The 1,103,718-nt window shown below is 46.6% G+C and overlaps 2 protein-coding genes and 1 non-coding gene across 3 annotated transcripts; all 3 read left to right on the top strand.

Annotated features, from left to right (window-relative positions):
* Positions 1-2,146: 2,146 nt before the first annotated feature.
* Positions 2,147-138,331, top strand: LOC138471753 (uncharacterized). Its single transcript, XM_069609565.1, has 7 exons — positions 2,147-2,231; positions 22,695-22,783; positions 73,835-76,731; positions 113,026-113,364; positions 114,576-114,719; positions 126,952-127,077; positions 132,252-138,331. Exons 1-7 carry the CDS (start codon positions 2,200-2,202, stop codon positions 132,405-132,407), a joined length of 3,783 nt encoding a protein of 1,260 aa, XP_069465666.1. The 5' UTR covers positions 2,147-2,199; the 3' UTR covers positions 132,408-138,331.
* A 221,154-nt stretch (positions 138,332-359,485) lies between these two features.
* LOC138474925 (U1 spliceosomal RNA) lies at positions 359,486-359,647 on the top strand. Its single transcript, XR_011269145.1, has one exon. It is a non-coding gene; the product is annotated as a U1 spliceosomal RNA (small nuclear RNA).
* A 12,511-nt stretch (positions 359,648-372,158) lies between these two features.
* QSOX2 (quiescin sulfhydryl oxidase 2) lies at positions 372,159-950,886 on the top strand. Its single transcript, XM_069609564.1, has 12 exons — positions 372,159-372,479; positions 527,911-528,011; positions 577,889-577,937; positions 622,924-623,032; positions 659,271-659,361; positions 665,573-665,718; positions 784,661-784,804; positions 824,531-824,660; positions 859,382-859,504; positions 863,517-863,667; positions 904,356-904,538; positions 948,836-950,886. Exons 1-12 carry the CDS (start codon positions 372,236-372,238, stop codon positions 949,381-949,383), a joined length of 2,019 nt encoding a protein of 672 aa, XP_069465665.1. The 5' UTR covers positions 372,159-372,235; the 3' UTR covers positions 949,384-950,886.
* Positions 950,887-1,103,718: the final 152,832 nt, after the last annotated feature.

The raw sequence follows: 1,103,718 nt of genomic DNA, 5'->3' as shown, positions 1-1,103,718 counted from the left end.
GACCTGCCTTAAAAAGTATCTAAAATGTTGTATGGTAACTTGACAAATTATGTATAAAATGTTCAGCCACAGTGGGCGGTTTTGACAGCTCATTTCATTCAGTTTGGTTCCACGGGGCTGCCTGAACTGTGCTTCCCAGCCGTTTCGGGTCCAATAAATGTGCGTTACTTCTTGCTTGGTGTACGCTCCATTTTGTGATTACGTTTAGTCATGAGACCTGGCCCCAGAGTTAGCTGAGATTTATAACCCAAACGGCTGCCTTGAAAAGAAGCTAGAACTTCAGCATAATGTACTTCTTCATCAGCTATTTTGAGCAATTGTCTATTTAGGCACTCGGGATACAGAGAGTAGGGCACAAACATAGCTTACATGCACTTAAGCATATCATAGAAAATGCACTTCAATGATTCTCCTTTGCATTGATAGAACGATTTCTGTTGTATTTCAAGAAATGTAGCCATCTCTTAAAAAAAAAAAAAAAAAAAAAAAAAGTGAACCTCTTCCTGAAAATACTTCGCTTTCCAATTACGTTCTCCCGTTTGTATTCTAGATTTTGTCATACCTTTAATGAAATTTTACCATTTTTAAATTACTTGAAATAATCTTCAAACAATCAACATGCCTGTGCACCTTTTTATGTCCAGAAGCTATGAATGGTGTCTGGGTGGAGGAGTGGGTGGTTTTCCCAATGGATAGCTCATGAGTAAAGCGCTGGCCACTCGCCTCAGGCAGCCGACACTGCACAAGTTTGAATCTAGCTGCAGGGCTGGCCTACCCTTCCATCCTACCAAGGTCTATAAAGCAAATACAATGGGATAGAAATAGCACAGATTACAGCACTTAGAAGCGGGAGGAATCCAGCAGAAAGTACTTCATAAGCACAAGAATTACTAAGGTGACATAGAGAGGTCTGTGATTCCTGACACACATTTAATAGATGTTATAACAGTTATAGTGCTTAACAAAATTATAATGTATGTTTTCGATCAGATACAAAACCAAACTATATATTCATGAAAACAAGTCCTATCTATGTACTTTATCAAATCAAACGCTATAGGATATGAAGACATTAAAGAAATCGTAACAAGGGTGCACATTAGAAAGCAGATCCTATATGTATCTAAAGGAATTCCCAATGGCAATACCCTCCACGCCGGTACAGTGTGATCTTGTAAAGTTATCATTCCATACAGAAAGACCATATGCATAGTTTTACATGATGGTTTCTGGACCATTAGATGATGTTGCTGGTGGTTTGGAATGTCAGCTCCTATACTATACCTATGATACAAAAGGGTCATTTTGGAACTTTCTAGACCCCAGTGATGTTGCTAGAATAGAAATAGCACATCCCACATGCCAATCACACTGGCTGGGCTTTCTCGACCCATCCTCATCAGCTATTTTATCAAATCAAAACTAAAGACATTCTGAGCACTTGCTCTCCTTTCACTTCCCCTCTTGTTAGAAAAGTCCAGCCTTCTCCTCTCAGGATTGTCTTCCATTCTAACCTGTCCTGTCTGCTATGAAAGCAGGGATGCAGACCGGAAGTAGATGTGGCCACATCAGTGGGAAGCAGACACTGCAGCAGAGCCAGCTCCCTGGTCCCCTCTCGCCCTCCGCTCCTATTTGAATTAATACATCTAGAAAATTAAGTGCCACATATATTAAAAGTCGTTATCCTTAAAAGAAACAATGCATACTTTTCAAATGGATGTTGAAATCTTCTTTTGCTCTGTCGCTCCTCTTTGATCATTCTTTACCTGGGGGGCATTATGGCAGCCATTTATACCTAAAAATGAATTTCTCTAAAGCAAATATTCAATTACTAAATTTGTTGTGAACACATCTTTTCTTCTGAAAAAGGTCCCTGTGCAAGGGAAAGAGTCGATCCCAATTCACTTCGATAATGTGGAGGGACACGTCACAACGTTGACACTTTTCTTTTAAAAGTCAAATAATCTGAAATGTGATGATTAACAAGAGGATAATTTCCGAACTGCATGAGCTTAGATCCTCGGTATATACTTGTTTAAAGTCAGTAGATGATTGACGCCGCCTGTAGAGGACTTGGTATTGTGCATCCAAAATAATGATGTGTGCCCAAGATTTTAATGAGTTCTTCAAATGTATTCTATGCAGGCAAATGGAGGAACTAATTCAGACCAGACTGTGAATGCACCTTTTCAACTAGCAATGGCTGATGAAACAGCACCAGCCAATGAGAGGTAGGTTATGAAAATACACATGATTGAGTCTAGACACTCTCAGAATGTCAACCTGTCGACTTCCAACATGGATTTGCTTTGCGGCCCCTGTCAGAGTGACTGTAGCAAAAGCTTGGCAGGTGAAGAACGATGGTTTGGAGGGTGGCACAGAGCAATGCCAGAGGGGAAGATACATTCGAAAGCTTCCAGCCATCACTTCTTGTGATCGGCTCTTGTCAGAGTGATCAAGACTGTGTGGCTGAGGATGTAATGAGTACATTTTGGAGTACACCTTGACATTGCAAGAAACATTTTCCCAGGGCAGGCTACGAAGGCATTGAGCAGAATGTGCAGCAGGGGTCTGCACCAAGTGGCTCTCCAGATATGTTGGAGAATTCTTTTGATCATGCCTACTCGGGCTAATGGAAGTTAAAGTACAACACATCTAGGGAGATCCGTAGGTTGCGGAGCAAGGGACGTCCATTGGGGGTTCGCTAGGGGTCGCAATTGCAACCCCTGGCATCCACCAAGCAACCCATGCCACTGCCTTTGCAACCCCTGGGTGTGGAAGGGCTCGGATTTAAAACATAAATCATTCATTTTTTAAATCACTCAGACTTCAAAAAGAAATTATTCCGAAAACGGAAATCATTTCTTTTTGAAGTCAGTGCGAGATTTAATTTTGAAATCCGAGCCAATTCCCCCCACACCCCCCAGGGCATGGATGGCTCTGGCTCCTGTGCTCTACTGCGCATGACAGGAACCAGAGCTCGTTCCTTAGCTGCATACAGGAGCATGGGAGCCAGAGTCAGGCCTGCAGAGGAGGAGATGCAGCAACGGATTCTGAAAGGTAAGGTGGACATATGTTCGTGTGTGTATGTGCGCGCACGCGCACATATACTGTAGCGTAAGTAGAAGGGTGCGTAAGTGCGTGTGCAGAGTGAGGAATACTGTGACCATGTGGATTTAGGAATGCAAGTTTCCACGAAAAAGCAGAATAATATTACATGATTTCACCTACCACTATATGTAACATCTCCCATCCTCCAGCCCCTCCTTATCTACTTCTGTCACTCCTCTTCCCCAATCAAGCTTTCACATATATTCAGGGCACTCTCTGGTGCCCGCGACACCCACGTAGCCTAACCATCCCGGGAGGATAGCTCAGCAGGCAACGTGCTCGCCTTGGAAGCAACACTACACAGCTTCGATCCCCCAGTCCGCGCTTAGGAACCTCAGGGTATTTAAGCGTGTTATAAATACACAAGAAAAAAATAATTAAGCAACAAAAAAATCAATTCCTGTAACAGCGCATCGATGCCCGCGGGCTGTGTGAGCTCTTTAAAAAAGCAAAATAAATAAAACTAACCTTGCTCATATAGCTTGGTGCTGCCTCGTTTTCAGGTTTGCTCCCACAAATTCGGCCACTTGTTCCCCTGTAGCACTATGAAAAGACCTGTTGGTGGTAAGCGCTATATTATCAACCTAACATGCATAGAGACGTATGCACAGCAAGGCTACCAAATTAATGCATGATTGGTTCGAACAATGGCTTCCATAAAAAAAGCACAACCTTGCACCAATCTCCTGGGACCTTCCCTTGTGTTCCTGCGACCCCACTGCTGTTGCACAGTGTGCTATCGTGATAGGCATTGGACATTTTAGACATTCTCTCGCCCAAAAGGAGACACGTCCTATGCTGGAAACATACATTATGTTTAGCTAAATTCTTCCTAGGGAAAACCATTCTTAGTTTAGTTATGGCCATAGGAATGTTATTTGTGTTGTTGTGAAAAGCGTGTTTGCTTGGCATAATGATTGTCTTTTGAAGCTTTTAGCCGTTGTGCATCCGGTACTGTGGGCTGAAAGCTATCCGCTCTGCTAGACGCCATTTTGTTGACTCCTTCTCAAATGGTGCAGTGCTTCTGTGCTATTATGTGTTTACACAAAACCCTTTTCCTTTGCATGTCGTGTTTCCTGACTTCTTGGACAACAGCTATGACACTGGCTCGATTTTTTAAATGAACGTTTTACGACTGGAAGAAGCTGTGACTAATGAGTGGTTCCAGGTGTAGGGCTCTCTATTCCAAGAAGCCGATGCTAGGTCTGCTTATCCCTAGCTTACACAATGTGGGCCTTCTCTGGAGCTCCAGAGTTGGAGCTATGAAGAGCGTGTAATCTGAGTTACAGTGGGCAGGGTGCACTGGTGCTACTTTTTGAGGGCAAATATTGGAAGTTGTGATACTGGCCTTTGAAAGCGCACAGTTCTCGTCCGAAAGTTTAATTTGTGCAGTTCACTAGGTGCTGGGCAGCAGAGGATTGTGTGTGTGGGAGACAAAATGTATGAAATGGAGGGCAGAGATAGAGGCACCAGTGTGTGGTTCCATGCATACCAGGGAGCCAGAGACCGGGGTCTGCTTCCACTCCACCCCACCACCTCTGGGGCACGTCTGGCTCTGGAGATGCCCTCGTAAGCCACCTTCCCCTTCCCCAGGCTGAGTGTTGTCCTCCTGTCCCTTTTTGACAGGGTCATACGAAGAACCTTTGTCCAAGAACTTGCATCATTGCCGGGCTGATAACCCTACATATGATGATCCATTCTTGCATGCAATGTATGTCCCATTACAGTGATATCGTAACCATATTGAGTGTACTGAGGGACGATGCTATGTAATGTAATATAATGCGTCATTTGTATAGCACCTTTCCACATTGGTATGGTCACAATGCGCTGTAATCTGAATGCCCTCTCGGGGGACTGAAGGCCAAACTATGAGAAATTCGAGGAGAGTGTGCATTATAGCCAATACGAGTATATAAAGGGGTGGCCAAGTCCCTGCTAGCCACCCATGTTTAGTTGGCATGTGAGTGGGTGCAGAAAGGTAGTCTAAACGGGGTATGCAAGAGGGCCACCATTATGTGTATAGCTACAATTTATAAGCCGGTGGCCGACGAAGGCCGAATAAGGCCATCCTGTTTGCCCCGTTTTGTCACTCTCGGCGTCCAGGTGGCGAGGGCAGGAGCCCCCACCAACCTCTTACAGGACCACCAGGGGTTCAGACTGCAGCGTACTCCGTTCGCTTCACCAAGTCTGAGAACAGCTGATTCCAGCCATCGCCATCGCTGCTGACCGTGTGGGCCATCACTACAACCACTGCATCAATTTTACCTTATTACAGGCCCTACCTGCATCTGTCTGGACTCTGCAGCACCTAGCACCGAGATCAGCTGGTCTGCATATCCAGATACAGAAACAAAATGCCGGGCGCTGCTCGGCATCAGAGCGAGGCTTGGAGGCCTCTGTTGCTAAGCAACACGCCATAATATGTACAACCTACCTCCGCCGGTAGGTGGAAAGCCGGCGGCCGACGAAGGCCGAATAAGGCCATCCTGTTTGCCCCTGTTTGCGCATGGAGGCGCCTGCGAGGTCTTCATGCTAAACGTGTTGCCACCTGAACGCCTAGAACTATTAACTATTAGGTAAGCTATCCTGCCTTAACATTATGATGATCCCCATTGCGCAACCTGTTAAAGACATGTGCATTGATAACCCGGCCACGCTACTATGCTTCTACAGCCTCTGTCCATTGGGCACACTGCCCAGTTCCACATGACATGCTGCACCCTATGACTCACCAGTAAGTGACCAATGGCGCTATGCGTCTGCACAACCATCCCAGTATTTTAACTCATCATGATAGCACATTGCTGCATGTACGAGCATCAACACCTTAGGCATATCACTGTGCATGCCATTGACCTCACATTTCATCATCACTACCTCACAATGTCACCCTGACCTATGTACTTGCATTGGATTTTGGTCAATGCTGCCTCACATTTGAACCGTGTTGTGCCCCATGGTCGCCTCCAGACCACATTTGAACTGTGTTGTGCCCTATGGTCGCTCTCAGACCACATTTGAACGGTGTTGTGCCCTATGGTCGCCTTCAGACCACATTTGAACTGTGTTGTGCCTTATGGTCGCCTTCAGACCACATTTGAACTGTGTTGTGCCCTATGGTCGCTTTCAGACCACATCTGAACTGTGTTGTGCCTTATGGTCTCTCACAGACCATACTCAAATTGTGTTGTGCCTTATAGTCGCTCATCTGCGATCCGACCAGTACCTCTTGAAGAGCCTAGCCACACTCATACCCCCAGTACCCCAGGAAGCCTTTCAACCCACTCTGAACCTGTCCACTCCTGCCACCTTAAGCCAGGTCCAGCCTACCTGACTGTATCCTCCTCCACATACAGCCCGGCCCAGCATACAATCATGCCCACAGCATCCTGCAAACCTACCGCTGCCACCACCATGCTGCTCGCTCTCCTCGCAACACTCACTGCTCTCAAACTCTATACTCCCATCCATCCCCTCATACCCACACCACTTCCCTTCCACAAACTTCTCGCTTCCCCGGACACCACACTAACCATGCCACATCGCACACCCTGTGTCGTAATTAGGCATAGACTAGAAAGACTTAGAGCTCGCACACAGATCACAGAATTTAGCACACTACCCCTCCCCACAGAACACAGAAACTATCGACTGAGTTCCCGTACCACCTCCAAACACTGCCTCCGCATGGAACACCCACTCTCCCACAGCCCACCACCCACTCACCTCGCCTCATCCCACAATACCACATCACATAACATATCAGATACGACCACCACGCGCACTTCCACAAACAAACCAAACACACCTCTCATCAAATGTGCCATCCTCAATGTCCGATCTCAACCCAGCTCATGTACCTGATATTCATGACCTCATAACCAACAATAACATTGACCTACTAGCCATCACTGAAACATGGTTACATGAAGCATCATGCCCCGCTGTTGCACTGGCACTACCACCCGGCTTCACCATACTCAGACAAGATAGGCCAGATCGAATAGGAGGCGGAGTAGCCCTCATCTACAAGGAGAACCTCCAGCTCCGAATTGTCAGTCACCCCTCGACCAACAACTCTGACCTTTTGTCAGCCAAACTCTCACTGTCACCCAACTGCACCATCAACATTCACCTACTATACCGCCCCCAGGCAATACCCCAGACTCCCAGGATAACATCATTCACATCCTCAGCAATAATATCAAAAGCTCCACCAAAACCCTTCTATTAGGAGACCTCAATCTCGGGTTCAACGACACTAAGGACAAGCATGCAGCCACTCTCACCAAGGAACTCAATGACTTGGGCTTCACCCAAAATGTAGTAGGCCCTACTCACACCAAAGGCTGCATTCTTGACTGGATTGCAGACCATAACTGCCTTTCCACTATCACCTCCAACTTCTCACTGCCCTGGACTGACCACAACTGCATCGAGTTCTTCATTCCTACAATCAAACACGACAAAACTCTGACCCCTGCTAGAACTGCACAAGTCACAAGCTCTAAAAAACTCAAACAGGAGAACCTGCGCCCATACCTCAATACCCCCGAGCTAGCTCCCCCATTCGCTAATGACCCAAATATCCTAGCAGACATCTACAAAGACGTCATCACCAAAGCTATCAATGAAATAGCACCACTCGAATGGAAAAAAGAGAAGAAATCCCTACACACCAACTCATGGTTTACTGAGGAACTGCACTCCATGCGATCCCACAAAAGAGCAGCACTAAAAAACTGGCAATCTGACCCCTGCACCAGTACCAAAAACAAATTCAGTTTAATCTCCCACCAATACAAGACAGCTATCAACGATGCCAAAGCCAACGCTTTCAACACTCGAATCTCCAATGCCAAATCACACTCCAAAGAGAACTTTGCCATTTTTAATGAGCTCATCTCCCCCCCCAATACACCGGACGAAATTATCAAAGATGAAGCTTGGTGTACCAGCATTCAAGCTGCCATGCTACACAAAATTGACCTTCTCCAAAAGAAAATCAAAGACCACTGCAAAACCCTTCCTCATCAGACAGGAACTAAACCTACCAACACCCCACCCACCTCGTCCAAACCCACCCTACCTGACTTCTCTTTCAGAAACGTCACTGAATCAGAAGTTATCAACATACTAAAAAATCTCAAACCCTCCCCCTGTACAGGTGATATTTGCCCACCAAAACTAGTCAAAGACTGTGCAGACTGCTTTGCGCCGCTCTTCACAGCATTCATCAATGCGTCCTTTAAAACAGGCATCATCCCAGCTAACCTCAAAGAGGCCTGGGTCCGGCCTCTCCTAAAAAAACCTACTCTCGACCCCTTACAACCAAACAACTACAGACCTATAACCACGGTGCCATTCCTGCTGAAATTACTGGACAAAGCTGCACACTGCCAAATCCAACACTTTCTGGAAACACACTCCATCCTCGGGACTAGGCAATCAGGCTTCCGGAAAGGACATGGCACTGAAACAGCTCTGGTAGATCTCAAGAATCAGATCACTCAAATCATGGACAAAGGCAAGCCCGCTCTTTTGCTCCTTTTAGATCTCTCAGCCGCTTTTGATCTGGTTGAACACAAGACTCTCACCTCACACACTCAGCCAACTTCTCTAAAGAAGCAGCCCTCTGGATCACCTCCTTCCTAGAGGGAAGAGCCATGAAAGTCTTCTCGGACATCGCCAACGCCACTCCCACGACAATCCACTGCGGGGTCCCTCAAGGATCATGCACTGCACCCACACTCTATAACCTGTTCACCAAGCCCCTCTTTGACAAACTTGACTCATACGGTATCACATACACGAACTACGTGGACGACACACAAGTACTTCTACCCCTTTCAGGATCATACAACGAAGACGCCAAGGCACTCCACACAATCTACTCCGTCATCAAGGCATGGATGGCAGTTAATGGCCTCTGCCTCAATGGAGACAAGACAGAAATCATGATATTAGATCAACAGAACATCCTAGACAAACTTGACAAACTGTACGCTAACTTCTCCATTGACAACTCCATCATCCCCGTATCCACAGCTGTAAAGACCCTGGGAGTATACCTTGACTCGTCACTATCGATGACCAGACAAGTCAGCGCAATCACTTCCGCATCTGCACACACCACCAAACTCATAAGCGCCATCAAGCCCTACCTCTCTAAACCCAATTGCCTCTCTATAGCGAGGGCAACCATTGGAGCCAAACTGGACCATTGCAACGCACTCCTAGCAGGCACATCAGCCAAAAACCTAAACAGACTTCAAGTCACGCAGAACAATGCTCTCCGGGCCGCTCTTAGTATCCCAAGAAGAGAGCATATCACCCAGGCCAGGGTCTCAGCCCAATGGCTTCCGGTCAAAGAGCGGATCACTCTCAAAATCTCACCCTCACTCACAAATGCCTGTCTCTCTCTGCCCCTTCCTATCTTTCAGAAACTATCTTCAAACCATCCTCCTCCCGTCCCACTAGATCGCATTACTCCAATCTAATCTGCATCCCACGCATCAAAAAAGCCAAAGCCGGAGGCCTAAGCTTCCCCTACATTACAGCCAAGACTTGGAACGCTCTTCCTGCTGACATTAGAGCGGAAAACTCACTCCCTATTTTTCGCAGGAAACTGAAAACCTCCTTCCTAGTATAATAAATAAGAAACTCTCAGGAATCCATGTAAATATACTGCATTGCTAATGTATTCATGTCCACTGTAAATACTGTACTTGTATATATTACTGTATCCTATGTAACTAAGATATTGTCTGTAACAAGCGTCACGATGCCCCCCGGCTGATGTGCGCTCTACAAATCTGAATAAATAAATAAATAAATACAATTTGAATTTTTGTCATGAAAGATAGCAGCGTTCTTATGGCAGAAGTGTTCTGCAATGTGTTATTCAAGTTGTGTATGAAAACATAATGCCACTTCCTGTGATGCCAAGTGGCAAAAGGTTGCGTGCCACCACGTCCTGTGATGTCACTTGGGGATGGGGTCAAATTACATAACTACCTTTGATGTCGTTGGGGAGGTCAGGCGTTGTGTGATGCCACTTGGGGCTGGGTGAAATGACATCACTTCATGTGATGTCACTTGAGGGTCGGGTCAAATGAGACATGACTTCCTTCGATGTCACTGGGGAGGTCAGGGGTCGTGTGATGTCACTTCCGCTATCCCAAGTATTTTAGTGAAATGACATCCCTTGTTATGTTAAACTAATCTGAAATGACCTTACTTGCATCAAGTTTATTTTTGGCCCAGTCTTCTTCAACAGTTGCCCCCACAAATGGCTGTTACAAATCCAGAAACTGGGACAAGAGAGGTTTTGCAAGTGTTCATTAAATGTAGAGTGGCAGCTGATTTTTTTATTTTTTTTAATTATTTTTACATAAACAGAGGGCGTCATTATGAATCCGGCGGCCGCCGGAGTCATTTTGCTTTCTGGCGGCCTGTAATGGAGACTTACCGGGGCATTACAGCACCCGCGGTCCCGGTAATTCCTTATTGCCGGTCGCCGGAAAATGTCCCATTGGACTCAATGGGAATGGGGAGGACGGATGCACCGGCACCATTCATTAATGGTGCCGTTGCATCCTTCAAGGACTGCTGCCAGGTGCTGTTCCGCCCGCCAGGTCAGACCTGGCGGGCGTAAAGGCACCCGCTCGCAGACCTCTTAGTTTGCCGGTCCGGTAGCAACAGTGCCGGTAGTTTACCGTGTTACCATGCCGGCAAACTCGTAATGGGGCCCAGATTCTTGGTGAAACACTGGAGCTCGTTTTCGTGTTCCTTGTAAATTGCGCGGAGGGAGCCTGTTAAATGTACACTTTTGCATAGGCAGGTCCCCTCCACGCCATTTTCAACATTTGCATGGCGCAGTGAAAAAGTAGAGAGCAAAAAGGTGGTACTCCATCCTTTTGCACTCTGCCGTGCAAAATGAGTACAGGCTGCCTACCGTGTACGGACAGCGTGCCGCATTTACAATGGATTGCCATGGAATCTTCCTGTTGTTTGCTGGTGTAAAATGCAGGTGGACTCCATAGCAACCCACATCATTTGCGCAAGCATGTAAATGCATGCAGGTGCAAATTCGTGTAGTATTTGTCAGAGGGGAAGGGAGAGACGGAATCATAACTTACGATCCGCCACTCCTCTCGGCCATAAAAATGAAGAAAATGAGGCGCGTAAAGGATGATGGATTGAATCCTTAAGTCCTATGCAAGAATTGCACGCATTGAATTAACCGCACGCCAGGACCAACATGAGAAACTCTGAGGGCTGATTCTAAGGCTGTGCTGCAAGTTTAGAAATATGGAGTATGTGTGCAGCTTGGTATCTACCAAATCCCTATGCCACTATTCCTTGGTAGATGCAAATAGTGGCGGGCATAGGTCCTCCAAATGGCTTGTCGAATCATGTTGCAGGCACAATTGGGCTCTGGTGCCTTTTTCGATGTGAAACCGACACACTTCTTGTTTAACGAAAGGGAAGCTGACGATTGCACTGAGGACTGGATTCTTAACTCGGGATAATAGTTGTATGGAAAACTGACTTTGTCCCCTCCAGTTTCCAGCACCACCATTCTGAGGTGGGTGGACGGATTGCAGGTCATATGTCGTGCTTTGCAGCAACAAGAGCTGCTGAAATCACCCGTTGGGGGGGCAGAGTGTGCAGCCATAGCCCTGCAATCATTTCTTAAAGTCTGCCCCCAATCGTATTTACGAAATTGTCATTAAGCTTTCATTAAATAAGAAAAGTGATGCTGCAGAAAGAAATGCCTTCATTATAAAGGGAAAACGTGTACAGTAGATGTGAATGACACCTCAGAGGTGCAGTATTTTAACTCCTTTTTTGCATGCAAAAGCCAGGCTTTACTAGTACAACCACCTAGTGCCTGCCCTACATCAATGATGGTTGCTAGGATTGTTGCCAGGCCATGCAAAAGTTGTCAGTACACCACAGTTATTTTTTCTCCAGAATATGGTGCTTTTAAGGAATCTGTTCTTTCTGCTTGGAAGAACACATTTCTATTTTTACACAGACCTCTGAATCAGGCCCTGACTGTCTGCAGCATTTTTCGGTAAATTAGAAAAGTGTCACTAAAACACCCCGCATTAGAGTTTGCAACCAGATGATGAATTTGAACGATTTTGAAAGATTATGATTTGATACAAATGAGACATTCTTTTGTAGTCTATGGGCCTCATTACAAGTCAGGCAGAATGGGTTAAAGGGGTCCGCTAATGCATGCGGACCCGTTATTCCCATTCCGCCTGATTACGAGGTCCCCTCGCGGGACCCGGTAAGGACGCCTGGTGAAATCAGGCGTCCTTACCGGGTCCCGCGAGGGGACCAGGGAGCTAACAACGGGCCGGTCGTAATCGGCCCGTTGTTAGCTCCCTGCACCCATTCCCATTGAGCCCTATGGGGGCTCGAATGGGGAAGGTCCGGGCCTGGTAATTCCCCATTCAGGGAATTCGGACCCAGACCTGGTTTTGGAGGCAGCCATGTCGCCAGTAGCGGCATGGCTACCGCCAAAGCCGTAATGAGGCCCTATGGTGCAGCATCTAGAGTATGCAGAGAGAACCTACTACAATAGATCACAGTAGTTGTATTGGGCTGCAAGAATGGTAAAGGGAAGAAATAGAACGACAGGACGTATTCACCACCTATCAGATACACACTTGCCCAACAGTACCTTTCTTTTGATATATGCAGGAAAATGGTGTTCCTGCATCACAAACTGCCACCTTCAGCTTGCATGTCTTTTGAGCTTAATAAAACATGCACAAAACCACTGTTGTGGTACGAGAATTCAGGCATACAAACGCTGCGCCATACACAGTGGTAACCGAGGCGGATATCAATCGGTGAAGCAACGCAAGTGTCTACCACTTTCTGAAAACAAGAAAATATAGGGCAGTACGTGAGAAAGTGTGATGCCTCGCTAGGATGACACTTTCTACAAATACACCGACGCTCAGAATCGGCCCTAGAGTGGCAACGAGCGTACAGCAGCCAAGAACTAAGATAGATGTTCAGGGCTTACGGAAAGAAGGACCATCATTACTGCTACCAGAAGTAAAATAGTGAGAACGTACAGTCTGTTGGAGTTACCTGTAGATGGTAAAAAATTATCACAATGGCTGCGTACATTGTGACAGGGGCTAATTCTACTACCACTAGTGAAGCCCATTGCAGAAAGAATAATTCCCAAAAACGATTGGAAATACCACAGAAAAATATTACCAGCTGGTTTCAATAAACAGCCAAATAATAATGGCAAAGTGATTTTTCTGCGAAGGCCCTGTCTGTGCCCTGAAAATGAAACTTTGTTCTGGCAGACAGTACCTTTCTACGGCAAATTCCCAGCCTGGCTGTATTACTACAGCTGCTAGAAATGCAAACAAATGAAGAGGGTAATTTTGCAATGAAGGCAGTGCAAAATTAAGCTTTTCAGCCAACATTACCTCAGGGGGTTCTGCCACTGGGCGTAATCTCAGAACACAGACCAGACTTCAGAACAAGAGAACCTAGTCATTCATTTATCTACCCCAGGGGACACGGGTAGTATAGCTCAGTGGCAGCACGCTCGTATTGGAAGCAAGATGACCCAGAGCAACAAAGGTTCAAATCCCCGCTCTGCGCTCAGAAACCTCTTCGGTATTAGCGTGTTAGACATAACCAATTATAATAATACCAGAATACTTGCCAATAAAGATATCAGCACCATACGGAAGGGTCTGAATTTTGGTCCTACTTTTAGCTCTAACCTATTTGACACCCAGGTCGATTTGTTTCGCTTTATTCGCAAATTGAAATTACGTTGTTTCTTTGCTGACAAAGAGACGACAGCAGAAGACACTATGCCATTCATTGATTAAAATGAACCATACACTGAATTCAAGACTAAAAGAGCATGTATGCCTCCTATCACTGTTCCTAGCCTTGATACCTTTGAGAATTTCTGAAAAATATCATTTAGACCACCCAGACACAAGAAGCTCAAGAGGAATTAATGAGCCCCTATACGATCCTTGTACGGTGACATGAGTATCACCAAACGCCTAGCTGACGAGGGAGGAGCACAGCTGATTATATCAAGGAATGCACAGGACAACTATGCGATTCATCCACATACATGCCATTCGAAAACAAGCCGAGTTTGGAGATCCAGAACACCCTCAATGGTATTCTTGACAAAGCACAGGAGTATGGGTTGTTCAATGACAAAACTAAGACGTTTCTATACACACCACATCCTAACCTTCCATCTTTTTATCTCCAACCCAAGATCCATAAAGGTTTTAATAATCCCCCAGGCAGACTGATACTAGCAGTGTTCTGCAGCCTTTAGGCATCTTCATTGACTATTTTCTACAGTCATTGGTACAGAAAACCAGTACATAAGGCATTCTACCTATTTTCTCACATCTTTATCCAATACATGTTTCCGACCAGGTGGTATGCTTTTCACCACTGATTTGAAGAGTTTATACACCAGTATACCACATGATGTGGGCTTACAAGCTGTTGAATGGTTGCCGCTGAACGATGGGCACATAGGGGCCAATAAAGAATGTATTCTAACCTTACTAGACTTGATCTCTCAGAGTACCTTTTTCAGTTACAAGAATTGTTTCTAACTTCAGACTAATGGGACCTTGATGGGAACCACCACAGCACCAACTTATGCCAACTCTTTTATGTGCAAATGTGAAGCTGACCATGTGTTACAACACCCAGTTCGGCATAAATATCTCAGACACTGGGGTCGTTACATAGATGACATCTTTGGTATTTGGAATGGTCCTGAAACATTCCTCCATAACTTCATAGGTTATTTATCACTCCCAGATGACAGTTCACCACTGAGATTGGCTCTCCTCAAATGCACTGTCTTAATGTACTGGTAACACCACAAACTGAAGGGTCCACCACTAACATATAGAGAAAACCTATCGATAGAAACAACTTGTTACACAGCTTAAGCTTCCATCCTCCTAACCTAATCAGAACAGTACCATATGGCCAACTCTTGAGGGTAAAGAGGATAGTCTGTGACGATGAACAGAGCAAAATTGAACTTGATAATGATACAGAGATTTCAACTAAGTGAGGTTCTTCCATTAAAAGAAAAGGTGTAATCCCTACCTGGAGAATCCACACTGACTAAACACACTCAAGGGGGCTGCCCTGATCTGCATGTGTCTCCACATACTCCATACAGAGCAGTAGAATTGGGAACATTATTTCCAAACATTGGAATGTTATCACCACTGATATTAGATTGAATCACTGTTTACTCATCCACCTGTGTTTACCTTTAAACAAAGTCACAATTTACTATTAGACACTAACGGGTCTAGGATATTGAAGAGGGCAGGGTCTGATAAATGCGGAACATTTCCTTGTTTTGAACTTTTCTAATTCCAACGATATCATTAAAGGAGACACTGCACATCACCTCAGGACAGGCAAAAGTATCTTATTGAAGAGCGTCGCCACTTGTGACCATCTATGCATTATTTGCTAAATGTCCATGTGAAATAGATTACGTTGGACAGTCTAAACGCACAGTTAAACTAGGTTGGAATTAACATCTGTCCAACATACAAACTGGTGACCTCAACTCACCCGTGGCGAGGAACTTCCAAGAACAAAGACATCAACTTGCACACATTCCGTATGTTTTGCAACCAGCATCATTCCCGCTCATTTGTGTTTTTTTACGTCTTTTCAATTTTTTCCTATCTTTAATCTTTTTTGTTATATTGTGCCTTCTTGTGTATGTGAGGAACTGGTGATGATGTCATGTGGAGTGTTGCCTTGTGATTGTTAGGATATTTATCCAAGGGTTCCACGCTCAGGCAGTTAGTACACCCCAGCCTGGGTGATGGGAGCCAGTGTTATGTCCTGTCCACTTATGTATTTATCTTCTTGTAACTGTGACTTAAGTACTTGTTAATAAATCCTCGTTGTAACCTAAGTAAGCCTGCAAGTCACTTCACTACATTTTTATCTGCTTTTTCCACGTTCTACCTTTTCTAGATCTTCTTTTGACATAGATCCCCTTTTTTTAGACACACCTCTTATGTTGCATTGCCTATAGGTCCGCTTTTTCACTTTGTCTCATCAATATACTTTTTACCTCCCATCTACCCTTTCTACCTTCAACCTTGCTACTGCCCCCATACTGTTTCCTGATATAGATCCTGGTTCTGCCTGTGTTTATTTCATTTTTTTATTTCTACGTCATTTCATGATGCTGATTATGCCTTTACTGTGACGTCATTGTGCCTTGACACAATGATGTAATTGCGCCTTTATTACATCGTTTTTCTAATGTTTGTGCTATGGTCTTTTCCATAACCGCTAGCGCTTCCTGGATCTGCTACTCCATGAGTTATCTGCTGAGCGCTCCTACTCTCTTTTTAACCATTTTTGTTTACCCACTGTGGGGTCTCTCATCTATTTTTTTTTCCTTTACCTAACTTAGTCTTTTGGAGGAGTCTCTGGCATCAAATACCAGCACTATACATTTTTTCCTCAACCATCCATGATTTTCCATTATAGCATATGCATTTGTTTATATTCTGGCCACACACAGAGGCCGGATTTACCTTTAACTGAAGAGACAGGTATTTCCTTTTATCTTTATTCTGCTGTTATTCACATTTCTTTGTCTTTTTGTAATTACTATTGTTGCCATATGAAACGATATTGGGGAACAATTTTATTTTGTTTAATTTAAATGCTTTGCTCTTCGAAGCACATTTTACGCCCCATAAGCGGCAGGTATTGTTTTATGTTGTATGCTATATGTTGCATATTCTTGTTATATTATTAGGGGGTCCCAGACTGATTTCCGTTCCTTTTGTTTTTTTTTCTTTTTAATTTATATGTGCCCTGACAATTGACACTTTGTTGTCCGCAATAGATTGGCTTTAACGTCTGCTGTTCCCTGTTTTCACATTGCACAATGGCATTAATGACTATAAATGCCTATTATGCACATGAATGATTGCATACTTTTGGACATGCATATTGATTGTCCTTTTAGGTAGCTTTGGTGCACATCTACTGTGAGCACACAGTATTGAGGCTAATGGGTTTCACTCGTTTTCACACCCAATTGTGCCTATTGGGGTTCTGCAGTGCTCTTTGCACTTTGATTATCTTGCATTATTATTATATAACCAGTTCTTACTAATAGGGTGGTGCCCAGTCCAACCTCCTTTTTTCATGATTGTCTGCTTCCCATCCTCAGATCTGGGGAAGCCCCCCTTTTTCAGGTCACAGCCCTTCATGCACAGGCTAGGCCGAACAAGAGTAGAGGCTGGGGCTGGATAGTGGTGAGCAAATCCCCAGAGCTGACTGGTAACCTGAGTTTACCTGGAGGCTTTACTGTGGAGGCTTTAGTTTAGCTTCTGCGCCACCTCACTTTCAAGGCTGAGGCTCTCTTCCCCAGAGGCCTGTCCAGAGCTTTCTCCTCGATAGGTCCTCGATAAGTCACAATGATCTTGTGGCTAAGACGACCACTCCTGCACTTTCTTTCCTCTCTTCTCCCAACTAACTCTCCTTCATCGCCTCATTCCTTCAGCACAGGCTCGTGCCTCCACCCATACCTGACTCTTCCCCACCAGCCCCCTGAGTAAGTATCTACTTTCTTCTTGAAAGTTTCTCCTAACTTTCTCCTGTTGTTTCTGTTCAACCTCCTTTTTTCTAGTATCTCCTCCAACCTCCTGATGTCTCCTTCCAACCTCTGTTCTCTCTCTATAGTATCTCATCCAACCTCTTTCTGATGTCTCCTATCTACTTTCTTGCTTGTATCTCCTTCTGGCATCTATTTCCAATATCCCCCTTGTGTCTCCTTCCTTACTCCTCATTGCTCTTCCCAGTGTCGCTTTCAAACTCCTCCTTGTATCTCCTTCCCTCCTCCTTAATATTGCATCTCTCTTTGTTCATCATGAATATATCCTTCAACTTTCAACCTTCCTTGTCTCTCACCCTTTTCCCATCCACTCCCTGATTCTCCTCTCTCCATCATTGTCTCCTCTTCTCTCCCTTTGATGTTCTCTTGGATCTCCTCCTTTGTGCATTCAGCCCCCTTTCGAAGCTCTCTCACCACCCCTTCCCAATCTGCCTCCCCTACCTCATCTCAGTCACGTCTATCATTCTGGTCTCCCTTCATACACTCCTGCTACTCCTCCTGGCCTTGACCTCCTTTCATACTTAAGCGCTTTGAAACACATTGTGTATAGGCGCTATATAAATTAACTATCCTACAATATCATATCACCTCCACCTTCTACCTCTTCCTTCTCCTCACCTCCACATCTACCTTCTCCTTCGCCACCTCTCTCTCTGCCACAGCCACCTCTCACATGCCAACCGACTCCTTCCACCGACCCCACCATAAATCTGCCCATACTTCTTGTAGGGTCCTAGTTCCTCCCCTTGGGCCACACTATGCAGTAATGGGTATACAGAAGTCTCCGAAATGGTGTGGCATTTTGATTGGAGTTGGGTGGTTTGAAAACCCAAAACACACCATCATTTTCAGGCCTATATGCCATCTCTGTTTCAATATACATGCACGGGACCCATGCAGGCTAGTCACCTCTGTGCCCACAGCGGCGGGCTGTTGGCTCCTCTTCACGACCTTAGTCTTGGACAATGATGGGGTGGTACGGGGCCATCCCCTCTGTACCTGCTCCAGGTGCAGCTTCAAACCATGGCTGATGCCCCTCAGTTCCAGTGACCACCCCATCTCCCTATACCGAGGCACGGACAAGGGGGATTCCTCGTGGAACACAACCATAACCTTTATACAGCTATTTAATTTCCACAACTTTTACTTATGGCTTTAGTTTTGAAAAACTAAATTAATACAGATTTCTCAGGACTTTTGCCATGCTCCCACAGCTGTACAGCGAGTTGCAAAAAACATGGCACAGCGAAGGGTACTGAAGGCGACATGTCTATGCCTATCTCAATGAGCACCCTCCTATCTAGTAGAACGAATACACCAAGTCCAAACACTCGGACCTAAACGTGACATATACTCACACCAACTCACAGTCCCTACTTTTAACAGAGCCAAAGCCGGTGGGTCCAGTTTCGAGGTATTAGCACCAAAATCCTGGAACTCACTTCCACTGGAACTCAGAACAGAAACCTCTCTCATGGCTTTCAGAAAGGCACTGAAAACCAAACTATTCAGGTAAATCACTCCTACTCCGCTGTTCCCCTGTAACCCTGGAACATGAGTATTGTATGCTGCCTAACCTCTGCTCTTGCACCCATGTACTGTACCTATGTTTCAACGCTCTGCTAAGTAAATATTCTGTAACAGCGCCTCGATGCCCAAGGGCAGTTTGTGTGCTTTATAAATGGAAATATGTAAAATAAATAAAAAATGCCAGTGCTCTACAAACCCATACAACTAAGTGACTAGATGATTGTTCTGCTTAATAAATCTTGTACATGCTTAAAAGCAGGATCAAGCATAGTGTGGTGCCAAGGTCTGAAAAAAGTAAGTGGGTGTGGTGGGGGAGGGGCTGGTGCTCTTGAGTGAGAGCCCCTGAAGGACAGCACGATAATAGGTCTCTTTCTGGGACACCAAGGGGGAAGCTCCTCTAAACAGTGGCAATGTGGAAAGAAAAATTTCAGACCTGAAAATACTTCTTGCCTCCCTAATGGCCCTTCACATGAAAGCGTGTGACATGTTCACTGTCCTACTATGGCTTGATATGTGCTTCCGGTACCTTGACGGCTAAAGAGCTGAAAAGGAGGCTTAGTACAAACTGGAAATAAATCGTGTTTGGGGCGCAGCAAGTGAAATTCTTTACTCTTTACCCAGCTGGGGCATTGAAACCCCTCCCCCCTCAGGAATCTTATCCATTTCTATGACCTTTTCATCATGCGGGTTTCTCATGGAAAATGTCTTGTCAGTACTTGATAGTATCTAGGCCTGTAATAAAGCCATGAGCTAGTACGGAAGGACCTTTATAAACAACCATATTGTTCCCATGAATTCATCAGAATTTTAGGAAAACAAGGCGTCTATGAAGGGTTCGTTGGCTGTTTTTCACCCAGTCGGTCCATTGGGCTAAACGGGTTCATTGAAATCTCAGAGTTGCAGATACATGTGAGACTGTCATGCAGCAGACCAGAGGTTCGGTTTAATTAAATCCACTTCTTAGGAATTCTGCCGCAAGTGTGTAAATGTTGACTGTGGAAAAGGTGTCTCTCGTGCAGGGTTCAGGCAATGCTGCCTGGTGGCCCTATTTAAAGCCCCTTTCAATGCCACCCCTGCCACCCACTGTACATGTTCAATGGCCTGGACCACTGATTGCAACGTGTTAGAAACATAACCCATCTGCGCCCCCCCCCTGTGCTAGAAGTGAGCGGTGGATAGCCCCTACAGTACTGCATCACAGAAAACTAAAAACAGATTTTCCCACACCCATTAGTCCCGGATCCAGTGATCTCTGCAGGAGCTTGTGATTGGCTTGTCAGATGGAATGGATCCATGTAATAAGCAACAGAATCCGAGAAGGGGGGCATTACCCTTCTGGTGATGCCCCTTGGGCGTCAGTTGTACTGGGGTACTAATCGTTTATTGTTCTCAAGTTTAGAAACGCTGTGTAAAATGTTTCTCAACTCGAGAAAAACTACCGTCCTGGATCGGGGAGAAGGGAACTACATGGAGTCCCTTTTCCCTTTCCATGGTGGCCATTGTGCCCGACGCAGGGAAGGATGGAGCAGCGCAGGTAAGTAGGGTGGAGTAGGGAGATGGCACGAGATGTGGAAAAGGAAGGTGGGGTTGGAGGCAAGGGGAAGGGGATGCGGGGAGAGGTCGCACTTACCGTCAATCCGGCGAGGGAAGATGGTGGCCTCCCATTCCAAGGAGGCTCGGAGCGGGGTGTTTCCTGGTGTGGTAAATACCCCATTCCGAGCCGCCTCATTGACTGGGAGGCTGTCACACCCCCCTCGCGGGGTACTTATCGACCATAATCAACTCTGCAATGTTGAAAACGAAGCTAAAAGTGTCATGGATCGATTGCTGATAGTTTGGAACAGTGGAAATATCTTGAGAGAACAGCCCTTCACTGGGTGTACATTTTACTCTCAATTGCAAGTTAAGCCTGGGGACTTCTAACCCGAGTCCCATCCGGCTTCCACGCGTGTTTGTTTTTTCCTAGTGACTCGTTCATGACCCTTATTGGAATGCAGGCTATACTATTTCTTACAGGAAGACTAGGGAATCCTAAAATGAATTTTTGGAGGACAGTCTCTTGTAAAAGTTGCAGTACTGATCTTTTATCGTTATTCCTATCCTGGGTGATGGCTGAGATGTCTAATGCAATGTAAATTGGTTTAGTATAGTAATTTCTTAGGCGCCACACTGCAAGTGAGCAATTTAAGGAAAGAGGAAGGGAGTTTGTTAATGTGACAGAGGGAGAGGCAGGTGCCAATCCAGTGGTATTGACACTTGCAAGCCAGAAGCACCTGAGTCTTGAGTGCTGGTGCGATTCTAGGTGGGTATTGGTGGGGATACCCTTGATTGAGTGTTTTTTCCTGTGGGGTGAATACCGCTGGACAATTGTATGTCCTGATGAAGACCCAACTGAAAACTGTCAAAGAATACCACCAAGCAGGGGTGGATCCTCATAAAAGGACTGAAACACCCTGTATCGACCGAATATTCCACATTACAGCCTTCTAAAACCGGTAATGAAAAATTACTAGATCTCAACCGCTGGACAATGGAGTCCACTGTTAGAACTGACAGTTAAATAACATCATATGTAATACTTTTACTTACGCATATCAATATAACAGTCCATAATTGTGAGTGCCTGTGCTCCCATTCCCCCAACATCAATAGGGATATTTTCTAAATGATGTTTGCATATGCAGCACCCATATAGTACTAACTCCACATTGCACAGATGCAGCTTAACGGGTAGGAAACATTGATTTCTCCTTGTGCCTGCTCGATCAATATGTGTTCTGCTAAATGTTACATGTATGTGAAATTTTCTGTTCTACTCTACAATTTTGGGACATTTTCTTTTGATACTTTAGAATTCTGTATTTTTCTTAATTTAGTGTATTTTATATGTTTGTTCAGAGTAAGAATTAAATAAATAATGTTTTTTTAATGAGCAATGAAAGTTGTGGCATTGTGCAGCATGTGTTACACATCTGCACGTATTCCACAGTTGGCCAATTGGTCTCCACACAAGAAGGAGGGGTAGCCCGATACTCGCATGCTCAGTTCTGTAAATCCTGCACTCCAGGGCCAAACTCGGACTATCGCAGTGCAAGAAAAGTGTCGGTGATTCCGTTATTGATACTTTTTCCTGCACTGACACATGTTCGCCATACAGCAACCTTAACCATGTGCACATTGTTATCATAGCCTCTTACAACATGTCGAAAAGATGACATGACAGTTTAAGAGGGCGAGGAAGTAAATATTGTTTTAGAATACTTGCCTGGAATTAAATAATTGACATTAAAAAAATCGAAACTTTCCATCTAAAATGGTGCCACTCTGATTGCAGAAAAAGAGAGGAGAAGTTGAAAGATAAAGCGGATCCTCCCTTTATGAAAGACAAGACACCCCTGCAACATGAGCCCCCGCCGGATCAAGGTAAGCTATTCTTTCACTGCAATGCTCCCTGTCCCAAAATGTCCATGAAGGGGCCCCTGTCGTGAGTTCGATGGTAACACCGAACACCAGTTTGGCTATCCAGATAGACACAAGGAGCAATCGTGCATAAAGTGTGCCTTTTGCAAAAGAAGCACAACATGTGTTTTGCATGTGTTTTTTGCACTAAGCACATTTTTAGTATTCGAAAAGGGTGTGCAAGGTTCCTTCAGCAAAACCAAATGTGTCAACACGTTTTGGCCCTATTCCAATGTGCTTGGTGAGTGGTCCTCTGGCTGGCAATGCATCTGCTGTTAACTCAATATGTCAATGTCCATGCACAACTCAGGTATTGCGTGTGTCGGTGGCTCTCCACCTCGACTGGGTAGTGCACATCTGAAACCTCAATGCACCCGTATTACAGAAACCTGTACCACGCAGTGTAGTTTTAAAAGACGTTTGCCCCATGACTTTTCTCAAGTCCAGAAAATGCAGAATGAGTCCATCCGTCCTCGGGATGTCTTCAACGTCTACTGGTCATCCAAGCCCTCTTCATTTCCCACCCGGACCCTACTCACAGGGTTCCCAGATGCCACACTGGCCCCTCTGAAAGAAATACATAGGTGAACCTTTAAAGCACTTGTGTGTGTACTCTCCGGCCTTGCGCTCCTTCTGGTTGAGAATAACTGAGCTGCGCCCTAGTATATTACAGGAGGACTTACGGCCCAGGATTATGAACACAAATGAAATATCCCTGTCTATAAGGTCTTAGATTTTTTGGATATCGTTTTAAATACGTTTTAAATAAGAAGGAAGGCATTTTCTTAGCGTTGCTCTTTTTAGGTAACTTTGTTCGAATGTTTTTTAGATTTAAAATTGAAATTGTATTACTTGAAATTGGACTAATGTCTGGCAGAGGGACTCCCATGACCCCCCCCTTGTTAATTTACTTGAAATGGAGACTTTATTTTAGGTTGTAAAGTTTAAGATGTTTTTAATATGTGCAAATGATTTATTTTATGATTTGTGAAAAGTTCAATTTTTTACCAAACCACACAATAAATAGATAAATAAATAAATAAAAGCCATACAGCATGCTGCAGCAGACCTCATCTCAGGACTAACATAGTTCTACCACATCACTCCCATCCTCATGGTGCTGCGCTGGCGACCCCTTCAAGCATGCATCATGTTCATGACATCCTACATCACTTACAAAGTAGTCACAATCAAAACACCATTCTATCTGGCTGAGAAACTCGCCATCTCCGAGGGCCAGCACACCACTGGCAGCCACATCAGCAAACTGGAAGCAAAGAACTGTAGGAGAGGAAGAAATAGGAAAGAGGCCTTTTCCTGCAACAAGCCTTTCCTCAGGAATAAGTTACCAATGCAGATTACAGCGGTCACCTCCTTCTTAAACTGCAGTAAGGACCTGAAGACCCTGCTCGTCAAAATGCCTCTCACCAATAGCTCATCATACATCTGGACCCTTCTCCTCTGGAACAGTCCTCTCCTATTCTCCCCCTATCCAACCCAGCAACCTCTGCTACCCCCACCTTGGTCAGTCTCCTATTTACAGCGCTCTCTTGCTTCCTAGAAAGGTTTGTGCTGTAAAAATCTTATATATACATACATACATTACAGGGCCAGCAGTAGCGGCCCTGTAGTTATGGTTAAGTTGCTCAGCCATAGGAAGAGCACTTTTAGGGCAACTTATAACTTCACCCCCCTCGACAAATCCTCATGAAACCTTGCAAAAAAAGAGTATATGGCCCTGTCGGTTTGATTTTCCAAAGTTTGGTGAAGTTTGCCGCGAAGAGGGGGCACAAAGTTATAGGGGGCCCCAAAATGTGTGGATTACCTCATAGATGCAATGGAAAACAAATTGCTCTGCCTACAGCCCAAACCACTGGACGGATTTTCACCAAATTTGTGCCAGGAGTGGCGGCTTCGTCACAAATGTGTGCATTTGGAAATTTGGTGTATATCCATCCAGTAGTTTTTTTTAAAACAGACAAAAAGTAGGTAAAAGCAAATTAGTGATGTCTGGGTTCGGTCTGTGGACTCACTTCCCTGTTCGGTCCACGGACGGTCCTCCACTTGGCCCAGACGATGTTGTGAGGTCTGTGGACCTCAGACACACCCACTGATTTGATGGTGAAAAGCGTGAGTTTCATCATATTTTTGGAAACGCCTGCCCTGTTGGATTCGCGAACAGCGCCTGTAGTCACATTGCACTTGTCAAACTAATGAAACAATGTCTGGGGAGGTGAGAGATGATGAGGATGGGTTGGCATATGGCCATAGAAAGCCAAAAAATGGGTGGCTTTTCATGTCTGAAGTCCGCAAAGAGTTTGGGGAGAGCCCTGTGATGTTCACAAACATATTAGATGTTCGGGGGCAACCATGCATATGCTTGCATTTCATGTTTGCATGACATTTTGTGATATAATGCTAGACATGACCTTGAATGGTTCTACAAAGTTTGGTGCTGTTCTGCCAAGAGGGAACACCATTAGAGGGGGGTACCCAAAATATTTGAAAGGCTTATACATTTGGTGCCATTTCACAAATCTGCACAAAGGTGTGCAAAATGATGTAAGACCCAGATTTGAATGCCTTTGCAGAGTTTGGTGGGACTTTGTGAAAAGAGGGCAAAATTAGAGGGGGGTCTCAAAATAATACAAAGGCTTACACATTTGGTGCTGTTTCACGAATCTGCAGATAAGTTTGCAAAATTATTAAGGACCCAGATTTGAATGCCTTTGCAAAGTTTGGTGGGATGTTTGCGCCCTCCCAGTCTTCCACGTGCAAGAGAATAAACAATCACACCCCTGACAGGGAATAAGGCAAAGAGAGCAGGCTGCGAGAGTTCAAGGCAAGGTTTATCTTATGAATTCAAAAGACCTCTGAGAGCGCTCTGGTACAATCATCAGTACAATACATTTTATAGGTTTTGTGACACGTCTACCATAGGATACTACGTTGGACGCAGATTGGTCAGACAACGTGGTGCCTTGGGTGTGGGCAGCATCTCTTCCTCCTGGTTGGTTACTTGGTTGGTGGGAGGATGGACGTCAGACATATGCGCTCCGAACGGGTGAAGGTCAGGTCGCTGTGAGGCCGGGTGATCACTATCTAAGCTAACATAATACATTGCATGCACTAAATAACAATTTGTACAATGGTTTCAAAACAGTTTATCATGTCTCTTTAAAAGTCACACATATATCTATATTATGTACATTATCAATAACACTTGGGTCATCCATGGCTCAGGTTAGGGGTCTTGACCACCATAACACACTGATTGAAGTGTGGGTCTGTGCTTGCAAGAATCTCAGGTATGTGACATTTGTTAGTAGTAGGCAACAATATGCTGCAGCAGGGGTCTAGTGTTAGTTGGGGATCTGCTGGGTGGGCATCACGGTGCAGGCAGCGGTCTGGCACATGAAAGGAATACCTTGCAGGGACACAGGGTCAGAATGGCAGTAAGTTTCCCCTGGCGAGGGTGAGGGGCAAGGGCACGATTGTGGTGACATACGAGCTATGTGCTTAGCTCATGCTGATTCACATGCAGCACAGTAATCTCAGAGGATGACTGATGTGTCACATTTATTAGTGGTTGCAAGTACCTCCGGCTCCAGTGTGAGAATGGGATCGCAGAGCTTTCCTTCTCAGAGTGGGAACGAGGGTGGGGGCCATGTGCCTGCGCGCCTTATGTGCCCTTGTGGCTGGCTGCTGAAAGTGAAGGGAGGCGAGCCTTAGTGTACTATCGCAGTGAGGCCTGGTTACCAAGATGGAGTCGAGAGGGGGCACAAAAAAGGGATGCCCCGTGTCCTGCTCAGTGGTCCCATCTATGCGAACATCAACCAAAGTTAACATTACATAAGGGCAAGGGGCGCACCCATTACTGGAGGCACGTGGTCCAAGTTTTGTACTGAGAAGCCCCTTGCTCCCATACATTTCCCCCTTTCGTTACATCTAAAGTAACAAATTATTTCACCTTATTCTTTTCATTCTCCCTTCGGTAGTACTCGGCTTCAGCAACTGCTTCATCCCATGCTGGGGTACCTTTTATGGGCATCCATGCTCTGAATACACTTCGCAGACTGTTCCCTCTCCTGGCATACTCATCGGGGGTGCACATTAAGTATATCCCACCATCCCCATCTAGGTCTATCCATACTTCGTTATACCACTGCAATTCTGTCGGTTCCTTAATTGTAGTATGGTGTAAGTTGTTGACCCTGTCCCCGTATTGCCTGTAAATGGCGGCCATATTATATTTTGGTGTGTTTTGTTCCCCTGTTTGTATTTGAGCATCCGTCGTTGCTGCTCCCATTGTCTGTCGGCCCATTGTCACCATCATCATAGTTGAGGCAGGCATGCTTTTTGCACAACACCGGAGTCCTAATTGGCACACACAAAACAATAGGAGTATAAAGACGATGATGGGGATGAGTATTTTAATCATTACATTCACCCAAGATGGTATCCAGCTGAACAAGTTGTCGAACCACGTACTGTCGTCTGCTCCACCTTCTGTTCTCATCCTTTCTCCTAGTTTGTGAACTGCTGTTATCACATGTGACAGTGATCCGTTATCTGCATCTTCAGATGGCACGAATGTGCAACAGGCCCCTCCTATTTTTCGGCAAACACCACCGTCCATTGCCGTGAGGAGGTTGAGAACATATCTGTTTTGCATTGTCATTAGGCGCAAGGCGCTGAGCTCTATTTTTATAACATTGAATCCTTCTTCAGTGTCGTTGGCCAATTGAATGAGCTCCCAGCGCACTATCTGTAACCATTTGGCGTTATTTCGTGCTTGCAGGCCTGAAGCTAGGAGTGATGCAAAACATGTCTCTGCAGATGAGAAGAGTTTGTATTTTTGCAGGATTTCAGCAAGGAGTTTTGATGATTCAGAAGATATATAGTTGGACGATCTTTTGCTACGTGATAACTTGGTTTTCAAATCATGCTCTGACAACAGTTCGTATGCGGGTCGCTCTGTTATGGTCTGTTGGGGCGGTGTCGATGGTTCAGCCGATTGCCCTTCTGCCGATATGCCAGCCGATTCTCTTGCTGCCGATATGCCAACCGATTCCCATGTTGCGTGTTGAACATTGCTTTCTGGTATTACCATTAGAGCCGTATGGAGGGTGGCTAGGGCGCAAGTACCCTTCCAACATGCGGGGAGGTGAAGGTAAGCTTGTTTGCCACAGATCCAGTAAATGTCCATAAGCGCTGCGGTGCCTTTTCGCATGTCAGGTATCACCACTGTCTTATTGCACCTCTTTGCCTCCCCCATGTTCACCTTCCCTTCCCCGTGGAAGCACAGTTCATGCAGTATTTCTTTCTGGATTTTTATGGGCTTCTCCAATGCGGTAACCCAGATTAGCTTGCCGACGTGTTGTGACCAAATAGGAGCACATACTTCCTTTATCCATTGGAAGGTGTCTTCTGGTAGGCCCCGGAGTGCTTCTGCTTTGCTTTCGATTGTTTCATCATGCCACTTATTCTCTGCATATCTCGTTCCCTTTATGACAAGAAATGGTTCTTTGAGGCAAACTACTCCTTGGCGCCTGCTGGTGCATGTTTTTTCATTTTCCAACTTTTCCATAGCGACGGTGTGTGCCTGGAAGGTGCATTTTATCCTGCACAAAACTAGATGAATTAAACATTGGGCCTCCGACAAGGGCACTTCCTGTGGAACTAACATTTTTGGGGTCCCGATGCATGAGGTATGAGTGAACAGACATAGCAGCTTTCATTGGTTGCTTGCTTTGCCGTGGCACTCATGTCTGAGTACCATTTGTTGGATTGATCGGGGTGGCGGGGGTCTTCTATTTCATCCAACCCTAGGTCATGGTAAATATCGTATCTGTTCCTTCCTGCCCCACTTTTTCTTCTCCTTCTTCCTCCTTCCTTGTGGCTTCTCACTTTTTGGTAATGTATTGGGATTATTCCAGCCCAAGTAGTAGCGTTGTCGCTAAATGTAGCATATCTATACTCATCAGTAATAGCAGCAGGATATGAGGTAGGTTCTATTGCTGTGTGGGTATGCATACTTGTGTTGGTTGGGTGGACCGGCCAATAATAATCACCATCATATTCCTTCCATTCACGTTCATTGCTCACGTTAATGCCAGGATATAACAATGAGGTAATAGTTGCGTCCGCATGGGGTTGTTCTGAAGGTTGTGTTACATTTGTACCATTGGTATCCATTTTGTATGTGTCTCTCCACATTGTTTTCACCCCAGTCCATATTAAGTTTGACCCTTCTCGTATCAGATTAGCCCCGCTCCCCCCTCTGTGCATATCATTAACCAGAAATAGTAACGTATAGTACCAGGCCATGAAGAACAACATTACCGAAAATGAAACTGCAACACATTTTAAGACACATTCAACATTGCTGAACCTGTTAGCCCTATGGGTGTCCCTATCTCTATCTATCATTAATACGTTCTCTGTTATTTCGCTGCATTGAGCCATTTGTCACCTATAGGGGCAATACAAATTTGTTAAGTCACCACAATATATACATATATACATGCATATTTACATTTCACATTTACTCATTAATTCCGTTAACAGTAGCCTTCGTATTTGTTGCATATTCATTTCAGTTATGGAGGGACAGAAGGAGAGGGGGAGAGAGAGAGAGAGAGCTGAAGGCATGTCTTTACTTTTTGTTTTTTCCGTTTCATTACATTACTTTGTTACTGGTTCTGAATCTCATTTGTAGTGCCGCTTGCACATTCCTGTTCGCTCTGAGGGAGTGTACTATTGCGTGCCCCTCTCACATCTGAGAGGTGCACCCAATATTTCAGTCCCTTAACTTTCACTGCAGTAGGTGTACTGTAAACGACCTCATATGGGCCATGAAACCTTGGTGAGTTCCACCTCCTCACAAAGCTGCGCACATATACTTGTGCCGCTGGCACCAGTGGCACTATTGGGCTGTCTGCTGCTGGCGTGGTAGTGTCAGTTGCCACATTCTCAGTAAATGGCGGTGCTATTTGCCGCACTATGCTGCGTACTGCGTGCGTTAGCTGTACCAAGTATTCCTTAAATTCTTCCCCCAGCACTGTGGCAGCTCTATGTGCGTCAGATGCTCTCCTAATTGGGGAGAGCGGTGTGTGTATTCTCCTCCCCGTCACAATTTCGTGGGGGCTTAAATGGTGGTCCTTGCATGGTTGCGTTCTGAGTTGGAACAGTGCTAGGGGCAGACAGTAGACCCAATTTTTCTTCAAGGTGTTGCACAATTTTGATAATTTGCTCTTGAGTAGGCCGTTGATCCTCTCCATGACCCCATTGGCCATTGGATGATAAATGGAACACAGTTTATGCTTCACCCCCAAGAGTGATGTCACTTCCTTGAAGAGATCGTTCACAAAGTGCGTGCCATTATCCGAACGTATCGCATCACAAATTCCCCACCGTGAAAACACCTCTCGCACAAGGAATTTTGCCGCGCACTTTGCATCTGGGTGGGGGCATGGACCCGCTTCCACCCACCTTCAAAATGGACATACCACCACAATCAAATACTTTGCTCCGTTACATCTCTCTCCCATGTCAGCGTAATCTATGCGTAGTCCTTTGAATGGGCCGGCTGGGCGTGGCAACGTGCCACACAGTGTCCTCAATGTCATCCCTGAATTATAAGTTTGGCATGTTGTGCATTCTATTACAAATTTCGACAAATACTCTTGCAAGTTGGGGACGAACCAATGTTCTTGGATGTCTGAGGCAATGCGCTGTTTTGCAACATGGGCTGGGAAGTGTAATTGTTGGAATGCTACTTCTAGTAACTCCACTGGCATCACTACCTTTCCTGTTGTTTCATGTCTCCAAATGAGATCTGTGGCCTATTGTTTGCACCCCCGTTTGTTCCACAGCTCTTGCTCCTCTGGAGGTGCTCTTCTCTGGAGCTCTATTAGCTGTGCTATCGGCGTGTTACTATAAGCTTCTTCTAGTTGTTCTGCAGGGGCTCATTTTACAATACATTCGGGAGTTGGTGTTGTATCAAAGTGCGAGGCCTCCTTCGCTGCCGCGTTCCCCAATGAGATTGCATCTGTGTTATTGGTATGGGCTTGGCATTTCACCACTGCCACTACCAATGGTTTTGCTAGTGCATCTATCAATTTGTTCAATAATGTGGCATGTACTGGGGACCCATCTGCTCTTCTGAACCCTCTTCTATGCCAGCGGGATAGACCTGAATGGACTGTGGTGGTTGCATATGCTGAGTCTGAATATATAGTTACTGTACATCCTTTAGCTGTGTGCAATGGTTCAATTAATGCAGTTAGTTCAGCTGCCTGTGCGGAGTAATGGGACGGGAGGCGCTTTTGGACAATTGTTTCATAACTGTCTTCCTCCATGCGTACTACTGCCATCCCTACATGTTTTTCCCCTGTCTCTTGGTTTATTGATGCTGACCCATCTAGGAAATATATTTCTCCTTCTTTTAGGGCGTTTTCACTTGCTTTGGGGATATCATCGCCCTCCCCCTCATAGGTGGTGCAATCTTGTTCCTGCATGTCTTCCGTTGTACACGGTTCTGTAATAAATTTTGCTGGGTTTACTGTTTTACATCTGACCACATGCACATTGGGGCTTGAAATTATTATTTGGTATGCAGTTGCTCTCTGTGTTGTTAATGTTGATTTTGACCGTTCAAGGATTGCAAATGATGAGTGTTCCGCGTATAATGTTACTGAACACCCCATCACAATTGTGGCACTCTTTTCAATGGCGAAGGCCGCTGCAGCGAGGGCCTGTTTGCACGCGAAGTGCCCTTGCATTACTGCGTCTAGTGTTCCGCTGTAGTAAGCTAAAGGTTTGTGGCCTAATGATGTTTTTTGTGTCAGGACTGCTGTCATTAGTGTTCCATTGCAGTGGGAGAACAAGAAAAATTCCCTCTCATAATCTGGGTTCGCGAGGACTGAGGCGTCTGAAATAAGGTCTTTTAGTCTGAAGTACTGAGTCATCATGTCATGTGTCCATTTTATTGGGGCTCTGCTCTTCTGTGCTTCTTTTAGTGCGTGTAGCAATGGTCGTGTGTATGCTGCGTAATCAAGGATCCATGCTCGACAATAGTTACATATGCCGAGGAATTTGTGCATGTCCTTTACTGTTTTTGGTATGATAATGTGTCGTATGGCAGCTGCCCTGTCTCGGAGTATTCTTTTTCCGTCTTTTGATATTAGCTGCCCGAGGTATACAACTTCTGCAAGGCACTATTGCAGTTTTCCTTTATCCACCTTGTATCCCTTGGTAGCCAATACATTTAATAGTGTTATTGAGTCTTCCCTGCATTCTTCTTCTGTTTTGCTGCAGACAAGTAGATTGTCTACATATTGTATAATACATCTATGTTGCCGATATCTTCCCGTAACACTCTGTTGAAAATGCTTGGGCTCTCGCAATACCCCTGTGGGAGTCTGCGGTGTTCGTATCTGTTGTTTCCTAGCGTGAATGCTGTAAGGTACTGTGATCCTGGGTCAAGCGGAACAGAGAAAAAGGCGTTCTTTAAATCTATTACAGTGAAACATGTAGCTTCCTTGGGTATGCTGCACAGTATTGATGCCGGGTTAGGCACTAGCGGGAACTCTTTTTGAATGACGTAATTTAGTGGACGGAGATCTTGGATCATCCTCCACGCCCCTCCTTTTGCTTTTTTGGTCGTGAAGCTAGCCGTGTTACACAAAGTTTGATGGCACTATGATACCTTGGCTCATAAGTGCATTTATTGTTTCTCTAATCCCTTCCTCTGCTTCTCTGGATGTACTGTTTCACCCTGGGTGGTATGGCGCCTGGTTTGAGTTTTAACTTTCTTGGAGTCACCTTGTGTAATAATCCTACATCATGTGGGCCTGTAGTCCAAATTTCTGGTGCCACCTTGGTCATGTCTTCCTCAAATATTGTTAGTGGGGCGCTAACGCTGGCCATAAGTGGGTTATGTACCTCTCTGTACTGAATCATTATATCACATGGTATGCTTATCTCCATTATTATCTCTCCATCTTCCTCATTGTCAGTGAACAATTCTTCATCAGTTATGTCTTTTAGCGTTATGTTGGGGTCTATGCATAGCCCAGTCCTCCATTTGCATCCCTGCATTTCCAAACCTATGACCACAATACATTTGCTTGATACCTGGACTGCCTCGATGTCTATGGACATTATCGTGCCTGGCACGACATCTGTTGTTGTAATTGGGCGGAATCTAAAGTCTGATGGTGTTCTCCACTCTTTTCGCGTTATTTCAGGTACTACGCGGGCTAGCACCTTGATCCCATAGATAAACATCTCTATGTCAATGGGTATCCTTCGCACTACAACTTCATTCATGGTTGTGCTTATCATCAGCATTGCAGTATTGGGCATACCCCTGGGGGTTGAACATACTATTCCCCGCTCTGTAAAGGATATGGTCATGTTCAATTTGCTTAGCAAGTCCCTTCCCAGCAAGTCGATTGGCGCGTCGTTGTGGTACAGTAAGGGTGCGCGCACTGTTTTTCCCCCCACCGTTATATCAAGATCTTTTGTGTAAGGAACTTTTAAAATAGCCCCAGAGAACCCCTGCGTTTCCAAATTCCTGCCTGAGAGCGGAAACCGCCCTTCCATAAGACATGATTTTTCTGCCCCTGAGTCTACCATAAAGGTAAACTGCTTGTTTCCCATCTCTGCCCCCACTAGTGGTTCCTCTTCTGCACATAGGGTGATGGATAGGACTGGACACGCAAGTGCTCCCTGTGGGCTGTCCTAATTGTTATATCTCTGTTGTCCTGGTGATGAGAAGACATTATCTCCCACTACTGTCACACCACGGAATGGTGCCGGTGCGCCATTTGCAGCTGTTGCGAAGGGGTTATTACTTGCGTTCCCTATAGTGTTTTGTCTTGCCATGGGCTGTGGTGCATTGTGTTGCTGTTGTGGGCCTGGTTGTCTTTGTTGTACTTGGTGTTCATTATAGCACTGATCCTGTTGCCTTCCCCCTCCCATTGGTAATCCATAAGGGCTGCCTGGGTGCGGGCAGCCCCACCCATGTTCATTGTCCATGGGTGGCGGCCCCTGAAAATACCCTGAAGGTCGCATTCTACAATCCCTTGAATAATGCCCCCATCTTCCACAGTTACAGCATGACCCCTGCTATCCTCCTCTCATTCCTTGCCCACCAAATCCTCTGTTTCCCATTCCTCCGAACCCCCCTCTCTAGCCACGGTACCCACCTCTTCCTCGTGCCGGCCTGTCTTGCCACTGTGGCCCTCGGTGTTGCTCCTCTCTGTTCCACTGTCCTTGGTCTCCTCCTGCCCACAGCGCCGCTATTCCAGCCGGTCTGTTTCCCGCGCCTTCCTCTCCCTCGTTCTCTCTGTCTGCGGTTACACTGGCATTTATAGCGGCGACCTTCACTAACTTGTTCTGCACCAGCTTTGCCTCGTCTGCCAACCTTTTTTGTGCAATCTCCTTTTCTTTCTCTTTGATCCTCCTACAGTGATGCACAATTATGCTCTGAATCTCAGGCCAACCCTTGGCTTCTATCCCAGCTATTTTGTCCAAGGCCTTCTGCACCTCTTTCAGCAGCCCTTTCTTGATGATAAAATAGAACAAGGCGGTGGATTGGTTCCACGCCGTGCCAGTTTCGCTTCTCCACAAATCTTGCACCCGCAGAATAAATTGCGCAGGATCCTCGTTCTCCTCCATCGTACATTGCATCTCTGAATGTAAATCTGGAATATCTGGAAATGCGTGCCGCAATGCGTCCCATACTTGTGCTCGAACATTGTTGAATGGTGATCCATCGTGGCGGTCACAGCTCATCGTTACCCCTGGCAACCCTGCCTTTTTCCACACTGCGTCTGCCTGGTCACCAACTGCGGATACTAACAAGCTCTTTACATCACCTATCGCTAGTGGCACTCCTGCTGTGTTCTTCTCAAAAGCATGTATCCATTTCCCCGCCCCTCCTGCAAGTGGGGGGAGGAGCTTCAACAAATTGTTTTTGTCCATTTGGGCCCACGGAATATAGTGTGGCCTACCTGCTCCCTTATGTATCAGCGGCATCTGCAACTTCTGTTTCTTTCCCATTTTACTTGCCGTCCCTTTCTTTGTCTTACTTACCAGTGTCTTACTCACCAGCATATTCCCTGCTCGCTGCCTTAACCTACCCTGCCATTGTGGGGGTGACTGTGGATCGAGATCATCAAAGTGAAATGGTAGCTGTAGCCCTGCAGCTGCTGCCCCTTCTTCATACTCGTCTAGATCACTCCACACCTCTTCTACTTCCGCTTCTTGCTCATCATTTTCTTCATGCCCTCCCCTTTGCTGACCTTCTGGGGTGTTTGGGCGTATAATTCTCACCGGTTTGTCGTTCAAATGGAACAAGAACTGTCCCGACTGCCACTCTTTTTCTTGCCCTTGCGGTGTGCGTGTCCTTTGGGACGATATGGACTGTGCTGAATCTGAAGCTGCTGGTGCACTATCTCCTATTGTTCCAATTGGGGGTGTGAGATCTGCTATTGACAACGGGGGTACTTCCCCCTCCCCTTGGCAACATTTGACCTTTGTCACATAGTGTTATTTCCATTTGTGCGTGGGCTAGCTGGCGGTCCAAATCTCTGGTTAGTTGTGCTATATTTACAGGGGGCACGCTTGTTGGGCCATACAGGCCCCCTGTGTCGTATGGTGGGGGTGCTGTAGCTATTGCTCCGTTCGAGGGTTTGGGGCACGCTGGTATGTACAGAGGCTCACTGTATCCTACTGCTGGCCACGTCATTGAGGGGTATATTTTGGTGGTGTCATTCTCAATAATTGTTGCGCACTCGCCTTTTGAGGTTCCACTAGTCTCTTCTAAAGTTCTTTGTTTTTCTGCTGTTTTTTCTGTACTTACCTCGACCGTGGGGGTAATTTCCTCGAACATTCGCCATAAATCCAATACTTCCCGTCTGTTCTGCAGCTATTTCCCCTTATATCTTGCTAGTAAATGCGTGGACACTAGATCTAACACCCTTTTATCAAATGACCCTCCCTCTGGCCAGATTGGTGTAACACTGTCCCCTTTAATCTCAGTTATCTACTGGTTGTGGTATTTTTGTATCTTATCGCTATATAGTGGGAGGTGCTGGCAGATATGAGCTAATGGTCTTATTCCCCCCATGGCAATGCTTCTTCCCTTACTGGTCAGTACCCGTACACCTGAGTCTCTCTCTCTCTCCAGCCCCTCGATCAGGTGTATAGATCATCAATATATCAAAGTGTTCACAAATATTTGGCAGTTATTGTATTTCACATTCGATGTTGCCTTGGTACTTATTGCAATTTGCTGTTACAATTTACTTGTGCGCGTGCGATCCTTGATCAACAAGTCATTTACAATATTGTGGTATATTCAACAAAACATATACACAAAAATGAACTGAGAACATATAACATGTAACATGCACATGCAATGCTTTCGCACTTTTATTCCCTGTTTGCTCCCATCACCTGCCCCTGTTATCCTCCCCCGTTCTCTCTATTATTCTCATTCACGCCCCGCCTCTTACTCCCTCTTACTTTGTCCCAAGATTTTTTGTCTACACAGAAAAAGAAAGTTCTAAATAACTACTCCGAGTCTACTTCATATATGAGACTCCTACTATTTTCTCTTATCTTCACTTATTTACCTGCACTGGTCGGGACAATCCTACGCGGCGCCGAATTCTACCCCTGTCTGGGCTAGGATACCTCTTGTCTTCTTCGTCTCACTTTTTCACAAAAATCTAATGGCCATATAAAGGATAGATCAGAAAAGCCTCAGTTACCACTCGCACAGCCCCTACTCTTGGCTCTACCCACTAACACCCGTTCCTTTATACTTCCCCCTTACCTTCCCTTGAGGACTCTCGAAACTGGCACTCACGTGTTCAGACAGGTACTCCGAGGGTCACCGTACACGGCCGGACCCCAGTCAGGTCCGCACCCCAACCAAGCCGTGGCCCACCTCAGCGAGCAGCTTTTTCAGTGGGGGGAGGGTATTCGTCAACCGGGAACCCTTGACCCTTTCTTGTAGTGCGCACAGGCTGGTCGGCCGCAGAGGCGATGGTTTTGCTGGGGGGCGTCCCGGATCTCGCTGCACGGTGCGGGCCTCGAGGCACCTCTCCAAATCACGTCGCAGGGGGTCACCAAATGTTTGTGCCCTCCCCGTCTTCCACGTGCAAGAGAATAAAACAATCACACCCCTGACGGGGAATAAGGCAAAGAGAGCAGGCTGCGAGAGTTCAAGGCAAGGTTTATCTTGTGAATTCAAAAGATCTCTGAGAGCGCTCTGGTACAATCATCAGTACCATACATTTTATAGGTTTTGTGACACGTCTAAAATAGGATACTACGTTGGACCCGGATTGGTCAGACGACGTGGTGCCTTGGGTGTGGGCAGGATCTCTTCCTCCTGGTTGGTTACTTGGTTGGTGGGAGGATGGACGTCGGACATCTGCACTCCGAACGGGTGAAGGTCAGGTTGCTGTGAAGCCGGGTGATCACTATCTAAGCTAACATAATACATTGCATGCACTAAATAACAATTTGTACAAAGGTTTCAAAACAGTTTATCATGTCTCTATAAATGTCACAATATATCTATATTATCTACATTATCAATAACACTCGGGTCATCCATGGCTCAGGTTAGGGGTCTTGACCACCATAACACACTGATTGAATTGTGGGTCTGTGCTTACAAGAAACTCAGGTTTTTGACATTTGTTAGTAGTAGGCAACAATATACTGCAGCAGGGGTCTAGTGTTAGTTGGGTATCTGCTGGGTGGGCATCACGGTGCGGGCAGCGGTCTGGCACATGAAAGGAATACCTTGCAGGGACACAGGGTCAGAATGGCAGTAAGTTTCCCCTGGCGAGGGTGAGGGGCAAGGGCACGATTGTGGAGACATACGAGCTATGTGCTTAGCTCATGCTGATTCACATGCAGGACAGTGATCTCAGAGGAAGACTGATGTGTCACATTTATTAGGTGTTGCAAGTACCTCCGGCTCCAGCGTGAGAATGGGATCGCGGAGCTTTCCTTGTCAGAGTGGGAACGAGGGTGGGGGCCATGTGCCTGTGCGCCTTATGTGCCCTTGTGGCTGGCTGCTGAAAGTGAAGGGAGGCGAGCCCTAGTGTACTATCGCAGTGAGGCCTGGTTACCAAGATGGAGTCGAGAGGGGGCACAAAAGATGGATGCCCTGTGTCCTGCTCAGTGGTCCCATCTATGCAAACGTCAACCAAAGTTAACATTACATAAGGGCAAGGGGCGAACCCACTACTGGAGGCACGTGGTCCAAGTTTTGTACTGAGAAGTATAGGATGCGAGGGGCCTGAGGGCCCCTTGCTCCCATACACTTTGTGGAAAAAGGGCAAAATTAGAGGGGGTCCCAAAATAATTGAAAGGCTCATACATTTGGTGCTGTTTCAGGAATCTGCAGAAAAGTTTGCAAAATGATTTCAGACCCAGATTTGAATGCCTTTGCAAAGAGTGGTGGGATTTTGTGAAGAGGGGGCAAAATTAGAGGGGGTGTTTCAACATTTTTAGACGGCTTAGAAAGAACTCTGTTGCCATTTTACGAATATGCACAAAAGGTTTTAGAAAGATTATAGACCCAGCCTTTAATTTTTTGGCAACGTCTGAATGGATTTTGTCAAATGGGAGCTGAGTTATATGACTATTTTATGTACGTTCATTTTGACACTTTTCAAAAAATAAAACATGGATGGATTTGCAGGAAAGTTGTGCAAGGAGCATTGCCAAGGACCTATTGGCATGGTTTTGCAAATGTGTCCATGTTTTACTTTTTTTAAAGTGCTATACTGTTGGTACAAAAAATAGTGATATACTTTTAATGACTGAGGTTTAGTCGGTGGCCATGGGCAGTGGCCAGACTGTCCAAGTTATGGCCTCTGGCCATGGGCAGTGGCCATGACTCTGATAATCTGGCTCCTGGCCATGATCATCTTGGACTGGCAATGGGGTTAGAGTGGGCATGGCATCCAGGGACTGGCTATGTGGTGAAGGTTTTCAAAATAAGGATAGGTTTCATTGGGAAAATAAATTCTGCCCATGGCTACAATTCTGTCTGTGGCTACAGCCCGAAGTGCTGCACAGGATTGCATCAACAGATCGCTGTGACTATCTCTGCGTACACTCTGGGACAATGTTAATCAGCAGAAAATTACCAAGTACGCCAAACCATGTGCCCACTTGGTCAGCAGGCCACCCCTTGACATTTTTAACCACCCTTATTTGCGACTATAGTGGGACAAGATATTGGGATTGGATGCTGGGCACATTTCCACAACCTCGTAGCAATGACTGGCCCAAAATCTACATGGCTTGAGAAAGACCCTAGAGAGTTGAATCACGTGTCGGCTGACTTCTAACAATAAATATAGCATCAAGAATGGTTTTGAAGACTGCTATTGAATAACCCAGCACTGAGGTGAACAGGGCTCACTCTCTTATTCAAAACCTAACACTTGAAGAAGGAAGGGTACCTTCACAAAAGAACCCCATCACCAGCAGGGTAATCTGTTTAAAGTACTAGGTGAAGCACAGGGATCTACCCATTCCACTGCCCTGCAATTACTTGATAATCATGTACTCTAATTTGGTTACTGAGGCATACAACGTGGCCGAACCATAGGATTTAATGAGAAGAAATATTCTGCTCGCGGCTACAGCCTGAAGTGCTGTACTGAATTAAACAAACCTTCGCGAGGAGCATCAGTAAGGACCTGAAAGCATGGTTTTGCAAATCTCTTTTGTGTTTTATTTTTCCAGTGTCCAGATGTAATTACAAAAAATAGTGGTATAAGTTGGGTGCATGGACAATCGGCCTGCCCCAACGCAAGGACAAATGCATACATTGAGTTACTTATTGAGGCATGAAGCATGGCCAAAGCTCTAGGCTGAAATGGGGAAAAAGAATTCTGCTTGCGGCTGCAGCCCGGACTGCTGACGGGGTTACAGCAAACCTGCACGAGGAGCATCAGCAAGGACCTGAAAGGATGCTTTTGGAAATCTGTCCTTTGTTTTATTTTTTTGAAAGTGTTGAAACGTAAGTACAAAAATAGTGATATAACCTTTCTGCCATGGGCAGAGCCACAAAAAATAGTGATACAAGTTTGGTGCATGGACAATGGGCTTGGCCCTCGGCAAGGACGAATGCCTACTCTGATTTACTTATTGGGGCATGCAGCATGGCCGAAGCTGTAGGTTTAAATGGGAATAAAAGTCTGCTTGAAGCTGCAGGCTGCAGGGGATTGCAGCAAAGTTGCTCGAGGAGCATCAGCAAGGACCTGAAAGGATGTTTTTGGAAATCTGTCCTGTGGTTTACTGTTGTGAAATTGTCGAAACATAAGTACAGAAAATAGTTATATAACTTTTCTGCAGTGGGCAGAGGCCTTTGCCTTCGGCAAGGACAAATGTCTACTCTGATTTGCCTATTGGGGTATGCGGAATGGCCGAAGCCCATGCCCCATGGATTGTGGAGGCTGGCCATGCAAGCCATGAGCACTGGCAATTGGTTACATCATGAGGGAATAGTGGACAGTGAACTAGGATACTGGGTAGGTGGGATAACAGGGGTGATTTGGTGGGTCTGGGGTTATGGTTGAGCCTCATGCCCTAGGCAATTGAATAATAACTTTTGTCCTCAGCATGCACTGCTGATAACGATACACATAAGCATGCGTTACAAAAAAGATGTCTGTTCAAGGAGATTTATCGTTCTTTTATACATGTTAAAAGAGGATTTATGAATAACTTATGTACAGTGATGTAACATTATGAAACATTTTCACTTATAAAAACCTATTCAATTGACAGAAAGAACTTTGTTTAAGGGACGTTACGGTTAAGATGTACTCCACCCTTGGGACTCCTCTGCCCCAGCAGTTAGCTAGTGGCCTCCCACCTTGGCATCCTTTGCCACTTCCCTTCTGGGCTATCATGAGCACTTGTCCCTCCATACTGCCTCTTTTATTTATGCACTTCTCTCACTGCACAATGCAAACGTGCATTTTTAAGGGGAACTATGTTCAATAGTGTGGTATAAGTATAGAAAATGCAGATTCAAAAGATTTGTAGAACATTGTTAAGTGCAGTTGGTGGGTGGAAGTTTAATATGTTGATAGGCTATATCTAGAGTTGTTTAAGTGATTGGTGGATATATGCCGGTCTGATAGCACAGCGAGTAGAGCGCTCTGTTTGACATCTGAGCAGAGCCTGCTGACGCCAGTACGAATCCCACACAAAAAGGGTGTTCACGTGTGTAAAGAAATGTTTAAACTTGTAAGTACAACTTATAGTATTTCCATGTTGCCTTAAATGGTGATTTAATCACACATTTTGCAAATCTATGATACCTGTATATATGCTATAAAGTTGACCGTTTTACCATTAAGAGTCACAATAATGCAAAAAGTCAAGGAAAAGAAAAAAGAGAGTAGAAAAAGTGTTAAAAAAATACTTTTTAATTTTTAGAAAAGCAAAAATTGTCTTGAAATCATGAAATAAACATGCCGGCTTAGTATCAACGCCGGTGATTCAACTAAGTTAACAAAAACTGAATCAAGCAGCTTGCAAAAACGGAACAATGTTAGTAAAAAAATATCAATGTGTGTTACAACATGTTAACGTTGGCAACCAACAGCAGAGAAATTATTGTTATGAAAAAACACAGACAATGCGTGCAAAGCACCAATTCCAAAATGCAAAGTACAGCTCAATTGACTGGCTGTCCCTGGCTAGTGCATGTGCAATGTATAGTTGAATCATCATCATGTGCAATTTAATAAAAGAAATATAAATTTGAATTTTTTGTAAACATCAATAAGTCCTTTTCGAAGAATCCTAATTAAAGGATACCAGTTTGAGGCTGATGTAGAAGAGCCTTAACAAAGGAAATGTACATTTGAACTTTTTGTGAACATCAATACGTCCTTTCAAAGAATCCTAGTCAGGAGATACCGGTTTGAGGCTGATGTTGAAGAGCCTACGCCCTACACTTCCCTGCGTCAGTTGAAGCGTGGTAGGCCAACCGCTATTGTTCTAATAGTACAAAAAGGTACCCTAGCAGGGGTTTGGCACAATGGGCGTTTCGGTGGAATTAGAAGGGTGTACCACCTTCATCAGGTAAAAGATTTCTCTGTTCAGCCCCTAGAGGAAATATAACAAATGGATATTTTGAGGGATATACAGGTATAGTTTCCTGTAGTGCTATAAATTATTTAAATTCAGTGAAACTAGGTTATCAAGGCCAGAGAGGGTGAACGAAGGGAGGACCCAAAGAATGTATAGACCCATCATCCAGTGTGGGCAGGGACAAGGTCTAGCAAGAAAGAGGACGGCAGGGCCAAACTCAGCCTTTCATCCTTCCGAGGTCGATAAATGAGCACCACACACTGTGGGTAATAATAAGCAGCGCTCTGATACCTGAGGGTTTGTAGCGCTATATAAATGCTGAATTATTATTATTATTATTATTATTATTATTATTATTATTATTATTATTATTATTATATGTGTAAGTGCTTTAAAGCAGGCAATGAGGGAGTGTTACAAACATAACAGTAAAAAGAGTAGAAGGGCTGTTTTGTGTGATGGCGTGTAGGTGGAATCTGGGTTTTCTAATAAGGCATGGGCTAGACAGGGGAATGCGAAGACTGTGGATAATTATAAAGGGCAATTGATTATGGTGTTTATTGTATACTAGAGAGAAGAATTTCAAACAGAACATTGATTTTGTGTTTTTTTTCTTTTTCTCTAGTGGACAACTGCTCATTATTTCCAATAGCATAGTAGAACATGCTAATGGGGATGTTGGAGAATCTTATTGAATCTAACTACTTTACTGAAAAATGTAAAGTAGATGGAGTGTATAAGCTTATTTTTTAGTTCTATTTTTTAACTCTGAAATGTGGTTCCTAAAGGAACCTTTTTTGAAAGTTTTTTAATTTTTTTTTAATTTTGCTGCAGAGGCTAGAAAGTTAGGTGGTAAGGGAAACAAGGGAAGGGGCACCAACAACAGATATGGAGGGGCAGGTGAACAGGGGATGATGTTGCATGTGTGTTAAATCTAAGGTAGAGGGTAGTGTTTCTCATGCTCCTTGATTACAGCTTCAAAATCACTTTGAAATTGCTCCCCCCTGCAGTTTGGTGTGTAGCAGTATATACAGAGTACTGTTGTCTTAGAAAGTATGGATCAACAGCCTCTTTTATCGCTTGCAAGGTAGCTGGTGGGATTTTGTGTCCCACAGAAGTAGGCTGTGGGGCGGCGCATGGAGGTGGTCCCATAGGAGTACTGGCCAGGTTGTCCGCGACTGAGTACAAGTGCATTTCACTTTGGTAGCTTTAGCCTTTGGTACATTCCCAAGAGTGGTAAAGAACTGCCACACCCATGATTCTTTCTATTTGGGTGCTAGAGGTAGGCACTTCCTCTACCTCAACTTCCTGGTCCTCTTCATTGTCTTTTCAAGTATTGCGCTTTTTTCGTTGTGTAGGTCCTCAAGCTGGTGGTGGTGGTGGCTCTTGGGGAGGAAGGATGGCAATAGCTGATACCATTTTTCAGATAAATAGGAGTTTTGCTAATATTCTTGTGTGTGCTGTGGGCTAGATTGTTCATGGATAATAAGTAAGAATAGGTGTAGAAGGTGTGCAAGGGGAACATTTTCAATTTAAAACTTCCTAGATTAGGTGGAAATGCAGTTCAGAACTGTTCACGAAAAACACGGACCCATTCACGAAGTGCAGACACGTTTGCACACACGTCATCATGCCAGGTGTGCGGTCCCATGATACTGTTCGGAAAGGCTGTGATGACGTTGGATTTTCGCGAATGTCGACAAACACAAAGACACAGGAAAAAGTTGCAAAAAGTGTATAGAAGTGTTAAAGATAATTGTAGAAGGTGGGGAATGTCAGAGTTTTAAGGTGAAGCTTTCTAAATTGGACAAAAATGTTGCTGTATTTGGGTAATTATGATATTAGTAAGCTGTAGCAAATTATGGTGCAGTGTTAAAAACCCATGAAATTCACTGATAAAACTTTGTTAAAGGGAAGTTATGGGTAAGTTGCACTAATAAAATCCTATGAAATTCAATTAAATTCGCCAGTTATGGTAAGCTAAGCAACCACACTCACGCCACCTCAGTGCACTGCTAAGACAAACACCCAGAACATGAAAGATTACATCACATGTCATGGATGACTCATTGATGACATCACATATTCAACCAGGCCTCCTGTAAATCCTATTCAAATAATTTTGATGAACAGTCCCTAAAAGGGGTAGTGTTTATAATGTTGGTAACAAGATGCCAGGGGTGATCGGGAAATCTATCATGAACTACTTAATGTAATAAAGAATGTTCTCCATGGGGATTTTGTCTGCCGCCGATCATAATGCATATTTTAGGTGGTAAAATGGCAGAATTACCTCCAGCTTTTTGCTGGAGGTTTTTCCTCCACCTTACCCCCAAACACGTAGGTAGGCAGTGCAGTAATGCAGCAGTAACGGTAATACCACCACATTTTCACTGCACCGCCCAAATTGTAATGAGGCCCAATGCATGTTCATCAGACCCGAATTACAGAAAACTACTTACGTTGAAAGTGCAATTTTGGACGGTACTAACACTAAAGCACAAATTGCCCTAGTGCAAAAACTGTATTATTTCAATGCATATTTTCACCAGGGCAATGTTTACCCTTGCACCAGTGAAATGTTTCTGTAATATGGACCCCGGAAAGGCAATGGAATTGTGTGAGAGTTTTTTTTAGTGCATTGCCACAAGTTAAGTGAATTCAATGAAATATGTTGGCGTGTTGTGGCTCCACTGGCATTTGATGGATGGTCTCACGCGGAAGAAACGCGATTTCTGTGTTATTTTTACCATTGTTTTATTAATAGGTGCATTTACACACGTGCATGCAGTGCATCGAATACTGTAAAACGAACACCCACACTTGCTTTCTGCATGTGCGGTGCAGCATCGATGTTGCTGACTTTGAACGTGGAGACTTGGGGTTTAAACCTGAGCAAAGAATTGTGTGATTGTGGACAAGTCCCTTTATCTCCCTCAAATAGTAAATATGTGTAGTATGTCACATTCAGCTGTACAGTGCGCTGTGCGATTGCATGCCACCCCATCTTGCAACACATTCAGCTTCTAGGATTCACATTGTAGGGTTTTACAGTCCCTGGACCTGATTCACAAGGCGTTTTTCAATGGGAAAATCCCATTAAAAAAACCCTCGGCAAGTCAGGCCCTTTGAGCTCAAAAGGCGTGTATGGGGCTCCTTAGTCTACATTTATATTGACATGTTTGGAGTGACAGTACAAAGAAGTATGTCATCGGTAGTGACACGAGTCTTTGATAGACTAGTGCATCATCGGAAGTTACATTGCAATAATTAGATCATTATTATGTTTATAGATGAAGCAACACTGTATTCTGTTAAAACTGCAGTTTTGGCTTTTTTGGAAAAGCGCACACAATAAACTGAATCCTTCCAACAGACGCCAACGTTTTCCAGATGAGACACAGTAAGAGGAAGTGATTTGCTCAAGGTCACAGTCACACACACCTTTGGCTAAATGGTAACTCTAGAATTTGAGCACAGTTTTTTAGTTAGGCTTTTGACTGACCACATACCTTTTCATTCTTGGTTGGTAAAAATATATAATAAATATAAGCCTGACATTTATATTAAATATAGGTTGAGTTAACAGTTGCAGATTTATATTCCCCATTCTAAATGCAAAGAAAAAAATCACTTTAAAAAGAGGACAAAGGGTTACTTTTGTTACTCTGTTTAATTTTCTTGAAAAAAGACACAGAATGTAGGGCCTGATCGTGGAATTTATTGCGCAGTTAATAGGAACTTTGCTTACCAAACCGCGTGTGAAACCCCCTCTATTGATTCATGGAATCGCCTTTGCAAGACTTTTTCGTACTTTGCAGGGATTTTCCGCAGGTCCGGCCCGCCTATGAGAGCAGTCGAGCACCATGCGCGAGACTCCTCGCAGAGTGTGGAACGGGACTGCGCAGAGTATCAAATAGGAGGCGGAACATGCATAATGACCATAATCCACGCAGAATGAGGAAGAACAAGGAGTCACGTGGGCGTGTCGAGCGAACTGCCTGTGTGAAGACATTGCAGTGCCAGCACTACAAGAAACCAAGCATATTCAAGGATCTGACCGCGCAATGTCTCGTTGGGGGAATCAGCATGCAAAGCTCCTGTGTACACCGCCACCTGAAAGCGGACGGAAGACACCATGCGCAAAGGAATCACTGGACAGAGGTACGGTCTGATCAGGAATGTAGGGGTGCGTGCATGCTGTTGGGATGCTGATTGCAGTTAGTGGTACGCGTGCGTAGATTAGAGGGGTGCCGGTGCGGTTTACGGCGGTTCGCACGCAGAATGACTGGTAAATTACTTACATTACGGATGATGGTGCGCATGTTGTCGGGGTGCCGTTAACAGTTACGGGGACCCTACACAGTGTAGCCGGGGTGCTGGTTTAGTGGCAGGGGACCACATGCAGGATTGCCGGGGTGCATGTGTTCGCACCGGAGGACGGCGCATAGGTAGGTATTAGTGGCTACATTTTGCTTTGCGGGGGGGAGGGGAGTGTCAGGGCCATTCCGGCCACAACAAGCACATAGGGTTACTTAGTGGAAAGGATTCCATGAATGACCCCGCATGAACTTTGTGGGGTCTATGCGCATTTTCCTATAAATCAGGCCCTTATTAGCCAAAAGGAACATATTGGGGGTGTCAGCTGCAAAACCACCCATCAGCTGTTATCACCCACACATTAATGCTAATATACGGGGAGTTACTGTCATTCACAACTGACAAAGACCTACCCATTCACATGCTTAAACACATGTTAACAAATGTTAAGGTATTTGCCAGGCCTGGATGATATTTACGGGTCTGAAGGTTGCGGGTTGCTGAGATGACCTGGACAGTGAGGCTCTGGGCAACTGCACACTTCCTCCAGCCATGGATTCTGCATTCTCAAGTGGACCCCAGGTACCACACCTATAAATTATAGAGGCAAGAAGGACATGTTTTGTAATGACTAGGTTGAGTAAAGTATAAGAAAAGACAGATCTCCCACTGACATTGCAGCTTAATGCAATGATTAATAACGTGGGACAAAAGGATAGATCAGGGGCAACCCATTTGTCTTAGAAGCAAGACAATGCAAAGCAATACGTGTTTGAATCCCGGTCCCCACCCTGTGTTATAAAAGATTAATTAATGAATAATGATCGGGGCAGCAACGCTTAAGACACTAAAGACGTGGCTTGTGTTGATGTTTTTCATGCAGTAGTCTGTTTTTATTATTAATGTTGTAAAGGGGGACCCTCTGTACCTCATCAACTTTTGGCATCTGTAGGCTCTGGCACTGGGACAAGAACAAAGTAACGGATACCGGGGTACAGGTTCACAGTCATCTTTAATACAGGTTCAAAAAGAATCTTGCTTTTCTAGGCAGAGCTCCTGCAATCAGCTTGCTTTTCTAGGCTTTTTTCAATGACACAATACCTTCATGCAATTTCAGAATACATCTCTGATTGGTTCTATTAGCCAGAATAAAAGCCCTCCCTATCTTTGATTGGTTGGCTATTCTGTCCCTCACAAAGCCCCCATTAGCTCATTTTGGCAAGCGCTGGCTGACTGACAAATAGACTGATGAGCTTATTATAGGCCCAGCCGGACACAATTACACATCCTTCAACTCCTGCCAAGAACCAGTCCTTATCTGCTTCTCGAGGTCCTGCCAAGTTTAATTGGCGGCTCATACCATGGAAAACCTCATGAGTTTATTGTATTTGTTGCCAAGTAAGCAGCTGATCTGTACTAATTGGTAACTTTCCTTGCCTTTATCTGATTCACCATCAATCATGTCTGCTTTCCCTTCCAAAATTCTAAATATATCTTCCCAGACGTGCTTATCTTACAGTGAACTACTGCCAAAGAATATTCATTATCTGCATGAGTCAGGACTTTGCACACCTGGTCTAACAATGCCATTTTGTATCTGGCATCCATTTCAGAAAATATCTCGGTCTGTTCAGCCTTGCTATCAAACAGTAAATCGTTATTTACTTTTGAGCATAACTAATTTTCTATCCAGTTTCCAGAATATATTTTTATATATTCATGATGTGCGTGTGGTGCCTGAGGCAGCCTTCACTTCTTGATTCATTCCAACCCCAAAAAAATATATGTTGCCTCACATGCACTCTTTATCTTCAAAAAGCACTATAATTCTGCAATACTGGAACCATTGATCAACCTATCATGTTATCTGTGTTCAGTTTGAGGGGGAGGGGGTCTGGTACCCTTATACACTGTCCCCTCTGGTCAGTATTTAGACAACCATTCAATACATGACCCCTAAACCGAGTGTCCACCCTCCCCCATATACAGTGTACCTATACATCCCTGTCTCAGTCACCCCCCTCAGTTTGGTGATTTATCTCAACATGGGAGGTATCATAAAAACATTTCTACGGAATCAGTGTCTTCAATCATTTTGTACTCTCTTAATCTAAAACAAATAAGCATCTCGTTTTGTCAAAAGAACATTGCAACGTTTCACCCTCTTTGAACTTTTATGCATGTAGCCTCAAAGAATAACTTTATTTGCTCCATTCTGGATCCCATCCCCATTACCCAATTCAATATAGATATAACATACACAACAGGCAATTTCCTTTTAGCCACCATGAGAATCGAGAGAAATCATTCCTTGAGGGAACCCACCAGCCCATTTTTCTCCTGTTCCATCCATATGCAACAATTCATTTTTACATCCACTTTTTCCCTTTCTCCCACAGCATGACATTTCCTTGTTTTCCGCTCTCTCCCATACACATTGTCTTCCATCAATGCATCTTCCACCCGATTCATCTTGTTTTAGTTTATTCCGCATCCACGGACCTTCATTATACTTAGTCCATTTGTTTACTTGTTCCTGGGGCTGCTTTGCAGCAAGTCTCACAGGCCCCTTAATGCATATGCCGGTTCTTTTGATTTTCATTGTTTTTTACATCACAGAGAACTCAAACTCTCAATCCTTCTCATTCGAATAGTCAGAAAAGGCGGGGCATTCAATTGTTTATGGGGAACACAAGGATGGGGGAGTCTCATAGGGACACATTTTCAAAAGCAGCTACAACTGGGCATCTGGCTGGGTCCCTCGATCTTTTCTCGCTGCTCGCAGGACCGGTTGTTGTCAATCACCTAGTGTGTAGGTATCTCTGGTCCATCTGTAATATAAAACTGAATGAGTTTTGTTGAAAAATAAGTGTATGTTTATCGTCAGCACTGCCTCCTCAAACCCAAAACTTAAAAATACTTTTGTTTCTTTTAAACACTCCAGCCTCCTAAACAATCTCTACTGCATTTTCTCTTTTTCTAATATAATAGGATAGCTGCTTCTTTCTCTCTTTTTGCACATCTTGGTATCACTTTATACTTAATACATAGTGGCTGATACCGGGGCATTGCTATACGATGAATTAATAAAACACATACATCTGCCTTTTCTGGCATTGCCCTACTTTTTCATGGGCCTCTTCCTCAACAATATTAATAGCAAAGGAAACATTTTTCTCTGTGGTTGCTGAAGAAGATGCTGGTGTGGGTTCCTGCTCCCTGTAGAAAACCGGGAGGCAAAGTCATTGTACATTGGTAAAGCAATCAGTTATTCCCTCAAGGCGGACCTTTGCTCTTTCCTATTAATCAAAAATGTTTACTGAGGTCATCTCTTGACACTCTGAGCCCACTCAACTATAGGCATGTTTTTCTGAATCGTTGGTACACATTTAAATTACTTGTCATTAATGTAGCAATCAGCTCTGTCTTTCTTTAGTTTCTTCTACTATGCTGAACATTTTCTCTCTACTTTTGAAGTCCTCCTTCTAATGGCTTGGGACCGCGGTCTTCTTCGTTCTTTGCTGTGTTTATTCTGTTGAGACATTATTAACATTTTTCGTTGCCCTGCCTACACTAATTTTGCCTACCCCTCCTATTGGGAACCCAGTACTGTTCCTATTAAATGCATGCAAGTGTCACCAGAATTACAAAAAGTTTACTCCACCTTCTATCCAAAATCTTCTTCATTCTCATCGTTCGATATGGCCATACTTGTATATCGATGCTATTCTATGCTCACACCTGTTTTCACCGTTTTGGGAAAATGCTATCTATTTTAAAAAACGGTAACCCTTACTGCCTCTTTTCTGTACTCACCTGGATCCTCTTACTCCTAATAATGATCAATAAAGTTTGTTCACACACTAACTGTGTCAACTGATAATTACCTTTTCATTTTCTACTTGTTCACTAACACTTAACTTCGTCATAATATAATGTTTCTTCCCATTCTATTGCTATGCTCGGCCATTTAGACATTCCTCCCGTGCACAAAAGCAACAATATTTTTCATCTATAAAACATAAATCGATATCATCATTTACATACAAACAATGTTTGTGTTACTCTCATATGTTCTTTGCTATAGTTCTACTAAAGGTTTTATCATATTTGTTAGATCAATCTTGGCCATCCATACCCTTTTTTGGACTTTCATCAATCATTTTTATTTTCTTCAAAATACACTACACTAATCAATTATAACCAGCACCATGCACTGTGCTTATTGTTTGCAAATCTGTATCTCTTATCAGACCTTCCTTTATCAGTCTTATCTCACATCGTTATTCTTTATTCCTTTATTGGCACCTTTTATCAAATTGTGTTTGTTTTTTTTGCTGTTTTAATATTAATGAATTCATCCATTATTTATTTATTTCCCTGAATTGACGTCAATCTTTTGGTTTGAGCTTCTTACTTCTGCGCTTTTATCTTTATTTGTTTAGGATTATCTTATATTAATTAGTCTAACCATAACACAAACCTCTAAATTTGTTACATATTTATAATCCCCCACGTGTGTACTTTTTATTTTGTTCCCCTATTCCTTTCAATAGACCCATGTCATAAAGGTCTGTGGTTCACAGGACACTTGGCATTCTCTCCAAGCCTTCCTGAAAATATGCTGAGCGCTGCCGCATTATTGCCATACGCTGTGAGTTTTCACCTTCTCTTTATTTTTACCCAGTATGTGGTGCTCATAAAAAAAACACCTTCATCATCTGTTGAGTCCTCTCTAAATAAGTCGTCATCAGTGACGTCAGTCAACCTATCCCCTTCTTCAAGAGCTATAACTGTTCTCCATGGCCTACCCTCATCATCCATTCCTTCGAGCATTGCCATTTCCCCTCGTACTATGGCTGTATCTAATTCTTCAAGGATTTTCTGTCCCCCTCTTTGTCCATAGGTATCTGTGATTTTGCGCACAAAATCATCAGGTATTCTAAACCATTTTTCTCTGCTAGGCCAGATAGCCATGTTAATAGACTGTTCACCCCATAAATAGAAAAACCTTCAACTCAACTGGAACATCTCACAGAGCCACGTGCCCTGTGAGTGCCAGTATAAATTTGCTGCATTTAAATAGTGTATTTCAAAAGTGGAACACACTATCCCTTGGTCAATAAATAAAATCATCATGTTAAGCTTTGTAATCAAATCCTTTCCCACAATATTAACTGGTATCTATCGCAAATATAACAAAGAATCAGACATGCCACACTCTCCTATAGAGGCTGGTAATTCATCAATAAAAAAGGAACTCATTTGTGGCATTTGCTTCTTAAGGTGCCTCTCGATCTGCCCAGGCATATCCCTGACATATAAAATGTGGTAAAATACTGCCACTGTTTTTCACCTTGGCTCACATGCTTCAAGAGTCCAGTGCTCCTGAATGTAAGCAAGCAAATCTTCATCTTCTTTTATTTAGTTTTCAAAAAATCTAACTTCTTTTATATCATTTTTTTTAGCAAAACATAATACCCTAACTAGTGTTCCTAATGTAAAGTGAAAGCATCCTGTATGCATGTGTGTATGTGTTCTTATTGCAATATTGAATTCCTTCTTCTAACTACATGTGTGTCGTTTTTATGTGCATTGAGCCTGCAATCCATTGATTGCCTGTACTTCCACAAGATCATGTGTGCATCTGTGTGTGTGTGCCTTATCAACTGACTCTCGACCCACTCCTCCCCCAAAGCTACCGACCTATCTCCAATACGCGTTTCATAGCCAAACTGATGGACCGCACAGCATACAAACAGCTTGGCCAATTTGCCGAAGCCAACAACCTCCTAGAACCAGCGCAATCAGGTTTCAGACCACTAAGGGGAACAGAATCCTCCCTAGTCTCTATCTGGGATGGCCTAAAAAGAACAGCCGACGCAGACAGCTGTGCGGTTTTCATCCTTCTAGACCTCTCTGCAGCCTTTGATACCATTGATCACTCCATCCTACTAGACAGACTAAAAACACTAGGAATCCAAAACACAGCCCTTTCCTGAATCTCATCCTTTACCTCTAATCGGTCGCAAATCGTGCACCTCGACCAATGCACATCCACATCACGACTAGTAAGTAAAGGTGTTCCCCAAGGAGCATTCACATCACCCCTAATTCAACTTCTACATACAACCCATTCCCGCGATCATCCGCTCGCACAATTTTACCTACAACAACTGCGATACCCAGATCATCCTCAAAATCTCAAATTCTGAAGGCTCCGGCTGTCCGGACGTATCATCATGCCTCTCTGATATTGACCACTGGATGACGACCAACCACCTCATCCTGAACCCTTAGAAAACCAAAATCCTAGTCTGCGTAGAAACGGCCCTTCTCCCCCAACCAATCCCATGGCCCAAACCGCTAGGACAAACTCCGGTGCACATTCGCAACACTGAAAACCACCTAACATTCAGGAAGGCCCTTAAAACATGGCTTTTCCCAATACTCACCTGATCCATGGCACCCAGAGACTACACCGCTTCAAATATCCTGTGCATCAATCACAACACAGGGGCCGTTAGCTCTCACAGCGGTTTCACCTGACACACCACCACATGCACAACAACACTCCCACCTGACAAGTACCTAGGTAAGCCAGCAGCCTTCGTTGTGGCACACCTGAAACACTATCACCCCACCCACAATAGCACTCCGAAGACAATTACTCCAAGGAAAGACAGCAGCCTTCGCGGTGGCACACCCATAACATTCTCACCGCTCCTCCACCCACCATGTACGCCCACTAGAGAAATCATGAACAATGAGGTAAGTAGCCCATGGTAGCCCATTCCCATCACTAAGGCACAATGCATTATACCCACCCATGCCAGGCGCATCGACCCCTTTCACTAGATAGACCACGAATTATGAGACCACGCCATCTGCTCGGAATGGAGATCGCACCAGCCATACAACTCCAAAGACCATGGTACCTATAAGCCCTGAAGACCTCTGGTATGTATACCTACACCACATTTTAGGATACAGACCGCAGGCACGACCAAGCACACAGGCACCATAGAATGCAGCTACGGCTATGCTTTCCTGTCTAGCGATGCACATAACTCTACACACTGAAATACCAGATGTACCTCAACACCTCTGCCACTAGCATACAGCGAATACCAACGAAAAGAAATTCGGTACAGCCAGCCCCACATCAAATCTCTCAACAATAGCTCTCTATCACAACCTTGTACTCCGAGAGCCCCGGCCGGCCCAAGCAGACGAGGTTTGCGCAGAAGTACTTTAAGACAAGATAGCTGCACCCATGAGATGGATGGGGGTGCAGATTTATTACTCCAACACCAATCAATAAGCACAACTCAATGGTTTGACAAGGGGTGTCCGTTTAATGACAAGTACAAAAAACGGGGAGTTTATGAATATCAGCAGTGATGCGATCTTCCTTCTCGCTTCAACTCCAACAAACTTCATACAAGTTGTAACATTTATACTCAAAAATCGTCATCATTGGCGTGTAACACTCAAAAGTTAACATGCAATTCTATTGGTTAGGAAAAGGTAACTTTACTATAGGTACTATATATGTATATGGTAACGGAGTGAGGGGATTGGGTAAACACTGTCAGTTGGGCGTCTAAGCCCTTCCTTCAAACATGACTACTGTAGACGTCACTAAAAGTATGACGTCTCATTGGTTCTACTAACTATAGGACCCTAGATTATTTGGTCCATTGTGATTGGGTTGGCATCAACCCCATGCATACTTTTCCACTTCGCTTAGCAGCACGCAGAATGGTTGGACAGGTGCGGGGTGCCCCTTAGTTACCCGGCCTTCCTCCGATTATGGTTACAATCAATCATCACTTTAGTAGCCGCGTCAATTATTTCACTGTGGTTGGCCTCGAGACTGCATCTTCTATCTGGAAAAGGTTCTATCTCCACCTGGTCAGATGCAAAACGTAGTTGTGAGCCCTTGCTTCTTCTTGCTCGGCTGGTCACGTGATTCCGACACCATGAATTTGTCTCTTTTCTCTCAATATATGTATTTGATTTTTGTTTCACCCACCACCTGCCTTCGCCTTCTTAACTCAACCTTTCAGAGGCAGGATATTCTGTTCTTAGTTTCAATTAGATGTAGTTACTGTTCGCCTCTTCTATTGGTATGACCTTGGCTTTCCTGGCACGAGTTGCCTCTGCTGAGTTTCGTTTTAGCCATCTCTTCTTGTTTTTGCTAAATATGAAGCTTTCTCGTGTGGCCTTTAGTAACCTGGGTTGGTTCTGCTTCTTGTGCAAAGTAGAAATATACTTATAATAATGTGCTTCGTTTGAGGTAGATTATCTATAATGGCGCTTGCCGCACTACTCTTCTACTAAGCATACCAAGCTGCACTGTTTCCTTAGCTTCCTTGCGGTTCCAAGCATATTTACAGGTATAAACTGGTTGAATATCTTCATCTTGCTTACATCTTTAAACTTCTTCCATTTTGACATTGTTCTTTTACTTTAAGTTCACGATATCCTTATTCATGGCATGTTGTCTCTTTGTGTCATTCTCGGGTCGTCATTTCTTCTATCTGTGAGTCCGGCCCTCGTGACGTCAACATTCATCTTCCATTAAGACCTTTTTGGTTTCTTCCGGGACTGTACTTAGCCGATCTTCATTTCGTTTCATTTGTTGGTAGGGTTTTCTTAATGGATACCTTACTGTCCATGGTTTTCTGGGTATCAGTACTTTAATAGGTGCTGTTCTTCTGATAGGCACTGGGCAGAGTCCTACTGCGGCTCTCTGCTGGTTTATTTGCTCGTCATACGTCACAAATCTCGGTGTGAACATTCCTGGTACTTCAAAATGGGCAACTGGTGTGCAGGTTTTATTTGGGACCACCTCTACAACCTCCAACAGCACCCTCACATGTGCCTGGGCCATTGGGCTGCTTAGTCGAGCCTAGCCAGCCACCTAAGCCCTAGACCAGCAAAAATGCACACACGCATCTCCTAAAATGAAACCTCTAGAACTATCTCTGACACATTGACTATGGTCACAAAGGGCGTTCCAACCTGGGAAAAGTGCATTGAGGCCATACAAATGGGGAAAACGTGCTATATAAATAACCAAATACAATACAATGTGTGTGTGCGTGTGTGTGTGTGTGTGTGTATGCATGTGCATGTGTGTGTATATGCATGCGTGTGTGTATGCATGTGCATGCATGTGTGTATGCCGGTGCATGTGTGTATGCATGTGAATGCATGTGTGTATGCATGGGTGTGTGTGCATGGGGGTGTATGCATGCACGTTTGTGTATGCATGTGTGTGTATGCATATGTGTGTGTGTCACCCCCCTCTTCTTATAAGCATATCATGACAGAGATTCTAACCTTAATCATCGCTATTTATATTTCTCCAATAAATCAATTGATCACATATAATAATAATAAATGTAGTGCTTCAATAATTGTGCCAAGCCTCCCTCATTCTTCGTTGTCAGTGCTCAGCCTGCTTGTACACATCCATAAATACATTTTCATTTAACAAACCCTGCAAAAAACCCTTAATAGTGGACTCCTTATTCTTAGAAGTGAGGCCAACCAGTTTGTGTGCTTCTATAAATAATATTTTTTTTGACCTCATGTTTCTCAATACAACTGTTCAAATATATCAGGCCCCTTGTCCATATTGTGTGTGCCCTTAGTCCCAATGTGCTTTGCGAGCACTTCCCCTCATTACCCACTGCTTCCTTTTTTAAATAGAAATGTTTGCATCAATACATGCTTTTCCAATATGTTTTCCCAAAAAGGTGTTTTTGTTTCATTTGTTCTTGCTATTCCCCATAAATATTCACTGTGCTTAGTTTAATGTAATTCATTACTGCATTAATGTACTTTTTACTGTAATGTGCACTCATAATTACATTTCTGTTCTCAGCAACACCCTTTCACAATTGTGTGATTATAGACACATTGTTTCCTTTTCTTTTGTAAATGCCCCTATATTATGTAATTTATATTGTATAGTGGGGGAAACGCTGTCCCCCCTCTTGAAGCCTGTCCAATCGGCTCTAGCCCTGGTTCACATGTTTAAATCTACATGCCTTCTCTCTGAATTTACCAATATTCTCACCAATCTGGTCACCCACAGCACTCTCATGTGCTTGCATTTACAATCTATCTTTCTTTTTATAACACACTGAAAACTCTTAGTGAAAACACCTTCCCCCTCTTTTTCTCATCTGCGCAATTGGACCATACATGCCTTATGATCTATACTCTTTCAAAAATGTTTCATCAATCACCAACAAAAAACAGCTACTTGCTAAACGTAAAATCAGCAAATCAGGGGTGATCCAGTGTGGGCCCAACAGAGAAACATCCAACAGCAACCCCAAAAAATGACCAACCAACCCCCTTTACAATGGGAAGTGACCTGTCTGACCCTAAACAGTGACTCAATGAGGCCTCCCCAGCTCATACATACACAATAACTGGGAGGAGCCTCCCATTCACAACAATATATTCAAAACAACGTTCAACCATATATAGTTCCTCTGATGCAATCAACAATTCTTAAAAATATACACCCTTGCTTGACTAAACAACTAGGGGTTTAATTACCCCACAACATATTAATCCAATCCAATGCTTCTCTTAGCTTCTGGTTTTAATAACCACACACTATGCCATGAAAAAAGGCTGTTTTTTCAAAACGTACTAATTTGTCATATACTCAGTGGGTGTCAATCATGTCAATCCCTAATTGAGCATCCTTTCTCCAGAATACATAAAAATCGCAAAAAGAACAACCTAATTTAATGAGTTCTGGTTCAACTTTACATTTCCATAAGAGTCAGGGTCAGCCATGGCTCAGTTCCAGCTCAGTACCAAAAAAAACATTTTTTTTCAAAACTGCACAAATTAATCACTAAACATCTTCTTTGCATACTTATACATATATTAGCTTCAATCCTACTAATTGGTACTTGTTTCAATCATATTTCCATGATTCTTTATATATTCTCTTGTTACAATATAAATACACATACATGCTTTCCTAATTTCTGGCCATAGCTGCGTTAGTGAATTATAAAAATAAAATGTGTCAACATCATATTGCTACTTCTCTGTGCTGACTGATTCAACTGTGTTAATGCCACAGGACTATCCCTGTTTCTAACTATAAAACAACTTTGTTTTTTCCCACAACTTATTAATCATTCTTTTGGTTGTGTCACTGTTTTCTCTAGCTTTGAAAAGAAATTCTGGCTGCTCTCAGCAGCGTGGATTTGAACATATTTCACTTGTGTATGTTAGTGCTGGCTTTTCATCAACTGCGCACATCACATACAAAATTGCTTATATGTCTGTGTTGTTCCCTTCACTTTCTCAAGTAGGAAGGAAATCTAGTGTCGGTTTTTGTGTCAACTTAATTTAAAACCCCTTTGTGTCCCTTTTTTCTAATTGCGTATTTCCTTCTTTGAAGCAAAACTAATTTCTCTTATTTGTCATGCCTTATCTTTCCTTCCTTGGTATTATGCGCTTGGCGGTTTTCTATCATTCAAAGCTTTTTGGCTTCCTAAGGTTGTCATCTATGTAGGTATATACAAATTAACCCTCTAGCTACCGTCACCCGCCCGCCTCAAGTGTGCAAAGTAGTCACATTTTGACTTTTCTTTTTTCCTCTGGTTTCTTCTCCATAACATCTCAGACAAAAGAATGGGAGCACACTCATCAATGGCTTGCTCTGGGTTGGTGCAAATCACCTGCCCTAAATAAATAATGTAATTTCTTGACTTTATTTCAACTTTCTACAACTCATTGGCGCTCTTCGACACCTTAATTTAAAACAGACACATAAACAGACATACAGACTAGTCAACTCTTCACATTAATCCTCCGCGCTCTTCGCTTTATCGTTGCCCCTAAAAATACTCCGACTGGAGTTTAACTTGTCTCCTAACATAAACCTGTTCATGCGCTGCCTATTTTTAACCCGCTCGGGGTGTGAGATGAGTTCATCTAAAACTCCTTCAGTTAGGAATCCCAGGCTTTTATCTCTTAAAATGCTCTTCATTTACACTTTTATAATCAACCCCGTTACTTTTCTAACTACCCTGTTGCTTCTCTAAACTACCACAATCCCATTAATATATACATAACATGTTACTTTTTCCTTTGCCTCTGTCCCCTTACAATACATACCATAATCCACAGTTGTCAAAGTGCACCATCATCATGCTGACAGCCGTGGGGAGACCTCCTCTGGCAAAATGAAGGCACACTGCAGACTCATTTACTTACCCTGTCACTTTGCCAGGGTATCTCCCCATCTCTGTCAGCATAAATCAGGATTCTTGTCCCTGAAAGATCTTTAGGGTCCCTTCATACGGTTCCCATGTAAAAAGGGGGACCCTCTGCACCTCATCAGCTTTTGGCACCTGTAGACTCTGGCACTTGGACAAGAACAAAGGAACGGACACCCGGGTTTAGGTTCACAGTCATCTTTAATACAGGTTCAAAAAGACATACTGGAAGCACACAGAGCTCCTGCAATCAGCTTGCTTTTATAGGCCTTTTTCAATGATGCAATACCTTCATGCAATTTCAGAATACATCCCAGATTGGTTCTCTTAGGCAGAATAAAAGCCCTCCCTATCTTTGATTGGTTGTCTTATCTGTCATTCACAGAGCCCACAATAGCTCATTTTGGCAAGCCCTGGCTGACTGACACATAGGGCCTCATTACGATTTGCCTGGTAAAACCGGGTTCATTACCGGCATGCCGGAATGAGCGGGTCCGTGCTCGTATGAACCCGCTAATAGCGGGTGATTACGAGTGCGCGAGCACGTGCGTCCCCCCATGCCGGTAGTGGCAATACCGCCATGCCGCTAAAGGGCCTCCAACTCCCCTATACCGGCATCGCGGGGCCTGCCCATAGCAGTACCACCTCATACCAACCCCTAAATACCGGCATGGTAATACCGGCATGGTAATACCGTGTTCGTCAAAAAACGGACCCGGAAATTACGTCCGCGCAGGAACGGAAAATGGGTCGGCGGCCATCTTTAAAAACACAATCCATTGCCATCCTCCATAACCACCAGCCAATACTCGGAGAGCACAGTGGAAATCCATAGAGGATGTCAAAGTCTACAAGGAAGACCACCCCCCTGGCTGCGTAAACAGCGTTACTCAGATGCAGAGCTCACCATATTAGCGGACACTCTAGCTGCACATGCAGACACAATACAATCCCACGACAAGAAGCGGGAGGTGCAGCAACAAAAGAGGAAAATCTGGCAGGAGGTAGCCTGCAGTGTATCAGCCGTAGGTCCCACCCCTTCGCAGTGTGAGGGACTGCAGGAAGCAGTGGGATGACCTCTGGTTGAGGGTACGCAATATCATGGCCACCAATCGGAGGGAGGCCATGGCCACAGGTGGGGATGCGCACCCCCCTGCCAAATTGATGCCCTGGGAGGAGACGGCCAGCAGATTCATCAGTTCTGAGTCCATCGAGGGATTATGCGAGATGGAGACGGGTGCGGCATCAACCGCGGAAGGAGGTGAGTGACCCTGCAGATCCCTGTAGGGGAGACCATGAAGTAGAACAAGTGAAGTGGTAGAGAGTCTAGGCAAGGCAATGCATGTCCCAACACCCACATGACCATACCCAAATACAGATGGCGGGCCAAACGGTGCCACACTGAAATGCATGCTGAGTGCCCATCCCTTAACCAACACACAGCCAGCACACCTGGAGCTTGCCCATGTGATACTTCACACAAACCCAAAATCAACGGCATGCCACCTGCCATGCAGTGAATGCTTACATGCCCTCTCTGAATACCCTGCGTGACACACCTGTAAGACATGAAAGCATGATCAAATGAATAATGAACAGCACCGGCACTGCCATGTCACACCATCACTGATGCCCTGCATCTCTTCTAGCCCCCCAGGCACTGATTAGGAAGAAGCAACCCAGGAGACAACTGCGAGGGCATCCACCTCACACCGTAAGAAGAGGGCAACCACCACCATCACCTTCGCTGGAGACAAGCAGGCCACACCCACACCTGTCCAAGGGGAGTCCCTGGAAGCACCCACCTCCACTGGGGAAGAACTTGAAGCCAGTGTGGAGCCTGAGGGAGACACCGAGGTGACATGCCCGGCCACCCCGAGCCCCGTGCCCACCCCCTCGCACCAACACCTGCAGTCACCCACCTGCAGTGAAGTTGATCCTTGCCTCCGTGACTGTGACCTACCCACCTCTCAGGAGTCCAGTCCCGAAAATGCCATCCACGTGACTGCACAACCCACCACTCCAGCCCCCTCCAGAACCCTGGAGACACGATTGTCGATGGTGGAGGCCCAACAGGAGGCCATGTTAGACCTACTCCGCCAGTACATAGCAGACGGGGAGGAAACCAGGCGGGGTATTGCCACAGCAATTGCAGGAACCACAGTGGCCATCGAAGCAAACACAGCCGCTGTCAGTGCATCGGCTCGGCTAATGAGGGACTGCCTGGGGGCAGTGACACAGGTGCTGACCTCAATGCTGCCTCATATGCAGCGGCCACGGCTTGCTGGAGGTGTGGAACCTGCCAGCGAATCACCTACTACCTCCACACCAGCTTCATCTGTCCCCACCAGCCCAGTGCGCCACACACGTAGGAGTGCAAGGCACACTGAAATGCCGCCTCTTGACAGGAAGAAGTCCCGGAAGTAGTGTGGGGGGACAATGGTAGCGGGACACAAGGTTGGGGGTGAAGGGGTGCATCTTGTGGAGTCTATTGGGGGTGTGGGTGTTTGTTGGGAGGGGGTCAGGGAGTTTGTTGGAGGGGGTCAGGGAGTTTGTTGGGGGAGTCTGGGAGGGGGGAGTGGGCACATTTTTCCTGTTGTAAATAATACACACGTTGTGATAAGAAAAATCCATGGCTGGACATTGTTATTTTTGTGTGCATCCATTTAATATGGTACGGTGTTCAGTGCCCAACTCCCAACATTCCCTGTGTGCATGTCCACATTGGCCCCGTGTCTGACTGACACAAGTCTTTCATAGTCCCTGTGTTTCAGAAGTATTTGTGAATTAGTGCTTGGCGTACAGCATGGCCATCCTGTGCATCACGTACTGGCAGGGGGGCTACTTCACCTCCGTCTCCATCCTTATCATCCTCACCCAGCCCATGCATGTCAATGTCAGGTGAAAGTGGTACATTTCTCCGGACGCACATGTTGTGCAGCATGACACGGGCCATGGTGATCTTTGCCATCTTCTCAGGCTTATATAGGAGTGCCCCACCAGACCTGCTGATGCAGCAGAACCGCCCCTTCAACAGGCCAAAGGTCTGCTCGATCACAACACGGGTATGGGTGTGCACACGATTGTACTCCTCCTCATGGCTGTTCTGCGGGTTACGCACAGGGGTGAGTAGCCACGGCCTGAAGGGATATCCTCCATCACCTACAAGCAGATTCAAATAGGTGTGTGTCACTCTGAACTCCCGTAATTCAGGGAGCACAGTCATGCCGCCAGCTATTTGGTGTGGCCATGCACATGTCCTTGTAAGCATGAAAAAATGTTATCTAGGTGCAATCTGTACTGTCATGAGGTGTGGTAGTCTGGTTGGCATTCAATAGATGATGCAGGGTGTAATCATGCATGCTGAGGCAGATATGCTGTGGTAGTGCAACAATGTTTTGACTCCAATTCAAGCTCTTCATTATTTACTATGCATGGTCACACTGCCCACATTGCCACACTTGCCATCCTGTTCATTCATGCATTGCTTGCCATCACCATGGTGGCCTGGTTGTGCCTTTTACTTGTTCTCATTGATATGCATTATTTGTGATATGTGGCCCAGTGAAGTGTCATGTACCATTTGACTGGTTCAGGTCAGGAGTCTTTGGCTCTGCATGCATTCTCCAATCACCGGCTATTCCCACCCAGGTGCAGTATCCCCCCCTTATGCATCCCCACACATCAGTACCCCAAAGCACTGCCATGGGACGGTTGTGCAGCTCACCAAGCAGCCAGGCACGTGGTCCGGCATGTCGCTCCATGTGATGGGGTAGCGTGGAATTACCCAGTAACATGGCATCATGTGTTGATCCAGGAAATCGGGCGCAGCAATGGGTGATGATCTTCCTGGAGTCACATACCATTTGCACATTGATGGAGTGGTATTGCTTGCAATTGTGGTACACCGCTTCTATGGCATGGGGGACTACTAATTCCACATGGGTGCAGTCAATGGCACTGACACAATTGGGCATGCCTGCCAGTGCATGGAAGCCTACTTTGGTTTCGGCTATCTCCTGGGCAGTCCGTGGTAGGGATTGGTGGGTGCTTGAGTGCTTCAGGAGGGCATCCAGCACTTGGTTCAGCATGCGTGAAAATAGTGGTTGTGGAATGCCATGCAGCTGGCCCACTGTGTGTTGGTAGGTGCCTGTGGCCAGGAAGTGTAGCACAGACACCACCTTTAGTAGTGGGGGGATGGCAGTGCATATTCCTATGTGGCTGGCAATGTCGTTCTGTATCATGTCCACTATGGTGGTGATGGTGTCACGGTCCAACCGGTACAGGGTGTGGATCTGCTCAGGGGTTAGGTTGAATGGGTTGGGTCTGGTGCGAGGGATTGGTGGCTGCCTACGAGGCACTGGTGGCTGCGCTGGTGGTAATTGCTGGCCCTGTCTCACCCTCCTTCTCCTCCTCCGTCTCCTCTGTGCTGCCTGTTGTTGTTTCTGTAGTTGTTGTTGTTGCTGCTGTAGTTGTTGTTGCTGTTGTTGTTGCTGTTATTGCTGTAGTTGTAGCAGTATAGGCATGCCCTCCAGTGCCATGATTGCAACTGCTAGTGTTAGCATTTTGGTGTAGGAAGGGGTGTGGTGTGTAGGTGTGCTCCTTTTGTACTGGGCCACTCTACATTGCCTACACCTGTGGGGGGGTTGTGGTGTGTGGGTGTGCTCAGTTTATATTGGCACAGCCTCCATTGACTCTACCTGTGGGGATTGTGTGCACCTGTGGCAGCTGCCTTGTATCCTGCTTGCTGTTTGCGGGTGGTCTGAGATGCCTGTATGGCCAGCATCGTGCAGGCCGGGATTACCGGCTTCGCGATGCCAGTATTTGCATGTATGCGTGGGTTGGAATTACCCCCTATTACCGGCATGCCAGTATTTGCTCCCTGAAGGTGCGCGTGTACGCACCTATGCCGCTATTAGCGGCACCGTTGTTTAGTGTGCCGCTAATACCGGGTTTGCAGGTCGGAATGCAACAGGACGGTAAACGATGCCAGTATTACCACACTGGCATCGTTTTTGCCTTACCGGCATACCTCGTAATGAGGCCCCTAGACTGATAAGCTTATTTTAGGCCTAGCCGGACACAATTACACATCCTCTGCTTCTCAAGGTCCTGCCAAGTTTAATTGGCAGCTCATAACGTGGAAACCCTCATGAGCTCATTTCATTTGTTGCCAAGTAAGCAGCTGATCTGTACTAATTGGTAACTTTCCTTGCCTTTATCTGATTCACTATCAATCATGTCTGCTTTCCCTGCCAACATTTCTAAATATACCATCCCAGACGTGCTTATCTTACAGTGAACTACTGCCAAAGAATATTCATTATCTGAATGGGAGATGGCTTCAGGCTGACACATATGAAAGGTTGTTGGGGTTTCCTGCCTCCTTTGTTAGCCTCTGCAGCCAGGCCCCAAGTAGGCCTGTTTGAAGTAAACTCTAATAGTATGTTCATTATGTTAATTGTGGCCACCATCTACAGGGCTAAACAAAAGGACAGGGCGGATCCTTGGAACCTTTGTTAGTTAATTAGGCTGGCCATGGCAGGAGGAAGGTTTTGCCCTTTCCCTTCTGAGATGACATGATGCACCCCTGGCTGTCATATCTCAACTAAATATGACAGTGGGGGCTTTGCCTGTAGGCCGTGTCCACCCAGATTACACAGGTCTATTTGTATGTCATGCAGAGAGCATGGGGAAAATGTGTGCAGATTTGCCCCACACATTTCCCAGAGGTTGATCCACTGTGATTCAATTTCATGGAAAATTTCAAAAAAGTGCAGGCAAGCGCCCTCACCATGCACACCCACGGGTCGAATTCCTCACAGTTTCAGTTGGGAATTTCATTTTAGGGGAAAATATCTTTTGGTTTGAAAGGCAAGGTTTGGGAATGGAACAACACCTTTTTGTTTTAAAGGCAAGATTTGGGTATGGTGACAGTTACAAATTTTTTTATGGCAAAGATGCCCCAATCACTTCGGGTGGCTATAACAATATTCCTGCTGAGAGAGAGGGTGAAAGTTTTGAATTCTTTCAAGCTCCCACCTGTATTAATCTATTTGGGAGTTAAGTAAATTAATATACAGTGAAATATGCTAAGGGTCTACACAATTTTCCCCCAACCCACTAATGGGAGGGAACCCACTAATGAAAGGAAATAAGTAATTAAATAGATCCCCAAGCTGAAATTTTGTTGGACAATCTACTTACTTTTGGAAATCTCTGGGCTTGGCAGCCCTCTTCCAATATTTACACCGAGATGATGTTTCAGCAGATCTCATTTGGTCCTTTGTTTAGGCAGCTGTTCACCCTTCATTAGTGCAAGACCGTTTTACTCTCTAAGCCCCCCCCAATGAAAATGAACATTAGGCAGTGCTCACTTCTGATTTCACAACCAGATTTGGACACTTACATTTCCCTCCACCCCCAAGTCCAGCCCCTTTCTGAGGATTGGTTCAGGAGTTTCAAACAGAAATATTGAAACTCCCATTTGAAATTCACATTTTTCTTCCATTGCCATGTCCAATTTTACCCACAAAGTCCCTACATGGCAAAATGTTGTAATTTTTCAATAAATGCCATGATATATAGTTATTCATATTCCCCTCCTCGTGATGGATCGTTGAAGCTTACTTTCATTTTGGCACCTTGTTGTACATGCACTCTAGGATTTTTTGCCCTTTTCACAAAAAGTATAATAGTTATGAATATGAATTTTTTTATACCCAGATACCTAATTGTATAACCCATCAGCTCCCTAATTCGTACATTCAGGACATTTGCAGGACAGCCAGAAACACATTTTAGACTACTATTACAAGTAGGCAATGGATTCTTGCAATAAGGGTGACTTTTCTTTCTGATTTGAACTCTTTCTTTAAGACCCCATGGATTATAGTAAGTCTATATTGGAGCCCTGCCCATTCCAACTTGTCTGATTTTTTAGAGGACCTATCGGAGCTCTTATCATATGTTTCTATAAACTATCCTGAAGATAATATTCTGTTGGTGGGATATTTAAATTCTGATTGCTTGAAGATTAGGCCATGTGAAAACCAGAAGGGCATTTCTATTAGAAATGGTTGTCGGTGGTCACATTCCTTTGATGACTGGAATCTTTGTATAGCAAATGGGTCTATCGAGGGAGATATCCCGGCTGCCAAAACCAGGAGTAGAGGTAGGAAGTCATCCACTATTCATTACTTTGTAATGTCAGATCAGCTATTTGCTAATTGGAAAAAGTGCAAAGTAAAGGAGAGAGGACCTATAGTTCATATCCGCCTCTCACTATCATTTGAATTTCAGAAAATACCACGAGTAAGGGACACATATAGTTCACTATTAGTAAATCAAAGTTTAATCGGGTTCTCAGGTTTAGGCATCAAGGTGCCCCTCCAAATAACATACTAGATATCCAAATGAAGAGCTTTGAGAACAATCTGACCCAATCACGAACTTCTTGAGGCTCATTTGTGGAATCCCTCTGGGAAATTGATAAACCTATGAATAAACAGTGATGGGAACCCCCCAAACATCTACATAGATACGACCAAGAAACTGCTTGTCCTAAAAGAAATTTAAATCGAAAGATACGTAAGTTGCAACGAGAAGGTGGTGACTATGAGGTGATGTTAGGGAAATAAAATATCTCTGAAATAAACACCGAAATTGGCCTCGACTTCAAAGGGCTGAGAGATGAGATGCAGATGGTAAATTCATGCTAGGGGTGGTTATCGAATCCAATTCTATAAACATTTTGAACTTAATTAATGGGTCTACACAAATAGAACCCAACTCCAAGTCTAACTGTATTAATGGGCAGGTTTGGATTAAACATTTTGTAAATACATTTGAAGAACTCAACCCCCAATCACCTGTAAATTGGAAAAAAGTCACAGGTGAAAATTAACCATGGACGAAAAACAGATAGAGAATCTCATTTGTAGCTCTTCTAGATCAAGAGCATCAGGACCAAACGGTTTGACAAATGAGATCCTACGAAAATCAGCTGTGATCTATGGTCCTTAATTCTATTTGCTCTTTTCAATAACATTTTGAGTACTGGGAAAATCCCCCCATCATGGAATAATGCATTAATCATCCCAATTTTTAAAAAGGGTGAGAGATCCAGGCCTGCAAACTACAGACCTATAGCGCTGATGGATGTGGAAAGTAAAATATTTACCAGATTAGTCTTAAAAGACCTAGAAGATTGGGCGGACCAAGACAACATAATATCAAGATATAAAACAGGCTTCCGCAAGGGTCTTTCCACATCCTTAAATGTCCTAATTTGAAGATTCTTTCTAGCAACACACTAAAACAGGAAGGTCTGTATGTGGCGTGGATGGATCTCTCCTGCGCATTTGACACCATCAATAGAGGTAAGTTATGGTGCAAATTGAGGAATTGGGGCATATCACAGAGTCTGCTAGCCATAATTATCCATCTACAAGAATCCACCTCCATTCAAGTTCGGTTGAATCTGGGTGGAGATTTATCCTCAAGAATCTTGACAAAGAAGGGTGTAAAACAGAGCTGCATAGTTGCCCCATGTCTGTTTAACATGTTTATGGTGGACCTGTGCAACTACCTTATTGGTATAGCATTGGTATCTCCATTGATGGGTAACCAAAAGATCTGTGGATTGGGCTACGCTGATGATGTTGTACTGTTAGACTGTTTGGCGATTGGCCTGCAGAGATTAATTATCACGTTTGCCAACTATGCTAAAGAAAATTATCTTCTGATAAATCCCACTAAAACAGTTGTGATGGCTTTAAAACCTGCTAAGGGAGGTGGTTTGAGAAAATTCAGGTGGAACCTTGATTTAATCAAACTGCCGATAGCGAAAGAAACAAAATATTTGGGTTTCCAAATTAGAGGAAATTCATTCATCAGAGCAATTGAGACCTATCTTAGTGGTAAAATCAGACAGTTGACAAGTCAGATGAAATCAACATTGTATAAGTACTGCAAATTCACACTCGCCCCGCTGATAAAATTCTATCAAGGTAAGGCAGTCCCAGTCCTAATGTATGGGATTGAATTGGAAACTGTGACGGGTGAAATCAACTGGACTCGACTGGAGGGTGGATTGTGGGAAAAGGTTCTTAACCTGCCACCCTCCTTGCCGATGCCACGGTTACGTTACAAGTTAGGCTTCCAATCCTTAGCCTCTCAAGCGAAATGGAAAATAATCACTCTATATAGGTTTATCATGGTCCCAACCAGAAAATCTCTATATGAGGACATAAAAAGCCTTTTGGATTCAAATACCAATCCTATCCTAAATTATCTAAAACAGGAGGTCTTGACACAACTCACAAGCTGTAATTTATCAGAAAGAGAACCCATTGATAATCCCGTAAAAGTTAAGAAAATACTGGCTGAGAAACATTGGGTGGTTACAAGATCTTTGTTTGACAAGAAAATATTTGATGACAGGTTACCTCTTTATAGACCATTGGGTCATCTACCATCATATTTGGTAAGGTTTCAAAATAACCACAGGCGGTCAAATTTTCTGAGATTCAGAATGAACATGATGGTAACCAGGGAGACCCTTAGGATAAGAAATAAGGCTCCGGAAAGCGCTGGTTTCTGTGAAAGGTGTGATCAGGGTCTAAAGCAAAATGCTAGACACCTGTTGATCGACTGTTCAGGGACCCTCAATCAGAGAATTAAGTACTTCTCGCAAAATGTCCACAATTCCCATTGGTTGTCATCTGAGGAATTCTGATCACTGCTTTGGGAAGGGAATTTATTTATTTGTATCTGTATAGCGCACTTACAGCCCAGAGGCATTGAGGCGCTGTTACATGTATTTTTGTAAGGGAATTTGATGAAGTGGTTCACAGGCGACCAGGGAGGTCTCTTGGTTGCAAGTACATTGGTCGTACAATGATTACATATATAACAGGTGAGGTCAGTTCATTAGTCAAGCAGGTGAGGTCAGGGTTGCATACCAATAAGTTTTACAGTGCAGTCATTATTACATCAATGATCATTGACAGTAAACATTCAGACAAAACGCTTAGTTTTGATTGCTTAGCGGAATGCTTGGTGGGACTCGATCAATCTTAGGTAAGTGGGAAGGGCATTCCAGTGTGATGAGGCCATTGTGGGAAAGCTCGAGCCCCCAGCGTGTGTTTTAGGTGTGAGAATCATGTTCGAGTAACCCTTCCTCAGAGGTCTTGTGGTGGTGTGTTTAGCAATTCTTTGGACAAGGTACGGGGGTGCAAGATCATGGAGGCATTTATGTCTAAGGGAGAGGTTTTAAAAAAGATTCTCTCTTTGACAGGAAGCCAGTGAGCCTACCTTCTCATTTCGGAAATGTGTTCTTTCCTTGAAGTTCCTGTGGCTGCCCTAAGGGCATTGTTCTGAACCAGTTAGCCAGGTTTTTGCAAGAGGTCCCTAAGAAGAGGGCACTACAATAGTCAAGCCTTGATCCAATTATTGCCCTGGGATAGGAAGGGCCTGGCTGCGTTAAGAACTTTGGAATAATAGGCCGACGAGGAAGCAATTGCATTAAACTGTCTGTCCATGGTCAGATCCGAGTCTAGGTAAACTCCAAGTGTCTTGACGTTATTGAATACCTTGATGGGAATATTTTCAATGATGAAGGACATGTACTGCTGATCAAGGTTGCCCAGGGTAATGGGCGAACCGATAAGCAGAATTTCAGTTTTCTCACTATTGAGGCATAACTAATTGTCCGCAATCCAGGATTGGATCGTGGAGTAAATGGTGGTGAGAGTGTTCATATCTGCCTCATAGTTGCCAGTGAGTGGGATAAGCACCTGGGTGTCATCTGCATAAATGGTATACGAGATGCACAGGGAATCAAGGATGCTGAACAGAGGCCTAGTGAAGAAGTTGTAGAGCATGGGCACGATGCAGGAGCCTTGTGGCACTCCACATTTGATGAGGCTCGGGGTGGAACATGCTGAGTCGGAGAAAACTTTCATGGCCCTCTCTTGGAGAAAGGATGTGATCCAGGCACATGCTTTAGGGGAGAAGTTGGCCGCATTTGCGAGATGGCGGCACAGACATTTCTGTCACTGGAAGTTTTGAGATTTATAAAAGAGATTGAATCTCTGAATAAAATCTGAATGCTCACTGGGCTAGTGTTTGGTAGTGATCTTGATTTTGAGAAATGACCAGCATGTTTGCAAAAGATATTGTAAAGGTTTAATGAAATAATGTTTAAGTTTTGAAGATGTTGATAGAATGAGAAAAGTAATTCTTGACTTATGGATACAATTGAGGATTTTGATTCATTGTTGTATTATTTTGTTTATTGTATTGTATTATGTGTGTGTTGTTTGTGTAAAAGTCACATTTTGACTATGTCACAATAATAATAACCATTTTTTTTTTAACTACTGTTGCAATTCCATAAATTGCATTTGGGCACATTTTATTTCAACAAAATTGCCTTGAAATTATCTATAAAATTACATATGAATGGACGCATTGCTACTTATCATTGCTGAGAAAGTCACTAGTTATGAGTCCATTTAAACTAATGGAAAACTTCAGCATTTATGCAAATCTTAACTCCCATTTCCCCATATAGGTTTCATATCTATTGAAATGCTGCAGCCTCTTTGGCTGAATGTTGGTTTAAGGCCGGGGTAAAAGCCATTAGCCTTTTATTCTTTGAGAGTTGATGGGCTGAGAAGACCCTTATCATGCAGCAGACACCTATGCCCTCTGATGTCACTAGGCAAGGCTGACATTGGGCATTTGGTCCTGTAATCTCAAATTGACCACAATTTTGATTTAAAACTGTACATTTCCAAGCAGTTCCACCATCCAGGGCTGGGTCTGTGTTAATTTGGCCCTGTCGTAAATACTTTGGTGCACATCAGCTTCACAGAGATTTCCCTTCCAGATAAGCAGACAGGCAGGCCTTGAAAATCTTCCCAACAAGAAACATGGTTGTCTCGGGCCTAAATGAGATTTGCATGTGACCAATGAAAACAAAATAGCCTTTTTAAATGTTGCCGGTATTTTGCATGTGAAGCATATTATACATTTTAATACATTGCATCTCGCCAACATACACCAAGTCTTTCCCCTGATATATTTATTTTAGCAGGCAAATGTTTCTTTTCATGTCTTGATTTAAAACTGCAAAACGCATATGCAACGCCATTTTAGTTTCAGTATTTGAAAACCCTGCTTTTCATGTAGAAGGGGCCTTTGTTTTTTCCTTGCAAATGCGAAATAAAGGCTGCTTTTTCAGTTGGACCTTTCCCCTTGTAATGAAAGATAGGCCTTTTGATTTTCAGTCTTTTGCCTTTCACGTAGCATTTCCATTTTATCACAACTCTTCCTTGTGTTACTTGCAGAAACACACACAGGGCCTCATTACGACCCTGGCGCTAATGGGTTAACGGCGCCGTAAAAGGCTGCAGCGCCGTTACCCTATTAGCGCTTAATTACGAGGTCCCTTTGCGGGACCCGACCTTAACGGCTGGTTTTACCAGCCGTTAAAGTAGGGACCCGCAAAGGGACCTTGGTGCTAAGTACGGTGCCGCAATTTGCGGCACCGTACTTACCGCCTTCCCCATTCCCATTGAGCCCTATGGGGCAAAAATGGGAATGGGGAAGGGCCATGGAGGAAGGGGGAATTACCGCCCCGCCAACCTTGTAATGGGGTGGTAATTCCCCCTTTCTCCATGGCGGAGTCAGTAAGTTACCAGCATGGACCATGGTGCTAATAGCACCATGGTTTTCCGCCAGGGTCGTAATGAGGCCCAGAGTCTGCATTACTAGGCCCATTTTCAGTGTGGAAGTTTTTAAAGCTGGCGGGTCATTTTTTACAGTGGGTCTTTCGGTTATATTTGTTTGGGCTGTGATTAAACCCCACAGTAACATGCTGCCTATAATATCCTCCTACAAATCTACATAGAATCTAGACTAGTTATGGATTCCTCATCAGAGCCATTGAATAAGCACAGCGTGCAGACTTGGCATTGGCAGTGATGGCTTGAGGGCCACGACGAAAAAGAATGAAGCCTTGGCAGAAGGAACCTGAGAGCACCCAGACAGGGGCACGGCCTGTGCATACCACTAAGCGATGGCCACCGATGGTCAGCCAGTAGATGGACTTAGTGATCCACATTTGTCAGCCCGTGACTTGACCTTGCACCTCCACAGCACGGATGCTATTAGAAGTAATTGGTGGTCAAATAAAGCACTGTGAATGAGTTTTATGTGAAGTACCTACGCTGTGAGAAGAATAGGGTTTAATATTACCCACATGAATGCACTCATTTTACTAACCCCAGGAGGATAAAAGGCTGGTTTGACCTACTTCTCCCCTGCACGTCACAGATACCTCTCTGCCGCAGTCAGTGATCTTATTGAGCTTCCTATTTCAGAAACACAGAACCAATTGTAAACTTTTACTGGTGTTCGCCTTTCAAGGCTGATAATAATAATAATAATAATATAATAATAGTAATATTTTGTGTTATTATACAGCATAGGTCCTCCTGCTTCTAAGCACTGTAATAACATGTGTTACTATTACTCAATGGGGTGACTATATCAGAAATTATTCAGATATTACTCCATAGATTTTCTGACATGTACAATTTTACTTAACATGGGTTAATTCATTCAATAACTAGTATTCCTATGGCCTTATAATGTTTTGTAAAGTACTATTGGTGCAGTCAAGAGAGTCAATTAGGCAGAGGTGCCATGCCTTGCTTTAGGTGTTGGGGGTGAGGAGGATCCAGTGGGCCTGTGCCAGCACCTTCTTCGTGATGCAGAGCAGAGGGGCAGGAGAGGGCAGATCCCCTGGGCAACACCGTCCCACCTGTGTGATTGGCAGAGACTTGTCACACAACACTATCCCAAACAACACAACCCCTTTAAGGAGGTCAAGGCAAGAAACAGAGGCATAGAGACAAATGTGAGGAACATTCATGGGAAATCCAATTATTCCCAGACAGAAGAGACTCCCAGAGCCAAAATTTCCCCATTCCAACTCGTGAACTCTGCACCCAAGTCAACTTGTTCATAAACAGGGGAATCTGCGAACTGGACCGTTTTGCCCATATCCACACTCCCAATGCGGATTCTTGAGAGATCAGAGGACTGTGCACTGGGTTTACAAATGATGGAAAGCTTTCTTCGGGGTGTACACGGATTCTAGTAATGTAAGATGTGGACCCCCTGCAGAAAAAGCCTTGGTCTGCGCGAGCAGACAGGGCAGAGCCAGAATCGCACAATGGCACGAAACTCCATCCAAAAACGAATGTAGACCAATTGCCCCTGAAGGGTTCAGACCCTGCTCACCCGCAGACCATCGACAGTGGAAAACCCCAGGGGACTGGTAGGAGAGTCTAAAAGGAGCATCATGAAAACAGATGCTGTTTGTCTGTGTATGGCACTTTACTTTTCCATTACACGCTGGAAAAGGTGAAAACTGCACAAAGGGGTCCTTTTGCACTTAATTGCAAACAAAGTGGACACCTCAGTGCAATTTAGGATTTAAAATAAAATGACCAGCAGAATGTTTATTTCTCCCATTTATTGACCAGCCTGCAGCGCTTAGAGGAAAATCAATTCAAAACGTGCACTATTTGAAAAATGTTCTTTGCTCCCTGTTCTGTATAGTCCCTTTAAATGCTGCACTGCTTGACTCCATTGAAGTCAGTGGGAGACCCAACGCCTGCCATTTGGAGAAGATGCAATTTAATGTAAGGTATTAAGAGAGAAAGAGCTGACTCCGGAAGTAGCAAAGGGGTGGTGAATTGGTGGAGGTTTGTGATCGATTGGGGCATTTGGTTGGGTTGCAGATGATTACCTGAGCTGGCTACAGGGGAAGGTAGTTCAGGCAATGGATTAAATGACTAGGCACAGGCGCTTGTTCAAGGATCAGTGGTGGACAGAGACCCACCCAGACTGGTGTCAGTAGGAGCGGGGTCAATTGAATCGAGTGCGAGTTGATGACTTTGTGGAGTGCTAAGGAGGATGAAAGTAGATCTTGAAGTAGACCACTTCAGCAGTCAAGATGACAGCAGGCAATATCCCGAAGAGTACACAACATACGTTGTATGACAAATTGTTTGTGAAATTGATCACTTTCTGCAGAGCTGTCATTTTAGCTTCCTTACAGGTGAAAAGGGATGTGTTGCTTTTCCATTAATTTTTACCACTGGTCTAATTTGTTTATCTCATAGAATGTGCTACAAAACATAGTCTAAATGAAAGTGCTACTCATTTAAAATCCATTCTCTTTTTTTAGATTCCAGAGTTGTCGACACAGAAACCTTTATAGTTGGTGATGAAACGTTTGCCGATGACCTACACACAAGTACCCATCTGTGTGAATATGAGAAGAGCCCATTGGCAGAGCCTGCTTCAAGAGTTGCTACGGAGCATCCTTCCTCATCTGACAGCTTGTCAAATGATTCGTCCCACAGATCTGATAGCATCATTTTATATCCATCCCTCTCTGACTTTCAAAAGGTCTCTGCCGTGCTCATCGAAATTTCTGGAAGCTCTGCTTCTCTTTCTGGATTGGATAATGCACAGGACACAGATGTTAGTGACTCCGAGGTGTTTGGCAGTGATCAACAACCAGCTGAAAATACAAAAGAAACACAGAATAATGCCGACATGGAATTATTACCCATTAACAGATCCAACGATCCACCATCCTGTGATTTACATTTTGGAATTTTAAAAGAAAGATCTGAACTTCAGGACCCTTTATCGGAAATCGTCCCTTTTCCCAAAATGCATATGGATGCTTCACACAATGTCAATCAAATGCATGATATGTCATTGAAAGAAGAATGGCTCGAAAGAGTCAAGGACTCAGATCCAAAGGCTTCTGGTGATTTCTTGGAGCACGACATAGGAAAGGAACACTTGTCCCACCACATATCAAATCCTCAAGAAAATGTGGAAGCCTCATCCGGTGCACTTAGGAATTCCATTCCCGGTACCAGGGAGAACTATGAAAATTGCAAAGATTTGAACCCACCTGAATATACACCTGGAATTGATAAAAGTGAGAAGAATCTTGAAACTAAGTCTCTTTCCTCTGATAGTCAACCTAAGGTTGCAAATAGAGGTGTTTCGACAGAAGGCATTAGCAGCATTGTAGAACCTGAGAAGAAGCAATTAGGAAAAACTGTGAGACTTGCGCACGAAATACCAGGCACTAGAATGGCACCACTGGCTTCAGAATCTGAAGACATATCCCTGTCAGATGACAAAACTGATCAACCAAAATATTTAAATGATCAGCCAGATTCCTGCAAATCGATTACTGGACAGAATTTAAAGTCCACGAGCCTTGGAGAGTTGTTGACCTTTACAGAGGCCAGGGCTTCATCAGAGTGTGATGATTTTCAAGTGATGACCCAGAATACCCCAAAGAAACCTTCCATGTTATGCCAAAACTTGATGAAAAGCGAGAGCAAGTCATTACCTTTGACGCGCTCCAAAGATTTGTTCCCTCACATAAACAACATGCCATCTCAGAGTAAAGATGACCTCATTTTTATTAATGATGAAGTACTACTCTCGATTGACGAAGACACTTTATCAGAAATACTGTCCCCTCTTGATGAAGTGCTTTCCTATGGAAGTTCGGAGTTTCCTTCTACAAAGAAGGATCGGTCGTGCCAAAGTGATGACCTTCCTTCTTTTCCGGATGAGGCATCGATACAAAGTGATGATTTGGACCTGAACCATGAGGACTTTCCCTCACCACCAGAAGAACTAAGATTACTTGACAGTGAGTGTCCTTCTTCTGACAAAGATGAACTGAATAGGTTGCCACTTTTATCTGTCAAAAAGCCAATTGACAATAGTCCACTTCAAGTGCTCGTTCCTGTGCCTGTTTTACAACAGGGGGATTTAGACAGTTGGCCTTCAAATCAGGTACAGGTAGAGGGAGAGAAAACAAACATAGATGATGTGAAGGAAAGCAGCCCCTCGTATTTACAATCCTCTCAACCCATCAATTCACCAGCGTCAAGTTTTCAAGGTCAAACAAACACCAATCCCAACAAGTTACGCAAGAAGAGGAAGCCATTTCTTACACTGTCTACAGACGAGGACAGTGGCGATAAACTAATATCATTTGAAATCGGAGACCGGGTGCTTGTGAAGCACACTCAACCAGGCACCTTACGGTTTAAAGGGGAGACCCTTTTTGATGACGGGTACTGGGCAGGTGTGGCACTTGACAAACCAGAAGGTGGTCATGATGGAACATATGAGGGGGTCAAATATTTTGAGTGTGCTAACCACTGTGGGGTTTTTGCCAAACCGCATGAAATCTCTCACCTTTTGGAGGACAAAAATAATAGCATCGAAGACACTGGCGATGAAGACTCCTTTTCTGATGGTCCAGCCCCAAAGAACGATTATGGCGCGGAGCATCAGGCCACTAATTTCAGTCAACAAACGGCAAAACAATGCAGCCAAGAGAAGGGAAAAACCTCAGTACTCAGAGAAAACCAGAACATCTCACATAGGTCTGTGCTCGGCGGAAGGGAGGACATCGCGTCACTGCGCACAAACACTGCATGCATCGGAAATTATGCTTTACCAGAAACATTCTCTGAGGGTTTGGTTCTTGACCATGACCTAACCAATCAGCAGTGTGCGAGCACAGCCGAAGAGTGTCCAAAAGATGCTGTTCCATTGACGAATGAGGAAAAATGCTGGGAGAAAATGACAAACAAACAAGATTTCTTAAGGTTTTCTCCAGAGAAGAAGGAGAAGTTGACAGACGAACTTTGCAGCCACATTCTCAGAGAGCTTTTATGTGACACTTTAAATGCCTTTTCTGCAACATCTCGACCACAACATAAGTTTGCCTTTGTAGAGGATTGTTTGGAGCTCAAGTCGAATTCCAGAGGCAAAGATGTACTCCTTCAGGAAACAAATGACCACACTGCACAGACACCACCAGACGCGCTCCCTTGCGTGCTGTGGGATGTTGGCAACTACAAAAATCCTGATAAAAGTTGCACAGTTCCAGGATCCGAGGCAGCTCTCCGGATAGGAGAAAATATTGTTGCCAAATTTATAGACGATGCCATGAAAGAGTACAAGAAAATTAAACGAAAGCAAGGATGGAAGGAGGATGGTGTATTCAGATCTTCGCAGTGTGGCATGCCAGTAAGTACAAGGAATTAGAATATGGCTTTAAGTGCAAATAAGGAAACATCAGTTTAGCCATGGTGCCTACTGTTGTATAGCTCTGTACTGTCTGCGTGGTACATGCCTAACCGTCTCCATTTTATGTGTATTATTTATTTAACGTGTTCTGTCTTTGCCTCGTAGGGTCTATTGAGACCCAATGCATTAGCCTGCAGCACTGGGAATGTGCACCAGGCGATTTCTCCAGTCTTCCTAATTTGACCAGTGCAGTGTCCAGTTTGATTCATGAAAGTCAAATCATTTGATCTTGTGAATTTGACACATTGAATGCCTTTCAGCTGATTCCCCGAATGCTGCTCATTTCAACCCCACAATGTCTCTCACATTTCACCCCCAAAATAGCTCCTATTTAATCCCCAAAATGACTCCCATTTGATGCACAATTTGTCTATCAAAGGATCTCTTTATACTGGCCCTCATCTGAGCCAAAGGTCTCCGATAGAAGCTGACACAGCGCAGGCATCAACAGACGACTCCAAACTCATATTCCAGTGCACAAGTACTTTTATTCTTCACAGACAAAAAATGCGTCTAGGTTGGACTACGGCCGCAGGATAGGTGAGGGTTATCATAACTGTCCACCTGTCTTTCTTTGGAACCAAGGTCCTCAGTGCTTCCGTGTCTGCCCTCTGTTGAGGACAGAGTACTTGGCTGCGTTCACACACATTCTTCAGAGGTATAGTGTCCCCCCACCTCTTTCTTGACTTTCCCTTTGTCTTTCTTGGTCATTGCTGAAGACATCACAGCATCAGGTTTGTCCACCTGAATGCACTTTCCAGATACCCCAACCTGGCACCCCTACATCTTTCTGACAGAATCGGCAACTCTGCAGTGCATAAAAACCCAGGGTATCGGATTCCCCTCCTGCTTGGCACACACCTCTCTGTCTTAAGAGGGCTTGGCTTTGCTTTGCTTGTGCCCCCTGGCTCTTCTTCAATCCTCTTTCCTGGCCCCGCCTCCACCACTCTGGGACACTCAAATAGGCTGTGAGAGCTTTTTCAATTTTCGTTTTGCAAAGGTAGCGGGCGCCCCTCTCTCGATAAAACAAGGCTTGATAACCTGTTCAGTGGTTATTAACCACTTGAGAGTTCGCAGCCACTGCTTTTTCTCACTGTGCCTTTCACAGATGGGAAATATCCATTTGCATATCAGTCTTTGTCCCTACCTTTGCAAACCTTTTTCAATTTTCGCCTTCACCTCTTCCCCATTCAGACACCTCCATGACTCCCACAAAACTCCCTAATACTCCATAGGAACAGCCTCTATTCATGAGTAAGTCAGACCTACTCCTGGAAAAAGCTTTGTAAATCAACACTGTAGTGCTCTCTCAAGTTTACCAGGCTCCCCTCATCTACCAGATCTAATCACGTTTTGCCGACAGATTAAAGCAAGGCGTCTTTACCTTGAGACCATCACTATAAGCGGAGTCTATATCCAAATATAAATGCTGCATGGAGTTATTAACGTGACTGTAAGTGGTCTTTATGGAAATGTTCTTTGCTATGAAATATCCGCTACATTGGCAGTAACTCATGTGGATTTGTAAAATCCTTTCTCACCCTCATTTTGAGGATGAAAATCGATTGTAAACAGTAGCAGATCATACCACTTTTAATGGGCCTCATTATGAGACCGGTAGTAGCCGTGGCAGTAAAACCGGCACGGCTGCCACCGGTATCATTTTTTTTCCGGTGCCCGGGAATGGGCAATTACCAGGTCATTACGGCCCGGCCGGACCCGGTAATTGCCCGTTCCCAGGCGCCAGAAAAAATTACTCCCCATTCCCATTGAGTCCCATTGGACTCAATGGGAATGGGGAGGCCGGATGCACCGGCACCATTCGTGAATGGTGCCGGTGCATCCGACATGATCTGCTCGTGGGTGCCGGTCCGCCCGCCAGGTCAGACCTGTCGGGCATAGAGGCACCCGCAAGCAGACCTCGTAGTTTGCTGGTCCGGTAACAACGGTACCGGCAAGCTTACCGGTACTGTTGTTACTGTACTGGCAAACTCATAATGAGGCCCAATGGCTATTCTTTTTGTTCCTTCTATGGCAATGATGATGGACATAATAGATCTACACTGTAACCCCTATGACAAAGTCACAGGTCAGATGCTGGAAAAAGTGCCGGTTTGGGAAAATCATCCACTTTCCAATGGTGACCACATAAGTGGTATATGTGAGATCCATGGGCCTCTCACCAGTCTCCAACCTCTTCAGCCAGTCCACCTACATCCACCAAGACAAAGTCGCTATAAGAGACTCATAATAAAGAAATAACAGAAAGGTGCAGTCCGCGACCATGGAGGGAGAGAGTAGATACAAGCCTTATCCTCTTGTCATATACCAGACAAGGTTGCAATCTCAATGGGTAATCTCTGCAGCATGGCCCAGTGGAGAGCCGCATGGAGATCGGAAACCAGAGTCAGCAGTGTATCCAAGATGGCAGCTCCCCTATTTATGATAGGAGGAGAAAGGAGAACGAGTGTTGAATCAGGAGGAGGTTGGAAGAGAGAAGTGGAGAGAGCAGAGAAAAAGAGAGAGAGAGACTCCATGAGGGGTTGCAGTATGTGGTGGGCTCTTGAAAAGCCAGAATATGCTTGATATTTTCTAGATTTTGCAATCCTTTAACCATGTACTCTCACCATATACCAGGTTTTTCCATTAGATGCTCCTGCTCTCACACCATTTGGCAGGTATTGTTATACTTTGTCTAGAAACAGATCATATTGTAATATTACTGCTTCACCTCATAGCCTGAATACAGCTTCACTTCCTAGCCTGAAAACCCGGTCTTCTGGCTCCAACTCTCTGCAGGTCAAACGTTTCTCCAAGCAGAGAGTGGAAGGTAGATCCCTTTCCTCAGCTGGTTCCTCTCTCTGGAACGGCTGGCTGCCCCCCTCAAACTTGAGCCGGATCTCCTTAAGTTCTGCAAACTCCTCAAGACTTTCCTTTTCTCCTCTTCATTCCCTCACCGCCTCCCATTCTAACATTCCCTCTGCCACTGCGACTGGGGCCTGGTCCCTTCAGAGTCATACGGGGGCCAGACCACCCTCCTACGTCTCCCCCCAGCGCCCTTTGCCAGCACTTGCCCTAGGCCTCCCTTCCCCGGAATGGCCCTAACCTGACCCACCCTGTCCACCACACTCACCCTCCCTTTCCCTTTTTCTCTGACACTTGCCTCATTGGCCGCTCCAACACCTGCCCCCCCTCCCCCGCACTTACCATCTTGTTCTTGCACTTGACCGGGAGGATTGTCACAGACCCAATATAACAGTTTTTTGTTGTTATACTTTCTTTCCCTTGTGGCTCCTGGAAACCCTTGTGTATAGGCGCCATACAACTGTCCAATAAATAAATAAATAAAAACCCTTCCTGTTGGGAACATAGGGTTCAATATAACATTTCTCACAATGGTGTGCCCAACAATGTTGTTATAATAACTATTTCAATTTATTCTTTAAAGCACTTAATGCATATTTCTTCAGAACTTTTTAACCAATTTCCAACTTTATTGGTATATTTTTTGGAAAAGTACAACAATTTATTCGTTTTTTCCTTTTATCTATTTTGTTGCTTCATAAATCAATTATTGCAAACAATTCTTTACTTTACAGTATTTCCGATAATTAAAGCATCTTTCTTATCTTAATTCATCCTTCGAGCATAGTGTTACAAACATCCTATACCACAACCCAGTATTTTTACATACAAAACAAACCGTTTCTTCTGCACACCATGTGATGTGATTCCCACTTAACACCCATGTGTGCATTGTGAGATACCCAAGTCTTGGAAGGATAGCTCAAGAGCAACATGCTTGCCTTGGAAGCAAGACGACACGGAGCAACACAGGTTCGATCCCTGGGTTCGCACTTATAAACCTCTGGGTATTAAGCGTGTTATAGATATATATATATATATAAATAACCTATCATATCATATCATAGACCCCCAGGATCTTTTGTTAAGATGGCCAGGGCACGGTCATCGCCTTTGGAACCAGACCCTGGTGATGGACCAGTGCGGGAGGATCACCTGAACAGGGGGTCCTTGGGGACTGTGGGAGGAATGCCCTCTGGAGAGACGCAGTATTCCCCCTTTCCGACACACCCCTACCTGACACCCCCTCAGTCTACATGGGATATGTTAAACCCAATTTTCACATAATTACCAGAAAACACTATGACTTCCCAACTCCCCCCCATTTTCAATACAAACACTGAGATGAAGAAGAAAGGGATTGAGAGAATGAAGATCACTGAGAAGAAACACACTCAGACACTGAACTAGACTCTTCCCATTTAACAATAGACTGTCCCCTTAACAAGGACAGGCAAGGTCAGGCCTCCCTTGATGATCAGTCTCAACTGAGACCTATTAAGCCTCCCCCTCACCATAAAGGGCAGAGCAAACTGGCACACTCTGAGCGAGCTGGAATTGCTGGATGGTGCACGGATGCCAGAGGCAGAAAACTCAAGCTGGAGAGACCCTGGAAGGCCCGAAGGAAGGAGGACTACCTGATTGCTGGACCTCTGAGTACAGAAGCTGAAGTGTGGAACGGGAACTGCACCTCCAGGAGCCAAACCAGGGGCAGCTGGGGTTAACTTGCGGTGCCCACGCCAGAGCTTCTCCCCTGGGCAAAACAGGCAAGCACAGGCCTTTGAAGGGCAGGTGGCGAGACCCTGACCTCAACAAGAACCCCCTGTGTACTCCCTTGTAACCTCTTTGTATGCTGATTTTTGTTCTTTTGTTCTTTGGCCCCCGGGCTTCATGTAACTGGTTCTCTCCAGTGCCCAGATGCCTCAGGGCTTGTGTGCGCTATACAAATGGAAAAATTAATAAATAAATAATAATCCCAATAAACTCCTGCTGCTCCCAAAACCGCCAGCATGCCAAAGGGGGGAACTAGCGAAGTGGGAGCAAAATCAGAAAGAAGGATTCTGGGACTGGAAGTCCAAGGACATTTATTTTGTGAACTTTAAGAGGGTTCTGAGCCCGGACGAGGGAGACCCATCTGTGACCTTTTGAAGGGGTCTGAGCCCGATTGAAGGAGACCCCTGGAGAAAATAAGGGAACTGAATTGTGCTTCAAGGATGCCAATGACCCTCGCGGGTGAACGGCAGAGTTGGAGAGGTGAGCCCAACCCTGTGGTGTTAACCTTGACTCGAAGAAAACTGCAGAAACAAGAAGGAAGACTCACACAGCCGGTGAGTTGGCAAACGACCCGAGAGACTGGTGTGTGCTAAGAAAGATTGATGTTTGCAACAATATATCGACAGTGAAGGCTGCACACGTGTGGATGAGACATGAGGAAAGGCAGACCTGTGAATGAACTTTAAAGATAAAGACAGCTGTGGAATCGGCGATACTGAGTAACGGAGTGATCCAGCCAAAAGGAGTAGCCCACTCGAAAGTCTCTGTGAAAGGTGCATTGTTTGAGGCAATTAAAGTGAATGAACTATAAAAGTGAAAGTGAACAAAGTTAACCCTGAGAGAAGAGGAGAGGAAAAGCTGAACATTGAGTTCCTAGTCGAAGTCATCCTGCGGTGGTCTGTAAAGGAGGCACGCACATTCGAAAGTCTTAGACATCCGTAAGGGGTCTGAGCCCGACAGAGGGGGATCCACGTGAACTTTGTACTTTGAAAGGTTCGAGCCCGACTCAGGGAAACCTACCTGAACTTTGTGTTTTGGAAACGGTCCGAGCCGGACTGAGGGAAAACGGTATGAACCTTTTGTGGAACTATATATTGAAGCTGGAAAGAGAGACTTTAGCGTGGAAGGCCAGGCGGGCGTCAATCCATGTTATGAAGTGCCTTTCATTTTTAAGAACCTGAGCCAGAGTGTTTCATACTGTCTACGGGGGGCGCCTTTCCCCATTCTGTCCGATGTGGGGAGGAGAGCTGACTCAGACACATTGATTCTTTATAGTTTTGCACATTATTCCTTTTGCATACACATTTTTTCCCACACACATTTTAGGTTTTGTTAGCATAGGCCATCTTGTTTTGACAGACTCCACTAGGGCTGTGTTATTTATTATTTGATGGTCGAGCGTTCTCCCATACTAGACGTAGGGCAAGAATAGTATCTTTTGTGTCTGTCTTGCTTTTGATACCATACTTCCCTTAAAGCATGTATTCACATTTCTTTTTGATGAAAAGTGTACAGAAGAAACTTTTTGTTATATATGTAAAAAGTACTGTGTAGTAGTATAGAATGTTTGTAACACTATATTCGAAGAATGAATTAAGATAAGATAGATGCTTTAATCATCTGAAATATTGTGAAGTAAATAATTGTTTGCAATAATTGATTTATGAAGCAAAAAAAAAGAAAAAAGGAAAAAAACACAAACAAATTGTTGTACTTTTCCCAAAAATATACCAATAAAGCTGGAAATTGGTTGAAAAGGTGATAGTTCTGAAGAAATCATCTCATAGCCTACCTACTTCTCTGGTCTTCCCTATAGTGCTTTGAGGTAGCTTCAAGGAACCCTTTGTAACTTAACCTTACTTAATGTAGCTGGGAACTGCCTCCTTTCTCACCACCACCTAGCTCTTTCCATATTTCTCACATCCATCTTCCAATCTTCCACCAGAACATTTGGAATGACCTCTGAGCTCTATGTTGATCAATTGAAGATAACTATTTGCTCTTGCTACACTTTCATTTGAGACATAATTGCAGAAAATAGACCGGGCAGAAATTGATGCTTTTACAGAAGCATCATCATGTAGTAATGTGCCCTTATGTAGACAACACACCAAAAGATGAGATAAAAAATGATTTCATGTTTAAAATATTGTTGTATACATTGGGCCTCATTACGACCTTTCCGGACCGGCTGATTCAGAGTCCTGCAGGCAGGAGATGTCACTCCCGCCAGGTCTGACCTGGCGGGATTAACACCACCCGCCTGCAGGCGGAGTCCTATGGGACTCCATGGGAATGGGGATTTACAGAATTCTGCCTCCGGAATTACCGGGTCACCGGGGTTGTAATGCCCCAGTGATTCCGGCAATCACAGAGGCGGAATGGTATTACGGGTACGGCAGCAGCCTGCCGGTTTTTCCGGCACGGCTACGACCAGATTCGTAATGAGGCCCATTGTCTACTTATTCATTTTAAGTACAAGACAATACAACAGTATTGAAATTGCAATGATTTAATGATTTTGGAGAGGGAGCGCATTGTGCGGTAGCAGTAGAGGAGCAACTTGGGTGTGGGCAGCGTGTGTATATTCTGGTGTTTCGCCATGGGCGCCATATTGTCTAGAAACCTAGAAACTGCCCTGGTGGTGGAGGTTTGAACAGCATAAACTGGCAGCTGGCTTTGAACTCATCACACTGTGTTTTTCTGGGGGGACTTCATAGCAATGACTGCAGCCTGAAAATCCATTCAGGGAAGATGGGGACAAAATTACGAGCGACCTAATCTCAGGAGAGCCAATATTCCTAATATTCCTCACCATGGGACGGTCTCGGACACCGTGATCCTAAAGGAACTGTGAGCGGCTTTGTATGATACATTTGGTATGATATAAGCCTGAATACAAACTACTGTGGACTTGGGCTCTTGGACGTAGGACCACTGTCCTACTGTAATTTGGGGTTTCGATATTCTGTTCACCTGTTTTGTTCTCTTTGAACATCACACTGTTATAAGGAGATGCATTCTTGTTCTTCTTTTATATATATCCTTGCTCCAGCCCCTGTGTTTTGGACTGAATAACGATTGTGTTTGGAACCTATATGGTGTTGTGTCATCCATGAAGTCCCTTTGTTTGACCCCATACAAAATAAATATTTGGTACATTGAAGAGAAGCGCCTGCAATACAGGAAGGAATGTTGCTTAAATCTTTACCTTCCCTTCCTAACACAACAGTAATTTTGAATGGGATATTCGTATAGAATACCAAAGGCAGTAATTCCACCAGGCACATATTCGGGGTGAGATAGAAATAGTTGGCATTACAAAATACTGCCTGTTTAAACTAAATAACACTTTCCGATCCACAACCAAAACAAGGAGGATTAACCCGAGCCACTAAAACTCCTCAATCCCAGAGGGTTAATCCAAGCATTACAGATTAGAATGAGAGACTAAGAGGGGAGACTACGGGCTGGGATAGGGACTAGGTTGAGCGACATGGACGAAGAACTAGAAAGTAGTACAAGGGACTAGGACTAGGATAAGGGTGCAGATTAGGAAGAAGAATGAGAGACTAGGCTGAGGGACAGAGTGCAGATTTGGATAAGTGACAAACTGAGGGAATGAGAGACTAGGACAAGAGACTAGGATGAGGAAAATGGACTAGGACTAGAGAGTAGGCCTAGAACTAGGGACTATGACAAGGGTCTAGGATGTGATGCAAGACTAGGTTGAGGGACTTGAATGAGAGACTAGGATGAATGACTAGGAATGTGGACTAGGATTGGATGAGAGATTAGAACAAGAGACTAGTACGAGAGACAAAGGATGACTGGGACAAGAGACTAGAATGAGGCTGTATGAAGAACGGGGACCGCAATAAAGGACTAGGATGAGGGGCTATGACTGAGTGAGTGTCAGGAACAGGCTTAAATACATTTTCCATAGGAGCTGAAGTTGGCCCCACAGACCCCTATGAGCGTCCAGTGTGAAACAATAACTCTTTTGTGACGAATCACAGGATTTAGTCACTTCAACCCGGGGGGAGCCTTCCCCTGTGAGGCTAGGGAGATGAGCCCACTACACAAGAATCCTCCTAAGGGTGGCGGCAAGCAGACCTCACAGGGAGAGACTCCACCCCGTGGGACAAGGTTCTGCAGAGGAACTCCCTACAGTCCTTTCTTTTGGAACAGCAGTAACCACATGGATTTATAGAAATCCGTCAAACCAAGCTACTGTTTGTTATTGTGACACAAGACAAAAGATTCCACTTGAAGAACAAGATATTAAAACTACTGTGAAAAGAAGAATGAAGAGTGGCAGTAGACCCCGGAGGGAACACAGAGATAAAGAGTACAATCACCCTGCTTGTCCCAGGGAGGAGTCTGAAGTCAAGAGTGAAAAACACACTGGGGCTCAGCCTACTCATCCCAGTGCGGGGAAAGGGATTGGGACAAAATAAAAACACAGTCCTCTGCTTGTGAGATATCTGAAGAAGTGAAAAGAAGAAGGACAAAAGAAAGACAATTTCATTAACATGAACAGCTGCAACTAGAAACATTCTTATTCCCTTTTTTGAGCATTCACCCCTGACTATGTCTGGCTAGCCTCTGCAACCTGCCAACAGGCTTAATGATTGATTTATTTTCAGTTCTTTGGTTTGTGTAAGGAAATTAATCCTGCAGTAGTGTTGCAGTAGTGAGAGTCCATAGGTTCACAAATTCCCATATGACCAGGACTCCTCTTTTCTCAATTGGTATTTGATCATAAAGCTGTTCTCCCTCCTTAATTCTTATCAGTCCTTTAATTTTAATTTAATTTTCGGGTGAGTCCTAAACCCTAACTAACCTAACTAACTTTAAGAATTCTAAATATGTACTCTCAAAAGTTAAAAAGTGAATTTTCTCCCTCACATTGTCTTTTCCTTAATAATGAGTTATTTAGTAGCATTGTACGTACCTTAGACTGACAAGGAGACACTACTCCTCTTAACAAACAGTTGTTACTTCAAGCAATTGTAGTACACTTTATTTGCTAATTCTAAAGCATTGCTGAAGTGACTGTGCACACTTTGCAGGTCAGAATATGCAGCTTGTTTTCACTGAAGGATAGTATTTGCTCTCTGCTCATGTATCTGGCCAAGGCCCATGTTTACTCAAGCGGCGAGTTGTGCAGTAAACCGAAACTCTCCAGCAAGCTAAGAGCCCATCATTTCTTTTCAGAGACTCACACCACAATTCAAATTGTTCCAGCGTGTAAAAGCTATTACATTTTCAAACACTAGATCATTGTTTAGTTGTGTCGCACTCCCACCAACAACACTAGAACTTGTCCCACAAAGTCATCTCTGTTTCTTTCTCAGCGTATTCAGTCTTTTAACAAAAACATCTTTCTAAATAGTATGTGCAGGAGCTTCAGCCAAATTGGCCTGTCCTCTAAGATTTCCAGCAAAGAAAGGTTGTTTAGAATTCCAGAGAAGGTTCCAATTCAACTGCCCAGGGCCACTGAACCAAAGAGCACCCAAAACCTCCTTCACCATCTTGGAGGGGGAGAGGCGTAGACTCCTAGGGGAAAAATCTGGTTAAGGAAAGCATGCAATTAATTCACACTCACAACAATCAATCTCCTCACCGTGACAGCCCAATGTATGCTGCCTCTAAAAGTTACCTCGACTCCTGACCCCAAGAAAAGGGTAGACCTGACAACAAGATACTGGAATGAGAAACTAGGATGAGAGCCTACTATGAGAGAATAGGACAAAGTAATGGGGTTGGACAAAGACAAAGGTGAGGGAAAATGACAATTGAAAAGGTCAGGGAACTAAGATGAAGGAAAAAGAAAAGAGACAAAGAAGTAAAGACAAGGGACTAGGACTGCATGAGAGACTCAGGCAAGGAACCACAACTAGGACAAGGGGCTAGGACTAAGACATAAAACTGAGACTGCAAAAGTAACAATGATGAGAGGTTAGTATGGGAGACTAGGATAAGAGATTAGGACTTTGACGAGGACTAGCATGAGAGACTAGGATGAAAGAAGAGGATGAGGGACTAGGACAAGTGTCATAGCAATGTGTCGGTTGCTACGTTATCAATGGCGGCATGGACGCTGCTATGCTAGACTGGCATTTCTATTACCGTTCTAGTCTTTTCAAAATGGTGCCCACAGCGGAGCTTGCACCATGTTTAGTTTCCCAGAACAAGCGGCACCCTGCGTTGCAAGCCTCTGCTTTCCCCTTTCTGGGTAATATGCTCCTTGGTGTGTTCTCCCCCACGTTCCTCCCTGCTTATCCTCCTGATTCCTTTGTTTTCCTCGTTCCACTGATCTGTTATCCCTGCTATTCTCCATATCTTCTGTTTGTCCCAGTATCTTAACTTGCTTCTCTGTTTCCCGTTGGTCCTTTGAGCTCTGCTTCTTATCTTCTCAGTTGATTCTTCTGGTTCCTGTAGGATGTTTTCAAGACTTTGGATTTACCACAACTGCGGACTCTATTTTTGAAATCCTTTGGGGTATTTTGTGCCTGCCTTGGCTTTTCCCCTTTGAAGTTCGCCCCCTCAGATGACTGTATTGTTCTGACCTGTCTCAGTAGGCAGGCATTGTGGTGGCTGGAAGGGACAGACTTTACCTCTTCAGTGAACACCTGAACACCAAACACAAGAGCATTAGAAAGACCCAAAGGGAGTACTTGACAGAAGAACCATCACAAGTAACAGGTGAGAACACGGGACTAGGATGAGGGACTAGGACTAGGATCAGAGACTACAATGAAATACTAGAATTAGGATGAGAGAGTAGGACTTGGATGAGAGACTAAGACAAGTGATTTGCATAAGGGATTAGGGAGGAAAAGAACGGGTGACAATGAATGAATGAAGGATGAGGAACAAAGACTAGATGGGAGACTAAGACTAGGACTGGTTGAGCGATTGAGGCGAGGGACTAGGACTAGGTGAAAGGGCTAGGACTTGATAGGCTAATATGGGAGACTAGCATGAGAGATTAGGATGAGGACCAGCATGAGAGACTAGAATGAGAGGCATGGACAAGGGTTTAGGATGAGGTGGTCGGATTAGGATAAGAGACTCGGATTAGAGTCTATGCCTATGATGAGCAACTAGGACTATGGTGAGAGTCTCAAATGAGGGTACTAGGACTTTATGAGGGACTAGAATTAACGAATAGAAAGAGAGATTAGTAGTAGGATGAGGGCTAGAGACTGGGATGAGACATTAGGATGAGGCACTAAAACGAGCGACTAAAATTGGACGAGGGATTAGGGCAGTTTGCCAGAATGAGGGACATGGCCAAAAAACTAAGAATAGGGGGAGAGACTAGGACTAGGATGATAGACTGTCACTGTGACTCAGACTCTTTTGCTTACTCATACCTGTGCTAAATCATACTGGTAAAACAAAGTATGGTGAGTGAAAGGATTGTATAGTGCATTCTTGTAATCCCAGCTCCAGATTGCCACTCATTTAATAAAACAATTCCTCATTGGTTGATCTGGTGGAAACACAAAAAATAACAATCTGTCAAACGGCTAATGCATACTACAAGTATTGCTGCTGTCCATGCAAACACAATGTTCTGCTTTTCAATATCCCTTCCCTTCTGTCTATTTTATATAGCATTGTTTCGGTCACAATGTGGTGCTAAAACACCACCGTATGTGACTAAACCAAAAAGAAAATTGCACCTATTGCACCAAAGCTTGCTCCTTCAAACTAAACACAACTCAACCTGCTTACCCATGGCCGTCTAAGAGTGATTTATTCTCGAGTGAAAATAATTCAGCGTGTTGAGGCTGAGCTGGATACATTTGTGTAAATCACGAATCACGTCAGAGTTTTAGTGGGTTGGAGTTTGTTACATCCGCCTTGCGTCCCGCTACGCGGTGACGCAAGGCGTTCTGAATAAAAGCCCTGCCCCCGCTCCAAGCGAGCAGTTCCGGGCAAGACACCAACGCACGTGTGTCTGTGTGTTTATTGCTCCCGTTGGAGCTGCGCAGCGGGGCCTTGCTGCCCAAGGCCCACCTCTCCATTCTCCCGCCGACGCCTCGGTCGGGAGTTTGGAACATGACACTGGTGACGAGGAAGCGATACAAAACAGCACACGTGACGCCGCCGCCCTGCAGACACAGCACTCGGAGAGGGCGAAATTTTTGGAATCACGGTGGGGGCACCCAAACCCCCACCAGAAAGAAAAAAAAAAAATATATATATATATATATATATATATATTTTTTTTCCTTTTCCTCAAGAATCCGAAAAAGCCCACACAGCACACAAGTGGATGGCAGCTGATTTGCCCACACCCACGGCCATGAAATACATCACGGGAAGGCCCGAACACCATAGGGCAGGCAGTCTGAGGCTCAACAGCTGGTAGAGAAAGCAGCCTCGTGCCCAACACGTGGACACACGACGGGGAAGCCAAGAGGAATTGCCCACAGATTTCCAAGGTGAGGGAGCATTGCCACAAGTGCGCACTGTTAGACGCCAGATCCACGAAATATGGCGACAGGCACGTCCACTCCCAGGCCCGGCACGCCCTCCAGAATTGCTGCGAACCTGTCACCGTCCATGCCGCAAGCACGCCCACAAGGAGGAACAACCATTGCACTCAACCCTTTTGATCCGTACACCGACCCATCATCAGTTGGCCCACAATGGCAGTTGTGGATACAAAAATTGTGGTTGTGCAAAGACATTACCACATTAAGGAAAATGAGATTGCACCTCCTACTTAATGTTGGAGACGAGGTCCTACGCATCTTCAACTCGCTTGCCATCACGGACGGCCTCAACTTTTACCAGCAAACGAAGGACGCCCTAACGGCCACTTTATGCCCCAGCTCAATCCAGACTATGAGACATTTATATTCTGCACCACCATCCAGATAGAGGACGAGACACTGGATGCATATCACACCAGGCTCCGTAAACTCGCGATCTCATGTGAATTTGCGGACATTGAAAAGGAGATCCGACGCCAACTCATAAATGGGATACACTCAGAGAAGCTAAGGAGGATGATGCGAAAAAGGAATTTCCCTGACCAGAATCCTGGAATTTGGCCACCAGAGGGAGCTGGCACATGCCAGGGTGGCACACATGGGCGCGACCCTACAGAAACTACAGCCGGCTCTCACAATGGCAACCGTGGCCCAAATCACGAATCGCCAATACATGAGGGATGAGGCCAGTGGAAACAGCACGCATCCCAGATGGCAACACAGAATCCCAGGACCCACAGAATGCGGGTGGTGCGGAGGGCCTCGCCACGGAGGACGAAACTGCCCGGCCCAAGGTAACACATGCGGGGCATGCGGCAGAAAAGACCACTACGCAAAAGTGTGCAGATCGTCGGGGGTGCCACAAAAGCAACCACAGGCACCCCAGGACAAAAATGCAGGAAAGAAAAAGAAACAGGCCAGCACCCGCTGCGTCGAAACTGCGAACTCGTCGACAGCGGAGGAAGGGGACGGACGATGTGGCACACACTCAGCAAGAAGATGCAAACGACCAATGGAAGAAAGGAAAGAAAGTATACCTAGTTTCTGCACTAAACTATGGAAGCACAACACCCAAAAGGAAACTGCGAAGGCGAAAATGCCAAGTAGCGATCAAAGGGCAAGACACGCAAATGACTATGGACACGGGGGTGTCCGTCAATGTCATGCCACTGACCGTATTCAGAAAATTACGGCCCTAACCTGCCCTGAAATCGATGGACACGCTACTGTTTGCATATGGGTGCAAGACTCCACTGCCCATAGTAGGCAGATTCCGAACCACACTTAGCAAGGGTGGAAAATCACTGCATTCAAAAATCTACGTAGTAAACGCAGGCATTGAATGTCTTCTGAGCGGAGACGCAGCAGAGGACCTGGGGCAGATAAGCTTCATATGCGAAGTGACCGACTCACAAGACGTCAACAACATTCTCAAGAAATACCCGAACCTCCTCAAAGGGATTGGATGCCTGAAAGGGAAGTCAATCAAGCTGAGTCTGTCCAACCGCGAGCAGTGCGACACCGAAGAACGCCGTTCCACATACGGAACCAGGTGGAAAAGGAGCTTCGAGCACTTGAGAAAGCGGGCATCATCGAGGAGGTGACTGGGCCTACGCCGTGGGTGTCACCCATGGTTGTCACCAAGAAGCCCAAACAACCCGGGAAAGTGAGAATATGCATTGACATGCGCCTCCCCAACGCCGTGATAAAACGGGAGCATCACATCACCCCGAACCTCGATGAAATTGTAGCAGACCTCACAGGATCCAAGATATTCTCAAAGGTTGACCTGAACGCCGGATATCACCAACTGAAACTACATTGTGATTCCCGGGACATCACAACATTCTCAACTCACATCGGCCTATGCAGATACAAGCGGCTCAGCTTCGGAATCTCCTCGGCGGCCGAAGTTTTTCAGCAAACCATCCAGGAGGCAATACGCGACATTCCGGGGGTCCTAAACATCAGTGATGACATTCTCATTCATGCAGAAAATAAGGAAGAACACGTAAGGAGGTTTCACATGCTACTCGTTAGGTAAGAGAGTGCTGGTTTGACAATTCACAAAGAAAAATGCGAGTTCCTAAAGGAAGAGATCTCTTTTTTTGGGTACATCTTCAACAGCGCTGGCATTTCGGCGGACCCCCAAAAAGTAGCGGACATCCAGGCTGCCTCACCCCCCACCACGCCAACGGAGGTTCGCAGTTTCCTAGGAATGGCCACCTACTGCGGGAGGTTCATCCCAAACCTGGCCACGCTATCAGAACCCCTTCGAGAACTCACGAAGGCCAGCACGAAGTGGGATTGGGGGCCCGCCTGCCAAGAAGCATTCGAACACATCAAGGCATCACTCTCGGCAGACACAACCATGGCATATTACGATCCTGGACTGGCAACAGAACTGTATGTTGACGCTACCCCGTGGGTCTGGGAGCCATCCCAGGTGGCTAACACAGGAGAGTCGATGCCGATTGCCTATGCATCCCGCGCACTGACACCGACGGAGCAACGGTACTCCCACATCGAAAAAGAAGCGATCGCAGTACTGTGGGGCTGCCGCCATTTTCATCTATATCTATATGGCCGAAAGTTCTATACCGACCACAAACCACTACTCCCGATCTTCACAGGCACTTTATCACACCCCCCTGCCAGAATTGCAAAGTGGCTGCTACATCTACAACAATATGACTTTGAGCTAGCATGTCAGCCAGGCAGTGGTAACCCGGCGAATTTCCTGTCGAGACACCCAAGAGCGGTCACACCGGGGGGAAATACACGTGGCGGAGGAGACGGAGGAACACATTTGCCAGGTGGTACACACTATGAAGCCAAGAGCCATCGGAATAGAAGACATCTTAGAGGCCACGCAAATTGACCCATGTTGTGATCTGGTGAAAGACACGATCATCTCGGGGGAATGGAAGTCTTTCCTACGAAACATCCACAACAGAACAGCGGAAGCCAAAGAATTCCTCACGGGGATCTTCACGGTCAGACAGGACCTATCCATAACAGAAGAGGGGCTCATCCTACGAGGGACCCGGATCGTCATTCCTGCAAGCCTACAGGACAGAGTAGTGGCGTTGGCGCACGAAGGCCACCAGGGGATGGTGAGGACCAAGGCCCGGATAAGGCACCGCGTCTGGTTCCCCCACATAGATGGAAAAGTCGAGCAGCTAGTCAACACCTGCCTCCCATGCCAAATAACAGGGGCGCCGCCCAGTCCCGAACCCATCCTATCAGTGGAGCGAGGGTCCGTTAGATGGGACGCCATCAGCATAGACTTCTGCAAACTACAGGAAGGCACATACCTACTGGTGGCGATCGACGATCATCCAGGTACTCCGAGGTCGAAATCGTCAACTCCACGGCAGCGGAGGCGGTCATACCCGCAATCGAGAAAATGTTCGCAATGCACAGACTTCCGAGGAGGATTAGGAGTGACAACGGCCCACCGTTCCAAGTAGAGGAATTCAAGAAATATCTCACGGAACTCAACATCCGCTACCACCACATAATGCCGAGATGGGTGCAGGCAAACGGCGACGTTGAGCGTTTCATGCGGACAATGAACAAAGATTTGCACCTGTCGCGCGTTAACGCAAGTCCCTGGAGAGTGGACTTATACCGATTCCTAAGGAACTACAGGGTAACACCCCACAGCACTTTTGGAATACCGCCGGCAGTCATGATGTATGGAACGATCATCAACTTATCCATCCCGCACCATCCGAGCATGAGCACAGACACGTATGACCACGAACGCACCGAACTAAGGAGGACTGTGGCGAATGCACACATGAGTAACAAAAGGAATGCCAAGAGGTCCCACCACTGAGTTGGTGATCAAGTGGTCATGGTGAGGAACCCATCGAAATCGAAATTAGACACCCAATACGACGCCGTCCCATGGACTGTAAGCCAGAGGCACAGCACCATGATAACAGCCAAGAGGGGACAAAGACAAGTAACGAGAAATGCGTCCTGGTTTAAGGCAGTACCAAAGGATCTATGGATAGATGGAGAGCCGCAACTGGAGGAAGAAGAAGACCCGCCCATGGGGGAGGGACATGACCACCCGGAAGATGAAGCGACCATGGAGGAGCCACCGAGTGAACCAGAACTGGGTGAGCCGAATGATGAAGGTGAGCAACACGATGGGAGCCAGGGGTGTGCACCCAGGGGTGGACGATATAGTTTAAGAACTGCGCCCCGGCCAGACTCAGAGACTATGTGTGGTAGAAGACCCGATTGAGAGACTACCTAACTCCCTGGTTAGAACAGTTTGCCAAAGTAATGTTTGTTGGTTAAAATGTTGTTGGTTAATGTTTTGTTTAAAATAAAAGAGGAATGTTACATCCGCCTTGCGTCCCGCTACGCGGTGACGCAAGGCGTTCTGAATAAAAGCCCTGCCCCCGCTCCAGGCGAGCACTTCTGGTCATGACACCAACGCACGTGTGTCTGTGTGTTTATTGCTCCCGTTGGAGCTGCGCAGCGGGGCCTTGCTGCCCAAGGCCCACCTCTCCATTCTCCCGCCGACGCCTCGGTCGGGAGTTTGGAACATGACACTGGTGACGAGGAAGCGATACAAAACAGCACACGTGACGCCGCCGCCCTGCAGACACAGCACTCGGAGAGGGCGAAATTTTTGGAATCACGGTGGGGGCACCCAAACCCCCACCAGAAAGAAAAAAAAAATATATATATATATATATATATATATATTTTTTTTTTCCTTTTCCTCAAGAATCCGAAAAAGCCCACACAGCACACAAGTGGATGGCAGCTGATTTGCCCACACCCACGGCCATGAAATACATCACGGGAAGGCCCGAACACCATAGGGCAGGCAGTCTGAGGCTCAACAGCTGGTAGAGAAAGCAGCCTCGTGCCCAACACGTGGACACACGACGGGGAAGCCAAGAGGAATTGCCCACAGATTTCCAAGGTGAGGGAGCATTGCCACAAGTGCGCACTGTTAGACGCCAGATCCACGAAATATGGCGACAGGCACGTCCACTCCCAGGCCCGGCACGCCCTCCAGAATTGCTGCGAACCTGTCACCGTCCATGCCGCAAGCACGCCCACAAGGAGGAACAACCATTGCACTCAACCCTTTTGATCCGTACACCGACCCATCATCAGTTGGCCCACAATGGCAGTTGTGGATACAAAAATTGTGGTTGTGCAAAGACATTACCACATTAAGGAAAATGAGATTGCACCTCCTACTTAATGTTGGAGACGAGGTCCTACGCATCTTCAACTCGCTTGCCATCACGGACGGCCTCAACTTTTACCAGCAAACGAAGGACGCCCTAACGGCCACTTTATGCCCCAGCTCAATCCAGACTATGAGACATTTATATTCTGCACCACCATCCAGATAGAGGACGAGACACTGGATGCATATCACACCAGGCTCCGTAAACTCGCGATCTCATGTGAATTTGCGGACATTGAAAAGGAGATCCGACGCCAACTCATAAATGGGATACACTCAGAGAAGCTAAGGAGGATGATGCGAAAAAGGAATTTCCCTGACCAGAATCCTGGAATTTGGCCACCAGAGGGAGCTGGCACATGCCAGGGTGGCACACATGGGCGCGACCCTACAGAAACTACAGCCGGCTCTCACAATGGCAACCGTGGCCCAAATCACGAATCGCCAATACATGAGGGATGAGGCCAGTGGAAACAGCACGCATCCCAGATGGCAACACAGAATCCCAGGACCCACAGAATGCGGGTGGTGCGGAGGGCCTCGCCACGGAGGACGAAACTGCCCGGCCCAAGGTAACACATGCGGGGCATGCGGCAGAAAAGACCACTACGCAAAAGTGTGCAGATCGTCGGGGGTGCCACAAAAGCAACCACAGGCACCCCAGGACAAAAATGCAGGAAAGAAAAAGAAACAGGCCAGCACCCGCTGCGTCGAAACTGCGAACTCGTCGACAGCGGAGGAAGGGGACGGACGATGTGGCACACACTCAGCAAGAAGATGCAAACGACCAATGGAAGAAAGGAAAGAAAGTATACCTAGTTTCTGCACTAAACTATGGAAGCACAACACCCAAAAGGAAACTGCGAAGGCGAAAATGCCAAGTAGCGATCAAAGGGCAAGACACGCAAATGACTATGGACACGGGGGTGTCCGTCAATGTCATGCCACTGACCGTATTCAGAAAATTACGGCCCTAACCTGCCCTGAAATCGATGGACACGCTACTGTTTGCATATGGGTGCAAGACTCCACTGCCCATAGTAGGCAGATTCCGAACCACACTTAGCAAGGGTGGAAAATCACTGCATTCAAAAATCTACGTAGTAAACGCAGGCATTGAATGTCTTCTGAGCGGAGACGCAGCAGAGGACCTGGGGCAGATAAGCTTCATATGCGAAGTGACCGACTCACAAGACGTCAACAACATTCTCAAGAAATACCCGAACCTCCTCAAAGGGATTGGATGCCTGAAAGGGAAGTCAATCAAGCTGAGTCTGTCCAACCGCGAGCAGTGCGACACCGAAGAACGCCGTTCCACATACGGAACCAGGTGGAAAAGGAGCTTCGAGCACTTGAGAAAGCGGGCATCATCGAGGAGGTGACTGGGCCTACGCCGTGGGTGTCACCCATGGTTGTCACCAAGAAGCCCAAACAACCCGGGAAAGTGAGAATATGCATTGACATGCGCCTCCCCAACGCCGTGATAAAACGGGAGCATCACATCACCCCGAACCTCGATGAAATTGTAGCAGACCTCACAGGATCCAAGATATTCTCAAAGGTTGACCTGAACGCCGGATATCACCAACTGAAACTACATTGTGATTCCCGGGACATCACAACATTCTCAACTCACATCGGCCTATGCAGATACAAGCGGCTCAGCTTCGGAATCTCCTCGGCGGCCGAAGTTTTTCAGCAAACCATCCAGGAGGCAATACGCGACATTCCGGGGGTCCTAAACATCAGTGATGACATTCTCATTCATGCAGAAAATAAGGAAGAACACGTAAGGAGGTTTCACATGCTACTCGTTAGGTAAGAGAGTGCTGGTTTGACAATTCACAAAGAAAAATGCGAGTTCCTAAAGGAAGAGATCTCTTTTTTTGGGTACATCTTCAACAGCGCTGGCATTTCGGCGGACCCCCAAAAAGTAGCGGACATCCAGGCTGCCTCACCCCCCACCACGCCAACGGAGGTTCGCAGTTTCCTAGGAATGGCCACCTACTGCGGGAGGTTCATCCCAAACCTGGCCACGCTATCAGAACCCCTTCGAGAACTCACGAAGGCCAGCACGAAGTGGGATTGGGGGCCCGCCTGCCAAGAAGCATTCGAACACATCAAGGCATCACTCTCGGCAGACACAACCATGGCATATTACGATCCTGGACTGGCAACAGAACTGTATGTTGACGCTACCCCGTGGGTCTGGGAGCCATCCCAGGTGGCTAACACAGGAGAGTCGATGCCGATTGCCTATGCATCCCGCGCACTGACACCGACGGAGCAACGGTACTCCCACATCGAAAAAGAAGCGATCGCAGTACTGTGGGGCTGCCGCCATTTTCATCTATATCTATATGGCCGAAAGTTCTATACCGACCACAAACCACTACTCCCGATCTTCACAGGCACTTTATCACACCCCCCTGCCAGAATTGCAAAGTGGCTGCTACATCTACAACAATATGACTTTGAGCTAGCATGTCAGCCAGGCAGTGGTAACCCGGCGAATTTCCTGTCGAGACACCCAAGAGCGGTCACACCGGGGGGAAATACACGTGGCGGAGGAGACGGAGGAACACATTTGCCAGGTGGTACACACTATGAAGCCAAGAGCCATCGGAATAGAAGACATCTTAGAGGCCACGCAAATTGACCCATGTTGTGATCTGGTGAAAGACACGATCATCTCGGGGGAATGGAAGTCTTTCCTACGAAACATCCACAACAGAACAGCGGAAGCCAAAGAATTCCTCACGGGGATCTTCACGGTCAGACAGGACCTATCCATAACAGAAGAGGGGCTCATCCTACGAGGGACCCGGATCGTCATTCCTGCAAGCCTACAGGACAGAGTAGTGGCGTTGGCGCACGAAGGCCACCAGGGGATGGTGAGGACCAAGGCCCGGATAAGGCACCGCGTCTGGTTCCCCCACATAGATGGAAAAGTCGAGCAGCTAGTCAACACCTGCCTCCCATGCCAAATAACAGGGGCGCCGCCCAGTCCCGAACCCATCCTATCAGTGGAGCGAGGGTCCGTTAGATGGGACGCCATCAGCATAGACTTCTGCAAACTACAGGAAGGCACATACCTACTGGTGGCGATCGACGATCATCCAGGTACTCCGAGGTCGAAATCGTCAACTCCACGGCAGCGGAGGCGGTCATACCCGCAATCGAGAAAATGTTCGCAATGCACAGACTTCCGAGGAGGATTAGGAGTGACAACGGCCCACCGTTCCAAGTAGAGGAATTCAAGAAATATCTCACGGAACTCAACATCCGCTACCACCACATAATGCCGAGATGGGTGCAGGCAAACGGCGACGTTGAGCGTTTCATGCGGACAATGAACAAAGATTTGCACCTGTCGCGCGTTAACGCAAGTCCCTGGAGAGTGGACTTATACCGATTCCTAAGGAACTACAGGGTAACACCCCACAGCACTTTTGGAATACCGCCGGCAGTCATGATGTATGGAACGATCATCAACTTATCCATCCCGCACCATCCGAGCATGAGCACAGACACGTATGACCACGAACGCACCGAACTAAGGAGGACTGTGGCGAATGCACACATGAGTAACAAAAGGAATGCCAAGAGGTCCCACCACTGAGTTGGTGATCAAGTGGTCATGGTGAGGAACCCATCGAAATCGAAATTAGACACCCAATACGACGCCGTCCCATGGACTGTAAGCCAGAGGCACAGCACCATGATAACAGCCAAGAGGGGACAAAGACAAGTAACGAGAAATGCGTCCTGGTTTAAGGCAGTACCAAAGGATCTATGGATAGATGGAGAGCCGCAACTGGAGGAAGAAGAAGACCCGCCCATGGGGGAGGGACATGACCACCCGGAAGATGAAGCGACCATGGAGGAGCCACCGAGTGAACCAGAACTGGGTGAGCCGAATGATGAAGGTGAGCAACACGATGGGAGCCAGGGGTGTGCACCCAGGGGTGGACGATATAGTTTAAGAACTGCGCCCCGGCCAGACTCAGAGACTATGTGTGGTAGAAGACCCGATTGAGAGACTACCTAACTCCCTGGTTAGAACAGTTTGCCAAAGTAATGTTTGTTGGTTAAAATGTTGTTGGTTAATGTTTTGTTTAAAATAAAAGAGGAATGTTACATCCGCCTTGCGTCCCGCTACGCGGTGACGCAAGGCGTTCTGAATAAAAGCCCTGCCCCCGCTCCAGGCGAGCACTTCTGGTCATGACACCAACACACGTGTGTCTGTGTGTTTATTGCTCCCGTTGGAGCTGTGCAGCGGGGCCTTGCTGCCCAAGGCCCACCTCTCCATTCTCCCGCCGACACCTCGGTCGGGAGTTTGGAACATAACAGAGTTCTCTGAATCACAGAGCCTTTGCAGTGATCAGGCCAATGAGTTCAGGCAGGAGGGCTCTGAGGAGGAGGAGGAGACCTGGTAGCCAAGTTACTTTCCCTGACATACTCGATTTACAGCTGTTCAAATAGTTCCTTGAGCTAAGTAAATACCGCGCGCAGGTCAATGATTCAAAAAATGGCACGGCGGGCCTAGCTTTTCTACCTTCCAGGATGATAAAATGAGCAGTATTGATTTGGTATTTTCAACACTCGTCACTAAAGCGCGACAGTACGGCCAAGTGTCGGTAGCAGGCACCAGAGCAAAAAGAGTGATTTCACGTTTGCTACACTACTTTTCTCTATGTTTATTTACATGCATGGTGTGTTATCCTATGTGGATTTGTATAGCACATCACTGTGTTTACACTGCCTTCTGGCACAGTATAGTCATCTTTTACAATAATTATCTCAACGGGTGCTCTATAGCAGGATGTGTGAGTAGACAGAACCCCAAAAAGATCCTACGCAAATCTATCAATGAGTATCTTTAAATAGTTTTCAAAGGGTCACAGAAAAAATGATGACATTACAGAACCCACACATTAAAAAGTAGAGGAGACCCTTTCGAAGCCAACATGGCAAGTGATACGATATGATAGGTTATTTATAACTCGCGTTTATGTTAGTGAGGATAGGATGATAGGATAGGTTCAGAACCAGGAGAAGCAGGCATCTGTGTGCATTGTTTTGCGTGCAAGTTGGTTGTGCTGCCCTGCTTGTTGTACCAGTAAGGCTAAGACTCACTGTCTTGGTTCTTTACTAGTGTTTATGTTGGGTGTGTGAGTCATGTGTGGTTAGGGTGGAAGTATAATCTGGGGAACTGGTTTGTTATATCCATAAGGAGTCCAGTGTCATGGTTCTTTGTCGTATGCATGAGAAAGTTGTGTTGGTGTGTATTTCAGTGTGTTTGTGTGTGGGTTGCCTGGGGTTTTATGGATTGAAGCACGCACCTTGAAACACTTGTGTATAGGCGTGTTATAAATGCCATATCATATCATCTCATTGTGTGCATAGGTATGTTCTGTCTGAGGGTAGGTCCAGTGTCTGTGAAGTGTTGAGTGCAAATGTTAGTTAATGCTTGGTGCGTGTATGTGTATTATGGTTAGCCCATAGTCGTGTATAGTGGTTGTGAAATTATGTTGGAGAAGCAGGAGTAGGGTGGATTAGTTAATACCTTGGTTACGCTCAACTGTACCTCCAAGTATGTCCTCAGTGCTCATCCAGTTGCGGCTGAAGTCCACTGGCTGTCCCGCCATCTCTCCAAGTTCAGAGGGCAACCTTCCCCCATTGGTTTCTCCGAGTGCAACAGGTTGGCTGCTCCCAATTGGTCTCTAGTTGTTCAGCAAGAATGATATGGTATAATTGTGCTTCAGCACATTGTAAGTTTGGCAGATAAAGTGACGCATGGCTGGTCTTCACAAACCTTCTGGTATTGATGTGTGACTGGTCTACCCTAACTATCTGGGGTTGATGCATGCTTAGTCTACATAGTTCAATTTTATGGGGTGCATGGCTGGTCTTTCCAGATTGTCTAGATGCTGTGTGTGGGGTGTCTTTCACAGACCTGCCTAATGTGTAGTAAGGCTACTGTCTGCCACTCTCTCTAGGTGGGGTGCCTGAATGGGGGGGCGGGTTGGATGGTGGTGTGTAATTTTTTTGGTCCTGCTTGATTTTGCTGCTGTTGTCCCTTTTCTTTGCAATTGTCCCTTTGTGCATTTCTTTCGGCCCTCTTTGCTTTTGCTGCTGTTGTCCCTTTGATGCTGGTAATTGGCAGTTGGGTAGCCATGTTTTTAGTAATTTCCTGAAGTTGAGGTGGTCTTCTGTGGTTCTAATTTCCTTAGGCATTGTGTTCCATAGGTTAGCAATTAGGCGTGAGAACGCAGTTCCTCTACTTTTCCTTTAATCGTATTGTTTCGTCTCTATTTGGAGGTGTTTGCTTGATCTTAGGTCTTTTCTTGGTTGATAGCGGCTGATCTTGGCCTGGAGAAATTCAGTTCCTTGTCTGTGTAAGGATTTGTGGGCAATTCAGAGGGCCTTGAATTTAATGCGATTTTTTTTTTTTTTTTTAAACCGGCAGCCACTATAGGCATCTCAGAGCTGGTGTGATGTGGGCTCTTCTGGTAAATCTCAGGAGTATCCTTTCTGCAGTGTTCTTTGGTGAGCAGTAGTATAAGGCGCAGTTGTCTGCATTTATTTTCAGGTCGTTCCATATGGATAGGAGTGCCGATTCCATTCCTCTCATTGGCCTGAAGCCAACTTGAGAGTGGTCGAGTATTCCATTTGTTTCAACCTAGTTAAGTAGGATTGTGTATACATCGTTTTCCAGTATCTTTGCACATTGAATATAAGTCTGTATTTGCAGGGCTCTTCCACACTTTCCATTTCCTTTTTTATCAGTGGTTGAATGTATGCCGATTTGAAGGAGTTTGGTACTATTCCTGTGATTAGGGATAGATACATTAGGTGCTGGAAGTGTGACCCGGGGGTCTTGTGCTTAAGGATTTCTTTGTAGATGTCCGGGGGCAAGGGTCGCTTGGAGATCCTGCGAGGCTGGTGTCCTTTATAAGTGTGGAGAAAGTGTCAAAGTATTTTCTATTATTAAAAGGAACTAATTCATGTCTCTATAGTACCATGATTGAAACTTTCACTCGATAACATTGAATAAGGGGGAGCAACAAAAAGGCTCATAGCCTATTCTTTATCGATTGCAGCAAGGAAAGTCGGGGTGTTACTTTAGCCTGCATTTTTTTCTTTCTTTCTCTTAAGAGCATTTTTCTTTGAGAAAATGTATCCAAGATAAAACAATGATTCTATCTCCATTATTCTTATGTTGTTTATAGACCAAAAGTACTGTTTTTCCTGCCGCCTGCTACTTATTGTCATTATCTGGGATTCCGCTGGATTAATAACCTTTTCACCCCCTTAAAGTGAGCGTTGTAATCCTGCAGGCGTGAAGTCAACATAAGAAAATCATCTGTATATGCTATACAATTTGCTCTCAGTCCACTTGGTTTTATAGGGAATCCTGCCCAACTGAAACCTCTATCACATACATCAGCTGTATGTAAATTAAAAAGTGTCGGTGCAATAACGCAACCCTGATGCACTCCTTTCCCTACTTTTATTGTGCGCGACAGTTCCCTGTCCACATTTAATCTAACTCTAACGTCATTATTAGTATACAATAACTGCAAGATGTGTAACAAGCCTGGATCCATCCCCCACCCGACCAACTTCTCCCATAATCGTGATCTATCTTCATTATCAAAGGCTGAGGACAGATCCTGGCTTGCCACATACAACGTTCTCCCCATCGTCCCACCAGCCTGCACCATACTAGAGGAGAGTGCTATCATTCACTACCAATCCTTAACTATACAGCACCTGGAGGGCATACTTGGAGGATAGAGGTGCTCTACAAATTTCAATAACTAACTTTTTTCATTAACCATTTTTTAAAAGGACTTTGAATTCCTCCCATGATCCCGTTTCCCTAATTTTCCAGACTTGGGTGCATGTCTTTTTTTCCAACCAATGTGCCTCTCTTCTCTTCAACAGCTCCTGCCTGTTGTTCCTGCTTCGGATCCCTCTTTTACTCCCTTCTTACTTCTCCAAATTGGATACCACTGGATACCACTGGATGTGTGTTTAACCAGAAGTAAATATTCTGTTGAGTGCTATGTTTGTTTAAGTGGGTGGAACAACAATGAAAGTGGAGACACTTAGGCTGGGCCCCAGATATGTGTGCAGTGTACAGAATAGTGGTGCTCATTGCCATGTACAGGGTGTAATCATTATTGCTAGAGAAGCATGCAGTATCATTTGGGCCTAAATTCGAGGTTCTCTTTATCAGAGAAAAGGAATGGATATTTTGGGGTCTCAGTAGATGTGTATTGTGAGAGTTGTTTTAGATCCTGGGTTGGGGCACTGACAAGACCTTAGTCAATTTGGCAAAACTTGTTTGTAAGCTGGTTGGAATGGGATGCATAGGAACCAGTCGGTCCACAAAGAAATACATTTTGGGTGTTAGTTACACCAATGCCTGTTCATAACCTTAGCCTGAAAACAGTATTCACACGTGTGTCAGAAGCGAACTGAGCCAGGATGGAATACGCCAGTTTGCAAAAAGTGTGAGGTTTGCCCAATCCACAAGTGAATGCCGGTTACACCTGTTGTTGTGGTAGTCTAAATTGCAGCTCGTGCAGTTTTAGGAAAAACAAATCTTTTTATTCAGCAATTAAACAATATTATTCCATTACTTATTTTCACTTTCTAGGCACATTCTAAGGCAACCTTTTCACATTCACACTCCTTTCACCACCTTTACACCAAGAACGTCTAGCTGTAAGTTAAGTAGCTGGAGAGAGCATTTTGCAGACCATGGTATCAACTTTGTGGGTATGTAGTTCTTTTCAAGTGACACGCCCCTTGTCAGACCCACACATTTGCGTAAACACCCTAAACACACCCATTCCAAACGATTGACTGCATTGACTGAAAACGTATTCAGAATGTGCTATTTGCACCAAGTGCACCACAGAAAAGCTGCACATGGATGTGTGTTTAAGGCATGAGCCCTTATGTGAATGGTACGTAACATGCACTTGTACTGGAATGAGTCAAACCTTTATCCAACAGGTGACACTTACACCTTAAGAAAAGTTTTAAATAATTACTTATACAACTTTTGTCAATGATGGCCAACTTCTGTCATTGTGCTGGGCTGCCTGAATCCATTATGTAAAAAGTACAAGTATGCATTTTTACAGTGTTATCCCTACATCAGGGAAAGTAAATACTCTTGTATTTGCTTTCCCTGATGTTTAGGACATTTCACATTGATTGAGTGATTGATTGATTTTATTATTTGCATAGTGCATGCTCACCTTTCAGCCCCTTTGGCACTATGAAGATAGTACCAGATAGTGATTTGGTTACAAGTATGCTTGATAAAAGCATACAGCACACGACCAAAACTAGGGGAGGAATTGGGCTGGAACAAGACGGAACTGTGCTCCGAAAGAATTTGTCTTGCACAAGCACTGTTCTGCTCCAACCCTTCCCCCACCCCCCAAGGATATCATCTCCGAAATTTGCCACCCTAAGCAACCCAAGAGACTTCTTCTGTCCCGCTTAAGGGTATTCTTGATAAACGGGGGGAGTGAGTGATTAATTGTCAAGTTCTGTAAAGCATTTGGAGAAATGAGACACCCTGCGCTCAAGCGGAACAGCTCAAGCCACTACAAGCACTGTCCAAATGAGCATATATGGCTTTTGGTTTACTGACATTTTAGTGTTAGGGTGAGTATTTTGATAAATGAAATGAGCGCAGAACCCAGTTTGCAGTACTTGCTCAGAACGGTTTTATGCTGAATCACTGTCACCGACATATTCTGAATATAAAATTTGGTGGTCATTCTCAGCATGTTCTAAAAATGTTCTTTGCTTTTACGCAAATCGCCAAGACTCAGTATCCCCTGCAAGTGCTGCCCAGCTGCAGTTGATTTGGTTCCTTGAGGAGATCAAGCCCTGCTCACCGTGGGCTGGAGCTCTGCCCTTCAGCCCCACCCACATCACTCTGACCACTCCCTGACCTCCTTGCCTCCCTGCACGAAGGGTGGGCGGAGTTAACAGAGTACATTTTGTCCACTACCAGCACTGATCAACAAGCAAAGACCAGTGTAACGCATAGAGAAAGGTCCAACTCGACTGGCAAATCAGACGCATGCTAGTGGGGAGAATCTGGTCACAAGGCTTCATAGGTATGTCCCAGAGGCTGACTGCATGGACGATACAACATAGCAGGTTAGAGTTTTATGACCCAAGCAGAGGAAAGATTCGATTTGATTTGATTATTTATAACACGCTCCGAACAGACTAAACCATATAAAGGCGCAGCTGGTACATAAACAAGTCACCAAGAACAGTAAAAGCAGGAATATCTCCCAACAGAACAGTGTGAGCCCCCCCCCGCCCATTTGAAAAGGAAGGTCTTGAGGGCTCTACGAAATTGATATAATGACTTGAGGACTCTTATGTCTCAGGCGATGCTATTCCACAGCCTCGGGCCAAAAACAGCAAACCTTCTATCTCCCCTTGAGACAAATGTCGACGGGGAAATGGTCTGCAGCAACTGATCTTCTGATCTTAGCAGCCTGGTCGGCTGATAACAATTAATTGCGTCACTCAGATAAGCAGGAGCAAGTCCATCCAAACATTTAGAAATCAAGCTTGCCACCTTAAGTTGTATTCTGTCCTCTGCGGTCAGCCAGCGGATTGAATGGCGAGAGGGCGATACATGAGCGAATTTGCCCAGCCGACAGACCATTCTAACAGTCGCATTTTTAGCTTTTTTGAAGCCTTTGCAGCTGTTTGGCGGGGTTGCCTGCCAAAAGGCTGTTGCAATAGTCTAATTGTGCATTCACCATGGCCCCCACCACCATGGCCCCCACCACCATAACATGGTCGTCGCCTGGAATGAAAGGCAGGACTTGACGCAGTAGTCGGAGGGAATGAGAAATTGCCTGCACCGTGGCGCTTACCTGGCCCTCGCTTCCTAGGTTGTCCTGCCAGATACAGCCCAAATGTGTAATCCTGGAGGCAAACCTGAGCTCAGTTCCAAAAGTAGCCTTTTGCTGCCAGGAGACAGTTTTTGGGTCCAAACAGCACCAGTTTGGTTTTTATTGGATTGAGGTGCAGCTGATTTTCCGACATCCACCTACTGACATCATCAAAACACTGTCTGACCATGAGAAAGGTTTCCTCAATATTCCCGATTTTTATGAAAATCTGAGTGTCATCAGCCTGTGAGTGATGGTTTACCCCGTGACTACTCAGAATATCCATCAACGGCTGCAAGTACAAATGAAAGAGTAAAGGCGACAGTGAGGACCCTTGTGGTGCTCCACAGCCCATTAATATAGGGTCTTAGATGTGTCCCCCAAATTTAACCTGTTGTTGGCGATAAGCCAAGAAAGATCCAAACCATTTGTTTGCATGTTCAGAGACATTGGGCCTCATTCCGAGTTCTGCGGTAACCCCCCGGTGCTACCGGCGGGTTGCTGCAAAACTCGTAACACTGTTACGCCGCCAGATATCCCAGTGCCACTGTGACATTACAAGTCCCGAAAGCCCAGGTTATCAGGCGGCGGAAAGTGTAAGTCCCCATTCCCGTGGAGTTCCATAGGACTCCACGGGAATGGGGACACAGAAGCACCGGCACCGTTACCAAAGGTGCCGGTGCTTCTGTGAAAACTATGCCTGCAGGGGGTGTAGCAATGGCCCCTGCAGGCATAATCGGAGTCTGGCGATCCGGAAAGGGTGCCGGTACGTTGCTACTGCACCCTTGTTTCCAGACCATCAGGCTCGTAATGAGGCCCATTGCCTACTACTCTCAGGTGATTAAGCAAGATCTGATGGTCTACCATATAAAAGGCTGCAGAAAGGCCCAGCATCACCAATAGTGATAGCTCTCCCTCATCCATGACCTCTAAAAGAGCATCCTGCATGGCCAGCAGTGCTGTCTCCGCTCCAAATTTGGGACGGAAACCGGATTGAAAGGAGTCGAGCAAGGACTCCTTTTCTACGTAGTCCTGCAATTGGCAGGTGAAGAAACAGCCATTGTCAGCCACAGGGAGGTCGCCAGTTATTAAATGGCGTTGATGGGATGTCCACTGCAAACCAGAGAGTATTTCCAAAAGAAGAGAGGCAGCACACTGCAGTCTTGTGCACTATCAAGCGATAGCAGCATTAGTGCATGCGCAAGATGAGTGACCGTATTGGCGATGAATGGCCATGGTACCAACCAGACACACAGCATTCAACGCCTGATAAATGCACGTGATTGAAGCACTCTACTCTCTCAAGTGTTCTGTTCAGGTTACAGCTCCTCAGCTTTGTGGGTCCTGTGGGCACTCGGGAGATGGCTATGATGCTTGGTGAACTGGACAAAGGTAGTGGTGGAAACCCATGGGGGGGGGTTGGGAGTGCCACTGCTGCAGTCCACCCCTCCACTCCAGTCTGATGATGGCCCTCTGTGCCCAATGAAGGGCTCATTGCTGTTATCTGTCCACTGAGGCCTGGTTCAGAAGCATTATAGAAACTCCCACCTACTCTCTCCTCGCTCAGAGGGAAAGCGCATGCCTGTCAGCCCTTGTATCTTATCTCATATCATACCTGGGCTGGGGGATACTGATTAATCATGGTCTATGAATGCAAGTGAAGTGCAGTGCATGCTCTGACTTCTCTGACTTAAATGTGTTAGTTGAACGTAGGCTCCCATTGAGTGGAGGTGAGGGGCTGATGAATAACGCAGAATAGTACAGATTAGTACAGGTTTTACACCAGCTTGTCATCCTAGGGTGCCTTCTGGAGTAAGTGTTCAGCAGAGTTGCAATGTTAATACTGCCCACTGATATCATTTTTCACTGATGTTTCTATACCTCAAGGTGGTCGAAGTGATCAGTGGAGTCCATGTCGACCCTTCTGTAAACAAGACCACGTAGAGACAAAATGACCTTCAGGTCCCTAAACCCCGAAACCGGTCACCAAGGTGACCGCCAAGGGGCCTACAGGAGAGTCAATAATAATGTCAATAATATCAATCCCAAACACCAGGGCTAATCGATAAGAGGACTCAAAGGCCTAAAAGTCAAACCCTTAATTCAGAAAGACTGCCATTGTCAATGAAGATGATGAGGGAATCAAAAGGTCACCTCCTTTCATCTCACCAGAACTACAGAAGACAACCTCAGCACTTGGGCTCACAGGCCTAGGGCCAGGATTCCAGGACAGAGGAACATTTCAGCGATGCTTTCCTGGGCGAGCTACAGTGGCCACAATGAGCAATACAGTGCCACGGTGACCCATTGTGTACTACAAGGGGGCGTGGAACCCCAGGCTCAAGGTGTCTGCAACACATCCCCCACTGTGGGCAGGTTTCTTCCTGAAACCATGTAGTCACAGGCTGCAGCTGGGCTGCACCACTGGATTCTGTAGGAACGAGAGGAGAAGCAGTAAAGATGGGTGAAGGAGAGAGAGCGGGGAGTAGTGTTGGCGGGGGAAGTGAAGGCAGATAGCTGTTTCTAGTCATAGACGTCATCACCTCTATTTTCGAGAGGAGCGGGCAAGGGATGCAACATCTCCTTGATGTGAGTAGAGTGGCGATAAAGGAGAGAAGAACATCAAGAAGATGTGCCCTGCATTCTTACGGGGCACACTCCACTGCCATCACTAAGAGGGTGGACTGGGCGGGCAGCACCCCAGTAAGAGGAAATGCAGCATTGGTGTCAAGCCACAGGTCAACTGAAGGAGGAGGGTTGTTTTGGACATGTTCCCCTTCGCTACTACTTTGAAGCTGGAGCCTGTCAGTTCCTGTTTCTGTTGGCTCTGGGTCCAGTTTTCTGGTGTTTTTGAAGTGTGCCGGGCCAGAATAACAAAGTAGGATTCTACAGATCCCTCCCGGGAATCTGGTAAGGAATAGACCGGGCCGAACCCTCCCCCGGTCTGCCTGCCTGCGTCTGGGTTCCAGAAGGATGGCTCTGGAGCTGGGTGGTGTTGAGGGCAGCAATGGTTCCAAGCTGGGAGGGTGACAAAAGGAGGAAAGGTACGAATATTTCTTGGTGTGGGGCTGGCCCGCTCTTACTCTCTTGAGGAAGGATGACCCACCATGCAAGATTCACCGGTTTCTCTAGCCCGGAGACATCTGATGTCAGTTTCCCACATGAACAATTGAAATGAAGGAACAAGGAAAATGTGCAACACCCAACTACCAGGAAAACGGTTTCCTCCTAAAAGACCCATAGTAAAATAACTTACTTGGTATCTCTAACCAGCTCTGTGATCCGTGGAATGGCAAGGTTGCTCAAACACTGTTTCGCATTGTTATGCTCCTTTTGTACTGGCTGATCCAAACGTACTGCTGATTTACCGCTGGTTTTCCTCAACTGGCCGTGTTGTCTGAATTCCATCCCTCCAACTTTCAAACAGTGTACAGGTGCTACACCTCTGGAATGTAGCTGCGCCAGGTGTCACCCATGGGTGTTGGTTTGGTTGGAATCTAGATTGTACTGTTTGTGGGGGCAAGGCGACTTGAAGCTCTACGAGGCCGGGTAATCGTCCCTTGCTTAGGCACGGATTCCTAACATACCCTACATCTCTCTTGACACTCGTATAGAGGTGCAACAAAAGAAGGTAGCATGGGTGCAATGGGGGATTGGCATTCCCTGCGCGGAGCTGAGGGCACAAGCAGCAGCCCAGAAAGAGAACATTAAAAGGCTAAATTAGGGGTCTCCAACCTTTGGCTCTCCAGATGTTTTGCAATACATCTCCAGTCAGTCCTATCCAACAAAGTCAATGGTAAAGGGTCATGGGAGCTGTAGTCAAAAACATCTGGAGGGCTGCATGTGAAAAATATATAGTTAAACAAAAGATTTCCTATCCCGAAAAGGACAGTGAACCGCTACACCTAGCCAATGACTCGGTCTAGGCCGAATTAAAAAACAACTTTAGGGGCCCGCGGTGCCTGTTGCAGCGTGTGCAGCTGCTCTGGTTGGTAGGCCTGCCAAACAACATGAGCCACAGAATCTCAAGCCAGTACCATTGGGACCCCCAATCATGCTAACCCCAAAACTGAAATACCATAGCACAGAATGGACCACGCTGATCAAAACGTTCTTGCGTGCAACTACTTTCGACCCAACTATACATTCAGAGAAAATCCCGAAATCCAAAGGCGTCGCGACAATGGTGAAGTATGAAATACACCGAGCGAAAACCAATAAAGGCCAGACTATTGTCACAGCTAATGTACCCCAACAGAAAAGGTATGAGCCCTACGCACATTCTCCACCACAAAACCGTAGGTCGGGCAATAGGAAAATTGTATTCAGGAAGGGTGAGGCGATGTGGCCTCTTGCTGATGGAAGTGGGTTTGGATTGCTAAAGTGGGAGAGCCAGAATTACTGCAACACTGTGAACTGTGGGGGGGTAATTTGTGCCCGAGACTGAAGAACAGAGACCTGGCTAGCCATGAATGAAAGCATTCAATCTTTCTCTGCCCATCAGCCATGGATGAGCACCCAGCATTGGCAGAGAGTCTTAACACTGGATGTAAATCCTGGTATCCTGGTGTGCGCAGATTGTTGACTATCAAAGCTATAGGGTCAATAGTCCACCCATCCAATGTTCACTTTTAAAGGTGCAAGTTGCACCTGGCCTGGGCTGTGTACATGTCTTGCATGTCTGTTGCACTCCACACAGTGAATCTAAAGACTAAGGGGCTCATTATAAGTTCCCTGGTTGGGAAAAAGTTCTGGTAATTCCGGCACCTGAGTTTTTTCCAGACCCGGGTAAACACAAGTTTGCCAGTGGGGGCAGTGATTTCCTGGCAGGCCTAACCTGCTGGAGTTCAGGCCCTATTGGCAAATAAATGCCAGGATCACGGCACCAGTACTACCGGTGCCGGTAATTCCGGAAATCCAATCCATGATGGGAATGGGAATTTACCGACATCTCTGCCGCACCCGTAATATGACAGTAATACCAGGATATCAGGTGGTGGAAATGGTTAGGCAGTTTTGCCAGTATCTGGCTGGAATTTCCGGCGTGATACCGGCAAGACTGTAATGCAGGCCTATTTCTCCTTGCTGTTTACTTATCATTTCCCTTCCCTTTATCTTCTTTTCACTTTCTTGTCTTTGGATCTGCCAGATTTTCGCTGCCACTGCTGCACAGGCGGCTCACTTTTATTTTTAATTGCTTGAATGATTTTTTTTTTCACATGCAAGATTTTGTACTGCGCAACTTAATTCTGCCAATAGTGGTCCCTTTTGTGTGTAACATGTATATGGTTCCGATTTTGCATTGTGTTGCGTGATGTACCAAAGGTCTGATGTCAATGTCTGTAAATAGACACATTTCTTTTTATTGTAACATTAGTTTATTACAAACGTTTTCATTACATTACTTTCCCATCAGTTTCTTATCCTCAATTTACCATCATCCATTGATTATTAATAATGTCCTCAACTCCCCTCCTTATCCCCAAACATAAGAAATAAAATGTTACTAAAGGAATGGCATAAAAAGTAAAAAATCACATAATGAACCCTTTCCACTTTCTGCTTCATAACTCTAGCAGAACTAATAGACAAATAACCAAAGCATTTGAGAAATGTCCTATATGGAAGCACTGTAAAGAACACAGAAAAGGCGGGTCACATCTCCTTTAAAATGCTTTAGTTTTCACTGAAGGACCAACTGGGCCTTGCAATGTCCCACCTTTGACCAATTACTCACATCTATAAATAACAAAAGTAAAAGTATTTGAAAGTAAGTAAACAACTTTTCAAAGACAGATCAAATGCAATGACCTTTTGGCTTGATTCTGAAAGGAATTCGTGGGCTGTTCTATTGTTGTTTTATGCCATGAGGTATTTGCAAATCGCTTCGCTGTAGGGGGTCCAGCCTTGAGCACTGAGGCAGAGCGGGCTATGGCATGGTGGGACCTTGGTCCAGCATTGCATTGCATAATGCCAGCAATTGAAATAGCAGAGATGGCTATGCTGGATTAAGTAGAAGTAATTAGAAGGGTTTAGTATGTGCCAGGTTGGGAGGGACTGTGTATTCCCTCTGTTCAGGTTAGCGCAATTTAATCCCTGAAGACTTGCACATGAACATGACCTATTAAGTGAGTTTAGAGACGCTGCAGATGCAAAGGATGCATTTGTGGTCGATTGATATTGCATCTGGCTAACCCTATGCAGCTGTTTGCAGCTGTGGGCTCTCCTTAAATAGAACTATAGAGGGAGTTATAGTTGGGTAGATATCAACTACGGGGATATATTCCACTGAGGAGTTCAAAATGACCTCAGACGCCCAAGATGGAAGCTCGGGTTGCCTATGATCGCCTGGGAACTGCTCCCAGTAGTTGGAAGCTCCCCATCTATATGTATATGATGCGTACGTTCCCCATTGTCGCTTTTCCATCCCCTGTGTTTTGCTCGTGGACCGGGTTAGCAGGTGGGGAAGAGAAAAGGCATGGGGGGGTGCAGATAGAGAGGTGGGTGGGAGCCCAGGCTTCCTCTGCTTCCCTTGGGTCTCAGGAGATGTGAGGGAGAAGGCAAATGGCCATATCCCCCTGCTATAGCATCGCAGCAGCCGCTTCTGAATTCCATGATCCTCTGCTGGGAGGGTCTGACATTTTGAAAAGGAAATAGTTGCTGATGTTCTCCTATGGGAGCCATACACAACAATTTAGTTGATTCTAGGAAATGTCAAAATATCTCACTTTTAGGTGTTTTCCACGAGTGCGAGAGAACACCGTTGTGCTGCAATCTGTTCATTGTGTTTCTGCATCGTTATTCACTCAGTAAATAGTCCGATCTTGCTAAACATCTGCTCGAGACGCGCAGTGGCGGGTGATGAATCCACGTACATGTCACCTTTTTATTCTAGTTCCTCAGGAAGATTCTCGACGCTGGTGTTTTTGGAGACCCGGACTATTTGGACCAGCCTCTTGCCCAGCCCGCTGAAGAGCTCCTGGTTCCAAAAGTGGACCTCTATGGATTGGAGCGCTGGTGCACAGCGCAGTGGAAGGAACCGAAAGAGCTCCCTCTAGTGGTGCCCCACAATGCTGCCCATGTAAAGCAGCTGGTTATGGGTATAGTGGAGGACCTGTGGGTGCATCACGGCCTACCAGCTGCCCCTTCCAGCCGACCCAGAACAAACGTATGTGGATGCGAAACATTGAAAACAGACGCCTTGAACACCGAAAGCGAGAACATGTACAATCAGGTATTTCATTACAAGCTTTATTTGTGGGAAGGCTGGTAGGTCTGCACTTAGAAAGGTGTGTAAGCCAAACTAATGTTCCACTACTCTTATTGCAACTAGTGACCAAGCACTTCTGTCTTCTTCAACTTTACCTCTGCCTGGCTCGACCCATGCAGGCACACAGTGATGTTAGTTGTTTGCTTTGGGGGAGACATCACCTGGCCAAAGAGCTTTAAGTGGGCCTGGGCTCAGCCCTGGCAGTCTCCAAATGTTGCCCCTGAGCCAGGGCTCTCTGACGAAATTTCTTTTAAAATATCAGTGGCGATACTGCTCTTTGCCAATAGATGTCACCTTCAGTAATGTTTAGAATCACAACATCAGTTCTAGAAATTTGAAGTGAGATACTTTTCAAACAGGAAAGGCAAATTATAAGAGAATACATATGTTTGATTGTTACCACACATTGTATTAAAGTATTATCATTAGAATGCCTTTAATTAGTATGTACTCATATTGGATTTCTTTTAGAACAACTGTGGGATTTCATGATGTACTGATCCCTTTCGATTTGATGTTCTGGCTCATATTTGAATGTATTTATTTTGGTCAACATTTTTACACACATTAACCACATTTAACTACATCTTTTAAACCGGAATTGTTTCCCTTTCATTGCACATATGTAAACTCGATGGACTATGTCAGGTCACTCCTTTAATTATTCATTCCACTCCTTTTTTAAAGCTTTATTAGCTACTTGGGATTCGAGGCTGCGCAAGAACCTTTTTAAGCCCCGTCCCCAAATATTGCATCCCGACACATTAGAGCCACCCCTCCCCGAATTCCCTATGCAACCTAAAGCACTGCCAGTCATGTGTTGGAGCAGAAAAGACAACTTGAATGAGATCTTAAGGTTAAAGGGGTTTGGAACAGGAAGAATAACACAGAATAACGTTCCAGACTTAAGTTTGCAGTAACCAAACTTCAAAGTCCTGTCTTGGATTCCATTGATGTTAATGGGTGTTAGATTAGGGTGAATATATGGTCTGTTATAGAAAGAAGTGCATTCACAGATGCCATTTAGCCTATGCGGATGCGTGTGGCAAGACATTTTACCATACTGTGAAAACAGCAAGCAGCATCATGGGTGATTATGCATCCTGAACAGTAGGCTTACTGGAAGTTTGTAGGCGTAGGATGAGAGCTATTGAACACCTGTATTTCTTGCTCAGGTCATATATGATGTGGCACGGGAGCTACTTGAGGCAGAATGGCCACATCCGAAGAATGCAAGAGCGTGTCCATGGGAGGGACAGAAGGTGGTCTTCCAGGTCCCCAATCTCATGCAGAGAAAACAGGACCTCAAGGAAATGAAGGTATGTTAAGGACAATTAAGAGTGATGCTAAAATAAGAAACACAAGAAGCAGAGATGTGTTGTATTTACTTTTTTAAAACTTTATATTTTCCGATACAACATATAACAGGATCAACAATAGGTAACAATTCTCAAATGTTCTAACATTAGTATGTACAGAAAGTACAAACTATCAATGAGTTAAATGAGTAATCCTAAAGACTATAATTATCTAATGAGCATATTAACAAACATACCAATACCTTATTGTCGTCAACCCTCTATACACAATTAGTACATTTGTATTTATTGAGAGTAATGGGAATTACACCCAGAAAACGTATGAAGCAATCACCAGTCAACGTGGCAATATTGAGGCAGGTGTCGTACATAAGCAGGGGAATAGTGAGCAACTAATCAGTGGATGTCGGGGACTACATGTTGCATATACTGGTGACAGAACAGACATTACAGACTGCGTAACAGTGAAAGGTTCGGTCGGGGAGTGATGTAGGAGTAGGAAGAGGGTGCTTCTTTTTAATTGAGGAGGTGGCATTCTCGTAATTTGGAGGTCAGAAGGGGGCAGGGGCAGAAGCAAGAGGAAGCACAGGATGGTTGATGGATCTAGAGATCTGGGAGTAAATTATAATGCAGGATGCTTGGAGGAGAGCAGCGGGAGACCGAGCTTGCTAGATGGGCAGGTGCAAGCCCACGAAGAGATGTGTTGATGAGCAGTGCAAATTTAAAGAAGGGGCTGATTTTAATGGAAAGGCAACGGGCATAGAGGCAGTGTGTGGAAGTGGGCACAGAGCGGGCAAGATTGTAGAGGGTATGAGTGGACATGTTGAATACTTTGTCAAGCGTAGAAAGACTAGAAAAAGAGGCCAAGTAAGAGGATGGCACATTAGTCAGGGCAAATTAGTATTAAGGTCAGTATGAGGGTTTTGGTGGAGTTGTAAGTGAGGAGGGGGTGGATTTCCCTGATATTGAATAGCTATTCTTTTCAGCAGTTAAGGTAGAGGTAATAGATTGGTGAAGGGTTAAGATTTCTAGCAAAAAGGATCCCAAGGTTGTGTGCCTTTGGAGAGAAGGACAGGAAGTCAGGTGGAAGGAAGATGGAAGAGCGAAGGACAGGAGAGGCTTTAGAGACATGAAGGTAGATATCGTCAGTCTTGAAGGAGTTGAGCATAAGACAACACAATGCCATCCAGTGGGGAATAGCTGAGAGACAAGCAAATAGGCTGGCAGTGCGGTCAGGAGTAGACTTTGGGAATGTGAAGATGTGTGTGTCATCTGTAAAGAGGTGGTAGAGCAACCCAAAGGAGGAGATCAGCTGACTGATGGAGGAGATGTAAAGGGTGAATAGTAAGGGGCCAAACACAGAGCCTTGGGGATACCAGAAGGGAAGGGGTTGAATCCGACATGGGCGCATTCCATGAAACGGGGAATGATCAATGAGAAAGGTAAGGGGTGACCTATGCAAGCATGGTGTCCAGAATACCAAGGTCAGCAAGGATCAGGAGAAGAGAGGAGTGGTCCACAGTGTCAAAGGCAGCTGAGGGGTCTAGCAGAATGAGGATAGGGGGGTTTGGATTGGTGAACAGATGTCACAGAGTTTGAGACAGTCTCATAAGTGTGTTGACTTCGAAATGTGAATGGTAGGGAGTCGCACAGGTCTTTAGAGCCCAGGAAGGAGGAGAGGGGATGTTCAAAGATATTGGAGTAGTGGGGTGGAGGCCATTTTAAGGCAAGGATGTTTGGGTCATCCAAGGGCTTCTTGAGGATTGATAGGACAGTTACCACCTTCAAGCAGGCTGGAAACCAAGTGAAAGGGAGCGGTTGAAGTGGGATGAGAGATTATAGCAGGTGATGGGTGCAAGCTCCTTTACCATCTGCAGGTCAAACAGGTCACCAAGGTTGCATGAGGGGTTGACAGTCCTAAGGATGGGTGCTGTGACGATTTACTGGTGCTGTCACGTCTCCCCATGGGGAGCCCTTTTGCATGAGACCAGGGAGATGAGGCCACTACCCGACAGTCCCCTTGGGGGTGGTACACAGCGGGAGGATCTCATGGGGAGGGATTCTCCTTCTGGGGACAAGGATGAACATCTAGGGTGCAGCCCTTATAAGGAAGTCAGACACCACCAATCTCTGGCCCCACTTTCTTCTACTAACCTCTTGCTAGACAGCAGATCAATGATTTGTTGCAAGGTAGAAGACACGACTGTAGTCGAAAACACTGAGACGAGGAAGAGCTACGGGAACCCAGGTAATCCAGGTACTGAGATGAGTTTGCACAGAGAGTTATGAACATGGATCCAGTGAAAGAAAGAAAGGAATCATACCATGGGCCCACCCCAGGCTGTCAACATTGTACAAAGGTCAACAACAGATTTACATTGTTGTTAAGCTGGCCCCATAGTAACAGCAGGCGTGGAAGCTGTCAGGCATGGGAGCAGTTGCGCGGCGAAGACCGGAGAGCAGAGAACACTGGCGGGAAGCAGAAGGCAGCTCTCCAGGATCCGAAGTCAACGGGTCCAGCAACAAACAAGCAAGGCAGCGGTACGAACACCTTAAGGAGGGGGACTGTGCAGTTCCACCCTAGTATTGATACGGCAGGGAGACAAACCCCTCGGAGCAGACAGCCGCCAGAGCAGACGACCAGAGCAAACAAGTGGAAGACCAGCTCCAGTCCCTGGAAGTGCTGCTGCCGTTCACAAAGGTCCCTGAAGGAAAGGGGAGATACGAGCTGAAAAACCGACAACAGAGTTAAGAGGAAAGCTTCCCCATTGGGGATGTTACCATTTTGGTTGAGATGTAGCTAGTGAACTCATTGGCAGATAGAGAAGAAGAGACAGCACATGCTTGAGTGTGAGGTGGATCCAAATTGCTTGCAGTGTAGAGGAGAGTTTACAGAGGGAGAGCAAAGGGTTGATATTAAACTGGTGAAGTAGGATGATTTGGCTGAGTCATGATACTTGTTGAAGGAGGAGGGCATGCTTATAAGCGAGGAAAAGACAGAGGGTGTCCCTTATGCAGGCAGAGGCAGTGTTGCATGTCAGCTTTAAGTAGTTGGACCTGAGGGTGAGGGTGAGGGGTAGAATGGGGGAAAGTGCAAGAGGGATAGTAGTGGCCAGAGGGGGAGTGGAGCAGCAGGTTCTGATTGGAAAAGGCCTGCTCAATAGAGGAGGCCCGAGGAAGAGTAAGAGACAGGAGGGAGGGCCTGACTTCGCCTAGGTAAGGGGCCAGACAGTCCGGTATGAATGTGTATTTAGAGATGGTAGGGATGGGAAGGCCAGAGGGCACGGGGACAGCAATAATGAAGTGGAAGGTAGAGCGGTGAGAAGGTGAAGGATCGATAGTGAGGAGATTGGAAGTGGAGAGTGAAGAGGAGAAGCTAAAGAGGTAAAGAGCAGTAGCTTGGGGCGGATGTGTAAATTGTGGAGTGAGGTAATGGGGTAGTCAGAGAAGTGAGAGTCCAGTTCAAGTTGGTGGATTTGAGAGATTGTGGGAAGGTTGAGGCATCCCATGAGTGCAATAGGGGCTGCAGAGAGAATGGAGTCCAGGAGGAGGTACAGATCAGAGAAGGAGTTCGGACGAGGTGGCAGTAAAGCAGAAGGATGCTGATTGGGTGGTTGGGAAGAGTTGGGTGGTGGTGAATTTAAATGAGAGAGGTTGAAAGTCAGTGGGCGGAAGGGGTTGGTGGGGTGGGCCTTTTTGACCCTAAAGCTAATCACACCACCTATTTTTAAAGAGCAAGGGGGTTTAGAAAAGGTAGCAGATTCAACAGGATTGATCGAAGTCTCACTGAGAATAAAAGTGATGAGTGACTAAGGATGTTTTATTGCAGACTGTGCAGGTTTAATGGTGGTGGGAGAAGGTGGGGGATGTAGGAATTGCTGGTGGAGAGGTGGGGAGGATAGATGAGGTTAGGAATCCAGGTCATCCAGGAGAAATCTTGTGCATGGGGCGAAGGGTAGAGACTCAGGGGCAAGAGAGAGAAGGATGAGAAAGAGGTTAGGAGGATGGGGAGGAAGATGCAGGGGTGCAAGGGAAGAGGGGGCAGTAGCAGAAGGGGGAGTGAGGGATGCATTCTGGGAGGAGGAGTAGGTGGGTATAGGGAGGTAGGGCTGATGGAGTGTGCAGGTATGAAGCGGTGTGCAGGAGTCCAGGCAGAGTGGGTACAGGCAGAAGCACAGTGGTGTAAATGGCCGCAGTGCAACACAGGACGTTTGGTGACAAGGATGCAACATTTAAGGTACAATTTTAATGTGCCAGCCCATACGCGCCCCAGAAAAAAGCCTTTCAGTACAAATGAGAAAGGTAAGCCGCAACCATCAAAATGCAAGCTTTACAGTATAATTGATGTGTAGGGCCATAGCAGACCCAACTGCATGAGATGAGAACGCATAGTGTAGTGATGTAGTGTGGAAGAAGAAGGGGCATTTGGGGCAGATCTAAAGCAGTAGATTATAAGATGTGAATGAAGTGAAGAAACAAATCATCGTGTATTGCAAGGTGTATGAATCAGAAAATAAGACTGACGTTTTATCTGAAGGCTACATGGCTGTGCAGTGGACCAACAGAACAGACCACACATAATATCTTATTGGATCACCCATCCTTTCAAAGTGCTTATAGGCCCCAGGGTTTCCCTGCAAAGGAAACAGGCGTTCTTCGCTTTGAATAATATAAGCAGGAGGTGTAAGGAAGAGATAAGCTATACTGCATCAGGGTTTCCTTACTGACAGGGCTACTGGTCTCCCGCAGCTTCTCTAGTTAGGGTCTGCCTGACAGCCAAAGGGTTATAATTCCCGGCTCGCATCCTAACACACTCACCCAATCTCAGAGATATAGAGCCCGGCCAACTTCGTGGCCCCAAACAAAGTCTCGAGGATCTACCACTCGGCCTGCTTCTTGGCGCTCAAACGCAATCTCATGGGTATAGCGCCCAGCGTGCTTCTTGAACCTGTAACCCCAGTCTCAGGGATACAGCACCCTGTATGCTCCCTGACAATGTACCACCTAGTACACTGCTTGGAAATGTACCCTCAAACACAGTCTTGGGGATTGTCACAAATCCAGGAAATGCATCCCCTCTCCCCAAGGGAGAGCCACCCTCTTTGGGACTAGAGAAGTAAGCCTGCTAGGTGTAACACCCACGGCATGCAGGATCTCACTGGGGGTAACCCCCCCAGACCCCCTTGAAGGACAGGAGGTCCGTAGAAAGGTGAACGAACAATCCCCCTTTTAGCTACACGGGAGTTTATCAATCTGATGACTGGAAACATCCTGTAAGAATGACTGGTGGGGTTTTAGACCCTCTGGTTGCACCTTGGTCACTGGGAACAAGAACACAGTGGGACGACGCACCCCTTGGCTGCAGGAAGGTTAAAATAGCAATCTGACAGCTGCGGTGCTGGAAACAGAGGAGGCCCTCCTCCTGGGAGGTGTGGCAGACCATGCAGAACGTATGTGGTGCACGGAGGCCCCGACCACGGGTTAGACCGCAGAACACCGACCGACCTGCCAGAGACGAAGTTGGAACCGCACGGCCGAAAGGAGCATCCAAGGAGCTGCAGACACCCGACAACCGACGTGCCGACAGCCCAGCACCAGAGACCTGCAGGAGGATAGCAGGAAGGAAGGGCAAGCTCCTCTCAAGGTGGAGCCCTGGGGGAAAGACAGAGAAGCACTGCTGCATCAGCAGACCTCCCCCGATTCTCCCGGAGGAGCACTACAGCAACACTAAAGGTATGCGGTTAGACCAGCAAAGCAGGAGAGGAGAGGAGAGGCGAGGCCTGATAAAACCCCATGGAGGGGTGAAGGAAACCCGAACCACAGGCGGAGTAGGGGAAGCGCAACCCAAAGGCGGGGTGTGGGAAACCAGACCCCAAAGCAGGGTGAGAGAAGTGAAACCTCAAGGCATGGTGAGAGATTTAACACCCCAAGGTTGGGTGAGAAGACCTCAAGGCAGGGTGAGAGGCATAAGAGCCCCAAACGGGGTGATAGACCTATGACCCAAAAGGAAGGGGAACAGGAGTCCTGCCTTGCATGGACTTGATAGAACTGTGTAAAAGAGACTTTTAGCCTACCGACTTAGACTGTGCACTAGGGGCCAGGAGCCCTTTTTAAGAAAGAGACACAAGTGTGGGAGTCAGACACCAGCCACCATTTACTTGACAGGGTCAAGGGACCTTAGTGTATTTTTGGGTTGCAGTTATGTTTCCTTTTACAGAGGTGGGGACAGACCCAGGTTACAACAGGACTCCATATGGAGGACTTTCTTGATTTTGTAAAGACATCCTGACGAGCACCTTTTCTTTGAGTTTCCTTTATAGAACGGGGCACAGACTCTTAGCTTTAAGGAAAGATCATCTCTTGTGAGTGGGAAGTCTGCTAAAACGCCACTGTATCGTCTCCTAATTTTGATCTACCCCAGGATATAGCGCCTACGTGTCTACTTCAGAGGTTCAGATTTACAGGCCCAGTTCCCTATCTATAAACTCCAAGGCATGGTGCCAAGCTGACTTCCCAGAGTTTAGGAACCGGCTCGCTATATCTTTAGGGATGTAATGTTTCACTGGCTTTCCCAGCCAACCCCAGATTCTCACCCTTAGTTTGGGTTGCCCCGCCTTGGTTAATGCTCTGGTCTGTAGCTTCTTGTTAATTCTATTAGGCCTTTCAGCTCCCTTAGGCCTCTCTGATCCTGAGCTCCCTCTGGCCACTCAGTTCTTTCTGGCCTCTTATTTTTCGGGGGCACGATGCTTCCTAGAGTGGCTTCTGACTGGGAAGGACAACCAGGCTTCAGGGGCAAGTGCTGCACTCCTGTCCTGTAATCGCACAGATGCTGTGTGGTTACGCCGCGTAAATACATGCAAATATGTCTGTTTCCCAACTAGTGCCATAACTCTGTTTCAGGTTCTCCACCAATGATATCACCCACTGGCCTCCTGAACAACTGGGGGATCAGGCTTGGGAAGAGGCAGAATCTGCGTTCAGTGAAGGAGGTATCTCTGGCCATTTGATTAGGAGGGAAATGCGATCTGGGAGGAGGCCTCTGACAATCAAACCCCCGTCTGCTTTCAGGTAGCTCCTGCGCCTGGCCTGAGGGCAGCCCGGACAGACCAGCTTTTCTGGTTCCCGGAGGACTCCTCAGCGCACGGGGCGCGGTCAGACACCTGACTTCATCACGTTTAGTTCATTAGTGCCTCGCGGCTGGGTGCACGCTCCATAGCAAAAATCTTTAGACTCTATGTTATCTGGATCCCTTTTTTAACAGCATTACGTTAGAAGAGCATGGCGGAGGGTTTTCGATGGCTATGGAATTGTAGTTTGATGTTGACTTCATTAGGGGGCTTTCCATTTTTGTATTTTCGGATGAGGCACAGGGGCTTAAATGTTGTCCAGCTGCTTCTAAAATTACTGATTTCAGATGGCCATTTTATTGAGTCCCCCGTGGTTTTCACAGATACCAGTCTTGCTGCAGTGTCCAGGAACAACTGGAGACGAGAGATTAAGGCCCTTATTCACAGACGCATTTTATAATGGCAAAACCCCATTGGAAAACGCGATGTAAATTAGGGCCTTAATGTTTGGACAGTCATTGGTGTTTTTCACAGCTGATACTTGATGTCCCCTTAATGCTGGAGGAATGTATTTATTTATTTTTATTTTTTTAAAAAATTACAACTCTCCTATTAGCATACCAGAGTTTGGTTTCTAAGTGTGGATCTGGGATTCAAACCTCTGTTGCTCTGCGTGGTCTTGCTTCCAAGACCAGTGTGTTGTCCCTGTGCTATCCTCCGTTCCCATGGGAGAATTCTTCTGAACAAATCAGAGGTGGTTGTAGTGTGTAGTACCAGGCAATACATCTTGGCTTCAGGGCCATTCGGAAGTCGAGGATGACTTGTTTGCCAATTACCCGTAGTTGACTGACCCGGGGTGCGTGGTAGGATCTGAGTTGGTGGGTGGTGAGGTATGATCGTGTTTGCTTCCATTGAGTTTCAGGAAACACCTTGTCCTCTAAAAGGCAGTGGCAGTAAGGCAGGATTCCACAGGATGGGATTAACTTTACTTATTTGGAATACATGGAGGAGTTCAGCGGCTCCAGCATAGGACCAGCAGGGTAGCCAGGACTGGCCAAGGTGAAGGCAGAGCTAGATCTGAAAGAGTCCTTATGGCAGGGGGGGGGGTGCTTGTGGGCTACATGCAAAGTGTCCAGTCTGAGAGGTTGACATCTGAAGAGTAAGGATGCTCACCTGTGAAAGGTGAGTCAGAGACCGCCGATATCACAACTGGATGGTTGTGGAGGACTTTGTGCTTTGTGATCTAGAAGTACCAATAGATATGACTGGCCTTTGTCTGCTCATTCGCAGCGGTTGTTCCATATTTTGGGCAGGGTCAGTTCTGTACCTTGCACAGAGCAGTAGCCTGACTGTTAGGGACGGATGAGGCTGGAGTGTTGAGCTGAGCATAGAGTTTGGCGCAATGCGTTTGACAAAGGTTTGTTTTGCTTGTTGTGGATATTTTGCATAGTGTGTCACATGATTTATTTATGAGAGCCGGCCCTCGTACGTGACCCTCCATCCAAATACATGTATAGATTTCCTCCCAACTGCTGAATTAAGAAGTGGTCATCCCCAGCCTCTCAATCTAAATATGAATGAATGTTCTAATGGCAAATGCATGCCATATCTGTCGGGTTATATGACTGCTTTTCCATTCAGTCCGACTTCGGAAGATTGTGCCACCTTCAGAATAAGTGTTAATTACCGAAAATGTTGTTAACACTTTTTAGGACATTTTCGGTAATTAACACCCACTTGAGAATCCGGCCCTCAGAGATTTCCAGTGCAAAGCATGCTCTTCCCATTAAACGTCGGAACCAATCAACACTCAGCTGCTCGCTCTCCATCTTGGTTTGGGACTGGCCTTGACTCCTGATCAGACCAGGCTAAGGAAAGCTGAAACGGCTCTCAACCAACCCTTGAAAGTAGACCTGAATTAATATCTTTTATGAGTAAAGCACCCCCCAACTCAGTGAGCCACTACAGGGCAATTGCGGAACTTGACACTACAATGCTCCAAGCGCCACTCCTGGTCATCCAGCAGAGTTAGATGTAGGGCTAGTGCCATGGATTCTGTGTAACTGCTTTGGTCATCTGCCTCGGATTGCTTCACGGACCCACTACAGCCCGCTCAAATCTCTTCTTGCTCGCTCTTGGTTCCTCGTACTCCCCGCTTGCCTCCTTGGTCTGTTCTGGTCTTCCCTCCCGATGGGACTTGCCTTTAGCTTGAACCAGCATTGTTTAATGGATTTGTATTGGATTGTATGGAAGTACAGTATCCCGCTTGCCGCTATCCGCAGAATGTACTGCTTCTCGTCTCCGCTCCCTTCAGCGCCAGCATCTGAAATGGGAAAAGGGCACTGGTGAGTATGCGCATGCAGAGGCAAGGCTGGAGACACGGTTCTGCACAGATATGATATGATATGATATGTTATTTATAACGCGCTTAATACCCAGAAGTTTCTAAGGGCAGACACGGAAATCGAAACTGTGTTGCTCCGTGTTGTCTCGCTTCCAAGGCGAGCACGTTGCCTCTGAGCTATCCTCCCGAGATAATAGGCTAGCCCAAAACGGCGGGGGTAGGAATGTGTGTCCCCCTTGCTGTGCTCTTCCCCATGGCTATGGCTGGCTGTGGATTCCCCCTTCCCCTCCCAGCCCTCCCAGGAAGATGGGATCCCAACCACTATTGGGAAGGGCAAAGTCAAGGTCTTGGCCTTGTCACGTGAGCCCGTGTATAGTTTGTGCTGTCGATTTACCGCATAGCCTCGCAGTATTTCGACATAACATTGTTCAGTCTATTGGAACTGAAACATTTCAATGAACTAAAACAGAGAATGTGAACTTTATTCGGAGTTGTGCTGGCTCTGTTGTAGCCAGGCCAAACTAACGAAACCTGTCTCCCGGGCCTCATAATTCGTTAATCAAATGCTATTTGGGGGGCATACACAAAATAAAACAATACTCCAAGCGGCTCTGCAAGTTTTTCAGCGCGTGTTAAATTGCCATATCATAGGACTTCCCGCTCTTAAGGAATCTCCCTTCAAAGATCAATCTTCGGCTGGGTCTCAGGTTTCTGAATGGCCTTCACTCCCTTGGCTTCCATCAGAGGCTCTGGCTGCAGGCCTTACCTCTGTGATGGAGATTCACTGAAGCAACCCTGGGAAGAAAGAAACACGTTCCCCAAACACACCGGCTAGTGGGCACACTGCCAATCACCAGAAGCAGTCCAGATTTACAGAAAACCTCCTGAACATCCGCAGAAATGTTTTTCCTATCCCTGCGGTGTTGGACATTCCATAGTTATAGGGGTGTCTAAATATTTCAAAATCTGCAGGGGGGTTTCTTAAATATGCAGAGAACATTCTGGGCTAATAAGAAATCTGAATTTTCTGCAGTAGAATATGCCCTGCAGGTTTGGACTGTCGCTACCTATCACTATTAAAGGGTTCCTAGTGATTCCATCGACAGCCAAACCATCGACAACCATACCATTGACAAAAAAAGCATTGAAAAAAACCCATTGAATGCATTTTAAAACAAAGAAATGTATGGGGGGGTGCCCCACAAAACCCCTTTTTTTACCTTAAAAAACAATTTTTACTAAACCCTTTGCCGTTTAAAAAAATGCATTCAATGTTTTTTTTTCGATGCATTTTTTTCAATGGTATGGTCTGTCGATACTTTGAATTCGATGGAATGACTGGATACCCTGTTAAAGCTTCTTCCACAGAGCACGGGGATCATCGGTAGCTTTAGATTTGGTTGACCCCTCTAAGAATCTCTCAGTTGAGATTGGGTGCTGCCCGTTTCCTGACCTCCGGTGTTACTCCTGTTTCCCCTGGAGGATTCCATCTGTCCTTTTCCTCTTGTCGAATCTTTCAGTTTTTCAGTTTTTTAGGCTGTGTTAGGTAATCTGGGTGGTAAGTAGAATCTCTGGTCGTGCATAGCACACGAGCGACGATTAGAGGGGACCAGCCTGCATGCTATGGACTGTCGGCTTGAAAGGAACTTTACTCGGCCAGTAGGGCTGGATCGTTCATTCTTGGTCGGTCCTCAAACCCTGTCTCCATCCTCATGGTCTTGGTCAGTCTAACCAAGTGCTGACTTGCCCTATGCCATGATGGGCATACCTTACCTGAACCACAGAGCATCCGCTGACACCCTCATAGCCTGGGGCATTTCTCATACTGTGAAGGCCTGCATTGTGGATTATGCCTCCCTCCCATGGAAAACACTGCCCAACAAAATTACTATAGTTTGAAACCTAACTTGCATGTGGGGATGATTTCAGTTTACACTTAAGTGCAAATGTTCTTCTCTGATCAAATTTTGATCTTTTCCATCAGGTATTGGAAAGGTTAAGAGTAAAACAGGCAAAATTGCTTTGACACTTCACTATTCCCTAATGTTTGTGGCATTGAGGTATTTGCAATGGATTCCTATGCCACCCACCAGAACAAGGGATTCCTATGCCCCTCGCCTGCACAATGGATTCCTATGCTACCCGTCTGCACAATGGATTCCTATGCCACTCACCAGCACAATGGATTCATATGCCCCTCACCTACACAATGGATTCCTATGCTACTCGGCTGCACAATGGATTCCTCTGCCGCCCACTTGCTTTCACCAGGTGGAAATTTCAGGCAGATTCCATAGGCATCCATTGCATTGCCAGCATCATGAAAATAAATGTTGGTGGTAATGCAGCACATTTGACAGGCAGAGTGGGAAAAGCAGGCAGGCCTGGTATGTGCGTCCTGCTCCCCGACTCTGTCTGAAAAATGTAACAAAATCCAGTGGATTGGAAAAAATGTGCAGAAAAACTTTGCTGCCAATATTTCCCATCCACTGGATCTGCAACGCTACTACTATTTGTGAAACAGAAACAATGTAATCTGCCTCATTGCCCCTAGTGATAATTGGGTTTTGTACAGAGCTCTGTATGATTGTATGTGTATTATTTAAAAAGTCACTCAGGTTTCCCCACTATGAACTGAGTCTTTGGCCCTAGGTATCCAGCTCCAACAGAGATAGAGAAATGTGCCTAGTGAAGAGAGCAAAACCTAAAGCAAAGCACAACGAGCCATTCTTCTGCATATCTCCATTGCGTCTTTCTTTCTGATGCTTTGTTTTAGACCTTTGCGCATGCCTCAGGCTTTTATCATTGTCTTTTCTTGCAGTCATTTATAGAGGCCAAAATGCTCCGGCTCCTGAATCTGGAAGGGAATGACCTGGAGACGAAATGGCAACTTCAAAAGTTGATGAAGTTTGGAAGCCTCCAAAGAGACCGGGTGGATGTCCTCTTGGTAAGGGAAGCACTATCAAGTGTGTTTTTCGAGAATTCAAAAAGGGGCACGAGGGAGGGGCACAAGGGGAGAATGATTACATCAGATCTCAATCTGAATGCAGCAAAGAGGTGGACAATTGACTAGTGTCCTAGATAAGGTCCCGAGCCGAGGCCGAAGACCTCGAATGAAAGTAGTGGTCAATTTCCCATTATCATGGCTGCTGGAACAGTCACTATTGTTATGAGAAGGGTTTGCCAACAAATGGCAGAATGGCTTATTATATGTTGTTTTATATTTGCGCGTGTTATATTGAACTAATGCCCCGAGCGTATCAATGCGCTAAAACTAGGTTTAAGAAGAGAAACATTGAGAAACATGGAGAGATGCACAGAAATCTCTAAATCATTCCAAAGATAATGACAAAACAGAGAGGCTTTACGGTTTTTTCTTGAAAGAATTTCGATCATGTTTAGTTCATAAATGTTCAGGTCGACAATTACACAATTTGGTACCCATAACCGAGATTCTCTTACCTCCAGAAGAGGAAAGATTAAACCTTGGTTTAAAAAGCAAGAATCCTTTTTTTTTCAGTTCAAATGAATCTTTATCTGTTTTGGTTAAAAACAAAATATTTCATCCTTATCAAATGACAAGCGAATAAAAGACAGACATTGTTAAAAACACAACAAAAAAAATAATTTCACGCCTGGTACACAATGTACACAAACTTTAAAATCTATTTGTCATTTAAAATCTCACTTATCTTATTTACACCATTTTCCTTAAGAATGTATAAAATTAAGCTAACACAAGGCCAATTTGTCCAAAAAGATATTTGCTCAGCATTTCATATTTTTTCCCACATTTCTTTTTGGGAGAGCGCTCTAAACTCTTTAAAGAATTTGTAAAAACGAGATTTTCTTAGCTGTGACAAGGCCGGGAAAGCGACAAAGAGATATTCAAGGTTTTCAATGGACGATGGCTCGTTACAAAATCAACATTGACATGACATTTCATTGTTTTTCACTCTCGAAGCCATTACCGTTTTTGTTGCCCATCAATCTGATCCAATATGCAGCAAAGCACTACGATAATTGGGACCAGGGAATTTCAGCAGATATTTTGGATTCAACAGAATCCATTTTTAGAGCGTAAAGGTCTTATGGGCTGGTAGAGTTTAAATGCCTTGAATAGATAGTTTGGCAATGTACCATATATGCTTCGATGAATCATGGTGGCTGCAACACTTGCCCCGGGCCCCCACCTTGGAGGGGGCCCCCAAGAAAGAGTCTTATTGAAAAACAAAAAGTCAGTTTCCCTAAGTCGACATAATTAAGTATCCCACATCAGGATTTTCTGTGGTGTGTTGCTAAGGCTAAACCTATTTTCGGTCTGTTGTTGACAAGTACATTTTGTTCAGATCTTTTCATCCTGTAATGCTATGTTCACTGTGGTATACATAGTTTGTGTGGCACAACAACTGTAGCCTTCTCACCTTCCTTTGGGTATTATATTGATCATTTGCAATAGCCAAAGTTGAAATACATATTGATACAGTTGAGTGTCCTGATGGTTCAGAGGATAGCTCAGTGTGTTAAGCACTCATTACAGAGATATGCGTTCACATGCAAGATTACAATACCAAATTCCAGTAAAGCTGTTTCAGCGTTTCCAATGTATGAAGTTGTTAAGCCTGCATGTAAATGTACATTGTTCTATAGCACCCCAGGTGTTATCATCACCAATGTACGTGCACTAGTTAGTGGTTGCTATAGAAACTAACATACCATCAATATGGTGATGGTCTAGAAATTGGTTTGTTTAGATGGGGAGTTGTAAAACCTAGGCAGGCACCTACAATGATGACAATAAAGTGTTAGAGGTGTTTAAGTATCCGAATTCCAGACTGTGGAACCAAAGCGTTGATGCTTGGATCCTGGCTTTGCCAGCAGACAATACAGTGATCCTGGACATATCTTATATCACTGACAGTACTGTAAAGGTTTTCTTCTCACATACTGGAGGCATTGTTTGGCCAATTACCTGATAATTCCTATCATGTAGGCCATTTGAGTGGAAGGAGTTCTAGACAGAAGAGAGCAGATCAGATATTGCAGGCTTCTTACCAGCATATTTTAAGGTTTACTTATGTGACAACAAAACATTTTTTCTGCACATTTTTAAATACCAGTGCACAAGCCTGTGTTTGGGGTGTATTTAAAGCTTTACAGTACAAAAGAAAAACATATTTGAAATCTTTTAAGATCACATCCATTAGTATGCTGGTATTTATATACTTTCCTTGATGATGGAGACAATGAAGCTAGAATCATTCCCATTTTGAATAATATGTTTCTATAATGTTTTGTTTTTTAAATGTTTATATTGGGTTATGTGATTTTCATATTTTCCAATTTAGTTCTGTAAATACTAGAAAATAAATTGGTAAGACCAGAAATTGTGGGTATGACTCCCAGCTTCACCTCTTAATCAATGTGTGATCCTGGGTATCTCATTTAATCTTGTATCTCCTCACTTGTCAAAATTGCAAGTCCCTAAACCTTTCAAAATTGTCAGCCCTTCAGAGTGATTTCGTTCTGAGGGTATGATCTTTAAAAAAGACTCATTCATGGTTTCACTGACTATATATAGTGTTGCTTGCTCTATAATGATAGTGAGCATTGATATATTGCACTCCAGAGCCACCTGTTTCTTTGCTCTCGAACGGCGACACTGCTTGAAAACCATGTCCCACTACTAATCTCAGTTTGTCTGGATACAGAGACCTTGGTATCTTCAAATCATCATCCACTCTCTATGCTATGCTATGGTATGTGTAGTTTGATCCTTGCTTCCCATTGTTCATCTGTATCCATGCTTGAGCACTTTTGCTGTCTCTGAGGCAGCTAATCTCAGACTATTCTGGATTATGTGTACCTTTGTCATAGAATCTGTGCCCTGCAGGTATACTATGTCCACTATACCTTCCACGTGGCTGCTATTGATTAAGTGTTTGCTGTACCTATGCTTGAAGACAAGTACCCTCACATAGACTGCTAATGTTGCCCTTGAAATGCTACTTGTTTATCACTCTGATTACAACATGAATGAAGAGTGTAAGGTATCTGAATGGGAGTTTACCATGCTTATTTTGATCTCTGCGAGACAGCATGTCAAGCTATGGGTTGTTATCGTGAGGCGGGGTGGGGCGCACTAGATATTCTATATCCCTTAATTCCTTTGGTCTGTTGGAGGGGTGCCCCATAGGTGTCCGTGCCCCCAAAGTGCTTAAAATGGCCCTGGCTGCCCTAAAACCTCTCGGAGACTGGATGGAAAAATAGGTGTGGTATGTTAGCCACATAGTGATTGTGGAACTCTTCTAGCTACATTATGGGTATGATTTTAGTGCCTATGGCATGGGAAATACAACATCTCTCGGCAACTCCTTATGCTTTTACTTGCAGCAAGTGCTGCCCTGCTTTAACTGCCAATCAATTACAGCCATCACTTCAGGTCCTCTTTGCATGAAAGCACCCAACCCCTGCTGGACTTTGAGGCAAGGTCTGAGGAAGAGGCAGGGGCTAGCGCAGGCTTCCCTTCATCTGTGGCTCCTGGCTGTGAGGAGTGGATAAAGGGGAAGCCTGCCCCCACCCTTACCTTCAGCCCCAGCCTCATTCTCTCCTCTGCACTTGGCAAGTGCCAAACGTGCATTTCGAGAACTCTGTTCCTCTCCATGCCTGGTCAGGAAACACAAGCATATGTGATGAAACCTTTTCCTCTCTGCTAGGAGTACATGTCTATATCATAGCTGCGAGAAGCGCATGTGGAGATACACTAACCCGCTAGAACCTATCAGCGGAACACCTAAAATTATAAAAAATTCCAAGACTGGTAACCAAGTGTGATTGACACACAAAACATGTGGCTGTAGTTTAACAGGATATCTTCTCATGTCCATCAGATGTGGAATGATGACAGCTGGACCACAATTCACAATTGAAACTTAAGCAAAGGGGGCCACTGTGAACAGATACTACGTAAACTGTAATGATCAAGGGGCAGTTAGCAAACATATGTTATTGCGCGATTCATGCAATTAAGGATGTATCAAGAACTACAATAAATAATGAACAAATCAAAGTGTTGCTTTAGAAAAAGGAAACAAAGCATGAAGAAGTTCCTTATCAGTCATGAAAATCTTCTTTTTTCTCACTCTTTTACACCGAACATAGGTGGGCTTGTTGCTTGCTCAGAACCCAGGATGCACATATTTTATCAATTAAGAAGCACAGTGTCTCCACTGTCTATCCATAACATTCATGTATGTATTGAAAGTATGACGTCTGCTTCACCGCCACTAGTACAGTAGTCGGATGGCACAAGCTGCCAGAAATTGAGACTGTATTATTTGGGGACCCATGGGTCCATGGTTCGGCCGCCGATGAGCTTCCACGGGTTCATCTGCATCTCTTCATTGGCATACGGGTTCCATCTGATACTGTCCCACAAAAATGTCGCCATGCAAAACATTTCCCAGAAAATTGCTGTTTTTTGCAGAGACATTATTACGTGGAACATGCAGCAGGGGACCCCGCAACCCCCAAAACCTTTTTTTTCAAAGGGTGCGGGGGACACCCCCTCAAACCCTGCACCCTCTGTCCCTATATATATATGTTCACCTATATAATGTCCCCACAAACCTTTCCCAGTGACATTATATATGGCGACCATATGTGTGTGTATATATATATATATATATATATATATATATATATGGACATTATTACTATATATTATATTATGTCCTTGTTCGCCTTGCATCTGGCATTACCTGGCCTACTTTGGGTACAAGTAAATTAGATGCGTCAGAGCCAGGTGGAGATGCTGATTTCTCATCTCATTCCCCTTTAGTTGCAGAGTGGGAAATTACCTATTTGCAATGTATGGGGTAATAAAAGGGCAAACACAGGACAGGGGATTTAATGGTACATATTTTTATAGAATGGCAAATGCAAAGACTGATGTTTTCTTCAATGTTTTAATAGTGCTTTGAGTCTTCCACGGCAAGCAGCTCAGCAATTGCAAAAATGGTGTCTTGCCCTATTGGTACTACCCACAGAAATTGAGCATTATCTTTCTCTTGGGATAATTGCAAAATAAGCCATGTTACAGCCTCTGTTTCGCCTTTTTAGATTCAGGAACTTCACCAAGAAGAAGAGCAGTGGACCGACTACACGGAGGACGAGCTCACGGTGAAGATGAAACTCACAGACGACATCTTGGAGTCCCTGGTCGATGACACGATTGACGTCCTTGGGAGAATACACACAAGGAAAGCCCACGTATAGAGTTCAAGTTGTGCAAGATGCCTTTCGTGGCTGGGCAAGAGTCTGAGTGAGATTTAGAAAGAACAGGCGAAGAACGAGGAGCGGTCAATTCCTCACTGAGCGATGGGCAATCCAGTGCAGATTATTAAAAGATGAAATCTCGCGTGCTCACGCATGTACCTAAGTAAACGAGAGCACCACGTGGTTCCAATTCAAGTCCTTCTCTTTTCCATGCATTAAATAAGAAAGGTTTGACAATACAACAGGACTTGAAGAAACAGGGCATGTTGCGGAAGAGCCCAACAGGCCCACCTGCACGGGACACCAGGCGTGGAGAACGCCATTTCATGCCAAACCCTACGAGTTCTCCCATTTTGGAATGATCACCAGAATTGCTGAACGACCTATTTTGGAAAAATGAAACCACAAAGAACATTACGATTCAGCTGTCCAGGCAGATTCTGATGTGTTTTTAAAACAATCGTGGCAATATTGAGAGATCAAGTATTTGAAAAATGCCTCACATTTGCCCACCATAATTATTGCTCGTAAACTGCACTATGTAGCCCACCTGAGAAAGGCCTGGAGCCCAGGTAAACGGAACTATACTGCTATTTGCACAGAGCAGCTGCCTGCTGCCTGCTCCCTGCCTGTCGAGTAAAACGCCAAAGTGTGTGTTTCAATGCAGGCGGCCCGCTGAGGCCTTCCTTTGGGAAGTTTAGGTGCGGCTTTGCAGCAGGCGGCAGCTGACTGTGCCGTTGTTTTCAAGCAGGGCAGACGTTTGTGAAAATGGTGGAATGTACAACACAGCGATGAAAGACTCCCTAAAATGCATTCTAGGTGTGACTCAAGTGACCTTGGATACATGCCAACTCTATCAAGCCTGCTGGCTGAAATCACACAGGAACTCCTCATCTGGAGATGTCACTTCTGGGGCTTCCAATATGTGAAGAAATGATGTTGGGAGTCTAAAAGACCACCCTTGTTTCTTGCTAAAAGTAATAAGAATTGCAACATGGCACGCTGAATGTCGGAATCTAGTTTGCTTTTTCTAGTGCTGGACAGAGTTTTACGATTAACGTATACATTTGTATACTGGTTAATCCATTTCCTTTGCGGATGGAAAGTAAGACTTAGCCTCTTCTGCTTCTTGTACAGATGCTGGTGCTGTAATAATCCGTCCCATTCGCAAGAAACTGACTTGAAATGGAGGTCATTCTTCGGGCTGTTCTCCGCGCTCGCTAAATAGTCAATGCTCCAACGCCTTGATAGGGAGTGTACCCAAGATCACCTGATGATGTGACTTTCTTCACTTTCTACTTATAGCAGCGTGTCTTATTTATGCTGTGTGTGTGTCACTGTGTGGCTGCACTGTTTTGTACAACAATGGATACTTGCGTATAACCAAAAGAACATATATGTTACTTCTAAGAATGTCACCATGTAAACATGATCTTTTACATGTACTTGCACTTTAAGCACTTAAGAAATATCAGCTATGAATCTTATAACCTTGCTGTTTACACTGGGATGCTCTTTGTTGAACAGCTGTTATTGTTTGTACTCCATTACATGAACAAGAAAAATTCAGCAACTGCACTGCTGTTTGCACTATGGGCGTCTGGCACATCATATACGAGCATGGAGTGCTTTGATGGCTTCCCTTTCTGTTACTAAGCATGTCATTACTGAAAATCATTAGGGAACATATTGCTTTTTCAAAGTCACAATTCTACCCTCCCGCCTTCTGTGCTTAGACAGTGGGCCTGGCTTTGCTTATAACCTACTCAGCAAGGCGTGAGGTAAATATGCAGATATGTGTATGCAGTGCCTGGCACCAGGAGTGGACTAGGGAACCCAACGAGGAACTGGATTTTCTTTTCAAAGGGTCCCTACTTTACACTTTGTAAGCAACAAAAAGCATCTTAATGGTGTGTGCTGCACACAGACATATAAAAAAGAAAAGGGGACCAGGTGCAGAGGCCCACCAGGAAATCTCCAGGCATCGCTGTAGGTCAGCCCGCCACTTCCTGGCACCTAGAAGAGCTAAAGCACAGGGACATAAAGATGTTCGCACAGGAGAACACCGTGTGGATGAGTGGGGAAGCCAGAAACAGTTGTCGGGTCTCCAAATTCCAAAGTTACTGATTTAGCCGGAAGATTACACTTCTGCATATGTCTTGCCTATGGACAGCCTGTGGCACACGTGGCTTTCAACAGGCAAGCTTACAGGGATATTGCATCATATGATCATCTTCACGTTATGTTTAATGCAGGAAGACCGCTCGATCTAACTCAGAAACTGGTTGACCCCTATGGCTTGGAGAGTTGCTGAGCAAGCACTTCTCATCTGTGCTCCCACTCCACTGAGCAAAGATTCAGGAGGACTGGGAAAGCATGTCTGTTCCCTATTCTTACAGAGCATCATCCATCTGCTTCTAGTCCGGCTCATCATTTTAGCCGTGTGTTTTGACTCCCTGTGAAGTGAGCTTACGTCTTTAGTAGGGTCCATGCAAGCTAGGCTAAATGCTAAATCTCTTGGGTTCAGAGTGGTTCTACCATTTGCTCTCCGACGGTGTCCGGTCAAAGGTTAGAATTCAAAAGGTTCAAATGCAATAGGGTCGAGTCAATAGGACCGAAAACAAAAGGTTTGAATTTTTTTTTTTATTATATATTTTTTTTTGGTTTTCCGTATAGGTAAAAAAAGTGGTTTTTGCCACAAAAACGGGGGTTGGGGAGGGGACCTCCCCCAAAAAAAAGAATTACAATTTTTAAAAAAAATAAAATTCGAACCTTTTGTTTTCGGTCCTTTTGATTCGACTCTATTGTATTTCGATCCTTTTGATTCGATCCTTTGACCTATAACCCTCTCTGACTCCGCTTTACGGATCCCTACCAACGTTCATGGCTCCGGTGCACCTCCCACTTCCATCCTCCTTGCTTTCACTTTGCTGGTCGCCGTTTAGAGATCCACCTTCACCTGAAGGCAGGGAGTGAGATTTACAGGCCCCAGTCTAGTGGCCACTTGGAGAAGAAACTTGAAACACACTGTCTACCAGTTTGCTGCAGGTGTGGGGTGAGACTAACACAGGAAATAATTGCTCCGGTGAAATTCTGATTGACAAGAGAAAATATATCTGCAGGTCCACTTCACCCACTGCCCCCCTTTAGCCAGAAGAGTCACGTTTAAGATGCATGGAATGACCTAAACAGCATTTTAGTGAAGGAATCTTGTGTGTGTGAGAGATAGTTTCACATTACTCTCTGGCCATACTGGGCACCCTTATTCAGAAATGTGCATGTTTGTGTAGAACAGCTTGCAGGGTCCACACCTCTCGCATCAGATCAATAACAGTGTAATTCATCCTTTTCCGAGGCACTAACAATCAGCGCTGTGTCCCATAAAACCATCTCCCCATACACGAGCTTACCATCTCCCCATACACGAGTTTACCATCTCCCCATACATGAGCTTACCATCTCCTCCATACATGAGTTTACCATCTCCCCATACATGAGCTTACCATCTCCTCCATACATGAGTTTACCATCTCCCCACACATGAGCTTACCATCTCCCCCATACATGAGCTTACCATCTCCCCCATACATGAGCTTACCATCTCCCCCATACATGTGCTTACCATCTCCCCATACACGAGCTTACCATCTCCCCATACACGAGCTTACCATCTCCCCATACATGAGCTTACCATCTCCCCATACATGAGCTTACCATCTCCTCCATACATGAGCTTACCATCTCCTCCATACATGAGTTTACCATCTCCCCATACATGAGCTTACCATCTCCTCCATACATGAGTTTACCATCTCCCCAGACATGAGCTTACCATCTCCCCCATACATGAGCTTACCATCTCCCCCATACATGAGCTTACCATCTCCCCCATACATGTGCTTACCATCTTCCCCATACACGAGCTTACCATCTCCCCATACATGAGCTTACCATCTCCCCCATACATGAGTTTACCATCTCCCCATACATGAGTTTACCATCTCCCCATACACGAGCTTACCATCTCCCCCATACATGAGCTTACCATCTCCCCATACATGAGTTTACCATCTCCTCCATACATGAGTTTACCATCTCCCCATACATGAGTTTACCATCTCCCCATACATGAGTTTACCATTTCCCCCATACCATTTCTCCCCATACACGAGCTTACCATCTCCCCATACATGAGTTTACCATCTCCTCCATACATGAGTTTACCATCTCCCCATACATGAGTTTACCATCTCCCCATACATGAGCTTACCATTTCCCCCATACCATTTCTCCCCATACACGAGCTTACCATCTCCCCATACATGAGCTTACCATCTCCCCCATACATGTGCTTACCATCTCCCCATACATGTGCTTACCATCTCCCCATACGCGAGCTTACCATCTCCCCATACATGAGCTTACCATCTCTCCCCATACATGAGCTTACCATCTCCCCATACATGAGCTTACCATCTCCCCATACATGAGCTTACCATCTCCCCCATACATGTGCTTTCCATCTCCCCATACATGTGCTTACCATCTCCCCATACGCGAGCTTACCATCTCTCCCCATACATGAGCTTACCATCTCCCCATACATGAGTTTACCATCTCCCCATACACGAGCTTACCATCTCTCCCCATACATGAGCTTACCATCTCTCCCCATACATGAGCTTACCATCTCTCCCCATACATGAGCTTACCATCTCCCCATACATGTGCTTACCATCTCCCCATACGCGAGCTTACCATCTCTCCCCATACATAAGCTTACCATCTCCCCATACATGAGTTTACCATCTCCACATACACGAGCTTACCATCTCCCCATACATAAGCTTACCATCTCCCCCATACACGAGCTTACCATCTCCCCATACACGAGCTTACCATCTCCCCCATACACGAGCTTACCATCTCCCCATACACGAGCTTACCATCTCCCCATACACGAGCTTACCATCTCCCCATACACGAGCTTACCATCTCCCCCATACATGAGCTTACCATCTCCCCATACATGAGCTTACCATCTCCCCATACGCGAGTTTACCATCTCCCCATACACGAGCGTAGCAGCAAATGGCTACTAATGAAGCGTTAGTTATGCTTTGCCAACTTCCTCACAGTAACAACGTGAACAAATCAAGGATTTGGGACGCATTTTACAAAAGTGAAAAATTGGAAAGATGACAATTGTGCACATAGTTGTATTTTACATGTATACAGAATTCCATTAGGAATAAACAAGACTGCTTATGCCACCAACATTACAACATCTGGCAAATGGGTGGACTACAAGGCGGTAACTACTGACTTTCCTCGTATTTACTATAATATTAATGAAAAGAATAATTGTGATAGAATGTTTTGCTGTTAACACTTACATGCTCTTTACTTTGTCATGATATAGATTGCTGCCAAGCTCATTGTCACACTAATACCTAGAACAACAATGTCAACCTAACTCCCCTTTCCTATTGGGGAACAACCCCAAATCAACAGTTTATGATAACATTATTAATACATTCTTAGAAAACAGGGATACCATTTAGGGCACACATGACCAATCCAAACAGCTTAGAAGAAATGGAAACGAGGCTTGCCAGGTGTTGTTCCCTGGAGTGCTCTGGCATCTGTCCATCACACTACCACCACTGAACACTGTATGCCATTTCTTAAACTCTTGTACTATCTGTACCTTGTCTTGTGTGAAGCCATCACTGGCCAACTGTGCAAACCCCCTGCTACAAGCAAGTGCCCATTTGACCACTGCGTGTAAGCTGATATTATGTGTTAAATTGTAAAAACTGTAAATATTTGAACAACACTGGTCTTTTTTCGCCGATCTTTTCACCATATCATTTTTATTTTTCTAAATGTAATCTATAAAAAATATGTCTTACTGTACAGTAGCTTTGTCTGTCTCTTCTTTTGTGAGTTAATCACAGAGCCTACATTACAACAGATTACAGAGACGATTGTGTAAGAAGGACATTGGTGGTTTTGTGGAAGGTTCTGTCCCTGGTGCAAAGGAAGCAATGCACATAAAGTGCACACATTTCAGTTCAAATGAAATGTGCACAGAAGTGTGCAATGTGCATGCACTGCAACACATGGACGTGTGATATGTTCCAGCAGTGAGCTGCTAATCAGTCAGTCGCGCATTCTCACAAAAAGGTGGCGCAGCGCCAGAGCATAGACCCTGATCAGGTTGTGCTGGTAGCACATATTCCATAATACCAGCGGTGAAAATGTTCAAATGTACCGGGGATGGAGGGACTGAACCGTATGGCGCATTCTTTGACCCAGGGGACGTCATGGGAAGTGACATCACAGGAAGTGCCATGACAGCCAGGTGCCTGTGGCTGACGACACACTGGCTCGACAGACTGCTCTCCACCATCACTGAAAAGCGATGGATACAAGTTTTAAAATTAATCATAACAACTCGCATAGCTCTGGGAAATCTTGCATGCCACATACTGGTGGCAGGACCAAGAAAGGTTTGCAACTAGCCGGTCTCCTACTGTAATGGTGCAAACAGGTTAAGAAAGTATGGCACAAGAGACTGCCCAGAGCAATGATAATGGTCATTATTAATTCAAAGCCTTGAGTTGCATCCATCACTTTTTAGAGAAAAAAGACCGCCCAATGAAAGAAAGTGCAGTGTACAAAACACAAATATATGAAATTGCATTGCTTTTCGATTTTACTCTGCTTTCCCTTCTAAATTACTCTTCTCATATATCATCCCTTATTCTTCACCTATCCTCAAAAGGTAAATCCACAGATGAGAACATGTGACTATAATGTGTAAGTGTAAGATGTTTGATGCACCTGCTGCAGCGATCTGTGTTCAAGCTGTGGGTCTCAAGTTTGAATCCTGGATGTGCCAGCATATCATTTAATACTTCCGAATCTGATAAAAAGAGTAACATTGAGTTGGCTCATGCCCCCCTGTCTGGGAAGGGACGGTGTGACGAATCAATGGCCGGGGCAGCAGTGGTTCCGGAGTGAATATCAGTTTCTAAACCATCAATCTGCCCCACATCTCTAATACACCAGAAGGGATCCGAACAGATTGGAATAACAAGAAAATGATAAACCTCCTTGTCCAATTTTGGTAACATGGGCGAAACAGCAGGCTTTTCTCCGAAAGGATGTGGATCGTTGGTTAGTTGCAGCACAGCGAAAATACAATTGTTACACAATGATAAAAGCAGTGTCCAGTCAAGCTTCTATTAAAAATATCTACTTTATTAATCACATCAGACAGTCCAACAACACTACAAAATACAACCCACCCTGTAAAAGAATGCAGAGGACAGTTTCAAAGAAGGAAAGGGGATAGACTCTGGATACTGACAGGAGGGGAGTCGGTATGGTTAAAGCTACACCAGTTTGTTTAGATTTCTTGGCTTTAGCACAAAGGGAGCAATAGGTCTTACAATGTCTCTAGGGGCCTTCTGGGAAGGACCCAGGGGACAGAACCACAGTGTACCTTGTGCTGTAGATGTTCTTGGTGTTTGCCAGGATCAAGTCGGCTTCAGGGCACTTAGCAGGCTTCTGTGACAGAGTTTGAGATGGAAGTCGCTGCGGGTATCGGGCGGCACAACGGTTCAGCAAGCAAAGTTGGACGAACAGGTGCAGACTGGCCTTCTGTCAGGTTTCGCTGGCTAGGTGGGGAGGTAATTCTTTGGCATCTTTAATTTCGTTTTGCATTTTTCAGACACAGCTCTGTTTTATGTACCTTAACTCCTATTGTTCCTCAGGAAGGTTTTCCAATCCATCATGGTGGTCAGGAGGCAGGGTCTTGATTAAATGGGAACATTCCGCAAGATGATTGGAGGCTGAGTGGGCTTGGAGACAGTTTGAGAATTCTAAACTGCCTTTAATTGTCCTCACCTTAACAGGAAGGTCCTGTTTAATTAATTTCCTGAGTTAGGCCCACTTAATCTCTTGAAATAAGTCTAGGTTGGTGAAGAAGCAGGTTTGAGTCCAGGTCTACGTGGGACAAGACAAGCAGAGTAACTGGTGGGAGCGCTGCGCTCTGATTTCAATAAGGAGAGTCATCAGTCTAAGTGACTATTTAGAAGTTCTCAGAATTTGCCTACAGCCAAGCAATATTTGCTAAATAATGTATTAATGTTCATAATTTAGTTTAGGTATTTAGTCAGGGAGTTACTTCAGTGTACTTAGAAACATTTTAATTTTCGTTTTTTAACTGTTTTAATCAGTGCTTAATTTGTAAAAAAATAAGTGCCAGTGCCCAAACAATATTGGCCCCGTAATGCCGGGCGCGGCGGGGCCCGTAGTGCGGGCCCGGCGCCACCCTCACTGCAGCGGCACAACCCTCAGCACAGGCGCGCCGGCCGCGCCAGTTCAGTGCTAGACCTACCTAGATCGGCCCACCACCAGCCCATCACACTGCTGCTGCTCCATGTCACATGTTTGGCGCTGCAGCAACTGCTGGCACAGGCTAGTAGTAAATACGCAACTAAGACATGCTCCTCCTATAACTGTGCCTCGATTCCCCCAGGCTGTGTATGCACTTTAAAAATGCAAATAAATAGAAAAGCATTCTGTTTCAGTCACTGTTGCACTTTATTTGTCTCTACCCCTTCTGCCCCATCTGACAGTCTGTTAAACTACACCAAGTATTGTTAATCGGTTACCTCCAGGAAGAGCACCCTCCCCTCACCCCGTTCTTCAGTCACCTCATCCAGGTGTTTTGTGTAATCAATTTACTCTCAAGCCCTTATCAGTCATCACATCTCATAAATACATCCCCCTTCACCCTTCCTTCAAGCATGAGCATGGTGTTGTATAACTTGGAAAAGGTCATTTCTGCAAGACATTGGGCCTCATTACGAGTTTGGAGGTAGCCATGGTGCTGTTAGAACCATGGCTGCCTCCTAACGGGGCACCATTACCGGGTTCCTTCAATGAGGAATAACCGGGTCTTTCCAACATTGGAGGACCCGGTTATTCCTCCTTGAAGGAACCATTCCCCATTCCCATTTGAGCCCCCATAGGGCTCAATGGGAATGGGGAGGGAGGTAACAACGGGCACATTACGAACGGCCCGTTATTACCTCCCTTTTCCCCTCGCGGGACCCGGAAAAGACGTCTGCTTTTACCAGACGTCTGGTCCGGGTCCTGCAAAGGGAACCTCATAATTCTGCATCCCGTAATGAAGGGTGTCGGTCCCGTACCGGCACCCTACATTACCGGAGCGCAAGCCTCGTAATGAGGCCCATTGTTCTGAAATCAACGGCCTGTGCTACTTCTGCTTTATGGCCTCTTTCCACCTTAACACATATTAAAAAAACGAAATATGTTTTGTCACCCAATATTCAGGAGCCAGAGGAGAATGCATATTCGGATATCTCCTTCCCACTGACATGTTCTTGACATACTTAACTAAACTGCAGGGTGTAACAGACACCCACCTCCCTATCTGAGGATTCCTATCTGAGTATTGCATGTGCTCTCATTCAGAGCACATGCTTGGAGCGTATTGTACTCAGGTTAAGGGGCCACATCTGGTGTATAAACCACACATCAGGATAGAAAACATGTGCTGGAATTATGTAAAAAAATGGCAGCAAAAGACGGTTGAGAAGTGTACACGAATACTCAACTAGTGCTTTTATTTATGATGACAGATTAGTGGGCATGTGCACCATGTTTATCCCCATCTAGTTTCCATGTGTGTATCTTTAAGACTGAAATGGCATTTCAGACGTTCGTCTTTGCATGGGGTTTTCTCGCAAAGTGCAGCCGGTTCGGTTTCAGCCCAATATGTGCACCGTTCCGGGCCCCCTCGCTGAAGCTCGTTTGTGAACTAATGAGGCCGATAACATTAAAAGGAAGAACAGAAACACCCAAGCACAAATTCACAGTTCATGTTTCCCTTAGATGAATGCTATCCAGGGTCGGAGTGGGGCATACAATTGTCTCGAAGCGGGCTAGGCACCAATGAAAAAGTGGCCAAAGTTGCAAACGACAATTCATTCCTTTTGTGACAGACACTAGTGGGACCACGTTGAGCCCGTGCCCCGCCCGGTCCAGGGCTTTGCCCTGCCTTGCCTCAATCACTTAGGCTACCTTTCATGGGGCCACCACTGCCACGGCCATGCTGAGCCTGATGATGACAAAAATAGGTGCGCGGCGCAGCGGCCCAACGGAAGGTAAGATTTTAAAAGAAAAACCATATATTTGGGTGGCTGGGGCCCATCACTATCGAAGTGATGGGCCACAGCCGCCACTTGAAATAAGTTATTTCTTTTAAAACCTACCTTCCATGGGGCGGGGCCCCGACCACCAGCCACACGGAAAGTCAGGTTTCAAAGAAAAAAGTAAAAAACATACTTTTGAGCACAATCCATGTGCCCGGCCGTCCACGGCAGAGTCATCCGACTCAGTCTGCGGCAGCCGCCAGCCCCTGGTCACAGAAATTGGCCTGGGCCTGGCAATGACTGCAGTCAGCAGCGCACAGGTCACACAGACAGAAGCCCGGGCGCGGGCAGTCAGGATACCCCCAGGGGACCGTGCCGCCACCTGGGCCCCGACCTGGGCCTTCCTTGCCTGATCACTTGACTGTGACAGGCTCAGGCTGCACCGCACGTAACAACAAGTGACTTACCTGCTGTGCCAGCTGGGACTTGGTCTCCTGTCGGGCCTCAGGGTGGGGGGGCCGGGTGCGCACACTGGCACCCGCACAATTGAAAAAGCAGGCAGAGGGGGTCCCAGGAAGCAACTAGGCCGCACCATGCAGTGCAGCAGGGCAGGCTCTCTCTCTCACAAGTCAGGACCGACAACGCCACGCCTCAACACCTTCACTTCACAGTAACTTGTGAAATGAAGGTGGCGCCGTGCTGCCTCCTGTGGCAACAACAACACGTCACCATGTAATTTCACTGGCTCAGAAGAACAGCCAATGAAAACTGCACATTATGTGTTACTATACAGAATGTATCAAATACTGCATAGTAACAACAGAATGGTAGTTTTCATTGGCTGTTTGTAACAGTTTGTTGTTCATTGCTATTGCTGGCCCATCCCAGGCCCAGCTAGCCATGGCCTGCCACCTGCAAGCATGAGAAAGATCGAGATCAGAATGACAAATCCCAATGATTTATAATCGAAGCAAAGCGAAGTGGAAGAACAAATAAAGCAATTGCACGTGCGCTGGCCCCGCATGAGTTCCGGTGCCCAAAAAAGCGTGCCGGTGTTGGGCACTGGCAACCACCCCCACAAATTAAGCACTGGTTTTAATGCTAGCCAGAGAGAAGTGTAAAACGGAACTCTGTTTGCAGCTGAGAAAGTTTTGATTGAGAGACATTCTCATCATATCCACGCAATGAGCTCCGGTCCAAGCGGGGCAGTAGTGAAAATTTACTTCACTTTGTTTTATGAAGCACATTGATCTCTGAGCGTGCGCTCGGCAGTAAAGAATATCAGTTTTCCCGTCGTGCGCGCACACACTCCAGCTCTTCATCTAAAAACAAAGACTTCTTTAAGCATGCCCAAAGAACGCATCCCTTTCAAGAAAAGCTGTTATAATTTCAAGAGGACAGTAAGCAATTAAGCATGCTTCTTGTTTGACACTGAACTCACCTCTTATTTGATGAAAGAAGCTTCCACTCAAGTTAGCTGTTGAATAGAGCACATGCAGAAGCTTCAGAAATCCTGCCTTCCAGCTACTAGGGAGGCATAGCAGGTACTCAGCTGATTGGAGAGAGTGACCTGTGTTCCGTTTTTTATTTTATCCACTTCCCCCTTTCCCTTGGAGGTGTTGAGACTTCTGCTGTGTTATCAGTAGTGAATACACATACTAGGGGGACTGAGGAGCTCAGCAGCTGCTGCATATCAAGACTCGGGGCCAGACACCTACACAGCAGCTTGGAGTCAGAAATCATTATCTCTGTGCTGATCGGCGGTTCTGAAGCACTGGTTGGGACATGTCAGACCAGATCAAGTGATGGCAGCTTGACAATGGACAGCATTGCCATCGGTTGCGGATCGAGGAACTCGACTGGTTCAAAAAGGTCCTTTTAGGTGAACGTCAGCAGAGGCTCATGGCAGCACTTCTGCCAGCTTCTTCAATGAGCTTGTGTCGTCCTTTAAGGTCAGTGGTCGAAGTGAGTGGGAGCGGACGGGAGCGGTGCTCCTCTACTTTTTTAAATTAAGTTTTACAGCTCCTATACATTTATTTTAAAAAATTTTAAGAAACCATTCTGGAACAGTTTCTTTTTAAAATAACAGTGTAGGAAGAGGTTGAAACTTGCACTTTCAGTGCACTGCACTGAACATTCCCTTAAACTGCAGGCAAATGTGGTTGGTGGTTTGTGTTGTGTTTAGGAGGGGGCAGGGCGATGGGGTTTGTGAGGAGCGGGGCAGGCTAGCAGGGAACATAGTTCCACTACTTCTTTTCTTACACTTAGACCACTGTTTAAGGTGAATGTCCCAAAGCTGAAGAGTGTGTTGCAGGCAGCTGCCTTGTCCTTCGTTGTAGGTTCAGAGACCTTCTGGCAGTTCCCATTCAGGAAGCGTGCTGCAGAGCCTAGCAGGGCATGATGTGTGCTAGTTGGGTACCAGTTCTGGTTCTTGCTTCCCTCTTTGGATATCCTGGATTTCCTTCACTGGCAGAAGATGTAAGGCAGACTGTACCTTCAGCCAGGGTCGAAGTGGGGTTCTTACTTCCTGTGAAGTCTTCGGATCATCTGCATAAATAGGTGGTCCAGCCCTCTTTTAAAACCAAGTGGGCCACAGTGATTGGTGTAGGCTAATCCAACCTTAGTGAACCAATCCTGGTTTCCCAACCAACAATTTCCTGGATGCTTGAGGTCATAACCAGAGTGCTTTGCAACAGTAAAGGGGTAAAGGGGTGAAAACAAGAACAAGGTGTGCCCCAGAACTAAAATGGTGGGACCCTTCTCTTAGCAGAAAGATCTCCGGCTCACTCCCTTGTGTTACTAATTCTCACCCGTCTTCCTGTCTGTTCTGTTCAAAGAGTCTCTCTGGTAAATGGTCCTCTCTATGTGGTCCCTGTTAAAGTGGCAGGTCTCCCTTGAATCTACAGCGAGACCAGACTCTCTGGCTCCTGAAAACCACATTCTCGTGCCTTTTCAACGGGGTCCCGCTGGCGGGGTGGCCTACTGAAAACAACAGTCCCAGACATGACAGAGCTCTGTCATTCATACTGAGGGCGGGAGCTGGCTTCAGGTTGACGCAGTTACATATGAAAGTTTGTTGGGTTTGGTGGGGAACCTGAGGGCATCCTCATGTCTACTCTCTCTGGATCTTCCTCTCAGGGGGCAAGGGAAAGGCCATCACTTTTGGATCCTGGCCCTGGGGGTGTTAACGTGAGGGAGGATTACCTGGGTGAAGGGACCTTGGGGAGTGGGGAGAGGATGGCTTTGGGTGAGACATGGCACCCCCTTTCCCTTGTAAAAAGGAACCCTATAGTTCCACTGCCTTTATAGGCTATTATCAGTCTTTGGCCCTTTCTGCCATCCAAAATGTCTCACAGCTATTTTCCTTTAAGACTGGGATGAGGAAGAAGCAACTGGGAGCAATGCACACTTCCATTCATTCACACCACTCTGGTACTGAGACGAGGAAGATGGCTGTCAGGTTCCACTAATGAGCCCGACAAAGAAAACGTTGCCTTTCCTACTCCAGTCTACATGGGGCTCCTGTAACATTTCAAAGATTAATGGATAACATTCTTCAACCCTACTCAAACTATTGCAGAGCCTTGTTACAGAGGATATTGTGATACACCGTAAAACTTGCAAAGATCATCTATATCAACCTGTACAAAGTAATGCGATTATTAAGAAAAGCAGGCCTACCCGCTAACCTCTGAAAATGCAAACTGGCTCAATCAGTGGTCAATTACCTAGCGTTTTTCGTAGGTAATGGTTCTGTCCGACCCCAGTAGGAAACGGTTATGGCTGTTCTTGCTACCCCCACACCGAAAACAAAAAAAGATGTGAGGTCCTTTTTGGGGTTAATCAGTTAGTACTGCCTATGTATCCCCAACTTTTCAAGCAAACCTCCTGACTCACCGACAAACTGAAAAATACAGAGCCCCAAGAGATCAGGTGGGATGAGGAGGATGAGATTTGTTTCACCACTTTAACAGTCCCTGTGCCAGAGCCCCATTTTGAAAGTAGCACATTTCTCCAGGGAGTTCATCTTACAGATCAGTGGTTCCTTAACAGGACTAGGAGGCATTCTCCCTCAAAATCATGACTAGCTAGAGCACCCGATATTATACATCCATAGGAAGCTGTTTCTCAGGGAGAAGAACTACTCAGATATCAGGCTCGGGGCACTGGCAATTAAGTGGGCTGTACGCCATCTCAAATACTACCTCTTAGGCCGCACATTTCAACTAATCTTTATCCATTTCCCTTTAGTGTGGATTAGTCAAAGAAAAGAGTCCAATCCAAGAGTTATGTGTTGCTACCTGGACCTTCAACCATATTGTTTCACAACGGAACACCGAAAGGTCTGAGAGCAAAGCAATGTTGACTTTCTCTCCCGATTTCCAGGTGAAGCATCCAGGTCCAACCCGCATAGGGGAAGTGTATGTGAAGAACCTGAGGGCATTCTCACTTATACTCTCCCGGATCTTCCTCTCAGGTGGGCAGGGAAAGGCCTTCGCTCGTGGAACCTGACCCTGGAGGTGCAGACACGAGGGAGGGTCACCTGGGAGATGCAAGGGAGGATCACCTGGGTGGTGGGACCTTGGGAGTGGGGAAAGGATGTCTTTTGGTGAGACATGGCATCCACCTTTACCTTGTAAATAGGAACCCTATAGTTCCACTGCCTTTATAGGCAATTATCAGTCTTTGGCCCTTTCTGCCACCCATAATGTCTCTCAGCTATTTTCCTTTAAGACTGGGATGAGGAAGAAGCAACTGGGAGTAATGCACACTTCATTCATTCACACCACTCTGGTACTGAGACGAGGAAGAGGGCTGTGAAGGAGTGCTGTTGTAAAATCCTGGCATCTCCAGTTAATTGGGTTAATTATGGTCAGGCAACTAGAATGAAGGACTTGCACCTGAAACCGCTTAACATGTCTCAGGTGTATAAAATGGGTGGAGAGAACCATCCAGGAGAGAACCATCCTGGAGTGAGTCAGCCAGGATAGAAAACAGCGTGCAGAGGCAGGTGGGGCGGAAGAGGAGCCGGCTGGAGCAAAGCAGGGTCGAGCAGGAATGTAGAAAGGACGCTGGGGCAAGTACGGGCTGGGTGAGAATCCAGAAGCCTGCTATCCCCTTTTACCGGTGTCCACAGTAGGAGCTGTGGGACACCAAACGCTCTCAACCTCCACAGTTCACTGGTAGCCTCCACTAGAGAAGAGCGGGGCTACACACAGCTGAAACCGAGGACGGTGATCGCAGCTTGCATAAGCTCTCGCGAGGAACAGGTGGAGCTGATAGAAGCGGAGAAGCTGAATCGAGAGGCCAGGAGGAGCGATAAGAGACCAGTGAGTGTAAGAGAAGGGAACACTGCAGGGGCTCGAGAGAGGCATATTGGCATAGCGAACGAACTAAGAATCATTGCAATTGCTATAGAAGATTAAATCCAATGTTGTTGAATGCAGAATAAGCTGTAGGTTGGCATAAGTGTTGCTAGGTCTAGATAAGATCTGGGGTTATGCTAATGTCAGGACTCGGGGCTAGCTAGCCTTTTGGTTGTAGTTCATGAGCTTTTATCCGGGGCTGCAACCAAAAGACCCCGTGCTATAGCCCCCTCTGCCCCCCTACCCTCCTAGAAACGCCCCTGGTGGCCCTGAGTGAAGTATGCATGATAGGCAAGTTTGGGCTTTTTTCCTCACATAATTCTGTGTTCTTGAGCAGTATTCTGTTTTTTTTTTTTTGCCATTATAAAATTCTGGCCTACGTGTACCAAAATGCTATCAGATTGAAGCCAAAAAGCCAGGACGTATAGAGCATCTCACATAGGCCAAATGGGGATGTCATTAATATGCATGTTTGACAGAGCCATCGTCCAATGGTCAGTATTTAAAACAGCAATGCATCTTCATATGGATGATGTGAAAGGAAATTGCATTCCAACAAAAAACTAAACAAAGTAAGTTACACAAACTGGTGATTTTTAATTTTAGAACATTCACTTTTTAACATAGTCGATTTCGAGAATTTGGAATTGTATGCATTTGTGTTCTGCACGTATCTGACCCACTAAACAAATAATTGACGCTGTTGTAATTTGAGGTTCAACCAGACCGAAACACGTCTCTGGGTTGCTGTTGGTACTCTTGTTCAGAGGAGAATTGCCTAGCATTTCGGTGCTGAACTGCCCCAGGGCAGGACAAAGACTGATATGTTTGGGATATTTGTGCTCTGTGAAAGATAGTAAGCTAAAGACTCTGGGTATATGATCTTGTAACCAGGACTCATGTCTGGCAGAGAGTCTCCCAGGACCCCCTTGTTATTTGCTGTTGTAATTTCACCAGAAACCTGTTTCCAAAAAAAGACCCCCGATCCTAAAATGAAAAATGAAAGCACAGCAGAGAGTTTGCTCTGACAAATATGAGTCACTTGTAATCAAAGTTACATTTTAATCTAGGAACAGCTTTGCAAACAAAACTTAAATTTCCATCTGTGAACAGTTGCAATCCTGTGAATGTCCAAATTAAGCATTTTGCAATGAAAGAGTCCCCACCCCTTCCCAACACAATTCCCCTCCGCAAAAGGAATCAAATTCAAGCAAGAACACCTTAAGAAACATCCATTTCTAGAGAGAAGAAGGAATACCGTGTTTTAAGCAAAAACATAAAGCGGGGAGGTTGGTAATAACTTGAATATTTGCTCTGCTTGAGGTAACACTGTGAAAGCAGGAGGGAATTTCCCTCTGATCTGTCAATGCCACTGCATCACACAGCTGATCACTTTGTATTTGTGTGTTCTCAGCCAATGGGTCAGTAGTAACAGAGAAAATGTGAATTTAAGAGGTTTTACCGGTCTGTGCGCCTCAGCTCCAGAGGTTTCTATCTTTTTGAGGGGGATCAAAACACCCCAGATTTTGCCAGTGGGGGTTGAAAACCTCCATCCCCCACATAGTTGGCACCACTGCATATACGACCCACCTCTTAGTCCACCCAATCTTCCGAAGACTGTCATCAGTTGTAATTTTAAAAAGGTGCACCCCCAAGATCTCCAAGATCGTCTGATGTCAATCATGGCAGGCACCCAAAGTTTTGATTCTGCCAATCACTTGGTGTCTTTTATCTTCAGCAAAATTATAAAGAGGCTGGATGAGCTTGCCTCTCTCAGACCAAAACTTGTAAGAGACAATATCGGACACCAACAAAGGTTTACTCCAGAACTGTAGGACATAAAGAGACAGAAGCGCAAACCCAAATCTAAATGGCTGAAACGCCAGAGGAAAATAAAACTGTTTGGAAAAATGGCGATAAATTATACAAACTACAAATTGTGGACGTCAAAAATAATTTCTTTAATACACTGATCGATAAATCTTCCAATTCCACTGGTAAGCTTTTTGAGATTGTAAAATCACTAGAAAAACAAAAGGGGCTCCTTACCATCTTTCAGCCCACTGACCAAGACTGTACGAACCTCCAGACGCCCTTTGAGGCGAAAATCAACAATGCAAGGCACAAAATTAAAAACTCTTCAAGCTCCAACACGCTGACCAGGGACCCTGAGACTTCGGAAGTTATGTCTCACAGACATCCTAACTACTCCCTTGCTCTGATTACCATAACTGATATGCAAAAAATGCTATCATCTATCCTCAAGCCCAGAAAACATCCTCCCAATGAAGCTAATGCTTGCCCCATTTTTTACCAGATTTGTGAACGCTTCTTTTAGAGACAGTTTGGTGCCAGACTCCATCAAGGTAGTCATTGTCACCCCTCTCCTTAAAAAGTCGAACCTTGATCCAAAAGAACTTAACCATTTTTTGACTGATTAAGAATTGTAACTTCTTTCTAAAAATCTTAGACAAATTTGCTTCCCCCAGTTTCAAAATTATGATGAATTAAATGGTATTCTTCATAACAGACAATCAGGATTTAGACCATCTTATAGTACTGAGACAGCTCTAGCCGATTTACAGTCTGACATGCTGAAAATCATGGTCAAGGGGAAAGTCGGATTGCTGGTCTTGTTAGATCTATCTGTGGCCTTCGATTTGGTGGACCACGAACACCTGTTACATTTCTAATCCCATCTTGGACATTGTTCGAAAGAGGCCGTTGAGTGGTTCTAGTCCTTTCTTTCAAATCATGAGTCGAGAATTCAGTGGGGCTCTGCCTCTTCACAACCGGCTCTAATTCCATGTGGGGTACCACAGGGAGCGTAGCATGTCTGTTGCCCATTATGTGTAATCTGTACATCGGGTCACTGCGCTCAATTTTGGAGAACCCAGAGGTGTTATTTACAAACTACGCCGACGACACCCAGCTGATTCTGGAAATCAGTGGCAATTACACCTTTGATTCCGCTGTCTTAGCTAATGTGTTTGAACAGATTGATTCATGGATGTCCAAAAACTGGCTTTGCCTGAACGGCAGTAAAACTGAGTTGCTTACGTTTGGATCCCGGCAGGCCTTGGTCAAACTGAGCATGACGTATAGTTTCAACATTGGAAATAGCAACATCCAAGTACAAAAGCAAGTAAAAACCCTAGGCGTTCAGTTTGAGGCATCACTTAATGCAGACGCATGTATCAGCCAGATAACTCAAAACTGCAAATATCATCTTCGCCTGCTTAAAAATATTTGTCCATACATCACAGAAAAGAACTCTGCCACTATTGCCCAAGCAACTGTGTAGCGAAGGAGCAACGTACCCCCACCTCAACAACCTCGCCCATATTGCCTGTATGCTGGAAACCAGAGTATGTGACATACACAGAACAGCTGAACCATCAAAGGGCAGAGTATGGACTCTCTGCAGTACCAGTGAAAGTACCAATACCTAAGAGAATCTGGGAGGCAAGGTAACATTTGAGAAAACCATACCTACATACAAGAAAATATGATGGCCATTTGAATGAAATCCCTGAAGAAGCAGAGCAAATAAAATGGACAAGATGAATGGTGACGTCACGCAGAGCAGAGATGACGTACCTAGAAGAGATCAGAGAGTGAAGATATTCTATAAGGCATCAAGAAAGTACCAAGAATAAGTGACATCTTGGGATCAAGGTGAAGAAGCTTATGCCACAGAAACAGATGAAGACATTGAGTCATTTTACACGTGTACAGATGCAAAAGAAACGCAAGTAGATTAAGTAATCTTGAGGCTAGCTTTATAGTGAATAGATTGCAGCAAGCGCCAATATATATATATTCATGTGGGCAAGTAAAGGGTGGATATTGCCACTACGCATTATAGCAGTGCTGGACATTAGCAAGAAGGCCTCATTTCTAGTGTGTCGCAATTAAAAAGCAAATTGAATTACAAAGTGAATCTCAGCAGACAAGGATGGATGAGCCAAGAAGCCAAGGTCTTATCAAACTGGAGTAAACTGACATTGGATACAAATCATGTGAAAGAACAAAACTCCTGTTCAGAAGGCATGAACATAACAAGGAAGACATCAGAGGTCTATTAAAAACTAGTATTAAATGCACCAAAAGGCTTGATTCCATGGTCTCTAGTCACATGGAAGCATTAAGTTGGACGAACGAGATGGTCACACCTATGCACAAGGGCAGACAGTGCTTTTCACTCCCTACATTTCTCAGAGTTAAGAACAAACTCAAGGCCGAGCTTCAAAGCACTAATTGAAAGTAGGCCACTGAGGTGATGATGGATTTATATGCTAATTGTTGGGAAGCAATACTTAAGGCGAACTCACCAGGACCTGGATGGCCAGCTTGCAGGCTGCTAGACGTAGGTGGAAAAGTACTAACATAGGTTAGAGTGCCAGCCAATTGTAGAGGACTGCGTATTTAGGGGTCCTATAGTTGTGTAAGCAATGGGACATCATGTATTTAGTGACATTCATAGTGATAATTTTTGGAGAAGGATTTAGTTGCCCCACCTGATGTTAAGTAGCCTATTACCTTCACTCACTATCCCTTACTAGTATGGATGGTATACTTAAACTTTCACTCAGAGCCAATCACCCATAATCATAGGTTTTTATAGTTTGAAACATAGGATGACGTTAGTAAACAATGTAGGTTGACGTCATTGATGATAACTTTTGTGTATAAAGTCTCAGTAAGAGGATCAAGCGTGTTCGTTGATGTTCGTTGTACTCCCTGTTTTAGATAATTTATATTAAAACAGTCTTCCTTTTGCCAATTACCTGAGTCGTCTCTATTATTGATGTATGAATAAAATCTGCATCCCCATCCATCTCCAGGGTAATTGCTACTCATCTTAAAGGGCTGGGTTATCTCGTTCACTTGGTAGCAGAGGATGGTTCAGAGCCATCGACATGAGTAAACTTTAGAATCCCGGAAATATCGAACAACCTTTGCCATTCGGCTGAAAGGACGTGAAGCTCCCTGTAGATAGTGGTTAGTGTAATTTGAAAAAAGCTTGCAAGCTGGGTGTGACGGGCCCCCTGATTTCAGACAGAATCCCCTCCCACGTCCACGAGAAGCTGATCAGACAGACGTTTGAAGAGGCAGTAAAAAAGGCGTACGATCCCGAGAGTTGGAAGACGAAAATGAGAGCAGTGAGTAAAAACGGAGAGTTCGGAAAACATATGGGTGATGAGTGGAGAAAAGAAGTAAGGTGAGGGAAAAGTGAGTAACGGAGGGAGGCGGAATAAACATAACGAGAGAATAAGAGTGTTATATACATAGTGAAGAGATATTGACTTGAGTGTGGCCAAGCAATAAAGGATCATGAGAGAGGCCACGATAAACAGAGAATGCCCTGGCCTGCGGTTTAAAGAACATATTAGAAGAAATTTGAACCTAGAGACCCGTAGCGGATGACGTAGAAAACAAATTCGATTTAGGGTGAATCTAAAGAGGTTAATTTAAACTCTGTATGAAGTATCTTAGAGGGAAAGACAGGTCTTAGAGAAGACTGTAGAGAAGATTATATGTGACCGGTCGAGTATGTTTGCTTGTTCGTTTTATGTGATTGTGAAAAAATTATGGCGTCATAGAAAAAAAAATGTTGATGACAAATGTAGAAGTGCGAAGTTGGAAAAACTAATTGATTGTTTTGAATGAAAGTTGGTGCTTGTTTTTTAGCAAGATTAAAGTAAAAGTCGTGATTAACTGAAGTGGAGCCTGTGATGAGTGGTGCACGCTCATATTATGTTATTTTTCTGAAACATATTTTTTAAATCCGTGATTAAAGAAAGCAAGTGTCAAACAGGTTAAGAGTAGACAAATCGAGAATGGAGGATATTACTCCACTTGTGCATCTCTGCAAGCAGCTGCCAAAACATGCTCCTAAGCTTAGACAGTACAGTGCAGAATGGGTTAAAGGAACCGCTGATAAAATGTTCATGCCGTGGCCGCAAGGAGGGTCACTATCGAAGGCATTTCTGTAGCATATGACAAAATATATGCATGCCGCATACACAGGAAAGAAGCTAGACAAGCGACTAGCGATCTTAGAGCTTTGTAAAATGTACCAGGAGGAGCGAGACAAGCCGCCTCCTATAGATTGGATACTCAATGTATGCAAAGAGGGGGGTGAGGAGTGACGAAGGTACAGAGAAAAATACTGAGAGTGACATAATTTCTGAGGTCCCAAAGGACAAGGAAAGACGCGATAAGGAGAGAAGTGATTGAGCAAGCACATCTCTAGATATAGGAAGAGAAATAAAGAGATGGAAGGGAGAAAGAGATAAAACTGATGAGTTAGCACTCTTAAAGAGCAAATGGATGGGTCGTCAGATGTTGCTCAAACTCCATGGTAAAGGCATCGAGAATGTAAGGCAAATGGAATATCAAGACGAGCAAGACCAAAAGGATGAGGAAAAAGAGAAACGATTGAAAGACAAAGAGGCTAAAAGGAAGGATAGGCAAAGACTACTGTATCCAGACACGTCCAATATGGGAGCTATAATGAATAAAGATGCAGGACGGAGATGATCCGCTTGGTTACATTCAGAATTTTCAAGAGCAGTGGAACTTGGAGACGCGCGAATCTTGGGGAAAATCTATACCTGTGTTCTATCATATATAGTGCCAAAGGCTGCCAGACCCTGTACAGAAGCAGCTTAAAAAGTTAGTAGGTATGAAAGCAAAACCATGGTCAGAGATTCAGCTGACCATTGCTCATTATTGTAGAGTCTTGCAGGAAAAGAATCGCAAAAAAGATGATGCAAGGAAAGGCAAAGAGGCAAAATTGGCATAGAAAAAACTGTCCAAGTATGCCATTAAAGGGGCAATGTTGACTAGTGTAGGCGAATCGAGTTCACAGAAAATGGCAAACATACTGCAAGTGAATAACCAAAGACAGTTTGATCAGGGCAATAATGGGTTTGCTCCACAAGGAAGAGAAGGATTTCGAGGATGAGTGTTTCAGAATAATCAAGGATATTGTCAGAATAATCAGGGAAACTTCCAGAATAATCAAGGCATATTTCAGAATATGCAGAATGATAATCAGAACATGCACGATGGGCAGATTAGGAGACCTCCGCCTATATGTTGGACATGTGGGATGACAGGGCATCTTACTCGCACGTGTAGAAGTCCAGGGGTCTTGAAGAATGATCAATTTTCAAGAGGGGGTACTTCAAACCCACCTTCATATCCACAGCAGGGTGGAGATGGGTTTGCTCAGAATCAAACGATGCAGCCGCAGTAGCAGCAAGCGCAGAGAGTGCAGCAAGGCTTGCAAAAGCAACAAGTAGCAGTCAATCCGCCACAAGGGCAGTTGCAGCAGTCACCTATGCCGATTCAGCAGAGCAGAAGTACAGGACAGATAATGACCCCTAGAATAGGTAGTGTCACTGTTGATGGAGGAAATCCTTCCATGGGTAATTGAATGGGGCTGTACCCAAAATAGGACAACTCACAGGGAGCACTGATGTGTGACACCGAATCCTCACAAGGAATCGAGGGTAGACGTCAATATAGGAGGCAAATCGTTTTCGTTTTAGTAGACATGGGTGAAACGCGCTCATGTACACGAGAGGGAACATTTTCGATGTCTAGAAATGCCATGAATACTCAAGGTTTCACAGGAGCTACAAGTAGAGTTCCTTTTACTGAAGACTTACCAGTCTCTGTTGGAGAATGTGACATGAAGGTGCCTTTGCTATATTCGAGGCAGACACCTGTCAATATATTGGGTCGAGATTTAATGACAAAGTTGAATATGGCAATCTCGTTTACCGATGAAGGCATAGTGTGTTCAATGCCAGGAATGCATTATTTAAACGTGAGTGAATTCATTATGGCATTTGCAGGACAGATAGCCATGAGGGCAATACCTTTAGAACCAGAGATTTCTGTTGACATGGCTACCAGGCCTAGTAGGCAGAGCTCTGAGAATACCTGTTGAGTTTTTATTTAGACCAAAAATACCTATGCGTGAAGCGGAAGGGTGAATCTTTCCTTTAGAATTGCAAGCAGCCGTAGTGCAAGGTGAAATGACTTTGCTTGATGGGAATGATCAAGATGGAAGACCCTGGTGTGCAGTAATCCACATCGGGGAAGGTTACAGATGGACTGACGTCACTGATGACGGTCTATTTGGAGATCATCCATCTGATGATGAGGTGATATTTGAGATGAGCATTACATATTGGGTGAGAGCAATCAAACGAGAAGTTCCTCAGTAAATGATGTTAGCACAAAACCGTCCTGAGTATTTTGATGTAGATATGGTGAAAGTGCCAGTTTCATTATGGACCACAGGCCCCTATGATGTAGGCCTGTTAAAGGGAGTTTGAGAAGAGAATATTACATTGAAACTAGGAGCAATTTTACCTCCAGCACGAAAGTATCCCATGTCTCGAGAGGCAGATGAAGGTGTTTTTAAGACGATTTCCGCCATGATGGATCAGGGTATCTTAGTGACGTCAGAGTCACGGACCGTGTAATACCCCAGTGTACTGTATCAAAAAATCTCTTGGAGACTAATTCAAGATTTAAGGCCGATAAACCAGATTGTAGAGGCCAAGTTCCCTCTAGTTCCTAATCCTGCTACAATCTTATGTAATATACCTGCTGAAGCACGATATGTCACTGTGATTGACTTGAAAAATGCATTTTTCTCAATCCCATTGCACAAAGACTCACAGGATCTGATGTCATTTACGTTCAGACAAACGTGCCTAAAAAGTAAGTTACTCCTGAGAGGACTGAGGCTACTTTTGAAAACCATACAGCTGCACACAATAAAATACATGCAGAGATTTCTGGGATTATGTAACTATGTCAGAGCATGGGTCTGTGACTACAGATCATATATAATGCTTTTATTACAGGCTTTAAAGAAAGCACAAGCAACGCAAGAAAAAATTGTGTGGACTGAGGAAATGGAAGAAGGGTTTGAAGAATTGAAAAAAGCAATTTGCACGGCACCAGTTTTAGGGATTCCTAATTATGCTGAGGAATTCTTTTGTTTTTGCATTCAGATGGCACTGTTATGACAGCAGTCCTTACACAGAGAACCACATTGGGGTACAAGCCCCTTGCATATTACAGTGGGATCTTAGACGCAGTAATGAGGGGTCACTTTCCGTGTGAACAATCTTTAGCAGCCACCGCGTTCGCCATAGAGAAGGCTGCCAGCATAGTGATGTGATGCTCCATGACATTATTTGTTGTGCATGCACTATTTGCCATTCTAGAGAAACTAAAAGGCACCTTGACTTCTCAAAGGGCTTCTGCCTACGAAGTAGTCATATCCAATCCAGCGTTCAAAATAGTTTGATGCAGAATAGTGAATCCTGCCATGATTGTAGCTGAACCACTGGAAGAGGATGAGCATGCGCATGACTGTGCAAACTCTGAAGAGTTCTATGACGAAATCCCTAGGATCAAAGAGAATGCATTGACAGGTGGGGCAATTGTTTTTATTGACGGTTCTTCAAGGATCGATGAAAATGATGGGCAGAGATACACAGGTGGCACTGTGGTAAAGCACACGACCAATGGGAGTTTCAGAAGATGGTAAGTGCTCTACTACCGTCTCATTATTCAGCACAGGCTGCCGAATTAATGGTGCTGATTGTCACGCTCAAGAATCATGCAGACTTGGAACTAACAGTGTACAGCGACTCCGCCTATGTGACGTCAACGGTGCATGCAGGATTAACACATTGGAAAAGGAGGGGCTACCTCTGAGCAGACGGCACGCCATTGCAGCACGCCGCCTTATTGGACATGCTTATTAAGGCACTACAAGTCCCAGTAAGCATTGCAGTTGTTAAATGTGCAGCACACACTAAAATGACAGACTTTATCTCACGTGGAAACCAAGCAGCAGGCGATGAAGCGAAACTCGCTGCATTTTTAGAAACTGTGATAACATATGAAATGCCTGATGTAAATGAAAAAATGGTTGTAATGATGAACGTGTCTGAAAGATATAGTGATTTGTCAAAGACACAATGGATAGAGGTTCAGGGGGAAGCACCTCAAGATGAAAAGGATTTGTGGATGCGAAGAGGGTGTTCTTTAAACCCCTCTGAAGCATTGTGGCAACAAGACAGCACTGGTAAACAGGTGATGCCTGTAGCCTTATTAAGGGTGGCGCTGGAACAGCTACACTACCCTGCGCATACAACTAGGGAGAACCTTGTTGCAGCTATTGCAGAGGATTGGTTTGTAACCAGATTTGTTAGAGCATGTTGCTTTCTATGTAGTGAACTGCATTATGTGTCAAAAATGCATGACTGGGCATACACTGCGCACAGTTAGGGGAGTTATTCCAAGACCTACTGGCCCCTTTCAGCATTTGCATATCGACTATGTCGACATACTGCAAGTATGTAACGGATATATACATGATTGTTGTAGTTTGTCCCTTTTCAAGATGGATTGAGGCTGGTCCGTGTCCACACCCAGACTCTACCTGTGCAGCCAAATTCTTAGTGCGCTGAGTATTTCCTAGAAGGGGAACATGTGAAGTAATGAGGTCAGACAATGGCCCACATTTTGTGAATCAAACATTTGAACAGATTAGCTTGTTGCTTGGTATAAAGCACAAATTCTCTTTGGCTTATCATCCACAAGGAAATTGGATCTGTGAACGGCGCAACGGCTTGCTTAAAGATAGGATAGTCAAGTTGAAGCATTGCTTACCACTGGCATTATATGCATTAAGGAACCAACTAGGTTTGGACAACCATCTCACCCCCCATGAGATAGTGACAGGGAGACAGATGAGGACACCCCTCATGCCTCCATCCAGAGTTAGGAGTGATGCTCAGCCTACAGCAGAATTGTTAGGAATGGAGCTACGTGAGTATCTTATGTGTATGACTTCTAGTATCTCTGTCATTTCAGGTCAGCTAAGGCAAAAAGGATTTGGTGCAGCACAGAACACAGAAGGAGATGCTTCAGCAAGTGGACCTCAAGAACTTTGTCTTCCCAAATTATTCCCTGGAGATGAGGTCCTAATCCGCAACTTCACAAGGAAGTGGCACGAGCCCAGATTTAACGGCCCCTTCATTGTAGAAGATGTCACACCGTCTGCAGTCGGAGTGCAAGACAGACGTGCTTGGACTTTCCTGGGTGATGTGAAGATTTATGCTGGAGAAACCCCTCTGACCCCACCCCCTAGAGAAACAAGCATCGGGGAAGAACCTCACCAAATGCAGACAAGGTCTATGACAAGGAAGAAAGACGCAGAGGATGTCGAGTAAAAGAAAAGATTTAATTGAACTGTTGATTGGTTCGGGACACTCTTTTAGCTACTTATAAAAGAGTTGAGGAAAGCTGATTCGAACACTCTGTGCAGTCATTTCAGGGTTAAGGCAAGGTCTTTTGTTCTTAAAGCCACAGGAGTTTGATTAACTTTGGACTGAGGCATGCTTAATCCTTGATAAGAAATAGAAGAAAAATATGCCAAGTTGAGGGCTTATTTTTGACAATTGGAAGAGGGAGCAGTATCCTGATTCATTTCACACTGATTTCCTGTTTGGATTTGCCCATGGTGATTCCAGATGATGACATTTTCCGGATCATTCTTGCTTATTTCGAGTTTGTGTTGTGCGCATACCCTTTGATTGTGGGGAGAACTACTCGCATTCCTGCTTTCTTGCAAGATCCTAAAAATGGCCCAGTTGTGAGAAGATTGCTTATATTTATCACTGAGCAAATTTTGCAGCTTCCTGAATACAGTGGGGAAAGGACAAATGTCCTTAACACCTGACAATGCCCACAGACTAGTCCGTTTGGTGTTCTATCGTCTGATTGAAGAATATCCACATCTTTTTGGGAGATACACTGATGTGCGCACGTTTCTAAGGGATCCGAGAAACAGTGCAGCACTAAACGAAATTCTGCGACACATCATACTCCAAGTGAATGCCCTTTCTGGGCGAACTCTGAGGTCAGAGTGAAACTTTCATTCGAGGGAAAGATCAAGAGGTTGCTGGTTAGACAAGACTTTTGTTTCATGCTGAAAGAAATTCATCATGTCAACTGGTCTAAAGCAGATTCGAGGAATAGACTGGGAACCGGTGTATGTTATTGAACTTCTCTAGAAACCTTCTGGAAAAAATATCTAGAGTACATTTGGTGAACTCATTTTTCTTCATGCTGGAGAGGCATTCACATTTTTTCTGGTTAAAAACTGGTTCCAGGGATACATTAAGAGTTGTGAGTCAAGATAGCAGCTTCCCGAAGCAGTGCATAATGCTGATATATTAAAGTTACTTTTTCCTTCCTTGGGCAATAAAGATGGGAAGTATTAGTGTAATATAATAATGCCAGATGCAGAGAGACGTCCACGTTGTCCACGAAGTAGATGCTCTAAATTGACACAGCTCTGTGTTATTTATGCTTGCATTGTGTTCATAATCATATTGCTTTCACTCACAGTGCGGACATCGTGCTACCTTGATGTACATGGAGCTACGACTCCTGTGAATCTTCCTGAGCAGAAGGAGGTGCAATCGTGGCAACTACTAGGCAGCCAAGACCCTATGTAGTTATTCCTGTTCCAAAGAAAGATGCCGAGCCGGAGGTAAGTGTCACTAATAATCGTTCACATGAAAAAAGTGTCTTAGCAATTCTATTAGGACATAAAAGACAGGCTTTGAAAGACAGACAGGACAGGAGGTTGTTAGATGGTGAGCCCATACAAGTAATGCAAACAAACACACCTGTTCCTGTGATAAATAACCCAAGGGTAGTTTATCAAAGGCAGTCACACATGGACATTTTGCGAGACATTTTTATGCCTAAATGGTATGCTGATCGGATGAAACTTGCTGAACTTTCTCCTACTCAGGCAGCACATGTAGGGTGTACCTAGCCCACTGCTAGATGTACCCATGATTTATCCAGTCAGAAGAATTTATGCTGGCACACTTCATGATATGATCATAGAAGGTCATATGAGAAGAATGAGGCCTAATTGATGCACCAAAGAGGATGATTTCGAATTAAATGATTACATGGACAGTACAGCTCACTTGGGAAATAACACGGTTTCAGCATATTAAAGAAGTAGGAAGAAGACCTTAGAAATAGGAATGCTTCGGATGTGCACTCCTGCCATATAGTATGGGGAAATCTAAGATCTTCATAGTTATTGAAATAGATGTCCTGACTGCACACTGCATATTACATCTAGCATTCTGTAGTACAAGAGGCAAGTTCATGTGTCAAACAGCCTACCTCAAATGGGCAACTGAATGGACAGATCCAGATGAAGATGACTATATCCAAGACACAAAGACATAAAACAGAGCCCATACTAAGAATCATGTGATCAGATACGAAAAGCCTGGAGTAAAAGGAGCTGGAATAAGATGGGAAGTAAATAAGAAACTGGAAGTTCCAGGAAAATCTGCAGAAGAAATTCATAGATGGAAGAACAGAGGCCAGATGCAGATTTGGGGAACTGTGCTATCACCAGATGGATGGGAAGAAGGTGTAGTGATCTGCAGAGACTGGTTAATAATGGGTCACTACCAACCAACTATTGTGAATGCACAGATGTTGTGTAAGCCTCTATGTTCGAAACTTGCTAAGTTACTGACACGGGTCGAAGACAGAGGAGGACCCTTGCAGATAGTGCCTTTGGAGAGTGCAAAGCTGTGCTTCAGAAACAATGGCACAAGAAAAGTTAGTGAGAACCAGAATTGTGGGTGAATATTTGAAGCTTCTAACACAAAGGAGGTAAGGGGAAATATTTATACTGCTCAACCAAGACGGCCTCCTAACATAGGCAACCCTATAAATTACAAACATCCACATTTTGGTAGGCAGTGTCTTATCGCAGGTGGGAAATCTTCCTCTCAAGGTTGTTAGCCAAAAGAGGGGGTTACTACAACCCTCAATACTAATTGCTAAGCGTCCTAGTGTGTTGGGCAATTGAACCAACCACTAAATCGTACTAAAAAATGGGATTATATCAAATACATTTTATTATTGTAGTACACAATCATTGACAATCACTAATTTAAAAAGGCACCTTCAAAGATTGTTAAAATTCCTCAAAATGGAAAACAATGCAATAAAATATAAGGTAAAGGAAAAAAGAAGCACACAGGAATAGAAAGTATACATAAACCAAGACAAGGGATGTTTATAAACAGAGACAAATGGTAAATCACTGTCTATGATCAAGCCAAAATAATATAGGGTTGATCAATTTCAAAACATAAAATTGTCAACTAACCAATCAATCTCACATTACTTCATTCCCATTCAACCCAACATGTTTCATTCCTCACTCATTCAAGTACAGGGAAATTAATCAGGGGCATGCACGTTTACCTAAAAACAATTCACAATTTTTTTTTTTACAGTTTGAAGGGCTACATGAACAACAAAATAGTTTTCTAGTTTAAAAATTAATTTCACTCCAAAAAATGAGAAACCCAACCAAACGCTTAGATTATCGAATGGGGGTTTGACACTGGGTGGTTTCAGATAGCTCTTTCCTGCTGTGGCAATAGACTTGGCTTTTACTCTAGCGAGAGGTAGAAGGTTCACACCTGTGAACAAACAAAATAGGAAAAAAGCCTGATAAGTAGTCTTTCTAAATATCCTTTTTTTTTTCTCGTTCAGATTGGAATTGCCATTGTATTTCGGTGCTGGACTGCCCCTGGGCAGGACAAAGACTGATATGCAAATGGATATTACCCATCTGTGAAAGGCACAGTGAGTAAAAGCAGTGGCTGCGAACTCTCAAGTGGTTAATAACCACTGAACAGGTTATCATGTCTGTTCTTGCGAGAGAGGGGCGCCCGCTACCTTTGTAAAACTATTTTTTAAGGAACCTGGGATTGGTAACCCTAGGTCTCCTGGGGGCAACCAGACGTGGTCTCCCTCTCACTGTGCTTAGAGAGGCATCAGCTTCACCTCACTGATGATCCCCAACAAGGGTGAAACACGTGTATGGGGTTGCTGGTGGTACTCTCGTTCAGATTGGAATTGCCATTGTATTTCGGTGCTGGACTGCCCCTGGGCAGGACAAAGACTGATATGCAAATGGATATTACCCATCTGTGAAAGGCACAGTGAGTAAAAGCAGTGGCTGCGAACTCTCAAGTGGTTAATAACCACTGAACAGGTTATCATGTCTGTTCTTGCGAGAGAGGGGCGCCCGCTACCTTTGTAAAACTATTTTTTAAGGAACCTGGGATTGGTAACCCTAGGTCTCCTGGGGGCAACCAGACGTGGTCTCCCTCTCACTGTGCTTAGAGAGGCATCAGCTTCACCTCACTGATGATCCCCAACAAGGGTGAAACACGTGTATGGGGTTGCTGGTGGTACTCTCGTTCAGATTGGAATTGCCATTGTATTTCGGTGCTGGACTGCCCCTGGGCAGGACAAAGACTGATATGCAAATGGATATTACCCATCTGTGAAAGGCACAGTGAGTAAAAGCAGTGGCTGCGAACTCTCAAGTGGTTAATAACCACTGAACAGGTTATCATGTCTGTTCTTGCGAGAGAGGGGCGCCCGCTACCTTTGTAAAACTATTTCTAAATATCCAGACTCGTGAATTAATCAGTCTGTTGAGCTCACAATTCTCACACCACAATGGCTAACTGATACACAAGGCTCATGTTGGTAAAGTAGAGCTGGTAACTGTGGTTCAGGTGGTTATGCACCAGTACTCTTCACACTCATTCTGAGAGCCATGCTAATCGACTTCTCACGAAGGGGTGGAGCACTACGAAATGGTAACCTAAAGGCACGACATACATTAAGTTGACACTGGTTAAGCTAAAGCAGAGCCTAGTGCTTAACCACAGAGTATCGATTATGCACCAAGTTCACTTACCTAAATAGGTCACTTTCACCACGTGGACAAAGAAGAACGAAACTTCTAAGAACTTATGACTTCTGACTTCTGCCGAAACCGTCAGCACGGGAGTAGATCACTGAGGATTTCTTCCCTGTCTAGTTGGTCGGAGTCAGTAGTTCGGCACACAGGCAGAATGAAAAAGGGCCAAATACGTTTCCCTGTTGTCAATGAGAAAACGTTTACTGTTATCAATAAGAAAGACATGGGTGAAAGGTGTTGATAGGCATTGTCTAATTACACCCCTTACAGTCTCCAAAAGTCGGTACTTAAAAAATGGGTACCTTGCTCTGTGTGTAAAATTAGCCTCTAATAGTCCTCCAAGGGGGAAATCACTTTTGGTCCTGCATAACAATGACTTCAACAAATTGGTGTCACTGTCCGCTGTTGAGTAGACAGGGATTACCATTAGTCCTGTCTGGGCAAAACTGGACACACTTTAGTACAGCTTGGTTAACATTTACAAAAGGGTTTGTACCTGTGAGCGGGATGTCTCCGGATGGCATCTAGCAGTGAAGGGAAAGGTACACAGTATGGACTCTGTGTGTTCACACTGGACCTGTTCGTCCCGCGGCTTGCAGAAATTCCCTAACTATATCAGGTGCTCTACCTGTTGAGTAATGATAATGGAAGGGCTCAGTACACGTCAATGGGGCTACACACCAACGGCCACAGACAGCATCCGGTATTAATGCTGGTGTATTCTGTGACTCATGGACAGCGTAACTTGAGCAATCGTGTGCTCAGGATACCAACATGGAATTTAAACGCTGCTTACCATTAGTCTGTGTAGCAGATGTACACGACAGGTTACTCGTTGCCCGCCCCTCCTCTGCTGTTACAGCTCAACTGCTCGTATTTGAATATTTGAAGCACCAGGAATGAACATTGGGACAGCAGTAATCATGGACCATTATTGGGCTTGTGGATCCAAGGCATACATGAAGTTACCTAAGGATTGGGGAGGAATATGCACATTGGTGAATGTCCATGTTCCAGCATTGGTGATTCCAAAGAGTGATCTGTTTCTCTACGGTTTTCCAAAAGCAGATGCTCAGCTGTGGAAGAAGAGATCTGTGGAGATGATGAAGAGAATGAAGAAGGAGAACTCTTTATCAGCCAAATCAATAGAAGCTTTTGGCTCTATTCCTTATGAGCACAGGCTGTTCAGCCAGGCCTCGTCAGTGTTCACATTGATCTTCATGCCAAGAATCCAGTTTGGAGTAAATACAAAATGGCTTCAAATTATCAGATGGGAATTGCTGCAGACAATTAACACTACCATAAAGGGATTCAATGCAATTAGAGAAGAGATGAGCGCCATAAAACTGATGACTCTTCAGAATAGATACGTCTTGGACATGATCACAGCAATGGATGGAGGTGTTCAAGTTTCTTGAAGCCCTGATAGTACTGGTGTTACATGGATTCTGTGTGATCAAGATAATAATCTCACAATGCAAGAAGACAGCAAAGAAAGCCATAGGGATGAAGATCATGATCAATGTTGAATCAGGATGCAAAGCCAGAGACCTGACAGATGAAGAAATCAGAGACTCTGTGAAGGCCAGTATCTATGCACCTGAGGGAACGAAGTTCCTGTATCCAAAGAACCATAAGAAGTATGTGGGAAGTTAGATCTACTGCAGTCCAAGTGGACAATGCTGTCTTATGACATGGAACAAATATGATCATGTCAAATCAGCATGAACCCTGAAGGGAGTCATCAAGATATGGATCCCTTAGAAGCATTTCTTCAGATGAGGATGTCTAGACGTGAAGGATGATGTGAGAGTGGTCGATGAATTGCCAAGAGGGAGGAGTGTAGAGAAGGAGCCAAGTACCCCCACCTCAACCACCTCGCCCATATTTCCTGTATGCTGGAAACCAGAGTATGTGACATACACAGAACAGATGAACCAATAAAGGGCAGTGTATGGACTCTGTGCAGTACCAGTGAAAGTACCAATACCTAAGAGAATCTGGGAGGCAAGGTACCCATTGAGAAAACCATACCTGCATACAAGAAAATAGACGTCCATTTGAATGAAATCCCTGAAGAAGCAGAGCAAATAAATGGATAAGACGAATGGTGACGTCACGCAGAGCTGAGATGACGTACCTAGAAGCGATGCAGGGACCAGAGAATGAAGATATTGTATAAGGCGTCAAAGTACCAAGGATAAGTGACCTCTTGGGATCAAGGTGAAGAAGCTTATGCCACAGAAACAGATGCAGTTATTGGGTCATTTTACACATGTACAGATGCAAAAGAAATGCAAGTGTACTAGATGGACCCCAGCCGGCCCATAGGACTGTGGGTTTCCAAACAGCACTTTAAGATGAGTAGCAGCACCTTTGAGATGGATGGGGATGCAGATTTGCACCAAATCAATAATGACAACTCAATAGTTTGGCAAAGGGAGTCTGTTTAATGACAAGTACAAAAACTGGGAGTTCAATGAATATCAGCAATCGCTCGATCTTCCTTCGCGCTTCAACTGCAATTAATTTCAGAAAAAACATAACATTTATACCAAAAACTTGTCATCACTGATGTGTAACTCTTAAATCTTAGCATGCAACTTAATTGGTTCTAGGAAGGTAACTTTAATATAGGTACTATATCTGTATATGGTAACAGGGAGAGGGGATTGGATAGACAATGTCAGGTGGGGCAACTAAGCCCGTCCTTCAAAATGGCTACTGTAAACATCACCAAAAGTATGACGTCTCATTGGTTCTACTAAATATAGGACCCTAGATTACATGGTCCACTATAATTGGGTTGGCATCAACCCCACTCATACTTTTCCACTTGCGCTTAGCAGCGTGCAGAATAGCCGGCCAGGTGCAGGGAGTTTGTGTGCACGCCGGCTTCCCTCCAATTATTATTACAATCAATCATCACCTCAGTGGTCATGTGTCAATTATTTCTTTGTGGTTGGCCTCGAGTCTGCTTCTTGGTCTGGGAAAGTTAAGGTGTCTGGGCATGGCAATGGATCATGCGTAGGTGTGAAAGTTTCATCCCTTCCTGCTTGTCTGGTCACATGATTCCGACAATGTGAAATAGGCCTTTCCTTCATGCAATTTCGTACATTTGATTTAATTCTGCCAGTCGTCTGCCATCTGTGGCTTATCTTTACCTTCTCTGAACAGGATACTCTGTTCTTCTTCTCTTTAATTGTATCCATTGCTGGCCTATTTCAGACGATACGACCTTGGCTTCTTGGCATGGTTACCTGCGTCTGAGTTTCTCTACATCTTTAATTCTCGATTTGTTTGCTGCGAAACTCTCTTCTTGAGACCTTTAGTAACCTTTGGTTGATTCTGCTCTTGTGCATAGTGGAAGTATACTTGTATAAAGTGCTTTCTTGAGGTAGCTATATGTACAGGTGGCCCGTGCCGCAATCTATCTTACTACTAAGCATAAGCAAGCCTCACGATTTCTGTGCTTGTTGTGGTTACTTTGCATATGTACAAGTTTAAACTAACTGAATATCTTCATCATGCTTATGGTACAAGTTTCTGACATCTTGACATCAATTGTTTCACTTTAGGCTTTAGGGTGTCACTTGTCCATGGTGTTTTGTCTCGTTTGTCATCTTCCTCAGGTCGTTATATCTTCTATTATCTGAGACAGTCTGGGTTCTTATGACATCATCATTCGTCTTCCTTCAGTATCTTCTTAGCTTCTTCGGGTATTACATTCTGACGTTCATCATTCTGTCTCACTTGTCCATATGGTTTTCTCAATGGGTACCTTACTGTCCAGGTTTTATTAGGTGTCAGTACTTCAATAGGTGCTGTTATTCTGATAGGTACTGGATGGAGCCCCACTGCTGCTCTCTGCTGGTTTATTTGTTCATCATACGTCACATATTTCGGCGTGAATGTTCCTGGTACTTCAAAATGGGCGGCAGGAGTGTGAATCGTGCTTGGCACTTCCTCTTCACAAGGAGATGAAGTAATCTTGAGGCTAGCTTTATAGTGAATAGATGAGGCAATCGCCAATATATATATATATATATATATATATATATATATATATATATATATATATATATATATATATATATATATATATGGATAAGTAAAGGGTGGATGTTTCCACTATGCATAATAGCAGTGCTGGACATTAGCAAGAAGGCCTCATTTCTACTGTGTCACAGCTAAAAAACAAATTGAATTACAAAGTGAATCTCTGCAGACAAGGCCAGGTGAGCCAAGAAGCCAAGGTCTTATCAAACTGGAGTAAACTGACATTGGATACAAATCGTGTGAAATAACAAAACTCCTGTTCAGAAGGCATGAACATAACTAGGAAGAAATCAAAGGTCTATTAAAAAATAGTATTAAATGCACCAAAAGGTTTGATTCCATGGTCTCTAGTCACATGGAAGCATGTAGTTGGACGAACGAGATGGTCACACCTACGCACAAGGGCAGACCATGCTTTTACTCCCTAAATTACTCAGAGTTAAGAACAAACTCCAGGCCGAGCTTCAAAGCACTAATTGACAGTAGGCCACTGAAGTGATGATGTATTGATATGCTAATTGGTGGGAAGCAATAGTTAAGGAAAACTCACCAGCACCTGGATGGCCAGCCTGCAGGCTGCTAGACATGGGTGGAAAAGTACTGACGGAGGTTAGAGTGGCAACCAATTGTAGAGGACTGCGTATTTAGGGGTCCTATAGTTGTGTAACCAATGGGATGTTGTGTATTTAGTGACGTTCATAGTGGTCATTTTTGGGGGAGGGCTTAGTTTCCCCACCTGATGTTAAGTAGCCTATTACCTTCACTCACTATCCCTTACTAGTATGGATTGTATACTTAGACATTCACTCAGAGCCAATCACCCATACTCATAGGTTTTTGTAGTTTGCCACGTAGGATGACGTTAGTAAACAACGTAGGTTGACGTCATTAATGATGACTTTTCTGTATAAAGTTTCGTTTTTTTCTTTAATGCTTTGAGTAAAAGTATCAAGCAAGTTCATTGATGTTCGTTGTACTCCCTGTTTTAGAAAATTGATATTAAAACAGTCTTCCTTTTGCCAATTACCTGAGTAGTATCTATTATTGATGTATGAATAAAATCTGAATCCCCATCCATCTCCAGGCTACTCATTTGAAAGGGCTGGGTTATCCAGTTCAACTGTATTATCAAGGCTTGACTATTGTAATTCACTACTTATCTGAGCCTCTGCATCCAACCTGAAAAAATGACAAGTTCTCCAAAATGAGGCTGTACACGTTGTTAAAAAGATTCCAAGAAGGTTTAATATATCAGAGCACAGGAGGGACCTTCATTGGCTTGCGGTAAAAGAACGCATACATTTCAAAGTATGCTCTCTGACTCACGGATGCATCTTTGGGACAGCCCCATCATACCTCAAAGCATGTGTAAAAGCATATTTTGCATAATACGGCCTGATAATGAACATTGGCCTAAGCGCATTCTCATTGTACTGTAAATCGCATTTAAATGAACTTGCAATAAGTTATCCACGCCACTATCTTAAAGTTATCCGCCATTTTGATTACCTCCTGCTTTCTGCCCCATGCTAGAAATTGTGCTTTTGGCTCCACCAGAGCAAAATTAACTTTGTACTATGACAATGTAGATAAGCATGTTGAAGCCACTAAGGTGGAATTGTTTGTCCTGCACTAAGAAACCTTGGAGCTAAACAAGAGCTGTATTTAAACAGTAATCAAGAGACCATTTGTATCAATAGTGTCTTCTCCGTTCAAGCAGTGAAACAGAATGTTGAATAGCTGAATATGTGCGTTTGCAGAAATCTGTGTTTTCGCTCCTTGAAACTACAATGACTTCAAACCCAAGAACAAGAGGTAGACAAATATGAGAAATTAAACAAGGACTGTTACCATTGTGTTTTATGTGCAGAAAAACATGTCTAGTGTTTGAGGAAAACTTTGAACAATGCATAGGTGTTTGAATCTCTATTAGTCATGTGAACTGGCCACGAACCCTAGTGAATGGATAACACAAGGATGGGCTGGAAGATGTGTCCGGGATTGTGAGAGAAATGTATAAATATGCATGCTTTGTAATGTCCAGCACACTCTCATCTCACGGTGTCCGCTACCACACATTGCAAGGTGTTGAGAGACCAGACAGCTGTTCTGCAAAATAAAAGTGTACTTGTACCATTGTACTCGTGCCTGGCGTATTTCTATTAAGTGGTATTAAGCCTCGATATTTCTTTAAACTTTCACATGGACACCTGGGTACAGCCCTGCCAGAACATTACACTCTTCCAATCAGATGCAAGTGTCCTGACCAGCTTTCAAACAAGCTAATGGCTTAGGAAGATCCTATCCGGTAAAAGCGGCTAACCTGTGGAACTCACTACCTTCTGCTCTTAGACTTGAGGCAAGCTTTACGTCTTTTCACAAAAATCTCAAAACCCAACTCTTTAAGTAATGAAATAAAACCCTGCCCGGAAATTTCTCCACCAGATCTGACTGTCCTTTCCTTCTTTGTTTGTACCTGACGTGTAATTGTTGTGCACGGATGCCTGCGGGCTTTCGGTGCAGTATACAAATAAATAAGTAATATTGTATGTCTTACTGCATAGATGTAACCTTCAGGGACGTCAGTTCACCAAAATAACAGTGGTAGCAGAAGTGACATCACGCACCCATTGGCATTGCCAGATCTGCCATCACACGACGTTGGCCCCCTAGTGTCATCAAAATAAGTGACATCACTGATGCAAGATAAAACCTTGAGATTGATTAAATCAACATTTATGAATGGCAAAGTCTAATTTAGGTATCAAAAATGGTTTAATTATGGTACTGCATTGGTATGCCCTGGGTAGTGTCAAAATATGGCTGGGGTACATACAACGGAAGCAGCTTAGGCCACGGACACTGGGCCTCATTACGACTCAGGCGGTAAGGGTTTTACGACGGCGTAAACAGTGCCGACCCTTACCGCCTGAGTACGAGGTCCCTTAGCGCCATTGGGGATTTAACACCTGCTTTTAGCAGGTGTTAAAATCCATGGCGCTAAGGGACCATGGAGTTAATTACGCCACCGTAATTTACGGTGGCGTAATTAACGCCTTCCCCACTCCCATTATGCCCTATGGGGCAAAAATGGGAATGGGGAAGGGTAAATGGGGATTGGGGACTTACCGCCCCGCCAAGGTCGGAATGGGGCGGTAAGTCCGCCAACCACCATGGTGTAAACGTAGTTTACGCCATGGTGGTATAGTCACGGCCCAGGCGGTAACTTACCGCCTGGGTCGTAATGAGGCCCACTGTCATGTGTCTTTAGACTCGTATGCAGTCTGTTACTGAAGTCATAATTCAGTTATAGCGTTGCACACCAGGTATAATCATTACATCCTAAATAGAGCCCCACATTCTTAAGCGTTGTCTTACTGTGCCTTAATATGCTGAATGTAATCTCTGGTATGTTGATACTGACATATTATGCCAGGTGAAGCCAAACAAGCCAGGTGCGGCCATAATATGCAAGGCAATCTCATATCTCTAGGAGATTCCAACACATGCCAGGAGTAGTTTCAAATGCATTTGATGTTGGTTAATACCTCACACGCACACGCCTGTAATAGATGCCTTGTGTATGGCACAGCCAACATGGGCAGGTGCTGCCATCCTATGCTAGGTGCAACATCAGATGTCAAATCAATGTCGTCCAATTCCAGATAAAGCTGTCTATGTTTTGTATAGTCATCATAAGTAACATCCTCATATGTTCAGGTGCTGATATGTTATGGCAGTTAAAAGCTCAACTTCACAGCCCTGCCATAAGACATATACAAATTGTAGTCATCATATATAAGCTATTACCTTAGATGTGCAGGTGCTGCTATCCTTCAAATCCCCCAGTAAGCCAATGTAATGCCAGTTAACGTTGGGCACACATTGTATGTGTAAATTACAGCCTAATCTGTCCAAATGATGCCATTTTATGCTAAGTGCAGCCTCGGCTGGCAAAGAAAGGTTATCCGATGCCAGGTATGTAGGCTACAACAGTAATCATGTATGGTACAGGTGTTGCCATCTTCAACTCTTTGCCGCTACCACCACTCTTACCTGAACGGGCCTCATAGATCCCATGTATCTCCACTAAAAACAAAGTGCAAAAATCGGTTTTATTTCACCTCTATGCGTTGTCTTGCTTCTAAGACAAACGTGTTGCCCCTGAGCTATCCTCCACCGCAAGCACTGGAGAACAATAGTGACATTTCAAAGTACTTGTCAAACTCCTAATACAATAAGCGAGCTTACATATATGCGTGTTGCAATCTACAATAAAGTACTTGCAAGCTGCCTTTCACATGCAACATTTACAGTATGGCACCACACTCCTTTTAAGGTGAACACAAGATAGTGTGGCAAGTCACTATGGAGCTAGCATAGTGTATGTGCCCCCCACGTGGGGGCTTCTTAGCAGTAGCATTCATGGCATTCTGTGGCTTATGGTTTTACTATTCCCATTATAAACCCAGGACTACATGTATTCGTGCCTAGAAATACTTGTGTACAGGAGCGTTATAAATTACCGTATTTCCGGAATAAGGTGGGACATGTCTGCATACATTATCAAGAATGTACCAATTCAACAAACACACATTTACTCACTCAGATCCTAGCACCTCGTGCAGGCAGGCAATATTCTCCCCAAGGCAAGGTATTCAAGTTTCAAATAAAGCCTGTGAACCTTATACCGGTGACATATAAAGATCATTTAAAATTCAGTTTTGAATACATTATGAAAGCATATACTGCCGTTGAGTAGATGCGAGCGAGAACTAAAATAAAGGACCCATTCTATAAGTAACCCTTTCAAAAGCGATAAATCAATGTGATCTTGTGGTCCTTGGCTGAATCCACCCACTCTTCCTTCAGTACTTGCACCTTGTATTGCTGCAATATCTTAAACAAACAGACGGTTGCAAACAGGAAGCATATGCATCGCTATCTTCCGCACCGACCACTTTGTTCCTCAGCAGCAGGAGTATGAGGTGCCAGCACTGTCTTTTTTTTAATTGGGCAAACACATTTCTTGACAGTACAAAACACATCAACCGCATTCCGTATACGCACACGTGATTCCCTCCCCTCCCCTCCCTCCAGCCCTCCTTCCCCTCCCCCCAGCCCTCTGCACCGTCTGTGCACTTGCCCGATCTGAGCGTACCGTGCTTTGAAGATCGTCTATCTCACATGTCTCCCCTCCTGTATGGTGTCACCTCAATGCACTTGGAAAAACTGCAGAATGGTCGTCAGACCTTTTTGCCCTTATCAACACTGTTAACTGTTTTATATGCACTTACTCTGCCTGTGCAGACGTTTATCATTCAGAAATTCAAGGGCTCTGAATGACTGCTGTTTTTGAAACACTTGCCTTGTGTATAGGCGCTTTACAAATAAACATTACCATACCATACTGCTGGCGCTAGATTGTGGCCCTGGCATCCCCACTCATTTCCAAAAAGTAAACACGGCTCTAAGATTCCCTGTTTTTTTTCTGTCCATGGCACTGCCCTTGTGAACACTTCCTGACTCAGGGGGTCGCAGGAACAGAGCCAGGGGTACCAAAGAGGCACCCAGGGGTAGCAGTTGCTGCCTCTGGTGCCTCTTAAATGACGTCTATAGTTACCCTCTGTTTTCAAGTGTTGGAAAAAACAGAATGCTCTAAAGCCGTGCACGGGCATCAATGTGCGCGGATGCTATTTGTTAGCTTTGATATTGATTAATGATCAATATCAGAAGCTCCGTTCGAACGCCGTGTATTCTGATATCAGCTGTGAGCTTTCACTGCTGTGAACACGAGTGTACGGTGAGCGGACATCTTGGATTGTGACACCGTATTGCCTGCCCTCAAGAAAGGAAAGAAGGTGACTGTAACTCCCTATGCACGTTGTGCGCACCTAGCGTGACTCCCTATGCACGTTGTATTGGATTTTGCCTGCATTGGACCCTCTTAGAAGTAGTGTGCTCAGAAATGTTCTTTTCTTTTTCTTTTTTGTTTTCTCTTTATTTAAAGGCATCTACATCGAGGGTTGGGTCCGCCCCTTGCGTGCTGACATACCTCTTGGGACTCAATAAACATCTAGTACCCAGCGCACCCGCGCGCGTACCGGAAAGTACCCATAAGTACCGTTTACTGTTCACGGTGCGCGGCGCGGGACGCTGGGGTCTCCTATCAAAAAGTTTTTTTTCTTTTTCCCCTTATTGGTTTTCATGTGCACTTATCCAGACTTGATCTCTATGTGCCTGAAAGAGGTCCATTTAGGAAATTGTTAGGGTATCACTGCTAGAGGGTAACCTTTTTTTTTTTTTTTGAGGCTCGGTCTAATCTAGGAAACAACCGAGAAGTTACACACGGGTGAGCACTAGGGGTGTCACGGTATTAGTTTTATGACGGTACAATAACCTTCTTGCCAAATGACGGTATATCATGGTTATCGCGGTATAGCAGGTGGAGTTAACTAATCTTAACAAATATTTTCTAAAAGGTCATAAATTGTCAGATTTATCATCACAAACAAAACCAGGCACCCAGGGCCAGATTTGGGCTTTTCAACATGCTTTCCACTGAAATGCCACCCCTTGCTTCCACCAAACACAAACACACGTGTGGAGAGGAGGAGGTGGGGGGGAGCCCTGCTGCCACTGGCAAAGCAAACTGAATAGCTTTTCTTAAGTGGTCATTTAGGCTTTTAGCTCCCCCACTGGCTACTGGTGAAGATGAACATGTTGCCATCTTGATAACCTGCATGCCACAGATCAATGGAGTCTGATGGTAGTATATGCTTGTGCGCATACACACACACATGCACATGCACGCGCACTCTCTCTTTACGTTACAGCCTTTAGTTTACTTCCGGGCCAAAAGGTGTTCAGTAATCACGGACATGTTACCCTTTGGTATGGCAGCAGGGAATACCCACAGAGATGAGTAAATTTCGCAGTGTGACTTATTATATGTAAATTCAATGATAGAACCAGGGAAATCCCCCATTGTCATATGATTAGAAAACCTTATCCATTATAAGTATATAAACCCCAAAGCCGCCAACCCAAAGTCTTGGGAGGATAGCTCAGCGGCTGCGTGCATTGTAAGCAAGACGACACGAAGCAACACAGGTTCGATCCCCGGGTCCGCGCTTAGAAACCTCTGGGTGTTTAAGCACGTTATAAATACGCAACTAAGACAAAAACAATTATGCAACTAAATAAACAAAAACAATTTCTTTAACAGCGCCTCGATGCCCGCGGGCTGGGTGAGCGCTTTAAAAAAAAATGTAAACAACAAAAAAAAGCAAACACTTTTCCTTCTTGGCACCGTATTTATTCTTCCTATTGCTAACATACTGATTTTATGTCAGGCACGTGTGGTTTATGGAATGGCATTAAAAACTGCTCAAACTGAAACTACTTGGCAGACGGCATATCCAACAGTGCAAGACCAAGACTGCGCAGCACTTGCTTACTGCAGCCTTTCCAAATCAGATTGAAAAGCACACTTAACGGTATGAACGGTATACCGGTATAAACAATGTGACGGTTATTATTGTTCGATTAATTGGTTCACGGTATCTTTAACGGTATACCGTAATACCGTTACATCCCTAGTGAGCACTGAACCAATGTTAATGCAACCAGTGTCTCTCTGCAAATTATGGGGTGTACCTGATTTGCTCTATACTTCCTTAGTGGTTGAAGGAATTACAGACTTAATTTGGGGGGGTGGTTGCCGGTGGCCAACACCGGCACTCTTTTTTGGGCACCGGAACTCATGCGGGGCCAGCGCATGTGCAATTGCTTTGTTCTTCCTCTTCGCTTTGCTTATAAATCATTGGGATTTGTCATTCTGATCTCAATCTCTCTCGTGCTTGCAGGTTGCAGGCCATGGCTGGCTGGGCCTGGGAGGGGCCAGCAATAGCAATGAACAGCAAACTGTTACAAACAACAGCCAATGAAAACTACCATTCTGTTGTTACTATGCAGTATTTGATACATTCTGTATAGTAACACAGAATGTGCAGTTTTCATTGGCTGTTCTTCTGAGCCAGTGAAATTACATGGTGACGTGTTGTTGTTGCCACAGGAGGCAGCGCGGCACCACCTTAATTTCATGAGTTACTGTGAAGTGAAGGTGTCGAGGCGTGGCATCATCGGTCCTGACCTGTGAGAGAGAGAGCCTGTGCTGCGTGGTGCAGCCTAGTTGCTTCCCGGGGCCCCCTCTGCCTGCTTTTTCATTTGTGCGGGTGCCAGTGTGCGCACCTGGCCCCCCCACCCTAAGGCCACGACAGGAAACCAAGTCCCAGCCGGCAAAGCAGGTAAGTCACTTGTTGTTGCGTGCGGTGCAGCCTGAGCCTGTCACAGTCAAGTGATCAGGCAAGGCCCAGGTCGGGGCCCGGGTGGCGGCACAGTCCCCTGGTGGTGTCCTGACTGCCCAGGAGTCAGGACCCCACCAGGGGCCCGTCCGCGCCCAGGCTTCTGTCTGTGTGACCTGTATGCAGTGTGCTGCTGACTGCAGTCAGTGCCAGGCCCAGGCCAATTTCTGTGTCCAGGGGCTGCTGGCTACCGCAGATTGAGTTGGATGACTCTGCCGCAGGCGGCCGGGCCCGTGGATTGTGCCCAAAAGTACGTTTTTACTTTTTTCTTTGAAAACCTGGGCCCCGCCCCACAGAAGGTAGATTTTAAAAGAAATAACTTATTTTGAGTGGCAGCTGTGGCCCATCCCTTTGAAAGTGATGGGCCCCAGCCACCCAAATATAGGTTTTTTCTTTTAAAATCTTACCTTCCCTGGGGCGCAGCGCAGCACACCTATTTTTGTCATTATCAGGCTCAGCTTGGACGTGGCGGTGGCGGCCCCATGGAAGGTAGCCAACGTGATTAAGGCAAGGCGGGGCAAGGCCGAGGACCGGGCAGGGCACGGGCTGCAGCCTGGTCCCACTAGTCTGTCACATAAGGAATGAAATGTCGTTTGCAAGTTTGGCCACCTTTTTATTGGTGCTGAGCCGACTCGAGACAATTTTATGCCCAAGTCCGACCCTGGATAGCATTCATCTAAGCAAAACATGAACTGTGAATTTTTGCCAGGGTGTTTCCGTTCTTCCTTTTAATGTTATCGGATTCATTAGTTCACATACGAGCTTCAGCGAGGGCACCCGGTCCGGAACGGTGCACGTATTGGGCCGAAAATGAACCGGCTGCACTTTGCGAGAAAAGCCCATGCAAAGACAAACTTCTGAAATGCCATTTCAGGCAAAGATACACACATGGAAACTAGACGGGGATTAACATGGTGCACGTGCCCACTAATCTGTCATCATAAGTAAAAGCACTAGTTGAGTATTCGTGTATAATTCTCAACCGTCTTTTGCTGTCATTTTTTTACATAATTCCAGCGCATGTTTTCTATCCTGATGTGTGGTTCATACACCAGATGTGGCCCCTTAACCTGGGTACAATACGCTCCGAGCATGTGCTCCGAATAAGAGCACATGCAATCCTCAGATAGGAATCCTCAGATAGAGGTGGGTGTCTGTTACACCCCGCAGTTTAGTGAAGTATGTCAAGAACATGTCAGTGGGAAGGAGATATCCGAATATGCATTCTCCTCTGGCTCCTGAATAATGGGTTACAAAACATATTTAGTTTTTTAATATGTGTTAAGGTGGAAAGAGGTCCTAAAGCAGAAATAGCACAGGCTGTTGATTTCACAACAATGTCTTGCAGAAATGACTTTTTCCAAGTTATACAACACCATGCTCATGCTTGAAGGAAGGGTGAAGGGGGATGCATTTATGAGATGTGATGACTGATAAAGGCTTGAGAGTAAATTGATTACACAAAACACCTGGATGAGGTGACTGAGGAACGGGCTGAGAGGTGGGTGCTCTTCCTGAGGTAACTGATTAACAATACTTGGTGTACTTTAACAGACTGTCAGATGGAGCAGAAGGGGTAGAGACAAATACAGTGCAACAGTGACTGAAACAGAATACTTTTTTATTTATTTGCATTTTTAAAGTGCTCACACAGCCCGGGGGCATCGAGGCGCAGTTACAGGAGGAGCATGTCTTAGTTGCGTATTTATAACTAAAAGTCGGGGATCAAACCTGTGTTTCTTCGTGTCGCCTTGCTTCCAATCGAGCATATTGCTGCTGAGCTATCCTGAGTACTGGGACAATGATTGCAACGCAGCTCCACTCAGAGCCATTTGGGAAACAGGGCGGTGTGAGGGGGTGGCCCGGGCGGTGGGGGGTCATTCTACAAAATTGACAAATAAGATAACATCCACAGGTTTGCAACAATTTTATCAAATGCATTCTCACTTCAAGGACAGCAAGTATGGTCCAGACATCTAACAAGTGTGGTCTAGAACTTAGAAGTGTGTTCAAATGCACTCTTTTGCCTCTGGGTTTGCTGGAACCACTACACCTACCAGAACAAGTGTTTTCCAACTTTAAAGCATTATACTTTCTCAACGCATGTGTGCCCTTCTCCATCCATCCCACTACTAGCCTGTGCCAGCAGTTGCTGCAGCGCCACACATGTGACATGGAGCAGCAGCAGTATGATGGGCTGGTGGTGGGCCGATCTATATAGGTCTAGCACTGAACTGGCGCGGCGGGCGCGCCCGCGCTGAGGGCGGCGCCGCGCCCACACTGCGGGCTGCACCACGCCCCACATTATGGGGCCAATATTTCTTAGGAACAGGCACTTCTTTTTTTACAAATTAAGCCCTGGCTGTACATGTAAACAATTGGTATTTGGAGGGGTTATATCTATTTTTACATTTGAGGGCGGAAAGCTGCAGTGCTTCTCTTTTGTTTTTTTTTGTTTTTTTTGGGTTTTTTGTATTTTTTTGCATACTGGACGGAGTGCCAGAGGGTTCTTGTCCTCGGTGGGCTTCTATAAATTTGCCTCTTGTGGTAAAGTTTCTCTTTCCCTGCGGAATATACCGTCATGGCTCCCAACTGAGCAAGACCAGTTCTATTGACTGCTTGCTGGAGCATGGCCGGTACGCTTCGCAACGGAAAGTCAGTTAGACCCATACAAGTGGTGAAAAAAACGTACTCCTTGGCTAAACCAGTTTTTGTGTTCAACATAGATAGTCTCTCGTCGGGAGGCCAGCAGTCTGATCCCTCACTGAAAAATGTACCAAATGGCTATAGTGAATCAAAGGAAGAGCTGTCTCCTGCCAATTGTATGGCGAACTGCACGGGTGATGCCTTTTCATCTCAGGTAGAAGAGATTATGGGGGACAAGCATTTAAACACAGGCCAATCCGCTGTACCATCCCAGAAGAGCTTGTTAAGTGTACATGAGAGCCCGGGTAGATACTCAGTGGGGCAAATAGAGGAGGGAGCTAAACCAAAAATGGGGGCCGATACGTCCCTGCTGGCTCCGGTGGTACTGGCAGAACTTGACAGAAGGGTCAGGCTGTCAAAAGGGCCGTCTACACATATTAGGCCCAGAGCAGGGGGTTTTGATAGTGTACATTTGCATGAACCTATTGAGGAGGCTCCAATTTACCCCCCGCTTATTCCCATGTCTGGTAAAAAATTCTTTGATATCAATTCTGGGGCTAAGGAAAAAGAGCCACATAGCAGGGATAATGTGGGGCAGGGTAGCCGGGCGGCCAATCTTATTAAATCTTCAAGCCCTGCATCCCCTTCGTCCTCCATACCGAATCAGTCATTTGGAATAACTGATCCTCTTATAGGTCCGTTATTTGATGGCATTAATCCTGAGGATACGGCCTCGACATATGCCACATTTCCAGTGTTAACAAAGATTCTGAATCTTCTGGATAAGGGCCACAAACGGACCCACTTGGACATCGAGGAACTTAGATCCTTGTTACTGGCTAATACAGCGAAGACCTGTAAAGTGGAGGGCTATCTCTTGGCGATGGAGCGATGTGCACTGATGGGGGGGGGGGGGCACGGCAAAGCTCAAAGTCGCATATTCTGCCATGATCAGAATGTGCAAACGGAATGTGAGATTGCGGCTTGCTCCAAATCCTATGCAGAGGCACTTACTCAGGGGAACAAGGACATGCTGCCTGTCCTCCTGAGTTGTCTGGCTGAACTTAAAGTTCTGGTGACTGCTAACGGTGTTCAGATTACAAGCCTAAAGGAGAATATTGGAGTAGTCCATACAAATTTTGCAAGATTAGGAAATAAGCTGGCAACTAGTGAAAGCTCCTCTGAGGCCTTGCAGAATGCCCCTAATACAGATAGTCCATCGGTACTCCTAAGGGCGTTGGAGGAAGGAGGTGACGCGGATGGTGAGGAAGGGGGATCCAGAGATAGGGATTCCTCCACAGAATCTCCAACCATCAACAACCAACATCCCTCTCGAAGGGAGAAAAGAATGAGGGCCAGGGCCATCAGGCGCAGGACCGCAAGGGCACACAGTTCTGCAAAAAATCCTGAAAAAAAAAGTAGAATTTACCTGCCCTAAAAACTTCCAATACTAATGCTAATCTAAAAGATATATGCGGACTTTCTGTCGAAGGTGGCATCGATTTGTCACAACTCGATGAGGAAAGCAAAAAAGCCTTAGAATTGAAAGAATTAGGGACCCCAAAAAAAAACTAGCCAGGCTGCGCCCCCCCAATCATGTCCAGTGTTCTTCAGACTCATTAGAACCTGAAGAAGGCGACTACGGAGAAGCATCCGATACCCTGAGCGAGGCTATGAGCCACAAGCGAAGCTCCCAGACGCGCAAACAAGTAAAAAAGGAAATGTTAAATAAAAACAAACAAATACCTGAAGAGAAACAAGCAGGGAGAAAGACCATGCAGGGCACTAAAAATGTTAATGATGTGATGTCCTCTCTAAATAATACCATAAATAAAACAAAAGGTAATAAAAAAACAATGGTCCTGAACGATAAAACGGATATTAAGTTCTTTTTTACACCTAAAACTAAAAATGGTCTCTGCAGCAGTGAGGAGAATAAGAGCACTCTTCCGGCTCCACAATCTATTCCTTCAAAACATGTCATGAGAAATCCACCCCCGGCATCGCAAGAGAAGGTTAAGGTTGGGGAAGTGCCTTCGGGAGCGTTAAGGGGAGTAGGGTCTTCCATAAATGCAGGGGGGGGAACTATTGCAGGGGAATATCATACCCTAGGAAATATGATGGGAAGGAATGACGGGGTGGATCCGTCACTGTCGTCGGCACCCGCCCTGATTCCGAGTGAGGATATTAAAATCTTGGTAGCACAGGCCCTTCAGAACTTGTTAGAAGACTCTAGTAGGCCCGATATAACACTCCCAGCTACTTATAATTGGATGGAAGTAAGGCATCATCTAACTGGAAAAAAGGATAATATAGAAGGATTGTATAAGGATAACAAAGCACCTGGACCCATTAATGATTGTGACATGAAAAGTAAACACCTATCTGAGTCAGCATCCGCGATGGGGCTGGGCCGAGATCTAAATAACTCTGGAAGCCCTTTAAGGCATGGGGATACTGTTAATGCTCAGCCCTCCCTGAATGCCAACGTAACACACTCAAATGAGGGACCTGCAATACAGACAATTCAATCTTGCCAGGAATCGTCCAAATTACAGAAAAATCAGATGTGTGAGCAGCATGTAATGAGATATATCTCGGAAAGAAATATGCACGACCAGCCGCCAAACGAATGGGAGAATCTGGCACGAGAGGCGCATTCCTCTGAGGGGGAAAACAGTAAGACGGTACAGGCATTTGGCAATGATCTGCAGAAAGAAGGGGAGAACAGAACATGCTCTGAATACCCCACAGGGGGGGAGAAATACAGTCCATATAAGTCCAACAACCAAGTTGCTAATAACAGGTTCCCCAATAGAATGGACTGGAGAGCCCCCGCTTTCACTGACTGTCCTAGAATCATGTTATATTCTATGTTTGCGAAGGGCGGTCCTGCTTCACTTAATCGCCACAGAATTTTAACCTTAATTAGTGAAATCCCTAGGCTCTCCATGATTTCATCTGGCGACATTAAATTGGTTGATTTTAGCCACCCCTTGAGGTTAGACTGTGTAAGATTGGTATTCTTTTCCCAGGCTATTATGGAATTAGTCGCTTCAGAAATTGACTCCCTCCACTGCTTCGGCTTTGATCTAGAACCATTCAACAATAGATTGATTAGCCAAGGGGTGGAGGTAGAGGGAAGCTATCTTTTGGACGCCACTCCACACTGTAACTCAGTGGGGCAGAGGGGGTAACAACACAAAGTCAAACACCAGAAACTGAACTAAAATGGCTGGCTCAAACGCTGAGTTAATCACTAGCCAAGATCTAAGCCTTGAATGCAAAACCATAGACTTCGGCGCCATATACAGTGATATCAAGGAACTCTAGGGGAAATAAAGTTCTTAGGATGGAGTCTGATAGCTTGAGCCATTTTACAGAGGCTAGTATTTTCTGCCTTCAGGAAACTTGGGCACCTTCTCCTCTGGTGCTCGATGGGTATTGCCTGCATCAAGCATCAGCAGTTAAAAAATCTAGGGGAAGGCCCTCGGGGGGCATGCTTATTGGGGTGAGTAATTCCATGCCCTTTTAGTGCCTTAAGCTCTTTTTGCCTCAGAAGGGCTGCATTGCTATGTTGCTACATTTCCTCCCCCCCCCGTTCCCCTTGGATAATTGCTGATAGTCAATGTTTACTGGAGTCCTGAGCTTGACTTAAAGGAATTCATCAACATGATTGATATTATAAAGGAGTGCCAAATTTTGTGTCAAACTCTGAATGTTATGGTCATGGGTGATTTTAATTCTGAAGCAGGTACATTCTCAAAGGGGGCACTTGGGGAGCCCATTCTGTGCCTCAAGAACGTTGGTCTGTCTAGAAAGCAAGTGCAAGGCAAACAGTGGAATGTTTTTTTGAAGAGCTGGGGCCTAATTTGTGTAAATGATTACCTGAGTAAGGATGTGGCTTGCCATACTTGGACAAATGGATCCGAGTTCTCTGTTAAAGATTTTATCTTTGCTAGCACGCATTTACTTAATTTCATATCTGATTTTAAAATCATTGCTTCATTGGTGAGTGACCACAGTGTTCTCAAATTGACTTTTCAGGTGCAAACTCTAGCCGCACCAAATCATATAGATTCACTGATGATGGAACACAACTGTGCTGGGACTAGAATTAATTGGCATGGGGATAATGTTGAGAAAGTGAATAAGGTCTTTTTCCAGGATTACGATAAAAATGGGTGTGTGTTCTAAACTTGATGGTCGTGCAGATTAAATGATACCTCCGTCCCCAAGTACCACACAGGCAGAATATAATCACTGCCTGTGCAATCTTTGAGGCCACAGGTGTGGAGGTCTTCAAGATCGGAACCAGGAACTGCCAGAAGGACCCCTTGAGCGCCAACTCTTGTGGTGGAAAAGGAATGGATGCGTGGGAAAATTAGGTGCCAGGGAGAGAGTGTGTGAAGTAGGCTCTTGATGGGTCCTAGGAAAATAGCTGATAGCTTGTGGTTTCCTGAAGGGTACCAAAGTCGTAATTCTTGGGAGGACAAAGCACACAAAAGGAAAGTCTTTAGCAGTTCCAGGCAAAAAGGTTCAAAGTATGAAGGATCCGTTAGGCAGTGCATTGAAACAAAAGCCGAGGTCAGGTATCAGAATAGCCAGCACAATATCCAAGACAACGTTGCAGTTCAGGGGCAGAAGACAAAACAATCCAGGAAGAAGTCCGAGTTCGCAAAAATCCAAAATCCGATCAGAAAACGAGGTACCAAACAGTACTCGAGAAAAGCAGCTGTGAAGCACTGTTTCCGTGTTATCGTTCGCATTTAAACAATTAGATGCGGTCACGTGATGAATCACGAAAGCACGGAAGGCGTGCAGAGGAGCCACATGATGCTAACTTGCGGTCACGTGACACATAGTTTCTCATAACAATGTTGGTTGCGCCAAAAGAAAGGATACCTCCATTTCACCTGCCACAGGAGGGACGGTCGATAAACACCCGACCTGGCAAGTAGCAATTCGCTAAATCTGGTAAGGGGCCGTTGTTTCTGCTTGCGGAACCGCATGTGAGCCCGTGAGTGTGAATGCAGGCTGCCTCGTGATGTTGAGTGCTGTGAATGCAGGCTGCTTCGTGATGTTGAGTGCTGCTTATTGGAGGACGTGACAGAGCCCCCCCTCAAAGGCCCACGGCCCTGTGGGCTGAAAGGATTGTCCCTATGGAAACGTGCAACCAGAAGCGGGGCATGAACATCATGGGAAGGGACCCACGAGCGATCCTCAGGACCGTAACCCAACCAGTCCACCAGATAATGTAGTCGACCCCTGTGAACACGGGAACCCAGAATGGCACTGACTTCGAAAACATCCAGGGAGGACACAGAGACGGGGCATGAGGAGCAATGAGACGAGTAGGAGCAGGGCCAGGTTTGAGCAGAGAGGTGTGCAAAACTGGGTGGACACGCCAAGAGGAAGGAACGGAAAGGCGAAAAGCCACCGGATTCAGTATTTTGGTGATCTTGTAAGGGCCAACAAAACGCGGCAGTAGTTTGTAACAGCCAGGAATACGCAAATGGCGAGTCGACAGCCAGACACGGTCACACACACGGTAAGCAGGGGCCTCCACCTGTTTCTTGTCTGCCTTGGTCTTCATCACCGTATGGGCTTCACTTAAGTGAACAAGGGTCTGGGCATGTATGGAAACCAGGTCGCAGGCACAGGCGTTAGCAGCAGGAGTGGAGGAGGTAAAATCGGGAACAGGAAGGGTACAGGGATGTTGGCCATATAGGGAGTAGAATGGAGAAAAGCCAGTAGAGGAATGCCTCGAATTATTATAGGCAAATTCAGCATGATGGAGTAAGCGGAGCCAGGTGTCTTGATATTGGAGTGTTAGACATCGTAGAAACTGTTCGAGGGCCTGGTTCACTCTTTCGGTCTGCCCATCGCTTTCTGAGTGATAAGCTGAAGTGAAGCGAGAATCGATAACCAAGGAGTTTAGTAAGTGCCTGCCAAAAACGAGACGTGAACTGCGAACCACGGTCTGAGATTATGGGCCTCATTACGACCCAGGCGTTAAGGGTTAACGCCATCGTTAACCCTTAACGCCTATTCTGATTTTAACGGCTGCTCTTAGCAGCCGTTAAAATCCATGGCGCTAACCTGCCATGATGCTAATTACGCCACCGTAATTTACGGTGGCGTAATTAGCGCCTTCCCCACTCCCATTATGCCCTATGGGGCAAAAATGGGAATGGGGAAGGGAAAATGGGAAATGGGGATTTACCGCCCCACTCACCTTGGAATGGGGCGGTAAATCTGCCATCCACCATGGTGTAAACATAGTTTACACCATGGTGGTAAAGTTGGCGCAATTAGCGCCTGGGTCGTAATGACCCCCTATGACTTGCGGCAGGCCAAAGAGACAGAAAATTGATTCAAAAAACAACCGGGCTAATGTAGGGGCTGATGCTATCCCCGTACAAGGTATAAAACGGTCCATCTTGGTATAGGAATCGACAATAACCCAGATAGTGTCATAGCCTTGTATGCGGGGCAGGTCTGTAATGAGGTCCATAGAGACCGTATGCTAAGGCCTGGGGGGAATAGGTAAAGGCTGGAGCAACCCCAGTGGGCGACCCCTACATGATTTGCATTGGGAACATATAGAACCGGTGTTTACATAGTTTTCGACATCACGCCTCATCGACGGCCACCAACACCAACGTTGTAATAATTCTAAAGTGCGCTGTTGTCCTGGGTGTCCGTTGATGGCAGCGTCATGAGACCATGCAAGTTCCTGATTTCGAACATTACATGTGGGGAGAAATAACTTCCCTTGGATGAAAGGCAATCCCTCCTGTAGCACCATATCCCATTCTGTTAATGCATGTGGGTGTTGGGAGACCCATTGTCTAATAATAGATAGCATGAGAGGAGATGGGGTACAGACACAGACGACATGACCTGTACCTAGTACTGTGTCAGGGAACAAGGATAAGGAATCCCCCCCAGGAGAGCGGGAGAGCGCGTCCGCTTTACCATGCGTAACTCCGGGTCTATGTTTCACTATGAAATCGTAAGCTGCAAAAAACAAGTGCCAGAGTACCTGTCTACTATTTGCACACTTAAGTGTAGCCAAATCTTGTAGGTTCTTGTGGTCGGTGTAAACTACTGTCTGATGTTTTGCCCCTATGAGATGGTGCCGCCATGTTTGGAGTGCATCTTTTATGGCTAGTAATTCTTTTTCGGTAACCGTGTAATGTGACTCGGCCGGTGTGAATTTCTGTGAGTGGTATGCCACTGGATGTAGACGGCCTGTGGTTGGACAAGGCTGGGATAGTATCGCACCCAATGCAAAGGAGGAAGCATCTGCTTCCAAGACAAACAGGAGATCCGGGTTAGGATGTTGTAGTACAGGGGCAGTAATGATCCTAGATTTAAGTGTCTCAAAAGCTTGTTGTTGCTCGGGCGACCAAGAAAACGGAACAAGAGGACTGGTCAGGGCAGTTAGTGGAGAGACAATTGCAGAAAAACTGGCGATAAATCGCCGGTAGAAATTGGCAAAACCAAGAAATGATTGTAGCTGTTTCAAGTTGGTTGGGGCGTGCCATTCTGTAATAGCACGGACTTTGGACAAATTCATGGATAGGCCTCCCGGGGTTATATGGAAAACTAGAAAATCCACCTCACTAGTATGAAACAAACATTTCTCTGGTTTAGCAAACAAGTTGTTTCTTTTAAGGCGAGATAGCACTTCTTTGACATGGACTATATGTTCTTCCAAAGAGGATGAAAAAATCAAAATGTCATCTAAGTACACTACTACATAAATGTCAAGAATGTCAGAGAATATTTCGTTGATGAAACGTTGGAACGTAGCAGGGGCGTTGCATAGCCCAAAGGGCATTACCAGGTATTCGAACAACCCTTGTCAGGAACGAAATGCTGTTTTCCACTCATCCCCCCTACGTATACGGACCAGATTGTATGCGCCCCACAAATCAAACTTGGTGAAGGCAGTTGCCTGTGATAATCTGTCTAGTAACGTAGAGATGAGGGGAATGGGATATCTGTTCTTAATAGTAATGGCATTCAGTCATCTATAATCGACACAGGGGCGTAAATCCCCTTCTTTCTTTGGCACGAAAAATATAGGGCTAGCAGCTGGAGAACAGGAGGGGCGGATATGGCCTAATCTCAGCGCTTGTTGTATGTATTCTTTCAGAACCTTTTCTTCAGATTGTGTCATGATCTCTGCTTCCAAAAGGTCAGGGTTTTCCCAACTCCCTTGGAAGCAGATCCATAACCCAGGTTCCGAGGGCCAACCAGTCCCAATTGGGACCTTTTGGACCCAGTCCTGGCGCCAGTGGCACCAGGCTCATAAATATGCCCAGTCCCAGCGCTGGAAGCGCCGGGCTCATAATGCTTGGGTGGACTTACCTGCAGCAGACCATGCTGCTTACTTGCCTGCCTGTTGAGCCTCTGATCTTCTTCTGTTTGGAACTACTTTTCCTGTTGGGTGGGGCAGGAGCCACTCCCTAGATTCAGAACACTGGAACTCTTCTGGAAAGCAGGAACTCTTTTCTTACCTAGGCGTGGCTGTGGAAGGAGACATCTAAGCACTACAGGAGGCTATTTAAACCACACCCGATGGATGAATCTTGCTTTGCGTTATTCTGCATCCTCTGCAGCAGAACGCTCATCGTGTCTTCTGCATCTGATCCTGGGCCTAAGGAAAAAGGCTTACCATCCTGAATCCAGTCTTCAGCAACACCTATAAAGACAAGAAAGAACAGGTTAGCATTACGGTCTTCAGTGACAGCTCTTCACTTACCTGGTCCATCGGCTGTCACCAACGCCTCGCGCTGCATTCCGGCATCTGAAAGACAAAGGCTTACCTACTCTTCGTGCGCTCCGGAGGTCTTCACACTGCATTCCGGCATCTGAAAGACAAAAGCTTACCAACTCTTCGCACGCTCCGGAGGCCTTCGGCGCTGCATCCCGCATCTGAAAGACAAAACAAGGTGCGTTTAAAGACATTGGGGAACTTTAATACTCACGTGCCATTACTCCTTTCCACATCTAACCCAGTGGGTATTCCGGCACCCTGCAGCCGCTCCGAACTTGTACCTGCAAAATAAAAAGACAGTTAGAGCGCATCGTGAAGCAGGCAACAAGCGCTTACTTACGTGCTTCCAGGCGCTTCTATTCATCACACGGGCTCCATCTTCAACTCACTTCAGCCTGTCATCCGCCATCGCCGGAACCCTGCAAAACAAGAAACATCATTACTAAAGACTTTAAAGACATTAGAATTACTCGAAACTTACAGTTCGTGCAGTAAACGACGGACAGCAGTCCTCTGAAGTCAAGAGGCCTGCTCCCCTTATCCAGTGAAGAAACTGGTTACAGCACCCTGCCCCGAGGCAGATGGAGAGCACGGCGTTCACTTACCTAAGGTGAGAGCGTTAACCTTTGGGGTTCTACAGGAGAAGAGAAAGGGAAGAAGAGAGAGACATTCAATAACCCAGTTCCTTAATCCCATATTTTCTATCTGCAGACATCTTACCCTTCAAGTCAGACATACAGTGCACAGAGGACCAGCCCAAAGAGCCAGCCGTGTGTTACACATCACCTTTGAAGATACGGTATATGCCCAGTCAAGACCGGCGCCTCTACGGGAATCAGGTGAGCGTTACAGATTGCGATAATGAATATATCCTACCCTTTGGTATAGGGGCATCAGGTACCAGATCAATAGGGCAATCATAGGTTCTGTGTGGTGGCAAACCTTCGGATGTGGCTTTATCAAAGACTGATGAGTAGTCATGATATTCAATGAGGATACCAGCCATCACCGTACCCACAGTGTGTGCTGTGGGGACATTGAGGACACTGTCAGCAATATGGAAAGAGGCCATAGCGGCAAGAATATTGGCGGGGGAGGCGGATGAATCGGGTTCTGTTAGACAGAAATGTTGGCATACATCTGACTCGAAAATCACCTGTCCAGTCCCCCAATCGATCAATGGGTTGTGCTGTCTTAGCCAACGAATGCCCAAAATAATACCGAACTGTGGGCTGGTGATGAGATCAAAGGACATGGTTTCCTTATGAGTATCCTGGATTACCACTTCCAGCGGTGCAGTTTGGTGTATGATTGGACCAGAAGTAAGAGAGGTCCTGTCAACTGCTTGCACGGGTTCTGGATGTGCTTTCTTGATCAATGGTAGATTGAGACGGAGGGCTAGTGATATATCGATAAAACAACCAGTGGCCCCAGAGTCAATGACTATGTGTACTGGGTGGGTAATATCCCTGCTGGGTTTTAACAAAGCTTGAACAGTTATGGGTCTGATAGGACCAAAAAACGGGTTCAACGGGAGTCAATGAGGTGCTCGCCCGTACCACCGAGGTTAAGGGCGAGCCTTCTGAAAACCCGGATTTTTATTTTTCGGCCGGTGGGAGCATTCCTTTACATAATGCCCATTAATTCTGCAGTAAAAACAGGCGTTGTCCGTTCTTCTGCGTTCCCGTTCTACCTGAGTTATAGGACTCCGAAGCCCACCGATTTGCATGGGTTCTGAGCTAGTAGATGCCATAGCTGACTGAGTGGAAAAACTGGTCTCTGCTTTACGCTCGGTCTTACGAGCGTCCACCTGAAGGGTTAGATCGACCAGATCCGAAAAAACAGAGGGAAGGGCTGGAACCACCGATAAAGCATCTTTCATGGCATTGCCGAGGCCTCTATAAAACACCAACGCTTTTTTCTCTTCAGGCCATGAGGTTTCTGCGTCAAGTTGATTAAATCGAGTGATGTATTCGATCAGTGATTGCCTACCCTGTGTGAGATCCAATAATTCTAGGTCTCGTGATTGGGCCTTGTACTTAGTGTCAAATACCTTTGCCATTTCCGTTACTAGAAGAACAAAATCATACAAAGCAGGATGATCGTTTCCAAGAATGGATTTGCCCAGGTTGCTGCCATGCCGGATAAATGGGACAGAAGGAAGGCGGCCTTAGTAACAGAGTCGGGGAAAGCCTGGGGTTTGCATAAGAAGTGTAATTTGCACTGATTTATGAAAGTGCGGTATTTTCGGGGATCACCCTGGTAACGTTCTGGAGCAGCAAGTGGAAACGAGGTAGGAAGGAATACTGGGGTAGGTGTTGTGGATGCATTGGCTGGTGGTTGGACTTGGGGGCTGGAATCGCCAAACTCTGCATCAGCGGGTAATGGATGGCGTGAGCTTTGCAGAGTATCGAGACGATCGTGGATTGGGTCGTGGCTGCGGCCATGTCGGTCCTAAGGACCGCAACCGCCTGCATTAGAGCGGTGACAGGGTCCCCGGCGGAGGGATCCATAATCTGGATGACCAAAAGGCTTCAAAGTCTGCTCTAAACTTGATGGTCGTGCAGTTTAAATGATACCTCCATCCCCAAGTACCACACAGGCAGAATATAATCACTGCCTGTGCAATCTTTGAGGCCACAGGTGTGGAGGTCTTCAAGATTGGAACCAGGAACTGCCGGAAGGACCCCTTGAGCGCCAACTCTTGTGGTGGAAATGGAATGGATGCGTGGGAAAACTAGGTGCCAGGGAGAGAGTGTGTGAAGTAGGCTCTTGATGGGTCCTACGAAAATAGCTGATAGCTTGTGGTTTCCTGAAGGGTACCAAAGTCGTAATTCTTGGGAGGACAAAGCACATAAAAGGAAAGTCTTTAGCAGTTCCAGGCAAAAAGGTTCAAAGTATGAAGGATCCGTTAGGCAGTCCGTTGAAACAAAAGCCGAGGTCAGGTATCAGAATAGCCAGCACAATATCCAAGACAACGTTGCAGTTCAGGGGCAGAAGACAAAAAAATCCAGGAAGAATTCTGAGGTCGCAAAAATCCAAAATCCGATCAGAAAACGAGGCGCCAAACAATACTCGAAAAAAGCAGCTGTGAAGCACTCTTTCCGTGTTATCGTTCGCATTTAAACAATTAGATGCGGTCAAGTGATGAATCACGAAAGCACGGAAGGCATGCAGAGGAGCCACGTGATGCTAACTTGCGGTCACGTGACACACAGTTTCTCATAATGATGTTGGTTGCGCCAAAAGAAAGGATACCTCCATTTCACCTGCCACAGGAGGGACGGTCGATAAACACCTGACCTGCCAAGTAGCGATCCGCTAAATCTGGTAAGGGGCCGTTGTTTCTGCTTGCGGAACCGCGTGTGAGCCCGTGAGTGTGAATGCAGGCTGCCTCGTGATGTTGAGTGCTGTGAATGTGGGCTGCTTCGTGGTGTTGAGTGCTGCTTATTGGAAGACTTGACAGTGTGATAAAAAAAATCATAATGTACACTCATGGGGAATTTAATTGCTACATCAAGAGTGTTATTCTTGGACCCAAAGGGATTGGGAGACCAAAGAAAGCAGGCTCCACCCACACACGTCTTTGATTCCTCGATGCATCTCCTCAAAAAAGAGAGGAACCGTGAGATTCAGAGATTAGCAAAACTAACTTGGTCTCTGGTTAAGAGAAGAGGATATATGCAAGCAAGAGAACAAGTAGTATGCATCTCCTCTTCTGTCTGGGAAGAGCATTTCGGTTCCCTATATAGTCAACCTGCCACCAATTGGATGGCTCCAGCCGATATTCTCACATGTCAATGGAACATTCCCTTTACATTGCCGGATGTACAAAGACTTATTTCTAGATGCTCGTCATCTCGCGCTCCTGGGCCAAATATGCTTGCCAATGTTGTTTTTAAGGGTAATACGAATCTGTGGGCTAAAACTTTGTTTCTACTGTTTAAGGACATTATTATAACTAAGGTTTTTCCAACTGCTTGGCACATGTCTATGGTTGTACCCATCTATAAAAAGGGCGATTGGTCTTTACCATTTAGTTAGAGACCTATCGCCCTGCTTCATGCTGACTCAAAGATCTTTGCGTCCTTAGTCCTGGAACACATTCACATTTGGATGGATGAAGAGGCAGTACTCACACCACAGCAATTTGGCTTCAGGAAAGCAGTGGGTACTGATGTGGGAGGGCTCCTATTGACTATCATGCAGCATCAGACCAGGCCAAGAGGTAGCCAACCTATATACTTGGCGTCAATTGATCTCTGTTTCGCTTTTGATTTAGTTGATAGAGCCACACTGTGGCGTAAACCGTTTGCCCCAGATATGCCAGCACAGCTCTTAGCTATCTTGTACCACCTCCATGTTGAAACCAAAATCAGGGTATGACTTAATACTGAGGGAATTCTCTCGGAGGAAATCTCTAAAAGTAATGGTCTCAGACAGGGGTGTATATTCGCACCAACTATCTTTAATTTGTATCTGTTGGATGTTGGTCCACATCTGGAAGATGCATCCTTTGCCGCCCCAAAAGTCTAGGGTACCAAGATAGTTTGGACCGCCTACGCGGACGACGTATTATTGTTTGACTTAACCCCCTTAGGCCTGCAATGCATATTGTCATCATTTAAGAAATACACTGTGGAAAATGCATTAGCTATTAATCGTACAAAAACTTTTATCATGCGATTAAGCAATAGGAAGAGTGCAATTAAATTTGCGTGGTTCTTAGATCAGGCCAAACTCTCAATATGTCACGCCTTTCGTTACCTTGGGTACCCTATTTTTGAGTGTGTAACCAGGGCAAACTTGGGTACTTACTTGGACAAAAAAATAACTCCACTGATCTCCCAACTTTACAAAACTGATAACAAATACGGGAAATTCTCTATGTTACCATGTTTAAAAGTGTACTGCGCCAAGACCATTGCACAGCTCTGCTATGGGATGGAACTGGTCCCGTCTTGGTTCAGGAGTGAATTTCCAAAATATGAGGCACGTTTGTTAAGGTCTATGGTCTGGTGCCTCCCGAGGTGTGTCCCACTGGCGGCAATACGCTATGAACTTGGGTTATATTCCCTGTCAAGTATAATTCTCTATTTATATTCTAATTTATAGGATGTTGCTCGTTGGTAAGGACTTTAATCTATATGGAATCTTGGGTCGGTGCTTGGCTGCTGGCCAGGACTCTTGTGTGGTACTGCGGGAATTGGAAAGGGAGGTTCAGGAAAGCCTTGCAGAAGTAGGGGTTCTGAAAGAATTACTTATCAGGAACCCCATGACAGTTAAGATAGTCTTGCAACATGCAGACTGGAACCTGACGGTTAATCTAATTCAAAGTAAAAAATTGTATGCGCATCTGGTCCACAATAACAAAAAAATGGGTACAACAGAACCTTATCTCATGAAATTCCCCTGTAAAGGGTTTAGACAGGAATTCATGCGATTTCACTTCAATGTTTTGGCAACTGGCCAAATTACGAGTATAAGGTGCGGTCTGTCTACCGGAACGGCTGAATGCTGATTTTGTAACCTAGACATCAGGGGGGTAACTTTGCAACATCTGCTGACTCAATGTGTGGGACTTTGACAAGCTTGCATTGATTGTTTTATTAATTATGTGCCCAATCCAGAGTGTGTTAATCTTGAAGCACTCTGGATAGATATGCTCCATGGTACCAGGGTTAAACTGCAATTGGCGGTGTTACGGTTTCTAAAAACTAAATGTGAACTGCAAGGATTAATGCTATATAATATTGTTATATAGTATGTGTTTTGTTGTATATTATGTATTGGATTCTACGTATTGCATTTTATGTTTTTTTTTTACTAGAGATTTCTATTTTTGTAAAGGTTACTGTGTAGCCAAAACAAATTAAAAAAAAATTTTTAAAAAATTAATGATCATTCCAATACGTATCTGGGGGTGGTATAGTGCTTACATTGGATCGCCCAACACTAGATGCTACCAATTTGCAGATGAGTAGCCATCATGTTTGTTTACTGTCCCTGTCTTATGCCTTTGCCTATGAGGCTGGTATTCTTGATGCAGTCTGTAATGAGATGGGACCAGCATGTACTAAATCTGTGCGCTATGCTCCCGTTCGAGCTATTGGAGCATCAATTTGGATGGTTTTAGTATCTCACCCAACAGAAACATCAATCACATAACATCGTCCAAGGTGCTGCAGGTCAGCTCGAAGCACCGGAAAAACACAGAGGAAACAGAGCGTTTCAAGCCAATCTCCTCGGAAAAAGGACTAGTCATCTGAAGCCAGATCATAGAAATGTTGCACCGGTGCAAGTGCAAAGTTGCACGGTATTAGCAGTAGGGCACATTTTTCTGTGGTGAAAAAAAGACATTAAAATGTATCTTTTTTGCACTAGGGCAATTTTGTCTTGGTACTTATAACATGCCAAATGGCGCTTCTCATCGTGAGATGGTTTACTAATTTGTTCCAGTGTTTTTAGAAATAGGGCTAACTTTGACCTACTGCTAATACTGTGCAACTTTGCTCTTGCACTGGTGCAAAGTTTCTGTAATCTGGCCCCTTAAGCAAAAACGGTAACAAGCGCAAAATGACATTGTGGTGAGTGAGGTAGGGAAGGTAATTATCAAATATCAATAACAGGGTTAGGTGGGTTCTCCTCAATCAAACAACAGTGGGGCTCATCAGTATATACCCCTACCACAACCCTACCAAACAATACAACAGCAAAATGAAAACAAACTGGCCTGGGACCCTTTTGCCCAGGGAAAGGCAGATGATTCCTGATTGCGACCCTGGGGGTGGTGTACTGCGGGAGGATCACATGGGGGTGGGGGAGAATCAGGCCAGGAAGACTCGGAATCCCCCCTGTTTTACTTTTCCTGTAATTCCTCACTTTTGGTGGCTGTTAACTAAACAGCAGAAGTTAAAAGAACTATTTTTATATTGGGGACTACAAGTCCCATAATCCCATGAGTACTGGGACGAAGAAGAGGACTGAGGAGGCATGCTGTAGCAGTATTCAGGCAATTAAGCCTAACAGCCCACACCAGAAGGAACTTAGGAGGCATAAAAGGCCCCCTCAGGTGCTATAAAATACAAGGAGCTGGAACTGTTACTGGAGTTTGTGCTGTAGTAATAGAAGCAGAAAGAAGATGGTACAGTGCTGGCAAACCAGGCAGAAGTGGGAGAACGAGAGGGACGCCGGAATGTGGATGCAGCAGATTTCACTTGCTTGTTCGGAGAGGGTCCTGTTCCCTCAAACGCTGAAGTACAGAGACTGCACAGCAGAAGACGTGCAGGAAGGCTGTCTTTCCCCATGCAAGCCTGATTGCGATGGTTGCAGTGCAGGGAACATGTCGGAGACCGAGGCGAGGAGCTGTTGTCAAGCTGTGGTTCTCAGGAGCAAGAGATGTGCTCCTTAAATGAGTGGCCGGACTGGAGACACCTTCAGGGAGGAAGGGTGTGGGTTCCTGTGGAGCCAGAAGTGGTAGAAGTTGTGGCAGAAGTTGTGGAAGGTGTGACATTGTGGTGACCAAGGTCCACAGTAGCCGGTGAGTGAAACCTGGCGTTTTGATTCTTGCACGAGCACTGCCAGCAACAGTATCCAGTTTCATTTTCACTCGCATATAGTTAGAAGCGAGCTGAAGTTGTTTGTCGAGGCTTTAATAAGGGAAAAATGGAAATGTAGCACTTGTGTGTATCGGGTAATTCCCATTTACTTGCGTGAAGACCAAATGCTTCGAAAGTCCTTATTCCATTAAAAGACTGCAAACCTTATTAAGAAGTGGGCGCATGTCGCTCATTATGAAGAGTAAATGTTGTGAAGGCTATTGCTGAACATTTAATGTTGTTAAGACCATTTGTTAAACCTTTAACCTATCAAAACTACATAAGGAAGTGGTTTTGTGTGCCTAATTTGTGTGGCCAATTGTGCTTTCCAAAGGAAGACTGAACTCTATCCATTATTTCACGCTGCATTATAAAAGAAGTTACGCAGTGACATTGTATCTACAATTGAAGAAAAGAGCAAGCAGTGCCCAAGCCAAGATTCTCCCCATACTATGAGTTAAAGCAGCCGTTCCCAGAACCAAAAAGCAATCTAACTATTACTGTGAAACCAATAACAGTTCAATGTTGCCTAAGATACAAGTGTGCAAGCATTACCTGGAGCCAAGAGAGTGGCACCAAGGCTTCTGGGTAATTACTTTTTTTTAACAGTTGGCAGAGAGATGGAGGCAAAGGTGGGGAAAGGAAATTTGCTCTTGATGAATATTATTTGAAGTTGTTTTGTGGCAGACATACAAGAGAGGCAAAGAGGCTGCCCCTTTTGAAAAGAGAGATTCAGAGGAAGAGTGTCTTGACGACCTGAAGTTGTTGAGGTGGAAGCAGCAGCACTGAGATGTCATCCCGACAAATATATTTATTGTAAATCCTAATCCTGTAACTAATGACATACTGACTGTTACCAAAGAACTGTGTTTCACTGATAATTGTTGGAGTTGCATTTCTTTTGAACTGTGGCAAAGATTGTGACTGGGAATCCCGTTGGTGCTGTTATGAGGAAGTGGAAAGTTCATAGTTCACCAAGGATCAACATATGTGCTATTGTTGGAACTTTGGTTAACAAAACTTTACCTTGACTTTGAAACATCCAGAACTGGTTTCAGGCTACCCTATCTAAAAGGAGCTCCTAGTTTATTTTCTATTGTTGAACGTTGGAGTAGAACTCACTGTGAATCCTGGGGAAGGGAACATGCCCAGGTTACTGAGAGGTTATCAAGTAACTGTGAATGTTTTTGATGCTCTTTCTTTTAAATTGCCATATATTTTCTTTGTATTTTTATGTTTAGTGTGAGGGCCAGACATCCTGTGTTACAGTGTTTCCCTTTAGTTTTGTTAGGCAGGGAATCCCTCGGCAGAGTAGGGATAGTGAGGCATTTGAAATCATGCATACCTTAATAAAATTGAATATTTTGAACAATCATCAAACAATTGCCCACCTCGCATTGCTGACCCTGCACACTATACATCAGTATTTTTCAGCCTACACACTCACACTCTCTCTCTCTTACCAGAAATCTTAAACAAGCAATGTCAGAGCTAATCGTTTTCGCATTGCTAAAGAAAACGCTCTGTGGACTGCCTCCCATGTCGCTGGCGGAGAGACCAGGGAGGCAGCGTGTATAGCTGAAGGAGCAGTGTGATGGGGAGGAGGGCAGCATCCGTGCACTTTCATAGCTCCACCCACTCCACTAGTGACTTTCAATGGGCTATGTTTTCATGGTGCATTCTATATATAACAATATCCATGTTGGTGGTGTCTGTTCAGTACTAAAGTGGCACCACAGTGAAAAAACTCAGAGTGGCTCTTGACCACCTCATATGTGCCTCAATAAGTGGCACTAATGCACTGCCTATGAGCCAAAGGTAAATGAGGTACCAAAACGTCACCTTTGAGGCAAAACTAAGCAGCCCATGGACACCAGGCGCCTATTTCTGCCTTCATAATGCCATCCCTCGCTATTTATTTATTGTTTATTTATAAGGCGTTCTATAGAGCAGAAGGTGTTTCCAGGCGCTATACACAGTATATACCAATATACCTCACTAGGGGCCACTAAAATGTAAACTATGAGACAAAACGGAAAACAGAATTCTGCCTCATAAACCATAGAGGGGAATATTTTCAATGGGTTGGAGCATGAAAGGAGGCGTACAATTGTATGCTTTAATTTTACCCTCCAACCCATTTTCCTGCTGACACAAGGTGGGAGAGGGGCATAGAACAGAGATAATGTCTATGCGGCACTCTCCTCCTCTGTCTTGAGTGAGGAGTTCATTTTATGCCTGTAAAAGGTGTCCATGATAGCATAAAGAAAATATATTCCAATGGAATATGTGTGAAGGATTGCCATTTTGCAAGGGCGTAGGAGCCTGGGATTTTTTGATTTTGATTAATGATATAAAATGATACGGAAAATTACATCTCTGAAAAGGAAATCTGCTGATAGCCCTTTCATAAGCTCCAAGCTTCATAAGTTCCATGCCAAAAGCATAGTTTGTACCTGCGTCCTGCTGCATCAGTAGCCTGATTTGCAGGGCTTGCCCTACCAATGACATAGAGCAGGCTCAGAGGTTACAGGTGCCCATTTGACAGCTGCAGTTAAAGCCAAGTTCCTGCAGTGCAGGGGATGCATTTAAGATATGTACCCCTGTTTCAAAACCCTATAATTATGGGTCAACCTCTTGGTGGCAGAATAATCTTTAAATATACCCCATACCTGAGTTAGGGTATGGTGGATGGTATTCTCACAAATATTACAGCCACATGCAATTTGATGTCACAAATGTGTCAGCTCCTGTGAGCCAAGCTCAGCTGTGGAAGGGATTTGTATTTGGGCCCGATGGGTTGAGCCGGAAAGGACAGGAACCTGAATGGCCATGTCTCTTTTTTTATCTCTTTGTGAGGGCAGGTAACACCCTCCACCAGGGAAAGCCTCACAGCAGGCATTCATATGGTGCATTTCTAATGGTCTTTGAGCCTAGTGAGAAGGGAATGGGCGGGACTAGAGTATTCAGAACAGTCTGCCGCTTTGTTTCCCTCTGCCTCTCTCTCCCGTCCCCTCCACTTCCTCTAAAGTATTGCACTTGAGGCGTGATGTGAGAAGCACAAAGTTCACTTCTTTCAAGAACAGTGATTGGACCACTAAGGAAGGCTAGCTTTAGTCCAATCACATGCTGACTTTTGCCTTTAAAAGAAGGGGTTTCCAACGGCTTCTTAGATTCCCTCTGAAACTACACCTGAGAAGAACTTACTGGACTTCCTTTGGGAAAGTTGCACTTTCCAAAGCCCTCATCCTGAGGTGAAGAAGGCAAAACAAAAGGGGTGCAAAGACCATATGCAAATCAGGCTTGGTCCCACCCCAAAAGGGGCAGTCCAGCCCAAACTGCATGGTCATATCCCTTCTGCAGAAGACCACAAGCATCCCCAAACATGTTTCAGCCTTGTTGGGCTCACAGGTGAGGAGTAGCTTGGGTCTCTAGGCCCGGCAGGCTCAAGACCCAGGTCTGGGCATACTCGTCCCACTTGGGGTGACTATAGCAAAGCAAAAGGGGTGATGACTGGAAGGTTTAGAATTAATGTTAACCTCTGGCATTGCTCTGGGCAACCCTCCAGACCATCCTTCTTTGCCTGCCAAACCATTACAAAAGGGGAAAGACCATATGCAAAGCAGGCTTGATCCCACCCCAAAAGGGGCAGTGAAGCCCAAACTGCTTGGTCCCATCCCTTCTGCACAAGACCACAAGCATCCCCAAACATGTTTCGGTCTTGTTGGGCCTCATCAGTGAGGAGTAGCTTGGGTCTCTATGGCCAGCAGGCATGGGATCCAAGCCTGGGCATACCCGCCCCACTCGGGGTGACTAAAGCAAAACAAAAGGAGTGATGGCCGGAAGGTTTAGAATTAATCCTAACCTATGGCATTGCTCTAGGCAATCCTAGAGTCTAGACCATCGGTCTTCATCTGCCAAGCCATTACAGAAGGGGATAGACCATATGCAAATCAGGCTTGGTCTTTCCCCTTTTGTAATTGCTTGGCAGGCTGAGAAACAAAGGTCTGGAGGGTTGCCCAGAGCTGTGACCCGTGGTTATGATTAATTCAAAACCTTCCAGAAATCAACTTTTGGTTTTGCTGAGGTGAGAAAGAAGCCGTCCAAGGCAGAAGAAAGATCTGCTCCCTATCCACTCCCAGGGAACATCACGGGTGATCCTTTGATGTGTACCAAGAACTGCCATTCTGCACCGGAATCTCCTTAAAGCTGTGAGAGCAGACCCTGAACGGAACCCTCCTGTCCGCAAGGCCCTCTGAGTGGGCTTCACTGCAGCTTGAGGACTAGACCTGCTGAAGCTCCCTGTTCTGCCCTACCAGACCGGTCACTCCATGTTCACCACACCTTGAAGGAGAAGGCAAACGCCAGCACTGCCTTTTGCACTCTTCCACCAAGCCAAAGTCTTGCTTTCACTTCAACTAGCTCGACGCTGCATCATGCCCTAACTCTGCCCATCAATTGCTAGGCCCAAAGCTACTGCTCGATGCTGAGACCCGATCGAATCCCTGGCGAGTCACACGCTGACTCTCTGACCAGGGGTTACAACCATGGCTCGGCCCAGCTTGCCCTCGAACGGTCGCATCACCGACCTGCACATCGACGCACCCAGGATCACCACCTTTGATGATCATCGCCCTCTGACTCAAACAGCTGGGGCATCATGCATCGAAGCTTCCCAGCGGATAGAAGCCTGACTAGGCCTGGCCCAACTGCAAAGAGAACCTGGGACTGCCCAGACCTCCATCGCTCAGAAACCCCTTTGACCACACAGAGCAACCGCCTTCAACCCTACTCAATGCCTGCTGAGCCTGATCCGCTTGCATCTACATTCGACACTGGGTGCAACATCCATCAATCCACCAAGAACCGAAACCAGTTAGTGTTGACCCAAAACTTCCCCCTTAGCCCACTGGGACCCTAGAGACTGGTTGGGTCACCTCAGAGCCTTTTTTCACCTAAGACATATCCTTTCCTTGGTTAGTATTTGTCTATCACCCAGGTACTCATGCTCGGAGGGCTACTTTCTTCAGTCTGTTGCTTCCTCTCTGTTCTTCCACAGGGGTGGGTTTTTCTACAAGTGTTTTCTATTTCGTTCCATTGCAGACGGTGTGTTTCATTAAAGTATATATATTTTAATAGAACCTTGATTGGATATTCCCTTCATTTTGCACTCTTATGTTTTGCTGTTTGGGTCGCTACTGAATCACATTCACACCCTTCTTAAGAGCATAGCCTTCCCTTGGCCCATGTTACCACAAAGGGCGAAGGAGGTATATTTCTTAATTTTGCCTGTTTTACCTTTATGATTGCGTTGGGCTTTGGTTTGTAGAAGTGTGAGGGCTGAGTATCCCTACTCATCCTTGTACACCTGCAGAGCAGAATCCAATTCGTCACAATCTGCCATACTTTTAAGTTTTCTTCTCTGCATCGAGAGTCACAAAAATTGCATGCAAGGGACCCCACAGCACGTATGCAATTGCCATCTGTTATAAAATGGCCAGCGCAGTCAGCTATGGCCCATAACAACATTGATTGGAGGTCACGCCGCGATCCACCAGAGAGATGGTTGGGGGAAGGGGATGCTTTGTGACCACTTGGCCCATTGGTAGCATGAAAATGAATACATATTTCATGCCTTCAAAGGGAAACTCAAAATAATAGTTTAGGAGAGCCCCTTCCACTGTCAGGCAACCACTACCTGGAAGATATAGCATGTGGGCACCCAACCAGGCACTGTAGAGCTCTATAAATTATTTGTATTTATTTATATATTTGTAACACGCCGAAGCTCGCTAGCATCAGGGCGCGACATTGACACGTGGACAGAGTGATTCACAGGACGACAATCAAAAAGAGAAGAGACGACAGCAGTGTCGGATTATGCAATGCATTAATATGGCATAGTTCGAAGATTATCTAAAGAGAGTGGTTTTGAGTTGTTTTCTGAACATTTGAAAATTGCTTTCAAGTCTAAGATGATGAGGTAGCTCATTCCAGTTGGATATGGCTGTGGTAGCAAATGCTCTGCCTAAGCCCATAGCTTTTATTCTAAGAGGGCCTGGCTCGAGCAGTCCATGTTTTTCCGATCTAAGGCTACGGCTTGGTTCATACCATTTGAATTCTTTCTTGAGATAGGTCGGGGCTGTTCCGTATAAGAAACGATAGACCAATGTCTAGGATTTGAATATGATACGTTCTTTCATTGCTAACCAATGGATGAAATAACTTAACACACTGTTTAAGCCATCCATGATAACCCTCAAAACTTTGTGTATCCACAGAAAAGGCATGTTACCACTGGAAAGAAAGGAATGGGTAATATGGCGTACACTAAATACTTTAAATGGTAGCATCTCACTCTCAAACACTTCTTGCATGCAGGACAAAAAGAGTGAGACTCGCACTGTGGCCGACTACGATAAATCACCAAATCACCTGCCAGATGACCTCACACCTCGTCAACCGGAACTGCCAGTGTGAGCGATCACACAAGAGATGGGGGTTATAGAACAAGACAACCTAGGAATGTAATGGGATGAGCGATCACACAGGAGGTGGGGGTTATAGAACAAAGCAGCATAGGAGTGTAATGGGATGAGCGATCACACAAGAGGTGGGGGTTATAGAACAAGGCAGCATAGGAGTGTAATGGGATGACCGATCACACAAGAGGTGGTGTTATAGAACAAGGCAGCATAGGAGTGTAATGGGATGACCGATCACACACGAGGTGGGGTTATAGAACAAGGCAGCATAGGAGTGTAATGGGGTGAGCGATCACACAAGAAGTGGAGGTTATAGAACAAGGCAGTATAGGAGTATAATGGGAATAGCGATTACACAAGAGGTGGGGGTTATAGAATAAGGCAGCATAAGAATGTAATGGGATGAGGGATCACACAGGAGGTGGGGGTGGGTTTGTTTGTTTGTTTGTTTGTTTATTCATTTCTAATGCGCACCAGACCCAAGGGTATCAGGGCGCAGCAGTTACAGGATATGCAAATCTTAAGTTCAACAGTTAGGCAATCAGGTAGTTACAGGACATAGACACATCAAAAATATGCATTATTACACAGTGGAGGCATTACAGGCAGGAAAATCAAATAGATACAGTAAGTGAAAACATGGTTACAATGCAGGGTGCTCGCATGAGGGGGACTAAAGATCAGAGGACGTGATCCAGTTTGTATAGTTGCATCGGAATTTCAGGTACGGTTGATCTTCTCTAATGGTGTGTGGCATGGAGTTCCATAGTTGGGCAGCTTTGACGGGGAAGCTGAAGCCGCCAATCTTTGAGAGCTTAAATTTAGGGATAGTGAGGCAGTTGGAATTAGAGAGTCTCATGGGTCTAGTAGAAGTTCTCCTGTGGAATCTATTTGTGAGGTAGATGGGGGCTGTGTTGTTCAGTGCTTTGTGGGTGAGAAATGCGGTTTTGAGCTGAATTTTATTGAAGGTGGAGTGCCAGTCATTTTGGCGCCTAATTATATTTGTGTGATTTTCTAGCCACTGCGAGAGCCGCTCTTAAGGCATTGTTTTGGAGGATTTGTATCCTCTGGATGATCGATTTGTTTGCCCCGATATAGAGGGCATTGCAATAGTCGAGCCTCGAGAGTATGAGGGCTCTGGCCAGGATAATGCAATTTTCGTTGGAGAGAAAGAGTTTGCCAGTTCTGATGAGCTTGCAAGTGTAACCTGTGGTGGATGCCATGGCATTTACTTGTTTGGTAAAAGAGAGGGTAGAATCGATGTAGAAGCCAAGGGTCTTAGCCTCTTTTGCAACCTTGATAAGGTTACCATCAATTAAGAAGGACCTGGTCAAAATTTTAAACAAAACAAGGCAGCATAGGAATGTAATGGGATGAGCGATCACACAAGAGGTGGGGGTTATAGAACAAGGCAACCAAGGAATGTAATAGGATGATAATAGATTACTAATATGAAAGGAGAAATGTAGCAATAAGCAGCCATCCCATCCTTAGTACCTGCGATATTATTAGATGATGATTGGAACTTAAATGGTACTGACAACAGCAAGCAGGAACCAAAAGTCAAAAGACAGGAGCCACGGGAAATGTGTAATCTACATAAGAACCTTTAAGGGCGAAAAAGAAAATCCCGAGAGGAATAGAATAGAAAGCCCAAGAATAGAAAGCCCAAGAAAGTTCTGTAATAAAGAATGTGAAAAGGTGGATAAAACAATCAGCAGCATTTGCCTCTTCTTGCACCTTCTTGCCGCCCAGGTACACGAAGTACCTCCACGCTACAAGATGGCCGCCCGCTCTTTGTTGCTGGCCATAAGAGCCTAACCAGGCCCCCAAATAGCCCCTGCCACCACCTGATTGGCTGCTTACGGCTCCTAAGGCCGGATTGGCCGCCGGCAGGCGTAGACGGCCCACTCATCTCAAGGCCCACGGAAGCAAGGCTAACACCTGTTCCTTGCCTGTTACTTGCCGATTCTGCCTCTGCCAGTCCCCCTAGCCCACACAGGAGACCACCAGCATGGAGGACCCGCTGCCCCAGGACCACTCACCGTCGCCTTCCAGCTCTGAGGTCAACGGGTAAGCCCACCACCAGCCTATTACGCGCACCCACTGACCCCTAAGCTGGCTAACTTCCATCCCCATGCGCTAATCCCTACCACCTGGCTGTCGCTCTACACACCTACCGCCACTGGCCCACACCACCCTGGTCACGGCAGCTGCCAAACCACTACGTGACAATTGTACACAGAAATGCCCTGATCGCACACTGCTCTCGGCTGCACACCTCATTCAAACTTTACTGTAATTCAATGCTGTTTACACTGCTTGCACCACTATATGTCTATAGCTTGGCTGCTACCATCAGCACTGTCCATCAACGCTAGCGTATGCTGCCCACTGCTCTGCATTATCCAGCAAGCATCAGTAAACCCATCTTGTGATACTCGAATCTAGGCAGGCTGCCACTGTTATTATTTACTGCCTGAACACTGCATTTTGCTCCTCTTGTGATATTCCAATCTAGACAGGCTGCCACTGTTATTTTTTACTGCCTGAACACTGCATTTTGCTCCTCTTGTGATACTCGAATCTAGACAGGCTGCCACTGTTTTTATTTACTGCCTGAACACTGCATTTTGCTCCTCTTGTGATACTCGAATCTAGACAGGCTGCCACTGTTATTATATACTGCCTGAACACTGCATTTTGCTCCTCTTGTGATATTCGAATCTAGGCAGGCTGCCACTGTTATTATTAGAACACTGCATTCTGCCCATTTGGAGACTATAATTATAATTAATGCCATGTGCGCCAGGCCCTGTGATAGCTGTATCTAGACTATCTGACTACTGCTCCCAGCTCACCAGTGCCCCACCCACATAGACAGTATATGCGAACCACCCGCCTTCCCGAGTATAGTGTATTGTGCATACTGCCCCCCAGGCCAATATTGTGCAATCATTATCGCGCACAACAGTAATACATGCCCCGAGCATATGAGCAAAACTAACTCTCACACAACATGTACTCTCTGCTCGTCCTCACCTGCATAGTTTGTACGCTACTGACCTTTATTAACACATCTCACCCTTCGACATCAAAGCACCTCCACCACTTTCAAATCACTTCGAGTCATCGAGGACACACAAAGGAACTCCTGCCCATAGCCTCACACACTCCAAATAACACAGCACTGATGATACCTAACCTCAGCCTCAGATTAGACAGACTCAGAGCCCGCACTCTTCATATCCACTACCATGCCACCCCTACTCACATACCACATAGAAACTGCAGACTTAGCTCACTCACCCCTAAAGTGCACACATCCCACCACCGTGATAATACCTCCATATGCCACAAACTCAAACCCACGCTTACTACACCTAGCAGTAACTCACACTCACAATGTACCACTGTATCTAGGGCAGACACCCACACCATACCTACAAAAATCTCTTGCCCAACGCTATACAAATGCGCCTTAATCAATGTACGATCTCTAAATGCCCACGCACTAGAAGTAAATGACCTAATAACTGCCCAAAATCTAGACTTACTTGCGATCACAGAGACCTTGCTCAACGAAGCTTCCGGCCCAGCCATCTCTCTAGCCCTACCACAAAGGTATGCCATCCTTAAACAAGATAGGATAGCCAGAACAGGAGGGGGGGAGCCATTATTCATAAAGAAACTATCTCTATCAGAACCATACCCCACCAAGAGGAAGAAAATATTAACATCCTATCAGTCAAATTATCACTCTCTCCAAATAGCACAATAAATATTCATACTGTATACCGTCCTCCCGGCCCAACCAACAATTTCATAGGTCAAGTCAATGACCTCTTAGGAAACAACCTTTAAAAATCCACAAAATCACTACTTATAGGTGACCTTAACCTAGGATTCAACGACCCTAAGGACAAAACTGCTATCTCTCTAGCCAAAGACCTCCAAGACCTAGGCTTCTCTCAAAAGATCACCTCGCCTACTCATGCTAAAGGACGCACCGTAGATTGGATCATAGACCACAACTGTAACACAGCCATCACCTCCAATACTAGCCTCCCATGGACAGACCACAACTTTCTCCTATTTGACATCCCTGTCTCATTAAGCGCTAAAGTGCCTACTAAAGCACCTGCTACCCTTGCCAGAAGTGCCAAAAAACTCACCGCTGACAATGTCAGTGCACTCCTCAATCTGCCATGCCTAGCACCTCCTTTCTCCGCTGACCCTAACTTCCTCGCAGAAATCTTCAAAGACACCATCACAGTAGCTGTCAACACTGTTGCCCCATTGGAAAACAAAAAAGAAAAAAAATCCTTCCACTCCAATTCTTGGTTCACAGAGGAACTCCAGACTTTGCGCAAAGACAAACGCTTAGCCCTCAAAAACTGGCAGCTAAACCCCTGCGATACCACAAAAGCTAACTTCAAATCTATAGCAAATAAAATACAAAGACGCAATCTTCCTTGCTAAATCTGAAGCCTACAACCAGCACATCTCCAATGCCAGCTCCCACTCGAAAGAACTTTTCAATATATTCAAAGAACTAACCGTACCACCTACATGCCCTGAAGAGATCGTCAAAGACGAGGCATGGTGTACAGGCATTCAATCAGCCATGCTTACAAAAATAAACCTCCTCCAAAACAAAATATCCCACCACTTCAATACCTTACCAAAGCAAAGTGCACATGCACAGATAAAACCTAATGTAAAAGTAAGAAATGTGCCCAAATTTGCATTTACCGAAATCTCCGAAGCTGAGGTCACTGACAATGACACCTCAAACCTTCACAATGCAAGGGTGATGTATGCCCCCCTAAAATCATCAAAGATTGCGCAGAACCACTCGCCCCTCTCCTCACAGCCTTCATCAATGCATCCTTCAAAACAGGCATAGTCCCAGACAGTCTTAAAGAGGCCTGGGTACGCCCTCTCTTAAAAAAAACAACACTAGACCCTGCTAACCCTAACAACTACCGACCCATAACCACAGTCCCATTCCTCCTGAAACTACTTGACAAGGCCGCCCACAAACGGATTCAACTATACCTTGAATCTAACGCAATCCTAGGTAAAAGACAATCTGGGTTCCGCAAGGGACATGGAACTGAAACCACCCTTCTAGACTTAAAATACGAAATTACCAACATCCTAGATAAAGGCAAGCCCGCCCTCCTCCTTCTCCTTGACCTTTAAGCTGTGTTTGGTAGACCACACTACTCTTACCAGTCACCTGACAAACGCGGCACACTTCTCTAATGACGCAGCATCGTGGGTAACATCATTCTTAGAGGGTAGAGCCATGAAAGTGTTCTCTAATACAGCACATGCAGCACCCTCCATCATCCACTGTGGTGTGCCACAAGGTTCCTGTACTGCCCCCACGCGCTATAATCTTTTTACCAAGCCACTATTTGATAAACTAGACGCGCTGGGGATCACCTACACAAATTACGCCGACGACACGCAGGTTCTCCTCCCCCTGACAGGGAATTACCACCAAGACGCTTCTACCCTACAGCAAATATACTCTACCATAAAAGCATGGATGGCTACCAACGGCCTCTGCTTGAACAGGGACAAGACCGAAATCCTCATTCTAGGACAGAAATCCACCCTCTCCAACCTCAATCCACTGTACATCAATTTCAACATAGACAATCGTATCATCCCAGTCCTATCCTCAGTCAAAATACTGGGGGTTCACATAGATGCCACGCTATCCATGGACAAACAAGTCAGCGCCATAGTCTCGGCCTCAACACTGAGTACTAAACTCATTAATGCAATAAAACCATTCCTAACCAAGGATAACTGCCTTTCCATCGCCCGAGCAACGATAGGAGCCAAACTAGACTATTGTAATGTGCTCCTAGCTGGCACCTCCAAAAAAAACCTATCTAGGCTCCAAACAACCCAAAACAACGCTCTCAGAGCAGCCCTCAGCATACCAAAAAGAGAACACATCACACAAGCCAGTCAGGCAGCCCACTGGCTCCCAGTCGAAGACCGTGGAGGTCATTACAACCTTGGTGCTAAGTGCACCAACTTTACCACCATGGTGTACTACGTTTACACCATGGTGGATGGCGGATTTACCACCCCATTCCAAGGTGAGTGGGGCGGTAAATCCCCATTTCCCATTTTCCCTTCCCCATTCCCATTTTTGCCCCATAGGGCATAATGACAGTGGGGAAGGCGCTAATTACGCCGCCGTAAATTACGGCGGCGTAATTAGCACCATGGCGGGTTAGCACCATGGACTTTAACGCCTGCCAAAAGCAGGCGTTAAAGTGGGAATCCAGCGTTAAGGGTTAACGCCGTCGTTAACCCTTAACGCCGGGGTTGTAATGACCTCCCGTATCTCCTTCAAAATTCTCACAACCACCCATAAATGCATCAACCTCACAGCTCCCTCTTACCTATCTGACACGATAGGTAGATATCAATCCACGAGACCAAGAAGAGCACAATACACGAATCAACTAGCAATACCTTGCATCAATAGAACCAAAGCAGGAGGCATAGGCTTCCCCTTCCTCGCACCTAAACTATGGAATTCCCTACCTACTGATCTCAGAGCTGACACATCTCTCTTCTCCTTCAGAAAAAAGCTCAAAACTGCCCTATTCAACTAACCCCGCTATCATGTGCTCCTGATGCTCCAGAATATCTGTAAGAAAAAGTATATCTTGTCCAATATAACCGTACGGACATGAACTATATGCAACTAAGTACAAGCAACACTGTAACTAGCGCCACAATGTCTCCGGTCTGCTGTGCGCTCAACAAATGCGAATAAACAAATAAATAAATCAAAACTGTCATATGAAGCAAGTTCTTAGTAGGCAAGTTATCCAGAAACCCTGGGCAAAGACACACATACTAAAACATCTAGGGTAAAAAACACTAGGAAAGCAGTAAAACCAAGCATCAAGACCATGGGGAATTCAGAAGAGTAGTCAAAAAGAGTGTGCCAGTTCTGGAAGCAGTTAGTAGCAGGATAGCCGGAGAACAAACCAAAGCAGCACAAGGAAACTGTTGTGGAGCACTGAATGGCTCTGTGAGGCTGTTTCTATTTGTTTTCCTATAATGCTATCAGCTGTCCAACCAGGAATTGACAGGTATGCTGGGAGCTGTATTTTTGCCAGCTATAGGCATTTGTGGTTTTATGTTATGTTATGTTGACTTATAATGTACGCCGCTAGCGTGGCTCTGTGAGAAAGTGGGTGGGGGCTAGGTTGAGGGAAGAGGGATAAGATAGAGGTTGTGCTCTTATGTTGGTGCTTGCAGAACCAGGAGAAACTGGTGTCTGTGCGTGTTGGCTTTAAGAGTGTGCTTTGATTGTGTGCACTGGGGTTACTTTGTCAGTAGGGTCAACATCCATTGTTTGGATTGTTTGTAGCAGTTTGTTCTTGTGGCAGGTGTGTGGCTTGTGGGTTTGTGTGTAGTAAGCCTATCCCATTTGGGACTGTGTGGTATGTGGGAGAGGAGCAAGGATGGTTAGTAGTGCTTAGGTTCAATACAGTGGCTACTCTCAAAGTGTGTCTAAATTTAATACAGTTGGCTAGCCTCAAAATGCTTTTAGATTCAATACAGTGACTGCCCTAAAAAATGCATCAAAATTCAATACATTTGCTACCCTCAAAATGCTTCTAGATTCAAAACAGTGGCGACCCTTAAAAATGGATCTAAATTCAATACAGTTGGCTACCCTAAAAAATGCATCTAAATTCAATACAGTTGCTACCGTCAAAATGCTTCTAGATTCAATACTGTGGCCACCCTCGAAATGCACCTAGATTCAATACAGTTGGCTACCCCCAAAATGCTTCTAGATTCAATTCAGTGGCTACCCACTGTATTCACTTCTGTGTCAGCAGTCTCCCCTCCTCCAGTGGCAGTGGACGCAACACCATAGCCAAAGAAAGAAGTGATGACCCAAAAACAATTCTACATGGCTTTGTGGCCCTGGCAGAATGGTGTCCCTGTTCTGACGGTAAGATCTTATACTGGGTGCAGGGTGCCATACTTGCTGATGAACGGGTAGTTGGGGCCACCACTCATTTCTGAGCGTGGTAGCATAAAGAGTCAAGGTGTCCACTTTCTGTTACAATTGGGGCTGCCGCAGAAGGGAGCGGTCCCTTTTATTCATTTCAACTGTCACATCCGCCAGCTGATGCAGCGACAGTGGCGTGATGTTATAACATCTCTTCTTAACCTTAAATAATGTAGCCGTCCATGTAACCATACCACATGTGCAAACAGTCATTGCATAACATGGTAACCGTTGGTTCCTTTCAGCCATCCAGCACCAAAGGCCTCATTGTAGGTTTGCCAGTATCCCGCCTGTAATTCTGGCAGGATCCCAGCAGACAGACCTACCGTTAATGGTGCCTAATTTCCGGGATATTACAGGTGCCGGTAAGGACAGTAAATCCCCATTCTATGACTCTGTTGACGGGATTGCTGTTATTTCCTGCACCGGTAATATCATTGCAGGAAATACCAGCTGTTTTTGCCAGTGGGGGCCTGATACACCTCCAGCTCTTGAGGTAAATCAGTGACCCCACCAGCAAACTTGTAGTTTGCCAGTGCGGGAAATGTGGCAGTCACAGAATGACCGCCACTTTTACTGCCATGTTTCCTGCACCGGCAAACTATTAATGAGGCTTATAGTCTCTGAGTTTGAGTGGTACTCTCTTGGGTTCATGATGAGGGTATTTTTGGGACAGCCGGCTGTCTTCACTTCACTCTCTTAGAGGTGTATAGTGACTGGTGGAGTGCCCACATACTTCCGATATTCCTTGCATGCCCACCTGTCATTTGGAAGTGGGTGTTCCTCATCTTCTTCATCTCTTTCATTGTCTTATTGTTCTCCAGTATCTCGTGTTATTTTTCTGAACCAGATGCAGTTCCATGTCACTTCACCATTGTTATACCTTGCAGTGATGATCCATCCTTTTCTGCCCACCCCCGTCCAAGGTAGAGGTTCATAATGCAGGCACAGTTTATGGGTTGAGTAGCGATTGTGCAGGAGTGTCTGATCGCCTACTTGAAGATGCGGAAGAGTCAGCCGCCTTTTTGTGGATTAGTTATTAGTCACTTAGTTTTCTCTTGTGGTCTGAATGTCAATTGTAGGAGTCTGTCCTGATCTATGCTCTGGGATCACAGAACGTATTTTCCTGCCCTGGGGCTCATTATGAGTTCACTGGTATCCCGCTGACAATTCCAGCAGGATACCGGGAAACTACTGTGCCGTCTCCACCACCCGATATCCTGGTGTTACTGGGATATTACAGCTGGCGGAGATGCCCGTAACTCCCCATTCCATGGTTCCAGAACCACCGGCACCATTAGTAACAGTGCCGGTGATTCAGGCATTTATCTGCCGGTATGGGCCTGATCTACTGGCAGCTCAGGCCTGCAGGTAGTTCACAGCCCCGACCAGCAGACTTGAAGTTGGCCGGTCTGGAAAGGTACCGGTATAAGTTGTTACCAGCACTTTATTTCCAGACAAGCCAACTCGTAATGAGGCCGAGAGTGTCTGCACGGCGGGGTAGGTTCCCCATCTGCATGGTGCTGAAGCATGTGGGAGCCAACGGTGGACAGGGGGCACAGCGTTTCCCCTGCTGTGGGCGCAGATGTAAGGGAAGGGGTAAGGGAGACGAGTGCACCTGGACGACCCTGACAAAAACACACATTCATGAGTAGGATGCGCGTGTCTACACCTGATGCGCGTGTCTACACCTAAAGGTGAGTACGTTACGAGTCTCTCGGGGCACCAGAGTTAAAGTAGTTGGCTTGACCTCGACACGTATTGCCAGTCATTGGCCCCTGATAACTCTAGCCCAGAACAGAGCCTCCTCACTCCTGCAGGCCTTGCAGGCCTCCACATAAAGCTCTATTCACTCATCCTCATTATCCAGAGCACATCTAAATGAGAAGTTCTAAAGCAGACTCGGAGGTGATCAGGGGACGGTCCTTGTCCACGACAACCACCATCGGCACTGCCACAGAAGGGAGGGTTAACATCAACAGGAGAAGAAGCAGCACCAATACAGGGGCAATGCCAGAGGAAAGGCCACTGGCAAGAAGGATTGCCTGTCCTAATTGCAGTGTGTGACAGGCAAGTTCATCCGTTCAGGAAGGACTTTGCCTGCATTTGTCCATCAATGTACCTTAGGAGGAAAGCATGTGTGTTCTTTTTCTGTGGCTAGATGGTCAACATGTTCCACTTGTCACAGTTCTACAAGAATATATTTGGGCCCAGGCTCAACATAGGTGCTTACGTCTTCTCAACCATCACACCAAGTCCAAGGATGTTGGCATACTCTTTTGGGTTGAAAAGGTACTCAACCTTGCCTCGAGGCACTTTCTCTGGATGACTTTTTTTAATGACTGTCCTGTCCTTGTCTTGGTGCAAATCCAACTCTTTTCTGTTCCAGCCTCACCAACATCGCTGTGGCTTCCCAAGGAACCACTTGAAAAGAGGCTATTGACTGTGCGTGAAGTGCGTGTTTCCCAGGCAACGCTTGTGAAGCTGCATATAGGCTGCGTCAGACACTGACCCAAAGTATCTGGTCTCCCCATCACTCCACACAGGGAGAGCTGGTGGCTGGGCTTCTCAGCACAGACCCTAAACCTGCTCTATGCTTGTGTTAACACCCTGTGGCGCGTCCAGGCAAGGCCATAACTTCACTTGGTTGCCCCTTGCAATGAGAAGGGGCAACCCGCAGGGCCAAGTACTCAGAGGCAAAGAAGCAAATGCCCCATGTGTACTTTATAAATGGGCAGGAACTTCCCTTTGCCTCCTACTATGTATCCGAAATGGGACTGTGCAAGGTTTCGATGATTGTGGCGATGAGACACCATTGGATTTTATGCAGAGGTAGAAGTTTAACAAAAAGTAACATATCTGTGACCCCGAAAGGGATTTTGGGGTGGTGTTGAAAGTGCAAAGAGAACACTTACTGTTGGCGGTACAGGTGTTTGTGTGTCTAATGGCTGGAAGACGGGGTCCGCCAGGTTAACTTTTTTCATTGAAATCAGATTTCAATGGTGGGGGAGTCGCTTATGTGGGATTTGCTCGGTTTTATTTCTGCAAAATCTAGAAATTCTGCAAAATGTGAGGGGAAGGGGCGCCATTTCGAATTTGCCCTCGCTGTTTACCATGATTTGACATTCTATATTTCTGTGACACGATCTTTCAATGTAAAATAGTTCAAGTGTGAAGAAAACTCATGGTACAGTGACCTTTACATTTTCTAAAAAATACTGCATTCTAGGTGAAGTTGGGTGGCTCTGAATTTGTTATGTGGCACAATGATTTGGTCAAATATGCCCTTCTTTCACTGTGCAAGCTCTCAGAGGTGCTATTGGAGATGCTGTTTGTGACACCAAAGTGGTCCAAGTGTCGGTTTGTTTATGTGAAGAATAACTGTAGACACCTTTGAATCAGTGAAACAGTGGAAAAGGGAAACATGTAAATACCATCAGGAGGCAAAGATACAATAAATAAGGGACCTGTCTGGTCAAACACGGTTCTTCGGAGCTATTAAGAAGAACAAAACAGATTCCTGATATAATGAATAGAGTGTTTCCACCGTTCCAATATTATTCTCAACATGTGTCCCTTGAACACCCAAACAGGGGCCGGAAAGCAGCACTTAGCAAGGTCTTAAACTCGGCACATTACTTGCCAACAGGTCGTCAGAAGCCCAAGCTGACTAAGCTGTAAGCTCTCTTTTCTCTTGCGCCCTGATACCTCTGGGTCCGGCGCGCACAATAAATTAACAAAACAAACAAACAAACAAACAAGAGAAGCCATTAGCAAGCTATTGCTTAAAATAAAGGTGTTTTCTTTAACCGCAATAAGAAAGGTTCTTGAACTGTGAAAACATTTGCAAAAAGTAGTGGAATTAATCTAAGTAAACAGTGAAAGTAGTGGAACTCCGTTCATGTTAGTTCCTGCTCACTTCCACCTCTGCTTTTACGGTATTTACAGGAACAATGCAGAGATAATTACTAGTAACACCCACTTCCGTGTTGAGTTCTTTGGAGGTTGATTGATGGCTGGGAAGGCAGCTTGGCAGACTTAGTGACATGCTGAGATTGTATGTGCTCAGATCTGCTCGTAAAACCTAAGACTTGATTCCATTTTTTTCTAAAAAATGTCCTGTAGAATGCACCCTTTTCATCCATTAAATAACAACAGAGGGTTGGGCTCCCTTTCTTTGGTCGGCTCTTTGCTCATATTCGAAAAAGCGAGGAGAGGAGGAGATTCCTGCCCTGTAGGGAAACTCTAATTAGCATCTGTGGGGGGGCAGAAAAATGGGGGATGGGTCAGGTTCTCAACTCTGCCTTCTGTTCAGGCCCAAGTGCATTTATAACTAGATGGGGACCTCACAATAAAAAAAAAAATACTTACCCATACAACTTTTAATTCCAAGAATGCCTTTTTGCTTTTTTGTTGTGCTTTTATTCACACTCACGTGAACTACATTTTTTACAGCATATTTTTTCTGCATCGCACTGGAAGCCTCGCCATCCAAACAATAACTCCATTACCATAAGCATCATTGCGATTTATGCGGATGAACATTCAAGGACGAGCTAGTTGGATACTCTTATGTCAGTGCCCAGCCTGTACAGTCAAAGGTGGGAAAAATATGCAGTCTCCTTTAAATTGAAAGCCCTCTGCGCTTATCTGTGCCAGGGAAGATATCAAGATGTCCACTGTCAGACATGAGTAGCCAAGATGCTCTTGTTTTTCCCTTTGCATTCTGGTACTTGTAGTTTTTCATTCTACATTTGAAAATCCAGGGCTAGAAGCACTGAGGCGCATGTTTTTTTAAAATATTTAACATCACAACCTCCCAGTGCCCACAGCAATCAGAAATAGGAACCTCAGTGCAAGGACCTGCGCCAGCCACTCAGCCACAATGGCACTAAACACAACCAGCCACAAGAAAGCCTCCAGCCACAACCCCAGGCACCCTCCTCTCCACACTGCACCTTTTCCCAAATCGAACAATAAAGAGAACCCTAGGATCCATGCCAATAGCCAAAGGAGAAGCAACATAAGGACCAGCCCCAAGAGACTACCCACACCCTCACCCACCCCAGAAGCGCAACAAGACTGCACACTCTACGGAGCCCTCATCAAAGCCAGGTCCCTGACCACTCAGGCCCTGGAAATCAACAACCTAATCATAACTATGTACCTGTACCTAGTCCTACTGGTCATCACAGAAACACGGCTCCACCAAGCCTCAGGCCCTGCACTGTCATTAGCACTTCCCGAAGGCTTCGCCATTCTCAGATGCGATAGAACAGACTCTCACGGGCAGGAGTAGCTCTCATACATAGGGATTCCCTTCGGATAAGACACCACAGCTCCGCTACATAAGGCCACTGCGAACAGCTATCAGTTAAACTTGCCACCACATATACGGAGACAATCACCATACCCATCCGATACTGCCAGCCAGCCTCTTCTCCTACTATCAAGGAAAACCTCATCCACACCATAGGAGAAAACATAAAACCCACTGCTAGAGCGTTTCTACTAGGAGACCTCAACCTTGGCCTCCATGACCCATTTGACCACACAGCATCAGGTGTTGCCAACGTCCCCGCAGACCTAGGATTCATACACCGCGTCACAACCCCACATCTCAAAGGCAGAACCCTGGATTGGATAGCTGACATGAACAGCCAAATCACCTCAAACAATCCCTGCCCTTGGTCCGACCATCACGTCATTGCCTTTACCTTCCCCTCATTCAAACAAACCCCACCCACCTCACCACCACTACCACCTACTTGGACACAAAGCTAAAAGAAAATCTCAAAGTAATCTATCTCCCCCTACCTTGCGCCCCTAGCTCTGGTTAACTTAGCCTCAAATGACCCCAAACATCTAACTGAGATCTACACAAGCACCTTAACCAAAGCCATAGACAAAGTAGCCCCACTGCTCCCCAGAAAAACAAAAAACACGGCAACACCTGGTTCACCCCCGAGCTCTAAGAAGTTCGCTCATGGAAAAAACAAGCAGAAGCTCTCTGGAGAAAAAAAAACACAGAGCACCCTAGACTGACCTTCAATAATATTGCTAAAGAATATAAGCAAGCTATCACAACAGCTAAAGCAACAATCTACAATGCCAGAATAGCTAAAGCCAAGTGTAATTCGGAAGAACTGTTCAAAATACTAAGAGAACTCGAGAACCCCGCATCACAACCCTGACTGAGCAACAAAGACAAAATATGGTGCTCGAACATACAGAATGCTATGCGTGCCAAAATCCTCCTACTCCAGAAAAAAAATCAAAAATACACGAATCAAGACTAGTCTCTCCAACCAGAACCATCGCCCCACTACCGCCATCACTACTCATACTACACCCACCTATTGCTTTAGAGAAGTCACTGAGCTGGAAACAGCCAATGTCCTCAAAAACCTGAAACCAACCAAGTGCAAAGGAGACATATGCCCAGCATCAATCATAAAAGACTGCTTAGAAGCCCTAGTTCCCTTCATCACAAAATTCATCAATGCCTCATTCACCACAAATCTTGTCCCTACAGAAATCATGGGTCCTCCCAGTACTAAAAAAAACCTCACTAGACCCAACACTGCCCAACAACTACTGCCCCATCACCACTGTACCTTTCCTGCTAAAAATCCTAGACTGAGCAGCCTACAACCAAATCCAACATTACCTAGAATCCAATCAAATCCTAGGGATGCAACAATCAGGTTTCCGTCCTGGCCATGGCACCGAAACCACCCTACTTGACCTTAAAAGCGAAATGGACGCCTTCAAGGATGAGGGCGAACCAGCACCTACTAGACCTGTCAGTCGAATTCAACCTTATAGACCACAAAACCCTAGGCCATCACCTTACATCCACAGCCAACTTCTCCAAGGAAGCCTCACTCTGGATTGTATCCGTCCTAGAAGGAAGGACCATGAGCGTTTTCTCTGACACAGACAGAACCTCGCCCATCCCCATCCCATGCAGTGTCCCCCAAGGAACATGTGTCTCCCCATCCCTTTATAACATATTCACCAAACCCCTATTTGACCTCTTGGACGACCTCCGCATATCCTACACATATTACGCTGATGACACCCAAGTTCTTCTCCCCTCGACAGGCTTCTAAGACACAGACTCACTGATGCTCAATAGAGTTTATCTGACAATCCAGTCCTGGATGGCTTCCAAATACTTGTGTCTAAACGACGATAAGACTGAGATCAAATTGGTAGGCGTCTGCAATTCACATCGTTCCTTATAGAGGGAATCCAGATGCCTGTCTCAGATGCAATAAAAACCCTGAGCGTGTATCTAGACGCATCCTTATCCCTTAACAGACAAGTCAGTGCTATTGCTATCTCAGCAGCCTATACAGAAAAACTAATCAATGCAGCTAGACAATTCCTCAGTTCAGATAGCTGCATGACCATTGCCAGAGCAATCACAGGGGCAAAATTGGAATACTGTAACATCCTATTTGCAGGCACATCCAAAAAGAACTTAAACAAACTGTTAATAATACAGAATAATGCCCTCACAGCAGCACTGAACATCCCAAGAAGGGACCACATTACAGCCACAAGAAAAAGGGCTCACTGGCTCCCGATCAAAGAAAGGATCATATTCAAGACTCTCTCCATCATCCACAAATGCTTGACTGCCTTCAGTGCCTGTCCCAAAAAATCGAGAGGACAAAATCCACTAGACCAATAAGATCCATCCATGCCCACAAACTGACCATACCAAGAGTGAAAAGAGCCCATGGAGGGGGGATACGCTTCCCAAAAGTCACAGTTAACCACTGGAACTCCCTCCCAGCAGAACTAAGAACAGAGAACTCATACATGGCCTTCCAAAAATCCCTGAAAATCTGTCTCTTTGCCTAATCTCTCACCAACCAGAATGTCACCCTGCATGTTCCCCATGTACTGATTGTCCTGTTCTCCGCTTTCCGTATGTACCAACTCTCTAACTGTATGTCCATCCCACTGCTATATTACTGCTATACCCCTGTCTGCAACAGCGCCCTGGTGCCCGAGGGTTTAGGTTCTCTACAAATTAAAAAATAACATAAAATAAATAGAGTGCTTTTACAAGTAAAATGGATTGTAAAAGTAGGCATCACACACACGAGGAACTGTTTTTATTCCAGTTGAGCTCAGCTCAAAGACATCAGGATGTGGTCGAAGGGGGATAGGGGCATGCAACTGGGGAAGTAATAGATGGCACAATAAATAGTAACATAATATTTACAATTTCAGGCACAGGAAGATGACCTAGGCCTGGAGGTCGGCAATTAGCCACTGCAAACCACACATGACAGGGGTCCATTTGAGACCCCTGGGGTGCCTGCAGGTGTCACCCAGCTAGAGGGACTCACTCTTCTTCCCTTGAGTTACCACTGCTGAGGCACTCCAGGTGTTTTACCTACTTCTCCCATGATCCCTCATCACTGACTACACTAGCTAGTGCTGGTGGGAGTTGTAGACCAAAACAACTGGATGGCCAGAGGTTGCCCGCCACTTAGGTAAAGCATACTATCACTGCGAGCCTCACACCGCAAAGCACCACCAGACAATAGAGTATGAAGGGGGGCCAATTACATTATTATTCAATTACACTGCGCGTATTTGCCTTCGCAGGCCAGTGGGGGCGCCCCCTTGGCAAAGGAATCCATCATTGTGAGCTAGGCCCGGATTTTAGGAGGATGACTTCACAAAGGAATCAAACAGGGCCGCCTCTGTGAGGACCGCTGAGAAAAGTGCCTCCTAATGCGAGTGCAAGCAAGTCTAATCCCATCAAACAATAACGCAGGCAAAGCCCGACTGGGCCATATATTGACCGCCTCTGGCAGTAGAAAGACTTCAATATCAAGATTGCTCCGCATCAAGGCTCGATCTTTCACTTGGCTTTGCTCGGATCAATACTAACCTCTCGGGTTAATAAATCTTGGTAGTGACCTCAGCAGGGGCCATTGCCCTGCAGTGGCAATGCTTATTTCCCACTTAGCATCCTGCACGTCATTTGCCTGTTATCTGTCTCACTTCCATGCTGCAGGCTCGACGGTCTGTCCAGAAGAGGGATCTCCCCGCCTCCCCCGGAAGCCTGAACTTTCCCTCGCACTTCTGAATTCCGGATTAGTCACCCTGATGAGGTCTCTCTGCGCGCCCCTCCCTCTGCCGTAGGGCTGTTGCTCTCTCTGCTGTGCATCTCAGGTCGAAGGAATCGAGCAAATGGCGGACCTGGCACAGATAATTGAGCAGGTGCACAAACTGCCCGTGGCACAGTGCTGCACAGCGTTCTCGGTGCACTGCAACAGACCCAGGCTTTAGGCCAGCTCTGGAGTGCACAGCAAAAGGTTGTCCACAGCAAGTCACATTCATTCTGCCACCAAATGCTGATGAGGCCGGTTTGGTTCTACACTCAGTTGTGGCCAGCAGTGAAAACAGAAACAGAGACCGGAGGCGTTGATGGGGTGTTTGAGGGGGTTATAGCCCTGGGCCTTTTGGTTGTAGCCCCAGATGGAAGCTCAGGGGCTACCACCCAAAGGCTAGCTAGCCCCGAGTCCTGACAGTCCCTATATTAGGGTGGCCCGATCTTTTCCAGACCTAGCAACTCCCCTGACAGGGACCTTGGGGCATCCCACCTGTGTTTCTCGCTTTCCTTTTGCAATGTGACTGCATTCCAAACTCTATCCCTAAAAGTGGAACTTGTTTTCTGAGTGGCGAATTGAAATGGGGGCGCACGTACCATGGCGACTGCTGCCAGATCACGTAATGCCAGGCATGCCCAGATAAAATATGCTCTTCTTCGTGTACATTAGAGCTCTCTCTGGGTCACAGCTGATAATAAAATCCATGGTCAAGGGCAAAGATGGGATGATCCAACTATCAAGCATCTAAATGCACCCGAGAGTGAAATAGCTTGTCCAGGCAAGGGCAAGCAGTCCTGGGAAATGCCAATTGGGACCGGACAACATATATTGGCAAACATCAATGGGGGGGGGGGGGTTCTGAGTTTAACATCAGTCTATACCCAGCAACAAATTACTATTTGCCTCTACTTGACATCCAGAAAGCTATTCAAATTAGGCCTTGCAATGGATGATCGATGCTGGCAGAGTGTGCAGCATGGAGCTGGCCTCGACATGTGATCTGGGATATTGGCAATCCAGCCCAGCACATGCATGTCCAAAACACTGCGGGCCAGTATAGCCCTTGACAAATTGATAGTGCTGTTCAACATCATGGAAGGAATACGCTCAATTGTGTTGGCAAAAAAGGCATGGCTTGCCAGAAATGTAATGGCCATTATTACCATGTAAATGTAATTATTTCCCTCCTGAAAAAGCCACCACAGGATCCCTCTGTTTTATCAAATGTTCACCCTATCTCTCTTCTCCCTTTTCTTGCAAAGCTTCTTGAGTCCCTGGTGTCACCTTTACTTTCCACCTTTCTTGAATCTTCTTACCTTCTGGATCCCACACAGTCTGGTTTTAGGCCTGGTAGGGGTACTGAGAGTGTTTTGGTTTCTGTCCAGGACGATATGGCCAGGCTGGTAGACGCAAGTGGGGTTAGTGCCCTGATTCTATTAGATCTGTCAGCAGCATTTGATACTGTCGACCACCCTATCCTGCTGTCCCGTTTTGCCCAGATGGGCATATCTGGTCAAGTGCTGGCCTGGTTCACTTTGTTCCTGGCAGACGGTACCCAAACCCTTGCAATGCCTCATTTTCTTTCTGCCTCTTGTCGCCTCAGTTGTGGGGTGCCTCAGGGCTCCTCCTTGTCTCCGATTCTATTTAATATTTACATATCTGGGCACTTGTGTGTCTCATCCGCTCCTTCGGCGTCAGGTGCTATTCCTATGCCCACGACACCCAGATCCTGATCCGCTTAGATCTTGATCAGGCTAAGGTGTCGTCGTGCCTATGGAGTTGCCTGTCAGCCGTGGGGGAGTGGATGAAACACAACTGGCTAAAGTTGAACGGAGACAAGACTGAGGTTCTGGTGGTGGGCTGTCCTCCTGACACCTCACTTTGGGTATCTTCTTTCTGGCCTTCCTCTCTTGGTTCTCTCCCGGGTCCAGTGGAGAAGGTAAAAAACCTAGGCGTAGTCCTATCTGCATCCCTGTCTATGGACAATCAGGTGGCAGCTGTCTGTCAGATGGGCCATTTTCATCTGAAAGTGCTACCTCTGATCCCTGCTCCCCTTCATCCGCCGGTGGTAGCAGCCATGGTGCTATCCCGGCTGGACTACTGTAACTCTCTCTACTTGGCGCAGCCTATGGGGTTGATCTGGCGGTTGCAGCGTCTACAACATCAAGCAGCTGGAGTTGCAACTAACACGCCCTACGGGGCTCATATCTCACAGGTTCTCTGTTCTCTTCATTGGCTTCCTGTCGCCCAACGTATCAAGTTTAAGGCGCTGTGGACTTTTTGAGAGCCAAGTTTACTCGCTATTGCCCCAAGCGCTGTCTGCGATCTGCTTCGAACGGTCGGCTCTGTGTACCTTCCTTCCAGCGTGAGCGGATTGGTGGTCGAGCCTTTTCCGTAGCAGCTGCTCTGCTTTGGAATGAGCTCCCGTTATATTTTTAAAAAACTGTCCAATCATTTGGCCTTTAGGAAGGCTGTCAAGACTCACTTGTTCTAGCTGGTCTTATTATGGTTCGTGCCCACCCTCTAGCGCTAACCTCTAGCACCTTGTGATGTAGAAGTTTCCTTAACATAACATAACAACATAATGGTGGGGCAGGAGCTGACGGGGGTCATCCTGCGCAACTGAATGACATAAAACGGTGTCTATATCGCCACATGGATGGCTGCATTGAGTGGAGTGTCTTATATGCTCCAAGAGGGAGAACACCTGTTCAAATCAATGCAGGACTGCTTTGTACAGGTCGCTCCAGTCAAATCATTTTGGGGGCCCTGTAAAGAGTGTACAGTTACTAATAGACAAGCAACATTGGCTGTAGCTAGGTTTTAAGCAGTCTACTTCCCAGTATTCCCCTCAGTCCTCACACTCCCACTTCCTGACCCCTGCATAGGAGATGTCAGAAGTCTATATTTTATTAATAATATGTGTTTCTTGTGTTTAAGTGTATGCTTACATTGTGTGGAAAGTGTTTGCTGTGGTTTCCACTTTAAGACTGTAGCCTTAATAAAATCAATAAAGAGATTTAAAAAAAGGAACTGGTCAGGAACAGACTGTCATACACCACTAGTTATTGTACTCTCTTCCATGCGCCAGTGGGTGATCCTATGCTCCTCAAGGGTATCTAATATATCAATCGAAAGTCTATTGATCTAATGCATTTGCAGCAAGGGGTTTGCAATGAAAACATATGCATCGAATGCATGTTTTTGAGGGGTAAAGGGTTACTTTTTTGGTGGGTTTTAAAGGGTGAAACATAGGGGATCCCTCCCATTAAAAAAAATAATAAAAAAATGCATTCAAAATGTAGAAGAGGAGCCAAGTACCCACACTCCAACTGCCCTGCCAACATTACCTGAAAAGTATGAACCAAAGTATGTGACGTATACTGAACAGGTAAACCAGCAAAGAGAAGAGCGTGGACTCTGTGCAGTACCCATAAGAATGCCTATACCTAAGAGAATATGGGAGGTAAAGTACCCATTGAGGAAACCATACAATACAATAGGATGGCCATTTGAACGAGATTCCTGAAGAAGCAAAGAAACTAAATGACATGGATGAATGGTGACGTCATACAAAGTTGAATCGACACCCATATAGAAAGATAACCATACCAGAGAGGCAGACGATTTATAAGGAACAAAGAAGTACCAAGGATAAGTGACATCTTGGTATCAAGATGAAGAGACTTATGCCACAAACCTGATGAAGATACTTAGTTAGTTTAAACGTGTACAGATGCAATGAAACACAAGCAGCAAAGCAATCATCAAGCTAGCCACATGCTTTTAAATAGTTAAACCGTGGCAGGCGCCAACATATACATATATACGTTTATAGATACATATGGACTAAGAAAAGATGGTTGTTTCCACTACGTATAAAGCAGTACTGAACAAAGCAAGAAGGCCTCATTTCAGTGTCGCAGTTAAGAAAAGCAATTGAATTAAACAGAATAAACGTTCAGTTGAGGAGTTCAATGAGTCATAAAGCCAAGGTCTTAACAAACTGGAGTTGGCTGACATTGAATACAATTAACGTTAAAGAACAGAAGCGCCTGTTCAAAGAGGTCAAGCAAAAACAAAAGATGTCACAGGACTATTGAGAATAAAATCAAATACACTAAAAGGTTCACTATCATGGTGTCCAGTCATGTGATAGAAGGAAGTTGGATGAACAAAGTGATCACACCTACGCACGGAAGCCGGCTGGTGCCCACACTCCTTAGAAATTGTCAGAGAACAAACTCAAGGCCAAATTCAAAGCACTAATTGACAGTGGACTATTGAGGTGATGATGGATGATATGCTAATTGGTGGGAAGCTGGTGCTAAGACGAGCTCAACAGCACCTGGTTGTTCAGTCTGCGTGCTGCTTACCTAGGTGGAAAAGTACTGACAGAGGTTAGAAGCCAACCAATTGTACGGGACCACGTATTGGGGGTCCTATAGCTTGTGTAGCCAATGAGATGTTGTACATTTAGTGACGATCAATAGTGGCCATTTTGAAGGGAGGGCTTAGTTGCCCCACCTGAAATTAACTATCCAATTACCTCTCTCTGTTACTTCATACAGATATGGAACCTATGCTTAGTTATTCACTTAGAACCAATCCCACCTCCCTTTAGGTTTTTGTAGTTTGCCACGTAGAATGACGTTGGTAATGACGCAGGTTAAAACGTCAGTAATGACCAGTTATGGCTATAAAATCCCATGTTTTTCATGAAGTAGTTAGAGTCAGAGTATCGAGCGATTGCTGATGTTCGTTGTACTCCCTGTTTTAGATACTTGACATTAAAACAGACAAACTTTGCCAAACTATTTGTGTCATCTTGATTATTGATGTATGAATAAAATATGCATCCCCATCCATCTCAAGGTATTGCTAATCATCTTAAAGGGCTGTTTGGGAACACCCAGCTCACCCATCTCAGATGCAAATGTTTTAGTTGCAAATAATTTGATGGACATGTCCCTCGATGCAAAATATTTGATGGATAGAGCATAAACCCTCCTCGAGCAGTGGGGGCTGGAGGCTTTTAACCACCCCTTGGGAAATCCGTGGGGTACAGACAATTGAATACAGGGGCGAAGGAGGAGCCGGAATACTCTTTAACCCTGACTTTGTTTGCCCTTGCCTCAGTGATTATTTTCGCTTAGAGCAGACGAAGCAGGGTCAACAGATTTGTGATGGGGCGGGACAATTAACACCTCAGCGTGATATTCACACCTGCACCCACCCTCTGAAATCTCAAGAGGAGTACAAGGTGATCTATAAGGGCACTTATTTTCTTGAAACACAATATGTCACCTTCTCTGAAGACATAGACCAAGCAAAGTGCAACCATTTTCTAAAACTGGAAACCAACAGTTCATTTCACGTAGTCTGTGTTTAGATTTCTTGTTGGAATCCAACTTATATTCATATTAATAGGATACATTGTTGTTTGAAATATTGACCAAATGCAGGTGATTTTATCACACAGGCACATTAAAGACATCTCAAGTTGGTCCATGTGAGATGTGGGTCCTAGCTTTTAGGATCCCATTAGATTGCATTCTGGTATGTGTAGTCCTGTGTTTTAGATCATTCCAGGTTTCTAGGCAACGCAGCACTAACACTTGGTAAGAAACGCCGGCCCTTCTGCATTGTGCCTCATTAGAATGATGCATGCTTGTGGCCCTGTTGGTGGCAGGAAAGGAGGCAGCATGGGCAGTGTAGTATGTCATGGCAGAAAGCAATCAGCTGTTGGGGGTGAGCGAGTGCTGTTCTAGTGGATGGGAGGGGGCTACTTAGGCGCCCAGGTTGGTGGGATGAGGTTGCTTGCGATAGCGAAGGAACTCAGGGCAAGACACTCATAAAGGACAGGGAAGGGTGTGTGGGAAGGAGGGTGGGGGCAGGAAATTAAGGGTTCGGGGGAGAATCCACGACAAGGAAAGGTAGTAAGGGACTTAAAGGGAAGGGGCTACATGTTGGTGGCATGCCACTGGGAGGGAGAAAAAAGGGGATGGCCATTAGAGTGCAGCATTTGAGGAACAGTAGTAGGGTCAGACAGGATGTAAGCGGTGGCTTAAATGCATATAACCATGTTATGCTGGCAAAATAAAACAGCAGAAAGTGTACAATCAAATAAATGATATGAGCCAAAAGGCTAGACTTTATTTTATATATTTATTAATTGGGTAGTTATAATATGCCTACACAGCAAAAAGGTGTTTCAAGACAAAGAAGGGGGGGTGAAGCAAACAAAAAAAGTCCTACTAGTCCTTGTATCATTCAGCTTGTGAAAGTGCAGTAACAAGAAGTGTGGTTAGGGCGGCAGGGCCCATGAGTCTGCGAGTGCCAAGGGGTGGCCAGGTGGACAAGTGCCAGGGGAATGCAGAGAGTGCAGGGGAAAGAAGGTCCACATGGTAAGTGCGAGGGACAGGGCTGGAGGGCTCAATGAGGAGCAGGTCCAGCTAGGCTAGTGCAGGGGGAGGGAGCCCGGAAGGGCAATTGCAGGTTACGGGTCCGGTGGGTGGTCAGTGGAGTCCAAGTGCAGAGGTAGACTGGTCGAGGTGGCCTGGTGCTCTGTAAGAATCTGAAGGAACCAGGCAGCCAGTCAAAAAGGCAGAGGGGGGCATTAGCCGGGGAGGGAGGGAGAGGGAAGGAGGAAGGGAAAAGGAGGGTCTTGATAAGCTTCTGGAATTTAAAGGAGATCCGGCTCAAGTCTCAGAGGGGCAGGGAGGTCATTCCAGTGGGAGGCACCTGTGGAGGAGAGAGATTTACTCCCCACTCTCTGCTTGGAAACGCATCTGATCTGCAGAGAGTTGGAGCTAGAAGACCGAAGGGCTCTAGCAGGGAGGTATTTAGGGAGAGAGAGTTGGATGTAGGAGTCAGTGGAGAGGTTTTAGGGCTGGAGAGATGCGGTCCCTGGGTTTGAGGACAAGATTATTTATAGCAGTACTATTCTGGATTAGGTGAAGGGGACGAAGGGAGGAGTTAGGCAGATTGAGGAAGAGGCTGTTGCAGTGGTCCAGCCTGGAGAGGACCAGACGTCTGGAGTCATTGAGTTTCTGGGGGAAGGTGAGGTAAGGAAGCATGCCTCTGAGGAGGTGCAGCTGAAGGTGTGCCTTCTTGGAAAGGTCTGTGATGTGAGGACAGAAGGAGAGAGAGGAGTCGAAGATGACACCAAGGTTGAAAAGCCATGGCAAGCGGTTAGAGCCCCAAGGGACACCACAGGTGGAGAGTGAGATGGAGGAGAGAAAAGGGTCCAGTTGATCCTGGGAGGTCAGTCATCGAGGAAGGAGGTCAACCAGTCCAGAGCCAGGTCTGTGATGCCAAGGGTATCATAGAGACAAGTTATAAGGGTGGCATGATTGACAATATCAAAGCTGAGGAAAGATCAAAAATGATGAAAGTGGAAGGAGAGATGGAATCGAGATTAGAGAGCAAGTCCTCACAGGTGTTTAGGAGTGCAGTTTCTGTACCTCTGGATGCTCTGAAGTCTGACAGGGGAGCACTTGTTTGGATGAGACTTTCATAGAGCTGACTTGTCTAGAGACCGCAGTCGATATGGGAGAGAAAGTTGGCACAGGGGGGCCAAGGGAGGCCTGAGAGCGGGTGAGGGAGAATGCTAAACATTCATACTTTACTCATGACAACTAAAGATGCAACAGGAAAATGTGCAGTATGAAGTGCACACATATGAAAACTGTAGAAGCAAAAAACCTGAGCTCACGTCAAGGCTTCCCTGTTTGACCAATCTATGTGATCTTGGGCAATTCACTCTTTCTACATGGACCTTATTTTCCTTGGCTGTCAAAATTGGGATCGCTGAGAAGTGATTCTGCGTAGCCTGAACTATACAAAAACCCTCATGCATACCTGGTTTATTACACTACAGTACTTCCTCTATGTATAATAATACTTTCCATATTTATAATTGATATGATGCACCTCACATGCTGAATGGTCCCATAGCATGATCATTGCTCATGGTTCCACCCACTTGTTGTCGCCATTGCTACTCTCCTAACAGAAAAATTAAAACATTTAATAGTACAATGGGCCTCGACTGTGTAAAGAGTCAGGGTTTTGGGTGCTGCCTGCTGTTCTTGGGTGCTGCCTGCTGTTCTTGGGTGCTGCCTGCTGTTCTTGGGGTTGCCTGCTGGGAGCCCAGGGAACTGGGGAAAGCTCTCTTAGAGCTAAAGCCCACTTGCAGCTCTTTTTGCCCTTCCCAACTGAGTGTCAATACAAACCTGCGACCTGCACACAACTAATTGATATATGATATGATATGATGATTGTTTATTTATATATATATATATATATATATATATATATATATATATATATATATATATATATATATATAGACCATAGATTGCCGCATCATGTGTATTAATCGAGTGAGATAACTTGCAAATTATATTCAAATTATTCTGGGTTTACTTTCTTTAGGATAGGTGAAATAGATGAGCTAATACATGGAAAATGTAATTCTGAAGGGGGAATCTGAGCAAAAACACAAAATAATTTCATTAAATGAAACTGTGTTTTGTACACCGAGACTTCTTCCATTTGGGCAGCCTCTTTGCACTACAAAAGTGATGGGTGGAATTAACCATAACCACAATCATTGGTCTGAGTAGTCTTGCATGCCATCAGTTTTTATTCTGTATGCCCCATTTCAGAAGGGGAACAGCCAGTTGAAAATCAGTCTTCGTCCTACCACCAATGTGTGGTATGCAAGGTTGCCCAGAGCAATGCTGGTAGTCCTGATTTATTCAAAACCATATATCCATCACAGTTTAGTTTGTAAGCAGGCTGTCAATAAAAAAACAAGGCCTAGCCAGTGTGACACTGCACGTACATGCTGTGACGTCTCCTCTTGTGATGCTACTTTCCATGTTATCTCCTTGCTCAAAAGTTTCATCATAAGGTTCAGCCCAATCTCTTACAATCCTTGTTGTTGTTGTTTCTTGTGGTGACGTTTATGTTTTCTTTTGTCAGGGTTCCAGAACTAACTTTAGTTCTGGAACCACTTTTACTGTTGGTTTTGTACTGGGTGCAGAGCCTGTTGCCTGCTCCTGTTTACTTAAATAAAATATCTTCACCAAATTCTCCCGTGTCAGCCATGATCTCAACATAAGACAAGAATGATAGAACACAGGAGTTGACTAACAAAGAAAATTGAACTAGCACGCTTAGTGAAGTACTTCATAGAGAAAAAACACACATTCACACATTTTGAATGGGTGATACTGAAGAAAGTGTGAGGTAAGACACAGAATGATATTGATAATAAATTAGTCAATCTTGAACAGAAACTCATTTTCTTGACTGAAAGCCACATTGGAGGTTTGAATTAAAGTATTGAGTGGTATAATATTAAATAGGCCCTGCCACCCGCCCTGGACTATTTGAGGTGCTCACAATATATGTAACGAGACTTTTGTGACATCGTTGTGAATTTGAACCAGATTGGCATATTATTGGGATAGAGTGTCCTCCTCTCTCATCCTTGTGTTGCATTGTGCTGAGGGTTCACAATGATTTGAAATGTACATCTGTAATGATACAGTGGTGACTCGTAATTAGCAACGCAGTACTGGCAATGTCGCTAAAAGGTTATGAATTGGACATGCAACTCTGTTTAAGAAGCCAGTACTGATGTCGCAAAAGGTTATGAATTGGACCAATAATTATATGTACAATTTATTTGCATCATAGCATTTCATCAGACAGGGATGCTAGTACATATGGTAGTACATATGGTGAGGCTTAGTACATGCAGCAAAGGCAGGCCATTATGCTTCGAAATGTATTCCCACACAGCACCTAAATTGCATAACAGTGATGTATTTACTAATTTCTTGGGGCGATGTTGTACAATCAGGACTACACTACCCATAATTCTGAGCCTCCACGAGGGGTGACAAGCCCCAGCACCCATACTCTGACTTCATCAGGCGCCGCCGCCATTATTAATATTAATGCTGGGCTCAGTTCTATATCACGGCATACCATACGGGAAAACCTTGCCGTGTTTGTAAGGTAACCCGTGACACCTTTGCTAATGCCTCTACAACGTTGTTAACCATTAGCAATTTCAGAGGAAATGATTTTGACTAGACCGTTTGGCTTGATTTCAGAAGTAAAGCGCCCTGGAGTAAGGCGCTATATAAATAAAAATGAATACAAATACATTTTTCTGAAAACAGATTGCAGCCGATCACACCGATCATTATTAGGCGCAAATAACACGGGATACAAGTAAGTGACAGGGGATTTACCCTTATTGGTCATGGCCTTTCAGCAAAGATAGGTACTGATTTGATGTTGTCATCATTTTTCAGTGCCTAAATTACCGAATTAAATCTGGTGTTTGACCCAGGGAGGGGTTTTGGGACTTATGTACACCTGCCTTCATCTACCACAAAGATAAGGTTATAATTGAACACCACCAAGAAACCACTAATGGTAAAGAGTGGTGAACTATAAGAAATCTTAATGAGGGATGTATTTCATTGTAGGCAAAGAAGAGGAAGATGCGCTGTAACAGATGAATAGAGCTGTAGCACCATTTGAGGTTGCATTTTGGTGAAAATCGCACAATCAGTGACAGCCACACAGGTCGATTAAAAATCAGTCTGCGTTTTACCCTTCTGGGAAGGGTTTTGTTTGTGTCTATGTATGGACTTTTTGTAATACATATATACATATATGTTTACTAATTGTGTACCCATCATTGTAGGTATCTATATGAAAATTACATGGAAAAGAATAGTGGTATCCATCGTTAGCCACTCTAAAGATTAGTGGATGTCAAGAGTAGTCGCTACAAGATACACGTAGCCCGTGATGAATGTCCGGCATATTACAGCCTCAGTGGACAGAAACATATAAGTAGGTTAACTACCATGGTGTAAGATTGAGGGTCAGAGGATCAATAATATGATGAATGTTGTGATAGAGACTTTATTTCTACACAGTGTATCATTACTGTATTGATTGTATTTTATGTTATGTGTTGAGCATCAGATTTTGTATACTGATGTAAAATCCTTTTATACATTTGTTTATGAAATTGTATAGTGATTGTATTGCTAAATTGCAGAATAAAATGATATAAGTTTTAAACTACACCAATGGAGATGGGAGGAGACCTACAAGTGTGTTCATTGATTGACATGGTACACTTTTTTTAACATGGTTTGAGACCTTCTTGTTGCTTGATAGAATAAACTGCACTCTAAACATTCTGACTTTAAAAGCAGACAGGGAAACAATAACCCAATGTCCTGGTAAGATTTCCTTCAACAAGACACTGTGTCTGACTTAAAAAAAGGTTTTCCAGTGGGACAGTGACATTGAAAAACGCTTTTGGAAATCAGGCCCACTGCCTCTCTAAGCAAATCTTTCTTTTCCCTGCAATATCCTATTTAGTACACGAAAGAGAAAGCTAAAACATCGGAACATGCTTTCACTTTCTTATAGAGAAACTGTCTGCTTTTTCAATATCCCTGATGCCTGCTCATGTTAAACCTGCTGCAGTTTAACCAGGTTTGCTATTGAAATGTTTAACATGTGAGGACCAGCTTGATATTTAAATAGTAAATTGAATGTGGCTTTATTTTTTACTAACTTTGCAGATTGACTTCTTCATTGTTGAACAAAATTTTATTACTTCAACACCAAAGCTCCAAAACATATATTCCTACTACGATTATGCACTAATAGCCTTATAGACCCCGCAAGGGGTCATTATCGCTTGGGATAATGACCCTCCCTCAACTCATTATAAAGCGATAATGACCCCTCTCTTCGGCCTGTAAGGCTATAATAGTTCATTCTATTTATACGTTTTCAGAATTTCTGGAAATCCCTTACAATTTCTTTGTCAACGGGTAACCATTTGCCAGAACGTTGAAGCTATTTGCTCCTCTTCAGGTGGCTGTTATCAGACGGTTGCATAAAGTTTTACTCCACTGCAGACAAGGACAATGGAACAGATTTCCTCAGTTGGTGATAACTCTTATAAATAAATGGATATGTTAACAATAATTTATACTTCATGAAACATTGAACGAAATCAAGAACTATTTGTGAACTATGTATACAAATCTGACTTTACTCAGCTCAATGTTGGTGAACGATCCACTTTGTCGATTCATTAGTTATTACAGGAGCAGCTTTTTCTGTTTGGCGATCTGCATTGCTGAAATCTTCGGCATTATTTATTTTATTTTATTTATTTGCATTTATAAAGCGTGCAGCGTCCCTGAGGCATTGTGGCACTGTTACAGAAGATTCACTTGGATACAGATTACATAGGAAGCAACATGATGGGAGATGGCTGTACATGTTCAAATCAATAATACAGTGGGTATGTTCCATGGTTACAGGGGAACACCTTCAAGTACAATCTAGTTGAAGAGCTTTGTTTTCAAGGCTTTCCTGAACACAGTGTAAGAGGTGAGAGCTGAGTGAGAGAGGCGTTGTAGAGCTGAGATATGAATTATGTTGTTAGGCAGTTTATTAATTGTATTTTATCTCTCTTGTTTGTATTTGTGTAATGAAAAGGACACTTTGATAATAATATTATGAATCTGCTTTGTATGTTTGTGGAAAATGCACATTTTTAATGTCATTTTGTACAATTAAACAATTATATGTGTAGTGTAAAAGGATAGAAAATAGTCATTCACATTTAATAAAAAGTGTCAGAAAAGTTAGTGATCTTGATTAGTAAAAGAGTGGGGCTGATACTTTGCGAAGTGTGGCCTCCTGCCCTGTGCATGCAGTAGAGTGGGGCGGACACTTTGCGGAGTGCGGCCTCCTGCCCTGTGCATGCAGTAGAGTGGGGCTGACACTTTGCGGAGTGCGGCCTCCTGCCCTGTGCACGCAGTAGAGTGGGGCTGACACTTTGCGGAGTGCGGCCTCCTGCCCTGTGCACGCAGTAGAGTGGGGCTGACACTTTGCGGAGTGTGGCCTCCTGCCCTGTGCACGCAGTAGAGTGGGGCTGACACTTTGCGGAGTGCGGCCTCCTGCCCTGTGCACGCAGTAGAGTGGGGCTGACACTTTGGGGAGTGCGGCCTCCTGCCCTGTGCACGCAGTAGAGTGGGGCTGACACTTTGCGGAGTGCGGCCTCCTGCCCTGTGCATGCAGTAGAGTGGGACTGACACTTTGCGGAGTGCGGCCTCTTGCCCTGTGCACGCAGTAGAGTGGGGCTGACACTTTGCGGAGTGCGGCCTCCTGCCCTGTGCACGCAGTAGAGTGGGGCTGACACTTAGCGAGTGCGGCCTCCTGCCCTGTGCATGCAGTAGAGTGGGGCTGACACTTTGCGGAGTGCGGCCTCCTGCCCTCTGCACGCAGTAGAGTGGGGCTGACACTTAGCGAGTGTGGCCTCCTGCCCTGTGCATGCAGTAGCCATTCAGAGCCTGGTAACTACACGAGCTTCAATGGCCATGACACATGTCCGTGCGAGTCTCAGGTCATTGATGCAAGTCCACGCAGTCCATTCTCTGGTCCCTTTACCCCCTGGCTTGCAAGAAGATGTGATTGCGATTCGCAGTTCATTTTGTATTTTGTGATCTGGAAGACAGCCCCTTTGCACCACGCTGACATGGCAATTGCAGAGTCCTTTTGTATATCCATCTAAGTGGACTTTGGAGCAGGTGCTGCTGATCTTTTTTTTTTTTACGCAGACCCCTAGCCCTGAACCAAAGATTATTACTGAAATGTAAATCCAGATGCGTCATGTTTCTGCTTTGCATTTCCGGAGGCCCCTTTCAAGGAGGCTAAGTGCAAATTGGAAGCAGTACAGAGGCAAGAAATACAGCTGGGCAGACGTTTGAATCAAATCAAGTTTGCCGCAAGACCAAAGACTTCAAACCTGAAAGTCCCAAGGAGGCCATACGCACACATAAACTACTGCAGACATACTGAAACCCATCTGCAGCTTATCACGTGGAATTAAGACCCTATTTGGAGAAGTGCAGTTTTAAGACATGCATTGCATTGACTAAGACATGCAATGCATTGACTAAGACGTGCATTGCATATGCAAACAAGGATTATCCTGGTGGGAGAAATCTTCAAATGGAAAGAAGAGTAACAGGTGTGGCAGAGAGTCACGTTTGGTGGCAAAAGAAAAAGGGTGAAAGGCTATCTTGCTTAGGGCCGTATAGCTGGGTGGGCAGATATCTGCCTATGTCATTTATAACGCGCCTGTACACAAGTGTTTCTAGGTGCGACAAGACAAGGGAGTGAAGACAGAGAGAGGGACAAGACAAACAATCTTACGAGGCCTTGTGTCATTAAGATTGTGCAAGTGCGACAACGCAATGTGCAGGGGCATGCAGGGCAGTGGGTGAGTGCCAGGGAGAGGGAAGTGCAATCAGGGCAGGATTGCTCTGAGGAAGTGCAGCCAGGGATGCGCGGCTCTGGGTAAGTGGAGGGAGGGGACTGTAGAGGTTACAGTTACAGTACGATGTAATTTCATCGCCGGATGTTTTTTCGATGGGTTTTTTGCCGCAGATTCTTTTTCGAAAAAAAATCATCACATTTTTTGGGGAGGTTAAATAATTATATACATTGGGTGTGGGTGTACGGGGATATAAAAATAAATAAAGAGGATGGGGGGTTTGGGTGGGTACGTACCCCCCAAAAAAAAAAGAAACGATTTTTTTTAAAAAAAAGTCTGCGGTAAAAAAACCCGCAATGAAACAGCAGGCCATGAAATCACATGGAACCACAGTTACAGCCCTTAAGTGCGCAGTAGGCACACAGGCAGTGCAGGGGAGACTGATCATGGAGGAGCTTGGTACCCAGTGAGACTCTGAGCGTAGCTAAGCAACCAGTCGGCGCAGCAGACAGGTAAGGTCAGCAGGGGAGGGAGATGGAGAAAGCAGAGGAGAAAAGGAAGGCCTTGAGCTGCTTCCAGAACTTTAGGTGGTCTGCTCAAGTTTGAGAGAGGCAGGGAGGCCATTCGAGAGGGAGGCACCTTCAGAGGAGCGATATCTACACCCCGCTCTCTGGAGAAGCGTCTGACCCTCAGAGAATTGGAGGTAGCTGAGCAAAGGGCTGGAGAAGGAATTTTGGAAGACAGAGTTGGATGTAGTGCAGGCCCCGGCCCCAGAAAGTCCTGTGGACGATGCAGAGGGTCTTGAACTTGATCCTTGCAGCCACCTGGAACCAGTGGAGAGACTGTAGGCCCCCCTGCCTGTTCATAGGGGTCAGAATATCGTGTTAGGGTTTGTAAGTCAGTGGGCCTCACTAAGAGTTCAGTGTTGCAGTAACAAAGTGGTGTTGATGAAATTACCACCACTTGTACAGCACTGCCATATTTTGAAGTTTGAAGGATAAGTGGAGCCTGATTGACTGGAGTGTTTGCAGCAGAATGTATGGTAAGGTTGTGACCGAGCACTTAGGATGAAATGGTTTCTTTACTTTATTCTGGGTGAGCTATAGAGAGAGTTATGCCTGGGCTGAAACATGTTGGTTTTAATTGGATATGACTAGTTAATGCCCATTTATGAGTGTGCAGATGTTTGAACTGCTCGTATGTGGTATTTGGATGATGTGTTTTAATTTAAACAATAGGTTGTGGGACTACACACACACTTTTTCCGCAGTCCAGGAGCTTAATAATGTTGGATCATTTATATAGGCCAATTGGGTGGCATTGGGATCTCGAATAAGACCGGCACAATCAACCTGTATGTTTTGAGCTTCAATTTCCGGTCTTGAACATCCCTCAGTTTAATAATTTAGCAGGTCACAATCTCACCCTCACACCTGGAAGCAGTAGACAAGCTAGTTTGCAATAGCAATTTCTTTTATGAAAATAATAGCATTAAAAAACTGCCACAGGTGATTCCATTTGAATTACAATAGGACTGCACCCCACCTTAATCTACACCTAGAGGATAGCTCAGGGGCAATGCGTTTGTCTTGGAAGCAAGACAATGCAGAGGAACACAGATTTAAGTCACAGTCCCCTGCTTCAGGACTGGTTAAAAAAGATGAATAAATTAAGCCAAATCTAAATATTCACTTTTCTCTTTTTGTAGGCACTGTGACAAGACCAGTACAAAACAAGCTGGAGTCAGTCTTGACCCTGAGGTAAACGGTGGCAGGTGTGAAGATCCTATACCCTAAGCAGACGGCGTTTGACTCATGCCATACCTCGGCAAGATACTTGTCAGTATTTTTCTATTTCTCGTAGACTATCTACAATCAAGACCACTGAGTAATCCAGATGTGGACCTCTTACTCACTGTGCCTTAGAGAGGCTCAGCTTCACCTCACTGATGAGGCTCGACTAGGATGAAACATGTGTCTGGAGTTGCTGATGGTACTCTTGTTCAGAGGAGAATTGCCTGGCATTTCGGTTCTGGACTGCCCTTGTGGGTGGGACCAGACTGATTTGCAAATGAATATTTCTCTTTTGTGAAGGGTGCAGTGAGCTAAAGCTTGGTTGTAGACCATCCTGAGTGTGAGAACTTCCACAGAACAGGGCATTTGACCCATGTTCATTCTCAGAAGAGGGGCTCCCACACCGTAGTATAAAATGTTGTCTAAATGATTATACAATCTATTGAAATAGTGTGTCAAAAGGTAACATGATGAAAGGTTTGGAGTTTTTGGGGAATATTTGTATCAATATTGTATTGCACAATTTTCCATTGTGACACAATGTACAGTCATTTTGGAAATGTTTCACTTTAGACTACTTTGTGTGGCTCTACTTTAGGGATACTCTCCCTCTACTCTCACCTCTACCTGCGGCCCCCCTGTGGCCATCTCTCCTCCCTCTTTCTCTTCCTTTCCTCTGTTCTCCCCTGGCAAGGTTTCTAGACAAGTCCGATCTATGAAAGCCTCATCAAAACAGGTTCTTCCCTGTCCTTCCAAAACCATCAAGGACCACACTGACACCCTTGCTCCTGCTCTGGCTGACTTCTGCAACCATTCCTTTGCCACTGGAGCCTCCCCCCCTCCCCTGAAGCACTCTCTTGTGCACCCTCTTCTCAAGAAACCCTCAGCTGACCCCTCCTGCTCGGCTAACTATAGCCTGATCTCCATCATTCCTTTCCTGGGCAAACTCCTGGAATAGCTGACCATCTCCCAGCTTAATCTTCACACTGAATCTGTTGGTTGTCTCCATGACCATCTGTCTGGCTTCAGAGCAGACAAAACAACAGAAACTGCTCTCCTGAACATCCGTGAAGACCTGCTCTCTAACCTTGATTCTAATCTCCCCTCTGTCCTCATCTTACTCAATCTCTTTTCTGCCTTTGACACAGTCAACCATGCCATCCTGCTCAATCGTCTCCATGATGACCTGGGTATCCCTGATCAGGCCCTGGCCTGGCTGATCTCGTTCCTCTCTTATCAACCCTCCCAGGTTCAACTTGCGTCCTTCCTTTCCTCTATCTCACTCTCTACCTGTCGTGTTCCCCAGGGGTCTAACCTCTCTCCCTGGATGAACAACCAATACCGGGCACCTCTCGCCCAACGCATTGCCACTCTCTACTTCAACTTTCAGTGCTATGTGGATGACACTCAGCTCATTTTCAGGCTCCCCTCTCCCACCTCTTCTCCTTCTCCCATCTCTGACTGTCTGTCTGCTATCCAGAAGTGGTGTGCCGCCAACGATGTCTGCCTTAAAACCAGCAAGGCGGAGATTCTCCTCATCGGCACACCTGCACCCTCCTTTCCTGTCACTCTCTGGCCGGCCTCCTTTGGCCTTCTTCCTGCTCCCAGCTGTGAGGCTAAGAACCTCTGGATCATCTTCGACTCCACACTCTCCTTTTCTCCTCAAATCCCTGACGTCTCTAAGAAGTCAAACTACCAACTGCACCTCCTCAGCGGTATTCTTCCTTTCCTCTCCTTCCCCCAGAAGCTCACTGTCTCTAGAGCTCTGGTTCTCTCTAGGCTGGACTACTGCAACAGCCTCTTTCTAAATCTGCCTGATTCTACTCTCTGCACTCTGAAACTCATCCAGAACAGGACTGTGAGACTTGTCCTTGGCCTTAAGCCCAGGGTTTGTACCTCTCCAGCACTGAATCTCTGCATTGGCTCCCAGTGGCTTCAATGATTATGTTCAAGACCCTATGCATTGTCCACAAGGACTTCTGGGGCTTGGGTCCTCAATACCTCCAACTCCCTCTTCGTAAATACCTTCTTACTCGCGCTCTTCGCTCCTCCCCCTCCAACTCCTTCAGGGTCAGTTGCTTCTCCAAGCAACGAGTTGGTGGTAGATCTCTTTCTTCCGCTGGCGCCTCCCTCTGGAATAGCTTCCCTGCCTCTCTGAAACTCGAGGAGAACCATCTCCATTCCTGGGAGCACCTCAAGACGTTCCTCTTTGATTCTTCCTTCACCTCTCCCCTGCTGATTTCCTGTCTAATACTGCAGTGATCACCTGGCTACCCTCTGATTTTGGGCCCAGGTCCCTACCCGCCCAGTTGCACACCCGCACTGCCTCCCGGCATCCCTTGCACTTGGGTCTGTATCTGTAACCCTACAGTCCCCCTACCTGCACTTTTGGACACCTGCTGTGTGCACTTACCCTTGCACCTGCCCCCTGCTGGCCGCACTTCTTGTTATTGTTTTGATCCCATGTACAGCACTGCCACCTCCCCTTTCCCCTGGCACTTTTCCCCTCCCCCCTCCACTGCACTTGCGCAATCTCAATGTCACTTAGCCTAGTAAGATTGTTGTCTCTGTCCTCCCTCTGTTCACCCTTCCTTGCCTTGTCGTGCCTTGAAACACTTGTGTATAGGCGCATTGCAAATGCCATATCATATCATGCACAAATAGTTCAGTGCAATGGAAGTCTTTATAAAAACGTTAATAGCGTCCACTGAAAATTGGTTATTTAGGTAAATTTGTTGATTACCATATCCGTCTTTACATACACCATGCTGATGAAAGTAAATACCTATACCATAGAGGAAACAAGACACGTCAAAATGGTGAGGCCAAGCGACATGCACGTAAACTTATTTTAAAGAGTATGAAATGGTCTAAATTGTAATAATAATGTACATTTTCTATTGAACACTGTTATTAATATATACATTGAAAAATGGAACGAGATTCAACTTCGACAACTATTCTGGAATCAACATCAACCTCACGCCCCTTTCAAGTCATTTTTTTATACTATTCCTCCAGATGCAACTATACGATACATTTATACAGTTAAGTTCAACTTGAAACATATTGATCATTGTTATTTATAATATTCACTATTAATATAAAAAGGCATGTAGGATCGTATCACAATATCGACTATGTTTTGCATGAAATGTTTTTGATATATTTCTGTTACATCACTATTATAACAACAAATATTTAGATACAGGGGGATGCAGGAACTTCAACAACATACTATTCTTCTAATGCAACCGGTACGGAGGATGAGATTTGAGAATGTATTGAATGATATTAATAATTGTTGATTAATAATATTTTGTTTAAAATGAAAAAGACAAGTGATCATGTATTCATAATGTATAATAATTTCAACAAATTGAAAAGCATTCAATCAACAACCTAGTTGTGTCAATTGGCCACACACATGTGACAATGACAGTTATCCATTGCAAAACTCAGATTGTAAAAGAATTGAATGGGGTCTTTCACTCTCTGAATGGTCTATGTTTCTGTTAATAAACTTTCACTGCCTGCCTAAAGCTCAATAGGTACAAACTAACAATATAACGAGACATACTTAGGCGGCAAAAATGTATTCACTTTGTTTTGCAGGATGATCTCACACCAATTCCCTCTGACATCTCGGAAGCACACCAGGTACAATTTAAAATAACTTTTTTTTTAAATGTAAGATCTACACAGTGTTCAACTTCATCTTATTAAGAATGTCAGTATTATAGAAAAAAGGTTTCACTCAAAGATTTCTCTGTTTTCAATCTTTTAACTGATGTTGTAAAGTCGACAATCATAAAAACGAAATTCCCAAGGAATACTTTTTTAGATCAAAGATTTTAACATTAAATTGTTGAACTATGAAACTATTTTTGTTGAATTTCTTATGTACAAGGAGTGTACTACTGGTGGGAAGAATGAAGAGACACATGGACCGTAGGTACACATATGATGTTGTAAAAGATCATTTATCATCAATTTTTCTTTTCATGTAATTTTTATTATCTGATAATGTTTTTGCATATGTATATATTTATCTTGAAATGGAAGCATAAATTCTTGGTTTATACATTTTCCAAAAGCTCTTTTTCAGCTGGGTTTGAAGTCGGCAAATCACAAATGACTGTATCAATGTACACTAGGAAAACAAGGGTAAATAACAAACAAGCTTTTTTAAAGTGGTTGTTTAGTAGTTATTTAATGATATTACATTTTGAGGTTATAATTCATATATACTGTAAGTGTGTTATAAATTAAGCATGTTGTTTAACCGGTTAAAAGCCTACGAGTAAGAAGAACAGAAAGACTCACTACAAACTAATGATGTCACTTGCCAAACCGATGTCACTTCAGAGCAACTACATTTTGAGGCTCAGCATGCTCGTCGGAAAGTCAAACTCTCACTCCTCTGGGAATAAGAACTGTCTCACATTTGTAGTAACAACACATAATTTAGTCAGGATGGTTTACCACAACTTTAACTGAAGAAAGAAGTGTTACCTTTCTTCAGCCAGCTTTCACAACTCTTCTGCAAATGTCACAACTCAGCATGTTGTTTTCTATTAGTGCCACTCTTCATCACTTGCATCTTCTACTACCTGGCTTATCCTTTCACCAGGTTTCTTCTGGGCAATCACTTCTTGCAATACGGGTATACTCGCCTGCCCACCTACTTCTTCAACCATCAGAACAGAAAAGTGCTTAACTTTCAAATTAGAATAACAACAACTTCAATTGTCTTCTTTGGTATCAAAATTGTTAGCAGCTTTCAGGGAATAGAACATTCACATTCATCCACATTAATACCCGTCTTCCCAACAAAGACAATAAAGCTGTATCCCAATTGGTGAAATTCCAAGCATTACCTGATGGTAATCCCAAAGACGTTGCGGTGTGCGTCTTGCGCCGGTCCGACCATCATTTCCATGGAAAGAGAGAAGGGACTACCTGTATTACCTTCTCCTGTTACATTAATTTCAATGGGTGCCATGGAAAGTGAGAAGGGACTAGCTGTAGTCCCTTCTCCCGATCCCCGGCAGCCATTTTTTTGTTTTTTCTCGATTGGACAAAACGGTCACAGCGCCGTTTCTCGACTCAAGAAAAATTGCAATCAGTAGCCTAGTACAATGTGCCGGGGTACTCATGGAAATATGACCCTCGGAGGGGGGCCATTACCGGTCTGGTAATTCCTCCGGGGCTCAGTTAAAGCCCTCACTTCGCTCGGGCTTCGGACTATGGCCCCAGGGGCATTACCAGACCGGTAATGGCCCTCCTCCTCGGGTCATATTGCCTAGGGAGTGCCTCTGTCATTCAGACGCGGACAACACGGTTGACCTGGTGCACGTGAGCTTCACCTGAGCACTCCGGTACCACTTGCAAGCGGGGAACTTAACGGGTAAGTCACTCTCGCTCGGTGCTCGCTGGCTGTTAGTTTCTGAGGCTCTCCTGGATCTGGCAAACAGTTTCTTGTTATTCACTCTCACCACAAACACACCAACTCAGAGATCCCAAGCTCCTACGTATCTCTGGCTCTACCCAGTGACCAGAGATATCTCTGGGTTTTCCATCATGCCGACTACTACTTCACAACCTCTGCAAGGGGGATAGGGAGAGGCACTGACCCTCTCAGGACCCTCAGTGGTCAGAGCGTCTTCTCACTCTATTAATCCCACCTCCACCTGCAGACACGGCCTCCGGCTTCTCTGACTTCTCCAGCTTCTCTACAGTCTGCACCTGAGGGGGCCATTTAAACCACCCAGTCTCCCTCAGGTGTGGACAATCTCCACTAATAAACTGATTACTACAGTTTTGTACCTCTGCATCCCTCTTCCTCATTCCAGTACTAAGCAAATTATGGGACTTGAAGGCCCAAACCAAAGAAATTGGTTTTCTTAACTATTTTCTTCCTCAAGTTTTGATCTCTATTTCTTATAACCTTCACTAAGGGCATGTTATAGGGATCAGTCATCAGGCTAGTTTGTAAGTAAGTGGAATATAGGTCATTAGATGAAATGTTGTTAACATTCACATACCTACTTCTCTTACACTTTCGGGAATTAGGGACATTTTCAATTGTCTGCGTTCCCTGAATTTGAGAAACATCTCTATCTGTTTTAGTCATACTGGTTTTCTGACTAATCCCACCCACACTGAGATGGTTAACTCATGCAATAGAAGGGTTATGGTCACAACAAGCCGTTATATATTGTCGGAGTGGAAAAATGTCTCCTTCAAAAGAAGGCAAATACTGTGTCTCATCCCCTGGATTCCTCTCACCTCCCTCAACCTTTTCTCCTCCCAGATGAGCCTCCCGCAGAGCACCACCCCCAAGGTCAGGATCAGGAAGCATCTGCCTTTCCCTGGCCACCTGGGAGGAGACTTTAGGCTGGGGTTCAGACAGGGATACACAGTATTCACCACATACCATTCCCTTAAAGACCTGATCTCCCGGTCCAAGTTCTTTATCCTACCCTCCATCTGCTGCCACCGCCATATTCATAGTGGATTCACATGCGTCCCGGTCCCATACTGGGTCATCTATACAAAACTCTTCTTGACAACAGATTTGAGGAGAATAAGATGGACAGGCCTTTTTAGGTATGTGATCCACATTTTTGAATGATTTCACTTTCATCTGGGCTATTCTAAAAATCTATTCAGTATGGAACTTCACTATCTAGAACCATGGGTAGATGAGCAATTACTGCTAAAAGGGATATTTCAATCTTTGTTTAAGGGTGTCCTTCTGTTTGTCCATGGACACAACTGATATCCTTTTGTCCTATATTCTTCCATTGTTTCGGAAGGAAACTAGCCTTTATTGCAGAACCTTTACTTACGGTATCTAATCCTGGTCATCCAAGTCAAATTGGAAAGGCACAACTGCAACCTGTAAGAGGGTCGCAGGTGTATAAAATGGGAAGGAGAAAGCAATACAGAGAGGAGGAGCAGCAGGGAGGCCAGTGCAAGCAGCAGGGAACCGTGTCTGAGGAGAGACAACACCTGGGTAAAACTGCTACGGTTCGGTTCCACCGTGTGCAACATGCTGAGGGGCTGTGGACTTCACAGAGAGGTGGTCTGTGGAAGCGTGGCTTGGGAGATGTGGTTCCATGGAGCGGACTGAATGTGGAGAAGGGAGCTGTGTGGGGAGTCTGTTTCCGTTCCCTTATGTGCGAGGTACTCGTTCCCCTGTGTTGAGAGGTCCACACAGGAGTGCATGGAGGGCAGGAGCAGGGCCCCTAACATCAAAAGCAGAAGAATGTGTGATCCACGCTGCTGGAAGAACTGTTAAAGTGACCAGTGAGTTTCTGGCATGAGAAACCCAGTGCACGAGTGTTCGAACAGATCCATTGTAAGGAATACTTTGTATCAGAGTGGTTGCGTGTCTCAGAAGAGCATGTTTTCGCAAGTCTCCGGTGTAAACCCTTGTTGATTGTTAAAAGTGATAAACGTCATATCTATTGAACACAGAAACTGAATAAAAGCTTTGCAAGCAAGCAGAACTATTAGCTGTTGAACCAAGAAGGGAACAGAACTTTAAATTCAAGTAAAGTCACAGTATGCTGAATTCTGAAGTGAATGTAACTTTACAGAATGATAAAAAACAAAAGTATACTGAAGCTTGATCTATAATGGAACTGTAAAATTAAACCAAAAAGGGGAGTATTGCATATCAAAGTGTGTGAAAGCTGTAAACCGCAGAAATACACATTTGAAAGCAGAATTAACTGAACTCTGGAAAGACAAGAATCCTTTTATAGAATCCTTTTTATATGAAAATGAAACTAAGTCCTGGGCAAAGGTATCCTTGATAATTGGGACATCGTCTCACTTGAGGACTGAGCCTCAAGGTTCTTTTGTGTTTAAACTGTGTTATTTGGAACTGGCGGAAGGGAACCCTGAGTATTGGTTCAAACTATATCACCTTGTATGCTAACTTGAGGACGGTGCCTCAAGGTTCTTTTGTGTTTGAACTGTGTTGCTTGGAACAGGCGGAAGGGAATCCTGAGTATTGGTTAAAACTATATCACCTTGAATGCTAACTTGAGGACGGAGCCTCAAGGTTCTTTTGTGTTTTAACTGTGTTACTTGGAAATGGCGGAAGGGAATCCTGAGTATTGGTTAAAACGATATCACCTTGAATGCTGACTTGAGGACAGCGTCTCAAGTTTCTTTTGTGTTTGAACTGTGTTATTTGCAACTTGGGGAAGGGAACCCCGAGTATTGGTTAAAACTATATCACCTTGAATCCAAGGAAGGTAATTTTGAGACTTTTTGTGGAATTTCTGGACACTTGGGGAAGAGAGCTGAAAGGAAGCGGCAAAATAAAGGAAGCTCAGATCTTTATGTTAAACACGGTTTCTTTTCGTTGCTGATATCCTTACACCTTGCACAGATTTAGTTGTGAGGGCAAGCATTTATTTATTTAGGTAGGGAATGTCACCTTAGCATAGGGCAAGTTCGGTATTTTACGATTTACTTGTTATGGCATGATGTAAGCAGCTATATACACCTGAAAATCTATCTCCAACATAAGGGATATCAGAATTTTATCCTTTCCTGGAATGACATAATTCTGAGGAAAAGATAGATGATATATATTTCCTTCTATCAACTGTCTTTTTGGGTTAATGGCTTGCTCTGAAAGTGTAACAAAATGCAATCCCATATTCATCTTAACGGGCCATTGATTACATGGAATTGCTCTCAGTTGCCTGGTCCCCTTGATGGAAAAACTCTTCCCTAACAAAGGAGGTCTTCGAACTGGGCACCTTGGGGGAAGCTGTGTTCTAAGAAGAGAGGGCGTATGACTATACCAATCTTCTTCTCACAAATGTTTTGTCTGATCCCACCCCTAACACCATATATGAGGGGCGGAAATGTGATGTGGACAACTTTGTAAAGAGTTTTCAACTTTAGCTATTTTTATTAAAGAAACAGATTGAATAAACACCACACTATAACTACCATGATGAGGATTTCCCAGCTAAAATTAACTACACTCTAACCAAATGAGAACTAACCCTCATACAACAATCAAAGCAAAAAAAAAATGAAATATATTGCAATTAATTTCAACAACAATATATAACGTATGACCTGGTTCACAATGTGATCAATGTCTCTTGTCACAATCTGGACGAACTTCCCCAATATCAAAGGCAAGGTTTTCACCACATTTAAAAGGAAAACAAGGAAATCCTGTTTAACACAAAGTTCCAATACAGTTATTAAGTTCCTGTACTCAAATTCACAAAGTTCTGTCGCTTCAACAAATAACCTTGAAAAAGTAACAAGCGCTCACTCCTCCTGGAATAAGAACGGTATCACATTTGTAGTAACAGCAAATAATTTGGTCAGGATCGTTTAACACAATTCTTCCAAAAGATATACACTCTCACCCCTCTGGTTATAAGAACTGTCTCACATTTGTAGTAACAACACATAATTTAGTCAGGATGGGCCATTAAGGCGAACAAATCCAAACTCATCTAAAAGCTTTAGCCATTGTTTGCCAGAGCGGCCAGTACCGTGGATAGGAGAGATCGGCATGGATGTTTTAGGGCCATAGCTTTCTGCGGAGGTGAGAACAATGTTGGTATTAAAGTCGCCTACCAGCCATATCAGCATCAACTGCTGATGGGACAGTAGAAAAGAGTTACATTTGAGGCAGTAGCCGCACTATTTGGTGGATCATAAAGATTTATCAGGATGAGATTCCGGTGACCATGCTGAAGTCTGACGACTTGTACTGTGGCCGTGGAGCCTTCCAGTTCTACAACAGGTTCCCTCACTGAGATCAATAGGCCACCCTTTGGTCTTCCTGTGGGGTCTTTTGAAGCTAGCCTATGCATGGTCACAACGCCATCAAAATCAACTGTTTTTAGTCAACCACGTCTCCTGAAGAGCAACTGAAGAGCAACTAATACAAAAATATCTATGTTGTCAATAAGACCTTCAGCAATGAATATATGGGATGATCCTCGTGTACTCCACGAGCAAACCATATGAGACAACGTAGAGAAATGTGTCTTGAATATTGACGGGAGCCATTGCCAGTATCCATCTTTGAAAACCAGTTCCTACATTAGTAGGTTGTGTTTCAGACTCATGAGTTTGTATTTTTGATGGTGGTATAGATGACCTACTATGGCTTGAGAGAACAATTATCGCATTGCTACTAGGTATGGAAGGTGGACAGGCTGCCTTTTCATTATTACATGAGGGACATGTGATGGCCACCGCAGGGGTATTAGATTCTTTTATATCTGAGCCGGCCGCTTCTATCATGGGTCGTGGTTTTATAAACGGCATAGGCACAATCTTGCATGTGTAGCCTAGTCTGAAGAGGTCGATCACATCATATTTGATCACATAGTCTAACAATATATCACTCTTGACCCAAATGTTAGAAATGTTGGTTACAATGTGGTCAACTTGATCAACAATGAGAATGTCGTCTGATGTTACAACATGAAGTGAAACTACAGAGTGAAAAATAGTCATCACTGCAGCTCTATTAAGGGGGGAAGATATATATCTGTAGAGACGGTTTGAAGTTGTAACGCTTTATGTTGATCCTCTTTCGTGATAGGATCAAAATGGACTGATGTAGGGATTGGGAGGGTAATGTCACACATGGAGGAGTGGGCCAAATATCTGTCAATTTTGCTTGGGCGTATATGGTTCTACTATTGGGAATATTAGATTGAGATGTCGAGCCCACAGAGGTGGCTGCTATGGAAGCAGTTTCTGGTCGATCAATTTCATGAGCCAAACCTTGAGTCATATTGGTATGAGGCAATAGCATTGGTATGGGCGGTGTGAGGGGAAATGGAACAGCACTAGTCTCAGCCACCAATATGGGAGATGGTGCAGATGTCTTACTCTCTAAAATAATTTCTAAACAAGCTATGTTCAAGAATAATACAGGCATTGTTGCCAGCTTTTGCTTGTTTGGTGTATAGAAAAGCTTTTGATATAGCTTTTTTCTTCTGTTTGCAGAGGGTGTTTACTGGAGAGTGAAAGCTCTGACCGAGATGAATTAGTTGTAGTGTCAGCCAAGGCAGGTATAATACCACTCGGACCAAGCTGGTTGGGTTCCAGGATATAAGCATCAGTATTACATCCCTACTCTTTCATCGTACGCCTACTGCGATTGATGCTTTTATGAAGAAGTATTGATTGTAGGTCGAATTTGTTTTCCATATACTCACTTTTTCCAGGAGCGGTTAGCAGACGCTCAAATTTCATGAACATTTTGTCCAATGACATGCTGACATTGGCAAGGTCGTCTGCATCGAGGATACTTTGATCTTGTGGGTGACCTTTCGGAGCTGGCTGAATATGGGGGCATTGTCTACAGTCATAGAGGTCAAACTGTCTTGGACATTTGTTGAGGAGTGGGCTATGGCGACCGGGAGTGGCTGTCGCTTGGAGAGGTTCTAGAACACCGGCTTCATTACTGGACTCAGCCACATGGGGTAGTTCACAAAACAGAGGGAGTGAAGAAAAAGAGGTATCCAGGTCAGGACCGAGATATTCAAGATCAGAAGACTCGTCCGACATTTCAAGGGCAGGAGGGGAACAAAGAGGTGGATAACCACTAGAGAGTTAAGCACAGTGAATCTGGACAGTAGATACTGCCGCCGGAGTGTCAGAAGGACATGGCAAGGGCATGGCAGCAGATGCAGGTTGAGTCAGGGAAACGACGACTAGTGGTTTAGCTGGTATCTCGGCATTCAATATTGGAAAGAATACTGTAGAGTTAGGATGAAGATTACTAGAACACTTTGTCACCTTCATACCTACCGGTGGAGTTGGTAATGTGGTTATTGTTTCCACACATGTTGATCCCAAACAGTTTAGGTGCACATTTAGATTTGCCCTTAGTTCAGATGTGGCCGTAAGTTTATCTGCTTTAGAGAGAATGGGGATTTTTGGGAAATAAGTGGTACATTTCCGACTTTTTGTCATGATGCATTCCTCCAGACGTCAGGATCAGGCCAGCCTTCCCCAGCTGCAGGCTCCCATGAGGACCTTTAAGGCCCCAAAATGCTGTCAGAAGCCTTCCTGGAGCCAGTCCTGGTGCCATGATTTAACCATGTGAACAAGGATTCAGTGAATATGGAGGCACACATAGCCCAGTCTGTAGGAACTGAGCCATGCAGTCTAGCTTCCAAGGTGTGGCTGGGCTTGGGACTACTTTACCTGGAACTATTTGATCAAGGCTATATAAACCGCACCCAAAGGACAGAACACGCTTCGCGTTATTCTGCACTCCTGCAGCGTAACGCTCACCGTGTCTGCTCAGCTCCTGTTTACCTGGTCTTCAGCCACGCCTCAGGAACCACGGACCATCAGCACCTGTTGGAGAAAAGGAAAGAGAGAATAAGCAGAAGAACAGCGGTTGTGTCCTTACCTAAGAGAAGCAGTCCTCTGAGTCCATCCGAACGGCCTTCTCTTCTGCTGTTCCCGGAAACCCGCACCTCCAGAAAGAGACACAAGAAGGAAGAGCGAATACTCAACCGGAGGTGACAGTCTTCCAGCATTCCATCAAAGCAGTTCACGCGATCTCTGCTCCGGAGTCACACCACACCTGCAGAAAGAGAAAACGAAACATCAAGTTAGTCGCGCAATGGAGAAAAAAACATTTCTAAATACATCTCAACGCTGCACTCTCATGCTAATACTCACCTGTAGAAATACGGCACAGTGTCATAGTGAGCAGACCAATTCTTCATCTGGCACCTCCAAAACCACACCTGCAAAGGAATAAGCACAATAGTGAAAACTTTGCAACAAAAGAACACTTAAGCAAAATTGATACCAAGAACCGATTGGTAAAAAGACTTACCTACGAAGTTACAGCTGGTCTGGATACCTCTACAGGCCGCAGGATCAGTGACGCAACTAGATCTAGAAAAAAGCCTATTAACATTTACGCGCCCTGCATTCAGATGCAGGACGGAGAGCCCACCATTAAAACACCTAAGGTGAGATATGAACACAGAGGGAAGCGCTAGGAGGCTAAGGGAGGTCGAAGTCTTGCCTATCCAATGCAGCAGGTTAACATCTCCGTTCAACATTCTAGGCAAACGCCCACTCGTGTGAGAAGTAGTGAGACAGAGAAAGACACATGCAGACGTTCATCGCTCAGCTTCGTGCAACGCCCCCGTGGAGACCAGGTGAGCGTTAACACTTTTTGTTGTAGGTGCCGGATTAGAGATTATGTTTGATGGGCATACTCTGCGGCAGCTCCGTTTTGTTTTCACCTCGTCTGTCCCAATAGCATTGTCATCACAGAGCACTGCAGGCAGTGACTCAGACAATGACTCTGATATGACGACAATTACGTGGTCACAGACAGCCTAGGACAGCCCTATCTTAAGTAGGAAATTCTGGGTAAAGGGGCAGAGCCCTTAGAAAAAACTGAAATAACTCGTATTAGACAAATATTAAGTGAATATAGGCTTAGTTATACCTTAGTTATAGCTATAGCAAGTTTCACTAGAGTCTTTAAAGTAGGTTTGTCAGTGAGGTGGAGCAGTTAGTCCATACCGATGATATCCTGTACACAGATTGAAATCCAAGGGGGTTGTCGCAGACAGCCCACTGCAGGCAATAGCACTTGTCTCAGCACTTGCTCGAATGAGCGTGCGCTGGATGCGCGCGGGTACTCTCTTAAGTAGGAAATTCTGGGTAAAGGGGCGAAGCGCTAAGAAAAACATGTAATAACTTGTATTAGACAAATATTACGTGAATATAGGCTTAGTTATAGCTTAGTTATAGCAAGTTTCACTAGAGTCTTTAAAGTGGAGTTTGTCACTGAGGTGGAGCAGTTAGTCCACACCGATGATTTCCTGTACGCAGATTGTCATCCAAGGGGGTTGGTCACAGACAGCCTAGGACAGCCAATGGCACTTGTCTCAGCACTTGCTCGAATGCGCGCGTGCTGGATGCGTGTGGGTCCTTTCTTAAGTAGGGAATTCTGGGTAAAGTGGCGGAGCCCTAAGAAAAAACTGAAATAACTTGTATTAGACAAATATTATGTGAATATAGGCTTAGTTATGGCTTAGTTATAGCTATAGCAAGTTTCACTCGTCTTTACAGAGGGATTGTCAGTGAGGTGGAGCAGTTAGTCCATACCGATGATTTCCTGTACACAGATGGAAATCCAAGGGGGTTGGTCACAGACAGCCTATGACAGCCAAAAGAACTTGTCTCAGCACTTGCTCGAATGCGCGCACGCTGGATGCGTGCAGGTCCTCTCCTAAGAAGGGAATTCTGGATAAAGGGGCAGAGCTGATGATTTCCTGTACACAGATTGAAATCCAAGAGGATTGGTCACAGAAAGCCTAGGACAGCCAACAGCACTTGTCTCAGCACTTGCTCAAACTCAACATTTTGTTTTCTATTGGTACCACTCTTCCTCACTTGCACCTTCTGCTACCTGGCTTATCCGTTCACCAGGTTTCTTCTGGGCAATCACTTCTTGCAATACAGATATAGTAGCCTGCCTGTCTACTTCTTCAACTAACAAACCAGAAAAGTGCTTCAATGGTAAATTTCAAATTAGAATAACAACAACTTCAATAGTCTTCTTTGGTATCAGAATTGTTAGCAGCTTTCAGGGAATAGAACATTCACATTAATCCACATTAGGACTGTTCTGAAAACAATGCTCATCTCCCTCTCAATAGCTCATTCCAGAAGGACAGCTTGTTTGGCACCTTTCTTCCCCTTCTGCATCCATAACATAGAGGTCAGGATAACATCTTAGGGCTCTGCTGCACACTTTGCTCATCTCCCTCTGGATGGTCTACTCAAGAAGGGCAGTCTTTTTGCCTTCTTTCTGCTTCAATAGTTACACAGTAGCTAGGATACAGTCTTTTCCTGTTGCTACTTCGTCTTTGGCAAAGTGAGTTTAAATAAGGTACATTCTTCTCAACATATGAGCAGTGCTTCCTACAACCTTTGGGATTCATATTACTTCCCTTAGACTTTTGGCAATGTTGGGTGATCTGAAATGGCCGAGGTTTAGCTTTCTTTTGGCTTTGGCAGTGCTTGCATGCCTTAGTTCTTAATATTATTTCCCCATCGGGTAATTGAGCTCTCCACAAACTCACAAAAGGAACATCACAGCTACTTTGTTTCCTTAACCGCCACTGTGGTTTTCTGATAGTTCAATATTCAATAGTAGTTCCTCTGACATTCACACGCAGACAACGCAGTTGACCTGGCGCACGTAAGCAGCACCCGAGCGCTCTGGTACCACTTGCAAGTGGGGAACTCAACGGGTAAGTCACTCTTGCTTGGTGCTCGCTAGCCGTTAGCTTCTGTAGCTCTCATAGACCTGGCAAACAGTTTCTTGTTGTTCGCTCTCGCCACCGACACACCAACTTGGAGATTCCTAAGTGCCTACGAATCTCCTGAGTCACCCAGTCACTGGAGACCTCTCTGAGTTTTCCACCATGCTGGCTTTCTGCTTCACAACCTCTGCAAGGGGGATAAGGAGAGGCACTCAACCTCTCAGGACCCTCAGTGAACCTGGCGTTTTCTCACTCCATTAATCCCCCCTCCACTTGCATACACAGCCTCCGGCTTCTCTGACTTCTCCAGCTTCTCTACAGTCTGCACCTGAGGGGGGCCATTTAAACCACCCAGTCTCCTTCAGGTGTGGACAATCTCCACGAATGAACTGATTACTACAGTTTTGTTCCTCTGCATCCCTCTTCTTCATTGCAGCACTAATCGAATTATGGGACTTAAGCCCAGAACTGCAAAATTTGTTTTCTTAACAATTTCTTCCTCGGGTTTTGATCTGTATTTCTTATAACCTTCACTAAGGGAATGTTATAGGAATCAGATATCAGGCTAGTTTGTAAAGTGAGGTCTTAAGATGAAATGTTGTTAACATTCACAAACCTCCTTCTCTTACCCTTTTCGGAAGTTAGGGACAATTTCAATTGTCTGAGTTCCCTGAATTTAAGAAGGATGTCTATCTGTTTTATTCATACATGGTTTCTGACTAATTCCACTCACACTGAGATCGTCGACTCGGCAACAGACTGTATTCTGCTAACTTGCGTGAGACTTTTCTCCTCCAAGGGGATCCTCCCACAGAGCACCACTCCCAAGTTCAGGATCAGTAAGTGTCTGCCTTTCCCTGGCCATCTGGGAGGAGACTTCAGGCAGGGATTCAGTGAGGGATCCACAAGATTCACCACAGTCCCCCAGATAAGACAGAATACACAAACGATGTTTCACAATTATTTGCAGACCCGCTCACACAATCCACACCCTCTAAAAAGTGTCAATCAAAGAACGAGACCATGTTCTCTGTTTTCCCAAAACATGCTGAAAATCCAGAAATATTACAGACTGAAATAACTGAAGCATCTTCCGAATTGATCGATAAGTGTGTTCATGATCTGGACTTCACTCTTCCTAGTGTGGAGGACATGTCCACCACCATTGAATCACAAACCACTGTACTGCAGGACTATTGGCTATTCAGGGAGCCAAAATACCTTGTATTCAACTGCTGTAGTCTAGAGATTATCAAAATGATTAAATGTGGCCATAAATTATGTCAGGGGATTTGTGGGGAACCATTGGTAAAGTTGTCTCATGTTGCCAAAGGTACCAACAAAAAGATCAAGCGTAGCTGTGTCCACCAACATAACACATTTTCATGGTCTGCCCAACCTATCCTTGGAAAAGTGCCTGCTAGAAATGTACTGTGTTCATCTGCTTTGTTTAGTGGATCAACTTTTAGTAAAATTTCAAATTTCTGTACATTTGTGGGTCTTGAGTTCCTAACTAAAACCGCATACTACAAACATCAGAGCAATTTCTAGTTTCACGCTATTAGCCAGGCCTGGAATCTCGAACACATATCAATGAACAATGCTCTCACAGGCAAAAGGCTCAGGCTTGCTGGTGATGGACAGTGCACCAATCCTGTACTGCACTTGAAAGGAGAGGTGAAGCAGTCCTTGCAGGATAGCCATTATAAAGCCCCTCTATTCTGTTTAAATTACTTTTAAATAATGTGTGTTATTTCATGTTGCACTGCTTTTTAACTACCTGATGTAAAGTAACGCTGTCACTTTCACTTTGTACTTAACTCAGACGGTGTTGTTGTAGACAATCCTCTTTATCTCTCTCAGAGTGGGTGGTCTCTGCCTCACTCTGAGCCCCTCCATGGCATCATAAGTGCCGGGCAGGGTGCCACGATCAGAAGGAGACGTGAGGCAGTTCTTTTAGGATAGCCATTATAAAGCCCCTCAATTCTCTTTTAAATTACTTTGAAATATTGTGTGTTATTTCGTGTTGCACTGCTTTTTAACTACCTGATGTAAAGTAACGCTGCCACTTTCACTTTGTACTTTACTCAGACAGCGTTGTTGTAGCCAGTCTTTTTTTTCTCTCTCAGAGTGGGCGGTCTCTGCCTCAAAGTCTGTCCTCAGTCCAAAATCTTAGCTACACTGACCTTATCACTAATACCAAACAACTAAGGTCCAGGAGAATGACTCCCTTCTCCCCGATCAGCTTTGCTCACCTTACTATAGAAAGGCCAACTGAAGTCCAGGAGAATGACTCCCTTCTACTGGCATGTCTTTCTCAGTTCAGTTCCTTTTAGTAAAGAATCTTCAGGATAGTTTTTATCTATCTTTTTCACAGGTTTGTTCAGTACAAGCAGGGGATTTTCCCAGTCTTCTGGTTTGCCCTTCCTCTGGTGTTGAAAGATCCCTTTGATCAAGGTTCCTTGTCTTTGTTTCAATTGGTCTTTCCAAGATGTAGATAAGTCTCTCTTTCTCTGGTTGACTTTCCCTCTCTTGGTCACTCACTCTTCCACTGAGGCAACGATGGTAAGTCCAGTATTGGCTCTCACTCTTTTGATTATTGGCTTTCTCACCCTCTTGGTTACCTGCCTATGCACTAGGATGAGTATGATGAACCCAATAGTGATTTTCACACTTTTGTTTATCGACCTTCTCACTCGGACGAGTATGGTGAAGCCAGTGATGATTCTCACTCTCTTGAGTATTGGCCTTCTCACTGAGACGAGTATGATTAACCCAGTGATGGCTCTCACTCTCTTGATTATTGCCTTTCTCACTGGGACGAGTATGATTAACCCAGTGACCCTTCTCACTCTCTTGATTATTGGTCTTCTCACTGGGATGAGTATGATTAACCCAGTGATGCTTCTCAGTCTCTCAAATGCTCGTTTTATTGCTGGGACAAGTAATATAATGCCATTGTTGATCCTTACTCTATGGACCACTCACGTTCTCACTGGGATGAGTTTGCTGACCCCAGTATGGATTCTCACACTTCTGGTTATTTGTTTTCTTACTGAGACGAGTAGAGTAAACCCAGCATTGCTTTTCATTACTCTCGCTGTGTTTATTGTTACAAACACTGATATGCCATTTCTTAACTTCTTCTTTCTTACCGAGATGAGGATGATGCCCCCACTCATTATATTCATTTCTCTCTCTCTCAGATTTATGATTCTGCCACCTTCCTTCTACTGGGGCTGCATCACCGTGTCAGCATCTTTCTTGGGCAAGTCCACGACTGTGAGGATGACTCTCTCTCTCTATGCCTTCTCTTGTTCTGACACGTTACAGCGTGCTTTCTGGTAAGCAGTATCAGCTCCCAAAGGGGTTCCTTCTCTCTCCCCGTCTTGGCCACACTTCTTATTTTCTGTGCCTTCTCTTCATCTGACATGCTACAGCGTGCCTTCCGATAAGCAGTATAGGCTCCAACAGGGGTTTGCTCTCTCCCTGTTTCGGCCCACACTTCTCTCCCGCACGTCCCTCCAGGGACTACTCTCGACTTCCCAGACGTGCTCAAGTCTGTGCCTTGGACAATGCAACTTGGCACTGATTTCGGTCCGCTCCTCCACTGCTTGAGAGGCAGCATTCTCCCAAGTCTACCAGCTTCCCTCACACAGCTGGTTTGAAACTCCCAGGACTCTCTCTTTCCTGGTTTCTCTCCTCCCACTTTTATGACACTGCTCTGGGGCTTCCCCAGCGTCTCATGGAAGTCCTTTCTCAGTGTCTTGGTCATATTCGTTATGGCTCTTGTGGGTTTCTTCACCACAGTACCAGGCAGGTATTGATTTCCACATCAAACACCACCATAACAGATGTACAAAGATTTCTCTTGTTCTCTCTGAACAGAGTAGGATTGGAAAGTGAGTTCCTTAATGGAGTGGAAGTCCTTATCCCCATGTGTGGGGTCTCTCCCGGTTAGGTCCTGCTTGCCTTTACCCCTAGGTAGGGTATCGCATAGCGGTCTCACCTCCCTAGCCTCACAAGAAAAGGCTCCCCGATGGGGAAAAGTGACTGAATCCCTCAATTCATCACAATGGGCATCTCTGGACTTGCGATGCCAGTCTACCATACAGTCCTAGCATTTATCTTGTAATATTTCAATTTCTAAATCACACTCAGATAATTTCTTGAGGTGTTCCATCACCACTGTCATTGAGGATTGAAGAACAGAATACGTCAATGCAATACTATCATTAGCTTCATATTTTTGACATATTCATCTAAAATCAATTATTTCTGATCTGGGTTTCTAGTTTCCAGCTGCTTAGACAATTGAAAGTATCACCTTAACTACTGCTTATAACCATTATGTCACTGCCAAAAACTTTGAAGAATAGAGCAACATCACATTCATAAGATTGATTCAAGAGTAATATACCTTTCTTCCTACATTGTTTCCAAGTATCCCTCCTATCTTAAACTGGTAATTAAGCCAAATTGGCGAGCCAATCACAGGCTCAGCGAAAGATCCAAACTTGAATAAATATTACCTATATTTCTTTGGAATGCAGCAACACAGGTTTGTGGGAGGAAGCCGGAAGGAGCTGTGGACGAATCGCCCACCCACTGTAGATTGGTGAATGGGTGTAACAACACTGATTCACATTTTACCGAAAATGGTCTTTCAAGGTCTGTGATCTGAACTCTTACCAACTGAGCAATTCTGGTGGCCCACATATAACTATTTAAATAAATAACCCTGCAAATCCCCTCTTCCCAAAATGTGTTTGGAGATTAATCTGAGGTTTCCCACTAGCCCAAAAAATGTCACCCTTCTACCTTTGAGAATTTTCAAGTAGGTATTAGACATGCTCAAAGGGATACTGCTAAACAAATAATGTGTTTGTATTTGGTGAGTAGTAAACATTTTAAAAGGTAATAAAATGTCAGCATTTGTGCAATTAAGCTGAATAATAGGACAGTCTGCCCATTGATCAAATTGCCCGGATTCAGAACCTCTTGAAAACAAACGATTTTATTTTTAGAGCTAATAGTCCCATAATGCATTCAGTAGAGAAACCAGTGCAAGGCCAGTCGCAGGCCTGGGAACAGTATAGAACGAGCTATTATTAACCATTTCTGATATGTGAAGCCCAATATGCCAACCCCAGCAAGGCACCATGCTGTGTGTGATAGATCAGTGTACGTTTAGTGTGCATCTGCTTAGGGGAACAATAGAGGACTCGAATTCCACCTTTTCTATTTTCTAATAGAAAAACAGTTTATTGTGCTATATTATCAGGGAAGGGGCAAAAATGTAACCAGGGTAGAATACATTTCTGTAAAACACGTTGAGGAGTGTTATAAATTAATACGTCTATGGAACGGTCACAACGTTCAGTGCCCGTCTCTGTTAGGGTTGTCACCCTGTGATAAAGTTCAAAAACAGTTCAAAGCTGTAAAATAAAAGTGCAAGAATTTCCTCAATGAAGAGGGTGCGTAGAGATGGTACTTGTTTGGGTCAAGTGACTGCAATTTCTTGATCCCAACTGTATTTTCAGGTCATTGTCATTATGCTAGCAAGGCATACGACAACTGAAAAAGGAGAGTCAAAGAGCAATGAAGAAATTGACAACTTCTATACTCTGGAAGTAAGAAGAGCCAACTCCTTAAACAAAACCACTTTACTAGAGTTGTAGAATCCCCTTTGAAGAAACAAGAATTTACGACTACTAAAACCAGAAACCAGAGTCTTCTAAACAGACAGACAGTTTTACAGCTTTTTCATGAAATCCCTCACTTACGTTTGGTCTCTTCTGTGGATAAAAAACAAGTGGAATTTATCTGGCGTAACAGAGTGGACGAGTTGCTTTGCATTTAAGCTCAAGACTTACCTCTGCTCGTCTGTTCGAAGAGGCCCACTCATTTCATATCATGGGCTTTGATATCTACCTCTATGAAAGCCAACAACCTACAGTCACTGGGAAAAAAATCTGCACACAACTTGCTGCCAAATCTCTTGAGTAGGGGTAAAGATGTTTGCATTTCTCTATTTACTGATGCGTTGCTCACTAAAAGACACATTATTTACACAGAGCCCTGGTCTTTACTAACTGCAGCTTTCCACAAACCATTTTCTGATCCTTTGGGCAGAAATTGAGAAAATGTTCCCTTAATCTGCCATACAATCTCATTAAACTCATTGAATACTAGAGGACATCGTGATGGGTCAGAAATGTGTGAGGTGGACAACTTTGTAAAGTTTTCTCAACAAATGCCATTTTATTGTAAGATAAGGTTGGATGAACGCCTCAGTATCTCTACCCTGACAAGGATTTCCCTGCCTAAAATAAACTAAAGAAAACACTCGAACAAAGGATATCTGTCCCTCACACGTATACATTCAGAAAACAAATAAGGAAATGTATAGCAATTCTCAACAAACAATAATGATTGGATTTGAAATGTCACCAAATCTCACTTTGTAATTTGGGCGAATTCCCCTTCCCCAAATACAAACGTGATTCTGTTTCACAGTGCAAGAAAAGAAAACAAGGAATTGCTGATTTGCAATAATGTTCAATCACCGTTTGTTTCCACTTCAATTCGTCAATACCAAGCTCCAACTCAGTATGATACAGTTCCACTTTGTCAACAAAAGTTCCAACTTATTATGATGCAGTTACACTTAGTCAAAAAAAGTTCCAACTCCACTTGGTTTAACTTCAATTTGTCAACAGAAAGTTCCAACTCTTTTTGGTGTAACTTCAACTTGTTAACTTTCTTCCCTTGAACAATTAATCACTTCATCAATACCAACAATAATTGTCTGAGTCAGGATGATTATTGCCACAATTAGTTTTAGCATCAACTTCCACATAAATGATATTCATTAGTAACCCTTTTATGCACTTCAATTTCCACATAGTTTACGCTTGTGGGGTTTAATCACAGCCCCAGCAAAAGGCCCACTGGTAAATGAATAGCATGCCTTAAAACTTCAATATTAGTAAATGTGCCTTGCAAATATCAATACAGGTAGTTCTGCAGTTGGCACAAGAAACATAATAACACAGAAAAGGCACATCATTGTGTTTTTTCATAGACAAACAGCATAATTTTTCATAACAAACATTATGTAAATAAAAAAGGCCTTTGTGAGTGTCCAAACTAACAGCAGCCCTTCACTTTAACTTTTGCCACAGTAAGAGAAATACTGGAAGTACAACACAAAGAAAATACCTTGATTCAGAAATGCATTTCACCATAACAGAAAGACGCAAACTGCTTAAATAAGTAAAATGCTGCACGGAGAAGAGAAGCCAACTATTGAAAGGGCTATTTTGTTTTACAGATCACATGTAAATCTCATTTAGGCCCAAGACAGACCCATTTTTCTTGTTGCCAGGCAGACTTCTTCATTATCTTCCCCATGGCCAGATCTGCTTGGCTATGTTGTCCCTTGGAAAGCCCAGTGCTTTGAAGCCTAGCTCTTGCATATCAGGAATGTGACCATACGGTCAGAAAGAGATGCAGTCTCTCTGTATGCAGTTCTACAGCCCGGCATTGTCTTCATGAGGAGAGATTGGTCATTCTATTGCAGGCCTAAACCAACATGCACACACAGCCTTGTACCACGTGATTTCAGGGAAATGCAACTCAACAGAGCTAATGCGAACTGAAACTAGCAGGGGAATTAATGAGAGAATATGTATCATTTATGTTGCCATTGTACTGCCCATAGAGAATATCATAAAACTTTGGTTCTATCATCTTAAGCCGCACCAAGTTCATTCCAGTGTCATTTTAAAGCTAATATCAATGCAGTGGTATTGATATAATAGTCATTAATGTGCAATTTTGGGAATTTCATTTACCAACTAAAATGTGTTTCTAGCTGCCCCAAAAACTGTAGAAATCTGAGAATTGGCGAGCTGATGGCCTGTTAAATTAGGTATCTGGATATGAAATGTTATATTCATAACTAATATACTTTTTGTGTAAAGGGTGAAAGTCCATAGCATGCCTGTGCATTAGGGTGCCAAAATGAAAGTAAGCTTCACCGATCCGCCATGTGGAGGGGAATATTAATATCCCTCTACCATGGCATTTATTGGTAAATTACTAACATTTGCCATACAGGGACTTTCTGGGCAAAAAGCTGGCATGTTAAAAAAAACACAAATGATAGAAGGTGTGTACCTCTCCACTTCATTTCAATCACAGAACTCCCATAGCATATCCATAGGGATAGGTGGGCTCCTGCGAGGAGGAAGAGAGTATAATCATGCAATGTAAAGTTAGCACCAATGAGCTGGCACCTCCTAATTGTAATAGTCCGAGGTGTGGCTTATACATTAAAAAAAACTCTTGCTCTATGCAAGAGGAGATCAGCAGTGAACAGAAGGAAAGAGAGACAAGGAAAAACAGGAGGGCTGCTAAAAACCTGGAGAACCTGCCCTTATTTCACCTGGGGGTATCCTGAGACAGCTGCCTAAAACCATCTTGGATGGAGAGACCTTAATATTGAGAGGCCTTCAACTTTGCCTGGGAAAGAGAGGAACTGGGGGTGCCAACTGCTGACCAAGCCATGATCCTTAAGGAGAAGCCAGATGAGGGATAAAAGCTGGTGATGATCTCTGACTGACGTGACCAGACCCGCTGCTTTCCAAAGGGGAGCCTGGCTGTCTTCCCAGAGCGCCCCAAAACAGAGGTCCCATGTAAGTAAAATCGATTCATTTGAAAGCAAGTGTGTGGGGGAATCTGCTTACCTTGATATTCTTCCCTTAATAGTGGGTGGGGGGGTCAATTGTGTAGACACTTAGTATATTTGACTGTATTTTAATTTAACTCACAAATAGATCGACACAGGCAGAGCTTGGAAGAATTCAAAACTTCCACCCTCTCTCCTAGTGGGAATAATGTCCTCAGAGTTATTCTTCCTTTTCTCACTTTCCCCCAGAAGCCCACTGTCTCCAGAGCCCTGATTCTTTCTAGCCTGGACTACTGCAACAGCCTCTTTCTCAATCTCCCTTCCTCTACTCTCCGCCCTTTGCAATTAATCCAGAACCGGACTGCGAGACTTGTCCTTGGCCTCAAACCCAGGGACCGTATCTCTCCAGCCCTGAAATCTCCCCACTGGCTCCCGGTCACTGCAAGGATCAAGTTCAAGACCCTTTGCATCATCCACAAGGCTTTCTGGGGCTGGCGCAAGGGCCCACACTACATCCAACTCTCTCTTCCAAAACACCTTCCTTCTCGAGCCCTTCACTCAGCCACCTCAAACTCTCTGAGGGTCAGACGCTTCCCCAGGCAGAGAGTGGGGGGTGGATCCCTCTCCTCTGTGGTGCCTCCCTCTGGAATGGCATTGCTGCCCCTCTCAAACTTGAGCCAGACCACCTGAAGTTGTGGAAGTAGCTCAAGACTTCACTTTTTGCCTCTGATTTCTCTCTCTCTCCCCCTGCTGACCTACCTGGCTGCTGTGCTGACAGGTTGCATGGCAACCCTCAGAGTCTCACTGGGTACCAGGCTCCACCATGACCAGTCACCCGTGCACTGCCTCTGGGCCTAGCGCGCACTTAGGGGCTGTAAATATAACCCTAGAGTCCCCAGCCTCCTTGCACTTACCCAGAGCCACTCTTCCCTGGCTGCACGTAATTCAGAGCAATGCTTCCCTGATTGAACTTCCCCCTGCCCTGCACTTTACGTTATCTCACGTGCACTATCTGATTGGCACAAGGCCTAGTAAGATCGTTTGTTTTGTTCTCCCTCTGTCTTCCCTTCAACGCCTTGTTGCACCTACAGGCGTGCTATAAGGACTCACAGGGCCTCATTATGTGTTTGGTGGTAACCCGCCAGTGCTACAAGTGGATTGCCGCTGAACTTGTAACACAGTTTTGCCTCCTGATATCCAGGTGGCACTGGGACATTACAAATCCCGGCGGCCCAGGATATCAGGCGGCAGAAAGTTTAAGTCCCCATTCCCATAGACTAACATGAGACACGATGGGAAAGGGGACATGGAAGCACCGGCACCGTTGCCTGTGCTTCCATGAAAACCATGCCTGCCGGTGGCGGGAGAAATGGCCCCTGCGGGCATACTTGTAGTCTCGGAGTCCGGAAAGGGTGCCGGTATGTTGCTACCGGCACCCTTATATCCGGACCGCCAGACTTAGAATGAGACCCATAGTCAAATAAGGTAATTGGGGTGTCCTGGCCAAAAAATGAAATTTGTAATTGTCACCATTCCCAAACCTTGCCATTAAAACAAAAAAGATATTTGTTCCATTCACAAATCTTCCCCTTAAAACAAAAAGGTCCTTGTCCCTAAAACGAAAATCCCAGCTGATACCCATTCCCAAACCTTGTTTTTAAATGAAAGGTATACTCATCCTAAAACAAAAATCCCAATTAGTTGGTTGTTGGGAGAAAAGGAACCAGTGTGCGATTTGCCACATGTATTTGTCAAAGTCTGTGTTTCCAAAACTGCAAGGATTTTAAAGGGTGCAGGCAATTAAACTAAGGACCACATGTACTATTAGTGAAGTGTTTTCATGTTGAAACTGTGCTTTGTGTTTACTTTAAACTTCAGCAATTACTATTTGCCTGTTTTGTAATTGAAGCTTTTTTGCCTGCCACTGTCATGATGCCTACCCCCAGGCATCCGGACCAAGCCCATTAGCCCCGGGAGCAGGCATCTAGACATTTAGTAAAACCTCAGCAGCCTATCTGGGGCTATCTGGGTTCAGTCCTGGCGCCTAAGGCGCCAGGCTCATAGTCATTACTTACCTCAGGCAGACCATGCTGCAAATGACTCCAATCCAACATGAAGCCTGAAAGGGACTATTTTTCTACAGGGACTATTTTTTACTTGGGTGTGGTTCTAGGGACTTCTTACCTGGGACTACTTTTGAGGCTATTTAAACCACGCCCGACCAGCAACACACGCTTCGCGTTATTCTGCATCCAGCAGCGTAACACTCACCGTGCCTGCAGCCTGCATCCAGTCTTCTGCCACGCCCACCTCGAATCCGGAGCTCCTAAAACAAAGAGGAAAGAAAGGGACAAGGTTAGAAAACAAACTTATTTCTATTCCACACCTGATTCTGGATCCATCTTGTCTCCAGACCTGTAAAGAACATCATTTCTGCACGCGCCGCACCTCCAGCTGCAGCGCCGCGCCATACTCACCAGTCTTCACAGCATCCTTCGGGTCGGCGATGCCGCCATCATTTCTTCGCTGAACTTCAGCACCTAGTAGACAAAAGAAAGCCACAAGGTGAGCCGAGGGAACCAACAAATATAATTCTTACCACCATAGACTTACCTTATTTACCACCAGAGGCATCCTTTTGTGACTCTCCATATTTTCACGTGCCGCATCTGTAAAGAGAGACAAAACAACATGTTTTCCTCGTGCAACATTTACCGGACAGCGCCGGGTAATACAGACTCTTACTTGCCAGCTGCAAGACAAGAAAGGAAGGGGGGAACAAGAGTGAACATCGGACATATTGAACTCTATGAACTTAATACTTACTAGTCCTCACCAGGAACCTCAGAGTCAATACTCTCCGGAACTCTCCCGAGCCATCAAACCAGTGAAGTAACTGGAATCGACACGCCCCTGCAAATCCACGCAGGATGGAGAGCTCATCTTTCAAGAATATAAGGTGAGATTGCTGTGAGGGCATTTCGAAGGTGATTAGTTGGGGAGGATTGTGGGGGTGCCATCACTTGAATCCACAAGTGGCTAAATCCATCTCTCCACTTGCAGGAGAATATTTCTACGGGTTAAGCAGACAAGATTAGGAGGGCAGATCCAGTCAGTCATCGCTGCACTACGCATCACGTGGGTGGAGACCGCAGCTGTCCGTGTCCGACCGACGCCCCTGTGGGAGCCAGGTGAGCGTAACAGCCACAGAGAAGGTGGCATGTGTTGTAGAGAAGGACCCAAGCACGATTTGCACTCCAACTGTCCATTTTGAAGTACCAGGAACATTTGTGCTGAAATATGTGATGTATGATGAGCAAATAAACCAGCAGATAGCCGCAGTGGGGCTCTGTCCAGTACCTATCAAAAGAACAGCACCTGTTGAAGTACCGACACCTAAGAAAACCTGGACAGTAAGGTACCCATTGAGAAAGCCATATCGACAAATGAAACAAAATGAAGAGTGTCAGAGCACAGTCCCTGAAGAAGCTAAAAAGATACTGAAGGAAGACGAATGGTGACATCACAAGAACCCGGACTGACTCACACATAGAAGACATGACGACCTGCGAATGATGAAAAGAGATGAAACACCATGGATAAGGGACATTATGAACCTAAAAGTGAAGTGACAATGTCAGAATGTTAGAAGCTTATGCCATGAGCACGATGAAGATATTTAGTTAGTTTACACGTGTGCATATTCTTGGAACTGCAAGAAGCAAAGAATTGTGAGGCTTGATAATGCAAGCACCACCTATACATATCTACCTCAAAAGGAGCACTTTATATAAATATACTTCCACTATGCACAAGAGCAGAATCAACCAAAGGTTATTAAGGTCTCAGGAGAAGAGCCCCTCAGCAGGCAAATTGAAAATTAAAGACAGAAAGAAACTCAGACGCATGCAAATTGTGCCAAGAAGCCAAGGTCGTATAGGCTGAAATAGACCAACAGTGGATACAATTAATGAAGCAAAGAACAGAGTATCCTATTCTGAAAGGACAGGATAAGCCACAGAAGGCAGATGGTTGGCAAAACTAAATCAAATACACAAATTGCATGAAGAATAAGATGATTTCACAGTGTCTGAATCACGTGACCAGCCAAGAGAGAAGGGATGAAACTTTCACACCTACGAATGGCCTTGTGCCATGCACAGATATCTTAACTTTTCCAGACTGTCACGCCCCCATCTTCATCCACGCATTCCGTGGACACATCCCAGAATCCAGCCCCCACTATCACCCCCAAAATACATGCCAGGACATACTCTCCCCTGCAGGCCTGCCGGCAAAGGGTGGGACAAGGTCAGCGACGCCGATTTTTGCCTCATTTCCCATCCCGGCGTTGGTTTCCATTCTTACGTTGGCAGTTGCCATGGAGACGCGCCACGGGCATTCTACAACGTCTCCGTTGCTGGCACCTGGGAGCTCCTCCTTCAGCACGTTCGATCACGTGACGGATGATGGGAGTCACGTGATCATTAGTCAGCATTCAAAAGCGACGCGCTGACTGCCCTCCAGCACTTCACAGCTGATCCTGTTGGGCGCATTACGGATTACGGATTACAGACTACCACTGACCTCGGATTGATTCTTGGACTCTGATTTGGCTTCTTCCTTCACGGTACCTTTGCCTGGGACTTACTCCTTTTGCTATACCCTGCTGGAACTGTTCTCTCCTGGACTCGACCACGTTTTCGTCCCCGGACTGCTATTGGATTGCCCTTTTGTTATGAACTTTGTTCTTGGACCACGTACCTTTCAACTGATTGACTCACAGCTTCTGGCTTCTACGTCAGGTGGTGATTTCATCCTACTAAGTGCATTACCAAGCTGTCATCTTGTCGTCACCCTTGCCGGCTGCCTCCGATAACATCCTTACACCAACATTGGGTCCCGACCAGCTCCTAAGGGTAAGCCCTATTGTAGACTTCTTACATATTCATATACAAGTCTAGGGTTCTGTGTTTATGACCTAACTTCGTGTTTGCCTTACAGTCGTCATAGGGGGAATATTCTGGCATTCCTGGTTCCGGCTGACGAAATTCACCACCTGTGGCCTCAAGGACCGCTCGGGCAGTAATTTCTTGTTTGCTCGAGTGGTACTTGGGGACGGAGGTTTCATCGGCTACACGACCATCAAGTCTTGACAGACTCTGAAGCCATTTTTTTGGTCGTCTAGACGATGGAACCCGCTGCCGGGGACCCTATGGCTGCTCTAATGCAAGCTGTTGCATCCCTTAGAACCGAAGTGGCGGCTGCCACAACCGTGATACATCATCGCTTAGATAACATCCAAAGTACCCGCAACCCATTACCGGCTGATGCCGAATTTGGTGATCAGGCAACACCAACTCCGGGTCCCTCTGTACCCCCTACACCACCTACTCCCGTGGTGTTACCTACCCAGTTTCCATTGGCACCCCCTGAGAAGTTCCAGGGAGATCCCAGAAAATATTGCACCTTTATTAATCAGTGTAAACTTCACTTTCTTTGCCGACCACTGGTGTTCCATGATTCCACCACAAAAGCTGCCTTTTTGCTATCCCACTTGACCGGGGTTGCAGCTACCTGGGCTAATCCTTTTCTTGAGAACAACCACCCAGCCCTTTATGATTTTGATCTCCTGGTGAGCGAGTTGGCCAAAGTATTCGATACCATGTACAAAGCTCAGTCCCGGGATCTAGAGCTCCTAGAACTATCCCAGGGTAGACAAACATTAATAGAATACATCACACGCTTCAACCAATTGTCAGCTGAGACTTCATGGCCCGAAAACAAGAAAGCTGTGGTATTTTACAAAGGTCTGTGTAACGCTATGAAGGACGCTCTTTCTGTCATCCCTTCCCTTCCTGACGCATATCCCGAACTAGTAGACCTAACTCTCCAGGTAGACGCTCGGAAGACCGAATGTCGGGCGGAATCTGGTTTTTCAGGTAAACCCTTGCCCTCTCCGCCGGATGGCGCAAGCGAACCCATGCAAATAGGAGGTCTACGAAGTCCCATCACTCAGACCGAAAGAGAGCGTCGGAGAACCGACAACGCATGCTTCTATTGTGGACTCAGTGGTCATTTCGTCAAAGAGTGCCCACGACGCCCGAAGAACAAGTCTTCGGGTTTTCAGAAAGCTCGTCCTTGAGTATGGGGGACAAGACGAGCTCGATTCACAACCCCAGGGTTCCTACCTTCGGCCCAGTAAGACCAGTGGTCGTTCAGGCAGTAGTTCATCCTGATAGGGAGTGTTCACACACAGTACATATAGTTATTGATTCAGGGGCTACTGGTTGCTTTATTGATATATCTCTGGCCAAAGCATTGAACCTTCCACTAGTGACCAAGACACATCCCGAGCCAGTCCAAACTGTGGACGGGTCCTCTCTCATTTCTGGTCCGATCAAACAACACACCGCCCAGATGGACGTGATTATTCAGGGTAACCATAAAGAACAACTGTCCTTTGATCTGATATCCACACCACAGTTCGGGATAATCCTAGGCCTTCCCTGGTTAAAAAGGCATAACCCATCATCGACTGGGGTACGGGTCAGGTTTCTTTTGAATCAGACATTTGCCAACATTTTTGTTTACTGGAAGAAGACTTCAACAACCCTGCGTGGGCACTTGGGGGCCTACACTTAGTCCCTGTAGGGGATAACGACCCACCCGAAACAACCCATACGGTGGGAGCCACTTTGTCAGGAGTACCCCCAGAATACCATAATTTCCATTCAGTTTGATAAAACATCTGCTGAGATACTGCCCCCTCACAGACCGTATGATTGTTCTATTGATCTGATTGATGGGGCATCGCTTCCCAAAGGACGCATATATTCACTATCACCATCTGAAGAAACGTCCCTTAAAGAATACATCCGCCACGCCTTACACTTAGGTCATATCAGGCCTTCTTCTTCCCCCGTGGCCAGTCCCATTTTCTATGTCCCGAAAAAAGATGGAGATCTCCGCCCCTGTGTAGGTTACAGACGCCTGAATGCGATGACCGCAAAAAGAACCGTTACCCCATCCCACTCATCTCTACCCTGTTAGACAAGATGACCAATGCTTCCATCTATACCAAGCTGGATCTCCGGGGGGCATACAATTTAGTCCGCATGCGCCCTGGTGATGAGTGGAAGACTGCCTTCTGCTCTCGCCAGGGATTGTATGAGTACATGGTGATGCCTTTTGGCCTCTGTAATGCCCCTGCCATTTTCCAACGGTTGGTAAACGATATATTTAGTGATATTCTGGATGTTTGTCGTGGCGTATCTGGACGACATACTGATATTCTCCCAAACATTGGCCAAACACATCCTTCATGTCAGAGAGGTACTCACAAGACTCAGGAAGAACTCGCTATACGCTAAACCTGAGAAATGTCTGTTTCACACAGCTGAAGTTGAATTCCTGGGTTTCCATATTTCACCTGGGGGGCTAACAATGAACCGATCCAAAGTCCAGGCTATCACAGATTGGCCGGTACCTGTTACATTGAAACAATTACAATCCTTTCTAGGGTTCGCACATTTTTACCGGAGGTTCATCGCGAATTTTTCCTCCATTGTGTCACCATTAACCGCTTTGACCAGTCCTGCAGTATCATTTATATGGACCGCTGCACATCAAGCAGCCTTCGACTCCCTTAAAACCTCGTTCACCACGGCCCCAGTCCTGCAGCATCCTGATCCAGAGTTCCTGTATATTGTAGAGACAGATGCTTCTTCCTTTGCCTTAGGGGCCGTCCTGTCTCAGCCTTGTCCTACCACCGGAGCACTACCCCCGGTGGCCTACCATTCCAGGAAATTCACACTGACCGAAACTCACTATACGGTCACCGAATAGGAGCTCCTGGCCATCAGAGACGCTTTCTTGGTCTGGAGACACCATCTTCTGGGGGCAAAACATCAGACCATCGTCTACACAGACCATAAAAACGTACAGGACCTAGCGTCACTGAAATGCGCCAATAGTAGACAAGTTCGGTGGCACCTTTTTTTTGCCGCATACGACTTCCTTGTCAAACACAGACCGGGGTTGTCCAATGGTAAAAAGGATGCCCTGTCCCGTTCGCCTTGGGGGGTTCCTCTCCCATCATATCCCGAAACTCTCCTGGGTAAAGGCCATGTTGTTTGTACCTGTACTCCGTCTCCGCCTATGTTGACGGCTATACGCCAATGGGTTATAGAACATCCCCAGGTATTGGATGATTGGGATACCGCTATGCAGGATGGGTTGCCTTTTGTTCAAGGAAAACTGTTCCTCCCCACCAGTGACTCACGCAACCAGGCTTTAGAGTGGTCCCACAATGCTCCTATCAATGGCCACCCAGGTCAGCGGCGTACTCTGGAGTTGTTAAAACGCTGGTGCTGGTGGCCATCAATGCGGCGAGACGTGGAGACATATGTTAACACCTGCTCTAGATGCGCACAATGCAAGACTCGGAAGGGTCGTCCGCTGGGACTGCTACAACCATTGCCTATACCCCCGAAACCATGGCATACGGTGTCCATGGACCTGATAACCGATCTACCATGTATACAAGGCTACGACACGATTTGGGTGGTAGTAGACTCGTACACAAAAATTGCCCGATTTTTACCATGCAAAGGCTTTCCTACTGCTCCCTCATTGGCTCGAATGTTCTTTGAATCTGTTTTCTGTCTGTTCGGTTTGCCGAGTGTCATTGTGTCAGATAGGGAGTCTCAGTTCAAGTCACGTTTCTGGTTGGCTCTTACCAAACTACTAGGTATAGATGCCAGCTTCTCTTCTGCTTACCATCCAGAAAGCGACGGCCAAACTGAGAGAGTAAACCAGGCCTTGGAACAGTACTTAAGGTGTCTAACTTTGCAATTCCAGAATACCTGGCTTGATTCTCTTCATTTTGCGGAATTTGCATATAACAACGCCTTGCACTCGTCCACTGGTTTTTCCCCTTTTTTCTCGCTCTATGGCCAACATCCACGTACTCTACCCTTTTCTGATTCGGATCTTGCCAGTGCCCCTGTATTGTGTACCAGTACCCCTTTGGCAAATGATTGTGCCAGAGATCTCGCATCCATCCATGCCCAAACCCTTGTCCATCTCCAGGAGGCCCAGGTGTCTATGAGTACCGCCGCTAACAAAAAAAGGAAAGATGCCCCGTCGTACAAGCAAGGCGGCCGGGTATGGTTGTCTATACGACACCTCCATATACCGGTTTGTCGTAAACTACTGCCCCGTTTTGTCGGCCCGTATAGGGTCTCCAAGGTCCTGAACCCGGTGGTCTATCGACTCAACGTCCCCGCTTCATGGAAATTACACCCCGTTTTTCACACATCTCTCCTCAAGCCTTGTCCTGATGCTACACGCATTGCTCCCGCTCCTGGTCCTGTCCCTGTGGTTTCCCAAGAGGAATATGAGGTTAGCGCTATTCTGGGGTCCCGGGTTGTTAGAGGGAGGTTACAATACTTGGTGGACTGGTTGGGATATGGTCCTGAGGAGAGGTCCTGGGTTCCATCTTCTGATGTTCATGCCCCGTTGTTGGTGGCTCGGTTCCATAGGGAACACCCTTCCAGCCCACGGGGTCGTGGGCCTTTGAGGGGGGGCTCTGTCACGCCCCCATCTTCATCCACGCATTCCGTGGACACATACCAGAATCCAGCCCCCACTATTACCACCAAAATAGATGCCAGGACATACTCTCCCCTGCAGGCCTGCCGGCAAAGGGTGGGACAAGGTCAGCGACGCCGATTTTTGCCTCATTTCCCATCCCGGCGTTGGTTTCCATTCTTACGTTGGCAGTTGCCATGGAGACGTGCCACGGGCATTCTACAACGTCTCCGTTGCTGGCACCTGGGAGCTCCTCCTTCAGCACGTTCGATCACGTGACGGATGATGAGAGTCACGTGATCATTAGTCAGCATTCAAAAGCGACGCGCTGACTGCCCTCCAGCGCTTCACAGCTGATCCTGTTGGGCGCATTACGGATTACGGATTACAGACTACCACTGACCTCGGATTGATTCTTGGACTCTGATTTGGCTTCTTCCTTCACGGTACCTTTGCCTGGGACTTACTCCTTTTGCTATACCCTGCTGGAACTGTTCTCTCCTGGACTCGACCACGTTTTCGTCCCCGGACTGCTATTGGATTGCCCTTTTGTTATGAACTTTGTTCTTGGACCACGTACCTTTCAACTGATTGACTCACAGCTTCTGGCTTCTACGTCAGGTGGTGATTTCATCCTACTAAGTGCATTACCAAGCTGTCATCTTGTCATCACCCTTGCCGGCTGCCTCCGATAACATCCTTACACCAACATTGGGTCCCGACCGGCTCCTAAGGGTAAGCCCTATTGTAGACTTCTTACATATTCATATACAAGTCTAGGGTTCTGTATTTATGACCTAACTTTGTGTTTGCCTTACAGTGGTCATAGGGGGGCATCTTCCGGCATTCCTGGTTCCGGCTGACGAAATTCACCACCTGTGGCCTCAAGGACCGCTCGGTGCTCGAGTGGTACTTGGGGACGGAGGTTTCATCGGCTACACGACCATCAAGTCTTGACACAGACCGAGAAGCAGTCTCGAGGCCAACCACAAAGAAATAATTGACACATGACCACTAAGGGGATGATTGATTGTAGCAATAATTGGAGGAAGGCTGGGGGTGCAGACAAGCTCCCTGCACCTGGCCGGCTATTCTGCACGCTGCTAAGCCAGTGGAAATGTATGAGTGGGGTTGTTGCCTACTCATCCTAAAGTGCTATTGGCCAACCCACAGCTTTATGGGCCAGTTGGGGTCCTAGGGGCACACTTGGTAGCAGGGAGAGGATGGTTTATCAACTATCCTTTAGATAAGACACCCATTGACCGTCAACATAAAGTAACTCTAGGTCCTCGCCAATATCACAAGCTGCCTGCACCTGGCCGGCTATTCTGCACGCTGCTAAGCCAGTGGAAAAGTATGAGTGGGGTTGTTGCCAACCCAATCATAGTGGACCAAGTAAGTTAGGGTCCTATAGTTAGTAGAACCAATGAGACATCGTACCTTTAGTGACGTCTATGGTAGCCAGTTTGAAGGTAGGGCTTAGATGCCCCACCTGACAGTGTTTGTCCAATCCTCTTACTCCGTTACCATATACAGATATAGTACCTATATTAAAGTTACCTTCCTAGAACCAGTAGAATTGCATGCAACACTTTAAGCGTTACACGTCAATGATGACAAGATTTTAGTATAAAAGATGTGCTTTTTATGAAGTTCGTTGGAATTGTTGAAGCGAGAAGGAAGATCGAGCGATTGCTGATATTCATGAACTCCCCGTTTTTTTGTACTTGTCATTAAACGGACTCCCTTTGCCAAACCATTGAGTTGTCATTATTGATTTGATACTAGCGTATTAATCTGTATCCCCATCCATCTCACGAGTGCTGCTACTCATTCTTAAGTGCTATTGGCCAACCCACAGCTTTATGGGCCAGTTGGGGTGCTAGGGGCACACTTGGTAGCAGGGAGAGGATGGTTTATCAACTATCGTTTTAGTTTGCGATCCGGCTAAGTAGACCGTGAAGCTCCCCGTAGATAGTGGCTAGACTAAATTGTAAAACCTGCAGGTTGACGTCTGAAGGAACCTGTGTTTTCACCCACAAACCCCTTCCCACTTCTACGAGCAGCCGATCGAGCGAAAAGCAGGCGAGGCAGTGATGAAGGCGGTGATCCTGGGGATCCAGAGAGGAAAAAATGTGAACGGTGAGTGAAAAAGACTGAACGCTTTGGCAAAAAAGTTGCATGCCTTAGAACAAGTAAGGGAAGGTAACAGAGGGAGGCGGGACAAAAATAAAGTTAGAGGTAGAGTAGAATGTATATATATATATATATATACATATATTACATGATTACATGGACGCGGTAGCGTCCATGTAGTTATGGTTAAGTTGGTGTTTCCATAGGAAGAGCACTTTTTGGGTGGCTTATAACTTCGCTCCCTCTGGACGAATCCTCACCAAACTTTGCAAAAAAAGTATATGGCCCAGTCTGAATTCTTTTGCAAAGTTTGGAGAGGTCCAGGGGGGGCAAAGTTATAGGGGGGGTCCCAAAACGTTTGTTTTTTCCTATAGATATAATGGGAAAAAACTTTGCGCACGGCTACAGCCCGAACCGCTGGACGGATTTACACCAAATTTGCGGCAGGAGCGGCGGCTTGGTCCCGAAAGCGTGCTTTTGCAAATTTGGTGTAAATCCGTCCAGTAGTTTTTAAAAAAATTACCAAAATGTAAGGCAAAAAAATGAGTGATATCTGTGTTCGCTTCACGGATAGACTTCCCTGTTCGCGGACATGCGACGTGTTCGCTGATTGGACGGCGTGGGGCATGGAGCGCGTCAGATTTTCTGTGGCGCCCGCCATCTTGTATTCGCCATCGACCGCGTACAGTGCAGTGAAACTTGGATTAAAAATTGTATTTAGTGGAGTGTTTTGGTGTGTAAGAGTGTTTGGGGAGGGTGGGGGAGTATGAGATAGGTTCAATGTTTTGTTTTTTTATGTGCTATACGTTTTTGTTGTGTTCGATTTGTCCGCGGAGAACACGGCTGTTCTGACATTTTGTAAATAAACTAAATGCTGGGGTTTTCAGAGGACGGAGTATGTGTCCTTTTTGTTCGCAAGGAAGGTAAAATTGAGGTAAAAACACTTGCGGTGTATTTAAATGTTTGTAAATACACAAACTGGGGGTGTCCTGAGGACACTGACCGTATTGTAATCTGTCAAGTTGAATGTGTTCTAAGAACACTCGCTGTGTCCCGAAATGGTTGCAATTACACAAAATGGGGGTGTTCTGAGAACGTTGTTTGTATTGTTCGTTGTCAGGTTGAAAGTGTTCTACGAACCCTCCTTTTGTCCGCTGATAGTACAATTTCCTATGGGCCTCACCCGACTTTTTGTCCACTAAAGAAACGATAAATCAGGCTGGTGTGTGCCGACATTATGTTATAATCCTATGACTGGCGCTATTGACCTGGTTGACTTGCTTTTGCGACACTAAATCATATCTCCCGCCCCTAAGCCTGACATTATGAAAGCATTCATATTCCCCGCCTCTCTCTGTGACGTTACAGGGTGCGTCATCAAACGCGCCCAGTCGTCTCCAGTCCTACGCGACTTTACACAGAACCCAGAAGACAACACACATTATGTCACAACACAGCGTGCCACAATTCGGAATATGAAACTGTGATTTAAAAGCAAACAGAAAGATTGCAAAGTTTTGTAAAGTACATTTATTTGACATCAAATGTTTAGAGAATATTCAGCGATTCGCATTTGTCTTTGTTGTCGATCCGCAAAAGTTCATGTTGAGCCACGCGATGTTCCTTTGCGGTACAGAGGGTGTTAGATCAGCTTAGAACACAGTGCGCCACAATTTGGAATATGAAACTGTGGTTTAAAAGTAAACAGCAGGATTGTACATTTGGTAAAGTACATTTATTTCACGTGAAATGTTTAGTGACTATTCAGCGATTTGCAATTGTCTCTGCTGTCGATCAGCAAAAGTTTATTTTGAGCCACGCGCTGTTCCTTTGCGGTAGATAGGCTGTTGGTTTATGATAAAAGCAGTAAATGGTCGCACTGATAATCGGAGGGTTGCTCCAACAACGAGGCATAAGACCACCATAATGGTTGGTATGTTGCTTCTAGCCGCTAGTACTGCGTAAGGGCATATTGGTCGTTGGCGATTGTCCCATACAATTGTGAGGGTCATGAAGTTGCTTACATGTAGCTGCACCTGGCAGTTGAAAAATCCATCCGCTGGAGTCTGAAAATCGTGACATTGGCAAAATGGGGCAACATACCTGTTTTTAAAAACATAAATTAGTCTCACCAGCCGATCTTTATTAAAAATATTTATTTTATTTATTAGGGCGTGAAACTATTTGCTTGCGAAGATAGTGCAACGGAGTATGTTAATAATAAAATAATAATATTTTCGTATTTATATAGCGCTTAGAACCGTCAGGTATCTCAGCGCTGCTTATTATTACCCACGGTGTGTGGTGCTCATTTATCGACCATGGAAGGATGAAAGGCTGAGTTTGGCCGTGCCGGGATGCGAACCTGCATTAGCAAGCTGTGCACGGATGTCAAAGCGAGCGCTCTACCCGCTGTGCCACTTGGTCGGCTACAGTGAAGTGGCACAGCGAGTAAAGCACTTGACCGGCTACAGACCGGTTAAATTATTTCTATTAACCCACCCTGTGTCGTCTGCCTTTTTCAGAGCTCTCTAAACGACAGGGGATCAATTCGGCGGTGATAGTGTGCGGTAGAAAACAATATGCCACATTGAACGAACAAGTACAACTTGACCGGGCTTTAATGCCACGCTATTGTTATTATATTCCGGTATAAAATAATCTAAAGGGTTAAATACATTATAATTGCATTTTCCATTGTCCAAGTGTAGTGCAGTCCCAAAATACGACTCTGCGTGTGCCAACGATCTTTCTCAAAGTGATATAATATACAAAAGTGGTTTCGTTTCAGAAATTTCATCTTTATGGTGTCTTACGTTTTTGCTACACTTCTTCAAAAGAAGTCTTTCAGCACAATCTCTGTCTGTCAAGGTAAAAAAAAATAGAACCTTATACTGGGAGTCGTGGGCCTCTCCGGGCCGCGAGAAAAAAATGGAAGCAGCTGACCTTCACTATGAACGAGCATAAATGCTTACTTTGCAACATTCTGTGTAAAGCCATCTGTGAGAACTTGCTGTTTACACTACATCTTTGTATATTGTTTGCGTGCTAATAAAAAAAGTTTGTTTAAGGGACGTTATGGTTCCAAGTATAGCCGAAAAACCCCTGAAATTCACCAGTGATGGTAAGCTAAGCAACCATAATTCGCGCCACCACCATGCACTGCTAAGACTAACACCCAGGACATCAAAGATGACATTGCAAATGTCATTGATGACATCACTGATGACATCACATGTGCATTTACTTTTCATGAAATTTGTGTACTAGGGATTTTTATTATAATGTTGCGAAAAAAGTGTCAAGGATCATTGCAATAAATATCATACCATAATTAGTGCCTTGAACAATGCATTGATATAAATAGCATTGTATTATGGGGTTCTATCTATTATACTGAGCTATTAATGGAGAAACATAGCATTGTGTGCAGCGTACAAGATGAAAGTATAATATTTGTAATGTTAATATGTTGAATAATGAAATGATAATTGTCCTGAAATGTTCGAAAATAAACAAAATGGGGGTGTTCTGAGGACGTTCTTCGTATTGTGTGACTGCTTAGCTGTATGCAATGAGGGAGTGGCACAGAGAGTAAAGTGGAAATGGTAGAAGGGGTGTCGAAGAGTTACGCAGTCCGCGGACACCGCGGCTGTCCGTGGACAGGGCGGGTTTTCCAGCAAATCCAACATGGAAAGAAGACTGTACGGATTAGCCAATCAGATGTCGAGGTTGTGGATTTGTGTTGAAAGAGACTGTGTGTGGTGAAGATGGCAGAAGTAGAGAAAGTCAGGGTGTTGGTGCTTGGAGATATGTTTGTGCATGGTTTACAATAGTATGCTCTATGCAGGCATGTTGGAAAGAACTTTGATGTGAAAGGAGTGGAGGTGGTGTGGAGCACTGTGCCTGATTGCAATGTACAGGGAATTGTACAAGTTTGTGAGGATATGGCCACGATGAACAGTCCGCATGTGGTAGTTTTGCACTATGGTGCTTTCCATTTGGGCAACGTCAGTGCCCCTACTTTGTTGGCTGATTTGGAACGCTTGGTTCAAGCCGTAAAGAAGATCCTTCCAAATGCGAAAGTAATTTTTTCTGGATTACTACCTAGGGCAATATGGGACAATAGTTCAGTTTTTTGTCCTCAGCAAAACATTGATAGGTGTGTCATCAACCGAGGCATGTGTGCCTTCATGCTTAGAGCTGGTATGTTCTTCTGTAATAATGAGAATATTGATGCCAGTAATACTGTTAATTTTAAAGAAGATGGCATCTCTTTAACTTTTACGGGAAATGGCTTTCTATTTTGGAATGTAAGGGTTGCTTTGGAGAAGGTTATGTGAAGATTTTAGGAGTAAAGTAAGAAAAAAAACCAAGAAAAAAAATACAAAATAACAGGTGTCTGTAAAAAAACCCAAAAAAAACGGCTCTTTTCAGAGCCAACTTCAAAGGGGAAATGGGGCACACTATTTCAATTTACATTCACCACGCTCAGATTCTCGATATGTCCGCGGACATGGCGGTAGTCCGCAGACATCAAAATCACTACGTGGGGGTTCAGTATGTTCTATGTTACATGTATATGAAGTCAGGGATATTATGGTTAAGTTGTGCTACTAAAAACCTATGAAATTCAGTGAAAAAACGTTGTTAAAGGGACGTTATGGTTAAGTTGCGCTACGAAAACCTATGAAATTGAGTGAAAAAACTTTGTTAAAGGGACGTTATGGTTAAGTTGTGCTACTAAAAACCTATGAAATTCAGTGAAAAAACTTTGTTAAAGGGACTTTATGGTTAAGTTGCGCTACTAAAAACTTATGAAATTCAGTGAAAAAAACTTTGTTAAAGGGACGTTATGGTTCAAAGTAAAACCGAAAAACCCCTGAAATTCGGCAGTTATGGTAAGATAAGCAACCATAACTCGCGCCACCGTGCACTGTTAATACTAACACCCAGGACATCAAAGATGACATCACAAATGTCATTGATGTCATCTTTGATGTCCTGGGTGTTAGTGTTAGCAGTGCACGGTGGCGCGAGTTATGGTTGCTTATCTTACCATAACTGCCGAAGTTCAGGGGTTTTTCGATTTTACTTTGAACCATAACGTCCCTTTAACAAAGTTTTTTTCACTGAATTTCATACGTTTTTAGTAGCGCAACTTAACCATAACGTCCCTTTAACAAAGTTTTTTCACTGAATATATATACATGTGTATATATAAGGGGAAAGAAATAGTGACTCGTGGGTGACCGAGCAATAGATAAAGGTACCGGGAGGATACTCGAGCAATAGAGAGAGGATACCAGGAGGATACCTGAGCAGAGAGAGGATACGCCCAAATACCTATGCTTTAATATAGCGGTTAGAATAAGCCTGCATTCAAAGTCCTGAAAAAATAGGGTGCAGTAGAAAACCAGAATCGATGAAAGAAGCAATCTGAAAGGGATGGCCTTACATTCCATGTCGGAATAATAATAGAGGGGCAGGAGATTTGTGTAGCCGGCCGGAGTCTGTCTAATCCGTCACGTCTGTCTTGTGTTTTTTTTTCTTTCTTTTCTCTGACGTCATAGAATACACATTTTTTTGGGAGGAATTACCACGAAAATTACGCGATTGTTTAGCTAAGATATTGTATAATATGAATTGATGGTTGTTGTTTGAAAAAGAAAAAATAATTTTTTGTGAAAAAACGGGATTGGAGCTTGCAACGATTGGTACTCACTCATATTGTTGGGGGTTGGTTAAGAATCGTAAAAGCATAACAAAGTGTTATATAAAGAGAAGGTGAACAGATTTAAGCATGGAAGATGTTACACCATTAATACACATGATGTGCAAGCAGTTGCCAAAACATGCACCTAAGCTGAAAAAGTACAGTGCAGAATGGGTTAAAGGAATCACCCACAAAATGTTTATGCCATGGCCTCAGGGAGGATCGCTATCTAAAATGGTCCTGCAACATATAACAACATATTTGCACGCCACGTACACTGGCAAAAAGTTAGACAAACGCTTAGCGAGTTTAGAACTTTGGAAGATGTACCAAGAGGATAAGGGGGAGGAGCCACCTTTAGATTGGATACTTAACGTATGCACAGAGGGGGATGGGACGGCTTCTGCGCCAGTCAACCCTTCTGAAACAAAAATTGAAGCCAGTAAAGAGGAAGGATTATACCTGCTGGGGGAACTTAGAGCAGCCACGGGATATAGCAACCCGGCATATGAGTCACCTACGCAAAGTAGTGACGAAAACCCAGACAAAGATAGAGATAGAGATATCACCTCCAAAGTATTGAGGGAAAAGGAGAGGCGCGAGAAAGAGAAAGGAGACCAGTCACAAGCCAGTACATCTCTAAACACAAAGAGAGAGGGCAAGAGATGGAAAGGAGATGAGGATAGAACTAATGAGATAGCATTCACACAGAAAGAATTGATGGGCGGTTACATTCTATTGAAACTCAATGGTAAAGGCATTGAGGACGTGAGACAAAAGGGAGAGTCAGACGATTTACAAAGAAAAGAGAAGAAAAAGGAAATGGATTGAGAGACGAAAGGATCAGGAAAAAAGATAGAAAGAGACGAGAGCAGTTGTATCGTGAGGAGCAAGTAAGGAAACACGATCATAAGCAGAGAACAGCCAATGATCAGAGCAGGCAGGAACAACGGAGAATAGAAGAAGAAGAACAAAAGATAAGGGAAGAGAATAAAAAGACGAAAGGATGAAGAAATATGAAGGGCAAATGAACGTAGGGATGCAAAGAAATGGGAAGAAGACAGGGTCAAAGAGGAAGCGAGGAAGCACAGAGAATTCAATGACGACATACAAAGTAAGCAAAGACAGAGAGCATGCGATCTTGAATATCTGGAGAGAGAGGTTAAAAAACCTGATCCAGTAGTAGATTGGGAAGGCATAGAAAAATTCTTTCCTGAGTATGATTCAGTACCAGGCACGTCTACGGCAAATATCGAAGATGACTTCGACACCAGATGCATCAGAGAAACGATCGATAGAATATATGATGAAATGGGGCTAGAACAAGTGCCCCAAGGGAGAGGAGAGCACGAGAGGCTTGAGAGCACTCAGCTGTATGATACCGAGGATGCCTCTCGAAGTAGCAGAAACAGAGCGCTGTCCCTAAATAGGCTGACACTAAACAGGAATGAGGAGGATGAGAGAAGTTGCACGAGTTGGGCACAGACAATATCAGCAGCAGAAAGAGAGCAATATGAGGAAAAGAAGAAGAGAGAAGATGCAGAAAATGCTTTTCTGGAGGAAAAGGGATAAGATGGTCAGATTCTAGCGAGTCTGCACCTAAGGCATCAAGTCAGCCACACAGTCAGACCGACACGAAGGAGTATCTTACGGTCAGAGGGGGGTGTCTCCACCACCCTATGTGAACCGACTAAGGACATTGCCAGGTAGACGGCGATGCAGGACTATCACCCCTGCAGTGGATAGAAAAATGATGAGAGAGGAAAAGGAGTGCCATGTATTACAATTCCCATTGCTCGAAAAAGGAGGAACAAGGCCACAGTATATTCCATGGCCACACATAGATCGAGAAAATCTGAAAAATAAGCTTCCAATGTTAACCTCAGGAGCTGAAAAATGGATACATGAGCTGGAAAAAATTACGGGAGGGAACATGTTGGCTATTGGGGATATTAAGGGTCTTTTAATCGCCATACTTGGTGATCGAGCTGAGGATGTGTGGACACGTGCAGGTTACCCTGGCGTGAATACAGTTAACAATGCACACGATGGAGCTCCATTTAACAATTGCAGAGCCGCGGTATGGAAAGCATTACAATTGCTATACCCGGATACATCTGACATCAGAGCTATAATGACACGAAAAACGAAGGAGTCAGAGGATCCTTTGCTTTACATTCTGAATTTCCAAGACGCATGGGTGCTTGAAACTCGTGAATCTTGGGGGAAATCTATTCCTGTGTTTTACCGGCAGATGTCCAATGGGCAAATAATCAGACCACCGCCAATATGTTGGACGTGTGGGATGACAGGGCATCTAGCGGGCACATGCAGAAGTCAAGGCATGATACAAAACGACCAAGGAACAAGAGCAGGTATGGTGAATCCACCTGTTCTTTTACCGCAGGGTGGAAATGGAGTTGTACAAAATCACACGGTGCAGCAGCAAGTGCCGGGAGCACAACAAAGCTTGCAACCTCAGAATATGACAAATTTTCCACAAGGACCGTCTCAACAGTCGCCTATGCAACTGTCATAGACAACAAGTGCAGGACAGGTACTGAATTCTGGGATGAGAAATAACACTGGTGATGGAGGAAGTCCATTCACTCAGCATGGGACAAAGTTATATGTGGATTAGGACAGCTCACTGGGAAACATGATGTGTTCTATCCTATCAGTGACACCTAACCCTCACGAGGAACCAAGGGTAGATGTCGTTATAGGGGATAAAGAATATCTCTTCCTAGTAGACACAGGTGCAACACGCTTGTGTACACGTGAAGGCAAGTTTTCCTTGTCCGGTGATGCCATAAATACTCAGGGCTTCACAGGAGCAAGTCTCTATAGGAGAATGTGACATGAATGAACCACTTCTATATTTGAGGCAAACCCCAGTAAATATATTGGGACGAGACCTAATGACGAAGTTAAACATGACAATCTCGTTCACAGAGAAGGGCATAGTATGTTCGACTTCAGGAATGCATTATTTGTACGTATCTGAAATGATTAGAGCATACGTGGGACAAACAGCTATGGGGGCTGTCCAATTGGAATCAGAAATATTTGCTTATGAAGTGAGTGTGTTAATGGCAGGGCTACCAGGTCTTGCAGACAAAACCATGAGAACCCCCGATGAGTTTCTATTCAGGCCAAGAATACCTATGCACGAGGAAAAGGGACAAGCATTTCCCTTGGCAATACACACAGCCAAAGTGCGAGGAAAGATGGCTTTGATCAATGGTTGTGATGATGAAGGCAGACAATGATGCACAGTAATCACCATTGAGGAAGGGTACAGATTGACTGACGCCACTGATGACGATCTGTTTGACAAACAGATGTTGAGGAACCAACAATTGAGGTACATCTCATGTTTTTGGTAAGAATGATCAAATGACAGGTGCCCCAGAGAATGATGCTGGCACAAAACCATCCTGAATATTTTGATGACAACATGGCCCAGGTGCCTGTCTCAGTGTAGACCACGGGCCCCTATGACGTAGGCTTATTGAAAGGAGTAGGAGAAGCGATGATTAAATTGAAACCAGGAGCAAATTTGCCAAAGGCACGACAATATCCCATGTCTAGGGAAGCAGATGAAGGGATTTTCAAGAAAATTTCTGCTATGATGGAACAGGGCATCTTAGTGATGTCAGAGTCGTCATACAACATCGTGGTTTATCCATTTAAAAAATCAAAGGGAGGATCGTGGAGACTAATTCAAGATTTACGCCCGATAAATGATATTGTAGAGGCCGAGTTCCCTCTAGTCCCTAACCTGTCCACAATCCTATGTAATATACCCATTGAGGCAAAATATTTCACAGTGATTGACTTGAAAAACACATTTTTCTCAATCCCATTGCACAAAGACCCACAAGATTTAACGTCATTTACATTCAGACAGATGCGTCTGAAAAGCACAAGGTTACCCCAGGGGTACTGTGAGTCTCCTTCGATTTTCAACAGAGTCCTGCAGATGGACTTAAGCAATGTTGCGTTAGAGAGTGTTGTCTTGCAATATGTGGATGACATCTTAATTTGCAGCACGACAGAGGAGAGGTGCAGACACAATTCTGTTGAGCTATTGACTATATTGGCTGTGAAAGGATATAAAGTTGACAAAGAGAAATTACAATATTGTCAGCAAGAAGTGCTGTACATAGGCCAGCTGATCTCGCATAAGGGGAAAAGGGTTACCCCTGAAAGGGCTGAAGCCATATGGAACACAGCCAAGCCACACACGATAAAACAGATGCAGAGTTTTCTAGGTCTTTGCAATTATGTCAGGGCATGGGTTTTTGACTACAGCTCATACACCAAGCCCTTGTTACAGGCCCTAAAGAAGGCATGGGTGACGAAAGAAAAAATGGAATGGTCTGAGACCATGGAAGAAGGGTTTATTGAACTCAAGAAAGCCATTTGCATGGCACCAGTTTTAGGGATTCCCAGTCATGCAGAGGAATTCTACCTGTTTTCACACACGAATGGAAGTGTTATGACGGCAGTACTCACACAGAGAACCATGCTGGGGTACAAGCCCCTGGCGTACTACAGTGGGAATTTGGACCCAGTGGTGAGAGGTCACTTCCCTTGCGAACATAGGGAAGGCTACAACCATTGTGATGGGATGCTCAATGACATTATTCATCGAGCATGCATTATTTGCCATTCTAGAAAAACCAAAAGGCACATTGACATCTCACAGATCTTCTGCTTATGAAGTGATCATATCTAATCCGTCGATTAAGATAATTCGATGTAAGATAGTGAACCCAGCCATGTTTATAGCAGAGCCCTTCACTGATGGAGAGCCAATCCATGACTGCTCGAACTATGTAGAATTCTATGATGAAATTCCTGTAGTGGAAGAAAATGCATTGGCAGAAGGGGAAATTGTCTTTGTTGACGGTTCCTCGAGAATCGATCAAAATGATGGGCAAAGGTGCACAGGCACTGCTGTGGTGAAGCACACAGCAAATGGAGAATTTCGAGTACTCATTAGTGCACTATTACCATCTCATTATTCAGCGGAAGCTGCAGAATTATTGGCGTCGATACTCGCTACGGAGAATCACACGGATCAGGAAGTGATAGTGTACAGTGATTCAGCCTATGTAACATCGACAGTGCATGCAGGCCTAGCACGATGGAAAAGGAGGGTCTACCTTCAAGCGGATGGCAAGCCAGTGCAGCACGCAGCCTTATTGGGTAGGCTCATTAAGGCACTAGAGCTCCCAGTGGGCATAGCGGTCGTGAAATGCGCAGCCCACACGAAGAGAACAGAAATCGAGCAGCAGACACGGAAGCCAAGCGTATGGAGACCAAGAGAAAAACCATAATGAATGTGGAAATAACTGATGTACATGAAAAAGTGATTGTTGCACGAAGTGAACCTGAGGGTTATAGTAACATGGGGCAAACCCAGTTGATGGAACTCCAAGGGGAAGCACCACAGGAGGAAAAGAACCTTTGGAAGCGGCAAGGGTATTCTTTAAACCCCTCCGAATGCTTGTGGTGACCAGACAGCACTGGTAAACCAGTGATGCCTCTAGCCCTGTTAAAATTAGCATTGGAACAATTGCATTATCCAGCACACATGTCAAAAGAGAATCTAGCAGCAACGATCACTGAAGACTGGTTTATACAGAACTTAGCGGAACATGTTGCATTTTTTATGGTGAACTGTATACTCTGCCAACAGTTCATGGCTGGGCATACACTAAGAGTAATTAGAGGAGTAACCCCAAGGCCCAATGGACCTTTTCAGCACTTGCTTGTCGATTATGTCGATATGATTCAAGTATGTAACAGGTACTGGTATCTAATTGTTTTGGTGCGTGTACATTCTCTAGATGGATAGAAGTAGGTCCATGTACACACCCAGACTCTACCTGTGCGGCCAAATTTCTGGTGAGAGAGGTATTTCCGAGGTGGGCAGTATGTGAGGTCATGAGGTCAGATAATGGTCTTCACTTTGTTAATGCAACATTTGAGCAGATCAGCTTGCTGTTTGGTATAAAGCACAGGTTCTCATTGGCATATCATCCGCAAGGTAATGGGATATGTGAGAAGCTCAACGGCTTGTTAAAGGAAAGGATAGCCAAGTTGAAGCTTACTTTAAAGAAGGGATGGCTGCACTGCCTTCCATTGGCACTGTACGTACTCGGAAACCAGCCTGGTTCTGACCATCACCTTACGCCGCACGAAATAGCGACAGGCAGAAGGATGCACACTCCATTGACACCCCGAGATACAGTTAGATTTGATGCTCAGCCAACAGGCGAAATTTTAGGATCACAAATGTAAAAATACTTGAATTGCATGACATCTTGTCTTAGTGTAATTTCAGGACAGCTGCAGCAACGACAAAAAGGGTGCAGGGCAGCACAGAACACAGAAGGAGATACTACAGCAAACCCAATTCAGAGTTTCTGTGTACCACTAATCTTCCCTGGAGACACGGTCCTGGTGAAGAATCACACAAGAAAGAAGTGGGACGATCCTAGGTTCAACAGACCCTTCACAGCGGAAGACATCACTCCCTCTGCAGCCAAGCTACAAGGAAGAAGAGCTTGGATCTTTCTGGGTGACATGAAGCCATACATCGGAGAAGGCCCCCTGCCCGTACCCCAACGCATAGACACTACAGACGAGGGGGAAGAACCACAGCACGTGCAGACGATATCCACGATGAGGAAGAAGGACGCGTGACCAGCAAAACAAAGGCAAAGAACTTGTGTGCAAGGTTGTGGATTAATTTTGGACATTTCCTCTATGCAAAAAAGGGGATAAGGACATAAAAACGGACACTCTGTGCATCCTAGGTGCAGGGTGAAGAAGAGAATTACATGCATAAGCCACAACATAGGTAATTAATTTTGAACTTTGGACTGAGGCACACTGAAGCCTTGATAAGAAAAGAATATGCCAAATTTTGATAGAGGACACGCAAATTGGAAGAGAATACAGTATCCAGACTCGTTCCAAACAGAAGCATTGTTTGGACTCATTTATGGTGTCCCACAGCAGCTACATCACTAAAGACGCTCTAAATTACTTTGACTTACAGGCCGATTCATGGAATAAATGTGCGCCGAAAATCTCTGCGCAAGCATGCAAAAGCGTGCGAATTGCAGCGCAAGTGTGAAAAATCGCAGTGCAAGCTTGCGAAATCCAAGCATATCGATTTATGGAAGTCTGTGTGCGTGTAAAATCTGGGATGTGCGCTAAAATTCTGCGTGGCGCACACGGGCGCACACGTCATCAAATGGCGTGTGCTACACGCACAGCGAAAGCGCACATAGCGCGGCACACACAACAAAATTAGGCGGAACACGGGGCGTAACACGTGGAATGGGGAACAACGTGTGAAAATGTGGGCGTTACGGGGGAAGTACAGGATGCAAATGCGCGGAACGCTCACACGCGCACCTACAACACGTATTCATGGAATCGAACAGGGTAAACGCGTGCACCAAGAAAGATGCGCTAATCCGGAAACATGTACGCCAGCAGGCGTACGCAGACCTGCGCAGCATAAAAGTGCACGCAAACAACAAACAAGCTCAGACGATACGATGAATATACCGTTCCTCACAGCAGTGGTCCTGGGACACCGCAGGAGGAGGAGGATAGTCAGGGCCAGAATTTTTACACCTAGGACCAGCCTTTTTGGGGTGCCTCATGACCAGGTGTATGGGAGGTACAGGTTTCCACCTCACATAATACTCGACCTGGTGAGTGAGTGGGAGGATGACCTCACATCACCCACCCTGTGCTCCCAAGCACTGAGCCCCTTGGAAAAGGTGCTCAATGTACTGCACTTCTTGGCCACTGGTTCATTTCAGCAGACAAGTGCCATAGTGGGGGGGGTGTCACAGGCCACGCAGTCATGCTGCCTACACCAGGTGTTGGCCATTATGACTGCACGCCCATCAGTCTGCAGGCACATATACCTGCCCAGAACACCTGCAGAAAGGCAGGCTGCCGTTCAGGATTTTTACGGGGTGGCACACTTCCCCAAAGTGCTAGGTGCCATTGATTGCACCCATGTGGCTCTACGTCCTCCCAGGGCAACTGAGCACATCTATAGAAACCGCAAGCACTGGCATTCCATCAACGTGCAGGTAGTATGTGATGCCAAGGGAATCATCACCTCAGTATATGCCAACTATCCTGGGTCCACCCATGACAGTTTCATTTACAGAATGTCAACCATAAACCGGGACCTAGAAGCTGGGCGGCATGGCGATACATGGCTGCTTGGTGAGTATAAATGCCACTGCACATGCATGCATGTCAGATACTGAGTAATGTCACAACCCCACTAATGATACCCATCATCACCTCCCCAGGGGACAGTGCCTACCCTCTGAGCACCCACCTGATGACGCCAATTCGGAACCCCACCACACCACCCGAGGTAAGATACAACACAGCCCATATTGCAACCCGGGGCATAGTGGAGCGCACATTCGGAGTGCTCAAGTCACGCTTTCGCTCCCTTGACCGCTCTGGTGGGCAGCTGCTATACGCGCCCCCAGTAGTGTGCAGGATCATAGTGGCAGCATGTGTCCTGCACAACGTTGTAACCCACCGGGGCCTGCCGGTGGACATGGTGTTGCCCCCACATCCCCACCCAGATGCACGGCCGCTGCACATGGGAGGGGAAAGGGCACGTGGTGTGGCAGCCCGTACGCAGCTGGTGGCTAATTACTTCAACTAAAATAACACCCCTGTGGAGTGCACACAGCCCTGGTACATACCAGCTGACAATCAATGATGATGACATAAGGGACAGTCAACTGTCACAACCATACCAGCCTGAGATTGGTCACCTGAAAGTGTTACATTGTGTGCATCCCTACCTACCGAAAGACAACCAATGCTGTGTCACAAAAAGACACACATTTATGCTGCATGAATGACTACCCCCTTGCAAAATACAACATGAAAACAGTGCCATGTCACCCAACCCCTCCCCATCTCCTCTACCCAACACACCATGGCATGTCATGCAATGTGAAAGCAAACAAAGGAATGCACAACACATGACACAAGTGTCACAAAGTGCACTGTCCCAAATGGAAACAGGCCACAGACAATATGCTCCCAGTAATCAATAACAAACAGCACACATGACCAAATACTTACCAGCAACACAATACAGCAACACAGGATGAAACATTGCCAAAATATGACAGTACCAAATAAAAGTAGTGCAAGTTTTACAACCTGAATAAGCCAGCACAACCACCCCTTCTAACTGCAGAGTGTTGACATCATGCAAATGTGTCAGTGTACTGCATACAACATGAACTGCATCCGCAAAGGAGACGGCCTTGTGAAGACATGAAGAAGGTACCTGTGAATAAGGAGGAAGACATGGATGCACAAGCACATATCAATACACAACAACAATCCCCACTAGGGATGTACACACAGTTTTGACTACAGACTGCCCACACAGCTCATGGGAGCCCAATGTCACTGTGTAAGTCACTGTCACAAGGTCACACCCTTTGCAAGCCCATGGAAAGGGAAGCAGGAGGGGTGTGTGTCAGGAGCCCAAGCATCTAACCCAAAAACAGGACATGCCTGCATGTGCCCAGCTGGAATACACAGTGGATGCCCACGGGAGCCACACAAAGCAACACACTGTAAAAAAAAAAATAATAATAAATAAAATGGCCATATGGGGGTAAGAGCGGGGGTTACACAAGAGGTTTGAGGACAGGGTACACACCAACAGCCACCTGCGTGGATGTTGCAAAAAAAAAATATCTACATGGGCTCATGGCCTTCACGGCTACACTAGTGTGGGAGGAGTGCTGCTGTCGCTCTCATCACCCTCTGCTGCTGCATAAGGAGGTGGTGGTGCTATGGGAGGCAGCCCACGCAAAGCCCTGGTATTGTCCTCCATGGCAGCAAGCATGCGGGTGTGGAAGGTCTCGTTCTGGAGGATGATAGTACGGAGATCCCCATCAGCACCTGACGGGTTGCCTGCATTTCTGCACGCATGGCCTCCCGTGATGCCCGGATCTCCTCCCGAGTTGCCTGCAGCTCAGCTGAGAGCGAAAGTGTGAGCTCCTCCAGCTGCTGTTCTGACCTTAAATTTCGGCAAGCCTCAAGTTCACCCAGAGTCTCCCTGATGTTATGGAGCTCTACCCTCAGGGCTTCCTATGGCCCTGTGACTCTATAGATATGGCTTTGCGCAGAGTCTCCAGTGCCGCCCATCGGTCCCTGTTGGATGCCAACATGTCTTCCCTGTGTGATTGGCAAATGGAGTCTGTTGCCTGCTGTTGTTGCTCCATCTGCCTTTCATGAGGGAGAATGGAAGTGGCCACCCTCTCCATTGCCTGAGCCATCATTTCAACCGATGCTCCCTGGTGGGCTGCTATACTGTAAATGGAGTTTTCCCATACAGTATTGCCTGGTGGCGTACGGCCACCGCGTCGACGGGCACCACACCTGTTCAGGGCAAGGCGATCTGCACCTTGCTGTGCTGGCACTGCCTGAGGCTGCAGGACTGCATTCCCCCTCTGATGTGCTGGCCCAGGAACAGGATCAGATGTTGAGGAGTATGACCCTGCATCCGTAACCGCCAAAGGCGGACTTATCAACACTGACATCCCCATAGAGGGTTCTACCCCTGGTGCAGGTGGGTTGGACAGAACAGAATCCCTGCCAGAAACACTCACCTGAGACGGCACATAAGTCTCATCATCCGATTCAGCACCTGAATAGAGGTCTGGGGAGGTGCACCCAGAGACACCCCTGGACAGTATGGTCTGCAGTAAGATTGGGTTTTCACCCACCACCACACCACGTCCCCCACTGGTGCCCGGTCGTGCCTGAGATTCCTCCTGGGTCTGCACCATCTCCTCAACCTCAACACCATCAAGTGCGTCATCACCTGCAAAAACATGAACAACAAAAAATGGAAACAGGCATTAGCACCATAGCACACACATAGGCCTGACAAGCCAGAGATCCAGTACATGATTTACACATGTCCCACATGACTATAACCCTGACATGCATGCACTGTCAATGAGTTGGAAGGGGATGCAAAAAGCATACGCTGAATGCACCAAGATGGAAAAGCAACACATTTGCTGCATGCTGGGTAGCACTGGCATCACACATTAGCCTGTGAGTGGCATGTCCAATACACATACATGACACATGCCAGCACACAGATGGCATGTAGCATAGCCATGGTACATTTGACAAGTACAGCCATATGTCAGTGAATGAGTACTGTCACCCATCCATGTGAGATGGACATGATGAGATGAAAAATGCAAAATAGTGTGACAAAACATGCATGTGCCACACACTGCAACACATCCAGTGTACAATAATACAGAGATGGCAGGCAGATGTACACATCAATGGTTGGTCACTTCAACATGACAGGAAACAACTATCATGTACCAAATTCAAACAGGCACCAAAAATCAATGTGAGCAGGCCAATACTCAATCAGCCTGAATGGTCTAATCATTCACATGACAAGGTAACAAATGTGGCCCAATGAGGGGTGTAATCAATGACAGAAGCGTGTAACATATGAGGCATTAGGGCTGATAAATGCGTTGCAAAAATTAGAGAATTGAAACAATCAGCCTGAATGAACCCTGTTGTTGCAAGATGACAGTTCAAGGGAAACTGCAATAATGTTGCGCTAATTGGCTACTGTGGGCAGAAGGGATACTGTCATACCCAAATTCAAGGACTTTGAATGTTTTGGAGGAAGCACATGGGTAGCCTATACCACTCAGGACTACACACCCTCACGAGGCACTCAATCAGAACCCGTCACCCAAACAACATACACATGGATTACACACACATGCATGGGCACTCACAGGACAATGCGTCGTAAATCGGTAGGTGTCCCACGCCTTGGATCTGTTCCTCTATGAAGAAGGTTCCAGCAACAGACTCATGTTCATTCCACCACTTGTAGCAATCATCAGCTGTGCGCTTCACAAATCCAAGGGCACTAATGATGTCCGCAATGGTCTGCCAGTGTGCCTTACGTTGACCAGGTGTGGTCTTGCACCCTGCAGTCACCACCATTTCACGGCTATGTGCTGACACATAGGCCACAAGTGCATCAAGTTCGGCGTCATTAAAGCTAGGCTTCCTTGACATGCCAGAGTGTGTAGCCGTGTCTGGGGTCTCAGCCTGTACTTCCAGAGCACCCTTCTTCTTCTTTTTCAAAGGTGGTGCGGATCCTGAGTGGCTTACGCCGCTCTGGTCAGTAGGGGCATAAGCGCCGGTGGACTGGGTACTAGGAGTGTGCGAATGCACAATGACCATAGGTCTTGGTGCAGGCATTGGCTGTAGGGTGATGTTGGCAGGGCCAACGTCGGTTTGATGGACCTGGACCGACACTGTCCCGGCTGGGAGACTCAGAGCTGGGGTGGATAGAGCTGCAGCTGCCCCTGCAGCCTCTCCACCCTGCCTACTTGGGGCAGCAGATGACATTGCTGCTCCAGATCCACGTGGCCTGGTGACAGCGACTTGCACCGCCACACGTGGTTTAGACTTGCTGACCTGGAAGTCAGCCTGGGAGTCATCCTGTGCCGGTTCAGGTGCCAAAATGGGCTGGTCCAACAAGGGCTGAGCTGGGATGGTGTCAGCTACGTTTCCCACAACCATGGGGGGGGGGCATGGGTGTCCCTGATCGGTCCCCCACACACAGGGGTCTAGAGGCACCCTGCAGATCCTGGCCACGTCCCCTACCGTGTCCACCACGCCCACCTTTGGGAGGTCGGCCACCTTTGCCTCCCTTACCGCTCGGTCGCCGCCCAACCATGGCACTGATGTTGTTGTGCGTATGGGAGTAGCAGTAAACAATTGTCCTGGGTAATTGGGGGTGAAAGCGGTAGGGTACTAGATGGAATTCGTACCCTAGTGCTCTAGCAAGGCTGTCTGTGACCCCTGGGGGAAGATGACGGGTCATGCAATGCACAGGCATCCCGAAAACAAAAATGAACGTGCACGCAACCCCTCGTAGACCACGTGCGTGGAAAAATGAACCTGCACTACGCTGTGGCACCCAGAAACACAAAAATAAGCGTACGCATAATACACGCAGCCTACACTGACCTCTAAAGGGGTACGCGACACACGGGGCAAGCACAGTTGGTAAATACGTGCACGACTCACCGTATGCCTGGAAAAAGAACATGAAAAAGACGCACGTGTGCGCTTTGGCAAAAACCCTGCCAAAAGAAGAATTGTACGCTGTCTGAGGAAACAGGGCAAAAGAAGAAGTGAACGCTGTTTGAGGAAACAGGCCAAAATAAGAATTGAACGCTGTCAGAGGTAAAACGTCAGGCTCACCTTCGGATGCTAATGCTGTTGTATGTGTATGGATGGTGCTGCCTGGTGCAATATTGCTGTGGAATTGCTCATGTGTGTGAGTAGAAATGACATGTGTGTTAGGGAGTGTGATGCCATGTCTGAAGTTTGACACTGCCACCCATGTACAACTGTCATGTGTGTATCAGTCCATTGTACAGTGCCCTGATGCCTGTGTTCTATCTCTCCCTGTCTGCAGCGTCAACTGATGAAGAGGGCAGAGAGGGTGCTGTGGAGCAAAGCGGCAGGGATCGCACCACCAGCAGGAGACGCAAGGCCTGGCTCCTCTCCCAGATTGTCATCTCTTCGGAGAGTGAGGAGTCTGGTGCCGCGTCCTAGGCCGCAGCTGACGAGGGTAGGTCCAAGAGGCGGAGATGGACTGCTCGGCAGCAGAAGGGGCAGCTGAGATCCAACAGAGTCCGACGGAGGAAGATGGCATGGAGTCATCCAGGTTGGTGGGGGGTTTGGAGGAGGAGGAGGCCGTGGATGGGACACACACGGGGTCTGGAGGTGGGGATTCCACTGGTGCCAGTGGTGCAGTGCAGGGGCAGGGACAGGAGGCAGCACAGGCCGCAGCGGAGGTGCCTGTGTGTAATCCTGTTCCTGATCCTGCGACTGCATCATCCGGCACCAGCAGGGATGCCTACGTCCAGACCTGTTTTCAGGGAGGGGATGGGCACACAACAACTGGCCTTCCTCTCCCTGTGGACGTGGCTATCCGGGACCGGGTTGAGCCTGTCCTGGCTGGGATAGCGTTGCATCAACGGGGCATGCGAGGTGACCTGCGGTGTTTTCGTGAAGACACTGCACGTCATCTTGGATGCCTCTTTGACCGCGTTGACCTACTGGGACGGGTCACCAGTGCTGGATTCCTCCGTGTGCTGGACCTTCTTGCGACCCCCTCCTCACCTGAACCCCCTATGCGCCAGTCATCCTCCATGCCATCTTCCCACCCATGTATCACCTGGGTACCCTGTGGAGCTGCCTCTGACCCAGCGGCCAGGCTGGTGGAGGACACATCCCTGCCACAGTCGGGAGTCGGACGTCCAGCAGGGGTGGCCACCACGACATCTGCACCCCAGCCGGAGGAGGACGTGCAGGCAGCAAGAGCCAGGGCACAGGCACAGGCACAGCAGCAGCAGCAACATGGTGGGAGCAATGATGGCTCGGGCCTTCAACATCGGAGGGGCAGGCATCGGCCAGAGGGCAGGAGGACCCAGGATTGCAAGTGTCTTCCGTGTGGCAGCGGTTGGGCCACGCCATAGATGCGGAGCGGCAGCGGGCAGAAGAGGCACGGCTCACAATGGTCAGGGCGGAGAACCCCAATGCGGAGGGCACTGAGGCGGGCCGAGTGCCTCGAGGCAATTCGCAGGGAGTTGGAGGTCAACATGTCATCATCCCTGCGAACCCTCAGGGCCATGGAAGAGGACCGCCTCCAGGACATTGAGCGGGAGTTCGATGATGCCCTGTCTCGGGACTTCAAAAAGTGAGCCGTCGGACTAGCCCGCTGCCATTGTAAATAGTTAGTTAGTTAGTGTTAGGTTCCATATTTGTTTTCATTTTTTTTTGGGGGCGCTTGGACAATACCCCACATTTTTGTATATAGTTCTTCATTAGTTAGTGTATTTTTGTAGGTTTCATTAGGACAGTTGGGCTCATGGACCCAGGATTTCATCCTTGTAAATAGAAATAGTTGGAGTGTGGATTTGTCGGCATTTTCTTTTTTGATTTTTCCATGGAGCAATGGAATTTACTTTTTCATTTCTGTTTGGATTTGCTTTGTTGGAAGGAGACTTTGGAGACATTTTTTCATTTCATATATTTTGGATTATGATTTTCTTTTTTATCATTATGTGACATTCTGCATTGTTTTCCTTATGTCCATTGTTTGGTCTTTGAATTTGTTTCACCACATTTTTTGTTCAATACATTTTTTCCCGTACTTCAATGTGTGGTATTCTCTCATTGGTTTCATGCATGTCACGATGTGGGTTTTCACATTCACTGGCACCCATTGTGTGTGTGTGACGACATGTGTTGATGTACATACATGCCATTTGGGTTGTTTCATGTAATGGGCATTTCAATGTGGGGTGTATGTTATGCTTGTTTGGTTATTTGGGCAGGGGTGGCGTGCCTTGGGATTTGGGTGGCCATGAGGGCCATGATTGTGGGTCATGTTAAAGTGTTGGGGGGGACATGAGGAGGGGCCTGCTGGCAGGTGCCCCTCACTGCTGGGGGGTGCGGGTGCAGGGGGACATGAGTGGGGGCATGCTGGCAGGTGCCCCTCACTGCTGGGGGGTGGGGGTGCAGGGGGACATGAGTGGGACATGAGCGGGGGCCTGCTGGCAGGTGCCCCTCACTGCTGGGGGGTGGGGGTGCAGGGGGCCATGAGTGGGACATGAGTGGGGGCATGCTGGCAGGTGCCCCTCACTGCTGGGGGTGGGGGTGCAGGAGGGCATGAGTGGGACATAAGTGGGGGCATGCTGGCAGGTGCCCCTCACTGCTGGGGGTGGGAGTGCAGGGGGACATGAGTGGGACATGATTGGGGGCCTGCTGGCAGGTGCCCCTCACTGCTGGGCGGTGGGGGTGCAGGGGGACATGAGTGGGACATGAGTAGGGGCCTGCTGGCAGGTGCCCCTCACTGCTGGGGGGTGGGGGTAAAGGAGGACATGAGTGGGGGCCTGCTGGCAGGTGCCCCTCACTGCTGGGGGGTGGGGGTGCAGGGGGACATGAGTGGGACGTGAGTGGGGGCCTGCTGGCAGGTGCCCCTCACTGCTGGGGGTAGGGGTGCAGGGGGACATGAGTGGGGGCCTGCTGGCAGGTGCCCCTCACTGCTGGGGGGTGTGGGTGCAGGGGGACATGAGTGGGGGCCTGCTGTCTGGTGCCCCTCACTGCTGGGGATGGGGGTGCAGGGGGACATGAGTGGAGGCATGCTGGCAGGTGCCCCTCACTGCTGGGGGGTGGGGGTGCAGGGGGACATGAGGGGGACAGGAGGGGGACATGAGTGGGGGCCTGCTGGCAGGTGCCCCTCACTGCTGGGGGGTGGCGGTGCAGGGGGATATGAGGGGGACATTAGTGGGGGCATGCTGGCAGGTGCCCCTCACTGCTGGGGGTGGGGTTGCAGGGGGACATGAGTGGGACATGAGTGGGGGCCTGCTGGCAGGTGCCCCTCACTGCTGGGGGGGGGTGTAGGGGGACATGAGTGGGACATGAGTGGGGGCATGCTGGCAGGTGCCCCTCACTGCTGGGGGGTGGGGGTGCAGGTGGACATGAGTGGGGGCATGCAGGCAGGTGCCCCTCACTGCTGGGGGATGGGGGTGCAGGGGGACACGAGTGGAGGCATGCTGGCAGGTGCCCCTCACTGCTGGGGGGTGGGGGTGCAGGGGGATATGAGTGGGACATTAGTGGGGGCATGCTGGCAGGTGCCCCTCACTGCTGGGGGTGGGGTTGCAGGTGGACATGAGTGGGACATGACTGGGGGCCTGCTGGCAGGTGCCCCTCACTGCTGGGGGGTGGGGGTGTAGGGGGACATGAGTGGGACATGAATGGGGGCATGCTGGCAGGTGCCCCTCACTGCTGGGCGGTGGGTGTGCAGGTGGACATGAGTGGGGGCATGCTGGCAGGTGCCCCTCACTGCTGGGGGATGGGGGTGCAGGGGGACACGAGTGGAGGCATGCTGGCACATGCCCCTCACTGCTGGGGGGTGGGGGTGCAGAGGGACATGAGTTGGTGATCACTAGTGCAAGGTGACACGTGGCCTGGCTGGGGGGGCATGGCCATGGTGGATGGGCTGCCTGCTGGATATGACCAGGGGTGCAGGTTAGTCCCCTGTGGTGTGGGCTGCCTGCAGGGGCCGTGGAGGGGGTAGAGGGCACACCTGGGAGGACCCACACTGCTAATTCACGTGTGGGACTCCCTGCGCACACCACTGGATACACTTACCCCGCTCTGACAGCGAAATTACGTGTGAGACTTCCCGCGCACCCCCGAAATACACGTACGCCGCTCGCACAGGGCCAATCGCGTGTGTAACTTCACGCGCACCCCCGAAATCCACGTACCTCGCTCGCACAGAGCCAATCGCGTGTGAAACTTCCTGCACACCCCAATAATACACGTGCCCCGCTCGCACAGGGGCAATCGCGTGTGAAACTTCCCAGGCACCCCCGAAATCCACGTACCCCCCTCACACAGGGCCAATCGCCTGTGAAACTTCCTGCACACCCCCGAAATCCACGTACCCCACTCGCACAGGGCCAATCGCATGTGAAACTTCCCGCGTACACCAGTAATACACGTACCCCGCTCGCACAGGGCCAATCGCGTGTGAAACTTTCTGCGCACCCCCGAAATCCACGTACCTCGCTCGCACAGGGCCAATCGCGTGTGAAACTTCCTGCGCACCCCAATAATACACGTGCCCCACTCGCACAGGGGCAATCGCGTGTGAAACTTCCCACGCACCCCCGAAATCCACATACCCCCCTCACACAGGGCCAATCGCATGTGAAACTTCCTGCGCACCCCCGAAATCCACGTACCCCACTCGCACAGGGCCAATCGCATGTGAAACTTCCCGCGTACCCCAGTAATACACGTATCCTGCTCGCACAGGGCCAATCGCGTGTGAAACTTTCCGCGCACCCCCGAAATCCACGTACCCCGCTTGCACAGGGCCAATCGCGTGTGAAACTTCCTGCGCACCCCCGAAATCCACGTACCCCGCTCGCACAGGGCCAATCGTGTGTGAAACTTCCCGCACACCCCCGAAATCCACGTAACCCGCTCGCACAGGGCCAATCGCGTGTGATAGTCCCCGCGAACCCCCCAAATACACGTAGCCTGCTCGGACAGGGCCTAATGCGTGTGAAACTCCCCGCGAACCCTAGTAATACACGTGCCCCGCTCGGCCAAGGCCTATCGCGTGTGATAGTCCCTGCGTACACCACAAATACACGTACCCCGCTCGGAAGGGGCCTACTGCGTGTGATAATTCCAGGCACCCCAGGAATACACGTTCCCCACTCAGCGTTTGCTGTGTAGCGGCCCTGTTAGCTGGTCCAGGGTTAGCGCAGCCCTTTGCGCTGGATTGGGGATTTTGATGGCTTTTCCTTGCGCGAGGGGCGTTCTTGGGGGCGTTCTTGGGGGCGTAACTGGCGCTGTGGGATGTTCTCTGTGCCAGGGCTCTTTTTGCCTTGGGAATTCCATGAATACGCTGTGCGCCAGAATGCTGTTTAGTGCACACGGCTGGCGCACGATCCCTCTCTGCTCGCGTGCGCTGCCTCTGCGCTGAAATCTATGAATTACCCCGTTAGTCTTTAGATCGTACCCGTCACTAGTGGGAAGGCTCACTAGCATCACTGAATTTCTTCAAGACCCTGAAAACGAAAAGACAATAAGGTGGCTGCTCACCGTGATCGCTGAGCAGTTCCTCCTGCTTCCGGAATACAGAGAGGAAAAAACAAATGTCCGAAGCAGAAGAAGAAGCAAGTAGGCTTGTCAGCGTGCTATTCTTTCGTTTAACTGAAGACTGCCCAGATCTTGTCGGGATACACAGTGACGTCTTGACATTTCTTTGAGATCCAGCAAACATAGAACGCTTGAGTGTAATCCTGAATGGAATCATAATTCAGGTTGCTCTTCACACTCATCGAGATCACAGAAGCTGCTCACAGTAAGTGCCGAACAGTTCCTTTCACAGCAAGGGTAAGACAAATGTCCCTGTCACCAGAAGATAGCAGATTGGCGAGCAATGTCTTCTTTCGCCCAATTGAGGATTTTCCAGAACATGTGGAGAGGCCCACTGGTGTTGACGTCCTCACTTTCATCAGAGACCCAGCTAATTCTACACAGATGAGTATGCTCCTGCATGGTATTCTGATGCAAGTTGAACTTTCAAATCATCATCAGAATTTCAGGAGGAGACTGTAAGACTTTCCGCTGAGGGACAGATCGAGAAAGTGTTGCCAGAGACTTCACTCTTGTTTATACTGTCAAGGACACGGCATGTCTTCCGGAGTGAAACAGATACGAGGAATAGATTGGGAGCGTGTGTATTTTGAACACGTACAGTAAAAAAGGACTTGCTGAACTTATTGTCTTAATTGACATTGTTTTGTATACAGAAAAGAGAACTGTATCCAGAGACAATAGACAATCCATTGTCCAGACAAAGGAGAACAATTGTTCGAGTACCTGCAACCAACAAGCAGAGACAGCAGAATCCAGAGATATTCTTGCATAAAATGTCTTAAACGTTAGTCTTCTTTCCTTAGATGACAGAGATGGGAAATCAAAACAGCAGCATCGTCATCCCTCAGGAGGAGAAACGCTCTTATTGTTCAAGAACTAAGTGCTGCCGCATAACCTATAGAGGCATAATGTATCTGTGCATTGTATTCATCGTTGTTTTATTGTCACTGACGATTCAAACTGCATTTTTCATAGGTGCACAAAGTGTTCCGATCCCAGTGCACCCACCTAATCATGTACGCATGACACCCATAAAAGAACCCAGTCCCTTTATAGTGATTCCAGTTCCTAGAAGGTCTGACAAAGGAGTGAGTGAACTTGAAATGGCTGTGATTAGCAATGACACACATGCAGTGACAAGCAAGTTGAAAAGCCGGAGATAGGGTGGCAGAATAAGAATGAAAAAAGGTTACTGACAACCACACGCATGCAAACGATGAGTGCACATACACCAGGTGTAGTGTCAATAACTGCAGAACCACAATCCAAAGAATGGGAGACGGTTGGACAACGAACAATGAGAAGCTCTAGAAGTGAAGTGAAAAGCCAAATGAGAAAAGCTGAACTTTTAAAGAAACAAAAGAAGTTGGAGAAGAAACCAACAGAGACAGCATTGATAAGCACCCCCGATCCAGCACTGAAAGAGGCAAGTGCAAGCCCAGCAAAAACTCTCCCATGCAGAGATGATAGCAGAATCAATATGGCCATTCATAACCAGAGCCAGGAAAAAACAAGAGGACAAGGAACGAATTGCCAGACTGTTTTCTACCCAATTTCTACAGATGAAGAGACCTGAACCATGAATTGAGATAACTGAGAATCCTCCAGCAAGAAGAAGCCATATGTATGTGTTCAAGGATGTGGTTTTAGCAAACTACATGAAAACCTTGAGAATCAAAAGAAGCATTCAAGGAGATGATAATGAACTAAACGACTACCTGGACAGCACAGCACACTTGGGAAATAACATCTGGTACCAACATATGAAAGAAGTTGGAAGACGAAATTCAGAGGAGGAATGCTTTGTCTGTGCACTCCCACCTTACAGCATGGGGAAATCAAAGATCTTTGTAGCTGTTGAAATAGATGTGCAGACGGCACACTGTCTATCGCACGTAGCAGTGTGCAAGACCATAGGCTAGTTCATGGGAAGTAATGCCTCACTGAAATGGGCAACTGAAGCAACTGATCCAAATGAAGACGATTATGTCCAGGACATAGAGACAAGGAACAATGGAAAAACAAAGCACATTGTGATCAGATATGAGAAGCCTGGAGTTAAAGGAGCAGAGATCAGAAGAGAGGCAAATCAAAAACTAAACATCCAAGGAAAAACTCCAGACGAAGCCAGGAAGTGGAAGAACAGAGGCCAAATGCAAATTTGGGGAACAGTGCTTTCACCAGACGGTTGGGAGAAAGGAGTGGTGATCTGCAGAGCGTGGATGGTCTTCGGTCACTACGAGCCCACCATTAACTTAGTGTGAAATGGATGCAAGCCAGTATGGCCAAAACTTGCCAAACTACTGACATGGGTCGAGGACAGGGGAGGACCTTTGCAGATAGTGCCATTGGAATACCCAAAATTCTCCTTCAGGAATAATGGCACAAGGAAAATGGGTGAGAATCAAAACTGTGGACGAGTTTTTGATGCTCCAGGAATGATATATGATACTGCAGTGATCATGGATCATTATTGGGCATGTGGATCCAAAGCATATATCAGACTGCCGAGAAACTGGGGGGTATATGCACAATAGTGAATGTCCATGTTCCAGCATTGGTGATTCCAAAAAGTGATTTGAATATTGACAGCTTCTCAAAAGCAGATGCTCACCTGAGGAAGAGGAGATCTGTGGAACTGATTAATAGAATAAAGAGAGAGAATTACTTTTCGGCTAAATCAGAAGAAGCTTTTCATGCAATCCCGTATGAACACAAACTGTTGAGCCTAACCTCATCAGTGTTCACGACAATTTTTATGCCACGAGTTCAAGTTGGAGCAAATAATAAATGGTTGCAGATAACCAGATGGGAGTTACTGCAAACCATCAACACGACCATAAAAGGATTCAACGCAATCAAAGAACAGTTAAGGGCAATCCGACTAATGACTCTCCAGAATAGATATGTCCTTGACATGATCACAGCTACGGATGGAGGTGTTTGTGCAAAAATTGGAGAATCATGTTGCACTTTTATACCATCTCACAATGAAGAAAATGGAACCTTAAGAGGACATAGGTATGCTGACGAATTTACAGAATCAAATGATTGATGAAACTGACGAAGTGGACGATGACAGTTGGTTTCGATCACTATTCTCATGGGTTCCACAATGGATGGCAGATGCATTCAAATTCCTAGGAGCCCTGCTAGTGATGATACTGCTCGGATTCTGTGTTATCAAGATAATAAGCTCTCAGTGACAGAAAACTGTGAAAAAGGCCATAGGGATGAAGATCAAGATTAATGTCGAACCATGATGGAAACCCAAGGACCTGACTGATAAGGGACTTTGTAAACAAAGTCTGATAAGGGACATTTATGCACCATAAGGAACAAAGTTTCGATATCCAAAGAAACATAGAAATTATGTGGGAAAATGGATCTATTGTAGCCCAAATGGACAATGTCAGCTAATGACATGGAACAAAGATGAACACGTGAGAACAGCAGGAAGCTTGAAGGGAGTCAAAGATATGGACCCCAAAGATGTACTTCTTCAAACCTCTATGTGTGGATCCAGAGGAGGAAGTAAAAGTGGATCCAGAGGATGAAGTAAATATGGCTACAAAAGAATAAGTGAAAGTGGTCGATGAATCGGCCAGAGGGGGGAGTGTAGAGGAGGTCCCAAGCACGACCCGCACTCCAACTGTCCATTTTGAAGTAGCAGGAACATTACTGCCGAAATATGTGACGTATCATGAGCAAATAAACCAGCAGAGAGCCGCAGTGGGGCTCTGTCCAGTACCTATCAAAAGAACAGCACCTGTTGAAGTACTGACACCTCAGAAAACCTGGACAGTAAGGTACCCATTGAGAAAGCCATATTGACAAATAAAACAAAATGAAGAGTGTCAGAGCACAGTCCCTGAAGAAGCTAAAAAGATACTACAGATGACGTCACAAGAACCCAGACTGACTCACACATAGAAGATATGATGACCTGTGAATGATGAAAAGAGACGAAACACCATGGATAAGGGACATCATGAACCTAAAAGTGAAGCTTATGCCATGACAACGATGAAGATATTTAGTTAGTTTACACATGTACATATGCTTGGAACCTCAAGAAGCAGAGAATCGTGAGGCTTGCTTATGCATGTTAGTAAGAGAGATTGAGGCAAGAGCCACCTATACATATCTACCTCAAAAGGAGCACTTTATATAAATATACTTACACTATGCACAAGAGCAGAATCAACCAAAGGTTACTAAAGGTCTCAGGAGAAGAGCCCCTCAGAAGGCAAATCGGAAACTAAAGACAGAAAGAAACTCAGACACATGCAAATTGTGCCAAGAAGCCAAGGTCATATCAGCTGAAATAGACTAACAGTGGATACAATTAATGAAGCAAAGAACAGAGTATCCTATTCTGAAAGGTCAAGAGAAGCCACAGAAGGCAGATGGTTGGCAAAACTAAATCAAATACACAAATTGCATGAAGAATAAGACAATTTCACGGTGTCTGAATCACGTGACCAGCCAAGCGAGAAGGGATGAAACTTTCACACCTACGCGTGGCCTCAGGCCATGCACAGATATTTTAACTTTTCCAGACCGAGAAGCAGTCTCGAGGCCAACCACAAAGAAATAATTGACACATGACCACTGAGGTGATGACTGATTGTAGCAATAATTGGAGGACGGCTGGGGGTGCAGACGATCTCCCTGCACTTGGCCGGCTATTCTGCACGCTGCTAAGCCAGTGGAAAAGTATGAGTGGGGTTGTTGCCAAACCAATCATAGTGGAGCAAGTAATCTAGGGTCCTATAGTTAGTAGAACCAATGAGACGTCGTACCTTTAGTGACGTCTACAGTAGCCAGTTTGAAGTTAGGGCTTAGATGCCCCCCACCTGACAGTGTTAGTCCAATCCTCTCACTCCGTTACCATATACCGATATAGTACCTATATCAAAGTTACCTTCCTAGAACCAGTAGAATTGCATGCAATACTTTAAGCATTACATGTCAGTGATGACGAGTTTTTAGTATAAAAGATGTGCTTTTTATGAAGTTCGTTGGAGTTGTGGAAGCGAGAAGGAAGATCGAGCGATTGCTGATATTCATGAACTCCCTTATTTTTTGTACTTGTCATCAAACGGACTCTCTTTGCCAAACCATTTAGTTGTTATTATTGATTTGATGCTAGAGTGTTAATCTGCATCCCCATCCATCTCAGGGGTGCTGCTACTCATCTCAAAGTGCTATTGGGCAACCCCCAGCTTTATGGGCCAGTTGGGGTCCTGGTGCACAGTGTAATTAAGTAAAGTTATTATTCATTGAGCTTATAATTTAAATAAATATATTTTCTTTCTATACCTCGGCCTGGTTCTTGGTTCACTCTTGGCACAGGGGAGTGGGGGGTTTCGTGGCTCTATATGAGTCGTCAATAGGGCCAGTGCTAAAATAACTTAAGCAAATCATTGTGGGGCTCTTTGATTGGTGGAGGGGAACTCCTCAGGTTAAGGATGGCCTCTCAATATATCACTACACATTAGGGGCTCTTATGCCGGGATCTAGCCTACTAATTTTGACTCATGACAAGTTCATTGGTGACATGATATTCTTTCTGGTGTAACTGCACTGAGGTAGATAGAAGGTAGGTTGCTGTGTCTTGTTAAAGTACCACTAGGACTTGACCCGTGTGTTCCAAGAAGGTGTATAGGTTGTGAAGGCATAATGAAGCAAGACACAGAAAACAGAGTCAACGTTCAAACAAAATACTTTTGTTAATTTAAATGTCAGGATGGTGTAAGGCCTAACTTGCCCTGTACTAAGGCAGGATTTCCCTACCTAAAGGCACTAAGGATAGTGTGAGTCAGCAAGTTCAACTTAAAAGTCTGTCTGTCCAAAACCTATGATTGCCTTCTCAACTTAAGCTAAACAATTTGTAGGGATGTCAATTAAGTAGTGTTCCAAAATAAAGTTCTGAGATTTTTCCAGCTCTTAGTTTACTTTCCAGCTCCCCTTTCCCAAGTTCAAGGCAGTTCCACAAAGTCTCGAGGTTCCCTTCCACAAGAAGATAACACAGTTCCAAATGAGCCTCGAGGTTCCTTTCCCCAAGGTAACAACAAAGTTCACACATTTTTAGGTTTCCCTTGCTCAAGACATAAGCTTGTCCAGCTTGCCAACTCACACTTCTCTTAATATTCAAAACCAGTTCCATGTAAACTTTACACTTATTTCATTAATAGTTTTCACACATTGCCCTCTTCTGCTTTCACTTCTGCAATTTCTTTCCTTCGTTGAGATTTGTGATCTTTGTTTTTCCTTGGCTTTCACAGACAGGGTATCTTCAGTCTAGGTGCAGTTGTTGTACCACACATTGTACCCATTACAGGTCATGCAACTGATAACCCTAGGTTTTATTGCCAATACAGGTTTTTCTGTTACTGCACCTGTGTTCTGGTTCACAGTCACAATGGCTTCTCCTTGCCAGTCTCTTGGCTTTGCCACATTGTGTTATTTCATACAGTTCACTCCATGGTGCTCACTTTCCTTCACCACATTATGTTCACGCTCTTCAGTAATGTTCATTACTTGCTTTTCACTTTATTCCATAAAATTTGCTCTTTGTCTTTCAGTCTTTTATTATGTGTGCTTTACACATGCTGCATCCCATTCGTAGGCTTATCAAAGCTTTCCTTCAGTTTGGTATTCAATAATGCTTAATTCACGTTATTTTACTTATATTTCACCTTACTCGTATTGTTCAATAGAACCCCTCACTTTGGATTCACTTTTCATTGCATATCTATTTTCGTCTATCTGACAATAACATCTGACCTGTAGTAGCCCCAGGAGCGCCCCGGTATGAGTGTTACCTCTGATTCACTCACTGGTCCTTGGCGGCTCCTCACTTTCTGCACTCTCTGCTCCAGACACACGCTTCCTTAGAGTTGCGAGCAAGGAGGGTAAGGTTGGTGATCACAAGGAAAAGGGGCATAGCATGTCTTGCCTGCGGACATCCTTTCCCCAATACCCAAGGACTCCCCACCCAGGTGGTCTTCCCTCGCACCTCCACCCACAAGGTCAGTATCCAAAAGCAATTGCCTTTCCCATGCCACCTGAGAAGAGGATACAAAGGGAGTAGGTGTGAGGACGTGATTGATGCAAGGAAACTTCTCCCGGCTAAACTTTTCATTTGAGGAGAGTGCAGTGAGGGAAAAGCCAGGAAATGGAAGACTAGAATGATACAAGAACTCACATCAGTAGGAAAATATATTTTTGGCAGGATCATGGTATTTTGCATCACGCATTAACAGAATTTTACATGACCCAAAATATTTGGGGTGAGCAGATTCGAATGGCTCAACTCACAGCTCATTCGTATTTGCATGTGCAGTTGCCTGAAGAGAGATTGTCAAACAAAGAGGCTGATCTGATGAATTAGACTGACCTCATTGATCAAATTCAGAATGAGCTGAATTCAGAGCAGTAAACCAGTGCAGAGAGAGAGAGTTTGCTGCACTGCGTGATACATGCACAGAAAATGCAGCAACTGTAGGTCACTTTCAATGCCAAATGAATGATCAAACTGTTCACAACAGGGCGTTGTTGGATTACATTATGGATTTCAAAAGACTATAAAGAAATTGGAATGGGAAAACAGTCCGTTAATCATAAAATGGATGGACTCCCAACAGGAGTTTGATAAAATGCGTCAGAATGTGAACATTCTGAAGCAACAGAATGTACAGCTGATCAGAGACCATGATGCAGAAACCCTCCGGTTCTCAGGAACTGACCAGAATTATAAAGGAAAATATGGGGCTTGGTGGAGAATGTGAAGCAAGCAGAAGCTGACCTGTCACAGGCAGAAAATTGTAGGGGTGTGTTAGAAAAAGAGATTAGCTTCTTGAAAGACAAGCACCAAGAATATGCACACATCAAATAGGACTCCCAGAAAGAAAATTATGCATTTCAGAAGGAATGATAGCAAATGAAGGGTCGATTTGTGGGTCAGAGTAGGGTGCTAGAGACTAGTCAGGCCTTGGTGTCAGAATTAAAAAGCTAGCTCGCTGAATACCAACAGCAGATAAGGACAGAGAGAAGTAGGTGTGAGCACTTGTTAAATGAAATTGAAAAATATAAACAGGCCATGAGGAACCCTGAGCAATCACGGTATGGGGTAGGGTCTCCTGATCAAGGAGGCCTGCCCCTCCCATAAGGGACCCCAGCCCAGATATCCACCATTTCCCATGCACAAATAGGAACTGGCCTCATGCATCCCACTGATAAAGAAGAGCGGAACATGAGCCAGTTGGACTTACCCAGATTTAGCCAAACATACCAAAATGTATATTGATGATTATTCATCTCTACCACACAGAAGGGAAGGGGGCTGGACCAGCGTGTCCTGGGAGACTAAAAAGAATACTCTGAGTACTTCAGACCATGAAAACCCCTACGATGAGAAAATCAGAGAGTTGCATTGGCTGAAGATGAAACTACAAAGAGACCCCCTAGCTTGCTTTTCTGGAAGAGAAAAGCTGAGGAAGGGCAAACTGAAAACCTCCATACATTCAGGAAAAGGGGAGATTTCCCCAGACTCCCTGGAAGGAGGGATGAAGAAATTGTGTTTTACCCTGAGGCTGAAAGTGACCACAGGGAAAGTGACCCTGAGAATTTGCTGATGTCCAGGCGAGAGGAGTCCAGATCCTATGAGTCTGGGAGATATTACCGATCTCATGGAGATAGGGAGCGCCTAGAGGACAGGGAATGGAGTACAAATAGCAGCTCTGCATCAGAAAATGAATGCACTCAGGTGCATAGGAAGAAAAAGACAGCGAAACAGAGCAAGGTTTTTGTTAAAGACCCAATAAGACAAATCAAGGCCACAAAGAGCTTCCTGACCCGATACCACAAGAATTCCAAGTATTCAGTATGGATGCACCTGGAATTTTATGAGCAGACGATGGCATAATTTCAGATCAGAAATTATGTGAATTGCATTACATTTGCAAATTGGACATTCTCACCTGAGTACTCTAGTTTTTTTTTACAGGGCTGGGGGACCAGGATCATTATGAATGGGCCACCTACAAGGCAGCCATTTTAAAAAATGTCTCTATAAATAGAAACCCACAAGAGGCCTGTAAGGCTGCATATAGAGGATCAGTTGCCCATGGAGTTTGTGTAGAAGTTAAAGCTGCCTATGTGCAGACTTCCCGGCAGGTGAACACCTATTGTAGGGAGTTTATGACCGCTTATTTTCATGCGCTCCCCAAATACATTATAACTCGGTGTGGGATTATTATATGAACATATGACCCTGGATTGGGTAATTGAAGAATCCACCATGATCTATGAGGTCCGGAAGCCCAGTGAGAGTAAAAACACCCAAAACCCCTAAGTCATCTAACACACCTTCTGCTTCAAGGTGGTGGAGGTGAGAACAACCCCTCCCTTGGACCTGGAGACAGGGAGGGGGGTTTAAAAATACTCCTCCTGCCAACAAGCAAAATGCAAGGCAGAAGGGGCCCCCGGCCAAATCGAATGGCCCAGAACAATGATCCCTTTGACCCTGCCACCGATGTAAGCCCTAGGTATAAGGGTACCAACCCGATCCTGGACTATGCATACACTCCCCCGGCCAAAAGGGGGGGCCCAACCAGGTAAGTACACCCCCAGGAAACTTACCCTCCAAACTTCCATCAGGAGATAACTATCACTCCACCTCCCACCATGGACTTCTTCCCCAGATACTCTGAGAATCATAACTTCCAGAACAATCCTCCTCTATTTCCCCGGTTCCAGGACAATAGATCCCTGAACCCGGGAGAAGGGAGACTCTGGATGAATCAGGGAAATTTCCAATACCCGAGTTACTCTGGGAGAAGTGACAGTTAGCCTTTTCAAGAGCAGCAGAGGTACGACTCGAGCCTTCCTTACAACCCAGAAATAGTCTTGCAGCTGGATTGACAGGTCCAACAAATGACGACGATTTGGGGCATATCTCCAAATCTAAAAGTCCTCTCATCATAATGGGCGACTTTAACTTTTGGGCAAATGATTTGCTCGATAAAGCTGGCACCAGCCTATTATATTCCAGCACCTCTATAGGCTTAAAACAATGGGTAAACACGCCAACACAAAGAAGCGGTCACATACATGACTTGCTCATTTCACAAAATCTTGATATATCCCAACTGACAGTGGTCCCATGCATCTGGTCGGACCATGCTCTCATTCAGGCAAAACTCACCCTGCCTAATCCCCCTCCTAAACTTAATACTTACCTGCATATTCGTCAGCTGATGAGGAACTTAAAAAACATCACTGCTACAAAATTCTCTCCTTTGTTGTCATCTAATTTACAGCCACTTGCTAACTTAACCGACTCCTCTGCTTTAGTTGAACACCTTACTTCCTCCATTAAACAAGTTATTAATGGTTCCATATAATAATGTCGCCACAAGATCTCACCATACAAAAATATCGCCGAAAAATGCCTGTTGTTTGTGGCGACATTATTGCGTGGAACCATATATATGGGGATAATATTACCTGGTACCTTAGTAATGAACTAGTTCCTTTGAAAATGAAGGAGAGCATATCTGAAGCCCTAAAAAACACCTGGTTTTCAGAAGAAGTCATCACTACCAGCCAATCCAAAAGGGCCATAGAAAGATCCTGGTGGAAAAACCCTGATGTAGATACTCTTTCTGCCTAGAAAAAATCTGTGCTGGAATTTAAAGCACTCATCACCTCTGCCAAAGCTACCCACTACAATAAGAGAATTATGTTTAAAATCCTTGCAGGCTTACAAGATCTCCCAGCTCCTTCAAACAACCCTACTAAGGACCAAGGGTGGTGTCAAGATATACACAATGGGTTTCTAACTAAAATTACCACCCACACGGGAAATAATAAAAACTCCCTTAACCACAAGGACGCTGTGTTTTCGGCCCACACCACCAATTTGCCCACCAACAACCTGGACAATATTTCTCAGTCATCCTTCTCTCACTATTCAGAGAAACAAGTGCGTAAGATAATATAGGATCTTAAAGTCACATCCTGCGCAGGTAACAATTGTCCAGCTAGTATCTTTAAAGAATCACTAGATCTCCTCGTCCCCAGCTCAGCAAGCTGATTAACTTATCCTTTGATGAGGGTACGGTTTCATCTGCCTTGAAATCAGCATGGACCCAGTTACTGAAAAAAGAGAACTTAAATCCAACAAATAAAGACAACTATCGACCCATCACCAAAGTACCTTTTATTCTGAAGGTACTTGATAAGCTTGCATATATCCAACTCCAAGCTCATGTTGAAGAGCATAACATCCTGGGCACTCGTCAATTGGGTTATAGGGCTCGCTACGGCACAGAGACTGCTATGCTTGACCTTAAGTCCACCCTGGCAAGCATAGCAGATAAAAACCAGTCTGCTCTGTTGATGCTATTAGACTTCTCTGCAGCCTTCAATCTTGTTGATCACACCCTTCTAGTGACAAGGCTCGGAGAGGTCGCAAACTTTCCACTCTGGCATTAAAATGGATTGCCTCCTTCTTAGGACCACGTACAGTGAGGGTTTGTGTTGGCAACAATCACTCTACTCCCATCCCTCAAAACTTGCTGTGTCCCGCAGGGCTCTTGCCTGTCACTGCTACTTTTTAACTTGTATATTCGGCCTCTGTTATATCTACTGAACAGCCTGGGTGTCCAATATACAAACTATGCAGATGACACTCAGGTTGTTATTCAGCTTAGTGGCCAATACAAGAATGACACAGCTACCCTTAATAACACCTACAGTGCCATTCAGAAATGGATGGCCTGTAACACTTTGGCTCTTAATAACAAATAAACGCAGGTCATGATCGTCTCCCCCAAGAATACTCAGAGCAAGTTAACACCAGACTACTCCAACTTCTTGATTACAGATCATGTCATAACAGTCTCAACAAAAGTGAAAACACTAGCCGTTATTCTTGATGATGAACTTTCAATGAAGTCTTGTGTATCCAATATCCGGTCGAGCTATGGACTCATTAATAAACATATAGAATACATCCATCCTTTCATAATGAATGGCGACTGCGCTCTGCTGTCCACAGCGCTCATACATTCCAGGCTGGACTATTGTAATAGCCAGTGATCGCACTACTGCTGCCAACATACAAGCACTGCAAGTCACATAGAACAATGCTGTGCACACCATTTTCAAACTATTGCGTCGTACACACATCTCTACATTCAGAAGAACTCTACACTGGCTTCCCGTAAAGCAAAGAATATCACACAAAGCGCTCACTCTGGCTCATAAATGTGTGGCTGTCACAAGCCCTGTAGATCTATCAGAGCGTATTAAGATCAAGCCAAATAATAGGAATCTTCGTTCTACGACGGCCACAGTACTTGTTCAGCCAAGATTCAAACTGGCAGATTCAGTGGCACTAGCTTTGACACCAAGGCTCCTATTCTCTGGAACAAGCTCCCTGTGGTTATACACCAAATACAGAGATACCCTCTCATCCAAAAGGCCATAAAGACCTACCTTTTCAACCGTAGCCCAGAATAACGGCCTGAGTTCGGCTCATCTTCTCTCCCGCCTGTTTTTATATCTGTGCGTCCTGTCGCTGTTTTATGTGCGCCCTGAGGCCTGCGGGCATGTGGCGCGTTATAAAAATGTAAATAAATAAATATGCTGAGGTCTCAGTCCAACCCTCAACCTAACCCTGCTTCCCGGAATTCCCCAACACCCAGGTCTAATGTCCCGGGGGGAAATGATGGGAAGAAACGTCCGACAAGCCACAGGTTCCTGAGGAGGGGGCCCAGGTGGAGGGGAGATGCTAAGCTCTAGAGGAGGTTTCCTATCTCACCCAGACAGAACCCTAGAAATGAATCAGCCTGAAAGTGACTTTTCTTTCCTGGGTAGTTAGAAGCTAAAGAGCAATGGGTAAGTAGGAGAGGCCAAAGAAGAGCCCACTTTGTGGAGCAACTTAGGATAATCCCTTTTGCAAAGAGAAGAGTCCCAGGATGATTCAAGTAAGCAAACCTTCTCTTTCAGGAACGGAGGGACAGGGTAAGTATGGAGAACGACCCAGAACAAGATTCAACCCCAATATTGTGAGCCAGACAGAATAGAAATGGTGGAGGTGTCCTTTTCCCAAACAGGTTCTGAGAACTGTCTCCAGGTAAAGGAGGCAGCAAAGAATAGGGGGAGAAAGAGGAGTCTCCAAATCTGCCCGTTGTCAGTTGTAAAATGTTTCTTACAGATTCCCGATCTCCGACACGAAAAATCACACAGTGTCGGAGTTCAATATTAAGAAAATGACCACTGGGCTGGCAAATAACTCAAACTTTCTGTGCAACCTGTTGGAGAAGGAAGGCAGATTGTATGTGCCAGTCAAGGTTCAAGGTCAGTGTAAATGATCAGCTCTGGTGGATACTGGATCCCAAGCCACCCTCATGTCCAAAAAGGCCTTTGACCAAATCACTTCAACTCAGGGGCACCGGGGGGGGGGGGGGTGGCAAATTCCCCTTACACCACTTCCTGGACCACTCCAAAATTTAAAGAGAATGACGTTTCCATCAAAGGGACAGCATATCTGGAAATAAAAATTGGGCGACATTGCTCAAAACATCCAGTGATGTCAAAGGGCACACCTTGTTTACTGGGGAATTCTCTCCTCAGGAGGTTATCACCTCTGATCAACTGTGTTAATAAGGTCCTCTGGACCCAGACTAACCGTCCGATAAAATTCAAAATGAGTGTCAATTATGTCAGCATGAATGTATCTGCCATTTAATTGACCAACGCTCCGAGAACATAGAATTCCATTTCAAGAATAACCAGGTCCCAGACATCATCGTCATCTCTGTAAGAGAACAAACTGGTGATGGGAACCCTTCTCCATTCTTGAAAATCAACCTTCCTCCCAGTTTTAAGTTGCATTCCACACTGGAAGGGAACACTCTGAAATTTTACACCAGTCCAAAATCAGAAGAAACATTCAGTCCCGTGAAACCAGACAATGAGGAACCAGCTCAAAGTCTGACGGACACTCAGAAAAAGGGCAAAAAGTTGTTTTTCCTCATTCAGATAAATGAGGGGATGGAGCCTCTGCTCACCAGAATATGCCTGAATAATGGAAGAAGCTTAATCTTCAAAGGATTATTCAGGAAACTCCCAAAAGATCGGACCATTTCCATATTTAAATTGATTGACAAATGGGAAGTAGGTCTGGCAGCTCCAAATTCCAAACATTTCCTGCCTAGCAGGTGTATGCTAAAAATGTCCATTGGCAACAAAAGCATAGAACATAAATGTTGGGTTGTGAGAGATGTCCCTTCTGCTTTTTATTTAGGCAGTGATATTCTCAAACGATTCACAATCAATTTGGACCTAATTAAAAATAAAGTCTGGCCACGGTTAGGGGGTAACTCAATGGGCTCAGACGAAACCAAAAAAGCATTCAGCTCAGCTCAATTGCTGCCTTCTGCATAGGCAGTGCCACTATTGATGTGTCTATTTTGCACACTCGCTGTGCTTCCACCAAGGGACCTCTAACTGTCTGTATCCACACATGTCACCACATTTTCTCAATATTTTTCTTTTCCTTTTCTTTTTCATCTCAAGTATCCCCTGCAGCTCATTATTTTGCAGGGTTGGTGTTTTAACGCTAAATTACGGCATCCTTCTTGGAGCCGCGTTTGCAGACGGTGCTTAGAAACACTTGAGCGGCACACAGTCCGTTGCCCATGTCGGCTAACTGGAGCCGCTTCAGGGTATCTATGGGCAACATCGCAAAACTAACGTGCCATGGGTTCCTAGGAAACACACTGGCTTTGTGTAGTCCTTTGTTTATTTTGTTGGGATGTCAGGTTACTTAGTTGCCGCCGGTCCCGGGTTGCGTCTTACTGCCTCACAGACGTTCACGGATTGCCGCGCAACGGGGCTCACTAAGCCCTAGTGTCCTGCCCCTCCCTCCGAATATGCGGATCTTACACCTTGAAGGCTCCGAGGTAAACATGATAGGACCCGTTAACCTTTGCATACAGCTATGAGAATACAACGAGATTTGTCCGTCATTACGAGCATTGAGCGTTTCTTCCACCACACTCATATGCTCTGTTTGATTATGTTTTCACAGATCTTCAATTAAGTGCCACCATGACGGCCCTCTGCGACCAGCCCCTTGCCACTAACCTTGTGGACACAGGCTCTTATATACTGTAAGAGAAGCCACTTTTGGCACACTTATTTTAACTCTTCCATGGCCAAACAGACTACACAGGCTTTTTAACTCAAGACATTCAGTGTATCGTTTGGGGTTTATTCTAGGTACTCTTCAGTACTCACAAGGCACAATTCTTCCCGAACAGCATTGAAATTGTGAGTATCCCTTTAATTTTAAGTTGATGCTACCACATTAATTTAATTTCCCTAACACCCTGATTTTCCTTGTGTGTTTTTGCCCTACGGTTACTAGGTGCCTTTGTCACTAACCTGAAACCTCACTTTAGGGCCCAACTGAAACATTTTTTTTTCCTGTCCTCAAGAAAACCAGTCCCCATCAGAGACAAGGTTGAAACTAGTGCAGGGTCCTCAGTTGTAGGACTCTGACGGAGCTCAGTTTTGAAGACAAATATAGTTTATATTCTCTTCTAGTAGACTGTGTGTGAATACAAAAACCAGTGAATTTTCCTTTTTGTATTTACTTTGTGGACTTACGCGGTATATCGGTCTGTTGTCTAAACGTCCAACACTGTGAGTCTGGCACAATAAGAACCAGAGTCGTATTGGTTATTGTATTGTTTTAGTTTTTATGTTGTTCTCCTTGTGATGAGACAAGAGGAGCCATATATGTTTTGCATCCTGTCTTTGTTAAAATTGGGACCATTGTTGTTTAACATGCATGGAATTACACAAGTTTGAAAATGTGTGGTTTGGGGGAATGGACTAATTATTTGAGCTTTTGGATAAAAAGACAATGGCCTCTTTATGAGTCCAGCGGTAGCCGTGCCGGAAGAACCGAAGTACCATTCTGCCTCCGTGATTGCCAGAACCCACTAATTCCAGAGGCGGAATATAGCACTCCATGGGGATGGGGATGGGGACAATGGAAACACTGGTTCCGCATATGACGGAGATGGTGTTTCCATTTCCGCCTGCAGGTGGGTAGCATGACACCTCCCACCTGCAGAACTTGGAATCAGCCGGTCCGCAAACAACCGTGGCAGCGGATTTATCACCACCGTACTTTCTGGACCGGCAGGGTCATAATGAGGCCCATTGTTTTTGTTCATCGTGAGTTGTGTTTTTTATTAATTTTGTCTCAACCTTGGCTATATTTTTGTGTAATTATTATGATGATTGGCCCTGATATCTGAGGTTGTAAAACAGGGGTACACCTACCCGTTTGGTTATGGATTGTTTTTAAATCCAACACCTATAATAGACCTAGAAAACAAAACCATTTGAATATTGGTGCATAACAGCGACCCTCAAAGTATCACTTTGGGCGCAGACACTTTTATTGGAATGGCGGTTGATGCCCAACATTATTCTATTGATTTAAGTAATTAACTCATTGGACCAATTCCAAATGACTGTTTGGACATCAGCAACAGTATTCCTCCAGAAAACATTTTTACCAGGCATCAGGGGAAATTTTGGGTGTACTCTTCCTGCTCTTACGGGGTGCATGAGGTGACCTGTGACATCAGGAGGGATGAGGTAGTACTCCCTGGAACCTCCTGTCCAGGTTATGTACGGAACTCCTGGTGGCAATAGTAAAGACAGACACAAGTGATCACAGTTCAAGGGTGTTGATTAAACTGCATAGGTAGTTTGGAAAAATGCCTAATCTAAACTTAAATCTAAGATGGGAGCAAGCTTCGACCATCAAACAAATAATAAGGCAGTCCGAGTGGCGTCTTGTCAAATAAAAGGGCTTATACTAAAAAGCCTATTACCAATCCTAACGCTAAATATAAAAAGAAGTATGGGGTTATGTTCTTGAGAAAGAAGGAAGTGTTCACAAATAATAAGTCAGGATGCTTTAGTCAGGGCCTTCCTTCCCCACGTTTTTAGTACGGGATAAGGTAGGACTTTGGAGCACAGAACACGCTCGAGCTTTCACAGCACAAGCTGATAGCTCCGCTCTCAGCAATCAGGACCATCATTGGTTAAGTCTCTTTTCTACAAAAAGTCTCTTACCACTGTGGGCGTGGTGTATTTGAAATTATAAACAAAACATTCTCTGCTTGAACGTTGGGTGATGCTTTTCACCTGTGGATCCCCCTCTTCCGGGCACAGATCCCTAGAAAGTTCCTTAATGATACTAGGACCTCTGATAGCTATATCTTCCTGCTTTCGAGGGCCTGACAGGTTCAAAGTAAACGATTCAACAAAAAGTTCTAAAGTTCTTCTTGTGGCTTTATTTGGGTGGCAGTTCTTCACCCTTGGGTTCCCCCTCTTATGGGGTCAGACCCCTCTCGCATATTAGCCTTTCTTTGTCTGGTGTCACTCTCGAATGGCATGTATTCAAAAGGCTTTCCCTTTTGTACTTTGCTTTGTTGCATTCACGTGTTGCTGGGTGTTGGCTTCTCACCCTCGGATGCCCCTCTTCCGGGCACAAATCCGACCCAACTATTCGCCTCCCAAGATCATCGGGTTCAATATGGCTTTCAATACAACTTTCCTGGGCCTTTGCGAATCTTAATGTCTTTTTAAACAGTTCACTGTGGACATCCCTCGGCCGGGTTCACTATTGTCAACACACTGTATTCAGTAGATTTCACCCCCTCTTTATCGGCATCCCTTGTTCAGGTTCATTCTTACCAATCCTGTCAGTCATGTCTTTCTCATTCCACTTTTATGATGCAGGATTCGCTTCCCTTAGCTTCACAATCATCTGTCGATCAAAGACTTTCGACTGTACAGAGGATTTTACAAGTCCCCTAAATGACCACTTTGACCCCCTTTTTACCTTTCCCAAGCCCTTCTGGCTCTGGTAGTTTTAATAATTGGGTAATCGCCGACACTTTCCTGAGTGAGCACCCATGTGGTGCTGCACTACTCCATTGCTGGTTTCCCCCTTTTTGTATCAATAGTTATTTTAGCCTTTCATAGTTCAATCAGACGTTTGCTACTTTTTATTGAACACAGCTCAGTTTCTTATGGACTCTCCCCTCGACTGACTGACTGTGATGAAGCGCATGGCTTTCTTTTTCTTTGGAGTCAAGGTTGGTACCACGGAGACCAGCATCTCTCCCTTGCTTGGTTATCCTCAGTGGAGGGTCTGGTGTACCACTGACATCTGTTGCAACACAAGTTGGCTATTGTTCGCAGCCTTACATTTCCTTCTAATGAGGTTTCAAGGGCCTTGGTCAGAAAGGGCAAGGCCGCTTCTCTCCTTGTCACCCTCTCGGTATGTGCTGCATATCTCCTCCTCTTGAACTGCCGTGCTGAGCTTGCTCTCACGTCGTGTGCTCTGCCTTGCTCGTATTGCGCTCTTGTGCACCACCTTTTATCCCTGTGGGGAAGGAAAAGGGCCATCAGGCGTGTGCGGTTCTTGTCAAGTGCCTTACTTTGCCTTATCCTTGTGTTGGGACATGTCAGATAAGAGCTCTATGTTAGACTGCTGTCTTCCATGGGTAGAGAAAGTGTTTGTGTTGGAAGAGGAGAGTTTGTGAAGAAAACTGGAATGACCAGGATTATTATCAGGAATTAAACAAGGGGGACTGTGGGAACGGTAGTGTTTTATCTGAACCGGTTGGGAGAGCGGAAAATAATAATCAGAGGGACGGGAAGGAAATTGACTGGGAGTATTTTGGTCGAATTCAGGAAAACAGGGATTCTGGGAGAGATCATTTCTGGGTGCAACAGGGTTTGGGATCCTAGGGGATTGGTTATATACAGAGGGGTTGTTGGATCTGGGCAGGAGAGATTCAATGGGAGGAAGGGAGGCAGATGTCGTACAGCCTACAAAGGCCTCAGGGATCTCGTCCTCTCCTTCTTCCTCTGTATAATACCACATCTCACCTGGGGTATATCCCTGAGCATAACCCCGGGTTCCCCCGTCCAGGTGATTCTCTCTCTTTCGTCCTCTCCTAGGGTTGGGGTCTGAGAGCATCAGACCTTCCCAGGCCACCTAAATAAGGGATTCTCGACGTTTGCTTGGGAGAATACCCTCATGTTTCTCACAGTTAACACCATAAAAAGGGATCACTCCACCTAACTGGCTGGGGGATACCACTGAAATTACCAAGCCCAATGTTTTTCCAGGTTTCATGCAGATGATCGAAAAACGGATCAACCTTGCTGATGCCTGTGAGACCGAGGGGCAAAGACAAAAGCTGAAACAGGTCTTCCTGGATATCTTTTCAGTGGACTCACATGATTGTGAACACACAGCCATTCATTCAACCACCATACCCACGGACCATAAGATGGCTTCAGTATTTGTGCAGCAATACTGGTTACCATTGGTGTCCATGGAGTCACTCACAGAGATTATTAAAAATTTAGAATCCTGTGGGATAATTCGTCCAATCCACAGTATCTCTTATAACCCGGTATTGTGGATACTCAAACCAAACGGCCAATGGGGACTATGTGAAGACCTGAGGGAGTTGATCAAACGGGTCCACATGTCAAGATGGAGTGAAGGCACCATGAAGCAAGACACAGACAACAGATTCAAAATGTAAAATAAAATGGCTTATTAACTCAAACGTCAGGATGGTTGAATGGCTACTTGGCCCTATACGAAGGTGGAATTTCCCTACCTGAAGGAAACTAAGGAAAGTCTGAGTCAAAGAGTTCAACTTAAACCTATCCTTGCACTCACAACTAAAGCTAAACAATGTGTAGGGATGACAGTAACAAAAGTAATGGTCATCAAATAAAAGTTCTGATCTTTTTCCAGATCTAAGCTTCTTCTTCAGCTTCCCTTCCCCAAGTTCAAGAAAGTTCCACAAAAGTCTCAAGATTACCTTTTTCAGGTTCAAGACAATATAGTTCCACACAATCCTCGGAGTTCCCTCCCCAAGTTCCAAGCAACACAGTTCAAAAGAAAAGGGTATTGAGACTTTGTTCTCAAGACAACAATTACAGTTCCTCAAGTCCCAGGGTTCCCTTTCCCAAGACTATAATTCAGCCAACTATACTTTTTTCAGTCTTTTCAAAAAGTTCAATACAACTCTAGGTCAACCTGACCCTCCTTCTGGATTGCATCACCATACCACTTCACGTACAGTGCTTCTCCTTGGTTTGTTTCACAATGTCTTTGGTTTTCACAATGTAGGGCTCACTGGTCTAGGCGCAGTTGTCAGACCACATGTTCCACCCATTACAGGTTGTGTAACTAGGATCCCAAGTCTCTTCAGCCCACACAGGTTCTTCTGTACTTGCCCCTGTGTAGAGTCACATTCACTTAGTTCCTCTTTGTATTTGTATTTTATTTATTTGTGAACCTCTAGGCTGTATGTGCCATTTTACACTCTTCTGGCTTCTCCTGGTTAGCCTCTTAGCTTTGCCATAACATATCACACACCTCTTGCCAGTCTTTGACTGCCACACTGCATTCATTCATAAAGTTCACTTTGTGTTGATCCTGTTCATGTCCCACATTTTTATGGTTCTATTTCACAATTGTGCTCTTTTCCGTAGATTGCTTTCACATGGGCACTTTCCCTTTGACTGTCATCTGCTATTTTCTTTGCCCATAAACTTTTATTCAATTCAGTATTCAATATACTTATTTTCAGGTTTTAATTCAGTTCGGTAATCAATATGCATAATTCAGCTTTGTTTCCAGTTTTCATACAGTTTGGTGTTCAATATGCATAATTCAACTTAGTTTCAAGCTTTCATTCAGTTTGGCACTTTGTTACTTATGCGTAGTCTGCTAGGAACACCCCAGCTTTTGAGTGGCTTTCTCTGACACTCAGTGGTCCTCGGCTTTCCTCTCCAGCAGTTCCTGCTGCTTCTTTTCTGCTTCTCAAGTTGGTGGGCTGGCCTCTGCGAGCCCTGCTCGCACGCTGGTTGCTGTCGAGCACACGCCGGCAACTCTGCAGCCTCTGCACGGACGCAAAATGCATTCCTTCTGCTTTCCTGCTCACGCGCAGCTCCAGCTGCTAGTTCTCCAACACAGTGGCTCCGACACCTGTGGCAGCCCAATGGCCCAGCTTGCCTTGGGCTCCACAGGTCCTTGGGGATGTCGGCCTGCGTCCTGGCTCCTCCTCAGATCCCACCATGGCTGCCTCCTCATGAAAAGGGTCCCCAGCTGGTCCCTCCCACGCAGGCCTCCCTGTTGCTCCCTCTGCTGTTCACTGGCTCTCCCTTTATACACCTGCAACCACTCGACAGGTTGCAGGTTGGGCTTGCCCAACTATAGTTAAAGCGACATGCCTGACCCTCATAGTACTCCGCAGGCATTTTCCTCGTCCCTGTACTAGAGTGGTGAAATGGGTTTTTAGTGTTCATTACTCTCAGTCACCTCTTCCTCGTCCCAATACTGTCAGGGATAAAATGTGGGAAAATTAAGGGAGCTGACTGGGGGAGGGTTATGTGAGAAACCTGACGGTATTCTCCCACCTACTCCCTCTGGAACTTCCATTCAGGTGGCCAGGGAAGGGCCATCGCTTTTGGATCCCTACCAAGGGGATGGACAAGGGAGGGAGGATCACCTGAGTAGAGGGTCACGAGGGATTGGGAAAAGGATACCGAAGGGTGAGACATGGTATTCCCCCATTCCCAATAATACCGCAACCCACTCTCCCTCAGCCTTCATGGGGTTTTTTCAATCTCACTCCATCTCCCCCTCCCCAATTCCAGCAAATACTGAGATGAGGAGGAGGCAACTAAGATCAGCGAAGATTACCCATAGAAACAACACAGGGAAAGTAAGGTGAACCTACTATAGAAAGAACTCAAGTTGTCCCACTAATAGAGTCAGACAGGGTCAGACATTTAATAATGACCACTTACACCTGACTCCACTTGACTGTTTTTTCAAATATAAAAAGGTGTGGTTTTCACAAGGCGCGGAACGAGCTGGGGATGCTGTTCGGACCTGAGAAGCCGAGCAGCAGGAGCTAAAGCCTGGAGGAGTTTGCGTACCGATACGCTGGCCCAGAGTTTGTGAGGGGCTGCAGGGTGGCTAGGGAGCCATGCCTCCAAGGTGCCGGAGTAAGGCAGCCTGTCTTCTGCTGGTGGCGTTTGATGCAATGCCCATCCCTTTGGGACATGTCCTGGTTCCAAGAGTGTCTGAGGGGCAGGAGGCGAGATCCCAACCTCAACCCTGTGTATCCAGAGGAACTGCTTATCAATGTGACCCTTCCCAGTGAGTGAAAGAGAGAAACTTGGGAGCGTGCGTTTGACTGATGCGGAGCAGGAGAAAGACAATGGCCCTCATTACGACCCTGGCGGAAAGTAACTGACCGGACCGCCATAGCGTAAATAGCGTTTCCGCCATTGCACGACGGAGTAAAGTGCGGCTAATTCTGACCCATCGGGCACGAGCACTACGCCATGGCGGAAGTGCAAAGTCCGCGATGGCGGAAATGTCCCCAAAACGCCCCTCACCGCCGTCGTACGGCGCCCTAGGTGCAATTCCGCCACCCATCATAGCGGTCACCGTAATGAGCGGTAATCGCAAAATACGGTGACCGTAAATATACGGAAACGGAAGTAAAAACATGGGCCCGGAACGGGAAACAGCACGCCGTACACCTATAAAATCAGAATCCCAACACAACCATCAAAAATCCTACCCTGAGACACATCCCAACCCGCTAGCCACCCTAGTGAAAACAATAAAAATGGGAAAAGTTGCAAAAAAAGCGTGCGACCGCAAGCGGCAGGTCCACTTCTCCCATGAGGAACTCACCGTGCTCACAGAGACCCTCCAGGAGAATGCTGCCGTCGTCTTCTCGACGCAAATGACCAGGACGGCACTTGCGAACAAGAAGGCCATATGGGCCCTGGTGGCACAGCGGGTAAGTGCGGTGGGGACCGCACCCCGCAACCCACAGCAATGCAGAAAGCGATGGGACGACTTGCGGATACGCATACGGAGCATACTATCTGCCAACCGTAACATTGCCAAAGCTACCGGGGGAGGATCGGAATCACCCATCAAGTTGACCCCCTAGGAAGAAATCTGTGCCTCCACCATTGGAATGGAGAGTATAGAGGGAGTCGGAGGGATGGAGAAAGGAGTGCAGACATCCGAAGAATCAGGTAGGTGGGCCAAATAAAACAATGCTAAATCCACAATGTCCAATCATGTGAAGTACCATGTGTCCACATAGTGCAACAGAAACACATGTCCAGGAGAACGTCCACATACATTGGCCTGATAGCGCACTTTAAAACTCACATTAAATACATAAATAATTAAAAATCCTAAAAACACCCTCTACACGTGCAGCATGCACACCCTAACTGCAGGCTGCAAAACAACTGCATCCTCAATCCACACAAAAATGAAACCACCTCCAAGGCCCTGACCCAAATCACCCTCAGGTACCACCCCAATGCATGTGATACATTGCCATTCCAATTTCCACAGACCCATAAATAACGCTCGCCCTCCTTTACTCCACCACAGGGTCCGATTCAAACGACGAGCTCCAGGACACCCCTACCAGCACACCTGCAAAGAGGGCCAAGACCAACGGCCAAAGACCCTCCACCTCAGCTGCACGGATCAAGACACGGCAGCAGCACAAATCAAGTGGCAGCACACAGGAGGGGACTTCAACAGGCACCCCAGCAGCCAGCATGCCCACAACAGCAGCACCACAGGTCCCCCCAATGGATGCCACAGAAGGCACTGCTTCTGGTGGCAGCAGCACCATAGGTGACACTGCATTAATGGCAGCATGCTCCGACACAGAAAACGGTGCTGTCGATGTAGGATCCATCCATGACCTGTCTCAATCCCCCTGTTTGTTTCATCCCGTACACCATGAGGATACCACGCAGGGGCACCCACAAGACGACGACTGGCCATCCCCCACAAGCCCTGTGGCAAGGCAAGATGAGGTGATCAGACCCTCTGTGACACCACCGCAAATGGCCATGGCCCAGCAGAGGCAACAGTCCCTCGACCAGGTGATCGTGCAACAGCAGCAACTGGCCACGCTCCTCAAGGAGCATGCTGATGAATGTGGGGGTACTAAGGCAGCCATAGAAACATCAACTGAGACACTTAGGTCAGAAATGGAGAGAAGCACCGAGAGCCTGAGGGTACAAATGGAGAGAAGCACCGAGAGCCTGAGGGTACAAATGGAGAGAAGCACCGAGAGCCTGAGGGGGGAACTGCATGCGACGTCCAAAGACTTATGTGCTGAACTTGCCGCTGTGCGCCGTGTGCTCACTGAGCTCTCACAAACCCTTAGGGACATGCATGGACGTGAGCAGGCAGAGACATCATCCGTTGCAAGTTCCGTCCAGGGCAGCCCCCAACGTAGATCTGGGAGGAACCTGCGCTCCACAGGCAGGGGTGCCCCTGATACCCGGAGAGGGGGCTTGCAATAGCGTCTGCCCACTGACAATGAGCATCTTTGGACACTGGTGTTCGGGGGGGAGGTAGGAGGGTGGAGGGGGTGTGTTGGGCTTTCTTGGGTGGCGGGTCGATGGGGTGTGTAACATAATTTCACATATGCTATAAACATTTCACAATCATCCAATGAGATGTGTGGACATTGATCTTTGTGTACGAGGCCTTTATAGGCGTACAGTCCATATTGTGCATGTTCCAGACACACACAGTGCCACAAGTCCCGTGTCCATGTATCAGCCACCAGGCGTGAGTGCTAGAAGCATGAATCTATGAGAATCTGACGAATTTCACGGCCCTCCTGTGCCTCGCGGACTCCTTGAGGTGCTGCCACATCCCCACCCTCATCATGACCATCTTCAGGTGCTTGCAGTCCTGCGTCAGGGGGCATGGGCACATTTCTACGTACGCACATGTTGTGTAGCATGACACATGCCATGACCATCTTTGCAACCTTCTCATGGCGGTACAGGAGTGCCCCGCCAGACCTGCTGAGGCAGCGGAAACGAGTCTTCAGTAGGCCGAATGCCTGTTCTATGACTACACGGGTACGTGAGTGGGCATGGTTGTAGTCCTCCTCATGCTGGTTCTGTGGGTTCCGGAGTGGTGTAAGGAGCCATCTCTTCAGTGGATACCCGGCATCACCTGTATGTGGACAATAAAGGATGTTTGTGGAATGACATAGCTACGTACGCATCCCCCCCCCTTCCTGCCAGGTCATTGCCGCATCACATACCCCACATTATCATGCATGAAATGAGACTCACCGAGTAGCCAGGATCTGTTCCCTGCGTGTCGCTCCATGTAGCGTGGTATTGTAGAGTTCCTCAAGACCATAGAATCATGGGTTGATCCAGGAAATCGGGCACAACAATGTGTAATGATCCTGTTGGAGTCACACACCATTTGTACATTAAGAGAATGATATTGTTTTCGGTTGCGGTACTGGGCCTCCATGGCATGTGGCACAACCAATTCCACATGGGTGCAGTCGATGGCACCAATGCAACCCGGTATGCCGGCAAGTGCATGGAATCCCACTTTCGTGTTCGTAATTTCCTGCTCCGAGCGTGGTAGAGAGATGTAGTCATCTGCGTGCTTCAGGAGGGCATCGAGCACTTGCGATAGTGTCCGTGACAACAGTGGCTGTGAAATGCCATGCAACTGTCCGACTGTGTGCTGGTAGGTGCCTGTGGCCAGGAAGTGTAGTACAGACACCACCTTCAGTAGGGGTGGGATGGCGGTTGGGCTATCTATCATGCTGGCAAGGTCAGCGTGTGTCATGTCCACAATGGCGGTTATGGTGTCCCGGTCCAAACGGTAGAGGGTGTGGATCTGCTCATCAGTGAGGTTGAACGGATGAGCTCGGAGGCGTGGGATTGCGGGCTGCCTGCGTGGTGGTAGTGGCTGTGCTGGTGGGCCTTGCTGGCCCTGCCTTGCCCTCCTCCTCCTCCTCCGTCTCCTCTGTGCGGCCGGTTGTTGTAGTAGTTGGTGTTCGTCTTCTTCTTGAAGTTGGAGTACTTGCAGTGCTATCAGGTCCCCCAGGGCCAACATCGCTAGTCCTGCCGGTAGCATTTTGGAGTGGGTGTGGTTGTGGGAGGGGGTTGGGTGTGCAATTTATGTGTTTTCAGGCTGTATAGCCTCCACCTGTGGTGATTCATTCCACCTGTGCAAGCTGCAATCCCCTTTGGGCGAGCACGTCCCGCACACAACGCTGCAATTCGACGCATGGCATCTTGCTATTACAATCATGTATTTAATCCCGATGGCAGTGGAATATTGGTTCATATGTTCATTCTGCAATGGTCCCATTGTTTCACATACTATCTTTACAGTCGCGAACAAACTTGTGAAGGGTCAGTGGAATGTAGTACTCGATTAACGCTGGACCCTCATGCAGCACTGTACCGAGGTTCACCGACGGGCGGGGCGTCCCATTTGTGAGTGAAGCCAGTTGCCATTTTCACACACTGCCGCACTACATGGATGAATTTGTGATTTCAAGCGGTCACAGATGCCTTTTCGACGTGATGTTGCAAATGTGGAATTCGAAGGACAGCGCTTTCGGTTTTCAGCTAGCGGCGAGGAGACGCCCACAGGTCTGACTGCAGATATTAAGTTCTATTGTTTAATGTCCTTGGGACAGGGGCCATGGCGAGAATGCAATGATTGATATGAATAGTATGGGATGCGCAATAGCGTAGTGGACGATAAGGCAGGACGTTCCCAAATACATGTTACTTCACAACACTAGAATTCCGGGCTGGAGCACAGTGGATTTTGCAGACTGCATTACGCACAGACTCAATGGAAATTTCACATGTTATGTGAGTAAATAATCAGGCGTTTTCATACCGGGATGAGGGTATGATGTATGGATGCATGGACAGATGATTTAATTGAGAGTTTACCATGTACATGGCTTTTTGGAATCTATCCACTTCCCCTGCGCTATGTGATGCAGAGCTGCCATAGTGGGACCATCGTCTATCTGCCCTTGTTGAACCCTCCCTGTCTCGACGCGCCTTCAAACACTTGTGTCTATGCACGTTACTAATCCCATCTAATGGATTCTGTTTTAACAGACGCATGCACACAAACACTTGTTTGTAATAGTGTATTCACCTCGATTTATATAGTTATGATTCGCAAGTGATTTTTGGGTGTGAATGATCCGTTTGAGTGGGCTAACATGCAAATGGCTGTAGATTTAGTGTGATCATTGAAGTGAGTAATTCAAATTAAGTTCTGATGCCCATACCATTCTTTTTCATTTCATTTGGGTGACAGGTATCTCCTCCCCTTTTGCCGCTGCCATCTGTATGCCACTCCTGCAGATGGCTTTTACTCCTGACACCTGCTGCTTCGTGTTAATCAGTGGAGCACCATTATGATCTTATGGGACGATCGCCAATGGGCCACATGCCCTCACGCAGTACTAGTGGCTAGGAGCAACATATCGACCTTTCAGCTGGACTAGTGCCTACCTAATGGGATGGCCCTGCGGTTCTAGGCGCTTCCATGTTGCCTTTTTGAACGTGTATGTAGCCCCTGTGTACCATGAAGGAACAGGGCGTCACACAAGCAGAAGCTGGTCATTTATTGCGGATGCAGCCCACAATACTGAAATGTATTTTGGAGTTCATGGCCTAATGGCTGTATGGGCTTGGTGATTTTGTAGTGCATTAAATTTCTATTATGATATTAACCGTGTAGCGTTATTCTTTGCAAGTAATGTAGCATATTCCTATTTGTGTAGCGATGTATTGTGAGTAGATCTGCATTGGGTTCCGGCTTCTGGTTATAGTTGCGTGGTACTGTACTGGGCGCGTTTGCCTACGAAGCCCAGTGAGGTCAGGGATAGGGGCTGCCATTATGACTGTTTTGATGATGTCATGCTCAGGGGCGGGGGATTAGCTTTTGTGTAACAGATGCCGGTCAGCCAGGTGGATTGGTGGAATGATGTGATTATCAGAATATGGCTGGTCACAGGTGCCTGTGTTTGTGTGCGTTTCTTGGAGGGAGACTGAGGTCATGTCCATTGGAATAGCTTCTGTATTCGTGCCATCTGTGCCCTGCAGCTCCCATTGGCCCCTCTTGAGATGGGCCTGGCTGCTCAGTCACTCTGCCAACTTGTGTGGTACATGCTTATGCTGATGGTTGGTTTGTTTACTGGCAAGAGTACAGGGCTGGTGCAGTCTCCCTCAGGTTACTGCTTTCAATGTTGCCTTACACTGGTGTCAAGCGATGGGGGCCTGTTGTTGTTTTGTCTCATATTTCAGTTCATATTGCTGTACTTGACCCTTCACGTGCCTGTGCTGCATCAGTACGGCAATGGTGACATGGCAAATATGGATGGCCACTCACAAGGCACTTGGAGCCCCTACATTCATTTGTTCGTTGGCATGCATGGGTGACGTGTACATTTCACTGGTTGCATTGTGTGACTTCATTGCACCTACGAGGAGTTGTGCAATGTGGCCAGGGAGTGGTGTACAGGCACTCAGTAGGGCCATTTACGGTTGGTTCGCGTTGCCGTTCTTCTCACCATGGCGGAATGGTACTTTCCGCCATGCTTGATGGCGTTAGGTAAATGTCCGCTAGGGTCAGAATTCGCGTACCGTTGCGCCATGGTGGTAATTACGGTTTCGCATGGCGCGCGTGCGCGTACTTGGTGCAGTTAGCGTTGGCGTTCACTACGGTGTCGCTAATGGCATCGTACTTTACGGTGACGGGTCATAATCGCACCGAGCGCTATTCGATGGCGGTATTGCATTTCCGCCATCGTTTTTCGATTTCCGCCAGGGTCGTAATGAGGGCCAATGTTTAAAGCGACATGGAGTGGAAAGGGAGATAAAGTGTACAAAGGACAGAAAAGCATAAGAAATAATCAGAATAACAGAAACAGAAAAGAAGGAAGTTGCGCTAGCCGCACAGAAGAAAAGTAAAGTGAAAGAAAGACTATTACAGAGTGCAAAGCGTGCACGGTAAAGAGAGGACTGTGTGTCAAGTGTGCAGAAACTGACAGTTGCAAGGGTGCACCTTAAGGGGAAAGATAGTATGTAAGGTGCACAAGAGCCACACTAAGAAGGTAATGGAAAGGTGCAAGTGTGCACAAGGAAGAAGCAAGTGCAAGAGTGCACCGTGGAAAGTAAGACAGAAAAGGGAAGGTGCAAGTGTGCACAAGGAACAAGTAAAGAAGAAGAAGGGGTGCAGGGAGCACTTGGGGGGGTTACAGATCAGAGTGGTCCTGCTTAGGAAGAGAAAAGAACCAGGCGGTTTTCGAAAGTCTCTGATTGTGTCCCACAAGTGAAAGCAAAGTTAGAGTCTTGTTGTTTTGTGGTGTTGAAAGGAGTGAAGCTTTGTGAAGGAAGCCCTGAGACGTTTCTAAAGGAACTGTTATATTTCTTTTCTGGCGTATGGGACTTAGACAAGTTGAATCTTGGGGAAGGGAATCCTAAGGAACCAAAGACACAAAAAGTATTTGAGAACATTGCAAGTGCCCTGTGAAGAAGGTTTTACGAATAGCCCCTTTTGATTGAACTCATTTTTGTGACATTGAACAAACTACACCTGGTGAGACAATCCTGAAACCATCCTTGGTTTCTTATTTTCTGTTCACATTTTTGTAAAGAGTGAGGGCAAGCATAGGTTTAGACACAAACTTTTATTTTGTACTATTAGACATTGAAAGCCTTTAGAAACATCAGTTAAGGGAACCATCCTTTTAGAGTTAGGGCCAGTTAGGCATTCCATCAACCCAGGAACCTTAGTAAATAGAAATTTTGAAATTAACATCCTTGAGTCTAAGTCTCTCTTGATACCATGCCTGTCTCAGAGTTAGGTTGATCTTCAATAGGAAAAGGGGATACCATGTCTCTGCTGTGGGCACTCTAAGGAAGGCATGATATCAAACAGTAAGACAGACACAAGTGACCACAGTTCAAGGGTGTTTATTGAACTTCAATTGGGTTTGAAAAACACCTATCTAAACCTAAATCTAAAGATGGGAGCAAGCTACGACCATCAGATAATACCGCAGTCTTAGTGGTGTCTTGTCAAAATAAAAGGTTATATACTAATAAACCTATTGCCAATCCTTACGTCTAAATACAAATAGTGTGGGAAACAATGTTATGCAAAAGAAAAGCGTTCAAGAAATGAAATGCCAGGATATTCAAGCCGTTAGCTTCCCTTCCCCACGTTTTCAGCATGGGACAAGGCGGCACACTCAAGCCAGGCACAGTCTCTGGCTTCACTAGCACGAGGGTGCAGTTCGAAACTTCAACATCATGGGCTTTTGTGCCAAAGTCTCTTTGCCATTCAAAGTCTCTTTTTTAGAGGGTCTGATGCAACAAAACAAACAACAAAGTCCCTTTCTTCTTAGGATTTCACATGTACACATTCTGGGGTGATTTTCGGTTCACCCCGTGTCCCCTTCCACTGTCTCAGACCCACTTCAACACAAAACCTTCTAGGGTGATTTTCACTTTACCCCAGGTCCCCTTCCGTTGGGCTCAGACCCACTTCAGCACAAAGCTTTCAATTGATCTCCCTCTGCTGGCTCAGTCCAACTTTATCTACTTTGCCACCAACATTCTTTACTGTATCAACATCGAAGACCTTCAAATCTGCATGGGATTTATCTTGACCAATCGCCGGACCACTTCTATTCCCAATTCTCTACAACTCTTTCACTCTTCAGCATGAAGCCCCAAAGACACCTTCGAATTGAGCACACATGCAGTGACTGACCACTCTTTCAAAGGTATTGGCCCTCATTACGACCCTGGCAGAAATCGTGGCGCAAAATGCACCATGGAGCACGGCGGAAAGCTGCCGATAGCGCCATGGGGGTTGGCGGATTTACCGCCCCATTCCGACCTTGGCGGGGCGGTAAATCCCCATTCCCCATTTTACCCTTCCCCATTCCCATTTTTGCCCCATAGGGTATAATGGGAGTGGGGAAGGCGTTAATTACGCCACCGTAAAATACGGTGGCGTAATTAACAAGGTCCCGTAGCGCCATGGATTTCTCCGCCCGGAAAAACCAGGCGGAAAACGCTCCATGGCGCTACGGGAACTCGTAGTAGGGCGGACGGGTCTGCCGCGAATACCGCTGGCGTAAACCCACTCCGCCAGGGTCGTAATGAGGCCCATTGTATCTTGTTTTCAAAGTTCGATCACTCATCAGCATTTCAACTTTACTTGCAGTGAACATATATCTTTTAGCACACGTATTTCAAACAATGTTTGTTCCAGCGTTCATCATACAATGTTGCCACTTGCAACCTTGGCTTGCTCAAAGGAGGTTTGCCTGGCATTTTGGTGCTGGACAGCCCTTGTGGGCGGGACAAAGACTGATATGCAAATAAATATTCGTTCTTTGTGAAAAGTACAGTGTGCAAAAAGCGATTGCTGCGGACTCTCAAAGTGCGGAAAAAACCACAGAACAGGTTATCATGCCATGTTCTTTCTAGAGAGGGACACCTGCTACCTTTTTTGTATTTTTGCAGGGAACTTGGGGCTGGTCCCCCTAAGTTACCTGGGGGAACCCAGACGTGGACCTCTTGCTCACTGTGCTCAGAGAGGCACCGCTCCACCTCACTGATGAGGCCCAACAAGGCTGAAACATGTGTCTGGGGTTGCTGTTGGTACTCTTGTTCAAAGGATGTTTGCCTTGCATTTCAGTGCTGGACTGCCCCTGTGGGCGGGACAAAGACTGTTATGCAAATGGATATTCCTTCATTGTGAAAAGTATAGTGAGCAAAAAGTGATGGCTCCGGACTCTCAAAGTGGGAAAAATACCACAGAACAGGTTATCATGCCATGTTCTTTCCAGAGAGGGGCGCCTGCTACCTTTTTTGTATTTTGGCTTCAACACAGACCGGTCTTCTAACAGTCTCCCCAACTCACCGGCTGTGTTGATTTCACTGACGTTGCTTTGTTCTTGGAGCCAAGGACAGTACCACCGCAGCTGATGATTCTCCCTGCCTCGATTATTGACGCGAGAAGGCCCCGGGTATCTCCAACACACAATGCAGGATTCTTCAGCCTGTTTTCCTGGTCTTACGCTTCCCAATCACAAGGACTCATGAAAGCGACGGTTCCTTGTCAAAAAGGTCCTGGGAACTTCCCTCCTTGCAAACCCCTTCTGTTTTGCCATCTTTCTTCTCTTGTTAAACTGCCATCTTGGAACTGCTGTTTCTTCGTGTGTATTGCCTCGCTAAGTGTGTGCTCTCGTGCTCCACCTTTTATCCATGTGGGGAAGCTTAATGGAAGTCGGTTGTGTGTGATGGTCAGTGAATGCCCCCCAGTGGGACACGTCAGGTATATAGCTTGGGTGTTAGTCCATTTTCTCTCGTAGCGGGCTGTCCGTGAGAAAGTGTTTGTGTTGTAAAGGTGGGTGAATTTCCTAATGTTCCTACTTGGTAGAATGGGGTTAAGGTGTTATAGGGAAGGGGATACTGCGTCTCACCATCCGTTGTCCTACTCCCACTCCCCGAAGACCCCTCATCCAGGTGATCCTCTCACACTGGTCCACCCGCAGGAACTGGATCCAAAAGCGATGGCTGTGTCCTGGCCACCTGGATGACAGATCTCTGGGGACTAGTGGGTGAGATACCTTGTGGTTTCCCGCATACCCTTCCCCTATGCAAGGTGGATATACTTGGTCTTTGTCTATGTTCTTCGATTTGAAGACCTTAGATAGAACAAGAATGAGATATATCTAAGGACTCTCGTATATTGCACAGGTTTCTTTTCCTCTATGCTGGCAGAGGTGAGGTGTTTCTATTTGTCTCACAAATGTATCCTATAAACTGGCCTTGAGGGGGTGACCCTGGATTTATGTGCTCCTTATGTTTCGTGGAAGGTTCTTGGTAAATGGTAGGCTCATTGTGTTCTGTCTCTGTCCAATCCCACATTGGAGAGGTTTGGGAGTAAAGGTTAGAGTGCCAGTAGTCTTGAGGTATAAATTCCCTATGGGGAGTTGTAGATTCCTGCAAAAGAGTGGAGAATGCAGGGAAGTCCTTTCCCACAATGACTTCTTTGGGGAATCCAGGAATGATGGCCAATTATATCAGATATGACTCATCCCTGATGTTAATATACACAGGTATCTTGGGGTATATTTCATTATCCCCGTGTACAAATGTAACTCTAACTAGGGTGGCATTCTCAAGGTCTGTTGTTGTAACCAAATCAGCCCTTATGGCTGTTTGTTGCTACCGGAGTCAATTAATGCCTTTACTTGTTTCACATTTATCAAGGCCTTTTCCTATGTGAAGTCAGCGGAGGACTAACACAAACAGATGCTAAAGGTTTCCAGATCTTCTGCGGGTTCCTCCCACTCTTCCCCTTTTAGACTGCCTATTTCCATGGGTTTTTCTTTAACATTTTTGGGACAGTTTCTGGCCAAGTTGCCAGTTTCTCTACATGAAAAGCAGATAGGAGGAGATGGTTTGCCTCCCATAGGTTATTTTCTTTTACTTTCCTGTCTACCTCTGGGATCAGGTCTTTTCACTTCCATTATTTCTTTCAGTATCCATTCCTTGGTTTTATGGGATCCTCCTCCCCTATCGAATACCTGGGATTGGGGCCGTTGAGTAAGTTTGTGATCTTCATGCTCCTCACTTTGGTGTACCGAGTGGAAGTGTTTGGCTGCATCAAAGTGGTTTTGGGCAGTCTCAATAGCCATGGCAGGTCGATTTAGTTGTAGTACGGCCTTCTTCAAAAAGGCAGGTAAAGAATTAGTGAATTGCTCTAAAGTAATAATTTCTACCAAATCTTCCATTGTTTTGTTGTCACTCCAAAGAGTGATTGTGTTTTTAATTCATTCTCCCAATTCAAGGGGGGTTTCCCCGGGGTTTAGTCTAATGGCCCTTAATTTTTGCCAATAGAAGTTACAGGTTTGGCCTACCCTTTTAAAAGCCCCTCTTTTATGGATATAAAGGTAGCTCCATGGGCAAGATTAAGTAACTGCTAGGCCGTCTGTAGCTCACCTTTCAGCAGAGGTCCCAGATAACATTTTTTTTTATTTTATTCTCATCCTAATGGCTCAGCTAATCGCTCGAAATTCAGAAAGAAATTCCCCAGATCTTCTCACTCTTGGTATGGCTGGAGCAGCCCTTGAGGTAGCATGGGTCTTGCCTGTAACTCAACCAATTTAGTTAAATTCTTTTGAAGCCTAGCTTCGGCCTGAATCTAATGGGTGGTTAGCTGGGCCATGATGGCTGCCAGGTCGGCCTTTTCTTCCGGCTGGGTAAGGGTTCCTTCTGTAGTCGAAAAAGAAACATGTTTCGACTCCCTCTGATAGAGTTTTGATGTCGTCTGACTCACTCTGTTCTAGTTAGATTGTTTCCTAAACCTGATGGATTAGGGACCGAAGTTAATTTGGTACCGAAAAAAAAAAAAGAATTTGGGACAAGGGGGATTCAGAGTGCTAGGTCTAATAAAGGTGTGTGCTGGTCGAAGTTTTACGATTACTCGATTCAACTGTTGGATGTTATAGTGGGACAGTGAAAGGGTATCTGATTACAACTGGGTTTTAAAAGACAAATCTTGTTGACCAGTTGGGATGTGCAGCTGGGGGATCAATACATCTTTAAGAGTAGATACACGGTCAGAGTCAAGGAGCTCAATTATTCAATTTTCCCCTTCTGGGGTTACAACGATTATCAGCATGGATTCTCAATTTTTATCAATCAAATCGGATCCCACTGCTGACACCATATGTAAGGAAGGCATGGTATCAGAGAGTAAGACAGACACAGGTGGCCAAAGTACAAGGGTGTTTATTGAACTTCAATTGGGTTTGAAAAACGCCTATCTAAACCGAAATCTAAAGATGGGAGCAAGCTATGACCATGAAATAATAATAACACAGTCCTAGTGGTGTCTTGTCAAAATAAAAGGGCCTATACTAATAGACCTATTGTCATCCCTTAGGTCTAAATACAAACAGTGTAGGAAACAATTTTATGCAAAAGAAATGTGTACAAGAAATGATTGGTCAGGATATTCAAGCGTTAGCTTCCCTTTCCCGTGTTTTCAGCACGGGACAAGGTAGCACACTCGAGCTTAGCACAATCTCTCGATTCTCTAGCATGAGGGTGCAGTTCAAAACTTCAACATCATGTCCTTCTGTGCCAAAGTTTCTTTGCCTTTCAAAGTCTCTTTTTCAGAGGGCCTCATGCAACACAACAAACATCATTGTTCCTTTCTTCTTAGGATTTCACATGTACAAATTCTCGGGTGATTTTCACTTCACCTCAGGTCCCCCTCTGCCGGCTCAGACCCACTTCAACAAAAAGCTTTCAATTGATCTCCCTCTGCGTGCTCGGTCCAACTTTATCTACTTTGCCACTAACTTTCTTTACTGTATCAATATCAAACACTTTCGACTGTGCGCAGGATTTAGCTTGACTCGTCGCAGGACCACTTAGATTCCCAAATCTCTACAACTCTTTCACTTTTCAGCTGAATACGTTACAGAGACCTTCGATTGAACTAGGCACACACACAGTGCCGGACACCTCTGTCAAAGGTATTGTATCTTGGTTTCAAAGTTCAATCAATCATCAGCAGTCCAACTTTACTTGCAGTGAACATATATCTTTTAGCACTCGTATTTCAAACAATGTTCGCTCCACCGTTCACCATACAATATTGCTGCTTGCAACCTTGGCTTCAACACAGACCAGTCTTGTATTGGTCTCGGCCAACTCACCGGATGTGTTGATTACACTGAAGCTGCTTTATTCTTCGAGCCAAGGACAGTGCCACAGCGGCTAGTGATTCTCCCTGCCTTGATTATTGACACGGGAGGGCCCTGGGTATCTCTGACACACAATGCAGGGTTCTTCAGTCTGTTTTTCAGGTCTTACGATTTCCAGTCTCGAGGACTCATGAAAGTAACAGTTCCTTGTTGAAAAGGTCAAGGGAACTTCCCTCCTGGCGAACCCCTTCTGTTTTGCCATCTTTCATCTCTCGTTAAACTGCCATCTTGGAACTGCTGTTTCCTAGTGTTTTTTGCCTCGCTCAGAATGTGCTCTCGTGCTCCGCCTTTTATCTGTGTGGGGAAGCTTAATGGAAGTCAGGTGTGTGTGTGTGTGATGGTCAGTAATTGCCTGACCTTGCCTGACCATTGTAGTGGGACACGTCAGTTATACGGCTCGGGTGTTAGTCCGTTTTCTCTAATAGCGGGCTGTCCGTGAGAAAGTGTTGTGTTGTAAAGGGGGGAATATCCTACTTGGTAGGATGGGGTAAAGATGTTATAGGGAAGGGGATACCCACTCACCATCCGGTGTCCCACTCCCGAAAGACACCTCACCCGGGTGATCGTACCTGTTATAATTAATGGCACATATGAATAATTCCAGGCAAGCACTCACCTGGGCAGACAGCAGAGAATCAAGTGAAAAGACAAATGTGGCAGTGAAGATCCCCCAGAAAGCCTTGCCAACCTCTGTCTGGGTAAAGGAAACCAGAGAGAGAGAGAGGGCACTGCTTTCAAGGAAACCCTCTGGGGGAAAAAACCCTTTGTAGCGGCTGGATAGCAGGGACTTCGGAGCCAGGTCTTGTGGAAGGCTGCAGTCGGCTGGATAATGAATTATGTGCAGCCGAAAATCTTCTCTAAGGAGGAAACCACAGTAACATTAATATAGCCTTCTATTGTGAAAACAAAGGAGTGAAAGGATAGAGGGAAACCAGTTGTGACCAGACCTCACCTAAGGTTCGATCGACAACCTCGATGGATAGAAGGGAGGGACTTCAATTCCCATAAGCAAGAAACGTATTATGCCTGGGACTTCCATGAATGAGTAAAGAGCCTAAAGACGAGAGAGAGAGTGTTAGTTCTAAATAAACCGCACCAGCATAAAAGTAGAAGAATGCCAACTACCTAATGAAAGGACGGTGAGGGCTTGTCTTCCAAGAGAAAGCAGGCAAATAAGACAGCTGATTTCCGGAAAGGGACGGAGAGAGGTCTCTGAGCCTAATGGCGGCGGAAGGAGTTTGCCGCTGGGAAAGCCTGGATGGAGCGATCAATAAGAAAAGAAAGGTAAGAGAGGGAAAAATCACATGAAAGGAAAATAACAATAGAACCCTAGATGCGAACTTACGGAGCGCCGATTCTAGCAGTAGCGACGCATCGGACGACTGGTCTTCGGTCTGTATATGGGATCACGCGAGTAGCCGGCAACGTCAATCCAAGACGTGAAAAGACTGTACTGCTGCAATTCGCGGAACAGACAAGTCCGCCGGCCATATTGGAAGAATTCCTCAGCACAGCACCACATAGTCGCCCGCGATGCCAAAGGGACCAGCGTCTGTAAGGTGTAACAGTACCGCACTGTTCCGCCCTCAGGAACTGGATCCAAAAGCGATGGCCGTGTCCTGGCCACCTGGATGACATATCTCTGGGGATTAGTGGGTGAGACACCTTTTGGTGTCTCACAGCACCACACGCCAAATCCCCAAGGACCACCCACCCAGGTGATCCTCCCTCGCTTCTCCACCCCCAGGGTCAGGATCCAAAAGATATGGCTTTTGCCTGGCCATCTGAGGATCCAGGGGGAGTAGGAGTGAGGAAACCCTCAGGTTTCTCACAATGGCCACTTCCCTACATCGATCAAGGGCTGGGACAGATCCAAGGGTCAAAGGTGTACACCGCCATTGATTTGACCAATGGCTACTGGACAGTACTCATCAGTAGGGAAGACCAACACAAGCTGGCCTTTACCTACGGGGGGCAGCAGTAGACGTGGTCCCGAACGCCCTTTGTGTCCATAAACTCCAGCAATAAGTTCAATATCTTTCTGCATAAGGCCATGCCCCATTTGGGGAAAAGGGGAAACCTGGCCTACGTAGATGATGTTCTAATCAACAGTTCAACTGTGGAGGAACATCTATATATATGAAATGCTTAGGTATGTTTCCGTACTCAGCTGATGCAATTTATTAGTGTTAGGTTGCCCTCTGCTGTCCAAATGGCAAAATGCACCCACTTCACCATCAGCTATCATTTCAATAGAATGAGGACAGTTCTATGTGGTCACCTTCATTAAAACTGAAAGTAGGTGCTGTAATTATGCTACTATGCAATCTTATGCCATCACAGTGACTCTGCAGTGGAACAGAGTTGTCAATTACGTATCTACAAAGACACATCGTAGCACGTGTGATCGATGGAACTTATATACTGTTCTTAAACCGCGCATACCTCTCATTCCATCTGATACATTTAGCCGTGTCAATGACCATTAATAAGTCACAAGGACCTTCGCCCCCTTCGTCTCATACACAAGCAAAACATTGTCTGCTGTGGAGGAAAAATTCAATGACTGTGAAAAGGCACTCGTGGCAATGGTGTGGGCAATCGAAATACTACTGCCCATTCATCCAGGGAGAGCACATCATTGTCGATACTCCCCACCAACCCTTGCAATATTTACAAGGTCGCAGAATCCAGGTAGAGAATGTCAATAATTCCAGAATTACTTCTGGATCCTGTACATGCACGGCTTTCCTGTCGAGGCCAGATACGGCCAAAACACGAAGAGTCCCCTGGAGCAGGGGTTGGCGTACTTGCATGATTGAGCTCAAGAAAACTGTCTCAAGGATGAAAGTCTAATGACCAACAACAACATGGAGGCGTACTTAACTTCCCACACAAGGTCTATGCAGAAGACACGTGCCAGGGGATACCCACAGTTTATGCAGATGACACTCCTATTATATGTTGATAACAACTGGGAAAAGGTACTAGTGGCTGGCATTAGGAATGCTTGAGTGAAAAATACTCCAGAGGCCTCTGCTGGTTACAAAATAGAACCCCAAAGTAGTCAGGAGGCAGAGTTGGTGGCAGTTTATCAAGCCATCCTCACTGCAGAGCACCACCAACTCAAAGTACTGGCATAATCACTGACTCTGATTATGTCAGGAATGGGTTTGTGGAGCACCTGATCAACTGGAAGAATCGAGGCATGCTTTTTGCCAACCACAAACCTTTAAAGCATGCCAAACTGATCCAGTCAATTGATAATCTGGTGACCTCTAATGAGATGACCATATATTGGAAGAAGATAAGAAGGAATTCCAAAATAGAGGGGCCAGATAAGACTGGGAATGACCTGGCTGACCATCTGGCTAAAACCAGAGCTGTGCAAGGGGATTTCACAGAAACGTAATCCCTGCTGGGTGAAAACCAAGTATATTTAACATAAGGGTGGCCCTGGAATATAGGGACTTGGGGCAGCAATACTATTATAATAAGAAGTGTCCTAATAGTCAAAATTCAAAGGCATCAATTTTCATGCCATTTCATTAATCTGTCCATGGTAATTAATACACATTCGACTACAACTCGTCTTTTTGACATTCATAGTGCTAAATTCATTTTGTAAACATATCTCACGTTGGGCGTTTCTCATTGCCCCCTTTTATTAACTTAACATATTCACGAGAAATGGTACTAGTTCAATTTTCATTCAAAAAAACAGGAGGGTCTTTTCTCATTTTACTGTGCCTCTCTTGGGAGAAAGTTAAACAATTTTACAAACATACATGAACAAACATTATACTCAAACTTCTATCAACTGATAAATGGTGCTTTTTCTCTATATCTCTTTCTGTAAGCATCACATGTAACTTAATACATAGGTAAATCTCAGAAGTACACTACATAAACAAGTGCAAGGGTGAAGGGAAATCCATTCAACAAATTCATGTGATTTCACTTTTGATAAAGATCCTGGTTCCTTTATCTATCTTAGGTAATTATCTATATGGTGTTCTCAGTGTTTAAGTATGTATTTTCCCTTCTAGGATTATTTGCTCATCTTTGGGGCGTCTAGCTAGGGTGTAAAATATGCAGTTTGTTGTTCATTATTTGTTACAGCGGTCATTTCACCAATTCTAGGTCGACATCACTAGTCATTAGCTGTTAGTAGGGGCAAGGACTTGAAGTTGGGCGTCTTTGTCATTTCCAATGAACTTTTTGACAGGATATCTAGAGTTCACCTGCCTTCTGCTGGACCGTGGATTGTGGTACTGTTAGAGAGACTTGATTACCCTGCTTGCGAGTGTTCAACATGTATATAGTTATCTAGTTATGTTATGTTAATTGGCATTTGTATAGCACCTTATGTATCATTGGTATGACCTCAAAGTGCTGGTAGGTTGAACGCCCTCGGGAACCGCAGTTCAAGTCAGTAGAGAGAGTGTTGTATGGTGCGTGGGTGCACCGGATATGTGTGCAGCTGGTGTGGTTATTGCATGATAGCTGCTGTCTTAGCGGTAGGTGTGGTGCTGAGGAAATCAGTTGGATGTGTTCAGTCTGGAGGGTGGACACACAGACTGAGTTCTGGCTGCGTTAGGAGAGGAGACCCCTAAGCTAGCCAGTATGTGCTCAGCTAGCTGTGTTTTATTAGGATGATGAGGTATTCGTGGGGTCATGTCAGTATGTGCACAACTATGCCGAATGTGTCATAGCAAGCGTAGTAGTGTGATATGGTGGTTATAAGCAAAGCGCCTTTGACCAGGCACGAGAGCAGGACAGGGGCCATACATAGCGGCACACGTTTATAAAGCGACAGGATGGATCGGGTAACATGTGATACAGATAACATGGGGATACAGGTACATAGCATATACATAGCATAAATAGGAGATACAGAGATATACAGATATATCCACTTCATCCAATCCCTCTACTCTGTTCTTTCCATTCACTCGATTCACTCTATCCTTTCCATGTGCTCCATCCACCTTTTCCCATCTTTTCCATCCACTCCAATCCGTTCTATTCATCCGTTCCATCCACTTCATCCGTTCTATCCGCTGCATCCACTCTGTCCGTGCTATCCGCTCCGTCCATTCTATCCTCTCTGTCCGTTCTATCCACTCAATCCATTCTATCCGCTCCGTCCGATCCACTCCATCCGTCTATCCCCTCATTCGTTCCATCCACTTCATCCGTTCCATCCACTCTGTCTGTTCTGTCCACCCTGTCCGTTCTGTCCGCTCTGTCCACTGTCTGTTTTATCCACTTCATCCGTTCCATCCACTTCGTCCGTTCCGTCCACTCCATCTGTTCCGTCCGTTCCATCCATTCCTTCCTTTCCATCTGTTCCATACGTTCTATCCTCTCATCCGCTGCATCCATTTCATCCGTTCCATCCACTTCATCTGTTCCATCCACTTCATAAGTTCCATTCTCTTCATCCGTTCCATTCTCATCTGTTCCATCCGATCTATCTATTCCATTCACTCGAACCATTCCATCCACTCTATCCGTTCCATCCACTCTATCCGTTCTATCCACTTCATCTGTTCCATCTATTTCAGCCGTTCCATCCACTTCACCCGTTCCATCCACTCGACTCACTTCATCCATTCCAACCACTCCTTGTTCTACCCCATCCACTCCATCCGTTCCATCCACTCCAACCGTTCCATCTGTTAAAATATTTCCATCTATTCCATCCGTTCCATTCTCTTCATCTATTCCATCCACTTCATCCATTCCATCCACTTCATCCGTTCAATTCACTTCATCCGTTCCGCCCATTCTATTAGTTCCATCTACTCCGTCCTTTCCATCTATTCCATCTGTTCAATTCACTTCATCCATTCCGTCCATTCCATCTGCTCCATCCTTTCCATCTACTTCATCCATTCCATCTGTTCTATTCTCTTCATCTATTCCATCCACTCCATCTATTCCATTCATTTCATCTGTTCTATCCCCTCATTTGTTCCATCCCTTATCCGTTCCATCCAATCCGTCAGTTTCATCCACTACGTCCATTCTATCCACTTCGTCTGTTCCATCCATTTCATCCGTTCTATCCACTTCATCCGTTCCATCCACTTCATTCGCTCCATCCGTTTAGTTCACTTCATCCGTTCCGTCCATTCTATTAGTTCCATCTACTCTATCCTTTCCATCCACTTCATCGGTTCTATTCTCTTCATCTATTCCATTTACTCCATCCGTTTCATTCACTTAATCAGTTGTATCCCCACATCCGTTCAATCCCTCATCCGTTCCATCCACTCTATCCATTCCATCCACTCTATCCGTTGCATCCACTCTATCCGTTGCATCCACTCTATCCGTTGCATCCACTCTATCCGTTGCATCCACTCTATCCGTTGCATCCACTCTATCCGTTCCATCTAGTCTATCTGTTACCTGTACTCTATCTGTTCCATCTATTTCACTTACTCTATCCGTTTCACTCAGTCTATCCGTTGTAGTTACACTATCCGTTTTAGTCTTTCTATCTGTTATATCGACTCTATTTGCTTGGTTTATTTTTCTTTGTTCAAACAACTTTAGAATTGTGGTTATTAATTCAATCTGCTCTATGCGTCGATTGTTTAGGGGAAGAGCCACGTTTTCAGTAATTTGCGGAAAGAGGTAGTCTTCGGTGTGTCAAATGTGTGGTGGAAGCGAGTTCCATAGAGTGGGGGCCAAGGCTGAGAATGATGATCCTCCTAACCTGACTGAGTTGGTGTTTGTTATCACTAAAAGGAGGGGAGAGCTTGATCTTAGAGTGTGTGGCGGGTGGTAGGGTTTTAGCTTGTTCTGTAGGTATAGAGGGCCAGTTTTATGCATTGCTTGGTGGGAGATGCATAAGGTTTTGAAAGTCACCCTTCGTCCAACCGGGAGCCAGTGGAGAGTTCCGAGAGCCAGAGAGGTGTGGTCTCTTGGGCCAAGTGCTAGAAGCAATTTGGCTGCAGCGTTTTGTGCTCTTTGTAGTTTAATGAGGTGGTATGCTTGGACCCCGAGGTAGAGGGAGTTAGCATAGTCCAGTCTCGAAATTACAATAGATTGGACAGCAGCAAGTCTGTTGGGAAAGGAGAGGTACGGAAAAATGCATCTAAGAATTTTGAGGTGGTAAAGGCAGGATTTAGAGATGTTGATTTGGCGAGAGGGTTAGGTCAGAGTCGAGAGTGCATCCAAGGTTTTTTTACTGTGGTCGAGGTGGTGGTTGGATTGCCCATGTCATGATCTCTGCTTCCAAAAGATCAGGACTTGCCCGACTCCCTTGGAAGCAGACCCATAACCCCGGTTCCGAGTGCCAGCCAGTCCCAATTGGGACCTTTTGGACCCTGTCCTGGCACCAGTGGCACCAGGCTCATAAAGATGCCCAGTCCCAGCGCTGGAAGCGCCGGGCTCATAATGCTTGGGTGGACTTACCTGCAGCAGACCATGCTGCTTACTTACCTGCCAGTTGAACCCCTGATCCTCTTCTGTTTGGGACTACTTTTCCTGTTGGGTGGGGCAGGAGCCACTCCCTAGGTTCAGAACACTGGAACTCTTCTGGAAAGCAGGAACTCTTTTCTTAGGCGTGGCTGTGGAAGGAGACACCTAAGCACTACAGGAGGCTATTTAAACCACACCCGATGGATGAATCTTGCTTTGCGTTATTCTGCATTCTCTGCAGCAGAACGCTCATCGTGTCTTCTGCTTCTGATCCTGGGCCTAAGGGAACAAAGGCTTACCATCCTGGAATCCAGTCTTCAGCAGCACCTGTAAAGACAAAGAAAGAACAGGTTGGCACTACGGTCTTCAGTGGCAGCGCATCTCTTACCTGGTCCATCGGCTGTCACCAACGCCTTGCGCTGCATTCCGGCATCTGAAAGACAAAGGCTTACCTACTCTTCGCATGCTCCGCAGGTCTTCGCACTGCATTCCGTCATCTGAAAGACAAAAGCTTACCAGCTCTTTGCACGCTCCGGAGGCCTTCAGCGCTGCATCCCGCATCTGAAAGACAAAAGAAGGTGCGTTTAAAGACATTGGGCAACTTTATTACTCACGTGCCATTACTCCTTCCCACGCCGAATCCAGTGGGTATTCCAGCACCCTTCAGCTTCTCTAAAGCTCCGAACTTGTACCTGCAAGATAAAAGGGACAGTTAGTGCGCATCGTGAAGCAGGCTACAAGTGCTTACTTACGTGCTTCCAGGCGCTTCTATTCCTCACGCGGGTTCGATCCTCAACTCTCATCAGCCCGCCATCCGCCATCGCCGGAACCCTGCAAAACAAGAGATATCATTACAAAAGACTTTTAAGACATTTGAAGTGCCCAGAACTTACCGTTCGTGCAGTTAACGACGGACAGCAGTCCTCTGAGGTCAAGAGGCCTGCACCCTTATCCAGTGAAGAAACTGGTTACGGCACCCTGCCCCGAGGCAGATGGAGAGCTCGGCGTTCACTTACCTAAGGTGAGGGTGTTAACCTTTGGGGTTCTACAGGAGAAGAGAAAGGGAAGAGGAGAGAGGCACACAATAACCCCAGTTCATTAATCCCATATTTTCTATCTGCAGACATCTTACTCTTCGAGTCAGACATACAGTGCACAGAGGTCCAGCCCAAAGAGCCAACCGTGTGTTACACATCACCTTTGAAGATACGGCATTCACCCAGTCAAGACCGGCGCCTCTGCGGGAATCAGGTGAGCGTTACAGCCCATGGATGATGGCCATGGTAGAGGGTGGGGGAGAAGCTCAGTGTTGCTGAAAACCATGATTTCAGTTTTAGTGGGGTTTAGGAGGAGGTGGTTTGTGGTCATCCAGCGATCAATGTCAAGGAGGCAGGCTGCGAGATCGGGCTGACAGTTGGGTTTTGAGTTGAGGAGTTTTAGGATTAATTGGGTGTAATCTCTCGTAGTTATAGCACAGGATATTGTGCGGGCGGATTATTCTTGGGAGGGTGGACATATAGAGGTTGAACAGGAGGGCTGATAGGCATGCTCCTTGTGGAACTCCGGTATTGACTGGTCGGGCAGCGGAAGCAAAGGTGAAGAGGAGGGTTATTTGTTTCCTATTGTTGAGGAAGGATGCTATCCACTTGAGAGCGTTTCCCCGGATTCCTAGAGAGTGGAGGCGGTCGAGGAGGATTGAATGGTTGACTGTGTCAAAGGCAGCGGATAGGTCTAGAAGGATTAGTGCAGCGTATCTGTTGCTAAGGGCATCATTCTAGGCTCAGATCCGCTGTGGTGGAATGTGGATTACTAAGGTGCTTGTTCTGCATTCCATGCAAAGTCAGTTGAGAGCTATTCCCCTGGCTGGGGGTCGTTACTGATGTTGGCTTAAATAAAGAGCCTTTATCATATACCAATTTGCGTAAGCACTTAATTTATCAAGCATAACAGGTACCACTAAGGAAGAAAACCAGATGCTGAGTTACTGGGATATTGGTGGTGCATGACAGGCACTAAAACTAAAACTGTGAAGGATAAAACAAAACCAACAAACATGTCTATTCTTAGACCTAGTTGCACAGTAACCTTGTAAAACCTTACCTTCCTCAGAGCAAGGTTAGGGCAGGGATGTACAACACTGCGTTTAGGATTAAAGAATGTCGCCAAGGGTCATTAGGTCTGGGTTTATTCTGAGTAATGGCTATCCAGAGTAATGGCCATCAGTGCCGTTTTGTGCAGGAGTTAAAAGGGGGAGAAGAAGAGGTACAGAGGAGGAGGAGACAAATATAAAGGACAACCAAGTTGCTTCTGTCACCAGGTCGCAAACACATGCCACCAGTGAACTCTCACCTGCCCAGTGGAGTAAAGATACCCCAGATGAAGATTTGATCAGTGCACAGAAAGAGGCACCTATTATTGGAAAATTCTATCAACACTTTGACGGCTCTGTGAGTTTCCTTCTAACAGATTTGGATTATGCCGGTAAAGAGGATCTTCAGGGGTTGATGAAGTTTTCCAAGATGTTCCGGACCCAAGCCGGTTTGTTGGTATGGATAGCCCTATCTGGATGTGACCAGTTGGTTGTACCTACCTCATTCCGAATCCTGATTTTGAACCAGGCCCATGACCCGGCCACTGATGGTCATACAGGCTTTCATATGACATTGGAAATCTTGTGCATGGTTGTCTACTTGACACACATGGGCCAGGACCTGATATGTACCTAAAGGGGTGTGTGCGCTCAATTCCAACCCAGTTCACTCACACGCAGAGCTCCCCTACAAAAACGGGGAATGACACTGCTTTTATCAGATTTGCAAATCAATTTCATCGGGCCAGTGATTCACTTCTCTAGAGGAAAAAAGTACATGTTGACTGTAACATGCTTGCTCAAAAAGTGGGTAGAATGTCTTCCAGCCCTGAATTCTAAGGCGGAGACAGCTGCCCCACTAATGATCAATCACATCTTCTCTCGTTAAGGTCATCCGCAAAGGATTGAGTTGGATCGAGCAAGTCATTTTTCCAGTGAGGTGATGACGAAGATGTGGAGATCCTAGGGGTGAAAAGAAAATTCCACATTGCCTTCCAGCCAACCTTGAGCTGGGTGTAGAGAGAAAGAACAAGACAATTGTAAGAAGTTCATGGCAAACTCTGGCCCCAGTTAGGACATTAGATTAATGCTTGTCCTGATGGCCATTGGGTCTGCACCATCTTCTGCAACACAAATATCTCCATTTGAGCTTATGACCAGACGTAAAATGGTGTTACCTCAGCATCTGCTCTAGGGAACTCAGGAGCCTATTTGCATAAAAACGTTCACCACTCATGAGTACTTTGAAAATGTAAGGAAGCACCTCCAGCACACTTTTTATTATAATCAGCACAATTTAGAACATCGGCTGAAGGGATGAAAACACATTATGATGACAATACCACAAAGATGGATAAATGACAAGGTTTACCTGTACAATTGACAGAGGGGCATAAATCCCTTCCATCTTGGCGTGGCGGCTTTGAAATTGTAGGTAAAATATCACCTCTTGCTTACAAGTTCTGCATCCCAAAAGGAAAACAGATGGAAGGAATATGGGTACACATCAATCAGTTGAAAAGCTGTCATCCCGGACAAGCTTTACAACTGATTGAGGAGCCCAGTGAAAACCGAACTGAGGCACCACCTGAGGAATGAGGAGGAAAACCCTGCATGGAGACCAAACAATACCAATGAAATAGACATATTTGGAGTTTAAAAACCATCATTGAAACTGCTGTCTATGTATGCTTTGTTTTCTATGAAATGTTGTGGATTTCTGGAATATTGTATCTTTAATACCCTAACGTTTCCGGGCAAATATGGTATGTAAAAAATACTGAACCTCCCTTTTTCTTCCTATTTCTAGATAATGAACCTTCTTCCATTCCAGCCTGGGGGCAGGATTGGATTCTGGGGAGGACCCCAAGGAAGCAAAAAGGCAGGGGATTCCACTCCACACCCCACAACCAAAAATATGGACGTGGAGGCTAGAGCACCCAATCCCTAAGGAAGGAAAATGAGCCGGACAGGCTCCACAAAAAAAAAAATATATATGAGAACAAAAGGACTTCTGAGGGAAAGCCCACTCACCCCTTTCCAATGAAAGAATCATGAAAGAACTGGTGGTAGGGGGGTGGTGTTGAACCACAGCCCCAATGAATATAACTGAAAGGCCCACTGGTGAATGAAAAGCCTGCCTTAAAACTTCAATATTGCTAAATGTGCCTAGCAAATATCAATATAGGTAGTTCTGCAGTTGGCACAAGGAACATAACATGGAAAAGGCACATTACTGTGTATACTGAGAGAATAACAGCAGCATTTTTCACAACAAACATGTAAATAAAGAAGGCCTTTGTGAGTGACCAAACTAACAAAGTTAGTTGCAAAACAAAGAAAATACCTCGATTGAAAAATGCATTTCACCATAACAGAAAGATGCAAACTGCTTAAATAAGTAAAATGCGGCACTGAGAAGAGAAGGCAACTATTAATTTTTCCACAGGTCACATGTAAATCTTATTTAGGCCCAAGACTGACCAATGTTTCTTGTTGCTGGGCAGACTTCTTCAGTATCTTCCCCATGGCCGGCCACATCTGCTAGGCTCTGTTGTCCCTTGGGAAGCCCAGTGCTTTGAAGCCTAGCTTTTGCGTATCAGGAATGTGACCATATGGTCAGAGAGGAATGCAATCTCTGTTTATGCAGTACTATAGTGCAGCATTTGTCGTCACAAGAGATTGATCATTTTATTGCAGCCTAAACCAACATGCACACACAACCTTGTCCCATGTGATTTCAGGGAAACACAACTCAACAAAGCTAATGTGAACTGAAACTAGCTGGGGAATTAATGAGAGAATATGTATCATTTATTTTGCCATTGTATTGCCCATAGAACCACATTTTTGTGATTTTCTGTGTCATCATAAGTCGCACCAAGTTCATTCCGGTGTCATTTTAAAGTTAATTCAAAGGCAGTGGTATGGATATATATATATATATAAGTGTCATTCATGTGCGATTTTGGGAACTTCACTTACCACCTCACATGTGTTTCTAGCTGCACCGAAATGTGCAGAAATCTGAGAATTGGAGTGCTGATGACTTGCTAGATTAGGTATCTGTATAAGACATTTCATATTCATAACCAATATACTTTTTGTGTAATGGGCAGAATATTATAGCACACTTGTGCAATAAGGTGCCGAACTGAAAGTAAGCGTTACCGACCCGCCCTGAGGAGGGGGATATTAATATCTTTATTTCATGGTATTTATTGGTAAAGTACAAAAATGTGCAATGTATGGATGTTCGGGGGAAAAAGCTGTCATGTTAAAAAAAATGACAATGATAGAAGGTGGGTACCTCTCCATTTCATTTCAATCACAGAACTCCCATAGCCTATCCTTAGGGAGGGGTGGGCTCTGTAAGGAACTCATGGTGACTACAGTAAAGACAAGTAATCACAGTTCAAGGGTGTTTATTAAACTGTACATGCAGGGTGGAAAAACACCTAAGCTAAACCTAAATCTAAGATGGGAACAGGCGTTGACCATCAAATGAAAAATAAGGTAGTACTTGTGGCGTCTTGTCAAAGTAAAAAGCCTATAATAATAAAAAACCTATTGCCAATTCCTTAGAACTATTTACAGAAAGAGTGTGGGATAGGGTACTCAAAATAAAGAAAAAAGTGTTCACAAATAATAAGTCAGGATGTGATTGCCTCGAGGTCTCTCTTCTCCACGTTTTTAGCACGGCACAAGGTTGGACTTTGGAGCACAGCACACGCTCAAGCCTTCCCAGCACGAGCTAAAGGTTCTGTATCAGCTATCAGCTTCTTCAATGGTTAAGTCTCTTTGTAATGAAAGTCTCTTGCCTTCAAGGCCTGATGCTCTCAACAAACAAGCGCAAAGTTCTGTTCTACGAACACTTTGGGTGATGACCCCTCAGAAGTCGCATTCAACAAATGAACAAGACAGTTTCTTTCTCAGTGAACATTTGGTGATAACCTTCCACCCCTGGATCTCCCTCGGCCGGGCCGGGCTCGGACCCCAGATGATAAGGGGGACTCTTTCCTTCCCTTTGTCTTGCAATGCTTCTTGCATTCACAAATCTTAATGTCTTTTTAAACAGGCTTTCGGTCTCTCCCATGGGTGTCGGCTTCCCTCTGCCGGGTTCACTATCGCCGCCTTTTGGAACAGATTATTCTCTGTATACACCCCTCGGTCAGGTTCACTTCGTTCCACACACTATTCTGGATTGTCAGCTTTCCTCTACAGGGCTCACTCTTGACAACCTTTATCAACAATTCCTCACAGGACTTTTAGACTTTGCCCCTTTTTCATTAGCATCCGTCTGCCAAGTTCACTCTTGCCAATCTTCATGAAACACAGTTCATGTACTAATTTTCATCATGCAGGATTCACTTCTCTTAGCTTTCACAATTTCCATAGGTCAAATACTTTCGACGGTACAGAGGATTTTACAAGACCCCCGTATGACCACTTTTACCATTCTTTGCCTCTTCCCAAGGGCTTCTGGTTATGGTAGTCTTTACCGTTGGGTACTCACCGAGTTTCCTGCGTGAGCACCCACGTGGTGGCGGACGCTTCTGTATCTGGTTTTCCCCATCCTCGTTAATAATATCATTTTGCTTTTCAAAGTTCAATTTCGGCTACTTTTCAGTCAACACAGTTCGGTTTCTTATCGACACTCCCCTCGACTCACTGGCTGTGGTGAACTGCTTGGCTTCCTTTCGCCTCGGAGTGAAGGTTGGTACCACAGAGACAAGCACCTCTTTACCCAGCTTGGCAACCAGTGGGCGAGGGTCTCATGTACTGTTGACATCTGGTGCAATACACACTGGCTATTGCTCGTGGACTTATCATTCCCTCTGCTGAGTTTTCACGGGCTTTGGTCGGAAAGGACAAGTCGACTCTCTCCTTGTCAACCTCTATGTCTGTGCCGTCTTTCTCCTCCTCTGGAACTGCTGTGCTGAGTTAACTCTTACGTCGTGCTGTCTGACTTGCTCCTTGTGTTCTTGTGCTCCACGTTTCATCCCTGTGGGAAAGGGAAAGGGCCGGCAGTTGTGTGCAATTCTGTTCAATTGCCTGACCCTGGTATTGGGACACGTCAGGTAAACAGCTCTGGTGTTAGTCCGCTGTCTTTCGTGTTGTTTGAAGGCGTTCGTGTGGAAAAAGGAGGGGCAGGGTTTTGGAATATCCTACAAGGTAGGATGTGGAAAAGGTGTCAAAAGAAGGGGGGATACCGCGTCTAGACCATCGGTGTCCCACTCCCCAAGGACCCCCCATCCAGGTAATCCTCCCTTACTGGTCCACCCCTAGGAACTGGATCCAATCGCGATGGCCGTGTCCGACAGATCCCGGGGACCAGCCAGGGAGACACCATCTGGTTTCTCACAGCTCTTGGGAAGAGGAAGAGGAAGAGGAAAAGAGGAAGAGTTTTCATTTTATTTGCAATTGGTTAACAAGACATTTACAGAAGTCAAATAATTCAGTTCAAATTTTTTATATTAGACTTTTTAAAAGAATCTTTTTTAGATATGTTCTCCTTTCTTCTTTTATTACAGATATAATCCCTGACACAATTAATATAGCTTCTAATCAATTCGTTTACATACCTTCAGAAATCTAATGACACACAATTTCAATATTTTTGTCATGCAACATATTTAGCCAAAGGTCATCTAGGGATACAAAGGAATGATTCATCACAAATCTCCCAAAAAGCAGGACGCTCTGAGAACTAAAAGCCGGGCACTCAACAAGTAGGTGCATTAATGTTTCAAATGTTTCATGGTTCTGACAGATTCTACAAAAGGACATGCATGTCTGTGGTCCTAATACTTAAAATGTAATTGGTTAAAAGAACATTAAAACGAAAACGCATGAACTTAGAACTTATTTTGAGCTTATGGTCCTTAAATAAGTTGCGCGTCATACAGTAGGTGGGATGCAGAATAACTCTTCACACCAAATAATCAAACCAACTCAGGAAGAAGCAAAGTTTAGTACTGTTTTACTATAAATTGTCTAAAACAGGGAGTTACAACAGATAAACAGACGTGGCACAGCAAATCTCTGAAAGCATGTCTAAGCCCTGCCCACCTGGTGCCTTCCTGGTTACCGCTCTTTGTCCCTACTTAAGGAGTCCTCTAGCCTCTTTTCCTTTGCAGATGGGGAGCAGGTGCAAGTGGATCTTGGTCACCTGGCCTAAGCCGGTTTATCGTCATAAAGTCGAATGAAATAATATTGAAAGTCATAAGGTCTAAAACAAAAAGTTGAGAAAAAAAATGTCAAACTTTTTTTGTGGTTGTTTTTTGTTCGAAATTGGGGGTTCCCCCAACCCTTCTTTTTTTTGTTTTACCCCTTTTTTTTACCCCAGAACCCAAAAAAATGTAAATAAAAAAATAAAAAAATTAGACATTTTTTTTCTCGACATTATTGTTTACACATTTTTGCAATTGAATATTATTTTTTCGACATTATGACTGAACACCGCCTAAGCCCTGCCCACCTTCTTAGCCCTGCCTCTTCCTTCCTGCTCTTAACTCTTAGATCAAGGGCGTCTTTCACCCGGGTGTCCGAAGCGAAGGGCAAACAAAGAAAAGGGAAATTCCTGTTTGGACCTGTTCGGACCAGGGGGATCTAGGGCCTGAACCCCTGCTCAGACAGCAGGTAAGCATGCACCAACATGTGTTTACTCCCTCAATCCCCACAGGCCATCCCCACCCTCTGGTCCCCCTGTGGTGTTCCCTTGTGCCCCTCCTTCTCGCACACAGGTGTTGCTTGTTTTGCTCGATTCTTCTACCCTGCTCCCCGTCCGCCCGCCCACCAGCCTAACTTCTGCAGGAGTCTGTCCTGATACATTTTGGTTTCACCATCACCGTCTTGTGGCCAATGCTGGATTTGACTTTTATGTACTTCATTGATTCAGAGCGTCACCCTTTCTCATGGTGGCCCTGAATCATGCTGCTCTTATCTTCATCTTGTATCCAGGCTTGCAACATTGTGTGTTACTACTGACTTCTGCAATTGTATTCGCTCTCCACTCTTGCTTCTCCACTCTTTTTGACTGCTTACTCTCTGTTCTCTCCTCCTCTCCCTTTTACTATCTCCTCACCTTACTTTCTTCTGTGCACTTACTCTATCAGAATTGTTCATGGACCTAGTCTGTCTCATCCCCCCCTTACTTTTTTTTCTCCTCCTACCCCCTAGCACAGAGGTCTTCAAACTGTGGGGCGCGGCCGCATCTCAGGGGGGGGCGCCAGAGCCCAGCATGAAATGTAAAAAAAGAAAAAAAAAACATTTTTTTGTATTTTTTTTTAGATTGGAGGAAATGGGAAGGGGCAGCTCACATGGTAAAACTGGGCCATAAACAGGTCTTAGGCACCAATGAAAAAATGGCCAGCAGTTGCAAATGGATATTCAGTGTTTAGTCACAGACTGTTTGAATAGTACCCAAGGGGTTGTTTTTTGTTCAAATGTAAACAAATGGTGATATTTAAGGAATTTTATTCAGCAACAATGGTCAAAACTACTAGCTGCATAGTGAAGTAACTCCTCAAACTGGCCCACATTGGCCAGAAAAGTGGCCCATTTTTACTGGCCTACACTAGCATTTTGCATTTTTGGTACGGTCATCTCCCTATTGCCCTGTAGGCCAGTCCAAGCCTGCCGGCTCATCCATAATGGGCGAGGGGGCGTCCACCCACTGGACACCTCACCCATTATGGAGGAGCCGAGGAGCCAGCCCAGTGAAACACTGAGCACTCCCTCAGCTGCTTTTTCCAGCTGAGGGAGTGCTACTGGGCTGACTGAACTGTCAAAGGGAAACTCTGTTTGCCTTTGACAGTTTATTTCCCCAGCCGCACATGATCACTGAGCCATGCAACGCTGGGGGTGTTTTGATTCGCCAGCCTTACATAGCTCATTGGAAATGCTGGCTGGGGCACTGCATGTATGTATGTGCGAGGGGGTGCTCCTGTGCCTCCTCGCACATACGGGCAGAGCAACCTGGAGTGGGGCATTTTAGCAACCACGCGAGGTACGTTTATGGCGATTTATTTTTTATTTAAATGTTTATGGATGTGTGTATGCTTGTGTTATGGGACTGTGGTGGGAGCAGGATGGGCGGCAGCACTGGGATAGTGGTGGGAGTAGGGTGGGGAGAGCCCAGGGTCTGTACTGGGAGTAGGATGCGGTGACGGCACGCAAAAGTTCATAGCGATGTCTACATACTGTCCATCTGGCACGTTTGGGGGGGGGGTGGCCTGCCTAAACTTTGCTCAGGGGGGGCCCAGGCCACAAAAGTTTGAAGACCACTGCCCTAGCACTATCTGAAATGTTGTCAGGCCTTGCACAATAGTCGCTAGTTTTGTTCCTCCCCTCCCTTTCTGCACCCCTCTCCCTTACCTTTTGTTTTCTCCGGCTCTACCAGAAATGTCTTCAGGCCTAGCACGCTAGTCGCCCCCGTCTGTTTCCATTTCCTTCCCACTCTCCTCTTCCCTTCCTTATCTATGTCTTAACTCTTGCACTAGCTGAAATGTCGTCAGGCCAAGTACAATAGTTAATTTCACATCCTTACTGTTCATGGCCTGTAAGACTGTCATTGTATTTTCCCTTGGTCCCTCCCTTGCCTTCAAGCACTTTGAAACACATTGTGTATAGGCGCTATATTAATAAACTATCATATCATAAAAACACTTTCATAATGAAAATTCGTTATACTTGATGTCATACCGCGTGGCAAATAAGCAAAAACCGACAGGGAATTGTGGTTGGCTCAAGGGGAACATCTAAGAATACTTTCTATAAGGGAAAGGATTGTGACTGGGTATCTTAAGTCAGGTGGACAACTCATGCCCACCCCTAGTGCAAGTCATCTTCATTTGTTATTAGCTACAAGGCACACCATTGCCTATCAAACTAGAAGGACCTTCGTTATATGGCCTTCTACAATTGATTGGCACGTTTGTGCCCTTATGGAACATTCGATTAATTAGCAGCATGAATGCTCATACCCCAGGTCTCAGGCGTTGGACTTGACCGTACCACCCCACCCAATTAGCCCACCATCTCTCATCACCCATGTCTTCTGCCATAACGATTGTCTTTGAACTTGGCCTTGCAAAGTATCCTTGTCTCTGGGAATATAAGGAAGTGTGAGCGCACGCTATCTTGGTTCTGGACTGCATACCAACTTCAGTTTCCATCCTCGGCTCACGTGACAGGAGACCGCAATTTGGCCTCTTTCTAACATTTAATTGTTGTGAATTAATAACTTGGCACTCATGGTGTTCTTTCTTTGCACCTTAACAAGGGATGATTCAGTGTCTCAGGCTCACTGTTCTTCAAGGATAGATATCCAGTCTTTGGCAGCTCCCAATCTTGACACTAGGCCAGACAGCTCTTGCAGGCCTTTCCACGGTCTCAGCTACTTGTCTTCTGCGACTACTAAAATTATGATACCGATGTGCAGCTTCTATATATAATAGCGGCACCACCTGCAGTCTATTTACTTTGTATAGCCAGCTTCTAAGATCACTTAGTCTACTTGCGTTGCTGCATCTGTACAGTTATAAAACGGCTTGCATTTTCTTCACTGCTCTTCACACGTGCAATCTTCATTTCGCAAATGAAAGTGTACTCGACTCTTTACTTCGTCATCAGTTTCCATAAGGTCCCTACACTCTCTTCTTCAGCCAGTCTTCTCAGTGACGTTACCAACTTCTCCTTCTCTTATTTTCATATTCCTTCGGGATCCCCTCAAAGAGATTGTCATCCCTTCGGGGATACATCTGATATGGTTTTCTTAGTGGATACCCTTTCTCGAAGATTCTCCGCTGAATAGTCACAACCGCTGGTGTCAAACATGGCATGATTTCATGCTTTCAGCATATATGCAGGAGAGGGGTGGGACTTCCTGCAGAGTCATTCGGCTGCTCCTCTACCACTTTCTTGTACGCTTCCATGGAAAACGGGTCAAATAATCTTCCAAAGTTCCAACATCTTTTTTTTGTAGGACACAATGTGGCAATATAATTTTGTTCTCACAACAGTATCTATGCTATTTGTCCAGTCAAAAATCTGAGTTTTCTTTTTAACAAAAATAGGATTAGTAATTAACGCCATTTTCATGATTGACACTTATATGGTTACTGGGTATGTTCATGCCCACAGCATAACTAATGTCTGGAAAATTACAACAAATAAGCGGCTTACTCCATTTGCAGAATACTTCGAACTACAGTATCTGGTGAGTGGAATAATCTCACTCTAATGTATTGGATGGTACACTAATGATACCCCATGCACACTAATAATGCAGGAGTGGAACAAATAGTGATGTTTAGGGATACAAGACAATTATTAACATACACACATACAGTTGGCACCAAGCATGGGTGTAATAGTAATTTCGTTTCGTCAATCCAATGGCACACTGATTATTATTTACATACCTTTGGCTCTTTGGGTGCTTCAACAAACCTACCTACAGATTATAATTTGTAATAACACAATATTAAGTTAGGCACAGTAACAGATGGAATATGATAGATGCTACTAATTTGCTTATATTGAGATGATACCTTACAAGATGTATTTTAACCCAAACACTTTTTTGTAGTTTTCTTTCTGTACCCTTCCTACGTTTCCCGGTTTTGGTATGTATAAACAAACTACCCCCTAAACCCACAAACAAGGAACTTCAGACTCAGGGTGCGCACCTGCCCCACCATCAATGACCTGCAAACCGAGTGCCCTCACAATCTAACAACACTAGCCTAAAGATGAATACCACCACACCGCCATCTATCAATGGCATTCAGGACAAATCTACAACACTGCACACACTCCTAGGTGTGCCATGCACTGTACTCAGCCCCACCCCAACACCTCGGTTAAGCCCACGGGTGACCTCAGCTCTACAACTCCTCTGCCATACTGGCTTCCAAAAGGCCTTTCGTAACACCCCCCGTAGAAGGCCATGCCATCACACGTCCCAACAATCGCACAACATCCAAAAACTGCTTAACCATAACCGTCTTACCTACACTAGGAAGGAGACCGCCACAACTCCCAACAAACCCATACCCATAAACCAGCCTACCACCCTGCCCTCTTGCCAATCTACTCTCAAACAGAGCATCCCCCACTGACTCAGGCCCTCTCGACCCAACTACAATCACTCGGCCCTTCCTGACCTGTGCCCTCATCCTGCCCATGCATTAGACATCTTCGACTTGATTACTAAACATAACCTTGACACTTTAGCCATCTCAGAGACTTGGCTTCATGAGGCCTGCGGCCCAGCCCTATCCTTAGCTCTGTCTACAGGGTATACCATCTTCCGGAAATGACATACACTCCTCTAGAGGGGGTGGCGTCATACTAATAGCAAAAACTTCCCTCCCCTTCAGACAGTATAACTCCCCCATCGAGGGCAACACTGATCTTTATCTCTCAAACTCTCACCCACATGCACCATCACCCTACACCTCATCTATCGCCCACCCGGACCCCTTCTCAATTTTGAGTCCAACATACTTTACATTCTCCAGGATAACATAAAACCCTCCTCCAAAATCATTAGGTTAGGAGACCTTAACCTGAGTCTTCATGACCCCAGTGACCCTCAAGCTACATCGCTTTATTACGCCCTTGACACCCGAGGCTTCTGTCAGCACATTTCCAATCCCACTCACAGAAACGGACATACCCTAGACTGTATTGCCGACCACAATTACGAGATCTCCACTAGTGCCATTGCACATCATCCACTTCTCCATCCCACATCCCTCTAAACTAAAAACTATTCCCAACCCATTACCATCAGCAACTACTCGTAGCTCCCGTAAGCTCACGAGAGACAACATTTTGCCCCTGCTCAACGCCCCCTGCCCTAACTCCAACCCCATCTCATTGGCAGATGAATACACCTCAATCCTCTCTAATGCTGTGAACACCATAGCCCCCCCCTAGTTCCTCACAAAGCCAAAACAGTGAGACACTCCAACTCTTGGTTTACACCAGACCTACTCGATCTGTGCAACCAGAAACGACAAGCCCAGTTAATGTGGCTGAAAGATCCCACCGACACTGCGAAAAATAATGCGAACAACATATCCAGACTTTATAAATATGTCACAATCACACCTAAATCTAACTCATTCAATGTTAGAATAAGCAATGCTAACTTTGATGCTAAAGACAATTTCACAATTTTCTGAGAACTTGAATCTCCTGCCCCGCCCCCTATGACCATCACTAAAGACGAAACGTGGTGTTCAGGTATCCAATCAGCACTATCAGGCAAACTTGACACACTAAACATGAAAATCCTTGTGCAACAGGCTAAATTCAACAATGGCCCTTAACCATAGACATCAGCTGCATTCCACAATCCTCCCCTCCCCCAACTCCCTCTTCCTCTCAATTCTTCTTCAGAAACATCTCCGAAAGCAAAGGCTCACAACATATCAAAAGCTTGAAGCCGTCAAAATGCAAAGGCGACATATGCCCTGCATCTCTCATCAAAGATTGCGCCGACTTACTAGCCCCCTCATAACTGCCTTTGCTAAAAGCACCTTTCCTGCCATGGGTCCTCCCTCTCCTAAAAAGAATCTCTCTAGACCCAGCCATTCACCCCCCAACTATGGGCAAATCACCACCATCCCCTTTCTACTAGAAATCCTGGACCTAGGTATGTGACAATCAAGCTTCCTCCCCGGGCACGGCACTGAATCTGCCCTTCTCAACCTAAAACATCAGCTTGACATGATCAGGGATGAGGGCAACTCTGCACTGCTCCTCCTTTTGGACCTTTCTGCTGCATTTGACTTGGTCAACCACCAAATCCTCTGCCACCACCACACCACACCACCCGTGCCAACCTCTCCCCATCAGGTACTGCCTGGATCAACTCCTTCCTGGAAGGAAGGGTCATGAGGGTCTTGTCGGACACTGCTAACGCTTCTCCCTCTCCCATCACATGTGGAGTATGCCAAGGTCCTGTACCTCTCAAACCCTATACAATATCTTTACCAGGCTACTCAGTAACATCCTACACTCCCTCGGCATAGCCTACACCAACTATGCTGATACCCAAATCCTGATCCCTCTCTCTGCCAACTACACCAATGACTCCAACATCCTCAACAAGATATATGCTACAATTCAGGCCTGGATGGCAGCAAATCACCTTTGTCTCAACAGCGACAAAGGAGAAATCCTGATTGTCGGCACTCTGAATGCCATTAAAGCCCTCAATCAATATACCGCCTTCCAGATCGACAACTGCACAATCCCTGTCTAACTCAGTAAAGACTCTAGGAGTCTACCTTGACACCTCATTCACTATGACTAGACAAGTAAGCGCCATTGCCTCCTCAGCAACCTACACCACCAAGGTCCACAATGCGGCCAGACCATTTCTCTCCAAAAGTAACTGCCTAACCATTGCCCGTGCAATCACTTGCTCAAAAATGGACTACTGTAATGTCTTATTCATGGGCACCTCCGCTGGAAATATACACAAACTTCAAGTCATACAAAACAATGCTCTTCGAGTAGCGCTCAGTATCTCGAAAAGAGAACATCTCCAAAGCTAGAGGAGAAGCACACTGACTCCCCATTCAGGATTGCATCATATTCAAAACACTCTCCATTGCCCACAAGTGCCTCTCGAAGACGGTCCCCCATATCTCCCCCAAAGAATCACCAAGTTTCACTCCACTAGGCCCACAGGGCCCCCTATACAGATTTGTCTAATTGTGCTTAAAATAAAAAGATCAAAAGCTGGCGGCTCAAGCTGCCCCTACACTGCTGCCAAACTTTGGCACAACTTGCCACCCACCCTGAGAGCCAGGAAATACTACTGGGACTGAGAAAACCAGCTATTCCCTTAACCTCTAACTTCCCCTACTACCCCACATACCACACCCACCTGTCCGACCCATTACCCTACTACTCCACTGTACTGCATGATTAACTTGTATGACCTTCCCACTAGGTAATGCAACTGGATCTACCTTTGTTATGAATTCTAGTCCTGCTGTGTTCCATAACAACAACGGAACTGTACGTCATTGACTGTCCAACTGACTTGTACCTGTAACAGTGCCTCAATGCCTCTGGGATGTAAATGCGCGATACAAATGAAATAAATAAACAAATTACTGCTTCGTTAATTCTGTGACTATAATATTTAGCCTTGAAAAGGACCAATGCTCGTGTCGGCTGTGGCAATAAGAATTAAACTCTATTTTTTTGAGAATTACTAGTTGTATGAGGATTACTAAAATACTATTGTATCTGACAGACAAGTAGTTAGTTACAACTTTCTGTACACGGTCAATAGCTACCAGATCTATCTGGATGATAAGTTACTTAAAATAAAATAAATTAAATAAACGGAGAGCGTTGGACACTTGTTTGTTTCTTATACTATAGTTAAACAATGCGTTAATTTGGCGCTGTAAACCCAACAGTGTTTGGGCGAATAGTACAAGATTGTCTGCGTATAGCAGACGTTTAATTACACAATGGCCCAATTTACGGTGAAAAGCATGTGCCAGAGCTAACAAGTTACCTATATCTGTGATTAAAAGAAATAGAGACAAGGACATAGCCTTGCTTTAACCCACAGTACGTCTTAATGGAAGATGAAAGTTGACATTCAGCATTGAATCAAATTTTTATAGTGGTATAACTATACAGTTCCATGATGATAGCAATTAACGATGGGGGGATATGCCCAATTTAAGAGGCTTTAACCACAGCAAAGAGCGATTCACACTATCAAATGCCACTGAGAGTTCCACAAAACATGCAAAAAACTGATACTCTCTGCCATATATGTTGCCCTAAGAATGTTTAGCAGGAATCCATTAACCACTGTTCCAACACCTTCAATAAAACCAATGTCAATCAATCTAAGACATCCCTGCTGCTCGCCCAGATTTGAATATTTCCATTCACATTCATGAAAAAAATCTTGCCTGGAACATCGAGAAAAGTGATTGGTCTGTAATTGAGCGAGCAACGATCCCTCTTTGTAAAAATCATCAGAATAATCACCAACATTTTCCAAGACGGGGGCATGCATCGAGTAGTGCAGACATCACAAAAGACCTGATATAGTATATCCGGCCAAGGAATTGAGTTGTCTTTCAGTGTCGCATTGGACAAACCATAAGTCCCAGTTTAATACATTCCAGGATATCCTCCCACTCGATCCTTATTGACCAATCCGCCTCATCCACAATCTTAGAGGGAAAATGCTCTGTATTTATCGGGGGTGTAAATATTACAAAAAAAGCTCACCCATTCTGCCTCCATGATTGGGTTAATCTGAGCCTGGGGATGAAGTAGATTGTTAATAATTCTCCAACAGGTGCCTTAATTAGTAGTGGCGAAGATTTTAAACATTTTCTGCATCGTTCTGAGCCAGGATTTGCTAGTGCCGACGAGTGCAGTTATTATATTTTCGTTTAATAGCTATAGCGGCTTGCACCTGGGTTTCTAGCAGCACTGATTTCAGTACGCGGAGCGCCTAACAGGGATTTCTTTTTTTAGCCATACCCTCCTTATCAAACACACGAAAATGACATCTAGAAGAATTAGGTTTACCTAATCTATTAAATAGAGTTTCAAATCTAAAGTACACATTTAAGTCTTCCTTACTCAAAGTCTGCTCCAAAAATAGATTGAAGTTTCTTGCCGATTTGTCATTCCAAATTAGGCTGTTACCCACTATGTTACAAAAGACTTTTGGCGCATACGTGGAACGGCTCTGCCCACTGGCGGTGTTCTCACAGGTAACCATAGGTATGCATGGTCACTCTGTGGGACCTTCTCAATATGCAGCAACAAAGACCCTGAAAGAAGATTTTTTTAAATCAATATATAATCAATAGTTGATGCGAGACCATCATATTTCCAGGTAGATGATCTCGGGAACATCCCCTGCAATGTTACCATTCACCCTAATGAGGTTTCATGCCTCTACCTACCAAGTCCAACCAAATTTTCACTCGTCGCCTGGCAGCTTGCTGATAGCGGAATCGAGGAGCTCAGGTCTGCAAGACAGCAACTATTCTCCACCCAGAAGGACCTCTTGAACACCCAAAATGTCATGGCTGTAATCAAGAATGTCCTCGATGCAATCGATCATTTTATTGAGAGAAGGGCCACCTGAATGCCAATATCCATTCAGTAATAAGCAGGGGCTCTAACGCCCCAAAAGTAAAGTGGTCCCAATCTAATTGAATCGCTTGAATCCCTGGATCAAGTGACTTCCACGTTGTAATGCTTACATCTGGTGCCCTGCAGGAGTGCCTGGTCCAAACTGTCAATGTGGGGGTACTTGGTGCTGTGCTGTTTATGCAAACCACTCTCTCCCCTCTGTGGCGCTGAAGGATTAACTGGGATGCTGGGATTGGTATTGGAGCCCTCTGGGTGAACCTAAGGATGCCCCACGTATTGCCTCCCCTAGGATGTGCTGGCTGGCACTGCAAACTCCTGCTCACCTTAATGACTCTCTGTAATGAAGGCTTTAGTCAGTCAGGCTCTGCTTCTCCAGTTTCTTCACTGGGTTTGGTGGCCCAGGCCAGCTGCGGTGCACGTGATGCCTCTAGGTAAGTGCTAAATCAAGGTTGTCCAACATACGGCCCGCGGGCCACAATGCGGCCCGCCAAGCCATTTTATGTGGCCCGCAAGGCCGTATGTTGGACAACTCTTGAGTGTAAAAAAAACTTTTTTTTTTTTTATGTGCCTGTGCGCAAAACTGTAACTTCCTCTGGTGACCCCATGGGGTCAACAGAGGTAGTTACAGTCCTCAGCCACGAAGCGTTAATTTGTTTATTTATGCAATGTTTGTCGGATATCCGACAAACATTGCATAAATAAACAAATTTGTCAAGAAGATCTTGGGACTTGATGATGGAGGAAGGAGAGACTAATTTGTATCACGGCATATTGAGGGTTACCTCGGGAATACCATTAATTTTCAGTGAGCGCGGGTCCATACAATTGCTCAGTACTCACACAAACTTTGAACAATGGGATTAATATAGTAGCAATTACTTTGCATTTAAATATCCCATTTCAGGCAAGTAGGACCCACAATGCAAGAGAGGAACGGGCTTTGGCCCAGACATGCCCGTTCCTCTCTTGCAGGGTGCTCCGAGGGGCAAAAGGCGAGCCGTGATGAAGGGAGGAGGTGGTGAGGTGAGGAGAAGAGGGTGCTGGCCCGGGCAAAGGATTATGTGGACAGGTGCTGTGCAGCAGTTCCTCTAGGCGTGAGCAGCACAGTGGATTCCTGAACCCCCGATTAGCCGTGGGCCGCTGCTCAGAGGGCCATCGTGCGGAGTAACTTTCAAGGTTTGTCATCTCTGGACATATGTTTAACACGGGTTGCGGCGACACAGCCTGTCTGCCCCAAAAACCGTTCTTTTGAATTGCGAATGTCAGTTGAGAAACTTAACCTTTGCAGTGCTTTTTTTCCTCGTCTCAAGACAAAGAAGAACAGCGGGAGCTCAGTTACGTTTACCTCTAAGCACAGTGCGGATTGATGAAAATGTCCATGCATTATACCAAGTACATTGGACATTATAGATGTGGCCAGTGGGGTATCAGCACATGGCGAATACCACACGTACAGCACAATATGTTACCCTAGTAGTGCCCCAATAACACACTGCAACCTGCAAATGGGCCTCAGTGGACCACCTGCCAAGGTTTCTGGAAGTTGCTTATGATCTTGATCTGTGATCTATGATATGATCTGATAGGTTATTTATAACGCGCTTAATACCCATGCAGCAGTGATCCCAATCATAAAAGTGAAACAGGCAAGCCCAACAGGTATACCTTATCTTCACTCTTTTGGTAGCACAGTCTGAGGGCAGCCTATACCCTTCAGGAGAGGGTTGAGCTGATACAGTTGCAACACAAAAAACAATAGTACTATGTTCCTAAAATACCTTAGTTCTTGTCTTTCGGATCTCAGCAGAGCCAGGCTTTTCAGCATCGGACCAGAAGCATGGGTGCCTTTGCGCTGGGCTGGGGTCAAGTCGGAGAGCAGCAGCGATGGGCCCCAATGATGCAGTTCTGTTTGGCAGTGGTGCTGATTTGCGGGTAGAAAACGCTGGGAACAGTAGGCCGTGCCAATTGGATGGCACTGGAAGACTCAGTGACCTCTGGGCCCGGACAAGGGAATACTTGCCTTTGGCGCTGTGCAGGCTCGGCTGACACAACACGGCATATGGTTACAGCAAAGATGCCAAAGCTTCAGCATTGTCATTGAGCAGAACTCCGTGAGATTCAGGGGTGGTGGAGCGTCGAGGTCCAGGATGATTATGATGGTGTCAATGGGGCCAGTGCTGAGCAGCTCCGCTCAGGAGGGCCATGGGCCCGTGTGGGGCTGACAGGCCAGTGGGCAGACTGCAACAGGTTTGCTCGAGCCATCGGGCTATTTATACAAATCTCGGGCCAAGCAGGGCCTGATGGGAGAAAGGAACTGCGCTACAATCTGCTCTTCTGCTGGGCTCTTCTTGCTGGAGCTTCCCCCTACACGCGGGACAGGCAGCTCTGCAGATGCTCAGAGCTTCCGGGGGGTTGGGGCTGGGTCAGGGCCTACCTTCTCACCCTCGCTTAGCGGGGCTTCCCAGAACTGACCCAACCCCTGCCCTCTTGCATGCAACTCATACTTAGCTGGCAGGGGAGAATCTGATCTCAAGTGCAGATCTCCCAGGGTGAGGCTTACCCATTGCACATCGGATTTGCTGAACCCTGCTATGATCCCAAATGCGGGATACACGACTGCATTATTTCTGGTAGTGGGGGACTGCGTTCGCGCTCTCCCCCTGATTTATTGGTGAAAGAAAAGGTAAAGTGTGCACTAGGCCTGCTAGGTTGCATACTTTAAGATTGTACTCACATTGCGTTTCTTCAATTAGGTTCACCTTTGGGTGATCGCTTTTCCACATTTTATCTGTTGAATTGAATTATGCTTCTTTCATCACCACAGAAGTAATGTGTATTACAGCGATAAGCTGTCATATGTATTGGGCACACTGCACATGCTCAGGCAGCATCAATCATGTTTTGTACAGGACAATGCTGGCCTAAATTGGGAACAGCCAGCATAGACATGTTGCTACAGGGGCATATTTTGGGTACAACCAGCATGACAATGTGTTACATCAGTGACAGTGCTGTCTTACACTGTGGACACATTGATCATTAAAATGTGTTGTGTTGTAAAATGTTCTTTTCTGCTGTTGATTGTAAACGTATGGCTTTTTGGTCACCTTTTCTGCTGTGAAATGCACCATTTCAACCCCATATTTGAAAAATAATAAATGCTTTGCTGTCTTACTGTTTCTTCTGCACGTCTTTTAATGTCTTTTCTGCACTTTGCGAACTTGCTTTGCAGGGTTTCCCGCTTCTTCAGCGTTCTGGCTGTCCACCGTGTTGTTTTGATGCGGCGTGCATTATTAACAATTCACCTGTTCGTTTAGAAAACATGCGTTTTGAAATGTCTCTTCCTCTGACTTTCAGGTCTTGCAGCAATGCAATATGCCAGGTTGCGATGAACAGCGATGAACAGCGGGATACCCCACAACATGACGGGCACAGAAAGGAAGTCCAGGACTTCGGATTGCAGTCGGGAGGCAAGTAAACTGGTGGTGGGGTTGAGCAGAGATCAAGCGGTGCATGCTAACCTATAGTGTTCTTTCCTTTCAGGAGCTGCAGTGCTGCGCTGGAAACGGGTACAGTGAAAACATGCAGGAAGGAGCAGGCGCAGCGGCAGTGAATATGTAGAGAGCTGCAGGATCCAAGTCAGCTGGAGCCGATGCACATGGACTGTGAAGCAGGGAGGTAGGCAAGCGTTACGCGGCCTGCATATTGCAGCCGGAGGAAACACTAAAGATGGGTGTGGTCCAGGGCGTGGCTTATATAGCCCTTGGCTGCACCCAGCACCACTAGAGCACCAGGGATCTTCCCAATATGGATTTCCAGGGGCCATCTTAGTTTCCACTTGGCATTCGACTCTGGGGGCAATTTTGGTGGAGGCAGTAACAGTTGTTTGGCTGCCCAGATAGAGCACACTGCAACCTACGCCAGCCAGCAACCCTTATGGACCAGGCCTGACCTATGGTATGTGCCTGCACCTTGTTAGGGGTCATGACAGCACTCCCCTCCAAAGCTCCCCCAAGGAGAGTTATACCCGGCGCTGGTCGCCCTGGGTGATTGCGGTGATAGTGAGCTAAAATGCATGGGGCATGTATGTTTTCTGCTGGTTCCCAGGTTCGATATAACGCGCTATACCCTTTCCAGTCAACAAGATAGTAGAGTTTTCGTCGCACCACCTTGGAGTCTAGAACATCCTTGGCCTCATATTCGGCCTCTTCTCCTTGAACATCAACTAGAGGGGGTTGTTTTAAACTCTGAATACCTGGATTCATCTGCTTCAGCAATGATACGAGTAAGACTAAGTATGCAAAGTGTGGGAGGTATGTCCAGCTTGACTGCCACAGGGTTTATGATGCACCCGATGGGTTATGAGCCAATATAACGTGGAATAAACTTCATGGGCCCTTCAAGTCGGATGCGTTTTGTGGTAAGCCAAACTTTGTCCCCCACTTGGTAGTTGGGTTCCTCTGATCTCTTTTTGTCTGCGAAACGCTTAAGAGCTGCTTTTGATGCATGGATGGTCTGCGTAGCCTTTTACAGGGCCTCCCTGATGCTTGTAAGGTGCTAATGGCAGGCATTGCTAAGGGTACTGGTGGATCGAGTGCAGTGGTGCATGGATCCTTCCCATGTAAGAAGAAAAAAGGCAAAAACCCTGTAGAACTATGGGTGGTGTTGTATGCATATTCTGATGCCCACAAGAGTTTTACCCAGCTTGAATCTTCTTGAGTAAGCATGCACCATAGGTATTGTTTATGGGTTTGGTTTGTTCTTCCGGTCTGACCGTCGGTCTGTGGATGCTGGCTACTAGACAACCAGATCTGAATTTGGGCTTTAATTGACTACCACGGTCGGAGATAATCACTGAGGGAAAACCATGGGCCTCATTACAAATCAGGCGGTCCGGAAATAACGGTGGCGGTTAACTCGCCGCCGCCGTTGTTTCCGGACCGCCTGACCCCGACTCCTGCAGGCAGGAGGTGATGTTCCCGCCAGGTTTGACCTGGCAGGTTTAACACCGCCCGCCTGCAGGCGGACGAGGAAACACCAGCAGCATCACAAGATGGGAATGGGGATTAACACCATTCTGCCTCCGTGATTCCCGGGAAACCGGGGTTGTAATGCCCCAGTAATACCTGGAATCACGGAGGCGGAATGGTAATACGAGTCCGGCGGTAACCAGGCGGTTTTACCGCCTCGGTTACCGCTGGTCTCGTAATGAGGCCCCATGTAGTTGGACTATGTTTGCTAAACATTTCTGTGCCAACTTCCATGCGCTTGGTACTCCCTTTAAAGCTATGAAGTGTGCCATTTTAGTTAGTAGGTCAACGACAACTAGGATTGTGTTGTAGCCATCACAGGGCGGCAAGTCAGTAATGAAGAGATTGTGCATCACGGATGGAACAGCAAATGGGCAGAGGAGCCCCTGCGGCTTGCTTTTCGATGCCTCATTCCTGGCACAGGTATTGCAGGTCTTCACATATTGTATAACGTCTTTCCACCATGTAGGCCACCAAAAGTACAGCGGATCTTTCCCAAAGTCTTTGCGATTCCTGGATGGCCTGCTTTGAGTGTATCGTGGTAGGTCAGAAGAACTTTATTGTGGAACTCGGTAGATATAAACACTTCTTGTAGTATGGGAGACCACCGTCTTCTGTTCGTTGGGTTGCTAGCGCCGTCCATGCTTGTACCTGGTCTGGTTTCATGGTCTTTTTGACTTCTTCCTGCAACTCGGCTAAAGATGGAGAACTGACACTGATGACTCCCAACAGCTTTTCTTCTGGTATTATCGGAACCGGCGCCAGATTGGCATACACATCCTCTCCTTCAGTGTCCCAGCCTATTCGTGATAGTGCATCTGCTTTTCAATTCCGTACCCCAGGACGGTAAGTCAACGTGAAGTCATACTCAGTAAAAAACGGTACCCTTCGTAGTTGGCGAGGGGGTTGAGCCTTGGCTGTCCGTAAAAATTACAGATTACGATGATCTGTGAGCACTGTGACGGTGTGAGTTGCCCCGAGGAGGTGATGTCGCCATTCTTTGAAGGCGGCCTTGATTACAAGTAATTCTTTACCTGTCACAGCATAGTTTAGTTCAGATGGACTGAATAAAAATAAAAATTTGGCGAACCCCAGAAAGCTCTGGACTGCTTTGACAGAGGCGGGCGAAGGCCATTGGAGTATTGCCTCCACCTTGCGATTGCCCAACTGAATTCCTTGGGGTGTCAGGATAAATCCTAGGAACTCTACCTTGGTCACATGGAAAGCGCATTTTTCAAGCTATCCCGTCAGCTCTCCCTCCGCAAATACCTCCCCTCTCGAGCTCTTCGCTCCTCTACCTCCAACTCCCTTGGGGACAGTCGTTTTTTAAAGAAACAAGCTGGGGGTAGAACTCAGTCTTCGGCTGGGGCCTCCCTCTGGAACTGCCACTCTAAAACTTGAGGAGAACCATCTCCGGTTCCGGAAGCACCTCAAGACCTTCCTCTTTTCTTCTGCCTTCGCTCCCCCTCTCCCCTGCTGATCTGTTCTCTCTTGGCAATGTGCACCTGGCCACCCTCTGTCTTTCGGGCCCAGGTACCTGCTCACCCTGCCACCCTCCCGCACTGCCTCCGGGCCACCCCTTGCACTGGGGTCTGTATCTGTACCCATGCAGCCCCCCCCCCTTTTCTTCCTGCACTTATCAGACCTACCCTGTCTGCTGCCTTAAACCTAGCACTTGCACATTGCTGGCTGCATTACCACCGTTTGTTGCCTTTATTAATTGTTATTTATCTGTTTCTTCTCTGCTTTGCACTTTCCACTTCTCCCTCCTTCCATGCACTTGTCCCCTCCCCCCTCTCCCATGCACTTGTACGTTCTCAATGCCACTGGGCCCAGTAAGATTGCTGTTTTGTTCTCCCCTGTTCCCCTCCCTTGCCTTGTCGCGCTCTGAAACACTTGTGTATGAGTGCAATGGAAATAAAATATCAATCAATCAAGTTTTGCATACCGATTGTGTTGGCGCAACTTCTCCAAGACCGCTTTTACATGAAGTACATATTCTTCCGGTGTCGCTGAGTAGATCAGAATGACGTCTATGTATACCATAGCAAACACGTCCAGTAACTCTCTTAAGACATCGTTCATAAAGAATTGAAATGCAGCTGGTGCACTGCATAGCCCAAAGGCCATGACAGTGTATTCAAACAGCCCGAATTTTGTGCGAAAGGCCGTCTTTCATTCATCCCCTGCCTTTACATGCACTAGGCGGTATGCTCCTCTGAGGTCCAGCTTCATATAGATTTTAGCCCCCTTTACTTGGTCTAGTAACACTGGGATGGGAGGCAGCGGGTTCTTGATGGTGATTTTGTTGAGCCCTTTGTATTCTATACAATACTCTTAGGGACAAAAAAAGAGGGCTGAGGAAGCAGGTGACTTAGTCGGATAAACCCATTGGCCAAATACTGATCCAAATACTTGTGTAGGTGTTCGTTCTCCTTTTCCGTAAGCGCATATATGCGGCTGCACAGAGGTTGGGTTCCAGGAATTAGGTCAATCTGGCAGTCATAGGGCCTATGAGGAGGCAGGGTTCTAGCCTGTTCCTTTTGAAAGACATCTTGATAAGCCTTGTATTCCGGTGGCAGTTTTTCCATAATTCCAATCACCACCTTGTGGTCTTCACTTGTGCCCCGGTTGTCAGTACTTGCGTGTTGATGGGAGCAGATGGACAGCAAGTCTGTATAGATGCGGCGGGAAGGGTCAACGTGTGGGTTCGCCAGTCTATGATCGGGTTGTGGCACTACAGGGCATACCCAATATGAGCTGGAACTGGGGTGCATTTATTAGGTCGAAGTCTATATGTTCCCTATGGCCATCATGACACAACAGCACAACCTGCCCTCTGTATTGGTTCACGGGCCCAGAGGAGTGCTGTGTTCCATAAATGGAGACAATGTTGTCGATCTTCTCCCTATTCTGAATGGGAACACCTATCCACCGGGCCACAGCGATATCCATGTAGTTTCCTACTGTTCAACAGTCAATATATGCTTCTAGCGCATGCATCCGTTGAGGCTGTTCGGGGCATAGCAGGATTACCGGTGTTGTATGATGCAAGACTGTTGGTATTTTTTCCTTTCCCGACAAGCCTACTCTACTTTTGTCGAGCCATAATGTTTTCCGACATCTCCCTTGGTTCAAGTGGGCTTGATTCAAGAGCTCCCAACGGCTTCCGGGGGTGTTTTGCTCTCGTAATCTTTTAGAAAGTGTCCTGCCTTGCCACAGTACAAACAAAGCTATTGCTGTATGCATCGCTCTCCCTCATCTTTGGTTAGAGGTCCTCATACACTACCCAATTGCATGGATTCCGGTGGGCACTCCATGGCCCGGGAGGGTGCCTCCCAAGGCTGGATATACAAGGGACGTCCCTCAGTACATGTACAATCAGATCATTTCTCCTGCAACCGATAATCAAGCTGCACCACTAAATCTATGTACTCTGCACAGCTTTAAGGTGGATTTACGACCTGTGCCAGGATGTCCTTCAGTTTGCTACAGAGACCCCGATAGAATAGGGAAGTTCTCTTTTCTTCTGGCTCATTTGTTTCCGCTTTTAAGCAGTTGAACGTGGTGATGTACACTAACAAATCTTGGGACCCGTCGAAGGGCAAGTAACTCCCTGTCTAATGCTTGACCCTGTGTTCTACGGGCAAAACACGTATCCAGTTCCTGTTGGAAACCTGCAAAGTTATGCAAAATAGGGTCATCCCTGTTGACCAGCGGTATCGACCAACTAGCTGCGTGTCGCACTAGATATGAAAGGACGAAGGAGACCTTAGTTTGGTCAGAAGGGAATGCCCCCAAAAAATGAAGCCAACATGGATTCATGAAGACAGCATATTTTGTGGGTCCCCATAAACCGTTCTGGAGCAGCTAAAGGGACAGTGATAGGGGTGGTTACCTGTATATGGGGTGGTGCCACAACAGTGCCCTTGGGTGGACCTGGTAAAGGAGTTTGACCTGCTTGGGTTCTGGTCAGGCACTTCACTAATTCCTCAGTTCTCGCTCCGTTTACCACTAACTGCTTCCTTATGGCATTCGTTTCTGAGCAGGCGGTGTGTACCTCCGCTCGTAGCTGGCCCAACAATGCTGCTAACTGGTCGACCTCAGACGCCATGACACTGGGGCAGGGCAGTGCACGTGGGCTTAGCGTTCTGTAAATCTTACCTCTGGTGCCCTGCAGGAGTGCCTGGTCCGGACTGTCGATGTGTGGTACTTGGTGCTGTTTATCCAAACCACTCTCTCCCCTCTGTGGCGCTGAAGGAATAACTGCCCAGCCGTCAGTATGGCCGAGAATGATTTGGTAGGGTTCTTGGGATGCTGAGATTGGTATTGGAGCCCTCTGGGTGAACCTAAAGATGAAAGGATCAAACACTGTAACTACTTCCCCCCCCCCCCCACCTCCTCCCATATTGCCTTCCTTCCAATGTGCTGGCTGGCACTGCAAACACCTGCTCACCTTAATGACTCTCTGTAATGAAGGCTTTAGTCAGTCAGGCTCTGCTTCTCCAGTTTCTACCCTGGGTTTGGTGGCTCAGGCCAGCTGCGGCGCATGTGATGCCTCTAGGTAAGTGCTAAATGCGTTGCTGTCTTATTGTTTCTCCTGTGCGTCTTTTAATTTATTTTCTGCGCTTTGCAAACTTGCTTTGCAGTGTTTCCTGCTTGTTCAGCGTTCTGGCTGTCAAGCGCGTTGTTTTGATGCGGCAAACATTAACGGTTGACCTGTTTGTTTGTTTAGAAAACATGCGTTTTGAAATGTCTCTCCCTCTGCCCTTCAGGTTGTGCAGCAATGCGATATGCCACGTTGTGATAAACCGCGGGATCCCCCGCAACGTGACGGGCACGAAAGGAAGTCCAGGACGTTGGATTGCAGTCAGGAGGTAAGTAAACTGGTGGTGTGGTGGAGCGGAGATCAAGCAGTGCATCCTAACCTGCCGTGTTCTTTCCTTTCAGGAGCTGCGGTACTGCGCTGGAAACGGGAGCAGTGAAAACATGCAGGAGGAGCAGGCGCAGCGGCTGTGAATATGTAGAGCGTTGCGGGATCCAAGTCAGCTTGAGAAGATGCATGTGGAATGTGAAGCAGGTAGGCAAGCGTTACGCTGCCTGCATATCACAGACGGGGGAAACGCTAAGTGCTGGGTGTGGGCCAGGACGTTGCTTATATAGCCCTGGGCTGCACCCAGCACCACAGTAGCACCATGGATCTCCACAATATTGATTCCAGGGGCCATCTTAGTTTCAACTTGGCATCTGACTGTGGAGGCCATTTTGGTGGAGGCAGTAACAGTTGATTGGTTTCCCAGATGAGCACACTGCAGCCTACGCCAGCCAGCAACCCTTATGGTCCAGGCCTGACCACTTGTCTGCCACCATTGCCTACATCGGTAAAAGTAATCCTTAGGTTATCAGCCTGGACATCTACTAACAAGGCAAAAGTTACTTCATCCTTACTCCAAGCAGTCTAAAATTTCTCAAACAATGCAATTAGTACTGTGGCACACCTAGCTCTAGAAAATATTTAGGAACTACGTAAATCAAATAATGATGGGTTTGGGTGCAGGGGAGGTAACACAACCCTGACATGGAGTTGGACAACACATGAGAACCAAAGTGGTGTCCGAAAGATATCGGACACTCCCGTCCCCTGCACACCTTTGTGCTGTTTGACACCTAATATAATATTAGACGGATGTTAATACATAGTATATATACACATCATTAAATCAAAATAATATTTACACAGGAACGTTTCTTTTGTCCAGTTCTGCTTTATACTTAACAATGAAAAGCGCAGCCCGTTTCGAGATACAAGATTCCCTTCATCAGGTGCAGTTTAACCAATCTGAAGATCAAATGTTTTATTCTGCAGAATATTAAATTGGCTGTCAAACAGCACAAAGGTGTGCAGAGGACGGGAGTATCTTTCGGACACCACATTGAGCCTTACATTTCTCCCCATCAAAATGAAATTCCTGTAGGTCATACCCCCATGGTAGCAAATTAGAAGTGGCCCCTAATAACTTCATTGATACCAACTTGGATTTAATGTGTAAAAGAACTCTGCCCTGATTTGTCGTCCCAAAACTCTACCCATTCAATGTCATTAGAACAAATATTTATTAAGCTCGGAACTGACTGTAAAATGGCAAGAACAATGGCCTTATTCAATATCACTTTACTACGGACAAAAGGAGGCAGACAGATTGCACATATGGTCTTAGAGGGTGTTCTTTTGAGGATTTCTGTTCTTGAACTGAGAATAATGGATTCATAAATCATTATGACCGCCATTTTATAATTTTTCGAATGGTCTTTGAAGTAATTCATTTTATGCTATGCAACACTTTATTCAATTGGGCCCGGTAAACTGCACCTCCTCAGAGGTATTCTTCCTTTCCTCTCCTTCCCCCAGAAGCTCACTGTCTCCAGAGCTCTGGTTCTCTCTAGACTTGACTACTGTAACATCCTCGTTTTATATCTGCACGTCTCTACTCTCCGTCCTCTGTAACTCACCCAGAACAGGACTGCAAGACTTGTCCTTGGCCTCAAGCTTAGGGATTGTATCTCTCCAGCACTGAAATCTCTCCATTGGCTCCCAGTGGCGACCAGGATCAAGTTCAAGACCCGTTGCATTCTTCACAAGGCATTCTGAGACCTGGGACCAAAATATCTCCAGCTTTCTCTTCGGAAGTATCTTCCTACTCGAGCTCTTCGCTCCTCTACCTCCAACTCCTTCAGGGTCAGTCGCTTTTCCAAGCAACAAGTTGGGGCAGATCTCTCTCTTCGGTGGGCACCTCTGTCTGGAAGTCTCCCTGCCTCAATGAAACTTGAGCAGAACCATCTCTGGTTCCGGAAGCATCTCAAGACTTTCCTCTTTGCTTCTGCCTTCTCTCTTCCTCTTCCCTACTGATCTCCCGTCTGCACTGGTTACCTGGCTACCCTCTGAACCACAGGCATAGGTCCCTGCCCTCCCAGTTGCACACCTGCACTGCCTCCTGGCAACTTTGCAATTCGGGCTGTATCTGCAAACCTACAGTCCCCCTACCTGCACTTATCTAACACTTGTCTGCACTTAACCCCTGCACTACCACCTGTTGGCCGCACTTCTTGTTTTTTTTCGATGTTTTGATCCTATGTCTTGCACTTGCTCCTCCTCCCCTTCCCCTGGCACTTTTCCCTTCCCTCTCCCCTGCACTTGCACAAGTCTGGTCCTCCCTTTGTTCTCCTCGCGCTATAAATGCCATAAAATATATCATTAGAACCTGGGCTGCCATATTTCCCAATCAGAAAGATCAAGTAGGATTTATTAGCCCGCAGCGGCCCTTCACGCACATCTGCCCTTTTAAACAATATATATATATACACATATATTTTTTATTTTTTTAAAGACACCTGGCCGGTCCTCCTTTCCTCCATGGCTGCACCTCTGCCTTTTTTGGGGTTAACATGTTTGCATGGCCCACGTCAATCTATTAACTAAAACAAATATTTTGCCGGGATACCAACAACAATAAAGACCCAGGCTTGGCCATCGGATGAAAACAGCACCACTGCCCTCAATAATGGCTATCACTTTGCTCAAGCTTTTTTTGGTCCCGCCACACAGATCTTCATTAGGAACGTCCTTGCTCATAGTACGACGTTCATTAAGCGACAGTCATTTTTTTCAATGTTTTCTTTGCTGAATTTCTACTGATGACTGTCGATAAATGAACATAGAAGAGTTCAGGCACAGCCGTCCAGTCAGTGCTAGCAAAGCAACAAATATTTTTGGGGGTTTATTACAAACCTTTAACAAACAGTTTCCAAAAAGTTAAACACATCCTTTAAAAAAGAAGAACAACTTTGAATACTGAATAAAATCTTTAAAACTAAATGCAACGGGGAACACAATCCATATATATCATCAAAGACAGACCTTCCCGAAGTTTACGCACAATAATGATCGCACAGGTCTAGCTTCCTTTCTACTTATCACTCCTGAATTCCCCAAACTCCTCTCACATTCAACACACCAGTTAATGGATCCCCAAAAGAAAAAGAAAAGAGAAAAATAGAAAAACCTTGGCCATCCAATTTTACTAACATAGGTTACCAACTTTTTCTTCATCCAGACCATAATCATTGTCCTTTATCTTCCATCAAACCCTCAAGAAATGTAACCACAGCAAATACCAAAGATAGATGGTTGCCCTGCAAGAATCTCCGCCACCATTCTTCCCTAGACACGGTAGGGTTCATTGCTATTTGGTCCCTCATAAACTGGGTGCGACGAGCCGTTAAACCTATACAAGAGGTTAGCAGATGTTTCAATGATCGTTTCATTCGAGAGTTTACAAAATCTGCACCTCTTTTCCAGTGGAATAAACAGCTTTCGAGAAGCTAAAACCTGTCTGGTGCAGTAAAAGTTAAAACAAACTCTTAAAAAGTTAACCCTGATCACTGGACAGGGGCACTTTGAGATATTTGGGTGGCTCCCTTATTGACTTACAATCAAATGCATAATGTTTCACTGAGTAACTATCCAATCATGTCTACTCAGTTTCCTTTTTACAGGGACAGGGTTGGCTATCAGGGCTTCGATTGAGGAATCCAGATCCAACAGGATATGTATGCACTTCATCTTCCATAGTTTTAGATCGTCTGAGCCCTGAAACAAAGGGTTAGCGCCCAAAATACTCAATTGTGGGGCTGCAAAGGAGAGTAGGCTTTTGCAGAATAAAGATAGAGATTTCCACAGACATACAGAGTATAGAGACGACAGGCTTCATTCAAATCTTATACAGGTCGCCAGCAGATTTCTTGCGAGATGCAAAATTCTCTGCCAAAATGCCCCTTCTAATGTCTTCCATAAACGCCATGTCAAATTCAAGGTTGATTCAGATCGATACGTTAAAATCAGAACAACCTTCTGAGTATAAAAGGTGATTAGGGGGTAGCATAGAAAATTTCCCAAACCTCTTATGCAGAATCATACCCCAGAGAGCTAAGGTTTTTGATCTTCAACCTTAACAACTGTGCCCATGGACTTTCCGCTACACTTTAATGCAAAAAGTGATCAAACCAACACATTCAAAAGGATTGCCATTTAGAAACCATTTATAGGCTCTTATTTGCTTCCCCTTCCCCCCAGCATTCCATTTAAGATTAGGATTTTTGTTTTTTTTAACAGACTCTTCGTTTGTTTATGGTCATATAGGAATGTAAGGCATGCAAGGCATCCAAACGCCTTTGCAGCCCAATTAGTTTTCTATCAATTAGAAGGAGGTCGTCCGCATAGATAATCCACAGAATCAGCATCCCATTAATTTTTGGGGGAAACCCTAAAGACCCTTCCGATTTAGGCGAACCTGAATGGTTGTCTCCTGATAAAGTGCCTCCACTGGCTCCACCACATCCTCTGGAAAACCCCACTCACTCAATCAACACTGTCAAAAGTTTGCTCCAGGTGAATTGAGACCATCTATAATTTAGTTTTCCCTTCAATGGCCTGGAGCTTTAATAGATTTTGCAGAAATAGGTTCAGCAAATCAACAAATATTTTAGTTGTTGATTAGGACTGCCTCTCTGAAGCCTGGTATCCACCAACATGTCTTCGTGTTACTGGGACACCACTTCCCCTACACCTGGTTTTAATGTACCATGTTTTTTCAAGTCCACTTTGGGCAATTGGCATAACACTCAGGTTGCCGTCGCTTCAGTCACTCTGACCTCATGTTCTGTCTATATTACTCAATTTCTTCCTACGATTCCATACATTTGCCCAGTCCAATATATTCCAAGTCACAGTAGCTCCCTGCGGTTTTGCGTGTATTTCAAAGTAAGAGGGTTGGCATTCCAATGTTCTGAATACGATTACACTTCCCATAACGCATTAGTGTGGTAAAGAGAGGCTAGACCTATGAAAGTGATGTCCAATGAGATTACGGGAGGATACCTAGTCGCCCTACCAGTCTATTAGCTATTTGACATAATTGCATTAATGTGTCTATCAAAGCTATGTTCAGTTCAGCTGTAACCCGTTTATGGACGTTCCCACGTGAAGTCGCCACTATGACGACCTTCCGCGTCCCTCTGACACACCATCACCCTCACAGCACATCCCAGCACCGCGCTGTATTGCGCATGCGCATCTCCCGATACACGGCCAGCCCTGGTGTGACGTCACGGTTGAATGGTCACGTCGCTCCTATCGCTCACAGGGCTACTCAGAAAGCTCTAGTATGGCGCCCGGGAGGGTTCGCTGGGCGCTGCTGCTGCTGCTGTGGGCCGTTCTGCTTCCGCGGGCATCCAACGCCGGGCAGCTATACACCTCCGTGGACCCCTTGTACATCCTGGATGGCAGCAGCCTGCAACGGGCGGTGTTCAACAGCTCTACCGCCTGGGTACTGGAGTTCTACTCATCCTGGTGTGGCCACTGCGTCAACTACGCGCCCACCTGGCGGGCACTGGCCAATGACGTCACAGGTGAGCGACATCGGTGGGCGGGAACAAAGGGTGCTACCGTTAAGCCCTGACAGCGAAAGTTATTGCCCCCACCTGCATTTTAAAACAAGAGTTCGAGGCTCGATGGGGGCACCCCTGGGGGAAATGCTTAATAGCAGCAGGGTCTGGCTGGGGCATAACATTGTCTCGGGCACTATTAAAAAAGTGGCACAAGGTTGCACATGGCAATACATTACTTTTTTGACAGACTGTTTAAATAGTACCCATGGGGGAGTTTTTTTTAAAATAAAAAGTGATGCAAATTATGCGATTTAAAGAATATTTTGCAACAATAGTCAAAGCTACTAGCTGCATAGTTAATTAACTCATCACATTGGCCAAAAAAGTTACCTATTTTGATCAACAGAGTTGGCCCACACTAGCATTTCTGTTTTTTGCTTCAGGCATTACCCTATAGGGGTTCCATGTAATAATGTCCCTGCAAAAATGTCCCCTGACTAAAAAGTCGTCGTTTTTTGCAGAGACATTATTACATCGAAATGCGGGGGACAGCCCCACAAACCGTAAAACTTTTTTTTTTAATGGGAGCAGGGGACATCTCTGCAACCCATCCCCATACATAATATCACCATATATAATGTCGCCAATTGCTTTTCCTGGGAATATTATGTATGGGAACATTATTACCTGATACCCCGATAGGCCAATCTGTGTCTGAATAGTAGGGATTATAAAATGGTGCCACCACAACACTCGTGTGGACTTTACTGAGTCTCCTATGTGAGTGAACATGAATGCTGTGTTTAGTGGGCTCCCGCTGATGTCCACTAAGGCCTTTGGCTAGGAGAGAGCAAAATAATAGGGCGACCCCCCCTCCTACGAGTGAAGGGGTGTTGACGAAAACTCTTGGCCTAGGGTGACCACCCGATCATTCTGGACTGTCACTATAAACATTCTGATCAAAACATAAGATTTGTGGGCACATTGTGGTCAAAATCTACAAGCCAAAATCTATTTCCTTGCACAAAATTATGCAAGTATACACCTGACATGTTAAATGTATTTGAAATGAAAAGCTGCACAACATATGCCAGCACTGCCAAACGCATGTTCGTGATTCCAGTGGCCAAAATGTATTCCAGTATTACAGCTGCAAGAAAATACATGCTTGTCTTTTGTCCGGTAATGGCAGTACTACTGCTGCATGAGCACACTATTGTTGGCTGTATGGGCAGCAGTCTCGATATGAGGGACCCAGTCCCATGCTTGCTCCTCCCCGCTCCCCTTCCAATGCCAGGAGGACTGTGGCTGCAGTCATCCCTTGGTGTGGCTATGCCATTGCAGAACCCCACTGCAGCTCTTTAATACTGTGCTGACTCTGCGGGCGAAGTAGAGTTGTATGTGGAGCACTAATTGTCCATTATTTTAATCCATATATTAGAAACCTTCTCATTACCATATATTAGAAACCTTCTCATTACCATCTCCTCTTGCACCCCCACACCTTTACCAACACCCTTATCAACATCATAGCATTTCCGAAAATGCTGTACATCTACATGGAATGCTTTATCAGTCTCTGCTTCCTCTCTTCACTTCCCCTGTTTTTTCTCCTGTCTCACAGCATCTTAAATTGCATTTTTAAACACCATCTCTTTCTCTTAATTATCAAATTACTTTAGCTTCCTCAACCTTTGAAACCACCTCATCCCGATACCTTTTCTCCATGACTCTCTTATGGACATTCTCTGTGTCTGTTTTCCGTCCCTCATCTCATGTACCCTCCCATCCTATATTTTCTGAGCTCTCTTTCTCTAGTGTTTATTTTCCTTTTTTCCTCAATTCCCCATCTCCTTTTTTCTGATGGTGATGATAGAGAATTTATAGAGCGCTCGTTCACCAAAATGCATAATTGCATTAGTGCAGGAACCACCATCAGCAAAATACAAAACTAAACAGGAGATTATAGGAAGAGATTTGTTTTCAAATTCCTCCGAAAGGAAAGATGATCAGAAGTACTGTGGAGATGGAGCAAATTCCACAGTTCACCAGCAGCCACTAAGAAGGCACGCCCTCCGACACAAGAAGAGCGCACCCGCGGTACTAGAATCTGACATGTTGTCAGGGACCTTAATGGTCGATTGGGGATATAATGGCAGAAAGTATCCCTTAAATATTCGGGACTGAAGAAATAAAAGGCCTGGTGCACAATGAACAAGGTATTGAACTGAAGCCTTATGCACACCGGCAGCCAATGAAAATGGCTCAAACAGGAGACCTAGATGTACGATAGGAAGTCTGACATACCAGCCTTGCGGCAGAGTTTTGCAGAACTTGCAGAAAGCGAATCCGATAAAAAGGTTGTGCCAAATAAAGAGAGTTGCAATAGTCAGTCACGCTCCAGTCTAGCGCTGTAACTACTGGCGCATGGAACTGAGGGGGAATCAAAACTAAAACTTTATTCAGAATCCTCAGTTTATAGTGGCCAGATGACAAACTTGTGCCTCAAGTGACAACGAAGAGGAGATTTTTCCCCATAGATTCATGAAAACCAAAGCTGGACTGGGGCAGGCCCCAAAAGAACTGGGCCAGTAAAAGGGGGTCCATAAAGAAGCAGCAGAGGAAGAAACCACCACCAAGATCTCGATTTTATCTCCGTTCAATGTAACCCAGTTTCGGGCCATCCACCTCTCGATGTCCTCTAGGCAACCCCTTAGCTGAGCAGCAGGATCGGGATGTAACTGATAAAGTTGAATAATAATTTGTGTATCATCAGCATAGGATTAACACTAGAGACTGTGGGAATGAATGAGTTTAATCAGGGGCTGAATGTACAAATTGAATAGGATAGAGGAGAGGGACAATCCCTAAGGGACCCCACAGGTGACAGAGACAGAAACAAAGCGAAAAAGGTGGGATGGAAAGAGTCTGTGAGTGCCCTTCAAGAAAGGAAGAGAACCAGGAGAACATCTGACCAGTGATCCCCGCTTCTGCAAGCTGGTCTGCACTTTCCCCTGCCCCCAGCTCCCTTTGCACTCGCCCCACCCCCTCACTTCCTGTCTTTCCAATCACCTCTTTGCCACTTTGCTCACCATGGCTGTTGTTCTAATTTGCAACACTGGGGGATTGCACAGCTTGATGGCAAGGCGTGCATCAAACAGACTGCAGTCCCTGACAGGCCGTCTCAGTGGGCCCACAGAGAGTACTTTGAACATAACTGGTTAAGGGTTTAACACAGCATCAAGGGGACTACTGTCAACACAGTGATGTGAGTGTGAGCTGTGCACTAGGACCCCAACCGGCCCATAGAGCTGGGGGTTACCCAATAGCACTTTAAGATGAGGCAGAAGCACCCGTGAGATGGATGGCGATGCAAATTAATACTCACATCAAATCAATAATGATAACTCAATGGTTTGGCAAAGGGAATCTGTTTAATGACGAGTACAAAAAACGGGGAGTTAATGAATATCAGCAATCGCTCGATCTTCCTTCTCGCTGCAACTCCACTTAATTTCGTAAAAAACACATCATTTGTACTAAAAACTCATCATCACTGACGTGCAACGCTTAAAATCTGGCATGCAATTCTATTGGTTCTAGGAATGTAACTTTAATATAGGTGCTATATCTGTATATGGTAACAAAGTGACGGGATTGGATAAACAGTCCTTCAAAATGGCTACTGTAGATGTCACTAAAAGTACGATGTCTCATTGGTTCTACTGACTATAGGACCCTAGATTACTTGGTCCATTATGATTGGGTTGGCATGAACCCCACTCATACTTTTCCACAAGCCTAGTAGCGTGCAGAATAGCCGGCCATGTGCAGGGAGTTTGTCTGCTCCCCCAGCCTCCCTCCAATTATTGCAACAATCAAGCATCACTTCAGTGGTCATGTGTCAATTATTTCATTGTATTTTGGCCTCAAGACGGCTTCTTGGTCTGGAAAAGGTAAGGCGCCTGGGCATGGCACAAGTCCATGCGTAGGTGTGACAGTTTCATCCCTTCTGCTTGCTTGGTCACGTGATTTCGACACTGTGAAATTGTCTTATTCTCCATGCAATTTGGTATTTGATTTAATTTTGCCAGCCATCTGCCTTCTGTGGCTTATCTTGACCTTTCAGAATAAGATAATCTGTTCTTCTCTTCATTAATTCTATACACTGTTGGTCTGTTTCAGCTGATACGACCTTGGCTTCTTGGCAAGATTTGCCGTCATCTGAGTTTCTCTCTGTCCTTAATTCTCGATTTTCCTGCTGCTGTGCTCTCTTGAAACCTTAAATTACCTTTGGTCGGTTCTGCTTTTGTGCATAGTGGAAGTATACTTATATAAAGTGCTCCTTTTGAGGTAGATGTGTATAGGTGGCGCTTGCCGCAATATATCTTACTACTAAGCTTAAGCAAGGCTCACGATTTTCTTAGCTTCTTGTGGTTACTGTGCATATGTACACGTGTAAACTGGTTGAATATCTTCATCACACTCATGGCATACGTTTCTGACATTTGACATCAATTATTTCACTTTAAACTCAGGATGTTACTTATCCATGGTGTTTCGTCTCTTTTCATCATTCACTGGACATCATATCTTCTATATATGTGAGTCAGTCCGGGTTCTTGTGACGTCACCATTCGTCTTTTAGTATTTATTTTGGCTTCTTCAGGTATTGCATTTTGACAATCATCATTCTGCCTCATTTGTCGATATGGTTTTCTCAATGGGTACCTCACTGTCCAGGTTTTCTTAGGTGTTGGTACTTCAATAGGTGCTGTGAGTCTGATAGGTACTGGACAGAGCCTCACTGTGGGTCTCTGCTGGTTTATTTGCTCATCATATGTCACATATTTCAGCGTGAACTTTCCTGGTACTTCAAAATGGGCGGTAGGGGTGCAAATCGTGCTTGGGACCTCCTCTACAGAGCCCATAACTTAACCTAGTAGCAGGCCATCAACAATGCAGTGGCCTGGGATCAATCCTCTGTATAGCTTCCACTGGTGCTTGTTTCAGCCATTGGTGCTCCATCCCAGAGAGCCTTTGTTTTCACCGCCACCTCTGGAGCACACAGACACTTCTGAGCTGTCAACTTGTGCATAGCTTACACACCACTGGCGGTCCTCGCAGAGGCCTCCATGATCGCATTGCCACTGACTGGATTATCTACTACAGATTGGACTGCAGAGCGGGAAACGTACCCTGTTGTCACTCCCTAGTAGTACTTCTAGCATTGGTAGACAACCACATCTGCCTAGGCACAGTGACAGGGGAGTCTGTCATTCTATGCTGATCAATCCGGCATCTACGGCCTCATCCCGAGTTGGGTGATATTCTGTCGGTAAATCTGCCGAAATACCACCGAGAGGAATTACTGTTAATCTGCACTTGGTCCAGTGGGTTTACCACTTGGTCCAGTGGGTTTACCACAGGATTACAAGTGGTGGCAAAGCCGTGTTTGTCCCCGTTTGATGGAGTCCATTGACTCCTTTGGGGATTTTTGGCGTAATTGCCACTGAAGGCCTGCCTGAATCTAGACGGCTGATTCGTTATCAGGACGCAGTGTTGTAATTCATACATATAATGGAAGTTAGTGTATTTCAACTTTATAGAATTTACAGATTTTTACCTGTTTTTGTCCCAATTGGCATCCTGCGCGTTCCGGATCTCTACACTGGTGTGAAGTTTGGGACGCGAGGACACACCTGCTGGTGTGCCGGACCCAGGCGTCTTCACAGATGCCATATCAACGCTTTTTTAGCAACTTGCGCGCAGTTTTTTAATTCTCGGACAGTGTCGGCGAGAGGTAAGCAGGGACACGAAAGGCTAGCACAATCCTCTTTACTTGTAAAAAGCTGCATTACATCATTACATTTTTTACAGATTTCAGGATCGGTCTTCATACGGAGACGTTTGAACATAATGTGCATTTGAATGCATATTCATTTTATACGAGTCGCACCCACGCTTCGTGCAGGTAAGCATCTACCTTTTGAGGCAACTATTGATATTCTCCCTTTCAATGACACAAGTAGCCATTGACGCGTACTAATTTGATTTATTCATAGAAAGTTTTATTAAGAGTGTTTACAACATTCTCCACAAAAATATGCCACTTAAGAATGGCGAGTTACAAGAGTGAGGTACATTTTGGAGTTCATTTGTTTATTACTGTTCAGTTTACGTTGGCACAGTATTACGTTATTCTACCGTTCTTGTTTCTCTTTCCACATTACACTACCATTTGCATTGCCCTGAACACTGGAATTGGGGTATGTACATGTGTTTATATTTACTGTACTTTCATTATGCGTTGACCACTTTATTTATGATACTGTGTATATGGATTTGATTTATGAATGTTTGATCTATTGGTGTCAGTATACAGGGCTCAGCACTGATGAAGGAGTATTACACTCGGAAATGCATTGGCAAAAGAGCCCTTTACAGGTTGAGGATACTATTGGCCTTCTCTTCTGTTTTATAATTAAACTGCTATTTTGGTTGAGCATCTCAAAGAATTCGACTATATTTTTGGAGAATCCTACAGCCAGAAACCAGTGCAATTTATAACTCAAGTATTTCGAACTTCCATAAAGTTTGCGGTAACCCCAAATGGGGCACAGTATGTGAGCGACTGATTAGCTGAGCGTATTTACATTCCGTCGACAGTAACAGAATTACTGCCACTTTTTTCTCGCATTGCCAGCCTTGTAATGAGGCCCCTTGTGTTACTGTAATAAATCACATGTAAGGGCGTTCGTAGTGATAATGAACTAAGATCCTGTTTTTAGGATAGTCCTTGTAGATTATGGACGTTTGGTCCCCTACTTGGGCCATGGGACAGCATTCACACTCCTCTGCTGTGGCCATGTAGAGCAATACCTCCTACTACATACGTATGGACAATCTAAAGCCAGGAGCCTTGCTTCGGCAGTATGAAGCCTTTGGGGCCTTTAGAGTACAGCTTGAGGTGCAATTTTTGGTGGTTATTGTACATGAATGATATTGAATTTTTTTTAATTGCAAATGGGGTCTTGCTCTGAATGTTTTGGGTGGCTGGCATCCTTCCGTGCCACTTTTTTTAAAGGTGACCCGCCTGTAGGGATATATGTAGTACCCAGTGGTTAAAACACCCTTCGCACAAATGGACATTGTAATACTGCCACCTCAAACCTGATTCCATTCAAGATTGATGGTATACATTGATGTCAGTCTGTGCCGGACCTAAACAAACAGATTGCCATATGGTCACCACTATAATGCTATGCATACAACACCATCACGACATTGGAAACACATTTCATTGATTATCATCAAAGCCTTTCTTATACATGATACGACATTTCCAACTTAAAGCCTCAAGAAGCTCCAGTCACCTAGCAAATCTATGTCCGCTTCCAAATCAGTTAAAGTGTATAACACAATAAAGATTACTTTTAAACGTTAGTTTATATCCATGATGTTTACTTGCTTGGCATGAACAACAAAATAGTTTGCTTTTATGCCTATAGTCGAATGTTCTTAGCATCTTATTCTAACAATGAGTTGGACGTTTGTGACGAAGAAAAGGTACGATTATAATCTTTTGGTGTAGCATTTTCCTGTAAGGATACACATGCTGCTTTATATACATTTTGCCAGTAAACTATGTATTATTGTTGGCCTTGAAATCCAAAACCTTTTGTACAAAGTAAACCTGTTAAGGTATGTGTTCAAGCTCCTAAATAGCATATTGGGTTAAAATCCCTGCTCTGCTGTTTAACCAAAGTGTGGGACCCTCTGCCCATAACTTAATCTCACTGTCAATATGATTTAGCTATACAATTTGGCCTCCTTAGAAGTGATTATGTTCACACTATTCGACAAAACAGTCTCCATTACAGTGGGGCGGGTTTAATGATTTTATAGACAAAATGTCCGTTCGTGAACTTCTCTTAGTAATTCTGATGTGTTGGAATGTGTTTGAGGGTGATCCGCTTGCAATGCTCACTAGATGGAATACTGCCTGTGAACGAATAAAGGACCTTCATTTTAACACGGTCAAGGCAACTAATTTCACGAAAAAAGTATAATTGGGCCATGTCCGTTCACTTACTAGTAACGCAGACAGCGGTCATATAAAATAAGATAGACCATGGTTAGCTGTAACCTTTCTTTCGCTAGATGGGCATAAACTGAAATATATACATGAGCCAACTCTGGTGACTGTCTGTTTTGCCCTTCATTTTCTAGGCCGCACCTCACACTTCAGCGATACCCCCTCACCATTTTCATCTCATTTAAATGGTGTGCAATGATCCTCTTTCTCCTGCTCTGCCTTTACATGCCCCTCTGCCAGCCCCATTGCTTATGCCACACCCCTCACAGTTGGTGGCTTTCTGGAGTAAACTGTGTCCATTTCGATCATTGTCTTGATTTTACCAGTGTACTTTGCCACTGGGGATGTAGTGGAAGCCAATTTCTCTGGTGTTCTGCAGTCCTCTCTCTCTTCCCCTCTCCATCCCCGACACCCACCATACAATTTTAGCTGGTGACGCAGCTGTCTAAATTGTAATACATGAAGCAGTAACTGGAAGTAGCTCTTGGGTGTCAGGAATTTCCTCTTAACCAGAAGTTGCTCATCCCGACCCAGGAGCTATTAAAGACTTGCAAACGACTTCAGAATTGGGTACGCTTAGTGGAGGACTTAGGTTAAATGAATTGCAGAGGCTGAAAAAGTTAACATTGAGTGACATATAAGTGAGACTAGCCAGTGCTTGAAAGATTGCAGAACATGCTTCTCCCTCCCCTAAATGTGTCCTGCATATAAAAATGCACACGCCATACAGACTGCTTTCAATTGCTGGCTTTCGCTTTGTTGCTGACCGTTTGTTCATTCGCAGAGTCTCTTGTCATGTTGCTTCACATTTCTTCACTTTGACTACATCCTTTTAGGTTGTGTTTTCTTTCCTGTTAGTTCCTATCTCTTGCTGCTACCTCTCACTTAGTCATTACCTATCTTTGCTGCTACAACCATACCCCTGCCACTACATTTGTTTCTGTTGCTGCATCACTCGTTGTTGTCTCTTTACTGCCACGTTTTTGTCTTTGACAACTTTTTTTCTGTGGTGCCCCCTCACTCACTTTTTCTTTGCTGCAGAATAAGGAGCTCATGCAAAAGGTGGCACAAATCTGAATCCCTCATGAGATGCAAACTATAACTGTGTCCAATACATTTGGGTCATTGTGCTTTAAATATCTTGTAGATGTTGTTACCAAATGCCCCTTCTATAAAAATCCCAAGGCAGATAGGTATATTTGTGTGGCACCAGTTGGCTTGGGAGCCAAAAGTAGCTCTGGTTGATGTTGTTGTCAAGCTAACCAGGTTCTTCTAAGCTATAGCTAGGAGCGAAATAGCTCTCGACTCGCCTCAATATCAACCCTGGTGACGTGTTCTGAACGTAATATATTGATTTAATAGGAGCCGATGGAACACCCTTTGAAGCCAGGCTAATGTGGTTTGACTTTGTTTAAGCAGTCTACAAGTTAATATTTGGATTCACTGTGACCTCCCTTAACTGTTTCTTTACCCTTAATATGCATGCCTGTATACTTGTCCATCTGCTGTGTATATATATATATATTTTAGATGGATGGGTACATTGGTCCATAAGAAATGTGTGTTCCTGGTAGTCGGTCACCTTGGATGTGCTCGAGTTGAAACCAGAAGTCTTGGCAAGACAAAGCAAAAATCCACTACCGAGCTGCTCGTGGGGTATTCATTTTGTGATTCAGTAGGTGAGGTACCACGGCTTCCGATGTTTATTTTATTGGACTAAAGGGCTATTGCCTGCCCTAGAGCACAGACACGCTTTTGGGGGTTGTGGGTAAAATCTGCAATTCTTATTATCCAGTTAATTGTTGTCCAAGCATGCCAAAAACATAATCCTTGTATTAGGGATGTCTGTTATGTTGGTTTTTATATGCTTCAATGACACAACTAAGCCTTCATTATTTATTTGTTACATGCGGAACACCTGGCCAGCATAAGGGCGCGACACAGACACACAAGACAAAACATAAAGCACAGGACAACTTAGGGGGGGGCAGGTCAGGGGAATTTATTCAAATAGCATAATTTAACCTTTTTTTCCAGTGGGCAGTTAATCCTTTTCCTCTGACACGGTTTGGCTTAGGGCAAATGAGCAGATGACTGTTGCTTCATCGTAGGACTCTTTGTGGTTGGTAATTAGTTAGCTTGTCTTTCAGGTATATAGGAGCTTTGCCGTGGATGTACTTGTGTGCCAAGGTCAGGATCTTAACTCTGGAGTTCACAGGGAGGCAATGAGGGTTTTTCTGTGTTCAGTAATGTGCTCTCTGCGGGTTACGTTTTTGATTGTGCAGATGGCATCATTTGATTTTTGGGGAGTTTACCAAGGTTTCTCTTAGTTGTGCCCCTAATGAGAATGTTGCAATTGTCGATTCTGGCAAGAATCGTTGATCTGGCCGGGGTTTGACAATTCTTCTCAGAAACAAATGGTTTGACCTGTCTCAGGAGCTTCAGCTGGTATTGAGTAGACTTTGCTAGGTTATTAGCCTGCATGTCGGAGCTCAAAGAGGAATCCAGATAGGTACCTACAGTTTTGACCTTGTTCAAAGTTCGAATTTGGCAGTTCGCAATGGGAAGGTTGGCAAAGCAGAGGTTTAACTTGTGTTTAGCCTGAGGTGGACCAAAGAGCAGGAGCTCAGTTTTAGAATTGTTTAGGCACATTTGGTGAGTGGTCATCCACTGCTTTATGGTTTTGAAAATGGAGTTAAGTTTAGTAGAGTCAATCATAATCCCCTTCCAGATTGAGAAAGAGTTGTGTGTCATCTGAGTAATTAGAAAAATTGACACCAGATTCTGAAAGTAAGTCCCACAGAGGCCTATTATAGAGATTAAAGGGAGCCTGGATTGACAGGCCCCCTGGGGTACCCCACAGAAATTGTGGGCTGCATTGGAGCAGGAGCCACGCTAGTGGAATGCTGAGACCCTACAGGATAGGAACGCGAGTGAATCAATTTGATTGCTTTGTGGGAGCATCTAGCGTCCGTATCCAGCAGGAAAAGGAGAATATCATGATCAAGCAGATCAAATGCCGCCGATAAGTCCAACAACACCAACAAACCGTATTTGTTTTAGGCATCATATCGAGCATGTCAGTCTGAAGAACTAATAGTGTATTCTCAGAGCTGTGGTGGGCCATGAAACCTGACTGTCTAGGGAGCAGGATACAGTTTTGGTCCAGGAAGTTCTGGAACTGTTTTGTGGCTATTTTATCCACAATCCTGAGAAGGAAGAAACGATTGATAATCGGTCTGAGGTTTGCAGGGTCTTCTGGGCTAAGACCAGGTTTCTTGATAAGGGGCGTGACTGTGGCTTGTTTAATACTGTCAGGTATAGCATTATGTTGAAAGGGGGCATTGGCAAAGCATGTAAGGAAGGGTGCAAAGAGTCATTTGTTATCCAATATGAGTTTGGGCAGGAAGTAGGGTGCATATCCTTAAGTACTTCCACCAATTCAAAAGTTGTTATGGCCCTAAAAGAAAAATCTTGGTGTTCATTTATCTGCTCCAGTCCCTCACACCCATTGGGGCTCAGGGTACGGGTAGCTAGGGGAACATGAGAATTGCCCTGGGAAGTTTGACATGATCTTATTTCCTGCATCGACAAATTTGTTGGCAATGCTTGCTGTACTTTGGAGTATTTGCTGGCATCAAAGTCTGCGGTTGGATTTAAGGTTTTTCCAACATTTTTCAGATTTTAAAAAGTTGTTAACTGTTTTTACCGTTGGTTATTTGTTCATCAAAAAAGGTATTGTGGATGGCTATTTTATATAATTTGTCATGGGCCTTCCAGGCAGATTTGTGGAGGTCAGAGTTAGATTTTAGCCAGGTGCATTCAGCTTGCCTTTTCCTCCTTTTTTGTTCTTCCAGTGCCGTCGAAAACCAACTGTTGTGAGAACTTCCTTCCCTCACAGTAACAGTTTTTATTGGTGCTAATTTGTCGAGCATTTGGGTCATGTGCGTTTTGGATGAGGCTACTAGTGAGTCAGGCCAGTCATCATCCGTTGTGTACCCAATTAGAGAACTGGAAAGTCTAATTTATTTTCTGTCAAAGGGCAGACATGAGTTTTGCGTTCCCCACTCCTTTCTCAAGGCCAATGAGTCCTACATCCATAGACTGCTGCACTTGGATCTTCTACTATTTTAGCTGGTGGTGGTCATTATTCTTGGGATATTATTAGTGGCATTCCGTTCAAAGGGACTGGTTGGCTGTGTACACATGTGCTTCACAGTGACGGGTGAACTGGATTTCAAAGGACGGCAGTCATACGTGAGGGGAGGCGTGTTGGCCTTGGAATGATGGATTGGCTCTTGTTTGTTACATACTGGTCACATATGTTGCTACAGACGTTTGATGAATATGGATTTGTTATCAAGTTATTGACTTTTGCCCTTTCTGCAGGGTGCAGTTCAGTAATGGGTTCTTTGTAAAGATAGACTGTTGTGATTGAACTGCGCATCGCAACAAAAAAAGTAACATGTTAAATCTAAAACTGGGGTCCATGTTTTTTGTGAAACATTAGTGTGAAGAATTGTGTGTGAGCAGCAGCGTAACCCCAAAGAGTAGATGCATTCGGACCTTAAACTTGCGAAAATCCCTTTTAAAAAAAAGAGCGCTAGCAATAGGAGCCCATTGCTTTAAAAGCAGTGCACCCAAAGCAGTGCTTTAAGAGGCTTGCAAAATGAAGCCGGGGCTCCTTGGGGGGGAGGGGGGTGGGGGTGGCTGAAAGGAGGCGTGGCCCGTCAAGGGGTCTTCCACTTGTATCACCTGAATGCCACCTGTTAGGCCACGTCCCTGTAAGAGCCCCTGCTCGATTTTTGTCAGAGTCGTCAAACGGGCAGCATTCAAGTCAGGTATGTGTTGCCTTGCATTGATCATCACCCTCGGACCTGAGGGGCGAGGGTGATGATCCCTCCATTTCTAATGAAAGGGTTGTCTGACGGGCTTTTCGACACAGGGAAAAGGCAGACGAGGTTTTTTTTTCTAAAGCCTGAAGCTCTCACTTGGCTTCAGGCTTTATTAAAAAAAAAGCCTTGGCTGCTAGTGGGCTGGGTTAGCCGGGGACTTTAGGGAGCCCCGGCATGCCCTGTCTCTATCGCTGGCCTACTTAAAGCCCTGACCCAAATCCACCTATGAACCAGTTTCCTTTAAGTGAAACTGACATACAGAAATGTCTGCCTCAGTGTGCATTTTATACTGTGTATCTTGGTTGTTAGTGTGCGATGTGGGGCGATGTCATTTGAAACGGGCGACTTATTGGGGATAGAAAGACCGGAGCCAAAGCGAGGCATTGATATGTGTATTTTTTTTGGCCAGGACCGGTTTATGCGTTTGCCACTTTTTCGGTATAGATCCTTATCCGCACAGCTTTTAATTAGCTCAAGCAACAACAGCGTCTGTTCAACACGGTGACGTGGCCACCACATATGTTAGATACTGTACTAACTTCCTCCTCCTGGTTGCTACATTGAGTACCTGCAGTTGTGCCTCCCTCCCCATAGATCAGATGCTAGCTTTGAAATAACGAGTCGTTAGCCTGGGCGGCATGCCTTTCTGTCCTTCTTCATACGGACACCTCCATCCGTTTTGCAAACTCCCTTTCCAGCGATGTGTGTTGACTGAATGATCGCATTCAGTGTGTTGTTTCTACATCATATGCAAACGAAATATAGATTGAGCTTCTCTTTGATTTCCCGAACAGTATAACGAGGCACACTTCATTGGCCCCGAGCACAGGGTTTATATTTAACTCTTTAACACCGGGCCCGTGATTTAAATATTGTCCATATAGTGAGTGAGATCTGTCAAATGGCCTCGTAAGAATTGTTGTAAAAACCTCAGAGAAGTGACACTTTTCCGCAGGTTCCTTGTGTAAATACCTAGTGTTGATACGCCAGAGGCCTTGGGAAATGGCCAGACCGAGGCCAATGTGCTTGGGATACTAGTTTGTTTGATCAGCTAAACGCTCCTTAAAAGCAAATATTAGCACCGTTTCAAAATAGAATCGTGGAAACTCACGCAGGAGCACCCTTCCGCGTGTCTTTCCTGCGGGCTACTTTGTGCAAATCAAACGTCGGCGCAATCGTTTAGAACCATGAATGGTCCTAATTGGAGTATTTTAATATATATATATGTATATATAATATGTATATGCAGGCGCGTTGCTAGGGGGGGGCTAAGGGGGCTATAGCCCCTGATCTTTTGGTTGTAGCCCCGGATAGAATCTCAGAAGCTACAGCCAAAAGACTAGCTAGCCCCCAGTCCCAACAGTTCTGACATCGGCGTAGCCCCGGGTCTTTTCCATACCTAGCAACTCCCCTGTGTGTGTGTATATATATATATATATATATATATATATATATATATTTTGTTTCTAGGGTTTGGGAACAATGGTGCTGTTATTTTTGGTGCCCTGTTTTTCATTTTGATTTCATGTGCAGGTAACCCCTTCTATCAGGTCGGGCAAGACCCGTTTTGCCAGTCTTCTCCTCTAACCGCTAACGGTTAGTGTTTTGGTGTGTTGACACCTCATGTGCAGCATGCTCTCCAACACATTGGCTTTTCTTGACATTTTGCGCCACCAGAATTATTATTGCAACACTGTGCACGTACAGTGAAAACCTAGGACCCACAGTAGACGCAGTCACTAACGTTCGTGCCTGCATTTCAGAACTAAAATGAAAGGGGTGTTTGCTTGTTGACGTTTTTTCAGTAAGTAACTGTTGTACTGTGATCTAAAAATCCTGGGCTGTCTGAAATTAGTGGAATGGTGGAGGTGCTGTGTGTAGGGATGTAACGGTATTACGGTATACCGTTAAAGATACCGTGAACCACTTAATTGAACAATAATAACCGTCACATTGTTTATACCGGTATACCGTTCATACCGTTAAGTGTGCTTTTCAATCTGATTTGGAAAGGCTGCAGTAAGCAAGTGCTGCGCAGTCTTGGTCTTGCACTGTTGGATGTGCCGTCTGCCAAGTAGTTTCAGTTGGAGCAGTTTTTAATGCCATTCCATAAACCACACATGCCTGACACAAAATCAATATGTTAGCAATAGGAAGAATAAATACAGTGCCAAGAAGGAAAAGTGTTTACTTTGGGTTGGCGGTTTGGGGTTTATATATTTATAATGGATAATGTTTTCTAAACATATGAAAATGGGGGATTTCCCTGGTTCCATCATTGAATTTACATATAATAAGTCACAGTGCGAAATGTACTCATCTCTGTGGGTATTCTCTGCCTAAGTGTAACATGTCCGTGATTACTTAACACCTTTTGGCCCGCAAGTAAACTGAAGGCTGTAATGTAAAGAGAGAGTGCGTGTGTGTGTGTATGCCAGTCGCAGCAGGGCTCCCCTCCGCCTCTCCTCTCCACACGTGTGTTTGTCTCCTCTCCACACGTGTGTTTGTGTTTGGTGGAAGCAAGGGGTGGCATTTCAGTGGAAAGTATGTTGAAAAGCCCAATTCTGGCCCTGGGTGCCTGGTTTTGTTTGTGATGATAAATCTTACAATTTATGACCTTTTAGATAATACTTGTTAAGATTAGTTAACTCCACCTGCTATACCGCGATAACCATGATATACCGTCATTTGGCAAGAAGGTTATTGTACCATCATAAAACTAATACCGTGACACCCCTAGCTGTGTGGCATGCTGAAATGAACTGCAGCTGAGTGAGGGACCAGGATGGACATTGTGGTCTTTGGACGATCTAAATAAACAAAGCTTACTAGCCTAGCTGCGTGTCCTCCTTACCATTGTAACATTGGCCCAGAACTATTCAACATCTAAAGTCCACTTTACAGTGGGAGGAAGGCATCTCCGCCAAGAAACTCTTTGGCAACTAGTGAAACATTTTGCATTTTAAAGCACATTGAGGCAAACCGTCACTTCCCTTGTTGCATTGGGGCGATTGGTACCATGGCCCGAAAGAATACTGTGTGCAGATGCCTGAAATGCTTTTCCTCTTCACATATTTATGAGAGGACCTGGCGGGTGGGAGAGGCGGGTCTCTGTGTACTGTGCCGAGAAAGAGCAGCACCAGAGTTAATGAAGATTGCCAGGAAGTAAAAAAGGCATTTCTCCATGTTCTAGTAGTTATTTATGAATAAAAAAATAACAACACAAGGATCAGCCTAAGGCCCAGACTCCAGCAAAAGGGAAAACCTTTCCTCGCTGTGTTTACTGATAAGCCGTCAGTGAAGTGTAACTACTGCCTGCAGTTACTCCTTGAAGCAGCACATAATGCACAAAGGCTAAAAGACGGGGAGACCAGGCTATCATTCTTTGACTGGTAATTGTTAATAGTGGAAGGGTTTCCCTGTGTATCAGCCCCTGCATTCTTGTCAAGCGGGATCCATTGACGTAGCAGGGACACAATGCAGGATTCACCAGCTTCGTTTCCTGGGTTAAACACATGAGTTTTTATGTTCCTCAGAGTATAATGATAGCTCATCGAAAAGTTCAAGGGTATTTCCTTCCTGGATTACTTTTGTCTGCCACTTTTCTCCACCTTTTGAGCTGCCGCCTGGGAAGAACTGCTCCTTCGTGTGGTTTGCCTCCCTCGGAGTGTGATCTCATGCTCCACTTATTATCCTCATAGGGTAGTTCAATAGGAATCGGATGCTTGAAGTTAATGGCAATTGCCTGACTCTGACCATGGTAGTGGGACATGTCGGGTGTAATGCTCGGGTGTGAGTCTGTCTTTCCCGAGAGCGCACTGTCATTGGGAAAGTGTTCGTGCAGGGAGGGGTCTTGGGGGGGGGGGGGGTTGAATTCTCAAGATATCCTACCTGGTAGGATGGGGGACAGGTGTTAAGGGGGGGGATATTGAATCTCGCTAGTGGGTGTCCTGACCCCACACCCCGAGGACCCCTCACCCAGGTGATCCTCCCACACTTGTCCACCACCAGGGTCTGGATCGAAAGCTGATGGCTGTGCCCTGGCCACCTGAGCAAGAGATACGCGGGTCTAGACTAGATAGTGAAACCCTTAGGTTTCTCACAGTAATCACTTAACTTTCGCTGATTCCTATGATGCCTTCCTTGAGCTTAACATAGTGGTTATCTTGCGTTGCCCTCAGAAGTGGCATATGCCAACCTTCTGGCATTACCCTTCTGGCAAAATCCTGTTGGCCTAAAAACAAACTCTGCACTTTTTCCAGTGGGTCTCAAACCAGGTTCTACAGGGTCTATCTGGTCTCCCACTCAGGTCCTTAACACGCTAACCTATCCAGGTGGCACAATTTACATTATATGTAAGTATTATATGTAAGTATTGGCTGCATGTGACGCCTCCTAAACCGGCTGCTTCTCCACCGCTCTAAAGAGCTTGTAAAGTGGAGTAATCCACGACAGCTCCAAGAAGGCAACATACAATAGGGGTGGCTCTGAAGCCTGTGCTACACCTCGAGCAAAATTGGTGAAATGTCATTCTTTTAGAGGACTTCCCAAGAACCTCTAAATGCTTGTGTGTGGATTCATGCACTTAACCTATCTCTCCAGTTTTAACACTGATCCCTAAAACCGTGATACATGCTGCCCCATGAGTTGCTTTTTGATGACTTGTAGACAAAGAGAAGGGTGGCTTGGTTCTGGATACCTAAAGTAGCATGGATCCACAGGCTGCATGTTGTGGGTGGTCAACTGGTGGGACATTCCCTTCCTGCACAGCTTCCTTTGGTGGAAGGGGAGTGGGCCAGTGCAGCTCAAATAAATACCTTTTTTCCTGCTGCAACCAGGCCATTGCCGGGTACACTGCCTTTAAAAAGGCCCTTTATTGGTAAATTGGAGCAGTTGGAGGTTCACATGCAGGTTCATACATTTCTCATTTTCTCACGGGACCCCTGGCCTCCATAGCAATGTATAGTCTCTGCGTTATTTGGTCTGGAATTTGCTCAGTTTTCCAGAGCATGTTCTATTGTGGATTGTCCAGAAAATGGAGTATTGTGCTTCCGCCAGGGGTATCCAGACCTCAGTCTATGGATGGATGTAGAAGAAAATCGGAGGAAAGAAACGATGGAGGGGGGGCAGAGTTAGACAAACATGAACGATTTGTACAGGAAAGAGAGGGAATGGAAAATGAAGATTGTGGGGGAGTGTGGGGGGTTGTGAACGTTTGAATTGTAGCTAATTGGGTGAAGTGTGTTAGATAAACGTGAGCAACCCCAGGTCCGAATCCCAACAGAACATTCAGCCATGAATGGTAAAAGGAGTACCTTTTTTAGATTGGGTAATAACCCCTTAAATGCTGTTTAGATGTAAACATAAGTCACAACATCCAAATGTTTCGATGTTACCCGTTAGAACAGAGTGCACAAATCAGATAAGGGGATAGAAAAAGGCCTATTATGCAAGTGGCTAGAGACCTCATGTTGTGGTGTGCTCTATAGAAAAAGTAAATATCCTTAACATTATGACAGCAGTCTACGCTACTGTTTTGTTCATTCTCACTACCTTTTTTGTTTGTTTTTGTTTTAGAGATTACTGTGTGTAGTCCTGCTACTTTTAAAATGGTACACACAAGTGTGACAACTGCTTTTTACAAATAGATACAATTTAAAGTGGGGTGTTATGTTCTTTTGTTGACCTGGTCAATATTTACTGTACTTAATAATTGGCGGAGGCCAAAAGATTTACATTATCACTTTACATTGACTGGTGTTTGCTTTTAATGCTTTTCGGTCTTTCGCAGACTGAAGATTATAGCTATTTCAATTCTTCAAATTCTCGTAATGTACATTGGGACCGACACTCTTTATTCATGGATTCCTGGTGTTCATGCTTCTTATTCAGAGAAGAAATTGGTTCAAAGTGCTCTAAATCAAATCCAATCCCTGTACTATTGAATGACATTTGGTTCGGGGCTTCTTGTTAGATATTAACATACAAAGTTATTCTGCTGATGATGCAATTTCCTTTCACACACTGCATTTCTTGGTAACCGGTTAATCCAGACAAACAACTTCATGATTTGTTTGTAAAAGCATAGAACAGTATTATGTTTCTGTAGAAAAAGTTCAACGCGCCAGTAGTTTTCGTTTTTTTTTTTGTATTGTCCTACTGCCGGAGATGGTGGGAATGTAAATTCATGTTTAAAAAAAGTTGAGAAGACATGGCTTAGGTTTTAGACTCCACTACTGATATCAAATGACTTGGAGAATTGTTTTGGATGGTATAAGTGTCTCTTAACTTGAGTAGGTAATCCAATGCCCTCGCTGCATTGAAGATCTTCGGGAAAAGGCCTCCAGCTACAAAATGTTGTCATAGAGCTGGCTAATGATATTAGGGGTCTGCACCTCCTTCTTCCAATGCCACCAATATTCAAAGCTGGATCACTAGGGTAGTTTTGTAATCCTCCAAACCAATCTTTTTATAAGCATTCACACAAGAGTGTTTATGTCTCTCTTCATTTGGTGGTAATGACTCTGTGAGGCGAGGAAATGGAGATGGGATATGTGAGGGGTCAGAAATGTGATGTGGGCAACTTTGTGAAGATGATTACAAAGATGACATTTTATTAACTCAAAAGGTTGGATACACGCCTCAGTAGCCCTATCATTACAAGGATTTCCCTGCCTCAAACAAACTAAAGCAATCTCTTTCTGTCCCTCACAATTGTACATACAACAACTCACCAAAGTGATATATGACAGTTCAAATACAACAAAAATAACAGCTATGTTCACAACCTAGTAACTGTCTCTCCTTATCGTCTGGATGAATTCCCCTTCCCCAGATTCAAGCAGGATTCTATTAAACAGTTTCAAAAGGATAAGGAAATCCTGTCTTGCAACAAAGTTCCAATGCAGTTATTTTGGTTTCAACTTGACAACAAAAGTTCCAATGTAGTTTTGTTTGTTCCAGCTTAAATTCAACCAACAGTTCAAATTGACAAGGTTTTCCTCTTTGCACTTGTGACCAAGAACTCAAAGCAACTTCTTCTCATAAGCCAAGAATACTTCCATAGTTCATTAGGATCAACAAAAATGTCTTTGTTAGGATAATTCTGCAACCATTCATAAAACACTTGGTTTAACAATTCGAATTTTCCAGGATGATTCTTCAACAGTTTCCAAACACACCTCAGTGGTTCTGCCACTTCTTCAAGAATTTTGACCACACCACAGTACTTCAATGACTTCCACCCGTTCCACTCACCTGCCAGGCCTACTGCTACAAGGTCCTCTGCCCTGGTGTACTCTCCTGCAAGGACAGAATAAAACTACTAACTACAAGTACTTATGTGGTAAAGGTTAGCTTCCAACAAGTTAGCAAAGTCTTTTGCTTCACAACATCAAGCTCCATTATTTCTTCAGGGAAGACGAGAAACACATTGGTGCTGTTTATTACACACTTGTGGTTGCCACACGCAATGCAGGTTATGCTCCACTCCTCCTCGATACATTCTCTTCGAAAGGACAGCCCTTCTGTCACTCTTGTTTCCCCACGTCTGCATTAAACAAATGCTGAAAATGGTTTCCTCTCACTCTTAAACCTCTTTGTGGGTTCACGTCAATTTCTCTGATAGCCTTGTTGACGCATATGCAATTTGATTCACAAACACTTAGATTCTTAATTTCCCTCTCTTGGCTTTGACAATGTTTGTTCCTTTTAACTTGTCTTGTTATGATTGTCTTCAGGGTTTGGCAATAGTTGTTTGTATTGGTTTCTCGCAATAGTGCCTTCACTTGTTGTTGATAATCGTTCTGACCCCCAAATACAACCGTATTATTATTAAGCTTTACATCAGTTCGGTATTCAAAATGTGGTTTGCTTTGCCCCTTCACTCTCTTTATATTAGTTCCATACTTAAGGCACCCTGGCTTGGCCAGCAGGCGATCACAGAGCGCTCCGGGGTCACAACACAGTAGTAAACTCACCGAGTCTGGCATGCATGTCCGTTCGCTCCGCTGCTTCCAGGTCTTCTGTATCTGCTACTTTGCCTGGCCCGGAAACCTGCTTCGTTCAGTCCCCTACAGTCCACGCCACTTGAAAAAGAAGCATTCTCTGCTCCTGAGAAATCACGGCTGCTCCACCTCTCGCTGCTACTCTTTGGTCTGCCCATGAGGGGGCCTTTTGTGCCTCTGTCTCCCTCAGGTCTGGGTTATTAACACCATTAAACTGTAACCTGCAGTCTTGTGACTCTGCAGCCCTCTTCTTCCCAGTACTTTGGGTATTGTGGGACCTGGAGTTCACATGTGAAAATCAGCTTTTCTAATGGAAATATTATTGCCAAGTTTATCGCCGTAATTATATTCTGTAAAGGAGTTCTGCAAGGAGAAGAATTTGGCTTTACAAGGGAATTATGATTTTCACAATCTAGCTTGTTAATAATTAAAGACTCATCTTTAATATTTCCCTGGAGATCACAGGAGTTCATCTCTATGCATGTTATTGACTTTAAAAGGGGCTTTCTTACCAAGGCATAACTGGTTCTGATTGTTTTCACCCATACTAATCCAGTTCATTTTGGAAAATAAAGGTGGTTCTTACATTTTCTGGTATTAGTGATATTTCCTTATTTGAGGAAGACAAATACAGCATCTCCTCCAACGGAGTCCTCCTGTTCCCCTGGAGCCCGTCTCCTCCTGGGTGATCCTCCCGGCTAATACCACCCCAGGATCAGGAAGCATCTGACTTCCCCTGACCACCTGGGAGGAGACTTTAGGTAGGATTTCTGTGAGGACTGTGCAGGATTCATCTCCGATGACACTGGCATTATTGAGCGATAGTCCTGCAATTCTAAGAATAGCAATAACCCCAAAGTACAGAGAGTAGCTTGGAGAGAGACCCACCCAATCTAACTTTCCTCATAGCCCGACCAAAATAATCGGTCAGTTGCTTCATTGAGATTTCAGCATCACTGTAGCAGTTATGCTGAAGGCCACAAAGAGGTTTAAAAGTACTCAAAAAGGAGAAACCAAAGGCAAAGTCCTAGATGAGGAGCTTGGCAGTTTCTGCATTTCGTCGGTGAAGCGTTTTTGTTTTCAAGTCTACAGTTTTCCCAGCAACGGTAGAGTTCAATACAGTGAAATGTGTGTTCATGAATAACTTCACAATATGTATGTGTTAGTTGAGAGTGCATGTGTAGTGCACCACTATGAACCGCATCATTAACCACTGTTAAAGAATATGTTGTAGAGAAAGTGAGTTTTATGGAATTTCTGGGAGAAGATTATTGTACTGGGGTCTTTCCTGAATCGTTCACTTTGAGATCTCGACCATTGATTTTAGGTGATCAAAGTTTTGCATGTTCTAACATCCAAAGTTGTGGACCTTTTTACAATTGCCATTTCAGTTTGGGTAAAGCGTAAGGTCTTGATGCTTGTTTCTGTAGGCTTTTTGATATAAAGCAAAGAGTTGAGTCACAGTGGGCTGGTTTGATGTTACCCGTTTTCGGCACAGGTTGATTGAGTTGCCATATTGTGGGGGAAACACTAGTTGGAAACATGTGCATTTACTCTTCTTTCTTGAAATTGCAATAAACGTTTGTTTAAACTACTTTCAAAGATTGTGGATTCACCAGGTATGTTTTTCACAGCGGTGGCCGGTTCTGTGTACTGTATAATTTTGAGAAAACCTGTTGCGTAATGATTATCAAACGGGGGTATCATTATCATCTTGGTCTGTTCCATGACTGAAAAGAGGATCTGAGGTTTACTGTGGTTAAGAAGGATGCAGTGTCTAACAGCTGGTTTCTAAGCCTATAACTACGTGTATCAAAAACAGCGAAAGAGCAAGGATACAAGTTGAAACTTATTATGTGAACGTTTCGGACACCAGTGTGTGTTTTTGTTTTTGGAAAGGTGTGCACATGTTCAATAAACTTCTAGTGGGTCAGAGGCCTCTGGCGTTAGCGCCTGCTGCTGTTTTCAAAGTACATACTGGTTATGGGAAGACACCCTAAAAAAGGGACCAATATAATTCATGGCCGTCAATGCAAAACTGAATTAATTGTGCAGCTATCTTCCATAATACTCATAATTCTATTATTGGGGTGTGCTACATAGAAAAAGATGAATGTGTAAATATTGTATTTAATAACCCTTGCAAATAATCCTAAAGAAAATCACACGTTTGGTTTGTGATTGGCAATACCATGTACCATAGATGAATAATCCCTGTCATTGCAGTTGTTTTAATCTGTTACTTTTTACATTTTGTTGGTGTCCTCTCTTCGACCTCTATTTACTCAAATTCACAAAGTATGTTTAGCTATCCTAAGTTTACTCACCTAGTTTGTTCACCTGAAATTTAGTTTCAGATGCCGTACATGTACATCTAAAGGGCCTCTATTGCTGTATAGCATTGCTGTTATGAACATTTTCTGATATTCCCATTGCCATGTCACTCACTCTGTTTTCTCGTTTGTGTGTGTGTGTGTGTGTGTGTGTATTGTTAGAAACCTGAGGGCATTCTCACTTGCTTCTTCACAACTTTCACCTCTCAGGTGGCTAGGGAAAACCATCACTTTTGGATCCTGACCCTTGTAGTGGAGATGCGAGGGAGGATCACCTGGGTGAAGGGTCCTTGGGGATTGAGGAGAGGCTTTCCCCAGGCAATATATGGTATCCCCCTTTTACTTGTGAGACTCTGCTCACCCTTCCCCAGCCTTTATAGGCTTTTGTAAACCATCTTCCCTCATTTCCCCTCATTCAAACCATTATAGTACTGGGACGAGGAAGAGGCGACTAGGAGTAGTGCAGACTAACATGACATTTCACCACTCTAGTACTGAGATGAGGAAGAGCCATGCAGACTGTTGTAAGGGTCAGGTATGTCCGAAGTGCTCCACCTCACTCTTCCTCGCTAGACCCCACTGTCCCACCTCTCTTCCTCGTCTTAGTACCCTACTACACTTTTCTTCATCACAGATCCCACTAATTCCACCTCCCTCTTTGTCACAGTCCCTCACTAACTCCATCTCACTCTGACTCGTTGCAGTATCCCACATCACTCTTTCTTGTTGCAGCACCCCACCTCACTCTTCCTTGTCGCAACACCCCACTACCCCATCTACTCTTCTACGTCGCAGTACCCCACTAACTCCACCCCACTCTTCCTCATCACTATGCCCCACCTCACTCTTCCTTGTTAGTCCCCCACGAACTCCACATCACTCTTCTTCATCCCAGTTTCCAACTACCCCACCTCACTCTTCATCAGTCCCCAAACTACCTCTCCTCACTCTTCCTCGTTAGTCCCTTTTACTCGTCACAGTCCAACACTGCCCCAACTCTCTTCCTCATCTCAGTACCCTACCTCTCTTCCTCGTCAGTCCCACATCGTCACAGTCCACCACTTACTCCATCTCACTCTTGTTTGTCACTGTCCCCAACGACCCCAGCCTTAACCAGTCCCCAACTACAGCACCTCGCTCTTCCTTGTCACAGTTCCCCACCTCACTCTTCATCAGCCCCACCTCACTCTTCCTCATCTCAGTCCCCGACTAGACCATCTCTTCCTCGTCTCAGTACCCCACTCACCCACCTCTCTCTCCCTCATCGCAGTACCCAACCTCACTCTTCCTTGTCGCAGTTCCCCACTACCCACCTCACTCTTCCTCCTCTCGGTACCCCACTCCCTCTGCCTCACTCTTACCATGTCACAGTACCCCACCTCACTCTTCCTCATCTCAGTACCCCACTAACTCCACCTCACTCTTACTCATTGCAGTGCCCCACTACCACTGCCTCATTCTTTATCATAGTTCTACAGTAACCTCACCATTCTTCATCACAGTCCCCCCACTAACTCCACGTCACTCTTTCTCATCACAGTCCCCAACTAACCCCCACCTCGCTCTTCCTTGACACCATTAATAATATAGTGTACACAAAAAAAAGATGAAATACGTGATAAACCTAATGTTGCGTAGCTCAATGACCGATATTGATAACAAATGATATGGCATCTGGTATGTTGTCCAAAAAAAAGACAGAATTGCAGGTGGTGGGTAGTATAAATAGAAAAACCTTGAAATCCACTGAAAAGAAGTTTACTTGATGTGACATTAAGGTGCCAATTTAATGCCACAAAACCCCCTGAGGTCCACATTGCGCAGCATGTAAGCACCCTCATGAAATCACTGTTGATATCACATATGACATCAATTATGGCATCATGAGAGATCTCACTGGTGTAGCTATGGTTAAGCTGCCCATCCTATAGGAAGAGCAATCTTTTGGAAAGCTTATAACTTTGGGGTTGTTCAAATCCACTCAAAACTGTGCCAAAAAATGTAGGCCAGGCTTTGATTTTGTTTTCTTGTTGTAAAGGTGCCTGAAATTTCGTCAAGTGGGGGAAAAGTTATAAGAGGGGTCCCAAAATGTTTGAAAAGCTTTGTATTAAAACAAATCTTTCATGCCTACAGCCCGAACCACAAAACACATTTCCCCAAAGTTTTGGGAAGAGCATCAGTTTGTTCTAAAAACAATTGCTTTATTTTGGATATCAATCCACAAAAGCACATGTAATAATTAAATGCAACACGCACAAGAAACATATCTCTCCCCTGTATCGGCAAAGTTCAAATGTGAATTTGAGCTTGTTTATAATTCCTTCTATTTCTTCCACACCTGCATTAACGTTGTACATTGACTATCTTTGTTCAAAGTGCAAAAAACCAAGTGCATGAGCAATACGCAATCTTGTCCGCATATACCTGTATTATCATTTGGTCTGCTTACATCTCTGTGCCTCTGCACCCCCCCCCCCCATATGCGCCATAGAGCGGTTTCTCACCTGATTTAGGCTAATATGATAAATCCGGTGGGAACCAATCTAAGTTTCCCACTCTACTGGTGTGATTTTTGGTGCCGTAGGTAGGTTCATTCTCACACTGACCATGTCCCTTGCTGAATATTCTCATCTGATCCCCAATTATCACAAAGTATCCCCTTAATATGATTCTTAGCACCTGGGGGGATGATATCAGGGTTTGAGAACCAACTCTCTAAACCTACTTCTTGCAAATACTTTCTCATGTAACTCAACCAGGCTATTATGCTTACAAAGGTACTTTTACATGCATCTCTAAGCAAATCTTTTGTAAGTACAGCTTTATGCTGGTACCAAACAATAGACCAAAACAACTGTTGCATACCAATGAAATCACTTAAAAATTCATTGCCAATTCTGAGTGAACATTTAAAAGTTGTTCTATTATGTTAAAGGCCCAAAATGTAATGTAAAGTGGTCTTGTATAGCACTCGTCTGCCAATAATGTTGGCATCGCTGCGCATGGCTCTGTAAGGAAGGAGGGCAGGCTGTGTTAGTCGAATAGTGGTGGGATATGTGTGACGAATCAACTTCCGGGTTCGACCATCCACATGGGTGTGGGCTCGCCTGGGCTTATTTGAAATTCTAAATGAAATTGAATGACGGTAGATCAACTGCCGGAAAATGTGTGGGGCTAATCCGCACACATTTCCCTACGCTCACTGCATGACCTACACATAGACCTGTGTAATCTGGGTGCACAAAGCCTACAGGCGCCGTCCCCCCTGTCTTATTTAGTTGGAATATGACAGCCAAAAGTACATCAAGGCATCTCAGAAGAGGCAAGGCAAAACCTTCCTCCTGCCATGGCCAGCCTAATTAACTATCAAAGGCTCCATGGATCTGCACTGTTCATTTGTGTAAGCACAGAAGATCGTGGTATCAATTGGAGTCTACTACAAAAAAGGCCCACATGGGGCATCGCTGCAGAGGTTAACAACGTAGACCAGAAACCCCTTAGATGGTATGCGGTCCAGGAGGGTGTTTGTTTCTAGGGGGGAACAGGCGGGTATGTCAGCAAGACTCGGGAATTGGGCAGTGATAGTGTGTGCGAGTTATGCATGGCTAAAGCGGTCCATAGGTTGCAACCCGTAATTCGTATTCAGGGTTTCAAAGTCTAAGTCTACAAGTGTAGATACCACTTTCCTCTCCCATGTTCTGAAGTGTCCCATCTTCTGTATTTTGGGGAGATAGGTGTTATGCCACAAGGGCTGGATCAGTGTTGGTCTGCCGCCCCATCCTATGTGCCTGTGCGCCTCCTTCCAAATGCGACGGATATGGAGTGACCCTCCTGGCACCCCGCTCAGCTTCTTTCTATCATCATGTAGTATCCAGAGGGAGGAGGGAGAGCTGCCAGCGCTCCTTTATTACCAGGTGTGTGGGAGCCTTGGGTCACCATGTAGCCATTCATTTACTACCCCTCTTTGCGCCGATCAATAGTAGAAAGAGATATTTGGTAGTCTTATACCGCCTTCCCACACTGAGCATTGGAGAGTTTTTAAGCGCAGTGCAGGGTTGTTTCCCACCCCAGAGTAGTGTGCATAGGGTCCTTTCAATGGTTACAAAAGTGTCAATGGGGATGGGAAGTGGAGCGTTTCGGTGGACATATCAGAGTCTTGGGAGCGTCATCATCTTAAACAATGCCGCCTTCCCCAATAGTGATAGTGGGAGAGACTGCCAGTGCGAAACATCATTCATGAACCTTTGCACCACCAGTTGTAGGTTGAGCCTGGGGAAGACGTCCAGCGTCGCACTGACCCGTATGCCCAAATAGGTGAAGCCCAATACCGAGATGGGGTATGGACAGAGTTCTGGGATTGCTTCATCGCCACCCTGAATAGGGAAGAATTTAGTTTTTTATATATTTTCTTGGAGTCCCCCAAAGTGTTGATATTCCGCTAGGATTCGGGACACAATCGGGCAGGAGGTTAGATTGCGAGAAGGAATAATAGAGGTGAGAAGGGGCAGCCTTGACTGGTCCCCGGGCCCAGTGGAAACATCCTGGACGACCTCCCGTTCACCCTTACAAATGCTTCGGGAAGAGCATAGAGGAGTTTGACTCATGACGTGAATGTCTGTCTGAACCCCAACCGCCTCATGATTTCCCATAGAGTTTCCCACCCCACTGAATCAAAGGCCTTCTCGAAGTCGACCGCAAGGAGGGCCAATGGGTCCGGGATCTCGGGTGCTCGGTCTAGGGCGATCTGGAACCTGCGGAGGTTCATTCGTGTAGATTTCCCTGGCATAAGTCTGCACTGGTCTGGGTGGACCAGAGATTCGATTACCCCAAGCATTCTGTTAGCGAACACTCGGGCCAGTATTTTTGCCTCCCCATTTATTAGTGATATGGGTCTACATGAGGCACAGCGGTCTGGTGGTTTACACACTTGGGGGATTAGCACACTTTGAGGATTACCACAATACAAGTTCTCCAGAGGTCCAGGGGGAGGCTGCCTAGTTCCCTACTGCGGAGGAACATGCAGTGCATGTGTCCGGTTGTGGTGCATGTGTCCCGTTGGCGTCCCGCCCAACCGCTTCCATACCTCTACTGGAAAACCGTTAGGGCCGGGAGTCTTCCCTGTCTGTAGCTGTGTCAACGCTTCACCCACTTCTTCAGTGATGTCAGTGTCTAGCTGTTCTGCCTGGTGTCTAGAGAGCTGAGGGATCGTGATCAAATCTAGGAAGTTCGGGGTGTCTGATGTGGGCTGTGTCGCTGGCGGGGAGTACAGTTGTTCATAGTAGTTGGCGAAGGCCTCTGCGATATCTGAGTCGCCTATAGAGGTTTCTCCGCTGTCGACTTGAATGGCCCGCATCTGTCCCTTCTTGTCTCTCTAGCTAGGCTAGGGTTTTGCTTGCTTTGTCCCCCCGTTCATAGATCTGGCTCCGTCCAATGGGCCGCCTGAGCGTTATCCAGTGCAGTGTTCGTCAAAACCTCCTGCGCTGTAACTAGGGCCTCATGCGCAGTGCGAGTCCCTTCTTCCAGCAGTTGCTCCTCCCGCCTGACCACCGGGGCCTCTGCCTTGGCGATCGCCTCGATGTGTCGCTTACGGTGAGCAGCCACCAAGAATATTGCTCCCCCCGTCCGCAGGACCATTTTATACACTTCCCACTTTGTACTCTGGCAAGCTACTGATTTTTCATTTGGGTTAAAATATTCCAAGGTTTTACTGGAGAGTCCTTCCACAATCTAGGGCACGCCTATGTAATAGGTGTTCAAGCACCAGGTGGGTTCTCTCTTGTGTTGTGTGCCTTTTAGTTTTATCATTAGGGGGGAGTGGTCCGATATCCCTCTCACCAGGATTTCTGCAGATAGTAGTCGTGGGTCAGGTTCCTGGGGATAAAGACATAGTCGAGTCTGTAAAAGGGACCTGTGTGCATTAGAGTAAAATGAGAATCCTGTGTCCGAAGTGTGCAGTGCCTGCCACGTGTCCAATAGCCCCAGTGCTTCAACAAAAGTGAATAATTTGGTCGGGGTATCTCCAGCCCTATTGCCCCGATAAGTTCTGTCGTGAGCAGCTTCCATGACCTCATTAAAGTCTCTGCCTACCGCCCAGGAGTCTGCCTGTTCCTCCATCATTATAGTTTGCAGCTCGTTAAGGAGTTCAGCTGTTAGTGTGGGAGGTGCGTATGCTGCCACTAGGCCCCAGATCTCTCCCCGGATGTCCCCAAAGCCCACCACAAACCTGCCCCGAGGGTCTGCGCTCACTTCCTTGGCCTGGAATGGAATTTGTTTGTGCAAAAGAATCATGGCACCCTTTGGAGCCTCTACAGAACCTAGCCCGGTATGTGTGTGGGTAGTTGGACCTCTTGAAGAACCTGCAGCTGGTGTCCAGCAAATGGGTTTCTGTGATGAAGGCAATGTCGGGGGAATATCGATTAAGGTATTGGAGTACCAGCTTTCGCTTTATGCAAGACCTCAGGCCGTTGACGTTCCAGGTCAGTAGGGAGATCTGTCCCATCTGTGTCATGTCAGCGTGTCTCTTGTTGTGCCATGGTTGGGAAGGATCTAGTGTCTTGAGAATTATCCCTGTGTTAGGTGCCCCAGGCAACTCCGGATCCCGGTGTCTGCTCTTTACCCTCCCCGCTGCTGTTTCGCATGTGCATAGTTTGAACCCCAACTGATGAACTTTTAATTGTAAAGTATAAACCATAGCCGAGAGAATATACAGAACTGTAAGAGCGATGCTCCTGCGCCTTTCACATTGAGTGCGGGGGATGTCATGCCCTGTGGATGGTTGTGCCTTAAGCCCCTCGTACTTATCAACTACATCCCATAAACCCGCCCCACCCCGTACTCTCCTCCTCCCCCAACCAGATGCACCTGTCACCCAAACATATAAAACAATGAGCTGGGTGCCAACAGATTGAACCTCATCCATTGTGGGCGGTAGCCCAAACTGCGTTAGTGAAGAACACCTCCGAAAGGCAGCAGCCGCTGGTAACATTCCCCATTGGTGCATACGGCACATACCGGAAGTCGGGGTGTAGCAGCGTTCATTCGTTGTCTGTAGTTCCCCCAGTCTGTTGTGGTGTAGCCACGGATTCCAGGTCCAGGGAGGGTGGGCGAGGTGAAGTCTGCTCCGACCTTGGGATCTGTCAGGTTATTCCCTGTTGCGATCTTCGGGATCCGTTGTTATTAAGGATTTGAGCTTCCAACCATTCCCATGCCTCCTTCGGTGTGTTAAACAAGTGGGTGGTCCCATCGTAGTGAAATTTCAATAGTGCCGGGAAAAAGAGTGCATATTTGATGGACAGTGAATGCAACTTTTTCTTTACTGTGTCAAAGGACTGGCGGGCCTTTGGGACCTCCTTGGTGTAGTCTGGGTAGAACCCAATGCGGCATCCATTGTATGTAATGGGCCCCATGGTGCAGGCCATCTTAAGGATGGCGTCTTTATCCCTAAAGTTTAGGAGGCGTGCAATAATTGTCCGTGGTGGGGCACCCGGGACAGGCCACTCGGTGGGGACTCTGTGCGCCCGTTCAATCGAGAAAAACGTAGAGAACTTTTTGGGAGCAAAGATATGGGCGAGCCAGTCCTCAAGGAAGAGTTCTACACTGGGGACCTCTTCTTTTTCAGGGATCCCGAGGATCCTTAGGTTGTTTCGTCTCGCCCTTCTTTCACTATCTTCTGCACGGTATTCGAGCTGATCCACCTTCTTGGAGATCGCGGCAAGTTGTTTTTCCCTTTGTCTGAGTGAATTTTCCGTGTTGGATAGCCTTTGCTCCGATTGCCCGACTCTGGATGCTAGTTTGTCGAGGTCCTGGCGGAGGAAGGAGACATCTGCAGACAGTCCCCCTATCTTTAGCTCAAGGGATGCCCTTGAGTCGCCAATCACCCTCATGATATCCATGAGAGAAATGGCAGCATCCTGAACTCCTTCTCCTGGGTCGTCACTGTCCTGTGGTTGCGTTGTGGAGCTTGGGGGGATGCCGACTGTGAAGAGGTCCATTTTGCTCTGTAGGGTCTGTCGTTTGCTCTTGTCCTTACCCATTGTGCTTGTTGCAGAGTCGGGCCGAATGTCAGCTGGTCTCTGTTTGTCTCCGGACCAATGCCAGTGGCGCTCTTCAATGTGTATGTGTCCCTGGTAGGGTGTGGAGCTGGCCCCTCCCACCAATCCCGTCCAGACCGTGTAAGAGTCTGATATCAGGGGGCACCCTGTGGTGTCCTGGAGATTGCGTCACGGGTTATCAAATGGTATGTTGATCGGTCCTTTGTTGGTTGCTTCAAAAGATCCTCGGGCGTCCCTTGCGGGTGGGAGGCCCGATGTCCAGGTACCGGTGTTCTCTGTGGGGGCCCGCACTTCTTAGATGGGCGTAAGCCAAAGGTTGGTTGATCAGGTCCCTGTGGGGGGTGATGCCCTTGGCTTAGGCGGTGCCCCCGCTGCGGTGGGCACTGCAAGCTCTGTAGGCTCCTTCCCGCCTCTGAACGTACCGTGGTGTGTTATGCTCTGGTGAGTTCTGTATGTCGGGGGTCCGACAAGAGAGGTCCCACGAGGAGGGGCTGGGCAGGTGTCCAGAAGACCAGCAACGTAGACGTAGTATCCGGAAGAGGTGTTTCGTGGGACGCTGGTCCCTTGAGCTTGTACTATGAAGGCCCGGGGGTTCTTTGGCAGCACCTGGTTAGTGCTGGGCCGTTCTTGGAGCTGTCTGGGTGGCCAACTGCATTCCCTCTGGGTAGAAGGCATGAGAGGCAGGTCCTCAGGCGAGCCAGTGCCGGTGTCCTTGGTGGTGCCGTCGTACCTGGGGTCCAAATGGTATGGCGTCTGGGCCAGGTCCGTGAGCCCACCCCTTGTTGTTACCCACTCCTTTGTGTTCACTGCGCAGAGGGGGGCCTGCAATATGGGGGCGCCCGCCGACTGCTGAGCTTAGGGTCCAGGGCACTAGGGGTCCGCTGTGTGCGTTGTAGGAGGGGCACTATTCATCCTCTGGTGATGTGGGCGACTGGGGGGAGGTCAATGCGTATGTGGTCTCTCCCTGCTGTTCTGCCGATGGTCTAGTTCCAGTGCCGGCATAGGGGAGAGAGACTGCCCCCTCGTGGGCCCGGGCAAATGTTGGTGCGTGGGCTCAGGCAGATGTTTGTGGGCGCATGTGTGGGCCCTACCTCTGTCCCTTGAGGCTTTGGTCCCCCTCTGTCCTATGCTGTGGTGCAGTGCGGCTTTGCCGGTGTCTTCAGCGTGGGGCCCTGGGCCGCTCTCCCGCCGTCACCCCAGGGCCCTGGGCCACTCTCCCGCCGTCACCCCTGGGTCCTGGGCCGCAATGACCAGGAGGTTTGCTTTTTGTGCATGGGGGGTGGGGGGCGTTTATGGCTCTGTATCTCCCAGGTGCCTGGGAGTGGGTCTTGAGCTGCGGGGTGCCTCACCTTGAGCTGTTGGTGCTCCGTGCACAGGACCGGCAGTGGGGGAGGAGGTCTCCCGGGCCGACGGTTGTCATTGCCGGGTACTTCATGGGTGCCGGGTCTGGTTGTGCAGGAGGAGGGGACTCTAGGCGGTTACGCTGGCTGCCACTGGCACAGTATCTGGGTGCCTCCGCTCTCTGCAGTTGCTCTCCGATCGGCGGTCCGCTCTCGTGTCCACCACTCTGGTTCAGATCTAGGACACTGCGGGGGGTTATGTCATGTAGGCGGGCGGGCTGCCTGCCGCTGCACTGCCTAGCAAGATGGCGTCCATCGCCCCTTCAACGGTCTTCAGCCCGTTTGTTACTTTCCGGGCTCCAATTTCTGCCGGGATAGCGGCTGACCGTGCCCAGGCGCTACTGCCACAGTGTCGTCTGGTTACTTTCCTGAGACGAATCCAGAAAATGAGGATATATCAGGATATTGGCCGCAGCCGCCGGGAACTGGCTCTTCTAGTTCCTCATGCGCGGCTCACGCATGCGCAGTCCAGAAACAAGAACGCTTCTTTTGAGTTTTATCTACATGGATGTAATTGCAAGCCATGGAGAAAAGCCTCTGAAACGGAAAGCATTTCTCTGAAGCCTTTTAGAAAAAAAAAGAAACTGCACACTGTGATAAAAGGAATGGTTTCTTTCCATTCAGCTTCTGCTGTGTTGATGCTCATGGAGCAAACGGAAGCACTATGCATATTTATTTTCCTAGCATTTTAGGATTGTATAATTAATAAGATGGAAAGCTAAGTTGCTTCGATCTGTGCGTGATCTGTCAGTTGCAGGTTCAAATCCCGGCAAGGCTAACTCAGCCTTTCATCCTTTCGAGGTCGATAAAGGAGTACCAACTTGATCATTGTGACAAATATGTTCTATGTACAGAGGTTTGCCAAAAGCGCTATATAAAGAACCATTTGACCATGTGATTAGATATAGAATTTAGCATGGAGTCCTTGTCTCTCTGCACTGGTGTATCATAACATTGGCATACCGTTAGATAGTAATAGCTCCAGGAAATGAGGACTTTCATCAAACATCAAAAGGCAATTCTGCTATCGAACCTCAAAACGCACAATACAATTCATGTTTGCTTTACTATATAATTGGCTAGGTTTTTGTGTTTTCAACATTTAAATGTATACAGAAGAGATCAAATGGCCGGACCTTAGAGAAATGATGAAAGGTGTATTGTGTCACAGTGCAGAAAGCTGCCGCTCCATACAGTTTTTGTGAACGTTGGCTGGATGTCACGTACCTTTTACTCTCTTGCAAAGTAGAAAAGTCATTTGTACTCTCTTGAAATCACATTTACTCTCAAAGTTTAAAAATAGGGTGTGAAAATACTCCTACCTTATCTGGAGCACTGACCGGTGCCCCGGAAGTTGAATCATCACATTGGTGGCAAGCGGTCAGATCTAGTTAGAGCCGTGCACACAGCTTAGTCACCCACCGATAAAAGTACTGTTGCAGGCAATTTTTAGACACTGCTAGGTATTGTAATAATAATGGATCTTGACATGGAGACCGTGAAAATCATGAGCAAGGATGTCCTGCGCGTCCTATGTCAAGAGAGGGGACTACCCCCAAAACCCCCACACCCCCCACAGCACTAAGGTTAATAAACCTAAGTTGCTGACCGGCCTCCAAGCTTGGGTAGATGGACTGGAACCAGTGTACCTGAAAGGAAAAGACCTTCCAGAGGCAGAGGGGGAAGTGGAAGATGACGAGGAAGACCACATGAGCAGTGTTTTTCACCAACCATCCCGCTGGGGGGGGAGAGGGATAAGTGTTGTTTCTCAACATCCAGTGTCAGTGAGGCCAGGGGTAGTGCGGCATCCCGCAGGCCCCAGGCCTCAGCACAGTCAGTAAGTGGGCCAGTAATTGTTCCAGCTATTAATAAGGTAGCGGCTAGAAAGCTCCTGCTGGAGGAGAGGAGACTAGCATTATAGGAACATAAACAGAGGTACATGGTCACCATAGAGCGGGACAGGGCTGCCATAGAATTGCGCAAGCTAGCGCTTGAAGAGGAGGCGGCCAACAGATCCACCTCTAGTGAAAGCAGCAGTATTGGCTCAAACCAGAGTGCCCAGGATAATCCCCAGCAGCACATCCCCAGAGAGTTAGTGCAGGCTGACGAAGTGGGGAGGGACATTTGAAGTGCTCAAGCTGGCTTTTCAGCTACAGGAGGTGGATGAGATCCTGTGGGGTGCAGCCCTGATGAGTTGCTTACCGACACCAGATACTGATGCAATTCTTTAGTTAACTCTCGAGTAAATGCTTGTTTTTGAGAGCATGAAGGCGGCCCACCTCAGGAAGTTCTGTAAAACTCCATAATAGTATCTCAAGAGCTTCAGATAGCTCGGAAAGATAAGTGGGCAGACATTTGAAGCGTTCACACACTTGTTGTTGAAATATCTGAGTGGGTGAGTGGCTGGTAACAAAGCTGACAACATTTAAAGGGATGTACAATTTGATTGCGTGTGAGCATGTATTGAAGAATTGTGAGGTTGACTTACAGCAGCATCTTGTAGACAAGACTATCGTAGACCCTAGGGAGCTTGCAAAGGCTGCTGACAGGTTTGTGTACTAAAGTCCAGAAAAAGGCTCCGGCAACCATACCCAAACTGTAAGAGAAATCTTCAGACAAAAAAGTAAACAAGGATGGGAAGGACAAAGGTCCAACACACTCCTCTTCGAAAGTCAGGCCCCCTAAAGAATGAAGGGAAATCACAAAACCTTACTGTACACATTGAAAAGAAGAGCGCATGCACCCTAACACTGGTAGACCTTTGTTCCCACCCACCAAAAGTTGTTTCGTGTGGAAGTAGCTGGGCCATAGTAAAGGGGATCCTGCTTGCAAGAGCTTACCCAAGCAAGCCATAGTGAATGTTGTACTCATGGAAGAGTCCATCATTAGTGTGCGTCTCCTAGAGGTGGACTTACCACTGGTCTAAGGAGTGGCCGAATGTGGATTGGTTACACTGAGTGGGAACGGTACCGGGACTCCAGAAAAGGTCCCAGTTCGCAATAATACTCATCTCTATTTAGAACATGTGTGTATAAATGAACACTATGGCTAGTGTCACTGCTGTCCCCGGCAGTGGGTACAGCCCGGCCAGCATATTGATGGGCCTTGTGTAGCATCAGTGGGTTTGACAGAAGGAGTAAGTGCCCTTGGCAATAGTAGAGTTGAGCTGGCGAGGTGAAACGACCCAGTGCCGTGTAGCAGTGGTACCTGACCTCGAGAGCCATAATGTACATTTTCTTCCGGCCTCAGTGAAAACTGCATTTGATGTGAACTTGTAATATGGTTTGTATTATTCCACTGGCAAAACATGTTTTGTCTTCTGCATTGCTTCAAGGACTGTTGTGAAGAAGGTGCCACCTGGTATATGATAATGTTGCGAGGAATCTTGCAAACCTGAAAAAAAGGTTATGTAGCTATTTTCGCGCTTTCATTTGAAAGGAGAGTTTTGCCTCTTCTGATTACCATGAGTCACTCCGGCCGCGGGCCCATGGGAACTGTCCACCGGTAAAGACTTTGGACTCTATCGGGAGTTGGACAGTAGCCCGGTGCTAATTGTGCCAGGGTACCGCCCAACGCTAATAGCGTTACCGCAACTTGGTTCGGTGCAATTTGCGCCGGATCCCGAGTTGCGAGGTGGGAGGGGGAGGCTTTAAGTTCCCATTCGCATTGGTTCCATTGGACCCAATGAGGACGGGTGGTGTAATTACTGCCGAAAACGCCCATACCGCTGGCACATTCACCTTTAGCTCCGAGCTGGAGGTGAATGCACTGAGTTAGGACCTGTTAGGGTTGCTTTCTCTAAGTGTGTGTTTGAGGTGCGTTTGTTTGTTGTAGGAAAGGAGGTGTTAGGGTTGGCTCTTATACTTGCATGTGTGCTGAGCCAGGATTGATGTCACCATCAGAATGTAGGCTGTGAGTCTGGAGTGTGAGATTAGAATGTTTGGGGTTGAATGGGTTCTAACCCAGGCAGTTAGATTATGTGAGCCTGGGTGGTGGGAGCCAGTGGGCTCCTGTCCCTTTCCTCTTTATCTCCTAATGACTTGTTGACATCTTATCCTGTAACTTAAGAAGCTAATAAAGTAACCACTATGCGTACCTGGCCTGTGTATCCTGAGTGTCCCTTGGAGTGAACTCTATGACCAAGAGCCGGTCATAACAATTGGCGACGAGGATGGTCCCAAGGTATGGTGAAGGAGGACCTTGGAGTGGACACCAAGTGAAGCAAAAGGAGATGCAGGTACCTGTGTGATGTCATGTGAGAGAGGAGAAGAGACTCTGCTGCGGGGGGTGCAGGCAAGAGGACAAGTGAATGAAAGGAGAGAGGGAGAGCCCACTGCCCCCCATAGACTGTTTGCGCCCACCACCCAGGGCTGTTTGAGCCAGTCCACCAGGCTGGAAGGGACAGCCTGTCAGAGGAGACTCCTGGGAAGAAGGTAGAGTGCCCTGTTTGAGGCCAGGAGTCATTAGAGGCTGTCCAAGAGTCTGGAGAAATGGAAAGCACCCAGGGCTGGAAGGGACAGCCTGTCAGAGGAGACCCCTGGGAAGAATGGAGAGTGCCCTGTTTGAGGCCAGGAGTCATTAGAGGCTGTCCAAGAGTCTGGAGAAATGGAAAGCACTCAGGGCTGTTTGAGTCAGCCACCAAGTACTTCTTTAGTCAGCCCCCAGGGCTGTTGCAGGCGGCCACCCAGGGGTGTCAGAAGCACCCTGCCCCATGGAGCCTGGGGCAAGGATGGCCTGTTGGAGTCTGCCAGGAGCAGGCCCCCTGGTACATGAGGAGACATTGGCAGGGTTGCATGAGGCTGCCCAAGTGTGCCACCATTTCCTGAGTGACTATGCCAGCATTATTTAAAAAGGGGAAGTGTAATTTCCATGCCAAGTAAGCGTAATTGTGCCTTTTATGCACCTGGAGGCTAAAGGTTTTAATGAGAATAGACGCTATGCTGATTTGGTCTGAGGTGGGGACCATGCAATGAGAAAATGGTTACTGTTTGGGTTTGGGTATGATAGTAGTTTTTGGGGATGATTAGTTTATGCTTGCAGAAGACATTTTGGAGTTTCATTTAAAAGTAAAATGTCATAATGGATTGAGCAACGATGTGGCAAGCAGTGACTGAAGAGTACTGTTGTGCATTAGTAGTGAATTACCATGAGAAGTATTAGTGAGAATGATGTTGCACTTAGAATAGGAGATGCATTTTATTTTAGATGTAACCATTTTGAGGCATTGCAGGTTGGTTTTAGAGTTGGCCCCAGTTGGCAACATGGACGTTTAGGTCTCATTTAAAGTTGGTTTCCACATTTGTGTTGTGACAGGGGTTGTGTGTGAGTGGCACATATGAGGTTGATTGAGGTGGACAATCAAAGGGTGTTGATCCTATTATGCTTAGTATAACGTTTTGAGGCATTTTAGCATATTAGGTTACCTGTTTAATGGCGACATGGACTTTTAGAAAATGTGACTTGGATGTACTATGTTTCAATGTTCTGATCATCCTAAGACTATGTTTTGCTTGTGTGTGTGTGGTGTGAGATTTGTGATCTTAAAGCACAATAAGAGTGATGTTGGTCATTAATGGTTACCACAATCTTTGAGTCATTTCAGCATTTAGAGTTGCCCATGCTTTGGCAACATGGACTTTTAGGAAATGAGATCTGCAATTTATAATGTGATTATTGATATGTCATTGCAATGCTTACTATAACCATTTTTGAGGCATTGTAGGCGTGATGTTCTGTTTGGCAGTCATCATGGGTTGCACATCCATACACGCACAGAGTGACTGCAGCGCTCCTTAGCAGTTAACATTCTATGCCGGGGTTGTCTGTATTTTGAACATCCTGTGTTTGTGTGTGTGTTGTAGCAGTATGTGAATGTTTTAGTGTTGGTGCATGACCAGTGTTGGGTTTTGAAATCTTTTTTTATTGTTTTTTTGGAATATGTTTTAATTGATGTACATGACCAGGGTTGGTCAGGGGACTCTGCGGAGTTGGAGGTGTTTGGTGTTTAGAGGCCCTGTGGGGTTAGTGATGTTACTAGTGGTAGGCTAGTATAGAACCTAGTTGGAACTTTGATTAATTGGTTAGTGACTCTGAGGGGTCCATAGGTACCTAGTAGGAGACTAGTACCATAAGCTTTGCAAAGCTGTGTTTTTGTGATGATTGGTGGCTCTGAGGAGTTCACATGAAACCTAGTGAAGCTTTTATGTTGTTTTGGATTGTGGCTCTGCGGAGCAGTCCAGAGGCATCTAGCAGGGGACTGGTGCCTGAAGCTGTGTGAAGCTTCTATGTTGTTTTGAAGGTGTCTAGCTCTGCGGAGTTTACTTAAAGCTGTGTTTTTGTGATGATTGGTGGCTCTGAGGAGTTCACATGAAACCTAGTGAAGCTTTTATGTTGTTTTGGATTGTGGCTCTGCGGAGCAGTCCAGAGGCATCTAGCAGGGGCTAGTGCCTGAAGCTGTGTGAAGCTTCTATGTTGTTTTTGAAGGTGTCTAGCTCTGCGGAGTTTACTTGAAGCTGTGTGAAGCTTTGATGTTTTTGGTGACCCTGGAGTTGTTAAGGTCCAGGGATTGCTTGGAATTCTGGAGATGCAAGTTACATTGCATTTAGTGTTTTCTTTTAACTTTAGGTGACTTTTGGAATTGTTCTTGAGTCCGCTCTTGATTAATTTCAGAAGCCTGGCAACGTTTCATCTGCAGCTGTGTTCACTTTGGGGTGTTTATTTGGTTTTGAAGGGCTCATTTGTCTGGCCAACATTTATAGCGTTATGCTGGTGGTGGTTGTTTAGTGACAGCTGGTTGCGTTTCTTTATTGGTGTGATGAGGTGAGTGACTGGTGATTAGGTGTGTCTGTGTTGCTTGAATTTTGGAATGGATTTGACAGCGGCATGAGTTGTGACGGTGGTTTCTTGGTGACCCAGGTAGATTGTTGGGTTGTTAGTAAGTATCTTGCGCAGTTATGACAGTACCTGGTTTTTCCCGGTTTTGGGAGTTAGTACTCAGAAGTGGCAGTCTGAGGTTCCTTTGTGGCAGAGAGGAACGGAAGGAGCTTTGTGTTTGGTTGGTCTTGGTAGTGTTGTGGTTTGTTTGCCGAGGTGGGCGGTTAGTGCTCGAAAGTGGCAGTTCGAGGTTCCTTTGTGGCAGGCGGGAACGGAAGGCGATTTGTGATGTTTTGATTGGTTAGGAATGTTAGTTGTGGCGGCTGGGACTGTCATAGGATGTTAGTGACGCCTGTTTGTTCAATCTCTGGGGTTAGCGGAACTCTGCTGAGAGTGAGGTGTGTCTTGCTGTTGTGAAAGTGTGTGTTGTTCTTTATGCAAGAGGAGTAGGTGTTAGGGTTGCTTTCTCTAAGTGTGTGTTTGAGGTGTGTTTGTTTGTTGTAGGAAAGGAGGTGTTAGGGTTGGCTCTTATACTTGCATGTGTGCTGAGCCAGGATTGATGTCACCATCAGAATGTAGGCTGTGAGTCTGGAGTGTGAGATTAGAATGTTTGGGGTTGAATGGGTTCTAACCCAGGCAGTTAGATTATGCGAGCCTGGGTGGTGGGAGCCAGTGGGCTCCTGTCCCTTTCCTCTTTATCTCCTAATGACTTGTTGACATCTTATCCTGTAACTTAAGAAGCTAATAAAGTAACCACTATGCGTACCTGGCCTGTGTATCCTGAGTGTCCCTTGGAGTGAACTCTATGACCAAGAGCCGGTCATAACAGGACCATACTCTGGATTGGGCGGAGCGTTAAATGTGGTGGTAATAGCATTACCGTCACATTTTACTGCTCCACCCAACTCCTGATGAGGCCCTTTGAGAGCCAGAAAGTTCTGGAAAATGCCATCATGCATTTGCAGATAGTTTATAATGATGGGCAGCTGAGCGGTAAGGCAGAAAGCTTCTCTGGAAGAGTGGACGCACTGCTTCCATGCCGTTTTTACCGGCATGGCTACCCCCAAACTTGGGTCCGGGTCCCGGAAAATGGGAATTACCGGGCCATCCCGACCTTTGCAGGCCTGGTAATTCCCATTCACGGGACCCGGTACGTCCCCATTCCCATTTGAGCCCCTATAGGGCTCCATGGGAATGGGGAGGATGGTAACAACGGTTCCGTTAATAACGGACCGTTGCTACCTTCCTGTTCTGCTAGCGGGTGCCGCTCTGCACGTCTGGTCTGACCAGGCATACAGAGCGGCCCGCAAGCAGAACTCGGAATGTTGCAGCAAGGTAACAACGGCACTGGTAGCACTACCGGCGCCGTTGTCGCCTTACCGTAACACTCATAATGAGGCCCACTGTCTCTATTTACTGGGACAGTTTACCGGTATGTTTTCGCTGAATCTGGGTCACGCAGATTGGTGCACCCATGGTGTGGACACTGGAGACAGTAAGCCGGTGACGAGTAAAATTCACAGGATGTCGGATTTGGTCAGGGACACAATCAAGAAGGACGTTTCCAAGATGCTGTCCTTAGGAGTGATGGAGCCATCCCACAGCCCCTAGGCTAGCCCAGTGGTGCTGGTCCCTAAAAAGACCAGTGGAGGGAAGACTGAAGTTCGCTTTTGTGTGGACTACAGGCGGCTCAATTCTGTCACAAAGACAGATGCTCAACCCATTCCTCGGCTCATTGACAAGCTCAGCGCTACCAAGTTCATGAGTACCTTTTGACCTCATGGCAGGGTATTGGCAGGTCGGCTTGAGAGATGGAGCGAGAGAGAGGTCCACATTCTCAACCCCGGAAGGACATTATCAGTTCACTGTGGTGTGCCCTTAGGATTGAAGAATGCCCCTGCCACTTTTCAGCGGCGGGTTAACCAGGTTTTGTGTGGTCTGGAAAACCTCAGTGTCGCTTATTTAGACAGCCTTGCTGTCTTCAGCCACACCTGGGAGGATCACTTATCCCACCTGAAACAAGTGCTTTAGGTGCTGCAGAATGCAGGTCTGACTATCAAGGCCACAAAGTGCCAGATGGCGCATAGCACCGTGATTTACGTAGAGACCATCTGGTCAGTGGAGGCAAGAAATAACCTCTTGCAGCGAAGGTACAGGCTAGGAAGAATTGGGACCTTCCCACCTCACAGGCGCAAGGTGAGAGCCTTTCTAGATCTCACTGGGTACTGCTGGTCGTTCATCAAGGGGTATGGGACCATTGCAATGCCCTTGAATGAGGTAACTTCCAAGAAGATGCCAAAAAAGTTAATTTGGACCCCTGCCTGTCAAACCTCCTTTCAGGATTCCAAGGGTGGATTGTGCAGGGCCCCAGTTCTTAAAAGTGCAAGACTATGGTCAGGAATTAATTATCCAGACACATGCCTGTGATTTTGGGATTGGAGTAGTGTTGGCGCAGCTGCGCTACCAGGGGCTAGAGCAACCTGTCACCTACATTGGCAGGCGATTGACAAAAAGGAAAAGAAACTGTGCTGTCATTGACAAAGAGGCTAATGCGCTTGTTTGAGCCATAAGAAAGCTGAATCGCTACATCTTTGGGTTACACTTTACGATCCAGACAGACCACCGACCTCTTTAATGGTTAATGGCCATGCAAGGGGAGAACCCTAAGCTTCTGCGTTGGCCATAACTGTACATGGATTAGATATGGATAGCCAGCACAAGCCTGGGTCCCTGCATGGAAATGCAGATGGCCTCGGCCGGTACTTTCGCCTTGATGTCGCACCAGACCCTCAGTGGGGTGTTGGTTCACATGTTGAGGCTGGGAGGCTTTTGAGGAATTCAACCATCCACACGCGGCGTGCGCTTGCCTGGCCTTTTTTGAAATTAAGTTTAATTGAGCTCTCTGTGGTTCCTGATTAAAGTGACCGGTTTCCCTTGAAGCTGCGGCTAGACCAGACTTTTGGATGTCGCCAAACCACATACTCGTATCTTCTGAATGGGGTCCCCCTGTGGGGATGACGCAGTGCATATCGAAGGTTGCTGGGGTTTCCTGTCTGTTTTGTTAAACTCTGCAGCCAGGTCCAATGTGGGACTGTTTGAAGTATACTCTATTGGTATGTTAAATGTTAATTGCTGCCACCTTCTGCAGTGCTTAAACAATAGGACAGGGCAGATCCATGGAGCCTTTGATAGTTAATTAGGTTGTGCATGGCAGGAGGAAGGTTTTGCCTTGCCTCCTTTCTGAGATGCCTTTATGTACTCTTGGCTGTCATATTCCAACTAAATATGACTGGGGTTTGGGGGCAGCGCCTGTAGGCTGTGTCCACCCAGGGTACACAGTGTATGTCATGCGGTGAGCATAGGAAAATGTGTGCGGATTAGCCCCACACATTTTCTGGAGTTTGATCTACCATCATTCGATTTCATTTAAAATTTCAAAAAGACTAGGTGAGTGACAACCACCTTGTAGATGGTCGACCCCGTAAGTTGATTTGTCACACATATGCCACCACTAATTTGTTTAATGTGGCTGGAGTGCAGGCTAAGGGAACCGTGCCATCTTCATAACTAAGAATAGGAATTTAGCTCTTGACGATATGTGGTTCATGGGGCCTGACACTCTGCAAATAGCCATTTAGTGAATTGGTATACAGATTGAAACTACCTGCTCTAATCTTTAAACTTTAAAAGAATACCTGCAATGTTCAATAAACTTTAACATGATAAATGTATGCCGGCAGTGTTCACTGTTTTTAACATTGCAGCTAGAATACGCCCAACAGTTGTCTAACTAACTATTTTAAAACTTTAACTACAATGCATGGTTATATCATAGGCAATCCCTTCAATACTTTCTTCTTTAAAAATATAACATTAGCATTCAAACCAATTCCATGCAGTGTTCCCTCAGTCCCTGTGCTTGGTTGGTTATCTTGTTTGCTCAGTTTTTCCTGGTGCCTGTTTACAGGGTTTCAAAAGGACAAGCTCACAGATTCCCATATGTAGAGGAAGACGGATGGCAGAAACCCTGTGTGTATCGGCGCTGGATCCGGGAATGAAGAATCACATGTTTGAATCCAATAAATCAAGGGTCAGGACACTTGAATGTATATTTAGATTTAATCAGAGATCGCACGAGGAAAGCCAACACGTGTTTCGACCGAAGGTCTTTATCACAGCAAATATACATTCAAGTGTTTAGACCCTCTTCCCTTAGTACATGTTATTGTTGAGAATACAAAGCAAAAACAAAGAGGTGATGGCTGGAAGGTTTAGAATTAATCTTAACCACTGGCAATGCTCTGGGCAACCCTCCAGACCACCGTTCTTCGCCTGCCAAGCCATTACAGAAGGGGAAAGACCATATGCAAATCAGGCTTGGCCCCACCCCAAAAGGGGCAGTCCAGCCCGAACTGCTAGGCCACATCCCTTCTGCACGAGACCACAAGTATCCCCAAACATGTTTCGCCCTTGTTGGGGCTCATCAGTGAGGAGTAGCTTGGGTCTCTAGGCCCAGCAGGCACGGGACCCACGTCTGGGCATACCCGTCCCACTCGGGGTGACAAAGCAAAAACAAAGAGGTGATGGCTGGAAGGTTTAGAATTAATCTTAACCACTGGCAATGCTCTGGGCAACCCTCCAGACCACCGTTCTTCGCCTGCCAAGCCATTACAGAAGGGGAAAGACCATATGCAAATCAGGCTTGGCCCCACCTCAAAAGGGGCAGTCCAGCCCGAACTCCAGTTGGTATGTAACAATGTTATAGCACTGCAGATAGTTGAAACAATTGTGGCTTTGATGATGGAACCATGAATTTTGGCACATACTTTTAGACCACACCCTAATGAACATTTTTGGCTATGAGGACATCTCAGATTTTTCCTGGAACAAAGTTGTCAGCCCTTCTTAAAAAATGACGACTAGTTGTCATTTAGGTATCTTAATGTTTGTAGATATCCATTGTTCAACTATTTACTTGTGGTCATAGAATGCCTATTGCACACGTTAAGTATAAATGAAGCCTAATAGTAATGTGTTTTTTTCATCATAATGTATAAATGTTAAATGTTAAAGGTATTTGTACCGCGCACCGTCACCAACGGAATTGGTCCCCAGGCGCTCTGGCGGATCTGCAAACGTTAAGGTGGGATGGGTTAGTAAGGTGAAGAGGGAGTAGGATAGTGAGAGGAGTGGTGTTCTGTTGGCAGCTTCAACTCTGTATACACCGGGTGCTGAGCTTTAGTGCAGGTATTGGATCGGTGTCAGTCCGCGTGTGATGTTGCTCCGGCTTATGTGTTGTTGCAGTGTTGTGAAGTGCGTGCGGCTTGTGGTGCGAGAGATGGTTGTGTGAGTTTTTGGGTGAGATAGGTATGCAGAGTTTGAGGTTATATTAGTTAGTGGGTTACATGACCTTTAGCATGCTAACATTCACAGTTTTGTCTAAGTGTGGCACTTGTTGGCCTTCACAATCCTGTCTAGATGCAGCGCCGGCTGATGTTCACAGTTCTAAGTGTGGCACATGTTAACATTCAAGTTTCATCTAGGCGCGGGCATGCTTTCCTTCAATCAAAGTCCTATCTAGATGCGACGCAGGCTAATGTTCAGAATTCTATCTAGGTGTGGACATGCTAATATTCACAATTCCATCTAGATGCGACACAGGCTAATGTTCACAATTCTTTCTAAGTGTGGACATGCTAATATTATGGCACTCTATGTTCTTGGGAGGTAAGATAGAGTGGCAGGGGTTTTCTGGAGTAGAGGGATTGCTCCACTCCCCACCCATGCCACACTCACAGCTGTTGTTGGTGTCTGTTAGCTGCTGGCTTCCTTGGCGTTCCCTGCGGACACCTGCAGACACATGTTGTAGCCGACAATGTCGGAGACGCCCTTGGCCTTGGGGACCTTAGCCACAGGGGCTGCCGGGCAGAGGGCTGCCCTGGGGGTTTCAGATTTCTCCATCAGGTAGCCAATCACGGGGGGTGGGCGGATTGGGAGGCGGTAGGAGGCGGGAAAGCAACAAGGGAAGCTGGTCGGGAGGGGGAGAAGGGGACAAGGCAGCGCGCGCCCAGCTGCTGCCAATATTTATTATTATTTTTTTAAAGGGCCCAAAGCGGTCCCGTGCACATTCCACTCACCTGGCCTCCAGAGTTGGAAATGGCGAGGCGGCCGGTGGCTGGCCTGCACTCGCTGATCAGCGGTAGCCAATATATAAATTCATTGGTTTAGTCAAGGGAAGAAAAACAAAACCATAAAACATTTATTGATTGATATTTATGCAATGCAAATACAGTGGTCTTATATTACTGATTCTTATGTTATTGTTCATTTTTGAATGAATATTGATACTATTCCTGAAACAGATTGGTAATAACCCCCCTACCCTCTTACTTCAGTCGGTACAAAGAGCGCCACAAGTGCAAAGTGTAGTACACTGTAGTGCAGCCTTCCTACACTTGTACAGTAGTGTGCAGCCTTTCTTGCAGCCACATTGTAAGAGTTCCCTGCAAGCTTGCATAGCCTCTGATAGGGTTGTCTAGGATATTTCCGAGGGTATCCATGTGTTGAACCTAAAGGTCAGTCTAACACCCGAATCGTACCTTAATCCTAATGATCACACATTCTGATTCAGGTGAATTTACTTATTGTGAATTCTGAAAGCCAATTCTTTTGGATTGTCTTTTTTGTTGTTGCCTGTTTTGCCATATAATACCTGCTCTCCAAATGAAATATCAAATACGTTTATTCAGTTTCTATGGGGAGCAGGTTTTCTTAAAACGATTGTTCTTGGTAAATGCCAGAGCAATTTAAACCATAGACCGATGGTATGTGTTTTTAAAAAGGGTGACTGGGTCATGGCAATTTGGTGAATTCTCCTATGTACTACAACAAGGAGTATTTGGAAGTTTTCTAGACTCCGATCCTAGTATAGTGAAAACATCATGATCCTCTCTTTATTTCTTGGGAGGAACAAACTGTGATCTTTTATAGAATTATGTTTTAATATATTTCTGCCAAGACACAGAGTTGAAAAAAAGCTGACCGGTTTCAGTGGTAACACCCAATCACTTGGAAATGGAAGCTGTGCTGTTGCGACCATCATTTTGGCCCTGCAGTAACCAGCATGGTAGTCGGCTCTTTTTTTATGCTGAATGAGCGCATCTTGCGTGGGAGGTAGATTGTGAATTGCTCTACCTTTCTGAGTAAATGGGTGTTTCTTGCCTCATTAACATGTTTGCCGCTGCTAATACATCGTATAGCAAAACTACAAATCTCTCGAATGGCAACATGTTTGCCGCTGCTAATACATCGTATAGCAAAACTACAAATCTCTCGAATGGCTTCAGCGTTTCCTCTACTGCCTGCTGACTAGGCCTGTCAACCAATCCACAAAAAGCAGAGGTGACATCTCTGTATGCATTTCATGTGTCCCATACAGTCCCCTTCTTCCTCCAAAAAAGACCTGAGTGCCACACCCAGTTTTTGCGTGAAACATCGGTAAGGTAGTACAATGAACGAGATCCATAGCTATTGCTAACTCATGAGCGGCAAAGAACCAAAAGTTCTTCCCAGCTCCAAATGCAATCCATAGTTCCTCAATGTTCAGATGTGCAGATGTTATGGTGAGAGCAACAACATCGGTGTCGACAGTGCGTATTTCTGCCTTGTTATCGTCTTGCTGCACAGCATCATATAAATGGAGTAGGACGCAAGTGTCTGCTTCTTCCTGTGAGCATGGAGCCAATCCCAAAATATCTTGACGATTTATAAAAAGAACATTGGTACTACTTGTAGTAATTACCTGCTTCTTCATGTCAATAGCTGTTAAGGTTTTTGCCAAGAAATAAGAAGAATTAATTCTTATTTTCATAAACTGAGAGAACATTCTGCCAATTTTTAGGAAGTGTATTTCTTGGTTCAACACGTTTCTGAACACCTTTTCCCAATATATTGCTTGTGTCACTCTTCAAGCTGTAAGGCCTGTACACATCCCAGATGATATCTAGCCTTGTAACATTTTGAAGCTCAGATTTGATGTATGATATGAACACACTGCTGGCATAATCTTCTGATGTTTTCGCAAATCCTGGTCGCAGCATGTTGACAATTGCAGTGCTGTCAAGGATGTCCATTTTAACTGTTGGTTTGGCAGTAGGTTTTTTTTCCAGGTGTGAGTTCTTCCAATACATTAGACTTTGTTCCGGTTCTTAGACTCCCTAACTTCAGCAGTGCTGAAGGATAGGCTTAGTTTTAGTATGTAAAGAAATCATCCAGATCTCCATTACGTATCTGTGATGCAATGTAGAGTCTAGAAAATGGTGAGCAGTCATTCCCCAGCAATGTTATTTGTAACTATTTTACTTTGACGTTTCCCAAACTGGAGGACGGCGGAAGAGGTGGAGGTTATTTGCTTAATGGGGTCTGCGATACGTTTACTTTGATTTAATAAGCCTTTTCTTGTCAACTCCAATTTTTTCAGTATTTAGCAATGTGTCTGCAACTGCTGGATGTACTATATTTCTCCAGCATGGGGTCTTAGATGGATTCTGACACTGCTCTCTGCCTTGATGCCAGTAAAACGGAGATCCTCCTCATCGAATCCCCAGTTCCCTCCTTTCCTCTAACTCTATGGCTGCCCACCATGAGCCCTCTTCCAGCTCCTACCTGTGAGGCTAAGAACCTCGGGTTCCTCTTCAACTCCTCTCTCCTTCTCTCCTCGCGTCGCTGACGTCTATAAGAAGTCAAACTACCAGCTGCACCTCCTCCGAGTACTCTTCCTTTCCTCACTTTCCCCTAGAAGCTCACTGTCTCCAGAGCTCTGGTCCTCTCGAGGCTGGACTACTGCAACAGCCTCTTTCTAAATCTACCTACCTTTACTCTCCGTCCTCTACAACTCATCCAGAACAGGACTGCAAGCCTTGTCCTTGGCCTCAAGCCCAGGGATCTCTCCAGTGCTGAAATCTCTTAATTGGCTCCCAGTGGCGGCAAGGATAAAGTTCAGACCCTCTGCATTGTCGACCAGGCTTTCTGGGGCCTGGTATTGCAATACCTCCAACTCACTCTACCTAAATATCTTCTTACTCGAGCCCTCCATTCCTCCACCTCCAACTCTTTGAGGGTCAGTCGCTTCTCCAAGCAAAGAGCTGGGGGCAGATCTCTTTCTTGGGCTCTGGCCTCCCTCTGGAACAGCCTCTCTGAAACATGAGCAGAACCATCTATGGTTCCAGAAGCACCTCAAGACCTTCCTCTTTGCTTCTGCCTGATCTCCCCTTCTGATTCTTGCATTGGTCACCTGGCCACCCTCTGAATTTGGGCCCTGGTCCCTTCCTGCCCAGTTGCAACCTGCACTACCTCTTAGAACCCCATGCACTTGTGATCTGTATCTGTAACCCTACAGGACCCTCTCTAGCACTTATTAGCCACCTGTTGGCTGCACTGTCTGCTGTTTCCTTCGTCTCGCACTTCTCCATCCTCTCCCCGCCCCTCCTCCCCCCCGGCACTTCTCCCCTCCCCCAGCACTTGCGGGATCTGAATGTCATAAGGCCTAGCAATATCGTTGTTTTTGTCCCCCCCCCCACCCCTTGTCTTGTCGCTATTTGAAGTACTTGTGTATATGTGGTTATAAATGTCATATCATATTCACATGTTATGAATATTCCCCGTCGTCAAGCTGGGAATCCTCAGTAATATAAAGCAGTATAGCTTTCAGCTAAAATAAACTGCTTGTCTCTTAGCCTATTGCTGTCACTTTTCGGTCATACTGCCCCAGCCAATGACATTTGCCCTCCTTAGCTCCACTCCTTGTGGCCATCTTCAGATTTGGTCGCGCACGTAAAGTGGTGTCAGTAGGAACCAAGAAGTCATAGGGGGACAGGACGGAGGGTTTGCATTTGATTCCATGTAAGCCCATGCTGCAGAACAAGAGTTAAGGTAAGTAACCTTTTCCTTCTCCAGCATGGGGTCTTACATGGATTCACATGTTATGAATAGGATTACATAGCAGTAAATATACACAACCACCGGAGGTGGCAAGGCTCAACAGAACATCCCCTATAACACAAGGTTGCGAAGCACCGCTTGTCCGACATGAGTCCTCCCTAGAATCCCTGTCGACACAGTAGAATCTCATGACGGTGTGAGTAGACATTCACGCAGCAGCGCTGCAGACATCCAGCAGGGGAACACAATAGAGGAATGCTGTTGTCGAATCAATGGCTCTGGTGGAATTGGCTCTCAATCGGCCTGGCAGTATGTTGGCCATTTGATGGCAATGCATACCGCCGGAGATGGAACCTTCGACAGGGCCTTCCCATGCCCCACAGGTTCAAAGTTGACAAAAGGATGAGAAGTCTTTCAGCCAGTGTAGAAGGGTGTGTAAAGAGAACTGGTAAGACCAAAGGTTTATTTAAATGAAAGTCAGATGTGACCTTTGGCAAAAAGGACAGATCTGTTCATAGAACCACCTTGGCTGGATGGAAAGTCCAGTATGTAGGCTTGCATATGCCTGGCCCAGGTGATCGCCACCAGGAAGGTGGTCTTCCACGAGAGGAACTTCAAAGGTGTCTGATGTATAGGCTCAAATGGAGCACCCATCAGTTTGGACAGGACCACATTCAACTCCCACGCCGGGGCAGGAGCCTTCAATGGAGGAAATGTTCTGAAGAGGCCCTTGAGGAGATGTGCAGCAGACGGTCATATGATATGCTTTAACACAAGCTTGTGCAAGGTGTCAACAAGTTCATGCTTGCGAGTTCTTGTATGGATTGTAATACCCAAGTAAATCGGCAAAGGCCGTTCCCGTTTTCGATTTTGTCCCTGAAGTCTCTTTCAGACTCGTACTACCACTGTCTCACCAAGCTGTTGTACATTAGTTAACTGTGCAACAATGAGAATTGGTTGTGGAATTGTTGAAGAACTTAACTGTGCTTTAATTTTTGGGCCGTGCATAACCATAGCAACCAGTGCTAACAGAGATGCTGGCACAGAGTCTTTCATGTACTTGTTTCCAAATGATCCGTTGAAGTGATAGTTCTTTTTTTAAAGATGTCTCCTCTACTCACTATATTTTCTGCGTTGGCAAGATAAACAGTGTCAGTATTTGCATCGTATTAATTTGCTCAGTGCAGATCCGATGGCCTTGTTTATGTGCTTCCATGTCAGGAAAGTAAGCAAGTTTCCTGTTTTAGAGTTTCGTGGAATGTATGCATCCCGAAAGATCAGTGCCAAGTTGTTTCGTCCTCATGCTGTACAAATTGCATAGGTCAACAAGTTTAAATATGGGTGCAATTTCATTGTGTGATATAAGTTCTGCAAATGTCATATCATAGTTAATTTGGTCCATCTCAGTTTCTTGTGTTTTTCTTTTGTCTTTTGCTCTATTATATAATAATGCGAGGCATGGAATATGGTACATGGCCTCTTGTGCAATAAGATTGCCTGCACTCAGTTTAGCCAGCAGGGGTTTGTCATCTAGTGTAGGAGCACTGTGACGAACGTGAGTATCATGGCCGAATGTAGATGCTGTACAGAATGATCTTCCAGCTGGGGTGGGTGTGTCACAAATAATCTATTGGTTTTGTATTCACTGAACTTTTTTTCTTGAACACTCTTGGCAGGTGAATTTCATCAAACTATCAGCATCATCAGTTAGTGATGTCTTCCTTTTCGCTGTTCTTTGCAGCTTTGTTTTATTGAACGGCAATCTACATAATTTCTGAAGCAGAGCTTTACGTCGTACCAATGTTGCCTTGAGACCTCCACCTTCAACTAGCTGTGGCAGATTAATTGCCCTTAGTAAGCACCCAACACTACTAAACCCTACAAGCAGATTGGATATTGTCTTATAACCAGCTCCCTTTGTATCTCGTTTAGTCTCTGCTGGACCGAGAAGAACCTCTGAATTGTCTTATTTGCAGATGAAACACTTGTTCCACTCTGTTTCTGTGATTTGTCTAGAAGTATCAGGCTTGAACGGATTCATCAGCTTATGTACTTTCTCCATATTTGTATCTTTTTTTTCTCCTTAAATTGCCATACTTTTGTCAAAAAAAAATATTACACCACTCTTTTTTTCACACCCTTGTTTTGTGTATGCATTTTTAGGAAATATTTTATGTTTTGCACACATTTTATAACATTAATTCACGGAAAATCACATTTAATATGGAAGCAACAGCATCAAATAACATACAGAAGAGCCGATTAACCATTTTCTGAGGTCGCCATTTTGAATGTCTGCCATTATTGTTGTGGGGAAATCTGTGATGGCCTCATCCAAAATAAAACCTTTCCATCTGTAGTATATGTGCCCCAACTTTTATGCTTCTATCATCAATGGCACCCTTTTTCGAAATATTTCACCTATCTGCTGTACAATTATTGCATCTAATTGTTTATTTGTACAGCGCTTATACACAAGTGCTTAAAAGCTGAAGGGAGCAAGGGAATACAGTAGTCATTCTTAGGCCTTGAATTTTCCGAATGATCTAACAGAAAAATAACTAGCGAACTAGGGCTGATGGCATTTAACCTAGTGCAAGTACATGAGGTGGTTTGGGCGCAACCAAGCTATGGAGGGGAGACAAAGGGGGGGACAGACAAACGAACTTGCTAGGTCTAGTACATATAGGTCATGCAAGTGCGCAGACGAGTGCGTGGGAAGGGGAGGGGGTAACAGGTGCGCCCAGTCAGCATTGTATCTAACAATTATCTTTTGAACTTCCCTCTTGGATTTATTTGGGCAATGGCAAGACCTATTTACCTCTTTAAAGCCATCAGACCTACTACTTGCCCAATAATTCCTGCCAACCACTCTACAAGGTCCAGTCACTGAACTGTGACTAACCTTACTGCACACCTATCAGGCCCCATGTGTCCATTTGACCCTGCCACTACCAGAACAGCAAAACACACCAACTCTTTTACCCTGGCACTGAGGTTCTACTTCATCGTCCAGACTTGCCACCAGACGTATCACACACCCATCAACTGCCACCTGAGGTTTCCTGGTTTTTTCGGCATAAAAACTGTCGGTGGACACAAACAACACTAAAACAACTGCATGTTCTGTGCCTGGGTAAAGTTTTTTCATTACATGTAAAGTGTTCACACATATAAAAAGGATTCCAAGGACAGGTGTCTGTCTACAGATATAACTACACTTGTTTGCCCTTTCCAAACCTATTCCACCCTATTTCCTCCTCCCTTCACACTCGTGAGTGTTTTAGGTGTAAAACGATTGTAATGTTCTCTTTAACAAAATATGTTGAGCGTGCTATTGTCAACGCTGTCCGAAGACCTTTGGGTTGTACACGGACATTACCAAAAAAACAGTGGCCTTTCTTGGTCCTTTTGAAGACGTATCCTACTTCTGACCGCCAATCACTCTGTTGTAGGTTTTTTTCTATTTCAAGAGAGGTGACAAACATGGAGTACATTTAAAAATATTTTGACATTTCTCATATTTCACATTTGACCAACCGGCTCCTTTCTATCAGTTCTGCGAAACACCACATGCCCTCCTGATTGATCAAGAGGTTTCCACTGATGCTGAATCAGGAAGCGAATCTGTAATCCAAACCGAGAGATTAATTTCTTTGACCTACTTTTTGGCCAGATCTAAACAAACCTCTGGATGGATTAACATGAAACTTGCATGATTTGGTATAGGTTTATAAACCTAGTGCTCATTTGCCACATTTATATGTGAAGCATGCTCGTGGAGACAGCATGCATGTTTTCTAGTGTATGCAATGTCCAGAATTTCTTTGACAGGAATGCGTTCTCTCTCCCCAATAATCCTTTGATCCAAAGCGCTTTACATAGCACATATTTGCATACAGTACCCAATCGAAATTGTTACTCACTTTATCGACGTTGGAAGGATGAAAGGCTGAGTCGACCATGCAGGGTTTTTGAACCTGCAGATCAAACACAGATCCCAGCAACAAGCACTTAACCCGCTGAGCCATCTTACCTGTTAATTGCAGAACATCTAGTAAGCACATTAAGAATTCTAACGAATCCTTATGCAAGTTTAGAGTGAATTTAACAGTCCCTGCAGGTGTATCCACTAAAGGGTCGGTTCATGGAAATAATGTGCGCCGAAAATTCCCGCGCAGAGATGCCAAAACGTGCGAATCGCAGGAAAAGTGCGAAAATCGCAGGGAAACCAGCGCACAGCGATTCATGGAAGTCCGTGCGCGAGAAAAACATTGGATGTGCGCTAAAAATGTGCGCCGCGCACGCTGGTGCACAGGTCATCCAACAGCGTGCGCCACGGCCACTGCGAAATCGCACATAGCGCGGCGCACATCACAAAAGTAGGCGGAACACGGGGCGTAACACTCGGAATAGGGAAAAACGTGTGAAAATATTGGCGTCGCGGAACGCCCACATGCTCGCCTACAACCCGTATTCATAGAATCGAATAGGGCAAACCAGCGCACGGTCAAAAACGCGCACAGAGCCAAACAAGTACGCCACAAGAAAGCAGGCGGTAGCACCCCTGCGACTTAAAAAAATGTGCGCCAAAATGTGCGCTAACAAAAAGCACCCATATACAGCCATGATGAATGGGCCATACAGTGGCCCTCTAGGACAAATGAGGTTCAAAGGGGCACCGACAAACACGGAGACCCGCTGTGTGAAAAATAGTGTGTGCGCGTGTTCCTGGGTGCGCGGGAAGTTCCACACGCGATTGGCCTGGGTACGTGTACTTCGGGGTGCGCGGGAAGTTCCACACGCGATTAGCCTGGGTACGTGTACTACGGGGTGTGCGGGAAGTTCCACACGCGATTGGCCTGGGTACGTGTACTTCGGGGTGCGCGGGAAGTTCCACACGCGATTGGCTTGGGTACCTGTACTTCGGGGTGCGCAGGAAGTTCCACATGCAATTGGCCTGGGTAGGTGGGGGTGCGCGGGAAGTTCCACACGTGATTGGCTTGGGTACCTGTACTTTGGGGTGCGCGGGAAGTTCCACACACGATTGGCCTGGGTACGTGTACTATGGGGTGTGAGGGAAGTTCCACACGCGATTGGCCTGGGTACGTGTATTCCGAGGTGCGCGCGAAGATTCACACGCGATTTCAGCAGGGTACGTGTATTTCGGTAGTGCCGGGGAATGCTACACGTGATTTGGCCATGTGGGTCCTCCCAGGTGTTCCCTCTACACCCTCCACGGCCCCTGCAGGCAGCCCACACCACAGGGTACTACCCGGCACCCCTGCTCATGTCCCACAGGCAACCCATCCACCATGGCCATGCCCCCCAGCCAACCGACATGTCACCTTGCACTACTGATCACCAACACATGTCTCCCATCACCCCCACCCCCCAGCCACCAGGGGCAGCCTCCACCAGGCCCCCACTCATGTCCCCTATCACCCCCACCCCCCAGCAGTGCAGGGGCAGCCTCCACCAGGCCCCCATCCATGTCTACCACCAAGCCCCACCCCCAGCCACCATGGGCAGCCTCCACCAGGCCCCCACTCATGTCCCCTATCACCCCCACCCCCCAGCAGTGCAGGGGCAGCCTCCACCAGGCTCCCACACATGTCCCCCTGCACCCCCACCCCCCAGCCACCAGGGGCAGCCTCCACCAGGCCCCCACACATGTCCCCTTGCACCCCAACCCCCCAGCAGTGCAGGGGCAGCCTCCACCAGGCCCCCACCACCCCCACCCCCCACCCCCCAGCAGTGCAGGGGCAGCTCCACCAGGCCCCCACCCATGTCTACCACCACCCCCACCCCCCAGCCACCAGGGGCAGCCTCCACCAGGCTCCCACACATGTCCCCCTGCACCCCTACCCCCCAGCAATGCAGGGGCAGCATCCACCAGGCCCCACCCATGTCTACCACCACCCCCACCCCCCAGCAGTGCAGGGGCAGCCTCCACCAGGCCCCCACCCATGTCTACCACCACCCCACCCCCCAGCCACCAGGGGCAGCCTCCACCAGGCTCCCACACATGTCCCCCTGCACCCCCACCCTCCAGCCACCAGGGGCAGCCTCCACCAGGCTCCCACACATGTCCCCCTGCACCCCCACTCCCCAGCAGTGCAGGGGCAGCCTCCACCAAGCCCCCACCCATGTCTACCACCACCCCCACCCCCCAGCAGTGCAGGGGCAGCCTCCACCAGGCCCCCACCCATGTCTACCACCACCCCCACCCCCCAGCAGTGCAGGGGCAGCCTCCACCAGGCTCCCACACAAGTCCCCCTGCACCTCCACCCTCTAGCCCCCAGGGGCAGCCTCCACCAGGCCCCCACTCATGTCCCCCATCACCCCCAGCCCCCAGCAGTGTAGGGGCAGCCTCCACCAGGTCCCCACTCATGTCTACCACCACCCCCCACCCCCCACCCCCCAGCAGTGCAGGGGCAGCCTCCACCAGGCTCCCACACATGTCCCCCTGCACCCCCACCCCCCAGCGACCAGGGGCAGCCTCCACCAGGCCCCCACCCATGTCTACCACCACCCCCACCCCCCAGCAGTGCAGGGGCAGCCTCCACCAGGACCCCACCCATGTCTACCACCACCCCCACCCCCCAGCAGTGTAGGGGCAGCCTCCACCAGGCCCCCACCCATGTCTACCCCCACCCCCCAGCCACCAGGGGCAGCCTCCACCAGGCCCCCACCCATGTCTACCACCACCCCCACCCCCCAGCATTGTAGGGGCAGTCTCAACCAGGCCACACTCATGTCTCCCATCACCCCACCCCCCAGCAGTGCAGGGGCAGCCTCCACCAGGCCCCCACCCATGTCTACCACCACCCCCACCCCCCAGCCATCAGGGCAGCCTCCACCAGGCTCCCACACATGTCCCCCTACACCCCCACCCCCCAGCCACCAGGGGCAGCCTCCACCAGCCCCCCACTCATGTCTCCCATCACCCCCACCCCCCAGCAGTGCAGGGGCAGCCTCCACCAGGCCCCCACCCATTATACCGCCACCCCCACCCCCCAGCCACCAGGGGCAGCCTCCACCAGGCCCCCACTCATGTATACCACCACCCCACCCCCCAGCAGTGCAGGGGCAGCCTCCACCATGCCCCCACCCATGTCTACCACCACCTCCACCCCCCAGCCACCAGGGGCAGCCTCCACCAGGCCCCCACTCATGTCTCCCATCACCCCACCCCCCAGCAGTGCAGGGGCAGCCTCCACCAGGCCCCCACTCATGTCCCCCCATCACCCCCACCCCCCAGCAGTGCAGGGGCAGCCTCCACCAGGCCCCCACTCGTGTCTACCACCACCCCCACCCCCCAGCAGTGCAGGGGCAGCCTCCACCAGGCTCCCACACATGTCCCCCTACACCCCCACCCCCCAGGGGCAGCCTCCACCAGGCCCCCACTCATGTCCCCCATCACCCCCACCCCCCAGCAGTGCAGGGGCAGCCTCCAACAGGCCCCCACTCGTGTCTACCACCACCCCCACCCCCCAGCAGTGCAGGGGCAGCCTCCACCAGGCCCCCACTCATGTCTCCCATCACCCCCAGCCCCCAGCAGTGCAGGGGCAGCCTCCACCAGGTCCCCACCCATGTCTACCACCACCCCCATCCCCCAGCCACCAGGGGCAGCCTCCACCAGGCCCCCACTCATGTCTACCACCACCCCACCCCCCAGCAGTGCAGGGGCAGCCTCCACCATGCCCCCACCCATGTCTACCACCACCCCCACCCCCCAGCCACCAGGGGCAGCCTCCACCAGGCCCCCACCCATGTCTACCACCACCCCCACCCCCAGCCACCAGGGGCAGCCTCCACCAGGCCCCCACTCATGTCCCCCATCACCCCCACCCCCCAGCAGTGCAGGGGCAGCCTCCACCAGGCTCCCACACATGTCCCCCTACACCCCCACCCCCAGGGGCAGCCTCCAGGCCCCCACTCATGTCCCCCATCACCCCCACCCCCCAGCAGTGCAGGGGCAGCCTCCACCAGGCCCCCACTCGCCTCCACCATGCCCCCACTCATGTCTCCCATCACCCCCACCCCCCAGCAGTGCAGGGGCAGCCTCCACCAGGCCCCCACCCATGTCTACCACCACCCCCACCCCCCAGCCACCAGGGGCAGCCTCCACCAGGCCCCCACTCATGTCTACCACCACCCCACCCCCCAGCAGTGCAGGGGCAGCCTCCACCATGCCCCCACCCATGTCTACCACCACCCCCAGCCACCAGGGGCAGCCTCCACCAGGCCCCCACCCATGTCTACCACCACCCCCACCCCCAGCCACCAGGGGCAGCCTCCACCAGGCTCCCACACATGCCCCCCTGCACCCCCACCCCCCAGGGGCAGCCTCCACCAGGCCCCCACTCATGTCCCCCATCACCCCACCCCCCAGCAGTGCAGGGGCAGCCTCCACCAGGCCCCCACTCATGTCTCCCATCACCCCCACCCCCCAGCAGTGCAGGGGCAGCCTCCACCAGGCCCCCACTCATGTCCCCCATCACCCCCACCCCCCAGCAGTGCAGGGGCAGCCTCCACCAGGTCCCCACTCATGTCTACCACCCCCCCCCCCACCCCCCAGCAGTGCAGGGGCAGCCTCCACCAGGCTCCCACACATGTCCCCCTGCACCTCCACCCCCCAGCCACCAGGGGTAGCCTCCACCAGGCCCCCACCCATGTCTTCCATCACCCCCACCCCCCAGCAGTGCAGGGGCAGCCTCCACCAGGCCCCCACTCATGTCCCCCATCACCCCCACCCCCCAGCAGTGCAGGGGCAGACTCCACCAGGCCCCCACCCATGTCTACCACAACCCCCACCCCCCAGCCACCAGGGGCAGCCTCCACCAGGCCCCCACCCATGTCTACCACCACCCCCACCCCCCAGCAGTGCAGGGGCAGTCTCCACCAGGCCCCCACTCATGTCCCCCATCACCCCACCCCCCAGCAGTGCAGGGGCAGCCTCCACCAGGCCCCCACTCATGTCTACCGCCACCCCCACTCCCCCAGCAGTGCAGGGGCAGCCTCTACCAGGCCCCCACTCATGTCTCCCATCACCCCCACCCCCCAGCAGTGCAGGGGCAGCCTCCACCAGGCCCCCACCCATGTCTACCACCACCCCCACCCCCCAGCCACCATGGGCATCCTCCACCAGGCTCCCACAGATGTCCCCATGCACCCCCCAGCCACCAGGGGCAGCCTCCACCAGGCCCCCACTCATGTCCCCATCACCCACACCCCCCAGCAGTGCAGGGGCAGCCTCCACCAGGCCCCCACTCATGTCTCCCATCACCCCACCCCCCAGCAGTGCAGGGGCAGCCTCCACCAGGCCCCCACCCATGTCTACCACCACCCCACCCCCCAGCCATCAGGGGCAGCCTCCACCAGGCTCCCACACATGTCCCCCTACACCCCCACCCCCCAGCCACCAGGGGCAGCCTCCAACAGCCCCCCACTCATGTCTCCCATCACCCCCACCCCCCAGCAGTGCAGGGGCAGCCTCCACCAGGCCCCCACCCATTATACCGCCACCCCCACCCCCCAGCCACCAGGGGGAGCCTCCACCAGGCCCCCACTCATGTCTACCACCACCCCACCCCCAGCAGTGCAGGGGCAGCCTCCACCATGCCCCCACCCATGTCTACCACCACCTCCACCCCCCAGCCACCAGGGGCAGTCTCCACCAGGCCCCCACTCATGTCCCCCATCACCCCACCCCCCAGCAGTGCAGGGGCAGCCTCCACCAGGCCCCCACTCATGTCTACCGCCACCCCCACTCCCCCAGCAGTGCAGGGGCAGCCTCTACCAGGCCCCCACTCATGTCTCCCATCACCCCCACCCGTGCAGGGGCAGCCTCCACCAGGCCCCCACCCATTATACCGCCACCCCCACCCCCCAGCCACCAGGGGCAGCCTCCACCAGGCCCCCACTCATGTCTACCACCACCCCACCCCCCAGCAGTGCAGGGGCAGCCTCCACCATGCCCCCACCCATGTCTACCACCACCTCCACCCCCCAGCCACCAGGGGCAGCCTCCACCAGGCCCCCACTCATGTCCCCCCATCACCCCCACCCCCCAGCAGTGCAGGGGCAGCCTCCACCAGGCCCCCACTCGTGTCTCCCATCACCCCCACCCCCCAGCAGTGCAGGGGCAGCCTCCACCAGGCCCCCACTCGTGTCTACCACCACCCCCACCCCCCAGCAGTGCAGGGGCAGCCTCCACCAGGCTCCCACACATGTCCCCCTACACCCCCACCCCCCAGGGGCAGCCTCCACCAGGCCCCCACTCGTGTCTACCACCACCCCCACCCCCCAGCAGTGCAGGGGCAGCCTCCACCAGGCCCCCACTCATGTCTCCCATCACCCCCAGCCCCCAGCAGTGCAGGGGCAGCCTCCACCAGGTCCCCACCCATGTCTACCACCACCCCCATCCCCCAGCCACCAGGGGCAGCCTCCACCAGGCCCCCACTCATGTCTACCACCACCCACACCCCCCAGCAGTGCAGGGGCAGCCTCCACCAGGCTCCCACACATGTCCCCCTACACCCCCACCCCCCAGGGGCAGCCTCCACCAGGCCCCCACTCATGTCCCCCATCACCCACACCCCCCAGCAGTGCAGGGGCAGCCTCCACCAGGCCCCCACTCATGTCTCCCATCACCCCACCCCCCAGCAGTGCAGGGGCAGCCTCCACCAGGCCCCCACCCATGTCTACCACCACCCCCACCCCCCAGCCATCAGGGGCAGCCTCCACCAGGCTCCCACACATGTCCCCCTACACCCCCACCCCCCAGCCACCAGGGGCAGCCTCCAACAGCCCCCCACTCATGTCTCCCATCACCCCCACCCCCCAGCAGTGCAGGGGCAGCCTCCACCAGGCCCCCACCCATTATACCGCCACCCCCACCCCCCAGCCACCAGGGGCAGCCTCCACCAGGCCCCCACTCATGTCTACCACCACCCCACCCCCCAGCAGTGCAGGGGCAGCCTCCACCATGCCCCCACCCATGTCTACCACCACCTCCACCCCCCAGCCACCAGGGGCAGTCTCCACCAGGCCCCCACTCATGTCCCCCATCACCCCACCCCCCAGCAGTGCAGGGGCAGCCTCCACCAGGCCCCCACTCATGTCTACCGCCACCCCCACTCCCCCAGCAGTGCAGGGGCAGCCTCTACCAGGCCCCCACTCATGTCTCCCATCACCCCCACCCCCCAGCAGTGCAGGGGCAGCCTCCACCAGGCCCCCACCCATGTCTACCACCACCCCCACCCCCCAGCCACCATGGGCATCCTCCACCAGGCTCCCACAGATGTCCCCATGCACCCCCACCCCCCAGCCACCAGGGGCAGCCTCCACCAGGCCCCCACTCATGTCCCCCATCACCCACACCCCCCAGCAGTGCAGGGGCAGCTTCCACCAGGCCCCCACTCATGTCTCCCATCACCCCACCCCCCAGCAGTGCAGGGGCAGCCTCCACCAGGCCCCCACCCATGTCTACCACCACCCCCCAGCCATCAGGGGCAGCCTCCACCAGGCTCCCACACATGTCCCCCTACACCCCCACCCCCCAGCCACCAGGGGCAGCCTCCACCAGCCCCCCACTCATGTCTCCCATCACCCCCACCCCCCAGCAGTGCAGGGGCAGCCTCCACCAGGCCCCCACCCATTATACCGCCACCCCCACCCCCCAGCCACCAGGGGCAGCCTCCACCAGGCCCCCACTCATGTCTACCACCACCCCACCCCCCAGCAGTGCAGGGGCAGCCTCCACCATGCCCCCACCCATGTCTACCACCACCTCCACCCCCCAGCCACCAGGGGCAGCCTCCACCAGGCCCCCACTCATGTCCCCCCATCACCCCCACCCCCCAGCAGTGCAGGGGCAGCCTCCACCAGGCCCCCACTCGTGTCTCCCATCACCCCCACCCCCCAGCAGTGCAGGGGCAGCCTCCACCAGGCCCCCACTCGTGTCTACCACCACCCCCACCCCCCAGCAGTGCAGGGGCAGCCTCCACCAGGCTCCCACACATGTCCCCCTACACCCCCACCCCCCAGGGGCAGCCTCCACCAGGCCCCCACTCATGTCCCCCATCACCCCCACCCCCCAGCAGTGCAGGGGCAGCCTCCAACAGGCCCCCACTCGTGTCTACCACCACCCCCACCCCCCAGCAGTGCAGGGGCAGCCTCCACCAGGCCCCCACTCATGTCTCCCATCACCCCCAGCCCCCAGCAGTGCAGGGGCAGCCTCCACCAGGTCCCCACCCATGTCTACCACCACCCCCATCCCCCAGCCACCAGGGGCAGCCTCCACCAGGCCCCCACTCATGTCTACCACCACCCCCACCCCCCAGCCACCAGGGGCAGCCTCCACCAGGTCCCCACCCATGTCTACCACCACCCCCATCCCCCAGCCACCAGGGGCAGCCTCCACCAGGCCCCCCCTCATGTCCCCCATCACCCCCAGCCCCCAGCAGTGCAGGGACAGCCTCCACCAGGCTCCCACACATGTCCCCCTACACCCCCACCCCCCAGGGGCAGCCTCCAGGCCCCCACTCATGTCCCCATCACCCCCACCCCCCAGCAGTGCAGGGGCAGCCTCCACCAGGCCCCCACTCGCCTCCACCAGGCCCCCACTCATGTCTCCCATTACCCCCACCCCCCAGCAGTGCAGGGGCAGCCTCCACCAGGCCCCCACCCATGTCTACCACCACCCCCACCCCCCAGCCACCAGGGGCAGCCTCCACCAGGCCCCCACTCATGTCTACCACCACCCCACCCCCCAGCAGTGCAGGGGCAGCCTCCACCATGCCCCCACCCATGTCTACCACCACCCCCACCCCCCAGCCACCAGGGGCAGCCTCCACCAGGCCCCCACCCATGTCTACCACCACCCCCACCCCCAGCCACCAGGGGCAGCCTCCACCAGGCTCCCACACATGCCCCCCTGCACCCCCACCCCCCAGCCCCCAGGGGCAGCCTCCACCAGGCCCTCACTCATGTCCCCCATCACCCCACCCCCCAGCAGTGCAGGGGCAGCCTCCACCAGGCTCCCACACATGTCCCCCTGCACCCCCACCCTCCAGCCCCCCCAGGGGCAGCCTTCACCAGGCCCCCACTCATGTCCCCCATCACCCCCACCCCCCAGCAGTGCAGGGGCAGCCTCCACCAGGTCCCCACTCATGTCTACCACCACCCCCACCCCCCAGCAGTGCAGGGGCAGCCTCCACCAGGCTCCCACACATGTCCCCCTGCACCTCCACCCCCCAGCCACCAGGGGTAGCCTCCACCAGGCCCCCACCCATGTCTTCCACCACCCCCACCCCCCCAGCAGTGCAGGGGCAGCCTCCACCAGGCCCCCACTCGTGTCTACCACCACCCCCACCCCCCAGCAGTGCAGGGGCAGCCTCCACCAGGCCCCCACCCATGTCTACCACCACCCCCCCACCCCCCAGCAGTGCAGGGGCAGTCTCTACCAGGCCCCCACCCATGTCTACCACCACCCCCACCCCCCACCCACCAGGGGCAGCCTCCACCAGGCCCCCACCCATGTCTACCACCACCCCCCTCACCCCCCAGCAGTGCAGGGGCAGTCTCTACCAGGCCCCCACTCATGTCCCCCATCACCCCACCCCCCAGCAGTGCAGGGGCAGCCTCCACCAGGCCCCCACTCATGTCTACCGCCACCCCCACTCCCCCAGCAGTGCAGGGGCAGCCTCCACCAGGCCCCCACCCATGTCTACCACCACCCCCACCCCCCAGCCACCATGGGCATCCTCCACCAGGCTCCCACACATGTCCCCATGCGCCCCCACCCCCCAGCCACCAGGGGCAGCCTCCACCAGGCCCCCACTCATGTCCCCCATCACCCCCACCCCCCAGCAGTGCAGGGGCTGCCTCCACCAGGCCCCCACTCGTGTCTACCACCACCCCCACCCCCCAGCCACCAGGGGCAGCCTCCACCAGGCCCCCACCCATGTCTACCATCACCCCCACCCCCCAGCAGTGCAGGGGCAGCCTCCACCAGGCCCCCACCCATGTCTACCACCACCCCCACCCCCCAGCCACCAGGGGCAGCCTCCACCAGGCCCCCACTCATGTCTACCACCACCCCCACCCCCCAGCAGTGCAGGGGCAGCCTCCACCATGCCCCCACCCATGTCTACCACCACCCCCACCCCCCAGCCACCAGGGGCAGCCTCCACCAGGCCCCCACCCATGTCTACCACCACCCCCACCCCCCAGCAGTGCAGGGGCAGCCTCCACCAGGCCCCCACCCATGTCTACCACCACCCCCACCCCCAGCCACCAGGGGCAGCCTCCACCAGGCTCCCACACATGTCCCCCTGCACCCCCAGCCCCCAGGGGCAGCCTCCACCAGGCCCCCACTCATGTCCCCCATCACCCCCACCCCCCAGCAGTGCAGGGGCAGCCTCCACCAGGCCCCCACTCATGTCTCCCATCACCCCCATCCCCCAGCCACCAGGGGCAGCCTCCACCAGGCCCCCCCTCATGTCCCCCATCACCCCCAGCCCCCAGCAGTGCAGGGACAGCCTCCACCAGGCTCCCACACATGTCCCCCTACACCCCCACCCCCCAGGGGCAGCCTCCAGGCCCCCACTCATGTCCCCCATCACCCCCACCCCCCAGCAGTGCAGGGGCAGCCTCCACCAGGCCCCCACTCGCCTCCACCAGGCCCCCACTCATGTCTCCCATTACCCCCACCCCCCAGCAGTGCAGGGGCAGCCTCCACCAGGCCCCCACCCATGTCTACCACCACCCCCACCCCCCAGCCACCAGGGGCAGCCTCCACCAGGCCCCCACTCATGTCTACCACCACCCCACCCCCCAGCAGTGCAGGGGCAGCCTCCACCATGCCCCCACCCATGTCTACCACCACCCCCACCCCCCAGCCACCAGGGGCAGCCTCCACCAGGCCCCCACCCATGTCTACCACCACCCCCACCCCCAGCCACCAGGGGCAGCCTCCACCAGGCTCCCACACATGCCCCCCTGCACCCCCACCCCCCAGCCCCCAGGGGCAGCCTCCACCAGGCCCTCACTCATGTCCCCCATCACCCCACCCCCCAGCAGTGCAGGGGCAGCCTCCACCAGGCTCCCACACATGTCCCCCTGCACCCCCACCCTCCAGCCCCCCCAGGGACAGCCTTCACCAGGCCCCCACTCATGTCCCCCATCACCCCCACCCCCCAGCAGTGCAGGGGCAGCCTCCACCAGGTCCCCACTCATGTCTACCACCACCCCCACCCCCCAGCAGTGCAGGGGCAGCCTCCACCAGGCTCCCACACATGTCCCCCTGCACCTCCACCCCCCAGCCACCAGGGGTAGCCTCCACCAGGCCCCCACCCATGTCTTCCACCACCCCCACCCCCCCAGCAGTGCAGGGGCAGCCTCCACCAGGCCCCCACTCGTGTCTACCACCACCCCCACCCCCCAGCAGTGCAGGGGCAGCCTCCACCAGGCCCCCACCCATGTCTACCACCACCCCCCCACCCCCCAGCAGTGCAGGGGCAGTCTCTACCAGGCCCCCACCCATGTCTACCACCACCCCCACCCCCCACCCACCAGGGGCAGCCTCCACCAGGCCCCCACCCATGTCTACCACCACCCCCCCCACCCCCCAGCAGTGCAGGGGCAGTCTCTACCAGGCCCCCACTCATGTCCCCCATCACCCCACCCCCCAGCAGTGCAGGGGCAGCCTCCACCAGGCCCCCACTCATGTCTACCGCCACCCCCACTCCCCCAGCAGTGCAGGGGCAGCCTCCACCAGGCCCCCACCCATGTCTACCACCACCCCCACCCCCCAGCCACCATGGGCATCCTCCACCAGGCTCCCACACATGTCCCCATGCGCCCCCACCCCCCAGCCACCAGGGGCAGCCTCCACCAGGCCCCCACTCATGTCCCCCATCACCCCCACCCCCCAGCAGTGCAGGGGCTGCCTCCACCAGGCCCCCACTCGTGTCTACCACCACCCCCACCCCCCAGCCACCAGGGGCAGCCTCCACCAGGCCCCCACCCATGTCTACCATCACCCCCACCCCCCAGCAGTGCAGGGGCAGCCTCCACCAGGCCCCCACCCATGTCTACCACCACCCCCACCCCCCAGCCACCAGGGGCAGCCTCCACCAGGCCCCCACTCATGTCTACCACCACCCCCACCCCCCAGCAGTGCAGGGGCAGCCTCCACCATGCCCCCACCCATGTCTACCACCACCCCCACCCCCCAGCCACCAGGGGCAGCCTCCACCAGGCCCCCACCCATGTCTACCACCACCCCCACCCCCCAGCAGTGCAGGGGCAGCCTCCACCAGGCCCCCACCCATGTCTACCACCACCCCCACCCCCAGCCACCAGGGGCAGCCTCCACCAGGCTCCCACACATGTCCCCCTGCACCCCCAGCCCCCAGGGGCAGCCTCCACCAGGCCCCCACTCATGTCCCCCATCACCCCCACCCCCCAGCAGTGCAGGGGCAGCCTCCACCAGGCCCCCACTCATGTCTCCCATCACCCCCACCCCCCAGCAGTACAGGGGCAGCCTCCACCAGGCCCCCACTCATGTCTACCACCACCCCCCAGCAGTGCAGGGGCAGCCTCCACCAGGCTCCCAAACATGTCCCCCTGCACCCCCACCCCCCAGCCACCAAGGGCAGCCTCCACCAGGCCCCCACTCATGTCCCCCATCACCCCCACCCTCCAGCAGTGCAGGGGCAGCCTCCACCAGGCCCCCACTCATGTCTACCACCACCCCCACCCCCCAGCAGTGCAGGGGCAGCCTCCACCAGGCCCCCACTCATGTCTACCACCACCCCCCAGCAGTGCAGGGGCAGCCTCCACCAGGCCCCCACCCATGTCTACCACCACCCCCAGCCACCAGGGGCAGCCTCCACCAGGCCCCCACCCATGTCCCCCATCACCCCCACCCCCCAGCAGTGCAGGGGCAGCCTCCACCAGGCCCCCACTCATGTCTACCACCACCCCCACCCCCCAGCAGTGCAGGGGCAGCCTCCACCAAGCCCCCACTCATGTCTACCACCTCCCCCACCCCCCAGCAGTGCAGGGGCAGCCTCCACCAGGCCCCCACCCATGTCACCCTGCACCCCCACCCCCCCAGCAGTGCAGGGGCAGCCTCCACCAGGCCCCCACCCATGTCTACCACCACCCCCACCCCCCAGCCACCAGGGGCAGCCTCCACCAGGCTCCCACACATGTCCCCTGCACCCCCACCCCCAGCCGTGTGATTTGCATGGGTACGTGTACTTCGGGGTGCGCGGGAAGTCCCACACGCGATTGGCCTGGGTACGTGTACTTCGGGGTGCGCGGGAAGTTCCACACGCGATTGGCCTGGGTACGCGTACTTCGGGGTGCGCGGGAAGTCCCACACGCGATTGGCCTGGGTACGTGTACTTCGGGGTGCGAGGGAAGTTCCACACGCTACTGGGCCTGTGAGAGAGGGGTACATGTATTCCAGGGTTGGATGGAAATATTTACCCGCGACTGGGCCTGGGAGAGCATGCTACGTGTATTCATGGGGTGGGCGCGAAGATTCACACGTTCGCCTACGATGTGCCAAAAAATAAATGGTCCAATCCTGAGTTACGTACGCCAGCCTGAAGCAGGCGTACGTCGACCCGCGCAGTATAAAAGTGCGCGCAAACAACAAACCAGCTCATACGCCAGGATGAATATACCATTCCTAGCAGCAGTGGCGTGGGTTGATAGTGAGGGCCTGAATTTTCCCTCCCAGAACCAGCCTTTTTGGGATGCCTGATGACCAGGTGTATGGGAGGTACAGGTTTCCCCCACACATAATTCTGGACCTGGTCAGTGAGTGGGAGGATGACCTCACATCACCCACCCTGTGCTCCCAAGCACTCAGCCCCCTGGAGAAGGTCCTCAATGTACTGCACTTCTTGGCCACAGGATCATTTCAGCGAACAAGTGCCATAGTGGGTGGGGTGTCACAGGCCACGCAGTCATGCTGCCTACACCAGGTCTTGAACATCATCACTGCACGCCCATCAGTCCGTAGGCACATATACCTGTCCAGGACACCTGCAGAAAGGCAGGCTGCCACCCTCGATTTCTACGGTGTGGCACAATTCCCAAAAGTGCTAGGTGCCATTGACTGCACCCATGTGGCACTACGTCCCCCCAGGGCATCTGAGCACATCTATAGGAACCGCAAGCACTGGCATTCCATCAACGTGCAGGTAGTATGTAATGCTAAGGGAATCATCACCTCAGTATATGCCAACTATCCAGGGTCCACCCACGACAGCTTCATTTACCGAATGTCTACCCTAAGCTGGGACCTAGAAGCTGGGCGGCATGGCGATACATGGCTGCTTGGTGAGTATGAATGCCACTGCACATGCATGCATGTCAGATGCAGAGTTATGTCACTACCCCACTAATGATACCCATCACCTCCTCACCAGGGGACAGTGCCTACCCTCTGAGCACCCACATGATGAAGCCAATTCGGAACCCCATCATGCCTCCAGAGGTAAGATACAACATAGCCCATATTGCAACCCGGGGCATAGTGGAGCGCACATTCGGAGTGCTCAAGTCACGCTTTCGCTCCCTTGACCATTCTGGCGGGCAGCTGTTATATGCGCCCCCAGTAGTGTGCAGGATCATAGTGGCAGCATGTGTCCTGCACAATGTTGCAACACGCCGTGGCCTGGCTGTGGACATGGTGGTGCCCCCACATCCCCAACCACATGCACGGCCGCTGCGCATGGGAGGGGAGAGGGCACTGGGTGAGGCAGCCCGTACACAGCTGGTGGCTAATTACTTCTCATAGAATTCACACCCCAGTGGAGAGCACACAGGCCTGGCACATACCATCTGATAAGCAATGATGACTCGACCTGACAATTAAGACGAACAAAGGGACTGTGAACTGTCAGAACCATAGCAGCCTGAGATTGTTCATGTGGAAGTGTCACAATGTGTGCATCCCTACCTACACAAACACCACCAATGCAGTGTCATGAAAAGACACTTCCATGCTGCAGAAATGAATACCCACTCGCAAAATACTACATGAAAACAGTGCCATGTCACCCACCCCCTCCCCGGCACGGCCACACAACACACCATGGCATGTCATGCAATGTGAGAGGAAAGAAATGAATCCCCACAACATGCCCCAAGTGTCACCAGCTACAGTGTCCCTAATGGAAACATGTCCACACATGAAATGCTCACAGTAATGCAGGACCTACAACCCACATTACCAAATACTTACCAAGAATACCAATCACTTACACAACCTCCAACCTACCTTAAACATGACATTACAGACTTAAAAATTAGCTAGCCTCACCACCTGATGATGACAGCCCTCCGAACACTTCCAAGTATACAGTGTTAGCGCAAGAGTGTAGGTGCACTGCTTATAACATGGACTCCAGTTCCAAGGTGGACCGCATTGTGAAGACCTGAGGAATGGACCTGCAAATATGGAGGATGAGATGGATGCAGAGGCACATATCAATACACCATGCAGTGTACAATACAACAACAATATGCACTATGAATGTATACACAGTATTGACTACAGACTGCCCACACAGCTCATGGGAGTCCAATGTCACCATGTACGTCAATGTCACTTGGGCACACCCTTTGCAAGCCCATGGAAACGGGAAGCAGGATGGGTGTGTGTGACAAAAACCCAAGCATCTGAACCAAATCCATGACAAGCCTGCATGTGCCCAGCCACAATGCAGCGTATGCCCACGGGAGCCACACAAGGCAACACACTGTCCCAAAATATATAAATATAAAAACACCTCCATGGGCTCATGGCCTACACGGCTACCCTATTGTGGGAGTATCACTGCTGTCGCTATCCTCACCCTCTGCAGCTGCATCAGGAGGTGGTGGCACTATGGGAGGCAGCCCACGCAAAGCCCTAGTCTGTTCCTCCATGGCTGCAATCATGCGGGTGTGGTAGGTCTCGTTCTGGAGGATAAGTGTGCGGAGGTCCCCATGCAACAACTCGCGGGATGCCCGGACCTCCGCCCTAGTTGCCTGCATCTCAGCTGAGAGCGTACGGGTGAGACGCTCCAGCTGCTGTTCTGTCCTTCGGTTTGTTGAAGCCTCAAGCTCAACAAGAGTCGTCCTGAGGTGAAGGAGTTCCAGCCTCAGGGCTTCCCTGTGGCCCTGGGACTCTATGGAGATGGCTTCCTGCAGAGTCGCCAGTGCCGCCCGCCTGTCCCTGTCGGACGCCAACATGTCCTCCCTGTGTGACTGGCAGATGGAGTCGGTTGCCTGCTGTAGTCGCTCCATCAGCCTTTCGGGGGGGGACAATGGAAGTGGCCACCCTATCCATGGTCTGAGCCATCATCTCTGATGATGCTGCCTGTTGGGTTGCCATACCGTAAATGGATTTCTCCCATGCGGTATTGCCAGGTGGCGTACGGCCACCACGTCGGCGGGCACCACACCTGTCTGGAGCAAGGCGAACTGCGCCTTGCTGTGCCGGCACTGCCTGAGGCTGCAGGACTGCATCCCCCCTCTGATCTGCTGGCCCAGGAACAGGATCAGATGTCGCGGAGTGTGACCCTGCATCCGTAACCACCAAAGGCGTACCTGCCAACACTGACATCCACATTGAGGGTTCTAACCCTGTTGCAGGTGGGTCGGACAGAACAGAATCCGTCCCAGGAACACTCGCCTGCGACGGCACGTAGGTCTCATCATCCGAATCGACACCTGAATACAGCTCGGGGGAGGTGCAGCCAGAGACACCCCTTGAGAGCACGACCTGCAGCAGTTGTGGGTTCTCACCCACCACCACACCACGTCCCTCACTGGTGGTCGGTCGGCCCTCAGACCCCTCCTGGGTCTGCACCATCTCCACAACCCAGCAGTATCAAGTGCGTCTTCCCCTGCAAAGACATAAAAGAAAACAAATGGAAACAGGCATTAGCACTATGGCACACAATTGGGGCTGAGAGGCTACAGAAACAGTACTTGATTGACACATGTCCCACATGACTAAAACACTCCCAGGCATGCACCGTCACTGCGTGTAATGGGGAGGCAGATAGAAGATGAACACATTTTCTGCATGCTGCCTAGCAGTGGCATCACACATTGGCCAGTGATTGGCAGGTCAAATACACATGCCATCAAACAGATGGCATGTACCCTAGCCATGAAGTGAAGAGGGAGAGGAGGTCACCAATTGTTCATTCAGTCCAGTTTGCTCATATAATTGATTTTTTTCATTGTAATGGTTCAAATGTTTAACCTGCAGCTGCCAGTCAAAAATGGTCCTATAGCACAGAGACATGTCTAAACTAATCATGTCCAGGAAACTGAGCCAGTCCACTGTACCATAGCCATGTCAGACGTGACAATAGGACTGAGAAATCCCGAGTAAAAGTGGTGGTATGCAAACAATGTGCCTGAATAAACAGAGGCAAATAAGCAACAGTGTTGTGGCAGGATGACACTCCAAGGGCAACTGGTGTGGTGTTGGGCTGGATGTCTAATGTTGGCTGAAGAGATGCTGCTATACCCAAATGCTGGTGCCAAGAATGTATAGGAAGAGGCACATGGGTGAGCCGAACCGCTCAGGCACACACACCCTCCCCTGGCACCCAAACAGAAGCCCTCCCACACACACCATGCACATGGATGACACACACATGCATGTGCACTCACCGGACAATGCCTCGTAATCTGCTAGTTCTCCCACGCCTTGGATCTGTTCCTCCGTGATGTAGGTCCCAGCAACCTGCTCATGTGGAGTGAGTTCTATGTCGTCTGCTGGAGACCCACCTCCAGTCACTAGAGTTGCGGCATGACTTGAGGCCAGCTTATTCTTTGCCCTGCGCTTCAGGTCATTCCAGCGCTTGTAGCATTCATTAGCTGTGCGCCTCGCGATTCCAAGGGCACTTATGATGTCCGCAATGGTCTGCCAGTATGCCTGACGTTGTGCAGGTGTGGTCTTGGATCCTGCAACAATCACCATTTCGCGGTCATGTGCGGACACATGCTCTACAAGTGCATTCAGTTCGGCCTCATTGAAGCTGGGCTTCCTTGACGGGCCGGACTGTGTAGCCGTGTCTGGGGCATCAGCCTCTACTGGACGAGCACTCTTCCTCTTCCGCTTGGAAGGTGGTGGGGATCCTGAGTGTCCTACGCCGCTCTGGACACTAGGGGCAGGAGCGTGGGATTGCACACTCAGCATGGGTGTTGGTGCAGGCATTAGCTCAAGTGTCATGGTGTCAGGGGGAATGTCAGCATGATGGACTTGGACCGACACTGTCCTGGATGGGTGTGTGAGAGGTGGGGTGGATGGAGCCGCAGCTGCCCCTGCAGCCTCCCCAGCCTGCCTACGCGGGGCAGCAGATGACCTAGCTGCCCCTGATCCACTGATGACACCAACGTTCACCGGCGCACGTGGCCTAGACCTGCTGACCTGGAAGTCAGCCATGGAGTCGCCCTGTGCCAGGTCTGGTTCCATAGTGGGCTGGTCCAACAAGGGCTGAGCATGGATGGTGTCAGCCATGGTAACCTCAACCAGGGTGGGGGGGCATGGGTGTCCCTGACTGCTCCTCCACACATGGGGGGGCTAGGGGCACCCTGCAAGTCACGGCCACGTCCCCTACTGGATCCACCATGGCCACCACTTGGGGCTCGGCCACCTTTGCCACCCTTACGGCTTGGTCGCCTCCCAGCCATGGCACTGATGTTATTGTGCGTATGGGAGTCGATGTGAACTATTGTCCTGGGCAATTGGGGGTCAAAGTGGTTGGGTACCAGATGGTAATCGTACCCTAGTGCTCTAGCAAGGCTGTATGTCACCCCTGGGGAAAGATGACGGGTCACGCAACGCACAGGCACCCCAAAAAAGCGAAGTAAGGTGCACGCAACCCCTCCTAGACCACGTGCGTGGAAAAATAAACCTGCACTACGCTGTGGCACCCAGAAACACAAGAATGAACGTATGCGTGTCACACGCTCCCTAGAATGACCTCTGAAGGGGTACGCGACACACGGGGCAAGCACAGATGTTAAATACGTGCGCGACTCACCGTCTGCCAGGAACAAAAGCGTGAAAAATATGCGCGTGTGCGCGTTGGCAACACCCCCGCCAAAAGAAGAATTGTACGCTGTCTGAGGAGACAGACAACAGTAGAAGGGAACGCTGTTTGAGTAAAACGGGCCCAGGGAAAAGAGAAAAAGCTGTCAGAGGTAACGGGGAGTACGAACTGGAAACGCTGTGAATTAAATCGCGTGTGAACCGACAAGAAGTACAGAATTCACCCACTCGCTCTCCACGAAAAGCACGTACAAGGAAATGGCGTTCTACACGTACCTTTTATACCCACGTCACAGACGCGCATACGCGATGAGAAAATTTCCACCAATTACGCGCTTTGACCCTCGGACGTGTATCTCTTCATTTTTACACGCGCCATTCTCTATGGCCATGCACGTGACGTCACAGCTGCGCATGGTGGCCTTTGGGCCAATGAAATCGCATATGCGAGCACACGTGGTAAAACTGCACGTCCGAGTGTCATCGCGTGTAATCGGAGGGAAGTGAGCGTACACGCGATTGGCCTGGGTACGTGTATTTCTGGGGTGCGCAGGAAGTTCCACACGCGATTGGTGGAAATCCACGTGTGCTCTGTCATCACGTGTAATGAGGGAAACACCCACGTGCGTCACGTCACAGACGCGCTTACGCGCTAAGGGCCTTTGGTCCAATGAAATCGCATATGCGTGCTGACGTGCAGACGCGCTAAGGGCCTTTCCTCGATTCACACGCAGACATGCAGGATTTTCACGTGCCAAATCACTCCGTATCAAGCTGGCCACGCATAAGCACACGGAAGACCACGCTCCTGCCCAGAAGCCCGAATTACTGCCCCCCAGAGCCCTGAGCACGCTCCCACCTGCCATCTGCTGCTGCCTGACTGCCTGCTGCCCACGTGCCCTGCCATTTGCTGCCTGCACATCAGCCAGGGGTGCTGTTGCTGTGACCACCCCTGCTGGAACCGAAGACTCCCGACTGGGATGCCATCGCTCCACAGCCCAGCCCCAGGACCCAGTTGCCCACCCACTCCTGCCTCTGGGGTTGTCATGTCGGGCACTGCAACATCTGGCACCACTGACAACCCCCGGCCAGAGAGGCAGAGGGGCACCAGCTTCAGTGCCAGGGAAGTTGGTGTCCTGGTGGAGCAAGTCCTGGGGCAGTATGATGCCCTCTACGGAAGTGTGCGCGCTGACAAGGAAGGACGGACTTGGATCTGGACGGACATCGTGACTGCCATCAACGCGGAGGGGGTGGCAGTCTGCGACTTCCAACATGTCGAGAAGCGCTGGGAGGACTTCAGATCCAGGACCCTGAACAAGGCCCGGCGCCTCTTGAAGGCAGCGGATGCTAAGGGGCGCCGGGGGCCACTTGTCGGAAGATCAGATGAGGGTCCTTGAACGCATATCCCCAGCGCTCCACGTCCAGGTCCTTGAGAGGCAGACCCGTCTGGAGTCGAGCGGTAAGTGTACATGCATCATGATTGTAAGCTGTGCGTGTGGTGATGTGCCAGTAGTGTGCCGGTTGCACATCTGTTTGTATGGGGCCGAGTATGGATGGGGGTGTACAGGGCTGTGAGGCTAACACATGCGAGGGCTGTCATGTGTGAGACATGGATGGTGCTTGTGTGTGTAGGCTTGCATGCCAAATGCAGTTGTGTGGGCACACATGTTTGGATGAATGTGTATGTAAGTGGGCATGTTGGTGATGTCACGCATGTATGTTGTTTTCAGCTGCATGTATCGGCACTGTGTGCATGTGTGTGTATTTGACAAGGGTGCAACAGTGATGCAACATGGATGCATGTGACAGCGGGATGTGGAAGCCTGATTGGCAGATGTGACATGGATGCCCATCGGAACACTGCGACAGTTGGCTGAGGTGTACACATGCATGCAAGTGTGGTGGTGTGCGTGCATGTGTAGTGCACTCCCTGTGTTGCATGTGATGTCTGGCTCACCTTTGCCTGCTCATGCTGTTGTATGTGTATGGATGGTGCTGGCAGTTGGGATGTGGCTGTGGTATGGCTCATGTGTGCAAGTTGAAATGACATGTGTGTTGCCGATTGTGATGCCATGTCTGAGGTTTGCCAATGCCACTCATGTGCAACTGTCATGTGTGTATGTGTCCATTGTACAGTGCCCTGATGCCTGTGTTTAATTTCTCCCTGTCTGCAGCGTCAACTGATGAAGAGGGTGGAGAAGGTGCTGTGGAGCACAGCGGCGGGGATCGCACCGCCAGCCGGAGACGCAAGGCCCGGCTCCTCTCCCAGGTTGTGATCTCGTCGGGGAGTCAGGAGTCCGTTGCCACGTCCCAGGCCGCAGCTGCCGGGGGGAGGTCCAAGAGGCGGAGGTCGGAGTTGGACTCCTCGGCAGCAGAAGGGGCAGCTGGGACCCCACAGGGCACAACGGGGGAAGATGGCACGGAGTCATACAGGTTGGTGGGGCGTTTGGTGGAGGAGGAGGCCGTGCAAGCAACAGAGACGGGGTCTGGAGGTGGGGATTCCACTGGTGCTATTGGTGCAGTGCAGGACCAGGGACAGGAGGCAGCACAGGTCGCCGCGGAGGTGCCTGTATGCAATCCTGTCCCTGATCCTGTCACTGCATCATCTTGCACCAGCAGGGATGCCTACGTCCAGACCCGTTTTCAGGCAGGGGATGAGCTCACGACAACTGGCCTTCCTCTGCCTGCGGACGTGGCTATCCGGGTCCGGGTTGAGCCTGTCCTGACTGGTGTGGCGTTGCGTCAACGGGCCATGCAAGGTGACCTGCAGTCTTTTCATGAGGAGACTGCACGTCATCTCGAATGGCTTGTTGACCGCGTCGGCCTACTGGGACAGGTCACCCAGGCCGGATTCCTCCGTTTGATGGGGCTTGCTACGACCCCCTCCTCAACTGAACCCCCTATGCGCCAGTTATCCTCCGTGCCATCAGTCACCTGGGTGCCCTGTGGAGCTGCCTCTGACGGTGCAGCCAGGCTGGTGGAGGAGGCATCCCTGCCACAGTCGGGAGTCGGACGTCCAGCAGGGGTGGCCACATCAACAACTGCACCCCAGCCGGCGGAGGATGTGCAGGCAGCAGGAGGCAGTGCACGGACAGAGGTGCAGCAGCAGCAGCAGCAACGTGGTGGGAGCCATGATGGCTCGGGGCCTTCCACATCGGAGGGGCAGGCACCGGCCGGAGGGCAGGAGGACCCAAGACGGGAAGTGTCTTCCGTGTGGCAGCGGTTGGGCCACGCCATAGATGCGGAGTGGCAGCGGGCGGAAGAGGCACGGCTCACGATGGTCAGGGCGGAGAACTCCATGCAGAGGGCCCTGAGGCGTGCCGAGTGCCTCGAGGCAATCCGCAGGGAGTTTGGGGGGAACATGTGGACGGCCCTGCGGACCCTCGGGGCCATGGAGGAGGAGCGCCTCCGGGACATTGAGCAGGAGTTCGATGATGCCCTGGTCCGGAACATCCCGAAGTGAGCCGTCGGACTAGCCCACTGCCCTTGTAAATAGTTATATAGTTAGTGTTAGGTTTCCTTTGGTTTGGCTTTATTTTTGGACCTTTTGGACAATGGGCCACATTTTTGTATATAGTTATTTTTTTTAGGTAGTGTTATTAGATAGGTTTCATTTCTTCGGTTGGGATCATGGACCCTGTATTGTTTATCTGTACATAGTTGACTTTTGGATTTTCAATTTTTATTATGATTTCGCCATGGAGGAATGGTTTTCGATTTTAATTTGTGACTTTGGACACCTTTCCTTTGCATTATGATTTGTGGTTTAGCATTTTTTCACGGGCCTGCTGTTTTTTTTTTGTTCAATTTCTATTATTGTTTGTTTATTTTTGATTCAATTTATGTTGCTTTTAATACATAAGTTCAAGGTGTAGTATCATCTCATTGGTTTCATGCATATCATGATATGGGTTTTGACATTCACTGACACCCATTGGGTGTATGTGAGGGACATGTGTTCATTTCAAAACTTGCAATTGGGCTTCTGTCATATTTTTGCAATTTCTAAGTGGGTGGATGCAGGGATCTACATTGTGGTGACATGTTGGTTGGGAGACGTGAGTGAGGGCCTGGTGGAGGCTGCCCCTGCACTGCTGGGGGGTGGGGGTGATGGGAGACATGAGTGGGGGCCTGGTGGAGGCTGCCCCTGCACTGCTGGGGGGTGGGGGTGATGGGAGACATGAGTGGGGGCCTGGTGGAGGCTGCCCCTGCACTGCTGGGGGGTGGGGGTGATGGGAGACATGAGTGGGGGCCTGGTGGAGGCTGCCCCTGGTGGCTGGGGGGTGGGGGTGATGGGAGACATGAGTGGAGGCCTGGTGGAGGCTGCCCCTGCACTGCTGGGGGGTGGGGGTGATGGAAGACATGAGTGGGGGCCTGGTGGAGGCTGCCCCTGCACTGCTGGGGGGTGGGGGTGATGGGAGTGTCGGGGGGGAAATTCTGCCGGGGTCGGCCGGGCCGTCCGCAGACCTCCGGGCAGGGAGGCCCCAACTCCTCCCGTATATCCCAAAAGAGATAGAGTATGAGACACACACAAGAAGCAAGGTGACTCTGCTGTTTATTAAACACAAACGGCAGGGATGGGTCAAGGATCATACGCGTCTGACCTGACACACACAATCGTGGGGCTCGCAGGCCCTTTTTACTGTAGTATGACGCGCTACTTGCGTCACTTTAGAAAGTTAACAAAAAAACCTATCGCCACTCTTAATTGGTTGCTCGAGTGGTAGGGTTAGTATAGCATACGTATAGAGAATAATATGAGTGGACAAGGGTTAGTCAGGTGATATATCTGGGTTGTCCCTACAATTAGATACATGAGAATTGTTACATGAAGACTCCTAATGATTGGTTAATGTTAATGGCGTCAGTGATAAGAGCCCCATGTTCCGATTGGTGCGCCCGTGAGCTTCCCAGCCTGGGACCATCGCTGTTCCCAGCTCTCGGTGTACCTGCAATTTGCAACAATGTTTCACTATGGGTACATGCAGACAATGTGAAGACTTATTCATGAGCTGGACGGCCGACTACTCCCACTGTCGCAGATGTCCATTGATCCTTTCAAGTGTATCTGCCTGTGTCTTGTAACGAGGGATCCAGACGCCTCCTTCCTCCTGGGCTTGGCATCTTGTCAGGTTCGGCTTGGTCACGTGAGGTGGGACCGTGTTTGAGGCAGAATTCTGCACAATTAATATTGTTTTTCCACTGTGTGCCTGGTTTAATTTGCAGGTGCGACTTTAATGTTGGTGCACGGCGTGCGAGGTTGCAACATCGTGCCCTTGATGGTCTGCTTTTGGAATGTGGGTTTGCAACATTACAACCTTGGCTGTCTACTTTCGCCAGGCTCATTCTGCAGGATCAGCAACCTGACTCTTGTTCTATTAACGTCCACGGGAGCTCTTGCTTGCGGCCTACTTAGGCCTGGTGTATAGGTGGAACCGTTTGGTGCACAGGCACTTTAGGTTATAGTCTCATATTGTCTTATGACCAGTATCGTGTCTTCGTTATAATTCTCATTATGGCACCTAGGTTTAGAAGAAGCGTAAGCAAGCTCTTTAGATGAGTTCATGGTGCGTCTTGCGTTTCTGCATTTTGCGAGCCTATGTGGAAAATAATAAAGATGCACGTCCGTGAGTATGTCTGTCGCCTACGTCATAGCACTGAGTATATTCTTCGTGTAGATTGGTGCGGGAGTGTCCAGTGTGTATATTGGCACAGGTGTGCTATCCGTTGGCTAGGTCGTCATGGCATCTCTAACGACGTATAGGTTTTAGTCTAGTTGATCCATGCCGCAGGCATTGGCATGGGCAGGGCGGGCTGCTGGGCAGGCAGATGGACACATCCTTATGTTCCTGTACCAGGGTATCTGGTCGTCTGGTAGATGGGCAAACTCTTCTCGTGGCGGGTGCTTGGGCCGTGAACCTTTAGGCCAGGCGCGAGAGGGGGAAGATGGGAGCCTGTTTTTCCATTTTCCCACTTCAGTCCCCCCTCTGGTCGACTTGTCGACCACAAACATATCCTTTTCGTTATCTCCTCTTACTCTCCATATTTTAGTTATTCCTCCTAAATGTCCATAATGGTTAACATGATCTTCAAATGACCAATACATATATTCACAGGTTCCTCCAGGAGTACAGTATACCCATTTCCCTATGTAACTCCTGGGGTTTCTTGGGTTCTCGACCTTCACCGATGGTGGGTCCAGGTGGTTGGTGATGATCTGGTTGCGCAATTTCTCTCTCTCTTGTATGATTATGCCTGTGTGTTGGCCGTCATCTGCTGGCATCAGTGGGTGCATACCGACCATTTCAAGCAACTCGTCAGTGGTGCGTGCCTTCCGGGCTTTCCAAAATCTTATTATGATCAGTGTAGCTCCAGCCAAAATAATACAACCAACTATAATTTTCAGTCCATCTGACAGCCAAGATGGCATCCATGACCATAATAGCGAAAACCAGCTCTCATCCTTTTTCACACCTTTACTTTCATCCACCATTTTGGAGTGCAACTGGGCCAATTGTGAAACTGCTTCTGTCAGTGTACCGTTGTCAGCATCGTTGGCAGGAATGAATGTGCAGCATGATTGTCCTATCTTTGCGCAAACTCCTCCTTCCATGGCAGTGAGGAGGTCCAATACATATCTGTTCTGCAGTGCTACCATCCTTATTGCTCGCAGCTCCTCTTTTATCGCGTTGAATCCGTTTACTGTAGAATTGATGGTCATCATAAGTTCCCATCTAGTTATCTGGAGCCATTTTGCGTTTGCGTAAGCCTGTAGTCCCGGATGGATTATTGAGGAGAAGAACATTGCTGCTCTGCTGAATAGTCTGTGTTCTGGCGGGATTGAAGTGAGTGCCGTTTCCGACCTTCCCCATAGGTAATTTCCTGTCAGAGGTTCTCCTTGTCTTTTCCGTCTATTTAGGACAGTATCATTGCCGCTGGTCCTGTTCCCTGGCTCCTCCTGAGGTGGTGCAGATCTCTTATTTCTCTTGTCCCCTTCATCCATTTTGGGAAAGTTCGCCACATTCACATGCTTCTGGGGTACCACTAGTGATGGTACATTGACGTGCACCATTGTGCATACACCATTCCACAGAGGGGGCAGTGTATGATATGCCTTTTCTCCACAGGCCCAGTAATGGTCCATTATCCCTGCTGTTCCTGCTCCCCCCTAAGGTAACTCCATCACGCTTCCACAATTGGTGTTGTATCCTACGTCCACCTCTCCTTTATGTTGGTAGCATACTTTAGGCGCAGTCAGCGGCAGTATTGTTATCGGGTCTTCATCCGTTTCTATCCATGTGAGCATAGGCACGTATTTGATCCAAGTCGTCCAACATCTGTGGTTGTGTGCATCGATAGTTGAAATAGTTTCTTTTGTTACCATGTTGCTGCCAACCACTCCTATCTCCCATTTGTTGTCCAAGTACACTTTCCCCGTTATCGTCACCAGTGGCCTCTCCCAGCATCCCAGCATCCTAGTTTACCAGGAACTTCAGTGGCGTACCAATCACATGATAAATACTGCAGTGTTACTTTCTTTGTTTCTCCTTTTGCAGGACCACTTGTTATGTATCTGAATGCTTCAGCATGTAAACTGCTCTTGTGGTAACTCAAATAAGTCTTGAGGAAGTTGTTTTCGTATGGGTATGAGTCTCGTGTTTTCCACGTCATATGCACCACTGTCCCTTGAAATCTTCCTTTCGTTTGGAACAGTGCCAAGTATATTATGCATTGTGCTGTTTTTTCGTCTATTTCTGTGGCAACAAATGTTCGAGAAGCGCTCATGGCGTATGGTATTAATGAGCAAACGTAGCAGCTGTCTTCTGTTGTCTGCTTACCAATGCGGGTCATGTGTTGATACCATATGTTGTTTGAGACGTGTGCTGAATCTTGTATATAATTGTCAATACCTTTATTATCTGAGTATGTGCTGCGTTGAACTCTATTTTGCTTGTGCGCAATTTTACTAATATCACCTGACGTAACACCTGTTGCAGCTGGGGATGGGGGTGTGTTAGGTTTGGGTACAGCAATAATATTGATAGCACAGCTGTACTGCCATACAGAGGCAGCTACGAACCCGGTGATTATCAAAATCCCTATTACTTTTAGTACATATGCTAATTTCACCGGCATTTTGCTCTTACCTTGCTGCAGTCCGGCAGCGTATTCTTGCGACGTTATAGTTGCCCGCCTGAAAATTCTCAATATGCTGGTTATTAAATGTTAGTTGTTGTTTTTTAAGCTCTCCCTATCAAATAGTCATTCAGTGCCCAGGCGAAGAGCTGTTCCCACGCTAATCTAAGCGATCTATCTCTTAGGGCAGGCAAGTATGGGTGGAGGTGGGGCATCGAGTATTCTATGGCCAAAAGGAACGCTGTGTAGTAGACACGTACCCTTTTCCTTTTCAGGTACGTTGGCCTTTTTATTTCATATACAAATTGGTGTGACAATTCTTCTGGGTAATTATCGTCTGAGGGTACCATCTACTCCTGGGCAGTGAATTTGTTAGTTATCTACTTTCTTAGCAGTACAATAATACGCGGTTCCTGCATGTGCGAGAGAAAAGAAAAGAGAGCATTCACGTGTTTACATGTGTATTTGTGTAAGGCAATGTCCTTCAGTTCAGTTACTACTGTAATGGGGACAGGGGTCAGTGGATGGTGGGCAGGGGGTTTTTGGGCTCAACTGGTGGGCGTGGCTTTTACTCTTTGAGCGTGTGATCATGGGGTGGGCTGTATGGGGACCACCCCTTTCTTCTTCAGTTATTGTCTCTGGGGAGTCTGGGGAGTGACAAGGCATGGGAATACTTGGGCCGCTGGCTGTGGTAGAACTTTCTTCCTCCGTTGTCGATGTTGTTGCTGTTCTCTCAATGGACCTGTCGGTGGCGCTGGGGCGGGTCTGTAGTTTGTAGATCTTTACGTCGTGTAGGTGGTTCCAGGCACGCTTGTCCTGTAGCTTTACTGCTCTTGTTGATACCTCCTCTACCAGATGGGGACCAGTAAAGCGTGGGCTGTTCCACTTCCTATTGAAGTTGCGAAGTAGTACGTGGTCACCTTTAGCAATCTTACACAGTCCTTCCTTTTTCAGTTCTTTATCCGCGTCTTCTTGTTGGCTTCTTTTAGACCCGCCCCGTGTGCGCTCGAGCTGTTGAGACACAAACACTACACTAGTAATCAAAGAAGACACATATTGGTACATTTCATTACCAAGAACACTTTCAGTGCTTTCGTGGTCGGTAAATGCTCTTGACGTTGGCGTTAGGGGAAGGCGCATTTGGCGTCCGGTAACCACCTCATGGGGAGTGAGGTGGTGGTCGGACCCTGGCCTATTCCTTAGCTCAAATAAGGCTAATGGAAGACAATATAACCAACTCCTCTTTGTTGTTTGTTGTATCTTTGCAATTGCCTCCTTTAATAGGCCATTCAGGCGTTCACATACACTGTTGGCCTGTTGGTGGTATGCACATGCAAATTTATGTTTAATGTTCAGCAGTGATGTAATGTGCTGAAACATCTCGTTTGCGAAATGTGGGCCATTGTCTGACCTTAACACCTCGCACACTCCCCACCTGGGGAAGACCTCCCTCACTAGGAATTTAGCTGCTCTAAATGCATCTGGGTGTGAACAAGGCCCTGCCTCAATCCACCTAGAAAATGGGCATACTACTACAATCATATACCTATTTCCTTGACATATATTGATCATATCAACATAGTCAATATGGAGATGCCGGAAAGGTCCCTCTGGCCGGGGTATAGTACCTCTTATCACCTTTAGAGTGTGGCCGGCCGTAAACTGTTGACATGTGAGACAATTACTGATAAAATTTGACACATGCGAATTTAACTCGGGGCAGAACCAGTCTTCCCTAATTCGTGCTGCAATTACTTCCTTTCCTGTGTGGGCTGGATGATGTAGTTGGTTCAGGGCGGTGTTCAAAAGTGCCAATGGTATTACAACCTTTCCAGTGCCACCCTGGCGCCATAGTGCGTCGGTTGGGGACATTGTACATCCTCTTTTTACCCATATTTCTTTTTCGGCCATTGGTGCAGCCGCTTGTAACTCCATAATCTGTGTGGCTGGGAGATGGGTGTACCCTTCTCTTATCAACATTTCCTTAGCCATTCCCCTCCCTCTCCCTCTCTGTGACTCTGGGGGGTTCCATATCTCACCAAAGTATGCAGCATACTTCGCATGTGCGTCCGCTGCTGCGTTTCCCTTCGAGACGTGGTCCTCACCATTGGTGTGTGCGGTGCATTTCACTAAAGCTAATTCTTGGGGGTCATTAATTACTTCAATTAGTTCAGCCAATAAGAGGGCATGTTGCACTGGAGTGCCATCAGCTCTCCTAAACCCTCTTCTTCTCCATTTCGACAGCCCTGAGTGGACAGTGGATGTAACATATGCGCTGTCGGAATATATGGTCACCCGTTTGTCAAAGCTTTCCTTCAACGCCAAGATCAGTGCGACCAGTTCAGCTGCTTGAGCGGAGTAATGCTCTGGTAATTGTACACATTTCATTGCCACACACACCGGTACCTCCATCATTTTTACCACCGCAGCCCCAGTTCTCCTCACACCATCCCTCTGATCGATAGTTGATGACCCATCAATAAATAAGAGCTCACCCCCCTCTAGTGCGTTTTCCTCAACTTTTCTAGTACATGAGTACATTTCCGTTATTTGTGTACAGTCATGGGCATAATCTCCCTCCTCAATTGCTTCTGCTAGGAACCTTGCAGGGTTGACCGTGCTGCATCTAACAATTGATAGTTCGGCTCTGGATAGAATGATCTCATAACCTGATGCTCTTTGCGTGGTTAGGGTGGATTTAGGTTTATTTAATATCGCAAAAAGTGCATATTCCACAAAAAGTGTAGTCGGGCACCCCATGGTGATTGCTGATGCTTTTTCCACCGCAAAAGCAGCTGCGGCGAGACCTTGTTCGCAGGGGAAGTGGCCTAACATTACAGGATCTAAGTGGCCACTGTAAAATGCTACTGGTTTGTAGCCCATGCTTGTTTTTTGAGCCAACACTGCTTTCATTACTGCTGAGTTGCAATGTGAAAATATAAAAAATTGCCGCTCATAGTCTGGGGATGCCAGTCCCGGAGCAGTTGATATCGCATCTTTTAATTCATCAAAAGCTTCTTTCATTTCCATCGTCCACCCCAGTTTTTTTCTCCCCTTTATAAGCTTCCCGTAACGCCTCAAGCAGGGGTCCTATGTACGAACTGTAATCAAATACCCAAGCTCTACACTAGTTGCAGAGCCCCAGGAACTGCTGCAGTTCCCTTACAGTTTGTGGCATTGGAGTGGTCGAAATAGCTTGTGCTCTTTGTGGTGCGATCTTTCTTCCATGTTGGGATATAAGCTGACCAATGTAAAGTACCTGTTCTTGACAGTACTGTATCTTTTCCATGTCTACCTTGTAACCTTTGTCAGCCAATATTGTCAACATCTTTAAGGAGTCCTCTCTGCATGTTTTTTCGTTTTTACTGCAAATTATTATGTCATCCACATACTGCAACACCGTGCTTTCTACTTCAATGTTACCCAAATCCATCTGTATCACTCTATTGAAAATTGAAGGTGATTCACAATATCCTTGTGGCAATCTGGTGTGCTTCCACTTAGTGTTTCTGTAAGTGAAGCTTGTCAGATCTTGTGAGTCTGGGTGTAATGGTATTGAGGAAAAAGCATTTTTAAGGTCGATCACTGTAAATCGTGATGCTTCTGCTGGAATGCCACACAAGATTGTGGCCGGGTTTGCAGCTACGGGATATTCCGCTTCTACTATGTTGTTCAAGGGCCTGAGATCCTGTATAAAGCGCCAAGACCCCCCTTTAGCCTTGCGCACTGGGTACACAGCCGTATTACATGGTGATTCTGAGGGGACCAATATACCATTATTTATAAGGGCCGTTATGGTTTCATATATGCCCTCATCTGCCTCTTTTGATAGTGGGTACTGTTTTACTCTGGGGAGTATTGCACCTTTTTTCAATTTTATTTTTACTCCCCCTATACTTTTTATGCAGCCCACGTCATAGGGGCCAGTAGTCCACAATGATTTGGGTACTTTTGACATATCGTCCTTAAAGAAAGGGACCGGGGTGCATGCGGGTGCCTCAAGTGCCATTGCAATTTTCTGTGCTACTTGTTTGTAGGCCACTCTTAGCCATATTTCCACACTCATCATAAACACCATTTCACCTTCCTCCTTTTCATCTGAAAACAGCTCCTCATCTGACACCTGGGTGAGCCTACATCCTTCTGCTAATGCTATCACTGCCCTCCATGCTCTTCTTTCTCTGTCTTGGGCATGTACAGCAATATAATCAGCTGTTGCAATAATGCTCTCAATATCCATTGAAACCACCTTCCCTTCTGGTTCATTAACAGGTGTTTCTGGTCTGAACAGATAGGCTGCTGGCCTTCTCCATATTTTCCCTTCTATCCCTGGCATCCATGCAATTGCCATGTCCGTTCCATACTGGAAGAGTTCACCATCTACTGGCTCCGCCCTAATCGCTGTCTGTCCACAGTATGCTTGCATAATCTGTCGTGCCGTGAGCATGTTAATCCCCGGAGTAGAGCAAATTATGCCGTCCTCAGTAAAGGAGATCGTCATATTCAACCTGTTCATTATATCTCTCCCCAGTATATTTACTGGTGAGGCACTATAATATAAAAGGGGAACTGACAGATCGTAATCTCCAATAGATAAGGGAATGTTATCAGTAAAGGGAACCAACCCTCTAGCCCCAGAGAATCCTTGGGTGTTCATGGTCACGCCTGACATCTTAAATTTACCTTCCCTTATGCAAGACAGGGTCGCCCCGGTGTCAACAAGGAATGATAATTTTTTGTCACCTATCGTTACCTCTATGCGTGGTTCCTCCGCACTATTAGGTGTTACTGACAGGATGGGACACACCAAGGCCGTCTGTGGGCTGTCCTATTGGGGGTACAACGACTGGCCATTTCCTGTATAAAGGTTGTGTCCCGAAACCGTCACCCTACCCAGTTGTGTTTGTGGTATTTGTGGTTGTTGTGTCATCGCTACCTGTTGTTGTGGCAGTGTTTGGGGCTGTTGATGTGTTAATTGTTGTTGTTGTTGTTCATTTCCTTGTTGCAACATTTGCTGTTGTGGTATGCCCTGCTGTACCTGTGCGGGCCTTGGTTGTCCCTGATCACTCCATGATGGTGTTCCTGGTCTAACTCTACACGTGCGTGACATGTGCCCCAATAGTCCACAGCTCCAACACACCGGTGGTTCCCTATTCTGCCATGGAAAGCTCCCTGTGTTGTCCTGGTATACTGGTTGCCCTGTGGGGTAGGAATTTCTAAGTCCTCCCACCTGCGGTTGGGTGCCATATCCGTACCCTCTCCCCCTCATAATTCCTCCTCTCCCCCTGTTATAATTATAATACCCAGCTCCTGGCATTGGGTATCCTCCTCCCATGTTGGGCGTGTATGGTTGGAGTGGCGGCACCTGTTGTGTTATAGTCTGTGAAGGTGGTATTTGGGAGGAATCTTGTGCAGCCACTACTTGTGTGGGGCTTTGGGTCATTGTTGTAGGTGTAGTTATTAGTGCCCCTTCCATTGTGTATTTAGTAAGCTTTTTCTGTACTAATTTAGCCTCTTCCGTTTTCCTGTCCTCTTCCTTTTGTTTCATTTTTCCTTGCCATGTCCTACAATGATGCACTATAGTCAGTTGTATTTCGGGCCATGGTTTTGCTTCCATTCCCACTACTTTCTTTAGTTGTTTCTGAACTCCTTCTGGGAGCCCTTGTACCAGTATATGGTAAAATATTGCTGGTGTTTTATCCCATTGTTCTCTAGTTTCCATGCGCCACTTCTCTTGGATTTCCTGGATATAATCAACAGGATCTTCGTTCTCATGCATCTTGCGGGATGTAATTGCTCCTATATCTGATGTGTCTGGGTACTGTACCCTCAGTGCCTGCCATAGTGCGTGTCTGCAGTTTGCGAACGGTGCCCCATCGTGCGATGTATTTGTTATTGTTACCCCATGAAATCCCGCTCTCTTCCAGATGTCATCCGCTCTATCCCCTAATATTGATATTAAAAGGCCCTTTACATCTCCTACTGCCAGCTTCTGTCCTGCGGTGTGTTTTTCCATTTCATATATCCATTTACCCGCACCTCCACTTAATGATGGGAGCCTACATTTTATATTTTCTTTATCGGTATGCTTCCAAGGAACATACTGTGGTCTAACCCCACCTCTCTCCAAAAGTGGCATTAAATTATGTTTCGTTTCACCCTTTGTGTTCCATAATATTGAGTCCTCAGACCCTTCCTCCTCTTCCCTTTCTTCCACATTTGCACTTTCGTTTGTATTTCCCCTGCTCATACCTCTTTCTTCATCTTTTCCCCTTCTTCCATCTTTCTCTGTATTTAATGTGGGCATGTTTATACCTCTTTCCTGCCTGCGACTAGGGAGGTCTCTAAGCCGCCATGTATAGGGTGTCAGTTCGTCGGTGAAGGGCGCTAGTTTTATTTTGCGTAACGAACGTGAGGTGGTTGAGCATGTAGGGTGCGATAGGGGAGGGCGTGATGGGGATGGGGATGTTGCGGCCTCATGTGCCTGTCTTTCCTCTATTCCTTTCTTTCCCTCCTCACTTCTCTCCATCTCATCCTTTCTCCTATTGATCCATGGTGAGTCTAGGTTGGTCCGGGTGATGTATAGTTTATCTAAGCTTTCCCTTTCACTGTTTCTTCCTTCATTTTCCGCTCCTTCTTCCTCACTACAAAAGCTAGTCATAAACGGCACCCCCCACTCGGTCTTTTTCCCCTTGATCGTTACTGTTTGTAAATCTATTAGGTCCAGTTCTCCTCTTTCTCCTTTATCAACCGCTCCCCTTTGTGCTGATGTTGTTGCTACTTCTGTGTCATCATATACATCCCCCCATGTTCCACTCTCCCTTCCCCTATCTCCTCTTTCTCCTTCATACCTTTCCTCCATCTCCTTACTATTTTCCTCCCTTTTCCTTTTCAATTCCTCCATCACTTCACTTCTCATCTGTTCTAATAGTCTTTCATCCTCTTTCTTCCTTTCCCATTTCGCCCTTTCTTTTTCTACTATGCTCTCCATCACCCTCCCTTCTTTGTATTTCTTAGTTGATTCTGATAGTAACCTCCTCCTCCATATTGCCATTTCTTTTTCTTTTTCTTCTTCTTCCCTTTTCTTTTCCCGCAGTACTACTCTTGATACCCTTTCTGCTGCTGCTTTTACCCTGTCAGCTTCTCTCCTTTGCTTCTCAGTTCGTTCCCTTATTTTTTCCAATTCGTTCTTACCTTCTTTCCTTTTCCTCGCTCTCTCTCTCTCCTCCCTCTCAAGCTGCTTGATCAATTCATTCTGTTCATCCCTTAATTTTGCTAATCGTTCCTCCAAAATCTCTTCTTTTTGTCTTAACAGCTCTTCCCCCCTCAATTCACTCTCTCTGGCATTATCCTCGTCTGTTTTCTTTACTACCTCCTTCTCTTCTCCTGTTAATGAACCTCGTAATTTTAATAGTATCTGTGCAGCTACCCATTCATCATTTCCTATTTCCACAGTCTGGTCTTCTCCAGTCCTCCCCTCCCCTGCTGGCATTTTCCTATGAGCCACATATGGTGGAGGGCTGTATGCCGGGTTCGAGTATCCCTCAGCCGCCCTTAACTGTCCTCTTTCTATTTCTCCCAATTCTCTTAAAGGGTACAACCCCCCTTCCTCTGTTTTTACTCCCGTTGCTAGGGGTATATCATTGCTCGGTTCCTTTTTTATTTCATCTGCTTTATTATTCTTTTCTCCTCCCTCACCTCTGTTTCCCGTGTTCTTTGGGTCTTCATTCCCCTGTTTCCCATCCTCTCCTTCCTCCTTAATCTCTGTTTCTTCTGGTATTTCCCCCATAGTGAATATTCCATTTGGTCCTGGTCGGGACCCCTGGAACATCCTCCATAAGTTAAACACCTCCACGTGGTCTGCCAACTTCTTCCCTTTATATGTATTGTGCAGATGATTTAATAGTGAATGTTGGGCATATGGATCAAAGCTACCGTTAGGCGGCCACGGTGTTAGCATTTTGTTATCCGTCCCCTGGGTCCATTCTATGCTATACTTAATCAGTTTCTCCCTATGGGGTGGCAGTGTTGTGCATATGTATTGTAGTGGCGTGGTGAGGGTGTTCCCCCACCCTCCCGATCCTGTTCCGTATGACATAGTAGCGCTCCACTTGCTACCCTTCCCTAATCTGGTATCAGTTTGTCCCACTAATAGTTTACAATATGCAGCCTTATATCGTTACCTGGCCCCGTAAGTTTGGGGACTTACGATAGTCCGCTTAAGGAAAATTATAGTATGTTACATTTGTAGATTTTCCTCTGCCTTTCTTCCTTTATACAACACCCTTACGGCCCCCTGCGGCCGAGGCGTACGTAGCCCCCTGAGGCTGCGTACCCCTTATTACGTTCTTATACAGTCGTCCTGTTTTCACGTGCTCCTCCCCCTTCTACACTTGCCGTGGCCGGCGTTCTCCGTGCGCAGCCACGTTCCCCGTTTCGCCTTTCCTTGATCAACTCGTTTACCGTTTATCTCCGTTTCCACTCCCTTACCACAGTTCTCTTCCCCACCACTCTCAAAACGAAGATGCCTCGTGCTTGCGATATCCTATGAAAACCCTACTGGTGACGTCACCGATCTCTTAGAGCTACTGGTAAGTTCTTCATATATTCTTTAAATCCAAAATACACCTGCAATCTACCCCCGTTAACCCCACAGCTGTCTTCCTGTCACTCCTGGAACAAGGTAATCAAATCAATAATATAATCGGACTGCGCACGCTGCGTCGCCTCGCGTGTGATACGCCCCTCGACAGGAGGGCTTAACCAGCCAATTATCTTCCGTATTGGGCAACTAACTAGCTACCGCCTACAGGGAAACGTCATCTACCTATCGAGTGTCTTGCTCGAACAATAGGGATCCTCATCTACTCATTGATCAATAAATGCCAAATCGTAGGAAACCACACACACACACACCCTTACACGTAGTCGCGACCTAGGTCAATCGGTGTCTACGAGCGGCCGCACGTGATGTTTTCGTGCTCCGCCCCCTTCTCTCGCGTTACGTAGCCAACTGCTCTCGCGCTTGTTCAACTACCATTCATTCTATTTTTAACACTAAATTGTCAAACCTTCGCCGTTCACCTGTGCAACACCTCCCGCCTCCCGTATTTAATTCCTCCCCCCTCCCTCACAATTTCACATTGTTTGTTGTGCGTGGCATGCTCACCAAGTTCTCTTGATGCGGGGCCGCTTGACTGCGCACACCCCTCCGAGCGGCTCGTCACCTCCCCTCGTCTGGACCACGTCTGGACACTCGCCAACCGTGGGCGGGATACTTCTCAACCGGCTCCCGAGGGCCAATATCCGGATTGCGCTGTCCGGTCTTCTCGCAGTTCCGCGATGGTCCTGTAGTCCTCAGAAGGGGGCGACGGCAGAGGGGGCCGCGCCGCCGGGCCTCCTCGCAACTGGAGTGCCTGGAAAAAGTAAAAAATAAAAATGCCGATCTTAAACAGATCTCAGCAGTGCCTCCAACTTGTCGGGGGGAAATTCTGCCGGGGTCGGCCGGGCCGTCCGCAGACCTCCGGGCAGGGAGGCCCCAACTCCTCCCGTATATCCCAAAAGAGATAGAGTATGAGACACACACAAGAAGCAAGGTGACTCTGCTGTTTATTAAACACAAACGGCAGGGATGGGTCAAGGATCATACGCGTCTGACCTGACACACACACACAATCGTGGGGCTCGCAGGCCCTTTTTACTGTAGTATGACGCGCTACTTGCGTCACTTTAGAAAGTTAACAAAAAAACATATCGCCACTCTTAATTGGTTGCTCGAGTGGTAGGGTTAGTATAGCATACGTATAGAGAATAATATGAGTGGACAAGGGTTAGTCAGGTGATATATCTGGGTTGTCCCTACAATTAGATACATGAGAATTGTTACATGAAGACTCCTAATGATTGGTTAATGTTAATGGCGTCAGTGATAAGAGCCCCATGTTCCGATTGGTGCGCCCGTGAGCTTCCCAGCCTGCGACCATCGCTGTTCCCAGCTCTCGGTGTACCTGCAATTTGCAACAATGTTTCACTATGGGTACATGCAGACAATGTGAAGACTTATTCATGAGCTGGACGGCCGACTACTCCCACTGTCGCAGATGTCCATTGATCCTTTCAAGTGTATCTGCCTGTGTCTTGTAACGAGGGATCCAGACGCCTCCTTCCTCCTGGGCTTGGCATCTTGTCAGGTTCGGCTTGGTCACGTGAGGTGGGACCGTGTTTGAGGCAGAATTCTGCACAATTAATATTGTTTTTCCACTGTGTGCCTGGTTTAATTTGCAGGTGCGACTTTAATGTTGGTGCACGGCGTGCGAGGTTGCAACATCGTGCCCTTGATGGTCTGCTTTTGGAATGTGGGTTTGCAACATTATGACCTTGGCTGTCTGCTTTCGCCAGGCTCATTCTGCAGGATCAGCAACCTGACTCTTGTTCTATTAACGTCCACGGGAGCTTTTGCTTGCGGCCTACTTAGGCCTGGTGTATAGGTGGAACCGTTTGGTGCACAGGCGCTTTAGGTTATAGTCTCATATTGTCTTATGACCAGTATCGTGTCTTCGTTATAATTCTCATTATGGCACCTAGGTTTAGAAGAAGCGTAAGCAATCTCTTTAGATGAGTTCATGGTGCGTCTTGCGTTTCTGCATTTTGAGAGCCTATGTGGAAAATAATAAAGATGCACGTCCGTGAGTATGTCTCTCGCCTACGTCATAGCACTGAGTATATTCTTCGTGTAGATTGGTGCGGGAGTGTCCAGTGTGTATATTGGCACAGGTGTGCTATCCGTTGGCTAGGTCGTCATGGCATCTCTAACGACGTATAGGTTTTAGTCTAGTTGATCCATGCCGCAGGCATCGGCATGGGCAGGGCGGGCTGCTGGGCAGGCAGATGGACACATCCTTATGTTCCTGTACCAGGGTATCTGGTCGTCTGGTAGATGGGCAAACTCTTCTCGTGGCGGGTGCTTGGGCCGTGAACCTTTAGGCCAGGCGCGAGAGGGGGAAGATGGGAGCCTGTTTTTCCATTTTCCCACTTCAGGAGGCATGGGTGGGGGCCTGGTGGAGGCTGCCCCTGCACTGCTGGTGGGTGGGGGTGATGGGAGACATGAGTGGGGGCCTGGTGGAGGCTGCCCCTGCACTGCTGGTGGGTGGGGGTGATGGGAGACATGAGTGGGGGCCTGGTGGAGGCTGCCCCTGCACTGCTGGGGGTGGGGGTGATGGGAGACATGAGTGGGAGCCTGGTGGAGGCTGCCCCTGCACTGCTGGGGGGTGGCGGTGGTGGTAGACATGGGTGGGGGCCTGGTGGAGGCTGCCACTGGTGGGTGGGGGTGATAGGGGACATGAGTGGGGGCCTGGTGGAGGCTGCCCTTGGTGGCTGGGGGGTGGGGGTGCAGGGAGACATGAGTTGGACATGAGTGGGGGCCTGGTGGAGGCTGCCCCTGCACTGCTGGGGGGTGGGGGTGATGGGAGACATGAGTTGGACATGAGTGGGGGCCTGGTGGAGGCTGCCCCTGCACTGCTGGGGGGTGGGGGTGATGGGAGACATGAGTTGGACATGGGTGGGGGCCTGGTGGAGGCTGCCCCTGGTGGCTGGGGGTGCAGGGGGACATGCGTTGGTGGGCAGTAGTGCAAGGTGACATGTGGGTTGGCTGGGGGCATGGCCATGGTGGATGGGGTGCCTGCAGGACATGTGCAGGGTAGGCCCCTGTGGTGTGGGCCACCTGCAGGGGCCGTGGAGGGTGTAGAGGGAACACCTGGGAGGACCCACACGTGCAATTCACGTGTGGTGCTCCCCGCGCACCCCTGTAATACACGTACCCTGATGGAATCGCGTGTGATACTTCCCGCGCACCCCTGAAATACACGTACCCTGATGGAATCGCGTGTGATACTTCCCGCGCACCCCTGAGATACACGTACCCTGCTGCTTTTGCGTGTGATACTTCCTGTGCACCCCTGGAATACACGTACCCTGCTGTTTTTGCGTGTGATACTTACCGCACACCCCTGGAATACACGTACCCTGATGGAATCGCTTGTGATACTTCCCGCGCACCCCTGATGCACACGTACACAGGACAATCGCGTGTGGAACTTCCCGCGAACCACTGAAATACACGTTCCCCGCTTGGCGTTTGCTGTTTGCCAGCCCTGTGAACTGGTCCAGGGTTGGCGCAGCCCTTTGCGATTATTTGGGGATTTTAAAGGCTTTTCCTTGCGCGAGGGCGTTCTTAGGGGCGTAACTGGCGCTGCTGCAGGGTCGCTGCGCCACGGCTGGTTTTGGATGCGAAAATCCATGAATACGCTGTGCGCGGAAATCGATTTTAGCGCACGCGGCTGGCGCAGACATTCGCGCGGGCACGCTGTGCGACAGCCGCGTGCGCCACTTTTGTGCGAATTTCTATGAATTACCCTGAAAGTCTCTTATGGCGATTACACTGCGATTTGCATCAGGAATTGAGTTGAGCTAGTGCATCACATAGCTATTGGTAAAGTAAGTACATACATGGTATAAGTGGTGACAATTAAAACAGATTAACAGTGACATTTGCTTAACAATTGCTGTTCTCAAATTTAAATGGATCAGCAGATGGGTAATGTAATGAAGATGAAGTTTGTGATATTTTATTTTGTGCTTTTATTAATGGTTACTTCTTGGTACGCTGATGTAAATTCATAGTCTTTTTGAAGGTTTTTATTTTCCATGTACTGGGTATATCTTCAAGTTTTCAGTGTACAATCTTCAGAATCTATTCTACACCAGAATGCAAGCAATGTCTTCTACTTTGCTTTCATCAAAGTTTAGCTAAAATAGATCTGTATATGAACACGTGAGAGCAGGGACGTCATTTCACCAAAATGCCAGGGGTAGCGGAAGTGACATCACACAACCCTTGACCTCTGATGACTTCACAGGAAGTTATGTCATTTGACCCCACATCGAAGTGACATCAGAGGAAGCGATGGAACACAACCTTTCACCCCTTGACAAAACAGGAAGTGGCACCACATAGCATTGTTCCTAAGTACACTACAAGAAAAATATGCTTACAATAGTACTATGTGATATACATTTCATATAAGAATGGATCACCATATGTATTGTTAATATCAGTCTCTGTAGGCCCATATTACCAAATTACTGTTAATGCAAGCAGACGTCCAAGGCCAAACGATACTGATGTGTTATTATATAGCACTTGCGCTTAAGCACTTTATATAAAACAAATATACATGCAATATCACCCAACCTGTGCAGAGGGCACGCTTTAACAAAAAGACTCCACCCAATCGTGTGCAAGGACACGATTTAATTAAGAATGAACACAGGATTTGGTCATTAATTTGTCGGCTAGGACTTGCACCGATAGTGAAAGGTCTGTATTGAATAGAGGACTTTTCATTTGCACCTACTGTAGGGACATACTTAATAGCATTCCAAATTGATCTTTACAAATTTGTGAGGAAACTATCATTAAAGTATATTTTCACCATAAAATTAAGGTTTTTGATTCAAAAGAAACACGCATGCCTGCGAGTACTCCGACAATAGCAGACATTGAGAATACTCACTTACTGCTATCATTAACTATGGACACTGCTAAAAGTAGCAAAGAAATATGTGAGGAATTGGGGAATATGAGGCAGACAATGGTTAAGAGGCGCGAAAGCTCAGTGACAAGGTTTACAGAATCGGAGGACAACTTTCAATAATTTTTGAAGCAGGACCTATTAGGGATTTTGAGGGTTGCTAAATTAAGTTTTGCTTGAAAAGGAAACACGTGTTGGCAAATTATAGCAACTAACACATTGATTTGGTCATTTATAGCAATCAATTTATTGATTCTTGTAACGTATGTATTGATTTTGTCAATTAAAATGGGCAATACACAAGTAACTGGGCTACTGACTGTGACGATAACATTGAATACCAGTTAGTGATATTTTGTAAGAAGTGCATTAGATAATGATGGCACACCATGTTTAATTCTGTTAAATATTTAGGCTGGGGGCCAGCCTAATCAGTGCCGGAATCAGCCACTACTCTGTCTTTTATATATAGCGCTACAGTGGGCCTCATTACGGGCATGGCTGCCTCCATACCGGGTTCCAGTACCGGGTTCCTCCAATGAGGACTTACCGGGCTATTCCAACCTTGGAGGACCCGGTAAGTCCTCATTGGAAAAACCCATCCCCATCCCCATTCCCATTTGAGACCCCATAGGGCTCAATGGAAATGGGGAGGGAGCTAATAACGGGCCCGTTAATAACGAGCCCGTTATTAGCTCCCTGGTCCCCTCGCGGGATCTGCTAAGGACGCCTGGTTTTACCAGGCGTCCTTACCGGGTCCCGCAAAGGGAACCTCGTAATAGGGCGTCCCGTACCGGCACCCTTCCGGGAGCGCCTGCCTCGTAATGAGGCCCAGTGCCTTATTTAGCCCAAGCACCCTTAATTACCTCGTTTAGCCCCACAAATCTTGTAAGTACAATACATAATAGAATGGATGCACATATTTTAAGGTGTGCTTTTTTTAATTTACAAAGTGTTTTTCTTGTCTACATAACTTTATTAAAAAGGAAACTATTCAGCTCTGTATTCGGCTCTGGCTGAAAACTTGTTCAAATATTCTCTGTTCAGCCGAATACTTAAATCTACTATTCGGTACAACCCAAATGCACTTACTGTGGCCACAGCTCCTTTTGTTTGGCGCCTAGGCCTCACAGGTAGCCCCTTCCCTTTGCATGCGCACGGTCACCTAGCAATATACTGCCCTCCTAAAAACAGATCTCTATGAAGGGGCGCCTCCGCAGTGCGGGCAGCAGCGCACCCCTCTGATGGATCTCAAGGCTGACCTGTTTGTTGCAGGGACGGCGATCCAAACGTGACGACACTTGCATGGCCATGCTGTACGTCTTGGCGTTTTGTTTCCCCTGATTCGGTAACCGAGGAAATGCACTTCATTTCCAGCGCTGGCTGCCTAAACAAGTTTGGCCGTGTTTCGCTTTAGATGGGCGGCACACCTGATTTTATAACATTAATAAATCTCACTCTTCTTGTGATGGTTCCAGTGAAGCTTAAAAGGCAGCCCTGTGAACTCTGTAAGCAGTACAGTGGCGTGTCCCCTGCACGGTGCGTTCTCGTATACAGGATTTACTTGTTTTCCCTTCCTTGTTGGCAGAAGAGAAGGCACAAAACCAAGCGGCCATAGACTGTAAAACCTCTGGAGCAGCAACTGTGGATGTTTTCATGGACGGCCTTAAATATGTATTTCCATCGTTGCTGTATTTAACATTTTGCATTAATATTACATTGCGAACTTGCAGCTTTAATCCGCCGTAATGAACGATCACTTGCCTGCTAGTTTATCCAGCTCTGATCCATAGCATTACATATCTTTCCATCTCTTCCAGGCCCTGTCTAACACGCATCACAGCTGTCGCTCTTTGACCCTAGTGCTTCAAACCGAGTTCGGCCTACACCGTAGAAGGGGCGTTTATTGTTTGCTCTTCTATTCATCCCAATCGCAGCGATCAGGCCATGCGGAGGCGGGAGGAGGCACGGCGAAAGTTGAATGAGACGGACCCCCGCCCCCACGCCAAACTTTGTGTTTTGTTTTGTTTCAGGGTAGACTGTTGTCCTTTGTGCCCGGCTGAATGCCTGCCCATCTGCTCCGGGATGCTCGCAGTTAGCACTGGCTCTGGTTCAGCTGTCGGCACGTCTGCTGTAACTGAAATAACCAATGAGCCGACCCGTGGTCGATGCACGGAGGAAAAATGCACGGGGTCAAGCTAACATTCAAACACAGCAAGCGGCGCCTCATTGTGAATTTGGTGTGTGTGCTGGACGCTTCAGCACCATTGCCCACAGGAATTGTTCAGCCGGAAGCGTCGTGACCATCACCCTTTTTTATCTCATTCGGCTGATTTTCTCTTAATTGCTTTTTGTTCTTTTTCCAATTGTGAGGCTTCCCCCAGCCGATTTCTGGAAAGACTAGGAATCTGCTTTTTACCCCCGTGTGCTAGTTTAATGTTCTGTGTGGTTTATGCTGGCTTAATTTTAGCGCCGACACCCTCAGTGGGGTGGCACGGCGACAGCCCTTGTTGATCCCAATGCCCCCCCACCGGCTCTCATTCAGCCTCACACTCCTTCCCTGCTACCCTCCTCCCACAGAGCCCAACCCCCTTACAACCCAAATGAGAGGCAGGACCAGTTGGATGAGTGGGAGAAAAATTGCCACAGCAAACTTTATTACAACGAAGTCAGGAGTTGGCTTACAGGTGTTCCGTTTTAAACTCAGGATTCTGCGCTGAGAGCAAGCAACTTCCCCCCCCCCGCCCCTTCGGGTCCTTGGGGGACCCCACGCAGGCGCCCAGTCCCTTCCTCAACATTCCCTCTCTATCCTTTGGCCATTTCTTTACTTTTGCAATTTTCTTTCATTTTCTTTCCCCAACGCTATTTAAGTGCAATTTTCATTCCATGTATTACTTTCTTTCCGTTCTCCATTTCCGCTTAGGCTCCTTCTAAAGGATGCATCCAGGTCTCCTTTTCCCCCTTTTGCTCCCTTTCCCCGGGATTCCATCTTCCCCTTTCTCCTGGGTGGCTTGTTAATCTTTGTTAACCTACCTACCCCCCCCAGAGCCCAGCGACCTTCTTATCCCCATCCTCTTCCCCTGCGTTTAGCTAAAGAGGGGTCCTCCCCAATTATCCCCCCTGCTCCTCCTGGCCCCTACCCCCCGCATTCCAAGGCCCCCCCTCCCTCGTGTTTCTTTTACAACTGCTTGAGCTGCCAATCTCGAATGCCCCCCCCCTTCTCTTGGGCCCCCCCTTACCAATCCCTAATCTCCCATGGGCCCCCCTTCCGCTCAGTTTCCAACCCACTTGCCGGAGCCCCGTTTACTGTGAAATCTTTCAATTCACCCCCCCTCTTGCTGACTTCATTGTTTCTTTCCATTTTTTGTTTCCAACGATGCACTTCCCATTTCCCCCACCCACTTTTGGAGTTGGAAGGTCTTCCAAGCCCCCTAACCCTCCCCATTAACATGGGCCTCCCCTGAGTCTAATACTCCTGGGCGCCGTTCATAATAAACTGATGGCTGTGCAGTTCCCCTTGTGGTATCCGCCAGTACTTTCTACGGGAACACCAGGTAACATCCGCTGGGCTTGTCTGCAAGAGACCTGTCGCTGCGACCGGTGCCTCAGCCACGACTCACAGCGGGCCACCGGCCGCAGTGAGTTCCCCCTCATGCACCTGGTCGCCTGAGCTGCCCCAATCCCCAGCTATGATCCAACAATGTTCTTTTACCCCCATTCATTCCGTTCACAACAGACATGGCGGCCCTCCGGACAAAACCGGTGGCGTGATGAATAGTGTTGAGGCCTTTCCTGCTGGCGTTCTTCCTGTTTGCTTGATCGCTTGTTCCGTACTCCATTGCAGGAGGGCCAACTGACCTGACAGCGGCGTGCCGAAATTAGGTCTTCCCTTGACCGTTCCGTTCTGCTTCCTTAGCAGAGGCCCCCTCCCAAGTGCTTCAGGAGGGAGCGTTTCGGGCCAACTAATGGCCTTTTTTAGTGGGGTTTTTTCGTTTGCCCCCCCCCCTTCCTTGTGGGCCCTCAAATGTAAGCATTTGGATTACTTTTGTTGTTCCATCTGGCTAAGCAATGGCCTAAATTACTATTAATTAATTGACTGTTTTTTTCTATGTCTTAACCTTTCAATAACAGGGAATCCTGCAAATTCTTCCACCCCCCCCCCCGTGTATGCTCTACCAACGCCCACTCCCCTTTCCTTTCAACCCCCCTGACACTGTGCGCGTTGTCAGCCCCTCCTGTCGCCCACCTCCCTTTTTCCCCCCCTTCATACGCCCGCCAGAGCACCCCCTCCTGCAAGAGAGAGAGGGGGATCCGGATTGAGCACCCTACCTTCCCCCATAGCTTGACCCGCGCTATTGGCCATCCCACTTCTACAGCCCGGGGCAAAGATTGCGCCCGTGACACTCCATAACTTACCCCGTCCAGAGCAGGGAGGCTTGCCCTTGCGGCCAAGCCCGCAATGCTTCCGTTTGCCCATAGCTAAACTATGCAAGGACCTGGTAAATGTTAACCTTGCACCCTGTGCACTTTGGCCAGAGTATGCTTGCTGCACCTTCGTCCTGTCTGATACTAAGATGAGGCGTGCTGAAACCCAGCAGCTTCTATGGTCGTGCCCACGGATTGCACCTGTATTGCTCCGTGTCGTTATGCTTCCTATGCGTGCCTGTTGCTCCTGGCCCCGTAATCCTGAAATGCTCTGTTCTTGGATGCTAAGCATACAGGAAAACTCTATTGCCGTTGGACACCTTTCCCAACTATCCTATAGGCATTTGAAAGAGTAACCTATGAGCCTACCAGTGTGCCCATCTTGGAATGATAACCTTGACTGCAATTAATTTCTGTGGTTGGTTTAGTCTAAGTGACATTGCCATTATCAGAATCGTGGACTCTACATAGAGCAGTTTACGGCCCCCAAGATAGTAAGTATTTCACGAGTAGTTGAAGGGCTTGGCTTCCTAACCCAGTGCCCTAACTTCCCTCCCCTGCTTCTGTCCCCCCCCTTGGGCTGGATGCATAGGCTACGTGCCCTCTAATGCCGGGGTATATCGTCCAATTGGTTTATTCTGTGATTTGTCTCGAGGGTCGCTGTGCGACTCATTCCCACCTCACGTGAACCTTGCACGCTAGCCCTTGTCCTAGCATTGGTGCTTTGGCAACAATTATAAGCATTGTATCCCTTACAGTTCCCATTGTCAGCATCACACGACCCTTTCATCCTGTCTGCAACTCCCAGCCTTGGACCTCGAACGTTGCTTGTACTCTCCACCTGGCGACACCTTAAACGTGCGCCAACTGCACGTGAATGGGCCACGCAGCCAAAGAGTATTGGCAACCATGTGCAATAACCTGCCCAACGCTGGCGGCACATCTCCCCCCCTGTAGTGGACCTGTAAGCGAGACTGCCCGCCTGCTAGTCCTGTCATTAAATTCGTTGCAAGCCCATCATCACCCCCATCCCTATTGAACATTACAGGCCTGTGCACTGTAACTTCCTACTCGCAATCCTACCTACCACCCCCCCTTGCTGACTTCGCTCCCTACCATCGCATCTGTGTATCTTCAGTAATGTAAAGGCCACAGTTGTGCCATGCCGACTTGGTCCTTTAAGGCGGTGTCAAGCCTCCTTATCAGCGGTCCCTGTCTCACACCCTCCCAACACAACCTGCGCAGCGGTGCTATTGCCTACTTGTGACCCCTTAACCTGTCAACGGCTCGCAATGAGGGATGGGCGGGCAACCGGTTGTTCGCTGGGCGGAAAAATGCATCCATCCAAATTATTAGCAAACCCCTGTGTGCTGCAATGCGCCAGAAAGGAAATGCCATGACCCCCCAACCCCCCGGCATCCCCAACCTGAAGCCCATCGAACACCACCGGCCACTTCCCCGTTCCAATCCACTGAGCAACCCTCATCCAAGGCCTTACCCCACTTGCCCCAACACGCTCATCAGGACCCCCATCCGTATCAGACCTAGCTAACGCAAAATGCATAAACCTGTTCCCATTGCAAACCCACAACAAAGTACCTATTTTACCTGGTTGACATTCCATGTGCATCCCCGCCCCATGCCGCTTTTTACATGCTGCATATCCCAAATTTAGTAACCAGAGCCCCATGACCCTGCCACCACTTGAAATTACCGCACCCTCGCACCCCCCCTCTCCCGGGTTCCCGAGTGCTGCCTCATACCGTATTGCGATGCCCACCCGATTACATTACCCTCGTAGGCACGCTAGCCTTTTCCCTTGTGGCTAAGGCCCATCATGTTAACTCCTGTACGCTACTGAGCCCCTCTGCCCCCGATCCAGACAGCTGTCGACATGCCCATTTCTTGTGAGGCCTGCCCACCCCCTTCCTCTTAACCTGCTGCGAGGCCTCGCTGCTGCCCCTCTAACGCCCCGAACCCAAACCTAACGACCCTATGCCCCCATCCAACCAAACCTGCATATCCTTAAATTTATCAATAACCCCAGTGCTGCACAACACTGAAGTAACCTGGATGCTCGGGGCATTGTACGCTAAAATGCTGTTACCAGGAAAACCTGTTTGGAAATTACTCTGTTCAACACGTGTATTGCACTTGACGCATGTGCACTTCTCGAATGTTATTATCTTAACTGGGTCTCAGTTTCGTGCAGTGCGTAATTGCCTGATTCATCATTGGCTATCTTTAAAAACCTGGACTAGAGATTGCAATAGAGTGACCTTCACCAAAACATTTCACCTAGCAATGAACAAAGCAGAGCCACAATAACATATAGTGACTATTCTCCATCAGAACGCACTGAAAGTGAGAACCCTCCCCACCCCACCCAGCACTGAACGCCATTTACACCGTTTACAGCCCCAAACCGTGTTCGCCCTATTTAAAATCATACGCACCCTGCCTTTCAATTACCAGCCAAGCCCCCCATTCCTAGTTTTCCACATTGCAGCACCGCCTAATGCGTTTTGTTTTCCACACCCAGTTAGACATATGGCAATTACCCTACATACCACCCAACCCCACCTAGCTGGCAGCCTCGCGTACATACGGGGGGCCTGCTTCCATGCCCCAACATGTCTCAGCTCTGCCCCCCCTTCACCCTCTTACCCCTCCCTTCCCCACGGCCCGACTCCTCATCCGCACCATACCTTCGTGCACGAATGATGGTTTCTTCGCTTACCTAGATTGGCCTCTTTGCTGCGTCCTGCCCATTCTTCCCCTCCTGCCTCTCCATCAATCTTGCACTACCCTGAGCGTGCCGACAACTCCTCCAACGCCTTTCGGAGTCTCATAATACCATCCCGACATTAGCACCTGACCTCCTCAAGCATAACTCTTGTTGACCTTGCATCTTAGCACTAATAATAGGCAAACTGTCCCATTCGATTATCAGACCCCGCCCTTCGGAGTCTCTTACATATTGCATGCAACCGCATGTCCCCTTGCAGTAACGGTAATAACACCTCCTGACTCCGCCCCTCAAAACATCTTGCTCCCGTGCCCCTCGACCATTGCCAGCACCTCTTGTGCATCGTGCTTCAAAGCCCCACCACCAAGTGGCCCAATTCTCTTCCTATGCCCCCCTGCTCATTTGCATTAACTGCGGCATAATTCGCCCCCCCACCTCTCACCAGCGCTACCCGTGCCTCCGTGAGTGTTCCCATTCTAACTTCTTACTGGCGTGTTAGTTGGCCTGGCTCCGTGCCGCTTGGAACCTAAATCACCAGCGACTTTGTTAACACACAATTGCTCAGCCGGGTGTCGGGAAGGGTGGACACGGAAAACACATATGACCCATGTATTGGGCATTTGTTAACATAATATGGTTGTGCAGCTTTTGTGGGGGACTCAGAGCGCAAGTAAGCGTGGCTCCAGGAGTGCTTAGCCTTATTCCTTCACCTGAGTGCACCCCCAGCTTGGCCCCTGCAGGCCAGCGGGCCAACATGGTGCCCTTCCCCCACACTAACCTACATACGGCGGCGCGACCCGAGAAATTAATGATGCGTCCCGAGAAATCGTTTCCACTTTGACCCGCGTGCTACAGGCCCCCGTCCCCGTAATCTTCTGTGTTGCCATCCGGTAGCTAAACAATGTACCAGCTCGCCCCATGCCAGGTTGCCCCCTCACTATTTAGGCCTGTACCTGCCTGTGCGCCGCGGCAGCCGCACGCACACTCGCTCCACCTCTCTGCATTCCTTCCTTAACCACTCCGGCCCCAGCTGCCTAACTTTCCGACTCCTACTGTGTTCTATTCTAAACACCCTCGGGCCCCACAGTTAAGCATTTATTCTAGAGCCGATGCACGGAAGCAGCACGTCTCCTACCCCTATAACCAATTGAGCTATGAAACTGGCCTTCCTCATTCTCGTACCTCCTATCTCCTTATCAGCACTGCGACTCTCCTGCCCGACTCGAACCGCGGCTCCTTCCTCACGCGAACCTCGAACTCCCTTCACACGAAACCGGAGCAGGAATCGAATCCACACGACCAGGAGCTGGAACGCCAGCAACCAACATGGCTGGGAGTCCGCAGAAAGAGGCCCCCTACAATTCCCTGGGCTTTTTTATAGCGTCGCTGGCTGGGGCGCGCTGGCCTGTGCGCTAGAGATGACGTCACCCCCCCCAGCTCCTCCTGGGTGGGGAAATGCTTGGCCCCCCCGCCACCACCCCGACCCCCCTGCCCGCCGTGCCTCCTGCGGGAATCGGCACTAAGGGGGGCCCCCGCCGAGGGGCCCTCCTATGTCGGGCGCGGGAACCTGTCGTTTTGGCTATATCCCTCTTTTTTAGGCGAGCATTGTGCAGCAAAGCAGCAATTACCTACGCGTGTCCCTCTAGCAACACCACTATACTTAACCCGTTTAGCAACCCCATGGCAAAAAAGCATGCAACCAACCCATTCAGGCTCATTAGTTCACCCCCGCAGCCCCCCACTCCGCCCACCACCTCACCGTTAATAAACGACTCCAGCAAATTGTTTGTGTGGCTAAACGTAGGCTGCAGCTGCTTTATTTGGCTGGAGCCATCTTCGAGGTGAGCTGTAAAATACGTCAGCGCATCGGGATTCTGTACTGGGCAGTGTGCTAACTGGCCCCCAGTAAGTAACACCCTAACCATTCCTCTCTACTTTCAGCGCCCTGCTGCCCTCGGGCGACCATGCGCTATATAAGAAACATAACATCTACAAGTCACTTTTAAAGTCTCCTTTCAGAATTGTCCTATTCTCTGCACTTTACTTCCAAGATACTTCACATGGCCACATATTGACTTTTTTGCTTTTCTTCCCTCCCACACGTCTGGGGTTGGACAGAGTTCCATATCACCCTTGCACCCTGAAACATTCCATGGAATCCTTGAGTTCTTGTGGCCCTGAGCGCCGTTGTCTGAGTTAGTGACTGCGCAGCACCTTTGTGGCTCCTTTATTGCTGGGTGCACCATGCAACTCCACCATGGCCCTCTGGTGGCTAACGCCAATGGATAGGTCCCACACCCTCCCGAACGCCAGCCCCCCATCTTTGCCTCCGCTTAGCTCCCCAACGTGATGATATGGCACTGAACCAACACAAGATATCAGTACACGTTTGGGAAGACACAGAAAATAGCCCGTTATGCAACTCCAAGCTTATTGAAGATCAACCAAAATGTATCCATATCTTTGTTGAACTGGTGCAACGCACCACTTCTTATTCTCACTCTCCATCCCCCGGATCCCAAACCAGCCACCCTTCCTCAGTTGTGTCCTATGCCCCTATAACCGAATAACATTGAAGGAAATTCTGCCAGCACTTCGCACCCCACACCCATAGTAGTATGACCCTTCAAACCAAACTTGTTATGAAGTATGGTGTGATGAGCTTCCAATGATCCGCCCTACTTACCATATCCACCTAAAGATCCCAGTGACTGGTAGCCTGTCGGATAGCGGTGTGTCATCCCCTACTTCCTTCTTCCAACCATGCCCCCTTCTGCACATCACCACTGCAAACCATCCCCCAGCGGCCTTAAGCTATGGCCTGTGCCACTACCTGTCGTGCTGCACCTAAAAGCACCTGCATGCCTCCAGAGAGTCCCTATGCTCACCAGTAGCCTACCCAGCTCCACCTCGGATAGGTGGACATTGTCTGTTGCAAAGTAGCCCATAACCCTCCGTTGGTGCCTAATGTAAACGTGCCCATACCCCTTCAAATGTTTGCATTTTCACATTCAGACGTCTCTTGTTTGTTTGTTTATTTATTTGTTGTGCGCGCCGGACCCTCGAGTAGCAGGGCGCATAAGACAAGCAGGTTTACAACTTAGATGCAGAAAGGTTATGGTTACAACATATGACAGAAAAACAGGAGATTTTGGCTCCACATGGTGAGGCATGTACAATACAGAAAATGCGCAGCCACACATTCAATTTATAGCTAACGTTTGCATAGTAACAGGTCAGTCTATAACGGGTGAAATGCATGTAGTGGTGGGTGGGAGAGTGACCGTTATATGGCATTTTCGGTAGCCAATTTATAGTGTTTGTTCTGAATTTGTTGAATGTTAGGTCAGATCTAAGTGCCTGGGGTAGGGAGTTCCACAGTAGAGCTGCCTTGACAGGGAAGCTGGAACCTCCGATTGTGGTTAGTTTAAATCTGGGCACTAAAAGGGAATTAGGGCTGACTGTTCTGGTGAGTATAGTAGGGTTTTTTCTAGTAAATCGTTCTATAAGGTATTGGGGGGCTTTGTTGTTTAGGCATTTATGGATGAGGGATGCGGTTTTAAGGTTGATTTTTTCTTGGGTAGAGAGCCATTTATGATTGCGTCTTATTTCAGAGATATGTGCTCTTCTCGGGATGCTTAGGGCCGCTCTGAGTGCATTGTTGTGGAGCACTTGTATTCTGTTGATTATTTGTTTGGCAGTCCCTATAAAGAGGGAGTTGCAATAGTCTAATTTTGATAAGATGAGGGCTCTAGCTAGGATAAGACAGCTGTCTTCTGATAACAATTGTTTACCGGCTCGTATTAATTTGCATGTATAGGCCGTGGATGAGGCCAGTGAATTCACCTGTTTGGTAAAGGAGAGAGTCGAGTCAAGGTAAAAACCTAGAGTTTTTACTTCTTTAGCGACCTTAATAGTGTTCCCATCGATGATAAATGCTGAATAGTTTCGGTTGAGTTTAGAGATATGGGCAGCAGTGCCCAGGATGATAAGCTCTGTTTTGTCATGTCATCGTTCAAGCAGAGGCCGTGGTTGGCCATCCATGCTTGAATGATGCTATAGACTCTGTTCACCAAAGCCAGATCTTCCCCATAATCCCCGGTACGTGGTAGGAGAATCTGGGTATCATCTGCATAGTTCGTGTAGGTGATACCCAGATTATCAAGATCGTCAAAGAGTGGCTTGGTGAAGATGTAGAGTGTTGGCGAGACGCATGATCCCTGGGGCACTCCGCAGGTGATGGGTATCGGGTCTGCTGCCGCTGAAGGGGAGAATACCCTCATGGTCCTGTCACTGAGGAATGATTGTATCCAGACTATAGCCTCTCCTGAGAAGTGGGCCGCCAAGTCCAGGTGATTGCATAGGACTTTATGGTCCACCAGGTCAAAGGCGGCTGAGGGGTCTAGTAGGAGGAGGAGAGCTACTTTGCCCTTGTCTCTGAGTGAGTCTATTTGGGCCTTCAAGTCAATAAGGGCAGTCTCTGTGCCATGTAAAGGTCGGAAGCCGGATTGGCGGACGCCCAGGAGCTGGTTCACCTCAAGGAAGTTCTGAATTTGGGTGTAAGCTACCTTGTCTAGTATTTTTAGTAGGAAGGGCACCGTGGTGATGGTCCTGTAGTTTGTGGGAATGTTAGGGTCCAGTGTTTGTTTTTTCAATAGGGGGAGTACCCAGGATTCCTTTAGGTTACGTGGAATGGTGCCTGTGGTAAAGGAGGCATTGATGAGTTTTGTGATAAAGGGAGCTAGATCTCCAGCAGCGTCCTTGATCAATTGTGCTAGGCATAGGTCTCCTTTGCAATTAGATGGTTTGAGAGCCAGAATAGTTTTCTCTACTTCAGTTACTGTGACCTTAGAGAAGCTGAATTGGGTACATTCATTGAGTTTGGGTGTAAGGATTTTGTCCCCGGGGATTTGGGTCTTGGCTGGTAATGAGGCTTTCTTTAGTGCAATTTTAGTTTGGAGGTTGGATACTTTAGTGGTGAGAGCCAGCTGTATGTCAGTGCACCAGGTTTTATCTTTGATAGAGTCATCCTGTACAGCGATAGGTGTTTCCAGTTATTTTAGGATGGAAAAGAGCTGCTTCATGCTAGAATTGGCTTGGGTAATCCTATTGTTATATGTTTCTTGTTTGGCCAGGATGATGTCCTTTTTGTATTTTGTATCTTGGACTACACTACTCCTTTGTTAGATCCAGCCTCTCTCCAGCTTTGTCTAGCAAACACCTCAGACCACAGAATGTCTCTTTCCCTCCCCCAAGCTATTGCCCTAGAGGACCAGCGCGCCCCCCTCATTGCTTGCAACAAAGCCTTCCTACCCATGCTGGGCAGACATGAACTCCCCAACCCCCAAGTGTATCACAAAGATTTCCGACCAGCCCTATCTGCCTACTTTCTAAGAAACTCATGCAATTTGCCCCTTAAAATACCCCCATTCCCGAACCAAAGTATCCTTTTATTGTCCAAGCTCATGTTGTTCGGATTGGGGTTTGGTTGTTCACTGTCCGCAATAAATCTCTTTGCATTAAACAGTTATCAGACGAACAAACCACTCCAATCCCCATTAATGAGAAACCCAAATGCGCCCGCCCCGCCCCCTCCCCTACTTACCTGTTTGCTCGCCTCCACGTCCTCTGCAGCATCAGACCTGTCCCTTGGATCTGACGCCGCAGGTCCCTTTTTTTTTTTTTTTTTTTTTTTTTTTCTTTTTTTTTTTTTTGTTCTGAGTCCCCTGCTTCCCATGTTGAGGAAACAATGCACACCCCCGCAACCTCTGCTCCATATGTTTGAAATGTTTTATAATCGGATTGAATGGTACTGGCCGAATTCGGTCAAATGTACCATTCGATCAAGTATAAACAAACAATTTGGCTAATACCTGTTGTTCCACTTTCTTTTGCTTTTCAGGCAGCTCTTGCAATGAAATAATGGCCAGTAACACGCACTGTGTTACGCTCTGAGGAAATTAATTCAGTCAAATTGTTAATTACCACAACTGAAGAAGCCAATAATACCTCTACCACCCGCTAGAATCACTTGTATATCTGCCTCCATGACTCTGATCTGAGCAATGTACTTACTGGCTGTTTTTTTTGTCTTTTTATTCCCTCCCCCGCCTGCATCACTCTCCGTCCCACACTTGCGTGTCTTCTCCCACCTACATCCCCTGAGGCACACAAAGGTAACTGGGTAAATCAGCCTACACCTAAACACTGTCATTGTGTTACGATAGCACAGCGAGTAGGAGTGCTCGCTTTGACATCCGTGCAGAGCCTGCTGACGCAGGTTCGAATCCCGACAGGGCCACACTCAGCCTTTCATCCTTCCGAGGTCGATAAATGAGCACCACACACCGTGGGTAATAATAAGCAGCGCTCAGATACCCGAGGGTTCGTAGCGCTATATAAATACTAAATTATTATTGAAGTCTGCCTCCACCGGTAGCAGTGTCTCTCAACCAATGCCAGGCCCGAAATCTCCCTAATGCCCTGCTCAGCAGCACATCCAGATTCCCGACTCGAACAGTAGTGTCTCTAGTTCACTGTCCAAGTCCCCATTGAGGTTTGTCGCTGCCCTTTAGCATTCCTGACTCTGTGATGTATGTAAAGAGCTTGAACCTATCTGACTATGGCATACCAATCTCCTTTAGTTTCCCAACAGCTTAGCCCTTGCCATCATCTGTCATCGCCACACAAGGTCTAAACTAATGCAAAGCGTATCTCGCTTCTGATACGCCAGGTCTTGCAGTAGTTTGATTTGACTGATTTGATTTGATTTAGAATTTGTATAGCACACATCCCGTGGAGGGACCCAAGCGGCAAGCCGCATCTAGGCGCAGAACTAAAATTTAGTACATTGAACCGTTTACTTGCCATTCAGGAAGATCCTACTCAAACAAAAAAGTTTTGAGCTGTTTTCTGAATATAATCCGGGATTCTGTCTTCTGTAGGTGAACCAGTAGGGCGTTCCATGCCTGAGGGCCGGCAACCGAAAACCTTCTATCACTCCAGTGGACAGATTTGGAGGTAGGAACCACCAGTTGATTTTGTGTCATAGACCGCAAGGATCTACTGGGCGTGTAGGTTTGAAAATTAGCAGTTGGGTAGGAGGCTGCAAGGCCATGTATACATTTGAAGACCAAACGTAGAAGCTTAAACTGGATCTGTAGATGGACAGGAAGCCAGTTTCTTTCTAAATTCTGAAAATGACTTTTTCCATGGTAGGGAAAAACTGCACGTACTGCTGCATTCTGTGCTACTGCAAGGCAATGCAGCTGATATTTAGGACATCCTGCCAGGAGGTCATTGCAATAATCCAGCCTGGCATTGACAAGTGAGCCCACAACCGTTCCTCGATCCCCTTCTGGGAGAATGCGAAGAAATGGTTGCAGCATTTTCAAATGGAAATAACCTGATCTAACCATCAGATTAACATGCCGATTCTGTATATTTTGAGATGCTTCCAAATATCGTGGGGCATGGAACCAATTGAAAGGTGGTTTCTAATTTCTTCTTGGAGCCAAAGACAATTATCTCTGTCTTCTTAGGGTTGAGTTGGAGCTTATTATCCAACATCCATGCTCGAATAAGCTCTGCACATCTCGGTATACTATCCACTGCCTCTACCGGTTGTCTTGGGTTGACCTAAGCGTATCATCCGCGTATGAATGGTACTGCAGATTGAATTATGCAAACATTTTTAGTAGAGCGCAGATATAGAGATTAAAAAGCACCGGTGACGGGGAAGAACCCTGCGGAACTCTGCAAGTAATGGTCAATAGTTCTCTCCAGGACTCTCCCAAACTGGAACTGGGTCAAGGGAGACCCATTACTATGCAATAAAAGGTAACTGTCAGACCGTAGCCTCAAAGCCAGGTAAGCGAGCACTGAAACTAACAGGCAGTAAGCCACTTCAGCAAATCTCCTGAACTGCACACCAAACTACACCTTTCTGGTCAGACTTTGAACTCCTAATCATCAGTCATAATAATCCATCACTCGTGGTGACATTGTCTCTTCTGTGTGTCCTACACACTAGGTCCAACCGAAAACCTGGTACCAGTTTGTTGATGCATAATTCAGCAAAGAAAGCTATCCCGAAGCATGCTTGAAAAAGTGTCTTCTGGGGAAGGTCATACCCGACCCAGTAGATCTAGCAACAACGTAAGTGGCTCAGTCCATCTGCTGCTAGTCATCTTTAGCTACAGAATTGCCCCTATGCCAACCTCTCAAGTCTGCCCTTATTTAAAAACTCTTAGTGTGGTTGCCGTGCCCCTGCGATCTAAGCTTGAAATGCTCTGGATGTTAAGTGACCCAAAACACAGCTTTTAGACTTCCCATCATCCTTAGCCCACAGTACAATTGTCCTCTCCTGTAAGCAGTCTGTCCCTTAGTTCTGCAAGTTGGCGTATTCTTATGTCCATACCACCCAATCTCATAGCCTGCTGTTGAAACGAGTGGTGATATCTGCAAAATGTAGAGTGCCTCTGCTGCAGTGTTATGTACACCAGGCACACCCCTAGCCCTCCATTCTGTATTCAATTAACAACCTAACCTCACCAATTGTCTAATTTGGCCCACTGATGTCATTCTGAGGGCTCGTCAGACCAAATGATAAGGCACGCGTTCGAAAGCGATTCGGGCCACTTGCAGGGCTGCCAACACAGGGAGCATTTCCAGAAAATGTGTTTTTGCTCTAATCCCTCCTGTCCCACCTGCAGGGCCAGTTTACCCTATACCATGAATTTACCAAAATAGAGCTGAATCCATGCCTCCCTGACGCATCCGCAAACAATCTGACCTGACAGCATGGTACCCAAGGGGATTGCCAAATACATACGCCATTCAAGTCCCTCAAGAAATTGGAGCAGCATCTTTATGTCCTCCATTTATTCCCTCTTGCAATCGCCCAAAATGAAAACCTTCTAACACACTTGTAGCACACGCTGGGTGATGGCCCTGGCTGCAAAATTGAGTCTAACCAGCACATCTCCTTTAATGTGGCAGAACCTTTCCAATGCATTCAGTGAAAGCCAGCCCCTTTTCCCTGCCCTACAGATAAGGGGATTACTCCCGAAAAATAAGCAAATACTCCCAAAAAGAAAAATGGGGAGTAAAAATACTCTCAACAATAATGTATAGGCACTTAAGGTACCTGTTCCTATGCTTTCACCCACACAGCGCCATGGAAATTATTTTTACATGCACCATGGATATGTCTTTATGAGTAGTGCCACAGGAATAAACTCCCATTATTATTGCCTGATCTGAAAAAGCAAAATGTATCTTTTAATGTGCATGCATAACTAGTTGCAAAGAAATATTTACTACAAAACATTTCAGTTTTATATTTAAAAAATAAAAAATATATTTTTACTCGACTTACTTTTTACTCCATAAAATAATTTTCATCCAAACTTTAAAAACTAGGTAGTAACCTACTCCCACTTCAAAATATTATCTGGAGCACTGCCTCCGACTGTCTCAACCTGAATACATCACCTTGTCAGATCTATCAGGAAGATATATGATTCTTGTCCATAGACCGTACATTTCTCTCAGCTGCCAAAGGCACGCCCAGTTTGTCAGCTAGTTTTGTAAACTTATCTAGCAAGGAGGGACGGACTCGATCCTCTTCTCCCACACATCGTAAAACATCCAAATGTGTTTTTCTTGCATGCCGTGTAATGCCCACTCCAGAAACGATCTAATTGTCTCATAACTGCAACCTGGTACAATGTTATTACAACGCCACCCTTTTTTTTCCACTGAGTTTTTTGGCGAAAAGTTTCAGGTGAAAATCAACAACTTTGGGGGGGGGAAGGGGATATAAGTGGTAGGGGGTATGGGAAATAGGGACTAGATAATAGGGAAGGGAGGATTGGGGGAACCCCCCCAAATATATGGAAAACATTTGAGAGTTTTTTGGGCTGGAAATATTCAGCAAAAAACTCAGCGGGAAAAAGAAACTGGGGATGTAAGAACATAGAAACCTGCAACCCATTGGCATGCATCTATCAACGTAAATCCTATTCATGTGTTAAAAAAGCAGTGCGTAAAAACTACTGGGGGGATGGACATGTGACAGCCTAAAAGCAGCCTCAATGTCCATTTTGGCCAGTATTACCCACTTTGCGGCCTTACCTTTTAAGCTCACTGCTTTGTCGAATGATATGTAATTTACTGACGCCCCCATACTAGCCAGCCAGTTGTTGACTGAATTACCTTTTAAAGGTATAAGAGATGATCTACTAGCCTGAATTTGCCTACCTCTTTCTAGGGTATCGCCCCAGAGCCGGAAACGAGTAGATTCATTATAGGGGGCTGAGAGAAAGGGCCAGCAACCAGGCCCCTCTCCATTTTTTCTTCTCCTGAGGACACATCTGGATAGCCTTGGACATGCTTGTTTCCTGCACACCTCTCCTGAAGCAGACTTTTGTAATTAACCTCAAAGTCCATAGCGAAACCTTTGACCAATGTTTCACTTTGCCTAATAGACCAACCCTTCACCAACAGTTATTGTGGTAGCTCCTTTAGCCCTTCATTTCCATTGTCCATCATGCCACATCTGGCCAATGCTTAAACCTCCTCCACACTCCCCCCACATTTCTCCCTGGTGTTTGGCATGCAGCCCCTCCCCAATGTCCACAGTTACCCAACATAGAAGCCATATCTTTACTGTGCCCATGCTGACCTTGGCCCACTCTCTATTGACTGCCCTCTCGAATCTCTGCGCATTCCGTCCCAAAGGGGACCAACCCTTCCCACACCTCAGCTGGTGCCATAGCTACCCCTGTGACATTCTATACTGTTTGTTCTGTTATGGTAAGATAATTTCCATTGCACCATTTGGCAGGTGTATGGGCACCACGTTTGTTCTTGCGACTGATCAAGGCAGCCAGTTCGTTCTCTACTTACTCTTTGTACCTTGGGCCCACCACTCCCTTTTGCCTCTTTTTCTTTTAGGACTGTGCATGTCCCCACTCACTGAAAGGTCATAGGACTGGCCATTAGTGCTATGTGTGTGGGCCTCCCATCAATGCCAGTGCTTTCTCCTATACGTTGTCCGTTGCTTCTTCTGTTAATCATTTGTGAAAAAGACTATCAGGCCCAGCAAATAAGGTGCCCTTTCCTGTGGTCTTTTCTTTGATTGTTATTGCCTCCAAATGCATGTCTTTGATGATCTAAATCTGATATTCTCGCTTTTCCTCCACCATCTCCTTCTCCCCCACATTCTATTTCTCCTATCTCCTTTCCTCCATCTTCTATTTCACCATCTCCTACTGCCCACAACTTAGGTGTTATTTTTTATTCTGTGCTCTCCTTCTCTCAACATATCTCTTTCACTGCACGCATCTGTCTTTCATCTCTCCAACTTACTCAATATTCGCCCCTTTTGGTCCTTCTATGCCTCCAAGGTAATATCCTTTTTTTTCTATCTGATCTAGACATGTCTATTGTTTTGCCCTGTTTATAGGTCTTCCATCATCTCATTGTACCCCTCTTCGATCTATTTTCAATTCTGTCTTCTTTTTCAATGACCTCCTTGCTCTTCTCTCAGGCACTCTCTTCTCTCAATCTCTCTTCTTCCTTTTGACTCCCGACTGTTTTCATTTTTTTGTGTATTGTGTTCAAATGCTTTCATAGACTTGCTCCCTTATATCTCTCGTCCCTTATTTCCTCTTATGTTCCTGCATTATCTCTCTGGTCCCAACATCTTCACCTTCTTACTACTCTCAATCCCCCCTGCTCCCCTGTGTGCTCTGTGATGAATCATGCAGAGCCCTCACAGAATCCCTGCCTAAAGTCTCCTCCCAGGTGGCCAGGGGAAGGCAGCCACTACCTGATCCTAACCCTGGAGGGGTGGTATTAGCCGGGTGGATCGCCTGGGAATGGAAGGTCCCCAAGGGAATGGGTTGACTCTCTTAGGAATGACGTGGTATTCATCTTCTTCTGAGGGTGAGGATTCTTTAATACCGGAATACCTAGTGGCTTGTTGTCATAGTAAGGCTTCCCTTCCCTCTTGCTCAAGTGGTCAGTTCTGAAAACCCCTATGGTAAATGTGGGAATGATCCATGTAGGCACCATGTAACTAGTACTGCCACTTCTGACAGTTCTAATTCCATCTTTGGTTTAAATTGTAAAATCAAGACTCGACCATCCATTCCATTACACCTTCTCTTAAAGATACACTTTATGAATCATTCAATCAGAGAGAATTACATTATTTAAAACGGAACAAGAGCATTCGGGACTTCAAGTCCCCTAATGCTCTAGGTACTGGGATGAAGGGCCCAGAGGTGCATAACTATAATGTGCAGTCTAATTGTTTTAATGACCCACATCTGAGCGGGACTTTTAACCATTTAAAACCCACTCAGGTGCTGGCCATTATGGAGGAAGCCGTGGGAAAAGCCGTGGAAGCAGCAGTTGAAGCAGCTGAGGCAGGTGGAACAAGATGGAACCGCCGCTAGATTGGAAGCGGGACGCTGTGTCATGAAAGTAGCAGAAGTCGGAAGCCCTATGGGATGCAGAGTACGCTGAGCGGGAAGCAATATAGATGTTGGCTGTCCCAAGGGAGAGAGGAGCTCTCGTGGTGCTCCTTCGTGCGACTGCTGTGTGTGGCGTTCACCGGAGGGTGGCAGGAGCAGAGAAAGCTCCAGCCAGGGGTGTTGCTAGGGGGGGGAGGGGGTGGGTTTAGGGCGCTATATCCCCAGGTCTTTTGGTTGTAGCCCCAGATAGAAGCTCAGGGACTACAACCAAAAGACTTTAGCTAGCCCCCAGTTCCGACAGTCCTGGCATTAGCGCAGCCCCAGATCTTTTCCAGACCTAGCAACACCCCTTGCAACAGCTACAGGCGGCGCCAGCGCGGGAAATGTTATCAGAGCGGTCAGATGCCTGTGCGAGTACGTCAAAGGGAGAAGGAGCAGCAAATCTATTGGAGGCACATGGAAAGGCCAGCGAGTTTTCCTCTGTCAGGGAACCCCGGGGTCCTGCTAAACAGACTGCTTACTCCTGCTAAAAGTGTTGAATATCGAAATATTGAATGGAAGCCAATTAAGCATAACTTTTATGTTAAACGAGATAGAATTAAAGAACATTGTATCCACCATTGTCGAAGTAGATGCAACTCTTATGTTAAGAGAAATCAAGTTGAGGAACATTATAACCACCATTGTCAAAGCCAAAGAAGGGCAATTCAAGAAAATCAAGTATGGCAGAACAGGAGCCCTCCTTGTGACCAACATCAAGGGGGAGAGGAAGATAATCTGCATTGACTGGGGCAAATGAATCAAAGTGAGAAACATTGGCAATATATTGTGATTTATTCATGAAGCAGTTGTTGAATTTCTACTTTTTCCACATTGAGGATTGAAGTGTGGAAAGCGTGAAGCAGCCTCACCACAGACTACTTGTAGTAGTGGTCAGAGATTTGTGCTGGCCGGCGAGTACACCAAGAAAGGGACTATTAGTGGTTAGTCCTGGCAGGTTAGTTGACCAGAAGAATACAAATGAAGTACTGCAAAGTTGTAGACAGTCGTTGTGGCAAGAAAGTGGGAAGGCCACTAATGTGTTTTACTGAACTATTGAAAAATCATCCTGACAAAACTTTATTATTTAAGAAGAAGATAGTGGAAATATTTGTGTTTTGCAAAGAAGAGAGATTATACTGAAAACTGACGAAGTGCAAAGACAAAGGGCCTCATCACGAGTGGGGCGGTATCCTGGTGGTACTCCCGCTGGGATACCGCCCCTGCTAATTGCGTTACCGCCAACGGGTCTGGCACTATTAGCACCGGATCACAGGTTTGGCGGAACGTGAATTCCCCATTCCCCATTGGGCTCATTCAGGAATTCCCTATTCCCATTGGGGAAATTTCGGCGCGACTACCGTTGGCAGTATTACCGCACATTAATTGCGCCTAAAATCGGCAAATTCGCGGTGGATTTACCCCCAGCCCAGAGCTGGGGGTAAATCCTGCCAAACCTGTGATTTGGCAGACCCTTAAATGTGGCAGTAATAGCGTTACTGGCGCATTTAAGGGTTACCGGCAAACTCGTGATAACCCTGAAAGTCTTTAGGTTTATCAAGCAAGAACTGTGGAATTTTGATAAGCATTTTGAAGAGCAATATATTTTGTTGAAGAATAAGACTGTTCAAGTGTCAAGTGAAAGATTTGTGGAGTGGAGAGAACTTTGTTATATATTGAAAAGAACTTTCTTGAGTTGAACTTTATTTTGGAAAATCCAGAATCTATCCTGGGGAGGGAATCTGACCCTGGTTACAAGGATACATGTGTACAAAGTTTGTTTGAATATTACTGTTATGTTATTGAGTTTTACCGGCCATATGATACTTGTATGATTTGTTGTGTGTATGAGTGTGAGGGACAGGTACCTTTTAGAGTGTTTTCCTTTACTCTTAGTTGGACAGGCAGGGAAATCCTCATAAGGTCAGGGACAGTGAGGCATTCATCCCACCCTTATTTATTTGATAAAATGGCTACTTGTGAAAAAACTCTAACTACTTGTCCGCCTCACATTTCTGACCCCTCACAACTCCCTTGTGGTTCTGCTCATCCCTCCCTTCTGGCTCCTAAATAATGGAAAGATCTCCCTCCTGACATCCATACTTCTCCCACCTTTTCATATCTTTCAATTCTGCCTAAAAGCCCATCTCTTACTGTCTCTGCTTTCTAACTAGCCTGTCTCTTTACATATGAACATTATTTGATGTGCTGTTTTTTCTGTTCTAACTTGTTATAAAGCGATTTGGCGAGAGGCTAATCAATACAAAATACAAATAACATCTAAAGGCACAGAGTCCCCATTTCAAACATGATTCTATATGTGTAAGTAAACTGGGGGGGATCTTTGGGTTCTTGCTTTCTTCCCCCATCTTAACTAATTGCTGCTCGTTTGTGTCCCGTATGGTGTCTTCCTGTTCGCAAGTTCAGGTGCTCCTGCAGCGCCACCGTGAACACGCCCACATGATCCGGGAAATACTGGGGCTCAGATGAACAGCTGATAAAAGATCACTGCAGTATGCAAAAAATCCTTGTACTGTTTTTTAAACTACACCTGGTTTGTTTGTTTATTTATATAGCGTGCCAGACCCAGGGGTAAAAGGGCGCTTAAGTGGCAGGGTACAGGATACAGTTATACAATTATACATATATTTTACAATTTATACAGAATATACAGTGTAGACAGGTTATGTAGTGTGTAAACATTAGGTACAAAAAGCAGCAGAATTGAGGCGTGTAGATAGATGGAGTGAAAGGCTAATGAGAGTATGTGAGGTGTCAAGGGTACGATGAGGTAATATCAGTTCTTGTTTATTATCCATGTGATGACATGGTTTCTGAATGATTGAAAGGTTGAGATAGATTTGATGTCCAGTGGTAAAGTGTTCCAGAGTTGGGAGGCTAGAACTAGGAAGCTGGTTCCATCGGCTCTTTTTAAGGTGAATCTGGGCAGCACCAGGCATAAGGTATTGGTGGATCTAGATTTGGGGGTGAATTTATTAGTGAGGTATGGATGGGTGGTTCAGAGCTTTGTATGTGAGGCATATGGTTTTTAGGTCGATTTTCTTGTTGTATGGAAAGCTATTTACACAATTTTCTAATAGTAGAAATGTGCTCTCGTCTGAGAATATTTAGAGCCACGCGTAATGCGTTATTTTGGAGGACTTGCAATTTGTTGATTATAGATTTATTTGCACCTAAGTATAGGCTGTTACAGTAGTCCAATTTCGACTGTATAAGGGCCCTGGACAGTGTGAGGCAACTGTTGGTGGACAAAAAGGGTCTGCAGGGCCTGATCAGCTTGCCTGTGTAGGTCGCAGCTGAGGCATTCATGTTGAATTGTTTAGAAAGATTGGTACTGGTGTCAAGGTAGAAACCGAGGGTTTTTACACTTTTGGCAATGGGTATGGTGTTTCCATCGATGACGATATTGTTGTAGTTAGGGCTAAGTTTCAGCAGGTTGTTGGGTGAACCGACAAGGAGCAGTTCAGTCTTATCATCATTCAGGCAGAGGCCATGTGTGGCCATCCATACCTGAATGATGGTGAAGACTTTGTTGATCCGGTCAACGTCGGAACTGTAATTACTTGATAGTTAGGAGTATCTCGGTGTCATCTGTGTAGTTGGTATAGGTGACGCCCAATGGTCCAATTTGTCGAATAGTGGCTTTGTAAAAATGTTGTACAAAGTTGGCGAAGCATAGGAGCCTTGTGGGACACCACATGTGATGGGGGTCGGTCAGCCGCCGCTGAAGGTGAAAAGACCTGCATGGTTCTGTTAGCGAGGAAGGATTGAATCCAAGTGACAGCAGAAAGGGAGAAGTGTGCTGCTGACGACAGGTGATTACAAAGGATCTTGTGGTCAACCAAGTCGAAGGCTGCTGAGAGATCTAAAAGAAGTAAGATGGCGGCACTACCTTTGTCTTTGAGCTCATCAATCTGACTTTTGAGGTCAACAAGGGTCGTTTCTGTTCCATGTTGGGGTCTAAAGCCAGATTGACGGATTCCTAGTAGCTGGTTAGTCTCTAGATAGTCTTGAATTTGCAGGTAGGCAACTCGATCTAGGATTTTCAGAAGGAACGGGACAGTGGTGATTAGTCTGTAGTTGGTTGGTATAGACGGGTCTAATGTTTGTTTATTTAAGAGTGGGAGAACCCAGGATTGTTTCAGATTGTTTGGGACTAGGTTGTTGGTAAATGATGAGTTTATTAGTTTGGTAATGAAGGGGGGATAGGTCTCTGGCTGCGTCTTTTATAATCTGAGCAGGGCAACTGTCCCCTTTACAGTTGGAAGGTTTCAGGGAGGCTATAATTTATTTGTATTTCGGGGATGGTTAATTTCTTGAATGTGATGCCTGAGTTAAAGTCAGAGGGGGGGGGGTGGTGTGATAGTGCTGGTAGTCTTGCTGCAGGTAAGTTGTTGTCGTTTGAAGCCCTGAGATTTTGTTAGTGAGGGCGTTCTGGATGCTAGTGCACCAGGCTTTGTCCTTCGTACAGGTATCTGCAGGAGGATTAGGGTTTTCTAGTTCCTTCAGAATGTTAAATAGTTCTCTAGTGCTGGATCCTGTCTCGTCTATTCTAGAGTTGAATGTTTCTTTTTTGGTACGTATTATCTCATTTTTGCATAAGGAGGTGATATTGGTGAGATTAGTTCTATTTTCTGTAGAAGGTGTCCTTTTCCACAGTGTCTCGAGTTTTCTTTTTTTTGACCTAAGTAGCTTGATTTCAGGGGTGTACTAGTTCAGGTGTGCTCTAGGTTTCTCTTAGCGCATACATGATGCTCTCCTCCTCTTTACATGATGAGGCATTTTACTAATTACCCTGCTTCTGGTCACGCCCTGCACCCCCATACGACTCAACTCCTCTTCTGAAATCCTCTCTTCGACCCCTGCTACTCATTGAGATGGGGACTAACTAGGCCTCTAGTCCTGTTTGGGACCGCTGCTATGAGTGGTCACTGTTAGGCAGAAACCTGTGCAGTTCCCTTAGGGACCACTGCAAAAAGTTTAAGACTACAGGTGTTGGCAGTTAACACAATTGGTAGCCGTCTGTACCACCCAGATTTACCTGGTAGCTGTGGCTGAGCTGTTCTCTCAAGAAGAGTTAGGCAGTATATAGAGTATACACATTAGGTACAAACATACAGTATCACAAGCAAACACTGACCAGAGCTTAGGTATAAAAGTATATAACTATCTATTGAAAAACACAATATGTCAAGGAAGTTCAAACACAGTCACTAGAAATATATACACCTCCCTGATTAATGATTCGACAAGTCTTAGGAAAAGAACACCACTTATTATCCACACAGAGGTGGGCGCTTAACCAAGATGGCACTCCAATAATTATGTAAAAATGGAGGGAAAAGGCAGAATTAGGAAAGCACACAATACCAACACTTTTAAAAGAACCACAGCAAGTCAAGAAAGGCAGAGTCTACTGTAGAGCAAAAAGTTCATAGGCCAGGCCCACTCTTGGAGAGAGCAAAGCGGAATGTGCCCAAGATCACTCAGTTGAAGTACACTTTAAAAGTCTTTGCAGATAGTTCAAAAAGGGTTGGATCAGTTCAGAAAAGTTACTTAACCGGTCCCAGGTCACCCCAGGATAGAGAGTCAAGGATTTACGGGACCCCTTGAACAGTCTGTTGCAAGGGAGACCAGGCGGGACACAGTACCTGAAATGGTGAGAAAGCTCCAGCGGTGGCAGTTGTTCCTGGCAGCGGGTGCAAGTCGGTGCTTTGTGCAGGGGAAGAGAAGATCTCGACGTGGAGGAAAGCTGGACGTCGTTGCACTGCCAGGGAAGAAACCAGCTGCGGAGTTTCCCGGTTAAAAGGTACTACCCTTTTATTCGCGGTAGTGGTGAAGCGTGGCTATCCGGCCGCCGGGGTGCTTGGCACGGGCGATTCGACCATGAGACGATCCAGGAAGGCGAAAAGAGGGCGAAATGGTTAACACCACAAGTTCAAAGGAAGAAGACTCTCCAGGATGAAGATCTTCTCTGTCGTCGGGAAGTGGTGAGTCGGTTCAGCAGGGCTCCACCGGTGGTGTCGTCGTTGCAGGTTGGCTCAGCTTCTCCCTCTTCGGATTCCTTAGGTCCTGTGGCGGATTCCTTGGGTCCTGTGGCGACTTCTGAAGTTCCAATCCCCAAAGCCCTGCTTGTATGCAGAAAACCCCCATTCATCAGTCCTATCTGTCACTCAAACATGCTAAGTGGTGAGCCGTGTGGCTCACCACTGGGCCAATCACACAAGAGTGCGACTCGAGTTGCCGAGGCAACTCAGTCCAGGGTGCCTATTCCACCATTCCACACATCCTGTAGACCCAGACAGAGTGGCACCACTTTTGGAGGCTTCTGTGGAACAAAGGGCTCGACTTGGGTTGGCGTTACAGAGGCGAACACAAATGCCATTTTAAAACCGAGTCCTGGCAAAAAGACCCAACCGGGGAATAAATATTAAATAAATAACCCGGCGGTATCTTTAACATTGCACCAAAAAAGTGGTGCGTTTAAAATGAATGGGAAAATCCCATAGGAAATATTCCGGTGTAATATTTCGCGTGGGAACCACTGCCACCAGCCAGAAACTCGACGAGGGGGGACTGCACAGTGCCCCCTCGAAAAACAGACCCAGGGGCAATCTAATTACCCCTACCAGTACTTCCACAATATGATGGTTTGTACTGGTTCTGTTCACAATTTAAGACTAGTAAAGTCAATGGTGACTTTACATGCCCTGGGAGACAGTAGTCAGTCCCAGGGTATGGAGTATATGTTTGGGGGTCACTATGACACCCCTGTGTTACTGCACTGAGGGTGCTGTGTAACACACTTACCAAAAACACATGAAGCCCTATGAAGTAAAAGACCCCATAGCCCATAAAACACATTACAAAGTCAAAGGACATTCTCAAATCATGCCTAAGAGTGGGAGAAAAAGAGTCTCACTCTTAGCAGGAGAAAAAAATAAACCCCAAAAATCCAGCAAAGCTGCTGGGGGACTCACTAGGTTTGGGAAATTAGCCTATACAGACAATTCTCCCTAACAGTCACTACCAAGGAGTCCCAGCCCAGGGTCAGCACGTACTCCGCAGGCCTCTTCCAATCCTACCTAGGGCTTTCCAGATAGAGCACATTTGCACAACATTAAAATAACCAGTGGTTAATGGGGGTAAAAGTGCCCAAGGATTATCACAGATGGCCTTAAAAATACAGAGACTCCGAAGGATGGTTCATGGCACACTAAGGCCCATCCCTCTCTCATCTCACGTGGGCTTTCCAACTCCCTCGCCCAGGGTTCCCTATCCCTCCGGCTGACAGATCGGTAACAACTACTATCTGTATTTCTATCTCGCTCCCTCTGGGATTTCCTAGGGGAGAAACTACCCTAATAGTTCCCCAAGATGTCGGGTTCCAATCAATCTAGTTCCTTTTCAAATGCCCAGTTTATTGTGCTCTGTACTTCCACGATCGTGATGTTTCTTTTCTCACTGCTCTGTTCCTCTTTGTACCCCTCCCCCCCCCCTGTTCATCTGATGTCACACAAACTCCCAGTGACTATGGCTTTCTCTCTACTCTCGCCCCTCTCTATTCTCCACCTTCCTCTGTGCTCTCCTCTCTTCTACTCTCCACGATCTTCTCCTTTCTAATCTCCTCTGCACTCTCCTCACTCTTCTGCTCTGTTCTCCTTGCACGTTCATTGGCCCAACAATTCACACTGAGCAATTAATTCCCTACCTTTTTGTAGGGTGCTTTCCTTTGTTCTGACCCCACGCCCCCGTCTTCCCACCCTCACATTGGCTGCATTGCTCTTGTGATGTGTGTGACCGATCTGTACCTGTCTTTCCGTTGGTGGTCGGGTTACATAAGTGAAAGGCTGCAAAAGGCCTGTTAAGCCCTGCCCCTTTTCCCAACACTCGTCCTTTAACATTCTGCGCTTTATAAAGCTGATCATCTGGTTAATCGTTTTAGTTTTGTCACAGTGGAGTGTCTGTGTTGCCAGTGTGGGGTAAGCGGTTTCCTTTGGTCTCTGTGTATTTAGCTGGTTCTGGACCTTGCTAAAGATGACACTGTCTCCTGGGGTGGCCGGTCCTCTCCTACCTTTCTTCTTGAATACGGCGTACCCCAAGGTTCGGTACTTGGTCCTTTCCTCTTCTCTCTTTACACCTCCCTCATTGCCCCTGTTATCTCCTCGTTTGGCATCTCCCACCACTTCTATGCCGACGACACTCAACTCTTTCTCTCTTTCTCCTCCTTCTCATCTGACCTTCACCAAAAACTCTCTTCCTTCCTTACTGCCATTAAGAACTGGATGTCTTCCTGCTTTCTCTCTCTTAACACTGACAAAACCGAAGTTGTATTCTTTCCCTCTAACTCTCTTCTCCCTCCCTCTCCTCCCCCATTCATTCACTTTCCTCCAATCTCCCTATCTCTCTTCAAGCTCATAATTTAGGCGTTCTCTTTGACTCCTCTCTCTCCTTCTCCCAACATATTTCCCCTCACTTCCCACACCTGTCGCTACCACCTCTTCAATATTCGCAAAATCCGTCCTTCTCTCACTTTCCATGCTAGCAATCTCTTAATCTCCTCCCTCATCTTCTCCCGCCTCTTCTACTGCTCTTCCCTACTCTTTGGACTTCCTACTTCTCATCTTGCTCCTCTTAAATCCATCTACCACTCTGCTGTTCATACCCTCTGTCTCCTTACCTCCCGTGACTCGGTCTCTAGCTCTCTCTCTTACCTTGGCTGGCTTCCTTTTCACTCCCATCTTAAATTTCAATTTATTTACCTTGTCTTCAAATCTCTCCATGGTCTTGCTCCCCCTTACCTCTCCTCCCTTCTCTCCTTCTACTCCCCCTCCCTTGGGTCCGCTGACCATTTCCTTCTCACTGTACCTCCGTCCCCTTGTGCCTCCTCCTGTTTCCGCTCCTTCCAACTCCTAGCACCTCTACACTGGAACTCCCTTCCTCTTGCTATCCGTTCTACCCCCACCTTCACCTCATTCCGCACTTCCCTTAAATCTCTCCTCCTCCATTCTCCCTGAAACTCCTTCCCCCTTCTGCTCCCCCTCCTTATTCTTTCCCCCTGACTATCTCCCCCCTCTCCTGCCTTCCCCCTCTCACCCTTCTCCTTCCCTCCTCCTACTCTTCTCCACCACTCCCCCCATCCACTCCCTATCCCCTTCAGTTAATTGCTCTTTTTACTGTTTTGTTGATTGATTCATAATGTAATTGCTTCAACCGTTATATTGTTTGTTTTATGTATTATGTTGTTCCATTGTACAGCGCTTTGGTGTAAGGCGCTTTATAAATCAATAAATACAAATACAAATACTGGGCTTCTTAGATAAACCGGATGCTGCAGTCTGCTTGAGAGTTTAAGTTATTTATCCCCAAGCTAAATGAGCTTATACATGTTTATTTCACCTTTTGGTTGGGTGTGTGGGGGCTGCAATGGCAATGTAACGTAAGGGGTTTTTACTTTTTGCTTTTAAGGAGTAAGTAATTCACAGGGTTTGAAATTGAGGGGAGCTGGAAGCTATTTCGCTGATAGGTATAGCATAGAGCCTGGATAGCTTCACGTCAAAAACTACAAGGAGCAGCTTTCATCTCCCCAAGCCATCTGCTGCCGGATAAGTATACCCGTGGTGTTGGGAATTTACATAAAAGGTGCATTAGGTAACAAGAAGATACTTAAAGCACAAGGACATATGTGTACTGGACACATAGTTATAGTTTGCATCATTTAGATGTGGGCACCCTTTGTATTAGCTGCTCATTCTGCAGCAGTAAAAAAGTGAGTGAGGTGGCAGAGATGGACACATGGCAGTAAATAGACTGCAACAGTGACTCCTGCAGTAACAGAAACAGATGTAGTGGCAGAGTTATGGTTGTAGCAGCAAGAATAGGTAATGAGAAAGTGAGGGGTAGCAGCAAGACAGAAGTACTGACCAGAAAGAAATGGCAATGTGAAGATGAAGTAAAAGTGAGGAAAATGAAAGCAACATGGGAAGAGACTGAGCAGAATCAACATTCGGGAATACAGAGGAAGACCTCAATACAGCAATAGAAAGATGGATATATGGCGTGTGCATTTTTGGATGCAGGCCACAGTTAGAGAAGAAAAGCAAGTTTCCATATCTTTCAGGCACTCCATGGTGACTATTCTGACCTGTGCATCTCTCAATGTCAACTTGCTAAACAAAAGTATCATTTTTCAACCTCTATATTCCTTTTAAACTATTTGCGTGCTTCATTTTTTTTTACCACTACATTAAATATGCCCAGTCCTTATCTTGTTCATAAGGCTTTAATAGTTCCTGGGTTGTCATGAGTAACTCCTGGTTAAGAGGAAATTCCTGACAACCAGGCGCTACATCCAACTCTTGCTACATGTATTCCAATTTCAAACACTGAATTCAGCTGGCTGTTTGAAAGTAAATTATGATCATTAGCACCCTGGAGGGGGGCGCCAGCCAATAAGGAGGCTCAGAACGTGGGCTGTACTGCATAGTACAAGCCCACATTCCGAGCTGCCTGGACAGCCAGTACCCCCTTCCCCCTCTCCCCTCACCATAGCACTTGTGTAGTTTCCTGCACGGGTGTTAATGGTGTTTAAAAAAAAAAAAAGAAAAGAAAGGAAACGTACCTTTTCCTGCGTGTGTGTGTGTGATCCAGTGCCAGCAGGCCTGCTGTCCCCTTCAGTCCATTTTCCATGCTGATGACGTCAAAGACATCAACGTGGAAAACGGACTGAGGCTTTCAGCAGCCCTGCACAGCCCCGTCAGGGCCACGAAGTAAAGTTATTTTTTTTTTATTTTTTAAATTGTTTAAATTTAAATTAAAAAAAAACATTAGCACAGGTGTTAATTGCGATATGCTCCTTGGTGGCAGGCTGACCCTGTAGATAACGGCACTGCTACCCTCGTTAAGAGACCCTTCCTGCGCTCCCCTCCCCTCTGAAGCACTCTCTTGGGCACCCTCTTCTAAATTGGGCTAGGGGCCATTACCTACACCTCGGGGCATATCGCCGCAGTATGCGATTCCAACTGCAATCCCCTCGCCTCCACCTACTTGACTGCTCACATCAGATCACGCTAGGGCAGGGTCTGCAACCAGCGGCTCTCCAGATGAATTTGGACTCCCATGATCCCTTACCATTGACTATGTCAAGGGGGGATAGCACGGGGGCAATGCGTTTGTCTTGGAAGAAAGACAGTGCAGTGCAACACAGGTTCGAATCCGATCCCGCGCTTAGAAACCAATCTCTGGTATTAAGCGTGTTTATAAAAGAACAATTATTATAAATATGCTGGCTTTGACTTGTGGGATTTGCAGTCAAAAACATCTGGAGAGCCAAAGGTTTCAGACCACTGCACTAGGGAAGCCCCTCTGGGCTCAACACATCTAAAATTCAAGTTAAAGTTTGTCTTCCCTCGCAAAGGTATTCTAGGTACATTAATTATATTCTAATACGCTTTCATTGCTGCTTGTTGCAATCCGCTGCATATGGTGTGTTATCTATTTTGCTAACAAATGTCATGTTTTATTTTAAGGCGCTTGTAGCAGGTAATATTGTTTTTTATTTTCTTAATTGTGGATTGGTTTTAACTATGTATAACCAACATTTTCTGGCTGCAGGTAGCTGCTGACCCTGCTGCAGCCTCTACCTCTCCTGTCGCCTCACAGGCCCTTTGCATGGCCCTTGCCTCTCATTTCATCTAAAAAAAACAGGACATCCTGTCTGCCCTCTCCTCCTCTTCCCTCTTCTCTATCCGCTCCCTCTGGCCTCCCCTGCAGCCATCCCCACCCCCTTTATCTTCCTTTCCTCTGTTCTCCCCATACGAGATTTCCAGACAAGTCCGATCTATGAAAGCCTCGTCAAAACAGGTTCTACCCTGTTCGTCGTCAAAACCGGTTCTTCCCGTTCGTCCAAAACCATCAAGGAGCACAATGACACCCTTGCTCCTTCTCTGGCCGACTTCTGCAACATCCTCTTCGCCTCTGGAGCCTTCCCCTCCCCTCTGAAGCACTCTCTTGGGCACCCTCTTCTGAAGAAACCCACAGCCGAACCCTCATGCCCGGCTAACTATCACTCGATCTCCATCACTGCTTTCCTGGGCAAACCCCTGGTAAAGCTGGCCATCTCCTAGCTTATCTCCACACTGATACTGTTGGTTGTCTCCATGACCATCAGTCTGGCTTCAGAGCTGCCATAAGCACGGAAACTGCTCTCCTTAACATCAGTGAGGACCTGCTCTTCAACCTCGACTCTAACATCTCTTCTGTCCTCATCCTACTCAATCTCTCTTCGGCCTTTGACGCGGTCAACCATGCCATCCTGGTCCACCGTCTCTGTGATAACTTGGGTATCACTGATCAGACCCTGGCCTGGCTGACCCCTTTCCTCTCTGATCGACCCTCCCAGGTCCAACTTGGGTCCTTCCTTTCCTCTATCTCACTCTCTACCTGTGGTGTTCCCCAGGGGTCTAACCTCTCGCCCTAGCTTTTCAACCAATACCTGGTGCCCCTTTCCCCACGCACTGCCGCTTTCTGCTCCAACTTTCAGTGCTATGCGGATGACACTGAGCTCATTTTCAGGCTTCCCTCTGCCACCTCTTCTCCTTCTCACATCTTTGACTGTCTGTCTGCTATCCAGGAGTTTTGTGCTGCCAATGATCTCTGCCTTAATGCCAGCAAGACGGAGATGCTCCTCATCGGCACACCTGCGCCCTCCTTTCCTGTCACTCTCTGGTCGGCCTCCCTTGGCCCTCTTCCTGCTCCCTCCTGTGAGGCTGAGAGCCTCAGGGTCATCTTCAACTCCACACTCTCCTTTTCTCCTCACATCTCTGACGTCACTAAGAAGTCAAAATACCAACTGCACATCCTCAGAGGTATTCTTCCTTTCCTCTCCTTACCCCAGAAGCTCACTGTCTCTAGAGCTTTGGTTCTCTCTAGGCTGGACTACTGCAACAACCTCATTCTAAATATGCCTGCTTCTACTCTCCGCCCTCTACAACTCACCCAGACCAGGACTGCGAGACTTGTCCTTGGCATCAAGCCCTTGGATCGTATCTCTCCAGCCCTGAAATATCTTCATTTGCTCCCAGTGGCTGCAAAGATTAAATTCAAGACCCTTTGCATTGTCCACAAGGTTTTCTACGCCTGGGTCCACAATACCTTCAACTCCCCCTCTGTAAATACCTTCCTACTCGTGCTCTTTGCTCCTGCTCCTCCACCTCACTCGGGGTCAATCGCTTCTACAAGCAACGAGTTGGGGGTAGATCTCTTTCCTCGGCTGGGGCCTCCCTCTGGAACAGCCTCCCTGCCTCCCTGCTTCTCTGAAACTTTAGGAGAACCATCTTCGAATTCGGAAGCACCTTAAGACCTTCCTCTTTGTTTCTGCCTTTGCTCTTCCTCTCCCTTGCTGATCTGTCTGCTTTGGCACCGGGCACCTGGTTACCCTCTGATTTTCAGGCCCAGGCCCCTGCCCACCCAACCATACACCTGCACTGCCTCCTGGCAACCCTTGCACTTGGGTCTGTATCTGTAACCCTACAGTCCCCTTACCTGCACTTACCAGACACCCCTTGTCTGTGCTTTAACCTTCCATTTGCCACCTTGCTGGCTGCACTACCAGTTGTTGTTGTTGTATCCCTTGCTCAGCACTTTCCACTCCTCCCCTCTCCCTTGCACTTTCCCTGTTCCCTATCCCCTGCACTTGCGCATTCTCAATGTCACTGGGCCTAGTAAGATTGTTGTTTTGTCCTCCCTTGCCTCGTTGCGCTCTGAAACAGATGTGTATGAACGCGATACAAATAAAATATCATATCACTATACTTAAAATAAATTAATCTATTGTGTTTAAGGGACATGCACTTTGAAACTGCTATGGTGGTGTTAGGCGCAATATATAAGCACTATATAAGCATGATAACACAACATGCTCCCTTAGTGCTGGAATTTAAATATCATAGTGTCTACCTTCATCAGATGTCATGCTTACTGAAATCTGAGAGCCGGTTTGTTGGCTGAATTTGCTCTAAAAATGCTTTCATTTGTCATTTTAAGAAAATCATACATGGTAGTCTGGCTGTCCTGCTCCTGTTCACCGAAAACTGACGGAAAAGTTAATAACTCGCAAATGGACACTAAACCACAGTATTTTGGGATATTTTTTAAAAGCTACTAAATGAAAATGTACCAAATCTGCAAATGAGACCGGATGCAGTGTCAATCGGTGTATATTTTTAATTGGTGGCACGTACATGCTTCACAAGAATGTGTGGGAATCACCAAGAGTAGCGATGAAAATCAAAGTCATCAACAGGGGCTTTGCTGTTCTCCGCCAGAGAACAGACATTTATTAACATAAAGGGTGAAAATTGTTAACATTACAGCTTATTTTCAGTGAAGAATTGGGTAAAAGGCTACAGAGTTTGTATTTGATTTTGTAGGATAAAACAGGTGGAAGTCACAGAGTACACAGGAGCATTTTCCAATGCGGTTTCATGATGCCCTGTCCACAATGTATGCCAATATACAAAACATTTCCATGCTGGCTGTGCTCATACATGCCCATGTTGGCTGCACCAATATATGCCAGTTTTCCCATATAATTCTCCTGTTTGTTTGCGCATACTGCCAGTAATGATGCTTTAAACTTGCCTGTGCCAATATGTGCCACAATCCCCACGTACGAACATACTTGTTGGCTTTACCAGTAAAAATGTCATGGTAAAATTAGAAAACTGCTGCACCAGTATAGGCCAGAATGGCCACGTAAGTACTGTGAAGGTATCATGAAGTATGACAAAGACAACAGATTCAAGATTCAAAACAAAGTAATTCATTAACTCAAATGTCAGGATGGTAGAAAGCCTAACTTGCACTATATTAATGAGGGATTTCCCTACCTGAATAAAACTAAGGAAAGTCTGAGTCAAAGAGATCAACTTAAAAGTCTCTCTGTGTCCAAAACCTATACTTGCCCTCAAAACTAAAGCTAAACAATGTGTAGGGATATCAATAAAATACATAGGGCCTCATTACGACCCAGGCGGTAAGTTACCGCCTGGGCCGTGACTTTACCACCATGGCGTAAACTATGTTTACGCCATGGTGGTTGGCGGACTTACCGCCCCATTTCGACCTTGGCGGGGCGGTAAGTCCCCAATCCCCATTTACCCTTCCCCATTCCCATTTTTGCCCCATAGGGCATAATGGGAGTGGGGAAGGCGTTAATTACGCCACCGTAAATTACGGTGGCGTAATTAACTCCATGGTCCCTTAGCGCCATGGATTTTAACAGGTGTTAAAAGCTCCATGGCGCTAAGGGACCTCATACTCAGGCGGTAAGGGTCGGCGCTGTTTACGCTGCCGTAAACCCCTTATCGCCTGGGTCGTAAGAGAGGCCCATAGTGTTTAACTCAAAGTTCTGAGCTTCTTCCAACTCTCAGCTCTCTTTCAGCATCCCTTCCCCAAGTTCAAGAAAGTTCAACAAATGTCTCAAATGTACCTTCTCGCACTCAATGTAATACAGTTCCATGCAATCTTTGGGGTACCCTTCCCCCAACTCCAAGGCAACACAGTTCAAAACACAAAGGTCTTGAGGCTCCGTCCTCTAACCATCATTTGAATTTCATCAACTCTCAGTGTTCCCTTCCCCAAGATTAGCAACGTGTCTCACAGGTTCAGTCTTTCAAAAGTTGAACACAAATCTAGGTCCACTTGACCCTCCTTCTGGTTTATTTAAAAAGTTAATTTGCGGTGCATTTCTTTTGTTTTTTATCAAAATTTCTCTGGGTTCTCATAGTTCAGGACTCACTGATCTAGGCACAGTTATCGGACCACACGGTCCACCCAACACAGGTCGCGCAACCAGGATCTCCATGCTCTTCAGCCCACACAGGTCCTTCTATGCCTGTTCCAATGTGCAGAGTTACCTTCACTTAACTGCTCTTTTGTTGGCCTCTTGGCTTTACATGCAGGTTTACACTTTTATGGCTTCTCCCGATTAGCCTCTTGGCTATGACAAAACGTGTCACCCACCTCTTGCCAGTCTTTGGCCTTGCCATACTGCATTTACTTGTAAAGTTCACTTTGTAGTGGTTGTGCTGATATTTCACCTTTCTATGGCACGCTTGCACTCTTTCTTATATGTAACTTTCATATGGACATTTCCTCTTTGGCTGTATCTTGCTTTGCCCATAGAAAGTGTCCTCCATTGCACATTATCATAAGCTTAATTACAATGTTTCATTCGGTTCAGTATTCACTGAGCATTTGTTATGCTAGATTTCATGTTTTCTTTTGTTTCGGTATTCAATATGCACTTGGTATATTTAATTCCAATTTTCCATTCAGTTTAGAATTCAAGCTATATTCATTGTATTCAACTTTAGGTTTCCGTTCAGTTCGGCACTTAATATTTATTCACTCGGTTCAAAGTAAGCCTTCAGTTCGGTAACTATTTTCTTACTCGCAGCCCGCTAAGATCGGCTCGGTTAGTCAGTGCCTTTCCTTGATACTCACTGGTCTTCGGCGTTGCTCTTCAGCGGCTTCTGCTGCTTCTATCTTTCTCTGCGGTCAGCGAGCCAGGTTCTGCAAGTCCAGCATGCATATCGGAGCTTGCTGTGCACACGCTGATGGCTCTGCCGCCTCTGAACGGATGCGGATGGCGTCCTGCTTCCCTCTGTGACACCGCAGCTCCTGCTGATGCTTACTTGTTATGGAGACTCCCTCTCTGGGCTGCTGGCTGGCATCCTGGCCTCTCCACAAGTCCCGTCATGGCTGTCTCCTACAAAAACCGGTCCCCTGCTGGTCTTCTCCCCACAGGGCTCCCTGTTTCTCCTCCCTGCAGTGTTCTGACTCTCTTTATACACCTGCAACCTCCTTAATTAGGGTTGCCTGACTACAATAAAGGGGACATGCCTGACTCTCGCCATACTTTCTCGTCCTAGTACTAGAGTGTAGTGTTCATTCCTCTTAGTCTCTTCTTCTTTGTCCCAGTACTTTTAAAGGTTCAATGGGGAGAAGTGAGGGAAGAGGTCTCACAACCCATAAAGGTTGGGTAAGGGGTTGTTAGTCATAATCAGGGAAAGGGGGATACCATGTCTCACCTGAGGGTATCCCACTCCCGAACTCTGAGGACCCTCCACCCAGGTGATCCTTCCTCCCTTATCCACCCCCAGGGTCGGGATCCATTCTTTTGTTTTTACCTGCATCCCTTGTCAGGACTCTGCTCATCCTCGCACTGCCTGCCACAAAAGCCCTCTGGCTCCCACGGAGCATGAAACATGAAACTGGGGAAGTTCCCTGGTTCCTGCAAATGTGTAGTGGAGTTGGAGCACCTCCATTACGCCAGTCTAGAGTATCAATTTTTATTTATTAGAAATGTGTAAATGCATTTAGCCCGGGGGCATCTAGGCGCTGGTTACATAAGCCTGGTAGTTACAGCAGTTATCTTAGGTTACATTCCGTGCAGGATGGGTTGGGTTACAGCAGAGGACAACATTAATCAACAGTGGTTCCTAGGTTACATTTAACAGTTGCATACAGTAGGTACAGGTTAGGTAGTATGCAAGTAGAGAACATAAGTGGTGCATTAGGCAGGGGTAGCGACAGTAGGGGACATGTGTTGCTAGTTCCCTTAATTGAATAGCCACGTTTTGAGTTCTTTCCGGAAGGACCATAGGGAGGGATCTGATCTCAGTGCTAGAGGCATGGTGCTCCATTGTTTGGCTGCGATCACTGGGAAGCTGCAACCACTCGCATTTTGGCGCTTTAGGCGGGGATGTCAAGGCAGAAGAAGTAGGCAGCTCTGGTGGGTCTGATGGACTGACCTTTGGAAAATTTACTACATAAATAGCTAGGGGCTCTCTTTGACGAACATTTGTGAGTAAGGGATACAGTTTTAAATGTCATGTGCTCCCGGACCGGGAGCCAGTGGATGAATGTTGAGTGCCGCTCTGGTTGCATTATTGTGAATGATTTGTAATTTCTTAATGTTCCTGGTATTGGAGCCTGCAAAGAGGGAATTACAGTAATGAATCCCAGACAATATCGGTGCTCTAGCCAGGGTGACGCAGGGGTCTGCTGGCAGTGATCAATTTGGCAGTATAGGCCGATGCAATAGCATTGACTTGCCTAGTCAGGTTGACTGACGAGTCAAGGTAAACAACTAGTATTTTTACCTCTTTGGAAGTGGTGATAGTTTTGCCATCAATGATGAAATATTTGTAGTCTTCAGAGAGGTTGTTAACCTGAGAGTGATTGCCAATGAGGAGTATCTCTGTTTTTTTGTCATTCAGACAGAGATAATTGTGCGCCATCCGGGCTTGAATGGTTAGGTAGATTTCGTTGGGCCTTGGAGTCTTAAGTTGTGATTGCCCGTGATGGGCAGGAGTATTTGTGTGTCATCTGCATAGTTGGTGTAAATGACTCCCAGTTTGTCTAGTAGGTCGAACAATGGCTTGGTGAAGACATTGTAGAGAGTGGGGGGGACGCAGGATCCTTGGAGAACTCCGCAGGTGTCTGGGACAGGTGGAGCCACCGCCGTGCTTGAGAATACCCTCATAGTACGGTTGGATAAGATGGATTTAATCCATCTTATGGCATTGTCTGAGAAATGGGCGTCTGCAGCTAGGTGTCTAGGTCAAAGGCTTCTGAGAGATCTAAGAGAAGGAGTGCGGCCATATTGCCTTTGTCGTTTATCTCGTCCATTTGGATTGTTAGGTCGAAAAGGGCAGTTTCAGTTCCATGGCCAGGGCGGAAGCCCGATTGTCTGAGGCCAAGAAGGTTGTGTGTTCACAGGAATTTTCGTATTTGTACGTATGCAATTCTATCCAGTATTTTAAGAAGGAAGGGTACGGTGGTGGTTAGGTGGTAATTCGTTGGGATGTTCAGGTCTAGTGTGGGTTTTTTGAGGAGAGGGAGTACCCAGGCCTCTTTGAGATTTCCGGTTACGTCACTTGAGGAGAACAAATTGTTAATTGGAGTCGTGATAAAGGGGGCTAGTTCTTTGGCAGACTCTTTTATGAGAGAGGTTGGGCAGATGTCACCTTGACATTTGGAAGGTTTTAGGCTGTGGATAGTTTATTGGTTTCTGTGATGGTTACAGGGGTGAATTTGAATCTGGGCAAAGATTTGGGCAGTGTAGGTTGTGCATCACAGGTTTGGGTCGGCGGAGCTAGTTTAGATTTTTTGGCATTAATTTTGTCTTGGAGTATGGACATTTTGTCAAGGAGAGCCCTTTGAATGTTATTGCACCCTTGTGAGTCTTTGTTGCAGTATTCTGGTGGTGCGGCAGAGGATTCTAGCTCCCGCAGAATCGAAAAGAGTTCTCTTGTTCCGGAGTTAGCTTGCACAATTCTTTCGTTGTAGGAGTTGCCTTTTGATTGGAGGATGGCTAGTTTATATTCTGTGGACAGGGTGTCAAATTGCTGCTTGTTTGAATGAGAGTATTTTTTTCTCCAGTTGCTTTCGGCTGTTCTTTTTCCTGAGCGTAAGGCTTGAAGACTGGGGGTATACCAAGAGTTTCGGTGGGTGGTGGGTTTAGGTTTGCTGATGCCCAATGGGGCAATTTTGTTGATAGCACCAAGGATGGTATGGTTGTATAGCGTGACCATATCCGTAGGGTTGAGCTGGGTGAGTGGGTCTGTAGTAAGTGGTGATATGAGTGGAAATATGTTATCAGGGGCGATGTTGCAAGGATTTCTAGAGAGAGTTGTCTGGGTGTGTTGAGGAGGGCTATTCCACTGGGAAATGTCGTTGATGGAGAATATTAGGAGATTATGATCTGACCATGGGCATGGGTTGTTGCCTGTAAAGTCTGTGTTGCAGTTGCAGTCTGCAAGCCAGTCGAGAGTGCAACTTTTTTCGTGTGTTGGGTTGGCTATTCGCTGGCGAAAGCCTTGGGCTTCCAGCGTGCTCCAATTGCAAGCGCCTGGGCGTCTGCAGGGTCCTTAAGGCCAAGATTGAAATCTCCCATGATGATCATTTTTGAGAATGGCTTGGTATTGGTGGAGAGGATTTGTGCAATGTCTTCCTCAAATGATCGCAGTGGTCCCAGTGGGCGGTATATTAGGTGTATTGTGTAGGTGTATGGTAAGGGTGCAGTTGGGCGAGAGTGAGATCTTGAGTGACATTAGTTTGCTTGAGTGGATCTCAGCGTTGGGTATAGTTCTGCAAGGGAGGTTATTTTTGGTGATGATGGCTACTCCACCTCCTTTTGATGACTCCCTATCTTTCCCGAGAATGGTATATCCCTCTGGGATAGCTAGGGAGAGGGCCAGGCCAGCTGCTGGGTGAAGCCAGGTTACCGTAATTGCTAGGAAGTCTAGGTTGTTAGTGGAGATGATGTCAGCGATGTCAAGAGTATGGGCTAGGAGGGATCTGGCATTGATAAGGGCTCCTTTTAGTCGTGTAGTTTTAGGTGTCGAATTGGCCGGGGTTGTGAGCTTACTCAAATTGTCCTTAAGAGGTGTTTTTTTTTATTGGAGGTCGGATATTTGGCGGGTAGGTTGCTTGTAGTGATTTTAGGTCTCATGGTGTTAGTGTCTAGAGTTCCAGGGGTCTTCGTGTGGTCTGGTCCATTGGTTGGAGATCGTATTCTCTGCTGGGTGGGTTTCCCTGTAAACATTGTCTGGGATATGGTTTTAAGGTTAAGACATTAATTTCTTCTCGTGATAGATGGAGAGGTCATAGGTATGTGGTGTTGGTCCAAGGTAAGGCGGGAGGCTATGCGTATGTTTCTTTTTTCAGTTGAGCAAGCTTTCCTTAGGAGTGGCACATGTTGTGTGATTGGCCGGCAAGTAGTACTGTGGTGACGCAGTGCCCTGGGTGGTGGTGGTGGTGTATGCAAGTTGCTAGGTGTTTGTTCCTGTGCTTGAGGGAACAAGGTCTGAGGTTCATTGGTTGAAGAGAGTGTCTTGTTGTGAACGGTCAGCGTGCTAGGAAGGAATGTTGTTGGTGCAATGAGCCATGTATTAGGGAGCATTGGTGCTATTTTGAGGCTAAGGATACATCTTTCTAAAGCAGGCATTTAACGCACAGTGCCGTTACTAGGCGTGCACCATGATTTGGGCAGGTTTGGGGGCTTATCAATGGTTCAGCATGCTACAGCTCACTTGGGTTAGTAGTGTATTCTCGTTTCAGTTTTGATGCGTCCGGTGGAGGTCTTTAGCAAGAGGAGATGCCTCAGAGGCTGGGTTGGGCCTGCTGGATGGGCATGTCACACAGTTGTGGGAATAGGGAGGAAGGTCTGCAATACCGGTTGAGGATGCATGGGTTGCAGCATGCGAAGACACGCAATAGTACAATATGGCAGCGCGCAGGTCGCAACATGAAATGACACTCAGTACAATATGGCAATGCGCAGGTCGCAATGAGAACATTGCTTCCCTTGCGCCACCAATCCTCGGCAACGGTGAGGCCAGCAAAGGAAAGTGGCTGGGGTTTAGCTCCCTCCTTAAAGACTTCCCATTGCACATACACCTCTCAGAAGGGAAAGATGTGACAAGATTTGCTAGTGAAAGCTGGCCAATCAGGACAGAAGGAAACGGGAAGTGTGGGCTATTGTATTGTATTGTAATTTATATATCGTCTTTTCCCATTTGTATGGCCTCAAGAGTGTGTGTCTGTCTGTCTGTCTGTCTGTCTGTCTGTCTGTCTGTCTGTCTGTCTGTCTGTGTCCCAGTAAAGCAATCCAAGAGGTCCGGAATGTGCACGGGTGCTGAGGTAGGTCACAACAGAGCGCTAGTGCAAGAGACTCGATGTGTACCCAGCTAGACCGAAAGTTGCCGTAGGTTGTTGCTGTATTATAATGGCAGAGGTGTTGAGGAAAGTCTGGTGTAAGGATGAAACGCTTGGGTGTCCAGCTAGACCGAATTTGTCGTAGTTGTAGCTGCATTGTAGTGCTGCAGATGTTCACCGAAGTGGTGCGTTTATACATACCTTAAGCTTAAATGGAACTTATCTTTGATCTTGCTTTGTGATCCGGTCATCTGTGTGAAAAGTGATGGTACCTGCCTGTGCTCTTCTAGGCACTATGGACCGGCTACCCTCAAAGTCTTCTAAGCGCTCTAGCCGGTGTTGGGATAGAACCAGGTTCCTCACGAACCACCAATCGCTTTAGAGTTAAGGCGCTATAATGGACTAGGGGGGAGGAGGGGCACTGGGAAGGCTCTCTCATGCAAACTTAATCACATACACAGACATAGGCAAGCACTGAAGAAGGTAGTTATTGTTTAAATATAAGGCACAATTAACTATTAGCTGGATAGATTTGTATTGTCAGATCCTAGGCATTGTAAACTCTTAGTGCTGTATATCAGTCAAACCCCCCGCCCCCTCCCAGAAGGAATGCGACCTGTGGGATCAAAAAATTGACCACAGGCGCTTATGCAGTGTTCGTCACTATGGCCAGCGTGAACTTACTCACCAGATGTCTACTGTCCGTCAAGGGTCCATGAAGGTTAAAAATAGGAATTGCATGTTCTGTGTGACGAAATGCAGAATGGGACAAATTATAAGAGTAAAGTGTGGAGGAGATTACAGGACCCAGATAAAACGTGAGCAGGATGAATGGAATATGGAGAGAATAACTGGAAAATGTTTGTACACATAAACATGTTTAGTTTTTCCTTGGGCTAGGCCTCAAGGTTTGTAAAAGTCTGCAGAGCTACAGTGTGTGTTTGCATAGGTAGCAAAATGTAGAACAGCATGCCTTGACAAAATCGCTGACAACGAAGAGAGAAGGCTTTGGAGCATATCTATTATGGAAAAGGGACGCATTGGGATAAAGCCATGATCCATATCCAGTGACACCACCACAGCAAACCAGGCCTATATAAACCCTGCCTGAAACCACTTTGGCAGGAAGGAAAGGAAGAGGGGGATAGGAGAGGACTGTTCAGGCAGAGTCCTTTGCTACCATCCTGATTTTGTAAGATTAAACTTGTTATCCTTACAAGATTGCTTTTTTGCCTTCTTTCCCTAGAGGGGTGTATTGATTTTGGAGGCGTGGCAGACAAGCTACCATGAGATCTAGGGATCATGGAAATCTCTAAGCGCAATGGATAGACTATTCTTATAGTCTTGCTATATAACTTTTCCGGGTGAGGTCCGTGTAGTTGGAGCTGAAAGACCAAGCCACTAGCAGGAGGAAGGAGGCAGCAGACTTTTGAGGCATAGTATGGAGCAGGTGAGATATTGGCTTTGTGTGAGCAAGGGTACTGTGCTGTGAGTGATCATGACTGGGAAATGAGTGCAGATAGATCATTTAGTAAAAAGAGTGTTTGTGAAGTAGCTGTGTGAGTGAAAGAAGGGTCTGTTGGAGAGAGTGGAAATAGTGCAGCAGTGGGAGGAGTGGTAACATCAAATGCTGGAGGGGAGAGCTTTGGGGGAGTGAAACATTGGATGGACAAGAAAGTGATACGCGAGGCTAAGGGGTAGGAAGGAGACAGTAAGGGAAGAGGGAAGTGTGTGTATGAATGAACAAGCCTGAATCCAATGGAGCAAGTGCAATACACTTACCAACTCCCTTATAACACGAACAACTGCATAGGGTAGGAACAGGTAGGAAGTCTCTGAGGGAGTTTAGAGACAAATCGTTTTAAGGAGTCCTCAGTGGCCTAGACAGATATACACAGGAGTGTTTAACAGTCGGTAGTACTAACCTGGGCTAGGGAGGAACGCCATGGAGACAAGCGAGAGGGAAGATTCTTGAACTGTCCTCAAACCTCTGTGTTTTTGTGCCATCCGTGAACGTGGTGCAAGAATTGCAATGCCGAGAGACCCCTAATACAGAGGTTGACGTATGCTGAAAGAATTTGGATAATACCTTTTCATTCACTCATTGCTGGGTTGCCAGTCCCTTCCAACCATTTGAAGGAGAAACCACAGAAATTGAAACGGCACTGTCATCCTTAAGGTTGGACTTGGGGCTGAAATAAACCAGAGGGAGTTTGGAGAAACCAGGGATGGAGAGCCAATTAGACCAGCTCACCTTATTTGGGTTAGACCCATCTTTACGTAGCAGCAGGACCAACTCGCGAAGTCTAGGAACAGACCATACAATGAAATAAGGCCCAGCCTCCGGGGTTAATGGGGTAGGTGGAAGCAAGACCTTCATGGAGGCAGCAGAGGGGAAGATTGGGGGGCAGGAAATCCAACCCCCGCAAGACCTGGACGGGACAAGGATGAAAGATCTAATATGGGTTAATATATTTACAATGGCAGCTACATGAGCCGCTGGTGTGCATTTGCAGTCTGAATGGATTCCTTCTGTGCGAGAACCCATTGGAGCCAGAAAGAAATAACCAAACCCAGGTCTTCAGGATGAAGGAGAGACGATAGTCCCTTCACTAGAAAGCCCTTCCACTAGAAAGCCCGTCCTGGCGAACTCCAAGTTCAAACCCAGACCTTTCACTCCGGAAGAATTTAAAAAACAGAATCTCCACCCTGGCCTGAGCCGATTAGGTCTTATGCCTGTGGAAAACTGGGTCACCTGGCCCGGTTCTACACAGAAAAACCAAGAGAAGATTTGATTGAAATTGATCTCCTGCCAAACCTTCAGCCTTTTGACCCTCAAGGTAGTGACTTGATTGCCTAAGAGTTAGGCGTGACCATGAGCCTCTTATCTCCACCTCGTTTGAGGCTGTGAAAATAGACCCTTGATCATCAGTCCTTTCATGTCGACATTCACCGTAGGCTGTGTCTCAGCGCTAAACGACAGGTCTGCCTAGGTTTGTGTGCTTACCCACACAATTAAACATATACAGCCAGGAATTGTAAAGTTCTTGGGCTCAACGAGATACCACTCTGACTCATTACTCTGAATTATACACTTGACACAGGAGTTATCATCTTAATGTATTTAATATGACCCCCTATATTCTGAGGGTTCTTATTTTCACTAAGCAAGCTAAAGCAAAAGCCGATATAACATAGCATCACATCTATGAACACAATTGCCATATGGGCAAAGAGCATGTTTGAATAGACAAATAATGGAACAAGTGGTGGTTTTAGTTTAACAGCATGTGTAACCTTTGTCTCATGAAGCTATACTATACTATACTACACGTCATCAGTCTAAATGCACTCTGCAAGCCCCCTCCCTCCACTCACGTTTAGAGCAGAATGTGCTTCAAATGAAACAGCGCTTTCTGGGGTTTACGAGTTCTGCTTAGCTGGGCCTGGCTTTCTCTTTCCTGCTGCTGCTCTGCTCAGGACTCCTCTGCTCTGCACTCCTCTGCTCTGCACTCCTCCTCAGCCTTGCACGGCTCAATGCCCTGGCAAGTCTGCTGATGTTCCTCCCTTCCCCTTTTGCCTGGGGAAATATGTATGAAGGAATGTGGTTTCCCTGCCCGTGTGCGTTCGTCATATCCGCTATCTGGAACATTAAAGCCTAGAGCTGAGCGTGTCACTGTGTTCGCTGAGTTAGGTCCCTTATGTACAATTAATTACATTAGGTGGGTTTTCGCACCTCAGTGAGAGCTGCACCCGTTCAGTGAATGCCTCCACTGTACTCTATGGCATTTGGCTATGTGTTATGAAGAGACATTTCTCTCACTTGTTACTTCTTAACCTTGCAGACGTGCACAATGCTTCTGTTCATGTCTGCCAGTTTCCTTTTCTTGAATCCTTATCAGATATAACACTTAATGGTGTGAAGTCAACGCGCACACCTACTGGTGTGCAGTTGAAACAGGCAGCTATCTGTTTGTGGTTTGTTCATCTGCCAGAACAGGAAAGTACCACTTCCTGGACCTTGGTGAAGCCTATAAATATTCGTCCAGCAACTAGCCTTCTGTGAAAAAACGTGTGCTGTATGTTTGACGCCCATTCTTTGGCTATCAATGTCTGCAGGCCGCATGAGATATGAAAACAGCTGTCCTCTACATTTGACATTGTTTCACTGGCTAGAGACAGCATGAGATATGAAAAGCTGTCTTAAATTAGGCTTGTTTTCATGTCGGCAGAAGATCTTGATTAGTGTACTAAGGATGAGTCTGGTCCAGAATATCTAGCTGATCTATTTAAGGAAGAAATGCAGCCAGAACCAAGAGTCTGGGCACCACAAGGGCAACCATCAAGTTCCACCTAGCTGTAGAAGTTCAAGGGACACCAGCTAATGCCCTTCCGGACTGTGGAAGCATGAAGGCCGCTGTGAGGGCTTTTGTGGTGGAAATAGATCACGTGCATCCAGGAAGCTTAATGCAGATCATATGTGTACATGGGGATGTAGATCTGTACCCCCAGGTCACTTAGAGGTCCATGTGCCTATAATGAGTGGACTCCCTGAAGACGTTCTGCTTGGGACAGATTTTCCCCCATTCGATCAGTGCCTCAAAGTTCAAGGGGTAGGCAATTGTTTTCCAGAATGGGGGACTGTCAGTAAGCATCCAGGGACAGGGGAAGACGTCGGCGAAATGGTGGAGGTATGCGATGATGCCAGTGGGGAGGAACCCTTCCCAAGTGAGGACAAAGAGACACAACAAATCAGGTTTGAATTTTATTTTCATGCATGCGAGCTGTGTGCTGTAGGAAGGCTGAACAAACTTGTCCATGTTTTTGCAGCTCCATGTATAACGCAACAGCATGCACAGGGCTGGGGTGAGGTCCACAACCTTAACGGCAGCAATCTGCATACCATCCCGTAATGAAAGTGACCCTTTCTAGTTTGAGATGCAACCATTTTTTCTTTTTTTTAAGGTTCTGTTGCTCACGTTGTCAGTGGCAACGCTCTGGCCCAGTGGTTGCCCACAGGCCAGAAGTGGTGCTTGTTAATCTTGAGCTGGGCCTTGACATATGCCCCTTGCCACTCCTACTAGGCAAAGCTGGCTAGGGTGCTATCAATAGCCCCATGACACTGGTCACCCACCTGAAATGACCATTCAGCACACCTTTAAGCCATGCCTATTGGCTACTTTGCCCGGGGCAGACCTTTCGCATTGATCCTGGCACCCCATTGGTCCTAGCAGGTCAGTGGGCCACAACTAGGACCCGGGCCAGGCCCATGGACCAAGCCAAGACTGTAAGTGGACTAGCGGGCCAGATCAGCGGGCTCTTTGGGATGGTGGGATATCTCTTTTGTCATTTCTTTTTATAGGTATATTGCATTCCTCTGTGACCTTCCCTCTGACATTAATTGGCATTTCAGGGTATGGCCGGCTTGGTTAGGGGGCTGCAGTATGCCCCTTTCTTAATTTTCTGACTGGCTGTAATTCAACCAGCCACATTGGTTCCCTTTCTAAAATGTTCCCAAACCGGCCCCTGAAAACAGCCCTGTGAGTCTGCGAACAATTCAAGTGAACCTAGATATAGTAAAAGGGATTTTTGCCACTTTTGGCAAGATTACAAACCTAGCGTATGGATGGCTTTGTGCTACATACTGCGGGGAATCCGGCAGATCGCTCACCAAAACGATCCCTCACCAAAACGCTGCCTAAAGTCTCCTCCCAGGTGGCCAGGAGAGGGCAGATGCTTCCTGATCCCAATCTTGGGGGTGGTGTACTGCAGGAAGATCACCTCGCTGGAGACCATCCTCAGGGTAGTGGAGAGATTGTGTGCTGAGACACAGTATTTCTGCTCTGAGAATGTTACGCTTGCCACTAAGTTAAAAGGAGGAACAGGCTTATTGTCACTTTCATATATCTCGACCCCCTAGTGACGCTGAAAGGATACATTCCAAGGTTGTAACCATACAATGTGTTGTATCAAAAGATCTGGCCTTTTGTATTCCTAAAATTAAACCTCCTCCTCAACGTTAAAGGTATAAAAGGAATGATGGAAATGTAGCCTTTTCCACACCTTCTTTCTCTAAAAAAGGTTAAACCCCACAATCCCTCATCAAAAAATATGGAGGGAATTAAAACCACCCTTAAAAGTGTAAAAGAAGTGGAAAAACCTAATTTCCTTCAAATGAACTACGGGTCCCACAATACCTTAGGGATTGTGATAAAGAAGATTGCTGAGGAGGCATGCAGAAGTAAAGGACAAGCAAGTAGGTCTAACAGCCTTTGCCGGGGTCAGGAAATTAACATTAAGGGCCTGCGCCTGAAGTCAATTGCTCCACCTGAGAGACATCAAAGGCTGCAGCTGGAAGGAGCAGGAGCTGGAAGGCTGGAGGTAGTAGCAGAAGAAGAGCATGAGGCTGGCAGTTCACAAGGAAGTGTGACCACTTCAGGGACGCTGGAACGAGAGAAGTGCAGATTTCACCTGCAGGTTCCGAGTTGCTCCTGTGTTAAAAAAAAACTGTCGCTGCACTGAGAGAGACTTGGAGAAGTTAAAGGTTTTCCCAAGTGCGCCTAATCGCTGTGACTGCAGGGCCAAAGTTGTGCAGCTACCCGAGGCCTGTGTGCAGAAGCAAGCCGGGGGAAGTAGGACAGAAGGGGACTCTCTGTGGTCAAGGCCAGATCGGGTACGCCCGTGCTGCAGAGGGGTGTGGGTCTCAAGAGTGCCTGAAGTAGTACTAGCAGAGAGAAAGGTTGGGAAGTGGAAGCCACCCACAACCGCAGTGTTTTTGGAGACGGTGAGTGAAGCTCTAGACTGCAATTCACTGGAAACCCCTTGCTGGTAACTGTAACTAGCTCAATTAGAACTTGTGTAGAAGTAGAAGCGAGTAAAAGTTGTTTGTAGCGTGTTGCAGTGGGAAGTCTTGACAACAAAGGAAATGCATCACGCGCACATTTGACACAACTCAAAGTGCTCGTGTATTATTAAGCCTTCTCTTTTCCATTGTTGTATTAAATAACTTTACCGGAGTGGTCGCATGTCTCCAAGTAGGAGGGAGAACGTTGGTTTGTAATCACTCAAAAGGTAGCAGCTGACTTTCCCCGAATCGTTACAAGAACTCTTACATCAAAGAAAGGTCGCGTATGAACTATGGTGATTACCGATCCACTTTTAAGCAGCATTCTGTATGCATGAAAGGGAATACAAGTCTTTAAAGTGTTTACCATCTTTAAAGTTGAAACTATCCATCAAAGAGTGGTTGCCTGTACCTAATTCTGTTTCCATTGTGAATCCCGAATCCTGTAACATCCAGAACAAAAACATTGTAATTGTAGAAGTTGATGAAATAACGAGAAGAGCAAGCATATCCAAGCCAGTAGGCAAATCCTTTCTAACGTGAAACCAGTCCTATTAATATCTAACCACCTTTATTGTGAAGTTGTTACCAATCCAGTGTCCTCAGATACAAGGATGACAAGGTTATACTACGCTGTAAGAGTGGCAATACAGCTTTGGGGTAACTGCTGGAAAGAAGGTGTACATACAGCTAGTGAAGTGAGCTGGGTGCTTGTTAAAATAACTGATCAATAATCTGTAAAGCAAAGACTGTTGAAGTGAGAGCAAGCAGTAGTCTAGAAGCCAAGCCCAATTTTAGTGGTAGTTGTCAGACAGAAGAGGCGAAGAGGATGCCCCTTTCTTTTGGCATAGGTCGAATCTTTGTTGCCTAATAAATCCTCAAGGTACCAAGTTGCAGCAGAGCTAACAAAACTGTGGTTGTCTAGCATATTGTCAGAGAACATTATATTGAAGTTGGGTTAAGCAGTAGTACACTGTGAAGCAGCAAAGCTTGTTTTCACAGTGCCATTAGCAGAAGGGAGTTGTCCAGAAGAAAGCAACCTCCTTAGAAGAAGCATCATGACCAGTTATACCAAAGACGCTGCAGAAGTTACAAAAAGATGGACAGTTATTGAAACAGAAGTGGTACTTTTTGTTTTGAACTTTGCCAAGTCTAACCTGGAAGGAGGTTATCCAGGATTGCCTTTGGTGCTGTTTTCTTTGTGGAAATTGGAAAGGAAACTGTTCAACAAACTGAGAAAGAACTGTTACCAGTGGATTTTTGGTTTGGGTGAACTTTTGTTTCTTTTGGAACTTTCAAGAACTGGTTCAAGACTTTTATTTTTCTTCTGAAGAGAAGGACATTCTTGGGAAAGAGATCTGCTGAGGACAGGTAGACGTTATCCAAGTCACTGGTTATTTGGTAATCATTTATATATGTTGTTTATAATTTACTTTGATTGTTTTGTTTAGTGTGAGGGCCAGTTTTGTGTATGCTATGAGATTTTCCCTTATAACCTAGACTATGTAGGGAAAACCCTGGTAGAGTAGGCTAAGTTAGGTTTTCTTTGCATTTTCTTTCATTGATAAATGTCTAATACTGAGAAAGCTACAAGCAGTTAGCCCCCTCGCATTACTGACCCTTCACAATACGCACAGATATGCTTTTGGGATGTGATTCCTGCTACTTGCGAACATTTGTGGAATATCCATTGCTGTAGGCGAGAGCAAATATTTCCCTACGAGAAATCGCATGTGAAATGCAAGTATTGGGATCCCCCTTACAGTATGCCCCTGCATCCCCCCAGCCCTCACCTGTACCTGCATCCCCTCAGCCCTCACCCTTGGCGAACCTAACAGCACCCCCAAAAAAACGGAGTACCTGGTCTACATGGTTTTGGGAAAGTTTCATGAAGGTTCGTCAAATGGTGTCCGTTACAAGCATACCAAAAGTACTCTTCCGATGGAGAGTTTAACTTACCCGGTTCTGCATGGTTCCTATTGTCGGCCCAGTAATGCGTAGACGCTGCCCCAGCCTGCATATAATGGCAAAAGCTGCCTTGCTGCCTCAGTGATTTGGGAGAATGGTGCTAGCACACCCTGGTATCTGCTACTGGTGCCAGCGGCTGCGATTGACATTGCTTTTCATCCCGGCGCGCCCAACCAGTTTGGGCACGTCCAGCATTTGAAGACATCCCAGAAGATGCTATCTCCGAACCACTGTAGGTAGGGTGCCAGGGGGAGTTTGTCATATGCGTCTTATTGGGGCGCTTCTTGCAATGCCATGGCAAAAGCGGGTATGCATTTCGGTTGTACCCAATGTGTAACGTCCAACTTTGGCCAGCCTTAGACTTCAGTGGTAAATCTTGCACCCAACTGTACATTCCACTGCCCGTGCGTTCCCTTCAAGCAGGTCGCACGTACTATCCCGCAAGTAATAGCCTAGGGAATCCACGTGGAAAATAGTTTGAAACCCTCTAATCAATGTACTCTTTTTCACAAACCAGGATTAGGAAGGTGTGAACGAAGGGCGATGTGGCTAGTCTGTGCAGCACACTGGTTGTGTTTCTAGCTTTTAGACTCGTTCTTTGTGACCGTGGTCCTCGGCCTTTCCTTCTCTCCTTTACTTTATGATTGTCTTTCTAGGCCAGTCGGTCATTTGGGTTTAAGGAACTGAATCATTTTGTTAGTCCACCGAATACAGTAAATCTGGCCATTTTAACCGCTTCATAACAGTTGCTGCGCTTACAGCCTGGTGCAAGTCACTGTCACAATAAGAGTCAGCTGTTGTGATCCTATACAAGCACAGCACGCAAACGTGCCCATGTTTTATTTTTTTATTTATTTAAGTGCATATGGTCAAAAAACCACCTTTCACACTACAAAGTTAAAAAGGAAACATTTTGATACAATATACATTAGCAATATACATTGATCTCTTATTAATTACATGATGAGTAAAAAAACCATACAGTACCTATAACAGTTAATAAAACAATACTTTATTCTCCGATATGATACAATGGTTTTGCCAATGCCAGCCCTGGAGCCTGTTGGCAATACATGTGCCCATCACGTCCTAGACACGGTTTTCCAAATGGGGGGATATAAAAAAAAAAAAAAAAAAACAGTAGGTACTCTTAACTGCATATGTTTAATAGCTGCTGTTCTCAAAGGTAAGAACGCAGTAAACATACAAAATCATTCAACAGGGTAAAGAACACACCGTTGAAGGAGTTCCTGCTGTGGTACTGGGGCAATTTTGCCCCGAAATTCCGGCGCTGGTGTCGGTAGTGATCTGGAGTTTCATTACTTTTTCTTTATGAGGTAGATTTGCAGGTTTTTTTTGCTGAAGCTACTAAAGCCTGGCGGAGTGGGAGATGAGTTGTACAGCGTTCGATATAGTAAAAAGGCAGCCAGCGGGACCCTTTTTCTAGAAGCTTATGTGGGTAGATAATTTTCTCGATTGGAAGCCATATCGACGATTTTAGGGCCGGGGCAATGTGATCAGGTTTTCTGAGGCCAAAAATACGTTTTTCTGCTCTATTTTGTACGTGTCATTTGTTTTACAATATATTTGGAGAGACCCATATATAAGGCATTGCAACAATCTATTTTGCCCCATATTAATGCTTCTGCAAGTTCTGTTTTGTGGTTTATGCCAAAAAAAGTCTGTGAAGCTGGGGACGAGTGCATTTTTTTAAGAGTATTGACGTGTCTGACAGTCGGTTTGAATGAAAAACAATTCAGACTGTCTGCTGTGTTTCAAGGTGTGGATGCGGGCCCTAGTGTATTTTTCCACCTAAACGAGACTTACAGGTCCGCTTACTCGTTGAGTTGTTTGGCTGTTTTTGTCTGTAATAAAGCTTTTTTTTTTGTTGCTACAGTTCATTTCTTTATTCGATTTTTCACAAATGGGTATTTCAGGTATTTTATTTCTTAAGAGCCTGCTAGGGCAGTTTTAAAAGAATCCCCTTAAACTTTGAAAACCGTTTTAAAATGTCAGCTGCACACCCAACCACAACCAGATTGTAAGATTATGAAGGGTAACCAACTCTTTTTGGGGAACTACATTGCAGGAAATCCTACGCAGTAGGGTTCGAAATTGCTGGGAGATATTTAGCTCCTGCTTAGCCTAGGAGAGCCTGGTTACCTTAACACCAATGGCTACCAGGAGCAACCTTAAGCCCCCCTGGCCAACTGGTGTCATACAAACATAGCTATGTGTTGTATATTTGGGAATTTTAATAAAGAACCATGCAGACACATCTAGAGCACAACTGGTCGTACATAAAGGACAACAAGTTTAGATTTGGATTTTATGGGACACTTAATTTGTGACGGGCTATGTACTAGCTCCTGGTACCCCAGTGGTAGCTCATTCCTACCAGGTGATGCCCGATGCCCAGGAGCTGCTTTAGTTCCTGCTCAAAATAGCTCAATTTCAAACCCTGCTCAGCACACACATTTTTGCACCTACCATGTTTGTATAAAAATGAGGAATCCCACTGAGTGCCTGGGATGGGAGAATGTGCTGTAGAGGTGTCTGCAGTCTTTGGTGAGGAGAGTCTGTCCTTACTGTTTGTGCTTGTCTGGGGCAGAGCTTTTCTACAAAATCCAAAGCTCATCGTGGAGAGCGCCACGGAGCTGTGCTGCAGAGGTGCCTGCAGTCTTTGCAGTCCATGCGAGCCGAGTGTGTCGAAGACTACACGCTTTTTCGTTGAGTTGGCCAGCACATTTTTTCCGACCATGTATCATTCTGCCCAGGCTCAGTGAACTGGTGAGGTAAGGAGTTGCTTGTTACTGCCATATTGAAACTTGTCTATCTCCTCTCGTTGCAGCCCTCATACCGTTCCTAACTCCTACTTCAATTACAAGTGTGTGCATATTGTCAAACGCAAAAGGGAAAAAGAAAAGAATGTGGAAATGTAAGGTCTGTGTACCCACGGTCAAGGGAAGAAAGTGCTACCGTTAAGTTTTCTGACTCCATTACCAACCATGCCAGTGCCTCTCCGTGTTAACAACCAAACGAGAGATTTAACTGCTCGATCACTGAAAAAGGGAGGGATGACTCCTTGTGCCAATCAACGTATTGCAACTTCCCCTCTGCTGGAGGGCACCAACCACACTGGCATGAGGTGGTCAACTGCCACCCCTTTAAATGTGACTAGCGATTTGATTCAAAGCCCGGACAACCCTTTTGATGAGAATTCAGTCAGAACACAAGTCACTCTAGCCGATCTGAGTCTAGCCCCCCTTGCAATGAGTAAGACTCACCTTGTTTCTGAAACATGTGCCAATCTGATTGAGCCTCAGAGCAACATATCACATGCAAACTATATAAACATGTATGGAATCCGGTTGCTGCAACAAAACTTGCAACACAACCCGGAACTTGTATCTTCATCTCCTCATAGCCCTCGCCTACTTTCACAGGTCCGTTTTAATGTGAATGGTAATGCAAGGATGGACCTTATCAACGACATTGATGTTGAAGACGATCTTGTCTTTCTTGAAGAGGTGTTTACTCGCCCAAAGCCACCAGAATATGCTGCACAAGTTATTTGTGTCTCATCAGCCAGCTCTGCTCCTGTCATTGAAGCCTGACCCTGCAAAAACGTTAGAAAATCAGCACTCTAAACTTGCAGGAGAATTGCGCAAGATATTGCCGACCTGAGTGCTACAATGGGCAGACAAAGAAGTGCTAGATATAATGGTGTGGATGCTGTGTTTAATTCCCGATGCAATGATGCCAATAGAATCTAATGCAGTTCAAACCAATGAGGATTCTGTGGATTCCTGTAAAATCAAAATTTCATTGATGCCTCCGGGCCAGAGCAAAAGCAAAAGTGGATCATTAAATTTGTCACAGTCAGCATCTGCATTGTCATCAGTAGAATCACCATTTGATGCTGTGAACAGGGGGCTATTCCGAGTGACTATTTGGCTCTGCAACCAAACACTATTGATTTCATGCACCTTCAGAACATGTCAGCAACCTTGTCTGTCGGCATTAACCCATTCATAAAACTCTGAGAATTTAAATTAAACTGTACGCGAACAAGCTTTTATGCTTACAGCGATGCAGACTAAAATACAAAGACTAGAGGGTTTTATGAGCTTGGTGCAATCTCGTTTTGACAAAGAAGCAGAGCTCACAGCCCAGTGGCAATCGAGATTGTTCGATTTAGCCAGAGGCAAGGATGCGGACAAGACGACTCTAATGTCCGCTTTTCTGGAGATTTTGAAATGGTCCAGATTCATCAAAGAAAATCGTAATCGTGAGGTCGAGGTGGGTTTGTCTCTGAACCCCTCGATCAAAATGCTGATTCCATCCATTGTTGATAAGTCGTCTAAGAGATTAATTAGTCTAATCAGTCTGTTTACATCAGTATTGAATACCCATGGTATTCCAGAAAGCAGCATTGAAATTTGCAACACGAAAACAGCACTGATGCCATTGTCAAACATCCAGTCTGAACCACTTCAGGGTTCTAATCCTCCATCGCAGGCAATTCAGATGACTCACATTCCAGAGTAATTCTGGTCTCTGACCCAATCGAGATTCGACTTTGTGACTCTAAAACAGTCAACCATAGGCCATTCGCTATCTTTGAAAAACTGGGTCTCTCAGAGCAGAAGCTGGCTCAGAAGTCCTCTTCGCGACTGAAGAAAAGCAAAAATGCACTTCCCGTGAAGAAATCCAAATCTAACGGGTCTAGAGCATTTTTGAGGAAACTAACTTTACCAGATCACTTAACTGTGAAATAAGACTGCCTGGGTTTACACACCAAGAAGATGACTTCCCCGATTACTTACAATCAGATCACTTCTGATCTAAAAGTCCCAGATCAAGACATGCTTATCCTGATGAATTTATCTATGAAGATGAGGCTATGGAGGAGATTTTTAACAAATCTAACATTCGAGGTGCAAGAAGAATTCTATGATGCCCTCCCCATCCTCTCAAACAACACAAGGAACTGCACCACCATTATCTCTAAGCAACAAGCTGATTTCACCAAGGCAAAATGGACACCCTTTGCAATGACTACTGTTTGTCGCCCGGCTCTAAGATTAATTCCAGAAGAGCATGCTCTCCAATCATGCAAGTGATAGTGGAGAGGTTAATTCCGAAATCCAATGGTCTAATTGTGAACAGATAAAACATCCTAAAGTTACTTCACTGTTCTCCGAAATTCAGATATATCAGCACAGACAAAATAAAAATCACAGAATTCGTCCGAGTACAGACTTGACTGGGTAATCTCCATCTTTAATCACCACTTGTGAAAAGATCATTATTAGATGCTGCTTTAGATTTGCTCCCTTTGGGATTTGAGTTATCAGATCATGTACACGTTCCATACTACCCTACTTGTAGTCTTCGCTCTGCCACAGCCGAACAACTTGTAGTGCCAAAAATACAAGCGGTCTCGGATTGGTGGCTGGGCTTTTTCCATTGCCGCAGCAAGTCTATGGAATGACTTCCTGCTTTTCATAAAGAAAACCTCCAATTATCTAGCTTTCAGAAGGCTTGTGAAAACCCACTTATTTTAGGCTTGTCCTGTCGGGACCTCTATCTCCTCTCTCAAAGCGCCAAGATACTTCCGGGTGACCCTGCGCTCTAGAAATTATTATAACGTAACATAAAATCTCGGGCAATTCGTCTTGCTCATTATGGAAAGAGAGAAAGATCCTTGGATGAATCTCTCACAAAAAGACATATCTGCCACAATTTCACAAAGAATTCTGAGAATAAAGGACTCTCACCACCCGAAGCAATCTCTGATGAAGAGATGTCTACTCTTAAAATAACCATTGACTTTGCAAAGGAATTTGAAAGAAAAGTGAAGACGACCTCCAAGTCTACCAACATTACTGCTCAAACTGCTGACTGGTCTTGGCTAGCAGGTTTACTAGCACAAAGATCTAAGCAGTAACAACAAGCCAAGCAATCCCGCATGCCATCTTGCATTGGATCCTGGAACACAAGAGGCTTTATGCACCTCTTCATTGATGACACTTGAGTTCCCAGCAGTTATAACATAATATGTCTACAAGAGACATGGCTGACTTTGAAACCCATTTGAGACGGATTTGACCTTTCCTTGAATCCAACAATAACTAGATCTGTGGGAAAACCTTCCTCCAGCCTCCTAACTTTGGTGAAATGGGGGAGTAACTTTTCGTTATTTGAAACAAGAAATTCAAACCCCTATACTCAAATGTTGATTTTGCGCTGGGTCCAGGAGTCTATGGCGACTTCAACTATCTTGATCCTATTTAATCTCTATTGGAACTCTGTGGGTATCGGTGATGTTATGTTTGTAGGATACATTATAGCACTGTTGGATAAAATGCGGACTGAACAGAGGCATCCCCACATATTACTTTGTGGAGACCTAAACATAAGATGCATGGACAAGTGTGGTGGGATTCTTCCAATACCCACTTCATCAAAAAAAGCTGCCTTATTGACCTCTGAATTGAATTAGCGTGACATCTTTATGTTGAATGGCCAGATGCGTAGTGATATTCCTGGCGGTGCGACCTGGGTCCTCAACGGCCCACCTTTATTATTACTTCTCATCTCGCGATTTACTGATGTGGCTGGACACTTTGTGTATCTTTCCAATGACAAATTACAATCATTATTTTCATAAGTTGACTCTAAACAATCTTGCATTGGACAATCACAAGGTGAGCCTAGATAAGTTTGTGGTAAACCAAGGAGGAAATCGGTTAAGAATTCAACCCAAATATGTTAAAAAGATCAACGCGGACTTAGCTCCTTTCTGAATGAAGATGAGTGTTCCTAGATTTCAAAACAAAGCAAAGGACCAGGTCAGAAAATTGAATTCAAGAGACCTCCCTATTCTAACCAACAAGTGAAAGGGATGAAAGAATACTTGGAGCGGGCCTGCGGAAAATTGATTGTGAGCTTGTGGGGATAAAGTGTTCTATAAGAAAAAAAGGGAAACAACGGTATCGAAATTGGTTGTTTTCCTCTAAAGCGCAACGCTTTCAAGCAGATGCTGAAATAGTCATGAAAATCCCTGCCAATAAAAATACCCGCGAACTGTGGCCCTTGTTGAACAATAATGCCACGTACCAGTTAGAGATCTCAGTCCCTGCAGTAAAGGAAGAAACCTGGATCAAGCACTTTACTGAATTATTCACCCGTTCACCTGAAGAAATTAAGGCTCCAGATCTTGGGACGTCTACGGCCTGGTCAATTTATTTTGACAGAGAGGACCTGGTCCTCTTAATCAAGAAGTTGAATCCTTTCTGAGCAGCTGGCCCGGATGGATTGAATAATTGCATCATAAAACAAAATCCCGAGGAATGGGCTGATATTTGCTTTTGTGCTCTTCAATCAAATTATTAATGCACCAGAGATTCCTAATTCCTGGAAGGCCGCGTTGATCGTTCCAATTTTCAAGAAGGGCGATAGGGAAAATCAAAAAACTATAGACCCATCGCCCTCCTGGATTCACTTGGTAAGATCTTTGCTTTGGTACTTTTGGGGCATCTTAAAACCTGGGCTGCTACTGTGGGAATTCATGGCAAAAGACAGGCAGGGTTCACTAAAGGTATACGAACGAACTTGAATGTATTCCTGCTTAACGTCTTAAAATTGAAAGCAATACAAAATGCAATATAAGGTCTACCTAGCCTTCATTGACCTAGAGCAAGCTTTCGATGGCCTCAACAGAGAAAACCTCCGGTGGAAGCTAGGAAACTGGGGCTGTCCTGTTGATCTTTTAGATGCAATGAGGGCTCTTCATTCATCGACCACAATCCAAGTCAGAATGCCACTAGAACGTACAGTGACTCAAACCATTGAGACTCCAACTCAGCCACTCTTTTTTTATCCTATACATGTCTTACCTAGAAACAACAACTCTGTGTTCTGCTAGAGCTTCCCCCCCAAAAATATATGGACAGGTAATTCCGTGGATGTTATATGCAGATGACCTGGTCATGATGGACCTAACTCCAGTTGGTCCACAGAGGCGATTGGTCCTGTTGGATCGTTGCATAAAAGACAATGATTTGCGAATCAACAGTAATAAATCAAAAATAATGATCCTTGATAATCCACGGCAGGAAAAAAAATCTGATTTCACCTGGTCCATAGATAACGACATTTTGGAAAAAGTGGACTCAATTGAATATCTGGGACTTTAATTGTAGCTCAGTAGAGAAAATCTGGACTGATGGTATCAGATTAAAATGTGCCCGCTTAGCCAACCAAGCCTCCATAATTCTTAAAAATGTGTGAAATTTAGTGTGAAATTAGTGTGAAATTTAATTCCAATTTTGAATTATAGAGCCAAAACTGAATACCCCGACAAGATTCTGGGATTTGATCAAGGGTCAGTTTTGGAAGAAAGTTCTTCGCCTTCCGACAGCTCTCCTGGTATCCCAAATAAGATACAAATTGGGCCTACAATCTCTTAAATCCATGATTAAATGGAGAGCTTTGGATCTCTATGAAAAGTGTATTGATGAAGAGCTCTTGCATACTTTTTAAATTCATAAAAATAGGGACTAAATTGGACTGGGTTGTGGATGCATGGAAAGGAGAGTGTCATGAGTGGTGTCCATTCTTGGCCAATACAAAGAAACCTTGATAATGAATGCTAACAAGGTACAACTCTTTTTAAAGAGACAGGATTGGATTGATACTCAGGATAAAAGATCATCATATAAAGCACTGTTAAATGTAATACATGAACAGAGATCCTTGAACCATCTCCCCAGATATGGGCGTACTCCTTTCCTTGGAAAACACATGGCCATCTCCCAGCTTAATCTTCACACTGAATCCGTTGGTTGTCTCCATGACCATCAGTCTGGCTTCAGAGCAGCCAGAAGTACGGAAACTGCTCTGCTGAACATCCGTGAAGACCTGCTCTTTACCGTTGATTCTAATCTCCCCTCTGTCCTCATCTTACTCTGTCTCTCTTCTGACTTTGATACAGTCAACCATGTCATCCTGCTCAATTGTCTCTATAATGACCCGGGTATCACCGATCAGGCTGACCTCGTTTCTCTCTGATATACCCTCCCAGGTCGAACATGGGTCCTTTCTTTCCTTTTTCTCACTCTCTACCTGTGGTGTTCCTCAGGGGTCTAACCTCGCACTCTGGCAGTTCAACCAATACCTGGCACCTCTCACCCACCGCATTGCAGCTCTCTGCTCCAACTTTCAGTGCTATGCGGATGACACTCAGCTCGTTTTTAGGCTCTCAAGACCCTCTGCTTTGTCCACAAGGCCTTCTGGGGCCTGGGTCCTCAATACTTCCAACTCTCTCTTTGTAAATACCTTTCTACTAGAGCTCTTTGCTCCTCCACCTCCAACTCCCTCAGGGTCAGTCGCTTCTCGAAGCAACAAGTTGGTGGTAGATCCTTCTTCGGCTGGGGCCTCTCTCTGGAACAGCCTCCCTGCCTCTCTTAAACTCGAGGAGAACCGGCCAGAGACACGGAAGCACCTCAAAACCTTCCTCTTTGCTTCTACCTTCTCTCTTCCTCTCCCCTGCTGAATTCCTGTCTAATACTGTACTGGTCACCTGGCTACCCTTGGATTTTGGGCCCAGGACCCAGTTGCACACCCACACTGCCTCCCAGGAACACTTGCACTTGGCTCTGTATCTGTAACCCTAAAGTCCCCCTACCTGCACTTTTGAACACCTGCCGTCTGCACTTACCCTGCACCTGCTGGCTGCACTTCTTGATCCCATTTACATCACTGCCCCCTCCCCTTTTCCCTGGCACGTTTCCCCTCCTCCTCCCCTTGCGCGATCTCCGTGTCACTTCGACTAATAAGATCGTTGTGTTTCCTCCCTCTGTTTCCCGCTTCCTTGCCTTGTCGCGCCTTGAAAAACTTGTGTATAGGCGTGTTACACATGCCATATCATATCTAAAACATTGAGATATCTCCCTCAGATAAAGATTACACATTTGCCCCACTACGGAGATGCTCAGTGTGAGGGGATTGACTCCTGAAATGATCCCCATATGTAGATTCTGGCCAAAGAAAAGAAAATTGGAAACTTTAAAACACTTGGTGACAGAATGTGAAAGTTTGATGTCAACGATACAGGTATATCTTAGTGACGCCGTGATTTATCACAGGTCTTTGACCATAGATGATTGGTGGAATTTGCTGCTAGTGGGCGAGAACTGTCATGTGATCTTAGCGGTAACGAAATTCATTCAAAATATGTTAGGATTGTAAGCCATAGTGATTGTAACTGAGAATTTGTTGCTACTGAATAACGATCGGCGAATCAAATGCAAGAACTTTTAATGAATTAGCTGACTGATATTGAAATTTCCTTTTTGGGTCTATGATTTTAAGATATTGTTTTGAAATGTTTTATTTACTATATGATGTTTTAAAGAGGACAATTTGTAATGAATTTATGAAAGATTTGTAATAAACCAAATTAGTCTGCAGTTAATCTTTTTAGTAAATTGTCCAATGCAGTGCTATGCTCCAATATTAGTTGGAAAGGGCCAGACTTTTTTCGTTCTGACAAAAAAACAAATCGTCCTGGAAACCCCTATCTAAAACAACTTTTTGTCTTTTATTTTCATTTTGAACTTTTGAAAAAGTAGTCCTAACACCAATGGGTAGCTGTAGAGTGCTGAAGTAAATCCGGAGGGAGGAACACAAATAAAACAGTCTGTGAATGTTTTTGCTTTCATTGTTATTTCCATATTTTCTCAGTTGATATAATTTTTCATATTGTCTTTCCTTTCAGAATGGGAGCCTGCCATTAAAATTGGTGTGTTGGATTGTGCTGAAGAGAAAAATTATGAAACGTGCAAAGAGTATGGGATCAAATCATACCCAACTTTCAGGGTAAGTCGGGAAAACTAATGGATCCTTTTACATGAAAAGTTGACAGCTGCCTTTCAAGTTTTTTGTTAAAATGTTTAAAACGTTCAAAATCTATTTTATATTAAATAGGGTTGTGGGTGCATGTACCAAAGGGAAACTAGCCTTCTGCTCTTGTATTGCATGTACCATCAATATTTCTCAGAGCTACCCAAGATGATCAGTGTCGCACTTTTCAAGGGAACTATCCCTACAAAAACTCAAGACTGAATAAGCAAAATACTTTGTTTGGATATTTTTATTTTCTTTTTAAGGTTTTAATCCGAGATTGTTCAATTTATCAAGCACAATAAAGATTTTCCATAATAACTTACTAGAAAGTCTTGATTCTATTAAAGACACGGAGGCGAGCATTATGCTTCTCTTTCTTTATTCACATATTTAAAGAAAGGCTCAGCAGCAAGGTATTTTTGTGCACCAAGTGTCGTATGAGTAAACATAGAAAGGGGGGTGCACTAAATATACAATATAACAAGTAAACATAATATAACAGTAGTATTTCCAGAGTTCTGAATGAAACAAACTCCATTTCCCAGAGTTCCCTAGTGTCACCAAAGAAACATGTGACTTAGTCCTCCAATGGGTGTCCTGATCCCTTCATAAACAGTCCTAAACATGATGCGACTTCCTCTTTCGAAGCTGCGAACCTGGCTGTCCATGATAAGGTAGTACTCGTAGTTGGTAGATCTGTTGAACAGCTGATCAAGCGGATTTGTCGGCAGGCGCTGTCGAAAAAGGAGATAGAAAGTAAAATTACTTCATGTATATAAACACCCTAGTTCCCTTATCGGGGTGGGTGAAAATGTCATTGGGTTATTTATTTATTTATTTCTTATCAAATGCAATCATTTCTTTGTGAGCTTTAGTAACTTATAACGATACATTGTCACAATTAGGAGAGAGGTACAGTATTATTTTCTCTTTGGGTGGGATAATGCTCGCCTCCGTGTCTTTAATAGAATCAAGACTTTCTAGTAAGTTATTATGGAAAATCTTTATTCTATGTCAAGACCGGAGGCTCCCATTATGCTTGTTTAAAGTTTACTCACCACGATAGATGCCGGTTGATCTACTGGTTTCAAGTAGAATTGTTTAAATACTGATTCGCTTGCCCAGTCTGCCATTCTCATGATGTCTTCTAGTCGAACTCCGGCCTGAAAGGCTTTGGAGGCCATAGCTCCTCTCACAGAGTGAGCTCCGAAGTGCTGGGTATCTATCCCGGCTTGAGTTAGTGTCCAGCGCACCCAGCGCGCTAAAGTGGGAGCGGAAACCGGTTTGTGTGGTTTACGCAGAGCTATCAGTAGTTGCCCGTTGGGGGAGGCCCTAAGGGGGGCTGTCTTTTCTTCATAAACTTTCAGGCATTTCACCAGACAAAGTTTAGCTGGTCCTTGAAGGCGGGGTAAGAAATTACCCTAGAGTTACATTTCGTCCTTCTGTGTATGTGAAATACAATACCGTCAGGAGAAAAAGTTCTGCCCGCTAGGTCAAGGGCTCTGACATCAGAGACTCTCCTGCAGGAGACTAAGCAGAGTAAAGTAGTAAGCTTGCCCGAGAGGGCTGTACGTGATAGCTCTTCATTATGATGCCATGAAAGGAAAAGATTCAATACTTTGTTAACATCCCAAAGTTTGTCATAGCGGGAAAGGGGCGGGACTGTAAGTCTGACTCCTTTTAGTAATCTGCAGACGAGGTGGTGTTCACCAGCTGGTATTCCTTCAATGAGGTCGTGACCAGCTGAGATCGCTGAACGATATGCGTTCACTGTCCTGTAGGCGAGCCCTCTTTCTACTAGAGATGCTAAGAAATTCAAGATTTCCTCTATAGGTGCTGAAATTGGGTGTAAGCCTTTTCTCCGGCACCAGGTGCTCCAGGCGCCCCAAGAGTTGGAATATCTCTTAAGGGTGGTAGGAGCCCAGCTTTCCTCGATGAGACTGATCGCCCTGCGTGACATGCCTGGAGTTCTCCATCTTGATCTGAAATCCTCCATGCTGCCAGGGTCAGAGAACCGTTGAGAAGAAGGGGATGCCTCTGCCCCGAAGGATCTAGAAGAAGATCCGGAAATTGGGGTAGTAGGATTGGAAAATCCGAGGAAAGTTCCAGAAGAACTGGATACCAGGTCTGAGATGTCCAGACCGGTGCTATGAGGACTAAGTCTGAATGTTCCAGACGGGCCTTCGCCAGGGTCCTCGCTATCATGGTGAATGGGGGGAAGGCATAGAGTACCCCTTGGGACCATTGTTGGAGAAAAGCGTCTGTTGCTGTCGCTGCTGGATCCGGTCTCCAGCTGTAAAACATTGGTAGCTGTGTATTGAGTCTGGAGGCGAAAAGATCTATGGACATTGGGCCCCAAATCTCCTGGAGGCGGAGGAAGACTCCTCTGTCGAGCTTCCAGTCGCTGTAGTCCGTGGAGTGGCGGGAGTACCAGTCCGCTACCACATTTGATAGGCCGGGAAGGTATTCTGCTGTAACTGAGATTCGATGTGCCAGACAGAAGTGCCAGAAGTCCTTGGCTAATTCTGCTAGAGGTCTTGATTTGGTGCCACCTAGATGGTTGATGTATCTTACCGCGGAAATGTTGTCCATTTTTAGCAAGATACAGCAACTCGCTCTGCCTCTGGCAAAGGAGCGTACTGCAAAGGAACCTGCCAGAAGTTCTAGGCAGTTGATATGCAGGTCTAGCTCTTGATAAGACCAGGTCCCTCCTGTGGCTATGGAGCCACATCTCGCTCCCCATCCGGAGCGGCTGGCGTCTGACTCGATGATGATATCTGGAGCAGATCCGAAAATGGCTCTGCCGTTCCAGGCCTCCATGTGAGTGAGCCACCAGTTGAGTTCTGTCCTCGCTTGAGGAGATAATGTTAGGAGTTGAGAGTATGAAAGACTGTGTCTTAAGTGTTGGCCTTTCAGTCTTTGCAATTCGCGATAGTGAAGAGGGCCGGGAAATATCGCCTGAATGGAGGAGGATAGTAGCCCTATCACTCTTGCCAGTTCTCGAAGAGAGAACAGGTCCTTCTGCAAGATCCTGCGTATCTCCCTTTTGGTAGAATGGATCTTGGCTGATGGGAGTCGGAGCTGACAATTCTGGGTGTCCACAACAAAGCCCAGAAATTCCATGCTCTTGGATGGAAGAAGAACTGACTTTTCCCAATTTATAAGGAAACCGAGACTGTGTAGCAAGTTTATGGCTAGTTTGGTCTGTTTCTGAACTAGTTCTTGCGATTGTGCCATGAAAATGATGTCGTCTAGATAAATAATAAGACGAACACCTTGCTCTCTTAGATGAGCTACTACAGGCCTTAGAAGCTTGGTGAAAACCCAAGGCGCTGCAGAGAGCCCGAAAGGTAGGCATGTGAACTCCCAATCTCGATTTTTCCAGGAAAATCTCAGGTAATTTATATGTGCCTGATGAATTGGTATTGTTAAGTAGGCGTCTTTCAGGTCTAGACGCATGAGCCAATCGTTCGGTCTCAGAAGATCTCTGAGCATATGTATACCTTCCATTTTGAAATGGCGGTAAATGATGTATTCGTTGAGAGCTTTGAGGTTTATAACTGGTCGTACTTTTTCTTTCCTGCGAGCTAGGAATATGGGACTGAAAAACCCTCCCTGGCTTTGACAGGGGCGAATTGCTCTCTTCAGACAAAGATTGTGTATTTCGCTGTCTAAGGCGATTTGATCTGTCTGAGACATTACTATTGGAGTAGGGCGACATGTCTGGATGGGCTGCTCGAAAAACTCTAGGCGCAGGCCCCGAGCTGTGTCCCTGACCCAGGCGTCTCCTGATAAGGTATCCCAAGCATTTATAAACATCATTAACCTCCCACCTATAGGAGTCTGTGGCGCTGGCGCTGCTATAAGTACACTGACCTGTAGATTGTTGTTGGGCTGGGTATCTGGCCGCTCTTCTCCAGGGGCGCCCTCTTCCACGACCTCTTGAGGGAAAGAAAGTGTCGGAGCGCTCTTGCCAGGAGTTATGCTGGCCTCTGAAGTGTTGAGATCTTTTGTCGAAAAAGTAACGGCCGGAGGAGCGACCTCTGCCTCGTCCGGCCCTGGTGAAAACCTTGGACGCAAAGACTCTTTTTATGGAGGCCTGTGCTTTGTCCAATGCTGTAAATGTTCCCACAAATTTCGCCATTTCCTTCATAAAAGGATCTCCAAAAAGCAGGCCTTGTGCTGTTGGACCCGACTGTGTCTGCCAGTTCGCTCAGTTTGGCGTCTATTTTATATAGGATGCCTTTTCGGCGTTCTGTGGAAATAGCACAACTGGCGTTACCTAACAGGCAAATTGCCCGTTGAACCCAACCAGAGAGTATTATTGGGTCAATGGGATTAGAAGAGTTTATTGCTTCTTCCGCTAGATCTGAAATCTTGGCTAGTGGCCCCGCCACGTCTAGTACTTTGTCCTGACAGGACTTCCAGGCACGGTCTATGCCTTTCCTTGGGTCTTTTACGTTTTTACCTAGGAAGGTAATCATCTTTGAATCTAGCTCTGGTGTTAGAGCCACTTTGTCCGCAATATCTGGACGTGGACATTCCGCTCGAAGTCTAGCTCTGACTTCTTTATCCAGTGGCTTACGTAGTCTGAAATGAATGTATTTTGATGTCTTTGAAGACGGTTCCCAGTCTGTGGATCTGGGGTGCATAAGGTCTTCCGGAGTGAACATCCCCTCTGCAGGAGGCTTGTTTCCGGTTGTGTTCTTGGGGATGGGGTCTGCCGCAGTCCCAGAACCTGAGGGCTTTAAACCCTCTATTTGAATTTCCTCTTCAGATGAGGATTGAGAAGGATCAGCGTCGTATACGCTCTTGTTTTGGTCGTCCTCTGTGCCCTGTCCATATCTCTCAGGGCTTGAGGGTACATTTTCCCTCATTTCTTCCTCTGGGTAAGAGGGTTCATGGGAAGAGGTTACCTTCCTGTTCATAAAGGCTTCTTTCAGCCTGGAGAAGGCGTCCGAAACGGCAGCTGTGGCATCTGTTGGCTGGCTCGGGGGGGTCGTAGAGCTTCTGCTCTTGCGAGCCGGTATACATCCCCCTTCCGTAAGGTGCTTCCTCTTTTGCGTTCTCTTCCTCCCAGGAGGGGAGGTCCCTCTTAAATGCTCTTCCATAGTTTCTAGGCGTTGTTGAATGGGAAAGAGCATGTCTGTTACTGCTTTTCTAATACTGGTCTCCACAGAGGATCCCAGTACCTTTTGTAAGCTGTTAGCCATCGCCACCTCATCTATATAGCAGTGATCTTCCTCAGTCTCAGACCAGGCCTGATCTGATTGAGGTGAGTACTGCGCTGCCATAATAAAGTTTAAAGCACCTTACTCACTTTTTTTTTTTTTTGTCTTCTGGGTTTTTGAACGCCTTCTCTCACTGCCCAGTAAAATCAGTTCAGCTTAGTGTTATAGTTTTTAGAGAATGCTGAACGGGAGATTTTTTTTTTTTTTTTTTTTTTTAAATTTATGTAGATTATGTATTTAAATATATTCAAGCACTCGCGTGCAAATTCTTGTTGATCCGCGATGAAATAAAGTGTGTATTTGCTGTCGCCTGAGGAGAGATTCCGGCGCTCGAGTTCGCAAAGACCGTTATAACTTAACGGTCATGCGCACTCGAGCGCCGGAATACAGAGGAAAGGACCAGGAAGAGCAGGAGCTCCCCTGGTGGTTAGTGGGCGGCGTTGCGGGCTGTAGTAATGCCGCGCCGGCCTCCCCGTGCCCGAGGAGAGTACCGATGGGTCGGGGAAGCCGACGCGAGCCCGCCGAGAGGTCCGCTTGTGAAGCGGAAGAAACAGTTGGCAATTGTATTAGCGCGAAGCGAAGCTTCGAATCACGCAGTCTCCGACGCCAGCAGAAGGCAGCTGGCGTCGGAGTTAATAACGAAAGTAATGATTAAAAGGAAATCCATTCAATTTGAGGCAGAGTGCACTCTTAATAACAATGAAACATATATAGCAATGTCAATTACTATGAAAATGAAATAACGTGTCATAAACAGTGGTAAACATGAAGGTACTTATCTCTTGCTGTGAGCAGCAAAGAAAGAGGAAGTCGCATCATGTTTAGGACTGTTTATGAAGGGATCAGGACACCCATTGGAGGACTAAGTCACATGTTGATGTTTCTTTGGTGACACTAGGGAACTCTGGGAAATGGAGTTTGTTTCATTCAGAACTCTGGAAATACTACTGTTATATTATGTTTACTTATATTGTATATTTAGTGCACCCCCCTTTCTATGTTTACTCATACGACACTTGGTGCACAAAAATACCTTGCTGCTGAGAAGCATAATGGGAGCCTCCGGTCTTGACATAGAATTGTCATACATCTAATTTCAGCCAATTACAGGAATGCATTGCAGATTTCAAAAACACGGTTTCATTACCAACCAAAATTCTGCAGTTCTTCATTGTGATATCCAATTAGTATTTCTATTTTGCATTACACATTTTTCTTCAAATTCTCCAAAAGTTATTTCCAGATTGCTGTGGATTTTCCATCTTTTCTGTCATGTGTTGATAGTATTGCATAGCTTTACCTGTTTTGGGGCAAACCCTTCCTTATGAGAAGGCACATATCAACTTCAGGGTTCTAAATAAATAATAGAGAAACTTCCTTTTGGGGATTTAACTTCTATGTTTCTTAATTATCATATGATTCTGAGATTAAAAAAAATAGTGCTCACCTGTAGCTTCAATTTAGGGTATTAAGTGAGTATATTTCTTTTGTGTGAATGAAAGCAACAGATGTAGGAAAAAAAATGTTTCACCAACTTTAAGATATTCAAAAGTTACAATTCACTTGCTATGAATTTCATCTGCCTAATCAATGTACATTTGACAAAATAAACTACAAGAGCTTATCATTTTTACGGAATATACCTCTACATTTACAATATTGTATCATGGGGAGGCCAGACCTCTCCTTCCTTTCCTCTCAGGTACGGTGTTCCTCAAGGCTCTGTACTTGGTCCTTTCCTTTTCTCTCTTTACACCTCCCTCATTGCCCCTGTCATCTCCTCGTTTGGCATTTCCCACCACTTCTATGCTGACGATACTCAACTCTTTCTCTCTTTCTCCTCCTTCTCGCCTGACCTCCACTTTAAGCTCTCCTCCTGCCTCACTGCTATCAAAAACTGGATTTCCTCCCGCTTTCTCTCTCTTAACACTGATAAAACCGAAGTCCTTTTCTTCCCCTCTAATTCTCTTCCCTCTCCCTCCCCGCCCCCTTTCATTCACTTTCCTCCCTCCAATCTCCCTATCACCCCCAAGCTCGTAATCTAGGTGTTCTTTTCGACTCCTCTCTCACCTTCTCACAACACATTTCACTCACCTCCCGCTCCTGCCGATACCACCTGTACAATATTCGCAAAATCCGTCCTTCCCTCACATTCCACGCCACCAAACTCCTAATTTCCTCTTATCTTTTCCCGCCTCTTCTACTGCTCTTCTCTAATCTTTGGACTTCCCGCATCTCAGCTTGCCCCTCTTAAATCCATATACCACTCTGCTGTTCGTACCCTTTGTCTCCTTACCTCCGGTGACTCCATCTCTTCCTCGCTCTCTCACCTTGGCTGGCTACCTTTCCACTTACAGCTAAAATTTTACTTTCTCTGCCTTGTCTTCAAATCCCTCCATGGTCTTGCTCCTCCTCATCTCTCCTCCCTTCTCTCCTTCTACTCCCCCTCCTGCTCCCTTCGTACCGCTGACCATTTCCTTCTCACTGTACCTCCATCCCCCTGTGCTTCCTCCCGTTTCCGCTCCTTCCAACTCCTTGCACCTCTGCACTGGAACTCGCTCCCTCTCACAATCCGCTGTACCGCGACCTTCACCTCATTTCACACTTCACTTAAATCCCTCCTCCTCCATTCTCCTCCTTGAAAACTCCCCCTCTGCCCTCTCCACTCCCCCCTCCTTTTCCTTCATCTGATTCCTCTCCCCCCTCTCCTACACCTCTCTCTCCCTTCCATTTTCCCTCGCCCTATCCATCTCCTACTCCTCCCCACCTTTTCCCACTCCCCTCCCCCATCAGTTAATTGCTCTTTGCACTGTTTTGTTGAATGATTCAAGATGTAACTTTTGCTCCCATTGTTAAGTTTTGTTGTTGTTATTTTGTATCTTGTTGTTCCATTGTACAGCGCCTTGGTTTAAAGCGCTCTATAAATCAATCAATCAATGTTGAATAACCATTCTCATTTGACCACCTGTTAGGTCACCCTCCAGCCTGGATACACATAACCCAAAGCTTTTCCATTTATTGCTTTTGTTTTGGTTGTTATGTTTGTTATGTATGTTTTATATCTTAATCACTAGTCACTTTAGGTGGTGGTTATAAATTTGTTTTGTCAAAAACAGCTGTTTGAGGAAATATTGAGAATTAATCGTTTTGCAAACTCTGTTTTTGTGATTGAACCCTTTGCAGCTCGCAACTGTTCCTTTTAACAATATACTTTTTTTCTTACTTTCTGATGCATGATTATTAAATGCATCCAGCAGCAAAATAAATTTAAAAAGCTGACAGCTCAATATCAAAAAATGCACGATTAATAAATGCATTCATCAGCGAAATAAATTTAAAAAGCTGACAGCTCAATATCTATCTGTGTCTGAAATTCCTTCTTGTGCATCTTTCACATTTAAAGTGTTTATGTACAGATTTTGACATAATAGAAATAATCCAGGTCTACTTTAGCACAATAGTAGTCCCCAGTAAACGCTACACGTCAGAACAGACCCCCATTGTTGACCGAATAACCATTCTCAAGCACTGTATTATACAGATACAAATTGGTACATGTGGAACTCTTTATGAATTTGTTTAAATGTGACCTGAACATATTTAAGTACCGTGTGTTTAATAGGTAAAGAATAGGTATACCATAAATGGCAAACGCCCTAGGGCTGAACAGCTTACTTCTATATGAAACATTTTTAAAATATTGACTGCTCTGTGTCAAATAGAAAGCACCTTACAGTTCTACATACATTTAATAAGGCATTAACCCGGAAGGTGAAAGTGCTACCCAGGAAATCATTCCAGTCACCATTTTGGCATTTTTCACTTGCGCACTGGAAAAATATAAACTGACTTAATTGCTGTCTGTAGTTCTCAGATTACCAGAAACTTTCTCCATTACCTACATGTGTAGATGTTCGTTCCTAATATTGTTTAACGAAACCTGCCGAAGGAATTCCCATGTTAGGGCAATAAACATTTGTTATTTAATCTCATAATTGAAAAAAAGTATTATCACTAGAACTATTGTATCCGTAACATCCTCCTATCGACGGCAGTCATTTTGGTTGTTTTCACTTCACTGTTGTAAGAAATAAAATAAATGGAATATATATATATATATATATATATATATATATATATATATATATTTAAAAAGAACCCATTACCCGATCCGTGATGGAAACGGGATAAGGTTAGCGGAATGCACTCCCAAAAACAAATAGAGAAAGCCAAAATGACCCTCTATACAGAGGCGAAGAAACCAGAGTTCGTCCAGACTGACATGCCTTTATTTTAAAGTCAGCATGGATAAGAAAAAAGCACAGAATACAACGCGTTTCACGGTAAACAAACCGCTTGGTCACGTAGGAAAAGTGCAAACACAGACGAGGTGACTATAAATAAGTTCATACATCTCTATCCCCAGTGCTCAGTGAGGAATGTCTCCAAAGCAATTAACTACTGTCACGGTTCCAACAAGGCAGACATCTTAACGTGCACAAAAGGCTGCCGATTTACCTTGATTTAAACATGTCAAACTTATTTTGAACACTTTGCATGATAACGTTGGCAGTTTCGGTTTACGTAGCCTAATACCAAAGTTACTAAACAGTTACATTAATCAAAAATATAAATGCGTAATGCAAAAAAAATGTTTTCCTCGAAAATGCATAATTTCAAAACTGTTTGTCAAGAATTAATACTCTATGCATGCCTCCAGTGTTGTCATTTCAACATGTTTTTTCAATAATATGCCCAAAAAAAAAAATATATGCGGGCAGTGGAACTCTGAGAATTGCTGTTAAAAAAGTTGCTCTTTAAAATATAATACAATGGCCCTCATTACGACCCTGGCGGAAAGTGACTGACCGGACCGCCACAGCGTAAATAGCGTTTCCGCCATTGCACGATGGAGCAAAGTGCGGCTCATTCCGACCCATCGGGCACGAGCACCACGCCATGGCGGAAGTGCAAAGTCCGCGATGGCGGAAATGACCCCAAAACGGCCCACACCGCCGCCGTACGGCGCCCTAGGTGCAATACCGCCACCCATCTTAGCGGACACCGCAGTGAGCGCCAACCGGAAAGTACGGTGACCGTAAATATACGGAAACGGAAGTAAAAGCATGGTCCCGGAACGGGAAACATCACGCCGTACACCTATAAAACCACTAAATCCACACAACCATTAAAAATACTACCCTGAGACACATCCCAACCCGTCATCCACCCTAGTGAAACCAAGAAAAATGGGAAAAGTAGCGAAGAAAGCGTGCGACCGCAAGCGGCAGGTCCACTTCTCCCGTGAGGAACTCACCGTACTCAGAGACCCTCCAGGAGAATGCAGCCACCGTCGTCTCCACGCAAATGACCAGGACGGCACTTGCGAACATGATGGCCATATGGGCCCTGGTGGCACAGCGGGTAAGTGCGGTGGGGACCGCACCCCGCAACCCACAGCAATGCAGAAAGCGATGGGACGACCTGCGGATACGCGTCCGTAGCATACTTTCTGCCAATCGCAACATTGCCACAGCCACCGGGGGAGGATCGGAATCACCCATCAAGTTGACCCCCTGGGAAGAAATCTGTGCCTCCACCATAGGAATGGAGAGCATAGAGGGAGTCGGAGGGATGGAGAAAGGAGTGCAGACATCCGAAGAATCAGGTAGGTGGCCCAAATAAAACAATGCCAAAACCACAATGTCCAATCATGTGAAGTACCACGTGCCCACATAGTGCAACAGTAACACATGTCCAGGAGAACGTCCACATACATAGGCCTGATAGCACACTTCAAAACTCACATCAAATACATAAATAATTAAAAATCCTAAAAACACCCTCTACACGTGCAGCAGGCACACCCTAACTGCAGGCTGCCAAACAACTGCACCCTCACTCCACACACAAATGAAACCACCTCCAAGGCCCCGACCCAAATCACCCTCAGGTACCACCCCAATGCATGTGATACATTGCCATTCCAATTCCCACAGACCCATTAATAACGCACGCCCTCCCTTACTCCACCACAGGGTCCGATCCAAACGACGTGCTCCAGGACACCCCTACCAGCACACCTGCAAAGAGGGCCAAGACCAACGGCCAAAGACCCTCCACCTCAGCTGCACGCATCAAGACACGGCAGCAGCACAAATCAAGTGGCAGCACAGAGGAGGGAACTCCAACAGGCACCCCAGCAGCCAGCATGCCCACACCACCACCACCACAGGTCCCCCCAATGGATGCCACAGTAGGCACTGCTTCTGGTGGCAGCAGCACCATAGGTGACACTGCATTAATGGCAGCATGCTCCGACACAGAAAACGGGGATGTCGAAGTCAGATCCATCCATGACCTGTCCCAATCCCCCTGTCTGTTCCATCCCGTACACCATGAGGATACCACGCAGGGGCACCCACAAGACGACGACTGGCCATCCCCCACAAGCCCTGTGGCAGGGCAACATGAGGCGAACAGCCACTCTGTGACACCACCGCAAATGGCCATGGCCCAGCAGAGGCAACAGTCCCTCGACCAGTTAATCGTGCAACAGCAGCAACTGGCCACGCTCCTCAAGGACCATGCCGATGAATGTGGGGGCACTAAGGCAGACATAGAAACATCAACTGAGACACTTAGGGCAGAAATGGAGAGAAGTACAGAGACACTAAGGGCACAAATGGAGAGTAGCACCGAGTGCCTGAGAGTCCAAATGGAGAGTAGCACCGAGAGCCTGAGAGTCCAAATGGAGAGAAGCACCGAGAGCCTGAGGGGGGAACTGCATGCGACGTCCAAAGACGTATGTGCCGAACTTGCCGCAGTGCGCCGTGTGCTCACTGAGCTCTCACAAACCCTTAGGGACATGCATGGACGTGAGCAGGCAGAGACATCATCCGTTGCAAGTTCCGTCCAGGGCAGCCCCCAACGTAGATCTGGGAGGAACCTGCGCTCCACAGGCAGGGGTGCCCCTGATACCCGCAGAGGGGGCTTGCAATAGCGACTGCCCACTGACAATGAGCATCTCTGGACACTGGTGTTCGGGGGGGAGGTAGGAGGGTGGAGGGGGGGTGTTGGGCTCACTTGGGTGGCGGGTCGATAGGGTGTTTAACATGATATCACATATGCCATAAACAATGCACGATCAACCAATGAGATGTGTGGACATTGATCTTTGTGTACAAGGCCATTATAGGCGTACAGTCCATATTGTGCATGTACCAGACACACACAGTGCCACGAGTCCCGTGTCCATGTATCAGCCACCAGGCGTGAGTGCTAGAAGCATGCATCTATGAGATGCTGACGAATGTCACGGCCCTCCTGTGCCTCGCAGACTCCTTGAGGTGCTACCACATCCCCACCCTCATCATGACCATCTTCAGGTGCTTGCAGTTCTGCGTCAGGGGGCATGGGAACATTTCTACGTACGCACATGTTGTGTAGCATGACACATGCCATCACCATCTTCGCAACCTTCACATGGCGGTACAGGAGTGCCCCGCCAGACCTGCTGAGGCACCGGAAACGAGTCTTCAGTAGGCCGAATGTCTGTTCTATGACTACACGGGTACGTGAGTGGGCATGGTTGTAGTCCTCCTCATGCTGGTCCCGTGGGTTCCGGACTGGTGTGAGGAGCCATCTCTTCAGTGGATATCCAGCATCACCTGTATGTGGACGATAAACGAATTATGTGGAATGCCATTGCTACGTACGCACCCCCCCCTTCCTGCCAGGTCATTGCCGCATCACATACCCCACATCATCATGCATGAAATGAGACTCACCGAGTAGCCAGGATCTGTTCCCTGCGTGTCGCTCCATGTAGCGTGGTATTGTAGAGTTCCTCAAGATCATAGAATCATGGGTTGATCCAGGGAATCGGGCACAACAATGTGTAATGATCCTGTTGGAGTCACACACCATTTGTACATTCAGAGAATGAAATTGTTTCCGGTTGCGGTACTGGGCCTCCATGGCATGTGGGACGACCAATTCCACATGGGTGCAGTCGATGGCACCAATGCAACCCGGTATGCCGGCAAGTGCATGGAATCCCACTTTTGTGTTCGTAATTTCCTGCTCCGAGCGTGGTAGAGAGATGTAGTCGTCTGCGTGCTTCAGGAGGGCATCGAGCACTTGCAATAGTGTCCGTGAGAACAGTGGCTGTGAAATGCCATGCAACTGTCCGACTGTGTGCTGGTAGGTGCCTGTGGCCAGGAAGTGGAGTACAGACACCACCTTCAGTAGGGGTGGGATGGCGGTTGGGCTATCTATCATGCTGACAAGGTCAGCCTGTGTCATGTCCACAATGGCGGTTATGGTGTCCCGGTCCAAACGGTAGAGGGTGTGGATCTGCTCATCAGTGAGGTTGAACGGATGTGCTCGGAGGCGTGGGATTGCGGGCTGCCTGCGTGGTGGTAGTGGCTGTGCTGGCGGCCCTTGCTGGCCCTGCCTTGCCCTCCTCCTCCTCCTGCGTCTCCTCCGTGCGGCCGGTTGTAGTTGGTGTTCGTCTTCTTCTTGAAGTTGGAGTACTTGCAGTGCTATCAGGTCCCCCAGGGCCAACATAGCTAGTCCTGCCGGTAGCATTTCGGAGTGGTTGTGGGAGGAGACTGGGTGTGCAATTTATGTGTTTTCAGGCTGTATGGCCTCCACCTGTGGTGATTCATTCCACCTGTGCAAGCTGCTCTCCCCTTTGGGCGAGCACGTCCCGCACACAACGCTGCAATTCGACGAATGGCATCTTGCTATTACAATCATGTATTTGTACCCGATGGCAGTGTAACATTGGTTGATATGTTCATTCGGCTATGGTCCCATTGTTTCACATACTATCTTTGCAGTCGCGAACAGACTTGTGAAGGGTCAGTGGAACGTAGTACTCGAGTAACGGTGGACCCTCATGCATCACTGTACCGAGGTTCAACGACGGGCGGGGCGTCCCATTTGTGAGTGAAGGCAGTTGCCATTTTCACACACAGCCGCACTAGATGGATTAATTTGTGATTTCAAGCGGCCACAGATGCTTTTTCGACGTGATGTTGCAAATGAGGAATTCGAAGGGCGGCGCTTTCGGTTTTCAGCTAGCGGCGAGGAGATGCCCACAGGTCTGACTGCAAATATAACGTTCTATTGTTCAATGTCCTTGGGACAGGGGCCATGGCGAGGATGCAATGATTGATATGAATAGTTTGGGATGCGCAATGGCGAAGTGGACGATGAGGCCGGACGTTCCCAAATACATGTTACTTCACAACACTGGAATTACGAGCTGGGGCACAGTGGATTTTGCAGGCTGCATAACGCACAGACTCAATGGAAATTTCACATGTTATGTGAGTATGGAAACAGGCGTTTTCATTACGGGATGAGGGAATGATGAATGGATGCATGGACAGATGAATTGATACAGAGTTTGCCATGTACAGGGCTTCTTGGAATCTGTCCGCCTCCCCTGCGCTATGTGATGCAGGGCTGCCATAGTGGGACCATCGTCTATCTGGCCTTGTTGAGCCCTCCCTGTCTCGACGCGCCTTCAGACACTTGTGTCTATGCACGTTACCAATCCCATCTGATGGATTCTGTTTTAACAGACGCATGCACAGGTACACTCGTTTGTGATGGTGTTTTCACCTCGATATAGATAGTTATGATTCGCAAGTGGTTTTTGGGTGGTGATGATCCTTTGGAGTGGGCTAGCATGCATATGGCTGTGGATTTGGTGTGATCATTGAAGTGAGTAATTCAAATGTAGTTCTGATGGCCATGCTATTCTTTTTCATTTCATTTGGTTGACAGGTATCTCCTCCCCTTTTGCCACTGCCATCTGTATGCCACTCCTGCAGATGGATTTTACTCCCGACACCTGCTGCTTCGTGTTAATCAGTGGAGCAGCATTACGATCTTATGGGACGATCGCCAATGGGCCACATGCCCTTACGCAGTACTAGTGGCTAGGAGCAACATTTCGGCCTTTCAGCTGGACTAGTGCCTCCCTATTGGGACGGCCCTGCGGTTCTAGGTGCTTCCATGTTGCCTTTTCGTACGAGAATGTAGCCCCTGTGTACCATGAAGGAACAGGGCGTCACACAAGAAGTAGCTGGTCATTTATTGCGGATGCAGCCCACAATGGTGAAATGTGTTATGGAGTTCATGGCCTAATGGCTGTATGTGCTTGGTGAATTTGTTGTGCATTAAATTTCTATTCTGATATGGACCGTGTAGCGTTCTTCTTTGCAAGTGATGTGGCATATTCCTATTTGGGGAGCGATGTATTGTGAGGAGATCTGCATTGGGTTCCAGCTTCGGAGTATAGTTGCGTGGTACTGTGCTGGGCGCGTTTGCCTACGAAGCCCAGTGAGGTCAGGGATGAGGGCTGCCAATATGACTGTTTTAATGATGTCATGCTCAGGGGCGGGGGATTAGCTTTTGTGTAACAGATGCCGGTCAGCCAGGTGGATTGGTGGAATGATGTGATTTTCGGAATATTGCTGGTCACAGGTGCCTGTGTTTGCGTGCGTTTCTTGGTGGGAGACTGAGGTCATGTCCATTGGGATGGCTTCTGTATTCGTGCCATCTGTGCCCTGCAGCTCCCATTGGCCCCTCTTGAGATTCATTTGTTCGTTGGCAGGCATGGATGACTAGTACATTTCACTGGTTGCATTGTGTGACTTCATTGCACCTACGGGGAGTTGTACAATGTGGCCAGGGAGCGGTGTACAGGCACTCAGTGGGGCCGTTTACGGTTGGTTCGCGATGCCGTACTTCTCACCATGGCGGAATGGTACTTTCCGCCGTGCTTGATGGCGTTAGGTGCATGTCCGCTAGGGTCAGAATTCGCGTACCGTTGCGCCATGGTGGTAATTACGGTTTGGCATGGCGCGCGCGCGCGTACTTGGTGCAGTTAGCGTTGGCGTTCACTACGGTGTCGCTAATGGCATCGTACTTTGCGGTGACGGGTCATAATCGCACCGAGCGCTATTCGATGGCGGTATTGCATTTCCGCCATCGTTTTTCGATTTCCGCCAGGGTCGTAATGAGGCCCAATGTCATTTTGCCCGTTTAGCCCGTAATATTGAGTAAAACATGAAAGCTTTCAAAATGTGAAAGCACTGGAGGCATTGATGGCCCCAAAATGCATACTAGCTCTAATATCGTTCAAAGTTAACCAATAATAGTGAACGGGAGGATATCCATTGAGGAAAAGCCTCTATTACTGGCATTGATAAATAAAGTGCCTACTAAATGCAGGATGACGGTAACTGCCAGCTTCCCTGTGCAAATATGCAAAGCAGCATCAACAAGGATATAATCCACAATTTTGTTGTATCCTATAAAGTGCATAGTGCATATACTTTATAAAGTGCTTAGTGCATGTAAACATATGGTCAGCAACAGACAATAGACCTGTGCAAATAAGCAACCAAATATATAATGCCTATTTTTATAATAAACCTGGATTCCTGTCTCAAAGCGATATTTACATAAGGCAACATAAGCAACAAAGTTACATGGTTCCACAGAATCAAACACAAGTGTGCACAGGAAAAGCCTGCGAATGTTGTGGAATCTGAGAGAGAGAATTATAAACCAAGGGAGAGAAGACAATACCAAAAATCAATATGTCCCTAAAAGTTGTGAGCCTGTGTGCACTAATCCAAAGAACAGAAAAGTAAATACAATGTTAAAATGGGACACAACAATGTGTGTCCCAGTTTTAAAACCTAAGCTTCATATTATCCTCTGTTATACAAGAAGTTTGTCAAAAAATATATCATAAACCAGTAATCACAATAAGCCAACCTAGGATATAAATCAAAGAGGTTACTTGATTACATAAACAGTGTGATCACTTGTAAACCCTCCAGTATTGAAAAACCTTGGCAGCCCAGGGCGAGGAGACAACTAGCCCAACTTGAAGGAAACAAAAAAAAAAAGAAAAGGAGAAAGAAGAAAAGAGAAAAGAGAAAGAAAGAGATGCATGAAATGTACAAAATATACAAATTGCAATAAAAGCCCAACATTGTGACTATCAAACCTCTTAAACATGCACTTCAACCAAAATTAATAAATACAGTTAAATGTTAGCCTGTGCATTTGAAGTAATAGAATGGTAAGTGTCCAAAAGAGCATCGTATAAGAAGTCAATCAATCAATAGAGGTGGAACACAAGAAAATTGATTTACGCATCCAATAATTATCAAAATCGCAAAAGAAAGTGCGTAGACCATGTGGTGTCTTATAGGCAGAAGAGCATATATGGAAAATATAATTAAGTTCCTAAAAATGTATAGAGCTCTTCATCCAAATTGTGACCTCTTGGTTTTTTAGTTTCTAGGTCCAAAATGCATTTAGTTTCCAATTGTCTTAGTACCAATTCTCTGTTTCCACCTCTAGGGTGTTTAGCTATGGTATGAATGCCAAAAAATGTGAAACCATCCAGTTTACTGTTGTGTACTTCTTTGAAATGCATAGCCATAGGGTAGGTAGCATCCACATTCTTAATGGCCCTGATATGCTGTAGCATACGCAGCTTAAGGCTTCCTATGGTACTACCAACGTACCACTTGTCACAGGGACACTTGAGCACATAAACCACGTACTCAGTGTCACAAGTGATTCGTGCCACGATTGGAATAGTCTTGCCTAAAATGGGATGTTGGTAATTAGAGACATCTGTGGCATACTGGCAGGCCTTGCATTTCCTGCACTTGTAGAAGCCTGTAGTTGATGTATGTTACCAAGTAGAGCCTATAGATGAAATTGATGGACTCATAAAACTAGAGACAAGATTATCCTTAAGGGAGACAGAGCGTCGAAATGTAATGTTCATCTTATCTCCCAAGATCGTTCCTAAATGTTCATCCAGTTGTAGGATATGCCAATGTTTATGCATAATCCGTCGTACATGTTGGGATTTAGTGCCGTAAGTGAGTATAAGTCGAGTCTCACTTGTTTGATCATCTGGAAGTGGCTGCACTTTAGTTGTTAACAATGAGGAACAGTCTTGATTCCTAGCTTTATGAAAAGCTCTTTCAAGTATTCGTTTGGGATATCCCCGTTGTTTGAATTTGAGAGCCATGTGTGCACATTCTGCATCAAACGTTTCCAGTTTGGAACAATTTCTTCTAATGCGAATAAATTCGCCATATGGTATAGACCATTTCAGAGAGGTAGGGTGATTGCTTTTCGCATGCAGCGGTATATTGGAGCTTGTCGGTTTACGGTAAAGTTCTGTAATAAGTTCTTCCTGAGCCACCTTAACAAGAATATCGAGATAAACGATAGCAGTCTTGTTGTGGTTTTCCGTAAACTGAAGGTTTAATTCATTGATATTCAGCTTCTCGACAAATTCTAACCACTCTGAGCTTGTACCATCCCAGATGATGAATAAATCATCTATGTACCGCAACCAGAGTATTATTTTGGCTGTATACACATTATTCTCTGTGCCCCAAACAACAAACTTTTCCCACCATCCCATAAACAAATTGGCATAGGAAGGGGCAAATGTGGTCCCCATGGCTGTGCCCTGAAGCTGCACATAGAATTCTCTATTGAATAGAAAACAATTGTTTGTCAGGCAGAGATGGATCATATCTAATATCATTCGACTGTGTGACAAAAAGTGTGATATCATCAGTAATGTCATCAATGACATTTGTGATGCCATCTTTCATGTCCTGGGTGTTAGTGTTAGCAGTGCACAGTGGTGCGGGCAGGTATCGTTGCTTAGCCTACCATAACTGGCGAATTTCAGGGGGTTTTCGGTTTTACTTTGAACCATAATGGCATGTTTGTGAAGTGTATTTAGTAAATTGCATAGGTTTTTAGTAGTGCAACTTAACCATAATGTCCTCTTAAAGTTTTTTTTGAGTGAATTTTACAGGTTTTTAGTAGGTCAATTTAGTAGGTCAATTTAAGTATAACGTCTTGTTAATAAAAAAACGTACTGAATGTCACAGATTTTCAGTAGGGCAACGTAACCCCATAAGGTCCCTTTAGCAAGGGTCTTTTGCTAAACAGTATACACCTTGCGAAGAATGCCACATGACAATATGCTGGCGTACAGCATGGTGACATGTCCCAGCATCAGTACACACATAACAGTAAGATCTATGCCTCGTGGACAGTGTGGAAATAGATTTTATATTGATGTAGGAACGTCCACCTTCAACATTTCCCTTACACAATCGGTATCTTGTCCGCGAAGCGAACAGGGAAGTGTGACCGCGGAGCGGACATAGATATCACTAATTTTTTGAGACATATTTTTTGGTCGTTTTAAAGGAAACTACTGGACGGATTGTCACCAAATTTACAAAAGCACGCTCTCTGGACCAAGCCCCTGCCGCAAATTTGGTGAAAATCCGTCCAACGGTTTGACCTGTAGGCATGCGCAAAGTTTTCCCCCCATTCAGTCTATGGGAAAAAAAGACGTTTTGGGACCCCCCCATATATATTTATATATATATATATCAAACCATGCTATGCACGTTGCAAATGCACCCCACCACCATATAAATGCACGAAATGACAGGAATCCGATCCTTTGGCACCACAAAGTCCTTTTATTGTGGGCCCCTCAGCAGGGACAACAGAAGCCAGAATTACGCGTTTCACAACTACTTGTTGCTTGATGACATACAATAACACAACAATGTGAAGGAATGTCTTTGTAGATTGTGGTGTTCTCTATGGTCTCATGGATAGAGGGACAAGAGCCTTTCTCAATGTTTATTGTGAATGAAACCGTCCATATATGCTTGCAAAACCTGTCTGCCATATTGGTGTGCCCTCTGTCGTATTTTGATCAAGATACCTGATCCAATGAAAGTAGGTAACGGGAAGCCCAGATCATATACATGTGATGCATTAACAATTTAAATTGCACACAATCATAAAGTGCGTTGTGCTTCACATGTCCCATAAAACATGAAAAATGCAATTAGAAAACCAATTAGTAAAAATGTACACAAACAAATGGAAATCCGTACATACAAATTAATAGACCCATTTCAATTCATCAGGAAACGGCAAACCTGGACTGGACTCATTCACATTAGCCAGAATATCAAATGTGTGAAAATAAATGAACTATGTTGCAGCATTCCATATCAATTTTGGGACAAGGTACTGTTTGCATGTTGGCTCGCAGGGAAATAAAGTGCTTAGTGTTTACCTCCACTTCTCGACTCACTTTGAAATGCATAGTGCAGGATATAGCATATGTAAAAATCAGTTAACCATGTCACAGCATTTCATATTATTCCTGGCACAGGGGAATGCAACAAGGGTTGTTAAACTCGTAGGGAAATAAATTGCATAGTGCTGGCCTCAGATTCACGACCCCATTAAAAGTGCATAGTGCTAGGTGCTCTAGTTGGAGAGCACCTCATAAAGTGCAATCACTGATACCTGGATGAAATCTCAAAGTGCATAGTGCGTTAAAGTGGCATGTGCATCTTGAGAGCCTGATGGGTCAAAGTACAAATACGCAAGATAAAAATATCAATGCTGATATTATAATCTATAATTGAGTTTATGCCTGGCCAGCGGAAGTGTATGCGATAAATGTAAGTGGTCAGAACCTTGGTATATGCCTTAAAAATAAGCACATGTAATTATAACCTGACGGCCTCTTGCGCCTGCGATTTTAATCACATGTTCCTGCAAAAATGTTACTCACCAGAATGTCCCAAAATTCTCACCAAGAACTATTGGCAAGTCCACTTTCAGAAGATAACAAAGAACAAAAAACGGAAATAATGTATAACTTGCTCTCATAATTCATTACTGATGTGTGGGCCTACGACATATTTCGATAATTCAAAGTGATAATTTAAAAATGGCTCAAATCTGGTAGACTAAACCTCCAGACAATTGGGGCATATCGCTCCCATCATTTTCGCCTAATACAATCAAATTGTGTGTCAGCACCTCAGCAAACCAGACAACCCAAACCCTGTGTCTACACTCAAGCTCTTGACAGTGACAATGATTTTAAAAAATAATAGCCTGGACTGAAGCTCAACAGAAGAATAGCATCAAAGAAGTTTGGGATAGTGCCCCCCGAGTTGATAACCAAACCAAGTGGTATTTATGGGCATCAATTTGTTGTATACATCACAAGAATAGAGTAATTCATGACAGTTCAGTTTTGGTTTGGTTTAACTTTAACTCATTTGTTGTCATGCATGAGTCAATATATGAGAAGCAGATGCCGATGTCTTGTAAATCTGCTTTTGAATTGTAGCTGAGTTGTATTGTCTGCATAGTTGAAGCATGTGAGGTCTGATGGTTTCCAAGATGGGAGTGTCATGAAAATGTTGAAAGGTAGCTCAGAGATAACTAGAGGCCATGTTGCCAGTTTGTCTTGTCTGAAAGAAAGGAAATGCATGATCCATTATGGTGCAGTTCTCTCTGTTACAATGCTTAATAGTCCCTTAAGCAGGATATTTGGTGCCGATAGTTTTGAAGGACATGGAAATGTCCAGAAGGATGGTTGCAGTTGGTATGTTTGTGTCCACATTGTTTTTATGGTATATCCCATATGGATGAAACGGTGTATACCAGGATCCTCAAAGGTCTAAATCTTTGTTGCGATTTGTGCTAGATGTTGTAGGCTTCCGCACGGTTCTGAAGCTGTTGTTTGGTACAATTTTCGAGGAAGGGTGTGTCGGAGTGACTTATGAATTATTTTGTGAAGGAGTGGTAAGTTACCAGTATTACATTTTTGATGAGTGTACATTCCATTGTTGGGTTGGGTGCTGTCGTCGGAACTCTTGTTTAGGTGTTTTTGGATCTGTAGAATTGTTGCTATATTTTGTTGAGGTTGTTGTTGTTGCAAGCACCTTATACCGTTAAATTATCATACAGGTATTCCACTAAACACAGTAATTCATAAACCTAAATTAAAGTTTTGAACTCTAAACCTAAATGCACAACACCAAGCTTAAAAGATTTTGATCCTACCCCCATTTCGTCCAGATAAATTAAACTAATTGAATTAAAATTAATTATATTAAAATCCAAATGAATACAAACAAGCATTAGTCTAAATCCATGTATTTCCTTTGAGTCAAGTAGAGCTCCAAAGTAGTAAGACGACTTGAGTTACTAAAAGTGAATGCTATACAGCTTAGAGACGCATGTTACATGACGTGGTGTAAAGTTGTTCCCAGAATCCGTACCAGCCAGTAAGGATGCTTGGAATGCAGGTGTTTGTTGATCTAATGCCTACAGTCTGAACTTTTACTGATGCCACTTTTTCACCATGCTTCTATGGAGTCTCTGCATCTCCATGAATTTTAAACAGTGCTCGGTGTTTACGTACTTCTTGTGCCAGACCTGCGGTCATCTCCTCATGCTTCACCACAATTAAAAGAGAAAAGGTATTGTTTTCTAATGCTTTTTCCTTGATTTTATAGTTTCCTTGATGGCATGAGGTTATCTTCCTTCAACGAGTGGGCGCTTTCATGCAAGCGTATTAATTTATTTACATTTTTCTTCATCTTTTTGTCGATTTTTAAATTTGTTTAGCACCCCACGTGTTTTGCTGGGATATTATTAACCTTAAGAACCTGGTTCGTGGACTGACCCTGCAGTTAATGGCACTGGGCCGAAGGTGATTATGGCAGGGTTGGCCCGGTAGCCCAGTGTATTGGCTAAAACAGTTCTATAAGTTGTTCCTTTTATTGCTTGAAGTTCTAAATGACGTATTAGTTAGCTTGCTGCAAAACTAGAAGGTGTTGCTGATAGTCGGCACGCCATTTTGAAACATCTTGTAATTGTTATTCTGTTAGCATAGCCTGTTGAGTAACTCACGAAGTAGAAATAGTAGGAACCTTATAGGAAGTTGTTACTTAGTGGAACATCCTTATTGCATAAGTCTGCTATTCGATGTAATCTGCATTTTGATTTGAATTGACTTGACTTGACTGCTACCTAAAGTATGACTGCACTGTGAATTTAAGCGAACTTAGAAATAAGGGAATTGAAATAACCTTATATTTCACCTAATTCAAACAGCACACATTTTGCGCCGCACCAGGGACTGCCAGCACTTTGTACGCTGTGCACTCACCTTTGTTTTCACTTTTGTTTTCATTTACGCTGCGCCACATTGGAAGCTTTTCAGCCCGTTCAGGCTTGAACGTTGCTGACTCGTGGGAACTACAACTCCCATAGTCCCCAAAGGCACACTAAAGGAAACATCAGGCGCTTCAGTGACAAAGCAGGTCTACGCCGGTCCACGGCGTCCCACGGCGCACGGCCCAACACTCTGCCAAAATTCTTCCAGGAAGCCTGAAAAGGTAAGGCAGGTATGGGTTATCCAGAACTATGTGATCTACCATCCCGAGCTATAACACTACAAAATCAAAAATGAGTACAAACGCACATAAATTCTAGGCAGGATTCCATGAGAATCTCTGCAACAGAAAATGAATGCACCTTACACACCGCATCTCAAAGTACAATTACCCCCAAGGAGGAACACTCCTTAAACGAAACTAAAACGCGTGCCATCAAAATAGCGCTACTAAATACTAGATCTTTAAATAAACATGCGCATGCTATCCATGATTACATTTTAGACGACAATCTTGATATCCTATGCCTCACCGAACCCTGGCTTCAGGAACCTATGGGTCCTATGGTCGATATCGCTGTGCCAAGCAACTACACCATCTACACCAATAACAGAGAGACAGGGAAAGGAGGAGGTGTAGCAATAATCACAAGATCTTAAAATATTCTATGCTCGCACGCAATGCACAGGATGCGAGATCTTACATCTCAAAATGACCCACACCCAAAATGACTATCAATCTGATAGTCATCTATAGGCCCCCATCCTTAACATCGGACTTCAATGACAAACTGACCAATTTACTGAATAATCTGATAGCACCTAACACAGGAACAATACTCCTCAGAGACATAAACAGATGGAGAGGTAACATTAAAGACCCCGATGCCATAAGCCTAGAAGAAGATTTATTAAATTGCTCCTATACAGTAGTAAATAAAGATCCAACAGCCGTCACGGGCAACCAGCTAGACTGGATAATCAGAAATAATGCTCACATAACAGTGCTGGGTACATACCCATGCATATGGTCAGATTATTATAAAATTGAAACCAAGCTAATGCTTAAACCAAAAACAGCGAAGCCAAACAACGCCCCAAAAATGGTCTTAGATAGAAATCTAAAGAAAATCACACCAACCATCCTTTCGGAAGGCATTAAACAAATTATGCTTGAAACCAAGGATACTGATTCTTGTGAAGAAATTGTATCTACATAAAACAAACACATGAATGACCTATTAAACCAACACGCTCCTTTGAAAAACAACAAGTTTGACCTAATATAAACCATCAAAAATGGTTTAACCCATAAGCTACTAAGCTGAAAAAGGAAAAATGGAAACTAGAAAGGATATGGGTAAAAGACCCCACAGAAAGTAATAAAAAGAACTGGAAAACCGCTGACAACACATACAGGACTAAAATAACTGAATTAAAGAAAAATCATTACAATGAACAAATCGTTACTGCATCCAACTCGACTGGGAAACTTTCCAGATACTCAAAGCTATAGAAAAACCGATAGCATTATCCCCACCATTCCAGCCAACAGAAAAAGATTGTGAAGCAGTCCAAACTGCTTTTCACAATAAAATGATCAAGGCAAGAGAAACAATCATAAACTGTAAGGCAATCAATATTTCCATTCCGGACAAAATATGTGAAAATAAGATCAACTCACAAAATCCTAAATTTCAATTCAAACCTATATCATTGGAAGACATGAATAAAACTCTTTCAATCATTATATGTACCTGAAGCACCGAGAATGTGTTGTCACCGAAACTAATTCTTGACGATGCCGAAATCTTTACGCCGTTCCTCACAAGAATGGTAAATGCTTCATTCAGAGACGGCAGTGTCCCTGCCATAATCAAAACGTTAACAGTAACACCGTTGCCAAAAAAACCTGAACTTAATCAACAAGATCCCGCGAACTTAAGGCCAATTACCAACTGTAATTTCCTATTAAAAATACTGGACAAGATCGCCACTGAACAACTGTAGGAATTTTTGGAAAACAACAATTTACTTCACCCACAACAATCGGGATTTAGGACAGCCCACAGCACAGAATCTGCGTTATTAGATCTCCAGACAGAAATGCTGAGCATCCTTGACAAGGGCAAGACTGGACTGTTAATCCTATTGGACCTCTCGGCAGCCTTTGATCTGCTTGATCATCGGAAGCTCCGAGAGGCCCTAAATCAATCTGGGAACTGCTCACAAGAGGCCATAGATTGGGTGTCCTCCTTTTTACAGGACAGACAATCCAAGATCATCTGGGGTAAACACTCCCCACGCCAAAACCTGTGGACTGTGAAGTCCCACAGGGTGCTAGCTTTTCCCCCCTATGGTTTAATCTATACATGCGTTGCCTAGGCACACTGCTGACCCACCTCGGTATATTTTTCACTAACTTTGCCGATGACACCCAATTGGTATTCGAACTAAGTGGAAACTATGAACAGGATAGCGAAAAACTCTCGAATTTACACCGCCATCGAAAGCTGGATGAAGGATAATTGGATGTGCCTAAACGCCACCAAAACAGAACTCATGATCTTCGGATCACCCTATGCCAGAAAAAAAGTAAGCCCACACACAATACACCACATTTAACATCAAAGGGACACAAATTAAAACAGGCGAAAAAGTAAAAACACTAGGCATATATTTACAGGCATCTTTGGGAGCAGAAGCCCACACAGCCTATCTTAAAAGGAACTGCCAATATCACCAGAAATTATTGAAAAAAATCAAACCCCTGCTGAGCCAACAAAACAGCACAATCATAGCAAGAGCCACAATCCTCTCCCGGTTAGACTATGGAAACTCCCTATTATTGGGCGCCAGCAGCAAATGCCTAAAACAATGCCAAGTGGTCCAGAACAATGCTATAAGAACAATCACCGGCAAACTTAAAAGAGAGCATGTCACAAATGACAGAAAGGATCTACACTGGCATGCGATCGAGGAACGCATCACATTTAAAACCATCACCCTGGTACATCGAAGTTTATTTGGTAATGCGCCAATATACCTAAAAAAAAAAAAAAAAAAAGTTCAAGTGGCATGAATCATGTCGTAACCTAAGATCAAACAACACTGGCCTTCTCCAAGTCGTACCAAACAAAAAAGCCATGGGATTAGGCAGGGCTTTCGCAACTAAAGCTGTCCTAAAATGGAACAAACTTCCTCCCCCCACTGAGATTGGAAACCAATCACTCATGCTTCAGAAAACAACTAAAGACACCTGTTCAAATAAGATCTCAACACCTAGATACTCCAGTAATACCAATGCTTTATTATTATGTGGTTTTGCCATTGTCCTGTTCCCTGAACTCCCACGTCCGTCTATTTGTAATGCGCTCTGATGCCCGCAGGCTGCAGCGCTATATAAACATATAAATAAATAAAAAATCTTTTTCTTGGGATGAAATATAATCACAAATACTAAAAGAAAATAAGCACTCTGTGGAATTAAAGAAGAAAGTGGAACCCCTGGATGATTTTCTTTTCTTCCATATGAGTCGTGTGCTTTTAGCATGTGTTTTACCATTTTCAATTATATATCTAGTACAAGTTCACACTGTGGCTTTACTACTAAAGGATTCCTTTTCCTACATCTTTGTTCTCCCTTTACCTGTATGTTTTTGACACCCACAAAAACATAATTTATTACTAATGTGAGGAAGCATGAATGAGACGCGGACTCGGAGAGCTCATCAGTGTGGATATAAAGTTTTATTCAAAATACAAGGGGGGTTGGAAAATGCCTTGCAGTCCTTAGGCTAGGAGGTGTTTTCCTACTTCGACCAAAAACGAAAGGTATGTATGTTGTCAAGATATCCAAAGCAAACATGTCCTGTGTCCGAAATACTATTCTGGCCCTCACATTCTAAAAACTCTAAGGTGAAAAGGATAATGTCTTTGGCCTTGAAAGTCTACAAATGTTCAAAAAGGAAAAACGTAACTCCAACGCAAAGGTTCCCAATGGATACAGTTAACAGTTTCAGGGTACTGCTCCTTCCCAGGGTTTCTCTTCACGATACTTTGAACATCCTATGGGTATGAGTCTTCCTTGGAATTCTCTGATTAACCAAAAAACGACTTTTAAATTGAACAACTTGGCTGTTTGTCTCAATTTCATAGGATACCCGGTGTACTCCCCTGTCAGATTTTTTCTCCTCTTTAATGTAACATTTTCTCAGTCTTGGCTTTTCCTGGAGTCTTCTCCTGCCAGTACTTTCTCATGTAAGTTGTTTTACACTCTTGCTAACTTGACTTTGCCTGGTATACTCTCCTGCCAGGGACTTCTCATGTGCTTCACTTCATATACGTGGAAACTTGACTTTGCCTGGTATACTCTCCTGCCAAGGCCTTTAAGTGACTTGCTTTACGCACTCCATGGCGAGTACAGTAAAGTAGAAACACTTAGTTTGCCATTTACTGCAAAGCAACGTACTTTGCAGTAAGTAGCAAATAAACTATCACTGTGCGTGTTTGGCCACTGGGTGGCAGTATTGTGCCAAATATGATATTTATTAATGGTGAAATGCACCTTTTAATAAAAAAAATGTTTTATTTTTTCAACTTATTTGGAGGGGGGAGAATAATTTTTGGTGACGGATAGGTATGTAACTAGCCCTGACATTTTTAATAATTTGTGAGCCCTGCACTTGCAAACTTGTCTGTGTCTGGTACATTCTCTTGTCAGGGCTTTTTTGCTGATTTGCTTTACACACTCGTTAGCTTATTTGTGCCTGTATACTCTCTTTCTAGGACTTTTTTTGTGACTTGCTTTACACACTTGTAAACCTGTCTGTTCCTGGTAGACTCCCCTGCCAGAACTTTACACATTTGCATACTGGTATATTTCTCTCATTCCTTCTGTTAGTCTTTTTCTGATAATATTGGGTTTCATATTCCCTCTCATTTGTTCTAATTCTCCCTGATGCTTTTTTGGCAGTGTTTCGAAGTACCTCTGTATCCAAGTTCCCCACTACAGGACTCGCCGGGAAGCGGTGTGGTGTGGTGTCCCGTCTCCACCTTCCAGGCTCGTCTGCTTCATCCTGTGGATTCCATGTCCTTTGTATCACGCGCTTGCCTCCTGAGCCTCTCTCCATCTTCATGTGGCATTGAGGCTGCTTCCATGTTCCCGTAGCCATGAGGAAATCTCTTCTCTCCGTCCTCCCGTGGTCTCCACACAGTGTACCGGCTCTCAATCCTCCATCTTCTGCCTTCTGCCTGAGCCTGTTGGCTCAACAGACTTCTTGGCTCGGCGGTCCCTCGGTCAACACAGAGAGGACAAAAACTACCCCAAGCAGCGTTGATCCCCTGTCAGCTGGTTAGCGTATTTTAAATGTCCCAGCACATATTATGCACTCGCAAACACTAGCGCTCATCTTGTTCTTCTCGCCTTGTGGAAACAGAGAAATAATATGAGGCCGGGAAGCCCAAAAAGAAACACACCAACACAGGTTACAAAGAAACATACAAGTGCTTTATTTAAAAGCTACAACAGTTACCAAGTCAATTGACAAACGGATAGCTATTCGGCTCTCAGAATAACAGAACGAACTTCAATGAGGGTTCGATGTGTTAGTGAGAGAGAGCGCATATTGGAATACCCGGGCTTTTTATACAATTTGTCCAGCCCTTGGCCAACCCTCTTGCGGGTTAACCATTCTGTGAAACAGGTCCATGGGTTCCTTGCCAGGTCAATCCTTTAATATATGCATTTCAATTAGTTTCACTGATATAGTTGTACATTTACATATAGGTCAATGGTAGGACAAGGTCTCAGTTCGCGACCCCGACAAGTGGCCTGCAGGCATATGAATTATTCAATTGTACGGAGGTCACAACGGCCAGAATCTTACTCAGAATGTCAATCGCCCTCCATTTTGATGTTCAGGGTGACTTCTGCATAACAAGAGTACCCAAAATGGTGGCTTAATCCAAGATGGCGACTTACATTAGTTTTTCTAAGGTCAAGACCTTGCCGTGGAGTTTGTTCGCACATGATGTTTAGACAACTTGGTGTAGGCCAATACACATACAATTATTACAATAGGAGGCATAATATTGTTTCTATTCCGACAAACCCTCCTTTTGGCCTATGCCAAGTGCTAATATAATTTCTAATGTCTTTGTAAATAACTCCATGCATTGTCGTTCATACATCCTGAATCATTATCTGTAATATCTATAGCCATTAGGTCGTTCATCAGAACCTCTTGTAACACAAACTCTTTAGATGCTGTATCTGGAGCATACATTTTGTGCTCTATCGTGCTCACTGCCTGAGCGCAACATCCCCCTAGCATTGCACATATACTAGGTAGACATTGGATACAGCAACAAAGGAATAGCAGCATTCCCAAAATAACCAGTATAACAGAAAGCACCTTCCAACCCCAGGATCGTAGAGAATCCCAGAACCAAGCACTAATACTCCAATCTCCCACAGGAACATGCACTTCTGAACTAAGGACGTGCAAGTTCTGTATTGCTTTAAAAATTGTCGGTGAGAAATCTGGTATGAAAACACAGCAAGCGGACCCCACTAATTTACATACTCCACCACGTTCTGCCAGGATGACATCTAATGCCATCCGGTTTTGGAGTGCTACCAATCTTATTGCTTTCTGTTCCAGTGTCATATTGTAGAGTATATCCGTGGTCCGGTTGATGGTTCTCTCCAGTACTCTTGCTAGTCCCCTAATATTTTCAGAATTTGTTATCTGTCCCAAAAATGGCACAACTGATTTTGTTATATCTCCCAATATTTGCCCAGGGGTATCTCCGTTCTCGTCCCGCCGTGGGCGAGCCTTAGAAACTTCCAATGTACTAGCTATGAATACCCCAGGTAACAGGATTCCTAAATAACAGGTTCCCTGCCAATCCTTGGGCAACCAGGGAAATGCTGTACTACCGCAAACGAAATAGACAGGCCCCCCTACATACAGAGGCCTGTTCTCTCCGGTCAAATTTACAATGTTCACACAACCTTCAAAATCTCCCATTGACCGAGTGCCATTTCTTTGTACACAAAAGGGGACTGAATCGGGGCTATGGTTAATGGAGTAGGAATGAGGCACAGCGTCCTTATTGCCTATCAGAGCCATTTTATAGGAAATTAGAGTTTGGAGAGGAAGAGACAGTTTATCAGATGGCCTAATAGAAGCAACATTAGGTTTACTTCTATTTGCAAAAAGCGAGCATCCCAGGGGAGTCAATTCACGTTTCTCAAAATCATTTAAATTAGTTCCATCAAAGTTCCCTAAGATGCTATCATTCCAACGGCCAAAGAATAATGCTCTAAGAGAGGCACAGCAAGCAGTCGTTAAAGGTAAAGGGTGAATATACCATCCTAGCCCCTTGTTCCCATGTTGCGGTAAATGGGTGCAGATCCAGCAATTACTCTTATTAAAAATGGCATGCGTTGAATTCATTATTATCATTAAAGTGTTATTATGGTACTTTCGTCTATGCTGGGGGTCCCTAGGTGACAAAGTATGAAGGTGTACAGAGGGAGTCAAAGCAGTAGGTACAATTTCAATTGGCAGAAGAGGTTCTAGAGGATACATTTATTCGAAGTACCACAGTCCCACGGCAGTAACTATACAAATTCCAATTACTATTAACACAACACAGCAATACGTTATTGGGCCCAGGCACATTGTTCATTGTCCGAGTTGGTCACCCCCTTATTCACAAGTCCAATGCGAGCAGTAGCGGTGGAGGTGGCAGGCATCGTAGTTTCTCAATCGACGACCCCAATGTTAGTTGCTGGCGACACTACGGTCGCACCACTTCTTAGTCCTTCCCCAACCCTAGCCAGCAGAATCCCTTTCTTTTCAAAACTTTCTTTTGCAAGAACAAAACTCTCAATGACTCTTTTCTTTTCCAGATGCACAGGCAAAACCCATGTCGCAGTTCTATTTTCTTCATCGAAGGTCGTACCTGGTGATTCCCGGTACTGTTTGATCCGGAAATGAGGTAACATCACTTCCTGAGGGAAGCAACTTATCAGAGGCGACGGGAGTCACAGAACTTGAAACAACGTTTTCCGGAAGTGACCTTTCCAAAGAGTGTGGAGACAAAATGGACGGTTCCCCGAGCTCCACGGGCTCAGAGAGATTCTCCGACACACTCACAGCGCTATTTGCTACTCCAGGATCTGAGATTGTAGCATCAGCGAGGGGTTCTGCCTCTTCTGTAACGTGTGGCGTCGGGTGAGGAAGTTTCTTGACATGCGTCGCGTGGATCCAATGCTTCTTTCCAGCCACCCGCACTGCTGTCTAGGTGACCAACAGCACCTGGTAGGGTCCCCGCCAGCAAGGCGCGAGACAGGAAGACCTTTCGTAGGCCTTCACCAGGACCCAACTTCCAGGCTGAATATTGTGTCCTGGGCCCGTAAACCGTACAGGTAAAGCTGATTGAACCTGATGATAAATGAGATACAGATTTTTAGTCAACTGGTTACAGTAGTCTACAAGCAATACATTTTCAACCTCCCTCAGTGTTTTAGGCTTCGGAAGACCCCAAATATTAGCAGGTCTCCCCATCACTACCTCAAATGGAGAGAGCCCAGTCCTAGTTTGAGTTGTGGTACGAATGGCTAACAATACAATAGGTAAGGCGTCCGGCCATTTCAGTTTGGTGCCGGCGCATGTTTTAGCAAGCTTATACTTTAGGATACCGTTATGTCTCTCTACCAATCCAGCACTTTGAGGTTGTCTAGCCGAGTGAAATCGCTTTTCAATGTGTAACGCTGTGCATATCTGCAAAATTACTGCTGCAACAAAATGGGGACCGTTGTCCGACCAAATTACTCTTGGCAGCCCAAATCGTGGAAAGAATTCCTTTACCATAGTCTTTGCGGTGGTCATGGCAGTAGCATCCTTAACGGGGAAAGCCTCAACCCATTTACTAAAAGCACAAATGATCACAAGGACATATTTTAGATTGTTACACCATTCCATCTCAATAAAATCAAAGTGGATGACCTCGAAGGGAACAGAAGGAGGCCCAAAACTACCCCTTGAAGTTACTGTTCCCTTCCCCACATTGTGCTGTAAGCAAATCATACAATTTTGAACATAGCGCTGTGCGATCTTCAAAGTTTTATCATTTACCCAGACTTGTTCTAACATTTTTGTGATCTGCTGAGCACACACATGCGTAGGACCGTGTGCCATCGTAACCATCGCCAGCACATAAGAATCAGGGAGCAACCATTTCCCTTCAGATGTATTCACCCAGCACCCATCGTCATCTAGTTCCCCATCCCTTCGGCCCACCTTTTAGATTCTTCTATCATGGCATCAGCTTGGATATCTCGCACAGACCCAATACCCTCATCCATTACAGAGGCATCTTTTGTTTCTCTTAGAGCATACATGTCTGCGCTAAGGTCTGTGGCCGTTTGCCTGGCTATCTGGTCAGCAAAAGCGTTCCCTTTTCCCACATCATCTATGACCTTATGATGCGCTGCATATTTCATGATCGCTAACTGACTAGGGAGCGCGAGTGCCGAGAGCAATTGCACTATCAGGGGGCCATGCTGAATCTTGCTCCCATGTGAGGTTAGGAACCCTCTTTCCGACCAGAGCCTCCCAAAGTTGCGAGCCACCACTGTCGGGTTTCGTGGGATTTGGATGAATGTGGTGGAATGAGGATATGATTAACATAAAGTATGGTTTGGGCCTTAACTTTCTGTGCAGAGTGTGGAGAGCTTCCCAAATCAAAATGGAGAATTCCAAAAGGATCAGTGATTGGTCAGAAGTAAAAGAAAGGCATTGTTGGAACATTCTAAACCGCCTTTCATTGTCAGAAGCCCAGCTGGAAGGTCTTATGTTTGAAGCTCTTAAGATTTAGAAAACTTTAGTTAGGCCCTTGTGCCTAAAATTAGTTATTTGGACCAGGAAAGTGTTGGAGAATTAAGAAGAAACTTAGAAAACGTTCCGGTGAAAGAAAGAAGCAAGCTAAGTGAATTCATTATCTTTTATGGAATTTTATGATTTTCAAGCAGGAGTTAAATATCAAAACCATTAATTAACTTGTTCCTGTTTTTCTTAGTTTTTGTTTAAATAGTAGTTCATTTCGTTCTTTCAAGAATTTATTTTTGAACTTCTAGAACTGTATTTAAATTTAATGAACTGCGTCACATTTTTTGCACCTGGCAAGTTGGAGTGTGGAGGTCTGTTTATCATTTTAGCGTCGTGTGTTTTTTCGGCCGTATAAAAGATTATTGAGTATTGTACTCAATAAGATGGTCATTGTTCTTTGCTGATTACGATTTTGTAGTGACATTTAAGCCAGGTAGGCTTAATGGAAAGGCTGATGCTTTATCACGTCAATTTCCTGGAAGTGAGATAGAATCAGAAAAGGAGATGATATCCATTATCGATCCATGCTGTTTTATTTCTGCCGGAATACAAAAAATTGAGGATGTTGAGGAAGAAGTTCGAAAGTCCATGTCAATTGCACAAATGGAGGAATGGGTTCGAAAGGATCCGGTTCGAAAATTGAGAAAGGATTGCCGTTTTTTGAAAATAAACTTTACTTACCTATTTTGGAATTGAGAGAGAGAGTAATAAGAGACTGTCATGAATCTATGCTGTCCGGACACACAGGTTTTAGAAAGACGCTAGAATTGGTCAGGAGGTGCTTCTGGTGGGAAAAAATGCGTCAGGACATCTTAAATTTTGTAAAAACCTGTGCTATTTGCGCTCAAATGAAGAATCAAACTGGAAAACCAGTCGGGTTGTTGGAGCCGTTGCCTATTCCACCTCGTCCTTGGCATACAATCTCCCTGGACTTCATTACAGATCTTCCTTGTGACAAGGGTTGTACATCTATTCTAGTTGTGGTGGACCTCTTGTCAAAAGAGGCTCACTTTGTTCCAATGGAGGGAGAGGTTACTGCAGACAGTTTGGCCAAAGTCTTTTTGCGAGAAATAGTTAGACTGCATGGTCTTCCTAATCAAATTATCTCAGATAGAGGTCCTCAATTTATTTCTAGATTTTGGAGGGTTTTTTGTAAGGATTTGGGTGTGGAAGTCAGTTTATCATCAGGTTATCATCCCGAGACCAATGGACAAGTAGAAAGGGTAAATCAAGAACTGGAGAAGTATTTGAGGTGTTATCTACAGGCAGGGGAAGAATGGGTGGATTTGATTTGGCTTGCCGAATTTGCTTATAATAATTGTGCTAAAGATTCAACTAACATGTCTCCGTTTTACCTTGGAAGAGGTTTTCACCCACGGTTTTTAAGTTTTGAAATTACTGAAGAGTCAGAGAATCCTGGAGTTGAGGTTCGATTAAAAACTATGAGAAAGAATTTGGAAAGAGCAAAAAGGGTACTTTTCGATAGTAAACAGAAGTACAAAAGATTTGCAGATCAAAAAAGGAGGTTGGGTCCTAAATATGAGGTTGGTGACTTGGTTTGGCTTTCGACGAGACATTTGAGAATTAAGGGCAAAAACAAATTTACTCCACGTTTTGTAGGTCCATTTAAAGTAGAAAAGGTGATCAATCCAGTGTCAGTAAGGTTAAAACTACCTACTTCCTTGAAAATACATCCCACCTTTCACATTAGTCTATTAAAACCTGTGATTCAGGGGACTAGAGTTGTACATCCACCTTCACCAGTTCAGTTAGAGAATTCATCTGAAGAGTTTGTAGTGAAAAGAATTGTAGATTCCAGGAGGTTAAGAGGGAAACTACAATATTTAATAGACTGGGAAGGTTTCGGACCTGAGGAACGTACATGGGAGGATGAGGTGAATGTGCATGCACCACAATTAGTCGCAAAATTTCATAGAAAGTATCCTTCTAAAGTTGGCCCTGGGACAGGGCATTAAGGGGGGGGGTACTGTCAGGTTTCGTGGGATTTGGATGAATGTGGTGGAATGAGGATATGATTAACATAAAGTATGGTTTGGGCCTTAACTTTCTGTGCAGAGTGTGGAGAGCTTCCCAAGTCAAAATGGAGAATTCCAAAAGGATCAGTGATTGGTCAGAAGTAAAAGAAAGGCATTGTTGGAACATTCTAAACCGCCTTTCATTGTCAGAAGCCCAGCTGGAAGGTCTTATGTTTGATGCTCTTAAGATTTAGAAAACTTTAGTTAGGCCCTTGTGCCTAAAATTAGTTATTTGGACCAGGAAAGTGTTGGAGAATTAAGAAGAAACTTAGAAAAACGTTCCGGTGAAAGAAAGAAGCAAGCTAAGTGAATTCATCATCTTTTATGGAATTTTATGATTTTCAAGCAGGAGTTAAATATCAAAACCATTAATTAACTTGTTCCTGTTTTTCTTAGTTTTTGTTTAAATAGTAGTTCATTTCGTTCTTTCAAGAATTTATTTTTGAACTTCTAGAACTGTATTTAAATTTAATGAACTGCGTCACATTTTTTGCACCTGGCAAGTTGGAGTGTGGAGGTCTGTTTATCATTTTAGCGTTGTGTGTTTTTTCGGCCGTATAAAAGATTATTGAGTATTGTACCTTTTGACGGTAACGGTGCTTTTCTTAGCGTCGGACTAGCGTTAGAAATATTACACTGTCTGCGCAAGTGACAGTGTGGTAGCCACGCGACTCCGAGGCGTTATGTTTAATTTACTAACATTCTAACCTGGCGCGTGATCATCACTGGGCTGCCTCTTCAAGGATTAGTGTCCGGAACTGAGGAATTTCTTCTTTCATGTTTGAACAATTCATATTAAGAAGAGTGGAATACTATTCCTTTACGCATGCGCCCATGCCAGTTTCATTTTTGAACTCAATTCCTTGTTCATGTGCGCTTCCATTTTAGAAGGAGTAAACAATATCTTCACGCATGCGCATATTCTGGTTAAAGGAACGCTTCTTTTATGAGCGATCTTCTTTGCAAGCAAAAGATCCAATTAATGAACACTTTTATACATTCAGGAAACAAACAATTTTAAATTGAATAGCTAGAGTGTCATTCTTGGAATTTGTGTTGAAGCTAGAAACCAATACAAACCTACATGTATAATATTTCCAGCGGGTTGTTTGGGTAAAAGACAGTTGAACTGCTTGAAGATAAACTCATTAAACTGAGAGAGATTAGCAGTTTTTTTCAAAACCGAATTGAAGAAATTAGTAAGAGCATCTGAGACTCTATTTTTATGTTTTCTTCAGTAGAATTCACACACGTCCTCTACGTTATTCACAGAGGATAATCAGGTATGGTGGCGTGTTTATTTACTTAAATTTATAAAGAGAAGTCAGAGCCAAGGAATTCAAAGGTTAGTGACTAAAGTGAATTTGTTGTTATTTTCACCAACAGATTGACAGATAAAGAAGCTGAGCAAAACCTGAAGTTTATTATTTTGTCCCATTTTCCCCCTTTCCCTTGGGGGTGCTCTCAACTGAACTGTTTGATACCAGTTAAGAGGTTAGCATCCAAAGGGGACTGCGGGGGTTCAGCAGCTTCCGGGGACAACATCAGATTTGAGAAAGCCTGACAACCCCAAAGGCGTACTGGCTATCAGTATATATGTTTACTGTATGCCCTTCGGAGAGTTCATAAGCTCGGGTCAACGCTATAATCTCTGCGGCCTGCGCAGAGTTATGCGGAATTCTCTTAGTTTCAACAACCGTACTCAATGTAGTAACTGCATAGGCAGCTGTAGATGTACCACCCTGGAGTTTGAAGCAGGAGCCATCACAAAACAGCTCCCCTTTCGCATTGCGCAAAGGAGTATCTATAAGGTCTATCCTGCCCTTCGTTTCCTGTTCAGTAGTATACAGGCAGTCATGTGATTCTTCGTCACCGCAAACGGTATTTTGCTGGAAAGGTAGAAGTTCAGCCGGATTAAGAACACAACACCTCTTAATTTGAATGTGAGGGGCAAACAAATTTAATTCATACCTTATCAGCCGTGCAGAGGTGAGGTGCTGTGTTTGGGTTTTATTCAATAGGACATCTACAGAGTGAGGTACCATCAGGATTAAATCATGGCCTAGGACCATTCCCTCACTCTGTTTTACAGACGCGCCAGCAGCAGCGCCAGCTCGCAAACATCTTGGCAAAGCGCATGCGACAGGATCAAGGGCAGAAGAGTAGTAGCCGCACGGTCTATTCTTCCCTCCGTGTTCCTGTGTTAACACAGCCAAAGCACATCCATCACATTCATGCACAAACAACACAAAGGCCTTATTGTAATTTGGAGTACCCAGAACCGGTGCAGAGCATAACGCGGCTTTGAGAAGCTCAAATGATCGTTGATGTTCCGACTTCCATGGCAGCGGCGAAGAAATGCCCTTCTTCGTCAAGGCCAACATCGGTTTTATCACTAGTGAAAAGTTCGGTATCCACAGCCTACAGTAAGAAGCCATACCTATTAAGGCTCTGACTTCCTTCTGTGTATTTGGAACAGACATGCCAGAAATGTGTTTTATTCTTCCAGGTGTCAATCTTCTCCCCTCCTTTGACAGGAGATAGCCTAAATAGGCGACCTCCTGACAACAATATTGAAATTTCTTAAGCAAAGCTTTGTGACCACGTTCAGCCAAATGAATAAGCAACAATACCGTGCCTTCTTTACAAGCACTTTCAGAATCTGCAGCTAAAAGCAAGTCATCGACATATTGAAGCAGTGTACAAGTTGATGGCAATTCAAGGGTTTCAAGCTGTTCTTTCAAAGCCCTACTATAAATGCTCAGGCTTTCAGTATAACCTTGAGGTGCACAAGTAAATGTGAACGAACGTCCCCCCAAGGTGAACGCGAACAAATATCTACTATCCTTGTGTATAGGAATACTGAAGAAAGCATTCTTCAGATCCGCAACACTAAAGTGAGTAGCTGTAGCAGGGATAATCGTTAGTATCGTTGTCACATCAGGCACAATTGGAAATTGTGGGGCGACAACTTTATTAATAGCACGTAGATCAATTATGAAACGGAATGGGATCGCATTGTCGCCTTTCTTGTACACGTGTACAATCGGGCTGTTACATAAACTACCTGTAATCTCTTCAATCACTCCTTGATGCACAAAATCGGAGACAATGCACTTCAAAGCATGCTCGCCCTCAACTGATATTTTATACTGCGGAATGCGTGGTAGTTTAACTCCATGTTTCAAAACTATTTTAACAGGTTCAATCTGTAGTACCCCAACATCATTATCGTCAACCGCCCACAAACATTCCGGGACAACGCTAAGCTCAGAAGGCAATGGTCGAGTCAAAAACTGAGAGCTGGGAAGTTGCTGTGGTGAAACCGTCAGCCGCACTCCGTCAGAGGAACAATGAATTACTGCATTTAGTTTCTTCAACAGATTTAACCCCAGCAAATTCTCTCCACAGTTTGAAGTCAAGAGGAATGGACAGTGGTCCGTGAAGGGACCCAAAGAAACAGGCACCGGCGAAGAAACCGGACAAGCAACTGGTATGCCAGAAAACCCTACTGAAACATTAGTTTGCCCTGACAGTGGAATGTTTGGCACCCGGGAATGATCAATGGAGCACTTCTGTGCTCCAGTGTCTATCAAGAACTGATGTTTCCTATTCCCCACTAACAATTCAACGTAGAGACCTTTCTGATTAACGGGAATAGGTGAAGGTTCCGAACCCTGCTTCGGGCAATCCTAACGAAATAAAATGTCGTTGGAAGGAAGCTCTTCAGAAAGATAGGCAGCAGAAGGGTAATCAAATATGTTTCTCGTGTCCACACTCGAAGTCTGATTTTCCCGTGGAAAAGGTTGCTTAGGATCTTGCGAGAACTGACCTCGATCAGGGACCCACACTCCGGGGCGACCTCTAGGTCGTCTACCCATACTCCCAAATGTGTTGTTTGACCTCTGTCGAAGGACCGGGCACTGTGCACGCCAATGACCTTCCTGGCGGCAATAGACACATTTATTAATATTCACAGGACCCAAGGGAACGTTCCCTTTTGGAACACACTGACCTCTGGTCTGTCAATTACCTCCTCTGGGATTTCTAACAATTTGTTGTAACAATACTTTAGTCTTCAAATCTCCTGTCCTCTTCTCTATTCTCTCCTTTTCATTATTAACACGGTTCTCATAATACTGAGCCATGTGCAAAACTTCAAATTGGGATTTCGCCTGCCAAGCGCTCTCAGAGGACATAATCTGTGACTGGATCTCTCCTTTTCATTATTAACACGGTTCTCATAATACTGAGCCATGTGCAAAACTTCAGATTGGGATTTCGCCTGCCAAGCGCTCTCAGAGGACATAATCTGTGACTGGATGTCGGGCAACAATCCACGTACAAATTTGTCCACAAACAACCTTTTCCCAAACTCTGTGCCCAAGTCCTGTCCACTGAAGTCAGAGAATACCTGTTCGAATCTATTAAAGAATTCGGTGGCACCTTCAGATGTTCCTTGAACACAGGCCGTAAGCTTGTCCCAAATAATTATTTTTTCAGGAATTATGGTTTTCAATTTTTCGACAATTCTATCAGGCAAAGTGAGTATTACCTGAGGTGGTTTCTCACCAGCTGGTCTTTCCCAATCAAGCCTAGTTATGTTAGCCCACATATCTCCCAACCCAGGCACATTGTCTATTGTTCGAACCTGCTTCCATAAATCTATGGGCAGGAGTACAGGGAATAGCAAGTCAATATCACTTAAGGTGAACACAGAGGACTGCAAAACGGACTCTATCTCTTTGTAGAATCCTGTCGGGTTTTTCCTAATATCGGGAATTGATTGTCTAATAATGTTCACTTCCTGTCGCGAAAACGGGACGTGAACAAATTGCGATACATAATGTGCAGGGATGTCCACAGCGGGTGCACCAGTCCCAGCGTTAGCGGGAATCTCAACCTTTGGGACAAATGTCAGAGGAACCTCTCTCATTGGCAACTGAGATATAGGTAACTCCGACCGCTTACTGAGCAACAGAGCCAGGTCGAGCGCTAAGGCAGCCGAAAAAGTGTCGGGCGAAAAAGCCCTTTTACAAATACCCAATAACTCTATAGGACAACTAACCTTCTTCCTTACACATTCATCCTGCAGGTACTGTACCATTACCTGAATCACCTTCCTCTGCATTTCTACTGTATACTCACTATACGTGTCATATACTTCATCCGGCGGTATCGATGAATCGAGATCCATCAAAATCATCTTTGGTACAGATTCGTACTTCCTCAGATGCCGATTTACGACATGGAAGGAACCGTTTCTGTACATACATACTGTCGTCTTTATCATCCTCATCCCGTACTCTTTCAAAGTCCCTCCTATACTCAAACAACCTCTCAACATGACCATGCACTTTCTCCTCTGTGTCCCTCGAAAGCGCTAAAGTATTCAGATCCCTCAACCCTTGTGGGAGATCCGTATTATGTAATCTACCCCACATTACACACAAATGAGTCCCCAAACATTCACTAAAAACATTTTTCTCGGGAAAACTGCCCGTATTTGATGATGTGGAAAAAACATCAGCTTGATCACCTCTCTCCATACAATGCTTAGCCCATGCAAATAATTCCCGCTTCTTTTCTGCAGAGACAGTATTTCGAGTAACAATCTTTGACCCTGCAACCTGATCAACTTCAGTCAGTACAGAACCACTCGGGAGCAGAGGTGTGGGCAAATTCAATGGAGGTGCGACTATCGGCGCAAGAGGAAGGGGTGGTAAGATAGGTGGAGGAACAGCAACTAGAGGAATAGGAACAATAGGTTGTGCAGGGGGAACAGGAATAACAGCAGGAATAACAGCAGGAATGGGCAGAGCGCCAGGGAGAGGATCATACGGAGGTGGCGCAGAGGCACCAGGCCTGCGTTCGTTTAACAATTTATCAATAAATTCTTCGGAAACATGGAAATCTTTAGAGGGATAGATTTTCTGGATACCGAGTGAGAAAGCCCTATCCATATTTTTGACTGACTCTGAATGTTTTTCCTTATCATATAACAACGCCTTTTCGGCATTTGTTTTATGACGGCGTGCATGTTTATCCCTACTTTTAAGCTGCTGCAATGCTTCTTTTTTCCAATTCTGCAAAACATCAAATGCTGCAGGTCTGGCCTTCTTTTTTTAGCAAGACCAATTCTAGATATTCAATACGGGGGATCTCGAAACTACCATTGATTGGCCACTGGAATTCGGAGGCATGTCTGCTTTGTCTGTGCCAAATATCATTAAATACTATACTTCCAATGCCATGCTTACAGTATATAGTACACGCCGGCGACCCCTCCTGTGGTGCCGGGCGGCTAAATTCCAAAGATTGACGATCGCTACGGAACAGAGCCCTAAAGCAGCTAGACAATTTCCCAGGCATTTCACAAAAAATTGGTGTTACCTGGTCAATAATTGTGTCTGCAGATACAATACGCCAAATTCAAATTGTCAGGGTTAAATTAAGAGTCGGGTCACGACTACACCTGACCAAACCTAAGGAGGACCGTACGGTTTACCAAAGAACTTACCTAACGAATTTTACCTTGTGTTTGGTGGTTTTGGCAAATCTGCCCACCTCAAAAATGGACACTCGTCAAGATTCCGTGCCAGACCACACGACTATCGTCGAAGGATCGGATCGTGCAGCGCTGCTGAGGTATCGCGTCTCGTTCGGTCGGGCCCGCAGTATCACACCGTCCGATCCCGGTTTGATAGTCTGCGTCAATCCTTCAATGATCTGGCATCAATCTTGAGGGTCCCTATTCGGGCGCCAACTGGGGAAACAGAGAAATAATATGAGGCCGGGAAGCCCAAAAAGAAACACACCAACACAGGTTACAAAGAAACATACAAGTGCTTTATTTAAAAGCTACAACAGTTACCAAGTCAATTGACAAACGGATAGCTATTCGGCTCTCTGAATAACATAACGAACTTCAACGAGGGTTCGATGTGTTAGTGAGAGAGAGCGCATATTGGAATACCCGGGCTTTTTATACAATTTGTCCAGCCCTTGGCCAACCCTCTTGCGGGTTAACCATTCTGTGAAACAGGTCTATGGGTTCCTTGCCAGGTCAATCCTTTAATATATGCATTTCGATTAGTTTCACTGATATAGTTGTACATTTACATATAGGTCAATGGTAGGATAAGGTCTCAGTTCGCGACCCCGACAAGTGGCCTGCAGGCATATTAATTATTCAATTGTACGGAGGTCACAACGGCCAGAATTTTACTCAGAATGTCATTCGGCCTCCATTTTGATGTTCAGGGTGACTTCTGCATAACAAGAGAACCCAAAATGGCGGCTTAATCCAAGATGGCGACTTACATTAGTTTTTCTAAGGTCAAGACCTTGCCGTGGAGTTTGTTCGCACATGATGTTTAGACAACATGGCGTAGGCCAATACACATACAATTATTACAATAGGAGGCATAATATTGTTTCTATTCCGACAGCCTCGGCTGATCCTCATTACTCCATTCAGCTTTCTCATTGCAGTACTTTCACATGCATGGAAATGGTAGTCCGTTCTTGGTAACTTATGTATAGAACATGGGAAGGTATTCTCAGTAGCATCAATTGGTGGTTGAAGGGAGGCATGACAATATGCAATTAAGACATGGGGAATGGAAGGAGGTAATCCGTAAAAGTAAAAGGGAAAGGGGGATATAATTTCTCATCCTATGATGTCATATCACCCCTCTGCGGGTCGCCTCCCTCCATGTGGTCCTCCCTCATGTAGGGACCCCCATGTTCAGGATCAGGTAGTGGCTGCTGTCCCCTGGCCACGTGGGCAGAGGTTACCGTTGGGAAAGGAGTGATGACATCATCAGATTCATCACACTAAGCTGCACAATACGTAAAACAAATTAATACTTTCATGAGCTGCTTCATTGGCTACTACCATACATTTTATGCTTAACATCGTAACATCTCTCTGGATATACTACTGCGCTCCATTTGCTTCTCAATGACTTACATGATTTGTGTTTTTCCTATATAAGTGTTTTATAAGGAGCACTTGCACACCTCAAAAGAAGCATTATATCAACGGTCGATTGTTGATAATATGCAGGTAAGCTGCAAATAAAGCAATAAGAAGATATATAAAGAGGGTTGAAGACCTTTCCTAAATTTCATAAGTTCTTTTGTGATACGCAAAGGGGCTAAAATGTCCAAAGCTGTGCCACCTGAACAGCAAAGGTTCTGTTGCCCAGTCTTTCTCTTTTTATGATCATAACACCATCAAGTTGTTGTTAGCAGAAGATATATCTTTACTTCTGCATTCATTTTGTCACATTTACCTCTTCATACCTTCATCTCTTTTGCCTTTTTATTCCTTCTAACATCCACTTCATCATTACAGACTGAGATTCTATGTACCCTCCTTTTATTGTACTGCCCATATTCTTCTCCTAACCTTATATCTAACCTTACCATCTCTATTGCCACCTTGATGATGTGAAGGTGCAGACGGAGTAAAGGAAAGGAGTAGTAAATGCATGATGAATTAAATGTCTGACGTAGTGCATTTAGAAGACGTAAGTGTAGAAGAAGTTTGCTGGATTGTAAGGTTGAATATGATCTATTATAAAGCGGCTCCTCTTAAAAGTCTTGTGAGCAGTAATGATTGCCTTCAAAAATCCTTTTTGTCTATCAGGAGACATGAGTCTCTTCTCAGAGAGAGACATTAGCTCTTATAGTCATACCCATGAACATCCTGGCCACGGCATTTTGCACCAATTGGAGGAGCCTAATGTCACTTTCCCGAAGTCCTATGTAAAACATTTGACAATGCCACAATTTATAAGCACTTAAGATATTGACTTGAGCAGGGGTCTCCAAACTTTGGCTCACCAGATGTTTTAGTCTACAAATCCTATGATTCATAGCCGGGATAGTATGTGATCAGGGTAAGTCGTAGTCGAAAACAGACCAAAGGTTTCAGACCTGTAAAAAGAGAAAAGATGGGGAATTCTTCTGAACAAGCAGAGGTCTAAGAAGCAGGTTTGGATGACTGCTCCGAGATGTCGGGGCAAGATGCTCATCATGAAGGACCCCTGGATCACTCGCAAATAGGAGAATCCTTGGAATCCAGTGAGGCTCGTCAGAGGGAGTACTTTAGAACTGCACAGCAGACATTTTTGTTTCGGTAGGGTTGAATTTAAGACTTTTTTTAATCCTTTCAGATACAGATCCGAGTCTTACATCTGGAAAATCTGCCTAAGATAGTGTCAAGATCTTCATCTAAATTATGGAGAATTTGAGTATCATCACTGCATCTCATGGCTTCTCAACAAAAGGTTCTGGGGCTGTAACTACACATTTCAAACAAGATGTAGACTGAGGGGAGCACCGAGGGATGCTGCAACCAGTAGCACTGAAGTGTGTAAGGAAGGAATGGTATCACACAGTAAGACAGACACAAGTGATCACAGTTCAAGGGTGTTTATTGAACTTCAATAGGGTTTGAAAAACGCCTATCTAATCCTAAATCTAAAGAGGAGAGCAAGCTACTACCATCAAATAATAACGCAGTCCTAGTCGAGTCTGTCAAAATAAAAGTGCCTATAATAATAAACCCAGTGTCAATCCATACGTCTAAATACAAATAGTGTGGGAAACGTTTTCAAGAAATTATATGTCCGGATATACAAGCCGTTGGCTTCCATTCCCCACCTTTTCAGCATGGCACAAGGTGGCACATTCAAGCTTAGCACACTCTCTGGCTTCTCTAACGGGAGGATGCAGTTCCAAACGTCTACATCATTGCCTTCTGTGTCAAAGTCTCTTTGCCATTCAAAGTCTCTTATTTTAGAGTGCCTGATGTGTGCTGGATTTTACTTGACCCATCACAGGACCACTTCGATTCACATTTATCTGTTCTCTTTCAATTGATCTCCCTTCGCTGGGCTCGGACCAACTTTATCTATTTTTGTCACTTCTCAGCTGGGTGCTTTACAGAGACCTTTGATTGAGCACCCACGTGGTGCCGGATCACTCTGTCAAAGGTATTGTAGCTTGCTTTAAAGTGCAATCAGTCATCAGCAGTTCAACTTCACTTGCGCTTCTTATCACACACGTTTTTAACAATGTTCATTCCAGCGCTCGCCATACAATGTTGCTGCTTGCAACCTTGGCTTCAACACAGGCCGGTCTTGTATCGGTCTCCCCAACTCACCGGCTACTAGCGCTCTTATGTTCTCGGAGCCAAGGTGAGACCCACGGCGGCTGGTGATCCCACCCCCACCTTGATTATTGACGCGGGAGGGCCCTGGCTATCTCCGACTCACAATGCAAGATTCTTCAGCCAGGTTTCCTGGTTGTACGCTTTCTAGTCTCGAGGTTTCTGGAAAGTAATGGTTCTTTGTCGAAAAGGTCAAGGAAATTTCACTCCTTTGGTTTTGCCATCTTTCTGTCCTGATTCAGCTGCCGTCTCGAAACTGCTGTTTCCTCGTGTGCTTTGCCTCACTTAGAGTGTGCTCTCGTGCTCCGCCTTTTATCCGTGTGGGGAAGTGTTATGGAAATCAGGTGTGTGTGATGGTAAGTAATTGCCTGACGTCGCCTGACCATTGTATTGGTTAGAGGTCAGGAATACTGCTCGAGTGTTTTGTCTGTTTTCTCTCATAGCGGGCTGTCAGTGAGAACTTTTTCGGGTTGTAAGGGAGCCAGGGGTGTGGGGGGGGGTTGAGTTCCTAAATATCCTACCTGGTAGGATGGGCTAAAGGTGTTACAAGCAGGGGTGTTGCTAGGTCTGGAAAAGATCTGAGGCTATGTTAATGTTGGGACTTTCGGGACTCGGGGCTAGCTAGCCATTTGGGACTAGCCCCTGAGGTTCAATCTGGGGCTACAACCAAAAGACCCGGGGCTATAACCCCTTAACCCACCCCCTAGCAATGCCTCTTGTTACAAGGAAGGGGAAACCGCGTCTCACCATCCAGTGTCCCACTCCCACTCCCCGAAGACCCCTTGTGCAATAGGAACCCAGCCAGCCCATAGAGCTGGAGGTTTCCCATCAGCACTTTAAGATGAGCAACAGCACCCTTGAGATGGATGGGGATGCAGATTAATACTCTCGCATCAAATCAATAATGACGACTCGATAGTTTGGCAAAGGTAGTCCGTTTAATGACAAGTACAAAAAACGGGGAGTTCATGAATATCAGCAATCGCTCGATCTTCCTTCTTGCTTCAACTCCAATTAATTTCAGAAAAAACATGCAATTCTATTGGTTCTAGGAAGGTAACTTTAATATAGGTACTATATCTGTATATGGTAACGGAGAGTGGGGATTGGATAAACACTGTAAGGTATGTATGTATGTTTGTATGTCAGCTTATATAGCGCTGGCAGCCCGCAGGCATCAGGGCGCTTTAACAGACAGCCACAAAACTATAACACCTCCTGTATCTATGTTCTTAACTCAGATTGTTGCTAAAAAGAAGATCCAGAATCACCTGAACAGGTGGATCTTCAAAAATGTTCTAAAATTTAGATGATTTTCTTCCAATCGGAGTTCCAGCGAGAGTCTATTCCACTGCTGAGCTGCTAATACTACAGAAGATCTGCCCATACCCGTCGTAAGCTTGTGTTTAGGTACTATGAGTAGACTCTTACCTTCAGAAAGTAGCTGTCTCTGTGGGATGTGCATTTCCAGACTATTTTTGAGATAGCAGGGAGCTTTCACAAAAAGGCACTTATGAACAAGTGTCATAGCTTTGAACTTAATCCTCTCTTCAACCCTGACCCAATGTAGTGATCTTCTGGCCGAGGTAATATGCTCCCCTCTCCTTAGATTCTTCACTATCCTCACTGCGTCATTTTCTATGACTTGACACCTGGCTAGGTCCTTTGCAGATGCACCAGTAAGGAAGGCATTGCCATAGTCCAACCTAGATAACACTATAGCCCTTGCAATTGTGGCTATGTTGCTTTCATTTAGATATGGACTAATGGCCTTCGTATGGCGCAGATGATGAGCTGTATTTTTATACAGATAGTTCACTTGGTTCTTCTGAATTAACAGAGGAATCGACCATCATTCCCAAGGTTTTGACCTGGTTGGATACTTGGATTTTGGCTTCATTTATCTGGAATGTCTCATACTCATTCCCCAGCTTAGCTAATGTTCGAATGGACCCAAACAGCATATGTTCAGTTTTCGTGTCATTAACACACATCCAGTTTAGTTACATCCATTCATTGATTTTGCTATACACTCTTGCAATCTTCTCACTATCCTTAGTATGAGGTCCCTCTAATTCAATGATGCGGACGATACGCAGCTCATAGTTGGTGAAGAACACACCGGCTTCCACTAGAATGTTGCACAGACTTTGCATGTAAATATTAAATAGCATTGGCGAGAGACTTGCTCCCTGAGGGACTCCAAATAGGATTGACATTGAATCGGAGAAATTATTCCCCCAATGCACTTTGCCGGTCACTAAGGAAGGATACTAACCACTCCAAAGCTACCTCAGAACAGCCCATGTTATCTCTCAGTGCCTCTACTAATAGTTGATGATCTACCAGATCAAAAGCCGTTCTGAAATCCAACAGCATCAATATCCCTATTTTTCTTTTATCAATCAAACCCAACATATGATTTTGAAGGTCCAACATTGCTTTTTCGGTGCTGTGTGAAGCCCTGAATCCAGATGGTTGTTGATGTAAAGAGGTCTGTTTTTCTACACGTTCTTGCAATTGCAATGTGGCTATTCTATCCAAAATTGAGTTTGTGATGGGGCATCTAAGCCCTTCCTTCAAAATGGCTACTGTAAACGTCACTAAAAGTATGACGTCTCCTTGGTTCTACTAACTATAGGACCCTAGATTACTTGGTCCACGATGATTGGGTTGGCAACAACCCCCTCATACATTTCCACTTTTTTAGCAGTGTGCTGAATAGCCGGCCAGGTGCAGGGAGTTTGTCTGCACCCCCAGCTTCCCTCCAATTATTGCTACAATCACTCATCACCTCAGTGATCATGTGTCAATTATTTCTTTGTGGTTGGCCTCACGACTGCTTCTTGTTCTGGAAAAGTTAAGACATCTGTGCATGGCACAAGTCCATACATAGGTGTGAAAGTTTCATCCCTGCTCGCTCGTCTGGTCACGTGATTCCGACACCGTGAAATGGTCTTATTCTTCATGCAATTTGTGTATTTGATTTAATTCTGCCAGCTGTGGCTTATCTTGACCTTTCTGAACAGGATACTCCGTTCTTCTTTTTATAAATTGTATCCACTGTTGGTCTATTTCAGCCGATACGACCGTGGCTTCTTGGCACGATTTGCCTTCGTCTCAGTTTCTCCCTGTCTTTTAATTCTTGATTTGTTCGCTGCAAAGCTCTCCTCTTGAGAAGACCTTTAGTAACCTTCGGTTGATTCTGCTCTTGTGCATAGTGGATGTATACTTCTATAAAATGTTCCTTTTGAGGTAGATATGTGTAGGTGGCACATGCCGCAATCTATCTTACTACTAAGCATGAGCAAGCCTCACAATTTCTGTGCTTCTTGCGGTTCCTTGCATATGTACACGTTTAAACTAATTGAATATCTTCATTGTGCATGTGGCATAATTTCTGACATCTTTGACACCGATTATTTCACTTAGGCTCAGGATATCACTTATCCATGGTGTTTCGTCTCTTTTCATCATTCTCATGTCGTTATATATGTGAGTCAGTCCAGGTTCTTGTGACGTCACCATTCATCTTCCTTTAGTATCTTTTAAGCTTCTTAAGGTATTGCATTCTGACAATCATCACTCTCTCATTTTTCGATATGGTTTTCTCAATGGTTACCTTACCGTTCAGGTTTTCTTCAGTGTCGGTACTTCACCAGGTGCTGTTCTTCTGATAGATGCTGGACAGAGCCCAACTGTGGCTCTCTGCTGGTTTATTTGCTCATTATACGTCACATATTTCGGCGTGAACGTTCCTGTTACGTCAAAATGGGCAGTTGGAGTGTGAATCTAGCTTGGCACCTCCTCTACACCCTCACCCAGGTGATCCTCCCGCACTGGTCCACCCCCAGGAACTGGATCCAAAACCGATGGCTGTATCCTGGCCACCTGGATGACAGATCCTCAGACTAGTGGGTGAGGCACCTTCCGGTTTCTCACAAGAGGGACAAATAAAGTGGAAGTTTCCACACCTATGTTCGATCCGATAAAAAGGACTTTATCCACTTCAGAGCCCTCCCTGATCCCAAATATACTGAGCCTGCCAAAAACAAGGGAATGGTAGACTGCGCAATCCGCAGAAAGATCTAACAAAATAAATGCTCAGACACTTCCTCCATCCATAATGCTTCTGATGTGACTGATTATAAAACCACTTAGACTCTGTACTACAAGCTGGACAAAAACAGTGTGTAAGGGCCCAATATGGGAGTACACAAAATGCTGAAGTTGGGAGCTAGCATAGGCTTAAAGAATTATCAATAAAGGAAAGAGGAAAATAAAACTGCTACAATATTTTTATATGTACAGCTACTAGTTTGCAGAATGGGGTGTGTATTATTTATTTGATTGCAACTTCAGCAGTTGGATTTCAATTTTAAATTGGAATGCTTTCTTTTGCAGTTCTTCAAGGCATTTACAAAAGAGTTTACAGCCGGAGAATCCTACAAAGGTAAGACGAGAAAGTACATCTATAACTAGTAACGCACCAGTCCTCCGCAATGTGTGGATTGAACGATATGTATTCCTAGGCTCTCAAACTGTCAGGGTAACATTGTTTCACCCGATTCCTTTTGCCCCTAGAGATGTGGCTTAGTCTGTCATTGCAGCAGATAGGGCCAATGAGGATACTGTCCGTGTCTTATGTTTTCATTGGGTCTTTAGCATATCTTTTGCCATTATCATGTCCCCTTGCCGCTTATGACATGAGTGTTCCAAATGATTCTGAACATGACATGATGGAATCTCAGAATGTTAATATACTTATCACCATGTGTTCACTAGTGCCCTCCAGGTCATAAAAGCAAAATTATGTTTGTTGTGATCGGGGCGGAGGTGTCACTTGGGACCATATAGCGGCTCTGTTAATTTTGAAGACCATCCCAGGGCAGTCTCATGTAGCCATTGCACACCAGTGAGGTGTATGTCGTGGATAGACTAATTCATAATCGCCTTAATATTGGCAATCTTTCGCTGGATAGGATTACCACTGGTCTTTTGCAGGGGGTACAGTGCTGGCAGCTTAGCTGATGTTTTCTGTTGGAACTTTCCAATCAGAATGTTGCATTTTTTTCATGGGGTCTAAGGTCACCCCTAGTTTTTCTGGTCCTCATTATTGCCCTTTCCTTGAAGCGGACGTGCGAGCGCTCCTTGATGTGCTCACTGGTAAACATTGTAGCCGTGGTCTTGCTGATGTTCAGAGCAATTTACTGGTAGCATGCAGAAAACTTGTCGTGGGATGCCTGGAGGTTATCCACTTCCTTTTCACTGAAAGTCAGAGAAATTACCACAACCTCATCTGCATAGAATGCCAAGTCAGTCTTGCAAAGATCCGCAGGAGTGTTGTTTGTGAAGAGGTTGAACTGGAATGGTCCATCGTTTGAACACTGACAAGCCTGCTAGAATAGGGCATGGTGTTGAGCTCTCTGCTTGCAAAGACAGGTGAAAGCTGCGTTCAGCCAAGTAGCTCTCAGGTAGATAAGGAATTTCAGGTTGATTAGCTTGTGCAGTAGTCCTTTGTGCCTACTTGATTAAAGGCTTGGCCGCGTATAGGAAAACTACCCTGGTCGATATGTTGAATCCATGGCTTATAGTGCCCACCACTCTTCACAATTGATGGATGATTAAGTACTCTTTCAAGAATACAAACATTTCCTTTACAAACTTTCATTCTGTGGCAAAGACACTGAAGTGGGAAAGTATCACCTTTCCCAGGAGATTTGATAGTCCAGAAAGAAGACTAATTGGGTTTTGGTGTGCAGGATCCCTTAGTGATTTTCCAGCCTTTGGAAAAACAATAACTTTGGCCTTCTTATTGCTTTTAAAGGAATTCCTAAGTCCCATGCACACATTGAAAACGTCTGCAAGGTATTCCCTAGCTGAAGGCAGGAGCATCTTGATGAGAAAGTTCGCTATTTCTCTGCTGACTGTGCTTTGCCGTTTGCCAGCTTCTCTGGGAGTCGCACTATCTCAGCTCTTGTGCATTACTTGATGTTCTCCGCTTCTGCCTCGTGTGGGTGTGCTGAAGGATAGCTGGTTCTTTCAAGTCAGCAAAGTATTATTCTCCACTCTGAGGTGTCGGATTCAATTAAACTGGCTGCCACGACCTCCCATTATTCACCCCACTGCTGCCTTATTTCCTTTCCCTTGTGAGCAGATCATACCTCTGCAGGAGGTCATGCATGTTGCATTTCTGCCATTAGCAGCGGGCTCTGTTTTTATCAGTGAAGTACTGCTTGATTCCTCTAAATAGTTCATAAATGGAGTAGTGTTTGGGGATCTGCTTTGGAACTGCACTGAATAACTTTTTGGATTCCAGTCATGGACATGGTGACAGCCTTGGCAATGCCTTCATTGGTATTCAGAGAGCTATGACCCATGATGTTTTTCGGTTCCGCCTTGTCCTGGCTCCTGTCCACCCTGCTGAAGTCTTACCACGTGGTAGGCCTAAATCATCACGCCTCTTAGGACAGTGGCCGCTCCACTCGGGGACAATGGGCTTTGCTGATAATGAGCTGCCGCCTCCACCTCGGCTGACAAAAGACACATCTACCTCAAACCTGAAAGACAGACATATGGACTCAAGTGGCTCCAGGCTGATTGCTTTTGCTTTGGGCAGAAGTGCAGAATGTTTTTCTTAACTATTGAATTCTTTTGGATTTATGCTTTGAGCAAGTTGCATGAATGCTTAGATTAACTTTTTCTCCCATGGTTGGTTAGTATGTACTTTTTGTGATGGGTAGACTAAGAGCTAACAGCACCAGTTTAGTACTTGACAAGTGTAGGGGAGGCATGGTATCGCAAGTATGACACTTACAAAATGGGTACAATTTGTAAAACCTTTATTGAATGATTGGGGTTAGAGAAACTCCTAGTCTGCCATATAACTAAGATGGGAGTAGCCTCGACCATCAAATAATGAATAACCCAGTCCAAGTGAAGTCTGTCAAATCAAATTGGCATATACTAACAAAACCTAATGCCTGCCCTATCTCTTGTACAAAAAAGTGACTAACTGAGAAATGTATGCAAAAGGAAAGATCAGTGTTCAAATGAATAAATGTGGTTGAACCAGCTCTCCTTCCCACGTCATACCTCCTGACGTAAGGCTGTCCCTGTAGGCAGGATGACACACTCTGGCTCGGATTCCAACACAAATACAGCTCCGGAACGTGGATCGAGGCCCTTCTGGCCTTCTGCGTTTAAGTCTCTTTTCTCGACTTCCAAAAATAATCTTTCAACCAAAAAGTTCACATAGGTCCCCGCCTTCTGTCTGGCTCAGACCTTTCACCAAACAGTTCTCGTAGGTCTCCCTCTGCCGGGCTCAGACCTCTCACGATGAAGTTCAACACAAACTTGCAAGTGGGGCACCCTTCCCCAGTCTTACTTGACTTTGGGTAACCCTCTGTCAGACTCGGACCACTTTCGGATGTAGAAGGCTTTTGAATATGCGTGGCTTACTTTTCAGACCACTGCAGGACCACTTTGACTCAAAATGTATAGTTCAACTTTTACTTTCCCCTTTCTAAGAGTTAAACCTTTCCATATCACTTTTGCTGTATATTTGCTTTCTCGCTTTGAATAATTTACCTTTCACTGAGACTTTCGAATTGGGCTACTTCCTTTCGCCGGACCACTGCGTTACTTGGTATTGCTGAAATCGCAGCCGTCTTGTACTACAAAGTTCATTCACTGGTCTGCCTTTCCTCATGTCTCGATCACACACGTGCAGTCTTCACTTGTGATGAAATGCTGCTATTTCAAATTTTAACACACACCAGTCTTTCAGGTTGCTTGCCAACTCACCGGCTATGTGCGTCTATCTTTGCTTTACGATTTCCACTTCACGAGTCAAGGCTAGTACCACAGGCTTGGCCTCACCTCCCCAACTTTGCCGTTCACCCGGGAGGGTCACTGGTGTCCTTGGAAAAACAATGCAGTTTTCACTTGCAGGATCTGGCCTTCTCCACGTGTCTCTTGCGGCCTGCCGGAGGCAACGACCTCCAGTAGGGAATTCTGGGGTTTTCCGACCCACTGCTCTTGTCCCTTGGTCCGTCGCTCTGCTCCAATAGGTTTGCGTTCGTCTCGGAAGTCCTGCTCCTTCTCGTGTTCTGCCTTGCTCAGTGTGTGTTTAGGTGTTGCCTTTTATTCGTGTGAAGCGAGCTAACCGGTATCAGGTGTATGCACTGAGTGTAAATTGCCTGACTTTGCCTGACCCGATTAACGGGACATGTCCAGTACGATATGAGAGAGTTGGTCTAGTTACTCTGTCACCATCTTCCTCGGCCCAGTTTTTGTGTAAAAAGCGGTGGGGGTGGAGTTGGGACCTCAGAGCATCCTAAAATAAAGGATCGGTTGGGTAAACAAAATAGAGGGTATATCGCGTCTCCCTGAAGATCCCTCACCCAGGTGATCCTCCTAAACTGGTCCACCCCCAGGGTCTGGATCCAATGACGATGGCCGTGTCCTGGCCACCTGAGCGAAATATCGCCGTGGACTAGCGGGTGAGACACTCTCTGGTTTCTCACATAAATCAGACATCTTATGATCCTTATGTTCTGCTTCATATGTAGAATCACCTTTGTCCTGATGCCTTATTTTGAACCCTACTTTCACACCATCGCCACCCTATTGCACGGCTCTTCGTAATTTGCATTGTTCAATCTGGGAGCTGGTGTGGATGTTTTAACATTGCGTAGATTGAGATGATTATAACTAGAATATCTGCTCAATTTCTAACATTGTGAAAAATGTCAGGCTGCAAGCTACTAGCCAGGCACAAAGGTCACTCTTCCCCCCCCCCGACATGAAGACCAATTCTCCATATGCAACTGCTTTGTGGTATACTTTGAAGACCATGGTGGTGTTGCAACAACTAGGAAGTACAATTTCTCAGAATCAATATTGGCATGTTCTGTGCTGGAAATATTTTTTACTTAGAAGTCCATGGCCTTTGAAATTGTGGCTGACAGCCTCATTGTTTAATGATGTGTCGCACACACCCATCATTCGTCTCGCAATGCAACCTTCTTCAGGAGCAAGGAAAATCTGTCTTGCCGGATAGGTTTGCAAATGTTCACAGAAAGTGACACATTTCTCCCAGTATTAGTTTGAAAGTGATTTGTGGTCACTGCCTTTCAGGTGTCTCCATATGGAGGCAACTCGGGGTGGTAGAGATGACTCTGTGGAAGATCTTGCTCCTTAAATTATGTGTGAAGATGAGCTAGTGCAAGTGTAAAAAATGTACCTTTGTCATTGCTCTTATGCATAAAAACAGAAGATGGTTTAATACAGAGTCTCTTTGAAATGTAATGCAGCGTGTGAATCTATTTTATATTCACATGATTTGCATAGTATGCCATCTAGTGGTTGGTCCAGAGTAGTAGTTGTTTTGAGTTTAGTTGAAGTTGACGGGGCGATTGGTTATATGAACAATGTAGGCCGATTATTTATGTCCAACAATGCTAGACAACGCCTTCTTTGTGTCGTTCTGCCATCGATTTCAGTCATAGACAAGACGAGCAGAGAACCAAACAGTTGGTGAGTTTGTTCAAGGTGGCAGTGCATGGACCAGTTAATCTGACAGAATAAAGTAATGATTTTAGTTCATTTTGATTCTCGCGTGTCTTCAATGTCAAGGGACGATGGAAATAGCTTCTTTTAAATTGTCTCAATACTGTAATCTCAGATTCCTGTGGCTAAACAAACGGGGTGAGTGATTGTTGTCCTCCACAGGACCATGGCGAAAATAAATTCATGGTTTGTACAAGGGTTCTACTCAAAACACTGAAGTCCTGAAAGGGAATGTGCTGGCCAGCATACGCAGTGGAGTCTGATGGAGCCGATACTTTGATGCCACCAGAACTGCTCACCCCATTGATGACAATTTGAGCCTCTTGTTCCTCCAGATACTGGAACCTATTTCCAAGTGATAGTTCTTGGATCCACTAAGAAAAGATGGGTCCCAGAGAGATCCGTTTTTTGCAGATCAATGATCCCGGGACAGGGTGGTGCATTCTGTCAGGTTTCCTTCCCTTATTCAAGTTTCCTTCTCATTATTTCTCTTTATTTATCCTTTTCAGATTAGCTTTGTGTGGGTGGGAAGTTTTCTATTATAGTTGGTTAGGCCTTAACTTGCTGATTCAGAATCCTGGTTCTGACCCAAGGCAAAATGGAGGCTCCCAGTGACAGCTCTGATTGGTTAGAAGACAATGCAGAACAACAATGAACATTCTAAACTGTCACTCTGTGCCTTTCATCATCAAAACCCCATCTGAGAGGACGTGTTTAGTGGCTGCTCCTGCTTTAGTCTTAGGCCTTGTGGATTTTATCCTTCAGGCGTCAGCAGTTGAGCGGCTACTTTCTTGGGGGTTACAGGAGAAGCTATCAGTTGGCAGGAATTCGTTTTTGAAGACAGGAAAAGCAGAAGATCCTTTTGAATTCGCTCAGGAGATAAGTGACTTTATTTGTACTGTAACTCTGTTCATCATAATGACATTCTCCTTGAAAATTCGTGAAAAGTTGTGTTTGTACTAGAACTTTTGAACTCCCGTAGTGCGCGTGTGTTTTCCAGCGCGGTGTTCCGAGCACGAGAAGCTGTTTGTCGCGTGCGATTTTAAATGCGCGTGTGTTTCAGAGCGCGGGTGCACCTTAACGCGAGAAGCTATACGTCGCGTGTGAACTAAAGAGCGCGTGTGATTTCTAGCGCGGGTGTTCTTAGTGCGAGAAGCTATACGTCGCGTGTGAACTAAAGAGCGCGTGTGATTTCTAGCGCGGGTGTTAGCGCGAGAAGCTATACGTCGCGTGTGAACTAAAGAGCGCGTGTGATTTCTAGCGCGGGTGTTCTTAGCGCGAGAATCTATACGTCGCGTGTGGACTAAAGAGAGCATGTGTTTCCCAGCGCGAGTGTTCCTTCGCGTGAGAATCAATACGTCGCGTGTGGAATAAAGAGCGCGTGTGTTTTCCAGCGCGAGTGTTCCTTCGCGTGTGAATCCATTCGACGCGTTTGAACTCAAGAGCGCGGGTGTTTTATTTCGCGTGTTCCGCGCGAGAACATTATTGCGCGTGTGGATTTTTGCGCGTGTGGATTCTTTTGATCGCGTGTATTCGTTCGTAAGTGAACTCTTTGCTCGTTTTCTTCAACCAGGAAGATTTCTAAGTGAAGTTCATCGTTCATCTGAATGGAGATAACCTGCGTGTGCGTTTAACACGGGTTTCTTCTTCAAGGATTCTAAAACTCAATATAATTATAAATAGTTTGAAAAGTTTGAAAGAAAAAGAAAGAATATTTTTAAGAACAATCTAACTGGACATCCAGGGCATTTTGGAAAAAAGACAATGAACTAAGATTTCCAGATTTGCCTAAAGTAAGAAGTAGCTGTGAATTTCAAGTGTCTCAAGTAAGAGAGATTTTCAGCTTCTTTATCAGCTTCTCTAAGAAATTTCAAGAGAAGAGCCAGGTATGATTTTTTCATTATTAGTTAAGGATTAATGTCTTCCCATTCATAAGGTTAAGTAAGTAAATTAAGGAATTGTATCTGCTATTCTTATATCCTCTGCAGGTTCAGCTCTGGTTAGCCTTGACGCAGTCTGCCTGGTGTTGTTTTGTTATCCACTTCCCCCTTTCCCTTTGGGGTGTAGTTTACAGAGCTGAATTGAAATCTAGTTCTGGGAATTACATCTCAGGGGGATTGTCGGGGGTTCAGCAGCATCCGCGGACACAGGACCTCTCAGCCTGACACATTCACAGTACCCCTGCGAGTGGTACATTGGGGGAGGATCACATGGAAGACTAGGTCCCTTATGGGATTAGGGATGACCCTTCCCAGAGAAAGCGGATTAAACCCACTTTATCCCAAACCTCCTCTTTTTATTGAAGTACAAACCTCTTCAGAAACGACCAACATCCTTTGTTGTACAGTCAACTTAATAACTCAGACTAGAATACCAGGGGACACTACTGGTTTTCTATGTAAAGATTTCACACAAGTGCTGTGAAGAATAAGATGCACATGAGGATGCAGATCACTCCAGAGAACTGGCGTGAACGGTCTAGTCTTCCACAATATTTGATTGGTCCAGAACAACCAGACAGGGAAGTGCAGGAGTTCAAATCTGTCAAGAAATGGCAAGGTGACTCCCAAGTGGGCTAAACCTCTGTCTCCAAGTACCAGTCAGAGAGGGAATACAAACTCCCTAACAGCTCATTGAGGCCACAGGTGGGAACTGGAACTGCAGCAGCAGGTCCCTAGCAACTAGAGAAGAAAAACAAGGATAGGGTTAACCCCACTCTTGGTACCGAGTGTAAAATGACAGAGTATAAGCAAAGGGACCTACCTAGTGGGAACTCCAACTGTAGACAAAATGATGATGTAACCTCCTGAGAAAGGAGGAGAATGTTGAGAGTCACAGTTCCTTGATGACACAGTTCCGGGAGAGGGGCTTCCAACGAAGTGACAGATCCAAGGGAAAAATTCAGGAAGAAATAAATAAAAATAGCCAAAAAAACAAAAACACAGTTCAAATAGTCCAAAAGATCCAGGAGGAAATCCAATGCACCAAGGCCGGGGAGAAATCTAGGTGCAAATCCAAAAAAGCAGAGCCAGGGTCAAAAAGCCAGTCAAGCAGGAGGTCAAGGCACAGAGTCTTCACAACAAGAGGGTAATCCAATAGGCAATAGGCAATCCGGAAAAGCCCAGCCAAAGGGTCAAAAATTCACAAGAGCAGGGAAACGAAGTAACAAATATAAAGTCACTCACAGGAAACGTTAAGGAGCAACGTTCTGCATTACGGCAGGGCTTTTATACTTCCCTTCCTGGTTCGGTCACGTGATGTGAGCGGCGTGTCGTACCTGCGCTCTGATGTCATGGAGGTGACATGTCAACCTCCAAGAGCGCAGGGAAAGCCTTGCGGAAAGAAGACCTTTTGCTGTGGATCCGAGGAGTGGGGGACCCACGACAACCCTGTGAGGATCGCAGCAATCGCAAAGAGGAGGAGGAACCCCCGGACCGGAGGGCGCGTATGCGAGGACCACATCTCCGGTGCCAGGGGGGCAGCTAAGTACATGACAAAATCCCTGTCTGCTGAGACACCGAGCAAGAGCTACCCTCCAAGGATGAAAGTCGAGAGAAGCTGGCAGCCGATTAGCAGCCGCGTGAACTGCATTGTCAAGCCTGGTGAAGGGGCAGTCGGCGTGAATGGAAGACGGAGGTACGCTGTTGAAAGTCCAGGAAGAAGGGATGGTACCAGCAGGTGCCCGATTCAACCTGCTGGTGTCCCCCAAACCTGAGAGTTGCAACGCGGAGCAGAGCCACTTCGGGAAGGATGCCACAACCGTGAAGTGAATGAAGCCAATTCTCCAAGTGCGATCGGAGCCTCGCAGAAGAGCACTGTTCCTCTGGAGATGCGACCAAGAGGAAAGGTACACAGGCACACTGAAAAGGGCTGGAGGTCCGGGGAAGCCAAGGGAGAAGTGTGGAAAGTAAAGGGTCTGGAATCTGGGATGATCACCCCCATGAGAAACAGAGAAGGAAAGGGGTTGGGACCTTGAAAGTAAAAGAAGAAATTGAAAGAGAACTACAGGCTTGGCAGGAGAGTGTAACAAGCCGTTGTGAACACACATTTCAAGTCTGGCACCCGTACCCATATAAGAGATCATTGCAGGTCTGGGACCCGCACCCATATGAAGATCTGAGAAAAGAGGGTCTGATTCCTAAAAGTAGAAAAGACTGTTCACTACTGAAAAGTAGGCAAGAATTATCACTACTAGTTTACTTTGGAGCTTTTGAGTCGATGCATGTTAGTCATTAGTTAATAGTGTTATGGTCAAAAGTAGGGTGTTGGGACACAACAGTGACAGACAATTTTCCTTAGTTTTCCCTAGTTTTAGGGATAGAAAAAGGCCTTTCTTCAACCTCTTTATTTTTATGAATACACAATTTTAACCTAAAGAATTCCACACTTCTGTTCAAGCCTCACTCCTGCACCCTCACAATAAGCAGGGTCTTGTGCCCTTCTTTGGTGCTTATCTTCTGGGTGCTGGCTGGTTGCATCTCCTAGATATCTGATCAGACCCTGGGACTCAACTCCACATAATGAACTGCCTGGGCCTGCAATAACTTCCTGGGTAGCTGCCCCTTCCCAAGGAGTCCTAAGGGAGGTGAGCCGAACCCTGGCAATGACAAAGCAAAACGAGATGCCTGCAATTAGGGATACAGCTTTGTCCTCTTAAGAACTTGAGCTGTGGCTTGTACCAGATCGACAAAGAAGAGTCCTCGACCTGCTTAGTCATGATGAGACTTATTTCTGAGCACAGGGACAGAAAGCCTCATTCGAAGGGATTGTGTCCTCCGACGTATTCCTCATCTTAGATATCTCCTTCCAGCTCTGCTGGCCTCGGAAAAATTTTTCTCTAGAGGGCGCTGCGCGTCGACGTCCTCTGAGTCGACGTTCCTCGACAGCAGCCGTATCGACGTCGACGTCATCCTGCCTATAAAGGCCGCGCGCAGCGTCCGTTGCTCAGTTCCGTTTTTCCGCGCTTACTCAGTGCCTCGGAATACCGTTGCTCAGTTCTTGTCAGATTAATCCTATTTACCTCGAGTTATTCGATCCGTACTCGATGGCTTCCTCGTCGGAACCGACAACTCCTCGATCCGGCTTCAAAAAATGCTGAGATTGTGGAAAAAAGATGTCACTGACTGACCCTCACAGAGTTTGTCTGTGGTGTTTGGGAGCTGAACACCATTGTTCGGAGTGCGAGGACTGTATGTCCATGACAGCTAAGGCCCTGAAGGAGAGTAGGGGGAAGCTGGAGAAAGGTAAGACTTTTAAAGCTTCTTCTTCGTCGACGAAGTCGAGACACTCGTCTCCTCGTCACCATTCACGCTCCAGGTCTCGGAGTGGGTCCCATCACTCCTCGAGATCGAAGCACTCGAAGAGGAGACGTCGAAGATCCCCTTCTCCGTCTTCCTCTTCCTCTGTTTCGCCAAAAAGAATCCCTTGTCCCACGAAACATAGTTCCCGGGCTGAATGGGAGGAATTCCGCAAAAATATGATGAGCGTCTTCGAGAAAGCGGCCTCGACCCCCTCGAAGACTGCCGAGAGCGATGCTCTGGTCGAAAGACCCGAAGGTCAAAAACGCCGCGAGTCGCAGTACCCGGCGAAGGAAAACTCTCGAGCGCGTCTCGAACCCTCGAGTAGGACTATGACCTCCAAACCTTCCTCGAAGGTTCCGTCGACGCCGTCGACGAGGGTTCCGTCGACGCCGAGGTCGGTGTCTGTCGACTCGACGCCAGCTTCGACACCGGTGTCGACGCCAAGAAAAGTCACGGTCACGACACACCCAGTGACTATCCCCAGGTCCTCGATGACGATGGCTTCGAGATTGTCGAGTAGAATCCCAATTCTGTCGAGGTCATCGAGGCCTCCGCCTTTGTTTTCGACGCCACGCTCGAAGCCTTCGACGTCGGCGTCGACGACATCAACGTTTTCGAGGCCGATAATGACAAGTTCGGCACCCTCTGCCTTGGAAATGGGATTTACTCCCTTTATGAGTTCAGAACAATTGAGAACTATGTCCTCAATTTTGGAAGAGGGTGAATTGTCTGAACAGGAAGACACATTTGAGTTGCAGGGACCTGTAACCCCAATTAGAGAGGAATTTTCCTCTGAAGAACGCAGGTTAAAGGATCTTCATGATTCCTTACATGAGGCAAGTGGGTTAGACACTTCCCCTGAGGTGGAGTTTGCTAGGCCAGACCCGGGGGAGCATGCTGAAACCCCCTATAGAGCATTAATGGCCAGGATCACAGAGTTTATGGGGTGGTCTGCACCTTCACAATCTTTCCAACAAGATGACCTCACGGATATTCTTGATAAAGGCCCACAGGAGGATCCTGTAGTGCCTTTCCATAAAGCTCTTCAGAGGAAGATTATGACGAACTGGGTAACCCCAGATGTCGTCCCGGCAGTAAATAAAAGACTTTCTACAAAATACAGGGTATCCTCTACAGACCCGGAGTTTTTGTCAAAACACCCATCCCCAGAAAGTCTGGTGGTACAGGCAGCATCTTCTACCGATGTCAAGACGGCTTATCCTACCGTCCCACAGGACAGGGACGATAAAAAATATGATGCTATGGCAAAGAAAGTTTTTTCGGCATGTAGCATGGCGTTAAAATCTGTGAATGCTACTTGCACCCTTGCTAGATTCAGCCATACACTTTGGGAGTGTGCTTCTACAGCGGCTGACTGCATCCCGGAGGGAGAAGAAAGGGAGGCGTTCCTGAATATCATACAGGACGGTAAAGACGCTATGTGCGAATCCCTCCAGACGGGCATTGATTCGGCTGACAGTATCAGCAGAGCAATGGCGGCAAGTACAACAACCAGGAGATTTGCTTGGTTGAGAAAGTCTGGTTTTGCCCCAGATGTGCAAGCCAGGCTCTTGAACATGCCATTCGATGGCTCTTCTTTGTTTGGGAAAAAGGCGGATGACAGTTTAGAAAAACTGCAAACTTCAAAAGCAGCAGCAAAATCCCTAGGCGCTGCAATCCGTCAGACACCTTTTCGTCCCACAGGAACCTCTGCGAGAGGCAAGTCCTTTCGCTTCTACTCCGCATTCGGAAGAGGTAGAGGACGACCGGCTCAAAGGGGACAAAGAAGAACTACCCGAGGTGGACGGGGTAGATATTCAAAGGCCGCAGCAACAGCAGGTGCCTCTTTACCATCGGCATCTGCATCAGCCGCCCCAAAACCACTCTGAGGACTTCCCTCACAGGACACCTGTAGGAGGCAGGTTGACATCTGGCGGAATGGCAGGCTATCACGTCAGATGCTTGGGCATTGGAAACAGTTGCCCAAGGTTACTGCCTGCCTCTCCTACGCATACCTCAGAGTCATCCACTGGGGATCAGCTCTCAGAAAGCTCCAGATCCGCTCCTCTTGCAGGAAATTTTGGACCTGCTAGAGAAAGGTGCCATAGAACCGGTACCTGTAGCCGAGAGGAACAAGGGCTGGTACTCCCTTTACTTTCTCATTCCTAAGAAAGACGGATGACTGAGACCCATCTTGGACTTGCGAGAATTGAACAAATTCCTCAGAAAAGACAAATTCAAGATGGTCACTCTTTCTCAGATCCTCCAGGCCCTTCAGTTCCAGGACTGGTTGGTATCTCTGGACCTTCAGGACGCTTATTTCCATGTGCCTATCCATCTCAAACACAGGAAATACCTGAGGTTCGCAATTGGCAACTCTCACTATCAATTTCGAGTGCTGCCATTTGGGCTGACCTCCGCCCCGAGGGTCTTCACCAAGTTAATGTCGGTAGTGGCGGCAAGTCTAAGGAGGGATGGGATTCATGTCTACCCCTACCTGGACGATTGGTTGATCAGGGCTGTCTCTTCGGAACAAGCTCAGATCCAACTAAATCACGTGTGCCACTCCCTTCACAGACTGGGCTTCTCCCTCAATTTAAAGAAGTCACAAAGGATACCATAGCAGAGACTCCAGTTCATAGGAGCGATACTGGACACTTCCCTGGGAAAAGCCTCGCCACCAGAGGTGAGGGCTCAAGATATTCTACAGATGGTTACCAAGTTTCAAAATGCCCAACGTCTCCCAGCCTTCGACTTTTTGAGGTTGCTAGGCCTCATGGCATCCTGCATTTTCCTAGTGCCAGAGGCTCGCCTGAGAATGAGATCCCTCCAGTGGGCACTGAGGACTCAGTGGTCACAATTCTCAGGGAGAATGACAGATCTTCTTCAGGTTCCCGACAGGGTGGCTCGAGACCTTCAGTGGTGGGCCTGTCAGGAGAACATTCTGAAAGGAGAACATTTTTGGCAACCCTGGCCGGAGATGACAGTAGTCACGGATGCCTCACTCACGGGGTGGGGAGCCCACGCCAACGACTTGACCATCAGCGGTCGTTGGTCTCCATCGGAGTCCAGACTACATATCAACCTGTTAGAGCTGAGAGCCATCAGACTTGCGCTGAAGGCGTTCCTGCCAGCTGTACAAGGGAAAAACGTCCTGATAATGACGGACAACACAGTGGCCATGCATTACCTCAACAAAAGAGGAGGCGTAGGATCACTACCCCTGTGCAGAGAGGCGATGCAGCTCTGGTTTTGGGCAATCCAAGAAGGAATCTCTCTATCGGCAGTTCACCTAGCCGGAGAGAAGAACTTGACAGCGGACGCTCTGAGCAGGCAGAGCACAGTCTCCCACGAGTGGGAACTAGCTCAGGAACTCCTTCAAGAGATCTTCGCCCTTTGGGGAACCCCTCAGGTGGATCTGTTCGCCACCAGCGTCAACAGGAAATGCGATCTGTTCTGCTCAAGGGAATTTCCCCCGAGAGGAGCTCTGGGAGACGCGTTCATAGTGGACTGGGAGTTTCCGCTTCTGTACGCGTTCCCACCGGTCCCTGTCATTCCTCAAATGATCAGGAGGTTGAGAAGATTCCGGAGAACCATGATCCTAATTGCCCCGGATTGGGCCAGGAGAACGTGGTACCCGGACCTTCTAGACTTGTCCATCTGCCCTCCAATTCGACTTCCACTCAGAGAGAACCTACTCTCACAGAAGGGAGGTCAGGTTCTCCATCCAGACATCAAAACCCTCAACCTTCACGCTTGGCTTCTGAAAGGTTGAGGTACAAGGATTGGGACCTCCCTGATGATGTTATGGAGGTGTTGCTTTCGGCAAGGAGGCCAGCAACAAAGTCTTTATACCGCTGCCGTTGGAACAGATTTTGCAGCTGGTGTAGAGAACAGAATATCGACCCTTTTTCATGTGGTACACCAATGGTTTTGTCCTTCCTTCTATATTTGGTGAATTCAGGCCTTCAAGTTGGCACTATTAAGGGCTATCTCGCAGCGCTATCCATCTTTAAGCGCACTGCGGAAGAACCATCCTATTTCAAATTACCCTTGGTAATACAGTTTCTAAAGGGGTTAACCAATGTTTATCCCCCAAGACCATTCCAAGTTCCCCTATGGGATTTAAGCTTAGTACTAACTTTCCTGATGGGCACACCTTTCGAACCACTCCATTCTTGTTCTTTAAGATTCCTTACCCTTAAAACTGTTTTATTAATAGCACTTACATCTGCTATAAGGGTGAGCGAATTACAAGCTCTTTCTTGTAAACCCCCTCACACAATATTTCACAAAGACAAAGTTGTCCTGCAAGTGAAGCCTAATTTCCTCCCAAAGGTGGTTTCTGAATTCCATATCACTCAGAAGATTACCCTACCATCTTTCTATCCTCCTCCTCACCCGGGGAAAGAGGAAGAGAGGTTACACAGGCTAGACCTTAGAAGGGCTTTAAGTTTTTACATCAGTAGACTAGCCAGGATAAAACAGGCAGACCAGCTGTTTGTAGGTTACGCAGGTCACAAGCTGGGGTTACCAATAACTAAGACCATTTCCAGATGGATCATTCTAGCCATTCTGGAATGTTATAAACTGACAGGGAAAGAGCCCCCTCAAAACCTTAGGGCTCATTCGACCAGAGGTATTGCAGCTTCATCGGCCCTCAAAAGAGGCGTGCCGGTTAAAGACATCTGTGCGGCCGCTACATGGTCGTCTGTCCATACCTTTACACGTTTTTACAATTTGGATTCCTCCTCCAGTCAAGAGACTAGGTTTGGAAGGGCTGTACTGCATTCTATTCATCAATAGAAGACAGCGTGAAGTCAGTACTCCCTCCTCCAATAATAGAATACTGCTATGGGAGCCTATCTAAGATGAGGAATACGTCGGAGGACACAATCCCTTCGAAGAACAAGTTACTTCTTACCTTGTAACGTTCTTTCGACGGGATGTTCCTCCGACGTATTCCTCATCGGCCCTCCCATCCATCCCCGCAGTTCTACTTCCCGTATTGTTGCAGCTTACGCTCCTTCAGGGTGATTAGTCTAGTCCAGAAAGTATTATTGTGGGCTACAAAACGGAACTGAGCAACGGACGCTGCGCGCGGCCTTTATAGGCAGGATGACGTTGACTTCGATACGGCGGCTGTCGAGGGACATGGACTCGGAGGACGTCGACGCGCAGCGCCCTCTAGAGAAAAAATTTTCCGAGGCCAGCAGAGCTGGAAGGAGATATCTAAGATGAGGAATACGTCGGAGGAACATCCCGTCGAAAGAACGTTACAAGGTAAGAAGTAACTTGTTCTTCTACTTTAAGCATCAGAAGACATACATTTCCTTGTCAGGTAGCTGGGCTATATCCATGTTGTGGCTTCTGGACACTGCGGCCTTCGGCATGATGGCTTTTTCTATTCTGTTGTTACAATAGTCTGTGTTTGCGGGAGTAGTTCCTGAGGGGATTCGATGTTGTTGACTTTTCTAGAGCAGAGACAATGAAAGGTCCACGTGGTGTCCTTTAGGGTGCTGCACTTGCACCTATTTCATATATTAATAGAAGCCTTCTCCTGCATCTTAAGAGCTTTTTCTGGGTGGCCTGCCATTATTATGCTGATCACATCTAGATTTATCTGGCTATGGATAGCAGACTGCATCGACGAGCATAACTATAGATCTGCCTCACAGCTGTGATTAAGTGGATGCGTAACATTTGTCTTTGGTTAGTGCTAGGAACACTGTGATCTTTGACTGACTGGCTTTGTAAAACGACCTCCTGCTTGGCCCAGCCTTCTTGAAGTCTTCACTGTTAACAGTCATCTTAAGGACAAAGTAAAATTTGTAAGGGTATTCTAGTAGCAGATGTGACTGACTGCTGTGATGAAGCGACTGCATGGTCCTCATTCCACAAGCCTGGGAAGGAGATCCCTAAGGCCTCAAGCTAACTAGTTCTTAAAACCATATGCCCAGACAGTGCCACGCAGCCCATCTCGAAAAGCCCAACATTTGTGAACTAAGTCTCTCAGAATCCCCGTTTATCAAAGGAAAAATCCAGAACAGATCTGGGAGAAACGCGGGAGGGGAAGACTATGGGAGACTCTAAACGGCTCCCTGAAGCCAGGAAGGTCCTTGGAAACTATATTGCAAGGCCCAGTCAACCAGGCCATTCTGAAAGGCCAGACAGCAAAGTATTGCACTTTCCAGAATCCCTCTGCGTGCGAAGGGGAAAACTTGGAGTTGATCTGCAAAGCACAACTATGGATTTTGGGGACGGACGACTATGGGAAAACCTTACCCCACAAGCATCACCTGAACCCGTAGACAGGGCAGTTATGCGAAGCACACACTACTCTTTCACATTATGTCCTTGCTTTAAGTGACTCCCCGCGGATTTAACACAATTTGTTGCCTGAGGCGGGCCAGTTAACATTCACCAAAGAACATATTCACCAAAGAACTGGCTTCCCCACCCTAAGACCAGCAACGGCTAATTTCCTTTTCTACGGAATTTTGAGTTCCACAACCAGTACATAGGGAGTATCAATCATTCTGATGCTTGTGAATCTGCTTAGTCACATGCTGTGCATATAGTCCGACATCTAGTGGTTATCGCAGAGTATTGCATCTCGTCTTTCGAGCATCGAAAGGGGACGTCGACATGGGCGTGCTTGTAACACTATCCCTAACGTGACGTGTAGTGTACCCAAAATCCCTCACGTGTCAAGGTCACTCAGATTGTTTTTTTCCACTGAGCTAGCTGGTCGCCTTATGCGGTGCTGGAAAATTGCTAAGATATATTTCTTTGTCCACGACCTCCGGACGTTTAATATTTGTCAATCTTTCACCGACGACTACTTCAGAACCAACGCTGAAGACAACTGCAGTTTTCGGCGTCTGTCGACCGCGTGGCCTCGGCCCTCCGGCCAGGCCTACACAGTAGGGAGAGTGGGGCCCGGGGTTCTGTTTCTTTTCAAGAATGCATTTCCTTCTCCCCTCGCTTTTCCCTTCAGGCTTTGCTGTCACTATTAACCTGAGCCATGGACAGGACTTCTTTTAAATGTTGCACTTCTTGCAACGGCAAGTACCCATGGAAAGACACACAACGGAGGTGTAATAAGTGTCTACCTCGGGATCATAACGAGCAGTCCTGCCAACTTTTGCGTCCGTAGACGATAAAAAACGGCGAGTAAGGTGGTGGGTGGCCTACGCCATGCAGCAGGCTGAGAGTAGCTCCCCTGCCGGGGCAGGCGCCTCCAGTGACGAGGATGTAAGCAACAGCCATGGCTCTGACACGGAGGCCATTGACCTATCTGCGGAACAGCCATGTTCTGAAATGTCTGTCCCCGGCAAGCAGGCCACCGGTTCTGCTATGGGGAAAGTACACCACAGACAGACGCCAGCGGGTACACCGAGGCTCTCGACGGAACCCACTGATCCTCAGGATCGGCCGCCCTCCCTGCAACCGTCCATACGGCATGCGTCCGGTGTTAAGACAGATTCTCCAGCATGGGGTCTGGCATGGATTCACATGCTCATGATTATTCCCCGTTGTCAGGCTGGGAATGCTTGGTAAAGAAAAAATCAGTTTAGTTTCTGAACTGTTTTTCTAGTAGTAACCAATCGCTGGTCTCTGGGTCATACTGCCCCCAGCCAATGACTGCCCTCTCCCTAAGCCCCTCCCCTGGCAGCCATCCTCAGATTTTTACCGCACGTTCAAGTGTTGGGAGTCCTCATGCTATAGCTCTCGAGCTTTTACTGCGTTTTGCGATTTTTCAGAGTTTAATCTCATTTTTTCGGACAATCGAGCCTCAAGATCCACCATTTCTACTTCCGATCAACAGGGACGCATTTCAGAATTTTCTACGCCCCTCAAGGACGAAGTTTTCGTCGAGTTAAGATCCTTGGAGGATTCCAGAAGACCTTGAGGCCTACCCCGTGGACATGGCCCAGGACAAAGGAAGCTCGATGCCCGGATCCAAGCTGTTCAGGAACTGCCCTGGCTGCAGATTGCAGAATGTCTTCAAGGAGGATGAGCATTCTAGATGCCTCTACTGCCTTCACAAAGACCAAAGAAGAACTGTGCGTTTTGCAAGAACATGTCGGAGCGGACCATGAAGGATCGGCGTATCCGCCTCATTGGCTGGAAGGGAAGAGCCCAGCGGTAGGTGAGAAGAAGAGGTCCGAGCGGTCTTCTAAGTCCTTTGAGGGCGCTCCGGCGACGGGGCCCAACAAAAGGCTAAGCACCGCGAGTCCGCGGGCACCGAGAGCGCCGAACTGTCGGGCTCCTCGGCTGACAGGCAGGGCGCGCTTTCACCGACCTCATCAACCACGAGCCAACGCACTGGCTCGGGGATGAGGAAATTGAAGAAACGGGGTAAGCTTCTGGAGAAGCCCCGGTCGATCCCGACGGAAATAGCCAAGGGGGAGCGAGGCAGTGACCCTCCCCCCAAGGTGAAGGCCTCAAGCACACCTAAAGTCGTGAAGGCCTTGATTCACCCGGCTAAGGCCTCTATCGAGGGAGTCGTGGCGGCCTTGGCGAAGCCTGTGGAGGCTACCCCAGTGGAGGAGACCTCGGGGCCCAGAGTTTCCCTGCCACTGCATCGATAAGACCCCCGTGAGAACCCTGGTGGAAAAAGAGAGGGGAGGGGCCGTTGGCCATCACGGACACAGATACATCCTCTGAAGAGGAGCTGGCTGGAGTTGTGAAGATCCTCAACAAGAAGTTCGAGGAGGTCCAGTCCCACGGGAGGGATCCCGACGAGGCGGACGAAGAGAGCGACGGTGGTGACGACGAGGTTCCCGTGGAGGGCGGAAGATTCCACTCCCCAACCGTCGCGCCCGTCGCAGCCGGTACCCGAGCCACAGGACAACTCGGGAGCCATCTTGATGGCGATCCAGGCCTTATGTACGGAGATAGGACGAGGTTGCCCTTACCCCCAACGGACGATCCAGTGGAACCTGGCCCGTTGGGGAGCCCTCCAAGCAAGCAGAGGAGAGCTCATCCCCCCCGCCCTTCCAGCCTTCGCGGCCCTCGCAACCTTCATCTCCTTCCCCTGATCCTAGGGATGACACGGGAACAGAGACGGCCACGACGGGGACGGATGACGATGGTGGTGACAACGGGATGGGCCTTCCATCAACACCTCCTCGGGCCTCCCTGCCCGGCGAAATTGGCTCCTTTTACACCATGATTGCCAGGGCATCAGAGCTCTCCGAGCTCTGCCCCGAAGAACAGAAGAAGTAAGGTTTCCTCTATCAACGGCATGAGGCCAAAAGGAAGACGGTCCTCTCGGTCCGGTTACTTGACATCTGGGACGAGAGGCTGTTGCTCCTGAAGAACCCGTCCACAACCCTTGCCAAGAGAGACCGGTACGAGAAGTAGTAGTGAGTCCCGGATTCTGCCCCTCTGTGCCTTAGGGCGCAGCCGACCCTGGATTTGGTCGTCTCAGTGGCGGCCAAGAAGAAGGCGGCAGGGGCTACGGCTTCGACTTCAACCTCCCCCCCCAGACAGCGAGTGGAAGAAACTGGACGCCATGGGGCGACGGGTCATCTCATCGGCGGCAATGACGATTAAAGCGCCCAACACCCTAGCGATTGTGGCCTGTTACGACAGGGAGCTTTGATTTAAGATAGCTCCTCTGTTGGACTTCCTCCCGGACGACAAGAGGGCAGAGGCCCTGGAGATCCTGCAGGAAGGCGAGGTGGCATCGGACCACGCCATAATGGTGGCCATGGACATTGCTGACACTGGTTTCCGCCAGTTGGGCAACGGTGTTTGTCTTCGACGGCATGGTTGGCTCAAGGCAACCCATTTCTGCCAGGACGTGCAAACCAGAGTTTTGGACATGCCCTTCGACGGGAACAACCTGTTTGGCAAGACAGTGGATGAGTCACTGCAGGCCATCGAGGCCGACACGCATACAGCCCGGGCCTTGAGTGTTTTGCAGCAACGATGGCTGCCCTTTCGGAACTCTTGAGGCAAGCAAGGTGCCTCCAAAGGATTCGGCAGTGGCTCCTCGACGTACCGCCAGGCAGCCCGCTCCTCATCGCAGGAGGCCTGCAGAGGATGCGGCAAGTCAGGAGGATCTCGTCGTCCTCGCCAAGGCGGCAATGCCGCTGCCAAGCAGGACTGAACCGGCCGTAGTGTCAGGCCCCCACCTGAGCACCCCGGTGGGAGGTCGGCTGGCGAAGTTCGTCAGCGTGTGGGAGTCCATCTCCACCAACTGATGGGTGCTGGATGCCCTGGCCCGCAGGCACACTCTCGAATTTCTAAAGAAGTGCCCCCGCATTCCACCTGTGGCCAGGAAGGAAAACCATGTCCCTCAACTGCTGCTGGAAGTAAGGGCGATGCTGAAGAAAGGAGCCATTGAGCTTGTCCCAAAGAGGCTGCGGGGCTCCGGAATGTATTCACGATACTTCCTCGTAAGAAAGAAGACCGGCGGTTGGCGACCCATCCTGGACCTTTGTCGTTTAAACAAGTACATCAAGGCCCAGAAGTTCCGATGGTCACCCTCCAGCACGTGCTGCGGCAGCTGGAGGAAGGTGACTTCCTATCGTCGCTGGACTTGGACTCCCCATTTTAAAAGGACATCGAAAGTTTCTCAGATTCGTAGTCCGAGGACGGCACTACCAGTTTCTGGACGATTGGCTCATCCGAGCAAAGACAAGAGAACTCGCTGTTGGGCACACAGCGAAGACCGTCCAACTGCTCACGGATCTGGGATTCTCCATCAACTTCACCAAACCCCACCTGTTTCCGTCGCAGGTCGCACTGTTTCAGGGAGCCAAGCTCGACACAGTAGCGCGACTGGCCTCCCCGTCGGAGGAAAGGACGAAGGCCATTATGGGCAAGGTGCAGCGGCTGTTGACCACGGACTTGGCCAGGGTGAGGTCCATGAAGTCCCTTCTCGGCATGATGTCCTTGTGCATCTACCTAGTGCACCTGTGCAGACTGTGGATGCGGCCACTGCAAGAGTTCCTCGACGCCCGGTGGATGCAAGCGGCGGGCAGCTTCGAATACAGGATCCCGCTCAACAAGACCTTCCGCCAAGCGATCCGGTGGTGGGGCGGCCGCGCGTCTCTGGCGCTGGGCACAGACTTCCAGACCCCGGCACATCAGGAGACGGTGAGGACGGATGCCTCCCTGGAGGGATGGGGAGCGCACACCAGAGATCTCTACGCAAGAGGCCTTTGGCTCCCAGAGGAGAGGTCACTACACATCAACGTCCTGGAGCTCCAAGCCGTGTTCTGGGCCCTCAGGTCATTCCTCCCGTCCCTCAAGGGCAAGGTGCTGAGGATCTTCACCGACAGCACCAGATCCCCAGCCCTATACAAGGAGGCCCAGGATCTGTGGCACTGGGCCGTCGCCCAGGGGATGTTTCTGGTGCCCCTCCACCTGGCAGGAATAAAGAACACCATTGCCGACTCGCTCAGCAGGGAGCTGCGCTCGTGCCACGAGTGGGAGCTGCGGCAGGATCAAGTAGATCGGCTATTCCAACGATGGGGCAGTCCCCAGATCAACCTATTCGCGATGGCGGCGAACACCAAGTGCCGGAGGTTTGCCAGCAGGTTTCCCCAGCCGGGGTGTATGGGCGATGCCTTCTCATTCCCCTGGGACGGCCTGTTCCTGTACGCGTTCCCGCCGTTACCGTTGCTGCTGCAACTCATCAACCAACTCAAGAGGTCCTGGTGCAGGATCCTCCTCGTCACACCGGCGTGGCTGAGACAGATCTGGTTCCCGGACCTTCTGGACTTGTCAGCGTCCCCCCCAGTCAAGCTGCGGACGGACGCGGATCTCCTTGCCGTCGAAGGAGGCGCCATCCTCCATCACGACCCAGGGTCTCTGAACTTGCAGGCCTGGCTCCTGCAGCACTAGAGTTTGGAGGGTACGATATCCTGGCGGACTGCAAGGAGGTGCTTGCAAAGGCCAGGGCGTCCTCAACTCTCAAGTGCTATGGACATAAGTGGAAGAGGTTCTCTGTCTGGTGCTGCGCACAGAAGATTAACCCTCTGCGGATTACGGCCCCTCAAGTGCTGCCGTACTTCTTGTCGTTGGCCAAGGCGGGGCTGGCCCATGCCTCCATCAAAATCCATCTGGCGGCTATCTCCCGCTGCACCAGAACTCCGGGCGCTCATCCCTGTGGTCCCATCGCCTTGTGAAGGAGTTCATGAAGGGACTGTTCCGATCGTTCCCGACGGTGAAGGCCCCATCCCCGGCGTGGGAGCTCAATGTGGTGCTGACCAGGGGTTACTAGTCATTTGGTCGAAAACCAAAGGATCGAATGCCATTTGATCGACAGTCAAATGGTCGAAAACCCCCCGTTTACTTTATTAAATATTTTTTAACCAACCAAAACTAAAAAAATATATATAAATAAATAAAAAATTCAACCTTTTTTTCCGACCATTTGACTGGACACCCTGACCAGGCACATGGGGCCGACATTCGTGCCTCTGCATTCTGCACTGTTGAAGTTCCTGTCGTGGAAAACAGCGTTACTTGTGGCCATCACCTCCGCACGACGAGTGGGAGAGGTCCAGGCCCTTTCCTGCAAACCTCCGTACCTGACTTTCCACGAGACGAGGGTGGTGCTGAGGACGCACCCCTCCTTCATGCCCAAAGTGCACTTGCTGGATGTAGCTAGAGTGGTGACGTTCTACGTGGACCGCACAAAGAGTTTTCGGAAGACATCACAGCTGTTTGTGAACTTTGGACCTGTGAACTAAGGGAAGGCCCACTCGAAAGCTTCCATTTCTAGATGGCTCTCTGGCTGCATCATGCACTGTCACCGGTTGGCAAACCGACCGTTGGCCGGCCGTCCGAGACCCCATTCGACCACAACGATTGCTGCTACCACGTTGTTCCTATCTGGTGTGCCCCTGCTGGACATCTGCAGGGCTGCTACGTGGAGGTCGATGCACACCTTCACGAGATTCTACTGCGTCGACCGGGATTCCAGGGAGGAGTCCAGAGTCGGCCAGGCAGTGCTGCGCAACCTGTTCACCTGAAGGTGGACCTGGGAGGAGGTAAGAGATGCTTAATGTTGAGTTGATGAAATTCTTAATGTTGAGCCTTGCCACCTCCCGTGGTTGTGCATGTGTGTACTGCTATGAATTCTTGTATTCATGAGCATGTGAATCCATGCCAGACCCCATGCTGGAGAAGGAACAAGTTACTTACCTGTAACTGTTGTTCTCCAGAATGGGACTGGCATGGATTCACATGCAAACCCTCCTTCCTACCCCTCTGCGGCTCTTCACTTGGTCCTACTGCCACTTTACGTACTACCAAATCTGAGGATGGCTGCCAGGGGAGGGGCTCAGGGAGAGGGCAGTCATTGGCTGGAGGCAGTATGACCAAGAGACCAGTGATTGGTTACTACTAGAAAGTTCAGAAACAAAACTGATTTTTTCTTTACCAAGGATTCCCAGCCTGACGACAGGGAATATTCATGAGCATGTGAATCCATGCCAGACCCATTCTGGAGAACAGTTACAGGTAAGTAACTTGTTCCTTTTTGAACTCTGACCTGGTGGGCAGAAGTTCAGAAGGCTAGCCTCGTTTCTTGGAACAGGGTAACCTACTGGACAAGCCAGACCAATCAAGATAGCATTGGCAGCGGTCAAGACTAGGTCTCAGGAGGGGTGAGGGTGACTGAAAGACCTCAATGAGCACACAGAGTAAAGGTCACTTCCAAATCACTCCCAGTCAGGGGTATATATATTGAAAATACAAATACATTTTTTTCAAGGCCTTTGAGTTTCAACACACAAATAAAATCACAGTAATACTTCCAAGGCAACACAATACTATCAATATACATATTTACAAGACCAATGGGGTCTAAAGGGTTAATGCACGAAATGGGTCCAAAACCTAAAAAGGAAGGATGCAGGTAGTGCAAGTAGTCTTTAGGCCCTTCTGCATCAAATACAATCCTAACTGAAAGGCAGTCCAATCCCTAAGAAGAGTGGAGCCTATTGCTCAAATGTACTTGCAATGCTGGCGCACGCGGTACTGCAGATTGTTAGGGGGAATTCTCAGAAATGTGCCAATTTCCTCTACCTTAGAGACCTCCAGCAACTTTGCTGGATTTTGAGGGCTTGATTTTTTATAACCTGGAGAGTGTGAGACCCTTTTCCCCACTCTCTCGTGTATTTTAATGTGATTGTGTGCTGTGTTTCTTTTGGTTGTGGAGTCTGACAAACTCCATAGGCATCATCTTTTACATTGTGTCACACAGCACCTTCAGTGCAGTGGCACAGGGAAGTCTTTCAGATTTCCCAAAGGTTTAAATATCTTCTCTGGGATAAACTGTTTCCCAGAGCAGTAAAGTGAAATTGACTTTACTTACATTTGTAACTTTCTAGACCCAGCACGCACTTCTTAAAATAGGGTGTTGGGGGGGTTACTTAGTATCCCCTTTGTCTAGCTTCTCATGTAACAATTTTATGTTACCCTTTTCTCACAGAATGGCTGGTGGCAGTGGTTTACTTTTTACTACCATTACGGGATTTTACCATGGGCTGCGTTCGCAGCCACGGTAAAGCACCCATGGGTGCCATTTTTGTCAAAATGGCCCTGGTCTTCTTTTTTCGCCATTTCTTTGTGGAAAGGTCCTTGAGATTTACTCTGCGCGCCAAACCAGGTTTGGTGCCTTTGTTCGTTTTGTCTTTGGCGGGCTTCACGAATTAGACCGGCTTCTGGCTACAGGGTGTCTGGCTGGGGCAGGAATGGAGGAAGGTGCCGGAAACTCTGTGTGTTTAGTCTCCTAGGAGACCCAAATTAACTCTGTGGTGATTGGCTGGCTGACTGTACGGCAAGGACAGCCACCCTGCTGGATGACTGACAGCTGGGCTGGAATGAATGGGGGCAAGCTGCATAAAAGGCAATGCTTCTTGGCTTGGAAGGCAGAGTCGACCACTGGACGAAGGAATCCGAAGAGAACTTGAAGACACCTGCTGCAACTCCTGGACAGTTGGTTTGCCTGCTTCTGGTCTGAAATTCCACTTTCGTATCGACAGACAAACTCCTGCAAGGATGACTTCTCCCTTTAAGTTGGTGGGACCAATCAACTTCAAAGTAAGCCACCTGGACATCCTCTCGGAGCTGGTTGACTTTCCACAGAGTTGCTGCTGGATACCGAATAGCCAGGGAGAGGAACACCAGTCACGTGTGTTGCTTTTAAGATGGCCAAGAGCTCCAGGAAGATCCTTCGGACTCTCAGGAAGCAGGACTGACTGAGCCTGAGCCCCCTCAACAGAGTGCGGGACCCAGAAGAAAGGAAAGGCCACCTTGACACCCAGGAACCGCAGTGTTGTTTGCGGTAGTCGCGAGGAGCTGAAACACCAAAGTGCCACTTGTTTGAAGTTTGCCAGTTGCAAGCGGTGACTGTCCCATTTCAGTGCAGGAGTTCCCAGAAGTCTTCCCTCTTGTCCCCACGACTGAGGCCCAGGAACAGTGAGATCTGCAGAGCTGCTCAGGAACAGAAGTCATCTGCTGCACTTTTTCTTCAATCCAAAGGTACTGTAGAGTCTGAGAGAACTTACCTCTTGCTGTAGAGTTGCTTGCATCTTCTACTACTTACAAGTCTAGCAGCTTGTGGCCCTACATTGATTCTTATTTTTCTTCAATGAGTTATAAAAACATTGTGCAAAAACATTTATGACTTACCTGCAAAAGTGCTTCAGCTCATATAGACCTTTGCCCATTGACTTTGGCTTAGCCTGTTCCACTGAATAACTTTTGTTGAGGGATCCAAAAGTATTTATCTGGTTGAGAATATTTGTGCTCTCGTGTATGTTCTCATAACCTTTCCTTTAACCTAATTCCTAAGCTCTTTTAAATGCAACCGTGATGTATCAATGTCCCCAACACCCTAGCTATTGAAGTCACCTGCGGGTGTAGGTTTTGTCTGTAGGCCATCCCCCAAAAAGTACTTGCTGATTTAGAAACTTAAGAGCTTGTGTTTTAAAATGTTTGTGTTGTGTTCTATATTGTCCCCTTCTGAAGAAGGCTTACTCTAACTGACTGATAAATTAATAATTGCTTTATCAAGAAACCTTGTGTGTAAGAGTTTATTTGGATACCTATAATTGCGAATCTCTGTGTAACTCCCCTACAGCTCACATTGACCCCTCTTGAGAGAAGCCTAGCTGCTCCACACGTTACCAACCTGTGTAGTGCAGACTTATACCAAAGGTTGGGTTTCTATTGCCAGGGTTGTTGTAGTGCACCCATGGGTACTGCATACAATCTTGCCTAACACAGATGGGCAAAACGGGGTCTCTTGAAGGGTCTGTAGCAGCTCATGAATGTGTGTGATGTGATGCAGAATAAGTTCCTGCTATTCGTGGAGGATCTCCCCAACAGGGCAGAGCAGGTTCCAGAGTTGGGGAATAGTTTGCTAGTTCGCACTACCAGTGGAAAGAAGATGAGCCCTCAGAGGCCACTCGTACGTAAAAATGGATGGATGCGCTAGGGGCCACCAGTAAGGGTTGTAATTGCTCACCGACCCCCGGCGCACTATGGACCAAACTTTGGCAGTCGAGTCAACTTTGGTTTCATGTTCAGATGCGGCAGTCTCGCGGCTCTGCGGCTTTCAGCAATGAAGTTACAGCGTTGATTCCCGAACGGGACAGTGGCGATTTCTCCGCTCTTGGTGGATGGATCAGGCCAGTTCCGCTGTAGCAGGCTTCGGGGTACAGAGGGGCACAGCTGCAATGAACTTGCAAAGTTCGTCACCACGGCTGGGCGGCACAGTAACCGCATATACTCCGGTTCGGATGCCCTCAATTTACTCCAGACCTGGGAACGGCAAGTGTACGAAATTTGTGTACCAAGTTTTAAGGGCCTCCTCAAAACGGCGGCAGTATCAGGGCAAAGGTCCTGAGAAAGCTGGTCAGCCCACTGGTTGGCCCAGGGACACTTCCGAAAAGGCTTACTTGCAGGTTTTGATGAAGGTGCTGAGAGTAGTTGGTCCCACTATTCCAATGGGTAGAAGCGTCTTTGCAGACCTTCTAGGACGATCGGATGCAGAGGGGTCCAGCAGTCCAACAGCGGGCTAGGGTGCCAAACCTTCCAGAGGGTCACCAGCGGTTCCTCGACTCTGCTTCTTAGTTTCAGGATACTTGGATCCTATCCTTCGTTCAGTGAGAACTCCAGAGATCGACCTGGTATGGGTGTTTGGAGCCTTCTCTTATCCAAAATCTCCTTTGTGCCAAAACGAAGAGGACCCAATGGGAGATCTGCTCACATACAGGCAGACCATACGTGGACCAATCATGGACCATGGTGTTCCCAGGCATTCACAGCAGACCAGCACACCAGGCTCTGACACCCAGGATGTGTATTGGAACTAGACAGTCCAGCCCACATCCTGAAAGCACACATACAAGGGATGCAGAAGCCCGCGAAAGCTTGCCATTTTGCTAGGGAATGCATGCCTAAATAAGGACTGACCCGGGTCGGCTCAACCTGGGGAAGGTGAAAGGGCAAGATGGCCAAAGGACAGGACAAAGAACCTTGTGGAATGGCCATTTTGGAGACAGGCCACCTATTCATGCCAAACACGGTAACCGCGGTTTACCTGGCAGGAAACGGTAAAGAATACATGAAAAGATGAGCTGCCACTAGCCCTGTCCAAGGCACACCTGCACTTCTCCTAAAAAAAATCCTTTGATCTAGGGCCTTTAAAAATGACAGGAGGACCCAAGTGCACTGTACTGTAAGGTACATTGTGCACTTGCTACATGTTGCAGAAAAGTTGCAACATTGACAAGGTCTAAGGGAAACAAAGTCTCCCAGTACTGACTGTCTTTAAGGGCATGTCAGTTTCCCATAACAAAGTGAGCAAAAAGCCCAGGGGAGTGCAGCAGAAAGCTGTGCTCCTCTGGTAAAGTCAGACTATGGTGTTTGAACAATGTAAAAAGTTGGGGGGTACACAACTGAAGGGAAAATTACACATGAAATGGAAATATTTCCTAACATCCGGGCAACCAAGTCAGAAGGGCGTCAGCACCAAACATCATAAAAGCTCCAAGACGCCTCAAAGGTTTCGGTGATGACAAAGTTGTTCTGCACATCGAAATATCTCCTAGATACGCCTGAGATCCACGAGACCCTTGCGAACATCATCTCAGTAGTAAATAGACCTAAGGACATGACGAAAGACACGCCAAGACGTCGAGAAGGTCGGGAAGAATATTCTGAGGGTTCCCAACCCCTGTCTAAGACTCTCTCAGACAAATCTCGACCGCCTAGGGACCCAAGTTCACTAGCTGACCAATCTTGACTGCCTAGAGACCCTAGTCCTCAAGAACCCTCATTATCCCCCTCCATACCCCTCTGGTTCATCCCTATAGACCAGAGGTAGGTTTGAGGGATACATGAACAAGCTCTCCAAGTTTGTGGACTTTTTTGAAAAATGTATCATCCCTTAGGGGCCAGGAGAGGACGACTCCTATCCTACTATGTCCAAACTTTAAAGAACTTCCAGTCAGACTCCTCATGAGGAGGTATTTGACCTAACGCAGCCAGAGGATATCCTTCAAGACCCTTATGATCAGGGAGAGGATCCCTTTAACAAGACAATAGATCAGTCTCCAGATTGGGGTGATGAACAACCAGTAGGCGAGGCACCATGGCTGTCACCGTCCACATCCCCTGATCCAGAAACACTGTGTATATATCCTCCGTCCTCTAAGACAAGCCTCTCCCATCAATGACCAGATGGCATTCAATGCTATGCTTAAGAAAGCAGCTGAACACTTTCAGATTGCCACTCAAGAGGCGGTACAAGACACCGACTTTGTAGAGGATATTTTATAGAAAAACCACCCTCAGGTAGGGAAATACCTCTATTGAACTCTTTCAAACGCCCTGTCTTTGTTGACTCCATCTCAAAACAAGAGCTGTAAGCTCACGAGTCGGAAAACTTTTTCGCCCTTCTCCAACAGACCCGCTATATATCTGGGGACATGCCACTCCCGACTCCCTAGGGGTCACAACTACTAGGAAGAGAGCAGACCAGGATTGCAAGAAGTTGTATGCCCTGGGGAAGCACATTACAACATCAGCAGCTTACTCCACCAGGATATCTAACAACACCACATTGCTGGCTAGTTACAGCGATGTCCAGTTGAATTTGCTCCAGAAGGGCCTGCAGGAAGTCCCAGAGCCAACACGATCACACCTGCTGGTGGTTGTGTCGGAGGGGAGGCATGTCAATCAGAACATCCTCAAACACCCTGGATGCTGCAGAAACAGCGTGACGGACACTGGCCCAAGGTACCTTGGTTAAAATGCACGCATGGTTAAAAAATGTGGGATTTAAACCTGAAACCCAGGCATCCCTCATTAACAAGCCCGTAGAAGAAACTATCCTGTTTGGAAAGGCAGTGGATGAGGCTTTAGAGACTGCAAAAAAGGAACATGAAACCTTAAAGTCTCTAAACCAGATTACGCAAAGACCCTATCAGCAGCGAGGGGTTAGCTTTCGCCGCTCCTCCTTCGTTGAGAATCCTTCCCACGTTACCCCTACAATCAGTACGGAACAGGAAATACATCATGGTCCTCAGGACAAGGGGTAGGTGCCACAAGCCAATATCAGCCAAGAGACCACCGTGGCGGCAAAGGAACGGGTAGAAGTTCCACCCCACTAGGCTCCCCGGCCTCATATCAAAAATGACTTGCCGATCTGGGTCCCCTCCCATGCCTTCCCGGTCGGGGGACAGATAACATTCTTTCATGCATGGGAGGGAATTACCACAGACCAGTGGGTGCTCAAGACTGTCACCCTCGGTTACTGGATCGAGTTCAGCCGACCACCTCGATACCGACCACCGACATCCAGACGCTTAAGATCCTACTGCAAGAGGTCGAGATCCTGCAAGAAAAGAGTGCGATCGAAATCGTCCCCGTTCTACAGGTAAACAAGGGTATTTATTCAGTGTACTTCCTTGTATCCAAAAGGGATCTCAACATGCACCCTGTGCTAGACTTGCGGCCAGCGAACACATTTGTCAAACCACAAAAGTACTGAATGACAACATTGCAAGAGGTAATCCCTCTACTAACACAGGGGGATTACATGGCAACATTGGACATGAAAGATGCATACTTGCATGTTTCAATGCTGTCAGCACACAGAAAATACTTGAGGTTCAAGATGTAGGACATACACTGTCAGTTCAAAGTCCTTCCCTTCGGCATTGCCTTAGCCCCAAGGCTATTTGCAAAGGTGCTGGCGGTAGTAGCGGCTGGTATCCGGTCTTTCCATCGAAAAAGGTTCCAACTAAAGTTTTTCAATCGAAACATATCCATCGAACAATTATGCATTGAAGGCATATATGTGTGGGGTACAGAGTTAATTTTCGTTGGGGTGGGTTTTTAAGGGTAAATAACAGGGGGTTGGGGGGGGAAGCCCCTCCCCAAAATAAAATATTCAAAAAAATGCATTTGATGCAAACATTTCCGATGGATAATTTTCGATGCACAAACTTTCGTTGAAAAGTTCTCGATGGAAAGACCATAAACCGTATTGGCTCACCTGCACAGGCAGTCCATTCCAGCCTATCCTTACCTCAATGACTGGCTAATAACAGGAAATGTGTACGGAATATGCCTATCAAACACCCAAAAGACGATAGATCTACTCTTCAGTCTGGGATTCTCAATAAACGAGAAAAAGTCCAGTCTAGACCCAGGCTTAATCAATCAATTTCTGGGGGCTCTAATTCAGACAGAAGATGGCCTCGTCTTCCACTCCATCGAGATGGTTCAAAACATGCTGTTCCAGATCCCTCACTATGTAACCAGTCGCTAGGTGACTGCATGCAAAGCCATGCAACTTTTAGGGATGATGGCCTCCTGCATTTACTTAGTCCTACACGTACGTTTGCGCATGCGCCCCATGCAAGAGTGGCTCAACAGCCAATGTTGTCGGGCCAGCGGACAATGGGATGATCTAGTGGTTGTTTCGGCAGCCCTCGTTCTCCCTCTGCAATGGTAGTCGAGGGAAAACCTCTTGAAGCAGAAAACTTTCACCACCACCACCGCTGCAGTAGAAGCCACTCTCACTATGGACGCATCTCTGACGGGGTGGGGGACTCACCTGCTTCACATGGCGCACAGTGTTTTGTCCCAAACAGTAGCATCTAACCACATAAACCTACTGTAATTGTTAGCAGTGTTCAAAGCCCTAAAGGCTTTCCAAACACAACTACAGGGGAAGACGGTAGCGGTCCTCACGGACAGCACCACAACCATGTATTACCTGAACAAACGGGGGCACACACTCTGCAGGGCTATCCAAACTGTCCCAGAACATTTGGAAGTGGGCCCTCAAACACAAGATGTTCCTCCTGTCTCAACACGTTCCAGGGGAACTCAATCTTCTGAAAGACGTGCTCAGCAGAGACTTCCATCTAACCACAGAGTACGAATGGCAATTACACGAAGACATCGCCTCCATCACCTTCGCGGAATGGGGCTTCCCAGAGATCGACTTGTTCGCAACTCTGGAGAGCGCACAATGCCCAGATTACGCATCCAGGTACCCCCAGAACCGCTCCAAGGGGAACAGTCTCTGGATAATATGGACAGGGAAATGTGTCTACGCTCCCCCCCTCCCCTCCCGACTGCCCTACTCAACAAAATAGTGCACAAGATGCAACAGGAACCAGTCACAATGATTCTGGTAGCCCATATGTGGGCCCGCCAACCCTGGTTCTCCCATCTGATGGCGATGTCAATCTCTCCTCCGGTGAAGCTACCTTGCCCATACAACATGCTCTCACAAGACAGGGGGGAAACATTCCATCCATGCCCGCAAACTCTCAAATTAGTGGCCTGCTCCTGAAGTCATAGAGTTCGGGCACCTCCAACTTCCTCAGAGATGCATGGAAATTCTTAAAGAGGCTAGAAAGACGAACACTATACATTTCTATTCCAATAAATGCAAATGCTTCGTTATCTGGTGCCATAAGAGCATCAATCCCATAGACTGCTCACCAACCCATATTGTCATATACCTGACTCATCTACATGGACTCGGGTCAGGGTTTTAATTCCCTGAAGGTCCACCTAGCTGCACTTTCAGCTTACACTACCCCAAAAGAAAGTGTAGTGATGGAAGATCCCAGTAATCAAGGCATTTATGGAAGGAGTTAAAAGACTTCATCCCCCAATTTTAAACCTAACTCCCAGATGGGAACTAAATGCGGTATTAACTAGACTAATGGGACCTCCCTTTGAACCTATGCATAAGGCTAGCCTTAAAGCACTCACTTACAAGACCGCCTTCCTATTGGTAGTCACTTCAATAAGAAGAGTCAGTGAATTACAGGCCCTTTCAGTTCTAGATCCCATTTGTCACAATTCACAAAGAGAAGGTGGTTTTGCGCACTCACCCAAGGTTTGCGCCTAAACTTGTTTCAAAGTTCCATGTGAACCAATCAATAGAACTACCCGCCTTCTTCCAGAACCACACTAATGTGGCAGAAAGAAGCCTACACACACTTGATGTGCGCAGAGCCATCCTATATTTTCTGGATAAAATGAAACCACTGAGAAAGACGAATCAGTTTTTCGTTTCAGTGGCGGCTGGTAGAGAAGGGGACCTTGTCTCTAAGTCAGCCATCTCAAAGTGAATTGTTAATTGCATCACACTCTGCTGCACTCTTGCCAAGAGAGATCTGCCCTTCAAGCCTAAAGCATACGCTACTTGGAGCACTGGGGCTTCCATATCATTCATTGCAAATGTTCCTCTCGAGTCTATTTGCAAAGCAGCAACCTGGAGTTCTATACACCCCTTTACAAACAACTACTGCCTAGATAATCACTCTAGGTCTGATTCTCAGGTGGGACAAGCAGTACTAAGAAATCTCTTTACTACTGTTCCTTCTAACACCCCACCTCCAACTCTGGGTACTGCTCGCTAGTCTATGCACAGCATGTGGCTCTAAGCAGATTCACAAGCATCAGAAGACATGCGTTACTTACCGTAATAACATTTCTGTTGCCCGTGACTCTGCTTATAATCGCATGCTGTGCATATAGTCCGACATCTAGTGGTAATCGCAGAGTATTTCATCTTGTCTTTCGAGGATCGAAAGGGGTCATCCACATGGCCGTGCCTGTAACACTATCCCTAATGTGACGTCTAATGTACCCAAAATTCCTCACGGGTCAAGGTCCCTAAGATTCTTTTTCTCCACCTAGCTAGCTGGTCGTCTCATGCAGAGTTTGTAAAATTGCAAATTATTTTTTTTTGTCCACGACCTTGGGTCCTTTATATATTCATCCCCTTCAGCGATGACTACTTATCTACCACCGCGGAAGACAACTCCAGACTTCGACGGCTGGTGCTTCAGTCGAGACCGTTGACAGTGTGGCCTTGGCCCTCCGGCCAGGCCTACACAGTAGGGAGAGTATGGTCCAGGGCTCTTTCTTTTCAAGAATGTATTTCTTTCTCCCATCTCTTTTCCCTTCTAGTTTTGCTGTCGCTATAAACCTGAGCTATGGAGAGCACACCTTTTTAAATTTTGCCCTTCTTGTAAAGACAAGTATCCCTGGAAGGACACACACAGGAGGTGCAATAAGGGTCTACCTCGAGATAACCACGAGGAGTCCTGTCGGTCTTGCCAGCTCTTCTGTCCTAAGATGATAAAAGAACAGTGAGTTAAACGAGTGATGCAGGCCGAGGGTAGCTCCCCTGCCGCCACAGGCGCAGAGAGTGATGAGGAATTTAGCGACAGCCGTGGATCCGACACGGATGCCATCGACATATCTTCAGAGTGGCCACACTCCGAGTCGTCCATTCCCGGCCACGGCAGGCAGGCCACAGGTTCTGCTATGGGGAGTGTACACCCCAGTGAAAGGGAGGCACACACTACTCCCAAAGGTAAACACACCCCCCAACCGCCTTGATGGACTCATCAGTACGGTCAAAGGCACCAACGGATACGGCAATTTCTTCGACGGAACCTGCCGATCCACAGCGTTGGCTGCCTTCCACGCAACCGCCTAGGCAGCATGCGTCTGGGCACTGCACTGACAAGGGCGTCAGCACCAAGGTTCATAAGAGCGCCGAGATGCCTCTTAAGAGCGCGCTGACGCAGAAAGTTCCAGCAACGTCTAAGACTATGGCGAAGCAGCTAGAACAGTCTAAATCCCTCCCTGATACCCCAACCACCCGCGAGAGTCACGACTATCGTTTCGGCAGCAAATAGTCCTAAAGACAGGTCGAGGGACACGTCCACACGCAGAGAAAGGCAGGAAGACTATTCTAAAGGTCCCCAGCCCCTGGCTAAGACTGTCAGATAAATCTAATCGGCCTAAGCACTCCGACCCACTAGAACTGCCCTTCCCCACTCCAGACCATTCTGGCTCATCTTTATGGACCAGAGACAGGTTGGAGGGGTGTATGAATAAACTTTTAAAATTTGTGGACTTTTCAGAAAAATTTAGCACACCTAAAAGTCCTAGTGAGGTGGACCTATACCCTTCTGTATCTAAATTTCAAAGGACCTCCTGCCCTCTTCGTGAGGAGGTGTTTGACCTGACGGAACCAGAGGAGGCGTCTCAGGACCCTTATGTACAGAAAGATGATCCTTTTGAGGACCCTATTGACGAGGCCCCAGATTGGGGGGGATGAGCAGCCAGTGGATAATGCACCATGACTGTCACCGCCCAATACCCCTGGTCCATGCACAATGTGTCTGGATCCTCCTGCATCTCCTCCTATAAGACAGGCATTTCCCATAGATAACTAGATGGTGTTCAATGCTATTCTGAAGAAAGCTGCAGAATATTTTCATATTACCACGCAAGAAACACTGCAAGGCAACGACTTTGTGGAAGATATTCTGAAGGAGAAACCACCTGCAAGTCAGTCTATACCTTTATTGAACTCCATTGAACAGCATATCACCCCTTCTTTGCTGACACAATTGCAAACAAGAGCTGTGAACCCACGGGTCGAGAAGCTTTTTCGCCCCTCACCTACAGACCCACTCTACATTCGGGGACATGCCACCCCAGATTCTCTTGTGGTGACTACGACTAGGAAAAGAGCCGGAGTACCCTTGTCCACGGGCAAGGCACCACCAGACAAGAGATGCAAGCATTTGTATGCCCCGGGGAAGCGTGTCACTACTACGGCTTTCTATTCCACTAGAATTGCCAACAATACTACGTTGTTGGCCAGCTACAGCGACGTTCAGTGGAATCTGCTCCAGGAAGGCCTGCAAGAGGTCCTTGAACGAACACGGTCACGCCTGCTGGCAATTGTGTCGGAAGGGCGGCAGGTGAATCATAATATTCTTAAGAATACCCTAGATGCTGCAGAGACTGGCCCAAGGTACCCTATTGAAGATGCATGCATGGTTGAAATATTCGGGATTCAAACCAGAAACACAGGCGTCCCTCATTAACAAACCAGTGGAGGAACATAACAGTGTTTGGTAAAGCGGTGGATGAGGCACTAGAAACTGCGAAGAAGGAACATGAGACTTTGAAGTCATTAAACCAGATAACTCCAAGGCCTTTTCAACAACAAGGTGGAGGCTCTCGCTCCTCCATTCGCAGACAATCTTTCCCATGTTCCCCACACAATCAGTATGGAACGGGAAACGCATGGTCCTCAGGACAGGGGTCAGCTGCCTCAAACCTATATCAGAATAGAGGACAGTGCTGTGGCAAAGGGAAGGGGTAGAACCACCATCCCATGAGGCTCCCGAGCCTCCAATCAAAAATGACTTGCTGATCCGTGTCCCCTCCCATACCTCCCAGGTCAGGGGACGTATTACCACAGACCAGTGGGTGCTCAAGACCGCCACCCACGGTTACTGTATCAAGTTCAGCCAACCACCTCGATACCGACCACCAAAGTCCAGGCGTTTGTCACCAGAACATCTGAAGATCCTACTACAAGAGGTCGAGATCCTGCAGGAAAAGGGCACAATCGAAGTCGCCCCCGTTTTACAGGTAAACAAGAGTATTTATTTAGTGTACTTCCTTGTACCCAAATAGGATCTCACCATGCGCCCTGTGCTATAAGTGCGCCCAGCGAACAAATTTGTCAAACCACAAAAGTTTTGAATGATAACAATGTAAAGAGTTAATCATTCTATACTAACACAGGGGGATTACATTGTACATGAAATATGCATACTTTCATATTTCAATGTTGCCAGTGCACAGAAAATACCTAAGGTTCATGATAGAGGACAAGCACTATCAGTTCAAGGTCCTTCCCCTCGGCATTGCCTCATCCCCAAAGCAAGTGTTTACAAAGGTGCTGGCAGTAGCGGCGGCCCACCTGCGCAGGTAATCCATCCCAGTTTATCCTTACCTGGACGAATGGCTCATAACAGAGGATTTGTACGGAACATGCCTTTCAAACACCCAGATGACGAGAGATCTACCCTTCATTCTGGGATTCTCAATAAACGAGACGTCCAGCCTAGGCCCCAGCCAAGTCAAACAATTTCTGGGGGCTCTGATTCGGACAGAAGACAACCTCGTCTTCCCCTCCAACGAAAGGGTTCAAAACGTGCTGTTTCAGATCCCTCAATATGTAGCCAGTCGAGAGGTGATGGTACGCAAAGCCACGCGATTGTTAGGAATGATGGCCTCCTGCATTTATTTAGTCCCACATGCACGATTGCGCATGCGCTCCATGCAAGAGTGGCTCAGCAGCTAATGATGACAGGCCAGTGGACAATGGGACGACCTAGTGGTTGTCTCGCCGGCCCTCGTTCTCTCCCTGCAGTGGTGGTCGAGGGGAAAACCCCTTGAAAGGGAAGACCTTCACCACCCCCGCAGTAGAAGCCACTCTCACAACAGATGCATCTCTCACGGGGTGGGCGGCTCACCTCCTTCAGCAGACGGCGCACAGCGTTTGGTCCCCAGCAGTAGCATAGCATCCAACCACATAAACCTGGTGGAGTGGTTAGCAGTGTTCAAAGCCCTGAAGGCCTTTCAGACACAAGTACAGGGGAAGACAGTACTAGTCCTCACAGACAGTACCACGGCCATGTATTGCCTGAACAAACGGGGGGGGGGACACACTCTCCGGGGTTATCCAAAATCCAAACTATCCCAGAACATATGGAAGTGGGCTCTCAAACACAAGATGTTCCTCCTGTCTCAACATGTTCCAGGGGAACTCGATCTTCCGGCAGACGTACTCAGCAGAGACTTCCCACTACCCACAGATTAGGAATGGCGACTACACAAAGACATAGTATACAATGTTTTTGCAGAATCGGGCTTCCCAGAGATCGACTTGTTCGCAACTCTGGAGAACTCACAATGCCCAGATTACGCCTCCAGGTACCCTGAGAACCGCTCCAAGGGGAACGGTCTCTGGATAACATGGTCAGGGAAATTAGTTAACGCTTCCCCCCCTCCCCCAACTCCCCTACTCAACAAGATAGTGCACAAGATGCACCAGGCACCAGTCACTATGATATTGGTAGCCCCAATGTTGGCCCACCAACCCTGGTTCTCCCATCTGATGGAGATGTCAATCTCTTCTCCGATGAAACTACCTTGCCCATACAACATGCTAATGTAGGGCAAGGGGGAAACAGCCCATCCATACCCGCAAACTCTCAATTTAGTGGCCTGGCTCCTGAAGTCATATAGTTCGGGCACCTCCAACTTCCTCAGAGATGCATGGACATACTTAAAGAAGCAGGAAAGCCTAACACCAGACATTGCTGCTATATGCGCAGCATATGAATCTAAGCAGATACAATCATCAGAAATGCTATTACAGTAAGTAATGCATGTCTTATCTACGGCGTCTTCACTAGATGACTGTCTTTTCGCCTAAACCCATGGGCGAACCAAGCCAGGTTTTGAACTCTACAGCCTTTAACTATCAGTGCAGTGTGATGGCGGCACTAGCTATCTCGCTGTCCCCTTTCTTGAAGCTCTATGCAACTCAGATCAGGCCACCCTCCTAGCCATAATCCACTCCACAATTATATATATTGAATTGTTTATTTTTGTAAACCAGAGTGAACCACGAGGCGGAGTGTGCGAAACTGATACAAAGGAAGCTTCAAAGACCTTACATCTGGAAAGGGCTGACAAAAAGTGCCCTTTGGGCTTTTTGTTGGCATTGCTCCAGCTAAAGACTCTGATTCAAAGCAGGAACACTGGGTTACCTTTCCCTTTGAGTCCGAACCTGTCAGCCAATTTGGCTAATGGTTGTATGGATGCTTCCTAGGTTCCGACTAATGTCAAAGCTAAAGGAAATGGCTAGACGATCATGACACAGGAAGTGGAAAAGTCTGAAATTCTGAACAGTTCACATCGCAATGCCGCGGGTAATTCCTTTGGAGCTGAGACAGAATGCCTTGCTGTCTCAGAAGCATAGGTTTTGGATTTGCATTCCAATCTTTCTGACACTTCTGGGACGGCGAGCAGTTTGACAAGTTCTGCTGTGCAGCCCTTCTCCATATTTCAGAAAAAAAAAGAAAATCCATTAAAGCAATCACCAAATAGGTGCCTCAGGTTGGAAAGTCAAAAAATCTCCCTGCTCCTCAGAACAGGAAATCTCTGTTCCCCAAGCTTTCGTAAGAAATCTCTCGACCCCTCGAGATACTCAGTCTCGAGTGCCTGTGCAAAAAGAACAGCTTGTACTTGGTCGAGAGTTGGAAAGACTGGAGAGAGATCCATCGGATGGACCGTCTGCTGACCCAGGATGGCCGGAAGCCAACTTTGGCCGGGAAGATGCAGACTATTTAAACTTTTCCACCTATTCGATCGAGGACAGAGAGTTTGGCGAGGAGGAGCAGGGGCTTTTGGCGCCGGCCGCCTCAGCCATTAATCTAGTGAAATTACTTCTTAACTGTAGAGTTGGAATCTCAGACGGACAGAGTGACTTCAGTCCTTTTACCTAAACTTCTGGCGACAGACAATTGGTTAAAGACTTTGTCCGTTTTTGACCCTGGAAGACAAATGGCAAGAGGCATTGGTGAAATGGAGAGTTGAGCAGAGTTACGCCCTTTGGATCCAAGTAAAGCTGTTTCACCTGTTTGCCCTTCAGAGTGAGACTCTCAGTAAAGAATTAAGGTGGCTCCTGTAAATGTTGGAAGTTGTGACAAAACGAGCATCCAGCCAACGTGCGACAGAATTAAAAAGGTGGACCACAATTTGAGTTTGGAGCGGCTGCTGCCTGTCGATGGCCTGATTTTTAACTGTTCTAATGTTATGAGATTGTTATATCACATTCCCTTGTTGAGATTTCTACAGTTGTAGGATATTAGGATCGTGGAGATCCCCCAAGAAACGTGGAGTGGACAAAATGATTTGACATGTAAGAACAAACTGAGTCAGATCATCTCTATTGGAAGTGGCCCACCTGCTTCTCCCAATGGGATTCAAGTTGAGAGAACGGCTAACAAGAAATCCTTCTCTTAAGCCCAATACCGCTATGTTGGAAAAGGCCTCCGGGATGTGTCAGACTTTAACAGGGGTGGGGGGCAATTTTGAGCAGTGGGGTGATGATGAGATCTTTTTAAGGTGAGAAGCGAAAGACACTACGGGGAGACTGAAGTGGTCACATTTAATTGTGCAGACATGGATAAACTAATGATCAACGGACCAACCGTGTCAACTCAAAAGCTACATTTCCATCCTGGAGTCTGGGGCATCCCTCAGTTTCTCAATTGACTTCTAATTAACCACAAGACTCTTCTTGGCCGAGGGCCTTCTGGAAAACGAGGGGGTTTTCTCATTTCAAGTGATGTGGACATACTTTCAGGTGATCTGGTTATAATGTGATGAGGCGTATGGAGGTGGCAGAGGTCGCCGCTCGGCGGGCTCGCTTACGCCGGTGAAAAATGGGAGCGGGCTGAGGTGTGGTTGAATTCTGATGCCCGAATTCTGATGCCCGAACCACTTTTTACAAATTATAGGTCGAAATATGAAAGAGGGTCTGGCCTACAAAGACAGATGGGGCTTGATTCTGAACAACTATTGGAATCGGGCGTCACTGATAAATTTTCCATCCAGGACAAACTACATTTTATCATTTTGGGGGGGTCATTTGAACTGCCCATGCATTAAGATCAATGGGAACGTAGAGATCCTGGGTTGGGATTTCCAAATGCTAGAGACACTAGAGCGACGTAATGGCTGGAGTTGATGAATGCTAGAGACCTTCACATTCACAATGGTCAAATCTAGGGTGATTGCCCTGCGGGGAAGACATGGTCTAATGGCATCCACTCCAGCGTTTTGGCTTATGTCTTGGCGTGTCTAGCTTGTTTATTAACAACATTATCTTGTTAGAACTATTGCCAAAGGTTACGAGTGATCATGCCCTTTCAAAACTTACTTGGGAGGACAAGCGTGAGTTGAAAAAAAATACCTGCCATATGAATGTCGCACCGACGCAGGCAGTAATTCGCCTACGATTGAGGCTGCAAGACATAAGATCTTTGTCAAAAAATAATGCTAGCCAATTGGAAAGATGGGAGTATTCAAATTATGTCCCTTTGCTTTTAGAGAATCAAGTTGGAAAAAAGTTGCTGTGTAAACACCAGAAATTAATAAGCCGCCTGAGAGATGGACGACATTTAAAAGGGATGATAAAGAGAAAGAAGAAATATAAACATTTGTTAGCTCTATAAGCCGCTGTCCTACAGAAGGATGCTGAAGTCATGCTATTTGCTCTGTCAAAAAAAGATGAGATCTATATGGCAACTGCTAAGTGAGGGAGGTGTATTGCGTTCAGCTTCCTTGACAAATGTGATTTCAGAGGAGGCGTGGATAGATTTTTACGAGAAATTATTTGATCCACTGCGAGGCCACGAACATGCAATGCCTACTAAAATAAACATAGGGTGGCATTTTCCGCTGGTTGAGCTAGACGTGTAATTATCAATCAAAAAAGCCAACCAGTCTCTGCATACTTTGCAACTTGCTCCAGCTTCTCCTTCACCCTTCCTTTTCCTGCAGGTGATTAACTGACATTGCTCCGTTTATTGATTGGATTACAACTATACGCGTTCTTCTTGGTAGTACTATTGGTCCTCATTGACTCCTTACTCCTCTTCTTTGTCCCAGTACATAATGATTTCTGGGAATTGGAGCCCAAGAGATCACTATAGTGTTTTAAGTTATTTTGTTGAACACTTTTATCACCGTAACAATCATCATAAATATCGGATGTCAAGCATTTTTTAGAACGACTATACATCTGTGAAGGATCAATACATTTCTGCTCAAGATGTTTAGCAGAAGTAGGTTTTAAGACCTTATAACAAAAGGGTTTTGAAGAATGACAGCAGACCATTTGAAATTATGGGATTAGGGTTTCTTCTCCAAAGTCAAGGGAAGAATACTGCATCTCTCCTGTCAGAGCCATCACCGCTCCACAACAGCCATCTCTTACCACTTGATCCACCCTCAGAATGCCACACCCAGGGCGAGTATCAGGTAGTGTCTGCCTTCCCCTGGCCACACAGGAGGAGACTTTAGGCTCAGGATTAGCAATGACTGCAAGATTCTTCACAAGTGCCCGTCCAACTATCACTCTTGATTACCACTCTTTGCTCTAATGATTATAATTCTGCTTTCACTTTGAAATTTAGGTGGGGTTATACTGCTCTTACATCTGCAATTGGGTCTAGGTTGTCATGGGACGCTAGCTCCTGAGAATTCTCCTCCGTATCCCAACACTTAAGAGGTTAGCCTTCTCCAAAATTTCAGGGACCTCCATACCTGGCCCACTTCTAGTTGTAGAGCTCTTCCTAGCCGTCCTGGGAAGCTGTTACACCTGCTGCCGTAGTCTTGCTTCTTTCACTTCTTTTCCTGGCCTCTCTTGCTCCTCTCTGGCTTCTGTTTTCCTTGCTCTGTATTCTTGATTGTCTTCTTCCACCACTACCTCTGTCTCTTCTGCCTCGCCTTCTTCCTCCTCATTCTTTTGAGTGCTGTGCTTTCAGGTTTTCTCTGCTCTGTCTTGACTGGTTCAGTGTTGCAACTCTTTATAATGCTCCCTTGCATTGGTTCAGTAATGTATTAGCAGCTCGTGCAGTGTGCCCCTGACCTGGTAAAGTGGCCTGCAGCCATGTTGATTGTAGATGGAAGATCTGTTACTTTGTCTACTCTGGGTCTCTTGCAGCATTCTATGCTCTCTTGCGCTGCATGGGCCTCGGTGCTTCCCTTCATCATAGCTCTTATCTTCATATCTTTAGATATGCCAGTGGCTTTGCATTCTCCTGCTGAGACTTGCTTCTTTCTAGGCTCCAACATAGCTTGTGTGAACGAAGATGTGAACTACTGTTCCACCCTGGTCTCTTGCTTGATCACTGTTGTTTTCTCTTTGTCCTCTGGTCTCCCAGTAGTCCGATGGGGAATTCGGACATATGGTCTGATATGTTGGCGGAATAGCGGTCCTCTGGCTGTGAGGTGTTTCCTTTCATAATGAAAGCTTTGAGGTGGGATCATATGTTTGCTTTCTTCACCAATCCGCATGTACGGATTGAGATATCAGACAGGAGGTAGCACATAGGGGTACCACATGCTCCTCAGTGAGGGACTTAGCTTCACATATATCACCACTAGGAAGCGTATGCCTGGACTGTTTAGCACTGGTAACGTGGCTACCCTGGGTGGCTGAGAACCCTCTTGTGCTGGTGAAAAAGGAGATGATCCGACCTGGTCAGAATATGTAGGTAAAAGAAGGGCTTAACAATTGTTTATATTTTAGTACAGTAATTACATGTTCTAAAGTCTAGGTCACCAAAAGAGCCCATTAACCACTTTTTTGTCTTGGTTGATTTTTATGATTTGGTATCCAGGTTCTTTTTGAAGAGATAAAGGTCTGGCAAACAGAAATGTGTGAAACTTCAATCTGCTCTTCTCTTCAGAAGATTTGCAAATTCTACTAACCTTCCACACCCAAGGGCCATATCCAGAGTGATTTCTGCATATTTATGCATGCACACATTAAGTGATTTTGTCGCACCAGAATGCTCTGCCAGTCTGGACCACAGCTGTTGCGTTGTTGAAAAGACAGTAGCATAGTTAGGTACATTTTTTTTTTTACTCTACTTACTTTGTACTGCACTTCCCCTTGCACTTTTCCCTTCCCCCTACGCCTGCACTTGCGCGTTCTGAATGACACCTGGCCTAGTAGGATCGTTGTCTGTCTTCCCCTTGTTCCCCCCTCCCTGCCTCGTCGCGCCTTGAAACACTTGTGTATAGGCGCGTTACAAATGCCATATCAAATCATATCATAAGTACTCTCCTTCTAATGTGTAAATCGGTGGAGGAAAACATTATGGCATGGAAGGACATATTATATTTATTTTTCTTTAGTAGCCAGGAAGCCTAGTAATATTGATAATCGGGGGTAAAAATAAGTTGTTAATTGGCAGGCAGGCATATACAGTTACTTGCCCCCTCAATTCTCTATATCCACACAGCACACCATTTCTTATTCAACAAGAATCGGTGATCACTAGCAAACGGCTAGTGGAGTGTGTACATTTTTTGTCCTGTCCATGATGGACATTCTCCACTGATTACCAGCACCCTCCACTAGGGCTGGGCAATATGGGCCAAAAGTCATATCTCATTCTTTTTAGGCTGAATGACGATATACAATTTATATCTTTATGATGTTTATGGGAGTTAAATGCTCAGCAGGGGTGAACTGGCCTTTAGGGAACTCTGAACATTTCCGGTAGGCCTCTGCACGCTGGGACTCTTTTGTGTGGTATTTGCACATTTTCTCATATGGAAAGGGTTGGGCTTGTTGAAAAAGTGTGTTATGGGGCGACTTTGAGAACTTTTTCCACAGCCTCTTCTGGTTCTCAGTCCACCCCTGATGCTCAGTTGTAAGCCACTTACTTCTGAGATGCCAACAGTACTAATACCTAACGGTAAATGCAAAACACAACTCTAACAATGTCAGTTAACCTCATCCTAAATTGCAATTGATTTAAAGGGACACAATCTGAACAATAATGGCAATATTAACACAGAATGCAAGTAGGAAACACATCCCTATATGCACTGAAGTAGGCATTAAGTGACATTTTGTCCTATTGATTTGTCTATCTTCTTAATTGAATGAGTCACAGATATATACATATATCTCCTCGATGTTAACGATATTGTCTAATCCTATATCGCTTTTGAAAATATATCAAGGTTTCTGAGGCTTATATTGCCCAGCCCTACCCTCCACTAACTGTGTGTGCCTCAAGCCTATGTTTGCTAATGTTCGTGTTATAAAGGGAATGCAAAATGCTGGTGTAGCATTGGTTGAACGCACACTGGAGGAAATTCAACATGTTTACCATGTACCCCACTGGAGAGCAGATGATTGACGATTGTGGATAAATGTGGAATGCCTCCATTGACAGAAGGGGGCAGTAAGCGACTGGCCTGGTAGCATTCTTTTTCATAATTTACTTAATGCTGATGTGTGTTGTATGAAAGCAACCCAGAGGGGTGTAATTCTTCCATTTTAACAATACCCACTATGAAGCACATATTTGTATTATCATTGTGAAATTCCTAACTATGTGCTTTATATTGTTTCAGCTGGAACAGAGCAAGAAATAGAAGTTTTCAGACAGATAATGATCGATTTTCTTCAAGATGCTATGCCAGATCAACGACCTCCTGCCTGCCCCCCATTGGAACCTATTGGGTGAGGCTCTTCACTTTTCCTTCAGTTAAATTGTACGGTGAAAAGGCCATGAACGTAGTGGCTGTTTTATGCTCTTGTTGTGATCTCAACCTGACCAAATGTTTTCAATACTTATGATATGCATTTATCAGAAATCAAGGCTGTTTTCCCAGGCAAATTGTGACTTGTCTTTTTGATGTCTTTGGCACTTCCTATATAATACAGTGGTCTTCTCTATGAAATAGAGCTTTGTTTTTAGAAAGGTTTGTCAAGGTGTCTGGCACTCTGATTTCTGTCTGATGGTTTAGCTGCAGTTTATTCTTAAATGTTTGTTTTCTTCGTCTGTTTATGAAGTGTAGGTGGGACCTTGGACTTCAATTCTTGGGGTGTAATGTTTCTACTCCTAAGTTTCAACATTATGTTTTTCCTTTCCCACAATGGCGGATCTCTGCAAACCTCTCTCGGGACTTGGAAAATCTACTAACCCACTCACATTGGTGAGGAGATATTTTGAAGGGCGACTAATATTTGCATGGCACTCGACCTTGATGGCGAGTATGGAGTAATTTGAAACTTTTGTTATTCGATATTTACTGAAAACAAACTGTGTTTGCAGCAATGCCAAAAAAACAATTCACTGTGCAAGAATTGCAGTGTTGCACCACATATGAAGTGTGCTTCTTGCATACTTTACAGAAAGCACTGTTAAATATTTTGTCACCCCTTATGATGGGGCGAGTGCATTTCTCGTAGAGTGGGTAAACGAAGTAACTCACCCTGCAGGTCTAGTCAGATTTTAAAGAATTTATGAGGACTTTCTCTGTAGTGTTGGTTCCTCCTAAATGCTGTCTCTCCTTGCAGTCTGCTCACTTCCATACCTGCCATTCAGAAAACCTCTTGCGACTTGCATGGGCCAAACAGGTTCCGGTCCTCCTCTGCTTTTCACTGTTTACCCCTCAGGGGCATACCATTCTCTTTCTATCTTGGTGAGATGCTTGCCTTGTCCTTGCTGCTGCTCACATGCTCCATAGCCGTACTGCCTTACTGGTTCTCTATGGTTTCTTCTCACACACTTGCATGGCAACTCAGTCAGGACTCCTCCTAATCCTCCGTATTTCTTGAGACTCAAACTGAGTAGTGAGGCAAGGTAGAAAATCTGCATTCAGAATGTTCTTCCACTCTGTTGAAAGATGGAAATGTTTAAAGATTGGAGAGCATGGAGTCCTCTTGAAATGCAGGCATTGGTGTCTTTGTTCCTAAATAACCAGAAAACTGTTTATTGATCAGTAACAAGAATGAAGAGTACTCCCCAGTAATAGTGAAGGGACACAACTGCCTAATTCATGGCCAAACGTACTTGCTCAGATTAATGGGTTTTGTATAGAAACAGCTTTGACTTGATGAAAAGGACTCTCTTCTCTCTTCTCTCTTCTCTCTTCTCTCTTCTCTCTTCTCTCTTCTCTCTTCTCTCTTCTCTCTTCTCTCTTCTCTCTTCTCTCTTCTCTCTTCTCTCTTCTCTCTTTTCTTTTCTCTTCTCTTCTCGAGAACGGTACCCAGAATGACCCTTATTGTATCAGTATTAAGAGAGAATGGCTGAATGAAATCCAGTGTTTATTAGTCCTGACTGATGATACCATGAACTCTTCAGGTTTTGAAAGGCCTTTACAGAAGCTTCATGCCATCTCAACTGGTTTGGCTGGTTATTCGACAGAATATCTGTCAAGAAACTGGTTTGGGTGGAGGAGAGATTAGAATCCTGTCGGGCTTAAAAAGGATTTTAAGTCTTTTTATTTTTAACACTGCAATCTTTTATATGCTTGGTGACTTGAGTTTGTATCAATCCAAGAAGGTTGAACAAGTGTTGTACCAATGACTTAGTGAGGGTACACTTGGCTTGATTTGTCGTTTGTTCAACACCTAGAGGTGCTGCTCTAACAAGTCTCAGGCATTTTACGATATCCTTCCACGTTGGCTGTGTATGCTTTTATCATCAAGGTAGGCACCAGTGTATGCTCGGTGTTGGTGCTAGGGAGTGTGAATTCAGTGGATGTGGGTAGTGATGACAATCTTAAATCTGAGCCGCCATCCCCCGCTGTTCATTCAGGGGATGGAGGTGGTCTCCATGTTAAGGTGGCTGGCACTTTTCCCCACCAGCCGAATTCCATGGGTTTTGTTGCATTAAACTAGTTTATCTTAACTGTCTCAAGTTTTTTCATCACTATGTACGTTCTATTGCGGTAATTACTGTTTTGGCATTAACTTTTTAAGCGACAGATTAGTATTTGAATTGTACTGAAAAATAAGGCGTTCTAAACATAATCTTGATATGGTATAGTAGTCTGTCAACTTAAATAAAACATTTCACATTTTTAAATGATCACACTCATTTACAGACTGGCAGAAGTTTATTATCTCAGAGATCTGATTCTTAATGGTGCTTGTATTTTCAGTGTTTCTGACTTGCTCGAAATGTACCAATGTGTATTACTCATGCTCTAATCTAAGTCATAATTGTTTGCTTCACCTGGAAGCTTTACATAAAATATCTAATGGTGCATAGCAAAATTCCTTGGCATGAGTATTCTCACAAAATCTAACAATGGGTTACCCCTAATTTTATCCACTGACTGGACACCTACTCGCTAGCAGGGGAACACATATCAAACACAAAAATTAAGTAGGTCACCCTGCCGTTTTTGTCATATATGTGCATCACAGTCCATACATTTCTTAGATACCCGGCTTCACCTGGTCATCAACCCCTCTCCCAACTCTAGCATAACTCCATAAAAGATTCTTTAGCAAAAACGTTCTGGAACGCCGGCAGAGCTTGATAGACAGAAAAACAAAGGAAAATATAATAGGAGGATTTGAGACACGCTGGTAACAAGCGGCCTGCCTTGAAGGTAAAAGAAGTGCATGTACCAACAAATAGAATAATGGAGGACTGTATGCAATATCCCCTCAGGTTGGATGCGTTAAAGAAAAAAGGAAAAAGCATCCCACTTTGAGAGCAAAGAACTAGATCAACTAAGTCATGACCTCAACATACAACTCAAGCCTGATAGATCTATGCAGCATCTAATAAGATTCTTTTTGGGTTGAAGGTCTCCAGTACAAGGAGTGCATATGATTCATTCCTATATTTTAATGATAGTTGCGGTCTGGTGAATCCCCCCCAGAATTTGTCAGGGAGACGCTGTGGATGAGTGGATTCCTTTGTAAGGTCCAAAACACAAAATGTCGACTTATTTTTTAAAACACTGTTTGTCTTAAGATTTCATCTAAATGGGGACATACTTGTCCTAATAGAGTTAACATGTGCCTCCACATTATGAAGTGGATGTTGTGGTGCAGAAATTGTTAAGCCAGATGAATGCAACATTTCATGTGTGTTACATGATTATTTTGTCTGAACATAGTAATTAACCCTTGGTGTTTTTGAAACAATCTGGCTATGTTATCATGTCCCCCATGAAAATTATGAGACATAGCTGTTTGTTTTGCACGTTGAAGCATTTGCACTTTTTAGGGTTGTTCATATTGTTGCGCTTTATTGCATATACATGGAGACATGTTTGGAAAAGTTGCAAAGAATTGGCATGTTTTGAGTGATCTTTTCTCCGGCATGGATTCACATGCTCATGAATAGTCCCCGTCGTCAGGCTGGGAATCCTCGGTAAAGAAAACATCAGTTTCAGTTTCGTTTCTGAACTGTCTTTCGACTAATAGCCAATCACTGGTCTCTGGGTCATACTGTCCGCAGCCAATGAATGCCCTCTACCTACGCCCCTCCTCTGGCAGCCATCTTCAGATTTGTACCACATGTTCAAGTGTTGGGAGTCCTTGTGCTTATCTCTCGAGCTTTTACTGCGTATCGTGTTTTTTCAAAGAGTTTACTCTTATTTTTTCAGTCAAATCGAGTCTCAAGGGCGGAATTTCGTCAAATTACACTTCTTGGAGGATTCCGGAAGATCTTTGAGGCCTACCCCGCGTGGACATTGTCAGGCTTTCTCAAATCTGATGTTGTCCCCGGAAGCTGCTGAACCCCCGCAGTCCCCTTTGGATGCTAACCTCTTAACTGGTATCAAACAGTTCAGTTGAGAGCACCCCCAAGGGAAAGGGGGAAAATGGGACAAAATAATAAACTTCAGGTTTTGCTCAGCTTCTTTATCTGTCAACCTGTTGGTGAAAATAACAACAAATTCACTTTAGTCACTAACCTTTGAATTCCTTGGCTCTGACTTATCTTTATAAATTTAAGTAAATAAACACGCCACCATACCTGATTATCCTCTGTGAATAACGTAGAGGACGTGTGTGAATTCTACTGAAGAAAACATAAAAATAGAGTCTCAGATGCTCTTACTAATTTCTTCAATTCGGTTTAGAAAAACTGCTAATCTCTCTCAGTTGAATGAGTTTATCTTCAAGCAGTTCAACTACCTTTTACCCAAAACAACCCGCTGGAAATATTATACATGTAGTTTGTATTGGTTTCTAGCTTCAACACAAATTCAAAGAATGACACTCTAGCTATTCAATTTAAAATTGTTTGTTTCCTGAATGTATTAAAGTGTTCATTAATTGGATCTTTTGCTTGCAAAAAAGATCGCTCATAAAAGAAGCGTTCCTTGAACCAGAATATGCGCATGCGTGAAGATATTGTTTACTCCTTCTAAAATGGAAGCGCACATGAACAAGGAATTGAGTTAAAAAATGAAACTGGCATGGGCGCATGCGTAAAGGAATAGTATTCCACTCTTCTTAATATGAATTGTTCAAACATGAAAGAAGAAATTCCTCAGTTCCGGACACTAATCCTTGAAGAGGCAGCCCAGTGATGATCACCCGCCAGGTTAGAATGTTAGTAAATTAAACATAACGCCTCGGAGTCGCGTGGCTACCACACTGTCACTTGCGCAGACAGTGTAAGATTTCTAACGCTAGTCCGACGCTAAGAAAAGCACTGTTACCGTCAAAAGGTACAATACTCAATAATCTTTTATACGGCCGAAAAAACACACGACGCTAAAATGATAAACAGACCTCCACACTCCAACTTGCCAGGTGCAAAAAATGTGACGCAGTTCAATAAATTTAAATACAGTTCTAGAAGTTAAAAAATAAATTCTTGAAAGAACGAAATGAACTACTATTTAAACAAAAACTAAGAAAAACAGGAACAAGTTAATTAATGGTTTTGATATTTAACTCCTGCTTGAAAATCATAAAATTCCATAAAAGATAATGAATTCACTTAGCTTGCTTCTTTCTTTCACCGGAACGTTTTTCTAAGTTTCTTCTTAATTCTCCAACACTTTCCTGGTCCAAATAACTAATTTTAGGCACAAGGGCCTAACTAAAGTTTTCTAAATCTTAAGAGCTTCAAACATAAGACCTTCCAGCTGGGCTTCTGACAATGAAAGGCGGTTTAGAATGTTCCAACAATGCCTTTCTTTTACTTCTGACCAATCACTGATCCTTTTGGAATTCTCCATTTTGACTTGGGAAGCTCTCCACACTCTGCACAGAAAGTTAAGGCCCAAACCATACTTTATGTTAATCATATCCTCATTCCACCACATTCATCCAAATCCCACGAAACCTGACAGTACCCCCCCCTTAATGCCCTGTCCCAGGGCCAACTTTAGAAGGATACTTTCTATGAAATTTTGCGACTAATTGTGGTGCATGCACATTCACCTCATCCTCCCATGTACGTTCCTCGGGTCCGAAACCTTCCCAGTCTATTAAATATTGTAGTTTCCCTCTTAACCTCCTGGAATCTACAATTCTTTTCACTACAAACTCTTCAGATGAATTCTCTAACTGAACTGGTGAAGGTGGATGTACAACTCTAGTCCCCTGAATCACAGGTTTTAATAGACTAATGTGAAAGGTGGGATGTATTTTCAAGGAAGTAGGTAGTTTTAACCGTACTGACACTGGATTGATCACCTTTTCTACTTTAAATGGACCTACAAAACGTGGAGTAAATTTGTTTTTGCCCTTAATTCTCAAATGTCTCGTCGAAAGCCAAACCAAGTCACCAACCTCATATTTAGGACCCAACCTCCTTTTTTGATCTGCAAATCTTTTGTACTTCTGTTTACTATCGAAAAGTACCCTTTTTGCTCTTTCCAAATTCTTTCTCATAGTTTTTAATCGAACCTCAACTCCAGGATTCTCTGACTCTTCAGTAATTTCAAAACTTAAAAACCGTGGGTGAAAACCTCTTCCAAGGTAAAACGGAGACATGTTAGTTGAATCTTTAGCACAATTATTATAAGCAAATTCGGCAAGCCAAATCAAATCCACCCATTCTTCCCCTGCCTGTAGATAACACCTCAAATACTTCTCCAGTTCTTGATTTACCCTTTCTACTTGTCCATTGGTCTCGGGATGATAACCTGATGATAAACTGACTTCCACACCCAAATCCTTACAAAAAACCCTCCAAAATCTAGAAATAAATTGAGGACCTCTATCTGAGATAATTTGATTAGGAAGACCATGCAGTCTAACTATTTCTCGCAAAAAGACTTTGGCCAAACGGTCTGCAGTAACCTCTCCCTCCATTGGAACAAAGTGAGCCTCTTTTGACAAGAGGTCCACCACAACTAGAATAGATGTACAACCCTTGTCACAAGGAAGATCTGTAATGAAGTCCAGGGAGATTGTATGCCAAGGACGAGGTGGAATAGGCAACGGCTCCAACAACCCGACTGGTTTTCCGGTTTGATTCTTCATTTGAGCGCAAATAGCACAGGTTTTTACAAAATTTAAGATGTCCTGACGCATTTTTTCCCACCAGAAGCTCCTCCTGACCAATTCTAACGTCTTTCTAAAACCTGGGTGTCCGGACAGCATAGATTCATGACAGTCTCTTATTACTCTCTCTCTCAATTCCAAAATAGGTAAGTAAAGTTTATTTTCAAAAAACGGCAATCCTTTCTCAATTTTTCGAACCGGATCCTTTCGAACCCATTCCTCCATTTGTGCAATTGACATGGACTTTCCAACTTCTTCCTCAACATCCTCAATTTTCTGTATTCCGGCAGAAATAAAACAGCATGGATCGATAATGGATATCATCTCCTTTTCTGATTCCATCTCACTTCCAGGAAATTGACGTGATAAAGCATCAGCCTTTCCATTAAGCCTACCTGGCTTAAATGTCACTACAAAATCATAATCAGCAAAGAACAATGACCATCTTAACTGCCTTGGTGTGAGAGTCTTGGCTGATTTCAAAAAAAGCAGATTTCTATGGTCTGTTAACACAGTCACTGTATGTCTTGCTCCTTTTAAAAAATGCCTCCACTCGTCAAAAGCAAACTTGATTGCCAATAATTCTCGATCTGAGATCGTATAATTTTGTTCTGCCATAGAAAATTTTTTAGAATAGTAAGCCACTGGATAAAGTTGTCCTGTCTCTCGATGTCTCTGAGAAAGAACAGCCCCCATGGCAAGATTCGATGCATCCGCTTCTACATAAAAAGGCTGAGATGGATCTGGATGAATTAAAATAGGGGCCGAACTGAACCTTTTCTTTAATTCTTGAAATGCCTCCTCTGCCTCTGTCGACCACACAAATTTGGCACCTTTCTTTAAGAGTTTTGTTATGCGAGTAATCAACCGAGAAAATCCTTCAATAAATCTTCTGTAAAAATTTGCAAAACCTAAAAAGCTTTGAATTTCTTTTACTTTCGTTGGTGCTGGCCAATCCGTGATGGCTTGAACTTTGTTCGGATTCATCTCCAATCCCTTGGGAGAAACAATGTATCCTAAAAATTCCACAGAATTAGTATGAAACTGGGATTTTTCTAATTTAGCAAACAAATGATTCTCTCTGAGTCTTTGTAGAACCTTTCCCACATGAATTTTATGAGACTCTAAATCCTGAGAATAAATCAAAATATCATCAATATATACTACTACGAATATATCTAAAAAATGTCTTAAAATTTCATCCATAAAGAATTGAAAGGCAGCTGGTGCATTGCATAAACCGAAAGGCATCACCAAGTACTCATAAAGCCCAAATCGGGTTTTGAATGCTGTTTTCCACTCATCACCCTCCTGGACTCTCACCAGATGATAGGCACCACGTAAATCTAGTTTGGAAAAAATTGTGGCTCCCTGGACCTGATTCAAGATTTCCGAAATTAGAGGGAGAGGATACTTGTTTTTGATTGTAATCCTATTCACAGCTCTATAATCAATGCATGTTCTGAGAGACCCATCTGGTTTTGTTACAAAAAATAATGGAGATGCGGCTGGAGATTGAGAATGACGAATAAAACCCTTAGCCAAATTTTCTGCAAGGTACTCTTTAAGATAATCATTCTCCTTTTCAGTTAATGCATACACTCGACTACTTGGTAAAACCGCCCCGGGCTCCAAATCAATTTTACAGTCAAAACTCCTATGTGGAGGTAATTCTCCTGCCTCCTTTTCATCAAAAACCTCCTTGTACCCTTGATAACACTCCGGAAGATGTCCTAACACCGCTCCTATATTATGTCCTGTAATACCTGCATCAGTCAGAAAAAAGGAAACCAAACCTTGTGTTTCTTCCCTCCCAGGATTACCTTTCAAAAGGCAATTTTCTAAACAGAAACTAGACTGTAATTCTACCACTCGCCTACTCCAATCAATTTGAGGATTATGCAAGGTTAGCCATGGCATGCCTAAAATTATTTTCAAAATTGGTGTATCAATTAAATCAAATGAGATTTCTTCTCTATGACCTCCAAGTAATTCCATAACCAAGACACCAGTTTCATGAGTTATAGGACCTGATGAAAGAGAAGTTCCATCTACAGCCCAAACCTGTTCCACAACTTCCTTCCTCACAAGTGGTATTCCCAATGCCTTAGCTACTCCCCAATCCATAAAGTTCCCGGTGGCTCCTGAATCAATCACTACCTGTCCATACCCTTTCCTTTCCTCCTTCAAATACAAGGATACATTTACAGTTATGTGTGGAACCACTGACTGAACTGTATTTGCAACCTGCTGTCCTTTTCCTCCGGCTGATGAAAATTTTTTGGGTGTAAAGGGACAATTTCCTAAAAAATGACCGCCCCTACCACAATATAAACACAAATTATTCTCACGCCTCCTAGTCTTTTCCTCCTTTGATAAAGGACCTTTTATTCTAATTTGTTGATCATTTAACCTTGGTTTCACTTCTTTACTACCCACCTCAAGCCTTGAACGATCTCCTCTAATGACTGACCTTACCTCCCCCTGAGTACAACGACGCCTTTCTGCTTTCCTTTCACTTATACGATAGTCCAACTGAACTACTAAATCAATCAATTCCTCACAAGAAGAAGGGCGTTGGACTACACTGGACAAGGCATCCTTCAATTCCTCCTTGAGGCCTCTATAAAAAAGAGAAGACCTCTTCTCTGCTGGCCACTGGGATTCTAATACCAAAGACCTAAACTGGGTGATATATGTGACCAAGTCTCTGTTTCCTTGACGCAAATCTAATAATTCCCCATCAACTTCTAAGGACATTTGTCTTTTATCAAATATTTTCTTAAATTCTTCCATAAAAAGAGAAACATTTTTTAAAGATAAACTCTTCTGCCTGACCAATAAACCTGCCCAAGTAGAAGCCTCCCCAGATAAATAAGACATCATAAAAGTAACTCTGGAAGCATCAGAAGGAAATAGTTCGGGCCTACTAAGAAAGTGCAACTCACATTGGGTTACAAATGTCTGATATTTACTTGAATCTCCATAGTAACGCTCTGGAGCTGCCAAAGGTACTGGCATAACTAATGCCCTAAAACCTCCCTCTGCCCCATCACCTCTACCCACACCTCTCTCCTCACCAGCCCTTACCAATTCCGGGGGAAATTCTTCTCTCCCAATTCCCTGCGTCTGTGCCACCTTTTCACATAACTCATCTACTCGTTGTCCTAATTTTTTATTCTCTTGATATGCCACCTTTAATTCCTCCTGTAATTCCCTCACTAAAACACTTAACGCTTCCATTGAGAACTCGGGGTTCATGACAGCTTAGGAGGACTATTTTTTATGGCCTTTCATACTGTCAGGCTTTCTCAAATCTGATGTTGTCCCCGGAAGCTGCTGAACCCCCGCAGTCCCCTTTGGATGCTAACCTCTTAACTGGTATCAAACAGTTCAGTTGAGAGCACCCCCAAGGGAAAGGGGGAAAATGGGACAAAATAATAAACTTCAGGTTTTGCTCAGCTTCTTTATCTGTCAACCTGTTGGTGAAAATAACAACAAATTCACTTTAGTCACTAACCTTTGAATTCCTTGGCTCTGACTTCTCTTTATAAATTTAAGTAAATAAACACGCCACCATACCTGATTATCCTCTGTGAATAACGTAGAGGACGTGTGTGAATTCTACTGAAGAAAACATAAAAATAGAGTCTCAGATGCTCTTACTAATTTCTTCAATTCGGTTTAGAAAAACTGCTAATTTCTCTCAGTTGAATGAGTTTATCTTCAAGCAGTTCAACTGCCTTTTACCCAAAACAACCCGCTGGAAATATTATACATGTAGTTTGTATTGGTTTCTAGCTTCAACACAAATTCCAAGAATGACACTCTAGCTATTCAATTTAAAATTGTTTGTTTCCTGAAAGCATAAAAGTGTTAATTAATTGGATCTTTTGCTTGCAAAGAAGATCGCTCATAAAAGAAGCGTTCCTTGAACCAGAATATGCGCATGCGTGAAGATGTTGTTTACTCCTTCTAAAATGGAAGTGCACATGAACAAGGAATTGAGTTAAAAAATGAAACTGGCATGGGCGCATGCGTAAAGGAATAGTATTCCACTCTTCTTAATATGAATTGTTCAAACATGAAAGAAGAAATTCCTCAGTTCCAGACACTAATCCTTGAAGAGGCAGCCCAGTGATGATCACGCGCCAGGTTAGAATGTTAGTAAATTAAACATAACGCCTCGGAGTCGCGTGGCTACCACACTGTCACTTGCGCAGACAGTGTAAGTTTTCTAACGCTAGTCCGACGCTAAGAAAAGCACTGTTACCGTCAAAAGGTACAATACTCAATAATCTTTTATACGGCCGAAAAAACACACAACGCTAAAATGATAAACAGACCTCCACACTCCAACTTGCCAGGTGCAAAAAATGTGACGCAGTTCAATAAATTTAAATACAGTTCTAGAAGTTAAAAAATAAATTCTTGAAAGAACGAAATGAACTACTATTTAAACAAAAACTAAGAAAAACAGGAACAAGTTAATTAATGGTTTTGATATTTAACTCCTGCTTGAAAATCATAAAATTCCATAAAAGATAATGAACTCACTTAGCTTGCTTCTTTCTTTCACCGGAACATTTTTCTAAGTTTCTTCTTAATTCTCCAACACTTTCCTGGTCCAAATAACTAATTTTAGGCACAAGGGCCTAACTAAAGTTTTCTAAATCTTAAGAGCTTCAAACATAAGACCTTCCAGCTGGGCTTCTGACAATGAAAGGCGGTTTAGAATGTTCCAACAATGCCTTTCTTTTACTTCTGACCAATCACTGATCCTTTTGGAATTCTCCATTTTGACTTGGGAAGCTCTCCACACTCTGCACAGAAAGTTAAGGCCCAAACCATACTTTATGTTAATCATATCCTCATTCCACCACATTCATCCAAATCCCACGAAACCTGACAGACATGGCCCAAGACAAAGGAGACTCGACGCCTGTTGGATCCAAGCTGTTTAGGATCTGCCCAGGATGTGGACTACAGAACGTCTTCAAGGAGGATGAGCACTCCCGGTGCCTCTGCTGCCTGCACTCCGACAAGTCGCACGTGGAGGAGGACTGTGCATTCTGCAGGAACATGTCCGTCCGGACCATGAAGGACCGTCGTACACGACTCGCTAACTGGCTGGAGGCGAAGAGTCCAGCAGTAGGTGAGAAGATGTCTGAGCGGTCTTCTAAGACCTTTGAGGGCGCTCTGGCAACAGGTGGGCCCGACAAAAGGCAAAGCACAGCGAGTCCGCGGGCACCGTTGGTTCGGGCTCCTCGACTGCCAGGCCGGGCACAGCATCACCAATGCCATCAACCACGAGCCAACGCTCCGGCTCGAAGAGGAAGTCTGACAACCCGGGTAAGCTTCGGGAGAAGCCCCGGTCGGCCCCGACGGAGAAAGCCAAGGGGGAGCGAAGCGGTGACCCTCCCCCCACGGTGAAGGCCTCAGGCGCACCTAAGGTTATGAAGGCCCAGATCCACCCGGCTAAGGCCCTGGCGGAGCCTGCGGAGGCGACCCCAATGGAGACTTCCTCCAGCCCTATAGTTACCCTGCCATCCCGGAGGGAATCGTCTTTCCAGCCTATCGAAAAGACCCCAGTGAAACCCTGGGCCGAGAAGGAGGGGCTGGGGGTGCGATAGACCTAACAGACTCAGTCACCTCCTCCGAGGACAAGCTGTCTAGCCTCAAGGCAGTCCTCGACAAGAGGTTCGTCAAGGTCAGGGCCTACGGGAAGGATCCCGATGAGGCGGATGTGGAGAGCGAGGGTGGAGCCGATGAACGTCAAATCAACGAGGAACCGGACACCACGCCTCTGCCGACGCTCCCATCGCAAACAATGCCACCGCCGACGGACAGGTCAGATGTAATTTTGCTGGCATTGCACACCTTGTGCTCAGAGATAAGGACAAGCGGCACCTGGACCGTCGGAGTCCTCCAGCCAAGCGGAGGCGAGTCCACTCCCCCGCCCTTCCATCACCTCCATCCCCATCACCACGGGATGAGACGGAGACAGTGGCGACGGGGACGGACGACGGTGGCAACGACGGAACTGATCTCCCATCGCCCCCTCCTCGGGCTTCCCCTCCTGACGAAATGGCCTCCTTTCACGCCATGATCGCCAGGACATCAGAGCTTTTCCAGCTATGCCCCGAAGAACAGAAGAAGGAGGGGTTCCTTTATCAATGACGAGGGGCCAAGAGGAAGAACGTCCTCTCAGTCCTGCTGTTGGACGACATCTGGGACGAAGGGCTGTCCCTTCTGAAGAACCCGTCCACGGCCCCTGCGAAGAGAGACCGGTACTAGAAGTAGTACCGGGTCCCAGACTCCGCTCCCATGTGCCTCAGGGCACAGCCGTCCCTGGACTCAGTGGTCCCTGCAGCGGCCAAGAAGAAATCAGCAGGGGTGACAGCATCGTCTTCCACTTCTCCGCTGGACGGCGAGGGGAAGAAGCTAGACGCCATGGGACGTCGGGTCATCTCATTGGTAGCGACGACCATTAAGGCAGCCAGCGCTCTCGCTATCGTGGTCGGCTACGATAGGGAGCTGTGGTTCAAAATCGCTCGCCTCTTGGACTTCCTTACAGACGACAAGAAGGCGCAAGCCCTTCAAATCCTGCAAGAGGGCGAGGTGGCGTCGGACCACGCCATCACGGTAGCCACGAACATCGCCAACACCAGTTTTCGCCAGATGGGCAACATTGCTTGCCTTCGCCGGCATGGTTGGCTCAGGGCCACCGACTTCCGTCAGGATGTACAGACCAGGGTACTGGACGTGCCCTTCGACGGGAACAACCTGTTCGGCAAGGCAGTGGATGAGTCACTGCAGGCCATCAGGGCAGACACCGAGACGGCCTGTGCCGTTGGCACGCTACATCAGCGACGGCCGTCCTTTCGGATCTCCAGAGGCAAGTCCCAAGGTGCCTCCAAAGGATTCGGTGGTTGCTCTTTGTCGTACCGCCAGGCGGCCCGCTCTTCATCATGGGAAGCCTACAGAGGCCGCAACAAGGCCGGTGGACATCGTCGCCATCGCAAAGGGGCCCAAGGTGGCAAGGCCCCCACCCGAGTACCCCTGGCCACCACCCGAGCACCCCAGAAATTCATCAGCGTGTGGGAATCCATCTCCACCGAGCGTTGGGTGCTGGATGCCCTGGCCCACGGGCACACTCTGGAGTTCCAAAGGAAGTGCCCAGACTTTCCACCGGTGGCCAGGGAAGAAGAGCACATCCCACAACTACTTCTGGAGGTACGAGCGACGCTGGCAAAGGGCACGATAGAACTCAACCTGAAGAGGCTCCGGAGTATACTCGCGGTACTTCCTTGCCCGAAAGAAGACCGGCGGCTGGCGGCCTATCCTGGACCTCCGCCACCTCAACTAATACATAAAATCCCAAAAATTACAGATGGTCACCCTTCAGCACGTGCTGGGACAGCTGGAAGAAGGGGACTTCCTGTCGTCGCTGGACCTGGAGGATGCATACTTCCACATCCCCATACACAAATGAAATGGAAAGTTTCTACGCTTCGTGGTCCAGGAGCAGTACTATCAGTTCAAGGCACTGCCCTTCGGTTTGAAGTCGGCACCAAGGGTCTTCACCAAGTGCCTGGCACCGGTGGTGGCGCGGCTGCGCCTGCAGGGGATCCACGTCTACCTCTATCTGGACGTTTTGCTCATCCGGGCAAAGTCAATGGAACTCGCTGTCGACCACACAGCGAGGACCGTCCGCCTGCTCACGGAACTGGGGTTCTCGATAAACTTTACGAAGTCCTGCTTGGTGCCATTGCAGGACGCCCTGTTCCTGGGTGCCAGGCTCAACACGGTGGCGCGGCTGGCTTCAACCTCGGAGGAGAGGATAAAGGCCCTCCTCGGCAAAGTACAACGGCTGTTCACCATGGAAGTAGCCAGGGTGAGGTCCATCAAGTCCCTGCTCGGCATGATGTCGTCATGCATCTACCTCGTGCGACTCTGCAGGTTGCGGATGTGGCCGCTGCAGGAGTTCCTCCACACCCGGTGGATACAAGTGGCGGGGAGCTTCGAAGACAAGATCTCCCTCAACGGGACTTTCCGTCAAGCGATCCAGTGGTGAGGCACCCGCACGCATCTCGTGGCGGGCATGGACTTCCAGACCCCAGCGCATCAGGAGACGGTGACGACGGACACCTCCCTGGAGGGATGGGGCACGCACACCGGAGATCTCCACGCAAGAGGCCTTTGGCTCACGGAGGAGAGGTCACTGCACATCAACGTCCTTGAGCTTCGGGCCTTGTTCTGGACCCTCGGCTCCTTCTGTCCGTCCCTCAAGGGCAAAGTGGTAAGGGTCTTCACCGACAACACCACCACAATGTTCTACATCTGGAATCAGGGGGGCACCAGATCCCCCAGCTCTCCAACGAATCACAGGATCTGTGGCACTGGGCCGTTACCCAGGGGATGTTCCTGGTACCCGTTCACCTGGCAGGAGTAAAGAACACTGTCGCCGATTCACTCAGCAGGGAGCTGCACTCTTGCCACGAATGGGAGCTTCGGCAAGATCAAGTAGATCTCCTATTCCGATGATGGGGCAATCCCCAGATCGATCTGTTCGCGACAGCGACGAACACCAAGTGCCGGAGGTTCCCCAGCAGGTTTCCCCAGCTGGGGAGCATGGGGGATGCATTCTCCTTTCCCTGGGACGGCCTGTTCCTCTATGCGGTCCCACCATTGCCGTTGCTCGTGCGACTCATCAGTCAACTCAGACGGTCCCGGGGCAGGATGATCCTCGTAGCACTGGTGTGGCTGAGGCAGATATGGTTCCCGGACCTTCTGGACATGTCAGCGTCCCCTCCAGTCAAGCTACCAATGGATGCGGATCTTCTCACCAGGGAAGGAGGCGTGATCCTGCATCACGACCCAGGATCTCTGAACCTGCAGGCCTGGCTCCTGCAGCACTAGAGTTCAGAGGCTACGACATCCCAGCAGACTGCAAGGAGGTACTTGCCAAGGCCAGGGCTTCCTTGACTCTTAGGTGCTATGGACATAAATGGAAGGGGTTCTCTGTCTGGTGCCGTGCACAGAAAATCAACCCTCTACGGATTACCTCTACTGGTCCAAAAAAGATCTAATAGCAATTGTGCTTATTGTATTATTGTACAAGCATAACATAAAAAAACAAATGTTCCTCTCAAAAATAATATAGTTACAGTAATGATCAAATACTATCACCCAAAAAAAAAAAAAGATTTGACTTATTGCACATTAATTAAAAAGGGAAGAATGCTCAACCAATGTTATGAAATGCCAAAGTTTTGACACTCACACCTATTACAACCCAAGGTAATTTGAGTGGTGCTGACAAAAAAACATGAAGTTCACTTAATTAACCATTTGTAGAAAACAACTTTCTAACACCTATTGAACACCTAATGTAAGGATACAGATGTCTTCACCAAACGCATTTCGGGGCCCAGTCTCCTCTTCAGGGGAATACTCCTACATCCCGTCCCCTTTCCTCCATACTTTTGGGACATCTCTCCGTCCTGTGGGACGGGACCGGAGCACTTTTGTAAAAAGCATCCACATTTTTTTCAAAAATGTGTCCCTCTCTTTCCTGTGCAGGGCCCGGCACGCGGCCATAACCCCGCCCACCTTGGCTCCGCCCCGCGCATCGCCCATCAGTCCTTTTCTCCACACGATCGGGGCCAGATGCAGTTGCATCCTCGGAAGATTTTCTTCCCTTTTTCCCTCTCTGGCTCTCGCTAGTGTTCGTTTACTAGTCTGTCTATGTCTTTTAAACTAGATTTTCCGGACTGTTCATCGTGTCACCGTCGTTTCACGAGGGCGGATCCCCATCCTCTTTGTTTAGAGTGTTTGGGTCCGGAATACCGTTGGGACTCCTGTTTTTACTGTGACTCCCTTTCCGTCCGGGCACTTCAACGTCGGTTGGAGCGGTGGGAGGAGGTGTTCAGACGGACTCCTCCTTCGCATTTTCAGGCGTTCATCGACGAGAAGAAAAAGCGCCCGGTACGTTCTTTAATTTTCAGAGCACCCCGGCCGGGGGATACCTTCCCAGGTTCCTCTCGAGCCGGGAGGGGTGTTGACCGCTCTGTTACCGGGGTTCGCCCTGAGGTGCCTGTCGGGCCTAATAATTCTACTGGAGTTTTCTCCGAGGGTCTCCGTAAGGGGCCTGTGAACACCGGAGTACGCTCCGAGTTCCCTCCTGTGGGGGCTGTTTGTAGACCCAGTTCTACTGAGTCGTGGGGTACCGGAGCTTGCTCTGAGGCAGCTCTTTCGGCTTCCCTCAAAAACAAAACCGGGGTACGCCCCGAGGTCTTGGCTGGGCTTGAGGTTACCGAACGGATGTTCGAGGCCCGTGCTGATAAGGCTTCTACCGTTCCCGCTCTTGTGGTGACACCAGATCTGTTGAGGGGGCAAAGAAGAAAGTTTCTTCTTTTACCGGCAGTGCCGAGGCTCTTCCTTCGAAGGCTCAGTTGGCGGTTGGTATGTCGCAGAAACATTCCAGGCCTCATAGTACCGGCTATGCCGAGGTTCCTTATGGTAAGGCTAAAATTAAGACCCCTGATCCATCGACGGGGACCCCTGCCTCACTTCCTCACGTGCCGCAGTTCCACTCAGATGAGGACAAAATGGCGGCCGTTCCCGCCACAACCACGGCGGCCATTTTAGGTACTACCCCCACAACTACGCCATCGGCCCCTGGTGTAGGGTTCGGTCCTTCGGGTGAACCCAAGGTCCTTTATGCGCATCCTTACCAGCCGCTTTATGATTGGAATGCTTCCGCACAATGTTTCGTTGCCCGCGGGGGCAGCTCCCTTGATTTATGTGGATACGTCGGCGGAGGGGCCGGTGTGGCACCCTTCCCCGTTACGTCCCTGGATTTGTCCACCTCATGAGAGGCCTCCTCAGGTTCCGAAAACAATCTCCTGAGGACGCTTTTTTTCGGTAAATTTCAAGCGCTTATGCGCACCGACCCCATGAGGAATATTTCAAAGGGCTTTTCAAAGAGATATGTCCACCCGCTCCGACGGTGGTTCCGCCGGCGACTCCCTTGCCTGTGGTGCCTCCCCCTGCGCTTCCGCCTGTGTTACCATTGTCCCCAGTGGACAAAGCAGTGCCTGACACAGTTCAGCAGGATCCTGACCTGTCAGAGGACCCTCAAAGCGATCAGGACAACGAGGACCTACCCCACTCTACCAGAGCTTTCCATGACCGGGTACTGGACATGATGAGCTTCTTAGATGTTCCGGTGCCCGAGGCACCTGCTCCACAGGAGGGCGTGCTTTCTGGGGCGTTTACCTTGTCTCCTTTGGAGCGTACCGGCCTGTTCTTGCAGTAGGACGTTCTGGCCGAGGTCCGAAGAGTTTGGGAAAAGCCACACTCGGGACTTTTTGTCAATAAAAAGATTGACGCGAGGTACAGGCTACATTCCTCGGAAGAAGTGGCCTTGTCATCTTGTCCGCCTCCCTCCTCCACAGTGGTGGCTGCAGCCACGTTGCAATCTAGACCTGCAGCATCCTCCTCCGCGACGGCTACTCGGGTCTTGGGAAAGGAGGACAAGCTCCTGGACTCCCTAGGGAGGAAAATCTTTACCAATTCGGCCTTGCAGCTCAGGCAGGCCAAAGCAGAATTGATTTTGGCGGGAGCTAACATGCGGATGTGGAGAGTTCTGTCGGAGTTTGAGGAGCACATTCCGGTCGAGAAGCTGGAGGATTTCAGAGAAGGCCTTTCCGATGCCAGGGTCTTAGCCCAGGATCTCCTGGAGGCTGCGGCTCATCACGTAGACACCTCGGCTCGGGGTCTGATGCTTGGGGTTGATACCTCGCGGCAAGCATGGCTACATGCCACTAATTTCTCGAAGGAGGTGCAGCACAAGGTTCTGGACCTTCCATTTGATGGTAAGGAGCTTTTTCACTCTTCTACTGATGTAGAACTCACCAAAACCAAAGACAGCACTCAGACGGCCAAATCATTGTCTGTTCTGGTCAAAGCTCCCTTCAAGGCTCAAAGGCCGTTGTCGCAAGGTCGACCTTCCTCTGGTTTTTGGGGCTTCCTCGACCACAAAAATCGCAGAGTGGATACCCCTGCAGGGAATAACCGCCGTAGGCAACGGCGTACGCGGTATTTCTCCCGCTCCTCAGCCTCCTCATCAGGTTCAGGTGCCACTGCACCGATAAACCTGCAAAATGAGGGTTTTCCGCGCTCGCACGAGACCCTGGTGGGAGGACGCATTGCGTCTCATTGGGAGGCGTGGCAAGCCATCACAGAAGACAGATGGGTCTTGTCAGTCGCTCGAGCGGGCTTCCGCTTACCTTTACCCCCTACCCCACCCCCAACCCTCCTTTTCAGCTGTCGGGCTCACCCTCCCTCAAGGCCGAGGTTCAGAAACTGCTGCTCCTCAGAGCTGTGGAACCTGTTCCCCTTGGGGAGCGAGGGGAGGGCTTCTGCTCCCGGCTGTTTACGGTGCCCAAACCCAACCAGGCTGGCCTGCGCACCATCCTAGACCTTTCCCAGTTCAATCTTTCCCTACCCCAAGAGAAATTCAAGATGATCACGCCCGGCCAGATTCGCTCCTCGTTGCAGGCGGGCGACTAGCTCAGCGTGGTGGATCTTCAGGATGCGTACATGCATATCCTGATTTGGAACCCACACAGGAGATACCCCCGTTTCTCTTTGGGAGAGGAGCACTTCCAGTTTCGGGTGCTTCCTTTTGGCCTCAGTTTGGCGCCACGTGTCTTCACGAAGATGTCGGTGATCGCGGCCTATCTTCGTCTCCAGGGTATCCATGTGTATCCCTATTTGGACGACTGGCTCCTATGCAGCCCTTGTCCGTTGACAGCAGCGGGCAACCTCCAGTCTCTCCTTCAGCTCCTGTTCCATCTTGGGCTGTCGGTGAACTGGCGGAAATCCTCCATGACGGTCTCACAGGACCTGATTTTCCTGGGTTTTCGTTGGAACACGATAGACTGCCGAGTGTATCTGACTGGAGACAGAATGGTGGATCTGTTGGCCACGTGTCAGATGTTTACGCAATCGGAGAGCATGTCGGCCTGGTGGTTCCAGAGGCTTCTGGGCCTCATGGCCTCGTGTGTACTGGCTCTTCTCCTGCTCGTCTCAAAATGAGACGGACCCATATGGCTCTTCGTAGTTCCTGGCGTCAGGCTGTGGACCCGGATTCCAAACGGATCATGATTCCGGATTCCATGAGAGTGGACCTGGACTGGTGGTCATCTCTCAGCAACCTGTCAATGGGCGTGGGGTTCCAGGACCCATCCCCCATGGTGACGATCACGACAGACTCCTCCCTTTTCGGGTGGGGCGCGACGTTAGATCTTCTTCAGGTCTCGAACCTCTGGTCACCTCAGGACAAGCTCCTGCACATAAATCAATTGGAGCTTCTGGCGATTTTTCTGGCGGTCAAGGCGTTCAGACCTCTCATTGTCAACAAGGTGGTCCGCATAAGAACGGACAATGCGGTGTCATTGTACTACATAAACAAGCAAGGGGGAACAAAGTCTCCCCCTCTCTTGGATCTGTCCATCCAGATTTGGAAGTGGGCCGTGCTCCATGGGGTCTGGCTGCTTGCAGTGCACATCCCGGGCCGGCTGAATGTCACCGTGGATGCCCTCAGCCGGCGGACAGTGGTCAGCTACGAGTGGGAGTTGAAGGCGGAGATCCTCTCATGGATTTTTTCGCGTTGGGGCACACCGGAGGTGGACCTCTTCGCCACGGCGGTAAACAAGAAGCTTCCTCGGTACGCCTCCAGAGTGGGGCTGGGAGCCTCCTCTGTGGGGGACGCACTCGAGATCCCATGGCACAACATGAGAGCTTACGCCTTCACGCCTCTTCCTCTGGTTCATTGAGCAATTTGGAAGTTGAAGAGCTCTGTCAACTGTTCTCTTCTACTGATAGCTCCGTGGTGGCCGGCCAGGTTTTGGTTCTCAGAACTTCAACACCTGTCGGTGTGTCCGCCAATCAGGTTACCAGTAACTCCCGATCTTCTTCACCAAGGGGAACAGCAGATGTGGCACCCCTCCCCACAATCGCTCAACTTGGCGGCATGGTGCCGGAGTTCACGGCTCTAGAGCATTTGGGTTTGTCTGCGGATAACATGCGCATTATCACAGCAGCCAGGAAACCCTCAACCAGATCTCAATACAAGAGTAAATGGCTCAGGTTCTGTCATTGGTGTTTGGAGAAAGAATTGGACCCGAGGGTGGCGACGATTGACACGGTGCTGTCCTTTGTCTCCTCCCTAGCAGCGTCAGGGGTTCATGTCTTGTCCTGCAGGACTTATCTTTCGGCGATTTCCGCCTACCTCTCTACAAATCGGTGTTCTTATTCGTTAACTAACCCGGTGGTGAAGAGACATTTTGCTGGTTTGACACGCATCTACCCTCCGGTTCGTAGTCTGCACCCACCCTGGGCCCTAAACGTAGTCCTGACGGCACTGTGCCATAAACCTTTCGAGCCAATGGCTACGGTTGACCTCAAGTACGTGTCCTGGAAAGTGTCCTTTCTGGTCGCCGTTACGTCAGCGAGGAGAGTGAGTGAGCTACAGGCATTGTCGGTAGAGCATCCTTTCTTGGTCTTTCACAAGGACAAGGTAGTCCTTCGGACGAATCCAGCTTCCCTACCAAAGGTAGTGACCGAATTCCATCTGAATCAGTCGATTTCCCTTCCAGTCTTTTTTCCGAACCCTGCCTCGGAGGCGGAAAGGGTTCTACACTGCCTGGCTGTCCAAAGAGCTCTTAAGTTCTACCTGGAAAGGACTGCCGAGCTTCGGAGCTCTTCCCAACTGTTTGTGACCTTCGGTAAACCTCAGGGCAGGCCAGCGTCTAAGGAATCCATTTCCAGATGGATTGCTGCCTGTATCACAGAATCTTTCACTGTCCAAAAGCTGAAACTTCCTAAGGGTATCCATGCACATCAGGTGCGAGGCAAGGCAGCTGCGGTTGCTTTTCAGAAGTATGTTCCCTGGGAGTCCATCGCTAGGGCGGCTACTTGGGCCTCCCCATCTGCTTTCTGTAAGCATTACTGCCTCGATATGAGCTCTAGGGCTGACGCTCAGTTCGGCTAGGCTGTTCTGAAGAACCTGTGTCAGTAAGAGGTATTTCCATCCACCCTAGTTCCTGTAAGGAGTGCTTGGGAATCTCCCATAAGTATGGAGGAAAGGGGACGGGACGTAGGAGTATTACCAGGTTACTCACCGTAGTGACCACCTTACTCCTAGTCCATAGGCCCCTTTCCTCCTTACGCCCACCCGCCGTCCCCTCTAATAAGGTTCCTCTGTTATTGCTAATGGGTCTTGGACCCTGCGATAGAAAAGGACTGATGGGCGATGCGCGGGGCGGAGCCAAGGTGGGCGGGGGTTATGGCCGCGTGCCGGGCCCCGCGCAGGAAAGAGAGGAGGGACACATTTTTGAAAACAATTTGGATGCTTTTTACAAAAGTGCTCCGGTCCCGTCCCACAGGACGGAGAGATGTCCCATAAGTATGGAGGAAAGGGGACTATGGACTAGGACTAAGGTGGTCACTACAGTGAGTAACCTGGTAATTATCCCATACCCAAGTATCGACGCATTTCATACAGTAGAGCACTGAAACATATCCACTCGTGGTTTCATCTCTATAACTGACCTCACTAAATAAAAGGTAACTGCTCTGTTAGCATCCATCGGTAAGCCTGGGTAGATTTGTTCACTGCAACCCAATATCTCCTAAGAATCCAATCAAATATGTATCTGTCACTTCCATCATCTGAAGTCTCTTCATGTAGCATAAACCCCCTTGCCAAAGTAACACTAACCAAGAAATGTGCTCGTAAATAATGAGGAATTATATTGCTTCAAACGTTGACCAACCCTGTATTTGTATTTTGTATTTTATTTATTTCTATAGCGTGCCTAGCCCGGAGGCATTTGGTCGCATTTCTTGAAGGTTACAGTTACAGCAATTTACAATCAATCATATACATAGCATTTTTAAAGTCCATTTACAAACAGTAGATACAACAGAAGCTATTTACAAAGGGCGTCCACCCTAAAAGCAGAGCATACATCATGGTGGCAGCATGAGTTGTTGAGATCAGTGTCTCTAGTTGACTCTACTGGTTTAACTTGGCTTCTGAAGGAGTGGAATGAAGATTCTGATCTGAGTGGGTTAGGTAGCGAATTCCACAACCTTGTGGCGAGCACCGGGAAACTACAACCCCCTGCTTTCTGCAGTCAGAATCTAGAAGTAGACAATGAGCTTGGGCTGCTCCAAGAGGACGATCAGTGTTTCGTGTGAATCTATCGGACAAATATTTCGGTGCCGGGTTGACAATGCATTTATGTGTAAGTGACAATGATTTGAGGGTGATTCTTTGAGTAACCGATAGCCAATGTAGGCTGCGTCTAGTGTCAGAGATATGATGATTTTTAGGGACCCTGCTGTCGCCATAATACATTTGCTCGTGGTTGAATCAATATAAGTATCACTTCTCAAACTTTCAGAACCAGCTCTCACTTGTGTTAAGAAAACAGCATTCATTGTATGTGCAACATCAATCCCGGGCTGGTTGATCTCCCCCGCCTCGTATCAATCGAGAATATTTCAAATTGATTGTGTCCTTCCATGTATTCCTCATCTTTTGATATATTCATCTCCAGCTTCAGCAAATTCTGCAAAATATTTCGGTAGAGGTTGCTGTGCGTCATTGCGGTTGACTTAATGTCCCTTGAGGACCTCTGCCCCGATGTCAACGTCATCCCTGATGCATATAGCACGCGCAACGCCAGTTAGCCTCAATTCTGTTTTTTTGCGATAGCTAACGCCTTGAAGAATTATTTATTTATTTATATTTATATAGCGTGCAAGCAGCCCAGGGGCATCAAGGCGCTGTTACTTGCAATAACTTAGTTACAGGGTACAGGCAAGATAGCGATTGTTGACACATTATGAATACTACAAAACATCATACTGTTGTTACAGATATTGCATTTGGTCATATATTACAACTTATATGATAAATATTCATTCTGATGTGACGGACCTTATGTGAAGAGGGTAGTTTTCAGAGTTTTGCGGAAGGTGGTGAGGGAGGCCTCACCTCGGATAGTGGGAGGTAAGGCATTCCAGTGAGTGGGCGCAAGATAAGGGAAGCTGGATCTGCCCGCTCTGACTCTTTTAACTAGTGGCACAGAGAGCATGTTGGTGTACGATGATCTGACTGGCCTGGTAGTGGAGACAGGGTGGATCCTTTGTGAGAGGTAGGCCGGAGCAGTGAGGTGAATGCACTTGTGTGTCAGTGTCAGGGCTTTGAATACGATACTTTCCTTTATTGGGAGCCAGTGGGCTAGTTTTCTGGCCTCCGAAATGTGTTCTCTTTTAGCAATGCCTTGGGCTGCCCGGAGAGCATTGTTTTGTATGACTTGTAATCTTTATTGGAGGTTCCTAGAAAGAGTATGTTGCAGTAGTCTAGCCTAGAGCCGGTGATGGCTCTGGCTATGTTGGTGCAGTTCTCTTTGGAGAGAAAGGGTCTGACTGCGTTGATAAGTTTGGCATGATAAGCAGCTGTGGTGGCTATTGCGTTGACTTGTCTATCCATGGATAGGCTGGAATCCAGGTAGACTCCCAGAGTTTTGACAGAATCTGAGACTGGAATTTTAATGGAGTCAATGGTGAAGTGACTGAATTGGGCATCTAGATTTTTTAGCGAGTCGGGGGAACCTACCAGGAGGAGCTCCGTCTTGTCAGAGTTTAGGCATAGGCCGTTGTCTGCCATCCAGGCTTGGATGGTAATGTAGAGGTTGTTGAGGGTCAGGGAGTCAGTGTCCTAGTTACCTACGTACCTACATAGTTAATTACGGCATGCTTCAGTTCCAATCCTAAGAACTGCAACACTCTCCATGGCTTCGTCATCGACACCATCAACCCCAAAGACTGGTTACTAAAATGCCATGATTGTGGCACCAAGATGTTGCTCACTGACCCTCACCGAATGTGTCTGTTGTGTAGTGGCGTGCAGCATGCCACGACAAACTGTCGATCCTGTCAAGCAGCGACTGGTAAGGTGTTGAAAGAGCAAAAAGGGAAATTGACAGCGGGTAGGCCTCAAACTAAATCCCCCCTCAACGACTGTCAAAGAAATGCATGTCCGACGAGTCGAGAGGCGGCTTTCCTTGAAGGAAAAAAATCAAAAAAGCATTCTCGATCCAGAATTGGGTCACACCATTCTTCATCCTTTTTCAAGAAGATAGAAAAAAGATGCTATAGGTCAACTTCCACCTCCTCTTTAGATTCCTCTCCTGAGAGAACAATTTCTTGCCCGACCAAATCGTCTATTCCTGCTGAATGGAAAGTATTCAGACAGGAAATTATAAACTTTTTCGAGAAAGAGGCTCCAACCCCCCTCATAAGAAAAGGCCAAAAGTCATGCTTCTGTCATGATGTTAAAGACCGACAAGGAAAGGAATAAGCAATAATCCTGCACGCCCTCAAGCCCGGGACGCAGGCCAGAAACCCCACACGAACCTTTGAGGTTTTGAAGCGACAAAGAATCGCTGAAGACTCTTATGGAGTCGGAGATTGAGCCACTCAAGGACTTCGCTAAGGTCTTCAAAGGCATCGAAGCCTCTAGTGTTGAAGTCATCAACGCCATCAGGGTTGAAACCATCAACACTATCAGGGTCGAAACCATCAGTAACATTTGTGTCAAAGCCAGCAACGCCTTTGCCTTCTAAACTTTGTACGGAGGTAGTGAAATCATTTAAACCCTTATTAAGGAGTGATTTCTTCAAATCTTTGTCTTCAATGTATGAAGAACATTAACCTTCAGACCAAGATACCCCTCCTTTTGGTTTGGCGTATGGCACCCCAAATGTCCCAGAAGCCCTGATCTCGGAGGAGTCCAGGCTAAAAGATTTATATGAAAATCTTCAGTCAGCTAGTGGGATTGACACTTCACTAGAGCTTGAATTTGGTAAACCGGGCCCGGCATAACATGCAGATGCCCCATACAGACATCTCTTGTCTAGGGTAATAAAGTTTCTAGAATAGGGCAGGCCAGCTCCCCAATACGAGCAAGATGACCTGACCGATATCCTTGATAAAGGGCAACAGAAGGATCTGGTACTGCCTTTTCATATTGCCCTGCAAAAAGGGTAACAGCAAACTGGGAGGCACCTGAGGCAAGCCCATCGGTGAACAAAAACCTCACGAAGAAGTATAGGCCGTATTTATCTAAACATCCGCGCCTTGAAACACTTGTGTATAGGCGCGTTACAAATGCCATATCATATATCATATCCTACGCCAAAGAGCCTGGTTGTTCAGGCTGTGACATCCACATCTACAACTTATCCAACAATTCCGTCAGACGGGGATGATCAGAGTTTCAACGCTTGGGCAAGGAAAATGTTTTCTGCTTAGAGCATGGCTCTTAAATCTACAAATGCCACAGCTAAATGTACGTTCACCCTGTGGCACTGTCTAGCCATGGTGGCTGACCATATTCCTCAAGGGGAAGAAAGAGACTGCTTCCGGAACATTGTAAGAGATGGAAAGGAGGCTTTTCACCCCAGCGGATCATCTTGGAGGGGTAGGTCCTTTCGCTTCGACTACTCAGTTGGAAGAGTGAGAGGACTGGCAAGTCAAAGGGGCCAAAGAATATTCCATCGTGGTAGAAGAGGAACAGCTGCCAAGTCTGCCCAAGCAAAGGCTACTTTGCCATCAGCCACCTCAAAACCTCTGAGGCCTTAACACACAAAATCCTGGTGGGAGGCAGACTCTCACAGCATCTGCAAGAATGGCGAGTTAATACTTCAGATGCTTGGGCGTTGGAAACAGTAAGCCTCCCCTTTCTAAAAAGGCCTCAGGCAATCCATCGGGGAGCCACTAATTAAAAGTTCCGGATCCGTTCTTGTGCAGGAAATGTTGAGCCTGCTAGAGAAAGGTGCTATAGAACCAGTGCCTGTAACGGAGAGGAACAAAGGGTGGAACTCCTTATTTCTTAATCCCCACGAAAGACAGAGGATTGAGACCCATCTTTGACAAGTTCAAGATCATCACACTTCCTTAGATACTTGAGGCCCTCCAACGTCAGGATTGTATGGTGTTATTGGACCCTCAGGATGCTTACTTTCATGTGCCTATCCATCACAAGCACAAAGTACCCGAGGTTCGCTATTGGCGGTTCTCGTTATCAGTTTCAGGTTCTGCCATTCCTTCTGACCCTCCGCCCCAAGGGTTTTCACCAAGCTGATGGTGATGGTGGCAGCGAGTCTCCAGAGTGGGGGGGGGGGGATTCATGTCTACCCTTATTTTGACGATTGGCTGATCAGTGCTCGTTCTGCCGAACAAGCCCTGGAACATCTCAGCATCACCTGCCACTCTCTATACAGACTGGGCTTCTCCCTCAATTGCAAGAAGTTACCCATACCATCTCAAAGACTCCAGTTCATTGGAGCAGTACTGGATGCATCCTTGGGGAAAAGTCTTGCCACCTGAGGTGAGGGCTCAACACATTTTGCAGACTGCCCAGCGTCTTCCGGCATTCAACTTTTTGAGGATGCTCGGCCTCGTGGTATCCTGCATTTTCCAGGTGCCACAGGCTCACCTGAGAATGAGATCCGTCCAATGGGTTCTCAGGACTCAGTGGTCTCAATTCTCAGGCAAGATGTCAGACCTTCTTCAGGTTCCGAGCAGAGCCGCACAGGACCTCCTGCGGTGGGCCCACAAGGACAACATTCTGCAGGTAGAACCTTTTTTGCAACCATGGCCAGAGATAACAGTAGTGACGGACACCTCACTCATGGGGTCGGGAGCCCATACCACTGATCTGGCAATCAGCGGTCAATGGTCTCCATCGGAGTCCAAACTACACACCAATCCTTTGGGGCTGAGTGCAATCAGACTAGCCCTAAAGGCCTCTCTGCCCTCTATACAGGTAAGGAATGCACAGATAATAATGAACAACACAGTGGCCATGTGCTGCCTCAACAAGAGAGGAGGTTGTTGGTTCACTACAACTGTGCAAGGAGGCGATGAAGCTCTGGTTCTGGGCAATTCAATAAGGAATCTCCCTATCAGCAGTTCACCTGGCCGGAAAGGAGAACACCCTGGCGGATGCTCTGAGCAGACAGAGCACAGTCTCACAAGTGGGAGTTAGCTCAGGAAGTCCTTCAAGAGATCTTTGGGGAATCCCTCAAGTGGATCTGTTTGTGAACAGTGTCAACCGGATGTGTGAACTTTTCTGCTCCAGGGAATTCCCCCCAAGAGAAGCTCTAGGGGACGCGTTAGTTCTGGACTCGTAATTTCCACTCAAGTCCCTGTCATTTCTCACGTTATCAGGAGGTTGAGAAAGTTCAGGAACATCCATGATCCTAATTGCTCCGGATTGTGCCAGGAGGACGTGGTACATGGACCTTCTGGACATGTTCATCTGCCCTCCAGTGCCTCTTCCACAAAGAGAGGACCTTCTCTCATGAGAGGAGGGTCGGGTTCTCCATCCAGAGGTCAAGACACTCAACCTTCACGCATTGTTTCTGAGATGTTGACATATAAGTAGTGGGACCTCGCAGATGACGTAATGGAGATTATGCTTTCGGCCAGAAGGCCAGCAACAAAATCATTGTACCGCTGCAGTTGGAATAAATTCTGCTGCTGGTGCAGGGAAAAGAATGTGGACCCTTTTCAGTGCAGTACACCTATGGTGGTGTCCTTTTTGTTACATTGGGCAAATCTGGAACTCCAGATTGGTACCATTAAAGGATACTGGCGCCGCTTTCCATTTTCAAGCGCACGTTGGAAGAGGTGTCTTACTTCAAGATGCCTCTAATCATACAATTTTTAAAGGGACTCACTAATGTGTTCTCTCCATGTCCGTGTCAGGTTGCGATTTTGGGATCTTAATCTTGTTCTAAAATTTCTCATGTGTGCTCCTTTTGATCCACTCCATTCCTGTCCGTTAAGATTGCTCACCTTTTAAGACCATACCTTTAGTTGCGTTGACATCAGCCTGCAGAGTGAGCAAACTTCAGGCCTTATTTTGTAATCCTCCATATACTACCTTCTTCAAGGATAAGGTAGTTATTGAAGTCAAACCAACTTTTCTGCTGAAAATTGTATTGGACTTTCATTTATCTCATAAAACTGTGTACCATCTTTCTATCCGCCCCCACATCCTGCCAAGGATGAGGAAATACTGCATAGGCTTGATCCAAGACGAGCACTTTGCTTTTACATCTCTAGAATAGCTAAGTTGCGCCAAGATGACCAACTTTTTGTTGGGTATACAGGTCACAAGTTTAGACTTGCAGTCACAAAAACAAACTTTGTCAAGGTGAATTATATTAGGCATTATTGAATGCTACAGATTGGCTGATAAAGATCCCCCAGAAGGCCTGAGGGCCCATTCCATAAGGAGCATGGCAACGTCTTCTGCTTTACAAAGAGGGTTGCTGATATATGATATTTGTGCGGCAGCCACATGGTCTTCCATGCACACTTTTACAAAACATTACTGTCTGGATTCATCCTCAGGCCAGGAAGGAAGATTTGGGAAGGTAGCCTTGCACTCTGTCCACGATAAATCTAAAAAGCACATCTGAACTTCTAACTCCTCCAATTCGGGCACTGCTTTGGGAGTCTATCAAAAAATAAGGAATACTTGGGAGGACACAACCCATTCGAAGAACAAGTTACCCTGGTAATGTTCTTTCAACTGGATGTTCTTCCCACGTATTCCTCATTTTTGTGCCTTGCATCCCATGCTCTTACAAAGTCTCATACAGTCATAGGAATATTAATGACGGTAATTCTGCAAGAAGAAAAAGGGTGTAAAAACAGAACTGAAGCTAACTGCGCGTGATATATGTACCAGGGATGATGTCGGTATGGAGGCCCTCGAGGGACATCGAGTCGACTGCATCGACGCACAGCGCCCTCTGCCGAAATGTCTTTTTTCCGAAGCAGCTGAAGCTGGAGACGAATATATCAAAAGATGTCGAATACGTGGGAGGAACATCCAGTCGAAAAGAATGTTACCAGGGGTAAGTAACTTGTTCATCTGTCACACGCTTAGCGCTCACCTTCCTCTGAAAGCTCTCTCTGGGTGTTGCGAGTGTGAACCTGCGTTATAATACAGTCAGGCCATATTAAAATTCAGCTCACTCATGTGGAGAACGTGCATTATGAGCACTAGAAACTATGCTCATACCCATTTTGAATTTTCTAATAAGCATCCTAGAATTGCCGTCATTTTCTTCTGCACTTTGTCCACGAACATCAGTCTATCGCAAATATCGCTCTCCTACCTCTTCTAAGAATCTCCTCACTTAAGTTTCTTATTGTTTTTTACCTGCTCCCGCTTTTCCCTTTTCCTCCACATTCCACTGTCTGATTACCCAAGGTGGGTGCACAATACTCCAGCTTCTGGACAAGCTGTTAAGTCTCTGCACTGTGAGGCTTAAACTATGATGAAGCAAGCAATAATCCCCTCAGGGGAAAGCTGCCGTGTTTTTTACCAATCGCTATGCAAAAGTGGGGGTGGAAGTGGACCAATTGGTGGTAGCCAGGCTACCACGGGGCCCTTCACTAGTGTACTGAGAATACATGGCAATGATGACTGCAAACAGTGGAAGTCCTTCTGGTGCAAACCTCTGCCTAGTACTGCCAGCCAGAGCACAGTAAATGGGGCCCCATTACTCCATCTTCCATTCCGGCTGAGCAGGGTGAGTGCAGCATAATCTTTCATTCATCCTGAGCTGCCCTCCTGGGCTTTGTGTTCCACTGGTAACCAGCGATTTGTGTGTTTTGTCTATTTATTTTGTGATTCCCCTCCGTGTGTCCCGTGTCCCTGCCTCCCTCCTCCCGCTCCTGTTTAGGTTTCTCAAATCTAGGTGGCTACCACTGGGATTAAATTTGCTTGTATCTGCACCACTAAAATTGCATTGTGAAACCTAGGCCTTTCGCCCTCTTTAGGATTCTTAAATTTAGGTGGCTTCCACTGGTTTTAAATTTGCTTGAATCTGCACCACTAAAATTACATTGTGAAACCTAAGCCTTTTTCTCCCTCTTTAGGATTCTCAAATCTAGGTAGCTTCCACTGGTTTTAAATTTGCTTGAATCTGCACCACTAAAATTGCATTGTGAAACCTAGGCCTTTTCTCCCTCTTTAGGATTCTTAAATTTAGGTATGTCTTCTCTCCTGTCTTAGAATGTCCTGTGCTTTTCTGAGCTCGCATCCTGAGTGCCGTCGTCTTGTCCCATAGCTCTACTCACTTGCCTCTCACTGTCTTGTCAGTCTACCCCTGGGATTCCCCCCCCCCCCACCTACTCTATGGTGCTCTTTGCCTCCCCTATCTTTTCTAACTGCTTCTCTATTGACTATCCTGCTCTCCTCACTAAGTCTAGTAGGAAGAACTTTAAAAAGGACATCCTGGTCTCCAACCCAGGCCTCCCTATCGCCGACACTTACACCAGTGCTGCCTCCAAGGAAACTGTCACTGACATCCTCTTTGTCGTTCATTCACCAGATCTATGGACCCCTCATATGGTCTCTGTGCTCTCTCCTTTCTCCTCTTCTCCCAATAATGGTGGCACCCGTTGGGACACCCTCCTGGCCTCCTTCCTATCCTCTAAAGTCATCCTTAATGTCTACTCTAATGGGCCCTCAGGACAACCTTTATCTCTTTGATAGACGCTTTTGCCTCATCAACTTCCTTTCTTCTCCTGCTGTCCCCTCTCCCCTTTCCTTGGCTACCTTGCCTTCCCCCTCCGTCTCTGCCCCCTCTCGGGCAATTTCTTCATTTCCGCAGGGCGTACCTCTGATCTGTACCCCTCCCCGGAAGTCCTTTAAGGATGGCAACCTTCTCCACATTGCCACTCTTAATTCCTGCTCCGCTGTCAAACATTCCTCTGATATCTGCCGCCTTCTTGAAGAACTTGACCTCGATGTCCTCGGTCTCACTGAGACATGGTTTACGGCCAGCTCTGTCACCAGCTTTGACACGCTCCTACCTGATGGCTACAAGATCCTCTCCGCGCCCAGGCCCAACCGCTCTGGTGGGGGTGTAGCCGTTATCTTCCCTGAGTGGATTCCTGCCTCTGTCACTCCTACGCAGGCCTACTCCTCTTTTGAATGCCTCGTCTGCAGGCTCTCTCTCTCCCCTTGCCATTCCCTTACTGTGGCTACTATCTATCGGCCACCTGGTCAGATTTCTTCCTTCCTCTCTGAGTGGGCGGACCTCTCTTCCTCACTCCTGGCCACAACCACTCAACTCCTCCTTATTGGAGACTTCATCATCCACCTGGATGCCTCCTGTCCCCCCTCCTGGACTGTTTCGCGCTCACCATTCTCCCCTCTGGCACGACTCATTCTGCAGGGCACACTCTCGATGTTCTGATCTCTTCAGACCTTCCCCTCTCTGTCCCTCTCTCCATTCCTCTCTCCTGGAGTGATCACTTTCTCCTATCCTCCCACCTCACCCTCCTTACCCCGCAGGCCAAGCCACCACTGTCACTGCCACCCACCTTCTCGGTCATCCGACCCATGAAGCGCGTGTCAGTTGAGGCTTTCGCCGCCACCTTCTCACCCCCTCCTCCCCCTCTCGCTGACTCTCACCCGGACACAGCCCTCTCCACTCTCCACTCTTCTATATCTGATATCCTTGCCCCTATCATCAGAATCCGCCTGAAGCCCAAAGTCAAGTGTAACTCCTGGTATGACTCAGACCTCATCACCCTAAAACGCAAGTGCAGGGTGGGCGAGAGGAAATGGCGTGCTTCAAGTTCATTCTCTGACAAACTGGCCTGCCGCCAGCTGCAAAGGCAATACCGGCTCTCCGTCCTCACCAAGAAAAGAGCTCATATCCAAGCCCGCGTCTCTGCGGCATCTAACAACTCGGCTGAACTCTTTCAAATCTGAAAGGAACTGGCCAATCCTGCCGCAGTCTCTACCTCTCTTGTCCCTTCCCAGCCCTCTGCATGGCACTGGCTTCTCACTTCATTTCTAAAACTCAGGACATCCTGTCCTCACTCTCCTCCTTTCGCCTCCCTCCCGCTATTCCCTGATCTTCCTCTGGCCTTTCTGCAGCCACCCCTCCTCCTCTGCCTTTCCCCTTTTCTCTGCAGATAAGGTTTCTAGACAAGTCCGATCTATGAAAGTCTCGTCGAAACAGGTTCACCCCTGTTCCTCCAAAACTATCAAGGACCACATCGTCTCCCTGGCTCCTGCAATCACTCCTTCGCCACAGGAGTCTTCCCTTCCCCCCCTGAAGCACTCCCTTGTGCACCCTCTTCTTAAGAAACCCTCTGCCAACCCCTCCTGCCTGGATAACTATCGCCCAATCTCCATCACTCCCTTCCTGGGCAAGCTCCTGGAGAAACTGGCCATCTCCCAGCTCAATCTCCACACCAAATCTGTTGGTTATCTTCATGACCATCAGTCTGGCTTCAGAGCTGACAGAAGCACGGAAACTGTTCACCTGAACATCCGTGAAGACCTGCTCACCAACCTTGACTCTAACACCCTGTGCGTTCTCATCTTGCTTGATCTTTCTTCTGCCTTTGACACTGTCAACCATGCCATTCTGCTCAACCGTCTCCGTGATAACCTGTGTATCACTGGTCAGGCTCTGCCGTGGCTGACTTCTTTCCTCTCCAACTCACCCTCCCAGGTCCAACTTGGATCCTTCGTCTCCGACATCTTTTTCTCTACCTGTGGTGTCCCCCAGGGATCTAACCTCTCTCCCTGGCTGTTCAACCAATACCTGGCACTCCTTGCCCACCGCATCGCCGCTCTGTCCCAACTTTCAGTGCTATTCGGATGATACCCAGCTCATTTTCAGGCTGCCCTCGGCCTCCTCCTCTCCTCCCCGCGTCTGTCTGTCGGCCATCCAGGAGTGGTGTGCCGCCAACGACCTCTGCCTTAATGCCAGTAAGAATGAGATTCTACTCATCGGCACACCCACTCCCTCCTTCCCTGCAGCTCTCTGGCCGGCCTCTCTTGGCCCTCTTCCTACTCCCACCTGCAAGGCTAAAAACCTCAGGGTCATCTTCGACTCTGCACTCTCCTTCTCCCCTCACATCACTGACGTCTCTAAGAAGTCACACTACCAGCTGCACCTCCTTAGAGGTATTCTTCCTTTCCTCTCCTTCCCCCAGAAGCTCACTGTCTCCAGATCCCTGGTCCTCTCTAGGCTGGACTATTGTAACAGCCTCTGTCTAAATCTGCCTGCCTCTACTCTCCGCCCTCTGCAGCTTATCAAGAACAGGACTGCGAGACTTGTCCTTGGCCTCAAACCCAGGGATTGTATCTCTCCAGGACTGAAATCTCTGCACTGGCTCCCAGTGGCTGCGAGGATTAAGTTCAAAACCCTCTGCATTGTACACAAGGCCTTCTGGGGTCTGGGGCCGCAATACCCTCAACTCTCTCTTCCTAAATATCTTCCTTCTCGAGCTCTTCGCTCATCCACCTCCAACTCCCTCAGGGTCAGTCCCTTCTCCAAGCAACGAGTTGGTGGCAGATCACTCTCTTCGGCAGGGGCCTCTCTCTGGAACAGCCTTCCTGCCTCCCTGATACTCGCAGAGAACCATCTCCGGTTCCGGAAGCACCTCAAAACCTTCCTCTTTGCTTCTGCTTTCTCTCCCCCTTTCCCCTGCTGAATTCTTGACTGAAACTGCACTGGTTACCTGGCCACCCTTTCTGATCTCTGGCCCAGGCCCCGTCAATTGCCCACCTGCACTGCCTCCCTGGCAACCCCTGCACCTGGCAACCGTTTTTCTGTATCCCTACAGTCCCCTCACCAGCACTTATGTCTGCACTTCCTTGCACTTGCCACCAGCCGGCCGTTTTATTTATCTTATTTATTCCACTTTCCCATGTACTGCACTTTCCCCTCTCCCTTCCCCCTCACATTTTTCCTTCCCCCCCCCCTTCCCATGCACTTGCGCGATCTGAATGACACCTGGCCTAGTAGGATCGTTGTCTGTCTTCCCTTTGTTCCCCCGCTTGCCTCATCGCGCCTTGAAACACTTGTGTATAGGCGCGTTATAAATGCCATATCATATCATAGGTATGACTGTGCCTGATACCATTCAGCTCTGCCCTGCCCTATGCACCCAGTACAGCTGTCTCCAGATGCAGATTTACTATTATGAGGGTGGCAATAAAGGGAAACCGTTGCTATACACCAGCCTAGGGCCAAAGCACCACTGGGCTAAAATGGGCGGGATTTACTGCCCGCTTGGAAAAATTATGGTCTGGGGATGACCTTGAATATTTAGACAATAACGACAATTTCGAAATGTTTTACCTTCTAAATTGCGATAATTGCTTGTTTTCAAAAGACTGGAAAACCCCAACAATCTAACTTGATATCTGGGTTGTTGTGTTATCTGGGTACTTTTCCATCTTGCGTGGTGCTGCCCAGATTGAAGCTTCTGATGACGAGCTGAGAAGGTGTTATTGAGTGTGTATACTTGAGATGTAAACCATAATCTCGGTGGATTTCTGCCAGCGGGCCGATCTTTTCTCATGTTTTCCACTGCGGTGTTTTTCAGCCTTGCGGCTTTTGGAGATTACCAGCATTCTGAGAGCAAGATCGCTTTCTCGGCTCGCCTTCCTACTGATAAGTTTTCAGTCTGCACAGGTAGAAAGCAAGCAGCGCGTCAAGGAACATGAGCGCTGTGCACCGTGAAGGGCGCTGCTCGTTCATAATGGGCAGCTGTTGGGCACTCGTTTTACACTTCAGCAACCTTTTTAGATTAAAGTTCACTCACGAAACGGCAAATTTGTGCCCCAAGAGCACATTTCCTCTGTCTACACAAAGTATATTTGGTACCAGCGCACGTATGTACCGAAAATACATGCGTTACAAGAAGACAAGTCAACCAGGGTACCCCCCCACATCCCCTCTGTTCACTTGCTGAGAAAAAGCGTCTAAAATTGAACCAGAGCATCAACTAACGTTGCTCAGACCCTCAACCCAGTGCTGCTGCCCAATAGCAATAGAGTAGGACGCGTGCAGAAATCATGAATACAGTTCATAAATAGCCTTAGTAAACGGACAGGAACATTCAGGAATTCCCGAAGAAACCCTAAAGTTATTACCATATTTTTTATTCTGCGACTGCTTTTTCAGAAGGTGTTTTTCTTTACATTGCTTGAGATTCAAGTCTGAATAATTAGTGAATTTGTATTGATATTTAGTGTTTCCGTTAAATGATCCTTGTGGCATTTCTTTATTGATATACATAAATTATCGAGATAATTAGTTTATGAAAGAAGCATTTTGTTTATTTGTGGTTTCCTTGGCCTTGCTTCATTTGGAAAGTCTTTTGCTTATAGCACCACTTCATGAGGATTGTCGAGATGGGGGAAGCAGGCGGGGATTGTCGAGATGGGGGAAGCAGGCGGGAGGTGGGTCTGCAAATGTAATCATGTTCGTTGACCTATTCCAAACAATTTTCAGTTTTATTTTAATCTGTTCTTGTTCTCTTTTTCTTCCCTCTGAAGGTCCAAAGAGGTTCTCTCTCTCTTTGAAAAGAAGAACCCTCACTTTACTGCAGTCGTGTTTGAAAATGATAACTCGTATGTTGGACGAGAGGTATACCTATTTATTTGACATTCATTTTTCTTGCTATATCAATATTGTAATATCTGCTCAGATTGAAGTACTGGTCACTTGCATAAACTGGGTAAAGTGTATAATCAGGGGCTGGAGAAGCAGGGCTTGTGATACTGTCATTGGCCTTTTTTAAAAATAAATATTTGCCTGATTTAAGTCCTAAAAATATTCCAACATGCCAGATGGGCATGAAAATAACAAAGTGCACAATCTTTGGAAAGTTTTGTATTAGTAGATGCTCACCCATGCTGACTCCATGCTTTTAGAGGGCACTTTCTAGAAAGCATTCTGAAGTCCATTTTTTTTTCTGGGTTAGGTTTCCTTGCAGGCGTGTAGGCATGTACATGAGAATAGAAGTTGCCTGTTTTGTACTTAGTTTTAAAGCACCCGCTCTGTCAAGGCTTGAATTTAGCCAAAATGGAGTCGTAAAAGAATAGTTATATTTGCCCATGGTCCCATTGTTCACACCTGTATTGGATTCCTGGTGCCTCTAAACTGCTCTGATGTAGCACCTGCTATCCCTACCAAGAAGTATATAACAAAAGGCCTTGGTCTAAGTTCTGGAGCATCCATTAAGGCCGCCTAAGACCTTCACTTTGTTAACTTTTGTGCTGTGGTTTCTGGGTTTCTGCACTACGTGTGTGTTTTGGTCTGATTCAGAGCACATGTCTATTGAAGCTAGGCAAGCAGAGCGAAGATGCGTTGGCGGAGAGCCAGAGCCATGCTGAAGGACTTCAGCAATGGAATTGTGACCACTAAGCGAGAGTGTGTAATGGTAAGGGCCTAACCTTAGTCAATGTTGTGTCTATTGAAAATAACGGTTCTATTTGGTAATTAAAGAGTAGGGGGACCCAACTGATGATGAGATCAACCGACAAATTAAAAAAGCCGAACTGGCCGTATATTGCCGGGTAATACTTTTCCTTCTGGCTGTGCCATTACACAGAGTATGAGTCTGTGCTATCAAATAAACCTCATTTTCACCCAATGAGGAGTAGTAATACTTGCCAGTTTGAAGACACCTCTGATCCCGGGACATTTTTAAATCCACTTCCATCTCGATTGCGCTTGTACCTTATTTTGGCACATCTGCTGGCATTCAGAGTGGCCGCCTTCAGGAAACTGTATGCTTTCTACACTCCGTATGAAGTAGCTGTTGCTCATTTTGCACTTACTTTATACTTGAGTACATTAGCTTGTGCAGGCAGGTAAAAGAGGGTAACTGTTTACAGAGGTATCCGGTTTGGGCATACATGGATAATCAGACACATTGGAACTGCTGGACCAGCTTTACGAGGCCCTCTCAACGCCCATTATAGTTACTGGGTTACAGATGGCCATGGGGAGTCGGGTGTCTGAACTCAGGAGCGAATGCAATAATTCCTATAGGAGAATGCTTAGCTTAGTTGTCCAGGTTTGTGAGCCGGAAGTGTTATGGTTAGCTGCATTTATTTTCTAGAGCAGTAACAAAGAGTTGCGTGTATTGTTAGGCCTGGTACTGGATGGCAGATGTGGCCAATCAAGTTTGACTTATAGCTTTAAATCACATGGTTACGGAGTGTTCTTGTCCCTTTGATCAGCTAAGCTGCTGCACAGTGCTCTGCTTACAGCTGCGAAGTCAAGTCACCAGACTGCAGAACTGGGAAACTGGGAACAGCAACATATTTTGAGAACCTCAATACAGTTGAACTATATACACCTGCATTTCTAAGTTCTGTGACTCGTGAAACTATAAAAGATGCCAACAGGGAAGGTAGCATTAGTAATCACTGCCACTTGGATTGTTGAGGTCACATAATATTTTCTAATATCGAGTTTAATTCTCCTTTTTAGCAAAACGCTGGTAGGTGACTAAAAAAGCAAACTTGCAACATCCTTTATAAGTCCTAAAAACGTCATGTGTCTGGCTGCTGCTGATTAATGTCGTGTTTTCTGATGCCTAAATTAAACGTTCATGGGAAGATTCATATTTTCAAAAAGGATCGTCGGTCACGTTGGAGAGAATTGGTTACAAGGTGCACTAAGCTCCGTTTACAGTGCATTCTCCAGAAAAGGGGCTGATTTACTATTTTCTGGGCGAAGTCCTTTTCTTTGACCGTACAACTGTTATTGTTCTTGTTAAACTACTTGGACAGAATTAACATCTATACTGCCATTTGTGTGGCACAGGGAGACCACCGTGAGCAGCCGCACCCTAGAACTTGTTTGTAAATTTGTGTTAAAACTGTTACCAAGTATGAATTTGTATTTAGTGTTGAAATGAGTAAAATGACATGTATACATTCTCAGAACCCTTTCCTCCACCAAGATAAACCTAACTTAGTGTTTGCATTACACCACCTCCTCTGCTGATATAGGTAGGCAGTGTAGGAAGGTCGTTTATCTCCATCTTGTAATGCAAACATAAACCGTTCAGCAATCGAGATGAAGAATGCCGGCGAGCAACAAAAACTACAGGCGCATATCTAGGGACTCCATGAATTGAAATAGGAAATGCAGTTCATCCAATACTACACACATGTCAGTACAGTTCTATTTTTGCTGTGCCTGCGAGGAGGTAGATGATAACATTGCATGTAATTTCAAGTAAACCTCATATGAAGAGTGGATCTGATTTTTTAATGTTACATACCACAAAGGGTCTTTGATAAGGCTATGCGTACTGACAGTCACATTGGTGTAAAAACAAACTGTTGGAAATAGCGCATTAAACTGATTGTAACCTTAATTTTACGCTTATCACTTTTTTTTTAAAGTCTCTTTAGAACAAAATGTAATGACACAAACGGTGGTTTGCATATCGTTATAAAAAAACCTTTCGATTATGGCATCTGCACAGTTTGCTAAATGGTCAATTCATACATGTCTATTTTAACTACCATTGCATATGGGTTGGCATATGGAGTGACCATAGCCTGAAGGCCGCAGAGACAAAATGATTAGGGAAACTAATCCTTCCCATGTAAATGCTCAGAGTTGCATATAGATAAAAGAATACCTCGTCCTTTTCTAACCATTAAAATGAATTTGGGAGCAATATTCATATGGCTTGGACACCCGGTTTCCTGTCCTAGACTTTCATTTAATGAAGTAATGCATTTTGGGCGTTATAGTCTTGGATCACGTAAAATTGGAAACACTGCACAACAGTTGGTAAACTAGGACAGAAAGCGGTGGCCCTGTAGGAGGGGAGTCCTATTACCTCTGCACCCCTGTAACGTGCGTGGCTGCTGGGTAAAAGATCATCCCAGCCATACAGTAGATTTCATCCATTTGTTTTACTCTGCCTTTTCATGCCACGGGGCCAGTTTAAATACTAATTGTAAATTAAATGCTTATGTGGAAAGTGCGTTTTTTTGTAATTTTTTTTTAATCAAATGACTTGAAAAGAGTTTTCTTTGTGTGTGGTCATAATGCATTGCACGAGAAGAAACGGTTTCTCTGCTTTTTCACTTTATGGTTGAGTGGTGAACGCACACTGAGAGGAGCTGCGATTTGCTAGAAGGCACTGCTTAGGTTATTGTGCACCTGGGCGTGAACGCCTGACCCTTGCCTCATGTCCTCACCAATGTTCATTGGCTCTCTCTATGTGTGCAATGTAGTGGTGTCAGGGTAACTTCCAAACAGTAAGAGATGTCTGCAACAATTCTACATTAGCAATACATTTTTTATTAGGCTTCTACTAATGCTACTTCAATACATTATAATTTCATAAAGTTCCTTCGCAAATGCCATGACAAATCTTAGCTCTGGACCCTCAGCTTGGAAATACCTGCCCTGTGATAAATTGCTCTAGCAGCAAGATAGCACCTCCTCCCCATCGGAATATTCTTAACAGCAAGAGCTTGAAAAAGGAAACCTGTTTCTAATCGGTTTTTATTCTCGAAATGCAGCTTATTTTGGGACATGGAGTTAGACCTTTTACTTCATGCAATGTTTGAGTTGAAGAACCATTTCAGCACGTTTGCTCTCACCGATTAGAGCATATTTTGTGATTCGGACTGAGCCCACATGAAAACAGTCTCGATTGTTTTTCCTACTTGTAGACTGTACGTTATGTGGATTCACGTTTCTTCTGTGATTTGGGGAGAGTGGACACTCCAACTGTTGTTCTTTTCAGGGGGCACACATTCAAGTTGCAAGCTACTAGCCAGGCTTAAAGGGTCACACTCCATTTCTTACTCGCTAGGAGTGCATTATCACTAGTGAGTGCACGTTTTGAGCCCTGGTTGTATTAATAGCGTTTCAGTGTAAAGCAGGGGATGGTTTGAAGATGTCTACTCTCTGCTTAAGATGCTGCATTTGTTAGTTGCAGAATTCGTCACGCAAGCACTGTAGAGGTGTATAGATTAGTAATTTTGGGGATTTGGGCAGTGTTGCTGTTTGATACATTGCAATTATTTTTAAACTCCGGAGTTTAACAGTTTACTCTTCTTCATGAATGATTTTATATATTGATTAATGCAGATCTGGAAAACTGAACTAAAAAACAAATGCATATTGTTTTTCTTCTGGATGTATTATTTAAATGTCCTATTCGTTATTTTTCTTATGGTCTTTATCCAAGATCCTGCTGGTTTCTGCAACATTTTGTTTTGTTTGCCAATACACTTTTGTGCAACTCTGTCATTTTTTTCCACTGTGTTCATGATTTTAAAACAGAACAAAAATACAGTTCTTTCCAATTTTTGCAAGGGAGCTGGACATTATTTTTATTCCACTTGTGGATCTTCCAAGCATACAGTGTGTTCCCCTAGTTATTTTCCAGGAAATAATTGTTTCATTACACCCTGTTTCTCGACAGCAATGTTTTTACTAATGTGCTTTTATGTTGATAAACAATCATATTTTTATATATATTATTCAAAATATTTTATTAACGTTTTATTTTCTTATAGGTTTTATCTAAAATTATTTTAATCTACTTTTGATCATATTTAAAATATGAAAGTATTTTTCAGCTTTTAAAAATAATTGTATTTTGGGCCTTTTTTCTGCTTTGTTCCTGAATTTGTTGTTTGGCAATTTAAAATGATTTGAGTCACTTTTTCCTTTATTTTTACAAAAACGACACTGCCACGATTTAACATATGACTAATATGAACCTATCAACAATTATGTTTTCAAAATTGTTGGAATAATGAGGAAGAAAGTGTATTTATTTGTGTGTATTTTTCATCCACTCCAAAATAAATTGCAGCAAGTGATCAAGGAATTATTCTCTCCTTTTCTTCCTGCGGGGTCTGCCATTAGCAGAATATACGTTTTCAGTGTTTAGCACAATGTTTCAGAATATATGACTACCACAGTTTTCAGGCTCTCAAACTCTTAGTTGTTTTTTTTGATGGATCTCCATTAATTAATTCTGTGTTCCAGCGAGGTTATAGCTGCTGTTTTCTAACCGGGATAATGAGTCATTTACGCACAAATGCCACCATTTTAGGACATATGAAATGCTACTTCTTGGCATGGTTTTTATTTTTATTTCTGCATCCTCTTCCCTAGTGTTTCAGATTCTAAAAGAAATGATTTGAAGAAGTTAATGTAATTGATGTCTTTCACGTTTGTTAATGCAAGCTCAGGTTAGTTTCTATTCTTTCAATTTCAATGCACGAAATCAAATTTGCCATTTTGGGTAGCCATTTTGGATAGAAGTATAGTGGGGAGTGCTGAATCCAACGATTGAATCAGGTCATAAAAGGGCAACATAAGCATCCCTGGTGCAGTAAGTTAAAAGAAACGTAGATATTACATCGTTTGCCTGTACCAAGAGAGGAGTGATGGAAACCCCCCTTTTCAGCAGGGATTTCACTATTCTCTTTCATATACACTCTTTGCCTCCTTATTGAATACAGTAATCGTTCTGGTTGGTTATGTCACCATGTCTTGTAACTGTGATATATTTTAAAGACGCAAAAAGCGTAATTAATGTTGTTGTTTCTCATTTCAACTGATCTCCAAGTTATCCATCTCAGTCAGAAGAGGGACGCTCAACGGTGCAAGAGTTCACCTGTTCCATTTGTTTTCAACGTTTACAATTGGGATGTGGAACTGTTTCTGCACATTTTCTTTTTCATAAGAGGCAAATGTAAAATGTAATGCATTTTTAACCATATTATTGTACTGTTACAGGAAGGTGGAAAGGTCCTCAGCAGTGCATATCGCTTACATGCCGCCTTTTCATCCCTAGGTGATATTAGACTTGATTCAGTATGAAAACATTCTGGTAAGAAGAGCACTGGACGCCGATAAGGCATTGCTAGAGAAACTCGCTATTGCTTCAGCCCCTTCGTGTTACCTGATCTATCCAAATGGCTCTCATGGATTAATTAACATGTAAGTGCTAATATGGCTGTAAGGGATATGTCTTGCATTTTAAGGGGGCTTCGTTTTAGGTTCATCTAAGCTTCACAGCAGTTAAACCACTTGCACAGAGGATCTTTTTCACGGTTATGCTGATCACTGATTAATTTGCTTTATTAAAAACAAAATCAAATGCAATTTGAACATGTAATGCACAAGGCAAATAAGAATATTGTCTAACAAATGCGCTTCATATTTATTTTCTCCCTTGCATTTTGCATGCAGATCGTTTTTTCCCCCATCTTATCTTCCACTTCAATTCTGAATGTTCACAGTATATTCACCAAATGGTATTGGTGATTGTGGAATTTATGCAATTGAGCCAGTGCCACTCTGAACTGGCCTTGGGTACAATATTTTGCTTTATGTATCCTACTTTGGAAAAGTTTTGTTATCATGGCAAATATGTTCGTAGTGTGAGCAATTCGATCATCCGCATGGTGGGCGTGAGCTCGCCTAGCTTTTCTGACCTTTTTAAGTAAATAGACTTTTTTTTTTTTTTATTTATTAATAATGTGTTACAGTTTATATTTAAACTTTACACATACTGATATATTATATAAATTCATCATATTACTTATTACATATTACACATTATTTCTAATCAGCTAATCAACTAATCAAATAAAAAGAAAGAAAAAAAAAAATGTTTAAAAATACCATTAAACATAGCATAGTTAGGACTTATTACGCTTACAATTCTTCAGATCATTCAAACTTAATAACGATTGCTCATGCTAAAAATACTAAAACACATATAACAGAGATCATGATCCACTAACAGTCTATAACCTGCTGTTTAACTAATTCATATAGAGATCTTCAAAGATCTTTCAATTTCCGACCATACTCTAAAAGTTGCGATCTGTAACTGCATGCTCTGAGTGTTCATGAGGCGTTGCCAGAAGGCAGGTTCCCTTATGAACTCCGTATCATGGACAAAGCTGCCAAAGTTTGCTATGTAAGTATCCATTATGTTTACACATCTGGAGAGTACATGATAAGCTGTTTCTTTGCATCCTTTATTCTTACAAAGTCTACAATATCTCTCTGTAGAAGTCAAACCATTATGTTTGCTTTTGTTAGTCAGCAGCGGTAGATTGTCAACCCTCAGTAGAAGTAGAAATCGTCTAAGTCTACTAGAGGGACTGAGGGATAGATATGGCTGCATTTGTTTAAATGTATAGAGCATGTGGTGAGTAAATTTGTATTTTGGAAGCTTGTCAAGGTGTGCATAATTTTCTAGCCAGTCCCAAAGGTCGATTTTTTTAGAAAGTGCTTTTTTTTGAGGTTCAGTAAGTTTCTCTCCACTCATAGTCCAACATATTGTCCTTAGAAGGGCTTCAATCTCCTTTTTCAGATGGCATTTGGTGGATTCCTTTGTACTTTCCGTGTTAAATTCTTTTAATAAACGAGACTCTGGTTGATTAGCCATCTTTAAGTACAGTTCTGCTCTCCTTTTCAGGACAATGGACCTCAGTGAGGAAACCCCAACTTCCAATCTTAGCAATGCCATTGGGATGGATTGAGGGAGACCTAGGATTCTTCTCCAGAACTTCCCCTCTATCACTTGCAGCCAGCTTAAATCCATCTGTAATAGCGCTTCCAGACCATAGACCACCATTGGGGTTAGGTTTAAGTAAATGGATGGTGGTAGACCTACCTGTCATGATCTCTGCTTCCAAAAGGTCAGGGTTTTCCCAACTCCCTTGGAAGCAGATCCATAACCCAGGTTCCGAGTGCCAACCAGTCCCAATTGGGACCTTTTGGACCCAGTCCTGGCGCCAGTGGCACCAGGCTCATAAATATGCCCAGTCCCAGCGCTGGAAGCGCCGGGCTCATAATGCTTGGGTGGACTTACCTTCAGCAGACCATGCTGCTTACTTGCCTGCCAGTTGAGCCTCTGATCCTCTTCTGTTTGGAACTACTTTTCCTGTTGGGTGGGGCTGGAGCCACTCCCTAGATTCAGAACACTGGAACTCTTCTGGAAGGCAGGAACTCTTTTCTTACCAGGAACTCTTTTCTTACTTAGGCGTGGCTGTGGAAGGAGACACCTAAGCACTACAGGAGGCTATTTAAACCACACCCGGTGGATGAATCTTGCTTTGCGTTATTCTGCAACCTCTGCAGCAGAACGCTCATCGTGTCTTCTGCATCCGGTCCTGGGCCTAAGGAAAAAGGCTTACCATCCTGAATCCAGTCTTCAGCAACACCTATAAAGACAAGAAAGAACAGCTTAGCATTCTGGCATCTGAAAGGAAAAGGCTTACCATCCTGAATCCAGTCTTCAGCAACACCTATAAAGACAAGAAAGAACAGGTTAGCATTTCGGCATCTGAAAGACAAAAGTTTACCAACTCTTCGCACGCTCCGGAGGCCTTCGGCGCTGCATCCCGCATCTGAAAGACAAAACAAGGTGCGTTTAAAGACATTGGGGAACTTTAATACTCACGTGCCATTACTCCTTTCCACATCTAATCCAGTGGGTATTCCGGCACCCTGCAGCCGCTCCGAACTCGTACCTGCAAAATAAAAAGACAGTTAGAGCGCATAGTGAAGCAGGCAACAAGCGCTTACTTACGTGCTTCCAGGCGCTTCTATTCATCACACGGGCTCCATCTTCAACTCACTTCAGCCCGTCATCCGCCATCGCCGGAACCCTGCAAAACAAGAGACATCATTACTAAAGACTTTAAAGACATTTGAATGACTCGAAACTTACCGTTCGTGCACTAAACGACGGACAGCAGTCCTCTGAAGTCAAGAGGCCTGCGCTACCTATCCAGTGAAGAAACTGGTTACAGCACCCTGCCCCGAGGCAGATGGAGAGCTCGGCATTCACTTACCTAAGGTGAGAGCGTTAACCTTTGGGGGTCTACAGGAGAGGAGAAGAGGAAAGAGATAGGGACACCCCAATAACCCCAGTTCATTAACCCCATATTTTCTATCTGCAGACATCTTACTCTACACGTCAGGAATACAGTGCACAGAGGTCCAGCCCAAAGAGCCAACCGGGTGCTACACATCACCTTTGAAGATACGGTAGTCGCCCAGTCAAGACCGGCGCCTCTGCGAGAATCAGGTGAGCGTTACACTACCTGAGGAAAATGTGTGGGGCTAATTCACAACCATTTTCCTATGCTCACACCACAACAAACGCATAGACTCGTGTACTCCGGCATGGACACAGCTTACAGGTACAGTCTGCCCCTGTCATATTTAGTTGGAATATGACCGGAGACGAGAGCGTGATGTATTCCCAAGGAGAGGGGGCTTCTCCCTGCCATGGACAGCCTGATTAACCAACAAGGGCTCCATGGAACCGCCCTGCTCCTTTGTTAGCCTTGCAAATGGTGGCAGCGATTAATATACTATTCAAGGGTACTTCAAACAGGACCCCATAGAGCCTGGCTGCAGAAGATAACGAAGGAGACAGGAAACCCAACAAACCTTTCATATCTAACTGTGCCAACCTGAAGCTAGCTCCTGCCTCTCGGTATCAATGACTTTGAACTGACATGTCAGAGTCTATTGTTGCAGTAGACGGGCACCGCTAGCGGGACCCCATTCATAAGATACAAGAATGTGGTTTGCAGAAGACAGAGTCTGGTCTCTCAGGATGTTCAAGGGAGATCTGCCACTTTAAAAAGGAACCACACATTAAGCAGAGACACTTGGATCACAGGAGACAAGAAGGCGGTGGGACCTAGTATCACAGGGGAGTGAGCCCAGAACTCTTTCTGTTGATAGGAGGGTTCAGCCATATTTGTTCTGGAACAACCCTTGTCCCGGTTGTGCCCCCTTGCATTTCCCTGTACAAAACACTCGGTTTATCACCTTGCACATACAGAACATTATTGGTAGGTACCCTAGGATTGTTTCACTAAGGTAGGCTCAACCTACATCAATCACTGTGTCCCATTTGGTTTTAAGAGAGGGCTGTAGCTTCTCTTTCAGGCAGATCATCTGAAGAATTCACTTGAAGCACAGAGAAGAACTCATCCTTGGCCCATGGCTGGAGGTAGATTCTGACTTGGAGCTTCTGCCAGTGAAGGAAGACCAGGAACATTCAAAGAGGGAAGCATTATCCCTCCCCTTAACTTCTCCCAGGGAACAGGGGGAGAACAGAACTCGGACCCTCCAGCCGCTTCAGAAATCAGTACCGAGCCAGCACACAGCATGCCCTGCTAGACTCTGCAGCAAGCTTCCTGGACAGCAAGTGCCAGAAAGTCTCTGAACCCAAAACCAAGGACAAGGCAGCTGCCTGCAACACACTCCCTAGCCATGGGCCGTCCGCCTTAAAGGACAAGGCAAGCCCATTGACGACGTGGGGAGAAATGCAATGACGAGCACCTGCCACGGGCTGCCTTAATGGAAATTCATGAGCAAGTTGAGGTCCTCAATCCGCAACTGCCTGCAACACTGACGGCCATCAAGCCTCGAGCTACTGCCATCAAGTCGCAGTCGCTGAATGAGCCTGATACGTCTAGACCAGCACTTCAGAGCGGCCCATCAGCACTGAGACAAAGATTCCTGACCCTGAGTCACCGTAAAGTCCAGCCTGCAGCGGTTCACCAAGTTTTGCTGTCTGAGCCGTCTTGCCGCCTGATACCTGCCGCTGACTACCGTCTCGAACTCTGTTGCAAAATCCCAAAAAGCGCCCTGAAGCCGACTCCACGCTGTCGAGCAGCAAGAACTACAGCAAGAAGTACATTGTGGTTCTGTCCCACTGGTCCTTCCAAGAAGACCCTGTGGGGCATTTTAAGACCCTTACCCCCTTTCTGCTGAAGCCAAGAAGCCTTGTAACAAACTGTTGTGTTTATAAACCATACCAACTCCCCCCTCTGTCAGTATCCAGAGTGCATCTCTTATTCTTCTTTTTAATTGTCTGTTCTCTGCATTCTTTTACAGGGTGGGTTGTATTTAGTAATATTATTAGATTGCCTGTTGTGAAAATAATAAAGTAGATATTTTGTATACAACCTTCACTGGCCACTGCTTGTTGAATTGGGTAAAACTTGTATTTTCTCTGTATTGGAAATAACCAACGATCCACAACCTTTAGACGAGATAAGCCTGCCGTTCCGTCCACGTTACCAAAATTGTCCAAGGAGGTTTATCATTTCAATTGTATGCTTGTTTAATCCAATCTGTCCGATCCATTCTGGTGTATTAGAGGTGTGGGGCTGATGGATGGTTTAGTAACCAATATTCACCCCTGGACCAGTCGTACCCCGGAATTTACTTTGTCACGGTTAGAAAGGTTTAAGTTTAAAAAAACATGTTAATGTTCTATGTGACATTTGGCGCATGTGTGTGTGTTGGAGTAAAATTCTGTTTAAAAAAATGGGTGTATATAAATGTACATATTTATTTAGTAATTACAGAAATGTTTACAGTTGTAGCACATCCAGCGTTTCTTAGCTTTCACAGCATACTAGCAAACATGCCTGTTTCCCTATTGCACAAGGGAGATTTATGTGGTTCCTAACACCACCCACTACTTGATGCCCATTTCTTCACTACTTTAATTAAAAAGCCCCACTCACAGAACCTCTGCATAGAATGTTTTCCCACGAACAGCCTCCCCAAGCATTTGCTTGCCCTAGGTGTCCATCCATTTGTTGGCACCTGAAAGGAGCACTGTGGTCGCTCTGTCAGCTAGACTGTTATTTCTTCAAAGGTCAAGCCCTTTCTGATGTCTTGAATACAGAGTTGATCATATGCCGAGCACAGGATACCCAAACACTGTGGTGTTCTCTGGCAATGGAAAGGGTCCTATCCGCTTCTCCTGGCTGCACTACTCTTCTTTGGTACTACAAAGCACCACCTTTCTGTCTCTGCCAGTGTCAACCTACCTACCTTCCTTGTTATCCTACTACCATGCTTCTATATATCTTCATCGTAAATGCCCTCTCAATTACCCCATCTTAGCCATCGCTTGGCAACTGCGTGCAATTCCCACTGCTCCTCTCGCTTCCCACGCCCTACTCAAATTAGTTCGATAGTTCTTCACCTCTCTGCGGCACTGGTCATCAACCTGGATCCAATCTAACCTCACTTACCCCTCTCGTCTCCCTCCAGGAACACCACCCCTTCCCTCACCACCTCCTCACCTCCACTGAGCTCACTTTGGCACGCGGGTATGCCCAATGTCTCTGTAACAATATCTTGTTTCTAACAGACTGCTTTGACCCCCACCACCGTGTCATAACATGGCTTTCACTCATGTTCGGTAATTCCCACATGACACTGGCACATCTGCAGCTCTTTTTACACTGGCTTGGCTACCTTTTCTCATTCTTGTTTCCTTTCTATCAACGGTGATGATGTTGGTCTCATGGTAAAGCCAGCATATCTGTCCCCCTGCCTTCCTATGACCTTTCCTCCTCTTCTTTGGGACACATTGATGTTCAGCTTCTCGCACAACTCCCTCGCATAGCCCAGCTCACCTGCTGGACATCTGGTATGCTCAACATTTTCTTTCATGATCTTGAGCCCCTCCTTCTTACTGAAGTTCCAATTTTAGTCGTGGTGGACTTCACCCTCCCCCTATGACCATGGTTAACATACTTCAACACTTTGGCCATTCTCTGGTCACCCTGCATAATCTGACTTCCTACAATAGTGGCCACTGATTTGATTTCTTCTTCCTCTTCTCAGTTTACCCCTCTGTTGTCCTATCAAACGCTGACCACACTCTAATATTTTTCAGTTTCTATTGCTCCTTCTCTCTCCATAGCCCTGCTTCTAAAATTCATGAATAAAAATTCAAACGGAACTATATGGCCATGTAAGCAAACCAAGTCAGAACTTCATTCATACGCTCTCTCCGTCTCTTGAAGACTCCTTTGAATTGGCAATTCTGGAGTACAGTTCATCATTGGCAGATCACTTGGAGCACCATTACCCATAATCCTTTTTCATACCATCTGCATCTGGCTTAAGTGCTCAACCTTAGCTATCCACAGCCATTCAACCGCTAAGAACAGCCGTGCTCCTCAACTGGCGTCACAGACGTAAAACCCACTTTCTCAATTTTCGTCCTCCTAGCAATCACTCTTTGCTGTCCCTCATGCTCTGGATTTCTCCATGTGCAATTACCAAACTAACTTTGTGTGCTCTCAAGCCATCAGTGCCCCTCCTGGAGGAAAGAAGAGATCTTCCCAAACCCCTGCAAGACGTTATCTACATCATCCCCGAATATTTTGAAAGAGATGCCATCTTCGGGTTTCGGGGTACAAGGTGCAAGGAACACACCGGAATGGGGTCGGGAAGTCAAACCTTTGCCGAAAAGACTCCAAGAATGTAGCTATGTAAAGGGGGATTTCAGGACTACATCCCTCATAGCACAGTGTTCCTAAAAAACAAACCCCAATCTGGAATTTTCCAACCTGGGGTGTGAGTAGAAAAGGGCAGAAAGGCTGCCTGCTGTATCGCTGGAGGCCCCTTTCCTGAGAGGGACTGCTGGCCAAAGAAACCCAAACAACTAACCCTAGTTACCCACTATCCCACAATGTACAAGACTCACCATGCTTTAAAAACTGCAGAAAGGGTATCTCCCAGACACATTAATAGGCAGGTCAGGAAATGGCCTCGCCTGACCTAAGAATGGCAGGAAGATGATCTGCACCTGGAGTTAAGGTGGAGAGTTCTCCAGCATGGGGTCTGGCATGAATTCACATGCTCATGAATATTCCCCGTCGTCAGGCTGGGAATCCTCGGTAAAGAAAAAATCAGTTTCGTTTCTGATCTGTCTTTCGTAGTAGTAACCATTCACTGATCTCTGCGTCATACTGACCACAGCCAATGACTGCCATCTCCCTAGGCCCCGCCTCTGGCAGCCATCTTCAGATTTTTACCGCACGTTCAAGTGTTGGGAGTCCTCGTGCTTAGCTCTCGAGCTTTTGATGCGTGTTTCACGCTTTTTCAGGTGAATATTCACATTTTTTTCGGTTAATCGAGCCTCAAGCTCCACCGTTTCTACTCCCGTTAACGGGTACCCGTTGCAGGATTTTTTCTACGCTCCTCAAGGGTGAAGATTTCGTCGAATCAACCTCTTGGAGGATTCCAGAAGATTCGCGGCCTACTTCGAGATGGCCCAGGACGCAAGTTCGTCACCCGGACCCAAGCTGTTTCGCAGCTGCCCTGGATGCGGGCTGCAGAATGTGTTTAAGGAGGACGAACATTCGCGATGCCTCTACTGTCTTCATGGGGACAAGACTCATGTAGAGAAGGACTGCCAGTTCTGCAAGAACTTGTCGGAGCGGACCATGAGGGACCGTCGATCCCGTCTCACCAGCTGGTTGGAGAAGGGCTCAACGGGTGAGAAGAAGAAGAAAGGGTCCAAGCGGGCTTCTAAGTCCTGTGCGGGCGCCCCGGCGACGGGGCCCAACACCAGGCCAAGCGCCGCGAGTCCGCTGGCTCCGGGAGCGCCGAAAGGTCGGGCTCTTCGGTCGCCAGGCAGGGCGCACCTTCCCCGGCACCGTCAACCATGAGCCAGCGCTCCGGTTCGGGGAAGAGGAAGTCCGAGACCCCGGGTAAGCTTCGGGAGAAGCCCTGTCCGATCTCGGGAGAGGGGGAGCGAGGCGTCGCCCCTCCCCCTAAGAAGGCCCAGGACGCACCTAAGGTGGTGAAGGCCCCTACCCAGCAGGCAAAGGCCTCTCTCGAGGCGATCGCGGCGACTCTGGCCAAGCCGGCAGAGACCCCGCCAGCGGAGACTGCCTCCGGGACTAGAGTTTCCCTGCCGCCAAGGAGGGAATCCTCTTTTCAGCCCATCGTCATGGCCCCCATGATGGAAGAAGGGAGGGGGGGCACGGTAGCCTCCTCGAGCTCGGAGTCATCCTCGGAGGGGGAACTGACCGAGGCCGTGAGGAATCTCGAAGTCCAATTCGAGAAGGTTCAATCCCGCAAGGAAGATCCTCGGGAGATAACCGAGGAAGACGACGATGGCCAGGAAGAGCAGCCTTCCCTTCTGGCGCAGCCAGAACCTAGGCCTCAGGATAGCTCGGTGGCCATTTTGTTTGCGATCCAGTCCTTATGCTCTGAGATAAGGACGAGATTACCATGGCCCAGGCCGGAGGACCCGCAACCTGGCCCGTCGGGAAGTCCTCAGAACAAACGACGGAGGACCCAACCCTCTCCTCCACTCGCCCCCGTAAGGCCTGCAGTTCCCTCCTCATCCTCCCACGAGTCGGGAGATGACGGTGCGGTGGGCTCGACGACGGGTTCTGAGGGCCGCGACGACAGAACGGGTCTCCCGTCGCACGGGCCTCTCCGTCCGACGAGATTGGCTCATTCCACGCCATGATCGCCAGGGCGTCCGAATTGTTCCATCTCTGCCCGGAGGAGCAGAAAAAGGAAGGTTTCCTCTATCAGCGCCGGGAGGCCAAGAGGAAGACTGTCATTGCGGTGCCTCTAATCGATGACATCTGGGAGGAGAGGGCCTGTCGGTACTCAAGAACCCCTCCACGGCACCAGCCAAACGGGACCGGTACGAGAAGAAGTACCGGGTCCCCGAGACCGCTCCGCTGTGCCTCAGGGCCCAGCCAACGCCAGACTCCGTCGTCTCGGCGGCGGCGAAGAAGAAAGCGGCGGGGTCAGGAGCCTCAACGTCGAATTCCCCTCCGGACGGCGAGGGAAGGAAGTTGGACGCCATGGGGCGACGGGTCATTTCGTCGGCGGCGACGACGATCAAAGCGGCCAACGCCCTGGCGATCGTGGCCCGTTACGACAGGGAGCTCTGGTTTAAGCTGGCCCCCATATTGGACTTCCTACCGGACGACAAGAGGTCCGAGGCCCTGGAAATACTTCAAGAAGGCGAGGTGGCGTCGGACCACGCCATAACGGTGGCAACCGATATTGCCGATACCGGGTTCCGCCAGCTGGGCAACGGAGTTTGCCTACGACGACAGGGTTGGCTCCGGGCGACCGACTTCCGTCAGGACGTCCAGACCAGGGTGCTGGACATGCCGTTCGACGGCAGCAACTTGTTCGGGAAGGCGGTGGACGAATCCCTCCAAGCCATAAAGACGGACACGGAGACGGCCCGCGCCCTAGGAGCTCCGGAGGCAGACAAGGGGCCTCCAAGAGATCCAGCGGTGGCTCGTCGTCCTACCGCCAGGCGGCACGCTCCTCGTCTCAGGAGGCCTACAGGGGTCGCGCCAAGCAGGGAGCGCCTCGCCGCCGTCGGCAAGGTGGCCAGGGCAGCAAGGCCACCACCTCCAAGCAGGACAGAACCGGCCGTGGCCTCGGGCCCCCACCGAAGCACCCTGGTGGGAAGCCGGCTGACGAATTTCGTCGGTGTGTGGAAGTCCATCTCCACCGACCGTTTGGTGCTGGATACCCTGGCAAGAGGACACTCTATCGAATTCCTGAAGAAGTGCCCTCACGTTCCACCTGTGGCCAGGAAGGAAAATCACATCCCGCAACTGCTGTTGGAAGTACGGGCGATGCTCAGGAAAGGCGCCATCGAGCTCGTCCCGAAGAGGCTCTGGGGCTCCGGGGTGTACTCAAGGTACTTCCTCGTCAGGAAGAAGACGGGCGGCTGGCGCCCCATCCTGGACCTTCGTCGTTTGAACAAATACATCAGGTCACAAAAGTTCAGGATGGTCACACTCCAGCACGTGCTGGGACAGTTGGAGGAAGGCGACTTTCTATCGTCGTTGGACCTGGAGGATGCATACTTCCACGTTCCCATCCTCAAAAGTCACCGAAAGTTCCTCAGGTTCGTCGTCCAGGGACGCCACTACCAATTCAGAGCACTGCCGTTCGGATTGAAGTCGGCCCCCAGGGTCTTTACCAAGTGCATAGCACCTGTGGTGGCGCGGCTGCGCCTGCAGGGGATTCATGTCTACTCCTACCTGGACGTCTGGCTCATCCGCTCAAGGACGAGGGAACTCGCCGTCGAACACACTGCGAGGACCGTCCAGCTACTCACAGACCTGGGATTCGCAATAAATTACCCAAAGTCCCACCTGTTGCCGTCGCAGGTGGCCCTGTTTCTGGGAGCGAAGCTCGATACAGTGAGGCGCCTGGCGGCACCGTCGGAAGAACGGACAAAGACCATCCTGGGCAAAGTGCAGCACCTGCTAGCCATTGACGTGGCCAGGGTGAGGTCCATCAAGTCCCTCCTGGGGATGATGTCCTCTTGCATCTACCTGGTGCGCCTCTGCAGACTACGGATGCGCCCTCTTCAAGAATTTCTCGACGCTCAATGGATGCAGGCGACGGGCACCTTCGAAGACAGGGTCCCCCTCAACGAGGTGTTCCGGCAGGCGATTCAGTGGTGGGGCGTTCGAGCGCACCTCACGGCGGGCAAGGACTTTCAGACGCCGGCGTACCAGGAGACGGTGACGACGGACGCTTCCCTGGAAGGTTGGGGCGCCCACACCGGAGATCTCCACGCAAGAGGCCTCTGGCTCCCGGAGGAGAAGCTCCTGCACATCAACATCCTGGAACTCCGAGCCGTGTTCTGGGCTCTCAAATCATTCCTCCAGTCGCTCAAAGGCACGGTGGTGCGTATCTTCACGGACAACACCACGACAATGTTTTACATACGGAAGCATGGAGGTACCAGATCCCCAGCCCTATCCAAGGAGGCACAGGATCTGTGGCACCGGGCGGCCGCCCAGCGGATGTTCCTGGTTCCCTTCCACCTGGCAGGAGAAAGAAACACCATCGCCGACTCGCTCAGCAGGGAGCTGCGCGCGTGTCACGAGTGGAAGCTGCGCCAGGATCAGGTGGATCAACTCCTCCGACGATGGGGCAAACCCCAAATCAACCTGTTCGCAACAGCGACAAACTCGAAGTGCCAGAGGTTCGCCAGCAGGTTTCCCCAGCCGAGAAGCATGGGCGATGCGTTCTCGTTCCCCTGGGACGGCCTATACCTGTATGCGTTCCCTCCGTTGCCGTTGCTGCTTCGACTCATCAACCAGCTCAAGAGGTCCCGTTGCAGGATGATCCTCATCGCACCGGCGTGGCCGAGGCAGATCTGGTTCCCGGACCTTCTGGACTTGTCAACGTCCCCATCCATCAAGCTGTCGGCGGACACGGATCTTCTCTCCAGAGAAGGAGGCGCCATCTTCCACCACGACCCGGCGTTGCTGAACCTGCAGGCTTGGCTCCTGCAGCGCTAGAGTTTGGAGGGTACGATATACCGGCCGACTGCAGAGAGGTTCTTGCAAAGGCCAGGGCGTCCTCGACTCTCAAATGCTACAGTCACAAGTGGAAGAGGTTCTCTATCTGGTGCCGAGCACAGAAGATCAACCCCCTACGGATTACGGCCCCTCAAGTGCTGCCGTACCTGCTATCGCTGGCGAAGGCTGGGCTAGCCCATGCCTCCATTAAGATTCATCTGGCGGCGATCTCCAGATATACCAGAACCACAGGACGGACGTCCCTGTGGTCCCATCGACTGGTGAAAGAGTTTATGAAAGGACTGTTCCGGTCGTTCCCGCCGGTGAAGGCCCCGACCCCGGCTTGGGAACTTAACGTGGTGCTGAGTAGGCTCATGGGGCCCCCATTCGAGCCGATGCACTCCGCACCAATGAAGTTTGTGTTGTGGAAGACTGCATTCCTGGTGGCCATTACCTCCGCACGACGAGTGGGAGAGATCCAGGCCCTATCCTGCAAAGCACCGTACTTGACTTTCCATGCCTCGAGGGTGGTACTTAGGACGCACCCCTCCTTTATGCCCAAGGTGCCTTCGGACTTCCATCTTAACGAGCCCCTGGTGTTACCTGTTTTCTTCCCGTCTCCTTCGTCGCCGGCCGAGAGGACTTTGCACTCGCTGGATGTGGCTAGTTCTACGTGGACCGCACGAAGAGTTTTCGGAGGACATCACAGCTGTTTGTGAACTTTGGACCTGTGAATCAAGGGAAGGCTCTCTCGAAGTCTTCTATTTCCAGATGGCTCTCCGGCTGCATCATGCACTGCCACCGGTTGGCTAACCGACCGCTGCCAGGCCGTCCGAGAGCCCATTCGACCAGAGCGATCGCTGCTACTACGGCGTTCCTATCTGGTGTGCCCCTGCTGGACATCTGCAGGGCTGCTACGTGGAGGTCGACGCACACCTTCACGAGATTCTACTGCGTCTATCGGGATTCCAGGGAGGAGTCCAGGGTCGGCCAAGCAGTGCTGCGCAACCTGTTCGCTTAAGGTGAGCCTGGTGAGGAGGTAAGAGATGCTTAATGTTGAGTTGTTGTATTGCTTAAGGTTCAGCCTTTGCCACCTCCCGTGCTTTTGCATGTGTGTACTGCTATGTATTCTTATATTCATGAGCATGTGAATCCATGCCAGACCCCATGCTGGAGAAGGAACAAGTTACTTACCTGTAACTGTTGTTCTCCAGCATGGGTCTGGCATGGATTCACATGCGAACCCTCCTGCCTACCCCTCTGCGGCTCTTCACTCGGTCATACTGCCACTTCACGTGCTACCAAATCTGAAGATGGCTGCCAGAGGCGGGGCTTAGGGAGATGGCAGTCATTGGCTGTGGTCAGTATGACGCAGAGATCAGTGATTGGTTACTACTACGAAAGACGACAGATCAGAAACAAAACTGATACTGATTTTTTCTTTACCGAGGATTCCCAGCCTGACGACGGGGAATATTCATGAGCATGTGAATCCATGCCAGACCCATGCTGGAGAACAACAGTTACAGGTAAGTAAGTTGTTCCTTTTCTCACAAGGTAAAGAGGTGCCCAAAGACTCTGGGCCAATCAGGGTCAGGGAAAGTGGAGAGGGTATGGGCCAGCCAACCAACGGCTATATCATCTATATCGCTGTATTAACCTCAGTATATAAGATGCCTTGCTTTTTCATTTAGGGTGAAGGAAAGCCAGTGAGCAGAGGTATCTAGGAAACCTGCACTGGAGGCAGGTGGAGAGAGAAGGAAGGCGGTGAGGAAGAGTTTGATGGTGGAGGAGATAAAGATCAACAAAGTGGAGTACGGTAGAGGAGCAAGGGAGTGTTTGCTGGCAGAGGAGGGAGAGTGAAGAGGGAGGCTGAGCGAGAGCAAGGTGGCATATGCGACATAGGAGCAGTAAGGAGAAGAGCAATCCTCACTGGTGGCAATCGAAGGAGAGAGAGAGAGAGAGGGAGGGAGGGAGGGATGGAGGTAGGGAGGGGAAAAGCTATAGGAAGGGAAGGGTGAGACACTAGGGAAGGTTGGCATGAAGGAAGAAGTGGACAGACACAGATGCCCCTAGGAAATAAAATACCTTGCTCTTGGGAACAGGGCCACGTGCTATAGTGGCTACTGAGAAGCAAGTCATGGAATAAGTGGGGCCTGAACTTGGGGCGCAGCCAAGAGCCTGATGTTGGAGAGTTTTAGAGCCTTTTCTCCCTGAGCCCAGAAAGTAGTAGAGCCCTCCACCTAATGGACCTGAGAGAAAGATGGAGACAGGCTAGCTGTGGCAGAGGCCTTGCACCTCATGGGATGGGTAAGCCCACCAAGGCAAAAACAACACTTGCCCCTAAGGGCTTGAGCCAGAGTGGACTTGAGCCAGTAAGAACTCCAACCTGGTGGGTTCCCAGAAAGCCTAAGACTGATGGGTGCATGATAGCAGGACGCAGCAGTGTCCAGTGACCATTGTGAGGTGAACTGATAATTGGTTAGGGCCAGGCAACTACGGCCTTCAAGGACTTCAGCGCCTGGCCATATAAGGCAACTACAGCCCAGGAATGCCAACACTTAATATCTGTTTCTCAGGGCACCCTGGGAACTGTGAGTGACTTTTGCTTCTTTATCTCTCCTTGGATACATCAGTCAGAGGCTTCCAGTCTGACAACAAACTGTGATACAACAGAAATAATTTGGGATTCGGGATCACCGTTCTATTCGGGATCACTGTTCTAGGACTAAGCCCATAATAGAATATTCTGTACACTTGTTTGATCTCTTCCAACCCTTTCTACAGTTAAAGGACACTTATTATTTATCATACTCCAAACCTTTCCCTCTTATGGAAGGAAAAAAATGTTTCTCTTAATCCCTCAAAAGAGACTAAAGACCTTTCTGTTCCCTTGGCCATCACCATTTCCCACCAATTACCCTGGCTGGGCTGGCATCTATCCTCCGGGCTGCCAACACCTTATGTGCTCCTGCTGAAACCTTTGCACCACAGTCAATGAGTTGGCACCCCTGACCTGTCCTCGCCTCTCTCTCCCCTTCGACCTTTCACTTTCCTCTGATGTTTCCCTGCCTGTTTCAAGGTGGCCACCATCATACCCGTTTTAAAGAAACCTGCAACAGCCCAGACCACTATCAATCCATCAGTCCCCTTCCTTACTATTTCAAAGTTCTCAACCCCATTGCTGACTGTATGGTGGAAGGCACTCCAAAGAGGCATAGCTTACTCATGTCTTGAACTCCTGCTCTCTGGCTAACAACTGCAATCTGTTATCAGTCTTATTGATCTCTCTGCCTCATTTGACACAGTTGACATCCCTCAAACCCTTCCTCCATCCGAGTATGCCACATCTTGGCTTGCACTGTACTGTCCTCGCATTAGTGATCTACCACCTTGCCGACTGCTTCTTTTCAATTTTCTGGGAAACTAAGGTCTGCACCATGTCGTCCTGTTCGGGAACCTGCAACGATCCGCCATTGGTCCCCTCTTTGCACTATAAACGTCCTCTCTCAACAAAATCATCTCCTCCTTTGAATTCTCACATCAATTTGCTGATGATGTGACATTCATCTTCTCCGTGGCCTCCTTCTCCCAGCGTCCAATGCCACATGCCTCATCTATGTCTATTCAAGGCTTGCATTCTGCGGCTCTTCTTTGACAGCAAACTGAAACGTCAGCACGCAGTCTGTTACATTGTTAATGCAGATATGCAATCTAGTGGCAACAGTGATTGAAGGTAATTTGTGTGATGAGCATTCGGGAGAATATAGCGCTCTTTTTATGCAATGTAATTGATATGTCTTAGCTTTTCCACTTCTCCTGAGTTACCTCCTGGTAAATTAGGTTCTTCGGCTCAATCTTGAAGCCATTCACTGTTGAAAAGTCCTCATTATAAATGGGTATGGTATTCCTAAGGAAGTAGTAGGGCCTAGGAGGGGGACGCACAAGAAGCAAAATCTGCAAAGAAGATGGCAATAGGGCGTTAGGGAAATTTATCATTTTATGCTTTATCCCCTCCTAGTGAGCCCTCCAGCACTTTTTCCTGGACTTTTGGAGCTTTTTCTTTCTATCCTGAATGAGGGGAGTCTTTTTCCCCTCATTCTTTCTTATTTGCTCTGAACGTTGGAACTCTGTTCTCTGCATTTTATCAAGACTGATTTCCTCCATATGTCTTTAAGGTCATCTATGTTTAACTTTTGCAGCACACAGCACCCTATGTTCAGTGTTGCTGGGAACCCTTTGGGATCTCCTTTGAGAATCTGTTTCTACTATTAAGGATAGAGGGATACTTTGTATCCTTCCTAAAATGTTATCCTATGAGATAATAAATTATTTAATAATAAATAAATATGGTAACAAACTGCTGTAGTGCAGCCAACAACTGGCAGGTGCTGGGTTTAAGGCAGCAGACAAGGTAGGCCTGATAAGTGCAGGAAGAAAAAGGCGGGGGGCTGCATGGGTACAGATACAGACCCCAGTGCAAGGGGTGGCCCGGAGGCAGTGCAGGGAGGGTGACAGGGTGAGCAGGTACCTGGGCCCGGAGGACAGAGGGTGGGCAGGTGCACAGTGCTAAGAGAGAACAGATCAGCAGGGGCGAGGGGGAACAAAGGCAGAAGCAAAGAGGAAGGTCTTGAGGTGTTTCCGGAAACGGAGATGGTTCTACTCAAGTTTTAGAGTGGCAGGGAGGCTGTTCCAGAGGGAGGCCCCAGCCGAAGACCGAGATCTACCCCAACTCTTTTCTTTGAAAAACGACTGACCCAGAGGGAGTTAGAGGAGCAAAGTGCTCGAGAGGGGAGGTATTTGCGGAGGGATAGCTGAAGGTATTTTGGACCCGGGCCCCAGAAAGCCTTGTGGTCAATGCAGAGGGTTTTGAATTTAATCCTTGCATCCTCTGGGAGACAATCGAGAGATTTCAGGGCTGGAGAGATACGATCCCAGGGCTTGAGGCCAGGGACAAGTCTTGCAGTCCTGTTCTGGATTAGTTGCAGAGGGCAGAGAGTAGAGGCAGGTAGATTTAGAAAGAGGCTGTTACAATAGTCCAACCTAGAGAGAACCAGAGCTTGGTAGACCATGAGCCTCTGGGGGAAGGAGAGGAAAGGCAGAGTACCTCTGAGGAGGTGCAGTAGGAAGTTTGACTTTTTAGAGACATCAGAGATGTGGGCGGAGAAGGAAAGTGTGGAGTCAAAGATGACCTCGCAGGTGGAGGTAGGAGGACGGCCAAGGGAGGCCAGCCAGAGAATGAGGGGAAAGGATGGTGAAGGTGTGCCGATGAAGAGGATCTCTGTCTTGCTGGCATTCAGACAAAGATCACTGGCGGCACAGCAATCTTGAATGGCAGTTAGGCAATCAGTGATGAGAGAGGGAGAGGAGGTGGCCGAGGGCAGCCTGAAAACGAGTGTCGTCAGCGTAGTACTGGAAATTTGAGCAGAAATGGCAAAGCAGTGGGCGAGAGTTGCCAGGTATTGTTTGAAAAGCCAGTGTGAGAGGTTAGACCACTGGGGAACACCACAGGTAGAGAGGAAGATAGATGATAGGAAGGACCCAGTTGGGTCTGGGAGGATCGATCAGAGAGGAAAGAGGTCAGCTAGGGCAGAGCCTGATCAGTGATACCCAGGTTTTCAAAGGTGACTGTTGATTAGAATGGTATGGTTGACTGTGTCGAAGGCAGAAGAAAGATCCAATAGGATGAGGACAGAGGGAATGTTACAGTCAAGGTTGGAGAGCAGATCTTCATGGATGTTCAGAAGAGCAGTTTGCATGCTTCTGGCAGCTCTGAAGCCAGACTGGTGGTCATGGAGACAGCCAACAGAATTGGAATGAAGGTTAAGCTGAGAGATGGGCAGTTTTCCTAGAAAGGGAGTAATGGAAATTGGGCTATAGTTAGCCGGACAAGAAGGCGTCCCCACCTAGGCTCCAGTGTGTCTGCAAAGGCAAGAAGCGGGGGAGGAGATTTTTCACTCCCTTGCCCTTTGTCTGAGTGCCGGAATGGAATCAGTTCCCCGAATTACATATCGAGCCATCTCCCGAGATGCTGTGACTCTCCAGAGCTGAAGACCGCGAATATCAGGAGACCTCCTACCCATTTGCAGTGCAACATCTTTGCCAAGCCGAATCCGTCTAGAACTTTGAGCTCCAGTTGGACATCCAGAGGCATCATCCCACTCATCGAAGTCCCCTCACCAGAGTGCAGGACTTCAGATTCAAAAAAGACCGACCGGGCGAACACCATCCTTTGTTGGAGCTGATAAAAAGGCACCAAAACCGCAGACCGACCAACAAGACCGAAGAAATCTGCTCCAAGGGTCATCTCTCGAGATGCTGCTGAGACATTTTATTCAGAGTCCTTCCTTTCGTCACCAGAACGAGCAATCAGCAGACCGGGCACATCGCTTCTGCACAGGGGAGATTCCAACTACATTTACTTCTTTAAACCTAAGGTACTGTGGGGTTAAAGGTAGAACGTGCCTTAAACCAAAAAAAGTCGCTCCAGTGTGACTGGAGCACGCGAAGAGGTGTCCGGGTGTTCACCCTACGTCTGACCCAGGCTTCCCAGCTTGTGTCCTATTAGGGAGTCCTTTTGCAGGGTCCCCCAAACTTGTGTTAAATTGTTGCGTATTTGAGCCTAGTGACAAGTATCCTGAGGAACTTTGCTTATTCTGCTACTTCGTAAGACTTTGGCTCCACTCCACTGACATTTTCATATAGTAAGGGATTTGACTTTAAAAGTATTAGAAGCTCCAAAGAGTGTCTCTAGAATGTTGCTGCTGTGTATATAACCAACCTTCTTCCTTCCAAAAGAGTTTATCTGATGTGGTTTTGCTAACTAAATACAATTACCGTTTATCTGTAAAGTAACGGGAGAACTGTCATTCGTGTCAAACTCTGTAACAATTGTAACCACCAACAACTTCTATTGAAGTAATCACCTCTGAAAAGTATTATTAAGAATTCCTATGTGATTTGGTTAGTGAAAAAATATGTATCTGCCTTCCTTGTGTAAATAAGAATACATGGATATTTTTAATATAACATTTACTGTGTAAGAGTTTCTTTGGACTATTGTACTTTCTGGGGTTCAGTGTACTTACCTAGAGCTCACATCCTTCTCCTATGATAATCCTGGCTGTTCTCCCATTCTACCAAAATCTGTTGGCTAGTACAGACTTCTACTAAGAGTTGGGAACCTGTATGCCACAGGATAGTTTTATAGAGTCCAGTGAACTTTAAGAAAACTCCCTCCACACCTCCGTAGGGCATACCTCTAATTTGTACCCCTCCCTGGAAGGTCTTTAAGGCTGGCAACCTTCTTCATCTTGCCACTCTCAAATCTAGCTCTGCTGTTTAACACTCCTCTGACATCTTCCACCACCTTGAAGAAATTGACCTTGATGTCCTCGGTTTTACTGAGACATGTTTCACTGCCAGCTCTGTCACGAGCTTTGACATTCCCTTCCCCGATGGCTATAAGATCCTCTCCGCCCCCAGATCCACCCGGCCCGGAGAGGGTGTAGCCCTGATTTTCCCTGAGTGGATACGTGCCTCTCTCATCCCCACTCAGACCTACTCCTCTTTCGAATGTCTTGTTTCCATTCTCTCTCTCTCTCTCTCTCTCTCTCTCTCTCTCTCTCTCTCTCTCTCTCCCACCCTCCCTAGCCACTCTCTTACTATTGCTACTCCCTAGAGGCCCCATGGTCAAATCACTTATTTTCTCTCTGAGGGGGATGACCTCTCCTCCTCCCTCCTGGCCTCAACCACTCAACTCCTCCTTCTTGATGACTTCAGTATACATCTTGATTCTCCCTGTTCCTCTTCTGCGCTCTTTCACGACCTCTCTCTCTATCCTGCCCTCCGGCCCGACCTACTCTGCTGGTCACACACTTGATGTCTTGATCTCCTCCAATCTCCCCCTCACCACTCCTCTCTCCTATAGCGATCACTGCCTCCTCTCCTCTCTCTTTCTCCTCTCCTCAAGCCAAGTCTACCTCAAGACTGCCACCCACCTTCTCAGACATCCAGCCCAGCAGTCAATTCTCTAGCCCATCTATCAAATTAAAAGATAGTACAAAGAGAATCTAATCCCTGGTTTACCTGCGACCTGCAAGAGTTAAAAAGCACTAAAACCAAACCTCTTTACACTTGGAAAAAGTTGCAATCAGGCAATGATAAAGAAATGTATAACATACATGTAAGAAACTACAAAAAGGCTGTTTCGAAGGGATTGTGTCCTCCGACGTATTCCTCATCTTAGATATCTCCTACCAGCTCTGCTGGCCTCGGAAAATGTTTTCTCTCTAGAGGGCGCCTGCGCGTCGACGTCCTCCGAGTCGATGTCCCTCGACAGCCGCCGTATCGACGTCGACGCCATCCTGCCTATAAAGGCCGCGCGCAGCGTCCGTTGCTCAGTTCTGTTTTTCCGCGCTTACTCAGTGCCTCGGAATACCGTTGCTCAGTTCTTAGTCAGATTAATCCTATTTACCTCGAGTCATTCGATCCGTACTCGATGGCTTCCTCGTCGGAACCGACAACTCCTCGATCCGGCTTCAAAAAATGCCGAGATTGTGGGAAAAAGATGTTGTTGACTGACCCTCACAGAGTTTGTCTGTGGTGTTTGGGAGCTGAACACCATTGTTCGGAATGCGAGGACTGTATGTCCATGACAGCTAAGGCCCTGAAGGAGCGTAGGGGGAAGCTGGAGAAAGGTAAGACTTTTAAAGCTTCTTCTTCGTCGACGAAGTCGAGACACTCGTCTCCTCGTCACCATTCGCGCTCCAGGTCTCGGAGTGGGTCTCATCACTCCTCGAGATCGAAGCACTCGAAGAGGAGACGTCGAAGATCCCCTTCTCCGTCTTCCTCTTACTCTGTTTCGCCAAAAAGAATCCCTTGCCCCACGAAACATAGTTCCCGGGCTGAATGGGAGGAATTCCGCAAAAATATGATGAGCGTCTTCGAGAAAGCGGCCTCGACCCCCTCGAAGACTGCCGAGAGCGATGCTCTGGTCGAAAGACCCGAAGGTCAAAAACGCCGCGAGTCGCAGTACCCGGCGAAGGAAACCTCTCGAGCGCGTCTCGAACCCTCGAGTAGGACTATGACCTCCAAACCTTCCTCGAAGGTTCCGTCTACGCCGTCGACGAGGGTTCCGTCGACGCCGATGTCTTCGACGCTGTTGTCGAAGGGACCTTCGACACACGGGTCTGTCGACTCGACGCCAACTTCGACACCGGCGTCGACGCCAAGAAAAGTCACGGTTACGACACACCCAGTGACTATCCCCAGGTCCTCGACGTCGATGGCTTCGGAATTGTCGAGTAGAATTCCAATTCTGTCGAGGTCTTCGAGGCCTCCACCTTTGTTTTCGACGCCACGCTCGAAGCCTTCGGCGTCGACGACATCGACGTTTTCGAGGTCGATAATGACAAGTTCGGCACCCTCTGCCTTGGAAATGGGATTTACTCCCTTTATGAGTTCAGAACAATTGAGAACTATGTCCTCAATTTTGGAAGAGGGTGAATTGTCTGAACAGGAAGACACATTTGAGTTGCAGGGACCTGTAACCCCAATTAGAGAGGAATTTTCCTCTGAAGAACGCAGGTTAAAGGATCTTCATGATTCCTTACATGAGGCAAGTGGGTTAGACACTTCCCCTGAGGTGGAGTTTGCTAGGCCAGACCCGGGGGAGCATGCTGAAACCCCCTATAGAGCCTTAATGGCCAGGATCACAGAGTTCATGGGGTGGTCTGCACCTTCACAATCTTTCCAACAAGATGACCTCACGGATATTCTTGACAAAGGCCCACAGGAGGATCCTGTGGTGCCTTTTCATAAAGCTCTTCAGAGGAAGATCATGACAAACTGGGAAACCCCAGATGTAGTACCAGCAGTAAATAAAAAACTGTCTACAAAGTACAGGGTATCTTCTACAGACCCGAAGTTTTTGTCTAAACACCCATCCCCAGAAAGTCTGGTGGTACAGGCAGCATCCTCTACCGATGTCAAGATTGCTTATCCTACCGTCCCACAGGACAGGGACGATAAAAAATATGATGCTATGGCAAAGAAAGTCTTTTCAGCATGTAGCATGGCGTTAAAATCTGTTAATGCTACTTGCACCCTTGCTAGGTTCAGCCATACACTTTGGGAGTGTGCTTCTACAGCGGCTGACTGTATCCCGGAGGGAGAAGAAAGGGATGCGTTCCTGAATATTATACAGGACGGTAAAGACGCTATGTGCGAATCCCTCCAGACGGGCATTGATTGGGCTGACAGTATCAGCAGAGCAATGGCGGCAAGTACATCAACCAGGAGATTCGCTTGGTTGAGAAAGTCTGGTTTTGCCCCAGATGTGCAAGCCAGGCTCTTGAACATGCCATTCGATGGCTCTTCTTTGTTCGGGAAAAAGGCGGATGACAGTTTAGAGAAACTGCAAACTTCAAAAGCAGCAGCAAAATCCCTAGGAGCTGCAATCCGTCAGACACCTTTTCGTCCCACAGGAACCTCTGCGAGGGGCAAGTCCTTTCGCTTCTACTCCGCATTCGGAAGAGGTAGAGGACGACCGGCTCAAAGGGGACAAAGAAGAACTACCCGAGCTGGACGGGGTAGATATTCAAAAGCCGCAGCAACAGCAGGTGCCTCTTTACCATCGGCACCTGCATCAGCCGCCCCAAAACCACTCTGAGGACTTCCCTCACAGGACACCTGTAGGAGGCAGGTTGACTCAACATCTGGCGGTATGGCAGGCTATCACGTCAGATGCTTGGGCATTGGAAACAGTTGCCCAAGGTTACTGCCTGCCTTTCCTACTTATACCTCAGAGTCATCCACCGGGGATCAGCTCTCAGAAAGCTCCAGATCCGCTCCTCTTGCACGAAATTTTGGACCTGCTAGAGAAAGGTGCCATAGAACCGGTACCTGTAGCGGAGAGGAACAAGGGCTGGTACTCCCCTTACTTTCTCATTCCAAAGAAAGACGGAGGACTGAGACCCATCTTGTACTTGCGAGAATTGAACAAATTCCTCAGAAAAGACAAATTCAAGATGGTCACTCTTTCTCAGATCCTCCAGGCCCTTCAGTTCCAGGACTGGTTGGTATCTCTGGACCTTCAGGATGCTTATTTCCATGTGCCTATCCATCTCAAACACAGGAAATACCTGAGGTTTGCAATTGGCAACTCTCACTATCAATTTCGAGTGCTGCCATTTGGGCTGACCTCCGCCCGAGGGTCTTCACCAAGTTAATGTCGGTAGTGGCTGCAAGTCTAAGGAGGGAAGGGATTCACGTCTACCCCTACCTGGACGATTGGTTGATCAGGGCTGTTTCTCCGGAACAAGCTCAGATCCAGCTAAATCACGTGTGCCACTTCCTTCACAGACTTGGCTTCTCCCTCAATTTAAAGAAGTCACAAATGATACCATCGCAGAGACTCCAGTTCATAGGAGCGATCCTGGACACTTCCCTGGGAAAAGCCTCGCCACCAGAGGTGAGGGCTCAAGATATTCTACAGATGGTTACCAAGTTCCAACATGCCCAACGTCTCCCAGCCTTCGACTTTTTGAGGTTGCTAGGCCTCATGGCATCCTGCATTTTCCTAGTGCCAGAGGCTCGCCTGAGAATGAGATCCCTCCAGTGGGCACTGAGGACTTCAGTGGTCACAATTCTCAGGGAGAATGACAGATCTTCTTCAGGTTCCCGGCAGGATGGCTCGAGACCTTCAGTGGTCAGGAGAACATTCTGAAAGGAGAACAGTTTTGGCTATCCTGGCCGGAGATAACAGTAGTCACGGATGCCTCACTCACGGGGTGGGGAGCCCACGCCAACGACTTGACCATCAGCGGTTGTTGGTCTCCATCGGAGTCCAGACTACATATCAACCTGTTAGAGCTGAGAGCTATCAGACTTGCGCTGAAGGCGTTCCTGCCAGCTGTACAAGGGAAGAACGTCCTGATAATGACGGACAACACGGTGGCCATGCATTACCTCAACAAAAGAGGAGGCGTAGGATCACTACCCCTGTGCAGAGAGGCGATGCAGCTCTGGTTTTGGGCAATCCAAGAAGGAATCTCTCTATCGGCAGTTCACCTAGCCGGAGAGAAGAACTTGACAGCGGACGCTCTGAGCAGGCAGAACACAGTCTCCCACGAGTGGGAGCTAGCTCAGGAAGTCCTTCAAGAGATCTTCGCCCTTTGGGGAACCCCTCAGGTAGATCTGTTCGCCACCATCCTAAACAGGAAATGCGACCTGTTCTGCTCAAGGGAATTTCCCCCGAGAGGAGCTCTGGGAGACGTGTTCATAGTGGACTGGGAGTTTCCGCTTCTGTACGCGTTCCCACCGGTCCCTGTCATTCCTCAAATGATCAGGAGGTTGAGAAGATTCCGGCGAACCATGATCCTAATTGCCCCGGATTGGGCCAGGAGAACGTGGTACCCGGACCTTCTAGACTTGTCCATCTGCCCTCCAATTCGACTTCCACTCAGAGAGAACCTACTCTCACAGAAGGGAGGTCAGGTTCTCCATCCAGACATCAAAACCCTCAACCTTCACGCTTGGCTTCTGAAAGGCTGAGGTACAAGGATTGGGACCTCCCTGATGATGTTATGGAGGTGTTGCTTTCGGCAAGGAGGCCAGCAACAAAATCTTTATACCGCTGCCGTTGGAACAGATTTTGCAGCTGGTGTAGAGAACAGAATATCGACTCTTTTTCATGTGGTACACCAATGGTTTTGTCCTTCCTACTATATTTGGCAAATTCAGGCCTTCAAGTTGGCACCATTAGGTGCTATCTCGCAGCGCTATCCATCTTTAAGCGTACTGCGGAAGAACCATCCTATTTCAAATTACCCTTGGTAATACAGTTTCTAAAGGGGTTAACCAATGTTTATCCCCCAAGACCATTCCAAGTTCCCCTATGGGATTTAAACTTAGCACTAACTTTCCTGATGGGTACACCTTTCGAACCTCTCCATTCTTGTTCGTTAAGATTCCTTACCCTTAAAACTGTTTTATTAATAGCACTTGCATCTGCTAGAAGGGTGAGCGAATTACAAGCTCTTTCTTGTAAACCCCCTCACACAATATTTCACAAAGACAAAGTTGTCCTGCAAGTGAAGCCTAATTTCCTCCCAAAGGTGATTTCTGAATTCCATATCAATCAGAAGATTACCCTACCATCTTTCTATCCTCCTCCTCACCCGGGGAAAGAGGAAGAGAGGTTACACAGGCTAGACCCTAGGAGGGCTTTAAGTTTTTACATCAGTAGACTAGCCAGGATAAGACAGGCAGACCAGCTGTTTGTAGGTTACGCAGGTCACAAGCTGGGGTTACCAATAACTAAGCAGACCATTTCCAGATGGATCATTCTAGCCATTCTGGAATGTTATAAACTGGCAGGGAAAGAGCCCCCTCAAAACCTTAGGGCTCATTTGACCAGAGGTATTGCAGCTTCATCGGCCCTCAAAAGAGGCGTGCCCAGTTAAAGACATATGTGCGGCCGCTACATGGTCGTCTGTCCATACCTTTACACGTTTTTACAATTTGGATTCCTCCTCCAGTCAAGAGACTAGGTTTGGAAGGGCTGTACTGCATTCTATTCATCAATAGAAGACAGCGTGAAGTCAGTACTCCCTCCTCCGATAATAGAATACTGCTATGGGAGCCTATCTAAGATGAGGAATACGTCGGAGGACACAATCCCTTCGAAGAACAAGTTACTTCTTACCTTGTAACGTTCTTTCGACGGGATGTTCCTCCGACGTATTCCTCATCGACCCTCCCATCCATCCCGCAGTTCTACTTCCCTTGTTGTTGCAGCTTACGCTCCTTCAGGGTGATTAGTTTAGTCCAGAAAGTATTATTGTGGGCTACAAAACGGAACTGAGCAACGGACACTGCGCGCGGCCTTTATAGGCAGGATGACGTCGACGTCGATACGGCGGCTGTCGAGGGACATCGACTCGGAGGACTTCGACGCGCAGGCGCCCTCTAGAGAGAAAAATTTTTCCGAGGCCAGCAGAGCTGGAAGGAGATATCTAAGATGAGGAATACGTCGGAGGAACATCCCGTCGAAAGAACGTTACAAGGTAAGAAGTAACTTGTTCTACTATGGCTAAGAGAGTATACCTTGATGATCGGATTGCCAAATCCCCGTCCCAACCTAATTAGCTTTTCAAGGTGTTCAAAGAATTGGAAACGAAAAGGAACAATAATCAGGATACTATCACTAGAGACGACAAATGGTGTAATTGGGTGCAAGATGCTATGGAAGCTAAGCTCAATAGAGGGTATCCTAGAAGCAAGAGAAACCGTACTACAAAAGGACCACAACGGTATTACCCGCCATCTAAATACTGGAAAGTAGATGAACTCTTCTCCTTTGAATCTACTAACTGTAAGGGGGACATCTGCGCTGCAATAGCCATTAAAGCCTGTTCTACCTCGATTATCTCTACTCTATGTAAATTTGTTAATCTCTCCTCTAGAGGCTGCTCCGTGCCAACCTGCATTAAGCACTCTTGGGTTACGCCATTACTGAAAAAAACAGGCCTGCCTCCTGGCAACCCCCTTAATTACCACCCTATCTCTAACTCAACGTTTTTATTGAAGATCGTTGGTAGGGTTGCATATATTCAAGTGCTAGCCCATCTGAGAGATGTCAACATCTTGAATAAAAGACAATCCGGTTTTAGGGAAAAGCACGGAACAGAGTCTGCTTTGCTGGACTTAAAGTCCAGACTCCTCCGTCATATGGACCAAGGCAACACCAGCATGCTGATGCTATTGGCCCTGTCCGCTGCCTTCGACCTGGTAGACCATACTTTGTGTATCTCCAGGTTGAGGGAGTTGGTGGGTTTCTCAGCATTAGCAGCCTGTTGGGTCAAATCGTTCCTTGAAGAACGCCAGTGGAGAGTGAGCAGTGATCTAGCAGATGCCAATGCCAAGGAACTGATCCCAGGAGGTCCCACAGGGAGCATGTCTTTCTCCTATTTTCTACAACATCTTCACAGTGCCCTTTCTAGACTTCTTGGATATTAATGGCATAGAATTTACAAACTATAGTGATGACACCCAATGTATCATCCCTATCACAGGTGCCTTCCTAGAAGATGAAATAAACATTAATAGGATTTACCATGCCATCCAAAATTGGTGGTGTTTCAACGGTCTGGCCTTAAATACAAGTAAAACCAAACTTATTCTTGTAGGTACTGACCCAAACATCTGTAAACTAGAAGACAAAGTATTTTCAACTTCTGATTGGAGACTGCTCCATAGAAATTGAGAAAAAGGTCAAGACTCTGGGGGTATATCTGGACTGTAACCTCAATTCATGGGCCCTGATGCCTGTGGGCTATCGGCGCTATATAAAAACTAAATACATACATACATACAATATGAAGGCGCACGTCAGCAGCCTTGTGACCTCGTCAGCATAGTACATTAAATTATTGTCCAATGCCCGTCCCTTTCTATCACAAACTAGTAGGGAAACTCTAGTGAGGGCTTTGATAAGTTCAAGAATAGATTACTGCAGCAGTCTTCTGATCGGCCTACCCAACTGCGAATTGAATAGATTGCAAGTGTTGCAAAATAACGAAGAGTTGTGCTGGACCGTAGGAGATCGGATCACATCTCTGATGCTAGAAGGGAGCTACATTGGCTCTCTATTAAGGAAATTATTCTCTTCCGGCTACTGTCGATTTCATTTAATTCTATGAAAAATTCTGTTTCTGGCTATCTTAAGGATGATCTGATGCCAAAGACAAGTAAATATAGCCTAAGGTCGAATAATTGCTTTTTGTTAACTATCCCCGCCTGTAGACTATCGCAGGCAAAAACTGGAGCATTTTATTCAATGGCACCCATCGCCTGGAATAACCTACCCATCAAGCTCAGAGAAGAAACCTCTAGCAGAGTATTTAGAAAAGGCCTGAAAACATGCCTGTTTAACTAAATAGCTCCACTGACTCCCGGCTTTGCCGGCCTTGGCCATATGTGTTGTCTCATGTCAGTGCTCTTAAGCCCCCAGGTTAGTGGCAGCGCTATATAAATTATTAAAAATAAATAAATAAATTATGCGTGTGTCGGTCAAGGCTTTCGCTGCCACCTTCTCCTCCCGACCTCCTCTCCACCCCGGGCTGACTAACATCCTGGCACAGCCCTGTCCCTGCTCTACTCCTCTATTTCCGCTACTCTTGATGCTCTTGCCCCTGTCATGAGGATCCGTTTGAAGTCCAAAGCCAAGTGCAATTCTTAGTACGAGACTGACCTAGCTACACTTAAAAGTACGTGTAGGGCGGCGGGGAGGAAATGGAGGGATTCTTGTTCATCCTCTGACAAACTGGCCTGCCGTCTGCTCCAAAGGCAATACCGACTCTGTCCGCACCAAGAAGAGAGTCCACATTCAAGCCCGTGTCTCTGCAGGATCTAACAACTCAGCCGAACTCTTTAAAATCTGTAAGGAGCTGGCCAACCCTGCGGCATTCTCCACCCCTCCCCTCACCCCCCCGGCTCTATACAATGACCTTGCCTCTCACTTTATCTCTAAAACACAGGACATCCTGTCCACCCTCTCCTCCGCTCACCCTCCTCCTCCCTCTCTTTCTCTACTTGCTGACCCTCCCTCAGCCTCAGCTACCCCCCACCCTCTTTCTCCTCTTTTCCTCTTTTCTCCCCTGATGAGGTCACCAGTCAAGTCAGATCTATGAAAGCCTCATTAAAACAGGTCCATCCCTGTTCCTGTAAAAACTTTAAGGACCACATCGATACCCTAGCTCCGGCTCTTGCCGATTTCTACAACCTCTCCTTTGCCTCCAGATCTTTTCCCCTCCCCTCTGAAGCACCCCCCTTGTGCATCTTCTCCTGAAGAAACCCACAGCTGATCTTTCTTGTCCATCTATCGCACAATTTCCATCCTCCCTTTTTGGGTAAACTCCTGGAAAAGCTGGCCACCTCCCAGCTTAACCTTCATTCCGATTCTGTCGGCTCTCTCCATGACCACCAATCTGTCTTCAGAGATGCCAGAAGCACAGAAACCGCTCTACTGAACATCCGTGAAGATCTGCTCTCCAACCTTGACTCTAATATTCCCTCTGTCCTCATCCTACTCGATCTCGCCTCTGCTTTCGACACGGTCAACCATACCACCCTGCTCAACCATCTCTGTGACAACCTGGGTATCACCGATCAGGCTCTGGCCTGACTGACATCTTTTCTTTCTGATCAACCCTCCCAGGTATATCTGGGGTCCTTCCTATCATCTTTTGCCCTCTCTACCTGTGGTGTTCCCCAGGGTCTAGCCTCTCCCCCTGGCTATTCAACCAATAACTGGCAACTCTCACCTACTGCATTTCCATTTTCTGGTCAAACTTCCAGTGCTATGCTGATGACACTAAACTCATTTTCAGGCTTCCCTCGGCCACCTTCTCCCCTTCCCTCATCTCTGATTGCCTAATCGCCATTCAAAACTGTTGTGCCACCAATGACCTTTGTCTAAATGCCAACAAGACTGAGATCCTCCTCATCGGCACACCCTCACCATCCTTTCCCCTCACTCACTAGCAAGCCTCCCTTGGCCCTCCTCCTACCCCCACCTGCGAGGCCAAGAACCTTGGGGTCATCTTTGACTCCTCACTCTCCTTCACTGCACACATCTCTGACGTCTCTAAAAAGTCAAACTTCTTACTTCACCTTCTCAGAGGTACTCTGCCTTTCATCTCCCTCCCTCAGAAGCTCAGTCTCCCAAGCCCTGGTTCTTTCTAGGTTGGACTACTGTAACAGTCTTTCTAAATCTACCTGCCTCTACTCTCCGCCCTTTAAAACTCATCCAGAACAGGACTGGGATCGTATTTCTCCAACTCTGAAATCCCTTCATTGGCTCCCAGTGGATGCAAAGATTACATTTAAAACCTCTGCATTGTCCACAAGGCTTTCTGGGGCCTGGGTCCAAAATACCTTCAACTATCCCTCTGTAAATACCTCCCTTCTCGAGCCCTTTGATCCTCTACGACTCCCTCAGGGTCAGTTGTTTCTCAAAGAAACAAGCTGGGGGCAGATCTGTCTTCGGCTGGAGCCTCCCTTTGGAACAGCTTTCCTGCCACCTTGAAACTAGAGGAGAACCATCTCTGGTTCCGGAAGCACCTGAAGACCTTCTTCCCTTCTTCTCCCCTGCCTTTGTCCCTCTTCTCCCCTGCTGATCTGTTCTCTTCTCAGGTACCGTGCACCTGGCCACCCTCTGTCCTTCGGGCCCAGGTACCTGATCACCTTGCCACCCTCCTGCACTGCCTCTGGGCCACCATTTTTCACTGGGGTCTGTATCTGTACCCATACAGTCCCCCCACCCACTTTTCTTCTGCACTTATCAAATTTACCGTCGTGTCCAGTCAAAGTTTCGAATACATAGTTTCGAAATACAATACTTTCAAAACAAAAAATAAAAAAAAATAAAACGTGCCTTCGAATTCTTTTTTCTCGATGCTTTTGAGTCGAAACTGTGGTATTTTGACACTGACTGTAGAAACTTTGACTATAAACCATTTACCGCATCCACTTAAACCAGCACTTGTCACTTTATTGCCTTTATTTATTTATTTTGCTTATTATTTATTCTGTCGCTTCTCTGTAGCGCACTTTACACTTCTCCCCCCTTCCATGCACTTTCCCCTTTTCCCTTTCCCATACACTTGCGCGATCTTAATTTCACTGGGCCTAGTAAGATCGTTGTTTTGTTCTCCCCTGCTCCCCTCCCTTTGTCTGAAACACTTGTGTATGAGCGCGAAATAAATAAAATATAATTTCATTTCCTTATATGCATCTTCATTTACAGGGGCTGGCCTGGGCCAGCCGACCTGTGCCATTAAAGGATATGAAACAAATGTTTTGCCAGCCAGCCAATTAGTTTGTGTCAGGGTTCCCATACTGAGGTGGTGCGGTAGCCCACCATAGAGATTCGGCGCACGGCAGGACTAGTAGTCCCGCCGTATAGTGCGCAAACGGTCAGCTGACACAGCGGCATATCGGTATGCCACCAGCCAGCTGACACTGGAGTATGACGAACACACTGCAACGAGCCCCAGTCAGTGTGGATTACAAGCAGCATAGGCGGATGAGGACGCAGTGCTTCTCAATTTGAGTAAGTACCGCAATCGTGTTTCTGTGCTGTGATACCTGTGGGTCTGGAATTTTGTAGACCCCCTTAAGGTGTCCTCTTTCTGCTCTTCTCAAGTTCCTTTTTACTTTCTCCCTCTCTGTGCCTATTCTCTTGCCTTTGCTATATCTTCAGTCCGTTTCTTTTGGATTTGTTTTCGACTCATGTTTTCTACCAGTGACTCCTACTGTGTATGACCACTGTATTTTTAATTGAACCTGGATTATGTCTTGTACTACTGTTCTGCTACCAATTACTCCACTGGTATCTTCCCTTCCATCATTCCAATAGCATTGTCTTGGTTTTGTCGGGGTAGGTCCTTTTTTCTTTTCTGTTTTTTTGTCTCTCTGCATGCTGTTCATTCAGGTTCCTTGGTCTATGAACTCCGTGTAATGGAAGGAAGAAATCGTGTTCAATTAGGTTCAATGCTGATCTTCGTTCATCCCTAAGTGTGTAGATACTATGAGGGGCCAGAAATGAGAGGTGGACACAAAGCTGTGTTATTCTAAAAATCAGAGATTTTATTAAACAAAAATGGGTTGAAAAATGCCTCTGTAGCCCTATTCTGCAGAGGAATTTTCCTAACTCAAACTAAGGATCTATTCAGTGTCAAGTAGTCCGTAACTTAAAAACCGTCCTTGTCTCCAAACATTCTATGGTGACCCTCGCACTAGAAATAAGACAAAGGATGCAAGGAAATGTCTTTGACTTGATCTAAGCAAAACATGTTCACAATAAAAATATAAGGATGACTCCAACAAAAATAACTTCCAAAGAAAGACCCTTGGATCCAGAGGGTGGTTCCCTTCCCCTGGACTGCCAGATAGGATGGCAAAAAATGTCTCTTTACCCAGCAGTTCTTTTTGTGTCTTTATACTGGTCTCACGAAGTTCTTGTTCAAATAATGAATTCCATAACACTCTTTCCTTAATTTGGTCCAACAATAAATTCTATGACCGTCTTTCTTTAGGTCTCTTGGTAAATTTTGCGGATTGCCTGGTACACTCCCATGCCAGGAATACTTCTATGTCCTTTTCAGAACACCTGGTATAATCCGCTGCCAGGTATCTTCCCACAATGTCTGAATCTTTAGAAAACTTCAAATGCCTGGTATTCTTGTCTGCCAGGACTTTTTATTTCACTGTTCTTTTATCTACATCACAGTAGCATATTTCGTGAGGTGCTTGCCATATTTGCCTATGGTAACACTTGCTCAATCTTCCCCCACATTGGCATCTCATGCACCCGTAGTTGTGTGGTTTGCTGTTGCACTTTGTCTCACCGGCATTCAAATATTATTTTTGTTGGATACTTGAAACAGAATTGGACTTTATCTGCATTCAACCACTTTTCTATATTGTCCGGATGTGCAACCTCATAACATTCAGTCATTTGTTCTCGGGCACGTTGGTAGGCCTCAGGGTCATCAACAATCTTGTGCAGACTCGCTGGTCGCTCATGTCGTTTCAGACTCTTGGTGTGCTTTTGCGAAAAAGCCTCCTCGCTGGATCGGCTTCCCACTCAATGCAGACGTTCTCCTAGCGTTTCCTGCAGCTCTGCAATCACTCGCTCGCTTCCCTCTGTGGCCTGGACCAGAGAACGCTGCCTCCCGGCATGACCGCACCTCCAGGAGCTCTGCTGCAGCTCCCAGTTCTTCTGCGGTCTCTCAGGTGTGCCTCCTGTGTCCTGTGTCCTCTCTCACCACTCCGGTATGTGTGCCTTGCATTCTCGAGCACCTACCAGGCTTTGGACGTCCTCTTGCTTGCTGCTTTCTCCTGCACGGTTCTGTTTCTCATTACCTCTGCCAATTTTAAATATCCTGCGCATATTAGGCCCAGTAAAACAACTAGCTTGCGCGTTAGGCTTTAGGCTTCCCTTGATCTGCACAGACACCTTCCTTCTCTTCGTGTCAGTACTTGTGGTTTTATGGGAATTGAAGTCCATAGCTTTTATCAGGTATCTTGGATGTTGTTCAAAGGTCTCACATAAGGACACATCAAAACCAGAAGATGTTAATACATGAATTGTGAATGGCTGAGTCATAGATGGAGATTTGACAAGGGGGACTCAGAGAAAAGGTTTTCTAACATTTACTACAAGATGGAACTGTTAAATGACAAGCCATATTTATTTATTTTATTTAGTATTTATTCGGTTCTTTCTTCTCCACTTCCCTCCCCTTCCATGCCCTTCCCCCTTTTCCATGCACTTGCGCTTTCTTAAATGTCACTGGGCCTACTAAGATTGCGGTTTTCTTTTTTTTTTGTTCTCCCTTGTTCCCCTCCCTTTTGCCTGGTCGCGCTCTGTGTACGAGCGCGATATAAATAAAATATAATTTAATTTAGTTTCATTTCATTAAAGACTGAGGTATCACAGGATGTGTCTCAGGGAAGGGGGGGGGGTTAGTTGGTTCCTCCCATGTAATCTTGCCCGATATAGCTCCCTCAGGGTCAGGATCAGGTAGCTGCTGCCGTCCCCTGACCACATGGGAGGAGGTCATTGGAGGGGAACCAGTGATGACCCCACCGGATTCATCACAATACACAGTTAATTACTCTTGGATACTGGCTTAGATGTATGTATTTTGCTATCTCCCCTTCTTTTAGCCTGGGGATTCGTGGCGTTGACACTGTTTCTTCCTGCCCCCTTTTCCCTATCACTTAGGAACATTTCAGTGTCATTTGGGATTCTGTTGTGGCAGAGGTTGTGCTACCTCACTGATTTTCATTCGAGATTGTCAACCCTCTGTGGATTCAGGTAGGATCTTTCAGACAGTTTGGCCTGGAAGAAACTGAAAAACACCTCGGTCCGCCCCCACAGGATGTGTAATGACCTGGCCAGGAGCTTGTCTAGACCAGTTTACAACCAATATGAAGGCTACCTCACTAGACTAGGAGCACATGTAAGCAGAATGGCTCATGGTTTCCCTGCACAAAGGAAGCCCACAAAAAAATGGGCAAGAGTTGAACTTAAACCCATTAGTACCCAATCGTCTTGGATCCCGGGTGAGGCAAAATGAAATATTAGCAGCCACCAGCACACACCTGAAAACCAATGTAGTGTAAAATAATCACCTTGGGTCACAAAGGGGATGCTTCCTCCCCGGACAGGATTTTGGGGAGGTGTTAGCTAGACCTTGTATCTCTTACAGAGCTTGTTAATAGACCCTTGTTATAATTTGCTCAATTATGGAGTGTTATTAACATTGAACTGTAAAGGTCAACTTTTAAACAGAAATGGTAATGGGTATTTGCTGTCCTCTTAGTTTTATTAGTACATCGACAAAGGTGATCGCTGTTTCAAGTGACACATGCTCTGGTGGCAGTAAAAGCCGACCAAGTCGGGGCATATGAGCACCTTGCTCTTATTTGAGAAAGATCTCGGGGGCCGTCTATGTATGTACCATCCACAACAAAAAAGATGATCTGTTGCTTGCATAACGATTTCACCGCTCTTAAGCAAATAGGTGAGGGTGTAGACAAAGGGAAGGGGAGAGGAGGAAAGAAATGAGGTAGTTGAAGAGTGACAGAATCAGTGCTTCAGTTACATTTTTGGTTGTGAAAGTCATAGCATTATAATTTCCCTGATGAACATTTTGGGAATAAAAAACTTAAATTGTCAACAAATGGCATTCAGTTATTAAATTAAAAAAATACATAGAATTACCCTATCTTCTCTTTCTAAAGCTTAAGAACAAAATGGAAGAATAAACCGCAATGGCTTTTGTAACATGCCCAATCTGGCCTCAAGGAGTGAAAGAAGGCACTCCAGGATAAGTATTCAGGAAAAATAAAAATACTACCTGCACTTTTTAGAATACTTCTGGGGCTCTGCAACTGGGCGTCCTATTTTAAGTATTGCACAATCTGTGGAGTCTGACTTCCTGACTCCAATTTTGATTTTAGTGCATCCAAGAAGGACTTAACCCAAGCACTGGGAAAGGTCCAACCCTTTAAGCAGGATTTGTAATGGAATCTTGGCACATGATACTTGGACATTTGTGCATTTAAATGGGAGGATGCCAAGTTGAAGCAGGATTAGTCATTTGGAATCGGGAGAATGGGCTGCCCAGTTTTGGTGGTGGTACTACTTGGCTTTGGTGATATCCCTATTTCTTGGGTTTGTGTGAAGCATGGAATTGCACTGTAGGCTGTTTCTTAATATTGCTACATGTATAATTTCAGCAAGTTTGAGGATTTTTGGAGATCTGGCGGTTAATCCAACACAGTGCATCTCTTTAAACCAAACAAGGCTTCCCTAGCCAGCTTTTTAAGGGAGAACCTTTGTGAATTCTCACATTCTTGTCTCTTTGTAACGTATAGAGCTTGTTCCCACAAAGGCTGCAACCTGATGCAGTTTAGTTTCCTGGAATAAGAAGGAAGAGCCAGTGAACAGTTTATATGTCACAGGGAGACTCCAAACCGAGAATATTGACAAGGCACCTATGCCCAAGTACCAACTGGGAATCTTCACTCATTACGTGCGTGCACTCTTCAGTCTCATGTACAACCAGGATGTTTCACAAGTCTGCCAAACCTTCTTTGGGACTGTGGTCCTCTGCCAGTTCCTCTTGCACACCAAAGCTGGTCTGCCTTCTTGGCAGCAAACAGTGACTCACACACCATCCCTACTTCCCTGAGTTGTCATGAATGATATGATATGATAGTTTATTTATATAGCGCCATAAAGCGCCTATACACAATGTGTTTCAAAGCGCTTCAAGGCAAGGGAGGGAACAAGGGAAAATGCAATGACATTCTTACAGGCTATGAACAGTAAGGATGTGAAATTAACTATCGTTCTCGGCCTAACGACATTTCAGATAGTGCAAGAGCAAAGACATAGATAAGGAAGGGAGGGGGAGAGTGGGAAGGGAATGGAAACAGACAGGTGACTACCATACTAGACCTGACAACATTTCTGGTAGAGCCGGAGAATAACAAAAGGCGAGGGAGAATGGTGCAGAAAGGGAGGGGAGGAACAAAACCAGGAACTATTGTACTAGGCCTGACAACATTTCAGATAGTGCTGGGGGAGTGGGGGTAAGCTGAGGGTGGAGGAGACAGACAAGGTTGCTATCATACTAGGTCCAGGGACAATTCTGATAAAGTGCATAGAAGAAAGTAAGGGTAGGAGAAAGGGAAAAGGGAGAGGAGGAGAGAACAGAGAGTAAGAAGTCAAAAAGAGTGGAGAAGCAAGAGGGGAGAGCGAATACAATTGCAGAAGTCAGTAGTAACACATAATGTTGCCAGCCAGGATACAAGATGAAGATGGGAACAGCATGATTCGGGGCCACCATGAGTACAGGATGCAAAGGAAGTCCAGCATGAGAGTTGAGAAAGGGTGACGCACAGTGAATCAATGAAGTCCATAAAAGCCAAATACAGCATTGGCCACAAGATGGTGATGGTGAAACCAGAATGTATCAGGACAGACTCCTGCAGAAGTAGGCTGGAGGGGGGGCAGTGGTGGAGGCGGAGCAGGGTAGAAGAATCAAGCAAAACCAGCAACATCTGTGTGCGAGAAGGGAGGGGGACACAAGTGAACAATGGGGCTCAGGCGTCAGATTCCTTCAAAACCATTGCACCCATGGGTCTTGCCCTACTGGTGGTAATGGACAACAGAGACAGGCAGGCCTTCAAGGTCTTGGGATGCAACCTCTAGTCCATTCTGCCACTAAAGTTTCTCTTCCTAATATCGAGGTCTTGGGGCTGTTCCTGCTCCTCTTCTAGTTTCCTTTCTTTGTGTACACCTTTTCTCCTCTCTGCTTTATCCCTGCTTTCTTTCCCTCCTCTGTTTGATGTTCTGCTATTGCTTTTACCAGAATGTTACTTTCCTCCCCTTCTCTCCTTTCCTCCTTCATATCCTCTCCTCCACTCTCTCCTTTCCTCTGCGTCCTTCCTTCCTCCCTTTGAACTTTTTGCCACCTTGCCGCTCCACCATGCTGTCTCACTTATCTCATACGCTCCCTTTCTTTCCTCCCGTCCATTTTCTCTTCTCGCTTATCCTCCTTACCTCTCCCTATCCTCCCGACTCTCTCGCCTCCTCTCTGTGCTCGGTCAACTCTCCACCATCATTTATTTATGTATTGGATATTTATAAGGTACTTATATTTTATTTATTATTTATTAGTTTTGTTATTTGTTATACGGCCAGCCCCAGAGCGTAGTTTACGGAATTCTTACTTATCTGGTTACAATACAAAGTCAATACAGGAGATACAATGCGCTTACGTTTCTGGTTAACAGGTCACAGTCATTACATGAGTTGCAATTGTACAAGGGGTCAGGGCTGATTCATGTGTTACAGGGTGAAATAGTTATTATGTTTCATTCATACACATTGAAAAGGCAGGTTTTTAACATTTTCTTGAATATCTGGTGAGAGGGTATGTCTCTGATTTAGGAGTGAAGGGTATTCCATAATTTTGGGGCCAACACCGCAAGGTTATGGCCCCCTGCTTTGGATCTTTAGTAGCGGGGGACGAAGAGAAGTGAGTTGTTGCTAGATCTAAGGACTCTGCTGCTCTTTTTATGAGCGATGGCATTGTTCAGGTAAGTAGGAGCTGTTTTGTCGAGGCACTTATGTGTGATAGTATTTCAAAGGAGATTCTGGCTTTGATAGGGAGCCAATGGCCCTCCCTTCTGGTCTTAGAGATATGGCCGGATATTTTTATGCCTAATACTGCTCGCAGCGCTTTATTTTGTAGGAGTTGGAGTTTGGCAATGTTAGTATTGGAAGCACCTAGCACTAGTACGTTACAGTAATCCATCTTGGACAGGATAAGCGTCCTAGCTAGAGTAATGCAATTTTGGGGGGGTCAGGAATTTCCGACTTTGTGCAATGAGCTTAGAGGTGTAGGACATGGCTGAGGAGAGTGCGTTGACATGTTTGGTCAGTGTTAGGTTGGTATCGAGGTGAACCCCTAGCGTTTTGGTTTGGTTGAGAATGGGGATGGGTGTGCCGTCGATAGTTATGGAGTTTGTTTGTTTGCTTATTTATTTAGTAATGCGCACCAAACCCTTGGGTAGCCGGGCGCAACAGTGTACAGGAAAACTTAAGCTTGTTACAGTATTTGGCATGAGTAAGTACAACACATAGGCAAGACAGAGCAAATATATACATGAATTTATCCAGCATGGGGTCTGGCATGGATTCACATGCTCATGAATATTCCCCGTCATCAGGCTGGGAATCCTCGGTAAAGAAAAAATCAGTATCAGTTTCGTTTCTGATCTGTCTTTCTTAGTAGTAACCAATCACTGATCTCTGGGTCATACTGCCCCCAGCCAACGACTGCCCTCTCCCTAAGCCCCGCCTCTGGCAGCCATCCTCAGATTTTTACCGCACGCTCAAGTGTTGGGAGTCATCGTGCTTTAGCTCTCGAGTTTTTGCTGCGTTTTCGCGCTTTTTCAGGAGATTTTCTCATTTTTTCGGTTTAATCGCGCCTCAAGCTCCACCGTTTCTACTTCCGATAACGGGGACCCGTTTCGGAATTCTTTTACGCCCCTCAAGGGTGAAGTTTTTGTCGAGTTTACGCTTCTTGGAGGATTCCGGAAGATCTGCGGCCTACCTCAAGGGACATGGCCCAGGACAAGGGAAGCTTGACGCCCGGATCCAAGCTGTTCAGGTGCTGCCCTGGATGCGGATTACAAAACGTTTTCAAGGAGGACAAGCATTCGCAATGTCTCTACTGCCTTCATGAGGACAAGACTCATGTGGAGAAGGACACTGCGTTCTGCAAGAACCTTTCGGAACGGACCAAACAAGATCGTCGTTCCTGCCTCGCCGCCTGGCTGGAGAAGGGCACAGCAGGTGAGAAGGCGAAGAAAAAGTCTGAGCGGGCTTCTAAGTCCTGTGAGGGCGCCCCGGCGACGGGGGCCCAACAGAAGGCCAAGCACCGCGAGTCCGTGTGCATCGGGAGTGCCGAAAGGTCGGGCGCTTCGGCTGCCAGGCAGGGCGCGACTTCCCTGGCACGTTCAACCACGAGCCAGCGCTCTGGTTCGGGGAAGAGGAAGTCCGAGAACCCAGGTAAGCTGCTGGAGCGGCCCCGGTCGATCTCGAAGGGGGAGCAAGGCGCTGACCCTCCCCCCAAGGCGAAGGCCCAGGATGCACCTAAGGTGGTGAGGGCTTTGATCCAGCCGGCAAAGGCCTCTATCGAAGTGGTCGCTGCGACCCTAGCGAAGCCGGCTGAGACTACGCCAGTGGAAACGGCCTCTGGGCCCAGAGTATCCCTGCCACCGCGGAGGGAATCCTCTTTACAGCCCATCGTTAAGACCCCCGTGAAGTCCCCGGCGGAAAAAGAGGGAGGGGGGCGGTGGCCATTACAGACTCGGAATCAGCCTCTGAGGAGGAGCTGGTGGAAACCGAGAAGGGCCTCAACAAGAGGTTCATAGGCCTCAACGAGAGGTTCGAGAAGGTTCGATCCCAGGGTCCCCGCTGACGTGATCGAAGATAGTGACGTCCGTCGCAGCCATTACCCAAGCCCCAGCATAGCTCGGCAGCCATTTTGTTGGCGATCCAATCCTTATGTACAGAGATAAGGACGAGATTACCACGGACCCCGACGGAGGATCCAGAACCAGGCCCATCGGGAAACCCTCCGAACAAGCGGAGGAGAGTCCACCCCTCTCCGCCCTTCGTGCCCGCGAGGCCTGTGGACCCCTCATCCCCCTCGCCGGACCCTAGAGAGGATACAGCGACGGATACAGTGACGGGGACGGACGACGACGGCGGCGATGACACAGCGGACATCCCGTCATCATCCCCCCTCGGGCTTCTCCAGCCGACGAAATTGGCTCCTTTCACGTCATGATAACCAGGGCATCCGAGCTCTTCCAGCTCTGCCCTGAAGAACAAAAAAAGCAAAGATTTCTTTACCAACGACGAGAGGCCAAGCGGAAGACGGTCCTCGCGGTGCCTTTGCTCGACGACATATGGGACGAGGGGCTTGCTGTCCTCAAGAACCCTTCCACGACACCCGCCAAGAGGGACAGGTACGAGAAGTACCACCGAGTCTCCGATGCCGCCCCCTTGTGCCTCAGGGCCCAGCCCACGCCGGACTCTGTCGTCTCGGCAGCGGCTAAGAAGAAAGCAGCGGGTGCGGCGGCTTCAACTTCCACTTCCCCGCCGTACAGCGAGGGCAAGAAGTTGGACTCCATGGGACGACGAGTCATCTCGTCGACGGCGACGACGATGATTAAGGCAGCCAATGCCTTAGCGATCGTGGCCCGCTACGACAGGGAGCTCTGGTTCAAGATAGCTCCCCTGCTAGACTTCCTACCTGACAAGAGGGCAGAGGCCCTACAAATTCTGCAGGAAGGCGAGGTGGCGTCGGATCACGCCATAACGGTGGCAACGGACATTGCCGATACCGGATTTCACCAACTGGGCAACAGAGTTTGCCTCCGATGACGAGGATGGCTCAAGGCGACAGACTTTCGCCAGGACGTCCAGACCAGATTGTTGGATATGCCGTTCGACGGCAACAACCTTTTTGGTAAGGTGGTGGACGAGTCTCTCCAGGCCATCAAGACCGACTCGGAGAAGGCCCGGGCCCTAGGGGTACTTCAACAATGGCCCTTTCTGAGCTCCGGAGGCAGACAGGGTGCCTCCAAAGGATCCAGCGGCGGCTCCTCCACATACTGCCAGGCGGCCCGCTCCTCTTCCCAGGAGGCCTGCAGAGGTCGCGGCAAGCAAGGGGGAATCCCGTCGTCGTTGCCAAGGAGGCCAAGGCGGCAAGGCCGACTCCAAGCAAGACTGACCCGGCCGTGTCGTCGGGCCCCCATCGAAGCACCCCGGTGGGAGGCCGGCTGACGAAGTGCGTCAGCGTGTGGGAGTCCATCTCCACCGACCGTTGGGTGCTGGACACCCTGGCCAATGGGCACTCGCTGGAATTCCAAAAGAAGTGCCCTCACATTCCTCCCGTGGCCAGGAAGGAGAATCACGTCCCTCAACTGCGGTTGGAGGTAAGGGCAATGCTCAAGAAAGGTGCCATCGAGCTCATCCCCAGGAGGCTCCGGGTGCTCCGGAGTGTACTCAAGGTACTTCCTCGTCAGAAAGAAGACAGGCGGTTGGCGCCCCATCCTGGACCTGCGTCGGTTAAACAAATACATCAAGGCGCAGAAATTCAGGATGGTCACTCTCCAGCACGTGCTGGCACAGCTGGAGGAGGGCGACTTCCTATCGTCGTTGCACCTGGAAGATGCTTACTTCCACATCCCCATTCTAAAAGGGCACAGGAAGTTTCTCAGGTTCGTGATTCAGGGACGCCACTACCAATTTAGAGCCCTACCGTTCGGATTAAAGTCGGCACCCAGAGTATTCACCAAGTGCCTGGCACCAGTGGCGGCGCAGCTGCGCCTGCAGCGGATCCACGTCTACCCCTACCTGGACGACTGGCTAATCCGGGCAAGGACAAGGGAACTCGCCGTCGAAGACACAGCGAGGACCGTCCGGCTGCTCACGGAACTGGGGTTTGCCATCAACTACCCCAAATCCCACCTGGTTCCGTCGCAAGTAGCACTGTTTCTGGGAGCGAAGCTCGATACAGTGGGGCAATTGGCCTCCCCGTCAGAGGAAAGGACCAAGACCATCCTGGGCAAGGTGCGGCACCTGCTAGCCACGGACGTGCCCAGGGTGAGGTCCATCAAGTCCCTCCTCGGGATGATGTCCTCATGCATCTATCTTGTACCCCTTTGCAGACTTCGGATGCGTCCGCTACAGGAGTTCTCCGACGCCCGCTGGTTTCAGGCGACGGAATGCTTCGAGGACAGGATGCCTCTCGACGAGGAGTTCCGTCAGGCGATCCTATGGTGGGGTACCCGTGCTCAACTCACTACAGGCACGGACTTTCAAACCCCGGCATTTCAGGAGACGGTGACGATGGACGCCTCTCTGGAGGGTTGGGGGGGCCCCACACCAGAGATCTCCACGCAAGAGGCCTTTGGCTCCCGGAGGAGAGGTCTCTCCACATCAACATTCTGGAGCACCGAGCAGTGTTCTGGGCGCTCAAGTCGTTCCTTCCGTCCCTCAAGGACAAAGTGGTGAGGATCTTCACCGACAACACCACCACGATGTTCTACATACAGAAGCAGGGGGCACCAGATCCCCAGCCCTATCCAAGGAGGCCAAGGATCTGTCGCACTGGGCCGTCGCCCAGGGGATGTTTCTGGTTCCCTTCCACTTGTCAACGTCCCCACCAGTCAAGCTGCCGGCGGACGCGGATCTTAACTCCAGAGAAGGGGGCGCCATTCTCCATCACGACCCACAGTCGCTGAACTTGCAGACCTGGCTCCTGCAGCACTAGAGTTTGGAGGGTACGATACTCCGGCTGACTGCAGAGAGGTTCTTGCAAAAGCCAGGGCATCCTCAACTCTTAAGTGTTACGGACATAAGTGGAAGAGGTTCTCTGTCTGGTGCCGTGCACAGAAGATTAACCCTCTGCGGATTACGGCCCCTCAAGTACTGCCGTACCTACTGTCGCTGGCCAAAGCTGGACTGGCTCACGCCTCCATCAAAATACATCTGGATGCCATCTCCCGACATACCAGGACTACGGGACGGGCGTCCTTGTGGTCTCATTGCCTGGTGAAGGAATTTATGAAGGGACTATTCCGATCGTTCCCGCCGGTGAAGGCTCCTGTCCCGGCGTGGGAGCTTAATGTGGTGCTGACCAGGCTCATGAGGGCCCCATTCGAGCCTATGCATTTGGCGCCTTTGAAGTTCCTGTCATGGAAGACAGCGTTCCTCGTGGCCATCACCTCCGCACGACGAGTGGGAGAGATCCAGGCCCTATCTTGCAAGCCTCCATACTTGACTTTTCATGACACGAGGGTGGTGCTGAGGACGCACCCCTCCTTCATGCCCAAGGTGCCATCGGACTTCCACCTCAACGAGCCCTTGGTGTTACCAGTTTTCTTCCCGTCGCCTTCGACGCCGGCCGAGAGGACTTTGCACTCGCTGGATGTAGCTAGAGCGCTGAAGTTCTACGTGGACCGCACAAAGAGTTTTCGGAAGACGTCACAACTGTTTGTGAACTTTGGGTTTGTGAATCAAGGGAAGGCTCTCTCAGACTTCCATTTCCAGATGGCTCTCCGGCTGCATCATGCACTGTCACCGGTTGGCAAACCGACCGCTGCCCGGTCGTCCGAGAGCCCATTCGACCAGAGCGATCGCTGCTACTACGGCGTTCCTGTCTGGTGTGCCCCTGCTGGACATCTGCAGGGCTGCTACGTGGAGGTCTACGCACACCTTCACAAGATTCTACTGCGTCGATCGGGACTCCAGGGAGGAGTCCAGGGTCGGCCAAGCAGTGCTGCGCAACCTGTTCGCCTAAGGTGAGCCTGGTGAGGAGGTAAGAATTGCTTAATGTTGTGCATGTGTATACTGCGATGTATTCTTTTATTCATGAGCATGTGAATCCATGCCAGACCCCATGCTGGAGAAGGAACAAGTTACTTACCTGTAACTGTTGTTCTCCAGCATGGGTCTGGCATGGATTCACATGCGAACCCTCCCAGCTACCCCTCTGCGGCTCTTCACTTGGTCATACTGCCACTTTGCGTGATACCAAATCTGAGGATGGCTGCCAGAGGCGGGGCTTAGGGAAAGGGCAGTCATTGGCTGGGGGCAGTATGACCCAGAGATCAGTGATTGGTTACTACTAAGAAAGACAGATCAGAAACGAAACTGATACTGATTTTTTCTTTACCGACGATTCCCAGCCTGACAACGGGGAATATTCATGAGCATGTGAATCCATGCCAGACCCATGCTGGAGAACAACAGTTACAGGTAAGTAACTTGTTCCATATACACATATGTACAAGATTAGGGCATATCTTAGGATGCCCGAGTCACTCTAGCGAGGCTGTCTAAGCAGATGGCTGTATGCTCAGGTTTATAGGTCCGGCTATAAGCCTAGAGTCATATATAAGCTAGGTAGGTTGGGGGGGATGTGTACTCGGCTAATTTAGGAGTGGGGAGGTCAAGGTGAGCAGAAGAAGAGGTATGGGCAACGGTGGGAGTATGCTGGGTGTAAGTCAGTTATGTGTCATTGGCACGCAGCCATTTGACTATCTTGAGTCTGAATTTAGGGTACTGTTGGTCCGTTCTGAGGTCGAGTGGTAACTTGTTACAACAGTGAGCAGCTGTGACCGGAAAACTAGTTCCTCCCGCAGTGGCACGTTTAAACCTAGGTGTCTCTAATTTAAAGGTGTTGGCAGATCTCGTGGGCCACGTGGAGGTTTTCCTATTGATTTTTTCCATAAGGTACGTGGGGGGGATAGGTTGTTTAGACATTTACAGGTGAGGGAGGCTGTTTTGAGTTGGATTCTATCAGTTGTTTTTAGCCAGTTAGCCTCTTTCCTGTATTTAGTGACATGCTCTTTGTAGGGGATGTTTAGTGCTGCTCTCAGGGCATTATTCTGCAGTCTTTGAAGTTTGTCAGTGACATATTTATTGGCACCTGAATACAGGGTGTTGCAGTAGTCTAACCTAGACATGATAAGAGCATTAGCTAGTGTGATACAACTGACGCTGGATAGGTACGGTCTGGATGCACGGATAAGTTTGCAGGTGTAAGTAGTAGAAGAGGCAAGGGAGTTGACTTGTTTCTTGAGCGTGAGGGAGGAGTCCAGATAGAATCCAAGGGTTTTAACCACAGGCATCACCTTGATAAGGTTATCAATGCTGAAGGATGTGTAGTTGGGGCTTAATTATTGGATGTTGGCTACAGAGCCTAGGATTAGTATCTCAGTTTTGTCGTCATTCAGGCAGAGGCCATGTGAGGCCATCCATGCCTGAATGAGGGTGTATATCTTGTTCACCAAGGCTGAGTCTGCCTTGTAGTCGCCCGAAAGGGGTATGAGGATCTGAGTGTTATCTGCGTAGTTTGTGTAGGTGACACCCAGTCTGTCCAACTTGTCAAACAAAGGCTTGGTGAAGATGTTGTACATGGTAGGGGAGACACAGGATCTTCGTGGGACACCACAGGTTATTTCGATAGGGTCAGCAGATTCAGAGGTGGAGAAGACTTGCATGGTACGATTAGCTAAGAAGGATTGGAACCAAGCTATGGCGTCTCCTGTGAAGTTGGCAGCAGATTTGAGATGGTTGCATAAGACTACGTGGTCCACTAGGTCAAAAGCTGCCGACAAGTCCAGTAGGAGGAGCAAGGCTGTTTTTCCATTATCCTTTAGTTCCTCAATTTGTGTCTTGAGGTCTAAGAGAGCTGTTTCCGTGCCATGGAGTGGGCGGAAGCCAGATTGCCGTGAGCCAAGCAAGTGGTTAGCTTCCAGGTAGTCTTGGATTTGTATGTAGGCAGCTCTGTCTAGGATTTTAAGTAGAAATGGCACGGTGGTGATAGGTCTATAGTTGGTGGGGTTGGTAGGGTCCAGTTGTAGTCTTTGTGGAGGGTTTTAATTTTTGCTGGTGACCCCACGATGAGGATCTCTGTCTTTTCGTCATTTAGACAAAGACTATTCTTTGCCATCTAATTTTGGATGATAGCAAAATGGCATCTAGTGATGCAAAGAGTAACTTGGTGTATGCATTATAGAGAGTTGGAGATAGGCAAGAGCCTTGTGGCACTCCTATCGGGACTCTGATAGGGTTGGCTGCTTTCCTACCAATGCTGACTCTGGAGGTGCGATCAGATCAAAATGATTTGACCCAGAGTGTGGCTTCTTCGGAGAAATTGAAATTGGTAAGTAGAATATTGCATAGTTTTTCGTGGTCCACCAGATCGAATGCGGCAGATAGGTCTAATAGTAGTAGAATGCTAAGGTTCCCGGAATCCCTTATAATATCCATTTGGATTTTTAAATCTAAGAGTGCCGTTTCGGTGCTATAGTTGGGCCGAACGCCAGATTGTCTGGCCCCTAGGAGGTGGTTCTCTTCCAGGTAGTTTTGAATTTGGGAGTAGGCTATTTTATCAATTATTTTAAGTAGAAAGGGGACAGTGGTTATTGGGCGCTAGTTTGTGGGCATCGCCAGGTGAAGAGAAGGTTTTTTTAAGCAAGGGGGTGGCCCAGGCTTCTTTGATGCTGGCAGGGACTTCCATGGAAGCGAATGAGCACTGACACATTTTGTGATAATCAAGGACTTGTTTTTGTCTGACCTAAGAGAATTTTAAAGCCGTTATTGGGTTTCTTGGTTCTAGATCCAGCGCTAAGGTGTTTTTTTTTTTTTTTTTTTTTTGCTGACCAGTGTGTGGTTTATTTTATTTTTTTTGCTAAAAGTTTGTTTTGGAGTGTCTCCATTTTTGACGCCAATGCATTTTGTATGGTGGTACCACCATGCTTTGCTGGTATTTATGGGAGAGGTTGTGGGAATGGGACTTTCCAGTTCTTTTAGAATGGCAAAGAGTTCTTTTGTGTTTGACGCAGCATTATTGATGCGTGTGTTGAGGGCATTAGCTTTTTGTTCTATTAAGGTGGATTTGTATGTTTGCTTGGCTTTGGTGAAAGCCTTTGCAGAATCTATGGTTCTGGTTTTTGTATGGAAATGTTCCAGCGCCCTTTTGTTATGCCTTAAGACTACTAGTCTTGTTGAACCAGTAAATTGGAACATTCGGCTGGCCGTGGTGTTTTTGTTTTGATTGGAGCTAGCTTGTTAATGGTGGTAGTGAGGCAGGTATGGTAGTAGTCTGCAAGGCCGTTAGGGTCTGTATCTAGGCAGGTTTGTGCAGTGAGTGCCTCTAGCAGGACAGCAGTGATAGTATCCGCTGAAAGGTTCTTAGTATTCCTCATTTCAATGGGGTTGAGGGGTGTCCTGTCTCTAATTAGTGTTCCTTGTATGAGAATTTGGAAACAAATGAGGTGGTGATCAGACCAATTGATGGCTGAGAGACTCGATGGATAAGCCTGCATTGAGGGTGAGTATCCAGTCTAGCTTTCTACCTTTAATATGAGTGGGTGCATTCACAAGTTGTGTGAAGTTCATATCAGCTAGAGAGGAGTGGAGGGCGCTTGCTTTGTGATCCTGGGCATCATTGAATCCTAGGTTAAGGTCCCTGAGTAATATGAACTTGGTGTTTGGTTTCATGTAGGGTGTGATAGGAAGGGGAATATCAGATTCAGGATGGTTGAGGTGGTTGGGAGCTCTGTAAATTATGAGGATTTTGATGGTGGTATTAGGATTAGTAGTAAGTTTGATAAGTAGTAGTTCATACCCTTCCAGGTTATCACAGGGGGAGGATCTGAGTTGGATATGATTTTTTGCTTTGAGGGCAACTCCTCCTCCTACTGCGTTAGTGCGGTCTAGTATGTATATGGTGCAGTCTGGGGGGGATGGCGAGTGGGAGTGCTGGGCCCGACGCTGGCTGCAGCCATGATTCGGTGATGACTAGGAAGTCAAGGTGGTTATCTAAGATTGTGTATCTCAATGACATGGCGCTTAAGGAGTGTACATTGAGTGCTCCTTTGAGTGGGGGTGAGGGCGCTGGAATTGGAATGGGGGGGTGGTGGGCATGGGCTTGAGTGGTGGAGGTATTATTCTTATTGCTGTATGTGGTTGGGGTGGCTGTAGTTAGCATTTCAGCTGTAGGAGAGGTGAGGGTATGAAAGATTTTGGTTTCCTGTTTGGGCAACTGGGTATTGCTAATGGTGTGAGATGGTACAACAAGAACAGCGCCACAAGGCAAAGGGGAAGGGAGCAAATGAACAAAAAACAAAGTAAATGGCTATGAATAAATAATAAAACGAAAAGAGGTCCTACTAGCTAGGCCTTGTGCCATTCGGAACGTGCAAGTGCAGTGAAAAAGAAAAGGGGTTGGGGGTGTAAGTGCTATAGGGTCCCCCAACGGGGGAAGTGCTAAAGGTGCCTGTTGGGGAGGCAATGGATAAGTGCATGGACTGAGGCATCGCAAGCAAGAGGGAGGTCTACCGGCCAACAGGTAAGTGCAGGGCTCGGACAAACCAACTGACAGACGGTTGTGGGCCTAGAGTACAGAGCAGGTGGGGTGGTGCTGGAAGAGATTGGGCAGTTGGCCAGGACCCAATTGGACTCTTGAGGGACCAGGCAGCCAGTCTCAGAGACTGTGGATGGTTAGCAGAGCAGGGAGAGAGAGAGGGAAGGAGGAGGAGAAGAGAAAAGTCTTGATTTGTTTGTGGAACTTAAGGTGGTCCGGTTCAAGACAAGAGTGAGAGGGAGACTGTTCCAGAAGAGGGAGCTGGCCGAGTAGAGAAATCTTACCCCACCTCTCTGCTGATCAAACATTTCTCTAAGCAAAGATTTAGGAGCCCGAAGATCAAAGGAATCTGGAAAGAGAGTATTTAGTATATTTAGTAAGAGAGAACTGCAGGTAGTGTAGCCCCCGGGCCCAGACATCCTTGTGGATGGTGCCAAAGGTTTTGAATTTGATCTTTGTAGCAACCCGGGACCCAGTGGAGAGATTTTAGGGCTGGGAGACACTGTCCCTGGGCTTCAGGCGAAGGAGAAGTCTTGCAGCCCTATTTTGTATTAGTTGAAGAGGGCGGAGGGAAGAATGAGGAGGCAGGTTGAGGATGAGACTGTAGCAGTAATTTGGCCCAGAGAGGACCCGAGCTCTAGAGACATGAGCTTCTGGGGAAAGGTGAGGAAAGGGAGAATGTCTCGAAGAAGGTGAGGTTGAAAATGGGCCTTGGTGTGAGGAATAAAGGAGAGGGAGGAGTCGAAGATGACCGCTAGGTTTCTGGCTTGAGTTGAAGGAGAGGGAGGAGAGTCCATAGTGGGTGTCAACAGTGCAGGAGGGAAACTGGGAGCAGGTGTCCCGATAGGAAGAATCTCAGTCTTACTGGCATTAGGACGGAGATTGTTAGAGGTGCACAAGGATGAATGGCAGACAGGCAGTCAGGGATGATAAAGGAGGAAGCAGAGGAGGAGGGGAGCTTGAAGAAGAGTTGTGGGGCGATTGCATAACACTGGAAATGAGGAGAGAAGGCAGAGATCAGTTGAGAAAGAGGTGCAAGTTAGATGTTCAAAAGCCAAGGCGAGAGAATAGAGCCCTGAGGAACACCACATCTAGAGAGAGTGGTGGTGGAGGAGAAGGAACCCAGGAGCACCTGGGAGGGGCGGTCAGTGAGGAAGGAGGTCAACCAATCCAGTGCCCTTTCTGAGATACCAACGATAGCTTGGAGCCGCTTGAGGATAGTGATTGACCGTGTCAAAGGCAGAAGAGATTAGTCAAGATTAGTGAGCAGTTCTTCACAGGTGTTCAGGAGAGCAGTTTCCATGCCCCTGGATGCTCTGAATCCAGATTGATGGTCATGTAAACAACCATAAAGCTCAGTGTGTTGGTCAGTTGGGGGAAGACAAACTTCTCCAGGAGTTTCCCAAGGAAGGGTGTAGCAGAGATGGGGCAGTAGTTGGCTGGACACGAGGGGTTGGCTGAAGGCTTTTTTTAGGAGGGGATGCACAAGGGAGTGCCTGAGAGAGGAAGGGAAAGAGCCAGAGGCTAAGGAGCAGAAGTCCGCAAGAAACAGTGCGAGGGAGGAGATGTTGTCCTTGATTGTTCTGAAAGAACAGGGAGACACCTGTTTGGGTGAGACCTTCATAGAGCGGACTACCCTAGAGATCTCATCCGTAGTGAAAGGTGAGAAGGAGGAGAGAGTGGCTGGAGGTAGGGGAGAAGCCAAGGAAGGCAGGGGTAGAGGGAGAGGAGTGGAGAAGGGGGAAGAGAGAGCAGTCAGAATGTCCTAAGTTTTAGAGGTGAAATGGGTGGCCAGTGCAGTACAGAGGACCTGAGATGGAAGAGGCGATGTAGAGGCTGCAGATGGATTGGCTAGTTCCTTTCAGATAGAGTTAAGTCGTGTTGTTAGTGGCTCCAGAGATAGAGGCCTGGATGTGGGCTCTCTTCTTGGAGCGGATAGAGAGACGGTAGTGCCTTTGGAGTTTGTCGGAGGATGAGCCTGAGGTTTGCCAATTCCATTTCAGAGCGGCTAGATCAGAATCGTACCTAGTGTTACGCTTGGAGGCAGGTTTCAGGCGGTGTAAAAACTGGTAGGGGGTGTCTGTACTTCCGCTCTCTATATGGTAGAGGAGAGGCACAGAGGACCCCAGCCAAGATTATCTATTATTGGTACATGGTCGAGCAAATAAGGCCTAGCTTCTCAGGAGGTGATACAGGCTGGGTCCTAAGTACAGTGTAGTCCCCGAACCCCCACAAAGGAATGTCCACACACTGTATTACTGGAAACACCGTCTTTATATAATTAATATTCAAGGGTATGTACATGATCACAATAACGCACTTTGTACTTGGAAGTCAATAATGATAAATATATACAATTCTAGAGTGGTACCACCAATGTTATCAAATCTCATTAAAGTGCATCAACTGTACGGTTAAAATGTCACACAGATTAATAATGAGGAAACCAGCAATAGAGATAGGCAGGAACGTAAAATGGTTGAAACAATAGGCAGAATGCTGACCCCTACCAATAGGCACAGTTCTGTGTGGAGATCCCCCCACCTGGGCAACCTGTAAATAAAAGATATATAGCACAAGCCCAGTCCATGTAATGCTCAGTAGTCTTACTTCCTCCTATTAAGGTATTACCCCACCAATGTACCTGGTGGAGTAGAGTTCTCCGACGATGTGTCGACCGATCCTTCTGGAGTGACTCCCTTTCAGGCAGGAGCCACGGATCGTCGAGAGGTGTCGAGGACCTCGCCGTTTGGTGTCGGGGAATCGACGGCCCTTCTTGAGTGCCCTCCCTTTGAAGCAGGAGTCACGGGTCGTCGAACGTCCAACGGGGAACAGAGTGAACTACGGCAGGGAAGTGACAGCTTCGTTCCTAGCGGTGCTCGTCGATGAAAGAGCGTTGGCGTCCTGCAAGGAAGAGGCGTGCCGGGCACCTCGGTGACGATAGTTCTGGACCGCAAAGAGATGATGAAGAACTGTGGCCCAGCAAGGGCGTCGAGTCGTCTGCGTCTCTGTGGTCTTTAGGTGGCGGGAAACCCACCGGTGGATGCTCCTCGGCGCGTCGACGGTCGGGCCTTCTCCAGCAGGAGACAAGCGGGTGACGATGCAGACGAGAGCGTCAGATGATCAATGGAAGTTCTTAGGCAAACGGGAGCACGGCGGCTCTGGTCGGCGACGGCGGTCGTCGACAGTGGCGGACAACAGTCCGAGTGCTTCTCTTTGAGATTCCGCGGCAGTCCCTGTCTCGGGTCGGCAGCCTGTCGAAGGTCTGTCTACCACGGAGCTTTGGCAAAGATCAGCTGTGCACGATGGTCCCTTGTAGCTCGGGAAGAGGGCGCCTTACCAGGTCCTCTCTGGGTCAGTCCTTGGAAACACAGCAGCTTTCAGATTGCAAAGGAGAGCAACAGCACTCCTTCTCGTCCAGCGGGGCTTCAAGGTCAAGCGTCAGTTACTCCAGTTACTCGTCGTAGTGGACTTCAGCTTTTGAACACCATTCCTAGCAGTGAGAGGTCCCCAGATATACTGTTGATCTCCCATTCATTCCGCTGGGTCACACGCAAGCATCCAATCACGACTAAGGGCATTCATGCAGGCAGGCAGCCAATCAGGACCCGAGGTATTCAGGCCATTCACTTCTCTCCAGACACTCACAACAAGTTATGTGTATTTGGACAAGTACCGAGCTATTCAACACTCCAACCTTCATTCATACCGGTTTCGGGCAGGGTTGTCTCAGTCATTGTGTCAACCACCAGATACTAGACACCCACAACACAGAATGCGTATTCGTCACACACTCTATTCACCCAGGTCCCACCCACAGGAGGTACCCACAACATACATCACCGGGAAGGCTCCAGCTAGTCTGGCCGGGCCTTCACAACAACACCATATATGGCATTTCCACCCAACAGCCAGTCAGGGGGAAGGGACAGAGTCAGGGCTTCCCAGGTCTTTGGGAAAACAAGGTAATGGGTAATAGAAAGCAAGAGGCCACAGGGGCCATCTTGTTTTCCATCAGGAATCAACTGATCCCAATGGCAGGGCCGGGGTATCCCAAAATGGAGGATACTCCGCGCACCTGTCAACTTCAGCATGGAGCTGCCACCAGCCCATACCCTGCTCTGTGGGCCACCCAAAGGTGCCCAAAAACGTACACTAGGGGCACAGGGTTCTACCCCCACGCATGGGTGCCATAAGGGTATCCCACGGGTCCGTTCACCAAACCAAAAGAGAGAGAGCTGCACCGCCAGGGGTCTCAACTTAACTCCTGTGCGGAAAACACGACAGAACACACGATAAAAAGCAGTAAAGGACAAGGATACGGAGGCCCTGTCCCTCCGATGCATTTCCAGCATCACAGGCGGATCCTCATGACGGGGGCAAGAATGTCAAGAATTGTGATAGCAAGATGAAGATTGGCAAGGACAGAGTGTGGGAGAGGCAATAGGGGGGGGGGGGCGAGGGTGGATGAAGGTGGAGGCAAACACAGCAACTGACACTCATTTCATCGGTCGGATGGCTTCGAATGAGTCTGGCAGTGTTCGGGGTGGCTCGATCAGGGGGCTGAGTGATTCCAAGTGGGCAGAGAGGAGGGAGGGGTCAGACCAGGAGAGAGGGGTAGTGAGAGTGTTGGAGGTCAGAAGATCAGAGTAGGTAGGGCCGGATAGGTAAATGAAGAAGAAGAGAGACGTGCAGAGATGACAGAGTGTGGAGGCGGAGACAGTGGAGTTAAAGTGGATGTTGAAGTCTCCAAGGAGAGCGAGTTTAGAGGTGGAAGTCAGAAGAGAGGAGGTGAAGTCAGCCCATTCGAAGAAAAAGATAGAGACTGGGCCAGGGGGCTGGTAGATAGTGACAAGGGTGAGAGAGAGAGTAGGAGAGACACCAAACTTACAGATGATGCTTTCAAAGGAGGAGTACACCTGGGTGGGTATGAGAGAGGCAGGGACCCACTCAGTGAAGATACAGGCTACTCCACCTCTGGATCGGTTGAGCGCAGGGTTTGGAGAGGATCTTGTAGCCATCGGGGAGGAGGGCGTCAAAAGTAGTGATGGAGCTGGCATTGAACCATGTCTCGGTAAGAGCTCGGACGTCAAGATCAAAGTCTTTAAGAAGGAGGCAGATGTCAGAAGAGTGTTTGAAAGCAGATTGTGCATTCAGGGTGGCCAAGTGAAGCTGCTTACCACCTTTGAAAGTTTTCCAAGGAGGGAAACAGGGGGGGTGGTACACCCATTGAAGGTGGTGAAGGGTTGTGGAGAGAGGAAGAAGGGGTAGCAGGAGAAGGTAAGAAATTGATAAGGGCCGGCATGTGCCAGTCAGGAACAGAGAGGAAAGGAAAGGTGATGGACTAACAGTTAGAATAGATGCAGAGATGCAGTGCCATTGAGGTAGAGGACAGAGGTACAGAAGAAGAGGCTGCACAATGCACAAGCAAACTCACCAGGCGGCCTAGCAGCTGCGGGAGGCAGGTTGAGGTTCACACAACGTCTTAGGCTGGTGCCTGTTAGGAAAGATTTCTCTTTACTGCACCTTTCCTTCCATTTTAATGGGCCCCCAAACTTTTTGCTTTTATTTTTGATCCTGACCTGTACTTTTTACAGTGCAGTGAATCCTTAACCGTCACTACGCTGTCTTTTGCTTGTTATGGTGGAAACTGACAATTCCTTCAGGGTGTGCAATAATAAAATCGTGGCAAAAAAAGTAGTCTATAAACAAAATTGCTGAAAAAATGCTGTGGTTTGACCCAGTAAAGGTGCACCCATTATACCATTTAAGGGGAGCGGAGGTTGCAGGGGTGTCCCCTGCTCTCCTTAAATGGTATAATGGGTACGAGGGTTGCGGGGGTATCCCCTGCATCCATTACATGGATTGCGGCAGCAAAACCACTGTCTTTTTGTCGCGATTCTTTTGTGTGTAAATGGCCATTTTTGCAGCTATTTTAACACATGGAACTGTTGTCAGTACTGGGAAACATTATTTCCCTTAGTCTTGTGACTTGTTTGTTTATTAATTTGATAATGTGCACCAAGCCCTTGGGCAGCTGGGTGCAACAGTACAAGAAGTCTCAAAGCTTAGTTACAGTGCCTATCACAGGCTGGTGCATACATGTGAATACAATGTGTACTACAGTAAATTAAACGGTACAGACATTTGCCATTCGTTGAGCATGGAAGGTATAACTGATCAGATACATGACCGGTAAGTCGCAGTAGTAGTGTTAGGTGCAGTGGTTGTCAGGGTAGAGTGGCAGTGGGAAGGAGCGGTGGTTATGGGTCATTAGAGCTAAGCCATTTGAGAGCATTGATTCTAAATCTGGCGTAGGGTAGGGGACCTCTAAGGTCTATTGGGAGTGTATTCCATGATTGTGCAGCTTTGACTGGGAAGCTAGTTCCTCCAGCCGTGGTTAGTTTAAATCTAGGAATTTCGAGCAGGAATGTGTTGGCAGATCTCAAAGGTCGGTTTGTAGATTTCCTGGACATTATTTCCTGATAAGTAAGGAGGTGCTAGATTGTTTAGACATTTGGAAGTAATCGATATGGTTTTGAGGAGGATGCTATCCTTTATTTTTAGCCAATGGGCCTCTTTACGGAATTTAGAGATGTGCTCTCTATATGGGATGTTCAACGCTGCTCTTAGGGCGTTGTTTTGCAATCTTTGGAGTTTGTCAGTGACATACTTGTTGGCTCCTGAGTACAGGGCGTTGCAATAGTCTAGTCTAGACATGATAAGAGCATTAGCCAAGGTGATACAGCTGGCACTGGAGAGGAATGGTCTGGCAGCTGTTGTGGAGAAGAGGGAGTTGACTTGTTTCTTCAGGGTGAGAGAGGACTCCAGATAGAATCCTAGAGTTTTTACCTCGGGCATGACCTTAATGATATTATTGTCAATGTTGAATGTTCCCTTAGTCTTGCTACTTGGTTACTACTTTTAGTAACTTATCACTTGTGGTAACTTTTTATCCCTGTACAATATCTTACAATGCAGTTCAATGGGGTACAATTTTTGTTTTGCCCTAGATTTTCTGTTACTCTAGGTGTGCTAAATGGACAAGCTGGTGGCAGCAGGGACTTTTTACAATGTTTTGGTGCTTTTCGTTTTAGCCTTACTTTGTGTACCGCATTTGGCTAACTGTGGCTAGTGTACAAACATGGCTGTGCCACATGGTTTTTTGCTTGTCCTTTGGCCATCTTGTTCTTTAGCCTTCTTCTTTATATGGACTTCCAGCGGGAAAGCAGAGGCTTTTGGCAGGCTACTGGAGGGCTGTGTGTGTATTTGCTGGCACAATGTGGGCTGGGACTGTCTGGTCCCAATCCACAAACTGGTTTCAGTGTGTCAGAGTGGTATGCATGAGTGTTCCCACCAGTGATCCTTGCTCCCATCTGTAGATTTAGGTTTAGATGGGCGTTTATCACACCCGTGCGAAAGTTCAATAAACACCCTTGAACTGTATTCACTTCTGTCTGTCTTATTGTTGATGCCATGCCTTCCTTACAAAAGCGATACTGAAATGATATAAAAATATGATACAAGTCATTTATAACGCGCCTGTACACAAGTGTTTCTAGGCTCCACAAGACAAGGAAGGGAAGACCGAAGGAGTACAAAACAATGATCTTTCTAGGCCTTGTATTATTCAGATGGCGCTAGTGCGGGGGGCATGGACGAGAAGTGCCAGGGATGGGGGAAGGGAGAAGTGCCAGGGATGGGGGAGGGGAGAGGGGACAATTCAAAGGAACTTGTAAGTCCTGCCAGGGAAGTGGCTCATAAGTGCAGAGATCAGGGGACTGTAGGATTGCAGATGCAGTCCCTAAGTGGTTGGGAGGCCCAAAGGCAGTGCAATGGCAATTGGTCGTGCAGGAGCCTGGTCCTGTAAGTTCAGTGGGTGGCCAGGTAACCAGTATGCGCAGCACACCGGGACATCAGCAAGGGCGAGGGAGAAAGAAAACGGAAGCGAACAGTAAGGTCACGAGTTGCTTCCGGAACCTTAGGTGTTCCTGCTCAAGTTTGAGAGAGGAAGGAAGGCTGTTCCAGAGGGAGGCCCCAGCCGAGGACAGAGACCTAACCCCCAATCTCTGCTTGGAGAAGCATCTGACCCTCAGAGTTGGAGGTGAATGAGCAGAGGGCTCGAGAAGGCAGATGCTTAGGAGGACAAAGTTGGATGTAGTGTGGTCACCGGCCCCAGAAAGCCTTGTGGATGTTGCAGAGTGCTTGCACTTGATTCTTGCAGCCACAGGGAGCCAGTGGAGAGATTTCAGGGCTGGAGAGATACGATCCCTTGGCTTGAGGCCAAGGACTTGAGAGAAATGATGAAACTGGAGTAAGAATAGAAACATTTACACAATTCTAAAGTAATCATGAATGCAAAAGAAGACAAAGTAACTTGCTTACCAATAAGTGTAAATAAGCAGTAACCCAAGGTAGAAAAGACAGAGAAGCTTGCTATAGAGGAATATATAACGTGGCTATGACGGTTATAATTGGAAAATGGATGGCGGCTCGTGTCAAGATTCAATTCAGCTACCTCAGAAACAGATCAGGGTTGAAGAGTCGGGAGACGTGGAAGAACAGCTTTCTGTGCAATACAGAGTAGTCTGTGTAGGCTTGGGATCAAGGATGCTATTTTTAAGGAATAGCTGCAAAGCACAAAGGGAGGGAGGCGGATAAGCCATGGACAAGACATATTTCTCTTAGATTAAAGAAGAAAACATCTGCAAGAGGCATGTTTTGGACAATTAAGTGTATAAAGCCTCTACAGGTTAGTGTGAGCAAGTCTCTAGAGGCCAAGAAGAGCAATGACACTCAGCATAATTAAATCAAATAACAGTAAATACGAGGCCAAAATGTTCTCTTTACATGTCACTCAGACGTCGGAAACAAGGGCTATTAATTAAGCCTTGGATGAAAATAGTGATGTGCTTACACTCCCTTGAATGTCCCAGAACAGAGAGCAGATTACAAGGTCAACTACAGATGGGAAACTTTGGCTCATGGCGGACTGATGAGAGATGGACTAATTGGGAAAGTTGGGAGTAATATGATGTGATTCAAGCACCTGGATTTCGTTTCTCTTGCGTGCTGCTAGCCGTGCTGAAAGTCCATGGTTGGGTGTGAATGCCAACCAATCGGTGGGTCTATGGGGCAACCTGCTATACAATGTTGCATAGACCAATCCGCTGCCATTTTGTTCGCTATCATTGTTATTATACATATTTATAGGTACTTCGAGGCCTGCCTCACAGATAAGAGACAGCCAATGGTGTACCAACCCCTATGTATTGTATAAGTAGATATGTTCCCCTAACCAATCCCTCCCACTAATAGGTTTTACAGTTTTCCACGTAGGATGATGTCATATTGGGGTATAAGACCTCTATTTAATCAAGTTTGTGTGCGAGTGTGCAAGCATCAGTTTGATGTCTGCCAGTTGACCTTGCTTTATTAAATTAAGAATAAAGTATTTGCCATATTCTTTGAGTCCATTTTTTCAGTCTGAGATCTTTAGTGGTAATTCCATCAGACACAAGAGACGCTTGAAGGTTCTGGAGCACATGTCGGTAGCGTGGCGGATGCGCAACAAAACATCTGAAAATATACGGTTGGCAGGTCCCCCTTTGACGAAATTCCTGTCCGGTCCCCACCCGTGCCCCGTGGCGGAAGGTGCAAACTGGTCGGTTGAGGCAGAGTTGACGCTGATGGACTCAAGCTGAGCCACGGACGTAAGTAGAACATTGAAATTGGCAAAAATAGGGGGAGGGACTGTGTTGTAAAATATATATATATATATATAACAGGATTTTTAGGGATTATAATGAAGAGAAGTAGATACCTAGATTCCCGGTTCCTAGGGGACGGAAGGGTATGCATTAAAAAGACTCCAAATAGAGGTGTTGAGGATTCCTGAGGAAAGGCCAACAAGAAGAGTGTGTATCAAGCTCCAAGATGGGGTAAAAATGAGAGGAGATACATTTACTAAAGATAGTAACGGAAGGCGTAAGCAGAAAAATTTAAAAAATGCACATGTGGGGTTATAAATGTCAGTATAAAGATTTTGTTGTGTTTAAACTAGTAGATCTAAAACAATGGTAGAAAATCAAGGTGATTATTAAAACATTTTAATCAAGAGATTGACGTCATTCAGGAGGTTAAAAATCAAAGGAAAATAAAGAGATTCTTAGAATATCAATGATGAAACGAGATATTAAAATTGATAAAAAGTGTAAACTAAGGAACAAAAAGAACATTGTTCTGTATAGTTTTAAAAAACGAATACATTATTTTGATTTTTGGATAATTAAGCAGCAATTGGTGGTGCCTGCTCAAATTGACCAGTGTGGTATATTTGATAGCATGAAGAGAAGAATACAAATTTGGGTAAGTTTAGACAGTCTAAATCATCTTGTCACCATGGGGGACACTCCTCTTCTACATTTATGCTGGACATTGCCAAGATACATAGCTAAGGTAAGGAAATATCATTCGGAATTGATCCTAGGCACGACTAATAAGACACTCATGCCACGTGGCCTCAGGATGGTTTGTTGTCAAATACAGTATTGCAACATATGACATTGTAGTTGCATGCAACATATAAGGGAAAGAAGTTACAGATAAGGTTGGATGTTTTAGAGCTATGGAAGATGTACCAGAGTGAGAAAGAATATCCACTGGAGAAGGAGTGGATGCTTATTCAGCATAACGGAGAGGATAAAACGCCTTTGGCTCCCCTTGCCCTCTACTGAAAACAAGAGCGTAAACACAGAGGAGAAGGGATTTAATCTTTTACAGGAATTGAAAGCAAGGACGGGGTATGTTAATCCGACATACAAGCCGCTGCTTATAACATTGAGGACAATGTGGAAGAGCGTTAACACGGAGAACGCAAATATATCTCGACATGCTATGAAAGTAAACAGCGTGATGAGAGAAAGGACAGACACGATGGACAAATGGAGATAAAGGAAGAAGCAAGGAAGCAGAAAGAAATAAAGGACAAAGGTAAGGGAATAACAATAGTACAGAACAAATGGATGGGAGGACAGATATTACTCAAGCTGGATGATGAGGGCATTGATGGGTTCAAGAAGGAGAAGAGAGGGAAGAGCAGGAAAAGGAAGAAGAGAGCATATAAAGAGAGAATGTAAGTGAAGGGAAGAATGAAGGTGCGAGGCAAGGAAAGAAAAGGGGAGAAGAGACGAGAGGTGGCCTAAGTGCAAAGAATGAAAGAACATAGATTGCAAAGAAGGCGCAAGGAAGATAAATTAAGAGAGATAAGGTGATGGGAAGAAGAAATGAACAGAATTGGGGGACTAAAAGATGACGAGATAGAGTATCTGTGTCATAGAAGCATAGTGCCTATTGAAATACTAGAACGACTTGAGGAAGAGAGAGGGTCACAACAGCCCTGCAGGGAGCTGCAAGTTATACCACTACTACCAACATGGGCGAGATACAGGACATAGGGAAAAGAATTGGTGATTTATATAGGCAAACGAGGGATAAAGAAGGGCATAAAACACAAGGGAACGTAGAAGGATCTTCTTTGAGGGAAACTGGAGGTAGGTCAGATGACACCAAAACAGACGAGTATAGAACGTTGTCTTTAAGTAAACTAGATCTTGATGATGCAAAAGTCATACAAGCTGGGGCATAATAATGTCAGACAGAGAAAGGGAATAAAACGGAAGGGTGAATGCAGATTTTCAAAAGAATAGAGTATAGAAAGAGGGGCTAAATAGTCAGATTTAGAGGGCCCCAAAGAAAGAACACCAGAATCGACACTATATATACTGACCGAGCACAAGCACGATCGTGCAGTACAGGGAATGTATCTCTGCCTATGTAAGCAGATTAAGTGCACTACCAGGATGGAGACAAACATGTGAGACTAGCCCCGCCTGCAAGACTAGAAGTTTAGGCAGGTATGATTATGGACCAGGATTTTCACAACCCATTATTAGAGAAAGGGGGAGGGCGATCACGATATATGCCGTGGCCACAAATGCATAAATACAATTTAAGATGTAAATTGCCAAGTTTAACTTCCAGTGGGGGTCAATGGATCTATGAGTTAGCGAGAGTAACATCAGGAATGATGTTAGTTATAGGTGACATAAAAGGCTTGGAGGCAGCCATTATAGGGGAGAGAGCTGACGACATTTGGAAGCGAGCAGCATATGCAGGTGTGACTGCAGAAAACACAACACACGATGGAGCGCCATTTAATAATTGCAGAGCAGTTGTATAGCGGGCGCTTTGAGTACAATACCCAGATATATCAGATATGGGTGCAATTATGATTTAGAAAAATGGGGAGGATGAAGACCTTGTTGCTCATATTCGAGAGATGACGCCTTGGGATGCGTGAACCGTGGGATAAAACGTTAGCATTATTTTACCACATTTTGTGTCCGGGACTGCCTGAGCCAGTGCAACAGAAAATGAAGAAACCTGTGGGAATGGAAGTGAAACCATGGCCAGAAATACAATTGACTAGCATGCATCACTGTCAATTGATGCAGGAGAACAATAAGAAGAAAGCGGAGAGCAGGAAGAGGCAAAGTTAGTCCAGAAAACGTAATAGCCGTAGAGGGAGCAGTGTTGACAAGCAATGAAGGTGGGGTGACACAAGAGATGCAATCAGTGCAGCAAAACAACATAGTGTATCCCAAGGATCAGAGTAGGTACCATTTTTGGCCAAGAGGCAAGGGGAAGAGGAAATGGTCCCAGAGGAGGAGGATGAGGTGTATTTCAAAACCCTAAGGGAAGAGGTGGATTTAACGGCAGACAGACGCAACAATGCTGGAATTGCAGAAGAATAGGACACATAGCCAGAAAATGTATTTTGTTTGTTTTATTCACTTATAATGCGCACCACACCCAAAAGTAACCGGGCACAACAGTACAGAATATGCAAGGCTTCAAGTTACATGGTTACAGATTATGAACAAAACGGAATATATACATCTGTACATGGCAATAATAGGTCAAATAACTAGAGACAAATGGAAAAATGTACATAATGGCCAAATGTATGGGGAGTATGTACAAGCAAGGTGGGATCGGGAGTCTTGTGTAAGCTAGTATGAAACTAGTTGTCCGATGACTTCAGATTGATATAATTGGATCTGAATTTGAGATAAGGCTGCTCTTCTCGTAAAAGATGTGGCAAAGAGTTCCATAATTGTGCCGCTCGGACAGGGAAGCTGCCGCCCCGGCCTTAGCCATCATAAATCTTGGTATGATAAGGCTGTTGGCATTGGTTGTTCTTGACGGTCGGGTGGAGCTTCTCTTTAGGAATCTATCCGTAAGATAACTGGGTGCTGCATTGTTCAAAGCTTTTTGAGTAAGGGATGCAACTTTTAAGTAGATTTTATTTTGGGTGGAAAGCCTATTATTTTGGCGCCTTGTCTCGGATATGTGAGATCTTTGATGCATGCCGAGAGCCGCTCTCAAAGCATTGTTTTGTAAGATTTGAATTCTGTGGGTGATATATTTGTTAGCACCGATGTATAAGGCATTGCAGTAATCGAGCCTGGATAGAATAAGGGCTCTAGCGGAAATAATGCAGTTATCATCTGAGAGAAAGTGTTTACCTGATCTAATGAGCTTGCATGTGTAAGCTGTAGTTGATGCCAGGGATTTCACCTGTTTGGAGAAGGAGAGGGTAGAGTTGAGGTAAAAGCCAAGTGTCTTCACCTCCTTGGCCACCTTGATGATATTGCCATCGATCTCAAATGAGTTGTAGTCTTGGCCTTGTTTTTTAAGATTAGAGTGAGTGCCCAGGATGATTAGCTGTTTTATCATCATTCAGTCATAAACCGTGGGTTGCCATCCATGCCTGGATGATGATACACCCTATTCACCAAGGCCAAATCCTTGTTGTAATCCCTGGAAAGTGGGAGGAGAATCTGAGCATCATCTGCAGGTGATACCAAGAAGGTCCAGATCATCAAAAAGGGGCTTAGCAAATATGTTGTCTAGGGTGGGGGAGACACAAGAATCCTGGGGTACTCCGCACACAATGGGGTTCAGGTCTCCCGCTGCAGAGGGGGAGAACACCCTCATGGTCCTATCGCTAAGGAAAGGCTCAATCCATGTAGAAGCAAAGGAGGCATGCAGCAAAATTGACAAGCCTCAAGAGCGAGGATGGGTTATGCTCTGCAATAATAATACAGAACCACAGGAATATTATGCCGAAGATCGCACGCAGGTTCAGACATATGTGCTGCACCAAGGCAAATGCAGCAAGTGCCATTACAAATGCAATTGCCAGAAGGGCCATCGCAGCAAGTGTCCATGCAGGCACAATATGTACCAACTCAGCAAGCACAGACACAGCAAGATATGGTACCACAACGGAATATGACTACAGGAGTCCAGTAAGCACCTGCTCCCAAATTAGGGAGTGTGACTGTGGTAGGAGGAAATCCTTTCACAGGTACTGGGATGAATTTATATCCATATCTGATGTGTTCAGTACTATTAATGACACCAGACACCCAAGAGGAACCAAGGGTCAAGGTGATGATAGGAAGCACAACATTTTAATTTCTTGTGGACACTGGAGCAACTCGTTCCTGGGTCTGTGAGGGGAAATATCCAATGTCAGGTATTGCAATGAATGCGCAAGGATTCTCTGGGGCGAGGAGTTTAGTTCCTTTTACAGGCACATGATCAATCTCTATAGGAGAACACGACATGTCTATGCCATTATTATATTCTAGGCAAACGCCAGTTAACATATTAGGGCATAACTTAATGACGAAACTTAACATGACAATGTCCTCTACTGACGAATGAATTTTGTGTTCCACTCCAGGCATACATTATATGAATGTGAGAGAGTTTATGTTGACCTTTACAGGACAGAAAGTATTACAAGGGGTGCCTTTGGACCCAGAAGTATTTTTGTATAGAGTGACTGTTTTATTATCATGGTTACCCAGATTGATGGGTAAACTATTAAGAATACCTGATTTTTTTTTGTTCAGAACAGAAATCCCTATGGCTGACGAAGAAGGGCAGATTATCCCCTTGGAGTTGGAAGCAGCTGCAGTCAGAGAGGAAAGGAACTCCTCATAGTTGGCACCACGGCTAATCTCAATAAATTGGGCCCTCTCTAGTCCAACTTCATCATAGACAACAACAACATTACAGTAGCCAAGGAAGTTAAAACTCTTGGCTTCTAGCTAGACTCCACTCTAACCTTCAAAAAACAAGTAAACTCCATGGCCTCGGCTACGGCTTACACCTGCAAGCTAATTAGAGCAGCCAGGCCCTTCCTTACACCCAACAATTGCATCACATTAGCCCTAGTATTATCCAAACTGGACTACTGTAATGCCCTATATGTAGGGTGTAACAAATATATCACCAACAAAATTCAGATCTTACAAAATAATGCTTTAAGAGCAGCTCTTAACATTCCTAAGAAAGCCCCCATATCTGACCTCAGATGATCTAACAACTGGCTCTCCACTAAAGATAAAATCTTCCTCAAATCAGCTTCCCTGACTCATAAATGTTTACATATGGCCTCACCACTAGATTCCTGTGACAATCCACCAACCGCCCCTCCAGAACAGCCACTGCCAAACTACTTCGAGTGCCCAGATTCAAACGCATGAAGACCGGTTGTAATAGCTTCCCGGTCAAAGCAGCCCAAAATTGGAATTCCCTCCCACCCTCTCTAAGGGAAGACATGTCTTATCCATGTTTTAGATCCAGCCTCATCCTATGGATTAAGGAACATGATATCTGACGTCCTACCACTACTACTACTGTATATATCGCTTGTATGTTGCCTCCTGATACCATTTGCTTACCTATATGGTATCTGCATGCACTGTTTTATCTTGTATTGTACTGTAACTCACAGCAATGTAACCTAAGCTGAACAACCCTCTTTTGCCTTTCTGCGCCCTAATACCTTCGTGTCTGGTGCGCTTTATAAATAAACAAAGTCTGCTTCTTCATGGGACAGATGATGAGCGTAGATGATGGAGAACTGTGATAGCCCTCAGTGAACATGGAGAACCGTGATAGCCCTCAGTGAAGGATATAGGCAGACAGTTTTGAGTACTCGGGTGATGAATTAGTATTTTTCATAAGTCTCAGTTATTTGATGAAAGTGGAGAATAGAGAAATACCACAGAACATGGCATTGGTAAAAAAAAGTAACCATTATTTTTCCAGGAGGATTTAGAGAAAGTGGCAAAGATTTTATGGACCACAAGTCCATATGACGTGGGTCTAGTAAAAGGAGTAGGAGAAGTTAAAATCAAGCTTAAACCAGGAGCACTTTTGCCACGCGCAAAGCAATACCCCATGTCCAGAGGGGTGGATGAAGGTATATACGAGACCATTTCTGCTTTAATGAAGCAAGGAATATTGGTACCGTCTGATTCTCCATGTAACACGACTTTGTACCCAGTGAGAAAATCGATGAGGGGGTTGTGGAGATTTATACAGGGCCTTTGCCCTGTAAACAATATAGTTGAAGCTGAGTTTCCTTTAGTTACAAATCCTGCAACAATATTGTGCAACATCCCATCTTAGGCCAAATATTTTACAGTCATAGATTCAACTAATGCATTCTTTTCAATTCCCCTACATGAAGACTCACAGGATTTGACTTCCTTTTCGTATTGAAATATCCACCTGAAAGATACTCGTTTGCCCCAGGGGTACTTTTGAGTCCCCTTCTGTCAGGTTTCGTGGGATTTGGTTGAATGTGTTGGAATGAGGATATGATTAACATAAAGTATGGTTTGGGCCTTAACTTTCTGTGCAGAGTGTGGAGAGCTTCCCAAGCCAAAATGGAGACTTCCAAAAGGATCAGTGATTGGTCAGAAGTAAAAGAAAGGCATTGTTGGAACATTCTAAACCGCCTTTCATTGTCAGAAGCCCAGCTGGAAGGTCTTATGTTTGAAGCTCTTAAGATTTAGAAAACTTTAGTTAGGCCCTTGTGCCTAAAATTGTTTATTTGGATCAGGAAAGTGTTGGAGAATTAAGAAGAAACTTAGAAAACTTTCCAGTGAAAGAAAGAAGCAAGCTAAGTGAATTCTTTATTTTTTACGGAACTTTGTGATATTCAAGCAGGAGTTAAATATCAATACCATTAATTAACTTGTTCCTGTTTTCTTAGTTTTTGTTTAATTAGTAGTTCATTTCGTTTTTTCAAGAATTTATTTTAGAACTTCTAGAACTGTATTTAAATTTATTGAACTGCGTCACATTTTTTGCACCTGGCAAGTTGGAGTGTGGAGGTCTGTTTATCATTTTAGCGTCGTGTGTTTTTTCGACCGTATAAAAGATTGAGTATTGTTCCATTTTACGGTAACAGTGCTTTTCTTAACATCGGACTAGCGTTAGAAATCTTACACTGTCTGCGCAAGTGACAGTGTGGTAGCCACGCGACTCCGAGGCGTTATGTTTTATTTACTAACATTCTAACCTGGCACGTGATCATCACTGGGCTGCCTCTTCAAGGATTAGTGTCTGGAACTGAGGAATTTCTTCTTTCCAGTTTGAACAATTCACATTAAGAAGAGTGGAATACTATTCCATTACGCATGCGCTCATGCCAGTTTCATTTTTGAACTCTATTCCTTGTTCATGAGCGCATCCATTTTAGAAGGAGAAAACAATATCTTCACGCATGCGCATACTCTGGTTAAAAGAACGCTTCTTTTATGAGCGATCTTCTTTGCAAGCAGAAGATCCAATTAATGAACACTTTATATATTCAGGAAACAAACAATTTTAAATTGAATAGCTAGAGTGTCATTCTTGGAATTTGTGTTGAAGCTAGAAACCAATACAAACTACATGTATAATATTTCCAGCGGGTTGTTTTGGGTAAAAGGCAGTTGAACTGCTTGAAGATAAACTCATTCAACTGAGAGAGATTAGCAGTTTTTCTAAACCGAATTGAAGAAATTAGTAAGAGCATCTGAGACTCTATTTTTCTGTTTTCTTCAGTAGAATTCACACACGTCCTCTACGTTATTCACAGAGGATAATCCGGTATGGTGGCGTGTTTATTTACTTAAATTGATAAAGAGAAGTCAGAGCCAAGGAATTCAAAGGTTAGTGACTAAAGTGAATTTGTTGTTATTTTTACCAACAGGTTGACGGATAAAGAAGCTGAGCAAAACCTGAAGTTTATTATTTTGTCCCATTTTCCCCCTTTCCCTTGGGGGTGCTCTCAACTGAACTGTTTGATACCAGTTAAGAGGTTAGCATCCAAAGGGGACTGCAGGGGTTCAGCATCTTCCGGGGACGACATCAGATTTGATAAAGCCTGACACCTTCAATCTTAGAGTCCTCCAGATGTACCCAGGCAATGTTCAGCTCCAAAGTGCAATCGTTCAATGTGTGGATGACATTTTGTTGTGCAGTGAGACAGAAGAAAGATTTAGAGAAGATTCAATTAACTATATGACTATCTGCTCAGAGAAAGGATCTAGACAAAGAGAAGCTACAATACTGTCAGCAAGAGGTCTTGTGTATAGGGCAGTTGATTTCTCATGAGGCGAGGAAAGTGATGCCTGAAAGTGCAGAAGCAATTATGAAGAACTCAGAACTGAAAACAGTGAGAGAAATGCAACCCATTTTACGTCTATGTAATTATTGCAGGGCCTGGGTTTTTGATTATAGTACATATATTCAACCACTTTTACGAGGGGTTAAAGAAGCACAGGTGGGTAATAACCCTCTTACTGCAGAAATCATTGCAGTTACTGAAGGATCATCTGCATCTTATTTGCCGCCATTCTGAACCACAAGGGTTCGACCTTCTACAAGATGGCCGCCGCCTTCGGAGGCAACCGACCGATGCCCCACCACCCACCCTCAGCCCGCCCTACATGCCGATTGGTCACACACCCAGCAAATAACACCAATCACAGATTGCCGGAAGGCGAAGCCGGGCCCCAGAACGAAGGCACGGGAACCAAGGCACAACGCCTGTCCTTGCCTGGGCTAACATCACAAGCCGTCCAAAGGAGTCGGAGCTCACCTCGCGCTGCAGGAGCAACACTAGCCCCAACCCTGCCTCGCTTTGCAGGTAAGGCTAAGGGTGTCTATCTCATTTAGACGTCCTATCCACAGCCGTCCACCAAGCTTCGCGTGCATCTGCATGTTTATTGATAATACTGCGTGCGGAGTTCAGGACGGATATAAGAAATCGTTGCAGTTACTAAAGGATCATCTGCATCTTATTTGCCGCCATTCTGAACCACAAGGGTTCGACCTTCTACAAGATGGCCGCCGCCGTCTGTGGCACCCGACCGAAGCCCCACCACCCACCCTGCGCCCGCACTACATGCCGATTGGTCACACACCCAGCAAATAACACCAATCACAGATTGCCGGAAGGAGAAGCCGAGCCCCGGAACGAAGGCGCGGGAACCAAGGCACAACGCCTGTCCTTGCCTGGGCTAACATCACAAGCCGTCCAAAAGAGCCGGAGCTCACCTCGCGCTGCAGGAGCAGCACTAGCCCCAACCTTGCCTCGCTTTGCAAGGAAGGCTAAGAGTGTCTATCTCATTTAGACGTCCTATCCACGGCCGTCCACCAAGCTTCGTGTGCATCTGCACGTTAATTGATAATACTGCGTGCGGACAGGACGGATATAACCCTCTATAACTGCAGAAATCGTTGCAGTTACTAAAGGATCATCTGCATTTTATTTGCCGCCATTCTGAACCACGAGGGTTCAACCTTCTACAAGATGGCCGCCCCCTCTAAGGCACCCGACCGAAGCCACACCACCCACCCTCAGCCCGACCACCCACCCTCAGCCCGACCTACATGCCGATTGGTCACACACCCAGCAAATAACACCAATCAAAGATTGGTCACATACTGCATGAACTCTGGCAGTGGCCCCTACTTTGTTAACAGGCTAGCGCTACGATTGTTGTCTAACTGCCGGCTGCGATGACACCCTTTACCCAACCCTCTCCGCTCATAAGAATCAGTTCATAATCTGAAGTAACTCACCCACACTCGCGGCACGATCCATCTGCCGGGTCCGGGAACTCCCTGATATCCCTATCAGCCGCGAAAAACCAGTCACCAATGCACAGCTGACTGGAGGGTAACCGACTATCTTAAGCTTACGCTTGTGTATGCTCACTATACCATAGCCTGCTGTTTAGCTATTATCGGCTTGAGCAGACACACTTTTGCTCCTCTGCGTGTGCTGATATCTGTATCCAGCCAAACCCATAACCTAACCAATGGCGTGTGCTTGCACTCTTCCTACACCTTTGCTTACAGCCTCATTGTAATTTCGATCCTAAGTGTGCCACTGACTGTACATTTTGAACTGTGGTTTGTCTGCCTATACTGCAAAAATTTCGAATCTAGGTATGCCCTACCTGTGCATTTTGAACTGCCGTCTATCTGCTAACTTAGTCTGTTTCTGCACTGTTTTAGCAATATCGAATCTGCCTATCTTTTGCTCTCTATCAGCAAAATCAAACTAGCCTATTGTTGCATTATACTAGCAAAGTCGAATTTAGCCTGTTTTTGCACTGCTTCAGCAAAATTGAATCTGCCTATCTGTGCTTGCCACCTGTACAACAGAAGTAACCTACTTGTTAGAGCACTAGCATAATTGAATCTGCCCACTCTGTTAAAATACAGACTAAGTCGTACCTGTGTATGCTCTAATTGCCTATGGTGCTTACCTACATGTGTCCAGCCCACAGTACTTAGCACCCCCATAGCACTACAGCCCAACCTACATTGCTTTCTCAACTATGCCCCCCTGGCTCATCCTCATCATGTTCCCTTTTTGTGTCATGCCCAACATTACGCCATGCAGCAGAAACAGCTACATATCGCTTAGCAATGGACTAGCCAAAACTTGGCTGCCCAAGACACCACCCCATCCCTTGTCCCACACCCTTCCTGCCCACCCTGCCACCATTCCCCCACAGTGCCCTCTTACCACACCGCTAAAACCAGCGCCACCGCAAACAACCCTCTACCCAACACTCCAGACCACACGAAAGATGACTACACCGAGACAAACCAGAACTCCCCCAAGTTACCAGAATACCACCACACAGCCAACCCTAACCTTACTACCCGTAACAACAGACTAGGCTGCAAACTCCACACCTTATCTAGCAAAGTGCCTGCAACTTCTATGACCAAGGCCACCAACAAGAACACCACCAACGCTAACACAGCTTCACTAAAAGGTGCCCTACTTAATGTTAGATCCCTTGTTGCTCACCCCACCGAAATTGGCGACATCATCCGTTCAGCAGATCTCGACTTCCTTGCCACTACAGAAACATGGCTTCATGATGCAGCGGTTCCCGACAATTACTCCATCCTCAGGGCCGACAGACCTAATGCTCGCAGAGGAGGTGTAGCTATCCTATTTAAATCCTCGCTTCACATTAGATCTGTTACCTCCCTTCCACTGAAATCATGCAAGCACCTCTCCATTAAAATACAAACCACCCCTAAGAATACTATCACTCTGGAACTAATATATAGACCCCCAGGTGCCACAGGTACCTTCGAGGAAGACATTACCTCTCTTATAGCTGAGAACTCTAAGCCTCTTTCACAAAATATCATCTTAGGCGACTTTAACCTGGGGTACAACGACCCCCACGACATTCCTGCGTCCTCCCTTGCTAACACCCTTTCTGAACACAACTACACTCAATTCAACATTCTTCCTACCCATCAGAAAGACAGAACCATCGATTGGCTCGCTGCCCACAATTGCAATATCATCTGCAAAGCCCCCCAACGTCTCGTATGGACTGACCATCTCATATCATTTGACATTAGCATTAACAACCAGAGCCCCCCTGCACCAGCATGTCTGACCAGAAACAAGCGCAACATTACCGCAGAAGCCCTTACACCACTGGTTCTCCCTATCCTAAATACGCTCCCCGACACTGCGGACCTCAATTTACTAGTAAATACTTACAATGACGCCATGACCAAAGCTATTGATGCTGTTGCCCCACTAAAGCTACGCAAAGGTAAACCCAGAGCTCATCTTAATTCTTGGTACACACCTGAACTCAAAATACTTAGAAAAAAGAAAGCCAAGATAGAAACCCTATGGAAAATGATCCCATCAGTGGAAAACAAAAGAAATCTCACAAATATATCCTGTCTTTATAAAAAAGAGATAATCCGCACTAAGAAGGAAGCCTACAACATCAGAATAAACAATGCAGGATCCAGTGCTAAAGAACTCTTCACCATCCTAAAGGAGTTAGAAAACCCTATCCCACCGACGGACACGTCCGTTAAAGACCAACCATGGTGCACGAGCATCAAAGATGCCCTTGCTAACAAAATCACTGGCCTGCAAAAGGAAATTGAGGTCAAAAGACTACAACTTTCCAACAGTAACTCCTCCTCCCCTAGCATACCTACTACCTCTAATACCACCTCTGGCTTCACATTCAAAAAGGTAACTATACCGGAAGTCCAAAAAATCATAACATCCCTCAAACTGTCAAACTGCAAAGGGGACAGCTGCCCTGCACAGATCATCAAAGATGCAGCAAGAGACCTATCCCCCTTCATCTCCAAGCTTATAAACCTATCAGTCTCCACCAACTCGGTGCCCAACAACCTGAAACAATCATGGGTTCTCCCTCTTCTAAAAAAACAATCCCTAGACCCAACCATTCCCACTAATTACAGGCCTATCATCACGGTTCCTTTCCTGCTAAAAATCCTTGACAGTTGCCTACCTGCAAATTCAGGATTACTTAGAGACCAACCAACTGTTAGGATTGCGTCAATCTGGCTTTCGACCTCAACATGGAACAGAAACTCCCCTGTTGACCTCAAAAGTCAGATTGATGACATTAAGGACAAAGGTAGGGTTGCCATCTTACTCCTCCTAGACCTCTCAGCAGCTTTCGATCTGGTCGACCATAAAATATTCTGTAACCACCTCTCTTCTGCCGCCCATTTCTCCTCCTCTGCTGTCACGTGGATACAATCCTTCTTGGCCAACAGAACCATGAGGGTTTTTTCGTACGCAGCAGCAGCAGTCCCCATCACCTGTGGTGTCCCACAAGGATCCTGTGTTTCCCCCCACTTTATACAACATCTTTACAAAGCCTCTCTTTGACAAACTGGACCTTCTGGGTGTCACCTACACCAACTATGCGGATGACACCCAGATACTCCTCACCATCTCTGGCAACTACATTGCTGATGTCACCAGGATTAACGAAATCTTCTCCATCATTCAGGCATGGATGGCCACACATGGCCTCTGCCTGAATGATGAGAAGACTCAACTTCTCCCTGTCGGATCACCTAATAACTTACAAAAACTGAGCCCTGACTATTCCAACATCATCATCGACGGTAACGCTATCCCCGTCGCTAAAAATGTGAAAACCCTCGGCTTTTATCTCAACGCCAATACTAACCTCACCAAACAAGTTAACTCGACCGCCTCAGCTACCGCCTACACAGGGAAGCTAATTCGAGCCTGCAGACCTTTTTTATCCACTAATAGCTGCCTCATGCTGGCTAGGGCTCTTATACAATCTAAGCTAGACTATTGCAAAAGCCTCTACCTAGGTGCCAACCAATCTATAATCAATAACCTTCAGGTTCTCCAAAACAATGCGCTAGAAGCAGCACTAAACATTCCTAGGCGGGAGCATATATCCGCCACCAGAATATCATGCAAATGGATTTCCATTCAACAACAAATTGACTTAAAAACTCTCTGCCTCACCTACAAAGCCCTTAACCACCTAGCCCCTCCCTACCTTACCAACAAATTCACCATGAAACCGGCCATCAGAATCACTAGATCTTCTAACACTCTATGCCTCACTGTGCCCAGATTCTCCTTTAAAAGAGCCGGCGGTTCTAGTTTCACGGTCCTCGCCTCTCAACTCTGGAACACCCTGCCCTTGAACATTAAATCGACTAAATCCATCCAGTTATTCAGGAAATGTGTCATTGGGTGGTTACTGACTAAAACCAACCTTAAGTCAGACCTTAGCCTACTACAAACTGTATATATTGTACATGCCTCACCTATGCCTTAAACTGCAAGCTTTAACTACCTCTGTCTGTATATACTGTACATAACCTTACTAATGTACTACTGCAAATGTTATATATATTGTACCTTGTAACTTGTCCTAAGCGCCCTTTTACTCCCGGGTCTGGAGCGCTATACAAATAAAATAAACAAACAAACGAACAAAGCAAGAGTAAAATAATATAGACAGATGAAATGACTGAAGGATTTGAAGAATTAAAAAAGGCGATCAGTACAGCCCCTGTTTTTAGAATTCCAGATTATCATGAACATTTTTACTTCTTTTCCCATTCAAATGGAGAAGTTATTACAGCAATCATTACACAGAAAATTACATTAGGACATGGACAACAAACCATTAGCCTATTATAGTAGGACTTTAGATCCAGTTATGAAAGGGCATTATCCTTGTGAGCAGTCTTTAGCTACTGCTGCATTCGCGATTGAAAAAGCTTCAAGTATTAACAATGGGTGTTCAGTCACATTTATTTGTTGAGCATGCATTATTTGAAATTTTAGAGAAACCCAAAAGTACATTGACCACGCAAAAGCATTCAGGATACGAGGTAATAATCTCAAATCCTGCAATTAAAATGTTCTGATTGTTAGGGTAAATTGGGTCCCAGAGTGGCAGGTCCAGTATGGAGACCTATAGGGTGCCTAGTTATTGGTGGTCACGCCGTCGGGTGGTATACTTGGTTCATCCCTAAAAATTTCTATCTGAGCAATGTTACATTAGAACCCCTGATTATTGGCTGGAGATTTTGGCCGCCAGCTCATGTCCCCCAGTGTCCCATTGATCAGGCTGCGGGCCACCAAGCCGGGGTCATTGTGGCACTGTGAGTGAGGAATGTCACTTGCAACATTGCAGCCTTGGCAGTGGCAGTCCCTGCCAGGGTAATTCTGCCAGCTCAGCAGCTTGCAACATTGAGATCTCTGCAAAAGGAATTTAGTGTGCTGGATTGATCCGAGGTCTACCTAAATTCTGGTTATTCTTCCAATACAGTTGCTCTAAGTTTAAAAGCATGTATGGAGTGGTCAGGTCCCTTGAGAACTCCTGTCCATCCATAGAGTAAATAGCGAGTAGCATCTGCAAGCATATACATGAGCTCTTCTGGCATCTTGCGTTTCTGCGGTGCGATAGCGGGCCTGTATGAAAAATAACAAACGTGCATCAGGATGTGTGTCACTGTCCTCTAGCTCATAGAACTGTACCCGTATGTTCTTCTTGTGTATTGGTATGCGAGTGTCCCGATTGAGCCTACTGGCCGTGTGCTTCCTATCTAACGCGGCTATGTCGTCATTAAGTATCTAACGACCTGCAGCATGGCGTGCAGGGACGTCAATCGAGTTGGTCCATATGGTCGTCTCCAACTCGGTCTTGGTTGTCATTGGTTGTGCTGGTTAAGGCTCTTGCCATCGTGGGATTCATCGCACGGATGGCTGGATGTCTGTCGTGATATGAGCTTACGTTGGGAGCTGTGGGACTGAGTGCAATCTTGGATAATCGATAGTTGTTCTGCCAGGAGTGCTTCTTCTGCTTAGGGGCCCCATCAGGAGGGAAGGGACACTCGGATTTTCCCTCTTCCCTCTTCAGTCTCCTCTCTGGTCGACCACAAAATTATCGCTTCTCTTGCAATCCCTCAGGTGCCATTCCTTCGTAATTCCTGCTAGATTTCCGTAGTGGTTCACATGATCTTCAAACGAACAGTACATATACACACATCCTCCTCCGGGCTTGCAGCAAACCCATTTCCAACGTAAATCATTGATGGCGGGTACATATTTGATTCCATTAGTTGTTGTCTTGGCCTTTCTCGTTCCATATGTATTATATCTCTTTGTTGCTCGTCTTCTGCAGGTAGTAGTAGCTTCATCCCAATCATTTCTTCTGCAGTTGTCTTTGATTTTGCCATGCACACTTTTATTCCAAGTAGAGAAGCCAATCCCAGTATCAGTCCCCCTGCTAGTATTTTTAGGCCATCAGGTAGCCAGGACGGCATCCATGACCAGAGATATGAGAACCAGCTTAGTCCTTCTTCATGCCCTTTGATTCTTCTTCTATTTCTCATGCATTTTTGCCAATTGCAATACTGCTTCTGATAACGTTCCATTATCTTTGTCGTTGGCTGGTGTGAACGTGCAGCAGGAGCTCCCTATTTTTGTGCATACTCCTCCTTCCATTGATGTGAGCAGGTCCAGCACGTACCTGTTATGTAGGGCCACTAATCATATAGCTCTCCTTACCTTCTTGTTTGTGCTTGTCGTACCACCTGACACAGTGCTCCTTGCAGCTTGGGTGGGGGAAATGTTAGTATGGGGTGTTGCAGATATATGCAAAGCTGTGTACATTTGACAAACAACAGCAGCTACCAATCCGGTAGACAAAATTACCCACATCATTTTCATCACAATCATTATTAAGGTGGGCATTATTAGCACTTACCCTGCAGTCCTGTAGTCGTTGAGATGATATAGTTGCCCGCCTGAAAATTGCAGTAAACCAGCGTTAATGTATTAGTATTTGTAAGTATTTTAAGCCTGATGAACTAAGTAGTCATTTAATGCCCAGGAGAAAAGTTCCTCCCAGATCCTCCTTATTGCTCTTGTTTCTAAGTATGGGGAGGGCATGATGGAGCTGTGGGTCTGATTGCGCTATATACTCAATGAACGCGTTATAATACACGCGTGGTGGTCTTGGTCTAGAATGGGTGGGTCCTCGCAGGGCGTGACTATATTGGTGGGAGAGTGCTTCAGGTTGTTCAATGGGAGGCAGCATCTCAATCAATACATTTTTCAATCTATCTTCAACATTAATTCACATACATTTGTCAGACGCAGAACCCTGCATGTGCGAGACAAAAAAGGAGAAGAGAGCATGCAAACACAGGGTAACACAGCGTATTCCTAATAGCGCTATTCAGCACGCACTCACCTGTCTATATCGTAGTGTTCTTTATTTGTACAACCAGCATCTGCATTATAATTCTACATATTTTGGTAGTAACGTCCAGTTTATTCTAAATTTGCACTAATAATGCTGTGGGAATGTCCGATGTCTGAACGCCTGATCATTGAGTGGCCTGTGCCCTCTTGTTCATTCATGTCCTTAGAAATATATATACTAGCAGGTACTGATGGTGGGATGCTGCTTTTGTCTGATGTAAAGTGTTGGCCCTGTCGATGTTGAGGTGGGGCGAGGTTGATGCTTTGTAGGGCTTGATGTCATGTACAGTTTTGCCTTCCTTTTTTACGGCCCTATCTGCAGCCCTCTCCACTACGTGAGGGCCTGTAAATCTGGGTGAGTTCCAACTGCGACTAAAGTTGCACAGGAGAACCTGGTCTCCTTCCCTGATCGTTGAGTCTTTTGCTTGTCCTTGAGTGTTGTTGGCTTCTTGTTGATCGGTCTCTGACCTCCCCTGTGTCCGTTGGATCTGTTGAGCGATAAATGCGGCACTAGTAACCAGCGAAATGACATATTCATGCATCGCAATCATACATTGACCTTGTGGGTGGAGCTAGTGGGTGGTGCATTTGGCGACCAGTCACCACCTCGTGGGGAATGACGTGGTGGTCTGACCCGGGTTTGGTCTGTAGCTGAAGAAGAGCCAGAGGGAGGCAATACAGCCAATTCTTTTTGGTTGACTGTTGTGTTTTCGCAATTCTTTCCTTTAGGAGGCCGTTGAGGCGTTCACATACTCGGTTGGCCTGTGGGTGATATGCACACGCAAACTTGTGCTTTATCCTCAGCAACGTGGTAATGTGTTGGAATAGTTTGTTGGCGAAGTGGGGGCTGTTGTCTGACCTTAGAACTTCACAGACGCCCCACCTTGGAAAGACTTCTCTAACTAAGACATTTGCCTGCCCTTAATGCATCAGCATGGGAGTACGGGCCTGCTTCTATCCACCTCAAAAAGGGGCAAACTACCACAATCATGTAGCGGTAGCCTTTGCATACGTTTATCATATCGACATAGCTGATGTGGAGGTGTAGGAAGGGACCCTCGAGTCGTGGTATTATTCCTTTAATCACCTTAAGTGTATGGCCAGCCGTGAATTGCTGGCAGGTGAGGCAATTACTGATTAAGTTTGCTACGTCGGCATTTAATTCGGGGCATAACCAATATTCTCCAATCCGTGCTGCTATCTCCTCCTTTCCAGTATGTGCAGGATGGTGTGGTTGTGTTAACGCTGTTTGCTATAATGCGAGAGGTATGACTACTTTTCTGGTGTTACTTTGTCTCCACAGGGCGTCCGTAGGGGACATTGAGCACCCTCTTTATACCCAGTGTTCTTTTTCTGTCATTGATGCAGCTGCCTGTAATTCCATAATTTGAGTTTCTGGTAGATGATTGTAACCTTCCTTCATTAGCATCTGTCTTGCCCCTCTCCTCTCTTTTTGTTTTTCTTGGAGGTCTCATTACTCCCCAAAATATGATGCATGTTTAGCATAAAAGTCTGCTGCTTCATTTCCTTTTGATATTGGGTCTTCCCCATTAGTGTTTGCTTGGCATTTCACCAATGCGAGTTCTATTGGGTATGTTACAACCTCAATTAGTGATGACCCATCAATATATAGTACATCTCCCCCCTCAAGTGCATCTTCCTCTACTTTACGTGTTTCTGAGTATAGTTCAATAGCTTTTGTACAATTATGGGCATATTCTCCCTCGCCTACTTCTTCTTCGAGGAATTGTGCTGGGTTGATGTTTCTGCACCTCACTATTTTAGCTCTGGTCGGGAGAGGATTATTTCATAGCCTGTCTCTTTGTGTAGTCGGGGTGCTTTTTGGCTTGTGTAAGATTACGAAAAGGGCGTGCTCCACATAAAGTGTTGTGGAACATCCCATTGTTATTGAGGATGCTTTTGCTACTGCCATGCGCCTACCCGACCTCAAAGAACCGCCCAGACCTACTGTTTATCGATCCCTAGGTTCAAGCTTCAAAAAGCGGGTGGCACAAGCTTCCCTGTCCTTGCCTCCAAGCTATGGAATGCCCTCCCCATCTCCATCAGATCTGAAGACTCTTTCAACATATTCAAGTCTAAAACGAAATCATGGCTTTTTAATCAGCATTGAAACATGCTCTGCACACCACTGAGCATCAGCCTACTTCTCGCCTGCGGTACACTTTGTCTCTATGCCTCATGTAAAATATTTGATCTGTACATTATGTATTTTGATATACTCGTTGATTACTATGTTTGTACATTCACCCTGTGTTTATAATGCTGTATATTACATGCTCTGTATGTAACTCCACACAAGTTGCGCCCTGATGCTTCCGGGCCTGATGGTGCGCATTACAAATAAAACAAATACAAATACAAAATACAAAAGCTGCAGCAGCCTAGTGTTGTTTTCACGGAAAATGTCCTTTCATTACTGGGTCTAACTGGCCGCTGTAATATGCAATTGGTTTGTGGCCCATACTTGTCTTGTGTGTTAGTACTGCTTTCATTACCACCCCATCAGACTATGAGAATATATAAAGCTCCTTCTTATAATCGGGGTACCCAGGACCGGTGCTGTTGATGTCGCCTCTTTTAATGCATCTGTCATATCCTGTGTCCACTTCAGCGTTTTCTGTCCCCTTTGTGCTTCCCTGAGGGCTGTAAGTAAGGGACCTGTGTATGTACTGTAATCAAACACCCATGCCCTGCAATATTTGCATAAACCGAGGAACTGTTGTAATTCTCGTACTGTCTGTAGTTGTGCTGTGTTTAGTATTGTCCCTCTGTGGGGCTATATGCCGGTCCAGTAGCACAGTGAGTAGACTGCTCCCTTTGACATCTGTGCAGAGCCTGCTGATGCAGGTTGGAATACCGGCAGGGTCAAACTCAGCCTTTCATCCTTTCGAGGTCGATAAATGAGCACCACACACCGTGGGTAATAATAAGCAGCGCTCAGATACCTGAGGGTTTGTAGCACTATATAAATGCTAAATTATTATTCATTTTTATTATTATATCATGTGCCCTATGTATAGAGCCTCTTCCTGACAATATTGCAATTTTGCCTTGTCTACCTTGTATCCTTTTTCTGCTAAGACAGTAAGCATTTTGACAGAGTCCTTCCTGCACTCATTTTATGTTGTACTGCAGATGAGGATGTCATCCACATATAGGAAAATCGTGCTCTCTGTCTCTATATTACTTGGGTCCATCTGGATCACTGAAAATTGATGGTGACTCACAATATCCTTGGGGTAGTCTTGTGTGCTTCCATTTTGTATTGCGTTACATGAAACTCGTTAAGTCTTGGGACTCTGGGTGTAGTGGTATCGAGAAAAAGGAATTTTTACAAGGTCATTCACGGTGAACCGTGTAGCCTTTGCTGGAATTCCGCAAAGTATTGTAGCTGGGTTAGCTGCTACGGGATATTCTGCTTCCACAATGTTGTTAAGGGGTCTCACATCTTGTATGATTTAACCTCCATTTGCCTTGCGGACGGGGTACACAGCAGTGTTGCAAGGTGACTCTAATGGTAGCAGAATGCCTCTTTCAATGAGGGCGCTTATCGTCTTATGAATTCCCTCATCTGCTTCTTTCGACAGTGGGTATTGTCTAACTCTGGGCAAGATTGCTCCTTTCTTCAGTTTTATTTTTGCCCCCTATGCTTTTGATGCATCCCACGTTGTAGGGGGTTGTTGTCCATAATGAAGGTGGTACCTTTGCTAAGTCCTCCTCGCAGAATGGTGGTTGTGCTGGGAGTGGTGCTTCTAGTGCCATGGCCATTTTCTGGGCCACTTCCCTGTGTGTTAACCATATCCAAACGTTTACACTCATTCCCAGCATCATCTCGCTCGTTCCCTTTTCTTGTGAGAAGAGCTCTTCATCAGACACTTGAGTCAATCTACACCCTTCTGCTAGCGCTATTACTGCTCTCCAGGCCTTCGCTTCATTGTCTAGGGCATGTACTGGATCCCAATCTTCCTGTGCCACTATCCCTTTAATGTCTTTTGACACAAACGCTCCTTCTTTCTCATCTGTGGACGTTTCTGACCTGAAAAGGTACTCGCCTGGTCTTTTCCATACTTTCCCTGCTATTCCTGATAGCCGTGCTATTGCCATGTCTGTCCCATATTGAAATACTTCCGGGTCTACCGGCTCCCCCCTCTGCACGCTCTTGCCACAATATGCCTGGAGCATTTGTCTTGCTGTGAGCATGTGTATGCCTGGTGTGAAGCACACTATACCCTTTTCTGTGAAGGAGATGGTCATGTTTAGTCTGCTCATTATGTCACGTCCCAGAATATTTACAGTTGCATGTTTAGAGTATAATAAGGGCAGTGATAGGCCATGATCCCCAATAGATGAGGAGATGCTATCAGTAAATGGAACCACTTCTCGAGCCCCAGAAAATCCTTGAGTGTTCATGGCATCGCCTGACAATGTGTAGTTTCCTTCCCGCACGCATGACCTTGTGGCCCCTGTATCAACCAGAAAGGGAAAACATCTTGTCACCTATCGCCACCTTTATGCGAGGTTCCTCCGCAGGATTTGGTGTTACTGATAGGATGGGATACAGTAGGGTAGTATGTGGACTGTCCAATTGTGGGCACAGGGATTGTCCGTTGCCAGTGTAAGGGTTGTGACCCATTATGGTCACCCCTCCCATTCGTGTTACCGGTACTACCGCAGTCGTGTCCATTGGCTGTTGTATGTCGTCCTGTAATTGTGGTGTTAGTTGCTGTACTGTCTGGATGTGTTGTTGCTGTTGCTGCTGTTGTTGTGGTTGTAATGTCCCTTGTACTTGTTGATGTTATATCTGTGGCTGGGGCATACCTTGCTGTTGTATCTTGGGTGGTTGTCCTGCCTGCTGATAATATCCATTCTGGTCCCCTTGGTAACTTTGTTGCCCTTGATCACCCCACCCTTGTTGTGCTGCTCTGTATCTGCACGTGCGGGAGATGTGGCCTACTACTCTGCATGTCCAACATTGGGGTGGTTCTCGCGCTTGACATGGAAATCCTCCTCCTCCTCCCTCTCCTTGGCTTTGTCATCCCTGTCGCGGGTCACCCCGGTGGGCTGGAGATCCGTCATGTGTAGTGTTTTGTGCTGTTACCGCTGGGAACCCTGCCCACTTCCAGATGTCCTATGCTGCGTCAACCAGTATGGATACTAACAGCCCCTTAACGTCCCCCACGTCCCCCACTGCCAGCCTGTGCCCCGCTGTCTGTTTTTCCATTTTGTATATTCACTTCCCTGCCCCTCCACTAAGTGATGGCAACCTATTCTTAACATTCTCTCTGTCTGCGTGCTTCCAGGGTATATATTGCGGCCTACTCACCCCCCCCTCTCTAATAATGGCATCTGTGAGCATTCAGCCTTTTCCTCTGGTGTTCGTCTATACTGTCGTATCTGTATTGGGCTTCTCTTCCATGTCAGCCCCGATGTCTGCGATATCTATATTGGGTGTTGTGCGTGATGTTTCCCTAGGTCCTGTGTGTCCGCTCCGCAGACATGTGTGTCCCCTGTTGTGTGTAACTGCTGCCCCATCCCTTCTCCGTCTGGGGAGGTCTCAGAGTCTATGCATGTAGGGTGTTTGCGGTTAAACTGTTGCTGCCGCGCCCTCTGTAGTCGTGCCAGTGTGCTGTCCACTGTTCTTTTCATCTTGAGTACTACACTCCCATGACATTCCTGTACATGTTTGTGTAATGTACAATTTACTTAGCCCTTCCCTTCCCATATCATTGCTATCTTTGTCTTCCTCGCTACAGAATCCGCCCAAGAAGGTCAATTTACGTGGTATTGGGTACTGTCCTGTTACGCTTTCGAGATCAATGTTTGTAAAATTTGCCGCATCCGCATCTTCTCTTCCTGTTGTGCTGTGTTGTACGGACTCCGTCTTATGCACCCCGGCCGTTCCCACGCTACTCCCTGTGTGTTCCGTCGGTATCCATCTGGGCTTGTGCTCTGCTCCTTCTTCTTCGTGCACCTGTGTCCTATCTATTTCTTTCATTACTTCATTGTGTACCTTCCGTAGCGTTTCCTCGTCCGCTTCTCTCCGACTCCGCGCTTCCTCTGTCAATGCTAACCTTAACTCTTTCAGCCTGCTTTCCTTGTATTTTCGTGTGCAATATCTTCCGTCTCCACAATGTAATTTCTTGTTCAGCTTCGACCCTTTCTTTCTCTTGTGTTCTACGCCCCTTTGCTTCCATACTTACTTTACTTGTACCTCCTGTTGGTATCCTCCCCATCACCGCTATCCGCTCTTTCTCCAGCAACCTCTCCCTCCTTTCGTGCTCCACCCTTTCTTGCCTTTCTAATGCTAACTACGCCTCCCGTTCCTTCTGTTCTAACTGGTTCACTAACGCGTTCCTCTTCTCCTTCAGCTCCGCGATCCTTGCTTCCAGTTTTGCCTCTTCCTCCTCCCGTAACTGCTCTTTTTCTGTGTCATTCATATGTTTGTCCTTGCATCCTTACCCCAACTGTAATTCCTTTATTGCTCCCATTGCCCCTTCTGTTTCTCCCGTGGTGGTTCCTTGTAACTTCAAGAGCACTTGCGCCGCTATCCACTCATCTGGGCCTATCCCTGCAAATTCGCTCTTTGCCTTCCTCAGCCCTTCCTCTCAAACATCTGGGCTACCTACCTCTGCCCGTGTGATGTGCGCTTTCGTGGCGTACAGGTGTGGTTTGTACATGGGGTTTGAGTAGCCCTCGGCTGCAGTTAATTCCCGGCGTTCCCTAGTTTTGTTTAGGTCTCTAATCGGGTACAATCCCTGTTCCTCCTCCTCGTCTGCATCGTCTGAGGTGATGCTGGGAGGTGCAGGAGGTGGAGCGCAAGTGTCCCCTCCTTCTTTCTTTACTTCCTGTAAGTTCAACATTCCATGGTAATGTCCCTGGAACTTTCACCATAATTTGAATATTTCCAGGCGGCTTGCTAATTTCTTTCTTTTGTATGTGTTGTGCACGTATGCGAGTAGTGACTGTAAGGTATCCCTCGAGAAACTGCTGTTAGACGGCTATGGTATATCGAAAGCATCGGCTTTCCCCTGCCTACCCTTGGTCCATTCTACACTGTACTTCCCTATCTTGTCTCGATAATTGGGCAATGTCTTACAGATGTGTTGGATTGGGGTCAGTACCATCCCAGGCACCCCGTATGATGCTCCTCCCCCTGTGGTACATCATTGTCTTTCACTTGTGCATTTTACCTGACCTCAAATTGAGGGTTTCGACTTTCCGCGGTTAGAACACGGTTGGAAAACATTTTTTTTTTGTTTTTGTTATGCAGTATGATGTTCAATTAGTGCTACGTGTGGCTTTTAACAGTCTCACACCTCCTTGCAAGGCGTACTCTCGTACCGCCCTGCCTTTTAAGGAGCTGCCGCTATCCGGCACACTCCCCCAGAGTCTATGGCCCCCTGCTTAATGCAATATAATCTACTTCTATGGCGTTGCCGCCTCTCGGCAAGCCTCTTCCATGTGTCCGGCCCCCTGAGACCGTACACCAGTGCGGCGTACTCTGGTACCACCCTGCCTTTACTGGGCTGCCTCCGCTCGGTGCACCCCTCGACCACGTGCCGGAGCTGTCCGTGCATGGTCGTTAATCCACCTGTTCTGTAATTTGAGTGCCGAGTCGCAAGCTCTGCCACTGCTGATCGCACAATGTCCTATGGGTGACGTCACCAAACTAAATCTTAACACTAACAGTTTGTGCACGTATCATACCCATACCCCCACCTTTTAATTTCACATATAAAATCCATAATCCCTACAGCTGTCTTCCCACCTCCCCCAGAGTGCAGTATACGTCATCAACCACCTCTTCTCTTTTTTATAGGTGTACTGCACTCGTCGCGTCATCTGATGTGTGATACGCTTCCTGTATCGGAACCTTAACCAGTCACTTATCTTCTGCAATCTTAAGATCGTTATAGCTAACTTATACAGGAATCCGACATCTATTGACCAAGCGAAACCACTCAATTAATAGGAAAACCATCTATTGACAGAACTACAACGTCGATTCATAGTTAAGCCATACTTCTCTCCCCACACATGTGTTCACTGTGCAGATCTGTCGGCGCAACAACCTTTCTGTTCCCTGGGGGCCCACTGTCCGTACCCAAGACGCTAGCTTTTACAAGAAGGGACTCCCTCCACTCCGTTCCCTTTACTTATACACGTGCCGATCACCACCTTGTTTCTGAACGTTATGATAATGTGATACCACCCTACATACACACCCTCCCCCCACCGACACAATGAACAAGTTACTTCTTACCTTGTAACGTTCTTTCGACGGGATGTTCCTCCGACGTATTCCTTATCTTTGATAATACGTTTCCAGCTTGCTGGCCTTGGAAATCTTTTCTGTAGAGGGCGCTGCACGTCGACGTCCGCCGAGTCGATGTCCCTCGACGGCCAGCGTATCGGCGCCGACGTCATCATGCCCATAAATAGCCACGCGCGGCGTCCGTTGCTCAGTTCTGTTTTGTAGCATAAGAAAAGTCATGCCTGAATTGGTTATTGATCTTGTAGGAGCGTAAGCTGCAACCACAAGGGAAGTATTACTGCCGGGATGGATGGGAGGGGCGATAAGGAATACGTCGGAGGAACATCCTGTCGAAAGAACGTTACAAGGTAAGAAGTAACTTGTTCTTCGAAGGGATTGTGTCCTCCAACGTATTCCTTATCTTTGATAGACTCCCATAGCAGTGGCATGTACTTGGAGGTGGGAGTAAGAATGTTATGTATCCCTTTAGGGATGGACCGAATGTAATACGGCCTTGCCAAATCTGGTCTCTTGACTAGTGGAGGAATCCAGGTTGTAAAATTTTGTGAATGTATGTGCGGACGACCATGTGGCAGCCGCACATATGTCTCTGACCGGCACCCCTCTTTGGAGAGCCGAAGAGGCTGCAATACCCCTGGTTGAATGAGCCCTAAGATTTTGGGGTGGCTCTTTCACTGCCAGTTTGTAACATTCCAGAATGGCCAAAATAATCCACCTGGAAATGGTTGGTTTTGTTATGGGTAGTCCCAACTTGTGACCTGAGTATCCTACAAACAGTTGGTCTGCTTGCCTGATCCTAGCCATTCTGCTGATGTAAAATCTTAGAGCTCGCGTTGGGTCCAGCCTATGTAGCCTTTCTTCCTCTTTCCCCGGATGGGGAGGAGGGTAGAACGAAGGTAAGGTAATTTTCTGAGTAATATAAAATTCAGAAACCACCTTTGGGAGGAAATTAGGCTTCACCTGTAGGACAACTTTGTCCTTGTGGAAAATTGTATGTGGGGGTTTACAGGAGAGAGCTTGTAGCTCGCTCACCCTCCTAGCAGATGTTAGTGCTACCAATAGGACAGTTTTAAGCGTGAGAAATCTCAGCGAACAAGAGTGAAGTGGTTCGAATGGAGTGCCTATTGGAAGTTTAAGACTAAATTTAAGTCCCATAAGGGAACTTTGAATGGTTTTGGAGGATAAACATTAGTTAATCCTTTGAGAAATTGTATCACTAGAGGTAGTTTGAAATACGATGGTTCCTCTGCAGTGCGCTTGAAGATTGAAAGCGCTGCGAGATAGCCTTTTACAGTGCCAACTTGAAGGCATGAGTTTGCCAAGTAGAGTAGAAACGATAACACCGTTGGTGTACCACATGAAAAAGGGTCGATATTCTCTTCCAAACACCAGCTGCAAAATTTGTTCCAACGGCAGCGGTATAAAGACTTTGTTGCTGGCCTTCTGGCCGAAAGCAACACCTCCATGACGTCATCAGGGAGATCCCAATCCTTGTACCTCACCCTTTCAGAAGCCAAGCGTGAAGGTTGAGGGTTCTGGTGTCTGGATGGAGAACCTGACCTCCCTTCTGCGAGAGAAGATTCTCTTTGAGTGGAAGACGGATTGGAGGGCAGATGGACATATCTAGAAGGTCCGGGTACCACGTTCTCCTGGCCCAGTCCGGGGCAATTAGGATCATGGTTTTCGGAATCTTCTCAACCTCCTGATCATTTGAGGAATAACAGGGACTGGTGGAAACGCGTAAAGGAGTGGAAACTCCCAGTCCACTACGAATGCGTCTCCTAGAGCTCCTCTCGGGGGAAATTCCCTTGAACAGAATAGATAGGCGAACAGATCCACCTGAGGGGTTCCCCAAGGGTGAAGATCTCTTGAAGGACTTCCTGAGCTAGCTCCCACTCGTGGGAGACTGTGCTCTGCCTGCTCAGAGCGCCCGCTGTCAAGTTCTTCTCTCCGGCTAGGTGGACTGCCGATAGAGAGATTCCTTCCCGAATTGCCCAAAACCAGAGCTGCATTGCCTCTCTGCACAGTGGCAGTGACCCTACACCTCCTCTTTTGTTGAGGTAGTGCATGGCCACCGTGTTGTCCGTCATTATCAGGACATTTCTCCCCTGTACTGATGGCAGGAAAGCTTTCAGCGCTAGTCTGATCGCTCTCAGCTCCAATAGGTTGATGTGTAGTCTGGACTCTGATGGAGACCAACGACCGCTGATGGTCAAGTCGTTGGCATGGGCTCCCCACCCCATGAGTGAGGCGTCTGTGACTACTGTTATCTCCGGCCATGGTTGCCAAAACAGTTCTCCTTTCAAGATGTTCTCTGGATAGGCCCACCATTGAAGGTCGCGGGCTACTTTGTCCGGAATCCAAAGGAGATCTGTCATTCTCCCTGAGAATTGCGACTACTGAGTTCTCAGTGCTCACTGAAGAGATCTCGTTCTCAGGCGAGCCTCTGGCACAAGGAAGATGCAGGATGCCATGAGGCCTAGCAACCTCAAAAAGTCAAAGGCTGGGAGACCTTGGGCATTTTGAAACTTGTTGACCATCTGCAGAATATCTTGAGCCCTCACCTCTGGTGGCGAGGCTTTTCCCAGGGTAGTGTCCAGGACCGCTCCAATGAACTGGAGTCTCTGTGATGGTATAATCTGTGACTTCTTTAAATTGAGGGAGAAGCCCAGTTTGTGAAGGAAGTGGCAGACATAATCTAGCTGGGTCTGAGCTTGTTCCGAAGATACAGCCCTGATCAGCCAATCGTCCAGGTAGGGGTGGATGTGGATCCCTTCCCTCCTTAGACTCGCAGCCACTACCGCCATTAGCTTGGTGAAGACCCTCGGGGCGGAGGTCAGCCTAAATGGCAGAACTCGAAATTGATAATGAGAGTCGCCAATTGCGAACCTCAGGTATTTCCTGTGTTTGGGATGGATTGGCACATGGAAATAAGCATCCTGAAGGTCCAGAGATACCAGCCAGTCCTGGAGCTGGAGGGCCTGAAGGATCTGAGAGAGTTACCATCTTGAACTTGTCCTTCCTGAGGAACTTGTTCAATTCTCGTAAGTCCAGGGTGGGTCTCAGTCCTCCGTCCTTCTTTGGTATGAGAAAGTAGGGGGAGTACCAGCTCTTGTTCCTGTCCGCTACAGGTACCGGTTCTATGGCACCCTTCTCTAGCAGGTCTATAATTTCCTGCAAGAGGAGCAGATCTGGAACTTTTAGAAAGCTGTTCCCCGGTGGATGACTCTGAGGGATGTGTAGAAAGGGTAGGCAGTAACCCTGGGAAACTGTCTCCAATGCCCAAGCATCTGACGTTATAGCCTGCCATTCCGTCAGATGGTGAGTTAACCTGCCCCCTACAGGTGTCTTGTGTGGAAAGACCTCAGAGTGGTTTGGGTGCGGCTAATGCAGATGCCGAGGGTAAAGAGGCACTTGCTGCTGCTGCGGCCTTAGTACCTTTGACCCGTCCACCTCTGGTGGATCTCCTTTGGCTTCTTTGAGCCGGCTGTCCCCTGCCTTTCCCGAATGCGGAATAATAGCGAAAGGACTTTCCTCTCCCAGAGGTTCCTGAGGGGCGAAAAGGAGTTTGGTGGATAGCAGCTCCTAAAGATTTTGCTGCTGCTATAGATGTCTGCAACTTTTCCAGACTGTCATCAGCCTTTTTTCCGAATAATGAAGAGCCGTCAAAGGGAATATTCAAAAGTCTGGCCTGTACATCTGGAGCAAAACCAGACTTTCGCAACCATGCATGCCTGCGGATTGTTGTACTTGCTGCCATGGCCCTGCTGATACTGTCAGCGGAATCGATGACAGTTTGAAGTGACTCTCACATGGCATCTTTGCCATCTTTAATAATGTTAAGGAAGGCTTCCTTTTCCTCTCCTTCGGGTATGCAGTCAGCCGCTGATGAAGCACACTCCCACAGTGTGTGACTGAACCTGGCGAGCGTACAGGTAGCGTTTATGGACTTCAACGCCATACTACAGGCAGAGAAGACTTTCTTTGCCATAGAATCGTACCTCTTGTCATCTCTATCCTGTGGGACAGTAGGGTAAGCGGTCCTGCTGCTTGATGAAGTTGCCGCTTGGACCACCAGGCTCTCTGGAGTCGGGTGTTTCGATAAGTATTCAGGGTCAGCAGCAGCTACCCTATACTTGGCTGATAATCTTTTATTGACAGCAGGGATAACTTCAGGAGTTTCCCAGTTAGATGCAATTTTTCTTTGTAAGGCTGTATGGAAGGGGACCACAGGATCCTCCTGTAGACCTTTGTCTAATATGTCTGTCAGGTCATCCTCTTGAAAAACAGGCGAAGGCGCAGACCAACCCATGAATTCAATAATTCTTGCCATCAGGGTTCTATAGGGTGTTTTGGCATGTTCCCCTGGGTCTGGCTTAACAAAATCCACTTCTGGGGAAGTGTCCAGCCCACTTGCCTCATGTAATGACTCCTGTAGGTCTTTCAACCTTCTTTCCTCAGAGGTGAAATCCTCTGAAACAGGTAGTGTGGTCCTCTGCAACTCGAAGGTTTCCTGGTCAGAATCTTCCCCTTCTTCATAAATTGAAGATAATCCAGGGTACTCTGACCTCTCTAATGGTATAAAACCCATTTCTAAGGCTGAAGGAGCCAAAATTGTCATTATTGGGCGAGAAAACGATGTGACAGGCTTCGACAGGCTTCGAAGGCGCCGAGAAAACCGGAAGAGGCCTCGAGGACATCGACGACGGGATCCTACTCGAGGGCATCGACGACGGTCTCGCCGTCGTGCCGGAGGCTCTTGGAATCACCGTTGGCTGTGGAGTAGCCGTGGTCTTCCCTTTCATCGGCGTCGACGATGGCGTCGAGTCGATCGACCGATGCATCGAAAAACCCTTTGACAACGGCGTCGATGGCGAAGGGATCTTCGATGACGAAGACGGTGCCTTCTTACCCGATGGTCCGTGGCGCTCTCGGGTGGAATGTTTCGCTGGGTGCTGTGACTCGCGGCGTTTTGATTTTTTGGGTTTTTCACCCAGGGTATCACCCTCAGCTGTCTTCGAGGGGGACGAGGCCGCTTTCTCGAAGACGCTTAACATTTTCTTCCTGAATTCCTCCCACTCAGCCTGAGAGCTGTGTTTTGTGGGGCAGCAGACCCCAGAAGGAGACGAGGAAGGGGATCTTCGAGGTCTTTACTTTGAGTGTCTTGATCTCGACGAATGGTGGGAACTACTTTGAGATCTAGAATGGGATTGTTTTCGACTGCGAGGAGACGAATGCTTCAACTCGGCCGAAGAAACTTTCGAGGAGGCTTTGACTGACTTACCTCTCTGGAGCTTCCCCTTGCGCTCCTTCAAGGCTTTCGCCGTCATGGACATGCAGTCCTCACACTCCGAACAATAGTGCTCGGCTCCCAAGCACCACAAGCAGTAGTCATAAAATGTGCAGCGCATTCTAAAAGGAAGCCGCAGATTTAGATGCCAAAAAGGCAGCCTATTTCCCAACCATTTCTCATTTTGAAATGCAAAGTGTTAAACAAATGACAGGATGATGCATGCTGGTAAAGGAGGGCTTTAACATGTGGACTATTGTCCAGTTAATTGAGATACAGGGCAGAGCACCACAAGGATCTATCCTCTCCGCATGGCTCTTTAACATCTACCTTGCTCAGCCTGCACGCCTCATCTCCTCCTTCTCCCCCAACTTCCACTGTTATGCAGACGACACCCAACTCTTTTTTTTTTTTTAGACTTCCTGCTGACTCACTCACACCTTCCTTCATCGCTGATTGCCTGTCTGCCATCCAGGCCTGGTGCTCTTCCAATGATGTCTACCTCAATGCCAGCAAAACTGAGATCCTTTCCGATTGGCACCCCTGCTCCCTCCTTCTTCCCTTCTCTCTGCCCTCCCACCTTGGGCTCTCCCCCGGCTCCTTGCTCTGAAGCCAGAAATCTGGAGTCATCCTTAACTTCTCTCTCACCTTCCACCCTCACACTCAGGACATTGCCAAAAAGTCCCACTACCAACTCTTCCTTCTCAAAGGAATTCTCCCTTTTCTCGCCTTCCCCCAGAAGCTCAATGTTTCCCGAGCCCTTGTTCTCTCTAGACTTATCTATTGTAACAGCCCCCTCCTCAATTTACCTTCTTCCACTATGCGATCTCTTCAAGTAATCCAGAATAGAGCAACAAGACATTCTTGGCCTGAAGCCCAGGGACCGCATCTCTCCTCCTCTAAAAAGCCTCCACTGGCTCCGGGTTTCTGCATGGATCAAATTCAAATCCCTCTGCATCCTCCACAAGGTTGTCTGGGGCCAGGCACCACACTATCTGCAACTCTTTCTTACCAAATGCTCTCCTTCTAGACCTTTACGCTCCTATGGCACTAACTCTCTGTGTGTAAAGTGTTTCGCTTAACAGAGAGTAGGAGGCCGCTCACTTTCCTCAACAGCACCCTAGAGTAAAGGCCAATATCTTAACATTTGACCAGGAATAAACAGGCGTGCAGTAATCCTGGAACTTTTTTAGATAGGCTAAAGGAACAATGTGTTGATTTACCAGAGCTGAAAGAATTAAAGCACACTTCATCTTTGTTACCTATTCTAATAACATCACACACATTTGTGTATGCGGTTTTTGATTCTATGTCATTTTTTTTATTTTTGTAGGCCGCCTAACAAAAATACCAATATTTGTTGGCGATTTTAGGCAGCCTACAAAAATTAAAGAAAGACTTTCTCCATGCCTCACTCTCCACCCACTCTTGCTCCATTTGCTAAAAAATAAGGGGGTTTCACCCCACGCACCCCACCCCTCCCTCAGCACCCGCTGCTTCCATCCCCTCCCAAACACCCTACCATTACACACCCAACACACACACAAACACACACGCATACATGAACTTACCTGGTCTCCCTCGTGTCCGTTTCCGGGTTCTGGCATGCCTGTCAGCACTGCCCCCACTTGTGTGCTTTGCAAGGGATGACAGTTTGATTTAGTAGGAATGCTCTGTGCGGTCACAGAGCGGTCTTTCTAAATCCTTATTTTGTTTTTCTTCACTTTTAAAAAAAGGTCTTATGAGCTAATGCCGCTGTTTTTACCTACCTATTACAGTCTTATCCAGAAGATACGTCAACATCATGAAAGGAAGCGCCCCCAATTTCAGCACGATCCTCCCCGCAATGAGAGACAATAAAGGACTCTCCCGTAGTGGGAATAAGGCCAAGACAGAGTGCGGGTGAGCGTAAGTGGGAGTTTATCCAAAGAATAGGGCATGCAAAGAACTCTGCAACCTCCGAGAGCGCTCTGCCTGACAATAGCAAAGACAGGCGTATTTCTAATACAAAAAACGTCATCAGAACCTACACACTATAGGGGGCACAAGTTAATTGGGATTGGGTGGCGTCGACTAACTATAGGTGTTGCTGCAGCGTGGTTGGTCTTGGCGTGAGGACGTCACTGGTCAGCCTCGTGGGTTGGGTTGGGCCTGGCAGGCCAGCTTGAGGTCATCCGAGCGGTGTTGGTATGCTGGGGCAGCCTGTGACAAAGATGAATACCTCTCCTGACTCGTTTGCCCTAGGCCATGCACACTGTAGTTATTCAAGAAACGACATCTAAGTTCATCAATAAATCGCTCGGCAGTTTGTCTTATACAATAAACGCAACGCATGAGGAATGCACCTCTTGAGAGGTCCGGTGATTGTCGGTTGGGGTGAGATTTACCTGTGTCCTATTGACCGGTATTCTAGGTCGAGGGGCTGAGTTCTGGGGCCTGAGCCGACTGGTACATGCCTGTCTGCCGCGTTAGAAGTTATTATATAAATGGGTCTCTGTGTCTTGTCCCAGTGAGGGGGGTCATTCTTGGGGTGGTCTGGGGGGAGGGTTGTGGACTTTACGAGAGGGTGCTGGTAGATCAGAGGATTCAAAACGTGGGTTTATTACCGTGCTGTAAATAACACAGGTGGTGGGCTGTGGCCTTGGGTGCGGTACCGGGGCCTCTGACTCTCTGAAGCGGCTCCAGCTTGGTTGGGGGAGGTGAGGGAGCGCGGCACAGGCCTTAGCTTCCTTATCTGGCAGGCTTGGCAGGGTGGGAGGGAGAATGGCCTTGCATATACTCACAAAGGTTTTTTCCTCGTGCGTTGCTAACTTTTAAATGCAGAACTTTTATAATGTTCCGCCTTATTTTGATGTTATTTAAACACACATATATATTTCCATTTCGTTACACATTTCTTTAATACAGTCGGTCCGAGTACCTTTTCGTTACCTAACATTATATTTACTACATGATGTGATTATTTTATGTACATTAAACGTTACACAAGGTTGTTCTAGGTTATGGCCTACAGAAATTGATGCTCGTTGCTTTAGGTGATTAAGAAAACATATATGAGTAAGTAAAGGCTATACATTTGGTCGACATCTTTCTCTGTGGTTGTAGCAGCACTAGTCCAGACCTAGGGTGGTATCATGTAACGTTACATCTTTATGGTTTATTCACAGTTTACATGATCTGTTTAACCCGAGGTAGTTCGTTAATACCAATACTTGAATTATTTTCTACTTTCTTCAGATAGTGATGCTTCAGCTTTTTTCCCGTCACCCCGGCCTCGCGGACCAGGTCATGCAGGGTGCGATATTACATTGTGGATGAAAATAATGTTACAGTGTTGGCATCTCGGGTTAGCTCATATCCGACTTTCTCATGGGAACGCGCTCGCAGCGGATCTACCAAGGCTACTGCGGCGGCAGAGATGCATGAAAGGTCCTCCAAAGGTGAGGGCCTCGTTACAGTGTGCTGAACTCACGCCATGTTTGCTAAACAAGATGGCTTCTATGCCTAACTGAATTTGGGTATATGCAGGGAACGGATATGTGTGGGCAATGTCGTCGGCGGGTGACCCCTCCTCCACCTGGGCCCGGGTGGCATGAGGGGACGGCCACCGAGTCATGGCCCTCACCTGGGGAGAAGGCTGCAGGTGAGGAGGGCCTTGCGGCCAGTCCTCCCCTACATTTCCCCCCTTTCGTTACTAAAGTAACAAATTCTTTAGCTCTTCTAATCTTCTACATTCTTGCTCCTCTATCACTGCGTCATCCCATGCAGGTGTTCCTTTTCTAGGCATCCATGCTCTGCATACCCCCCTCAAGCTCTCACCTCTTCTAGCATACTCATCTGGGGTACAGGTTAAATATATACAGTCACCCGTCTCTTCCAAGTCTACCCAGACCTCCTCATACCATTCCAGTTCCACATCTCGGGGTTCTTTGATAGTGGTGTGCCATAGTTTGTCTACTATGTACTTATCACGGCACATAGGCACTAACTGGTATCTGGGAGTGTTATCCGGTCCTGTCTGTACATGTACTTCTTGTGTCGCCTTAATTGTACCACCAGAGTTGCCCATTGTCACCATCATCATCGCACCGTTAGGGACTGCGTTAGCACAACATCGAAGGCCCACCTGGCACAGGCAGAACACCACGAGAAGGACCACCGCAACCGGTATCAATAATTTCATCGTCATTCCAAGCCAGGAGGGAACCCAGGAGAAGATATTGTCGAACCATGAGCTGTCTTTAGCCCCACCTTCCAGCTTCATTTTCTCTCCCAGGTTATGGACTGCTTCAATGACGTGGGACAGGGACCCATTTTCTGCGTCTTCAGAAGGTACGAACGTGCAGCACGCACTTCCTATTTTTCGGCAAACACCTCCATCGATTGCTGTTAGCAGGTCCAGAACATACCTGTTCTGCATGGTCATTAGTCGCAGAGCTCGTAATTCCACCTTTATTATGTTGAATCCTTCTTCAGTGTCATTGGCCAGCTGAATCAGTTCCCACCGTGTGATCTGAAGCCATTTTGCATTTGCTCTTGCTTGGACACTTGAGACCAGTGAGGCAAAAAATGTTTCCACGGAGCTGAACAGGCGATACCTGTCTGGGATCTGTGCCAATAAATCGGATGACGCTTGTGATATATAGTTTGATGCTCGCTTGTTCCGTGATAGCTCCTCTTCTTTCCCTCCGGAGGACAGGACATAGAGGTGTGCTTCTGCAGTGGGAGACGTCTCGTCCTTGTTCATGTTTCCTTGCGTCTTTTTATTTTTGTCGACGTGGCTCTCTGGAATCACCATTAGGGCCGAATGCAAAGTGGCCATTGAGCAGCTGCCACTCCATGCCTGGGGAAGGTGCAAGTAAGCCTGATTCCCGCACACCCAGTATGTGTCCATTAGTGCTGCTGTTCCCTTTTTCATGTCTGGGATGGTGAGAGTTTTGTTACAGTTTTTGTTCGTTCCCATTGCCACTTTTCCTTCTCCCTTGAAACATAGTTCGTTTTGTATTTCACTTTGTAGCTTGAAGGGTTTCTCCATCGCTGTTACCCATGTTAGTTTAGAGATGTGTTCTTTCCATATTGGTAAGCACGTTTTTTCCATCCATCGCAGCTTGTCTGGTTGGACACCTTTCAGTGCTTCCGCTTTGCACAGTACTTCTTCATCTTTCCATTTGTTTTCTGAAAACAGCGTCCCTTGTATTGCAAAGAAAGGTTCTTTAGGACAGACCACTCCAGACGCTTTTGAATAGCACGTTTTGTTGTCCTGTATTATTTTGAAAGAGACATCGTGTGCTTGAAAGGTGTTCTTTATTCTACACAGTGTGAGATGAAGGAGACATTGGGCATCCACAATGGGCAATTCTCTTGGCAACAACACTTTGGGTGTACCTGATGCATGGGGGATGAGCGAACAGACATAGCAGCTTTCATTAGTTGTTTGTTTAGCTGTTGTACTCATATCTGCATACCATTTATTTGCTTGGTGGGGGTGTCGTGGGTCTTCCATCTTGTCTAATCCTAACCCGTAATACTCATCATACCCCCTCCTGCTTGTCTCTCTTCTTCGCCTACTTCTCTCCCCCCTCCTATACCGTATAATTTCGATAGGCGTAAGAATAGGCCCCCCTTTCTCATTCCCTCCCCCCTTTTCCAATTCTTCATATAGGGACTTGTGTTCTGTCATTGTAATTACTTTTCCATTTTCCTCAATAAACAACAAGTCGCTGTTTTGTATCGGGGCGGGAAGGGTAGTGGGGCTGTTATATATTTCAGGTAGGGACATTGTGTCATTTTCCATATCTTTATCTTTTGATCGTGACGGGGCAGCAGTGGGTGGTGCAGTGTAGTAACCCCATACAAGGCGGGATCCATCCCAGATCAAAAAATCACCTTCTTTAATATTCATATTTGTAATTGAATTCGTGCCAGGGGCAAGGGTGGTGTTACTCCCCCCTCCCCCCTCGTTCATCTCAGTAGAGATGAACGCTATGACCCAATGTGTCATTAGGCAGAATATTGAGAAGAAGAACACAATAACACACATTGATAAACCACATTCGTATGAATATGTCAATCTATCTACTAACATTTCTCTAAATCTAACAAATCTATTAGTTGCAGGCTGCCCATCCGATGCCATAGTAAATCCTGTTTGAGACATAAAAGTGCATTAAGTACACGCATGTAAACATTTAGAACATTGTGAAATTATTTCGGCAAAGTATGGGAGTGGGTGAAGGAGGGGGTATGTCCACAGACAAGGTTACTTTACAAATATTACTATCAGTACATTATCTCATACATAAAAAGAAAAAAGAGAGAGAGAGAGAGAGAGAGAGAGAGAGAGAGAGAGAGAGAGAGAGAGAGAGAGAGAGAGAGAGAGAGAGAGAGAGAGAGAGAGAGAGAGAGAGAGAGAGAGAGAGAGAAGAAAATTTTTCCAAAACCCAAAAAGGACCAAAAAAAAAAACCTTCAAAAGTTGTAAAAAATTATATATATATATGTATATACACATGTTCATTTCAGTACGCATGTCGTGCGCCATTCGTGTTCAGTGTTCAACACTTAATGCACACAAAATTCCCATCATCCATTCTGCACAACTTCATTGTCCGCAGTTGTCTGTGCCCCGTCCTGTACCTCACCTTCCGCGGCGCTATAAGCTCTGCGTACGTCTGTCAAATGCACCCAGTATCGTAGGCCCTTTACCTTTACTGCTGTGGGTGTGCAAAACACTACCTCATAAGGGCCATGGAAACGTGGTGCATTCCACCTTCGCACAAAACTTCTGACATATATAAGGTCACCAGGCATTAGTTGTAATGGTTTTTCAGGCATTGTCTCTGTTTCTGTTGTGTTCCCCTCCTCTCTTGTAGAGGGGGGGCTAGTTGCTTTGCAATTACGCGCGCTGCCCGTGTCAGTTTTCTCAAGTACTCTGTGAACTCCTCTCCTAATATCGCTGCGCTTCTGTGTGCATCAGAACGTTCACGGAGAGGTGAATGCGCTGTGTGCATTCTCCTTCCCGTGATGATCTCATGCGGGGACAAGTGGTGGTCTTTACTTGGCTGATTTCGTAACTCGAACAAGGCCAAAGGCAGGCAGTACATCCAGGTCTTTTTAAGGGAAAAACACAGTTTTGACAATCTGCTTTTTAACAGGCCGTTCATTTTTTCCACTACGCCATTACTTTGAGGATGATAAATTGAACATAATTTGTGCTTTATTCCCAATAGGGTAGTCACTTCCTTGAATAGTTCATTAACAAAATGCGTGCCGTTATCTGAGCGAATAACTTCGCAAATCCCCCAGCGCGGGAACACTTCCCGCACTAGGAACTTCGCGGCGCCCTTCGCATCAGGGCGCGCACAGGGGCCTGCCTCCACCCATCTCGAAAATGGACATACAACCACAATCATGTAGCGAGCCCCGTTACATCTCTCTCCCATGTCTACATAATCAATGTGGAGCTCTCTGAATGGGCCATTTGGTTTGGGTATCGTTCCTCTCAGTGTGCGCAATGTCATACCTGAGTTGTAGATCTGACATGTCGTGCATTCTAAAGCCAGTCTTGTGACATGTTCATGGAGGCAAGGTGCAAACCAATCTTCTTGTATCTCTGCCATTATGTGTTGCTTTGCGTTATGTGCGGGAAAGTGTAGTTGTTGAAATGCTATTTCTAACAATGTGACTGGCATTACCGCTTTTCCTGAACTTTTTTGTCGCCATAACAAATCAGTCGGCGATTTGCTGCATCCCCTTTTAGTCCACAGCAATTTTTCTTCTGCACTAGCTCCCTCTTGCAGCTCTATTATTTCCTGTGTGGGCATCATGTTGTATCCTGTGGGGACCTCTTGGCTTGCTGTGTGGTGCAACATGTATTCTCCCACTACACCTTTCTGTAAATACGAAGCTTCTTTGGCAGCGGCGTCTGCTGCCGCGTTCCCCAAAGATATAAAATCTGTATTTGTGGTGTGGGCTTGGCATTTTACAATGGCCACTGCCGTGGGGTCTTGCAGAGCCTCAATCAGTTCTTTCAATAGTTCTGCATGCTGAACTGGTGTTCCATCTGCTCGTCGGAACCCTCTCCGCCCCCACCGTGCCAACCCGCCGTGTACTGTCGTTGTCATGTATGCTGAGTCGGTATATATTGTCACCGCGCACCCCTTGGCGGCATGCAATGCTTCTATTAGCGCAATTAGTTCTGCTGCTTGGGCTGAATAGTGGGATGGGAGGCGGTGTTGCACTAGTGTCTCGTATTCATCTTCCTCTAATCGTACAACTGCCATACCCACATGTTTCTCTCCTGTCTCCATATCTATTGATGCTGACCCGTCTACGAAATACACCTCTCCCTCGTTCAGGGCATTCTCAAAAATCACTTGATCCTGACCTTCGTCACCTGTGAACGTAGCGCAGTTGTGGTTTTGCATGTCCTCTACGGTGCACGCCTCTGTGATGAATGTGGCTGGGTTCACTGTTTTACATCTTACTATGTGGATGTTTGCGCTGGACAGTATTATTTCATATGCTGTGGCGCGTTGTGTTGTCAATGTGCTCTTTGATCGCTCTAATATTGCAAAGAGTGAGTGTTCCACAAACAGTGTCACAGGACAGCCCATCACTATCGTGGCACTTTTCTCAATCGCGAACGCGGCTGCAGCTAGAGATTGCTCGCACGCGAAATGACCTTGCATTACTGCGTCTAGGGTGCCACTATAGTAAGCCAGTGGTTTGTGCCCTAACGATGTCTTTTGTGTCAATACTGCTGTCATCAGTGTTCCTTTGCAGTGTGAAAATAAGAAGAATTCGCGCCCATAGTCTGGATTTGCTAGTACTGGAGCGCTTGATATCAGCTCTTTTAGTGAGTTAAATGCTGTGTTCATCTCTTCTGTCCACTCTATGTGTTTGTTTTCCTGCTGTGCCTCTTTTAGTGCCTGTAACAAGGGCCTCGTGTATGCTGCATAATCCAATATCCATGCTCGGCAATAGTTGCACATTCCCAGAAATTTCTGCATCTCTTTTACTGTTTTGGGCTCCCCAACTGCTCTAATCGCCTGTGCCCTGTCTGGTATGATCCGCTTGCCATCCTTTGATATCAGCTGTCCCAAGTATAGGACCTCGGTCAGACAGTATTGTAACTTCCCCTTGTCCACCTTGTACCCTTTATTGGCCAATAATGTCAGGAGTGTTATTGAGTCCTTTCTACACTCTTCCTCAGTTTTTGCACAGATCAATAAATCATCAACGTACTGAATCACTGTGCTTTCTACACACAAATTCCCCAGATCTTCATGTAGTACCCTGTTGAATATGCTTGGGCTCTCGCAATACCCTTGTGGTAGTCTGCAGTGTTCTAACCTCCTCCCCCCTAGTGTAAACGCTGTTAAGTACCTGCTCTCCTCTGCTAAGGGAATCGAGAAAAATGCATTTTTTAAGTCAATAACTGTGAAGTGGGATGCCGTTTTCGGAATGTTGCACAGTATTGTTGATGGGTTCGGGACTAGAGGGAACTCCTTCTGAATCACATCATTGAGTGGGCGTAAATCCTGTATCATCCTCCATGAACCTCCCTTCGCCTTTTTAATCGGGTAAATGCATGTGTTGCATGGGGAGTTTGAGGGCACTATTATTCCTTGTGCTAGCAGTGCATCTAGTGTCTCTCTGATCCCTTCTTCTGCTTCGCGTGACAATGGATATTGTTTTACCCGGGGTATAATTGCTCCCGGTTTCAGTTTTATTACCACAGGCTGAACCTCATGTAATAACCCCACGTCATGGGGGCCATTTGTCCATATGTTAGTGGGTACTAACCTCATGTCGTCATCAAAAAATGCATGTGGTGCTCCTACCACTGCCATTAATTCAACCTGAGTTTTTCTGGCTGTAACTACAATGTCACACGGCATTGCTAGTTCCATCACTATTTCGCCATCTGTCTCAGTGTCTGAAAATAGCTCCTCGTCTGAGAGCTCCCTCAGTGGGATATTTGCATTTGTACACAGTACTGTCCGCCACTCACATCCTTCCATGTCAACGCCAATCACACATATTCTGTTTGCTGACACGTGTACTGCGTGTAAATCCAACGATACCACTGACCCGAGAGCAGTGTCGGGGCTTGCTATGGGGCGGAAGAGGAATTCGGCTGGGATCCTCCAATCCATCCTTTTTAGTTCTGGTACTATGAGAGCCAATGCTCTCATGCCCTCAACAAACATCTCCTCGTTTCTTGGTACTCCTCTGATCTCTTGCATAATTGTGTGGCCGTGTATTACTGCTAATATGCGGAGGGGGCATATGCCTGGCGTCGAACATACGATACCGCTCCCTGTGAATGATATTGTCATATTTAGTTTGCTTAAGAGATCTCTCCCCAGCAAATTAATGGGAGAGTGTTCATAGTACAGTAAGGGTGCTTTCACTGTTTTACCCCCCACTGTCACATCCAATGCTTCTGTGTAAGGAACTTCAATTACAGCCCCAGAGAACCCCTGCGTCTCTAACGTTCTATTAGATAACGGGAACCGGCCCTCTCTAATGCATGATTTCTCCGCTCCCGAATCCACCATGAATATGAATTGCTTGTCTCCTATCTGCGCTCCTATCAATGGTTCCTCTGATGCATTGTGGGTCGTAGATAGTACTGGACACGCAAGTGTTCTCTGTGGGCTGTCCTATGCGGGGTGTCTCATTGCCCCCCCTTGATCGAAAATGTTCCCCGAAACTACTGACACTCCGCTGTAAGGTGCAGGAGCAGGTGCTCCGTTAGCTACTGTGGCAAAAGTGTTACCCGGCGTGTATTGTATGTTGTCATTATTCTGTGGGTGGTTTTGTGTCCTGTACTGATGTCCGTGTAGCTGTGCGTTACTTCTTTGTCCTACATTTTCTGGTTGTTGATATTGTCCCATGGGGAGGCCGTAGGGGCTTCCTGGGTGGGGGTGACCGTACTGTCCTGTCTCCTGGAACCCGTTGTTTTGTCTGCTCCTGCACTCTCTTGAGTAGTGCCCCCATCTCCCACAATTCCAGCAGCTCCCCTGTGGACCTCTGGGACCCTGCCACCCATTACCTCCCATTCCTCCATACCCTTGTCCTCCTCTTCGGCCCCGGTACCCACCTCTTCCCCCTCTTGGGGCCCACTCTTGCCACATTGGACCTCCGTTCTGCTCCTGCTCAGTCCACTGTCGTTGTCCTTGTCCTGCCCAATTTGCTGCTATTCTTCCTTGTATCGCTATTTGCCCCTCCTCTCCTTCGTCTCCCTCCCTTATGAGTGGGAGTCCTGCTACCGCTGCTGCAACCTTCACTAGTTTTGATTGTACCAACTTTGCCTCGTCTGCCAACCTTTTCTGTGCTACTTCCCTCTCTCTCTCTTTGATCCTTTTGCAATGGTGCACTATTATACTTTGGATCTCTGGCCACCCCTTCGCCTCAACGCCCGCTATCTTATCGAGTGCCTTCTGCACCTCTTTTGGGAGCCCTCTCTTAATGATAAAATAAAATAGAGATGTGGATTGGTGCCAGGGCGTGCCCGTTTCCGCTCTCCACATCTCCTGCACCCGGAGAATGTAATCCATAGCATCCTCCCCGTCATTCATTGTACATTGCATTACTGACTGTAAATCAGGGGTATCTGGGAATGTCTCCCGCAGCGCGTCCCACACCCTTGCTCGTACTGTATTAAAGGAAGCCCCATCATGACGATCATAATCTAACGTCACGGCCGGGAAACCAGCCTTAGCCCATACTCTGTCCGCTTGATCTCCTACTGCGGTTACTAGTAGGCTTTTCACATCGCCTACTGCCAACGGTATGCCGGCGGTATGTTTCTCAAATGCATATATCCACTTGCTCGCCCCTCCTGACAGCTGGGGCAATAATTTCATTAAATTAGCCTTATCCATCTGAGCCCATGGTATATAGTTTGGTCTCCCCCCCCCTCTGTGTATCAATGGAAGTTGTAACTTCCCTTTTGCAGTCGCACCCTCCCTTTCCTTAGTCGCTGCTGACTCCAATGACGCCATCTTCCCCACCCTATTTCTTAGTCGTCCCATCCATTCGTCGTCTATAGTCCCTAGTGAACATGCACCGTCCACTTCCTCGCTTTCCCCTCCCACTGCCATACTCAACCTATCACTGTCATCCAACCCTCCTCTGACATCACATAACAAGTCCTCTCTGATCCCTCTCTCTCGTGATATATCACCAATGCTCCCTTCTACTGCTCCTACCTCTATTATTCGTGTCGGCTCTTCCTCAATCCTGAACAGTATTTCCCCCTTTTTCCATCCTTCCTCAATCTGTCTACCTTCGCTCGACGCTCTAGACGTGCGTCCTGATTGTGTGGGGGCACACGCTGTGCGCTCACATATGTCTTTTATTCTTGAGAGTTCATCCCTTGCCACAGTAAGCCTCGACTCTAAGTCACTCGTTAGCTTCTCTATATCCACCCTCTGTGTGCTTCCCTGGGCGCGCTCTCTGGTGCTTTCGTATGGCGGGGGGGCTGTTGGTCTTTGTGGTGTACCAGTTGTGGGGGGGGGCACATACGTAGGGTCGCTGTATCCTGCTGCGGGGGCTGGTTTAGGTAATATCGGGTACAAACTAATCACCTCCGCAGGTTGTGCTGTACTTAACTGTTCCTTTTCCTCTCTTGGAATCATCAATGGATTATCTGTGGTGGAAGGTAGATCAATATTTTGTGCCGGAGCTTTGGGTGGGGGTACCTCCTCAAACAATCTCCAGAGGTCTAATATCTCCTTCCTATTTTGCCATTGTTTCCCCTTATACTTGAGGCTAATGCATGTTCGTACCATATCAAGAACGCTTTTGTCAAAAGACCCTCCCTCGGGCCAAATCTGGGGCAGACCCTCCCCCTTCAATTCTGTTACCCATTGATCGTGATATTTATTTATTCGTTCAGCATATCCCGGTAAGCTCTTACAAATATGTGACAAGGGAGTTTCGGCCCCCATCTTCTAAATCGCTCTCACAGCCGTGTCCACCTTTTTTACGTTTAGTTAGGTGTAGATCTATGTATGTATACCTTTATGGCACAGACAAGAGCGGACGTCTCAAATATTATCACCCAAGTTTATTCACTGCGCAAATCCTTTCGCACTCACCATAGCTCATCTCCTTCCCATTCCCATACACTCTCATGTGATTCCGCTTACAACTGATCAAGTACTAGTTATGGTCAACACTCTCTGGCGCCACCTCGCGGTCAACCGATCGTCTCCAACACTCACACGGTGCGCGCACCCATCACAATGCCTTTCCACTCACACCTCGTCTTATTTCCTCCCTTTCCTCCCTGGCCAGCTGTCCCTATTTTTCTGCTGAGGTTGCTATGTTCACGTCTGTACGTGCCACTACTTAGTCCCCACTCCTCAAAGTGTGCTCCCTATTTTACAGTCCTTCTACAAGTATATTTATCTTATACCCTTTTCGCTTTCTTCCCCTGCCCCGTGGAATGGAAAAAAGAAATAGAGAGAGTAGCAATCACTAAAAAATATTCCCGGTGTCTCCTTTTGCCAGACACCAATAACTTATTTCTTACTTCTTCATATATTCCCAGTACTAGTTTAGATAGCACTATGCGGCGCCGCCTTCCACCCCCTTTCGGAGCTAGGTTTCCGTCACTTCTACCACTTCACTTATTTCTTACTCCTAATGGCCATATGCAAAGAAAAGATAAAGTAAGTTTCAAGACCCGTCTTTAGTAGACCCCCGTTATTCTTCTCCTCTACCTGTCCCCGTTCTCCTGTTCACCGTTTCCCCTCCCTTCCCCTTTACGATCGCTCGCACTCAGTACTCACGTGCCCGTCTTGAACCGATAGTCTCCGAAACTGGGTCCGTCCAGGCGGTGTCACCGGTAACTCAACGGTCAGCCCCTGGCTCCGGCGAGCGGCACTCAAAGGGGATTTTTTTCCAATCGGGATCCCGTACCCTTTCTCATTGAGTGCGCACTTCTTATTGTGCCGGTCGCCGTTGGCGGGCGGCCTCCCGGAGCCGGCTCACCGTGCGTATCCCTTCTCGACCGGAGATTCTCGTGCCACAAGGGGGTCGTTAGAAAGGAGTTAGGAAAAATAATTTGGAGATATCACGCTATCGGGGTCACCACTGAAAGGAAGCGCCCCCAATTTCAGCACGATCCTCCCCGCAATGAGAGACAATAAAGGACTCTCCCGTAGTGGGAATAAGGCCAAGACAGAGTGCGGGTGAGCGTAAGTGGGAGTTTATCCAAAGAATAGGGCATGCAAAGAACTCTGCAACCTCCGAGAGCGCTCTGCCTGACAATAGCAAAGACAGGCGTATTTCTAATACAAAAAACGTCATCAGAACCTACACACTATAGGGGGCACAAGTTAATTGGGATTGGGTGGCGTCGACTAACTATAGGTGTTGCTGCAGCGTGGTTGGTCTTGGCGTGAGGACGTCACTGGTCAGCCTCGTGGGTTGGGTTGGGCCTGGCAGGCCAGCTTGAGGTCATCCGAGCGGTGTTGGTATGCTGGGGCAGCCTGTGACAAAGATGAATACCTCTCCTGACTCGTTTGCCCTAGGCCATGCACACTGTAGTTATTCAAGAAACGACATCTAAGTTCATCAATAAATCGCTCGGCAGTTTGTCTTATACAATAAACGCAACGCATGAGGAATGCACCTCTTGAGAGGTCCGGTGATTGTCGGTTGGGGTGAGATTTACCTGTGTCCTATTGACCGGTATTCTAGGTCGAGGGGCTGAGTTCTGGGGCCTGAGCCGACTGGTACATGCCTGTCTGCCGCGTTAGAAGTTATTATATAAATGGGTCTCTGTGTCTTGTCCCAGTGAGGGGGGTCATTCTTGGGGTGGTCTGGGGGGAGGGTTGTGGACTTTACGAGAGGGTGCTGGTAGATCAGAGGATTCAAAACGTGGGTTTATTACCGTGCTGTAAATAACACAGGTGGTGGGCTGTGGCCTTGGGTGCGGTACCGGGGCCTCTGACTCTCTGAAGCGGCTCCAGCTTGGTTGGGGGAGGTGAGGGAGCGCGGCACAGGCCTTAGCTTCCTTATCTGGCAGGCTTGGCAGGGTGGGAGGGAGAATGGCCTTGCATATACTCACAAAGGTTTTTTCCTCGTGCGTTGCTAACTTTTAAATGCAGAACTTTTATAATGTTCCGCCTTATTTTGATGTTATTTAAACACACATATATATTTCCATTTCGTTACACATTTCTTTAATACAGTCGGTCCGAGTACCTTTTCGTTACCTAACATTATATTTACTACATGATGTGATTATTTTATGTACATTAAACGTTACACGAGGTTGTTCTAGGTTATGGCCTACAGAAATTGATGCTCGTTGCTTTAGGTGATTAAGAAAACATATATGAGTAAGTAAAGGCTATACATTTGGTCGACATCTTTCTCTGTGGTTGTAGCAGCACTAGTCCAGACCTAGGGTGGTATCATGTAACGTTACATCTTTATGGTTTATTCACAGTTTACATGATCTGTTTAACCCGAGGTAGTTCGTTAATACCAATACTTGAATTATTTTCTACTTTCTTCAGATAGTGATGCTTCAGCTTTTTTCCCGTCACCCCGGCCTCGCGGACCAGGTCATGCAGGGTGCGATATTACATTGTGGATGAAAATAATGTTACAGTGTTGGCATCTCGGGTTAGCTCATATCCGACTTTCTCATGGGAACGCGCTCGCAGCGGATCTACCAAGGCTACTGCGGCGGCAGAGATGCATGAAAGGTCCTCCAAAGGTGGGGGCCTCGTTACAGTGTGCTGAACTCACGCCATGTTTGCTAAACAAGATGGCTTCTAGGCCTAACTGAATTTGGGTATATGCAGGGAACGGATATGTGTGGGCAATGTCGTCGGCGGGTGACCCCTCCTCCACCTGGGCCCGGGTGGCATGAGGGGACGGCCACCGAGTCATGGCCCTCACCTGGGGAGAAGGCTGCAGGTGAGGAGGGCCTCGCGGCCAGTCCTCCCCTACAATCATAACGTTTCTTGGAAATGCTAAGAACAATATATTAGAAGCGGACAGTGAAGCAGGCTGTTCCCTGCTGGTCCATGTTGCTCCCACGGGGACCCGGGCCACCTTTGCGGGTCACCTTTATTCTGCCAAGTTTACAAACTTTTAGGCTTACAAAAGCTGTTTTTGGTGTGCAAGCAGAGTCAGCAGGGCTGCAGTGAGCCGCTGTGAAAATAAGAAACAGTAGGCTGTTGGCTTCGATTTTTGTGCTGCAGACCTGAGAACCGGGCTGACCTTGATTAGTCTCATCTGGGTAGCCTGACACCCTTCGCTGGGAACAAAGCAGAAAGCATTTAATGCTTGTTGAGTGTAATAGACTGTGCTGAGTAGTGGCAACATTGTTTGATTGGAGTGAAGCAGCAGAGTAAATAGAGCCTGAAAAGCTGCAGCTGGAAGTATTTTGGCCCAGGCTTTGATGAAATTAGTTATGCATGGAGGAACTAGTAAGACATTTTGTGAATAAAGCTTGCACAACTCTCTTCTTTCCAAGACATGCGGCTTTAGACACCGGTATAAGAGAAAGAGAGCAGATTATTTTAAGACAGGAAAAATAAGCAGTGTTTCAAGGCTGAAGAAAGCAAAGTCCCAGGACACTGCAAAGTAGTGTTCAAGCAGACACAGAGACTGAAAGTAATGCAAAGAAGTGTAAACCATCAATAAAGCAACGCTACAGAGCGCCCATTACCTTTGCCCTCATAACATTGGTTTATCGCAGCCTCCGTAATCCTTTCTAACATCGAGCTTGCTGTTTGTCTGTTTGTGCGACTGTACACCATCACCGACAATCTTCATCTTTGAATTTGGAACGGAGCTCTTCGTTGCTCTTCGTGAAGGCAAGGTGGGGAGCTAAGAGGAGCCTGCAGAGCGGCTGAGGCTGGGAGAAAGAGTTGTTACGGTCGGACTCTGCCATTGACTCTTTTCCATCTAAAAGTCTTTTGGGTTTGTGTTTGGAAAAGCCAGGAAAAGCTGAGCCAGGCGCTTGTTTATCTGAGGAGTGAGAGGAGTGTTTTGTTTTGCATGCGCTGACCCCTATTGTGGGATTTGTGCGGTAGGTGCTACAGCGTAGCCAGCATTGGCCCTAAGATCGCTTGGGAGGTCTAGTATTGTTTACATAATGATTGTTGGGAGTGATCGTTAGGAACACCAAAGCTGAGTAACGAAGCCAACGGGTGGGTCAGAGGGGAGGGACGGACTACAGCAGCTCCTTCATCTGTCAGGCGTTCCTTGCCCGTCTGTGTAGCCTGGATTTTTGGAATCAGACAATCGGTTATGAACATAGTAATTTCGCTGTCTCCATTGTGATGCACTAATCCCACTGACTCCCAGCAGTTAAGACTGTTCTTTGCTAACTGTACCTAATTTATTCGGTGCATATGTTTTATTCTGGTTCTTATCTTCTTAGTTTTTAGTATTGTATCTCCCGGTTGTTGTTTTTTGTGTCTATGAGCAGTATTGTCTGGGGGTTTTATGGTCTGTCATACAGTTGAATATGCCCGCACACCGCTGTACTAGTTATTTTAGATTTTAGATTCCAGACCTACAGCCGTGACTTTTATAATAATTGCTGTGCCTTTTATAATAATTGTCTTTTTTTTTTATCATTGTGAGTTTTCATCTTTATCAGTTGAGAGTGGAAAATGGTCAAACGCAAGGCTAATTGTACCATTTTGCCAGAAGTGGGCCAAAAGAGGGTTTATAAATTGTTTGAGCCCATCAAGGAGGCTAATGTTTTAATAAATGAAATTGAGGGATTGCTTTATGATTTGGATGGGGGGGAGTTGAATAAACGTGCAGAGGTAAATGTCCATACTAATTGTGTCATCTTAGATGAGGATTGTATAATTGAGTGGGATGAGGAAGTTGCCCACAGTAGAGTTAGGCATAAGTCCCAACATACTGTTACTGGCTTAAGGAAGAATATAAATATGGAACCGCTGGCAAGTTTGTTGTAGAGAAGGTGACTGGCCAGGAAGGAGGGACCAACTACTTTTTGCCAGTTCACCGCCCAATATCCTTCGGTGTTAAGGCTTGCAGGAGGTTCAGGTTCTTGAACTTCACCCCCTCGCAATCCATTGTACTGATTTGGCGGATTTAGTTCCTGACTGAACTAATTTTTGATCCAACTCCTACAATGGTTCCTATTGTTCACACAACTGTTTCCATCGATTTAGTAGGAAAGAATGTTACTGACTTGGGTGTAAGTCGGGTTGGTGTAGATACCGATAAGGGTGGAGCTTTTATTGTTGCCCCAGAAGTTCCCCTACACAATAGATTTTTGCCCCTTCAGAGAACCGGGATAGTTTGATTATACCAGTGGTGGCAAAGGGGAAGTCAAGTTTACTGCCAGCGGAAGTCCAATCATTCCAGCATGAGCAATCACAAACATTATCTGGAAGTGAGATGAGGGCAGGGGCAACAAATCCGGGAAACATCCATCCTTGCCCAGAATGTAAGTGTAATTGGAAATGTAATGTGGCACAGGGGAAACAGCTGTTGGAAATGTGGAAGGAGCCTATCCCTATTGTTCCCAAACATCAGGCTAATCAGGGTATTCACCCTGTGTTGGAAAAAGAGCTCGGCGGTTTGGTATCCTGATGCAAGGATAGACCATGTAGTAGCAAAGGTACGGAGGTGCTACCTACATCGTTAACTTTGGGGAAGGAGAAGGGTTCTCAGGTGGGTTCCCAGTGGGCGAAGCCCATTACTGTTATTATTGATAACCACGCAGTAACTCATCCTCCTCGAATATTGAGTAGAGATCGTCGTCCTTCCCATCGCACTGTACCCCAGAGGAATGGTACTTCGATAAGCCTCAAGTTAGCCAATAATCAACATGGCAATCTATTTTTTTGTGTAACGTGCCTAAATTAGGCCTTGGTGCCTTTGGAAATGATCAATGGTTAATTAATAAGGGTGTGCATTGGATTCGTAACGTGAGAGGCTCTACATCTATTATTAGAGAGGACATCCTAAGGGCCTGTATGGGAAATATGGCCTCTGGCCAGAGGCACTACATTGAACTCGTTCTTCGGGATATAAGGTTGGTGGATGATTGTGCTCGATGGCTAGGGTTGTTAATGCTTCTGAGAAGGCGTCCACGAAAGTTGCATCGTATGTTGGTGGTCTATCATTATGAATTTCAGGTTTGTTTTGGGGTTTACTGACGGGCGTAGGATTAGGGATTCACATTGATCGACGTTTAACGGGTCTTCCAGTTTGATAGTCAGATGTTCCTTGTAGATGATTGCCAGTCCCCCACCTCTTTTGCTTGTTCTGTTTGCTTGGACGCATTTGAAGTTGTCAAGCAGGCAGTTGTTGAGGGTGATCTTGTAATTGTCGTCTAGCCATGTTTCATTTACAAATAAGATGTCGATACCCCCGTCACATAGTAAGTCGTAAATATTGGTGTCTTGTTTGGACATCGACCTTGCGTTGATTAAATTGCAGTGTATCTTTTGGGTGTGGTTTTAGTTGTTTCTTGTTTTGGTTTGTAATTATTTAGTCGAGTTGTTTCTGTATTGACGTTGATTGGATGAGGATGAAGGCTGTTCTATCGCAGTGCCTCTCTAGCAGTGTCGATTGGTTGAAGATCGGTGAAAGCTTCTTGTTCATCGAATCGGTCTGTTAGGTTAGTGGTTGGATTCTTGTTTGTTAGAGCTTTGTCGTCTTGTGTAGTCTCTTGTAGATATCGATAGTGCTCCTCTGTTCTTGTTATGAATGGGGTGAAGGGGTTGGCGCCTTCCCGCTCTCTTCTATGGTACTCCCGTCTTTTTTACGGTTGTTTGGAGTGGTTCTTTATTTGTCTTGAGGTACCAGCATCGTTGATGCATCGAGATTCTGTTGTTGCGAGCTAAGGTGTAAGATATAATGATGTTTCTCGTATGGTGTTTGTTCTGATGGTGGCGTTGTTTGTTCTGATAGTAGCGTTGTTTGTTCTGATGGTAGTGTTTGGTTGGGTGTTTCCTGTATTCAATGTTGCTTCTACTGGGGACAGTTCGGTTGGTTTGTCTGTGTTTATTGTTGCATGATCCGGGTTTCTTTGTCGGCATCCATTTCTGCATCGTCAGTGGTATCTTGTGCTGGGAGAGTATTGGTGTTTCCTCTAATGATTATCTTGGGTGTTCTCGGGTACCGTCTGTCCTTTTGTCAGTGAGGTAGGTGTTTCCCTGATCTGCGCACTGCCTGGGGTGTTGGTGATTGGTTGTCTGGTGGTATAGGGCTCAGTAGGGTGGGTATCAATGGGGTGCTAGGATAGTAGTCAAAGCTATCTCAATATGGCACGAGCCACTGTTGACAATATTATCACAGTGTGGTATTCCACAGTCAGATTTGAGAGTCCTGTATTTTGGGAGAAGGCCTACCCCTAGAAATGCAACTAGAGTACAACCCTAAAAACAGCTAGAGCCTATGCCTAGCAATGCAATGTGAGACCAAACACAGCTTGATTTGAGCTTCCTGTACAGTGGGAGAAAGGCCTACACCTGACTATTCAATTTGAATACACGCCTTGGCACAGCCAGAGCCTACAACTAATGATGCAATTTGAGTACAATATCAACGCAGCTAGACTTGCGCGTGCTGTACAGTGAGAGGAGGGCCCACACCTAACAATGCAATTTGAATGCAAGTCTAGACACAGCCAGATCTGAGCATCCTGTATAGTTGGAAAGAGGCCCACACCTCAAAATGCAATTTGAGTACAAGTCTAAACATGGCCAGATCCGAATGTCCTGAATAGTGGGAGAGGGGCGCAGAATAGTGGAAGAGGGGCCCACATCCAACAATGCAATTTGAGTACAAGCCTAAACACAACTAGAGCCTACAATTAATAATGCAATTTGAGTACAGGCCTAAACACAGCTAGATTCGAGTGTCCTGTATAGTGGGAGAAAGGCCTGCACCTAATAATGCAATTTGAGTGTAAGATCAACGCAGCTAGAATCGAGTGTCCTGTATAGTGGGAGAGAGGCCCTCACTTAACAATGCAATACGAGTACAAGCCTAAACACAGCTAAGGCCTACAGCTAACAATGCAATTTGAGTGCAAGATCAATACAGCTAGATTTGAGTGTCCTGTATACTGGGAGAAAGGCCTACACCTAACAATGCAATTAGAGTACTTGCGACATTGTTCACCAAACATCTTTCAGGCCTAATATATCTTCAAGCTGACTGAGTAGGCTACCCAATTGCCTGTATGAATACATCGTTATTGGAAGGTGGATTACTATTGTGCCAGAGAAATCTTTGGAATATCCGTGCAAGCCCATGCGCAATACAGCTTTTATAATTCACTTCTTGCACAAGCTGAGCTCCAGACTCTCCTGGTCACGCATTGTGATCATTTCGGATCTCCTCCAGTTCACCTTTGCATCCTCCCCCATTACTTCTCACATCCAGGGGACGCATGGCTACCATTGCTTCATCCGTTGGCAACCTGCTTTTACTTCTCCAAACTACTACACTTCGAGAAGTCTTCATTTATTTTTCTCCTGTAACTTGTGAGTATGAGGCACTTTTTATTTAGCCCCTCACCTGCAACACAAAGCTTTCCTGTTATGTTCCTGGGGAGCTACCGAAAGGGAACGTAGGCTCTCACAGGGCAACATTACCCCGAAAGACGACCAGGGAATATGGATGCAAACAAAAATCACTATTCGAGACTATTGAGGTTTTTGTAAGAAGAAAATTAGCCCTTGACATTGTTCCCTGCAGAATTCTTTTTTTATTTTGCTCAGATGGATTCTTGTAAAGCTTTTTTGATTGCATTTGGTGTCCTTAAGATCCCGGATGTTGTGCGCTTTACTTTACTGAGTGCCGTATTAAAATGGCACTTCAAACTGGGGTGTATGATAAACTCCTCCCTGGGTGCCCATAATTAGTAGTGGATCCATAAGCCTTCTGAACCCAGGGCTTCCTGCGAGTTGAAACTACTGTGTTGGGACACTGGATTTCTGTTGGAGGTGTTGTCTTCATTTGCAGAGCGATGGAATTACAGGCTTTCTCGCTCCTCTGAAAAGCTTTTATAAAGAAAAGCTGGTTATTTCAGAGGCAGCCTTCATTTTTGCCTCCTATCAGATTTTCACAGAAATAATTAAATGTATCTTGCCTACTCTTTTCAGTCTCGATTTATCTAAAGCAGAGAAGAGAAACTGTTTTGGAGAGTGTGCGACTTTTTTTTTTGCAAGCAAAGGTCACACGTTCTTCTTTGGTCACGGGTTGGGTTGTTTTTCCATTCATGAAGAAGAATAGATCTTGAAATGTGATATAGGCGCATGCAGCCGAGCTCATGAACGACCCGGCCGTCGCTTCCGTAGGCACATCTTTGGCTAGGAGCAGAGCCTGATTTTGATTCTGCTTCCTATTGTATGCTTTGGATAACCTCTCTGTCAGAATGTGACATGGGGCGGGGGGTGGGGAGGGGCGTCCTGCAGGAGTGACAAAGGTCACTGCACCCTGCGTGCTTAGTCCTTGGCCCTCCTCGTTCCTGCTCTGTATGTAGATCGTGGGCTTTTGAGGTAGATGAAAGGTAAAGGACTGTAGTCTCAGGTAGAAGGTAGCCATGCTTGTGTGTTTGGGGTACATCACCCTGCATGCAGTGTGTGCCTGTGTGAGAGCTGGTGGCAGGGCTTTAAGTGGGCCGGGGGCCGGCTACCCGGGGCACAGCCCTGGCAGGCTCAGAAGAATGGTTCTGAGGCAGGGCCCTGCCGGGACTCCCTAATGTCCCCTGGCAGCCCAAGCCTCTAGAAGACGAGGCTTTTTTCTAAAGCCTGAAGTTCTCACTCATGTGCGAGCACTTCAGTCTTCAGAAAAAAAATGCCTTTACTCCATAATGGTGGCACCGGCACCTGCGAGGCATTCCTTGAATAAATAGATGCCCGTGGGCCGGTGCCACCATTATAGAAGAAAAGGTGAGGCTGGTTGACTTTATTTTTTCTTTTTTTCCCCCCTAAAGTCTGAAGCTCCCGCTAATTTGCAAGAGCTTCATGCTTTAGGAAAAAAGGACGTGGCTTCCAACAGCTTCACCTTTTGGCTGGCGGGGGTGGCTGTAGCCCATTAAGCAGGACTTGTCAAGGGGGAGTGGCCTAACAAGCCAGGCGACCCCCCATGGCCCCATGTTAGGCTACACCCTCTTGATATGCCCCGGCTCGTTTTCTCATGCCACTTAAAGTACTGGCTGGGGATATGAAGGGTGGGGGTAGGGGGGCACCTGAGGATTCATAGATTCTAAGGAAGGAAATCCCTCTGCTCTATTTCCCTGCAAACCGAGGGAGATTCCATGGACGTGGAGGGAGGGAGAGGGGGTGCATTAGCAGTGCATGCATTGAGTACATTGCACTCTTTCTCGCGGGGTGAATCGCCTCTGTGCCGCCAGCGCATTTTAGGAAACCAAATCAATACAGCACTGATCGTGCTTTTGTTGTAATCCTGCTGATGAGCGACTGTCGTTCTGTGCGCACTGCGCGCACTGCTTGAACATGGCTGGAAATGGCTCTGGGAAAAAATAATAGTTGTTCTTGATTATGGCCGTTTTACAAACATGAGGGTTGTGGAGGGTGGTGGGTTGAGGGGGCTCAGGGAGATGAGGAGGAGAAGGCAGTCATCTTTAGCACTTAGAAGCAGACACTGAAAAATGGGCAGACGTGCCTCCTGTGGCCAGTGTCATTAGTCAAACTGAAGGCTGTCACTTCATCATTTCCCCACGGGGGGCCGCACGCATGTAGCCTCTCATCTCATCCCGTAAGTGTAACGCACAGGCTGCGAGCGCAGCAGTAAGTGCCCCTGACACCGGTTTAGGGGAAGCACAAGCACTGGAAGGGGGGACAGTGCTGAGTTATTAAATGAGGCCGTGCACCAGTGTACAAGTGCTGCCACGAGAGAAACGGAAAAAAACCTCACAAAACGATGGCCTTTCATGAAGTTAAGGGACGGTGTGTCTCCGGCTGTTCACTTCAGGAAAGTGCGTTTATTCTAGGACGTCACTGAATGCCATAAATCTAAACGCTGAGATGAAGATGTAGGTTTTTATGTAGTACTTAATCCTAGGTCTTGATGCCTACTTCCTTTCGTGTTTTAGCAGCAAGCAAGTCTGTGGCGTTATACACTTCTCCAGCATGGGGTCTGGCATGGATTCACATGCTCATGAATATATTCCCCGTCGTCAGGCCGGGAATCCTCGGTATAGAAAAAAATCAGTATCAGTTTCGTTTCTGATCTGTCTTTCTCAGTAGTAACCAATCACTGGTCTCTGGGTCATACTGCCCCCAGCCAATGACTGGCCGCTCCCTAAGCCCCGCCCCTGGCAGCCATCCTCAGATTTTTACCGCACGTTCAAGTGTTGGGAGTCCTCGTGCTGTAGCTCTCCAGCTTTTGCTGCGTTTTCATTAAATAGAAAATTAAATTAAATTCGTGTTAAATAGAGCCTCAAGCTCCACCGTGTCTACATCCGATCAACGGGGATCCGTTTCGGAGTTTCTACGCCCCTCAAGGGTGAAGATTTCGTCGAGTTACGCTTTTGGAGGATTCCAGAAGTTCCGAGGCCTACCCCATCATGGCCCAGGAGAAAGGAAGCTCGATGCCGGGGAAGCTGTTCAGGACCTGCCCTGGTGCCAGCTTCAGAACGTTTTCAAGGAGGACGAGCATTCGTTATGCCTCTACTGTCTCCATGAGGACAAGACGCACAAGGCAAAGGACTGCGTGTTTTGTGGGAACATGTCGGAGTGGACCATAAAGGATCGCCACCTCCGTCTCGCCAACTGGCTGGAAGGTAAGAGCCCGCCAGGCGAGAAGAAGAAAAAGAAGTCCGAGCGGTCTTCTAAGTCCTGTGAGGGTGCCCCGGCGACGGGGGCCCAACAAAAGGCTAAGCACCGCGAGTCCGCGGGCACCGGGAGCGGCCGAACGGTTGGGCTCTGTGGCTGCCAAGCAGGGCGCATCCACCCCGGCGCCTTTCAACCACGAGCCAACGCTCTGGCTCGGGTAAGAGGAAGTCCGAGAACCCGGCAAAGCTTCTGGAGAGGCCCCGGTCGATCTCGAAGATTCCGGCAGAGGGGGAGCGAGGCTCAGACCCTCCCCCCAAGGTGAAGGCCCCAGGCGTACAGAAGGTGACGTTGGCCTTAATTCACCCTGCTAAGACCTCGATTGAGGATGTCGCCGAGGCCCTGGCTAAGCCTGTGGAGGCTACACCAGTGGAGGCGCCCTCAGGTACCAGAGTCTCCCTGCCACCGCGGAGGGAGTCGTCTTTCAGGCCCATCGAGAAGACCCCCATGAAGTCCTCGTTGGAAAGGGTAGGGGAGGGGCTGGTGGCCATCGTGGATATGGACACGACCTCTGAAGAGGAGCTCATCCAAGTCGTGGAAGAGGCCCAGCCCATCGGGAGGGATCCCGACGAGGGCGACGACGAGAGCAACAGTGTCGCAGACAAGGCTCCTCAAGAGCCCTCGCTCCCGTCGTTTCCGGCGCCGCATGACACCTCGGCGGCCATTTTGTCAGCCATCCAGTCCTTATGCTCGGAGATAAGGACTAGGTTGCCCCTTCCCCCGACGGAGGTATCTGAGCCAGACCCGACGGGGGAACCGGAGCCAGGACCTTCAGAGAGCCCACCACTTAAGAGGAGGAGGACGCATCCTAGGCCCCCTCTCCCGCCTCTGCGGCCTTCTCTGCCTTCACCCCGGTCCACTACCCACGGGGATGATACAAGCATGGACACGACTATGACTGGTACGGATGACGACAGAGGCAACGACGGGACGTGTCCCCATCGCCCCCTGCCCGGGCGTCCCCGCCCGACGAGATTGGATCCTTCCATGCTATGATTTCCAGGGCATCCAAGCTCTTCCAGCTCTGCCCCGAAGAAAAGAAGAAGGAAGGGTTCCTTTACCAACGGCGCGAGGCTAAAAGGAAGACGGTCCTCGCCGTACCGCTTCTTGATGACATCTGGGATGAGGGGCTCGCCCTCCTCAAGATCCCTGCCACGGCTCCTGCGAAGAGGGACCGGTACAAGAAGAAGTACCGGGTCCCCGACGCTGCCCCCTTGTGCCTTAAGGCACAACCTACCCTGGATTCGGTCGGTTCGGCGGCGGCCAAGAAGAAAGCGGGGGGGGGCATCGGCCTCGACTTCAACCTCCCTGCCGGACGGCGAGGGTAGGAAGCTGGATGCGATGGGACGACGGGTCATCTCATCTGCAGCAACGACCATCAAGGCGGCCAACGCCCTGGCCATCGTAGCCCGCTACGACAGGGAGTTGTGGTTCAAGATCGCCCTTCCGGACGCCAAGAGGGCTGAGGCCCTGGTAATCTTACAGGAAGGTGAGATTGCCTCGTACCACGCCATTACGGTGGCTACGGACATCGCCGACACCGGTTTCCGTCAGTTGGGCAACGGCGTTTGCCTGAGACGACGAGGATGGCTCAAGGCGACGGATTTCTGCCAGGATGTACAGACCAAGGTTTTGGACATGCCCTTTGATGGGAACAACCTTTTTGGCAAGGCGGTTGATGAGTCCCTTTAGGTGATCAAGACGGACACTGAGACGGCCCGTGCACTGGCTGTGCTCCAACAGCGACGGCCGTTCTTTCGGAGCTCCGGAGGCAGACAGGGTGCCTCCAAGGGAGCCGGCAGCAGCTCCTCTACGTACCGTCAAGCGGCAAGATCTTTGTTGCAGGAGGCCTACAGGGGACGCGGCAAGTCAGGTGGATCCCGCCGTCATCGCCAAGGTGGTCAAGGAGGCAAAGCGGCCTCCAAGCAAGATTGAACCGACCGTCGGATCGGGCCCCCGCCGAAGCACCCCGGTGGGAGGCCGGCTGACGAAGTTCGTCGGCGAGTGGGAGTCCATCTCCACCGACCGTTGGGTGCTGGACGCCCTGGCCCTGGGGCACACCCTCGAGTTCCAGAAGAAGTGCCCCCGCATTCCTCCCGTGGCCAGGAAGGAAAATCACGTCCCTCAACTGCTGTTGGAAGTAAGGGCGATGCTCAGGAAAGGTGCCATCGAGCTCGTTCCAAAGAGGCTTCGGGGCTCCGGAGTTTACTCAAGATACTTCCTCATAAAGAAGAAGACAGGAGGATGGCGTCCCATCCTGGACCTGGGACGACTGAACAAATACATCAAGGCTCAGAAGTTCCGGATGGTCACCCTCCAGCACGTGCTGGGACAGCTGGAGGACGGCGATTTCCTATCGTCGTTGGACTTGGAGGATGCATACTTCCACATCCCTATTCTAAAGAGACACCGAAAGTTCCTCAGGTTCGTGGTCAAAGAGCGGCACTACCAGTTCAAGGCCCTCCCGTTAGGATTAAAATCGGCACCCAGGGTGTTCACCAAGTGCCTAGCACTGGTGGCGGCGCGGCTGCGCCTGCAGGGGATCCACGTCTACCCCTACCTGGACGACTGGCTCATACGGGCAAGGACAAGGGAGCTCGCCGTGGAACACACTGCCAAGACCGTCCAGCTGCTCACGGACCTGGGGTTCTCCATCAACTTTCCAAAATCCCACCTGGTCCCGTCGCAAGTCACCCTGTTTCTGGGAGCACAGCTCGACACAGTGGCGCGGCGGGCCTCACCATCGGAGGAAAGGATAAGGACCATCCTGGGAAAGGTGCAATGTCTGCTGGCCACAGACGTGGCCAGAGTGAGGTCTATCAAGTCCCTCCTCGGAATGATGTCCTCCTGCATTTATCTGGTGCGCCACTGCAGACTTTGGATGCGGCCCTTGCAAGAATTCCTCGACGCCCACTGGATCCAGCCGACGGGCAGCTTCGAGGACAGGATCCCGCTCGACGAAGCGTTACGTCAGGCGATACGATGGTGGGGTATCCGCTCTCATCTGACGGCGGGAACAGGTTTCCTGGCCCCGGCCCACCAGGTGACGGTGACGACGGATGCCTCGCTGGAAGGTTGGGGAGCGCACACCGGGGGTCTCCACGCGAGAGGCCTTTGGCTCCCAGAGGAGAAGACACTCCACATCAACATCTTGGAGCTCCGTGCAGTGTTCTGGGCCCTCCGGTCCTTCCTTCCGTCCCTCAAAGGCAAGGTGGTGAGGATCTTCACCGACAACACCACCACAATGTTTTACATTCGGAAGCAGGGCGGAACCAGATCCCCTGCCCTATCCAAGGAAGCCCAGGATCTGTGGCATTGGGCCGTCTCCCAAGGGATGTTTCTGGTACCCGTTCATCTGGCAGGGATAAAAAACACCATCACCGACTCACTCAGCAGAGAGCTGCGCTCGTGCCACGAGTGGGAACTGCGCCAGGATCAAGTTGACCGACTCTTCCGACGATGGGGCGAACCCCAGATCGATCTCTTCGCGACGGCGGCGAACTCCAGGTGCCGGAGGTTCGCCAGCAGGTTTCCCCAACCGAGGAGCATGGGCAATGCTTTATCGTTCCCCTGGGACGGCCTGTTCCTTTATGTGTTCCCGCCGTTGACGTTGCTACTCCGGCTCGTCAACCAGCTCAAGAGGTCCCGGTGCAGGATGATCCTCGTCGCACCGGCGTGGCCGAGGCAGATCTGGTTCCCGGACCTTCTGGACTTGTCAGCGTCCACACCAGTTAAGCTGCTGACGGACGTGGATCTTCTCTCCAGAGGAGGCGCCATTCTTCATCACGAACCAGAGTCGCTGAACTTGCAGGCTTGGCTCCTGCAGCACTAGAGTTTGGAGGATACGACATCCCGGCCGACTGCAGAGAGGTTCTTGCGAAGGCCAGGGCATCCTCAACTCTCAAGTGCTACGGACACAAATGGAAGAGGTTCTCTGTCTGGTGCCGTGCACAGAAGATTAACCCTCTGCGGGTTACGGCCCCTCAAGTATTGCCGTACCTATTGTCTTTGGCCAAGGCTGGCCTATCTCACGCTTCCATCAAGGTACATCTGGCTGCCGTCTCACGTTACACCAGAACAACAGGACGGGCGTCCTTGTGGTCTCATCGACTGGTGAAGGAATTTATGAAAGGACTGTTCCGATCATTCCCGCCAGTGAAGGCCCCTGCCCCGGCGTGGGAGCTCAACGTGGTGCTAACTAGGCTCATGGGGGCCCCATTCGAGCCTATGCATTCAGTGCCGTTTAAGTTTCTGTCGTGGAAGACCGCATTCCTCGTGGCCATCACCTCTGCACGACGAGTGGGAGAGATCCAGGCCCTGTCTTGCAAGCCTCCATACTTGACTTTTCACGACACGAGGGTGGTGCTGAGGACGCACCCCTCCTTCATGCCTAAGGTGCCGTCGGACTTCCACCTCAACGAGCCCTTGGTGTTGCCAGTTTTCTTCCCGTCACCTTCGTTGCCGGCTACGAGGACTCTGCACTCGCTGGATGTAGCTAGAGTGCTGAAGTTCTACGTGGACCACACGAAGAGTTTTCGGAAGACATCACAGCTGTTTGTGAACTTTGGACCTGTGAATCAAGGGAAGGCTCTCTCGAAGACTTTCATTTCCAGATGGCTCTCCGGCTGCATCTTGCACTGTCACCGGTTGGCAAACCGCTGTTGCCAGGCCGTCCGAGGGCCCATTCGACCAGAGCGATCGCTGCTACTACGGCGTTCCTATCTGGTGTGCCCCTGCTCGACATCTGCAGGGCTGCTACGTGGAGGTCGACGCACACCTTCACGAGATTCTACTGCATCGACCGGGATTCCAGGGAGGAGTCCAGAGTCGGCCAGGCAGTGCTGCACAACCTGTTCGCCTAAGGTGAGCCTGGTGAGGAGGTAAGAGTTGCTTAATGTTGAGTTGTTGTATTGCTTGATATTGAGCCTTTTGCCACCTCCCGTGGTTGTGCATGTGTATACTGCTATGTATTCTTATATTCATGAGCATGTGAATCCATGCCAGACCCATGCTGGAGAACAACAGTTACAGGTAAGTAACTTGTTCCTTTTCTTTCTAGAATAATAATCGATACATTTTGATCGCTTGTGTCCGAAAGCAGACGTGTGTAAATGGCCACCTTGGCGCTATTACAGGTCTTGGACCCCACATCACGCCAGTTTACACCACACAATGCTATGCCTGACCCCCACGCCCTTTGATTTATTCCAGGAGACCGTGAAGTATTAGATGCTAAGCATTGTCTATGAATCCCCTCCTTGAGGTTGTAACCCTTTCGTTGCCCTTTATCCACAGTTTGAAGCCTCTGCGGTCCATGATTTCTTCTCACTTGAAGTCTCTGCCCGGCGTAAGGAAGACAGGCTCACCGCATCCCATAGTCCCAGTGGAGCCAAAACTGGAGGACAAGACGGAGGCCAGGGCCTGGGACGAGTACGACCAGTAAGTTGTGTTGCAGAAAAGAGAATGGAGTTCATGCGCTTGCCACTTGCAGAATATTTTGCCGCGAGTCACACTTAACAGTTAATAATGGGGGAGTCTGAAACGGGTTTTTCTTTTCATCTTCCTTTTTAGGGCGGGAGTCTGTTAAAGGATATTGTTTAAATCCCCACACCTCCTTCAATGCGATGAGATAGCCTCTCATGCTCTGATCTATGCTGCCATCTGGTGGCCAATATATTTGGATCTGGAATTGTTGTTTATTTACAGAAATAATCCCTGGTAGTTTTTGTAACAGCGCGGTTCCTGTGTGGATAGATGCCCTCATGTGAACAGTGTCTGTCGTTACCTGACAGTGTTTACGTTAATTCTTTCGTGAGATAAGATCCCTTTTTTGCATATCTTTTGTGGAACGTGTTATTTTGAAGTGCGCCCCATTACAGATGAGCGACAGTTTCATCCCCTGAGGATGGACTTCACGTCCAAAATGCATTGGCCAATCACAGTCGGCCTCACATTTTACTAGAAAAGAAAGCGTTCTGAAGATATCACTAAAACGATCTTTTATGATTAAGATGAAGAAGTGAATGATATTTTTCTAATGTGAATGAATATTTAAAGAAATTGATAGCAAACATTATCCTACCAGGTTGCATCCAGTACCTCGAGGGGTTCCCCAGGTTTTCTGGTTTATTCTTGCAATGTTTACCAACTGCCCCATCTGCTGCTTTGGGTCATAAAGATGCCAGTGTCTGGGGGTTTTGTGTGCTTCTTGCTAACAACTTTTGACCACACTTATTATTGGGAGCCTCTGAGCAAGAAGTATAATCCTTTATTTCAGTGAAGTTTGAAGGCCACTAAAGGTTAGGGTCCCAAATATTTCCAGAGAAAATTTTAACCGCGTGACCACTGAGAGCTCTACACTTCAGCAATGACCCACCAACAAAATCGGAAATGACGCAAACAGCCAACACAAGTGACATTAAACTAACAACAATTTGGTGTTTTATATAGTGCTTCATGCTAGATCTCTCCTGTCTCTGAACATTGTAATAACCAGTGTCGCCATTATTACCCAATGGAGCTCCTCATTTTATCAACACTAGGCGGCTGAAGGGCTAATGTGGCCCAACCAGGGTTTTAAACTCCTGTCACACAGCATTGTCTTTTTCCCAAGGTACCTATTATGCATTTGCCTGTTTAAATTATGGGCTGGCGAGGCTAAAAGTGCTCAACTTGAACGTTGGGTTGAGGTTTGAAGCAATGAGCCTTTATCAAGAAGACTCATGTGCTAACTTGATCCAAGCTCCAAGATTCCAGATGTAAGTACATTGTGGTAAAAATGGATCAACTCCTGACGTTTGGCTGCAGCTGATCTGGCACTCTTCAAGCCAGTAGACACCAGTTGGTTCAAAGGGTGTTGATTTGGCTTGAGCTTTTAAAAGCACTGTGTGGGACATCAGCCTAGTATAAAGAGTGGCTCTGACTGAATCATACACTGGTTACTGTTTTCAATCTTTCTGCCAAAATTAAACTGTTTCCTGTAATGAAAATAATTCAGCTATGAACGTAAGTGCAGTTTTTCAACTGGCTGAGTAGTGTGATGAATATCCCTGCACGGATCTTAGGGTGAAGGGTGGACTGAAGATGGGATCTGGTACTGCCACCCGCTAAATTATCCCTGGTCCACCCCACCCTCTCCTTACTGCATGGCAGGGACTTGACCCATGCCACCACTAACAGACTGTCCCTTTAAAGGACTCATGTTGCCACGATTTATTAGGAGGTCACGATCAACTGAGGGAGTTGGCAACCACAACATCAGCCACCAACGCAGTGGCACTACACAATGTCACAAATTAAAATTACTTGCCCCAATTGACTGACTTTTATTTCTAATGAACTTACAGATACTACACACACACAGGTAACGTTTAGAGACTGCATCAAACACACATAGAGGGTTTCTTGCACATTATCAATTATGAAATTTGAACAACCCCACAGCGATTGCTTGGGTTATCACAATTCTCTTCTCTTCCAGCAACCCACAACCTCAGATTTCAGTTATATATGACGCCTTAATTTGAAGGTAAGGTACAGGGAGCAGGAAACAGTAGCAAAATCGTTTTGGCTTTTTATTAAAACGAAGGGTTTGACAAATAGACACAATAAAAAAAACTTTGTTTTTTTTTATTTGAAAGATAAAGTCAAGAAAGGAACTCAATGGGAACATCGTTTTGGGGTTTTTACTTGCTTGAAATACAGGGCTTTGGGAAAGTCGTTTTGGGATGCAAGTAAATAAATGGGAAATTTGGTTTTACACACTTTACATTCACTTGAAGGGCACCATTTTAGGGTTCCTTATTTTGGGATTATGGACACCCCCTTTCTGTACAGAAGACAGGGTTTTCAGAAAGGGAGAGTCACCCAAGTACTTCATTGTCTATACTGGCTCCAACACACTGGGCATGAACTTTGTTAGTTTCGAACTCTAACAACACTCATCCTGTGATTTTCTATATGGGAATTAATTGGTTTAACTTCAATTCAATGCGCTAAGGATCTGCACAGCTTTCCCCCTCCCCAAAGGATTACGGCAGGCAGTTTCCAACACAATTCAATTTAAATTGATAGGTTGATTTTCTATAGTGGAATTCATTTGAGTTGGATTTAATAAAATGTGTCGAGGGTCTCCCCAGTTCCACCCCCCTGCCCCCACCCACTATCTGAGATGGAGATTAAGGCTGGCAGATTCCCCTCCCCCCCACACTTTTGTTGACCTATGGATTAATCTACTTACATGGGAGGCCTTGGCTATGGGGCATCCAGGGCTCCTCTGAGGACAGCACAGATCTGGTGAATGGCTTCGGTCAAGGGTAGTCCCCAGCACCCAGACTTCTTCTGGCTCCTTAAATGGCAGGCCCAGCGAGCTTCTAGATTTCTCAGTCTCCGTTTCCCATGCAATGTTTAAGGCCTTGGTAGCTTTCCTGTCTCCCGGCTAGTTCTTTACAAGAGTCCAGAAGCAGAATACCTCCAGCAATAGAGTGGGAAAGTCAAGGGAAAAATCAAAAGTCCAAAGATGGGTACCAAGAGCCGAAATGTGAAAAGAACGCCCCCCCCCCCCCCAGATTAAAAACGGGTCTCTTATATGGCTGATGACTCTTCATTATTATCAGAAATCCCCCTGATGTGGATTGGCCAGCTCGCTCCCTCTCCCTCGCCCCCATGCGCCCACTGCCTGCTAATAGGACAAGGAGTTGAGGGGTGTGAATGATTGAGGCTGAGGGAGGAGAAAGATTCATTATTCCAAAATGACAAGTGGGTTTAACTTCTTCCATGTCCTTAAAATCTAAAAACATGTAAGTTAACCTAATTTTTCTAACTAAAGGCACATATATATTTTATGAGTTCTATATTTTATGGTGAGTCGCAAAATACTAATCATATCTCGGCACGACCTTCTTGGGAGGAGCTACAGTTTCTATCGATTTACTCAAGAACCGAAATAGTCCCAAATCTGCCCCTTCCTGATTCAAACCTTACTCCCATAACCTATCATTACACCAACTTTCTATTCCCTTGGAATTATGGGCTGCCCAGAATCATCATTTTTCTCATAACTCAAGTTGTATCCTTCACCCAAAATTAGTTTTTACATGGTTGCGACGGGCTTCTGATCCCCTTTAATATGAACCTGGGATGAGCTCGGTGGAACATACAACACACTTTTTATTGAAGAAAATAGATTCAATATTTGTCAATGGCAAGGCACCACAAGTGTCCCGAGTTTCACATCAGCCCCCACCATTTCTTAGGTTTCATTTCTCTTCTGCGACCAGATTAGGACATCTGGCTGACCCATGTAATCATGCCATCCCCTGCTGGGCTTCAAAGGTTTTTTTGTTCAAAGCTAATGCACAGTTAATGGGGAGGCCTTCTGCTGGCTGGCTTATCTGCCACCTCCACAATTTCAAGCTACTCCTCTGTATGTTTTAGCATTTAAACTGAAAACCAGACCTCCTTCTCCAAGAGGTCCTCATCCAAAGGTCTTAAGGTCGAAGTTTCTGAAGCCCAGACCTTCCAGTTCAATGCGGAAAAATAAACTAGGTTATGTTATGTTCTGTTACTTTGCATTTATATAGCGCCTTACGTACCATTGGTATGGTCTGAAGGCGCTGGTAGGTTGAACGCCCTTGGGAAACGAAGTTCAAGTCAGTAGAGAGAGTCAAGGTGCGTGTGAGCACCGGATATGTGTGCAGCTGGAGTGGCATTTGTGTAATAGCTGCTTCTTAGCAGTAGGTGTGATGGTTGAGAGATCAAGAGTATGTGTTCGTTCTGGCAGGATTTATCTAGACCAATTGTGGCTGCGTTAGGCCTGAGGAGAACGCCTGGCTGGGGTTGTGTAACCAGCAGTGTTTAGTTAGAGTGATGGGAAGTATGCGGCAGATGTTGGTATGAGAACCGCTATACCGAATGGTGTCATAGTATCTCTGTGTTCTAGTTGAATGGTGGTGTAAAGAAGAGAGTAAGCGTGGTGATGTGATATGATGGTTTCAAACGTTCCATGCACTCCAAACCATTCCATGTAAGTCGCGCAATTCTATGCGCTCCAGTCCGCTCCACGCACTCCAGTCCGCTCCACGCACTCCAGTCCGCTCCACGCACTCCAATCGGCTCCATGCAGTTGAATCTGTTCCATATACTCCGATCTGTTCAGTGTATTTCTAAGTTGTTTTATTCACTCCATCCACATAAGTCATCCCTTCCATCCACATACGTCACCCATTCCATCCACATACGTTACCCGTTCCATACACATACGTCACCTGTTCAGTTCACATATATCACTCGTTCTATCCACATACTTCACCCGTTCCGTATGCTTTATGCACTCATCGGCTCAAGGCACTCATCCGTTCTACATGGCTCTACGCACTTGTCCGGTCTATGCGCTTGTCCGGTCTATGCGCTTGTCCGCCCTACGCACTCGTCCGCCCTACGCACTCGTCCGCCCTACGCACTCGTCAGCTCAAGGCACTCGTCCGCTTTATGCCCTCACCCGCTCTACGCACTCCCCTCTTAACACATTCACCCGCTCTTAGGCACCCCTCCGCTCTTACGCACTCATTCGCTCTGAGGCACTCATCTGCTCCATACACTCGTCCGCTCTACCCATTAGTCTGTTCCACGCATTCATCCACTCTACGCACTCTTCCGTTCTTACACACTCTTCCGTTCTTACACACTCTTCCGTTCTTACACACTCTTCCGCTCTGTGCACTCTTCCGCTCTGTGCACTCTTCCGCTCTGTGCGCTCTTCCGCTCTGTGCGCTCTTCCGCTCTGTGCGCTCTTCTGCTCTGCGCGCTCTTCTGCTCTGCGCGCTCTTCTGCTCTGCGCGCTCTTCTGCTCTGTGCGCTCTTCCGCTCTGCGCACTCTTCCGCTCTGCGCACTCTTCCGCTCTGCGCACTCTTCCGCTCTGCGCACTCTTCTGCTCTGCGCACTCTTCTGCTCTGCGCACCCATCACGCTCAGCGCACCCATCACGCTCAGCGCACCCATCACGCTCAGCGCACCCATCACGCTCAGTGCACTCATGTTCTGCGCATTCATCCGCTCCCCGCACTCATCCGCTCCCCGCACTCATCCGCTCCCCGCACTCATCCGCTCCCCGCACTCATCCGCTCCCCGCACTCATCCGCTCCCCGCACTCATCCGCTCTATGCACTCGTTCTTTCCACGCACTCATCTGCTATATGCACTCGTTCTTTCCACGCACTCATCTGCTATATGCACTCATCTGATCTACAAAGTCATTCGCTCATACGCACCCATCCGCTCTATACACTCATCCGCTCTATACACTCATCCGCTCTATACACTCATCCGCTCTATACACTCATCCGCTCTATACACTCATCCGCTCTATACACTCATCCGCTCTATGCACTCCTCCGCTCTATGCACTCCTCCGCTCTATGCACTCCTCCGCACTATGCACTCCTCCGCTCTATACACTCCTCCGCTCTATACACTCCTCCGCTCTATACACTCCTCCGCTCTATACACTCCTCCGCTCTATACACTCCTACGCTCTATACACTCCTACGCTCTATACACTCATCTGCTCTGCAAATTCATCTGCTCTATGTTCTCCTGAGTTCTACACACTACTCTACACTTACGCACGCGTCCGCTCTACACACGCGTCCGCTCTACACACTCATCCGCTCTACACACTCATCCGCCCTACACATTTATCTGCTCTACACACTCCTCCGCACTTACGCACTCGCCCGCTCTACACACTCGCCCGCTCTACGCCCCATCCGCTCTACACCCCATCCGCTCAACATACTCATCCGTTCTACACACTCATCCGATCTACACACTCATCTGCTCAACGCATTCATTCGCTCAGCGCACTCTTCCGTTCTAAGTGCTTCATCCATTCTAACGATTTTGTCCGCTCCATTCACTTTGTTCGTTCATCATCCATTATCGATTCAGGCCATGTCACTTGTCATACGCACTGGGTCCATTCCGTGTTCTCTATCTGTTTCATGCACTACACCCGTCTCATGTACTTGAATCGTCTATTCTGTACTTTCCATTTATGCCATGCACTCATACAGTCGGTCTCATCTGTCAGTGTACTCCTCAGTCTCTTGTATTCATCTTTCCATCATCTTCTCTTTATTAATTTCACCCATTTTGTCCATTGCACTCATTACATCCATTTAAACCTCATTACTCTTTTCGTACGATTTATTCTTTTTATCCACTTCACTGCATTTATCTACTTTACTCATTCTATTCTGTTTGTCCTTTTAGTTTACATTAGTGATTATTAGTTGTCGATTTCTCGCATGGCTCTTGATGTTGTATTGTTATTTGTCTTATTGTTATTCAAGATCTAGTAGTTTGTTGGGTTGGTGTCGTTGAGAAGCTGTTGTACAGTTTGGGTTAGTTTGCGTACAGGTTGGTTTTAGGGGAAGAGCCAAGTTTTCAGTAGGTTGCGGAAAGACATTAGATCTTCGGTTAGGCGGATGTGGGGTGGGAGTGCGTTCCGCAGCGTGGGGGCCAAGGCTGAGAATGATGATCCGCCTTACCTGACTGAGTTTGTTTTAGGTATGAATAGGAGGCCGGCTGAGCTCAATCTTAGAGTACGTGGAGGGTGATAGGGTTTTAGCTTGTCTTGAAGATATTGAGGTCCGGTTTTATGTAATGCTCGATGAGAAATGCATAAGGTTTTGAAAGTCACCCTTCGGGCCACTGGAAGCCAGGGCAGTGGAGATGTGGTCTCTAGGGCCGAGCGCTAGTAGCAGTTTGGCTGCAGCGTTTTGTGCTCTTTGAAGTTTATTCAGTTGGTAAGCGTGGACTCCGAGGTAGAGGGGGTTAGCGTAGTCCAGTCTTGATATAACAGTTGATTGCACCGTGGAGAGTCTGTTGGGAAAGGAGAGATATGGAAAGATGCGCCTAAGAGTTTTAAGGTGGTAGTGGCAGGACTTTGAGACGTTATTGACTTGGCGCGAGAGTGTTAGGTCAGAGTCAAGGGTGCATCCAAGGTTTTTTACTGAGTTAGAGGGAGTCAGAGTTGCCCATGGCAGGTGGCCAGGGTGGTGGGTGTGGAAGAAGTTCGGAGTTGCCACATACCATGATTTCAGTTTTGGAGGGGTTTAACAAGAGGTGGCTTTGGGTCATCCAGAGCTCTACGTCGAGGAGGCGAGGTCAGGTCGGCAGTTGGGTTTTGAGTTTTGGAGTTTTAGAATTAGTTGAGTGTCATCAGCGTAGTTGTAACACAGGATGTGTGATCGAATTAATGATGGGAGGGTGATCAAGTAGAGATTGCACAGGAGGGCAGAAAGGCATGCTCCTTGTGGAACTCCTGTGTCGACTGGTCGGGCTTGGGAGGAATAGGTTGAGAGTAGCGTTATTTGGTACCTATCTTTGAGGAATTGAGCTATCCATTTGAGAGTGGTTCCACAAATTCCAAGGGAGTGGAGGCGGTCAAGGAGGATTGAGTGATTGATTGTGTCGAAGGCGGCGGATAGGTCAAGAAGGATTAATGCGGCGCATCCCGCGGAGTCTGCCATGGTTTTAAGGTCATCCCAGATTGAGGTTAGGGTGGTTTCAGTTCCATGTCAGACACTGAAACCTGATTGTGCGGGGTCTAGGAGATTGTTGGTTTCGACAAAGGCATTTATTTGGGAGTAGACGGATCGGTCAATGAGTTTGGCAAGGAACCTGGTGTTTGAGATGGGGTGGTAGTTTTTGGGCTCGAGAGGGTCTAGGTAAGGGTTTTTTTAATTAGAGGTTTGACCTGAACCGTTTTGAATGCGTACATACATAATTCTAAAAGAATAGCATTTTACAGTGATACAATGTAACATTTTGTATTGCACCTAAGCCTGCTGTTCATAAATACAATCTTTCTTTTCTACTATATTAGAACAGAGGTAGATTCATTATTAATCTTATACACACAGATAGGCCACAGTTAACATAGGAAACCAGTGTTCACTTTTACAAAAACGAAATGGGCCTTTCTCTTTACATGCTGTGTTTTTATATGATGAAAATTAAGTCTCTTTATTCCTAATAACGCAATCTGTCACTTGACCTTATTTCTTAAACGTCAAGCATCATTCCTCCTTTTTCTCTTCCAAATGTGCCATATTTCAAGTGTATCTTTTCTTTCCACGTGCACTGCTGCAGTTTTAAATCTGTCAAAGTGGCCTTTTCCCAATTTTCCACAAAGTCAACATCTGCAGCACCCCCTGTTTCTTTTTGTTTGACTCCATTGGCCCAGTTAGCAATATTACAGTACTAAGGCACACTCTCCTTCAACTCGGTGTCTTTGTATTTTGCTAAAGTTGAAATAGGCCAGTTTTTGTTAATTCACTAGGCCTTATATCGGAAAACAATGTTTTGAACTGGCATGCATTTTCCAATGGGTCTCAACAACAGCCAGCTTCACTTTCACAATAGGGGCCTAGCATGGCCTCTCGATCTCTGTCACTCTGGGGCTGTCTTTTCACCCCACAAGTCCCCTCCCAAACCCCCTGTTCTTTGACCCATTGAAAAGAGCAAGGGAGAGTGGGGTGTTTTTCTTTTTGCCTTCTCTCATTCCATGAATTTCCTCGTTGGAGCACATCTGCTCTTTTCCTGTCCTGAGGGAGTGGTGCTCTGGTCGGCACACCACTCTTTTTGTATTTTGTGGTTTGGTCCTCGAATCCTCCCGTTTTAGGAACCTCCTACCCCCAGGCTCTGAAAGTAAGGAGTTATTAAGTCTGCAGAGAGTAACAGAGTATTTTATACAGTACTTCTTTGCTCGGTAAATAGGCATACAACTTGAGCAACAAAACATCACACAACACATTGACATTTATTTCCTTTTGAACATTTCTACACATATTTATATATTTTCTTCTGATTTGTATACATTCCTTGTGAGTATAAATTATTTTACTACCTGTTAATGTGCGATATTCTCCATGCCGGTTTAAATCCTTTAATTCTTCAAATGGTTCTTTGGCTCTACCCTCACTGGGGTCTTCAATCAGTCGTAGTGCCTGTCTGAGGTGACCGCTCTTCAACTGATTGGTACAGACCCATTTCTCTTCCGTATGTTCTGCTCTAGGGATGCAGATCTTATAGGCTACAGGCGAAATGTTATTGAAAATTTCAAAGGCAATGCGCCAAGATGAGAGGAACGTCCGCTCCTTAGTCTGGATCCCTTGGAAATTGTACAGGTAGACTGTGTCTCCTACTTCGTACTCCTTCTTGGTAGTTTTTAAAGCCGTAGTAGGCTTTCATTCCTTCTGCCAACTTTTCTAAACTGTGCTGAGTGTAAGCAAAAGTGCGCTGAAGGTGTTTCCATAAATTTTCAATGTACTCATGGTAGTGGACGTGTTGATCAGGGTCTGCTCTGTAGTGCAGATGCTGAGGTAACACAATTTTTCATCCAGTCATGAGCTCAAATGGAGACATTTTGGTTGCAGAACCCAGCGTGGACCTAATGGCCATTAGGATAAGCGGTATAATCGGATGTCCCAACTTGGGCCAGAGTCCGCCAAACAATTCTTCAAGATGCCCACAATTGTTTCATTGTGGTAGGCAATGTGGAGCTTTCTCTTTACCCCTAGTATCTCCCACATCTTGGTCATCACCCCATTGGTAAAATTACTTTCTCTGTCTGACTCAATCCTTTGGGTAAGTGCGAAACCAGAGAAGATGTGGTTAATCATTAGTGCGGCTGCTGTCTCCGCCTTGAAATTCGGAGCCGGAAGACATTCTACCCACTTGGTAAACAAGCATGTCACGGTCAACATGTACTTATTTCCTCTAGAGGAGCGAATCACTGGCCCAATGAAATCGATTTGCAGATCCAACCAAGGCAGTGTCATTCCACTTTTCTGTAGGGGAGCTCTGTGTGTGAGAGAACTTGACTGAAACTGAGCACACACAAGACACCCCTTTAGGTAGCTGTCACAAGACACCACTTTATGTAGATGTCACGGTTGTGGCCCATATGTAGCCAATATGAGACTTCACGCAAGATTTCTAATGTATGAAACCCCTATGATCGGCAGTGGCCGCGTCATGGGCTTGACTTATCAGGCTTCGCAATGAGGTAGGTACCACCCACTGTTCACATACAGATATGGATCGCTGTAGCAACAAACAGTCTTGGATTCTGAACATTTTGGAAAACTTCATCAACACCCGGAGATCCTCCTTCCCGATATATTCGGATTCTGTCAGAGGAAAATTCACGGGGTCTTTAATGTGTCGATAACATGGGTCCTCTTTTTGTGCAGTAATCGGATCTGCATCTGGGGTTTCTTTACTCAGTTCATTAGTGACATAGTTTGGGATCTGGTGACTGCAGTGACCTGGTTTTCCCCCAACAGGGATTCAGTTTCTATGAGATCCCTGTGAATGGCTTCGGTTTTGGCCACCGGTCAGCCAAGTCATTTCCAGTTTTGTCTGTTCCCTCGATTTTGGAGTGACCTCTGATCTTTTTCCAATAGATGGTCATCTCATTAGTGGTTACCAGATCATCCATTGATTGGATTAATTTCACATGCTTTAGCGGTTTGTTTGCACACAGCATGCCTCGATTTTTGCAGTTAATCCGGTGTAACCCATTCCTGACATAATTGGAGTACGTGATTATGACCAGTTGTTTGAGTTGGTGGGGTGTTGCAGTGAGGATGGCTTGATATACCGCCTTCAACTCTGCCACCTGATTACTTTGGGGACCTATTTTGTACCCAGCAGCGGGTTCTGGGGTATCATTCACCCAGACATTCCCAATGCCCGCCACAAATTATTTTTCCCCCTTGATTGTCAACATGGTAGGAGCAGCTATCCACATAAACTGTGGGTATTCCCTGACTACTGTCTTCCTCATAGACTTTGTGCAGGGAGGTAAGGTACGCCTACATATTGTCATTGGTCCTTAGACTTCCGTTCAATGAGACAGTTTTCTTGAGCACAGTCATGCAAGTCAGACATTCCTTGCGCTAGAGGATTCTTCTTGTTTTGGCCATATCTGACTCCGCAGGAAAGCCTTGCATGGACCGAATCCAGGAAGTAATTCTGGAATTACTCCCGTTCCTGTTTGGATTCAGTCACTTTGTGAGTATTGCAAGCGTTGATGACGAGTCTCCACTATGATGTGCTTGCCCTGTATGAGCGGGTGGTAATTCTTCAACTCCCACACTATTGCCCTGAGTGCCTTTTCGCAATTCCTCCACAGAGGACAAGGTCTTGCTCGTGTACAAGATTACTTTGTTCACCTTGTTGTGCTTTTGGCATAAAACCACTGTTAAGCAAGTATCTGAGAACCCTGTCTCCAAGAAGAACTCATTCTTTATGGGGTAAGCCAAACAAAGAGGCTTGAGAAAGGCTTCTCTTTAGTTGTTTTACTGCCTCAGATTGTTCCGGACCCCACTCACACTTGACCCCGGCCTTTAATGAATGGATTAATGTTCGAGTGACCTCTGCTTAGTATTCAATGTACTTTCTGCTATAACTAGTGGGTCCAAGAAGGCTTGTTAGTTCTCGCAGAGTGGTGGGGTCTTTCAATTTCAATAATGCTTCCACCTTTTCTTTGCCTGGGGACTCAGACGCTAAGAAGTTCACGCAGGTCTGACATCACTGTGCCTTCTGAAAGGAGAGTTTTGTTCCGGCTTTCTGCAACTTTGTCAGAACATAGCACATTTCTGCTATATGTTCCTCCACAGTTGAGCTCTTGATGAATTAAGTCATCTACATAGGCCATGTTTCCCCTTTCGCCCCAAATCGGGAATTGCCTTATGTAGGAAGATGTTAAATTAATTGCCGGAGTTTATGTATCCAAAGGGGGTTTGGGTCCATGTGTATTGTTGCCCCCTTAAGGTAAAGGAAAGCTTGTACTGGTGTTCCCTACTCACGGGTACTGTCCAGTAACCGTTGGTCAGGTCAATGGTGCTGCACATCTTTGACCCTTGGATCTGGGCCAGGCCCTGATCAATGTAGGGAAGGAGCCATCTTGACATGTGGATGAGTTTATTTAACTCCCTTAGGTCTGCACAAAGTCGCCATTGGGTTTCAGTATCCCCAGTACCGTGGTGTTAAAGGTACTGTGGATTGGACGGATTATCCAACAGGATTCTACGTTTTTAATAATCTCTGTGAGTGACTCCGTGAACACGAGAGGTAACCGGTATTGCTTCACAAACACTAGAGCCATCTCGGTGTCTGTGGGCATGGTGGTTGAATGTATCTCTGTGGGTCCAGTTATACGAATCCAAGGCAAAGATATCTTGAAAATCAAGAAACACCTGTTTCTGTTTTTGCTCCTCAGTCTCATATGCATCAGCGAGATTGATTTGTTCATCGACCATCTGCTTAAAGTCTGAAAAAGCCTTGGGCATAGCGATTTCGGAGGTATCCTCCAGTTGGGTGGAAAGTTCTCTTGTTATGGTGTTAGCCTGGACGTGAGGTTCCCAGGATGGGAGGTAGTCACTGTGGACTCGGAATACCATCTCATCCTTCCTGATGTCACAGGTCACCTCTTCCCCCACCATAAGGGCAGGAAGAGTACACCAATAAATACCTTCCTTGCCTGGTGAAAATCCTTTCCAGGGGGATGCATTTGTCTGTACGTAAGCAGTCATGTGGAATGGGTCCAATGATCTCATTACCTAAATCAATAGAATAATGTTGGGCATCAACCGCCAGTCCAATAAAGGTGTCTGCGCCTAAAGTGATACTTCGAGGGGCTCTGTGATCCACCAATATTCAAATGATGTCGTGTTCTAGGTCAACTAGGGGTGTCAGATGTACATACAAACCTTGTTGTTGGAGATAATTCAAATTTATATAGGCGTTGTTGTGTTTGAGGTTCTACCTTGCTTAATTTTTAGGCAAATTCGTAAAATTGTCATACCTGTCCTTGGATGGTAACCTATTCTCTCACTTGAACTTCAACTGCATACAGTAGCAATTGAGATGACCGGAATGCTTTCTCAGTGTTGTCAAATCCCATGGGGTTACCCCCAGTCGGGACCAGGCTTTGTTATTAATTAGGTCCAAATTAATTGTGAATCGATTGAGAATGTCACTACCTAAATAAAAGGCAGCGGGGACATCTCTCACAACCCAACAATTGTTTTATGCTTTTGTCAGCAATGGACTTTTTTAGCCTACACCTGCTGGAGTTTGGAGTTTCCAGGCCTATTTCACTCTTGTCAATCAATTTAAATGTGGGAATGGTCTGATCTTTTGGGAGTTTCCTGAATAATGCTTTGCTGATGAAGCTTCTTCCGATATTCAGTCATACTCTGGTGAGCATTTATCTGAATAAGGAAAAAATCCTGTTCATCCTTTATCTGGATGTCGCTCAAGCTTTAAGATGGTTTTTCACCATCTTCTGTCATGGGATTTGGATTTTAATCTAATTGTGGATTGGTATAAAAGTATTTTCCTCAAGTGTGGAATGCCACTTAAAACTGGAAGTGAGGTTGATTTTCAAGAATGCAGAGGGGTTCCCATCACCAGTTTGTTCTCCTACAGAGATGACAGCCATGTCTGGGACTTGATTGTTCCTAAAATGGAATTCTATTTCGTCTGAACGTTGTTTAATCATGTGGCATGTGCCATTCAAACTCACATAATTTTTGCTTGTTTTAATTTAATTGGCCGGCTAGTCTGGGTCCAGACGTCCTTGTTCACGCAGTCAATCAGGGGTGATAGCCTCCGAAGGAGGTAATTCCTCAAGAGACAAGGGGTACCCTCTGGAGTCACGACTATCACCGGGTGTTTCACCCTATGTCGCCCAATTTTTATCTCCAGATCTGCAGTCCCTTCGACAGAAACATCATTCCCATCAAAGTCCCGGAATAGGTTTGAGGGGAATTTGATGACTCTCCCCCCTTCCTGAATTTAGTTGGTCAAAGGCCTTTTTGGACAGTAGGGTGGCTCAGGATCCAGTATCCACCAGCACTGATAATGCACACTGACCCTGTACCTTGTTGGAAGCATAAAATCTACCTTCTCCCTCCTCAAGGGGGAAAAGAAAATGTGCATTCTGTACCAGCTTGCCGGGTAACATTTTTATATTGAACTCTGACACTGTGATCTTGGACAGTTTTTTGTGTCTGAGTCCGGGAATCTGTAAAAAAAATATTTTGCACCCAGAAACAGGTCCCCTTTTCCTGGAGATAGTACCCAAACCTGTTTAGGGGGGATACCTCTAATTTCTGGGTCCTGTGGTTGACATTGTTTGGGTTGAAGAGCTTCTTGCTGTGGGTCGGTTTCCATACTTACCCCATCAAAATCGGGGTCTCTTGGGACCCATTTTTCCTTGGGAGGGATTCCTCCATCTCTGAAAGGGAAGATTTTGTTCCCGGAATCCTCAGGGATTCTTCTCCTTCGAAAGGGATGATGCAGACTTCCTCCACAAAGTGGGCTATATTTGGCTTTCGATTTCTCCTATGTACCCTTGGTTCTTTAGGTTCCAGCTTTTCGGGGGTAGAAGAGTTATGTTCAGGCTCAGTGGTTTCCAGGGGTTTTGCTCTGGTGGCAAAGGAAGCTTCCTCTAGGGCTTTGCATCTCTCTTCTACTGGGGTCCCCTCCTCTGCAACGTGTTGGTTGTCAGAGTTCTCTTCCCATCATTGCTGCGCCAGGGCACCAGACCCGGGTGTTGAGTAATTCTGGGCAGCCGTTTCCAGTTGAGGGTTCTGCTGAGCCCTCAACATGCGACCCAGGTCATGGGTTAATTGTTGGACTTGTCGCTCCAGTTGTAACATTTTGTCTGGTTGATAGGGAGGTCTAGATTCCTACCTTAGCTGCTCCCGGAAAAGGTAGCTGTCCCTTCTCCCACAGTAGCTTGGGTATTGAAAGTTTCCCTGATAACCTTCCTTTCTAGGTCTTCCTTCTCCTGGATTTGGGAATCTAATTGTCCTGAAAGCGGGGAGAGAGAGGAGGATGATTCTGGAAATTAGGGTTTGACGGTTATCTGGGAAAGCAGGTTAGGTTGGGGGGTGGAGTATTTCTTCCTTCCTCAGGGAAGTTTTGAGTGAAGGTTCCCGGGGTGGTACCTACTTGGTCGGGCCCCTTTGTGTGCCGGGTGAGTGTAGATGTACCCCAGGATGGGTCTGTTACCCTTTTATCTCAGACTGATGTAGGTGCAGGGTCAGATGAGTGCTAGTCTGGTCCCCTGCCTGGCTACCACCCGATTAGGTTAGATCCAAGGGTCTGCTCTGCCTCCCGTTCTGCCGATTGGCGTGTGCCTACTTTCAGCAGTTCAGTTAATTTTTGCAATGGACACTCCAGCAAGCCATGCCCAGAGCAAGAATGGTGCATTATCTGGACGATTTCTTCTTCACTGGCCCAGCAGGGTCACCTTTATGTAGCTCATCCATTCAAAAATTTAGCGAAACATTGTAGGCCTTGGGGGTCCCAGTGGCGCCAGAGAAGACGGTAGGGCCTACCACTACACTTTCATTCCTGGGAATTGAGATTGACCCTTCCAAGGGTGAATGCCGCTTACCCAAAGAAAAAATAGATGATCTATTAAAAGCAATAAAATCAATGACAGGCAGGGACAAGGCGACCCTGTGGGAAATGCAATCTCTCGCTGGTAAGCTCAATCTTGCTTCCCGAATCATGCCCCAGGGCCGGGTCTTCCACAGAAGCCTGGAACTGAAAATGAGGGGGGTAACCAGGCGCAAGTCCCAAACCCGGATCAGGTTGGATGCAAGTGGATGGTCTATGAACCACCTCTGAGGATGGCAAACAATACCCCCCGTCTCCAAGTCCAATGGGGCAATATATTTCACCTCTGCTACATTTGCAGCGGCAGGTGCGTTTGATGGTTTTTTTTGTTTTATTGTTCTTAATTACAGGAGACTGAGCTTTCAGCATATCCTCAGCCACTGCAGTCTTTAGGAAACTAGAAGAGGCACAACCTCTCTCAGAAAGTCTTTCGGGGCCCTAGAACCAGATGCCCTCTCCCTCAATTATGTGAAATGCGAGGTGAACAAACATCACTATGGACACACATTCTCTGAACGTGGCATAATCCCTTATGGCATGAAAGTAAAAACTACCCGTAATCAGATTCGTTCTCAACAACTTATTGACATTTGATTATTCCTCGGCATGGAAGGCTTCTGGGCGTGATACATTTTGTGAGATGCCACATTAACAGAACTGCTTCCTCAACTCCTAAAGAACGATGTGACATTCAAATCCACTTTTATGTGCAAAAAACAGTTTGAAACCATTCAATGCTTTCAGTCCCAGGCTCAACAGCTGGTGTAATTCAACCCGGCATGGCACTCTAAAGTAACCATTGGTGCCAGTCCTGTAGATCTGAGTTATCTTGGCCCAGTATAACAAAATGGGCCTCCTTTCAAGACCACTGTCACATATGCTAGTCGTTTATTATCTAACATTGAAGCAGCATACTTCAGATGGAGAAAGAATGCTTAGCTGGAGTTTGGGCATATAAACATTTGTGTCACTTCCATATAGAAAAACGATTCACATTAGTGACCGATCATCAGGCAATTCTCTAGTCCGCAACCCTAAAATGAAGATGCTTCCTTGGTTGAATGATGGGGCATAAAATTGCAAGAATGTGATTGACATCATTCATACACCGGCGAAGACTTGAACCCAGCTGACTGCGTCTCACAACATCCTCAGACAACTGACTCAATGGTGCCTGCTAGGAAGGAACAACCGCTCTCTTTTCAAGTTTAGTTTAGCTTATACATTTGTACTACGCACCAGTTGCCCGATGGCATAAGGGCGCACAAAAAAACATACATATGGGCAAGACATAACTGAGGTGATCACCCATCAGTAACAATGATACTGTCTGCAGATACACATTATCTGAGCATGAAAGTATTGAAGCAACATATGAATATTTCTTTGGATTCGAGCTTCCTGAGATCTGGTGGGGTCGAGTTCCAAGCCATAGAGCTGCTGCAAAACAATGCGTCTTTACGGACTATGGTCGGCTTAGTCCTGGGCACCACAAGGAGATTGTCCTTATTAGATGTCAAGGACCTAATCTCAGGGTTGGCAGCCAATGCTGCTTTTTTCTGGCTTCGGACACATGCGCTCTTCTGTTAAGACCTACCATGATTCTGACTGCACTCTTCTGTATAATTTGCACCCTGGTGCAGTCCCCTTTGCTAATGCCAACCACAATAGTCAATTTATGTGTCTACGATGGCTCTGACCTCTGTTGCACAGATCTGTTCCATTAAGAAAGAGCATAACTGTGATAGTAACTGTGACAGAAGTTCCTTCCTCTAGCCTACAAAGCTATCAATGGTCTTTCTTCTCAGTACCTGTCTGATTGTATCCGAGTTTACTCACCTTATCACACCCTTCATCCTCCTCTCCACTCAACCTCACCATCCCATACCCTCCCTGTGCATCCTCTCGCCTCCGCTCTTTCAACTTACTCGACCTGCTGGAGCTCACTGTCCATAACAATCAAAGTCAGCCCAACTATGGATCTCCCCCTGCCCTCTGCACTCATGCTTCCTATTTGACACCACTGCTGCCTACAATGATGCTTAATAATGTAATTGTATATGTTTAATTAGTACTCCTTTGTTTGAATCACTTGCCCTCTTAGGTTAATGTTCGCTTTGCAAGTCACCTGTTCAGATACACATAGTTCTCAGAAACAAAAAATTGCCTTGATGATCTAAGAAATGCTGTACTCCGGGTAATTTCAATACTGCAAAGTCAGAAATACCTATGAATTCAAATATATGCACATTTTCAATACACTGCCAGTGGGCTTGAACAGTTACTATTCCAACTAACAGACTTTCACCTTTTTCACCCACAGAGATCACAACATTCAGACCTGACACTTCCATCATTTTTTCCAAAGCTATTCAGAGGCATTCAACTGGCACTGTTCCAGCCCCACCTGCCGCTCTACTGCAAAGAATTGTTGCAGGCCTCCCTCCAATATAGCCCCATCTGAAAAGCTTCCCAGAGACTTGTCGGCCCGTATCCCTAGACACATAGCTTTGTATCCCCTCTTTCAGACTTCTAGAGGCACATGCCTGATATGTTGATTGTGCTACCACTGATCTTGTAAAGGGACTGGCCTGACATACAAAGTTTCAACTGGACTGCACATAAAATGACTTGACACTTAACCATCTTCTCCTGCCTTCCTGGCCAGGGTGGCCTGTTTTATCTTTCCGTGCTCTTCAGTTCCACTGACCCTTGCCCCACTTAACACAGTGGGCCTCATTACAAGTTTGCCGGTCCGGTAACTATGGTACCGGTAAGATTGTCAGTACCGGAATTACTGGACCGGCAAACTACGAGTTCTGCTCACGGGTGCCTTTTCACCCGCCAGGTCGGACATGGCGGGCAGAACAGCACCCGCGAGCAGAGCATTTCTGATGCACCGGCACCATTCTGAAAGGTGCTGGTGCATCCGACCTCCCCATTCCCATTTGAGCCCTGTTGGGCTCAAATGGGAATGGGGAGTAATAGTTTCCGGCCTCTGGTAATGGGGAAATACAGGGTCCGCCAGGGTTGTAATGGCCCTGTATTTCCCCATAGCCATGGGCCGGAAAAATGTGCATGTTTGGCGGCAGCCTGCCGGTTGTTTTTACCGGCAAGGCAAGGCTACTGCCAAACTTGTAATGAGGCCCAGTGTATCATTTAGACCTTGAAGATGTGGGGGAGTTGAACATCCAATACATGCCTCTCTAAGCAAAACTGCAAATCTGGTACAGGCAGGCACAGATAACTGGGTATTTGCAGGAGGGGCTATGTAAGCTGTAATGCTGTGATGTTTTTGAAAGGCTTTTTTCCATCTTTGCCTGAGGAGGTGGAAACATTCCACTAAAGCGTGCAAATAAGCAAAATAAATGACTTTGTACGCCCAGTGAAGGTATCAACTTGTTTTTGTTCTTTTTGATCAATATATATGTACATACACCCACACACACTGCACGCAAGCCTAGGGTTTTTGTACCATGACATAAATAAATGGGGAAATAAAATAATTGAGCTTTTATTGCTTGCGTTTCATGGAGCTGTTGCAAAATTGGTACATTTATATTGCTGTCTTACAACCCCTGCCAAATGTTGTTGAGGGCCCTATGAAAGTAGAAGGGCTTTGCTGCATTTCTTTTCTTTGGCATGGCTTCAACATGCCCCAGCTCACCGTGCAGTGATTAGATCCCCCAACATATACCCCCTTGCAGAGCGAACATCTCTTCTCCAGCGATCTCTCCTTTCGGCGCTGCGTCCCGTAGAATACAGTTGAGTTCCACAATAAATATCGTTGCAGTTAGGCAAAAGCGCTTCAACGCCATGACTTATGGCAGTAGGCACTATACAAATGCAAGATAACATATATATATATATATATTTATTTTCTGTTTGTTTTCTCCCTCTTATATGGCCCTCTTTTCTTAAACCCCAATAAACTGGCTCACCAATTGTTCTCATCTTTTTGCTATTGTTCAGGTACCCTTCATGGGAATGCCTCTGTCACCTGAACATCCCTAAAAATACTTGAACTATGTAGCATCAAACTCACTAACCCCAGCTCTGTCGGAAGACGATTTAAGGATTGCAACTCTAAACAATCCAATAATGAAAACTGCCCTACTCTCATGTGCGCAATCAAATGGAAAGCGAAAGGGTTTAGACAAGACCTCTCCCCATCAGAACGTGTATGTCGAATAACCAGAAAGGATCATGGTACTTGAAGCATTAGGAAATTCACTACAGTTGAGAGGCAGATTTGTCATACCCAGAGGCTTGGGAAAAAACGTAGTTTGCATGACTCACGTAGGTTCCAGAATTGTTAACACCAAAACACTCGTTCAACAGCATGGTTGCTTCCCATACTTGGACAAATTGATAGAAAAAATGATCAAATCCACAGCCAAAAATAATACCATACTTCCATTGCACATCACAGAACCCATATGCAGTCACGTTGCTAGAAGCAATCAATTCTCCAGCATGGGGTCTGGCATGGATTCACATGCTCATGAAAATTCCACGCCGTCAGGCCGGGAATCCACGGTAAGAAAAAGAAAGCAGTCTTGCTTTAAAAGCTTGAAAACTGCCTTTCTCTCATTATATAATCGCTGGAGACTGGGTCATACTGCACACATCCAATGACGACCGTCTCCCTGAGTTCCGCCCCAGGCGGGCATCTTCAGATTATTAACGCCCGTTTCCGTGCATGGAATTCTAGGGAGTTGCTTTTCAAGCTATTTTTCAAAATTGTTGTTTTAAAAAATGCCTATTTCGAGGGGATTGGGTCCTCCGACGTATTCCATATCTATGACATGTAATCACCACAGCTGTGCTGCTTCGGAAACTTTTTCGGCGTCTGCGTCCTGCGTCGATGACGTCGATACGCCGTCGTCGAAGACCTCCTCCGACGTCCGACGTCATCCGATGTGATAAGTAGGACGCACGACGCCCATAGCCTCAGTTCCGTTTTTTCCGCGAACGTGTTGCTTCGTGTTTCTCGGTTCTAAGCCTCGACTCTTTGGAGTTCTGTTCTTTCTGGTTCTTCGAACCTGTTCGTTTGTGAATTTCCTTCGGCGATGTCTTCCACTTCGTCTTCAACCCCGCGTCCGGGCTTTAAGAAGTGCGGGGAGTGTGGGTCCAGGATGTCGGTGACTGACTCGCACGACGCCTGCCTCTGGTGCCTCGGGGAGGCCCACGACACGGATGACTGTATCGACTGCCAGTCGCTCACGTCCAAGGCCTTACGCGAACGTAAGAAGAAGTTGTCGGTAGGTCGGGTGTCCAAGCCCCGGAAGTCGAAGTCGGCGGGGCTTTCGACGGATGATTCGAGGGGTGACTCTCCGCGTCATCGTCGGAAGTCTCGTCGGTCTTCTTCTAGGAGTGGGTCTCGCCACTCCTCAGCCTCTTCGAGGCATTCTCGGAAGCGCCGTCACCGGTCGCCTTCCAGGTCCTCTTCCGAGGATTCTGCACGGCACGTCGGTTACCCCACCAGCCGTGCGACGCCGGAGGATTGGGCTTCCTTCGGGAAGAAAATGTTGGCGATTCTTGAGTCGCAGGGTACTCAGCCGTCCGCGCCCTCGAGTAGGGTCGGCCGTGTAAGGTCGAGAGACGCCGCTCGCAAGAGTGGTCGGCACGAGTCACGGGAGCGGTCCCGTTCGGACAAGGAGGCTCGTTCTCGCCGTACCCGTTCCAGGTCCCGGTCCTCGACGCGTTCGAGACCGTGTGCTCCTGGGAAGTCTTCGAGGAAGACATCGACGTCTGAGGCGTCGAGGGCGTCGACAGGCTTTCTCGAGGCTCCGGCTTCGAGGACGTCGTCGAGGCCGTCGACGATCAGGGCTCCGGCCTCAAGGGCTGTGTCGACGCCGCCGATACTGGAGGCGCTGCATCTGACGTCGACGCCGATTTCGTCGACGCCGATTTCCTCGACGTCGACGCCGATCCTCTCGGCGCCGTTGCCGGTTTTCTCGGCGTCGGCGCCCATTCGCTCGACGCCATCAACGCCTTTCGTGTCGGAGGTGCCCCGTGCCACGGGTGTGCCCCCTAGGAAGGCTCTGGTTAAGAGCAAGCACTCTCGGGTGCCTTTTCGCCACCTGGAATATATTTCGGAGGCGGATGAGGATTCTGATGGCCTGGTTCCTAGTCAGGTGCCAGATGAAATTGTCTCGGGCCATAGTCAGTTTGACGATTTGAGGCAGTCACTGCATGATGCCAGTGGACTGGACACCTCTCCGGAGGTGGAATTTTGTAGGCCTGAGCCTGGCTCCCATGCCGATTCCTCGTACCGGCGCTTTATGGCTAGGGTGTCTGAGTATCTGGGATGGTCTGCTCCCCCAGGGGAGTTTGTGCAGGATGATCTGACGGACATCCTTGATGTTGGTCCCCCAACTGACCCGGTACTGCCGTTCCATATGGCTTTACAGAGAAGGGTGGCGGCGGCTTGGACTGCTCCGGAGAGTCTCCCGGCGGTGGGCAGATCCTTGTCGCGTAAATACCGTCCAGCCAGTAGCGACCCCTGCTACTTGACCAGGCACCCCACTCCGGAAAGTTTGGTGGTGCAGGCGGCCACGGCCCCGGCAAAGCAGGCGTCGTACCCTACCATCCCTCCTGATAGGGACGACAAACGTTTTGATGGCTGGGCGAAGAAAGTGTTTTCTTCTGGTGGTATGGCGCTTCAGGCGGCCAACTCCATTTGTGCCTTGTCACGTTTCACGCACACTCTGTGAAATTGTGTTGCGTTAGCGCTGAACGTATTCCCGAAGGGGATGAACGGGATGGTTTCCTTTCTATGGTCCAGGATGGTAAGGATGCCATGTGTGAGTCCGTTCAGTCGGGTCTGGACTTGGCTGAATGCGTCAGTAGGTCCATGGCGGCGAGCACCGTGATACGCAGGTTTGCGTGGTTGCGGAAGTCGGGGTTTGCTCCTGATGTGCAGTCCCGGCTCCTCAACATGCCCTTTGATGGTGAACACCTTTTTGGCAGCAAGGCTGACGAGAGCCTTGAGAGGTTGCAGACCTCAAAAGCTGCAGCGAAGTCGTTGGGCGCTGCAGTTTGCCAACCTCCGCCTTTTCGTCCTAGGGGACAGCAGTGGAGGGGTGGTTCCTTTCGCTATTACTCATCCTTCAGTAAAGCGAGAGGAGCTGGCAGTCAAAGAGGCCAACGCAGGGGTACCAGAGGTGGACGACAGGGTACCCGTGGTGCCAAGGCCGCTCGGGCAGTTGCCTCTTTGCCCTCAGGTAACGCCGCAGCCGCTCCCACTCAGTCGTGAGGCCATGTCCCATGGTTCGCCGGTTGGGGGAAGGCTGGCGCAGCATCTTGTAGAGTGGCAAGCAATTACTTCAGATGTGTGGGTTCTGGAGATCATAACCCACGGCTACTGTCTTCCTTTTCGGCACAGGCCTCGCGACAATCCACCGGGGAACCTCTCTTTGCAGAGTCCGGATCCGCTCCTTGCGCAGGAAATTCAAGCCCTGCTGGAGAAAGGCGCCATAGAACTGGTGCCTGTAGCGGAGAGGAACAAGGGATGGTATTCCCCTTATTTTTTGGTTTCGAAGAAAGACGGGGGATTGAGACCCATCATGGACTTGCGCGGTTTGAACAAACTCCTCAGGAAGGACAAGTTCAAGATGGTTACTCTCTCTCAAGTTCTCCAGGCCCTTCAGCTTCAGGACTGGTTGGTGTCACTCGACCTCAAGGATGCTTACTTCCATGTGCCGATCCATCCCAAGCACAAGAAGTACCTGAGGGTCGCGGTTGGCGACTCGCACTTTCAGTTTCGGGTCCTGCCGTTCGGATTGACCTCCGCCCCGAGGGTTTTCACCAAGCTCATGGTGGTGGTGGCAGCGCATCTCAGGCAAGGGGGGATTCAAGTCTACCCCTACCTGGACGATTGGTTGATCAGGGGGAGCTCTCCCGAGCAAGTCCTGGATCATCTATCGATCGCCTGTCGCTCCCTTCACAGGCTGGGCTTCTCCCTCAATTTAAAGAAGTCCCATTTGACACCAACACAGCGGCTCCAGTACATCGGAGCAGTGCTCGACACTTCCCTGGGGCAGTGTTTTCCTCCCCAGGTGAGGGCTCTTCACATTCAGCAGATGGTGCACAAGTTTCAGCATGCCCAGACGCTCCCAGCGTTCGAGTTCTTGAGGTTGCTCGGCCTCATGGCATCCTGCATTCTTCTGGTGCCAGAGGCTCGCCTGCGGATGAGATCTTTGCAGTGGGCACTCAAGACGCAATGGTCGCAGTCCTCCGGCAGGATGTCGGACTCGATTCAGGTGCCGTCCTCGGTCGCCCGGGACCTTCTGTGGTGGGCCGTCGAAGGCAACTTGATGAAGGGGGCTCCATTTTGGCTTCCCTGGCCGGAGGTGACGGTCGTGACGGATGCATCCCTCACGGGATGGGGAGCTCATGCCAACGGGCTGACAGTCAGCGGTCGTTGGTCTCCGTCGGAGTCCAGACTCCATATCAATCTGTTGGAGCTGAGGGCCGTCAGGCTAGCCCTGAAGGCTTTTCTGCCGTCTGTGCGAGGGAAGAATGTCCTGATCCTGACGGACAACACAGTGGCCATGCACTTCCTCAACAAAAAGGGGGGGGCAGGGTCACTTCCTCTGTGCAGAGAGGCGATGCAGCTCGAGTTCTGGGCCATCCAGCAGGAAGTTTCGATCTCGGCAGTTCATCTGGCCGGAGCCGAAAACGTGACGGCGGACGCTCTGAGCAGGCAGAGCGCAATCTCTCACGAGTGGGAGTTGGCTCAGGAGATTCTCGTGGAGATCTTCGCCCTTTGGGGGACCCCTCAAGTGGACCTCTTCGCCTCCGGAAGTGCGAAAGGTTTTGCTCGCGGGAATTTCCTCCAGAAGGAGCCTTAGGAGACGCGTTCGTGGTGGAGTGGTCATTCCCGCTGCTGTACGCGTTTCCTCCAGTCCCCGTCATCCCGCAAGTGCTGCGGAGGTTACGGAAGTTCGGTTCCCGGATGATCCTCATTGCCCCGGCTTGGGCTCAGAGGACGTGGTACCCGGACCTTCTCGACTTATCCATCTGCCCTCCACGTCGTCTTCCCTACCCTTCACGATCTGCTCTCACGGGAGGGGGGTCAGGTTCTCCATCCAGAGGTCAGATCCCTCAACCTTCACGCTTGGCTTCTGAAAGGTTGAGGTATAAGGATTGGGACCTCCCTGCGGACGTGATCGAGGTGTTGCTTTCGGCCCGAAGGCCTGCAACAAAGTCTCTGTACCGTTGCCGTTGGCGTAAGTTCTGCGACTGGTGCAGAGTTCAGAATGTGGATCCTTTTGCATGTGACATCCCCATGGTTCTGTCCTTTTTACTTTCTTTGGCCCACAGGGGCTTGCAAGTGGGTACCGTTAAGGGTTACCTGGCGGCGCTGTCCATCTTTAAGCGCTCGTCTGAAGAGTGTTCTTACTTTAAAATCCCTTTGATTTCACAGTTCCTGAAAGGGCTCACTAATGTGTTCCCTCCGTCACCTTTCCTGGTGCCCGGTTGGGATTTAAACTTGGTTCTTAAGTTTCTTATGGGTGCTCCGTTTGAGCCTTTACATTCTTGCCCTTTGAGGCTGTTAACTCTGAAAACTGTGTTTTTAGTTGCGGTTACTTCCGCTCGCAGAGTGAGTGAGTTACAGGCACTTTCAGTTAAGCCTCCCTTCACTGTATTTCACAAGGACAGGGTTGTCCTTAGAGTTCGTCCTTCTTTTCTTCCGAAGGTAGTGACGGAATTTCATTTGGCCCAGAAGGTTGTTCTTCCGGCATTCTATCCTCCTCCGCATCCTGGTAAGGAAGAGGAGAGGCTCCATAGGCTTGATCCTAGGAGAGCTTTAAGCTTTTATGTTTCACGCATGTCCCGGGTCAGAGTGGATGATCAACTCTTTATTGGTTACGCTGGAAAGCGTTTGGGGCAAGCTGTGACGAAACAGACTTTGTCTCGCTGGATTATTTTGGCCATCTCGGAGTGCTACCGTTTGGCGGGTAAGGACCCACCGGCTGGCTTGCGGGCCCATTCTACCAGGGGTATGGCTGCGTCTACTGCCCTGCAGAGGGGTGTTCCTATTCGCAACATCTGTGATGCAGCCACCTGGGCTTCAGTACATACATTTGTACGTCACTATTCCCTTGATTCCATCCGGGCACAGGATCTGGCCTTTGGCAAGGCGGTCCTTTGCTCTGCTATTTGATTGGCTATTCTACATTTTGATTCTAAATTCTTTCCCTCCTCCTTGCTTTGGTACTGCTTTGGGAGTCTGTCATAGATATGGAATACGTCGGAGGACCCAATCCCCTCGAAGAACAAGTTACTTTCTTACCTGGTAACGTTCTTTCGATGGGATGGTCCGACGACGTATTCCATATCGCTCCCGCCCGGCCTTCCCCGCTGCAGAATTTCTTTTGCGATTGCAGCTTACGTTCCGCAAGGCTTTGTCTGACTGGCAGTTGACTTATGTCACACGTTCTGGGGGAAAAAACTACAACTGAGGCTATGGGCGTCGTGCGTCCTACTTATCACATCGGATGACGTCGGACGTCGGAGGAGGTCCTCGACGACGGCGTATCGACGTCATCGACGCAGGACGCAGACGCCGAAAAAGTTTCCGAAGCAGCACAGCTGTGGTGATTACATGTCATAGATATGGAATACGTCGTCGGACCATCCCATCGAAAGAACGTTACCAGGTAAGAAAGTAACTTGTTCTTTGGTCCTAAATCCCTTGTCCGCTGACTCGTAGTTGTGCCGGTAGCGGTGAACCGTTGCCGGTGAAGATCGTCAACTGCACCATCGGTTCTTCGCGCCTCACCATGTCAGAGGAAGGCAAGAGGAGTCTGTATAGGCGCTGCTCCCGGTCTGCTTTGAGTAACATACATGGAGGACAGGCACACGAGGTGCGTCGATTGTCTGCATCCTGACCATGAGGATGACCGATGCGACACCTGCCAAAGTTTCCCTGACAAGACTAAGATCATTACCAATGGTTGGTGGCATGGCTGAAGGAGGACAGGGCCCCTGGCGTGGCTTCCGGGCATCCTTAGACAGATCCCAGATCCAGTCGACCTCTGGAGCGCACTCCCACAGGTAAGAGGTTGAGATCAGCTGAGGACATATCCCTGCAGAGTGTCCGTAAGGTCAAGTGTCATGCTGTGGAGCCTACTAGAGACGCTGTGGGTAAGCTTGCCAGTGGGTGGGGTATCGTCGAAATATGGCCCGTCGTTGAAGGATGAGCCAAAAAAGCATTCCCGTAAGGTCGTCACATCAAGGCCCTAATCTAAGGCTACGTCCACGATTTCATCAGCAGCGATTCCACACAAGCGGAGGCCCCCATCAACGATGCCTCCGACCCCGGCGACCATGCCCCCGTCGACGGCTGCCCCGTCAACGGCTGTGGACGTGACCGACTCAGCCTCCAAGGGCCTTAGATCACAGTCATCACCAGTTTCCGTGGTCTCAGGCACAGCTAGCAAACGGTCTGCAAACCCGTCCTCCAAGTCAAGAAGGAAAGAAGCTGGATGAAATGGGAAGCAGATATATACACTGAGGCATCAACCGTCAAGGTCGTTAAAACTCTGGCCATTCTAGCCCGCTATAATGGGGAGTTGTGGTTCAAGCTGGGCCCACTCCTAGATTTCTTGCTGGATGACATGGCTCTCGCCATTTTTTAGGAAGGAGAGGTGACCTCTGACCATGCCATCACAGTAGCCATGGATATCGCAGACTCAGGTTTTCACCAAATGGGTAATGGTGTTGCACTCGGGCGTCAAGGCTGGCTGAAGGCCACCAACTTTAGACCTGACGTCCAGGCCAAGGTGGTCGATATGCCCTTTGACTGGGATAACCTCTTCGGACAGGTAGTGTATGATACGATGCAGGTGTTGAAGACAGACACACAGACCGCAAGATTCCTAGGCACCCTGCAACAGCGTCAGTCCTCCTACTTTCGATACTCGAGGGGAAAGTTCAGAAGTTACGCCTCCACCTCCTACCGTCAGCCCTCCCACTCCATGGCACAGGAAGCATACATAGGTTGGTCGCAAGCCTTAGGAGGAGGGTTGCAGCGTCTCAGATGCCCGCAAGACACAAACACCCAAGCAAGCCTGACTCGGCCCGGGCCGAGACCTCTACATTTGCACCCCACTGAGGGGGGTCGTCTATCATATTTCGCCAACGCGTGGAGGGACATCACCAACGAATGGGTGCTGGACATACTTCATCAGGGACACACCCTCGAGCACGGGTGCCTTCGTATTCCCTCTGCAGCAAGGTAGGAGCAGCACACAGCCTAGATGCTCCAGGAAGTGCAAGCCATGCTGACAAAAGGGATGATAGAACCCGTCCCTCTGAGCTTCCGGGGCAACGGAGTGTACTCCAGATACTTTCAGGTCCAAAAGAAATATGGAGGGTGGTTCCCGATCCTGGATTTGCAATGCCTCAACAAATGCCTCAAATCCCAAAAGTTCAGGATGGTCACGTTGCAGCAAGTGCTCGGCCAACTGGAAGAAGGGGATTACTTAACGCTAGACCTGGAGGATGCCTACTTTCACGTCCCCATAAACCAGAAGCATCAAAAGTTCAGAGCTCTGCCCATCGATCTAAAGTCGTTGCAAAGGGTTTTCACAAAATAATTGGGCCCAGTGGCAGCTCATCTACGAAAGACATACACGTATACCCTTACCTGGATGACTGGCTCATCCGGTCATGTTCTCAGAACCTGTCGATACAGCACACGGAGGACACCATACACCTGCTGACAGAACTCGGATTCTCCATCAATTATCCAAAATCCTGCATAGCGCCATCGCAGGTCGCTCTGTTTCTAGGTGCTCGCCTCAACACAGTGGCATCCTTGGCATACCCCTTGGAGGAGAGGGCGGTGGCCATACTGGGGAAGGTACATCGGCTGTCCATGATGCGATCCTCGACCATCCTGTCAATCAAGTCACTACTAGGCATGATGTCCTCGTGCCTCCACCTGGTTACGTTCTGCATGCTGCAGATGAGGCTGCATCATGAGTTCCTGGGCGCCAGGTGGCGCCAAGTCACAGAGGGATGGGCTGACAAGATTATCCTCAACCTGCAATTCATACAGTCCATACAATGGTGGGGAGTGTGCTCACATCTCACGCAGGGTTCCCCATTTCAAGTCTCACCTTTCCAGGCTACAGTCACCACAGAGGTCTCCCTAGACGGATGGGGGGCTCACACCGGGCAGTCCCACGCCAGAGGTCTCTGACTGCTGGAAGAGAAGCAACTGCACATCAATATGCTGGAATTACGAGCTGTATTCTGGGCTCTCAAGTCATTCCTGCCTCTTCTGATGGGGCAGGTAGTAAGATCTTCGCAGACCACACCACCACAACGTTCTACATCAGGAAACAGGGCGGGATCTGATCCCCTGATCTTTGACTAGAGGTTCAAGCCCTGTGGCACTGGGTGATTCTTCAACCCATGTTCCTCGTCCAGTTTCACCTGGCAGGCATCAAGAACACCATAACGGATGCCCTCAGCAGGGAGCTGCGGTCCTGACATGATTGGGAGACTCAACAGAAGCAGGTCTCTCGTCTTCTGCAAATTGGTCCGTCCCCAGATCGACCTCTTCGCCATGTGAGCAAATTCCAAATACACTGATTTTGCCAGAAGTTTCCTCAGCTGGGGACCCTAGGGGACGCCTTCTCGCTCAGATAGGAAGGATGGTTTCTGTATGCCAATCCTCCCCCTAAGCCCCCACTATTCCTCTTCTACTGCGTGCCATCAATAGACTCAAACTCTGGCACTGTAAAATGATACTCTTGGCACAGCGTGGCCCTGCCAAATCTGGTACCCAGACCTGCTCTGCCTGTCAGTGATTCCAGCCATCTGTCTTCCTGACCTCTTCAGAGAAATGGGGACCATTCTGCATCACGATCCGGCATCACTGAACCTCACGGCTTGGCTCCTGCAGCCCTAGAGTTTGGCCACTTTAATCTTCCTATGGGATGTAAAGCGGTTCTTGCCAAGGCCAGGTCGTCATCCACACTATTGTGCTACGAGCACAAGTGGAAGCGCTTCACATTGTGGTGCAGGTCCCAGAAGATCACGCCTCTGTGCGTCATGGCCCTCAGTTCCTGCTGTACCTTCTGTCACTAGCCAAGGCAGGATTGGCCCACACCTCCATCAGGATGCATCTGGCAGGTATAGAACAACACACCCGCTCGCCGGGCAGACATCCTTGTGGTCCCACAGGCTTGTCAAAGAATTCATGAAGGGCCTCTTCAGATCCTTCCTCCAGTGAAGGCCCTTGCCCCAGTTTGGGATCTCACTGTCCTCCTCACTAGGCTCATGGGGGTCACCATTTGAACCATTGCTTCAGGCCCTACTGATGTTTATTTCTTGGAAGACAGTGTTCCTTGTAGCTAACCACTCGCCAAGGCGGGTTGGCAAATGCAAGCTCTCTCCTACAAAAACCCATACCTGTCATTTCATGCTGCAAGGGTGCTGTTTCGGACCCACCCTTCCTTTATGCTGAAGGTTCTGTCTACATTCCATCTTAACAAACCCTTGGTGCTTCCAGTCTTCTTCCTGAATCCTGCTTCAGCAGCTGAACGGTCACTGCATACACTGGACGTTGCTCAGGCCTTGAAGTTCTATGTGGCTCGCAGAAAGGATTTTTGGAAGACTTCTCAACTTTTTGTAATCTTTGGTCCTGTGAATCAGAGAAATGCCCTATCAAAGGCTTCCATATCCAGATGGCTCTCCGGCTGCATCATGCACTGTCATCGTCTGACCAAAAGACCACTCCTGGGCCGGCCTAGAGCTCATTCCACCAGAGCCATTGCTGCAACTACAATGTTTCTCTCTGGTGTTCCCCTGCTGAACATTTGCAGGGCTACTACGTGGAGGTCTATGCACATCTTCAACAGGTTCTACTGTGTCGACCGAGATTCCAGGCAGGGGTCTTGAGTCGGCCAAGCAGTGATGCACAACCGATTTGCTTGAGGTGAGTTGGTTCCAGGGGTAAGTGTTTGCACTTCTGTTGAGCTTTGCCACCTCCCGTGGTTGTGTATATGTGTTCTGCTGTATAATCGTATTCATGAGCATGTGAATCCATGCCAGAGCCCATGCTGGAGAAGGAACAAGCAAATTGACAAGGGGGGGTCCTGGGAGTCTCTCAGCCAGACATTAGTCCTGGTTACGAGACACTTACCCAGAGTCTTTAGCTCACTATCTTTCACAGAGAAGAAATATCCCAAACATATCAGTCTTTGCCCTGCCCTGGGGCAGTCCAGCACCGAAATGCTAGGCAATTCTCCTCTGAACAAGAGTACCAACAGCATCCCCAGACACGTGTTTCGGTCTGGTTGGACCTCATCAGTAGGGAGGAGCTGTGCCTCTCTAAGAATAGTGAGCAAGGGGTCCACGTCTGGATTCCTCTAGTAACTTATGGTGAGACCCAAAGTTACTTAAATATGCAAATTGACAAGGGGGGTCCTGGGAGTCTCTCTGCCAGACATTAGTCCTGGTTACGAGAGACTTACCCAGAGTCTTTAGCTCACTATCTTTCACAGAGAAGAAATATCCCAAACATATCAGTCTTTGCCCTGCCCTGGGGCAGTCCAGCACCGAAATGCTAGGCAATTCTCCTCTGAACAAGAGTACCAACAGCATCCCCAGACACGTGTTTCGGTCTGGTTGGACCTCATCAGTAGGGAGGAGCTGTGCCTCTCTAAGAATAGTGAGCAAGGGGTCCACGTCTGGATTCCCATAGTAACTTATGGTGAGACCCAAAGTTACTTAAATATGCAAATTGACAAGGGGGGTCCTGGGAGTCTCTCTGCCAGACATTAGTCCTGGTTACGAGAGACTTACCCAGAGTCTTTAGCTCACTATCTTTCACAGAGAAGAAATATCCCAAACATATCAGTCTTTGCCCTGCCCTGGGGCAGTCCAGCACCGAAATGCTAGGCAATTCTCCTCTGAACAAGAGTACCAACAGCATCCCCAGACACGTGTTTCGGTCTGGTTGGACCTCATCAGTAGGGAGGAGCTGTGCCTCTCTAAGAATAGTGAGCAAGGGGTCCACGTCTGGATTCCCCTAGTAATTTATGGTGAGACCCAAAGTTACTTAAATATGCAAATTGACAAGGGGGGTCCTGGGAGTCTCTCTGCCAGACATTAGTCCTGGTTACGAGAGACTTACCCAGAGTCTTTAGCTCACTATCTTTCACAGAGAAGAAATATCCCAAACATATCAGTCTTTGCCCTGCCCTGGGGCAGTCCAGCACCGAAATGCTAGGCAATTCTCCTCTGAACAAGAGTACCAACAGCATCCCCAGACACGTGTTTCGGTCTGGTTGGACCTCATCAGTAGGGAGGAGCTGTGCCTCTCTAAGAATAGTGAGCAAGGGGTCCACGTCTGGATTCCCCTAGTAACTTATGGTGAGACCCAACAGGTTCTACTGTGTCGACCGAGATTCCAGGCAGGGGTCTTGAGTCGGCCAAGCAGTGATGCACAACCTATTTGCTTGAGGTGAGTTGGTTCCAGGGGTAAGTGTTTGCACTTCTGTTGAGCTTTGCCACCTCCCGTGGTTGTGTATATGTGTTCTGCTGTATAATCGTATTCATGAGCATGTGAATCCATGCCAGAGCCCATGCTGGAGAAGGAACAAGTACCTGTAACTGTTCTCCAGCATGGATCTTAAATGGTTTCACATGCAAACCCTCCCTCCTTCCCCGCGGTGGTCTTCTGGGTTCATACTGGCACCTCAGGTGCTTTGAATCTGAAGGTGGCCACCAGGGGCGGGACTCAGGGAGACGGTCGTCATTGGATGGGTGCAGTAGGACCCAGTCTCCAGTGAATGGATAATGAGAGAAAGGCATTTTTCAAGCTATTCAAGCAAGTCTGCATTCTTTGTTTTACCGAGGATTCCTGGCCTGACGGTGGGGAATATTCATAAGCATGTGAATCCATGCCAGACCCATGCTGGAGAACAACAGTTACAGGTAAGTAAATTGTTCTTCCACATTCCCACTCATGCAAACAGTCCCATAAGCAACCTTCAAGGCGGTAGCTGAAGTACTAGCCAAGCCTTTCAGTGAGTGGTTTTATTCCTGAGGTATTCAAATCAGACAATAGGTTGCCTTTCAACAGCCTGGCTTTCACAAAGCCAGCGGCACATTTAAGATTCATACATCAAAAAATCGGGAACTGCCCCTTTTCCTCGCAAGCCACCTTGACTGAGTCCCATTTCACTGAACGAATTTGATGAAATGGGACTTGAAGTCCCTGCGAGCAAATAACATGAAACCAAAAAATACTCCCTCCATGGTACAAGTGAATGGATGATGAGCCCCGATGAAGAAACCACACGGGGCGCCAGAGGTCCAGTTCGAACAGATGACAGAGATCCTGATACCAGAGCAGGGGACATCATGAGAAAACACAAGACAAATATTAACTCCGATAAAAAGAAAGGGTCACCAGAAAAGGAATAAGAGATAGGGGGCAAAGTCATTGCAAGACAACTGATTCCAGATACTCTCCTGTGCCATTCAAAGTGATTGCCCGGTAGGGAACCATGGTAACGGCTACCTATAGCCATAGCAAAGAACTAGGAATGCGTCATATTTCAGACGCTTTAAAATGCAAAGAAACGACAGACCAAATTTCGCACAAGATGGAGAAAACCGGGCTGATGAAGGTGGACAAAGCAAGGAGGGCTTCCATGAGCGAGATATTCCTTCAACAGTAAAGAATACTGTCGGGAAGCACAAACTAGTTGAAGTGTAATTTTGTATTGTGATAGGTGAGTGCCCGACGTTACGTCTGCATGAGGCCTCTATTGTTTGAACTGGGAAAGGTACCCCTCAGGCTTCCGTTGAGGGTGTGTGGAGGAACAGAAGCAGCTAAAGGAGCAGTTGCACTAGTGCCACAGAGTCGAAGGAAGAAGGTTGCATGTCATGCACGATTCTGGAAATAAAGAATCCTACAGTACCAGGCTTTTTACCTTTTGATTTTCCCATAACAAAATATATTCCAAGGGTGGCCTTGTTAGAAAACACTGTGCCAGGGAGCCGTTCTATGGTGACTTCGACATCATTTAAAACAAGCATTGGCAATGTCAACAGTTTGGGCATGGGAAAGGCACTTGCAAGGCACTGATGTAGTGGTATTAACTGGCCATTGATGGTAGCAGCTGAAAAATGTTCAGTCCTCGGCATCTAGAACTAATACTAATACAAATGGCTAATACTTGGACAGAAGACAAAACTGTTGGCTTGGCCAATGCTTGTTTTCAACAGGACTTGAATGAAGGACACGTATAGTGCTTACAAATAGAGTGGCTGAAGGCAGACCTGGTTTAGAAAATGTTTATCACACCAGTATTGCCTTTACAACTGCAATTAAGTCATTAACTCTCAGAAGACTGTTTTTTAAAAAAAAAACACTGGCAAGGCACTTCGTGTGCAAAGTTTGATGGTAAGCTGTGTCGGACTGGGGCATTAAATTGGTCTAGGTACCAAACAAAAAGTGGCGCACACTTGCAAATAGCAATTCATTCCTTTTCAGACAGACTATTTGAGCAGTAGCCAGGGGAGTTTTTTTTGGTTAAATGTTTTGAAAACTGTATTTTAAAGGATATCTATTAAGTAACAGTTCAAAACTACTAGCTAGCTGTATAGTGAATTAAGAAATGAAAGTGGCTCAGTTTTGCCATTGTGACAAAAAAACTGCCCCACACTCACTTGGACATGCAATTCAGGCATTGCCATATTTCCCTGTGGCCGGTCTGAGCCTGATGCTAAGGTTTGATTAAAGCGAGGTGGACGAGTTCCCATGAGGAGGTGTTTTGGGCGGGCAGGAACAGGAACAGGGACTGGGTTGGCATGGTCATAGGGATTAGCCTGGACACAAATAACTAAACACCGCCTACAAGCTGTGTGTCGCTCCTCACATGGCATTTCTCCATGGCTGAAGCCCAAACTAAAAAGGGCACTGCTAGGAAGCATTTCCAGACAGTCCCACTCGATCTAAACACGCCATTCGTGAAAGCCACGGGCCTGTTTCAATAGCTTATCTCGCAGCCCAGTGGAGTAAGTGCTGGCTGATGGGATCTGTAATAGATGCAGCTCAGATTTACCTGGCAGGACTGACTTCGCTTTCCATGCTTCCTGGGCGACATATTGCATACCACTAAATTGAATAACAGTAACGCCTGTTATTTACAGAGCTTGCAAGCAGCAAAACGTCACTAAGTGCATTCCTTAAAAGAAGTCTTTATTAAGTTATTATTCTGATCCTCGTCCATTGGCTGCAATTTGTTATTCAGAGAGTGTCCCTCTGCAAATAATAGATTTTTTAAAATATCTACCTTGAAATCGATTATTGACGACCTTTACACAAGAATTACTCGAATCCCACCCAAAGTCCCCTTTTACCCCCAGAAAATATGTTTAAACTGCTTGCTTGAATAACGCGCCAGCACTTTTCAGGTGTTCATTATCTTCCTTGTATGTGATTTGCTTATCACCCCAGAAGGGCAAGCCTCTTCTTTCATGGGAACTGTGAGCCACGCCTCTCAGCCTTCCTTGTGCCATTCGCTGTGTGTGTCTTTCATTTTCGATTGTCTGCACTGTTACTTTTAATGGAAACCACCACGCGTATAGGCACAAATACATTTACTTTAGGACATCAACAAGTGACGTGATTCAATTCTTCAATACAAGACAATCGCCCGCCCAATTTTACAAGAATAAACCTAAAGCCAGCATTTTGCAAAGCTAGGCCCATATAAACGAGAGCGTGTGCCTAGTGGAAATCCTGGCGACAACATGGAAAACGTTTGTTCATGGAATTCTAATCCCACGCGATTTCTGTTCACCCCGTTGGACAGTTCAAAGAGCTTCCAGGGATTAGCCTTTGCTTAATCCCTGGCATCTGATACAGACTAGGGCCCAGTGCTGCCCTTCTATCCTTGGCTTCTAAACATGCTTTTTTTAAGTGTGTGTTGCTTTGTTACTCAGCAAAAAATAGAATGCGTGGCGTTATGTAAATAACTCTATACTGATTTACACTTGAAAAGGTTAATATTCTTAAAAGTAGCACCATTATTGAAAATACGGATATTTTTGAAAAATGGTTTCTTTTAGGGAAAATAAAACTTGCAGCAAAAATTAAAGGACATATTATTTATTTATTTTGGAACCAATCCCTCCACCACCTTGCGCTCATTGTCCATCTTTAAACAATACTAGTCCCTGCCTCACCCCATTCTGTGTTCTTTTTGCTACTAAATAATTCTATATTTCCAGTACTTCATACCTTAGTTATGTATTGAGACTTGCCTTCTGTGCTGTGTGCTGGATTCCTGGCGTTTGCCATACACTACACATTCTTGGGTTTCTTTGATGTGCGTGCATCAATGAATTTGCTTCGTTTGCAGCTAATAAATCTACCCCGTCTATGGAGTCACAAAGTCGGGACTCGAAATGACTTTTACGTATGGTCTAATTTTCTTTTTTGTGTTTTCTACATGTATTAGTGGTGTGATTGAATGAGTTGGGTTTCTATAAACTACAAAATGCTCGAGTAGTCAGCAATTGACGACTCTTAATTCAGTGTATTACTTAGGTCAAGGGGGACAAGAAAGTGACTCGGGTTGTTAACCGGGACTCATCTGATCTGAGCAGAGAATCCATTTAGCACCAGGTAAAAAAGTCTGGCCTCAAAGTCAGTGTGTCTGACGTGAGTCTGGGGGGAGGCCCACTTGCTTTCTGTGTATTTTTCCTTTTGTTGTTGCTCTGACACGCTTGGCTGTGTTGTGCTTTTCTGCTTACCCCGAAAACCACACTCTGCTCTACAGAGGGCCAAGCATGCCAATTCACCAAAATGCTCAGGGTAGCTGAAGTGACATCACATGTATAAGGATAATGCAGCTTGCGACATTAAATGGCCTCTGACCCAGATGGTGTCAATGATCCTTAAAAAGCCATGGCATGTATAACGTACATTTATTTACTGGGCTGATCTCTACCCAAGAAACTATAATACCCACACACATTTACGAAATGGCACATAAGAAGGCAAATCACAACAGAAAAACAAGAATTGTCAAAGCCAACAATTTGGGAATGTGTGTAGGCATGGTAAATGGATTCTACTCCCTTGGCAGAAGATGGCAACATCTGGAAAATGGTGAGTACCTCGACATCTGATGGCAGCGCCTGGCAAATGCCTATCTAAAAGCTACACCAGCCAAAACTGTTCACTCTGACAATTCTTGCTTTAACAGGACTACTGGGCAAAGAACTTACCCAAGGGGAAACTGCTTATAAATCAAGTGGCTGAAGTCCCATTTGGTTAAGGCTGTTCTTTTTACACCAGCAGTGCATTTGCATCTGCAATTAAGATATTCACTCCAGAAGACTGCTTAGAACCAACACTGGCAGGCAATGTTTGACATTACTGCTTGATAAAACTAGTCCAAAGAGATCCCAGAAGGATGTGTTTTGGGCAGGGAGGAGCAGGTAGTGTGTGGGATTGACCATAGAGAGGAGCATGGCTATGGGCAGTCAATGAGTGGGTAAATAACCGGACAGCACCCACAAGCTGTATTTCCCTCCTCACATCCCATCTCCCTCCTATCTGTACTCCTATCTGTAATCCAGTGGAATAGTTTCGGTGTATTAAGCACCACCTAATAATTAACATTAGTAAAATATGTCATCTCAGGAAAACAAACTATAGTTTGGTACAATCCATTCAAGCTAATTCCTCGGGAAAATTACCTTTTTTACTTTAATAAAGGGTAAAATTAATAAAATAACAACTAGGTACTGTAACAGACAGAGTATTTTGTGCACAAATGTGTGTTGTGCAGTCCTGATATTCTAGGTTTGTATCCAGCGTGACAGTCTTATATGATTGTTTCATGCCACCATATGCAACGTACATATTCACATGTCCAGATTGCTGCTATGACATACCAAGGGCAGGCTCAAATGCTCAGTCCTGCTGCCTTATGCTAGTAAATGCCTCATATTCCTTGTGCAGACGTGTAAATAGAGCCTGGCATGTCCTGGTATTGAGTACATGCAATGTAAACCTATACAAACGAATCTTCAGTGACAAATTCCTTAAAACTGAAAAAATTATTTCGAAGATTAAAAAAACAATGCACTTTTGGGAATGTTATTTGTACGGCAAACAATAGCATCTAGATTTCCTTTTGGTGCTTTTGATTAAGGTTTGTATCCTCGACAAGCGTGTGTGTAAATGACATTTTGTGTTGCACTAGGTAAGCATAAATTAATATCTTGATGTATCGGAGATGCTACAACATTCCTCCGACCTTACTTAAACGTATCCTGTGATGATGTTGCTGTGAAAATGGCCTCTAGGTGGCGACATTTCCCTAAAAATGCACCCTCCAGAGACTCAAACACTTCTGCGAATCACAGAAAGCACATGGTTTGCAGCAAGATCCTGGTTTGCTTCCTGTTCCTAGTACTGTCCCTGTGAACCCTTATACAGAGGTAACAAGGGCAGCATAGTGGTTATGAGGTGGTACCCCTGAAAACGGCCAAATGGTCTGCTTGCAATCTAAGGGGAAAGTAGATTGTTTTGGTTGGAGAATGGTCAGGAGGTCACTTTTTCTACAGTCATCCTGCAATGTTGCAACCCACACATGCTACTGCTGTCCCGCCTTTGTGACGCTTCTCTTTCCAAATAGAATACCATGTGCTACAGATACTTAAGGCTTTCATTCAATGTGTTATGCAAACCAATTAATCATTAAAATAATCTCATTCAAAAAGAATCTGTACAATAAATCGGTGTAAAAGTGAAAGATGCAAGGAGACCTTTAACTGACTTGAGCAAAACAAGAAAAGAGTAAGATGAAGGGGGAGTGGCAGTCCAAGTTTTTGTGTTTGTAAGTTTCACTTCAGTATTCTAAATGGGTAATTGCCAGCTCCAGTGCAGACAATGCAGTGGCAGTGTTACTTTTGTTTTCCTTGTTTTAAACAGCACCTTGTACCGTAATTGGGTGCAATGCTATAATGGCAATATTGCCCCTCTCCTACTAGACGATAACATGCATGGGCCCTTAAAAAGCAGCATTATTGCTTAATGGACATTCACTTTCTTTTTTGCTGTTGTAGAGTGTTGATTAAAGCGGTTTATACATATGAACTACTATGCATTGACATGACATTTATTGGGTTAGGTGACAGTGACAAGGTAACTTTTAAAACAGATAGACAGGGGTCTGGAAATTCATCAAATGAATATTCGGAGATTTTGTGCATCTGTGGTAGCCAATTAGGTATTTTAATTGGTCGCAGCGGAGGCATGCATTGTTCTCTTCTCAATAGTTGTCAGCAGATTGTGGATCCGGCTCATGGAATAGACCGAGATATCAAAATATCTGTTACCATAACATTCTACCACCTATCTATAACTGGTCCATGCCAAATTCATATCATTACCAAACATCAATGTGTGCAATTCCTAAATGTTTTAGCAATGTGCAAGGTTAATTTAATTATGCATACTTTGGGAAAGGTGTAGTTATGTGAGCTCGAGGTAGTGACTGCAGGGCAATCACCCCTTATCAAAATAACCATATTCTTTATTCTCTCGTTGTGGGACTGTTGAAATAGTGTTTATTGAGGGATCCTACATAATGTATTTTTAACGTTGCCATTCTGTTTTAGATCCAAGCTTTACATGGTTGACCTTGAGTCAGGACTGCATTACCTGCTTCGAGTGGAGTTAGCCACACACAAGACGCTGGATGGAGAGAAGCTAAAGACGTTCAAGGATTTTATCACGATCCTTGCCAAGGTGCTTGTTTATAGTATGCATATATCCAATGATAATGTGCACACATCTAGCTGTGCAGTATTTCAGTAAAATAAATCGGACCTGCATATTTGCTTTGCAACAGGGCCATTGATGGATACAAATCCACAGCATCCATCTAAACCAATATTTTGACAGTTCTGTTCTTTTAATGAGTCAAGACTAGTAGAATTCCATCCCATTGTGAGCCACTGTCTATATTCTTTTTGGAAACCTTGACGAGACGAGCTTCACTTTCCCAAGCACTTTCGTCAACCAACTACACAAGGCTATGCATCGCACCACTGCAATTTGCCACACCACATTTTGTTTTTCCATATGCAATAAAATCCTACCTTTGGTCTGCTCTTCTCAAGGGAGTATTTGATTGTGATTTTTCGCTATGCCTGTTTTTCTTTTCCTTTGGCAAATCATTAAATACACAAAGTTCTAATCTAGCTTGGAAGCAATAGAGCACTGTACAGGGTCCTCTGAATGTTCGCTGTTTTTTGTTTTTTGCCGAATGACAACTTCGAGGATTTTCATTTTGGCCATTTTGCTGCTTTTGCCACAAAGGGGTGAACCTCTACCCGCACTCCCATCTTACCCCATTGTATACCGTACCCCAATCCATCATATACCTGGCAGTTGTAAAAAGAATATTTTTTAAGAAAATGCAGCAAAACCAAATTCTGTACATGGGGATGCAGCCAAGGCATTACAGGTGGGTTGTGGGAGTAGCAGATGCAGTGGGAGCCGGTGATGGTGGCTGCTTTGGAAGGGGAGAAGTAGGGTTGTGTGGAGTTTGTTCCGATTACCAGACTTGAGGTTGTCTTTCATGCTAGGGAGAGTCTTCAGTGTTGAGTTGCCCTAATCTTAATCATTATTGGGTTAAGCAACTTGCAGGTCTATGGTCCTCCCTGTGTCTTGTTGAATCCGCCATTGTTTGTTGGATGACACCACCTTGTTGTGTAGTTACATCCAGTTCTGTTCTATCGGACCTACGAGTACTAACTAGGTTCGATGACCGGTGTTCAATAGACCCAATGATGCCCATACTTTATAGATACGGTCACGCTGTGTTCTGGGGACACTCAACATAAAATGTGGAAGGCTTATGCCGCATACCAGCTGCAACGCACTCAGCTATACCTACTTCACTGGATCTGCTAAGCTCTCCTGCTCTACTCTTCAGTGCTCCAACCCAAAGACCAGCGTGGCCTGAGGAAGAGAGTTAGGGTTTGCGTCACTCCAGTTAAAGCCTCACCTGCACAACAATAGAACAAGTGTGACAAGCCCTGGAGGACTATGTCCCAACTTTCCTCTGATTCAGAAACTGAAACCGTGACGACTCATTCCTCTCCACCAACTCCCCCACAGAGGTCTATGAGACTCATAGAGAGTATGGATTTTCCTGACGCAGCTATAGGCCATCGAGGCCAAAATGAAGAACATTGAACAATGCACATAGGAGACTTATGGCACAGTCCAGGATATAATGAAGGAGCTCAGGGATATTGACAGTAGACTTGACCTTCAAGCTGAAAATCCCACAGACAACGAGAGGTGCATAAGCGTGCTTGAAGATAACCACAAAACTACTGCCATGGATGTCAACACTCATTAAGGAAGTCCAGCACCCAGGGGCAAAGATCGAGGACCAAGAAAATGGGCCAGGCTGCAATAATCTGTGCTTGGTTGGAGTCCCTGAGAATGTGGAAGGTACAGACATTGATGCTTTCTTCAATGACTTCTTCCGGGACAAGTTAAACCTAGCTGATCCGCGCAGTCTCACTATCGAACGAGCTCACCGTGCACCCATTCCCAAACCGCAAATCCACAGTAGGCCCCAATTATCACACTCCGCCTCCTCAATTTAAAAAATAAAGCGACTATCCTGAAGGCGTACCGCACAATGGTCACAGTGCAACTGGACATGGCAATGATCTGGATCTCTATCGACTATTCCATAGAGGTCTTGAGGTGCCACAGGGTTGAACCCCATTTTTGATGCCTTGTGAAGCTTGAAACTCTGCCACCATCTCAAAATCCCAGCAGTTTGGGACGTCCCAATGGATAGTCAGTGAGACTCCCAAGGAGGGATGGAAATTCCCAAAAGAATGCAAATTGGTCACCTCAGACTCCATTCCTGAGGAACCGGAGTGCCTCGCTGCTCAACCCTCAGGCCCATAATCCTAGTAACAAGTGCAGGGTTTGGAAGAGGGCCGGTCAGCACCTGAAGTGGCTGGAGCGAGTCCTATTGTAAGATGGAAGTCCTACAACCTGACACTGGCCAGTCACATGCCCTGCGACTCTCTACTCTCTGCTGCAATTAGCTTCCTTCTGCCCCTGCTGAAGGGGCCTTACCATTACTATCTACTGCATGAAGCTGGCGGCTTCTATTTGTTTATCTAATCTTCAACATGCCCAAATAGCTGAAAGACCTTCCATGGTCCAGTTTCTGTGCTACTCGGCCCAGTGTCACTGCCATTAGCGTCCCGCAGGTGTGACACACATTCAGCTAACATGTTTCTTGCCTCTCAACACATCTTTTAACTGTCACCCATATCAGTGAATGGACATTACCTGCACCCCACGCTTCACTCCTCGTTTTCACCCCACCGTGGGGTAGAATGGCCTGCCATATTCTTGGGATGGGTCCCTTTGTTAATCTGTCCTTTTTATGAAGGCACTGGCTCAATTCCAGTTATATTGGGTCCATGTTCTTAGGCGCCAATGTTATTATCTTTGAGTTACTGTTTATTATTAATTATCTGTTACTTGGGAATGTTTTACTTGACAGTGCAAAGTCTGCAACCTGGATTCGATCTCATGACTCTCAATCGCAGTATGTTACTCCTCACCCGCCCATTCATGACTGCTAAAGGGGTTGTTGTACACTGCCAAGGCCCTTTGATGTGTATGATAACTGTTGCACTAAGGCACATTATACCTACCGGCTATGCTCCGTGTACATGGGGAGGGGGTATAAACCATTGATGAATGTGGATATGTTATTGCTGCTCCACAACCCCTTTTGGGGGCTCAGGTCTTCAAGGAGATGCTATGGTGTCGCTTAATTGTATTACTCTTAGCATTCAGGGACTGGGGCACCCTATCAAGTGATGAAAGTCTCCTAACTATATTAGTGGCCTCAATGAGATTTTAAATTCTTGCAAGAAATGCACATAAATGGGCTAAATTAGGTAGAGCCTGGGTGGGAGCAGCAGATTCACTCCCCATTTAATGGGAAATGTGGTGCATCCATCTTTGTTCACAAACATGATGTTCTCACTATTCGGGACACCAACGCTGACAAAGAGGGTAGATTTGCTCTGATCCATAGCACGCTGTATTACCCTCCTGAATATATATGCCCCCACCATGGATACCCCAGGCTTCTTTACGCACGCATTAGCGACATGCGTATCCTACCTCGGACATCTGACGCTCATTGGTGGGGACCTCAATGTTGCCCTTGATCTGACACTGGATAGGCAATCCGCTGTACAAATTACACCTCAACCACTGAAGAAAACACTGACGCGCCTCTCCCTGATGGCTGATCTTAGATTGGTTGAAGCCTGGCGCAATGAGCATAAATATAAGAAAGATTATACCTTTTTCTCCCATCACCACCGTAGTTACTCCCGGCTCGATTATTGGCTCCTCCCATGTAACATGCATGTGGTGACACACTGTACCATTCTGCCCATGACGCTATCCGATCATAAACCAGTCCTCCTACACTTCACTCTGTCAGATGAAATTCAGCGCACCTCGTCATGCCATCTTAACTTGATGGCGCTGAACCCTGGGACCTGGGGCCCTTTAAGATGTGGTAACAATACTTGGAGATGGATGGGGATGCAAAACTTACTCATAAATCAATAATCAAACCGACTCAGGAAGTTGGCACAATTTAGTACTGTTTTATTAACAATTATCTAAAACAGGGAGTTATAATGGACATCAACGGACGTCGCACAGCATAATCCCAACACATTTCATAAAAAAGCATTCTTATATAGTAAAAATGTGTCATCATTGATGTCACTACGTGGCAAACTACAAAACCTACTTGGGGATGTGATAGGCTTAAAGGGAACATCTAGGTATATGTTCCTTACCGACGGGGGTTGTGATTGGGTCTCTAAGATCAGGTGGACAAATAAGCCCTCCTCTAGTGCAAGTCATAATCATCGCCCAAAATGCACAACGATCTATTGGTTATACAAACTATAGGACTCCTTGATACGTGACCCTCTATAATTGGTTGGCACACTTGTACCCTTCTGGAGTATTCCACATGCCAGCAGCACGCAAGCTGGTTACACCAGGTGCTGAGGGGTGGAGGGGTTTGGCCTGGTCATGCCTCCCCACCCAATTAGCCCAACATCTATCATCACTCCTGTGGTCTGCCATTCAATTAGGCTTTGAACTTGGCCTTGCAGAAGCTCTCTGTGCCTGAGAATAAAAGGGAGTGTGGCATGGTCTTATCTTCTGGTTTCGGTTTTCGATCTGACCATGTGACTGGAGACCACGTTTTCGAGCTCTTCGTTGCATATAATGCTATTAAATGATGAACTCTCCTTTTTCATTCCACCTCAAACAGAAGTTTGTTTCTTTCTCACGTTCATGTAGCTTCTTGACAGACAACCAGGCTCACGGTGGCCTTGACTCTTGGTGCTGGGCCAGCCAGCCTTTCTTGAATTCTCCTTGTCCATCAGCTATTTTCCAACTGCGCCACACTCAAGCCCTTTCCATTTACGGGGTTCAAGTTTGCTAAAGTGCATTCTGGAACATCTAGATTCTATACATTCCTATGTATATCCATTGGCGCATCGCCGCAATCTATTCACTAAGTAGCCAGCCTCAGGAGTACTTTGTCTACTTGCGTTACAGCATCTGTACAAGTGTAAAATGACTTTGCATTTTCTTCAGTGTTTCTTTGCACAAGCATCTACATTTCGATCCTGAAATGTTGCTCGACTTCGACACCTCCTCTTCATATCTTATAGAATGTTTATGCTCCTTCTTCATTTGTATCTTTTCTGGGTGCGTCAGTTCTGCTTCATATGACGTCACCAGTCTCCTTTCTCGTTCATTTTCATACTTCTTCCTGGGACTCTTTCCAGAAGACCATTATTTCTTCGTGAATGCATGTAGGGTTTTCTTAATGGATACCTTCTCTCAAGAATTCTTTGCGGTATAGGTATCCTCACTGGTACTACACATGTCGCAATTTCTGGCTCCCAACATATAGGCAACATGGGGCAGAGCTTTTAGTAGGGCTAGTTGGCTCCTCCTCTACAGCGCTTACCCACTCATATTTTGTACAACGTCTAGCAGACACAGAGGGGTTCTGGCAGGACAATCTCACAGATGAATTCCCGGCGCTTTGATGCTGGGATGCATTCAAGACATACTTACGGGGAAATGCATATTACAGTGGGCATATAAACTTTGCACTTGGAAAGCACAGGAGAAAAAAACGAACCGAAAAGTTTTCCACAGATGAACGGGAACACAAAATCTCACGAGACCCAACAACCTATGCCTGCATTGTTCGCACAAGGTGTGAACTAACACAGATTTCCACATCGAGAGCCCAGAAAGCGTTCAATAGATGGGCTCACCCGCTATACACTGAGGGGGACTGGCCAATCTGCATGCTAGCACTGCACGGAAAACGGTAAGTGCAGATTATCAACACTATACTGGATAGCACAGGGACTCTTGCTTGGCAACAAGATAATCAATCGTTGTTTTTCTGAATTCTATAAGGCTTTATGTGCTCCACCCCATATAGAGATATGGGATTGGTGCACAACATTTGAAGCCCCTTGTCTTTTCCACCTGTGCCTCCAGGCGACCTTGACCTGCTTGACTCACCAATTACCGGCCAGGAAGTGCTATGTGCGATTAGGAGCTTAGCCACTGGCAAAGCATCTGGCCCAGATGGTTTGCCGATAGATCTATACAAATAGCTGGATGACATTATTGCCCCCAACTGGGACATGTATTTAGAGAAGCGACTGCTTAGGGACATCTGCCTAATTCCTTACTGAGTGCCACTATAGTAGTATTCCATAAAAAGGGGTGTGACCCAACGCAATGCAGTGCGTATCGATCAATCTCATTGATAAACGCTGATGCGAAGATACTGGCTAGTACTCCTATGTCCCGTCCCCTTTCCTCCATCCTGTATGGTTGTCCCTTGCAAAGGACGGGAACGGAACCTCTTTTCCACTTTTCCCCTTTACATTTACCGCGAGATGCGGTACCCCATTCCCTGTAACACCTTTTCCCCATCCAGCCCTGCCGGGTATTTCGAAACTCTGCCCCTTTTCTGACGCAAACACTTTTTTACACCTTGACAGACAACGGACTGACACCAGAGCCGTTTACCTGACATGTCCACACACAAGGGTCAGGCAGAGTCAGGCAATTGACAATAACCACACACATCTGACAGCCCTTTACCTTCCCCATAGGGATAAAAGGCGGAGCACGAGAGCACACTACGAGCAAGGACAATCTCACGAGGAGATCGCTATTCCACACCAGCAGTTCAAATGGAGAAGAAAGATGTTGAGACCCGAAAGGACGACAAGGAGGGAAGTCCCCTTGCCCTTTTCATTCCAGACCCCCGAAACCTCTGTGAAAGGAATCATAAGACCGGGATTTACAGCTGACTTGTGGTGGAGCAGATGTCAACGGTGCAGTCGCATTCCCGCATTGATCCATGCAACCACCGCCCCATCACCAACTGCAATTTTCTGTTGAAAATTCTGGACAAGGTGGCCACATCCCAACTGCTAGCTTTCGTGGAAGCAAGTGGCGTTCTTCACAAACAACAATCAGGCTTTAGAACGTTCCACAGCACTGAAACGGCCATGCTGGACCTACAAACACACATGCTCAGCATCAATGTACCCCTTACATTCTTGCATGCAACTGTGGTGTTTTATGATATGCTCTGTGGTGAGAGTTATTTTTACTATGGGGCAAAACAGCAAGCGCTGTTTAGAAGATTGTAATTCTCATGTATCCACATTTTTTATCCACGGATCATAGTTAGGCTACACTTAGTTCTTTCTCTTTTACGTTTCTGCAAGGATAGTTGTTCATGCATAGGAACGATCAACCAAACCTTCTGCTGTGGCAATTGTCTGAAATCCTATTTAGGAATCTCAAACAGCTCTGCATACCAGCATGTGAATTCTTTCAAAATTGATAGACTTTACTCTTATCAGCCAAAGATTAAATGCTGAATCGATGGTCTTTGAAAATATTGATCATGCATGTAAGAATCAGCAGTTGTGTAAAGATTTGTATTTGTGTTTTTTGTATTCAAATTCAAAACACAATACACAAATTCCCAATTTTTATTGAGCATATGACCAGCACCGTACACCACTGAGCACAAAATATAAATTAATATAGAGGATGAAGTGTTAGGCTTTTGGGTGCTTGCACCAAGAGATCTGAGGCAGTCCGTTGAAGTTAGTAATGCCTTGAAGGAAATGCATGGTAATGGGAAGTTAACATGTTTGGGATGTAAGGGGGTGGCAAAATGGTGGTAATCAAAGTCATAAGAACATCAGTCTCCATTGAGCCATTTTGAATTTTGTTAAGTGAATTTTTGTAACTGTTCTGTTCTACTGGGGATTGCTCCTCATTGTCACTCCTTTATAATCCATCTGCCTATCTTGAGAGGTTTTCATTTGGCCTATAAAGAAACATATGTTCCTATTTCTTGAAGCAAGGGACATACTGTGAGTATATGTACTGTGACGAATCGCAGGACTCTGTCACTTCTCCCGAAGGGGGAGCATTTCCCTGTGAGGCTAAGTAGGTTAGCCTGCTACATTCTAAATCAGGGCTCCTGGTGAGGAACCTATTCTGCCCAGGAAGGCTACTTATCGGAACAAAATACAATTGAATAGGTCGAGAAAAATCACTCTTTACACTCTCCTTTAGTCCTATGCCCCTAATAAATGTACACAACACTTCATTCGTAGGTGCCCAGTGTGGGTAACTTCTTAATTTTTATAGTTTGACAGGTTGCATATAGTCAAATGTTTTTCATAAACATCATACAGGGAGATAGAACACAACAACAATAAACACTGATTGGTCCAATTGATTGTGTATCAGAACATGAAAATACATCAGTCACTGCCAGAACTTGATAGACAGTGCACTAAAGTGAATTAATGAACATTTCCAACAAAGGTAACAAAACAAATAACACATTGTTCTATTAGAGAACAGTGACAATACACTGTGGTTTTAAAAGATGCTTTGACACTGGGGTGTTTCAGCCGTCTGAGCGAGCTAAATAAGCCTCGTATCTGACACGGCCTTCATCAGAACGGGGGCTGTATGAGATGAATATACGTGGAGTGCTAAGGGATTAGTTAACCCTAGGCACAAATATGGACGACCGTCTTCAGTGGTGGTGGTCCCGGATAGCTCCTCAGAGTGGAGACTGCAATCACTGGCTTGGGTACTCGGCAAAGGATATGTCCTTTATAATTCCATTGCTGGCAGCGCTCGCGGGCTGCAAGTAGTTCACACGGAGCTGCAGAGCTACTCGGATTGCTGAGTCATTCCATGTACCAGAGGTTACTGACTAACGCTTAGTTTCCAGGCCCCTGGTACACGGAATGACTCAGCAATCCGAGTCTCTGCAGCACTGGGCGAACCACTCGCAGCTCTGCAGCTCCATGCGAAAGAAGACTCGCTGAAGGAAGCTTGGGTGCGCAGCGTCTAAAACGGAGCAAAAGGCTTGACACAGCGGTGTACGAGAAAGAGAAACTGAGTACTGAGAGGGACATAAGGTGTCCCTGCCCGGAAAGAGAAACACACAGTGGCGTGACCACGAACAAGCTATGGTGGTTTAGGCAGTCCATGAACTACGCCAACACCATTTTGACGAAGGAGGAGCAAGCCAAGAGAACGGAGGACACAAGAGAAGCCTGTGTGAGAAACCACAGCACTGACCTGACAATTGATCCATAGGGTCCTGTGATGAATCCTACATACTCCTCACTAAACCCCTGCCAAAGTCTACTCCCAGTTGGCCAGGGAAAGGCAAGCGCTTCCTGATCCTGACCTTAGGGGTGGTGTTCTGCGGGAGGACCACCTGGGAGGAGAAAAGGCCATGGGGATCTGAAGACTCTGTGGGATGAGATACAGTATGTGTCCCCCCCTAGGGACGATGCCTCCTTAATACCAAAATATATAATGGCTGGTTGTAATAATCACCTTTTTCGTTCCACAAGATACACATATAAATAGGGGTGAACACAATAAACTCCTCGGCCTTGGGAGAAATAAACAGCCATCCAAAATCCTAGAGACTTGTAAAGCTAATAACTTCTCTAACACCCAAAGGTATAGTGAAAGGAAATCTGTGAATAACAACGCCCTTAAAGAACTGCCTTCCTCTTTTTAATCAGGCCTGGTAGCTAATCTTTTTGATATTCCTTTTAAGAATATTGTAAATGATATACTTGGGCTTAAAAGTAAAAGTCAAACTAAAAAATCTTACTTTGTCATTAGGGACCTCAAGTCCCATAATTCCCTAAGTAGTGGGACATGGAAGAGGGCTAAAAAGGTACAATTCGAAATGTAATATTAGTTGCTTGCGCTGGCCCCTAAGAGTTAACATAACGTATAACTCATCTTAACAGATGTATCAATGCATATGTCAAGTATCCAATGAATTAGGTTTATTGCGGTCCAATTATTCTCTAATTGCAGCCGACATGTGTTTCTACACAAGGTCTTTCAGTAGTGATGGCTGTGTCCTGGCCACCTGGATGACAGATCTCCGAGGACTAGCGAGTGAGACACCTTCAGGTTTCTCACATACCCTTCCGCTATGCAGGGTGGATATATTTGCTCAGACCTGGAAGTGGACAGGGAAGAGAGATATCCAAGAACTCTCGCATATCCCATTGATTGGTGCTGGTAGCATTGTAGAGGTTTTACTGGTCTCTTTACAGTAGCCTATGAACTGTGTTTTAAGGATTTTCTCCGGTTTCATAGGCTCGGAAGTTTCCCAGTTCCATATTGGAGAATTTTGGGAATAATAGTCTGCTTTCCAGTAACTTTGGGGGAGAAAATCTCCAAATGGAGATGGGATTTCCTGTAAGAGATTTGAGAAGGTAGGGAAGTCCCGCCCCTGAATTACTTCTTCGGGAGCCCAGGAATTACAGCTGACAATATCTCACAAGATTCACCCAGGATACTAATGTGTACAGGTATTTTGGGGTACACTTCGTTATAGCCATGCACACAGGTGACTCTAACTAGGGCTGCATTTTCTAGGTCCTATGTTGTAACTAAATCGGTTCGGATAGAAGTTTGCTTACTACCCGACTTGATCAAGACCCTTACTTGCCTCCCGTTTACCCAAGCCTTTTTCGTATGTAAAATCTGTAGATGATTGACATAAACAGATACTAAAGATCTCTAGCTCTTCCTCGGGTTTATCCCACTCTTTATCTTTTATGTAACCTATTTCTATAGGGTTGTCCCTTAGATTCTTTGGACAGTGTCGCACCACATGTCCTGTTTCTCTACAGGAAAAACAGACAGGAGGAGGTGGTCTGCTTCCTTTTAGTTCCTCCGTTTTGCTTTAATCTTTGCCTTTGGTATCAATTCTTTTGATGTCTTCTCTTTCTCGCAGCATCCCTTCCTTACCTCTATATGATCCTCCTTGTTTCTCTATTCCCTGAGGTTGGGGTCGGTGGAGCGGCCTATGACCCTTCCATTCCCCCCAACGATGGGCGGAATGGAAATGTTTAGCTGCATCTGAATTGGTTTGTGCAGTCTCAATGGCCGTAACCAGGGTAGGTCGATTAACTGTAGAATGGCTTTCTGCAGAAAAAGGGGTAAGGAATTAGTAAACTGTTCCAGGGTGATCCATTTCCGTTAGCTCTTCTAAGGTTTTACCATTGATCCATAGATCCACAGTATTTTCAACATATTCACCCATTTCTAACCAGGTTTCGCCTGGGTTTAATTTAATAGTTCTCAACTTCTGCCGATAAAAATTGCAGGTTTGCCCCACTCTTTTTAACAGCCCATCTTTGATGGATAGGAAGGGGGCCCCTTGTGCAAGATTCAGTTGTTGATAGGAGGTTTGTAGTTCACCTTTCAACAGAGTGCCCAAATAACATCTTTTAAGATTCTCTTCCCATCCTAGTTGTGCAGCTAGATGTTCGAAGTTTAGAAATACGTTTTCTAAATCTTCGCCCTCAAAATATGGTTGAAGTACCCCCTGTGGTAATAAGGGTCTCGCTTGCAACTCTTTAGCCAAATTGTCTTGGAGACTAACCTCGGCTTGCATCTGATGGGCCGCTAACTGGACAATGACGTTGGCTAGATCGGCCATTTCTTGTCCCGGGGGTCCAAAGGTCCTTTCTGTGGATGGTTCTGAATCAGAAAAGAAACAAGTCTCGATCCCTTTGGATAAAGTCTCAACATCTTCAGTTTCTTCGGAAGGTTAATCTCCAACCCTGATGGCCTTGCGACAGATGGCAATTTGGTATTAAAAAAAGGATCTAAGCGGGCAGGTCTTCCGGGCGCTAGGTCTAACAAAAGCAAAAACAGGTTGAACTTTCAATATTGTTCGATCCTCCTGTTGTATATTTAATGTGAGAGGGGAAGGGTGTCTAGTAATACTTTGGTTTTAAAGAATAGATTCTGCTGACCAGTCGTGATACGTAGCTGTGAGAAGAACACCTCTTTTAGTGTGGATACGCGGTCAGAGTCGAGGAGTTCAACAATTTTGTTTTTGCCTTCTGGTGGTAGCACAATTATCAGCATGGGGTTCAATTGTTATCAGTTGAATCACATCCCATTCCTGACACCATATGTAATATACTCATGGTGCCAATAGTAAAGACAGACACAAGTGATCACAGTTCAAGGGTGTTTATTAAACTGTATAATGGGTGAGAGAAACACCTAATCCAAACCTAAATCTAAGATGGGAGCAAGCTACGGCCAACGAATAAAAAGGCAGTCCTAGTGGCGTCTTGTGAAATAAAACGGGCATATACTAAAAAAAAAAACGTTTGCCATTCCTTACAGCTAAGTTACTAAATAGTGTGGGATAATGTTCACCAGAAAAGAAAGAAGTGTTCACAAATTGATCAGGATGGTAGGGCTGGGGTCTCCCTTCCCCATGTTTTTAGCAAGGGACACAGCTGGACACCTGAACACAGCACACTCCTGGGTCTCGCAAAGCACAAGCTCACAGGCCGTTTGCAAAATATCAGGGCTTTCTGTGGCCAAGTCTCTTTCACACAGTCTCTTTCCTCATAGCACCTGATGTATCATAACCAACAAAAACACAAGTTCCTTCAATGAATCCTCACAGAGCGATAATACTTTGCCTTTAGGATCCCCTCTGCCGGGCTCTGATCCTTCATGCAACGTGGGCCTCCCTCTATCGGCTTCACTATGGCCTTTCATTCAAAACGTAACATTCAAGAGTCTCAATGTCTTTTCAAACAACAATTCACTGTGGACATCCCTCGATCAGGTGCACTCTTGTGGACACAATGTTCACGGGTGTATTATGCTTCACCCCAACTCGCAGGCATCCCTCAGCCGGGTTCACGTTTGCTAAATACACAGTTCACTTTGATTTATCACAATGCAGGATTTACTTGCCTTTACTTTCCTTCTTATCAACGTGTCAGAGGAGACTTGAAATTGTACAAGGGGAACTCGACCCTTGTATGACCCCTCTGACTACTCATGCCGGCATCTGTTAGGGCCTCCTGGTACTTGTAATTTCAACAAAGGGGGCCAGCCAGAGTCCTTCGAATGAGCGCCCATGTGGCGCCTGATCACTCTGCTGCTGGTCCTTCACTGGGACTTTCTTTCAAACTTTCACACATAAGTTCTTTGTTTATAAGTTCATACAATGTTGCTGTTCGCAACCTTGGGCTCAACACAGTCCAGTTTGCTATCTGCTCTCTCTCCGACTCAACGTCTGTGCTGGACCCGTTGGCGTTTCTTGCCTCTGGAGTCAAGAACGGTACCACGGTAGCAAGCAAGTCTCCCCGCCTTGGTTATCAGTGCAGGAGGGCTCTGGGCACCGTTGACATCTGATACACCACACGCCAGCTGGACTCCCCGGTCTTATGATTTCTCTTTCAGAGGCTTTGCAGGTCTGATTTGAAAAGGGCAAGGGCAATTCCTACCTCGCCGCCTTTTTCCTTCGTTTGAACTGCCGGTCCGGAATAGCTGCTTCCTCGTGCATTCGGCCTTGCTCAGTGTGTGCTCTTGTGCTCTGCCTGTTATCCCTGTGGGGGGCAGAAAGGGCTGTCTGGTGTGTGTAGTTATTGCCAATTACCTGACTCTTGTGTTGGGACATGTCAGGTAAATGGCTCTGGTGTTAGTCCATTGTCTGTCACTGTGTGAGAAAGTATTTGTGTTGGAAAGGGGGGGTTAGAGCTTTCAAATATCCTACAGGGTAGGATGGGGAAAAGGCGTCATAAGGAAGGGTAACCTTCGGCTTCTCACGTTGAAAGAACCATCCTTGCTAATGTTCCTTTTTATTTTAAAGTTATCCGGAAACCCATTCCTCATTAGAGAGGGAGAGGTTTTTGATGGCCCCGTACTAGGTAAGCAGGATTTCCTTTACTGACTTGTTTGCCTGGATTGTTTCCCACCAATTGGACTTCCACTGACAAAGGTTCTTCTGGCTCCACAGGATGGATGGGGACTTTCTGAACTTTCTGAACTTAGGCCTTCATAGTTAGTTTCTGATGGGATAGCATTAGTTGACTGATCCTTGCCAGAGGATGCTTCTGGTCCACATCAGGTCTTCACCAGACACAGGCTATGTGAGATGGTGAATTAGGGTTACAACTTGGGATGACAATCTGGATCTTTGAGCTCTTTGCAACCTGGTTTTGACGAGTGTGCAATTTGTACTTTCTCTGGCAGAGCTCAAACTTAATGCTGTTAAAGCTAAATGTTGGATGTTCACTCCCTTGAGCAGGGATTCTTATTTCTTTTTCTTTAGTTGTTCTTAAAAGGTCTTAATTAATATGAGACTCTACTTTGAATCCCCTATCCTCCATATTCATGGGACGTCCTTTCACTCTTGTTCTCTGTAGGCTTTGGCAGTTCTGCTTGGATAATTGGATTTGCAGGGGTTCTGGATTGTACCCTAAGTCTAGGTTTGTGTTTCTCCATACAAGGTTCTTCTGAGAGAGAAACCTTTGTTCTTACCCAAAGTATTTTTAACTGGGACAAAAATCATTTTTCTAGTATTTTACTGTCTTCCACTGATCAACAATGTGGTAGGGATTGCACAGACTGGACCCCAAAAGATCTTCAGCGTTTATGTAACCACCTGCTGATGAGCATATAATGGACCAAAATAGCTGTTTGTGTTTTTAAAATTCTGAGAACTATGGCTATAGAACCAGACATTGGTCAGTCTTGTGTATTAAACATGGCTATGACACTAGTGACTACCTGTTACCAGTGTCATATCCGTAAACGGACAGATTTAGATATAATATCAGCAGGCACAATCAGCATTGTTGCATTTCTTGATGGTTTCCGCTGTTGGACATCTACCTGGCATTCGGTTCACACCTTTTCTAGACACTGCTAGATTGTTTTAAAATCTGCTTTAGTACAGCTGTTAGAAATCTCTGGATTTGTGTCCTGGCCCTAGCCCAATCCTTTGCTTGAATGTTGTACTGCTGCAGAATTTTTACGTATAAGAAATCTGCGAGAGGAAGGAGCCATTAGACGAAAAAGTTTGGTACCTTTGGTTTTTGATATATACTTTATCTTCCTGCAGAGAACTTAATCCTTCCTGCCTCCTCCCATTCTGAGATAGGGGTGCGATGATTTTTAAATAATTTGATGTTTTCTACGAATTGCTGCCTGTTTCATTTTTTCTGTTTGCAGGAAATTAGGCAGCACTGACTTTGGTGGGCACAAGTAGTGCCTTCAATGAGGCCTGCCATTATTTCTTGAGTGACTGCTATGTGGCACCTCTCCTCCTCTTTCACAGAGGTGTCACACACACCGCACCCTTCTGGAGTATTGTTGAAAACTTTCCATGCCCAATCTTGCGCCTATATATCCTTGAACAAAATCTTACCAAAGCTCTGTTGCCCTTCAGGAGATTTGTTGAGCAGAACCTGGTGGGATTTACCCACATAGGTGTTTGCCCATATTTTATGCACTTCGCCTTTGATTGCAACTAATGCTCAAGGTTCCTCCTAGCCTACCACATACCGTTTCTATCCATTCACTTAACTATTGCCCCCACCTCCTATGGTCTTTGTGTCTTGAATTGTGAAAGTTGTGATATTTACCTTAATTGACACTTCTGTTTGTGTGGTGCGAGAAATGTCTATTTGCAGTTGCTTAATGGCATTGCAAGCCCCCATTAATCCAAAGCCTATCTGGCATCAATGGTGGTTTAAGAGTTCTCTTCCATTCCTCATGGATTCCTCTTACCGCTGCGCCTTTCCCTTCCTGTTTTCCATTTTTTGAAAACCGCTATACCTCATACACCACCCTTTTGCATTAATAGTCTGTAAACCTCCTTGTCCATTTTCCTCATGTGAGGCCCTTGACCAACTTCTTAATCTTTTTATCCTACCACTTTCCCTTTTCCTTCTGTGTGATTTCAACCTCCATTTCCAAGACCCCTACTGGACCTGCCGCTTTCTGCTTGTTGTCAACTCTTTCCATTCGTGTCAAATACCCACCCCACCCTTTCATATCTCTGGCTCCTCTCTTGAACTCATCTTCTTAAATTCATCCTCAAACACGTACATTTTGGCTTTCCTTTTTTCTCACTGCTGACCACCAGCTTTAGTCGTTTGCTTGCACCCTGCCCTCCCTCCCTCAACTCTTCTACTGCTCACCCTTTTATACCTCGTCTTCTCTGTAGTTTATTATTTTCTCCCACTTCCTCTACTTCATTGTGACTCTTCTGCTGCCCTTCTGACCTCTCACATCCACTGTGCACTCTGTATACCTTGTCTAACCTTTGGTTCTAACATGCAAGCCCCCTCCAACTCTTGATAAGTCCATCTCTTCTATCTTCATTGAACCTTTGGTGTAAAGCTGAGTCATGCTTGAGGACATTTCACACTCACCTCTATGTGCTCTTCACTTGACTCCTACGATCTGGATGTATCCATTCCAAACAGCTGTATTCTCAATCACCCAGCCCCGCCTATTCCCCTCACCCTCATCATCTTTTCACCCGACTAAATAATTTCCTGGAACCTTTTTTTCTCCCTGATCTGCCTCTTACTCATTTATCCCTACTGCTTCCCCCTCTTTGTTAGCAGTGAACAAACCTTACTCCAGCTCCCTTCCATCTGGACATTTCTTGCCAATACCACCACCACCCCTTTTCTCCCCTCTCTTCAACCTCTCTCTCTTGTGGTATTATCTCAGTTCCTTTCAGCATGTATGTTCTTCCTAACCGCAAGATACCCTTTCTTCATCCATGTTCCTTCGAATTATCGTTTTAGCTTTCTTCTGCCTTTTAACTCCTCGATTGTGCCACCTGCTGTGAACTGTCTCTTTACCTTGATTTGAAATCACTCCCTCCTCCAGTCTAGCTTTTCGGCCTGCTCATACCACGTAAGGCCCTGTTTTACATATCTGTAACTTCTACACTCGGCACACATATCAATTCTCCCTCTTGAGAATTCTGGGGTTGGGGGCTTTAGACCAACTTGGACCTCATTCTATTTTGTTGAATGTCTTCTAATTATTAGGCGATGTAGCATGAGATGGTTAGCTGTACCAGTGAAGGCACCCCCCCCTGTACTCTCACACCAGAAAAATTACAGCCCAATAGTTAAAAAGACCCAAGACACTCTTGCAAGGATAACAAGTATTTATTTCTACAAAAATAGGAATGCATCAGCAAAGAACTCTGCTGCTGCGGAACGATCTGGGGTTTGTTGGCATGTGCGGTGCATTATAACCGCAAACAGCGTCACTAGTGACGTCAACACATATAGTACAATTCCACAGATTTGCGGAGGCCTATAGATGGATCAATGACCTGGGATGCCAGGCCATTGATCCATCTTCATTTGTCCATCTTTGTTCAAATGGGTTCTGCTGGGCTAGTAATCCTCTGTGAGCTGAGCTAACAATTAATTTGCTTCTCCAGCATGGGGTCTGGCATGGATTCACATGCTCATGAATATTCCCCGTCGTCAGGCTGGGAATCCTCGGTAAAGAAAAAATCAGTATCAGTTTCGTTTCTGATCTGTCTTTCGTAGTAGTAACCAATCACTGATCTCTGCGTCATACTGACCACAGCCAATGACTGCCCTCTACCTAAGCCCCGCCTCTGGCAGCCATCTTCAGATTTTTACCGCACATTCAAGTGTTGGGATCCTCGTGCTATTGCTCTTGAGCGTTAGTGCTATTTTTCACGTTTTTTCTCAAAAAAAATTCTCTTTTTTCGGTCAAAAGAGCCTCAAGCTCCACCGTTTCTTCATCCGATCAACGGGGACCAGTGTCGGATTCGTCTACGCCCCTCAAGGGTGAAGTTTTCATCGAGCCACGCTTTTGGAGGACTCCAGATGTTTCTCAGGCCCATCTCGAACATGGCCCAGGAGAAGGGAAGCTCGACGCCCGGAAAGCTGTTCAGGGTCTGCCCTGGATGCCAGCTTCAGAATGTCTTCAAGGAGGATTAGAATCTCAAGTTTAGTCTGCGCCAAATCTAGACAGAAATGTAATTGTCAGCAAAAACCGCACCTAGATGGCATTTCAGAAATGTGATTGTTAGCATATGTGATTCCTAGCATGCACCACAATTAGAATTATGAACCTAGCTTGCGCAGCATCTAGATAGAAATGTGACTCTAAGAAAAGCTGCATTGAGAAGTGTACCCAATTGCCTATGTGTATTTAGAAGTTGTGCCCAATAGCCTCTCTGAGAAAGTTGCATTTAGAAGTTGTGCCCAATGGCCTCTCTGAGAAAAGTTGCATTTAGAAGTTATGCCCAATAGCCTCTCTGAGAAAAGTTGCATTTAGAAGTTGTGCCCAATAGCCTCTCTGAGAAATGTTGCTTTTAGAAGTTTGCCCAATAGCCTATGTGTATATAGAAGTTGCGCCCAATAGCCTCTATGTATTTAGAAGTTGTGCCCAATAGCCTCTCTGAGAAACGTTGCATCTAGAAGTGTACCCAATAGCCTGTGTATTTAGAAGTTGTGCCCAATAGCCTCTGAGAAAGTTGCATTTAGAAGTTGTGCCCAATAGCCTCTGAGAAAGTTGCATTTAGAAGTTGTGCCCAATAGCCTCTCTGAAAAAAGTTGCATTTAGAAGTTGTGCCCAATAGCCTCTATGTATTTAGAAGTGTACCCAATAGCCTCTCTGAGAAAAGTTGCAATAAGAAGTGTACCCAATAGCCTATGTGTATTTAGAAGTTGTGCCAATAGCCTTTCTGAGAAAAGCTGCGTTTAGAAGTTGTGCCCAATAGCCTCTCTGAGAAAGTGACATCTAGAAGTTGTGCCCTATAGCCTCTCTGAGAAAAGTTGCATTTAGAAGCGTATCAAACAGCCTATGTGTATTTAGAAGTGTAGCTGGTTCCAGTATGGTCTGGAATGCAGGGAACGTTTGGAAGAGCATGTAAACCCACCATATCACACCCCACGCTTACTCTCTCCTCTACATCACCACTCAAATAGAACACAGAGATACTATGACACCATTCGGTATAACTGTTCTCATACGAACACTTCTAGCTCACTCCCCATCACTCTAAGTAAACACCGCTGGTTACACACCCCCAGCCAGGCGTTCTCCTCAGGCCTAGCGCAGCCACAGTCGGTCTGGATAAATCCTGCCAGAACTAACACATACCCCTGACGTCAACCACCACACCTACCGCTAAGAAGCAGCTATTCCATGAATAACGCACCAGCTGCACACATACCCGGTGCGCACACGCGCCGTTTGACCCTCCCCACTCTCTCTACTGACTTAAACTTCGGTTCCCAAGGGCGTTCAACCTACCAGCGCCTTCAGACCATACCAATGGTATATAAGGCGCTATATAAGTGCAAAATAACAATAACAATAACAATAACAAGGATGAACACTCCCTTTGCCTTTACTGCCTACATGAGGACAAGACGCACGTGGAGAAGGACCGTGCGTTTTGCGGCAATATGTCGGAGCGGACCATGAAGGACCGCCATCAACGTCTCGCCAACTGGCTGGAAGGAAACTGCCCGTCAGGCGAGAAGAAGAAGAAGAAGAAGAAGAAGAAGTCCGAGCGGTCTTCGAAGACCTTTGAGGGCGCCCCGGCGAAGGGGGTCCAACAGAAGGCCAAGCACCGCGAGTCCGCTGGCACCGGGAGCGCCGAACGGTCAGGCTCTACGGGCACCAGGCAGGGCGCATCCTCCCCGGCGCCATCAACCACGAGCCAACGCTCTGGCTCGGGTAAGAGGAAGGCCGAGCACCCGGCGAAACTCCTGGAGAGACCCCGGTCTTGCCCTAAGGCCCCATCGGAGGGGGAGCGAGGTGGTGACCCTCCCCCCAAGGCGGTGAGCGCACCTAAGGTGGTGAAAGCCTTGATCCATCCGGCCAAGGCCTCTATCGAGACAGTCGCGGCGGCCCTGGCTCAGCCTGTGGAGGCTACACCAGTGGTGGCGACCCCGGGCGCAGAATCTCCCTGCCACCGCAGAGGGAGTCCTCTTTCGTGCCCATCGACAGGACCCCCGTGAAACCTCCGACGGAGAAGAAAAAGGGGGGGCAGGAGGTCGTCGTTGACTCGGCCTCAGCCTCTGAGGAGGAGCTGATCGAAGTCTTAGGCCACGGCTCTGGCGTGGAAGAAGGCCATCCTGTCGGGGGCGACCCCGACGTGGAAGACGACGAGGGCGTCGAGGATGCCGACGGGGCTCCTGATCTCCCGTCGGATCTCCCTCAACCAGTGCCGCAAGACAACTCGGCGGCCATTTTGTTGGCTATACAGTCTTTATGCTCGGAGATAAGGATGAGACTGCCGTTACCACCAACGGAGGAACCGCTCCCGACGGGGGACCCGGATCCAGGCCCTCCTGGGAGCCCTCCCCCTAAGAGAAGAAGGATTCACCCTCCACCTCCTTTTCAGCCATCGCGCCCTGTTCAGCCCTCCTCCCCATCCACGACACGTGGGGATGATACGGGGACTGACACGGCCGCGACGGGTACAGACGACGAGGTTTACCACGAGGATCTCCCGTCGTCACCTCCCACCCGGGCTTCCCCGCCCGACGAGATTGGATCGTTTCACTCCATGATCTCCAGGGCATCCGAGCTTTTCCAGCTCTGCCCGGAAGAGAAGAAGGAAGGTTTCCTTTATCAACGGCGCAAGACCAAGAGGAAGACGGTCCTCGCTGTACCTCTACTAGACGATATTTGGGATGAAGGCCTCGCCCTCCTCAAGAACCCATCCACGACGCCGGCTAGAAGGGATCGGTACGAGAAGAAGTACCAGGTCCCGGACGCGGCCCCCTTGTGCCTTCGGGCACAGCCGACCCCGGACTCGGTCGTCTCCGCGGCGGCCAGGAAGAAAGCGAGGGGGGGGGGGCACGGCCTCTACATCAACCTCCCTGCCGGACGGCGAGGGAAAGAAATTAGACACGATGGGACGCAGAGTCATCTCGTCGGCAGCGACGACGATTAAGGCGCCCAATGCCTTGGCTATCGTAGCCCGCTACGACAGGGAGTTGTGGTTCAAACTGGCCCCCCTGCAGGACTTCCTGACGACAAGAGGGCGGAAGCCCTAGAGATCTTGCAGGAAGGAGAGGTGGCTTCGGACCACGCCATCACGATTGCGACGGACATCGCTGACACTGGATTTCGCCAGTTGGGCAACGGCATGTGCCTTAGGCGGCGTGGATGGCTCAAGGCTACTGACTTCCGTCAGGACGTGCAGACCAGAGTCTTGGACATGCCGTTCGACGGAAACAACCTGTTTGGGAAAACAGTGGACGATTCCCTTCAAGCCATCAAGGCGGACACGGAGACGGCCCGGGCTCTTGGGATTCTCCAGCAACGGCGGCCGCCCTTTCGGAGCGGCGGAGGCAAACAGGGTGCCTCCAAAGGTTCCAGCGGCGGATTTTCCACCTACCGCCAAGCGGCCCGTTCGTCGTCACAGGAAGCTTACAGGGGACGAGGAGGACAAGGCGGCAAGGCCGTGGGGTCGGGCCCCCACCGAAGCACCCCGGTGGGAGGCCGGCTGACGAGCTTCGTCAGCGTGTGGGAGTCCATCTCCACCGACCGTTGGGTGCTGGACGCCCTAGCTCAGGGTCACGCGCTCGAGTTTCTAAGGAGGTGCCCGTGCGTTCCCCCTGTGGCCAGGAAAGAACATCACGTCCCTCAACTTCTCGTGGAGGTAAAGGCGATGCTCAAGAAGGGCGCCATCGAGCTCGTCCCAAAGAGGCTTCGGGGCTCCGGAGTTTACTCAAGATACTTCCTCGTGAAGAAGACTGGAGGATGGCGTCCCATCCTGGACCTGCGACGACTGAACAAATTCATCAAGGCACAGAAGTTCCGGATGGTCACCCTCCAACACGTCCTGGGTCAACTGGAGGAGGGCGATTTCCGGTCGTCGTTGGATTTGGAGGATGCCTACTTCCATATTCCCATCCTAAAGGGACACCGAAAGTTTCTCAGGTTCGTGGTCCAAGGGCGTCATTACCAGTTCAGAGCCCTTCCCTTCGGATTGAGGTCGGCACCCAGGGTGTTCACCAAGTGCCTCGCACCGGTGGCGGCGCAGCTGCGCCGAGAGGGGATCCACGTCTACCCCTACCTGGACGACTGGCTCATCCGAGCAAAGACGAAGGAGCTCGCCGTGGAGCACACGGCAAGGACCGTCCAACTACTCACGGACCTGGGATTCTCCATAAACTACGCCAAGTCCCACCTGGTGCCCGCGCAAGACGCACTGTTTCTGGGAGCGAGGCTCGACACAGTGTCGCTTCTGGCCTCTCCGTCGGAGGAAAGGACGAGGGCCATCTTGGGCAAGGTGCAGCGGATGCTGGTTGCGGACGCGGCCAGGTTGAGGTCCATCAAGTCCCTCCTCGGAATGATGTCTTCTTGCATTTACCTCATCCGCCTGTGCAGGCTCCGGATGCGCCCGTTGCAGGAGTTCCTGGACGCGCGCTGGATCCAGACGACGGGCAGCTTCGAGGAGAGGATCACACTCGACGAGAGTTTCCGACGAGCGATCCGGTGGTGGGGCACCCGCGCGCATCTGACGGCGGGCATGGACTTCCAGACCCCCGGCCACCAGGAGACAATGACCACGGATGCCTCCCTGGAAGGGTGGGGAGCGCACACCGAAAATCTGCACGCGAGAGGCCTTTGGCTTCCGACGGAGAAGTCCCTCCATATCAACGTCCTGGAGCTCCGTGCAGTGTTTTGGGCCCTCAGGTCCTTAAGGGCAAGGTGGTGAGGATCTTCACCGACAACACCACAACCATGTTCTACAAGGAAGCAGGGCGGAACCAGGTCCCCAGCCCTGTCCAAGGAGGCGCAGGATCTATGGCATTGGGCCGCCGCCCAAGGGATGTTTCTGGTGCCGTTTCATCTGGCAGGGATAAAAAACACCATCGCCGACTCGCTCAGCAGAGAGCTGCGCTTGTGCCACGAGTGGGAACTAAGACAGGATCTAGTGGACTGCCTCTTCCGACGGTGGGGCACACCCCAGATCGATCTGTTCGCGACGGTGACAAACTCCAAGTGCCGGAGGTTCGCCAGCAGGTTTCCCCAGCCGAGGAGCATGGGCGATGCTTTCTCGTTCCCCTGGGAGGGCCTGTTTCTATACGCGTTCCCTCCATTGCCATTGCTGATCCGGCTCATCAACCAGCTCAAGAGGTCACGGTGCGGGATGATCCTCCTCGCACCTGCGTGGCCGAGGCAGATATGGTTCCCGGACCTTCTGGACTTGTCAGCGTCCCCGTCAATCAAGCTGCCAGTGGACGCGGATCTTCTCTCCAGGGAAGGAGGCGCCATCCTCCATCACGACCCGAAGTCGCTGAACTTGCAGGCCTGGCTCCTGCAGCGTTAGAGTTTGGAGGATACGACATACCGGCCGATTGCAGAGAGGTTCTTGCAAAGGCCAGGGCGTCCTCAACTCTTAAATGCTATGGACACAAATGGAAGAGGTTCTCTGTCTGATGCCACGCACAGAAGATTAACCCTCTACGGATTACGGCTCCCCAGATACTGCCGTACCTTCTGACGCTGGCCAAGGCTGGACTGGCGCACGCGTCCATCAAGATTCATCTTGCTGCGATCTCCCGATACACCAGAACCACGGGGCGGACGTCTTTGTGGTCTCATCGTCTGGTGAAAGAATTCATGAAGGGACTGTTCAGATCGTTCCCGCCGGTGAAGGCTCCGGCCCCGGCGTGGGAGCTCAACGTGGTGCTGACCAAGCTCATGGGACCTCCGTTCGAGCCTCTGCACTCGGCTCCGTTGAAGTTTTTGTCGTGGAAAACAGCGTTTCTTGTGGCCATCACCTCCGCACGAAGAGTGGGAGAGATCTAGGCCCTTTCCTGCAAGCCCCGTACTTGACTTTTCACGACACGAGGGTAGTGCTCAGGACGCACCCCTCCTAAATGCCCAAGGTGCCGTCGGAATTCCACCTCAACGAACCCTTGGTGCCTGTTTTCTTCCCGTCGCCTTTGTCGCCGGCCGAAAGGACTTTGCACTTGCTGGATGTGGCTAGAGCGCTGAGGTTTTACGTGGACCGCACAAATTGTTTTTGGAAGACGTCACAACTTTTTGTGAACTTTGGACCTGTCAATCAGGGGAAGGCTCTCTCAAAGGCCTCCATTTCCAGATGGCTCTCCGGCTGTATCATGTACTGTCATCGGTTGGCAAACCGACCGCTGCCTGGCCGTCCGAGAGCCCATTCCACCAGAGCGATCGCAGCTACCACAGCGTTCCTATCTGGTGTGCCCTTGCTGGACATCTGCAGGGCTGCTACGTGGAGGTTGACGCACACCTTCACGAAATTCTACTGTGTCGATCGGGATTCCAGGGAGGAGTCCAGGGTCGGCCAAGCAGTGCTGCGCAATCTGTTCGCCTAAGGTGAGCCTTGTGAGGAGGTAAGAATTGCTTAATGTTGAGTTTGATGTAATGCTTAATGTTGAGCCTTTGCCACCTCCCGTGGTTGTGCATGTGTGTACTGCTATGTATTCTTTATTCATGAGCATGTGAATCCATGCCAGACCCCATGCTGGAGAAAGGAACAAGTTACTTACCTGTAACTGTTGTTCTCCAGCATGGGTCTGGCATGGATTCACATGCGAACCCTCCCGCCTACCCCTCTGCGGCTCTTCACTTGGTCATACTGCCACTTCACGTGCTACCAAATCTGAAGATGGCTGCCAGAGGCGGGGCTTAGGTAGAGGGCAGTCGTTGGCTGTGGTCAGTATGACGCAGAGATCAGTGATTGGTTACTACTACGAAAGACAGATCAGAAACGAAACTGATACTGATTTTTTCTTTACCGAGGATTCCCAGCCTGACGACGAGGAATATTCATGAGCATGTGAATCCATGCCAGACCCATGCTGGAGAACAACAGTTACACGTAAGTAACTTGTTCCTACTCTAACGCACAATGTTATTCTTACGATTGTTGGGCTCGGAGGAGATTCGAGGTCACACTAACTTGCACACACTTCACTCGCTCCCAGACAGATCAGCACCCCCCAAGGTCCTCCACCTTTGTTTAAGGCTATCATTCTGATGCCACCCTCACCTCACTGCAGAAATCGTGTGACCCGTTTCTGGAGGTGCAATTGCCTTGCCTTCTGATCTTAGTGATCGATTGAGGGGTGTAAACATTTTATGGTTGGTGGTCTGGGTCTGGATGGTGCTGTGGTAGGCGGGGGTCATGGTATGAAAGCATGGCAAAGTTGTATTTCTCAAGTGTGAATCGTTGGAAGCAGGAGGACCTTGCCATCTGCTCTGTGGGATGGTACTACCAAGAGGTGCTCCGCTCCCTTCTCATGACCTTGCAGGGCGCATTCTTCCTAGGGCGCGAGGGCCTGTAGCTTTCTGAACAATGGAGATGGTTGTGGATCTCTGACCTGGCCAGGGTGGGGGTGGTGTACGCGCTCATCCAAGGGACCTAATACTAATGCACAAAATACTGTCACCGCACTTGGGCCTAACTTCTAAGATGGCTGCCGCTTGCCAAGATGGCATTCACACCTGCATCTACCATAACGCTTATAATGCATGCACTAAGGTGATTGTGCACCCCTCTATATGTGCACGCCCCTGCTCCCTGGAAGTCTGTATCAGTGTCTAATTCTTGGTCTGTATTGCCTAGGGAGGTGGGAAGACCCTCTCTCCTTCCCAACACCAGTCAACAAAAGCCTGGGAGCCCAAGGCATGCTCTGGCTACTTTTGAGGACTAAGGACTCTTAAATGCCAGTAGAGCCCACTAGAAAGTGAAGGTCTTATTGACACCAGCACCCAGGGTAACATTCAGCATGGAAAGAGCTGTTGATTCGATCTGAAAAACTACAATGTGGGTGACATGGTTTCTGACCCCCTCTTCCATTTCTATAATGGCAGCATACTGCCTTTGGGTATTCAGGAGCAGAAGGGGCATTCAGGAGATGTGCAGCAACATGGATTAAAGTAAGTGAGCTTTTTCTTTTTAATAATGGTACACTACGGGTAAAGTAGGCAGCGTGTATCTGTAGGCAAAAGACTGAGTGAGGTTGGCACAAGCAGCTAACACTTTGTTTGGAAAACAGGCTTATACTCTTATATAAAGTCTACAATTCAAGCAACCTGTTTGGTTATGGGACCCCTACTCGGATGCTAATATCCCATATTAAATTGTGGAATCCCATATTAAATTGTGAAATCAATAACCATTTGAAGTACAAAGGCAGGGATTTTTAAGTATATAGCAGAATTCCGACTTGCTAGATAATTGAAGGCGCAGACCTGATCACAAAACTATATAAAAGCAATAAAACACGTTTTTATTGGTATTTTGTATATTATTGAATTTATATATCACTTCAATCCAAAGTGCTTTGCATAAGAACTAGAAGAAATACAACAAGCATAAGATGGTAATTGAATCCCAACTCGAAAACAGTATAAGGAACAATTTACATTATTGCTGAAGTGAGGAGGGAGTGGAGAGGGACAAAGGAGTAGGGGTAGGGGTAGGGAAGAGACAATAAACAAAAGGTAATATTTGAAACACAAATTGAAAACGGTATAAGGAACAATTAACATTATTGGTGAGGAGGGAGTTGAGAGGGACAAAGGAATAAGAGGGAGTGGGAGATACAACAATATAAGATGGTGATTGAATCAAAACTCAACGGAATAAGGAACAATTTACATTATTGCTGAGGTGAGGAGGGAGTGTAGCGGGACAAAGGAATAGGGGGGAATGGGAGGGATGAGAGGAGATGTCAGTGGAAGTATGATGGGAGGCAAGAGGGTGTGAGGAAGAGGAGAGGGAAGAATAAGACTAGGTAAGAGCAGGAGGTAGGATAAAAGGAAAGTAGAGGGGAGGAGGGGGTGTAGAGGTGGAGAAGTAGGAGGTGAGGCAAGGGCAGAGAGTAAGTGAGAGGTGTTGGGGGGGAATGGAAGAGATAAGATTTTAGAGGAGAGCGAAAGGTAGGGTAGGAGGGAGAAGAGCGGATGGGTAGGGGGAGGTGGTTCCAGTGGAACGGAGCAAGGAGTTGGAAAGAGCGGGAGGAGGCGCAGGGAGGCGGAGGAGGGGAGAGTAGGAAAAGATTAGCAGAGCGAAGAGAACGAGAGGGGGAGTAGAGAGTAAGAAGGGAGGAAAGGTAGGGGAGGGATTTGAAGACAAGACAGAGGAACTTGAATTTAAGCTGGGAGTGAAAAGAAAGCCAACCTAGAGAGGTGAGAGAAGAGGAGGTGGAAACGAGAGGTGAAAGAAGGCAGAGGGAGCGGATGTCAGAGTGGTAGATATATTTTAGTGGGGAGAGGTGATACGAGGGGAGTCTGATGAAAAGGGAGGAACAGTAGAAAAGTCTGGAGAAGATGAGGGAGGTGATCAAGAGTTTAGTAGCATGAAAGGTTAGGAGGGGTCGTATTTTACGAATGTTGTAGAGGTGAAAGCGACAAGATTTGGCAGTGACAGAAATGTGGTGAGATAGAGAGGGGTAAGGGCGATTTGTTTTTTTTTGTTTTTTTTTTTCTTTTAATCGTCTAGAGTGCACCTAGAAAAACTCATTATGAGTAAGCATCTCTTTGATTTCTTTTTGAAAAGTGGCAATTTTCTGTGCAAAACTGATTTTTTTAAAAACAAAACAGTTCTGCCTGAATCCGCGTTTGAATAATTTAGGAATCAAATATTCAGGTTTGAGCAGGCAGTATATATAATATGTGTATTTTATCACCGAATAATCGTACCATTTGAAAGCAGACGGTCAATACACCTCTAATGACCTAGGCACCCTCCATCCGTTCCTGACCCTGACCCATCGTAGAGTACTTGCGATAGGGTGCTTCCTTGGGAGAAGTCTGCAGATGCGTCTAGTTTGCCTGCCTACCCTTCTTGCACCTCAAGAAGAATGGATGGCTTCGCTCACTGGGGTAGAGTTCAGCGCATCTGGCATTAAGTGAGAATCTGTTGGACAGGTTCTTGGCCACAATGACAGTCGAGGTCAACAGGCTCTTGCTGGCCTCATTTCCTTTAGGAAAGTGTAGTGCTAATCTCTCCATCATATTATCCCCACACGCGTAGCCCATGTTCTCCACGGGGATCTTAAACCGCTGATGTAATGTGCCTCGTAGCTGCTGAAGATAAATGAGGGGTGGCTTCCTCGAAGTGACTAGGCTCTCTCATTACTTTCCAGGATGCCTGCATGTTTCTCAATGTATGTAAATGTTTCACACACGTGATCGCAAGAATTGATCTTCCTTCTCGCTGCTGGCATCAGCGTGCCCCGAAGCTGTACACACTCATTTGCCTTATCGGAAGCTTCCTTCTATAGTTTCCGCATGGCGCTAGAGTGAAGGGCGTCTTGTTGCCTAACCAGAATAAGTGTCTTGCAGGAAGCGAAGTGTTATTTTCCACCAATACAGGCAATTGCAACTGTTCATTGCCCAACCATAATGTTTGCTTACTCCAAATGTTGATGTGTTTGTCTGGATATTTTAGGTCTTTCCGAATCTAATGGTCTGTTTATTCTCATTTGAGTGTAAAGCATTATGTGAGATTTGTAGTGTATTGTAACACATTAAAGCACAGTCAAGACAACTTAGTTAAAATACTGATTCGAAAAACTGATATTGAGAATAGCTTCTTCTTTCAAAACATACAACCTTCATACCAAAAACACAAACGCAGTGACACATACAATGTGTGTGAAGAAGGAAAAAATGTGACCGAGTAGAGTCAAGTTGCCTGGGGCGTGCAGATGTGCCTCCCAGCAGGTGTAAAGGTCATTGGTTTGACGTGGCATATGCATTTGCCAGGGGAGACTACAGTGCAATTTAAACAGTTATTTTTTTTTTTTTTTTACTAGTGAACTGGGTTGAGAGTAGTTTGTACTTGGAAATAAGAATAGGTGGGTATTGAGAAGTTTATGGATTTCAAAGTGTTCGGTAAATTAGATGTCTGTGTTGTAGTGTGTAATCCAAAGGCAAGGGTGAAAACTGAAACGGACTTTACAAATGCCATCTGAAATCACATTTTAGATGTGATATATATGATATGGCATTTATAACGCGCCTATACACAAGTGTTTCGAGGCGCGACGAGGCAAGCGGGGGGGGGAACAAAGGGAGGACAGACAACGATCCTACTAGGCCAGGTGTCATTCATATCGCGCGAGTGCGTGGGGACATTCCTAATCACACTGGAAGTGCTACAGAATTTAAATGCAATGGCAACGCCTGTTAGTAGCACAGAGTGTTGAGCCAGAAAGCCGTGTCTGAGTGCCTGTTGACAACTAATTATTGTTAATGGTTTCCGTGCGATATAAAGTTTTTGCAGAATTGATTAGAGTATATTCTTAGAATGGGGATGGTCAATCGTGGCAGGAACTTTCGCCGAATGGAACTGTGCAATGCAAACAACATGTCTGAAGCAACTTTTTCCAGATATTTGGAAATCGGAATGAGGTTTTTTGATGATCTGAGTTTGAATGGTGAAGATCATCGACTGATGCTTGTTGTGAGTGCTCAAAGGAGCGGACATATCAGGTTCAACTACTGTTTCACTGCCAACCAATCTAGATTTTTGAAGCGGACCACAGCAGATGTTTTGGATGAGTTGCACTTTTTCAATGAATGAATTTGGAACACAACATCCAACTAATATGGAGTGCTATTTCCACCCTATGTCAAATGTTGTGTCTGCATTACTGAGCACGTGCTCTAGAGATATGGTGCAACCCACGCCTGTTGTGCATTGTCACCGGCTATGCTACTTTCAGTGTGCATTTGCTATGTTTGCTGATATGATTCCGTAGCTTCACTAGATTCCTATAGGGCACCGCACAGCACCTAGACAGCTATGCTGGATTTACAATCCCACATGCTGAGCATTATGGATGAGGGTAAATCCGGCCTTCTGGTGCTATTTGACCTAAGTGCAGCATTTGATCTCCCCGACTATCAACAGCTACAGTGGGCACTGGAAAATGTGCGTAACTGCTCAACTGAAGCAACCAGATGGGAGGCTTCATTTTTAGCAGATAGAAGATCTAAAATCCATTGGGGGGATACATTCTCAAGTGAGAGGCCCATTTACTGCGGTGTTCCCCAAGGCGCAAGTCTGTCAGTACTGCTTTGCAACCTATACCTGAGGGCTGTCTGCATAGTGCTCAATAACATCAGAACTTTTTTTTTTTACCAACTATGCAGATGACACCCAGCTGGTGGTGGAATGAGTGGCTGTTACACTAGCGACTGCTCCACAGTGGCATCCCTTTATAACATAATCGAAAAAACTGGATAGATAGACACTGGATGTCTCTCAATGTAAATAAAGCCAAGCTCATGATTTTTGGCTCCTCATAAGCCCAGTCCAAATTAAGTCATGAATGTCAGTCCTTTATTATCAAAGACTAACTCATTACAGTAGTGGGGAAAGTGAAGACCCTGGGGATCTTCATGTAAGCCTCGTTGAGCGCAGAAGCTCAGACCATCTGTGATGCTGGAAATGCATCGGAGGGACAGGGCCTCCGTATCCTTGTCCTTTACTGCCTTTTTATCGTGTGTTCTGGCATGTTCTCCGTGCAGGAGTTCATGTGGGACTCCTGGCGGTGCAGCTCTCTCTTTTGGTTTGGTGAACAGACCCATGGGATACCCTTACGGCACCCATGGGTGGGGGTACAACCCTGTGCCCCTAGTGTATATTTTTGGGCACCTGTGGGTGGCCCGCAGAGCAGGGTATGGGCTGCTGGCAGCTCCATACTGAATTTGACAAGTGCGCTGAGTATCCTCCATTTTGGGATACCTAGGCCCTGCCACTGGAATCAGTTGATTCCTGATAGAAAACAAGATGGCCCCTGTGGCCTCTTGCTTTCTATTGCCGGTTACCTTGTTTTCCCAAAGTCCTGGGAAGCCCTGACTCTGTCCCTTCCCCCTGACTGGCTGTTGGGTGGAAGTTCCATATATGGTGTTGTTGTGAAGTCTAGTCCAGACTGGCTGGAGCCTTCCCAGTGACTGTACGTTGTGGGTACACCCTATGGGTGGGACCTGGGTGAATGGAGTGTGTGACCAATATGCACTTCTTATTGTGGCTGTCTGGTTTCTGGTATGAGAGACAGAGACTGAGACAGCCCTGCCCGAAACTGGCCTGAATGCAGTGTGTAGTGTTGAATGGCTGGGTACTTGTCCCAATCCACATTCCTTGTTGTGAGTGTCTGAGAGGGAGGAGGATGGCCTGAATGCACTGTGTGCCTGATTGGCTGACTGACTGCATGAATGCACTTCTGTATGATTAGCTGCTGCGTGTGACCCAGCAGTGTGGATGAGAGACAGGATAGTATATCTGAGGACCTCTCACCACTGGAAATTGTTCAGAAGCTGTGTCTACACTTGAAGAGTAACTGGAACTGCTGATCCTCGATGCCCAGCTGGAAGAAGACATGCTGTTGCATTTGCTTCAAACTGATCTGAAAGCTGCCGAATTCGTCGAAGACTGATCCAAGAGAGGACCTGGTAAGGCTCCCTTGAAGTCAGACCCTCGAAAGGCTGCCGACCCGAGACGGGACTGCTGAGGAGAACGAAGCAAAGCACCCGGACTTTGCCGCTGTTGAAGTCTATTGTCGTCGACCAGGGTTCGCAGGTTTGTGTAACCGCTGGAGGCCTGTCGAAGTTGTGTTGCCCAGCCGTGGGGACCACTTGACGCCATGCCGCTGACGACCGGAGCCGCCCGCTCCTTTGCCTAAGAACCTTTGAATCGAAGGACTCCCTTGTCCGCAACGTCGACCGCTTTGTCCCGCCGGAGAAAGTCGAGGACGACCAACGCGCCGAGGAGAATCCACCGGTGGGTTTCCCGCCACCTGAATGCCACAAACACTTCGACGCCTCGACGCCCTTGTTGGGCCACAGTTCTTCTGAAGCTCTTTGCGGTCCTGAACAATCCATCGCCGAGGTGCCCCGCACACCTCATCCTCGCAGGACGTCATTGACTAGCACCACCTGGATCGACGTCGTGGTCTCGGCACCCTTGAACTTCTCATTGACGCCATCAATGCCAAGTTCACCATCTTCGACGCTTCTCGACGATCCGTAGCTCCTGCTTTAAAGGGAGTCACTCAAGAAGGATCCTTCGACGCGTCTTCGAAGAACTCTACTCCACCAGGTACATTGGGGGGTAAAACATTATAGGAGGAAATAAGAATATTGAACAATATATGGACTGGGCTTGTGCTATATATCTTTATTTTACAGGTTGCCCAGGTGGGGGGGATCTCCACACAGAACTGTGTCTAGTGGTAGGGGCCAGAAATCTGCCTATTGTTTCAACCCTCTTGCGTTCCTTCCTATCTCTATTGCTGGTTTCTTCATTTTAACCGTACGGTTGATGCACTTTAATGAGATTTGATAACATTCGTGGTACCACTTTAGAATTGTATATATTTATCATTGTTGATTTCCGAGTACAAAGTGCGTTATTGTGATCGTGTACATACCTTTGAATATTAATTATATAAAGACTGTGTTTTCAGTAATTCAGTGTGTGGACATTCCTGTGTGGGGGTTCGGGGACTACACTGTACTTAAGAACCAGCCCGCATCACCTCCTGAGACGCTAGGCCTTGATTGCTCGTCCATTGCTACCTTATAGAGAATCTTGGCTGGGGTCCTCACCCCCCACCGGTATCTTTACACCATCTACCTTAACAAAACCTGCCAATACCATCTACGGATACTTAAAGCAATCCGACCATATTTGAGTGATGGTAACAGGGCCACCATAGCAAGGGCCACCATTCTATCTAGGCTGGACTATGGCAATGCACTTTTACTCGGTGCAAGTAGGGGATGCATAGCAAAATGTCAGACCTTGCAAAATAGCGATAATAAAAAAGAAAGTAAGGAGAGATCACATTACGGAGGACAGAAAAGCCCTCCACTGTTTGTCAGTGGATGACATCATTCTCTTCAAGAGCATGACCATGGTACACAGATGCCTTTTTTGGCAGGCGTCCGCCTACCTTAAAGAGAAAATCACTCTATGTTCCAACGCGATCATTAAGATCTGAGGCTCTGGGCCAGATTATCTGTCCCCCCTCAAAAAGAGCCAGTGGACTGGGCCGTGCCTTTCCGGTGAAAGCAGCCCAGAAAGGGAATAGCCTCCCAAATCAGCTCCGGCACTAGAAGAACTACCAAGCCTTCAGGAAAGGGCTGAAAACTCACCTATTTAGATGATAGGACACGTCCAGAATTTGGGCATTATGTTAGGCAGGTAATGATGTCCTGTGTTATTTGTTAGTCCCGCGTCTATATGTTTTGCGCCCCGATGCCTGTGAGCTTCCGGCGCATTATAAACACACAAATAAATGAATAAATTAGCTGATTCATTGTCTAGTAGTTAAATAGTATTAGTGTGCAGTATCCTGCTTGAAAGTTACTTTTTGTTGTCAGTCAGTCAAATCAGTTTATTTCGGCTTAACAAAAATACATAAAACAACATCATAAAAATAACATTAAAAAAATCCTACGTCAAAAGAAAAAGGCAAAAGGTAGAGAGCAATCTATAATCGTCAGATAATAAAACAAAACAAACATTTAAGACATTATAAATCTCAAACGCATATGTTGCAGGCCCTCTAGCAATACTATCAGGATTTTCAAAACAACAATCCAAACCCACAGTTCCAAAACACCTTTCTATGTATGCCAGCCTTTCAATGTTATTACAGTTACCCAGGGAAAACCAGTGCCTTACTAATAATTTGGTTAGGTTTTCACCTTGATCATCCACATTGAGTGCCGAAAATAAAATGGGCTTCAATGGAATGATGAGAGATGTGGGCTTGCCAAACTTCTAGATGGGTTACATCTATTGCAGTAGTAGAGGGCTCCTTCTGAAGTTGTGAAAGGAAAAGATTCTCCTCGCGCTGGAGCCCATCTAGCTTGCCCACACCCGACAGTTTTGCTTTAAATACAAACTGACCAACCAAATGAAAATTTCCTTGTCCAAATTTTGCAAATGATTTCCATGAGAAGATTGTGCCTTCTTTTGAAGAGTTTTCCTACTTGTTCCTCTGCAACATTTGAAGGATTTGATCACCGAGCTACAAAGTAAGTGCCCATCTAGACTGGGCCTTTACCAACCTGTCATACTTTTCGGAGAGGGCCGCAGTCTACAACTTTAGCCCTGTTGACTACTGCACTTGCTGCTCTTTTAATTGGTAGTCTTTTTTAAATCTTATTTTGAATACTTGTTGCTTTTATATACTCCGTTTTCACCATGGATTCCCTCCTCTTGTAATGCAAGGTATTTGAGTCACATGTGTAAAGCAAGAGTAAAGCAGGAATATGTGTGCTAAGGCCAGGGTGCAAAATGTGCACTCGACATTAGCCATTGGATAGTGATATTTGACTCTTGGTGAGAAAGGTGTGTTGCGTGCATGTATAGAATTGATGTTATGAGTGGCCTTTTTAAGGCTGGCTAGGCAGCTTGCAACTTTTCTGTGCTAAGCCTTATGAATGCCTCCCAAGTGCTTCAGAATGTCACTAGCTCCTCATTGGGCGACTGTTCAGCTTCCAATCGCTACTAGCTTCCTGCAGATGAGTACTGCAAATGAGTAGGTTATGTTGTCAAAACACCTATTTACAGAGCCCAAAATAACTGCTTTCCAGTTATAAGGGTGGACTTTCTCCTGACATTGAGGGTCTAAGGGGAGACGGTGAGAGCATGTACTTGTAAAATGAATTTAATTTTGGATTACAAACGATTCCTAAAAGTGCAACTTAATGGATTTGTTCTTTTGTTTTTCGACAATCAATTGATTACGTTTCTCAATGTATGATGAACTGCAAAATGTGTAATCTTGCAGTGGAAGATTCACGTTTAGGCCATTTTTTGTGTGCTTTGTGTATGTGCTAAACTATATACAGTAATTCTACAAATTGCATCTTTTCATGCAATGTTTTTGTTGGTATTTACACAAGTGTATTTCCTGTTATACCCTTCTTGTTTTCATCAGCTGTTTCCCGGTCGTCAACCAGTGGTGAAGTTGTTGGAAACTGTGCACGAGTGGTTGGTTAACTTGCCACTAGACAAAATCCCTTATGATGCCATCCTTGACATGATCAACAACAAAATGCGGGTAAGCTATTGCTAGTACTGTATGCATACTCTTCCTGTGGGTACAGTGCTGTAAAGCAGCTCATAGGCCTTTGTGAACAAAAAGAGACTACTCTCGACAATATATTAAACTTGATACTGTTGGATCAAGGGTCGAGAACAGAGTTCATCTGATAATCAAAATGCAAAATATATATGTCAGTGGCCTTATAACTATTTCAATTTTAGGCCCCAGGCATATTTTCCCGTACTGTTACCTCTCTTCTGTCCACAGTGTCAGTTCAACCTATTTGCTCAATTGTCTTGTAGTTTCGGGTTAAGCCTCTCTATTAGATGACAAATTTGTTATAATGTTATGCTATGTTATGTTAAACCATTTGTAACGCACACCTGGTACCCGTAGGCTAATCCGCAGTGCACCTACTGTTGAACATCCTAGTTGTCTGCTGAGACAGACGGAGCCGCTTCAATCTTGCAATGAGTGTTTCACTGATTATCCAGAACATTTCTCTTGTTTCTGCTACTTCACATCCCATACAAATAGAATCATTTAAATTATTCCCCGGAATGCGCTTTCATTGTTACACATTCTAACCAAAGCGAATGATACTTTTATTCACTCTATTTTTTATAACTAAGTGTGTTTTGACTAGCCACAAAGGCAGATTGATACCTGCTGCAACATGCCTGTAATTCTCCTTTGGTTTGCACAGAATGCCCTGCCTACCATTTCCCAGTGCACCCAAGGTTAGAAAATCTGATGTCTACCAGTGCACACGTGTCTGGCTTTGTTCTCACGGTACCACCAGAGAAATGATATTGCTTATTGCACAGCGCAACGGTTCAGCAATGATATGATATGATAAGGCATTTATAATGCGCCTATACACAAGTGTTTCAAGGCGCGACGAGGCAAGGGAGGGGGAACAGAGGGAGGAAAGACAACGATCCTACTGGGCCAGGTGTTATTCAGATTGCGCAAGTGCATGGGAAGGGGGAAGTGCGGGGGGAGGGCACAGTGCAGTACATGGGATAAAAGAACCAATAACAATAAGTAGAAGTACGGCCAGCAGGTGGCAAGTGCAAGTGCAAGGGTAAGTGCAGACATCAATGTAAGTGCTGGTAATGGGACTGTAGGGATGCAGAAAACGGTCTTTAAGAGAGGGGGTTGCCAGGAAGGCAGTGCTAGTGTGTGACTGGAGGGGGGGGGAGGACCTGGGCCCGAGATCAGAGGGTGGCCAGGTAACCAGTCAAATTTAAGTTTCAGCCAGGAAGTCAACAGGGGAGAGGAGGAGAAAAAGCCGAAGCAAACCGAAAGGTTTTGAGGTGTTTCCCGAACCAGAGATGATTCTCCTCAAGTTTTAGGGAGGCAGGGAGGCTGTTACAGAGGGAGGTCCCAGCCGAAGAAAGAGATCTTCCACCAACCCGTTGCTTGAAGAAGCGACTGACCCTGAGGGAGTTGGAGGTGGATGAATGAAGAGCACGAGAAGGCAGATATTTGGGAAGAGAAAGTTGCAGGTATTGAGGCCCCATACCCCAGAAGGCCTTGTGGACAATGCAGAGGGTTTTGAACCTAATCTTCGCTGCCACTGGGAGCCAGTACAGAGATTTCAGTCCTGGAGAGATACGATCCCTGGGCTTGAAGCCAAGGACAAGTCTTGCAGTCCTGTTCTGGATGAGTTGCAGAGGGCGGAGAGTAGAGGCAGGCAGATTTAGAAAGAGGCTGTTGCAGTAGTCCAGCCTTGAAAGAACCAGAGCTCTGGAGACAGTGAGCTTCTGGTGGAAGGAGAGGAAAGGAAGAATACCTCTGAGGAGGTGCAGCTGGTAGTGTGATTTCTTAGAGACTTCAGAGATATGAGGAGAGAAGGAGAGTGTGGGGTCGAAGATGACCCCGAGGTTTTTAGCCTCACAGGTGGGAGCAGGGAGACGGCCAAGATAGGCCGGCCAGAGAGTGACAGGAAAGGCGGGAGCCGGTGTGCCGATGAGGAGAATCTCGGTCTTACTGGCATTAAGGCAAAGATCATTGGCGGCCCACCACTCCTGGATGGTGGACAGACAGATGAGAGAGGGAGAGGAGGTGGCTGAGGGAAGTCTGAAAATGAACTGAGTGTCATCCGCATTGGAAATTGGGGCAGAGCGCGGCAATGCGGTGGGCAAGAAGTGCCAGGTATTGGTTGAACAGCCAGGGAGAGAGGTTAGACCCCTGGGGAACACCACAGGTAGAGATAAAAATAGAGGAGAGGAAGAACCCAAGTTGAACCTGGGAGGGTCGATCAGAGAGGAAAGAAGACAGCCAGACCAGGGTCTGCCCAGTGATCGCCAGGTTATCACGGAGATGGTTGAGCAAGATGGCATGGTTGACCGTGTCAAAGGCAGAAGAGGGATCCAGTAAGATAAGGACACAAGGGGTGTTGGAATCAAGGTTGGAGAGCAGGTCTTCACGGATATTCAGGAGAGCAGTTTCCGTGCTTCTGGCGGTTTTGAAGCCAGACTAATGATCATGGAGACAACCAACAGATTCAGTGTGAAGACTGAGCTGGGAGATGGCCAGCTTTTCCAAGAGTTTGCCCAGGTAAGGAGTGATAGAGATTGGGCGATAATTAGCCGGGCAGGACGGGTCGGCACAGGGTTTTTTAAGAAGAGGGTGGACAAGAGAGTGCTTCAGGGGAGAAGGGAAGACCTCCCCGGTGGCGAAGGAGTGGTTGCAGAAGACAGCCTGGGCAGGAGCCAGGGAGTCAATGTGGTCCTTGATGGTTTTGGAGGAACATGGATGAACCTGCTTTGACGAGACTTTCATAGATCAGACTTGTCTAGAAACCTCATCAGGGGAGAAAAGGGGAAAGGCAGAGAAGGAGGGAGGAGAGGTGGCCGAAGATGCATGGTCTTCATTAGTATAGCACACGCTATCATCTTATGGACATACCTGTGTCAGCATCTGGCAAAAGAGACCCCAGCACGTACTGTTCCGATTATTGGGATGCCCATGTTCCAAGGGTTGTTGTATTGTACCCTAATCATTCCATGAAAATACGCGAAAGAGCTCCTTAAATAATTAAATGTTAACATTTTGTTTTTTTTTTTTGTTGTCGTCAATGCCACAAACGGGCTAGGGTCCTAAATGCATATTTCGAACTCCCTTCTTGCTGGCAGCCCTTATGTTTGGTGAACTACAGAGTGTATCCTTAGTCTAGCATGCGCTACAGTGGATAATTGGTTGTGGTAGAACCAGGCCTCCCTTCTCTGGATTTTTTGGAAGTGTAATCTTCCTTTTAGAAAGGCTAAATAAAGAGTCATACTATGGAATGACCAGAAATTCTTCATCTTTGCAACCATATCAGGGAAGGGAAGAAACTGTTATTTTCTTGTTTCAAATGGGAGTAGGGGGTGTATCTTTCACCTTAATAGGCAGAACGCTACTTTTCCAAATGCACGTGTTGCTGTTTAACAAAAGGCGTGGTAACAAAGTAAGCCCGAGGACTCTGCATCTACTATTTTACGTTCTTATGAGGTATCTGGTTGGGGATGGATACCTTTGGCGAATAGGGGCTGTACTAGATGTAGAGACCAAGTAGGATATGCATTTGTAACCTAAGCAAAGAAATTAAATAGGACATGCCGTTGTTATGGTCATCAGGTTCCATAATTTGATCTTCCAATTCTCGACTCTAAACACCTGATCTGCCCTTTTCATTTTTAGACCTATTTGTTGCGTGAATGTTTTATCTACTTTTTAACTACCCTGTAGAGCATGAATTTCTGCACTTCATGTTAAAACCAGCACTTAGGTTTCTGAGCAAGTCCTTTTGTAATTCTTGTGCACATGGAACTTTCAAGACAAGCCATTGTGCACTCAACCGTATGATCTACACAATTGCTTAGTCCAGTTTACCAAATTAAGTACAGCAAAGGCTGCTACTTGTTGACAGCGCAAACATTAATTGACTAGTACTGTGGCGTACTGTTTAGTAAAGCTATAGTTAGTTATATGCAATCCACTGTGTTTTATAGATGAATTATTTCCTTTTTCATTTTAGATCGGGGGAATATTTCTTCCTAGCCATGTGAAGTGGGTTGCATGTCAAGGGAGCAGACCCGAGTTGAGAGGTTACACTTGTTCTCTTTGGAAGTTATTCCATAGTTTGACCGTGCAGGCAGCCACCCGGCCAGAAGCTTTAGCTGATACAGGTAAGCATCAAAACTGGTTTGTTTTGGAAGCCACACTTTGTAAATGCTTTGCCTCGAAAGATACTTATGCTTATGGGTCTGTGTATGTTTGTGTGTCAAACAATGATTGACCAATGAAGCTGTCCAACTCCAGGGGGTAGAGCAAGCAACGTAAGTCAGGTTTTATTGGGAACTTTTGAACAGGGTCCCAGCATTTTGAGGACCATTTTTGGTTGTTTAGGTATCCGTATGAGTCCATCATATCCACATTTCCGTTGTGCTTTGTATGAGATCATTTCTATAAAAAGGTGATTAGGAGCTGCATTGTGTGGAATAACCGAGGTAGTTTGCTAACCATTTATTTAACTATCTTATATAATACAGCAATGGGACCTTCAGGTGACTTGCCCTCATTGGGAAAGTGTGACTGTCTGTTTAAATCTATTTAAAGGCAGAAGTATGCAATATCCTAGAGTTTAATTTTGCTGTTGATGTTAAACCAACAAGAAGCTTTGAACAATGTTGCTGAGCAGCTTATACTTTGATTAACATACATTTAGTTCAGTAGATTATTCAATCAATATTTTTCCATTTGAACGCCATGTTGAATATTAAAACAGATTCCTTATCACCAGTTACTGGTTAGCACATGGGGTGCATGAGCAATGGCACAGCTGAGGTTATGGACTGCCTTAATAAATCCAACCTACAAGTTCTCGTGTGGGTCAGTGATGGATTGTTACAGAAGGAGCTTAGTCAATTTAATAACATAAGCAACGCCTTTTAAAAAATGTAAACTGGAGGGTGGGCAGGTTGCAATTATTGACTTAATTAAAAAGGGAACTAAGATATAAATCCACCATTTGGCACCGGCCTTAAAACTATCAATACCTCCAAAGTAAAACTTTGGCATCAAAATACTTTAAGGAAAAATGTACATTTTTGGAGCCCTAACTTAGTCTGTTGTTTTCCAGACATTTATTAGAAGTAGACAATTTCAAAAATTCTGTTTAAATCAGGTGGAGTCCTTGGGGTTTTAGGGCCAAGCAAAAAGTTAGGTAAGAGTCTCTGATTTTGCAGGATGCTTAAGCAAGTAGGGGAGCTGGACATTGTAAGGAAGGCATAGTATCAAACAGTAAGACAGACACAAGTGATCACAGTTCAAGGGTGCTTATTGAACTTCAATTGGGTTTCAAAAACGCGTATCTAATCCTAAATCTAAAGATGGGAGCAAGCTAAGACATCATAAATAATAACGTAGTCCTAGTCGTGTCTGTCAAAATAAATGGGCCTATACTAATAAACCCATTGCCAATCCTCACTTCAATACAAAGAGTGTGGAAACAATGTTCTGCAAAAGAAAAGTGTTCACAAAATAATGTGTCAGGATATTCAAGCCATTGGCTTCCCTTCCCCACGTTTTCAGCATGGGACAAGACAGCACACTCGAGCTTAGCACACTCTCTGGCTTCTCTAGCACAAGGATACAGTTCAAAACCTCAACATCAGGGCCTTCTGTGCCAAAGTCTCTTTGCCATTCAAAGTCTCTTCTTTCAGAGGGCCTGATGCAACACAACAAATATTAAAGTTCCTTTCTTAGAATTTCACATATACAACTTCTCCAGCATTGGATCTTTCATGGATTCACATGCTTAGAATATTCCTCGTCGTCAGACTGGGACCCCTCGGTACACATATATAGCCTTTTCCTATAGGAAAACTTCCGACACTTTTGTGTCCTATCTACGTCCTTTTAGGACCCGCCTACGCATGCTCCGTAGGCCGTCCGAGTATAAGAGGCCCGCCCCCGCGGCTCCCCTTAAGATTTCAACCGTCTCCAAAGTAGTGGGATCTCCTTGCGTTGTCTTACTATTTTGTACAAGGTTGTATACCTGGAGTTGGAGTTAGAGAAAATGTCCTTCATGTCAGGAAAAGCGCTGTTCCGTCCGTGTGCGACGTGTGGCTTGAAAAAAGTTTACGAGGGGGACGGACATATGGATTGTATATATTGCCTCCACCCTCATCATTCGGCAGATAACTGCGACATATGCAAAGGGTTTTCTCAAAAAACCCTCAAAGACCGGAGTCGACGGCTGGTGGCATGGCTGAATGACGGAGCGGGGGCATACCCCCCTTCGGAGGTAGGCTCCACACAATTGGCAAAAACATCACGCCGCGCTACCTCGTCGGAACCACCGGCGAAGAAATCTCGACCGACGGAAAAAGAGTCATCTGGGAGTCACTCAGCTAGAGACTCCTCGTCAAAAAAATCATCGTCATCAAAAAAGCATGAAAAGGAAAGGCCGAAATCCTCCTCGGGCGATCATCATCGGTCGACCACGAGTCGAGAGTCGAGTAAAAGCAGGCCAAGCGTGGAAAAGGCGGGACCGCCTAAACAACCTGCTAAGTCACCGTCGTCGATGGCGGTCCAGTCATCAGCCCCCACCCTGCCACTGACGCAGGTGGCATCCACCGTCTCACCGACAACGGCGGCAACGATGGCCTCGTCGACGGGGGTTCTACAGGAGGCCTGGAGGCCGGAAGTTTTTGATCCGATCCCCCCGGATACTTTGCTACAAGAACAGGCTGTCGCTGTCCTCGGAGGACAAGAGCGAGAGAATAGCTGGCCCAGCAGACCTAGGGCTACGAGTGGCCGACAAGTCGTCAACGAGGGGATCCGGTGTACCGGTATCTGCCCCTCTTCTCAATCCTCAATCTGTTTTGTCGCTGGAAATTCTGTCCACGCTTCAGTCCTTGCTACAGTCGTTGGACCAGAGACTACCTCCGGCAAACCTGCCACAGTCACCCGTTGACGAGCCGGGCCCGTCCCGTCCACCGACGCACCTACGCACGCCAATCTCAGCTCTGGCACAAGAGGAAGGTGAGCTGCCAGATTCGGAGTCTGACAGGGGAGCCATGTCGGATATCTCATCATCCCCCTCCAGGGATCCAACCTGGGAGTCAGAGGTGGAGTTGGAAACCCCTAGAAGCCCAGCTCACCCGTCCCCTCCGGACGACATTGCATCATTCCATTCTATGATGGAGAAGGCGTGTAAAGAATTTGGTTTGTCCCATTGTCCCAGGAAGAACAGAAAAAGGATTGTTTTTTGTTCGACCACATGGGTAAGAGAAGGAGGTCCGTGTTCTCAATACCAATACTAGACCACGTGTGGAAGGAGGGGTTGCAGACAATGCGTCACCCTTTTTCAGAGCCGGCAGTGAAAGGACGCCTCGAGAAAAAGTTTAAGGCTCCAGAGTCTACCCCCAAGTGTTTATCCTCCCAACCAACGCCAGACTCGGTGGTGTCGGCGGCAGCGGCGAGAAAGGCGAAGGCCCAGCACAAGTGCATGACTCCGCCTGAAAACGAAGCGAGACGCCAGGATGCCTTTGGCAAAAAAGTGCTATCCGTGGGAGCAACCACAGTAAAGGCCGCAAACTCTCTGGTGATTGTAGCCAGATACGACAGGGAGATGTGGCACAGGCTAGCTCCGTTGCTTGATCATCTTCCCGGAAGAGCATAGGAAGGCAGCGATGTTACTTGTCCGAGAGGGTGAGGAAGCCTCAAATCATGCAATAAACATCGCGGTGGACCTCGCTGAGTCAGGCTTCAAGCAAGTCAATAATGGGGTCGTATTACGACGACAGTCATGGCTTAAGTGTACCTACTTCAGGCCAGAGGTACAATACAAAGTTTTAGATATGCCTTTTGAGGGAGACCTTCTATTCGGTGAGAAGGTGGACGAAGCCCTAAAGGGAATGAAAGAGGACTCGGACACGGCACGTTCATTGGGTGCCCTCCAGAGTGGCCGAAGCTACAAGTCTTTTCGTCCCTTTAGAGGGGCTTCAGGTAATTCCAGATACTCTGCGTCTGGAGACAGATCCTTTGGCAGGTCGGCTTACACCTCCCAGGGATACAGACGTGCTTCCCAAACGGCAAACCGACGCCGTAACTTCCAGACGTCCAGGAAAAGACCATCCTATCCGTCGTCGAGAGACAAGCAAAATAAAGATCAGCAGTGACATACAACACACCGTTCTGGGGGGAAGAGTGTCAGCATATGTCGACGAATGGGAACGAATAACGACGGATCAATGGGTGCTGGACACTATAAGAAACGGACACTCTCTACAATTCAAACACAGCCCTCCACACATTCCACCTGCGTTCACCGCTTATTCCCATCTGAAGATACTGCAACAAGAGGTAACACTCATGTTAGCAAAGGGCGTGATAGAATTAGTTCCAACATCACAGAGAGGTCAAGGAGTCTACTCGAGATACTTCGTCGTAAAAAAGCCGAACGGCAAATGGCGTCCCATTTTAGACTTACGCGATCTCAACAAGTCTTTAAAGAGCCTAAAATTCAAGATGCTCACTCTGCAGGAAGTGATCCGCGCCGTTCAAGAGGGGGATTTTCTAGCGTCCCTGGATTTACAGGACGCGTACTTCCATATTCCAATGTGTCGGAAACGCAGGAAATTCCTGAGATTTGTAATAGGGCGGACTCACTACCAGTTCACGGTTCTTCCCTTTGGGCTCAAGACCTCCCCCAGAACGTTCACGAAATACCTGGCTCCAGTAGCGGCCTGGCTAAGGAAGCAAGGCCACTATGTATACCCATACCTCGACGACTGGCTGGTAAGGGGATCCTCCCCAGCGTCGACCAACACAAGTTTACAAGCCACCATGCAGCTTCTACAACAGCTGGGATTCGCCATAAACTTCTAAAAATCCTCTCTGCGGCCATCGAGAACGCTGGTATTCCTGGGGGCACAGTTCGAGACCCAGTTAGGGCTAGTGAAACCTTCTCTCGACAGAACCTCAAGACTCAATCAGCTAGCGAGCCGACTACGGCGAAACACCAGGCTCTCAGTGAGAAAATACGTTTCCGTCCTAGGGGCCATGGCATCCTGCATCCATCTGGTGGCAAACTGTCGCCTATTCATGAGGCCAGTCCAGGAATTCCTCGCGGACCGATGGACGCAGGCTCAAGGATCGTGATCAGACAAGATAACCATCGACGACGACAAGCTGCTTCGGACCCTTCAGTGGTGGCAGAGTTTCCACAATCTGAACAACGGTGTACCCCTACAGGAACCGGAGTTTCAGCGAACCATAGTCACGGATGCGTCCCTAACCGGATGGGGAGCTCACATGGGGGCTCTCCAAACGCAAAGGTCGCTGGTCTCCAACGGAGTCACTCCTACACATAAACGTGTTAGAGCTCAGAGAAGTACGATGGGCCCTGAAGGCATTCATACCACACATCAAGAGTTCGCGAGTACGAGTACTGACCGACAATACAACGGCCATGTTTTATCTGAGGAAACAAGGAGGGACGCGATCAAGAACTCTTTCCATAGAGGCCCAGAAAACATGGCATTGGGCATTAAAGCACGAAATTTCCATCGTGGCTCACCACCTCCCGGGAGAGAGGAACTCGCAAGCAGACTCCCTCAGCAGAAGCATGGCCCAGATACACGAGTGGGAAATGGACACAGTTGACCTGATGAAAGTGTTCGAGAAATGGGGTCACCCCCCTCTGGACGCCTTCGCGACCAAAGACAACAAGAAATGCGAGCAATTCGCAAGCAGATGGCCTCAAGAGGGTTCCATGGGGGAGGCATTCTTCTTCTCATGGACGGACATGTTCCTTTATGCTTTTCCCCCGTTCCCCCTCATACGAGGACAATACAGTGGATACGCAGATACAATTGCCGGGTAATTCTAGTGGCACCATACTGGCCGAGACAACCCTGGTTCTCCGACCTGCTTCACCTGTCGCTGGAACACCCCATAGGGTTTCCGAGAGTCCCGAACCTACTATCCCAGGACAAAGGCACGGTGTGGCATCACAACCCGGACAGTCTCAACCTTACAGCCTGGCTCCTGACTTTTCGGAGTTCGGTGCTTTAGACGTTTCGGAGGATTGTCAAAAAATTCTGCAGGCGCCTCGAGCCCCTTCTACAAACAAATCTTACTCCTATAAGTGGCGGAGGTTCTGTGAATGGTGTCGAGGACAACAAAGCCTACAACCGTTGTTAGTGACTCCGGAGCAAGTTCTACCTTACCTGCTTCTCTTGGTGGAGAGGGGGTTATCCTTCACATCGATAAAGGTGCACCTGGTGGCCATCTCGAGGTTCACGAGCGACAGACTTGTGAAACACTTCATGAGGGGTTTATTTCGAATTTTTCCCCCGGTAAAACGTTTCCCTCCAACTTGGAGTCTCAACACAGTGTTGGCAGGCTTAAACCGCCTTTTGAGCCTATGGCCACGTCTGACATAAAATTCATATCGTGGAAGTTGGCATTCTTGACTGCTGTCACATCAGCTAGGAGAATCTCGGAACTGCAAGCGCTGGTCATAGACCCGCCATACCTAAGATTCTTTAAGGACAAAGTGGTCCTGGCAACTAATCCTACGTTCGTCCCAAAAGTTCCGACAGTGTATCACAAACACTCGTCCATTGTTCTCCCTACTTTCTTTGCGACACCATCATCGACAGCAGAAAAAGCTCTTCATACCCTGGACGTTAAGAGGTCTCTGAAATTTTACCTACATCGTACACAGGAACTCAGGTCTACTCGACAACTGTTCATCGCATATGGTCCGTCGACGAGAGGAAAAGCAATCTCTAAACAGGGATTGGCTCGATGGGCCTCATCGACCATTGCGTTTTGTCACTCCAAGGCCGGAAGGCCACTGCAAGGACATCCTAGAGCCCATTCTACAAGATCAATGTCCTCCTCAGCAGCTTTATGGGCAGGAATTCCGCTGACGGACATATGCCAGGCTGCGGCATGGTCAGTGCCCCACACGTTTACCCGCCACTACTGCCTTGCCAGGCAGCATGCGGACGAGGTGCAGATGGGAAGAGCTGTCCTGCGCCATCTGTTTCAGTAAGGTAAGCTCCACGCTGTGGAGAATCTGTTTCTACCTTTTTGATGACAGTATACTTTATGTAGGTAAGGTTATATGACTTATCTTATTCCTACTGTACATATGCATTGTGTAGTATGGTGAGGGTATATTACATTACATTCTCACCGCCGTCTCAAGTGTTACTGCTATACAATCTATTCTAAGCATGTGAATCCATGAAAGATCCAATGCTGGAGAAGGGAATAGTTTCTTACCTGTAACTCCATTTCTCCAGCATTGGTATCTTTCATGGATTCACATGCGCCCGCCAACCTCCCCGGAATGCAATGTATTTGATTGATAAGTTTAACCCTTCCTACTTTGGAGGGGCCGAAATCTGAAGGGGAGCCGCGGGGGCGGGCCTCTTATAATGGGACGGCCTACGGAGCATGCGTAGGCGGGTCCTAAAAGGATGTAGATAGGATACAAAAGTGTCGGAAGTTTTCCTACAGGAAAAGGCTATATATGTGTACCGAGGGGGTCCCAGTCTGACGACGGGGAATATTCTAAGCATGTGAATCCATGAAAGATACCAATGCTGGAGAAATGGAGTTACAGGTAAGAAACTATTCCCTTCTCGGGTGATTTTCTCTTCACGCTAGGTCCCCCTACGCCGGGCTCAGACCAAATTTATCTACTTTTCCAAACTTTCTCTACTACATCAAAATCGAAGACTTTCAACTGTGCGCTGGATTTTGCTCAACCCATTGCGGGACCACTTCATTGCACAATTACTTGTTCTCTTCTTGATATAACCTTTTTCCCACTTTCACTTTTGCCACTTCTTAGCTGAATACCTTACAGTGACCTTCGATTGAGCACCCACGCGGTGCCGGACCACTCTGTCAAAGGTATTGTATCTTGCTTTTAAAGTCCAATCACTCATCAGCAGTTCAACTTTACTTGCGTCTCTTATCACGCATGTTTTAACAATTTTCGTTCCAGCGCTCGCCATACAGTGTTGCTACTTGCAACCTTGGCTTCAACACAGACCAGTCTTGTATCGGTCTCCCCAACTCACCGGCTGTGTTAATTTCACTAACAGTGCTTTGATCTTGGAGCCAAGGACGGTACCACGGCAGCTGACACAATACAGGATTCTTCAGCATGGTTTCCCGGTCTTACACTTTCTATTCTTGAGGTTTCTGGAAAGTAACGGTTGCTTGTCCAAGCCGGTAAGATAGCTCAGCGGGTTGAGAGCTCGCTGCTGCGCTCTGATCGTGATCAGCAGGTCACAGGTTCGAATCCCGACAAGGCCAACTCAGCCTTTCATCCTTCCGAGGTCAATAAATGAGTACCAATTTTGGTTGGGTGATATTGTATGTAAATATGTGCTCTGTAAAGTGCATTGGATTAAGACGCTATATAAATAACACATCATTATCATTATTATCATCATTGTCTAGAAGGTCAATAGAATTTCCCCCCTTGGTATCCCTTTCTGTTTTGCCTTCTTTCTTCCCTCGATCAGTTGCCGTCTCGACACTGCCATTTCCTTGTGTGCTTTGCCTCGCTCAGAGTGTGCTCTCATGCTCCGCCTTTTATCCGTGTGGGGAAGCTTAATGGAAGTCTGGTGTGTGTGTGATGGTCAGCAATTGCCTGACCTCTCCTGACCATTGTATTGGGACACGTCAGGTATACTGCTCAGGTGTTAGTCTATTTTCTCCCATAGCGGGCTGTCCGTGTGAAAGTGTTCTTGTTTTAAAAGGGGGTGGGGGGGATGAGTTCCTAAATATCCTACTTAGTAGGATGTGGTAAAGGTATTAAAGGGAAGGGGATACCGCGTCTCACCATCCGGTGTCCCACTTACACTCCCCGAAGACCCCTCGCCCTTTTGATCCTCCTGCACTCGTCCACCCCCAGGAACTGGATCCAAAAGTGATGGCCGTGTCCTGGCCACCTGGATGACAGATCCCCAGAGACAAGTGGGTGAGACGACTTCTGGTTTCTCACAACACCCTCAAACATCTAATTATATAACATGTTCTGGCACAACTGACATTAGATTACACTTTCTAAGAAAGTTTGTTCTGGATCCAGCAATGCTTAATGCTGAGTTCTTTTGGAAGAGGCGTACGCTCGGTTGTCAGATTTGATTGATTTGAGCACTTTTGGACTTCTGTGATACGAAGACAACACCTCAAACTACTTGCCATCACCGAAACCTGGCGAAACCCAGCTGCAGGTCTTGCCCTCTCCATTGTGTTACTTACTGATTAACCCATGCATTGCAATGATAGATCCTTAGGCAAAGGGGGCGTAGTTGCCATCATATATAAGGGCTCCATACCTGTCGCAAACTCTACAATCAATGTCCTACCCAACTGCGACCTCCTTTCCACTAAAGTGTACATATCGCCCACCTCCACCCTTTCCCTCCACCTTTTCTACCGCCCACCCGGCCCCATCGCTACCTTCAAAGAAGACCTCACTCAACTAGTCACCTCGACTCTCAAACCTACCTCCAATATCATTTTGCTTGGCGATTTGAACCTGGGCTTCAACAAAACCTCTGACCCCAATGCCATCCCTCTCGCCAATACCTTCTACAATTGTGGGGGCTCACAGCTCATCCTGACCCCTTCACACATGAAAGGTTGCATACTAGACTGGCTGGTAGACTTCAGTTGCAATACTCTTCTCCACGCTAATACACTCTGCACTTGGTCAGACCACCACATTATCACGTTCACTATCGCCACCTCAGACTATCCTACCCACACCCCTACCTCGCTTCCTCTTGCTCTCTCACGTTGCATGAGGATCCTCACCAAAGATCGCCTTCTCCCCCTACTGGCTGAAAACTCCCCACCTCATCTGACCCCTCCGCCTTTGTCAACACCTACAACGATCTGATCTCCCATGCTGTAAACACCTTTGCTCCCCTCAAACATTGCAAATGCAAATCCACCACCCACAAGAACATATGGATTCCTCCTGACCTTGCAGCCATCTGTGCTAAGAAACGAGCCAGCGAAACTGAATGGGGGCCAAACCCTTTTACCACTACGAAATCTTTTTCCATACTAGTTAATGGGTACAAACTTGCAATACATGCAGCAAAAGCCTCCATCTTTAACACTTGAATCACCAATGCCAACTCTAACTATTGTAGGCTCTTCTCCATCCTACGAAAACTAGAGCACCCCTCTCGCTACCATCACCATCAATGACTCCTGGCGCACCGAAATCCAGAACGCTCTATCTGTAAAAATTGCCTCTCTACAAAATAAATCCTTGCTAAAACAATTGGCCATTAATCTGCAGCTCAACGCCATGCATCTACCTAACAACCCACCATCCTACTCACCTTTCAACTTCCACCCTATCACTGAAACAGATGTGTCTCAAATAATAAATGGTCTCAAACCATCCTGCTGCAGAGGTGACACCTGTCCAGCCCCACTTGTCAAAGAATGCGCTGATTCCCTAATTGCCCCTCATCACCATCATCATCAGTACCTCCTTTGAATCGGGTATAGTGCCCACCAAGCTTAAAGAATTCTGGATCTCCGCCCTCCTGAAAATAAAATCACTTGACCCTGCGACTCCTACCAACTACCGCCCTCTCACTGCAGTTCCATTCCTTCTAACAATCCTTGCAAGAGCTGCACATCTCCAGATCTAAACCTTCCTTGAACAACACCATATCCTCAGACTCCATTGGTCCGGCTTCCATCCTCATCATGGAACAATTTCAGCCCAATCACATCAATGATTTACCTAACTCAGGCAAAATTGTCCTCCTACTTCTACTGGGCCTCTCTGCTGCCTTTGACCTAGTCAATCACCAAATCATCTGCCACCACCTCATCTCTGCAGACAATTTCTCCACCCAAACTAACAATTGGATAGCTTCCTTCTCTGCATATAGGTCCTTCCTTGTTTACATTGGCAATTCTACTGCTGTCCCTTCTGTGGAGTTCCACAAGGTTCATGCGCCTCATCTTCCCTCTACAACATTTACACTAAACCCCCTTTCGAGCTCCTTGACTCCCTGGGTATTTCTTACACTAATTATGCTACACAGTTTGTCATTCCTCTCAAGGACCTACACGAAAGACAGTTCCACCCTTAACTCCATCTAAGAAACTATCCAAGCCTGGATGGCGTCCCGCAGCCACTTCCTGAACAAGAACAAAAATTTGATTTGTATCACTCGTACTTCCCTCACCAGTCTTGATCCAGCCTACCAATCCTTCCTTATTGACAACCACTCCATCCCTCTCTCCCCATCTGTAAATACCCTGGGAGTGTATCTTGATTCCCCCCTCAACATGTCACGGCACATTAGCGCCATTGCATTCTCTGCTGCCAGCACTACAAGACTCCTCAATGCCTGCAAACCCTTCCTCATAACCAACAACCACCTTGCCATCGCACGTGCAGTCATTGGAGCCAAATTGAACTACTTTAATGGCCTTTTTGTGGGCACCACATAACGAAACCTCAGTAAACTGCAAGTGATCCCAAAAAAACGCACTTTGTGCTGCTCTTGACCTCCCCAAATGGGAAATCACAGCCGCTACACGGGAGGTCCACTGCCTTCCAGTCCGGGAGCGGATCAGCTTCAAACAATGGCCATTACTCATCAGTGCCTCTCCAACTCGGCACCGCCCTACCTTTCACAGACTGTCCCTCCCCATTCACTCAAGACTCACTCGCTCCTTCAACAACCTCCAGCTCTCTGTGTCCAGATTCAAACGATCAAGAGTAGGTGGCTCCAGCTTCTTTGTCAAAGCCGCCCACCTTTGGAACTCTATTCAGTCACCTGCCTTTTCTACTTTTGATCATACTGTCTTGATTTATGGCTTACTGTCTTGTATTGCTTTCTCAACAGTGTTCTCTCATGTAACCAGTGCCCAGATGCCTTCGGGTTAGTGTGTGCTCTACAAATCCAATAAAGAAATAAATACATAGTTTAATGAATTACTACCGAAGACAAGTAAAAAGGAACAGATGTAATTTTAGTAGTGTTGATTACGAAGTGAAATGGATGCATGTTTTTACATAGCTCAGATTTAAGATTTTGTATTTATTATTTGTGTATTTGGAGATTTTAGAATCTTAGCATAACTAAGCTTATAAAATATATAGTTTACTCGCAACATTGTTGATATTGTTGTTGGGATTCTATTGATGGTGCTTTGCATTTTCTTTAATGCAGTGTTTTTAATGTTTATATTTTAAACCAAATTGCACATTAATTTAGAAGAGGAAGTGTACTAAATACAGTAAAAGCTTGTTTATCCTTCAAAAATAAGGGTCCAGAATTGCCAAATAACCAAATATCTGTATTCTTAATGGCCAAGGGCCACAAAACCGAGCTTCCTGCCCTTCTGTTCTGATTACTTACACCCTGCACTCCAGAATTGTGGTTATCCTCTGGCATTTCCTTAACTGGAATGGTTGTATTACTGGCAGTGGCACGTTCTGGTTAAGAAGTGTGTCAGTCAATGGAGTGAAGGATAACAGCACTTCTGCTGTATATCCAAGAACGCATAAGAAACTTATATTTTATTTGTAAAACTGCATAAAGTGATTGCCAAGCTCTTCTTCCACTGACAAGGACGTTGCTCTACACAGTTACAGCCAATGTGATTGGTAAGTTTATACTGTATCATCCCATTTCAATGATGCTCCAGAGATCAGTCTCGCTTTTTGAAGTTTGTTTCATTTTAAATCACAGGGTATAAGTAGCTCACTGCTTTGGAACTGCAGATTTGATGAATAGTTGCCATTTTGACAGCCATTGAGAATCATTGATAAATACTGTCTTTATACAATCACGCACGCACACAGTACACCCCATATTTTGCAAATTGTATGACCACTGCACCCAGAAGCAGCAGTGGAGATAGTGGTGACAGTGAAAAGATGAAGACTACCTGAAGGTTGGCAAGCATTGGGAGAATGTTCTAAACATTTACTGCCTGGTGTGAAGTCACTTCTCATTTAAATCCTTCAAGATGATTGGAAGGGGATGTGTGAGTAATGAGCTCCCTGCCTTTCCTCGTATATTTTTATCGGGATGGGGGGAGCTTACAATGACAAATTCTGTAGATTTTTAAAGGGATCACTGCAATAAACAAATGGCACAGCAACTCTCCTTTCTGTATTTGCTAGCCATTCAAAATCGATAAAGGGTTCTTAGAGGGGGTGTGGCCAGAAGGGGCGTGGCCTAACAGGCAGCATATGTTAGGTAAGAATTGGTGCAGTCACACTGTGTGAGACTACACAACACTTATCTGCTTGATATTGGGTAACCCACCTTTTGGAATAGGTCTGTACTACACAAGTTAGCAGCCAGGCCTTTCTCAGGAGGGGTACATGTGAGCTGTAGCAATGAAATTCGCAAATACAAGTAGCCAAGTATCACTCACGCTGTCAAGATTTCAATTAGAAATAGTTATTTATTTAACTTCAATTTTTAAAGAAGCGTTCTTTTAAAAGGGCAAGATATGTAACAATCAAATATACTTAAAAATACTTTTCCAGAATCAGCATAGGTTAATGGATATTCTTTGGATATGCTTTTTACACACTTCCTACACCTGAGGTGACTTCAAGCACAGTAATGGCATTTATATATCACTAGTTATACTTTGCAGATTCTGAGGTTGCAGAAAGGAAAGGTTGAAGGAAGGAAACAAAGGTTAAACTGGTTCTCAATATATGTGAGGACAACTAAATCTCCCAATTCTATCTAGACAAGCCTTTCCCAGCAATAACAGTCTAAAACAAGTTACCACCTATGAGGGACAGAGATATCAAAGTCAATGGACTAGAAGAGTCTTCAGGGAGCTAGGACAGCCAAAGTCAATTGGAGCAGAGGCACTTCTTAGATATAATGTCTTGCACAAAGTTAGAGAGTTTGTAGAAATCAGTTGTAGGGTCACAAGCTGTTAAGCCTGTGAAAATCAGAGTTGGAATGAACTCAAGGCAACTGAGAAAAACACCTCTTAAAAAGACACTGAGGTTAAGTACCCCAAGTCTAAACAGTACCTTTGGTTTGAAGAAGAGCGGTCCAGCTGGATTCTGTCCTGTTGCAGCAGTACAGACCCTGGGTTCCTGAGCCTCAGTCATGTGGACAAGAGGAAGGGTGTCTGGAGGGCTCCTGCGGCAGCAATTTGGAGGTCATTGGCAGATAAGGGCTCTTTTCGGATCAGCGGCGCTTCACGGGTTCAGTGCTCGATAAACGGCACCACTGCGGATCTCGGATAACTGTTGGGTTTCCTTCACTCCTTGGGTCCTGCACTCTGGTGAGGGGACTCAAGCTGCGGTCTTCCTGCCTCTGGGGGGTCTATAGGAGACTCCTTGAACTTTTGGCCGGATTGCAGATGTTTCACTCGACTACTGATTTCTTGAACCCTGGCACTCCGTTCTTGCAGCAGCGAAGAAGTACAGCCAATCAGGGAAGGATGGTCCAGTGGAGTTCGTCTCGTGGTTAGTTGGTCCCTCTAACCCAAGGGAAGAAGTCGTCCCTTCCGGAGCTTCTCTTGTCGATCAGAAAAAGAAGTTTCAGCACAGCAGCAGTGCTTCACTGGGCAATTCAAAGGTCCAGGAAGATGCAGCAAGCTTTGTTCACGGTTTCTTTGTTTGGTGTTTCTCCCAGTGGTCGACTCTGCTTGTTAGTCCCAAAACCCTCGCCTTTTAAGCAGGTTTTTCCCATTCATGCGCAGCCTAGGCTGTCAGTCACCCAGCAGTGTGGCAGTCCTGAAAGGACAGCCAGCCAGACAATCATGACTGGTTGCATTCAGGCACTCCTAGAGACAAAGGACAGGGGAGTTTCGGGAACCTCCCTCACATCCTGCCTTTCCAGACACACTGGAGCCAGACGCGGCCTTCAGGGCTGAAGCCTACCAAAGGCAAAATGAACAAAGGCATCAACTCGGCCTCGACGCACAGAGTAAAACCCAAGAAAGACCTCACAAACCGAAAATTGCAAAAAAAAGACTGGGCCCATTTTGACAAAATGGTCACCGATAGGTGCTATACTGTAGATGAGAATTCAGCCTGCGGTACAAAAGCACAATGGTAGGAAAATTAAACCACTGACACCAGCCATTTAAAGTAGTGAGGGTAACATAAACATTTTACATGAGAATGTAGGATAAGCAGGGGTGGACTGGCCTATCGGGAACTCTGGAGATTTCCCGGTGGGCCTCTGCACCCTGGGCCTCTTTTCTGTGGTATTTCCACTTTTTCTCATAGGAAAAGCATTGGGCTTGCTGAAAATTTGTCATATGGGGCCACTTTGAACTTTATTTCCAGGGCCTCTTTTGGTCCCCAGTAATTATTTCCAGGGCCTCTTTTAGTTCCCAGTCCAGCCCTGAGGATAAGGGGCTTCTAGGTCCCCAGCACTCTACATAAGATGGTGTGTGCTGGACCTACAAAGAGAAAAGTAAGTAAAGTTCACTTTACTATTCTTGGGAACTGTAATTCACACAAGAAAAGGTATTTAACCCTTATGAGAAATCTAAAGAATTTCTCAGTGACTCTGCACTGAAGGTGCTGTGTGTAACCATACAAAATGTAGATGCCCATGGAGTTTGTCAGACTCCAAAAACGGAGGAAACTTATCATCCAAATCAGGTCAATCCAGCAAAAGAGCTGGGGGTCTCTAAGGTATGAGGATTTTAGCACTCCAAATTCTCCCTTGCAGCATGCAGCTTAGGTAAGTGTGCCTCTCCTTTTGCTCCTTTAATGTTCTGACCCCCATCAGGCACTCCTTTCCAGCTGTCATCACCCTATCACCTGAGGTACGAGGATGATAATCCCTACATCCCTTTGTTAAAGGGTTGCCTGGCGGGGGCCGATGCCACAATTAAGAAGGTAAAGGAGTGGCGGTTACAACCAAGGCTTTTTTTTCCGTAGCTTCTAGCAGCCTGATCGGCTGGGGCTACCAGAGAACTTTAGGAATCCCCTGCAGCACCCTGTCTCGAACACTTTTGAGAGAGCCCTGTCTAGCCCTGGTCCCCTTCAAGCCCTGCAGCTATTCAAAGGTAAATATCTCTAACGTGGCTGAATAGAAACCATAATAACTGGACCTGGGAAGTTTTCCAGTGGCGAACGGCCACACTCTGTTAACGGAAAACGTGGTGCTGCAGACTTTAAAGACACTGGACTTCCTTTACAGAGTGGAAGTGCCAGCTCGGGCACGGCATGCCGCACCACTGCGTCTTATAGCTTCCTCCGGGTCCTTGCGCTAAACCTTCCAGTCTTCAAGTAGGGGGCAATAATGTTATGTCACTAGTCCTGACCCCGGATCGAGAAAGACCTTGGGGCAGAAGCAGCACTTAGAGGTAATGCAGCCATTCACAGCTCATGATCATAAAAGGTCACTTCCACTCTAGTCTCTTGCACATTAATATGACACTGATTCACGGCAAGAAAGCATCTATCGAGTCAGTTACAAAAATAAACTGATTTTTTTCTCCATTACGGCGGATGGAGTAGCGTGAATTATGTCCTCTGAAAGACAAGGGGTTTAAAACATTTCTGAATTGTACAGAAAGTGTTTGAAATACTGCCGAGTAATGGTCCAGCACCTTCTTTTGCCTGCACTCATTGCTTGATTTTAGAAATACGGGTATGCATTGATTACGAGAATAGCTGTTCGATCAGGTTAAGCAGCGTTTAATGTTTACATCACCTCAAGGGTGGTAAATAAACGGAGTGCATTCTCCCTGCAGGGGCAAGTCCTCAGCCGTGACCGATGGTAGCGTTTTGCAACCTCTCCTAAACTTTCTGCAAAGATATTTCAGGAGATTGCATATTGCTCTTTTTGGTTGGTGCCTGGTTTGCACACAGAGCCACAGATCGATCTTCCTTCCTCCCTCCTTTACTAACCCCTTTTCTCGGCAGAAGAGAATGTTGCTTGCCCCCGATGTCTGGAGGTATTGGGGTAATGTTTCCGTGCAACAGGACCCCATCCATCCTTCCCATTCTCTGCCCACTCCCCCTTCTATCTGTACAGTCTCCATGGTCCCCTCCCTCTGACTTTTCCACCGCGGCCCATCCTCTCACCTTTTCTAATGTTATATGCGTTCCCGGCACCGCTCTATGCTTGTCCTGTCACGGGGCGAGGGGGCCTCATAAATCTGCCGGTGGGGGTGGTGGCTGCTAACGAGTGAGGCTGTCCCGTCTGGGGACCCATCCAATCCTACAGCAATAGTACGGTGTGTTCGTGCTTAGTCGCTTTGGACGTATGGTGCTCTTTTTAAAACGGACTGGCCTCCATTGCTAACCTAGTTATGTCCTTTTTTATTCTGGTTAGCCGCGCAAATACTCGGATGCCACCTGTTTGTGGCTTAAGCTTGCGTGCGCGTTACTTGCCAGTGTGCCTGTTGGTGTTTTTAAACTACATCGCCGTTAGTCTAGTAAATCGGTCACCTGCACCCCCTGCATTTTGCAAACACTACATGCTGAACGTTTTCTCCAGCTAACTCCATCCAGTACTGCAACTCCATCTTATTGGAGTCATGCTACCACATCTTACTACTGGTTAGGAGTAAGTGAACAGGATGTAGCAGAAAGTGCAAGCCAGGGACTTGTCTCATTTTAGGGTGTTTTCAGATGGGCGTGGAGAGGTCCCAGGATAGCTGAAACACCCTGTTCGTTGGGAATGCATTTAGATCATTTATTTAAGTAGTACATGAAACCAAAACATTGGGCCTCAATGTAAGTTTGCCGGTCCGGTAACAACGGTACCGGTAAGCTTTCCGGTACCGTTTTTACCGGACCGCAAACTACGAGTTCTGCTCGCGGGTGCCTTACAGCCGCCAGGTCTGACCTGGCGCGTGTACCGGCACCCGCGAGTAGAGCATGCATTTGCACGCGTACTCACTGCATATCTGTGCGTTTTATTGCTGTGGTTGAGGATTCGCTGCACTGATTACATGCAAGCCTATTCTGATAGAACAGTGGAGAAAATGGTCAAAACATAGTGTGTGTTGCTGGTAAGCACAAAAGACTGCCCTTTGCCCAAATCCGTGAAGTAGTCAAATCAAAAATCTTGAAGGATAATGCTGAGACCTTTTGTTTAACAGAGAATGTTATGTGTCTCCGTCACTCTTTCTCCCTTAAAAAAAAAAGCCATTAAATTGTAGGAACAAGGTCTGGTGAAGAAAATGTGCCTTTGTTACTTTTTTCGAAATCATCTGGAAGATGTTTTTGTCTACCGTCATTTAGTCCAGCTTGTCGAGCTCCTTGCTCCTGTTTTTTCAGTGTGCTGTGCACTCTCTTGGGCTCCCACAGCATCTGAAACGTGCATGAGCAAAGTGAGGGAACAAAGATAGCCGTGTCCCTGAAAGTTGGAATGTCTAAACATCTACATCTTAAAAACGTTCAAGCCCCATGGTTTTAACACACACACAGCGACATATTGCTGTTCCGCACAAGCATCAACGTGTTTCCGTTCAGGTACGACTGCATTGCTTTATTTCCGACTGCTTTGTGTTTCACATTGGGACGTCACAGAAGCTTTCTCTATAAATAGACATAACTGACGTATACCAATATTCTGGGTTGGCTTCCCCTGCCTCGAAAATACAATCCTAGTAAAAATAGGTTAGGATTGTGCAGTATGACGTCCTGCATGCAACGAGGCCAAGCAGGAGCAGCAAGAAGGAGAATAAAGGGCAGGAGTCTCGCCTGGTTGGGGTGGCACTATGCCAGATTCACCAAAGAGATGGAAGCAATAATTAGTGATTGTTATAAGCAACTTTGCATTGGTAGATTATGCCTTTTTAGTCAGAAAATGTTGTTCAGATTTTGGAAATGTAAGATTCCCTCTTTTTTTTTTTTACTGTGCCCATGTGTAAGATATTCAAAAGCAGATTGTTATCTGGCACCACAAGAGCCGCCACCAAACCCCGACCGTTTAAATCGTGCAAACACTTCAGCATACTTTGCTTTAACTTGATCATTTAAATCGGGGCAGAAATGTGATGAGTGCTTCTTATCCCGAAAGAATTGGGTCAGTCTGAGACTGGCGGATTATGTCTTGGAAGGTTTTCCTCTCCTTATTGCTTGCTTTAAATCCCATCTAGTAAAAAGCCTGCCGCAGTCCTAATCCGTGCCGCCACAGGTACTGCTGGGTCTTACTGGTGATTCTCCACTTTAAAGATTAGGGTTACCCTGAATTCTGGTAGTTTTGGAGGAAAGAGAAAAGGAGGATTACACGATGATACATGGCAGATGTTAATGCAAGATCCGCTTCGGGATTCAGGAAGCAAAGAAAAAAGCAAATTGAGCCATTTTGACCCTTTTTATCTAAACAGTGTGGAGTGCATTTTATTGTACAAAATCCATATTTTAAAAAAAGGTTAACCCAAATTTGGTTTAACGAGGATCAGCTCCTTTTTATTTCTTGTTTTTAGTGTGCTTACAAAAGCAGTATTTTCAGTAAATGCCTCTGCTGTGGGTTTTATCTGTGTTCCTAGTCTGAGAGAATATACTCAAACCGCCATTTGTTGCCTCAAACGTTTCTTTGGACCATTGTTCGTATTGCAATTTAGGATAAAAGCAGTGATATTTTGGTATAATTCAAAAGGTTTGGTTTGAAATTTAACAACTGTGTGGAGTAACTTTGCCAGGAATATCATGTGAAGGAAAGCCTGAAACACCCGCAAATAGGAAGAAAAAGGCTGTGAAAGATTTTGCAGTAGCCGTGTGAGCCCCTTTGTCACACCGTAGTACTATTGTAGTACTATTCTAAATCACATTTCAAGTCTATGTACCGTGGTCTGAGTCTGCCCATAAGAGTAGGTCATTTAAATCTCTATGAGCAAGTATATCTAAAGCAACACCAGACCCTTCTTTCTGCCTCAATGAGTGTCATCGGTGTGATGTAACGGCCCGGTAGGCGTAGAGAGCAAGAGGGCCAGATGTAAAGCTACAACTGGATTCATGTTCTCATGAGTGGGTAACGCACATAGAACAATATATTGTAGCTTTTCTTCCTTCTCAATAGAGGACTTCCCACATTGTTTACCCCCAAATGAGTAGGGTAATCCAGGCATGCTCCCCTTGCTCTCTGTGCCTAGAGAGGCAGCTGCCCCTCACTGATGACATAATTCCCCATCATTCAGGTGGGCTGCCCCTATGGATGGGGACAGACTGGGATGCAAATGTGAATTCTCCTCTTTTCTGGCATAGAGAGTTGAAACCTGATGCAGGGCCTCCTGAACATGTTAAAGCCCATAGAGCAAGCTAGTTTTGTTTTTTTGCTCCCAGTACTGCACTTCTCACATTATCGGCTGATCATGTTTTAGACCAACTTTCATTGGCGAACATCCCTCTTTCAAACTATGGTTTAAGTACTGGTGATTATAGCGAATAGTGAAGGGAAAGAGGCCATGCTAAAATTCATCAAAGAAAATATTGCCTTCCAATCTAAAATGTTGTAAAAGAAAGCTTTAAGTGACAACAAATGTTCAGATAATGTTTTATCTGACATATACGTTATTTGTAGAGCACTCAAACCACAGAGTTGTTTCTTTGCCCATATGAAGCATAGAGCCTTGAATATGATTAGCTTTTTTGATCAGTCATTGCAGTGTCCTCCTGGACTGGGACTGTGGTCAAGTAGTTTTAGGTAAAATGAGATTGGCCGTTTGGTTATGTACATGCTGTAGATCGTATATATTTCTAGGACGGTTAGGTGGTGTAGATGCTGCTACATAGTTCAGATGGGACGACCCTTCTGTTGGGACCAACAGGATCCCTTGGGGTGGCTTTGTCTAAAGTGGTAAATACCTCATAAGAGCATTAAGCAGTAGAAAGCTGCACTATTGACTGTTAATGTGGTTATCAAAGGACAAGTCTGCATGAGAGGTCCCCTGCAGTTCTTGTGTGTGGGTGAGGGGGTGAGGCAGTGAGGCATCTACCTTCTGTAGATTAAGGCAATACTGAAAATCATCGGCATGCATGTGGTTGCAAATTGCATAGCTGCTGAAGATGTGAACCAGTGAGACTGTGTAGGCGTTCAAAAGGCTGGGAAATATTGCTAAGCCTGCGGTATGCTGCATGTATTGTGTTTGATGCGTGTTAAGCAGGGGGGGATCCGTTTCCCTGGATAGGTTCTATTAAAAATAAAAAAAAAAACAGAGCAATTACTGTCAGTGTCCAATGATAACCCAAAAGTCATAGCATGCTGTGGTAAACGGCAAAATCCTGAGTGGTCGAGGAGGAGCCATGTATGTGTAAGGCACTTGTCACTGGCCACAGTTTTTGCGAGGGAGTAGGAATGAGAATGTCAAGGAAAAGTGGTATCAATTGTGACAAATCTGAGGATGTCATCCCTTCTCTCTTAGGGGGAGACCTTTCCCATGGGAACAGGGTGGTGCGTCCACCTGGGGATGTGGGGGGAGCACTGAGGGAGGTTCACATGGGGAAGTAAGCCCCTTATGGGATTGGGGACGACCATTCTTGGAAAAAACGCAGTATACTCCTGCTTCAATACACCCAGCCCCTTCTCCTATGTCAAATCCTCCTTGCCCTCTCTAGATAGAGCCAGTGTGTTCTGTTGTAAAGTCCATCCACCTAATATACTTGACAAGACTGAAATACCGGAAAATGCAAGGTATGTTACCTATGGTTCTAAAACAAGTACTGTAAAGAAGTTGATAACCAGGATTCCGAGGATCACTCTAGAGAACCAGAGTGAGCGGTCCAGCTTCTCACTGTATGCGGTTTGGCCCAAAGCAGTACAACAATCCAGCGCAGGAGTTTAAAGTCAGCGCACCTGGGATGCTAAAGGAGACCTATCCTCCTAGGAGGAACTGCGGGAGCTGTGCACCAGGCGAGCAAACGAGAGCCGAAAGGGAAGCCATGAACGGAGAAGGAGACCCTAAACGTGGTCCAGGGCGAAGGGACTATTTGGGCTGCTGCCGAGTCGGACCTCTGGGTGCCCGAGACCCTAGCAAAGTGGTACCCGCACAGAAGAGGCAAACGGGTACACAGGTTACCCAAGAGGTGCCAGAGGTCCGGGGAGGTAAGGCGATGAAAGCAGAAGCTGAAAGGAGTGTGTCTTGGACCCTGAGAAAAGATTGCAAGTCCGGACCCGGACCCATATGAAAGTCAAAGTGTAAAACTGTCTGGGACCCAGAGAATAACCAGAGAAAGAGGAATCGTATGTTTGGTAGGAGAGTGAACCAAGCAGATATGATAATAAATTTCGAGGCTGGGACCCACACCCATATGAGAAGCTGGGAATTAGAGGGTCTGGTACCCTGATGGCAAAAGAAGTAAACAAGGAAAAGTTGTATGCTTGGCAGTGGAGTAAACCAAGTGGATACAACGCTATATTGCGAATCTCGGACCTGCACCCGTATGAGAGACAAAAGCCTAAAGTAACGCAGAATAAGAGGGTCTGGGACCCTGTGAGAGAAAGAGACAGTCCATGAGAGGACAGTTACTTGGCAGGAGAGTAAACTAAGCCGTTCTGAACATTGTGAGTCCGAGGCCCGCACCCAAATGAGAGGTTGAGAATAAGAGGGTCAAGAACACTGCAACTGAAGAGGACTAATTGGAAGGAATCCTATGCTTGGTAGAGAAGTGTGCCAAATTGTTGGGATAAAAAATGGTGAATCTGAGAAGCAAATCCTTGTGAATTGCCCAGTGACATTTACCTAAGAGGATGCAGGGCTCAGGAATCCAAAAGGAAGGAAAGTAGAACAAGAAGTCGTCTAGGGAAATGGAGTATGACCCTAGCCTTGGATGGTTATCTTTGTGAACATTGTTTATTTCATCAGTTTTGATTACCCAAGGGACTGGGAACTTTTCGATCGGTTGGAACTACCATGCACGCTTTACTTTGGAAAGAGTTCATCCTTTCACAATTGATTTAAGTTATTAGGGTTAGGGACAGAGGTAGGCTTTTGACACACGACAGGGAAGGATTTTTTTAGTTTTGGACATTCTGACAATTTCACTAGTTTTCTTTGAGGCAGGGGAAACCTGTCTTAGCTTTAGGTATATAGAGGCATTTTTCCAACCCTTTCTTGATTACTAAATGTTTGTACCCACACATATGCCACCATTGTGTCCAAGCCTTACTTCGGGACACCCTTACACAATGCATAGAAAATGTTCAAGTTCCTTTGAAGAGTAGTCTGCAACTCTGAAAGTGAGCTTGTTTATCTTTGAGTAAGGTGGACTTGTAACCCCTGTAGAAGATGGCATGCTAAACACTCCATCACAGATTTAAATGTTATCCAGTGTCTTATCGCTTTATGGTTTTAAGAAATGGTTTGAACCTTTTCTTGGTCTTGTTTTGCCAAGCATGAGATAGGAACACTTGAAGGATACCACCACATTTTGTCCCAGGGATCTGCCATTCCCATTGGACTCATGGATTTTTGTCAGATGAATTGGCAGGAAGCTGTGTGTTTGGGAAATCTTGTTGGAGGGGGGTGGTGGTGGATGTGTTTTGCAGTGTGTCGGACATAATCAAGCGGATCAGGGTATGTTCAGGCCTGGAGGGAAGTTGACTGCCAGTGATGGTAATATCCCAGTTCACTGATCGGTACAAATTAAAGGTATTGCATCCTTCAAAGATGGATCCCTGCATTAGCTGCGTGAAGCAGAGGCAGCCCAGGCCAGTGATCACCCATTGTGCAAAGCAGCTTGAGGGATTACACACCAAGATGTTAAGGCACTCATGGTACAAGATCGATATGATGGTGTTAGTGCTGTGTCCGATAGTTCCACAGGTAGAACTGTTAGTCACTTTGTGGGTGGTCTGAGTGTGTGTGACAATAAAGGGTAAAGTGTGGCTTGCTGAGCTCTTAACACTCAGTAGTAAGTAGCTCCTCATGGGTTCTCCTTCTAGGCGATTCATTATATCAGAGATCAGCATTTATGCCACCCCCTCACCTGGAATTTCTGTGTTTGTCGAGGAAGTTGTAATGCTTTGGTAGCAGGTCTAAGAGCAGAGGTGCATAGGACCAGAAAACCACTTTTCAGTGATGGCAAAAATGGGAGCGAATGGCATGTATTGTACAGCTTTAAAACATAGGTGCTCATTAAAGACGAAAGACTGGCAAAGGATTTTAGGACTGAAGTATGTGCGTGCACCTCATGAACTCAGAAATCTGCAGCGTGAAACAATTTGCCTGGAAATCGGTGACCATACAAGTCCATCGTGGAGGCATCGAGTAATGCCCAAGTGCAAGGTCTCATGTGTCCACTGAAGAACATTCCCTGTGCCTTTGGCATGGAGCGAGGCCATTGGCATGTGCACCTGGAGCATAGACCCTGTTTTGTGGTGGGCATTGTGTGCTATGAGTTAAGGGTTTGGCCTGTCTCGCTGTTTTCATGTGTGCTCTGATTTGCATCCCTGTAGCTCGGGATATGGAATAAAAAGATACATTCATTGCCACATGTAGTAAACAGTGTTCAAAACGTATAGGGGGTGGGGGGCGTTTTCATTTCAACTCGAGAGAAAAATCTAAGTGGAGTGAGGAAGATGCAACCAGAATGTTCTCAGTAAGAGGTCAAAGCCCTTGTTTTATTAATGTTTAAAAAGTGGCAGAATAGTCTCCTAACAATTGAAATCCCATAATTTGCGCTATTTTTATTTGCGCCTGTATTATTCTATTTCTTTAGTTCAGGTCTTAAATACATTGTTTTGAAGCATTTCTTTTAATGCCCCAGTCTAATCTTTCGTAATCACATTGGTGCCTTTTTTTCATTATTATGAATGCCTTTTCAATCCCAGATATGGGAGGTCTGGGAAGCGATGTGTGGTCGCCCTTGGATTGCTTAGAAAGTGGTTCCTTCATTATTGAAGTGCTTTCTTATGTCTGTTTTTGCCCCAGTGATGCCATGGTTTTCACGTCTTGAGGATGATCAGTTCTCCATTTCCCCAACATAGGCACATTTGAAAGATCATGAAAAAAATGTTCACGGCATGTGGATAACTCGATGCGTGTTTATTGCACTGACCGCTTGTGACGTCACCCACCCCACATGGGAGAACCCCACATTGACTTTGCATTAGTGTTAATCGTATGTGTGTGTTCACGTGGGTTTGATGCGCGCACATGAAACACATCCGTGCCGTGGTACTTTTAATGGAGAAGCCAGTCCTTTTTTCTTTGACGCTTGTGTTCTTTTTGATTCGCTTGTACTCCTCTGTCCTACAAGCGAACGGGTGATCGTGCGGTGTTGTGGTTCATGTAAGTACAGACCATCTCTCCACGCCTGCAACTTGCTAAGCCTGTCCTCCCCAAACACTGCAAGCAATGTGCAACTAGGCCATAGGGTTGGGTCTTGCCCAAAGCGTCACTTTGTTGAATAACCCTTCCTTTTGCCTTAATATACCTCGTTTTATAAAACTTGCGAACAGTCTGGGAAAGCTGAAAGTGTCATTTTTAAATCATTAAATGACAACCCATGCAGCATCGTGTCAAGTGTGGTGGCAATATTCACCTCACCCCTCGTGATTAAGGATGCTATATTGCAAATGCAGTGGGAGGTAGGCTTGGCTACCATGCACCCACCCATGTATTATTATTACCCATAGTCTGCTTCAGGGCATGCTGTGCTCTTGAGACGTCACTGGAAGGATAGAAATGCCCTTTGCGCCAGGCACACCTTTGGAATCTGCCCATTTGGTTACATGACACTGCCCTCCCTTAACCGGGAGGATATCTCAGCAAGTGATCTCCTAGAGGCGAGAGAAATCTGGCATGAAGTGCTTTATAAAAATGTGAAATTATTAGAAATGTCATGTTTCATAAAGTGCCCCCGCCACCAAGTAGGGAAGAGGCTGTGGATGTTGTAATGTTCGCCATATAAATGAACTCACTCAGAGTTACATTAAGTGGTTGGACACTACTTTGCAGGCCTAGGTCTTGGCCACTGCCACCAAGCAACAATTTGTCCTGATTCCACTTCTTTCTTTTTATTGTGAGGGGGGGGGGCGGTGTGTGTGTGTGTGTGTGTGTGTGTGTGTATGTGTGTGTTGGCCCATGAACGATTTTCTTGCAGATTTGATTCTGTTTTATGTGTGCAATATTTTGACGTTATGATGTTTCCTTCCATCAAGGAGTTGGTGCAGGTTCAACTAGAATAGTGGTCTTCAAACTGGGGGCTGGGCACCCTATGGGCCCTTAAGGATAGGCAAGGGGGCCCAACTCTTTAAAAAGGATGAAGATTACTATTATTTTCTACTGCTTATATTTTGTATTAAACGCAGTCCCCATAATCCTTTTTGAAAGGGCCTAGGACATCTTTTGGGCCCCTAGCTGGGGGGTGGGCAGAAACAATATTTTTACTCAAGGGGCGGGGGGCGCTGTATGAAGACGTTTGAATACCACTGCAATAGAAAGAACAAGGATGATTTGTTCACAGAACGTAATACTTTCTTGATGGTTAAAGTACACAGCATCAGTTCTTCTGGAACTTCCTGCCCGCTGGATAAGGTGTTGCAGAAAGGACAGAATCCCGCTGCCTTACCGTTTGCTGCACATCCCTGTAGGCATTATATAGAGTAGGGATGCACAACGTGTTTCACTAGAGGCACGAATGCCGCACACACGTCCCTTCCAGTTGGCTGAACTATATACTAGAATTCAATAAAAAAAACGTCAACTATCAGATTAGTTCAGATAGTTTGGCATTCCTCCTTCTCCAAGCCCTGGCTAGGTAGTTTGACGTGGCAAATACCACACCCTGATGCAGGCTACTCTTGCACAATGCAACTGCGTCAGCCAATAGTCTTGTTCCATGCTTCACAATACAGTGTTTCACATTTGACTGGCGAATCCTGGCGTAACCGAGCAGACAAATGAACCATTGGAGGGATTCATATGCATAGATTTGTTTGGGGTGCCATTGGGAGGATATTCAGTCTAATTTTCATATAAATAGAGCTTTCAAATTGACTTTATATACATTAAATAACTCACGTTTATAACACTTTTCTTTAAGGGCATTCCAGCCTATGGCCAGTGTCAAGCCGCTTGGTACTCTTCTGGATGGATTGCACCTAGTCCCTAGATGCATCTTTAATTCTCGCCTTGCTATTAGGTTGTCATGACGTTGGATTCTCCTAGAATTTATCTAATTGCATCAGGTGGAGTAGTGATTTGATGTGGACAAACAAAGAAAGCGTGAGCGTCCCCTCGCATCCCATGAAATCCAGTAAGGGCCTTCTTATAGGTTATCCATACGTTTCTCGACCACAACTTCACCCAGTATAGCCGCGGCTTAAGTGCTATGTTGTCGCTTATTGGAGTCAGACCTAGCTCAAAATAAATGAGATGGTTGTGCACACTTTTAGGCAACATGAGCACTTCTTTGAGGAAGAGATTTTCCATTTTGATTTTCCATTTTGGTTAAGTGTAAAGGTTTCTCTTTCCCCATAGTTCCACCCCATAAGTCACCACACTTACGGCCTGGCATCTATACACCTCAAGCACTGGTACAACCACGTCATTGCCAAATTACTTTGAGAAGTTAACCGCCATAACTCGTTTGAGAAGTGTAACTTTGGCTTTCTTGATGTGTCTGGACCATTTGCCATTTTTGCTAAATATAATGCCTAAGTAATCAAAGAATAAAGCCTCATCTATTAGGAACTTCCTATTTTCATCTACAGGCTATATTTTTTCATTTTCTTCCCACATCTCATGTACTTTGTTTTGGCTGGGTTGATGGTCAGGCCTTTCTTCTCACAGAATTCACTGAATTGATGCTCAATTCTAGTGGGTCTGCTCAGTGTATGAGGGATGAGGGCTGCATCATCTGCGAATAAAAGGATATTGATTTTTCATTCACCCAATTTGGGGGAATCCGTACAGTCCACAGACCTGCTACTCGACACATTCTTGAAATGGAAAGAAAAAAGTATCGGGGCAAGGAACCAGCCCTGTCTGACCCCTTTCTCTACACAAAATTGGTTAGTGGTTTCCCATCCCACCCCACACCTCACCCCACACGTCGCAGAAGCTGTATTGTTTGTGTAAAGTAGAAGGATAGCCCTTAGGACAGGTTAAGGGATGTTCTTATTTGTTAGGGTTTTTCACAGCTCTGAACGTGAGATGCCATCAAAGGCTGTTTTAAGGTCAACAAATAAGAAAAATAACATACATGAGGCCAAGTTGACATATTTTTCAATCAAGATGACCAATCTAAAAGGCTAGTCTGTAGTGCTAATGCCCCTTTTCAAAACATCTTGGAGGTCATTAATACAGTTCGTCTGAATTGGCCATTGGTCTTGCCTGTTCGAGATCGATTTGCCAAAGATTTTGCCTGAGGAATCTAATGGGGAACGATAATTGCCCAGAAGGTTACGCCACCCCTTCTTGTATACAGTGACAGTCACTGCCTGTGTATAGGTGTCTTGCACTTTGTCTAGCTTACTAATATTCATTATGGATTGAAGATACACAACCCATACGTTAGGCTCTGTCGTATACATATCACCTGGTATCATGTCTGGGCCAGGGGCTATGCCACATGTTGTGATCTCAGAGCAATTTCTACCTTCTTGATGGCGAGTTCCAGGAATGCACCCTCAATCTGGCAAGCAGTGACTGATGACATGCCTCCAAATTCCTCTCTATCGTTTTTATATAGGTCAAATAATGGGCAAACCACTGGCTTCTGTGATTGCTAGTTCAAAATGGTTGCCAAAAGGATTTGTGGTCCTGTCTAATTGCCTCGTTCAGCTTCTCCAATCCATCCTCTTTTTCTTCCTTTTTATCAGTTCTTTATGCTCTTGTCTAATTCTTGGGATGGTCTCTTGTTCATAACGCGAGTTAGATTTTAATGCTACCATAAATTCACCTTTTTTTGGTTCTACTCTCTCGATCAAACCATCCACTGTTTCTTTTCTTTAACCCCCCTAGCTGCTATCCTTTTACATGGTTGGGTGGAATGGTTGCGCAAGATCCCTGTTCTTATAGCGTTGGTGTACCACAGAACCTGATTATATGCTTTATCATGAGAGAAAACCACTTCGAGAAGTGGGAGGATGTCAGAAAAATTTAATGGGATAGTGATGTTTAGCTCTATCTTTTCCCATGTCTACTTCCTTCTATTGTCGTTTGACCAATAGGAGGTGACTCCCTAATACTCCAGCCTCAATGGCTATTAAATCAATAGTGCCAGGGTAGTGGTCACTTTCACTTCTACAGTGAACATACAAGTTGTTCGGCATCTTCCAATGTGGTAAATCTATCAGAATGTAGTCTGTGACTCAAGGTAGTGTCTTTTTTGTATGTTTGGGATGGTGGTATCTGCTAACGTTCAGCTATTGCGTGCCTCGACTCCCATCCTGAATGAAATCTAGGCAGTTTTCAGGGCATGCTTGTAGTGTCTCGTTAGATTTGATAATTTGATACTAGGGGTATCCCAAATTAGGTGGTCTTCGTCAAGGAAATCTGTCAACTCAACATGTGGGTCGAGCTGTACATTGAAATCTCCCCCGAGATCAAAATTAAGTCACTGTTCCATTATTAGATGAGTGATAAGTGATCATGGAGTCACGTTGCAGCGTGGTTTGCATGGCACTTTTCCAATAGGGGCGATTGTATTTGTTTGCAAGGAGAATATTTTGGGAAAAAGGCAACGCAATAGTAATTCACATCAAGCTAAATTCATTTTAACATGCGCATTAAGGGCGGCCTTTAAGCATACTCACAAACCCCCCAACGACCGACCTGCTGTACCCCTGGGTTTGCTAGAAGGGATTCCAAAGTTCATATAGCCCGCTGGTCTCAGGGAGTCAAATGCCCATGTCTCTTGGAGGCAAATAATGTCATATTTGGAAATAAAGCTGGCCCAGTTCTCATCCTCTAAATTCTTTGCAAGGCCAGCGATATTCCAACTCGCGAGACCCAATGAGTTGTGGAATGTGTAATCCGATGGTAATGGTCGCTCAGGTGTGAGGGTTGTTACTGGTGGGGGGTGAAGAATTAAAATTGCACGAATCAAGATGCAATACAAAAAAGAACCACAGGGATTTCACACACCAGGCATGACACATTTAGTGAATGGCCTACTGGCTTTAGGCCAGGCAACATTTCATCATTAAACTCATGTGACTTGGAGGACCATAAATAATGTTCTGTAGGGCCGCACGTCGTGTACTACTCTCATAGCCTACTCGTAACGATGGGAAGCGACCGAAAACCGTGTTTTCCCATGATGCAAATGAGTCTTTTGTCCAGTGCTTTTGCTGCTGTCTGCTTAGCGGTTCCTTTCTCCTTCATGTAGATCTGGGGGGGGAATTGCCTCTAAGCCACCAAATGTTTCCACAAGTCCTACCGAACCACTAGGTTGAGAGGAAAATAAAAACGCACAGTGTGCCGTGCCCTATTTCAGTGGCTAGTGCCACAGACACTGCTTGTCATGGAGTATTTTAGGAGCACGGTCTACCTACCGACGCAGGCCTGGGCACAGGGGGCACCTGCTCGGGCATCAGAACAGCTCTGCCCTAGCTGCATGCATTGGAGATCAGATGGGCTCTGTGCCAGTGAGCTGCCGCTGATGTGACATGCAGGCTGACCCCAAGTCCCTGCATCTCACTAAAAGCCATTGTCAGCGTTTATAGAACGCCAGCATGGTCTCTTGCATTTTTATGTGCTGCTGTTTTATATTCCAGGTTAAAGGAATTCTCTGCCGAGGAAGATGTGATTGCTACTTAAGTTCCCTTCCTTTGTCTTTTCTGGGTTGTGTTATAAGTAAAATAAATTAGCATGTTCATTTTAAAACCACGGCTGTGCCCCTGTCATCTTTACAAACGACCTCGTGGGTCAGGCGTCACCCATCCCTACTGCAATGCTGCACCTCCCTCATTCTCTTGCAGGTTATCACCGAATGCCTTCCCACCACCCAAGGCGCAAAGCAATCTCATTTGGCAGATTCTGGAAAATGCTGCATTGGCCAAATGAACTTTTGCAATGGTGTACATTTGGAGCTCCTGACTTTTATTCTAGAATGTACTAGGTCGGAAAACATTAGAAACATGCCATTTGCTGTCGAGGGGGCCATCAAACCTGTGTGTACAAAGAAGGGCTGAACCGAAAATCTCACACTTTGCAGTTACCCATACCTGACTTTCCATCTGAAGGGCACCAAAGAGACACTGTATTTAGGCAGTAAGGAAGCAACAGTGTGGTGGCTAACTTTGACATAACTAAATACAAAAAGAGATTGAAGAGACAGTAGGGGCGGGTCAAAGGTCACAAGAGGGAATGTGTGATGCGGTAGTTAGGGTTGTATGCAACGTGTTTCGTTAACTTGAGTCTATATCAAATCAAATTATACCTGGTAACAAGCCATAACTGACTGGTACTATTATCTGAACACTTCTGGTCAGCCGAAAGGAGGTGTATGCCTTTGCTCTGACCCATTGAGGTATTGAAGCACCTTTACAGTTTTGTGAAACATACCGGGCAGAGTTTAACCCTCCCTTTTGCTTCTCTAAGGAGGCGTGCAAACATTGTGCTTTGCTGGTATTATTTTGCATTATAAGGCCCATGTATGCATCCCGTTTTTTGTGGGTACTTGTAGCATGTGTGTGCCCCCATTGGCCTTAAAGAAGTCCCTGAAAGAGAAGTAGATTTGGACCCCTGGTTGGGCTTAAGGATACTCAACATAGTGTGTGCAGGTTTATTCCTTGGTCGTTCACATGCCTCTACATTGCAGTGATGTCACCTTGTTTAAGACGTGGGATGTTTAAAATGCATACATAATTGGCAAGTTAGCACCCTCAATATACCCTGTTAATGGAGATCAGACTTCGCATTTTCCTGTTCAGTTTTTTCACAGATTCTTGGATGAATGCTTTGGTGGCCAACTACGAAGGTCACTAGGAAGTGGGAAGGGTGGAGAGGAGAGAGTGATAGCAATGTAAGGTGATGTCCAAAGTGAATCGAGTTCCTTTACTGTCCTCATCCAATTGTGCACACATGAATTTGCAATGAGAAGTCAACCTCGCAACTGTGAATCTCTTGCCCCTCGAGCAAAGGCAGCACTATTACAAGGGGTAGAACAGATGCAGACATGCAGATCAGTTCCAGTTGAGAATTCCAACTCAAGACTGGAGCGTGGAACATTGGATCCGCTACTCCGAGAACAGTTAATTGTGAATATGTGCCATAACTCACATTCAATGCCATTAACATTAATAATCGGGAGCCGCACATCTGTGGGACTAGTAATGAAAAAGGTGGCTTATAAACTACAGCTTCGAAATGGTTGATGATGGGAGCTTTTCCAAAGCCCTTAAATGTTGCGCAAGAACATACTTCTTCCCCCTGGGAACAATACTGCCTGATGGAGTTAGTCCCCCTACTGGTTGTTAATGTATTTACATGCAAGTTAATTTTGTAGCTTGAGCTTACCTCCCTGAAGTAGGCAGGAGATTAGGGTAAAAAAATAAATTAAATAAAATAATTAAAAAAAAGGGTCTGTACACACAGGAGCTTTGTGCAAACACCTGGGTTGATGGGTAAACAGTATGAATGGGCTATGCTCAATACTCACTTCTCTGCCTTTGAGCTAAGTTCAAGATTTCTTATCAGTCCAGGAGTTGGAAGTTTCATACGAGAATGTTCTACTCACACATTGGACTTTAACATGTTCCAACATTTGCTATGTTCCTTTCTTTTCTTGTATCTGATGTAATTTGTTTGTTCACTTTTTATATTTCATTAGAGGCAACACATGTTTTGGACATGTGCTTTTTCTGATAAATTAGATTTTATTAAGTAAATAAATAGGGTTGCTGACTCTTGCAAGTGTTGTAACCTAAGGGATAGCCTGAGGTCGGGCAGGACAGCAAGGCTCGAATGATATTTAGTACAGGGGGGTAGTCCTGACCTCAAACTTTTACATTACAGTGATTTGCTGTAGGAACAATTATAACACATCTCCATATTCAATACATCTTCATAAGTATGCATCCTAGGAGGAAGAACGTACAAATGTGTGGGGGGTGAGGAACCTGAGACTTTATTTTCCCTGGCAACCTCTGCTCAGGTGGCCATTGAAAGGCCATCACTCTTGGATCCTGACCCTGGGGGTGGCTATGTGAGGGAGATCACCTGGGTGGAGAAGACTTGGGGAGCGGGGAGGGGATGTCCTTGGGTGAGACATGGTATTCCCCATTCCCTTTTCACAATGAACCTTCAGTCTTACACACCTTTAGAGGTTACTGTCAACCCTTCCCCTTCCCCTTTCCCTCCTTGCAAAATGAATCTCAGAAAGGCCATTGTTATACTGGGATGAAGAAGAGATCAACTAGGAACGCACCTCCTCATTTGGGCAGGTTAAACACCCATCAGCCTCCCCTATTTAATACAGAAACATATAAAAAGCAATCCCAAACCAAGGATGAAAAAACTGGGAGTTATGCACACTTCCATTCATTCACACCACTTTGGTACTGCGACAAGGAAGTTCCATTGTTCCAGCCAGGAATGTCCAGGTCTAATAGGCTTAACTATGGTCAGGCAACTGAAGCAAAGGACGTGCACATGCAACCATTTAACAAGCCCCAGGTGTATAAATTGAGAGACCACCCAGCAGTGAGGAGAAACCGGCCTGCAGAGAAGGGCGTAGCTTTCAGAAGCGGAGTGGGCTGGAGAGGAACTGGCATGAAGGATGCCATGCTGAGCAGGACGGTGTAAGACGCCCGTGGCCAGAGCTGGCCGTGCAATGGTCAAGAAACCTGCAGTCTTCTTGCCCTGTGACCACAGCAGTAGTGGGACACTGAAGTCTCCTGCTTGATGCTGGTAGCTTTCACTGAGGAACAGCAGAGCTATGCGCAGCAAGATCAGAGGACAGCAAACACTGCTCGCCGGGGGTCCTGTGAAGCACAAGCAGAGTGAAAGGAAGTCAAAAAGGAGAAACGAGGAGCAGCAGCAGCATACCGGTGAGTGTAGAGAAGGGAACACTTATACGGGGGCCCTCCAGAGGCTGGAAGCAGGCACGCATAAATGCCGAACGAATTGAAAACTATTGCAATTACTATGGAAGACCGAATTATGGGTTTTTGAATGCCGACCGAGCTGCAAAGTTTTATAAGTACTTTTAAAGGTACAACAAGCAATTTTGAATATCGAACTAAAGAAAGATATGATGAACATAATGTGAAAGCAAACACAAGATAAAAGCAAGTGACGAGCACTTATGAATTATGTGAAAGCAAGGTGGTGGAAAACGGTGAACACCACAGAGTTAGTTGTTTGAGATACCAGTTGTGGCAAAGCTAAAAGACTGCTAGTGAGAATATGGTTGCATGAGATACAAGTTGTGGCACAGCCAAACGACTGCCAAGAAGAATCTGAAATAAGTGTGGGCCAAAGATACAAAGATGTGAGATACACATTGTGGCAAAGCCAAGAGACTGCCAAGGATAATCTGAAATGAGTGTTGACCAATGACACAGGTTCAGAGAAAGAAAAAGTGTGTTGCCAAAAAGCTTGAAGAATACAGAAGCATAACAAAGTTCCAAGGGGTATGGGTTGCGTGACCATGTAATGGGTGGACTGCGTGGTCGAACAACTGTGCCTAGACCGAGTGACCAATGCTTGAAAAGAGCCAAAGAAAGCAAAGATAAAGAAGATGCGGCTTATAAGCATTGCTGAAGTGAATGAGAAAGAAAGCAGTCTATGTGAACTATTGAAACGCTTGGATGATTAATACGTTGAACTGGAACGGTTTTGAAATCCAGGAGATTTGAACTGATTGTAGTTTTGAAGCTTGAAGAGCTGACTTCTTGAGGAAGAGAACCCTGAGGCCTTTTTGGAACTGTTTTGAACTTTGGGAAGGGGAAACTGAAAATACGCCAGGAGCTGGAAGAAGCTCAGAACTTCATTTGGAACACTGTTTCTTTTGATGGTAACATCCCTACACATTGTATTTATTTAGTTGTGAGGGCAAGTATAGGTTTTGGACACTGACAGACTTTGAGTTGAACTTAATGACACAGACTATCCTTAGTTTTCTTTTGGTAAGGAAATCCCACCTTAGCATAGGGCAAGTTAGTCCTTACACCTAACTGAGATTTAAGCAAAATAAACCATTTATTTAGAAAGTTGAATCTGCTGTCTGTGCCTTACTTCATGATGCCTTTACAGGGGGCATTCTTCTATTGATAGTGTATATTTGTTCCCGTTCCCACTCGTGGGGCATTGTGGGCCTGATTTTATTTTCTCACCAGGTTAAAGACACTTGCGCCAATAGGGTCTCACCTCTGCTGCCGTCCAAAGCAACATAAGGCTGCAAAAAAATAAATGCTTATCAACCGCATTACATTTGGGAGCCAAACACAGTAGACCATCAACACGTAAACTCTATGTAGAATCTGTTTTTAAATAAGAAAACCTGCTGTTGTATTTGAAGAGCCTCTGCATTGGCACTCAGAGATGCACCTTAGTTACACTTGGCCACCATACCCCCAGGCTATTTTTCTTTCATTATGGAACATCATATGGAAATTAATTTTGATATTTTGTATTTTGGTAATCATTGATTTGACTCGAAGCTTTTTCCAAGAAATTGACAAGTTGGCGACATTTGTTTTACTTCAATAGATGCACACTTATGGATAACATGCAAAAGAAAAATAGGTAATGGAGAATAGCATGACAACATGTTATTTGCTTAGTTTCTATTCAAGTCCATTCAGAAGCCATGACCTTACAGATGCTTACAATGTTTGATGCATCATTATGCAGTCGACTGCTTGGAAACAAATATAAGGTTGCCAGATAAACTATAATATAGTGATGTTGCCTGTACTGCTTTATATTGTCCTGAAAGTAGTGCAGAAATCAGCAAAGGAAGAGATTGCATGGCATCTATGTGGACAGGCTGTGAAGTCAAAACATTCGCACTGCCTCCATATATACTGTAGAGCAGAGGCCTCTACCGCTGCACCCTCTGTTGCCACACTCACCATGTTACATGCATTGTATTTGTCTTTTCTCTGTGCACCTTCCCATTGACTAGCGCATACAGCTGCAGATCACTTGTGGCCTCTCACCACTTCCTCTACAGTTACATGGCAGCAGAGGAAGTCTTCTGACCTTGACTGCGCAAAGCGTGGGTGTACATGGGGAAATCCTTCTCATGGCCTCTGCCTTGTGATCCCACACCTTGTAGGTTTAAGGGGATGGATGCATATCATTCTATGCAGTAAAAGGCACAGACAGGTGGCATTTGTTGCCTCTGCACCCTGCTAAAAACACAGTGAATTGTAGTGAGCAGGGGCATGTAGTGGACTACTCCCCATGTTACCTTATTTAGTAAGTGCTCGAGGGAGAGGCCTCTTACAGCATCTGCTATAACAGTAATTTGCTGAAAATCTTCCTACATAGGCAGCAGCAGCTCCTCTCAGGTTCACCATTTTGCAAGGTGCTCCAGAGAGCTGTCGTCCATATCTTTCTGTATTCCATAAAATGCTTTTTGATTAAGATGCGATCCGATCAGTCATTGGTGATGTCATTGGCACCCGTGGATTAGATGACAGGTTTTCCCAATGCCTGCATTCTCAGTGTATGTCACTGTTATAGGCCCTGTGGCCCCCATGTATAGATCGAAGTCTCTGATCCATTTGGTCCATCTAGGACCCATATCATTGGTGTCGGTGACGTCGAATGCACCTGGCATCTGCACTGCCAGCGTGTCCGGTAGCCGATATGGCACTTGATCTATCACATGTGGGCCTGGTATCTGTTGTCCTTGACTATGCCCGTGTGCCCCTTGGTTGCCGTCCTGTTTGGACATCTTGCCTCTTTTTCTGGACGCTCACGGGACGGTGTAGGGTGTTCCCTGACTCTAATCACTAAGTCACCGGGTCCCCAAAAGATGGTCGCCTTGCTTAGGCACGAGCACCATCTGTCACAGGGACAGGGATTGTGGGGCCTCCTGTTCCTGCATCAACCTTGGGAGCAGTGTGTCCTTGGGTATGCCCCTTGTCTCCCCGACTGCAAGGATGGCCACCTCTGTGAGGCACGAGCACCATCCAGTGAATGTACTCACTGGGCCTGCAGCCTCGAGGTTCCTTTGTCCATCGGCATGGGCCTGGCCCCTCCTCTCCTCGAGCGGTCCTGACTCCTCCTGTTGCGCTCGGGGGACGTGTTATGTAGCTGGCCATACTCCGATGACAGGATTTGCTCCACCGTGGTCTGGTAGCACAACACCAAAAAGGCGTTCGTCACTGCTGCTGCTCGGGCCGCCTCCTCGCCCTCTTCGGGTCGGATGCAGTGCGCTGCTTGGCTCTCCGGCGCCGCTCTGCTCCTGTGTTGGATCCGGGTGAAATTCGCTGCTCGGCATCCTCCTGTGCCGGCATCCCCCACTCCCTCTCTCTGCACCGCGCCTGAGGCTGTCCGCCTCGTCGCCAGTGTTGGGGGTGCCGTAGGCCTTGCCCGCATGAGTGATGCACTATAAAATGATACGCGGACACAGAGCTAACTTGCACATCAAACCTTTATTTTCTCACCGTGTCTCTGCCCTTGTCCCGCCTCCCACTCCCCGTCACTTCCCATTCCCTCGCATGACTTCCCTCTGCCCAACTACCCGCCTCCCCGTGTCCATGGAAACGTCAACGTGACACATGGAAGGCCTCCTGATCCAAAATCTTGTCTCACGCTTTGCAATTCCGAAATGCCCACAAAACCGTAATATTTGCAGTCTGCCAAATAGAGTTGCATTTCTCCTTCCTGTAAAACTGCCCAAAGCGCTCTGAAATCTACATGGAGGGTGTTGGGCAAGAGGGGAGGCCATATTCCCATTAGTTTATTATGTCTGCGTAAGAAACCTTGGTGAATTGAGAGAGAATTCGGTCCCCGGATTGTAGACGGCTCATTGCTGGGGTGCGTGGTCCCGATTTGAAATGGTCTGCTGTGAATGCAGGATGTTCTTGCTTTGATGGAGGAAACAAGGATTTATTGTACTTCCTGCTATTATTTGATAGATATAAAGAGCTGTAAAGGAAGTGGTTGTGTGCATATATTTTGATATTTATGATTCTGTAAAAGCAACTCCAAGGCAACATTTAATCTTACCCGCTGCTTGATCAGATGACTGGATGATATTATCTTTTGAAGGATATTGTTTGTCCTTAGGTTTGTATGATTTAGATGTATTTCTTTCAGCTGTTTTGTGTGCTTTTATTGTGATTTTATGATAAGTATTACATAGAATTGCCCCCACAATGACCTACCTCTATACATCTTTGAAGAATTAACTTGTTCAAATGGTTTTATCAATGGCCCCTGAAGGTCATACATTCTGAAAATACCTCTTCACTCATTGATAAGTGTATGTTTTATTTGTTGAAATAAAAGAACTGCAACACATAATGTGCGTCACAAGTTTTGTGACAAGTTGCTCCATCTGTCCTCTGTGACCCTCAGGTACTCAGTACGCGCCATCTCTTTGTCGTGCAAGGATTCCCACATTGCTCTTATTTCATCTATCTACTGGCGTCCAACCTCTATAAAGAACTTCCCAACCTACAACGCCACACACTACTAATTCCTCATTTATCTAGTAAGAAATAGGAAATAACCCTGCCAGTGACCCAATGACATTGCATCCAGAAAAACCAGGCTCTATAGTTAAACTCTTAAGCAGTCTTTCTCTGGATGAACACCCACATTTTTGAAGGACGTACTAATGCCACTGCCGCTAGCCTCGCCCCTCGCCCACCATCATAGCATGCTTCAGGGAAAACGAGCATTGGCAAGGACAACAGTTTTGTCAACTTTTGTGTACGCATTCGATCTGCCTTTTGCAGACAATGCCATAATGGTACTACCTTACCGTAAGATGGCATCAGCTTGCAAATGGTGCTAGTGGCTGGGCACATTATGGCAGTGCCTGGAAAATTCGTATCTAACGCCAATACGAGACCCAAAACTATTGGCATTGGCAATGCGTGCTTTAACAGGAGTTCAGTGCAAGGCCACACACACTGCTTATAACTCCACTGGCTGAAGGCACATTTAAGACAGTTGCTTGAGTGCTTCTACCTTGGGGTGGTAGTGCCTTAATCATTGTCCTAAACTATGGATGATCCCACTTCTAGCTAATCATTGTTCACTTAACCTAACTCCACTTCCTGTTTCTTTCACAAGCACCACAATCCATCCAGTTGCATCACAACATTGCCTTACAGAAACACGCGCACATTTAAAAAAAAAAGTGTTGAAGCTGTTACATTCCTTATGAAAATGTAGTATGGTACAAAGCATAACGCCGAAATAATATCCGTGTTTGTTCAAGTAATTGAAAAGTGAAAGGTGCACAATAGTAGAGCAGCACTTGAAGTGTGTCAAGGCCAAGTAATTAGAAAACTAAGCAAGTGATTCACGTAGTGTATTGCACTTTTTCTCATGACATAGTATAGTATTCAATATAACTTCTGTTTTATCATTGGAAACCAAAGTGTGTGCCTCGCAGTGTAGGTACTTTTCTCAGTCCTGCTAATTGCATCACGCCATGTTTCAGCATCTCACCCATTGTCATCTCAGTTTTCCGGTGGCTGCCATGAGTGTTCCGAACCTTTACTCGCATGCATAGCATTAACAAATGTCTCCAAAGCACAAAACATGTTTTCCAGTTTATCTGCTTATTATCAAGTGCACAGTTATATTTTGGCAGAATTTTGTTATATGATATGATAGGTTATTTATAAAGCACTTAATACCCAGAGGTTTCCAAGCGTGGACTCGGGGATCGAACCTGTGGTGCTCCATGTCATCTTGCTTCCAAGGCGAGCACGTTGCCCCTGAGCTATCCTCCCAGGACATGACATAGCGGCGTAGCTTGTAGACCTGTTCACCATGCGTCCACAATGACCATAAGGACACCAGATCTGAGTGAGTGGAGTGCTACTGAGGGGGAAATGTCTGTTTCATATTCCTAAACTGAGCATGGTTTATTGGCCTTCAAGCAACAGGTTTACTGTTCCAAGGCAGTGGGGCCAGTTTTAAAAATGCATGTGCATTTTCTGGTAGTGTTTGACCTGTACCACAATGCGAACCCTGTCCATTAGTCTTCGGATCTCTAGCTACTAGTTTACAAGCGCCTATTGCAAAATTGATCCATTTTTATTTATTCTCAAATTTGTGAATGTGTAGAATTAATATGCCTGCAGAAATGACACCGTTTTAGCACACCCTTGCAGCAAATCGAGTATGCATTCTTTTATCAAGAAGTACTGCTTGGACTTCGTTAAATGTTAGAAATTGACAGGGAATAACTTGTCCGCCTATCGTTGCGAGGGATTTTAACAAACCATACAACACGTTTTACAGTACTCCAATGCGTAACTGGCTTACTTACTACAATAAAAAATTAAAAAAGTGAAAATCAATGTATACAATTAAAAAATATGTCTTGATGTCATGTATTTTCGACACTGCCCATACAGTCATGGCACTGACACAGTACATACAATGAGACAACTTCATGTGAGCCCTGTACCAGAACTGCAGTCCTGGCCACCTTGCAGGTGGATAGTGTTGTGGTGACATGCTCCGCTTTTGGGGATGGTCCAGGGGCCACGATGGTGCCCCCATGTGGTTAGCAGGAGGCGTTTGGGAAGGCCAGATAGTCCAGAGATCCCAGCCATACTGAAAAGGGTTAATGGTCTTTGCTGATCTCGGGGGTAAAGGGAATGGCAACAGTGCCCTGGTGTACGCTGTAAAGTCAGCCTTCTGATGGGGTCTACAGTTAAAGGAATGCATGTTGCACTATTGTCCGAGCTGATTAGCAGATTATAAATGGTGCATGCTTTCTCTCTCGTTGTAGATGTCAGCCCTCAAGCAGTATTGCAGATCATGAGAAGATATATCCATCATTTCTTCGGTTGCCGGGAGTGCGCTGAACATTTTGAAGCAATGGCAAAAGAATCCATGGACTCCGTTATGAGCCTCGATGGTGCTGTGCTCTGGCTCTGGCAGAAACACAATGTGGTGAATAACAGACTTGCAGGTTCGTTTGGTGAAACTGATCTGATCTAATAACTTGCATTACTTTTTTAATCCTTTTTAATCAACCAGACAAACGTAGTGTGAAGCCTTCGCAATGCCATGCCAACCCTCTTCCCCTTTTATGACGTCATTAAATGCAGGCACTCTATCCCTTTAATTGGCCTTGCAAGCCATGGTAACCGGCTGATATTCTGTGTATATGTTACAAAGTGTAAAATGTACTTGCATGCGAGAGCCCGCTCCACATTTGAAAGCATGTCAGATGAGCACTCTCTACATGTGCTGCATGGGAGAGTTGGGACCAATTTATGGTTATGGAATAGATTACCTTAACATAGTTGTCTACCACACTGTTGAAATTCAGAAGAGGAATAAAACGCCACATTCTTCAAGGATGCCTTTCACAGGCTTTGAAATAAGGATTTCATGTGAAGGAGCTAAAGGCAGCCATTGGTTGTCTGGCTTCACCCAGTCAGCAGGAGCTATCGCTGGGCAACGAAGACCTATCACATGACATTCAACAAATCAAATGTCCACATGAGATGCAGACAGTAACGGTATACCTTAGATATCTCCATGATACGTCCCCGCACTCCTTTATGCACATTCGCAAACGTGCTGAATGAATGATACATAGGTATGTGTGTATGGCACCAGTTGGCCTGCGGGTTCAAAAGGAGCTACTGCGGTTCAGCTAACAAGGCTCTGCTGCAAAGAGGATCTAAAAGGTTCCCAGCAGTTTCTTATCCTGCTTTCAGAGATTCCTAGAGATCAAGCGCCTCACTTGCCCCGTTACATGTTTTTACTTCTGTACTCCTAACACAAAGCACTTACAACCATTGTGCAAATCAACATTGGGCGTTCTGTGAAGGCACTGTATCAAACCAAGTGTACTGCTTTAGAAGTGAGCATTTTTGGCCATCCTAAGGACTCCCTCTTAGACGTGCCAAAATATTCTGAATTGGATCTTTTACGTCAAACCGTTCCCATTTTCTTTTTTGACATAGTATTTACCTGTGCTTAGTCAGGGTTCAAAATTGCTGGAGGCTATTTAGCGCCTGCCTTCAGCCTAGGAGAGCCTGGTTATCTTAAAACCAACAGCCAACAAGAGCAAAATTTGGCTCCCCAGGCCAACTGGTGCCTTACAAAAATACATGTACGACATTAACTTTCAATATTTGAGAATGTTAATAAGGAAGAGTTAGGACACACCGAGTACACATTTAAACATAATGGATCATGCATAATGGGCAAAAAGGTAAAGTGTGCATCTCCTGTGGAAGTCCCATTTGCCGTGAGCTGGGTACTCGCTCGTGGTTCGCCAGTGGTAGGTCCTACCTACTGGGTTATTCAGCTCCTGCTCATTGATTCTCAATTTCTAACCCTGTCAGTGTATCATAATGCAAGCCTGAGTCCTGCTGCATCTTCATCAATGGATTGCATCTCTGCCTCTAATCTTGGCCATTATCTTCCCAGAATGGATACCAGTGTCCATCATCCCTACTCGGGCCTATTCCTCCTTCGAGTGCCCAGAGTCGTAGCTGGGATTGTCACAGTGCTGCTGAGTGGGTATTTACAGATTTTGGGTGGGGCTTGCCTGCTTAGGCCGTACCTTGTCCACGCCTCTGCGAGTGCCTTGCCTGTGGGCTCTCACTCTCCTAAATCCTCTCTACTTATGGCCACCTTCTATCGGCCACCAGGACAGTCTACTCTCTTCCTCTCGGAATGGGCTGACCTGGCCTCCTCTCTTCTCTCCTCCTCTCAACTCCTCCTGCTGGGTGATCTCAACATCCATCTGGACTCTCCTGACTCCTCAGTACCCTTCCGCAACCTATGTGATTCTCTCTCCCTCTCTCTTACCCTCAGGCTCCACGCACACACTGGGCCACACTTTGGATGCTTTTATCTCTACCAACATCCCTCTCTCCATCTTGGATGGACCACTCTCTTCTCTCATCACACTTGAAGCCCTCCTCTCTTCTTGCATCGACACACCCGGCACAGCCACTCAGTCTCACAGTCACCAGACCTATGAAAAGAGTGACTGTGGCTGCCTTTGCCCCACCTACTCTCTACCTCCTACTCCTGCAGCTGACTCCCCCCTGACACAGCCCAAGCTAACTTCAATCTCTCTGTCTCTAAGACCCTTGATACTCTTGCCGCTGTCTTGATGGTCCGAGTGAAGCCTTCCGAAAAGTGCAACTCTTCGTACAACTCCGATCTGGCTGCCTTTAAACGCAAGTGTAGGGCAGCTGAGCGGAAATGGAATTCATCGGGCGGACCCTCTGACAAACTGGTCTGACGCCTCCTTCAAAGGCAATATTGACTCTGTATCCACACCAAAAAAAGTCTTTATTAAAGCCTGCATCTCATCGGCGGCATACAACACGGCCAAACTTTTCAAAGTCTGTAAGGAACTGGCCAATCATGCAGCAGCCTCCTCTTCTGTCACACCCACCCAGGACCTTTGCTCGGCTGTAACACTTCATTGCAAAAACCCAGGACATCCTTTCCTCTCTCTCCTCCACACCACCTCATTCACCAACACCTCTGGAGCCTCTCTTGGTCTCTCCACCACTTCACCTCTCTTCTCTCACTCCCGCCACACCTGATGAGGTCGGCAGACAAGTCCGGTCTATGAAGGCTTCATCCAAACAGGTGGAACCCTGCCCCTCCAAAACCATTAAGGACAACATTGTCACTCTCGCTCCAGCCTTGACTGATCTCTGCAAAATCTCTTTTTCCACTGGAGTTTTCCCAACTTCTCTTAAGGCAAACTACTGCCCTATCTCTATCACCACTTTCCTGGGCAAACTCCTGGAGAAGCTGGCTATCTATCAGCTCACCCTCCACACTGAAACTGCTGGTTGTTTCCACGACCATCAGTCTGGCTTTAGAGCATCCAGAAGCACGGAAACTGCTCTTCTGAACACCGTAAAGACCTGCTATCAAATCACGACACTAATACGCCCTCTGTCCTCATTCTTTTTGACCTCTCCCCTGACTTTGACACAGTAAACCACAACAGTCTGATTGCATGTCTGCTTGACACCCTGGGAATCACAGGTCACGCTCTGGCGTGGTTAACCTCCTTACTTTCCGACTGCCCATCCCAGGTGGCACTTGGGTCCTTTCTCTCTACTATCACTCTTTCAACCTGTGGCGTTCCCCAGGTTTCCAACCTATACCCCTGGTTCTTCAATGTCTACATGGCTGCCCTTGCACGTGTGATTGCCACTTTCATCTCTAACTTCCAGTGTTATGCGGATGACACGCAACTCTCCTTCAGGCTTCCCTCAGCCACCTCCTCTACTTCGCTCATATCTAACTGTCTGTCCGCAATTCAGTCATGCTGTGCTTCAAACGACCTCTGCTTCAACACCAGTAAGACTGAGATTATTTGCATCGGGACTCCTTCTCCCGCTTTCCCACTCTCACTCTGGCCGGCCTCCCTTGGCCCTGCGCCCGCAACCACCTGCGAGGCAATGAACCTCGGTGCCATTTTCGACTCCACTCCATTCCCACTCACATTTCGGACATCTCTAAAAAAAAAAAACTAGCAGCTACACCTCCTCAGAGGTACTCTTCCCTTTCTCACCTTCTCCCAGCGGCTCACTGTCTCCAGAGCCCCGTTTCTCTCAAGGCTGGACTACTGCAACAGCCTGTTTCTCAACCTCCCTGCCTCTGCTCTGCACCCTCTGCAACTCATCCATAACAGAACCGCAAGACTTAACCTCGGCCTCAAGCCCAGGGATTGCATCTCTCCACTGGCTCCTTGTGGCTGCAAGGATCAAGTTCAAACCCTCTGCATTGTCCACAAGGCTTTCTGGAGCCTGGGACCTACCCATATGCAACGTTGCCTACCTAAATACTGTCCTTCCCGAGCCCTCGACTCATCTACCTCCAAACTTCTGCGAGTGAGCCATTTCCCCAAGCCGAGATTTGGAGGGAGATCTTTATCCTCTGCAGGGGCCTCCCTCTGGAATAGCCTCCCTGCCGCACTCTGTCTTGAGCCTGATCTCCTTAAGTTCCGGAAACTCCATATGACATTCCTCTTATCTTCCTTCTCTCTCCCTCTACCCTGCAAACCTTTCTCTCCGCTCTATCCCTCTCCCTCCTTTTCCGTGCAGGCTCCTGAATGTCCGCCTCAGAGTCTCACAGGTCCCTGGCACCCTCGCCAGTCCTCTTGCACTTGCCTCCGGGCCTTGAACTTGCCTCATCGTTACTGCACTTGGTCAATGACCCATGAGAGTGGCATTTCTCAGCACTTACCCCAGCTTCTGACTGACTGGGCGCACTTGGTCCCCCCCAGCCCCTGCAATTGTCCCCCCTGCACCTGTCTGCGCACTTGCACGATCTGAATGCACCATGCCTTGAAGCTTGTCTATCTGTTTTTCCCTTGTCTCCCCTCCTTGCATGGTGACGCCTCAATGCACTTGGAAAAACTGCAGAATCGTCGTCAGACCTATTTGCTGTTATCTACACCATTAATTGTATTATATGCACTTGTTCCATGCACCCGCTCTGCCTGTGCAGACTTCTATTGTTCAGCAATTCAAGGGCACTGAATGACTGTTGTTTTTTCCCCTTGTTCCCTCCCTCCTTGAGCGCTCTGAAACACTTGCTTTGTGTATAGGCGCTTTACAAATAAAGAATACCATACCATGCCATACTAATGGGGCCCTGACTATCCATATCGAGCAGTAATTAATGAAAGCAATATCAGTACTCCCATTCCCTCCTTCCCCAACCTCAATTTCCACCCCCAAACTCCCTCCACTCCTAGCCACTTGCCTTGCCCTCCTCTGTCCCTCACCGGCGATGGAAACATTCCCAGCGCATCTCCTTCACGGAAATGGCCATCATGAAAAGTGAGAAGGGACTACATGTAGTTCCCTGCGCCCCAATCCATGCCCGCCATCTTGTTCTGTAGTTTTGTTTCTCAAGTTGAGAAACAGACGTCCCTATAGCAACGGTTGTCCATTCAATTGCATAGTTTTTAGCTTGTGCAACTTAACCATAACGTTCCTTTAGCAAAGTTTTTTGCCAGTGAATTTCATTGGTTTTTAGCAGCATACCCTTAGTTTGTAAAAAACAACTGTGCAACATAGTGGCAGAATGTGACTGCAGACATCACTCGCGGACTATACATCTGTTTGTGAACATTGGGTGTCATTCAACCTGCTAAGGAAGGCAGCTACTCTCTTAAATAGTGGTACTAAGCACCAAATGCAAAAAATGTATGCAAAGAGCACCGTGGCGAACAATGGCAAGGGAAAACAGAGTAGGTTCACAAATTGTGTACGTACAAAGCAAATAGGAGGAAGTCATTGTGAGGACACCTTAAGGGAATGCATCAACAGCATAATTAAAGTCGGCCTTGACCAATCGTACCACACTGCTACTGTACATGGAAGCAAAGAAGTAACGGACAGACTCACGAATGGCAAGACTTAAGAGGACAACCTCAGTACAATGTAGTAATGAAGCAGAACTTTCTGTAATGATCGCACTGATGTTGCATTATGCAACAGCACATATGTATAAGGTGTCTTTTAGTAACGCAGCAATGGGAAGCACCCTCGAGTGGCAGGAAACAAAAGTACCTCGTAACAGAATTACTTTCTACAGTAACCCCATTGCTATGCACTGTAGTCTGAAGCATACATTATGGACTATATATTCCTGCATTTACAGCAAACAGATTCTGTGCTCGGTAAGAAAACATATTGGAAAGGAAAGCAAAGCAGTAGAAAGCGCAACCCTTGCACAACAAGATGCACGCATAGCAAAAGAAATATACTGTCTAAGTTCGAAAATGGAGAGGCTGGAACGCAAAGTGAAAACAATAGGCAACAATTGTGGGGTTTTAACAAGTTGCGTACAAAGAAATGTTTTGGACACAATGAAATGGCAGTGGCACACCTGCACGTTTACTCCTTCCCCCATGTCGCAGTCCGCCATCCCCTCAAAAATCGTATCATTGGAGACATGACCGTGACACATCAATGTCTTACAGCCCTAACAATCAAGGTCTGCAAACCCGCATTTCCCCACAGTAAGTATGCAATTGTGCTACCCCTTCCCTTGCCCATCAGGTTGTTGGAATGTGGAAAACAAAACGTTAACAATGGTAATGTAGCTAAGTGTTTGGGTGGTATGCTTTTTTTCTTCAAATGGCGTTTACTCAGCAGCACACAGTCGTCCTTGCAATGCTTGCTAGTAACAAAAAGATAGGTGTCCTACACACTACCCAGAATGACAACAGGCTCATCCATACGACGGCAGCAGGCTCCACATGTCGGCATGTTGTCCTCCACCTACCAATGCGTGCGAGAATGGGCGTTTGTGCGTAGTGCAAGTACAGGCATGTGTCTGTGTTCCTCTGTGTCCTCATTGCATGAGCAATGTGGAGCATATGCGAAAGAAAGTTAATGTGTGCGGAGCGTCCACCCACGTTCTACAGATAGCTATGCATAAAAGCGTCCCACCTGGTGTACCCTACAAGTAGCCATCATCTTCCCAAAATGGTTGGCGTTGTGTGGAGCAGTATTATTCCGTACAAAATTGCAAGGGTGTGCGTAGTACACCCATGCACACAACACTGTCCGGGCAAAAGGCATCCAGCGGAAAGTCGGCCAATAGCAGACATGGCAACATTGTGTGCCCGAAAATGTGTAGCAATGGTAAAGCTTCAAAAATCTTATCTACTGTATTGATAATGTAACGGAAAATGAAGCCACATGAACTGCACTTGATGAAACAACAGGACATAGCATCACAGGACATTATGTCCCATGAAGTCTCGCCTGAACACATCACAGGAAATGCCCTCAGTTGGCATATGACCTTCAAAACATCACATGAGCGTACTGCCTGATGTGCTGCATCCCATATACTGTCACCCATCATAATGAATACATGTAACTAATGAGTGACGTGTGCATACTGTCACCACTTTCTTCATCACCACAATACAATTTCCTCGTCAAGCGTATCAAGAACAACAATGTAATTCACCAGTGACTTTGGATTTGTAGAACTGGATGAAACCTACTGAACAATGTATGGGCGGACAACACATGTACTACTTCTGGACAAATTAACCATTACAATAGGTCTTGGTAAAACAAACAACATGTCAGTGAGTAAAGACAAACAAGTAAAGAAAGTTACAATAGTGTACTCAGTAGGTAAAGGCAGTAACTTTTTAAAATGGCTAAGTGTACCTTAAGGTGAAATAGATTTTGTTATGTAAAGGCCTAAGAAAGCCTAAATCTTTTTTAAAAAACACATGTACTTGGTGGTACAAACCGTAATGTTACATTTTATTAAGTAAGCATCACAAAAATATGCCCAAAGTATACGCAAACATACAGTGCAGGGTTCTAAATTCAGGGCAGCTGGCAGCAGTGTAGATGCTACAGTTAGCAGAAGCGACAAAAGACGCCAACACAACCACTGGCAAACAAGCACAACAATTTGAATGTGGGACAATCTGTAATGAAACAGTAAGAGATCTAAATCAAAATTATTCCAAAAAATAATCCTTAGTTAGTCAACCAATGGTGCTTAACACGTGTTTTAACACAACGTGTGGAGCTTCAGGAGGTGAAAAGTCCTCTTATGTTGATTTATCACATTTATGATGTGGAAGTATGTTTTATAATTTCACCACACAATTTAGCAAAGCTTTTTCTACAGGTTCAATGGAATGGGTTTCATAATATAATCTTTCTTTCATGGAGAGGAATAAGGACTTCTTTCCTTGGTGGCCATGAGCAGGAGTTTGTTTGTGAGGACAGGTTATGCTGCAAATTTTCTTTTTTTTAAAAATTGATTGTATTCTTGTGTGTTCCGAGTGGATAAAGGATTGGATTGTGTATAAGGTCTTTATATATAAGATTATATCACTGTAACCATGACCGAAGTATCCCTTTGTAAGTAAGACAGGGTCATGTCACTAAGACACTGTCATGCAATAGTGCCTCGATGCCCTTGGGCTGGTAAGGCACATTACAAATCCAAATACATAAATAAAACATAATGTATACCGCTCAGTTTCCCACACAGGCAATGCCATCTCACAAGGAACAGATACAGTATTAGGGATTTGTGAAAGGTGCATAGAGGCTCCAATAACACAGCACTAACTTCTCTACACACTCACTGACACTTCACAAGATACACATACACTGGTAGCGGTCTGTGCAAGTGCCTTGGCTACTTTCATAAGACATCTGTCCATGCCCTACACAATCTGTCACACTGCACACAGTACACAAACACTGCGGGAGGTCTCTGAATGTTCATCAGCATTGTATGACAAATACATGTTACAGGCCTGTTTTTACTTGTGGCAATGCTGGAATGGCTAAAAGTGGTATCGTACAGTGCGTCTGCAACTACCAGCAACCATTTGACTCTGGCTGAGTACGCGCAGTACAGGAGAAAATTATGAACCTCCCTTTCTCTCACCCACAACCAGAGCAGCGACACTCCCAATTGTCCCAATGTCATAGATAGCTTGCAGAAAAAGGGAGTGCACGCACAGGCGTTTACCCAAGGACGGCCACAGCCTTTTCCGGATGAAGATGAAACAGTACTTCTTCGCTTTGCAGTGTCTTCTTTGCAGCATAGCAACATTGCCTACTCGTAAAAAGTTGCACAGGCTTCCACCAATAACATATAAGAGCTCTCCATATTACACTATTAGTTCTTTACAACAGGCCCCTGCGTACACACCGCGGCCACAAAGGTAGTTGCTCAATCCCTCTGCCCGTACAGTCCCATTTGCATTACTGCTATCCTGAAAGTTCCCGGATGTGGCTTTAGAGCTGCGTGACAGACAGCAGTGCCAACGTGACCAGCCAACCACACCTACACTGCGCGTGGACCCTCATTTCGGAGACATGAGCTGGACTCTCCGGCAGCTCCAAAGCATAGGTAGAGCAATGTAGGCAGTATTTCTTCAAAAGGGCTGGTTTACAAACACATTGCTATGTCCCATTGCACAGGCATGCATGTTTGCGAACAATGTACTGCTGCTTGCCGGGAGAAAAAATGGCCACAACAATCCAGCCAAAAGGCACACAGTTGAAGTGCTGTGTAATGTGTTTTTTGTTTTGTTGCAGCAGCGCAGTACGGCGCATAGGTTTGCCCTACAAATAATGCTGCACCACATCTGCTCACCTACAGGGCATCTGAAAGTAGTACCAGCCATGTCACTGTGTCTAGGTACGCACACTAATGGGGAAAATTAAGAACAGGCCTTGGTGGCACCCACACCAGCAGCAGCCATAGTTCCCATTGTCGCATTGTCATTGGTAACTTCCAGAAAAAGGGAGTATACTCGCGTGCGTGTACCCAAGGACAGCACGGACTCATCCAAATGAAGTGCACACATTCCTTCTTCCCTTTCCATTGTGTTCTTTTCAGCACAGTGTCTTGCCTAGTGGTGAAAAGTTGCAGTCCCTTCCACCAATGACAATGAAGAGCTCTCCAGTTAACAGTATTAGTTGCCTTTTTAGAAGACACTTATGTGGAATGCGCTTCGGGTAAAAACAATATACGTCACATCAACAGGATTACTTCTTTAGTGATATTTTATTTTTTACATGTAATTGTTTTTCATTCATTAATTCACATACTGATTTTATTTCCTCTCAACACGTGTTTCCCCACGTTTTGTGCACATGGTTCATCAGGAGAGATACTAGATTCTTCATTAGGCACTTATATCTCTATTTATTCCGTTTTCGTTTTTGTCTCTCTCATTTGAGAAGATATTGTTTAGTAGGTTTTCTTCAGTTCAACTCAGTACGATTGCCTCCAGTCTGCCGGATCGATAGCATGTAACACAGTTTGTTGTAGACACTTCCCACATACCGGTACAAAAGGAACCTGCTACTGTGCTGTCAGTGCACAGCATGTGCAGTGTAAAAGTTAGTAAAAAATTGCAACAAGAATGCATCCACATGAGCAACCCACCACCACAAAAAGAAGGTTTGAAACCTTTTTGTGCAGTATATTCACTACAACCATATCACTGTGCCTGGCTAGGCACACTAGCGGAGACATTTATAAACGACCCTTGATGGCACCGACACCCGCAGCAGCGGAAGTCCCCTTTGTCCCAATTTCATTCGTCGCTTGCACAGAAAGGAAGTAGACGCACGTGCGTGAACCCAAAGACGGCGACGACCTCGTCCGAATGAAACACACACATTCCTTCTTCGCTTTCCAGTGTGTTCTTAACAGCACAGCATCATTGCGTACTGGTAAAAAGTTATACACTCTTCCATCAATGACAATGAAGACCTGTCCATTTAACAGTAATACTTTTGTACAACAGGGCTACACACCACGGCCACAGATGCTGTTGCACAATCCCTGTGCCTGTACAGCTACATTTGCATGGCCGCCATCCTCAAAGTCCCCGGATGTGGCTTTCCAACTGTGTGTGGCCGCAGCGAAATACCTTGCAAGCAGGGCTGCGGAAGGCTGTTCTAGAAGGCACCTCTTAAGAAAGCGTTCCCCCTTTTTTTTGTTTTAAATTGCTTGTAGACAAACACCTTGTCTTTCGGATACTATTTACTTGTTTGTTTCCTTGTGTGTACATTGGTACATTACTATCTGCAGTGCATCTTGTAGACGGACAAAGAACAGAGCTTTACCAATGGGCGACAGAGAAATGCCATTTTCTTGAGAGAACTGCGGTTTTCTGCAACTAATGAGGTCATCGTTCCAAAACAACATTGCAGCACCTGATGCTAAAGTGTACATGCTTCTGTTAATAAGACACCTTCTTGCCTCGGGCTCCGACCAACATCAAGGAACAGTGTCCCGTACTGTTTGTAGTTTCATGGATGTGCAAAGCAGCTTTGCAGTGGGAGGAAACCACTTCAGTGGATTTGCAAATCTCCTCAGTAGACGAAACAAACCTTAGTTACCCACGTAACGCATATGCATGCCGCGGTAGTGGATGCCGCCAACATCCGCTGTGCCAAAAAAAGGGCAAGTCTTTGCAAACTGCATTCATATCGGCAAAACTGTGCTCTTACACAGCGTTCCACAATGCGTCCACTCCTTGCAAGGCGAAATTGGCAGCAAGGTTTCCTTCCAGGGCGTACTTGCGCTGATCTTTCACGAAGGCATCACTGTAAATCCAGACAATGCCTGTCGCCATGTCAGCCATCCTCACTACGCAATGTATAATGTACAGCACTGTCACCGCCCCTGCCTGTGAAGGTGTCTAACTGTACCTGATTGGATAATCCCAACGTTCTCATGGCCATTGGCCAGCATGGTGAGAAGGAAAGATAGTGGCATGTGCGGTGCTCAAAACACCTCGAGGGCCACACCCCAGTAAAGTACAACCAGTCCATCTTCCCTTTCCACTGCCTTTTCTCCGCTGCTACCTCATTGGCTACACGTTAATAGGCACACACGATTTCACCAATGGCATCCAACACGTTAGCATGCTACAATGTTTGCTGTGCACAACACTTAGTAGGAATTTTTACAAAATCAGCCTGCTACTGTACTGTCAGTGCAGACCATCAGCAGTACAAAAGCTGCTGCAAAAATGCATGCTTACTGCATCTACTTTCCTACACATGACCACCCACCGCCACCTAATTGCTGTACAAACACCTTTTCTACAGTATGGTTAGTACTGTGCTACAAGCACCTGTGGGCACAATATGTGACGCACACCCACCGTTACATTCTTTCCAAGCATGCATCTTTGTTGTCCATCCCCTACTCTCAAGTGGCACTTCAGTGCCTTATGCGTTGAACCTTCTTTTTTATCCATATCATACTTTGTAATAGCGAAACAGGATCTCTCTGCTTTCCTGTCCACAATGCGACTAAATGTTTTCCCCACTACCCCATCGCCCACACACAGTGCCAAAAGTGTGCCACCAACACCACCATGCAATTTATGGTTCCAAGCAACTGCAACTGCAGAAAATATCATTATCTAAATATCTATTCTTGTGTAGGCTGCACTATTGCAATAGTCTCTGTTCAAATCTACCACCTTCTACTCTCCACCCTCTGTCACGCATCCACAACAGTTGAGCGCGACTTCCGATAGTATGTCTCCTGCACTGAAATATCAGACATAGCTCCCAGTACCTACAAGGGCCCTTCTGCCATTGCTGTACCCTCCCTGCCCGCTAGTGCAGCACCACACACCGCACACCCTAGCGCAACCCATGTTGCACTTCTATCATGTTTAATGCACTCCCCATATGCAAGGAGTCCTGGCAACTTTCACCCCAACCCCATCTGCACATGCATCGCTCCATGACGTTGTGCCGCCTGTGAAAAACGGTACATGAGTAGCTATGTACATTGTCCATATTGCACCTTTCTGCTGCTGATCACTTACACATTGCAACTTTCTCATGCTGATAACTTCCAGGGGCAATGTGTTGGACCACTTCATCAAGCAAACCTGTTAGAAGGGCCTACTCAAAGCATACGCAGTTGCAGCGATCTGCCGCCCTAGTGTTCAACGGGGGCTATGCTGAGTAGCATATGAAAATCTATGCATACCACTGCTCACCCAAGTGTACTTTGTCCCCTGCAGCCGTTCGGTGCACCTTACTTACTTCAAATGCATGCCGACTTACAACTGCATGGCTACATTTTGTTCTGCTGCCACTCATAAATGCCTAGCCTGCTGAGTACATGGCCTAAGGCTTACGGCCTTCGACCATGCACCCAACAGTCTAGGCCTTACCCACACCCACCACACCTTAACAGAGCCATGCAGGCCACCGTGTATGCATGCACCCAAATAACAAAAGCAACATAGCCTCCACCATTTCGAACCAACCACCGCACCGCAATGCAGGGATACAAGGGCACGTATTCCACTTACCGTAGCACACACACATATGACTGTGCTTTACACCACTACCCACTTGTAATCACAAAGCATTGCAAGTATGCCACCCGAGCAGCACATTCTGCACAACATTCAGCCCGCTCTGAACACTGCACTACGTTCACACAAGCAATGCTGGGTTGCGAACTCCAGCCATTAGTAATCTGGGCAATGCACAGTAGAGAACCACATATAAGAACCAGTACCAGCATAACGCCATCCATATTTACAGTATCCCATTGCAACATGCAGGACACAGACTGGGGGACTTCTCACTGGATCATCTCCACTCACACACATGTACAACTGTACGGTTTCCCACCAATCACCACACCCATATAACCACACACAAACCAACAATGTGCCACCTTCTTTGAACCACTTGACATGCCACACTGCAGGACTGCTCAGTGCAACATCTGCACCCACACACATCTACAACTGAACGTTTTTCCACCATTCACCACAACCAAACAACCACACACAAAACATCAATGCGCCACCTACTTTGAACCACTGCACATATGTTTTCTGGCACTGGACATAGATTCCTCTCCTACGCCTGCAACCATGAAAGGCACTACTGGCTTACTCTCACAGCATAGGACACCCTCTCTTTTAAGTTGTATTGTCTTTTGCAGTGCACTCCCCTTTTTTCCATATTTGCCTTCCACCACTCTTCACAAATGCACCACCCCTGCAGCTGCCATGCCATAACTGAGTCTCCCTGCAATCTCCACACAAGTCTCCTGGCTACTCCGGTAACCATCCATTTCCATACTGTGCGCTAATACCGCTGGCACACCACCCTTCTCTTCTACTAACATTTCTCACACAAAGTGCTGCTCACTTGCGCCCCCTTTCGATCCCTTCTTGCACCCACCTCATGCCGTACATTATGTTCTTCAGGCCCATTTGCCGCCGCATTGTCCTCCCACACAACATGGCACCGTCGTAGCTATCTTTTCTGAGACATGCCGTCACTGGCCACTGCAGTACAATCACAAGTGCGCCCGTGCAGCGACCAGCAAAATGGGACGCCGGACCTGAGCCATATATAACTACTAATTTCAGTGTGCACATTCCTACATACATGAGAGCCAGCCGCGCACACTATGTCTTGCAACCTTGCCACACACACGACAACACTATCCTCCGATACACCTTGGTGTCGTTTCCCAAAAACTTTAATCAACAGCATGCTTCTAATTTCAGTGGGCACAATTCTGCGTACAAGAGGCCCAGCCGCGCACACTTCCTCTTACAACCTTTCCACACTCAGCACAACTCTCCTCCGACACACCATGGCGGTGTTTCCCGAAAACTTTAGAGCACAACACTCTTCCCTCCAGCCAACCACCGGCCGCGTCCACTCTTTGGCAACATCACGCCGTAACACGGACCAATAACACTTCGGTCTGCGGAGCGAAAAGGGAAATGGGTCTGCGGAGCGGACCCAGATATCACAAATTATTTCGGACGTACATTTCAGTACTTTGCAACAAAAGTACTGGTCCGATTTCTACCAAACGCACAAAAGCATGCTTACTGGACCAAGCCCCCGCTGCTGCCGCAAATTTGGTGAAAATCTGTCCAAACGTTCGCCCTGTAGCAGTGCGCAACGTTTTTCCCCATTCAGTCTATGACAAAAAGAAAAGATGTGGGAGCCCCCTCTATAACTTTGCCCCCCGCCCTCCCCTACACGAAACCTCACCCAACTTGGCGAAAGAATTCAGGGCCGGCCATACACTTTTTTTTGCAAACTTTGGTGCAAATTCCTCCAGCGGGAGCGAAGTTATAATCCGTCAAAAAAGTGCTCTTCCTATGAGTTTAACAACTTAACCATAACTACAAGGCTGCTACTGCAGGCCGTGTAATTTCTGATTCTGCTTAGAATCACATGCTGGGCATGTAATCCGACATCTAGTGGTAATCGTGGAGTATTGCATCTTCCTTTTGAAGATCGAAAGGGGGTGTCGACATGGGTGTGACTAACACCATCCCTAATGTGACATGTAGCGTACCCAAAATCCCTCATGCGTCGAGGTCCCTCAGATTGTTTCTTTCCGCCCAACTAGTTGGTCGCCTTATGCGCAGCTCGCAAGAGTTGATATTGCTCAATATTGTTACTTTGTCCCATGACCTACAGTAGTCTAGTCTCCCGACTACTTCTTTTCGCCGACGGCTTTGTGGACTTCCGCCGTCGAAGACATCCACTACTGCTCGTGACTGGTTTACTGATCGTCTGTCGATCGCGTGGCCTCGGCCCTCCAGCCAGGCCCTTACAGTAGGGAGAGTGGGGCCCTGGGTTTATTCTTTTTCAAGAACGCATTTCCTTTTCCCTTCTCTTCCCCTATTTGATCTGGCTGTCGTCTACCTCTTCTATGGAGAGGACGCCTTTTAAATGTTGTCCATCGTGTAACGGCAAATTCCCTTGGAAGGACACCCACCACCGACGAGCGTTCTTGTAAGTCCTGCAAGCTCTTTCGTCCCAAGACGTTAAAGGACAAGCGGACAAAACGGTGGGTGGCCTACGCAATGCAGGCTGAAAGTAATTCCCCCATTGGCAACGCCGTTGGTATGACGAGGACTCCAGCAGCAGCCATGGCGCCGACCTGGAAGCCATAGACCTTTCGGCGGAACCCTACGGTTCCCAATTGCCCGGCCCGACAGACTCTGTTATGGGGAGTTCACACCCGGGCGACAAGGGCACACACACCACCTAAGCCCAAACACCCAACCGCTAAGGCCTCCTTACACGTCGAAGAAGCATGTAACGCTTACAGGCCAGCCGAAAACTTTGACAGTGTCGTCCGAACCTCGCGTTCTGTGCCCTCCGCACAACCGTCTTCTCGGCATGCGACTGGGCTTTTCTCTCACAAGGGCTTTACCCCCAAAAACACAAGGTCGCCGACACGCCTTCCAAAGGTGTGCAAGCTCCTAACCGTGATGGTGCCAACTGGCGCATCGAGACCTAGCATTGAGACGCTAAAAATATGCAAGAGTCTTGCGGCTCTTATTTCAGCAGCAGGAGAACACAGGGGGCACCCCCTCTCGTCGAGAGGAATATTCTGAAGCCCCAACCTCTCTCAAAGGCTTGATCAGGGAATTCTCTACCTTCTGACCAGCCTTTTCCACCTCCAGAGCCTTCTGCATCTTCTCTGTGGACTAGGCAGATATTTGAGAATAATATGGACAAGATGGCCCAATGTATAGGTTGCTCAGATAAATGTATTACTCCCAAGAGACCTAGGCAGTAGGACTCCTGCCCCATTCCACAAAAATTGCAGAAGCTTCCCATTCATACACAAGTCCACCAAGAGGAGGTCTTTCATTACTCAGAACAGGAGGATACATATGAGGACAATCCTTTTGATCAGGACACATATGACCCGGACTGGCATCAGGATCAGCCAGCGGATCAGGGGCATTGGCTTTCACCCACACATACCCCTGACCCGGACATTATTTGTCTAGATCCACCTTCTTCACCTCAACAAACGTAGTCATCAACTGTGGATGACCAAATGTTATTTAATGCTATCCTAAAGAGCCCCTGATGCTGTCTTTGTTGAGAATATTCTCAAGGAGAAGCCTCCCACTTGTCAGGCTATTCCATTATTTAATTCAATAAAGAAACGCCTAGCTTCTTCTTTGTCACCATCCCTCACAAGAGCAGTCAACCCTTGGGTTGAGAAATTGTTCCACCCCTCTCCATGTGACCCTATATATATATATATACAAGGTCATGCCACACCGGACTCCATGGTTGTTCCAGCCACTAGAAAGAGGGCAGGGGTTCCACTATCCACAGCGGAAGCTCCCCCGCTTAACAATTGCAAAAAACGTTATGCCCTAGGGAAATGTATTACTATTTCTGCAGCCTATTCTATCAGAATAGCTAACAATACGACTCTGCTCGCTAAGTCCAATGGGGCCTGCTCCAGGAAGGCTTTCAAGAGGTCCCAGAGCCCACGTGATCACTTGCTGGCAGTCGTGACTGAGGGCAGACAGGTGACCCATAATATATTAAAGAACACTCTAGACGCTGCTGAGACTGCTGGACGTACTCTAGCCAAGGGACTCTTCTTAAGAGGCACTACTGACTGATTAACTCAGGCTTCAAAACAGACACTCCGCCCTCTCTGATGAACAAACCTGTGGAAGACTTCAACTTATTTGGCAAGGCTGTCGATGACGCCCTGGAGATTGCAAAGAAAGAGCATGAGACGCTGAAGTCACTCAGCCAGATCACGGCCAAGCCCTTCCACCAGCGAGGAGGCTCAAATTCTCGCCGTTCCTTCCAAGGTCAATCTTTCTCCCGGTCTCCCCTTAATCAATGTGGCTCTTGAAGTACCCCATGGTCCTCCGGCCAAGGCTCATCTGGCAACAGTCAGTATCAGCAGAGAGTTCAACGTAGATGCAAGGGTAGAGGCAAGAACTCTTCTCTAAAAGGCTCCCTGGCCTCCACTTCAAAGTGATTCGCCAGTTCCGGTTCCCTCCATCCCTCCCCGGTCGGGGGACACTTATCATTTATTCACGCATGGGAGGGGGATCACATCAGACCAGTGGGTGTTCAAGACCGTCACCCACAGTTATTGCATCGAGTTCCACCAGCCACCTCAATACCACCCACCGAAGAGCAGATGCCTATCACCAGCGCACCTGCAAATCCTGATGGAAGAGGGGCAGATCCTTCTGGAAAAGGGCGCTGTAGAAGTCGTCCCCATTCACCAGGTGAACAAGGGTATTTATTCAGTGTACTTCCTTATACCCAAAAAGGATCTCACCATGCACCCTGTGCTAGACCTGCGCCCAGTGAACAAATATGTGAAGCAGCAAAAATTCAAAATGACAACATTACAGGAGGTAATCCCACTTCTACTGCAGGGGGATTACATGGCCACATTGGGTATGATAGATGCATACTTTCATATTTCAAAGTTGCCAGCGCACAGAAAGTACCTAAGGTTCATGATGGAGGACACCCACTATCAGTTCAAGGTTCTTCCATTTGGCATTGCCTCAACCCCACAGGTGTTCACGAAGGTACTGGTGGTAGCAACTGCTCACCTGTACAGGCAGTCCATCGCAGTCTATCCTTACCTCGACGACTGGCTAATAACAGGGGATTCGTATGGAACATGCCTAACAAATACCCAGAAGACGGTAGATCTCCTCTTCAGCCTAGGGTTCTTGATCAATGAGAAAAGTCCAGTCTAGACCCCAGCCAAGTCAAAGAGTTTTTGGGGGCTCTAATTCGGACCAAAGGCGGCCTCGTCCTTCCCTTTGAGAGGGTTCAAAACTGCTATTCCATATCCCTTGCTATGTAGCCAGTCATGAGGTGACCGTTCGCAAGGCCATGCGACTGATAGGGATGCTGGCCTCCTGCATCTACCTAGTTCCACACTCACGCCTGCGCATGCCCCCCATGCAAAAGTGGCTCTCGAACCAATGGTGTCAGGCCAGCGGACAATGGGACGTTCTAGTGGTTGTCTCGGCAGCTCTCGTTCAATCTCTGCAGTGGTGGTAAGGGAAAACCTCCTGCAAGGGAAGACCTTCACCACCCCTGTAGGTGAAGCCGCTCTCACCAAAGAAGCATCTCTGATAGGGTGGGGGGGCTCACCTCCTTCATCAGACGGCGCACGGCGCGTGGTCCCCAGCAGCAGCACCCAACCACATAAATTTGTTGGAACTGCTAGCAGTGTTCAAAGCCCTGAAGGCTTTCCAAACTGACCTCCAGTGGAAAACCTTTCTAGTCCTCACGGACAGTAGTACGGCCATGTATTGCTTAAACAAACAGGGGCCACTCTCTAGGGCTGTCCAAACTGTCCCAGAACATATGGAAATGGGTTCTCAAACACAAGATGTTCCACCTGTCACAACACGTTCCAGGGGAACTCAATCTTCTGGCGGACGTACTGAGCAAAGACTTTCCCCCAACTCGTAGAGCACATTGTACTCAACGTCTTCACCGACTGGGGCTTCCCAGAGACCGACTTGTTTGCAACTCTGGAGATCGCACAATGCCCAGATTACGCCTCCAGGTACCCTCAGAACTGCTCCAAGGGGAACAGTCTCTGGAAAACATGGTCAGGGAAACTTGTCTAAGCTTTTCCCCCGATTCCCATACTCAACAGGAAAGTGCACAAGATGCACCAAGAGCCAGTCAGGATGATTCTGGTGGCCCTGTTGTGGGCCTGCCATCCTTGGTTCTCCCATCTCATGGCAATGTCAGTCTCCCATCCCAGGAAGCTGCCATGCCCTTACAACATACTATCACAAGACCAGGGGGAAACACTACATCCATGCCCTCAAGCTCTTAACTTAGCAGCCTGGCTCCTGAGGTTATAGAGTATGGGCACCTCCAACTCCCTCAAAGATGTATGGACATACTCAGGGAAGCGCGGAACCTAACCCCAGGCATTGCTACTCCAGCAAATGGAAACGCTTTGTCATCTGGTGAAATGTCAAAGACATCAATCCTATTGAATGCACACCAAGACATATTGGGCCTCATTACACGGTAGGCGGTAGGGGTTTACCGGTACCGGTAAGGGCACCGATACCGGTAAACCCCTACCGCCTTACTACGAGTTCCCTTTGCGGGACCTGACTTTAATGGCTGGTTTTACCAGCCGTTAAAGTTGGGTGCCGCAAAGGGACCTCGGAGCTAATTAGGGTACCGCAATTTGTGGTACCGTAATTAGCACCTTCCCCATTCCCATTATGCCCTATGGGGGCAAAAATGGGAATGGGGAAGAGCCTTGGTAAATGGGGAATTACCGCCCCTGCTCACCTTGGAGTAGGGCGGTAATTCCGCCATCCACCAAGGCGGACACGGTAAAATACCGGCGGCAACCATGGCGCTAATAGCGCCATGGTTACCGCTTACGGTGTAATGAGGCCCATTGTCCTGCACCTAACCCACCTGTTAGATTCAGGTCTGGTTTTCAATTCCCTCAAGGTCCACTTAGCTGCGCTTTCAGCATACACCACGTCCCGCTTCATCCCCCTATGTCCAACCCAAGTCCCGGATGGGAACTGAACGTTGTACTTAACAGACTAATGGGGCCTCCCTTTGAACCAATGCACAAGGCTATCCTTAAAGCACTGACATACAAGACTGACTTCCTGGTGGCGATCACATCGATAAAGAGAGTTGGTGAAATGCAGGCCCTTTCTGTTCAGGACCCATTCGTCACGATTCACAAAGATGAGGTGGTCCTGCTCACTCACCCACAATTTGCGCCTACGTTTATTTCAAAGTACCATGTAAACCAGTCCATAGAACTACCCCCTTTTTGCAGAACCCCACTAACGTGGCAGAGAGAAGCCTCCACAAACTAGATGTGAGGAGAGCGGTCCTCTACTATCTGGAAAAGACAAAACCACTAAGAAAAACAACCCAGTTTTTCATTTCAGTGGCAGCTGTTAGAGGGGCATCCTCTCTCTAAATCGACTATTCCAAAGTGGATCGTAACTGCATCACACTGTGCTACACTATTGCCAAGAGAGATCTGCCCTTCACGCCTAGAGCACACTCTACTCGCGGCACAGGTGCTACCATAGCATTCAGTCCATTTGTAAAGCAGCAACCTGCAGTTCTGTACACACCTTTACACAACACTATTGCCTAGATACACACTCTAGGTCTGATTCTCAGGTGGGAGAAGCGGTGCTAAGACAACTCTTTGGTACTGTTCCTTCACACATCCCGCCACCCTCTCTGGGTAGTGCCCGCTAGTTTATGCACAGCATGTGATTCTATGCAGATTCACAAACATCAAAAGACATGCATATATATTTATTTTACTTAATGGCAGACTAGCCAAAACCATGAAACACAAAAGCTTACATCGACGGTTCGAATGACAAAGAATGTATGATGACTAGATGAGACCTGTTTTGTGGAGAAGGGCTGAAACCACTTAAGAGATGAACCCACAATTCCAGAATCATGAAGGTGGGTAATTCCAATACTGTGTTTACTGGTGTCAAAAGCCACAGACATGTCAGACTTTCATGCTTCCAACTTCATATTGAGCGACCAAGAGTTTAAGGTTCTCTAGTGCCACAATTGGGACTGACTCTTGGATTTGTCATGCTGGCCTAATTGTTATGTTTTGTGTGAAACTGCTGCGTTACTTCATGGGAAGGCAACCATGTTATTCCATGCTATCCTCTCCCCATCTATACCTACCACTGCAGCCCTCCCACTCGGTTTTGTTTTCTGTACTGTTTATCCATTCAAAATGTTATTTTGGGGTTTCGGTTTTGTTTTCTGTACTGTTTATCCATTCAAAATGTTATCTTGGGGTTTCAGGGAGCTTAGCTCATTGTTGCACATTTTTTTTAAATTGAGAAATTGACCCAGACCTATTATTCTGTCCCTCAACCTGGTCTAGATCCTGCTTGGAGTGTATTCAGATGGTCCAAGCCTTTAATAAGCAGTTGTAGTCGATTAGTAAGTGACATTTCCACTACTTTGAAAAGGAATGGCACGGTTTGATATAGGACATTTGCCAGGTTCCACTAGGTCAAGGTCATGTTTTTTTCAGGCAGCAGTGAGACTACAGCAGTTTCTAGGGGGATGGTCATAATGCCTTGTTGTGTTCATAATAGACGTGTGTGTTTTTGCACTTAGTGGTTTGAAGGGAGATGCTGAGCATTTGTTGCCAGTAATGAGGTTACTAAACTCAATGTTGTCGAGTGCGATTAAGGGAGGGCAGAAGGGAGTTGATGAGGGGTTGTTGCGTTGTCCTAGATGCCAAATGCAGGGTACTTTCAATTTGAGAAATGAAATATTTTGATAGCTTATCAGTTAGGGTAATTTTTCTTTTTGCAGCTCTCCCTCTATTGATTTCAATAGAGCATATCTGTCTACAATTTAGCATCTTGACTAATTTTGACTAGTAAAACTTCTTAGCTTCCCTTTTTTAGTGGAACCTTGAAGCCTGCAGGGAGGCTTTGTCTCCCTTTACCCTTTTTCTCTGTGTACTTTCTATCTCAAACCTCCTTTGGTGGAGTGTTACAGGGACACTTTGTGTCCCTTTTTCTTTTTGCCTGACATTACTGTATGCCTTTTTGATGTGCCTACGACAGATTTGTGGCAGTGTCCCATGTTTTATACTCTGCAGCATCTTTTCTTCTCACAGTAATGCTATTTTGAGTACTATATACATAAAATGGCTGCTCCTTGTGGTTCAAGTCGTACCCTTTGGCCATCTTGCCTTTTGGCTGCCTTCATAGTGGAAACCCCCAGAAAAAAGGCATGACCTTTCAGAGTCTCCAGCCTTGGATTCCAAGTCAATGCTTTGTGTGAGTGGAACTGCTTGAAACTGGGTTTGGGACTATCTGGTCCCAAGCCACATTTCTCCCAAAGGATCTCTATTCCTGGGCAGATGTGGGTGATCTGGATATCCATGAATGTGCTGCCACTACCTGTTTGAATGTTGCCGATCCTTTCCAATGGTATGCTGGGGCAGCCCCCAGACCGGCTTTTGGATGAGGGGAGGATCTGAGTTCATTCTGGAAGTCGCCAACAGAAGTCAAGAATCTGAACAGAGAAGATCACGCTGAGAAGACTCTGAGGACTGCAGCAGAAGCAACCAGATTTGTCCAAGCCATCCAGGAATCTCTGCTTCATCACCATGGGCCTAACCAGTCTTGTCGTGCAACGCCATCTTGGTATTGGTGGATTTCGAAGTTGTCGCTGGACCCTCCTGTTGGCTCACCATTGACTGATGAAGCACCATTGCTGCAGATGGCACCTTCAAATCTAAGCTTGGGGCTTAGTTTTTACCAAATTACCTCGCCGCCTGCAGCAGCTGCTCTCTAAACTGAAGAGACGCCGGTCTTGTGTTTCACCAAGGTCTTAGACTGCAGACCCCTGACCAGGGTTTCTTCACCACCTCGCCGCACTTGTAGACCTAGGGTTCCTACATCATGGGAGCATCAGTGGTCATCATCCAGGGTCGTCTGTACAGAGATTGTAAACATCGCCCAGCTGGACTCAAACACCACACCTACTTCACCCACTACATCCGCAACCCCTGTACCTCCTGCGACCGGGCTAATGGGTTAAGTCTTCCCACTGATTCTGACTTACCTGCTGGTGACTATTTTAAGAATCAGAATTTGGGATCCAAGTATACATACCAGTCTTGGTTCCACCCACACTGCGTAGGGATTACATGGTTGTAAAGGCCACTCCCTAGCCACTGTCCTTGCATGGCCATGGGCAATTGAGTTCTGGCCTAGGATCCACCGTGGGCACCCCTCAGAGTATAGCATTTGGGAGAGTGTACCCCTTTCTTTCGTAGAAACTATTTTTACATAAAATGTGCTTTCCTGTTGACTGGGGCAAAGTCTTGATTGAAGGGCACTGATGTGACTTCCTAAACCCTCTATCCATGCACTTAAGTGTGCACTGTACTTGTTGGAAAAATTTGACTTTTACTTACCTGGCTAGGGATGTACTTATTAAGTTATTAAGGTAACTGCCTTATAATTGTACGGTATATTGTTTTGCAGTTGTTAACCACTTGCTTTCTCCCCACTACTTAAAATAAAATGTGTGGTAATGCTTTACTTTCCGTATAATTGTGTGTTGTTGGTGAGGGGTTCCATGATTAAAGTGAACAGTATAGGTGCTGCAAGGTCTCCGTTGCCCAGGATGCATGACCCTGGTTGCTTGTAATTTGCTAGAATCATCTCAAGCATTCTAGGAACAAAGTTGAATTTTTGGAGAGTTGCTTTCAGAAATCCCCAGTCCACTCTGTCGAACACGTTTTCAGCATCTAGGGTTGGAAGAAGAGATTGAACTGGGTGTTGACTGACTTTGTCCACTAGATGCAGGGCCCGCCGTTTATGGTCTTCTGTTCCTCTTTGTTAATAAGTAAATGACCACACTTCACTGCAATCCTTGTCTTTAGTGAGGATTTATTTAGTTAGTTCATCCAAGAGAAAGGCCCCCAGCTGTGGGCTGTCCTCCTGCTCTCAATCCTCTCTCTGCTGCTCGAATCTGGAACCCTTGCTTAATCATAACAACAAAGATTCTTTGGTAACTAGGTTACATGGCAGCAGCTGAAATGATGTAAGTATAAACACAATGATGTAAGTCTAAACACCTCCTAACACCTCCCTTCCTTTTACCAAAATATAAGTGTTTGCCTAAAGTAGATAAACAATTTCATTGAAGATCAAACAGTTCATTATTTACATAGTATCTGATACAACGCTATGTAGAGGAATAAGTAAAATGCAGTAAATACCGTGCAGTGCAGTTACAAGGTGTTGTTTACCTTTTTGCAAATTGCTATCCTCTCCTTGTTCCAGACCCCACCTCCTTTAACAAGAACCGAAGATCCCAAATCTTTAACAACTTGTTTGGGCTGGGAAAATATGGATGCGCCTTTGCGCACCTTGGTGGGAAGTTTGATCTTGATCCAATCACCTTCCTCAAGACTGAATTCTCTACAAGCATTTTTCCTGTCATATTGCTCCTTGGATCTTACCCCTGATTCAAATATCTTCTCTCTCACTCCCTCCAGATCTATTCCTACAAATTTTGACCTTCCCATCCAGCCTGGACACATGTGTGAGTTAGGTTTCCTCCCTCTTAATAATTCAAATGGAGATACACCCGTAACACTGTGCGGTGCTAGTCTATATTGGAATGTTCTCTCCATTATGGTCCTGACCCAGTCACCTCCTGTGGCTACCGCAATTCTAATGGCATCCATGAGTGTACGGTTGAAGCGTTCTACGCACCCATTGGTCTGGGGATGATATAATGAGGTAGTTACTTGTTCTATGCCATGGTTACTCAAAAACTCTCTAAATTCCTTGGAAACCAATTGGGTGCCATTATCTGATAAACACTTCCTGGGGAATCCCTCTCTCCAAAATAATTGCTCCAAACATTTAATGATGCTACTGCTGGATATATCTCTTAGTGTAAATATTTCAGGCCACTTGGATAATAAGTCTATGACGACCAATACATAGGTGTCTCTCCCACCACTGATATTGAAAGGACCTAGTAAGTCTAAAGCAACCTCATCCCAGGGAACCGTGGATGGCTTCCTAACAGTCATGGGTACTTTCTGAATTCTGAGACCCTTATTACCTTCAATGCAATCGCAGCAATTGTTGACCACTTCTTCAGTGTCTTTGTCAAGATTGGGCCACCAAAATTCTGCTCTAACTAAGACTTTGGTTCTGGGCAGTCCCAAATGCCCAACATGAGCTAGCTCAATTATTAATTTTCTCATTTTGATAGGTACAACCATCTGATGTCCCCTATGTAAATATCCTTTATCAATCCAGAGTTCTTCCTTAACTTTGGCAAACCCACCTAAATCACCAAGATAATTTCTTATTCTGTTCTGCGTCACCAATGTTAAAACTCTCTGGTACAATTCATCCTCAGAACATGCATTGTCCCACTCCTCTTTCTTTACTGACTCATGAACTTGAAATATTTCAACACCTTTCTCACGAGTCAGAGAAGACTCCTCAGACACAATTTCTCTCACTACTGATCTAGATAGGGCATCAGCAACTACGTTGGTTTCACCACTAACGTGAAGCATGTCATATTGCAGGCCTTGTAGGGACGTCACCCACTTCATGATGCGTCTGGAGACTCCCTCCAGACCACCTTTGGTAAATATTCCTATAAGGGGTTTATGGTCAGTACATACTGTGAATTCTCTGCCCCACAGATATCTCTTGAATTTTTCCACTCCCCAGACACAAGCCAATGCTTCCTTTTCTACCACTGAGTATCTGTTCTCAGGTCCTTTGAGAGATCTAGATGCAAATGCTATGGTGTGTAATCCCTCCTGATCTTCCTGCATTAGGACTGCCCCAATACCATAGTCACTAGCATCCACAAATAGTAATGAATGTCTACTTTCTTCAAACGTTTTCAAAATGGGTGCATTAACTATGGCATCTTTAATCTTACCAAACTCTTCCTCACATGATTCATTCCACTTGAACGTAACACCTTTACGAGTCAACATCCTCATATTCCTTGACAAATTTGACAACCCTCTAACGAACTTGCCATAAAATTCAACCAAACCTAGAAAAGACAGTATGTCTGCTTTGGATTTTGGTGCTTCCATCTTGCGAATGGCTTCTATGGCCTTTTCTTTGGGTTTGATCCCTTCACCTGTAATTTCATGACCTAGATATTCAACTTTGTCAGTTTTAAATATGCATTTCTCTAACGATACTGTAAGGCCAGCCTCTTTGAATATGTTCAACACTCTCTCTAACCTTTTATCATGTTCTGCTTCATTTTTCCCACATACTAGCACATCATCCTGGTAGCACATGACACCTCTCTCTCCTCCCAGTAATCTGTACATGACGTTCTGAAATACACTAGCTGCTGAAATCAATCCAAATGGCATTCTTATACACCTGAAAAGGCCAATAGGGGTAATGAACGCTGTGAGATCTCTAGAATCAGGGTGTAATTCTACTTGGTGATATGCAGATTTGAGGTCAATAAGAGAAAATACCTTGGAACCAGACACACCTGCCAATAAATCATCTATTCTGGGTAAAGGAAATTTGTCAGCCACTACATTTTTATTCAGGTGTCTAAGGTCTCTGCATATCCGCAGAGATCCATTGCCCTTTCTCACTATTACAATAGGACTAACCCACTCTGAGGAATCAATTCTCTCTATCACTCCTTCACTTTCCATTTTTTTCAATTCACTCTCTACATCTTTTCTCAGGGCCAAGGGAATGGTCCGCAATTTGGCAACTTTGGGAATAGCATCTCTTTTCAAACGAATTTTGTGCACAAATCCCTTCAAGCACCCTAACTTAGTGACACTCATTTGCCCTCTGGCCCCTTCCATAACAGTGCTCGAGACCGATTTTCCACCAGATTTTTCACCTTCCACTGCCAACACCTGTTCTGGGTGGCTTGCTTCAAGTCTTATCTTGAGCTCTGCCTGATCACTCCAGGACAACAGCTCTCCACCTCTGTTGGCCACATGGACAGTCCCTATCGCCTTCCTGTCTTTGAATTGGAGCTTGGCTTTAAAGCACCCTAAAATTTCTATGGGCACATCTCCATAAGCATTTGCTCTGACTACATTCTCCCACAATGTACAACATCCAAATTTCTCCTTCCACACTTGCACACTTATCAAAGTATAATCTGCTCCACTGTCCATGAGCATTGATACTGGCCCCCCTCCAACTAACACAGTTGCATATGGTTTCTTTTTCCTGACCTTCCCATCGATGGCATTGACAGAAAAAATAACTTCCCTACCAGCATCATCAATTGATATAAATTCTTGATCTGCATTAACTTCATGTATTTGACCTGAGGCAGTATAAAAATTCCTACAGCATCTAGCCATGTGTCCCCTGACCCCACATTCATTACATACAATGTGTGTTGCATAACATTCTTTGTCAGATGCTTTGTGAGATAGACTCCCACATCTGAAACACCTCCTAGTTGATGCACCTCTAGGATAACCAGAGTCCCTGCCACCCCTGAATGTAACATTCTCACTGGGCGACCCTCTGGTAGATGATCCTTGTGCCCATGCTCTGGTAGAGGGACCTTGGCGACCCTCAGGTCTCCTACCCATTTTCCAAGGGCGGTGCGAAGTTGCCGCACCTCTCTGCATCACTCTCGAAACCTTGTGTATGGCAGCTTCATTGTCATCTGTTTTGGGCTTATCTTGAGATGTATTATCCAACTGAAGCATTTGTATACATTTGTCTGTGTGTTCTATCATTTTCGCTATCTCAATTGCTCTATCAAGAGAAGGATTTCTTTCCTTCCATAACTCCTTCCTGATATCGTTAGAACACTTAATCATGAGTTGATCCCCGACATGCTCATCTCGACAATGGTCAAATCTACATTTGATGGCTAAACCTCTGAGAGCAGTTACAAATTCCTCAATACTCTCTCCAGTTTTCTGAGCTCTCGTAGCAAATTTGTACCTTTCAAGAATTATATTCTCTTCAACACAGTAGTGTTTGTCTAATTTTGCTAATGTTTTCTCATATGGCCCCCCATCAGGAATGTCTGGAGGTTCTGGTCGTTTTTTGACCACTTCCTGCCCTGCGGCGCCTAAACAGTGAAATAGGAGCGCCTCTTTGCGCTCATTGGAGAAGTTGGGTCCAAATGCTGCCAGTGCATATTTTTGAAATCCCTCCTTCCAGTCTATCCAACGCACTCTAGGCTCACCTGGTGTAGGAAGGAAGAAAACTAGGGCTGGGACATTAGCCATGCTGTGAATTAAAGAATGTCACCCCCAGACAACAAACCCTGCACAGCCACAATGTCACTCAACTGTACTTAATTTTACAAGGTGTGCACCCACCAGGTAGATTCCTGTGTGATCCACCGTTCCAGGTCTGGCGTCCAACTGCACAACCAGTTGCTGTGTGTCAAAGTGAGTAATCAAGGCAATGGCAATCCAAATTGTGAGTGACCTCAGGTGGGACCTCTGCTGGTGTTGTCAGCGCAGTCTCTCGTAGTTGCAAATCACAAACCACAAATCAACCTCCTCAGTATTCGTGCTCTGCTCCAGGATTCCTTCGTGGTTCACTTCACTCCCAGGCACTGACTTCTTCCTCAGAATTCGTACTCCGCTCCAGGATACACCTTACTGGTTTACTCCGCTCCAGGAGAATGGCCGTGTTTCTCGCCTGCTATTACACATGTAGTGTGCCGCTCTGTCCGGTTGCATCCAAACTGTAATCAATATTGCTGCTGCTGGGGGCCTTTTCTCCTTGGCCCAGTCCTCGTCGCCAATGTTAATAAGTAAATGACCACACTTCACTGCAATCCTTGTCTTTAGTGAGGATTTATTTAGTTAGTTCATCCAAGAGAAAGGCCCCCAGCTGTGGGCTGTCCTCCTGCTCTCAATCCTCTCTCTGCTGCTCGAATCTGGAACCCTTGCTTAATCATAACAACAAAGATTCTTTGGTAACTAGGTTACATGGCAGCAGCTGAAATGATGTAAGTATAAACACAATGATGTAAGTCTAAACACCTTCTAACACTCTTTCTATAATGAACCCTGTTTGAACCGGGTCGATCAACAATGGCATATATTTATATTTGTCTATTGTCTTGCTTAGAATTTTGGTTAAAAGGTTTGCATCCAAATTAAGTAAGGCTATCGGCCTATATGATGTACATAACCAAGGATCTTTGCCTGGCTTTAATATTGAATTATCCTGGGCCTCCCTCATTGAGTCGAGAGGTTAACCTTCCTCTCTAATATGACTGAACATGCATGGATTTGTTTACTTTAAGAGAGTTTTAATCGAAGTTTGCACTTCTTGGGTTCCTATGGGAGAGTGAAGAAGGTTTCTATCTCTTTCTGATAGTTGAGGTAGGTCAATCCTCTCCAGGCAAGCAGACCGTGTCATCTCCTTGGACGGGCCAGCTGTGTATAGCTTCGAATTAAGACTATGAAAGGTTTGCTTCTTGCTATCCTCGTCCCCCTTTTCTTCCCGCTTGTCAATTGTCACTGTGTATAGAAAGACTTTCCCTTAAGAGATTAGCTAGTATTTTCCCTGCCTTACCTCGGGCATGATATTGTATGTTCAGCTTTCTGGGATCTTAGTGTAATTGGTGTTTACCACTAGCCAGTTGTTTATGTATAGTTCTTGCTTGATGAATTTGAAAGGCCTTCTCTTTTACCTTAACTTCTCCTAAGAAGGTACTCTTCAGTAAAGCTTCTCTGTGTTTCATAGCGACTGCAGCTGCTAGGATAGAGCCTCTTGCCACAGTTTTGAAGGTGCCCCAATGATTCCCTGTGGATGTCTTCTGGTTGGTTGTGAGTTAGATATTTTCACAGTGTTTTTTTCAGGACCTCAAAGCAGGACACATCTGTAAAGATTTCCGGTGGCAAGCGCCAGGTGTGGGCCCTTTATTTAACATGAAGATTCTGGAGGGAGGCTAAAAACATGCTGTGGTCTGTCAAGGACAGGGGTTCTAGGTTTACTCTTAGCATCTTTTGTATTAGGCTTGAGGAGAGGAACGAATAGTCTATTCTGGACTCCGACTTGTGTACATAAGAGTTATAGGAATACGCTTTGTCTCTTGGGTGTTTGCCAATAATCTTATCAGGTTGAGGTACATTAGTGCCTGTTTTTACTTAGGTGTGACTGAGCCAATGGTAGAGTGTGTATTTTGGGATGAGTGATCTAGCGAGCTATCCATGACCAGATTCATGTCACCAAGAAGAAGTAGGTCACCTTCATGGATCTCAAAGTCTTGATGAAATTCTGCCTAAACAGCTCTTGAGTTGTGATAGGTGCATAAAAAGATTCTATTGTCACCCTTTTGCCCTGTAAGTTCCCCATGGAATAACATCTACCCACCAGGTCCTTTTTTATAAATTGTTTTAAAGACTATATCCCTATGGAATAATAGGGCTACTCCTACATTTTTGCTAGGTGTTGAGCTGCAAGGGGTAATCCTTTATGACCTAGTCTGATTTGGTCTGCCTTGCATCGGTGGGTGTCCTGGAAACCTGTGAAGACCTATCGCTTCAGTTCCCCAAAGAGTTGTATCCTTTTTATCAGGCATTAGGCCCTGCACGCTTAATGTGCTGAGATTGTCAATCATTGTCACATGTTAAGTGTCTTTTCTCTGATGAGTTGAAAATACGCCCATGGAGCCCCCGTCAATTGATTTATGCCGGTATATCCCATGTCTGCCAAGCTATCACTGCTATTTTGTTTATAACAGTGCGGTGCAACAAAATCTACTTTTCTTCCATGTAGGCCATCTGGGTGACCATTGTGGATACTCTCCATCCCTACCACAACCCAACCGCCTGACAGCATGCCAATAAATAGTGGAACCCCTATATCAGACCAGAGGTCCGTCGGCCCTCTTAGGGAGAGCCAGCAAATTTACTGGTCTGGCTAAGGGTCCTTCAGTGTTGCTTTATGTGGAGAGAGTAGCTTTTATTAGCTTTGGTCGCCCAACTCAGGGAGGGCCTACGCCAATCCTGTATCCACCCTGTGATGTTCGTTCTCCGGGAATGTGGCCCCCGGCTGAACTTACCTGCGAGTGCATGACCGATTGCCCATCGTGTCATGTCACTCATTGTTCTCTGTCATTTTTGGACTTCTTGATTTGCCTGTTGTCTCCTCTTTGTTCATGCTGGGAGCCTCTCCTCTGAGTTTCTACACTTGTATTTTCTGATGATTGCAAAGGGATACCCAGTAGTGTTGAGCCTGCTTCAAGAGTGAAAATCATATTGATCTTCCCTTCTAGTTTGAATTGCAGGGCATATGTCTATTTGGATCGGATGTCTCTTTTCAGGAGTTCTTCCGTGACCGGTTTCATGTTTCTCCTTTTCGCCAGAGTGAGTTGGGTGACATCCCCGAAAAGCTGGATTTTGCTTTTTAGGAGCAGTATTCATCTTAATTACCTTGCTTCGCCCAGTATGGATTATTTTATTTTGAAATTATGAAGTTTAACTACAATGTGTCTGGCGGGGGGCGGAGTTGCTGGTGTGTGGTATTTCAAAGCATCTCTTTGTAGAGTTGCCCTCTGCAGGCTTCTGTTATGTTCCTCAGAGCCTTCATTCAGGAACCAAATGTGTAGATTCTCACCTCGCTCTATTTTCAAGGTCGTAGCATTTCATTTGCAGGGTTTCAGTGGTTTCTTTTAATGTTGCATACTTTTACCATAAGTTAGGGAGATCAATCTCAAGATGAGCAATGGCTCTATCATTGTCGTCTCCCCATTCACCCGAGTTAGTTGTGTCTCCAATTTTCTCCAGTGACTTCTGACATTTTTTCCATAGCATAGCCATTTCGGAATGAAAAGTCTTCGATGTCATCTTTCAAGGATTGAAGTGAATGCACCAGACATATTGGTACCTTGTGTTTTCCGTGTTGCTTTGGACATTCTTGTTGGCTTCTCTCTCAGACCGGCTCCCTCCTCCTGTCAGTAGTTTTCTGCCCGTCCCGAATAATATTGTTCAGTGCGATGTGGTCCCCAGAGCCTTCATTGCCCAGTGGGTGAGAGCCTGTTTTTGGTGTTCTGGTATTCGTGAGTGATTGCACGCCGGGATGCACTGGTCGTCACGTGTCTCGGGTCTATGTGCCGGAACTGCTGGGTGTCCCCTTGAGAGTTCATGGAGCCTGTCCTCCCCTCTGCAATTAATGAGAGGGGCAGCGCTCCAGGGATGTCTTGCGCTGCCTCTCATGTGACTCAAGGAGTTGCCTTCGCTTACTACGGTCATTCTGCGTACGCCTCCTACCTCCTTGGCCGTGGCTTGCTCGCTGCTATAAGCTCCAGCCTTAGAAGTGCGACAAGGTCTCCGTCTGCACTAAGTGGGCTCACTGTGGTGCCCAATATGGGCCATTCACAGGGCGCGCTAGGACGCCATCTTGTAGTCCGGCCGGGCACACTTTTGTTGGTGCCAGTGCATCCTTGTGAGGGGTCTCAAGATTCTTCGTGGGCCACAATCGCTTCCCGGTCGTTTCAGGCACTCACTGCAGGCATATCTGTTAATGGAAGACTCCATGACTGACCAAGATCGGGCGCCCGGGGTTATGAGCAGGATACAGTGGTGCATCCTCTCACTCTGCCATCTTGGCAACGCCCCCACAGTTCACCTTCGACCACGGTTGACCCCAACGAGTATGGCCAAATCCTAAAAGACTCTCCTAAAACCTTTCCAAAGTGAATTACCTGAAACATTCACCAAGACATTTACTTATCTTTTGGAAGGCAATGTTTATTTTCATAATGGCTTCTGTGCTTAAATACCTTTTTATTATTTTTTATTTTTTTGTGATGCTGTGCTACTCTTTCTTCTTGACTTCCCTGGGAGTTGGCTGCTTGACACAACTGCTGCTACTAGATGAGCCAAGGTGAACTGAACTTCTAGATTTATGATGGCCACAGCTTGAATACCGGACTGACAGAATCCTCCCTAGTAGTTTATGTTTATGCTCAGTGAGTAGTGTAAGGAAGGCATGGTACAAAGTAAGACAGACACAAGTGACCACAGTTCAAGGGTGTTAATTGAACATCATCAAGGGTGTGATAAACGCCTATCTAAACCTAAATCTAAGATGGGAGCAAGCTACGACCATCAAATAATAATAACGCAGTCCTAGTGCAGTCTCGTCAAAATAAAATGGCCTATACTAAAAAACCTATTGCCAATCCTTACTGTAATTTACAAATAGTGTGGGGAAATGTTCATGAAAAAAAGGAGTGTTCACAAAATAAGTCAGGATGTTCAGGCCGTTGGCCTCCCTTTCCCACATTTTCAGCACGTGACAAGGCGATTCACTCATGCATAGCACACTCTTGGGCTTCTTCGGCATGAGGACACAGTTCTATTTCAAGCATCAGGGCCTTCTACGCCCAAGTCTATTTAGTTATCAAAAGTCTCTTGATCCAAAGGGCCTGATGTATCAAACAAACAAAAAAAGTTCCTTTCCAAGCATTCAAGTAGGGCAATTCATTCTTCATCCCGGATCCCCCTCAGTCGGGCCCAAATCCCCTTTTACTCAATTAGTCTCCCTCAGCCGGGCTCAGACCAATTACAGTTTGTATATCTTTTCTTGGGCGACTCACAGTTCTCCCCGGATCCCCCCTCAGTCGGTCTCAGATCCTCTTTTACACAATTAGTATACCTCAGCTAGGCTCGGACCAATTTCAGTTTGCATCAAACTATCGAAGACTTTCGAATTTGCACAGGGTTTGGCTTGACCCCGTTGCAGGACCACTTCGATTTTACAGTTCACAATGTTACACTCTATGTTGGATATCTAACGGAGACCTTCGAATGGGCACCCACGTGGCACCGGATCACTCTGTACATAGCATCTTACTTGGCCTTTCACAGTTCATTCACTCCTTTGATATTCAATTATATTTGCGTCGCTCATCACATACGCCTTATGCTCTGTTCTTTGCACATTTCTTCATACAATGACAGACAATGACAGACCGGTCTGTTATCAGTCTTGCCGGCTGTGCTGACTTTACTGGAGCAGCTTTGTTGTTGGAGCCAAGTACAGTACCGTGGCAGCAATCGCTCTCCCCTTCCCGCCTCGGATGTCGATGTGGGCGGGCCCCGGGTACCTTCGACACACACTGCACCTTTCTTCAGCTTTAATTCTCGGTCTTCTGTTTCTTATCCTTAAGGGGTTGTTAAAGTCATGTTTTCCTTCCTCTGAAAAGGCCAAGGCCAATTCCCTTTTTGAGCTTTCCGTCTTTCTCCTCGTATTAAACTGCCATCTCGGAACTGCAGCTTCCTCATGTGTTTTGTCTTGCTCAGAGTGTGCTTTCGGATTCCGCCTTTTATTTTATCTGTTTGGGGAAGTGTGATGGAAGCCAGGTGTGTGTAATTATCAGTAATTGGCCGACTCTGCCTGAACCTTGTGTTGGGACATGTCAGGTATACGGCTTAGGTGTTAGTCAATTTTCTCTCATAGTGAGCTGTCTGTGAAAAAGTGTTTGTGTCGGAAAGGGGTGGGGCAGGGAGGCATTTATATTGCACCTGTACAAGTGTTTCTAGGGGCAACAAGACAAGGAGGGGGAAACAAAGGGAGGACAAAATAACGATCTTAATAGAAGTGGGAGTGCAGTTAACTCACAAGTGTAGCCAGCGGGTGGCTTACACGTGCAGAGAGAAGGGACTGTAGGGTTGCAGATACAGGCCCTTAAGTGCTGGGGAGCCCGGAGGCAGTGCAAGGGCAACTGGAGATGCAGGAGCCTGGGCCCGAGTTCAGAGGGTGACCAGATGACCAGTGCACAGAGCAATCAGGTGCATCAGCAGGGGAGAAGAAGAGAGAAAGCGGAAGCGAAAAGGAAGGTCCAGAGGTGGTTCTGCTCGAGTTTGAGAGAGGCTGTTCCAGAGGGAGGCCCCATTCGAGGAGATAGATCTGCCCCAAACTCTCTGCTGGGAAAAGCGTCTGACTCTCAGAGTTGAAGGTGGATGAGCAGAGAGCTCATGAAGGAAGATGTTTTGGAAGAGAAAGTGGGATGTAGAGTGGTCCCAGGCCCCAGAAAGCCTTGAGGGAAATGCAGTGGGTTTTGAAGGTGATCCTTGCCACGGCGAGCCAGTGAAGAGATTTCAGAGCTTTAGAGATACGATTCCTGGGCTTGAGGCCAAGGACAAGTCTCGCAGTGCTGTTCTGGATAAGTTGTAAAGGTCGAAGAGTGAAGGCAGGAAGATTTAGAAAGAGGCTGTTTCAATAGTCCAGCCTAGAGAGGACCAGAGCTCTGGGGACAGTGAGCTTCTGGGGGAAAGTGAGGAAAGGAAGAATACCTCAGAGGAGGTGCAGCGGGAAGTGAGAAGAGAAGGAGAGGGTGGAGTGGAAGATGACCCCTAGAGTAGAGAAGAGGAGAGGATATATATATATATATATATATATATATATATATATATATATATATATATATATATATATATTTGGCAGCACACCATTCCTGAATTGTGGCCAGACAGTCTGGTATGAGAGAAGAAGCAGAGATGGCTGAGGGGAGCCTGAAAGAGCGCTCCGTGTCATCCGCATAACATTAAAAATTGGCGCAGAAAGTAGCAATGCGGTGGGCAAGAGGTGCCAGGTAGAGGTTGAAGAGCCACGGAGAGAGGTTTTAGCCCTGGGGAACACCACAATTGGAGAGAGATAGAAGAGAGGAAAGACCCCAGTTGCACCAGAGAGGGTCGGTCAGTGAGAAAGGAGGTCAACCAGGCCAGGGCCTGGTATATTAATACCAAGGTTGTCGCAGTGACGATTGAGCAGGATGGCATGGTTAACCATGTCAAAAGCAGAGGATAGATCGAGGAGAATGAGGACAGAAGGGAGGTTAGAGTTAAGATTGGAGAGCAAGTCTTAATGGGTGTTCAGGAGAGCAGTTTCCGTGCTTCTGGCAGCTCTGAAGCCAGACTGGTGGTCATGAAGGCAACCAACAGATTCAGTATGTTGATTAAGCTGGGCCAGCTTTTCCAAGAGTTTGCGGAGGAAAGGAGTTATGGAGATCGGGAGATGGTTAGCCAGAGAGAAAGGATTGGCCGAGGGCTTCTTTAGAAGGGCGTAGATGTGGTCCATGTTCTGCATGAGCAGGGGAGAACCTGCTTTGACGAGACTTTCATAGATCGGAGTTGTCTAGAAACATCATCAGGGTTGAACAAGGGAAAGGAGGAGAAAGAAGGAGAGACGGCAGACGGGCCAGGAGTGGTATCTGAGTTCCTAGATATCCTACCTGGTAGGATGGGGAATAGGTGTTATTGGGAAGAGGATACTGCGTCTCACCTTCCGGTTTCCCACTTCGACTCCCCAAAGACCCCTCATCCAGGTGACCCTCCCGCACTGGTCCACCCCCAGGAACTGGATCCAAAAGCAATGGCGGTGTCCTGGCCACCTGGATGACAGATCCCTGGGGACTAGCGGGTGAGACACCTTCAGATTCCTCACAGTAGATTCCTTCAATCCACCCTCTTCATTAAGTTAGTGTGTAGTTTCTGTTCTAAAGAGTGTGGATTCATGGAGAATACACTGTAGGCAATAAAAGGGCATTACATAGCCACTGACATTCCTCTTCATGGTTAGTGCTCAGTTGGAAAGCAAAACCAAAAGGTGATTACTGGAAAGTTTAGAATGTATCTTAACCATGGGCACAGCTATGGGCAACCCTCCAGAACATTGTTTTTCAGCCTTCCAAGCCACTACAGAAAGGGAAAGACCATATGCAAATCAGACTTGGTACCAACCTGCTAGGTCACATCCCTTCTGCACGAAACTACAAGCATTTCCAGACATGTTTTGGCCTCATTGCACATCATCAGTGAGGAGTAGCTTGGGTCTCTAGGCCCAGCAGGCTCGGGTCCCGCGTCTTTTGGATGCCCATGAACCACAAACCTCTCCCTTGGGTGAATCAAGCAGACCTCATTTTGGCCGAATTGTGAGCCTTGGCCTATGCAGGTTGAACTAGTGTGTACATAATTTTATTGGGATATCGATCAACTAAAAGGGGGTGAATGATACACCCAAATTAAGTCTTTCACACTGGGTGGATACTGTTTTACCTCAAAGATGCATAACAGGTTACCCAAGGCTTCCCAACCCCTTTCTTCTGATCTCATTCCTCAAGTGTGTAAAGCCTCTCCGTTAGTTGTATTGTCTTGTGGATTAGATGTTTGTATAGCTGTAGTATCACCCTCAGGTGAGGAGGGTCCAAGGGTCATCACGTCTATCCGTTGGCACTATGTCCTCACTTAATTCTGTTTTCTTTCTCCCTTTACATCTTGGGGCTTCCTCACCACCACACAAACTACTCCTGATGTGCCCTCATTGCCTGGGTCTCCATCCCCTCCTGCCTCCTCACCCTGCATTGGCACAGCCCAACCCCCGCCTAACTTCCTGTCCATTCTGTCTCAGCGGGTACCCTCTTAGTCCCTTTTAGTGGTAGTTCTTTCCACTGTCTCGACCTCCTCCTCTTCGGTTACTGCCACCTCCTCTGATGCGACGACCCCCACCTCTGTTACCACATCCTCCTCTGTTACCACCTCCTCCTCTGATGCTATATCTGGTCTCTCTTCCCACCCCCTCGCCTCCGGCACATCATTTCCGCTCTTCCTATTGTACTTCAACACTGTCTGACCACTCGCCACAACTTCTCCAACAACCCCTCTGAGCATTTGAGGCTGGGTGCTTATATGCTGCTTTCCAGCCTCTGCCTGAGTGGCACTTTTAGTGAGAGTCTACACCTAATCCTTTTATTTGGGGAAGGGCTGGGGTTTGCATCCTTAATGGGAAGGATGGCTTTGATTAAAATGCTAGTCTTCTCTCGCTTGTAATATTATTTCACCAACGTTTTGTTTTATATTCAAGGTACGTTCTTCAAAGCTTTGAACTCATTTGTTAAGGGGTTTATTTGGGACAAGAAGAGGCACAAAATTGCATTGACAATGCTATGCATGAGTTAATGAGGATAGTGGGGATTCAACCCCCATGGTTTGAATTATACTGCCCAGCTGCTCAATCACAGCACCAGGCGGTGTGGCTGGTAGATGATATGATGTTGGATACTATACTAATGCAGGGGGCCATACAGCCAGTGGTGCTCTGTCAGGCTGGTAATATCCACATCCAACGCAGGAGCTGCTGAGTCACACGATCCCACTAAGATGTCTAGCTCACAACTAAACTGAACAACTGAGTACTAGACACCCCTGGGGGGAAGGGGGAAAAGTGGATAAAATAACAAATCAGACACTGGATCTTCTATCTTCATCCGGTCTCTGCATGAATGAAAATTGTTAAGCATTAAATAATATTACAAAACTAAACAACTATTATTTTATGAATATCAACAATCCTACCTGAATACCCTCTGCAAAAAGCCCAGAGGATGATAATTATTTCTATATATTTTTTTTAGTTTTGAAATAACTCCAACTCTTTTACCCTAAAAGCAAACTTTGGTGGTCATGTTTCATAACTGTGCTGCTGAAAACCAATGAACTGAATGTCATTACAAGTGACTAAACTGATGGAGGTTCCTTGTGGAAATAAATGAACTTGAAGAAAAGAAAATGTGTTTCCAAACAATGTCAATAAAACTGTGAACACAAACTCCAGAATGTCTCAAGAAGATGAGTCTTTTGAATGAAGCACACTTGAAAAAATAGTTGAAAACACAGAAATAATCTTTTGTTTTCCTTAAAATGATACTATTTCCTTAATCAGTTCATTCCATTTCATTTACCTCTCTTTATGGAAATAGTTCAACAACCAAAGGAAATACCATTTAATGTTGAGTGCAGTTTTAAAGTAAAGTTATTCCTCAAAAACGTCTTTGCATGTAATGAGATGCATTTGGAAGATTCCTCATATAATATGGTAAACAAGTCTTATATATTTTCCTCTTTGTTAAAAATACCTTGGCTCAAAAATAAATATCCTTCTTTGTGCTGCTTTTAAAAAAAACAAGGTTGCCTGTGCAGTCATTAACTTTAATAGCCTTTAAATATCATGTTTTCATGACTTAATCTCTGATGAATGAGTTTGCCATGTAAAAACACTGGCTTCACAACACGACGTCTTTTAATCCTTGCACTTCAGAGGAGAAAATAACAGAAGATAAGGCTAACTTTGGCAGTTCATTTAGATTAATTACATAAAAAGTACTTAGCTTATTTTTTGCTTTAGAAGACCTCTCAGCGTTTTCTTCCACAGGGAAAATTAATTTCTTTAGAGTAGATGTAACTTGAATGAGTTGTTTCTTTTTCTTTTAGTGTTGAAGATATTTTCTTAAGAGTTTTCCAAGGCCCAAAACATAGGAGATAAACAGAAACATGACCAGCTCAGGAAACTAAACTAATGAAAGGCAGTTTAGAATGTTGGGAGTCACACCATTGTCAACCTGCCACCCAATCAGAACTCCTGCCTCTGCCCTCCATCTTGGCTTGGGGTATCTGCAGTACTCTGAATATGGAAGTTAAGGCCCAACCATTTTAACAGTGAAAGGACTATATTTAGTTTTTAAACCTAACAATGAAATAAACAAAGAACATAAGGATAATAATTCTTTAATTACCACCTATTTACTATGGAACCTGACATGCTCAAGGAGGCCTTCTGGATTCCTGAGGGCTGTTTACAAGACAAGCCCTACCATTTGACACTAGGGAGAAGGATATGGGGCAGAATAGTAAAGGTCCTAAAGTTGGGGAATGTATACACGCCACATATACTTCTGTCGGCGAACATAAGCAGCGATAGGCACAATCTTATTAGCTTCAGGAAATGGGAGGAGTGAGGTCTTGCTAGCTGGGGTGATATTTTTCAAAGATGGGGTATTTAGGGATTTTCCAGACATGGTCAGTGATTCTGGGGTACGTAAGGGACAATTTCTGAGATATTTGGCTCACTAAGCTTGCCAAAGTGAAGTGGCCAGTTTGGCCAGAGGAACCCAAACATGCTGTCACTATTATGAGTAAGAGGATGGATGGAAGCCAGTGTCAACATATATAGAGGTCTGCTATCCGGTGCATGCACTAGAGTTTCACTGATTAAATTAGCATGGGACGTAGAACTTGGTCATGTGATAGAAGATAAACAGTGGGACTGTGCATTGGTGTTTGTGAAATGGTTTTCCTGTAATGCATGCTTTCGATTGATAAAATTGAATGTGCTTCACAGGACATACATGATCCCATAGACTCAAGAAATGTAATAATCAGGTTTCTACGAAATGTTGTGGCACTGAACCAACGAATATCAGTGCCCGATCACCCAAGTCGTTTGGCAGCAGATGACAGGTGATGGAGGGAGCTGGAGTGAGCAGATATCACTGTACACCAGCAGAGGGCCTGTTGGTTTTTACTCGTGACCAGCCATGTGTTAGACATGTGGTAAAATTAATGGACCTGGCCTGTACACTAGCCAAAAGAAGGATATCCATGTGATGGAAGCATAGTGCAGGCACGCGATCTGTATTGTGGTGGGGAGATGTGAAGAAGTGGTCTATGCAAAAACTGTATAATGGTATAGAGCCTTGATAAGAGGCATGAGAGAATCTTCAGCATATTTGAAAGCTTAGAATGCCTTTCTGCGAGCAATGTTCTGTCATTCGGATGACAGACCACCCTGAGAGACATATGATGCCAACACAATCGTTCGAGGGATATCTATAAAGATTTGAATGGACTGGTCCTCCTGAGCTGGCTCTGGCATGGCATGCTATACAATATCTGCCCTCCCCTCCCCTCTACCACTATGACATGAACATTATTTGTGAACCTACATTATGGTTGCTCTTCCTATAAGGTTTTGTCTACTGGAAATATTAATTGCCCTCTTGTTGGTTTTATGATTCAATCTGCAATGTTGAAATCGGGTATTGTTGTTGGAGGTATAACCATTGATACATATGTGCCAATAAACAGAGTAAAAAAAGGGGGGCTGGGCTTAGCCATTGTCCCTTAAGCTCCTTTGGGCTCCAGGCTCAGAAAAATACTGCATGTCAGCCATCTTAGATGTGAGCTTTCCTCCACTGTTTCTAACTGGTTGCCGCCTTTGGGGTTTTCAGCATCTACTTTTGGAGGCTGGAAACAAACTGGATAACTTTTCAGAACATTTAGTTTTTCATCTTTGCATTGAGGGCTCAGTGGACTAGCAACATTACATTCCTGGCATGGGAATCTTTTGCCAGAGAACAATGCTGCTGAATCTCTCCAAATATCATGGCTTGATGAGATAAAAGGGAGTTTGTGGAGAGCAGTTCTGAGACTACCAAGCTCGGTACCTGTAGAATGCACTAGATGTGAGTTTGGGCTTATTTCACTCACCACCCTCTGGAGAATTCGCTGCTGTAAATTATATGCAAAGATTATGCACGCTCAAGATACTCGGGATGCTCTTATGGGCATCATTGCTAGATCTTCCTGTGATAGTAACACTAATCCATTGTTGCAGGATTTGCGGATTATGGTGAATACTTTTTTGCAGGAAATTGGTTTAACTATTCTCTTGGAACAAGAAGCGTCCCAGCCTAACTTTATGGGGCATTTGAAAATCAAAGCGCTAGAGTGGGATAAAATACAAAATCTTGACAGGTTAAGTCATAAGAAGCAATACACACTTTATGCCACTCAAGGAATCAAGACAGGGAAACGTTGTGAATATATGATGACATTTTGTAATTATGATCTTAAACGTTTTAGCTTATATCTTCATTTCAACATTCTTCCCTGTAATTATTATGTTGGTGGATGGTCTGGTATCCCTTATGAGGACAGAAAGTGCTGATATGGTAAGGCTTGCCCCGTTTTGTCATCTTATTATCTTAAGGGCTATAGGAATCTGGTTAGCCACCTGTCCATGTTCTCTCTTAATACATTTTGGGCAGCAGTTTATTCTGCAGAGTCTCTAGTTATCACCGGGGCTGCATACTGTATCTGAAAAAGAGTCAGCCAGGACTCACAGAAGTAGCTTGGGGCGGTTTTATGAAAGGGTGACATCTTTTCTATGAATTTTATTCTTCTTTGAATATTTCCATTGTTTTATTGTTCTATTGTTGCACTTTTGGTACTTTTTCGCTGTGTATGTTTTAATGTGTTTTATAATGTTGATTTTGATTTTGTTTGATTTTGTTGATTCTTCTGATATTGTGATATATCTTTATGTTGAATGTGGATGTATTTGTTATGATTCGTGCAAAAGGTTTTGTTTAACTAAACGCACGTATAAACATTTTTAAAATTTTAATTTTTTTAAATAAAAAAAACTCTCCATCCCATGCTGAGCTCTCAGCGTTCGGAAAGCCGTGGACCGCAAACATTCGATCTGCAGAACTGCAGAGTTTGGTGCAGGTTCCACAACCACTGTGAAATGACTGCTTTGATGTTTCGGATAGGACGGCATTATTTTCAAATCACTCTCTACCATTACTGAGTACACTCATTTCCCCTGGAGGGAAAATGTTCTTTTCTACATTGAAGCTTTGGGTCTGCTCAAAGTGAGCATCAGGTGAGTGGGTACACTTAATTTGCACTTCAAGGACTCACACGAGTTTTGGGCAGGGTTAATAATGCCTTTGGATCTGGTCTGCAATAGTGGATGGTGGGGAGATTCTTGGCCCCCAAGACTGGCATGTGGTGCGGTACTATGATTGTTCCATGCCAGGTGACTGGGACATGGTGGGTGATCAGGGTATCCTGCCCAAAACACCCCTAGGCTCAAACTCCAATGGCTTTGGGTGGCACCCTGCCCTCTGAGTTGCCACTCATCACTTTGCATGGCCCCAGAACACAGCCTCCACATGTTGTGCTTGTTTGAATTATGTTGTTTTGAGTTGTGAGTTGTGTGTGAGAGACTGAGACCCAGACCCATTGGAAAGATGCGTGACCTTTCACTTAATTTTGAGATCTGATCTCCCCCATCGAAAGGCACTCTGAACACCCACAGTGTTTCAAAGGGCTTTTCACCCTGTCCAGAAGCCCCCTTAGAAATGTCTCCATTGTGTGCTGCATGTCTGTGTGTGCCTCAGGTCACAGCTATCTAGAATTCTTAATTTGGTGTCTCATATTTTGTTCAACATTTTCATTGTCTAGACAGATGACCTCATGCATGATGTTAGTTCTATTTATTCTATTTGTTCTGCTGTCTATCTTCGGATTGAGGAGGCAGCATGTTTTCTAGAGTAGGCCAAAAGCATTCAAGAGGCTCATGAGGCGAGGTGAGTCAGAACATAGGGAAATGTTGTCCTTTGGGTAGCATGCGTTCTTAGCAGGGGTGATACCACTAGAGATGAGGCTGGGTGGTTTGCAGTGTTGCTGGTGGTTGTTGCTCAGGATGAATGGCCAATACCTTTTCAAGTTTCTAGTCCTGAAGGGGTTAGAGGTAAAATGAAGGGAGTTGCCATACTTTACTAGACCACTTTCCAAGTGACACGGCCTCTTCTAAAGTATTCATGGTTTAAGAATTGATGAGAATGCAGCCTTAATTTGGGGTTGATTGCTTGAGATGGGTCAGTGTGGTGATACATATGAAAATTGTGATTTTTCTTTATGTGAATTTGCATCTGATGCTTGAACCAGTAAAAAGACTGCAACATAAATGCCCTTTCTTTGTAGTGTATGTCTTTTTGAACTCCGAGCAGGTAAACAACTAAAGTTGCAAACTAGCCAGGTCTAGAAGTCGCTCTCTCACTGGCGTGAATGCCAGTTCTACACCTGCACAGAGCACTATTACTTACTCACCAAGAGTGAATTATAACACGCTAGCAGGGAGTACACATTTTTGTTGCCTTGAATACAGCATAAAACCAGGGCCCAGAATAAGCTTGGTATGTGGGCCTGGGGACTGATCATAGTGGCGTGAATAATTTGTTGATTTATGTTTTATTGTCTTTTTTTAGATTTTATTTTACTTTTGTATAATTATCATTTTGGTTCCAGATACACAGTTTAGAAAGGAAAATGTCTAGTTAGAAGCCAGTTTCCAGAGCACTCCCACTCTTAGCTGCCCTGATCTGAGTGCTAGCTCATGGCCTACCTCCATCCATAACTTTGTGAGACCCCTTGGTGTAGAAGTTCTTTTAAACCATTGACCAACCTAACAATCTACTACAAGAGATCTGACATCCTTATTTTCTGTACTCTTTGATAAACTATCTTATGCTCTTTGCCCAGATTTTAACCCTATTGAAATGGCCTTTACTGTATTTGCTTTTCATTGAACTGCTTCCTCAAGAAGCAGATCGGTTGGCCGAAACACTTGATGAATGTGTTCCTGTGACACTGCATGTGACTGTAATAAGATTTTTCTTAAGAATTGTGTGGACTGATGACTGGATGATTTGTTTTGAAACAGTGTCCTGTTTTATTTCCCAGGTGCGCCTAGCGAGGACCCAAAGTTTCCAAAACTCCAGTGGCCCAACCAAGACCTCTGTCCGTCATGCTTCGTAGACAAGGATCCACAGACCTGGAATGAGGCAGATGTGCTGGCCTTCATGAAGCACTTCTACAGCATTGAGAATACTTCTGACCAGTTCACGGAGAACGAGAGGGACGAGAGCCAAGAAGATCATTTATCCGAGGCCCAAAAAAAAGACCAAAGTGTGCCAAAGAAACCAAATGGGCAGAGCAAGAAGGAAATGCAGGATTCCAAAGATGCTTTGCGGCCTGAGTTCTTGGATAAGTTAATACAGAATAAACACCCAGACCCAAAAGACCAAAGTAAACGTGGGATGGAACAGGTGGCTGTGCGGGAAGAGGATAAACAGTCCATCTCCTTCTTGGGGATCGGGTTTTCAAACATAGACATGAGCCTCTGTGTGGTTCTGTACTTAGCGTCCTCTTTATTCCTAATGATCATGTACTTTTTCTTCCGAATGAGGTCCAGGCGGTGGAAAATAAGATACAGCCGCGCCCATGTGTAGAGTTTTTCTTTTTCTGTTTTTTATTTTGGAAAAGGTATTCACTGTACCCAACAAATCTGTGCCAGAGGCAGCTGCAATATCTGCATTTTCTTTTTTACTGGACTTTTTCTTTTTTTTTCCATGTTCATCACTCAGTTGTTGTTGCTGCCTCTGTCTGTAATTTCCGTGGAATCCAACTATTTGGGTGTGCGTTCATGAACTTTTTTTATAAAATATTTATTAAATCCAAAAATAACATTACCAAGAAAGTGAGTTGAAAGGAGCGCTGATTCTCCTTCCCTGTGGACCATGTAGCAAATTAAAGAAGTATATTTTCTAGGGACCCATAGAATGTTTTCGGGAATACATCAATATTTTGCATTCAATCTTCTCAACAAGTAGTGGGATTTCTTGTAAGTTATGTTGGCCTTTTTTAGTTTATGTAGAAGTTGTGTGATTTTACTGGTTTCTTATTTAATTTTCTCACTTGTTCATTTTTGATTTTGTCTTTGAACCCCGCTCCCCCAGTGGGGCATATGTTGTGGCCAGTTGAGAACCATGAGTCAGGGAATTGCTTGCATGTTTCCTGTTGGACCATTGTACATCAAAATAATTTTTCATCCTATGTCACCTTGAATTGCAATGTGTGACAGATGAACATTTTTAAATATGTTGTGCCCTTTCTTGTTAATGTTGGTGTCAAGGATTCCACAAAGAACAGCATCTGATCCCAGCTCAAATTGTGAATTTGTATGTGGCTTTCTTATATGAATGACATAAAGGATGCTATTTGTTTTCCAAGAAGATACGTTTTCTAGATTATTTTATTAAAAAACTAAACTTGTATTTTTACTGGCTGGAGTAAATGTGTGTCAGACTGCTGTATTTTTTGTTGGAGAAAGATGCACTAACACTGGAGTATATTTGTATCTCGTGTAGCAAATTGCATGGACTCTCAGACAGATTTGATGCCCCTGAGACCAAGATCTGTTTTTGATCAATCTGTTTTGGTCGGGTTAGGGGTCCATATCACCAATTGGACAAGACTGCTATTGTCTGCACATATTTGTTTTTGAAGCAGGTTCCTTATATTCTCCTCATACCGAAATGTAGCATAGCGCAGGAAATCTCCTTAAATAGTTTATCTCCATATTTTTGTATCCATGTGCCAAAGCCTCACTTGGGTAATGGGGTACTTGATTGTCAAATTACCACTTACCCCATCACAATGTTTAAAAAGGGACTGTTCTTCACCTCTGCTTTCAAAAATATCAAACTATGCATCCCTCAATTTTAAGAAGTAAGCTTTCATTTTCAAGTTTTGTTATATATCCGTAGGAAAAATGGCAAGATGGTGTTATGAGAATTGATTTTTCAAATTCACCTATTGTGTGACTGCGTTGGTATGAACAACAATGACTTGTGCAAAAGTGTTCTTGGGCTACTGGAGTTTGGATGCTCACAATTGGTTGTATATATTTTTCCTTGCAATGTTGTAAAATAAAATGTACATACGCCCCTTTGCATTGTAGCATTGCGACTTATTGCTCAAGATAGCAAATGGGGGCATGAGGGTAAGAGGTGCCTGCCTTACAAATCAAATTCAACTTACTGTTAATTTTGCGTAGAACTATTCACACAGGAGGCAAGTGCGCATGTGCCAGAAATTGTGGTTCTATGTCATATTTGTGAAATAAGTATAATTGTCGTCAACTGTGTTTTTTTTGTCTTACTCAACCACCATCTCAGCATATTCTATGGCTGGTTTGCTTAGATGAACAAACTCCAGTCCTAGAATATGTGAGGAAATTACTGAATCATGGGAGGAAAAAAGCATTGTTGACCCTAAGAATATTTTTCCATCGCGGTAATGACTAGATACTGGAATTGTGTGGGGTGTGTTTGAATCCTACTTTAGGTTATTTGTCATAGTTCATGTCTGTACTACCTTGGATTATCTAAGCATTTACACCAGTCGAGGTGTGCAAGCCTTTTGCAATTGCAACCTGACTGTGTAATCCTGCATTCTTATGCACCTATGTCCAAAGGCAATTCTCAGTTCAAAGTTGTTGGATCCAGCTTCAGAGCAGTTTAAATGGGATCTTTGGTGTCAGGGGCATGTGGAGTTTGTGCGTTGTTGGCTTCCTTAATGAAGGTGCGGTATAGTCCCTACATTATTGACTAGAAAGCCAAGCATTAAAATCCCTGCTTTGCCGCTAAATCACTGCAATATCCAGGGTAAATTAATCTCCCAATACCACCAAAGTTTGCTACTGTGCCGGCGTATGAAACCCTTACCAGAAAGAAAACCAGAATAAATCACTAAATACAAACAAATTTAGACTGCTGCAAATCTAGGACGCATTTTTGTGTTTGTGTTTTTTTTCACAAACAGCCCTCTATTCTGAGAAAGTAATGCTAAAAAGTGAAACCTTTTTGATCCTGCCTCTCCATACAGCTAGTGGAGTGATTGAGGGACAGGCTAAAAGTGTTGAATGCAGCTTGCTGTTTGGATATGCTTTCACATCCTTGTCACATATTTATTAGATTGAGGAACAATTTTATTTTAGGATTCAATGTTCTCTTCTTCCAAGAAACATTCAAGGCTATCAGGCGTTTATGTTTATGTTAATGTTAAAGGTATTTGTACCGTGCACTGTCACCAACGGAATTGGTCTCCAGGCGCTCAGGCGGGTCTGCAAACAAGAAGACATGGTGGGGTAAGTCGGGTGAAGAGGAAGTAGGAAATAGAGGGGTGGTGTCCGGTTGGCAGCTTCAGTTCGGTTTTCACTGTGTGCTCAGCTTGGGTGTGAATATTGGATCGATGTCAATCCTTGTGTGCTTATGTGTTTTATGTTTGTTGCGGTGTGGTGAAGTGCATGCAGGTTGGTGTTCGAGAAGGTGGTTGTGTGGATTTTTGTGAGTTAAGTATGCAGCAATTTGAGCTTTCGGATCAGTGGGTTATATGTCTCAAAGCTAACATTCACAGTTCTGTCTCATTGCGGCGCTGGCTAATATTCACAGGCCTATCATATTTTATCTTAATCTCTCTTAATCTAGAAGTGACACATGCTGATAATCGCAATTCATCTAAATTTGGCAGTGGCACTATTCGCAATCCTGTCTCGAAGGGACTCGAGCCTATTTTTACAAACCTGTCTAGGTGTGATGCAGGCGGATATTCACGGTTCTAGCTAAATATGGGTTTGGCTACTATTCACAGTGCTGTCTAGATGTGACGCATGCTAATATTCTCAGTTATATCTAAAATGTGGCACTTGCTGTCATTCACAATCCTGTCTAGATGTGGCGCAGGCTGATATTCACAGTTCTGTCTAAATGTGGCTTAGGCTACTAATCACAATCCTGTCTAGAAGCGACGCAATCCTACAGATAAAATCCTGTTTATAGTTAGTTACGTTATAGGTTTTTTATACCACGCACTGTCACCACCTGCTTGGTCCTTTGGCGTTCAGGCAGATCTATAAAGCAAGAGGGTAAGGTGTGGGGGTAAGTTATTGGGACTCCGCAGGAGACAAGAGGAAGAGAGCTGTGATGTGCTGTTGCAGCTTCAGTTCAGTTTACACCGTTCAATGAGCTATGGTGTGCTTTTTTGGATGGTAGCCGTCATGTGCTGTTGTGCGAGGCTATGCATGCTTTGTATTGTTGTTGCGGTGTAGTGAAGTGTGTGCAGGTTGTTGTGCTTTATAGGTATAGTTGTGTTTAGTTCAGAGTTTGAGAGGTATATGCAAAGGGGTGAGTTTTTTCAGGAAGGTTGGTTAGTGGAATCACTATCTAGATGTGACGCATGCTGATCTCCACAATTCTATCTAAATGTGACGCATTCTAACCTTCACAATTCTGTCTAGATGTGACATAAGCCTAATCTTCACAATTCTGTCTAGATGTGACGCATGTTAATATTCACAATTCTGTCTAGATGTGACATAAGCCTAATCTTCACAATTCTGTTTGGATGTAACGCATGTTCATCTTCACAATCATGTCTAGATGTGACGCAAGGCTAATCTACACAATTCTGTCTAAATGTAATGCATGTTAATATTCACAATTCTGTATAGATGTGACACAAGGCTAATCTTCACAGTTCTGTCTAGATGAAACGCATGTTCATCTTCACAATTATGTCTAGATGTGACGCAAGGCTAATCTTCACAATTCTGTCTACATGTAACGCATGTTAATCTTCACAATTCTGTTCACAATTCTGTCTAGATGTCACAATTGTACCGCATCCATAATTGCCCAAAAAGCAAACTGTGGTTGACAATTGGCTTGATGAAAAAATGGTCACCTTACACATTGAGGCTAGATTCAAAATGGCTACCTTATACAGGTGGGGTAAATGCCGACTATGGCTGATAAGCATAAGTAGGCTGAGTACCTGGGGGAGTAAGATATTAGGTAATGAGACAGGTGGGGTAGTTAATGGAGTACAGAAATGGCTGTACCCCCTACCTACAAAACACTTATCAGTTGCTGCTGGTTGATGGCAGCAGGCTTCCCAGGCAAACACGAGCAAACACGGACTGGAGCTGCTTCTTCGAGAGCTGCCCTTCCCTCAAGGCCCATTTCCAAGGGCTGCCCGGGCATAGGCTGCTGGTACGACGTCCTTTTGTCGCAGGATGTTTTTTTGCGGGGTTTTTTACTGCGAATTTTTTTGGGAAAAAACCATTGCATTTTTTTTAATGGGGGGGTCTAAAGAATTTGATGGTTTTTTTCGAAAAGAAATCGCGGTAAAGAACCCCGCGAAAAAACATCCCGCGATGAAATGACATGGAACCAGGCTGCTCTGGGTGGTGTGTCTGACATGATCTGCTGGACCCAATTAGGGGTCGGGAGGGAGGCGGAAAAATACACCAGCAAAGCTACTTGCAAAAACGGGTGCATGAGAGCTGGGGAAGGGCCGAGGGGCACCAGAGAAAAGGCAGCATCAAGGGGGCAAAATAAAAATGAAAGAAGGGGAAAAAAGCAGAAGCACATCATAAAAAGGGGTCGCAGACACTGCACCTATGCAATGCCAGAGCTAAAGTGGCCTGCACAGGTGCAGAGGGAAAATGACACTCACTGGTGGAGACAATGGTCTGCTGGGTCCAATTAAGGGATCGGGCGGGAAAGATAAAGACCAACGGAAGTGAACTTGTAGGCCCTTTAAGCGAGGTAGCGCTTTATTGGATGGATGGGGATGCAGAATGTTCTCTTACACCAATAATAAGACAGACTCAAGAAGTTGGCAAAGGGTAGCTGTTTTATTTGCAATTGTCTAAAACAGGGAGTACAACAGGCATCAACGGACGTTTGCTCAAGTCTCAACGTTTTTCATGACAAAATACACATTTATAGCAAAAACTCATTGACGTCATAAAGCAAGAAAACCTACCCCTACCCCATTCAATAGGCCTATGTCATAGGGGCCTGTAGTCCATAAAGAATTGGGCACTTTTTCTAAATCTTCATCATAAAATGTTGGGCGCTGTTGTACTATCACCATTCGCTGTGAGATCTCTCTTTTCTCTATTCCGATCCAATATATGGGATTGAAAGGCCCAGAAGTTGCATTTTTCGCAAAGGCCTCTATTGCCACCAGTGTCACCAATTACATGCTCAGAGATAATGTCCGTCTAAATATTGGAACATTATATAGACTCAGAGTTTGAAGCGCAACTGGGATTTTCACCAAGATTCTCAGACTCTGAAGACTTGTGCTTAATGGCTGAAGACATTACCCAAACTCCCAGACCTCAAAAGTTACAAGAGCCTGCACTTCGAGAAATGCAAGCCCCACAGGTATAACAAGCGCCAACACCGCAAGTACCTGTACCTCAGGTACCGCCTCAGAGAATTAGCATACCTCTATCATCCAAATGCCCATACCAAGACCGAGCATACATCCACAAATGTTGCTGTTGATGCAAGTGTGACATCATTACAGATGGTCTCGCAACTGACTGCACTTGCCGATCACCCAGTTACCTGTACCAGCCCCAACACAAGGAGGAACTCCACCAACATCGTGGTTGCCCAGGTGGCATTCAAAATCGCCTAGATGAAAAATCCTGCGCTGCACTAATGGCTCACAACGCCCAAGATCTAGATGCCTGAGGTGAATGTCCAGTTCTCCTAGACACCTAGATATGAAACCTATACGTTTACCAATAACACTTGACAACCAGGAAGAAGGAGAATTGCAACAGATGGACACAGATAACGATACGAGGGACAGAGTCCTCAATATCAAGTAGGGATGACAATTGGGCGACAGATTCCAACCCAAAAGGTGCTGTCCCTGAGGAACTGTCAAAACAGTTACCACTGGGTGAAGAGGGAGCGTTTCACTCTGATAACTAAAGCATGTGAAACATTTGGTTCAACCTCAACGGAAGAAAAAGGACTGCTTCTTTTTTGACCATATGAGTAAGTGCAGAATTTTAGTGGTGTCTATCCCTATTCTAGATCACGTGTGGGTAAAAGGCCTACTTTCCATAAAGCAACCTTTTATCAGATTCAGCATTAAAAGGTAGACTGGAGAAAAAGTTTGGAACACTAGACTCCACACTTGTGTCCATGGTCTCTGCTTCGCCTAGGCGTAAAGCCAATTCACAAGCCGCAAAATGCTCAGTGCCACCAGATAATGAGAGATGGAAAACAGAAACTTTTGAGGAATGGACCCTAGGGGTGACCACTGTAAAAGCAGAAAATGCTGTAACCATAATAGCTAGGTATGACAGAGAAATATGGCACAGAATGACACCCATATTGGAGCACATGTTAGAAGAAAAGAGGCCCTAACAATACTCTTTGAAGGAGAAGCAGCGTCAAACTATAACATAAACATTGTGGTTGGCATTGCAGAAACAGGCTTCAAGCAAAAGGGTAATGGGGCAGTGGTTAGACGACAGGGATGGCTCTGCTGCACAGGTTTTCTACCAGAAGTGTGAAGTTCAGGATATGACATTTGAAGATCAATTGTTTGGACCAAAAATTGAATTGGCCTTGAAGGCCATACAAACAAATGTGGACAAGGCAACATCGTTGATGTCACTACATGGGAGGAAAACCTTTCTTCTCCAGCATGGGGTCTGGCATGGATTCACATGCTCATGAATATTCCCCGTCGTCCGGCCGGGAATCCTCGGTATAGAAAAAATCAGTATCAGTTTCGTTTCTGATCTGTCTTTCTTAGTAGTAACCAATCACTGGTCTCTGGGTCATACTGCCCCCAGCCAATGACTGCCCTCTCCCTAAGCCCCGCCTCCGGCAGCCATCCTCAGATTTTTACTGCACGTTCAAGTGTTGGGAGTCCTCGTGCTGTAGCTCTCGAGCTTTTGCTGCGTTTTTGCGCTTTTTCAGGAGATGTTTCTAATTTTTCGGTTAAATAGAGCCTCAAGCTCCACGGTTTCTACATCTGATCAACGGGGATCCGTTTCGGAGTTTTCTACGCCCCTCAAGGGTGAAGATTTCATCGAGCTACGCTTTTGGAGGATTCCAGAAGTTCCGAGGCCTACCCCAGACGTGGCCCAGGAGAAAGGAAGCTCGACGCCCAGGAAGCTGTTCAGGACCTGCCCTGGATGCCAGCTTCAAAATGTTTTCAAGGAGGACGAGCATTCGTTATGCCTCTACTGTCTCCATGAGGACAGGACGCACAAGGAGAAGGACTGTGCGTTTTGTGGGAACATGTCGGAGCGGACCATGAAGGATCGCCACCTCCGTCTCGCCAACTGGCTGGAAGGGAAGAGCCCGTCAGGCGAGAAGAAGAAAAAGAAGTCAGCGCGGTCTTCTAAGTCCTGTGAGGGCGCCCCGGCGACGGGGGCCCAACAAAAGGCTAAGCACCACGAGTCCGCGGGCACCGGGAGCGCCGAACGGCGGGCTCATTGGCTGCCAGGCAGGGCGCATCCTCCCCGGCGCCATCAACCACGAGCCAACGCTCTGGCTCGGGTAAGAGGAAGTCCGAGAACCCGGCGAAGCTTCTGGAGAGGCCCCGGTCGATCTCGAAGATTCCGGCAGAGGGGGAGCGAGGCTCGGACCCTCCCCCCAAGGTGAAGGCCCCAGACGTTCAGAAGGTGACGATGGCCTTAATTCACCCTGCTAAGACCTCGATTGAGGATGTCGCCGCGGCCCTGGCTCAGCCTGTGGAGGCTACACCAGTGGAGGCGCCCTCAGGACCCAGAGTCTCCCTGCCACCGCGGAGGGAGTCGTCTTTCAGGCCCATTGAGAAGACCCCCACGAAGTCCTTGTTGGAAAAGGTGGGGGAGGGACTGGTGGCCATCATGGATACGGACACGACCTCTGAAGAAGAGCTCATCGAAGTCGTGGAAGAGGCCCAGCCCATCGGGAGGGATCCCGACGAGGGCGACGACGAGAGCGAAGGTGTCGCCGACAAGGCTCCTCAAGAGCCCTTGCCCCTGTCGTTTCCGGCACCGCAGGACACCTCGGCGGCCATTTTGTCAGCGATTCAGTCCTTATGCTCGGAGATAAGGACAAGGTTGCCCCTTCCCCCGACGGGGGAACCGGAGCCAGGACCTTCGGAGAGTCCACCGCATAAGAGGAGGACGACGCATCCTACGCCAGCTCTCCCACCTTGGACACGATGGGACGACGGATCATCTCATCCACAGCGACGACTATTAACGCGGCCAATGCCCTGGCTATCCTAGCCCGCTATGACAGGGAGTTGTGGTTCAAAATCACCCCTCTGTTAGACTTCCTTCCGGACGCCAAAAGGGCTGAGGCCCTTGAAATCCTACAGGAGGGGGAGATTGCTTCGGACCACGCCATCACGGTGGCAACGGACATCGCCGACACCGGTTTCCGTCAGTTGGGCAACGGCGTTTGCTTGAGACAACGAGGATGGCTCAAGGCCACGGATTTCCGCCAGGACGTACAAACCAAGGTTTTGGACATGCCCTTCGACGGGAACAACCTGTTTGGGAAGGCGGTTGATGAGTCCCTTCAGGCCATCAAGACAGACATATAGACTGCCCGGGCACTGGGAGTGCTCCAACAACGACGGCCGTCCTTTCGGAGCTCCGGAGGCAGACAAGGTGCCTCCAAGGGATCCGGCAGTGGCTCCTCCACTTACCGCCAAGCGGCAAGATCTTCGTCCCACGAAGCCTACAGGGGACGCGGCAAGTCAGGTGGTGCCCGTCGTCGTCGACAAGGAGGTCAAGGAGGCAAGGCGGCCTCCAAACAAGATTGAACCGTCCGTGGGGTCGGGCCCCCGCCGAAGCACCCCAGTGGGAGGCCGGCTGGTGAGATTCGTCAGCGTGTGGGAGTCCATCTTTACCGACCGTTGGGTGCTGGATGCCCTGGCCCAAGGGCACGCCCTTGAGTTTCAGAAGAAGTGCCCTCGCGTTCCACCCTTGGCCAGGAAGGAAAATCACGTCCCTCAACTACTGTTGGAAGTAAGGGCGATGCTCACGAAGGGTGCCATCGAGCTCGTCCCAAAGAGGCTTCGGGGCTCCGGAGTTTACTCAAGGTACTTCCTCGTAAAAAAGAAGACAGGAGGATGGCGCTTACTTCCACATCCCCATTCTAAAAAGATACCGAAAGTTCCTCAGGTTCGTGGTCCAAGGGCGGCACTACCAGTTCAAGGCCCTCCAATTCGGAGTGAAGTCGGCACCCAGGGTGTTCACCAAGTGCCTCGCACCGGTGGCGGCGCGGCTGCGCCTACAGGGGATCCACGTCTACCCCTACCTGGACAACTGGCTCATCCGGGCAAGGACAAGGGAGCTTGCCGTGGAGCACACTGCGAAGACCGTCCAGCTGCTCACGGACCTGGGATTCTCCATCAACTTTCCAAAATCCCACCTGGTTCCGTCGCAAGTCCCCCTGTTTCTGGGAGCCAAGCTCAACACAGTGGCGCGGCTGGCCTCGCCGTCGGAGGAAAGGACCAGGACCATTCTGGGCAAGGTGCAGCGTCTGCTGGCCACGGACATGGCCAGTGTAAGATCTATCAAGTCCCTCCTCGGGATGATGTCCTCCTGCATTTATCTGGTGCGCCTTTGCGCCTTCGGATGAGACCCTTACAGGAGTTCCTCGACGCCCGCTGGATCCAGTCGACGGGCAGCTTCAAGGACAGGATCCCTCTCAACAAGACGTTCCGTCAGGCGATCCGGTGGTGGGGTACCCGCTCCCATTTGTCGGCGGGCACGGACTTTCAGACCCCAGCTCACCAGGTGACGGTGACGACGGACGCCTCCCTGGAAGGTTGGGGAGCAGACTCCGGAGATCTTCACGCGAGAGGCCTTTGGCTCCCGGAGGAGAAGTCTCTCCACATCAACATCTTGGAGCTCTGTGTGGTGTTCTGGGCCCTCAGGTCTTTTCTTCCGTCCCTCAAGGGCAAGGTGGTGAGCATCTTCACCGACAACACCACCACGATGTTCTACATCCGGAAGCAGGGCGTAACCAGGTCTCCCCGGCCCTATCCAAGGAAGCCCAAGATCTGTGGCATTGGGCCGTCGCCCAAGGGATGTTTCTGGTGCCTCTTCATCTGGCAGGAATAAAAAACACGATCGCTGACTCACTCAGCAGGGAGCTGCGCTTGTGCCACGAGTGGGAACTACGCCAGGATCAAGTGCATCGACTCTTCCGACGATGGGGCGAACCCCAAATCGATCTCTTCGCGACGGCGATGAATTCCAAGTGCCGGAGGTTCGCCAGCAGGTTCCCCCAGCCGAGGAGCATGGGCAATGCTTTCTCGTTCCCCTAGGACGGCCTATTTCGTTATGCGTTCCCTCCGCTGCCGTTGCTGCTCCGGCTCATCAACCAGCTCAAGAGGTCCCGGTGCAGGATGATCCTCGTCGCACCAGCGTGGCCGAAACAGATCTGGTTTCCGGACCTTCTGGACTTGTCAACGTCCCCACCAGTCAAGCTGCCGACGGACGCAGACCTTCTCTCCAGAGAAGGAGGCTCCATTCTTCACCACAACCCAGAGTCGCTGAACTTACAGGCCTGGCTCCTGCAGCACTAGAGTTTGGAGGGTACGACATCCCGGCCGACTGCAGAGAGGTTCTTGCAAAGGCCAGGGCGTCCTCAACTCTCAAGTGCTATGGACATAAATGGAAGAGGTTCTCTGTCTGGTGCCGTGCACAGAAGATAAAACCTCTGCGGATTACGGCCCCTCAAGTACTGCCGTACCTACTGTCGCTGGCCAAAGCTGGACTGGCTCACGCCTCCATCAAAATAGATCTGGCTGCAATCTCCCCATATACCAGGACGACGGGACGGGCGTCCTTGTGGTCTCATCGCCAGGTGAAAGAATTCATGAAGGGACTATTCCGATCATTCCCGCCGGTGAAGGCTCCTGCCCCGGCGAGGGAGCTTAATGTGGTGCTGACCAAGCTCATGGGGGCCCCATTCGAGCCTATGCATTCGGCGCCTTTGAAGTTCCTGTCATGGAAGACAGCTTTCCTCTTGGCCATCACCTCCGCACGACGAGTGGAAGAGATCCAGGCCCTATCTTGCAAGCCTCCATACTTGACTTTTCATGACACGAGGGTGGTGCTGAGGACACACCCATCCTTTATGCCCAAGGTGCCGTCGAACTTCCACCTCAACGAGCCCTTGGTGTTGCCAGTTTTCTTCCCGTCGCCTTCGTCGCCGGCCGAGAGGACTTTGCATTCGCTGGATGTAGCTAGAGCGCTGAAGTTCTACGTGGACCGCACAAAGAGTTTTCGGAAGACGTCACAGCTGTTTGTGAACTTTGGGACTGTGAATCAAGGGAAGGCTCTCTCGAAGACTTCCGTTTCCAGATGGCTCTCCGGCTGCATCATGCACTGTCACCGGTTGGCAAACCGACAGCTGCCTGGCCGTCCGAGCGCCCATTCGACCAGAGCGATCGCTGCTACCACAGCGTTCCTGTCTGGTGTGCCCCTGCTGGACATCTGCAGGGCTGCGACGTGGAGGTCGACGCACACCTTCACAAGATTCTACTGCGTCGATCGGGACTCCAGGGAGGAGTCCAGGGTCGGCCAAGCAGTGCTGCGCAACCTGTTCGCCTAAGGTGAGCCTGGTGAGGAGGTAAGAGTTGCTTAATGTTGAGTTGTTGTATTGCTTAATGTTGAGCCTGTTGCCACCTCCCGTGGTTGTGCATGTGTACTGCTATGTATTCTCTTATTCATGAGCATGTGCATCCATGCCAGACCCCATGCTGGAGAAGGAACAAGTTACTTACCTGTAACTGTTGTTCTCCAGCATGGGTCTGGCATGGATTCACATGCAAACCCTCCCGCCTACCCCTCTGCAGCTCTTCACTTGGTCATACTGCCACTTTACTTGCTACCAAATCTGAAGATGGCTGCCGGAAGCGGGGCTTAGGGAGAGGGCAGTCATTGGCTGGGGGCAGTATGACCCAGAGACCAGTGGTTGGTTACTACTAAGAAAGACAGATCAGAAACAAACTGATACTGATTCTTTTTCTATACCGAGGGTTCCCAGCCTGACGACGGGGAATATTCATGAGCATGTGAATCCATGCCAGACCCATGCTGGACTGGAGAACAACAGTTACAGGTAAGTAACTTGTTCCTTGCCTTCCAGGGAGCCTCGGGTCGTTCAACTGCACCCACAAAAGGGGGAAGTCATGCCAGCACCACTGATTAAGGATTCAGAAGTTCAAAGACTACAGAACGGCGCAAAAACAAAGGATCTTTTCTGCACAAAGAGGTAGACACTGTCAGGTTTCGTGGGATTTGGTTGAATGTGGTAGAATGAGGATATGATTAACATAAAGTATGGTTTGGGCCTTAACTTTCTGTGCAGAGTGTGGAGAGCTTCCCAAGTCAAAATGGAGACTTCCAAAAGGATCAGTGATTGGTCAGAAGTAACAGAAAGGCATTGTTGGAACATTCTAAACCGCCTTTCATTGTCAGAAGCCCAGCTGGAAGGTCCTATGTTTGAAGCTCTTAAGATTTAGAAAACTTTAGTTAGGCCCTTGTGCCTAAAATTAGTTATTTTGGTTCTGGAAAGTGTTGGAGATTTAAGAAGAAACTTAGAAAACGTTCCGGTGAAAGAAAGAAGCAAGCTAAGTGAATTCATTATCTTTTATGGATCTTTGTGATTTTCAAGCAGGAGTTAAATATTAATTCCATTAATTAACTGGTTCCTGTTTTTATTAGTTTTTGTTAAAATAGTAGTTCATTTCGTTCTTTCATGAATCTATTTTTGAACTTCTAGAACTGTATTTAAATTTACTGAACTGCGTCACATTTTTTGCAATTGGCTAGTTGGAGTGTGGAGGTCTGTTTATCATTTTAGCGTCGTGTGTTTTTTCGGCCGTATAAAATATTGAGTATTGTACCCTTTTTCGGTAACAGTGCTTTTATTAGCGTCGGACTAGCGTTAGAAATCTTACACTGTCTGCGCAAGTGACAGTGTGGTAGCCATGCGACTCTGAAGCGTTATGTTTAATTTACTAACATTCTAACCTGGCGCGTGATCATCACTGGGCTGCCTCTTCAAGGATTAGTGTCCGGAACTGAGGACTTTCTCCTTCCTGTTTGAACACTTCATTTTAAGAAGAGTGGAATACTATTCATTTACGCATGCGCCCATGCCAGTTTCATTTTTGAACTCTTTTCCTTGTTTTTGTGCGCTTCCATTTTAGAAGGAGTAAACAATATCTTCACGCATGCGCATATTCTGGTTAAAAGAACGCTTCTTTTATGAGCGATCATCTTTGCCAGCAAAAGATCCAATTAATGAACACTTTTATATATTCAGGAAACAAACCATTTTAACTTGAATAGCCAGAGTGTCATTTTTGGAATTGGTATTGAAGCAGCTAGAAATCATCAATACAAACTACATGTATAATATTTCCAGCGGGTTGTTTGGGTAAATGACATTGGAACTGCTTGAAGATTAACTCATTAAACTGAGAGAGATTAGCAGCTTTTTCACAACCGAATTGAAGAAATTAGTAAGAGCATCTGAGACTCTATTTTTCTGTTTTCTTCATTTGAATTCACACGTCCTCTAAGTTATTCACAGAGGATAATCAGGTATGGTGGCGTGTTTATTTACTTAAATATTATAACGAGAAGTCAGAGCCAAGGAATTCAAAGGTTAGTGACTAAAGTGAATTTGTTGTTATTTTCACCAACAGGTTGACAGATAAAGAAGCTGAGCAAAACCTGAAGTTTATTATTTTGTCCCATTTTCCCCCTTTCCCTTGGGGGTGCTCTCAACTGAACTGTTTGATACCAGTTAAGAGGTTAGCATCCAAAGGGGACTGCGGGGGTTCAGCAGCTTCCGGGGACAACATCAGATTTGAGAAAGCCTGACAGTATGAAAGGCCAGAAAAAATAGTCCTCCTAAGCTGTCATGAACCCCGAGTTCTCAATGGAAGCGTTAAGTGTTTTAGTGAGGGAATTACAGGAAGAATTAAAGGTGGCATATCAAGAGAATAAAAAATTAGGACAAAGAGTAGATGAGTTAAGTGAAAAGATGGCACAGACGCAGGGAATTGGGAGAGAAGAATTTCCCCCGGAATTGGTAAGGGTTGGTGAGGAGAGAGGTGTGGGTAGAGGTGATGGGGCAGAGGGAGGTTTTAGGGCATTAGTTATGCCAGTACCTTTGGCAGCTCCAGAGCGTTACTACGGAGATTCAAGTAAATTTCAGACATTTGTAACCCAATGTGAGTTGCACTTTCTTAGTAGGCCCGAACTATTTCCTTCTGATGCTTCCAAAGTTACTTTTATGATGTCTTATTTATCTGGAGAGGCTTCTACTTGGGCAGGTTTATTGGTCAGGCAGAAGAGTTTATCTTTAAAAAATGTTTCTTTTTTTATGGAAGAATTTAAGAAAATGTTTGATAAAAGACAACTGTCCTTAGAAATTGATGGTGAATTATTAGATTTGCGTCAAGGAAACAGAGACTTGGTTACATATATCACACAGTTTAGGTCTTTGGTTTTAGAATCCCAGTGGCCAGCAGAGAAGAGGTCTTCTCTTTTTTATAGAGGCCTCAAGGAGGAGTTGAAGGATGCCTTGTCCAGTGTAGTCCAACGCCCTTCTTCTTGTGAGGAATTGATTGATTTAGTAGTTCAGTTGGACTATCGTATAAGTGAAAGGAAAGCAGAAAGGCGTCGTTGTACTCAGGGGGAGGTGAGGTCAGTCAGCGGTTCCACATATAACTGTAAATGTATCCTTGTATTTGAAGGAGGAAAAGAAAGGGTATGGACCGGTAGTGATTGATTCAGGAGCCACCGGGAACTTTATGGATTGGGGAGTAGCTAAGGCATTGGGAATACCACTAGTGAGGAAGGAAGTTGTGGAACAAGTTCGGGCTGTAGATGGAACTTCTCTTTCATCAGGTCCTATAACTCATGAAACTGGTGTCTTGGTTATGGAATTACTTGGAGGTCATAGAGAAGAAATCTCATTTGATTTAATTGATACACCAATTTTGAAAATAATTTTAGGCATGCCATGGCTAACCTTGCATAATCCTCACATTGATTGGAGTAGACGAGTGGTAGAATTACAGTCTAGTTTCTGTTTAGAAAATTGCCTTTTGAAAGGTAATCCTGGGAGGGAAGAAACACAAGGTTTAGTTTCCTCTTTTCTGACTGATGCAGGTATTACAGGACATAATATAGGAGCGGTGTTAGGACATCTTCCGGAGTGTTATCAAGGGTACAAGGAGGTGTTTGATGAAAAGGAGGCAGGAGAATTACCTCCACATAGGAGTTTTGACTGTAAAATTGATTTGGAGCCCGGGGCGGTTTTACCAAGTAGTCGAGTGTATGCATTAACTGAAAAGGAGAATGATTATCTTAAAGAGTACCTTGCAGAAAATTTGGCTAAAGGTTTTATTCGTCATTCTCAATCTCCAGCCGCATCTCCATTATTTTTTGTACCAAAGCCAGATGGGTCTCTCAGAACATGCATTGATTATAGAGCTGTGAATAGAATTACAATCAAAAACAAGTATCCTCTCCCTCTAATTTCGGAAATCTTGAATCAGGTCCAGGGAGCCACAATTTTTTCCAAACTAGATTTACGTGGTGCCTATCATCTGGTGAGAGTCCAGGAGGGTGATGAGTGGAAGACGGCATTCAAAACCCGATTTGGGCTTTATGAGTACTTGGTGATGCCTTTTGGTTTATGCAATGCTCCAGCTGCCTTTCAATTCTTTATGGATGAAATTTTAAGAGATTTTTTAGATATATTCGTAGTAGTATACATTGATGATATTTTGATTTATTCTCAAGATTTAGAGTCGCATAAAATTCATGTGGGAAAGGTTCTACAAAGACTCAAAGAGAATCATTTGTTTGCTAAATTAGAAAAATCTCAGTTTCATACTAATTCAGTGGAATTTTTAGGATACATTGTTTCTCCCAAGGGATTGGAGATGAATCCGAACAAAGTTCAAGCCATCACGGATTGGCCAACACCAACGAAAGTAAAAGAAATTCAAAGCTTTTTAGGTTTTGCGAATTTTTATAGAAGATTTATTGAAGGATTTTCTCGATTGATTACTCCCATAACAAAACTTTTAAAGAAAGGTGCCAAATTTGTGTGGTCGACAGAGGCAGAGGAGGCATTTCAAGAATTAAAGAAAAGGTTCAGTTCGGCCCCTATTTTAATTCATCCAGATCCATCTCAGCCTTTTTATGTAGAAGCGGATGCATCGAATCTTGCCATGGGGGCTGTTCTTTCTCAGAGACATCGAGAGACCGGACAACTTCATCCAGTGGCTTACTATTCTAAAAAATTCTCTATGGCAGAACAAAATTATACGATCTCAGATCGAGAATTATTGGCAATCAAGTTTGCTTTTGAAGAGTGGAGGCATTTTTTAAAAGGAGCAAGACATACAGTGACTGTGTTAACAGACCATAGAAATTTGCTTTTTCTGAAATCAGCCAAGACTCTCACACCAAGGCAGTTAAGATGGTCATTGTTCTTTGCTGATTACGATTTTGTAGTGACATTTAAGCCAGGTAGGCTTAATGGAAAGGCTGATGCTTTATCACGTCAATTTCCTGGAAGTGAGATGGAATCAGAAAAGGAGATGATATCCATTATCGATCCATGCTGTTTTATTTCTGCCGGAATACAGAAAATTGAGGATGTTGAGGAAGAAGTTCGAAAGTCCATGTCAATTGCACAAATGGAGGAATGGGTCCGAAAGGATCCGGTTCGAAAACTTGAGAAAGGATTGCCGTTCTTTGAAAATAAACTTTACTTACCTATTTTGGAATTGAGAGAGAGAGTAATAAGAGACTGTCATGAATCTATGCTGTCCGGACACCCAGGTTTTAGAAAGACGCTAGAATTGGTCAGGAGGAGCTTCTGGTGGGAAAAAATGCGTCAGGACATCTTAAATTTTGTAAAAACTTGTGCTATTTGCGCTCAAATGAAGAGTCAAACCGGAAAACCAGTCGGGTTGTTGGAGCCGTTGCCTATTCCACCTCGTCCTTGGCATACAATTTCCCTGGACTTCATTACAGATCTTCCTTGTGACAAGGGTTGTACATCTATTCTAGTTGTGGTGGACCTCTTGTCAAAAGAGGCTCACTTTGTTCCAATGGAGGGAGAGGTTACTGCAGACAATTTGGCCAAAGTCTTTTTGCGAGAAATAGTTAGACTGCATGGTCTGCCTAATCAAATTATCTCAGATAGAGGTCCTCAATTTATTTCTAGATTTTGGAGGGTTTTTTGTAAGGATTTGGGTGTGGAAGTCAGTTTATCATCAGGTTATCATCCCGAGACCAATGGACAAGTAGAAAGAGTAAATCAAGAACTGGAGAAGTATTTGAGGTGTTATCTACAGGCAGGGGAAGAATGGGTGGATTTGATTTGGCTTGCCGAATTTGCTTATAATAATTGTGCTAAAGATTCAACTAACATGTCTCCATTTTATCTTGGAAGAGGTTTTCACCCACGGTTTTTAAGTTTTGAAATTACTGAAGAGTCAGAAAATCCTGGAGTTGAGGTTCGATTAAAAACTATGAGAAAAAATTTGGAAAGAGCAAAAAGGGTACTTTTCGATAGTAAACAGAAGTACAAAAGATTTGCAGATCAAAAAAGGAGGTTGGGTCCTAAATATAAGGTTGGTGACTTGGTTTGGCTTTCGACGAGACATTTGAGAATTAAGGGCAAAAACAAATTTACTCCACGTTTTGTAGGTCCATTTAAAATAGAAAAGATAATCAATCCAGTGTCAGTACGGTTAAAACTACCTACTTCCTTGAAAATACATCCAACTTTTCACATTAGTCTATTAAAACCTGTGATTCCGGGGACTAGAGTTGTACATCCACCTTCACCAGTTCAGTTAGAGAATTCATCCGAAGAGTTTGTGGTGAAAAGAATTGTAGATTCCAGGAGGTTAAGAGGGAAACTACAATATTTAATAGACTGGGAAGGTTTCGGACCTGAGGAACGTACATGGGAAGACGAGGTGAATGTGCATGCACCACAATTAGTCTCAAAATTTCATAGAAAGTATCCTTCTAAAATTGGCCCTGGGACAGGGCATTAAGGGGGGGGTACTGTCAGGTTTCGTGGGATTTGGTTGAATGTGGTAGAATGAGGATATGATTAACATAAAGTATGGTTTGGGCCTTAACTTTCTGTGCAGAGTGTGGAGAGCTTCCCAAGTCAAAATGGAGACTTCCAAAAGGATCAGTGATTGGTCAGAAGTAACAGAAAGGCATTGTTGGAACATTCTAAACCGCCTTTCATTGTCAGAAGCCCAGCTGGAAGGTCCTATGTTTGAAGCTCTTAAGATTTAGAAAACTTTAGTTAGGCCCTTGTGCCTAAAATTAGTTATTTTGGTTCTGGAAAGTGTTGGAGATTTAAGAAGAAACTTAGAAAACGTTCCGGTGAAAGAAAGAAGCAAGCTAAGTGAATTCATTATCTTTTATGGATCTTTGTGATTTTCAAGCAGGAGTTAAATATTAATTCCATTAATTAACTGGTTCCTGTTTTTATTAGTTTTTGTTAAAATAGTAGTTCATTTCGTTCTTTCATGAATCTATTTTTGAACTTCTAGAACTGTATTTAAATTTACTGAACTGCGTCACATTTTTTGCAATTGGCTAGTTGGAGTGTGGAGGTCTGTTTATCATTTTAGCGTCGTGTGTTTTTTCGGCCGTATAAAATATTGAGTATTGTACCCTTTTTCGGTAACAGTGCTTTTATTAGCGTCGGACTAGCGTTAGAAATCTTACACTGTCTGCGCAAGTGACAGTGTGGTAGCCATGCGACTCTGAAGCGTTATGTTTAATTTACTAACATTCTAACCTGGCGCGTGATCATCACTGGGCTGCCTCTTCAAGGATTAGTGTCCGGAACTGAGGACTTTCTCCTTCCTGTTTGAACACTTCATTTTAAGAAGAGTGGAATACTATTCATTTACGCATGCGCCCATGCCAGTTTCATTTTTGAACTCTTTTCCTTGTTTTTGTGCGCTTCCATTTTAGAAGGAGTAAACAATATCTTCACGCATGCGCATATTCTGGTTAAAAGAACGCTTCTTTTATGAGCGATCATCTTTGCCAGCAAAAGATCCAATTAATGAACACTTTTATATATTCAGGAAACAAACCATTTTAACTTGAATAGCCAGAGTGTCATTTTTGGAATTGGTATTGAAGCAGCTAGAAATCATCAATACAAACTACATGTATAATATTTCCAGCGGGTTGTTTGGGTAAATGACATTGGAACTGCTTGAAGATTAACTCATTAAACTGAGAGAGATTAGCAGCTTTTTCACAACCGAATTGAAGAAATTAGTAAGAGCATCTGAGACTCTATTTTTCTGTTTTCTTCATTTGAATTCACACGTCCTCTAAGTTATTCACAGAGGATAATCAGGTATGGTGGCGTGTTTATTTACTTAAATATTATAACGAGAAGTCAGAGCCAAGGAATTCAAAGGTTAGTGACTAAAGTGAATTTGTTGTTATTTTCACCAACAGGTTGACAGATAAAGAAGCTGAGCAAAACCTGAAGTTTATTATTTTGTCCCATTTTCCCCCTTTCCCTTGGGGGTGCTCTCAACTGAACTGTTTGATACCAGTTAAGAGGTTAGCATCCAAAGGGGACTGCGGGGGTTCAGCAGCTTCCGGGGACAACATCAGATTTGAGAAAGCCTGACAGACACAACAAACAGCAGGTGGGTCTAGCCAGAAAACAAGGGCGCTGCACATGCAAAGATCGGGGGCAGGCTCTCAAATCAACTAGAACAATGGAAGAGCATAGCCACTGTCAAGTGAGTTTTGGACATAAGGCAACATGGATATGTTCTGAAATTCGCCATGAAGCCAACAAATATACTACCAAAAAGCAAAATGGTCTCCCATGAAGATATTACGCCACAAAGTACACAGCATAATCAGAAAGAATGTCATACAAGAAGTTGTGCGACCAGATCAAGGAAATGTAGTATATTACAGGTGATACTTAGTCAGGAAACCCGAGGGAAATGGAGTCCAAATCTAAATCTCGGAAAACTAAGCAAATTCATAAAAGCACAAATATTCAAGTTGATCAACCTAAGAAACATAAAGGCAGTTCAACCTCACAATTTCATGGCATCTAACCTTCAAGACACATACTTCCATATACCAGTGGACAAGACGCACAGGAGGTACTTCAGGGTTATTGTGGGGAAATGCACATTATCGGTTCAAGATACTGCCCTTTGGTCAAAGATCAGCTTCCAGTGCATTCACAAAATCTCTCCCAGGAAGCAGCCCATCTGTGGAGGAAGCAGTTGCCACTTATACCCATACTTGGACGACTGGCTGGAAAGGGCGACTTTAATCCAGGCTTAAGAAGTTAGGTTTGGAGTATAAAAGCTTTACCATCCCGGGCTGTATCATCACCACCACAGATAAAGTTAAAACCCTAGGGGTTTATTTAGATTCAGATATGTCTATGAAGGCTCAGGTTAATAACTTAGTCTCTGCATTTGCATACCATCTCAAGCTCGTGAGTCAAATTAGACCATTTCTTTCAAAGGAAATTTGGGTCACTATTGCAAGAGCAGTCATTGGAGCAAAGATTGACTACTGCTGAAACTTACTATATGGAATAAGCAAGGATTGTATTACTAAACTGCAAGTGGTACAAAATAGTGCAGTGAGAGTGGTTGAAGGGCTTGGAAGATGTGTCTTAGACCTGGCGTGCACTCCACTGGCTGCACGTGGATGTTCCGATCGTTCTCTGACTACTTACCTTCACGCACAAATGCTAATTTGGCAACAGTCCTAGGTATCCATCAGCGAGTATCTCCTGGATGCCGGCACAGAGAACTCTTAAGATCTAACTGTGCCAAAGAGAAATCTGGTCTCATTTGAACAAATGTGCCTTTGCTTTCCTTCTGAGCTGAGGGACTACTATGCCCTCGTTCAGTTTAAAGGCGCTTTGAAAACCTACTTCTTCGCGTGATCTTGTCTTTAGTTCAGTGTTGTGGCTTTGTGCACTTTGTTCCTTATAGTAGGCAGGTTTCTCGTCCCTGTGTCTTTTTTTAAATATGGTTTGGTTGCATATGTTAGTGCCCTGATGCCCGTTGAAGATACTATAAAGGGCAATTCTAACTGCTGGCTAAATTATGGAAACTCCCTTCAAAAGGTGACCTCTGTTTAAACCTTTAGTTCTACAAGGAGAGTAACATTTGCATACATGTTATGGTACTGTTATGGTCCTCTGTCCCGTGCCTGCTTCCTGGAGGAGGCGTGGCCTGAGTGACACACGTGAGGCATCACGTGACCCCCAGCTGCCTCAAAATACGGAGACACTCGCCCGAGGGGCGAACGCTGCAGCACCTACCTTAAGCAGCATTTTTTTTCTTAAAAACTAATGCTTCTGAGCCGAGAAGGGGCTCTTTCTGGTCCTCTGTCCCGTGCCTGCTTCCTGGAGGAGGCGTGGCCTGAGTGACACACGTGAGGCATCACGTGACCCCCAGCTGCCTCAAAATACGGAGACACTCACCCTCGCGGCGTTAAACCCGAGAGGAGTAAAGACCAGGGACTGTTGAGCGACTGTTTGGCGCACTGTGGCAGCACCAGATAGCCGAAGAGCACGTGTCGTCCTGATTCCATCGTATAAACCCCGCAGACATCCTCTCACCACACTCATTACACATATGCCTCCTCTATCACCCACGGAGGGCGACATTAGCCGCCGGCTGCGCAGCAGCAGCAAAACAGACCAAGAGAACCTGCAAGATCGCCCTGCCAGTATTAAAACAACCGACAGGCACTGGAAGGGCGAGGCTCGTCCACCAACAACACCTGCTACTCCAAAAAAACGTGACCTTGACTCGGATCATGGAAACTTGAAGCCCGCCACACAAGCAGGGGGTCGGGAAAGTCTCGCCACTACAACTGGAAACTCGCACAGTCACCCCAGCCAAACAGCAAGAACGGAGCGACTCCAGCCGCCCAGTCTGACTACCGTCTCGACGAGCGACCCCCTGCTGGTGACCACTGGAGGGTGGGCACGGCAGGGTATTGCAGAGCATGCCAGGCCAAACACGATCCATCTGCAACCTACTCATCCCACTGATGGAAAAAGTGACCTGGAGGCCTCGCCAAGTCACCCTCAATCAGCACCCCAGAAACTGGGGGAAAACCCAGATCGGGCTACCACGCCGGTCAGCAGCGCGGTGCGCGCTGATGCGACCGCAGCACAAGAACACTTATGCGATACAGCCATGAAGGTTCAGGCTCAGGTCCATCAGAGTCGAGCCTATCAGACGAACCCTGAAAAGAGATCTCATTTTAGAAAGGACCAGCTAACCACGAGACGAGGCACTCCAACTTCCTCATGGGACACGGAATCGGAAGACGACGTATTCACGAACAAAGGGCTGGAAGGGTACTTACCATCAGAAACACCCAGCACCACGGTCCCGGAGCAGGCCCGAAATCAACCAGTAGTAACTCAGTCCGTGGGGTCCACAGGGTCCCCAGAAGGGAACGAATCCCCAGTCCAGGACCTAGACCGACATCTGAGTCCTCAACCATCAAAATCACCAGAAGGTACGCCTTTGGTGCTGGCTGAATCACAGCTGAGCGACAACGATCAACACGGCACAGTCTCAACAAACTCACCCCAGAGAGGAAAGACTCCACGCAAAAAGGAAAACCTTAATCTGAATCCAATAAGGGAGAAAAAAACGATATCAAAGACCCTGAAAAAAAAGTCACCTCTAAACCATTAGGAGGGTACAAAGGTAACCCAACCCTGACAAAACCTAAGCAGCCTAAAGGACTACTTCTTAAAGCAACATAAACGAAAGATTAGCCAAGAGTGAAATCCTAGAGGCTATCCAAGACAAAACTCCACTGAGCAAAGCCAGAAAAACTGACACAAATCTTCAAGGACGGATTCAGACGGCATATGCTGTCACCGACCATGAGCCCACGCAACTGGGAGACCTGAATCAAAGGAGACCAGCGCCGCCTGAACTGTCTCAGCAGGAAGAAAGAGAAAAAGACCCGAACAAAAAGAAGACAGACGAAATGAACAACTTCCCCGAAGTCTCATTCAGTCCCCCAAAGCTGCCACACGCAAACTTCCAAACTCCTGTGCCCACCTTAGAGGGACCAAAGCAGACCTACAACTCCTGCCCCAGCCAACAACGAGAAAATTACGCACGGAACAAGCCGCATACTTTGGGGAACCTGACCCAATCGTCGGAAAATCCATCTCAGCCTCCCCAAAGGAACGTATCATCGGTAGAAAGAAGATCCTCAGAAAGATTTGCGCCATTTTATGCCGCCAAAGACTCAAATACCCCGCAGAAAAGCAGACGTCCTGGAAACACATCAAACATGTCAGAAAACGACTCTCGCGCGACAAAGAAAAAAGACCTTCTGTCAGTGATGTCTGCATTTTCAATAGTGCTAAACCCCTTCACAAAGCTATACGAATCAATACACGAGGCCTTGACAGACAATACAGCAATGATCAGTGAACTAAAGGACAAGCTAATTTACGTGGAAGGCTATCTTACAGCAATGGAAAGAACGTCAAACTCCAAACATTCAAAATGGGAGGAAAAAATAGACATTGTGATGTCAGAACTACTAAAGATAGAGGTCACTAAGCATAAAAATGTGGAACCACCAACCAAAACCACACAGTCCACACAGACCGAGAAGAACAAAGAAGTTGCCCCAATCTTCACAAAAATTCCTCCAAAACATAAAACTGACGAGATTACACTAGTACTGTCCCCCTCAAAATCCACAGCTAGGGGCAAAGTCAAAGAAAAGACCAAGAACGGCACCAAACCCTCTGTGTGGCTGCGCCCAAAGGAATCCCCTCAAAAAACCCTTCAAAATCGAAATTGTACTGGGGAAGCAGAGACGGGAGCTAAGCAAGGAGAAGTAACTACGAACCCCACACTCACAAACTTGAAGCAGTCGACCGCAACAGACAAAACCAGAATAAGTGTAGACTCAATTTCATCCTTAGACTTATCAAACATATCGTTGTACCCCGACGAACGGGAAATAGATTCCCCACTGCGGTCAAACTGCGACGACGCTCCAAAACAAATGCAAATAAACCCCTTATCTAATGACGAACCTATCCAAGAACAAAAGAAAAAAAAATTATTCCGAGGTATCGAGGGAGCCGCCCAGACAACAATCTCGCTCAAACTCCCCATCCACTGCCTTAGAAGCCCTGAAAAACTTAAAGGAGACTCATGAATACGTTGGACACGAGCCTCACAGAGACCGAGATCAGAAACACTACAAACCGAACTATCCTGCCAGAGTTCAGTCATCGAAGGATCAAAGAGCAAAAAAGGACACTGCCTCAGACAAAGATAAGATCTCTGAAGGGGGAAAAATCTTCAAGCTAGAACAAACCTCATCTAAAGATTCTTACCTAGTCCTAAACCGTAGAACAGTCTTAAATAGACAAGGGAAAATAGGAACACTCTGCCACCTAAGAACGGAAGACTTCACATTGGTCGAACCCTACCACCGGGAACATAAAGCAAAAGCTTACCTCCATTTAAGAAGAAAAGCTGCTTTGGAGTTAACTCCCGACGTGCACAAGGACCTCCAAAAAATGGGCCTAAAAATCCACTGCCTTCAGAAACATTAGAAGGAAAACAGCAAGGCGACAAAAGAAAAAATTGAAGATCCAACTCGAGACAGGGAGCGACACAGAGAAAACTATGCACAGAGGCTTCCAAGAAAACAAAATGTGGCACACGGCGACGAAAGGTGGGGGCGGGAAACCAAATTACCCTTCAAACTACGACCCAAACTAATAACTACGAAGCTTCAAAAACACAAAGTCACCACGAGAAAAGAGAAACAAGACAATCTAGAACGGAACTCACAAAGGAGAGTAGACTACCAGCACGCAACCCATGGAAATGGATTTCAGAAACCTTTGCGCAAACTCACAAGAAATAGCAACAAAACCAAGGACCACATTCGACGGAGAAACAACACATCGGTCCTTTAAACCCTTTACAAAAATGCTCCCTAAACATGGCTTCGTGGAATACGAGAGGTCATCAACATCTTACAACGCCTAGTGACACAAATTTAGGTATGTTCGAACTGATCTGCCTTCAAGAAACATGGTTGGTTCACAAACCAGCCATGGATGGATACGTAACAGAGGCCTCGCCCGCCTGTAAATCCATCCTAGGACGCCCCTCCGGAGGCATACTAACAGCTATCCGGATTGGCTCAGGGATTACTCCAAAAGGGAAAATAGCAGAGGGTTACGGAATGCTGACGACGTTGGCCACATGGTGCCATCAAGACTTAACCAGAGACGCTTGGACAAACTCGGACTTAGGCATAATAAACCTCTACTGGAACCCGGCGAAAACCAGCACTACAGAATTCTGCACCATGGTCGCCAACCAAATTGACGACCTAATGGTGGAGCGGAAAGTACCCAACATCATCATTTGCGGCGATCTGAACTCTAAATGTGAGGGGAGAGTGGAAAACAAACAAAGCCCGAACTCAACGATGGACGAAAGAGGTCGAGCCTGGTCCCTCCTAATGAAGTCAAGGAACTTCCACAATGTATCATCACTCCAAGATCGAGAATCACAAATCCCTACGTGGGAAAGACTGAGCTCGTCCGCCACGCTGAATTACATATTCATCACGGAAGGGCTGATAGCTTATTTCACCGACTTCACGGTGGTAAAAACGCAAGAAAGCGACCACAACCTTTTAAAAATGTCATGGAACGGAACAGCTCCATCAAGACCCTTCTATCCTGCAGTAGTGGAAACTAACGCACAACAAAACAGGCTTCGCTTAACCCCCGAAAACGTAAAAAACTTTTTTTCTAACATTGCAAGGAAAACCGTCCAAATAATAAAGAGCAAAAGCGACAGACGACCAGAATACGTGTCGCTCTTGGCCGCACACAAAACGAAATTTGCGGGAACAAAAACAGGGAAACCGATCCATACGCATTCCTTCGACACTGAAGTGGCAACAAAAAGAAAAAAGCTTAATAAACTGAAAAAAACGGCCATACGAGCTGACTCGCCGGAAATATGGCTCAATTACCAAGCAGAACAAAAGTCCTACAAATCATGGCTCAAACAGCACCGGTTGTTCATGTACAAAAACGACGCTGAAGAAATGCTCCACACTTGTGCCACAAGGAACACTCGAGACTTTTGGTCACTACTGAAATCAATTAATGGGCAGAAGGCAAACGTGCTGGCAAACTGTGTCCCGGAGGCAAAGTGGATCCAGCACTTCATGGAGTTATACCGCTGCCCCACCTCCACGTCACTATATCTTCCAGTCCTCTCAGACTCCCCATGGATCACTCTTTCATCGGTCGAGGACATCACAGAAGCAATCAACAATCTTAAATCTTCAAGGGCTCCTGGGCCAGACGGCTTGACTAACACTGACCTTAAGGCACATCCACTACTATGGGCGCAAGTAATTGCCGAAATATTTACTCAAATTCAGCAAACAAAAGAAATTCCCAAAACCTGGACAGAGGTTGTATTGGTACCCATTTATAAGAAAGGAAACAGAGACACCCCCGCCAATTACAGACCTATTGTCTTACTGGATGTTATAGGGAAGATTTTCGCAGCATTACTCCTCCGCCACTTCAAAGTCTGGGCCAGTGCCTCCCCGGCAGCCGACATGTTTCAAACAGGATTCCAGAAGGGAGCAGGAACGTCAATCAACCTACTGTTTCTGAACATACTCAAAGCAAATACAAAGAGGGGCACGGGAAAGGTCCATATGGCAATGGTGGACTTGTCCCAGGCCTTTGACCTGGTTGATTGAGAAAGACTGTGGACCAAGTTAGCCAACTGGAAATGTCCAGACTCGATTCTCGCACCAGTAATGGCACTCCATGAAACCACCTCACTCAGAGTCCGCCTAAACCAACAAGGCACACTCTCAGAGCAAATCTTTACAAAACGGGGAGTTAAACAGGGCTGCCCGTTAGCCCCAGCTCTGTTCATCTCGTTTATTGGTGACTTCCAAGACTCAGTGAAATCAGTAAGATCTTTCCCACCGCGAGTGGGTACCTCTAAAGTCTCAAGACTGTGGTATGCCGACAACTTAATTCTGATTGACCAGACGGCAGTGGGCCTTCAGAGACAGCTAACAAATCTGGCCAAATACATGGAAGAAAATAATCTGCAAATAAACAAAAGCAAAACTAAAATCCTGTCCTTTTCAAAAAGCAAAAAAAAGACGAAGTGTCCGGTATGGTTTCTCGACGAAGAAAAAATCGAAGTAGTAGATGAGTTTAAGTACCTGGGCATTCAACTAGACAACACTTTAAACGACTCTTCACTTCAAGCCTCGTTATGGGCAAAAATCAAGAACCTGACAGCCCAATCTCGAGCTGTCGACAGCAAATTCGGCAAGTTCTCTTGGACCCCGGTACTGCAACTTTACAAGACAAAGGTAGTACCGGCCATAACGTACGGAATGGCAGCTAACTTAACTCTACCTGCTGAATTTTGGCTGAGACTGGAAGGATTTCTATGGAAATCAGTCTTGGGACTTCCTATCGCAGCCCCCATGCCAGCCATTCGGTGCGACCTTGGCCTTCCTTCACTAGCCTCAGTTGTCATGCAAAGCGCGATTCTACTTTACAGGAAAATACGAACCCCTGACTCTGCCGATTTTTTGGATATTAGAAAACGAGCTGGAAAACGGAAGGTGCACACCATTCACCAACTGGGCGAAGAAAATTGGACAAAAATTAGAAGAAGTCCACTGCACGGACGACCTCCTCATCTCAAATCCTGGGCGTGTGAAGCAAAAACTCTTAGAACAAGATTGGATACGTACCAACGAGAAAATCCTAACGTACACATCCCTAAAAGATTTGCCACCTACTTACAACCGCCCAAAGATTCCGCTGAAATATTGCGAAAAATTTCCTGAAAAAAGGCTGAGAAAAATTCTTCTACGAGCCCGCCTGAATCTTTTGCATACGAGAGAAATTTTGGCCAAAAGGGCACTGGCAAATTCTCCTCACTGTCTGTGGACTAGCTGACCAAATAGAATCTGTCCGTCATCTACTCACCTCATGTCCTGGACTGGCGCACGAAAGAAGGGCTTACTTGACACCACTCATCACGTGCCCGCTCACACTCGACGAAGAGACAATATGGTTTCGGCTAATTGCAGGCGATTCCACCAGATGGTCCAGAGCAGCAGCTAAATTCCTTGAAGTAGCTCTGGCAAAAGCCAGTGACAGTACTTTGTCGCCTGCAAAACCAGCAAGAGACCTTCAAGGAAATTTGAGAGTGGTGTCGTAAGTTCTGGGTCTAATTTCTTAGAAGTAGCACAAACACAGTTCACCACAGCACAGATTTGTAAAAAACCTTAAACAGGTTAATAAAAAAAAGATAGTAGCATTATCTGCTTTTGTGTGTATACACGGAGTGGCAGCACAACCTGGTGGAAATAGTTATGTTCAACACCTCCACTTGGCTTTTTATATTTGGGAGTATGGCAGTGCAATGGCACCTTTACTGTCCCTAGGAGCACACATGCTCGTGGAATGGATGCTCCGATGATCGGTTTGCCAGTATGAGAAAGCCCAAAGGCCTAATCAGTTTGCATGAAAATGTTCACATAACCTCTGACCTAGGTGTTTGCCCTCCATGGCAATGGAAGAATCGCTTTCCCATTCACTCTCAAGTGGGTCGCCCAAGCTCCCTCCGCAACCAAACTAGTTTACTTCTTTGTCTCTTTCTTCGATCTAGCACGGCTAGTTTTCATATTGCCTACTGTTGCCCTGGCCAAACTCCTTCTCTCCGACCATATCACAATCTCCTTTCCAGAGAAAAACGGGACACATATGATATATTGGTCATCCCATCCCAAGTCTCAGCACCCTGATCCTACATTGTTGCTGAATTCTGGCTGATGGGCTAGCCTCACAATTGTAGCAAGACACTTTTTTTTCAGGAACTAGTTACAGCTTTTATAATAGGCAATGGTCTTGGTTCTCTTGCATCCTGCAACATCTCAGTCCGTTTGGTTGTCTTCCCCACTGGATATTGCCTCTCTGTTAGGCACAGCGCAGGCAGTCTGACATATGCCTAAATCGGGGTGAATTATCAGCAATTTTAATCAAGTCTACATGTGCAGAGCCTTGGTTTCGTTACTCAACAAGAAAATTAAGGGAACTTTCTGAAAATTCCCTCCAATAATTTGAACCAGCTGGAGTAAATAGTGCCCTCCTTTCGTGCTGCTATGACATCCATTCAAGCGTCTTCATATGCCATCTTGATCTCGCTTCTTGGGAAACTGTTTCCAGTAGGCATCACTCCTGCAAGTAAAATGGTGGAGATCCATGCTTTTACAATCAATACGCCGTTAGATTTCATAAGAACAAGGTGCGGGCATGTAGCAGTTTGTAATTTCTGGTATCTGTCTTTCTGGGGGCTAGTTAGTTTATCAAAAAACGCCTACCATTGCGTATTTTGTAAAAACCACTACTGTTGCCAAAAAGGCGCTATTCACTTCGTCTGCTTCCCCTTACAAAGCAGCCATCCTTAACACTAAGAAAGAGACCTATAACAATAGAATCATTAACGCCAAATCTAGGACCAAGGAGCTTTTCAGTATCCTTAGGGAACTTGAGTCACCAGCTCCACCTTCCAAAGCCTGTGTGAAAGACAGTTTGGTGTGCTAAAATTCAGAAATCTCTTGCAGACAAAATCACACTGCTCCAGTCCAAAATTGAGCTAAAAAAACAGCCTAGCCAAGAACGCCAACACCGCCCCCCCTCCCAACCACAATACCACCTCATGCCCACTCTTCTCATTTTCACCTGCGTCTCCCAAAGAAGTGGAAAACATCATTAAAGGCCTCAAACCTTCAAGATGCCAACGAGATAACTGCTCAGCCACAATCATTCAGGAAGGAGCCAAGGGCCTGGCCCCCTTCATTACGGCCATAATTAACTCCCCCTTCAAGACTAGCTCGGTCCCCAACAAGCTCAAGGAAGCCTGGGCTATGCCTCACTTAAAAAAAAATAACCTAAACCCAAATATTCCCACCAACTATAGGCTTATCTCAACCGTCCCCTACCTCTTAAAGATTCTAAATAGAGTGGCTTATCTACAAATCCAGAAACACCTGGAGGACAATAGCTTACTTGGCCTCAGACAATCAGGCTTTAGGCCAAGACATGGAACGGAAACAGCCCTCTTGGACCTAAAAATCCAAATGAATGAGGCCAAGGACAATGGTAAGTTGACCATGCTCCTGCTGCTAGACCTATCGTCAGCATTTAATCTTGTTGATCATCAGATCCTAACTGATCACCTGTCCTCAGCAGCTGCCTTCTCCAGTAATGCCTCTACTTGGATACAATCATTCCTGTCCAACCGAACCACCAGGGTCTTCGCACCCTCAGCCGACCCAATTCCCATCTATTGCGGTGTACCACAAGGCTTGTGCGCCTCGCCAATGCTTTACAACAATCTCAAGCTCCTCTTTGACCGTCTTGACAACTTGTGTGTCACATATACGAATTACGCTGATGATACCCAAGTTCTCATTATGCTGTAAGGGTGCTATGAAGATGATTACAAACAGATTAATGACATATACTTGGAGATCCAAGCATGGATGGCAGACCATAGCTTATGCCTTAATGACGAGAAGACCGAGCTCCTGATCGTCGGCTCCCAAATACGCCTAAACAAATTAGACCCACGTTATGCATCCGTCAACATTGATGGAAGTCTGATCAAAGTGGCCAAGGAAACCAAAACCCTGGGGGTTTACATAGACTCCACCCTTTATCACTCAAGAAGCAAGTGAATGCCACTGCATCCACCATTGCCTACACCAAGAAGCTGATTAATGCTTAATGCATGCACGTCATTCCTTTCACCCAATAGCTGCATTACCTTAGCCAGGGCACTAGTTCTTTCCAAGATCGACTACTGCAGCACCCTCCTCCTAGGCACCTCTGAACGGAACCTCAACAAACTCCAGATCCTACAAAACAATGCCTTGAGATCTGCATTGAACATCCCCAGACCCGCCCACATCACAAACTTCAAACAGGACGCCTACTGGCTCCCAGTAAGGAATAGAATCTCCCTTCGCACTCGTCATTACCCACAAATGCATGACAAACTATGCCCCTAAATATCTGGTAGATAAATTCAACAAACACCACTCTGCCAGACCTATCAGAGCCCCATACTCACACTGCCTTACCATACCCAGATTCAATCTAAAAAGAGCTGGAGGAGTGAGCTTTCCTGTGCTAGCCGCCAAACAGTGGAATGCCCTCCCCCTTAGCATCAGAATGGAACCTTTGTTCTGGACCTTTAGAGCTAAGGTAAAGAATTGGCTCTTCGATAAGAAACACTAACGATGGCACAAGCCTGATTAATCTCTCTGAATGTCTCACTGGAACACGAACAGCCTAGTACACTTGCCAAAACTGTAACCTCCGGCAATTACCCTCATGCACTGTTTCAACCATTGACCTACTGTAACCTTTGGTCGCACTGCACTTACTGTTGCTGTTGTTCTTATTGTATTTGCCTGTATATGACTGTAACATTCACTCACGTTTTGGCGCCCAGTTACCCCAGGGTTCGGTGCATGGTTCAAATAAAGAAACTTAACTAAACTAAAACCAAATTTCCTGCACCGTTTGGACTCCTCGGCCAGGAGGTTAACAGTCCCGACATACAATGCAAGGGATCTAGAGCTTTGGTGATTGGACCAAAGCATGAGTCTGTTGTCTTTGATTTCCTTGGCATGAGGGGCGTTGGCACTGTAGGGAAACTCTATAGCTGGCATAGCCAGTTGGAATTCAGCATGCATCAGGATTTGCCACAAAGGGCTGCAAGAATTCCTGGAAGAATCCACGTTTATTTTGTCATGGCAACGGTAGCCACAATGGCAGAGCTTGCCTGTTGCCCTGGAATGCACATGCAGAGAGCTGTAAAGGTTTAGATCACAAAGTGCCACTTTAAGGTCAAAGAGGAGTAGAGGTTGGCACAGGGGTGCCCCGCTGCCAGCTTATTTTAACTGAGCCTTAGTTGTCTCCTCCTCCCTTGCAGGGTACAACCTTGATGTGTTCTAACTCTTGTAGAACCTATGAAAGGTCCAATGCTGGAGAAGGAAAAGGCTACTTGTACCTGCTGTTCTCCAGCTTTGCTATGTTTCATAGATTCAAAGGCGGTCCTCCTGCCAATATGGAACGCTCTGTGCATTGCAAGAATCTGAAGATGGCCTCCAGGGGTGGAGCTAAGGGGAGGGAACGCCTATTGGTTGAATGGGCAGATAGCCCAAATATGTGTCTGATAGAGCACTAAAGTGAGTGAAGTTTCTGTTCTTGCTATTGGAACTGCTTTATTAATGTAACAAGGATTCCCAGCGTGATAACCAAATATTCAAAGCACCTGACTCCATGAAAGATCCCAATGCTGGAGAACTAGAGTTACAGGTAAGCAACTGTTCCAAGTTAATGGCCAACACATTATCTGTAAAGCTGTGCAGTTTAATATTTTTTATTTTAGCAACAGTCTCCACGAACACTGGGCGTTTGAAGCTCTAAATTACATTCAATGTTGGAAATCATGAAAGAAATGATTCTTTCGGGGTTCAAACCCCATCAAAAACTGAAATTGCAAAAGGCAGTTGCGAAGGCCATCTGCCACAAGGTCGAGATTTTATCCCCCCCCCTTCTTCACTTCTCTATTTTGGAGAGTCCCTCACCATGCCTCTTCTCCCGCTGTATGGGCCCCGCCACTACACTACCCCCCCACCACTCAGATTTATCTGCCACTGCAACCTCCTTAGGCATCCCTTCAGGGCACATCTCCTAAAAAACAGGCGGACAGCAGGTGGCACAACCTGATGTCGCCTTGCGCACATTGTTTTTTCTGGGGCGCGGTCTATAGACTGCACTCTAAATGATCATCCTATGTGATGTCCTGGGGAATTTATGCCCATTTTCATCACAGAACCCCATGTTTTTATCAAGGTGCAAGGTTTTGTTCAAACCAAAGAACATTCATTGCACCAAATGCAACCCACAGTGAAATAGAATTTCACATGCTGTTTGTTGTGTGTCTTTTTAAATGTCCTCCTCTGTGATTTTAGCCCACAGAAAGAAATTATTTGGTTTTGTTTCTCATAGCGGTGAAGCATGGGGCTTCCAGGGATCTGTTCTTGTAGGCAAGTTTTATTTATTTGTAATTGTTTTTTATGGCACGCTTAATACCCGAGTTCCGTTTCTAAGCGCGGATCCGGGATTCAAACCTCTGTTGCTCTGCGGTCACAGTGGCCGAAGTGTACGAAAAGAAGTAGTGGAGCTATGTTCCCTAGTGGCCTGCACCACTCCCCACAAACCCCATTGCCACACACCCTCCCACGCATAATACCAACCCCAAAACACATGCTCAAGATGTTTAGGAGAACGCCCAATGCACTGTAAGTGAAAGTTTCAAGTTCTTCCTGCACTTTTATTTTACAACAAAACCATTCCGGACCTGTTTCTTTTTAAAATAAAAGTATAGGAACTGTAAATCTTAATTAAAAGAAGTAGAGGAGCACCGCTCCCGCCCACTTTGACCACTGGTGTCACTAGGTGGTAACATGAAGGTCACTCGATTGAAAAGGGAACTACAGACCAGTGCTCCTTTTCTCTGAACTCTCACTAGGGGCCCGATTCTCAACCTGGTCTTAAGTAGCGAAAAGGTCGTTGAAAGGGTTAACGTTGCAGCTACTTACTTTGGTATATATGAAAGTGTTCATATACAGCACACGGGTGTATATGAACACTTTCATTTACACCAAAGTAAGCAGCTGCTGCTTACTTTGGTGTATAGGAAGTTGTTCATATACACCTGTGTTCTAGGCAGCATTTTTGTAAAATAACGAATGTCGTTATTTTACAAAAATGCTGCCGAGATTTCAGGATTGCGCCCGTTATAACAAACAGGCGTAATCCTGACGGTGAACTGTTGTGCACTACGAGGATGCCCAGGCCCACTTGAGAATACTGGGGGAGCCTGGGCGTTCTCATTTGGCGCAGTGAATCGTGCTCTGTAGCACGTTCACTGCACCAAGTTATGAATCTGGCCCTAGGTATTATGATCTTGTCACCGACTCCTTCGCAGAGGACCTGTGGGGGCAGGCTGTGTGGCAGAACCACTTTGCATCGTGAATACGTGACATACCTAAGCCCTGTATAATCATTGCTGGGCATTCTCCTTTTAGCAAGACCTTTCATAGGAGTACATAATTCAAGAGAAGGACACTGGTTCTGTTGATACTTTTGGGGTTTACTTTACATATCAACATAGTCACTATACCCTACTCCCTCCGGCAGCCCATCCCACTTCCGACCGCGGCCTGCATCCCCAGATCTCACCAGGGTGCTCTGTTTACCTTTCAAGCCCTGGAGGAGAGGAGGCTGGGAGTAAAAGCACTTTGAAAGCAGAGCTTTGCTGGGCTTGCCTCTTCCTCCTGTGATGTGGTCTACCATGAACTGCATAGTTCATCAGTTCATCATTTTAGCTTCATGGGAAAGTCGTAGCCAGGTTTAACATGGCACTTAATAAGATTTTAAGGCCGCAATTGAGATTTTTTAAAAAAAGTATTCATTGATTACATGTTAAAAAGAAACCTTGCCCATATCCATTCAAAATGACATAAAAACAAGAAAATACATTGTACATCAAAAATAAAAAGGACAAACTTCTCACACAAGTTCTCCAGCATGGGGTCTGGCATGGATTCACATGCTCATGAATATTCCCCGTCGTCGGGCCGGGAATCCTCGGTAAAGAAAAATCAGTATCAGTTTCGTTTCTGATCTGTCTTTCGTAGTAGTAACCAATCACTGATCTCTGCGTCATACTGACCACAGCCAATGACTGCCATCTCCCTAAGCCCCGCCTCTGGCAGCCATCTTCAGATTTTTACCACATGTTCAAGTGTTGGGACTCCTCGTGCTTAGCTCTCGAGCTTTTGCTTCGTTTTCGCGCTTTTTCAAGTGAATTTTCACATTTTTCGGTTAATCGAGCCTCAAGCTCCACCGTTTCTACTCCCGTTAACGGGTACCCGTTGCGGGATTTTCCTACGCCCCTCAAGGGTGAAGATTTCGTCGAATCAACCTTTTGGAGGATTCCAGAAGATTTGCGGCCTACTTCGAGATGGCCCAGGACGCGAGTTCATCACCCGGACCCAAGCTGTTTCGCAGCTGCCCTGGATGCGGGCTGCAGAATGTGTTTAAGGAGGACGAACATTCGTGATGCCTCTACTGTCTTCATGGGGACAAGACTCATGTAGAGAAGGACTGCCAGTTCTGCAAAAACTTGTCGGAGCGGACCATGAGGGACCGTCGATCCCGTCTCGCCAGCTGGTTGAGAAGGGCTCAACGGGTGAGAAGAAGAAGAAAGGGTCCAAGCGGGCTTCTAAGTCCTGTGCGGGCGCCCCGGCGACGGGGGCCCAACACCAGGCCAAGCGCCGCGAGTCCGCTGGCTCCGGGAGCGCCGAAAGGTCGGGCTCTTCGGTCGCCAGGCAGGGCGCACCTTCCCCGGCACCGTCAACCACGAGCCAGCGCTCTGGTTCGGGGAAGAGGAAGTCCGAGACCCCGGGTAAGCTTCGGGAGAAGCCCCGTCCGATCTCGGGAGAGGGGGAGCGAGGCGTCGCCTCTCCCCCTAAGGAGAAGGCCCGGGACGCACCTAAGGTGGTGAAGGCCCCTACCCAGCAGGCAAAGGCCTCTATCGAGGTGATCGCGGCGACTCTGGCCAAGCGGCAGAGACCCCGCCAGCAGAGGCTGCCTCCGGGACTAGAGTTTCCCTGCCGCCAAGGAGGGAATCCTCTTTTCAGCCCATCGTCATGGCCACCATGATGGAAGAAGCGAGGGGGGGCACGGTAGCCTCCTGGAGCTCGGAGTCAGCCTCGGAGGAGGAACTGACCGAGGCTGTGAGGAATCTCGAAGTCCAATTTGAGAAGGTTCGATCCCGTAAGGAAGATCCTCGGGAGATAACCGAGGAAGACGACGATGGCGAGGAAGAGCAGCCTTCCCTTCCGGCGCAGCCGGAACCTAGGCCTCAGGATAGCTCGGTGGCCATTTTGTCTGCGATCCAGTCCTTATGCTCTGAGATAAGGACGAGATTACCACGGCCCAGGCCGGAGGACCCGCAACCTGGCCCGTCGGGAAGTCCTCAGAACAAACGACAGAGGACCCAACCCTCTCCTCCACTCGCCCCTGTAAGGCCTACAGTTCCCTCCTCATCCTCCCACGAGTCGGGAGATGACGGTGCGGTGGGCTCGACGACGGGTTCTGAGGGCGACGACGATGGAACGGGTCTCCCGTCTCCCGTTGCACGGGCCTCTCCACCCGACGAGATTGGCTCATTCCACGCCATGATCGCCAGGGCGTCCGAATTGTTCCAGCTTTGCCCGGAGGAGCAGAAAAGGGAAGGTTTCCTCTATCAGCGCCGGGAGGCCAAGAGGAAGACTGTCATCGCGGTGCCTCTAATCGATGACATCTGGGAGGAGGGCCTGTCGGTACTCAAGAACCCCTCCACGGCACCAGCCAAACGCGACCGGTACGAGAAGAAGTACCGGGTCCCCGAGACCGCTCCCCTGTGCCTCAGGGCCCAGCCAACGTAGGACTCGGTCGTCTCGGCGGCGGCGAAGAAGAAAGTGGCGGGGTCAGGAGCCTCAATGTCGAATTCCCCTCCGGACGGCGAGGGTAGGAAGTTGGACGCCATGGGGCGACGGGTCATTTCGTCAGTGGCGACGACGATCAAAGCGGCCAAAGCCCTGGCGATCGTGGCCCGTTACGACAGGGAGCTCTGGTTTAAGCTGGCCCCCATATTGGACTTCCTACCGGACGACAAGAGGTCCGAGGCCCTGGAAATACTTCAAGAAGGCGAGGTGGCGTCGGACCACGCCATAACGGTGGCAACCGATATTGCCGATACCGGGTTCCGCCAGCTGGGTAACGGAGTTTGCCTACGACGACGGGGTTGGCTCCGGGCGACCGACTTCCATCAGGACGTCCAGACCAGGGTGTTGGACATGCCGTTCGACTGCAGCAACTTGTTCGGGAAGGCGGTGGACGAATCCCTCCAAGCCATAAAGATGGAGACGGCCCACGCCCCCTAGGAGCCCTTCAGCAACGACGGCCCTTTCGGAGCTCCGAAGGCAGACAGGGGGCCTCCAAGGGATCCAGCGGTGGCTCGTCGTCCTACCGCCAGGCGGCACGCTCCTCGTCTCAGGAGGCCTACAGGGGTCGCAGCAAGCAGGGAGCGCCTCGCCGCCATCGGCAAGGTGGCCAGGGCAGCAAGGCCACCACCTCCAAGCAGGACTGAACCGGCCGTGGCCTTGGGCCCCCACCGAAGCACCCCGGTGGGAGGCCGGCTGACGAATTTCGTCGGCGTGTGGAAGTCCATCTCCACCGACCGTTGGGTTCTGGATACCCTGGCAAGAGGACACTCTATCGAATTCCTGAAGAAGTGCCCTCACGTTCCACCTGTGGCCAGGAAGGAAAATCACGTCCCGCAACTGCTGTTGGAAGTACGGGCAATGCTCAGGAAAGGCGCCATCGAGCTCATCCCGAAGAGGCTCCGGGGTGTACTCAAGGTACTTCCTCGTCAGGAAGAAGACGGGCGGCTGGCGCCCCATCCTGGACCTTCGTCGTTTGAACAAATACATCAGGTCACAAAAGTTCAGGATGGTCACCCTCCAGCACGTGCTGGGACAGCTGGAGGAAGGCAACTTTCTTTTGTCAAAGAAAAAGTTGGTTACCCTTGAGAGGTGCTCCTGCGCCCGGAAGAAATAAGTGAAAAATCCATTAATTGGGAAAAATCACACAACTTCAATTTGAGATTGATATTTATCGATTTATCTTAAAAGATGTTGCCCTATGGTGATAACACGTGTTTGACGTATCCAACGTCTTTTTCAAATCAGGGCCATTGTATAGCGTGGTTATGCATATAGTTGTCAGATTTCATGTCCAGTCATGGGATAATCCCTGCTACCGAAAATGGCCCGGAACCGCTTCATTGCTCCGGAAAAATCACAATGGTGACGTGAGAAATCACGTGAAGAGGAGTGGGCGGGCCGTTTCTATTGTCGTTGGACCTGGAGGATGCATACTTCCACGTTCCCATCCTCAAAAGTCACCGAAAGTTCCTCAGGTTCGTAGTCCACGGATGCCACTACCAATTCAGAGCACTGCCGTTCGGATTGAAGTCGGCCCGCAGGGTCTTTACCAAGTGCCTAGCACCTGTGGCAGCGCGGCTGCGCCTGCAGGGGATTCACGTCTACCCCTACCTGGACGACTGGCTCATCCGCTCAAGGACGAGGGAACTCGCCGTCGAACACACTGCGAGGACCGTCCAGCTACTCGCAGACCTGGGATTCGCCATAAATTACCCAAAGTCCCATCTGGTGCCATTGCAGGTGGCCCTGTTTCTGGGAGCGAAGCTCGATACAGTGAGGCGCCTGGCGGCACCGTCGGAAGAACGGATGAAGACCATTCTGGGCACAGTGCAGCACCTGCTAGCCACGGACGTGGCCAGGGTGAGGTCCATCAAGTCCCTCCTGGGGATGATGTCCTCTTGCATCTACCTGGTGCGCCTCTGCAGACTACGGATGCGCCCTCTTCAAGAATTTCTCGACGCCCGTTGGATGCAGGCGACGGGCACCTTCGAAGACAGGGTCCCCCTCAACGAGGTGTTCCAGAGGGCGATTCAGTTGTGGGGCGTTCGAGCGCACCTCACGGCGGGCAAGGACTTTCAGACGCCGGCGTACCAGGAGACGGTGACGACGGACACCTCCCTGGAAGGTTGGGGCGCCCACACCGGAGATCTCCACGCAAGAGGCCTCTGGCTCCTGCACATCAACATCCTGGAACTCCGAGCCGTGTTCTGGGCTCTCAAATCGTTCCTCCCGTCGCTCAAGGGCAAGGTGGTGCGGATCTTCACGGACAACACCACGACAATGTTTTACATACGGAAGCAGGGAGGCACCAGATCCCCAGCCCTATCCAAGGAGGCACAGGATCTGTGGCACTGGGCGATCGCCCAGGGGATGTTCCTGGTTCCCTTCCACCTGGCAGGAGAAAGAAACACCAACACCATCACCGACTCGCTCAGCAGGGAGCTGCGCACGTGTCACGAGTGGGAACTGCGCCAGGATCAGGTGGATCAACTCTTCCGACGATGGGGCAAACCCCAAATCGACCTGTTCGCAACAGCAACGAACTCGAAGTGCCAGAGGTTCGCCAGCAGGTTTCCCCAGCCGAGAAGCATGAGCGATGCGTTCTCGTTCCCCTGGGACGGCCTATACCTGTATGCGTTCCCTCCGTTGCCGTTGCTGCTTTGACTCATCAACCAGCTCAAGAGGTCCCGGTGCAGGATGATCTTCGTCGCACCGGCGTGGCCGAGGCAGATCTGGTTCCCGGACCTTCTGGACTTGTCAGCGTCCCCTCCCATCAAGCTGTCGGCGGACGCGGATCTTCTCTCCAGAGAAGGAGGCGCCATCTTCCTCCACGACCCGGCGTCGCTGAACCTGCAGGCTTGGCTCCTGCAGCGCTAGAGTTTGGAGGGTACGATATACCGGCCGACTGCAGAGAGGTTCTTGCAAAGGCCAGGGCGTCCTCGACTCTCAAATGCTACGGTCACAAGTGGAAGAGGTTCTCTATCTGGTGCCGAGCACAGAAGATCAACCCCCTACGGATTACGGCCCCTCAAGTGCTGCCGTATCTGCTATCGCTGTCAAAGGCTGGGCTAGCCCATGCCTCCATTAAGATTCATCTGGCGGCGATCTCCAGATATACCAGAACCACAGGACGGACGTCCCTGTGGTCCCATCGACTGGTAAAAGAGTTTATGAAAGGACTGTTCCGGTCGTTCCCGCCGGTGAAGGACCCGGCCCCGGCGTGGGAACTTAACGTGGGGCCCCCATTCGAGCCGATGCACTCCGCACCGATGAAGTTTGTGTCGTGGAAGACTGCATTCCTGGTGGCCATTACCTCCGCACGACGAGTGGGAGAGATCCAGGCCCTATCCTGCATAGCACCATACTTGACCTTCCATGCCTCGTGGGTGGTGCTTAGGACGCACCCCTCCTTTATCCCCAAGGTGCCGTCGGACTTCCATCTTAACGAGCCCCTGGTGTTACCTGTTTTCTTCCCGTCTCCTTCGTCGCCGGCCGAGAGGACTTTGCACTCGCTGGATGTGGCTAGAGCGCTGAAGTTCTACTTGGACCGCACGAAGAGTTTTCGGAGGACATCACAGCTATTCGTGAACTTTGGGCCTGTGAATCAAGGGAAGGCTCTCTCGAAGTCTTCTATTTCCAGATGGCTCTCCGGCTGCATCATGCACTGCCACCGGTTGGATAACCGACCGCTGCCAGGCCGTCCGAGAGCCCATTCGACCAGAGCGATCGCTGCTACTACGGCGTTCCTATCTGGTGTGCCCCTGCTGGACATCTGCAGGGCTGCTACGTGGAGGTCGACGCACACCTTCACGAGATTCTACTGCGTCGATCGGGATTCCAGGGAGGAGTCCAGGGCTGGCCAAGCAGTGCTGCGCAACCTGTTCGCCTAAGGTGAGCCTGGTGAGGAGGTAAGAGATGCTTAATGTTGAGTTTTTGTATTGCTTAATGTTGAGCCTTTTGCCACCCCCCGTGGTTGTGCATGTGTGTACTGCTATGTATTCTTATATTCATGAGCATGTGAATCCATGCCAGACCCCATGCTGGAGAAGGAACAAGTTACTTACCTGTAACTGTTGTTCTCCAGCATGGGTCTGGCATGGATTCACATGCGAACCCTCCCGCCTACCCCTCTGCGGCTCTTCACTTGGTCATACTGCCACTTCACGTGCTACCAAATCTGAAGATGGCTGCCAGAGCGACCCAGAGAGGTGGGGCTTAGGGAGATGGCAGTCATTGGCTGTGGTCAGTATGACGCAGAGATCAGTGATTGGTTACTACTACGAAAGACAGATCAGAAACGAAACTGATACTGATTTTTTCTTTACCGAGGATTCCCAGCCTGACGACAGGGAATATTCATGAGCATGTGAATCCATGCCAGACCCATGCTGGAGAGCAACAGTTACAGGTAAGTAACTTGTTCCTTATTCAACGATAAAGCAAAAGTACAAAACTACAAATGTACTCAATTAAAAGATTACTCACACCGCAAACACATTATATAACATGTTTCTTCAAAAATATAAAAATTGTTGAAAAAGACAAAGAGCTAAAATAAAAGAAGGGTGTGTACCATTAAGAATCCTGTGCCAAAAGGCAAACTGCATAATTGCATGAGGATTATTGACTTATTTAGCAAAATACTCACATCTCACTCCACCATGACCAACACCCACCGCCTAGAACTGGACAGGAAATCACCAAGTGTTCTAGGGTTTCCTGTAGGTCAAGGCCGTGCAGTCTACACGATCTATATCTTTGCTCTATTTTCAAACGCGGGCTTAAGCCCTCCAGAGTGGGAAAGAGATTTAGGCGCACTCTCATAAATTGCTTCCGCCAGAAAGGATTAGGAAATGTAAGCAAATATTGTGGGAGTTGCCCAATCTCTCTTCATAAGTATTGACATGTTTATACAGTTGGATTTTAGCAATCTCTAATTTGATCCTGATCCAATCTACATGCCGGAGTGAGTCTCTTTTTTTTTTTTTTTTTGCTGTATGGGGCTACTATACATGACATCCACAGGTGTATTTACATTGATCAATAAAGTCTGATACTAAGGACAACCGAGGACTGATCCAGGGCTGCTTCGTTACGATTGACAACAAATTAATTTTGCAGGCAGGGAGGCAGGGTCAACATTTGGGCATATAGGGTTCTGTGTTTCCAATGCATTAAGGCTTGAATTGTCCTTAAACCAGGCTCGGACAGGCCTATAGGGCGATAGGACAACACCCAAAGGAACACAGAATGCTACTGTAGGCCAGTTGTTTTTGTCAAAGTGGGCCACTTTTCTGGCCAGTGTGAGCCAGTTTGATAAATTACTTCACCATGCAGCTAGTAGTTTTGACCATTGCTACTGAATACATATTCTGTAAAATGTGCAATTTGCATCACATTTTAATAATCCCCCTGCCCCTCTTGGGTACTACTCAAACAGTCTGTCACAAAAGGTATGAATTGCCATTTGTAACTGTGGGCCACTTTTTCATTGTTGCCGCAGACAATGGTATGCCCCAGTCTGACTCTGCTTCAATCCATGTTCCAAAGGATTTTTTGCAGTTGAAGACTTTCTTTGTTAAAAGTAAAAGGTGTTTTGTGACACGTTAAGCACCAATGGCTACCGTTGGAGAAGGAGCACCCCTTTTGATATACGTCTGTGGGAATAAGAACGTATCTATTAATGAGTCGGGGCTCGACTCTCATCAAGGTGTTAAGTAGCGAAAAGGTTGCAGAAAGTGTTAGCAACTTTTTTGTTACTTAACACCTATTGTGAAGGTTGCGCATTATTCCGCAGTCGTAATGAATGGCCACTTTCGGAATATGTGTGCCGGTTGCTAGGAAGGGCAGCAAACCAACCTAGCAACCAACACTTTCGTAATGTTTCTTTTTTGAAGCCCATTCTCGTGGCACTCCTCCACTTTGTAAAAGCCAAAAAGTGGCACACCTATACGGTACCAAAAGGATACCGAGCAGGTCACTGTTGTGGAGGAGTGCCACGATTAGTAGTATGAAAAGCCCCCAGCCTCGCTGAGGGACCACTCAGCGAAGCTCGGGCTTTGAACAAATGTGCTCTGTGCTCCTTTCCCCACCATTGTGCAGGTGTGTGGTGTTTGTAACACACAAATATATATACCACGTGAGATATACATATGTATGTATATCACACGTGATATATAGATTTTACTGTTGCATTTATATATATATATATATATATATATATATTCATTCAGTGAAAAAACGTTAAAGGGACGTTATGGTTAAGTTGCACTAGTAAAAACCTATGAAATTCAATGGAAAATCGTTGTTACAGGGACGTTATGGTTACAGGTAAAACCGAAAAACCCTAGAAATTCGCCAGTTATGGTAAGCTAAGCAACCATAACTCCCGCTACCACTGTGCACTGCAAGGACCAACGCCATGACATCAAGGATGACATCAAAAATGTCATTGATGACATCACATGTCTGCCACCCTCTTTTTTTGTTCAGTGACATATTTACACCAGGTGCTTTTCTTCACTGACAGTCAGGAAATAAAAAATGAAAAGGTACTATATTTGTAGACCTTACCCTTCTCATATGTTCTTACACTACTGTCCTTAGGGTTCAGTCACATAATATGATAGATATACATATGGGAAGAAGCAAGCCTGAAACACAGCAATCATTTCTGTGCATGAAGATAAGCAGTTAGGTTATGAACACTTTCTGGTAGTAGTGCTACTTTTTTGCTTACTTTACTTTCACTATATATGCTCGCATTTGTATGCATTGTGGTCTCTTTCTGTTTTGTGTATAGTAGTACAATTATGTAGTAAGTGAGGCATGCTTAGCTACTTATTACATGTTTCACAGTACACAAAAGTCTGAAACGAAAGCATTCATCATTTCACTATCCAACATGGGAAGATTTTGAATATTGCACCTCTATGGTGCATGCTGCAGACAATGGCTACGTTTCTACATGAGTTGGTTTATGTACTGGAAATAACTCTGTAATGCAATGGTATTTATAGCAATGCATTGATTAATGAACTATTTATCTCATGATAGTTCTTCCAAAGATCTGTGATAGTTTTCTACCAACATTACAATGACAATCCCTTGTGGAGGCCTTTCATGGAAACTAAAAACACATGTGATGTCATCAATGGCATTTGTGATGTAATATTTGATGTGACGGCTGTTGGTCCTCGCAGTGCACAGTGGTAGTGGGAGTTATGTTTGCTTAGCTTACCATAACTGGTGAATTTTTGGGGTTTTCCGGTTTTACCTGTAACCAAAACGTCCCAGTAACAATGTTTGTTTTTTCACTGAATTTCATAGGTTTTTACCAGGATACCCTTAGTTTGTAAATGTGTACTGTACAACATACTGAGCTCGCAGGCACCATGTTAATGCACACAGCAGTTGCGCAGTATGCATCTGGTCCCGGACATCGTGCAGCATCCAACCTGCTCAGAAAGGCAGGGGCTCTCATACATAGTGGTACCATTCAGCAAACACAATGAACATATGCAAGCAGCAGCATGTGCATGAATTGGAAGGTAAAATAGAGTAGGTCTGTAAAATGTGTACTTAAGAAGCAAAACAGCACAAAGACATAGGGAGTACACCATAACGGAGTGCACCAACAACAGAAGTAATGTATCCGTCAACAATCTTACCTCACTGCTACTCTGCATGGGAACAAAGAAGGAAGGGCCAGAGTAAGGACAGGAAAGTACTAAGACCAGAACATCACTGCAACGTAGCAAGCGCAATACATTTTGTCTGATAAATGCGCAGGTGGTGCAGTATACAATGGTACAGAAGCAGAACGTTTGTTTTGTGTACGCACCTTACAGTGGCTGGAAGAAAATGTCCCTCATGACGCAATGACTTATGATACTAACCCCATTGCTACTCACAGTAGTGTGGAACGTAAATTATGTAATATATATTGCTTCATGTACACCCAACACATTTTCTTTTCTATAACAGAACATATTGGAAAGGAAAGCAAGGCAGCACAAGCGGCACCACTTCCACAACAGCATACGGGCATAGGAAAGGAGAGAAACTCTGTAAATCTCAAAATGGACAGCCTGAAGCCAAAATGGAACAATTGGTGAACAATTGTGCCACCTTAAAAGATTGCGTACAAGGTATATTATGGACAAAATCAGCACTGGCAGACTTGCACGTGTACCCCTTCCCCATGTCACAACCCGCCATTCCCTCAAAATCAGTGTGATGGGAGGCATTACAGTGAAACCTCAATCTCTTCCTCCCCTCACAACCAACTTGTGGAAATCCCCAAATCCCCACAATAAGTATCAACTTCTGCTACCCCTTCCCTTTCCTCATGGTGTGTATGAATGTGTGCAAGTTAACGTTTTAAATTGTTGCTGAGTGTATATGTGGTATTGTTTTTTTTTTAAAAGCCGTTATGACTCAGCGGCAGACAGTCCTTATAGGAATGACCGCAATTAAGTAAAAGGTAGGTATCCTATGGATACAGCACCTGACCGGCCTATCCGCAATGACAATGGAGGCATCCGTACCATGCCAACACGATCCGCATGGGCGCATGTTGTGCACCACCTATAATTACGTTTGGGAGCGGACGTTCGTTCGTTGTGCAAGTAGACGCATGTGTATCTGTTCCTGTGTGTCCTGGTAACACCGCCACTGTGCAGCATATGCAAAGGAACTTTAATTAGCTCGAGGCGCCCACCCACGTCCTACAGGTAGCTATGCAGATAACCATCCCACCTGCTATACCCTATGACCATCCAGCGTCTCCCAAAATGGTCGGCGCACATGCGTCGCACTATTATGCAGTAGACAAGTGGCAACGGTGTGCATAGGACACTTATGCTCATGCGCACAATGTATTCCGCCCAAAACACGTCCTGTGGACAGCCATCCCAAAGGAGAACAGTAGCGATGTCACCATGCAACCGCACCCACGCCTGTGGGCCCTTATTTCGGGGACACGATCTGGACCCTCAGACAGCATAAAAGTGCAGTGTTGTGCAATGTACAGAGTGTTTATCGGAAAGTACATGCTTACAAACACACCACAATGTGCCGTTGCACATGTATGTATGTTTTTGAAGAATGAAGGCCTGTTTTCTGGGTGCAAGTTCTCCACAGCAGTCCTACAAAAGGCCACACTGCAGACCTCCGCAATCTGTTTGTACCTTTTTAGAACAGACTAGCAGGCCACAGTACTTTGCCCTGTAAGTGAGGTTGGACCGAGTCTGCTGTGCTGCATTGTCTTTGCAAGTAATGGTAACCCAGCTCAGTACGCACAGTAATGGAGAAAAGTATTAACGGCCCTTCCTGTAACCCACACCCTCAGTTGTGATAACCCCCCTGTAGTGGCCGGTCAAGGAACACACCAGACCTGAAGGTTGAGTTGGTGTGCTTTTATTAACTCTTCACACATAGCACTGCCTTTATATTTTAGTCACCTTTCATCATACATTTCAGCATCTACTTATATGATTGCTATTGTCCTGCTGATGGTCCCTGTATTTAGGTGAGTCACAGTCTCTGGCAGGAGGTTGCAAGGGAGAGCATATGGCAGCCTACTGCTCCTTGGCTTTCCAGGTTCCGAATGTCCTGAGCGGGAGCCGACACTCATGATCTTGCGACCCCTCCCACGGGACCTCCGCTGGTACCTGCTTAACGTCCTTTACTGTGCAACCCCACTCTCCAATTCACATGAGTAGCATGCTGCTCACTGTTGTATGTCGCACCTGCATTTCCCCAAGTAGAGTGAAGGCTGTACCCCAATGAAGCAGAAAGATTCCTTCCTCCCTTTCCTCTTCCTTCTTTCCAGAATGCCAGCATTGGTTGCTGTTACAATGTTCCAGACGCATCCACCAATCACATTGAGGAGCTCTCCATGTAACAGTATGTGTTCTGTACACCAGTCCTCTGTGTACAGAGCACACCCAGAAATGGTATTGCTCAATTCCTCAGCCTGCACAGTCCCATTTTAATGGCCATCCTCAAAATCTCTGGATGTGGATTTCGTGCTGCGTGCGGGTCTGGGTGAATTAATTGCAACCAGGGTAGGGGAGTTTGTTTGTAAGGGCAGCTCTGAATAGATCTTTTTTTTACATTTTGTATTGTAGGTGCTTCTACTGAAACACCTTTTTTCATTTTTCGTTTGCTTTTGTGTTTTCTTGTGGTCACATTGTTACAATAAACTCCAACGCATACTGTAGATTGGCAAACAAAACAGCATCGCCAATGGGCGACAACGAAATGCCATTTGCATGAAAAAACTCTGCATTTCCACAACTAATGAGGTCATTGTTGCAGAAGACTCTGACCTAGCTACACTTAAACGTAAGTGTAGGGCGGCTGAGAGGAAATGGAGGGCTTCCTGTTCATCCTCTGACAAACTGGCCTGTCGCCTGCTACAAAGGCAATACCGACTCTGTCCTCACCAAGAAGAGTGTCCACATTCAAGCTTGTGTCTCTGCGGCATCTAACAACTCAGCCAAACTCTTTAAAATCTGCAAAGAGCTGGCCAACCCTGCTGCAGTCTCTACCCCTCCTGATGCCTCCCAGGCTCTTTGCAATGCCCTTGCCTCTCACTTCATTTAAAAAATCCAGGACATCCTGTTCACCCTTTCCACCCCAACCCCTCCCTTCTTAAGCACTCCCTTCTGCAACCTCTTCTCAAGAAACCCACAACTGATCCTTCTTGTCCAGCTATCGCCCTATTTCCATAACTCTCATTCTGGGCAAACTCCTGAAAAAGTTGGCCATCTCTCAGCTTAACCTTCATTCCATTTTTGTTGGCTGTATCCATGACCACCAGTCTGGCTTTAGAGCTGCCAGAAGCATGGAAACTGCTCTCCTGAACATCCGTGAAGATCTGCTCTCCAACCTTGACTCTGACATTCCCTCTGTCCTCATCCTCCTCCATCTCTCTTCTGCCTTTGACACGGTCAACCATACCATCTGCTCAACCTTCTCTGTGAAACCTGGGTATCACTGATCAGGCTCTGGCCTGGCTGACCTCTTTCCCTCAGATCGACCCTCCTAGGTCTAACTTGGGTGCTTCCTATCTTCCTCTCTACCTCTGGTGTTCCCCATGGGTCTAACATCTCGCTCTGGCTTTTCAACCAATACCTGGCAACTCTCGCCCACTGAATTGCCATTTTCTGCTCAGATTTACAGTGCTACAATGACGACACTCAACTCATTTTTAGGCTGCCCTCTGCCACCTCCTCTCCCATCTCTGATTGCCTAACTGCCATTCAAGATTGGTGTGCCGCCAATGATCTTTGAATGCCAGCAAGACGGAGATCCTCCTCATCGGCACACCTTCACCATCCTTTCCCCTCCCTCTCTGGCCACCTTCCCTTGGCCCTCCTCCTACCCCCACCTGCAAGGTTAAGAACCTGGGGGTCATCTTCGACTCCACCCTTTCCTTCTCCGCCCACATCTCTGAGGTCTCTAAAAAGTCACATTTCCTACTGCACCTCCTCAGAGGTACTCTGCCTTTCCTCTCCTTCCCCCAGAAGCTCATGGTATCGCAAGCTCTGGTTCTCTCTAGGTTGGACTATTGTAACAGCCTCTTTCTAAATCTACCTGCCTCTACTCTATCCGCCCTCTGCAACTAATCCAGAACAGGAATGCGAGACTTGTCCTTGGCCTCAAGCCCCCTGGGATTGTATCTCTCCAGCTCTGAATTCTCTCCATGGGCTCCCAGTGGATGCAAGGATTAAATTCAAAACCCTCTGCATTGTCCACAAGACTTTCTGGGGCCTGGGTCCAAAATACCTTCAGATATCCCTCTGCAAATACCTCCCCTCTCGAGCTCTTTGCCCCTCTACCTCTAACTCCCTCAGGGTCAGTCGTTTTTCAAAGAAACAAGCTGGGGGTAGATCTCTGTCTTCGGCTGGGGGCCTCCCTATGGAACAGCCTCCCTGCCACTCTAAAACTTGAGGAGAACCATCTCTGGTTCCGGAAGCACCTCAAGACCTTCCTCTTTTCTTCTGGCTTTGCTCCCCCTCTCCCCTGCTGATCTGTTCTCTCTTGGCACTGTGCACCTGGCCACCCTCTGACCTCCGGACCCAGGTACCTGCTCACCCTGCCACCCCCCCGCCCCCGCACTGCCTCCGGGCCACCCCTTGCACTGGGGTCTGTATCTGTACCCATACAGGCCCCCCCTTTTTCTTCCTGCACTTATCATACCTACCCTGTCTGCTGCCTTAAACCTAGCACTTGCAAATTGCTGGCTGCACTACCACTGTTTTTTGCCTTTATTATTTATTTATTGTTATTTATCTGTTCTCCTCTGCTTCGCACTTTCCACTTCTACCCCTTCCATGCACTTTTCCCCTCCCCCTCTTCCATGCACTTGCACAGTCTCAATGTCACTGGGCCAAGTAAGATCGCTGTTTTGTTCTCCCCTGTTCCTCCTCGGTTGTCTTGTCGCGCTCTGAATCACTTGTGTACGAGCGCGATAGAAATAAAATATCAATATCAATCAATACCAATATCAAGAACATCCCATGAGCGGACACACAATCTGACAGGCTTCTGTTGATGAGACACCTCCCAGCGTCTGGCTCCGAACAACATTCATCAGCATTGTCCCATACTCTTAAGGTCCTTTACTGTGTAACCCCACTGTCCCATTCCCATGGGTAGCATGCTGCTAACAGTTGTATGTGGCACGTGTGTTTCCCCAAGTACGGCGAAGGCCGTACCCCAATGAAGCAGAAACATTCCTTCCTCCCATTCCTCTTCCTTCTTTCCAGCACGCCAGCATTGGTTGCTGTTAGAATGTTCCACACGCATCCACCAATCACATGGATGAGAAGAGCACCTGGGCAGTGGGAAAATGGCACTGCACTGCATTCAGCAACTTCCTGAGTTGACGGAACAAACCTAAACAAGCCACGTAACACATATGCATACCCCCATAGTGCGGGACGACGACATCCACAGTTGCAAAAGTGGGCAGGTCTCTGCATAGTGCATGCATATTGGCAATACTTATAGAAAGCGTTACACAAGGTTTCCACTCCTTCCAAACCGAAATTGCCATCAAAGTGTCTTTCCAAGGCATACTTGTGTAGCTCTATCACAAAGGCATCACCCAAAATCAACACAATGCATTTCACCATCTCAGCCACCCTCACTACGCAGAGTAATATAACACTGTATGACCGCCCCTTTCAGTGAACCACAACCCCAGTACCTGATTACATAATCCCCACAGTCCCATTTCCATAGGGCCGCATGGTGAGAAGCACACAATGTGGCACATGCGCTTCCCAAAGTACCGACAGGGACGCGCTCCAGTACAGCAGCAGTCCTGCCTCCCTTTCCACTATTTTTTCTCCACCACTACCTCATTGGACACGGGTAAACAGTCACAAAGGCATCCACCAATGCTATCCAAGACCTTAGCATCTAACACTGTTAGTTCTACACAGCACTTCAATAGTACCGTTACTAAATCAGCCTGCACGTGTCCAGTCATTGAAAAGCACGTCTAGTATAAATTCAGTAAAAGATTGCAAGGTTATTGCATCCATGTTCAGCCACATGAGCACCCATCACCACAAAATGGAGGTATGCAAACTTGTCCCGCAGTATGTTTACAACTCTGTTAGAAGCACCTCTGCGCACAGTATGTGGCACTGAGCGTCCGTTACATTCTTAAAAAGCATACTGTTTATTTTACGATCCCCTACCATCAAGTGGCACTTCAATGGTATGTGCTTGCAGGAACTCTCTGCTTTCCTCCCGACAATGCTACGATTTGTTTCCCCCACTAACCCATTTCCTACATAAATCGTAAAAATATGCCACCAAAAGCAGCAGTGAATGTATTTTACCAACCTAAAGGAAATTCCCACAGCTGTGCTACTCTCATGGCAGGACTATTGTGCCCGCTTCTACTCTGTGCCCTCTGCAACTCATACACAAAACTTCTGTATCCCTAACAGTTCAGAACCACCTGATGGCCGCACTTATCCTTGCACTTGGCACGATCTGGTCGCTTTCTTTTTAACTTATTGCCATTTCTTGTTCTTCTCATGTACTACATGTACTACACTTTCCCCTCCCTGTACCCATGCACTTGGGCGCTCCCAGTGACACCTGGCCTAGTAGGTTAATTATCTCTGTCTCTCCTCTGTTACTCCTTCTTTGCCTTGTTGCGCCTTTCAAAACTTGCGTATAGGCCTTACCTTGCACACTTCCACCGTAGCCATCTGCACTTCTTAGGACAGAGACCTTTTGCCAGGTTTTTTTGCATGCAGACCATAACCACAAACCTTATTGAACTAGGTCTATCGCTCCACAGTCCCATTCTATGTCTCCCACCCTGAAAATGTCCGGATGTGGCACGTGCAATCCTGTAACTGCCACAGAATCTGCTGAGTTTTCATGCTAGGAAGCGGGGGAGGGGGGGAGTGAAGTGTTAAACAGGTTAGGGGATTGAGTCTTCAGTTGTCCCTCTAAAAAAAGTTTTTTTAATTAATTTTTTTTATTGTTTTTGTGCGGGGTGGGGGGGGTTTACGTGCTTCCCAACAACCGTTTTGGTTTTTTTCTCTTTGTATAACTTTATGCTTGCTTCTCCACCTTCCATTTTTACTGAATTATAATCAATGCTTCTTGCACAGTGTAAAAGAAAATGGTATTGCCAATGGCCTTCAAAGAAATGCCATTTGCCTTGAAGCACTGTATATTTTGCCACGTCATGCTCTCATAGTGCGTGGAGAACATCCCATCAGTGCATATAAACGCGGACATGGTTCTGTTTATAAGGCACCTTCCGAGCTCTGGCTGAGGACAAATTACACCGGCATGGTCCCATGCTCCTCTTGGTGGAATAGTTAAAAAAACGACCTTGGCAGTGTGAAAAATCTGCATCACTGCAATCATCAACTTCTTCAGGTGACGGAGCAAACGTCCACATGGCATGTAACCCAAATATAAACCTCCATAATGCACCACCACAACTTCAACTGTAACAATAGAGGCCACATATATGTAAAGGCGAACCATCCCGCCGAAACTGCATGCATAGACACTGGCCCACAAAGCGTCCACTCCTTCCAACTCGAAATTACCAGCTACGCCTCTTTGCACGGCATACTATCACCCACGATCATCACTGTGCATCTGTCCATCTCTACCAACCTCATTACACAGAGAGTATAGGGAAAAAGTAGGAACGGCCCTTCCTATGAACCGCACCCTACACACGTGATTCCATAATCCCCACAAATCCATTTGCATGCCCACCATCGTAAGAATGGCAGGATGTGGCGCGTGTACATTCCCAGCTACAGCGATTGCTACACCCCAGTAAAGCAGACACAGTCCTCCCTGCTGCACTGTTATTCTTCCAGCTGTCCCTCAGTGAGTACTGTGCAAATATCACGCCTGCATTCAGCAATCACAGGCAGGAACTCTGCATCCAACACTATCATTTCTGTACAGCACTGCATGTTTACCATGCAACACTCCGAGTACACGTTGCGTGTGCTCCCAAAACACCTTCAGTACAAAGGTCTGCAAACAAATCCACCATGTCAGCATCCGAAATCATCCAGAGCGGCACCCATCACACCTTTCACCATGCACACAAGAATCTAAAGATTGGCCGCACCCAGCACAACATAATGTAGCCATGCATGTGAACATGTGGCCAGAAACCACAATCCACCAACGTAAATTAGGCAGTAGCACTTCTGCCCAACCCCAGCAACATAACACAACAATACATGGAACCATGTTACAGTTAGCACATTCCACAAACATACTACTGCCTCTGTCACCCTTACCCACTTCCATTCACAAAGTATTATGTCACTGGCAAGCAAACCACACAATCTTCACAACATTGGGCCTACTCCCAGGAAGCTACACAAACCAGAATCTCCCAGTACATACAAGATTCACTTCAACCCTACCCTCTTCTATACTGACAGTGTTCCAACACTGCACCCAGTGGGCACACTGCAAGTCTTCTCACTGCACAATCTGCAGACATACACCCAATAATGTAGGATGTTGGCACAATCACCACACCCATGGAACCAACAATATGTTCATGGCAGCGCACTTCTGGTGCTCTATGAAGAGGAAAATGTGTTCCTCAACCATTCTGTAAAGGTGACCACCCTCTGAGAGATGCAGTACAAACTGCATTGCTGCGGTGGGTGTGGTGAAGGCCTTGGCTTTTGGGTGCATGCCTTACGGCCTACAGCCTTTGGCCATGTACCCAATAGTCTAGGACTTGGCCACACCCACTGCAAAGTACTGCAGCCATACATGTCAACATGTGCCCAAGCACCACACTCCACACACATACAACAGCCACCGCCACTGCTACCCAACCTCCGCACCATAATACAGCAGCTATTCATGCAAATATGCAACATTTAGCAGAATCTACAAACATACCACAGCCTCCGGCACCCATACCCACTTTCATTCACATAGTATGCTCTTAATACCAACAAAACCAAAACAATGTTCGCAACACTGCCCTGCTCCCAGCACTCTATTCAGTACACAAAAGCAGTAGCTCATAGGGCACTACAGAAGCCAGCACTCCGCGCAATTGACACTATGCAATCCGCTGCGCTATGCAGTTTGCCCTTATCCACTTCTATGCACACACTACTTAACTAATGCACCCACTGCAGTATCCATGCACATAAAAGATGTACTTCAACACTACCCTCATCCGTACTGACAGTACTCCAACACTGTACTCAGTGCACACATTCAGACCTGTTCACTACATTAGCTGTAACCATGGAGTAAGTAGTGTTGGATGTGCTAACAAGCGGCACACCCATGCAATGAACAATGTAGGCAATGTTGATGAACCACATGCAGAAGCCAACAATGTGAAACCTACCTACAACCATGCCACATAGTTGTTAGAGCTAGTCCTCCATCTGTGCATCGAATGGGCTATGGCCTTACCACATGCAAAACACTGCAGTACATGCTACCTTACAATCTGCATGTCATGTGTTATGCACTCCCCTTCTACAGTTGAGCTCCCACCAGTCACCATGGAAAGAAGTCTCTGCACCAGCTATCTTGCCGTAACAAAGCCTGCCTGCATTCAGCATACATGCTAGGCGCCTATGCAGACACCCGCTAAGTGGCGCTGTACACACGGATACACCAGGCACATCAACGTCTTCGTCCACCTATTGACATATCTCAGATGATTCACTTGTCACTCCTACACCCTTTCCAACCCTTCCTCCCACCAACACATAGCGTAATGTATGTTTTGCTATTCGCTCCCCATATGCTATTCAGCTTCCAGCCGTTGGCACAGTAAAAGGTTGCGGCAGGAGCTATCATGCTGTAACGAACGCTGCCTGCATTCACCAGACATGCTAGTCACCTGTGCAGGGAACAGCGAATTGGCACTGTATGCATGAATACTGCAGGCACACCACCGTCTTCATCCACCTAATATTCACACCTATCAGATGACCCACTTCTCTCTCCCCCACCCTTTCCATCCCCTCTTCCCACCACCACATGCCGTACATTGTCAGTCCCTTTCGGCGCTGCACTGTCCTCCGATACACCATGGCAGCGGTTCCCGAAAACCTTGACGCACAGCACACTTCCCTCCAGCCAACCACCGGCCATGTCCATAGTTCGCCGCCAGCACGGCGTACCGCAAGCCAATGAGCTGCCTGCCCACGGAGCGAAAAGGGAAATGGGTCAGCGGAGCGGACCCAGATATCACACATTTTTTGAGACGTACATTTCAGTGATTTGCAACAAAAGTACTTGTCCGATTTCCACCAACCACACAAAAACACACTTTCTGACCCAAGCCCCTGCTCCTGCCGCAAATTTGGTGCAAATCTGTCCAGCCGTTCGGGTTGTATCCGTGCGCAAAGTTTTCACCCATTCAGTCTATGGAAGAAAAAAAAATGTGGGACTCCCCCTATAAATCCTCCCCCCCCCTGCACGAAACCTCACCAAACTTGGTGAAAAGATTCAGAGCGGGCCATATACTTTTTTTTTGCAATGTTTGGTGTGGATTCGTCCAGGGGGAGCGAAGTTATAAGCCGCCGAAAAAGTGGTCTTCCCATGGGTTTAGCAACTTAACCATAACTACACGGCCGCTACCGCGGGCCGTGTAATTTATATATATATATATAATATCTCAATATAATTATTTTGATATAGAGTACTCGGCAGCACTTTCGATTACCTCGCTATTTACCGAAACTGCTGCTGAGATTGCAATCTGCCCGTTTTCGACAAAAACAGGCGGATTGCAGACAGTTCACGACACTTCTGTGTCGTGCACTGCACTGACGCCCAGGCCCACTTGAGAATACGCGTGGTGCCTGGGTGTCATGCTCACTGCGCCTTGTTGAGAATCGAGTCCACAGTCTCTGCAAAAAGAAGTCCAAGAAGGGCATGTTACCGTTTCCGTTTGACATCACACTTTCAGAATGTTCTAGTTATTGCATATTTGTATCTTTTGATAACTGCAGAACCTGCTTAATTTGTATAGCATCAAAAAGGGACTTTAGTAATTGGATGTTACCGACATTCCGAAATTTTGCTAGGCCTGGCATCTGGTAAACTGCCAGTTCTTTGCCAGATGGTTACCGTTGGTCATCGTTCTGCTTATTGTGGAAATGGAAAATGTGGTATTTTTAAAAACGCGTATTTTAAAGTATCTAATGAGTTATTCACACACACCCTGTGGTACTTTTTTGCGCCTCATGCAGTAAATATACCCAACTATAGGTATTTTCAATGCGCCAGGTTCTTACCATTTATTCCATGCGCCTAATTAGGTCCTTTGTGTTTTTACAATTTACTTTGCCACAATTAGTTGGGTTGTTCAGCAGAAAGATCTGCCATGCCCGCGTTGCCTCTGTTCCAAGCACACTGCCCGTGCTCTGTTCGCACATTGTTCTTGCCGCAAAGCCATTGTATACAGAGTTCCAGATCCGAACTGTCATTTCTTGCACAATGGAATTGTATAATTTATTTTATTTTTCAGTAAAGAAGGGATTTTCTTGTGGCAACCATATCTATGAAGATTCGTTTCCCCATGTAGCAGCGAAAAAAGTGATTCTTTTTTACTACAGTGTAAAAAAAAGTTCACATTTCTAAAATGTAAAATACACCGAGACATTAAAATCAATCATACCAGATGGTTCATTTTGTTCTTTGTCGATGCGTTCTCCAAGAAATAATGTCCGGATATTGATATGTTTGTTTATACTAAATCTAGTTGCCGATACCTTCTTCTAAATTAGTGCATAGTTCCTTTTGCTCTGTGTTATTGTTTCTTGTAACTTAAATGTGTACATATCGCAATAGGGATGAAACACAGTGATGGTTCGGCTAAACTAATATAAATCCATAGTTAAGGCATTTGACACTGTCGAGGAGAGGCTTGCAAATCAAATGAGCAAGCATAAACCTGAGGCTTACAACATAGAAAGCAAGTGGACAAGCACATAAACCTCAAATGGTTGAATATTTAAGTATGCGTTGAATATTTAACGTTTTGATTGCCTTTTTTTTCCCCAATAGAGAACATTCAACCAATATACAGTCTCAACATTTTTTTCTTATTGTTCAGTCCCTTGTCATAAGCCACTATGATAAGCTATCACTGGGTTTTCTTGCACTTTCTTAATGTTAGGTTACCTCTATTTATAACGTGCACATCTGCCAGTAAGCCTTCATGGCGCAGACCTAGAGGCACGGTTGTGCTCAACACACTTGTAAAATCCATAGTAACAACTGTTTATCAGACTTGTTGGAGTTTGAGAGAATGGTGAAGTCATCAGAACTCTTCCTAGGATGGTATTTTGTTGGATTGCATTATTGAGAGGTGTGATGAATCGAGGGTATTCGTCCCTTCTTCCCAAGGGGGAGCCTCCCCCTTTGAGGATAGGGAAGTGAGCTCGCTCTGCAAGATGCTCCCTAGGGGTCTGGGAAGGTGGGACCTCACTGAGAGTGACTCCCCCTTAGAGGACCAGGATTCCCGTTCCTGTGAAGAACTCCTTAGACCATCCATCGTAGCAGCCTATGGGGGACTGTCTGTTGTGAAGAGTACTGTAATACCTCAGTGTTTGGCTGATAAAACTAAAATATACTATTATGCAGAAGGGAAAGACCTGTCTCTTTAAGGAGAGACTCACATTTAACTGAGACGAGTAAACTGGAAAAGAAAGAGAGGAATCCCCTGACATCATCCCACCAGGCAGAGAAGCGGAGAGCTGCATAGCCCACGATTTTCATCGAAGTCCTGAACGCAAGTGGAAAACGCTGGAGGCTCTGCGTTTATGGGGACTGAGAAGCAGTAGAGAGCGGACTCCTAACCCTGGTGGTGGTGTGACCACAGTGTATTCGTAGTGAGCCATGTGCCTGTCAAACTGCGCCGAAATCACCCAAGTTGGGAGTGCTCAAGACTCCCTGGTGTCCGCACACATAACCGGTCGCAAGGACAGAGAAGACAATACGGATAAGCCTGAGCTCAAGAGTGGAGGAAGAGAACCCGAGCGAAAAATGGAGCCAGACAGCGTTCCCCTGCAAGTACAGAGGTAACGGGGAGAACCAGGAGGCAGCCAAAACCTCATTATGAAGTGTGAAAAAAACATCCCAGTGAAATTTATGAGATACTGAATATAAAGCCATGTAAGTGGAACTGTGATAATGCAATAAAGAGAATAACTAATAAGCTTAAAAGAGGAGTCATTATGAACTCAGCACAAATACCCTGGGTAGAGGGTAAAGTACCCCATGGTTTAAGAAGTAAAGAGTGGCACAGACCAGAGACAGAATCCTATAATTGTCAATGGGAAGGTAAATCAAGTGAACCAGATAAGAGGCGAAATCCAAGTGAGAAGCCCGAGGAGAGGGGAATGGCCAAATTACAACAAAGTCTTCCGCCTCTTCAGCAGATTCACTCAGTTCCTCTCTGATTCTTTAAGGCTGCAGAGTCATTCGAAAGAACTCACTGGACTTCCTTTGGTAGAGTTGCACTTTCCAAAGCCCTCAGCCTGAGGTGAAGAATAAGCATCCAAGGCAGAAGCAAGATCTGTCCCCTACCGCTCTCAGGGCACATCAGGAGTAACCTCTGCTGTATATGAGGACCGACCACTCGGCACCAGAATCTTCTTAGCTGGGAGAGCAGATCCTGAACAGGAATCATCCACTCCCCGATTCCCCGGAAGGACCTCACAGCACCCGGAGGACCAGCTGCAGCTCCCTGTTCACTGCCCCAAACTGGTCGCTCCATGTTCACCACACCTGGAACAAGAAAGAAGTCGCTAGCGCTGGTTGCTGTGCTCCTCCACCAACCGAACATTTGCTTGCACCTTCGACCAGATTGATACAGCATTGTGTCCCAGCTAAAGCTTGTCACCTGGTAGGCCCAAACCGAATCACTGGAGAGTCACTCGCTGTCTCTAACCAGCGTTTACAACCATGGCTCGGGCCAGCTAGCCCATGAACTGCTGCCTCATTGATTGCACCTCGATGCATCCGAGATCTCCACTTTCACGACCATCGCAAGCTGACTCGAACTGCTGGAGCGGCACTCATCGGCCGCTTCCAGCACCTAAAGCCTGACTCGACGTGGCCAACTTTGAAGCGTTCTTGGGACTGCTTCAACCTGCATCATTGAAGAGCCTCCATTCTACTGCAAGAGCACCCACATTCGCCCGTTCTTGATGCCTTCTTGCTGCCAGGGCTTCCATGATACTACGTGCCCTAACTGAGCCTGATCAGCACGCAGTAACATTCCACTCCGGGTCTGCCTGCATCACCCCACCAAGAACGAAATCCCAGGACTGTTGACTCTGAACTGCCCCCTCAGTCCACCTGGACCCTAGAGAATGGTTAGGTCACGGTTGCTCCTGTTTTCAACAGGATATCCTTCTATATGGTAGTACCTTACCTACCACCCCTGGAACTATGCTCAGAGTGCTACTTCATCCAGTCTGTTGCATCTTCTCTGTTCTTTCTTCGGAGTCGTTTTTAGTATAATAATCTCTTTTTGTTCTATGTGCAGATGGTGTGTTTCATTAAAATGTTTATAGAATTAACACATAAGGGGACCTAAGTGGGATAAATAGACTCTGTACAAAATCCCAAATACTAACCAAACACAATATACCGGTCCATCATGCTTGCTTCTGCTGTTCAGAAATGTCTAACAAATAGCTGAAATGGCCTCCAACCATTACTAACTGACTCATAGGAGTGGACTATCCCTAGACAGAGGTGATGAGCCTCCTATGTAGGGTGAGGGGACAGAGAAGAGACTGGCCCCCTTTTACGGTGTACAATCCAAAAACATACTTGAATTGGGTACACTTTCAAGGTTATTGCGCTTGTCCATGCAGGTTTTGATGAATATTATTGCCAAAAAGGTTAAATTGTTATTATTGATTTATTGGTAGGTTGACTGTTAAATCTTGCCGACACGTGTTTCGACCAGCGGTCGTCTTCAAGGCATTACTTTTTACTGTCAGTGATATATTAGTCATCTACCGTCTTGTGGGATAAGTCAAAAGTTCCCAGGGTAAAATTTAAATAACTGTTCTTCAGTATTTAGATTCTTCACCTTCGACAACTTCAATCTAAGAATGATTAATATCGGCACCTTGAAGTCAAATAATGATAATCACTCTTCATTTCCATGCGGTAATGCCGAGGCCCGACCAGGATTACGCTCCGGCTCGGGAGAATTGAATAAACAATAATTTGATGCTGATAATTATCACCCATCAAATTGAGATCCGCTAAGAGAAATGATCCAAATCGATGAAGATTAACTTTAATATTATTAATATTTTCTGGTGAAGCGGTTTCTTTCTTCCTTACTTTAGTTTCCCTGTTTGTGCTTCTGATTTGTATGCATTGTGGGTCTTCAGATGTATTGTTTGTATTAGCATAAGTGTGTAGTAAGTCTTGAATTGTTTGCTAGTTTTACATATTTAACATTATTCAAAGCTCTAATAAGGTAACATTCATTATTTTACCATCCAAAATTACAAGATTATAAATATTGTACTTCTATGGTGCATGCTGCAGCCATTGCCTATGTTTATGAGTGATTAGGTTCCTGTTTTAAAAACATCACTCCTATTAAATGATTTGTTTAGTTGAGTACATTCTTTAACAGATTAAGTAGTTCACGATAGGTTTCCCGATCACCTCTGATATCTTGTTACCAACATTATAAACACAACCCCTTGTAGGGACTTTTCATCAAAATTTATTTCATACGTGATGTCATCAGTGATGTAATCAATGACATTTGTGATATCATCTTTGATGTCCTGTGTGTTAGTCTTCGCATTGCACGATGGTGGCGCGAGTTATGTTTGCTTAGCTTACCATAACTGGCGAATTTCTGAGGTTTTTTGGTTTTACCATAACGTCCCTTTAACAAAGTTTTTTCATTGAATTTCATAGGTTTTTATTAGTGCAACTTAACCATAACATCCCTTTATCAACGTTTTTTTTCAGTGAATTTGATGGGTTTTTATCAGTGCATGCTAATTTTGTACAACTTACTAATACCACACTTACCCCAATATAACAACATTCTTCTCCTGTTTAGAAAATTGAGACCTCGCTCTTGGATCTGAAATCAAGAACTGTTCAGTGAATGGATAAGGGGCTCCCTTCCATGCTTATGCTACTAGACCTGTAGGCCGGATTCGACTTGGTCGATCATGCTATCTTGGCAGACAGGCTAGAAGAAATGGCGAATTTCTACCATGGGGTGGTTCAATGGACCACCTCCTTTCTGAAAAATAGAGTGAGCTTTGTTTTCATTGATGAGGCAGAAGCTAATCCAGTTTTAGTGTCTTTTGGCGTACTGCAGCGGCCATGCCTCTCCCTTGTATATATAACATCTAAACTACTCTTTGATACCTTGCAACAGGAGGGAGGGTTGTTCACTAATTACACGGATGACACTCAATGTGGCATCCCTATTGTGGGCTCCTCCCTTTCAAGGTGAGACTGAACTAAATTGAGTTTACTCCATAGTTGAAAAATGGAGGGTTCAGAATAATCTTGCCCCTAACAGGGAGAAAACTGAGCTAATTATAGTTGGTACTCAGTCAATGATCTCGAATCTTGGCCCCTCATATAATTAATTCCACCTAGGGGAGGTCACAATCACACCACAGAAGAAGGTAAAAACCCTGAGCATGGTGTTTGATCAGCACAAGCTCATATGGGGAGCCTAGTCTCCTCAACAGCTTATTTCATCAAATTGTTGGCCTACCTTTGTCCCTATGTTCCTCAGGCTAATGCTGAAATGATAGCCAGAGCAATTTCTCAGGCTAATGCTGAAATGATAGCCAGAGCAATTATCGGGTCTAAGTTAGACTACTGTGGTAATATTTTGACTGGGATCAGTAAACCCGCCACTAATAGGCTTCAAGTGGTGCAAAATGCTGCCGTAAGAGTAGTAGTCGGACTATCCCGCCGGGATCATGTATCAGCCGCAAGAAGGTCCTTGCATTGGCTCCCTGTAGCTTCTCGGATCCATTATCGCCTATTGGTGATAACCTTGAAATGTACACTTGGCTTAATACCTAGATATCTACAATATCTCATCTCTATCTCTAATAAGGTACTCAGAACTATTTGACTATATCCAGAAGCAAGACCAAGAAGGTGAAGAATGCAGCATTCTCTATAGCAGCCCCCAAAACCTGGAATTTGCTTCCTGCGGATCTCTGTGGCCAAGTGTCCTTAACATGTTTTAAGAAAAAATGTAAAACGTGGTTGTTCACTTAATCTCTCGTAAAATTATTTTTTAGCAGCTTTTTGGCTATGTCGGTCCTCCATTTATGTTTCTTTGTTGTCCTTCTCTGCGCCCTAACGCCCAAGGGTTCATGGCTGCGCTATACAAATGGCATAAAGTAAAGAAAGTTTCACCTTAAAACCCTGCCATTTCCCACCTTCTAGCATCATTTTTAACACTTCTACACATTTTTTGCAACTTTTTCCACTGTTTTTGCATTCGCCCACGTCCGCAAACATCTGACCTCATTGCGGACTTTCCGGACAGTGTCACGTGAACGCACACCAGTGCACGGCATGAAAACATGTCCCTGAACGCGCCCACATTTCGCAATCGGGTCCGTACTTCGCGGACAGGTCAGAACTGCTGCACTTTCTACTGATCTGGTAACTTTCAACCTCAAAATGCACACTCGCACAGCTCCTACAATCATTCTTACTGATTATCCACTAACAATCTAGCACACAGCACATCCTTGGAAGAATATTAGCAAAACTGCTATTTATCTTAAAAATTGCATCATCTTCTGCCATCCCTCCTCCCCAAGAGCCACCATCACCACTACCAGCTGCAGAACAAGCAAAACAAAGAAAAGCTGCACTTCCAAAGTGTTACGGTTACCTGGCTCCCACAGGGGGTCGGTCGGAACCGGACTGCAGCGGCCTCCACCAACGTGATGCGTAGTGCAGAGATGACAGACTGGACTGGCCCTCCTAATCTCGTCTGCTTGACCTGTAGAAGGATTCTCCTGCAAGTGGAGAGAGGAATTTAGCCACCCGTGGATTCTAGTGATGGCACCTCCCTGCGCTCCCCACTAATCACCTCCGAAATCCCCTTCCAGTACTCTCACCTTATATTCTTGAAAGATGAGCTCTCCATACTGTGTGGATTGCAGGGGCGTGTAGATACCAGTTGCTTCACTGGTTAGAAGGCGTTGGGGAGTTCCGGACAAGAGTTGACTCTGAGGTTCGTGGCGAAGACCAGTAAGTATAGTGTTCATAGAGTTCAATATGTCCGATGTTAACTCTTGTCCCATTCCTTTCTTATCTTGCAGTGGAGTTCCAGAAAAGATGGTCTCGTAGCGGTAGATGGCGTACAGGTAAGAGTCTGTACTACCCGATGTTGTCTGGTAAATGATGCATGTATTTAACATGTTGTTTTCTCTCTGTTTTCAGATGAGGCGTTTGAACATGTGGAGAGTTAAAGAATAATGCCTCCGGTGGTAAATCAGTTAAGTCTATGGTGGTAAGATAGATTGTATTTGTTGGCTCTTTCGGCTCACCTGGTTGTTTCTTTTGTCCCCAGATTCCAGAGCCCAGCGAAGAAATGATGGAGGCAGCTGGCGAGTATGGCACGGCGCTGCAGCTGGCGATGCGACGCATGTAGAAAGAATGTCCTTTCCAGGTGCTGAGACGGGATGGTTCCGGAATCAGGTGAGAAATTGGAATAAAGTTCGTTTTCTAACCTTGCCTCTACTTTCCTTCTTCTCTAGGAGCTCCGGATTCAGGACGGGCGTGGCAGAGGTCTGGATGCTGACTTGCAGGCACGGTGAGCGTTACGCTGCTGGATGCAGAATAACGCAAAGCGTGTGTTGCTGGTCGGGCGTGGTTTAAATAGCCTCAAAAGGTAGTCCCAGGTAAGAAGTCCCTAGAACCACACCCAAGTAAAATATAGCCCCTGTAGTAAAATAGTCCCTTCCAGGCTTCACGTTGGATTGGAGTCGTTTGCAGCATGGTCTGCCTGAGGTAAGTAATGACTATGAGCCTGGCGCCTTAGGCGCCAGGACTGATTTCTACTATGAGCCTGGTGCCTAAGGCGCCAGGACTGAACCCAGATAGCCCCTAGCCGGGGCTGCTGAGGTTTTAATGTCTAGATGCCTGCTCCCGGGGCTGATGGGCTTGGTCCAGATGCCTGGGGGTAGGCATCATGACACAAAGATAAACAAGAGGACCAAGAAAATGAGGTAGAGAAAGTACCTATTTCTACCACCAACAGACAATCATGCGTGGGCAGTTCTTTACCACTGTTGGGAATGTACCAAAGGCTAAATCTACCAAAGTGAAATGCACTGAGTGCAAAGTTATTCTCAGTCGCAGTTTACCTTGGCAATACTCCTACGGGACCACATCCATGCGCCGCCACACCCAATTCAACCCCTGCAATGCTCTCAGAAGGTCTTTGGGGGTCATTCCGAGGTTGGAGGTAATGGAAAAACGATGCCGGTAAAGGGTTACCGGCATCGCATACCGCTCCGGGCTATTCTGACCCAAGTCACCGCTATTAACGGCAGCGTAAATAACGGTGCCTCTAATTGCGGCATGGCCGCGGGCACGCGGCCCATCATACTGGCAATAGCGGCATGCGCTAAAGGGAGGAAATCACAAGTCAGGCAGACAAGCAAATACCGGCATCATGAAGGCGCAAATAGCGGATACCGGCATGCCGTAAATAATGGCATCGAGAACCAACAGTAAAATGCTATGTGCAGTGTTCCCAACTGCCACAGGTGCACACTATCTGGACAAGTGGAGGCAATGGTGTCTGGGCCATTACAAAAGGAGCACACCCACACACCACACCCCTTCCCAAACCAAGATGATTCCAATAGTAGTAGCAATACTGGAGCTGGAGGACATGCTTGCATTGCAACACCAGCAACAACAGCAACAGCAGGCACCACAGAGGAGACGCAGCAGGAGAAGGAGGGTGAGACAGGCCAGCATGCCCCACCAGCGCAGCCAGCGTAACCACGCAGGCAGCCCCCAATCCCTCACATCAGAGCCAGTCCTTTCAACCTAACCCCTGAGCGATCCACACCCTGTACTGTCTGGACCGGGATACCGTCACCACCATCGTGGACATGATACACGACGACATTGTCAGCCTCATTGAAATACGCACCGCCATCCCCCCTCTACTGAAGGTAGTGTCTGCGCTTCACTTCCTTGCCAAAGGCACCTACCAGCACACAGTGGGGCACGACATATCACAACCCTTGTTTTCTCACATTCTGAAGCAAGTGCTCGATGCCCTCCTCAAGCACACAAGGAACTACACATCCCTAACACGGACTCCGCAGGAGATTTTTGAAACAAAAGTAGGCTTCCATGCACTGGCAGGCATGCCAAATTGTATAGGTGCCCTCAACTGTACCCACGTGGAGTTGGTGGTCCCACATGCCATGGAGGTGGTGTACCACAACCGCAAGCAATACCACTCCATCAATGTGCAGATGGTATGCGACACCAGCAAGATCATCACACATTGTTGTGCCCGATATCCCGGATCAACTCATGACTTTATGGTCCTGCTGAACTCCACGCTACCACGCTTCTTGGAGTGACATGCTGGACGGCGTGCCTGGCTGCTTGGTAAGTTGCATGACAGGCACATGGCAGTGAAATGGGGGGAGAGATGCACACACCACCATGGTGTCAATGTGTATGTGACAGCATGATGTGCACATCACTAAACCCTGTGCCCAAAAGCATCCCAAACAGAACATGACACCCAAATCCCATAGTAATGAAGTAAGGTCGACACCTATCACAACATGGCTAACAGTAAACCACTCCACATCCCACAAAATGTGCACCACTCATCAGCGGACCTCACCCTCCGTAACACCATCCAGCAACATGCAGTGTATATGCATTATGTTGCTGTCTCCAGCGAATCAGCACACAGGACAAGCATCCATGGGAGAGCATTGGACAGAACCACCAAGGGAATCCACTGTCTGGCCTATGGCCACCCCAACCACAGGAATGCTGTATGTCACCATGGGAAAAATCAGCGCTGAATGCCTAATATTCCAGAGCCTACTGCCAACGCTCCCAGTCAGAAAATCATGCAGAACACAACACATCACTAAATTGACACAAACACAGCTGTATGCGTACACAATGCATGAGCTACAAGACGGCAGAGCACACCGTGTATCATCTTGAAGATGCAACCCACACCATTATTCCTTGGCACAGGACACATCGAGGGCCTAAAAATGGTGTGCATACAACCAGGGACATGTGCATGTGACCAACAATAATCTGCTGGCATGTGTGACTAGTACAGCTGTCCATCATCAATCGACTGACATATACCTTTTTTGCCTCCCATGCAGGTGATAGTGGCTATCCCTTGAAGCCATGGCTCCTCACCCCTGTCCGAAACCCACAGAACAGGCACGAGGAACACTACAATCGATCCCACACCGGCACCCGTGTGGTCATTGAGCAGACCGTTGGCCTGTTGAAGGCACGGTTTCGCTGCCTTAGCCCGTCGGGTGGGGAACTCCTCTACAGGCATGAGAAGGTGGCTAAAATCATCATGGCATGTGTCATGCTGCACAACATGTGTATCCAACGCTACATGCCGCTGCCCCCTGACATTGAACTGCTACCACCTGGTGATGATGAAGGGGATGACGAAGAAGTGGCTGCACATCATCGCGGTGCCGATGCACAGGAGTGACGTGCTGTGCGTCAGTCAGTGATTGCACAATATTTCTGACACACATGGCTGCAGAGGGTGACATGCTAGTTGGACAGAGGGCACTGGTTGTGGGGATACATGTACACTATGCACTGTATATGAATACATTACAAATGCGCAATGATGAATGTCCAATCAAGTCTTTCTTTTTACACAATGGGTGTATTGAAATTTACAATGAAGACGAAAGTGCACTAAGCCTCCACCACCCTCACACCCCTCCCCCTCCCCCACAACTCCCCCACACACTCACACCTCCTCCCCCTCCCCCCACATCTCCCCCACACACCCTCAACCCCTTCCCCTCCCTCCACAACTCCCCCACACATGTCCCAACAAGTGTCTAATGCCTTCATCAGGCTTGCCAGTCTACTTTTTGCCACTCCCTGGACCTGGTGGCAGCATGTCCGGCCGGTGCAGGGTGCGCAACGACCTGCGGAGTGGGCTGGTCTGTGTTGAGCTGGAGGACGATGGTGTGGCCGCCTGCTCCATCTGGGGTGCCGGACGTTCTGCCTCCATAGCATCAGTGATGCGGCTGAGGACCTGTCGCAGGGCGGTTACCTCCTCACACAGTCGGCTTGTATTGTCTGCAATTATCTTGCCCAGGGAGGGGGTGTTATCAGCAATTATCTTGCCCAGAGAGGTGGTGTTTTCACGCCACTCCTACCTTGCCTGGGCATTGTAATTCACAAATTGACGCACAAGGGTAGTCAGCTCCTCATGAAGCTGCGGCCCGGCCGGTACACCTGTGGAGGTGGAGGGTGCTTGGGTGTCATGTTGGACTTTGATGGGCTCCACTATGGGACTCATGGCCCCTTGGTTATACTCCCCCCCCCCCCGACTGCTCTGGGGTGGTGGCGTGGTCAGACTCTAAAGATGTGATCTGGGGGGATGGTGCTGGACTTGGTGTGCAGGGCTGTTCTGAGGAGTCGTCCTCCATGGGCACCCAAACCTCTTCCTGCGCCTCCTCCTGAGCCAGGGGTGCTGTGGCTGCCACCTCCCCGACTGAGCTGGACTATGCTGAGTGTGGAGCATCAGCTGTGTCCTCTGGCAGTGTGACAAGGGTTTGCGGCTTCTGTCTCGACTGCCCTTGGCGGCACCAGTGCCATGGCATCTGGAGGTGGTTTCCTTGCTGGTGCATGACAGCTCTTGGGTTGGGCCTTTGAGGTCGAAGGCCTGTTGGCCTCATCCCGGGCCCTCTTCCAGGGTGTGGTTGGCTGTGGGGGTGAGTCTCGCGCCTCGCTCTCATGGTCTGAGCCTTTGGGGGTCGAAGAGAGGGACAGCATGAGTGATGTTTTGATAAGCATCATGCATACATTTGTATAATTGCTCATCTACACATTAGAGGGGAATAGGAAATTGAGTTTGGACGATCACGTTGCTTGCTACATGGGTGAGTAATGCAGGCATCCATCAGTGGTCACTCATGTTGGGGCAGACATATGGTATGTGACATGCATATTTCTTGGGGCCTGCATGCAGTGTGACTCATGCCATTGACATCTTAGTGCGGTTTGTGTACGGTATGGCATTGCCTTACTGCAGGCATCTGCATGTGTCTGTGCTGCGTATGACAACTTTGCTGGGAATGTGTGTGTATTGGGCCATGGCTTGCCTCTTTAGACAGACATATTGGTGGACTATCATCAGACTCTGCATTACAGTGCTTTCTTAGGACACTCACCTCCGTCCGCCGATGACGTGGCATCACACAACATGTCTCCCATACCTTCTATGGACTCCATGCCAATCAGGCTAGCACATATGTTCTTCGACCAGGACATCTTTATGGGGGAGCTTGCTCCTCCGCCAGTTGACATGGCCTGGCTCCTGTTGGCCGAGAGTATATTGCGGACTCGCAGCCGCAAGTCATCCCACCTATTTCTGCAGTCATTGATGGTGCGTGGGGTGTTACCGACAGTGCTTACTTTTTGCTCCACAAGTGCCCAGATCTCAAGTGCCCAGATCTCCTTCTTGCGTATTATGGCCTCCCTCTTCATGCTCTGGGCAAACACGACATCTGCATTTTGTTCTAGGGTCTCAGCAAGCATGGTCAGCTCATCTTCATTAAAACGCTCCTTGGGCTGGCGGAGGCGCCCTTCTTCACAGCCTTGGGCATTGTGGTGTTGTAGTGGTTAGGATCTCACACACTGCAGTATCCAACAAGTCCTGGCTGCTGAGAATGGCAATGGATTGTGTTTTTAAAGATGGCCGCCGTGCTCTTCCCCCTTCCTGTGTGAAGATGCTACTTACGGTTCCGCTTATTTACGGTGACCGCTATGAGCAGTCACCGCTAATGCCGTCTTGATTCATGTCGGTAGTGCAATCTACGCTTTAGTTGATGGTGCTAAGGTCCTTTTTCTGGGCTTTAGCGGCATGCCGGTAATGTCGTCACCGGCATGGCGTAAAGCTTGCGCCCGTGAGGTCGTAATGGCCCTCTATTAGCGGGCTGTTGCCTACATGAACACGTTATTCGCTCCATGCCGGTAAAGACAATTACTTACCTCGAAACTCGGAATGACCCCCCTTTGTTTCTTAGCAAGTAATAGCCTGTCTCCCTCCACCTCATCTTCGTCAACCAGTACTATAACCACACAGCCTAGTTCTGTGGGACACAAAATTCCACCAGCTATCTCGCAAGCAATGAAATAGGCTGTTGATCCAGATCTTTCGAAAACAACCTTCCTCTGTATATAATGCAACACACCACTCTGCAGAGGGGAGCAATTTCAAAGTACTTTTCAAGCTGTAATCAAAGAGCATGGAAAACACTGCCCCCTACCTTACATGTAACAAGTGTGAGCAGACGTCCCAGTTTTCCGGGGAGAGTCTAGGGAAACAGGGAGGAAATTGGGCATGAAAATCCTTCCCTGTTTGAAAAAACCATCGGCCGGTAGACTGAACCCATGATACGCACACAGCAGAAGCATGTAACTATGGAAAATAGAGGACAAAAAACATATTTCAGTAAAGACATTACAATTAAATATACAACTACATTCATATTTTGGCTATACTTTAAAGTTTCTTGTAACATGTACTACATCTACTCTTTGCGACAAATTCAGCATTCATGTATCACAGCGTTCATCATATGGCATACAGTTACTTTCGACACATCAATAGCTTTTATGTAAAATGTTGATTACATCGCGTTTTGTGAATCCATTTTTCCAATGTTGTTCACGACGAACCGCTTCACAACAAAGATTTCTAAAATACAAACTTTACTTTCCAATGTCTGCTTTTAATGCAGTGAATCTTATAATTTATTTGCGGACTGTTGACACATTTACTCCCACAAATTCTTAGTGCACTGTTTTGAAGGCCACATAACTATGCCACCCTTCATGTACTTAACTCAACCACCAAGGATGCCTCCACAGTACCATGCTCTGCACACGTTCAGCTTCTAGATAAAAGTTAGAGCAGAACTATAACAAGGACCAGCGCCTATGTGGGTAGAAGACACAGGAACATAAGCGGTGGCTGCAGGGATCCATAGGGCGAGTACAGCGATGCTGAAGCTGTACAACATTAGTACAGCACAATAAGTACACAACAACGACAGTGGTTGTTACCCCCCCCTTTTCCCACATAAGTTTCAGTTTTCTTCTCTTCCCCACCTGTTTCCTTTAGCCACAATATAAAAAGGGGACCACCGGAGGAAGCAAAAGGCAAGTTAGGATGTCACACCATGGCTCCAAAAGGGCCCAAGTGTCACTCTGCAGAACAAGAAAGGAAGGGAAGCAAGTGCAGCATAAGAGGACAGGGGGGGTAATACACACATATGCAACATTTTCAGCGTCAGCCAGATGGCAAAGGCAGCAACGCCACCACCAAACCAATGGCCTAAGAACAAAAAAGTGAATAAAAGGAGCCCTGCCAGCAACAGACTCCAAATGGCATATCACTCCGAACGGAGCGCAAATGAGCCGTTCTACGACTGCAGAACACTTCTATTTTTTCACCCAATACAAACACACACCCAGAAAAATAAGAATAAAAAAATTGAAACACGGACACAAAAAACAATTCCAGTACACCGAACATTGTCACACAGTCGTGGGAATACAAAGCAGCACCGGCCAAGGGTTACACCCACTGCCCTTGTGCTCAAAAGGACTTATTCATGTTTTTAATGGAAAATGTTATCAATACAATTGTATTATCATATATGCAATTGTGCGACTAGATGATTAAAAGGAGTACAATTCATGCCATGTAAATCTCTGATTACTACTGAGTCGAAATGCAGGATGATCTTTTAGTTGGAAGCAACATGTAGATAATGGAGCGCAAGGAATTTTACCTTGTGCTAGGACAAGATGAACTCTCACACTTTGCTCTGCTCTGTTCTCAGACAGTAAATTGTTTTAGGAATGACGCAAAGCAATGTAGCACATGTTGCCATAGCAAAATGCCCATGGGTCATGGGCTGTTAGCACACAATGGACTGGAAGCGATTTGAACCACTCCAAAAATGTATAAAACATGTCTGCTCCCCCATAGCTTTGCTCATCTTCTCTATGGCTGTACATAGACATGGATGAATCTGGGTCCACTTAAGCGACAAATAAACCGGTGTTAAATCTTTGTTTCGTGACTGGTGTGTCTTCATTTATTCGCAGTAACTCACATTTGGGATTATCACAAAAGGACCAGGGGAGCATCGCTGCTCCTCAGCTTATAGGGTAAGCGCATTAGGCCTGGGACAACATTCAATGGACTCATACATATTTTCATTTCTGAACCAATTTCTTCAAAAGACATTCTACACACGCCAGCACTGTGTTCTCCATTTCCACAATAGTCACAGTGCATTAGATACCTTTCTGGTGCACATGGTGTACCACAGCTTCACCGTTTCCATCCACCCTGCCCCCTTTCCAGTACACCACATCACAGCTGCCAACTGTCATTTATACTAGATGGGGGGGTATGTAACGGTAAGGTGACTGCCATACACCAATGCATGTGTTATTGCACACCACTATATAACAATACGCTTATATCTTTGAACGTTTAGTGCACTTATAAAAGTGTCTCACAATTACAGTACACACCTACTACTGTAGTCATTGTGCCCAGTGCACATATTATAGGGGGCATGACCTGCGGCCATACCCCCCAGAATCTAGCCACTGACCACAACACAATGAACTGCATACCAAGTATGTATCATACACAGTGAACAAATGAAACTCACCCCTAAACTCCCCAGATATTGTTTCCTTAGTTTGACAAATGCAATCTTGTGTTTCTTAATATGTTTGTAGCACGATGTCCACGGACATCGGCGGATGTCCGCAAATCCAACATGGCGGGCGTCTCCAAAAATCTGACGCGCCTCACGACATCGCCCCGTAAACCAATCGGAGGCCTGTCACCGGACTGAACAGGGAAGTGTGTCCGTGGACTGAACACAGATATCACTAATTTTTTTTGCCTACTTTTTGGTTGTTTAAAAAAAAAAAGTACTGGACAGATTTACACCAAGAAAGACGCCGCTCCTGCCACAAATCTGGTGAAAATCCATCTGGGGGTTTGGGCTGTAGGCATGAGCAAATTTCTTTTTCCATTGTGTCTATGGAAAAAAAACCACACATTTTGAGACCCCCCCTATAACTTTGCCCCCCTTGAAGAAACCTCACCAAACTTTGCAGGATCGATCTGACGGGGCATTATAACTTTTCTGCAAAGTTATGGGAGGATTCGTCTCGGGGGGCAAAGTTATAAGCTGCCCAACAAGTGCTCTTCTTATGGGTTGAGCAACTTAACCATAACTACAGGGCCGCTAACGCATATATATATAATATATAGGCCTCAAACACACAATTTATTTGTATACATGAAGATAAACTTGAAAGTTCTTAAAATGTTCTAGTGATGCTCTTTCTTTCTTCCTTACTTTAGTTTCCCTGTTTGTGCCTCTGATTTGTATGCATTGTGGGTCTTCATATGTATTGGTTGTACTAGCACATGTGTGTAGTAAGTCTTGAATTGTTAGCTAGTTATTACATGTTTAATATTACTCCAAACTCTGATAAGGTAGCATTCATTATTTTACTATCCAAAATGAAAAGATGATAAATATTGTACTTCTATAGTGCATGCTGCAGCCATTGCCTACATTTATGTATAATTAGGTTACTGTATTAACAACAATACTCCAATATAATGTTTTGTTTAGATGAGTACATTCTTTAATAGATTAAGTGGTTCATGAAAGCTCTCTCGATCACCCCTGATTTCTTTTTGCCAACATTATAATGACAACCCCTTGTAGGGAATTTTCATCAAAATTAATTTAACATTTGATGTCATCAATGACATTTTTGATGTCCTGGGTGTTAGTCTTAGCAGTTCACAGTGGCGGTGTGGGTTATGGTTACTTAGTTTACCATAACTGACGAATTTCTGGGGTTTTTCGGTTTTACTTGTAAACATAATATCTCTTTAACAAAGTTTTCCCATTGAATTTGTTAGGTTTTTATTAGTGCAACTTAACCATAATGTCCCTTTAATGTGATTTTTTTTTCACTGAATTTTATGGGTTTTTACCAGGATACCCTTAATTATTCTACATGTCCCTTACATCATACTGGCCCACCTGCCCCAAACATGATAGCCACAGAGTCCGCGAACTGTGTGACTGTCCACGGACAGGCAGCATTCACAATGCCCAAAACCACAGGATATTACATTATAATATCCTACAACGAACAAAGATATTACTTTAAACTCCAACAGATATATGTAGCACATTTAAAAATTAAATTATGTTCAAGTTCTGTACTTATGAAACCAGAAGTACAATATCATAGGTTGCGCAACAAAATGGAATGCACCAAGCACAAAAGTAACTGTACATCTAGCAGTATTACCTCAGTGCAACCTTGCATACCCACTCAGAAGCAAAACCAAGCTACTCAGAAGAAACCCTTACAAAAAGTAGTAATTACACTATATTTCTTCTTATTACATTAGGTTAGTTATAGGTACATGACTTGTAAGAAATAACATTATTGGTTTCTTTAAACAGAATTGGCAAGCACCCTGGAGTGGTTAGAATACAATTTCCCCCATGATGAAATGAGTGAAGCAGATCATTCTAATGGTACAGAATACCATTTTCAAAGTAGAAAAGATGATGCAAATTATTGCACATGTCACTAAAACATGCTTTTCTTTTTAACAGTACATAGTGCAAATAAAGAAAGTGGGCCCGAATTTATATTAAATGAGCAAGAAAACCCAAACTCCAAATGCAGCCAATGAACTGTTAAGTCTGTCTGCAAAATAGGATGAACTGAACACCAATTTTGTACAGTTAATGACATTTGTCAAAAATCATAATAAAGACAATATTCAATACCACCGATGCTACGATGAAACCTCAATCCCTTCCTCCCCTCTTGAACAGTCTTTAGAAAACCCCAATCCCCTCATATATGTTTACCATTCTGCTACCCCTTCCGTTTCCTAATTGAGTGTATTTCTGTGTCCTAATGAGAGAGAGAGAGAGAGAGAGAGACCGACCCAGAGAGACCCAGACCCACTTGCTGGCTACATTGACCTACTGAACAGAATTCCCCACATCACCAAGCTGCACATCTAGAGTCACCAGCAAAATGGCTGCCCTGGCTCCTGTGAGCACCATGGCCTCAAAACTGCATTTTGCAGCAACAAAATGATGGCTGCACCATCTTGCCAAGCACACATGGGCAGGATGGGACAAGGGGGCACACTGCTGAAGGAGCTTGCCAGTGTGTTTTTGCATATACAAATGAAATGGAGTGAAAAGCAGTGCTGCTTTGCTGCCAGCACAAAGTCCACATTGAAAAGGGGGTATTTCACCTTAAAAGGATGCTGCTCTGATGCTTTTTTTTATCTGTTCTTCCTCAAACTACTGTTAGTAATAAGGCCCTGCCATGCCCATTCATATCCCCATTGTGCTTCAGCAAAACCAAGCATGACCCCTGAATTACAGGCTCTGTCAAACCAAATCTGAGAAAAATCAACAAAGAAACTTAATTTTCCACCGCATAGGAACAAGCTTCACTTTAAGTTACAAAGTGTCAAGGATCAGTAATTCAAAGGAACTCCAGCTCTGGGCTATGTCAATTTCAGTGCATAGGTGGTTCAAATAAACTACTGTCACGACCCTCGCTAAAAACCCCCTCTGGCAAACCCATTGGCCAGGTGGAGTCAGGACTCAGGCCTCTAGAGCCTGGCATCTTCTTCAAAAGCCCTCATGGGGCCAGTCCTGGTGCCTATGGCGCCAGGCTCATACACCATGAAAAACAATGCGCTTGGGAACTACTTTATTGTGTTGTCAGCCAACATGGAGGTATCCACATAGCTTGGCTCCTAAGAACCAAGCTATGCGGTCTAGTGTTTTGGGTGTGGCAGCCTAGGGACTACTTTACCTGGACTATTTTGTTGGGGCTATTTAAACCACACCCGAGCAAGACAACACACTTCGCGTTACTTTGCAGCTTGCAACGTGACGCTCACCGTGTCCAGCTATTCCCTCGAACCACGGAGAAGCAGAACCTGCAAGGAGACAAAAGGAACATCATTAGCAGCAGCATCTTACAAGCAGTCTTCATCTTTAAACACTCGCAGCTACTGAGAACAGCTTCCTCGAATCTGCACGTCTCCCGGACAGAACGACCTGAAAGAGAAAGATAGAGGCAACATTAAAGAAAGCAATAGAGACATTTACGAACTGCTCAAAAGGCTTACCTGGCACCACTCCGGACATTCCACTTGCGCTGAAGAACACTGAGACCTACAAGGAAGGAAATGCGCCATCATTTACCAGCGGAGCTCAACCAAACCAGTTTGCTGCGCTGAAGCTCCACATACCTAAGGGAGAAAAAAGAGACATTTTAAACGAAGAAAGGCATGCAGGATAGCAACAAAACTAAAGAACAGCAATAAGACCTACCTGAACAATATCAAACGGGCCAGCGTCAGTGAAGTAACTGGATCGCACTCGCCCAAGCAAGACAACACGCCCCTGCAAAGAAGGCAGGACGGAGAGCACGCCTAATTCTACCACAAGGTGAGGAGAAGGCGCCAGAGGGACCTAAATCATACGGGGGTGGAGGGAGGATACTTACCCCAGTCGGTCAGTCTTGAACACAGTCCTCCTGTATTTTCAGGCAGAACCTTCCCCGCAGACCACATCAGGGCAAAGCTGAGAAGCGTACCAGCAAGTAACCCGGCTGGGTGGCGTCCCTTTGGATACCAGGTGAGCGTAACAACTACTGCCTAAAAGAAAATAACTATGGCTGCAAAACAGTGTGAGAATCCAGATGGAAAGTCAAAAACTGAATTTGAAAGCAAAGTGCTAACAGCTTGCACCACATGTGTAAAAATGGGCTTTGCAAACTAAAGAGGAAAAATGCTTGGTTAAGAGTACTAGGTTGAACATACACTTCTTCTTGCCTAACAATGTTAAAGAGGATTGTGCTGTGACAATACATGGATGAGATGGTTCTATTCAGCAGGTTTTCTTCCAATTCAGACCAAAAATAAATGGAGTTAAAACAAACTTCAGTGGCTGCATGGGGGGGGGAGGAATCAGCCCAAGACAGGTTTCTGCTGAGACGATGACAGAAACAAAAGGGGCCCTGTCAGTAGATACTAACACCCCAGTGATAATTACTAGGTTGGACAGAATCTGGTCTGGGCTGAGCCCTCTACAATGGCATTTCCAGGACACAGACGTGCGAAGTGGAGAAGGGGCAATAAACCTTCAATCAAGCTGGAAAACCCCATCCTCCCTCTGGGGGAAGTGACAGTTGGTGGTAGCTGAAAAGAAAAAAATGGGCCAGTGTAGGACAAAGGATGACCATTTGTTTCAAAAGACTATTTTATTAAGAAACTTTGAAGAAGGTTATCTTTGCAACAGGACTTTGTAAAAATGTAGTAGTTTAAATGTGTTTTTTGTGGCTTTCAAATAAGAGGTCTTGGCTGTCAATAGCATGTATGGGACACGAACGTCAGAAGAATATGAATCATGGGGAAAGGACACATGATGGAATGTTAAAAATCAACAGAAATAGACCCCATGATAGTATGTATGCACGTGTAAAGTCACAGAATTTTAGGCTGCACATTTCACACTGAAAATGACCAAAGATTATTAAACGTACAAAATAATGTCTCACAGATTGCAGAGTTGGACTGAAATGGTCTGCATAAAATATGTAACCTGTTTATGTAATTTGCTATTACACTTCAACTGTATAAATGTACCATTTGTGGCAAAATCGGATTTTAGCTAAAGTAACTGGGGGAGGTTTTTGAACATTGTAAAACTTGCATCATAAATCTGGCATCCTGCCCTTGAAATCCAATCAGCTGAGAGAGAGGCAGGGACTATCACCCCTGACCAATCCAGTGGTTTAGAGGTGTGTTTAGCTAAGCCTGCCCAGCCACATACTTCTATGATGTCACTATGCATTATATATAAGAGTCCATGACAGGACTCTACACACACTCTTCCTGAAGTTCCTGCGCTGCATTTCTGATCTGCTCCATTCATCTTTCTGATACCAACTACACGGCCAACGCATTGCTGACCTTACTCCAGAGCCAACTGCAAAACCCAAGCATAGCTGATTCCTATCCCAGCAAGGCCAGTGATCCAGAATCAACCAACTAATCTCCCATTAAAAAGGGGAAAGCTGTGGTACTTTTTGCATCCTGAAATCAGACCGGCTTGCTGCCCACTAACTGCTTGCCCACTGACTGCATCCAGGGATACCTGTGCCTTCCAGTGACCCGAATAGCCCAGTTGTTCGCTACCCGGTGCCCAGCCTACTTTTGCCAGGCACGCTGCCGTGTGGTGACCAGACCCTGTTGACTGTCCAAAAATCCCAAAACCAAAAAGTGGACTGTGAGTATAATCCCCATCCCATAGAAACACATAGCCTATCTTGTCTTGCCTTTGTCCTTATCCCATTCTCTAAGTAGTCATTTTTATACCCTAGTAACTTGTTGAAACTGTTAGAATTATCCTTGCATCCTGTCCTTAATGTTTAAGTGCTAGCGCCATCTCTTTTCAATTTTGTCTGGTGTAAATTATAAGCCCTTAGTTATATTTGGAATAATCAAACTAATTTCCATATATTTCATTGTTGGGGTTGAGCACTGGGGTGACAAGGTTGACCTCGCGAATCAACCTTGGAGCTTACTGTGTTCCTTACTGTGTTCCTCCTTAACAATATAGCCTAGATAATTTAGTGTAAGTAACCTTTGCTTTTCTTTCAAAACCGATTTTCTCACTTTTAACTGCTCTAGTTTCCTAAAAACAAACCTCACTCTCCCTTCCAAATCTCTCTCAATTCACCAGCTAGAGACCCATTTTCACCTCTGTATTGTCCCTGTGAAATACCTCTATCCCCCAGCCCAAAACCGCACTCCACATCAGAGTATTTCACCCGTTTTTATTAAAAACCGTTTGGGTAATTTAAAGCGGGAATTGAGAAAATTGCAAGTTTTCCAACGTGTCATTTGGCTGCAGCATGCTCTAAACTTTCCACTCATTTTCGAATTGTATGCCTTTGGCGGATCCATTGCCTTGTGATTGCCAGTTATATAACCTACCTGCTATTGTGATAAAACCTATGTATATTATAATTTAACCACACATTAATTAATTATTCGTAAAATGTGAGTGTTATTTTAGGCCTTTGCTAAGGGTTTAAATTTAAGGTTTTTGCCTCTTATTCTGTGAGGGAAGGTTATATTGTGTTTCTGTTTTATCCCTCTTATTCCTGGCTACCTGCTGCTTCTTTCTATCCATTCAGAGTTCGATTATTTGTGGGTTGAGGGAACATTGGAGGGGGAAATCTTAACTTGGGTGCTATCTTTCCTAAAATAAAAAGTGTTCCTATTCAATTGTGCAGTGTATATGTTCTGGGAGAAGGTTAATTAAGTGCATTGCTTACATTTCTATTGTAATTATCACCCCATTGGTGATTGCTGCCCCATATTAAAATTGATTTCATTTGATTTTAAAAATAAATAAATATTGCATTTTCACCAACCGGCCTGGTTCATGGTCCATTGTGACCCGGCGTATTTGAAAAAGGGGGTGTGATATGAGCTGTGTAACATCTCAAATTGAATTTTTATAAAATCAAGAGAAAGGCATATCAATTGAGCGCTACATCCTAGGCTGAGACCAAGGTGTGTGTCGCCTGATTGAAATCCTTAACACACCCCTGTCCTCCGGACACCTGGGCGCATGCGCATCTCATCTCCTGTGCCCTCCGAACACTGCGCCTGTCCAGAGATGTACATGCAGTCGTGATGCACTTTTTTATTAGTTTGAGGGTCCGTCCCCTATCCTGACGACATGTGTGCGCAGGCGCATCTGATCTCCTGTGTCCTCTGAACATCGGGCCTGCCTGGAGATGTCTGTATAGTTGTGATGCACGTTTGTATTAGTTCGGGGGCCCCTTCCCTGACCTGCGGACACCTGGGCACATGTGCATTTGATCTCCTGTGCCCCTGAACACCGCTCCTGTCCGGAGCTGTCTGCCTGCATGTGTCACACTTTCAATTAGCTTGGGGGCCCCAACCCTGTCCAGAGGACACCTGGGCGCATGCTCACACGGCATCCCACGCAATAGATGTCCTGCGGACATCCATCCTATCCGCGGATGTATGGGGGAATCATCATGTGACCGCACCCATGCTGAGCATCGAGAGTATCCATGGACACTGTCCGTACCCCCGGACAGTTAAAAAGTGCATTGTTGGCCAATCCAGGGTGTTTTAACCTGAATCCTCACCCTTGCAGAGGTCCTGGACCATGTCCTGCTGGAGCTAGTGACTATTTGTAACTTTTTGAGCCCCACCTGAGGCTCGAAGTGTCTGCGGACAGTCGCGCGGTCTGCGGACAGCACCCCTATAAAAGGACACACACTACTGCTCCTCATTGTGTTTCTGGCTTTCCAGGAGTAGCCAAAATACCAAGGGCTAAATTGCAAAAGTAATACAAATCTATTGCATTGTGGCATATGCGGATATACGATGCAAATATGGAGCCGCTAGCCAGCTCCATTTAGTGAACACACAAGCAGAGCGGCGTCCTAGGACCAACACCACGGACAACAAAACGTAAGAAGAGACTAGGAACTAAAAACCATGTCCCGTTCCCTGATAATATCGTGAGAGCAGCCCGCTTGACCCCTCTCCCTTGTATTACAGAATTGATTAAAAGAACTGGCCACAGGCAGATGCCCACACATATGCCATTCCCACGGTGCGGTAAAGGTAAGAGTACCATCAGGCCATTCTCTATAGCAATTAAGACCCGGCCATATCTGTTCAGTTGATCTCACTGTAGTCCTCACTACCTTTGCACAGAAGGAATGAAAAAACAAGGACAACGAAATTAGCCGCATCGCTTGACACACGACAGCCGTCCTCCAGAGCTACATCAATTATTGGAGCACTGGTAGGTGTTGTGGTATCTGTGACAAACGTTTTAAATTTTACTCCACGATACACCATTTAGGTGGCACCTGTGGCAAAAACTCTGAGGTCTCTGGGAGTATCCCCCACTTCAACCTTCCCTCCCCTTACTTTCCTTTCCAAATTATTTTTATTACAGGGCAGAAAAGACTGCCCATGAATACATTTTGACATAGGAAGACTGTCCAGAAGCTGAGAAATGAATCTCAGTATTTCACCTCTCTTACCTCTCCCCAGAGGACAGAGGCACTGCCTTTTCTGCCACAGTGGATTTCTCACGGAGCGACGCCCAAGATCAACCACTTGGTCCTGAAGAAGATGACCCCAATCGGAGTGGTCATCGAAACATGAGCCTTCTCATGACCATGTTTGCAGTAGTAAAAATTGAACGCGTCAGAACAATATGTTTCCCTAGCAGGACTCATTGCTACTAGGGGCACGCTAGATTTCTCGCTATCGCTATTAGATAGGCGGTACACCACCGGCTTCTCTAGGGAGAGCTTGCCCGTCTAGGGTCAGGGTGTGCTTCTATGCAAGGACAGCCTTTATGTGTTTTTGACAGTAACTTGTTGAGCTAACCTTACCACAGATATATACTCCATTGCCCTTTCTTTTGTGAAAAAATATGTTGACCATAACGGGAGGAATGCAATAGATTTGTATAACTTTTGCAGTTTTGCCCTTGGTATTCTGTATTCTTCAAGCAGCCTTCCAGGCTGTTGGGCCTGATTTATTTCAGCGGGAAAAAGGGTACCATAACTTTTTTCCAAAATCATAAATCTATCTTAATTAGATAGTGTTCCCTCCCTCACCTCTCACCCCTGCCCCGGTCTCTCCTATTTTCAAGAGCACATGAATAGTCCACACGCCTACATTGGCCATAAGGGGATCTTTTGTCTTTTAGATTAGTAGCCGCCCATCTGATCAAAAGATGGCTGAACACAACTACTTAGTGTTTGCAGAGGAATTAGTGGAGGGCATTCTTGCCAAACATTCTCTACTTGGCATAGAGCTTGAAATCAACACCACCACCAATACAGATGACTGGAACAAGATAGAAATCATCAAGAAAAAGATCCTACAGACAGAGCAGCATGGGGCTCTTATGACAGAATACCTGCCGGCCCATGCAGCGCCTAACAGATTAATTATCCGTATTGAACCCCACATTTATTAAACACATGCAGTTCAGAAAAGACTGGTCTTATATAGCAAACAAATGCAAGAGGGATTGGTTGATTTTAATTATCAATACCGCCAAGACAGTAAAGGAACAATTACTAAAAGAACTAAGCGAAAAGAGTGATGCTCTAAAACTTAAAATATCATTAGAGATTTACAACAACAAGCTGTCTGCGCTCGAGGCAACACTAAAAGACTTTAAAAACACCAATCTGAGTAGAAAGAACCTCAAACTCAAGAAAGACCGGTCTGCCTTTTCCCACAAAAAAGTATACCCATACATGGGAGAAGACTACTTCCGTGAGGATGCTAAACAGGCAAGACATGATTCAGCACAACTGAGGTTCTCTACTTTGTGCAGTAAGGGCTCTGATGATGATGCCAGAAATAGACGGCGAGTACAATTTAACAACACCAGACAAGGAGGAACACCTGGTGCCCCAGCAATGCCTTTTTTTAGGACAGCGCGGACCAGGGCGAGGCAAGCAACAGTGGCAGAATCAATCGCCATGGATCACCTGCAGCAGAGGATGGGGAATGCCCCCAGCGATCCCTCACTTATAGTCAACCTGTCCACCCATCATTTGACTCAAGCGGAAGAAGAAATCCTCCACAAGGGACTTTCATTCGTGTCCACAGCACGTTATGATCCTTTTCAGACACGCATAGAGGCAACTCAGCTGATGCGCAAAATAAGACTAAAACAATGTTTTCACAACCAAACACCGGAAAAACAAGACATTACTGGTCTACGACCCCGTCTCCATTTTTTCCTCCCCTTTGCACCAATTCTGCAGAGTCTACAACATTTGAACAAGCCCTCCTGAAGAAAATAGATGAATTAGAGAAACATATACCTTTCGTTTCCTGGACAACTGTTCGAAAATACAACTCTCAGCACTGTCAAATCTGGCCAAAAATAACGCCATCCCCATTAAGCCAGCGGACAAAGGAGGCACTGCCGTGATCATGGACACACAAGACTACAATAACATGGTCAACGTACTTCTACAAGACGTGACCAGCTACCCGATCCTACCTGGGGATGCAACTGACAATTTAAAGATCCTGATTGGCAGAGTGGTAGAGGAAGCAGAAGCTGAAAGGCACATCAGCCACACAGAAGCATTGCTCCTTATGCCGGCACATCCTAGACTACCAGCTTTCTATGCAATGCCCAAAATTCATAAAGGCCTGACACCACCAGCAGGGCGACCCATTGTATCTGGGATCATCTCCATTCTTCAACCCCTGTCCCAGTTTGTCGACTTCTTCACAAAGGATAAAATACCAAAAATTAAGGCCTATATAAAAGACTCTACAGCTATGCTGACCTCATTAGATACACGCCAGTTCGACAAAGATACCGAATATGATTAGACAGTGCCCCCCCCATTCCCCAGAGCTACATCAATTATTGGAGCACCGGTAGGTATTGTGGTATCTGTGACAAACATTTCGAGTGCTACACCACTATACACCAGCGAGTTGGCCCCCGTGGAAGAAGATTACCCCAATCGGAGTGGTCAATGAAACTGGTCCACCATAGGTTCATGAGCCTTTTCATGACCATGACGATGTTTGCAGTAGTAAAAATGTAAAACGTCAGAACAATAAGTTTCCCTAGAATATTTGGGTATTTACTGTTTTAACTATCCAGTACAAGGTCTGTTGTTGGGGTGGTCTCGACTTAATTGGTGATTAAAAAATATAAAGAGAAATTCCTACAAGAAGAAACCTACCATACAAGAACAAACAAGAGATATGATCTAATGTTAACGTTCTCTACCTGCACTGGTGTTTTGTGTTTTTTTTTAATTGTTTTTGATCAATGGTATTGTGATCCCTAGACAAGGGAAACATTTCTCACTGTCCCTATTAGTACACCACAGGTTTCTCTAGGGAGAGCTTGCCCGTCCAGGGTCAGGGTGTGCTTCTGTACAGGGACAGCCTTTATGTGTTTTTGGCAGTAACTTGTTGAGTTATCCTTACCACAGATATATACCCCATTGCCCGTTCTTTTGTGATAAAACATTTACAGGAGTAGCACCTGCTGTTGATTAGGAGATTGCCTATCTCTGCTTTGTTTGCATTCTTGAGAATGGCTTACATGGCTGCTGCAGCTGCCCCACCACCACCACCACCACCACCACCACCACCACCATCATCTGGAGGGCCTGGAGAGGGGAACAGGCATGGAGATGCAGAGGGGGATCAAGAACAAGAACAAGAAGAGGATGAGGAAGTGGAAATCCCTGTCACCAGCTGCCAGCGTGAATCTTGGGTGTGGAGGCTTTTTACCACCATTGGGCGGGTACCTAAGGTGCATGCAGAAAAGGTTTGATGTACTGAGTGCAAAGTTGTACTCAGTCACGGAAAACCTGGTCTGTATAGCTGCGTGACCACCTCCATGTGGTGACACCTAACGTCAAACCACAAGGCAGCAATTCGGAGGGTCGTGTCTTTCGAAGGGGTGAGCAGGTTGACATCCACTGTTGCATCCTCATCATCTGCTCCTGCCACCATGAGAGACACTCCTGTGGGGTAGAGGATCCCTGCTGATACCTCGCAGGCCATACAGAATGCAGTTGACCCTTATCTTTCGAGGGTGACAGTGCTCTGCATGCACTGTGACACACCACTCCACAGTGGGGAGCAGTTTCGAAGTGCTTTTGAGGCTGTGGTCTGGGAGCACGAGAAACACTGTCCCCTACCTAAGTAAGGCCCACCCAACATCTTCCTCTCCCCACCTGCCCCTTTGTCCCTGTGGTTGGCTACCCTCTCTTCCCTTCCCTCCACTCCCTTGTCTGTCCTGTGGAGAAAAAAAAACATTATAAAACACAAAAAAGATTTAAAAAAGGTTCTTTTCAGAACCACCTTTCACAGTTAAAAAAATAGAACTACCAAAAAAGGTGCAAGTCCCTATGCAGCCTGCGGAGTCAGCAGACACTGCGGTAGTCCGCATACAAAATAAATGTGGGTGGTTGTGCATCAAAAACATTGCACACTTTTGCGGGGAAGGTGGTGGCTCTGAAAATAACTTATTTTTTGTATTTTTTGTTTTTAAAAGTGTTTTTCAAGTTTTAAAGTAAGGTAGGCAACAACTACTGCAAAATGCTTGCTATATTTGCAAAACATTCTTCAAAGCATTTTGGATATTTCGCAAAAAAAGCCGATTAACAGCAGCAGTAAGATGTACTCCATCTCTGGGGAAAAAATATTGGTGCTATGAAATTTTATATTTTACAACAAACAGCCTTATTGACATTGTACCTCGCTTTCTCCATTTGCGGACCAGATGAACTGGAGCGCAACCACATCTCTCTCTGGGCAATGTGGGAAAAAAGTACTCAGTAGTTTGGGAACATGTCAATCATTTTCCCAAATGTCTCCTTCATGGCCTAAACTTTTCCCTCCACTATGAACAATGATAATGTCCAGATGTTGAAGTGTGTGTTACGCTCACCTGGTATTCACAGGGACGCCACCCAGCCGGGTTACTCGCTGGTATGCTTCTCAGCTTTGCCCTGATGTGGTCTGCGGGGAAGGCTGTGCCTGAAAATACAGGAGGACTGTGTTCAAGGCTGACCGACTGGGGTAAGTATCCTCCCTCCAACCCCGTATGATTTCAGTCCCTCTGGCGCCCTCTCCTCACCTTGTGGTAGAATTAGGCGTGCTCTCCGTCCTGCCTTCTTTGCAGGGGCGCGTTGTCTTTCATGGGCGAGTGCGGTCCAGTTACTTCAGTGATGCCGGCCCGTTTGATATTGTTCAGGTAGGTCTTATTGCTGTTCTTTAGTTTTGTTGCTATCCTGCATGCTTTCTTGGTTTAAAATGTCTCTTTTTTCTCCCTTAGGTATGCAGAGCTTCAGCGCGGCGAACTGGCTTGGTTGAGCCCCGCTGGTAATGATGGCGCACTAAGAGTGCTATGATGCGGTAAGTAAGCGCTATGCGCAGGCCTGCAAAGTCTTGCCTTTGCTAACCTGTGTTTTCCTTCCTTGTAGGTCATGGTGTTCTTCAGCGCGAGTGGAATGTCTGGAGTGGTGCCAGCTGAGAGGCGACCAGCCAGGTAAGCCTTTTGAGCAGTTCGTAATTTGTAAATGTCTCTACTGCTTTCTTTAATGTTGCCTCTATCTTCCTCTTTCAGGTCGTTCTGTCCGGGAGGCGTGCAGATTCGAGGAAGCTGTTCCCAGTAGCTGCGAGTGTTTAAAGATGAAGACTGCAGGTAAAATGCTGCTGCTAATGATGTTCCTTTTGTCTCCTTGCAGGTTCTGCTTCTCCGAGGTTCGAGGGAATAGCTGGACACGCTGAGCGTCATGTTGCAAGCTGCAAAGTAACGCGAAGCGTGTGTCTTGCTCGGGTGTGGTTTAAATAGCCCCAACAAAATAGTCCAGGTAAAGTAGTCCCTAGGCTATCACACCCAAAACACTAGACCGCATAGCTTGGTTCCTAGGAACCAAGCTATGTGGATGCCTCCATGTTGGCTGACAATACAATAAAGTAGTTCCCAAGCACATTGTTCTTCATGGTGTATGAGCCTGTCGCCATAGGCGCCAGGACTGGCCCCATGAGGGCTTTTGAAGAGGATGCCAGGCTCTAGAGGCCCGAGTCCTGACTCCACCTGGCAAATGGGTTTGCCAGAGGGGGTTTTGGGCGAGGGTCGTGACAGCACTCCCCCCTAAGGCCCCTCCTATGGTGTTCCTTCTGTCTGGCCCAGGTTTGGTTGGGAAGTTCGATGGAATTTCCTGATTAGACGTGGTGCATGGATATTCTCACTGGGCTCCCATGATCTATCTTGTGGTCCAAATCCTTTCCAATCGACGAGATAATATAGCTTGGTCCTAGAGTATTTAGAGTCCAAGATATCTTTTGACTTCGAATTCTGGTTCTCAGTCAACAAGTATGGGCTTAGGTGGTGTCCCAATCCGTGTGCCGCATTGCATTGGTTTCAGGAGGGACACATGGAATACCGGGGGGATGTGTAGATTAGGTGGTAAATCCAGTTTCACGGCTGCTGGGTTGATAATTGCCTTAATGGTATAGGGTCCTAAGAATCTGGGATGAAAGGTCTGGGTTCCCTTGATGGGTACGAATTTAGCAGCTAACCAAACTTTGTCTCCTACTTGATAAACAGGGGCCTTTTTCCGATGTTGGTCGGCAAATCTCTTTTGTTTTTCTTTGGCATGAATAAGGTGTTCCTTTGCCTTTTGAAAGCCTGAGTAATGGTTGTGTGTAGAGTCTTTATCGCTGGCATTTCCAAGCTGGCTGGAAGGTCTAGTTCAGAGGTACGTGGATGTCTGCCATAAAGGGTATCGAAGGGCATTTGTTCCGTGCTTGAATGCAAAGAATTGTTATATGCATATTCGGCTATCCATAGTAGGTCTTTCCAATTCTTTTGTTCGTGGTGCAGCATGCACCATAAATATTGCTCGAGTGTCTGATTGGTTCTCTCGGTTTGGCCGTCCATTTGAAGGATGGTGACTGGTAGATAGCCGAACGTCGATCTGCACCATTGCACAACATTTTTTCCAGAAGTTTGAAACAAACTGGCTGCCTCGATCAGAGACCAGAACCGAAGGGAAGCCATGTAGCTTAACCACGCCCTCCAGGAACACCTTTGCTAAAGTGGCTGCGTCGGGGAGGCCTTTGAGAGGAATAAAATGGGCCATCTTCGAGAATAAGTCCACAACTACAAGGATGGTGTTGAACCCTTGGCGTGGAGGTAGATCAGTGATGAAGTCAAGGGAAAGAGTGTGCCATGGAACTGGAGGAATGTCCAATGGTTGTAGGAGACCAGATGGTTTTTGTTTCTGTGATTTATTTGGTGCGCAGACACTGCAGGACTGAATTTACTGAATCATGTCCTTACGCCAGATAGGTAGGCCACCAAAAGTTCTCTTTCACCTTAGCTAGGGTTTTGGCGATCCCAAGATGCCCTTCGATCAGTGAATCGTGATAGTTTGAAATAATATGCTGTTGTAATTCCTTCTTGGGTACATATAGGCGATCCCTAAAAAAGGGTAGATGGTCCTTGATGGTATATTGTTCTCCTTGAGTTTGCCATGCGAGGTAGGCATCAGGATTCATTGTCCGGTGGATTTCTTTTTGTAGCTCTGCTTGTGTGAAGGCTGTCATACTACCCAAGAGTTTGTCTTCAGGTATAATAGGTACTAGGTCTGGAGTTGTATATACTATTTCATCTATGCCCATGAGAGATAAGGCATCCTCCTTTCTGTTTCTGACTCCTGGTCGAAATGTGCTTACATAATCATATCCGGCGAAGAAAAGGGCCCACCGTAATTGGCGCGAGGACTGGGCTTTGGCTGTTTTGAGATATTGCAGGTTTCGGTGGTCTGTGATGACTGTAATGGTGTGTTTGGCCCCCAGAAGGTAGTGCATCCAGGCTTTAAAGGCGGATTTGATAGCCAGGAGTTCCTTGTCCGTGATGGCATAATTAATCTCTGGAGGTGAGAACTTTTTCGACCAGAAGGCCACAGGATGTAACTGTCAGGTTCCATAGTAAATAGGTGGTAATTAAAGAATTATTATCATTATGTTCTTTGTTTATTTCATTGTTAGGTTTAAAAACTAAATATAGTCCTTTCACTGTTAAAATGGTTGGGCCTTAACTTCCATATTCAGAGTACTGCAGATACCCCAAGCCAAGATGGAGGGCAGAGGCAGGAGTTCTGATTGGGTGGCAGGTTGACAATGGTGTGACTCCCAACATTCTAAACTGCCTTTCATTAGTTTAGTTTCCTGAGCTGGTCATGTTTCTGTTTATCTCCTATGTTTTGGGCCTTGGAAAACTCTTAAGAAAATATCTTCAACACTAAAAGAAAAAGAAACAACTCATTCAAGTTACATCTACTCTAAAGAAATTAATTTTCCCTGTGGAAGAAAATGCTGAGAGGTCTTCTAAAGCAAAAAATAAGCTAAGTACTTTTTATGTAATTAATCTAAATGAACTGCCAAAGTTAGCCTTATCTTCTGTTATTTTCTCCTCTGAAGTGCAAGGATTAAAAGACGTCGTGTTGTGAAGCCAGTGTTTTTACATGGCAAACTCATTCATCAGAGATTAAGTCATGAAAACATGATATTTAAAGGCTATTAAAGTTAATGACTGCACAGGCAACCTTTTTTTTAAAAAGCAGCACCAAGAAGGATATTTATGTTTGAGCCAAGGTATTTTTAACAAAGAGGAAAATATATAAGACTTGTTTACCATATTATATGAGGAATCTTCCAAATGCATCTCATTACATGCAAAGACGTTTTTGAGGAATAACTTTACTTTAAAACTGCACTCAACATTAAATGGTATTTCCTTTGGTTGTTGAACTATTTCCATAAAGAGAGGTAAATGAAATGGAATGAACTGATTAAGGAAATAGTATCATTTTAAGGAAAACAAAAGATTATTTCTGTGTTTTCAACTATTTTTTCAAGTGTGCTTCATTCAAAAGACTCATCTTCTTGAGACATTCTGGAGTTTGTGTTCACAGTTTTATTGACATTGTTTGGAAATACATTTTCTTTTCTTCAAATTCATTTATTTCCACAAGGAACCTCCATCAGTTTAGTCACTTGTAATGACATTCAGTTCATTGGTTTTCAGCAGCACAGTTATGAAACATGACCACCAAAGTTTGCTTTTAGGGTAAAAGAGTTGGAGTTATTTCAAAACTAAAAAAAATATATAGAAATAATTATCATCCTCTGGGCTTTTTGCAGAGGGTATTCAGGTAGGATTGTTGATATTCATAAAATAATAGTTGTTTAGTTTTGTAATATTATTTAATGCTTAACAATTTTCATTCATGCAGAGACCGGATGAAGATAGAAGATCCAGTGTCTGATTTGTTATTTTATCCACTTTTCCCCCTTCCCCCCAGGGGTGTCTAGTACTCAGCTGTTCAGTTTAGTTGTGAGCTAGACATCTTAGTGGGATCGTGGGACTCAGCAGCTCCAGCGTTGGATGTGGATATTACCAGCCTGACAGTAGCTGGCCGGTTTCCTGGTCTCTCTGTGAAAGGACAGCCCCCATTGCGAGACTGGGCGCATCAGTTTCAACAACATAAGGGAGGTCTGGACGAGGATGTCGCAAGGTTGGAGCAGAGGTAAACCTTCATTTGTTTGCTTGTTTGTTTGTTTTATTATTTGTATTGCGCACCAGACCCAGGGGTAACCGGGTGCATTTCATAAGACAACTTACAGCTTAGTTACAGAATCATAGGCAAATATTACGACAAGAAATATACAAAAAATATACAAAAATATACACAAAATATGCGCGAGGGCAGAATAGTGGTACAGGTGTATGCAGTCCTGCTCAGACAGGCGGTACCTGCTGAGGATGTGTGCAAAAGCACTGTCATGGAGGGGCATACGGAGTGGGTCCAAGCAGTGGGCAGTCTATTATTTATCTGCGTCTTTGATCCACCTTGTAAGGTTATTTCGGAAGGTGGGGTATGGTTGGTCTGTCCGCAAGGTGGGAGGCAGGGAGTTCCAAAGTTGAACTTCTTTGACCTGGAAGCTACATCTGCCAACTCTGGACAGTTTAAATCTAGGTATTGAGATGTTGTTGGAATTAGCAGATCTGGTCAGTCTTGTTGGTTTTATTCTCCTGAATCTCGTAGAAAGGTACCGTGGTGCGGCATTGTTTAGACATTTATGCACAAGTGAGGCTACTTTTAGCTGGGTTTTCTCGTGTGTTGAGAGCCAGTTATTAGATCTTCTAATTTCAGTGATGTGGGCTCTCCTAGGAATGCCTAATGCTGCTCTAAGCGCATTGTTCTGTAGGATTTGATTTCTTTTAATAACTTCCTTGTTGGCCCCAATGTAAAGTGAGTTACAATAGTCCAACTTCGATAGCACTAGAGCTCTGGCCAATGTGATACAACTGCTATTGGATAGGAAGGGTTTACCTGCTCTTATCAATTTGCACGTGTAGGCGGTGGCAGAAGCCATTTCGTTGACCTGCTTATTGAAGGAGAGGGTAGAGTCCAGGTAGAAACCCAAGGTTTTTACTGCGTGAGCGGATGTGATTTGGTTATAATCAATGTTAAAAGAGGAGTAGTTAGGGTACAGTTTTTTAAGGGTAGAAGGTGTGCCAAGGATCATGGTTTCAGTTTTGTCATCATTCAGGCATAGTCCGTGAGTGGCCATCCATGCCTGGATGATGAGATACATCCTGTTCACCAAGGCCAAATCCTTGTCATAATCACCAGTAAGTGGTAGGAGAATCTGGGTATCATCTGCATAGTTAGTGTAGGTGATACCAAGAAGGTCCAGATCATCGAAAAGGGGCTTCGTGAAGATATTGTAGAATGTAGGAGAAACGCAAGATCCATGGGGCACACCGCATGTGATGGCAATGGGGTCTGCTGCTGCTGTGGTAGAGAAGACTCTCAATGTCCTATTATTGAGGAAAGATTGAATCCAAACTGTGGCTTCTTCAGAGAAGTGTGCAGCCATGTCTAGGTGCCTACAAAGGACCTTGTGGTCGACAAGGTCGAATGCAGCTGATAAGTCCAGAAGGAGGAGTAAGGCAGGTTTCCCTTGATCCCTTAGCTCATCGATTTGTGCCTTTAAGTCTAAGAGGGCTGTTTTGGTTGCGTGCTGGTGACGGAAGCCGGATTGCCATACTTCTAACAGGTGGTTAGTTTCTAGATGCTTCTGTATTTGTGAATACGCCACTTTATGATTTTTAAGAGGAATGGCACGGGAGTGATTGGGCGGTAATTCGTAGGTATGGCTGGATCTAGAGTCTGTTTTATAAGCAGTGGGAGTACCCAGGATTCTTTTAGGTTACTTGGTATAGACCCTGTTGCGAATGAGGCATTAATGAGTTTAGAAATGAAGGGAGCCAGGTCTCTGGCTGCGTCCTTTATCAGTTGGGCTAGACATTGGTCATCCTGGCAATTTGATGGTTTGAGCGTCATTATGATTTTTTCAGTCTCAATAACGGATACTTTGGAGAACTTGAAGCAGGGATTGTCAGAGTTATTTTTGGGGGGATGGTGGTTGTTGAGGGCATGGTATCTAGACTAAGTGATGATTTTTTTCTTGGCAATTTTGGATTGGAGTGTTGTCACTTTGTTAGCTAGGGCTTGCTGTATATTGGAGCACCATAGTTTGTCTTTGATGCAGTTGTCTGGCACTGGAATGGGAGATTCTAGTTCCTTTAAGATGATGAAGAGTTCCTTCATACTCGAGTTGGCTTGGACTATTCTAGTGTTATAGGTTTCTCGTTTAGCCAACAGTATTTCCTTTTTGTAGAGGCTAGATATATCTCTCAGAGTACTTTTTATTTTCTTCAGAAGGTTGTGATTTCCATACGACTTCACATTGGCTTTTTTTTGGTACAAAGTGTTTTCAAGTAGGGGGTGTACCAGGAATTAAGGTGGGCTTTGGGTTTGCTCTGTCTCATTTTGAGTGGTGCAATTGAGTCCAGTGCAGTGTACATAGTTTTGTTATACTCATTCACTAGGGTTTCAGGATCTAGGTTATCTGGTAGTGAGTTAAGTGAAGGAAGGAAAGATAAGTGGGAGTAGTTTGTCAGGGGTGATGTTTTTCTTAATCCTTGTCGCGATGGACGGTGCTAGCTGTGCTAGGGTGGGAATGGGTCTGAGAGTTTCTAGTGCAAATGCTATGAGGTGATGGTCTGTCCAAATTTGGGGGGAGATCGATAGGATGTTCCTGAAAGGCTTCTTCTGCTTCTTTGGTCCAAGCAAACTTTTTATTGTTTTTTTGTAATAGTATTATAATTGGGTGCACAACCTGAGAGAAGTCTGGGATGAACCAGCAGTAGAAGTTCGCAAAGCCCAGCATGCTTTGTACCCCTTTCAGAGACGTCGGTGAAGGCCATTTCAGAATGGCATCTACCTTGTGCACGTCCATTCTGATGCCTCCTGGAGTAAGGATAAAACCAAGAAATTCTACTTCGGTGACGTGAAAAAAGCATTTTTCAAGCTTTGCAAACAAGCGATGTTGACGGAGCTTGGTGAGGACTGAACGAACATGCCTGACATGATCTTGTTCCGAGGCTGAGTATACTAAGATGTCGTCTATGTACACTAAGGTGCACACATCAATTAACTCCCTTAACACGCCATTCTTGAAATATTGGAATGCCGCCGGAGCGTTGGATAACCCGAAGGGCATGACTTGATATTCAAACAAGCCGTACTTAGTACGGAAGGCAGTTTTCCATTCATCTCCTTTTCTGACTCGGACCAGGTGGTACGCTCTTCGAAGGTCCAATTTGGTATAAATCTGGGCATCTTAAACTTGGTCTAGCATCTCAGGGACAAGTGCCAAGGGGTAGCGGTTCTTCACGGTGATCTTTTTCAATGCTTGGTAGTCAATACAGGTTCTCAAGTCTCCTTCCTTTTTCGGTACGAAGAACAAAGGACTGGCTGTGGGGGACTTCGAAGGACGGATAAATCCGTTTGTAAGGTACTGGTCTAAATAGGATTTTAAATGAAGGTTTTCTGGTTCTGTGAGAGCGTAGATCCTGCCGCAAGGGATTTGTGCACCAGGAACAAGGTCGATCTGACAGTCATGGGCCTGTGCGGCGGCAATGTATTGGCTTGGCCCTTTCAGAAAACATCCTGGAAATCATGGTATTCACTTGGCAAGGTATTCGTTGCTCCCAGGGTTGATACTGTCGCTCGGGGAGTCATGGGGATACAGACGTCGGGTTTCTCCTCTTGGTAATAGCAGGCAGGGGAGCAGTCACCAGGGAAGGTTAAGTTTCATGCCCGCCAGTCTATCAAATGGTTGTGAGCAACCAACCATGGCATCCCTAGTATTAGCCTGAACTGAGGTGCCTTGATGAGATCGAATGAAATAGACTCCCGATGTCCGTCCTGGCACAGCAAGGTTACCCTGGCTGTGCACTGGGTTACTGGTCCGGAAGAGATTTCTGTCCCATCCACAGTGGTTACCTTGTCCATATTTGGCTTAGAACACAAAGGAAGCCCCGTCTCTGCTGCCAGTTCTTGATCAATATAATTTCAAACTGCTCTGCAACAATGTGTGCTTCAACGGCATTCATTCTTGATGACTGTTGGTGGTTAATTAAGATCACTGGTATTGCAAAGTGCAAGGTCAGCAACTCTTTCTTCTCACTCGACAAACTGACTTCTACGTTTGTCGAGCTTGGTAGTTTTCCGATTCCTTAGCTTGATCCTTCTCTGTGTTTCTTCTTGGGGGTTTTACTGGACAGTCCTTCAGGAAATATCCCGGTTTCCCACAATACAAACAAAGCTGTTGTTGTCTTCTTTTGTCCCGCTCTTGTTTTGTTAATGGAGGCCATATCCCTCCAATCTGCATGTGTTCTACAGCATTTTCAGGTATAAGGGGTGTGTTTTCCCTTGGTCGAACATACACGGTCCGAGGGTCTGTTTTAGACCGGTCTGCCTTTCGGTACTGCAACCGGTGGTCTAGCTGCACAACCAGATTTATGAATTCTGCACAGTCTCTGGGTGGATCAACCACCTGGGCTAAGACGTCCTTTAATTCGCCCTGTAAGCCTCGATGGAATAACGTGGTTCTTTTGTTTTCTGGCCACCTAGCTTCGGCAACCAGTCTGTTGAAGGTAGCAATGTACGTTAACAAATCCTGATTCCCCTGTTGGAGGGACAAGAGTTCATTGTCTACTGCTTGTTCCTGGGTATGGCGAGCAAAAGGTTTTTCTATTTCTCTCTGGAACCCCCCCAAAGTCATGTAATAGAGGATCATCATGGGTTACCAACAGCACCAACCAATCTGCTGCACTACCACTCAGGTATGATAAAACAAAAGCTACCCGAGCTTGGTCGTTTGGAAATGCTCCAGGCCTACAAAGAAAATGAAGGCGGCCCTGATTGATGAATGCTGCATACTTCCGTGGGTCGCCTGAGAACCTTTCTGGTGGTGCCAGGGGCACTGTTCCAGGTAATGTGATCTATACCGGAGTGGGTGGTATGGCGGGGTTTTGCATTGTTGGATTGCTTCCAGGTAGAGGCTTCTGTCCTGCCTATGATTGCAAGTATTGCCTGCTAATCTCTTCAGTGCATTCTTTGGTCACTATTAGGTCTCTCTCCGGAGGGCATTAGTCTCTTGTCGGGCAGAATGAATCTCAGCACGAAGCTCTCCTAGTAATTGGGCCAATTGGTCCATTTCTGATGTCTCCATGGCGCCCAGGTGGATTTGTTATGGTAGGCTTTGCATTCTGTTACGCTCACCTGGTATCCACAGGGACGCCACCCAGCTGGGTTACTCGCTGGTATGCTTCTCAGCTTTGCCCTGATGTGGTCTGCGGGGAAGGTTCTGCCTGAAAATACAGGAGGACTGTGTTCAAGACTGACCGACTGGGGTAAGTATCCTCCCTCCAACCCCGTATGATTTCAGTCCCTCTGGCGCCCTCTCCTCACCTTGTGGTAGAATTAGGCGTGCTCTCCGTCCTGCCTTCTTTGCAGGGGCGCGTTGTCTTTCATGGGCGAGTGCGGTCCAGTTACTTCACTGATGCTGGCACGTTTGATATTGTTCAGGTAGGTCTTATTGCTGTTCTTTAGTTTTGTTGCTATCCTGCATGCCTTTCTTTGTTTAAAATGTCTCTTTTTTTCTCCCTTAGGTATGCAGAGCTTCAGCGTGGCAAACTGGCTTGGTTGAGCCTCGCTGGTAAATGAAGGCACATTAAGAGCGCTATGATGTGGTAAGTAAGCGCTATGAGCAGCGCTGCAAAGTCTTGCCTTTGCTAACCTGTGTTTTCCTTCCTTGTAGGTCGCGGTGTTCTTTAGCGTGAGTGGAATGTCCGGAGTGGTGCCAGCCGAGAGGCGACCAGCCAGGTAAGCCTTTTGAGCAGTTCGTAATTTGTAAATGTCTCTACTGCTTTCTTTAATGTTGACTCTATCTTCCTCTTTCAGGTCGTTCTGTCCGGGAGGCGTGCAGATTCGAGGAAGCTTTTCTCAGTAGCTGCGAGTGTTTAAAGATGAAGACTGCAGGTAAGATTCTGCTGCTAATGATGTTCCTTTTGTCTCCTTGCAGGTTCTGCTTCTCCGAGGTTCGAGGGAATAGCTGCACACGGTGAGCGTCACATTGCAAGCTGCAAACTAACACGAAGCGTGTTGTCTTGCTCGGGTGTGGTTTAAATAGCCCCAACAAAATAGTCCAGGTAAAGTAGTCCCTAGGCTACCACACCCAAAACACCAGACCTCATAGCTTGGTTCCATGGAACCAAGCTATGTGGATGCCTCCATGTTGGCTGACAATACAGTAAAGTAGTTCCCAAGCACATTGTTTTTCATGGTGTGTGAGCCTGGCGCCATAGGCGCCAGGAATGGCCCCATGAGGGCTTTTGAAGAGGATGCCAGGCTCTATGGACCGGAATCCTGACTCCACCTGGCCAATGGGTTTGCCAGAGGGGGTTTTGGGCGAGGGTCGTGACAGTGTGACCAAATTGACACACAATGGGAGCAAGTCCACCGACCCACTTCATGCTGCGCACTCCATACCACTTCACATCAACATGATGAAATTCCACTGCTCTGCATACACCTGCAACCAATGGATCCATGAGTCCCCCAAAATCCACACACTCTGTCTACTGAAAGACACAGCCATGGCCATAGCCATCTGCACTCCTCTCAGCAAACAGACCTTCTCCCATACTCTCCCCTTGCACACCACACCCAGAAAACCGTATTGGCCTAACACCTGTGCTCCACAGTCCCATTTCCTTGCCTGCCATCCTCAATAGCCAATGTGGCACGTGCTGTCAGTGGAATACCGTGATGTCTGCGGACAGAACGTCCAATTCAAGGAGGTGGTGAGACAAATTAAACCCACGGTAAGGTATTTTCAAGAATACCCCACGGTAAGGTATTTATTCTTTAGTGGTGTCTCTGAAAAGAACCTTTTTTAAGGGGCTTTTAAACAAACACCTTTTAAAATCTTTTTTTTGCTTTTATCTTGTTTTTTTCCTTACAGTTTTCCCTAGAGGCTTACAGGAACCACTTCAAAGCATTCCTTACATTATGAAGGAAAATTGCATTTCCAATAGTTGACAAAGAAAGGCCATCAACAGCAAAAAAAATCACACCCTGAGAATAAATGTTCTCATTCTCAAAAGAGGACATCCCAGCACTGCACAAGAAATAAGATTTGCCTCTGTTCACAACACACCTCCCTGCATCTTGCTGAGGACAGAAGACATTGAGGCAGTTCCATAGTTCTCTAGGTGTTATATGGGAAAATATCACCTTTGCAGATGGAAATAGCTGCATTAATTTTAACCAGAATTAAACCACTAACAAAATTAATGAGTAAACTATAAAAAGTATTTCTAAACATGCGCAATGTCAACATAGATAACTTTGCAAACTTCTGTGCAGGTGAATGGATTCACACAAGCAACACATAGCCGTATTTCAATGAGAAGGCATATAAACAAGACCCGAAAAAAACAATTGCCATACATATTAGTGGCTGAGGGTATGAAATGGTAGACAACGCCATTATGGCACAAGAAAACCTCATTGAAAACATTTCCCCAACAATCTTACAATCAACTTTTCATTCCACCAAACCAATCCGCCCAGTCTACAAATGGCCCTGCACCTAGATATGATATGATGAAAGATGCACACAAATAATAGCACCAGAATACCGTTCTTTACAATTGTATTCTGAAGACCCCAGATTCAGACAAAACATTGAATACATATTCCACCTCCTGTTTGAAAGGGAACTAGCAACTCTATGTTACAGAATTGCACACACATTGAAAACAGTTTCCATTTGTTTAAACATGTCTGCTACTCAACTACTTCAAAAGATAAAAGACAAAGATGAAGTTTTGCAGTCAAGTATCACAAATCTCTTGGCAAACATGTGTGGTACAAAAGAGTACTGGTTATAACGTCACACTGATGTACAGTGTATGCTACGGAATCTTGGCCCATCCACATGGTTTGTCACTTTGAGTTGTGCAGAATATGCATGGGAGGACGTGCACGACTTCCTATGCATAGCAAACCGAACCAAAGAAGGGATGGACATAACATCACCAGGAGAACTCTGCTCTCTTGACCCTGTACATGTATCCAGATACTTCCACCACCGCTTTATTGCCATGCTGCACTTCATCTGTAATAAAACCATTCTTCCCCTCAGAGAAGTGGACCACTTCTTTTGGAGAAAGGAATATCAATCCAGAGGAGTGCCACACATCCACATGCTGTTGTGGATAAAAGATGCTCCTAAATTTGGTCATGACAGTGATGCCGCTGTTTTGCAGTTTATTCACAAATATGTAACCTGCAACATTTCTTCAGAAGGCACATATAGTGAACTAAATGCACAAAGTATGCTCTTCTAAAAATATAAGCGTGGTAAATATTGCTGATGCAGATATATAAACAAAGGTAAATACTATACCAAATGCCGCTTTGGTTTCCCTAGACCAGTTTCAGCAAAAGGAAAAGTAAACAGCTTTACGTCTTCTGTCAGACACAGTGTGAAAGGCAAATCTCCTAAAAACACATACTGCATTAAAAGAAATGAAGCTTCAAAGTACATCAATTATTACAATGCAATCATTGCCCTCTTGTGGAATGCAAACATAGATATACAATGTATTGCTGTCAATTCCACTGCTGTTGCAAGTTATGTCACAGCCTACCTAACCAAAGCTGAGAAAAAAGAGCTGGGATGACATACCATCTGACAAAACACTGTCACACAAATTGTAGAACTTTGGCATAAAAATGCTCTCCCACAGAGAATGTGAATGCTACGAAGCTGCAGACCGTTTAACAGGCACAGCCATATATGGCAAATCTGAACACGCAGGTCCTCATTATGGGTCCGGCGGTAAAAAATTGTAATTACTGGCATGCCAGTGCTACCGTGTCCATGAAGCACTGCTGCAAGAATCAACGGTTGATTCTGTGTTACCGTGCATGCGCATTCCGGCATGACGGAAACGGTTGCACCAGCATGCTGGTATAAAACCAAACCCCCACAAAATCCCCACAGCACCACCCTTGGTGCCAGTGACTCCAGTTCCGGCTCCATGCTACCGGACTCACTGGCACCGGTAACAACGGTGCTGTTATTACTGTGAAGGGAAATAATGCGTTCGGCGGTAAGGAAATGGACCGGCGGCCATTAACAAAACACAATCCTTTGCAATCCGCTGAGCACAGGCATGATACCCACATCCCGAGCACAGAAGCAGATCAGGAGACATGTTAGCAAGGGTACCTGCAACCCGCAGGCGCAAGCAACGCTTCAGCAAGGCTGAATTGAACATGCTTGCAGATACTATAGTTGAGCATGCTGACCAACTGTTCAGCACCGAACTAAGAAGGCAGGTCCAGCTTTGTAAAAATGCAATCTGGGAAGAGGTGCCCCTGAAGGTTCGGGACTGCCATAAAAGGTGGGATGACCTTCGTCTGAGGGTGCAAAACCTCCTGTCGGCCCAGCGCTCCCAGGGCATGGCCGTGGGAAGTGGCACTGCATCCCCAATCCACCTGCAGCCATTGGAGGAGACCTGCAGTAGCGTGCTGCACCTAGAGTCAATTGAGGGAGTTGGTGCAGCGGAGGCCAGAGCCATGACATCGGAGGAGGCTGGTGAGTACCCGTAACCCCAATGTCACATCATCCACCTTGTCCACACTGCATACAATAGAGTAGCAAACATGTCAAGTATGGTGTGCACAACGCCAGTACAGCCCTGCTGGCCGCCCCCCTGCACTCTGGTTGCACACATCCACATACACCTTGCACCCAAACCCCATTCATACCCCACTCGCTCAGTGAGCATCACACAGGCCCCCTGTATCGCCCTCACAAGATGCTCCTGCAGGCACTCAGACACACATCCCCCTGACACGGCCTAACTTGTGTTGTTACCGTCGTGCAGGCACAGGCCCAAAGTCACATCAGTGCCAAGTACCTAAACCACCAGCAAATGATCTGCACACAGCATTGATACATGTGGCCCCCTCGTCCCATCCACCATGACCCAAGTTGCAAAATCATCACTGATGAAGTAAGCTCCATAGGCAACAGTCACATGTGTAACACATACATGGCACAACCAGCTACAACACAAAATCATACAGCTTGTGTGGCACACCCATAACAGCCTAACCAGGAAACACAAGTACACCACAGAAGTGCCACTGCACAACATGTAGGCACACCACACATGCACCCGCACAGTATCCCTGACACAAGCATGTGTGCACCATTCCATGGCCACCACCATGTCCCTGACACAGCATTGTCATCAAAAGGTACTAGCATTCATGACTGTCTCATCAATCCACACCCATCACTGATGCCCTGCTTTTCGGACTCCCTCGGGCATGTCATCTGGCAAAGAGGCTGGCCAGCCAAGTACATAGAGGGCCACCAGGCCTCCCCGCAGACATACCACCACCACATCCAGACAGGACTCCACAGCATCCTCTGGCAGACATGAGAGTGCATCCACATCTGCTTCCCACCAGCCGCCCACCATCCCGATGGCACCTGCACCCCTACAGCCGCCCACCATCCCGGTGGCACCTGCACACCAACCGCAAAGACGTCCACAAGGGTGTCCTAATGAAAACACTGGTGATGAGGTTGGAGCAGAAAGTGTTGACATGGACCACAACTACGAGGAGGCCATGGCCTTCAGTCCCGTGGGTCCAATGAGCCCAATGAGCCCCCAACCTCCACCCTTACGCAGTGTCAGGGACATTGAAGGACACCTGTCACGGAAGGAGCAATGGCAGTATTCCCTGACATCACTTGTGCAACAGCATCTTCATGAGGCACAAATCATGTGGAGAGTTTGCAGGTCAGTTTGAGGTTGAATGAACAGGCACTGGGCAGATGCACACATGCCATAGTGCACATGTCACACCAAGTGAGGGAGGACAACAGTGTTATGTCCTCAATAGCCAAAACAACATCCATGTTGCTCCAGGCCTTCCTGGACCAATGCCACTTGTCAATACCACCGGCTCCCTCCACTGGCACCATACCAGGGAGTTCTTTATAGAGCAGCCCAAGGCGTCGCTCGGTGCGCCTGTCTCGGCCTGCACCAAGCTGCACAACCCGGAACATAAAAGGGGCCAGAAATAGGGCATGGATACATGGGTTCCCTGTCTGAGTACTCTGCTAATGTACATAGTTATACAGAACATGATATGTACATAGACAGTTTGGTTAGGGGGTGTGGGGAGGGACAGTTGGAGAGGGCGTGGGGATAGTTGGGGGGGTGAAGAGGGACATTTGAGTGGGGAGGTGGGGATAGTTGGGGAGGGGGTTGTGGGCATGGACAGTTGGGGAGCGGGTAGGGGTGTAGGGACAGTTGGGGAGTGGGTGTGGCAAGGGACAGTTGGGGAGGGGTTGGCGGGTGGGGATATTTGGGGTGCACAGTATCACTAGTATACCAACTTCACATTTGTACATAGTTTGTAATCACAAAATATAGTTGTTGTGGTAAATAGAATTAATGACTGGACAATCATTATTCGGTGTGATAGAATTTATTTACGTGCAGTGCCCAGTGTCCAGTGCGCAAGGTGGCCTGTGCCGCATGTCAGACAGGTGATTAGCATTAGTGCTGTATAAGTTCATCCCGTGCAACACGTCCATCCATTCCGTCACAGCGCTGACCAATTTCCTGATCATCGTCATTGTCATCCTCTGCCTCAGGTGGGTGCATATCCCATGTTTACCACCACCACATCCACACATGACTCCACAGCCTCCTCTGACAGATGTGAGAGTGCATCCACATCTGCTTCCCACCAGCCGCCCACCATCCCGATGGCACCTGCACCCCTGCCGCCCACCATCCCGGTGGCACCTGCACACTAGCCGCAAAGACGTCCGCCAGGATGTCCTAATGAAAACACTGGTGATGAGGCTGGAGCAGAAAGTGTTGACATTGACCACAGCTACGAGGAGGAGCCTTCAGTCCCGTGGGCCCAATGAGCCCCCAAGCCCCACCCTTATGCAGTATCGGGGACATTGAAGGGCACCTGTCACGGATGGAGCAATGGCAGTAATCCCTGACATCACTTGTGCAACAGCACCTTCATGAGGCACAACTCATGTGGGAGAGTGTGCAGGCCAGTTCGAGGTTGAATGCACGGGCACTGGGCAGATGCGCACATGCCATTGTGCAAATGTCACACCAGGTGAGGGAGGGCAACAGTGTTATGTCCTCAATAGCCAAAACAACATCCATGTTGCTCCAGGCCTTCCTGGACCAAAACCACCTGTCAATACCACCGGCTCCCTCCACTAGCACCACACCAGGGAGTACTTTGCAGAACAGCCCAAGACGTTGCTCGGTGCGGCTGTCTCGGCCTGGACAAAGCCGCACCCCAGAACATAAAAGGGGCCAGAAATAGGGCATGGATACATGGGTGCCCTCTCTGAGTACTCTGCTAATGTACATAGTTATACAGGATATGATATGCACGTAGACAGTTTGGTTAGGGGGTGTGGGGAGGGACAGTTGGAGAGGGGGTGGGGGTGTGGGGATAGTTGGGGGTGTGGGGATAGTTGGGGGGGTGAGGAGGGACATTTGGGTGGGGAGGTGGGGATAGTTGGGGAGGGGGTTGTGGGCATGGACAGTTGGGGAGCGGGTGGGGGTGTAGGGACAGTTGGGGAGTGGGTGTTGCGAGGGACAGTTGGGGAGGGGTTGGAGGGTGGGGATATTTGGGGTGAACAGTATCACTAGTATACCAACTTCACATTTGTACATAGTTTGTAATCACAAAATATAGTTGGTGTGGCAAATAGAATTAATGACTGGACAATCATTATTCTGTGTGATAGAATTTATTTACGTGCAGTGCCCAGTTTCCAGTGCGCAAGGTGGCCTGTGCCACATGTCAGACAGGTGATTAGCAGTAGTGCTGTATAAGTTCATCCCGTGCAACACGTCCATCCATTCCGTCACGGCACTGACCAATTTCCTGATCATAGTCACTGTCATCCTCCACCTCAGGTGGGTGCATGTCCCTGTCGGGGGGCAGGGGGATATTGCGTCTGATGCACATGTTGTGCAACATGGCAGAGGCAAGCACTATCTTACCCACCGTTTCTGTACTGTACATCAGTGCTCCCCCAGATCTGCTCAGGCAGCGGAAACTTGACTTTAACAGGCCAAATGTCTGTTCAATTGTGCCCCGATTACGTACAAGGGCACGATTGTATACCTGCTTGTGGATGTTGTGAGATTACCTCACGGGAGTCATCAACCATGGCGACAAGGGGTAACCTGCATCACCTGCAAGGGGCCAACAGAAAGTGTACATTGTCATTCCTCTGTCCATGTCATGTTGGAACAGGCTATATAGTGATAATTTCAGTGGACACACATGCGCATGCAGTTTTTTCAAGTACGTGATCTGCACTATGTAAATATGTGTGGGGGGTGTGGTATGCAGTGGCATTCACTTGGGCCATTTGTGAACTGTCTGCTGGTATGTGCCTGTGGCAAGGAAGTGCAGCACGGACACTACCTTGAGCAATGAGGGGATGGCTGTGCATATATTTATGAGGCTAACCAGGTCATCATGGATCAGGTCGACTATATTGATGATGGTGTCCCGCTCTAGCCGGTACAGGGTGTGGATCTGCATTTCACTCCGGTTTAATGGAGTGGCCCTTAAACGAGGGATTGGTGGATGTCAGTGTGGTGCAACAGGCTAAGCAATGGGGTTTTGCTGGGCCATGATGGCCCTCCTTCTCCTCATAAGCCTCCGCTGTATCCTCTGCCTCTTCAAGTAATAGTCCTACAGCTCCAGTACTGCTATTGCTAGCATTGTGGTGTTGTAAGGAGTGTGGGGTGTGGGAGTGGTCCTCTTCTGCTGTAGCAATGCTCATTTGTACCACCTGTGCTTATTAATTGTACATGTGGCATGTTTCTACTCAGATGAGTTTACTTAACGCCTGGTCCACGATGCAGGTGTTTCTGGCATCGATTTCACGTTCATACCGGCATGTACATATTGGTAATTGCGTGTCCGTGCTGCTCATAATGTACACTTCATTACACCATGCCGGTATGACAGACACGGCTGCAGTGGCACTTCACAGATACCGGCAACAGTGTTACCAGATCCGGTGGGTCACTTACGGTGCCATTGATACGGGCATCCTGACTCACACTGTGCCGGTCTGAAAAAGATGCTGGTACGGAACTACCAGCACCTGTGTTTCTGGACCGGCACACTTTTAATTAGGCCCATAGTCTGGCTAAACCTTGGCCCTGCTGCATCCAGAAAAAGAGTGCTGAAATCGTACCAAGACATAGAAACAATAGCCAAAAATTATCCCAACAGCCAGGACATTTTGAAAAACAATGTATTAGACAGATACTACCCAAACTGAAGTAGTGCTTTGGAAAACATGTGCCTATACCACATTGCCCAATATTTCTCCCACAAGAATAATGTTAAACCAGATGAAGAAAGTGGAAAATACATGTTCAAAACCTGCGAAGACAGCCTTGTCAAACTTACCAAACCCAGCCTAATTAATCATATAAAGTTATCATTTAAAACGCCTCAACATAGAGAACTTTACTGCATATCCCTACGCCAACATTTTAAACCATGGAGAAAAGAAGAAGATGTATTGGGCACCCATGACTCATTTGAAACTGCATTCATTGCAAATGAAAGCAGTATAACAAATGTCAATATCATGCAATACAAAAACATTTTGGACAATGAACGCCAACAGGAGTAAGAAGTTCAAGCACAACTAAATGAAGAAACTCCCGAGGGCAGTAAACGTTCTGTTACAGAAAGCCAAGAACCACTTGGAGAACTACTCATAGTAAATGAAGCAGATTCAGCCATGACTGAAGTAGAAAACACCATGTATGAATATGAGCAATCAGAAGAAAACCTGGCACTGCTGCAATCACAACTCAATGATGAGCAACTTAGCATTTTCATAGAAGTGACTAAAGAAATTGAACATGGTTTGCAGCATGAAAGTAAAACTTGTAGCTGTCAAAATTATAAACCTGTTCTCCTCTATGTAGGTGGTGAAGCTGGTTCAGGAAAAACATTCTTAATAACAATTATCAGCAAATTACTCCAAAAGTTAACAAACAACATGATTTCAGCTGCTTGGCAGCTCCCACAGGTTTAGCTGCCTGCAGCATGGAAGGTGTTACTTTACACTGACTACTGCTCCTTCCAGTAGAACACCAAAACAAATTAGAGTACTACAAACTATCAACAGAAGCTGCTACTGAACTATGCCGAATTCTGAAACAAAAGACAATGCTCCTAATAGATGAGGTGAGCATGGTCTCCAAACTAATGTTGGCTTTATTTCACCTCAGATTACAATAAATCCTTCAAATGGACTTCGAAGAACTCTTTGGAGGAAAACACATTATTCTTTTTGGAGATCTCCTACAATTAATTCCAGTGAAAGGTTGCCCTATTATTAAAACCTTAGGACACAAAAAATGCTGCAACACACTTGGCGGCATAGGAAATGTAAATCTCTGGCAACATTTCCAATACAGAGAACTAACTCAAAACATGCGCCAGTCTGGAGACCTCACCTATGCTAACATTTTTAAAAGCATTAGGACTGGTCTTTCTAAAGATGCACAATCTATCTTAAATAGTAGACTCATCCATGGGCATGACCCATCTGCTCCTGGTGTCATGGAACAATTAGCACAAATAATTGTAAAATGTATGTTGTTAATGCCAACCCTAGCAAGCTGTACACAATTCAATGAGACTATGTTAAAAAAAAGAAGTGCAACCATTACGGCATATTAGCTTGAAAGAAAAACTGGAAGTACATGGCATGACACTCCCTATGCGTCAGCAAGCAACAGCCCGACTGAATAGCTTAGAAAAATGTATCTCCAACACAGCTGGTTTGTAGAAAATGTTGACGTTGTGTTTAAACTGCAGAGTAATTCTGAAATGTAACCTTGACGTGGAGCAAGGTTTAGTTAATGGAGCAATTGGTACAGTTGTTGGCTTCCAGGCGTAGGCACATGACAACAAAATTCAGTTTGTCAACATCCACTTTGACAAACTTGCAGAAGTTAAAAGGATAGGACGCTCAACAGCACGATTCCTTCTTTTCAAAGATATGTATGTACGCAGAGAACAATTCTCTCTGTTTCCCTGCATATGCAGTTACTATTCATAAATCGCATGGTCTAACCCTAGATCAGGCACTGATTGACATTGGCAGCACAGTCTTTAAAGAAGGTATGAATTATGCAGCACTGTCATATCTACGTACACTCGAAGGACTATTTCTAGTCAATTTTGATGCAAACAAAGTCGAGGGTGACATTCCTTGCAACGTAGAATACAACAGACTACATAAACTCTACACACCCCTTCCCAATATATACCCTGTTCCTCAAAAAAGGTAAACTTGTTAAAAGAATAGTAAAGCAAACAGGACTTATAAGAGATCTCCCAACAGTACCACCAAAGAAACTAAAAACAACTACTACTCCGTCAAGTAGCACAACCACAAAACTAGTGCAAATGCAAGTGCACATCCAACAGCACAAACAAAGACAAATAGTCCAGCAAATGAGACAGAGACAGAACTCTCTGGTCCATTTAAATTTTCCAACACAACTGGTGTGAATTGCTATACAAATGTAGCAATCCATCTTCTGTTCCAATTGCCACCAATTGTTCAAAACATTTACTGAAATGGCTCAGACCAGTTGTGTTTGCAAATGCTCGTCCTTCATAGGAATGCAACAAATAATCCTGACAACACTTAAAGCGTCTCTGGAATAAGGCAAGAATTGGACTACTGTGCAGGAATGGTAAGATTCACCATAAACACACAGGAAGATCCACGAGAATTTCTAATGTACTTACTGCAAGTACTTGAAAGCAACAATTTACCTACAAATGAAATCTTGCAGATTTCATACATGTGGAAGCATACATGCACTCTCTGCAACCATGTTGCACAGGAGCAGTTCCCTAATGAATGATTTGTCTATGTATCTGTACCTAATTGTGAATCCATTCCATTTCACCAGCTGGTGCAAAATGCAAATCATAGCATATTATGCACTGTTTGCAATTCAGACAATCGTTCCACCTTACACATAAACTCTCATAGCCAATATGTAATAGTAATGCTTTTAAGGTACAACGTAGATGGTACCAAAAATAACTACAAGGTTACTAGCTTCACACATGGGCAAGTATCTCTTGGCAAGAAAACCTTCACAACAGTAGGCATAATCTACCACACTGGTGCCGCAACCACTGCAGGTCACTATTCTGTATACACAAAGAACGAATCATGTGGCTGGTTTGAATGCAATGACACTTCCATTACTCTGAAACATAGATTACCAGCAAATCTAACAAATGCCTACTTAATATTCCTTAAACGTAAATGTAGTCACTAACCTGTAAAACTTTAGTAAGTTAGTGCATTTTAGACACCAACACGTATCTAAGTACTTCAAAAAATACCCTTCTAAACTGTAAAACTGTAAACAGTTAGAATACACCAACTGGTATCTAACTACATCCATAGTGCTTCAATGATGTTTGTGAAATGGAGAACAGTTCCAATGTGCCAACAGATGTAAAATTAGTACATTTTTGATAATGCTACACAGATTTTTTTCCCCAGTGACCCAATGATTATACAAATAGAAACAAAAACTGTACAAAACGCACACTGATGTTGTTTCACTCATAGTACTTAAAATAGTACTTGGAATGTACTAATTATGAGGGTCTAAAAAGTAGATGAATATGTGAGATTGTATGCAATGCGACATTGTGAAGTATCCTACCTAACATATTATACTACTTTTTTTCACAGAGAAAGAAGCAAAGATTTCTCCTGCATTACCATGTACAGCGAAGTCAACCTGTTCCGCCAATGCTACATCAATGAAAAGTACCATTTCCACTTCAATGGTATTCTGTCACTATGTTCCAAAAACTATACACTGCCTATACAGTATGTATATTTACTATACACATATTATTGTAATGGTTGTTTCCAATAGCCAAATTCCATTTCTTTACACATAATATTACAATGGTGTGGCCAGTGGCCAGATTCTTGGGTGCATGGCCGTATTATGCTGTGGTGGTTGTGCCCAGTGCCCTAGATTCTGTCCGGCGGCCTACAGCCATGCACCCAAGAATCTAAGCCCTGGCCACAACCACCACAGCATAATATGGCCATGCACCCACGAATCTGGCCACAACCACCACACCACAACGTGCCCTTAACTTCCCAATTCAAACACCATCTGCAGACATGAAACTAGATGCCAACCCCATTTTTAACCAGTGGCGTCGCCAGAAATCAAATTTAGGAGGGGCACAGAGGAGGCCAAAGACAGAAGTAGGGGGGCACAGACAAAAGTAAGGGGAGAACATGGTCACTGCTTGTTTTAGGTAGGGGGGGCACATGGGAGGCACAGGGTTTCACAGGGGGGGCCCTGGCCCCCCCAGTCCCTCCTCTAGCGATGCCACTGTTTTTAACCAATGACAGTATTGCCATATCATCTAAATTCCACTCCCCTACTCTAACAAGCCCTCTTGTAGTCACCAAATAACCCCAAACGTGTTTCTCCAACTGCCCACCAAACACTTAGTATTATAATGGAATCTAGGCACTAACCGCCCTATTTTTCACCAATGGCAATATCAGCATATCATCTAGATTTCTATCCCCTACTCTAACATCCTCAAATCATCTACATTCCACTCCCCTACCCTAAGAAAGCCTGCCTGCAGTCACCAGATAAGCTGTCTGCCTAAAAAGCAGTCCGTGGACTACCACACCCGTATGCTCTTTTTCCACCCAAATAGCCTCAATTTATCTTTCTGTCACTCCCCCACCCTTCCCAGCACCTCTTTCTAACACCAAATGACCCAAAATGTGTTTCTCAGCCCTGTTACGCACTGCGCTGTCCGCGGACAGCCACGGATATCCGCAGATAGGACATGGCGGGCATTTTGGAAAAATATGACGCGCGTCACGCTTTTCACCAACCAATCAGCAGGCGCATTGGTTGTCTGCTGACATCACGCCGCCCTACAGACCAATTGGAGTCCTGTCCGCGGAGCGAACAGGGAAATGCGTCAGCAGAACGGACCCAGATATCACAATTATTTTTTAATTTACATTTCACTTGTTTTAATTAAAACTACTGGATGGATTTACAGCAAATTTACAAAAGCAGCTTTCGGGACCAAGCTGCTGCTCCTGCCGCAAATTTGTTGAAAATCCATCCAGCGGTTTGGGCTGTAGGCATGAGCAAAATAAATGTTCCATTGCGTCTTTGGAGGAAAGAAAATGTGGGACCCCCTTATAACTTTGCCCCTCCTTGACAAACAAAGTCTCACCAAACTTGCCAAATTCAGAGCGGGACATATACTTTATTTTTGGAAAGTTTGGTAAGGATTCGTCCAGGGGGAGCGAAAGAATAAGCCGCCCAAAAAGTGCTCTTCCTATGAGTTGAGCAACTTAACCATAACTACAGGGCCGCTACTGCAGGCCCTGTAATAACCTAAGAGTCTAATTAATAGTGAGAGTGCATCTGCAATACACCCTGAACCAGGCCATCTGTTTTCAGAGCGTTCAGCCTCAATACAAAATTCTGATTCGGGTGTTCTCATCAAGCTTACATAATTTAACAGGGACTACCTACCTTTGGACTTCCACAAATCCCCATGGACCTTACAAAGCAAATCCCCCTCCCCCCGCCAACGCACAAACACATACACTCACTCTCCAACTGGGTACCCCATAAAAACAATCATAAAAGTTGTTGTGTTAATCAAGTAAACATCCTCTGCTTCATGTAGGGCTGTCTTTTATTGGACGACAAACTGATTACAAAAGGGTTTGTTTACTTTCAAAATGGAAAAGTAGTTTATCTTTGAATTCGTCTCATTTGCCAAAATAAATCACAGATGCAGCAATAGTAATTGGATCCCTGGTGGTTTAGCCACATGATCTGCTGTGCAGCCAGAACAACTGAAATTTCGTGCAAGCTTTGCTGTTTGGACTGTGTGATACTGTATGATATTGGGTGAATCGCTTGATATCCGACTTTGCCACTTGGCCAAATTGTCTGATCTTTAGAAAAATAATTTGATCTCCCTGTGTCTTGGGTTCATTCAGCTCTGAAAATTAGGAGTGCTTAGAAAAAGGAAAACTTCTTTTATTGGCATGACCTAAAATTAGCGGGCAATTAATATTTACACTAAAAAGCACCAAAGGATATTTTAATTTTCAAAAATAGGTACAGTTTATATCGCTTTCATTATTAATTGGAATCCCACAATGTCTTTTCGTTTCTAAGCCGGATTGTAGACGTAGTTATTATCAGGCCGATTCATGGAATTAATGTGCGCTGACATTTTCGGCGAAAGCGTGCAAATCGCAGTGCAAGTGCGAAAATTGTAGCGAAACCCGCTCACAGCGATTCGTGGAAGTCTGTGCGCGTTTAAATCCCTGGATGTGCGCTAAAATTCTGCGTGGCACACGCTGGCGTACACATCTCCAAACAGAGTGCGCTAAGCACACAGCGAAAATGCACATAGCCAGCACACACAACAAAAGTAGGCGGAACAGGGGGCGTAACACGCGGAATGGGGAACAACGCGTGAAAATGTGGGCGTCATGGGGGAAGTACAGGAGGCAAATGCGCGGAACACCAACACGCGCGTCTACTACACGTATTCATGGAATCGAATGGGGCTAATGCGTGCACCAAAAAAGACGCGCTAATCCGGAAACACGTACGCCAGCAGGAAGCAGGCGTATGTGGCCCCGCGCAGCATAAAAGTGCGCGCAAACAACAAACAAGCTCAGACGCCAAGATGAATATACTGTTCCTAGCAGCAGTGGTCGTGGGATACCGCAGGAGGAGGAGGATAGTCAGGCCCAGAATTTTTACACCCAGAACCAGCCTTTTTGGGATGCCTGATGGCCAGGTGTATGGGAGGTATAGGTTTCCACCTCACATAATACTCGACCTGGTGAGTGAGTGGGAGGATGACCTCACATCACCCACCCTGTGCTCCCAAGCACTCAGCCCCCTGGAGAAGGTCCTCAATGTATTGCACTTCTTGGCTACTGGATCATTTCAGCGGACAAGTGCTATAGTGGGGGGGGTGTCACAGGCCACGCAGTCACGCTGCCTACACCAGGTGTTGGCCATCATGACTGCACGCCCATCAGTCCACAGGCACATATACCTACCCAGAACACCTGCAGAAAAGCAGGCTGCCGTCCAGGATTTCTATGGGGTGGCACAATTCCCCAAAGTGCTAGGTGCCATTGATTGCACCCATGTGGCTCTACGTCCCCCCAGGGCATGTGAGCACATCTATAGAAACCGCAAGCACTGGCATTCCATCAACGTGCAGGTAGTATGTGATGCCAAGGGAATCATCACCTCAGTATATGCCAACTATCCAGGGTCCACCCACGACAGTTTCATTTACAGAATGTCAACCCTAAACCGGGACCTAGAAGCTGGGCGGCATGGCGATACATGGCTGCTTGGTGAGTATAAATGCCACTGCACATGCATGCATGTCAGATACTGAGTAATGTCACAACCCCACTAATGATACCCATCACCACCTCCCCAGGGGACAGTGCCTACCCTCTGAGCACCCACATGATGATGCCAATTCGGAACCCCACCACGCCACCCGAGGTAAGGTACATCACAGCCCATATTGCAACCCGGGGCATAGTGGAGCGCACATTCGGAGTGCTCAAGTCACGCTTTTGCTCCCTTGAGCGTTCTGGTGGGCAGCTGTTATACGCTCCCCCAGTAGTGTGCAGGATCATAGTGGCAGCATGTGTCCTGCACAACGTTGCAACACGCCGGGGCCTGTCGGTGGACATGGTGGTGCCCCCACATTCCCAACCACATGCATGCCCGCTGCGCATGGGAGGGGAAAGGGCACGTGGTGAGGCAGCCCGTACGCAGCTGGTGGCTAATTACTTCACATAAAATCACACCCCTGTGGAGTGCACACAGCCCTGGCACATACCAGCTGACAATCAATGATGATGACATAAGGGACACTCAACTGTCACAACCATTCCAGCCTGAGATTGGTCAACTGGAAGTGTTACATTGTGTGCATCCCTACCTACCCAAACGCCACCAATGCTGTGTCATCAAAAGACATACATCTATGCTGCTAAATTCATTACCCCCTTGCTAAATACAACATGAGAACAGCGCCATGTCACCCAACCCCTCCCCAGCTCCACCACCAAACACACCATGGCATGTCATGCAATGTGAAAGCAAACAAAGCAATGCACAAGACCTGACACAAGTGTCACAAAGTACACCGTCCCTAATGGAAACTACCCACACACAATATGCTCCCAGTAATGTATAACTAACAGCACACATTACCAAATACATACCACCAACACAATGCTGCAACACACCATGGAAAAATGCAAAAACATGACAGTACTAAGTTCAAGTAGTGGTAGTCTTACAGCCTGAATACGCCAGCACATCGACCCCTTCCAACTGTAGAGTGTTGCTGCCACGCACATGTCTCAGTGTACTGCATACAACATGAACTACATCTGCAAAGTAGACGGCCTTGTGAAGACATGAGGAAGGAACCTGCAAATTAGGAGGAAGACATGGATGCACAAGCACATATCAATACACCATGCAGTGTTCAATACAACAACAATATCCACTAGGGATGTCTACACAGTATTGACTACAGACTGCCCACACAGCTCATGGGAGCCCAACGTCACTGTATAATTCACTGTCACTTGGTCACACCCTTTGCAAGCCCATGGAAACGGGAAGCAGGAGGGGTGTGTGTCTCATGAACCCAAGCTTCTAACCCAAACCTCGGGTCAAGCCTGCATGTGCCCAGCCGGAATACAGTGGATGCCCACGGGAGCCACACAAGGCAACACACTGTAAAAAAAATCAAAAATTGCCATGTGGGGGCCAGGGAGGGTGGGGGAGGCCACCCAGGAGGTTCAAGGACAGGGTGCACACCAACACCCACCTGCGTGGATGTTGCGAGAAAAAAATACCTCCTATGCTATGCCATTGTGGGAGAACTGTTGTCGCTCTGCTCATCCTCTGCTGCTGCATCAGGAGGTGGTGGCACTATGGGAGGCAGCCCACGCAAAGCCCTGGTATGGTCCTCCATGGCAGCAAGCATGCGGGTCTGGAAGGTCTGATTCTGGAGGATTAAAGTGTGGAGATCCCCATGCAGCACATCACGGGTTGCCTGCATTTCTGCACGCATGGCCTCGCGTGATGCCCGGATCTCCTCACGTGTTGCATGCAGCTCAGCTGAGAGCGAACGTGTGAGCTGCTCCAGCTGCTGTTCTGCCCTTAAATTACTGGAAGCCTCAAGTTCAACCTGAGTCTGCCTGAGGTTATGTAGTTCTACCCTCAGGGCTTCCCTGTGGCCCTGGGACTTTATTGATATGGATTTGCGCAGAGTCTCCAGTGCCGCCCGTCAGTCCCTGTTGGACGCCAACATGTCTTCCCTATGTGATTGGCAAATGGAGTCTGTTGCCTGCTGTTGTTGCTCCATGTGCCTTTCAGGGGGGATAATGGAAGTGGCCACCCTCTCCATTGCCTGAGCCATAATTTCTACTGATGCTGCCTGTTGGGTTGCCATACCGTACATGGAGTTTTTCCATACAGTATTGCCTGGTGGCGCATGGCCACCGCGTCAACGGGCACCACACCTGTTTGGGGCATGGCGATCTGCACCTTGCTGTGCTGGCACTGCCTGAGGCTGCAGGACTGCATTCCCCCTCTGATCTGCTGGCCCAGAAACAGGATCAGATGCTGTGGAGTGTGACCCTGCATCCGTAACCACCAAAGCCGGACCTACCAACACTGACATCCCCATGGAGGGTTCTACCCCTGGTGCAGGTGGGTTGGACAGAACAGAATCCCTGCCAGAAACACTTACCTGCGACTGCACATAAGTCTCATCATCCGATTCAGCACCTGAATAGAGGTCTGGGGAGGTGCCCCAGAGACACCCCTGGACAGTATGGTCTGCAGTAACATTGGGTTTTCACCCACCACCACACCACGTCCCCCACTGGTGCCCGGTCGTGCCTGAGATTCCTCCTGGGTCTGCACCATCTCTTCAAACTCAACAGGATCAAGTGTGTCATCACCTGCAAACACATGAAAGACAACAAATGGAAACAGGCATGAGCACCATAGCACACACATAGGCCGTGACAAGCCAAAGATCCCGTACATGATTTACACATGTCCCACATGACTATAACCCTGCCATGCATGCACTGTCAAAGAGTTGGAAGTGGAGTCAAAAAGGCAGACACTGGGGAGAGCAAGATGGAAAAGCAACACATTTGCAGCATGTTGGGTAGCACTGCCATCACACATCAGGCTGTGAGTGGCATGTCCAATACACATACATGACACATGCCACCACACAGATGTCATGTAGCATAGCCACGTTAAATTACAAAGCTACAGCAATATGTCAGTGAATGAGTACTGTCATACATCCATGTCACATCGACATGATGCGAAGATTAATGCTGAATAGTGTTGCTAAATATGCATGTGCCACACACTGAAACACATCCAGTGTCCAATAATACAGTCATTGTGGGCTGATCAATGGTTGGTCACTTTAACATTACAGGAAACATCTGTCATGTTCAACATGCAAACAGTCCCTAATAAAAAATGTCTGCAGCCCAATACTCCATCGGCCTGAATGGATGGTGTAATCATTAACATAACCAGGTAAAAATAGTGTCCCAGTGTGGGCTGTAAACAATGACTGAAGCATATCACATATGTTGCAATAGGGCAGAAAAATGTGTAGTAAAAATGGGAGAGTGGAAACAATCAGCCTGAATTAACACTTACAAAATCTGAACAAAGTAGTTGCAAGATGACAGTTGAAGGTAAAGTGCACTAATGTGGCTCTAATTGGCAACTGTGGGCAGAAGGGATACAGTCATACCCAAATCCAAGGCATGTGAATGTATGGGAGGAAGCAAATGGGTGACCCATAACACTCAGGAGTACACACCCTCACCTGGCACGCAATCAGAACCCGTCACCCAAACAACATACACATGGATTACACACACACGCATGGGCACTCACCGGACAATGCGTCGTAATCAGGTACTTCTCCCACACCTTGCATCTGTTCCTCTGCGATGAAAGTCCCAGCAACACACTCATGTTCAGTGAGTTTGTTGTCCTCTTGTGGAGAACCACCGCCAGTCACCAGAGTAGCGGCATGATTTGAGGCCAGCTTGTTCTTTGCTCTGCGTTTCAGGTCATTCCACCGCTTGTAGCAATCATCAGCTGTGCGCCTCAGAAATCCAAGGGCACTTATGCGGTCCGCGATGGTCTGCCAGTGTGCCCTACATTGACCAGGTGTGGTCTTGCACCCTGCAGTCACCAACATTTCCCGGCTATGTGCCGACACATAGCTCACAAGTGCATCAAGTTCGGGCTCATTAAAGATAGGCTTCCTTGACGTGCCGGACTGTGTAGCCATGTCTGGAGTCTCAGCCTGTAGTGCCAGAGCACCCGTCTTCCTCTTCTTCAAAGGTGGAGCAGAGCCTGAGTGGCTTGCACCGCTCTGGTCAGTAGGGGCAGAGGCGCAGGTGGACTGGGTACTGGGAGTGTGCAAATGCACAATGACCATAGGTCTTGGTGCAGGCATTGGCTGAAGTGTGATGTTGGAAGGGGCAACGTCAGTTTGATGGACCAGGACCGACACTGTCCCGGCAGGGAGACTCAGAGCTGGGGTGGATAGAGCTGCAGCTGCCCCTGCAGCCTCCCCACTCAGCCTACTTGGGGCAGCAGATGACATCGCTGCCCCAGATCCACGTGGCCTGGTGACACCAACTTGCACCGGCACACATGGCTTAGACTTGCTGACCTGGAAGTCAGCCTGGGAGTCATCCTGTGCCGGCTCAGGTGCCACAATGGGCTGGTCCAACAAGGGCTGAGCTGGGATGGTGTCGGCCATGTTTCCCTCAACCACAGGGGGGCATGGGTGTCCCTGATTGGTCCTCCACACATGGGGGTCTAGGGGCACCCTGCAAATCCTGGACACGTCCCCCACCGCACCCACCACGCCCACCTTTTGGAGGTCGGCCCCCTTTGCCTCCCTTACCGGTTGGTCGGCTCCCAACCATGGCACTGATGTTGTTGTGCGTATGGGAGTTGCAGTAAACAACTGTCTTGGGCAATTGGGGATGAAAGGGGCAGGGTACTAGATGGAATTCGTACCCTAGTGCTCCAGCAAGGCTGTCTGTGACCACTGGGGGATGATGACAGGTCACGCAACGCACAGGCACTCCAAAAACAAAAAGTAACGTGCATGCAACCCCTTGTAGACCACGTGCGTGGAAAAATGAACCCGCACTATGCTGTGGCACCCAGAAACACAAAAACAAGCGTAAGCATGTTACACGCAGCCTACAATGACCTCTGAAGGGGTACGCAACACACGGGGCAAGCACAGTTGGTAAATGCGTGCGCGACTCACCATCTGCCTGGAAAAAGAAAGTGAAAAAAACGCACGTGTGCGCGTAGGCAACACCCCCGCCAAAAGAAGAACTGTACGCTGTCTGAGGAGACAGGACAAAAGAAGAAGTGAATGCTGTTTGAGGAAACAGGCCCAAAAAAAATAAAGAACGCTGTCAGAGGTAACAGGGAGTACGAACTTGAAACGCTGTGAAGTAATCGCGTGTGAGCCGACAAGAAGTACAGAATTCACCCACTCGCTCGCCACGAAAAGCACGTACAAGGGAATGGGGGTCCTACACGTACCTTTTAAAGCAGCCCACACGTACAGTGTCACTTACGCGTGTACGCGCTAAAGCCCTTTCCTCCAATTACACGAGCTGACACTCAGACGTGCAGTTTTTGGACATGTACGATGAACATGCACCCGTGTTGATGGAAACACCTGCGTGCGTCACGTCACTTACGCGCGTAGGCCCTTTTCTCAGATTACACGCATCCACACGTGGACGTGCAGTTTTTTCACGTGTGCTGAACCACTATGCCCACGTCACGAGGGAAACGCCCACGTGAGTCACGCCACAGAAGCGTTTACGCGCTAAGGGCCTTTCGTCCAATGAAACCGCATATGTGTGCTGACGCGCTTACGCGCGAAGGGCCTTTCCTCGAATTACACGCTGACGTGCAAGATTTTCACGTGCCAAATCACTCCATATCAAGCTGGCCACGCACCAACACACGGAAGACCACGTTCCTGCCCAGAAGGCCGAGTTACTGCCCCCCAGAGCCCTGAGCACGCTCCCACCTGCCATCTGCTGCTGCCTGACTGCCTGCTGCCCACGTGCCCTGCTATTTACTGCCTGCACGTCAGCCAGGGGTGCAGTTGCTGTGACCACCCCTGCTGGAACCGAAGACTCCCGACTGGGATACCATCACTCCACAGCCCAGCCTCAGGACCCAGTTGCCCACCCACTCCTGACTCTGGGGTTGCCATGTCGGGCACAACACCATCTGGCACCACTGGCAACCCCCAGCCAGAGAGGCAGAGGGCCACCAGCTTCAGTGCCAGGGAAGTTGGTGTCCTGGTGGAGCAAGTCCTGGGCCAGTATGATGCCCTCTTTGGAAGTTCGTGCGCCGACAATGAAGGACGGACCATGATCTGGATGGACACCGTGACTGCCATCAACGCGGAGGGGGTGGCAGTCCGCGACTTATGTCAAGAAACGCTGGGAGGACTTCAGGTCCAGGACCCTCAACAAGGCCCGGTGCCTCTTGAAGGCAGCGGATGCCAAGGGGCGCCGGGGCCACCTGTCCGACTGGAGTCGAGCAGTAAGTGTACATGCACACTGATTGGACGCTGTGCGTGTGGTGGTGTGCCAGTAGTGTGCAGGTTGCACATGTGTTTCCGTAGGGCCATGTAGGGATGTGTATGAACAGGGGCGTGAGGCTGCCACATGTGAGTCCTCTTAGGTGTGAGACACATCGATGGTGTATGTGTTGTTAAGCATGCTGTGCAAATGCAGGTGTGGTAGCACACATGTTTGAATTTCTCTGTGTATATACGTTGGCATGGTTGTGGTGTCACACATGGATGGTGGTTCCTGCTGCATGTATCTGCACTGTGTACATGTGCATGTGTGTGTATTTGACAAGTGTGCAACTGTGATGCAACATGGATGCATGTGACACTGATATGTAGAAGGCGACAGTTGGAGGAGATGTAGACATGCATGTAAGTGTGGTGGCGTGTGTGCATGTCTAGTGCACTCCCTGTGTTTCATGTGATGTCAGGCTCACCTTCGGCTGTTCATGCTGTCGTATGTGTATGGATGTTGCTGCCTGGTGCAATATTGCTGTGGAAATGCTCATGTGTGTGAGTTGAAATTACATGTGTGTCGTGGAGTGTGATGCCATGTGTGAAGTTTGACACTGCCACTCATGTCCAACTGTCATGTGTGTATCAGTCCATTGTACAGTGCCCTGATGTCTGTGTTTGATCTCTCCCTGTCTGCAGCGTCAACTGATGAAGAGGGCGGAGAGGGTGCTGTGGAGCACAGCGACAGGGATCGCACCACCAGCCGGAGATGCAAGGCCCGGCTCCCCTCCCAGATTGTCATCCCGTCGGGGATTGAGGAGTATGGTGCCACGTCCCAGGCCGCAGCTGCCGAGGGTAGGTCCAAGAGGCAGAGGACGGAGGTGGACTCCTCAGCAGCAGAAGGGGCAGCTGAGACCCCACAGGGTCCAACGGAGGAAGATGGCATGGAGTCATCCAGGTTGGTGGGGGATTTGGTGGAGGAGGAGGCCGCTGGAGGGACACACACGGGGTCTGGAGGTGGGGATTCCACTTTTTCTAGTGGTGCAGTACAGGGGCAGGGACAGGAGGCAGCACAGGCAGCCGCAGAGGTGCCTGTGTGTAATCCTGTCCCTGATCCTGTCACTGCATCATCTGGCACCAGCAGAGATGCCTACATCCAGACCCGTTTTCAGGGAGGGGATGAGCGCACAACAACTGGCCTTCCTCTCCCTGCGGACATGGCTATCTGGGACTGTGTTGAGCCTGTCCTGAGTGGGATAGGGTTTGCGTCAACGGGGCATGCGAGATGACCTGCAGTCTTTTCGTGGAGAGACTGCACCTCGTCTTGCATGCCTCTTTGACCACGTTGACCTACTGGGACGGGTCACCGGTGCTGGATTCCTCCGTGTGCTGGACCTTCTTGCGACCCCCTCCTCACCTGAACCCCCTACGCGCCAGTCGTCCTGCATGCCATCTTCCCACCCATGTATCACCTGGGTACCCTGTGGAGCTGCCCCTGAACCAGCGGCCAGGCTGGTGGAGGACACATCCCTGCCACAGTCGGGAGTCGGACGTCCAGCAGAGGTGGCCACCATGACAACTGCACCCCAACCGGAGGAGGACATACAAGCAGCAAGAGCCAGGGCGCAGGCACAGGCACAGCAGCAGCAACATGGTGGGAGCAATGATGGCTCGGGGCCTTCTACATCGGAGGGGCAGGCATCAGCTATAGGGCAGGAGGTCCCCGGATTTCAAGTGTCTTCCGTGTGGCAGCGGTTGGGCCACGCCATAGATGGGGAGCAGCAGCGGGCGGAAGAGACACGGCTCACAATGGCCAGGGCGGAGAACTCCATGTGGAGGGCCCTGAGGCGGGCCGAGTGCCTCGAGGCAATTCGCAGGGAGTTGGAGGTGAACATGTCGTCCCTGCGAACCCTCGGGGCCATGGAAGAGGACCGCCTCCAGGACATTGAGCGGGAGTTTCATGATGCCCTGGCCCGGGACATCAAAAAGTGAGCCGTCGGACTAGCCCGCTGCCATTGTAAATAGTTAGATAGTGTTAGGTTTCCTTTCTGTTTTTGTTTATTTTGGGCTGCTTGGACAATGCACCACATTTTTGTATATAGTTCTTTATTAGGTAGTGTTTTTTGTAGGTTTCATTTCATTTGTTGGGCTCATGGACCCTGAATTGGTGATTTGTATATAGTTGAACAGTGGATGTTTCTCGTTTTTATTTTAATTTCACCATGACCCAATGGATTGCATATATTTTTTTTCCCTTGGATTTGCTTTGTTGGACTGAGACTTTGGACAAATTTTCATTTGGATTTCTTTGGATTCTGATTTCATATTTTTTATTTTTTTCCGGACATGCTGCATTTTATTTATTATTCCCATTATTGAGGTTTTTTTTTCATTACATTCATGTTGTGTTCAATACATTTTTGTTTCATACTTCGATGTGTGGTATTCTCTCATTGGTTTCATGCATGTCATGATATGAGTTTTCACATTCACTTGCACCCATTGTGTGTGTGTGAGATGGACATGTGTTCATGTACATACTTGCCATTCGGGTTGTATCATGTAATGGCCATTTCTCTGTGGGTGGATGCAATACTTGTTTGGGTCTTTGGGCTGGGGTGGCGTGGGGTGTGATGTGGGTGGCCATGAGGCCCATGATTGCGGATCGTCATGACGTGGGTGCTGGGGGACATGTGTGGGACATGTGTGGGGACCTGCTGGCAGGTGCCCCTGACTGCTGGGGGGTGGGGGTGCTGGAGGACATGAGTGGGGGCCTGCTGGAAGGTGCCCCTGACTGCTGGGGGGTGGGGTTGCTGGGGGACATATGTGGGGGCCTGCTGGCAGGTGCCCCTGACTGCTGGGGGGTGGGGGTGCTGAGGGACATGTGTGGGGGCCTGCTGGCAGGTGCCCCTGACTGCTGGGGTTGGGGATGCAGGGGGACATGAGTGGGGGCCTGCTGGCAGGTGCCCCTGACTGCTGGGGGGTGGGGTGCTGGGGGACATGTGTGGGACATGAGTGGGGGCCTGCTGGCAGGTGCCCCTGACTGCTGGGGGATGGGGGTGCTGGGGGACATGAGTGGGGGCCTGATGGCAGGGGCCCCTGACTGCTGGGAGGTGGGGGTGCTGGGGGACATGAGTGGGGGCCTGCTGGCAGGTGCCCCTGACTGCTGGGGGTGGGGGTGCAGGGGGACATGTGTGGGGGCCTGCTGGCAGGTGCCCCTGACTGCTGGGGGGTGGGGTTGCTGGGAGACATGTGTGGGGGCCTGCTGGCAGTTGCCCCTGACTGCTGGTGCATGGGGGTGCTGGGGGACATGAGTGGGGGCCTGCTGGCAGGCGCCCCTGACTGATGGGGGGTGGGGGTGCTGGGGGACATGTGTGGGGGCCTGCTGGCAGGTGCCCCTGACTGCTGGGGGGTGGGGGTGCTGGGGGACATGTGTGGGGGCCTGCTGGCAGGTGCCCATGACTGCTGGGGGGTGGGGGTGCAGGGGGACATGAGTGGGGGCCTGCTGGCAGGTGCCCCTCACTGCTGGGGGTGGGGGTGCTGGGGGACATGTGTGGGACATGAGTGAGGGCCTGCTGGCAGGTGCCCCTGACTTCTGAGGGGTGGGGGTACAGGGGGTCATGAGTGGGTGCCTGCTGGCAGGTGCCCTCACTGCTGGGGGGTGGGGTGCAGGGGGACATGTGTGGGGGCCTGCTGGCAGGTGCCCCTGACTGCTGGGGGTTGGGGGTGCTGGGGGACATGTGTGGGGGCCTGCTGGCAGGTGCCCCTGACTGCTGGGGGGTGGGAGTGCTGGGGGACATGTGTGGGGGCCTGCTGGCAGGTGCCCCTGACTGCTGGGGGGTGGGGGTACAGGGGGACATGAGTGGGGGCCTGCTGGCAGGTGCCCCTCACTGCTGGGGGTGGGGGTGCTGGGGGACATGTGTGGGACATGAGTGGGGGCCTGCTGGCAGGTGCCCCTGACTTCTGGGGGGTGGGGTGCTGGGGGACATGAGTGGGGGCCTGCTGGCAGGGGCCCCTGACTGCTGGGGGTGGGGGTGCTGGGGGACATGAGTGGGGGCCTGCTGGCAGGTGCCCCTGACTGCTGGGGGGTGGGGTACAGGGGGGCATGAGTGGGGGCCTGCTGGCAGGTGCCCCTCACTGCTGTGGGGTGGGGTGCAGGGGGACATGTATGGGGGCCTGCTGGCAGGTGCCCCTGACTGCTGGGGGGTGGGAGTGCTGGGGGTCATGAGTAGGGGCCTGCTGGCAGGTGCCCCTGACTGCTGGGGGGTGGGGGTGCTGGGGGACATGTGTGGGGCCTGCTGGCAGGTGCCCCTGACTGCTGGGGGGTGGGGGTACAGGGGGACATGAGTGGGGGCCTGCTGGCAGGTGCACCTGACTGCTGGGGGGTGGGGGTGCTGGGGGACATGTGTGGGGGCCTGCTGGCAGGTCCCCTGACTGCTGGGGGTGGGGGTGCTGGGGGACATGTGTGGGACATGAATGGGGGCCTGCTGGCAGGTGCCCCTGACTGCTGGGGGTTGGGGGTGCTGGGGGACATGAGTGGGGGCCTGCTGGCAGGTGCCCCTGACTGCTGGGGGGTGGGGTGCTGGGGGACATGTGTGGGGGCCTGCTGGCAGGTGCCCCTGACTGCTGGGGCGTGGGGGTGCTGGGGGACATGAGTGGGGGCCTGCTGGCAGGCCCCCCTGACTGCTGGGGGGTGGGGGTGCTGGGGGACATGTGTGGGGGCCTGCTGGCAGGTGCCCCTGACTGCTGGGGGGTGGGGGTGCTGGGGGACATGCGTGGGGGCCTGTCGGCAGGTGCCCCTGACTGCTGGGGGGTGGGGGTGCAGGGGGACATGAGTGGGGGCCTGCTGGCAGGTGCCCCTCACTGCTGGGGGTGGGGGTGCTGGGGGACATGTGTGGGACATGAGTGGGGGCCTGCTGGCAGGTGCCCCTGACTTCTGGGGGTGGGGGTGCTGGGGGACATGAGTGGGGGCCTGCTGGCAGGTGCCCCTGACTGCTGGGGGTGGGGGTGCTGGGGGACATGAGTGGGGGCCTGCTGGCAGTTGCCCCTGACTGCTGGGGGGTGGGGGTACAGAGGGGCATGAGTGGGGGCCTGCTGGCAGGTGCCCCTCACTGCTGGGGGGTGGGGTGCAGGGGGACATGTGTGGGGGCCTGCTGGCAGGTGCCCCTGACTGCTGGGGGGTGGGAGTGCTGGGGGTCATGAGTAGGGGCCTGCTGGCAGGTGCCCCTGACTGCTGGGGGGTGGGGGTGCTGGGGGACATGTGTGGGGCCTGCTGGCAGGTGCCCCTGACTGCTGGGGGGTGGGGGTACAGGGGGACATGAATGGGGGCCTGCTGGCAGGTGCACCTGACTGCTGGGGGGTGGGGGTGCTGGGGGACATGTGTGGGGGCCTGCTGGCAGGTCCCCTGACTGCTGGGGGTGGGGGTGCTGGGGGACATGTGTGGGACATGAATGGGGGCCTGCTGGCAGGTGCCCCTGACTGCTGGGGGTTGGGGGTGCTGGGGGACATGAGTGGGGGCCTGCTGGCAGGTGCCCCTGACTGCTGGGGGGTGGGGTGCTGGGGGACATGTGTGGGGGCCTGCTGGCAGGTGCCCCTGACTGCTGGGGGTGGGGGTGCTGGGGGACATGTGTGGGACATGAGTGGGGGCCTGCTGGCAGGTGCCCCTGACTTCTGGGGGTGGGGGTGCTGGGGGACATGAGTGGGGGCCTGCTGGCAGGTGCCCCTGACTGCTGGGGGTGGGGGTGCTGGGGGACATGAGTGGGGGCCTGCTGGCAGTTGCCCCTGACTGCTGGGGGGTGGGGGTACAGAGGGGCATGAGTGGGGGCCTGCTGGCAGGTGCCCCTCACTGCTGGGGGGTGGGGTGCAGGGGGACATGTGTGGGGGCCTGCTGGCAGGTGCCCCTGACTGCTGGGGGGTGGGAGTGCTGGGGGTCATGAGTAGGGGCCTGCTGGCAGGTGCCCCTGACTGCTGGGGGGTGGGGGTGCTGGGGGACATGTGTGGGGCCTGCTGGCAGGTGCCCCTGACTGCTGGGGGGTGGGGGTACAGGGGGACATGAGTGGGGGCCTGCTGGCAGGTGCACCTGACTGCTGGGGGGTGGGGGTGCTGGGGGACATGTGTGGGGGCCTGCTGGCAGGTCCCCTGACTGCTGGGGGTGGGGGTGCTGGGGGACATGTGTGGGACATGAATGGGGGCCTGCTGGCAGGTGCCCCTGACTGCTGGGGGTTGGGGGTGCTGGGGGACATGAGTGGGGGCCTGCTGGCAGGTGCCCCTGACTGCTGGGGGGTGGGGTGCTGGGGGACATGTGTGGGGGCCTGCTGGCAGGTGCCCCTGACTGCTGGGGCGTGGGGGTACTGGGGGACATGAGTGGGGGCCTGCTGGCAGGCGCCCCTGACTGCTGGGGGGTGGGGGTGCTGGGGGACATGTGTGGGGGCCTGCTGGCAGGTGCCCCTGACTGCTGGGGGGTGGGGGTGCTGGGGGACATGCGTGGGGGCCTGTCGGCAGGTGCCCCTGACTGCTGGGGGGTGGGGGTGCAGGGGGACATGAGTGGGGGCCTGCTGGCAGGTGCCCCTCACTGCTGGGGGTGGGGGTGCTGGGGGACATGTGTGGGACATGAGTGGGGGCCTGCTGGCAGGTGCCCCTGACTTCTGGGGGTGGGGGTGCTGGGGGACATGAGTGGGGGCCTGCTGGCAGATGCCCCTGACTGCTGGGGGTGGGGGTGCTGGGGGACATGAGTGGGGGCCTGCTGGCAGTTGCCCCTGACTGCTGGGGGGTGGGGGTACAGAGGGGCATGAGTGGGGGCCTGCTGGCAGGTGCCCCTCACTGCTGGGGGGTGGGGTGCAGGGGGACATGTGTGGGGGCCTGCTGGCAGGTGCACCTGACTGCTGAGGGGTGGGGGTGCTGGGGGACATGTGTGGGGGCCTGCTGGCAGGTGCCCCTGACTGCTGGGGGGTGGTGGTGCTGGGGGACATGAGTGGGGGCCTGCTGGCAGGTGCCCCTGACTGCTGGGGGGTGGGGGTGCTGGGGGACATGTGTGGGGCCTGATGGCAGGTGCCCCTGACTGCTGGGAGGTGGGGATACAAGGGGACATGAGTGGGGGCCTGCTGGCAGGTGCACCTGACTGCTGGGGGGTGGGGGTGCTGGGGGACATGTGTGGGGGCCTGCTGGCAGGTGCCCCTGACTGCTGGGGGTTGGGGGTGCTGGGGGACATGTGTGGGACATGAGTGGGGGCCTGCTGGCAGGTGCCCCTGACTGCTGGGGGTTGGGGTGCTGGGGGACATGAGTGGGGGCCTGCTGGCAGGTGCCCCTGACTGCTGGAGGTGGGGGTACTGGGGGACATGAGTGGGGCCTGCTGGCAGGTGCCCCTGACTGCTGGGGGGTGGGGGTACAGGGAGACATAAGTGTGGGCCTGCTGGCAGGTGCCCCTCATTGCTGGGGGGTGGGGGTGCTGGGGGACATGTGTGGCACATGAGTGGGGGCCTGCTGGCAGATGCCCCTGACTGCTGGGGGGTGGGGGTGCTGGGGGACATGAGTGGGGGCCTGCTGGCAGGTGCCCCTGACTGCTGCCGGGTGGGGGTGCTGAGGGACATGAGTGGGGGCCTGCTGGCAGGTGCCCCTGACTGCTGGGGGGTGGGGTTGCTGGGGGACATGTGTGGGGGCCTGCTGGCAGGTGCCCCTGACTGCTGGGGGTGGGGGTGCTGGGGGACATGAGTGGGGGCCTGTTGGCAGGTGCCCCTGACTGCTGGGGGGTGGTGGTTCAGGGGGACATGAGTGGGGGCCTGCTGGCAGGTGCCCCTGACTGCTGGGGGAGTGGGGGTGCTGGGGGACATGTGTGGCACATGTGTGGGGGCCTGCTGGCAGGTGCCCCTGACTGCTGGGGGGCGGGGGTGCTGAGGAACATGAGTGGGGGCTCGCTGGCAGGTGCCCCTGACTGCTGGCGGGTGGCGGTGCTGGGGGACATGAGTTGATCACTAGTGCAAGGTGACATGTGGCTTGGCTGGGGGGCATGCCCATGGTGGATGGGCTGCCTGCAGGACATGACCAGGGGTGCAGGGTAGTCCCCTGTGGTGTGGGCTGCCTGCAGGGGCCGTGGAAGGTGTAGAGGGAACACCTGGGAGGACCCACACTCCCAATTCACGTGTAGGACTCCCTGCACCCCCCCGAAATTCACGTACCCCGCTCTGACAGCAAGATCACGTGTGAAACTTCACACGAAGCCCAGTTATTCACGTACCCCACTCGCACAGGGCCTATCGCGTGTGAAACTTCACGCGAACCCCAGGAATACACGTACCCCACTCGTACAGGGCATTTCGCGTGTGAAACTTCCCACGCACCCCCGAAATACACGTTCCCCTCTCCAATCATGTGTGAAACTTCCTGTGCACCCCAGGAGTGCACGTACCCACTCGCACAGGGCATTTTGCGTGTGAAACTTCCCGCGCACCCCAGGAATACACGTACCCCACTCGCACAGGGCATTTTGCGTGTAAAACTTCCCACGCACCCCCGAAATACACGTTCCCCTCTCCAATCGCGTGTGAGACTTCCCACGCACCCCAGGAGAACACGTACGCCACTCGCACAGGGCCTATCGCGTGTGAAACTTCCTGCGCACCCCAGGAATACACGTACCCCACTTGCACAGGGCATTTCGCGTGTGAAACTTCCCGCGAACCCTTGTTATACACGTACCCCACTCCAATCGCGTGTGACACTCCCCGTGCAGCGGGGTACGTGTATTCGGAGGGGTGCGCGGGGAGTTTTACAGGCATTATCGTGGTTGGGGGCCTGTGCGCCATGTACGGGATTTGTGCGCTGTGCATGGCGCACGGGGAGGGGTTGGGGGCGTAACTGGCGCTGCTGCAGGTTTGCTGCGCCACTCTCCGCCACGGTTGGTTTTGGAAGCTAAAATCCATGAACACGCTGTGCGCAGAAATGGATTTTAGCGCATGCGGCTGGCGCAGAAATTCGCACGCGCACATTGTGTGCCAGCCGCGTGCGCCACTTGTGCACTGAATTCTATGAATTACCCCCTATATTGGTCTAAATTGTGCCTTAATTCCTGTCACTGAATATGTCCAATACATCTCCTTTTCTCCGGCCCTTTTTTCAGGAGATAAGGGGTGGCATGTAATCATAATTTGCAGACATGTAGCCAATACAATGTCTACGCGGAAAATGTCCCTTGGTCGCCCCTTTTTTAATCTAATAGGAATACATTTGAAAGAACACTTGCTACTGGTGCTTTGCAGGATTGTAGCGCTGCAACTGACACGTGTGTTCTTTACCAAACTCCCTGATATTCATCCCACGAAAAAATTATAGACTGCATCAACCGAGCTGGAAATTCAAACAGTTAACTGGATCTTACAGACTTTTGCCACAGGCGCATTAACCCACCAAGCTACATCACTGCCTTAAATTTGCGGCAAGAAAAGGAAAAAGGTCTTGGTGGCTTTTGAAAATAGGAAGAGTGGATTCCTTTTTAGCAGCAACCAAAATATTCACAGAAATGGGTCACGTTTTAGCCTCCACTTTTTGATGAAATCCTGAGCAATGGTGGCGCTCCTTGTGTTAAAAGTACGCGAGTCCAACTATCGTCCATGGCGGCCTTACTAGAGCACAATACGCGCTACCGTGTCCATTTTTGTATCACGTTTGTGCCATTTTTTTGCAGGCTCGGAGGCTCCCCACCTTTATTCGGGGGAAGGATTTGCCATTTCTGGGACTTCTGGAATATGCATGCACCAGCTTTGAGCTGGTGAGCTGGCGCAGTACAAAAAAAACTAGTAATAACAATGCCGTAAAAACAATGAATGTTTGTCCTTAGATGTTGCTGTGGAACAACAGTGGTTTACAATCCTTGTATTCATAAAAATTATGTCATACTCAGGAGTTCTTGGAAAAGGTGATATTCTTGTGAATTCATTATTTAACTAATGTCTTTTTTAGATGTACTTAGAATATTAAAAAAATACATAATCAGCAACGTCTATTATGGTCCAATAATGTCATCTCGAAGGCCCAGTGGCCGTGCATCTTTGTCTCCCCGCATGCCACGTGTAGCGCGTCATTTCCGGTACCCGGAAGTATCCCTGTGCTGCGCCTCTGCTGTTGTGTACTCTTACCCCAGGCCCCTTTGAAGAGAAATGCGGCCATATGTATCCTAGACTCCCCCTGAGGCCTAGTGGTTTTAACCCTTAATCCTTCCCAGCGCGGGTCCAAAGAGATTGTTCCAGATTAAGCAGCTCTAACAACCACAATTATCGACCCAGTTTTCATATCTACCCATCCATCTAATCTGCTACAGCTGTGCATTCTGTTTCCAGTTAAAAACAAAAACAAACAAAAAACAGTCTCACATGTATGGTTTCCAAAGCTGTCATAAATGCGTCACTACCGTTGTACAACACCCATAACTCTGCCCCCACAATTCACAGCTCATAACATCTGCCATTGTGCTGTTATCGCTTGGTTACCAGATCCTTAAATCCATGGTTACGTTTATTAGACTTATTTGTTTTTGGTTTTGTTTGTCTTGTCACTCGCTTCTAATTTAAAGTGACTCTAACTATTTTGGGGTCCTCGTTGCTTTCTTCGACTCTTTCCATTGCTGGTTTCCTGTACAACGTGTGGGTACATGCATGATTTGTGTTGTCATATGAGGCACATTGAGCCAATGCCTGGCAAAGTCTGAGATATGATGGGTATATGATGGCTGTGGCACAATTGTTGCTTTAGGTCCCACAAAAGGGACATTTTGGGGATTTATTAGTTTTGTGCCGCAATTATGACATCTCTGTAAAAGGGGTTTTCCCCTGAATTTGATTTTTTAAAAATATTGTTTGTGCAGTACCCACCAGGCATGGTCTGTGGTAATGCACAGTTGGCACATTCACCGTGGCGGGGCCTTTAGCATTCCACTGTTGGGCCTTCTAGTTGATGCCCCGTGGCTACTTAGCCCAGGGAAGGGTCAATGTTCTTTGACTTTGCCTTTGGCCCTGCGCCATGATCCCCTAGGGCACCTGATAAAGCCACTGGTCATGGCATGCAGCAATGACCAGTTCCTACTTTGGGCACAGCAGTGCCTTTTTCCCAGCCCCTCAAGCCCTTATTTGGGCTCAGTTACTGCCACCAGAAAAAGCCCATTCGAAAGGGCACGTGGCCAAGCCAAGTAACTACTTTGACCAGGGTGGTGCTGTCAGCCATTCCACTGTGACAGTGAAAGGGTGTGTGATCCAGCCACAGGGACTTGTGTACCACCCAATAGGCCTACTGGACATGGCCCTCCGCCATACTCTGTGGCTACTTTGACTGGGACAAGACCATGGCCAGTAGCTACTTTCACCAGGAAACCCATAGTCACTTGATAAGCCCATTAAGCATGGTTGCAGACCTTCCTGTGTCACGTTATATTGAGATCACCCTTAACCTGGGGAGTTCTTTCCCAACCCCCCAATCAAGGAGCCCTGCAATACGCGCTTGCCCTTAACCTGAGGAATTCTTTCCCACCCCCCAATTAACGAGCCCTGCAATACTCGCTTACGTTTAACCTGGGGAGTTCTTTCCTACCCCCCCAATCAAGGAGCCCTGCAATATTCACTTATGTTTTTTTAGCGCTGGCCTTACTGAAGACTTACATAGAGTCACACATCTCTCGCCACCCGTGCCCACAGTGAGCCAAAAGCCAGGCCGGGACAGGAAATATATTTGTATTTATTTTAATTATAGGTAATAGAAATCACACTAAACTACACACGCCACCTTCTTTGTGTGGCTCACAATTCACTTCTTGTTACACAGGTGAATCCCATCAATGGGTTAGGAGAAACACAAATTACAATACTTTTCTTTCTACAAATTTCAAATTAAATGATCATCAACACTGGTCCATGCATAAAATCATTTTATATTTGCCCTGTTGTACAATTTTGATTTTCCTGTGCGCTTTAAAGACTAACACTTGGGTTACAGATTTGTATCAATGCATTGGACAATTATGATTTCATCCACATCTTTGCTCAAAGTAAGCACAGGGTGTTTTAGCAGTGGGTTTTTCAGACCCCCCTTACTTTGGTCTGTGTTGAGGAAGTCGTAACAAAAAATTGGGATGGTTGAAGAATTTTGGATTTCAGACCCCCCTCCGCTTAAAGGCCTATGTTGGGGAAGCAAGCAGTTTAGGGATTATTTTTAGTTTAGGTAGGGACAAAGACACCCCTCTTCCTAAAGAAGGCGCGGTCAACAGGACAAATAGGATCACACAATTAGATTACAGTCTATAGTTTTCAGCGCACACCGGGAATGAGCTTTGTGAATTTAGAAATTTTAACAAAAATCACCCCGTGGTGTTCCGCCAAGGGGAATTAATTCAATTAATAGTTTTAGTTAATTAGGCAAAAAATCTCACAGTTTTGACCCCCCCCCCACCTTGCCCTCCCTCCACCCACTATAAAGGGAAAGAATTTAAGGCCAGCAGATTCCGCCACCTTTTGGTAACAAAGAGCTCAGTTTACTTACATAGAAAGCCTCTGTTTAAAGTTCAGGCGAGCCAGCTGCATTTTAGGTCCCTCTTGAAGGAAAGGGCAGGGGTCTGGCTACTCCACTCTCAAGGAAGGCCCCCAGCACTCCATCATAGGACCCAGCCAGCTTTTAGGCCTTCCAGAAATAGACAGCTCCAACCAGATGCAATCTCAGAATCTCAGCAATCTCCTTTGGTGATTCCTTGCAGCTGTCAGATGGTAAGTTTCAGCAGCCCACTCTCTTCTTCATAGTGCATTCAACTTCATATAGCAGCAATAACACCATCAAGTGTTCAATCTTGGGGAGTGCCCTGCAAGAGCTCTCACAAATCGGATTGGACAGTTACCCTTCTCTCTCCTCCCAACTCCAGCACATCTCTAAGGATTGGTTTAGGAGCCTGGAGCAGACATATGGCAATTTCCATTTGTAATCACCATTTTTTCTCATGTCAAACCTTTGCCAAAAACGAGGTATGTGGAAAACATTGTAATTTAACTAGCCACTGCCATAATATATATATTTTCTGATTCAGCTAATCAGGGGGAATTTAATAAAAAAACATCCGAGTCCGCACCATGTTGCACAGCTGTTTGGCAATTTTATGCCGTTTTTACAAAAGGCATAGCAATTAGGAACATGTAATTTATTATCCATATTTCAAATTTTACCCTATGCCCGTTCTCCAACTCGGAAATTTTGAACATTTTCAGATTAGCCAGAAACCCATTTTAGAGGGCCATTACAGTTCCCTGAGTCATAGGTTGATGAATTTTATATCACCAGAATCGCCTGGAAATTACCTAAAAATTACACGTCAAACAAGAAAGTATGACTTATGGTTGTTGATAAAAATTCCAAAGTTATAATAGACCTTTTAAACAAAGGGAATCTTCATATGTACAAATATGAGCTTCCCTTCCTCCAAACTATTTGTCTCTCTCGGCCACTGTTTTATTAGTCTCCTTGAAGTTGGTTTCCTGAAGCTGTAATTACCTGGCATGTACCAGCTGGAGCATTTGGCCTGCTCAGAACTGCTCTTTCAAAGACACCAAGTCTAGGGAAAGTCTATTTTCAACACCTCTTAGCAGCCACACCTTATTGCAGTTGTAAATAGCTGGAGTTTGTAAAAGCCAGGCTTGCAGTGGGTGAGTTCTTTGTGAAGTTTTCCCAGAGCCACACCATTTGTCTATGGCTCAAATGTACCCCCATATTGCATTTTCTAACATCAGCCAGCATTGATTCCTTGACATACAGTGTGTTTTGAGGGTCCCCTTTTCATTCATGCTGAAAAGTATTGGGTTGTTTCTTTCAGCCATTAATACAATACACTTTTCATTATCTGCTGTTTGTTTTCCTGCTGAAAGGTGAGTCTGAATTGTCACAGCACACCACCCTTTGATGGGTGGCAGTTTCAGTGAAAAAGCTGCAGTATTTCTTAGCCAGTAATGTGATGTGCTTTTCCAATCTGCACTTGGATTACATTTTTGTTTTAGCCTTCTCTGGATTTCCCTTGCAGAAAGACACCTGCATAGTCTGGATAAATAGGCCTACAGGAACTTTTCATGGCAAACAAGCAGGCTTTTCTTTTCAAATGTTTTGCCAGTATTTTGCATGTGAAGCATGATCTACCTACTTTTTGTCAAAACACACACACCATGTCTTTTCCCTGACATCTTTATGTTGGCAGGTGAACATTTTTCTCATGTCTTGCTTTAACTTGCAAACACACATGCAAAGCCATTTTTATGTCAGTGTTTAAAAACCCTGTTTTTCATGTGAAACTGACCTTTGAATTTCTTCTTCCTTTGTGAATTAAAATGCTGCCTTTCCTTTGGTAATGATAGGTAGGCCTTTTTCACATGGCCCTTCAGTTCCATTCATTTGGGGCCTTTGATTACACCCCACACCGATCCACTCCCCAAGCCGTTCAGAGGAAGCTACCTAATAAGCCCCCCCAGCATGGATTACCTTGACCAGGGGAAGGCCCTTAGCCCTGCCCAGGCATCCCACTTTGACCAGAACACATGAGCCACATCAATATACCCACCCATTAATTACTTTGACAGGGACAGGGCATTTGGCCTTGCCAGTGGCTACTGTCATGGCTCAAGTGATTAAAAGAAGAGCTAAGACTTGTGTAAGATTGAAACAAGTAAGGCATCCTGCTGGGTTTTCAGGATATCCCAGATTAATATTCACAAGGAAAAATGTGTATACATTTAGAATCATTGTATGCACATTTTTCTCATGAATATTAATGAGGGGTATCCTGAAAACCCAGCATGGATCTGGTCCTCAAGGCCTGGAGTTGGACAACCCAGTTTGAACTAACGGTAGATCAAAATGTGGATATGTACTTCAAGGCCACCACTAGCGAGAAGTCGCCAACGGGCACCCCTGGCGAGACATCACAATAGCCGCACCAGTTAGATGCTCCAAGTTGCCCATCTACTAACCTCCTTGCACAAACATTCTCAATATTTACACTCATAAACACTTTATGCATACCTACTACTCCACTTGCACATGGAAACTGAATAACCCTCCCAACAGACATCAAAGAAGAGAACGCAACACCTCTACAATCAACGTACATGTTACAATCCACCACAAGTAAATGAGACTCCAATCTGGACACATAGGTCTCTATGTTGTTGACGCACAACACTCAGAAACAGATCTGCATGCAGAGCTCAAGGTACTTCAGGTATGCATATATCAACACAAAAGCAAAACTATGTTGCCTTTTCCCTTTTCCCCCGACTAACCTAGCCCACCCCCCTCTCTTTTAAATCTGCCAGAGCACCTGGAGGCTGTGAAAATGGCAGCCGCGTGTGGTATACATGCCAATAACATAACATAACATGAAGTAAAAATCAACAAGGGTTTACAGGAAATTAAAACAATGTCAAAGAAATCAAACTATAGTAGGACCATGATAGAGAAGTCCACGTTTCCAATGTATAACACTTTGCAGTCACGATGGGAACCTCTTGAAACCAAAAAGTCTTATAAAAAAATACATAATAGTCTTTTAAGGTTTGTAGGTCCTGAAACTTTCCTCTGTTCATTTCTGGTGGCCATGAATCCTCCTGGGCTTTGTGTGGCTTGCCTTCAGCAGATGTGGACCCTTCTGGGCTTTGGTGATTGTTGGCCCATCTAGGGTGTAGTTGCTTATTTTTATGGATGTTGGCCCTCCTGGGCAGTATGTCTTTAGCTTCCAGATCACAGTTAATTACTTCCCTGCCTTCCCTGGGTTAGTTGCCAATCTGATTCACTGTAGCTACTCCCTCCCACTAGCTGAAGGCAATGTGCATTGAAATGTACTGGCTACGGCTCCTGTCAGCCACATGTCACAAGATTGTAGGCTTGGGAGCCCACCACAGTTTTAGAAGCCCTTTTAGCCATCTACAGCCTTTGGCTTCTTAATAACTAATTGGCTTGAATTCTTTTCAAGACCCTTTCTTGAGTTGAGTTCTCAGCGAGCCTACTAGACTTTGGTTCTCAGGTGGCAAGTAGTATTTTGTTTCCTTAGTGGGTGTTCCAATATACCCAGAGACAGAATGGCCTTCAGTCTAACCTGATACAGTTTTTGGTTTATCACCTTCCGGTTCTCTCTTGCTGTCTTAAGCTTTGTTTAATATCATTGCAAGTCTCACCAGACCTCTGAGTATGGCCTGACTAGCCATCTCCAGCCTCCTTTCAGATCTTTAGGTTTCTATTGAGTCCATTGGTCTTGGGCCCACCAGTCTCCGGCCTAAGGCCCACAAGGCTTTCACTGCATCTTGTCCTGCGGCTCTGGCCGCACCCGCGCTCTGGCCCCACTGCTCTTGATTCTCTCTTCTCAGAAGTTCTACCAGCTGCTGGCTCACGTGGGTAGGCTAATGCTAGTATTGTAGTCTGGACCCCACTGCCGCCCTCCACATCTTTTCTCTGATTTCAACCCTCCTCCAATGTTCCCCTCCTTTCTACCTTTGGTCACTTCCAACATCTGCCTTATTTTGTTCCATCCCTTTTCCAATGCCTTTCATTCCCTGTTTGCTCCAGTTCTATGTTAATGTCATGCCCTTTGGAGACCACTCCTCCAAAAGACTGCATTTTTGGCCATCCCTGAGCTGCCTCTAACGGGTAGGATTTGGGCTCCAACTGGGGGTGTCACGGCTCCATTCCCGCCATGCTATGTGCCCCTTCCCCATCCCTGCCATGCCTTGTTCACCAAGCCCCCACACCTCACCCGCCTACCCAAAGCTACCATGGTCTCCTTCCTATCTCCAACCCTCCCCTATCCCCACATCTATCCCCACCAGCCCCTCCAAATGCCTATGTAGAGGAGCAGGTGGACATGTCATCCCTAGCTCCTGCCCCCTCACCTCCATCTTATTGGAACAGTAGGAGAAGAGACTTAGGTGCAACACCAGGTATCATTCCACCACCGCATCGAGTGTATGAGAGACGATATGCAATCAGACAACTGTATCAAATGTTCCCTCACACTGAAAGGGTGGAAGGATGTGTGCACACACCATTGGACATCGAAGAGCTATAAGTGAAATTGGACAAGGGAAGAGTGAGGTCATGAAGGAAAGACACAAAGACGCCAGGAAATGAGATGCAAATACTTAAGGATAAAGATGTAACTAGAGTGATAAGAGAAACATGTAATCGAATGCAAATAAATCATGTGCACCAAAGAAATAAGTGAGAAGAGATGAAGTAAATGTGTATACGCAGAAACGCAAGGTAGCTGAGACGTGTAGAAGCTTCCTGCAGAAGAAAGCATAACGTGGCTAAGACAGCCATGAGGAAAAGATGGACATAGAACTCATGTTGAAATCAATCAAGCTACCTCAGAGACAGACAGGGACTGCAGAGCCAGGAGATGCTGAAAAACTGCTTTGTATGAGGAAAACAGCAGTTTATTGACCTGGGATCAAGGCTGCCACTTCAAGGAATAATTGCAAGGCACAAAGGGAGTCAAGAGGATAGGCCATGTACACAAGAAATATTTCTCTTAGATTAAGCAAAGAAGAAAACATCTTCAAGCGCCAAGTATTGGGCAATTAAAGATGTAAAAAGCATATGTAAGGTGAAGTGAGCAAGTCTCCAGAGGCCCAGAAGAGTAATGACACCCAGCTTAATTAAATCAAATCGCAGTAAATAAATAGAAGAAATGGACATTGTGGTCTCCTCACATGTGACTCAGAAGTCGAAAACAAGGGCTATTCATTAAGCTCCAGATGAAGATAATGGTGTACCTACACTCCCTTAAAAGTCCCAGAACAGAGAACAGGCTGCAAGGTCAACTATAAAGAAGAAGCCTTGAATTGGGGCCTGACTGATGAGAGATGATCGGCTAATTGGCAGGGCCATTTTAAGCACTTTTGGGGCCCTGGGCACAGATATCTTTGAGGCCCTCCTCCACCAAACCAAAGGAATTAAGTGATCAAGAATATCTACCCCGCTACCCCCCTGCCGCAATCACAACCCATAGGTTGATATGCTGCCTCACAGCATTAAAAATAAGGAAAGTTCCCTTACCCTCTTCATTCTTGCTCTAATTAGAATGATAAACAAGTACCGTTTGAAGGCCAACATTATCAGTCTACAAAGAGGTTACTTCTGTTCTAGTACAGATACAGGAGACTTTTTATCAGTAGAATCAAGGAAGGTATTCAGCCTGTAATATTAATGCAGGGCTTTATGTAAAAGGTACATGTAAGCCAGAATAGACAGAGAACTCACATTTGCTGCCTAACAAAACGCAACCATGCTCAAGCATGGATAGAGGAGACCAATTGGTAGGAAGGAGAAAGCTACACATATGATAGCATGGATAGTGGATGCAGATCACCAGCTACCAGGAAGGTGTCTGTATCCAGACAGACTGAGATTATAAGTGGGATATAGTTTTCAAATAGTGTTGCCATTAGAGATAAAAAGAATGAAGTGCCCGTGGTGTGCAATATCTCAATGCTCACTATTATAGTGGAAGCAACACTATAGCCAATGAAACCATGACAGGGGCTGTTTTGAAGATCACACCCTGAGAAGGAAATCTCTCTGAAGGGCTGACAATTTTGAAAGGTTCGGGGACTGGCAATTTCGAGAGGCTAGGCAATACAACATTAAATTAGATGCCCAGCATTACACACACTGGTTAAGGGGTGAATCTGAGATTGGTGACAACTCTGCAATTTCTGCATTTGAACACTTCATTATCAGTTCTTACCATGAACTAAAATCATTTCATTTTAAAAAACGGACTTGGAAAGTACACCAATCACATTACCAAAAATGACAAATTGTAAAAACAAATATTATAGAATGATTAAACACAGAATGAAACTAGCTTCATTCTCTCCATCATTAAAAGAAGTACATAAGTACCAGCATAACAATCAGTTTGATTTAACAGATTTAATCTGGGTTGGTCTTTTGTATTTTAAAGCTTTACATACTTCCAAACCACTGCTTGTGAAATTGTCATTTATAAATGTGCAGAAAAACCTTTGACTTTTAAAAAAATGCAAAGCGTTTTTTGTGTCAAAGGAGCAGACTTTAAAATATGTTTGCCCAAGGCCTGCAGCATCTGGTCCACTCCCTTCTGTCTACCATCCCTTCCACGTAAATGGCCTACCTAAGAAGAAAGATCAAGTAGTGGGATAAACTATGCCACCAGCACGCGAGGAGGCAAACCTCACAGAAGACAGTACAGTAATGTACAAGATATTAGATGATTTGACCAGGATCACTGTATTGTCTGCTGGCAACGCCAGGATAAAAGCATGAATGCTTTGGTTCCAAATTTGGATACTTATTCATCTCTTGGACTAACAGTTTACACTCACCGTTGGAGGTGATTACCTAGGTTTTACAACACCCTATCTGACCAAACCAATTTCTAGACCTTCACCATAAGAATGACATGTTTGCTTTTATAGCAACCCCTATCTGGTGCAGATACTTTGCTGATAATAGCACCTGTTGTGCTGCAAGACCAAGTACATGCAGGCATGTTTATAAACTTCAGACATAGGAAAGGCTCAGCCAGCCTTACAGGAATGTGCTATTCTAATCTTGCATAGGAACACAGATCTCTGCAATGAGTGCCTAACACACTGAGCTAACTTCTGAACCATTGTGGCACTCAATTTACCAATATGCATTTCAAATTTGGCTATTGCACATGATCAACATAATTCCCAATATACCACAGTGAGCACAGAAAGAATTACATGATGAATTTATCGAGGCAGAATGTACTTGACAAAACAGACAGGCAATATGTTTAGAGCCTCAGCAGCATGCCAAAAAATATCCTGATGTGTGCTATTTAAGTCTGGTGAACAAAGGAATCTTTCTTCTTTAGATCAAGCAGCCTTGTGGGGCGTCCTCCAAGGTGGGGGCCCTGGGCAAGTGCCCCTTGTGCCCTCCCATAAAAACATTCTCAATTGGGAAAGTGGGTAATAGTTTGACATTTGAAGTGAAAGAAGTTGATTGTATATATTTGTATATGTTGTCTATAAATTTGAATATATGACTGTTCGAAATATTTGTGAAGGTGCTTTGTGCCAAAAACAAATAAATAAAAAAATTTAAAAAATATAAATATAGATTGACATTGCTCTCTGCACCTGAGTTTCGGTTTGCTTACGTGCTGCTAACGACCCGAAAGTGCAAGGTTGGAAGAGAATGCCAACCAATCAGAGGGTCTATGTAGCAATATGCTATACAGTGTTGGACAGGCCAACCCGCTGCTGTTATTCTGCTATAATCTGTATTATACGTATTTAGAGGTGGTTGTAGGTGTGGCAATTAGATAAGGGCATCCAGTGATATTACTAATCCTTACTACATGGCCTATGGTAGCAGCCATGTATTTATGGTTAAGTTGCTAAACCCATAGGAAGAGCACTTTTTGGGTGGCTTATAACTTCTCTCTCCCTGGACGAATCCTCACCAAACTTTGCAAAAAAAGTATATGGCCCACACTGAATGCAAAGTTGGGTGAGGTTTGGTCAAGGGGGGGAAAAATTATAAGGGGGGTCCTCTTGTTTTCCAATAGACTGAATGGAGAAATAGTTTTTGCGCACGCCTGCAGCCCAAACCGCTGGATGGATCTTCACCAAATTTGCGGCAGGAGCAGCGGCTTGTTCCTGAAAGCGTGCTTTTGTAAATTTGGTGGAAATCCGTCCAGTATTTTTTTTAAAACGACCAAAAAGTAGGTACTAAAAAATTAGTGATATCTGTGTCCGTTCTGCAGACGCACTTCCCTGTTCGTTCCGCGGACAGGACTCGATTGGCTTAGAGGAAAACGTTTTGTCCGCGGACATCGAATGCACCCGCTGATTGGATGGTGAAAAGCGTGAAGTGTGTCAGATTTTTGGAAACGCTCGGCATCTTGGGTCCGCAGACATCGCAGTAAAAACATATTAAATAACACAACATTGCACTTGTCAAACTTATCAAATAATCTCTGAGGAGGTGAGGGGTCATGAGGATGGGATGGGATATGGCTGCAAGAAGCAAAAAAACGGGTGTTTTTCACCGCGAAAGACCGTGATATTAGGCATATGGGAGGTGATTTTGAGGTGGTGCGGGGGTAGGGTCTGAAGGCGCAAGATCCCCTAAATACAAAATAAATAATAATTATTGTACACATCCATAAGGAAATGAGAGTAGGAGAGTGGCATTGAGAAGAATAAATTCTTCATAGAGATTTAGCATACCGATAACTCTGCCAACACTGAAAAAGGGGTTCTGCGCCCATCTATTACGCCGCCACAGTGAAGTTCAGGTATCAACCAAAACCAGTTCTTCTTAATTCATCTTATATTTATTGATAGCCCATAAGGATGATGACACGTGTTTCGGCACCCTAAGTGTGCCTTTTTCAAATCTGGGCATTAAGGGTTGCTTGATATACTTTTGAAACAATTGATATATCGTTTACGGTGGTGTAGCAACAAGCTGATGCCGAAGCCTTGCGAATCACAGTGCCTCCATCCAATGAGCTTATACACAAAGGAACACTTTGTGTCTCAGGATAAACATTTCTGTATTGAGAACAAAGAAAGCAACTAAAAATGTGGTTGAATATGGTAATCAGCGGATGTTCTCGGAGCGTTTATTGTGAAATAAAAACACATTTTAAATTGCAGAGTATTGCGGTTTCCTTTAAAGATAGTGTTTTGTATTTAGAATGGGGACACTCTGTGCTGTGAAAGGATGTGTGTGTAACGCTCACCTGATTCCCACGGAGGCGCAGGTCTGGCTTCGAGTGCTGATGCTTCTTCAATGGTGAAGCGCAGGACTCTGAAGATGGACAGGAAGGGCCCCTCTACTCTGGCTTCTCCGGCTCGCAGGAATATTCCCCTGTGCGTGAAAAGGGAGTATTACCTACTGACTGAGTTATGCTCAAGCCTCCCACTCTCTTCCAACCCTCCACGATACCCTTCCACGATTCCCCGTGAAGTCTCACCTTATGGTCAGGAAGGATGAGCTCTCCATCCTGCTTCTGATGCAGGGGCGCGTTGAAACCCAGTTACTTCACTGGATTGAGGATTATGGGAGTTCAGGTAAGCTTGACTATTCAGGTAAGGCTCTGTAAAAGTTCTGTTGCAAGTTCAAAAGTCCAAGCTTAATAATAATGTTCATTGTCTTTTTCCCCTTAGGGGCCGGGGTTCGGAATGCCGGAGATATGGCGCCGACCCGAAGTGAAACGTGCAGTTCCAGTAAATGACAGGTAAGTTCTGGATGAGCGCTCGGGTAATGTCTTTGCATTCGCTCATTCAATGTCTTTGTCTTTTTTCCCCATAGGGGCCGGGGTCCGGATGCCTGGAAGCGGCAAGACCCGAAATGAAATGGGAATGACCCAACAGGTAAGACTTAGAAGGAAACTGAGCTTTTCCTATTCCCTTCCTTCTCTCACCTTGTTCTTGTCTTTCTCTCTAGGTTCTGGGAAGTGGCTGTGGATCTGGATGATCGCTGCTGAAGATGGTGGCGTCCAGGAAAGGTGAGTGAAATGCAGCGCTGCAGCGATCGTAGCGAAAAGCTTTTAAAATGATGTCTTCCTTTTCAGGATCGTCGGTGTGATGTCTCTGTGGTGCTGATTTAGCAGGTAAGGTCTTTTGTCTCCCTTTTCAAGTGACCCAGGATACTGACAGGCGTGGCTGAGGTCCAGATGCAGGAGCTGACACGGTGAGCGTCCAGCTGCGAGGAGCAGAACAACGCGAAGCGTGAGTTGCTGATCGGGTGTGGTTTAAATAGCTTTGGAAGAAGTTCCAAGTGTGTATCCTTCCTCCGATCAGGTATGTATCCTTCCCCGACCACACCCGGGTGGAAAGTAATCCCACAGGTAAAGTAGTTCCATTCAGGCCTCAAGAGGGCCTGGATGTGGCAGCATGGTCTGCATCAGGTAAGTGCACATTAAAACACTTGAACACATGTCTAGCTTTATGAGCCTGGCGCCTAAGGCGCCAGGACAGGGGTCCAACATGAGCCTGGCGCCTAAGGCGCCAGGACTGCGTCCAAAGGGCCCCAGCTTGGGCCCGCTGGCACTTCCCTGGGGGAAATGATGCCTGACTCTGGGGTTGCTGGGTCGGACCTGGCTCCTTGGAGGTAGGCATCATGACAGTGTGTTGATATTCCGGGTTTTGCGTAAACTGACATCTGGACGTAGATGATGATTGGCTGCATTTGGCTACGCTGCACAGTAGCGTCACGGATATAGGCAGAGAATATCGCTTGGAATGGTGATGTCAGCTTCAGGGACGGGGACTATGATTTAGTGCCGAAAGGACACTTGAGCTTAGGGCGATGCGGCAACGGATAAGATAAGCACAAAATGGCCGTGCCCTGCTACCTGATTTTGCATATGTAAAAGTGAGGAAAACCACGGTAAAGTGCATAAATAGACATGCCCGAACACTTGGGACAATAATATTTTTGAGCGCACTACTCCTTCTATGTAACTGCATGAAATTTTGCAATTTTATTCCCGACCTAATTCCGAATGACTTTTGAAAGTTTGGTGGGATTCTGTGAAGAGGGGGCAAAATTAGATTAGGGGTCCCAAAATAATGTAAAGGCTTATAAATGAGGTGCCATTTGACGAATCTACACTTAATTTGGTAAACTGATAACAGATCTATATCTAAATGTTTTTGTGAAGTTTGGTGGGATTTTCTCAAAAGGTGGCAAAATTAAAGGGGGGTCCCAAAATAATGTAAAGGCTTATGAATGAGGTGCCATTTGACAAATCTATACTTACTTTGGCGAACTGATAATAGATCTAGATATAAATGTTTTTGTAAAGTTTGGTGGGATTTTGTCAAGAGGGGCAAAATTAGGGGGGTTCCAAAATATTGTAAAGGCTTATAAATGTGGTGCGAATCTACACAAAGGTTTATAAAAAGATTATACATCTAGATATAAATGTTTTTGTAAAGTCAGAATGAATTTTGTCAAGTGGGTCCTAGGTTATATGACTATTGTATATGCATACATTTCACACTTTTGAAAACATTAAACGTGGGTGGATTTCCAGCAAACTTGTGTAAGGAACATTGGCAAGGACCTGAAAGCATGGTTTTACAAATGTACCTGTGTTTTATTTTTTGACAAGTGTCATAAAGTAGATACAAAAAATAGTGATATACCTTTGGTGACTGAGGTGTAGCCTATGGCCGTGGGCAGTGGCCAGATTGTCCGGGTCATGGAATAAGGTAATGACCCGGACAATCTGGTTGCTGGCCATGACCACGAGAGACAACACATGGGGTTAAAGTGGCCATCTCCACCTGGGACTGACTTTGTGGTAAAGTTAATCAAAATTGGGATAGATTTCAAAGGGAAGAAAAATGTGCTCATGGTAATATGGTCATAGGGTTCTCTATTTGCCTTCTGCAGGCTGCCATGGAAAGCGAAGAGGGGCCCTGTACGGACCATCGCCCTCCGTTTGCATGGGTGCCATCTTGGAAAAGGAATTTCCTTCCTACACCGGGATGCCAGAGGCGTCCCGGTGTAGGAAGACACTTTCTTTTTTAGCACCCCGTGGTTTCCGCATTGGGAACCTAGGAGGCTAATGGCCTTCATCCCCCATTGCAGGGGCTGGAATGGGGGGATAATGGTCAGGGGAATTCGTTATCCACCCTCGTTTCGCTTGAGTGATAACTTCGGCTGCTGAAACGGCGGATAAGCGCCACAATATTTCCATTAGCATAACACAAAATGCAAATGGAAATGTTGGAAAATCTTATTACATCAATGTACTTTACTGAGAATATAAGTAGATTCAATGAAAAAACTTTGTTAAGGGGATGTTATGGTTAAATTGCACTAATGAAAACCTTTGAAATTCACTGAAATAACTTTGTTAAAGGGACGTTATGGTTAAGTTGCACTAATGACCTATGAAATTCAATGAAAAAACTTTGTTAAGGGGACGTTATTGTTAAGTTGCACTAATAAAACCTTTGGAATTCACTGAAAAAACTTTGTTAAAGGGATGTTATGGTTAAGTTGGACTAATAAAAACCTATGAAATTCAATGAAAAATCTTTGTTAAAGGGATGTTATGGTTACAAGTAAAACCAAAACCCCCAGAAATTCACCAGTTATGATAAGATAAGCAACCATAACTCGCGCCACCACTGTGCACTGCTAAGACTAACACCCAGGACATCAAAGATGACATCACAAATGTCATTGATGACATCACTGATGACATCACATGTGAAATACATTTTGATGGAAAGTCCCTACAAGGAGTTGTGTTTATATTGTTGGTAACAAGATCTCAGGGGTGATCGGGAGACCTATCATGAAGTACTTACTCTATTAAAGAATGTACTCATCTAAAATCATTGTATTGGAGTGTTGTTGTTAATACAGAAACCTAATCATATATAAACATAGGCAATGATTGCAGCATGAACCATAGAAGTACACTATTTATAATCTTCTCATTTTGGATAGTACAGTAATGAATGCTACCTTATCAGAGTTTTGAGTAATGTTAAACATGTAATAACTAGCTAACAACACTTGTGCTGGTACAAACAGTACATATGAATAACCACAATGCATACAAATCAGAGGCACATACAGGGAAACTAAAGTAAGGAAGAAAGAAACAGCATCATCAGAAAATGTAAATTACATTAAAGTTTATCTTCATGTATACAAATGAATTGTGTGTTTGAGGCCTGCTCATTTCCCCATGTATGTGCGAGATGCGCTGAGACCAAACCCTAATGAAAGTACTTAAAGAACATATGACAAGGTTAACATCTAGAAATTTATCACCTTTTTCAATTTTAATATTCTGACTGTCAGTGAACAAAACCACCTGGCTTATATATGTCAGTGAACAAAAACAAGTGGCCCAGGTATGTGATGTCATCAGTGATGTCGTCAATGACATTTGTTATGTCATATTTGATGTCCTGGGTGTTAGTCTTAGCAGTGCACGGTGGTGGCGCGAGTTATGGTTGCTTATCTTACCATAACTTTGCGAATTTCTGGTTTCTTTTTGGTTTTACTTGTAACCGTAACGTCCCTTTAACAATGTTTTTTCAGTGAATTTCAAAGGTTTTTATTAGTGCAACTTAACCATAACGTCCCTTTAACAAAGTTTTTTCATTGAATATGATATATAGGTACATAACCAATCCCTCCCTTCAATAGTTTTACAGTTTGCCACATAGGATGACGTCATAGCTGATGTAAATTGCGGTATAAAGCCTTTGTGTAATCCAAATTGAAGTGTGAGTGCGTGGACTACAGTCTGTTGTTCACCAGATTGCCCTACTTTATTAGAGCTACGAGAGTAGTACTTTGCCATATTCTTTGAGTCTGTCCGGTTATTTGGGTCTGAGATCTTTATTGGTAATTCCATCTAGCACATGATACGCTTCAAGGTGCTAAAGCACACTTACCTGCTCCCCTGCTGGCACCTGCAACTTCCTTCTTCTGGGCCCACAGTTCACCCTACCTTTTCCGCTGTTGTCTTCAATGAATGGCATTTGCTGGGCAGTCTCTTTAAGAGGCAGTCTAGGAGATGCAGTATTGTGACTGTATACTGTTTCCTCCAAGTTCCTCCACTTTTCTGTTATTACATCATGATTTCCCAGAACGACCATGGAATCTGATTGATTCCCCTGTCATGCTGCCTAAGCTTGTACATAACTTCTGCCACTCAAGCAGAAGCACTAGTCCATCAGGCCACCGACAGACACTCCAGCCGTCCAGACGGACAAGCCCACAGGGCCAACACAGACCCCAAGCAAAGATGCCAGGACATGGCCACATCAGGTCCAACTGCAGATGCACAGGTGGGTCAGGGTGAGGATTACAGCCAGCAATCACAGCAGGCCACTACAGCCATGAATGTAGACCAGTATGAGGGTGCCCTCCCCTGCATCCAGCCACCTACATTCCCCTATTTTTTGTCCTGAGTCCTCACCCCTGCGCAGGCTCTCCCCACTGCACACACCACCATCCCAGCATGAATTCTGCTGTGCCCTGTGCTATGCGGACGACTCATATGACGATCAGGCAATGAGTGCCAAGCATCATGCCCAGCAGGAGGAACATGTCCAAATGCAAACACCACCACCAGTGCCTGCCCCCGCACTCCAGGCCATCTGGGACCCGATGGAACAGAGGCAGGCAGAAATGCGCATCATTGCAAAGGAACACTTGGGGTATGCTGAGGCCTTGTGTAACTGCATCCAGGCATCCTCAAGACAGTTGTCACGGTCAATTGACCGTCTCTGCAGGAGCACAGTGACATGCAATGCAAGCCTGTGTCTCAGCAGCCAGAGGGTCTGGGAGCAAGTTGAACAAATGTCTTCATCACATGAGCATATGTTGAAAGGGTAAGAAACAAAAAAGTTCCCAATTAAGGAACTCACGTCCCCTGCACACTTTCAATGTCTGGAAAACCAGACCAACAGTTAGATTATATTGTTTACAAAATTTCCAATAAACTCTAGAGAAAGGAGTAAACTTTTAGCATGAAGCAATATTTGAGGAGGCCAATTGAAGAAAATCAGATTCCGTCAAATTAGGTCACAAGAACCGAAATTCATGTTTATTCTTGATGTTGAGATTGTAGCAGGCCCAACACATTTCGAGTGATAGTGCACTCTTCATCAGGGGCAAATCAAAGAGGTTCTAAGAAAAAATATGTACAGAAGTCTACATTAGAAAAGTGTTTTTCATAGACAACAATTTTTCCCAAATTTTACCAAACATGATGCTACAACCACTTATGTCATGTATAGAAAGGCTAATAGAATGAGTCAAAGAATAAAGACTATTCAAAAACCAAAATACAGGGTACATTGCCACTAAAGGGTCAATATTTTCACACTGAACATTTACCATCATGTTTCTGTTTGTAGAACAGGCTTGGATCAATATCATGATGTCGGGGGAAAATTCTCCCGGGGTCGGCTGGGCCGTCCGTGGACCTTCAGGCAGGGAGGCCCCAACTCCTCCCGTGTATCCCATAAATGAGTATGAGGCACACGCAAGAAGCAAGGTGGTTCTGCTGTTTATTAAACAAAACGGCAGGGATGGGTCAAGGATCGTACGCGTCCGTCCTGACACTCTCTCTCTCTCCGTGGGGCTCGCAGGCCCTTTTTACCTTAGTATGACGCGCTACTTGCGTCACCTGGGAAAGTTAGCAAAAAACCTATTGCCACTCTGGATTGGTTCCTCGAGTGATAGGGTTAGTATAGCATACGTATAGAGAACGTTGTTAGTGGTTGAGGGTCAGTCAGGTGGTATACTTGGGTTGTCCCTTCAATTAGATACATGAAAATTGTTACATGAAGACCCCTGAGGATTGGCTAATGTTAATGGCGTCAGTGATAAGAGCCCCATGTTCTGATTGGTCCACTCGCGAGCCCCCCAGTCTGGGACCATCGCTGTTCCCAGCTCTCGGTGCACCTGTCATTTGCAACAATGTATAACTATGGGTATGTGCAGACAATGCAAGGATTTGTTCATATGCTGGAGGGCAGACTACTCCGACTGCCGCAGATGTCCATTGAGTCGCTTAATTGTTGCTGCCTGTGTCTAAAACCGTGGTATCCAGGCGCCTCCCTCCTCCTGGGCCTGGCACCCTGTCAGGTTCGGCTTGGTCACGTGAGGAGAGACCGTGGTTGAGGCAGAATTATGCACATTTAATATTGCATCTTCCACTGTGTGTCTGGCTTAGTTTGCAGGTGTGACCTTGGCTTCGGCTTGTGGCATGCGAGTTTGCAACATTGTGCCCTTGACTGTCTGTTCTCGCCGGGCTCATTCTGCAGGGTCAGCAATTGTACTCTTGCTCGTTCAATGTTCATGGAGGCTCTTGCTTGCGGCCTACTTGGGCCTGGTGCATAGGTGGGGACGTTTGATGCACGGCGCTTAAGGTTATGGTATCATATTGCTTTATCCCCAGTATCATGTCTTCGTTATATTTCTCATTGCAATGCATGGGGTAGGAGAAGCGTCGGCAAGCATTTTAGATGAGTTCGTTGTGCGCCTTGCGTTTCTGCATTTTGAAAAACCTATGTGAAAAATAATAAAGATGCGCGTCAGTGGGTGTGTCCGTCACCTACGTCATAGCACTGAATGTGTTCTTCGTGTGGATTGGTGTGGGAGTGTCCAGTGTGCATGTTTGCACGGGTGTGCTGACCGTTGGCTAGGTCGTCATGGCATCTCTAACGATGTGTTCATTTACTGTTGAATGGTTCAGTCGAGTTCATCCATGCCGCAGGTGTCGGCATGGGCTGGGCAGGCTGGTGGGCACATCCGTATGTTCCTGTACCAGGGTATTTGGTTGTCTGGTAGATAGGCAAACTCCTCTCGTGGCGGGTGTCTGGGCCGCGATCCTCTAGGCCAGGGGCGTGAGGGGATTGGTGGGAGCCTTTTGTTCCATTCTCCCACTTCAATGAGTTTACTTGGTCCACTGTGCTAAAAAAAACAGCTATACCACAGAAGTATTTGAAAATAAAAAATAAAGAATAAACAATAAGTGAATAATTCTAACCTTGTGATTGTAATAGGGTATCTTTAAACGAAGAAAAGGGGGATCCAGAAAGGGGACCCCAAATGGTCGATGGGACAGTAGTACAAGGGTAATGTCGTCCCAATTATATCTGTAAAAAAGAAGTGTAAGGCAAAGAATAGTAAGGAAATGTAAGGAGAAGGGGCTCCGGAAACCTATTTTTGTAAAAAAAAAATTGTAAAAAAATCACTTACAACTGCTAGCGGTCTGTTTATGGTAACAGAGTTTCATTTTATAGCCATGGTGTGGAGCCCAAGGACAACAGTGATCCCACACTCTAGTTTGAGAAATCTTGGATAGTAGTGAGAGGTAAGGCATCCAATAGTAGACTGGTGTCCACTGTCACTAAAAAAAGAAGAAAGGGAATAGAAGAGGTTAAATGTCTTCTCCAGAATGGATAGAGATGAACGGCAAGGTGAGAAATTAATTCTTAAACAGCAAGTACTCATGCTTGTCAGGAGTAATTATAGGGAGAGCTTACCTATGTAATCGCAGTACTTGCAAATGAAGACCGGAACCCGAACGGAAGGCCGACGCCATTGTCAGAGCCGTCTACATATATATTACGTTTTCATGTGTGACGTCATCACGTGGGAGCGTGTGACGTTACCTGTTCAGATTTTAGATATAGTCGGTAAGTGTACTGTTTAATAGGAAGTGGAAAGCCGGGCAGCACAGTAGTGACCCTGCTGTTGTTCCTACCAAGGTAGTGCTATTTAATTAAAAGGAGCAAGATCAAGACATTCGGGGCCCAGAGAGCTCAACACATGACGTCATCACGCAATCGCGTGCATGACAATATATGTAAACAAACACAAGCCAGCCACCTTATGATCCTAAGTGTAAGTAGGGGCATCATGAATGGAGTGTAATGAAATAGGGGGTATATGCTAGTTGCTAATGCACACCGCGCCCACATGTTGGCCGCTGTGTGTTAAGATTTTATTAAAATACGAGGTGCGTTGTACCATTATTTGAGCAGCATCAACATGGCTACCAGAACCTTGAAATGGTGATTGTATCTTAGAGTGGGAGATAGCCAAAGCTACCTATTCCAAAAAATAACTACAAACGAAGCTGAAGACAAGTTCTCGCTAAGGGAGACTGTTTGTGGAGGCCACCAGATACTGCTCAAAGCGGAGAGTGTGATTTGGAAGGATGCTGGGGGACTAAGAGTAAAGGACCGAAGTCAATGGTCAATTGGGGACACTATGTGAGTAATGTACAGTGATTGGCACTGGAAAGAGGAATGTACTGGCTTAAAATCAGATATGTACAACATTGAATAAAAAAAGCCCCAAAGCCGGGGCCGGAGGAACAAAATAATTATCTAGCTGGCATGGCAACACCTCAGAGTGTGATTTGAAATCATGATCTAGTTGGTCTGGTTTTCCAGACATTGAAAGTGTGCAGGGGACGTGAGTTCCCTAAATGGGAACTTTTTTGTTTCTTACTATTTCTTGCGGCCTAGGTGTCAAGGCTGCTTATCTCTCCTCTGCACCTCATATCTATCTTCTAATTTCCTCTATTATATTCTTTTAAGACATTAATACACCACATTATTACCTACATTAATAGGGTGTGCCAGATCCGTCCAATCACCTTCTTTTCATATGTTGAAAGGGAGTATTTTTTATATTGTGAACGAGATGTAGTAGGTTAGTTGGCATGTATTGGTTGTTAATGTAGATGTAGGGTACAGTTGATTTGAAGACGATGAATAATCTTTTTATTTCTGAATCCTGGGCACAAGGTGTGTTCATGGGAGAGGTTGATTTGGGAAGGTTACATTTATATGAAGGATTGGCTGTAGGTTGTAAAAGTGGGGTGGCAGGTTTGGAGGAGAAGTTTGGAAGTGGCAAAGATGTAGAGGTGGGGTTTTGGAAAGGTTTCCATTTTATAGTTGGTTTTCAACAAAGTAAATAGCAGCTGGCATATGTATTTTTGTTTGTAAGGTGCACCCCCTGGATGCGGAAGAAAAGAGGACAATGGAGATAGTTGACTCAAGAGAATGGATCTCTTTTTGTAATGGTGGCATCTTGGGCACAAAGTGTGTGCATGAGGGAAATATGGTATTTTGGAGTAGAGAATGAAAAAATGAGTTACTTTATGTTTGGCATATATTTAGTCAGTATAGGCATAGACTTATTGAATAATAGGATTTATATTTTTATATTTTGTATATAGTAGTTAAAGGCAATATATGGCACTATCAGTAGAGAGGGTACCAGGAATGGTCACTTTGAAGAATTAATCACCAGAGCAGAGCAGTTAGATTTATCAGCAACAGTTCAGGTGAGACACTTTGAAGGGCATACTGAAGTGTGCATAGAATGTTTACACAGCAACAACTGTAAGAGCTCTTGAAAGTGCCAGCACAATATTAGAGCAGTAAGGACCAAATAGAAGCAAACGCCATGATATTGAGAGTAAGATAGTAAGGACATGCAGGAAACGTGGCGCTTGGTAAGGAGAGAGGAATTGGACAGGAATGTCCCTGCATTTTATTAAATAGTATGCCAGGGCCTTTCCAAGGATGTACAGGCACATTTATGAAAGGTGGCAAGGATAGAGGTGAAACTATGTCCGAAATACAGATGCATAGTGTTGATATTTGTTTGTTGAAACAGGAGAAGGAAGGAAGAAAGTAGAAGACAGAGAGAGAGGAGGCAAATTGGGGCACAAAATAGCAAAGATTGCAGTGAAAGGGGCAGATATTAGCATTGGTGAGGAACAGTATGAGCAAGGAAGGATACCAACATAAAGGACCAATGGTAGATAATACAGGGAGAGGAGAACAGTTATTATCTCAGAGGACGGGATAACTGGCAAAGAGGTAGGGGAAATGGACCTGGAAATGGATCTGGAGAAGTATTTGACAGAGGGTGACCTAGATTTGATGAATACAATGTTGTACATGTGGAAAAGATAGGGCATTATGAACGAACATGCAGAAGTAGATACCACCTTATGGTTTGTCAGCTTGGGGCCACACAGGATGGCCAGATACAGAAAGGTTCCCCGGCTGGAAAGAAAATTATTCTATTAGAGATACATTTTCAAAATGTCTTTGGTGAAGTGGTAACAAAACATTACACATAGCTCATCTCTATTCTACCTGACCCAATCCTTGGTAGGCAAGTTCCAACATAGTGTGGAACAAATGAGTGACAACTTGATGTTCTTCCTTTACACTTTTCGGATTTTATTAAATTACAACAGAGCAATTACTCACTGTGTCTATTTACAAACAAATACCTCTCATTGGAAGCATATAGAACAACCAATATATACAAACTCATAAATAAATACTAAATATATCCACACAACTGATTTCTGAAAAAATTGGGCTAGTAGATGTAGGTGCTCGATCTATTTCTACGGAAGTTGGTCTTCTAATGGACCTCTAGAGTCTATCGTTAAGTCCCTCACTGGCTCAACTAAACCTTCCTAATGACCGTGAGGGGTGTATATAGACCTAGTCATGGGACACAGGAGGCCCAGCACATACTGCACCTATGTACCCCCACAATATTATTCACTATCCCTGTAATGCAAGCATAGCCCCAAATTCAGCAACAGCAACCAGACAGATGCCTTGTAGGCACAACATATGGGTATATGCAGAGTGAGCACATGGCACATCCATACTGCATTTGGATTTTTTCAAACATACAGAGAGGTGCTATGGCGAATAAAATGGCACACAGGACAACATGCAACTGCCAGGGCCAAAAGGGAGGGACTGCGGGGCAAGGTGCAGTAGTTAGGGTAAGAGTATATCTGCTAGCACAGAGAACAACGTAGTAGAGAAAGTACCAAAATAAGTATTTGATTTGTAAAAAAGTAATTAACAAAACCAGTGATTGTATTATAGATTTTAAAATACCATTTTGTCAGATCCAAAAGGATCCCTATAGGGCCTCGCCAGTGTATAGCTTATTAATATAGTAGGAAGGAGCTACCCAAGGAAAGAGCTATTGTTGGATATGAAGCGGATGTGACAAGAAAGAAAAGGTAAGCATTTGTTGAGATGAAGGGGATGTGTGAGTTCCCCTCTTGACCTTTATTAAAGAGACGACCGTGTAGCTAAGTACAGGTAATGTGGTGAGATGTACTAATATGCTTTTAGGTTAATAGCATTTTTTTAGCATATTGTAGCAGGCTTATAAGTGATGTTTAACTTTCCCATATGGCATTCCAGAGGAATTCTTTTCACTGCATGCAGAACATAAAGAAGACCCGTGGATTAAAGGTGTAGTAACATATGTTATGGTGTTTTTATGTCTAGTATTGAATGTATATGTGTTTAATAGATGAAACAAGTATTGTGAATTGGTTGTGTTTTGGCAAGGGACAAACAATTATTGTAGTGTAGGGATAAGTGATAGGCAAACACATGCAAACATGTTTTACACCTGCAGGAACGCAGAACATTAAACACACATGAAAACAGCTCCAGCGTTAGCTGCAGAGTGTTAGGGAGATTTTAGAGAAATAACAGAAATTGTTAGATTTATATTTTGTCAGGATGGACACAGCAAGAACAGAACAGATTGCGAACCATCGTCACCTGTAGAACAGTTAAGAAGACCAGGATGGAGAACATTTTGCAACAAATACAACCTTGTCAAAGTAGGCCTGCCATCACGTTTGCACACAGAGACAACTCAGCAACGCAAGGGACAGAGGAAGTGGCACCAGTGCCACCACCCGGTCATGGACAAGAACACAGATATTACCAGTCCTGTCACCGTACAGAAGTTTATTAATGGAAAGGCACAAAAAGGAATCATCAACAATTATTCCCTCATGAAAACTACTGTAAATCACATTCAAGAAACAGAAACAGAATACAGAAACTGAGAAACTAGTCTATATTTGGACAATAATCCCCTAGAGGGATCAACCGCACTGGTGTACCCAGTTACACCCTCTAAATTGTGGTCATCGCTTCAGTGAAAGAAGAGATTGTCATGTTTGTAATTCTATTTTTGACATGAAAACTCCTGATGAAAGTCCCACAATAATAGAGAGGACTGAAACATGTCGAGTTGATGATTTTGATTTTAATAGCCAAGTCTGACAATTGATTTGGAGACCATGAAGAGGACTGAACAACAAAAAGAAAGACTAATCCCTTCATTTGTAGTTCTCTCCTAAACACCTGATGCATTTTAACATCGTCTTCTAGTTTAGAAGCATTTGTTTTGTCACTTATATTTGTATATGTTCTTAGAGTTTTTTTATGAATGATTATGTATTGTGGTCTCATTTAATGAGATTTTTTAAACAAATGTATCTCAATAAATTAATTTGAATGTGATTTATAGTAGTTTTTCATAAGGGAATAATTGTTGATGATTCCTTTTTCTACCTTTACATTAATGAAAGGACCGATTCCCCAAAACCAAGGTAGAAGATTACTCTCTTAGAGTGATTCTTTGGGTTCTCCCAAAATTTGGAGTACCGTACAGAAGTTTGTCAGTACAAAGCCGGTGCCCTCCTTGCGGGAGAAGAAAGGAGGGATGACTAATGGGAAGTATACACCATTTTACCATGACTTTTCTATCATCATTTTGCCTCTACAGTGGATCAGCAAGTATTCTTACATGGATGCAGCAGGAAGTAGCAAGAGTGTCCCAGAAGGAGAAATATGATATTTATTGTTGTTTTTTTTCTTCCTTTACCTTGTTTAAAAAAAGAAATGGGATAGTTTATCTCCAGTAGTATTATTAGTTTAACAGGTGATAATGATTTATTGACAAGAGACAGAAGGGAGGTTTTTAACACAGAATTGTTTGGAGATGGCATATGACGTCAACACAGTACTGAGTAGGACAAAGTGTGGTGTAAATATGTGAGGGAGGTGGGGCAAGACAGGACATAACGACACAAGGTGTGTGCTGTCTCACCCCACAAAACACAGGAACACCCAAGCATAGTGCAGATGAAAAATTAATACTAAAATAAGTAAGAGAGTGGTCAGAAGGGGGAGCGACTAGTTACCACGGTGCACATGTTGTCATGCGAAAGAAGGAGAGGCATGCATTGCCATGGTGCACACGGAGGCCACAGAGGCAGTTTGAAGGTTCAGTATTTATAAAACGAGTGGGTGGAAGGGGTAATTATGTGAAAAACAGACAGGCTAGTCGGATTTGCTGAAGAGGAAGCAGTGCTCATTAAATGTCCAGGCCCTGACCTGTAGTAATGATAAAAAGAAACACTTACACATAAAGACACTCACCCAATTTTCTTTATGTTTTAGATGGAAGGAAACTGTCAACCGGGACAGCAACAGTGCATGCGCAACGAGTGATCACGCATCCAATCCTGCAAGCAGGAATGATAGCCCTGATAAAAGTGTCATCGGGCCTGTGGGACCCAAGTACTTGCTCGACTGTTACCGAACTGGGTGGACTGTGCCCCTTGTAGTCCCCCGCCATCATGTCCCCCACTCTGACTTTATCCGCTTGGCTGACCATCCTGCTCTTCAAGATCCAGCCATTCAAAGTGGGGCCCACACACGTATCAAGAGGTTCCTGAGCTTGTAATGCAGATGCCGAGAAGAATGAGCAGTGGGCTGACAGAACTGCAGCGATTCCAGCAGAGTTTCAGCCAGATGGCCACCGGGTTTATCTCACGTCTTGCACCTTCTTGGGGGGTTGCATGTGCAAGCTAAAGAAGTAACGCAGTAACGCCAAAAAGTAGCTTGGAAGGTTACCTCATGATGCACGCAAAATACACCTAGTGTGTCACACGTCACGGAGCAGGATGCTGCGCAGGGAAATACATGCATGAAAACACAAAACATAGACGGGTTCTCAATTTGTAGATAAATAGGGATTGATTTTTTACAGCACATTTATGCACACTTTTATGGGAGCACATATGACTTTTTTGTCTCTTTCATTTTATTTGCATAGGTGGAGCAGAGCTGTTGCTCCTAGGTTGTATTAACATATATATCTTATTGTTTGTGACACATGGAGGTAACCACATATTTTATTATTATATTTAAATAGCTAGAGGTAGTATTAGGAGTAAAATAGGAGAATAATAAGGTTAAGTGTTAGGGGTAATAATGAACCACAATTTGGCTGTGTTTTAGCAGGCCTAGGGCAGACTTGACAGAAACCATTATTATTAAGTGTTTGAAAGGCCACAGCCCAGTAAAACTGAATCTCTGCAGACACGAAGAAACAGTGGCTCATCTCACCAAGGTTGAGAAACAAAGTAGCCCACAGTAGCTAAATATGTGTTGCCAAGGGAAACGTTTCTCATGGGTAGAGAGTTCCTGCCAGACCCCAGGGGCAGACACACAATTTGTTTCAAGAGCACTGTGCTGGGTAATGAGGGCCTTGGCAGAGAAAACAATAGTAAAAGAGGATAAAATAGGAGAAATAGAAATTCACCAATGATGTCCTGCAAAGTTGTTTCTAACTAAAGCAGGCACAATGCAGTCTCCAAACACAGAGTCCAATTAGCTTGCAGCTATTTATTTGTGTGTCAAACTGTGCTAGTTAATTATAGCAAAGAGTTTTTCTGCTAGTCAGCTTAAGTGATGTAACTAAGGGGCGGGATATTTTAGTATCATGATGTCATGAAAGGGGTGTTAGAGGGTTTGGCTCCAGATAAGGTTTTATACAATAGAATTACCCC

The sequence above is a fragment of the Ambystoma mexicanum genome, chromosome 8, assembly GCF_040938575.1.
Source record: "Ambystoma mexicanum isolate Mex_15411 chromosome 8, UKY_AmexF1_1, whole genome shotgun sequence".
NCBI classification, from domain to species: domain Eukaryota; kingdom Metazoa; phylum Chordata; class Amphibia; order Caudata; family Ambystomatidae; genus Ambystoma; species Ambystoma mexicanum.
This window is presented reverse-complemented; position numbering and strand designations above follow the sequence as displayed.

What these genes read in the sequence shown, in the direction of transcription:
- LOC138471753 (XM_069609565.1), top strand. Translation starts at nt 2,200, where the DNA reads ATGGCTGATGAAACAGCACCAGCCAATGAGAG. An exon ending in ACAGCACCAGCCAATGAGAG is followed by an intron (nt 2,232 to 22,694) that starts GTAGGTTATGAA and finishes CTCTGATTGCAG; the next exon opens with AAAAAGAGAGGAGAAGTTGA. An exon ending in CTTCGCAGTGTGGCATGCCA is followed by an intron (nt 76,732 to 113,025) that starts GTAAGTACAAGG and finishes TTTTTATTCTAG; the next exon opens with TTCCTCAGGAAGATTCTCGA.
- QSOX2 (XM_069609564.1), top strand. Translation starts at nt 372,236, where the DNA reads ATGGCGCCCGGGAGGGTTCGCTGGGCGCTGCTGCTGCTGCTGTGGGCC. An exon ending in CCCCCATTGGAACCTATTGG is followed by an intron (nt 623,033 to 659,270) that starts GTGAGGCTCTTC and finishes TTCCCTCTGAAG; the next exon opens with GTCCAAAGAGGTTCTCTCTC. An exon ending in GCCTGGGACGAGTACGACCA is followed by an intron (nt 784,805 to 824,530) that starts GTAAGTTGTGTT and finishes ATTCTGTTTTAG; the next exon opens with ATCCAAGCTTTACATGGTTG.